This window comes from Eubalaena glacialis, chromosome 8, assembly GCF_028564815.1.
Source record: "Eubalaena glacialis isolate mEubGla1 chromosome 8, mEubGla1.1.hap2.+ XY, whole genome shotgun sequence".
NCBI lineage: Eukaryota > Metazoa > Chordata > Mammalia > Artiodactyla > Balaenidae > Eubalaena > Eubalaena glacialis.
In genome coordinates, this window is record NC_083723.1 from 125,638,374 (window position 1) to 126,791,806 (window position 1,153,433).

A 1,153,433-nucleotide genomic window follows, 5' to 3' on the forward strand; every position below is an offset into this window, starting at 1 on the left:
GATTCCACATATAAGTGATATCATATGATATTTGTCTTTCTCTGTCTGAAAACAGCACATGTTCATAAAGACCGCTAGTGGACTGTTTCTGCCATGGTGGTACTGGTAGAAAGGTCACTGAGATGATTACAACGAACGATGTGAACTCTACAATTGTAGTAATAGTGTTTACAGCTGTACCAAAATGTGACTTAGTAAGTGTAGGGCCAGCTAAATCCACCACTTTTTTCTGTATAACTCTTGTCAAGCTAAATTTGTTCCTTCCCAGAAACTATACAATCTGTTATTTTATCTAACAACATAGATGTTCCTGCTCAGATCCTTTCAAAGCAAGAAAGGTGTTTCTGTTTCTGATAGTGTATTTTATAAAGTTTACAGCATGAAAGAACCTTAAGAATGCCCTTGTTCCAACCCTGTGAATTTATAGATGAGGCAACTGAGATTCAGGGAAAGACATGAGACTTGTCTAAGGTCATACAGGTGAGGAAGTGAAGCATATACCACATTTACTGCTCCAGACCCCACTGTGCCTTTATGCCACCCCTGCATACCACTGCTGGTGACACGATGCCCTTCACCAAGGCCAAGGTCCCCAGAAGCAAATGTATGGGTCTTCCTTCCCCCCTTTTATTCTCCCTCCTTCCTCCCTTCCTTCTGTGTGTGTGTGTGTGTGTGTGGCTATTGAGATCAGTGGTTCCTCTTTTGCGCTGCTTTTGACTTAAGACACAATTTTTTTGGGAGCTCGACATGCGTTGCTCAGCAATCCAACACTTCCCTTCCCTTTTTATTAGTACAGATTACTAATCCATTCTTACAGCAATCATCAGTACACATAATGCCATCATCAAATGATCTAAAGGTGTGAAACCAGCCAAGGACAAATAAGTTATCCTTGCAAGTGCCTGGGCATTGTTTGCATCTCCCTTCACTAATCTTGGCACTGGCGGTTCACTTCAATTTCACTTTTGTTTTTTTTTCCTTTCCCTTCTATCGTCGACGTACTTGAAGGCTGCTTTTGTCTCATAAAGACTCAACCAGTAGAAAATTGAGAAGATTAATCCATCAGTTTATTTGGTCAGTCCTAAACACTGGTTGAATTCAAAGTCCCACACCCATCCAATCCAAGTTGAGAGAACTGAACTTTTCTGAAGCTAAAACATATACAAAATGGCCAGAGTCTGCAGCTTCAACTTGACCTGTTTCTAGATCTTGGTTTCCTGCTAAAGCATCCGTCTCACCCAATCCCGAGACCCCCTGGATCAGCAAACTCTTTGTGCTCTAAGATATTCAACCTTAAGAGTATTTCCTGGGGTCTACATTTTGGGGGTACAGTCTATACCCTTCCTTTGTGGAGAAATCACTCACTACCTCATTGTTAGGCTTCAGTGGACACTCGACTCTTCTACATCACCTTAATGAGAGAGTGAAAAGGCTCCATTAGAAAAGAATCACGGTGTGGTCAAGTAATGGGTTTACTTTAAGACTTGAAAATAAATAAGTAAAGTGAATAAGGTACACTCTAGAATTCATCACCTTTCAGATATAGCAATGATACAAAAATACAATAATCACTTGGGCTTTCAATGTTAAATTATGTGAATCATTTCATTCATTACAGATCATGAACCAGTAACGCAGGCCTGAAGTGATGTCTCCCATACACTACTAATTTAATTTCCTTTCTACCCCTCATCAAAGTACAGAAAATATTTTATTTTCCTTGCAGGAATTACTTGTGGTGCTGCTAGTAAACCCAGGGGATTGAGACATCCAGCTGCTGGTGTACAAATTCCATCTGTATATACTGATATTCTAGCATTACGCTTTTATCCAGAGAGGCATTTGTCAACGTCAACGCACCTAGAAAGGCTACAGGGAAGACGTACAAGCATCAAGAAGCTCAAAATTATAGCACAGGCACAGACTAAGTGTTTTTTAATCTTGTCTCATCCACAGATATCCACAAAGATTATTCCCATAGACCATTTTGGCACCATTTGCCCTTTTTTTACATCTTCAGTACCATGTATTTATTAGCTACATTGATGAAAATAGGAGAGTAACTCTCCTTGATGTTGGAGAACTTGGCAAACATAGCTGTTAAATCTCTACCTTCTCCGATGAAAAACCTGAAGGAACTGAGTTTCAAATGTATTGTCTACAGCAAGTTGGAGACCCTGAGTTAGGGTTTTTAATCTGCCATTTGTGGAGTTATCCGGTGGTGGCTTCCATTATTCATGGTCGGGTGAGATGTGGAAAGAGCGCCAGCTCAGATGGGGCACGTGCAGATCATCCCTGGGCATCATTTTTTCCCCTCCTCAGGAAGCAGGGCTAGAAACAGAACAGACTTCCCTACATTGCAGGTATTCTACTCATTCAAGCAAGGAGATATTTTTCCACCAGGAAATGGAATTTCTGCTTGTCACTTGCTATACTTCAGTGTCTGTGGAAGACCAATTATGTGTAGTGAGATGGCATGATGACAGGCGTGTGCCAACTTTGTACTCACGTTTGCACCACTCATCCATGATGTATGTTCCAGTGAGGAGGTGATATTCCTTTGGACTTCGTAGAAAGAAAGCCTTTCCAGACACCGGAGGGGAGAGACGTAGTTGGCTGTGACCAACTTTGACCCTGGCAGGTACCTTGGAGCAAAAATTTCAGTCTGTTTACATTCTGCAAACTCATTTTCCCTGCTAGTATTCTCAAGTGTTCACTGAGACAGAATCACTGTTTGAAACCAATAGCCAAAGTCTCCCAGGACCACACAGCAGGCTTATCCAAAGGCTCTGGCCTGGAACCACATGTATTTTTCCAAGGTTCACAGGTAGCCCTTCAAGCAAATATTTATGGAGGTTTTTTTTTTTTTTAAGAATCACTGCTGCTATAATTAACAATAACACGTAGTCCTTAAAAATGACTTCATAGATGAATAGGTATGTGAAAAACTAATTTAAGCCTTTGACACCACTAGTATATATAAGAAAGCAATTAATTTCATAATGTAGAAATATTACATTGACTTCTTATCAATGGTATTAATTCCATTTTGGATAGATAAACGACACTGGGGAGATTTAATATCTGTTATAAATGGCACTGTGCCATATTAGTTTCTCTAGAATACATTTTTATTAGCCTCTTAGAGATAAATTGCCATGCCACTAAAACAAAATAAAAATCTCAAATGAAAGCCCTTTCCCTCTTCACACGGTTCAGCCTCCTCTGGATGGAAGACTTGTTCATACATGAAGGCTACTAGGAGGCAAAGTGGCTGCCCAGCCCTGGTGCCCTGAGTGCATTTCCTTAATGAATTATGTCAAAACCTGTCTTGATAACACATATACTCAGATGTTTTGCTTGATATATCAAACTATTTATCTTTCTCTATTTCCCTTGGGAATCTAAGATGTTAGAAGCCACCCCCGGAATACATATTGATAAATTCAGGGAAAGAGTATATAAACTTGCTTCAATGGATCTTTGATATGATAGGCAACCCAGACTTGTCTACCATGATTTTTTTTTTCAGATTTTATTTTATTTTATTTTGATTACCAAAGCAAAGACATTGATAAAGCAAATACAATCTGCAATAATAAATACATCTGCAATAGATGCTAAATATCATTAAATTATTATATAATTTAGACAGTAAATATGGTCTATTTTTGCTTCTTTCCAATAGAATACATTTGATCACTTTATTTCTTTTATACAGCAGGTTCTTATTAGTCATCAGTTTTATACACATCAGTGTATACATGTCAATCCCAATCGCCCAATTCATCCCACCACCACCCCCGCCCCCCACCGCTTTCCCCCCTTGGTGTCCATATGTTTGTTCTCTACATCTGTGTCTCAATTTCTGCCCTGCACACCAGTTCATCTGTACCATTTTTCTAGGTTCCATATATATGTGTTAATATACGGTATTTGTTTTTCTCTTTCTGACTTACTTCACTCTGTATGACAGTCTCTAGATCCATGCACGTCTCAAGAAATGACCCAGTTTCGTTCCTTTTTATGGCTGAGTAATATTCCGTTGTATATATGTACCACATCTTCTTTATCCATTCATCTGTCGATGGGCATTTAGGTTGCTTCCATGACCTGGCTATTGTAAATAGTGCTGCAATGAACACTGGGGTGCATGTGTCTTTTTGAATTGTGGTTTTCTCAAGGTATATGTCCAGTAGTGGGATTGCTGGATCATATGGTAATTCTATTTTTAGTTTTTTAAGGAACCTCCATACTGTTCTCCATAGTGGCTGTATCAATTTACATTCCCACCAACAGTGCAAGAGGGTTCCCTTTTCTGCACGCCCTCTCCAGCATTTGTAGTTTGTAGATTTTCTGATGAAGCTCATTCTAACTGGTGTGAGGTGATACCTCATTGTAGTTTTGATTTGCATTTCTCTAATAATTAGTGATGTTGAGCAGCTTTTTATGTGCTTCTTGGCCATCTGTATGTCTTCTTTGGAGAAATGTCTGTTTAGGTCTTCTGCCCATTTTTGGATTGGGGTGTTTGTTTTTTTAATATCGAGCTGCATGAGCTGTTTATATATTTTGGAGATTAATCCTTTGTCTGTTGATTCATTTGCAAATATTTTCTCCCATTCTGAGGGTTGTCTTTTCATCTTGCTTATGGTTTCCTTTGCTGTGCAAAAGATTTTAAGTTTCATTAGGTCCCATTTGTTTATTTTTATTTTTATTTCCATTACTCTAGGAGGTGGATCAAAAAAGATCTTGCTGTGATTTATGTCAAAGAGTGTTCTTCCTATGTTTTCCTCTAAGAGTTTTATAGTGTCCGGTCTTACATTTAGGTCTCGAATCCATTTTGAGTTTATTTTTGTGTATGGTGTTAAGGAGTGTTCTAATTTCATTCTTTTACCTGTAGCTGTCCAGTTTTCCCAGCACCACTTATTGAAGACACTGTCTTTTCTCCATTGTATATCCTTGCCTCCTCTGTCATAGATTAGTTGACTATAGGTGTGTGGGTTTACCTCTGGGCTTTCTATCTTGTTCCATTGATCTATGTTTATGTTTTTGTGCCAGTACCATATTATCGTGATTACTGTAGCTTTGTAGTATAGTCTGAAGTCAGGGAGTCTGATTCTTCCAGCTCCGTTTTTTTCCCTCAAGACTGCTTTGGCTATTCGGGGTCTTTTGTGTCTCCATACAAATTTTAAGATTTTTTGTTCTAGTTCCGTAAAAAATGCCATTGGTAGTTTGATAGGGATTGCATTGAATCTGTAGATTGCTTTGGGTAGTATAGTCATTTTCACAATATTGATTCTTCCAATCCAAGAACATGGTATATCTCTCCATCTGTTGATATCATCTTTAATTTCTTTCATCAGTGTCTTATAGTTTTCTGCATACAGGTCTTTTGTCTCCCTAGGTAGGTTTATTCCTAGGTATTTTATTCTTTTTGTTGCAAAGGTAAATGGGAGTGTTTCCTTAATTTCTCTTTCAGATTTTTCATCATTAGTGTATAGGAATGCAAGAGATTTCTGTGCATTAATTTTGTATCCTGCAACTTTACCAAATTCATTGATTAGTCTAGTAGTTTTCTGGTGGCATCTTTGGGATTCTCTATGTATAGTATCATGTCATCTGCAAACAGTGACCGTTTTACTTCTTCTTTTCCAAATTGTATTCCTTTTATTTCTTTTTCTTCTCTGATTGCCGAGGCTAGGACTTCCAAAACTATGTTGAATAATAGTGGTGACAGTGGACATCCTTGTCTTGTTCCTGATCTTAGAGGAAGTGCTTTCAGTTTTTCACCATTGAGAAAGATGTTTGCTGTGGGTTTGTCGTATATGGCCTTTATTATGTTGAGGTAGGTTCCCTCTATGCCCACTTTCTGGAGAGTTTTTATCATAAATGGGTGTTGAATTTTGTCAAAAGCTTTTTCTGCATCTATTGAGATGATCATATGGTTTTTATTCTACCATGATTTTTAAAAAATATTTACTTATTTGGCTGCATCGGGTCTTAGTTGCGGCACACGACGTATTTCATTGCAACGTGTGGGCTCTTCGTTGAGGCTCGTGGGCTCCAGAGCGTGCAGGCTCAGTAATTGTGGTGCACAGGCTTAGTTGCCCCACGGCATGTGGGATCTTAGCTCCCTGACCAGGGATCGTCCCCTGTATTGGAAGGTGGATTCTTAACCACTGGACCACCAGGCAAGTCCCTGTCTACCATGATTTTACTATTGTTGTTTTAGCCTCATTCATTCCTTTGACAAATATTCATTGCTCATGTCCAATGTTCCAGGCACCGTGATAGACACTGGTTTGAACAGTGTGGGAAATGGAAGCAGTTTCTCGTCTCAAGGAGCTTGTACTCTGGGGCAGGAGCCCAACGTGTCTGCAGGAGGAAAGCACACACAATGTGGAAGGTTTTTCAAATTCTTCTTTAAAATCATACACTAATTTCATAACGAGCATGGCTTACCTGTGGGTTATGGTCCATAGTTTCTGAAAGACGCTATTGTGAAATATAGCATCCTCATATCACTGGGGTGTCTCAGCAGTCACCAATCAGAGCATCTCCCAACAGACTCCAACACAGTATCTTCCAGAAGACCGCCTCTGTGCAGACTCTGCAGAAAAGTGGGGCTTAAGTGAACTTCCCTCTAATTTGAGCACCTTCTCTGTATGCCACAGAGTTCCTCGCGTGAACCTTAATCGACCCATATCTTCTTCTTAAGGAATTTCTGATGGGGGAGATAAGACATGGTTAGCCATATTAATGCTTCGTAATGTGTGTTGGGTGAATAAATGAATGAATAGCACAAGATAGAGAGTGGTGTGTTTTATAAGGCAGGTACTCACAGACGTTATGAGGGTTCAGCAAGACGATTAGTAACTTCTAAAAAATCATGGAAGACCTCTTGGATGGAGTGCCTTTTGAGCTGGGCTTTGAAGTAAGGCTGTGATTGTGCCATCTGGAAATTCAATTTCACATCTTCCTGAGATGTGCTTTAGTGCATGACTCATCAAAGTGACGGAAGTAAGTGGACAGAAATCTAGTGGAGATGTTCCTGTATAATGTAGCACTTGGACTGTAATACCAACACCACAGGACTTCTAAAATTATTAAATAAGATGATGTATGTAAAATATATGATTATAAAGCTCCCCTTCAATTGAATCTATTATTATTATTATTAATCAACAAAACCCTTCATGGGTTGAAAGTTTACAAAAGAAATTCAGAGTTCATTTGCAGCTGTCAGTGGACCTATTGATGTCCTAGCTTCCAAAATCCATTGCAAGTTTGTATTAAAACATGCATGTTTTAAAATCTGACTGAAAATAAATAAATTGTAGTGCGGTGTTTTCCAAATTAATGAATAACTTTTCAAAGATCGTAAAATTCATATTCTCCACGAAGACTTGTGCAGCTGTGACCATTGCAAGGCTGCTCTCCAAGGTCCTGAATTTATTTCATATCGGTTTGGAAAGGGTGTCAGCTATCATAGCAGAGCTTCTTCTCTCTGGATTTCTTTTTATCTTTTTTAAGGAGGGGGAGAGGAGGAGGGGAGAAGAAGAAAGTGATAGGTGGAATAAGCCAATCTAGGCCAAATAATGCTTGTTTATAATCCAGTCCATCACCCCCTCTCAGTAGCTCCCTTGCTGCTGTGACACATCAGCCATGCCAGTTTGGTGTCGCATACACTGCGGGCCCAGTGGATAAGAAAGACCAAAGGTGATCCAGGACCCCTTCTGAACCATGAAATTCTGGGTACACAAACCATCTTTCTGACATAGCTGTCCTCCGTGATGAATGGGAATGTAGCACATTAATATGCCCACTCTCCCACCCCCCGGAATATCTGAATCTTCAACAAATGAAAAGACAGAGTTATGGTTCATTTTTGACTCGATTTTAGTTTTCTGAAAGCATTTAAAAGATTTAAGGCATGAAAACGTATAACAGCAGACTTCCTTTTCATAGGAAACAAAAGTCTTCTAAGAGGCTGCCTCATTTCCTGTGCTCAGTTGAATGCAGAGATGGTGTGATCAGAATGAAGGGCCGCCCTTAGTCATCCAGGGCCGAGCACAGCTTGCCTTTCTGAGCTCCCATAGCGCCCTCAAGCGGCAACGTCAAGCTCTGAGCTGCTCTCCGTGTGCTCAAAACCAGCACATACACAAGACTCTTGGTTTTGTTTTGCTTTGTCTTTTCTGTTGTTTGTTGTGTTGCTTTTGTTTTTGCAGTTGATTGAATGCATCAAAGGGTCATCGAAATAAAAAGCTGTAGGGGAACAGGATCTGCCGAGTTGTTTTGGAATGATAGGGCTGCTATCACAAGGGTACTGTTGGTGTGGAAGGACTGGGAAGAGAAGCTATGAGAAGAAATAAGAGTGAAAGAGAGACCCAGGAGACCGAGAGAAATGTATCTGTCTATTTTCCTCGTGTTCTTTCCTTCCCCCGGATTGAGGCAAAGAACAAATAACACGCAAGATCCAAACAATCAAAAAACAGGCTGCAAGATAAAGGCAACATACTTCATAAGACTGTTTTTCATGCTTTCTTCCCTCAACTCTGAGTTCTGTAAAAAAAAAAAATAAAGAAAGAAAAAATCATCTGAAATATTAATGGTCCTTGCCTTTGATAAACAGGAGGCTGATAAACATGGAGCAAAATTTATATTCAACCAACTTTTAGGGATCACCACCTCTGCAGGCTGGATTAAAGATGCAAAGGCATTGCCCCTCCCACGTGCAATTCCAAAAGGAAATTCCAGACCTTCATTCTGTAAAGTATTAAAAACGTGTATGTGTGCTGAAATAAGTTTCTTCCCAGATAGTCTGAGTGCAAAGTTCTATATGTCTGTTGGAGCTGGAATACCTTTACTTGTATTTTTGATTCCTACTCTGATTCCTAGTGCTCTGGACACGTGCCCAGCCTGCAGGTGGCACAACCTGCCCTGGTGGAGTGGGTTCCAAACTGGCTCTTCTGACGCCAAGTCAAGGTTTGCTTCTTAGGAGCGTCTTTGAGGTAATGACATTGCATATTAGACAATATTTTAAGTATAGAGTGCTGATCATCCTAAGAGTTCTATTATTATTATTTAATTTGGTAAAGCAATGACTCTCTCCTCCCTTCTCCCCTCCCTGTTTTGGACCCACACTAGTCTTCTCTGTGGCTTTAGGAACCCTGGATAGAGAATATCTCACGGAACATGTTTCTTCACTTCACATACATGAGGCTTTCGAGAGTTGAAGTACATTTTCCTCCAAATACTCTAGCTGGAAGAATGTGTCAAAATCAACAAGATGTCTAAATGCAGGATCACAGACAATAACAAGAAAAAATCAGATGAAAAGGCTGAATGATGTGTTTTGTAGAGTATGAACTATGGGCAGCCCCCATTCTCCCAAAGGTTAGGTATATATAAGAAGTTTTGGGTTTCCCCTATAATAATAATGCATTGGAATCTCTCAGGAGCTGTGTGTTGTAGGTAAAGCTGATGGGAATAGCCTCTCTTATCATCTTCATGCTGTAGATGAGAAAACTGACACTTAGTGAATTCTCCTCATGCAAAGAGCCGTTGAGGAAGAGCCAGGGGTCTGATTGTATCTGCTGGGGACACTTTGGGCTACGTAACTATTCCTGACTGAAAGGGGCTAAAACAGGGGTTTCTAATTGGGAGGCTGTTCTGAGTTTTGTTTAGTGGCTCCATGCCGTTGGGGCTCTGGGTTTGTATCAGTGCAAAAGCATTTGACCTTCTTCTCATAGTCACAAAGAGGCTGCAGTAGCTCCATACCTTCCGATCCTCACACCAGATGTGTTCAGAGACAGAAAACTGGAGGGGCAGTGCTGGGGGACAGGGAAGAGGTCCCTCTTCATACCTCTGTCTTCTATCTGAGAGGAAAAAAATCTTTCCAATGCTGCCCATAAAACTTTATCCATTTCTTTAGCCAAGTAGACACCATGTGAGGACAGAAATTCTATACTGACGGGCAGAAAGTGAGAAGGAATAGGGGTGTAACTTTTGGGGAACCAAAAGTCAATCACACTGGCAGTTCTCACCACTGAGAGTGAAGGATGTGTGTGTAAGAAGATGCTTACAGAAAATTTTCCTGTAATTTCCTCTGGAAAACAAACAAAAAAGCTTTGGCTTTCTCCAAAGCACTAATTTAATGAATAAAATCCAGCTTTTCCCCAGTATAAAGTGTAATACAAGTCTAGGGTTTTTTTAAAGTAAATGAACAATAGGATACGTCTTTGTGGAACTCTTTAATCTGACCAGTATCATACACGGAAATGATAAGATATGGTTCCAGGAGCTGAAAAACCAGAATTGCGTTAATCTTAGGGATGATGATTTTTTTTTCCTCAAAGATAATTGACATCAAAGGGAGATGGAAGAGTCTGTGGATCACTTGCTTTAAACCTCTCCCTGGAGCTGTGCCAATTGGTTCAGGAAATCACCGTCATTCCACTTAAATCAGAAGTGGAGAGCAAGGTCTGGTGGCTTAAACACTGAGTCGGTCTGCTCTCTGAGGCGCCATCATATCAAGGGGCTGTTTTTCATCATGTGGATAAATCCAAGCAGACTGCCTGCTTTGTCAGGGCATCAGTAGCTATCTGCTAAGTTCAGGTCCTGAAGTTTACATTATATCATTGGAAAACAGTAAAACGCAGATGTGATCAGTGGGTATAAGGTTCGACTAGTACCTATTCCAAGGTTTTCTGTGAGAGTGCCCATCATGGTACAAGTATCCCACCTGAGGGTCTGATATAAGTTGGTAACTTATTTGAAGCACTACGCCCTATCTTAGCATGCTCATGAGTTTTCTATTCTATTGCACAGTATGTTTGGATTTAATAATTGTAAATTATTTTTCTTTGAGTACATTAAGTACTCAAGAAAGATATTTCTCTTATGAATTTGAATAGCTCAATTTGGAAACTCAAAATTCATTTAGATCACAACCAACCATTTACGTCTCATTCAGAGCTGACCGGAGGTTGTGTGTGATATTAGAGGTCTCAGAGAGAGAGGAATAAAGGGATGCTGAAACAGAGATGTACACATAGCCTTATACTGCTGCTTCTTTTACCATACGATGGCTAAGAAGTTCTTCGGAGTCCCTTGAAAGCATCAATGTATCCATCCTTTCTCATGAAGATTGAGAAGGTTCTGTGTCAACAACAAACAACGTTTATTCTTGGCTTATGAAGAAAGTAATGCTGGGGATTATGGCTGCAACTCGAAGGGTGAGGTGATGGGACCCGTCAGGGACTCAAGCTCAATCGGAGGAACGAATGAGACCCACCGCATCCTATTGGAGCAGAGAGTCAGTGTTGGTTTTGCTGTGAGTGAGGAAAAATCTGTTCAAATTGCAGGCTTATATGACTCATGGATTTATTTAGCCAACGGGCAATTTTTGTTTACCTGTCAAGAAATATATAAATAGAAGCAATTGTTAGGAGAATTACTTTTTTTGAGTTCCAAATTAAAATGATTTGAAATGCAATTAGTAGTATAGAAAAGGCTATTTCTCCCCTTTACGAGAAGGAAATTGTTCAGAGATGGGTACAGCAGCGGACTTGATAGAGTTACAATGCAGAGTGAATTGAATTACCCACGTGAAGCAAATGAGTGGCTTCATTTCAGTTTTATTGCCCTAATATAATCTGTTTTCGTTAATGAGAGTCCTCTGCATCTCACATCTGACATATCCATATACGCAAGAACCAGGTTTTGCATTGATATCTCTTGCATTTGCTCAAGGCAATGTGAAGATAACAGAGCATCAGGCTTGAAGTTTATTTTCTTCCTCTGGGTTAGGTCCCATGCTTCATAGGATCTATTGTGTGTATACATTGGTAGTTAGCCATAAATATTAACTGTGTGCATGTGGGTCAGAGAATGTGTTAAAATTCAAAAAAACTATTGAACCACATGAAGTCGCATCAGTCTATTTTAATTTGTATGTTCCGTGGGAATTTGGAAGAAATCTTAAGTGATGGTGAAAAATAAAGTAAAATGGGTTTTATATTGAACATTTTAATGTGTCTTTAAGGAGTAGATTCAGGAAAATTAAGTTCGTAAAAGTTGGTTTTCAACTTCAACATGTTTATTAACTTCATTGATTTTTAGTTCACGTCAAGATTTTTTTTATTGCATTAAAAAAGCAATGAGGCTAAACCAGAGGCACTGAGGATTTTTAATGAAATCAATTTTTGAAAGTGAGGTGCTTTCTTTCTTGAAATTCTGCAGAGTTTGTCTGCCAAATTGCATATATTCAGGCAACATGGGAGAGGCTGTCTGCTAAGGTACAAAATCAAAGTCTCTCTGAGATAAGCCCCAACAGGAATGGTATCTTAGTTTTGACCCTATCGTTGGTGTCTGCTTAGTCAATTCCCTTTTCGCCACTACCTTCTTCCTGAGGTGAGCCTTAAACATCTCAATTCACGGGTGAAACAGCATTCTGAAAGTGTCCTGAAAAGATCACCTGGTCTCTATTCTATTTTGACTTTGAATAAACTGCTAAGATAACCCCCTTTTAAGTGAGGAAGACTGGCCTTTGTACATTCTGGAAAAATTCTTACCCCTTGGAGAATCTCTGTTCAATACTTTAAATGGGTGAGCCATTTCCTGAGAATCAGCAAACATTTTGAGAATCTTTCAGTTCACCTTGGTTGCCTTTTAGAAAAATGCTCTAGTGATTATTCTAGTGCAGTGTTTGTTTCTCAAACTTGAGTGTTCATCAGAATTACTTGGTGGGCTTATTAAAATACAGATGGCTGGGCCCTTCCCTGAGTTTCTGATTCAGCAGGTTTGTGATGGAGCCCGGAATTTTCATTCTAACAAATTTCTAGAGGATCCTTAGGCTCCTGGTCCAGAGACAATTCTTTGAGAGCCACTGTGCTTTTGGATTGAAAATGCTGCTTTGTGCTCCTACAATGGATAACTAGGGCATTATTATGAACACGTTTGTGATCTAGGTTTCTAACAGTCTTTTTCTAATAAAACTACCTGGGCTGTAAATGTACCAAAATGAGCAATAAATTGAGAAAACGACATCTTTTCATAAAAGGAAGGGCTTATCAATACGGCCAGGTAATTTAGAGCATCAGCCCTGATCCACTGAGAGGAGGGCTGACTATAATCTGTATGAAAGCAAGAACTATATTCATTTGAGTTATTCATCTCATCCCTAGCACATAAAACAGAACAATGACTGGTACTTGGTGGGCATTCAAATATTTACTGAATAAATAAGTAAAATGCTTACAACAAACATTGACATTAGCTACAGCATTTTTTATGCATAGATTTGATTTTAGTTTTAGCGAGTTAGAACATGACATATACCATGATGCAAACATGCTGTATGACAAATCATCCCAAATGCCATGGCTTACATAAGATCAAGATTCACATTTCTGTTGGTCAACTGTGATACATCTGGTCTGCCCTGGGCTCAGCTGGGTGGCTTTGCTTTGTGTTCCCTGAGCTTAACTCCAAACCATGGGTTGGGTTCAAGTGTCTCCAAGCGTGTTTGTTCTGGAGGCCAAGCTGAAGTGGCTGCAACTACCCAGGCCATGTTCTTGTAGGGTGGGTCACCTGAGTGAGGGCAAGAGGTCGGCCAGGTCATGCAAGTACCTTGAAGGCCTTTGCCTGCATCAGGTCCATTCACATTCCATTGGCCAAAGCAAGCCATACAGTCCTGTTAGAAGTGGAGCTAAAAAAGCATCCGGGGTGAGCGGATATTTTCTGAACATTCTAGCCCATCCCAGTTCTGAATATGGGAATAGTGGCTTACCTTAGAGATGAATCATCAGGGAGCAGAAACTCATGGCTTGGAGATGTAGTCATGCATCCAGCTATGCCCTTGTGCCTTTGGAAGAGGATGCTGTCGCTGGAACTGCCCCATTACACACTTGAAAGGGTGGTGTGTCTTCTGGTGTTTGCGCCATAGCCGAGGCTTGTTTGTTTTTCTTTTCACTCAGTTCTCGGTTGTTTCCTAATTATTTTTTATTGATGCTATTCCAGACAATGTCTGAACTCAAAGGAATGGTCTTAATTCTGGCCGGGTTTGACACGGGGTAAGATGGAGATGGACAGGGTTTTTTAAGATGCTTTTGCAAATTTGACCGAACAGATGTCCAGGAAGCAGGTGGCCCTTCCCCCTCCCTGACCTGCCTCAGGGATGGCTTCTGGCTCTGACTCTCTAAGGCATCTCATTGTCGCTATTTGCTGTGTAGAGGAGGTCCTCTTCTCTCCTGCCTCTTTGTGTGTGGAAGGCAGATGCAAGGATGCACTGGAACATGCGGTGCCTAGACCCGGGCGCCAGTTCCCAGGGCTTAGCTCACCTTCTTATGCTGTTTCTGGCCAGTGGACTAAATCAGCCTCACACCCAGCCTTCCCAAAATTTTAGTCCTGCCGTACATTCTAGGAATACATCATATCCCCTTCTGTTCCTTATAACTGGAGTAGTTTCTAGTGGAGCCAGATTTTTCACTTTCTGTAACGACTTCCACTGGCCTGTAGTTGAGTAGAATTTACATGGCAGGATGAATGAATCATCACTAGCTCTGTTTTCTACTATCTGAATAAGACCCTGCATTTGAATGACCCTGCTTCTATCTCTTCTTTTCTATTGCATTGATCCTTTCCAGTGAAAACCTAAGAATCCCTTTGGATTCTTAGGACATGATGGAAGAAAAAAAAAGCAAAACCTAAAACAAGTGAGGGTCTAAGCCCTGTACTTCCAGGCCTGTTTTACAATCAGTGTTATGGCCAAACCAGAATTGGTCCTTTGAAATGCCCACCATCGGTCACAAGAGAGAGCAGATAAAGGCTTTCTTTTCTTCCAGAACACAGCCGTCACCTCTGTTGGTTAAAGAAAGGGAAGCACTGAATTGCAGAGGCTCGTTAATGTCACTTTTTTTAAAGGGAAGCAGATTCAGCTTAATTCACTGGACCCAGGGAAGTGCCTGGTGTGAAAGGCAAGAAGCTCTGGGGGCATTTCAGAGCAGGAGTCGCTTCCCTTTTAATCTAATAACGTGTGATATACGAATGAAGACATTTCAGCCGATGACATGGATGCTCTCCAGTGATCACCAGGGACAGACAGAAACAACAGACTCTCTTCTGTATCTCATGCTCTAAAAATCTTAGGAGCCTTGGAAAGCATGGTGCAAGCTATAATTGAATAACCAGAAAATGGGAACAGACAGAGGTTGGTGCCTCCTCTAGAAAGTGATTATTTAGATAATTTCTGAGGCATCATTGGTAGTGGAAGGTGAGGTCTTCTAAATATTCAGAGAGCAGCAAGGAATTTTTAGAGAAAAACAATAGACATTCTCCTGATATTGATCCAGAGCAAGACGCCATGGAGGAACAGAAAGAGGAAGGGAAGAAAGGAGGGTGAGAAATGGGAGGAAAGAGGAAGGGGGTCACGGTCCAGCGTCCACGGGCGGAGGTGACAAATGAGAGGGGATCCCTAAAGGAAGGGAGGGTGGGTTCCCACAGCCCCAGTGGGCTAAGAAGAAAATGCTTGCTCAGTTGAATCCGTGGTTGTTTTACATACTTGGCGATCAGATCAGCTTTACCACGTGTGTTGATGACCACGTCCGTGTGAGCAGCCACTGCTGGGGCAGGTAGCTGTACGTGTGTTTCAAACTGTGTGTAAAAACCAGGCAAATGCGTTAACGTCAGTACTAAAATGCAGGGAAGTGTGCTGCTGGAAATTCACATTTAACTGTATTAATTTTAGCATAAGCCTTTTGTTTGGGTTAAAATAAATATTTTTCTTTAAAGCACATTAATCTGTAAGTATCAATTTGAAAAGCTCCAAGTTAATTCGTACTTTAACTTTGTGTTAAAGCCAGGAGTGGCAATTCCTTTTTCTTGTGCTGGACGTTTCCTGTTTGTAAAGAAGTCTTACACGTGGACCCGTATTGGTAGTCATCTTGCAAAGAAAGAATTATTTTAAAGAGAGCAAGAGAGAGTTTTTGCTCTGTATTTATGTAGTTAGTACTGTATTTTCTCAAGCTACCTAAATACTTGCTTTAGTTCTCCCCATTTGTATGAATGCAATGTGATAATATTTTAAAAAACACTGATGCCCAGTGTTTTAGGGAAGCCTTTCTGTCAGAGTATGCTAAATTGGCCATTTCATTTCTCCAAATATCAGTGTTTGGAAAAGAATAAATATCTTAAACAGGGTTCTGCCCTCCTCCTTCTCCTCCAAGAGAAAGGGGAAGTAAACTATAGGACATAATTCTCTCCTAGAAATAAGAAAACCTCTTGGGTAATAAAAATCATGCTTAGGCTGCTGGGCTCAATATACTTTGGGTATTTTTACAATGCTTAGCTTGCATATAGACCAAAAAGTTCCCTTTATTGTCATTAAAAAAATGACTATCTGCTATATTTTGCAGCATCTGCCTAATGCCAGTGACTTATCATATTTGTTTTGTAAACTGGTTTCAGGGAAACTAAACACACACACTCCCACCTTTATTTAATAAACAGGGAAGAAATAATCATATGAAACTAGATGGAAAAATGGGTCGGTGAACAGGGTTTTAAGCCATATGGAGGAATTAAAATCTTAATATGAAATGACCCACAAAATATTTTCAAAAATAGTTTCCCATACTTAACCAATGAGCAGGAATGGAAATCTGCTTCAATAGAGCGCAGTCGAGATGTTCAGGTATTAAAGGTTGAGTGAAGGGTTAGGGTTAGGATTGACAGGTTTCCTTCTGCAGTGCTACGCCTCGATTTACATGCCCCTTGGGAAGTTTTGTTACTCTTCAGGGCCTTTTTCCTCATTTAGAGAATGGGGTTCTGAAAAGATTATTGAAGGCAATAAGTGAATTAATTATGCACCATACAATGAGTGCCACTGCTTGCGATTCTCTGCAATTGCGTGACTTCATTCATCCTAAAATATTAGCTAGTTTCCTCTTTGCATTTGGGACTTCAGAGTCCTGACAGTCTATCCAAAGAGACACCGCAATGTGTGTATCAGAGTTTAAGGCAAATTTGGATGTGTGAGCGCATACACGCTTGCAAACATGGGCGCACAGACTCACACTCAAAAGTCTAGAGCATTCTTTAAAATGAGTTGTGTTCGGTGTGCAGGTGGAGCAAAGCAGCCCGATTCTTTTTAAGTCAGTTGATGGGCCCTGGATCTAGACGGCACCCGAGAAGCTTTGCATGTGCGGATGGTTGTTTTATTAGTGTCGTGTCTCCTTCCCTTCACACTGGCCTCTGAGGGGCTCTGTGCACCCTGACAGCCCCCTGCCCTCCATTTGTCCTGTTTAATTTTCAGATATGCTTCCGTTAACACAGATCTGTACCGCAGCTCTTCCCCCAATTGTTTATGAGTTTTATAGCTTTTTTTCACTTTACAAATAATTTTAAATAAAAACTGCCTCTCATCTTGTCTGAATCCTTTAGTTAGGGTTTTTAACTTTGACCAGATTGTAATTTGAAGACCTACAGGCTCGCTTGAGAATATAATTTCAAAAGTGAGGGATATGTGTGCCTTTCTTATCTCCCTTCTTCAATCTATTCTCCTTGATACACACACATCTATAAAGTATTGTGTATGAGATCTAAACTATTTCCATATAAATACTCTATTTTGTATAAACTATATTGGTACAAGAAATAGTTTTATCATGCTTCTTCTTAGAATTTGTGTAAATATATACATGCACATTTCATATATATGTGTGTATGTTTAGTACATAAGTAAGACCCTAACAGCATCTATATTTAGTGAAATGTCAGATCTAGATGCCAGAGCGGGCAGGGGGGGCTTTCCTTTTAAGTCGGTTTGGAAAGGCAGCTTCAAGGATCTAAAGCACAGCTGGGCAGGGGAGGGGGGATGAGAGCAAGGTTTCCTATTTATCTAAATGTGATGACTTTTAAAGTTTAGCTTCATGGTCCTTGTAATTGTTGCCTCTGTCTTCAAAGTCAAGCGGCTCAGCGATGCTCTGGCACCCCCAGATCTGTGGCTGGCACATCTGCCTGTGTAACAGGCCTTTTGGTGGTGCGGGGAGCCTCCCAGCTATCGAGATACTGATTTTACGTGTTTTTATAGTTTCTGTAAAGGAAACGTTTTCGAACTACGGTTAAGATGCACTTTTCTTCTTAGCGGAAGGAGACCACAGTGGATTAAACAGAGGGTGGCGTGGTATAAATTGTAATTAAAACAAGACTACCTGCTAGGTTGAGAGCTTGGGAAGAGTGTGGAAAAGATTGGAAGGGGTCCTCTCCCAGGTGACTTATTCACCTGCATTCAGTTTCTCCCCCCAGCTTAAGGACACAGCGGTAAGAGGCAATATTTGTAGGACCAGGAACAGCAGGGTCTCTTTCTCTGGGATTTCTGGGCTTGGACAGTGGTGCCAGGAGATGGCCTTGGACTCAGATCCAACAAAGGCTGGCAGCCTGCAGTAGGGCCCTCTGAGCGTCCGAGGCCTCGCCTGTTTTTCTGCAATGGTCACGGAAACCATGGCGGAGCGGGAGCACCCCTGGAAGGTAAAGGCGAAGATGCCCACGTCGACCTCGAGTGGAAGGAGCAGCGAAGCGCCGGGGCAGGTGCGAGCTCTCCACTCGGCCCCTCCCTCCGGAGTCTGGGCTCCTAGTGCGCTCAGGATGGGACAGGTGCATCCCAGCCGGAAGCGCTGCAAACAAGAGGGAAAGGGCAGCGCAAGGAGAATGGGGGGTGGGGGGACGAGGAGACTAGAAGGAAGAAGGCCCAGATTCCTCAAGAAAGACGGAGGCGCGGGTTCCGGCAGGACAGAGAGTCCCCGGAGGCCAGGAGGGAGGAATGCACCCCGGGAAAGGGAGAGGAGAAAGCAGACAGGCCGCCTGCGGGCTGGAGTCGGAGCCCGGCGTCGAGGCTCCGTTGGTGTCTTTCCACACAGGGGCGCTGGAGCACGTTTGACTGCAGCAAGAGGAGTGAATGCGCACCCTGGCCCGTGCGCCCCATTTGGTGTCGTATCTCCGCCCCCAGTTCCTCTCAGGGGAGGGGCTGGGGGCGGCGCGGAGCGAGCTTTGGAGAAGTGGCTGGCCTCACAAATGCTTTAGCCTCCGCTGGCGGTTATGCATTTATTGAAAATGAAAATGGAGTTCGCGATATAGACAAATGCGTGGGGTGTCCGGGGAGAAGCGTTTGAGTTGCTCTGAAGGCATCCACCAGGCCGGCCCCCGCTTGCCTTCCGTGACCTTTTCCTTGCCTTCTTTTTGAGACCGGGTGAAGGAAAAGGAATCTGTTTTTGGAGAAGAGCTTGGTTGGGGGGGAAGGGGGCTCGTCAGAGACAGTGACCCCCGAGCCCCCTCCCTGGAAGCCCCGCAGTTTGCTCTCCATCACCCCCGTGCGCACCCCCAGGTCCGCCGGGGGTCTCGGCCGTGGCTGTTTCACGTGAGGCAAGAAAAGCTGGGAAGGAAACACGAGGGGGAGCGTCTCGGAGGGCGACCGGGCTGCAGCTGCGCGCGGTGCGAGCGCGTGGACGCGGAGCGCAGCCCCGCGCCGAGCCGAGGACAGGCGTCTCGGGGGCAGCCCCCTCCCTCCGTGCCCCCGACGCCCCCTCCCCATCGAGGGCCTCTTCTCGCACGCCCTCTCCCCGCGTATCGCGGGGTGCGCCCTCCCGGTGGCCCGGAGCCCCCGAGCCCCCAGCGCGCCTCCGCGCCCAGCCCGCACCCAAGACCTGCGTGGCCCCGCCGCCTCCTCGCTGCCAGCCCTGGCCACCCGGGCGCAGTTCCCGGGGGTGGGGGGTGGGGTGAAGGGGCCACGTGGGGAGAGGAGGGGAGGAGGAGCCGCGCGGGGGCCCGGGGGCGGGGCGCGGAGAGGCGCTCTGGATGCTCGCCGGTCTCTAGGCGGGGTGCCGAATTCCGGGGCCTAGGCATCTTCCCTCCCTTTATGGTTTTTTGTTGTTGTTTTTCTTTCTGTCGATGGCTTTGATCAGGCCGTTCGCGGCCACGGCAAGGAGTTGAAAAGCAGAAAAGAAGAGCGAAAGAGAACACACCCCCAGACCCCGGCTTCGCCGAGCCGCCGGGGGAGGGGGCGGAGGAGGCTGAGCCAGTCGCCCAGCGGCGACTTGAGAGTGGCGCGCGGGAGGAGCGGCCGCGCGGCCGCAGTCCTTCCTTTTCCTCCTCCTCCTCTTCTTCTTCTCCCCCTTCTCCCCCGGCGGGGGTGGGGAGCGGGAACCCGAAAGGGGGAAAGCCATTATCAAAACGCCCCAAAGACAGCCGGCGAGAGCGCGCGGAGACCGATGGCTTCGCTGTACCAGAGGTTCACGGGCAAGATCAACACCTCGCGGTCCTTCCCGGCGCCCCCGGAGGCGAGCCGCCTCCTGGGCGGCCAGGGGCCCGAGGAGGACGGCGCGGGGCCCAAGCCCCTCGGAGCCCAGGCGCCCGCTGCGGCGCCCCCGGAGCGCGGCGGCGGCGGCGGCGGCGGCGCGGGCGGCCGGCCCCGGTTCCAGTACCAGGCGCAGAGCGACTGTGACGACGAGGACGTAAGAGCATCTGGGTGGGTGGGTGGGTGGGTGGGCGCGCGGGGCTCCGGGCGGCCCGGGGGAGACGCGCCCGCGCCGCGTCTGCGATGGTCTTGGGGCGCCCTCCTTCCCCACCCCTCCCCCACCCCTCCCGGGAGCGCCCGCAAATACACTCCTTGCGCGGATCTCGGTCACCGCCGTCCTGGAGCGGGTCCTTGTCTGCAGCGGCGGCGGCGGCCAGGAGTTGGTGGCGCTGAGAGAGCAGCGTTGGTGGCGCTGCGCTGCTGGGGCGTGGAATGGTCTGGGGGTTCACGGATGTGGGGATGCCTCGTGTTAACTGCTCGGTGCTGTGGATCCCAAGGAGGGAATTCGATCTGTCTGTGCTTACAAGTTGGTTTCTCTTTTCTTTCCTTTCTTTCTTTTTTCTTCTGCTTTAAGACTCGAGGAGACTGTCCCAGGCTCTTTTTCTCCCCCTCTCACCTGTCACTGGCATCCTCACCTCGGGGCGCTGTCCCTTCACTCACTTCTCCAACACCTCGCCCTCCCCGCCCCCAGTGCTGGTGGTGGTGGTTTTCTTTTCCAAAAAACGAAATAAAAGCACTAGCATCCGAGGCCCAAGCCCTTGTCCCAGGGCCCAGCCCAATTTTTGCTGGTGGGAGTCAGGCCCTGCCTGTGCCCACACCTAGCCTTGGACTAGCAACAGCCTTAGGCTTTGTGAGCTGAAAACTTCTCCGGGAGCACGTTTTTTACTCTTCTCGGAGCTGGCAGCTTGGGTTTCAAAGGTTGGATTTGCATATCACCTTAGTAACTGATGACTCAGGCAGGACACCAGCCGGCTGCAGAGGTGGATGAGTTCAACCACCTCTATTGATCCTGTCCATCTGTTCAGAGGGCCAGGGAAGGCCACGGAGTGGCAAGTGATGTTTCTGAGACCCTCTCTTCCCAGAAAAAAAGAGAAAAATCCCAGACAAGCTCTCAGGCAGGCAGGCAGAGCTGGCTTGGCTGGTACAGCCCCTGGCTGGCTGTGTTGGGTCCTAGAGCTCACTGTGTGTAGCTTTGAGAGTTTCCCACCTGGGGGCACCTGGGCACAGGTCCTCACACAAGCCTCTCAGACGGCCTACCCCGACATACCCCGGGCAGTTCATGTCCCTGCCCTGAGCAGGAGGCTGTGGTCATTCAGCATGTCCTGCCTGGGATCACTGGTTGTTTTTGTTTTGTTTTATCAGTGGAGGATGTGGAGAGTGTAATAGACATGGCAAGAGTTTGTGGGAGATGTGGTTCATGTGTGTGTGTGTGTGTGCGCGTGTGCACACACACCCTGTATCGGATCTTGCATGAGATTTTCTTATTTTGGGTTATTTCTAGACTCCCCTGGTTAAAAGAGAGCTAGCAGAGAGATGTCCCTCACTTCAGTGGGTCAGGTCCTGAGGGAAATGCATGAATTCTCAGGTTCAAGGAGCTAGAATCTTTGAGGAGCAGTTTCATTGGGGCAGTTGAAAAATTCTGGAGGATTAAACTCCTGAGAATGTTGGGGAAGACCACTGAGTTGCAATGCAGAAAGAAATGATGCACTTTTTGCCTCAAATCTGACTTAAAACTGTTGGATTGTGTTATGCTTGAAGTTAAAACCATGAGCGATTTCTTCCTAATAGGCTCTAGGTGTCGCTAGGGGAAAGGAAAGGGGAGAGTTTCTGCATTTTGTTTTAGATCATCTCCACCCATCTTTTTTTTTTTTTTCTCCTCATCTTAGCTTTGAGCACATATTCTGCCTTTTCCATTTGACATATGTCTAGAACTGTTTCTCAGATAAGCAAAAGGGTTGAACCGAGGAGCAAATTATGAATTTAACATTTGCAAATGATTTCTGCTGAAATGGCTCTGAACAGTATTTGTAATTTAAATTCATTAACTCCTGACATCAATTTTTTGTTTCCTGGAAAACACAAAAAAGGGTGTGTGTGTGTAGGTGTAGGTGTAGGTATAAATATAGTGTATGTGTATGTCGTATCCTTATGAGATATATATATCATGTTTAAAATGTACAATTAAACAATGACACACGGCTAAACGTAGCATCAATTTCTTGAAAACTTTTATGTGCCTTTCTCAGAAAAAATATTCGGAATTGAAAAAACTATGTCTAAAAATGTGCTAAATGATAGGAGTGCACATTAAACATTACTTTTCCTCCAGGCACAGTGGCTGCTGTTTGCTGAAGGTAAGAGCACTAGCTAAAGAAAGTAGATATAAGAACTGCTTTTCTGATACCAGCCCCTGTCAAGATTAAACAATCTTGAGTAATCATCCTGCTACTCAAATTTAAACCTGAAGATATACAACTGATTAGGCACACATTACGTATCATTCTGTGTATCTTGGGGCGGCCACGTAAACATGTACTTTAGCAGTTTGGGCGTCTGATGGGCCCAGGTGGGAGCTGTCCGAGGTTCTGAAGAGTCCTTTGCATCAGCGCACAGGAAATCTTCAGCACTTCTGTTTGGGAGTCCCAACACTAAGGCTGGTGGGTCATTGCCCTTCTGTGGCTTGTCTGTTCCATGGAACAGAAACAGCTTTCCCACCTTGGTCACTGAGATGATGGTAAACACCATACCTTAAAAATCCAATGAACTTTGTGCCTCGTCCTTCCATCCAGAAACGGGGAAATAAAAGGTAGTTCTTGACCTCTTTATGTGTGTACACACACATGCCTGAATATGACTGAGAACGGGCAATTCTTCACAAAATAAAATTGAAGGTAGTTATCAGGTCTAGAAGAGATATGTCAAATGCTGAAGTTGCGGGGCGGGTGACTGGGAATGCATTACCTATCTGCACCAACTACACATGTAAGGGACCTCTCTGCTGTGTAGCACTACATAAAAGCCTGCTTGGGGTGGGTCAGTTTTAAAATGTGAAGTTTAACTTTGAAAAAGAAGGAAAGCCAGAGCGCTTTTTCTATTAGAGTTTCCTCATCAATCTTAGATTTATTTAAGTATAAAGTCAATGACTTGGGAAACCCCTCTGAGGAATCAATAGCTATTTTGGTTTAAAATTCATTTTGTAGGTTTAAAAATAAGTTGACTCTTAAAGGGAATGTTGCTGGAAGTGACTTTTAATGGAATTTAGTAACTTCCGATAGGAATTAACTTCAATTATTTTTAAAATACTGAACTTTGTCATGCCCCTGCTTGAGCATTTCCTTTTGATTTCTTAAAGGACTTTAGGAGGACATGGATAACTTTCAGGGCAGTAGTCTTGTTGGGGCCACATCACCATGTTCCCGTGTTCTTCATTTTTGGTGACACATGATTTCCTAATAATACAAATGTGATGACAACAGGATTTTAAAACAGCAATTTGGCCAAAACAGGGATTGAGCGAAAATCACTGCTTATGCTGTGTATCAGCTTATGATGTCACTGCTTCTGATGTATTTCATCTTCCTGTATGTCTGCAACAACTAGCCCTTCTTCTTCCTCTCCACCTTGATTTTTCACCGGTATGATGCCAATATCCTGTTAATTTCTCCTTGGAGTCTATCAACTTTAAGTTTTTTAAGCAGCTTGGCTCCACAGAAATGTTTATATCCCCTCTTACTTTCTTCTGCTCCAATTTCAAATGCTTTTAAAAATATTTAGGTTCATATTATCTTCCTAACATATTGAGAAAAAGGCTAAAACTTTCAACCACCTGCTTGATCCCATTGTTTTCATGACTAATTTGACAATGCTCAGTGTAACTCACCTACAGAACAGCTATGGGATGTCATAGGGTTGTTTGGAGGTTTCATCTTCTCAATCGAGTGGTCTAAAACTGAATCCACTAACTTGTTCCGAGGGTCCTCTTTTCCTTATTTAGCTTGACGGCAGACTCACGTTCGTACTGTCTTCACTGCAGAAACTGCACACAAAATGTCATCAGTGTCCTCTTAATTACTTGATATAATGGCCTGGCTCCTCTTCAGTCTTTGTTTTTATCGCTTTTGCTCCTGTTGACCATCACCCTGCACTTCAAACTTTTGCATCATATGTCTTTCATGATGCCACATGAATTCATGTCCTGTCTCTCTCTGACCTTGGCCTTTGAATTCTTTGGTAAATCATTTTTTCCTCCTCCCTTTCATGCAGGAGGTTGGGAGAACCTACACTCCAAGGTTTTGGTCTCCACTATTCTATTCTTTCCCTTCCATGCTTTCTTTTTAAGATAAATCAGTTATGGGATAAATTAGAATGAAGATAAAGGGAGCTGAGTATATTTCGCAGCTTCTGTATTAGCAGATGGCTAAAGTAGCTTTATTCCTCTGGTATACATGTCCTAGCATTTCTTGTGGAGATCATTTGCTTTCCTGTTTTACAGAATTGGAGAACTGGAGAATTGGAAGGACCTTGGCAATCACCATCTTGATTTCTCTTCCCAGCTCTTGTTCCACATGTCAAGCAGCTGGGCGCTAGACCGTTTCTGTGGTGTTGACAAGATATCCGTGTAGAATGTATCCCTAACCTTGTCATTCCCCTCTCTTTACAACTCCTTATTCTAAATTACGTTCTGCCTAATCTCCTTATTTCTACTTCTAGTACTGCCATCCCTTCCACCCCTGAGCGTGGCATACAATATACAGAAGCTTGTACAGTTACATTTTCCCACTATCTTGATTTCTTTCTTATAACATTAAGTATTTCACTAGATAAGCTTTGAGGTATCCTTATGGGTTTAATGCCCTATAACACCATATCATAATGCTCTGCTGGACACAACAGTTGTCCTCATGAAAAGTTTATTTTCTGCACTCCAGAACAATGTTAAACACATGAGAAGTGTTTACTGTCTAAGACAGTCTCTCTGTGAATGTTTTGGTAAAGTATATATAACAAAATTGTACAAAATTTTGCTTACTGTCTCAGCACAGAGCATGTAGTCATCATTGGGAAGTTCTCTGTGTTACAAGGAAGTAAGAATGGTGACATAAACAAGGATTAAGTGCTAGTTGACTGATGAGTGAAACCAAGTATAGCATCAAAAATACCTTGCCTCTGCACTGCACCTTGTATTTTTTAAAGCACCACTACGTGTACCTCATTTCACCTCCATAGTTACCTTGGCTTGGGGAGAACCATAACAAAGAGTAATCTGTTGGTTTGAAAAATTAATCAGGGTAAGCCTAATTTTTTTCATTTGGATGAGTCAATTGTCCACTGTGAATTATAGCAAATAAATTTCAATCTGTTAACAAGCCTTTGCTCTGTAGAGTCAGCCAAAAACGTACAGGTTTGCTTAAAGCCGAATTTGTGAAAAATGAGCATTCTGCCTTCTCAGTGGATTTGAGTTCTGTGTAGCAGTAAGATATGTTGAAGTGGGCACAGCAACCTATTTTATATGGCATGCTTTTCTTTATTCCTGCCAGTGAGCACTTTTAAATAATTTACTTGTATATGTTAACTGTAGATTTAAGGATGTCTGGAGTATTAGAATAGCATAATATCGATTTATATTTTTGACAATGGAATCAACTCATTTTCCCACATGAGATTAATATCCTAGTATCACTCTGTAGACAGGAATTTCTCTAGATGTTGGCTTTGGACATTTTTCCTTCATAAAATAGAGCTTTTTATTTCATACCCCAAGCTTTTTCTCCTTTAATAGAGTCAGAATGATTAATGAGTTTAATTTTTGCAAGCAACTGGCAGGAATTGCTGAGTAAGATGTACAATCTTATTGTATATAACCCTGTTCCTTTTAATTACTCTGATGTTAACAATGCATTTGTCAAGTGCATATGGAATGCTTCTCTGCAACATACAATATTGATCCCTTTCATAGAGCATTGCCTATAAAAATAATATGTACAGTAACCCTTTTAAAATTAAATTCTGCCTAATAAATTTAGCTTTAAGGGCATTGAGTGCCCATGTGCCATGTTTTGATTTTCTTTCATTTTAAGCACATTGGTTTGATTTTATGTACATTAAAAAAAAAAACGCACTCAGCCTTTCTGGTTAATGACTTTCGGAACATTTATCTTTAGAAGGATCTAGCATCGTGAAATTATCTGAAATAGAACATTTAAAAATTTGATAACATCTCATTTTACAAATGAGAAGACTACAAGTGATTATGTGAATAATATTCCACAAATCGCCTGTGTTCTCTGGACCTCAGAGAAACTCAGCCTTCCCTTCTCTCCTGTGTTCTTCTCAGTATCCTCTGTGGTACCGTAATTGAGTGGAGGAATTAACTTAATTATATCACTGAATTTCAAAAGTATGAACATTATGAAATCTAACGGTCTAACTTATTTTGGTTCTAAATGGATGTGCTAATTGCCAAAGGAAAAAACAGTTTTGCCACAGTAGTATACGATTTTTGCCCTGAATGGGTTTCCCCAATAGTTTTACTCTTTTTCCTCCCTGTATTTCTTTCTGTGTTTTCTAACAACATCCAGATCCATCTGAAGCACAGGAGATGTTCACTTTTGTCCCATGATGGAGGAATGTATATAGGTAATTTTTCAGAAGACTAGAAACCAGTAAAGCCCACAAGGTCCAGATGGTGGAATTCCAGGTGGTGAACACCCTGCCTCACAGATTAGGGAACATCTCAGTTGACAGCAGCAGGCGTTGGGGGCTGGATGCTGTAGATGAGCACCTGGCAGGGATTGGGCTCTTATAAGGATGCAGGAAAGAGGGAGACTCCGTCCTGGAACAGTTGTTCCCTCAAAAAAGACAAACAAATTTACTTTCACTCATCCCTTCAGTGTGTAGATAAACACCTTGAAGGCATTTAGAATGCATTAAAAGCATCCTAGCACCATGCGCAATGGAAATGGAAAAAAAAAAAAAAAAACATACACACACACACACGGTTTTTAATTCAAAAGGAACTTAAGGATTTTCCAGGGCATCACAGTCATTGTCAAAATCAATTTTTAACTTTCTCTAGTGTACAGATTTCATTTGATGTCACCTTTTACCTTAGATGATCTGGGGTCAGTTTTAATATGCCTCTGTTAAAAAAAAAATGGAACAGGTGATATTATTATCTTCCCCAATTTGGAATTGAGAAGACCAATTAATCCTTTCTATCTCCTGTTGTTTACTATTTGGGAAGGTCTATTTTAAAGACAGAACTACTGGAATTAATGCAGCCACTTTCATACAGCAATGGGCTCTTCGTTATATTATCTGTGATATATTTATAGGGTTGTATATGTCCATTATATTTTATATATGGTGCACCTAATATATTTTAAGGTGACATCAGCCAGAAGGGGAGCAGGAATGGAGTAAGGGAGCATTGAAGAACTCGGAATAAAAGAAGTTGTACAAGGGAAGCGGGGGGAGGGTAAAGCAGAAACTAGAGGTAGAGGAATGCAGGAGACAATCACGGGCTTCCAGTCTCCCTAATCATTTTCCCCAAAACGTTCAATTTTCTAAACTGTACTCAAACCCTTCCTATGCTTCATGCAACATGCCATCCAGTAGTTTACAAATTAAAAACAAAAATGAGAAACCTCTTTAAAAGTCCTGAGAGGTGAAGTTATCTCATCTGCTTTTAGAATTGTGAGATATTTGCAACCACACAAGGTAGCCGAACCCCATGTGAACGGCTCTAAGCCCTAGAGATGCATTGCTTGTTCAGGGCCCCTTGTTGCTTCTGTGCACCCTTCCTCAGCATCTCCACGGCTTCTGAGGAAAGACTGCTGCCTCCGGGTATCTGAAGTCGATGGAGACATGTGGTCCCGTGCCCCTTCTTATTCTTCAGGCTGCCTCAAATGTTAGACTTTCGTCCCCGCTCACGTTGCCTCATGGTCTCGGGAATATTCACGAAGAGAATGGATGCCATTTTCTGGAACGCTTGGCTACGTTATAGGACACCTAGCTAGTTTCCCAGGTGAACTTTTAGGTCTTCTCCATCACGTTCATTTCATCTTTAACGATTTGCAAATGTGTGTTCCCCGTGCCGGGTTTGAGGGAAGTGTGCTGCAGGTGAATCGCTGAATCCACAGTGAACCCATCTGTTCACAGCCTCACCCCAGAGCGCACTGCTGGCGAGAACAGCCCTTCGGAAGGAACAGAGGCTCAGCTGAAACTTACATGAGGACAGTGGTTCTTTAGGTGGAAGGATGCGGAGGAGTCACCCGTGGGTGCAAGTGGAGGGATGGAGCAGGGAAGTCAAGTTGGGCTCAGAGTTTTCGAACTGGACTTCAAGCTAAGTGTTCCTGGTGGGGGGAGGGTCGTTGGTGCTGCTCTGCACGTGTTTATGGGTCTCACAGGCACCTGTGGGATTGTCCTCCTCTCCCCCCTTAGAGTTGCGTGTGGCCATGTGGTTGACTTTGGCTGCTGGAATGGAGTGGAAGTGAGGCTAGCTCTCCTAAGTGGACGCTTTACGAGCCGGCACCTGAGTTGCTGTGCTTTCTCTTTCCTTTTGCCATAGAAACGAGCAATATTCCAGGTAGTGGCCGTTCAGTGGGAAAGATATAAACTTCTGTTTGTAAACCACTGAGATTATGTTAGGACAGTGTCACCTAGCCTGAGCTGAGGGGCACAGGGCAATCCGTGTTCATGTGGACAAGCCACCATTCATCGTTTCTGGACCTTGACTGCATTGTCATCTCTGGGCAAAATCAGCACTTTCTAAACTTCTACAGAAAGTTTCGTTCTACCTTCCTGCATCTCACTTAAAACTTGTTAGTTCTCAAAAAGACTGAAATGGAAATTCCCCTGAGAGGGCAACAGATGTTGGAGTGCCTGAGTCTTATCAGTTCCCTCATTTCCTGTCTTTGGGAGCATGTTCCTTGGGTGATGGGAAAGGATAAGAAGGGACCCATTTCCTAAAGACAGTGTGTGCATTCGTGGTGGGTGTAGGGGTGGGGAGGGAGGGACTGGGCAGTAGGAGTGGACAGACAGGTTCTGAGATAATAATGATGAAAGCAGACATTGCAGCCTTCAAGATGTTGCTAAGGGTCAGCCTTAGAAATGAGCTTTTTGGGCTTTTGACTGGAGACCTTTCAAGTTGGAAAAGTCGGGGATCAGAGGTTCACACAGGGAAGCCTTGACATCCTGAGGCTCTGTCTTTGGTGTATGCTCTGCTCCTCATTTTACATGGATTCTGGAATCCATTTTACACGGAGCCTCTATTTACAATGTAGAACTGAAGAGGGCATGTTTTCATCTAAATAATAGGAAATGTCATCAGAAACACCCAGCTCTAGCACGATTCTCTTTCTCCCCCAATTCCTGTCCTGCCCGTGATCAGTTCATCTCCATTTTCTACGTAGAAAGGTGTCATTAGTTTCTCTTTCTTTTTTTCCAGATTTTTAGTTCCTCTGAATGGACAGAAAATTCAGCCCCTAAATGACTGGTTATCTATTAAAGGGAGAGGGGGATGCTGTCAAAGATGGGGCACTGTTTCTATAGCAACAGGAGCTGACTGTGATAAGCGGGGATGTCTGGTTTCCTTGTCTGGCGCTCTCCTTACTGGACATGCGATCATTGATACGCTTCCTCATGGCTGTCCTGCAGCTCTGGGGAGATCCTATCACCCGGAGGCTTTTGTTTCCACGGGTACAGGGAGCGCACCTGAGCAGAATCCTGATGTCCCTGCTCCTGCCTTCCATGATCTTTAATACTCCTGCTTCTCCTCCAGTGGGTCTTTCATTTCATCACGACCATAGGAAGAGCACAGTCTTGTTCTTTAGCCTTTGGCTGCTCCTGGGGTTCATTGCAGTGTCTCTGAAGCAGGGGGGTGCTTGAGGGGTCAGTTTTGGCCCCTGGTATCTGTCACTCCCTCTTACGGACACCTGAGAATCATGTTCCTACCTTGACAGACACCCAGGAAGAGGTTTCCCACCATCGTCCAGGCTGTGCCTCCTCTTGCCCCCATCCGATTCATCCTGCCGCGAGGCCACTCCACGCCCTTGTCTTCTGACCTCGCTCCAGACAGTTGCCCTTCTGGGTGTCCCTGCCCCGGCTCAGAGCTGCTCCGGCTGCTTCTAGGCTGGGAACTGTGCACAGGATCCTCACTTCCTTCGGCAAATGCCAAGGTCCCTGTCACGACCGGAAGGCACCGCATTGGCTGTTCCCTCTGCCAGAACGTCCTTCCTTCCTGCCCTTCACGTCTCTGCTTCAGCATCACTTTTTCAGTGGTCCACGCTGCCCACCCTACTTAAAGTTGCAGTTCCCCCGCCCATCACTCCCGATGTTCCCCACCCTGCTCTGCTTTGCTTTTCTTTTACCATGGCATTTATCACCTGCTGATATATTATATAATTTTCTTATTATGCCTGTTTTATTTTTGTCTCCCCCCATTGTAGAATATCAGCTGACTGATGTCAGGATCTCTGGCTGATTTGTTTGCTGCTGTATCCAGTTGCCTGGTACAGTGTCTGGTACAGCCAAAGTGCTCAATAAGTCTGTTGAAGGAATGGGTGAAGGATTGGCATCTCACCTGAAAAAACTCTCTGCTCGCATCTATTTGAATAATCACACTTCTCCAGCCTTTTTTTTTTTAATTGAAAGAGTTCTGAAATTAGAACTCTGGACCTCCTGCGTGGCCGCTTACAAGTGGCTGCAAATGAATTCTCTTCTTTTCAGGATTTCATTTATTGTTTGATTCTGAGCAACAGTTGAGAAGACAAAATAGTTATTAAGGAAACAGTAGGAGTTACTTTTGTAGGACCTGCTTAAGATGGGTAATATTTAGCATTTGTAATATTTTGTCTGAGTTTAAAAATAAGTGCGAGTTAAAAATAAGTCAGAGACAAATAGTGCATGATATCACTTATATGTGGAATCTAAAAAATACAACAAACTAGTGAACAAAACAAAAAAAGCAGACACAGATATAGAGAACAAACTAGTGGTTACCAGTGAGGGGAAGGGGATTTTAAAAAGGGGGTTTTATGAGATTATATGAAATCATGTACATGAAAGTTTTGAAAATTGTAAAGCACTATAGAATTTAAAGAATCATTCAGTAAAAAAGTATGAGTTAAATCTTCTATATATAACTGTTTCTGCTGACCTTTTTCTCTCTTCTTTTTGTGGTTATCAAAGGAAGTAGTCCCATTAGGGAAAATGCAAATCTTTGAGAAGAAGAGATTCTTATAAATACAGCAATGCGATAAGTTGTTTTTGATTAGAAGTTTGCATTACCTAATTCTCAATTTAAGTGAAAGAAAAAGATCACAGCTTCTTTTTCTGTGATACTATGATCGTCTTTTTATCTGGCAGGTAGAAAGTCAAATCAGAATGTTTTTGAACTGTATATCATTAGAGGAAAACTAAAGTTCCCAGACCAAAATGCACAGATTCTGACAGAAAAAAAATATTCCTGGATTCGATAATCTAGTTGAAACTGCCACAGGCGCTTTAGCTACCTACAGCATACATTTTTATGATAACACAGTCAGAGGTACCTGGCACTTAGGATGGAGCTGGAACAGGCAGCTGAGATCTTTAGGTTTGACCCTGATTTACCTTCTTTTTCTGCCCGTCTACAATCTGGTCTGGCAACACTGCCCTCCAGAGGCTGTCTCAAGGCTGCAGTAAGACTGATTCAAGACTCCTTAAATAAATTATGCGAAATAAAGATTTGCAGTTTTGTTTTTTCTGTGGCCAGACAGGGTTGGAATGCGAATATATGTTGTGAGGGTTCTTATACCCACATCATACTGGGCTGCACTTTTAACAACGCTGGAGAAATCCCATCAGACCCTCCTTTTGGAATACCGTCTGTGTCACGGGCAGCACTTTGAACGGGTAATCAGGGACCAGCAGGGGGACTCCATCCTTCATCTAAAGACGTGCTAATAGCATGTGTAGTTCCTGACTTGTCAAATGGTGCCAGAGTGCAGGAAATTAGATAAAGATAATGCAGCAGATAATAAGGAGATGCATAACCTTGGACAGTCAGCTCTCTGACCACTGGATTTAAGTAGTGCCTCTGTACAGTTAAGGCCAAAAAACTCACAAAAGCATGTTTTCTGCTATCATTTCATGAAGAATAGGAAAGTGAGTTAATGTCACACCGTTTCAAAGCTCAGCACCCTGGTTCAAGTCCAGGGAGCCAGAGGGGTGTACACCGCATATGAAAAGCCATCTCACCCACACACCTCCTGGCTCTCTGTACCTGAGAGGACCCAGGGAGCCCTGGACCCATGCAGACCCGCCCGCAGAGCAGCCCGGGCAGGGGCTCCACCCCGCGGATCCGCCACCCTCCCTCTGTCTCTGAGCATCAGGTGTATGATTGCAGGGACTAGGGATGATCCCGGACCGACCACATCAGCCAGTCACTGTCAGAGCACCGCCAGATGCCAGTGGTCCAGGACACACAGATGGCCCGAGAAGGAGGAGGAATGAGGCCACTGGGTATGTGGGCAGGGGTCTAGAGAGGGAAACCTCAGAGAAGACAGCAGAGCCCAGCCCGGCCCGCAGACAGGAGGTTCTGGCAACTTGGGGTGAATAAGATTCAGCCAGGGACGTCAAAGGTCTACGTGGCAGAGCATCATTTTGGTGCCTTGTCAGCCAGAGGATGTCCCCCTTAACTGGCTCATGGAAGCCAGACCCCAGGCTTTAGTTTGGATTTGTTGTGGTTTTCAAACTCTGCTTCCCTGAGTAATGGGTTCCTGATTGGAGCCACCAAGGGGTGGGATGGAGCCACCAGAACTTGATCCCCTCCTTAGAGCAATTGTGCTTTTAAAATATTTTACTTGTACGTACAATTTCACGTGAAAAAGGGGATGTGGGTGTTACTGAGCTCTGGAGTAACAGCCCAGTTATCCAAGAAACTCACAGATGTTGGCAGGATTTCCTCATGACCTGTTCTTGCTGTGGTTTATGAAAGCGCTGCACATAGAATCAATCATGTGTCCACCCAACACCATTATCGCAGGGCACAGGGCTGGACTGTCGCTTGATGGTCCATGGTGTAGGCAGGGCACTGCAGTGGGTGATGTGCTGGGTCTGGACCACCTGAGCTTGAACGTTGACCCTACTGACCATTTACTTGTAGTTTAGCCTTAAAAAGTTACTTAACTCTTCTTGGACTTCAATTTCCTCATTTATAAAGTTCAGGGGAAAATATTATACTGTGGTATTGTTCTCATTGGTTTATTTTGACGTTCTAGTTCATACATGTAAAACACTTAGGACAGGGCCCAGCACGCTGTAAATAAATGCAGTTTTATCATGAAGTCCTTATTACAAGATCTAATTGTTCTGAGAAGGAAGGGTGGAGGACTCTGGTACGCCCTTCGGCGGAGCTTCTTGGGGCTGGAACTGTGGAAAGGAAGGGAATGTGATAAACCCCCAGTGATCACATAGGCTCTGATTACTTAATTGTAATCCCTTGTATTTGTGACTAAACCGTAATCCCAATATGTGGGTTATTTGAGTGGTTTGGTTATGAGAGAGCTGGACCAATGGGCTCCATGGTTTTAGGAGGAGCCAGTGATGCCAGAGTTAATCAGAGCTAATCAGGATCCCCCTTGGGGTGGGTTTGTGCCCCTCACACCCCTGCCCCGACTTCCGTGCAGGAAACGTGGAGGCTGGAGCCATAGGTCCTGGGTCAGGCTCCCCTCCTGAGAGGAGAACAAACGAGGAAGTACATTCTGACCCTGGATTAATTCCTGGGATGGTGTCATCTCGACAAAGATGTTCATGGCGACCGTCTGGAGCCTGATGCCTCAAAACTAAACTAGAAAACGGTGGTTGAAAAACATGACTTCTCTTGAAGACCATCCTGTGATTGAGAATTTGAAATATTACGCTCAATAAATAGATTTTCCCCAGCAGTGGTCAGAATAGGTCCAACTGAAAGACACAGAAAATATTACTGAGGGACTAGCTTCTAGGGAAGGGGAAGCATAAACACAGGGGATTCAACTTGAGGGTTTATTATAAGAGGACAGGCTAGCAAACATGGCCGTCTAAAACAGAATGAAAAAAAGTATGGAATCAGAGGAGCTGTTTAGGAAACTAGTGGAAAATTGGCCAGATATGGATTTGACTACAGTAATTAAAATAAAAAAGTGTTGTAACTGTAAACAAAAGTATTGAACCCACTTCTCTTTATGATTCTTATAAAATTTCACTTTAGCGTAATCCCTGCCTCTTAATTACCTCTCTCTCTGTTAGCAAATATGTCGGCACATTTTCTTTTCATTTAAAATCTTCCAGAAGTCTCTTCACTCGGGCTTCAGAAGCAGGTGGATGGGGACCTGGGTGTATCATCGAATTGTCAGAACAGAAGGCGTATGTGCCTTTGAAGTGGTTTCTGCTGCTTTATATGGTTGGAGAAGTGTCCTCATCACCCCCAGCAGGGAGACTGTCATGACCCTCAGCAGTTGGAGGGGTATTTAGAGATTCGGGGGTTCGGTGGTGATGTTTCTTGGTCAAGAACAAACCAAGGAAGCCATTATATTTCTTTCACTCACGTTGAGCTTATCTAGTCAATTTCAGGTTTCTCGTGTCTCTCTCTGTCTCTGTCTCTCTAACTCTCTGTCTCTCTGTCTCTCTCTCTCTCTCTCTCTCTCTCTCTCACACACACACACACACACACACACACACACACACACCAAGCACAGAGACAGAGGAATGTCCAGCACAGTGATTAACCCAGGCAATAGATGTGCTACCCTTTAAACCAGGGCTTGTCTAGACTTTCATCTTCTCGGAGGTGAGGAAGGCTGTACTCGTGCACCCAGACTCTGGTTGGTCCCCGCTGTGGTCCAGAGCACACAAGACCTGCCTGATTTCCCAGAACTCAACCCATGGTGTGAAGAGAGAGACTCAATGTCAAGGTGCCGAATCTCTCTTGGACGTAGGCAGCCGCCCCCATGAGCTTGCTGATCTCAGAAAGCTCACCAGGAGATGTGCCAGAGAATGCAACACCGCTGGAGACTGGAAGGGGTGGGGGAGAGAGAATATGAATGGAAGGCTTTCCCAAAATGAATCACAGCCAGCATTGTATTCAAGGAGACCTTGGAGAGTTTTCTACAAACTCAAAACCCTTCAAGATCAAAATCCTCCAAAATTGACTCAGTGGCTCAGTGAAAACCTTGGAAAGGTATCATGTACCTGAAATACCTGATGGTCAACCGTGTTGCCTAAAACATCTTGAGGTTGGCTTGTGGGCATCAGTGGTTCCATGACCACCCACCTTACTGGGGTTGATATGCGGCAGGTGTAACGTAGAAAGTCAGGAGGACCTAGTAACATCTCTGGGCACCTGACTTGCTGTCTGCGTCAGTGTTTCTCAAAGCTCAGTGCCTCCCAAGTGCTCATGGTTACAAAGAAGGGCCTTCCCAAGGGGGCACACATCAAAATACTATGAGAGCAGAAACACATCTAGGGAAATACGGAAGGAAAATCTCTAATTAGCCCAGCTCAAGTGAGAGGCAAGATGCAAATTTTAGTGAAGCCAGGCCAGAATGGAAGGGAAAATCTGTGTCCATTTTTAGAAAAGCTCCCAATAGCTCTGAAAGCCTTGCTTTGGGGAAGAGCACTTTTTAATGACATGATTCTAGTCCAGTGTCGAAAAGTCAGAGCACATCTGATTGTTTGGAATAATCAGCAGCTCCTGGCATTTTTCCTGGTCTTTATGGCTCCAGGACTGACCTGGTCTCATACTCATTGAGTTCAAATAAAATCTGTTGACTAGTAACATATAAAATTTTGCTTAAAAATACATTTATGAAGAATCTAATTTAATCTAATTCTTTTCACATCATTGAGTGTGTATATATTTAACTGTCAGCTTTGCAGTTCCTTTGCAATAAGCTTGGGTCCTTGTTGACAGAGCTCAGGGGACACTGTGCAGGGACACCTTCCAAGCTGTCCTTTTTAAATGTCTCCTTGTGCAGAAAAGAGTTCTTGGTCAAAAAATTTGGGAAACATTGAATTCTTTTTTCAATTGAAATATAGTTGATTTTTTGATGATGGCCATTCTGACTGGTGAGGGTGTGGAGAAAAGGAAACCCTCTTGCGCTGTTGGTGGGAATGTAAATTGATACAGCCACTATGGAGAACAGTATGGAGGTTCCTTAAAAAACTAAAAATAGAACTACCATATGACCCAGCGATCCCACTACTGGGCATACACCCTGAGAAAACCATAATTCAGAAAGAGTCATGTACCAAAATATTCATTGCAGCTCTATTTACAATAGCCAGGACATGGAAGCAACCTAAATGTCCACCATCGGATGAATGGATAAAGGAGATGCGGCACATATATACAGTGGAATATTACTCAGCCTTAAAAGGAAACGAAATTGAGTTATTTGTAGTGAGGTGGATGGACCTAGAGTCTGTCATACAGAGTGAAGTAAGTCAGAAAGAGAAAAACAAATACCATACGCTAACACATATATATGGAATCTAAAAAAAAAAAAGGCTATGAAGAACCTAGGGGCAGGGCAGGAAAAAGGACGCAGACGTAGAGAATGGACTTGAGGACACGGGAAGGGGAAAGGGTAAGCTGGGACGAAGTGAGAGAGTGGCATGGACTTATATATACTACCAAATGTAAAATAGATAGCTAATGGGAAGCAGCTGCATAGCACAGGGAGATGAGCTCGGTGCTTTGTGACCACCTAGAGGGGTGGGATAGGGAGGGTGGGAGGGAGATGCAATTTATCCCTCCCCCCTTTCCCCTTTGGTTAACCATACATTTGTTTTCTATGTCTGTGAGTCTGTTTCTGTTTTGTAAATAAGTTCATTTGTATCATTTTTTTTAGATTCCACATATAAGTGATATCGTATAATATTTGTCTTTCTCTGTCTGACTTCCTTCACTTAGTATGATAATCTCTAGGTCCATCCATGTTGCCGCAAATGGCATTATTTCATTCTTTTTCATGGCTGAGTAATATTCCACTGCATATATATATCACATCTTCTTTATCCATTCATCTGTTGATGGACATTTAGGTTGCTTCCACGTCTTGGCTATTGTAACTAGTGCTGCTATGAACGTTGGGGTGCATGTATCTTTTCAAATAAGAATTTTCTCTGGGTATATGCCCAGGAGTGGGGTTGCAGGATCATATGGTAGCTCTATTTTTAGATTTTTAACCAACCTCCGTACTGTTCTCCATAGTGGCTGTACCAATTTACATTCCTACCAGCAATATAGGAGGGTTCCCTTTTCTCCACACCCTCTCCAGCATGTATTGTTTGTAGACTTTTTAATGATGGCCATTCTGATGGGTGTGACGTGGTACCTCATTGTAGTTTTGATTTGCATTTCTCTAATAATTAGTGATGTTGAGCATCTTTTCATGTGTCTGTAGGCCATCAGTAAAACATTGAATTACTAAAGGTCATCTTATTTGCTTTAAATAAGAGCTTCACAGTGAATATGAGCATGTTAAGTAGATGTATTTATGGCAGGATTTCTCCCTCTTTATGTCAGTTTTTGGAATGGCAGTATTTTGGGGGCAGGAGGAGGAAATCTCCTGCAGACTCTTCTGGTTACTTTGCATCACATCCAGGTTAAGAAATCAGTTTATCTCGGATCCTGTTCATTTCCCAGGGCTGCTGTAACAAAACACCTCAAATCCCGTGGCTTAGACCAACAGAGACGTATTGAATTCTGGAGGCCAAAAGCTCGAAATCATGGTGTTGGCAGGGCCACCCTCCTCCAAAACCTATGGGGGAGGATCCTTCCTGGTCTCTTGCAGCTTCTGGTGGCCCACTTTTATCTCTGCCTCATTCTCATGACTTTCTTCTCTCTGTGTGTCCCTTCCCTTCTTCTTCTAAGGACATCAGTTATATTGGATGTAGAGCCACTATACCCCAGCACGACTCTATCTTAACTAATTACATCTCCAACAACCCTATTTTTAAATAGGGTCACAGTCTGAGATACTGGGGGTTAGGACAGCATATCTTCTTTGGGGAACCCAACTCCAACTCTTAACACTGACTTACTGATGATTTTCTCAAAGCAAGTAGCTTTTTGCTTATTTTAAACTATTGGGAGGGTTACTGGCTGGCTTATTGGAATTTTAAGGAACAGTGTATTTGTCACTAAATTTGACTCATCTTCTCTGTGTAGTGGATCCATTATTCAATCATTATTGCCAATTTATTGGTGCTTACTGTTCTTGGTGACTTTTCCTTTGGGGAAAGCAATTGGGGGAGGAAGAGAGGAAACTGATTCTGATGTAAATAGTTAGGAAAGCCAAAATGATGAGATACTGAATATCGTGCATTGTGCTTTGGGGGATATGTGGTCAAACAGGGACATATCACGGCTGGATAAATTAAACAGGAAAGGGATAATCACCGGTTAGCTGGTGCCACTAGACTCCAGAGAATGGCATCAGGATGGTCCAAACCCAGAGGAGTGGAAACCATTCTCTTCTCCAGATGACTCACTCACTCCACAGAGACTTCTGATTGGTCCTGTTCTAGAATGCTGCATGCCCGTTGGTCTGGGAACCAAGGCACAGCTAATTTTGTAACAGTGAAACCCCGGGACATACACACCTGTTTCTGTCATCCTGTTCCGAGAACCAGCAAGCCAGCCTCTGGCAGGATCACTGTTGGCGGAAGACGCTTGGCTGTATTTATATTCCTTATTTCTTTCTTCCTACCCCAAATAGATTGCAAACATGAGTAGTGGAAATTAGAAAATAAACGTAGAGAGTTGCCAGACTGTGAATAGAAAACTGCTGTGTATTCTGTGCTGTGAGAACAGGAAGGTGTCTAGATCCTGGTGCTTTGAAGATATCCAACCACCTTATCACTGCCTAGAACCAGGATTGGCGTCCTTGGGGGCCAAGTTGTTGGCCTCATTATTTCTTCTCCTGCCCCTCAAGAGTGGGGCATGGGCTCCCGGGAGCCGGAGGAGACAGGTGTGTACTGACCAGTCACGTGAGCAGTGGCGGTTCCTAGGAAGCCATTCCTAACCTATCTGTTCCAAACCTACGTGCAGACGAGTGGCTGGTGATGACAGATGCCACCCCTAGTTTTAGCCCTGATGCCGTGTTGGGTTAGGGTTGGAGTTGAAACGCCGGGAACTCTGGTGAGAACCATGGTGAGGAGGGGTTCTTAGGGCTGCAGGGAGATGCTTTTACCTGCTCCCACCGGCACCACCCAGGCCTCTCTCCATGGGCCTGACCATATGTCACTGCTGTCCCATTGTGGCTAATCGCAGTGTCCCTGCAAAGTTTCTAGTGCTGCAAGTATGTGGGTAGAGGTTTCTTTGTTGAGCGACAATTTGCCCTCTTCCCTGGCTCATTGGGTTACAGCTCAGACTCTGCTCTTTTGGTAGAATCTTTAGGGAAGGGAACCTCATTTTATGGCCCCTCTTCCTACCCCTAATCCCCAATCTGGGTTTAATGCCACTGCGACAGGCTCCCGGAATGCCTTCTGCACACAGCTGGGGGAGCGCTTATCACACCACAGAGGAAATGGCCAGTTTTTCTTTCTTTTCCACTGGAATTTGAGCGTCTGTAGGTCAGGGGCCGAGCCTAATGCTCCAGGGGCCTCCGAGGTCCAGCCCTGCGCTGGTGATGTGGTCATGACTAAGAATTTGTGTTGTCTGTCCTGCTTGTCAGGCCGTATATTCATTAGTTTGCCAACAAGCAGTCCAGGATGGGAAACGATGAATTCCCGAGGCTGAACATGAAGAAGAGGCAGGAAGCTCTCCAGCAGCCTGGTCCATGGGCGCCCCGCAGCTGACATTTCTCCATTATTCATTATTTCCTTCCCAGATGCCTCCTCACATGCTGTGCCCAATTGAAAAGAAATGAGGTTATTTTTAAGATGTGTCCTTTCCGAAAGCAGTGGCCACCTCTCCCTTGGCGTTTCCAGTTCCTTCCAGGGCAGCGGGTAAAATCCCTGCCTGGGATGAATGATAAAAGGGGAGGGATTAGCTGGGAAAGAAAGACATGCAAATGTCACAAGCTATTAAAAGCAGCATGGCCTCTGCTGCCCTTTCTGTGCCATCTGTCAAGTGACTCAGTGTCACCTCAAGGGATGTATCACTGCCACAAGTCTGCTTTCCAAGATGACCCATTTCTGCCCTGGTTGGGACTCGAGTTTCATCTGTGTGCCCTGGCTCGCAGCTTGGTGTCTTTCCCATGCAGCCACTCCTTCACCTGACGCCTCCTTCTCTGAGCCCTGCATCTCAACTGCCTGACCCTTGACCTTTCCACCAATATCCCGCATCTCACGGAGGCTCCATGCCTTGGTACACAGGCTTATCCACTGCCCCTCTGCCCCTTTCCATTTCTGGACAAAGTCTAGACATCCTTCAAGACAGCACAAGTGTCACATTGTCTGCTGGGTGTGGAGGTGGGGATGGGACAATCAGAAATTCCCTCCCCTCTGCCCCTAGGATACCACTCCATAAAACAAGCACAAAACAAGAAGTATCCTCACTGCGATGGATGATTCCTTCACACACTGAATATTGCCACTAGGTCAGAGCTCTTTAAAGGCAAGGGCATGTCTTTTCATTTGGGAATACCTAGTGCTTGAAACAGAGCACGTATCAAATACGTGTTTGAGTGTAGGCAGAACATGTGAATTGGTGAAAGAGACACCTTTCTTTGGATTATTTCTAAAATGTCAGCACCTCTCTGTTTTCTGAAACAGGAAATCATCAATAAAACTAGGAGAGATCTAGATAAAACTGACTTCCAGATCATCGGTCTGGTCCAGGGACTGGTAAACTTTTGCTCTTTCCTGATGACTACGTGTACAATCTCTTTTCAGGTTTCTGATGGAGCCAGCTTTGGTCCCATGTCCCAGGAACTGGGAATCGGTCTTGTTGTCAAGCTTGTGTCATGAGTTTACCCTGTAGACAGGGGGACTGGCCAGCAGTAGCGCTCCATCGGGACACACAGTTCTCAGGACTTATCAGCACCTTGAATGGCATGTCATTATAATGTCTTTCTCTCAAAATCACCCATCCTCTCAGGTCCTGTTCTAATGCTGTCGGCTCCAAAATGATGATCTCATTGGCCTGTCTTGCCTCCTGAATGTGTGATGGTTCCTGTGCCCGAGTTCCCACAGCCCTGCTAAGACTGTCACTCTCTCTTTTCTTACCATTTTGCCTTGAACCACAGATCTTTGTGTGAGCGGCAGCTGAGGGCAGCCACCACTGCTATTTAACAACAAACCCAAATTAGGCAGAAATGAATTCGAATAAAGAAGGGGAGAAAGGCTGTGAGGGCATCGGGAGATGGGGGGGATGCCTCACATCCCTGGTCACGGTACAGAATGAAAAAAACATACGAGTTCCCAGAGCCCCGTTCCCGTGATATTCCTTGAGTGAGAAAAAAACAGGAAGGGCCTGAAGGACACAGAACCAGCAGTAAAATGCAGCCCCTCCTGAATGTTCCATGCTTCTCACTACCTTGGGAAGCACAGGGCAGACCCCACTGTGTACCAGGAATTAAATACTTACACGATTGGCCCCCTTGCCCTCTGCAGACTAATATTTGTAAGTGTGTTAGCACCCGAGGCGTGATGAGAAAGGGTGCACATTAGGACCAGGTCAGGGCGGTAAACAAAATAAGCCTGCCTGTCCTCACTCAACCCCCGTACCTCCTCAGAGGCCCCTGCCTTGCTGCCCCGCGGACATCAGATGGGACAGAGGCTTGAGTCGGGCCAGGCTCTGCTCAGGGGGTGGTAAGAGCCCGGGGGTAAGGATCTCTTCCCCTGAAGCCTGCGTGAGGGCTGCAGAACGAGGGTTGTCTTTTATCCTCTTGTGCAGCCCTCCTGTGTCCCAGGGGCTGTAAGCATATCCAGAATATCACATTTTCGATGTTGGAAACCCTCATCCTTTTCTAAGCCTCATCTTAATATTTCTGTAATTACTGAAGCAAATGTCAGCCCTAACTAGGTTCCGATTTCCTTGTAATCACACCACAATGGAATTACATGGACTGGTCCTTCAGAGCAGAGCCCTCTGCTGGTCTGCTCTAGGGCCAGGTCGGCACGTTTGTTCTTGCAGCTGTGAAGCCCGCTGACCAGGAGATGCTGGATTAAAACCTACCTGCATTCAGGTGGAAAGAGGTGGGAGAGCTCAAGAGAAGGGGGTCCTTGAGCAGGTCCACCCTCCAGGTAGAGTTTGGCTCCATACGGGCAAGAATAGTAGCAAATGAGCATCCTCGCCTATCCAAGAATAGGAAAAAGAGCATCACAGGCCGGGTGGTGAGGAAATTTCCCTGACCAGATAATACACAGCAGAGATTGTGGAGGAGAGATCATTTATTCGTATAACAGACTTTTACTGAACACCAGCTGCAGCCCAGTGCACGGCTGGTGCCATGGAATACAGAAGTGCTTGAGCATCTCATTCTGGTGGGAGGGACAGACACACAAGGAAGTGGCTTGGGCACATCCTAAGAAGAGTCCCGAGCCACACCATCTCAGAGAACTTTGTGTGATGCTGGAAATACTTGACATCTGTGCTGTCCAGTCCTGTAGCCAATAGCCAGCTGTGGCTGCGGAGCACTTGGAATGTGGCTTGTGCCACTGAGTTTTAAATTTTATTTAATCTTAACCTATTTAAATAGCCACAGGTGGATAGTGGCTACCATCTTGGATAGCACAGGCCTGTGGGATCAGGGTGAGAAATTTGTATTCAAGTAATAGGAAGATGTGTTGATTTATTCATTTGTTTGAAAACCCCTATATTAATCTCTTTTCCAGTACAAGGAGTTCAGTATGTGGCACTCCATCAATAAAACAGTCATTGCCCTCAAGTTGAACACATGACCTTATTATTATCTGATAGAATATGCAAAGGCCCTATGGGAGCAAGAGGAGAGACACTTAATTCCCTCACCAGGGTGTCAGGGAGAGTTTCCTGGGAGACATGAGTGCTTGTGATGATTCTTGACAGATTAATAGGAGGTAACCATGGGAAGAAGGAGAAAGATATTCCCGGCTGAGGTAACAGCCCCTTCAAAGGCCCAGTGACATGAAGTGAGCTCAGAGCATTCCAGTACTTAGGTGAGCCTGAAGAATAGTGTCTGTGGGACCAAGTGATGGGAAGTGAGCAGAGAGATGGGTAGGGGTCATGGGGCTCCTGCATGGAGTTCAGACCTTAGATGGCCCTTTTCAAGGTGATGGGAAGCCATGGGAAGATGTGAAGTACACACGTGGCAAAGTCCTCTTGAGGTTTTTTTAACCAGTCATCCTGAGTTCATGCTGGAGAATGGACCGGGGATGTTTGGTTGAGGGAGAGAGGAAGTCTGGGGACAGTCGGCCAGGAGGTCTTGCCAAGACGGCTATGGTCGCCTCCTACAAAAGCGCTAAGTTGAGCAGCAAGTGGAAGGCATTACGCACACTACAAGTGCAGGTTAGCTCTGCTTGTGACGTCGCGTGGATTTCTGTTTTTCCGTTTCCATTTCGGTATTTTCCAAATAGCAGAAGCAACCTTGGAAAGAAGGGGGGCAAGTGAAAGAGATTCTTAAGAGGCTGAGTGGTGATAGACTAGGTTTGAAAGGTGAGGTTGGTCAGTGTTATGGACTGAATGTGTGATTCCCCCCCAAATTCATATGTTGAAGCCCTGCCTGCCAATGTGATGGTATTTGGAGATGGGCCATGGGGAGGTAGTTAGGGTTAGATGAGGCCATGAGGGTGGGGCCCTTATGATGAGATTAGCGTCCTTGTAGGAAGAGACATCAGATAGCTTGTGTTCCTGCCCTCTCTGCCACGTGAGGACACGGCACGAAGGAGGCCGTCTGCCAGCTGGGAAGAGGGTTCTTGCCAGAACCCGACCATGAGCACCCTGATCTTGGACTTCCAGCCTTCAGAACTGTGAGAAAATGAAAGTCTGTTGTTTAAGCTGCCCAGTCTGCGGTATTTTGTTATAGCAGCCACAGTGGACTAACACAGCCAGGAAAAGGGAGACGGTAGGAGGGCTTCAGGGTGTGACATCTGTGCTGAAAGAGGGACTGTGGGGGCAGAACCAGTGGAAGAGACAAGAGTAATCGGTTTGGGGTATAAAGAGTCTGATGCGGTGAAAGACCTGAGAGGGAGAAGTTTGCATTTTGAAGTCATTACTCTGCTGGGGATGTTTCAAGCTGTGGGGCTTGAGGACGTTGCCCAGGAGAAACGGGTGGAAAAGGCGGCAGGTGACCAAGTCAAGATGTTGGAAGGTGTTCAAAGGCATCCGATAGAGCAGGAGCAGCTGAAGAGGAAAAGAAGGAGAGACCAGCGTCAGGGAACCCCAGGGAAAAAGAGCCTCTTGGATAAGAAGGCAGCTTCACACCGGGCAAGTCCCTTGAAAGCAGGAAATGCCCGGTGGATTCGGCATGTGGGCGTCATTGGTGGCCACAGCCAGACTGGTTTTAGGAGCACGGGGGCTGGGGAGGCAGCCATGGCTCGAACAAGGAACAGGGCTCGGTTAGTAGTTAGTACCTCACTAACCGGAAAATGAGGGGGATTGATAAAAACCTGAGGAGCGGGGTGAGCCAAAGCTGGAGCAATTGGAGCAGACTGGATTTTCTTGCAATGAACTGGGAGGGACGTCCTCATGCGCAGACAGCAGCTTCTGGTGAGAGCCTGCAGACGCCAGGAAGATGCCATTAAATAAAGAAAGGGATTGAGGACACATTCAACTGTGTGGTACAGAGGACCTCCTTGGTCCAAGGGGCACGAGACCAGACTGTTGACAGTTGGAAATTTAGTAAATTAGGTCACCAGAGACTTAATTCACCACTGTACAGTCTCTTGATTGGAAATGAACCAACGAGAATTGTCAAATAACAAGGAATTTTGGTCTTCCCCGCACTTACACAGGTGCGTACTATGTGTATGTGCGTGCAACCACCCCTCTTTTAAGAGAGAGAACAAAAATCAGCCATGGCAAATATGCACACCCTAAGCATCTCAGAGCCCGTCCTATAAGTAAGGCACTGGGCTATGGTCCATGTGCCAGAGTCAAGAATTAGATTGAAAAATAGTGAAGAGATGGTTACTTAAAATCAAATTCTGGATTATTTCCATATTCTGCATTGAAAACACACAGAATTTATTTTTGACATATCTTGAAATAGAAATAAAACTATAAAAATAGAGAACTCAAAGAAGATGACTAACTTACTTGGGTTTTCCTCTGTTATGACACTTATAAAGGGTTAATATTGGGCTGGCCAAAAAGTTCGTTCGGGTTTTTCCATAAGCTGGTACTGAAAAACCCGAACAAATTTTTTGGCCAACCCAATAGCTAAACCCCAGAGTCTGAGGGGAAGAGTACAATTTTTGGAAATATTCAGATGATATTTATGAAAGTATTTGGCCATTATTTATATTTTAAATACTCACTTGGAACTCAGAGTATTATTTTGTTTTTAAAGCATTTAAACCTGGTTGACAGCTGGATGGTCACGGACTATTGGTTATTTTCTTTTCTTTTAATAATATTTAATAATATACAAATGGTCCTATGTTTAATAGTCAGATGAATTAAGTCAGCATTTACTTTATTCCTCCTTAAAGAGGCCTTTAAAAAAATAGAAATATAGCGTTGCCAAATGCCCAATAAGTTGGAGGACTTAAAAAATATCTGGTTTTCTCAAATGCAGTGTGCATCTGTAGATTCCGATAATACTTCAACTAAGCTGATATCAGGAATTTAAGTGAAGCAGCAAAAATGAAGAAAAAATGCCCCCAGCATTCCCTGCCTGGGGAACAGGTGATCACCTGCCCATCATGCATCGGACTTCTAACTCTGCACAGGTGAGAGAGGAAGAGGGCTGGTCAGACAGGTCCAATCCCGGGTTCAAATCCCAGCTCTACCACAAATGTATTATACGGAAGAAAATCTTTAAGCCTCAGTTCATTTCTGTCCTTTATAAAATGAGACCAGTTAATACATGCATTCCTCAGAGGGAAGTTGTGATATATCTATTAATTTATGAGATTTCTCTTTTTAAAAATATTATTATTATTTGTTGAAGTTTAGTTGATTTACAATGTGTTAATTTCTGCTGTACAGCAAAGTGATTCAGTTATACATATATATACATTCTTTTTTTATATTCTTTTCCATAATGGTTTATCACAAGATACTGAATATAGTTCCCTGTGCTGTACAGTAGAACCTTGTTGTTTATCCATTCTATATACAATAGTTTACATCTGCTAACCCCAAACTCCTAATCCATCCCTCCACCACCTCCCTCCCACTTGGCAACCACAGGTCTGTTCTCTGTGTCTGTGAGTCTGTTTCTGTTTGGTAGATAAGTTCATTTGTATCATATTTTAGATTCCACATGTAAGTGATATCCTATGGTATTTGTCTTTTTCTTTCTGACTTACTTCACTTAGTATGATAATCTCTAGTTGCATCCATGTTGCTGCAAATGGCATTATTTTGTTCCTTTTTTATGGCTGAGTAATATTCTGTTGTATGTATGTACCACATCTTCTTTAACCATCTATCTGTCAATGAACATTTAGGTTGTTTCCATGTCCTGGCTATTGTGAATAGTGCTGCTATGAACATAGGGGTGCATGTATCTTTTTAAATTATAGTTTTGTCTGGATATATGCCCAGGAGTGGGATTGCTGGATCACATGACAACTCTAGTTTCAGTTTTCTGAGGAGCCTCCATACTGTTTTCCATAGCGGCTACACCAATTTACATTCCCAGCCACAGTGGAGGAGGGTTCCCTTTTCTCCACACCCTCCCCAGCATTTGTTATTTGTAGACTTTTTAATGATGGCCATTCTGATGGGCATGAGGTGATACCTCGTGGTAGTTTTGATTTGCGTGTCTCTAATGATTAGCGATGTTGAGCATCTTTTCACGTGCCTGTTGGCCATCTGTACGTCCTCTTTGGGGAAATGTCTGTAGTATAGTTCCTCTGCCCATTTTTCGATTGGGTTGTTTGTTTTTTTGTGTTTGAGTTGTTTGTGTGTTTTGGAAATTAAGCCCTTTGTCGGTCGCATCATTTGCCTTCAGTAGGTTGTCTTTTCTTTTTGTTTATGGTTTCCTTTGCTGTGCAAAAGTTTGTAAGTTTGATTAGGTCCCATTTGGTTATTTTTGCTTTGATTTCTACTGCCTTGGGAGACGGACCAGAAAACTTCTGGGTGTTTTACATGATCAGTTCTATGACACGCTAGTAGGTGGATGTCTTAGATCTGATACATGTGCCTTCAGGTTTTCCTTCAACTTTTACATTTGCATTTAGTTTCCTGAATGACATATTTAATTATTGAGGTCATACAAAATTGTTAAAGAAAATAACCAGGTCAGTTTTCTTCATTAAAATCCATTTTAAACAAGAATGGCCCTCCGTTTAACAGAAAATTAAAATTGGTAGCATGGAGCATTCTTCAAGTAGTTTGGTTAGTTGAGGGTATGGCAAACTGTATTTGTAATGTTCACTCAAAGCCTTTCTAATGAAGTGAATTATCCATGGACCAATCTCTGAAAATTAGTGAATGATCTGTAGTTTAGTACATTCTCTTACTCTGTCCTCATAATAACCCCATGTGGTAGGGTTTATTACTCTCATTTTTCAAACATGGAAACTGAATCTTAGATTAAGTGACCTGCTCAAGGCCTCCCAGTTAGCAAGAGGCAGAAGCACGGTGAGAACCCAGAACTTTCTGATTTTAAAACCCATGTTTCTCCCACTTCCCTGGTTCCTACATCAGAACATCACATCTTCATCCTTCAGCTCCAGTTGCTGAGTTGTCATCAAAGTAAGATGGGGGCAATAAACTTATGGAAATTTACAAACATATGTAAAAGCAGAGGGAATTATATAATAAACTCATCACATCCAGTATCCAGCTTTGTAGCAAGCATCTCTCAGTCAATCTTGCTTCATCCATTTCACCACTACTAATATTGTAAGGCAAATCCGAGATACCATGTAGTTTCCACTGAAAATATTTCATTACATTGGTGGCTCTGGTCCTGTTTGTGTCCCATTTTATGCTAAGCCTTGACACAGACTGTGTTCTAGAATGTCTTCATGTGAGAGTGCAAAACGGTTCTTGTTAATGATAAACAGATTCTGGGGGAAAGGGGTGGGCGGGAGCGGCGGGGTTCTTCTTTCTTCAACTTCTCTTGGCATTGCAGGGAAAAATCCAGCCAGTGAAATTAGCCTAAAAACCTCAATCCCTTGAAAACAGAAAAATCAGCGGTTTTAAGGAAACACATATAATCCCCTTGGTAGCTTACCATACGCCCAGTATGCATGCTGGGGAAAAATGGGGTTATGCACTTTTTAAGTGTGGACGGCAGAGGGCAGAGTTTACTGATTAGATTCTGTTTTCGTGGCTGAGGCTTGAGGAGGCAAAAACAGCCGTGTATCAAAAATTGTTCCCTAGGCCAAGAGAGAGAAATTGTTATGTCAGGGAAAACTAGCAAGCTGGAAGGGCTTGAATCAGGTTGCATTTCTGTTCATTTCCTTTAAATTCTGTACATTATTTGGGGATTTTCATGAGAGGGGCTCTTCTTTGGAGAATCAAATGTTTCTTACTGTTGTTTGTTTAGTTTGTGATAAACAAAAGCCCCTGTCCAGAGGCCTGCCCCCGCCCCCAGCTGTGCTCACAGCATCAGGAGGGAGGGTGGGGGCGTGCTTCAGCTGAGCTGAGCGAGGTGTTTTGAGAAATCTCCCAGCTTCACTGCGTACCCGACAGAATAGTCACGCGTAACAGGCAGGATTTGACTCTGTTAAGTCGTGAGAACACTCCCTGGCTGTGCATTTGTGACGTGCAGGTCTGCCCTGCTTCCAGGTGACATCGCAGAGTTGTGTCATTATTTCCAATATGTTTTTTTTTTTTTAACATCTTTATTGGAGTATAATTGCTTTACAATGGTGTGTTAGTTTCTGCTTTATAACAAAGTGAATCAGTTATACATACACATATATCCCCATATCTCCTGCCTCTTGCGTCTCCCTCCCTCCCACCCTCCCTATCCCACCCCTCTAGGTGGTCACAAAGCACAGAGCTGATCTCCCTGTGCTATGCGGTTGCTTCCCACTAGCTATCTGTTTTACGTTTGGTAGTGTATGTCCATGCCACTCTCTCACTTTGTCACATCTTACCCAACAGCCAGTGTTGGAAAGGGGCAGGTAGTTGCCTGCCCCAGTGTTATTGGTTATCAGTAGCCTCTTGCTGGCAAGTATACTGGTTTTTCTCACCGTCCACCGAGGGTTGTTAGGCTGCACTGAGTCCGAGGTAAGGAAGAATAGCCGTCACCTGCACTCACTTACCTGGGGACCTGCCCCAGCGCCAGGCTCATGGGCTCAAGGGCGTGGATTTGCTCCCCTGGTAGCTGATCCGTACGGATGGACAAACACATCTGTCAGAAGCCAGACTAGCCCTGACTCTGGTCTGCGCCGTGCTCAGTGCTGTTCTCAGGGGACCCCAGGCTTGGAGGGGAGAACCCTGGGCCCCCTCACTCACACAGGCCCTGCCGGTGACAGGCCTGATGACCAGGAGGACACAGGGAGTGTCTGTCTCCCTTCCTGACGATCCTCCGGTCTCCAGTTTGTGACCATCCCTGGGTCGTATCTGCTGACCTGGAGACTGCAGTGTGGCAGCCCGTCAGCTTCATACTCTCTGCCAAGACCCTCAGTTCCATACAAGGAAGAGCTCAGATGTGGAAGTGTTAAGTGTGGCCAGCATGTTCTTCCCAGCCTGGGCACTCGACGCTGCCAGGCTCCCATCCCTGTTCCGGTACCTGCCATGGTCTCCTGCCCCTCTGCCCTGAGTGTCCTTCCTTTGGTGAGCTCCTACTGGCCCACATCCTTCTCCCCTAGATCTGTACCCCCTAGAAAGTATTCTCAGGCTCTCTGCCTCCTCTGTCCCACAATCTCTGAGTTGTTTCATGAGAACATTTATTGTCTGTGTGGACAATTATTTTCTTAAATATCAGCCATGCCCACCAGCCCTTGAGAATCTCAAGGATAAAGACTATTTCGTACTTATTTTTGCACAAATTTGGTCCCCAGTACACCTTGTGATGAATAAATGAGTGGAATTCAGTCAAAGCCCTATCATGGGAAGGCCAGTATTAGGAATAAGACCTTTAGCTCTTGGCTTCACATTTCCCGACATCCGTTAGATCTACGCTCCTGGTGTTAGACAAGGATCCTAAGGAGAAACTGGTGTTCGTGGATGGGAAAATGTGTTATTATTTAATTTATTAAAAATATGTTATTTTTAAAATATGCCATCCAGTTCTATACCAATTTGATCAAGTTGAATTTTCTCAATAAAAATTTCAATTGATTTTTTTTTTTTCTCATAGAACTTCAGCTGATTCTAAATCAAGGTAGCAAGTCCTTGGGGAAAAAAAAAGATTATATGAGTAAACAAAAAATTGTGTAAATGTGCTTATACTTTGATTAAAATGCATATAAATAGACCAGGGGATATATATATCTATATATATCTATATCTATATCTATATATAGATATAGATATATAGATGATATATATATCATCTAAAAGTTTGATAAAATGTGATAATATGGAGAAAAATGAATTCACACACATTGTTGGTCATAGAAGAAGTTGGTACAGCTACTCTTGAAAGTAATTTAGAATTCTCTCTAATTAGGATTCTGTATAATAAGAGTTGAAGTTGTTTATATGCTATACCCAGCAATTCTTCCTCCAGATATAGTCCCTAGAATAAACTGATATGCACAAGCAAGAATTAATGCATAGAAATATTTATTAGTAATAACAGAAGACAAAACAATTTAATGTTTGTAAATAGGGAAAGTGTAAGTCATAGTAGCATATTCACAAAATGGAATACTATACCGTAATCAAATGAATGAACTAGATATTTTGATTCACCATAGATAAATCTCAAAAACAACGCTTTGCCTTATGATAAAGATTACAGATATAGTATGATATCACCTAGGTCAAACGTAACTCATACAGAACAGTTATTGTTTATTGTTGCCGACATACGAAGGTAAAGTGTAAAAACACAGGATAAAAAGATGCACACCAGCTCCAGGCTACAGGTTATTGGGGAGGGAAAAGGGAGGAGCATTGTGGCTGGTACTGAGCTTCAACTGTTTCACAGAGTTTTATTTTTAAAATATTATTTTAACTACAACCAAGTGATAGCATGCTAAACCACATGTATGTTGTATTGTTCCACATATGAAATATAATTTTCTATTTTATAATTTTAAAAGAGTGAAGGTGAGTTTTTAAAGAAATACAGTAATCTTCATGTCAAGTACTGTTGGTTTCAAGGAGAAGAGGGAAATGTCCCTTGTCCAGGGTGGTGTGTGTGCAGAGGGCCGTGTGCAATGTGAAGGGGATGCCCTTGACCAGCAGGGACCCTCCTGAAGTGAAGCAGCCTTGGCACTTGAGACACTGACCAGAGCTTCTCAGTTCTGGCAGCCTGCCATTGCATCATTTTCCCCTTCAGGTTACTGGGGACAAGCTTGCTGTATGTATCAGGGCCTCATACAGTGGCTTCTCCAAGGGCCTGATGCTCAAAAGAAACCAGCCAAGGAGGGAGGGGAGGGTCGAGAGCTAGGAACCGGGGCTATTTCCCCCTCGTCCTATAATTAGAGAGTAGCCCTGAGCAAATAGGTCTATTTTCTTGAAAAGAAATGCAAATCTGGAGATGTATGTGTCGGAATGGAGAGCTCTATCTGAGTCCATGCTCCCCTTGCTATGGGAAATGATTTTAATGCCCCTTTCCTAACTTAAATTAGTGCATAGATAATAAAACTACACCATTTTCCCCCAAAATTCAATATAGGTGATATAAAATAAAATAATTTATAGTAAAGTAATATGTGCTTCAACATGTAAGTGTTCAGGCCCTAGATGCCAGTGGTGTCCTGCTACAGCACTAACGGCTATGGTGAGGAAGTCACAGCTTAATCCTGCATATAAAGAATAAATCTGGGTTGAAAAGAAAGAAGATCAGAAATCATAAGAAGTCGGGAAAAGGAAAGAGCAGATAATACAGATGAACCCTAGAATAAGAAAAGTGTCAGGATAAGTAATGATACACTTGTTTTATTTGTATGTGAAAAAAAAAGAGGGATGTAGTCTGTTGAAGTAAGGGCTGCTTCGCGAGACAGTTACATGTTATCAGGGTGGAGAAAGTGGGGTCTGAGAATCTCAACGATGATCAGGTCTTATTCTTAAGCGTGGTGTCAAACCAATGTCTTCTGTGTTTATGGCATAGATGGGTGGAGAGGCCGTCTCCCTGGGATCTCACCACCTGTCAGGGTGTACATTCTGTCTGTGGCACTTAATAAGGCCTTGGAGACGGCATCCTTTGCCACCCAGTGGGGAACACATCATGGATTGGAAAAAGAAACAAATAAACAGAGCAGTTGTGTGATCAACCCAAAGGACCCTATCAGAGAAAGACTGAAAAACAAGAGACAACTCGCCCTCTCCAAGAAATAACTTCAATATGTAATTTTTACAATGTAGATTTATCCCTGTGCTATAATTTTCAAACATATAGGAGGAAACACTATGAAATATTTTTAAACAACCTTCCTAACAAAATTATTGAGACTTCTACATTTCGTGTGCTTCAGTTGAGAGTGATGTTTGGTTCTAAGGATGTTCACGTGTAACCAAGGTGATTTAAAATCCCTTTAGGTGGTTTCATTGTGTGGTAACTGGGCATCTGAGCTGTAGCTTCTCCCTTTGTAGTTGGATCTGCCACAATATACTAACCAGACAGGATGTACAGGGCCAGGAAACCAGCTTCTGTCTTCATAACTAGCTTGTTTAGTCCTTGGGCCCTTTATTTTCTTATAAAATCTTTCAGTATCATTATGCACTGAAGTACCACTGATTTATCCTTCTGTGAGTTGACCCCATGAGCCACATGGCCTCTCATGGTGCTGAGATGGAGACACCACCCCCCCCCCCGGCCTCTACTCGAAATGCCAGCTGAGTCTTGCCCTCCTTGTGATGACTGAAAATGCTCCTCGTTTCAAAAATGCCTTTTCATTTGCTGAGTATTTCGTTTTTCTCCAAGAGTTGTTTTTATTTCATCAACTGGGCAGTAACCACATGAGAGCAAAGGTCATGTGATGTATCTCCTTTAAATGCACCTGCCTAGCAGATAACCGGGGCTCAGGGAACATTTGCTGAGAATGCAGACCTTCCCCCTGAGACCCCCGAATAGACCATGGATCTCACTCTCCTGTTACTCCTTTACAGACACTGACAGCATCCACTTCCTCCCTTAGTTATTGCTGCTATTTCTGAAATTTACATCTGAATAGTTCCTGGCCTTACTGTCTATCTCATCTCTCTGTATTGTGAAGGAATATTTTGATATACTTTTTCCATCCAGATATTAATTATGCTGAGGATAGGAATGGCATCACCTGCTTCTCTTGAATCCTTTAGAGGTTCTAGCACTGTGCTGAGAATATGATAAATGCTCTGAAAAAGAGTATGTAGGTAGAATGATTAAAGAAAAAATTCTTTCTTCCTTAATTTATGTTGCAATTCTCTCCATCTGAAGGGTACCTGCAGAAACACACACACACACACACACACACACACACACACACACACACACACACTCCACACTCTTTAGGCTTCATTAAACCTACATACATCTTCTACCTTGAAGACAGAGAAAGACTCCAAAATGTAAGAAAGATTTAAAATTCTCTTAGATTCTGACCAATATTGGGGAAAAGTCAAGCGGCTGAATTATTCCCCAAAGCTCATTTAGGGACAAAGTTGTAGGTTGGTTAGGCTTGTTAAAGCTGCCGCAAAGGGCTTAGTTAAGGAATTGTAAAAATTAGAAACTGGTATAGGATATAAATTAAGACTATCTGGAGGCTAGAAAGATTTGGGGATTTTCTTTTTTTTTGGTTGTTGTTAAAATATCTAGCCAACTCCTGAAAAATAATGAGTGGTTGCCATAGTAACTGTGCTTTCACATGACACACGGAAGAACATGAAAAGGATTGGAATCAAAGGAAGCCACCTGGTTTTCAACTTTAATTTTGGAGAGAGAAATTCGCCCAAAATGATTTATAAAACAAACTCAATTTTTCCTTTAAAATGATTATAGGGGGGGAAAAAAGCGTTTTCTTGCTTTTTTAAAATTCAAAACACTAACTGGAAATCCAAAGGAAACGAAGACAGTTTCATTCCATGTCAAAGTGCCAGCCCTCTGTCCACACCTACCACGAAATTGTGCGCCCCACAAAATTGCCCCGGAAGCTGTTTTGAGGGTAGCTGTCCTTAAAGGCCAACTAACAGCTATTCATTAAGTACCTTTATCTAGTCAGCAGTTGCTTTTAAAGAAGATGCATCACGTGGCCTTGGTCTCAAGAGGTTACTGTACAGTTGACTACATATCAACAGCTCTTGGGAACCCTTGGAGAAAATTCAAATAGTCAGCAAATGGAGAGTACGAGCGATTAAAGGGAGAACGAATATGGCTTAGAAAAGAAGGCTCAAAGTGAGAAGGCTGGTGGAGGCTGAATTCTCCATTGACGGGATTCTAGAGAAGGTAGGCATGGGTGATTGCAGGACGGGGACAGGGTAGTGCCCAGTGAGAGGCAGAAGCATGGCCCACGAAGGGTGGAGAAGGAGACCCGCGTGGCAGGGTGGAGAGTGGGGCTGGGAAAATGTGGGCAGAGACTGGAGGCTAAGGTGGGAGTGTGTCGGTGACTTCAGGGTCCAAGGCTGGCACGGGGGTCAGTGACAGCAGCAGCTTCTCTGACGGTGAGGTCAGGAGCACCTGTCCCCGTGATGTGGCTCCTGTTGCCCTGACGATCCAGTGCTGCCCTCACCCCTGCGCCCTCCACTACCCCCCCAACCCCAGACCACAGTCACATCCAGCATCGCTCAAGGTAGCTTGGTTCCTGGGAGCTGACAATTGTGCCGCCAACATAAGACGTGGAGAAAGTGCCAGGCGCGGGGAATAGTCTGCGATGTGGCTCATCCATCAGGGTCCCGGGGGAGACAGACGGGGCACCCACAGCAGGGCGATTCAAGGAGAGTTTCTCAAAGGCACAAAGTGGTCGTAGGGTGCAGGGGAGCCACAAGGGATGGTGCAGGACGCTGGGTCTCTTGCCACCCCAGGTAGACGGGACAAGTGAGAGGGCTGTCATCAGAAGCCAGAGGGAGAAGGGCTGCAGGCAGTGAGGGCAGCCCTGCAGGGAGGGGGCTGGGACGTGGACACCTGCCTTCACGGTTGGGTTCCTGATGCCCGACCCTTGGCTCACATCACGTCACGTGACGTCCCGTGGAAGCCGGGGAGCGAGGTGGGCTGTGGATGTGGTCCAAGGGCACCACCTGCTGGGGCTGGGACCAGGAGGAGCTGTGACTCTCATCTGGTGAGGACCCCGTGCTGGGGACACACGGAGCTTGGCAGCCGGTTAAACTGTGCCTCTCTTTCCCTATGCAGGGCAACAGTGCACATGAACCTGGAAAGGTTTGAGCCTCTGCAGCACCCCTCAGCCTGGTGCCGGGGAAACCCGCGGAACTTAGTGTCCTGATTGGGACACTTATGAGGGCAGATGTGCTATGAATCATTATACCAGCCAGACATAAGCTAGACTAGCAAAGTGGGAACATATGGTCACCCTTCTCTCTGCCTCCCTTCCCCACCCGCCCCAATCACAGTTTCCCCACCACGTGTGCCATCAGAAGCTGGAGGGTGGAGCAGTCGATGTGGCATGGGATAGACTGGCCATCGAACATTCTAGAAAAGGCACGCTCTGGTGTGCTGAGTGGTGGGATTCGGTGAGGCAAGAGTGAAAATCAGGCTATGCCAGGAGCAAATACTAACTTCTTACTACCTGGAGAGAAGCAAACAGGTCTGCTAAATGTGCTATTGAGCGACATCCCAAAACCTTCAGAAAGCGCCTTTCAGTGCCTGCTAGTTTGAGAGGGAATGCATCTTTCTGTGGCTCTAGTTTGTTGTAGAAAGTGACAGCTCTGGAGGTGAGCAAATATGGTTGCATGTCCTGTATCCTGCAGGTACACGTACCGCAAAACGGATGTTTACTTTCAAGATTGTCCCTGAAGGCTTCCTGGGGTCACCTTTCCTGGACGGGGCTCCCCATCACCTCATATTAGAAATCAGCTCGAGGTGTGGCCTTTCCACGAAACACATTAGAGGCGGTCCCGGATGTACAGTGGGTTCAGGTGACGTCTGCCCCTCGGAGCCTGTCCACACGGCACAGACCTTCCTCTGCCGGTGCAGACGGAGTGGCACAGGAGATAAGTGACTGCCTCACGGGGAGGGTGCTGTCAGAGTGGGAACCCAACCCCCCAAAGAGCCTCTGACCCTGGACTCGCGCTGAAAGAGTGAAGGAATGAACACACCTTAGTCAGTGTACATTTAGCACCTGCTTGGATTGTAGAACTCTGCGAACAGTCCTTTTTGTCTCTTCTACGTTCATCTTCGCTGCAGTTTTGTGGTAGGGCTAGTTTTGATATTCTCAGTACTTCCAAATGGATAGAGGAGAAAACTGAATCCCGGGACGTTTGGGAAATTGATCCGGTGTTGCGTACCGAGTTCATGGGACGGAGAGAAGAACGTGGCTTTTGGAATCATCCCGTGGGCGTTCAAATCCCAGTGATTCCAGAGAGGAGGGGCAGGAAGCTGGGGAACGGGAAGAATAGCATGTGCTCTGCTCCTGTAAGTGGCGAGAGGGGCAGGATGTGCCCAACCCACGCAGGCCACTCAAGGTTGGCACACCCTCCCCAGGTCAGCTCACGATCAAACGCTGATCTAATCCACTTTGCTCAGGCCTGGTCCTGCTGCCATCAGAGCTCCTCCTTCGTGAGGACTAGCCTCCACAAACCTGGGGAGGAAGAGCCCTGAAATGAAAAGCTCCTGTCTGTTGAGGATTTTGCCACGTGTGTACTTGTGACTGGCTAGTTTGCCACGTGTGTATTTGTGACCGGCTAGTTTGAACAGCGAAGGGTTGGTTAGTTTCGTGCCTCTCCCCAATGTACTCGGCTGCTGCACTGATCTGAGCCTTACTACCTACTCTGAGTGATGGGGCCCAGGAGGCCCTCCTTAGAGGAGAGGTAGCCCAATCGCTCAGGTAGGTAGGCTCTGAAAAAGCACCCTCCTGCACATCTCTCTTCAGGTGCCAGGAAATGGAGAGAGAGGCCTATAAACACGGACCTTCTGGAGCAGATAACATTCCCAGCCTCTTTCCCCAACTCTCAGTCTTTGGTTTCTATCACCCAGGTCTCCATCAGCCCCCCTTCCTCTCTCTTCCTCTTTTTCTAATACTCAAAGCCACAGCTCAAAATTCTGAGCACTGTTTGTCTTCAAGTTTTCTAAGATCCAGGCGTAGATGGATATCTATATAACATCTCAAGGATTTGGCTTGGGAAGTTTTCAGTGAAGGAAGAATAAGGCAATACACCTAATCTTCTCTCTCCAGTCACGCAAGCATCTTCACATTGGCGACAGTCCAGGTGTCAGGCAACCCCTCCAGCCTTTCCTTTCCCGGGCCAGTTAGCTTCCTCCATTCACACTGGCCTGGATATTTCTATGAGGTTCTTCAATCAAAGGTTTGCAGGGATGGGGAGGGGATGGGAGATATGCAGCCTCACACCTTGGGCGGTTTACCTGGACCCCAGGAGCCAGAACTGAGAACGGGCTGTGTTCCGAGGAAGAGAAGTACTGTAATCAATATGGTGGTGTAGAGTTCATGGTGTGCTTTTCTGTGCTTTGTAAAAGATACATCACCTGATTCTCTCCCATTTGAAGTTGGCGGAACTGCATCTTATCATGTAGCTAGAAAATATGGTGGAGTTGAATCTTTAACCTTGTAACCAAGTGCAGGGCTCTTTGAAGCACCAGAGGAAGTGCCAAGGGGGGCGGGGGCTTGGGTTGGACCCTTTGATGAGGGTGGAGAGGGAGGCTGGTTTCCATTTCACAAGAGGAAAATGGGAAAGATAACACGGAACAGACAAAACACATTTGTTTTGTCTAAACCTATTTGTTTGGCTTACGAGGGTCATCAACAAGATTTATGTGAAAGTGATGTCTTCCAAGGAGACCGTGGGTTTCTCCCAAACTCCGTTTTCATCATGTGACTCCCTTCTCAAAAGCATTTCTGTAATCCTGGAGTGAAGGGGAAAGCTCGGTCCAGCTCTTCAGAGCCTGGCCCCCAGCTTCCTCCCACCCTGCCTTTCCAGCTTCCTCATCCAAAGACCCAGCTCCATGAATGCCCTCCGCCCCCAGCCCCCAGCCATGGGGCCCCCCGGAGTGCTTTCCAGACTCTATGCGAGGGTAGACCTCACCTGGCATTACCAACTGGTTCCTGATCAGCTGACTCGGAAAGAAACCCAAACTGCTGTCTTTTATCACCATAATTTTATAAAAGAAAGGGTGTTTTAACATAAAAAAGCATGCAGGAAGAACATATTTTCCAAATAAATACCGTGGTTTTAAATGGAAAAAAATCCTGTCTTTACAAAACACACATTCTCTCTCTCTCTCTCCTTTTAAAATTTTACCACCTGTTGAGACAACATCCTAAGGACAAGCGATCCACGGACAGGCATTTAGGAGTCACTGACTCAGTTCACACTGGGTTGATAATATTTCTCTGTCTGGAATGTTCTTTCATATTTCATTTTATCCAAATTCTAACATTCCTTCCCATCCCCAAGCATGCCCCTTCCCCACTCTGAAGCCTTCCCAGATATTTCACAGGGTCCACCTCTTCTGTTCTTCTTGTCAACTTGACCCAAATGATCTTCGTGGCATCTCTTATATAGTGATTAATCTTCACTGTGTCTTGCCAACGAAATCATGAGCATTTTACATCTCCTTTTAATTTCTATCATTTTTATCAAATGCTACCTCCTAAGTAAGCTTTGAGAGTTTGTTGAATGAATAGGCTACGTTCTGTGATGTACTTCCTGTTCTCCAGAACTGTGTTGTTTAATTAGATTGAATTATATTGTTTCATTACATAAGTTAAAGCAGAGAGGAATTGAGAAACTGGCCTCAATGTATGGCATAGTTAAAAATCAGAAAGTTTTAAAAAAAAAAAAGCCATGGCTTTCTATTCTTTTTTTTTTTTTTGAATTTTATTTTATTTTTTATACAGCAGGTTCGTATTCGTCATCCATTTTATACACATCAGTGTAAACATGTCAATCCCGATCTCCCAATTCATCCCACCACCACCACCCCCCGCCACTTTCCCCCCTTTGTGTCCATAAGTTTGTTCTCTACATCTGTGTCTCTATTTCGGCATGGCTTTCTATTCTAACTTTCATATTCTGCTTAGCATTTGTTGCTAAGCAAAGCAAAATACAGATATTTGATTAAAGCTTTAAGAGAACATTGCATTGTGCGAGTTATTTGGAAATAGATACATAGAGTCTCTGTGATTTCTTGTCCCAAAGAACCTGGAATCCAGGTGATATGAGACAGATTGAGATGCAGTGAATATAAATATGAGAATCTCATAGTGAATCAGAATCTCAGAAAGACCAAGGGTAAGCACGTTTGGACAACGTGGGGAGACATTCTGGGCACGGGAGGACTTTGAAGCATGAGTGATGGGGGAGGAAAACATGGCTTGGTGGACAGGGTGTGTGGAAGGGTTACAGGTGTATTTTTCCTTGGCTTTAATTCTGTACTGGCTCTCATGTGATTAGCTTTACAAAGAAGGGAAGAGAAGGGTGACTCCTGTGAGCTCTGGTGAATCACCACGATCACCACGATCTCCTGTCTGCAAACTGGAGGCCTCGTGACAGCCGGGGGTGTAATTCAGCCTGAGTCCAAACGCCTGAGAACCAGGGGAGCTGACGGTGTGAGTCCCAGTCTGAGGGCAGGAAAAGATGAGATGAGATGTCCCATCTCAACAGTTAGGCGGAAGAAGAGGGCGAGCTCCTCCTTCCTCTGACTTTTGTCCTGTTCAGCCCTCAACAGATGGGATGGTGGCCACCTGCAGCGGGGAGGGCCATCTAGTCTACCAAGGCCACTGATGCAAATGTGCGCCTTGTCTGAAAACACTCTCACAGGTACACCCAGAAACAGTGTTTACCTGGGCACTGGTAGCCAGTCAAGTTCACACATAGAATTAACCATTGCTGTACTGAAGAGTTTAAACAGGAAAGATCTGAAACGTGCTTTCACAAGAGGACTCTGGCTACTGTCTTCAGTGTGGAGGGTGCCTATTGTATAGGTGAGAGCAAGGGTAAAAATTGGGAGTAAACATGGAGAGACGTGAGCAGAGGGGGGAGCCATGTGGGGGGCCCTGAAGGGAGAATCCTGACTGCAGGTGGCACACAGGTGAATGGTCTTCAAAGTGAATAGTCATTTGTCTTTAGTGTTTCTCTGCTGTCCGTCCCTAAGGCAGACTCGGAGAGCATGAGAACTCTTCAGTTTGAAAGGCTCCCTGGACTTCTGCTGTCTTTTCTTGCTTTTCTCACAAGGTCTTGGTTCTCTGAACATAAATTGTTGGCAATCAGTTAATTTTGGAGCTCAGTGGTTAAGTATAAACGGGTGGTAACCAAAGAAGCTCAATGGTGTCTATGACTCAAAGATATCACATTTGGGTATTACTAAACATGCATACACACACACACACACACACACACACACACGCACAATGTGGCTGGATTGACATCCTTACCTGAGGACAGGGACCTCCTTCTACTAACATTGAGTCTCCATGATTCGCTCATCGCAGTGGTGGAGAATTCAGTGGGCATTCGCTGAATGCACAGACTTGCTGGGAAGCCCGGTCCCTGTCCCCATTAGTCTTTTCACGTGTGCTCTGCCCAGAGCCAGGGTTCTGTGCCCTTTGCTGGGATCTGCCTTCTTGGCCAGTCTGGTGACCGCTCATCCGGGGTGGTAGGAGACCTCCCGTGGCACAGAGCTTGCGCCGGCACCACTGGCTGAACCTGAAACAGCCATCTGGGTGGCTCAGCAGAGCCCCGGACTCTCTCTTAGGCCTTTGCCCTTGGAAGATCTGTGCTCGCCGCCTGCCTAATACCCTCACTGCCCGTCCAGAATACTTGCTCCCTGGCCCTGGGCTGCTGGCTGCGTTACATCCTGACCCACTGCACAGTGACGCTGCCGCGATGGATGCTGTCTTCTCTGACATGTTATGCGCCGTTTGTTCTGAGGTAGTTCCCGTAACTGCTGCTTGGCAAACTCCTTCCTTCAAGGGTTATTGGCTTAAAAACAGCGTGACGTGTGGTCGTCTCATTCCCTGCTCACTGAGGTAAGTCAGCCCCGAGGATGCTGTCTGGGGAAGTCCAGTAAGATTGGGAGAGATGAGACTTTATGAAAAGTTCTACAGGTTTTAGTTGATTCTCAGTGCAAGACAAGCCATCTGGTGACACAGCCAAGTCTGAACGGGTACAATGTGGCAACTGCCCATCTCATCTGGAGCACGGTGTTCAGTTCTAGGAGACCCCTTTTTAAGAGAAACTTGTACTTGCCTGGGGAACCCCACAGCTGTGATGTGTAATAGGATAGCAACTAACCACTCGTGGACATTTACATTTTCAGTCATTAAAATTAAATAAAACTGAACGCTCAGATCCTCTAGCATTGGCCATATTTCAAACGCTCAAGAGCCGTACGGGCCTGGTGGCTGGAGAAATAGGCAGCATAGCTACAGAGCATTTCCTTCTTCTCGGAAAGATGTACTGAGCAGTGCTCCTCTAGAGAATATCCAGCCAGGATGGTGGGGAGTCTGAAATCGCATGGGGCGTGCAGCGCTTGAAAAACTAAAGCTGTTTACCCTGAGCGATTGTCCCCAACGATCCAGGGTCTTTGCGATGGAAACGGATTGGATTTCTCAACGGTGGCTCAAGAGACCTTAATTCAGACTAACAGAAGGAATGTAAAAAGAGTAGGTTTTAGCGCAACGTAAGTACAACATTTTAGTCAGAACTGTTGAGAAAGCAGAATGAGTGATGTCCCCAGGAACTGTGATTGTTCTTTCATTCAAGATGTTCAAATAGACTGGTGTGCAGTTACTGGAGATACTGGGGTTGGGGGGGAGGGGTGGTATTCCTGCCCCGACAGAGGTAGTGCCGTGTCTTGCAAAAGAACAGGAATTTTAGAATCAGGTAAGTTTGGCCCAAATCCCAGTACTGTCACTTTCCAGCCAAATGCTGGGCTCACTAGACCCCTCAGGATTCACCTAAATAAAATGGAGACAGTAATGATAATTGTCTTAAAATGCCACTTGGGGTATTCAGTGAGACAACAAATATAGAGCAAATATAGGGCATCAAGGGCAAATACAGAGCATCATGCACAGTAGGTGCTCAGTCCACCTGTCTTCTGTCCTCCCCCCTAATCAGCTGGTCCTGGCTGCACTGGACAGACACAGCCTCACAGGCAGTTCATTCCTAGGGCAAGTCCCGTGCACTCCCCAAAACTCCACCCCGCTCAAGAAATCGCATGGAAATGCGAGGAAATGAGGGTGATGGTGATGCTATTATAGGGATAACCCTTAATCCTTTCTGATGTATTTTAAAAATAAACTATTTACAGAATCATTACTTTAATGATTTATCATTATTAGAAGGAGATTAGTTACCGGGCACTGCACAGTTATCAAATGCTGTGACACAGAAGCTGAGAACCACCGTGCGAGGTGGGTCCCAGGCCTGTCCAACTTGGGGGCATCACAGTGCTTCCAATAAGGTTTATGTGTGTAAGGTTCCATGTGCTTATTCGCTGGGGGACTTAACTGAGACCAGAGTGTTTAGTTGTAAATTTCGTAAGAAAGGCCGAAGAGGCACAGTGCAATCCCCCAAATCAGGATATTTACAGTCGATGCAGTATTATCTAATCCACCATCAGTATGCTAATTTCAGTTGTTCCATGGTGGTGCTGCTACCGGTATCCATGGTTCCCTCTGTTCCAGGATCCAATCCAGGATCACGGGTGTATTTAGTTGTTGTTTCTTTAATCTCCTTTCAACTGGAACGTTTCCTCCATCTGTCTTTCTTATCTTTCACGACCTTTACAGTTTTGAGTTTTTTTGTACCATGCCCATCAATGTGATTTGTCTGATGGTTCCTCATAATTAGAATTTTGGCCAGACAGACCCGTCAGTGGGGCCAGACAGACGCCACAGGTCCTCTGTGGGGGAATTTGTGCTGCACGGTCTCCCTTTCCGGGCGCACCTCCTGCCCATCTCTTCTCACCTTATAATCACTCAATTTCTGCTGAAACCAAACACTTAGCAGGCTGGCTGGCCACTCTGTAGACAGTGATGGCTTGTTCTGTCTTGATGCTAGGGTGGATCCTCTTTCTTAGCTTCCCGAAAGCTCAGCTTCCACCACTGCTCCTGACAGACTCTTCTGGAAACACACGTGGGGCTCCCCTCTTGATTGCAGGGGAACCACTCTTCTCTTTCTGTCTCTTCCGAACATAGGTAGTATTTTCAGGCCCGACACTCAGGATCAGTAAAGAGGGCGACTATCCTTTTGTTGAGATTTGAGGACACCACACAGATGCTAATGCGGGAAAGCGTGTCCTGTTTCAAATGCGTCAGATCCCAAGTTAGGGTCCCCTATTCTCTCTCTCTTTGGGCCTCTTGGATTCACAGGATAGTGTGAATGAGTTTAGCAGATGTTTGTTTCCCTCTTCTGATCCTGCTTTGGGTAACTCCCAGGCAAAGGGGTGTCATGGCAAAGGACAGCGGAAGTGTGTGGAAAAGGGGAGGGGGGTTCGCCCTTGCGATTTTGCCACAGACTGATCTTTCTCTTAATACCCAGGTGATACCACTTTCAGTGTATTTCACGACAGCCATAGCGTAGTTGCTATCGTCATCATCATTTCTGTGATTACTGACAGCTTTGCTACTGCTGACCTGAAATAAACAGACTGCCAGTTATTTTCCCAGCAAAAATGGGTTTATGCGGGATTAGCAGAGAACTGCAATTCAGGGTCTGTAACCATGGCAAGTCACACGCACATCCCAGCAGGGCACAGGAAGAGGAAGTGGGGAAGACGCAGCAAACAGAGCCCATGGCTTTTCATGGGCGGAGTCCTGGCCGGGAAAGAACAGGGGGCTTTCTTCTTCCTGATTGGCCTCTGCTGTTGTCGCAGCGCGTGAGAGCTCCCCCTGCTGGTCTCCCCGCTCTATTTAATTGACGTTTCTGTTTCCTGATGTTTTTTACACCGTTTCCAGGATTGTTCTAGGAGCTCTGCCTGGATTACTCTCGTTCATGACAATTAATGACAATCCTGTGAATTAGATATAACTGTCCCCGTTTAACAGATGGCGAAACTGAGGTACAGACTAAAGTTTAATCTCCTTTATTTTAGAGGTGAGGAAGTTTGTAGCTCAGATTATTTATGTCATTGGCCTAAATTCACACAGCTGGGTAGCATGAGACCCTCCTAACTCCTAGCTCAATTTTTCCCATCTCATTGTGTCTCATATTAAAGTGCTCTTCATGCTTTGGCCAAGGTCATTTCCTTTAATCCCTCTTGGCGTGAAAGAATGAGTTTATCCCAAGCAGTTTCTAAGTTTGGAAAATGAGATTCTGGGGATGAGAATGTTGAAAAGACAGAAAAATTTTATATATATATAAAATATATATATAATTTATATATATAAATCTGTATATAATATAAATGTTTGTATTTATATATCTCTATATAATCCCTTTAGAGGAGTCCTCCTTGAGGAATGGGCCATTTGCATCATAATAGATGCAGGATCATTCTCTGGCCTGTTAGTGTGCGTTTTCCTGGGGTGCTTTAGAATACAAATCCATAAACCTTGATTTAAGCTGGGGAGGGCCGAGGGGGACATTGCCATCAAAATGCAGCTCAGCCAGACGGTTGCCATGCGGCAGGTGACTTCTTCTGGAGGAGATGTCAGCCCCGGCAGAGTTTTCTGCTCATGTGCGATTTCCCCTGACTTGCTGTCGTATTGCACAGTCAGTGGGGCTCAGTTCGGTTCTCAGAAAAACTGTGTTTCTGCTCATGTTATCCGGAAATAAGGATTTGGGCTCTGTGTTGTGAATTATTTTTATAATGATCTCCAGGGTGTGGAGGAGGGGGTGTGGCTGAGAGGACTTGGTAGACCTGGAGGGGGTGTGAAATCCTGGTGCCGTACCGTCCCCTGGGGGAAGCAGACAAGCTGCTTGTGGGTGGGTCTTTGTCAAGGTCATCTTCTGGGGTCAGCAGTATCCCCGTGCGGCTGACCTCTGACACCCACACCAGCCACGCCACCAGGCAGGGAGGTGCCATGTGACCCAGCCTGTGGCCTTCCTGCAGGGGACCTCCTGGTTGAGGGTGAGTTGGTGGCAGGACCCATGAGGGTGATGTCCTCACAACCTCACCCACGGGGACCTCTGTTCAATAGGGCATCCTTCCTCCCTCAGAGAGGACTCCCTCACCTCTCTTGACCTGTCGAAGTCCGCCAGGACTTCAAGGGCAGCTCCATTCTGAGTCCGTTCTGATGGAAACACAATTCCAGTGAGAGTGAGCCTGCCCAGGACTGGCCTGTATCTGGCATCTGTCCCCGTGGAGGGGAGAGAACTGGCCTTTCATGTGTCAGGCGTGGCATTAAGTGATTTAGACATTCATTCATCTCTACGAGTCTAAAGATAACTCCCATGATGCAAATCTGTGGGTGAGGAAACCAAGGCCCCCACTGCTTAAATCACACACCCAAGACCAGAGTCAGGAATGGGGCTTTGGGATCTAAGGTCCACACTTTCTCATGGGTGTGGGATATGCCTTCATTACCTGAGCATGTGGCAGAAATTCAGGATGTAACATCTGGTAAGAAGGCTTTTCCATAACAGCTTGCCAGGAGTGATGGCACAAGATTGAAACGTATCCTGAGTGAGGGGGGCTCACCAAGCTTTTTCTTTTGAATCTCTCCACTTGGAGAGATTCTTCACTTGGAGAATCAGAGCAAAGAACAACCTCTTTGTTCTTAAATAATATATATATTTTTTCAAATTCATAGTCAATTCTCATTAAATAATAGAAAAACAGTAGAAGGGGAACCCTCAGCACCTGGGTGGTCACCTGTCCTCCAAGAAACCCCCAACTTGATAGGAGCCGAAGCAAGAGACAATACCTTGAGGGGAAATAAGAGTTCCTCACAACGTCTTTTCCTGGAAGGCAGCCCTCGCCTGTCCCCAAAACCCCTCTGATGAGGCACGGCTCTGATGCTCTGTTTTTCTCTGGTGTGTCTGGCTCCGTCCGAAAGGTCTGCTGTAGTGGCAGGTTGTATTCAGCAGCAGAGGAGAGAGATGGTTAGGGAACTGCACGTGGAAACAGATTTACCAGGGAGGCTGGGAGAGTCAGTGAGTGATTCACCCCAGCAGTGCATCCCCTGGACCAATCCCCTGATTCCCAGGTTAGGGTTAGGGTGAGTGCAGGCAGGTGGAACCCCCGGCTGTCTTGGGATGCTGCTTGTAGTTGCCCTTCCTGGTTACGGCAGAGGTTGTCCTGAAGTCAGAGGTGATAGTTAAAGCTTCTCCAGAGACCTTTAATGACACGTATATTAATTAGAATGAGAAGGCAGGGGCGTGGTGGAAAGTGAAGGGGATTTGGGTCAAAGCCTTACTGTGCCATTTTGTGTGCACGGAAATTTATGCACCATGAGATCTATTCGGTTGTATGTATTTGAGTGAAAAGTTATAAATCATTTCATACCCCCTTTGACAGAAAAGAAAAATTCCCAGAGACTTGAATGACTTGATCAAGTTCTCTGATTATTGACCCAGTACTTCTAGTTCTAGAAAATGATAAGAATTGAACACCAACATTGGGTGTTTATATAAGAATATCTGTGTATCAGTTAAGCAAGTTGGCAAAATGAAATCGTTAATGTGGGTGAATTACTACGGGGCAATCATTTGCGCTTGTTGGATTTCAAAGTAAAATACGGTAACTCTTGGTATTTGTGCTCTGTCCATATAATAAAATATTATGTCATCCTTAAAATCATATTTTGGAAGCATTGTTCATTACAGAAGAAAATCTCTATATTACAACAGTAAGTGGAAACAGTGGGGAAATAAAATCTGAAGCTAGAGTCCAAATATTGTAAAAATACTGGGAAAAAATAACATAGTGACTCTCTGATACTGGCTGTCTCTGAGGGTGAGATTATGATTAAATAGTAATTCTGTTTTATTCTATGTTCTTACAGATACTTTACGATAAGCATCAGTTACATTTATAACACCCCCCCCAAGAACCCCAACATGCTTAATTGAAAAGACAAACCAGCAGGTATTAGTAGTTATGGTTATATGGCAAGACTGGCTTGGGAAATAGGTCACCTCTGAGAGGATGTGATGGTTTGTGAGGCTTTCACAGTACACCGCCCTCCTTGGGTGGAAGTGATGGGGTGGGTCCAGAGTTGATGATTCTACCACAGCTACAGGCCTCCACATCCGTGGCTCGCTCCAGGGAACGCCAGGCCTTTCCCCTCTGGCCTCTTAGGAGTCTTGTCCATTTTCCATGTGATGTGACCCTTCCCTTCATGGCCCTCTGTTGGCTCCAGGTCCACTTCCCCGAAGCCTAGGTACACCTGGAGCCAGCCAGTCATTCCCCACTTCCAGACAGCTGCCCAGCCGCCTAGCAGACCTCTCACGAGCTCCCGTCCTTCAGACACCTGCAGAGGTGGGCTCACTTTGGTCTCCCAGGAGAGAAGGGGTGGTGTCTGACAGCAGCAACAGAACGGCAGTGATAACTGCAGTCATTTATCCAGAAAGCCCTGTGCAGGAGGCACATCTCCACTCTCCTGCTCTGCTGTACGCACTTTGAGGGCAGGACCACATGCAAGTCAACTCCATAGCTCCAGGGTGCCTTAGCAGGATGCTTCCGACCCAGGACGTGCTCGCTAAACTTTGAAATATAAAACTGTATTTAATGCACCAATCAAGTTCCTCTGTAAACTAGATGATTGTGCTTAGCAGAATCATTATGTTTTTAAAATATAGCACTATCTCTATTTGAAGATTGAGTTAGATAGTCACGGATCTGTAACAAATCACCCCAGTACTTAGTTACTTACAAAAACAAGCATTTATTCTTTCACAGTGTCTGGAGACCAGGAATTTGAAAGTTTAGCTGGGAGGAGTGAACAGCCCAGATGCTGGATGGGCAGCATGGTCTGAAGGCCCGACTGGGGTGGGTGGGGGGATCCCCGTTTTAAGCCCATCCACATGGCTGTCATCAGGGGGCCTCCGCTGGGGATCACGTGGGCCCTTCCTCATGACGTGGCATCTGGCTTCTTCCAGAATAAGAGATCGGAGAGAGGGGAGGGGGAGGAGGGGAGAGACTGACCAAGACAGAAGTGCAGTGCTTTTTGATGACCTAGTCCCCAAAGTTGTTCTCGGTCACTTGTCTTTATTCATTGGAAGCAAGTCACAAGCTCCAGGCCACGCACAAGTTGCCACCCCTCGAAAGGAGAGGTCTCAGAGAATTGGTGGTCATACTTTTAAAATCACCACCAAGTTTCAGGAGGTTCAATTAAGCAGGACTGAAGTTTAGGTAAGTCGTTCGAGGTGCTGGTGTCTGTTGGGGTTCTGAGCACTAACACAGACATGGCCTTGTTAATGTACTGTGTTGTGGAGACAAACCTCTAGGGGGCGCCGCCTACCTCTCGCTTAGGGCATTCGGCTCCAGGAAGAACGGCTCAGTTTACCACAGCATGGGTCTCCTCCGTCTTTGTGATGCTGAGGGTAGAAGGACAGCAGATGTCTGTAGTTCACCTGCATCTCGCCATCCAGCTCCAGAAGGAGAAGGAGAAGGAGAAGGTCGGCCCTGTTATGGGAACCACCGCTAGGCTGCTTCATTGGGCAACGATGTATATAGTTCCTTAGCTTTTCCTCACAGGGAATTGGTAATGACACTTGCACCAGTAAACTTGTCCACTTCGCAACATGTGTATAAACAAAACAAGCCTCTAAACTCATTCTTGCCCCATAAAATTTCTATACTCGGAAAGTAAATCATGCAAGGCTGGACGTAGAGACAGAAACTGTAAACAGCCTTTAGGTTTGCTTTGCAAACACTTAACATCAGCCCTTGTTCTAATATACTGATATAGATCAAAGAGTTATGATGATTAGGGAGAATGGCAAAACAGAAGCACATATTTTGCACAGAGTAAAATGTATATCCAGTGAAATAAAGTAGAAGTTTGCTGCCTGTAAGGGAGGGGCTTATTTGACTCAGAGGAGAAAAGAAAACAATCTACTCCATTATCTGCCTGTCTACAAATTATAGCAATATCAACTTATGTTAGCAATAAAATAAGCCGTTTATTCATCAGTAAATACTGAGTCCTAAGTATGTGCCAGACACTACATTAATCGCTTGGGTACAGCGGTGAACAACCAAAATCCTTGCCTTCATTGGGCTTATAGTCTAATATGTAGAAACCAAAAAAAACCAAAACAAAACAAAAAAGTAATTCAGTAAAAATTATTGTATATTATCTGGTGATGAACTCTAAGGAAAAAAATAAGGAAAGAATATAGGGGGTTTGAGAGGAATGGCTCAAAATTATAAAAAGTGTGGCCAAGGAAGTCGCACTGAGAAGTTGACATTTGCCCAAAGAGCTGAATAAAAGCAAGAGAGCGAACCATGGGCTCCCTGAGGGGAGACAATTCCAAGAATAGAGCAGAGCAGGTGCAAAGGTCCTGAGGCCAGCGGGGTCTGTTCTATTACGAGGCCATCATGGCTGGATGAAGGTCAGGGGCACAAGGAGGATCCTGGTCAGGTCATGTCTTTTTGGCCATTATTTAAGGAATTTGGCTTTAACCACAGTGAATCGGCAGCTGCTGCAGAGTGGGAGGGAAGAGGGATCTAATCTGACAAGTATTTACTAAGATCCCTCTGGTACCCTGGGAGAAGGGTGATGGTTAGGAATCTAGGTAAGATTTGGTGGTGACTTTCCCAGGGTTTTGGCAGTGGCCATACTGAGGATAAATTTTGTAACTAAACTTGCCAAGATTTGCTGACAGACTCCATGGAGGGGGGGGGAGGGGTCCAAGGGAAGATAGAAGTCATGTTTTTGGCTGTGGCCCTAGAAGTATGGAATTGCCATTTCTGAGATGAGGACACTGTGGGAGGACCAGGTTTAGGGGTAGGTTTGGGATCGTACAGTTTTGAGATACTGTTGAGTATTCATGTCAGTGGATGAGTCTAGATTTCAGGGGAACGTTTCAACTAAATCAGACTAGACTTTTAGCAGTTGCTCTTTGGTGACAGAATCACCTTTGCGTTCCCTAGAGTGGTCTAGTGGTCATTCTCTATCTGGTCCCAGTGTCGCTTCACAGCCTCATCACTCACCACACCCAGCAAGTGACTCGAGACCCACTCGGTGGGATTCCAAGGCAGAGTAGGCAAGACAAGCCTTTGTTTCTCTGCTGATGATTATCTGCTTTCTCTGACATGGACTTTCCCTCCTGTCTCTGCTCACTGGTTGAGAAAAAGCCTGCTGGGTCTTCAATACACACCTTCTCCAACCTCCGTGAAGCCCACCATGGCTCCTATTACCTTTCCGCCTTGTGCCTGACCCTCCATCAGGACCCATGACTGGTCTACCCTTGTGTGGTTCTGCAGTACTGTAGTCATCCTTGTGAGAGCATGTCTGGTTGTGTTGTGGTTGGTTGCGTGTTTACCTCTTCTGCCTTGCACACCTTCAGCCATCTCTTGTCGCTGGGTCTTTGTACCCACTGACTGCTTAGCTGAATCTCTGCCCACCCTTCCCCCATCACAGGGCACATCCTGCCCATCCTTCAGGTCTTAGCTTGGGTGTCCTTTTCTGGAAAACTTCCTCTGGCACTTCGAATTCAGATTAATTGTTCATCCTGTGAGCCCAGTAACATCCTGTGCTTATTTCTACCACAGCACATAACTCTGTATTAAGAATTGTCTGCGTAGTTTTCTATGTGGTCCAGAAAAATCAAACGAGAACAAACTGCCTTTTCCTACCCAGCCAGAGCTCAGTAAGTATTAGTAACTTCATTCTTTTTCTTCTTCTCTCTTCCCTCCCACCCCATCCGCTGTTCCTTCCTTCTTTCCTTTTTTTTTTCTTTCAGCACACACAGGTATAACTCCAAACAGTGGAAGGAGAAGAATTAAACAAAACGAGATGCTTAGAAGGGAGGATGTAAGAGCAAAAGGAGGCGGGCAAAGCAGATAAAACAGTGATCAGCGACGGTTACTGTATAACAAAGGCCAGAAATGTGCGGTCAGAAAATGTCATTAGAGTTCATGATTGGGACATTGCTTGGGAGCTGTGTGTAAAGAATCTGAACACTTTTGTTCTCACCCTGCTGCTTACCCATTCATTCATTCACTCATTCACTCATTCACTCCGTAAACATCTGCATGAGGACCTGATTGACCATATGGGGAAAAGCATTTATAATGCCGGGGATTTAAACATGTTGCCCCTCATCCTTGGGTTTGCAGAGCTCCCACCACCCCGGCTCCTTCCTCTCTGAGTTTCAGTACGTTGCTTGCCCAGTGCATTGACCGTCCTGTTTGTCCCTCCGTTGGCCCCTACACGACCATGTGGCCTTAGGGATTCCATATTGCCTTGCCTTCCTAGAATCACAGTTTCCTCATGCTGGGTCTGCCCCTCTGCATGGAGATCCATCACTCCAGCTGATGGATGGCCGTTCGAAAAGGCACCCGGCTGGAAGAGCAAGGAAGGGGTTGTGCTTTCTTGATATTTGTCGGCTAGACCTTGAGAAATGTTGCTTCCTGGACAATTTAGTCATATTTTACGAAGATCATTTGTCAGTGGCTAGGAAAATTGGACATGCATGATGTGTGGCCGGGGAGGACTAATGAGCTCTTCCTTCTACATTCTGTCAAAGTCAGGTGCGGTGCCCGGGGTGGAACCTGGTTTAGTGACACCAGTGAATGTCTTCTGATGACTGTGAAGGCACAATGTTCATATTTCAAAGCTACTGTGACCTCTGAAACAGGCTGCTACCATGAATTTATTTGGTGGCTTTGATAGGGGACCCATTTGGGACTTTCCTCAGAGATCTTTCCGCTTTTACAGATGCCTCCGGGTCTCTGCTGGACATATATCTGCTTCTGTATGTGTAGCTCTTAACCTATGAATAATTCATTCCAAGCATAATCAAGAATGAGGATAAACACCCAAAAGAAGATCAAATTCTGGTCCACCCTTCTTCTCTGACAAATAATCTAAGGAGTCAGAAGTGCTTGTATAAAAGAAGGCAAGTCGGGGGGTGAGGCCCGGGCGATGGGTCACTGCCCCCTCCTTGTTTGATCATTCACATGGAGAGGGTTGGCCAGAAAATCCAAAGCGAGAGGGGATCTAATCAAAGGAGGCTCTGCCTCTGGGCGTCCCGGTCCTGGCCAGTCCGTTGGTGGCTGAGCCTCAGCTCTGGTTCAGCGCGACAGAGGCGTGGCTACAAGCGACACTCAGCCCTTGCTCAGGACAACCCAGCAAAGACCAGGGCCCAGGTTGAGGTCCTCTGCACTCATAGTTTCCAGAGGCTGAATCTCCAGGATGAGCCCTCTTTGCTCACCACAGGCCATTTGTTCTTTGGCACGTGGCCGACTCCCTTTCTGATGTTACCTTCGCCCCTCCCTCACAGGCACCTTGAGATCCAGCTATAACCTATCGATCCCATACACCCCCGAACATACGAAGCTCCCGCGGGTCTGTGCCTCTGCACGTTCCATTTCTACTGCCCCATGAAGAAGAGAGATGGGAACATCTCACTCTGTGTTTGCCCGTCCTTGGGACGCACTCGGAGATAATTTCGTTCAGAAAACATCGTGAGCAACCCAGGCTCCATCAGTCCGTTCCTTCTTTGCTCCCAGAGCATATCACCCTTTAAGCTGTTTCTATTGTGCAAGTCATGTTTTTCTGCCGGTCTGTCTTCCCTGGTAGGGGCTCACTCCCTTCAGAATAGGAACAGAGAGACTGGTCTGCTCTGTCTGTATCTCCAGCTGCTTTTTAGGGTGTGCATTTATTGAACATGCTGGGGGACAGTGGCTTTTCAGGGGTGAACAGGACAGATGTGATTTATATTCTGGCTAAAGATCAAACAAACACCATTAAACATATTAAAAATTGTGGTCATTGTCACAAAGGGAAAAACAAAACCCCAGCATCATGCATGCTTTTGCTCTATAGCCACCTCATAGCATGGGCTGTGAGGATCAAGCCCTGAGCGGTGTCGGGGGCCACCAACACGGAGCTCTTCATACTCTGCAGAGTCCTTTTCTTTGACCTTTTTATACGATGTATGGTTTTGGAGGGATCCTGCTGTGTTCCCTGTAGCGGACTGGGTGCTGGCGATTCCCTAGTCATTCATTCACTTTGTGTTCTAATCGCTGTAGGAGGTGGTAGATGAATGAGAAAAAAATAATGATCAAGTGATGGTGACTTTCAGGAGGTGCATGAAGAGTGACTGTTGGGTGGGAGAGCCCTTTGATTGCGGGGGGCGGTTGGGAGGTCCCTTCTCTGAGAAGATGCCCCATGAGCTGAGACCGAAGGATAAGACGGAACCAGCCTGTCACCCAGGGAGAGGTGAATGCTTTACCTACAGGGGACCTGGACCTCTGGACCACTGATGGGACGGACATGGGGCTGGTGTGGATGGGGGGGAACGGGTGCAGGGGAGGGTGTGGATGCAGGGGCCGCGTCAGGGGCCTGGAGAGGAGAGTCTGTGAGCACAGACTCAACATGGGAGCAGGGGAGCCCTGGAGTTGGATCTACTGTAAGAATGGATGTGGAGATTGGGGGGCACGCACCTTGGCAGCATGTGTGACGAAGCAGGGGCTGGTGCTTTCTTGGTGGCATTCAGGCCAGGGGGCAGGAAGCCAGACGTAGTGCCAGGCTCTGGTATGGAGATGCTCCGGCTCTGGGGGTCTGTGATCCCAATGCTGACTGGGGACCTTCCACGCCTGGTGACATCCCAGATCCAGGCTCAGAAAACCCACTTGAAGGCCCTTCACAAAATCAGGCAGAGTTTCCATGCCCTCCAACACCCACTGGCGCTCATAGTGATAATTTGATTTCATTTGAACTTCAGCGGATTTCATTGCCTTTGAAATCTCATTCAGTTGAACTTAATAACAAATAAATAATTCATGAAGGCTGGGAAATGAAAGGAAAAGGAAAATAAAGAAATGTATTCTCCCAAACTTATAAGGGGCACCTTGTACCTCAGCCCTACTTCTGCGATCGGCAAGCCAGCTTGCTTCTGGGCAGATTCACGAGACCCCGGGGGTGGGAGGGTGCCTTCACTCTTTCAGGACACTCAGGACAGACACCACAGGACTTCCGTGGGCCTGGGATTGAGCCAGAGATGGGCACGTGCTCCCTCCTCCCCGACCTGCAGGCCAGCCTGCCCACTGCCCATCCGACTCTCGGTCACCAATTCTCCAAATGGCCCAACAGTTCTCTCTGAGCCCTTGTTTCCCTGCATGTACAATGTAGGAACCTTTACTAAAACAATTGATTTAGACAAATGTCAGGTATGGCTATAGAAAGAGTAGATCAGGGTGTTTACATGGCGCTACAGCATCACCCTAGGGGTCACCTGCTGGTTGCAGGGGCAGAAGGGTGAGCTTATACTGGAGAGAGCTGACCGTCACCACCTTGACCCAGTTATCAAGCTTCACATCCCCAACAGCAGGACAGACACATTCTGTGATGCGGCATGAAGGGGCCAGCATCACATGTGCCAAGAAGGGACAGAGTTTAAGCTGAATGTAATCAAGCTTTTAGGTCTCACTTTCAGTTCTTAGGAGATATGGATACAGGGTATCTATATGGACACCAGGAGGAGACAACCAGAAGAATCCACAGGTAGACAACTGGCCTATTCTTTTCAACAGCCCCATGATGTGCTGGGAGCTGGGAGCCGCTAGGGTGGGCACATTCTCTATTAAAACACACATAGCCACCAAGGGCAACATGTGAGCCTTGGTTAAATCCTTATTCATACCAACCAGCTCCACAAAGCATTCTTGAATAATTTAGGGAAGTTCTTGGGTGAGAGTTAGATGACATTCAGAAATTATACTCATTTTTTGAAAGTGTGAAATGTTTTAAATTAGTTATATGGCAAAATATACAGGGCTTAGGGTCTCCATTCTTAAGAGTTGCCCCGCACAGATTTTTTTTTAAGATGCGTGCTAGGGAAGATGTCTTAATGTTGTATTCACTTGAAATAATTTTTTAAAGTGGGTAAAGAGTAATGTGCAAAATGAGGAACAATTGTCAGAATCTGGATGATGGGAATAGGAAAATTAATTATGCCCGACTGTGCTGTCTACTTTTCTAAATGTTTTTTAACCAACATAATTTTTTTTAAAGTTGCCTGCAGAGCTTTATTGGTGGTATGCACATTTTATCTCTGGTAGGATGTTATTCTTCTTAGAGGGTAAAGATGGTAGGAATTAATTGATTTGATTAACAATCCATTAACCACCCATTGTCAGCCATCAGGACACTGAACCCCTGGAGGATTAAGGCCCTGATGGCCATGTTTGGATGGCAGAACAAGGAGAGGGGACCCTTCAGAGCTCAGGATCCTCATGGGGATGGGGGGTTGGTCTGCAAGACCGGTAGCCTCAGATACCTGGAGGGTCCACGCCAAGGGAGGGTGAGAGGGTGAACTGAAATTGTGATGGGGAGGAGAAGTGGGCTTCAAAAAAGGTAAAACACAGCACTTAATGCTTTGACAAAAATTGACCAGAAGGTTTCACATGGATCTAAAGAGAAGTGTAGGTGATCAAAGAAGTCAAAGTAGGAGGGATGGAAGCTCTGTTTTGCTGGCTTTCTAAAGCTGTGCGTTTATCGAGTGTGGTTTTCAGGCTACACGTGGGTGGGGAGGGGGGACCAGATTAGCATCCTGTTGCTCTCCCCTTGAGGTTTCAGATGCAGAAATATTCAATTCAGTGAGTTTCTTCCATTCAATCCAACTCAAGTGTCTGTGCTGTTGGGTACCAACTTAGCTCATCTTGTGCAGCTGTGGGAAACACGGAGACGTGGTGCCTACCTCGTATTTTACTGAGGGGTTGAGTTACCTGAAACAGAAAACTCCATGGGTGAATCTCTCTGCTGATTGCGCAGTCAGGAAGGAAGCTCTGCTGTCCCTTGAATCTGGTGTTTGCTACCACGTGGATGTGCAGTAATAGCCAGAGACTGGCGGGTAGACGAGGACAGAAAGGGGAGAGGAAACCACGACGGGACGTCAGGCCCTTCTCATAAACGTGCACAACCTGAGAGGAGAGAGGGCGCGTGTCCGTAATATACTGTATGGAACCAACAGAAGAGAGATGGTGCTTGTCCATAATATACGGGGTGGGCCAAAGAGTGGTGGGGCTTTGGCGGTGTTGAGTGGGGTTTCCACAGGGATAGCCGGCCTTGACTTGTACGTAAGTGATTCTTGGAAGGTTCCGCTGTTAGTCTCATCCCACCAGGAGGAAAGGGTAGGGAGATCTCCATAGTCTGGAGGTGGTGGAACAGACAGACATGGCCCCAGGATCTGGAAATTGCTATTCTATTCAAAGTTAGAAAACCTTTCAGGGTCTGGGGCATCTGAGCCTGGATAGAGGAGAAGCAACCGGAGAAAGTGGGAGATCACTGTGGGCTGGAGGGCTTGGGGAGAGCAGTTTTAGGATAAAGGAGAGCAAGAGAAGAGTGAGGAGGGGTGGAGGGGAGTGGCCATTTGAGGGAGCTGCTGTTTGGGGCCAGAAGGAGATCCATCCCGTTCAGAATGGGGGTTCCAAGTATGAAAACAGAATTTGGATGGGTCCAGAAGAAGGGGTTGGACAATGTATGAGGCTCGGTTGGAGGGGCAGACACTTGCGTTGGTTGTGATGTGCAATGATCATCATCTCCATCACCGGTGGAGCTGAGCATATTTTTTGAGCAGGGCTCTCCCATCAGACTCGCAGGGCTCCAGGGAACAGAGAGCAGGCCAGCGGAATTGAGTTGAATTGGTAGGAGAACTCATCGGCCCAACTGCTTCACCCTGCTGTGACTCGGTGTCCTTACCTGTAACACAAGCTGAGAATTGTGTCTGACTTGTAACCACGTTGTGAGCCTCAAACAAGAAAACCTACGCCAGGCTCTTCTAACCGTGCCTGGCACACAATACACACTCAAGAAACATTAGCCAAGGTTATTGTCACAGGTGTTTATACTGCTGAGGCACCTGTCAGAGTGAATCGTGATTTATGCCAGTGGCTAATGGAAATACTTATTTCAGTTATTTTCTTGTCTGGGTAGTGCCAGAGGGGACAGTAAAAATAACAACAAGCAGGTATGCTTTTTCTTTGTTTGCAAGCATGATTTAGTTGATGAAATTGGATGTCTCTTCTGATCTGTTTTTCTTTGTCCTCACACTGGACCGTAAAATCTCACCTAAATATAACTAAAGAAAACCTCCGTGGAGTGTCAAGATGGGAGCATATGACTAACCCCACACGGATACTGGGTTGATGGCAGGCAGGTTGTATAATTAAGGGGAAGTTTCCCACATCATTAAAATATGTTTAGGCATAAGACAGGATCCTTTTCTTTAACAGAAAAATGGGGAAACACATATATTTCTAAATTTTTTAAAAAGTTTTGCTGAAATTTCATTGAGGCCCAAATAGGCAGGGATTGGGTGAAAGAACCCATGTTTTCCAATTTACCCTCCTCTACTCCGAAAAATTCTCCTTGCATGTTGGCCATAATGCACCACAGAGGCTGGGAAGGATGCTCAAAGATGGAGTAATTAGAAATGTCCAACATCCTTGAACTGAAATGCACTTGGGACGTACACAATGTGGACGGTAAGTATCTCTCAAGTGTCACGATGAAACCGTCACCAACATTTACATCATAATTCCCATCAGGCACCAGGGAACTTGCTGTCAAAGAGAGACCAACCAGCTGATGAATTTAAATCAAATATGACATTGTCAACAAAGGAAGAATGAAGAAATCTGTGATGCTTTTTAGCAAGGAATGCATTGACAATAGATAAAAGGAATCCTTCAGTAAGTGTTGGGGAAAGTTCCTATAAACTTTCTGATCTTCACAAAATACTTTGCGAGAATATTGTGCAAGAGTTGCACTCCTGGAAGAGGAATTCGGATCATTTCTCTCTCTGGCCAGTAACGAGGTGCTCCTGCCGGGGTCTCGTTTAGCACAGCCCTGGACGCAGTACAAGGTCTCAGCAAATGCCGGACCATTTCCAGATTCATGGCAAACTCTCAGTTATCCACAGCAGGACCATCCCTTTCAGATGATCCTGACCCTGTTGTGCACCAGCTGAGTTCCCTTGAGCGAGTTAAACTTTCTGAGTCTCAGTTTGGTTATCTGCAAAATGGGGATAACAGTGCCTACGCCACAGGGGTATTATAAAGATCAAATGAGATCGAGAGCTCGACACATAATAACAAAACTTCTGTTCAGTTGTTGAGGTAGAGGAAGGAGGAGACCGTGGAGGACCACAGCACAGAGATTATTTCCCAGTGAGCTTCAAAAACTCCCCATGAGTTTTATCTTCCTAAGAAGGAGGGCCTTAACTGCACGGTCTCACACCCTCTCCCTGGGCACCCAGAGAGCCAAGACATTAATTTCATTGCCAAACTCCCAACCTACCTGCCAAAATCCCAGGTGCCCCGCAGCAGAAATAGAGTCGAGTCAGGGACAGTACTTTCAGTATTAATGATACAAATAATCTTGCATCTCAGTGAACCCTCTCCTAGAGTTTCAGTTTTCTAGATGTTTCCACCTGTGCCCAGGAGGCGTCCGCAGTCTTTTCTGCTGCCAGAAGGTCTGCCCGGAGGTACGTGAACATCCTGTGACACTGGGTGTTTAGGTTTGTGCTGAATGCTAACCTGAAGCCACGGGTCTGTTTCTGAGACGAGTTTGCCTGGAAATATGAGGGCTGAGGCAGGTGTGCTTGGTGGAGAGGGTAAGAATTATTCCTCAGTACTGGTCCTGCACTGCTGGCTGCCTCCACAGGCTCACTGACGTGCTGGAGTGATGAGGGATGAGGTGGACACCAGGATTCGGTCCTCCAGGCAAAGGTAACCTTACGTGAGAGTTCAAATTCTAAGCAGAAGGAAAGGATCTCACTCCAGTTACGAACAACTTAGTTATAAAGTCAAATATAAAGCTGAATGTGTGTTTGTGTGGCAAATGGTCAAATTCTTACCTTTTACAAAACATTCCGTGGTCATAATTCCTTCACACACCCACTCTTATATGGGCATGTGCTGGGTATGCTAGCTAAGACTTACACACTTAAGTTACTCAAGTAGATTATAAACTTTTAAAATTTGGGACTGGGGCTTCCTGGGTGGCACAGTGGTTGAGAATCCACCTGCCAATGCAGGGGACACGGGTTCGAGCCTTGGTCCGGGAAGATCCCACATGCTGCGGAGCAACTAAGCCCGTGCGCCACAACTACTGAGCCTGCACTCTAGAGCCCGCGAGCCACAACTGCTGGAGCCCATGTGCCACAACTACTGAAGCCTGCGCGCCTAGAGCCCGTGCTCCACAATGAAGAGTAGCCCCCGCTCGCCACAACTAGAGAAAGCCCGCGTGCGGCAACGAAGACCCAACATGGCCATAAATGAATGAATGAATGAATAAATAAATAAATAATTGGGACTGTCTTTTGCTTCATTTAAATTTTCTCCTCCAGAAGAGGGAACCCTCCTACACTGTTGGTAAAAAATCAACTATAGTTAAATTTAAAAAAAAATTCTCATCCAAATAAGAATTTAATAAATAATGGTTGAATAAACAGATGCATGGATGGGTAGATGGATAGACGGATGGATGGATGGATGGATGGATGGATGGGTATTTACTCTCTTGAATAAAACCTGTATATTCAACTTTGTTTTGCAAAAGAATGCATAAAATACTTGATTCAAACTACTTATTTCTGATTGGCCTTTAGAAATCAGGGTCCCTCTTGAATATTCCCTTGTTGAAGGGACATGAAGCATCCATGTTCTGGCCTCTGCTGCTCCGCAAGGGCCTCTCGGTAAATTTGACCTGAAGCAATTCATTTATGATTCGATTTGCTAATTCTCCCGAAAGTCAACTGAGAAGCAACCGGTTCTACTTGTACTTTTCTCCATAAAACAAAACCTGAGGCATTTGTGCTTCAGCAGATGTCTGAGAATTATCTTCTCCGTGTTTGTTTGAGATTCAGACATTCCTTCATCTCAACCTCTCTTGAACTGTTGGACGAGCCCACCTTTATGAAGCAGTGGTTTCTTCTCGCATCATTTCTGATCCATCTCTCTTGACTTTTTGTTTACTTATTAATCCAGCCAAGCTTTTGTTTATCCAGATATCAAAATTGTTCAAGACCTCTCTCTTTTCTGAGAAGGTGAACTTGGAAAACAATTGTATGAAAATAAGGTAGTAGGAATTGAAAAAAGAAAAAAAGCAAATCCCAAGCTCTGACTGAGCCCAGGGCAAATGAAATCCTCATTCTTCATCAGCTCAGTTTAAGTTGGTGAAGTGGCTTCCTCAGAATGAGGACCTCAAGGTTCCCTAAGATCCTGAGGCATCAAAAAGACCTCTCTTCACAGGTTTTTGCTTTCTGTAGCAGCAAGGTGAATCCATGGGAATTAATGCATGCTTAACCTAAAATATACATTAAAGGGATTGCTTGCTCAGACTATCAGAAACTTAATTTATTCCACTCATTTCCCAAGCACTTCATTTACTAGATCTATTAAGACAGTCTGTTATTGCATAAAAGATAAATTTATAAAGATTACAGTTTCACATGAGAGTCACACAGTGGTCACTCAAAATAATTTATTGGAAGGATCTATGTACAAGACACCCTGCTTTTTGTCCTCGAGGCATATATATTACCTTCAAGGAATTATCTTTTTGCCTATCTTTAATCCATCCTTTTTAAGGACTAAGTACTATAGCCCTTGTCTTTTTCTTCTCATATATTTTGTTGACACACTTAGCACATTGGTGTCTTTATCTGTCCTTTAGGGGAAGGGAATCTAGGTTTTGGACTAAAGTAGGACAAAAACCACTCTTACCTCAATTCTAGTTGAGACTCGGATTCCTTTTGTCCTTCCCTTTAGCTTCTCTTGCAAACCTTTATTTTCTTCATTGTTCAGTGTGACTTGGAACCTGCCAATTCACTACTATGCGACATAATGACTTGCAAAACGAATGTCAAACGCCTTGCGCTTTGGAGGGATTCATACTAGAGACTGCTGCTTAATGAGCTTAAATTAACTGAGCATATGCTAAATCTGATCTGCCCAGTGGGGCGGATGGGAGAAGACTGGATAGGATGTAGAAGGTACAGGTGAGCAGACAAGTAGCAGAGCCCCGTACAGTGTTTCCGAGTGAGGAATATGGCATGGCCCCATAGCTCCCCTGACAGACGGGTTTTTCCATCCTGATAGAGCCCAGTGCCGAGTTCTGGGACTGAGACACGGAGGTGACATCCATATCTCTGCCAGTCTGCTTTAGGGGCTAAGCCTGCTGGGATCGTGCATACGGAGAAAAATAGTCATCTCGATGAGACTGAGCTTGGCACAGATAATGGGACCAAAGAGGAGATGCTTGTGTCTAAATGTCAAGAATGTCGTATGGAAGCTGAGAGGCAGGAAGAAAAAAACAAAACCTGTAAGGCGAGTGTGTCTAGTGTCACCTGTGTTACTGACATACAGCTCTTCTTAGAGATCTGGCAGTTTCAGAATAAGCAACAAGGAAATACAAGTAGTTTATCAGGCAACTATAAATCTCTTCCTTCTTCACATCTGAAATGGCATCTCCATGAAATGTCTTCAACTCTACATCTGAGACAGCAGGAAGATGACAATGCATTGATTTCTGGCAGAGGATGGAAAGTCTCCAGAGATGCTGTGAAATCTGGGTGTCTTGTTTCCCGAGGATCACTGGTATTTTTATAATAATGAATACTTTCCTGAAGGTTACTGGTCCACAGGTAATAGGGAGGGGCAATAGGCCTGTGGCGGTCATGAACCTTTTGTGGAGGGCATCGTGTGACTTTTGACAATTTAATAGACACGTGGACACATACTGTTGTATACGGTGGGAACACCATGAATGCCTGCCCTGGGTGAAGGGAGAGACCTATGCCAGTGGTCATCAGGATGAGTAGTGGCCAGCCAGCCAAGACTTGGTCCCCTCCAGTGATATTCATGCAAACCAAACGTGTGGATCAATGATGGGAGTTAGGGGAAGCAGGGCAGAAGGGGCTTTCGTCAGCTAGCAAAGAAGGCAGAACTCTTCCAAGGTTTGTTCAATGCATGTTTCCCAGACAAATCCCACATCAGGCAGGAAAGCCTTCATGGTGCCCTCAAAGTAGAGTTGGGTCTGCTCCAGTTCCTCGTCTGATCTTATAACACATCCATCAAAATATACACACACAGGTTCTGATCTAGCTCCTCTAAAATAAAAACCAACTGTGAACACTTACAGTTTTATATTATCTCATGTGACACAGCAAAGCTGTGAGATAGATAATATCATTCGTAGCCTTTTAACAGGTGAGGAGATGGAAATGCAGAAATATTAAGTATTTACCTGTGATGGGTTGTTGTAGCATCAACCTGTGATGTTGGGAATTTCCCAGATCTCCTTCCGTGTGTATGTGGTTCTGAGTTAGAGTTGGCCAAAAGTGAAGTTGTGAGAGATTTGGGAGGTAAAGCGAAGTAGCAGTTAGAGATGCTGAGACACAGACGTGGAGCTACGAGAAGGCTCCAGTTTGTCTGCTCTTCGCTGCCCAACACCCAGCTCTCTTTCCCAATTGCCAGACCCCAGCGTCCCCACCAGATGCTTTCAAGCTCCCTTCTACAGACCTTTACTTCCCCGTCTGCCCCCACAAATGTGGAAGGTCTAATTCCTATAATAGATATTACTCTATAATACTCAGAGTTTCACTCCCAAACTTGAACTCTCACTGATACAACTCTTGATTTGGTCCATTCTCTCACTGCATCCTACTGTGTTAAGATGTCTCCTTTCTTCAACATCCTTTCTACATTGTACATGTTCATTTTTAAAGAGATTTTCCTAAAACTTAGTGCCTTGAACTAAAAAGTGAAGAGTTGGTTGTAATGCTGGAAATTCGTCATCTATAGAAATCCCTGTGCTTTATAAGAATTACAGAAGCCTATCCTTATCAAATAAGTTTCTAAAAGACTAATATATGGTTGATTAGAATCAGTATGCATAAGAAACTCTAGCTTGATGGGAAGTTGTAGGAAGTCATCCTGGAATTAAAATTCATAATGGTCAGTCTAGCTAAAGGTTTGTCAACTTCATTGGTTTTCAAAGAATCCACTTTTGACTTCGTTAACTTATTATTTTTCTATTCTCTATTTTATATATTTTGCTCTGTTCTTCTTTCCTTCCTTCTGCTTGCTTTGGGTTAGTTTGCTCTTTTTTCATGAGCTTCTTAAGGTGGAATATTAGGTTACTGTTTGAGATGTTTTTTCTTAATATAGTTCACAGCTATGATTTTCCCTCTAAGCACTGCTTTCACTGCATCCCATAAGTTTTGGTATGTTGTGTTTTCATTTTCATTCAGCTCAAAGTATTTTTAATTTCCCTTGTGGTTTCTTCTTTTAATCTACTGGTTGTTTATGTGTGTGCTGTTTAATTTCCACATATTTGTGTGGGTTTCATGACTTTCCATCTGTTATTGATTTCTAGATTCATTCCACTGTGATCAGGAAAGATACTTTGTATGCTTCTAATCTTTTAAAATGTATTTTAAGACTTGTTTTGTGGACTAACATATGGTCTGTCCTGGATAATGTTCCATGTGTGCTTGAGGGGAATGTGTGTTCTGCTGCTGTTGGGTGGAGGGCTCTGTAGAAATTTTGTAATAATTCGTAACGGACCACAGTTTCTAACACAGGCCAGAATATGCCAAGTGCGGTGTCAGCTCAACATAACACACACACAAAATTCAATTCTTCTTTTTCTATTTGTAAAGCCATGTTGTAGATGCCAAATTCAAATATAAACATATATTATTTTGGCTGTCTGCTATTTAAAGTGACCTGTCATCCCAGAGACCATTCAACTGACTGTATTTCTCACAATTCTAGTAATTACTGAAAATAACCACATGTGACTATTCTGTTCAACTGAAATATCATTTTATCTTATTTTCCATTTAATACAATTTAGAAATTTGCACATAAAGCTAAGGAAGAACACAGCTGCAGGAGACACTGGACTTCTCTCAGGGTGTCTGTGTAGGTTGGCTCAAAGGTAATTACCTTCTGGGAGCCCAAAGTAAAACATAATGATTAGAAATGATTATTCCCATCACTGACCCTTTACCACACCATCCCTGAGTTGCAGAGAGCAGCTCACACTTGTGTGTTTCTTTACTGACCAGAGGTGGTAGGGTGTGGAGGATGAGACTATGACATGGAAACATAAAGCATTCGATGAACTTAAGATCCAGAACCTACTAAAGTGTAAATTGCAACGGAAACCATGTAAAACCAAGGAAAATAAATCAAGAGATGGCCAACACACATAAGATGTGATCTTGAAATAACATCTTTTAACATATATGCCTCCCCGTGTATTATATAAAATAAATAAAGATTATTGGAAAGAGATGTGGGATTAAATTGTCTATCACTTTCTAGCTCAGTGACATTGGGCATGCTTCTTAGACTCTGCGAGCCTTCATGCCTTCATGTGTGCATTGGCAGTGATAATGACACCTGCTTCAGCGATTTGCTGTAATCATTAGCAACAATATCTTAAAGTACCGTTCTAGTACCTGGTATATAATGTACCTTTAGCACCTTTAGAGTTGTATTTTTACCACTGTTAAAAGCTATTCTTTTAGGTTGTGAGACTTGCTTATGAACTTTGGGCCCTGACCATCAGGTTCTCCTCCCTCTGACCATCAGACCCTCCCCACTCTGACCATCAGGCCCTCCCCCCTCTGACCATTCAGACCCTCCCCCCTCTGACCATCAGACCCTCGCCCCTCTGACCATCAGGCCCTCCCCCCTCTGACCATCAGACCCTCGCCCCTCTGACCATCAGGCCCTCCCCCCTCTGACCATCAGACCCTCCCCCTCTGACCATAAGACCCTCCCCCTTCTGACCATCAGACCCTCCCCCCTCTGACCATCAGACCCTCCCCCTCTGACCATAAGACCCTCCCCCTTCTGACCATCAGACCCTCCCCCCTCTGACCATCAGACCCTCCCCCTCTGACCATTCAGACCCTCCCCCCTCTGACCATCAGACCCTCACCCCTCTGACCATCAGGCCCTCCGCCCTCTGACCATCAGGCCCTCCCCCCTCTGACCATCAGACCCTCGCCCCTCTGACCATCAGGCCCTCCCCCCTCTGACCATCAGACCCTCCCCCTCTGACCATAAGACCCTCCCCCTTCTGACCATCAGACCCTCCCCCCTCTGACCATCAGGCCCTCCCCTCTCTGACCATCAGACCCTCCCCCCTCTGACCATCAGACCCTCGCCCCTCTGACCATCAGGCCCTCCCCCCTCTGACCATCAGACCCTCGCCCCTCTGACCATCAGGCCCTCCCCCCTCTGACCATCAGACCCTCCCCCTCTGACCATAAGACCCTCCCCCTTCTGACCATCAGACCCTCCCCCCTCTGACCATCAGGCCCTCCCCTCTCTGACCATCAGACCCTCCCCCCTCTGACCATCAGACCCTCGCCCCTCTGACCATCAGGCCCTCCCCCCTCTGACCATCAGACCCTCGCCCCTCTGACCATCAGGCCCTCCCCCCTCTGACCATCAGACCCTCGCCCTCTGACCATAAGACCCTCCCCCTTCTGACCATCAGACCCTCCCCCCTCTGACCATCAGACCCTCCCCCTCTGACCATAAGACCCTCCCCCTTCTGACCATCAGACCCTCGCCCCTCTGACCATCAGGCCCTCCCCCCTCTGACCATCAGACCCTCGCCCCTCTGACCATCAGGCCCTCCCCCCTCTGACCATCAGACCCTCCCCCTCTGACCATAAGACCCTCCCCCTTCTGACCATCAGACCCTCCCCCCTCTGACCATCAGACCCTCCCCCTCTGACCATAAGACCCTCCCCCTTCTGACCATCAGACCCTCCCCCCTCTGACCATCAGACCCTCCCCCTCTGACCATTCAGACCCTCCCCCCTCTGACCATCAGACCCTCACCCCTCTGACCATCAGGCCCTCCCCCCTCTGACCATCAGACCCTCCCCCTCTGACCATAAGACCCTCCCCCTTCTGACCATCAGACCCTCCCCCCTCTGACCATCAGGCCCTCCTCCCTCTGACCATCAGACCCTCCTCCCCCTGACCATCAGACCCTCCTTGCTTTCTCCCCCTCCACCGCTCCCCCCGCCCCCAGCAGCCATCGAGTGGGTCTGAAGCAAGCAACCAGCAGCACTCAGGGACAGACCCTTTGGGTGTTTTTCCAAACAATCAGCACCGCGTCCAAGTGCCAGGAGTTGAGCTGACAGACACACTGGGGTTGTTTATAACAAGGAAAAGGAGTCTCAGGGGGAAACCAATTGTTAACAAAGAACATGAACTCGAATGGACTGACCTGCTGTCCGCCCTCCCCTAACAAAGCCTTCTGTGCCTGAGCCACATCAAGCAGTTACATCAGCGAATATCTATCCGCTCGTGGAGCTTCTGCCCGACCCCACCCCGCACCCCTCCCGGCCAGCGCGGCTTCTTCCTTCAGAGTGCACTCCGGGGCTCTCTTTGAGGCGTCCTGTGAATTGGTCTGATTTCGTCTAAATTCAGTGGAAGCTCAGTCTTAAAACTCTTGCTTACACATTTGATCAACATTTACACAGAGGCATTCGCTCTTAAGATGGTTAGGGATACAGCTCATTCTTTCCCAGCGAGAATAACTGACATTTTACAAAAGCAGGCTGCGCGATCGATTTCTTTCTTCCTTTCTCAGAGCTGCCTTGTCCCAGACCCAAGGCTCTTCTTTCCTTATGGCCCACAGACAGGGCAGTGCGGGACGCATCAGGGTTAAACTGAAGAGTGGCCTATGACCAAGTGTGCCTTCCCCCAGCAGACGTTGCTGGGTGCCCTCTGTGTGCTGGTCACCCGAGCTTGGCACCAGGGACCCAGGAGTCGGACCTGGGGCCTGGCCTCAGGGGCGCACCCTCTCACTCATTTGCTTGTTTGCTTGTTATTTACTTGTCTCTCCCACTGTCTTCAGTGTTTTATATCATGAGGAGGAAATATAGTTGTGGAGCGATGAGCTGGGAGAAATGCTCTTTCATGGGGTCCGTGGGGAAGACCCCTCTTAGGCTGATGCTTCTGCTGAGGTTGAGGGGATGAGAAGGGACTGCTGACCCTGTGAAGAGCTGGGGGCCAGAGGGGGGGAGAAGACAGAGATGGGAGGGGGGCTGAGTCGTCAAGAGAGAGGCATCTCCAAGGAGCCTGAGATGGGCAGGTGCAAGGCTGGTTATGGGACACGTGAGAAGGCCAGGGTGGCTGCAGCAGGAGGAGTGACAGGGCACAGCGACACATCAGCATTGAAAGGGGTAACCAGATCCAAACCCGGGCGAGGAGTTAGCATTTTACTCTGAATGGCAAGGGTGCTGGCAGGGCAGGTAGGAAGGAGTAGATGTTTCCAAGACATACTCAAAGCAAGCAAAAATAAATACAGAATTTGCCGATGGATTTGGTTTGCAGGCAGGGTGGTGGGGAAGAAATTACGACGGTGTCTGTGTGTTTTGCTCTTTGAGCGACCAGTTGAATATTGACACCGTTTTCTCTAACTGAGAAGAGTAAGCCAAGGACAGGCTCCTTGGGGTGAGGGCTCAGTGCCTGCGGAGCTGGGACACCTGTGAGATGTCCAGGCAGCGACGTCAGCTCTCTGGCTGGGGCACTGAGGGGGCAAAGATCAGGCAGGAGGAAAATGTGGGAGTAGTTAGCAATAGATAATGTGCAGAGGCAAGTAGTGACTGCTCACAGCTAGGAAGGAAAGGCAGATAAAAAGAGAGGATCCTTAAGAATTCCAACGGAGGAGACCGAGGAGGTATGTCAGGTGAGGTTGGAGGACAGAGAAAAAATGTTACGTTCCAAAAGCTAACGTGAGGACAGAAATATGTCCACTGGTTACGCAGCACGGAAGTCTTTGGAGACCCTGAGAGGAACAACTTACGGACACTTCACCAGGAAGAGTGGAAGTCAGAGCCAGATGAGAGTTTGCTAAAGGGTGACAGGACGTAAGGAGGAGAGACACTGTAATGCAGAGGTGATTCTGAGCCAGGAATGAGGCAGAGGCTTTCCCAGGACCAAGTGAGGACATGAACTCGAATTCCCAGAAGTCCTTTCCGAATTTGACTTGCCTCTCTTTATATACTGCCCGAATTTCTGAAAATTCTACTGCCAAGCCACAGTGTACGTGTGGAATTATAACTTGGCTTTACTTCTATTAAATAAGCTATAGTCACGTTATAGAGAAGCATAGCTGTAAAACATAATGAAAATGATGTGCAGGAATCCTAGGGTGACCGTGAAAGGGCCATGCACATTGGAGGGAAGGCATGAAACACACTGGCAGGTCTAGAGAAAACGATAAACGTGAAATGGACAATCTACCCACGTAGCATGGCCTTTTACGGCAAAGTGCTAACTCTGACCCACCATCAGTAGGGCACGTGCTTTGGTTATTTTGCCAGTGGACAAAAATGGGTTTGCAGTGTTACTTTCTTTTGCTCGTACACGTCAGGTGTGGCTGCTCCCTGGGTTCAGGAGTGATGTGTGGGGCTAGAGACCATAATGAGGATAATGAGCTCGCAGTACAGAGATTAAAACAGAGATGGTCTTTGTTCTGTTGGCAAAAGCCTAGAATTAACAGGCCACCAAAAAATCATCCTCTAGACTCCTGAGCAGAACCATAAATTGTCTTCCTGCATATTTCATTTCCACTTAGATGTAAATGTGCACCGGTTTGCGGGACTTGATTGCTAGGGTCCTATGAGTTATGCCGTCGCTTCAGGAATTCAGGGACTCTTTCTGTCTGGGGTCATTGAACTTGGAAGGGGGGGCATTAAGTCTATCACCTAGAAATTTGCAACTTCTTTGAAATTCTTTTGGTTTCCGGAGAGGTAACAAATCTAGAAACTGTCAATTTACCAAAAAAATATGTAAAACAGAATTTACATTTTGACTGACTAAATATCCAACAGTGAAATCAAGTTAAGCTGAATTGGTATGAGGGGAAATTGACCTATAAGTAAGGTGACCATTATCATTTATCATCCAAATGGGGAACCTCAGAAAGGGGAAAGGGGAGTTCTTAGCATTCGTGTCAAGACAACAGACATCACCTCGGTCAGCCTTGGGGGAAGCCAGGATAAATTGTCACCTTATAGAGGGTTCTCATTGGCTAGGAACATTTTGGGTATACCCTTCCCTGACAGGAAAGAGAAGAGACCAGGAGATACCCTCTTGGTAGATCAGCTAAACATGTTCTCTGGATTTTGTTCCCAAGATTATCACAAGTGTAGTTTTAGGAGCTTGCATTGTAATTTTATGCACAAATTTTAAAAGGTTCTGCTGTTTTTTCCCTCTTGTTGCTACACACTCCAGTCTCTGTGTGAATTTATGCCTGGAAATGTGGTTACAATGTATTTGGTGCAGAACTAGGATATGTCAAAGCTGGCTGAAAAATTGAGGATATATAAAAAAGAGAATTTGTATGCCCTAGTTTATGAGGCCAACTCCACTTTGCCTTCTAAACACACTAATTTTGCTATCCTTGAAGACTTTATCATTTGAATTTTAAAAACCCCCATTTTTCCTCTCGAGTCATACCGATTTTCTTTACGTCTAAACCCCAAGCTGCCTTAGGTGATATTTCCCAAAGTCTTCTACTCTCTCTACCCTTCCTCTAGCTCCTTGGGGGATTCTGAGACTGGGATCCTGGGGTTAGATTTAAACTAATTAACTTTAGTCAGTTGTGTCCCCTCTTCTTATTTTCCTTCGGAATTTCACTGCTTTTTTTTTAATGCTTTCTGTATTGCTGAAAAGTTAAACATAATGTTAATTTTTACCATCAGGTCAACTATAATTGATACGGTTTGGGCATTTGGTAGGCACTGAGTTATGTTGTTTTAAAGCAATTAAATTAATATCTCAAAGCCAAAACCAAAAATAGAAGCTAATTCCAATGATCGCTGTGGACATTTTAAGAAAACAATGATTGCTGTGGACGTTTTAGGAAAACACTTGCCAAGAGAAAGGGGACATCAAATATAACAATTTTTTTCTTATGCCAGAAATACATTATGTTTATTTCAGGTACAGATAAAAAAAAAGAACTACCATCTTTGGTGAGGAAATGGAATCATAAACAAGGGCTTGACTCACGTTGGAGGAGGTCCCCAGCACGTCACTCGCTGAGCTGCCTGCTGTGTGTGGGGAGGGGACGCAGGTGACCCCATGCAGTCAAGCTCTGTTTCCAGGGCCTGCAGTTTGCTGCCTCTTTCTGCCCCTCCTATTGTGCTGGGGGGAGAGGGGTGGTAGACAAAAGTGAGGATGGTGCAGCATCACAAGAAACAGCTGTTTCTGAGGGTGGGAAGACGTTGTTCCTTCCCTTGGTGTGGTCGTCTACCATGGGCCAGCTTGGGATCTCTTTGTCCAAGAACATAGATAGGTATTCACTTTCTGAGGCTGTTCTTGGTTGGACCCTGACCCTACAAGGTGCTCCAGCTCTGACTTCTGTGCTTTCCAAGCAGTGGGCTGAGCTACACCTGTCCTTCGGAAGGACACCAATTCAGGTCTACTTTATAGGAAGAAGCTCAAGTCTTTGTTCCCATGAACACAAAGATAAGGGCTCAAAAGTGTGCGTGAAGGCATGAGAGAGGGGAGAGAAGAGAGAGGGGGGGTCGAGATGGTGGAGCAGGAGCCAGAGAACTGATCCAGAGAGGGGCCCCCAGCAGTGTGTAAACAGGGCCATTTGGCCACCTTTACAGTGTGATTGGCCCTCACCACCCCTGGTCAGCTGACCTTGATATTCCATGCATGACTGCATGCATCCCTGACATTTATTTACGTGCATGAACTTTTCCTCCTGGAAGAGGCTCTGGAGCTGTGTCGTCAGTGATCTGTCGCTCGTGTGTCGTGTAGACTATGGCTGTTGGACTTTTACAATTAAAAGTGAGTTGGAGTAAGTCAGAAAGAGAAAAACAAATACAGTATGCTAACACATATATATGGAATCTAAGGAAAAAAAAAAAAGTCATGAAGAACCTAGTGGCAAGACGGGAATAAAGACACAGACCTACTAGAGAATGGACTTGAGGATATGGGGAGGGGGAAGGGTAAGCTGTGACAAAGTGAGAGAGTGGCATGGACATATATACACTCCCAAACGTAAAATAGATAGCTAGTGGGAAGCAGCCGCATAGCACAGGGAGATCAGCTCGGTGCTTTGTGACCACCTAGAGGGGTGGGATAGGGAGGGTGGGAGGGAGGGAGACGCAAGAGGGAAGAGATATGGGAACATATGTATATGTATAACTGATTCACTTTGTTATAAAGCAGAAACTAACACACCATTGTAAAGCAATTATACTCCAATAAAGATGTTATAAAAAAATAAAAAAGCGAGTTGGTATGCCTGCTAGCGGCCATGCCTCCAGGCGTTTTGCCAAAGGCAACCTTAGCAGGGACCTAAGTCAGATTTTTACTGCTCCGTCTTCTCAAGCCTGGGAAGTATAGCTGCAGAATCGTTCATGCACTGTTAAGTGATTTGCCAGATGATCATCTTCTAGAGTATCTGGCTTTAGCTAAGTAACCCAAGATGCAGCCAGAAATTCCTCTCTGGGCCAGAAAGAGAGTAGTGAGCAGTGGCAGTTAAGTTCTGCTTCTTCTCTACCTGTTGAGGACATCTTATCTTCATCATGGATCTTTAAAAATTCATCCCGTCACCCCTATCCCCCCCAAACTTGGAGATTTCTTTCTCCCAACTTGCTGTCTTTAGATACTCAAGCTTGGCGAGTGGTGGTCATCTAAACCTGGGCATGAAAGAGAGAGAGGTGGTGGAAGCTGGAAGGGATCTTAGCCGACATTTCCTGCATTCTCTTCATTGGACTTCGAGTAACTAAGATGCTAGATAGGAAGGTGGCTTCTATAAGAAGACATCTCTGGCCAGAGCCCGGTGTGCACCTCGGCTTGAGAGCTACTCTACTACTTAGCGGTTCTAGATGGTGGCTCCCTTATAACCCGGGATGGTTCATGTCCAAATTCCGGACTAGAGTTCTGGTGATTTGTTTGCTTTGATGCTGGACCTGGGATCTAGAATTCTTCTAGAAGACAAAGCTGCTAAACCAAAAGTGACAGGTGGCCAAACCTCAACCCTCCTCCTCTCCCTCCTTCTGCTACCTTAACTTGAAATCACAATCATGTTCAAAGAGGACATCGTTTTAACTTCCATTGTAAATATAGGCAGACCATGTTTTATTGCGCTTTGCTTTATTGCACTTCAAAGATATTGTGGTGTTTTACTTTTTTGTTTTACAAATTGAATGTTTGTGGCCACTGTGCATCAAGCAAGTCTGTCAGCGCCATTTTTCCAACTGCATTTGCTCACTTCATGTCTCTGTCACGTTTTGGTAATTCTTCCAGTATTTCAAACTTTTTCATTATTATTGTATTTGTAATGGGGATCTGTAATCAGTGACCTTTGATGTTACTATTAGGACTCACTGAAGGCTCAGATGATGGCTAGCATTTTTTAGCAATAAAGTATTTTTTAATTAAGATATGTGCATTGTTTTTTAGACACAATGCTGTCGCACACTTAATAGACTATAGTATAGTAAACATAACTTTCATATGCCCTAGGAAACCAAAAATTTTATGTGACTCACTTTACTGCAATATTCCCTTTATTGTGGTGATCTGGAACCAAACCCACAATATCTCTGAGGTGTGCCTGTATAAATGTAAGTGTAAATATAAAGTATAAATATAAATATGAATTCACAATGCAAATGAGATACAGCAAGAATCGGCTATCTGAGATGTGGCAAAGACCCATGGAAGATGCCTGGGACGGATGTTTTCAGGTCTTTCTGGAACACTTTGCCAGTAGAGGAATGATTCTTTTTGTCAAGTGTAGCAAGCATCAATATGAACATAAAAGAGGCAGCATGTTTGAATAAACAGAGCAGTGAGGTAGGAGTCAGCAGGTAGCAGATTCAGAATCAGAAGCCAGTGTCTTAACTGAGGGAACTGGGACAAACAGCTCAATTCCTGGGTCTTATCTTTAAGTGTGGGCATCGGGGTGGATGAGATCTCTATTTACTATCAGTTCAGCAGGATGGTCACACGTGTTATGAGGGGAAAAGGTGATCAAATAAGTGTTCTAGATTCTCTGCAATGACATTTCCTTATTTATGGTAAGACTTAGAACCTATTTTAAGCTGATGTGAAAGCTTCCAGAAGTGAGGGTAGCAGGCAGCAGAGCCCAGACTTAACCACCATGACACCTTTTTTTCAAGGAGTATCCGTTGTGGCTGATGATTTCCAGACCCATGTTGGGAGAATGGAATAGATGATCTGAAAGGCTTTTTCCCTAATGATACTCTGCAGCTGTGGTTGCATATAGAGAAGTCGAAAATGAGGGTTTCGTGTCAAGGGTCCTCACTGCCAGATCCAACAGAGCTCTGTGCGATTAGCAAGGCCCATGTGGAAATAGGTCATCTTCAGCTGCTTTCTGTCTTTTGTTCTGTAATTATAAGGTGCATCAGGAAAATTATCAAAATCCTATTTGGAGAATATTGGATTAGCAGAATGTTTGATTAAATCAATAACTGGAATGGTAAGGGACTTTTCTTGCACTAATTACATCTAGAAGAACTAATGTCTGTGGGGAGCAAATGTGAAGCTTTGTTCATTATGTAAATGAAGATAACTTAAGGAAAAGAAACATGTTTTGAAAAGGTGCCCTTTGGATTCTGGCTGAGATATGGCTAATGGAGAAATACTCAAGAAGGAATAAACCGTCTCATGAACCTTTATATAAAGTCTAATTATAATAGAAATGAGTTCAATTCATAAATTGTGTACTCCTCTGAAAAGTTAAATATTAGCCTGAAAATACAAAAATAAGTTGGATCTTGCATTTTTACATACACACACACCTTTTTTTTTTCTTCCACTAAGTAAAACATGATATCCTTGAAGGATAACATGGCAAGCCGAAGCGTTTTGCAAATTAGGGTCAGGCCTTGTTCCCTTCTTCCTAAATTTAAGCTTGGCGGGAGAAATATTTTCAGTTTCTACACGTTGAATCCTAGATCTTGGCGTTCTAGCTGGTCACAATACGTATTGAAAAGGAAATCACTTGGTCACAATTGTACGCTCACCAATGAGTCTATGAGCAGCTATGGATTTTATCTGACAGAGTATCTGCGGAGCTGGAATGGGTGTAACCAATTCAAGACTTCATAAATATTGAGTGACTCAGATATATCATGTATATGTAATGTATAGTGACAGTTTTAATACCTCATGTGTATTTAACGCTTAGTGACAATTTTAGTGTTTATTCAGCATTTCCATCCCTTTCTATGTTCAGCACGTCTATGTATTTTATTTATGCCTAATGTCTCATAAGTTACTTATCTATACTTAGCACATCTTACAAGTTTCACTTCTCCCATTTGATTTCTCATTTTCTGTAGCAGAATTGAATATTCTCAAATAAAACACCAAACTCACTTTACTAGTTTAAAACCTAAAAACAAAAAAAAGGAAAGCAAATCACTAAACTCAAGTCTCCACCAACCCTCATTATCAGAGAAACCTGTCGGGCGGCCGATTGATTTGCTGGTCGTACTGCTGGCTCGTCCTTGATCTGAGTATTCCTCTTTCGCGTCGGGTGTTTGATGTCTTAAAAGCAAATGGGACTACAGTTATTGCCTGAGAGCCAGTCCTCAGCTGGGCTTAGCCCACCGAGAAGATACAGAGGGTCACCGTCCTCTCCACCTCTCAGACTACCAACTGTAGATGTGCTTCTCGCCCCACCCTCCCTTTCCGTTCCCTCCGGAGCCCTCGCCACCGTCCCCACCTCGACAGGACCCCTTTCATCCCCTTCTTTCTCCCCCTTTCCTGTGGCCATGGCCCTGCCTCAGGCCCTCCCTCCATTCCACTAATCTTGTAAGAGGCATCTTCCTACTCCTTCTGCAAATGCATTTCATACTTGGCAGCAAAAAAGGATTTTTCACGTCTTCAGTGATAAAGTCTGCACTCCTGGGTCCAGGACAAAGAGACTGCCATCATGTGGCCTTGTACCCCATGGTGCCACCTGGGCACGCCACACGTCAACCACGTGACGTGGCTTATCACTCCCTGGATGTACCATGCATTCGCACATCTTTGACCTTTGTTCCACGTTTATTCTCTTTTCCCAGGATGATTTTCCCACACGTCTCTGCTAGCAGAAGCATTGCTCATCATTCAAGTCCCAGCTCATGTTGGCTCCCCTGGAATGCTTTTCTACTCTGTGAAACGATGATCCCCTCCTCTGTGCCCTGTACCCTACTGTGTACAGTACTGGGCACTGGACTCAGGCATCTTCTGTCTTTCCCTGGTTTGTGAACCCTGGACAGAGAGAGAGAGAGAGAGAAAGAGAGAGACAGAGAGAGACAGAGAATATAATCATTAATCATAGTCGTAATTATCCTCATAATTACGAAGAAAAGGCCAGGAATATATTAGGTGCCTTAAAAATGGTATCTTATTTCACCTTTAAAATATCACACCTCACAGATAAAGAAGTGGATTCTCAGACGTGAAATACAGTCCCCGAGTCCACACAGCTAGTCAGCCAAAGCTCTGAGGTTTAATCACTTCCTGCTCCTTCTCCAGGGCCATCCTGCCCAATCATGTGTGTCTTTCCAGAGATTGGCCAATGTACTTCGTGGCTACAGAAGTGTTTTCGAGTAGAACTGAAGAGCTTTCTGTCAGGAGAAGTGTCCTGTGTCAGGATATAAAGGCACTCCAAGGAGGGAGCAGATAGGATGCTCGTCCTCAGGGGGCTCCCAAGCCAGAGAGAGGTTCTTTACAAGCAGACACACGATGACACCGGTCACGCATGAAACGTAATGTGGCTGGGAAAACACAGAATAGTTATCCTCTTTCAACTTCCTAACTTCATAGTTTTGTTACAACTTGGGCTCCTTCAAAGAATAGATGAAGTGAGAAAAATGTGGGTCTTCAAGAGGGAAAATGACAAGGGCAGGGCTGTTCTAAATCTGGGGTGTCATGTTCTCCGCCGTATCTGGGACAGAAGTTATTTTCAGTAGTGGCTTTTGAATCTATGGGGTGCACTTGACCTCTTGCTTCTGTGAGCTCAATGACTCATCCTCCTGGCACTGCCTTGGCCTTATCCCCAGGAGGCAGAGAACCAACACAGTGGTGCCCGTGGGACCATGCCAGCCTTCCCACAGGCTCCATGCCCCTCCCATGGCCTCTGCCGATCAGGTCCACACCCTGCTCGGCAGCCTGCCGATGGGACGAGACACACCCCACGCTGAAGAGCTTCCAGGCAGCTTCCAGTGGTGGAAACTCATGCCTGAAGGTCCAAAAAGCCTTATTCAGTGTCACACAGAGCAGTGTGGCAACTCAGTACCATCTCTGTATTTAGAAACAGTTCCTCACTCAGTAGACAGTTTGGTTCTGAATCCGTGAGATGTGTAGTTTCTAGGTATCACCCAGGGGAACCTCAAGGATGCAACAAAACAAGGCTAATTCTTCCTTGGCTTCATATCCACTGGACTCTCCTCCCCACTTGGGACTAAGACTAGTCTTTCTAGCAGAGAAATCCAGAGAGGAATCGGAATTTTGGGATAGAAGTCTCTGGAACTGTGATCTCTTGCCCATTCCCTTGTCCTCTTGATAGTCATGTTATTAGATTTGTCCACTGATACTTTCAGAGAGAGGTGGTAGAGAGGGGAGACCCTGAGCATGTGGTCTGGGGAGAAGGAAAGAGATACTGTGAGAAAATGGCCAGATTCCCAGATCTGCTTGTTCCCACGGGCTCCCTTCCTCGTGGCCCTGATTCCATTGGATCCCAGGTCACATCTGGGCTCCTCCACGCCCACACTTCACGGGGTGAGTTACATGTAGAACCCAAGTGGTGTGTGAATCCAGGGCTGTTTCTCTTCCTCAAGGAATCTCCTGTGATCTGGTCCCTGCAGTATCGCCAGCTTCCCCTCCCTGGGAGCGAGTGACATTTCATTCCTGTGTGTGCACACTTCCTGTGAGTGTGTACTCCTTTGTTTGTGCTTTCTGTGTGCACACTTACCTGCACACTCACTCCAGACACGCAGGATCCCTTTCTACCCCAGACCTTTGGGACCCGTTGCTCTCTCAGACTCTTACCTCTCTTTTTCTCCCAGTACCAGTTCATCATCCAGATCTCTCCTGAAACACTGTTGGTCTCCCTGTGGTGTGCTTTTGTTGAGACCTGTGTTTTTTTTCTTGGTGGCATTTATTGAGAAGGATCATTATTTAATGACAGTTGATGTCTTCCCCGGCTAAATGGCAAGTAGCAGAACTAAGTCGACATTGTTCTTCACAGAATCTCCAGGGTCAGCCATCCCTGACCTTCACCAAGTGTTTCTTAACTGAATGGATATATTACAGCTGAGATTTGTCTCCTTAGGAGTCATAATTAAATTTAAATTATAGGCTTGGGGTATTTTTAGTATGCCTCTTATACCAGGGAAATTTGTGTTACCACATAGGACCCATTGATTTTTCTGTAATCTGACATACTTCTGAGCATGTTACAGAATCTTTATTCCAGATTTTTGGAAAGGTGGAGAGTAGGTTTCATTTAGTTTCATTTAGATGGGTAGCCGTACTTTGTACCCTTTTGTCAGTACATTTTCAGACACACATCACTTGTGAATCTCCTAACTCCTGAAATGCTCTCACAAACTCTTCAACACCTTGCTTCTCCCTCATTACTCAGACACTTCAGATCTGGAGGGTGGCTTTTGGAAATCTTGACTCATAATTCCTCCAAGACAGTTTTCTTAAGGAAGGTAAAGTACCGTAAAATGTTATTACCAAAACTTTGGAACCTGTTGAAAAGATGATGTCAATTTAGGCAGAGCTCTGAAAAAACATTCGTCTACTAATAGATGCCTGATAGTAGAAGATTTGCAAAAATGACAGCAAACATAATATTATTCCCACTGGTGAACATGGCCCACAAAAAGCCAGCCCCTAAAAATTATAGTACAGTCTCATTGCAGAACTGTGCTCAGTGAAAATACAGTTTACCTATAGACAGAGGTGGTAGAACTGCTCTGTCTTATCTCAGTGTAAATCCACTCAGGACACTGCGGGAACCTGAGAAGAGAACCCTTGGGAGACATGCTTAGGAGCCCAATTGTTTATTAAGGTAGAGAAATGACCAGACAACTTCTTTGTTTCCACCCCCACTTCTTAAGCCTTCTTTTATGCCAACTCTCTGAACTCAGCTGCACCTGCCTCTGGCCTGTCCAGTTGGAGGCTGTCTCATCCCATCCCCCTGAATAGTCCTTCGAGGAGTGAAGTCCGTGCTGGAAATGAACCCTCCTCCCATCGTAACCCATCTCTCTCGCAGCCTATGCAGGCCTTCTTCTTTCCAGTGCATTCAGACCCTCCGGGTACCCTGCTCTAGAGCGATCATACAAAAGCAGAATCGTAGAAGCATATGATCCCTTGGAACATGGAGGGATCTTAGTGATGTGTGAGTCTGTCAGTGGCTCCTCCCCACACCCCATTCCAGTGATGAAATAGGGTATTTCTACACCGAATTGAAATCTCTGAAGGATGGGGTTACGGGGAGAAATACATACATCACAGAGCAGGAAAGAGCCAGTTGGCTGGTGTCAGATTCTTTGCCAAGGGCCTGTGGTGCATTGGACGCAGGAGAACAGTGCTGGGGGAGGGGCAGCCACAGGGGCAGTGCGTGGGTGGAATATAATTATCGTATTGGAAAGGGCCCAAGCCCCTTGGATTAACACATACCTTTCCTGTTGAAAAGGGTGCTCAGGGGATGATCGTGGCCCCCGGCTGGTTGCCATGACCTTCATTTCCCCTCTCGCGGGGCACTGAGCCAACACACACCACACGCAACGTCTTCAGTGATTTCAATTGAAAGTGATTGTGGTCTGCAGGGCGTGATCAATGCCGCTTCTTCCTCCAAAAGTATAGGGCCTTTTTTGCCTCCTTCCCTCAATTTATAATGCACTGTTGTCCTGGTGTTGCCCCCAAAGCCTTAGCTGACGTAATTCCTGGGATCTGGGGTTAGTCTATCCAAGCCCAGGGTCTCTGGAAGGAAAGAAATAGACCAATTTTCATAAATCACTAGGCTGGCTTCTGCTCCCTGTCTGTTTCCTTGGAATCCACACCTCTCCTTTGCAAACGAGGTGTTTTTATGAACAGAAAATTCGTGGACTTTACTGCTTGGCTTACTCTCTCAGAAGTTCATTGAAAGCTTGCCTACACACCAATCACGGCTCTTTATGAGACACAGTCAAGATGTTTCGTGTGTAGGGTGCCAGTAAACACACTTCTCCAGAAGGAACCAGTACTATTTATGTGAAGAAGATACTTCATTCAAGTGAATGAAAATAGCAAATTGGAAATGCTAGATTATGGCGTTGAAGATGCTTTTTGGAATGAAGATATTATTGGAAAACCTCAAGATGCTCAAAAGCTTGAGGAAAGCCTGGATCAGGCAGGTAACTCCCTGGAATAGACATGGATAGAGAAGCTTATTCTGTGTCAGCACGGCTCACCTGGAAGGTATAGATCCACAAGTGAGATGCCAGGCGGAACCCTTGAACTTGTTGACCGTGGACTTTGATTGTCACGTGAGTTCTTTCATCATGAGGATTTATACTGATCCTCTATGGGCACCAGCATACTGGATCAACCATGAAACCAATATTGTCACAGCCTAGACCTGTGACTGCACAGGTGAAATACAGAGAAAAATGCCACCATGTGTTTGGTTGGGAGGAGGGCAAATCTGCTGCCCAACAATGAGTCTGAGTGATTATTTTTCTAAATCGATTGTTTTTTAAATATTAATTGAACACGGTAACCATTGATGTGAAGCCAATTCAACACAAAGGGCATCTAGGCCTGTCAAGAGACTGATGTGAATGGACAACATCACTTAGCAAATAAATACCATAGCAGCTCAGGCCAGACAAGGGAACACGTCAGTTACCTGAGAAACACCTGGACCCGAAACACTTCCTGTCACAGCAGGGGCAGCCTGAAGTACTATGACCCCCATCTATCTGCGTATAACAGAAAGGGCCCCTCCTTTCTCTTAAGAACAGAGGAAACGGGCCTGGCCAGACTCAGATGAGATTCTCAGGCAGTGGGACAGGGTGGGAAGGGGCACTACGCCCCCTAAGTCCCATGTACCCTCAGGGGTCCAGTGAGGCGCTCCACCACTGTGCATTGGCCTGCTCTCTCCCACTTGATACCCATCATTCTGTCTATAGTTTACGCTGGACCACAACGACACGGAAGTCTCCTTTGCATCCCCTTCCTGCTTCCAGCGGTACACGAGGCTCCGGACAGGAGTCCCACAGCCAGCTGGCTGGAAAGAGAGAGAAACGATGGCATTGCCCTTCAGCACAAAAGAGACCAATCAAGATGCTCCATTGCTCTCGTATCTACATGACCTTCGAGTCATAGTGCTGTCTCTACGTGCAGACCAAGTTTACCCTGGTTTCCCGTTCCTGCTTCTGGTTCCAATTTTCCTGAGTTCTGGGAGTGAGCGGTGACAAAGAGCCCTGCTAAGTGAAAGTGTCAAAGAGTAGCCCATGGGAAGATGCCCATCAGATTCTTCCAGCATGTGACTTAGATCTGATGGGAGTGGTCCAGCGACGGGCTGCCCCATCTTGCACCGTATGCTTCTTACCCTGCCCCCTACGCCACTCTTCTTTGATCTTCAGTGTGCACCCGAGGCGCCGACTCCAAATTCAAAGCCCACATTTATGCTTTGTTTACCCCAATCAGTGATCTCTTTATTTATATGCATTTTTAAGAAAAGGGCCAGATCTGATTAAACCACCATCATTCTGTTAGCACACATCAACCCACATATTATAAAGAGAGGCCAAATATCCCAGAGTAATTAATCTTATTCACACCACGTTTGCTCTGTAGATTTCATAAGATAATCACGTAAACGTGGGTAACTCTTCACTATCTTATAGTTCATGCCACTCGCCCTGTACAAACCCAAGGAGCTGATTTTAGGAATCCTTTGAAATACCAGGAGGATTCAGCTTGTTAGTGTCTCTTTCAAAATGCCAGCATATACACAATAACCTGAATTATTTACCTAGCACTATCTAAATCCATGGAGTTTTAGAAACATAATTTAAAAAGGAAGGTTCACTTCTAAAAATAGCACAGTGATTGACCACAACGATTGGAGAATTGCCTCAAAACCTTTTTGGAAGTAGGCAGAGTATAAATAAATCAGCTAATATGTAAATAAGAAGGATATAAAGAAGCTTTGTGACCTTCCGGTCCTCAGATTTCTCAGACCACTGAAGCTTTGTGACCTTACGGTCCTCAGATTTCTATATATCAAATTAGACATGGAACCCACTAAGATATCTCTAAAGTCCCATGGATGTAGAATTCTATGGGTTTTCTGTGACTCCCAGGTTAAGTTGAAGGCCATTTGGCTTTTGACTTTGATGATAGTCTCTGGTAAAAGAGTCCACTTTCCTGCCAAGTTCGTGTCCCAACATTAAAGGGCTCTGGGGTCATCCAGAGACAAACCCTCAAATTTTGGAGAGTGCGGACATGTGGGCCATTGTTGGCTACAGCACCTGCGTACTGCGACAATGATAATCAGTTTAGGCAAGTCATAATTAATAGTTTATTTTCTTTCTCTACTGAAGAAGGTAAAAGCATCAAATGTGCTTCATGATGCTTCTTTCTCTTGAGCCTCTGCAGTGAGTTCCCTCGTTGTACACCTGGAGACGTTGAGGGTTCTGCCTTGCTTACCTGAGTTTCTGGAAACATAAGAATTTTATGACTTTGCACTGTGCTTTGGCACACAGAAGCTGCTCAATGGATATTATTTGAATGAATGAATGAGTGAATGAATGAATGAATGAATGAGTGAATGAATGAATAAGAAAATAAATGAACGAATAAATTTGGTGCATGTTCCTAAATCCCTTTGGGTCCTGGATGTGTTTTGCAACATTCCATTGCTTCTGCTTCTATTAGAGGGACCCTTTATAAACCTGATTGCCAGAATCACCTCCACAGCCCCTGCTGATTGAGAAGCAATTACATTGGCACCAAATTAGAGTTTCTGTCCAAACTCATGTGAAGTAGGTGTCTTGTCCTTTATGTCATGAAAAGAAACCCTCAAGGAAATATTTCTCAGTGGTCCCGGAATAAACAATAGATGGAATGACCCACATTCGTGGCAATCCTGAGAAAAGAGTAACTAGAGATGAACAAAGGATTGGAGAAATTAGTAACCATGGATTTAACTTATCAATGGACTCATGTTGAAAATGGATTTGGATATCAGGTACTGCCTTGCAGGTAATGCCAACTGCTTAATTGCAGCAGAGCAAATAAAAAAGACCTAAACCTAATACCCAGAAAGAGACATCAGCTGGAGTACACACAATTAATTAAGCATCACCTATTCAGAGTACTCTTCTTATTTGTGGCTTAGAATTGAAAGATACCATATTCCCGAGAAAGGTACAAAGATTACCACAAGATAAATTGATAATGACCTCATCCTTCATTCATCCTACACGTTCTCAGTTAAACGGTTTAAATAGTGATAGAGGTTGTTATTTATAAGCATATTAGTAGAATATTTGAGTTTAAGTGAGATTAACACAATGTGCTGAATAATGGATAAGAAACTACTGTTTGGTTGGCATTAGATAACTTACTTGGTTTTAGATTTGGGGTTATAAACTGAATGCATAAATCAGTGGGCAGATGACAGTGAACACAGATATAAAGACAGTCCCATGTTTATTGTTTATAATGTTCCCCAAAATATGTACAAACGTGGGATGTGAAAATGATAAATAATAACATTCTATGTTATGAGATTAGGGGTAGTTCTGAAAGCTAGAAGGTATTAAATAATCCCTCATTACATCTCATCTTTAAGATAAAATATTAATATATTTGTAGTATTTACACATTATTTACTTTTGTTCTTTATACAGTTGACTGAATTTGGTTGGACTTTCATTGTAAAAAATTCTATTCATATAATTCAGCAAACTATGGAAATTAAGTTAATATGATCTGTGCCTCGTATCATTGGAATCACTACTATCATTTTTGCATTTTTCTACTCATTTTTACCAAGAAAAAAAAAAAAGAGCAAAATGTGAAAATAAAAATCACACAAACACTTATGTGGGGGAGAAAAAAACCTAGATGATGCCCAAACTGACCTGCTGTCAGGCAAACAGCATCACAGCAAATGTTCATGTGCCAGCAATGAACACAGTTCCAAATTCGACACCTCAACAGCCTTCCATAAGCCAGCACATAAGGCTCAAAGAGCAGATTGTTCCAAGGTCAAATGACCCTCCAAAATGTATTCTTTTCTAGTGTCCTATGCTAAATGGCAGTATTAAGACACCCACGGGTGTAAGAAAGCTGTGGAAAGTAGTCTGGGATCTTGTGGTCATCTGCGGTGCAATGTCTGTAGGCTGTGATGACTACAGGGCAGTCTCACGACTGTTTCCTGTGTGTAGAGCTCTTGTTGTACTCGGGAAAGAAGCCAGAAGAAGCAGAGTTTGCTAACCCAGAAGTAAACAGGCAACCAATACAGAATGTGTTGTAGGGTGCCAGGTAGATCTTCCCCCACTGATCACACTTCTTCAAAGTTCTAAATCGAGACTCCTTGGTATTAAGTCTTTGAAGTGATGTAACACGTTGACCCAATCAGAAATTGCAATGCTGTTAGTAGATTTCAAAGTCTTTGAGTGATGTAACTGGGGAATATAAGTTTAGCTCTCAAATAAGCTTCAAAGCAGTTCAACGTTTTATTTTTGAATAAGCAGTAGATGTTTAAGGAAGAAAAATGAAAACACAAATTAAAAAATTTTTGTTCTAGTTCTGTGAAAATGCCACTGGTAATTTGATAGGGATTGCATTGAATCTGTAGATTGCCTTGGGTGGTATGGTCATTTTAACAATATTGATTCTTCCAATCCATGAACACGGTATATCTTTCCATCTGTTTGTGTCATCTTCAGTTTCTTTCATCAGCTTCTTATAGTTTTCTGAGTACAGGTCTTTTGCCTCCTTAGGTAGGTTTATTCCTAAGTATTTTATTCTTTTTGATGCAATGGTAGATGGGATTGTTTTCTTAATTTCTCTTTCTGATCTTTTGTTTTTAGTGTTATAGAAATGCAGCAGATTTCTGTGTACTAACTTTGGATCCTGCAACTTTACCGAATTCAATGATGAGCTCTAGCAGTTTTCTGGTAGTGTCTTCCATGTATAGCATTATGTCATCTGCAAACAGTGACAGTTTCATTACTTCTTTTCCAATTTGGATTCCTTTTATTTCTTTTTCTTCTCTGACTGCCGTGGCTGGGACTTCCAAAACTATGTTGAATAAAAGTGGCAAGAGTGGGCATCCTTGTCTTGTTCCTGATCTTAGAAGAAATGCTTTCAGCTTTTCACCATTGAGTATGATGTTAGCTGTGGGTTTGTCATATCAAGTAAATTAAAAACAAGCAGAAAAAGGAATACAAAAGTGACCCATAATCTAATCACTCAAAGATATCACTGTAAAGAGTTTGGCAAATATTCCTTCTGTAATTTTCCAGGCATCTATGGTTCTGTTTAGATCTCCATCTATCTATACCACATCTATTTATGCATATAAATATGTTTACTTTACAAAAGTGGTGTCACTTTTTTCTGTCAGCTGTCTTTTTGCATAGAAACTAATTAGGAACATGTTTTCATGTCACTAATCACACATTTGTCATTTTTAATGGCTGCTTGACATTCTTTTCTTGGGCTAAACCTTGGTAGATTTCAGCACCAGGCAGTCTCCAGCTATTAACTGCAGTGCAACTAGCCTTCTAGTACACACCTCTGCACATTTGTTAACTAGTTTCCTTAGGAAAAGATTTTCAGAAATAGAATTGCTAGGTCAGAGTTATGTTTTTAATACATTTGATATGTGCTAGAAATTTTTCTTTTGGAAAAGTTCAGTTGATTTACTCACCAGCTGTATATAAAAGAGCCTTTCTAATCAGACACTCCTCAACACAAGGTGTTATCATTCTTTTTAATTGTTGCCAGTCGGATAACTGGTGACTTAATTTGCATTTTGTTGATTAATAAGTAAGATTGAATTTTTTTCATGTTTATTGACTATTGTTTTTTGTTTCTTTTGCCTCTTCATGTCATTATTCCTGCAATTTGATGTGATTTTTTCTTATTGCTCTGCTAGTCACTTATTTGTTTGTGTGTTTGTTTATTTACTGTGGTGCATCTCTTTTTTTCATAGATGTTGCAATCACATCCCACCCCCATCTTTAGTTTATTATATGTCTTTTAATTTTATTTGTATTTTACGACATACAGAAATCTTTCATTTTTATGTAGCCAAATTCACCAATCTTTTCCATTACGATTACTGACCTTAAATATTTGGAATCTCTGTGAATTCATTTTTTCACCAGGATATTTAAGCTGAAAAACAGTGCTGGATTTGACATTGCGCCTCCTAAAGCCATGATGATTTCATTTGCAGCGAGGGTCAATGAAATATGGGTAGAGAGTCTTTTAATATTCAAAATTGAAATATTTTAGAAGGAAGGCAAAGTTGAGTCCCAGGCAATGATGCAGTTACCAACTGTGGTAAGTGGAATTCTAAGACAACCCCCCGGCAACTATAATTTCCGCTTCCTGTTTTACCCACACCCACTCCCAGTTATTCAGTGAAGCACAAATCTACGTGCTGCTGTAAAGGGATTTTGCTGATGTAATTAAGGTCCCCAGTCAGTTGACCTTCAAATAGGGAGATAATCTGGGTAGGGTGATGTAATCACATGAGCCCTTTAAAGGCAGTTTTCTCTGACTGCTTGCAGAAGAGGAGTTAGAGAGATGCTCCGGATGGCCTGGGAGAAAGCACACTTCCTTGTCATGAGCTGCCTGTGGGGGCCACAAGCAAGGCCACATGGCAGGAAATGTGGGTGCCTCTGAGAGCTGAGAGCTATCCTGGGTGACCTCAGTCCTACAACTACAGGATATGAATCCTGCCAACCACCAGTGAGCCTGGAAGAGGCTCCACGCCCCCAGAGAAGTTCACACCTTACTTGTCCACTCCCCCAACCTGCAGCACGTGGTGGGGGATGTCTTTTGTACAGCAGGTGCTCAGTGTGGAAATCCATGGCCATAATTGAATACCCATATCTAAGAATTTCACATCACCTCTGTATCCGGCCCCCATTGTTCCTATAAATATGCTGGGTAGACCAACCAGATTGGCTTGTATTGGAGAAAGACTGGTTGAAATGGCGACTACCTACAAAGCCATGAAATGTATGAAGAGACTCTGGGAGTATTGTCTATATGTCTCTTTCCCTCCTTCTCACTCTTTTCTTTCTCTTTCTGAGAATGAAGATGCACATAAGCATAGGAATAAAGCAAAAGTTTGAAGGGAAATCTATCAAACGGTTAACTGCAGGTTGGGTGTGGGAGCTTTGACTTTTTACTTATTTTCTGTGTTTGATTTTTTTTCACAACAAACATGAAATTCTCTTACAATTTTTTTTAAAAAAGCAAAGACAGGTACAGTGTTATCTGTACCTCAGGTTCCTCTTTCCTAAATGAACCCAAGTCTCATAGTTATTAAGCTTCCCCCGCATCGTACCCCCTCCCATATGTATCACATTTGAGACTAGCTCCCCAAGTTTCCTAAGAGCCAGAAAAGTTCCTAGAGGTGTCCTGACAGCCCAAGTCCTGCAGCATTTGACAGGGCTGCGCAGAAGTCTCCTTCACATGAACATAGATGAACTCTGGTGAACAGTGGGAGGTCCCCTGCCTGACTTCCCCCTGAGTCTCTGCCCTTTGGGCGCTGCTAAAACAAAGTACCATGGACTGAGTGGCTTCAAGAACAAGGGTTTATTTCTCACAATTCTGGAGGCTGGGAATTCTGAAAGATCTGGTGTCTGGTGAGGACCCTCTTCCTCGTTTACCGACAGCCACCTTCTTCTCCCCGTGTCCTCACATGACAGAGCCAGGGGACACTGGTCTCTTCCTCTTCTTATAAGGACACTAATCCCGTCCTGGGGGCCCCACCCTCATGATCTCATCTAAACCTAATTATTTCCCAAAGGCCTGTCTCCAAATAGTATCCCTTTGGGGGTTAGGGCTTCAACATGTGTATTTTGGAGGGACACAAACATTCAGTCCCTAACACCCTGCCTGTCGGGGCCGTCCCATCTCTGGCCACCAGCAGTGACCTACGAACTAAGACTGGACTGAGGGACTGCCTTCCAACTCGTTGATGTCTGCTGACTATCCTTAGGGAAGAGGCGGTGGGGGGAGAGGTATGCGAGGGAATAGTTACCTGGCTGTGAGCACAGGATTTGGGGCCCGGTTCTGCTCCTCACAGGACACATGATGTGTCCTAAGTCAGTCTTGCCTCATCTTGAAAATGCAGTCATAATATTAGCAACCATAGACGTGATGAGAATTCAATGAGTTGAAACAGAGCTCACGCGTGCCGGGTGCTGCCGCAGGTGCCGTTCGGGCTTCACTATATCAATCACTGATGATGGTAAATGCTTGCTCATTACTATAAGAGCTTTAATTTTTTGAAGCAATGATACTTAATTTATTTTGAAATTTCAAATGCTGTTAAAGGAGACATGCTATTTTTAGGGCATGCATTTAAAATGCTTCCAAAATACCTCACCCTTCTCCTCCTCATTTAGAGCGTGTGCTAGTGGTTCTCAGGACTTTCTGAAGCTCTGCCCACAGAGTCCCCTACGGACGGGGGCAGGGTTCACGGAATGTGCTGTGGGCTCCAGGGGAGCGTGGAGCAATGCCGTGGGTGGGACAGAATCGGGAAGTCAGTCACGGTTCTGACTGTGATGCCCTGGGCTTGCAGTTAACCCAGCCTCTGTGCACGTTCACGTGGATATCATATTGCTGTGAGGAAACAGAAACCAGCCACAAGATGGGGGGATTTAGCTAGAAAGCAAAAGGCATTGCAAAGTGAATTTGGAAAGCAAGCGACAGAAGAAATGGTGCATCTTCTCTAGAAGTCCAGCTGGCAGAAATGCCACAGTGCTGTCCAATGGCAGGTCAATGGCCTGGTGGCCCTCCCTGTGTCCCACTGGCCTCAAGTCCTTCCCAGGGCCATTGCCTGCAGCCTGTAAACCACCCACGGCAGCAGCCCTGTATCAGCAGAACATTTGCTGTGCCTTTTATAATAAGGCGACATGAATTCTGCTGTCAGTTCTGTCTAGAACCCTGCAGGTCCCAGCATAGCCTGCAGCCCTCCTGGCCCAGTGCAGAGCGCCCAGCCCGGCTCTCGGGGGCTGCTGGAGGACCCACAGCAGAAGCCCACCCGGCAGCGTGATGCTCAGCCCGTCCTTTCGCGCCTACCCTGCCTTCTGGCTGCTGGATGGGGAATTGCATTGAGATTCTTGCCTCCAAAGCTCTGTCTGGTGAAGCATCTGGAGTTGGTCCTCCAGCACCAGGAGAACGTGTTCGGAGTGACTGATGAGACCTCGGAAGTGTAACATCGGGCAGGGCTAACCGGTTTACAAGCATGATGGCAGATCTTCAACTACTCTTCTTGGAGGCCCCACGGAGAGCATTTCAGCCCCATGCAGAACCGGTACAGATGAACCTATTTGCAGGGCAGGAATAGAGACGCAGACGTAGAGAACGGACGTGTGGACACGGGGTGAGGAGGGGTGGTGGGATGAACTGGGAGATTGGGATTGACATAAATACACTACCATGTGTAAAATAGATGGCTAGTGGGAACCTGCTGTATAGCACAGGGAGATCAGCTCGGTGCTCTGTGGTGACCTAGATGGGTGACATGGGTGGGCAGCTGGGAGGGAGGTCCAAGAGGGAGGGGATATATGTATACATATAGCTGATTCACTTCGTGCTGCAGCAGAAACTAACCCAACATTGTAAAGCAACTATACCTCAATAAAAAACAATTTAAAAAAAGGCTTATTTAAGTCTGGATGATGCTTCAGGCATTTGGAAGGAAATACATGGGGGCAGAAACAGAAAAGATTGTAGAGAAATGGAAAACTATTTATTTTTTAACTGCTGAGCTAGTAATCCCAAGTGTATGAGGGAGTTCTAGGATCAAGGGAAGAGAGAACAGAGTGAAGGCTCCCCTTAAGCCAGTGATGAGAGGAAATGGGGAAAATGGGGAGGGGTCGGCAGTTCAGGCCCCCGAACTTCTAGGCAGACGGATACCCCTGCTCTCCTGACAGGAATAGGTGGGGGGGAAATTTGATTTGTATTGTTATTATTACCAAAGAAAAACCAATAAACATGTTAAAAAAAAATGGATGGGTCTTTTTCTTGTATCTCTTGAACCTACAGCAAAATCTCCAGAGAAGTTCTGCTCATGGAAATCTGATTCCTTATTAGGACACAAACCCATCTTCATGCTTTTGTTGTGCTGTCCTAAGAACAAATGCGCTACCTAGACATTAGGACATCTCATCTTCAATTTGGAGCCTTTCTTTTGAAAATATGTAGTTTGTCAACAGAGATTAAATAGAATTTTTGAGAGCTACCTTTCTCCTCTGACAAGACCCACTTTTGTACTGGGCTCTTAGGTACCACTCACCTCGGCTGACGGAGAGAAACATGGAAGTCGCTGAGGACGCCTGATAACAGCCCTGGGACTCGTCCACCAATCTGCCAATCTCTGGGGCCAACACACCAAGGGAAGGTGGAGACAGGGCTTTTTCTGGGAGGGCGTGTGAAAAAGAAAGCAACTGGGGAAGGGTTTGCCCTGAGAGCAGAGTCAGCACCAGGAAAGGAGGAAGCCCAGCACATTTGCAGAAGGTCATGATGATTAAATCTCAAAAGCATGGCAGTGCTCCCAAATTACAGCATCCTATAGTCTGGGCGCTGGAAAGAGAGAGGCATTTAGTCTAACAGGACACCTGAAGACTTGGAGCCTCGTCGATGTTGTTACTGATGTTTATCCCGGTGTTACACGCATGTGCAGTGCATCCTTTTGAACCCTGCAGGCACACAGCGTGGTCAGAACACCCAGCCTTTTCCAGGGCTATGATCTTTTCCCTCTAATCATCACGGCATCCTGCTCTCCTCCCGGCTGGCTCCTGTACCCCACAAAGTCCAACGTCCTCGAAGAAGGAGATCCTCTGTGATGCCAGGAACCAGCTAAGAATTTCATCTCGGGCAGCTTCCATGAGCCCCCTCTGCGCCTGGGTCCTCGCCATCCCAGCATCTGAGGCTCACTCTGTCATCCTCCTGGAAGGCTGGCCCAGAAGGGTTCCCCAAGCTCCTCACTTTCATATCTAAGTATATATTCATGCAAATAACAGAATTTGATGGCACGTTCAGGACCCCAGTGACTCAAGTTGGGAGGCTCTGCCTACGTGCTTTCCCTACACGTCACCTTCCTCTGGCCTCATTGGAGGCTTTTCCTCCTTGCCCTGCCCTTGACGGCCAAGAAGAGGAAGAAGGCAAGGCTGCCTCTCTTCTGCCAGAAGAATGCTCCCTGGGTGACAGCTTCTCCACCAGGATCTTATCTCTGGCCTAGACTATCACCCAAACCCATGTCTCCAACAGCTGACTCACGTATTGAGCTTGACTCTGCAACTTGGATGAGGGTGTCCCATCCTCTCCCCAGACCTGTCTGGGTTTTCAGGTGATGCTGCTAACGTCCGTGCCGTCGGCCAGCGTGAGCAGGAGAATCCCTGACTCCTCCCGACTCTCCCCACTGCACTGGGACGCACGTGGCTGCTGTTCACGGTTCAGATGATCCCTGAATAGTTCTGCCTACTTCTCACCTCCCATCTCACTTCCCCAGTTCAGTTCTCGGGAAGAAGAAACTCGCCCCCTGAGTCCGTCCTCCCTGTTCAGACACATTTCCCTGGACTTCAGAGCAGGGTTTCTGTCTCCAGAGCACATCCTTCTGGTCCGTGACCCACTGTAAATATTTCCTCCGGTCATCTCACTTTTTAGTGGTGTTTCCCCCTCACATTTTTGCTAACTGTCCTTCAGACCCCGTGTTTGATTATTCCATGCTCTCCATAGGTACTTTATTTTTTCTTATTGTTTTTTTTCAAAAATCTCAGTGCTTTTTGGTGTCTGTCTTAGGTTGAGAATCTCTGGGACAGTGAAAACCCTGGATGGTGATTCGTGTGCAGGGATTTTATTAGGGAGCTCTTGGGACCAACCCCTATGGGAGTAGGAAGGGCAGAGGGAAGAGCTGAAGTGCCGTGCGGGGTCTGTGGCGGTCTCGGCTGATCCACGGGGAGCTTGGAGCGGGAGTGACTCTTCAGAATTCTCTGCCCTTGAGGCAAGAAGCCCAGGTCTTTATAACCTTCGCTCGCTCTGGCATCCGCTGAGTGTGGACTTAGGATGAGATACAGTCGGTCGGCTCCTGGGAGCTGGGACGGGCTGTCTCCAGCGCCCTGCTGGTTCCACCTAAGAGCCACCAGCTCCCAGCTTTGGGGGCACCGGGGACCTCAGTCCTGAAGGGGGAGGGGCAGCAGATCTCAACAGCACCCAAAGTATTCCCTGTTTTTTTCTCATAAATATAAATCAGTGCTGGTACTTTCAAGAGCTAGGCTCAAAAGGAGTACTGCATGCATCAGGTCCAAGCTCTTTATCCATGCCCTCAGTGTCTTCTGTTAATTTGGTCCCCCAGCTTTCATGTTAGTTCCTGCCCACATGTCCACCCAAAGCCACCATTTGATCGTAAACAGAGAAGCTTCCTGTTATAGACATAATTACAAGTATGCCTTCCCTCCCCCTGTGGTTCCACTGAAAGTTTCATGGCTGGATGAGCTAAGATAATTTTCGGAGCCTGCATAAAGAGTAAAAAACACGAGGAAGTGGCCTGCCTGCCAGTGAAGGCAGCTGCACCTGTTCTGGTCCAGATCTTGGTCTTCCAACTAGTCTCTTCCTTTGGGGTCAAACGAACTTCTGCTCTGTGGAATTGTAGAAAGAAAGTAAATGATCTCAACTCCATCTTGCTTGAACAAGAGGAACGTTACTACTTGTAGATGAAAGCCCCTTGTCACATCAGGCATCTCACATCCATCGATAAATATGTGTGACCTTTCGAGGTGGCCTCAGCTCAGCAGGGGTCAGGGGAATTAGCCTCTGTGAGCCATTCAGTCTCATCAGTTTTTCAACTCTCCTGTTTCCTGTTGTATTGTAAAAGCCGCCATTGACAACACATACACAAATTTGTGTGTGTGGTGGTGTACCAATAAAACTTTATTTATAAAAGCAAACAACAGGCCCACAGGCTGCAGTTTGCTGACACCTGTTCCAGAGTGTAGCCTGCAGAGGAGCTCAGAAGTAAGGGCTCAGGGACTTCCCTGGTAGCGCAGTGGTTAAGACTCCATACTCCCCATGCAGGGGGCCCAGGTTCGATCCCTGGTCAGGGAACTAGATCTCACATGCATGCCGCAACTAAGAGTTCGCATGCCGCAACAAAGGAACCTGCCTGCTACAACTAAGACCCAGCGCAACCAAATAAATTAATAAACTTTTTTTTTAAAAAAAAGTAAGGGCTCAGATGAGGGTGGCATATCCTCTTGAACTTGATGACACCAATTGTTTCTTTGGCTGAGTCATTTAGAGTTTCAGCCATAATTTCATTGGCAGTTGACTATTCATTGGTCAGCCCTAGCACATCATATAATTCCCCCCCCCCCCAGTCCCTATTAGCAAGGAAGTGATGGAGGAATCAGCTCTTGGTAGATGTCAGGCATGAGGACAAGTTTGAACTCAGCTACTGCACTTACCATCTTGGTTGGCATTATCCATGGAGAAGGGTCATAACTATAATCAAAAAGAAGGGTCTTAGGGTGGCTTTTCATTCATTCTGTCCATACTTTGCTGGGCCATTTCACTGAAGTCTTTTTGAACTGATTTATAGTCAGAGCAATTTCTCTGACTATAAAGTCTTGATAGAATGTATCCAAGTAAGCATTTTGATTGCTGGGTGCTAACCAGTTGTGTGTGTTTATGGGCTATTTGGGCTCACGAGATCTCTGGATGGTTACAGTGACGATTAACCTGCCGGAGATCTTGATGAAACCCACCCAGGCTTTCCCATCTTCGCATGTCTGATGCTCCTCAAAACAGACTGGTGCTTTCAGTAAAACATGACTGAGGCGACCTAAGAAACAGACTAAGACAGTCCCCCAAATTTACTCACTTTAATCCCTAAAGCCTGTGCATGGTGTGACCAGGATATCATTTAAATTCAGAGAACAAAACTACAGATGGAACCCAAGAATTCTTCTAGTCCAAACCCTTATTTATAGCCGATTGACTGAGGTTCATGGAGATGTGATTTGCCGACTTTCTAGTGTCTTCTAAGAAATAGCGATAGAATGTGTTAGATTTCTTTTAAAAGAAACCTTAAGGTGCACATGTGCACACCCTCCCCCCGTCTCAAAGTCTGGAGCCATTTCAGCTCACAAGCTCAGGATCTCCTCTGACGGTCATAAAGCTCACAAATAATGATGACACACCTGGCTCAGTCCCTTTGCAGGGCCACGGCAGGTGGGCCGGTGACATTATGGAGACAGTTAAGCTGCCCCGATGCTTCCTCTGAACTGCTAACAGCTGAGCCCCCCGGTGCTCCGCAGCAGGGCTGGGTTGACCAGGCCAGTGCAGCCGTGCTCATGCCACATTCACGATTGTTCCATCTTCCTGCATAATTAACTCTCCGTAGTCAGGGTTTGGTCCAAGTTCCTAGGTCCTTAATGCCACCCTGACTAGAAGGCTCCTCTTGAGAAGCACCAGGAGCAGGAATGTCTTGGGAGTCCTCCCATTTCCTCTTCACAGCTTCTCTCCTAAGCCCCCTGGGGTTTCCCACGCCTGTCCCATGACTTTAGACCCTTGTCCTGAAGCGTATATGACAGCCGCTGGCAGGGTCAGGATTGGGAGGTTGCTTTACCCTGCCTTTTCTCTCCTGTGTGAATGGGGTCCTTTAGCACCAGTTAGGCATTAAGGGTTAAATGAGCATCCCTCTCTGTAGACCCAGCAGGCCACAGGCTGAGTCAGTTAGCGAGGGTCCAGGATGCAGAGATAATGCCTAGAACTCTAAACTGTTACCTTCAGCGTTGCCTTCCATCCTGGGAGCTCTGCATGCAAAGATGTAAACCATATGCCCTAATGGTTAGAGTGTTCCTGGGAAGTTGCTGGAATGGTCCAATAGCCGTGTGCTAGGGGAGCAGTCTCTTCTGAAAACATCATACTCACTGCCAGGACTACACGCTTCAGTTTGTATGATAGGAGCCCATACATTTCAAATCGTGTATAATCCCCCATGTCGCTGCTGCAACATTCCTGGGTAGTTGATAACCTGCATGTCCATTGAACTTCAGATTGTTAACTCTGTCCCCAAGGAACAGAAGGCCGTGGCCTTTAAATGTTCACTCACATGTTGGCAAAGTCATGTGTTCATTGAGTATTTTCCAATGTTTGTCTTAGCAAACCAGGGACATTGTCACCTTTCAACCCCAAGTGGCCCCATGCTCTGCTGTACCTTCCTCCAAAGTTTTACATCTTCAGTGTCTGGGCCTGTTCAGCCCTCAGTCCCCCAAACTCATCCTGGACTCCATTTCCTCTTTCCATTTTGGGTCTTCTTTAACCTTCTACCCACTTGCCCTGGGCATGGGTCAACCGGATGCCCCAAGGAACTCAGGGACTTTTACCTGCAGGGTCGCCCTGAGGCCCCATGGCCAGGCAGGGCCCAAATCACTTCTGTAAATAATACTTGGCCAGGCCCAGAACACCATAGTGGTGACTTTGACCAGGGAAACATTGATGAATCATCTGCCAAAGACAATAATCTCTTTTAGACTGTTCTCAGTGGTCTTGAGAAATCATTAATACTAGGCATTTAGACTAGCGAGAGAAACATTGATCTTTATTGGATAAAGCTAGCCCTCTTTGGTGGCACATGGTAAGAAGAGAAATTGAGGCAGTGAGCTACATAACCCTTACTGAAAGTAAATTTCACAAGTGTATATACATATGCATTTCACAGGAAACTCACATACAGTTTCTCTCTTGTTTAATAAAATCTCCTTCCTGACCAATACCTTTTAGTAAGTTGACAGAACCATGCATAGTTTGGTTTCTTGATCAAATTTAGACCTTGAACTTAATAGGGCTTACATATACAGATGACCCTTGAATATCAAAGGGGTCCATCTGTATCAAATTTAGCCAAAAGAGACCAAAGTGATCTACTAAACTTGTTCTTAAGGGGAACACACTTTTTAAAAGAATGGTAGGTAGGGGAGCTATGTATTGATGCTGATCTTTATATAGGTCTGTGTTGTTTTAGTGCTGGCAAAGAACAAGTTATCTTTGTAATATCTGCAGAGAAATTTAATTTAAGAGGTATACCTTCATTGGGATAATTAAGTCTTGATATGTGTGGTTCTTTCTATTTCTCGGGTAGAAGACCTCTTTTAGGTATTCACATTTTGGTTATTCTGAACATTTTTACTTAATACACACAGAGTTGCAAAACTTCAGGGCGTATGTATTTTTGCATATGTATGAAATACCCTCATCTGAATTTTCTGAGCCTAAAGTCAAGAAGGATTCAGATAATGCTAACTCAGTGATTTAAGCTGCCATGCATTCTCTCTACCCAACTCGTGTGAGAAAACTTGGATGAATTTAGAGCCAGTAACCCTACACAGAGTTCCATTTCCCCACCCAGTTTCTGTTTCTACAAAGCCTATGAGAGACTGAATACAAACAAGAAGAGATTCTCTCTGTGAATGGGAATTGATTCTCTAATTGTTTTTCTGCTTTGTGTCTGTTTTGCTTTTAAAACCATTTTTCGTTTTTATCTTTCTCAAAGTAATTTACACACAGATTTTGTACAACTATGTAGTACATCAAGGCTCATACTGACTAAAAGAATAGTTCTCTGTCCCCTCCTCCTCACCCCAAGTCTTGATCCCCAAAGGCTAACATTTTCAATTCTTTTTGCTATTTTTTCCGACACCTACTTTAATATTTCTCAAAAATGTACTAAAATATTTGTATTTATTTATTTAGACATTATCTATTACTTTCCTATTATAATAGATGAAGATTAACTCTTCTGTATTACTTTCACCCAACTTCACCTTCTACCATACTCCCACTTAGTCATTTCACCCTTTTGATTAAACCATTATGTGATGATTGCATTGTTGCTGAACAAGAGGTTTAATATTACTGCGTGTCCTTTTTATATAGCTTTTCCTCCCAGGATTAACAGTATTTAAATAGCTCAGTTTTCCTCCTGGAGATGAGCTCTCTGGAGGCTCCCATCTCTAATTCCGAGTGAATTAGCGCTCTGTAAGCTGGGTGCATAGCTTCTAGCTGGGCCATCATCCTCACCATCAACCTGGGTGTTTCTTTGCCTTTTTCCTGTGTCAGAAACAAAATCCAGAAGGTTTCTGTGGCAGTCTTTGATCCTTTCTGCTTTTTCAGATCAAATGAATGAGATGACTTAAATCAAAAGGCAATATTTATGAGATACTAAGATCTACCCTTTCCTCCAACAAAAATAAAATCTCTACTCTTTACCTTATTCAGTCTACTTGGCAAACATGAACTTGGTCACAAAGAAGTCAGAGAGAGATTGTGCACATCACTACCACTTAAACAACTCTACCTGGTGTAAAGAATGGGTAAAGTGCTACAAATACTGAGAACTCTGTACAGACTGCTTATACCTATCCCCACAAACATGCCATTAGTTGGTTGTATCAGATGGTAAACCATATGTGGAGAGGTTAAGTGGTTCCCCAATCCAGAGGTCTATGTAGTAAAAACAGGTCTTGAACCCAGTCTTCTCACTTGTGTTCAGTGTGCTTTACTCCATTCTGAGTCAAGAGTCAAATGATCACCTATAAAGGATGCCACAGTCCTCAAGGACATACATTAACTTCTTTTAGGCCGTTATATGTTATTTAGTGCCTTATTTTGTTATGCTAAAACAGGCAACCTATTTCTACAAGCTTTTCCCCATCTTAGGCTTTGTAAACTCTGAGTTGAAAAGTCATTGATTTTTCTCTGACAAACTATCTTTAAAGGAGTAAGGGGTTCCTCTCTGGTTTATGCTGTGTACACTGTCATAGAAATATCAGGTCAGGGGATGCCGTGGGTTATCAGGAATAGAAACAGCCAAGATGGGACCAGTCTCATAGACACTCCATCCGTCACTTGGCTGGCTGTCCCTGATAGATTGTGATGGAGAATGTGGGAACATTTATGGAGGTCATCCCCCAGATCCAGTGTACACCAAACTTTGGTGTAGATCGAGACATAGGCATTTCTAAGCTGAGTGAGTTAGACTCATTTCCAGAAGGTAGAGAGAGATGATTTGGAAAATATCTTAAAGGCAGAGAGTTAATTAATCCTAAACCCACCTCTCTTTATCATCTTGGCAATGAAATTACTATCCTAATACAATTCAATAGAGGACTTGCTAACATTCTACTTAACCCCAGTAGGCTGGAGTGGAGGAACGCCAAAAACATGTAAGTCATCTGACCTCAAGAAGTTCCTGTTCTTTTGAAAATAATCATAAATAATTAAGTGCCTACAATTCCCAAAATTAAAATACTCATTGTTTTAAAACCAATGGCGGCCATTCTGCCAGGGAGCAGTCAAAAGCCACCTAGAAATGCCACAGCCCAACGCTGCACCATATCTTTCAATGGACCCACTGTTCCTTTCTATTTCTTTTGCTCGGCCTTTTGAGCTCAGAGCAGCCTTGGGTGATCCTTTAACACTAGGTTTCCTTTCTGTCCAGGACTTGGTGTTCTTTGCTCTTTACCTAGTATGTGACCTTGGTTTTTCTAGAAGATGCTTTGCTTATGAACTAGACTCTGCAACCCAGGGCATTCCACTTCCCCTTCCCAGGCTGTCCTGGGTGGCTTGTAATCTGTAAGTACCTGGAGGAGGAGACCACCCAGGCTGTCCTGGGTGGCTTGTAATCTGTAAGTACCTGGAGGAGGAGACCCTGAGATTTACAGGGTCTCTGCTCCCACCCTTTCCCAAGTTCTATCAGTTAGGGTCCAAGGATAAATCACAGAGGGTAAGTTCTTGGGAGATGGAGCCTGAGAAAAGAAAGGGATGTGCTCATGTCCCAGCACAGAGGGAGGTCCCATCGCTGGTGTACTTAACAGCAGGGCTTCCCCTGGGAGCAACCGTGGTTCTGATGGTGGTGTTTGCTCAGAGCCAGTCTTGGGCTCAGGAAGCCTTGAGTCAGCCAGCAGGGCTCCATGGCCCCATTTCCTTTACCTCTCTTTCTAAGAACAGATAAGATGATATAACTGCCCACAAGGTGGTTTCCTATGAACACCAAAAAGCATGTTCTTATTTACCAAAAAACAGGGCACATTTGATAGCTCTTCTTAAAAAACACTGCCTAGCAAATGCAGAGCCTTCTTTCCTGAGTGGGCATGAGATGCCATTTGGAATCCCCTGTTAGCGGATCTGTGGTGACAGTGACGTGTGATTGTGAGCCCTGGAGGATGCAGATGACACCTAGCCCTACTGCTAACTGAAATCCCCACATTCTTTATTTTTCCTCTGGAAGGATTTTTTTTTTTTTAATTATAGTAGACACACCCTAAAAATTCAGAGGAGATTAAAAAAAGCAGTAGATAAAGCCACATCCTTGTCGGGTTTATCCTGTTGTTTTAGTGTTGGTTGTTAATGTTTAGGTTAAGATCTTTGCTGCTGATAAGAATACAATATGCTTGTAGAGCAGGTGTATCTGATCCAAGTGTGCACGTGCGCACACACACACACACACACACGCAGACACACACACACGGCCCAGCTCTGTGGGTTTGGAAAGAGCTCTCTGCGCCCCCTGCCCCCCTGGGTGACAATGAGGAGGTGGAGGCCCAGAGGCTCACAGTCACACGTTTTGCTATGGGGAGAGGTAGAAATAGAGGCCAAACCTTTAGGCTTCAGGCTTCTTTTAGAGGGGGGCATTTTACTTGATCTTCTAGGCTAAAGGCCAGAGCCAGAGTTGATACAAAGCTTCCCAGAGAACTCATGTGATGGGAAAGTTGTCTGTTCTCTTGGTCACCACTGAAAAGCCAAAGAGTAGAGAATTAGAGACTATAGGTTGCTTCATGAGAAGAAAGAGAGAACTGAACTGATGCATTCAAATCTCAGTTGAGTGAATCTACTCAAGGGACAAAATAACCAGAAAATTAAAAGTATATGATTTTATCTCTGAACATTTATCCTGAGTATTAGCAAACATACTCTGGTTTAAAATATATTCTAAAGAAGGATTCATTTAATTATAAATACATTTTGTTGTTGTTGTTGTTCTCTATCTCTTCCAAAAATATACTGGGGTTAATCAAAAAGCTCAGAGCGAATGTGATCAAGTGCAAAGAAGGTACGAGACCTATGTTGGGGTTAAGCCTCCCTGGTGTAAAGTGACGGTTTGGTCAAGATCTGTGATTCACCAAATAGTGTCCTCACCGTCTGCTTTGTAGACTGAGTGTCCTGTAGATGGGTTAACAAACTCATCCGAAGATGAAGTCCCACTCTTTGGTCCTTATGGAATGAATGACCCACAATTCCATAGAGATTTACTTTTATTTACATGTAAGGGTTACTAAGTGAGTTATTAAAGGCAATTGAACTCTTGAATATACAGGCTAAAATCAGCTCACTGCTGCATTTTGCCGAGGACTCATCTCTGGTCCGCTGAGTCTGCCTCTCATCGAGTGCCTGGTGAGGCCGCGGAGCTTCGGCTCCCCACCTGCCAACAAAGTCAAGCTCAGCAGCTGGTCTTCCTGTAATTCCCGTGTTTCGACTTGGTCGTGGCTTTTTGTTGCAGTTATTTTTGCTTTTGTCTTTGTTTCGTTTCCATTTGAAATCACCCTTTCTTTCTTTGACTGAACCAAATAATCCACAACAACGTATTAGAAATCCAGGTCTGTTCCCAAAATACTTTTCATCTCTAGTTTTCCCGAAACTAATTCATAAGATTTGTATGCATTGTAGTTCGAATGTAAATCTTAAATGTCCCGATTAGTAAGGCAGATGTAATAATGAGATCTACAAATGTGCTAGACAGTGATGCTTTCTGATTTCAGTGAATTCTTTTTCCAGTGGGATTGGTTGGTAGGTGGGTTTGGATGTTATTTGTCCTATGAGAGCTGTGGGCAGAAAGGGTTATTGGCCACTGGAAAGGATCTGTGGATTTCAAATGGCTCCATGGAGCTGCAGGACGTGCAGGTGGGATACAGCTGGGCCACAGAAGTGCAGTGAGGAAGACAGTACTCTGGCCCCCGTCCTGCTTCTGCCACCTTTGGTTTCTCCCTCCTGCACCAGGGTTCACCTTCCTGCCAGCTGTCCTCAGAGACAGGTGTCTTCCCTGGACTCCAGCCTGGGGCTTGGAACTGACCCTTCTATCTGGACTTCCAAGTGGGAATAGCCCCAAGATTCCTCATCGCTTTCCCCATCCACTTGCCTGGCTTGGCTACCACCACAAAGCATCATCTCTGACTGTCTAAGCCCAACCTCTTACTGGCACCTGTGGTGTGGCCTCTGTCACTATTCAGACTGACAGGTCCTGGACCATCCATGGATTTCCCTTCCCAGTATAGGTTGTAGGTACCTAGATTTTTCTGACTGTCTTCTAATATAAGGCCCTTAAGGGTTTCTCTCTCTCTCTCTCTCTCTCTCTCTCTCTCTCTCTCTCTCTCTCTCTCTCTTCCTGCAGGAATTAATACAATCAACATTCCATCTCACATCCATGATTTTTCTAAAACTGCCAGAAAACCAACAAATGACTGTGCAGTTATCTCCACAGTCCTGTTTAAAACATCACCATTGTGTTTGACTTAATATGGTACTTTGCATTGACCATGACATTTGTTTTACAGCTTCACTGAGCCATAATTTACAGAACATAAAATCCACCCTTTTAAAGAGTACAATTCAATGGTTTTTAGTATATTCACAAAATTGTGCAACAATCATGTTAATCTAATTTTAGAGCATTTTCATCACCCCAAAAAGACACCCTATATCCATTAGCAGTCACTTCTCATCCATCCCTAGCCCAGCTTCTGGCAACCTCTAATTATTATTATTATTTATTGGTCTCTATTTGCCTATTCTGGTCATGTCATGTAAATGGAATTATATAACATGTGCTCTGGTGTATACAGCTTCTTTCACTTAGGATAATGTTTTGTAAAGATTCATCCATGTTGTACCACACATCAGAACCTCATTCCTATTTATGGATGAAATATATCCTATTGTACGGACATAACACCACATTTTATTTATCCATTGATCATTTGGTGGGTGTTTGGGTGGTTTCTGTACTTTGTCTATTATGAATAAGGCTACCATGAACAATCGTGTACAAGTCTTTTTGAGGATATGACCATTAAATTTTATAATGGGCAGTCTGGAGGTCCAGAGGTCAAGAAGTCTTGGTATGAGAGGTCAGCATTGAGCTTGCACTTGAAGGACTGTTCTCTCTCTTAAAGATTCTGTGAAACATTTTATTTCCTCTTTACCTTCTTTCTTCTTGTCCAACTCATTCATTCACCTACTCAGTCAGTAAACAATGAGCACTATTTTCCAGGCACTTTCTTGGGTTCCAGTAATACTTTAATTAGCCATTTCGATATTTTTAAATGAAATTGGGTATTTTATTACTCAGAGAGAGAACTTTTTTAATTCTAAAAGTAAATTGTGTTTGAAAATATTGGAGCCACCTCCTCCAGGCATCAAGCACTCAATTAAAATAAGCAATTTCAAGATATTTGGTTTTTCTCTAACTGATGCCTTTCCTCTAGTTTTTTTTCTTCCTTCTTTTTTGTTCAGTTTATTTTTTTGTGTGTCTTACAATTTCCTCTGTCCTTGGCATCCCCAGAGCAATATATCCTGCAATATTTAAAAGAAGCTTTGTCTCCTAACTGGGATTTCGTCCCTTCTTCCCATTTTTAATTACAGTTTAAAGTCTACAGCCTTATTCAACTCCTCCAGTTGGAGATTTTGGCATTATAAGTTTTGGATTTGTCAGTCAATAGATCACTGCTAAACAGCAGCTCTGTGCAAAGCCCCCTGCTAGGTGCTGAGGGAAATTCAAAGCAGGATCTGAATCACTGAATCACAACTCAGATCTTCCCTAGGAGTTGCAGTGTGCTGGGGAGGGAGGGCTGTGTGTGAGGTCCCCTTGGAGGGGTTGTCCTGGATCACATCAGATGAGGATTAGTAGGGTTGGGAACCAAGAGAGTGGAGTGGGAGCTCAGGAGCTGAGAGGGAACATTCAGGCATCCTAGGGGGAAAAGAGAAACAATTAAACATGGGCAAGTGGCAGGGAGTTCTGGTATACCAAGGAATGGACTGTAGCACCAATCCTCATCAGAAGAACTTTTGAGAATGCAGATCTAGGACACCTTTCCTGATCTACTGAGTCCAAAACCTCAGTGGTGGATCGTAGGGATGTGGGTTTTTAAGGAGCTCCACAGGTTGCCAGAGTTGGTTGGGAGCCTCTTTTCTTGAGAGTGGGAATTGTTTAGGATCATGAGTCTGAAGGTTAAGCATCTACCACTTTACACAAGCCTTGGCATGCTCGCCCCAGCTAGAGGTCAAAGGTGAGGCTTTACATGAAAAAGAGCAAGTGTTTTGGCAGTAAGTACCTGCCCTCGCATTGCATACAATCTTGTTGGTCAGGGAAGAGCATATACCAGTTAGAGATATGAGGCTATACAAGGAAAGTGTCAAAGGACAGGATACACATTGAGTTCTGTAGGTGATTATAGGTAGGAAAGGGGGGTCTGAAGACCCAGCTGTTAAGAAGTCTTAGTGTGAAAGGTTGGCTATGAGCTTGCACTTAAAGGATTCTTCTCTCTAATACAGATCTGGTGCATCATCCTATTTCTTCTCTACATCTTCCTCTTTCATGTCCAATTCATTCATTCATTTATTCAACAAGTCAATGTACATGGACCACTGCCTGTTTGCCAGGCACTGTATTGGGTCCCAGAGATACCTGATCTCTTCAATGCGCCCACAGTCTGACGGGGGCATGAATCAATGTCTTGTAGTTTTTCTTGTTTACTTTGCTGTCATAGACATCACAGCAAAGAGCTATGTGTCCCTGAAGGAAGGATCATCTACCAGCTTCCCCAGAGAAGGTTTACACTTCAGTGTGGATTTGAACAATGGGCAAGAGTTTTCCAGATCACCGAGAGCCTTGCCTTTCTGATTTCTCTCTTTATTCCTTTTTCTGCTGCCAACTCTTCTTTAATACCGCCTTCCTGGCCCCTTGGCCTGTCTAGTTCTTTCTATTTGTTAACTCTTATCCATCCTATGTGTCTCTCCTCTTTTCTTCAATGTTTGTTGCTGTAACTTTGAGTAAGACTGACAATGGATGACTTTAAAAGAAAAAATGTAAACATGAAGTAATATATGTGTCATTATGTTTGGAGAAAAAGAAAGCTGGAAGGTACTCCACAGGCAACCATATAACTCTGGCCACTGTAAAGATAGTAAAATGGTTTCCAGTCTCCAAAAAAGGAGACATGTCCTGACTTTTTCTCACCATCACTTCTTCCCCTGCCAAGAGCCAGTGAAATCTGAGATTATCTCTCAGATTCCAGGTACCAGGAGCATGGCCAGGTTATTGTGCCATAGACTCTGACACATTGGCCTGGAAGAACACTGGGGTCCTGGAAAAAGTATAGTTCATGGGAGATTCTATGATTTTTCTCAAGATTCACTCCCACCGGCTCAGCTGGGCAGCCCCTGCATGCAGATGCAAATATGTGGGAACTGATTTCTACTTTCAAGTCCCCAATTTGCATAAGATAAAATAAATCCTTCTTTCTTTACTAATTGAAAGTAAGTTACTCACCTGTTTGTCTTGGAAGGCAGCCTTGCCTCTTCCTCCGCTAGCCAGCAAGGATCTATTAAGTATCTAGTCAAAATCCAACCCTGTTCTGGACGTTTGGGACATAGAAGCAAAGAGGGAGGTATTTTTCATGAAAGAGCTTAAAATTAAATTGCAAGCATATGTGTGTTCATGAGCATATTTGTGCGGGGTAATCTCTTCCCATGTACCCCTGTGTCTGTCCAAACTATGGATGTGGTCTTCAGGAAAACCACCAACTGGGAGACCACCCTTTGCCCCCAGTTTATCTTGGTGTCAGCCCTGCCTTCCCATCAGGTGATTAACAGCTAGAAACCATACGATCGTCTGAAGGGAACAGGAGTGGTGTATAAGGCACTGAGGGGAGAGTGGGCAGGTAAATGAAAAACGTAAGTACCAGAAAAGAAGTCACCGCAGATTTCAGGGCTAAGCCGCATAGAAAAACAAATGCTTAGCAAGTGGCATTTTCTAGGGAGCTTCCCAAATTAGTGCCAAACTCCTGCATGAATGCAGGTGAGTTCTGAGCAAAGCCACGTTCAGAATGTTTTCAGCTGATGTTTCCACTTCTTAACAGGAGCCTACTTGCTGAGGTCATGCATTCTGCCCAAGGCAAATGATCACTTGGAAAGGCTTTCATATTTTCAGCCAGATCTTGAGATTTGATGAGCTCAACTCCTTTGCATAAGCATTTTACAGCTTCCAAAACTAACTGTTGTCCAGAAGGGTCGCACGAGCTCCTGGAACCTGGTGCTTCCCAGGAGAGCTTTCTTACTGGGTTGAAATCTGCTATTTCCCAATAAACATGGATCCTTTCTGGGGCCGGGACCCTTGGGGCATTTGGTAGCTGTTTTCAAGGGGCATTTGAGCTCCAGGCCCTGCAACATCAGCTCTGTATTGATTTAGCAAGAATTCAGATTTTTCAGTTAATTTGATGACTTTGTCATTTTGCTGAACAGCACTCCTGTTTGCCAACTGTTCAGCGCAAGTGACATCCCTTAATCTCTGCAAAATGCCTGTAAGACAGTTATTATTATCCCTGGTTTTCAGGGGAGTAAACTGAGCTTCAAGTGAGATTAAATGTGTGGCTTTGAAGTCAGAGAGCCTGTAACCAGAAGAGATAGATGCTTGCCTGCGTCTGCCAGCCTTGACTTTCCAAAGCCTGTCGGACTCCCAGGGCTGAAGGCACAGAGTCTACTCCCAGGGCTGAAGGCACAGCAGCATAGGCTGCTGTTTTTACCCAGGACAGACGGGCCTGTCCCACACCTGTCAGGCACTTTTCCTCCTGACGCTGCTGCTTTCTGGGCCCCTGTCCAATCTCATTTGGAGCCTTTATCAGTGAGCAAATCTGTTTCTTTCTGTCAGATTCAGTTGAGGCAGAGGCAGCCACTGGAGACAGATGGATGCTGGAGATAACACCAGGGAAATCAGCTTCCAAGGAAGGAACAGAACCACTGCAATTAAAACTTTCGCTCTCTCTAGAGCTTGTGGAGTCAACAGAAAATCAGCTCCGGGTCCCGAGACTCTGAGACTGTGGCAGCCCAGACAGAGGCGAGACAGGAACAGCCCAGAAGACTTTATTATTCCTGCTCTAGGTAGAGACACAGGATCAATAAAATAAATGACCTGTTTTATCCAGGGCAACCATTCTGACCCAGGGACGCAGAGACAGACACGTAAACACATTGATCACCCCAGTAGAACCTGCTGATCTGCCCTCCATGGAAAATGTGGGTGGTGAAGAAAATACACCGTATGTAGTTCTGGGCCACACTTTGCCTCCTTGACTCTGAGGCAGGGCTGTACGCACTGTGATCCGTCCTTGACAACACAGGCAGAGGCAGTGATTGGAACCAAGGCCAATGTGTTACCAGCAAACGGCAGGTCCCCAGGCCAAGGCTGAGGCTCCAACTTCCAACAGAGATGCTTGACGTGGGCCTTTATGCAGGTCTTTAGAGTCAAGAGTCTCTTTTTTTTTTTTTTTTAATTTTCAGTATTTTATTGAATGAGTAAGTGAATGTTACAATATAATAATCTTTTTTTTGTATTCATAAAAATTCTTATAAATTTATTTATTTATTTATTTATTTTTACTTTTTTTTTTTCACACACACACACTGTATTTTATTTTTACAAGAGATAAATAGACTGACACCAAGCATTGTACATGGATGACCACAACAAAAGCAACAATGATTGCAATTACCAAACATGAAACACACTCATACTATGTCATAATATTGACATTCAGTCCAGTAATCTGTCCAGTAATTAAGAGTCTCTTAATTATTGAGTCTAACTTGATGTGTGTTCTGTTGACATCAGGGCTGGTCAGATGTTAGGGGTTTATAGTGACTTGTAGAGGAATGTGAAATGTATTTCTCTAAAAATAAAGATACTAGTGATAGGGAACTCACCAGGAACCAGGAGCTATACCAAGCACTCTCCAAGCATTAGATTAAAATCTCACCACTTCCCAATGACATGGGTGTTATTGTCCCCATTTTTAGATGAGAAAGTTAAAGTTTAGATACGTGAGCAGAGGTGTATTTCTGTAGCAAATGGTGAACCTCAAGTTGAGAAAAAGCAAAAGCTCTGGATTGAGCAAGAGCAGGGCTGGATGGGGATGGCTGGACAGAGGCCCGGGTGCAGCTGAGACCCCCTCACTCACCCCCACACCCCCGCTTCGTTGGCTGGCTTCTCCTCTTAGGGAACGAGAGGAGGTGACCACCTGCTATCCTGGAGTCTTCACCTCAGGTCTCTGTGTAAAGGGGAAAGGAGGATACTCTTCTCCAGCCCCAATTTGGAGAATCTCAGGCAAGCATCCTATTGGCCTGGCATAGATTCTACGCCCACCTCCTTGAAACAGTCCTGTAGTAGGTAAATGAGGTACTCAGATGAGTCCTGAGTAACTGGAGCACCCTATGGCAGGGGTGTGATGGGGTGCAATCCATCGTCAGAAGAGGGAAGACATAGGACACGTGAGCACAGAGAGAGCTGGTGTGAGTCATGCAGTCACTCTGGTCTCCACTTCTATGTCAGACACAACTGGCTGGTTGCTAAGCCTGATTCAGGGCACCTGAGTTCAAGTCCCAGTGTCAATACCTATTAGCTCTGTAACTGTAGAAAGATTATATTTTTCTCTCTGTGTGTCTCAATTTCCTTTACTTTAAAATGATGATGACAGCATCTAGCTCACAGGATTACTGGGTGAGTTAAATGAATTAGTACATTAGTCATGCCTAGTACCAAGTAGGTCTTCATTAATGTCGGCTAATATAGTCATCATCATCACATCATCATCATCACATCTTCACATCATCATCATCATGTCATTATCATCATCATCACATCATCATCATCATCATCACATCTTCACATCATCGTCACATCATCATCATCATCATCACATCTTCACATCATCGTCATCATGTCATTATCATCATCATCACATCATCATCATCATCACATTATCATATCATCATCATCATCACATCATCGTCATCATCACGTTATCATATCATCATCATCACATCCTCCTCCTCCTCCTCCTCATCACCACTGTTATTATGAGGAGCTAAATATCTTGTCCAAGGTCCCTCTAACAGCTAATAAGTAAAAGTTAGAGCCAGGATTTTTATCAAGGTCGAAATGGGGCACATTGTATCATGATCTCCTCCTCCTCAGAATGCCCTAGGCCCATAATTCCTGCAACCCTCCATTTCATAGATTGCACTGATATCCTCAATGGAGCCACACTCAACAGCCATCATCATGACGCTCTGATCACAACCATCTTTGTCCCAGTTGATCCAGCTCTATCCAGACCATGGGCATGGCTGTAGGCCATCCTGAAAGTATCTACCTTTTGTGAGCCATTGCCTGAAGGGAACTTTACAGGTTCCTTCTGCTGAAATTCCTAAGTTTTGTCTATTACCCTTTACTCCTTAGTTGTTAATCCTAATTTCCTTCTCTGCCCCCACCTTGGACATGATGTTTTGGACTGTCCCTTGCTGCTGGAAACCAACCCTTCTATAGGTCCATTTTGTTCTGTGTATGGAGGTTGTGTCCATTAGCTTGACCAGGCTTTTATTCATCAGAGGGATCAGACATGACCATTGTTCTCAGGACCTATATAGAGATTCCGTATTTATTAGAATTTATTATCCTAGGTATCTGCCTAGGTCTTTGACAAGACCTGGATGCCCACGGCTGACCTTTGCCTAAAACCTCACCCTTTCCACAATGACTGATACAAAGAAAGTGACCATGGTCAAGGGAAGGGAAGTAGGAAGAGCCTAAGTGTACAAATGAGCAAGTCACGGTATAGGACCTACTAAAATGTGTCCTTCTAGACTAGACTCTGTGGATTGGTTCATCCTCTATCACTAGGTTAGCAACTTTTTTTTTTTTCTAAAGGCTGTATTTACATTGCCCAAAGTCACTTTCTACCTTGGAGAATTAATTTACCAATATGACTGAACTGTAATATTCCATCAATGGTTAATTTATGTCAAGAAGGGATGGTAACACTTTTGTGATCACAGTACAGCTCTCTTGGTACCTCCACTGCCTCCTTCTCTTTCTGTTCCTAGCTGGTGTGTGCACAGAAAACCAAGTCAATTTATTTATTGGCTTAAAGCAAGAGCCATGTTCCCTGAGTTTGTAGGTGAATTTCTAATTGAGCTTTTGTTCTTATGACTTGGATTCTTTGACCTTGGGCTAGTTGTCTGGATTCTTGGGACTCCTCATTCTCCTCTGTCAAATAAAGGATTGGACTTGATGGTCTTTTATGGCTCCAGTATCCAATATGGAATAAGACAGCTGTGTTGCCAAATGTACATCCCAGCAAAGCCGCGAGTAGTTTGCATGATGTCGTACCCTTGGGAGCTCTGAGAGCAGAAACTGTGGTGTATCCTTGTGCACTGCTGTACCTCCATCCTAGTGCCTGGCATGTGGCAGTTATTTAATAAATGCACACTGGATGACCATATGGCCATGGCCTTTCACTTCCTGAGCTGAGATGATAGAGTAAGGTGTTTATAGTCATAGCCTAGAAAAAGCCCTGAGAGAATTGGCTTTTGTTCTCTGCATATCTTAGTGCTGCTTCCTTTATAAGACCCTGCTTGATGGGTAAGGGGCTAATTGAGTTTGAGGTTCAACTACTCATATATGTATCAGTTTCAAGAACTCATGTATAAATCTGGCCTCTGCTTGAAGCCCGTTACCATCTTCCAACTCCAACCCTAGGCCCAAGAGGCACATAAGATGCAAGCACAACAAAGGTTGGCCTTAGCTGAGAACTGTGTGACAGTCCACATCCCAGTGGAGAGGGCGCTGGAACATTCTCTAGCCTCACTGTTTACCTTTATAACCCCCCAGAAGAGTCCAAGAGTTGGGACTTCCCTGGTGGCACAGTGGTTAAGAATCCGCCTGCCAATGCAGGGCACATGGGTTCGAGCCCTGGTCTGGGAAGATCCCACATGCCGCAGAGCAACTAAGCCCGTGTGCCACAACTACTGAGCCTGCGCTCTAGAGCCCGTGAGCCACAACTACTGAGACCGTGTGCCACAACTACTGAAGCCCACCCACCTAGAGCCCATGCTCCGCAACAAGAGAAGCCACTGCAATGAGAACCCCACGCACAGCAATGAAGAGTAGCCCCTGCTCGCCACAACTAAAGAAAGCCCGTGCCCAGCAACAAAAACCCAGTGCAGCCAAAAATAAATTAATTAAAAAAAAAAAAGAGTCCAAGAGTCCCCACCAAAACCTGTGACATCCAGAACAACCCCCATCATTGCCTATTCTTCCCCTCCTGCCCTGACTATATATATATATAAATAAATAAAATTGAATATATTATATATTGAATTATATATAATTGAAACAAACATTGTCCCTGATTACTTAAAATGCAGAGCCTCTAGGATGGTAATTTTTCTCTTACACTGATGAATTATTTTCTATTTTTTCTCACTAATATAATGAGTGAAACAGGGCTAGCACTATTATTCTCATTTGATAAATGCACACAGTGGGATTCAGAAAGGTTATATTACCCAAAGAGAGCCCAAGGTCAAGTCTCCTTTGGTTTCTGTCTCCCGTGAAAAAGGATATGCCTCCCTCTAAATGAGCTGCCTTCCAATATTTTATACAGACACCATGCTCCTTCCTTCTTTCCCTCCCTCCTTCCTTCCTTCCCTCCCTCCTTTCCTTCATTCATTTATTCTGCAGATATTTAATGAGCACCAAACATGTACCAGGGACTGTGGAGTTTTTGGGGAGTAATGCAAGGAAAGAGTAAATAAACAAATACATAAATAAGAAAGTATCAAGGAGTGGTAAGAGCCCTGTTTAAAAAAAAAATTTTTTTTTAGTGGTGATATTGCAAATGACCTCATGAGAGAGAAATTAAGAAAGCAAGTGTTATTTGAGCAGCTTACTATGTCAAGAACTAGATAAAGAACATTCCAGGAAGAGAATATTGTACTGTTTTTATCTTTGCATGCTGTTATCAGCTTTATAGATCTGCACACCAGAATATTTAACCATAACTCTCACTCCTTGCCTTGAATAAAGTGCGTTTCTAAGTCTTGGACCACAGCTTAGGAAATTAGTAGAGGCAGCTGTGATTGACGCTGCCAAAGTTTTGAGACCATTGTGGTTGAAGGCTTTAACAGAAAACATTATTTACAAGTGTGTCCTCGTCAAGAATCTATTTTGTTTCTTAAAAATCCATAATGGGAAAGGAACTGTAGCAAAGAACAGGCTAGTTTTGCATTTAAAACTTGTTTGGAGTAAATAGATTTCCTGGTGGGTTATGTGAGAATGAATCTCAAATCCTAAGTACTTTAATTTCTTTCAGAGGAATTTTGGCAAATAGAGTTTGTTTTTTGGCCCAATTGAAGTCCAGGTTAATTTGTCCCAATAACAGTGACATTACAGTATTTGTATAACAAAAATTGTTTCTGACTGTGCCAGCATGGATGAAATGAAAGACATCAGAATTAGTTTTAAGGAATGGAGATTTAGAAGAATGAGTGAAAAATTCTAAATGAAATAGGCAGACAGGAATTTTGTTCTTTGTTTTCATTCTTCGGTTTTTATGTCTGCATCACTGAAGGAGACAGAAACAGAATTCACATTTTAGCGAATGCAGGCTTACCCTCCCTTTGGGCTCACTGAGGAATACCCACCCAGGTCTACTAAGGCTGCTTCAGGGTGGCAGGGCTCTCCTACCCACCCACATTAGCTGTAAAAAGTTGTTCTGTGTATCTTGTGTAAATCTAACATTTAAAACTCCAGGTATGCATCCTCTTACATGATGACCTTCTACTTTTTGTTTTCCTAGAGACATGGATTTGTAGCCTAAAATGCTGTTTCCTACACATACCTCTTTATCATCCTTCTGGTCATAGGTTATTTTTAAAATACATATTTTTTTCCCTTTTTATTTAATTTTTTTTTTTTGGCATGAGAGAAGAGTAAAATGGTTATGACCAAGGGACTTGGATCACACTATTTTGTTTTGAATGCCAGATCTTTTTGGACAAGTCTCTTACTTCCCTGAAGTTTTAGTTTTCCCACTGGAAAAAGGAAATAGTAAGAGTGCCAATCTTACATGGTTGGGGAGAATTAGATGAGTTGATCCATTTATAGTGAACGGCACATTTTAAAAACTGTGGTAAAAAACACACAACATAAAATTAACCATCTTAACCATGGTACGTGTGCCTACCATTCGGTAGTGTTGAGTATATTCACGTTGTTTTGAAACAGATCTCCAGTGCATGGCACATGTTCATAATGTAGAGACCTATGTTAGAAATTAACCTTTGGTATTTAGACATGTTGAGAAACAGTCTCTTATCACTAATTAGGATATTAAGACCAAGACATGTTAGCATCTAAGAGTTAGCCTGCCCACGTTCACAGACCTCCCTGGAAATGTTGTGTTTTGCTTAGAATTTTCTTTTATCACCATTTCTTCATTACCGTAAACCTGGCTCTTTGTAGATAAGTCAGTATCCCCAAATTTAAATAACTTTTTTATACATATAAATTTCAGTGGAGATTTTGATCTCTATAATGATTACAAGTTGTTAATTTCCAGCTTCTCAAGATCTGTCTTCCCCTTCCCATCCTTTCCCCCATCCCCTCCCCCCTCACTCCTCCCTTCCCCTCTCATCCCCTCCCCTCCTCTCTCCTCCCCTCCCCTCCCCTCCCCTCTCCTACCCTCTTTGTTATCTCCTTGTAACTCCTTCCCCCGATTTCTCTTGTGTATTTTTTTCTTCTCTCTCCTCCCTTCTCCTCTCATTTCTTCTAGAATCCCTTCTTCAACCCACTGCTTCATGTTCAATTCAATGAGGTTGTAATTGATGGTGATTTGGCCAGTTGGACATACTTAGAGCTTGATTTTCAAGCAAAACCAGTATTGAGCCATGACAAAGCCAAGGGGGATGCACAGCAGTGTTCCCCAGTGGTAGCTGGGGAACAAAGGAAGTTGACATTCATGGCTAAGGAGTGCTTTTGTCCACATAACTACATCTCCGAGCTGCCTTTCAGCAAAATCAGCTATGGAAATAAAGTATTCAAGAAAGTTTCAGAGGATTCTTGCTGGCTCCCAACCTCTGAAACTATAACCAAACACTATGTTTGAGTCATTTATTTGCCTGTGGAAAGACTTCTGGATGAATTGATGTTCAATAGGGCAAAACCTCATTAATTTAATTTCTATTTATTTTAAATATCACATCATATGGAGTTATTTCCCAGTTAAAATTTCTTATGCTCGAATTATTCTTAATATTTAATACTGCCTTCCACACAAAAAGTGATGTTCCTGGCCCACTGAGGTAGGCAGAATTTTGGCTCCCATGAGCTCTGTCCCCTGGTGTCACACCCATGGCTATATTACAGTACATGGCAAAGGGAGTTTGCAGATGGAATTAAGTTTACTAACCAGTGGACCTTAAGACAGGGAGGTTATCTTGAATTATCTGGGTGGGCACAATGTAAGCACATGAGCCCTTAACAGCAAAAGGGGATCCCGCCCAGGGAATGAGCTTGGAAGAACGTTCTTCCTCAGAGCCTCCAAAGGAAACCTGGTCCTGCCAATATTTTGATTTCCGCCTTGTCAGACCCTAAACAGGGAATCCAGCCACACAGTGCTGGACTTCTGCCCTACAGAACTACAGGATGATAAATGAGTCTCACTTTAAACCACTAAGTTTGCGGCAACTCGTTACAGCAGCAACAGAAGACTAATACACGCACCTTTCACTGGCAGGTCATTGGCTTATGGTTGTGGCTGTTTTCTCTTGTAAAGGAGAGACTTGTGTTGATCTCACTGCAACTTTTTGTCTCAGCCTCTTTCTGACCAACCATGTCCATGGACAGGATCCCTAGCTGAGGTAAATATGTATTCTGTTTCCGTGGCATAGGATGAAATTAATTGACATTACAGAAGTACGTGACACTGTTCTTTCTTAGAAATATGCCCTCACCAAGTGAATTGAGTGAAAGCGTATGTTCCGATTCAGTGCTGGTACCAAAGGACTATTTGGAAACCAACTGCATTCCCTGGGAAATAAGTTAAAAGTACAGAATTCTGTGGATCAATTCACATTTGTTGACTCAGAATCTCCCCAGATATGGGTAGGGAATGTGCTGTTTTGAGGAGTACTCAGGCAGTTCTTCTGCCACCAGCATTTGAAAACCAGTGCTGTACTCAGTGATCGAAACAGCTGGTTGAGACCCAGTGGATCATGAAATCAGTATAAGAGACCATCTTTAAAAAAAATAGAAGTGAATGGAAAAAAAAATATCAGAATGCCTTGCAAAGCAATAAGGATAAGTATGTTTGGTGAAAGTTTTGTTTCTGTGTCTGTGTGTGCGCATGCCTGCATTTTCACATGTGTGCATACAGGTCACCATGTAAAAGGATCACAAAGATCACAGATATTTGAGAAACACAGCTCTAATCTGATCCTGTGAATTCCAAACCTTTGTCTGGTAGTCTCCAATGAACTGAGGCTCCTCTACAAATACTTACTGTCTGCTTACTTGGCCTGCCTGGTACAACAGTGGTCCCCAGCCTTTTTGGCACCAGGGACCAGTTTCGTGGAAGGCAATTTTTCCACGGACCAGGGCGGGGGTGGAGGGGATGATTCAAGCGCATTACATTTATTGTGCCCTTTATTTCTATTATTATTGCATTGTAATATATAATGAAACAATTATACAACTCACCATAATGCAGAATCAGTGGGAACCCTGAGCTTGGTTTTCTGCAACTGGATGGTCCCATCTGGGGGGGATGGGAGACAGTGACACCGGAAGTGTGTTGCTTATGTCCGGTCTACTCCGTAAGATGCAGCTTAATTGTCACTTGCCACTCACTGATAGGGTTTTGATATGAGTCTGCAAGCAGTTGATTTATTATGGTCTCTGTGCAGTCAAGCCTCTCTGCTAATGATAATCTGTATTTGCCGCTGCTCCCCAGCACTAACATCACCGCCTCAGCTCCACCTCAGATCATCAGGCATTAGATTCTCATGAGGAGCATGCAACCTAGACTCCTTGCGTGTGCAGTTCACAGTAGCGTTCGTGCTCCTATGAGAATCTAATGCCGCCGCTGATCCAACAGGAGGTGGAGCTCAGGCGGTAATGCAGGTGATGGGGAGCGGCTGTAAATACAGATGAAGCTTCGCTCGCTCAACCGCCGCTCACCTCCTGCTCTGTCACCCACTTCCTAACAGGCCACCGACTGGTACCAGCCTGGGGGTTGGGGACCCGTGTGTTACAGGGCTATTTTGTAAAGAACAATGCAGACAGGGCATGGAAGGAACTTTACCAGCCATGGTAGAGGCTCTCAGTGACACATTTCCTTCTATTTGGGGACCTGTTAAACATGTCGATGGGAAACATTTACTGTGTTCAGTGAAGAATAAAGTTCCTTCGAGCATTTCCCAGAGATATATACATATTAAATATAGGAAGCTGGCTGTAGATGTGTAGAAGTGGATGTCTTCCTTATAGGATAAGCTGTTGATTGATGCAGAGCAATCATGCCAAGTAAGGAAAGAAGTCTCTTCAAAATTAGCTTCAACAGTGAGAGATGGTGAGAAAGGAAGTTTAAACAACGATGAAAGTTAAAGTGATATGCTACCTTAAATATTTAGGTTTCAGAGAAAGACAGTGATAAAAGCAAATGCCTATATAGTTTTTTAAAATGGAAATATTGATAAAGTAATAGAAAGGATGAAACAACATGAGGGAAAGGCAGAGGGGGATTCGAGCTGAAAAGTGTTTGCAGATACGCCTGGGGCCCCTTACCAAGAACCCTGTGCTTGAGTGAGCGTGGTTTGGAGTCACTGGAATACAATTTGCTAATGATTTTCCCCAGAAAAGGGGACATTTGTTTGTTTATACTTTTTTAAAAGAATCATCTCTGGTATGAATAATTGAGATTGATTTTGAAATGAAGAGCCCTCCCCTTACCCAACTTTGCCTGCATTGCCAGCCATGATGGTAATGACAGTGGTACTCGAGTACCAGGTGGAGTACTTATACCCACAGACACACAGAAAATATTATCTTTGACATTTAGCAATAGAGAAAAGTGAGGCTTGGAGAGGTAAGGTGAGCACACCGTAATCGTAATTGTCAGAGCTGAGGCAGGAAAACTGAAGCCTTGACTTCTGGTCCAGGGCTCTTTCCAGGAAACCCCGCTGCCTGCATCCAAGCATCCCACTCCTCTGACCAGCCATGGCCCTTCACAGACCACTGAGGGTCCAATCCTTAGAGTAAATTTTAAGTCTTAGTGAGACTTCATCCCTACAGAAGGTGGAATTTGCACATTTCTGTTCAATGAGCTTTGAAGAACAAAAGGTCATTGCCAATTTGGAGTTAAAACCTTTGTAGAGACAACATCCTGCAATTACTACAGAGAGGTTAGCCTTCACCATTTGATCAGGAAGTAGAGAAGTCGTGTTGAGCAGACTCTGAAATACCCGGGACCTCAAGGATCCCCATGCCCCTTTTAAAATGCTTTCATGCTGACCATCATTATTATTTTTTTCTTTGGTTCATCTCTTTAGTCTCTGACCACAAAGCCAAAAACCACAGGAAGGGAGAAAAGTACAATAAATGGGCTTTCTCTACCCAACCCAAGCAGGCATATCGTAGTTTTAATAAGTCATAGGTACTTGCAAAAGGGAATGCTCTGGAAAATACTAACTCTAGGTGAAGGCTCTGTTTCAGTGCCCCGTAAGGGGGACACGAGTAGTGAAAAAGCGCTCTGCTGAATGCAGAACTTCACACCCAGGTCTCTGTAGACGTGAAGGAAGTCACCAGCTATGGCTTTATCTTAAATGTACAGTGAACATTTATACAGAATTCTGCAATTTGGAAAGATCTCTGTCACATTCTGTGACAGCCCTTTTCAGTTTATGTCCAGGATCCCAGTCTGGGAAGGGGAGGTTGGGGAGCCTTGGAAGCAGTAAGAGAAGACATCACCAAGAAGAAAAGAGAAGTTGGCATGACCTCCTGGAGCACAGTCTGTGTGCTGCTTCAAGATGGAACCCAAGGGAAGAGGCAAGACCCCAAGGGGAAGGCTCGATGGTGCCCTTTTGGAAGCTGGGTCCTAGGCTGTTGGCCCCCAGCCTCTCCAAGGTGTTCTGTGCCCCAAGGCAGCCCAAAAGCAGCAGGGTTCACACACTTACAGGAATGATGCAAAACGAAATAACATCCTATAACCAATGGCAAATGGTCAGAAGGCCCCTCCCTGGGCTTTGGCACTGCATAAACCCACAGACCAGGACCAATCCTGGGGGAATGCCCCAGTGGTGACCGAGACTGAGCTGCCTGTCATTCCATCGGACAGAACATCAGATACGATAAAGAAAATAAGGAAATGTGATATTCTTGCACACCTGCATTTGTGGATTCCATACAGAACAAGGAGAAGACAAAAGGAGGGTCCAAGAGGGTAATGCAACGTGTTTATGTAACCTTTGAGTAAAGAGTATTTAAGTGGCCACTGGAATCAGATTCAAAAATGTGTGTCTTGAAATGGTTATTTACATTAGAAGCAGTAGTCCTGGGTGTTGGTAATCTGGAGGTAAATTCTTGACTACCCAAAATTCAGCCCTTCTAAATACAAGTGATTACTTCATGACTGTCCTGAAAATCAGATAATAAGTTATCTGTAATTATCCATAACTCAGGGGAAACTGTAAAGCTTGGAGGTTAAACATGACGTCCAACTCCTCCACCATCAAACCAGCATCAGTCATGGCTGTCACTTCCTTTCCCCCCAAATCAAAGCCCTAGTTTTGTTGTAAGACTTATTGGGTCTTATTCATGCCAGGAATCACTGACTTGCTCTGGGAAGCTGGCCTGATTTTATGTCACTTTCATCTTTTGAAAGTATAAAACTACATTCATAGTTGTTAATTTTCTATGTTGTCTCTCAACTGGTGGTATTGCACACTACTTTGTGAACACTTTGAGGATATTCACTTTAGACCCTTTTAATAAGGCAAAAATTTAAGTGAAGACAGACTCATTTATTTAAAAATCAATACATCATTCATGTTATGTTTGAGAAAATTTAAGCTAAAAATGACATTGCAATTCTTGGTTTGCTTACAATGTCATTAAGATCTGGAATCTCACAAGAGGGTTCTGATTTAAAACGCTGAAAAAAAATCTTTTTCTATAGAAATGTAAGGAAGTGCAAGGTACACTTTAAAATATGGCTTATTAACAAAATATTTGAGGGACTTCCCTGGTGGTCCCATGGGTAAGACTGTGCACTCCCAATGCAGGGGACCCGAGTTCGATCCCTGGTCAGGGAACTAGATCCCACATACATGCCGCAACTTAGACCCGGCACAGCCAAAATAAAAAAAAATTTTTTTGAGTTAACGTCATTTTTTTAAAAGTCTTCAACAACTTCCCTTTTGCCCCAAATACTGAGGTTCATGAATATCCTTTTCTTAGCAGTGACATGAATAATAAAACTACAAATGACTCAAAAAAAATATAATAAGCATGACAGAATCTCATTTTTTAAAGCTTTGCATAATGAAGAATGAAACCTACATTTTCTTACCCAGAGTTTTCAGTGATTAAAAGTTTTCCTGATGCTAAGGTTCTCCATGGTCTGTTTCCAGGGTTACAAATCCATCATGCCTACCTTTCCAAATCATATAAATTCAAGTTCACATTATTTTTATCGGCCAGAAATGAAATATTAATCAGCTTTTCTTGGTCCTTAGCCCACAGGTCTTACTTAAAAGAGTCTTTGAAGGGGAAGCACGAGAAGCCCCATCAGGTCACATCCCTTGGCTTGGAATCATTTTGTCAGCAATACCGGTTCCTGTAGCTATCTGTGTTGCTTAACTTACGACTTCTCGTAAGTGGAATGCTGAAGAGCCCTGAGAGTATTAACTTGCTCCGTTTCCATATTGACATGATCTATAGACTACATACAGATCCTGTGCATTTCGATTCCCAAATATAGGCACACAACCCTTGAAAATAGCTTGTGAGAGGTTCTGCATTCCAGTAAACCTTTAAGCTCATAAGATTATGACCATTTCTTTATCTTGGTTGTCCTTCCAAATAAAATAACGTACTACTGTCTTTCAGATAGGAAGGGGATGCTGCTGTCCAGACCATGCTGGTGACTTGGCATAATTTGAGAGGCACTAGAAGTCTCCCCATTCCACCCCACCCCTGCGGTAACTCTTTGCACTTACCCGCTCTGGTGCCAGAAATTTCCCAGTGTTGGATTTGAGTGAGGCATCACCGTCTAGAATATGAATGACCTAAACAGCGATGGCCCACCAGTGGCAGTTGAAAGTTAAGATTCTGAGCCCTCTGTCCTCTCCTTTCAGTGGTGGAGGAGAAGCCAAACTCACCAAACCTAGACTTTTCCTTTACACCAACAGCAGACAATGTATAGCTTCTTTTATGAATATACTTAGTATTAAGGTGCTATAATTTAGCTTATAAGCCCTCATTTGGATCCCTTACATCTGTATATGGACTTAAATCGTGCCTTTTGCCATTTAATTTTTAATTTTGATTTTTATTGAAGTATAGTTGATTTACAATGTTGTGTTAGTTTCAGGTATACAGCAAAGTGATTCAGTTATATATATGTATGTTTATACATATATATATATATATATATTCTTTTTCAGATTCTTTTCCATCATAGGTTATTACAAGATATTGAGTATAGTTCCCTGTGCTATACAGTAGGTCCTTGTTGGTTATCTATGATATATATAATAGTGTGTACCTGTTAATACCAAATTCCTAATTTATCCCTCCCCTCCTTCCCCTTTGGTAACCATAAGTTTATTTTCTATGTCTGTGAGTCTATTTCTGTTTTGTAAATAGGTTCATTTGTATCATTTTTCTAAAATTTATTTATTATTTATTTATTATTTATTTTTGGCTGTGTTGGGTCTTCGTTTCTGTGCGAGGGCTTTCTCTAGTTGCGGCGAGCGGGGGCCACTCTTCATCGCGATGCGCGGGCCTCTCACTATCGCGGCCTCTCTTGTTGCGGAGCACAGGCTCCAGACGCGCAGGCTCAGTAGTTGTGGCTCACGGACCTAGTTGCTCTGCGGCATGTGGGATCTTCCCAGACCAGGGCTCGAACCCGTGTCCCCTGCACTGGCAGGCAGATTCTCAACCACTGCACCACCAGGGAAGCCCTGTATCATTTTTTTAGATTCCACATATAGGTGATATCATATGATATTTGTCTGACTTACTTCACTTAGTATGATCATCTGTAGGTCCATCCATGTTGCTTCAAATGGCATTATTTCATTCTTTTCTTGAGGTGTGGAGCATTCATGAATGTGTATCTTCTAATGATCTCTGGGCTCAGCCTCGTGACTATCAGTCTAGCTGTCGAGGTGTGATCCTGCCTGTGTTCAGGAAGATGAACAAGCTGCTCTTCTCACTTCCAAAACTGTAAAGTACCATCACACACCGAAACCCTGAAAATTTTGTTTTCCGGTAATTGCTGATTGCTTCAGGAGAAGACAAACTGAGGAAATAACTTTACAAGTTGTAACAGCCAGGCTAGGCTAGGTTATGCTTCAGCAACAAACACGTCCAAGAACTCTGAGGCTCAAAGAAGCAAAGCCACATGTCCATCGCTGGTCTACACTTCCTCACCCCCGTCGCCATGCCGAGTGAGAGCGTTTTGCACTGGCAATGCCAGGAGCTGATGCTGAAATGGCACGTTGCTTCTTTCCAGAGCTTACTGACCAGAGCTGTCACATGGTTCCTGCCAATCACAAGGGACCAGGACTGATCCTATAATGTGTGCCCAGAGGTGGTGAGCCTAAAATATTTGGCAACCAGCACTACACCCGTGCAATGGATAATCCTATGAGGTTCGCTGGAAAGACAAGCCTTCAGCCAACTTCCAGAAATGAGGCACCCCTGGTATTCTGTGATTACAAAGAGGTTTTACCCTGTGTCTCTCAGTGCCCTCTGATCCAGTGTATTGCCCTGACGACCGGCAGAGTTCTGGTACAAGCACAGAGCTGGCTGTTTCGTGGCTCACGCTTTTAACCCCAGAACCTACCCTCAGTACTCAGCACGGAGTTGGTGCTCACAGAACACGTCTTGAATGAATACATTACAGGACCGTAGTAGAGGTGAGCATGACGAACTCTGACCATCTGCCTAAGGCTTCTCTCTAATGGGGGCACTGAGATGTTTGGGGAGGGGGGCATCTGTAGATATATCCCTCAGTATCCAGAACACTGCTTAGTACTGCTCTGAGATACCTGCTGTCTCTGCATATGATTAAGTGGATAAGGACCAAATCTCTATTTCTCTGAACAGATGCAGCCAACCTAGCACTCAGCATTTACACTTTATCAGGAATTATGGCTAGAAAGCCCTGTCCCCCCATAGACACACACCTGCCCCCTGGTCAGAACCCACAACAAGAAGGAAGGACCAGCCGGGCACCATGGGGACCCTCAGCCTTAGGCAGGCTCATCATTTGGAGCTGAGCCAAATTCATGTCTGTCTTTTCCAGAGCAGAATCTGATCTTTGATTTAGCCCAGGTGAAGTAGGAAGAGGAAAACAGGGCCATGGGGAGAGCACCTCCAGTTTTTCACCAGGGAGGCTGCTCTGGGGACATTTGCTGACACCCAAGTCTTCCCTCTGCCCCCATCGGCTTATCGCGGGGCCTCTCCGCTCCCCTCTGAGCCTTAGAGGCTGAGAATGTCGTGTGCGTCTATTGGTTGCTTTGTGCTGAGCAGAGGACTCTGTGGCTGTTGGAAAGCAGCTTTAAAAGCCAGGGAGCGTCTCTGGTTGCAAGAATCCCTGGTCATCAGCCCTCCTCCTCTGCTTCACATCAGCCGTGGGAGTCCCACCGACTTCCTGGTAGCTGCAAAGGGTACACTTCTGACCTGCGGCCGGCAGAGATGAACACTTCCAGGCTGCCCAAAGTGAGCAGATTAAAACAGTTTTGGAGGGTGAGTAAAAAGACACGCATCAACTTACCGGGGGGAAAAAAATTTAATTTCTGAAAAGAAAAGGAAAAAGCTAAGCTGCTTTTGGAGATGTGCTGTGAGATGCGTTATCTTCCAAAACTCACGTGGGGAGATTCAACCGTGCATATTTGATGTCTTGCCCAAGGTTTTGAATGTAATTTTAACTAATCTGCAGCAGATGCAATCAGCAGCTAGTTCCGCGTTGGGTATTTACTCCCAGCAAAAGTTCTCTAGCAAAGGCAGTTCAGCATCTGAGCCGCTGTGTGATGGCTGAGTGTATTTACTGCCACCCGTGTATCAAGCGGCATATTCTGATCTTAGCCTCTGGGAATAGTGTGGAATGTGATGGTTAATAGATAAAACCCTGAAAATAAGGTCTGTATGTGTTTCCTTTCCAACTGTAGAGTCTATCAGAAGCCTTGAGTGACTAGAAAGAGAAAAGCTAAGAAATTTTCGAGCTTTGTATTGCAGGATTAAAGCGTTAGAAAGTAAAAGGCAATTGTAATCACAAACCATTCAAACGTGTGATGCGCACTGTAGACTATTTTTACCATACTCCTTTGTAGTGAGATCAGCGTCAATCCAGCCTAATAGCAGATGGCTCCTGGAATTCCAACTTTTGCCTCTCCTCACAGAATGATGAAACACCTATGGAAATCATTGCTTTTTTTTTTTCGGTTGTCAGAATCTGGATTCCGAGCAACAAGTAAAGAATTCTTTCCTGAGTAGTATGGTAGTGCAGCATGGGATTCAGGGAGATGGGAAATGTTCACTTCTCACGTCAGTCAGTCAAAACCCTTGCGTGTTTAGGACCTAGGAAGGAACAAATGACCCTGAAGGTGATTTTCAATGATCTCTTAATATAAAAGGCAGAGCTGGAATAAAATTGTGGGTAAGTTTCCATCTTACCCCAACGTTATTTGATTCCATGATTTTTGGGTGTGTGCTCGTATTAGTGCCCTAATAGAAATCACTTTATTAGATGAATAAATAACAGGTAGTTCGTGCATCGAATGCACCTCTGACTGTAGGTGAACTGCTCTGCGTTCTGTGTGATGCTCTAAGTCATTTGAGAGGGGCCTGGGGTTATAGATGTGCTTAGTCAATTACTTAGTGAGTCATAATATCTCTTTTTCTGAACTTGGAATGATCAGATAATGTGAGTTTGCCAGTAATTGTGAAACTACTTCTTAAGCAAGGATCTACATTCAACGGGGTAGAGCTAAAACAATTCCTTCCCAAATGGAAGCATAGGTACTATATATATATATATAATATACACATATATGCGTGTGTGTGTGTGTGTATTTCATCTGAGTAAAGAAGAACATATTGAAAATATTTAAATGAAACTACAGAAGCAGCATATGCTGCTCGCACAGCCCTGGGCGGAAGGTCCGACAACCAACCATTTTCTGGGATTAGTCTCTTGATCTTGGACAAAAGTGCTTAGGGCCCTTCATTTCCCATCTGTAGAGAGAGTGCTTCCTCCCAGCTCTGAGATTTAATCTGAGCACATGGAAAACAGATCACTCTGTGCTCCCGGTTCACCAAATATCTGTCTAGACTGTGTCTGAGAAAGGCTGATGGTTGAGTGTCATTTTCTCTTTCACAGACTAAGCTTCATTTTTAGCCATTAGCACCTCCAGTGATCTAAAAACATGACATATGATGCCCCAGAGCTTCAGATGAACCCCTCAGTAAGCTATGTCTGGAACAGAGACCCCAGGGCCCCTTGGCATCCTCTGTGATGCGCACAGACTCTCAAACTAACAGCAGCTACATTGGCCCTCTTCACTGGAAGGAGGCCTCAGATCGATATAAAAAGACACCCAGGATTTCACTAGCCAACAGCACAGTCCAGATAAGGAAGCATATTCTAAATAATCTGAGGACCTCCTTCATTATTTAGGGCTGGGAATTTAAACGGGTGATGTAATTACTCTGTAGTCTCAATTCTGAATTATTTATCCCCCTTTTCATGGTGATTTTATGCTGATAACTCCAGACTACTGTTAATACAATTTTTAAAAATCAGAGATAGATTTGAAAACAGTTTCAAAGAAAGGATTGAGAAGACCCGGAATGGTGAGTGGCCTTGCAGCATCACAGGCAAACAGCAAAGCCAATTGTCTGGCTTCTTCCACTCTGCCAGCCTGTCTCACTTCCTGAGTCAGCTCACTCTCAAGTCGTGGGCTGGATGGAGTACCCTCCCCCTGCAACCAGTGCCATCACCTGCTCCAGTGGAAACTCCTCCACACGATCCGGGCAACTTTGAAGGAAGCATGTCTGTGGTCTGCAGTCAGTGTCAATGGCAGTCTTCCCGTGATTTATGTAGCTTCTGTATATTTGTATTTTGTTATTGGTAGCAAGTGGAAATAAGAAGGGGGTTGTTTAAACAAACCCAGGACTGGTCCACCTGCAGTAGTCGGAAACAGAAAGGTTTTGGAATCACTGCTTTAAATGGCTCTGCTATGTAGACCGCATGCATGCAATAGCCAAACGACAATTTGGTTTCACCCAGAAAATCTGTAAATCCAGTTATTGGATGCCGAGTGAAGACGTTCGATTCAACCGATGTTTGATGACAGACATCTGTGTACCAGGAAAGCTAGTCCAAGTTGACCAGAGGAAGCAAAACAGGTTGTTTGTTTTTTTCCTCTGTGGAGTTTCTATTGTTGATGACAGTGACAGGACACAACCCAAACTTGAACATTTAAGCATAGCCACACTCAAGAGAGGAAGTGCGATTTCATAGAGCAGGAAGTAGGATGCAAGACATCCTGGTGCAAGCCCATCTTTCCCATGGTTTTGCCCAAAAGGTTGCTTTACCTCCCTATGTGTTGGTTTTCTCACCTATAAAACTGGGAGAAGAGTGTAGATCAAATCAGTGTAGATCAAATCAGATTCTCCATATGGGTAGTATAATATAATCTCCCCAAAAGCTTTTTTTTTTAAACTGTCTATGCCCAGTCTCTACCCAACTCCAATTAACTCAGAGTCATAGTAGGTGGGGCCCATGATGTCAATATATCTTTTCAAGTTCCCCAGGTCATTCTAATGGGCAGCCAGAATCAAGAACAATTTTATCATCTGAAGGTCCCTTCCAAGCTCTCACGTTCTATATACTAAGATTCTAATGGTGGGGGTTCCCTGGTGGTGCAGTGGTTAAGAATCCGACTGCCAATGCAGGGGACACGGGTTCGAGTCCTGGTCCAGGAAGATCCCACATGCCGCGGAGCAACTAAGCCCGTGTGCCACAACTACTGAGCCTGCGCTCTAGAACCCGCGAGCCACAACTACTGAGCCCGCGCGCCTAGAGCCCGTGTTCCGCAACAAGAGAAGCCACTGCAATGAGAAGCCCGCGCACCGCAATGAAGAGTAGCCCCCACTCGCCGCAACTAGAGAAAGCCCGCGTGCAGCAACGAAGAGCCAACACAGCCAAAAATAAATGAATTAAATAAATAAAAAAAAAATATATATATATTAAAAAAAAATTCTAATGGTTATTTCTCAAGGTGAAAGCACGACACAGTTTATATTGTGGTTGTGGTGGTTCTTCTTAATATTCTGGTCATTTCAAGAGACAATGAGTTGACAGTGGTGGAGTGAAATTTACAAAGGACTTCAACCCCACACCCCCACCCCACCCCAAGTGGCTTTTCAGGCTAAAGACTTTGAATATCCTTGGTGTGGACAAAGCATCTAACGGCCATCTGAATTTTTAATTCCCTAATGGGATATTTTTGGTCCTAAGAGCAGTGAACTCTAATTGCAAGAGAATAAAACCAGTGACAATAATACTTTACCCCAAAGATAAGTTTGTCTTTGTTGTCACAGAAGTATAAGCAGGTGTTAGGTATACAAAGATTAAGAAGACACAGTCCTTGCTTTAATTAATTTACAATCCATTGGAGGTGAGTGAAAAAGAAATAGTGGATGTGTGGTTTGGGGGTATCTAAATCTGATGTTGGTCGGCTGTGCAATTTTCCAGTCTCAGAAACTTTGCTGATGCATTCAGAACTAGAAGGAAGACTCCTCCACCCCTATCATTTGCCCATTTAAAGGTAGTTGAGTTTGGGGGTAAACATTTTATTATTCTGTCCACATTTCTCTGGGATACACAGATGTCTAATAAGCACACACACTTCCAGATCTATACCCACAGATACTCTGAAAGCACAAAGCGTTTATTCTGATGTTCAGCAAACATTTATGCATTTAAATGTGCAAACCTACATTTATGCATTTCAGTAAAAGAAGAAAATACAGGGGCTTCCCTGGCGGTCCAGTGGTTAGTACTCCACGCTTTCACTGCCGAGGGCCCCAGGTTCGATCCCTGGTCGGGGAACTAAGACCCCACAAGCCACGCGGCCAAAAAAAAAGAAGAAGAAAATACAGTGGGGTATTTCCTAAGTCATGACACAAGCATGAACACCAATTAAAAACACTTGTCAATGTTTGATTCTTTCCCTGGAAGGTTTGAGGCAGCTCCCATGTCATGATATTGAGTCTCTGTTTAAGGTTGGCCTCAGTATCTAACTGTCAGTCAAATTTACTTCAGGTCTCAGAGAGAAAATAGTCTGAATACTTGGGATCTAATTGTAGCTTTGCCTCTAGGGGTTGGGTTTAGTAGGGAAGCCGTTTCCTCTCTGTGCATTTTTGTGTCTTATCTGTGATAGGATGGGGTTAGACTAGATTTCCATAGGTCTTTTCCTAACGTCCTGTGATTCTACCTGAAGCATTTTCTTCAGGTTGTTAGGAAGTCAGAAAGACTATTTTAAAGCTGGTAATCCAAAGAGGGAGTCAAACGGGATAGCGATTCCTTCTCCTCCAGGGACTAACCAATCCACCAACCTACCAGTGTAGTTTAGTAGAAAAGTCATCAGCATTGCAGACAAATCAGAATTTGAATTTGGATTCTTCCACAACCTATCTGTATGATGTGAGGTAGGTGTCAAGCTGTCTGAACCCAAATTTCCTCCTATGTAAGATGAAGCTGGTAATTAACTAGTGTCATACTCTTAGTGTTTGGGGGTGAAGATTAAATTGGATGATATCTATACAACACCTGTGAAAGTACTGGCACATAGTAGGTGCTCAGTTAGTGATGTCCAGGATATGGCTCACTGTGGAGGGAGGCTGAGTGCACTTATCCCAGCAGGATGTTTGCTCCATGATGTGGGAGAGGTCCTAGGGTAGTGGTGACTTTGCAGAAGGAAAATATTAATACTACATCCTAACCTCCCAAGATAGTGGAGTAAATGATACCATGACATAGGTTTCCATCAGCCAGTTCTCCTTTCTCCCTTCTCCCGTGCATCTCTGTGTTGAGACCAATGAAGCTGTCCTTGTATTTGAATTTCTCTTTGCATTCTGCCTTTTAGTTTAGTGTGTATCTTTCCACACAAACCAGATCAACTGCTTTCAGCTCTTGGAGGAAAAACAAAATAGAAGACATTTGAACCATTCTATTTCTCAAAGTCTCTAGGATTCATATAACCAGTGAAATGGCTGGTTTCACAGCCAGGCATCTGGATGTCAGTTAGACCCAGTCACGGCTCTTTATTTGGCCTTGAATCCTGTCCCTTTAGAGAAAGTTCTTCTTTTCTTTTTAACCAACACTCAAAAATTATTAATTTGACTCTTTATTCATGAACATTAAAAGCTGGAAGTTAGTAAATATTTTATGATCCTGAGGCTAAAATGCATATCTGATTGATATTGAAGGACGAAGAATGGAGAGCAGGAAAAAGGCCTCCTCTTTCCAGAACTTGCAAAATCAATGCAAAGTGGGCTTTCACTAACCTACCGAGTGTGTAACTAACATCGGCAGGAGCAGGAGGTCTCTGATGGAACGGTGCTGCCTGGAAACACTGGCGTTGCCCTTGGGAGGTCTCCAGGTAGTTAGAGCATCACACCTCTGCCTTCTCTTGCAGGTGAAGGTGGCTGGAATTCCCAAGGGAGGCAGATAGAGCTGATAGCGACACCATCAATTAATCTGGTAATGTCAAGACTTCAAAGAAATATATAATGGCTCTTCCTTCTCAAAAGGTGATGGGTTCCTGGGCTGGAATGTATTTTTGAAAATCAGAAATTAGTCTTGAAATAATCAACAGACAATTCTTTCTGTCTCTGTATTCGTTGCCAGTATAAAAAGAGCTTAAGTATACATTTAGTTCTTACTGTGTCATTTCTTCTGCAAATATGTTCAGGAACTCAGCTGCAGTGTTGGTTTTCTTTAAAGATTTTTCTCCCTACCCCTAGTGAACCAGAGCAGATTCTTTGGGTTTGCTATCGATTAAACAGGTGGATGGACGTTTCTGATGGGCTAAAAGAACGGAAGTAGGATATATAGGGCCAATTTTTTCCAAAGGTCTAAAAATCACATAAATTCACTTTGTGTGCTGGCAAGAGCTGTTACTTCTTGAAGAAAAAAGAGCATCAAATAGGTTTTTCATGGGATGGTCTTTCAAAGAATTATTCCTAACCAATGAAATCCTTAAGAAGCCTACACTGGGAACTTCCCTGGTGGCACAGCGGATAAGACTCCACACTCCCAATGCAGGGGGCCCAGGTTCGATCCCTGGTCAGGGAACTAGATCCCACATGCCGCAACTAAGAGTTCGCATGCCGCAACTAAGAGTTCACATGCCACAACTAAGGAGCCCACCTGCCGCAACTGAGACCCGGTGCAACCAAATAAATAAATAAATATTAAAAAAAAAACAAAAACGAAGAAGAAGCCTACACTGCCTTGTGCTCCTGTAGGAACCTAGAAAATTTCTATTTTCAGGCATTTTAAGAGGAAATATGCGGAATATTTACAAGGGGAAAAATTCATGTATGAGGTGTGACTGGTCAGATAATGTGTTTGATAGCTAATAACCAAAAAGCAACTGATATGGTTGCAGAGAAACCCAGTGAACAAACTTAGGGACTGGGAAGTCTGTTGATATTTTATTATTAGGCAGTACTTTGCTGGATGCAGATTCTATGCTTTGATTGTTGATGCTATTTTCTGCACATGTCTGAGCCAAGTCACTGATTGGAAAGACGATCGTGTGAGATACAAACATACCTGTAAGATTTTAGAGGGTTACGATGTAAACATGGTTACCAGCCTCTTAATGAAGAAAAGACTGATAATTATCCTTGACAATGAGTAGGTAGAGGAACCCACTTTTGTAGGCAGATGGACTTAGGGTAAATTGAGTGGTTCTTTAATCACCTTACCTCAGTTGCCTTATCAGTAAAATAGTGATCAGATTATGTATTCCATAAGATTTTGTGAGAAATGAATGAGATTACAAATGTAATGAGCAAGTATGGGGCCTGTCCCTCATTAACAAGTACTGGTTTCTCTTTTCTCCTTCTGTGGGCACAAACCCATGTTTAATCTTTAACTACAGCTTGTAGATCGAGGGTGTATGTGCTAAGTGAGTATCCTTGAATGGAAGGATGGATGGATGGATGGATGGATAGATGGAGCTAACTTACATCCAATTTATGTCTACATTAAAATTTATGATTGAGTATGAATCACTTAGGAATTCATCAAGTCTATTTTTAATCAGTTTGCATGAACTCCAGCCTCACTGCTGGTGTTAACATTACCATATGATCCGAAAACATCAGAAAAGATTCCTTTCCTCTGCTGTTTTGGTTCTTGCCCGGTTCTCTTTAGAATTATTAACATTATTAGGTAGTTTGTCTATTAGCCTTTACCTATAGACATTATCCATGCATTGTTTGGTATTTACCTTTGAATTTAAGATAGCATTTTGGACTAGGAAGGAGAGTATTTCTACTCTACATGTATTAGTTAGGAAAGGAAGGCAGAAAAAAAACCCAGCCATTTAACCTAAGCCTTTTAGGGGGCAAATGTTGGTGAATTTCTGTCTCTTGATGCTTGAGTATCTTCTGTCTTAAGCTGCAGGAATGCTGAGAGGGAGGTAAAGACAGATTGAAAGAAGCAGACTTTTAGATCATGAGACCTTGTCTTTGCAAAGATTTTAAAAACAAAGTCTTCAGCTGAGTAGGCAGTAATCCTTGAATTTCTTTTTAACATTGAATTTCCTTTTTTTTTTCTTTCCGTTGAACTGGTTGATAGCATCATCTATTCCTTTACTAAAACTCTTAATTCTTACTTGGTGACCTCACCTACAAACAACAAACTTCTCCTACCTCTAAAATGCCCAAATTTGATTCCTGCAAAAGTTAGCTAATACCTAGTTACCAATTAATGAATCGAATAGACATTTCAACTCCTTGACTGTTTCTAGGTACCTGGCATCGTGTAGCCTCTGCAGGACGAATTCAGGAATCTAGCCTAAGAATGCAGAGCACAGTGTGTGAAGTACCAGAGACAGACAGGGATAAAGTGCTCTTGAAATACCCAAACAGGGCCATTCATGTCATCTGGAAGGCAGGGAGCTTGGAGGAAGGCCCCAAAGAGGAGATATTTCAATCAGATGTTTAAAAATAAGTAAAGAAAAAATTCCCATATGGACCAAACGGAGTCCAAGCAGAGAAAACTGCGCGATCCAAGGCATCAAAACATGAACCTTTATAGAAACATACGCAAAGAAGACTATTCCCTTCCAGCTAGTGAGTTAGGTGTCCAGGGTGGGAATTGGGGCCCAGGGGTGACTGAATAGACTTAGGACCAGGTAGGGACACATCCATGTCAGGGAGGGTGAGGAAGTCGAGAGTCATTGAGCTGAGGCCAGGAATTATTTCAAATAGGAAACCTAGAAGTTAAGGCATTTTCTGTTCAGAGCGTTCAGTAAATAACACTTGGAGATAATTCCTCCTATATTTACATATATTTAGGGGAGCAAATTAGAGGTTCTTAGGCATTTTTATCTTTTGTGGAACAGCTAACCAACTCTGGGTTGGGTTGCAGGAGCTGTCGTTCGTGGCTATTTACATGTACATTTCAATACCAGATAGAAAACGTTGGGATGACTTTGCTGTAAATCAAAAGTACCTTATACTTTGAGACTCCCTTCAGGTCTGTTATTGAGCATTACCTGTGTGTACAGACACGTGCTAGAAATCTTGGGGGCGATGGAAGAAACGGGAAAAATTGCCATTCATGTGTGCGATAAATAGACTCCTAATTTACATACCATTTTTTATATATTTGCCATTTGATATTATGCTCTCTTGTATTTTTCACGGAGAAGGAAGCGTTGGATATTTGTTAGAGCTGTATTTGGGTAAAATTTAAATAGAGGCACTAAGTTCAGACTGAAACCTGAATGGTGGGTAGCGTTTTAATAAACGGAGAAATTTGGTTGAGGGGATATGAGGAACCGGGTTGAATGGAGGGACAGGAAAGGAAAGCCTAAGTCTGGGGATGGTACAGCTGAAACAGAGGATGCGAGTTACATGTCAGCAAGATAGCCAACCCCTTTGAACTGTTGGGCTGAGACATGAGTATGGGAGATCTTAAAACCCTTTATTCTTCTTACTGATGCTCTCGCCTACTTGATGTCTCCCTTTACAATGGGAGGCCATCCGCACGGGGACAAAGCCTCCATGACTGGGGTTGTCCCCTGAAAAATAAGCACACAATGGGAGAGTTGTGAGTTGTTTTATTTGGGGCAAAATGAGGACTATAGCCCGGGAGACAGCGTTTCAGATAGCTCTGAGAAACTGCTCCAAAGAGGCAGGGGGCAGGTCAGTATAGATGTGATTTTGGTGAAGGGGGAGTACATGCAATCAAGCATTAGCTGGTTACTGCTAGTCACGAGGAGCAGATGTCACCATGAAGGATTTTAGTGCTTTTCTAGATACAAGGAAATGCAAGAATTGGGCTCATAAAATCTTCTGAAAATATCTAACTATCTGAAGACCTTTTCTGCCAGTTTTTCCCAGAGCACAGAGGGCCTCCTTCCTGCTCTCCACCCTGAGCTCCTTTCAGGGGGTGTTGAAGGTGAGTGGCTGCAGCAGCTAGTGACAGTCCTTATAAAGGCAGATGGCAGGTGCCAATTTGTAGTGGGCAGGGTTAACTAGGACCTGTGAAAGAAGGGGGAAAGAGTTACTTCACTGTAGTAACAGTCTCAAGTCCAAGCAGAAATATTAAAAAAAGAGGAAAGCAAGATTATTTGTTTCTCCCTGCGAGCAGGGTTATGCAAATCCCAGCATCCTAGCTCACCCTGCTCTGTCTGGATGCACCACAGAGGCAGGGACCGGCCTCAAGGGCAAAAGACAAGCATAAGCCTTCTAGCCTCTGAAGTCTGGTTGCCGTCAATTTGTAACACAGCAATTTCCCTGGAAAAAGACTGTGCCCAGGTTGAGTTAGCTCTGGGGAAGTCTAGGAAGAAGGGATACTCATCAGGGAAGCTGCTTAACTGCAGAGAAAAGCTGTCTGTAGCCACAATATATCTTTCACCTTGATGAGATCCATTTTTTCTTAAACATTTTTCATATGAAACGTAGAAAGCCATCCCATTTCCGGGTGCTGTCACTGCTAGTGTTGTCTGAAAAATCAATGTATAATTTTCTTATGATAAAGGCAGCTTATGTGTGTTTGCAGGTACAAGGTAAAGAGACAGGGAAATCAAGATGTCAGTAGAATACAATCAGAGGGTGAAATAAAAGGGAATTATCATAAAATTCAAGATGGAAAGGCATGGAGCATATGCATATAATTCTGATGATCTTTTTGAACAGCTTTATTGACCTAAAGGACATACAATCAACCGCACACATTTAAAGTGTGTAATTTGATAAGCGTTGGCATGTGTACACATCCAGAAACCAACCCCGCAATCCAGATGTGTAATGAACAGACCGTCACCCCTAAGCATATCCCTGTGTTCCTCCTTCTTGTTCATTTAATGAATGAGTAAATGAAGTTAGCACATTTTTGTGTTATTCAGACTCATCTGAATTTCTTGGCGTGCCTTTATTTCTCTGTTGAATGTTGGTTTTTAGGAAGATAATTACCTTTCAGCTGTGGAGTACTTCACCCTGCCTGCTTTCAAGGAACACCTGGGCTTTGTGGCCAAGCGCCAAGTCTGCCCCAAGGCGTTGGACTTAGATTAGTCTGAAAACATTGCTTTCACCATGCGTCCGTCCGTCAGAAAGCTGCAGGAGGCCGGGCTCTGTCAGGACACACGCCCACCTCCCGGCAAGCTTTGGAAGTCCTCTCGTAGTGGGTCCCCTCTCCCATCCCTACTTAATCTACTCGGGGACTACGGCTCTTCATTGAAGTTCAGCTTGCTCCCCAAATAGTCCTGGAGATTCCCACCTCCGTGATTTTAGCCTGGAAATTCCCTGGGGTTCAAGTAAAATCTCCCTTTTCCTCTCTCACCTCCAAGTTTCTATATTTGGGGGCCCCGTTTGAGTCTTGTCCTCCATGAGGTCTCCCCTTCTGAACTTCCAGCCTATGCTGCAGTTCAGTGTCTAACCAGAACCTGTTTTGTGTTGTTATCAAGCTTGGCGGTACAAGTAGATTTATGTATGTTTCCGTAACCCCGGCAGAGTCTAACATGGTGCATGGCAGCACCTCTTCCTTGATTTTATGATGGTGGTGAACGTGGGTCTGAGGAAAGAGTTTATTGAGGGTCGTCAAGCACAACACGGATAAAGCCATGACTATAGAGAGTGAGGATTCATTGGAAGAAATAACAGAATCCACAGGGAATAACCAGACCATAGCTTCCTTTTGGACAAGAAGCTTTCAGACACCTTTGTGTGGTGCCTCTCCCCACCCAAGCCCCCAGCCCAGCCCAGCTCAGCCTTGAAAACCGTAGATGGTGCAGTGGAAACAACTAGACAGAAGCCTTCTTCCTCACTGACGTTCAGGAGGAAGCCTTCCTCATCAGAGGACAGTCCTGGTCTGTACTCTTCCGAGCAGGAGGTAGCCTAGATGGAAAAAAATGAAGGATTCCCTGAAGTCTGCCTCTTCTTCTCCACTCTTGGTTCTGTGATATCATGTCAAAAGGACAGGGGAGGTGGTACCCACTGACCCAATTCAGCAGCTTTATCTATGGACAATGAGGTCCTATAATGAAGCCCTTCTGACATATCGCTGTGTCCATGCCACGGTGCCCACTTGTTCTGGATAAGAATCAGTAACGTTCAATTAATATAGATTATGTCACCAAGCAGCTAATTTAGCTTGTCATTTCTTCGCAACTCATATCCTGACCTAACTGAGCCTAGTGACATCCACCTAGAAGGCCACACCACCAGGACGGAAAAGGGCAGAGAAACTAATCTCTCCTCCTCCCAGACCTAGAATTTCATTCCGACAGGAGCAGCACACCCAGCCTGTGGCCTCCCTCCCCAGGAGGAGAAAAGAGATGAATCACTCTCTGATGACATCACTGGCTTCCTGGGCAGGGAGCGAAGCCATCTGGGGATTTACAGCTGGAATCAGCACTCACCACTGCGGGCTTGTAGTGTGGACCAGACAGCTGTAGATGTTCGAAATTAATGAACATCGGGAGCACAGAGCCCTCATGTAATGTGGGCTATGCTTTGTGTCTGCGTATTGCACTGCTGTTCTTCCTGAGCTCTTTCCTTTTCCTCACATATAGACAGGGTTGTTTGTGACCTAATGTCATCTTTCACCTGTTCTCTCTGACTCCTGTGGGGGGGTGGGAGAGTGGACAAATTGGTGCTTAGTGTAATTTTCACTTCTTATATTTTAAAATTACTCCACCAGCCTAAGCATTATACGACTTTGATTATATAACAAAGATAAGTCTACACCAAAAAGGTTACAGATCTTAAGGACGTCACCTTTAGTTATGCAGATGTCAGATGCACACATGTGTTAGGGTTCTCCCAAGGAACAGAACCAATAGGACATATATAGGACATATGTATGTATTTATTATAAGGAATTTGCTCACATGTTTATGGAGACTGACAAGTCCCAAGATTGGCAGGTGAGTCGGCAGGTGAGTTGGCAGGCTGGGGACCCAGGAGAGCTGATGGGGTAGCTCCAGTCTGAGTCCCAAGGCCTGAGAACCAGGAACACTGATGGTGTCACGTCTCGTCCAAAGGTCAGAAAAGACCGATGTCCCAACCAAAAGCAATCAGGCGGGAGGCGTTCCCTCTGACCTGTGGGACAGTCAGCATTTTTGTTCTCTTCGGGCCTTCAACTGATTGGATGAGGCCCACCCAGATCAGGAAGGGCAATCTGCTTTGCTCAGCGTACGGATTCCAATGTTAATCTCATCCAGAAATGCCCTCACAGACACACCCAGAATAACGTTTGACCAAATGTCTGGGCACCCCCTGGTCCAGTCAAGTTGACATAAAATTAGCCATCACAGTGGATCTGGACGTCAGAAGATTCCAAAGGCCTCTGTCCTTTCCTTTGTTGTGTGACGTGACCTTCAGCCTCTGAGCTCCGGAATGAGTCTTGGCATTAGATGATGGAGTGAGTTGGTGAGACGTGGTGTTTATTCTACACTCCCACCCTTCTGACTCCCCAGCTGCCTTCCCTGGCTCTCCCTGACAGAGCCCCTGGTGAGCTCAACCACACTTTCTGTTGGTCATCATCCTGGTCCTCCCAGATCCTGTCACAACCTACTCACCTGGGCTGTTGGTTTGCAGGGAAGTTTTATAGGCTTTGCCCCCGTGTAGGGAGGCCTGGCTGGAGACACCAGCTGGGGTTCATCTGAAGTTGCTTGTTGCCTCCTGAGTCATGACCTCATCCCCCTCCCCCCTTCCATTCCCTGCCCCCCAAATTTTGACTCTTTGGTTGTTTCAGGTGTTCAGCTGCATTTAGAGAAGGCTTCTTGGTTATTTGTAAACTTTTCAGCCTACTATCCTTTGTTAATTAGACAGGACTCTTTTTTTTTTTTTTGATGAACCATTGATTTTGGACAAAGCTGATTGGTAGCTGAGTTAGAATTACACATCTCACTCATTTATTTATTCCTTTATGGGTTATCTGTGAAGAATTTGCATACGAGCCTAGCACTGTGTTAGTGATAGAAAAATGAATCATGGGCCATCTCTGCCCTCGGCAGCTGCATTTGAGAAACAAACAGCTGTATTCGTCCTGATTGTGAGGAGCCCCTTCTGTAACACCTGGCACACCTCAGACTGCTAGGCGGTCTCCTCTAGTGGGGCTGCACAGTGGAATCCCCCAGGGGTGCTTTTCCAAGTAGGAATTCCCTTATAGGTCACATGCCAGGGTTCTGATTTAATCACTTTAGGGCATGGCCCGGGCTGTGGGGTTATTAAAGGTCCACAACTGGTTCTGATGTGCGGCCAGGGATGAGAACCGCTGGGGCAGAGCTTGGAAGACACCTGGGTCTTTAAAAATCACTTGAGACACTGCGGAAAAGTTTGGGAGGCTTTGATCATGCAGATTCTAAAAGTCAGGGCCAAAAACTACTGAGGACATTCTGGAGCATTTTCATCTCAGAAAATTTTAAAACAGGTAGAACCTAGTGGTTTCTGTCTCCTGTAAAAACTCTTACGAGAAGCTCACTGTCTCCTGAATTAGGTTGCAAGTATCATTTATCTTTTTCCTCCCGAGTTTTCTTCGGAAGAATGGCGAGCGATTAAAAGAAAAACAAAACAATGCCATTATTATTTTAGTACCTGGAAAACACCAGGTTGCAAAATGTTTATCACTTGGAACATTAGTCCCCCTTTGGCACAGGCCGTGAAGCTCTGTGTTAATTGAACAAATGCAGTCCAAGGTAGAAAACTTCGTAAGCTCCTTTGGACAGTCCTGATACAAGACATTGGCAGGATCTGTTTAGAATTGGCTTAAAGTTTTGTGACCTTCCCTTCCCCCAACAGAGGGTATCCCTTTGAGATTAGTGAAGGGTGCCCTGGATATGGCCCTGCAGTTCTAGCTGGATCTTCTGATGTGTTCAGGTTTCATAATCAGCAGTAAAAAGAAAAACTTGAGTCATAGTTGCAGGTGGTGGGGAGAGGATTTCCATTTTAAAAATGGATTTTTCCAGGCACTCAAAGTCTGTTGAATGCCGGTCTAGGCTCATGTCTACCAAGAACATTCATTGCCATTAGGGCGTCATCTACGTTTAGATTCTGAAAACCCTTCCAATGCTTTTCTGGGACACTCCTCTAAATAGGAAGGCACTGGGACAGCAGGTCACAGTACGGAGCTTTGAGGCTGGCTCCATGCAACAATTATAAATCGTTTCTGTCCTCTCTGACTCTGTGTGAGACGTGGCTATCGATGGGTCTATTGCTCTTGGTGACTCCAGGAATAGTAATTAGTAAATCCATGTGCCACAGTTCTATTGAAAGGGAAAAATTTAAACTCTGTAAGTGAGAGGACACACAACTGAAAAGAGCTTTTCAAATGAGAAAAATCTAAACTCACGTCCTAGGCCATCACATAACTTTGAGGTCTTAATCTAATTACTTACACTTCCTGGGTCTATTTTTTTCTTTAAATACTTGTAATAATACTTACATCACAGAGTTGCTGTCAAAATTATAAGTCAATCCGTATCAAACACTTGGTAAGTATCAGGTTTTCAAAAAATTGGTGCCTTATTCCCTCACTGTAGTTACTATTATCTGAAATGGAAGTTAGGACTAGTTCTCTTGGATTGAGTTTGGAAGATTTAAATAAGTTAATGGTTTGATAGAGTTTGGGCATTCTAAAGCACTATATAAAAATGTGCATGCATTCCTCAAATGTTCCTGGGGTGACTGATGTGTTCCGGACCCCTGAGGTGTCCTGGGAATGACAGGTGTTCCCATCCTTAGAGACTTTGCATTCAGCCGAGGACAGCGTAGTCACGAATGGATTGATTGAAATAGAGAGCACCAAAGTATTGATATGAGAGCTGCTGAGAGAGTAGGTCTTAAATGGTCTCAACACACACACACACCCTAGTAACTATGTGAGGTGTCACTGTGTTAACTAACCATATTGTGGTAATCATCTCTCCATATGTATGTATATCAAATCGTCACATACACCTTAAACTTACACAATGTTGTATGTCAATTATATCTCAATAAAGTTAGAAAAAACCTTTTAATTAAAGTGATGATGTGGGGATGTAGAAGAAAACAACTGCACGTGACCCTTACTGGAACAGTGATGATTACTGAGAACGCGTTTGCCTATTTCCATGTGTGTGTGTTTTAATCTTGTTATGGTCAGTAATAGCTCCCCTCCCCCATTTCCTGCCACCCTACACTTGAGCCTCACCCCAAACCTCCTCGCTCTCATTTCCCCATTCCTGACACCTTTCCTGCTCCTCCCTCCGGGAAGCCCTCACCCTCCGAGTTGGACACCGGTGGTTGCATCGTCATGTAGACTCTCATGTTGCCCCCTTGCCACCTCCCTCTGTTCCCTGGAATTTTCCTCCATCATAGACTGCTCCCTCCCACAGAAGGTTTTGGTTTTTGGGTTTTGGGTTTTGTTTTTAACATTTCCCCCTTCTGTGCAGTGAGCTTTCTGAAAGCAGGTAACAGGTCTCATTTTATCTCTGGATCCCTGAACTTAGCTTAGAACCTATAGCAGGCTTTTGAACTGTTCACAAACATCAACTAATACAGACACACAGACACACAAACCCCAATTTCTTTCTTCCTTGCTCTGGACACAGGGCAGGGTTTTGACTTTAACAGTAGAGCATAAAGATTGGAAATAAGGACATTAAAGTTCAAAAAACCTGGCTTTAGGTTCTGATTTTATCACTTACTAGCTGACAAACTTGACTAAATTACTTATGCTATGTTTCCTTCCTCTTGAAAATAGGAATAATAATAGTAATAATATATTCACAATAGTTATCGAGAGCATCAACTATGGGAATGAGATAAAGTTAGCTCATGCCTAGAACAGAAAATTTGCAGTTAACATTCAGAGTATATGTTTTGGCTGCTGTTTTGATATTGACGTTGTACAAATACAAGTAGACAGTGGAATGTGGCAATAATTTTTGGGATAAAGTAGGCCCCAAGCCCCATCCCTGAAGGAACGCTGTCGTCTACACACCACGGGCAGGACCACTGCCCAAAGTTGAGGCTGTTTTCAAGTGGCATGGTGTGGCCTGGCCATCAGATGTCCTTCTTTGGCTTCCTGACCCCTGGTCAGAAGTTCGCCGGTGCACGTGGCCTGGGCTCTGCGTGGCCGTCACAGAAACATCCCCCCACCTCCACCCCGGGGGCTTGCAAAAACCACAGTAGGGACGAGGCATAACAAGGACAGAGGCAGCTGGGTGAGTCGTAAACAAGGACAAATCCAAGTACATCTGTGCACTGTGGGTACCGGAGCACAGAGGGGACCAGGGGGAGAGAGCTCAGAAGACATGGGACAGTTGAAGATAGGCCCCCTGTCTCACGATCTGTGACGCGTGTGTCATGGAGGCAGCACCTGCCCACAGCCAGGCGGACCAGCCTCTGCTCAAGCTGCCGCCCCACACCTGTGACCCTGCGGCCTCTCCACGCGCAGTGCGGTCTTCCGGCCTTGCAAGAAAATAGAGGTCACCGTAGCCACCTGAGTGTGCTCTTATGAAAGTGACACGATATGGGAAGGGCCAATTAAACAGAAGTGCTGAGTAAATGGTTGCTCTGAGTGTAAGTTAGCTCGTGTCGGAGGGGCTGTTAGTATGTCCAAGCGGCGTGGTCCTTTGTGGAGGCTGTGTCCCCGCACATGAGCCCTGGAACGATGTTCATTTCACTTAATGACTCTCGCTCTTCTCTAACGGTCGAGCTGTGGTCCCTCCTGTGTGCATTTACCTGTCTGATCGCCCCGCAGGGCCCTGCCACCTGGGCCTCCAGGAACAGCGTGGAGAGCCTTGGGCGTCATGGCCGTTCTGTTGCCCAGTCCTTGGAAACTGCTTTAAATGGGCCAAACGTGCATCACCCAGGAAATAAACTGCTTCAGCAGGGCAGGCGGCTCCTTGATGGGACATGCGCGGGAGGGAGTCCTGGGGGCTTTTGTCCTGTTTCTCACTCGAGATCCTGGCTTCTCTGTCCGGCCTCGGACAGCGTGGGGAGCCTTGGGCCCTGCCCAGAGTGACGCCAAGAGGACTGATTCTTCAATGACTTCCGGGTGCTTTTAATGAAGGAGAGTTAATTATCATCATTAGCCTTCCCCTTCCCCCATAGGAACAGATGACAGACCCTGATGAGTCTTCTTTGAAAGGATGCTGCTCACACGTGCAAGCTCTGATCTCCCTGGACAAGCAGAAATCAGATGGCTAAGGACACCTGTGTGGCAGGTCATTATCAAGGTTAAGTGGGGAGAAGGGCATTTGTTTTCTCTGGCCTGACTGATTGTCTTGGAGAGCTTGGTCTGGAAGGAGCAATAACCCGGACTTTACATCTGTGGTTTTACTTCTGTTACTAATTGGCTTAGTGGCCTTGTGCACACATATGTGTGTGTGTGTGTGTGTGTAGGTGTGCGTAGGTGTGTGTGTGCATGTTTGATATGTATATATTCATTCCCTGGAATTCTTTATATGTATATATACACACACATATATAAGGAATGAATGTATATAATGAATACACACACACACACACACACACACACACACATATATAAACAATTGTTTAATCACAAACTGAATTCGGGTAACTCTCTCCTGTGCTGAACTCCATTTTCTCTGTCACAGGCATTAGATTATGGCTCAGGTCGTGTGCCTGCTCTAATATTTATATTTTAATAAGCACACTTTTGCAATGCCACCTTGAGACAACACACTGTCCTTCGTTAACCATCACTGATTTTTCTTCTCCAAGTGTTTACCTTCCTTTATGAAGAACAACCTCAATACTCAATGGTTTCATCCTTTTATTGAATTAAGCTTTTTATTTTGCGGTAATCGTAGATTCACATGCACGTATAGGAAATAACACAGAAAGATCTCGAGTACTGTGCAGCTAGGTTCCCCCTGTGGTGCCATCCTGCAGGACCAGAGGACAACATCACAACCAGGATATGGGTGCCGGTGCAGACAGAATACAGGGCATTCTGTCCCCACAAGGGCCACTCATGGTGCCCTTTTATAGCCACTCTCTCCCCCTCCCGCCTCCACCCTCCTTAACCCTGGCATCCACTAATCTGTTCTCCAGCTTGGTAATTTTTTCATTTCCAGAATGTTATATAAATGGAATCACACAGTATGTAACCTTTGGGAGTGGCTTTTTCCACTCAGCATATTTCTCTGGAGATTATTTATATACACTCATGTGGTTTCATCTTGAAAGAATCCCAAGTCTGAAATCCTAGAGTCAAGATCCAAGGACACCGGCGCTGTAGGACATCCCTCCCTGAGTGATGGAGGCTCAGAGAAGTCGTCTGTCATGGAGAGATTATTTACAGCTGAGTACAAACCTCTTTACTTTTGCCATAACTGGAATTGTAAGAAGAGGTGTAAAGATGCCCTGTTACTGCTTCCCCGCAGGGGTTCTTGGCCACCCCACCTTCCTGGTCACCAGCGAGGCCGTGACCTCTGTTACCCAGCTCGTAGACCTCGTACTGGCGTCCTCCAGGCCATCCTGGGTCTCCTCTCCTCTTGCTTGATGACTGCAATCAAAAGAAATGCATCTCCTCTAATGCTTTGTCGAGTTTGATCTGTAAACATTTTGTTTGGAGGGAAAGTCCTTAAGCAGCAAAAGGCCATGACATTTCACAAGACGAAATAAAACATCTTCCTTGCCTTTTCTCTGGCTAAAGTCTTAGCCCTCCCCCAGCGGGCCATTCCACCTCGTCTTGCTCTTTTCTTTCCTCTGCAAGAACATTCCACCCTACAAGGTTCGCACACCTCCGTTCCTTGACCGTTTCAGACCAGGACCAGCCAGGACCTCTCACCACCCCCATCTCTCTCCGCTCCACTCTCTGGGCACCTCTGTGCTCTGATAGAAATCCACAGACTTCCTTTGGAGCCCCCAGCCTGGTAGCCACCCCTGCCCCTTGTCTGGTAGTACAAAACAGCACAGAGGTGAGCTCTGCAAGATAAAGTGAGAGAGGGAGAAGCCTTAAGTACATATCCTTGAATGTATTCCTGTCCCAGATACTTTGCTAATTTCGGGGTCTTAACAGCTTAAAAAGTTACTGTTATAAAATTAAATCATTAGTTAATTAATTTTTAATTAGAGTACAGTTGATTTACAATGTTGTGCTAGTTTCAGGTGTACAGCAAAGTGATCTGGTTATATACATGTATAATATGTATAACTTCTCCCTTATAGGTTATTACATATTGAGTAGAGTTCCCTGTGCTATACAGTAGGTCCTTGTTGGTTATCTGTTTTATATATAGTAGTGCGTATATGTTAGGGTTAGATGAACTTATATACAAAACAGAAACAGACCCACAGACATAGAAAATAAACTTGTTACCAAGGAGGAAGGGAGGAGGGGTAAATTAGGAGTTTGGGGTTAACGTATAACAAAGTTACCTTTTAATATGTATTTGAAACATTCCAAATGTGTTTAAACTAATATGACTAAGTCAGTTGACGTCTTTCTTAGCTGTGCTCCTTACACACTGCACAGCCCCACCAATCCATCCAAACAATGAGAGGGAGATTTTATTGAACTAACCCTTGTTTCAATTCATTCTTTTCTCATCCGTGTATCCGAAACCGTTGAAATGTCCTAGGAAAATGTATGTGATAAGGGTTTTATTTTAGAGTGACGGAAATATTTTAGAAATAGAGGTGGTGGTTGTACAAGATGGGGACTGTACTAGATACCACTGAACCGTTTACTTTAAAGTGGTTAATTTAACATTATGTGAATTTCACTTGGGTAAATTACTCTTTTTAATGTATATGATGGCACTTCAGAGGTGAAGTCCCCAGTCTTCTCTCAATAGACAGATACTCCTATTATCTACAGGGGTATAGATAGAACATTCTTGAACATATTCAAGCAAAAACTTAGGGGAGCCATAGAGTGAAAAAGGAAAAAGGGGCCCAAAGTCGCTCTTCTTCTCAGTGTCAGCTCTTTAAAATGGCACGTAATTAAAGACTCAAAAATGGGAGCTTTCTATATTCAGATTGGAAGAATTTTATGGGGGAAATATCAAGATGAAAATCTGAAATATGTTGTTGGCAAAGCAGCATTAACACACCCACGTGGCACATATGTAACAGTTGCCAATGACTGTCTGATACTTTAAAATCCAGGGTTTAATACAGGCAACTCCAGTTAATCATTCTAACTGTGAAAATCGAATCATATGCGTTTCCTGACATTTTGAATTTGCAAGTGTAATGTCATTTGTTTCTATGTAGTAAAAGAGTTGCAGTGTTTGGAAGGAGGTACATTTTACTTTTAGATTTTCTATAGTATATTTATCAATTTGCATGATTTTGAAAAAACAATATGTAACATTAACACCAAATATATACAAATGTTGTAATTATGTCGATGCTGCTAAATCGGTTTCCATGCTCCCTTCTTCACAGCCTGTTCACAGTTAAATCCAGACACATCAGGATAAAAAGCATCTCCAAAAAGCAGAACCCCAAAAATCTGGATCACAGTGATTTGTACTTTGCAGTTAATCAGATATGACTGTGGAGTAAGGTGATTTCCAACTACTGTTGACGAAAAATTAATCAATCAATCTAAGAAAGAAAGTTTTATTCGAGCCAGATTTGAGGGTTATAACCCGGGAAGAGCATCTCAGAAAGCTCTGAGGACTGTTCCACCTGTTATAAGTCAAGGCACAGTTATAGAAGTTTTTTGAGAGAGAGGGCTGTACATCAAATGACGTGTTATTGACCATTTACATGATCCACATCTAAGCACCATCCTGGTGGGTCATGTGACCCCTTAGAAGATCAAGGAGGAAAGTTATCTTTTAAGGAGTTGTCTTGTTGATGCTGGGAGAATGTTGCCTTGTTGATGCTGGGAGAATGTTGCCCTTTTTCTCTGAGCAGGTATTTCTGCTGATGGGGGAGGTTTGGTCCATGCATGATGCAGATACTCAGTGCACAGTGGGGAGAGAGGAGGCCAAACAGCAAAGAAGATTTTTTGTTTAAATTTTTCTTATCTTGCCATAAAATGAATTTTATTTCATAGAACAAAACAAGTTTACTTTGAAACAAACCTAGAGCCATGTGCAGAGTTAAGACTCAGAATAGGCCTTTGAGTTCAGACTCTCAGTTTATAAATGAAGAAACAGAACCCAGAGAATCGTCTTCTGAGTAGGAATTTTGAAGACAAAATACTTTTTTAAGTAGCATCTATTTTGAAGAGGCTTTGTATTCTGATTTTTACACGTAATTGAATTCCTCTAATTACAAATCATTTTGATTTTTTATTCCGGTGGTCTGACACAGAAAACAGGCATTGGTGAATAATTCCTCATTATTTAAAAATGGGAAGAAACATAAATCATCCACCTCCATAAGTGGTTACTCTCGGTATATCTAATCAAGCCTCCATTTCTGGTGGTTCCTTGGAGAGAAAAGAGGCCCCGAGTACTTGTGGCCTCAGAACATCAAAAACTTGTACTACCGGCACTCCTCATGGCATTTACAGGGGTCCAGAAATGGAGCCAAAAATCTTATTATGAGGTAAGAGTTGGCTAGAGAAAGTGAAGCATTTCCTTGGACAAAAATAGAGCTGAGCTCTGCCCCTCATAGTCACTGAGATCTCACTGCATACTTATTTCTCCTCCGTATTTGAAGAGCCCCAGGTAACCAAAGATGTCCCGCACCCTGCAATACCCAGAGAGCTCCGGCTGACTCATCCCGTCTGGAGCGCGAGATGGGCTATCTATCACTACTGTAATCAGATTCCTCTCTGCCCAACATAATAAATATTAAGCAAGTGCTATGTACTTACATAATTTACAGAATTGATCGGCTGACTTAAAAGCTTGATTCCCTCACAGAAGAAAATGGAGTGCTTTGTGCAAAGGTTAAATGCACAGTTTAATTGGCACTCGTGCATTGGAAACCTATTATAAAATGATTACAGTTTGAGGGGACAGTCCAGATAGCACAGTCAGGGAAATAAGTTTTCATTTTTGGCCATTAAAAAATCAGGTCCTTGAACTGAAGTGAAAAAAAAATGGGGCAGCCTCCGTCTGGATAAGCGCCTCACCAGAATGTAATCTTCCTCTTCCTGTCTACCTCCTAAATCAGAATTTAGAACCTGTCAAATATGCAGATTTTAAAGATTCTTTCCTTGCCTAAATAATTTATTCAAATCTAGAGAATTGTTCAATTTCAGAGTAATACACACACACACGATCTTGGTTGTGTTGGGTATCTACCATTTAAGTTGAAGGAAATGGAAATCTAGCAAAGCCTCATGGAACTGATTTGGACTGAGTAAGAGCATTTTATAACGGTGATTTCCCAAAAATATTAAGAGAATTCCTAGCAGGAAATTAAGGCTGTCACATCCCCTCAGGTGGAAAGTAAATGTAGTGCCCTGCCTGTGTTCCAGTGAGATATGGATAGTGAGCTTCAGACAATGGGAAGTGGTCTTGGATAAATCTGGTTCCCAGAGAGAACTGTTAGATTCCAGAGGCGTGCTCCATTTCCTGCAGACGTTGTCGCAGTAGTGAACTCCAGCCAGAGTCTGCCTTCTAGAACTTTCGCTCTCTTTATCATTCCTTTAGGTGCCTACATTTACAAAAGGCTGTCCAGGGTTCTGTCAAGGCCCTTCTGATCTGCAGAATTTAACCTCAGTGGGTGTGTCTTTCTGTGGCTTTCCTTTCTGTCTCTGATCACCATCTGCCAGTTTACAAAATGAGTGAATAGTGCTATCTGTGGTGGGAAATTAAAATCCCCTAGGAATTCCCAGATATTGTGAGCACATTGAAGTTCAAACCAGAAAACCCTTCTTCAGATCTGATTGAAAAGGATCCAGTGATACAAACTGTACTTAGTTTTCTATCCTCATAGATAGAAAGTATAGAGAAGCCCAGTGAAAGCCACCATGAATTATGACCATCGCTTCTCACAGTGAGTTCAGAAAGGGCTTTTCGCCTCTTGCCTGCCCTGAAAGCCAGCTCAGTGCTCCACCACAGGCATCAGGCGTCATTGTGAGGCTAATGGTGCCATTGGTTCCGGAATGGAAACATTAAGATTGTGCTTCTCATTTCTTTCTTGCCAAAGGGTGGGGCTAGACAGTCCGATGGCATTGACCTTTGGCCACTGATTGAAAACATTAAAAGATGTGCATTTAGACCTCAGCGCACACATCTCTAATGCAACAGGACTTTTCAGGGAGGCTGCAGAATTCTGCCTTGGGGATACCCACAGCTTCAGACTTTACCCTCTTTGGTTGGGTTGAGAAAACCTCACAGCAAGCAACATGATTCCAAATTTTGAACCAAATGATGGTGAAGAGGAGTTGAAGAGATCAATAGCGGCCTTTCATTAACTCTCTTTTCCTGTAACCTTCCATTTTCCCAGTTGGTGTAAGAAAGGTCATCGTGACAGGGAGATAGACTTGAGAAGCCTCAGTACTAACAAATGCCTCATTGGCCCAGCGTGGTTGCTCAAAAGCCTGCCCTCCCTCAAGCCTCCCATGTCCAAATGGAAAGATGTCCTGTCATCTGGGACGGGGCCTACAGGTAACTGCAGTGGACATCGTGTTCTGAGGTGCTGCAGGGGTCTTCCCTGAGCAAATCCACCTCTGCCAGAGGCCTGCCATGGTGCCTGAATGCCTGTAACCTGTCACTGTGCTGGTGAAGAGCTTGAGCCCTGGATGAGGCTGCAGAGCTGAGTTCTCTTTTTTTAAATTCTTTTCCATTATGGTTTATTACAGGATATTGAATATAGCTCCCTGTGCTATATAGTAGGACCTTGTTGTTTATCCATTCTATATATAATAGTTTGCCTCTGCTAATCCCAAACTCTCAATCCATCCCTCACCTTGCCCTCCTCCCCTTGGCAACCACAAGTCTGTTCTCCATGTCCGTGAGTCTGTTTCTGTTTCATAGATAGGTTCATTTTTGTCATTTTAGATTCCACATATAAGTGATATCATATGGTATTTGTCTTTCTCTGTCTGACTTACTTCACTCCATATGATAATCTCTAGGTCCATCCATGTTGCTGCAGATGGCAATATTTCATTCTTTTTTATGGCTGAGTAGCATTCCATTGTATATGTGTACCACATCTTCTCTATCCATTCATCTGTTGATGAACATTTGGGTTGTTTCCATGTCTTGGCTATTGCAAATACTGCTGCTATGAACATAGGGGTGCATGTATCTTTTTGAATTATAGTTTTCTCTGGATATATGCCCAGAAGTGGGATTGCTGAATCATATGGTGGCTCTATTTTTAGTTTTTTTAAGGAACCTCCATACTGTTCTCTGTAGTGGCTGCACCAATTTACATTCCCACCAACAGTGTAGGAGGGTTCCCTTTTCTCCGCACCCTCTCCAGCATTTATTGTTTGTAGATTTTTCATGATGGCCATTCTGACCAGTGTGAGGTGGTACCTCACTGTAGTTTGATTTGCATTTCTCTAATAATTAATGATATTGAGCATCTTTTCATGTGCCTGTTGGCCATCTGTATGTCTTCTTTGGAGAAATGTCTATTTAGGTCTTCTACCCATTTTTTGATTAGGTTGTTTTTTTGTTATTGAGTTGTATGAGCTGTTTGTATATTTTGGAAATTACTGGATTTACTTCTTAATAACCCAATGACTTAGAGGAAAATGTAAAACAGTGATAGTGGGAGTACCTATCTGATAATGGCGTTGGGAGGATGGTGTGAATTAATGCCTGTAAAGATCTTAAATAATGCTTGACATGTTATAAGCATGCAGTAAAGCTAGTTATTTTTATGTGACCTTGGTGCCCTGTCTAGCAACTGGAAGACACAGCAAAAAGCAGCTCACAGGAACTAGTTACTTTAAGTTTCCTGGACTGTGGCCCTGGGGAAAGAGCTTTGCGGAGGGCAGGGGGAAAGAGAGGCCTGAAGATGGGGCTGTGTCCAGGGAGAGGACGGGCTGAGTGGAACCACAAAATTCCTGTAGGTGTTTCAGGTAATGATGGCTGCAAACTATTGTTTCTCTGCCCTGGAGCCCAGGCATGTGTTTCCAAGCCCATGGCTGTCCTTTATGCCCATCCTTTTCATTTTCTGTCACCGCAGCTCTAGTGTTCAGTGAGGGATTTTTGCAGGAAGAGATGGAGCCACGTGCAATGCGGATACGAAAGACCCCAATAACTTGACTTCCCCAGTGCCCTTGGAAACGTGCGGGCAAGATGCCCTTCATGCAGGGCTCAAGGGACATCTGAGACCCTGCCATCTGGCCGCTGGTTTACGTACACTCAACGCGACGTGCCTGAGGCCATCCCCATTTCCCACTTGTGAGACCCTCATGTCTCTCCCTCAGGACAGTGCCAGGCTAGAGAGCAGAGAGGAATAGGACACCGCCACCAGCCTCCCAACACAGGGACAGTTGCCAAGACTCAGAGGAGGCGGCCGACTTGCTGAGACCGACCGCCCTGCCTGCCTGGGAGGGACATTCTGTTCATCTCCATCAGTCGTGTGTCCCGTGGGGCACAGTCAGAAGTCAGGAATCGGAACCTCCCCCTGGCTGCTCTCCACACCCTCCTGTCTTGTCCGATGAATCTGTCTGGTCATCACGTGGCTGCCGTGGCCCCTCCAGACCCTCTGAGGAAACTGATGCCATCGGTCCTCGATGACACCTGACAATGTGAGCACAAGCCCAGGTGGAGGCCCTTTGGAAAACCCGCGAGACAGAAGACCTCAACTTGCCAGGGAATGGGCTGCATTTCCAGGCAGAAGCAGCTCTATTCCCGGAGCGTGGCCTTTGAGGGTCGCTGACTTCCTCCTTTCCCTGCAACTCAATTGTGCCTCTAAGGGGCAGTTGGTAGCCAACTGAAGCGCCCGAGGACAGGTGGCTTCAAACAGTCCGAGCTTTGCAGGCCCCGTCACTAATGAGGAACCGAGTCACCGCTTATTTGAAATGGTGACACAGCCCTGGAAGCTGTCAGCACGCTTAACACATTTCAAATATGTGTTTAGGTTCTAAAGGACAGGGATTTTGAGACCAAAGGCTTTCTGAAAATTCCAGCCACCCAATTTATCCACCAAAGCCTTAAGCCAGCATCTATTTTACATCAGACCATTTGAAATGGAGATTTGAGAAATGTGCTCTTGCTGTAGGGCCTCCAGAAAAAGACTTCCTATGCTTGAGAATTCTCACAACCCCCGAGGACTTTTCTGTAGATTATTAAACCAGCCTCGGCCGCGCCTGGCACGTGACAGGTACTCAGTAGATAGGTGAATGGAAAAAACAGGGATCATGGAATGGACAAATAACCACTTTGATGGGTAGAGGAAAGAGTGCAGCCTTTTGAGTCAGACACACCCAGGTTCAGATGCCATGTCCACCTGTGACTTTGTTAGCAAATTACTTAAACTCAGAGCCTCTGTTTCCTTATCTGTGAGGTCGGGATGGAATATGTACCTCGTAGTGTCGTTGTGGGGCTCAAATGAGCTCTTTCCTGGTGTACAGAGCAGTTTAGTAAGTGTTAGCCCCATCAGTGGCCTTTACATTTGGAGGGGGATGGTGAGGAGACTTGGGTAATTTTAAGGACACCTATAGAAATGAGACAGTTTGGTGTGTGAATGCTCCTAGAGGTTGAACAGAGTATGGCTGAGTAATATTCCATTGTATATATGCGTCACGTCCTCTTTATCCATTCCTCTGTCAGTGGACACTTAGGTTGCTTCCATGTCTTGGCCATTGTGAATAGGGCTGCTATGAACATTGGGGTGCATGTATCTTTTTGAATTAGCAACATGGATGGACCTAGAGTTTATCATACTAAGTGAAGTAAGCCAGACAGAGAAATACAAACATCATATGATATCACTTATATGTGGAATCTGAAAAAAAAAAAAAGATACAAATGAACTTATTTACAAAACAGAAATAGACCCACAGACATAGAAAACAAATTTATGGTTACCAAAGGGAAAGGGAGGGGGGGAGGGATAAAGTAGGAGAATGGGATTAACGGATACAAACTGTTGTATATAAAATAGATAAACAACAAGGACCTACTGTATAGCACAGGGGACTATATTCAATATTTTGTAATAACCTATAAGGGAAAAGAATCTGAAAAAGAATACATATGTGTATATATAATTGAATCACTGTGCTGTACAGCTGAAAGTAACGACATTGTAAATCAACTATACTTCGATTAAAAAAAAAAACAAGCAAACAAAAAACAAGAAGAGTCGGAACCAGATCTCCTTTCTCCGGAGCCAGTTGAGGTCTGCTCTTCACTGTCAAGGTCTTGTCTCTCCCAGTCGGTTGGTCACGGCAGGAGGGAAGTAGCCCCTCCTTCTTTTGCCAGTAGCCTTGCTTCTCACAAGTGTGGTCTGTGGACCGGCGTCTCGGCATCACCTGAGAGCCTTTCAGAAACACAGCATCCCAGCTCCAACCCCAGGCAGGCTCACTTGGAATCTACGTTTAACGAGGTCCCAGATGATTCACTTGCACTTTGAAAGGAAACACTGGCCCATACACCGCAGCCACCTCTGGTTTACTGGGTTCCTTGATTAAGTCTCTAGCTGAGTGATGTGAAGAAGGAGGGCCCTCGTGGAGATTTTTCTGACTATGAGACTGAATTGTTCAACCTGCCAATAAAACAACCTGCTGCTCTTATAAGGGACAACAAAGGAACTGGTCCTGGGCCCTGTAGACAGATGCATTTCCCGGGCCCTCTCTTTTCTCCTCCTCCTGCCAGAAATGCTAACAGTGCCAAGGGCCTGTAGGGACTCGCCCACTCGGCAGCCAGTTTGTCTCTGAGCATCTGGATGGCAGAACACAACGTTGCTTGTAGCCAGGGACCTCACGGGGGCCACCAGGGATGCAGCTAACTACAGGAGTAGGGGGGCATAAACATAGGAAACCTCTGGAACCTCAGGGAAAGGGGGAGCCTCTTGGGCTTCACCCTCCACAGAGGCCACTGGACCCTCTCTGCCTGCAGCTTTTGGCAACCACCCATCTTGCTGTCTAGTAACACAAAATCTTTTTCTGGAGAAGTAATGGGCAACGACTCTTTTTTTAGAACACGGAGTCAAGTTTGTTGCCACGTAAAGATCCTAAGATAGTGTTTTGGAAGGTCCGAGGTATTCAGAAGGGCCGGCCTCCGGGGACAAAGGCCACACTTGGTCCAGGAACCGGGGAAGGGGCTGCAGAAGCCCCTGGTTTGGGGGAGGGGTGGGGGAATCTGTGGCAGAGGCCCAGAGAGTCTTACAAATCCATCTCCATCCAGAGGAAGGGGTTATGATGACCCTTTTTTAAAAAGGGGGGTTCTTTTCAAATTACAGGACAGCTGGGAGTCATTCTCGTCTCCTGTCACCCAGTAAAGCAACACAAGGTCCCCACGCGGGCGCCGACTCCCTGGAGAAAGTGTGTCCCTGCTCTCACAAACTGCCCTCCGCGCACGAGGTCGTGTCCCTGGGTAACGTGACTGCGACCACGTTTTAGCAGAGTTCAAGTTTTTGTCACACTTGTTTTTGCTGAATTACAGACTTCACACGCGTTAGGGCTTCACACTTCAGCTAAATTCAATCTGACTTTGTGATTTAACCATGGAGGCGAAAACCCTCTCAGAAAGAGAAACAGGAAAAAGGCTCAAGGAAGCATTTGAGAATATATGAGACCTATACTAATCTGGATCCATGTTCCATATTTAAGAAGTTACCCTTCCCACAAAATGGGAATAAAAATACTTGCCTTGTGAAGACTGAAACACCAGCCTCACCTCAAGGAAATTGAATTAAAAAAAATAAAAAACAACTCTCAAATTATAATTTGGTGAATACTCCAGGTAGATTCCTTTTAGCAAAAGCATAAACATAAACAGATAAAGGAAGGCGTGATGGTCCCCGGGACTAACTAACGGCTTGAGGTTTGCACCTGTTCACATCAGCCCTTCCTTGATTACCAGGTTATTTCATCCAACAAACACTGGGCTCTAAAGCCGTGTCAGCACGTTTAAGTGAGATTGGTCCTGGGAGCTTCCAAACGTTGCTTTCTGCGGAATTGCAAATTATTTGACCCCCATCCACACAAAAAGGGTAGAATGGGGTGGAACAGAAACTCAAAGTATTAAGAGCTTTTGCCAACTGAAAGTAACGTCTCTGAAATGTTATCGTATACATGGGCCAACAAGATTCCATTTTGACCACTAGAATTATCCTCAATTTTTTTAGGAAATTATATTTAGAAAGTTACATTTTCTAAAAGAAAATAAAAGCCTTTAGGCTGTAAACAGATATATTGCTCTTTAAAAATGAGTGTGTCTATAGCCAATTTGTACTTATCGAGGCTAGTGTGAGCTAGGAGAGGTCTATTAAGGAAACACGGAGGTCATGGATGCCCAGACTTTCAAGGGGCCTGAGTTCCCACCTCATCCCTCCCTTACACGGACAGTGGGGCCAGTGACGTCCTTTATCATTTCCATTTTCTTCTGCCAGCTCAGGAGAGCGAAGCTAGGAAGCACCAATGTGACCACAGAGGAGAAAGAAAGGATGGGAGGGGGGCACAGGTCATCCACAAGCTGCCTACCAGGTGATCAATCTCAGAGTCCGGGCTGATGAACGGAAGACACATGGGTTCAGAGGGAGTCAGGAGAGGCCGGAGGGGAAGGAATCCCTGTGATTCATTAAAGCTTATTTCTCTGAGCACCCGGAATGTAATTAGTATAGAAAAAAGAAGCAGAATAAAGCAAGGAATGGTGAAGCACTTCACATGTAAAGTCCGTCCAACATCGGTTTTCCCATTTTATCAACAGAAAACAAATTACCCCGGGCCGCATGCTGAGATGGATTTGGCATGTATACTGCCTTTGGCTGGAGGGTCAGTTGGGATCCTGGGCAAGCCAGCCACTTGCTTTTATCACAGGCAGCAGAAGAGATGCAGAAAGCATCATTATTGCGAGGCTCCTAGTTTCCTAATTCACACACCGGGTGTCCTCCCCACCCACCCCGCCCAAGTCAAAGAGCCTGATAGCAACTACAGTGTCAACTACACTGCCCACACTTACAGTTTACCTTCAAAGAGATGTGACAGGGCAACTTTATCTTCCAAGGTAACTGAAATATCATATTAATATTAAATCGAATTGTTCAGCTAAGTCATCAGTTTCCTTCAGGGTTGAGGCCATTGCATAGGTATTCATGGAAATGTGGATTATTCATGGGCTGTTTTTGGGTTGCAGGAAACCTTAATACAGCTTTTGTTTCCTAATGTATTTGGTAGGTTCTTTGTGTAAGATTGCATCATATGGGTATTGCTGGCAGTAAATTTTAAATTATATAGTCTGCAGTTTTGCACTAAGAGATGGTAGGAGATGATTCATCATTTTCCTTGTCTTCCTGTTTACATGCGGACATATAATTCATGCTCAGAAACCATCTTTCAACTCATCTGGAAGCACTCCACTGCACCACCACAGAATCTGTCTCTGCCAATCCAGCATTATAAATCACTTTTCTATTAAACAGCAGGGCTAAAAAGGCAAACATATGTACTTTAAATATATGTAGCCATCTCTAATTCCCAGTAGATGAGCCAAAACTAAAGGATTGTCCCCAGAAAAGGTGTTAGAATTGAATGAATGAATTCTTTGACTTTAGGGTATCAGAAATTTGCATCTCTATACACATACAGAAGAGATGTACATTTATAGATTTCCCAGATGGGTCTATGTTTGGGGACTGTGTCTCTTGTAGAATTCTTGGTACACTAAATCTTTATTGTTCTGAAATTTTACGTCCTAAGATTTTTCACTCAGTAAGTGTTAGAAGACAGTTGAATGGCAGGAAAATAAAAGATCTGCTTAAATTCTGAGCTTCGTTGTGCTGTGAAGCCAGTGTCTTCCATCTCCTTGACCTTCATCCCCAGGCCAGTGAAGCCAGTAGTTCAGAATGATGCCCCCAGACATGGCAGTGCTCTTAATCTCCCAACAAAGATTAAAATTCAGTTCACCAAACCTGCTTACTGCTAAGGAAAGGGATTTAGATATTTCAGAAAAAATTTCACCAGCAACTCCTTCTCTGCCCAGCAAACAAACCTAATCCTGGCACTGCAGTCCTTGAAACTTTGGTACCCGCTGATTTCACTGAGACTGTGGAGAACATGTAAACTTGCCCACATATGCACATGCACTTGAACACCTCCTTTATCTGGCGTTCTCAAGATGGGAGAACTTCCCAGGTAACTGATGCTTACTCATTGAAGAGTTTTTTTGTTTAACCTTTCCACTGTTTTATCGGAATCTTTCGAAACTGTTATTTATTATGATTTGCTTGCCTACTTTCTTAAGTAAAGGGCACTCATCACAGTTCTGTTTCCTTCTTTGCTTCTGCTGGGAATTGTTATGACGACATGGGTCTCGCTGTAGACCGTCAGGTACCTGCGTCGAAGCTCACCTGGCCTTGTATCTGGGTCTTCTAGGGGGTACATTCCAAGCACCAGTTTGCCAGGCTTGTTTTATATAGTAAGAGCTGGTAAGTCCTGAAGAAATGCCCAAGCCCCTTCCTACAGTGTCCAGCGTGAAGGCTTCCGTGAATGAGTCTTGTCTTAGCTCCTTGAGATCCCAGGGGCTCTTTGTTAGGGTGTGGTGGTGGGCGCTTGGTCCTTACGCGTGGTTGCTCTTGAATTCATGATCTCCAGGTCAATAGGGTCTTAGCTTATATGCAGACAGTGCATGCACGTCTCAGTTGAAACTGGTCTGTGAAGAGCGTTGGCCATTTGCCCAGCGTGGACACAGGGGTCCCTGCTATTGTTGCAGGAAGGCAGACCCCTTCCAGGGCGTGAGAGTGGGCTCTTGTCTAACACTCAGAAATGAATTGTCCGAAGAGACACGCGTGCTGACAAAACAAGAGACTTTATTGGGAAGGGGCACCTGGGTGGAGATCAGAAGGGTAAGGGAGCCCAGGGGGGACTGCTTTGCCATGTGGCTCGCAGTCTCGGGTTTTATGGCGATGGGGTTAGTTTCCGGGGTGTCTCTGGCCAATCACTCTGACTCAGGGTCCTTCCTGGTGGCGCGCGCATCGCTCAGCCAAGATGGATTCCAGCGAGGAGGATTCTGGGAGGTTGGTAGGGCCTATGGACTGGCGTCTCCTCTCTCCTTTGGACATTTCCTGAATTCTGGTTAGTGGTAGCTTGTTAGTTCCGCATTCCTCACCAGGACCTCCTGTTTAAGGTAACTCATGCAAGTGGTTACTATGGTGCCTGGCCATGGAGGGCCGTTTTGGGTAGTGGTTCCCCTAACACCATCACTCGGGCTTCCTTCCTCCCCCATCCATCCTCTTTCTTCTTTTATTACTTTTGTTAAACAGCCTATTCCCTGACCTTTTCAAGCCTCTGACTCAGTGTCTTAGCTTTTTTTCAACAGTAAATCATAGAAAGGTGGCTTAACTATTGAAAATTTTATTTAAATGGTTATGATAATGATGTCATTACCCTCTTAGATTTCCAGATCTTCTGTTCATTCCAGGGAAGCCGGCCATGCAAAGGCATCTGAGAATTGCTATTAACCTCTGCTGAATTAAACATAGAGGTGGATGAACAATGTTGGAAGCTGGCCAAGCCCTTTTCAGAGATAATGGTCATATTATAGTGTCCCCAGTTTAAATATAACTCTTTGGCATTATTTTTTTTTAAAGGCATATGAATTCATGGTAAACTGAGAATGTCATTTAATTTTCCTTAAATTAGTTAGGAAAAAAGGAAGCATCTTTACTATGCTTAATTCGGTGGCCACAGGGACAGAAAATCTTTGCGGGGAGAGACTCTGCCACATGTCACGTGACCCCCTCATTCTCTTCTCCATGAATCTCGCACCCCCACCCCAGCACCTACATGGCTCAGTCTCTTCTCAGACGGGCGTTTGCTGTCTATGCATTTTCATCTCTAAGCCCCCACTCCTGGTCTATCACTGTAGACCCTCCACTTCTTCCCACAAACCAAATTGTACACATTTCCAGAGCATAACTCAAATTCCACCTTCTCCGTGCTTTCTCCAGCTCCCCAGGCCAACATCCATCCCATTGCTCTGTGGTTCTGCTCTTCAGAGCTGAGTTGGGGATAAAAGGACTGAAAGACCTGAAATGAAATAGAACAGTGTACCCTGCCATAGAGGGAAATCTTTCAGTGAATTTTTCCAGATCAGGAAGACCATTTCCTGCTTTTTTTTTATCTGCCTTGTCATCACCTGCCTCACTTACCTCTGGGTCTTTGTTGATCAGCTCCAGGCTGGGGTTAAAGGCACAGGTGCTCAACTGGGAAACTTTGACGGCTTGGTTGGCGAGAGCTACGATGCCCTAACCTTGCAGGTCTTGAAAAGGGTTTTGTTTGTTGCTGTTGTCCGTCAGCTAGGACTTTACACCACTTCCATAAATAGTGTACTATGTAATTATTCATCAAATGATAATCTTTGAGAAAGCTGGAAGCAGTCCAGTGAGGTTGTGGAACCCAAGGTGAAAATTGGGGAGCTAGAGTTGAGGGCTAATGAGAAGAGTCGTGGTTTCCGTTTCTGTAGGCTTTGGATGTGTTTGCCTACTCAGAGTCTGCCCCTCCTCCCATGACAGACCCCCAGCCTCAAGCTAAGCATTAAAGAGATGCTTCTCTTGGTCAACGAGAGGAGATGACCAAGGACAAGCAGAGTGTATGCAGACCTTCTCCACTAGCAGAAGCGCAGTTCACCAGGGCATCATGCACTGATTGTAGACGATAAACAGATGTACATGCTACCCATCCATTCATCCATTTGTACATTTCACAAATATTTCTTGAGCATCCACCTGTGCTAGGCACCAGGTGTTCAGTGGTGAGCAGAACTAGAATTAATGATGTAGAGTCAGAGAGATAGGTAAGAATCAAACGTAACTGCATAAACAAATGCAAAATCGTAACTGAGACCAGTGTCCCAAGAGTGGTGAGATGCTGGTAAGGCCCTGTGATCACAAATTTAACCTGACTTCCCTGAGGATCCAAGCTAAGGCTGAGACCTGAAGGGTGAGTAAGATAAGCGAAGAGGGTGGGAGGAATATTCAAGGCAGAAAGAAGCAGCAAAGCCCCGTGCGGGTGGGATCAGGCTGAGTGTTGCCAGGGAAGAGAGAAGAGGGACCGGATGGGCCGGGTGATGTGTGCAGCCCGGTCAGGTTCCATGGGCCACGTTACAGAGCTTGACATCATCCTACGACCAGTGGGAACCCGTGACAAGGGCTTGGGGGATTAGAATAGGGTGGGGATGATACCACATCTGCAAACAGGAAAAAAACCCTTTCTCTCGGGAGTGGAGAACAGTTGGGAGGGGAGTCAGCATGGAGGTGATAAAAGAGCTCAGCAGTCACTTCAGTACCCTGACCAGGGACACAGACAGCTTGGCTCTTGATGGTGATGGTTTAGGTGGAGAGAAACAGGCAGTGCTGAGAGATACTGTGATGGAACATTCACGTGACAAGGTGTTGGGAGTTAGAAAAAGGGAGGCATCTAGGATGACTGCTAAGTTTTGTGCCCCAAGGTAACAGTACAACCAAAGTCTGATGAAATGGTACACTTTAAATGTTTCTGAATTGGTCCCTGGGCTACTCCCATCGACTGCAAAGCTTCATCTTCCATAAAGCATGACATTAAGACCTAACTTTTTAGATTTGCCTTGTATGTTGAACCACATAATGAATAATCTGAAAATGAACATTTCCAGATTCCTTGTTTCACTCTGACAACTTCAATAGTTTTCTTTTTCAAAATGGAAATCACAGCTGTCCCCAATGTACAGGGTTAGATTTCAGAATTTACCAAAATTAATCAACTACACAAAAGATTCCTACTAATAGCCAGAGGAAATTAACATCAGCCACACAATTTGATGGCATAAGAGGCCTTTTGCAATGTCCGATCAGTTCCTTAATTGTTAGCATTTTACAAAGATTTTGATTTCAGAATAAGTGTATCATGAACAAGAAATGACACCAACCTTTCATCCTCTTTGTGGTTTTTCAAAAAATGCATTCGTATGTGCAGCTTTCCAAAAATAGTCTGCAAAAAATTAAGAAAATAAGAGTTTCCTTCCAGAGAATATATATAGCATATATATATACAGATAATGTTCATATTATATATATGCATGTATAATAGGTACATGACTCTGAGCAAATCCCATTACCTCTCTTGACCTCACCTTCTTTCATGATGGAGTACTTAGATTGTATGTTATCTAAGTTTTCTTTAGCTTTCCAGATTTTTTAATTCCACTATTTTAATGTCACTGCTCTACCCAGCAATAAAATAAAAGAATGTTGATTGATATTTTTCCCTTTACTATAAGAAAAATTGGGGAGGGAAAGGAAAATCTTATTGGTTCGAGAGTTACTATGAGTTACTGTGTGACAGGCTGTGTGTGTGTGTGTGTGTGTGTGTGTGTGTAAAATCTCATTAGTAATCACAGCACCTGTAACATCTGTGTATGGAAGGTTTCATTTTACCCAATCTATGAATAAATAAACTGATATTTAAGGAACAAAGATATTTATTAACCCCTCTGCTGTTACTTGAGGCAGGATTTAAACACAGGATTGTCTGGCTTCAAAGGCACATTTCTTTCCCCAGGCCATTGGAATCCCTCATTTCCCAGCAGACCTCACCCACCCTCTCTCAGTGGCGCCAGTAATACTTTAACTTTGATTAGCAAGTAATGTTTTAAAGCAACCTCACAATTTTTGTCCCATTAGCCCTTACATTTGGAAGGCAGTTGTTATTACCCATGTCTCATGAATTAGCAAATGAAATGATTAGGCAACAGCTGTTGAGTGACAGACACAACTGGAACCATGTCTTCTACGTAGTGCATTTCCCAGTTGCACAGGGAGGCCCCTGAGACTCTCAGGAAATGGCCCCAGAGGGGGAAGGAAGAGAAATTGGGGAGGAAGAACAGTGGGCGCCGTGGGCTGTATGGCATCAGGGGCTGGAGAAAGGCCAGAGAGAAGACAGAGAACCTTGCACCAAATCGCATTATATGTTGCAAGATACTCTTCAAGAAATTCTAAGAGCCACAGGTGTCTTGCAGGTGAAATTAGAAGTCATTTGAAATATTGAAACTGGGGAAATTCTGTCTTGTGTCGAGCACGAGTTGATCAATGTAAAATGATGATTCAAGGATTGAGCATCAGGGTTGCAGACGATCACAGAAGAGCAGAGAAAAGGAAGGCACATCTCAGTTCATAGGCGGAGAAAGATATCAGCAAGGGAGGGGACCCTGTGCTCGTTCTTGCCAATAACTTACGGCAGAGACACAGAGATCTGGCTGGTAGGTCCTTCCAGTGTCTTCACAGGTGTTAAAAATTTAAGCATCTCTCACTGTATTTCACCCTATGAGGCATAGGAGCTTGGCCGAGTTCCAGACTATATGGCAGGAAATACAGGTTCCTACTTCCAATTTGTCGCGGGATTGACCCCACGTAGGCATCCTCGGTAGTCTCTGCTCACAAAAGTCTATAATTAATGTTGTTTTATCATGTATCAAGTCATGTGTGCCAATCTGTAGAGAGGAATAACAGTTGGACTCCTTTGTTTATTCATGGTGGTGTGTGATCTCTAGGGGCAAAGGATGATAAGACTTCGGTTTAGCTGTCAGCTGTCCACAGTCTGCCCCTGACTTTTAGAAGGTCACTTAATCTCCCTGGATCTCCCTTTTGCACCCGAAGGATGAGGTAACAATGCCCTTCAACTGATTTCAGGGCACCAATAAGATAACAGATGAGAAAGCAAACACTTGGGCACTGTTGGTGAGAATGTAAAATGGTGCCACTGCTATGGAAAGCAACATGGAGCTTCCTTTAAAAATGAAGACTAGAACTACCATATGATGAAGCCATCCTGTTTCTCTGAGCATTTATCCCAAAGAATTGAAAACAGCATCTCAAAGAGATACTTACACGCTCATGCTCATAGCAGCATTTTTCACAGTGACCAAGAGATGGAAGCAATCTGAGTGTCCCTTGATGGATGAACTGATAAAGAAAACGTGGTCCATACATACAATGGAATATTATTCAGCCTTAAAAGTGAGAGGAATTCTGATGCATGCTACAAAAATGGATGAACCTGGAGGACATTATATAAGCTAAGTGAAATAAGCCAATCACAGGACACTTTATATGCTTGTCCATTCATAGGAGGAATCTAAAATAGTCAAACTGGTTGAATCCGAAAATAGAATGGTGGTTGCCAGGGGCTGGGGGCAGAGAACATGAGGAGTTGCTGTTCAAGGGGTATAACGTTTCACTTACGCAGGGTCAGTACGTTTTAGAAATCCGTCCTACGCCACTGTGCTTATAGCTAACAATACTGTTCTGAACACTTGAAATTTTGCTAAGGTTATCTGACTTTCCCACAATAAAAAACAGTTGAAAGTGCCCTCCCAGATGTACCTAAGGGGCATCCTCCATTCCATCATGCTCCCCTGCGTTGCTCAGTATCCTCTGGGACTTCTCTTGACTCGCATCCTAGGAGAGGTTTACAGGCTGTGAGGCTGAATGTGGGTGGGGTTTTCGTTCATCATGCTCCCCTGCATTGGGGTCAGTGCCAGGCACTGTCATTATTGTCGTCAGCATTTATTTGAGTGGCCCATCGGGCACACCTAGGACGTGCGGAGTATTTTTCGACATCTGTCTTTAAGCCCATGTTTCCTGCTCTCTCTCCCTCACTGTAGCTACGATTTATTTAACCTGCTTAGAAATTTCAGGAGGAAAATAAGTGGATGCGAAATCAATAAGAATGAACAATCTCCCACTCAGAAATATCATTAGGGATTCTTTTTCTCTATCCCACTAGTAACAGCAAATTTAAAAGATGATGTCATTATAAACTCAAGAACCCAAGCTTAATAGAATTAATAATCAAATGGGATCTTCAGATCAATAATTCTCAAATTGTTTTGTGTGGTCCAGTAATTCCCAGTGAATCCTTCAGACTGAATCTGACAGTCTTATTTTAAAAACAAGTTGGAGTGACTTTTATTCCTATGAAAGATGCCAGATTGATAGTTGAAAAGATTGATAGTTTAAACCCAACACTGAAGAGGCAGTGTACAATCAGACAATTTTTTTTTTAACATCTTTATTGGAGTATAATTGCTTTACAGTGTTGTGTTAGTTTCTGCTGCATAACAAAGGGAATCAGCTATATGCATACGTATATCCGCATATCCCCTCCCTCTCGCGTCTCCCTCCCACCCGCCTTATCCCACCCCTCTAGGTCGTCACAAAGCACCGAGCTGATCTCCCTGTGCTATGCGGCTGCTTCCCACTAGCTATCTATTTTACATTTGGTAGTGTATATATGTCCATGCCACTCTCTCACTTCATCCCAGCTTACCCTTCCCCCTCCCTGTGTCCTCAAGTCCATGCTCTACGTTTGTGTTTTTATTCCTGTCCTGCCCTTAGGTTCATCAGAACCTCTTTTTTTTTTTTTTAGATTCCATATATATGTGTTAGCATACGGTATTTTGTTTTTCTCTTTCTGCAGATAGTCAATTCTTTTTCTGCATTTCACAGGGGTCCTTGACTCATCAAACCACTTTGAAGTGCTTATTTATTTAATTTCCACTACGAAGACATGTGAAAAGATGCTGCGTCCTTCATTTAAGTTAGGGATAAAAGTAGAAGACACACAACTTTTGTTTCAAATAAGTCATTATTTTGTTTTGATAGTTAAATGGCAGAGATGCCTCCTTAGTTTAAATAGTGTCAGAAGATAGACAGTTCAGCAGGCTGAAGAAAAGAGAGAGAAATGGAGATTGGAAGAGGATCTATTTCCCTTAATTTTAAGTAAGACACTCAAGATGTTGTCCTAGGTTCACAAGGGACAGGAGCGAGTAGGGCTCGACCCTGGTGGTATCACAGGCTTGTGGACATCTCGAAACAAGATTGTGCTTGTGAAGACACGCCATCAAATTCTTCACTCAGGTCACTGTTACTGTAACATTGTATTATCGTGGGCAGTTTCCCAACGGTGTGTTCATGGTGCTCTGAAGAGCATGAAAGGCAGGACAGAGTTTATTAATCAGTTCCATTAACAAAAAGTACGATACATTTAGGGGTTTGCATGTAAAGGCAAATTCCTTTTTCCTTACACTACCAAGTTACATCTACTAGCCCTCCTGGGACAGAGGTTTTCATTTGGGGTTTTCTCCATAGCGGGTCTACATTGTTCAGTGGGAGACGGGAAGGAGAGAGTGCTTCCCGATCTTTCTGGATTATTCGGATTTGCTTGGTCATCTCCGGCCACCTCAGCAACATGCTGGGCTGTCTTGCCAACCTACCAGCATCCCAAGTGGAACAAAACTTTTCTTTTGCTGTTGTTAATAAGTGACCTGATGGAAAGTTCATGTTTTGTCTTACATTTATAGACAATAAGATTTTACGACAATTTTCCTGAATGTTTCAAATGTTGGTTACTTTGCCTTGGTTTCTATAACTTTTAAACTTATGCTGCTAGAAGTCCAGGCCACGCAGTGAACCAAAACAGTCTCCATGAGCCACTCATGACCTTAAAAGAGGTGACTTCTGCCTCTATCAGAAAGCAGGAACCAACTTTAGGAAGGAGGTGGGCTGTCTGAGATCAGCTCGGGGAGGGACAAGGAAATGGATGGACTCAGTGAGTCTGCGCATCCTTGCAGCAGAGTGTGGGGCAGGGCAAGGACAGACGCTGACGTGTGATAAATGACTTTCCAAGATGAAGGCGCCGGTGGCCCTTCTGAATCTGGTGGCCTCCTTGACTCCTGCCCCTATATGACGAGCCTCTGCTCCCCTCCTCCAGGGTGACTGCCTGGTCCCTCCCCATCTCACTCCTACCCCGTGTCCCTTCTGTGTCTCTCTGCTTCTCTCTTCTTTACCTTTACAAAACCACCTGGTCCCCTTTCTTCTAGATCATTTTCCAATCACTGATGCGAGATAATGTATCCGTGACTCATCACATCCTAAAAGGTACCAGAAATCACCCTCACTGAGAGCTGCCCATATGTCTACCCCCGAAAGGTTGTCAATAGCTTATTTATGAGTTTTGAATATTGGAGCATATTCATGGCCTTTGAGGTCAGCAGACATCCTTGAAGATAACCATCCTCCCATACCTCCCACCAGGAAGGAACATGGCAGTGCCCAGCATCATAATTTCCATTTTTCTTACAGAGGTAGATGAAGCTACAGGTTTGCTACGTGATAAGAATTACCTAAACAATGTGGTCTTTCATGATGCAGCATCGCAGGGGCAAACACTTACTTCAGGATAAGTGGAAAAAAATTAGGAGCTGGAAGGGACCTGACAGGTAGGACAGGATGATGGGGTGGGCACGGGGAGGGTCAGGTACTGAAATAAACTCTCTAAGAAGCGTGCTCTTCAGTGGGTCAGCTGATATCCAGTCAGGTGCAGGCAGAGAACCAGCCATCAAGGGTAACTGGTAGCAAATGACAGAGCCCAGAAACAGAATCTAAGGCTGACACACCTGGGCGTTCAGGTAGGTCGTGTCCTGGTGTGGAGTGATTATCCACTGATAGCAAAATCCAGACATGGAGCAGGGGTTTAAGGTCAGGTTCCCAATCCCTGGGAAGAAGACGGGCATCATCAGAACTAGAACGTTATGTCCAGGATGGACCAGTGTTAAGGGGGACTCAATAATTATTCCTGCTCTGATTCTTTGACATTTAGTAAAAATCCTTGTGTCCAGTCACGTAACAGTCTTCACAGGGTGTCCCTGCCCAGCTCAGATCAAGGTATTTATATCTGTTTCTCCAGCTATATCTGTATTTGTATCTCGATGCTACCAAGCGTAGGACAGGCAGGCTTCTGCCAGAAGTCAGCAGAGAACAGCTGAGATGAATTACATACAACGCAGGAGGAATGCGGATGGAAATAGATGGCATAAGCGTTTGAGAAGCAAGAACCCACGAAGTACTAAAATCTGCAAGGATGCTCTCAGACTCATCCCATTATTTATGTTACAGATCACTAAGTTTCCTGCGGGTGTCAAAAATAAGTAATTGCCGGTTTATGTGTTCCGAAGAAAGAAACACGGTTTTAAGGGTTTCACGTAGAAGCCCAAGAATAAAACTGTGGAATACAGGGAGGCAATCTGTGTAGAGAGTAGGTCCTATCTGTTGTGAACTGGAGTCATCTCTGAGAGTTTGAATTCAAGAATTATTTTCTTGAGAAAAGCTGGGCTAGAGAGGGAAACCCTTTTGCTGGCGGACGGGATGTAGTTGTGAATTATAGGCAGTTGGGGAGAGGAGGGTTCTGCAAGCATTAATTTGTTTGTTGATTCAATGATAATTTATTCATCACTGCAGTGATACAAAATATTTAGATAACACAGCACCTGTGGCTAAGGAGCTTCTATGTTAATGAAATGTTTAGCATGATTGTCAGGGTTGAATAGAGTCCACCAAAAATTCATAGGTTGAAGTCCTAACCTCCAGCACCTCAGAGTGTGGTCTTATTTGGAACGAGGGTCATTGCAGATGTAATTAGTTAAGATGAAGTCACACTGGAGTAGATTGGGCCCCTAATCCCATGTGACTTATATACCTTGTCGACTGAAAAAAATGCACAACCTAAAAAGTTGAGAGTTATGTTTTATTTGGCAGACTTTCTGAGGACTTCAAATCCGGGACACAGCATCTCAGATAACGCTGAGAAAACTGTTCTGAAGGGGCAAGGGAGAAGTCAGGACATAGAGGAGTTTTGGCAAAAAAAGACCAGGTAGTCGGAACATCAAAAGATTACTGTTAATAAAAGAAAACCAGACATCTCAAGTTAAGGAATTTATTGCTTTTCTGTGTATGGGAAGATGCAAGAGTCTGGGCTCGCTGAAGTCATTCCTTTGATATGCACCTCAGCTATCTGGGGCCAGTATCCTGTGTTTTCTCATCCTGAGTGTCCTCAGGGTGTACTGTTTGGGGGGGCTGCAGCAGCTGAGGGCTTGATGGGCTTGGCAGTGGGCAGCCTGTTTGTCTCCATCCTGAGTTCCCTCAGGGCTCACCGTCCTGGTAGCTATAATGTGATGGTTTGATAACTGCAACATCCTTTGCTTACTGAGATGGCAGGCAATATTTTAGTTCCCAACCATATAAAAAGGGGAAGAAATTTGAGCACCCACACATGTAGGGAGAGCATCGTTGTGTGAAGATGAAGGCAGAAATCAGGGTGATGTGTTGACAAGCCAAGGATACTCCCAAGATGGCCAGAAACCCACCAGAAGCTGGGAGGGAGGCCTGGGACCAATTCTCCCTCCCAGCCTCAGAAGGAACCAACCTGGCTGATACCTTGATTTGGGACTTCTGGTCTCCAGAACTAAGAAAATAATTTTCTGTTGTTCAAAGCACCCCGTTTGTGGTACTTTGTTACAGCAGCTCTAAAAAAACTAATACAGTACCTGAGAAAAACTAAAAAAGCAATGCAAAGCAGAACATGTGTAGAGAACCAATACTATGATATTCCTAAATCTATGACATGAGAAAAGGTGGTGGCTTGGGATTACTCTGAAAAGCCTCCCAGAAAAATTGAACTGAATTTATAAGGGAGTGTGGGGTTGGTCTGGGAGGATAAAGGCAAGAAAAGGGGATAAATTCTTTTAGCATTTTTACTAGTTAGTCTCCATCAAAGCTTAGTTCAGGTGGCAGGGGTGCCAGGTGCCCTGCTAGGTGATGCAACAGTGAACCAAGATTGGACAATGCAGAGATGTAGCCTTTCAACAGGAAGGAGCTTCCAGAGGCAACAGGAGGAACAAAGGTGAGGGTTTGGAAACGAACCACCCCCCACCAAAGGCTGTACCGGGACGGAGGTCGCCTGGGCGCTCCAGCCACTCGTTAGGTGGGGCTTTCCTGGCAATCGCATCCCACAGTATTTGCTGTCTGGGATGTGGAGGAGAGTCAGACCTCGGGGATGGTGAAACTCCACCATCATGTGAAAAAAAATCCAGCTCTGAGCCAGGTGCTTCACAGAAAATGCCCCTGACAGCTGTTGACCTGTAACATCTTTCTGTATTTTTAACTTTCTGAGCACTTACCCCCAGAACAGCCAGGATCAGTGTTTCCTTCTGGGTCCAGCAGCCAGACTGTCTCTCAGGATATTTCACCCTGAGCCTCTCTTCTGGGTCCTGAGCCCACCTCTGGGCGTGCTCTTGAGAGGCTTAAATGTTATCACTTAAATGGACAAACCATCCAATTCTACCCCCGCCCTCACACATGAAAAGAGACGGTTCTCTGGAGACGTAGCCTTCCCAGGCGGCAATTAAAGGCAGCATCACCTTTCCTCCTTCATTTCCTAGAGGATGAAATTATAAACAATTTATTGAAAGGATCATTCCAGAAGCCCACTAGAGACAAACAAAATGACACATTTAAGCCTAGAGAAACCAGACATTTGGAAACACACAACACTTTGGAGAATAGCTAATCCATCTCTTTGTTTTACAGACAAGGAGTCTGAGGTCCCCACGGGCCAGCTGACCTGCCCTGGGGCAGGGGGTCCCCCCAGGACCCCTGATATACTTCAACTTCTTATGAATCCAACTAGCTATACAGCTAAAGCAAACAATTTCCCTTATAATTTCATGCAGCAAAAATTGAGATCTGTACCAACAATCTCAAAGTAGTTTCAATTCCTAGAATAATTTTTTAGTCTTCAATGAAAGATTCACTTTCTTCTTTAAAAAGATCAGAAGAGTCTGGGGGGAGATACAGCCTTTTTTCTTAGAAGCCTTTACTCTGAATGGGGAGGTGGTTCGTGGCTAGTCTGCATGTTCGGCTGAGCTATCTTCACGTGGATTCAGGAGAGCCTCAGCATCTCCCCAGGAGGAAAGAGACGTGTGGCCGTGTGCGTCTCCCTGACGTCTGCACTGGTGGACGTTATTGGTGTTATTAGAGACTGGCATCTCTAATGCTTTGCTGTCTCTTCTGTTGTCACGTTCTTGTACTTATACAAAGGCCCTATGGCAGAGAAGATGGAAAGACCTCAGGCCAGCAAGCTGGAGGCCAGCACAGGACCACATTCTTCCCTGGAGACCTCCTCACCCCCCCATCCCCGTATGGGGTCTCCTCTGCATCCCTCAGCACTCCTGACACCTGGCTGGTCTCCTCCACTTTCCTCTCCTTCCAACCTGTGCCTATAGACCCCCAGATTCATTCCCAGTGAGGTTCAATGACTGGTGATGACTTAAAATATCACAACTGGGAGGGAGAGGTGACAGGACTGTGCTCCTGGGCACAAAGCTTACAGCTGATGCTGGTGGCGGAATTTCAGATGGCAGCCAGGGGTCAGGAGGGGTCTGGTTTGGAGGCAGCATTTCCTCCTGCAGCTGTTGTCACCTGCCCTTCACACAGTCGGATTTCAGAGTCCACGCCTGGGAGCCCTCCAGGGCATCTTGACTGCTTCCTCCGTACCCTAGTTTACCCGGAGTACCACAAACGTGTTCATCAGAAAGTAGGGTGAAGGGAGAAATTAACCAAACCGCCTCAAGGTAACACCGTTGACAGCTTTTAGTGGCCAGTTCAACTCTTGATAGAAAAAGCCCTTGAAATTAAATCCCAAGTGTGGGGAGTGGAGATGTGCCCTCCACCTTTGTGTCTGTCTCCTCAGTGTCAGATTTGTATTATGCTGCGGGCCATCCATCCGGACTCCCCTGGGCTTGGGAAACGGCCGTGTTAGTGACGGCAGATCTGCAGCCAGGTGCCCGGTCACCTGACCTCACCTGGAACCCAATTTACTGCTGTGCCTGGGCTCAGCCTCTTCTGCTCCAGGGAATCAGTTCTCCTGAAACCCCCATCTTCATTCTTCTTTGCTGTGTTCTCTCTTCTCCTTGCGGCTGAGTGGCTCTGGACAAGCCTCTCTCTGTACAACAGGGGTCAGTGTGGTCCTGGCCCAGCAGACGCCTCAGGGCTCTGAGCTCCCGGGAGGGAATCTCGAGAGAAATAAAGCACTGGGTCTGGGCCGAGGACCTCAGTAGGCACCGGGATAGTGCTTTGTAGCAAATGTCATGTCCAGGTTCAGGACGGCCCTAGGAGCTCATGGGCTCAGTGAAGGGCAGGGGCCCTGGTCAGAGACGCAGCTGTTAAAGCAGAGAGAAGGGACTTGTCTGAGGGGTCCTCTAGAGGGTGGTAAACACTGAGTGGCCACCGCCCTTTAGAAGCTCCTGTCTGAGAATCCCAGGGACCCTCCTGATGGCCTTTCCCCGCTAAGTGGGAAAGAAGACTTCATGAGGTCACTATCGCTGCCTAAGGCAGGCTTTTCTTCACCAAAGAGATGTGTGAGTTGCTATTTTTAATAGCACCATCTGTCAGGGAGGGGAAAGCTCTGAGTTGCAGAATTGATCTTGTCACTTCGGGGAACAGTTTGATATTTAGGATTATAAATAATGTTTTCATTTGCTCTGTTATCGCCTTCAGGTTGTGTTTGATGGCCGAGCCCAGGAACATCATTTCTTATCCAATAGGAAGATGTGTACTTTTCCTGAGGTCTGAATCCTGAGTTCTGAAATACTATTGACATGTATCAGAGGGTACGATTTACTCTGAAAGCTTAACGATTCAAAGGCGGTGTAAAAATTTTCTGTTTTTGCATTAAACAGAGGAAAATATGAGTTGACCATAGCAAGGCTGGTTGATATTTATTAAGCCCTACCTTTGAGTCAGGTTAGGGTATCTGATTTAAGCCTTACGACAGTCTCAAAAGGAAGTACCATGCTTATAACTTAGAAGAACAAACCAACGTGAAGCAAGGTGCCCGCTGCCCCGTGGCTACTGAGGGGCAGAGCTGGGGTTTGAACCCCGGCACACTGGCTGCAGAGCCCCTACTGTGCGACCCCGTGCTCTATGTATAGTTACACCTATATGTGTAGGTGTAACTCTTGTATTATTATGCTCTCAGTATCTTCAGTATTTCATTTCACACGTTTGCGTTTTTTCTCTCTCTCCCTTGATTTTTACAAAACTCCTTTGACGTGCACAGGGCAAATATCATTATCCCCATCTTTCAAGTTAAAAACCTGAGGCCCAGAGATATTAAAGGATTTCTCCAATGCCATGTTGTAGTTAACAGCAGATTACCTCACTCCAATTCATGTATCTCTTTGATTTGAGCAACACAAAATTATTACCTTTACTGTCATTATTGATAGCTACTCTGGTTACATTTAAAAGAGAAGATAAGCTGTGCGTTTCTCTGGATGATTGGGCTGGTGAAAGGCATAAGTGCAGGAAGTCTAGCCAGGTCTTTGCTGACGAGCTTTGGACGAATGTTTCAATTGAGGTTTTTCTTTTTTTTGGGGTGGGGGGGAGAGGTGTGGGGAGGGATCATTGGAACCCATTACTCTACCTATTGGTGAGAAGGATCCTCAAACTCATCCTCTCACAGGATTGAGCTTGAGCTCTGATCCCAAAGACCAATTCTCTTCCCCTAGAGAATACAGTTGGTATCTGATTTCCCAAGTGGAACTGAGGCTCTGTATTTTCAAGGGAAACGACAAAACCACCCCCCCATACCTACTTTTATAGTGTCAAGCTCTCAATTTCCTCTTTATATATGCATTTTGCTACGGTGAAAAATATTCCAGAACTCCATTTAGTGTTCATTCATCTCATAGGTTTTAAAAGAAAAAGCATCAACTGTGATATTTTCATCTCTATATTTAGCAGAGTTTATGTCCAGTGATGTAATTCTAGTAATATTTTAAGATATCCCCTATGTAGATTCTCACTGTTACCGCTGAATGCCACTTTTTAGAAGACATTTATTCCATGCATCGAGCAGTGAGGATGAGATGACCTACACTTTCTTTAACTGGGCAGGCCTGTTAACGGTGCGGGCTGATTTCATCTGAATACAATCCACAGGCATTTGTCTTTTGATGAGCTTTCTTTCTATATTGAGAACAGGAATAGAAAATGACCAACTTCCATCTTACGCCTACCCCAAGGCAAGATGGCATAGAATGAAATACTCCCTAGAATATTAGAAACTTCTGTCTCCTGTAAAATCATAAAACATCATACCATAAGTTAGAGGTGTTCAGATCCTGTGTTCCCCAATGTTTACTGGTTGATATACTTTCGTATGAATATTTCCTCTTTGTTCCAAGATTCAGGCTATAGCTGCACGGGTAAAGCATCTGACCTGATATTCATGTTCAATTTTCCACCTGATTTCTTTAGGGACTAACTCTATTTCATCAAGTGCTGCTAATTTGTATAATGATTATTCCAATATTTTCTTATTAGCAAATCAACAGTGACAGTTGTTTAATTGGTGTCAGTGGATTTTATGCATGATGACAGTGAGTTTCAACCATCCAATTAATTTGAAATGGGCAATGTTTCCATCTAGAAATGATGTCATATATTTGGTATTTCCACATTGTCCTGGGCTTGGACCAATACACCTTTGGGTAAAAGGCTGTGACTTTAGTGAACTCAACCTCAGAACAACAGACCAGCTCATTCTCAGGTCATTTCTTTATTTATTGGTAGGATACTCAGGTGTTTCACTCTTAAAGATATGGGTTAAAATTTCCTTTTTTATGAGTTAAGCACAAACTGTTTTGCACCATTGGTGTGGTACAAAGAAAACGTGTTACAAAGTAGCAGGTAATTCAATGAACTTGTATATATACAGGTTGTCCATTGGAGAAAACAAACATATTCAAAATGATGTTTCCTTTAAATGTAATTAATAGGCGTGCCTTCCTGCCTTTCCCTATTTTATCCAAAGCATTGATATTTTAAAATATCCCACACTCCCATCTACTCCAAAAACCCTTCCTCAATCATCCTTTTATCCATTACTTCATTCCTCCTCAAGATTCTATTATAATGCTTTTGACTCAATATCACACTATTGGCACTTGATTATCCTATATTCTACTTAATTTTCCCCAAAAGGAAGCATTATGTTTAACCTACCTCTAATGTTAGGTTTTAAGTTTAAAAAAAAAAATCCAGGGCTTCCCTGGTGGTGCAGTGGTTAAGAATCCGCCTGCCAATGCAGGGGACACGGGTTCGAGCCCTGGTCCGGGAAGATCCCACATGCCGCGGAGCAACTAAGCCCATATGCCACAACTACTGAGCCTGCGCTCTAGAGCCCGCGAGCCACAACTACTGAGCCCGCATGCCACATCTACTGAAGCCTGCGTGCCTAGAGCCCTTGCTCCACAACAAGAGAAGCCATCGCCCGCGCACCACAACAAAGAGTAGCCCCTGCTCACCACAACTAGAGAAAAGCCCGTGCACAGCAACGAAGACCCAACGCAGCCAAAAGTTAAAAAAAAAAAAATCCATTGACTGAAAAGTCTATCTGAAAACCTAAGATAGGAGCCATCTGTCCCATTTATCTGTAACATAACAGTGGACCCTCCCCTGGCTCCTCCCACACACATTCCACGCTATTTATCTTCCAGAATTTACAGAGAACTGAGTTTCTGATAGATATTCATTAAATTCTTTATGCTTGATTCCTTAGTTTTTTTTTACCTTGGAAAGGGGAAGGCAATCACTTGAACAAAGAAAACAGCTATTCAGAGGCCCAGAAGTCAGTCTTGACTTTTCAGTATTTGTGTTTCATCCCTTAGAATCTGCTACCATTTCCGTCTTTGAGTTCTCTGAATCAACAAAGGGGTCTGTCATTTCTGCATCTCCCCAGACTGAAACCTTTCAAACAGTATCTAGCCCTTTCACCTGCTCTTTCTGACTAGCATGACATCGACAGGTAAGCACCCTGCAGCAGGCATCTTGATCTCACTCAGGCTTTGTGAAGTTCTACGTACATCCGCAGTGCTCCATAAATAACTAAGAGTGTGAAGCAGAGACAAAGTTGACTACTGACTTTGTAGTTTTTAAGCTCTGATGACACTAGCTTTGAGAAGCATGTGTGCCTTTGCATGTTCACTTGGGCTATTGCATAAAAGCAACCAGTGAACTTTACTTCTAGCGATGATAGAGTAACTGGCAGCAAACAGTCCCTCCTGGCATCAGCTATCAAAATGGTAAAATGTGTAAGGCGATTGTTCTAAGGAATTGAACACAAGCAGTGCAGAGCCACAACCCTTGAGAGAAAGGAAGCACAGGGGGTGAGACTCATGGCTGCCCTAGTGCCCTACCTGGAGCACTTTCCAGCAGAGGGGCAGGAAGGTGAACCTCCAGTAGAACTATGGCCTCACTGACCTGAGAAGAAGGAGATTGGAATTCTTGCCTGAGAAGCAGCTGGGATTTGTGGAGCAGGGTACAAGAGAAGAGGAAGCTAGGCAGAGGGGTTGCCAGAAGTCTTGGTGAGGACTGACCACAGTCTCTTGGTTGAAAGCTGGGATGGCTATGCACAGGACCTGGCAGTGATTACCTGCTGCAGGGAATGTGAGTGAAGGTATAAGAGATCATGCACTGCTGGGGACATTGGACCTCCAGCCCAGCCAGAATTAGGAGCCCTCACTGAGCATCCCAGGCTTCAGCTGAAACCTCAGAAAGTCTATGCCTTAAAAGTAAAAGTCACACCTTACCATAAGGGTCTTATCATGAACTAGGTTCATGTCTAACAAAGAAAATATTAAACCTGATATGAACAAAATAATCCATTGGTAATTTTCCTGCTGCCAGAAAAAAACGCAACACACTTATACTTTAAGAAGACACTATTTAGAATTCCTGAGATAGTTCAATCTTTTTAATTGAAGTATAGTTGATTTACAATGTTGTGCCAGTCTCTGCTATACAGCAAAGTGACTCAGTTATACACAGATAGACATTCTTAGAATTCCTGAGATATTTCATCTGTAGTGTCCAGTGTAAAAAATTTTAAACAGTTACTAGGGTTGTAAAGAAATACAAATAGGTGACCCATGATCAAGGAAAATAGCAGTCAATAAAAACAAATTCTGAGATGACCTTGATGTTGGATTTTTTCAAACAAGGACTTTAAAAAAAGGTATTATAAATATATTCGAAAAATTAGAGGAAAACATTGTCCTAATGAGTGAACAAAAGGACAGTTGCAACAGAGAGATTAAAAGTATAAAAACATTTGTAGAACTGAAAATATAATATGTGTGATAAAAATTCAGTGGGCGGACTGAATAGCACATTGAGAAGAACAGAAGAAAAGCTAGTCAATTTGAACTCAGTTCAACAGCAATATCTGACTTGAAGAACAGATACAGACATGGGAAAATATAATGAAATGTGTCTCAGTGACCATCAGGACAACATCCAAGTGGTCGAAAATACATGTAATTTGAGTCTCAAAAAGACATAAAAGAGAAAAAAAGTTTTTAAAATAATGACTTAAACTTGCCAATATTTGGTGAAAAAAATGAAAATAATGACTTAAGAGGTTCAAGAAATCCCAAGTGGGATAAAAACTAGGAGAATCACTCCTATATCTATGATGACCAAATTACTGAACATCTAATATAGAAATCTTCAAAGCATCTAGAGGGAAAAGCACATTATATATAGGGAAATAATGATCCAATTAACAGTTGATTTCTTTCCAGAAGAGGATAAAATAACATTTTAGAATGTTGAAAGGAAAAAAACAAATAAACAAACAAAAAATTTTCTTAACCTTGAATTCTATATGAAGCAAAAATATCCTCTACAACGAGCATAAAATAGAGAGGTTTTCAGATAAGTGAAAACTGAGAGAATTAAGAGCCAACATACCTACACTACATGGTATGTTACAGGAAGTTTTCAGGTTCAAGGAAAATGAGACCAGAAAATTGTATTTGCAGGATGAAATGAAGAACACCAGAAATAGTAAATATGTGAGTAAATCTAAAATACTTTATGTGTTTTATCTCTTGATTTCCTTGAAAGACTGACTATGAAATGTATGACCATTATAGCATAAAGGGTATGGAATTAAATGGAGGTAGATTGTTAAAATTTTCTTTTATGTGAATTGGTGTAATACTGACTTTATGTAGACTGGGAAAATAAGGATGCACATTGTAATCCCTAAAGGAGCAAACAAAAAAATAATACAAAGTGGTATACCTAAAAAGCCAATAAGGGCATTAAAAATGGAATACTAAAAACATTTGATCAACTCTAAAGAAAGTAGAAAAGAAGGAATAGAGAAACAAATAGTAAATCCCAAATGAACCTCAAGTAAGTAGAAATATGGAAAAATACAGAAAAAAATAATAAAGTAGAAAACTGACAAGTAATATGACAACTTACATAAATGAGGAGAATCAATAATGTTAAAATGTCAGTTAACCCAGATTGATTTATGAGTTTAATACAAGCTCAATGAAAATTTGAAACAGATAGTAGAAATTGACAAGCATATGAATTCTAAGAACCTAGACTAGCTAAAAAAAATTTGAAAAAGAAGTACATATTTTAAGAATTCCTATTACCTGTTTTCAAGATTAGTATAAAGTTACAGCAATAGAGTGTGGTATTAGCATAAGGAAAGACAAATAATCAATGGAACTTATCTGTGGAGGCTCCTGAATTAGACACACACATATGCAACCAATTAATTTTTGATAAGGTGGAAAGGCCTGGATAAAATTATGGGGAAAGATGAACTTTAACCTGTACCTCTCATCATAAACAATAATCAGTTTTAGGTGGATCATATGCCTAGCCATAAAAGCTAACATGATGATGCATATAGAATCATGGGAAATACCCTAACTTTGGAGTTAGTAAAGACTTCATAGGTAGGAGCCCTGGCCTGGGAAGATCCCGCATGCCGCGGAGCGGCTGGGCCTGTGAGCCGCAATTGCTGGGCCTGCGCGTCCGGAGCCTGTGCTCCGCAGCAAGAGAGGCCGCGATAGTGAGAGGACCGCGCACCGCGATGAAGAGTGGCCCCCACTTGCCGCAACTAGAGGAAGCCCTCGCACAGAAACGAAGACCCAACACAGCCAAAAATAAATAAATAAATAAATAAAAATTAAAAAAAAAAAATGGACGAGAGATTTGAATAGGCACTTTATAAAAGAAGATATACAAATGGTTAAGAAGCACATGGAATGGTGCTCCATGTCATCAGTCATTAAGAAGTGGCAGTTGAAACCATGTTGAGATACCATTTCTCAACCCACTGGAATTGCTATAATCAAAAAGATTGACAATGACAAATGTTAGCAGGAATGTGAAATGACACAAACTCCCATACATTGTTGGTGGAAGTATACAGTAGGTATGACTACTTTGGAGAACAGTCTGAAAGTTTCTTCTAAAGCTAAGTACATAGCTCCCAACTGAAATCTATTGCACTCCTAGGTATATACCCAACAGCAGTGAAAACCCAAGTCCTTGAAAAGACTTGTACAGGAGTGTTTATAACAGTCTTATTCATAGTACCCCAAAACTGGAAAGAGCCCAAATATCCTTCAAGAAGATAATGGAAAAATAAATTGTGCTATATTCATCCAATGAACTACTATTGGTAAGCAATGTTCAATGCATACTGCACTGAGGGTGAATCTCAGACATGAAGCTCATGTCTGGCATGGATGAAGCCAGACGAAAAGGTACATGCTCATAAGTTGGTATATAAGAAGTTCAAGAACAGTGAAAGAAATCAAAACAGTGGTTGCTTATAGGAAAGTCAGGGTGGAATTGACTTGGAAGGGGAAACAAAGGAAATTTGGGGGATGCTGAAAATGTCCTAAATCTTGATTTGCTTATATACATTTGACTGTATATACCCAAATAAGTATATACATTTGTCAAAACTCAATGAAATGTATACTTAAGATCTGTGCATTTTGTTGTATCTAAATTTCATCTCAGTGGAAAAAGGGGGGCATTTTTTTTTTTTTTTTTTTTAGTTCCCCAACCAGGGATCGAACCCATGCCCCCTGCAGTGGAAGCACAGAATCCTAACCAGTGGATGGCCAAGGAATTCCCAAGGAGGCATGTCTTGATATGTGCCTCCGTTATTTAAGCACATTAATGATAAAACTGGGTTACTCAGATCCTAGAGCATAGCCATGTGTAGGGTCACCCTAAGATTCATAGGGTGCCCGAGGGTGTTGAAAGTCCCATGGTGAAGCTCAAAATGATCATTAGCTGTTGTTACCATCTCAGATTCTTACATACAACGTTGGTGTTCACCCAGAACAGCATGTGAGTACAGATCGATAGCTAATGAGAAATGAGGCTTTCTCTCTTCAGACACTTTAAAAGAGCCCATTTTCTGGTTTTGTGCTTCGAAGACAAGCATACAATTCATTTTAGGAAACCAAATCCAGCTTTTTATAGGACAGAAGCTTTCATCTGATAGAGAATGAAAAATATCAATTAACCTATTAATTAACCCAGAGCAACTATTAGCCAGGGAGATCATCAAATTGCTTTTGAAAAGATTACCTGACAACAGACAAACTGCACAAATAATTACTTCTGCCAACATCCGGTGTTCCTACTTTCCCTCTGAGATATTTGAGAAAATTTGTATATCAGACAATCCTGATTCTTTCCTGAATGTTTCCTTCAGCTTGTAGAAGATTATATGTCTGTGTTTCAAAGATTTTGTTTTGTATTTGTCTTAGCAGTGGAGGAGGGGAGCTTCTGCCTGATCCAAGCATTGGTCTGCTGCCTCAGAGCCTTTCCTGGGTTGCAGCTGCATGAATGCCAAGGCACTGTCCACAGATACTTTATGAGTACACGCATACACACAATTTTCTAGATGGTTTCGGAAGCTTTGTAGACTCCCTAGAATTTTATCTGGTATCCTCTAGGGGCTTACTGTATTCTGGAGTAGGAGCGCTGTTTCTCATTTCTCATGCAGTTGCCTCTAAAGAATCCCAGACCGGGCTACTGTGGTGGCATCTGGATCGTGGGTCTGCACTGAGGAGGGTGTATGCATGTGCTCGCTTGCTCAGCTCTGGGCAGGTAATGGGGTTGCCCGGAGAGTTTATCTCACAAGCCCTTGAAAATATCTCTCTTGGCCTCATTCTCTGCCTGTGAATTCAAGTAGGCGACAAGTGGATTTCTTCCCTTTCTGATCCTGTGTGGGAGCTACAGAAAAACGGTGTTTCTACCTAGTTAGAAAGAAACGCCTTTCCCAAAGATGAATTCAAACAGCTTTATTTAATGGAAAAAATGTCTTGTCTGCCTCTAAATGCAGCCTTCCCTGGTGGCTTCTACCTGGCAAAAAGAAAAATTAGTCTCTTGCCTGAAACAAGTCTTTGTCAAGACGCAGGACGGGAGAAAAGATAAAGGAAGGAAAAGGCAGGGAGAGGGCGGCTGAGGGTGGTTATTGCCAGGAAGCCCAGCAGTCAGCACGTCGGTTCTGGAAGTCTAAAGCTGGGACATTGAGGATCTCGACCCAGGAGTGTTCAGAGGCCACGTGGGGGATGCTGAGACTCAAAAAGACGAGGCTCACGAACTGGGTGGATTCAGGGATGTACGTTACCTGTCTGAGCCTCAGTTTCTCCATTTGTAGATTAATTACACGAGGTGTTTTTCAGAGTCAATGTGAAAATATTCGTGAGAGTCTGACTTACTGCAGGAAGGCTGCTAATTGTTAGTTTCTCTTCCCTTAACACAAAGTTGAGCTGCAGAAAGCCTTCTGGCAGCAAAGGAGAAAGACCCAGAAAAAGGTATAGGTTGCTGCCCCAATTAACAGATGGATGTTTCACAAGAGCTATGTATTTCATAGGGAAATCTACAGATGGTTTGGAAGGTGATGCACTGGGATGGAAGAAAGGGCAGGAAAGGAAAGAGCAAGTCATGAGGGGGTTATGGATCCGATCACCTATCGGCTGAGAGCTCTGCAGGTTTCCTAGGAACACGAGGTGGAGATAGTGTCATCTAAATAAGAATAAGAGTGCTTCTGAAGTAAAATATGTATAGTCAAGGCTTGCAGTGTACAGCCTGGCACTGGCCCATCTACAGTGGGATTTCAGCGGGACTTATTCTTGGATAAAAATGCAAATGTCAGCTAATAGGTTGTGGGTTTTTAAAATAAATTTATTTATTTATTTTTGGCTGCGTTGGGTCTTCGTTGCTGCATGCGGGCTTTCTCTAGTTGCGGAGAGCAACGGCTACTCTTCGTTGTGGTGCACGGGCCTCTCACTGCGATGGCTTCTCTTGTTGCAGAGCATGGGCTCTAGGCACACGGGCTTCAGTAGTTGCGGCACGCGGGCTCAGTAGTTGTGGCTCGCGGACTCTAGAGCGCAGGCTCAGTAGTTGTGGCGCACGGGCTTAGTTGCTCCGCGGCATGTGGGATCTTCCCGGACCAGGGCTCAAACCCATGTCCCCTGCATTGGCAGGCGGATTCTTAACCACTGCACCACCAGGGAACCCCCAGCTAATAGGTTTTATTGCATCTGTATCTATATTTATAACAGGGTGAGCAGATTTATCTACTCCAGATAAATTGAAAATCAGGGCCCTTGTATTTCACAGTCGTGCGTGTGTGCGTGTGTGTGTGTGTGTGGTGGAAATACAGTAAGGATGTTTGAGATCAGATTAAGCTTTGATAAAATTCCTTCCATTCAATGGTGAGGCAGGGCTGGGCACAGAGGCGAGGGAGACCTCTGCCCAGGCAGGGAGGGCATTTGAGCCCTCTTGTTGTTTAGAATTGCTGGTCTCTGGTCTACACAAATCCTTCTGACCCTTAATCGGATCTGTTATGCTTTCTCTATAGACAAACTTTTAGCCACTCCCCAGCCCCGTGGGTCAGGAGACAGAGGACAGAGCAGGTGTCTGGGTGCTGGGCACAGGCCTGCACCTCGAGTCAGGCAGGGCTGGGAGCGCCAAGGGAGCCTCATCGCCCACTTTCTTGTGTCCTCTGGGGAGAACGCGCCCCTTTCATCTTTTTGTTTCTTTTCACCTTCCACCTGCCCTCCCTGACTAGAGCATGCTTGTTCAGTCCCATCATAGTTTCCAGAACAGAAACTAGATGTTTCCAGAATTTTTACAGCACAGTGCTTGCAAATTCTTTGGTTTCATGATGCTTTCACACTTAAGAGACAACGTGGTAAACCCTTAAAATAATACAGAAAAAACGATTGTCATGTGAGTTAGAACACCTGGTTTCTATACCTGATGAAAGCTTGTGGTATTATTTTATTCCTCTTAACTTCTCCATGTTTGTTTCACCACCTGCAAAATCGCAAATACCAATCTGCAAAATCAGAATGGTATTATCTGCTCTCTTTACCAGTTTCCCTAAGGAGCCCATGAGATAAGTATATGAAAACATATTGTGAAAAGCACGGTGTTATTTTCATAAGGCTCAAGCAAAACTAATTGTGTCTGAGATCTACAAATTGATAAAGGAAAGATGTATTCTGTGGTGAACTCTAACGTAGTATAATTAAAGTCTGACTAAGAGAAGAGAAATCACTTCCTGATGAATTATGAGACCTGATTTATGGAATAAATGATTGGACTTTTTTTTTTTTAAAGTCCTATAGTGGTAATAATTTATCTTGATTAGCAGAAAGGTTTCACAAACTATAATATGCAGAACATTGATCCTCTCCATAAGGGCGCTGAGCTGCCCGCTCGGCACAAGCTAGGCATCCTTTGCTCCTCTGCTTGAAGTGTTGCATCACAGTCTCGGGACGAACAGGTGCTGGATTTTATGGTCAGTCTGCAGAACTGGTGCAGAGAAATGAAGTGTGATATTTGAAGACACATTTCCTCCCAAGATCTTGAAAACCTCTTGAACCAGACTCACCTATGTATCTATATCCTCCAGATGACAAAGCAAGTCAGTACAGATTTGGGGTTTGGTCCCCAACGGCTTTGCCTTGTCTTGCTCCTGCATTTACTTTTCTATCAGCTCAGTCCATAACCAAATAACAGAAAAGAAGTGTGAGGCTGTCACATCATGGTAGGACCCCTGTTAGAGTCATCACTGTCGAAAGAAGAGAAAATTAGAATCTGGGTTCTCTTGCCCTTGGGTTGCCCTTGATTGACACCTGCTCACCCCCAATCAATCCCTTAGTGTAGCAACGTTTTGTGAGGTTCTGGTAGGATCTTTGGAAGGGTACCAGGCTGGAATTGCCACCATGTTTCCTTCTCAGCCTCACTTTATGCAAGGCAAGTGTATTTAGAAAATGCCAGGCATTTCTTTAACAGAAGACACCTGAGGATATTCTCACCCTTTCTCATGAATCTCCTCTATTGGCGCTTGGCCAGGTCCTCCTCTCCGGCCACCACCCTCCCCTAGCAGCATTGTTTCATCCGCCTGGGGTTACCTGCCTGTTCTGGCTTGAACTCACTCTGTCCTCAGAAGGCACATCTCCCACTCGGGACACTCAAATTCAACAACGAGCACAAATGGGGAAGAAGTCAAATCAGGTATGAGGTGATAATTTCCACCCCTTGAGTAAGGAAGCCGGGCATTGGCCAACGGTTCGTGTAGTTTAATGGAATAAATGGCAAAGCCAACAACCTTGTCTGGCTGCTCTTGGTTAGAAGAGACCCTTGACATCAACCCAATCCAATTGTTTTCTTGAATCTTAGCTTTTTCTCTCCTTTGTTCTCGAGAACAAATGTTAAAGGGCAAACCACTTGACAGCATGTCTGGTTGTCATTTCCTAATGCACCCTTTTTAAAGGCTGAGAAGCCAAAGCATCGCTGGAAATTACACATATTATTGGGCAGAAGTGGAACTTAGAACAAGAACGGGTTGGAAAGAGGTTAAGAGCAGGGATAAAGTGTGGTCAAGAACTGCCCCACTTTTGGCATCTATCCAGATGATTCCTCCAGCTTCGAAGTAAATTCAGATCGTGTTATAGGGAAATGCAATGAAATAATAAATTAGACGTTAAATTGCTTTAATAGATATCTTGTTTTATTTTCCTAACAATGCAGTTTCTGTTTTTATCATCCCCATTTGAGAAATGAGAAAACAGAGACTAAGCAAGATTCATGCCACCCACCAAAAATCCCTGCAAAAGCTGATTCATCATGGAACTTGGATAGTAACTGAGGTCCAGCAGAAAGAGCGCAGGTCAGGGAGCTGCACTTGGTTATAGGAATAGGTGCGTTTTACCTATTACTTCAAGTTTTTTTGTATCGTGCTTTATAAGGAATAGCAAAAGCTACAAATATATGGTATTTGTACAATGCAAATGAATAGAAACACATTCAAGTCGTTTTTTTTCAATTTTTCTTTTTCTTGATTTATTTTATTGAAGTATAGTTGATTTACAATGTTCTGTTAGTTTCCGTTTTACAGCAAAGTGATTCAGTTATACATACATACATATATATATTCTTTTTCATATTCTTTTCCATTATGTTTTTATTTTAAAATATTATTTATTTATTTGGCTGCGCCAGATCTTAGTTGTGGCACGCGGGATCTTTTAGTTGCGGCGTGTGGGATCTAGTTCCCTGACCAGGGATCGAACCCAGGCACCCTGCATTGGGAGCACGGAGTCTTAACCACTGGACCACCAGGGAAGTGCCTCCATTATGGTTTACTACAGGATATTGAATATAGTTCCCTGTGCTATACAGTAGGTCCTTGTTGTCTATCCATCCTATACATAATAGTTTGCATCTGCTAATCCCAAACTCCCAGTCCCTCCCTCCCTGCCCCCCCACCTGCCGCCTTGGCAACCACAAGATTGTTCTCTATGTCTGTGAGTCTGTTTCTGTTTCATAGATAAGTTCATTTGTATCATATATTCAAGAAAGAGTGTTTGATGATGCCCATCCCTTTAAAGTACGTAGAATGGGGCACGTAGTTAAGAAACGTGCAGATGTTTTGCTGTAACAAATAATGTGCATTCCTAAAAATCAGCACATTATACGCAATCACACAATAAAAGCTACAGGATTTATGGGGAAAATGGGGTTGTGGACAAAACACGCAAATACTCTGCCAGTGACACAGAAAGACAGGAACCTACTAAAAATGGTAGAACGGTTTTATACATGTTAAATGGTTAAAAAGGACATGCAAACTATAGTCTATATGGTATTTGACCTTGAGAAAGACCAGGAGCTTGTCTGGGGAAGTGGGCACTGGGAGGGTGGTAGCTTGTGAGTTACCGTGGAGATGGACAGAGCATTATCTGAAATCAGATGGAAGACCGTGACACAGGTCATCGGTGGGTGTGGTTCACGACAGGTGGCGGACTGGGGTAGCAGCGCCGTTTGGGGCTGTGTGTGTGTGTTTCGTGTGTTCCTTCAGCCTCGATGCAGCTGCACACAGTTTTCTACATTCATCTAGCAATTCTCACCAACAAAGTCACACATGAGCAAACATGAAATTAGTGTTATGCTCAGATCGTTCCCTAATACATCAATTGCATTGGAACAAAGTCACGTTTTCGAAACAAGCATTTTAACAGAACTGATCGCATGTAGGTCCTCCCTCTGAGGAGTTTACGAACCTGTTCAGAATAAAATGTGGATAAAGAAGAAAGGCTGAATTACGAAGTGCCAAGCTGAATGCACAGGTGTCTCGGCCAGGGAAGGATCAGTCAGGGGAGTTTTCGGAAGAGAGATCTGCTCGGGGACAAATGGGAAATGAGAGATTTGGGCAAAGCTAGAGTGGCCATGGTGACCTTGAGCATCACGATAAAGGATGTAGGTTTAAGAGTGTGGGAACGCGTGGAGTCTTCTGCACGGACTGAGGGAGGAATATTTGCAGAATTCATGCCATCATTCTGTCTTCTTTAGCTCATCTTGGTCATTTCAACAGTCTTTGTTGAGTTCCTGCTAAGTGCCAGGCAGTGTTCACAGCTGAGGACACGGCTGTAAACATGGAAGGCAAAATATCTGCCCTAAGGAGCTTACGTCCTGGAAGAGGAGACAAACAACAACAAAGCAAGGAAACAAACAGCGCAATGTCAAATAGAATTAAGGGCTTGCGAGTCAGTGAAGCAGAATAAGGGGAGTGGTAATGATGGTTTGTTTGCGAAGGTGGCTATTTGAGAGCAGGCGACCAGAAACCTCTTCTCTAAGGTATGGACATTTGAATAGTACGTGGCCCATGTGGAGTGGGGATCAGGTCCAGAAACGTTGGTCCAGGCAGAGGAAACATCGAAAGTAAAGATCCTTAGACATTGGAGGCAGACAGTCGAGTGGGGCTGGGGATGGGGAGAGGGAAACAGTGTGAGAGGATGTTGGACTAGGAGGGGCCACACCCCGGAGGGGACTGGAGTTCATGGTAGGGAGTTAGGGTTTTATTCTAAGTTTCATGAGAAGCCACTGGATCCTTTTAAGCAGGAGTTTGTCATGATCTGATTCACATTTTTTAAAAGATCATTGTGTTTGTACATGGAGAATAGCTTTCAGGGGGTAAAACTGGAATCGCAACAACCAGGTAGGGGCAAGGTGTTGGTGACTTGGACCAGGGTAGTAGATATTAAGTGAGGTTAAAGGAGGGAGAGGAGGAAGGAACGAAAAGAGAGAGTTGGATTCAGGGGATGTTTTGAAATGAAAGCCTTCAGAATGTACTCATAGATTGGATGTGAAATATGAAAGAAAGTGTAAGTCAAGGATCACTTAAGCTCCCTCTTCCCCCCAGCCACTAAGTAGATGTAGTCTGGTTTCCTTTGATGTGGGTGACTGTTAGAGAAATAGTGTCACAGGCTCAGTTTTGTCCCCTCAAAATGGAAGCCGAACCCCAGTACTTCAGGATGTGACTGTATTTGGAGATAGAGCCTTTAAAGAGGTGATTAGGTAAAATAAGGCCATTAAAGTAAGCCATAATCCAATGTCAATGATGTTCTTATAAGAAGAAGAAATTTTAAAAAGAAGAAGAAGAAGAAGAAGTTTAGACACCCAATGAAACCCCAGGAATGCACACTTTGAGAGAAAAGACCATGTGACAACGCAGCAAGAAGGTAGCCACCTGCAAGCCAGGGAGAGGGGCCTCAGGAGAAACCAAAGCTGCCAGCACCTTGGTTTTGGACTTCCAGCCTTCAGAGCTGTGAGAAAACAAATTAACAAATTTCTTTTGCTTCAGCCGCCCAGTCTGTGGTATGTTGTCATGGCAACCTGAGCAAACTAATACGGATAGTTTGGGAACAGGAAGAGGGAAATCCAGGGCCCTCTTTTAAATATATTAAAAAGGTAACCAGTGAAACTCAAGGGAAAAAAAAAAAAACAAACTATAGGTTAAGCTGACATGAGACCTAACCAGAGCAAGTCATTTTATTGGGAATCAAAAGTCATATTTGTAGGCAGCGATGCAGTTTTTCTGATTTAGTACTAAATATCTTCAGTTATTTTCTTGGAGCCCTACTTAACTCCTCAGTATATCCTTGTGGTTTAACTGTATTTTTCACCCATTGACACAGGCTAAGATCAATGTAGCAAAAGAGAAATTGTGGTTTATGAAAGTTTCTGTCTTGTTAGGTATCAACCGTGGGAAAAATTCCCCCTCGAATAGTCTGGTCCAAGAATCTGCTCAACCAGTCGGGAGGTATATAGCCAGGAACTATGGCCTTGTTGACTCCACAGCACCTCATTTCTATAAGCTCTCTTTTCAGTTTGGGAAGGAGTCAGGCAAACACAGGAACCTGTTTAAAGAAAATAGTCCTCTGCTCAATATTATGTAACAACCAAAATAGGAAAAGAATTTGAAAAAAATAGATACATGTATATGTATAACTGAATCACTTTGCTGTACACCTGAAACTAACACAACATTGTAAATCAACTATAATCCACTATAAAATTAAAAGTTTAAAAAAATTAAATTAAATTAAAAATAAAGACTATTAAAGAGCTACCATTAAAACATGGGGGAAAAAAAGAAAGAAAATAGTCCTGATGTTGACAACCAATAGACAGTCTAGGATAAGAAACCAGTCCCTCTGCCTTTCTTGCAGTTATTGTCTGTTACAGGAGAAAGGTCATTGGAATAATAAGAATTATTGGAAGAACAAAAGGTAGAGGATTCCATAGACACTGTGATGTGACACAGAGTGGGTCCCCTCAAGGGAATGAAGAAGGTCAGCACATGAGTCAATCAGCACGTTTTCCTCTTACCAGGATAAAGTCTTCACCTGCAAAGGTCAGATTAGGAAGCTGGTCAAAACAGATTCAATTCTTTTTATACATGACCAATTTTGAATTCCATACCTGTTTGGGGGAAACAATCTGAGTACTTGTCACCTCAATGATAGAAGCTAGATCAGCCTCCCACAAGCTTGCAGCTTTGGAAGATGGGATGGAAGGAAATAGACACCAAGATGTGCGGTCACATGACATTTGGACTAATAGGTTTCCACTGTATGTGGGTGTGTCATTAATTCTACACGTCTATTTCTGCACCTCCTCCTACAATGCCTCCCCTGTGCTAGCCTCAGACCAAGTACTTATGGCTTTCCAAGCAGTCCTGTGATGTTCCGTTTTTGGAGGTCTGTGGGGACTTTGTGCTATAAAAATAAAGAAAATAACTTGCATGACCAACTAGAGCTCCCAAGAAGCCCTGCTCTTTGTCACAATTAAGGCTCATTCAGGTTATGTCATGCTGAAAAATGGCCTCTTCAAGGAGTGTGAGATGTGCACTTTATTTACAGGCACATCTCGGAGATATTGCAGGTTCCGTTCCAGACCCCAATAAAGAGAGTATCACAAAAAGACTAGTCACACGAATTTTTTGGTTTCTCAGTGCATATAAAAGTTATGTTTACACTATACCGTAGTCTGATAAGTGTGCAATAGCATTATGTCTAAAAAAACAATATCCATACCTTAATTTAAAAGACTTCAGTGCTAAAAAATGCTAGCCATCATCTGAGCCTTCAGTGTATTGTAGTAGTAACATCAAAGATCAGTGATCACAGATCACCATAACAAATATAATAATAATGAACTAGTTTGAAATAATGCAAGTATTACCAAAATGTGACACAAAGACATAAAGTGAGGAGATGCTGTTGGAAAAATGACGCCAATAGACTTGCTCGATGCAGGGTTGCCACAGCCCTTTAATTTGTAAAAAAAATGCAATATCTGTGAAGTGCAAGAAAGCAAAGCACAATAGAGTGAGGTCTGCCGGTACATATTTTTGCACTGAGTACTGATATGCCTAAGTTTCATTATGTATAATGCATTTACTAATGAAGAAGCCAAAACATGCCGTGTATAAAATCTATAACATAGTTTTCAAACTCTGAAATCTTATTTTGTGGTAGGACAGAGAAGCACCCTTTAAGTCAGAACACAGAGTTCTTTTGTGTCACATGGTGGTTAAGACTCAGCTTCAGAGTCACAAAGATCTGAGTTTAATCCTTGTTCAACCTCTAATTAGCTGTTACCTTGGACAAGTTATCTATCTCCCTAACCCTATTTCCATTTGAAAAATGGGAAATAACAAAATTTGTCTAGTAAGGTTGTTGTGAAGATGCAAATTGTATTATCAAAAGCTTAGCATGCTGCCTGGCATAGAGTAAAGAGGGCACAATTTGGTTTCTGTGATGCTGGTGATGATGATGAAGATGATGATGGTGATGATGAACCTGGTGATGATGATGATGATAAAGAAGATGATGTGATGATGATGAAGATTATGAGTGGTGATAATGATGAAAATAATAATATGATGATGATGTGATGTTAATTGTGATGATATGATGGTCATGACACGATTATGATGATGACGCTGGTGGTGGTGATGATGACGATGTGATGATGATGATCTTTAACTGAACAAATTTCTCTGAAATGAAATATAGTGCTGCCTTTTCATATCACTAGGCACATAGAAGGCCCTCTTAGGACATGTCCCTGCTGTGGCTTGTGCCACTCAAGTCCTTGGTATGCTTTCTAATAAGAAAGAGAAGTTACTTAAATTCATTTTACAGAAATGCACCATCTCATATTCCCTCACATAATATAAGGCCAAGAAATAGAGGTGTAGACAATTGTGTTGTAACTTTTAGTAAATTTGTTGGATCAACATATTCATTATTACTGTACCATAGATGGTATTAGCAAGTACCAACAAAACCTTAAGTGATAATGTAGCCCACTTACAGAAAATCAGCTTAAAATTACTGCTTTGCCCAGGGGAATTTCTTGGATCAGAAAAGGGAGATAAGAAAAAGAAAAATATTTGATTCTATTATAGTGTATTTCTTAGGGGGTTTTTTGTATTTCTTTTTAAAAATATGTACAAGTGAATAGTCTTTCAAACCTCAAACTTTTTCACTCTGGCTTCTCATCGTTACTTTGATTGCTTGGCCTTATTTTGATCCTATGTTTAGCAAGAGATAAGAAAAGATAAAGGGCAAAAACAAAGACCATTCCCTGAAAGTGCAACATACACAGTGGCATGGTCTAGAGGTAACTTGGGTGGCCACATGTGAGGTATGTCTCTGTAACTGCCAAACCATGAAGAGAAGTTACAGACTTGTGCCCCCGCCCACCCCATGCCTGTGGGGAGCTGGCTGGGATGAAATTTCAGGAGAAATGATACTCTTTTTCCTCCTTGGGCATCTGTGGGTGATTCACTAAAGCAGACCTGACTTGGAGCTCCTCAGTGGTGCTATTCAATGCAGGCTGGTTGCAGGAATGAAGGTATAAAAGAACAAATGAGACAATCATGGGCATGCCTTCAGTATGGAGATGTCCTTGAAATCAGTCTGTCCTTTGGAGGAGCTTGGAAGAGTCAAGGTCTTGTTCACCAAGGCTCAGGCTCTGAAAGAAGGAACATGGAAGATTATTTGTCCTTTCTGGACACTGGGTCAAAGATGTCTTTGACTGCAAGACCATTGGTTAACCAACAGTACTTGCTAGGTTTTATGTTTAAAACAACTCACCCTGAGAGTCTGCAGAAGTCATTCAGCATGTCGGAGCCTAATTTCACATTTGTTGAATAAGTAGATTCAACCAGAAGTTCTCAAAGTGTTTCTGAGGACCCTGGGGGCACCCCCAACCTTTAATAGGAGGTCTGAAAGGTCAAAACTATTTTCATAATAATACCAAGATTTTATTTACCTTTTACCCTTTCATTCTTTCATGCATATGAATAATTCATTAATTTAGTTTTAGAGTCCACATTGCAAATAACCTTGTCAAGTTTTGATGTAGTATCAAAGAAGAGTGTCTGCAATTATTTTAAAAGGCAATTAAAATAGTGCCCCCCTTTTCCAACTACATAAATGCACGAAGCAGATTTCCTTCATATACTTAAACCAAAATAATACATTGTAACAAATTGAAGGCAAAAGCAGATGTCAGAATCCAGTTTTCTTTTATAAAGGCAGATACTATTGAGATTTGCAAAACTTTAAAACAATGCCATTCTACTAATTTATTTTTTGTCTTGGAAGATATACCTATTTTTCATAAAATATTTTAATTATTTTGATACATAATAGGTTTTATTTTAAATAAATCAACAAATATATATTAAATTTCTTATTTAACTTTTATATGTGTAACCAGAATATAAACACATAAACAAAACACGTAACCAAAAGCTCTTTGATGTTCTCAGTAACTTCTCAAAGTGTAAAGAGGTCCTGATTAGAAAATTTTTGAAAACCACTGGATTAGATGATTAACTCTATAGTCCTTTTCCAGCCTGAAAGTTTTTTTGGTTCTTAAAAATGCCCAGACCCTGCTGTGCTCTATGAGGAATAGAAGTGATTGTCTTTGCCCTCAGTGTTGCCTCGACATTGTTAGGGAGATGAGCATCTACACGAAGGTGGTAAAGTAGACAGCCCAGCATCAAGGCCTAAATTGTGCGGTTCAGACTCAGGGAACTGTCAGAAGAGGGTTTGGGGAAAGTGGCTTTTCCCTTTATCTCAGTGATTTTCTCTGTGATGACACACTATGCTCTGAACAGTGTATGTTCCACAAAATGCATCTATATTTTATTAAGAAACTTTCTATTGGCGCCAATTATTATCTCAATAATCTTATTTAAACTCACAATGCTGGACCTGGTGACATGAATTAGCTACATTAGAACTTTTGAAATCACCTTGTTTGTTGATTATTTTGACACAAGACTGGGTCATAGCACTAGACAAGGCAGATTAGCAGGTGAAAAGTTGAGCCTTCGAGACAGTCAGACCTGGGGTGACAGCTGACCCAACCTCTTCTATCTACAGGATTCTCAGCAAATCTTCTATTCCATGAGTCTTTTTAAAAAGTCTGTAATTTGGGGATGTTAACTAACATTTTTAAATCCCCTACAATATTCCTTTTGCTCTAAAAGATACTTTGTGTGAGTTAATGTGTTAATTCTCAAAAACACCCCACTAAGGTAACACTGTGATCCTCATTCTACAAATGGGGAAAGTGAAGATTAGAGAATTAGGGCTAAAACCACACAGTTGGTAAGCGGAGAGGCTAGTGTTTCAATCCAAGCTGTCTGATCCTAAAGCTTGTGATTTTTTTCCCTATGCTGAACTCATTCCAATGGTCACCTTCTAGAGTTCTTGGGATAATTGAATAAAGCAATGCTTGCAAAGAGCCCAGTACAATGCCAGGGTCATAGTGGGTGTTACCAAACCAAACTTGGGTCCACTCGCCCACACGCAGTAAAGCCAGTCTACTGACACCAGGCTGTGGTGAAGGAAAGTACAGCATTTATTGCAGGCGCCAAGCAAGGAGAATGGGCAGCTCATGCTCAAAAGACCCGAACTCCCCGATGGCTTTCAGGGAAGGGGTTTTAAATGCAGTGTGAGGGAGGGGGCTGCAGGGTGCATCATCAGCTTGTGCACAATCCTCAGATTGGTTGGCATCAAGGTGAAGTTTCAAGCATCATCAACCTTCTGGTTTCAACCAGCCTAGGGTCTATATTCTTGCAGTCACAGTTTTCATCTGGTTCTGCTTCCTGTAAAAACAACTTAGGAACGTGTGTCAGGCCTTTATCTACATCTTTCAGGGAACTGGGAGTTCAGTGACTCTGCTATGTGGCTGGTTTATAGTCTAAATTGTTACCAGTTTCCCAGCCCAACAGCTATTCTTTGTTTCTATTGTACGTCTTCACATTCCTAATCATTAACTCTTGAACCAGACTTTTAAGACTCAAGGGAGGCCTGGGAGACTAAAGCAAAAGCATTTTACTTCAAAGGACTGGGACCCAGGGGCTTGTACACATTTTCAAAGGTGCTCAGTCAGTCTTAGTTCCCATGCCCTGCCCTTCTCCTGGTCACACTACTTTGTAGAATCAGGTGGTACCATCAGAGTAGGTTTAGCCACATAGAACCCAAGAGAACAAGTTTGCATGGATGCAGTGGATTCTAGCTTTTAGAATGCTCGATGCACATTTGCTGATTAATTTACAGTTAGGGACTTGCTATTAACTTTCCTGTGGTGAGGTCAGGGACAACTTCCTCAATTTCTCTGGGCTTTGATTTTCTTTTCTTTAAAAGTATGAGTTTGGACAAATTTACCCTAAGATCTATACAGATCTATACAACCTAGCCAAGTCTGTGTTGTACTATTGCTCAACTTTTTAACAAACTTAGAAGTTCCCAGAAGTAATGGTGTTTTAGTATTTGAATGCACTCCCCAAATCCCAGAGGTAATATTGGAAATCTGCATTGCAATTAGGGAAATGTGATGTGTAAGAAAAGCAGTAAGATACATCTGTTCTTTCACAATTCCTAGGCATATGAGAAAAAAAAAATTGATGCTATAAAAATGACTTCCTCCAGTGTCAAACCCTAAATAATGAGAAATAATACAAAGGAAATATGTTTCCTGTTAGTAAATAGAAAGAATGACTGTCCTAACAGCCGTTATTTGGGTATGTTTTCAACCGCAGGCTAACCACAAAGGCTTTTCATTTCATGCTTCTTTTTATGATTATCTAAGTCTCATTTTCCCTTCAAATTAAAGAGGGAAGATTAAATTCATGTTGAAAGAGGAACATGTTTTGCTCTTACCATATTCACCATGTTATGTAACTATTAAGTGTATTTAATCCTGTTGTTATTCAGTTAAAGACGAAGTGTCATCACCCAGCCTGTGCTGTTGTTGTCAATCTGATCAGGCCAGGTTCCTATACAGGAATAATGTTTTCCATCAACTTAGAAAATCTGATCATTACTGTTTATGAACTGATAATACAGGAGAACCCATTTTGAATGGATAGAAGGAAAAAATCACTTTCCTAAAGAAAAGTGAAATACAATACATGTAGGCTATCAAGTAAGAACTCAGAATCATGGAATCTAGAAGCTGGGGAGGCCTGAGAACCATCCATCCAGGCCTTCCAAGTACCTGGAGGGGAATGGCTGGTCCAATCACCCAGCTCCCAGAGCTGCTCAGGTCAGACGGAAACGTCCAGTAAGTTCCGGGTCAAAGGCACATGAGGTTTTTTCCCTGGGAGAGGAAGAAGCTGAGACCAGCCTTGCTATGGCAAAGTTTGCACTAAGACATCAAAAGGGGAAGTCAAGTGAAGGCATGCTGATGCAGGGGAGGGGATGGTTTTGCCTCCGTGTAAACAAGGGTGCTGGTGTCCCCACTCTTTGTGTACCTGTTGAGGAATTCCACCCTGGCTCCGGAGCTCATCCTAATCCCAACACACAAAACTCGGAAGAATGGGGCCCTTCAACGCTTCAGCACGTGGGTTTCCTTCTTCATCCTGAACACTGCCCCAACCCCTGTGGACCGTCTCTCCTTTTACTGAAAACCTCCATTTCCAAAAGATAGGGGGGTTATGAAGTGGACAAGATTCACTGCGGCAATAATGAGCTGTGATTAAGGACTGGGTTCATGGTCATCCTCTCCTCTTAAGCACTTTCCTGGGAAGTTTCCATGGTCCCCGGATGTCTGTTTCTGTTTTCCCAACTCAGAAGGTACAGCTCCTCTGATCAGAGGGAAGACACACAGCTCAAAGATTGAAGCTCCAGTCTATGTACATGGCTTATTGTCCGTTTATTTTGTGTCTACTGAGTTTAAGGATTCAGCGACACCCCGCTTATCTATCAATCCAGCGAGACGGGCCAGGGCTGCCTCTTCCTGGGGTAGCAGACTGGGAGGGGGCAAAGATGAAGTGGTGCCACTGGTTGCAACAAGCAGGAAACGTGTTGAAATTGGAATGGGCAGGGGGTGGAATGGGATTCCCTTTAGTCAGGATACAGAACAAGCTAGGAGAGCGAGAGGACGCAAAGAGGCCAGCAGTGACCAGGAGGCCTCAAGACAAGGCCTTGAGGGACACCTTGATAAATGATAAATAATTTAAATAATAAATTTAATGATAAGTAAACGATAAATGATAAATAATAAATGATAAGGGAGACCCTTATCATTTCGACAACCCGACTCCCTCCACTTACCGTGGGTGCTGGAGACCAATCAGACAGGCTTTCCTATTTACAGGGAATGCACCTGCTCAGTGGGGCTAGCAAGTGCCATGACCACCACTGAGACAGAGAAACTCCTTCCTTGGCATTTATAAGAGGGTCCCAGAAAAAGCCACAGGGCCAGCACTAGACACGAGACATCAGGCTGCCATTCCCTTAAAATGACACAAAAATGTCTCAAACGTTGGATCTGAAAGTACAGTCAGCATCCCCTGAAAGAAAGGAATCTAACAAAGGCGGACGGTATGATTCAGTGCGGCCTGGAGATACTTCTGTGTTCGGGATCACTGCATAGACTTGCCTTCCGGAAAGATTGACTTATTAATGTGATGCTTTGGATAAAGTCTGTAATCAAAACCCTTAGGTGAAATCGAAGGACCACCGTAGTGAGTTTCCTGGTTTGAAGTAAAATGTTCTTGAAAACTCCCTCTACATCCAGCATCTTGATAGACTCTATATATCTCTCTCCCTGGACAGATGAGTAGCTTCTGGAGAAGAAACAGCCTGATTTATTCACCTGCAAATCCCCAGCTGCTAGCACAGGGCCTTGAACTGATCTAAAGGTCTACATAAGTGTTCCATATCTTCTGCTGAAATAGGCCTGCATGCTCCATCCATTCTTGACAGGGCTCTCCTAATATTTACTTTTAATTAAATGGAATGTTCATCAAAGTGAAAAACATGCTTCACTTAGTACATTACCTCAGACCACAGAGAACGCACCTCTGTTACTTCTTATGGCCCTTTTGGGACAGCTGGGGATTTAGTTTCATATCCTTTATTAGTCTAATCAAAAGGGACATTAATCCAAAGGGAAGCATTTTGAACACTGCCTGGGTAAAAACTCCACGGAGGTGGTCTGACCAGTAGTGTGCTGGCTACTTCAGTTTCACCTGAAGATTCATTGCTAAGCACGCAGCCAACTTTCCCTTTTCTTATTTGGAATTGGATTTTAGAAATTTGGGGATCTCCAGAATTTCATTGATGTTCATTTCAAAATCCCCATTGTCGGTGAGCAGTGTGGGGGATGGGGGCATGAGGAGTGTTAATGAGGGGAAACATACATAGGTGTTTGAAGTGCTCAGGAAAGAGCCGGAGAAAGAGCCATAGACGGGTGAGAGGTGACCTTGACAGTGACCTCCCCTGGACCTACGTGGGTAACAGAACAAGGAGCTGGCAGGTGTTCCTCCAGTGTCCTGATGCTGCAGCCAAGCTACTCCCATCACAAGCCTCTGCTGCCCCGACACCCAGCCCTGAAGCCCACCCGCCCTCAGGTCTGCAGAGGTTTCTGTTCATGGAGCCCCCAGAACTTCTGCTTTGTAAGACCTAGCTCTCCAAAGCAGAAGCACAGAGAATCACTTGCCATCAAGCAAATGAACCCTTTTCATTTTGTCCCCACCAAGGCTCTTTTACCATTTTCCTCACAAAGGACTTCTTTTTTTGGGGGGGGGGGATTGATTTTCTTTGTTTTCATTTATTTATTTTTTATATTGGAGTATATTTGATTTACAATGTATTAGTTTCAGGTGTACAGCAAAGTGATTTAGTTATACATATACATGTATCTATTCTTTTTCAGGTTCTTTTCCCATACAGGTCATTACAGAGTATTGAGTAGAGTTCCCTGTGCTATACAGTAGGTCCTTGTTGGTGATCTCTTTTAAATAGAGTAGTGTGTATATGTCAATCCCAAGCTCATAATTTATCCCTCCTCCCCACCACCTTTCACCTCTGGTAACCACAAGTTTGTTTTCTAAGTCTGTGAGTCTGTTTCTATTTTGGAAATAAGTTCATTTGTGTCATATTTTAGATTCCACATATAAGTGATATCATATGATATTTGTCTTTCTCTGTCTGACTTACTTCACTCAGTATGATAATCTCTAGGTCCATTCGTGTTGCTGCAGATGGCATTATTTCGTTCTTTTCATGGCTGAGTAATATTCCATTGTTTATATATATACACCACATCTTCTTTACCCATCCGTCAATGGACACTTAGGTTGCTTCCGTGTGTTGGCTATTGTGAATTAATTTAACCTCATTTGTCTATAGAATATACAGGAGTTCCACTGATCTGTGGCCACAACAACTATTTGGTGCTGTTTATCTCTCCCACTTCCTTTGTCCCAAGGACTTTTGATCTGTATCGTTCTTTGTCCAGTCACCTTGAAATTCCCAGTCCTGGAGGGTCCTCCCTGTTCAGCTCAGCCTCTCTGCCATGAGCTGGGATGCCCAACAGTACAGTGAAGGAAGCAGAACAGAGAACGGGGCACGGTGGGGGGCCCCCAGATGTGCAGGGAAGAGCTTTAGGTGGAAGATCAGGGCTAGAGGAGCCAGCCCCCGCCCCCAAAGACAACAGAAGTTCATGACGAGACGCGGCTTGTGTCACAGCCAGCTGTGCCAGCGAGCCATCCAGGCTGTGCAGCAAGGCAAGGGCTTCTCTCCCTGCTGTGATGACTGTTAGCTTAACATCTGTCAAGTGGCCGTTACCCAAACCGGGGGGCAGTGCTCTTTTTATACTGAAGCGAAATACAGTCTTATCGGTGGATAATGATCTGTGGAACAATGCACCTCATTATGGAAGATTACAGAAAGGAAAGAGAACAAGTCATTGTGTTCACCTTTTGTGGATTATCTGATTACATCCACTTTTATTAATAAGCAGCATGTTTTAAACAACAATTTGAAAGTGAAGTATAAACTTTGGGCTTTTTGATGTAGAAGAGATTGGGGGAGTGGGATGGCTTGTTCTTTAGCATGATTTCTCTCGAGATGTAGCCTGGATAGTACAGTCAATTCATCACAAGTAGATAAACGTACTTATAGCAGCACTAACAATTAGGAGAAAAACTGCACTCTCCATGGAACAATCCTAGGTGCTTCTCTATAAATGTCTGTCCCTGCCTCCACTGCTCCTTTCAGGAAGCGAGGAAGCCAGATAACAAGAAGGTCTCGTTAAGGGTGAGCGGTGCCGCGTGGTGATAGAGGCCGCGGTGGCTGAGGCGCTAGCTCCCTCGCTGATGCCCAGAAGCCCTGAGAATTCAGGGTCCTCGGCAGGAAATGTACAGGCTGCTTTGTCATCTCCCAGCACCTTTTCAACTGCAGAATCCTGTGGTCGTGGCCCCGTCCCTTTCCTTCATCCAAAGCTCCTCACTGTGAAATGGAAACCTTCTTGCCAGGTTCCTAAGTTCCGATCGGCATGTCCACGGGATTCCATGGTTCCTCAAACAGAACCCTCTTCTCCAGTCTGGGCAACACCAGTAAAATTATCACACGCAAGCAAGGCAGCCAGTTTCCCACTGCAGGGATGCAGGAGCCATTTCCACCTGGAGCTGGTCTTGCGCGCAGGCCAGCTGCCCTATGAGAGGAGATCCATCCACTCGGCCCTTGACCATCTGCACGCCTACCGACAGCTCCAACCTGCGGTCGAGGGCCAGCTTTGACCTCTTGGCACCCGGAAGCATTAGGCCCTAAATTTTAGTATTTACTGAATTGGGATTCTTCCATACACATAAGAAAAAGATCTAATTCTTCAATGAATTAAATGCGGACATGCAAACTAAGATTTTTTTTTCCTGTCCTCAGACACTAGTTACCAAAACCTGTGAGACTGTCTTGATTTTTCACTTAACTTCATTGTAAAAGCATCTCAGTGCCTACATGTACGTTAGATTCCAAACCTGGCTCTGGGAAATCATGGCTATAATTTTAACCCTAGTGAGTTCTGAAGTCACTGCTTTTCTTGTATTTTATTACAAAATGTTAGGAATAAATTTTTTTAAATTAAAACTGACCATTTTTTTTGGTGATACACAGTGCTTTATCTCCATCACCGTTACCGTGCTTTAGCATCATCCCAGGCCACTGAGCCACATTTCTGGCAAACGTGATCATCCGAGGGTTGTGGTCAAAGATGGAGATAGGGCTTCCCTGGTGGTGCAGTGGTTGAGAATCTGCCTGCCAATGCAGGGGACACGGGTTCGAGCCCTGGTCTGGGAGGATCCCACGTGCCGCGGAGCAGCTAGGCCCGTGAGCCACAATTACTGAGCCTGCGCGTCTGGAGCCTGTGCTCCGCAACAAGAGAGGCCGCGATAGTGAGAGGCCCGCGCACCGCGATGAAGAGTGGCCCCCACTTGCCGCAACTAGAGAAAGCCCTCGCACGGAAACGAAGACCCAACACAAGCCATAAATAAATAAAAACAAATAAATAAAAATTAAAAAAAAAAAAAAGATGGAGATAGACTCTGACCACTCTCCCCCAGGCCTTCGGTTCCCCTGATTGTCTCTGGGCACACCTGCCCCAGGTGCGTGCTCACCTGCCCCAGGTGCGTGCTCACGACCAAGGCTAGCAGCTGTGTCTCCAGACGTGGAGATCTCAGAGGTCACGTTCGTCTGTGGTCCTCACACGGGTAAATCGCCTGATTTGTTTTCTAGGAGACCTATTGATTTGGACCTTTCTGCCCTGAGCCATTTGTTTTGGGGCTTGTTACACTGTAAATAAATTAATTGCTCCTTCATAGTAAATGTTAAAATTGTTAAGAATGATCAAGCCAGTGAGGCTGCTCCCCTCGTCTTGTGAAGGCCTCGGTCTGTGATCACGGCCCTTCTTCCTCCCCATCTCACTGCCCCGGTCCGCCCTCTCCACAGCTAATAGCTCTGAATTCAGAGCACAGTTTGAAAACTCTTAGGAATACAGACTCTGCTGCTGTAGCTCTGATATTTGAGATTTGTCAGCCTTTGCTGGTGTCTAGGAAGTCAATGTTTAACCTGGAATGGGGGTCAGCATGGAGGTATAAGATGAGCACTTCCTATTGATAACCTATTGTTGGTCATGTTTTTTTCCCAAACTTATGGATGTCATCTTAGAGATACAGACCAAAACCCCATGGGCAGTTATTATTCCCACTTTAGAAACGAGGCAACTGACTCAGAATTGCTAACTGATTTTTCCTAGGGTCACCCAGGTCATTCCAATTTGGGTCTACCTGATGTTCATGACCCTTAAGCCTTTCAGAAATGAAATGTTTCAGTAGATGAAACAGTGTTTCTGTTTAAAGGCCACCTTATTGAGTATCGTTTATTCATTCACATTGAAGTCACGGCCAACACACTGTAATCCATGCCTGAATGAAGCTCATGTAACACATGCATTTTTCTACTTAGGTGCATCGCAGCATTCTTGCACTTAGCAGCACTAGGTAGCCCTTCAGTGCGATGTTTAGGGGCCATTTTAAACCATGAAATCATCACCAAATAGCACAAAGATGTGGGAAATGTGGCACTAAGTAGACCATGGGCAGGACCCTCGTTTCCAGTATGAGCTGAAACAAGATGGCAGAGGGATGTCTTGTGGACCTCAGCTGGGAACGTGCACATCAGGCAACAAATTTGTTTCCACTCTATGCATGTCCATGAATGACCACAAAAGTGCCACGAGTGTTGATTTGGGGGGTTACAAATAAATGTCAGCAAACAGGTGAGTTGGCCAATAAGGAGTCTGAATGACAAGGATCAGCTCTTTGCATCAGAGCGTTGTCCATCTTGCAAATCCTCATAATTCTTCTGAACTGCAAAAAAAATCAGACTAGGTAATACCCGTTCCTGGACAAACCGAAGGTGTGATTAGCTTAGGGAGATCTATTTGTTCCTTTGTTTTAAATGGTAAAATTTTAAAGGTGGCAAAGAGCAAAGCATTCATCTCTATCCTTGTCTAGCTGTTCTGAATTGTCATAGTCTGTTGATGTGTTTGCTTTTCCCGTACAACGTGGAACAGCCTTGTTGGCAGGTGACGTGCTGGGGGACACAGCTGCCCAGACCAACTAGAGTCTTCTCTCATGTTTGCTGGGTAACCGTGAGGAAGGGGGTTGACCATCCCCCTGTGCAGGTGATGGGTATGGCTCGGACGACTCAGGGAAAGCGCCAGACTCTCCCTGTAGCCGAGTTAAGTGAGGACTTTTTTTCACTAAGTGAGGGAGATGCAGACAGTCTGTTCTCCAGACGTGGAGGGGCAGAGGGGTCCCGACCCCGCGCATACCAAGCACAAGCACAGGAATATCTTGGCCACTTATCAACTTGCTAAGTTAAAAAAATTAACTCAGAATACTTGGAGAAACAGTTTTTAAACTCCAAAAAATTCTAAATAGCCTTCGTTTGCTGTTGGATCAGGCGACCTCCATGAAGAATTCACTTACTGCCTTATTTTCATAAGCAGCTTGGGGAAAACTCAGACAGGAACAGTGGGACCCAAGCTACTCGTAGAACCTGCATTTTACTGCTATAAATATACGGTCATATACAGTCCTATCCATCAGGAATATAGCACTTACATCTGTTTCCTCACATGAAAAGTAGGGACAAGGAAAAACCTTCGACTGTGAGGTGATGTGAGTTTGGAGCAGTCGTGATAAAACTTATCCATCCGAATACGTGCTTTCGCCTTCAGAGGGGCCCCTGTGAAGTAAGAGCCTCATCCTATGAAGGGTACTCTTGTTCCAAATATGTTTGGAAGTGTTTGAGCATCTTCACCACATTTTTTGAAAATGTTGGATGATATTAAATCACAGTCGTTTAAGGAAAGACATGTGTGTGCCTGTGTGTGTATGTGCGTGCAGTGTGTATATGTGGTGTGTATGAGTGTGTGCTTGTGGTGCACGCATGCTATGTGTGTTGTGTGTGTGTGTGTGTGTGTGATCTGTGTCTGGGTGCGGGGGCATAGATCTAATCATTTGGAGGCACGTGTGGAGAATACCATGGTTGATCAATCTAGATGTTTTCTGTAGGGTTAAAAAATGATTATGAAATTTTGTGACTGATTTTCAGCTGTGGTCCCAAAACTGACCCTCGTCAGGATATTCCTAGGTTGCCATCAGTGGCAGGATCATGGGGGTGAGAACCTGGCTTTCTGAGGTGGTAGCTTCGAAGGGCATCACTTACTGAGACAGACGTGTGAATACAGCAGTATTTAGAGTAATGCGCCATGCGTGTGTGTGGATTTAAAAACCAGTGTCGTGTTAACTGGAGCCGCCTTACTGTGGTACTGATGATAATTGTGTTTAGATTGCAGAGTCTCATTAGTTTGATTTCTGAATCCAGGTAAACTCCTAGAAAAAGCTATTGAGCGCTGGGAAGGAGCTGAATGAAACGTGACATTTAATCGCGTTGGGGGAGGTACACGTTGCCTATTTGAGGGTCTTGCTTATTGATGAGCATGTGGGCAACTCCTTTGATTAGGTTTGACTCTTAGACTGTCCTCAGATGGATTTAGCTTTCCATAAAGAACCCTCACGCACTAACTGCACAGGGGATGAGCCTTTGGAGAAAAAAAAAAAACAGTTCTAAAACCCTAGAAAAGATCCTGTTTTTTCCTATTGAGATAATAAGCATATTAGGCCATTGTTATGCTTGTGTCCTATTCAAAGCTGAGAACATTTTATAACTCTCAGCAGATGTGGAGAACAGTCAGCAGGATATTGAAAGAAAAGTTACATTTAGTGTAGAGAAAAGTGAAATAATTGTCCATCCTCCACCACTGCATGCAAATGGTCCAACAGTGGGAGGAACCGCTGTGAGATGGTGGAAGTGCAGCTGGCCTGTCATTGCTGGAAGCAACACGGTGGTCCCTCTTACTGTTATTTTAGTATTAGTGGATTTTTTTAAAGGTTCCATCACAGAGCTCTTGAGGGTTAGACTAAATGCAAATGTACATCGTAAATTTATTCCCTTGACTTTCACAAACTTGAGCTAAGGACTCAAGGAGCGCATCTTTCTGGGGAAGCATCTCTTAAGACCGGCCCCACTTCCGAGGCTGAAATACAGGCCTGCCTGTGGCGTGAATGCGGGAAGCTCTGGCTTTGGGGACAGCAGGCCCTGGGTGGGAGCTGCCCTCCATGTACTCTGCCCATGACCTTAGACGTGTCACGTTGGTTCCTTTATTCAGGAGCCAGCGTCATCAGGGCAGGGCTGCTGCAGGGACGCAGCACGATGTGCCCAACACTGGACGTGGTCTCCTGTTGCTGTTCCGTACACGATGGCCATGGTTACGCCTATTCGTTAATTAGTTACTAAGTCAATTCACGTTGGAACTTAATTAATAATGGTAATGAGTGAGTTCATTACCACTCCAATAACAACATATTTGCAGGTTAAAAAACCTTCCTAGGAAGATCACAGTATCGACACTTTTCTATTTCCTCACACCTCCTTGTTCCAATAATGCAACGTAAGAGCCGACCTGAGCTGGTAACACGCTCTGCATCCAGCCCTGTTTGAACCATTTTATACGTATTAACGTGTCATTCATCCTGTGAGGTTAGGACAGTCACCACTTCATTTTTACATGTCAGGAAACTGAGGCAGTTAAGAAACTTGACTAAAGGCACACAGCTAGTAAGCGGGAGACATGTAACTATTATGTAACAAGAATACAGTTTTAAATGCCAGGATTTATACAGTTTTAGGTGCCAGCATCTAAAGATGCTGCATCTGGTACCAGAGTTGGCATGTGGCAGGCTCTCCCTCTGCTGGGGCTGCTCTCCCCTGGGAATTGTGTTCAGAATCATATGAGTCACACTTGGATCTCTATGTTCATTATCATAACTGAGTGATAGATCCAAATAGTATTATATGATTTAACACAAGCATTGTTCAATTGTAAATCTACGTAGCTTGACTAATTTTTTTAAAAAATCAAAGGTGTCACCAAGTCCAAAGATTTACCACCATTGTGTACCCAGGAGATCTTAGGATATCATGCTAAGTGGTATTTCAAATGCATCTTGCGTCTGGATATAATATCTCTGGAATAAGCGTGCAATGCTTTGCAATTGGCTGCACAGATGGATTTTAGCACCAGAACATGTTTATATCAGTGGCCCCTTTTTTAGAGTCATATTGCATATTGAGGAATTTGAACTCTCTCTGATGCAGTGGCCTGCATCCTGCTACCTGAGAAAAATGCGAACCATCTTCTTCCTGCTTGAAAAGAGCTTCCCATAATCCTCGGTGTCGAGCGCAGCAAAGACGGACTGGTGTGGGGTTTGGAGTCACGAACTGATTTGAGATGTGGGTCTCTGTGACTTTATCTCAGTGACTTAACCTCATGTCTCAGTTTCTTCACTGTCAAAGGAAGAGTCAGCTCCCCTTAAGCGAGTCTTCTTGAGAATTCCATGTAATAGGAGTTTTGGCGGGGGCTGGGACAGAGCCGGGCATATTCTCAGCAAGTAGGTGGCCTCCTTGTCCCTCCATCTCCCGCTCTGCCTGTGGCCCCATCAGGAAGGTGCAGATCCCTCGCTTGCCTTTGATGCTGGTACTTTGCCAGGTAATCTTTGCTCAGTTGTCCGATCCAATAACTGCTCTTTCACTGAAGCTGTTCTGAGGGTTTTCCTCCCAGACACAGTACACCCAGCGGTCCACACAAACGCCTTCTTCCAACAGCACATGGGAAACAAGGCAGAGGCAGCCACCCCTCGGGTCTTGGTTTGCATCCCTCGTGGATAATTTTTACACTGTCTTCTCCTCCTGGGCCTTTCTTTCCCTTTGTTCCCCACATCCCTCAGGAGGAAGCTGCAGGCTGAAACAAGTGTGCCCCTGACCTTGGGCATAGCCCTGGCTTTAGACTCAAAACTGGGACCGGAGTGAGCGGCCCGTGACAGAAGGCTGTGCCAGGGCCTTCTCTTAGGGGCGGTTTCCTCGGAGTTGTTATCAAGGTGTATGTTTATTGGAAAGAATTCACACATAATGGCTTGTTTATAGTAGCTAGGCATCGAAATGAAGACCGTCCACGAGAAAACAAAACAAAACAAACCAAAAACTCTATTGTGTGTTTGGGCAGAGAAATATCCAGTGGTTTCTAAGGAGATTGGAAGCAATCATAATTGGTCCATATATAACAGGAGGTCAAATGAGAGGTGGTGACTCTGGAGCCCTCCCTGTCCCCCGCCCCCGAATGCCAGAACTTCCCGGGGCATCCTGCTCAGGCCAGAGTTGGAACACATCTGATGTCTCACTCTGGTCTCAGGGGCAATACCTGTGCGTACCTGAAGGGTCAGGGTACCCACATCCTGTCTCCAGTCCCTCCCTCGTCAGGGGGCAGGCGGTGATGTTCACCGTAGCCCTCTCTGAATTGGGACTGGGTTCATTTCCACCTACCCCACTGGCCCCACTAATATGATCTGCTCAGCTTCTGAAGCCTAGAATCTCTCTTGCATTGCCCTAGACCACTCATCTGAGACAAGACTAGCGTAGATGCTCCAAGCATGAGATCTGCAAGGGGTGCCTGCTTTGAATCCTGGACTTGACACAGTTGTGTGATCTGGAGCAGTCGGTTTCAACTTTCTCTGCCTAGGTTTACCATCTGTAAGAGGAAGATAGAAATGATCTACCTCACAGGGTTCTTTTAAGGATAACTGAGTTAATACACAGGAATTGTAAGAATGCTGGGAACTTGGTATTTGTTACTAAGGGTTAGCCATCGGCACTGCCATCGTCAACAAGACCACCATCATCACCAACAGGAACTTAATGAGTACCTATGAAGGCAAAGCAACATGCGTGGGGTATATACAACAGTAGGCTAGGCATGGCTCCTTTACTCAAGGAACTCACTCTCCATTCCAGGCAAACAGTAATAATAATAACAGAAAACACAAATAGTCTTTGTTATGAAGCTCATGTAGCACATGGTACTGTGGGAATTCCAAGAACAAAGAGGATGCCTGGGAAGTAGGCCTGTATAGACAGACCTTGAGCATCCTTGATGATCCTGGTATCTTTCCAGGTAGAAGCTCAGATGGTCAAGTAGGAAGGACTCAGAGTGAGCTCCATGCAACCCCAGGTATATGAGAGCGTGATGAGCAGACATCAGATGCCCACCGTCTACCTGGGGTAAACTCGATACTGTACTATCCTGGGGATGTTTGTCGTGGGCTCGTGATTCTGACACCATGAGGACAAGGGAACAGGTGCTTCTGGACCCAAATCATTTCAGTCCTCTTTGCAGATGCATGAAAACAGCTGTTTTCGAATTCAAAAATAGCATATTGTGCTACATAGAGCTTTTTGCATTTCAAAGGTTTTCCAAACATTGCCTCATTTGATCCTCATGACAATCACATTAGATACACAAAGTATTATTTGCCCTGTTTGACAAATGCAGACTGAGTCACAAGAAGACACCTGATCATGGTCACTGGAGAATGGGGGAGTGAGTCCTGGAACCCTTCCTGGTCAGCCTGTGGTCTATGGGGCTGAGAGGTGCCTGTTGTAGGCGGGTCTTAGCTGATTTATAGACCAATGGGGTAATTGTTACTGGGTTCTGCCAAGACTATGAGATGATTTGCAAGACATAAGAAGTGGATAGGGCTTCCCTGGTGGCGCAGTGGTTAAGAATCCGCCTGCCAATGCAGGGCACACAGGTTCGAGCCCTGGTCCGGGAAGATCCCACATGCCGCGGAGCAACTGAGCCCATCCGCCACAACTACTGAGCCTGTGCTCTAGAGCCCGCGAGCCAAAACTACTGAAGCCCGCGTGCCTAGAGCCCGTGCTCCACAACAAGAGAAGTCACCTCAATGAGAAGCCCGCGCACCACAACGAAGAGTAGCCCCCGCTCGCCGCAACTAGAGAAAGCCCGCACGCAGCAACGAAGACCCAATGCAGCCGAAAATAAATAAATACATTTTTTTTTTTAAAAAGTGGATAAGTCGTGCAAATTTCAACCAATTAATTGTACTTCTGAAATAAAAAACAGCTAAAGTACCCCAAAGTATTAAATACAGGGACTTGAGTATGCAGTACACAGACAATGAGTGTGCAATTTTCATTGCAGCGTTACTCACAATAGCCAAAAGGTGGAAACAGCTCAAGTGTCCATCAGTAGTTGAATGGATAAATAAAATGCAGTCTATACATACAAAGGAATGTCACTGAGACATAAAAAAGAGTGAAGTTCTGATATATCCTACAATGTGGATAAGTTTGAAAAATTATACTAAGTGAAATAGGCCAGGCAGAAAGGACAGATGTTCTATGATTCTGCTTATCTGAAATATGTAGAATAGGCAAATTCATTGAGAGAGAAAGTAGTTAGAGGTTGCCATGGGCTTTGGGGCGAGGAAAAGGGACTTATTGCTTAGTGGTTAGGGATTTTCACTTTGCAGTGATGAAAAACTTTTGAATATAGATAGTAGTGATGGTTGTACAACATTGTGAATGTACTTACTGCCACTGAATTATAGACTTAAAACTGGTTAAACTGGCAAATTTTATATTTTATATGTAAATATCTGTATCTATACACACACACACTCAGGCAGACCTCATTTTACTATGCTTCCGTTTATTGTGCTTCACAGTGATTGCATTTTTTTTTTTACCAATTGAAGGCTTGTAGCAACCCTGCATCAAGCAAGTCTATTGGCACCATTTTTCCAAAAGCATTTGCTCACTTAGTGTTTCTGTGTCACATTTTGGTAAATCGCAAAATATTTGAAACCCTCCACCAGCAAAAAGATTTCAACTCACTGAAGGCTCAGATGGCGTTTAGACAAATCAATAAAATCAGAAATGAAAAAGAAGTTACAACCAACATCGCAGATACACAAAAGATCATAAGAGACTACTATGAACAACCATATGCCCATAAAATAGACAACCTAGAAGAAATGGACACATTCTTAGAAAGGTACAATCTCCCAAGACTGAAACAGAAAGAAAAAGATAATATGAACAGACCAATAACCAGTACTGAAATTGAAACAGTGATTTTAAAACTCCCAACAAACAGAAGTCCAGGACCAGATGGCTTCACAGGTGAATTCTATCAAACATTTAGAGATAGTTAACACTTGTCCTTCTCAAACTATTTCAAGAAATTGCAGAGGGAGGAACACTTCTAAACTCATTCTATGAGGCCAGCATCACCCTGATACCAAAACCGGACAAAGATATCACAGTAAAAGAAAATTACAGGTCAGTATCACTGATGAACACAGATGCAAAAATCCTCAAAAAAAATTAGCAAACTGAATTCAACAATACATTAAAAGAATAATACACCGTGAACAAGTGGGATTTTTCCCAGGGATGCAAGGATTTTTCAGTATCCACCAATCAATCAGTGTGATACAGCACATCAACAAATTGGAGACTAGAAACCATATGATCATCTCAATAGATGCAGAAAAAGCTTTTGACAAAATTCAACACCCATTTATGATAAAAAACTCTCCAGAAAGCGGGCATAGAGGGAACATACCTCAACATAATAAAGGCCACATATGACAAACCTACAGCTAACATCATACTCAAGGGTGAAAAGCTGAAAGCTTTTCCTCTAAGATCAGGAACAAGACAAGGATGTCCACTCCTGCCACTTTTATTCAACATAGTATTGGAAGACCCAGCCACAGCAATCAGACAAGGAAAAGAAATAAAAGTAATCCAAATGGTAAAGGAAGAAGTAAAACTGTCACTGTTGGCAGATGACATGATACTATACATAGAAAATCCTAAAGACACCACCAGAAAATTGGCAATAAAGTATTTTAAAATTAAGGTATGTATCTTGTTTATTTAGACATAATGCTATTGCACACTTAATAGACTACAGTAGACTGTAAACATAACTTTCATATGCACTGGGAAACCAAAAATTTCATGTAACTTGCTTTATTGCAATATTCACTTTGTTGTGGTGGTCTGGAACTAATAAACCCGTAGTATCTCCGAGGTATGCCCATGTGCCGTGTGTGTGGGGCGGGGAGTGAGTGTGTGTGTTTAAAAACACAGCTATAGTAACTTTTTGTGAGGAAATGTTTTTAAAAAGTGAAGAGATGGCAACACAATGAATATTATAATTTTTGAGAAGCATGGTAGGTTCTTATATTTTTCATGAGAAAAAGCATTGATATCACAATACAGAGGTGATCTTAGTTTCATTTTAAGACTGATTATTCTTTCTGTGCATTTATGAAACATATGCAGAGCATCGATGTGTGTAGAATATAGAAAAAGGCAAAGTCTCTAAAGAGATAACAATTTAACTTTTTGCAAGAAAACTCTGGCGTGTTTTTCACTGTGACAAATCAACTGGCGATAAGAAAGATGTGGGGTCTTTTGTAAACTCGTTTATCCTTACATTCTCAAGAACCATTTGTCATCTGTTTTTCCCTGTCATACTGAAATACACCTCAAAGAAAATATAGCTAATTCCTCCATATTGTTTTTTAAATATATCTGCTCTTGATCAGCGTGCTAAATATTTCATAGTTTGTATGCCGTAGGTTGGAAAAGAATAGATTCAATTTTCCAAAACCGTGGAACTGAAAAGAGCCCTTTTACAGAAAGGGCAGGAGGAGTCACTGAGATGGGAGACAGTTTTGTCTAGTGATGGGGAAAAGAGGAAGTGATCCCCAGATCCAGGTCTCCAGTCAGCCTCCAGCTTCATCAACAGCCTGGGGCAATTTCATCCTCTCTGCACTTCGAAGCAGCCATGAGTAAAATGGTTGTGATGCTTAACCCCCGGCCTGCATGTTCAGGACAGAGACTGAGCCTTGGGGTCCTTGGGACCATACAGGTCATGGGTGCCTCGGACCATTATGGAACGTAGACCAGACAATGCACTAGAGTTCCCTTAGGTAGGCAGCAGGGTCATCTGATGGCCTTGCAAGGAGATGGCCTTCATCTGTCAAGTGACTTCAAAAAGCACATTCTCCTCCAGGCGAGGGAATTATTGACAGGACCTGAATTTTAAGGCAAGGCTCCCAAATGTCCAGAGTCAGTGGCCAAGTGGCCTTCGAGCTCAGCCCTCACATGGCGCTGTCCCTCTCCCCAGTCTGTCTGTGCCTTCCTGGTGGAGCTTCACTGTGGCCTTGGGGACCATCCAGCTACAGTGTCGAGGAAGCAGCTCTCCTCTTCTGACGCTCCCTGGCCTCCCCAAGGCCACAGTCTCATTGTTCATTCCTGATGGCTGGGTTGGTTGTCTTAGGTTTGGACAAATCCTACTTAGTGCAAAAAGCCTCCCAAGTTAATAGTTTATGTCACTGGTTTAGGTAAATGCCATGTTGTAATGCATCTGGACAAATCTCATGGCGACCTGTTCTCTGCCATTGTCATCTATTTTCCAAGAATTCCGTCCCCAAGAGAAGAAAAAAGAATAAACAGGGGGCTGAGGAGTGAGGAGGAGCCGGGAGTAGCAGAGGGACCAGGCGCATCGTCTGCTTCCCACTGGGTCCCCCTGCGTGGCTGGCTCAGACCGTGGCCCAGCCACACTGCTGGAACCAGACTCCCCGAAGGGCCAGCAGAAGGGGCTCTTGTCACTTGCCACCTTCCTTAATTAAACAGCAGCATCTGGCAGAGCGGGAAAAGCGAGGTCAGCTGTGAGCAGGGGCGGTGGGTCGAGCCCTGCCTTTTGTAAGGAAGGCTGTCCAGAGACGTTCCTGCTCTTTTTGTCCCCGAATGACTGAGGCTATTAAAGGTGGCAGGCAGGATCCATCCTGAAGACGTCTGGATAGTTATAGAGGATTTGGCCACCACCATAGCAGAGATTTTCTTCTACAGAAAATGAGTCTGGTAAAAATGGGGCAAAGCCCCTGCCACCCAGAGGAGCATGACGGGTCTCCCCTGGATGCCCTGGCCACTGTGCATCCGAGAAGATCTGGTCCTCCTCCTGGCCACACACTGCCCCCCCGCCCCCGCCAGTCTTGAGCTCGTGATCTCTGGAGCCAGGAGAATTTTCCTCTGACTTCGGGACTTTGCTTCTCCGAGACTTATCAAGGGGTGTGATTTTCATCCGTTGCCCTTACTCGAGGCAACCCAGCAAGTGAGCTGTGCTGTGTGAACCTCCTGCCCAGAGGTGAGGAAGGGGTGTGAACAGCGGTGGTGGACAAGCAGAGGACAAGACCTGGGAAGGCAGGACCGATGAACTGGTCTTGGGGTCGGGGTGCCGCCATGCCCACCTGGCAGCGTGAAGCAGTGACTCTGCATCACCCCTCCCCCAGATGCACCAGCCACCTGTTTCCATTGTAGGGACCGAAGCCACGCCCAGAAGACTCAGAGTGGAGGCACTGGGGTGGCCCGCGCTCTGCTGCGGACTCGCTGAGGGACCTTAGACCAGGACTGCCACCTCCCTGTGCACCTGCCGCCTTCAACAACCGTTCTTCTTGAGAGGGGAGACGATTTATGCCTTGCCCACTTTTTAAGGCCGGTTTGAATGATGATGACGTCGTAGATAAAGGCATATCATAAGTTCTCTCCACGGGAGCCATGATTTGTCTAAAGCAATTTCATCTAGATGATGAATCCCTCCACGTTTTGCTCCCTGCAAGTGGCAGGAAAAAAAAGCCTCTGTAACAATGAATGTTTCAACGGTTATTTATCGAGCACCTACTGTTTGAAGCGCCTGTGTTAGTGAATAAAGCAGCTTTCAAATTTTTGCCCTTTTGGAGTTGGCATTCTAATGCATACTTAAATCTGGTTCCACATAGAGTGAAATGACGGGAAAAGTTATACGCAGAACATGAAAATCATGGGCCATTCAGGAAAGACTGATTTTTTAAATGAGTGTAGTGTTCCCAGGCTCTGCCACTCTGAGACCGACAGACTCTTGTCTCTCTCTCTTTGTACTTGTAAAATTCAATGAATAAAATGTGTCAGGAGTGCAGACCTATTTGAAGAAGGAGGCTTGTAGAATGGCAGAAAAAGGCATTTCAGGGCAGAAGCTGATGAAAGAAGGAGAAAAATACACCACGAGAGAAAGCAGAGCCTGGTGACAGAGAAGGGATGGAGAGATGGCTTACAATAGAATATCTGGGTGAAAAATAAAACGCTGTCATCAACCGAGGCAGAAGACTATTTCATAGACTTAATAAATCATCCAGACGCTGGCTCCCAACTCCTGGATGTAGGATGAAGCTCTCTGTGTGGGATGCATTGCAAATGCAGGCTAATGGTCACCAGGCCAATGACAAAGAGTCCTTCCCCTCTGAGTTCCATCTTTGGACCAGTGGCTTGCAGGGCACTGACGGTACCTAATTCACAGTGACAGTCAGAGGCACTGCGCCCCCTTGTGCTGGCTCAGTCCTCTCATTGCCTCAAGGGCCACCGACATTTAGGGAGCACCTACTGTATGCTAAGTACTAGGTGTGGTGGCACAAGAATGGCAGCAGGGCTGGCAGGCCGCTGCCTCTGCGGGACCCACGCTGGGGTGAACAAAACTGGAAGGTGGCAGTGACCTGCCCAGACTCACACAGCCTGTGCAGGTGGCAGACCCTGCCTGGACATCAGGGAGCATCATGTTCTTACATGACTTCAGAGAGCATCATTGACATTGAGTTTGTAGGTATTTACTTTTGCCCAGCAACCCCAGTCCAGAGTCCATAGAACACAGTGTGAATTGGGACCCTGCATTTGTGCAGTGTGCAGGGTACTTGGTCCATTTGGGCTGCTATAACAAAAATGCCATGGACTGGGTAGCAAATAAACAACGGAAATGTTTTTCTCACAGTTCTGGAAGCTGGAAGTCCAAGATCAAGGCTGTGGCATAGTCCGTGTCTGGTGGGGGCCAGCTTCCCAGTTCATAGATGGCAGTTTCTCAGTGTGTTCTCAGGTGGTGGAAGGGGCCCCCAGGGTCTCTTATAAAAGGGCACTAATCCCACTCCACCCTCATGACCTAATCACCTCCCAAAAGGGCCACCTCCAAATGCTAGCACATTGGACTTAGGTTTTAACACATGAATTTTGGGGGACACAAATGTCCATCCCCTAGCAGGCACTGAATCTAAGTGTCCTGACTCCTGAGCTGCTCTTGTTCCTTGAGCCATACTGACCAGATTAATCAAAATAAGGAACCAAGGAATCCTCGGGTTGAAATACAATGGTTGGAGAAAATAGAACCCTTGGTAGAATGACCAGATGGGGAGGACATTGAAAAATAAATGAGGTGTGATCATTACAATTTATCCCCATCATTACAGAATTGCTTATTAGTAAGTTCCACGTGGTACAAACAGAAGGTGAAAATAAGTGACAAATGTTTCTAACGTTGGCAGTACCTTGCTTTGGGCCTTCCAGAGAATTATTTGTGTTGCTGCAGCTAAATGTGTCCAGAGAAAATGGATCAACTCTTAACTGGCCAACGTGTTCTTTCAAGTCGACCCTGATATGCAATTTTAACTTTTCTTTTTTATCCATCCCCACCGTTTTACTTCAGGCACTCCTTTTTTCTTGCTTGGACAGCTCCAAAAACTTCCTAAACTGCTATCTCTGTCCTAGTTCATTTTCCACATGCTGAAAAGAGACATTTCTAAATGGCAAATGTGCTCATGACATTTTATTGCCTACATTTTTTTTCCAGTTGTCTGCAGGGTGGAGCTTGTCCCTTTAATGAAGAGGGTCATCATAATCCGAGCCTTGCCCAGTCCGTGCTGCCTCACCCACACTGTACCCCAGCACGGTAGCTTCCCTACAGCCCCTCAAAGGACATTCTTGTGCATTGCCACCCTTTATTTGTACATGGGCCCCACTGCTCTGTCGCTTCTCCACTAGTCTACCTGGCCCCCTATCACTCCAGTGGGACATCCTACAAAAACCTTTGAGGACCACAGGTCCATTGCTCTACCTCTGTACACACTTGCCTTCACATTCATCTCGTGATACTGTTTGTTTGTCTGCCTTCCCACTAGACTGGGTGTCCTTCAAAGCCGAGGTTGTGCTTTTTCTGTATCTGTGTTTCCCCACTGTCCCAATAAGCCCTGGTATATAGTAGATGCTCAATGAACGTCTGGGAATTAAATGAGAGAGACAAAAAAAGTGACAAATCAGGGTTATCCAATAATAATCTCTTGTTTTGAATAGAATCAAAACTCTCAGCAAGTTGAAAACTAATGTTGGGCTTTGGGAACCTGAACTAGTTTGCAGTCACTCCTTCCCTAAAAAACCTGTGTGAATTCCATCTGACCCCCAGGACAAGAGGGTCAGTGGGGTAGGACTAGCCTTGGGCATCCTTACGCATCAGTCTGTACGGGGACCTTTCACTTGCTCATCACTACCACCAAATGATAAATTGGAAACCAACTTGGGCTTGAAAAGAAGGCTTCTGAGTTTGTATGAATTCAAGTTCCTGAAAAGGAGAATCAGATTGGCCTGACTCTTCACATGGGTTATATGGCTGTACATTGGCTGTCCTTGGGTCAGGCCACAGACCCTGGTCCTATCACCCATGACATGGTATTCTTGTCTCGTCCTACATGACGTGGTATTCTTGTCTCGTCCTAAGAGGGATACTCAGAGGGGGATTTCCATCCAGAATGAACCTAATGATGGACATATGGGTATTTTCTATTAGAACATAAACCCTCAAGAGAAGGAAAACATATTCCTTTCTTAATACTCCAGTATCAGTGAGTAATATTTGACTCCATTCCTTTTTAGAGGTATAGCAAAAATCTGTACCCATCAGAAGACCATACTTCATCTGAAGGATGAGGAGGGTTTCTGAAAGCTGCTGAAAAGAGCCAGGGAAGAAGGTAGCCCTGAATCAAGAAATGATTTTCCCGAGTTTCTTCAAGTTAGTGCTTCTGGTGGGGTAGGTCTGTTAACTTGATCCACTGACATGATCTCAATACTTGGTTAATGTAGAGATATGGGGTGTCTTAACGTCTCTGTCAACTGTATCTGTTATCAATAAGTTTATGAATGATAGCAACCACAAAGGATAAAAACATAATTGTGATTTTGAAGTCTCAATGAGGAAAATCCTTTAAAATTGGAGCCTTTCTGGTCCCTGTGAATTTTACCACATCCACTGTACTCTTTCCTGCCTGTCATCCTACTCGGGATGGGCTTTGAGAAATCATCAGTCATGTAGGTTTCAATCTTGCATCCTGTCTGAGATGTGGCTCAAACTCAGCTAATTTCCTGGTGTAATATGTTCATCACAAGGGCGATCTTTCTATTCAGTATTCATCTGAGCATCTTTGTAAGAGACATCATTCATTCATTCAGGCGTGCTTTTTCTCCATCGCATGCAGACCCTTTTGGGATAGTGGCATGTTTTGTAAATGGACATGTTGAAAAGGGGAAATTACTTGTGTTGGAGCCTGAGGCTACTTAAGGATGTGGCTCTGGTGTCAGTTTCTGAAGGCTTCCTGGAGAAGCTACAGGGTCAGAGCACTCCCAGAAAGGGAGAGAAAGACTTGGAATAAAAGGGAATCGTGGGCCCATGGACAGGCACAGTTTCTCTTATAGATCTTAGAACAGTGGCTTTCTCATATTTCACAGGTGACCCCATTTCACAAAAGTTTCACAAAATAATACCCTTACTAAGAGCCATATCCGCTTATATTTTCTATTTTATTCTACTTCCTCTCTTTCATTGCTGGTTGACACAATAAGTGACAATAAATTTCACAATAGAAATCTTGTTTTTCATTTTCTTAGGAGGGCAGTTGTCTTCATGAAGTTGTTTCTGTGTTGCCCAACAAGTAGTTATCTTTTCTGTTTCTTGGGGGCTGGTGGAGAGTCTGACTCCCAGTCAGTACTCAATGGCAGATATTCTTATTCTTATTCTTATTTGATAGGCTGGGCTCTAATTCTTAAGGACTGCTGCTTAGTTCTAATTTTCAGCAAAAGAGACTCTTAAAAAAGACGTAATGAGGCACGTGGAAACTTTTAAGCTTGTCTGATGAATCGAGGAAATATATCTTCCTTGTGTGTTTCATTGTTGATTTCTAAAATGTAAGATTTTTTTCTCTTTAGTGGTCATTGTTCTTCCCTTTTCATTCTTTCTCCTTGAAAAGTGGTCATCTGTAGTGAGGGACTCGGTGGATCCTGTGTTTTAAGCCGGGGAGCCCTTCGTTTCAATGACATGTGGCTCTCGTCGGGGGGTGTGTGGAGGACAAGTGCCCTGGCTGGATGCTGAAACGGGGGTGGGGCAGGATGGAGCCCCAAGTTCTCGGGAAGCCTCTTCTCCCAACCTCGTCACCTTGGCAGCCATCCCACCTGACATTTCCTCCTGTGGATGCGGTTCCATCCTCCCAGGGCGGTCTACATCCACGTTTCCATCTCTCAGTCATCTGTGAACTGTGTCCATACTACCCCGTGAGGCTCCAGCAGGAACTCTGTGCTGTGATTCTGTCTGAACGTCTTTGCTGATAACGAGTTGCCTAAAATGAATGATCTGGTTCTGACCTCTCCTGGTGCTGATGTGAAGAAACACTCTTGTCCTCTGAATTTCAGTGGAGATGACACTCAGGTTTTCCCAAAGTTCTCTCCCTAACACACCCATTTTTCTGTTGTTTCCTGTGCGCTATGCACTGAGGATACAAAGAAGAAGACATGTCCTTAAGGTGACTTCAGTCCAGCAATGAGAAGAGCCGCTGATTTAGCCCCTCCTCTGTGTCCACTGGTTTACAGAGTTGACCTAATTTAGTTCTGACCATACTCTATAAGCCACCCACTGTTGTGTGCATTTAACGGCTGAAACCTGGACTCAGTGGCTTGCACACAGACAGCAAGTGAACAGACCTGGGATTTGCAAATAAGAAATTATTCTGACGTTAAAGCTCATTCCTTTAACTGATATGCAGCCCTTCATTTTACCTTGGCCTTGCCCTGGAGAAACCCACAGTGGGGCTAGGAAGCCAGGAAGGGAAGTGGATGGTGGTGCTGTGATGTAACAAGACTTCACACAAGTGTGGGACATAAAAAGTGTAATGGGAGAACAAGAGGCAAGGGATGAAGTCTAGGGGGAGGTAGGAGGTGGCATTTGAACTGGGCATTGAAGGATGTATAGGAGCTCATCAGATAGGAGGGGTTGGGGTGGAACTAGTGCTCCTTCTTTGGTGGAAGACATGTTTTCTTTGACCCTCCTTTTTCATGCCCACGCTTTGATATTACCTTCCAAGAGAAAATACCAAGTGTCTTAGATTGCCATTTTTTATATGCATCTCCAATTTGAAGTGGCCCGTTTGGGTGTCATGTACCCCGTCATTTACACTCAACTCCAAAGCCAAGTCGAATGTGTTTTGCAAAGTTGGACAATAGTGATTTCACTGACGGATGCTTCTCTGGGAATTGTCTGCAGGAATCTGCTTATTTCTTTCTTTGATGTTGAAAACGAAGCAGGAGAACTTGGAGGCTTGGAGGGACATGTTATATAAGACATATTCTCCTATATGGGTATGAAAACTCTTCCTGACCTGGATCCTATTGCTACACAGCCACACCTGGGCCAGAAGGCAAGGGGGGTGAGCAGAGGTCCTGGGAAACCAGGGAGGATGTGAAACGCATGCCAGGAGGATGACCCAGAGGCTCCTCTGAGGACATGTGTCCTGAGACACCATTGATGACAACCTGACAGCAGGAATATCTGAGTCCCCCGCCACATCTGGTGTTACCCAAATAACAGGAGAACTTGTTCACAGCTGGCCTTGTGAACAGCCCCAGAAAGATCGACTGGGGCCGTCAACAAGGCATCTGTCGAGCTGCTGTTGCCCAGGTCATCCTGGCGGTATGAGGCACTCAAGGAGGAGCAGGCGGTGCCCAGCCATGACCTGCCAGCTCAGGTGGCCGACCTGCCTGGGTGCCAGGGTGCCCTTGCTCTCTGGTCGGGTTTCAAGGTGAGAGATGGGTCAGGGGGAGATGTGAAAGGCAAAGCAACTGGAATGGAATTAAGCTACTTCGCGATGAAACATACACATTTTTAAATGAGGTTTTCAAAATGCCACAGAGTTTGTATTGCATCTGGTCCCCGTGACCGTTGAGTTGAGGCTGCCATCTAATAGCTGAGTGTGAACATAAATGTGGGATGGTTTCAAAGTTTTTTGCATAATGGCAATTTTCAGAAATTTGATTATCAACCTTGGAATATCTACCTGGACTCACAGAATAGAATTTTCCAGCTGGAAAGTATTTAGGGAATATGTAATTTAGAGAGTGTGGTCCATCTACACAGAGAGCAGAGAGTTGGACTTAGATGTAGATTCACACCAGGCCCGTCAATCAAACAACTACCTGTGTGACCTTGGGCAAATGATCCTCTCTCGAAGCCCCCATTTTCTTATCTGTAAATTAAGAATTAGACAGTTATTTCCTAGGATTATTGGGAGAGTTAAGTATGATGGTATAAGTGATCATGCAGGGCTACCGAGGGCTCTCGACACATTTTATTTTGACTTTTCTCCAGCCTATTTACAGGTGAGGAAACTGAGGTTTATGGAGGTGAAGTTGACATCACGTTATCATCAGTGGTCCAAGCAAAGCCCACCCCTGTCTTCCTCCTTCCTTCTTTTCCTTGGTCCTGTGCTCCCTCCCCACCTCTCTTCCTTCCTCCTACCCTCTTTTTTCCTTATTCAGCTTGTAATTTATTCCCCTTTCCCTCCCACCATCAGCAAACATTATACCACGTCTGGTGGGTAGCTTTTAGTTTGTATGTATTTTTGCAAAACACGTATTTTGTACGAATGTATTTTTATTTGTTAAAAGGTTTGAGTTTATGTGTATATGCTTATGTGTTTTGTGTACACATATTTATGTAAATATATATTTACATATATATGTATATGTATACGTGTGTAAATATGTATTTATGTTGCTTATTTTTTGCCCTAAGCTCTGTGTTTATAATCCTTCCATGCTGCTCTGTGTACACATTACCTTGCTGCTCATCACTGCTTAGCTCTGCATAGTGTGCACTGCACGGTGTGTCTCCAGAGCATTCTACGTAGCCCTCCACGAGGGTGGGCACCCAGGTTGCCTCCAAACCCCCTCCCTACCACCACCATCACATCTTTCTCCTTGTACTTCCTAAGGCAGGACCAAAAGGCATTTCTTTGTTCCAAGTTTCCCTCTCCTATTAGGCTGAGAGTCCATGAGAGCAGATTTCCTGACTTTTATACAAAGCACCTAGCATATAGTAGTATCTCAGTAAACATGGGGCCGTTGGCTTCTCGGGCAGCTGGACACATTGGCTCAGGCCAAACCTCCTGTGGCCTCATCCCCAGGAAGAGTGATTAGTATTACTTTACCTGATAAAGGTTTATGATCAACCAGAGAAGCATCTTTTAGGAAAAGATGAAAATCATTCAAATGGGGCTTGTCATTGAATTCCTTTGAATACCCGATATTATGCATTTATCCAAACAAATAATTTTGAGCACTTACTCTAAGTAATGGAGGTATGAATTATGCAAACCATTTGAATGCTTTCAGGACTCCCAAATCCACGGGTGATTCCCGCTTCCAGGACACCGACCCCCCATTCGATGGAACTGGGGTGGCATTTGGAGAGGATGCTGTGAGGATGCACACAGGGGAGGGTGTGTGGAGGCTCCTGGGTCAAGCCCCAGTCTCCCTCCAGAAAAGGAGACACCCTGAAAACAGTGGGAGGTGAACTGTTTCATAATTAGTGGAAACACTTGTCTTCCTGCGAGGTATGTCTTCTAGGCTGATGGTAAAAACCGTTAGGACTTTTTTCCTATGGTCTTTCCTTTCGGGGGTGGGAGGAATGGTCTACCTTGATACAAGATTCTTTTTTCTATTGATTTTGTGATTCTGAGTGAGTCAACATAACTGTAATTGACATGCAACAGAGTCACTCCAGACCTGGGGTCTGCAAACTTTTTCTGCAAAGGACCAGATAGTAAATATGTTATACTTTACAGGCCACCTGGCCTTGGTCACAAGTTCAACTCTGCCACTGTAGTGCAAAAGCTCTCATTAGATAATGTGTAAGTGAATGGGCTCAGCTGTGTTCCAATAAAACTTTATTTTAAAAAACAAGAAGTGGATCGGATTTGGCCCAGGGGCCATAGTTGGATCCTGATTTGGAAACTCACTCATTTGCTACATCTAGACAACAACATAAATATAGCAGGTCTGTTAAGACAGATCAGCTCCTGTTTCTTCCTAATTTAATTGGCTATAATTTTAGGGGGGTACTCTTAGCAAAACCGTTAGGAGTAACGCAAAGGGAAGACAGAAGAGGAATTTGTACTGTATTCATTTGAGCTGAGCTTGGTTGTACATGACAGAAAGCCTAAGTAATGGTGGTTTATGTAAGAGAGAAGTTTCTTTCTCTCTCCTGTATATACAATTTGGAGGTAAACAGCCCAAGAATCTGATGGCTATTCTATTTTCTCCCGTGAATGGTCTTGGTTTCATGATTCAAGATTGCAGCAAGCATCCCAGGTAGACAGATGGGAAAAAAGGGGAGGAGAAGAATAGTAAATTAAGAATATTCACCCTGACAGATGCTCTACCAGTCACTTCTACTCATAGCCTGTCATAGTTGAGTTTATGTGTCAGTGTGGCTAGGCCATGGTACCCAGCTTTTGGTCAAACTAGATGTTGCTGAGGAGGATTGGGGTTTTTTAATGTGATTAACATTTAAATCAGTAGACTCCTGAGTAAAACAGATTGCCCTCCATAATATGCGTGGGCTTCGTCCCATCAGTTGAAGGCGTTAAGAGAAAAAAGACCAACCTCCTTGGAGGAAGAGGGAATTCTGCCTCCAGACGGCCTTTTCCCTGGGTTTCCAGCCTTCTGGCCTACATGGCCCTACCCTGCAGCTTTCATATTTGCAAGCCCCTGCAATCAAATGAGCCAATTCCTTAAATTCCTTAAAATACTCAATCTCTCTTTCTCGCTACACACACACACACACGCACACACGCACGCACACACACACGCACGCACACGCACGCACACGCACGCACACACGCGCACGCACGCACACGCACACATACGCACACGCACGCACACACATGCGCGCACACGCACGCACACATGCAACGCACGCACGCACACGCACACACACGCGCACACGCACGCAACACGCAACGCACGCACACGCGCACGCACGCACACGCACACGCACGCACGCACACACATGCGCGCACACGCACGCACACACGCAACGCGCGCACGCGCACACACGCGCGCGCACGCGCACGCACACGCGCACACACACGCACGCACACATCCTATTCGTCCTGTTTCTCTAGAGAAACCCAGTCTTCAGGAAACTTATCCACTTTTCCTCCCCCTTGGTAATTTTCAGTATGTATCTATATAAGCTCTTTTTCTAAACTTGCTTCTTCAGATCCTGGCTGAACTCTCCAGAGAATCTTACCTTTCTGCCCATATTCGCTTTTATTTTCAGGGAACTGTAAGTAAGTTAGAAGTGGCTTCTGTTGCAGATGGTTAATGCTAAAAAAAATTCAAAATCTTCAGGGATCCTACTCTAAGGACATTTTCATCCCTACCTCACAGCAGCGAGGCAGCCAGCGTGCCTGTCTCTTGGCAGTTTTGCTGTCTGCACATAGTAGGTGCTTGATGAAGACCTGCTGATGGAGCGAGTCATGAAGCAAAGCTATGTAGCGGATTGGCTACTCTGGGCAAGGTGAGCGGAAATCAGAGGAGTGAGAAATGGCCTGGAGCTGCAGCGGGACCCAGGCTTGCACATCCACAAACAAACCTAACTAGCCGAGCCTGTGCCAGCCGCCCATCTTGGACACACCTGGATGGGAGAGAAGGATGAAGGCGGAATCGCGCCCACGTGAACAAGCCTCCATCCAGGTGCACCTGCTCAGGACTGCTGTGCTTTGGGTCCACGCAGGGAGGCTGACTGCAGCCTCTGAGAGGTTTCTAGTAGCACCGGGCAATGGCGCCAGTGGGAATGGGAGGTGGCTACATGGCAGGGTGAGCATCTGGTGGCAGCCTCCTTGGCAGGCAGGCTGCCACGCTCTGCCAGGCTCAGCTGCCTGTGTCCAGCAAGTGCAGTGAAGAGCTGGCGGCGCTGAGAAGCAGGCGTCCGGGTAGCCCCTGCTCGGTGCTCCAGGAAGATGCCCCGCTTGCGCTGGCCCGTCTCTGCCCCCTTGGTCCAGGCAGCACTCACCTGGGAAGGGCTAGGTCCGTACTGCTCTCCAGGTCCTCCCTAGAGCCACACGAGGGACTCGCCCAGAGTGAGGCCTTAGTGAGACCACTTTAGCTGCCTGCCGCTCTGAAGATGCTGGGATGTTTGGGAGCCTTCCTCTTGTTTTGAGTAACTCTGCCATTTACTACTGACTGTGTGACTTTGGAAGAGCTGCTTAATTGTTTCAAGCCTCAGTTTCCTCATCAGTGAAATGGGGTAACAATAGGTCTTAGGAGATGAATTGTGTCCCCCCCACCTTTATAACTTGAAGTCCTAACCCCCAGGACCTCAGAACGTGACTGTATTTGGAGACAGGATCTTTTAAAATGTGATTAAGGTAAAATGAGACCACTGGGTGGCCCCTAATCCCATAGGACTGGTGTCCTTGTGAAGAGAAGAGAAGATCAGGACAGACACACACACAGAGGGACCACCATCTCCAGACCAAAGAGAGAGGCCAACACTTTGACCTTGGACTTCTAGTGGTACTTTGTTGTGGCGGCCCTAGCGACCTAATGCCATGGGTATCTAAGAGATTTTTAAGGATCAATTAAGATAATAGGTATCAAATGCTCAGTGTCCTTCCTGGCACAGACTAGCTCAGTATTTTCAATACTCTACTCTGCAGGCATTTCAAGGCAGTGTGGTATGGTGGCCCCTGGCCTGCATGCCCAGGTTTAGGTTGGGCACTTACTTGTTGGGTAACCGTGGGTTTCATAAATTCTCTAAATGTCAATTTTCTTTTGTAAAATGGGGGAATCGCAGGGCCTGCCTCACAGAGATGCTGGGCTTGGGTGCATAGCACAGGGCAGTACCAGGCAGCCACTCTTACCGTCATTATTATGAAGTAGCTAAGCGTTGACTTTCTCCCTTTCCTAAGGATGGATGCTATCAACTGAATGTTCACTGAGGCTCGGAGAGAAGGGTGCAGGACACACTTAAGCTTAAAGGATAAACTTGGGCAGGGTGTTTTTCTTCTAGAGGGATACTGATTAAATTTAAAACATGGAAAAAAGGCGGCCCTTTCTCTCAAGGATCTACCCTCTTAACAGATTGTTTTTTAGATTTATTTTTGTTGTTGTTGCTGTTTTAGTGGGAGTATAGTTGATTTACAATGTGTTAGTTTCAAGTGTACAGCAGTGATTCAATTATACATACATATATATATATTTTTCAGATTCTTTTCCCTTATAGGTTATTACAAAAGATTGAGTATAGATCCCTGTGCTATACAGTAGGTCCTTGTCGGTTATCTATTTTTTATATAGTAGTGTGTATCTGTTAATCCCAATAGATTTATTTTTTATTGAGGTAACATGGGTTTATAACACGATATGTTTCATGTGTATAACATATTTCGACTTCTGTGTCCCCTGCAGTGTGCTCTCCACCAGAAATTTAGCTTCCATCCATTTTGCCCCTCCCCCTTCCACTCTGGTAACCACTACTCTGTTCTCGGCATCTATGTATTTGTTTTTGTTTGGTTTGTTGATTTATTTTTGATTGTTTGCTATCCTCCACACTTGACTGAAATGATACGGTATTTGTTCTTCTGTGACTTATTTCAGGTAACAGATTTTTAAGTGTACAATGCAGCATTGTTCACTAGAGTTGTGATGTTTACAGCAGCTCTAGAACTTTGTCATCTGGCAGAATGGAAAGTTTATCCACGTTGAATAGCCACTCCCCGCTTCCCTCGCCCCCCAGCCCCTGGCAGAACCATTCTATGTTAATTGTTCTCTCTGCTTCTATGAGTCTGACGATTTTAGATTCCTCTGTATAAGTGGAATCATGCAGTATTTGTCCTTCTGTTACTGGCACATGTCACTCAGCAGAAGGTCCTTCAAGTTCATCTGTGTTGTCTGGCTTATTAGGAAGTTCTGCCCTTTCTCTTTTAAAAGCAGTCGAAGTCAAGTAGGCAGAAGAGTTGGCCACTGGACACCTGGTGCCAGAAAAGCCCATGGAAAGGTTCCGAGTGGCACCACCTGGCCTGTCCATCCACCAGCCATTCGCGAGCTGTACCACCCAGTGGCTCTTGAAGAGAGAGCAGCTGAAGGAGGGGTGGGGGGGGCGTGGGAGGGGCTGGGAGGGCAAGTGCCCAAGTGATCCGATGATCTGATGCCAGCAGGAGACTTCGTTGAAGTATCAGGTATAATCTTACAAATGTGCGTGAACTTTGCATTACATCCATATTCATTTTAGATGTAAAATAACATTTAAGGTCGTTATTGAGAAATAAAATAGAAGTGCCCGAAGGGTTTCATGTCAGTCCCCACCAGACACAGCTGAGCACCCTGGGGTACCACCGAGTGCGTTAGACCCAGGGTTCTGGAAACCGTGAAGAGGAGGCAGGTCCTGGCTCCTTTTGCTTCTCCCTGCCCCCCGTTGGTGTCCCTGTCCTTGGATATCAGTCCTGGGTGGCGTTCATGGCCCCCAAGAGTTAGCGGTGGATGCTTTTGGAGATGTTAACAGATGGTGGTTTAAGATTTGACCCACCCCAGGGGTTTTGATTTAAGGGGAGACTCTGGAGGACAGACCAGTTCTGAGATGCTCAGCAGTGAACCATTTTGCCGCAAGGGCTGCTGGTCTCACCCATCACCGAGGTCCCCCCCGGGGCTGCTGTGGTCCAGGTGTGCGAGGGGAGGGTGGCTGCTCACCTCACTGCCCAGGTCTCCTTTCTGAGTCTTTGCTGCTGGGGCCTCGATGTCAGGTTTGCTTGGGGACCTCACACCGCAGTGACCCCAGCTTTCCCTCCTTAGAAACCCGTAATTGGGCAATGACTCCCCTGAGGGTTTGTGTGGCCTGGCACACTCCCTCCAGCCCACACTGGTGATAACCTATGTTCCAGACACCCTGGGAGCAGGCCACAAACACAGGGGTCCACGCCACTGCTGTTCCCATCCCGGAAGCTCCCCATCCTGCAGGGACGTCTAAATGAAAGGCAAACACGACACAAAGCAAAGCCTGGCTGTGGGGCAAGGCTCTTACACGGGGTTTTCCTTTTCGTGCGCTCGGCCAAACCAGGCAAGCTCCAGCCGCCCATCCTGACCTTTCGGTATCTGTGCCCAGGCCGTCGTGGAAGGGGCAGGCAACTCTGCGCTATCTGGACTCAACTGTCAACTCTAGGGACGGACACAGTGCCTTGGATCTTGCCGGGGTGTGTCTGTTCTTGTCAAATGACTGGGGTCAGGGGGTCAGGGAAGGAGCAGGACAAAGGGAAGTCTTCTATGAAACACCTTTCAACTGGATACAGACCTACCTCGCCTTCTCTCTACAGGGAACTGCACAGGCTTCGCAGGGGCAAAGGCAAGACAGACCAGCGGCTCGGGAAGGACATCCTTACTGAGAGCGCTGGTCAGGGCCGGGTGGGGTGAGGGCGACGCTCCCCCGGGCCGGTGAGTGTCTGTGGCCAGAAGCCCTTTGGCGGAGGCAGAGGCTCGAGGCAGGGAGGAGACAGACAAGTACTAACAGGGGACACGGCACACACAGGGCAGCGGCAGAGCCCTGGGAGCTGGCTGGAGTTTCTGGAAGGCCCAGGTATCCCCACCTGCAAGCTATTGGCTCATCAAGCTGGGAGTCCCACGGCGCTTTCTCCTCCACCAGCGGCTCCGTCCGCCCAGGGGCAGTACCAAGCTCAAGGACATCAGGCCGGAAGAGCAGGACGGCCGTCTCTGCCCCCGCTTTCTCCATGAGCTAGGACTCGGCAGGGAGCCCTTGCGTTCCTGGAAGGTCACCCCATGGGCTTCTTTCTTTCTTTGCTTCTTTTAAGCAACAGACACCCTTGAGGTCCTGGTTGATGTTCACAGAGAAACAGAGGATTCTTTGAGTTAAAAGATGGAACATAATAAGTTTTCTGAATTTTAAGGAAAATAAAGGCCAAGATTTCCATAGCTAGCGATCCATGAAAAAAAAAAAAAAACAAACCCACCGGGCAAACAGAAAAGAAGCCATTCTCTGGTGCCCACAGGCCACCTTCCTCCCCAAACGCCCTGCGCTTGGCAGACGGAAAAACAAGGCACCTCGCGTGTGGCCCCTTCGTGGCTCCGCCCCGGTGGGACCTGCCGGCAGCGCTGCCGCGGGGACGCAGGTCCGGCCACCTGGGCAGGTTGGCGACAAGCTCCCGGGCCTGCGGCCGCGCCGCGCCGGGGTCCCCTCCCCCCGCCGGCGCCCCCTGCCCAGCCCCCTCCCCTCCCCGCGGCCACGGCCCGAGCATGCGCCGTGCGCCACGGGAGGCGGGTGGGAGCGGCGCGCATCACTCGGGTCCCCTTCCTGCACCGCGCCGCCACTTGCCGGTTGCTAAGCAGTTGTCGTTGTTTCTGTGGCGATTGCAGAGGCTGTTGCTAACTGGAGAAGCCCCGCTAAGCCGCAGCATCTCCGCTTTCGGAGCTGCTCTCTGCTCTTTGCATTTAAAAAGAAAACTAGGCTGCTCTGCCCACTGGTCCTCCCCCACCCTGCCCCAGTAGCCGTGTGATTTGGGAAGCATGGACTAAATCCCATTCCTCCCGCCCAGTGGACTCCGGTGGCCCCAAACTCCCGGGCAGATCGCACCTGCCCCTGTGCCGGTGTGCCCCCTGAACAGGAAATCATGACTACGGCCAAGGAGCCAAATGCTTCAGGGAAATCCATGCAACAGCAGGAGCAGGTAACGCTGCTTTCCGGAGTGTGCCCGCGTCTCGGTGTGCGTGTGCGTGTGAGGGAGTCGGGGGGGGGATTGTGTCTCTTGAATGATTTTGTATTTGCACCACTGTAGCCACCTGAGCCGCCGGAGCTGGCCCCTGAGATAAAGTGCCGAGCGTGTGTGCTGGGGTCTGCCTTTGTCCTCTCCCCCACTTCTATTTTTGAGCGATCCCTGGTCCATCAATAATGCATGTGCGCGGGGAACATCTGGAGAGGTAAACTTGATGTGTAGGGACCTGAGGACAAAGGCCACTCTCAGAGCTGCCAAATTTAGCATGTCAGTTGTGAAGGTTTCCAGCTATAATACTTTGTAATCTGGGGGTGGGGAGGGGGTGATGGAGGAAGTGGCTAGTGCCAACCCACCCCCCCCCCAAATAAATCAGCTTATTCTGACTCTCCAACAGGACTTTGCTTTGGTTCTAACACAACGCAAAAGAAGACATACGAGCTCTGTTTAAAGGACTTTTTCTGGATACCTGTGTCTCTTTTTCCTGCTTTTTTCCCAGTATCTCTGAAGGTACTAACAAATCTCTGCTGTTCATCCTGGCATTTAGAGAGTGCAGACTCTCCCAGCTAGAAAAGCCAGAGGATGCACGGTTAGGATCAAGAGGGGCCTCAGCTGAGAAGTAGCAGGTCTTAAAGGGCTGACGAAGGTGTTCAGAACTGCATTGGTGTCCCCAGATAGCAGCGGACCACCACGGCTCACCCTGCCCTGAAGAGGCCCAGCATCTGCAGAGGCTCAGGAAGTAAAGGGGAACCAGCACTCTGTTATATTGTAATTCCCTTCTCAAAAGATCTTGAGGGTTCTTATCTTTTAATCACTGCTTAGTTCTCCTCTGGCAGATCATTAAAATAGATCCTGGGAGACACCAGTAGATTATCAAAGCAACTCGCTCAGGCTTGGTAAATCAATAGCATAAGCTGATTTTCCCTATTTATTTTAGGGGTGTTGTTAGCTTTCACTTGCTAGGATTGGGGCAAAGAAAGGGGATCCCTCTAAAGTTCAGGAAGACAAAGAGCCTCTTTGGGGACACTGTGACCAGCCCGTCATCAACTATTCAGAGACCTTATGAAGACAACTTTGGATCTGTATTTAGTGCAAGCTGCATACTTGTGGTCATTTCCTCAAATCCCATTTTTCCATTAAAAATGAGACCATCTTATTAGCTGTATCATCATCATCCTCCTCCTCATCATCATCTAAAGAACTTAAGTACAGTTTGATTTCTTCCGGGAAGGAGATTTTGTAAATATGGAAGTCTAGGAATTCTTGTATGCAGTGGGCGAGCTTGTGTTAGGGTTAATGCTCAGTGTAGCATGAACACAGAGGTTCACAAGAGGCAAGCCAGGCCCTCCTCTTCCAGGATATTTGTTCAATAAAGAAATAGGTCCACCCTGAATTAACATCCTGTGACTGGGCTTCCTTTTATCACAGATCTCCTCCTCACTAGCTATAAAATAAACATGCCCTGGGCTTACAGGCTCCAGCAAGGACTTAGGTAGCATCTCGGACCATGGGACAATAATTATGGAGAGAAGACTTTGCTGTTCATAGGTCTAAACCCAAGGGTGGGCACTCAGAAGCCCAGGCTATGTTATGTAAAAGCAGGTCCATGGCTTCTGTTCAGTTTTGCTCTCATGTTGCCTGAGACCCTCACATGCCAGAATACTGGAACTAGTTAATTAGGGTGTGGGTTTTGGAGGAGGTATAAGCTCTTGTTTGATTTTATACTTTTTGATCATGGGAAATCCCTTATACTTGAACGTGCTGGAATCATGGAAGACTTCAGCTGGCATAACCTGAAAACCACAGGTGGCTGTGGATTCGGGGAGCAGGTAGGACGTCCAGAAGAGGCAGTCCCATCCCAGGCACTTGGGAGGGCCCTTTCCTCTCTTCTCAGAGTGACATCATCTTGACCCTGAGGAATGCACAGAACAGCCCACAGTCCAATAAAGAGAAGGTCAACAGCAGGGCTAGAGGAGGAGAAGCAAAATGGGATGGAGGGCAGAGATCTCACATCGAACATAAATATACCTTTAGGGGACATTGGCTAAACTTTTACCTGCTCTAAACACAAAGAGGGAAATGAAATATTTAGTTCATGAAGACTTTCTTCTTGCATTGTCAGTTTTCAAAAGATATTTAAACTATTTACGTGATTAGACTGCAAAGCTCTTAATGAGTCTTTTAATTCTTCGTGTCAGTTTTTTCCTTGTTATTAATGAAGGGGATGGCCCCTTACCCAGGCTGGGAGGAATATGCTGCAATTTTTGGTAGGAGAAAGAGATAGATGCTGGTTTGTGGTTTGGTTTGGTTGTTAGGTTGGGGATCATTTGGTTGTACTAACCAACTTCGTGGCTGCCTTCAAATCACCAAGCCTCATTTCTTGGTTGAAACCCTTAGCATTACCGAGGAATTGGATTTAATGTAGCATGATACGTATTTCCAACAGTCTTAAATTTTTTTGGGGTGTTGCAGTAGACGACCACTTAGTTCTTAGCAGGCTAACAGAGGCACAGTACAGTTTCTTATCTGCCTTGGTAGTTGGGAGCCAAGGCACGTGGGTGGCAGCTGGAAATAACTTTTGTATGCCGAGGATTACTGCAGATTAATGAAAAAAATCTAAGAAATGACATAAAACCAATTGATTTTACTTATTAATTAGAGATTGCTGAGTTTTTCCAACTTGTTTTCTAAAAATGTACTAAGAATAGATGAATATGTGGAAAGAGTTTTTTTTTTAAGGGTACTGTATGAACATGTTGGAATAAAGTGGAGAATAGACTTCTAGAAGACTCTCTTTCCTTCTCTTTGGAGATGCTAAAAATTATTTTTAAATGAAGTATGAAAACCCAGAGATGTTTGGAAACAATGTATTTTTTTAGCTGAAGGAATTAAATCCGTCCTTTGGCTCTGAAGCCAATCAGATGTTACAGAGGCTTGTCGGTGAAAACAGAATCCGCCCTGGCCGGCACCCCGCTGCACCATGTGCCCAGAGGTCAGCCTCGGAGGTGAAGTAGAAAAAGCTGAGGCTAATTCGGTTTAAATTTAGTGTATTCTTGCAAACAAACTAGATCCTTCCTTAGAGAACAAAATTAAGGGATTTTTTCCCCTTCAAAATAAGTAAAAGCACAAATGTATTTTAAACTATACTGTCCTCATTTCAAATGACTTAAAATTGAAAAGTGGTCGTCAGTGATGCTGTTAAGAGGCAGAGGAGAAAGAAGGCTTCATTCTCCATGTTTCCAGTCAGCCATGACACATTGTTTCTCAGATATTGAGCAGGGATGAGTGGCAGATTCTGTATCTGTATGTATGTGGATATGTATATACACACACACATACACACACACACACACACACACAGAGGCAGGCCTCATGCATCACAAAATCACAGAGTTGGAAAAGTGCCTCCCGTGATCTGTTCCACCCTCTCTCGCTCAGGAGTCTCACAAATAAATGAGAATATGCTTTTTCTTTAAAGGTCTTCAAGAAAGTCTCTTTTCATATAGAAATATTCTGTGTTCTGTGGGCTAACTTGTATCCTTTGCTGTATGTTAAGTTCAGTCACCTCTGTAACTTCCCTCAATCTGAAAACCAGTGGGTCTGATAGTCCTACTAGATGTAACGATTATTTTTTGTTGCTTCTCAGTTTTCTCTGATCCGCACAAGTCCTAATATATAGCCCCAATGTGTCTCTTCTCCTATTAAATGATGGGCCTCAGGACCTAGTGTTGATTGATATGTTAAATTATTTATCTGATAGTTATTAATCTGATAATTAACTTCATAATGATAATGCCATTACAGAAGAGTTTTCTGACGTGAAGAGAATTTTACAAACAGCTCTAAAGTGAACATTAAAATGCATGGAGCCGAGACTTCTGATGGAGGGTAGGCCTTCCCAAGGGTACATGGGTGATGACTTCTGTCATTCCCTGCCCAGTGCTCTTTGCATGAGATCCTGTTGCTTCTTTCAGTAGTAAAATTAGATACGGAAACAGAGGATCTGGCTTTGACAGTCATGAGAGTTAAATTTTTTATGTAACTGTGGTAAGGGAATCTTACCAAAAGAAGGAAAAGGGGAAGGGGAAGAGGAGAAGGAAAGGGGGAAGGGGAGGGTGAGGAAGAGGAGGAAGAAGAAGAACCAGAGAAACAAGATTCAGTATTAGGAAGTGCAAACATGACTTATAAATTAGTTTCTCAGTAGGAGAGGTGGTCCTTTTATGACTCAGAAAGTGCCAGTGGCTGCAGTCATTGTACTAGTGTAAATCAAATTCTGTTCTGCCCATGGACTGACTTATCTAAGACTCTCTGGATCAAAAGGGAACTTGAGGGGCTTCCCTGGTGGCACAGTGGTTGAGAATCTGCCTGCCAATGCAGGGGACACGGGTTCGAGCCCTGGTCTGGGAGGATCCCACATGCCGCGGAGCAACTGGGCCCGTGAGCCACAACTACTGAGCCTGCGCGTCTGGAGCCTGTGCTCCGCAACAAGAGAGGCCTCGGCAGTGAGAGGCCCGCGCACCGCGATGAGGAGTGGCCCCCGCTCGCCGCAACTAGAGAAAGCCCTCGCACAGAAACGAAGACCCAACACAGCCAAAAAAAAATAATAATAAAAAATAAATAAATAAAATTTAAAAAAAAAGAAAGGGAACTTGAAGGAACTGGGCAAAGAATAGGGATACCAGGTTCTTACGATTGTCTCAAAATACCTCTAGGACTTGTGAACTTCCAGAGCAGGGAGAAAGAGAGAAGCACTTTGGCTGCAAAATGGGTTGATGTGTGAACGATTTGGGGGGAGAATTCAGAAGCCCTGGGTATCCTAGCAAGAGCAGGTTCAGAACAAAAGCTTAGGGCCTGGGTTTGCCAGGGTGGCTCCTGGAGCTGAGGGACCAGGACGAAAGCAGTGTGACGTCTCTGAGGAGAGGAAGGGCAGGCTGGTGTGGTGCTTTTCTCAGAGGAGGGATGTTTAGTCTCATCACCAGAGAGAAGAATGTAGCAGTGAGGCAGACACTAGCCTGAAGCCATAATCTGTGTGCTCTGGTGTCTACAGGTAGTTCCCAGTATTCTAGGATGCAAGTCACATGCTACATTAAAAGCAGCTCAAAAAGATATTGCTGCAATTTATGTCAAAGAGTGTTCTTGCCTATGTTTCTCTCTAGGAGTTTTATAGTAGCTGATCTTACATTTAGGTCTTTAATCCACTTTGAGTGTATTTTTGTAAATGGTGTTAGAGAATGTTCTAATTTCATTCTTTTACATGTAGCTGTCCAGTTTTTCCAGCACCACTTATTGAAGAGACTGTCTTTTCTCCAATGTATAATCTGGCCTCCTTTGTCATAGATTAATCGACCACAGGTGCGTAGGTTTATTTCTGGGCTTTCTATCCTGTTCCATTGATCTATATTTCTGTTTTCGTGCCAGTACCATACTGTTTGGATTACTGTAGGTTTGTAGTGTAGTCTGAAGTCAGGGAGCCTGATTCCACCAGCTCCGTTTTTCTTTCTCAAGATTGCTTTGGCTATTCGGGGTCTTTTGTGTTTGCATACAAATATAAGTTTTTTTTGTTCTAGTTCTGTGAAAAATGCCATTGGTAATTTGATAGGGATTGCACTGAATCTGTAGATTGCCATGGGTTGTATAGTTATCTTAACAATATTGATTCTTCCAGTCGAGAACGTGGTGCATCTCTCCATCTGTTTGTGTCATCTTCGATTTCTTTCAACAGCGTCTTATAGTTTTGGGGGTACAGGTCTTTTGCCTCCTTAGGTAGGTTTATTCCTAAGGTATTTTATTCTCTTTGATGTGATGGTAAATGGGAGCGTTCCCTTAATTTCTTTTTCTGATCTTTCATTGTCAGCGTACAGAAATGCAACAGATCTCTGTGCGTTAATTTTGTAGCCTGCAACCTTACCAGATTCATGGATGAGCTCTAGGAGTGTTCTGGTCACTTAAGGGACTAAACAAAAGCCCCAGCAACCCCAGACGGGCCGTATCCACAGCTCAGATTCAAAACAAATGGAAAGCAGCTGACTTTTCTTTCTGAAAAAATGCTTCCTCTGTGCATGGAGCACATTTCATTGTGTTGTACTGACATTCCACTGAACTTGGTCCTGCCCTTCATCTTCCGTCCTGGAGTTGCCACGGAAAGCTTCGCCAGGACCTTCCGGTGCTCCACAGAGAAAACCTGGGGGACTTAGAGGGTCGGAGAATGCTTTCCATTGACCTTCAGCAAAACAGCTTCAGCTCCAGCATGCCTGTGAAAAATGCCAAGACGCTAACCTCTTACAGGAAAGAACAGTCACCACGTTTCCGGCTCGTTGGGAATTGTGGCTTCATTATCTTTTAGGCAAATGAGCCATGCCTGTGTTCGGCCCTAACTGATTCGGTTTTGGTTTGGCAGTAGACATCATTCACCCTCTCTCATTGAGAAAGAGAAGACAGAATGAGTCTGATGATCGAGTCCTGAAAATTGAGGACAAGAATATAATTGGGGGAAGAAGCAAATCTCTAGAAGCTTTTGAAGATCAAGGGTGGTTTGAAGTCCTTGCTTTAAAAATATCAGACCAGTGGAAGGTGTATATTCTTCTTTCAGATATCGTTTGGAAACCCGGAATGTACTAAAATGTTTTTATTTCAAATTTGGGTTTGGAAACCTTGTGGCCTTAAAAGCATGGGAGGAGATAACCATAGGACTGGGTGGAATTTCAGCCTAACTCCCATTTATTGTAATTCTTCATGGGACTGACATGCCCAGGTCCTTCCTGACCTGGTACCCTGTGTTTCTCAAAGTGGGGAAATAAATGAAAGAGAGGAGGGGGTGAGGGGGTGGAAAAAAATTTTAAAAATAGCCCAGGGAAAGTGATTAAGTCCACGAAGTTTCTTCTCTGTCCTCCTCCCCCATCTGCCATTTACTTTTCAGAACTCTTTACTGTCGTGCCCCCGATAGGCCTTTAATCGCCTCTGGTACCTATAGACTACCAATACAGTCAACTCTTTTTATCAAACCTGCACATGTGCTGTATTCCACCTGGCCTCGCTAAATGACTGAGACAAATGCAATCACCGAAAAACATATAAAGTTGGTAATTTTAACAATAGCAGTGTGTATATTTAAAATAGATAACCAACAGAGACCTACTATATAGCACAGGGAACTCAGCTCATTATTCCGTAATAACCTAAATGGGAAAAGAATTTGAAAAAGAATAGATACATGTATATGTATAACTGAATCACTTTGCTATACACCCGAAACTAACACGACATTGTTAATCAACTATACTCCAAATAAAATAAAAATAAATTTAACAATAGCTGTTGGTGGTGAAACTGAATTGAATTATTAGTGGTTGAAATTTCTGGCACAAAGTTATGGCAGAGTTGATGCAAGAAAAAATATGGTGTTTAGTCACAATCATTCATGGAAAATTAAGGACAGGTCACGGTGAGGACCGTCTTGGCACCCCTTAGACCACTGATGGGTTGTGTGCATCTTATCAGTGCTGTGAATTCTGCATTTATATTGGAGTAGGTCCTGCATCATCAGGCAAGGACCAGATAGCAGATACTGTTGCTGTGTTCAGCTTCCAATTCCAGGAGGATTTTATGGTAATAGAATTGAAATTTTCAGCAATCGCTTCTTGGGAAAAATGGCCATAAGCACAGACATTGAGTCAGTGCCATTGGCCCGCATCCATAGTGGTGCCTGTCTGTTTTTAGCAGTGGTGGCTAGAATCTGGAATGCAGCCCTCCACCAGCAACTTTACAAAACACATCAGTGATAGAATAAAGTCTTGATAATAGAATTTTCTATGACAGTGTATATATTATTCCCTTACTAGTATCTGATCAACTTTTAGAGAGATTTATCTTCTCCTGCTAGATCTCAGGAAAAACTGCTTTCCCCCTTGGAAACTGCACGAGACGCTGAGCATCTTCTCAAGCTGTTAAGTCGTTAATTTGGAACACAGGCTTTTCAAAAATGTGTGTGTGCGCCCATGTGGAGGTGGAGATGAGGGACCCAAAGGCGCCAGCATGGTCTGGGGTGGGGGAGCTGTTTCAAAACATTTTCAGAGGTCAAAGTCTGTCTTCTGACACGCTCATGTGATTCCTCTTGAAGGTAATGGGCATCCATGTCCTTGGAAGGATAGAGTCCACCCTTTAAGTACGTTTACCCAGTGCAAGATGGTCATCAACCCAAAGAATCGGAAGTGTATCCCCATTTTTTTTCTCTTAGAAATATACAACAGAGATGTCCTTGAATGGTGGTGATGTATGTGTTAAAATTAATGAAAGAATTTTACTTCTCTATTTTGAAGAGGAGATTTGTATTTTTCTTGTTAGAGTATTTGAGGTTGTGACAGTGTTCATGCAGGGAATTCTAAAATTATGACACTATGTCTCTTAAATTGGATCCCTGGATGGGAGAGGCAAGTAAACATCTTTTTAAATTTTAATAGCTGCCTAATACCCCATCCACTTATTAGACAACTATTGGATCAGAGGAAGATTTTTATTTTTTTATTTTCTTAAATTGAAGTGTAGTTGATTTACAATGTTGTGTTAATTTCTGCTGTACGGCAAAGTGATTCAGTTATACATATGTATACATTCTTTTTTAATATTCTTTTCCTTTGTGGTTTATCATAGGATACTGAATATAGTTCCCTGTGCTATACAGTAGGACCTTGTTGTTCATCCATTCTATATATAATAGCTTACATCTGATAACCCCAATCTCCCACTCCGTCCCTCTCCCACCCCCCTCCCTCTTGGCAGCCACAAGTCTGTCCTCTACGTCTGTGAGCCTGCTTCTTAGATAAGTTCATTTGCATCATATTTGAGATTCCACATATAAGTGATATCATAGGGTATTTGTCTTTCTCTTTCTGACTTCACTTAGTATGATAGCCTCTACAGTCGGAGGGAGGTGGTGTGGGGAAACAGGACACGCTTACATGAGGTGGTTTCAAAGCCACAGTGGTCTGGAAAGGACGGGAAGCAGTGAAGGATTAGTCAGGTTCTGGAAGAAAGGGAAGAAACCTGAACTTAACACGATAGAACCCTGCTTAAAAAACAGGATTTGGGGGGAATATACGAAACTGGAAGGGTGACTTGGACATAAAATTATACTTGGTTGGTGGGGGGGTCATGTCATCTAGGCGTGTCTCGATAGACTGGAAAGGGCGCTGCAAGATTCTGGTTTTCAGAGAGCTAAAGGGGTGTGTGATGTCCCAATAAAATTCAAGTTCACTTAGAAGCAACAAGGTGTTTTAAGGCCTTATGGTACATACACACACACACACATATGTGTATGTGTATAGATAGATAGATAGGTAGATGTCATATTTCTTAAAGTAGACTGAGACATTTTTAGGACTCAGGACAATTAGAATTTCTGGCTCTGATTTTGGAAAGCAGAATAAACCCTCCATTCCTCCAGTACCAAGTCCTGTGGTGCACAGTCAGAAAAGGAGATTAACCAGTGAGAGAACTTCAGCAGGTAAAAACTGTTGTGCCATCAAAAATCATAAAGCCTTAATGCCTCAAAACTCCCTTAATGCATTTCGTTAATTTTACCTGCTAGTTACAAGGACGGGATGGGGGGATGGGGGGATGTGGAGTGGCCATTTCACCGTGACCTTGCCAACAGCCCTCTTTTCCAGGAGTTGGGAGAACACGTGTGCCTTGGCATGGAAATCTCTGACTTCTGATCCCAGCTCTTCCCCCTCCTAGCTGAGGGACCTTGGGCAAATCTGGTCTGATTCCTCATCTGGAGATAATGCCCATCACACCCTTGCTGTGAGGAAAACATTTGTTAAGCACAGAATACTGTTCTTAGCACTGAGATTTCAATGTGCTGTTGAATGAGTACTTACTTTGTGTGTTGGCATAACAATGATATTTGAATGGATCTTCTGATTTTCAGCATTTGGTGAGGGCTTGTGTGTCCATTCCAAGAGGGGTTGTTCTGTGAAATCATAGAATTTTGACTTTTAAGGCATTTTGTAGACCATCTTGCCCAGTGATTTTTGGACTTTTGTTTTAGTAACAGCAACCTATTCCCCAAAGAAAATAAGCCAAATCCAACATGTAAAAGAGGTGAAAGCACTGCCCTAGTGACCCTGGGACATGTCATCAGAGCTCCGGAGCAACCTGGAGTACAGCTTACAAACCAGATACCTAATTCAGCAGTAGGATTTTACACAGGGGGAATTAAGGCTCAGAGAGGTTAAGTAAATTACCGAAATCACACAGCCAACAAGTTGCAGATTCAGGACACAAATCCTTATTTTTTGCTCCAAATCAAGCAATTCCAGGTGAGACATGGTAAAAAATATATATATAATAAAAATTAACACAAAAACTGATATTGGCTGGAAACTGCAAAGGAAATAAAAGAATTTAGTATTATAGATACATGAAAAAATCCTTGTCTGCAGATCAGTTGAGAAAAGGTATGTACTTAGCGCAGCAGGGGGTTTACGGCAATTCTTTGTCTTCATGTCCTGTGAGAGACAGAGTTGTTTCTTCTTTTTATTGCACCGTCCCTGGAGGCATTAGGTTTTTCATGGCAACTTTTCATTTTTAATTAGTTATTTAATGAGTTGCTTTTGAAACTAGGGAAAAAATGAGGATATAACAAATGTTTTCCTCCCCAATTTTTAAAAATAAGCAACAATTAATAAATTCTGCTTGCTTTGAAAGTAGGCAGTAGGTAATTTTCAATCTCACCTTACACTTGAATAGCTTTGAAGGTAGTAGTTATACAACAGGTGTGGGGAGATGAAAGTCAAAGAAAGAGGATTCCCAGCGAAGCACCTGGACACACCAGGGACTCGGCACAGCCGGAGTTCTGATGTTGAAACATCTGGAAATTTTATCAGTTCACAAGCTTGAACTGAACCAACAGTGCGTTGATCACGACCCTTGGATTACAGATCCCCTTTGAGGGTCTGATGAAAGCCACAGATCTGCTCACCAGAAAAAGTCCCATAATCTCTTGCTTACCTGAGGCTTGCAGAAGCCCTCATGTCTGTCTGTAGACTCCAAGTTGAGTATCTCGTTCCCTTAATGTGGTTTGTGCCCTGAATTTGTCAGCTGTGTGATTTTGGTGATTTACGTAACCTCTCTGAGCTGTATTTCCTCCTAGCATCTTCTTAAGATACATGGATAGAAATGTGCTCACTGCCAAAACCTTGTGCAAATATTGACTAGGTGGCTGTCACATCTGGGTGCTGTGCTGGGCACAGTGGAGACCCTCACTGCACGTAGGAGGGAGTGGGGCTAGGCCGAGGAGTCAGGAAGGAGTGGCTATGACACCCTGAAAGTGGTCGATGAAGGACCTGTGAGCCATGTGGGTGATGAAAGTTTAAAGAAAGGCAATGGTATAGCTGAAGACCTAAAGTATGTCTTTAATTCATATTTGAGGAACTGTTAAATAGAAGAGCTGTTAGAAGAAGTGATATGATTTGATCTTTTTATTTTCTGTGTTACTCTAAAAGGCAAAACTATGGGATCTATGGATTTAGGGATCTATGGATCCCTGGACGGCAGCTTTAGCTGAGGGTCAGCCCGTGCTCTGCAGGTCACGGGTGACTTGCTGGCCGTCTTCTCATCACCAGGACAAACACGATGCCCATCGGCCTCCAATAGGGGCAAGTTTGATGAAGGGCCCTTCTACTTGAAGGTCTCATGACTAATGTGAAACCTATTATACCTTCCCTGACACACAGCTATGAGCCTCTGACAGACACAAAACATGCCCTGTTCCTTACGTATCTCCAACACCATGCACCATGCCCGTCCTATGAATGTGTGTGCAAAAGAAATCAGTGAAGGAGTGAAGGGTATCGCCCTCTCTAAAGCCCCTGCAGTGAATGGCCCACAGAGTTCAGAGGTCTGTGGTTTGCTTCATTCAACAAGTAGATTAAAATTTTGGAGCCCTAGGGCAAAATAAAATCCAGCCCCCTGAATGACCAGCTCACCTTGCTGTTCCTGACGTTTGAAGTGTCACTGCCAGATTTCCTTTCCCCAAATCCCACCTCCACCAGACCTGCCTGAAACCGTTTCTCCACCACAGAAGCATCAACTCTTTGACACGGTTACAGGCCAGGCGTTGACATTCAGTCTTGCATGACTCATATCTGTAACGTAAGTAAATGTTCTCTCATTTACCAACTGGGTAGATAAACAAGAAAACCAACGGGTGAGAAAAGGCGACTGGTGGAAAAATGGACAGTGTGCATCCCCAAAGCCCTTTGCTGTTGTTGAAGCAGAAGCACCAAGTCTTTTTCCTCCATGGAAGCGATTTGCTGAAATGAAAAGATGATAAGATCCAAACTGAACCACCTTCCCCCAGATGCAAAGAGAGCTGACTTGGACATTTGAGCTGGTCCTCTGAAACCAGCTGGGAAAAGTGCTTTCAGGGAAAAAGAAAGAAAGGAAGTGGATCAAGATGAACAAGAAGACAAGGTCTGGAACGTTCGCCCTATTTGCCCTCTGCGAGGTGTGATTGCCAATTTTGTTTAACTTTTTCATGAGGCCGTAGAGGTGCAAGAGTGATTTCCGGTATGGGTAACAGGATGCAATGCTTTCTTAAGAAGAAAGAAATGAAACAGTGAGGCCGTGGTTTATAGAGCCTAGGTGGTGAGGCAGGGGTGCTTTAGGAGAAGGAGTACCAGCTTTGGGTTTGAGTTTAAATTCCAGTTCTGTCACCAGCTCGGTGGCACTGGACTCTTTGGGTGACCTCAGTTTCTATGTTGAGCAAATGCTAGACAGATAATAGCTGCAAATACTGTCAGTGTGGTGGTTACGGTATCACACCAGGTAAAGGAGTAGAAACATGATGGCGTAATGTGATCTGGGTCAAGGTTTTTATTGTCTCCATGGCCCGGAACAGTCTAGCTGTAGGAAGAAGTAACCAAATGGACACAAAGGTTTACTTCACAGAAATGTGTTTGCTGCATTGAATGAAGTAGTTTACTTTTCCTTAACTGCTGTTGTGTTTGAAATTGCATAGATAGTAAATTGCCCTTGAAGCAGTTAATCTGCAGTTTTTGGCTCTATTAAATTCACTTAGGCGTGTGGGTGTGGCTTGAATAGTTATGTTAGGGTACTTGAAACTTAGTTGTGGTTTTTTCCTTGTCAGAAATGTATTTGCAACTTAGTTGTTTATCCAATTTGGTTCTGTAGTGATCCTGCTATGAACACGGAGATGTTAGCAGCTAATGTACGCAACTTTGCCTGCAAAGTCGACTCTGTATTTTAAAGTTATTAAAATCTTACAGTGTAGCCAGGTTTTAAGAGTACTGGACTTGGTTTCTGAAGAATTATGGGTCCTTGTAATGAATGGGTATATGATTAGAATTTTTTATTAGTTTACTTCTATGCTGTAATATCCCTGTTGAAAATTTTAGATTTATGTAATTGTGTTGTCATTGCTTGAATGAGGAAATCATACTTAAAGTAACAGACAGTAATTGAATTCAAGAAAAATACTAAAGAAAATAAAGATAGCTGTGCACCAAAAGGCTGGCTTGTGCCTTTTGTGAAGCTTGAAGAAAATGTTCTCATCAAATGAATACCAAGGAAAGGAAATACTAAATTTATGTGCATTTTTCACTCATCTTAATTTTGTGAAAAAAACTTATAATACCTTTTAATTCTGTAGAAGCTTCTGAGCTGACTCAATGTCTTGAATTTTAGGAGTACACAGAGAAAAATTCTATGAATGTGCCTTTGTTGGAGAATCCTCAGTTCTAGCCTCAAATCACATGTTTGTTGGATTTGAAAATATTCACAGAGACTGTGTATTACATAGTTTTATTTAGAAAAGTGTGAGAGATTTTAAATGATGTAGGACTCAATATTTATCCTCCCTTTCCATGTTTGGGAATGTCAGTTATTTTCTAATATTATCCTGTAAAGAGGTGTAATGAATTTAAAGATAATGAGAGAGATTTGGGGGGATTCTTAAGCCCCAAATCAATTACATGCGTATCAACCACACTCTCTCCTGTACTCCTTACATCTCTGCCAGCACCCCCGCCCACCCCGATCTCCTGACCACTGGACCAGAAAACGAGGGATTGCCTCACTGAAGGCCCTTGAACATTATTTGTACACTGATAAAACTTATTGGAAAGATAAATCCCTTGACTGATTTTTGTTGAGCAGGTTGAAGTGGCCCCAGTTGAGGCCCATTGCAGCAAAACTAGAACTCACTGGCAGATAAGTTATACCTGCAAGGTGAGGATGGAGAGATGTGTTTCTGTCCCTTTGTTCATCAGGAGGTATTATTTTATTTCTTCTCTGGCTGATTAAGTAACAATCCAGTACCACTTGTTCCCAGCCATATGCAGGGGCATATATGTTAGAGAAAAAAGAAATGGCTTGAGTGCAGTTGGTCATTTCAGAGGTATGCTCTTTCTTACCTCTCTGTTGGCAGTTACAGTCACTGATGTGGGAGATGGGAACATATGCATGCACGTCTGTTCTGCCATCCATCTGCCCTCTCCTGCCCCTCTGGCTTGGATGGACATCAGTTTGGAGCCCTCAGCTGACGTTTACTTGATTCCCAAGTCTTGAAGCTAGGGAAGGAGGCTGTCATGTCCGAGGAAATAATATAGTAGAGACTCCCAAGGATTGCCCAAATGCAGTCTCTCTAGAGCACTTGTCATCGTGAATTTCCTCAACAGTCTCACTGATCTTTTGAAACAAAAATTGTACCTGATGATTATCTATTTCCTGTAAAATTCTAAAGACTGTTTTCATGTAAGGATTAAAATAAAGGGATCACTTTTTTGCCCTCAAATTGTTTTTGCTCTAGATCAGGTGAAATTTTTATTTCCAAAGACAAAGATAAAACGCATATATGTGGAACCTAGAAAAATGGTACAGATGAACCGGTTTGCAGGGCAGAAGTTGAGACACAGATGTGGAGAATGGACATATGGACACCAAGGGAGGAAAACCGCGGTGGGGTGGGGATGGTGGTGTGCTGAATTGGGCGATTGAGATTGACATGTATACACTGATGTGTATAAAATTGATGACTGATTAAAGAAAAAAAAATCAAAAAAAGAAAACCAAAAAAAAAACTCCTGATTTCTCTCTGTATAATTTTAATATCTAGAATAGAGTAATAATACTGTTGTATATTTGTATAACATTTGAACACCAGTGCTGATAAAAATGTAGCACAAGCCACATATACAATTAAAAAATTTTTGGTAGTCACATTAAAAACTTAAAAAGGAATAGATGGAATTAACTTCATAATGTTTTATTTAACCCCAAGTTTTATTATTCCAACATGAAACCAATATAAAATAATATTAGCCAAATCTTTTCATTCTTTTTTGTCCACTTACTAAGTCTTTGAAGTTAGGTGTGTAGTTTGCGCCCACAGCACATCTCAAGTCAGACTAGCCACTTTTAAGTGCCAAATTTCCTGGTGTGTCTAGTGTTTAGCTTTTGCATAGCAGCTCTATTCTGTATTTGGTTTCATAGAAATTACCCCATATCCTCTAATATCTTCAATTCTACAGTAAAATGCAGGATTCATCCCCAGGTAATAGAAACTGTATCTAAGGTCCCTATTATGAAGAGGAAAATTAGACTGTTGTGTTTCTGTTTGAACTTACATTGGCAAATGTAGTAATTTTCTGAAGTTTCAGAAAAGGTAGTCTTCTTCCTGTATAAATATTTACTGAGAACTAACTGAGAAAAAGGTAGGATTCATTCAATAGGTGTATTTACTGGGCATCTACTAGGTGTCAAGCACACTGCTGGACACAACGGATCCAGAGGAAATATAAGCATATTAAATATAGCAAGTTTTGATTATGTGCTAGACATTGTTCTCTGTATTGATAGAATGTACACTTGTAGCCTGGATTAGCTTTCACCAAAGAAAATGTGTTACGATTTTACAAAACTTGCTTTCCTTATGTCCCTTTCTACCCTCCTTAAGATGAATCCTGGCTCTAGGATAAGGCAGCAGCCTCAGCTAGCTGAGAAGGGGGTTGGGAGAGGGCTTTGAAGCAGTAAAGGTTTTTTTTTGTTTTTTTGTTTTTTCCCCAGTTACTTCATTATCGCTGCTCACTGGGGATTGTTGAAGATTATAAGTGGGAGATGTCCATGTATCAGGAGGTTCAATCATTGTTCTTCCCTCCCCTGCAGATAGTGGCCTGTGGACTTTTGTTTGTTTTAAGCAAAAGGGGTATTAATTGTAAAGATACCAGGATTGAAGATACGGAATTGCAGAGGACTGAAAAATCAAACCTCTTCTCCCTCACACAGAGAGGCTGGCTGCCAGCAGTTTCCACCACCACACCTCCTAGCTCCGTCCCTAAGAGAGCACTCCCATCCCCTCCATCCCCAGCCTGGAAAAGTTCATGGTAGGTCTCTGCCTGGTCTGGCCAAAGTCACATGTCCATCTGCAGATCTGTCACCTTGTCTTGGGACAGAGGTACTAGGATTCCACATACTGAATCGGGTTACGTAACTGTTAGGAAGTAGACTTCAAATGCTCCTGTATATTATGACACCATGCATTGCGTGTGTTTATGGAGGGAAAAGCATTGGAGTTGTGGAGAGCACAGCAGATGGTTTTCCCCTCAGCTCTTCTTCGGGCAGAAGCAACACGGTCTGACCAAATCTGCATTTCTTACACACACCCGCATCGTGCTCTGACACTTTAACAATAAACTGTCACAGCAAAAAGGTCAACAACAGAAGGCAGACAATTTTCATTTGTTCTAAAAGGTTGTACCTGCGATATTCTGTGTCATGAAGAGCATCATGCTTAGTAATTCATTTTTCAGCTGCGTTAGGCAACATGGAAGGTTGCAAACACCAGGAACCCTAACCTCCACCTTCAGGTTTCTGTGGCAGGGGAATTAGAATAGATTCAGGAAACCATAGCAGTATAGGATAGAACAGAAACTAGACTCTAACAAACTTCCTAATTCCACGTGTACTCAGGAAGATAGCAGCATTTATTGGATATCTACTATGAAGAAAAAATTATCAAATGCTGAGAGGGGTTTTCATAGGCAGTAAACATTACAGCCTTTGTCTTCAAGAAGTTTGAAACATAAAACACGCTCACATTAGCTAAATAAGCTTACTTCAAATGCCTGTACTGTGTCACATAACTGTGAAGTTATCAACCTGGTTTCAATAGCCACGCAAAAATAAAATCAGGTGATGTGTATAAAAGTTCATACCGTATAAACCGAGATGGTATTACTGTGATCATACCTTCTGGTTTATAGTTCATTGTGGAAGCCAGCCTGCTTGCAGAGAAGAATGAGCCCATTGACCCTGTTCTGGGAAAAATAAATGGAATAATGAAGAAAATTCAAAGCCAAATAAAATGCCATTCCATACACATCTTGAAAAAGTTTATAAAGTAATTTAACCATGGAGGGTTATTGTAAGCGCGGCAATAAACTCGAAGGATATTGCTTCCTTTCCTAGACTCACTTTTCCAAGATGGTTCTAATGTTAAAGACTCTCTTGGAATTTATGTACAGTTCTTTAAATCGGCACAGTTAACCTAAAGCAAAAACTCTATAGTTTGTTTAAAAAGGAAAGAAAGGAAGGAAGCTATTCTGCACAAAAGGCTGTAGGAAATGAGGGCTCCATGGAAAGAGCGTTTGTTTGGATGATTGCACGTGTATGGGTCCCAGCTGCCATTTGGCCCACGTTTGGGGCAAGCTCTGATCTTGGTGATGGAGGGTTTTGTCAAGCTCTACACAAAAGGTACATGTCCATTTTCATCATCAACTAACTTCTCTCTGGCACTTGCTGCTTTTGGTACCCCAACCGTGAAGTTTTATTGACCCATTTGCCATCTCTCATGTAAGTGGATGGAATCATCTTTCTTGATGGGAAAACTCCAAGAGTAATAGTACACTTGTCTCCGAGCATTTGAGCCTGCCGTTTTTACAGATTTCAGTGTTAGCTCCTTTCTTCTTTTTCTGTGAACCGTAGGCCATTGGGAGGAGGGCATGAGGCATGCTGTCTTTAGTTTTGGTAGAATTTCCATAACAGTTCTAAAGTTTCCTTTTTAAGCTGATAACTGAGTGAGTAATATTTGGATCTGAGCTACTTAAGGTTTGAAACAGATAAAACCAACTTGAGATCATTAGATCAAAAGTTTGATGGGTTTGCTATCAGTGAAGGCTGCTGAGAGGTACAAGTGAGATAATTACAGGTGAAAAGTTTACAGAAACTCTAGTAAAACAAGCGCACATCATTTATATATACGTCGTCATATTTTCCTTTTACAGTAAAGAGGAGAGTGAGGACAGGAGAAAAAACGAAGTACAGTGTGTGATTTCTTCAATCAGGACAGAGTCTTGAACGGAGGGTTAAGTGGGTGGGGTTCCATGAAAGACATGGGACATATTCTTTCTTATTTGTAGATATCCTAGGGATTAAGTTAGGCTTCTGTAACAACTCCTGCTTAATTTCCCAGTCACAGTTACCTTCCACTTGTGCAGCAAGTTACTTGGGAAGCTATCTATTCTATCCTAAACGTCCCAGTCCCTCTTTACTTGGTTTAACTATGTTTCAAATACTTTATAAAAACTTGTTTGCTATTGTGTGTGTGTGTGTATATATAATATACATATACCACCTCTTCTTTATCCATTCATCTGTTGACAGACACTTAGGTTGCTTCCATATCTTTGCAACTGTAAATACCGCTGCTGTGAACGTTGGGGTGCATGTGTCTTTTCAAATTAGTGTTTTCGTTTTCTTCAGATATATACCTAAGAGTGGAATTGCTGGATCATACAGTGGTTCTATTTTTAGTTTTTTGAGGAACCTCCATACAGTTTTCCAAAGTGGCTGCGTTCATTTACATTCCCACCAGCAGTGCACAAGGGCTCCCTTTTCTCCACATCCTCACCGACATTTGTTGTTTGTAGTCTTTTTGATGATAGTGACAGGTGTGAGGTGGTATCTCATTGTGGTTTTGATTTGCATTTCTCTGATGATTACCAGCGTTGAGCATCTTTTCATGTGCCTGTTGACCACCTGTATGTCTTCTTTGGAAAAATGTCTATTTAGGTTTTCTGTCCATTTTTTAATAGGGTCGTTTGTTTTTTTGATATTGACTTGTATGAGCTGTTTGTATATTTTGAATATTAACCCCTGTATCAGTCATATCATTTGCAAACATTTTCTCGCGTTCAGTAGGATGTCTTTCCATTTTGTTTATGGTTTACTTTGCTGTGCAAAGGCTTTTAAATTTAATTAGGTTCCACTTGTTTATTTTTGCTTTTGTTTCCTTTGCCTTAGGAGACAGATCCAAAAAATATTGCTACAATTTACATCAAAGAGTGTTCTGCCTATGTTTTTTTCCAGGAGTTTTATGGTTTCTGGTCTTACATTTAGGTCTTTAATCCATTTTGAGTTAATTTTTGTATATGGTGTGATAAAATACTCTATTTTCATGGAATACTACTCAGCCATAAAAAAGAATGAAATTTAGCCATTTACAAGAATGTGTACAGACCTGGAAGGTATTATGCTTAGTGAAATAAATCAGACAGACAAATACCATATGTTATCACTTATATGTAGAATCTAAAAGAATAAAACAATTGAATGAATATAACACAATAGAAACAGACTCACAGAAATAGAGAATAAACTAGTAGTTATCAGTGGGGAGAGAGGGAAGGGGGGAGGGGCAAGATAGGGGTAGGGAATTAAGAGGTGCAAACTACTACATATAAAATAAATAAGCTACAAAGATATATTGAACAGAATAGGGAATATAGTCAATATTTTATAATAACTTTAAATGGAGTATAATCTAAAAATTTTGAATGACTGTGTGGTACACTTAAAACTAATATAATATTGTAAATCAACTATACTTCAATTTTTAAAAATTATCTTTGCTTATGAATTGTTCTCTCTTTTTCGCCCATTCAGTGCAGGCACAGCTTAATACTGGCTGTATTTCCGTTTGCCTTTTTCCTTTACTTTTCGTTGGTCCCTATCAGAACTAAGCTTCGACTTTGTCTTTTCCCCTGACCACAGATATCCCAGTGTGTGACCTTCCCTTCCAGGTTCTAGCAAGTAGAACCCATTTGTCTCCCTTCTCCCCATCTGAGTCATCCCAACATCGTGGTCATTGCCCCAGGCCCCCATCCTCCATATCAGCTTTGTGAGTATTTTCTGGTCCAGTGGGCACTTTGTTCACCCAGGCGTTTTATGCGTTGTGCGTTTTATGAATGTTCTGAGTTTTAACAGATCTAGAAACCAAACCGTGCTGCTAAGTGACATCGCAGGGAACCTGGCGGGCTGCTCAGCCTCTCACGGGCAGCTGTTTGGTTGGTCCTCCCAAGGTCTTGGGATGGGCTGTACCGTCTCCATTTGCCACACGAGGAAACAGGAGCTCAGTGAGAACGTGCCCAAGACCACGTGGCTGGTGCATGTGCAGGCAGCGCTCAGACTGGGTTCCTCATCCCGTGTCCCGTCACTTAGGAGGGGCTAAGGGCCTATCTAGCAAATAGCGCTTTCCAGGGAACCTCTTTCCAACAACAAGAAAAAATATCCATGCGTGGCCTGCGTAATCTTGAGCCCCCATGGCCCACCCTTGCTTCTAGGACTGACTTTTCAGTTTTGTTTCAGATGCAAACTGGGTCCTCATTATTCTCCGTTACAGTTGATCTCTGCACATTGCCCTAAGAATCACTTTTAAAATCGATCTGACTATAGCTGGAGTCTCTCTTCCATGATGGGAATTCCATTCCCAAAGAAATAGAGCAATATTTCTTAATTAGGTATTTATTCTAATGATTCAGAAAGAGAGTCATTTGGTCCCTTTGCTTTATTTTCATTATAAACTAAAGATTTGGATAGTGCTTTCATGACTTATTCAGAACTTCAGCGAGATTGTCGGAATTCAATAAATTTTATTAATAATCAGAGGAAGGACACTTATATTTTCTGTCATACACACATCTCTAGATGTTTAGGCCAGAGGCACATTTTTAATGGATTCAAATAACAAATATAAATTGTGCCTTTCTGTTACCTGAATATCTTACCTGTTTGGAGGTTTTATTGTCAGGAACTGCCAAATTACTTGCATGCATCAGTTTAGTTGAACCTTAAGCCTGACACTTTTATTGAAAAAAATGGATTTCAAGTTGTTTTTCATACATAAAGGCTGATAAATCTATGCTTCATTGGTGAAGTCTCTCTCAGATGTGGATGGCCTTATCTCCATGTTTCAAGGAGAAAATAAAACCTTGTATCTCATATCCTTGTTGGCAAAAAATGATCAATTAACTCTCCAAAGATCTATCATGAAACGGCTGTAGGGAATGAAAGAAACTGAATTGCGTCCAGTTCAGCTCATCAAACTATCATCTCTGGATCAGCCATGTTCTGTGGCATTCGAGCTGTGGGTTCTATTCATGGTGATGTAACCCTTGTGTGGCTCTGGTCCCTTTTCGGAAACATGATGTGGTCATATCTTTTGGTGGGTCCTAATTCACGGGAGACTACTCTTTCATAGTCTTAAGTCATCCCTGGAGGATAAAAGTCAGAGCTCAAAACCTATATGTTGATGAAACAAAGATGCAGATATAATTATGATTAAAACTGAACCTATGACCCTAGAAACATAATTTTTGAAAGGTCTGAAAACTCTACCTGATACCGGGGGATACCAGTGGCATCTCTTGCTGTCCTAGTAGAATTTGCCCAGATCTAGAGAGTCTCATGCTTGCTCAGTGTTACATGTTTATCAAGAATGCATAATTCTGGCATTATATTCTTTTGTTAATTTTAGCCTGTAAGTATAGAAATACTCTACAGCATTTGCAGGCTGCTATAATCATCATCATATAATTTGTGTAGTTGCTGCATAGAAAGAATACCACTTTGTTTTCCCGTCATGATTTTCTCTAGAGAGCTAGCTGTTCAGCACTGATTCATATCTTTTCCTGAGGTAGATGACAAATAAAATAATCTGATTTCCCATGAGGAAGGAATGAAGAAAGGGAGGTGATTGGGCTCCTTGGTCTGCAAACAGTACCCAGTGAGTCCTCAGAGGGTTGGTATAGCTAAGGATACAGGAAGGCACTTGTGCCAGAGTTCCTGTTCTCAGGAAGCCCACTACTGGGCATATACCCTGAGAAAACCACAATTCAAAAAGACACTTGCACCCCAGTGTTCATTGCAGCACTATTTACAATAGCCAGGTCATGGAAGCAACCTAAATGCCCATCGACAGACAAATGGATAAAGAAGATGTGGTACAAATATACAATGGAATATTACTCAGCCATAAAAAGGAACGAAATTGGGTCATTTGTAGAGACGTGGATGGATCTAGAGACTGTCGTATAGAGTGAAGTAAGTCAGAAAGAGAAAAACAAATATCATATATTAACGCATATATGTGGAATCTAGAAAAATGGTACAGATGAACCGGTTTGCAAGGCAGAAATAGAGACACAGATGTAAAGAACAAACGTATGGACACCATGGGGGAAGGGGGGGGTGGTGGTGGTGGGATGAATTGGGAGATCGGGATTGACACGTATACACTGATGTGTATAAAATGGATGACTAATAAGAACCTGCAGTATAAAAAATAAATTAATTAAATTAAAAAAAAAGAAGTTCATGTATTTTTAAAGAGATAAGAAATACATGGATCTGGGTCTTTGGTTCAATCTTAATATTTTGCTTGAGGTTTGGTTACTGCGTATCATTGTTGGAGTCTGTGTGAAGATGGATGCTTCTGGAAAAAAAAAATTAAGCTTCTACGCAATGTGGGGAATTAAAAGCAGAAACATGGGATGATGAGTATCAGGAGAAAATAGAAGAATCAGTAGTTATTAGCATTATGAGAATAAAAAGCAGTTTATGGGTTTTTAAAAAGTGCTTTATAGGTAGGGTGACCATATATTCCAATTTGCTTAGAACAATCCTGGTTTATGCCGATGTCCTGGCTTGAGTTTTAATATCATTCCCTTTTATTCTCAGTGGTGTCCTTGTTTGGGCAATAAGTTACATGGTCAACATATGTATTGATGAGGAATTAGTATTTGAAAATAGCAACAGATTGGAGATGAAGATTTTGGTGAAATTGATTTTGAGGTCCCCTTTTACTACACCACCATCTGATATTTATGTCAATTTCTATTTTTATTTGAGGAGTAGTATTGACCATGTTTCTTAGAGGAAAAGTGAAGGTTTAAAAAAAAAAAAACAACTTTGCTCAGGGTGTTGTGAAATTTTCTTTCTAAGTTGGGACTGGAATTCAGAACTCAAACACTTCATTGCCTGTACTAATTTACACTCCAATATCGTGGGGGAAATGGAAAAAGGCAAAGAAATAATACGGTATGAAATGTAAGCATTTCTTTCCTCTGTTACGAGTGTGTCCCTTCACTGTCACCATTTACACTGGTTATGTGATTTGGTTTTCCAGGACAGCAAAGAAAAAAACACAGATATTATAAGCCTTGTGATCATTTGCCCAGGCTACGACATTTCTGTTCTGCCTTCACTTGGAATGTGTATTTCTATGAGTAATGCCCACCACTAATGCTTTTGAAACAGGAGTGCTGTTTGAGTTTGTTTCCTGGGACCCCTCTGAAGGAGGTGGTTGTTATTCATATTTGCTGGAACAATCTTCATGAGGTCCACGAGCTCAGGGAGGTGGCAGTCTCAGAACGATAGAGTGCCAATCATCAGAGACTGAAAGAAAAGGGAAAGGTCATTTCCTCCAGTCTCCATGTCCCTTTGCCTCACTCAGAGTATTATATATGCTCAAGGTCAGAAAGCGGTCTGCGGGTCAGGCGTTGCTTTGGGTGGATGTGAGCTCTTGGAGAAAGAGTCCATGAGAGCTGATGAGGCCAGATGAGGGGATGAGAGGCAGGAACCAAACAGTAAAAGGCACATGGAGACCTGGGACCTGGAACCATCATGATGTTACATCCCAAAGTGGAAGTAAACTCACCTGGCAGTGCAAGGCATGGCAGAGATGCTTAATTAGCGGACCATTCACTGAAGTGCTCTTCTGAAGATGGATTTAATTGGTGATGTAGAATGAAGGGAGAACAGGGACAGGAAACAATCAATTTGATATGGCTGTGGCCCTGAAACTTCTCTGCTGACCCGCCTTTGGGGTCTAAAATAGCCAGGCAAGCCTTGGGAGTCCTATTGATTTCTGTTTAGTATCAAGAAATCATAAAGAAAGTAGAAAGGAGCCTTGGTGATCATTACGTTCATTGTGAAATGAGAAACAGTCAAGCCCATAGAAGGAAAGGGTTTACGTAACTCTTTAGTGATTAGTGGCAGGAACGACGTTTACAATGCACCCTCCCCCTCCCTGACATCAGCCCCATTTTTCTAGAGAGGAGCAGGGGGCCCCGCGGTCATCCTGTGACAGAGACACAGTATCTGCAAGGCCAGACCCAAAACCTTGGGAAGGAGTTTCACAGACATTGATAAAGGTTATTTATCATTAGGTTATTTTTCCTATTTCTCATCAAGCAGTTTTTCTAACTTCCTGTGGTAGCACAGCCAGTGTTGTTTAGAAACCCTGAAAATAAATATTTCCAAATGTGGAAAGCCCTGTGAGTATGAACTTGCATCTTCCGAAGACTAACTACAATTTTTTTTTTTTTCTTGTAACAATTTTGAGTGAGAAGTTGAAACCACTGGTTTTGAACTTGGATATCTCTTAGGCAAGTATAGATAGGAGGATGGTTTGTTTCTGAATTTACTTAGATGTTCCCCATTAAAGCTTTGGTGTACACGTTTATTTTCTTCCTGATTCCAACACATCTTTCCTGTGCACCAGACAGTATTTTCTAGAACAGCATGGTTCATTGGAACTGAGATAGAATTGTTCTGTACCTGCCTTGTCCAGCATGGTAGCCACTGGTGTGTGTTACTGTTGAGTTCTTAAAATGTGGTTAGTGTGACTGAGAAATGGAAGTTTTAATTTTAGTTAGTTCTAATTATATGAAATTGAAATAGCCACATGTGGCTAGTGGCTATCATATTGTACAGCACAGTTCTAGGTGCCGGTATTGGGTGGGGGGAAAAAAAGATGCATCATCACCCTGACTACAAGGCACTTGCAGCCTCTAGGGGTGGGGGAGGGGAGAGATGGGTAAACAGTCATCACCAGAGAGGGGATCAGTGTTCTGTTACAAGTTCGAATGAGGTCCTGTGGGAGCACAGAAAAAAGGGCAGGACTCTTCCTTAGGGTGCAGAGCATCAGGGAAATTTCAGCAAAGAACTGATACTTGACTCTTGATGGATAGGGCGAGTCTACGGCAGACATCAGAGATGAATGGAAAGAGGAAGGAATTTTCAGCAATGGGGACAACGTGTACAAACTCACAGTGGTTCGAAGGAGCAGAGGGACCCAGAGTAATTCTGGACTCTTCTCTCACATTACCATTAAATTGTACTCATTTTCCCATTGTTGGAAATTCCTTCTCTCTCTGTCTGTCTCCCTCTCTCCCTCTCTCTCTCTCTCTCTATATATATATATATGTGTGTGTGTATGTGTGTGTGTGTGTCCCTCCTTCTTTGGGGAGGTGAACTAGCAGATGGTTCTGGAAAGAACTCACCCTAGAGTATTCTGCACGTTTCAGCCCCTGTTTTACCATGACACGCAGTGTCGCAGTGTGACCTCAGACAAATCAATCTGCTGTTTGGACTTCAGACTCCTCTTGTGGAAATGAGGGGTTACAACTCAAAGCCAGAGGCAGGGATGGAGCAGTTGGGTGACTCCTTCCCACCTCTAGCAAGTATTAGCTTCACTCTGATTGGCCCTGAGTAGCCCCTGCCTGCACAAGATCCTGTGATGGCCTTCCCTCAAGACTATGAACACGTCCTTGGTGTCATCTTTGATGCTGCGTGGTATTTAACCAAGGATTCCCAGAGATGCCTCAAAGTTGAACAGATTGCCCCAATTGTGGATGCTGGTTGATCTCTTCCAGCTAACATAACATTTTCATGCTTGGAATGCATGTTTCGTAGCTGCATTATTTCCTCCCCTTCAGGTATTCGATCCCAAAGATAAATGCTCTCTCTGGAGCCTGTGTAAAGACTGCTTGAATGGTATTTGGAACTGGCAGGCAGAGGTGTGATTTGGGGGATCACTCATCTATCCTTACCTCAACTGACAGTACTCAGTACACAGGGGCTGTCTGTGTGGCTTCTTCTGAGAAGAACAAAAGATTTACTTTTTTCCATGACCTACCTGCTGGCAAGGTACAAAAGGCCTCTCCCAAGCCCTGAGGGATCTCACTTGAGCTGTACTAATAGGCAGACGGATAACTGGTCGACCAAAAGAGCATCGATGAGAAGAAAGAACTCACTTTTGTAAATGAACCTCTCAGGCTTTTGATCTGAGGCCCTTGAATTCTCTCTTCATCAGAGATGGTTGCACTAATCTGCAGGGAAGCGGATTTTATGACAAATGGAGCAGGTGGGCGTTGCTGGCAGGTGAGGAGGACCCAGCTTTGAAAGATACCCGTGGGGGAGAATACCCATCGATTTGCCGTTCCTGTGCGCCCTCCCCATCGGCAGCACACCCGGAGAGTTTTGTACCTGTCATCTCGAAAGGTGGACAGAGTATCACATGCGATATGATCCTTAACTCAGCAGGTGTAGTTAAATATGGAGCTCTGATGTGAAATTAACAGCCTGCTGAAAATAGAGCCACGTTCTCAGGGTCCATAAAAACACGCTCTTTGAGTTTCCCCCAATAGGGTTACTATACATGTGCCTAGTAAAGTCCAGGATTCTTTAGGATGGCTTGCATATCTAAATACCTACACTGGCATATATGTTTATCTGGGAATGGGCTGAACATACTATATCTTTCCTATTTTCACCTATTTGTATGATGGGGTCTGTGGCCAAGGATCACGGAAAGTAACCCATGAAGGGGTCAAAAATGTATTCTCCATTATGTCTTTTCAAAATTTTTTCAGTTATTTTTTAATTTTTTTAACTTTTATTTTATGTTGGAATATAGTTGATTTACAATGCTGTTAGTTTCAGGTGTACAGCAAAGTGATTCAGTCATACATATACCTATATCTATCCTTTATTAGATTCTTTTCTCATATAGGTTATTACAGAGTATTGAGTAGAGTTTCCTGTGCTGTACAGTAGGCCCTTGTTGATTATCTATTTTATATATAGTCGTATGTATATGTTAATCCCAACCTCCTTATTTATCTCTCCCCCTCACCTTTCACCTCTGATAACCATAAGTTTGTTTTCTATGTCTGTGAGTCTGTTTCTGTTTTGGAAATAAGTTCATTTGTATCATTTTTCCAGATTCCACATATAAGTGACATCATATGATATTTGTATTTCTCTATGTGGCTTACTTCACTTAGTATGATAATCTCTAGGTCCATCCATGTTGCTGCAAATGGCATTTCATTCTTTTTATGGCTGAGTAATATCCCATTGTATATATGTACCACATCTTTATCCATTCATCTGTCGATGGACACTTAGGTTGCTTCCATGCCTTGGCTATTGAGAATAGTGCTGCTGTGAGCATTGGGGTGCATGTATCCTTTTGAATTATAGTTTTCTCCAGGTATATACCCAGGAGTGGGATGGCTGGATCATATGGTAGCTCTGTTTTTCCATTATGTCTTCATCTGGTGATCTTCAAACTTTCATGCGCATACAAATCACCTGGAGATTTTGTCAAAATGCAGATTCTGATTCAGTGGGTTTGCCACAAGTCCTGAGAGTCTGTGTTTCTAACAAACTCCCCTGTGATGAGGTTGCTGCCGGACCATGGATAAGTCTTTGGGTCTTCATATGTGTGTCTGCTGTGAAGAAATTGTCTGAGTTTAGATAGGAGGCTCTTAGCATTTGAAGCTCTAGGACCAGTGGGCTCTGAGAAGTAAATAAGTGGAGTTGTTTATCCACGGACCCAGGTTTAGAGAGTGTGCAGACATTTTGGGATTCTGGGGTTCTTCCAAAGAGAAGCAAAATGAAGTCTTCCGTTGTCAAGTTCTGTGAATAATTTGTTCATCGCAAATACATTTTTGAGAGTGTGTGTTTGGTCCATTCCCACCCAAGCTGCCCTCCCAGTGTCTCTGACAGAACGCTGGCAGCACCGTAATTGGAAACAGTAGAAAACTCTGGCCTTGGAAGTTAGATGCTTGTCTGGGCCTTGGGCACTGGAGAATTGCAGGAGCGACTGGAGGCTGGCTGTGTGTCCCAGGAACAGCCTTGCTCCTGCAGGGGGGAATACCTGACGTCAGAAAGCCTATGAGGGATGCCGTTGTGGCCAAACCCTGTCTCGTTAGAGAAGAGAGCTCTGTGCCCGCATAGGATGATCGCATATGTTCCTTTTTGTCTGTTTTAATACTTCTGCTTCAAGCATATTTGTTTTTCCTTATTTTCTAGTGTCTTTGAGAAAAATCTGTCTTATACTGTATAACCCCATTTGGAGAGACATGATACGTTTGATTCTGTGAGGAAATATGCATATTTCTCAGGTTAATTTTTTTAAATTGAGACTTCGATGTTTGATTTCTAGGCAGTCTTTAGTGTGAAAGACAAACGCATTTATTTTCTACCACTTCCTGGAAAATGTTCCTGATTTTAAAACCTCTAGACTGGCCTTGCCAGTACAGCAATGTAGTGACAGTTACTCTTGTGTAATTCTAGTGCTTGAATCACGAGCAGCTAGTCATATAGATTACTGCTGTATACAGTTTCAAAGCTGAGCTCCCATGCTGCAGTTAGATGCTTTAAGCATTGATTTCTCTCTGACAACTCTTAAGATATTGGATGCCCAAAAAATGTAGGAAGATTGATTAATCTCTGTAGCTCACATGTTGCTTGCAGTAGCGAATATTGGTGAAACATATTGTTTTTCTTTATTATAAATGCACCAGGGATATGAAGAGTGCTTCAAATCATTGTTAAAATTAGAAAAACAAAACTTCCTCATTAAGGTCAAGAATGTAGGATCCAAAACAACATTCAGTTTGATATTTGGCCGTTTATTCAACATCTGATTTTATATAATTTTAATTAGTAAGGTCAGTCATTAGGGTTAGATTATATTCTGTAATGATGTCTATCAAACCTTTTAAAAATGTTTACTCTTGGGGGCAAACTGTTAGAGAATGCAAGAGGAAGTAACTGAATTCAAATTCCTTAATATCATCCTTTGTAGTTAGAAATACGGTTTTTAGTAGACTGTTTCCATAATATAGTCCCAAATCATTCTTATAACTTAATGAAATAAGTATGAACTAACTTTAGTGAGGAGGGGGAATTTCAGCTTGTCATTCTATTATGTGCTTATTTACATTATTCTGGTCACGGGCATAATATCAATACTTCATCTTCAGAGAGGATTTTACACATGCACTGACTGAATTGGTATAGAGTTTGTATTTTGTTACTTATTTTAAAAAGCGGGATGGAGAGAAAGAAAAACTTTATCACAAATTCTCTTCTGTGTGCTAGCTTTTCCCACACCTTGGTATCCTGATTCTTCTTCCAGGGCTGTTTCCCTCATACCACGCCCTCTAGAACGGATAGTTTGGGAGGGAAGTAGTGTGACGCAAAGTTGAAAGGAGGTGTGATGTCAGAGCCCATAATAGGAACTGTCACCAGTTCCTGTCTTTGTGGTGCAGGAACAAACACACCTGATGCCAGACTGCAACATTTGGAAGTTCCCAAGACCACTCTCCCTTCTGCCGTCAGCTGCAAGTTCCGGGGTCCCCTTAGGTTCCATAGTTCATTAGAAGGACTCACAGAACGGAGAAAGCCTTATACTCATGGTTGTGGTTTATTACAGCGAGAAGATGTAGATTAAAATCAGCCAAAGAAAGAGACGCACGTGCCGAGTCCAGGAAAGTTCTAGGTGTGGGGCTGCCAGCTGACCTCTCCCCGTGGGGTTGTGGACAATGCCAACTGCTCCAAGCAACAATACACACAGAGTATTGCCAACCAGGGAACCTCACCTGAGCCTTGGTGTCAGAGTTTTTGTTGGGACGTGGTCGTGTAGACATGGTTGACCATCCACATGCTGACCTTGGTCTCCAGCCCCTCCAGAGGTCAGGCTGATACCGCATGACCCAAAGGCCCATCCTGAATGGTGTTAACATATACTATCTAGCAGCCCAAGATCACCAGGTAAACAAAGACATTCTTATCAGGCAGGACATTCCAAGGGCTTGGAGATCACATCCCAGGAGCTGAGAGCAAATGCCAGACTTCTCTTTGGGCAGGTGGTCAGTGAGGTGGGGGCATTGTTGGTGAGTGCGAGAAACAGGCCCTGGCAGAGGTGAGAGTGGGCGCCCTTCTCGAAGATGTGAGGAGGATGAGGGGACCCCTGATATGTTTGAGGGGACCCCTGACTGTAGAGACACCCTTAGAGGGCAGATCTGCATTAAGGCTGAATGGAAAATGGGCATTAAGGCTGAATGGAAAATGGAGAAATCTTTTCAAACCATGTACAAATAATTCAGAGCATTATCAAAATAACTGTATTCAAATCCAGTTACTGTGTTATTTATTAATGACAACAGAGATTGTATCTTTGCTATTTCACTTGGTCTTTTCACCCGTAATTTGGAAGTCACAAAAATATTGAAGGATTGTTTGGTTTTTGATAAAGGCTTTGATTTGTGCTTTATTTTCAGAGGCTGTAGTTTCATTTCTGTAGTTGTTAAGTAGCTAACAAATGATTTCCAACCTATCTTCTTAAGCCTGGAGTAAAATATTACTAAACTGGGGAGTCCTTTCTGAATCTTTATCACAACTGTTCTTCTCTAATAGTAACGGTAGGCCTTGCCGGGGGGCTGTGTATCTTCAAAAGAAGTCCAATAAAATCGATCCAGAACCTAGCTCTGCACAGATAGACTTCTTATTGACCACGTTAACATTAAGATTCCATTGACCAGCAATTCCATTTCTAGTTATGCAAGCTGTGGAAGTAATCACACGTGTGCCAAATTTTTATGCATAAGCAAGGGTATTCATCGCAGCATCATTTATATGTATAAAGATAAAGAACGTTTAGAAAGGGCAACATTCTACTTATGTTTGAGGGAAGTGAATATCCATGGTGGATGTTACATAAAGTTTAAGAATTAGACATGGTTAAAATAGAGGGTAGCATTTCCTGTGCAGCCATGAAAAATTATGTCCAAAAAAAAAAGTACTTAGGGATATATGGAAATGCTTCTTCTATATTAAGAAAATATTACAAACAAGATATAGACAGTATTCTGCAAAGTGTGTGTGTGTGTGTGTGTGTGTGTATGTATAATGAGCTGAAAATCATGTTAAAAATTAAACTAATTGTTCCTACATCAGCTGGGGGTTAGGTTTGCGGGGTGAAGTGGAGAAGGGAGTTCAGTGGTATGATTCTTATGTTCCCAATTCTTCTCTTGTTGCCTCCCACTTACCGGGAGGGGGCCTGAGCTGGTTAAAGGCAAGCTCCGAAGAATGGAAATGCCTTGTGGGCCCGGAGCCGAGGAGGTTTGGGAGCTAGATTTCTCTCGACAATAAGGTGAAGTGAGTGGAGTTTCTTCGAACATCCAATAGGACGAGCCCAAAGATGAGAGGAGCCTTGAAGACGTGTGACTAAGTTACTGAGTTTATGAGAAACAACAGTGATGAGAAGCAGGACAGATAATCCAGGGGAAATTCCTGGTGAGCCGAGAACCAAAACCTTTTAAGCAAGGGGCTGACTGATGTGAAATTTTAAGTTTGTGTCTTCAGCATAAACCTCTCTAAGGCCTGAGCCTTCAGTGAAGCGTGTTATTTCCCCATTAGCCTTGTTGAGTAATTTTGTGGGGAGTCAAAGAAAAGGCAACATTCTACCTTATGTTAGGGAAGTGACCATCCATGGTCCATGGGCTTGTGGTGACATGGAGCTTTGAGCCAGAAGGGATCACGAAAAACTGAGGAGATGGCAGTGTCATTGGCCCAGGTGGCGAACTCCAGCTTGACTTTAAATCTGAAGAGGGAGGGTGGCCTCACCTAATACTTAGGGAACTAAATTAGCATAACACATGCACACAGCGCCTAGAAAAAAAGACTGGAGAGATATATCCATTTTTATCGGGGTTTGTCTCCAGGTATTAAATGGTGTTTATCTAATTTTTTCCTTTGTGCTTTTCCGTCCTTTCCAAATGCTCTACAGTGACTCCTGTTATTTTTGAAATGAGGGGATGGGACAACTAAGGGATCTTTCTCCAGGTGGCAGAGGCTTTGACTAGATGCTTCTTTTTTATGCAGACTGCTACTGTTTCTGGGTTCATAAACTTGGACAGAACGTTTGCAGACAGGATCTTACAAATTTGCAAAGCCTCAGTTTACACTTGGCAACATACACAGTGCCCTACAGCATCCTCAGACCCAGGTTGGCCTTGTCACAATTCAGTGGAAACTTGGAGCAACGAGCACAGACAGGAGGGCAGAGGTTGTGTTAGATGTTCCTCCGATGTCCTTCCCGGATTCTCCCTGGAGCCTGGGATGGAGGAACAAGCTACACCTTATAACTGCTACCAAACGAAGGTGGAATTGATCCTTGGAGTTTCAAGGAGGAAGAGAATAACTCCAATGTCACTTTGCAAACCGCAGCCCAAGCAGACAGTTTCCTCAGTTTAAAGACTGAAGATCTAAGGAAGTAGGTTGACATCTTGAAATAAAAAAGAATGAGCTGCTGGTCGGTGTCTAGGGAGAAGAAACCATCCGTCAGAAAGGATCACAAACATTTGCTGAATGTGTGTCTGAACAAGATGCCCAGGAACCAGCCAGAAGACGTTATTCCTACATCCTCACGGGGCTCCGGGTGGGCAGAAGCTTTAAACTGCTCTGGTTCTCAAGGTGCCCGGGCTTCCTGCATCCACACACACATCCCTGTCTGTTCTCCTCACTTGTCTGCTCCACGTTTTTCCTGCTGGACCATGAGTGACATGGGGGATGGGAGCCTGCCCGTCTACATTTCATAGAACCTCTCACAGTAGCGGTTCACAGAAGGAAGCCCATCAGCGTGCGTTGAAGGAGGAATAAGTAACTCAGTAAAGAACGTTTTATTTTCGTGTAAACCTGAGAAACTTGTGCCTGTGATGGGGTGGAGGAGAGAGGAGGAGGAGCATGGAGACAGAAGCCACAGGTCGTTCTCTGCCCCTTTGACCTTGGGGGAGGCGAGATTTAGGAGCTGATGTTGAGGTCTGGTGGAGAGTGAAGTTACCTCTTCTTTTTTTTAACAATGATTTTCAGCTTTTTTAAATGACTTTTTTGATGGAAGTATAGTTGGTTTACAACGTTGTGTTGATTTCTGCTGTACAGCAAAGCGATTCAGTTATACATAGATAGACGTCCTTTTTTAAAATATTCTTTTCCATATGGTTTATCATAGGATACTGAATATAGTTCTCTGTGCTATACAGTAGGACCTCGTTGTTTATGAAGTTACCCCTTCTGCAGCTTTTGCGGGGGGGGCGTGGATACTAATTCAGGCCCCTAGATTTCAGACCGAAGCCTCATGTCTGTCACCTGAAATATACAGCTCTCATCAGAGTGTATAATGGAACGTTTGTAGACGTTAGATTCTGACCAGGATTTGAATCCCAGCTCAGATGCTCACTGGCTAAGGGAAAAAGCCAAGATGTCTGGAGCGTAGTAGCTACTCAATAAATGCCTGTGGGAATAGCTCTCGCAATGCAGCAACATCCTGCAGAATCACAAGTATAGTTATACATGGTCCTTGCATTCAGCTCCAAGCTTATTTCTGCCCCAAAGTGTTTCTTTAAACTTGTATTTGTTACTTCAGGTTTCTGGTCAGGAAATCCCGTTCTTGAGGTTGAATGATTATTTCATTTTTTTTTCAAGACTGAATCAGAGAAAATGGGTAAGCATCTGTGATGTGTAAGGGGAGAGTGAGAACTGCCCGAAGGGAAGTAGCTCAAGATGAGTGGTGACTCCACGCACTGGCTGTGTCACATGGTCACGTTTCCTCGCATGGGTAAGAAGCAATAGGTATGAATTATCACTCTTCCGTTATGGCTTTTCCCTTGGACGCTGGTGCAAGACAGGTGCTTCTCCTCACTGTTGGCTCAGCGTATCAAATGGGAGTATTTCTTAGAAAAAAAATCTCCCAGTGCCACACGCCTGAATTGTGAGTAGCTATCATTTCACCTAAGAGCTCTCAATACTTTGCCACTTATGGGTTGTATAAATGACCATCAGGGTGATTTGTAGGACACAGCACATGTTGTTAACCTACAAACAATGTGCAGATACAGGCTGTAAACCGTGACACTCGGAATCCAAGCCACACCCATGGTGGGAAGTGTTGTACATCTTTAACAGACAACGACTGTAGTAGATTAAGAATACAAAATCAATCCAGGAGGCTGCTAAATTGGAATTAGATACCATAATCCAAGTACAGCGTACAGATAATTGCAGCAGTCCCAGTGCTTTTGCCACACTGCCTTTGAAACGTTGTACGCTATTCTGGATGCAGCCTTCCTGAAGGCGGGTTCCTGTTTTATATTCTAATTTGCAATTCTACAGTTATTTGTGGAAAAGTACCAATCAATATGTTAATAAAATGTATGCAGTTTACAACGTTGACGGGCTTTTAGTGAGGTGCTCTGCGGGATGTAATAAAACAGAATGTGGGTTTTTCTTTTCTCAACTGGCTTAGATGGAGAACCCATACCTGTGTGTCCAAATAAAATAGAGCTAACGTTATAAAATTCTGCAGTAGTATAGGAACTCAACGTGACCTGTATCCCAGCCCTGTACCTGATAGGAGTAGGAATTGCATCTGGAGGATGTGCAGTGTCTGGTCTAAGATGACAAAATGGCGCAGCTGGGACTGGATGCCTTTTCAGTTCTGCCTGAAGGGCTCTCGTCTTTGTTGCTTTGGTGACAAGGGTGGGGAGAGTGGGGAAGTGACAAGTTCCAGGGCCCCCCAGGAGGCAGGAGGTGGCCGAGGGCGCTGCTCCTGGCAGAGAGGACGCTGACCGTCCAGGCTGCGCACACTCGGTGTTGGAGTCATCCTGCCCACCGAACGCAGGCTTGTGTGGGCGACAGGGACCTCCAAGGGCTGTTGAACAGAGCACCCACCCCACGCTTTGGAGTACAATTCAAGATAGAGTGTGTAGTTAATTGCAATATGTACGTGACTCAAACTAACCGCAGGGTCCTCAGTTGGAGAGGCTTGTGGTCTCAATCCCTGCCTTGCGCTTGGATGCCTGTGGCGTAGCCCAGATCGTGGAACTGTGCCGTCTTCCTGATGAGGATGAGATTGCCAGCTCCTCTTCCCACTCTCTAGATCAGTATCTCTCACTGACATACCAAAATCATCAGCGTGGTGGAAAAAAACAAAACCTCGTGGGCCAGATGAGTCAGCGGAGTGTGGCATCTGAGAGGCCTTGTAGGATTCTGATAGATGGGAAGGATGTGGGGAGGACCGTGGCTGAAGATGCAGAAAGCCGCAGGAGGCAGGTAGCGTGGATGCATGAGGGCATCACGGAGGGCCAGACACGCTCTGCCCACTTGAACCGATGGGCGCTTTGTAGCTTCCTCTGCCGGGGAAGCCACTAGCCGGAAGGGGCATCGGAAGGCTGGGAGTTCCCAGTGGGTGCCTGACGGTGTTAACTGCGGATTGGGGGCCGGAGGAGCTGGGGTAGAAAAGAAGAAGCGCTTAAATGTCAGAGTGCCTCAGATCTCTTTTCAAATATCCCAGGTGTGAGAAGTTAAATCACTCCTGATATATAGTTCATCAGTTCTCCTCATTTCAAAGTTGACCCTACGTGAACTCTTGCAGGGGCAGAGGAGGAAAAATGGGCTGCAAGTGACGTCAAACTGGGTGGCTGAGTCCCTCGTTCTACCGTCTCCTGTAAATAGGATCCTAGTTCATACAGATGATATTCCCATATCTGAACGTCACTTCCTCTATCCTCTCCCAAAGAATTCCTGTTCTCTTTGCAAACGTAAAGTTAAAATAAACCCAGAAGTTTTCATGTCAAACCATGGAGTAGTTTTCACTATTGTAAAAAGAGAAAAAAAAGGGTCAGTTCTTGAATGATAATGGCATATGCCCAGGATCTGAGCTTTCAGAAAACATCTTCTGAAATCTAGACTCATTGGCAGGGTGCTGTCCACACAGCAGACACACCCCTGCCAGGCTCAGTGGCTAATTATGAAATAGGTTGGTGTCCGAAGGAGCCCAGCATTCCTGAGCCTTGATAGGGCTCAGGGGTGCCCCATCTGTACCTCCCACCCAGGCAGATACCCAGGACCTGCCAGATTTCTTCCCAGGCGGGTCTCATCAAGCCCTGTGCTCAGGAAGCGATCCAGTAAAACCACCCCCCAGAGGTAAAAGATGGAGAAACTCACTTGCATGTCAGAGGCGACAAAGGTGATATGCCCAGGGAGGAAGAAGACAGGGTGGACCTTGAAGCACCAGCTGTAGGGTGGCTCTTTTGGAGCCCTGGAAGGATTTGCTGTTTGGGGACTCTGGTCTGGTGCCCCTGAGATGGTGCCACACTGAATACCGACCTCTCTGCGCTGGACCCCGGGTGTCAGGCTGGCCGCGGTGGGCGAGTCTGGGCAGCTCCTTCTTGACATTTCTAACTAAGCACGTATTTGTCCTGCCTTCTGGCAGATATTTTTCCATGTGGCATTTTGCTTATTTTTACCCTGGATTCAGATCGTTTCCTTCAGAAGATGAGATTGTTTGCCGAGATGTCACAGAGAAAGGTGGATGACAAAGTTAGAAGTCGCTTACATTTTTTTCAAAGGGCTCTAGAAGCGTAGTTTTATTCTGATGGAACCGTCATCCCAAACCTGACTCTCCACCTGGCCTGAGAAGCCTGCTTCTGAGTGTCTTGATGCCCCGGAGCCCCTCTGATATTTACCCAAAAGGCCTTTTTCTCTTTCCTTTTTTTAAAAAAAATATTTTATTTATTTATTTATTTGGCTGCACCGGGTCTTAGTTGTGGCATGCGGGATCTTTTAGTTGCAGCATGTAGACTCCTTAGTTGCAGCATGTGGAATCTAGTTCCCTGACCAGGGGTCGAACCCGGGCCCCCTGCATTGGGAGTGCAGAGTCTTAGCCAATGGACCACCACGGAAGTCCCCGAAAGGCCTTTTTTGAACATGTGAAGGATGCTGTGTTCTGAGAGGCTTCTTATGAAGGCAAATATCTGTGGGATAACAGAGTTTTGTAAAGCATCAAGAAAAAAGAAATGAACTCAGAGAAGCCATGATTCTGAGAAATTTAGCATCTGAACATACACAGTGAACTGAAAATGGCCGACCCTTACAGTATCTGAAAGGTTCAAGCCAAAAGCAAAAAAAGAAAAGGTGTAAGAAGAACCGATTAACTATGAGAGTCAGGGTGTTTAACTCAGGGTCAGTGCTGATGTCTGTTTAAGGACACCTTTTTGAGTGAGTGCGCTTGGATTCATCGCGTTACTTCTTCCTTTAGCATCAGAAAGTGGGGCTGTGGTACTCCTGCATCAGCATCCCATCTTTCCAAATGTCTGCGCCCTTTAAGGAACAGACCCCCATTGAATCTCCTGAAACCACTGTGCACGACACAATGTCCTCTTTCACACTCACTAAGGCTGCTCCTCGCCCTCTCTCCCGCTTGCCTTGTTTTCTTTCTTCTTCTGAACCTGATCTGAAAGCAAACACCAACGCCGGGGTCCTCTTTTGCTGCAGTGGCAAAGCCCTGCCCTCCTCCGCTTCAGCATCCATCCATCTCTCTTTTTTCCTGAGCCTGGCCGAACTGTTGCAGCAAAGGGCCGGTGCCAGCATGCCTCCTCGAGGTTATTAAACCTCCAAAGTTGTTATTTAAACCCCAGATTTCTAAACTTGCCCCAGACTGGATGTGAACAGGCCAGGTGATTTGTTTCCTTTTAAATAAAGTGCTAGCTTGTTGGGCTGCGGGGTCGGTCCTTGGTGGTCACTGCCAATGTAATACACGTGCCTAGGCTGTGTACGAAAATGTGATTTCATCCAACATTCTGCTGCCTTCTCTTCTTTGAGAGGTGTTAGCAGCACGTGTTATGCACTGAAAATGCTACTCATTCGGAATTTACAGGGAAAGGAAGGAGGGCAGAGCAACACAGACGACGGGGTCACAGGGCGGTAGAGCGGGGTTTCAGGCTGGTTTATTTTTAATACAGTAGTTTGGTTAGTGGGCATGTGGAGTGGGGAAGAGCTGATGGCCGGCTGCCTGTCCAGTGGGGAGGGGGCTTTGCAGCTCTCTTGGTGGAACTGAGGTTTCCTAAGTGGCTTTTCATAAAGAGCCCACAGAATAGACAAACCTCACTTCCTACAAGTTCCCAAGAAGCTTCTTGCAGTCGTTGGGCATGTTCTACATAACAGTCCATTTGAATTCAGCCATAATTTGTCGAGTAATTAATATGAATAGATCGTCTAAAATACAGTTCCCGTCCAATGAATGGTTGCTTTGACACACCATTCTTTGTGTGTATTCTTCACTGTGGTAGATTAGGAAATGTGCATCTGGTAAAGTACAATAGAAGTAGCCAGTCTTTTGTACAAAGAAGGAATGTTTTAAATTCCTTGGAATGCACCTGTTACATCTGCCCTACTGTTAGGCGGACAGCAATTTGTTGACCATTATAAGCACAACATCGAATTAATTTAGAGCCATCTTATTTGATCAGGATTGATACACGAAGATCAGATGCTAGGTTTGGCACTTATAAGAGGATGCACTATAGATTTTATTTATTTTTAAAATTTATTTTTATCTTTTATTGAAGTATAACTGATTTACCAGGTGTTAGTTTTAGGCGTGCAGCACAGCAATTCAGTTATATATATACATTCTTTTTATATATTTTTTTATATATATATTTTCAGATTCTTTTCCATTATAGGTTATTATAGGATATTGAATATAGTTCCCTGTGCTATACAGTAGGTCCTTGTTGTTTATCTATTTTATACATAGTAGCTTGTGTCTGTTAATCCCAATCTCCTAATTTATTCCTCCCCCCTTTTCCCTTTGGTAACCATAAGTTTGTTTTCTATGTGTGTGAGTCTGTTTCCGTTTCGTAAGTAAGTTCATTTGCACAATATTTTAGATTCCACGTATAAGTGATGTCATCTGATATTTGTCTTTTTCTGACTTACTTCACTTAGTATGATCATCTGTAGGTCCATCCATGTTGCTGTAAATGTGAATATTTCATTAATCTGTTTTAGACACAGAGTTTCAAGAAAGTCTTAATGCCTTGACAGGACAACAATTGATAGTCTGTAATCACTAATGCTATTTATATTCTGTGAACGACTGTAATGAGTGAGCAGTTTAACAATGAAATAGATCAAGAATCCCCAAAACACTTCTCCGTCAGCTCAGCCCACACATGCCTGTTTGGTCTCTTCCGTTCTCTCCTTTTCCCAGCTTTTGACGTGCTGTCACGGAGCCAGCTTGCAGACATGTCCTCAGTTCTCTTGACCTTCATCCAGGTTTCCTGGTTCACGGGCTGTGGTGAATAATTTATCCCTCTGACTTTAATGCAGTATATTTTCTTGTGTTTTTAAAAATTGGAGACCCAGACTGCAGGTCACATGATCTCTTTGTTTAAACCTGTGTTTTAAAAAATATTTCCTTTCCTTTTCTAGGTATTGAATGGAGAAGTATTGGTCGTAGCAGCAAGAACTGACATGTCTTTATCACACAGTAGGTGCCAGGTAGCTCACAAAGTATTTTACCTGTATTATCTCAATTAATACAAGATTCGTCCATGTCATTATTACTATACCCACTTCACCACTGAGAAACATGCTGCTTAAGTAGTTTGCGTTCTTGTTCGAGGTGGCAGACGTGGGTCTGAAATCTGACTGCAAAGCCCGTCTCCACTGTGGGGACGTGGTTCTGCTCTCGGGGGCTGAGGGTGTGTGTATAATTTTTCAAAGAACACTTTTCTTGAGGCCGCCTTTCCTTCTGATATTTGGACTTCTTTCAATTTCTTGTTGCATAAACATGTAGATAGCATTCTCTAATGAACGGATTTACGGCTGTTAGTGTAGACACCAGATTTTTAAGCGATTTTGTTACGAGTTATATATCACACTTAAATATCATTCGATCTAAGAGTAACAAGCGACTCCACCTCCCTTTTGGCGTTTAGAAAACACACAAAAACATGTTTATAAAATATGTCAAATAGAGTTTTAAAATGATGGGATTAAACAATGAAGGTGTTATAGGTAGCGGCGAGTCTATACAGCTTTCCTTTTGAGGCAGGATGCCCACGTGAGTTCAGGGGATGTTCCCCGGCTCTGTCCTCTCACCTTGCAGGTGGCTGTGGTCCAGAAAGAGGGAGTAATTAGATAGGCCTTGGGGAAATGGATCATTTTGAGTTTCCACTCCTTCCGTTTTTAGAAATGAAACCCACAATTGTAGGTGCCTTTCTAACATTCTGTCTTTCAAAGATCTGATGAAAAAAGCCAGAGGCATGCAGAATAGAAAGAAACCACTCACCCCAGGGTCAGGATTCACTTCTTGCCTTCTTACCTCCTGCCGAATAAAAAAGGACAGACGTGAGATCTTTATTCTTTCCTGGAAGCAGCATTATCCCTTTGAAGTAGCAAAACGTCCTGTTTCATATTCCATTTCTTGTCCCTTATGTTTGGTCTTGAGGTGTGTATGTTTAACTTTTTCCCCTTGATGACATGTAATTGCATGCATTTCCATATTCCGGGCATCGTAGGTCTTGCCAAAGTGACTGGCTATTCCTCAGTTGCCTTCTCCTATGTTATACATATAGGAGAACAATTTTTGAATTAAAAAGGCAGTAACTTTAGAACTGGTTATAGAAAACATTTCAGTGCAGGGCACGGCACTTACTAGAGTCCACGGGAGCAGGGAGTGTTGCATGGACAGCGGGGGCTGCTGACCTGCATTAGGGGTATGAACTGGAGGCAGTGCTTGGGTCCTTTGGGGTTGGAATCATCTCAGAACCTGAATCCTCGGTAGTTCTTTTCTTGTTATCCTCTAGAAACATATCGTTAATTGTTGCCTAATCGTTAAAACTGATGAAGAAAAGACATCACAGCTGGGACGGGTGGAGGTGGGATGCTTCAGGTGGAGAATGGCGAGGCTGTCGATCAAGCACCAGGGCCCGAGGACTGGTCTGCAGAGTCTGATGGGCAGGTTGGGTTGGCAACCCCAGATGATCTGAAGCGTGTGGACGGTATAAAGAGAAGGTGTGGACTGGGTAGTAGCTGAGTCCATGACCACACGAGCCCTGTGATGCCGAAGCGGGGGACGTGCACCAGGGTTAGAGCCGGGGCCCGGGATGTGACTGGATGGAGGGCAGAGCTGAGGCTCCGCACATGCGGGGGACCAGGAGGGAGGGCGTGGAGCCCATGGGCTCTGTCTAGCCTGACTGTTCTCCAGGCTCTGCCCTTTGCGGAGTAACCAGGATGCAAGAGCAGCATCAGAGTGGCTTCCTGAAGCTTCCCCTTGTCTGTACTGAGGTGGGGACGAAGTGGGCCCTGACCCTTGGTGTATGCCCCTCGCAGGAGGGGCTTTGGGAGTAGCTCAAAGATTCATCACACTAAGTACTGTTATCCTGGAGGCAAACCAGTCTACCTGGGAGTGGACAGAACAGTCAATGTTGCTTATCCAGAAATTGATGTGAACACCTGACGGCCTCTGTACCTTTCAATCGGAAACCACGTGGTGACCATTTTGATTTAAGGGAGACATAAATGAATTAGACCACTTCTTTCCTTCCACATGGGAGACCCAGCTGACAGCAGAATTAACATCCACTTCTTAAACGTTGAGGGCAGTAGACTCTAGTGATGTTACTGGTGCGGCAATGGCAGACTAATCCCTGTTGGAGTCTTAGGGTAAGCTGGGCACTGAAATGATCGACGTGCTTCTAATAGGATAGGCAGTAATGGGGCGGAGGGCATCGAATGGACATATCGGAGGGGTTTTACTTGGAGTGTTCAAAACTCACCTTGCTGCTAATGGAGACCCAGCTGGATTGTGGGGCATCCCTGAAAGTGACTTAAGGTATATTTGCATCAAGCAAAGGGAATGTCAGTTGTTAAAATGATACAGGTTTGAATGCCCTGAAAAGAGGAAGAGAGCTACTGCTTCAGTATTGCCTGACTGCAAGGCCGTGTGTCATCGCTTCGTTAGATCACTACAACACCATGCACTTGGTAGGGTCAGTCGGAGGAGGAACATTCCCCAAGGGCACGTAGCTGGTAAGTAGTGGAGCCAAGTTCCAAACAAAGGCTATGTGTCTCCAAGCACAGGCATCTTCCGTCCTCGGCCCTGAAATTGGCAGCTGATGGTGTCTTGATCTTGAGACAATGCAGGTCTCAACCAGCCCTGTAACTCAGCCTCAGGTCTGAAGTCACACCACTGTACATGTGAGGCTCTTCTCTCCTGCCCCCGCAGGGAAAGGTTTGATAAATAAGTCACACGGCTTCACTTTTCTAATGTCTTTCTAAAAGCAACATGGCATGGGAGGAGATAAGACTGATGGAAGGTGGGTGGGAGGGCCACTTCTCTGTCCTTGGACCCATCTTCTCTTCTTCCTTAAGACCAGTCATTCATATTAAGGCGACTTCCCTGGCAAACCCCATGCCCACAATTGTCTTTCTCAAGCTCATCCCTACGTCAGTGTTCTAACCCCCGCCTTTGATCTGCTTTCTCTCAATAACACACGGAGTTTGTAAATGCCTCAGGTTAACCTCCTATGAGTGAAAGGTTTTGAAATGAGTCCTGCTGCCAGCTAGACCAGCATGGAACATGGATAAAGGACTCGGAGTCACATAAGAACGATCTGAGGTCAAACCCACCTTCGTGACTCAGTAGCTACTCACCTCTAGCTGATTATCAGTGCCTCTGTGTCACTTTGTCCTCATTTGTAAAAGGTGAATAATAACCCCAAAGGGCTATTGTAGGGACTAAAGTAGAGACTGTGGTTCAAGTGCTTAATACTTGGCACCTACAGAAACATAAATGAGAAATCTGTGAAGTAGCCACTGGGCAAATGGTACGTTCTGGATTATGTCACTTGAGTTATGCTGATAGGGCTGGATTTCCCCAGACGTGTCCTGGGAGTGGTCACCATTTCCCCACCTGCTTGGGCTTTGCTGTTCTTTCTTCCCTACAGAGGTGTTTCTTGTCACCAGCTGTCCTTTCCGACCCGTGTGGACCCCGCAGTGTGCGTCCACGGAAGCCCATCAGTCGGTCCCTCAGTTGTGGTTCCTCAGTCAGGGGTCATGTGTCCTGCCTCTGCTCCCTTTTCCTACGGTTTCTAACTGCTGAGGGAGAAAGGATGCTCTGGTCATCAGGACAAGTCCTACTGCCCCTCTTTCTATACGTCATTTTTTTGTATGCAAAGTACCTTCTCAATGTCACCATTTCTGTGAGTTAAAATAGACATACTTCTTTCGAAAAAAATTTTTGTTGTAGTATAGTTGATTTACTTCGTTGTGTTAGTTTCTGGTGTACAGCGAAGTGAGTCAGTGTTATTTATATCTTTTTCAGATTCTTTTCTGTTCTAGGTTATTACAAGATATTGAATATAGTTCCCTGTGCTATACAGTAGGTCCTTCTTGGTTATCTGTTTTTTTATATATAGTAGTGTGTATCTGTTAATCCCAAACTCTTAATTTATCCCTCCCCACTTTCCCCTTTGGTAACCATAAGATTGTTTTCTATGTCTGTGAGCCTGTCTCTGCTTTGTAAATAAGTTCATGTAAGTATCATTTTTTTAGATTCCACAAATAAGTGATATCATATGATATTTGTCTTTCTCTGACTTACTTCACTTACTATGATAATCTCTAGGTCCATCCATGTTGCTGCAAATGGCATTATTTCATTCCTTCTTATGGCTGAGTAATGTTCCGTTGTAGCTATGTACCACGTCTTCCTTATCCATTCATCTGTCGACGGACATTTAGGTTGCTTCCACGTCTTGGCTATTGTGAATAGTGCTGCTATGAACACAGGGGTGCGTGTGTCTTTTTGAATTATAGTTTTGTCTAGGTTTATGCCCAGCAGTGGGACTGCTGGATCACACAGTAGCTCTAGTTTTAGTTTTTTGACGAACCTCCATACTGTTCTCCATAGTGGCTGCACCAACTTACATTCCCACCAACAGTGTAGGAGGGTTCCCTTTTCTCCACACCCTCTCCAGCATTTATTATTTGTAGACTTTTTAATGATGGCCATTCTGACCTGTGTGAGGTGGTACCTCATTGTACTTTTGATTTGCATTTCTCTAATAATTTGTGATTTTGAGCATCTTTTCATATGGCTGTTGGCCATCTGTATGTCTTCTTTGGAGAAGACATACAGATGTCTTCTTCTCCAAAGAAGACATTGGCAGAAAAAAATAGACATTATTTAGATTTTCTGCCCATTTTTTGGTTGAGTTTGTTTTTCTGATATTGAGTTGTATGAGCTGTTTGTCTCTTTTGGAAATTAAGCCCTTAAAGTAGACATACTTTTTGCTTGTGATAGAAATATTCTGATCAAGGAGCGAGCAGAGCCGCTTTCCATTGTCTGCCACCAAGGACGTCTTCTCAGAGAGATAAAAGCCTTCCTCCCCACTGTCCAATACACTGGAAAGTGCACCGCACTTGAGAATCGGGATTCCAATCACATCCTATTTGCCAGCTCCTCTGAATTTCCTAAAGGTGAAATTATTTGCAAGGGAAGCATACCTCACTCCTTCCCAGACATCGGCTCAGATTCCCAGGGTAAAGGAAATTGCGTCTTCACACACTGAGTGAAGACCAAAAAAAGGACTTTTCAAGTACGTCAAACCTACTGTGTGGGTGTCCTTCTCACGCACTTCTAATGGGAAACCCCCTGTGTCCTGAGGGGCCCTGAGTGATGTTACAACTCAGCCGCTTTGTCATGAATCACCCTGTTCGGAGCATTGAGTTTGCACTCAGGTTTGCGGCAATGTCGCTAGAAAGGCTTTAAATGTACTACTGTGCCTTGTGGTCATTTTTCTTTTAATGCAAAACAACACGTGTCTTGGGCATACATTAAAGCAACGGCATATTCAATATCAACTCTGGGTTTCCAGTAACTGAAAATCTAGTAATCTCTGAACTTTCACCTCCAGTAAAATGTTTTCCACTCACTTCTCCTTCCCTGTAGCTCTTCTTGAGATTGATACAGAGATAATGCAAGAAGCACCTTCAGTTAAGCAAAGCCCGTTTAAACCACCATATGCATCATTTATACATATAGGAACCCTTGTAACGTTACTCTGTGTCAGATTGTTGCCTTCGACCAAACCCAATGGATTTGAATTACACCTCCTGTTCAAGTCATGGAGAACAGAAGACATATTTAACGTTATCCTTCCAGACTTGACTTGGGTTGAGGACATAGTCACAGAGAGAATAAACTTGTGATCTGGGGTTTAAAAAATCTTAATCGTTGTGTATGAAATCAAAAAGATCCAACAGATAATCCCTAGTCTTGGATAAAACTGTTTAAAGAGTGATGTTTTAGGCAGAAATTAGTTTTCAGAACATTAAAAGAGTCCAGTGATAATATTTGCAAATCCTTTCATTGGCATGAAAAATTAGCAACTAAATCTGGCCATTAAAGCATAATCTTTATTTGACCAAAGCATGGTCTAAAAGTGGAATAAACTGTAATTTATCTTCTCTGACAGCTAATTACCTGGAAGTCTGATTAAAGGGAAAATGAAATTTACTTAATTAGTGTTTTGGTGTTTCCTCTGTATACATGTAAATATGCCCATCTCCTCTTCTACAGGAACATTGCTAGAAATAAATTACCATTTTTATTTTGTCCCATTCAAATGTTGCCAAACAGAGAACCACAGGAGAAGAAGGGGCATTTTACTAACAATGGCTTGTAGATTATGAGCCTGATAGAGAAGTGCCTGTTAGCAGCAGAATAGGGTGTTTATGACTAAGTTGTTTTCTTTTTTTCCCCACGGGCTCGACCTCAGTTGTCAGCCAGAGGAGAGCCAACTTCTGGGTGAACCACCCCAGCCAATAAATCCTGGCCAGGTCGTGGAGATGTATAGGTATAGCAAAGCCCCTGCAGCGAATGGGCTCTGATAGCCTCTGCGGTTCCTTTGAGAGCTTCAGCATCACTTGCTCTTTGTTAGGCGTGGTATTTGGGGGTGTCGCCTTTTTAGGGTTTGAAGAACGGTGCAGTAATTATAGCCCAAGGCAGAGGAGGTATCTCTTAATTCTCACCCACACGTTCTGTTGCCTCCGAGTTCTCCTGGCAGAGGTTCTTTAAACAGGAGGCATATGTAACACACCCGAAGCGGTGTAATGAAATCATCTTCCTTTGTGAGCTGCTGAAAGTGAAAGAAGTTCGTATTAATTTTTTTTTTTTTTTTTATTGGCTGTGTTGGGTCCTTGTTGCTGCACGCGGGCTTTCTCTGGTTGCCGCGAGCAGGGGCTACTCTTCGTTGCGGTGCGAGGGCTTCTCATTGCTGTGGCTTCTCTTGTTGCTGAGCACAGGCTCTAAGTGCTCAGGTTTCAGTAGTGGTGGCTCGAGGGCTCTAGAGCGCGGGCTCAGTAGTTGTGGCGCACGGGCCTAGTTGCCCCGCAGCATGTGGGATCTTCCCAGACCAGGGCTCGAACCCATGTGCCCTGCATTGGCAGGCGGATTCTTAACCACTGCGCCACCAGGGAAGCCCCGTATTAATTTTTTAAAGTGATCGGAAAGTCATGGGATGCTGTTCTCGAACTAGAGGTTTTCCTTATTTAAATGGCAGACCTCCCAATAGTTCAGTTCTATGCGTATAAATAATTGGACTAAAGTATTACTTTTAAAAAGCACTGCAGGTTTTAATCAAAATCCTCAAGAAATGAAAGTCTTAATTAAACCTGAAACGCTCCTTCCTAGGCCTGAGGTTTCTAATATTTTTCATCCTCACCGAACATCCTCTATGATGAAAGCAGAATATAGGTGGTGAAATAGCCAATTACTTAAAGGATAGTATCATTGAAACAAACCCAAAGCAAGTGAAAAATCATTTTAGACTCACGGCATGTAGAAGATGAAAGAGGCTTGCACAGAGCCCGCCTTTCACGAAGACTCTGGTGCCAGGACCTCTTCATTTTGTTAACCTCGCTCTTCTCCGATGCAGCATTGTCTGGCATAATTGGATGTTCTCCAAAATAACTACTTCTGACAATATTTCTAAAAATTGTGGAGTGGAGATTTGAAGAGGAGAGAGATTCTTAATGATTTGTTAAAGATTGCAATAGCAGTTTCTAGAAGCATTCCCCTTTGCCTGTGGCCCAGTCAGCTCCCTTTTCTCTTCTCTAGGAGTTAAGCGGTCATCCTCTGGAATCCTCTCTCTTGTTTATTTTGCCACTGGGCTGGATGGCCCTAGGGGTGCCCAGAGTAAAGGGATTATGATAAAGTTAGCAAATACAACTAGTACTTAGGATGCCATCGACAACACGGGTGACCTGTCCTCTGCTGTATCTTTTCAGGATTTTAGGAAAATGTCATCGTCTAGTGAATGATAGTTAGGTTATGGTGTTACCGACCAGGCTTCTTGGCCTCCTTAATCAGTAGAAATTGATAAGAGGCCGGACAGGAAATTCAGGCAAAGCTTTATTGGGGCCCCTGCTGCAGCAGGGGGGGAGTGAGATCAAGTAACCGGTTCCCTTGCTCACTCGCTGAGGCGGGGGGGCGAGCTGCTTCCTTACATCGGGCGAGGGTAGGGCCGGGTCCCGGGGTCGGGCCAGAGGCGTGGCTTAGGTGGGCTGCCCACGCCCTTGGTGGTGCCGTGTGCAGAGCGCATGCGCAGTGCCCCGCTTGTGCTCCCGGCTCTTCAGAAATGACAGTTGGGCTTTTTGGTCTTTATCTTGTTGTCCATAGTTTGGCTCAACTGCGCATGCACACAGTTATTTTTAGTCCCTTGTACTTTCTTTTTATCTTGTTGCTGGAGGAGACGTGTGTCCAGGTGCAGGCGCTGCAGCCAAGGATCCCAGGTCCCAGCCTGTCTCCATGGCGTGAAGAGTGTTAGTTGTTTCGATCAGGTACCCAGTACAAGAGGACATACCTCATTAATACTGTCCTCTAAGCCGGCAGAGGATTCGAGAACAGAGAGGCTAAGAGCAATCAGTGGAAGCATCTGGAAAACATGCCGTGAAACCCAGGCCACAAGCAAGGGGATGACTTGTGGGTTTTATGTTTGCTCCTTTTTTGATGTCAAGGAAAGAGTTGGTGAAGTTTTCAGTTAAATCCACAAACCCTTGATTCAAGGACACACTTGCCTTATAAGGGCTTCGTAGGCTGAGCCAGGAATTGTCAGTGCCGTAGTAAAAATGGAATTGTGTTTGTAGATTGTCCCCAGGAGACTGTTGTGAAAGATACAGATTTTAGGAAATAATCAACTTCTCATAAGATGTTCAGCAAGTGCGACTTGCAGCTGTGTGGGTTACAGCCAGAGTGCCCGGCGGAATGATGCCTTACAAGGCTTTAACGCTTCGGAGGCCTCTGCTAAGGGTCCTCCCTCACAACACAAGTGCTGAAAAAACATGCGCATGAGGAAAGGTCAGAATTAGAATTTCGGCCATTTACCCTGAAGTAGAGTAAAAAAAAATGTTTAAAGACTTACTTACGGATTTTTTACGGGGACAGACCTTGGAGTCAGGAAACTGGCAAGAGCTGCATTCATTTCCACTTGACAGGCAGGTACTGAATACTTGCCAGAAATAAAATACGGTGCTAAGGATGCCAGGGTGTGCAAGACATCATCTCTGCCCTCGGCAGGCCTGGCGGGCAAGTAGAAGGTAAAATGTGAGACAGACGGATGAACCTTGTGACGAAACTAGCAACCAGGGCTCCAGAGGAGACCCTGGTGATTCCCCCCAGTGAATACAGAGCAGGCTTCCGCAGTCATTCAGAGTGGGGGTCAGTGCTCTTCAGTTCAGGGGGCCAGGCCTGAGCAGGCGTGAACTGGTGCGCATCTGGCTGCAGGGGGTGGTGTCACCTGAAGGAAAAGATGCACAGCGTGAGAATTGTGAGTTAACTTTTATTTGGGGCAAAATGAGGACTATAGCCCGGGAGACAGCGTTTCAGAGAGCTCTGAGAAACTGCTCCGAAGAGGCAGGGGGGAGGGTCAGTATAGATGTGATTTTGGTGAAGGGGGTGCATGCAGTCAAACACGCATTTTGGCAGAAGGTGGCTGCTCGTCACGAGGAACAGATGTCTCCGTTAATGATTTTAGTGCTTTTCTAGATACGAGGAGATGCAAGAATTGGGCTCATAAAATCTTCTTCTGAGAATATCTAACCATCTGAAGACCTGTTCTGCCGGTTTTTCCCAGAGCCCAGAGGGCCTCCTTCCTGCTCTCCACCCTGAGCTCCTTTCGGGGGGTGTTGAAGGGCAGGGGTCACAGCGGCTTGTGGCTTAGTCCTTGTGGAGGGAGATGGCAGGTGCCAGTTTGCAGTCGGCAGTGGGATCAGGTAGCTGAGGCCCTGCAGGAGGGGGACCCCCTTCCCACATCTGCATCTCCACGGCCCTCTCTGCTCTCACTCCCAGGACCCTCACTGGGGAAGTCTGCTCCGGGGCTGGCCCTGCATTTAGGAGGGGGATTAAGGTTATTAACAAGTGTCATCACGGAGAGGTGGGGTTCATTGCCACCCTCTCTCCTCTGGGGAGACCTGGCCTCCAGGAGAAACCCGTGTAGATCAGCACCTGGGTATGAATGTTCATCAGCAGATCCCTGCTAATAGCAGAAGATCAGAGGATTGGAACAATAATGATGATGGTCAGCAGGCCCACCCCCTCCCGGGCCAGCCCCCCCCTGCACCTGGAGGAACCTGCCTGCCCCAGGACAGGAGCAGTGTCTGGGCCGGTGAGCCCTGGGCCTGTGCTCAGCTGGCCTGTGGGATGACCACGTGAATGGGGCCGCAGGAAGGATGGGAGAGTTAAGAGGCTCACTTGCCCCGCACAGAGGTTAAGTGACAGTGTTGGGATTTGAAGCCAGTGAGACTGCAGACTCGGAGTTTGCTTTCCCACAGGGTGCCCCGTCTCTGCTAACGCTGAGCACCGTTGTCGCAGGCATAGAGGATGCTGGGTGGCCCCTCGCCTCACCTGGGGCGCGGCAGGGGGCCCCGGTCCCACGTGGTGTGGGCCACGCCTGCTGGACGCAGGGAGTGTCAGTGACACATCAGCACATGGGGCGCCTGCTGACCCCGCCTGCTCCGCGGTCACCCCTGGCGGATGCGCTGCCCACTGGCCCCGCGGAGCTGCCCTCAGAGTCTGACCCGTCGGACCTCAAGCGGAGGAGAAATAAGCATTTACAGAGCAGCTGCTGAGAGCTACCTTCGTTTGTCCTTAAAAATCTGGATGTTTATGGGCTGAGGAAGGGATTTAACTACCAGCGGTGCTTTTGTTTGTTTGTTTGTGTTTCAAGAACCAGGGGACTGAACAGCCTCCTTCTGCCTCCACTGATTTCCTCCTTAGAAGTAGAAACTACAAAGATCTGTCAGCAACACGACGCCCCGACAGAGGTGCTCGACGTGTGCCCTTCGCCCTGGGCAAAGCCGCATCAGCATCACCTGGGAACCTCAGACCTGCAGACTCTCAGCCCCCTTCCCCCCGCTCCAACCTACTGAATCAGGATCTGCATTTTAACACGATCCCAAGTGGTCTGGATACACCTTGAGAAGCACTGTTTAAAGAAAACAGGAGCGGATTTGCCTAATAGTATATTTGGTGAAACTTTTAGTAAAGTTTCTTTTTTCTTTCTGGTTGACCTACATTGCTCTTCTTGTAACAAGAGTTTGGACTAGATTTTTAATGAAATTTTTGAATTGCTGTAGAAGGAAAGATACACCTGCATTCAAGTAGGTGTGCCAGTGAATCAAGAGCCAGAATAACGCCCCTCTGGGAAACGTAAGGGCATGTGGAGGGGTGAACACGCTGAGTTTATCTCCTGCATCAGGAAGATGCAGCCCAGAATTCTAAAATGATCCGGGAATTCTCCGTGACAATTGAGTGATGGGGGAGTTTTAAACTTGTCCCTCTGCGTTTCTTTTGGCAAAGTGGACGGGCCTTGTAATGAGCCCTGATTACAGGGTCTTTAATGTAAAGACGAAAACACACCAGACATCTAACCTATTAGAATTGAGCTCTCGTCAAATAAGCGATGGTTCTCTGCTGCATATACAATAAATCTGCAAACGGAGGCCATCTCTGACCTAACACTGATTTAGGGGCAGGAAGCCTGCAGTTAAAATTAAGCTGGAGGACAGCCAGCTTTATATGAAAATGACAGGCAAATCTCTGGGGTTCACAGAACAAACATGATATACTTCTGTTGCAAGGCTTTCCCAAAGAGAACACTTTTTAAGAAAATAAATTCCATTGTCAAGTTTTCTTTCACATTCTATTCTGCCCGCTAGCGTCCAAGAGGATGGGAATTAACTCACTCATCATGTATTTATTAAGCCTCAGCCCTGTGTCCAGCACTGCGGGGACACAGGAGATTAGAAGTGAGTCATGGTCGTGTGTCCTGTGCACCAGCCCTGGCTCGGCGGAATCACTAAAGCAGGAGCAAATCAACTGCCAAGTTCATGTCTGTGGAAGTTTCCTCCCTCACTTATCCTGGCTGCCAACACCCCAACCATCTTCCATATCCAGTCACTCAGAACGTCCGCTTTTCTATCAAAACCTCTTCCCAGGTTGTTCTTTCTATCGACTGAAAAAAATGCACAACGTGAGACTTGTGAGTTGAGTTTTATTTGGGGGCAAAATGAGGACTATAGCCCGGGAGACAGCCTCTTAGATAGCTATGAGAAATTGCTCCGAAGAGGCATGGGGGAGGTCAGTATAGATGTGATTTTAGTGAAGGGGGGGCGGGGTACATGCAGTCAAACACACATTTTGGCAGAAGGTGGCTGCTAGTCACGAGGAGCAGATGTCTCCGTTAATGATTTTAGTGCTTTTCTAGATACGAGGAGATGCAAGAATTGGGCTCATAAAATCTTGTCCTGGAAATATCTAACTATCTGAAGGCCTGTTCTGCCAGTTTTTCCCAGAGCACAGAGGGCCTCCTTCCTGCTCTCCACCCTGAGCTCCTTTCAGGAGGCGTTGAAGGTCAACAGCTGCAACAGTTCATGATTTAATCCTTGTAGAGGTAGATGGCAAGTGCCAATTTGTAGTTGGCATTTCCTTTCCATTTCCACAGTTCTCATCAGTATAATAATAATAATGATAATAATAATAGCTGACATGTCTTGACTGTGTCACGTGACAGGCACTGTAGGTGTTTTATGTGCACTTTGCCATTTAATACCGCAGCCCTCTGTCCTCACCGCCATCCAGACACTCCTCACCCTGGGCCACTGCAATGGCTTGTGAACTTTCTCTCCTAATCCCAAGGTGCCCCTTGCCAGCACCCCCTGCCCATCTCCTCCCTGAAATATCCCTAAATCAGGGTCCTCCCACAGCCAAATACCATTCTGACACCTTTCACGATCCTTTTGTTTTTCTTGCTTTTGAACTTGATGTGAATGGAATCGTGTAACACGTATTCTTTTGCGCCACATTTAATTTGCTCCAAATCATGTCCAAGAGGGTCCTCTGGGCCACAGCTGAAGTCCCCGCTTGCATTTCTGTAAAGTATTTCGTTGTATGAACACGGCACCACTTTACTCCTTCTTCTGTTCACGGACATGCATGTTGTTCCCTGACTTGGCTCTTCTGCACAGTGGTCATCGCATGTTATTTCAGTGCATGAATGCATGCTTTCATACCGAGGATTGCAAACTATGGATATGATTCTGCCAGAGTTTTCCGAAGTAGACCTTCTAATTTATACTCCCATCAGCAGTGCAGAGACCACCATCTCTCCTCGCCAACCCTCGGAATGGCTCAGGCTATGCTAGGTTGTAGTCATGGTTGTTTCTGACATATCTGTGGGTGTGTGATGGGATCTCATTTTCGTTTTAATTTCCATTTCTCTGATGGCTAATGAGCTCGAGCACCTTTTCATGTGCTTGCAGTCCATTTTGGATAGCTTTCCTTAAGTGCCTATTCAAGTTTTTTGGTCTATTTTTTATTGCATTGGGTAACCTGACTCCCCCCTCCCACTTGTTGATTTGTAAAAGCTATTTATATATTCTGGATATGAGACCATCACATAGATTATGACAGATATCCTCTCTCTGTTCGCAGCTTGCCTTCTCACACAGTGATTTTCACAATAGTGTCTTCTGAAAAACAGTATTTTAAATTTTTAGTGAAGCCTGATTTGTTAATCTTTGCTTTTTGTTTGATGTTTTCCTTTTGTTATCATCTAATGAAATTTTTGCCCTGTTCAAGGACATGAAATGTTTTCCTTTGTTATCGTCTAGAAGCTTTATTATTTTACCTTCAACATTTAAGCCTATGATTGCTCCGCAATGTATTTTTGAATATGGTGTGAGGTAGGGGTCATAATTCATTACTTCCATGTGGATATTGAATTACTTCATCACCATTTTGTAAAAACACCATCCTTTCTCCATAGTAAAGCTATTACATCTTTACTAAAAATTAGGTGACATGTGGATCTATTTCTGGACAATCTGTCTGTTCTCTTGGTTTATTTGTTTATCCTTAGACTGAAATCACATTGTTTAAGTTACTGTACCTTTAAATAAGTCTGGTTAACTGATGGTTGTGCTTCAGATGTCGAGATTGTCTTTACTAGATTGTCTTTACTATTCTTTGCCCTTTACATTTTCATAAAAATTTTAGAATCAGCTTGTCAAATTACACACATGGGCATGTGCACATGGGCACATACACACACAACAGTCGGGATTTTGGGTTGAGATTGCTTTCAATCTATAGAAGACGAAATTGATGAGAATTTACATATTTACAATATGAAAATTTCCAAACCATGAATGTGATATACCCCTCTGTTTATCTAGACCTTTAATTTCTCTCAATAACAACTTCAAGTTTTCTGTGTCGAGGTCTTGCACACTTTTATGAGATTGATTCCTAAGTATTTGGGGCTTGTTGATCTAATATAAATCCTTTTATTCTTCTCTATTTTTTCTATTTCATTTCTATTATATTCACTTTCTATTTGTTTATATTAGTAAAATGGGAATACAAATAAGACTAATTTTATATTGACTTTGCATTTCTTAGTCCTCATTTAAAACAGTGATTTGTTTTCTACAGTTTTGTAATCTTAATTTTCATTCTTACCATTTATGGTAAGAAGACATTTTGGATTTTTTATTTCTTATCCTCACAGTGCTTAGCTGAATATTGACCAAATAAATGTTTCACTACTTGTTGACTTGTTGACTGATGATTTGTGAAGGAACTTTAGTCTTTTCTGGTTACTCTAAAAGTGATAACTTATTTTTTTTTCTTTTTATTTATTTTTATTGAAGCATAGTTGATGTACAATATTGTACAAGTTACAGGTGTACAATAGTGATTCATAATTTTTAAAGGTTATACTCCATTTATAGTTATTATCAAGTATTTTATTTATTTATTTTTAATAGATCTTTATTGGAGTACACGTGCTTCACAATACTGTGTTAGTTTCTGTTGGACAACAAAGTGAATCAGCCACATGCATACTTATGTCCCCATATCCCCTCCCTCTGGAGCCTCCCTCCCACCCTCCCTATCCCACCCCTCTAGGTCATCGCAAAGCACCGAGCTGATCTCCCTGTGCTTTGCCGCTGCTTCCCACTAGCTATCTGTTTTACATTCAGTAGTGTGTATATGTCGATGCTACTCTCACTTCGCCCCAGCTTCACTCTCCCACCCCATGTCCTCAAGTCCATTCTCTATGTCTACATCTTTATTCCTGTCCTGCCCCTAGGTTCATCAGAACCATTTTTGTTGTTGTTGTTAGAGTCTATATATATGTGTTAGCATACGGTATTTGTTTTTCTCTTTCTGACTTACTTCACTCTGTATGACAGACTCTAGGTCCATCCACCTCACTACAAATAACTCAATTTCATTTCTTTTTATGGCTGAGTAATATTCCATTGTATATATGTGCCACATCTTCTTTATCCATTCATCTGTTGATGGACACTTAGGTTGCTTCCATGTCCTGGCTACTGTAAATAGAGCTGCAATGAACATTGTGGTACGTGACTCTTTTTGAATTATGGTTTTCTCAGGGTATATGCCCGGTAGTGGGATTGCTGGGTCGTATGGTAGTTCTATTTTTAGTTTTTTTAAGGAACCTCCATACTGTTCTCCATAGTGGCTGTATCCATTTACATTCCCACCAACAGTGCAAGAGTGTTCCCTTTTCTCCATACCATCTCCAGCATTTATTGTTTGTAGATTTTTTGATGATGGCCATTCTGACTGGTGTGAGGTGATACCTCATTGTAGTTTTGATTTGCATTTCTCTAATAATTAGTGATGTTGAGCATCTTTTCATGTGCCTCTTGGCCATCTGTATGCCTTCCTTGGTGAAATGTCTATTTAGGTCTCCTGTCCATTTCTTAACTGGATTGTTTGTTTGTTTGATATTGAGCTCCTCAATATCAAAAACACGATAACTTATTAAACGAGTTCTTTAATGGTCACACCATTTTAGCTAAATCTAAGAAGTTAAATGTAACTAGATTCCATGGGCATCTCAATCATCTTGTAAATTACAATTTTTAAAACAAATAACCTCCTCTTACATCAGATATGCGCATATTCCTACAGTGTTTCTGTACTGCATGTCATCTTGCTAAAGGTCATTTTGTTACCAAAAGTGGGGTCTGGCTGCTTGCTGCTCAAAAGCCAGTACTCGAGAGGCAAGGTTGGTGGAAAACAAAGTTTGCTTTATTTCGGAGGCTGGCAATGGCAGGAGCGTGGACTCATGTCCAAAGGCCAACTCCCCCCAGTCGATCAGGGAGCAAGAGCTTTGATAGGGGAGTTTCAGGGGTGTACAGAGGGAGGGAGGGGGCTACATGCAGAAACAGCCGAGGCAGCTCTGACAGTCACCTTGCAGTTGGTCATGTCGTGGTCTAATCAGCATCATCTTGATTGTCTTAAATTCAGTTAATCTTCAGTTCCAGGGTCAGTTTGTTCCCATTTCCTTGAGGCCAGTTATTGGGATTGTGGCAGCTTATGTGATGGCTACAGGCTGGTCATCATGTAGTTAACTTCTTCTGCCTGGTGGGGCTTTCAGTATCTACAAAACAGCTCCCAGGGCATGGCTCAGAATATTATCTACAGCCCTTGAGGAGGAACTGAAGGTCCTTGACTTTGTTTAATGACTCAACTATTGTTATTTTGTCCTGTTCGACTGCTTTTCCTTTGCTTCTGCATTTTCTCACTTCTCTAATTAAACTTATTCTTTGGCTAAAGTTTTTCCACAGACAAAAGGCAGGCGGAGGACCTGGGAGGGGGGAAGAACCATACAGTCGTACTCCGTTTCAATTTTCGTTGAATTAATGTAAAATTGAGAGTGCATAAAATAAAGAACAAAAAGAATAAAATAAGAGAAAAACATAAAGAGTAAAAAATTGGAAGGTGATTAGCAAATTTTGTTGAAATTTGATGCTACTACATTAGCAGCTAAATTTCATGAAGCTCCAGGTTTCACCATCTAGACAATATTACCTTGTATTTTAAAAATTAAAAAAATAAAAGTGTATTGGACAAAACCTATCATTTAATGGAAAAATCATTGTTAAAATGAAAGAATCCTAATATTGCATTGTACCATCCTCATGTGATATATTTTAAATGAACAGTGAAGAATGAATATCTGACCTTAATATGTAAAGCATGAGGTTAAAGTAAAAAGAAATTCATCTAAAATTAAAATTAAAAAACCACATTAATTCTCTTTGATCTTATACCAAACAAGCACAGTGCCTCTTTCATTAATGCATTATCTTTAGAAAATAGTCCAAGTTTGTCGGAATTGAAGTAAGTTTCATTTAATCAGCTATCATAGTTCATCTGTTAAATCACAGCACTTTGCTCTCCATTTGTAAAATAATCTTCAAACTAATGAACTAAGGTCAATTGCATGCAGTTTTTATTCTAGCCAAATTGCTGCTAATTGCATCAAAGGCTTAGGTAAGGTCAATAAATGTTGCCTTTTTATATCCTCTCTTGAAAATGGCAGAAAATAAACTCCTTTTCTCTGTAATGAATTCAGGCTTGGTCAACTCGTAGCAGGAGAACTGTTACCGGATCAGGATTTTCATTACCTGATTTGAAAGTGTTCCATTTTCAAAGAATGGTTGGGGGCATTGGAATTACCAAAGCAGCTTCAGAACGGACGCTTTCTTCACACGTTCTCCTTGTTACTGCTATGTCAGTGGTGTCCCTCAGATAGACACCTCGATACAGATGATGGACTTTGACTTCTTCTAGTGATAATCAGTCAGGACCATGTCACCCCTTTTCCCTTAACTTCCTTTGCCACAAACAGTAAATGTTTGCAAGTCAATTCCACTCTCTTTGCAGTGTGAGGTGTAAAAGCTGGCTGGTTTGGTGAGCCAGGCAGCCTGGGCCATGTGATAAAGGGAAGGGGCCCTGGATGCCTCCGGGGATCAGGATCTCGCAGGCGTCTCGTGAATTCTGAAGACCCGACATAGTTCTTAGGACTTGACTGAATCTTCAGTAAGTTTTATCCCTGAATGTGCATATTTTTCTCACCGTCTCAATTTGTAAACCAACGCCGTGTGTGTGTGTGTGTGTGTGCGTGCACGTGTGTGTGAAGCAATGGGCATACATGTTACACGAGGCACACAGCAAGGAAAGCCAGGAAACAACGAAGACAAGTGAAAGAGGCAGATAGAGCGGGCGCGAGGGCAGGGGCAGAGGGGTGGCACCAGAGTGGGACCAGATGTGCCGGGCGGGTACCTGGGACTCGGTGAAGAATGACACTGACTTTTTCTACTCTTTGCCTCCACATAAGGCCACAATTACTATTACAGTATGTTTGACTTACTGAAGTATTGATGCTACAGTTCAAGAATCTATGTTTTTGAGCAGAAAGACCTTTGGTAGCCAGTGAACTCAGGAAGTGTGCTCCCCACCCCGGTAGACTTGGCCAGAGGGACCGTGGACTACACAGCAGGGGGGCAGGGAGGGTGGCAGACGGGAACATTGGTGCTTCCCTGGAGGAGCCCTGCAGCAGTGCTGGGTTTTGGAGGGTTCACCTCAGCGCATGGCATAGACAGTGTCAACCTTAACTGGCATTCGTCCAGTTACCATGTCCTGTTTGCTGAGGCCGTTGGCACGGCACTCAGTGCTGGAGACGCAGAGGAAGGCCAGTGTTGGTGCCCTGAGGGCTCACAGCCTAGTGAGGGTGGCAGATGGGGGAAGCCACGTGGGGCAAGGGCTCACTACTGTGTCCTCCCTTCCTCCTCCCCCTCCTCCCCTGGCTCAATCTTCAGAGCCCTCCCTGCCTTCTGACTTCCATTTGATTGTGTTGTGCACTGTGTGGCCCCCTCACTAACCCACAAGCTCCTAAGAACAGGGAGTTTTGTCCTTTTCTGTCGCCTGTTTCCTCTGAGGTATTTCAAGCACTGAGAACAGTGCCTGGAAAGTAAGACTCCAAAGTGTTTGTTGAGGGAATGAATGAATTCATGAATCGATAAACACATGAAGTATATAGGTATAAACTGAACTTTCCTCAAACATGGGCATTCTTGAGAGGTAGTCTGGGAGAAATTCAAAGAAAGTTTCCTAAAAATGGTTTCCTAAAAGTTTCCTAAAATAATCGTGATAGACTCAGATGAATAAAACATAGTACAAATAGTGCCTTTTCCTGCGTGGAATTCATTACCAAGGACATATTTACATTCTTCACGTTTGCATCCCACATTCTTACAACCATGGACTAGTTCTTGAAATCAATAAAAAAATGTTTTCTTATATAGACTCTACTACTTTGGTTATTGATCATAATGATGGCAGGTACCATTTAGTGAGCACTTACTTTTAGGAACTGTCTTACAGAAGGGTAACCTAGAGATATTAACTAGTAACTAGTAGGTGGTAGAGCCCAGGCCTGACCCTAGGGAATCTGACTTCAGGGCCTGCATCCCCACCTTGACGAATGAGTCCACCCAGATGTAACCCAAAAAAATAGGCACTAAAGCACCATGGCAGCTAAACGTTCTGATTAATCAAGGAAGCCTTCCTAGAGAACATAAATGTTGGCCTTGAACCTAGAATGTCTGGAAAGCTGCAGGGAGGTGCAGAGGGTAGGAGGGTTTTCTGTGGGCAGGTGGAAATGACATAGTGGCTGGATACAGGAGGCCTCCGCGCAGAGGAAATTTTTTTTTTTTCTGAACGTCGCCTGGCTTTGACATGGAAGATTTAGACGTGGGACACTTCCTGGCTCATTTTCCTATGCCAGTAATGGTCCTCTTTTTTCCTATTTCTTTACGAATTGAAGCTGGCATGAGTCTGATTTCAAGGTGCCATTTAGCAGTTGGAACAGTGTAGTATGTTAACTTACTTATTCTTGAAATCTTATCTGGGTGCCCTGGATAGGGAGCTTTCCAGGGGCTGCTAAACATGGGATTCTCGGGGAATGGAGGCCATCTCCAGGCCCCTAATTCCACACCCTGTTCATCTCTCAAGTCTCCAGACTTTGATCCAAGATCCTAAGTGACTTCCCTTTGTTTCTTCTTTTCACATTGCCAATTTCAGGCCCAGGGTTTCTCTATTTCTGCGACCAGCTGCCCAAAACCAGTATAAGATGATCTTTCAAAGACAGAGACTCTTAAGACCAGAAAAATAACCTAAAATGGACCTGCATAGAACATCGCATGCAAAGCGTTGATTCCTCTGAAAACGCCTGGATTCAGTGCTTTGCAGCAAAAGTCTTTACGTGACATGTCACTTGGTTCAGCTCTATAAAAAGAAGCTGAAAGCACAGTAGAGAATGATTGCCTTGTTTAAAGTTCGCTAGGCATACAGTGAGCTGTTTGCTAAGTGACCAGCCTGCGTGATTTATGACTGTATTCCAGAAAAATTAAATTATATGACATAAATAACTAGAGAGTTGGCATGGAGCTTCAAAATAACAGGAAGCAGTATAATTATTGTCCTCTCCCACCGGGAATCCATCACGGATGACCTGGGCTGGGTCTGCCTTCTGCTGTGTGTGGAACCCTTATTGAGCATGATGAGAACTCGTGTGTATGGGATGCTGGACACATGGGCTGGCGGCTGATTGAGAGCCTCTGACTGTGCCTCTTGTTCAGTGTTATCTGATGGGATGCAAGTTGCCACTGAGGATCTAATATTTAGTTTTAATAATGATAACCAGCTGAGTCACAGTGCGCTGCCATGCCGTGGGCTTCAAGACACCACATGACGTGTATTTGTTCCTCACTGTTTCTGGAATGGCTCACCCTGAAGGTCAGGGTGAGCTGAAAGGACTTTTTAGGTTTCTTCTTGCCTGTGTTTGTAAGGACATTATGAAACCGTGTTGCCTTGTTTGTGTTACAACGTGCATATGGGATGGAAATCAAAATCAGCAAGGTAAAATCTACCAGGGATACAGAAAGCAATTTGGAGAACACCTGAGCAGAGAGACTTGCTAGCAAAACAAAACAGAACAAAACAAAACACCTTGAGTCCAAGTTGACCTCATGCTTCATATGGGCCCCATCTTGAGACATTCTGCTTAATTAACTCAAAGTAATAATATTATATTAATTATTTGCTCAATTAGCTATTATTAAATTATTGCTGATTAATTGACCATTATGTGGCAGGTCCTAGACGTGTGCTTACATGTATTGACTCATTGAATTCACACACATGTCCTGTGAAGTAGATGCTCTTGTTAATCCTGCATCACAGATGAGAAAACTCAGTGAGAGGCATTAGGTAACTTGCCCTGTCCTGCAGTGTTGGGTTTTGAACCCAGTTCGTCTCCAGGGTTCCCCACCTTGCTGTCCTCCACAGTCACTACCCCACCTCTGGAGTGTAGGGTCAGCCTCAGTAGCATGTTATTCGGTGGGGAGCCCTGAAAACCTAGAAGCCATTGGGTCCACAGAGGATCCTACAACTATGGTCAAAGAGGATGGACAGCAGAGTCACGGAGGTGCTGTGATGACCTTTGCAAAGCATGTAAACTGACTCAACACTGTCCTTTCTTGCCTCAGTGGGAAGAACTGACATATTGGCTGGTCCCAAGCAAACCGATCTCAATTTGAGAGACGTGGGCTGCCAGACTTCCAAATAGCATCTGAGGCTCAGCTCAGGAAGAGGCCAGGCAGCACCTCGCAGGAGCCCTGGGGCAGGGGTGCTTCCTGCACCAGGAAAACCCTGAGATTATTTGGTATTAGATGAAAAGAAGGTGCTGCTGCCTCCCGACTGATAGAGTTTTGACTCCTTCTTACAGAAGGGGTGGACAGGACACCCTGAGCCAACGCCACTCTCCCCAGGCACCAGGTTCAAAGCCACCACAGTGGAGGCCTGGCTGCTCAGAGGGCAGCCCACCCAGCAGCGGCAGTAGCGGTAATTGGAGCCCCTTCCAAAGGCAGACGGACCCCTGGTTAGCGCCGCATGTCTCCGGGGCCTCAGATGGTTCGCGTGCACACGTTTGAGACCACAGCCTTGGACCGGGATGCCCACACATGGCTGCACATCAGGGTCCCCAGGGAGCTTTCAGAAGACTGAGGTCTGGGTCCTCCTCCTCCCACACTGCTCTGGGGTGGGCCCTCAGCATCGAGGGTTTTCAGAGCTCTCCAGGTGGTTCAGTCATGCGGCCAAGTTTGAGAAGCCTGGCCGAAGGCCATGGAAGCCGGCCACAGCACCCAACCCTCCTGAGGGGGGACCGTGAGCTCATACCCTGGGCTCCGTTTAGCCTCTTGCACGTTGTTTAGGTTAAGAAGAAAGGCAATTGTTAGGAAGCATACCCAGTGTTCAAGAAGAGTCACAGGTTTCTACCTTATGGGTTTTTAAAAAAAAATTTTTATTAGGGTACAGTTGATTTACAATGTTGTGTTAGTTTCAGGTGTACAGCAAAAGTGAATCAGTTATACATATACATATATCCACTCTTTTTTTTTTTTAGAATCTTTTCCCATATAGGCCATGACAATGTATCGAGTAGAGTTCCCTGTCCTCTAAGTGGCAGGCTTGTGAGTCTCCAGGGAGGGGAAGGGGAGCAGCCCTTGTCTGTGGCCCCCCTGGATTGACCATCCCTGTTTCAGCATGCACCCGTGAACCTGTGCTCTGTATATTGACAACTGCTAGCTTATTTGTTTGTTTTTAAAATAACCGTCTATTTTTAAGATTACATTTTAGCCGAATTTACTCATATAAACACTTTAACTTTTGACCATTTTCTTTAGCTAACATGCAACTCTTATTTTTATTTAACCTGGTTTTACCATTGACTTCCTATAAATTATCATGTTTATTTCAGTCTGCTCATTACATATTTTAAATTGTAGCTATGTTGTGCCTTCTTTTAATCATTTTATCTGCTTGATTTTAATATTTTAAAATGTTATTAATTAATGGCTATTTACTTGTTTTTAAAAACCCTGCTTTAACAGCTGGCAAGCAGGGAGTTTGGGTGAAAAGGGAGGCTGCTGTATCAGCTAACCCCGTTGCTTGGGAAATGAGTGGTCTGGGGGCTCCTCAGGCACCTGTTCTTGCTTCAATGTCACCTTCTTACCTTAAAGACTAAGTATAAACGTAACCAGTAAGTACAAACTAATCAGTCTAGTCAGAAGTATAAACTTTCAGCAAAGTTTATTGTGTTAAACCTTAAAAAAAAATAGTGATCCAGAGCATAATTTGAAATTCACCATACTCACATTTATGATGTCCCCATCTCCATATTTGGTCTTTCTCTCTGTCAGTTTCTTAGGGACAGGGCCACATAGGCAGAGACACACTTAGGGCACAGGACACACTTATGCCCAAGTGGAGAAACAGTAATTCAGCTTAAGTCTAGACACTGACCTGCCAGCCCAGCATCATCACATTCTTTCTTGAGTTACCCAGTTTATCTATGAGCACAAGAGAAACAAGATCTGAAATTCATGCTCTGTACTCCGTAAAGCTGCTTGACACCCACCAGGCAATGTGTGGGCGGGAGAGTCCATTCTGGAAGCCCCCTCCATGGACCTCCTTTCCTCCTTCCCCCGAGTGTGGTCACAGTGGAAGGTCAGCGGTCATTCCCCGCTTCTGAAAGGATGGATGAGGTGACAGGACAGGCCTTCGTCTATTACGTTTTCACCCCAGTATGGGCTCCTCACTCAGGAGCCCCATGCTCGTGCAATGCACTCCCAAGGACAGAAACAGGGATGTCTGTCAATGACTTACACTGGGTTTGCAGTCCCAAACCGCTGCTTTGCCTGGGCTAAGTGACTGGCCAGTCCACTCGGCACAGTGTCAGCCTGGGAGAAAGCAGCCTGACTCACCATCCTTTCAAGAAATGGGTTAATCCAGGAACTAGTGACACCATAGACTCCTGTTCAGCCACAAGGAATTAGAGGGCATGCCACTGCCAGAGCATTATTGGATTTTGCCAAGTTAGACAGTCAGGCTCCCCCGCACAAGGAAAAAAACAAAAATAAACTTTGTAGAACCAGAGCTGATGTTAAAGAACGGGATCGTGGGACTTCCGTGGTGGTCCAGTGGTTAGGATTCCGTGCTTCCGCTGTAGGGGGGCGGGGGTTTGACCCCTGGTCGGGGAACTAAGATCCTGCATACCGCATGGCATGGCAAAAAAAAATAAAGAAGGGAATCATGACTCATAGATTTAGCAGAGAATGTAAAATTCACAGGGTAAAGTGTGATCCACATGCGTTTGATGGAAGCTAAGAAACAAAAGAACCCCGAGGGAGCCCTCTACTGTGTCGTATGTTCTGGGGAGATAAATCCCCTTTGTGTGTAACTGGGTCTGACAGAATGGGAGCATATATAACTGTGAGGTTCAACTCAAACAGGAGCAGAGCATGGCCCACTTACACTCAGAGTCTCCGACTCATGTAGAATTCACAGCACAGATCCCCTAATTGCTGGGCCCGGGCCCACTGTTCATCTCACTGCCCCTCTTGAAGTCAGAGCCTTTTCTCTGTTTTCCGGGGGAGCCTGCACTGCTGGGCCCCCGACAGGTGTCGCAGACCCTGTTCCAGCACCTGGGGCTGCGACAAGACAGGCGCTGAACCGGAGCCTGGCTCTGAGCAATGCCGTTGAGACAGGAGGAGAATGGTGGTGCAGCTGCGGGTGTGACTGTGTCCCCACCGAGGGGACCACCAAGGAGGAAGAGAGTGGAGAAGTGCAAGGTGGGCAAGAGCTGTTGGCCATCTAATGACCCAGCTGTGCAAATGAACAGGACTGGGGAACGCCGGAAAGGATTCTCTGTACCTCTAGCCATATACCTCTCCCTTCTCTTTCCTGTTGGGAAAACTCCTTCTACAAGTGGAGGTTGACTCTGCGCCTCCACTTTTTTGTTAGAATCTCTTCCATCAGGTGGCGGGGATTACATCGTGGACAGAGCGATGGTTGTTAACTTTGCATACACAGTAAAATCATGGAAAGAGCCTCGAAAAATGCAGGTGCTGGTTTCCATCGTCAGAGATTGGCATTCGGTTGATCTGGGGCAGGATTCGTGCGCTGGTCATTCATAAACTCCCCCAGGTGATTTTTACTATACAACCAAGATGGGAGCCACTGCCTTAGTGGAATGACCTCACCAGAATTTTTTTTATTAAAGTACAGTTGATTTACAATGTTGTGTTAGTTTCAGGTGTACAGCATAGTGATTTAGTTATACATGCGTATGTATCTATTTTTTTCAGATTCTTTTCCCTTATAGGTTATTACAAAATATTGAGTATAGTTCCCTGTGCTATACAGTAGGTCCTTTTTGTTTATTTTATATATAGTAGTGTGTATATGTTAATCCCAAACTCCTAATATATCCCTTGCCCCCCTCTGGTAACCATAAGTTTGTTTTCTATGTCTGTGGGTCTATTTCTGTTTTGTGTTCAAGTTCATTTGTACCATTATTTTTTTTAGATTCCACATATAAGCGATATCATATGTATTTGTCTGATGAGGGTGAAGGACCTCATCAGAATTTTTTTTTCTTTTTTTTTTTCACAACTCACACACACACACTGTATTTTATTTTTACAAGAGATAAATAAACTGACACCAAGCATTGTAAATGGATGACCACAACAAAAGCAACAATGATTGCAATTACCAAACACGAAACACACTCATACTATGTCATAATATTGACATTCAGTCCAGTAATCCTCCACTGTAACAGCTCCTTTACTTTGCAGTGAAAATTGATTTGTATATTTTTTGCCTCTGAGTCCTTGTGGGATTTTTTTTTTTTTATTCAAACAGAAAGTCACAAAAATTATAATCATCCTCATCAGTTCACTCAGTCCCATGTAATTAATTTTTATTTTCATCTTGATCTTTTGTTAGCACTTTTATGAATTCATCAGTTTTCCATTAGAGTTCTGAAATGCTTATTCATTCAGTTCAGCAGTATAGTCAGTTACCAGAAACCTGTACCTGTCACAGTCTTTTCCATGAATTCCTTGAAGATGAAGCCCTTTTATAGGAACATTTTTGCGAAAGCATCAGAGTACACACAGAACTGTCTGTAAATGACAAAAGACTTAAAAATGACCATGGTTAAAGATTTGATGATAGTTCATAATAATGCAATTGACAAGGAAATTTAGTTATTTCTGAGATATACATTTTAAAGTAATAACTAGAATTATGACTTATAACATTATACCAGAACATAAAAGGTTTTTAGAAATTTCATGTAATGTCTGAAACATTTATATTAACATATTTCCATACAAATAACCCAAAGAAAGTTTAGTATTCATTGTTTTTTTGTTTGTTTGTTTGTTTTTTTATACTGCAGGTTCTTATTAGTCATCAATTTTATACACATCAGTGTATACATGTCAATCCCAATCGCCCAATTCAGCACACCACCATCCCCACCCCACTGTGGTTTTCCCCCCTTGGTGTCCATATGTTTGTTCTCTACATCTGTGTCTCAACTTCTGCCCTGCAAACCAGTTCATCTGTACCGTTTTTCTAGGTTCCACATACATGCATTAATATATTTGTTTTTCTCTTTCTGACTTACTTCACTCTGTATGACAGTCTCTGGATCCATCCACATCTCAACAAATGACTCAATTTCGTTCCTTTTTATGGCTGAGTAATATTCCATTGTATATATGTACCACATCTTCTTTATCCATTCGTCTGTCGATGGGCATTTAGGTTGCTTCCATGACCTAGCTCTTGTAAATAGTGCTGCAATGAACATTGGGGTGCATGTGTCTTTTTGAATGGTGGTTTTCTCTGGGTATATGCCCAGTAGTGGGATTGCTGGATCATATGGTAATTCTATTTTTAGTTTTTTAAGGAACCTCCATACTGTTCTCCATAGTGGCTGTATCAATTTACATTCCCACCAACAGTGCAAGAGGGTTCCCTTTTCTCCATACCCTCTCCAGGATTTGTTGTTTGTAGATTTTCTGATGATGCCCATTCTAACTGGTGTGAGGTGATACCTCATTGTAGTTTTGATTTGCATTTCTCTAATAATTAGTGATGTTGAGCAGCTTTTCATGTGCCTCTTGGCCATCTGTATGTCTTCTTTGGAGAAATGTCTATTTAGGTCTTCTGCCCATTTTTGGATTGGGTTGTTTGTTTCTTTAATATTGAGCTGCATGAGCTGTTTATATATTTTGGAGATTAATCCTTTGTCCGTTGATTCGTTTGCATATATTTTCTCCCATTGTGAGGTTTGTCTTTTCGTCTTGTTTACGGTTTCCTTTGTGTGCAAAAGCTTTGAAGTTTCATTAGGTCCCATTTGTTTATTTTTGTTTTTATTTCCATTACTCTAGAAGGTGGGTCAAAAAAGATCTTGCTGTGATTTATGTCAAAGAGTGTTCTTCCTATGTTTTCCTCTAAGAGTTTTATAGTGTCCGGTCTTACATTTAGGTCTCGAATCCATTTTGAGTTTATTTTTGTGTATGGTGTTAGGGAGTGTTCTAATTTCATTCTTTTACGTGTAGCTGTCCAGTTTTCCCAGCACCACTTTTTGAAGAGACTGTCTTTTCTCCATTGTATATCTTTGCCTCCTTTGTCATAGATTAGTTGACCATAGGTGCGTGGGTTTATCTCTGGGCTTTCTATCTTGTTCCATTGATCTATGTTTCTGTTTTTGTGCCAGTACCATATTGTCTTGATTACTGTAGCTTTGTAGTATAGTCTGAAGTCAGGGAGTATGATTCCTCCAGCTCCGTTTTTTTCCCTCCGTTTTTTATTCGGGGTCTTTTGTGTCTCCATACAAATTTTGAGATGATTTGTTCTAGTTCCATAAAAAATGCCATTGGTAATTTGATAGGGATTGCATTGAATCTGTAGATTGCTTTGGGTAGTATAGTCATTTTCACAATATTGATTCTTCCAATCCAAGAACATGGTATATCTCTCCATCTGTTGGTATCATCTTTAATTTCTTTCGTCAGTGTCTTATAGTTTTCTGCATACAGGTCTTTTGTCTCCCTAGGTAGGTTTATTCCTAGGTATTTTATTCTTTTTGTTGCAGTGGTAAATGGGAGTGTTTCCATAATTTCCCTTTCAGATTTTTCATCGTTAGTGTATAGAAATGCAAGAGATTTCTGTGCATTAATTTTGTATCCTGCAACTTTACCAAATTCATTGATTAGCTCTAGTAGTTTTCTGGTGGCATTTTTAGGATTCTCTATGTATAGTAATATGTCATCTGCAAACAGTGACAGTTTTACTTCTTCTTTTTCAATTTCTATTCCTTTTATTTCTTTTTCTTCTCTGATTGCCGTGGCTAGGACTTCCAAAACGATGTTGAATAATAGTGGTGAGAGTGGACATCCTTGTCTCGTTCCTGATCTTAGAGGAAATGCTTTCAGTTTTTCACCATTGAGAATGATGTTTGCTGCGGGTTTGTCATATATGGCCTTTATTATGTTGAGGTAGGTTCCCTCTATGCCCACTTTCTGGAGAGTTTTTATCATAAATGGGTGTTGAATTTTGTCAAAAGCTTTTTCTGCATCTATTGAGATGATCATATGGTTTTTATTCTTCAATTTGTTAATATGGTGTATCACATTGATTGATTTGTGTATATTGAAGAATCCTTGCATCCCTGGGATAAATCCCACTTGATCGTGGTGTATGATCCTTTTAATGTGCTGCTGGATTCTGTTTGCTAGTATTTTGTTGAGGATTTTTGCATCTATATTCATCAGTGATATTGGTCTGTAATTTTCTTTTTCTGTAATATCTTTATCTGGTTTTGGTATCAGGGTGATGGTGGCCTCATAGAATGAGTTTGGGAGTGTTCCTTCCTCTGCAATTTTTTGGAAGAATTTGAGAAGGATGGGTGTTAGCTCTTCTCTAACTGTTTGATAGAATTCACCTGTGAAGCCATCTGGTCCTGGACTTTTGTTTGTTGGAAGATTTTAAATCACAGTTTCAATTTCATTACTTGTGATTGGTCTGTTCATATTTTCTGCTTCTTCCTGGTTCAGTCTTAGAAGGTTATACCTTTCTAAGAATTTGTCCATTTCTTCCAGGTTGTCCATTTTATTGGCATACAGTTGCTTGTAGTAGTCTCTTAGGATGCTTTGTATTTCTGCAGTGTCTGTTGTAACTTCTCCTTTTTCATTTCTAATTTTATTGATTTGAGTCCTCTCCCTGTTTTTCTTGATGAGTCTGGCTAATGGTTTATCAATTTTGTTTATCTTCTCAAAGAACCAGCTTTTAGTTTTATTGATCTTTGCTATTGTTTTCTTTGTTTCTATTTCATTTATTTCTGGTCTGATCTTTATGATTTCTTTCCTTCTGCTAACGTTGGGTTTCGTTTGTTCTTCTTTCTCTAGTTCCTTTAGGTGTAAGGTTAGATTGTTTACTTGAGATTTTTATTTTTTCTTGAGGTAGGCTTGTATAGCTATAAACTTCCCTCTTAGAACTGCTTTTGCTGAATCCCATAGGTTTTGGATCGTCGTGTTTTCATTGTCATTTGTCTCTAGGTATTTTTTGATTTCCTCTTTGATTTCTTCAGTGATCTCTTGGTTATTTAGTAACGTATTGTTTAGCCTCCATGTGTTTGTGTTTTTTACGTTTTTTTCCCTGTAATTCATTTCTAATCTCATAGCACTGTGGTCAGAAAAGATGCTTGATATGATTTCAATTTTCGTAAATTTACTGAGGCTTGATTTGTGACCCAAGATGTGATCTATCCTGGAGAATGTTCCATGTGCACTTGAGAAGAAAGTGTAATCTGCTGTTTTTGGATGGAATGTCCTATAAATATCAATTAAATATATCTGGTCTATTGTGTCATTTAAAGCTTCTGTTTCCTTATTTATTTTCATTTTGGATGATCTGTCCATTGGTGTAAGTGAGGTGTTAAAGTCCCTTGCTATTATTGTGTTACTGTCGATTTCCTCTTTTATAGCTGTTAGCAGTTGCCTTATATATTGAGGTGCTCCTGTGTTGGGTGCATATATATTTATAATTGTTATATCTTCTTCTTGGATTGATCCCTTGATCATTATGTAGTGTCCTTCCTTGTCTCTTGTAACATTCTTTATTTTAAAGTCTATTTTATCTGATATGAGTATAGCTACTCCAGCTTTGTTTTGATTTCCATTTGCATGGAATATCTTTTTCCATCCCCTCACTTTCAGTCTGTATGTGTCTCTAAGTCTGAAGTGGGTCTCTTGTAGACAGCATATATATGGATCTTGTTTTTGTATCCATTCATCAAGCCTGTGTCTTTTGGTTGGAGCATTTAATCCATTCACGTTTAAGGTAATTATCGATATGTATGTTCCTATGACCATTTTCTTAATTGTTTTGGGTTTGTTTTTGTAGATCCTTTTCTTCTCTTGTGTTTCCCACTTAGAGAAGTTCCTTTAGCATTTGTTGTAGAGCTGATTTGGTGGTGCTGAATTCTCTTAGCCTTTGCTTGTCTGTAAAGCTTTTGATTTCTCCATCGAATCTGAATGAGATCCTAGCTGGGTAGAGTAATCTTGGTTGTAGGTTTTTCCCTTTCATCACGTTAAGTATATCATGCCACTCCCTTCTGGCTTGTAGAGTTTCTGCTGAGAAATCAGCTGTTAACCTTATGGGAATTCCCTTGTATGTTATTTGTCATTTTTCCCTTGCTGCTTTCAATAATTTTTCTTTGTCTTTAATTTTTGCCGGTTTGATTACTATGTGTCTCGGCGTGTTTCTCCTTGGGTTTATCCTGTATGGGACTCTCTGCACTTCCTGGACTTGGGTGGCTATTTCCTTTCCCATGTTAGGGAAGTTTTCGATTATAATCTCTTCAAATATTTTCTCGGGTCCTTTCTCTGTCTCTTCTCCTTCTGGGACCCCTATAATGCGAATGCTGTTGCGTTTAATGTTGTCCCACAGGTCTCTTAGGCTGTCTTCATTTCTTTTCATTCTTTTTTCTTTATTCTGTTCCGCAGCAGTGAATTCCACCATTCTTTCTTCCAGGTCACTTATCTGTTCTTCTGCCTCAGTTATTCTGCTATTGATTCCTTCTAGTGTAGTTTTCATTTCAGTTATTGTATTGTTCATCTCTGTTTGTTTGTTCTTTAATTCTTCTAGGTCTTTGTTAAACATTTCTTGCATCTTCTCGATCTTTGCCTCCATTCTTTTTCCGAGGTCCTGGATCATCTTCACTATCATTATTCTGAATTCTTTTTCTGGAAGGTTGCCTATCTCCACTTCATTTAGTTGTTTTTCTTTGGTTTTATCTTGTTCCTTCATCTGGTACATAGCCCGCTGCCTTTTCATCTTGTCTATATTTCTGTGAATGTGGTTTTTGTTCCACAGGCTGCAGGATTGTAGTTCTTCTTGCTTCTGCTGTCTGACCTCTGGTGAACGAAGCTATCTGAGAGGCTTGTGCAAGTTTCCTGATGGGAGGGACTGGTGGTGGGTAGAGCTGACTGTTGCTCTGGTGGGCAGAGCTCAGTAAAACTTTAATCCACTTGACTGTTGCTGGGTGGGGCTGGGTGGGGCTGGGTTCCCTCCCTGTTGGTTCTTTGGCCTGAGGCAACCCAACACTGGAGCCTACCTGGGCTTCTTGGTGGGGCTAATGACAGACTCTGGGAGGGCTCACGCCAAGGATCACCTCCCAGAACTTCTGCTGTCAGCGCCCACATCCGCACGGTGAGCCACAGCCCCCACCCACCCGCCTCTGTAGGAGACCCTCCAACACCAGCAGGTAGGTCTGGTTCAATCTCCCCTGGGGTCACTGCTCCTTCCCCTGGGTCCCGATGTGCACACTACTTTGTGTGTGCCCTCCAAGAGTGGAGTCTCTGTTTCCCCCCGTCCTGTCAAAGTCCTGCAATCAATTCCCACTAGGCTTCAAATTCTGACTCTCTCGGAATTCCTCCTCCTATTGCCGGACCCCCACATTGGGAAGCCTGACGTGGGGCTCAGAACCTTCACTACAGTGGGTGGACTTCTGTGGTATAAGTGTTCTCCAGTCTGTGAGTCACCCACCCAGCAGTTATGGGATTTGATTTTACTGTGATTGCGCCCCTCCTACCATCTCATTGTGGCTTCTCCTTTGTCTTTGGATGTGGGGTATCTTTTTTGGTGAGTTCCAGTGTCTTCCTGTCGATGATTGTCCAGCAGCTGGTTGTGATTTTGGTCTCGCAAGAGGGAGTGAGAGCACGTCCTTCTACTCCGCCATCTTGGTTCCTCCCCAGAATTTTTTTTTTTTTTAACATCTTTATTGGAGTATAATTGCTTTACAATGGTGTGTTAGTTTCTGCTTTATAACAAAGTGAATCAGCTATACATATACATATATCTTCATCAGAATTTTTTAAATCAGCAGGTTTCATGAGTATGAGATTGTGGAATTTGATGGGGCGGAACCCACTAAAAATAATTAAAAGAGTGAAAAAAAACAACATTGAAAGAACTGAAGGCAGGTATTACTTCCTAATCATCAAGATCCGCAGTTTTGCCAAGTCTTAATATAATTTACCCCCTGTGAAACCTTAAAAATGTCTCAGGACTGTCTTGAGTAACAGAGTTGTCTGATGAGATTGTCAGATTGACTAGAAGGAGTGTGGGCATGAGTGGAAAACTTGCTGATTTTATTATTTTGCCTTTGAGACATGCTTCTGTGTAATAGGAGGACGGGTGTTATCAGTACTGTCCTGTTACAGGAGAGGACTCTTCCTTTCCTGGGGAGGACACATCACCTGAGAGGAAAAGGTTTCCCTAGGTCCATGGAAGTAAGTGAGAGATAAGAACATACAGAATCGCATCATGGAGCCCAGCAGTGATTTCCCAGGGTTACTGCCAAGGTGACTGACAGTGACAGAGGTGGACAGGGACCTGGGCTCCTTCCTGAAAGGGGACCCAGCATGTCGCACGATCCCAGCGTCAGCCAAGGCTCCACTGTCACTCAGTCTTTATTGCCGTAACATTGAGCCACAGCATGATGGAAGGAAAAAACGTATTGTGTCCATCGTTAGTGTAACGTGGGAGTGCGTAATTTACCAAGTTGGAAAATTCCTTCCTTTCGTATTTCAAGTCTGCTAGTTAGGCTTTCTCAACTGACTCTGACAAATTATTTCTGCATTCATATTCCTGGCATTTCTAATTTCATTGCTTCTAACAATTTGAAAAGCCATGAACTTGTAAAAATCAGTACCAACGGCTGTTGCATGCTTATGTGCTTCTTAAATATTAATTTCTCATTGAATCTAAAAGCTACAAGTCTATTTTTATGATGTAGTTTTGTTTTCTTGATTTTTTCCCCCAATTATTGGTAGCATTCCATTTAAAAGAAAGTCAGAGAGGAGCACGTTCAGCATTTTCTTTTAATGAAATTGAGTAGAAGGGGGAAAATAATAGAAAACATCAGAGGACATAACAGGAGTAAGGGTAAATATTGCCCCCTGAAACCTTTACTTCCATTGTGTGTGTATGTAATTAGGCTGCCATGTAAAGTTTATTTTATATTGTGGCACATGAAAAAATTTTGGAAAACTGTTGGATCATTGTATTAGTTCCGGTAACCTCCTTGCCCAAACCAGACACCAGGTCAGTAAACTCTCTCGTATGTTCTGACTGACACGGGAGTCGGGGGAAGGAGGAGCAGCCTGATTCCATCTCACTCCGTGATGAGTAGCTGGACCGGTGGTTTTCAAAGTGCAGTCCCCGGACCAGCAGCATCAGCATCACTTGGAAACTCGGAAGAGCCAGTTCTCAGGGGTCCTCTCCCGAATCTACTGCGTCAGAAGCTCTGGGTGTGGGGCTCAGCAAAGTATGTTTTCACAAGCCGTCCAGGTGATGCTCTTCTGATAAGTGGCTGCAGTGGGAACACCTGGCCAGCCAAGGTGTGCAGATGGTCCATTAACCCCTTACAGAAGACCCATAGGTATACAACATCAATAAGCTCCATAGGCACTTAAGTCTACAAATTAATCTATTGGCGGAGTGTTTTTTTTTTTTCTTTTCATTTTTGTAGCTAAATTTTGTCATTGGTGTTGTGCCAGTGGTTACTTGAATCAGCCCTCAGCAACATTTGGAAGTCCTGAGCTGATGTTGCCCTGGTCATCCTGTTTGCCCGTCTGCCTCTCTGCTCTCAGCCCAGCCCTGGGCCTCCAGAGCTCCTCTGCTTCTCATAGACCCTACACTCTGCCTGGCTTTTCTGGCCTCACTTCACAGTCCGTGTCTCCCAGCCTCCCTAACTCCTCTGCAAAATGCCCACGTACGCAGCCAGGTGCCCAACTGCTATCATCCAATCCATCCACCCAGGTAGGGTATTCATAGTGAAGCAGGTACGTGCAGTCAGTCTGAATGTGTCATGCCTGAAGGTAGATGCCAGCAATCTTAGACACACGGGCAGGCTCTTGGGAGGGATTTTGTTTTCTTTGTCACGTGGGGGGACAATGGGGAGCTGGAGGGGAGTGCAGGATGCTCTCACGCTTGTCAGATCAACCCAGGTGGATAATTGCTTTCTCTGCTGGGTCTCAGGCTGGGTCAGCTTTTGTGACACGGTAGAGCCGGCAGTCAAGTCTTGAGTGGTGACATATGACATTACAGTCCTTTGCTGAATTCAAACCCTTTGTCCATCTGCATCTGTACGATATCCTGTTCCCGTATCCCCCATCTCTTTTGAAAAATGTTAGTGCAGCAACTTTAGCCAAAGCATTTTAACTTTTGCATGTGACTCACTTAGAACTCATCTGTTTCTTTGCAGAAATATTAGACATCAATTCTTTCAAGTACTCTTACCTCAGAACCAGATGAAATACTGGCAGAATTTTTCTGACAGTGTTTCATCTATTCTTAATGTCGGTAAACACATCCCACTAGAAGTTGTTCTTCAAGAAATTGAGTGCAGAAATCTGATTACTTCAGCACGAGTAGTTTCTTCTCCCGCCAAGGACCGAAGCATCTTTCAAACTTGAATAATGAAGCAGCTTGAATGAGCTCACCTGAGCGGGCCGAAGCTCTCCCTGTACACTTTCAGATTTTCTGCTTGTCGGAGCCAAAGGTCTGCTTCTGATTCAGGGGAGGTTTCAACTGTCTGACAAAAGAAATCCTCTTTCAACTTCAAATGAAATGCTGAAATGAAAAAAGATCGCCTCATCCTGTTTGGGGAACGGTGGTTCTCCTGAGTAGGCTCAGGCTTCTGAAGAGAAGGTGGGAACAGATGAGGATTTGATGGTCCTGACCTGTGATGGCCGAGGTGCGGGCAAGCTGTTCTGGCATCCGGGATTGGCAGGCCTGTGAGTTAGAAGAGGCCTGGTGGACACATTCCCTCCGGGGGTCCCTGAGAAGGAGGCCTGAGTGGGATTTAGGGACAGGTTGCCCTTCTCTAAAGGAGGGCAGGGAGGAGACAGCCAGGTGTGGACCTGGGCAGACACCTACACCACGTGACTGCAGGGGTGACAGAAAAACAAAGGAGCCAAAACAAATCTGCAAATCAAGACCTCTCCCACGGACCAGCTGAGGCCCTACTGGTTGCAGGTTCATCCTTTGCTGTGAATCGCAGTGGTTCACGGAGAAGGCATGTGACCTGCCAGAAGCCGGAGGTGCCAGGCCCTCCTGGCTGAGTTGCGGTGGGGACGCGCTTATCGAGCTCTTCCGGAAAACAGGCTTTAATTGGACATTGTATGGGGTAGGGTGTAGAGGGGAGGAAGATGAGCACACCCCAGAGTGATGGATGCTTCAGCCCAGATGAGAACCCACGTGCCTGGGAGGGAGAGCTGTCGGGGAGGGTTTGGGGTGAGTCAGAGAGAAAGCCTCTTACTGGAGACTGGCCCGGGGTCAGCCCGTGTGGAGACCTCTGTTTGCTTTCATGTTGTTGGATCACGTTCTTCAGGCAGAAATCATTTCAAGTAACCTGGACTTTGAAGGCTGGCACTCCCCCACCGTAGACGTGTGTGCAAGCATAACGCAGGCCGATTAGAGCCGTCTTCCTGGGTGATTTGAAAAGGGACCACAAGACGTCTTATTGGGAGTGAGGTCATCATAGAGAACAGCTTCCTTTTTAAAAAAATATTTATTTATTTATTTATTTATTTATTTTTGGCTGCGTTGGGTCTTCGTTGCTGCGCACGGACTTTCTCTAGTTGCGGCGAGCGGGGGCTACTCTTCGTTGCGGTGCGCGGGCTTCTCCTTGCGGTGGCTTCTCTTGTTGCGGAGCACGGGCTCTAGGCGCGTGGGCTTTGGTAGTTGTGGCACGTGGGCTCAGCAGCTGTGGCTCGTGGGCTCTAGAGCTCAGGCTCAGTAGTTGTGGCGCACGGGCTTAGTTGTGCCGCGGCATGTGGGATCTTCCCGGACCAGGGCTTGAACCCGTGTCCCCTGCATTGGCAGGCGGATTCTTAACCACTGCGCCACCAGGGAAGTCTGAGAACAGCTTCCTGAAAGGGAAGGTGAGCGCCAGGTCACTTGTCCAGCGCTGGCTGCTCCCCACCACGGACCACACACGTATCAGCCGTCCCCCACGTTGTGGCACTGAAATTACTGGCCTGACCTGAGCATGGCAATGGTCATGCATTCGATTTCCAGCCCATTTCCCTGACTGGTGGCAGAGACAGTGCTGACCCTGCTGATTTACCTGTTGGGCCATGGAGCCATGATGCTGTGGAGGTCCAAAGGTGCTTTTTAAAAAATTGCTTCCTGGGAAGAAAAAAGAGTTGTTATTCATACGTTAGTTGAAGTGGTCCAAATTTAATTTACAAAGAAAAGCCAAAGGAGATGGCTAAACCTAGAAAGGGGGTAATTACAGTAGGAAGGAGAGGGCTGTGAACAGCTGGTGGTCCACGGTGCGGATCCTGTTAGGTGAAGGCGTTGCTAGGTGACTGTGGGATGTGGAGGTCAGGCACACGTGAGGCGGAGGCATTTATAGATGGATTTCTTACAGGGCGTTCCACACATGGTGACAGACCTCTTCCCCTGCCTCGCAGGCTGAGCTGCTCCAGACAGGACCAGACTCACCAAATCAGCAGGGCCGCTTAGGCTGATGCTGGCCATGGTCACATCTCACCACCTCCTGCTCACCCTCAGCAAAGTCCTTTCCTCCTTTACCTGCACCATCCCTTCATTCTCTCCTTTTCTTTCTCCTCATTCTTTCACCTTGTTGTCTTCCAAAGATGAGCAGAAAAATGACTTTTCATGCAATTAATAAAATTAACGATAGTATTCGTTGTGCACCTGAAGGGAGGAAACTTAGAAAAGAGAGAGCCAGAACCAAAAGATTCAGTATCTGTACACTGCCTCTCCCTCAGTAGGACCAGCCTTCAAGAAAACGTAAAAATAACTTATTCGATTTGATTGTTTTTATTTGATGGATAATTACTAGGACAGGTCCCTGTGTCTCCAAAAGGAAGAGGAGGTCACGATGTTTAGGCTGCTCCGAGGCGTCTGTCACGCGATGATGGGCGCCTGATCGAACACGTGCATTTCACAGATGCCGTCTCCTCCCTCATCAACTGCTCCTCACTGTCAAGGGACACAACTTGTGCTTCACTGGGAGCCGTGTGGAATCAGCAGGTGGATTGTAAATTTTTCAAACCATACTTCTGTATGTGCTCATTTTTTTAAAAAAAAGTTCATTGTGGTAAAACATACATAACATAAAATGTGCCACTATAACCATGTTTAAATGTACAGTTCTGTGGCAAGAAGTACAGTCATGTTGTTGTGCAACCATCCCTGCCATCCAAAGCCAGAGCTCTTTCGCCCTGCAAAAGTGAAACTCTGCCCCGTTAAACACTAACTGCCCGTCCCCTCCCCCCAGCCCCTGGCCCCCACCATCTACTTTCCGTCTCTGTGAATTTGATTCTTCCTGGTCCCTCATATACGTGGGATCATACAATGTTCCTCCTTTTGTGACTGGTTATTTCATAATGTCTTCAGGGTTCATCCATGCGGTAGCAGGTGTCAGAATCTCCTTCCTTTTTAAAGCTGTAAGGGCTTATTTTTAACTGGTTGACTTGTAAACAGAAATTCTGGAAACCAGCCTATTTTCATGCAGGAGATTCTTTGAGCTTCCAGAAGTATGACTGAATCTGTCCTAATGGGGGCAGGTGAAGAAACCACAGGTTTTGGAGTCAGACAGACGAGTTGGATCCCTGGCCCCGTGACCACTAGCTGTGTGACCTTGGAGAAGTTGTTTGATCTCTTTTAGTTTCACGTTTATAAAATCAGGATAATATTAGTAAATACCTCATAAGTGTCACGTGGCCCACGTGAGCAGAGGTTCATAAAACACTTTGCTTGGCTTGCAAAGTATTGGCTGTCCTTGTGGTGTGAGGGTCATCATTGCCACTGTTTGGGAGTCATTTTAAGAAAACAGGGTATGTTCCTTATTATAGTTTTATGACAACTGCTACGCAAATGCGTCGATACATGCAGACCAGGCAAGGACTTCGCATCCCCTGTTCTAAACAGGGAACAGGGTTAACTGGTCCTTTGTCTTTTCACTTCCCATTGTGAGAGAGGGGCCAGCATTATAGTTTGAATTAACTCTCTCCACAAGCATGTATTAAGTAATTATCACACGCCAGATACTCTGAAGGCCCTGTACACACAGCAATGACCAATAGGGACCTGGCCCTGAAGGCAATGAACTTGCAAACAGTATACCTGTGTTTAGGTGGGGGTGTTACTTTAAAGAAAAATAAAGCACAATAGGAGTATTAGGAATAAGAGAATGAACAGTCAGACAGATGTGCAAGAAATGCTGCTTTGAGGAGGTGACATTTGAGCAGGGACTGGCATGAAATTAGGGGGTAAATTATGAAGAGCCCTGGGGGACGGGCTCTGAGCAGAGGGGAGAGCAAACTCGAGAGCCCCTGGGTGGCTGTAGGTTTGGCTCTTCCCCAGGGTAGGAAGGAGATGACATGGCTGGGCCATAAAGAACTGGGCAGAGTGTAGCAAATGGAGTTAGGCAGACACAGGAAAGCTTTATGTGCCATGGATTTCTATCCATTGACCTTCATTTACCCCATTTTATTATGAGCCTTGTTATAGATTGCATGTTTGTGTCACCCCCAAAATTCACGTGTTGAAGCCCTAATCCCCATGTGGTGATTTGGAGATGGACCTTTGGGTGGTAATTAGGGTTAGGTGAGGTCACGAGGGTGGGGCCCCAGGATGGGATTAGTGTCCTTAGATGAGAGCTCTCTCTCTGGGCACCATCTGCAAGCCAGGAGGAAAGTTCTCACCAGGAACCAAATCTGCCAGCATCTTGACCTTAGAATTCCAGCCTCCAGAGTTATGAGAAGTAAACGTCTGATGTTTAAGCCCCCCAGCCTCTGGTGTTTTGTTGTGGCCGCCTGAGCTGACTAGGACAAGACTTTTGTTCTCTGAATGATTCAGATCACGTCCCGAGGCCCACACTTTCTCTATGATTCCCACCAACTTTTTAAACAAATACCTGCCTTTTGATAAGTGGACACTGTGTTAAAGTGAGGAAGAGTCAAATACCTTCCCACTTCTGGACAGATACACTCACCTGCCTGCCCACTTGAGGAGAAGCCAGGTCGGTCCCAGGTGTGACTGGCCCCCTCCCCCAGCCCCCAGACCAGAGCTGCTCGGCTCCCCAGCCTCCTGAAGTGTGTGCATTTGCACTCGACCATAGACTCATGCTGGGCAGCTTTCTTGCTCATCTGGTACTTTCGGGCCTCTGCCAGCATTGGGCAATTTGGTGGACACGTGGAGATTTCCATGTGCGGGAAGGGCTGCTGGGCCGTGGACTTGAGCAGATGGTGGTCATTACCGGTGCCAACGTGTGACCAAGCTTAACTGCGCTGGAAGGGCTGAGGCCGTTGATGCTTGTTCTGTCCTTAGGCCCTACTTAAAAAATACTTTTAGCGGAAAATGATTCAATATACGAGGCAGCACTAGCCTATAAAATATCACACTGTCAGTAAATGCTGACAGTTTCACCACTCCTGTGTTTTAACAACTATTTCTAATACTCAGAAATACATCATCTCTGATTAATCATCATGTGGTTAAAAGTGAGACGGGTTATCCTTCTCAGTGGATAAACACTAAACATTATGAGACTTAAAATTTTGCAGCTCTGCTAAAATTGCATGTAGCAATGCCCATGAATATGTGAAGCATGTAAAAAATACTTGTGCGTCCTGTAGAAGAAACTTCAGTCAGCTCTGTTTGCATACAGTGAGCCCTCGGGGTTAACTGACTTACAACAGGTAGCTTCAGGTTTGCATGCAGTGGTCCACCTGCTTCCAACATCATGGCTCTCACTGGAGCCGTTCTGCCTGACCACCGGCCCATAAAGCTAATCTCTCTGGTTAAGAGCTTGCAGCTTGGGCCTCATTAATTCAGAGAACTCAAGCCCATACAATAGGCTCTAATCCCCTATATTAGTATGTTGTAATTTGGCCCCTAACTGGAGGATTTTCTCCTCTTACTGTGTGGCACGGTTGGAATAGTATATAGTTTTCCCGCATTTTGTTTTTTGAGAAAGTCAGTAATTCTATATTGTATTCCTCACCTGGTGGGGGATGCGGGGAGGACTCCTCAGTTGTATTGGGAGTCTTACTGTGTCTTATAGCAAACCTTTTTTGTGACAAAGAAGTCAAATAAATAAGAATAATCATAACCATCATAATAACAACTAATAGCTATTGAATACGTATTATGTGCTAAGGAGAGTTATAAGCAGTTTTATTGTGTTAACTCACAATTCTCATAACAACCATAGGGGACAGGTATTCTTACCCACATTTTGCATTTGAAGAACTGAGGCCCTGAGTGATTGTGTTTCATTTGAACAGTTAGTGGCAGAGCTGGGACAAAAGCCAGTCCAGACACTCAATCATTATTCAATCTAGCTTCTAGAACATGCATTTGAATGAATTCCTTGTAGACCTGACCACTTGAGCCACTGGGGCACCTGCATTGGATTTCCAGGTGAGCCGAGCAGCTATGAAAGTCTGGGTGCAGAGCTCAACCCCGTCGCTCGTTGTTGTAAAAGGGGAACTTCATCTTAATTCTAGGTTGGGATCTTAGGGTGTATCTTCTGGACATAATAGAAGTACCTCTTAATAATTTTAAATAAACTTCTTATTAGTGTATAGAAATAGGGTATGGTAAGGTCTTTTTGAGGGTAGAAGCTGTGTCTACTTTACTCTTTCCTTCCCAGGACCCAGCAAAATGATGAGGGCACTCAAATGTTTTTGAGTGAATGTTAGCCATTTTTCAAAGCTGCAGGATTTTATACACACTTTCTACCTATTGCCAGACATTTTTCTCTAAGTACTGATATTTTATTCAGCATGTGGAAGCAGCAAAGTAGAATAAGCTGATGTATCTTTTCAGAGGGAGAAGTAAAGAAATTGGAAGTAGTTATGTAAAAATAGATGTACTATCAAACTACCATCAAAAAGTAAGAGATGGATTTAAGGCCCTAGAGAAAAACATGTTGATGTGACAGCCTGGCTCCAAGCAGTGCCCTAGTCAAAGGTCACACAGACTCCCAGAACAAAGAGCTCCCTGGGTTGCAACAGTGAATTTTTAGATCTAAAATTTTGCTTTAAGAGTTTACCTTAAAAAATGTGAGCAGTATGAAGAGGATGAAAACTCTCTTTTTCAGAAGAATGTTCTCTAATAAATATAGAAAGCATTATGGATTTAGAAAATTATGATTTTGTGGTTCCCAATACCATAACTGATCCAGGCAAAAATCATCAGTGAATGCAAAAATCATTCAGTGACAGGTTGGGGAATAAGATAGCCACAAACTCTTGAAGTATCATTCCATAGATTCTTACTCATTAAAAATGGGAAAATGAAATTACCTTTCTAATGGAGAGATCTAATGAATATCACTTAACCAAATGGTCAAACTCAGTATTGCCAATGTTGGAACAAAATATGTGCTTCTTGGTATGATGCAGTCAGCAACCCACAGCATTCCTCATGTAATATTATTGCCAAGAATGTTCAAGTGATGGATAAAGAAGATGTGGCACATATATACAATGGAATATTAGCCATAAAAAGAAACGAAACTGAGTTATTTGTAATGAGGTGGGTGGACCTAGAGACTGTCATACAGAGTGAAGTAAGTCAGAAAGAGAAAAACAAATACCGTATGCTAACACATATATATGGAATCTAAAAAATAAAAAAAAAAATGGTTCTGAAGAACTTAGAGGCAGGACAGGAATAAAGACGCAGACATAAAGAATGGACTTGAGGACACGGGGAGGGGGAAGGGTAAGCTGAGACGAAGTGAGAGAGTGGCATGGACATATATACACTACCAAATGTAAAATAGCTAGCTAGTGGGAAGCAGCGACATAGCACAGGGAGATCAGCTCGGTGCTTTGTGACCACCTAGGGGGGTGGGATAGGGAGGGTGGGAGGGAGATGCAAGAGGGAGGAGATATGGGGATTATATGTATACGTATAGCTGATTCACTTTGTTATACAGCAGAAACTAATGCACCATTGTAAAGCAATTATACTCCAATAAAGATGTTTAAAAAAAAAGAATGTTCAAGTGAATCTAATCATGAGAAAATAATCGGATGAATCCAGATTGTGGGACTTTCTGAAAGATGACAAGCCTGGATCCATAAAAACAAAACAAAACAAAACAAAAAACAATGTCATCATGAAAAACAAAATAAACTAAAAAGTGCTGAGGTGGGGAGAGGATATATTAAGTTAAAAGAGATAAAATAGAAAAAACAACAAGGGCAAAACATTAACTGTGATTGGTTGCTTGATAAAAAGAAATAGATATAAAAGACATTTTGAAAAAATTTGGGAATCTGAATAGGGCTCTATATTATTGCTAAATATTTTAAGTGTTATAACGTAGGGATGATGGTATCGGCTGTGATAGGGTAGGAGAATGCCCTTGTTAAGAAATTCATGCTGAACTGTTTGGGGGTGGTGTTTGTAAGTGACTTTCAAATTAGCAGGGAAAGTCTGTGTGTATGTATGTACCTACACATTTATGTTGCAGATAGATGTATGTGTATTTATAGAGAGCGTACACAAGCATAAATGCAATAAAATGGTAACAACTGTGATGTCTCCGTGAAGTCTATACAGGTGTTCATTGCACTGTTTATTCTCCTTTTCCCTAGCTTCATGATTCTTCAAAAGAAAAAGGGTTGGGGCAGGTGGCAGGAGGTGATGTCTGTGCAGAGTAGATGAGGCCGCCGGTGGGAAAATGTCAGGCTGGGTCCTGGTAGGATCACCTGCCTCCTCTAAAACACCCTCTTCTTGGGTGATGGATATGTTTCATCGCTTTGGGGGCGCAGAGGGAGCATCCGTTTGCGATTTTTCTTTTCTCTGAGCTGTGAATCTCCAGTGGTCAGAGGAGGGGTTTGGCAGGGGTGGTGGGCTATTTGTGAAGCTTCTTCTCGAGTTGTGTCCTGTGTGGGGCACAGGCCCCGGGTCAGTCCCTGCCTGGTGCCAGCATCTCTGACTTCTGGGCACACCTGGCCCTGTGTTTTCTAGGGAAGCATGTTTTATCTTAGCTTCTTTCCAAGGGGAGCAGATGGGGTAGGTACTGTGGTCAACACCTTTCAGAGGTGGAGGTGGACAGAGAGGGTGAAGGCGCCCAGAAGTCACACACTGTGCAGGGTCCACAGCAGAGTAGTGTCCACCCACTCATCTGTGTCCAGCCTCGCCCAAACCTGTCTGCCCGGGAGGAGTGTGGGAGAGGAACACTGATGCTGTGGGTGTGTCACAGGCGACGTTGGAAAGGTGGGCTTGGGCACAAACGTGAACGTTTCTAGCGGGCTTTGCATCTTACTTTCACAGCACAGTGCTTCCATACTCTGGGTCTCAAATGACACTGAGCAAACCCGAGAACCGTTGCCACTCAGAGGCATCCAGCATCCTGTCCCCTGCCTGCCTCTCCTCCTGTGCCTTCACTTCCTTTGCAGGCATAAGTGTTTTAAAGGAAGGGAGGGAGCTAACAGGTAGTGTTGTCAGTATCTCAAAATTTTGACAGTGAACCCACATGAAAAAAAAATCTTTGTATAACAACCATGCATGTATGTGGGTTTGTGTGTGTATATACGTATGTGTATATATATCTGCGTGCAGGGGGACCTATAGATGTGTATGTGTCGCTGTGTGTTTATGTATTTTTAAATATATGATATAAAAGTTTTATCAAACAAGCCTTACACTTATTCTTTTTTCTTTTGCCCTACCCAAGTACGTGGGGAGTTTCTTGCCTTTTGGGAGGTCTGACGTCTTCTGCCAGCGTTCAGTGGGTGTTCTGTAGGAGCAGTTCCACGTGTAGATGTATTTCTACTGCATCTGTGGGAAGGAAGGTGATCTCCGCGTCTTACTCTTCCGCCATCTTGCCCCTATCCTACACTTATTCTTTGATGTTTATTAATATGCTTCCTTTTTTAAAGAGATGTTGCTGGTTGAGGCCTCCTAAGTTGATTTCACAATTTACAGATTGAAAAGTGGATTAAGTAACATGGATAACATGAAAAAATCTAATAAATAGTGGAACAGGGGTGTGAAACCATTCTGTATAGTGTGTGTGTTTCATTAGATAAGTGCATTTATATGTATTTGCATGTGTTTGTGTGTGTGTGTGTGTATGCTCGTGTGTGTGTGTATGTGCCGGCCTGTGTATATATTTACATTTGTATTTGCAGTGAATGCAGTATAGCCGTTAGCCTGGTGCCCTTGGTACATGTTTCTCTCCTTCTTTGGGGTGAGGCCCTATCAAAGCTGTGGGTGAATTTGTCCTTGGTGCCTGAGCTTCTGCTTTATTTCTCCCTAAGTGTAATGTAATGACACAGAGAGGCCCCGTGCTTCACCCGAGACGGGGTGGCTACGTGATGCGCCAGGAAGGGAATCTGGAGGACAGCCTGCATCCCAGTGCAATTACAAGCAAACTGGGTTTTTATGTCCAGGAGAGGGGCTCTCTGCTTTGGGGAGCCCATTTGTCATGCACTAATCTTGCGGAAACAGCAGCAGCGTGTGCATATTTACGGTGTGCCGGGACTGCAGGCGTGCTCACCAGTGGCTCTCTCCGTAGAGCGTGGGCTGCGGCCAGGGATGCTCTGAGTCTGGGTCTGGGTCTGGCGGTGCAGAGCGTCCTTGGGCAAAGGATGGCCAACTTGTGTTTCAAGTTTCTTACTTTTGAAATGACGATCACTGACTGATGGTGTCCTTGTCAAGGTGTCATCAGAACTTTAATTAGCTATTGAGGCAGCCTAGCAGATATGCCTGCTTTGGTAGGAATTTTCATTTTCCCAAGTTCAAGGGTTTGTTCTGTATAATTTTCCAATCAGTAGAATAACAATGGCAATAGTAGTAGTGGTAATAATAATAACAACAAACTCTTACTATGAGCTCAACTCAGTGCAAAGTGCTTTTGTGCATTTTTTTCCTTTATTCATTAGTAGAGAGTAAACTCAATAGTTACATGCTTTCATCATTTCCCTTCTTTTCCACATGTGGTTGGTGGCATATATTTCAATATTCATCTTGAAAAACTCAAACCTGCCAAACCATATCAGAGGGAGAATTATTAGCCGATCAGATTCAGTATATCACGATGAACTTGGTGATAAAATGGAACATAATTCACAGACTACACCTGGTGTAGTCACACATGTGACTATTTCTGGCAAGGCCCAGAGTGAATAATCAGAAAACTATTAATACATTCTCAGGCTGAAGTTGAAAGGTAAATGAGCATATACTTGGAATTCCTATCTTATGCCTTTCTGAACTGAACACTTACAGACTCACAAAATACCCTAATTTCCTATCCCTCACTTTGTAGCCCCGCACTCTCCATTTGCCTTTTGGATCCTCCCATTAATAGAAACACTCACACTTTGTGCCTATTTTTAAACATTATTTGATACTGAAGTGTTTCCTGTGGATTGCCTTCTAGGGCATGTTGATTATTCCTACATGCAAAATATTTTAATATATGGAAGTTATAAGCACTGTTGATAATTATATGAAAAAATACAGTGGAGCTTTTTGTCTCCAGCTGATTTATGACTCAACAGTTTAAAAAATGTTAGTGAATTATTTAAAATAATCACTGTCTCTTAGAGCTGTGAAAGGATTCTTAAACCTCCTTGGCGAGGGCCTAGGACCACCCGACACCCCCGGGTGATAGGCTTACAGTCACTCTCAATCCATGAGCATTGAGCAGCTGTTTTACAAAGACGTTCAGCTGGGAACTTTGTACATGGATCTCGTTGAACCCTCACATGTATTGTGTGGTTGTCTTCATTTGACAGTTGAGGTCAGAGAGCTGAACAAGGGCATTGGTATGTGTTGCTAGGACTCAAATGCAGGGCTTTGTAAAGGCAAAGACTGTGCCCTCTAAGGATGGAGAGAGTGGCATCCCCTGGCCTTCGGGAAGGTTATAATTGATGTCAGGAAACGAGGCATAAAGGCATCAACAGTAGAGGACAATTTAAGGCATCCTTACGACTGCAGATGTGTGCCTCTGGGAGAAGGAGGTCCCTGGGGTCCAGAAGCATTCAGGGAAGACTTGCAGAGGAGCCTGAACTTGGGCAGACACCTGAATGCTGGAGAGGATTTGAGAGGGGGGAACGTACGGACAAGGGGAGGGCAGTGCCTGGAGGAGGCTGGAAGACCAGCTCGCAGGGCCGCTGAAAACAAGACGAAAGACCTTCTCACACTACGGTTGACCCTTGAACAAAGTGGGTTTGAACTGTGCGGGTCCACTTATAAGTGGATATTTTTCAACAGTAAATACTTCAGGACTGCATGGTCCATGATTGGTTAAATTTGAGGAACTGCAGATACAGAGAGTCGACTCTAAATTATACACGGATTAAGCCCCCCAAGTTGTTCAAGGGTCAACTGTACATCACGTCGGCTCACTCTCTTGCTAAATTATCATCCATTTTTTCGGGAAAACCACTGAGAATCAGATGAGCGTATTAACTGCGTTTTATTTCCAAGAAATAAAATTGTTACTTTTTAAACCAGACATTTTCCATCAAACATTTAGCTCCATGCCTACTCCACGCAAGGTGAGTGGTCTGGCATCACTCTGCTCCCCCCGTCCACCTCATCCATCGGTCCATGTTTATCAGCTTCTACAGGGAAAGGAGGCAAAGCTGATGGGAGTGGGATTCCAGATCAGATTCTTCCCCCAATTGCTGAGAAAGTCATTTAATCTTTGCGAGACAAAATTCCCTCCTGTGTCAGTTGACATGCTAAATATGTCATTGGGCTGTTGTGAGGTTCAGATGAGATCCTGGTGGGCACAGGCTATGACACGCCCAGAATTACGACTCTGCCCAGCTGAGATTCATCAGTAGAGGTTCGCTCCCTGTGGATGGCACCTGTGTACAGAGGAATTCTTCGGAACAGTGACAGAGTCTGACACAGAAACTGGTGTCAGGGAGCATTCATGGAGAAAGCTAAAAGGATGATGTTTGATTACCCAATAAACGGGGCCCTGGGGGTGGGGGGTAGGCAGGCAGGAGGGTGGTCTCTCCCAGCCTTTGAACAGCAACAGCTTTGATGAGCTCACCAGATACTTTTAGATAGAAAGCAGGAAGTACCGCAGAATCACATTTTTTATTTCCCCTGATTGTGGGCTGGTCTTCATGATATCATTCTTCCAGAAAGCCAATCCTTTCTAGCAGAATTACAGGGTATATTTGTGAAAAGTGTTACTAGTGCCTTTTTCAGTCTCTGTGGCCTTCTGAGGTATTTTTAAAGAGATGGACTGGATTGACGCACCGAATCTTGGTGGATTCTCTTGGTGTCTCTGCCCTGTTTTCCCTGATGTGGCAAACAGGATCACATCACCTTTCTAAGCTCTACAGTAGATATTCCGAGAGTCTGTATTTATATATGTAACATTTCTTTCATTGCAACAATCCAGGATGCCTTGGTGTTTCCGATGCCCCACGTTGCCTGGGAGCATCTTCATCCCGGGATAAGTTCACGGTTGTCTCCGTCTGTCTCCTCCATGGAATACTTGCCCATCGGCTCCACCAGATCCAGATCTCACTGGACGTTATGGCAGTACTGGCATTGCTTCAGCCTTCAGACTTTGCATAGATGAGTGTGGAAGTTACATAAACCCCCCTTGACAACCAAGGTCAAGGAGTAGGCAACTTTTATAAAACAAAGGGGACTCCAGATTTTCACCAGACCATTCTGTTTAGTGCATAAGAGGTAGGTTAACTCAGGAGAAGAGATGCAAAAACCTGACCTAATTAGAGAAAGCAGAGGAGAATCAAAGTGGCAGTGGTTCCAAATATATGACGCTTATTGGCGCCTCCATGGAGCTGGGACAGGACTGAAGGAAGCCGACCCTAACAGAAAAGCAGCAGCACCTTCCCTGTGTAATTACAGCGCCGAGGAACGAGCAGATGACCAAAGACAGGAAGACTTAAGAATGGGGTTCTGGGTGGAGTGAGCAAGTACTCAGAATGTAGAAGCCGGAGTGGTGAGAAATGGCCATGTTACAGGGGCCAGGATGTGGACATGGGAGAGGACATGGTCAGAGGATGAAAGAGTGAGAAGAAAAGAAACAACTAACCTATAGAAACTTCGAGCACATCATCTTAGCTCTAGAGTTAGGTCTTTCTTGGTCTTTGAACCCCAGGCAACTTCTGAAAGTGACGTACATCATTCACCAAAAGGCAGAAGGCGGCAGTCATTCATTTCAGCAAACATCTGTGGGTCGCTTGGTGTGTGCTGGTGTTACCTTAACGCCTGTCTGTGTGCCCGAGGCACAGGGAGGCCAAAGGATACCAAAACGTCGGAATTTGGAGCAGAGAAAGGTTTACTGCCGGGCCCTAAAAGGAGACGGGTGGCTCATGCCTTAAAGACCCTGAACGCTCCCCAAAGCTTTCAGCAAAGCCCTTTTACAGGAAAGGTGAGGGAGGGGCGTGGTTAGTCGCTGCAGACTTCTTGGCGTCAGATCCTTTGTTCTTGAGGTCAGGTCACCGGCAGGTCACAGTGTTCCTGTAAATCTCCACCAAAACAAATGTTCTCTCTGTTCTGACGAGAAAGGGCAAGGTCCCAAGGCTCAACTTTCACCCTCCGAGGTCCACGTCCCGGCTAAGAGGAGGGGGTCCCTGCGCGGGCCAGTCCCCCTGCCCGGAGCGTTCATCCAGCACCCAGGCTGCGTCCTCCCGCCAGTGCCCAGGCTCTGCTGAAGAGGCAGCTCTCAGCTGGCGGCGCCCTCAGAGCCAGGTCCCCAGGCCCTGCCCAGCCATCATCACTGAGGGAGCCAGGCCCACGATCCATCCCGCCCTCAGGCTTCTCAGGCCGCCCAAACGGTAGGGGCGGGTCCGGTGGACCGGGCGACGCAGACCCATGCAGACTGCCGCCACCGCCATCAGGTCGCAGAGCTGGGGATGCAGAGAGGTTCGCCGCCGCCTCGAGCCCTGGGCCCAATACGGGCCTCCGCCAGGGCTCTCGGGCCCTGCAGGACACAGGCTGTCCCTGGGCCCCCAGCCCACCCACCGGCCCGAGGCCGGAGGGCCTGGAGGGCCCCGGGGAGAAGGCGCGATACGCCTCTCACTACACTCTCCGCCCAAGGACCGCTGCGACGCTGATCCTCGGCGGAGCGCGACCTCTAACTGCCCAGATCCAGGTTTTGCGCCAGCGGTCTCGAGCTATAAGGGTCTGTCTCGCGCTGTCTGCAACTAAGGGTCTGTCTCGCGTTAAGTGTCTCGAGCTGAGGGTCTGTCTCGCGTTAACGGTCTCGAGCTGAGGGTCTGTCTCGCGTTAACGGTCTCGAGCTGCGGGTCTCGCGTTAATTGTCGGGAGCTGAGGGTCTCGCGTTAATTGTCGGGAGCTGAGGGTGCAGCGCTAATGGCCGCGCGCCCGCCCCGCCTCTGTTACACTGGGTTCCAGGCCACCTGCAGGAACACAGCTCTGCCTTCAAGGAGCCGCGAGACCAGGAGGGAAGGGAGTGGAGGCCACCGATATCTGACCCCTCACAACTGCTACAAGGTGAGGACGGACGCTGCGAGCATCCAGGGAAGGCTTTCTAACCGAATCTCGAGAGGGTTTGGGACGGCTTCCTAGAGGTGTGAGCATCTAAGCCAAGGCTCAAAAGAGGGTTAGCAGGTGAGCGCGGCCAGGCCCGTGGTGACCTTCTCTGCAGCTCCAGGTGCCCATGGGAACAGCGTCTCGGGAGGGTTTGTGGTCCCCCCGGAACGCAGGGCTTCCGCTTGTTTGTAGCACGTAGGTTCCTACCGCTTACCTTGTAGTAAGAGCTGAGGCAGCCCCCTCGTTGTCATGGCAGGAGGGCAGAATGTGCGCCTTCAGGCCCTTTCCTGCCTCTCCCATCCCAGCTCTCACAGCCCCCAGCGCTCGGGAGACCGCCCTTGGCGCTGGGATGTTCTGGGCTCTGCTCTTGACGCCCTTTTACGTGGGTCAGCAGCCCAACACTAACCGCCTGTACCCTAGTGCACCACGCTTTTCCTATCTTTCTTTGTCGCTATTTTTTCATTACCCTTATCACCGTCTGACACCGGTAGGTAAGCTCCATCAGGGCAGGAATTGCCTCCTTTTGTATCCACTGTAATGTACTCAGCACCTAGAAGAGGGCATGGCAGGCAGCAGGCACTCAAAAAAAATTTACTGAATGAATGAATTGTAATGCTCAATTATTCCCTACACCTTGTCCTACTATATTTATATTCTCAGGATAGTTCTTTTCGGCCTTTGAAGACAATGGTAATCTTGGGATTCAATAGTTTCTGAATTAAGATAATCATCCAAATTCCTGGGAGCCCTTAAAAATGTCCAGGTCTCCCCCAAGACACTGGGAGTTATTACTTCTGGAGGTGGGACCCGGGGGTTTTATTTTATTTTATTTATTTTATTTTATTTTTTTAAAATTATTTATTTATTTATTTATTTATGGCTGTGTTGGGTCTTCGTTTCTGTGTGAGGGCTTTCTCTAGTTGTGGCAAGCGGGGGCCACTCTTCATCGCGGTGCGCAGGCCTCTCATTATCCCGGCCTCTCTTGTTGCGGAGCACAGGCTCCGGACGCGCAGGCTCAGTAGTTGTGGCTCACGGGCCTAGTTGCTCCACGGCATGTGGGATCTTCCCAGACCAGGGCTCGAACCCGCGTCCCCTGCACGGGCAGGCAGATTCTTAACCACTGCGCCACCAGGGAAGCCCCCCGGGGGTTTTATTTTTGATTCAGATGACAATCCAGGCTTGGGAACCACGGTTTGAGTCTATCTTCCCTATTTGACAAGGGAGAGAGTTGGCTCAGAAACAGAAAACACCTTCCCTCACAGCAGCCAGCGCCGTTCTCTGCAACCTGGTCCACATCTAACACGAGCCTGGAGAGAGTCGTCCCCCCGACAGGTGAGTGGGGATGGAGTTTTAAGTAGGCTCTTGAGGGAAATGTAGGTTTATGACTAGTAATGATAATGGGAAGTTGATTCCACGTGAAGAAAACATACATCTGGTGCCATTTAAGTAGAGTTAAGATCATAGGACCTGGATAATTTAATATAGTTTTCCATTTGTCAAAGGCTTTTGTCCTACTTTTTGGTGATGTGTTTCCTGCTCAGACATGCTCCCTACTGCCAGCGACGTCCCGAGAGCCCATGTCAGTCCTGAGCACTTGCCTCCTCTCCAGGCGGTGGGCCCGCCAGCCTGTGAGCTGCTTTGAAAACTGTCCTTCATGTTGACGGATTATCGTGCCCATAGTGAGCACGCAGCCTCTACGGAGTTCACAGCACCCTCACCTGAAGTAGCTAATTTATGTAGGAACGTCGATAAATTATTTAGGAGGGCATTCTTGCTGATTTCAGCAATTCCAGAGCAACTGGGGGAAAACAGAGGGAGGACTTTTAAAGTCACAGGCGATGCTGACTACTCACCCAGGGACCTCATACAGGGATAAGATAAGGAGGTTAAATAGATGTGTTACTGCTTCCACGGTGATCATACCTTGAAATTTAGAGGTTTCATTTTAGGGTGAAAACAATTGGTTAGAAATTAATAAATTTGAGATGACTTCATCTACCCAGGATGGGCTTATGATTTCTAGAATGTTTTACTTAAATTCTCTTTCACTGCAGAGATCAGTGTTCTAATAATTTCATAAAGTAGCTTTCAGTTCATTGTCTCTTTACACTTGGCAATAAGCCTTTTGTGTCCTGAAATTAGTGTCAAACAATAATGTATTTTATACTATTTGTATGGTGATTTATTTCAGCACCTAAATATTTAGAAAACTAAGAGAATTGGGGGATTTTTATTTTCAAAGTTTTGAGCTAGATAATATTTTGAAGATATGGGACATAATATATTGATTTTCCTTGCATTCTGGCATTCCCAAAATATAATTGGCAAGTTCATTCTTAGACAAAATCCATTTAATTAAAATTCTCATGGTAACTTTCATATGTAGCAAATGAATTTTCTCTGAAAGGATTAAACATCTAAGCTTTGAAGCTGGATGGGTGATTATTACAAAAGCCAGATTAATACAATTTGACCGAATTTCTGGACAGTGACAGTGACATTATAAGTAGCCTTGTAAGAATAGCTTTTATTGAAAATATATATGTTTACAATGTATGACTCTAAAGTAGTCTTTTTTTTTTTTTTTTACTGTATCCCCAAAGGTATGTTCAAATGCATACCTTCAGTGAGAACTTTTATCTTTAATCAGATGATGTTGGAGGCTTTCATTCCTTTATTCATCTATTTATTAATTCAGCAAACAATTTATTGAGTATCTACTATTTACCAGTTACTCTACAGTTATTTAGATCCAAGTTGGGAAGATAATAAATGAGTGAATATGTAATATCAAGTAGAGATATAAAGAAAAATAGGGTAGGGGGTTAAAGCGTGACATCCATGGGAGATCAGCGTGGGTCTCTTACCTAAATTAGGGGAGGGTGGCCCTGAGATCACTTGGGTCCAGAGCGTGCTCACCAGTGTAAGGCTTTGTGTTTTATTTTGAGTGAAGCTGGGAGGCATTGGATCAGAGAAGCCACAAGATCTGCCTGTGCTCAATAAATTGTAAAACTCCAGGCAACATAAGAGGGAATCATGTCCAAGGCGGGACGGAGCCTCAGAAGTGCCGTGAGCTTTGCTCACCCTGCAGGTGTGGGGCTGGGAGAAGCGGGAACCAGGGAACGGCTTCCTCTGTCCTTGGCCTCCATCCTGTCTCGGCTGCCGACCACCCCCTCTGCTTCCCCCTTAGAGCCTCCTATTTTTGACCTGCTAACTGCCGTACACATGGCCCCCCCGTGACTCCTCCTGCCCTGGCCAGCCTGCCTCTCAGCTCCTCACGTACAGGGCCCGGAGGCAAACACACAGTCTGTCATTGATTTTCGTGCAACCAGAGATCGGTTCTGCGCTTTCTAAGTACATGACCTTCAACAGGTTGCTTTATGCCTCAGACTTAAGTGTCGTCATCTGTAAAATGGGGGCAAGAGGCCTACCCACCTCAATGGACAGATAAGTGAGAAGATGCTGTAAAGCTGTTGGTGTGTGCTGACTGTGGGATGCTCTGTGAACGTTGCTACTGCCGTCACGCTCCTGTGTTTGCACCCGATTTCATTCGTATGGGTGCTGTTGTTTTGCGTGCAATATCATGTGTATTGGTTCTGTTCTGCCATAAAATTCTCAAGAGCAGGAGCTGGGGCTTAGAATTCCTGTATTTCACACAGACCACTGGGAGGGCGGTGGAGCCCTCCGTCTTCCGCTGGCCGGTCAGCTGCTGTGTACCAGCCGTCTCTACCCCGGCCCCCTGTGCCTTCTCCGTCTGGTCCCTCCAGCCTGCACGGCCTCAGCATCACCTCCAGACTCATGTCTGCTGAATGATGACCCCTGTTCCAGACTCTTCCAGCCCCCTATTGGGCATGTCTCATTATCTGCAGACACTTCTCTGGATGCATGTCTTCCCAGACTCAAATTTAGTACATCTCAAATGTTCCTCCTCTTGCTGCCAATTTCTCCTGAATTCATCTTTCAGGGAGCACGACCTCTATTAATCTGTGTCAGTCAGGCAAGAAACCTCTGTAATTCTTCCCCTTCCCTCAGACTTTCCTTGTATCCCACCTGGACAAACTCACCACCCCCCTGACCTATCCCCCTAGGTACTCACTGCCCCCCCCCCCGCCTTGCACGCCTCAGCCTGGGAATATTTATAAACAAAGACGTCAGTTCTTAAAAATGGTGAGGGTGAAGGGTGGGTGCTGCAGAGGGCACGTTGGTGACTTGATTTAGGGGTTCTCTGAGTGAAGCACACATAGAGGCCACCTTGGCGTGACCAGGGTCTCAGTGGCCGGAGGAGCCAGCAGCGTCCCCCCTTCATGACAGTGGTCCTCTCGGTATTGTTACTGAACGCAAGTTCCTGTGCCCCATGCACAGTGAGGCCAGACAAACCGAAACGATGGAGTTTCGGGCCATGCATGGAGATGGGTGACTCATGCCCAGAAACCCCAAGCTCCCTGAAGGGTTTCAGCGAAGCACTTTTAAAGGCAAGGTGAGGGAGGGCCCTGGTTAGTTGTTGCAAACTTCTTGGTGTCAGAATCCTTTGTTCTTGTCCACATAGGTCAGGTCACATGTTTCTGTTAACCTCCAATAAAACAAATGTTATTCTCTGTTCTGCAACTTTTTATCTCTATATGAATGGACTCTTAAAGGTCAGAGCCCTGAGAATAGGCTAACATGTATATTTCAGGCTATAGGCAACATTATTTTACAAAAGGTGCAGAGCCAGCATGACTAAGCACAGGAAAAGGAACAGATCTAATAGGAGTCAGATTAGTTCTTCCCTGTTACAGTAACATTATACTCACAGGAGAAGGAAGCCTGGTTGGTTGTTAAAGCACTTCAGATGCCCTATGGAAAAAGGAACTCTTTCAATGGGTATTCAGCTAAGAAGTAGATGCCTGTAATTTAACTGAGCAAAACCCTCCATTGATTAACTTTTCTTTCCTTTGTTAACTCCACTTCTAAGAAGCAAGTGACAATAAAGCAACCCATGTGAGCTATTTTGTGCGGATGGAGAGTGGATTCGCTGCCCTTCCTCACATTCTCTCTGGCTAGACTCCCATTCAGTGAGGGGTAGTCCTGGGCTCCAGGGAGGCAGTGAGGTCTTAGATGGATTTTGTTTGTTTGACTTCACTAAGGTAAAAAGCTGGACCAATATATCATAGGGAAACTTTCAATGGAGAATTGAAATTAAACAGTGTTTCTTGTTAGTCCTCAGTTAATTAGAAAATTAAATTAACCACAAGCCTCATTCCCAGAGCTTTCTGGTTAATTGATGTGTTGCTGTATTCGGGTTAGAGAAGACCCCAGGAGGCACAGGGTTATAATTGTGTAGAATTAGAGGGTGGAGGGACGAAGGAGCCGCAGACAGTTTGCAAAGTTCCAAGGCGGCAGTTCGATGGCCAAGGCATTGCTTTGTGAGAATTCAGGGCCGGAGTCTGAGTCCTCGGGCATGCCAGCTGTGGGTCAAGAGCTATTTAAAGGAGAACTCAGGAGGTGGAAGTGTTGCCTTCCGCTCTTCATCAGAAGAACATAAATCTAAAGCATAAACCCTAAATTAGAGTCATTTTGATGATTTTAATTTGCATTGAAAATGTAAATGTTTTTCTTCTCTCAAATATCTGCATTCTTCTATAGTCTCCTGTAGAAGACTATGTGCACTGGACTGATTTAGGAATACACAACGTGGAGGACTAGTCTAGACTCTTGAGGGGCCAAAAGTCTAAATGGCTGAGGGATTTAGGTGGGACATTTTCAGTCTTAAGATAAAGTTTTAACTGTCCCAATGGGAGAACCTTCACCAGGAAACAAATTACAATCTGAATGATCCACACTGGGGCTTAAAGCTTATCATGGAAACAATTAGAGTTTGTATGATAGCCCTTGCCTTGGAAGGTTCTAGTGCAAACTGACTCTGGTTTGTGGACCAAGTACTATTTTTTTTTTTTTAATAACACAATTTTTTTTAAAATTTATTTATTAGTTATTTATTATTTATTTTTGGCTGTGTTGGGTCTTCGTTTCTGTGCGAGGGCTTTCTGTAGTTGCGGCAAGCGAGGGCCACTCTTCATCGCAATGCGCGGGCCTCTCACTATTGCGGCCTCTCTTGTTGCGGAGCACAGGCTCCAGACGCGCAGGCTCAGTAGTTGTGGCTCATGGGCCTAGTTGCTCCGCGGCATGTGGGATCTTCCCAGACCAGGGCTCGAACCCGTGTCCCCTGCATTGGCAGGCAGATTCTCAACCACTGCGCCACCAGGGAAGCCCCCAAGTACTATTTATGACAATAAAAACACTTACAGGTTACTCAGGGGGAGTGTTTAGTCAATAAAGAGTTGCTTATAATTGTCATCTAGTCTTTTCCATTTTTGTCCACGGGACTTGGGGCTGGGGCTGGGGAGCAGGCTGTGGGAAAGCTCTGGAACTGGCCGGCACACAGGAAACTCCTGCATTTTTGTTTCTCCTTTTGGACCCAATAACTCTAGGTTTTATATTGATTGCTCTTTGAAAAGTTCTCATAACCTTTAGGTGAGAATATACTCTGCTGAATTTTAAAAAATTGACCTGATTTGATTCTCCAGGCACTGAAATAATAGCAGAAATGAAAGTAGTAATGGCTATGTTTGTGTGTTCTTACTATATGCATGGCGCCCTGCTAAACAATCCATATGCATTATCTTCTTAATACTCAGAACACCTTCTGTGCAGGAGTTACCAGTATCCCCAGGTGAAGAACTGAGGCTCAGAGCTGTTCCGTAACATGCTCAAGGTGACAAGGCAGCAAGGGCAGAATTGGGATTCAAACTCTGTCATCTAACTCCCAGCCTGTACTGGTGACCGCAGTGCTAGGACCGTGGAAGAGACACTTGTCCCCAGACACTCCAGGGAGGTTCTTCTGCTTTGGGGCAGGGAAGGAAGAGACGTAGGGAAGGAAAGAAAATGTTCCTCTTTTCCCTGTAACTTCTGGGAGAAAAACTGATCAGCTCACACCTTCCTGGGCACAAAGGGATGCTGTCTGATGCTTATATTGGAGCAGGGATAAAAATGCAGCCCTTGACGGATTGTAGTGATGAATAACTGACATCATGTATACCAAAGAGCCTGGAGCATAAATAACCTTGATTTCCTAGATGTTCATGACACAGTTTCCACTTGTCAGGAGAGGCAGGACATTATAATAAATGACTAAATGTGCAGGAAATAGGGGTGAGATGGGACCTACTTTTAGAATCATCTAATTATTTTAGAACAAAATGAAGCCACTTCTGATGACTTTTCCCTTGACTGTCTAGCAGTGGGCATCAGCTGAACAGTGGTACAGTGGTCTCCAGAATGATGAGAAATGTGCATGCTGGCAAGTATAGCCTGCATCTTATGGAAATGGTGATGGAGAGGACAGTCTGCTGAGAAAGGAATAAAAGAACCACGTTTCAGTTTTATTCCTCATTCATAAACTTCATTAGAAAAGGAAAGAGAATCTAGAATCTGCAAACTGATGGAAAATTATGTTTTCTTCCCCTGAAAAGTAATGTCTTTGTCATGAAGCTGCACCTGCATTATTGAATAAAATATTACCCAAGTTGGGTGCCATGTTATTTCAGTGGGAGAAATTATCAGTGAATGACCCATAATAGATCATATGCCATGGCTTCTGGCTGCTAATATCAAGATTAATTCTCTTCTGATGGGGAGGCTGCACACATTCCGATGGAAATGTTGATGTTGCCGGGTTTGGGATGAGTTCTAATATATTTGTTTACTTTTCAACACTCCTGAGATGCAGATGAAAAAGTTTGGCCAGCAGGCGTACAATATGTTCATTCGCTTTGTGCCGTCTGTGCGGGGAGGAGAGCAGCAAAGGCATCTTTTCTAAGAAATATCCCTCTTTCTCCTGCTAGGTCCCCAGATCTTTCTGGGTCTCAGTGCCTTTGGCCAGTCTTTGAAATAGAACAGATTGGGGGGTGGGCAGTATTCATTTCAACTTAATCTTTCCCTGAATGTACATTTCTAGATTTATATACAACAATTGCGATGCTATAAAACATATGGTAATTCTGGGCATGGCAACACTGTTAGTAACCACCAGTGCCCTCTCCGTGGGCGTGTGTAATGTGTGAGGGTGAGAATTGAGGGTGGTAACGGCCGTGTATTGAGATGCTACGTTGCACACCTGTGATCGCCAGGAGGGCACCAGACACTTCATATGTGTAACTTCTCAATCTTCCCAATACCTCCATGAGGTTTTTAACCCCAGTTTAACAACTTAGGAAACTGAGGTGCACATCCTTTAAATAGCTTGCCTAAGATCTTTCAGCTAATTAGTATCAGAACCTGGATCCAGTCCCAGGTGAATTTGACTCCAGAATTGGCATGCTAGACCGTCACACTGCCAGCCTGCTCTTAGAGATGCATTTGTACGTTGATGCTGGCATGGCGTCTCCTTCTTTGATTTGTACTTCAAAGTGCCTTCGTGACCTGTCTGATCACCCTTGTACTTAGGCACCAAAATGAAGCTATGAAGAAAATATTAATCTCTCTTCATATTTCTTGGTCCTTTCCACTTTATGATGATAATTTTTTCTCCATCTCAAGTGAATGGGCAGCCTGCATTTCTCTCATTCTCTCCGCATTCTGGTTACGCTGCTTTCATTTTGCAAAGTGAAACGCCCACAATAGGCAGAAAATTAGGTGCATCAGTGCATCTGAATGTCACTCATCTACCGGGGTATCAAATTCTGGTGTCACAGAGGCATAATTTTCTTGGGGGTAAATTAGGTCTTGTGTACCTTGTTCATTTACCACTTCTGTCTCCTAAGTTCCCTTCCCAAACACAGAAAGACTTGGGTACACTGAAGGTCATTTTTACATGGCACACTTGATTGCGTAGGAAAACAAATTTTAAAAGCGCTCTCTTTAGAAGGAAAGATATTGTTTCTCCAGAGTAAAACTTTTCAACCCAATCCTGGAGAGGTCTTGTCTCTCAACAACCCTGCATTGATGTGAGCTGTGCAGTGGGGCTTTGTTAATGAATAGTAGCTGCTTCAATAATTAACAGTGAACAGAATATTTAAATTGCAACCAATTCAAATAAATGGCAGTCCTTTCAGACACGTGCTAGGTGGGTGAGACCAAGGCACCAGTGATCATGAATCTTTGGATTCCGGAAATTGAAGAGAAGCCATACTGTTTCTGCAGTCGGCACCTTTCTTTTTTGTAGGAGGAGGAGGAGGACTCCTCTCTCCTAAGGAAAGTTGACTTCCCAGGCACTAATGCCCGTTGTGGCATTCTTTGTGTCATTGATGTTGTTTCAGCATAGTGCTCCTGTTCAGATGCAGCCGTGTGGTGAAATGGTTCCTGAATCAGACATCTCAGTTATTTCTCTCACACTTTCCTCATTTGGTTACACTTCTGCTGATTAAGTCCTGTAATTTTTCAAGGCTCCACTGTCATTTCTCTGAAATGGGGATAATCAGGTCTTCCCTATTAACTTCCCAGAATTGTTGGAAAGATGAAATGAAACTGTTCGGGTATCAGAACTCGGAACTGCCCAAACTCAGTGCCAGGTGTCAGTTTGTTTATACTTTGGCTGCGGACAAAATACTAAGGGATTGTTCTGAGCGTTTCTCTTGAGGGCTTACTCTGGGCAAACGAGTGTGCTCGTCTCGTCGCAGAAAATGAAACAGCGAGTCTGTCTTTGCACACAAACAGCCCAGTAGCGGGTGATAGGCGCTGAGGGGCGGGTCGATGCTCTGGGAGGCTCGGGATGGAGGGGTGGAGGCCATCAGATGCCGACGGCCTTCCGTTCTGCCAGGCTCTGGGGTGAGCACTTCAAGTGGCATAAAGAAGGGCGGAGCTTCTGTCCAGGTGGGGGCTTGGGGTGCCTTGTGGACGAGGTTGGGCTCTAACTGGGCCTGGGATGCTAGACGTAAGTTAGTAAGTCACTACGTGCATGTGTTCCAGTAGGAATATACTGTCAGTATAATATAATCCTGGGCTGGCCTAAAAGTTCGTTCCGGTTTTCCCATCTCACGGAAAAACCCGAACGAACTTTTGGGCCAATGTAATATATTATATAATATAGTATAATAATATAATATATAATATAATACAAATGAAAGGGCCTTCAAGAAAGAGAGAATGCCAAGGCCAAACACGCGAAGAAGCGTGGGCATGTTTGGATAAGGCTGAGGGGTGCAGCTTGGGGAGAGTGTAGGGTGTATACAGGAGTAGTGTAGAGTTTTGCTAGAAAAGGACATCCGGGGGGCTTGCAGGGGGCTGAGAATGTTGCTGAAACTTATCTGGAAGTGATGGGGAGTAAAGGAGGCCAGCGAGTGGCATGATTGTGTGGAGAGTACTTCCGATCGTGCTGTACTTGCCCTGGAAAAATCAAAGCCCAGTGCCCTCGTTCGGGAAAATGCCATCTGGTTCTCCCTGGTTCTCCCTGGTTCTCCCTGGTTCTCCCCGGCCAAGGCAAAATGAGGGAGGTTTGGTGAAGAGAAGTATCAGAGGCACAGGTGGACGTCCCTTCCTGGAGGTGGAGTGGAGGTGTCTTGAAGGAGGGCATGACCCTGAGCAGTGTTCTAAGTGTAGGCAAGGCAGCCACTTGGAATGGATGGTGAAGAGTAAATTCCAGCTTTGGGAGTGTGTGTGGAATGAATTTGGAGTGTGCTGGACCAAAGATTCTTGTAATTGCTGAAATTATGGGCCTGAATGAGATCACGTAGGAAAAGAACTTTGAAAGAGAAGAGGGCAGAAAACAGACGGTCAGAGCCAGCAAAGGAAGGGGAGGTGGGCCGGCCATCCCACTCCCAGGGCAGGTGAGAGTTTCAGCCACAAGGTGGCCAAGGAGAGTCAGAAGGGAAAAGCTGCTCAGATTTCACAGGTAGGAGCTTTGGGCTTCTGTTTGATCGAGATGCACTTGCAATGAGGTGTGATGCTCCAGATTTGAGGTTCAATTTTGATACCTCCATTTCATCGAGCTTGTTTTATTTCCTTCTGTACCCTCCTGAGCATTTCTTTCTTCATGGAAAAGAGCTCCCTGAACTCTTGGCTCCTACAGATTGATAGAACTCTGCTGGAAAGAGATGCCCTCCCGAGTTGGTGAGCAACTAGGTGTCCAGTGCCGCGTGCTTGAGGATATGGGGTGGGGGGAGAGCTGGGGGTCAGCATGTCCCCGCTGGAGCTGCAGCACGTCTTGGGGGCCCCAGCAGGCCTGGTGCAAGGGAAGCTAGGCCAGTGCTGGATAAGTGGTAGAAGAAAGAGGGTTTTTATTTTGTGTTTATTGATTTATCTGAGTGGGCAAATAAATATTCATTTGGTCTCCTGTGGACTCTGTTTTACAAAATCAAAGTAGAAAAGAGAGACTTCTCTAAAGGAACTCACTTCGTGCAGGTTTGTCTGTAAGTCTTCCAAGATCACATCACTAGGAGAATTTCTCCCCTTCACCAAATTCCACAGAAGGATGGGGATGCCTTAATTACAAGTATCTGCAGAAAGCAGGTTTCATCGACTCGTAAGCTGTTGGAGCTGGAAAGGATTTTAGACGTCGTCTGGCACACTTGTTCAATTTAAAGATCAGGAAGCAAGCTCAGAGAGGGGAGTGACTGCCAGCCAGCCCTGCGTTTCCCGTCAACTTGAGACATATGTGCTCAGGTGAGGGCACAAAGCCCCCCGGGTTAGGGAAGGTGACAAAGGATAAAGCTCTCAGGTGCCCAAAACATAAGCTCCTAGCACAGTCTGAGAGTCTTAATTTATCAGTATTTTTTATTGAAGTACAGTTGATTTACAGTGTTGTGTTAATTTCTCCTGTACAGCAAAGTGAATCAGCTATATATATACGTACATTCTTTTTTTTTTTAAATATCTTTATTGAAGTATAATTGCTTTACAATGGTGTGTTACTTTCTGCTTTATAACAAAATGAATCAGTTATACATATACATATGTTCCCATATCTCTTCCCTCTTGCATCTCCCTCCCTCCCACCCTCCCTATCCCACCCCTCTAGGTGGTCACAAAGCACCGAGCTGATCTCCCTGTGCTATGCGGCTGCTTCCCACTAGCTATCTATTTTACATTTGGTAGTGTATATATGTCCATGACACTCTCTCACCCTGTCACATCTCACCCCTCCCCCTCCCCATATCCTCAAGCCCATTCTCTAGTAGGTCTGTGTCTTTATTCCCGACTTGCCACTAGGTTCTTCATGACCTTTTTTTTTTTTTTTTTCCCTTAGATTCCATATATATGTGTTAGCATACTGTATTTCTTTTTCTCTTTCTGACTTACTTCACTCTGTATTACAGACTCTAACTCCATCCACCTCATTACAAATACCTCCATTTCATTTCTTTTTATGGCTGAGTAATGTTCCACTGTATATATGTGCCACATCTTCTTTATCCATTCATCCGATGATGGACACCTAGGTTGCTTCCATGTCCTGGCTATTGTAAACAGAGCTGCAATGAATATTTTGGTACATGACTCTTTCTGAATTATGGTTTTCTCAGGGTATATGCCCAGTAGTGGGATTGCTGGGTCGTATGGTAGTTCTATTTTTAGTTTTTTAAGGAACCTCCGTACTGTTCTCCATAGTGGCTGTATCAATTTACATTCCCACCAACAGTGCAAGAGTGTTCCCTTTTCTCCACACCCTCTCCAGCATTTATTGTTTCTAGATTTTTTGATGATGGCCATTCTGACCGGTGTGAGATGATACCTCATTGTAGTTTTGATTTGCATTTCTCTAATGATTAATGATGTTGAGCATTCTTTCATGTGTCTGTTGGCAATCTGTATATCTTCTTTGGAGAAATGTCTATTTAGGTCTTCTGCCCATTTTTGGATTGGGTTGTTTGTTTTTTTGTTATTGAGCTGCATGAGCTGCTTGTAAATCTTGGAGATTAATCCTTTGTCAGTTGCTTCATTTGCAAATATTTTCTCCCATTCTGTGGGTTGTCTCTTGGTCTTGTTTATGGTTTCCTTTGCTGTGCAAAAGCTTTTGAGTTTCATTAGGTCCCATTTGTTTATTTGTGCTTTTATTTGCATTTCTCTAGGAGCTGAGTCAAAAAGGATCTTGCTGTGATTTATGTCATAGAGTGTTCTGCCTATGTTTTCCTCTAAGAGTTTGATAGTGTCTGGCCTTACACTTAGGTCTTTAATCCATTTTGAGTTTATTTTTGTGTATGGTGTCGGGAGTGTTCTAATTTCATACTTTTACATGTACCTGTCCAATTTTCCCAGCACCACTTATTGAAGAGGCTGTCTTTTCTCCACTGTATATGCTTGCCTCCTTTATCAAAGATAAGGTGACCATATGTGCGTGGGCTTATCTCTGGGCTTTCTATCCTGTTCCATTGATCTATATTTCTGTTTTGGTGCCAGTACCAAACTGTCTTGATTACTGTAGCTTTGTAATATAGTCTGAAGTCAGGGAGCCTGATTCCTCCAGCTCCATTTTTCGTTCTCAAGATTGCTTTGGCTATTCGGGGTCTTTTGTGTTTCCATACAAATTGTGAAATTTTTTGTTCTAGTTCTGTGAAAAATGCCAGTGGTAGTTTGATAGGGATTGCATTGACTCTGTAGATTGCTTTGGGTAGCAGAGTCATTTTCACAATGTTGATTCTTCCAATCCAAGAACATGGTATATCTCTCCATCTATTTGTATCATCTTTAATTTCTTTCATCAGTGTCCTATAATTTTCTGCATACAGGTCTTTTGTCTCCTTAGGTAGGTTTATTCCTAGATATTTTATTCTTTTTGTTGCAATGGTAAACGGGAGTGTTTTCTTAATTTCACTTTCAGATTTTCATCATTAGTATATAGAAATGCAAGAGATTTCTGTGCATTAATTTTGTATCCTGCTACTTTACCAAATTCATTGATTAGCTCTAGTAGTTTTCTGGTAGCATCTTTAGGATTCTCTATGTATAGTATCATGTCATCTGCAAACAGTGACAGCTGTACTTCTTCTTTTCCGATTTGGATTCCTTTTATTTCTTTTTCTTCTCTGATTGCTGTGGCTAACACTTCCAAAACTATGTTGAATAATAGTGGTGAGAGTGGGCAACCTTGTCTTGTTCCTGATCTTAGTGGAAATGGTTTCAGTTTTTCACCATTGAGGACAATGTTGGCTGTGGGTTTGTCATATATGGCCTTTATTATGTTGAGGAAGGTTCCCTCTATGCCTACTTTCTGCAGGGCTTTTATTATAAATGGGTGTTGAATTTTGTTGAAAGCTTTCTCTGCATCTATTGAGATGATCATATGGTTTTTCTCCTTCAATTTGTTAATATGATGTATCACGTTGATTGATTTGCGTATATTGAAGAATCCTTGCATTCCTGGGATAAACCCCACTTGATCATGGTGTATAATCCTTTTAATGTGCTGTTGGATTCTGTTTGCTAGTATTTTGTTGAGGATTTTTGCATCTATGTTCATCAGTGATATTGGCCTGTAGTTTTCTTTCTTTGTGACATCTTTGTCTGGTTTTGGTATCAGGGTGATGGTGGCCTCGTAGAATGAGTTGGGGAGTGTTCCTCCCTCTGCAATATTTTGGAAGAGTTTGAGAAGGATAGGTGTTAGCTCTTCTCTAAATGTTTGATAGAATTCGCCTGTGAAGCCATCTGGTCCTGGGCTTTTGTGTGTTGGAAGATTTTTAATCACAGTTTCAATTTCAGTGCTTGTGATTGGTCTGTTCATATTTTCTATTTCTTCCTGGTTCAGTCTCGGCAGGTTGTGCATTTCTAAAATCTGTCCATTTCTTCCAGGTTGTCCATTTTATTAGCATAGAGTTGCTTGTAGTAATCTCTCATGATCGTTTGTATTTCTGCGGTGTCAGTGGTTACTTCTTCTTTTTCATTTCTAATTCTATTGATTTGAGTCTTCTCCCTTTTTCTCTTGATGAGTCTGGCTAATGGTTTATCAATTTTGTTTATCTTTGCAAAGAACCAGCTTTTAGTTTCATTGATTTTTGCTATTGTTTCCTTCATTTCTTTTTCATTTATTTCTGACCTGATCTTTATGATTTCTTTCCTTCTGCTAGCTTTGGGGTTTTTTTGTTCTTCTTTCTCTAATTGCTTCAGGTGCAAGGTTAGGTTGTTTATTCGAGATGTTTCCTGTTTCTTGAGGTAGGCTTGTATTGCTATAAACTTCCCTCTTAGCACTGCTTTTGCTGCGTCCCATAGGTTTTGGATCGTCGTGTCTCCATTGTCATTTGTTTCTAGGTATTTTTTGATTTCCCCTTTGATTTCTTCAGTGATCACTTCGTTATTAAGTAGTGTATTGTGTAGCCTCCATGTGTTTGTATTTTTTACAGATCTTTTCCTGTAATTGATATCTAGTCTCATAGCGTTGTGGTCGGAAAAGATACTTGATACGATTTCAATTTTCCTAAATTTACCAAGGCTTGATTTGTGACCCAAGATATGATCTATCCTGGAGAATGTTCCATGAGCACTTGAGAAGAATGTGTATTCTGTTGTTTTTGGGTGGAATGTCCTATAAATATCAATTAAGTCCATCTTGTTTAATGTATCATTTAAAGCTTGTGTTTCCTTATTTATTTTCATTTTGGATGATCTGTCCATTGGTGAAAGTGGGGTGTTAAAGTCCCCTACTATGATTGTGTTACTGTCGATTTCCCCTTTTATGGCTGTTAGTATTTGCCTTATGTATTGAGGTGCTCCTATGTTGGGTGCATAAATATTTACAATTGTTATACCTTCCTCTTGGATCGATCCCTTGATCAGTATATAGTGTCCTTCTTTGTCTCTTCTAATAGTCTTTATTTTAAAGTCTATTTTGTCTGATATGAGAATTGCTACTCCAGCTTTCTTTCGATTTCCATTTGCATGGAATATCTTTTTCCATCCCCTCACTTTCAGTCTGTATGTGTCTCTAGGTCTGAAGTGGGTCTCTTGTAGACAGCATATATATGGGTCTTGTTTTTGTATCCATTCAGCCAGTCTGTGTCTTTTGGTGGGAGCATTTAATCCATTTACATTTAAGGTAATTATCGATATGTATGTCCCTATTCCCATTTTCTTAAATGTTTTGGGTTTGTTATTGTATGTGTTTTCCTTCTCTTGTGTTTCTTGCCTAGAGAAGTTCCTTTAGCATTTGTTGTAAAGCTGGTTTGGTGGTGCTGAACTCTCTCAGCTTTTGCTTGTCTGTAAAGGTTTTAATTTCTCCATCAAATCTGAATGAGATCCTTGCTGGGTAGAGTAACCTTGGTTGTAGGTTTTTCTCCTTCATCACTTTAAGTATATCCTGCCACTCCCTTCTGGCTTGCAGAGTTTCTGCTGAAAGATCAGCTGTTAACCTTATGGGGATTCCCTTGTGTGTTATTTGTTGTTTTTCCCTTGCTGCTTTTAATATGTTTTCTTTATATTTAATTTTTGATAGTTTGATTAATATGTGTCTTGGTGTGTTTCTCCTTGGATTTATCCTGTATGGGACTCTCTGTGCTTCCAGGACTTGATTAACTATTTCCTGTCCCATATTAGGGAAGTTTTCAACTATAATCTCTTCAAATATTTTCTCAGTCCCTTTCTTTTTCTCTTCTTCTTCTGGGACCCCTATAATTCAAATGTTGGTGCGTTTAATGTTGTCCCAGAGGTCTCTGAGACTGTCCTCAGTTCTTTTCATTCTTTTTTCTTTATTCTGCTCTGCAGTAGTTATTTCCACCATTTTATCTTCCAGGTCACTTATCCGTTCTTCTGCCTCAGTTATTCTGCTATTGATCCCGTCTAGAGTATTTTTAATTTCATTTATTGTGCTTTTCATCGTTGCTTGGTTCCTCTTTAGTTCTTCTACGTCCTTGTTAAATGTTTCTTGCATTTTGTCTATTCTATTTCCAAGATTTTGGATCATTCTTACTATCATTATTCTGAATTCTTTTTCAGGTAGACTACCTATTTCCTCTTCATTTGTTAGGTCTGGTGTGTTTTGACCCTGCTCCTTCATCTGCTGTGTGTTTTTCTGTCTTCTCATTTTGCTTATCTTACTGTGTTTGGGGTCTCCTTTTACAGGCTGCAGGTTCGTAGTTCCCGTTGTTTTTGGTATCTGTCCCCAGTGGCTAAGGTTGGTTCAGTGGGTTGTGTAGGTTTCCTGGTGGAGGGAACTAGTGCCTGTGTTCTGGTGGATGAGGGTGGATCTTGTCTTTCTGGTGGGCTCGTCCACGTCTGGTGGTGTGTTTTGGGGTGTCTGTGGCCTTATTATGATTTTAGGCAGCCTCTCTGTTAATGGATGGGGCTGTGTTCCTGTCTTGCTAGTTGTTTGGAATAGGGTGTCCAGCACTGTAGCTTGCTGGTTGTTGAGTGAAGCTGGGTCTTGATGTTGAGATGGAGATCTCTGAGATATTTTCGCCGTTTGGTATTACATGGAGCTGGGAGGTCTCTTGTGGACCAGTGTCCTGAAGTTGGCTCTCCCACCTCAGAGGCACAGCCCTGATGCCTGGCTGCAGCACCAAGAACCTTTCATCCACACGGCTCAGAATAAAAGGGAGAAAAAATAGAAAGAAAGAAAGAAAGAAAGAGGATAAAATAAAATAAAAAATAAAATAAAGCTATTTTAATAAAAAATAAGGAAAAAAATTAAGAATAAATTTATTAAGAAAAAATTTTTTTTAATTTTTAAAATAGATTTATTAATTTTTTATAATGAAAAAGAAAAAAGTTATTAAGAAAAAAATTTATTAAGAAAAATTTTTTTTTAATTTTTTAAAATAAATATGAAAAAACTTACTAAAAATTTTTTTAATATTTTAAAAATAGAAAATAAGGAAAAAATTATTAAGAAAACATTTATTAGAGAAAAAAGAAAAAAATTTTTTAAGTAAAAAAAAATAGAAAATAAAAATTAAAATTAAAAAAAAAAAAAAAAAAAAAAAAGGACGGGCTTAACCCTAGGACTAACGGTGAGAGCAAAGCTATACAGACAAAATCTCACCCAGAAGCATACACATATACACTCACAAAAAAAGGAAAAGGGGAAAAGTTAATATATCCTGCTCCCAAAGTCCACCTCCTAAATTTGGGATGATTCGTTGTCTATTCAGGTATTCAACAGATGCAGGCACATCAAGTTGTTTGTGGAGCTTTAATCCGCTGCTTCTGAGGCTGCTGGGAGAGATTTCCCTTTCTCTTCTTTGTTCGTACAGCTCCCGGGGTTCAGCTTTGCACTTGGATCCGCCTCTGCATGTAGGTCGCCTGAGGGCGTCTGTTCCCGCCCAGACAGAACGGGGTTAAAGGAGCAGCTGATTCGGGGGCTCCGGCTCAGTCAGGCCGGGGGGAGGGAGCGGTACAGAGGAGGCGGGGCGAGCCTGCGGCGGCAGAAGCCGGCGTGACGTTGCAGCAGCCTGAGGCGCGCCGTGCGCTCTCCCGGGGAAGTTGTCCCCGGAACGGGAGCCTGGCCGTGGCGGGCTGCACAGGCTCCCGGGAGGGGCGGTGTGGAGAATGACCTGTGCTCGCCCACAGGCTGTTTGGTGGCGGCAGCAGCAGCCTTAGCGTCTCATGCCCGTCTCTGGGGTCCGCGCTGATAGCCGCGGCTCGCGCCCGTCTCTGGAGTTCGTTTAAGTGGCGCTCTGAATCCCCTCTCCTTGCACGCCGCGAAACAAAGAGGCAAGAAAAAGTCTCTTGCCTCTTCGGCAGCCGCAGACTTTTTCTCGGGCTACCTCCCGGCTAGTTGTGGTGCGCTAGCCCTCTTCAGGCTGTGTTCACGCAGCCAACCCCAGTCCTCTCCCTGCGATCCGACCGAAGCCCGAGCCTCAGCTCCCAGCCCCCGCCCGCCCCGGCGGGTGAGCAGACAAGCCTCTCGGGCTGGTGAGTGCTGCTCGGCGCCGATCCTCTGTGCGGGGATCTCTCCGCTTTGCCCTCCGCACCCCTGTGGCTGCGCTCTCCTCCGTGGCTCTGAAGCTTCCCCCTTCTGCCACCCGCAGTCTCTGCCCGCGAAGGGGCTTCCTAGTGTGTGGAAACCTTTCCTCCTTCACAGCTCCCTCCCACTGGTGCAGGTCCCGTCCCTATTCTTTTGTCTCTGTTATTTCTTTTTTCTTTTGCCCTACCCAAGTACGTGGGGAGTTTCTTGCCTTTTCAGAGGTCTGACGTCTTCTGCCAGCGTTCAGTGGGTGTTCTGTAGGAGCAGTTCCACGTGTAGATGTATTTCTACTGTATCTGTGGGAAGGAAGGTGATCTCCGCGTTTTACTCTTCCGCCATCTTGCCCCCTCCTCCATTCTTTTTTTTTATATTCTGAGAGTCTTAATGTATGTTTAATGATAATCACCTGCCAACACCCCAAGGATACTATATAAGCAGGCTGGTAATCACTATTCCTGGTTAGTATTCACAGACAAGGAGGCGGATTTAACTGGAATGCTGAAGAAATGCACAACTAATTCCTAACAACAACCACTCACAAAACAAAAAAACACCAAACCAAAAAAACCAAAACAAAACTCTAATATTATGAGACTAGAAATTAGTATTGAGCAATTCATGTCCATGTATAGTGAGACTTTGTCACAACTGAAGTTTGTAAATTTGGTTGATTAAAGTAGCCAGTTGATGACTTCCTTGAGCAAGTATTTATAACAGCCTCTGCATTTAGTAACACAGTGCGCCAATGCATATTGAGTATAAATGGCTGTAAATGGGATAATATTTACATATTATCATAATATTAATTGCTAAATTTTGTGAGGAAGTGAGTAGTAAGAATTCTGTGAACTTTCTCACATACCATGTCACTAGGAATATTGTCTTAAAAGCCCTCCAAGCATTTAAGAGATGTGTCTCTTTTTGAGTTCCTAGGACACAGTGTGCGGTGAGAGAAGAAGGGTTAGGAAGAAAGGATCACGACCTCTAAGGGAAATACGCACGCGCCACAGATGTACACATCAAGCTGCTATTTCCCACACACTCCATGGCTCCTCTCAAGCAAAGGAAGGGAAAGAAAATGAAATAAATAATTAAATAAATAAAATAAAACAAAACAAAATAAAATAAAATAATAGTCAGTTGAGTCTGGAGATCTTCACAAGGCACTTAATCCCTAATTGTCCCTGACTGATGATTTGAAATCTAAAATACCATCCTAAACTGGAAGTCTCTGGTCAGATTCTGAAAACATTTTCCCCCATGTATCAATATTTGTTATCCATTGCTGCCTAACAGATTATCCCAGAGCTTAGCAAGCAACTTGAAAGGAGAGATGTGTCATGTCTCCCAGGTTCTGAGGGTCATGAGTCCAGGCTCACTCACAAGGTTGGCTTCCCCCAGAGCGAGTGATCCAACAGTGTCCAAGTAAAACAGAAGCCACAGTGTCTTTTATCATTTAATCTTGAAATTAGTATACCATCTTTTGTTGGTATTCCGTTGCTCACACAAGCCAGGTGCAATATGGGGAGACCATGACAGGTGCGAACTCCAGTAGGTGAGGGAACTGGGGACATCTAGAGGCTGCTCGTCACACTCCTTGTCCGACTACATTGCTCCTTTCTTTGGAGCCATCCAGTGAATCCTTTAATCCAATCTAAGTTTTCCATTGTATATGGCGTGGGTCTGGTTTAGAATAAAAAACCAACTATCAGCCACAGGGGCAAGCAAGGAATCACACGTACCTACGCAAAATACACCTTCAGAGAGAGAGAGACAGTTGCAGATCATTGTTTTGAAATAACTTTCTACGTATTTTATAAATATTTAGTTATTAATTGTATGACATTTTATGGTAGGAAAGAACCATGAATTTCTCTTGCTGCTAATTCAGTCCTTTCCTAACCTTACCGTTATTGTCCTAGTTAAAAAGTATTTATTAAGCATTGACTATTATGTAAAATGTATTGCAAAGTTAATTCAAATGTGGTACCGGTCACCCTCTTTGAAAACAATACACCAAATTATACTGGGCATGATTCTAAGGAGAGGAAAAAATCGAGGATGCCTTAAAGAAGAAAAGGAGACATTTTAAAATAATTACAATTTTGGAAACTAATATCCAGGATTTCATTGTTTAACTTCATTCAGTGCAACCCAACACTATTGACTAATGCGTCTTTTTGCTCTTGAGACGCTCCAGAAGCAGGATCCTTACCCTCTCCACGAGGTCCTTTCTGCTGAACCCACACTTCCCTTCTAAAATCTGGGATTAAAGAGTCAGACTCAAAGATAGTTTACCAATACCATTGTCGGAAAGGGAACAGGCTGGATGAGAGGAAAGAGCCATCAGGAATAGTAGGAGAGATTTAGATGTGATGTAAGTGGAAAGAGTAGAAATTATAAAGACACGCAAGTCTTGTTCAAATAACAACTCTGGTTCTTTGGCTCAGGGGGTTGAGGCATTGCCCATGGTTGCAGGATTCTGGAGTTGTATTATGTCTAAAACAGTGGTACTAATAACTAACTATCAGGGTTTATAGGGTTGAGTCATATACACACCTGAAAACGCCTTGTACTATCCGTGCATTAAGAGCACCATAAAAATGACCACCTTCCCTTTTCTTTGTTGTCGTAACAATGTTCATCCATAATGTAGTTCATTGGACTTGGAGCTCATGGGTGATCCCTCTCATTGGATGCAGATAGAAACTGGAACCAAAGTCACTCCCAATCATAGCTCCATTCCTCCCCTGCAGAAGGCGGCAACTGAAGGCAGGAATTCAAAGAGATAACAACAAGGGTGATAGTAACAGCACATATCACGTGAATGACAGTAATGGTCAGAAGCCATGCAAGCCATGTGGGGACTTCCTGTGCTCAAATCAAGGGAAGGAATCGTAAGGCAAAGACCATCCACGTTGAACAAAGGCAAAAACATAGACTTTGCAAAGTTCCACACAGGAAATCAGAAAAGAAAAAAAGGCTCTGGGAAATGGTAACAACAAGTAGGAAAAAGGATCATGTCTTTGAGCTACAGGAGTACTCAGAAGAAGAAGAATCAATAAACAGAAAATTACAAAGGCCAAATATATAAAGAGCCTTGGACACGAACAGATGAATGGACAAAAGAGAAAACATGAACTGCTGGTTAGTGAGAGTGTCAGCTCCCCAGTAAGCAAGGAAATTCAAATGAAGATTGAAAGGAAATATTTTGCTTATAAAATTAGTAAATGTTTTAAAAACAGATCATTTCCAAATCTAGTAGTGACACAGTAAAATGGGCACCCTCTCTTAACCCTTGGTGAGGCTGCAAATTGGATGGACGTGTTCCAGAGAGGAAACTGCCTTAAAAAGGCTCAGGTGCTTTGACCCAGAAACTTCACTTCTAGAAATTTATCCCAAGTAAATAATATCATGTAGGGAGCTGATGTGCAAAAATATGCACCAGTATGTTCATGGTAGCATTTTTTAGATAACTCAAAAGGAAGTCCATTAAAAATTGTATTTAAAAATAAGTTTAATAGTAATGGCAGACATTTATTTTGCACTTACGTGCCAGGCACTCTGCTTGTGTATGTTTATATATGCATGTATGTATACGTACATGCACATGTCTGTTTATATATGTACACGTATGCATGTATTTGTAAGTGGACGCTTGAACAACTCGCATTTGAACTGTGCGGGTCCACTCACATGGATTTTTCCACTACATATGTCTAGCAGCACTACGTGATCCGAGCTTGGTTGAGCTCATGGACACGGAGAACTGACTCATAGTTATATTCTCGGATTGTCGACTGCCTGAGGGGAAGGTTGGCGACCCCACCCCCTGCATTCTTCAAGGGTCAGCTGTATTCATCTGTGTGTGTTTATACATGTTCTCATTTAATTTTCAGAACCAACCCGATAAAGTAGGAGCCATTGTTTTGCAGTTTATAGTTGTGGAGACTGAATCTGAGAATTCAGTAGCTCACCCAAGGTCACGCACCCATTGAATTACATAGCTCTTACCCCAGCTCCATTGAAAAAGCAGACAACGTTAAGTAGAAGCCCCGTAGCTTGCTTTTGGATAAGTGTTGCCCCAGCTCAGTAAAGATGTTCAGTTTTAAATAACACTTTGTGAAGCGTATGTGACAGGTTCTTGCTTGCTTTTGCTTCTAGCTACAGATGAAAATAAAAATATTTTCTTTGTTAATATAAAAGTATTATGAATTCCTTTAGGAGGTACCTTTCCCCCTTGTTTGCCATCTCTTAAAAAAACAGCAATGTTTTCTAAGCTGAGAAAGGAATATATTAAATGCACATTACAATGTGGGAGTCAGGTGATGTGAGGCAGAAGTGGTCCCCACTCGGGTTTTGCAGGCTTGGTTTAATTGTGCAATGTCTGAGCGGAGCTGGGCAGACTGAGGGCGTGAGCAGCAGGGCGCATGAGGGTGGACAGAGCAGGGAGCCTGAATGGGCTCTGGGCAGCAGGACGTGGGGGACACACAGTGACCCTGGGATCCACACGCTGGCTTTGCATGACTCAGTTCACCTTTCCTACTTGTCAAACTGAACATGAAAACGTTTCCCTTTACCTACTGGAGAACTTCTGGAAGGTAATGTGAAGATTTGTGCTTGGTGAATGAGCTCATACTCCTGCACACAAAGGAACTCAGTAGATTAAGGAAGCCTTTGGTGAAGACTGCTACACACAAGGAAGAAATATTTGAAGTATGATGCATAATGTGAAGTTAACTTAGCTACTGGGTTTTCTAAGAAATAGGTGCAAATAAATCTTATATTAATACTGAGTAGAGGGAAACCAGAGGCCTGTGGTAAAGTCTGCACAGTACATGGAAGCCCATGGAGAAGATTCTGGCTGAATGTCACATGTTGTTAGACTAGGTATTCTCACACTTCTGAAAAAGGAAACTAGAAGCTCACCAGTCAACCATTATATTTACATTTTGAAAAGATAAGTCTACAGTGTCATTTCCATAAGGTCTTAAAGGCAGATAAACATTTTCTTTTTAATTTATTTATTATTTATTTATTATTTATGTTTGGCTGTGTTGGGTCTTCGTTTCTGTGCGAGGGCTTCCTCTAGCTTCGGCGAGCGGGGACCACTCTTCATCTCGGTGCGCGGGCCTCTCACTATCGCGGCCTCTCTTGTTGCGGAGCACAGGCTCCAGACGCGCAGGCTCAGTAGTCGTGGCTCACGGGCCTAGTCGCTCCGCGGCATGTGGGATCTTCCCAGACCAGGGCTCGAACCCGTGTCCCCTGCATTGGCAGGCAGACTCTCAACCACTGTGCCACCAGGGAAGCCCAACATTTTCTTTTATTAAACGCATTTCACAGGTTTGTTGTGATTTTTAGGCCAGTCTTTTCTTCAATTATTTCACAGTTTCACAACTCTGAGAGCTGGCTCTATCAATGAACCTGTGGGGACGAGGAAGGGTGGACAGTGGACACACACACACATAGACACAGACACACATAGACACAGACACACACACAGACACACACACACAGACACACACACATAGACATACACACATAGACACAGATACACATAGATACAGACACACACATAGACATGCGCACACACATAGGCTCCACAGACACACACACTCACACACACACTTTGGCTTGACATTGAACACTAGCTGTTCAACCAGACAGCCCCCTGAGGGTCACAGATCAGCCTTAGACCTCTAGGCCAGTGGTTCCCAAAGTGTGGGCTTCAGACCGGCACCATCAGCATCACTTGGTGTCTCGTTAGAAAAGTGAATTCTCAGGTCCTGTCCCAGACCTACTGGGTCAGTTAGGGGATTGTCATCCCCGAGTGCCTTTTCACAACATGGTTCTGTTTGAGCTCAGGGCAGTCAGAGAAAGAGCAAGATGGATGTCGGGATCGAGAGTATAGAACGCCTGATGCGGCTTCTTCAGGCCATGAGAACATGTCTGTTCCTGGGAAAAAGAAGGAATAGTGCAAACGCAATGCATCTGTGCATTCCTCGTCAGTGTCACGTGACCGTCTACTAAAGGCTCAGGCTAACGTCACCTTTCCTGTCTGTGCACAAATCAGCCATTCTTATCCTAGCCCTTCATCTTTGAGATGAACTCAAATCTTGAGTCTTTATCTGGTGTCATACGTCCCATTAATTTTCTCTACTCACTCCACGCAGCTGACAAACTCCATGTAGCAGACCCCATCTCAGGCCTCTGCTGCCAACCTTCTCCTCCAACTAGAATTCCTACCCACATTTAAATTTCCAATTTAAGTTAAGATCCTTTGAGATTTCTCCAGGGGTTCCCTTTTCCAAATGGCATATAACTCTTCTTTTCTACTGCATTTATTTGGTCCATCACTTGTCATTTTTTAAAAAATCATTTTATGTGTGTTACATCTTGACTGCCTCAATCTGATTGATAAAAGTTTCATAGAGGAAGACTCACATCTAACATGTCTTTGTATCATTTCAGTGTCCAGCCAAGTGCCTGCAAGTAATCATTTATGGTGTTTATTTTGATGCCCTTGAAGTAAATATAGCTTTTCCTCGCCATGATTTTTCCAGGATGTAATTAAGTATATTCACTCTTGGTCCCTCTCTGCTCTCTGCATTTCCTTGGCACTGCTTCTATAACAAGAGGCCACAGTTGGGTGGCTCATGGGAGGTGCTTTTGCTTTGGTGCCTTCATGGTTGGTTTTCCTTTTGAACCTCAACTTAAAAATTGGGAAACTTCATGCACAAAGTAAAACTTATGTCTTTCTTTGAGATAAAAGAAGATGTAGAGCCTACATCTTCATTCCCACAGGAGTTGATTACTGGTTATGCCCCTCTGAGGAGGGTGTGAATTCCAGGGTTTCAGAGTCCCCAGTACTTCCTGTACTGTGTGCAATATGGGAACTGAGTACCTGTTAGTCATCACAGGTGCACCAGTGACTTTCTTAGGTTGGAGACGGTTCTCTGTAAGGAGTGCCTGGCTTGTACTGTTGGCTCTGCACCTTACCAGCTGTATCTCAGCAACCTGGCACAAGATATTTAACCTCTGTCTCTGCTTCCCTTCTGTGAATCGGGGATAGTAGTGGTACCTAACTCATAGGTTGTGAGGATTCAATGCGTTAATATATTTAAAATACTTCCAACAAGCCTGGCACATACTGAGCACTCAAGAAGTGTTTGTTTGACATTACTGTCGTCGTTCTTAGGGCCAGTATTGACAGCAGTAATAGTAATGATATTTACCAGTGTTTCTCTTCTAAGTAGAAAAACAAAAGATGGGTCAAGAAAGTCATGTTCTTTGTCCCGTCTTTCAATAAAAATGAGACAAAGCACATTTCTCTTTAAAAGTAAAGGATTCTCCTGTACATTTAATGTGAGGTACAGTATTCGGTGTGAAGGGGGCTAAAAGCCAATTTCACCAATTACCTGCTTTGGTCTTTGTTAGATTAAAGCTGGAAAAGCAGGTTGGTTTCTTATTTCCTTGAGCCAAATCCTAGTATTCGGTTTGTGTGGTTTGGTTTTTTTGTTGTTGTTTCTTTTTTTGAAGGACTGGAGAGCACTCACTGGTCTTGAACCACTCTCGACAAGGTGGTTGAACCATGATTCAGTCGAAGGAACTGCTGAGCTAGAGCCAGCCCTGGGTTTGTTTGTTTGATCTTTCTTAATGTAATCTTTTTTTTTATCTGGGGATAAGTTTAGGTTTTCAGAAAGTTGGCAGAGATGGTACAGAGAGTTCTTGTATACCCCTCCCCCAGTGTCCACATTGGTAACAGCTTACTTTTCCATGCACATTAGTCAAAACCGAGAAACTGAGATTGGTGAGTTACATTAATTAAACCCCAGACTTTACTTGGATTTCACCAGCTTTTCCCCTGATGCCCTCTTTTTTGTTCCAGGATCCAGTCCTGAACCACATTGCATTTGGCTGTGATGTCTCCCCAGTGTTCTCTGATCTGTGACTGTTTCTCACTTTTCCCTTGTTTTTCCTGACCATGAGTCATTTATTTATATCAGTACCGTTATAGGCTAAATCATGCCTCCCCAGATTTATATGCTGGGGTCCTAACCCCCTGGACCTCAGAATGTGACTGTGTTTGGAGACAGGGTCTTACAAGGGGTAATTCAGTTAACATAAGGTCAGGTGGGGCGGGGGAGCTTCATCTAATCTAACTGGTGTCCTTATAAGAAGAAGTAGGGACACAGATATGCATAGATCGATAACCATGTGAAGACAAAGGGAGAAGACAGCCATCTCTAACCCAGGGAGAGAGGCCTCAGAAGGAATCAGCCCTGCTGGCACCTTGACCTTTGACTTCCAGACTCCAGAACCTTGAGGAAGTGAATTTCTGTTGTTCACGTCACTCAGTCTGTGGTGTTTGTTACGGCGACCCTAGGGAACTAATATGAGTATGGACTCATGTAAGCTTATTTTACACTTTTTGTTAAAATCCAATTCTCTGTTGTTTATATCATTGCTCAGATTGTCCCAGCTTTGGCCACTGGGATCTCTTTCAGGTTGGTCCCTGTGTTTCTTTGACGTGTCCCATACTTTTGATATTTGAGCACTTCTGTTCTGGTACCACGAGATAAGCCAGGCTCATCATGTATTTTCCTTACCCTGGCCCTAGAAGCAGCCATTTCCCCCAAAGAATGCAGTTTCCTTTTATTTTAAAATGGCATCTAGAAACCAAGATCTGTGGTACCAGGTTTTGATTCTTGACCTGTGGCAGCAGCTGGTTCTGGTTCTGGTTCTGGAGCAATACCATCTAAAGCCCGGACTCATGCCTGACAAACCATTTCTCTGTGTGGGACACATGTCTCTCTCCAAGGTACTGATCATGAAACGCTCTTCGTGTGCTGGGGAAGAGAGAAAAACATGTAAAAATATAACATTTCAGCACAGTTACAGTCATTCTCTGTTCACATTTGTGAAGCTAATAAAGGAAAGAAGCTATATCACTTGGGTGAAATAAATTCAGAATCTTAGAGTTTAATGAGTAGTACCTGTTTCTTTGCAAATCCATCCCTTGAAGAGGACAAGAGAGCCTCTTTAAAGAGAAAATATGATGAGGCACTGTCCAAGATGTTATGTGAACAAAGATCACATGATTTCAGATTTGCCTAACACCATGTCTTAGTGATGACAGTTCAAGAGGAAATGTGCTTAAGCTGTGGCTTGAAGGGTTGAGTTGAGATGGGTGCATTTCCTGACAGGTAAGATTAGTGGATTCCAGAGAAAGCAATAATGAGGTTTACAGAATTTTCTTCTAACTCTACTAATAAACAGGTGCAGGCTGGCTTAAATGTCTACTTGGATTAAAATGTTTCAGATTCAGTATTTCATTGGATATAAATGCTTTTTCCCCCCCATCACTGAAGCATACAAGATCTTAAAATTCTTCTTGTTCTGTGCACATATGTTTGATGGTACATATCTTTGGTTAACCAGTATTGTGATATACTGTGTCTTCCTAGTAAGTTTATCTCTGGAGAGAGAGGCAAGAGGCAGTGCTGGTTGGAATTAAATAACCAGACATTATATTTCACTTAAGGATCTTTAATCAGTGGATGTTAAGAGCAAAATGGATTCTGCATTATTACTGCAGTTGATTTTTAAATTTTTACTGGTAATAAGCATTAAAGTCCCTTAGTGTGAGATAGTTTGTTTCTTTCCTTTTAAAAGATTAAGTTTGGTGTTTTTCCTTAGAGCCTGATTCACTTGCTAGACTAAAAAGCATTTAAAAACATGGTTTAACATATGGGAAAACACACTGTCACAATTCTGTCTTTTTATAAAGAAATAAGTGCACATTTGGTTCCCTGAGAAAATATGAACTTTTATGGTTAACTCTTAGGAATGAAGAAATATGTGTCCACAAGAATTGCCTGAAGTAGTTTTGACCTGAGAATATCTTCTGCCCCAATCCTGTGAAAAATTCCCATTATATCAGACACTTTTAGGACTGGATAGATCCTTGAATGGTCCTCTACCTTTAGTGAAACCACTCCTAGGTAACCTTTATAAAGAGAACACTCGTTGATGTTCAGCAGAAATGTCACAGAGATGGACCTGTGATAACATCCTTAAAGTCCCTGTCTTTGAAGACAGTCACACTGGGGGTTAGGGCTTCAACATGAAATTGCGGGGGGACACAATTCAGTCCATAATCATGGATTTTCAGTTTCCTCAGTAAAAGCTTTATCCCCCAATTTCCAGCAGCTCCAGAGAAAGAGAAGCAACATTTTTTTACATAAGAAATGTTTTGGAGGTCTGCATTTCTGTACTCCACTGACTCAGTGCTGCCTAATCAGGATGACTTTATTTCCCCGCTTGTTGGCTGTACTTGATCCTCTCCTGGTTTCTGCCCTGCCAAGGATGCTTGTCTGAGCAGATGAAGCATCCCACATGCTCACAGGGGTAGCCTGCTCGGCCCTAAAACCTTCGGTAACTTGGTCCAGTGTCTCACAGATCCTCGTTATAAACACCTTCCTAATCTGAGTCCTCTGGTTGCCATTTTAGAATGTTCCAAGTGGAGTCTGAGAAACAGCAGCATCACCTGAAAGTTTATTAGAAATGCAGACTCTCCGGCCCCACCCAGACCTCCCGAATATTAACATTCCTCATTAATATTAATGCAATGAATCCTCATGAGTATTAAGATTCCTCATGAATATTAAAGTTTGAGAAACACTGCTCTAGATTGGTCCTTGATATGAATAAAAAACGCCTACGCACAGCCGCATAGCACAGGGAGACCAGCTCGGTGCTTTGTGACCACCTAGAGGGGTGGGATAGGGAGGGTGGGAGGGAGGGAGATGCAAGAGGGAAGAGATATGGGAACATATGTATATGTATAACTGATTCACTTTGGTATAAAGCAGAAACTAACACACCATTGTAAAGCAATTATACTCCAATAAAGATGTTAAAAAAAAAAAAAAGAGTAGGGAAATCATGATGGTATAAAGAGACATAAAAGACATAAAAAAAAAAGAAAAGGCTATCCAAAGCCGAAGCATTGTTTCACTATAATGAGTCAACACATTGAATAAAAATTTCTAAGAACCAAACAAACAAAATAAACAGCTACCCACCCCAACTTCCAGCCACTTGAGCTATAGTTAAATTCCCCTTCACTCTCTTGTACTTTGCTTAAGTAAACCTAGTCACCCCAGCTTTTCCTCAGGGAACTCATTTCCCTAAACAGTGTATCTGATGTTTCTGTACCTACTTGCTTTTTATTCAGTTATTCAGAGATCACAGATATGTTTCTATGCAACCTGTTGCATATTGCAGGAATCTTTTTGATAGTAAGGTAATCTCTGGTGAATCACAAGGTTGAAATACAAAGATAGCAAGGTAGCTAATAGTCATTGGTTTGGGAAATTTTTGTTCACCGTTACCACCTTTTATTCATATACCATTTTGATTTTCTACAGAAAAAAATAGGGGATAGTATTTGAATCCATTCACCAGAAGCCACAATTTAAGTATTTTTAGTTCTGGATATTTACTTTGTATTAAATACACAAAGGGTTTTATAAATATGTGTTTCAGATAGTAATCCCTTCTCTGTTCAGTTTTTTTCATTGTTTATCATTGGGTTTTAGATGTATGAATAAGGTGATGTGAGTCAAATGCTTTCCTTGCAACTGCTTGAAAAATTCAATAACCAATTATTTAGAATAACTGAAAATTAAGTGAAAATCAAAATGAGTATAAAGTTTTCTTTTTTCCCCCACCAATAATGCATGCTCATCTTTATTCCCCCAAATAAAAATTGCCTGCTTTCTCATGAAAAGTAATGATCTAACAATCACAAAATGCTTTGCAGAACATGTTCTTTCAGCATTAGTGCCGTATAGAATTTTTTTGAAAGACACCAATGAGAATAAATGAAGCATACAATTTGTAAATTGCCTGGATTTTTGAAGCCATTGTGCCCATCATTTCCATTGAGAGGAAAACAGTTCTGGTACCTGACGTCTTCAGACTGCATAGTGTTACAGCATCTCGTGACTTTTGCCGAAGAGCCACTTTAAAACTCTGCCTTTTGATTTGCCACCATTAATATTGGCTTCTATTTTTTAAGTCTATAATTTCGGCTGATATGAACTTTGCTCAGGACTGTTACTGCTCAGACTACCAAAATTCAGATACACCTGAAAGAAATAGAAGGAAGAGCTTTTCCGTCAGAAAGAAATGCTTTTCAACCTTTGAGTTTCCTCTCCCATGCTGGTTATGTGGTATAATTTAATTAAAAATAAAAAGGAAACTTTTCTTTGTAAGATATGTAGTTTGGATCAGTCTTCTCAAAGCCTCCCTTTACTTAATCATCTTTATAAACCCTTTAATGGTTCTCAGTTTCCTGTAAAATAAAATAGAAATTTCCCATCTTGAAATTCAAAGCATCTTCAGCTGAACTCCATCTCCCCTAACACTTCTTTTCATCGTCTGTCTCTGCTCCTCTTTACAAATACCCTGCTGCAAATAACCTACAAGGTATATACCAGGCCTGACTCAGTCATTCCTCAGAGCCTGGATTAGTTAGTTATCTATTGCTGCAAAACAAATCACCCCTAAACTTGATGGCTTAACACAACATTAGTCCTTTATTATTGCTTGTATTTTCTGTGGGTCAGGAAATTTGGTGTGAATGGAAAGTGTTTGCAATGTTGCTAAGTTTTCTGGGAAACTTGTTTGATATTGCAAATTCTCTCGATTGTGAGATCTGAGGCACAAATGTAGATGGGAGACTAACGTGACATTAGCTTGGCTACTTGGTCTGACCTGACTCTTCTGAGGTTGCAGGCAGATGTTCGCCAGGGCTGGGCTGGGCTGGGCTGGGGCTGGAGGACCCACTCCTGGCTCACTCGCATGGCTGGCAAGTTAGTCCTGGCTGTTGTCTGGAAGCCTCAGTTCCTCTCTCCACAGGGCTGCTTGGGACTCTCACGGCAAGGTGGCCTCTTCCATATGAAACGATCTAAAAGGCCAAGGTGGACGCTGTGATGGCTTTTATAATCCAGCCTCAGAAGCTAAATGCTGTCATTTCCACCATTCTCTATAGGCCACACGGAGCCAGTGCAGATTTAATTTGGAAGGGGGAACCCACAATGGAGCGAATAACAAGAGTGTGGATTGCAAGGGCTGTCTTGGAGGCTGGCTGCCTCAGAACCTTTTCTCACACCAGCAGTGCTGATCCCATCCCACCTCTCCACTCTTCCTCCCATGCACAGGAAAACCCCTTTGCCCCTGTGGACCTTCCTGACCCACCCTAGATGGAATGAAACCCCTTAGCACGTATTATTACCTTTACCAATCAGGCAGTGTATGTTGTCTTTGCACGTAGAAGTTATACCCAGGTAAATCATTCAAGGACAAGGTTCTAACTCTTAGAACACACTTCATGTGGTAGATTTCTTAATGTTCATTACTCAGAATTAAGAAGGTAAATGTGCTGCGTAGAATATATTCAAAACCTCCAACGACCTTTGTCTTTGGCTGAAGTTAATTTGCATGCTTCCAGCATGCTCAAATTTGGTGTGAATGGAAAGTGTATGCAACATTGCTGAGTTTTCTGGAAAACTGGTCTGATATTGCAAATTCTCTAGGTTGTGAGATCTGAGGCACAAATGCAGATCTTAATGTGGCATTAAGATCCTGACCGCAAGGTGCTAATCTTGATTCCCTTCTGAATAAGTAAAGGAGATTAAATTAAATTCAGAATGATTTTAGTATTAAGTTTCAACCTAGTAGTTGAACCCTTTTAGAACTGTAAATCTAATAATGGTGGTATTGGGCAACCTTCTGTCATCTAGAACATTCCTTTCCTTGGCTGGGCCAGAGAAGCACGTTCTCAGGATTGGAGATGATGAGCCATTTTCCCCATTAGAGATACTCATCTTTCAGATTGGGTTTGACAGCTCCTCCGCAGTATTCAAACACCACGGTGATTTTGGACGAAGCAAGGCCGGAAGTGTATTGGATGGGCTTGAAATGGAACATATACCCCTCCCCGACCCTCTCTGCCCTCGTTTTGGAGTTTCGTAACTCTTTTGGGAGAAACATTCCCATGGTTATACTCCTACTAAATTCTAGCCTGTCCGTATAGTTAGTCTTACTAATTTGAACAAATAAGGGTCAACTGGGTGATAGAAATGCAGTTTTCTTGCTTTCAAATGCAAGCAGTAACCTCCATGGACATCAGGAAACATTTCCAAATAGAGGTTCTGGGAAGTGTATGGTCCCCCCCTTTCTTTCTATATGCAAACAATTAATATGCCAAATCTCTTAAGCAATTCATTTCTCAAGTGGGTTAAGCAGGTTCCTTAAAATCATGTTTATATAGTATCAGCTTGCTTGCCAAGGCCCTTTTAGCTGTAGATTAAAAGTCTGCAATCTACCTGATGACCCAGGTCAAGTTATGATGCATTCAGATCATGGGTAACTGACCTACATGATCATTTTCAGTATGTGTCTTCAGAATGCATGGCCTCTCGCCAAGGATGTGAGTGAAGCAAGGCCCAGGTGCCTAGCCTGTTTGATTTTAGGATGATCTCAGAGAGCCTCTCCCCACCAGTCACCTTCCAAATGGGCTCAGTGACACCTGAAATTCCTTAATTAGAATATTTTTCTGTCTTTGTGGTTATAATGCTTTTCCAAATTTGTCTGCATAGAATTCACCCAGGGATCTTGTTAGAATGTAGATCTTGTTTCCGTAGATCCGGGGTGAAGGCTCTATGTCCTGCTAGTCCGTACCATACATGGAGGTATTAGAATGCATAAACCTCTAGAAAAATAGCACCCGACCCTTGGCTAATTGAAAATCACATGTGCAGTACAGACCACTCACACAGGCTCCAGCCATGGAAGTGCCCCAAGCACCTGAAGTATCATGTGCTCTGACCTGAATCGATGATTTTTCCCTCTGGTTTGTCCCTACCCCTCCTCCTCCCCCCATCCAAAAAAAACCAACAAAACCCAAAACAATCCCAACAGCTACAACAAAGAAGGAAAAGGTGGGTATCACCTTCCTTGCTGTCTGGTCTGGGCCATAGCCCCACCACCCACCTCTGCACCCTCCGAGTTAGCAGTTACATTCATCTCCTCTCCTTCCCATCCCTCACCACTGGGTCCTGTGATGACGGCTGCACGGTGCCCCCCTACACTTCCTCCTTCCTTCTTCACCTCCCCCCTCATCACCTCTTGCCTAAACCTTTTCAACCAGCGCGAAAGCCACCTCTGCTCTTCTCCTTCACTCTTCACCCTCTGCCTGGGGGCTGTTACTAATGCAGTGATGGAATAGTATCGATTCTCCTCTTTAGACACTTTCAGTGGTTCCCATGACCAAAAGCCTTGCTCATGTGGTCCGTTTGGTTACCAGTTATGGCCACATCACAGTCACACTGGGACATGTACCCTGTCGTGAACAGGGCATGCCTTTGCCAGTAACAGTCTCCCCTCCACTATGCCATGACAGAGCCTGCAGAAATCTGCTCACCTTCCAAGGCTCTGCCTAAATCCCCACCTTCTGCACGAAGGCTTCCCCAGCTCCACCACCAGTGGAGATCCAGGTCAGGATAGGCAGCCCCAGCTCGCCCGCCAGAGCATCTAGCATTTGGAGGGTCTTTTACTTCTGTTAGTATTGTTCGTTTAGTTCTTCTTACTGGATTGTAAATTTGGGATGACGGAGACTGTGTTTTATTAACCTTTTTGTCTCCTTAATCAGCTAGTGCAGGAACCTGTTTACAAGACGTGCTTAATAATTTATCAATTCAGTGAATGGGTTTCTTGGATTCTTTTCTTGAAAGTAGATTTTATGAAAGGAGAGTGGAAAAGATTAAAGGACACTACATAATGAAATAATAAATGGTGCAGAGAGGGAAGGCTGGGAGAGATGGTGTCAAATGTCCCTGAAACACAGATTTATCCTGGAGCTGTAGGTGACATTTAAGAAATAACCGTGACATCGTAGGGAAACCATACCTCTCCCTGCTCTTTACTTCTCATGCTTTTTACCACCTGGTTATATCTCTTCTACCCCTCTTGGGGAATTTTATATTAAAGATTATTTTCCTGTAATTTTTCATTCCCTTTATAACTGTGAGAGACAGCTCCCACAGGAACACGAGACTGAGAATCAGTAAGGCACACAGCTCTGCTATCAATTTATTAACGAACAAGCACTAGAAAAGTGAGGTCTAATGTTTGAGGCCAGGTAGTACAAACACCTCTGACCACGAGTCCACTGTGGCGGAGCCTGTGAATTTCAGCTCCTTGAGGTCAGAATGTCGGCTGTATTTTAGGCATATTGTTGCAAGTTAATGAAAATTATATCACTAGTTGCAGGCAACAACTAACATTTATTAATCTTTAATGTAGTTGTAGCAGTGACTGCTGGAATGGAATATGAGTTTCAAAGAATTAAAAAATCATCTTCAGAAAAGCTTATGGCTTCATCCACAGACTGTTGTCGTGAGAGTATGAAAGAAAAACAATTGAAATGCAGTGCCATGTCACTGTTGCCTTAAAGGGATGTTGGGCTTGTCTATATCAATAAATTGGAAGGTTAACCTTTGTAAAATGCCTGCTCACTGTTTGTGTGAGAATGACTATGCGTTGGTATTAAATGAAGATCTGAGGTTTATATTTCAGACACTGTGGATGTCCTTTATTTACAGATAGTTATCCTTCCAGGAGTTACATTCATGGTTGATTCACTTTTTTAAAAAAAAAAATAGCTCCCAGCTTAGTTCTGATGGGTTTGCATTTTTCACACCTGTCTTGGTGGCTTGATAGCCAGGTGGCCTTGGGTAAAACCAAGTCCTGGCAGAGAATGTTCTTGCTGTTCTCAGAGTTGCATGTAGGGTCTCAGATGGAGGGGTTGCTGGTGGGCACCCCTCCCACACCCCTGGTCCTGCTCTGGGCTTGTCTTCCTTTTCTTGTCTTCTCTTGGAAGTGGTTAGAACCAGAAGCCAAAGGGCAACTACAGTCTGTAAAATGGGCGAGTGTTCTAGTATAGAGAGAAGAGCCTTAGAATTCTGAAGCAATTTGTGTAAAAGTTCATGGGCTCTGGAACTAGGATTTGAAGAATGATTCTTCCTGTTACTAGTATGTGATGTCAGACACCTTACTTATACCAGCTGTCACCCTCAGTTTCCACATCTGTAAGTGGACATAACAAGGTCTAATTTTCAGCGTGGTTGGAAGAATTACAGACCCTGCCTAGGGGCTAGTTCACTGCAGGAATAGAACCTTACAGCTTATGTGGCTGATATTGCTCTGGCCTTTGTATGTCACCTGGCTTCACACGTCATTTCTCATCTTTGAATGTCAGTTTCTACCCTTGTAAAAAAGAGGGAATTGGACTGGATTATCTACCTGTCAGGCTGTCTAAAGACTTTGTACTGTATGGACTGTAAAGTAACACATTCAAATGGTGCCCAAAGCTTTGGGCCAATCCAGTGGGTTCAGTCAAACAAATCATTAGCAGGGAAATGAAACGAGCCATTTAATTACAGTACTGGTGTGCATCGTGTTTATTACAATGGCCCCAGTGCCCAGCATGTAGTAGACACTCAGGAAACATTTGTTTAATGATTGAAATAACATCATATGAGTCACAGCCCCAGGAAATAGATGGCACATTCAAAAGGAGTGTTTGCAGAGATAAATGATGTGACAATTTAGAAAGGAACGGGAAGGGCTAGGAGAAAGCAGTGAAAGATGGAAACATGCTGGGACTGGAACAGCGGGAGGACACCATCACCCCATGGCCCAGGGAGCAGTTGCTGGACCCAGCAAGTTGGTCGGCCATAGAGGAAGGCCACTGGGCAGGAACTGTGCCCATAGATAACCTGATCTCTCTCCCTGACTTTCTGATCTCCTGGTAGAGCTTCCCACGGGCCAAACCCAACTAAAACCCAGAGCACAAGGAAACGAGGTTGAGGCTGGCCCTCGAGGTCCGCCTTCTGGGGCAAAGAGCAGGTAGAGAAGGGTGTAAAGTGAATTGTAAGGGGCAAAGGGAGAATACGTAGCACACCTGAGTAGCTGCCCATGTCAGTGTGTGTGTGTGTGTGTGTTGCAGGGAGGGAGGGAATGTGGGTGGACTAAAATATTTTATTTGTTTTGGGACCCTTTTAGTACAGGCACAGAAATAACTACCTATTTTGTTCTAAGAGGTTTGTCTTTTCCACCAATGAAATTAATGGGGTTAAATAATAAAGGCAGTGACTAACTTCAAAAAACAAAGATTCATTAGTCAATGCCAGGTTTAATCAGGACGTTTTAGTTTTTTTGGTTTTAGGTCTTTTTTTTTTTTTGGCTGTGCTGCACGTCTTGCAGGATCTTAGTTCCCGGACCAGGGATCAAAACTGGCCCACGGCAGTGAGAGTGCTGAGTCCTAACCACTGGACCTCCAGGGAAGTCGCTAATCAGTAGATTTTGGTGGATGGGTGGATTGGATGCGGATGACGTCCAGGATAGGTGGGGGTGGGTGGTGGAGGCATGGGCTTCGGCTAAGTTGGGATTGGCAACCAGAGGAGCATAGCAACCGTAAGACCGGAGTCTTGGCCAGACAGTAACATTCAGCCAGTGAGGACCGGTCCAGAGCAGCGTCCCTGATGGGCTTGCAGTGAGGACCCAACTACGTCACAGGTGTGTCCAAACTGTCAAGGTGCTTTGGTTTTAATGACCAGGAGAGATTTAGCTTCTCTTTAATCCCAGTATCTCATAGGGAGGCACTACCTGCTGCTACTGGTTTTCAGCCTATTCAGCGATCACCTCCGACGACTGCGTAGTTGTCATTAGTACGGTTACATCTGTTTCCTCTTTACTTACCTGTGTCAGAGATAAACAACTAGACACTAGATAAAGTGGTCAGGGCAGGTTCTCATCGGTAATAATTCCTGCCGCAGGAAAAGGGGTCAGTGTGGACTGGACTCAGCTTCGATTTGTGCTGAGGTGCCTGGAGGTTTTGGAAGGAGACGGAGGGAGTCGTGTGTGGGAGCTGCGTGTCGTCAGGGAGGTGACAGATGGTGAGGGTCAGTCAGTGCAGGGGCCAGCGGGCCAGCAGGCCAGCTGCGTCTGCAGGCTGGCAGTTGTGGGATTTTGGCTCCTACCCCCAGAGTGGCCACATCGAGTTTTCTCAGGCAGGCACTTTATGGGGGGCCGGGGTCAGCCTAGTGATGCGGCCTTGAGCTGTCGGAAACTCTCTTAGTGTTTGTTCAAGCCCTTAAGAGACAGAGGTTGAGGCCTAGGGGAGGAGAGGGCCCTGGCTAGTGATTGGTTGAGGAGAGGTCTTTGTCACCTGTTGTCATTCTTTATTGGTAGAGCACATAGCTTTCTCTGGATACCTAAATAAGAGAATATAGGAAAAATGAATACGACAAAACTCTGTTGTCAAAGAACAGTTTTATTGGCAAAAGGCATCTTAGTGATGATTAATGAAATGGAAAATTGTGAGATGCCTCCCTTAATCACTCTTATAAATTAACTGCATTTTGCAGCACAGCTGAAGCTTTTGATTATATTGTTTAGAGCCAAGAATGGAAAGAACTATTGAGTGTGATTATTTCCTCTTCAAAAATCCAGGAAGCACATTAGTCAGGTTATTCAAAGGTGCTGATGAAAGTTTCCAAATTTCACGCAAATACCTTCAGTGATAGAAAAAAAAAAAAAAAGTCATATCCAGGAAATAACAGAGTCAAAGAAATGTAGAGAATGATCTCTTACCCTGCTGCCATAGACTATTTATGGAGTTTGTTTTATGGTCTTTTGTTTTCAGTGTTCTTTTTATGGAGAGAAAACGATTGCCACTTTTCCCACCGATGTGGACACGTATATAAATATTTTTAGACCTCTCCCAACCAGACTGTAAAAATAATGATATTTTCTACCACGATCTCTCGTCTTTGCACACTGCTGGAAAGATGCGATGCAGGTGTACCACTGGCCTGGAAACCTCTCCATTCTTGAGGCATGGTGTTTATCTCAACACTCTCAGGTCCCGCCCCCAGGGCAGAGTTGTGGACCATTAGAACAGGTAATCATCCAAAGGAAACATGATAGATGGTGCATTCATTTCCTATTGCTACTGTAAGCAGTTACCACAAATTTAGTGACTTAAAATAATACAAATTTATGATCTTACATTCTGAAGCTCAGAAGTCTGACACGGGTTTCTGTTGGCTCAAATCGAGGTGTGGGCAGGGTGGTTCTCCCTTGGGTGACTCCAGGACAGAATCTGTCTTCTTGCCTTCTTCAGCGTCTAGAGGCTAGGCTGCCGCATTCCTGGGCTTGTGGGCCCTTCCGTCCTCACAACCAACAACAGTCGAGGCAGAGTCTTTCTAACAACAACCCATCACTCTGACGCTGACTCTTCTCCTTCCCTCTTCCACAGTTAAGGACCCTTGTGATTACATTGGGCCCACGGGTATAATCCAGGATAATGTTCCATTTTAAAGTCAGTGGATTGGGAACATTAATTCCATCTGCTGCCCTAATTCCCCTTTGTGATGTAGTGTAACGTATTTATAGGTTCTGGGAATTAGGAGGTAGACAACTTTGGGAAGCTAGAATTCTGCCTACTGAAGGTGAAAATGTTTATCACAATGAAGTAAGTTTCATCCAGTGCAGTTCCACATTGGCCTGTGTAGGTGCCCGTTGCACCCTGTGTTCTGCTCTGAAATCATGATACGTGATAGTAAAATGCTTATCAGGGAACATGGAACTGGATTAGGAGTTAGGAGAGATGCCAGATCTATCAGTTGCCACTTGACAACTGTGTGACCTCAGGTAAACCTCCTGACCCTTAAACAAAAAATTTTCCCTTCAGTCTTCTCATTTGTAAAATGAAGGTTCTGTGTTAGGCTATCGCCATAACCTCTGCCAGAGCCCTCCAAGTCTGAGAAATCCTTCTGGTCTGAGGTGAAGGGCATGAAGAATAAGTTGCTTTGATGTGGTTATTGTGTTCTTTTCGATTTATTATTATCTTAGATGCTCATAAAGTTTATGCACATTTAAAGTTAGTTAATTATTTTCTCATTGTGTAATTAATGTAGATGAATCCAGCGCCAAGTGTCAGATAGATAATTTATTCTTTCCTTAAGAAGATGAACAGACTAACCCAGTAGCAACTTTCTTGGTCCCTCTGGAAACCAGTCATTGAGTTGTCCTAGGGTCAATGCATGGTCTTCCCAAAGGATCAGGTATGGGTTTTAACAGATTACAGTAAGACACCTCGGGTGCCTTCCAGAAATAGATTAAAAACAGTTTTTATTTTTTGTATTTTAAACCCCTCACAGACAACACTGAACAGAAATTAGAAACTCCTAAGTGGATTTGAAGTGATAAAAATAGCTGTAAAAGTTGAAGAATAACCATTTCAAGTGTTGTGTCTTCTGCGTGTAGGCAGTTGGTGCAGCCATGAACATCCCCCGTGAAGTTCAGTCATACACCTCTGAACACTGCTCTGGTCTGGACCCAAGGGCATGTCTCTCGTATGTTGGGGAAACGTTAGCTTTGTCCCGATGTGGGCTTGCTGTCCCATTGACACATGCAGGAGTGTGGCCTCAGCGGGGCTGGAACCTCTTCCAACTCTTTATTTAAGGTTTGCTTGAAGACAATTGTGTGTATTTATAGGCAACGATTGACAGTAAGTTTGAATGTTACCGAGCCAAAACACAAGATGCCATGTTGCTACAAACAAACTTAGGTGTTATTTTAGAATTAGATTCAATTTCCTTTGCCAGCAGAGAACACTGGGGGTTGGATTTTCTGAGTCATCGTTCCAAGATGATCACAGGAGTTGTCCTGTCACTTCCCCTCTTCATCCCACATCGAATTCACCAGGACAAGAGCATTCAAGCCAGAGGTTTGGCCAAACACTTTGGAACAATAAAGTGTATTTAAGAATGAACATTTTGTGGTTTTTATTGTAGTATTGAGTAGGGGATGGAAAATCAGCAAGTTATAGTACTACTGGGGTCTACATTCAAAAGAGAACGTTTACAGCACAAACCTTTGGTTACTTATTTGGTTGAGGGCCTACTCAACACAAAGTTTTTTGTGGGAATTTGGTGAGTCATGGTGATGACATAACATGACCTCAGAGGCGTTCACAGCTCTGCGGTAGAGACAGATATGTAGAAAACCCTGCACTAGGCTTATTCCATATTGGCCGTGGTGCTTGATGGGGGCATATCTCAGCCCTTTGGAAGGTCATGGTTAGGACGTATGGTTGGAAGGTTTCTGCAGTGTAGGGTCGCTGACAGCCTCACCGCAGACAAAGGAAGCGTGTCACAGGATTGAGGACTTGCTGCTCTGGCTTCCAGGTCACAAAGAGGAAGTTGGAATGACCTATAAAACCACTGAGAGATGATGACTTTGGAAAAACATCAGCCAAGTGGGTTATTCAATATACTTTTTAAAAAAATAGAGCCATAAATACTCCAGAAAAGTTTGTATGAATAGATCATTGAACACAAAATTCCAAGAGAATCATTTGTTTGCTACACTAGGAGTTGAATATGTTTGAGAGTAATATATAAGATTTTCTGACGAAAAAAATTACCACTTCCTCTGGTAAATGCTTTTTCTACATGGTTCAACAAGAGATGGCTTATTTTAATCAGAAATTATTTTGGTAAAGATCTCTGTGCACATAAAAATAGCAACCAAGATCATTACTATTTTAATGTTGTAGGTAATTTATTTTATAATCCCATTTTCACTTGTTTTTTCTCTACCTCCCTTCCCCAAATGGAATGAGTGTATAGAGATAGACACATGCATTACTGTCTTCAGTATTAATGTCCTAAAATTAGGGATAAGTGCATTCTGCATTGTTTTGTATTCATGAAGTAGTTTTGAAAAAGCTTGAGATTAAGTGAAATTCACATGCTTTTGATAATAGTTTTTGGGAGATAAATTTAAGCTTTATCTCTTAGCTTGGTGTATAGTTGAGACAGTCATAGGTATCCTCTTTATTCTATGGGTTTTTTTCCCTTTCTTAGAAATAAATATTATTCAGGAGTTGAATAATATTGTGCTCAAAAGTCCAGTGATTGAAAAACAACCCTCAGCCTTCAGAAGAGACTAAACTTGGCTGAAGCAGGCTGCATGTGCTAACCCAATGCTGCACGTTAATCTTAGCAGAAGTGTTATAAACATCTAAATATTTTAGCTTGGGATTTAGACATTGCTTTTCATCAATAACAGAGTAGACGTAAAGTCTGTTTTTCTTCTTTCGCTCACATTGACATCAGTGTTAATTTATCTTTTGTTTCTTCTGGGTGATTCTGTATATGCATGTCTTGTGTCTTCAGTTGTGACCTGTTCCAGGAAGGAAAGCACGTGTCTGTTGCTTCTGGAGCCATGCAGGACCTGACCCAGCAGCCTTCAGGCACCAGGCTTTCATTCAGTGTTGAATAAACGGGATAACCAGGGGCGGCTTAGTTTTTTCATTCAAGGATTAGTTTCAGATGTACAAAATGGTGATTCAGTATCTTTCTACTTTACGTGGTATACAAAGTTACTACAATATTGTTGACTCTACTCCTTGAGCTGTACATTGCATCCCTGTGACTTATTTTATAACATCCCTCTTACCCCCCTTCACCTATTTGCCCATCCCCCCACCCCCTTCGCCTCTAGCAACTCTAGTTTGTTTCCTGTATCTGAGTCTGTTTCTGTTTTGTTACATTTGTTTCTTTGTTTTGAAGTTAATTCCTAAAGCATTGATTTCATTGCCTTGCCCAAGATCAAACGAATATTTATTTAGAAAGCAACCCTTAGGTGTGAATGGTATGGAAGCTCTAAGTCAGTGGCTGTACCTTTTAATCAAAATTATCAGCATTTTGTGGTTCATGTTAATACTACAGGCAAGTAACTTCATTTAAAGAAACCTAGATAAACGTACGGCTCTGTGTTTCAAAGTCTGAATAAGATACGAATGATTTGGCAGATGGAAGAGGCAGTTAAGAATTTGGCATAACTTCTATTGAGAGATATTTTCTGTAAAATGGGAAGTATGATTTCTTCATAGAATTTCATAAAATATTAAATATTATTGTAAAGAAACTTTGAAAAGTCAGAAATCAGCTGCAACTATTGGAGAGAGAAAAATCAGCCTCTGTTTTTATTTTTTCTGAATGTCCCCTTTTTAGCATCGCCCTCCTAAAACAAATGAGACATTTTACTTAATACACAGGGAGTGAATATTCAGAGGAGCATTGCATTTTAAAGCTAGAAATCATTCTCAAGGGTATCTAGCCTATTTCCCCAGATGATGTAGTCAGAAAGTGTCTGCTTTAGAACCTGAGGACCTGGCCTCCGGTCCCATTCTGCTACTTCACATCTGTGTGACCTTGGGCAAGTCACTTAACCTCTCTGAGCTTCAGGTTCTTAATCTGTAAAATAAGGATCATTTGTTTTACGCTTGTTTTGATCAAATGAAATGAGTTCTGTGAAATCCATTTGAGCTGGTCAGCAGAATTCAAACGTGAACAAATTGAGGCCTTCTCTGGGAATCTAGCTAGATTGCTCTGGAGGGGGCAGCTAGGGCTAGCACCCGGCCCCTGGGAGTGCAGGGGCAGTGACGTCAGTATGGCAAGGCTCCTGCTCTTTGGAGAAGGTATATGTGTCTTTCAGATGAGGGAAAGCAGCGCCTGGGTCAGGACCTGCTGTAAACAGTTCAGCTGGGTGGTGTGTTGTGACAGCCGACCTGGCATTTATCACTGTCCCCGCCAGCTCAGAAGGAACACCGGCGCAGTGCTGTCTGTCTGGTTTCTGGAACACAGGCCGTCCTTTCTGACAGTTCCAAAGTGGAGGCACTTTTGGCCGCTGCCCATCACCAAAGACTCAGACACAAGTGTCCATCCACCTTCCTAGCTGTTCGGATGCTGGAAGTTTCTTTTCCTGGGGCCGCTGTCAGGCTCAGGGCTCCAAGCTGCTTCCCTCTCCTTCAGGCCAGGCTCTGCCAACAGCCCTGGACTCTCAAACTGGCTGCTGCCTCTGACTCGGGAGCATTGTGTGTCTTGGGAGCAGACACCTCTCTGGCCCAGGGCTGGCTTGGCGCTGCAGGTCACCTGGGAGGCGCCAGGGCTGTAGAAATGTCCTCTGAACAGTCACTTTCACTTCCAGGACAATACCACAGAGGGGTGTTAGTATTATTTTCACATGGTAACAGGCGCTGCTCACTGGGCCTGCTCCACGCTAGGCCTTCTCCCGGACACGTCACTGTCACCCTCACTTCAGTGTCACAAGGTGTATGTTGTCCCCAACTTACCGCTGATTACACTGAGCATCAGTTCAATGCATGGTCCGTGTCAGGGACAGGATGTTTGGGGATGTTGAAATCTAACCCCAAGTGAAGGCATTTGGAGGTGGGGCCTTCAGGGGGAATTAGTGCCCTTGTAAGAAGAGGCCAGAGTGCTGGTCAGCTCCCTTCCCGCCATGCAAGGACACAGCGAGAAGATGACTGTCTCTGAACAGGAAGGGAGCCTTGACCTAGAACCCGACCGTATGGCACCCTGTTCTGGGTGTTGACTGAAAAAAAATGCACAACATGAGCGTCGTGAGTTAAGTTTTATTTGGGGCAAAATGAGGACTATAGCCCGGGAGACAGCCTCTTAGATAGCTCTGAGAAACTGCTCCAAAGAGGCAGGGGGGAGGGTCAGTATAGATGTGATTTTGGTGAAGGGGGTGCATGCAGTCAAACACGCATTTTGGCAGAAGGTGGCTGCTCGTCACGAGGAGCAGATGTCTCCGTTAATGATTTTAGTGCTTTTCTAGATACGAGGAGATGCAAGAATTGGGCTCATAAAATCTTGTCCTGAAAATATCCAACTATCTGAAGGCCTGTTCTGCCAGTTTTTCCCAGAGCCCAGAGGGCTTCCTTCTTGCTCTCCACCCTGAGCTCCTTTCAGGGGGTGTTGAAGGTCAGCGGCTGCAGTGGTTTGTGACTTAGTCCTTGTAGAGGCAGATGGCAAGTGCCAGTTTTTAGTTGGTATGGGACTTCCAGCCTAAAACTGTGAGGAATAAATTTCTGTTGTTTAAGCTGCCCAATCTGTGCTTTTTTGTTACAGCGGCCCAAACTGACTGAAGACAGTCACTTAGCTAGCAAAGGTGGAGGCAAGTCCAGCTGTGTCTGGATTTCTAAGGCCCGGGGTCATTTGAATGCTTCTTTCCCCAAGTGGAGTTAAGTCTTTTCCATTCAGGAAACAAGCATTATGTGTCGAACATCACCACTACTAAGCCCTGATCCTACGGTGATGGCTCATAATGAGGTCCTGTCCCCAAGGTGCTTATTCCAGGAGCGCTCAGTAGGAAGGACGAGACACGTGCCACGGCGACCACATGGGAGGTGAAGAGACATGTCCCGTGAGGGCAGGACCCTCCACTTCTCCCAGAGCCTGCCCAGTGCTCCAGGACAGACTCAGGCACCCTCAGCCCTGTGCCCTGCAGGTGCAGCCTGGGCCCATCGCTCCCATGGCCCGATCTCAGTCAGGGCTGGAAACTGGATCTCATCCGGTCCCGACCCTTGGCTTCGCCACCCCCCACTTCCCTGGACAGAAGAGGGAGGTGAGAATAGGAAGGTCATCTCCATAAAGTAGTTTCTGTTGTCCAAATCATTCAAAGAATTGAGTAGTGGAAATAATAGTCTAAGTCATTTATCTTCAATTCGGTTAACCTGCAATTATGTTAAATAAGGCTAGTTTTAAGTATTTAGGTTCTAGTGAACCCCATGTACCAAGCTGGCTGGGTTTTGTGATATTTTGTGTGTTATTTTTATGATTCTCTTGAAAATTGCTTATAGGTAACTGCTGTTGTACAAGAATATTTACAATATTCGTACGTTCTGGTGCTGAATGTCAGTGTTGCCATCACTTCGTAACCATAGTCACAGTTTATTAGTCAAATATTTACGGCCCTGAGTAACTTGAAATTCGTTGTTTGATAGATTTCTCAACATTTGGGGGAAAATGGGGGTAACATGGTAAAATGAGATAGTCCTTTAATAGGAGTATACTCCTTTCTCAACACTGACCTGGGGGCTTCAGGTAGGAAATATGTACATATATCCTCTCTGCAATCAGGAAAGAACGTGCTGTTGTTTGTACCCCACGATCATGTTTAGGACAGCCTTTGAGCAGCTGTAATGAATTTTATAATCCATTTGAGTTTTTGTTGTTATTTATTTATTCATCTATTTATTTACTCACTTGTTTACTTACCAGTAGGTGCTAGCTAAAAGCTTACGTATGCTGAGCTTCATTTTTAAATTGAGTTTTACTGAAATAGGTAAGACACAGGAGTGGGCATAAAACATCGTGAGTTCTCTGGTGACCATGTGACTGGTCACCCGCACTGCTTCTGGTGAGGTGAGGGGAAATCGCAGGCAGCGAGTGGTCTCTGATGAGAGGTGCGCTAAGACTGCAGTCAGTGAAGCCAGCCCAGCGGCGGGGTGGGCACTGGTGCTGGAAGATGCCAGCCAGAATCTTGTTCCCACGTGGGCATGTTTCCAAACTATTTTATTCCACGCCAGTGAGTGGAATTTTGCATTTGAAAAATTGTCCTCACAAACCCTTACTTTCATGTAATTGTTAAGTGTTGTAGAGAATGTGGATTTGTGATTTGGGTAGCAGTCACAGGTGGACAGAGCCACTGATATGTTTAATAGGTAGAAACCTTTTGTGCCTCTTATTCTAATATTCTGAGCAAGAAAATTGGCTTTCCTCAAGACTTCTTCAATTAACATTGTCAAAAAAGAAAGTTAAGGTTTCCCATCAGCTAGAGAGAAATGCCAGTAAGGAGAATAGAAAGGCTCTTACGAGTTTCAAGCAAAGCAGTGTCTTCAACGTTTGAGGGTGTCCCTAAGCACTTGCAGCAGTGAACCCTCAGTGGTGCAGACTTGAGAAACTGTATGGATGTTAGATGTGAACTATTTATCCCCTTGTGTGGACAAGGCAACTGCAGTTGAAGCAAGACCTCCTCCTGGCTGTGTACTTTATACATTCTGATCAATCTGGAAAGCAAATAATTCATTTAGGATCTTAGAAAACACTGTATGTGGCACTGTGGCAGGAGGTTCCCTAGAGGAACTTCGCATTTAATGGGAAGAAGACCAGTTAGTCTAGGCTGAGGCTGAGAGCTAGTTGAGTGTAACAAATAATAAATGCTTCCTCCTCTCATGGTGGGTACGGTTCAACTTTAGGGCATTCAGGGTCACGGCAGAAAACCTAATCCAGCTCACATGGTTCAGGACTGTTTGCAGAGGTATGAGCAGGGTTAAGGGAGCAATCAGAGACGTGAGCCCCAGGGAATAGCAGCCCCCTGAAACTGATACCTGCCCTAAACTAAGCCTGAAGGGGCAAAGGGCGGACCCCCAGGGGACGTAATCCTGAGAGGAAGCCGCCCTGACCAGGCAACCTGGGCGGAGCAGGGAATCCCTGGCCCTCTCCTCCTTCCCAGATGTCTCCTACCCGGACCTCCTGTGGGCCAACCTGTTTTATTCATTTATTTTTTGAAGTATAGTTGATTTAAAATGTTGTGTTAGTTTCAGGTGTACAGCAAAGGGATTCAGTTTTATATATATAAAGTATACATATTCTTTTTCAGATTCTTTTCCCTCATAGGTTACTACAAAATATTGAGTAGAGTTCCCCATGCTATACAGTAGGCCCTTGTTGATTATCTATTTTATATATAGTAGTGTGTATATGTCAGTCCCAACCTCCTAATTTATCCCACTCCCCCCCTCCACTTACCCTTTGATAACCATAAGGTTTTCTTCTGTGTCTGTGAGTATACTTCTGTTTTGCAAATAAGTTCATCTTTATCAGTTTTTTTTAGATTCCGCATATAAGTGATATCATGCAGTATTTGTCTTTGTCTGACTTACTTCACTTAGTATGATAATCTCTAGGTCCATCCATGTTGATGCAAACGGCTTTATTTCATTCTTTTTTATCTCTTGGCCAATCTGGAGCCATCAGCAAAGATGTGCAGGGGGGCAGCTTGTAGTGTCAGAGGCCAGCCTTCCAGAACACGGAGCAGGGGGCAGAGTGAAGTTGGGAAGGGGCAAAGGGAGAAGCCCCAGCACAGGTGCCCTTGAACTCTCCCTTTGGAAGATGAGAAGGGTAAAGCATATTGGAGAAGATGAGCTGGGCTTTGTATCCGGTGGGATTGGCAACCCCGAGCTGAACGTTAAGCTCTGAACTGTGTCTCAAGACGGCAGCCTGAACATTCCATTCTTAAACCAATTTTGAGGGAATTTGCTAAACTGATTTACCTGGGCACAGGTATGTGGTGAGAAGTTCCTGTGGATACTGGTTCTCATACCTTCGTCATTATAAACATCACCTGTGCAGACTGTAAAACATGACTGGTCTCTGCTCCAACCCCCAGAGACTTCAGTTCAGGAGGGTTCAGAGGCCGCAGGAATCTGCATATTAACATCACATCCAGGGGTTCTCAGAAATTCTCTAGCAGCATTTTGAGAAATACACATTATTTCAAGTAATCTTTCTTGCTGTGTTAATTTGTTTCTTTCCTGGGGACTAGATAATTATTATTTCTTTTGTCCAAAAATCTTTGGATGGCTATATTTGGAGATGGTAATTAAGTTCTGGTCTGGGCCATTTTTCTTCAGATAAGTAGACTAATTACCTTGACATTTCCTTGTAGATCCAATTTTCCACCAAGATAGTCACTGTTTGCTTCCCTTTAAGCTCCCCACAAGGTCTCTTCATCTGTTACATAATATCCAAAGTAAAACAAATATTTCTGTTTTTCCTTTCATGTTCTACACATCATGGTTAAACGCATGCCTTGGGTCTCCTGAATACATCAAAAATTGTGGTCATTTTTAAAAAAAAACAGTTTTACCTGTCACAACAGTAATGATACCCTTAAGTTTAAGTGCAATATTTAAAGACATTGGATCATAAGGTAATGACTTAAACTGGATTGATCAAATTAAAATAAAAAATTAACAATATGAATTTGGTTTAAAATATATACTTACCTGGCTTGTTCTTGATGTGTGTAACTTCCAGGTATCTAAAATTTTGCCACTTCAAGTGCAGACTTTGTTTTAATATTTTCAGGTAGAAATTATTTAAGAATGTCCCATGTAAATAGCTGCTGTTAAAAAAAAAAAAAAAAAACCCAACACCGTAAACTGCATTTTCCCTTCTGTTACTAATGCAGAGGCATGATTTTGCACACAGATGCAGTAGGACCTGCAGGTCTTTGGATGTGCCTGCTGTTTGCCCCACCCAGGGATCCAGACTGGCCTCTTCCAGCTGGTTCTTCTGTCTTTAGTGTCACCAGGTGCTTCTCACTCGCCCTGTGTCTGATATTCTCTTCCGTTTTTCCCCCTCAGTGCATTTTAAATTCTTTTCTTCGTATTTCTTCTTTCCACCTTTTGTTCTGAGCTGCTCCCTGCGCTATGCTGGGTGTTATTGAGATCATTAGCGTTTTCTAATCAGGGCGCTTTATCTTTTGGTCTGCAGAGCCGGCGGAGTGAGTTCCTCTCTGGGTATTTGCTTCTCTTCAGCCTGTTTGAACAGTGCTTCTTGGACTCTGAAACTTCTTTGTTGTTGTTGCTTTTGTGCTCATGGCTGTGCCAGAGGGCAGAGAATTTCATTGAAATCCTGGATTCAACACAAATGAACTTATTTACAAAACAGAAAGACACAGACATAGAGAACAAATTCATGATTACCAAAGGGGGAAGCAGGAAGGGATAAATTAGGAGGTTTGGGTTAACATGTACACACTACTGTATATAAAATAAACAAGGACCTGCTGTAGAGCACAGGGAACTCTACTCAATACACTGTAATGACCTACATGGGAAAAGAATCTGAAAAAGAATGGATATATATGTATGTATGATGGAGTCACTTTGCTGTACACCTGAAACTAACACAGCATTGTAAATCAATTATACTTCCGTTTAAAAAAAGAAAATCAGTCGATCAATTAATCCTGGATTCAGGGGGCATCAGCTGCGTGCACAAGGTGGTGGAGGGGCCTTGAGGGAGCAGCAAAGGCAGAAAGAGGAGGAGTCACACCGCCCCGAGTGGTCCTGTGACTCCCTCCCGAGGGCTGCGCAGGGCGGCCCGTGTCCCACTGACTTCACCGGTGAGGATTCCTCGCCGCAGCCCCATTGCCGTCTCAGTGACCTGGGGACCACTCAGAGTCGTGCTCTCTGCTTTGGTCCACTCTTAGGTTCCTTGGGCAATTATTGGCCAACTATTATCTTTGTTGTGCCCTCTATGAAAGATAAGAGCCACCAATGACGAAGATTAAGTAAATGAGCCAGTAGAACAGAAATGGGTGTGTGCATCCAACAGGCTGACGTGATAGATATTGATGGACATGTGTCAGTTGCTAAATGTTATTTGAAACTTGTTCTTGCAGTCTTAAAGTCATTTGTCGTCCTCTGGATGTGGAAATACAATGATTGGAAAGCTGTTTTACCATCCTGAGATACACGCACCGTTGATTTTGTAATTTGTTGCTACTTTCTACTTACGGTAAATGGTCCATGATACATAAAAGAAATGTATGTCAGTGCTGTTCATGGTGAATAAATATTAGAAAGAAAATACATTTAGACAATAGACTGGAGCCCTGTAATGGGAGATCCTGCGGTTCAGTTTGTGTGGTTTATTTTCTCTCAATAATTTTAATAGTTGCTATGTAAATATTTTCCTTTTGGGGGTATTTGATTCCACCTTGGCCTGATATTTGACATATTTTAGTCACGATGGGAGAAGTAACCAATCCTGATCCTTCTCAGTGTACTTTTTCTGATTTCAATAAATAAATTGAATAATTAATGCCTGCCTTCTTCTAGAAGTTATTACAAGTGGCTTACAGAATCCTTCACTGACTTCCAGTTGCATTTTGGATTCAACACAAAATACGTGGCATCGTCTACAAAACCGGCCAGGTTTTATCTGTGCCTTCCCTCCAGCTTCATCCTGGACACCGCACGCCAGAGGTACACTGAGCTACACTGAGTACCAGGCTCATACCCTCTGCACTGGGCTCCCTCCTCATGGAAAACCTTCCCAGCTACTCACCTGACTAGTTCCTGCACATCCTGCAATGCTCAAATTAAATTTCACCTCCTCAGAGAGCCTTGCCTGCTGCCTTGGTCCCATCCTGCCCACCCCCCCATCATTAGACTTTCTCTCAGCACCTTGTCTTTCTGTCCATCATACGTGTCTCATGGTGTCATTTCCTTGGCCTGATGTCGTTTCCTCCTGGGTGTGAGTGCTAGGAAGTATCTCCTTATGTCACCGCTCTTGGCCAGTGTTCTGTCCCAAAGCTGCTATACACTGTGCATGGTTAACCTTTGCACTGTGAAATACTACAATATAAAAACTATATAGCATGCAAGCATATAGCAGAACAGATGAGTGTGGCCTGACACAGCCCTATAACTTCCATCCAGGTCAGGAGAGAGTCCTGCCAGCACCCCTAAAACTCCTGCATCTTGCCTCCCCCTCTCCAGCTGGGACTCCTCTTTCCCCCCTAAGTTATACAACATCCTGAATTTCATAGAAATTCCTTTCTTGTTTGTCTTTATAGACTCAAGGGTGCACCCTATATTTGCGGTGCAGTGTTGCTCAGTGTTGAACTTTACATAAATGGAATTAAGCAGCGTATATTCTTTAGTGTCTAACCCAGTTCGCTTACAGTTATACTTGTGATCTTCCTCTGGCTGTGCATGTAGTAGAAGGTTGGTATTTCCATTGAGGTATAACATTTCATTACATGGAATACACCCTGTGGTTGGCAAAATAATGACCTTCCCCCGACCCCGAAGATGTCCACCTCCCAAACTCACAAACCTGTGGACATGTTAGTTTACACGGCAAAGGGGATTAGGTTGCAGATGGAATCAAGATGGTTTATCAGTTGTATCCCTGTGGCTCATAATTTCTCTGACGCTGTATGTCTTTCTATTAGACTGAATTATATGAAAGTGCTGGTATAGACCATTCGTTTTTTTTTTTTAATTGGAGTATAGTTGATTTACAATGTTGTGTTAGTTTCAGGTGTACAGCGAAGTGAATCTGTTATACATATACATATATCCACTCTTTTTTAGATTCTGTTCCCATATTACAGAGTACTGAGTAGAGTTCCCTGTGCTATACAGTAGGTCCTTATTAGTTATCTATTTTATATGTAGTAGTGTGTGTATGTCAATCCCAATCTCCCAATTTATCCCTCCCCCCTCTTCCCCCCTGGAAATCATAAGTTTGTTTTCTACATCTGTAACTTATAGACCATTCTTGATTATAAAAATAGCTGTTACATATGGATCTACTGAACAGAGCCACTCTAGGCCAGCTATAATTTAAAAATTCTAGAGCTTTTCCTTTGAGGAACTGGGACCTAAAATAGTGACTACCTCAGGAACAGTCCACCCTCTCAAGATGCTCATGAACACTTGGTTGTGCCAGCTGTCTTGGCTGGCATTTGCTTTAACTTGAATTAGCCCCCTCCTGTCACAGAGGGGGCTACACTCCAACACTGATGGGTAATGACAAGTGTGGATCCTTGGGGATATGTGAAAGTAATTGCTAAATTTCACTCAGCGTTTCCCTGGGAAAAGTAACTATACGTACTTATGGAAAAGCTGGTCTTTTCAAAGAAAACTATATGTCCAATTAGCAAATTCTTTATTTTGATATTATAAACCAAGCATGTAGTTAAAATTTCACCTCATTTTCAAGTGTGGATTTGGCTGTAAGATGCTGTGCACAGAGGAGCGTGTGACTTCGGTAAGGAGCACAGAATGCCTTCTGGAAATGGAGCACCGACTGGATATTGGGCTGCTGGGCTGGATGTCCTTACGTGACGTGTCAGCTTCTTTGTTCTCAAGTGTCAGAAATCAGCTCAAACTAGTTTAAGTAAAATGGGAAATAAAATATTTCATAAAGAAATAGGAGTGTGCTATTAAATCTAAGGGAAAAATTTATTCAGGCCTCAGGAGAAAAATTAGGTCAAGAAGTTCAAAACCAATAGGGACTTTTTTCTCTCTTTGTTTCTTGTCTCTTTGTGTGTTGGTGTAATTCATTCTTCATATTCTGTAAGCCTGCTCTCTTTCCTTCTGAAGCCATACACCATATGGGAGTAGACACCTCCCGCCACCCCCCTCCGCTTCCATCTCGTGTTGCGTGACAAAGGCAAGAATAAATTGGAATAGTGTTACCGAGTCCAAGCTCGTACTGCTTGCCACACGACAGGCCAATAAATCTGGAAACCAGTTGTTGGGGAAAGGAATAGCATCTTTATTTGGAAATCTGGCAGACCGAAAAGATGGTGGACTCCTTCCCCAAAGAACCATCTTGCCTGAGTTAGAATTCAGGCTTCTTTTTATGCTGCAAGGGGAAGGGGGTAAAATCAAACACTTACTGGTTCCCATCAGCCTCCGGAGGGGATGTGATAATTTCTTCCTCCCTGCAGTCGTTCACAGGTGGGCCCAGTCAGGATGTTTCCTGTGAGCTAGACAAAGGTATTTTAGCTTAACACTTATTGCCTGGGAAGCAGGGTTCCCAGAGATGGGCCATTATGTATAATTGAAGCTTATAGGCCACATCTCTTTAGTGATTAACTTGTAAGAGAGTACAGGGGCTCTTCCCTATTACAGTATTTTAACCCCACCCCTAAAATCCTGGAGCAGACTTCTGACCCAGTTTGGGCCAGTTACTTGAGGCTGAGGCAGTGAGGGGGGCACTCACAGTGTGGAAACATAGCTCTGGCATCCATGGGTGGGGGAGGAGGGCAGTTAGGATCATTTGTCAAGAGGCATCTAGTACTTTGACAGACAGTTGCATCAGGGTGGCGAGCCCTTTTGAAAAAATAAGCTAAATTATTTTAGACTCTGTCATTAAACTGCTGGTGGCTCTTGCCTTTGAGTCTTGTTTGTTAGTTACTTAATATTTATTGAGTGCCTGCAGGGATTTGTGACATCGGGAAATGACGTGTTGAGCTTGCTAAAAAGCTGCCCCGCTATAGGAAACTTGTCTCAGAATTGCCTGTGGGTTTCAGTGAGTCAAGGCAAAGACAGACGGTATCTAAAGATGCTTTGAAGACATCGTTATCGTACACAGCAATGTGAGATTCAAATGCTCGATTTTAAATGCTGCCACTTACTTTCATAGCCATATTTTTACTGAAAGGGATTTCTCTTGGGCATGATATATTGTGAAATTTCTTCTGACGGTGATCGGGTCGTAGTGCCCTTGCTTTTGTGATTTATGGAACAGCATGATACCTTTAAAACATTCTATCAAAATAGGTCCAAGTTAGCCTGAGCTGTGAAGGTAAAAATGACTTAACATTTTGAATTAATTTCATAAAGAAGCTATCAGACACAGTCAGTTAAACTGAAGAGCCGAAAATAATTTCATTTCTGGTGATAAGTTTGCAAGTAAAAAATAATGAAGAAGAAGTTTTAAGAGATAGATAATTACACTCAATATTTTGCCTGTTTGGTCGTCTTCTTCTTCCTTTTCTAGAGGAACTGGTAGAACAGGAGATTACTCCTCCAACAGTTTTGTTGAGTTGCAGGTAGAGGGTGACAGCTGCCCTAGTAGTAGTGGTGGATTTGATTTCAAAGTGCTGTGCCCTCAGGCGGTAATGTTACGTTAAATTCATGTTATGTAAAATAGTCAACCTTGGAAGTTTCCAAATTCATAGGAGAGTGGATCCCAGATCAGCCTGTAAGGCTGACAGAGAACAGGTGGTGAGAGCCCAGGACAACCTAAGGAGTGGGGCATCCGTATAACCCGGAGGAAGATGATGGAGAGAGAGTGCCCAGGGGAAGAGGGGTCACCTGAGCATGGGTCTGATAGCTCGGGCATGTCAGCTCCTCTCTGTCACTAAGGCGGTGATGATTCGTAATTAACTGCCAGACCTCGAAAGAAGGGCCTGTCAACCAAATTTAATTTCTTTTTTTTTTTAAGATATTTTTTTGATGTGGACCATTTTTAAAGTCTTTATTGAATTTGTTACAATATTGCTTCTGTTTTATGTTTTTTGGGTTTTTGGCCGTGAGGCATGTGGGATCTTAGCTCCCCATCCAGGGATCAAACCCATACCCCTTGCATTGGAAGGCAAAGTCCTAACCACTGGACCGCCAGGGAAGTCCCCAAATTTAATTTCTAAGTAGTGAAATCAACAGAAGCTTTTTGAAGGGTAAGGCTCCACCCTCCACCATGAGCACTGTCTCCCTCTCACACAGCATTGATTGCTTCCATCTTTCAGGATTGGCTGCTCAGCCCACCCCAGCCCTATAGTCAGTTACAGAGTCACCGACATGGAATCAGCGTTAATTAGTATCTTGTGGCCACAGCCGTCATCCATTCCTCACACTCACAACCAGCAAAAGCCCTCAAAGTACCTAGAAAACACAAAACAGCAGTCACGGGAGCGGAGAATTTCAGGGAGTGGAGAACTCTCCCTGCGAAGGATACCCGGTCTCTGTTGAGCTGCTGATTCACATATATTCTCTGGGAATATTTTAAACTATCAGTGACCTAAACTTGGATCTAGTGATATCCCAGAGAAGGTCTCTTTCCATTTTGAGAGCCAGAAACAGTCTTCTAGTATTAATATTCTTCTGAAAGCTGCTTGATAGAAGAGGAGATTGATTGGCTCAAAGATGGATTATTGTGAGAAAAACAGTTGAATTCACTTCCTCCTTCCGTGGTGGGTGGGCCATCTGATTGACCCCGCTGCCTTCAGCAACGGGAAATAAAATGCAAAATCGCCAGCTGTTCCCATCACAGCTGGCAAGGCCTGGACCTCGGCTGTCACTGCGGGCCCTGCTCTCCTTCCGCCACGCCCAGCACTCCTGCACTTGCAGCTTCCCGTGCTCTCACCTCCTAGGACGGGGGACTTCTTTAGGAGAGGCCTCAGTATCATGCAGAAATCATCCTCCAGTCTCACTTCTGCTGGCTGTGGCTCCTTTGTCCCTTTAGCCACGTGAGGCTATACCCACAGTGCATTAAACAAAGTGCCTATGATGCTTGGAAACATGCAAGTCGGCTATTGCTGCTTGAGGAATGCAGTGCTTTGTGGTGGAGTCTCACAGCTGCCACCTGCGTCACCCTACTTTGGGGACCCAACAAAAGTTAAAATGCTGATTTCTCCTCATTAGAGCTTGGGGTGCAAAGAGAGTAGATGAAAGGAATGTGATCTCTGTATCCTTTACTTTCTTTATCAAGTACAGGAAATTTAATATGCTTTTGACTTTTCCCCATATTGTATGTCAGATGTTGCTGGGACATTGGTAGTGAGCGCAATAAATAGTAAAGCAATGTTTATTCAGGTTTCTATAATTTTCATAAATTATAGTGGGCTTTCAGACACATTTGCATTTATCCTGTGACAACCACGCTCTAGATTCCTCTTGTTTCCCACCCCTTCCTTTCTTTTCTCCACCTTTGCAGTCTCAGTTTCTACTTTTTAAATAATCACCCCTGAGTTTTCATTTGGATCTCTGCTCCTCATCGGAAGGCATGAAGTGTGATAAAGGTAGCAGGGAAATTCTGTGAGACAGATGGAGCTCAGGATGAGATAAGATGCATCGATTTTAGGGAGGCAGCATGCAGTGGAGTTATTCTTGAATCAGTTCACGGGACATGGTGGAGTCTGTAAGCATTGTTTTAATCTGTATTTCTTCCATTTCAGTTGTAAAGTTGGCACAAAAATATCAAGCTCTAATCACGAATTTGCTAAGATAATAGCATTCTGGAAAGATGAATTTTATATTTAAAACAACCAAACGACCTAGGAAAGCGTTTAGTTTGGTTTTACTTCCTTGTTTGTTTTCTTTTTGCCTGAGTTAAAAATAAGTATGGACAACAGTTATGTCACTAGGGACAAGGGGATTGCCAGCCTTAGATGTCAGTTTGCATTACGTCTTTTAGGACCGATTGCTATTTATGGCATAGTTAATGCAATTGGGGTTGTATTAACGCTTTACTTTCTGCATCAACCAGCAATTGCGTCTCTGACAGATGTGCCGGCAAACAGCAACGTTCCTTCTCATAAAGGCATCTGTGGATTCATTCATCCATTCAGCCCACAGTCCCTGGGCGCTGTGGTGTCCTAGGTTTTGTACCAGGCATTGGGAACATGAACATCCAGCCCACTTCCTTAAGTAGCTTCCAGTCTGCCGATGACACAGGCATTCAATACATCATTTCATAGCGCAGTAACGTTACAGAAAAGCATTTACAAAGAGTTGCAACTGCTTCCAATTGAAAAGAATAATAAACTCTGCCTGTGAAACCAGGCACAGCTTCCTAAAATGTCAGAGAGAGATGATATTTTAGCTGACAACTAAAGAATGCGAAGGGGTTTGCCGGAGAGGAATGTCAGGAGACAGAAGTCAATGGTATGTGTGAAGCTGGGGGTGGGGGGTTGGAACACAGGAGGAAGTGGTTCTGGGAGCAGAGAATGGGGAGGGCTTAGGCTTGGCTCAGAGGTAGAGGGAAGGAGGGGAGACTTTCTTTGCAGTGATGTGCAAAGGGCTTTTTACTTGAGCACAGAAGACAGTAGCCTCAGAGAGGGCTCTAAATGCAAAAGGGGTACATAAATGTGTCCTGACCCCTAGGTGTGTATTCTCTGCTCCCAAAAGCATGGTTGACTGACGTTTTCTATTACATGCCCAGGATCAACCACTTCTCACCACCTGCACCACTACCACCTGGGACACACCTCCATCACCCTGGCCTCCTAGTGGGTCCCTCCTGGGCCCACCCTTGCTTCCTTATTCTTTGCTCTCCATGAAGCAGCTCCCCTGGGGATCTTTCTGTGGGAGTCTGGTTCATGCACTGCTGTCTCATATGCCTTGCACTCAGAGGAAAAGCCAACCCGCAGTGTGGCACCCAGACTCCCACCCTCCTTGCTCAGTGTGGTCGTCTCACGCACATCACTATGGCCACCCTGGCCCCTGTTTCTTTGCTGTCCTCCACACCAAAGCACACACTATCTTACAGACTGTATTCCTGCCTCTCCTTCTACCTGGATTGTTTGCCCTCAGATGTCAGCCTGTGTCTTACTCTGTCTGGGGCTGCTATAACACAACACCATAGACCAGGCAGCTTAAACACAGAGATTTATCTTTCACAGTTCTGGAGACTGGAAGTCCAAGATCAGGATGCCGGCTGTGGTATCTGGTGAGGGCTCTCTCCTTGGGTTGAAGATGGCCACCTTCTCTCTGTGTCCTCACACGGCCTTTCCTCCATGTATACAGGTGGAGAGAGAAGGGAGGCAAGCTTTCTGGTGTCTCTTCTTATAAGGGCACTAACCCCGTCACGAGGACCCCACCCTCATGACCTCACCTAACCGCAATTACCTCCCAAAGGCTCCATCTTCATATACCATCACATTGAGGTTTAAGGCATCAGCATATGAATTTAAGGGGGAACACAGTTCAGTCCACAGCAGTCTGATGTGCTTCTTCCCAGCTGCACTTCTTTCAGTTTCTGTTCAAATGTCTCTTTATTAGGAAATCTATCTGACCTCTTTATATACAAAGAGGTGACAAGACCCCCTCGGTCCTGTTTTTTTCTTCTTCTCTTAGTGTATTTATCTGTTTATTGTTTGTCCCCCATCCCTGCACTAGAATACAAGAAAGGAATATGGAACAAATGAAAGCTTTTGGACTTGTCGGGTTGATAACAGTGCCATAACAGGTTCTCAGAACAGGGCTTGCCAGAGTAAGCCTGGATAAAATATCAGTGGATGGATGGATGGGAGATTTGTTCACCTTCTTAGGCCAGTGTTTAATTGTAAACATGCTTTTCCATTTTATTGCATCTGTAAGATATGCATGATTACCAAACAGAACAGAGAATATATTACAGCCTCAATCTCATCATTCTAGGCAAAAATATGTAATTCTGTTGAGAGATGCACTACTGAAGCTCAACATTTCAGGGGATAATTTATTAACTTCTCTTGCCCTTCATGGGAAGCAGGAAGCAAGTTAAGATGAGGAAGTCTGAATTTGGGATGCCAAATTAGATGTTCAAGTTAGATTTTCACTGTTAACCTGCATTCTAACTCAAAAACCAGATCTATGTTCTGGTTTCACCTGTGTACAAATTAAATATGCATATCGACCAGGATTGGAGAGGAAGATGGAAAAATGAAAACTTTTGTTTTCTTGGAACCATTAGCAAGATGGTTCGTGTTTGTTTTCTTTTTTTCTCCTCTTTGTTTATTATTATTGTAGTAATATTGTTTGTGTAGTTAAAAAAAAAAAAATTACCTGCACTCTGAAAAGGAAATTTGGCTAAAGACCGTCTGCTTTTCTGTGGGTAAAATTACCCTGCTTTTTAAAAGTAAGAATGTTGCCTGAAAGAAGTGTGGTTCATCTGTACTTAAAAAATGGCATCGGTGATCCAGAATCACTTCACTTAAGTGGGCTCTGCTATCAGTGCCTGTTTGGTTATCCTATTGTGCATTCATCCATCCAGTAACATACACTGCATTGGTTTTCTGTGCAAAATCTTTTCTTAGCCCAGTGAGCATGCAGGGAACAGAGTCTTTGTCCTCTTTCTGAGCTGTCCTGACTTTCATTCATTTTCCCCCTTACTGGAGCCACCTCATGGTTCTTCATCTTTCTTTTCCCTGCCCTCTGTGTCCATAGAATGTACACTGTGTTAGACATTTTTAAGATCTCTTACATCCACCTTCCTCCGTGGGCTCGCCCTCCTGGATCCCTGGGAGCTGTTCACCCTGCTCACTTCCTGGTGAAGCAGCCCATTCTGTCATGAAGCAATACTAGTGGTTAGAAATTCTGAAGGTTTTTTTTTTTTTTTAATTTATTTATTTATTTATTTTTGGCTGTGTTGGGTCTTCGTTGCTGTGCGAGGGCTTTCTCTAGTTGCGGCAAGCGGGGGGCCACTCTTCATCGCTGTGTGCGGGCCTCTCACTACCGTGGCCTCTCTTGTTGCGGAGCACAGGCTCCAGACGTGCAGGCTCAGTAATTGTGGCTCACGGGCCCAGTTGCTCCGCGGCATATGGGATCATTCCCAGACCAGGGCTCGAACCCGTGTCCCCTGCATTGGCAGGCGGATTCTCAACCACTGCGCCACCAGGGAAGCCCCTGAAGGTTTTGTGATACATAATTCTGTCTCTGTGAAATTTTGGTTCTAACTCTGGCATCTGGACTATGCCAAAGAAGTCCTCTGTCTGGCATGTGATAATTCAAATAGACAGAGACTCTAAGTATTTGGTTTTTGAGTCTGAACCCTTCCTTCAGCCTTACTTCATATGACATATTTTGCAATGTTTCTGTCTTCGGGTCCTTTTTGTAGAAACACTCTGTCCATCGTTATCTCTGACAATATCCAGCCTAGACCTGGACAGCATATTGTGGGCGTACTTGGGCCAGGGAGGGACCTACTGGGAACATGACTGTAACATCATTCAAGTACACTTTTGCAAGTAAATTAGTTACGCTACTGGCTGCTCAAGAAGTTGATGCAAAGCAGAAGTCTTAGGTTTTTTTTTTTCATATAAACTTCTATCAGTGCATCTAATAGATGTGTTTAAAACAAATTTTAGAATCCTAGATTATTCTTATTAGAAACAATATTTGAAAGATATCCATTGTTTGAGCTGATGAAGACAATACCACTAATTTCATCATTCTTCATCTTGATAAGATTCAGTCTTGAGTATGAAATTGTTATGGTTTTGATTGTTACCCTGGGATTTAATCTGAACAGTGTTTGAGAAATGTCCACTTCGGGTCTGTGGGAGATCATGTACACTATGATGGTCTTAGGAATAGTACTACTGCAAGATTTATGCTATTCACAGCTTTGGTGAGAATGGCTTATTTCCTCTGTAAATGAAATGAAAAGCTACTGAATCAGTGAGATCTGATCACTTCTTGTCACTGGCCAGCGACTTCCTCGCATAGAAAACCCCATCCAATAGGAAATGAGGTTGACTCAGTATAACCTTTCATCATAATTTCATACTCATGTTTAGTCTTATTTTTAAGTGCTGAAAAGCCACTTTTTAATAGGCAAATTCAGTTCTCAATGGCAAATAAGCATACTGGTAGAAATTTCTAAAAACTGTAGAACACTTTCCTGCTAAGGTTTTAATGGTCCTCAGAATTTTTCTTAACTGGATAACCTAGATGGCCAATATTAATTGTTTGGAGTCAAATTTTTCTTGATTCTATAACCTAGATAGCCAATATTACATATTTAGATGTCAAATATTATTTACTATCCCATGGTTGAGTATTATCTATATTTTGATTTACAGAAATCTGATACATTCTAATGAACTTTCAGCCTTGGATAAGGGAGTATTTATATATCATGTTGCCTACTTTTTGAGGCCATCTCCATCCTATTGCATTTTGACTCTCAGTTAAGGCGAGTCGCAATAGGGGGTGCTATAAGAGAGAATATTTTGTGATCTATGTATAGGCAGAAGGGGCAGTAGTTCATTTGCAGTGTGACCATATGACTTAATTTGCCCTGGAGAGTCCCAGTTGCTCTTGTGTAATTAATAATAATAATTATTGGTATGTAACTATTATATTTATTATTGATTATTAATATTACCCCCTTTGTCTCTCAAATGATCCTAGTTTAGACTGTAAATTATATAATCATCCTAATTTGAAAGGAACTGAAAGTTTGGTCTCAGCAGCCAATACACCTGATTAATTTCCTAGATCTTTTCAACCTTTAGCATTCTTCAGCAGTGTCTCCAGATCCCCCTCATACCCCCAACACCTGCTATAACGCAGTCCCTGGAGGGGACTAAAACCTAGAAAAGGGGTACGTGTGTTACCCAGTGAAGCAAGACCTGGGAAGTCTTAAAGCTTTGTTTGAGGAGCTATAGAAGGAAGAAAAGGCTGAGGATGGTGAGAAGTAGGCAAATGTTGATTAAAATTGGCACATAGTATGTGCTAAATAAATGTTTGAATTTGGTAGCCTGAAATAGAACTTAACAATGTGGATGTCAATGAAGAGAAAGATGAGAGAGGTCTTAGGGCTGGAAAAATTCATCATACTTGGGTTTGATTTGATGGGGGTTAATAGGTTGACTGTAATAAGAAACTCCACCATCACCCTATACTGTGGAATCTAGTTTATTGGGTGGAGAAGCATTAAGTTACACAAAAGCTGTAAACATAATATAATATCCAATTCTTCTTGAGATAAGGCTTTGCCCTGGGATAGAGAAGGGAACCTGGGGCCTTTGGACACTGAGGCAAAGGGCAGAGAAAGGAGTTGATCATAGCTTCAAGGATGAGAATACGCCTGAGCTCTTGATTTGAATGAAGTGTATCCACTGGCTTATTTTAGTTCCTTATTTTACTCACAGAGTTTCTCTTTCCTGCTGTTGCTTTAGGAGCTGGTGGGGAGTAACCCTCCACAGAGAAACTGGAAAGGCATAGCGATCGCACTGCTTGTCATCCTGGTCATCTGCTCCCTGATTGTCACCTCAGTGGTGCTGCTGACGCCAGGTACTCACATTTATTCTTGGAAAAGCAAGCTGCTGTAAGGGGGAAAGGGCATAAGTTTACTCTGAGATTTTTTCTAAGTAACTACCCATTATATAATTTATTTTTCCCAGGTTCTAATTCTCATTGTGCCATACGTTAAAATGATGTAATACACTTTCAATAAAAAAGATCTATTTTACATGCTCTGAATTTGTTTAGATAATTGTTGACTGGGTGGAAATTCTTGGCATATATTAAAATTCACAAGTATTTATTTATGCTTGATGAGCTTAAAGATGGTGTCATTTTAAGTATAATAATTTTATATCTCATGGCATTCCTGGGTGTTTTATCGAGGATGAATTAAGAAAATTATGAAAACAATATATAATGAATGTGAACTAAGGATAAACTACTTATTAGATACTACTGATGAAATAAAGGAAGTATAAAACAGAATCAGAAATCTCTCAGGGAAGAAAAATACCCAAAAATTGTCAGCAAAAGTCTACAGAAAAAAACATATATAGACACGGATTATTGAAAGTTTCAAACATAAGTTGTATAGAAGCTGAGAGGAAAGAGAGAGAGAGAGAGAGACCTTTTATGATAAAGTTCATGGAGAAAGTAATATGTGAAGTGGGCTTTAATGGAGTGGTAAGAATTTAGTAGCAAGAGAGTGGTGAGATTAGGGCAAGAAGAAAGCCTTTGCCCATAAGATAAACATGTAGGGGGCATGATAGGAAAACATTATACCATATATAAACAGTGTGTAACTATCCATTCCCCTTGTTGTATTAGGTGTCAATTTGTGTGGACAAAAAAAAAAATGTTCCAATCCTCAATAAATAGACTACACGGATATTAGACTTTAAGAGGGAAAAAAATGCAATGTAAAAAATGTTTTGATACGTATAAAAAGTGCAGGCAAATTTTGAGTTACGTTTAAACTATAATCACAAAACTTAAATGGAAAAAGAGTAGTTTGTACCCTGAAACCAAAACTCAAGAAAGGTATCACAAGAAAACTACAGACCAGTATCTCTTATGAATATAGATGCAAAAACCTCAGCAAAATACTAGCCAATAGAACCAAATTACCCACAACATATAAAAAGGATTATACACCATGATCAAATGGGATTTATCCCAGGAAAAAAATTTGGTTTAACATATGAAAAATCAATGTAATACACCCATATTAATAGGATAAAGGGAGAAAAAAACATGGTCATCTCAATAGATGCAGAATAAGCATTTGACAAAGTTCAGAATCCTTTCATGATAAAACGTTCAACGAGCAAAGAAAAAAACTTTCCCAACCTTATAAAGAGCATCTATAAATAGCCCACAGCTAATATTATACTTAACAGTGAAGTACTGAAAGTATTCCTGCTAAGATCAGGAATAAGACAAGGATATTCACTCTCACTATTTCTTTTTTTAATTTTTTTTGCATTGTTTAATTGAAGTATAGTTGATGTACAGTACCATATAAGTTACAGGTGTACAATATAGTGATTCACAATTTTTAAAGGTTATACCCCATTTATAGTTATTATAAAATGTTGGCTATATTTCCCATATTATATAATATATTCTTTTTTTTTTGAAATTTTGAATTTTATTTATTTTTTTATACAGCAGGTTCTTATTAGTCATAAATTTTATACACATCAGTGTATACATGTCAATCCCAATCGCCCAATTCATCCCACCCCCCCTCCACCCCCCCCGCCACTTCCCCCCTTGGTGTCCATACGTTTGTTCTCTACATCTGTGTCTCAATTTCTGCCCTGCAAACTGGTTCATCTGTACCATTTTTCTAGGTTCCACATATATACATTAATATACGATATTTGTTTTTCTCTTTCTGACTTACTTCACTCTGTATGACAGTCTCTAGATCCATCCACGTCTCAACAAATGACCCAATTTCGTTCCTTTTTATGGCTGAGTAATATTCCATTGTGTATATGTGCCACATCTTCTTTATCCATTCGTCTGTCGATGGGCATTTAGGTTGCTTCTACGTCCTGGCTATTGTAAATAGTGCTGCAATGAACATTGGGGTGCATGTGTCTTTTTGAATTATGGTTTTCTCTGGATATATGCCCAGTAGTGGGATTGCTGGATCATATGGTAATTCTATTTTTAGTTTTTTAAGGAACCTCCATATTGTTCTCCATAGTGGCTGTATCAATTTACATTCCCACCAACAGTGCAAGAGGGTTCCCTTTTCTCCACACCCTCTCCAGCATTTGTTGTTTGTAGATTCTCTGATGATGACACTCTCACTATTTCTGTTTAACATTGTATTGGAGATTTCTGACAATTAGGCAAGGGAGAAAAAAGACACCCAGGTAAAAAAGAAGTAAAACTATCTCTATTCATAGATGGCATGATCTCATGTATAGAAAATCTTAAAGAATCCACAAACACAAAAAATAAAACATATTGTAACTAATGAATGAGTTCAGCAACATTGGAAGATACAAGACCATTATACAAAAAATATTTATACTTCTATATACTAGTAATGAACAATTCAAAAATGAAATTTAGAAATGATTCCACTTACATTAGTTTCAAAGGGAATAAGTCAAGTCTGCAACCTTTTTGGCACCAGGGACCGGTTTTGTGGAAGACAATTTTTCCATGGACGGGGGTGGGGAGGGATGGTTTCAAGATGATTCAAGCACATTACATTTATTGTGCACTTTATTTCTATTATTATTACATTGTAATATATAAGGAAATAATTATACAACTCACCATAATGCAGAGTCATTGGGAGCCCTGAGCTTGTTTTCACTTGCCACTCAGTGATAGGGTTTTGTTTTTTTTTTTAAAGTTTTCTTTTTTTTTTTTTAATTAATTAATTAATTAATTATTTTTTGGCTGTGTTGGGTCTTCGTTTCTGTGCGAGGGCTTTCTCTAGTTGCGGCAAGCGGGGGCCACTCTTCATCGCGGTGCGCGGGCCTCTCACTATCGTGGCCTCTCTTGTTGCGGAGCACAGGCTCCAGATGCGCAGGCTCCGTAGTTGTGGCTCACGGGCCTAGTTTTCCATGGCATGTGGGATCTTCCCAGACCAGGGCTCGAACCCTTGTCCCCTGCATTAGCAGGCAGATTCTCAATCACTGTGCCACCAGGGAAGCCCTGATAGGGTTTTGATATGAGTCTGCAAGTGATTGATTTATTATCTCTGTGCAGTCAAAACTCTCTGCTAATGATAATCTGTATTTGCAGCCACTCCCCAGCGCTAGCATCACTGCCTTGGCTCCACCTCAGATCATCATAAGGAGCGAGCAAGCTAGATCCCTCACATGCGCAGTTCACAGTAGGGTTCGCGCTCCTATGAGAACCTAATGCTGCCACTGATCCGACAGGAGGTGGAGCTCAGGCAGTAATGCAAGCTATGGAGAGTGGCTGTAAATACAGATGGAGCTTCACTCGCTTGCCCGCGGCTCACCTCCTGCTGTGCAGCCCAGTTCCTAACAGGCTACGGACCGGTAGCGGTCCGTGGCCCAGGAATTGGGGACCCCTGGAATAAGTTACTTAGAAATCAACAAAAGAAGTATAAGACTTGTACACTGAAAATCACCAAAGATAACTGAAAGAAATTAAAGAAGACCTAAGTAAGTGGAAAGCTATCCCCGTGTTCCTGGATTAGAAGATGTAATAGTGTTAACATGGCACTACTTCGCAAATTTATCTGCAGATTCAACCCAATCCCTATCAAAATCCCAATTAGTTTTATTGCAGAAATTGACAAGCCAATTCTAAACTTCATATGAAAATGCAAAGTACTCAGACCAGCCAAAACAATCTTGGGAAAAAAAAACAGTTGAAGGACTTACATCTCTGATATTAAACTTCCTCTAAAGCTACAGTAATCAAAGTGTTGTGGTACTATCCTAAGTATAGATATATAGGTCAATGGAATAGAATGTAGAGTTCAAAAATAGACCCATACAGTTATTTTCCATTCATTTTTGACAAGGGTGCTAAGACCATTTGATGGGGAAAAAGTAGTCTTTTCAACAAATGGTACTGGTACAACTGTGTATCTACATGCAAAGAATGAAACTGGACTCCTACCTCACAGCTTGTACAGAAATTAACTCAGTGTGGCTCAACAACCGAAAAATAAGAGCTAAAACTATAGCACTCCTAGAAGAAAACATAGGAGTAAATCTTTGTGACCTTGGATTCGGCAACTGTTTTTTAGATATGACACCAAAAGCACAAGCAACTCAAGAAAAAATAGATAAATTAGACTTCATCAAGCATAAAACATTCTGTGTGTCAAAGGACACTATGAAGAAACTGAGAAGACAACCCACAGAATGGGAGAAGCATATTTGCAAATCATATCTTCAATAAACATCTAACGTCCAGGTTATTTAAAGAATTCTTACAACTCAAAACAGGAGACGAACAATTTAATTTAAAAATGGGTAAAGGATTTGAACATTTCTCCAAAGAAATACCAATGGCCAGGAAGCACAAGAAAAATACTCTACATCATTAGTCATCAGGGAAATGCAAATCAAAATCACAGTTAGATGCCTATATATACATATTATTTTTTGTGCATTTATTTTTTATACAATTTTTAAAGGTTACACTCCATTTACAGTTATTACAAAATATTGGCTCTGTTCCCCGTGTTATACTAAAAATCCTTGTAACCTGTCTTACACTCAATTGTTTGCACATCCCACTCCCCCACCCCTATATTGCCCCTCCCCTCTCTCTCCCCACTGGTAACCACTGGTTTGTTCACTGTATCTGTGAGTCTGCAACTTTTTTGTTATATTCACTAGTTTGTTGTACTTTTTGGATTCCACACATAAGTGCTATCATACAGTATTTGTCTTTTTCTGTCTGACATTTCACTTAGCATAATACCCTCCAAGTCAAATTCAAAAAAATATATATATTTTTAAGCAAAATAACAAGTATTTGTGAGGATGTGGAAAAATTGGAACCTTCATTCAGTACTAGTAGGAATGTAAAAGTGTGTAGCCTCTGTTGAAAACATTCTGGTAGTTCCTCAAAAAATGAAACACAGAGTTACCATACGACCCAGTCATTCCACTCCTAGGTATATACCCAAGGAAATTGAAAATACATATTCATACAGAAATTTGTACACAGATACCCATAGAAACATTCATAACAGCCAAAAAGTAGAAACAACCCAAATGTCCCTCACCTGGTGAATAGATAAACAATCGTGGTATATCCATACAATGGAATATTATTCAACTATAAAAAATGAAATACGGATGCATACTACAGCATAGATAAAACTTGAAAACATTATGCTATGTGCACGAAGTTAGACAAAAAGGCTACATATTGTATGATTCCACAGTAGACAAATCCATAGAGATAAAAAGTAGATTAGTGGTTGCCAGGGACTGGAAGTGGGGAGAGTAAGAAATGTCTGCTAATAGGCATGAGATTTCTTCTTTTATAAAGGCATTATAGTTTTAGGGCAGTTTTAAATTCACAGCAAAATTGAGAGGAAGGTACAGAGATTTCCTACATATGCGCTGCCCCACACATGCATGGTTCCCCTCGTTATCTACATCCCCACCTGAGTGGTACATCTGATACAACTGATGAACCTACCTCAACACATCATAATGAGACCCCTTTTGGGGGTGATGTAGATATTCTGGAATTCGATACTGGTGATGAATGCACAATTCTTTAACACATTGTAAACTACTGAGTTGTATACATTAAAAAGGTAAACTTTATGATATGTGAATTTTATCTCAGTTAAGATGTTAGCATAAACAATGGTGGGAAAGTTGTTTAAAAAAGTGATTCAGGGAGGACCTTCAAGATGGCGGAGGAGTAAGACGTGAAGATCACCTTCCTCCCCACAAATACATCAAAAATACATCTACATGTGGAACAAGTCCTACAGAACACCTGCTGAATGCTGGCAGCAGACCTCAGACTTCCCAAAAGGCAAGAAACTCCCCACGTACCTGGGTAGGGCAAAAGAAAAAAAGAAAAACAGAGACAGAAGAATAGGGACAGAACTTGCCCCTCTGGGAGGGAGCTGTGAAGGAGGAAAAGTTTCCACGCACTAGGAAGCCCCTTCACTGGCGAAGACCAGGGGTGTGCGGGGGGGACGTTTCAGAGCCACAGAGGAGAGCGCAGCAACAGGGGTGCAGAGGGCAAAGCGGAGAGATTCCCGCACAGAGGATCGGTGCCGACCAGCACTCACCAGTCCGAGAGGCTTGTCTGCTCACCCACCGGGACGGGTGGGGGCTGGGAGCTGAGGCTTGGGCTTTGGAGTTCAGATCCCAGGGAGAGGACTGGGGTTGGCTGCGTGAACACACCCTGAAGGGGGCTAGTGTGCCACAGCTAGCTGGGAGGGGCTCCAGGAAAACATCTGGACCTGCCTAAGAGGCAACAGACCATTGTTTTGGGATGCGCGAGGAGAGGAGATTCAGAACACTGCTTAAACGAGCTCCAGAGATGGGCACGAGCCGCAGCTATCAGCGCGGACCCCAGAGACGGGCATGAAACGCTAAGGCTGCTGCTGCCGCCACCAAGAAGCCTGTGTGCGAGCACAGGTCACTGTCCACACCGCCCCTCCCGGGAGCCTGTGCAGCCCGCCACTGCCGGGGTCCCGTGATCCGGGGACAACTTCCCCGGGAGAACACGGCGTGCCTCGGGCTGTTGCAACGTCACGCTGGCCTCTGCCACCACAGGCTCACCCTGCATTCCGTACCCCTCTCTCCCCCTGGCCTGAGTGAGCGAGAGCCCCCGAATCAGCCATTGCTTTAACCCCCTCCTGTCTGGGCGAAGAACAGATGCCAGAGGGTGACCTACATGCAGAGGCAGGGCCAAACCCAAAGCTGAACCCCAGGAGCTGCGTGAACAAAGAAGAGAAAGGGAAATTTCTCCGTGCAGCCTCAGGAGCAGCGGATTGAATCTGCACAGTCAAGTTGATGTACCTGCATCTGTGGAATACCTGAAGAGACAACGAACCATCTCAAAATTAAGGCGGTGGACTTTGGGAGCAACTGTAGACTTGGGGTTTGCTGTATGCGACTGACTAGTTTCTGATTTATATGTCTATCTTAGTTTAGTTTTTAGCGCTTATTATCATTGGTGGATTTGTTTATTGGTTTAGTTGCTCTCTTTTTTTAAATTACTTTTTAAATTTTTCTATTTTAATAGTATTTTAAAAAATTTTTTATTTTAATAACTTTATTTTATTTTATTTTTTTCTTTCTTTTTTTCCTCTGTTTTCTTCTGAGTCATGAGGCTGACAGGGTCTTGGTGCTCTGGCCAGGTGTCAGGCCTGAGCCTCTGAGGTGGGAAAGGCGAGATCAGGACATTGGACCACCAGAGACCTCCTGGCCCCCCGTAATATCAATCGGCAAGATCTCTCCCAGAGATCTCTGTCTCAATGCTAAGACCCAACTCCACTCAACGACCAGCAAACTCCAGTGCTGGACACCCCATGCCAAACAACTAGCAAGACAGGAACACAACCCCACCCATTAGCAGAGAGGCACCAGTCCCCTCCACCAGGAAGCTTACACAAGCCACTGAACCAACCTTACCCACTGGGGGCAGACACCAAAAAAATCGGGAACTACCAACCTACAGCCTGCGAAAAGGAGACCCCAGACACACTAAGTTAAGCAAAATGAGAAGACAGAGAAATACACAGCAGATGAAGGAGCAAGGTAAAAACCAACCAGACCAAACAAATGAAGAGGAAATAAGCAGTCTACCTGAAAAAGAATTCGGAGTAATGATAGTAAAGATGATCCAAAATCTTGGAAATAGAATAGAGAAAATACAAGAAATGTTTAACAAGGACTTAGAAGAACTAAAGAGCAAACAAACAGTGATGAGCAACACAATAAATTGAAATTAAAAATTCTCTAGAATGAATCAATAGTGGAATATCTGAGGCAGAAGAAAGGATAAGTGACCTGGAAGATAAAATAGTGGAAATAACTACCACAGAGCAGAATAAAGAAAAAAGAATGAAAAGAATTAAGGACAGTCTCAGAGACCTCTGGGACAACATTAAACGCACCAACATTCGAATTATAGGGGTCCCAGAAGAAGAAGAGAAAAAGAAAGGGACTGAGAAAATATTTGAAGAGATTATAGTTGAAAACTTCCCTAATATGGGAAAGGAAATAGTTAATCAAGTCCTGGAAGCACAGAGAGTCCCTTACAGGATAAATCCAAGGAGAAACACGCCAAGACACATATTAATCAAACTATCAAAAATTAAATATAAAGAAAACATATTAAAAGCAGCAAGGGAAAAGCAACAAATAACACACAAGGGAATCCCCATAAGGTTAACAGCTGATCTTTCAGCAGAAACTCTGCAAGCCAGAAGGGAGTGGCAGGACATATTTAAAGTGATGAAAGGGAAAAACCTACAACCAAGATTACTCTACCCAGCAAGGATCTCATTCAGATTTGATGGAGAAATTAAAACCTTTACAGGGAAACAAAAGCTAAGAGAATTCAGCACCACCAAACCAGCTTTACAACAAATGCTAAAGGAACTTCTCTAGGCAGGAAACACAAGAGAAGGAAAAGACCTACAATAACAAACCCAAAACAATTAAGAAAATGGTAATAGGAACATACATATCGATAATTAACTTAAATGTAAATGGATTAAATGCTCCAACCAAAAGACATAGACTGGCTGAATGGACACAGAAACAAGACCTGTACATATGCTGCCTAAAAGAGACCCACTTCAGACCTAGGGACACATACAGACTGAAAGTGAGGGGATGGAAAAAGATATTCCATGCAAATGGAAATCAAAAGAAAGATGGAGTAGCAATTCTCATATCCGACAAAATAGTCTTTAAAATAAAGACTATTACAAGAGACAAGGACACTACATAATGATCAAGGTATCAATTCGTGAAGAAGATATAACAATTGTAAATATTTATGCGCCCAAAATAGGAGCACCTCAATACATAAGGCAAATGCTAACAGCCATAAAAGGGGAAATTGGCAGTAACACAATCATAGTAGGGGACTTTAACACCCCACTTTCACCAATGGACAGATCATCCAAAATGAATATAAATAAGGAAACACAAGCTTTAAATGAGACATTAAACAAGATGGACTTAATTGATATTTATAGGACATTCCATCCAAAAACAACAGAATACACTTTCTTCTCAGGTGCTCATGGAACATTCTCCAGGTAGATCATATCTTGGGCCACAAATCAAGCCTCGGTAAATTTAAGAAAACTGAAACCGTACCAAGTATCTTTTCCGACCACAACGCTATGAGACTAGATATCAATTACAGGAAAAAAACTGTAGAAAATACAAACACATGGAGGCTAAACAAAACGCTACTAAATAACCAAGAGATCACTGAAGAAATCAAAGAGGAAATCAAAAAATACCTAGAAACAAGTGACAATGAAAACACAACAGCCCAAAGCCTATGGGATGCAGCAAAAGCAATTCTAAGAGGGAAGTTTATAGCAACACAATCCTACCCTCAAGAAACAAGAAACACCTCAAATAAACAACCTAACCTTATACCTAAAGCAGTTAGAGAAAGAAGAACAAAAAAACCCTAAAGTTAGTAGAAGGAAAGAAATCATAAAGATCAATCAGAAATGAAAAAGAAATGAAGGAACGATAGCAAAGATCAAAATAACTAAAAGCTGGTTCTTTGAGGAGATAAACAAAATGATAAACCATCTGCCAGTCTCATCAAGAAAAAAATGGAAAAGACTCAAATCAATAGAATTAGAAATGAAAAAGGAGAAGTAACAACAGACACTGCAGAAATACAAAGGATTATGAGAGATTACTACAAGCAACTATATGCGAATAAAACGGACAACCTGGAAGAAATGGACAAGTTCTCAGAAAAGCACAACCTTCCAAGACTGAACCAGGAAGAAATAGAAAATATAAACAGACCAATCACAAGCACTGAAATTGAAACAGTGATTAAAAATCTTCCAACAAGCAAAAGTCCAGGACCAGATGGCTTCACAGGCGAATTCTATCAAACATTTAGAGAAGAGCTAACACCTATCCTTCCCAAACTCTTCCAAAATATAGCAGAGGGAGGAACACTCCCAAACTCATTCTACGAGGCCACCATCACCCTTATACCAAAACCAGACAAAGATGTTACAAAAAAAGAAAACTACTGGCCAATATCACTGATGAACATAGATGCAAAAATCCTCAACAAAATACTAGCAAACAGAATCCAGCAGCACATTAAAAGTATCATACACCATGATCAAGTGGGGTATATCCCAGGAATGCAGGGATTCCTCAATATATGCAAATCCATCAAAGTGATACACCATATTAACAGATTGAACGATAAAAACCATATGATCATCTCAATAGACGCAGAAAAAGCTTTTGACAAAATTCAACACCCACTTATGATAAAAACTCTCCAGAAAGTAGACATAGAGGGAACTTACCTCAACATAATAAAGGCCATATATGACAAACCCGCAGCCAACATCCTTCTCAATGGTGAAAAACTGAAACCATTTCCACTAAGCTCAAGAACAAGATAAGGTTGCCCACTCTCACCACTATTATTCAACATTTTGGAAGTTTTAGCCACAGCTATCAGAGAAGAAAAAGAAATAAAAGGAATACAAATCGGCAAAGAAGAAGTAAAACTGTCACTCTTTGCAGATGACATGATACTATACATAGAGAATCCTAAAGATGCTACCAGAAAACTACTAGAACTAATCAATGAATTTGGTAAAGTAGCAGGATACAAAATTAATGCACAGAAATCTCTTGCATTCCTATACACTAATGATGAAAAATCTGAAAGAGAAATTAAGGAAACACTCCCATTTACCATTGCAACAAAAAGAATAAAATACCTAGGAATAAACCTACCTGAGGAGACAAAAGACCTGTATGCAGAAAACTATAAGACACTGATGAAAGAAATTGAAGATGATACATACAGATGGAGAGATATACCATGTTCTTGGATTGGAAGAATCAACATTGTGAAAATGACTATACTACCTAAAGCAATCTACAGATTCAGTTCAATCCCTATCAAAGTACCAATGGCATTTTTCAAAGAACTAGAACAAAAAAGTTCACAATTTGTGTGGAAATACAAAAGACCTCGAAGAGCCAAAGCAATCTTGAGAAAGAAAAATGGACCTAGAGGAATCAGGCTCCCTAACTTCAGACTATACTACAAAGCTACAGTAATCAAGACAGTATGGTACTGGCACAAAACCAGAAATATAGATCAATGGAACAGGATAGAAAGCCCAGAGATAAACCCACGCACATATGGTCACCTTATTTTTGATAAAGGAGGCAAGAATATACAGCGGAGAAAAGACATCCTCTTCAATAAGTGGTGCTGGGAAAACTGGACAGCTACATGTAAAAGAATGAAATAGAACACTCCCTAACACCATACACAAAAATAAACTCAAAATGGATTAAAGACCTAAATGTAAGGCCAGACACTATAAAACTTAGAGGAAAACATAAGCAGAACACTCTATGACATAAATCACAGCAAGATCCTTTTTGGCCCAGCTCCTAGAGAAATGGAAATAAAAACAAAAATAAACAAATGGGACCTAATGAAACTTAAAAGCTTTTGCACAGCAAAGGAAACCATAAGACGAAAAGACAACCCTCAGAATGGGAGAAAATATTTGCAAATGAAGCAACTGACAAAGGATTAATCTCCAAAATATACAAGCAGCTTATGCAGCTCAATATCAAAAAAACAAAGAACCCAATCCAAAAATGAGCAGAAGACCTAAATAGACATTTCTCCAAAGAAAATATACAGATTGCCAACAAACACATGAAAGGATGCTCAACATCACTAATCATTAGAGAAATGCAAATCAAAACTACAATGAGGTGTCACCTCACACTGGTCAGAATGGCCATCATCAAAAAATCTAGAAACAATAAATGCTGGAGAGGGTGTGGAGAAAAGGGAACCCTCTTGCACTGTTGGTGGGAATGTAAATGGATACAACCACTATGGAGAACAGTATGGAGGTTCCTTAAAAAACTAAAAGTAGAACTACCATATGACCCAGCAATCCCACTACTGGGCATATACCCTGAGAAAACCATAATTCAAAAAGAGTCATGTACCACAATGTTCATTGCGACACTATTTACAATAGCCGGGACATGGAAGCAACCTAAATGCCGATCGACAGACGAATGGATAAAGAAGATGTGGCACATATATACAATGGAATATTACTCAGCCATAAAGAGAAACGAAATTGAGTTATTTGTGGTGAGGTGGATGGACCTAGAGTCTGTCATACAGAGTGAAGTAAGTCAGAAAGAGAAAAACAAATACCGTATGCTAACACATACATATGGAATCGAAAAAAAAAAAAGGTTCTGAAGAACTTAGGGGCAGGACAGGAATAAAGACACAGACATAGAGAATGTACTTGAGGACACGGGGAGGGGGAAGGGTAAGCTGAGACGAAGGGAGAGAGTGTCATGGACATATATACACTACCAAATGTAAAATAGATAGCTAGTGGGAAGCAGCCGCATAGCACAGGGAGATTAGCTCGGTGCTTTGTGTCCACCTAGAGGGGTGGGATAGGGAGGGTGGGAAGGAGATGCAAGAGGGAGGGAATATGGGGATATATGTATTTATATAGTTGATTCTCTTTGTTATACAGCAGAAACTAACACAACCATGTAAAGCAATTATGCTCCAATAAAGATGTTTAAAAAAAAGTGATTCAGTCTGGCCATTTATATACTAAAGTGACAACAACACTTGCCTAATGGTGAAGAGATTTCAGTGGCAGTTATGAAAAGAGAGTTGCTCTCTCCGTGAGTTTTAGGAAGAGCCGAGAGTTCCTGGAACACTTGGACTCATGATTAAGCACAGAACATCTTACTGAACAGGAAAACAATCCATTCAACTGTCAAAATCTAAATGAGTAGATTCGAGAGGAATTGGGGCAGGGGATTGGTAAAGACAAATACTATTCTCTTTTATAATTTTGCTGATGTTTTATATTAATTAACCATTAATTCGTGCAAGCTGGGGACTTTGGCAACTATATATTTTTAATTAATAGAAAGGAAATCAGGTCTCCCTCAGAATTTGTGGAGCATGCGTTCCTACCTTTGCTTTTCTTTGAACATAAGTGTGCTTTATGTGAGAACATGATTATCGAAGATTTGATACTGTGATTGTCCAGCACTCACTTTGAAAGTTAGGAAGCAATGATGGTTTAGGTAGTTGGCAGTCATTCCCACCCCCACCAAGGTACGTGAGCATTCATGTCACCCAGAATCCGAGGGCTCCCGCAGCCATCACCTCAAAGGGAGATAGAAGAGCTGCTGGGGGCTGCTCTCACACCAGCGGTTCAGAGCAACAAGGCTAGGTGGGAAACATCTGGACTCAGTAACTTAAGGCTAAGAGCCAGTTCTGTGACCTTCCCTTCCACGTGGCCAACTCAATGCCAGGCAGAGAGCTGTCCCTGGGTCTTCCCAGCTGTACAGGGAAACTCCTATTCTCTCAAATGCAGCTGCTAATCCTGCAAGTGTTTTACATTCAGTCCTTGTGCAGCCGGAACCATCACAGCAGCATCCGTTCTGCAATAAATAGAGAACACAGTCATCGTAAACCGGTATCTTTTTGAATGCTGATGGCCAGTTGTCAGGGGCAACAATGAGGTGAGGCCCTAGTGAATCCCTGTGTTCCAGAAAAGGCTTTGAGCAGAATTTCTTTTATTCTTCCGTTAAAATAAGAATATGGCTGAGCCTGCCGGACCCTTTGGCTTTGTTGGACTTTCATAGCTAGTGCTTCTTTCTCAGTTCTGCTGCTCAGGGGCTGTGTGTCCTAGGCTTAGGACAGTCAGACAGGCCGGGTCAGTGGTGAGTGCCTCCCATCACCGGCTCATCCCTCTCCCGGGATGCAGCAGTGGCTTTTGTTTCAAAATTCTTCCATGCACAAGAGGATGGCAGGCCATTCCGAGCCTTCTTGAATTCACTGCCGTGCAGAGCATCCTCACATCGACCAGTAGTGCCTATCCACTGACCAAATGTGAATGATCCCTGCAGGGGGCTGAGGGCACTGAGCTCAGTGCTGGGTGAAGTGTGGGTAAAGAAGATGCACGTGTTCTCCACGAGAGCTTAGATCCACTGAAAAAGACAGAACGTACACAGGGAGAATTTCACAGTGGTGTAATCATGAAGCAAAAATAAAACAGAAGTCACAGGCGGGGCTGGTTAAAGACCTGTTGAGTTGTGAATAACTGAATCTTTGACATAACATACGGCATGGCCATCGACTCAACCATGGTCCCCAAAGTGTCCAGCACATCTCTCTCTAGTACTGATCTCTCCATGAGTCCACGGCAGGAGTGGCTTCCACTGTACGAGGGAGGAAGTTAAGTTTTGAAGAGTAGAGAGCCCTAGTAGTAATAACACCCTGGACATATGTGCACAGTTTGGGTGCATCCCTACCAGCCTTGCTTCCCTTTCATAGACTGACTTGAAATTCATAGCATGTACTTTTTTTTTTTTTAACATCTTTATTGGAGTATAATTGCTTTACAATGGTGTGTTAGTTTCTGCTTTATAACAAAGTGAATCAGTTATACATATACATATGTTCCCATATCTCTTCCCTCTTGCATCTCCCTCCCTCCCACCCTCCCTATCCCACCCCTCTAGTTGGTCACAAAGCACCGAGCTGATCTCCCTGTGCTATGCGACTGCTTCCCACTAGCTATCTATTTTACGTTTGGTAGTGTATATATGTCCATGCCACTCTCTCACTTTGTCACAGCTTACCCTTCCCCCTCCCCATATCCTCAAGTTCATTCTCTAGTAGGTCTGTGTCTTTATTCCCGTCTTGCCACTAGGTTCTTCATGACCTTTTTTTTTTCCCTTAGATTCCATATATATGTGTTAGCGTACTGTATTTGTTTTTGTCTTTCTGACTTACTTCACTCTGTATGACAGACTCTTAACTCCATCCACCTCACTACAAATAACTTAATTTCATTTCTCTTTATGGCTGAGTAATATTCCATTGTATATATGTGCCACATCTTCTTTATCCATTCATCCGATGATGGACACTTAGGTTGCTTCCATGTCCTGGCTATTGTACATAGAGCTGTAATGAACATTTTGGTACATGACTCTTATTGAATTATGGTTTTCTCAGGGTATATGCCCAGTAGTGGGATTGCTGGGTCGTACGGTAGTTCTATTTTTAGTTTTTTAAGGAACCTCCATACTGTTCTCCATAGTGGCTGTATCAATTTACATTCCCACCAACAGTGCAAGAGTGTTCCCTTTTCTCCACACCCTCTCCAGCATTTATTGTTTCTATGTTTTTTGATGATGGCCATTCTGACCGGTGTGAGATGATATCTCATTGTAGTTTTGATTTGCATTTCTCTAATGATTAATGATGTTGAGCATTCTTTCATGTGTTTGTTGGCAATCTGTATATCTTCTTTGGAGAAATGTCTGTTTAGGTCTTCTGCCCGTTTTTGGGTTGGGTTGTTTGTTTTTTTGTTATTGAGCTGCATGAGCTGCTTGTAAATCTTGGAGATTAATCCTTTGTCAGTTGCTTCATTTGCAAATATTTTCTCCCATTCTGTGGGTTGTCTCTTGGTCTTGTTTATGGTTTCCTTTGCTGTGCAAAAGCTTTTGAGTTTCATTAGGTCCCATTTGTTTATTTTTGTTTTTATTTCCATTTCTCTAGGAGCTGGGTCAAAAAGGATCTTGCTGTGATTTATGTCATAGAGTGTTCTGCCTATGTTTTCCTGCATAGCATGTACTTTTTAAAAAATTAACTTTTCAAGTGCTACCTCTCTCCACTCTTGTATTCTGCTTTGTTAAAACTCAGATTAAAGCCTCTGCTTTCTACTTAACCCCCCAATTCATTACGAACTCCTTGGATTCAGTCTTTTGGTGAAAACGTTTCTGAGTATGTGTGGGTCCCCTTTCCAACTTGGGAAGAATCGTGATGGAATGCCACTTTGGTGCCCCAGGATCTTGAAGGGCCTCGTGGTAATATTTCTGAGCAACAAATACCTTTGTTCTATAGTGCAGGCTAATTATCACCAGTTATGCACAATTTATGTTTTAAAAATCAAATTAAAAGTGTTTAAGGGAATCTTCGTTCCAGAGGGATTAGCCAGATGAGAATGTGTCCTTTTCAATTTTGTCATTCATTTCTCCCTTGCTAGTCTGTGCCCTTTCCTAAATTTCTCTTTGGAATAATAGACTCAAAGTTACCTTTTTTATTTTCAGATATTAAATATGTGTCTGCAATAGGTCATACTCAGCGTATGCCTTTTTTTGGGCAGCTACAGCTCTTGCATTCTGATGAAAAGGACTCTGATAATCTTTAATGCCACAGTTATGGTTGTGGGAGCTGAAAAATCCACCAGGATCATATTTGCATTAAAACATCCCTGACATTTGACTTTTCTGGATTTTCCCTGTAGAGAAGATGGACAGTTGTTTGTGATGGAAAACACTAGAACACTTTCAGGTGGTATAAAAACGAAAAGCCTTGGATATTTGAAAGTCATGTTGAAGGTAGACTTTGGGTTAAGGCCAAGCAGAGGTTACCAGAATATAAGACTCAGTCTTTTGGGTGGGAGCATAACAGAGAGGTTATTGTTATGGAATTGAAATTTCATAACGGTTTGATTTATATCTAATGTCTATAACTGCAGTGCTAGCTCCCAGCTCATCTTTTTTTTTTTAATTTTCACTTGGGCTCAATAGGCTTTACTGAGAGGGAGAGAAATCTAGCAAATAGGCAGTTACAGTTCGTAAATCGGATTCTCTTACAAGAGGGTGTAAGTGCATCCAAGTCAGAAACTCAGTCAAGTGTTCTGAATTTACACCAGTCAAAATAGCATGAAATGGGTTTATGTGGGGAAAAGCTACATATTAAAATTATTAATACATCTGAGAGAATCCCTCCACTTGAGTTGTTACTGCTAGTTCACAAAGAAAGTTCTGTAATACAATTTCCATGGATTTTTAAAATAGACTTTATTTTTTAGAGCAGTCTTAGGTTCCAGCAAAATTGAGAGGAAGGTACAGAGTTTTCCCATTCACCCCCTCCCCCCAGAAATGCACGGCATTCCTACCATCAACATCCCTCACCAGACGGTACCTTTGTGACAGTTTATGAACCTACATTGATACGTCATTATCACTCAAAGTCCATAGTTTACATTAGGGTTCATCCTGGGTGTTGTACAGTCTATGTACTGGAACAAATGTATAATGGCACGTATCTGCCTTTACATTTATGATGGCATGTATCATACAGAGTAGTCTCGCTGCCCTAAAAATCCTCCATGCTCTGTCTATTCATTCTCCCTTCCACTATAATGCCTGGAAACCACTGATTTTTTTACTGTCTCCATAGTTTGGTCCTTTCCAGAATGTCATATAGTTGGAATCGTACAGTATGTAGCCTTTTCAATTGGCTTCTTTCACTTAACAATATACATGTAAGGTTCCTCCATGGAGGAACTATCATTGTTTAATAGTTTATTTTGTTTTAGCACTAAATAATATTCCATTGTCTGGGTGTACCACAATTTATTGCTCCGTTCACCTACTAAAGGACATCTTGGTTGCTTCCAAGTTTTGGCAGTTATGAATAAAGCTGCTGTAAACATTCGTGTGAAGGCTTTTGTGAGACGTGCATTTTCAATTCCTTTGGTAAATACCAAGGAGAATGATTGCTGGGTCATACGATGAGTATGTTTAGTTTTGTAAGAAACCACCAAACTGTCTTCCAAAGTGGCTGCACTGTTTTGCGTTCCCACCAGCAGTGATGAGAATTCCTGTTGCTCCACATCCTCGCCTGCATTTGGTGTTGTCAGTGGTTCAGATTTTCTAATTGGTCATTCTAATAGTTGTGAAGTGGTAACTCAGTGTTTTAAGTTTATCTTTTTAAGATTATGGAACAAACAATTTAAAAACATTATATATATATAAAAACTATTGTATATATATAATATTATATATATATACATATATATATATAATGTTTTAGAAAACAAACAAAACAAGCTTATGGTTACCAGGGGGTAAGGGGAGGGGAGGCATAAATTGGGAGATTGGGATTGACATATACAGACTACTATATATAAAATAGATAACTAATAAGGACCTGCTATATAGCACAGGGAACTCTACTCAATACTCTGTAATAGCCTGTACAGGAAAAGAGTCTAAAAAAGAGTGGATATATGTATATGTATAACTGATTCACTTTGCTGTACACCAGAAACTAACACAACATTGTAAATCAACTCTACTCGAATAAAAGTTTTTTAAAAAAGAGAAAAAAATTCTGGAACAAACAATTTAAAAACATTATATATATAAAATATATATATATTTTTATATATACAAATGTGTATAATTTATATATATATAAAATACTATATTGTTTGATGAATTTTCAAACTGAACAGACTACATAGCCTGCACCCAGATTAAAAAACCAGAATGTAGCCAGCATCCCAAAGCTGCCCCATATGCTTTCTCATCATTAATCTCCCTAAGGGTAACCTAATTTCTAACATCATAAAATAATTTTGCATACTTTTATACTTTTTGCACTTACGTTATTAATGTAATCATGTAATATCTATTATTTTACAGCTGGTTCTTTTGTTCAATATAATGTTTGTGAGATTCATTGTTATACTTTAAGTTGTATTTATGCCCAGTGTTTTAGTCGGTGATGGATTGTCTTTTCGTGAGGTCTCATATAATCCTCATGAAAATTTCACAGTGGCTTAACAGTAATTTAATAACTTTTGCGTATATCATAACAAGTCATGAATACCTTACTGCTTCTTGTTGTTTCTTGTAGAAATAGGTGGCTTGCCCATTTTTCCTAGGCATTTCCTCTCGGTTCTCCTTCCTGCATTAAACTCATCCCCCAAATCCAGTCTTGGCATAGTCCATTATTATCAGTGACTATGACCAGGTGTCCTGTCCTGGGACACACAGGTTACTTGGTGGGTCTCTAGTATTGTTCGTTTGCACTTGGGCATCTGTGGTTGCGTTTGTAGGTTCTTTTCACACCCGCCTGCCAGCTGATGAACTGGGTGAGTCGTGTCTCTCTAGTCTTGAAATAGGTATTTGTTTTGCTACTCTTCTTACTGTTGTTTCTGATTAAAGTTAATGTGTCAGTGCTAATTGAGACTAAGTGCTGTAAATGGGTGGTGCGGGTAATATTTGTTATGACAATCCAGAATATGGGAGAGATGGGTGATGACAGGAAGCATTTGTGGAGGGTATTTTGGAGGATGAGGAATTTGAAAGACAGATCCGGTGTTAATGGAAGGAAAAGAAGGAAGGTCACCATGAGCCGGAATGAGCCTGGTGTGCTTGCTGAACAGGAGATGCCTGGCCTGCAAGCACTGAGGGACGTGACAAGTGTCAGGAGTTAAGGCTGATTGGGAGAGTCTGGAATGCCAGGCACTGAATTCGAGATTGTACTCTTATGGCTCCTACTGTCTATAACAACTTGTATGTCATAACTGCTTTTAGCATGTGTTAAACCCATGAGTGATCTTGTCATTGGAAGGGGGAAAAGGGCATATATGTGCTCATAAATAAGTGAATACGTTTCAGGAAGTTCGTGGACCTGGTCAGCCTATCTGTTAACCATCTTAGGGATCAGCTTGAGTATTTTTCCAAGCCCAGATGTTATGATGTATCCATTAGAGTACTTTTGTCCATAAGGAACAAAATACCTAAAATACTTCAAACTGTAGGTGTTTATCATGTTTCCCAAAACAAGAAGTCTAGACCCACTCAGTCCCAGGATGATTCAGTGGCTCAAAGACCATCTTTCTCTGCTGCCATCATCTTCTTGTCAGCAAAGTAGCTGCAACGGCGCCACGCATCTCATCTTGCACCCTCACAGGAAGGAAGGGAAAATCAGAACTTGCCTCTTGTATTTCTTTATTTCCCCGAAACTAGCCAGGAGGCAGCTTATTCATATAACTATATTGCATGACTACCCTTAGCTGAAAGGGTTGAGAGAACAAGTATTTCACAGGAGTCTGCCTCTGCTGAGTTGGCAGAGGGCCATGGCTCCTGGGGAGGCAGTGTAGTATCTGCCACAGTCAGTAAGACCCCTTGACTTACGAAATACTGGAGGAACGAGGTCTACATTCCCTGAACTTGAACAGTGAGTTTGCACCATTCTTTAAATTGAAACAAATTTGAAAAGAGGGAGTTCTGACAGATTCTCATAAAAGAAAGAATTAATTTACACTGCTACTAACCTTATAGTTAGTTGCAAACTTCCAAAATCCTGAGAAGTGTGTCCCTAGGAGAATCTTAACAATCTCTCTTCTGACTTTTCATCATTAGTTCTAGAAGAATTGTTAGATGCATCTTGCTTATTTATTGAAACCTTACACTAAAGAGCCATTTAGCAAAAGGATAGCGATAGATGCTTACTATTCATGCTTGCATGAAGACTCTAAGTTAAGGCAAATGTGCCTACATATTTATCCATAAAGGGGCACTTTTCAAAGTGTTGCTACATTATGCATCCTATTTTAAAGGCATAGTTGCATATAAACTGTGAAAAGGAGTACGTCGTATCCTGGCACTCTGGTTTTCTCTGGAGTCTACTGCTTGGTTTAGATGAGAGCCTGTTGGTAAATTTCAAGCGAATTTTGGGAGCCTTAGAGACCATGTGTTACAAGGGGCTGGCTAATCTAGTAGATGCTATTTTAGGGAAGACTCTGGCCAGTCAGGACCCAAAGGCAGCAATTCAGGTCTAAGCTGAGTTTCCGGGTCTAGGTCAGAACACAGAAATGGATGATATAATAAAGTCAGAGAAATAGAGAGAAGTTGTCCACAATGAACTAGGCAGCTCAGGGGACTGAAGAAGTTGAAGTTAAATCACCTGCCTGAGTGAGACAGAACTCTCGCCTTAAACCCTGGTTCAACAACCATTTATCACTTAAGTAGAAACAACGTGTATATGCACTTTCTCAGATTGCTATTGCATATTCCCCAAATCCCAGATTATTGCTAACTTAACTCCGTCCTTTTATGTGAGGTATTTAAAATCACCAGAAATTAGGTTAAATGATAATCTACAGAACGTCAGATTTAACCAGTCTTTTTTCTCCATCACTTTTCCCTTGTTCAGATTCTTTTTTTATGTCTTTTTTAAAAGTTCAGTAAGTGTGTGATTATTGCATTTTCAGAGGATGCCTTCTAAAGTGGTGGGTTAGTTGGAAACGGGACAAAAGGTGTTGAGGGATGTGGTAGGCAAAAAAAGGCTCCCCAAACGATGTGCATGTCCTAATCCCTGGGACCTGTCATCCCAGGGGTGGGTCCTCACAGATGTGGTTCCATTAAGCATCTTGAGATGTGAGGTTTTCTTGGATTATCCAGTGGGTCCTAAATGAAATTACATGCATCTCTGTAAGAAGGAGGCAGAGGGAGATGTGACAGAGAGGGAGGGGAGAGGCCACATGACCAGGAGGCAGAGATCGGAGTGATACAGCCACAAGGCAAGGAGCGCCCAGAGCCCCAGAAGCTGAAAGAGGCAAAGAAGGTATTCTCCCTTAAAGCTTCCAAGGAGCCCGCTGACACCTTGATTTTGACCCATTGAAACTGAGTTTAGACTTCTGGCCTCCAGAACCATGAGTGAATAAACTTGTGTTTTAAGCGATCAAATTTGTGGCAATGTGTTAGAGCAGCCCCAGGAAACTGTACAAAGGGAAATAAATGCCTTCAGCAATTTCACAGTGGCCGCATCTTGAAGACAGGCATGAACGTGGACTCGTGGAGCGATCAGAACTAGAGAGAGATGTGCTGGACACTTTGGGGACCATGGACATGGTGGTGGCCGTGTCCCGTGCCTCACCTTTCTGCTTCCTCTGCCCACTCGCAGTGAGAACCCACGCCCGCTCCTCCCTCCTCCCTGGGGAGTCCTCTCAGTTTCAAACTGTGATTCTTTAGCATCTCTACCACCAGAAAAGGGACTGAAATTCATTCACATTAAGGTGTATACTTGTGTTTTTAAAAATTTGAGAGGAAAAGACAGTATCTATCTCCTACATTGACTTATTTCTTTTTATTATTTTACTTCCAGGCATTAAGCAGATACAGACTCCACTTACAATTCATATAAACTTAACAGCAAGAGCCAAGTTAAATACAGATCAATCAACAAAGCTAATAAAATTCAAATTAAAAAATGGACATTTTGTATGACAAGTGATAATGGTTCTCGAAACTAAATCATCCGTTAAATGTGTGTAGGGTATTTGCTATTGTGACACCAGTATTTTGAGATGGACATGCCTGCTCTTGCAGGTACCAGGTAAAGAGTTGCCCCGCCCACTTCTCTGTTGGGATCTGCACACCTTGTTCATGTAGCACACTGTGCTTCGGGAAGACTAAGTTAGCTGACCTTGGCATTGGTGCATCGTGAAGACACATGGTCACTCAGACAGTAAATTTGGGTGTCAGTGTATGCTTATGATCAGAATACAACTTTATTAATATTTATTGCCCAAATAATATATATAAACAGAAGAATAAACAGTGAAAAAGATATTAACAATCTAAATAAAATTGTAGTAATACTTTTCTCATATTATCCGTTCTACAACCAGTCCCTAGATATCATTACTTCTGACCATTTCTGAGTTTGGTTCTTCTGGTATTTATTCCTGTCATCCTTAACGTTATGCTCATGTATCAGTATTCACAGACTACTTCCCATCAAGGTAGAACATTTAGTTCACTTACATTTCCTCCCACTTCCTTTTCTTCGCTCTGGGTTGTAGGACCTATCAAGTTATTTTTCGTTCCTCTGGAGATCTCTTTCAGAAGTTCACGTGAGACTTTCTTTAAACATACATTTCTTGTTCTGCTGATCTTAAATGGAGCCTCCTGGCTTCTCATTAGACAAGAGGGAGAAGCTGGTGCCTACACGTCTTCTCCTCTATCCCAACATGGTGGCTCCAGCTCTTTCTCTCAGCTCTGGGTGACATTTACAACTTTCCACTTAATAAAATCTCCCCCGAAGCAATCAGTTGATTTTAAAATGGAAAATTCTAACACAACGTTGTAAATCAACTATCCTTCAACTAAAAAAAAACCACACAGATCTTTAAAACAAATGCAAAAGCATTTTGCTTTTGTATTGAAAAAAAAAATGAAATTTACCTAAGTATCAATAATAGATTACAGCTTTACCATTTACTACAAAGTCTATGGATAATCACCTAAAGAACCTATAAAAGATAAAAACAAGAGAAGTTATTCCAAATAAATAAATAAATAAATAGGAAAATTTATTTAAAACATTCACAATTTTTTGCTTAGACATATATTTCTCTTGTAAAACCTGACAATGCAGATAAAGCCATAGGGAGAGAGAAATTGTAGTTCTATATCACTAAACAGTTTGTCTGGAGGCCTTCAGGTCAAATAGACTCGTTTCTTAAAATCCATCAATAGCTGCAACTAGTTTATTCTTATTTGGACCTTGCCTTTCTTAAACAAACCCGTTTTCTTAGCAATTCTAATGGATTGTTTCTACTTGAAATGAAGTAAAATTGTCTTTATTGCAGACAAAATGAACACCCATATAGATAATACTAATAAAATGTATAAGTAGGTTTAGAAAGGTTACCGAATACAGGTCTATATTCAAATATTAATTGTGTTTCTGTGTGCTAACAACAAATGTTTGCAAATTGAAATTTTGAAAATACTAGTTGTATTATTCTGCTTGGGCTGGCATAACAAAGCCACAGACTGCATTCAAACAACAGAAATTTATTTTCTCACAGTTCTCGAATCTTTAAGCCCAAGGTTAAGGGCCAGCAGGGTTGGTTCCTAGTGAGACCTCTCTTCCTGGCTGGCAGATGGCATCTTGTCACTGTGTCTCACATTGCTTTTTCTCTGCTTGAATGCACAGAGAGAGAGAAAGAAAGAGAGAGCTCCATCTCTATTCCTCTCTTTTTACAAGGATATCAGTCCTGTTGGATTAGGGCCCCACCTTTATGATCTCATTTAACTGCATCCTTTAAGGTTCTGTCTCCAAGTACAGTCACATTGGGATTTAAGGCTTCAACATATGAACTAGGGAGAGAGGAGACAATTCAGTCCATAACACCAGTACATAAGGACATCTTTGCTTGGCATTACCTTGTCTACACAGTCTGACCTCAAAGATTTACATCCATCCCACATACAAAGTACATTCACTCCATCCTAAGGCCCCCAGAAGCCTCAAACTATTACAGCATCGGTTCAAAGCCCAAAATCTCATCAGCAGTCCCAAATATCATCATGTAAATCATCTAGATGAGTTATGGGTAAGACTGGGTGTGCTCCATCCTGGGGCAAAATTCATCACTATCGTGAATCTGTGAAACAAAAGAAATAAGTGTCTTCTTCTGAATACAGTGGTGAGACAGGCATAGGATAACAGTTATAGGCATTTCTGTTCAACAAAGGGGAAAATTGAAGGAAAAAAGGGGTCACCAGTTCCAAACCATTTCTAAATCCAATTGGGCAAACTCCTTTAGTTTTAAAGGCCTGGGAATAATGCTCTGTGGCTTTCAGCTCTGCCCTCTGGAGATCATTCTTCTTCTTCATGAAAGGTAGCATGAGTTTGTAGCTGAGTAATTTTATCAGCCTATTTCCCATCTGAGGATTTTGGAAGTCTGACACCCTTCTTTTATTTCATAGTCTCTCTGTCCTTTCCAGTCCAAGCTGGCAATGCTCCTGCAGATATAGAATTCTTAAGAACCTGTGGGTCTCCTATGTATGTCACAGGGATTCATTCCATTAGACAAGACTCCTCCACAGGATTTTCCTAGATACTCCCTTCTCTATGTCTGGCTTCTGCTGAGATGGCTGAGGAGATCTATGAGTTACACACTTAAGTTTCAAAGAGCTTTTCGTGTGGCTGCATACCCTGAGCTTTTGATCTTTCAGACATATTGGCAAAAGTTTGTTGTGCCACATCTACTGCTTTTCCTCTCTAATAGTGAATTTCTCAACTTTTGCATCTTTTACCATCTGGATAAGGGGAGCAAAGAAGATAGAGAAATAGCCAATAAGCATATGAAAAGATGCTCAGTGCCATTAGCTTTGGAGTATTAGTCATCCGTAAAAAGGAGTGAAGTGCTGATACATATTATTACATACTATTACGTGGATGAAACTTGAAAATATTATGATAAGTGAAATATGCTAATCACAAAAGATCAAGATATTGTATGATTCTATATGAGTTACCCATACTAGCCAAATGTATAGATACAGAAAATAAATTTTTCATTGCTTAGGCCTGGGAAGAAAGGGGTGGGAATGGAGAGTGACTGCTAATGATTATGGAGTCTTCGGGAAGGGTAATACTGAAAATGTTCTAAACTTAGATCACAGTGGTAGTTGCACAACTCTTTTGAACATACTGAAACCATTGAGTTGCACACTTCCGATGGGTGAATTTTATAGTGTGTGAATTTTATCTTAATAAAAATGTCCAAAAGAAGGAGAAGATTAGGTAAACATATCAACCTTTGTGCATTTTATTATGTGAAGTCCAATGGTTATAGCTCACTAAAGGAAACAAGCGGATAAATATATTTTAAGGTTTTAATTTATTTCCTAGATCTAAAAGAATAAGGTAAGGGCATAAAGAAGAGATGAATATCTTTGATGTTTTTGATTGAGAAGCTTTAAAAAAAGCACGACATCTAGAACTTCTTAATTTATAGGGTGTGTTGAATAATGCTGATAACTTGGTTTCCAGCATTTGAGTAAAATGTACAATATGACTAATTTCGGTATTATGCTATGAGCTTCCTTAGATGCTTCAGAAGATATGTGAACTTGTAAGAAAAAGCCTTTAAGATAAATCAATATCTGTGGGACTCTTTGTAGATATAAATTTGGGTTATAACCATAAATAATATATTTCAGTAATGAAAAAGACTTTATTACAAAAAATAAGCAAAAAGTGAAAGCAAAGATGTAGATTTTAAAAATGCTCATTTAACAGAAATTAGCTGAATGTGTGTATGTGCCAGGCTCCTTACAGGGATGAAGAAGACACAATTTTTGTCTTAAAAAGAAAAGGGGAACAATCAAGCTAGTATGGAAAACAGACGTGAAAGGAAGTAATCAGTTCAGTGCTGACTCTTGGGAGCAGAAGGGAAAGCGTGATCAACTGTGTTCGGATGAGTCAAAAAGAAGTACATCCCAAAAGCAGCCTTGACTGTGGATTTTCCTGTAGCTCCTCCACATCACTCCTGACAGTGTGGTGTAATGTAATTCTTTTTTTTTAATTTTATTGATGTCTAGTTGAGTTACAGTGTTGTGTTAATTTCTGCTGTACAGCAAAGTGACTCAGTTTACATATATATACAGTCTTTTTCATATTCTTTTCCATTATGGTTTATCATAGGATATTGAATATATTGATAGTTCCCTGTGCTATACAGTAGCACCTCGTTGTGTATCCATTCTATATATAATAGTTTGCATCTGCTAATCCCAAACTCCCAATCCATCCCTCCCTCACTCCCCTCCCCCTTGGCAACCACAAGTCTGTTCTCTATGTTTGTGAGTCTGTTTCTGTTTTGTAAATAAGTTCATTTGTATCATTTTTTTTAGATTGCACATATAAGTGATATCATATGGTATTTTTCTTTCTCTGTCTGACTGACTTCACTCAATATGATAATCTCTAGGTCCGTCCATATTGCTGCAAATGGTATTATTTCATTTCTTTTTATGGCTGAGTAGTACTCCATTGTATATATGTACATCTTCTTTATCCATTCATCTGTCAGTGGACATTTAGGTTGTTTCCGTGTCTCGGCTATTTTAAGGAGTGCAGCGATGAACATAGACGTGCATCTGTCTTTACAAATTAGAGTTTTATCTGGGTATATGTCCAGGAGTGGGATTGCTGGATCATATGGCAACCCTATTTTTAATGCAATTCTTAACCCAGCCATAGATACTTAGTTTCTTACATTCGGGCGTGGACTTCTCCAGAGAGATTTCTCCAGAGAATTGTGTTTTGCTGTGATTTGGAGTAAATCTCACTCTTTGTAAAGGGATAGAGTGCTCCCTTGCCTCAGTGGCTGCCGCTTCCTGCTGCCTCTAGGATTTCTGTCTATGTATGAGATGTTTCCTTCTCAGTCCTGACCTAAGGATTCACGTGGTACATGATCTGGACAGGTTAACTCAGGATTAGGTGAAAAATTCCCAAATTCATATCATGATTTGTAGGCATGTTACCTGGTTTAAATGTCGTTGTTCCTAAGCTGTTGGTAGTGAAGCGTAACTAAATTTATTCTTTCATTATGATAAGAATCTACCTGCCAAGGAAATATGAGTAGTATCTATAGCAGACATTATTATTGACTGAACTTCTTTTATTTAAAAAAGAAAGAAAGAAAAAAGAAATCTAATTGGAAGTATTGGGCCCAGCCTCTAACCGTATCTGACATAGTGCACTCATTCAGCTCACATGCGGGCAGAGTGAAGGGAAATGTTTCCAGTGTTTTCACTGAGCTTTTTCCTTTTACTGCGCAGCTCTCTGTGTTAGGATAGTCGTCAGTGGAACAGACTGCAGTGATTTGCTTTTCAGCAAATGCTTTATCATTGGAACCTGTGAATTAACAGTGCAAACACTGAAAAATGAAAAATTGATTTCCACGTGTTCTTCTGTAGGTGTTTGTATGGAAACATACAAATATTTATCAACTTCTATAGAAATAACATGCAAGTTTCCCAGTGACTTATTCTAAATGTAAGAGGAGTTTTACTCTGAGTCTCAGGTTGGGGTCTGAGTCTCTGCGGAGCTACTTCTGACTCACCCACACTGTCCTTGTCCCCTTCGAGTTTTGAAAGCACTTAGTGCTTGACATCAGCCAAACTACTCATAGCAGGGTGACCACTTGCTATGTGCCAGTCATTATATTGAGAGTATGAGTTCCTTGTTAATCTGATTTGGTGGCTAACTTTTTTATAATTAAGGAAATGTATGCCTTAAAATGTTTTTTTCCAACCTTTTCTTTATTTACAGAAAACTTTTTTACCTGGAGAGCACAGTGTTTTATCAGGATCATCATTAACATTACCTGCATTTTGTGATTTTATTAGCATCCCAGTTCTGGAATAGGTTGTGAACAAGCCAGATTCTGTGAATAATGTCAATATTTAAGTTCTGCAAATGTGGTTAATGTTAGCTTTACTGCCTTCCCATGAATCTTTGGAGAAGCCACTCAGCCTCTCAGGAGCTCAGGTTTACCTTCCATAAAATGGCTTTCCTTCGTCCTCCTTCTTGTAGGATCGAGAGTAGTAACTGTCAGAATCCTCCAAAGACTGCAAAACATTTTAGAGTTGTCAGTTATTCCAATTTCTAACAAAAGCAGAGTTTACAAGAGACTTCTGACTAATCTGGGTAGGTTTTCTCTGTTATCACATTGGGTTTGTCAGTAGCTAACTCCCTACTAGCAGTGATTGAAAACACCTGGGAAGATTATGCGTCAGATTAACCTGCTTTAGGGTCAAGGGATTTGTTTCTAATATTAAAAATCCCTGGAGAAGAGGTTCCAAAATGTTGTCCAATAATTGTACTGTTTACCAACATAACTATTTAACAAGCATCAGGAATGGAAAGGAGCCTTGCATTATATACTGACCTACACAAAGAACAACTACATCACTACAGACTATAACAGACCTTTGCATGCCGGTGAGCTAACCAAGATGCCAAGTTAATTACAAGTGCCATGTGGTTATCTAACTATAGGACTGAAGGAAACTTCATTTTTCAATCATCCCCAAATCTTCTTCAGGATAAAGTCCAAACTCTAAGGGCCACTGGCCACTTCTTATATCTCCATGTGCATGTTGATTTTCATTTAAAGATGACAGGTTGAGCATAGAAGTTTTTCCTTTTCATTTCAAGCGTTTAGAAATGAGAGAAGATATATAGTAAAAACATAGCTGCAGTCAAAAACCAGAAAGGGAGTTCTTCCTATACCTAGAATAGAAAAGTATCCTTAGGAGAAGGACCAGGTAAAAACCTACAGCAGCAAGCAAGGCCAAATCCCTGCCGCCCTAAAGGAACAGAGGCTGAAGTCAGGCTCAACAGGAGGGGATAGGATACTGGTGTCTATGGAGGCCAGAGGCTGGACAAGTGCCCCCTGCCTTAAAATGGCATTTATGTTCAGAGGTTCTTGAATCTTTGAAAGGGCTCCAGCCCAAATGGCCACACAGGCCTGGTGAGAGCCATTACCCGGATGGACCCTCTGACTGCCCAGGACATTCTTGTGACCGCACCACCAGGAGTCTCTCATGACCCAGGACACTTGCAGGAGAGAACCTTACAACCAAGATCAAAGGACCCACAGAAACCATCCCCTAAAAGCAGCACACCAGCTTAACACATATAAGAACTTAACTCCAAAGAAATATAAATCAACTAGGGAAAACAGAAAATGACACTTTAGAGTTGTTTTTTTTTTAATGATCGATGTGATAAAAGAGCTTGCAGCTGTAAGAGTCGATGAGCTTGAGAAAGAGCTAATTAGGAATATTAGAAATTAAAATATATTTAAAAATTTAAAACTCAGTAGTGAAATGAAAGAGTTAGACACACTAGAGAAAAAATAAAGTGGAAAATGGAGCTGAAGAAATCATGCAAGTAGATAAAGTGGAAGACGGAGCTGAAGAAATCATGCTGATTCATAAAGTGGAAGATGGAGCTGAAGAAATCATGCAAATGCTCCCAAAGACATAAAAATGCCAAAGACGTGAAAGAAAAAGCTAGGAGTGTGGAGGCTGGACCTAAAAGCTCCTGTGCAGGTCCAGTGGGGTCTGGAAAGATGAAGCAGTAATGTTGACTGAGACAGTTGCCGGTAATATTCCTGATCCAGAGAAAGTAGTTCTTAGACTGAAAATAGTACTGACTGGGAAGCAGGATGTTTAAAGAAGATCCACAAGCAGACATTTTCTAATGGAATTTCAGAATATCAGATATAATGAGAGAATCTACCTTCATCTCGAGACATTTTCAACTCACACTTTCTACTGCGCCAATGTCGACATGCTCACAATTTCCTGAAAATACTGCATTCACCAATGCCTTGATGCCCTTGCAATCCTCCTAGCTTGAATGTTCTTCTTTGATCTCTTTTATCTTGGCTAGGGGGTTCTTTTCTCAAAGAATTCTTTCTGGAATTCCCCCTACTTTTTATTCTGCAGTCTCCTTAAATATTAGCATGCCAGGTCCTGATGCCCTCAGCCCTGTCACTGCTGCAGTGTGGTCATTTTTCAGCCTTGGTTCCATTGCTCTGTGAGATTCTTAAGGTCAGCTATAAAGTCTTTCATTTGTGATTCTTCAGGGATCAGCCTGACTCCTGAACATGGCAGTCACTCGTGCTTGTCACCCCCTCAAAGGGTTTTTGCAATGCATCAGGCTGTAAGTCAGTAACTCAGATAGCAGTTGACCATGTGAGCAAGCCGTCAAGGTCCAGAGAGGCCAGCGGTGATGGTTTTGAGGAGGCAGAGCTGATTACTGACACAATCAAGTGTCTTGGCTTGGGCGGAGCACTTTGTATAGTGTATATCATAATGCCGCCGTCACAAGCTGTCCCTATTTAAGTCGTGTAAGATTTTCAAGTATGTTTTAAAAACAGAGGAAGTAATAGTTTTTTAAAAATAAAACACATTTTTGGACTTCCCTGGTGGTGCAGTGGTTAAGAAGCCACGCTTCCAATGCAGGGGGCACGGGTTCGATCCCTGGTCGGGGACGTTCCACATGCCGCGCAGCGCAGCCAAAAAACAAAACAAAAATTTTTTTTTTGGATGAACTCCCAGTCATTTGTGAAAAGAAAATTTTTCATAAAGTGAATAAATTGGCTTTTCATAGTTTACCCAAAGTTTGTTGAAATGGCAGTCTTTCATTCTTTTCTTATTAGACATGTGGATAACCAAAATGTGGAGCTAGAATCATCCCTGAATAATGGTGTTTACTTAGATAAAATTTAGTTTTAATATGATTATTTTCTGACCATATACTTGAGTGTCTCTGAAATTTTTATTCTTTGTTCTTTTTAAATTTTATTTATTGTATTTTAATTGAAATATATTTGACATATAACATTGTGTAAGTTTAAGGTGTACAACATGTTGATTTGATACATTTATATATTACAATATGATTGCCTTTGTAGGGTTAGCTAGCACCCTCTATAAGGTCACATAATTATCTTTTTTTTCGGTAGGAATAATTAAGATCTAGTCTCTTAACAAGTTTGATGTTTATAATATAGTATTGTTGTCTATAATCACTGTACTGTGCACTTACTTATCGACTAGTTGCAAGTGTACTTCTTTTTTTTTTCTTTTTATTGTGATATTCACTTTATTGTTTAAATCTTATCTATCCTGATTTTTTTTTTAACATCTTTATTGGAGTATAATTGCTTTACAATGGTGTGTTAGTTTCTGCTTTATAACAAAGTGAATCAGTTATACATATACATATGTTCCCATATCTCTTCCCTCTTGCGTCTCCCTCCCTCCCACCCTCCCTATCCCACCCCTCTAGGTGGTCACAAAGCACCCAGCTGATCTCCCTGTGCTATGCGGCTGCTTCCCACTAGCTATCTATTTTACATTTGGTAGTGTATATATGTCCATGCCACTCTCTCACCCTGTCACATGTTACCGCTCCCCCTCCCCATATCCTCAAGTCCATTCTCTAGCTTTTATTAGACTGTTGTCTAGTAATCTTTAAAATTTTCATTTATTGTCTGTCTTCCATACTGAAATGCATTGTGTTTGAAGCAGTGTGTCTTTTTTCGGGGCTGCTTCAATTGCAGATAGGAAGGTCCTAGAGGGAAGAACTTGGTTTGGTTTTAACATGTTTTGATCAGCCCCTGGGAGAGCGCCACATATAATCAGGTCTAACAAGAAGGCCACCTTGAACCTTATCATTCTGTAAATTTCAAAAGACTTTTACACACATTAATCCTATTTGATATGCAAGAAATCAGTCAGTGTGCAACGTTTCTGAGAATTTCAGTAATCTATCGCATCCAGGGAGGCCAAAAGAAAGAAACCATAGGAGATGTAACAAAATCTACACGCTAGAATCCTAGAAGAAGCTTTGGAGATTTCATTCAGGGATTCTATATTCTTATTTCATTATGTACTATAACAAAAATTCTTTTTGTTTTCCCAACCTGCCACAGATTTTGAAACAAAGTTGAAAGAGGCAAAGGGTACTGTTGAGGGCAAGCATTGTGACAGCCCAAGAAGTGAAGGTGGCTCAACAGCCAGAAATTGAGGAGAGAAACAGACATAACCAAACATCAAAATGTAAAAACATACTGATCTGAAACCACCTCACGTAGGATGCACACAGACCTCCACACCTTAATTAGCACTGAGGATACCCCACACAGCAGCCCAACACAAAACGGAAGAAACGAGGACCTGAATCTTCAGGAAAAGTACCACAACAGCTGGCATCTTTTATTTAAGAGGGCGGGATCATAAATAAACATTCTAGGTAAATGATGTACATCAGAAATGGTTAAGATAAAGAGTTTCTTCTTATTATAAAGGAAGTGAAGGTGGTTTGGTGTCCTGTTCTGTGGGTTTACTCTGCTTAGTCTCACAGGTCAGATGCCCAGACAGCCCTTTGTCTTTTCAGAGTAGATGAATGGATTTTTGTGCCATTGGAGAGAACGTCTTCTGAGGCAGATCTAAAACCCCAGACACTTCAACCTCAGGAAACAGGATAAAAGCTGCCAGGTTCCTAAAGTCTCCCCGCTGGGGCCCTTAGCTAAACATTGCCTCTAGGGATGGATGTTCAAATCTTATCCCAGGTGCTTACTCCCAAGCATGGTGATCCAGGTAAGGGAGGGCAAAATCTGGTAGTTTGCACACAGAATTTGGGGCGTGATTCTATCTGAAGAACTAATCCCCAACCTAAAGGCAGCCAGGGACAAGTGAGGCACATGGAGAATAAATACCTAAGGAATGTGTTAGTTGTCTTTGAATTTTCAGCATCCAACATGTTATCTGCAGTTGGCGTTATAAATGCTTAATGAATGACTGGTTACATAAAAAGTTGAGATCCTTTCCTTCTTGACTATTCCCGCCTTATTGCTCATCAGTCAGTTTTGAAACAACTATTTACCTTCGTATCTAAGAAGTACGATCATTCATGTTTTGCAAGCAGAGTGGGCGTAATGATGCCATTTTACTGAACCGTGATTCCCCTTACCATAGTTTTTGATAGCTTAGCTAAAAACAGAAAGCATGCTTTTGTTCAGCACTTACTTATAGAAATTATGTTTTACCGTATATACTGTTTCTGAAGGGCAATCAGAATGTTTTATAGTCCTCTTTTTTTTTTTTTACCAAAAAATAAAATTTTTGACCATTTGCCTCGTTCTTTTCTAGCGGAAGATAACAGTCTGTCTCAAAAGAAGAAGGTGACTGTGGAAGATCTCTTCAGTGAAGATTTCAAAATTCATGATCCCGAGGCTAAGTGGATAAGTGGTGAGTCCTGAGTCCTGAGTGCATGTGAGAAAGCACTTTCCCACTCTCTGCCACGTTTTGAGAGTTTGGGTTTCGTAGTTTGCCTTTCACCTTCTCTCTCTGGCTGTAGAAGTGGACCCTCAGAGCTCTTGCTGTGATCACCATCTTATTATCGGTCTAAGAAAATGTGTATCTGGTAAAATCAGGCTGCTTCTTCATGAGAAATGGGTCCTCCGTGTCGCCTCCCTGAATCATAATTTCTCAGACGGAGATGTGAGATGTTGCTAAGCAACAGGACAGGGAGAGACACAGCTGAGCCTTCCTCCTTTCTCCATGTTCTTTATTCCCTTTTGTACTCCTCTTGCTTTCACTCCAACTAGATACAAGGGCCAAAAGGAACTAAAAGGTTTCTTCTAGAATGCTGTCTAATGAAAGAAACAGCGGAGCCTCGTGCATAGATGCAGATAAATTAATTTTCCTCTTGAACTTTAATCTGGATGAAATCTTCTTTGGGCTGATTTTTTTAAACAATAAAGCAAAATAGAACTGGTGGCAAAAGGCAGTATGTTTATAATGCATGTTTTGGTTCAAAGCAGTCTATTTCCTGTAGTTGGGTCTGAAATAATTTTTAGAGTGCAGTCCTGGGAGGAAAGATGTAAATGACTGCTCCCCATCTTCTGCAGGCTTTGCTGCATCCCTCTCGTGTAGTCTGGTCCTAGAACCTCTGCTGCTATCTCCATGGATATTGTTTGCGTTTAGTCTTAGCCTCAGTGGGATGCACTTGAAAATTAATCCTCAGGTCAAAGAACCTTTGTAGTGGAATGCTAGAGGTCTAGTTCACATCCTGGCTTCTATAGTAAATGAGGCCCAGAGAGGTTAAGTGAATTTTCTGAGGTCACAGAGCTAGTTAGTGACACAGCTGTGGCTGGAAGCCTGTCTCCTCACTTCCCCTTTTGTGCTCTTTCCACTACTGTTTTGTTGAGTGACACCATGTGATTATGTTTTCTTGCTGTCAGACTCCTCTGAAATGCTTCTTATGCTTCACAAACTGTTTTTTTTTTTTAATAAATTTATTTATTTTATTTATTTTTGGCTGCGTTGGGTCTTTGTTGCTGTGCACGGACTTCTCTAGTTACGGCGAGCGGGGGCTACTCTTCGTTGCAGTGTGTAGACTTCTCATTGCGGTGGCTTCTCTCGTTGCGGAGCACAGGCTCTAGGCACGCGGGCTTCAGTAGTTGTGGCACACGAGCTCAGTAGTTGTGGCTCGTGGGCTCTAGAGCGCAGGCTCAGTAGTTGTGGTGCACGGGCTTAGTTGCTCCGCGGCATGTGGGATCTTCCTGGACCAGGGCTTGAACCCGTGTGCCCTGCATTGGCAGGCGGATTCTTAACCACTGCGCCACCAGGGAAGCCCCCACAAACTCTTGAAAATCAACCAGCATTGACTTTTTGCCTTTAGTCTCCCACTAGGGCAATAGCTTCTCCTTTGTCCTCCACTATGGCTTAGGTATTAATTTCTGATCCTTAGATTCACTTATTTAAAAATTAAAGAAGTAGCTGAATCTCAGAGGGAATGTATTTTATAAGACGGAATTGGGGAGAAATGAGAGCAGTGTATTGTGAATGCCAGTGGGGGGCACATGGAAGTCCAAAACATAGACAGAGCCAAGGTCTTTGTTATTTGACTGAGGAAGTAGTTTTACCTTTGGTTTTGAGGGGAACTTAGCATCTGCTTCCTGTTTGTATTTACCCATTGTGGAGGAAGGAGGTAAGCATGGATAGTGTGCTCTGGGCCTGATCTTGGGAATAAAAGATGATTACTCTCTTCTTAAGGAGCACAAAGTCATTCTGGAGACAAAACAGGGAGTGACCAAAGGCAGTCATGAAACAAAGTGCAGGAAGGATGTGATTTCCTCATTCTTCCTGAGAAGGAGTTTCAAAGATGGTGCATAAACTTGGTCTCAAAGGTATAGGGTTCAGAGCAGGTCAGAGGGGGCCCTGCAAAGACTCCATGAGGTGCTAAAATAATATAGGAAAATCTTTATATTAGGGTGCCCATGGTCTCAGACTTGGCCTAAACCAGCTAGCTTTCCCTGTGCAAAAAATTTAAAAAGTGTAAGCAGAGATCTGGAGGCCCAGGGGCACCTAAGTTTCTGCAGGAACCCGTGTTGGTTACTGTTGAAAGGTGTTTGTATCTCATGAGCTAATTTATGCTGCAGATGCATAGAGCTGGTTCTGAGATGTGCTGGCTTTCTGGCCAGGGGAAGCCAGCCAAGATTTTGTTATATCCACAAAGTTGGGTGTTAATACCAGCAGTTGAGAAGTGGCCTTGTGCCCAGCAGAAAATGCCCAGCCTCTCTGTTTTAGCAGGTTAAGCCTACTCATAAGACCACCTGTGGTTCAAATAAACATGACTTTGGTGTCCAGGAGCTTTCTTAAGTGGATTCTTCCTTTGTAAATGTAAGCACAGTGTTAAGTTTTATTGCAAATTAACCAGGTGGTCAGGTCTCCCCAGAGACCAGGCACTGTCAAGAATGTGAGAGACCATAACTGTTTTCCCCCTACCCTTTTAGCTGCCGCCCTCCAACTGTTCTTTCACTTATTCCTCTTCCTGATCAGTCCCTTTCTTCCTGCTCCCTGAAGATGTAATAGCTTAAAGTGGATGAAATAACTGTCATGATTAACTGTGCCTTCATAATGGATTTTTACAAATACCACAAAGAATTCATTCATTTTTTACATTACAAGTCTAAATGTGAAGATCCACAGAAAGACTACTATACATTCATAGGATTATCAAATGTTGTGGAGCTGAGATGAGCTTTAGAAATTATCAGAACATTAATTCATTCAATTAGTGATTATTGAGTGTCTACAATGTAGCAGGCAAATTGTCCATGGACCCCCAAAATGCAAGCATTTTTTTTTGCCTCTGGAACAGTTTCCCTGTGGCAGACTTGGAGTCACCACCCACCACCACCACCACCATCTACCACCATCATCACTACGGCAACCTCATTCTTCTCCTCTTCTTCCTCCTTTCTCCTCTGTCTGTGCCTCCTCCCCTTCTTCTTCCTTACTGTCACTATCACCACCACCACCATCATCATCACAATCACCATCATCACATCATCATCACCATCACCACCACCGTCATCACCATCATCACCACCATCATCACCATCACCATCACCATCATCATCATCACCACATCATTATCACCACCACCACCACCATCATCATCATCACTGTCACCAACACCATCATCATCATTATCATCACCACCATCATCACCATCATCACCACCGTCACTATCACCATCATCATCATCACATCATTATCACCACCACCACCACCACCCTCATCATCATTGTCACCACCATCATCATTATCATCACAGTCACCATCATCACATCATCATCACCATCACCACCATCATCATCACCATCATCATCACCATAATCACCATCATCACCACCATCATCACCATCATCACCACCATCATCACCATCACCATCATCATCACATCATTATCACCACCACCACCACCACCATCATCATCATTGTCACCAGCACCATCATTATCATCATAGTCACCATCATCACATCATCATCACCATCACCACCATCATCATCACCACCATCAACACCATCATCACCATCACCATCATCATCATCACCACATCATTATCACCACCACCACCACCATCATCATCATCACTGTCACCACCACCATCATCATCATCATCATCACCACCATCATCACCATCATCACCACCGTCACTATCACCATCATCATCATCACATCATTATCACCACCACTACCACCACCCTCATCATCATTGTCACCACCACCATCGTTATCATCACAGTCACCATCATCACATCATCATCACCATCACCACCATCATCATCACCATCATCATCACCATAATCACCATCATCATCACCATCATCACCATCATCACCACCGTCACTATCACCATCATCATCATCACATCATTATCACCACCACCACCACCCTCATCATCATTGTCACCACCACCATCATTATCATCACAGTCACCATCATCACATCATCATCACCATCACCACCATCATCATCACCATCATCATCACCATCACCATCACCATCACCATCAACTACTGAGGGTTTCCCATATCTTAAGCTCTCTACTAAGTGCTTTGCACACATTAAATCATTTAATTCTCACAACTACCATTATTCACATTTTATGGATGAGGAAACTGAGCCAAGGGTGTTTAAATGACTTGATCAACATCACACAGTTAATAAGTAGCAAAATTCAGACTTGAACCTAGGTCTCTCTGGTTTCTGTAAACTGCTACATCATATAGAATTGAAGCCCCCTGTCTCCAGCCGATTTCTCTCACAACCTCACTGGTTATATTGTGTGTTTTAAGCAAGGCTGTAGGTTTTGAGTATTTCAGAATTGTTGCCATTCCTTAAATTTTCTATTGCAGTATCCCTTATTCTCATGGTGCCTATATTGAACTAACAAAATACCCAAATGATCAAGAAAAATGGGGTAATTCCCCACAGAGAAAGAGACTTGGCTTTTTTAGTGCACATTAACTACTAAAGTTAACAAATGTATCTTGGGTTTAATATTGGAGTTAATAGTCTAGAACTAATATGCTTTATTTATCAGGAGAAAATGGGTTGGGTTGGAGTTAAATTTCTCCTCACCCATTTTTATACTAGAGACAATTTTTTGATCTACCTTTTCTGAAAATGATTGGTGTAACAGTCTTCAAATTCTCTAACGTCCAAAAGCTCTTGTAGACTTCCCTCACATATTTGTTGCAACCCCTGGGTCAAGTCAGAGGAGGTGTGTAGAGCAGCAGAACTGACAACATCTGAACTCCCTCGGAGCTCACCCTGAACTCCCTCCCACAAAGGAAGAGGCATACACTTCCTGACATTGCCCAGGGTCTAGTCTCGCCGCATATTTGCTTAGTTGAGTAAATTCTTCTGTCTTTTGTAAGTGACCACATTGGACTTCTCAACCTTTTGGATCCTTTAATGTGCTGTGCTGGGATTCTGTGATATGAGGTAGCCACTGTGATGAGGTCTTTTGGTTACTTCAGACACTTAAGTCCATTTATGTCCATGGACCAGTCTTCTGGGCTGTCTTGTCCCCTCTTTGCAACTCCTAGATGATGGATCATTTCAGACCTTCTCCTCTCTCCTTAATTTTCTCCAACCTTCTTCCCATCCTACTTCTCATCTAAAACTACCAGAAGAAAGCTTAAGAATACTCTCACCATCACATCTCCTTGCCCACCACCATCTGCACCTGCCATGCACTCTGCCCCTCCCCCAGCCTGCAACCACAGATGACCTGTCTGCGCTCCATCTACAAAACTCAGAGGTGAACTTGCTTCACTTACTTGAGGAATAATTGTAGCAGATGTCTCCTTTCTTCTCTAAATGTTCATTTTTTAATCTCTGTGTCAGATTATTCCCATCATCAGGCAGATATGCTCTTATTTGTCTCACCGAAACACACACACAAAGCTTAGCGTGACTCCACCTTCCCCACCGGGCACTGCCCAATTTCTTGTTCTCCTTTGCAGCTTGAAACAGTTGTCTCTCTGTGACATCTCAGATTACTCTTCTCCAGTTCTTGCTAAGCCCACTCTAGTTAGGCTTTCACCCCCAGCACTCCCTGACTCTCCTCTTGTCAAGGTCACCAATAACCTCCAGGTTGCTTAATTCCATGGTCACGTCTCAGACTTCATCTTAATCTAATGATCAGCAGCATTTGACACAATTGATTACTCCCTCTACCTGCACCAACTTTCTCACTTGACCTATAGGTCATCACATTCTCTTGGTTTTATTTCTGCGTCATGGGCAGCTCCTTCTCAGACTCCTGTGCTGGTTCTCGCTCTTCCCTCCGACTTTTGATGTTGGTGGGCCCGGGACTCAGTCTTCATCCTCCCCTTTTGGTATCTACACTCATTCCCTCTGTGCTTTCATCTAGTCTCATGGCTCAAAATACTCACCTACCAATGACTCCTAGCTTATTCTCCAGACCAGACCTCTCTCCTGAAGTTCTCAGATGTCTCATAGACATCACAGCCCTAACTTTAGTATCGCCAAATCTGAGTTCTTGATCTACCTCCCCACCCAAAACAAACAAACAAAAAAAACAAACCCACCTGCTCTAGGCACAGCCTCTTCCAATTCAGCTGATGAGAAATTTGTTCCTCTGGCAGAACAGGCTGAAAGACTTGGAGTCATCATTTACTTTGCTCTTTTTCTTGTACTTCATATCTAATCCACCAAGAACTTCTGCCAGCTCTGCCTTCAGAATACTCAGAGCCCATCTTAGATTCAGTCAGACACTGCTGACTGCCATTGGCATATTTGTCAGCTGGCTCATCTAAAGGATACAGGACTGGAGACAGGCGTGGCAGCAGACAGGACCAGGAGCCATGCTCCTCAGTGGACCCTCAGGTAATGGCTCTGGTGCAAGCAGAAGGGGTCACTCACATGGGTGGAGTGTTTATGTTTCCACCTTTAGATGTCTGAAGTCCTCAGGCCTCTGTACTCTCGTTCGGTCCCATGACTCTAGTTACTGTCTATATGCCACTGAGGTTCAGTTCTGCAGCTCCAGCTCAAACGCTCTTCTGAGTGTGTTGTGTGTGTGTGTCTCACTGACTGATTTACATGTCCACCAGGATGCCTTGTGGACACTTCAAGTTCACGTGTCCAGGACTCATCTCCCCGCCCCCAGTCTCCTGTCACAGAACTTTCACTGGCTTTCCACTGCTCTCAGGACGGGTGTGCAGCCCCGGCCCTGGGCACCCTCTGTTTCTCAGACTCTCTGAGATCAGTCCCCTTACTTTTCCTGCCTTGTCCCTCATGTGTCCCCAGTTTTCTCTTGCTCTGGACTGACTTGAACTTCTTTGATGGCTTCTGAAGTCCGTCTTCTTTTTCCCTCAGGCTGGTTCTCACAGGATGTTCTTTCTGCCCAGAACACCCCTCTTCTCTATTCCACTCTCATCCCTCCTCAGCACCACCCCTACAGTTTATCGTTTTCCTTTGATCTCTCTCTAATTCTCACTCCCGCCGCCGGCTTTTCTCTGCTGCCTAGCTCTTCTAGATTCAGGCTCTGATGTATCCTGGACTTTACCTTTTGTTACACGCATTAAATATAATTATTTACTCAACACCTGTCTTTCCTTCCATGTAAACACCACAAAAATAGGATTTGCCTCTGTTTATTTACCATGGTGTTCGCAGCACCTAGCAAAGTACCCGGTCTGTGGCCATCTGCGGGCACTTCTTGAACATTTTCTCATTTGCTACTTAACCTAGTTTTGGAGGCTTCCCTGGCAGTCCAGTGGTTAGGACTCTGCACTTTCACTGCCAAAGGTCCGGGTTCAATCCCTGGCTGGGGAACTAAGATCCCACAAGCCACATGGCGCGCCCCTCTCCTGCCCGCAGAAAAAAAACCAACCTACTTTTGAAGATAAGGAAACTTATGGACATGCTATTTTACACAGAATGGTTGGAAATGCTTTCTGATGAAGTTGATTTAAGCAGAGACCTGAATGTGAGAACTGTGCAGATAAGCTCTCTGGGGGAGGGCGTTCCAGGCCGCCTGGAGTAGCAGCCACAGAGGCCCTGGGGCAGGAGCCCGCGTGGACTCTCCGTGAACAGTGTCCAGCCAGAGAGAGCGCCATCGATGAGCCCAGAGGGGAAGGTGGGACCAGCTCAGGCAGGTTCTTGGGAGAGGAGGGTAGCCAGTGAGGAAGGGATAGCATTTAGAGAAACAGTAGTTGAGTTGGAACTGAAGGTTTTAGAGTAGTGGAATGGCACAGTGAGAGCTTAGGCTTAACTGTCGTATCAAATATTTTTATTATATCTGAATTACGTATTTACTATAGTAAGTTAGAAAAGAGATGAAGGCTATTTTAAAGGATGAAAATAAATCCCCTGTAATTCCGTCAACTAGAAATTACCACCATTCCATTTTCATATTTATCCTTTTAGATAACATAATATGTGGGACAATGCTAACTATATTTATCACACGGGGAAAAGTTTATAACACATATCATAAACATATTTCCTTGATCATTGTAATATCTTCATAGGCTCTCAGTACGTAAATGTGCCTTAATTTGGTCAGTCTTCAGAGACTGAAAGTTTTGGCTGTGAGTGGAAACAAAGTGACAGATGTGAAAAGGCACCATGAACAACGGTAAATGAATAGGACGTGCTGGCTGCTTAGAAGGGGGGGAATGGGAAGACGTGCGGCAAGGATGCCGCAGAGATGGTAGCCTGGTGAACCAGGACCACCGCTCCAGTGATGTGAGTTAGCTTCTGTGATTAGATACAGAGTTCAGAGCAGAGGGTGATGAAAGGTCACCCAGTGGAACGTTCTTTAAGTATTGAGAACTGGGTGTGACACTCGGCGAGGGTTGGGAGCCACTTGGAGACGTGGAAAGCGTGCATCGCTGAGGAGCTGCTTACATTTGGGGGGGCGGGGAGTGGGCTGAGGAGGTGGCCTCAGAGAAGACCTGGGAGAGGATGATGCAGGAGAGCTAGTGCTCGGCTGACTTTGTGATGGCAGGCGGAGGACACGGCAATGAGAAGTGGCCCCTCGGCAGCTGCAAACCCCTACCTGCGCCAGGAGCACGTTTTCTGCAAGTCTCTTGTACAATCTAACCCATGTTTGTGGTTTGTTTCCCCTAATCAGACTAGTTTATACGGCAACTACCCTCTTACTAACCCTGTTTCAGACTATAATGGGGGGAAGGCGAATTCCAGAAAGAGGGCGTGATATTTGTATATAAACGGCTTTTTGCTTTCCCTTCATCGCACTTGCCAACAACAGAAAAATGGTCTCCTCTGTATTTATGGCATCTGTCACTCTGCACAGGTGGTCTGATGCCGCAGCACCTGGGGAGACTCCTGGGCAACACACGTTCTCAAGAAGTGTATTTGCTTTTGCAGATTCTCTCTTGGGAAGTCAGCCTGGACTGAAATTTGGCAACGGGCTGATGAGCCCCATGCCCTGTGCTCTGGGCAAGGCGAGGCCACCTGCCCCCTTCCGGGACCCGCTTTCCCCTGCCCAGTATCTTCAGGAGGCAGGCAGGCCCGGGGCTGGATTAGCTTGTCTGCAAGCTCCAGGCAAAGCCTGGCCTCCCAGCCTGCTCTCTCCTCAGCTTCAGTGGAGCATGGAGAAAGCCCACGGTGGCCTCTGGCTCCAGAATCTCTCGACTCTGTCTGCTGATTCTCACTTCCATTAATCCAGGCGCCTGTGGGCAAAGAGCCCTCTCTGTCTCTCGGGCGCTATGTGAGAGAGACTGTAAAATTGGAGAAAATTGCTTCCTTTGAATGTAGGAAAATAGCAGCTGGCTGATTGATCCTGGAAAAGTATATGTTTTAGGAGGTAAAATTGGAGATAGTGCACAGGGCTCAAAGCAGCTTGATTTCCATATTTGCTTTCTCTTCTTGTGGGTTGTTATTCTGAAAAACCAGATAGATTTTTTTTCCCCTAAAGCTCAGGGGGTTAGATGGAGGTGGAATTCGAGTTTAAAATGGTTTGGGTATTTCTGCTGTTTTTGAAGGCCACATTTTTTTCAATGAAAACCATTAAGTCTTAGAATTGCAGAGAGTCAAAAAGTTCCTTGGGGGTTATTCGGCACCACGTGTACCAATCGGCCAGCAGTCACTGAAAAGGAATGCCCAGAAAGGACAGGTTTCAAAGAGTGAAAATATTCTTCCGTGGCTCGGTGTGTGGAAGGAGATAATAATAGTAATCATTTGAAGTCATTACATAAAATGCACATCGAAGAGCATCACCGGGTCTTATTAAAGCCCCTGAGAAACAGATGAAATGTAATTAGAGTACATGTTTGGGTCAAGCACCAATTTATTGAATACTTTCTCTCGCTTTTGTTGTAGTTTTCGAGGTTTCCCCCTTTCCTCGGGAGGAGAGAAACCCAGTCGTCAGGCGTGAGGCCAGTTACGTCTTAGTGCAGTAAAGCCCACCCCCACCACGGCTCCCATATCCGCAGACCAAGACGGTTCCCCAGCTGCCTCTCTGCGTCCTTCTGCCTTCTTCCTCGTGCATCTCCCATATTTCCAGTATCTGAGCTAAAACGATTATCTGCTAACTGTCCTGCGAGGTTTTCTATTGGAGTTACTGGCAGGAAACAATCAAAAGAGGGTAGGATTTAGTGCCCGGGGCAGTAGAAGTAATAATAGCAGTGTAACAAATGAGAACAGTAGCTATGTTCAGTAACTTAATGCCTTTGTCTGTTCTCTGTGTGTGTGTGTGTGTGTGTGTGTGTGTGTGTGTGTGTGTGTGAGAGAGTGCTTTTATTCAACAATTCTGTGCTTCAGAAACTCTCATTCGCTCTTTATGGCTTGATCCAAAATAAATTCTCTCTGGCTTTTCCCAAGGAGAAGTAGTTGCTCACTCCGCCAGGTTGTGGTAGAACTCTGTACAACTTCCATCAGAGCATCACCTGGAGCATCGTCTTAGGGTCCCCAGCCTTGGGGACGCAGCCCACTCTGCAAGGCTGGACCTGCTTCACCAGCAGCTAAAGGAGCGTCTGGGGCAGAGGCGGGGCCAGGCTGGTTCTTCCCTTTCCGAGGGGCGTGGACACTATGTGAACATCACACTCTTTGTTTTTGGTCTTCTGTCTGAGGGGGGCCCTTCAGTCCCTTAAATGACTGCAGGACCCAGGCCCTGCTGCTTGTAGCAATTCCTGGTTTGAGGAGTTGCATCTCTGCAGGCTGAGCTGGGCCGACACTCTCCCAGCAGAGAGAGGCATGTTCTGAATCTTTTCATCACTTTACAGCTGGCAAGTGCCGCTTCTGTGGGAATTTAGATACAACCTCTGTCTTTGTTGAATTGAATGCAGACCCTTGGCAGGAGCGAAGAGTGAAATCCCATTTCAACTTTGTTTGCATTTCAAAGGGACAGGCTTTTTTTTTTTTGGATCTAGGAAAACACATACACACACACTCACACATGCACCCATATATTTTTTTTCTTGAGGAAAGAGATCTCAAGTGAGATTGACATGTTGTGTTTCATCCTCAGTGAGGTGGAGAGACAGTTTTCAGAATGTTCTATGGCTGTTCCAGGGCTTCAAGGCTGGTCAGGGCTTTTCCTGAGCATCCCGCCCACATCACTCAGGGTGTGCCCTGAGGTACCACATGCCACTGCAGGAGATCCGCCTTCAAGACTGGATCAGAGTGCAGGGCAGGTTGTTTTCCCAACAGTGGAATGTCAAGGGTACTTTCACCCCGTCAGCGCACAGCCCAGGACTCACAAGTTTTGTTTTATTTTACTTTCATCCACATTGAGGGAGCCTGTGAAGTTACATAAGTCCTAATTTTTCTGCAGCTGTTGAGCCCAGGGGTGAGATTCCTCTGTGTCTAGAATGCTCTTTTAAAAGCAAATCGGGAAGTTCTATTAATTAGAGGCTCTGCATCCTTGAATGCAGTGACCCTCACACAAGCACTGACATTTTCATTTATTGTTTCAATTAAATTATCCCACCAAGCCCTTAACCACGTCAGCCTACTAGAGGCTAATTAATTATCATTGACACCTTTTCAAACATTGATCACCTTCTTAATTAATAAAAAATGAATCACTTGATCTCTTCCATAAATGAGTATAATCCTTGATGACCCATCAATCCTGTGCCCATGGCATATCTAATTTTGTGTTCAGGTGTTTGTTTACATCTCTGCCTTGCTCTTGACAGCAAGCTTCTTAAGGCCGTAAGCATGTTGTTGTGACTGTTCTATTTCCCTCATAGGGCAGAGTGTCTGGCATGTGATAAAGTTTCTGTAAATATTACTTGACTGAATGAATGACTCAGGGGTCGGGCAGGTCGAATATTCATGGACAAGGACTCTGGGTAAATGAATTTCTGGTTGACTGAAGGGCAACCAGGTTCTTTATTTGTGGTGACTCTTGGCATTGTAAGAAATCACACATACGTGTGTAATGATAAAGAGGTATCCAATTCTGTTTTCCTGCTCTAATGGGGAGACTAATGGATGGTAGAGACAGCTCCTGATACTAGAGGTGTTCACCCCTCATAATTTTTGTCCTTGCCATTTATTGATTATATGCAAAATGTGCCAGAAGCTGTGCTGAGTCCTTTACATGCACTGTTGGAACCCAGGTCCTACAGAAAGTGGTGGCCTTTTCTTTTCTTTTATTATTTTTTTATTTTTTTAAATTTTTATTGGAGTAGAGTTGATTTACGATGTTGTGTGAGTTTCAGGTGTACGGCAAAGTGAATCAGTTATACGTATACATGCATACACTCTTCTTTAGATTCTTTTCCCATCTAGGTCATTACAGAGGATTGAGTAGGGTTCCCTGTGCTGTACAGCAGGTCCTTATTGCTTATCTATTTTACATATAGTAGTGTGTCTGTGTTAATCCCAGTCTCCCAGTTCGTCCCTCCCCTCCCTTACCCCCTGGTGACCATAAACTTGTTTTCTACATCTGTGCCTCTACTTGTGTTTTGTAGATAAGCTCATTTGTCTGGTGGCCTTTTCAGTACTTTGTTATGTTTTGTGGCTTCTTCTCAGACTGACCCCCGCCTCACTGTCCGTCCTGTGCTCTGCTGTGGCTCCCGTGCTAATGAGCCTCTCTCGTCTCCACTTTGTCCCCTGCATGGACACTCACTCCTCTCTTCTCCCGAACTGAAGGACACAGAGCTGCTTAATGGCGGACTTTTAGGCAGGGTTGGGGGTCAGGGAGGAGAGCACTCACACACCCCAGGAGATGGGGCAGCTTAGAGGTGGCCGTTGCCCCCCCTCTTCTGAAGGCCCCTTGGAATCCCTGCCTCGGAGAATTGTCAGTGCCTCCTTTTTTCCGCTTGCTTAGAGGGCTTCCCCAAACCCAGTGGCCTTGCTTTGCTGCTGCCGCTTCCGTCACAGAACCTCTGAACTCATCCTCACTGCCCTGCACAGATGCCCACAGCGACAGCGTTCCGGCAGGGGCTGGGCACATGAATCAGAGTTGCCTGCAAAATTAGCATGAATCTCCTGTTCCCAGTTTAAATGTTTCGGGGGCCTCCTGGGCAAACCAAATGGCCGGTGTCCTGTGCTGTCTTTGCAAGCTGGGGATCTTCCAGAAGGAGGCGTTCTGAGTGCCGGGGTAGATCCTTCTAATATCTGGTGGCTTACAAGTGGTTGATATGGAATTCACCTTTTTTCTTGTCTCTTCTTATATCTTATTGGAGCAGAAATAGGGGGAGTTTATAGGAATAGACATGTTGGCAGCTGGATTTTTTTTTTTTACGTATAGCTGATTTACAATATTGTGTTAGTTTCTGTTATACAGCAAAGTGACTCAGTTATACACATATATACATTCTTTTTTTATATTCTTTTCCATTATAGTTTATCCCAGGATACTGAGTATAGTTCCCTGTGCTATACAGTAGGACCTTGTTGTTTATCCATCCTATATGTAATAGTTTGCATCCGCTAATCCTAAACTCCCAATCCATCCCGCCCCAGTGCCCCCGCCGTTGGCAACCACAAGTCTGTTCTCTATGTCCGTGAGTCCATTTCTGTTTCGTAGATAAGTTCATTTGTGTCATATTTTAGATTCCACATATAAGTGATATCATATGGTATTTGTCTTTCTCTGTCTGACTTCACTTCGTATGATAATCTTTAGGTCCATCCACGTTGCTGCAAATGGCATTTTTCATTCTTTTTTATGGCTAATGTTCTATTGTGTATATATACCACATCTTTATCTATTCATCTGTCGATGGACATGTAGGTTGTTTCTATGTCTTGGCTATTGTGAATAGTGCTGCTGTGAACATAGGGGCGCATGTATCTTTTTGAATTAGAGTTTTGTCCAGATATGGCATCTGGATTTTTTTTTTTTAATGCTCAGCAGGTTTGGGGCTTTTATAAAGGTCCAGATTTCCAACCTAAGGGCCAACCTCACATCTTCTGCTTCAGACCCAACACCCTGAAGTCCCAGCGGGGACTGTCTCTTGGGTCACAGTCTTCTCTTCTGTGTTCAGACTCTTTAATTCTCTGAATATCCTGGGCTCCTCCACAATCTCCATCCCCAGAGAAAACAGCAAACAACTTGTTTATGCAGCGTCATTATGCAGATGACTTAGCTGTGCTCAGCAACCCCCCCTCTGAGTTCCTGCCTCGGTTGCCAGTCAGCCTTTCTCAATAACAGCCAAAAAGCCAAATTAAGGAGTTTTTCCAAAGTAAAGACAGAGTTCTGGGACTTCTACGCTTTGCAAAGCAAGGAACTGAAAAGTGACTTCATTTTGTTAATTTCTCCCAGGTTAGACCCTTAGATGGGCTTTCATCCCCACCAAAAGTAAGGGGGAAATAGAGCAAACCTCAGAAATGACAATGTAGCAGAATGCTTCCTAGTAACACTAGTGTTACAGATAAAGATCTGTAACCTCTAGGATCAGAGAGGTTCAGTCACTTGCCCTGGGTCACACAGCTCGCGAGTAGCAGAGCTGGTCTTTTTAAGGGTTCTGTTTGACTTACACTGAAAATACCTTCTGAGGGTTCTGAGAACTTGCCCAGAGTTCAGTGGAAAGTCTGTTTACTACATACAAGAGCACTGATAGAGTCATTGTGAGGTTGAATCCTTACGTACAGTGGGAGTCTGGGCGTGTCTGTGAAGCACAAGACGGTGTCCCCTGGGCAGTTTCTTTTCCCCTTGGGCGCTCTCAGGATCACCCAGCTCACTAGGTGGCCCGTGGCCTCGCCCAGTGCATGCAGCACCCCCCTTGCTGCTGGTCTCATGTGAGCCTGGCATCCTGCGGGGGTCACAGCAGAAGCGCCAGGTATGGGGGGACCGGGTTATCAGCAGCCCCCCCCTCACCAGGCTCCGCTGGGCAGCCAGGTGGAGTGTGAGCTCTGCTTCCTCCACCAGGTCATGTGCTTCCTTTTGCGGTTTGACTTGTTTTCTCTGTTAGCTTCTCAGCCTCCACTCAAACACCTCCAGGCACCAGATACTTTCCTTAAGACAGTTCTGATCTGCAAAGACAAATGCCTAAGAAACAAACAGATAAACCTCACAAGAATAATGTTGCTGGATAATTATTTTTAGGACTGACTTTTGTGTTTTTGTTTCCAATCTGACATTTTGTTAGTAGATTTGCAGTAAATCCAGGCTAGTTACTTGGGGGTTGATAAGTTCCACATCAGGAATTCTAAAGGACAGATGTATACAGATCCTGCCCATTTGCTGTCTTGTTCTCACCTCTGGTAACAGGGATTGTAGAGCAATAGCCAGAGATCAGGAATGCATCTTAGAAGTCATTGTAGCTATTTGATACCTTGTTCACATTGCCTCGGAAATGAGACCCGTGCAATCTGCCTGTGAATATACACCAACAGTGGGCACGGAGTGTGCTGTGGGCAGCTAGTGACAAGGCAGCTTTCTGGCTGGAATCAGAGGGGTAGATGGCAACATAGTGTAATACCACCCTTTCCGGGGGTGTTGTCTTTTCCGACTTTGTTCTCAGTGACTCCTCACATGAAAATAGGTTTTTACTGAACATAAAATGCCTAGGTTGGTGTTCATCCTTAAACCAAATTGTTGGGTTTTTTTTTTTTTTTTTCATAGTCTGCTTATTTTTAATGTATAAAGACGGTGACTTCAAGATGCATTGATATAAGCAACATGAAAAGAGGAGAGAGCCTTACTGTTTCAATCCCCAGCATCTAGAAAAGTCCCTAGGATATGGCAAGTGCTTAATAAATGTTCACTGAATGAATAATGATGTAGTTGATTTCATTAAGTCTTCTATGTCAGTGCCTTGATCAAGTGGGTGCTGTGAAGGAGCTTTGAGGCACACTTTGTTTGAAGACAACTTCTTCCCTAGCATTGTTACAAATGCCAAAAGCACTGTACCAGCTCTCAGAGGCTTGTTTCCTCACCTCATACTCTGATTCCAATGACACTTTATTCATTTTCAGTTTTTTTTCTAACTCAGGATCAATTTTAATCTTCACAGCATCATAACGGATTTGGGAAAACTCACGAAGACCAAAAGAACCTCCAACAATCAGCAACTCCTTTCCTTTGCCTCCCAGTGCAGGGCCCTTCCAGATAGGTCTCCGCCAGGCCTGTTGGGTTTTTAAAACTTAATTTGGCATTAAGAGCCCCAAGTAAGTCAGGTTAAATAAGCAAATGGATTGCAAATAAGAGTCTGCTCATTTACCAGATGGACATGAGAAACAATGACCACATCAGCACCTCTCTGAGTTCTTCTTTAAGCGAAGAAAACCCTTTCTTCCTGATGCCCGAATCCCATGGACAGGACTAGAATAAGTCATTAAGTGCCTAAGAGGAGATGCAGTGTATTAAAGGCTAAAAAGCACTTTCCATTTCACTTGACTCTCAGGTAAACCCGTGCTCTCCTTTACCCTTCCCATCATCTTCCTTTGCCTTTAGAGCCTCAGATTCGCCCAGGATCTTTGCCTCTCCCTCTTTTGAATCAGCACTCAACAGCAGGGTTTAGAAGAAGAAAAAGGACTCCTCCACCTTACCTCACCCCCCCTCCATCTGACGCGTGTCCTTGATGAACAGGGAAAATGAATAGGACCAGGGAGCAAGGTCATGCTCTAATTTTTATTTGGGAGCTTGAGTTTTAAATTAACACTGCTGACTGTGAGTGTTGGATGTTTATTCTAGGTACTGTGGAATGCTCCAGACATAAGCAGGGGGATTGTGATTTGGGGCTCCCAAGCAAAAAATGGCAATCTCCCTTTCTCTGCTTGTTTATGGCCTTAGCAAATCTTCTACTAATTTGTCTTTTCATGACTTTCCTTCTGGATAGTAACTTAATCTCTTGAAGTGATTTATTTCCAACCGCACTAGCTCAAGGATTCATTCCACCATGGCACCAAACAAGACTAAGTCTCCAGGGATCAAACTACATAAAACAATGTAAACAGGTAAAGCAGCGTCCTTGAATATTACTCAGCCATAAAAAGGAATGAAACTGTGCCATTTGCAGAGATGTGGATGGACCTAGAGACTGTCATACAGAGTGAAGTAAGTCAGAAAGAGATGAACAAATATCATTTATTAACGCATATATGTGGAATCTAGAAAAATGGTACAGATGAACCTATGTGCAAAGCACAAATAGAAACATAGACGTCAAGAACAAATGTATGGATACCAAGGGGGAAAGGGGAGGTGGGATGGATTGGAAGATTGGAATTGACATATATACACTACTGATACTATGTATAAAATAGATAACTAATGAGAAGCTACTGTATAGCACAGGGAACTCTACTTAATGCTCTGTGGTGACCTAAATGGGAAGGAATTCCAAAAAAGAGGGGATGTATGTATACATATAACTGATTCACTTCGCTGTACAGCAGAAACTGACACAACATTGTAAAGCAACTATACTCCAATTAAAAAAAACAACAAAGCAGCATCCTTGGAACATCACCCATTCACTTTATAAATATTATTAAGTGTCTGCTAGATGCCTGGAGCTCTGGTTAGTTAGATGACTCAGAGTCATAAAGAGATAGATAGAAGGCGTTGTTTGTACCTTGTATGTGGAACATAAGGCATGTTGTAAATGTTAACTTATAAAGCATCAGTTACTTTTATTTGCTTGATTATTCCAGGGCTGTATCCCTGCACCTCGTGCAGTGCCCAGGAAGTGTTAGTTAAATGAATGCATAGAGTGAAATAAATGAATTCACACCGTTTTGTTCCAGAAAAGATTGGGAGCAGGTCCATGCAAACATCAGGTAGCAATATAAGAGCCCAACAACCACAAAAGGGAAATACTGGGAAAGTTGAGATAAGTATATGTTGATTTTATAGGAACTTCAAAGGAATAAAAATTCTCTGTGGAGTGAGACAGCCAAAGGGGCGCCTCCTTCTTGCCTCCACCTCCGCCCTCATTCTTGTCCTTGTCCTCCATCTGGCTGGACACCGCACCAGATGTTACGTGTACATTAGCTCATTTGATATTCACAGCAGTTCCTTGTGGCTGCTGGTGTCTCCATTTTACATACGAGGAAACTGAGGCTTAGAGACACGTTAATGAATCGTCTTGAGTCCCATGGCCAGTGTCACAGCAGAGCAGATGACTTCAGGTTTGTCTCTCTCCAAAACCTGTTATGTGAACCCTACACCTGCTACAGGGAGCTGGTCCTGTAAGCAGGATGAAGATCTTGTTCTCCTTTTCCCCTTTCCTTTTGCATCTGAGGCTTTGTCAGAAGGTCAGCTGTAAAACCCTCTTAGGGGTGAGACTCATTTGAGACTGTCCCATAAGATGTGGCCCAGAGTCAGGAAATGGCCTTTCACCAGCCAGTTAAAATCCATGCAGCTCCTGTATCTGGCTTTTAGCCAAGGCCCAGTGACCCCAGTTTGCAGGCTAACCTGAGATTCCTCTGGAAGATAGTGCTTCTTATATGGCTAGGGTTCACAGGAGCAATCACTGCAGTTCAGTATGGGACCTTTCAGAGGAGTCATCCGACCTGAGGACAATGACCCCCAGGGCTGTTGCAGGGGCCGCATTTGAGGTAGAATCAGATCTTTTTGAGGCTCAGCTTCAATCCTTTCTCAGGCCTTCATGGTGCTTTTGGGACAAGTGAGATTTTAGTGAATGAAATATAGTTGGGTGAGAGTCATTTTACAAGAGGACAAAATGATAACATGAATCCAAATCTCAGTCAGAACTTGTGTCATCTGTAAGCACAGACGCGGGACTTTCCACGCTTCGGGGAACTGGGCACCCGGGATAGACACACCATCCAAGGTCTCCGGGGAAATTCTATTCAACTTGACATGAAACAGTTGAGGCTTGCTGGCCCATCGTTTTGTTTAAAGATGTAGAAGACGGGACTGAAATATTTGGATTGACTTTGCTCTGAAATTGACTTTCTTTATCTTTTGAATGCCTAGAGAGATTAAAATAGTTATAATATGATGACAGTCATCTTACATAAATGAAAATGCCATTTGATGATGTGAAATCTTGCTAGTTTTAAGAAATAAAAATGCCTGGAGTAGTTCATTTACACTAAATTGGCTTTCTTGAACTGTGTAATTATTTTTAATTTTTAATTTTTAAAAGAATTCCGGACGAGAAGTGCTATTTCTGGCATTTCACATGTGTCATACTGTGATTGCTAAGCCTCTGTATAGAGATGCAAGCACGGAGTTGTTTTCTGTGCCAGGGGGTACATCTTGGATCAGTAAAAACCACACAGCATTCGTCGATCCCTCCCGATATGGAGCTGCTGGGCGTCTCCAAGACACCGTAGAATGTGGGATGAGACAAGAGCCAGGAGCACCATCTGGCAGACTTCCTAACTCCCTTCCATGGAAAGTGTGAAGCCAGGGAGGCCGGACGATTTCTCCAGTTTATACATCAGGCCTCGTGGTTCCCAGTCCAGGGTTTTCCCATCGCTCCTCTAAAACAGTTTCACTCCATTCATTCATTCATTCGGTCAGAAACGGAAAAAATGGTATGAAGAAAAATAAAGACCTAGTCCTGCCCGCAGGAAGATTAGGGGGAAATTGAGAGAAATAGTTAAATGATGTAAGGAACCACGAGTGCTTCCCCAAGACACAGACAGAGTGTAGTGAGGGTACATAGAAAGGACATCGAGAGAATATACAAGCTTCTTGCCGTAGGGGCTCAGAGAGTCTCTTGGGGTGACACTTGGACCAAAGGGACATTTCAACATTACCAGGACTTTGTCAAGGAAAAATGCTTGATGGTATAAGGTGAGAGGAGGGAATTTTGTTAATATTGCAGGAAAAAAAGGACAGGAAAAGAGACGTGGCTTGTGGAGAGCTGACCTGGGAACACTGGGGCGACTGGTGGAGTCGAGGGGTAAGTGGGTGGGGGTCAGACCGCGAGGGCCTCCCTGCAGGCTGCTCCTCTGAGCAGGGGGACCCGTGGTGGCCTCTGGATGGCGACACCTGCCCTGTTTTACTGCCTGGATCACAAGGGCGGAGAGTAGACGTAGCTAGGAAAAGGACGCGTATATATGCTTTTATGAATCACTTTCTTCATTCAGAGTCCTTCGCAGGGCACGGTGGGGACAGGAGGGATGGCTTAAGCAAAGTCTGCCTCCTTTAATAAGCTCCGAAGCCAACAGGGATGGTGAGTCATACACACAAATGGCCGTGTATGTACCTGGATGCAGAGAGGGGAAGAGGAGGAAAAAATCCCTGCGCATCGGGCCAACAGTACATCTAGCAAGGGCTCATCGGAGCTGATTTCTGCAGGCCCTTCTTAGTGAGCATTAAATGAGTTCCTGCTGGAGTGCAGTGCGTCTCCTGCACCGTGATTCAGCCATAGGGAGTACCCGGGCCAGGGCACGTATTTGGAACAGACACTTTACTGGGCGAAGTCTTACATTTTCTTAAGGAAGAATCTCTTAAGATTTGAGGATTTCACAAATAGTATATACCTTAATTTTTAACGATGTGCCCACGATATGTTTTTAAGAGTTTTTTTCTCTCTAAAATAAACACCGGCAAACAATTTATTTCAGTAAAAATACACACGTAAGTGGACCTCTTAAATGCATTAAACATAATCCTTTTCCTCAGCGTCTGGGCCTGCAAATTTCCTGTCTAGAAGGAATGAATGAATTTCTGAAAAGCAGCATGAAGATGTTACGAACATTAAAGCTATGAGAATTCACTTAATGTAATTAACTTGACCCAAAAGGGGAATCTGGGAGCCCAGGGATTTAAGGTTTTTACTAGATGAGAATATCCCATTACCAGGTATCATCTATTTATCCCATAATTTCCAGCATTTCTACTGGGAAATGTCCCCTGAGCACTGAGAAGGAAACGCACATGTGGAGAGACCAGAAGGAGAGTTGGGCTCCCTTCTGTCCACGGCAGGAGTGGAGCTTTGACTCTGTTGTACGCTTTGTAGGGACCCCTCTAACAGGAAGGGGAAAGGGTCCCTTAGATCCAATCCATCATCAGTACCCAGGCAGTGCTGCTGAGCCGGACCAGCCTCCCTCGTGGTCCTACAGGAGCTCAGAGTGCCAGCCGGGAAGAAGCTAGAAGTCTGCCTCTGTGTCACATCAAAAACTAGAAACGTCCAGCCACCACCCAATATTCTTTGAATGTCCAGGGTAGATCACCCCTGCATGATGGTAGCTAAGGAATTTTGGATTTGTTTTTAATTGTTAAAGCCTGTGTTACTTTGAAAGAAAATGTGTCCCCTGTCTTCAAGGAAGTCACATTCTAGTTCATTCGGGCATTTGTTCACTCAACCAACACTGTGCGGAGGACGTACTATGTGTCAGGCACTGTTCTGGACACCAAGGATGAAGGTGAAGCCAGCTCCCTCTCTCAGGGAGCTTACTTTATAGTTCGGAGGATGGTATTTCTCAGAGCTCAAAGCCTGGGAGCGCGGAGAAGAACCTTCATGATCTTGTAGCCCGGCCTCTCCTTTTACAGATTAAACAACTAAGAACACTAGGATAGCCTGTCCAGGCAGCACGTCTTCTAATTTGAACTGTATCTGCTGAGAGAATTTTTAACTTGGAGTTGAGACTGAGGGACGAAGGGCAGGTGGGGAGATCTGTCCTCAAGAACAGGAATGGGAATAGAACTGTCTACATAAGATCATCATCCACAGAAAGACGTTCGCAATATGGCATTAAATTGAAAAAAAAATGAAAATAGCATAAAATATACCCATTTTTCTTAAAAAGAATCTATATTTCCTACATATACTTAAGAGGGGAAAATCTGAAAGAGAGTGCAACAACAGAGTGTCAGCAACTTATATCTCCTGGAATCAGGCTTATGGGTGCTTTTCTCCTTTCTGTTACTTATCTCCTTATCCCACCCCTGACCACTAGACGGCACCCCCCAATCTTACTTTACACCAAAACCCAGCCAGCTCACCCCACGAGGTGACATGGGTCTTCCTGCTCAGCTGGGCGATGGGGAGAGGGTGGATTGTGTCTCTCTCATGGTAACAAGAAAGAGAAGACGCAGTCTGGAAGGAGCTCTGTGTTCAGGGAAAGGTGTGAAACAGAAGCATGGAAGAGAATAGTCTCAGAGAATAGTGTCAGCCTCTCTCTATGTAGTTACAGAAGACGTCAGAACTGACATGTGACTTAAGTGAGATAGAGATCAGAAGAGAGCCCTCTGAAAACTTCGAAGTTCAGAAGGAGTTGAGAACTCAAAAAAAATGGAAGGAGAGTGAATTACTCAGACTGATTTTGGCTTAACCAACTAAAAAATTAATTCTCCTCACATGCAGGACACCAGAGATAGATGGTTTGTGGCTGGTGTCACTGCCCAAAGAATGTCATTGAGAGTGCCAGCTTCTTTCAGAGCAGGGTTTCCCAGCCTTGGTAGTGTTGACATTTGGACCGTGTAATTCTTTGTGTGGAGCTGTCCCATGTACTGTAGGTTATTTAGCAGCATCCCTGGCTTCCATCCACTAAGATGCCAGTAGCACCCCATCAAAAATGCCTCCAGACATTGCCTAATGTCCCCTGGGGTGTAAAGTCACCCCCGCTCACCCCCTTTGAGAACCACTATTGTAGATCCCTGATCTGCCATCCGCAACATGCGGCTTTTATCTTCAGATGCTTTAAAAAAGAAAAGCAGGCGGTTAAGTTTGTTGGAGAGTAACCACTTTACAGAAGACACAGTAGCCTTCTGCCCTGGACTTGGCTGTGTGACTGTGCTGTCTTCTTGCATGGAAATGCAGGACGGGTGTATTCTTTTTTTTAAATTTTATTGACGTACAGTTGATTTACAGTGTTGTGTTAATTTCTGCTGTACAGCAAAGTAACTCAGTTATGCACATATATATTCTTTTTCATATTCTTTTCCATTATGGTTTATCACAGGATAGTGAATCTAGTTCCCTGTGCTGTACAATAGGACCTTGTTGTTTATCCATCCAACATACAATAGTTTTCATCTACTAACCCCAAACTCCCACTCCATCCCTCCCCCACCCCCCCATAGGAGGGGAGTATTTTTAACTGGACATATTGAATCCCGAGACAAAACTGAGATTCCTGTAGTAAAGAGGAGGAGGCAGGGTGGACCCTGGGGGGGCATCTGGCAGCGTGGACCACAGGAGGTCAGAGGGGAAGGGTAAACAAGTACATGAACCCACAAGGGCCCTTGCGGTGCTGTACGCTCTCTGGAGCTCCACATCCCCAACCTCTAGGACCACAGGGTGTCTGTGAGCCCCGCAGCAGCCCATTCCCGAAGAAACCAGGCTCTTGTTTATATTTAGCACCCGGTTTAACCTGACCACCGGGAGGAGAGTTGTGGGTCCATTCGTGTGCACGTCACAGTTGTCACAAACTCCACGTCATGGATGTGGAGCCAGCAGCTGGGCGCTGGCATGGAGCAACATAACGGGCCATCGCTTAAGTCTCTTCATTGATTTTCATCTTATTAGCTAGAAGATTAGTTTTAGAATGTGTCCTTCATCCTTTAGAACACCAGACCCTTTCACTTATTTTTACTTTTTTAAACAAAAAGTGTCAATCCCGTATACAATTAGAGAGTGGTCAACCCCATGTCCCCCCATCTTAAATTCAACGATTAACAAGCCCATCCTTGTTTCAACTTTACCCTACAAACACCCCCCACGCACAACTATTTTGAAAGAAATCCCATACGCTGTATCTTTTTACCTCCACGTATTTTAGTATGTGTGTCCGGGGACCCCAAGACCACCCTGGGGTTTGGTGATCCTCTAGGAGGGCTCCCGGGACTCAGCACAGAGTTAGTCACAGCTGTGACGTCTTACAGCAAAAGGATGCAAAGCAGAATCATCGGGGGAAAGGCACGTGGGGCCAAGTCCAGGGGACACCGGGCACCAGCTTCCAAGAGTCCTCGCCCAGTGGAGTCACGCAGGACACGTTTAATTCCCCCAAAACAGACTGTGGCAACATGGGTGAAATATCATGTCCCAGGAGCGTCGTTAGAGACTCAGTGCTCACGGGCTCTGTCTGGGCTAGTCACACGAGGCATGGGGGGGCAGGTGCCCAGCACGTCCCCAAATCCTAGACTCCAGAGGGACAGCGGGGGCTCAGCAGAAGCCACACTGTACAGCGGTTAGGCACGGACAGCCCTCTCATCAGTTTGGATGAAGATGCTCTGGATGTAGACAGTGGTGACGGCCGCACAACTGTGTGAATATGCCCCCGAAACAATGAATTTTGTATACTTGAAAATGGTTACATTGGTGACTTTCATTACATGAATTTTATCTTTGAAAAGATCCGACCTGGCACCATTTCTGTAAAGAGGATTGAGGGAGATAAAATTTATGAGTTGATTTGGGGACCCAGTTGTATTATGTTGAATGTCAGGTCAGGCGACTGAATTCTATTTTGTAGCTCCTAGGAAGACCATCCTAGGAAGATTTTGCTGAGGGGAGGCTGAGGGCCCTGAAATAGGATGTAGATGGTGTGGAAGGGCAAGGGTCAGGAGCTTTCTAGGAGCACAAGCCGGGCTTGAGAGCCTCCCCAGGGGACCCGCCGGGTAGCTGATGACGGCCTCGTCTCCCCAGCATCACAGACGAGGGCGACCCCGCTGTAGCCGCACGCCCGCACTGCACTCAGGGTTTCCCTGAGACGTAACAAGCTTCGCGGAAACACCGCTTTATGCTCCCCTCCCCCACCCCATGAAACAAGGTTTACGAAAAGGAGCGCTTCCACCCCCGATGGAGGAGAGCTGGATTGGGGCGGGGGGTGGGGGGGCAGTGCCTGGAGATGGAGCCATTCTCTTCCCAGCCTGTGCTCCCTGGGGATTTTTCTTCCAAAGATGGAAAACCACGCACCCATAGCATCCTTAATCTTTTGACTCTCCAAGCTTGAAATGTATGGAATAGTAAAAACAAACAGATAAAAAACCAAGCAAAAACTAGTGCCAATGCCAGTCTGTCCGCAGGCCACATGGCTGCAGGGGTGTCCTTTGGGGACGCTTCACACAACTCTCATTCTGAAAGTCATGTTACTTAAAAAAAAAAAAACAACCAGAAAACAAAACCTAGCAATAAACTCAGATGTATTTAAATAGGCCAAGCTCTCTTGTAAAAAGTTACGTGATGACTTCCAGCATGAAGGTGTGGCCTCTCTGGGAGGGTGCCGGACCCTGAGTGCGCCCTGGTGTGGGCGCGGGCCTGACCCCAGTGCACGGCCAAGGGGCTCCGAGGACATTTGGACTAAAGAAGATCTGGGAACGTTTCGCATTTGGACTGGAGCTTGAGTGAGAGGCGGGAGAAAGTAGGCCCTCGGGACCTGGAGTGTCACTCTGTGAACACTTGGGGGCGCTCCAGGCCACCTGAGCGTGGGAACCATGGGATCAGGACCACGGCTGAGGACTGTGACTTTGCAGCGGGAGAGGGAAAAGGACAACGTGCCAACTAAGGCACAGGCTTGTGTAACATTTTCCTTAGCGTCTTCTCAAGTGTGAGAGTCACAAGGCTTCAGTGCTCATAACAGGAAACCTGAACTTGTCTTTCAAGATTTCTGCCTGGTGGGCTGCTGTTACCATGGTTATTCCGCCCCTGCGTGCTTCCAGATCCCCTGAGAATTCCATTTGTTCTTGCTTTCTCTGCTTCTCCTCTAACACAGAAAATTGAGAATCCATCAGTGAGCTGAAAGTACCTTTCTCAATACAGTACCGCCTGTCACTGTAGCATTCCCTCGGCCAAGCAGGCGAAGCAACAAGCTTATCCCTTTGTGTGTTTGCCGTATATGTGTTTATTTATTCAGCAGATATTCACTGAGCCCCTTCAGGTCCTGTGGTGATGAAGAAACAGCATCACAGTGAAATAGAGCGAGTACCTGCTTTGAAGTCAGGAAACTCCTGGGTCCATACTCACCACCCCAGCTTTTTCCATCAGTTTCTTCATCTGTTAAATGTACCTGTAATAATGCTTTTCTCAGGTGATTGTTTGAGGCAAGGTGAGAGCACCTGTGTGATAGCACTTTGTGAACACACAGCCTTGGCTGTTACAAATGATGATAAAAGAACTCGGCTCTTGCTTTCAAATCGGATATGACCGTTCGACTTCAGCTAAATTGGTCAAATCCAACAACACAAACTTCTCAATAGAGGAGCATTTCAAGAACCCAGTGAGACTCATAGACACAACATTTAAGATCAGAGTTACATATTTTGTGAAAACATTCCAAATATGTGATGAAAACTTCCCGCAAATGTCTGATTTTGGGATAAGAAAACTGAGGCTTGCAGATTTTTGAGACACACTGAGTTTACAGGTGCACTGGGATTAAAACCCAGTGTTCATGATAGCGATGGATAAATAGCATGAACAATAATGTATTAATTTCTCTGAATTATCCCTGCTTACCAGTATTGATGAATTCAGAAATATGTCTTCATTCTCCCTGTTCTGTTTAATCAGTTCTGAAAGCCAGTGCTTAGAGCATTTTATGAAACAGTGCCCTCCAGTGGCTGAGGACACACGTGAAAATCACTGTAACGGCGCTATTTTTAGTCTAGCTAGAGGATTGATTGTAAGGCTGGCATTTAAAGAGATTTATGATTGCCCTGCAGATGTATGTATTGCATATGTGTAGCAAATAAGCATGAAGACAGATGCTATCTGGCACGTTAACTGGTTGTATGATTTCTTGATCACTGACCTATTAATTCTTATTAATATATAACGTTACCTTGAGGATAAATTTAGCTGCCTGTCATTTATAATATTAGCGATGTGACAGGTGATCATTTGAGCGAGAGTGCTGCTTTATGCCAAAGCCAAGAGCCCCAATAATTATTTTCTTAAATGTAGTTAGGTATGATTTGGAAGAGATATGAGTCCAGGAATAGATAAGTCAAAGGGTCGACTTATGGGACCTGATTTTTGTGAAATATTACTCTTGTTTCATCCTTCTTTCTCTGTCCAACAGATCATTACAGCCCAGTATCTCAATACCATATTTCTGAGAATGAAAATTAAATACTGCCTCTAAAAATAGCCTTTCTTCACTAAAAATATCCAAGTTTATCTTTTAAAAATGTAGGCAACTTTTGGTTAAAAAGACAAAACAGTAAATGGAAAATATACAATATCAATTTCTCCTTTTGCTATGGAACTTGATTAAAATCAGATGAGTTTCTGAAACTTGTAGTTTGTGGCTTTCAATTCTCAATCATGCATTCCCTGGGGCATAGGACATGCATATCTGGGACCTGCAAAATTACCGTATTGAAAGAGACTTGGTGGTTTGGGAAATTAAGGGCCATAAATACTTGGTGAATTGAACTGAGAAAAACTGTTCCACTTTGTCTTTGCTGAATTAGAACCGGAGGATTTTTTCTGGCCTACTAGGAACGGATTCTTTTCACTACGTTCTGGATTGTAGCATCTGAAAAGTCTAAATGTCGAAGTCAGGTATTTTGAGGAATATTTGTCAAGTCTCTTGTAGAATGTTCTTAAATGGCAATGTTTCTGGTTTTTTCATCATTAGACTGGGGTTACAGGGTTTTGAGAGGAAGACCATGGGAGTAAAGTGCCATTCTCACCACGTTATATCAAGGGTATATGCTGTCGACACGACTGATGACCAGGTACACTTGATCACCTGATTGAGGTGGTGTTTGTTGGGCATCTGCAAAGTTTCTCTTTTCTCCCTCTTTTCATACTGTACTTTTTGGAAGGAGATCACTATGCACAGGAGTGGAAGGTCATGTCCTAATTTACTGACAGCAGAATATCTGTATCAATTATTTAGAATCCTTCTGCATGACAGATTTGTGTATTCTCTGCCACTCCATTTATTTATTTATTGGATCATTTATTTATCCGAATATCAACTCATAGATACTCATTTTATACTTTGTGTTGTAATTCAGTACTGCTTTTTTTTTTTTTCTCAAGTGGTCCAGCTTTGTCCATTGGGTGCCCTTTCAAGTTGACTCGTTTGCCATTTCATTACTGTGGGTTTTTTCTTTTCCTTCCTTCCTTTCTTCCTTTTTTTCTTTTTTTCTTACTTTCTCATACTACAAGATGCTCCAGACTTATATTTTCCCTTCCCAGCCCTAGAATTAACCATTTCTCCAAGGAGCTCTGGTTCCTTCTGTTGAGTAATCACGTTAGAAACAAGATCTGTGATCATTGGTACCAGGAAGGACATCATTGCTTCTAAGCCCTCACCGCTGACAGAGTGAGGAAATATATGTGTGCATACAAACCTGTGTATATCCACATGTCTCTATATCTCTCCCCCTCTCATCTCTGCCTGTGTCTATATTAAGCTAAACATGAGTTCATATTGAGGTCTCTACATGGAATGTTCTACTTGTCACTTGTTGCTTATCGGTAATTTCCCTCATTCACAGTAAAAAACTTGACTTCCACCATCTGCCATCCATTAACTGATTTGTTCAACCCCAGCATATATGTACAGAAGTTTCAGAACCGTTAAGCTGTACCCCAATGAGAAACAAATTTCCCCATCTGAGTATAGTGTTCATGTACAGTTTCTTTTGCATTAGCCTTCCCTCTAATTTTCATTCTTTAATTTTTAAAAACTCATATTTTTAAATTTCTCCCTAATGTGTTTGCCCTTTTAAAAGTTTGTTGTTGTTGCTTTCTTTACAAGACACTTCTGTATTGTGGTAAGATATACATAAGTTTAGCATTTTAGCTCTTTTTGATGTATAGTTTGATGGTATTAAGTGTATTCAAAATGTTGTGCAACCATCACTTTTTATCATCCCAAACAGAAACTCTGTTCCCATTAAAATACTAACCCCCTGTTGCCGCTGGTCATCTCTTTTCCACTCTCTGTTCTTTGACTCTTAGGTGCCTTATATAAGTGGAATTGAACAATATTTGTCCTTGTGTGCCTGGCTTATTTAACTTAGCATAATATTTTCAAGGTTCATCCATCTTGTAGCACATATCAGAATTTCATTCCTTTTATGGCTGAGTATTATTTCATTGTGTGTATATCACATTTTGTTTATCCACTCTCAGTTGATGGATATTTTGGTGGTTTTCACATGTTGGCTATTGTGAATAATCCTGCTATGAGCACTGGTGTACAAGCATATGTTTGAGTAATATTTTTTTAAATATATGAATCAGCAGATTTTAGTATATTCGTATCTCCTACAATAAGCAATTCCTTTCCAGTCTGGCTTCCTTTTATTTCTTTCCTTGTCTCATTGCCCTGGTTAGTGCCTCCAGTACCGTGTTGAACAGAAGGAGTGAGAGTGGACATCCCTGTCTTCCTCCTGATCTTAAGGGGAAAGTTACCAGTCCTTCACCATTATTTATGATGCTAGTTGTACGTTTTTCATAGATGCCCTTTATGATGTTGAGGAAGCTCCCTTTCGTTCCTAGTGTGTTCAGTCTTTTTATCAGGTAAGGGTGATGGATTTTGTCAAATACTATTTCTGTACCTATTGAAATGATCATGCAGCTTCTGTTTTTATTTCTATTAATATGGAGCATTACATTGATTGGTTTCCTGTGTTGAATGAGCCTTGTATTTTGGGGATAAATTCCACTTCATCATGGGGTATAATTCTCTTTAGGTTGCTAGATTTGGTTTGCTAATATTTGTTGAGGGTTTTGCATCAATATTTATGAGATATTGGTCTGTAGTTTTTTTTTGTTTTTTTTTTGTTTTTTAATTTATTTATTTATTTTATTTATTTTTGGCTGCATTGGGTCTTCCTTTCTGCGTGCGTGCTTTCTCTAGTTGCGGAGAGCAGGGGCTACTCTTCATTGCGGTGCGTGGGCTTCTCATTGTGTTGGCTTCTCTTGTTGTGGAGCACGGGCTCTAGGCACGCAGGCGTCCGTAGTTGTAGCTTGCGGGCTCTAGAGCGCAGGCTCAGTAGTTGTGGCGCACGGGCTTCATTGCTCTGCGGCATGTGGGAACTTCCCGGAGCAGGGCTTGAACCCTTGTCCCCTGCATTGGCAGGCGGATTCTTAACCACTGCGCCACCAGGGAAGCCCTGGTCTGTAGTTTTCTTGTGATGTCATTGTCTTTTTGTTTCAAGTAATTACTGGCCTCATAGAATGAGCTGAAAAGGGTTTTCTTCTCTTCTATTTTTGCCGTTATTTCTTCAAATATTATTTCTGCTCTTTTCTCTTTCACATCTCCTTTTAGACTCCCATTATACATATTTTGATACATTTGATGATGTCCCACAAGTCTCTGAAACTCTGTTGGTTTTTCTTCATTCTTTTTTCTTTCTGTTCCTCTGACTGGATAATCTCAATTATCATCAAGTTCACTGCTTCTTTTTTCTGTCAGATCAAATATTATTTTACATTGTTCTAGTGAGTTTTTCTATTTCAGGTATTATACTTTTCAATTCCAGAATTTCTATTTGGTTCATTTTAGATAATTTCTGTCTCTTTATTGACATTCTCTATTGATGAGAAATAGTTCTCATTCTTTTCTATAGTTCTTTAGACATGACTTCCTTCAGTTCTTTGAACATATTTATAATAGCTAATTCAAAGTTTTTTTTTAAATATGTCTAATGTCTGGTCTTCCTCTGGAATAGTTTTTATTGACTGCTGTTTTTCCCTGTGTATGGGCCATACTTTCCTGTTTCTTTGTGTGTCTTGTGATTTTTTGTTATACAGTGGACATTTTAAATAATATAGTGTGGCAGCTCTGGAAATCAAATTACCCTTTTTCCCAGGTCTTATTGATATTTGTTGTTGTTTTTGATGTTCATATGTTTAATGGCCTTCCTGAATTAATTCAGTAAAGTCTGCATTCTTTTCATGTGTAGCTACTAAAGTCTCTGCTGGGTTAGCTTAGTGTTCAGATAATGATTGGATAGAGATTCCTTAAATACTTTGAACCAATAAATCTCCCAGTTTTTACCAACAAGCTCTGTGTGTGTGTTAGGACACAACTTCAATACTCAGGCAATTTACAACCCTGCCATAGTCTTTATTTCTTGCCTTCTCAAGAGTCTCAGGGTCAGCCCGAGGTGAGAGCTTAGGGCATTCTTAGATATTTCCTAGGTATGCATCTAGTCCTGCACATAAAAATAGCCTTCTAGATTCCCAGCCATATGTTTGAGTTTTTCAAAGCCCTCATGGACATCTCATTCCCTAGCTTTTCCTTTTAGGTTTTTTGGTCAACTTCTCATTTACTCCAGCTGGTATCATCACCTCAGGCAGCTGCTATGTTAAACAGTTGTCACTGATTATTTTTGACAAATGCCCCAAGGGAAAGTCCTTTGCTGTGAGCAAGCTCTGAGTCAGATCAAGTAAAGACAACCCCTGTGAGTGCAGGTTTCTAAGAAATAGCCAGACAGATGAAATAATGACAGTCTTCTAGAAGTGGGGCTTTTGGAGAGCTATAAAGCTGTTGTTCCCCCTCCAGTAGCTTCTGAGCTGATGATTTTAATGGCAACTCTGATCACGAGGGTGTTGGTGTTCAAGACTACCATGTAGATGGGGAGAGGAAGATGGAAATAGAGCAAGTTAAAAGACTACAAAGCTCAGTATTCTGACCAAAATTCAACCAGTTTTCTTGAATAAATGCATCTAGAATTGTTGGAAGCCACTGGTTAATTGCCAAAGTTTTGGGAAATTGATTTTGACAATTTTTGCAATCTCATTGCATTTATAAAGGAGCAGATTTTCAGAGGTCCTTACTCTGCCATTCTGGAAGTGGCTTCTCCTTCCAAAGGATTTTTGCTTGTAATGCTTTTCTTCTCTGTATTCACAATGACCTGATTCTCACCTTTGATGCTGGGTGATACTCAAAAGGATGCTTGTTCCCCATCAATGCTTTCAAGAATTTTCAGGAAAGACTTTAAAATAGTCACAATTTTCTATGCTACTAGGAGCAGTGTGTTTCTGTGGGGGTGAGGGTTGAGCAGATTGAAACCCATATTTCTGATATTTTTAGTGTTTAAGAATATATTTTTTCATAACAGTACAATTATCTGAAAAAGAATCACATTGGCACATTTACTCTGCAGTGCTGAAATGGCTAATGCTTTGAGAGGGACTATCCTTTGAATAATAAAATGCATGTGGTCTTGTTTTCTCATTTAATGTGGCACTCAGTATTTAGCTAAATTCTTCCAAATAACATATTTAAAAGCAATTTTTCTTTCATTCTTCTCTGTATAGAATGCTAAAAGCATATAACAGATGATAACCCATAGTACCTGAAAGAGAAAAATGTTTCTCTTTCTCTCTTGAAATTAAGATCCATATTTAGGATAAAAGAACTTAGTGACCCTTGACCCAGACACTGCTTGGTGTAGTCATGGCATTAACATGGAGAAGTATTATCAAAAATTCCTTTCTGTACTTTCAGTTAGGAACAGAATTACTGTGTACTCATACATTTTCCCTTTTCATTTTTTTTAAATTTATTTTTAAATTTTATTTATTTATTTTTGGCTGCATTGGGTCTTCGTTGCTGCGCGCGGGCTTTCTCTAGTTGTGGTGAGCGGGGGCTACTCTTCGTTGTGGTACGCAGTATTCTCATTGCGGTGGCTTCTCTTGTTGCAGAGCACGGGCTCTAGGAGCGCGGGCTTCAGTAGTTGTGGCACGTGGGCTCAGTAGTTGTGGCTCATGGGCTCTAGGTGTGCAAGCTCAGTAGTTGTGGCACACGGGCTTAGTTGCTCCGCGGCATGTGGGATCTTCCCGGACCAGGGCTCAAACCCGTGTCCCCTGCATTGGCAGGTGGTTTCTTAACCACTGCGCCACCAGAGAAGCTCCATTTTCCCTTTTTAATAGTAATTGGTTAACAGGGATGGAGACAATTTCCCTAGAAAGATGCTCTGACAGCCTGGAAATTTTACACCATAAAATGGTGTAAAATTCTAGGCCTGGACCACCTCGAGTTTGCCAAAGTCTCCGGCAGATAGAGAAATTGGCTTCCAAGTGAACAAAATATATTATCTAATTTCCTAAGGCGCTTTTTTTTTGGAGGACTGTTCAGTGTATTAAGTACCAACTGTATGCCCTTCATAATAAAAAGCTCTTTGGGTTGAGTTATTAAAGGCCCTTGGTACTTATGGAATGACAGGGAAGTTTTAAAAAAATGAACCCTTGTACATCTGGAGAATATTTAGAAAGTATAATCAGATGAAGAGGTTCAGAAGAAAAATACATTTAAACTCAAAGTGAAGATGGCACATACAGAGAAGTGTTAGTCTTCAAAGGCTTCGTAGAGGAGGTGATTCTTCAGTGAGATCTTAAAGGAATTTATGGGCCTGTATTTAGCATCTTTGGGCATTCGGGACTAAGACTCTGCTGAGGACATTACTCCCCCATGTGTGGGGACAGCACGCAGAGGCAGGACTGGAAGAGGTTTCGTTTCATCTCCTCAACAGTAAAGGCAATGAAGGCGTCTCTCTGCCACCCCTGGCCTGTGCTCAGCCAGGCTGTGTCCGGACCATCCGTTCAGTGTAGTTCATTGCTCTTACTGAGGAAGCCAGCGGTGATTGGTAGCTAGTTCCTTATAGCATTAATCTAAAACTTATCCGTAGAATTGTTGATCCTTGGGTCTGATTATTTCTTTTGAGGCGACTCAGAATCAATCTAACTTTTGACAGTTCTTCAGATCCTGGAGAACAGAGCTGTTGTCTCCCCTCTACACACACACCTACTCAGCTTAAGTGAAAGAGCCTCAGATCACAAGTCTGCTAGTTTTGTAGGCAAAGGACAGTCAAGCCGTCCGAGCTGCTGCTTCTCTGTGGTACGTGTCATCTGTCTCTGCTCCCCCCCTGCCCGGGACTCGGGTCTGTGAAAAGCACCTCTGATTCCTGCTACCCAGCTTGGGATGTTTTTCCATGACCACCCTCTGTGTGACTCACTTGTGTCTCAGGAGTCCAGCTCCCTCTGTTGTCTTGTACCTGAATTCCCCATCTCTGCCTGGGCACTTTGACAATTTGCAGAGTTTTATTTCTTCCTCACAGTGCAGCTAATGTGGGTTGGGCTGGCCTGCGGGTTACTCCGTGCGATCTTTCAGGGACTGAGGTTCCTTCCTCTAGTGGCTGCCGTATCTGTGAGAGATCCGATTCCTCCACTGGATGCTCTGTAACTCGGTGACAGACTCAGGAAGAGAATGGAGAGTTTCTTACAGGAGGTTTTCAGGGGCTGGGCCTGCAAGAGGTGTACATCTCTTCTACCTGCGTTTCTAATTGGTTGGGAGTCAGTCACATGACCCCCATCTAACTGCCAAAGAGGCTGAGAAATTTAGTCTAGTTGGGTGACTGGGAAGAACAAGGCCAAACCTAGAAGTCGTGTACATCACCTCTGCCTCAGCTTGTGCTAGAATTCAGGCACCTAGCCCCACCTGATTTCAAAGGACTCTGGGAAATGTAGGCTGGTTGAAGGCTCAGGAGGAAAAGGCAGTAATTACACTTTCCAAGCCTATCAGCCTCAGAGGTAGGTGATTGCATTAATCTTCTGTGTTACAGAGTAAAGTTGCAAAATATCACATCTGTGAAAATGCTTAAAATACGGTAAAGCAGCATGAAAATGAGTGGCAATATCTCTTTAACAAATGGTTCTAGGACGAGACAGCCATATACACAAGAATGACGTTGGACCCTTACCTCACACTATATACAAAAATTATATCAAAATGGATCAAAGACCTGAATGTAAAACTATTAAACTATTAAACTCAGGAGAAAACAAAGGAGTAAGTCTTCATGACATTGGTTTTGGCAAACGATTCTTAAATATGGCACCAGAGTATGAGCAACAAAAGAAAAAAAAATAGATAAATTGGATTTCGTCAAAATTGAAAGTTTTTGTGCTCCGAAGTACACCATCAGGAAAGTGAAAGGCAACCCAAAGAATGAGAGAAAATATTTCCAAATCACACATTTGGTAATGAACTTGTCTCCAGAGTATATAAGAACTGTTGTAATGGCCTAGTGAAGTAGGTAATATTATTATCACCCATTCAGAGAGGTTAATTAACTTATTCAATATCATACATATAGTCAGGTTCAAAGCCAGTTTGAACACACCTCTTTCTGGACCTGGAGGCCGAGTACAAAGGCCATACCATGTGTTTGAGGATTCAGAGCAGGTAAAGGAACCTCAGGTTTGCATTGCTGATGTTTTGTTCAGTTGTCAAAAAGCTTTTCCTAACCCACATCAACCAGCTTGTCAAGGAAACTACAGAATCATTGTAAGTAACCTATAAGAATGTGTGGGCAAATGAGAGAGGAGCCAAAAGCCTGAGGAGAAAAACAGAAATTATTGTATTAATTATCAATAAAAGGTAAAATTTAGCAAAATTCTAGAGCAGATTAGTAAACATATGGTGTATCCAATAAAGTATATTGTATCCTGGGACTTCCCTGGTGGCACAGTGATTAAGAATCCACCTGCCAATGCAGCGGACACGCGTTCAAGCCCTGGTGCGGGAAGATCCCACATGCCGCGGAGCAACAAAGCCCATGCACCACAACTACTGACTGCGCACCTAGAGCCCGCGAACCACAGCTACAGAGCCCGCGAACCACAGCTACTGAGCCCACGTGCCACAACTACTGAGCCCACGTGCCACAACTACTGAACCCGTGCACCTAGAGCCCATGCTCCACAAGAGAAGCCACCACAGTGAGAAGCCCACGCACCGCAATGAAGAGTAACCCCCGCTCGCCTCAACTAGAGAAAGCCCGCGTGCAGCAACGAAAACCCAACGCAGCCATAAATAAATAAATAAATAAATAAATAAATAGTATATTGTATCCTGATGTAACTGAATTGTAGGCCATACGATATTCCATTTTCCTAACTTTTTATAGAAAATCTATTAGGATCCTACAGTAGTGTTGTTTTAACAGCTTTTATATTTTCAAATGAAGTTGATTTATTCAAACATTAGTTGGTAATATAATTTTCCTCATGCTGTAAATGATCCTAACAGAATTTGTTAAAACATTTAAATTATTAATGCAACACAGTCCTCTAGATAAATGCCAGACTAACGCTTGCCATAACCATCACATAATCAGTTCCACGATTCCTCGTAGAACTGGAATCTACTTACACAAAATTCGTCCAGTGATTAATGATAAAAGTCATTGAAGTCATTGACAGAAAGCGGTTTTGTGTTTTTCTTTGTCTCAAATTATGGTACCCAATTCATAAATATTACACATTTTTTTCTTTACATTGTGTATACTTTTAAACATAATTGTGTTTTCACTTTGATTGCCGATTTAGAGGAAAAAGCTTTAAATCTGTGAGACAGATTCTTTTTTTGTTTTTTTTTTAACATCTTTATTGAAGTATAATTGCTTTACAATGGTGTGTTAGCTTCTGCTTTATAACAAAGTGAATCAGTTATACATATACATATGTTCCCATATCTCTTCCCTCTTGCATCTCCCTCCCTCCCACCCTCCCTATCCCACCCCTCTAGGTGGTCACAAAGCACCGAGCTGATCTCCCTGTGCTATGCGACTGCTTCCCACTAGCTATCTATTTTACATTTGGTAGTGTATATATGTCCATGACACTATCTCACCCTGTCACATCTCACCCCTCCCCCTCCCCATATCCTCAAGTCCATTCTCTAGTAGGTCTGTGTCTTTATTCCCATCTTGCCACTAGGTTCTTCATGACCTTTTTTTTTTTTTCCTTAGATTCCATATATATGTGTTAGCATACTGTATTTCTTTTTCTCTTTCTGACTTACTTCACTCTGTATGACAGACTCTAACTCCATCCACCTCATTACAAACACCTCCATTTCATTTCTTTTTATGGCTGAGTAATATTCCATTGTATATATGTGCCACATCTTCTTTATCCATTCATCTGATGATGGACACCTAGGTTGCTTCCATGTCCTGGCTATTGTAAACAGAGCTGCAATGAATATTTTGGTACATGACTCTTTCTGAATTATGGTTTTCTCAGGGTATATGCCCAGTAGTGGGATTGCTGGGTCGTATGGTATTTCTATTTTTAGTTTTTTAAGGAACCTCCATACTGTTCTCCATAGTGGCTGTATCCATTTACATTCCCACCAACAGTGCAAGAGTGTTCCCTTTTCTCCACACCCTCTCCAGCATTTATTGTTTCTAGATTTTTTGATGATGGCCATTCTGACCGGTGTGAGATGATACCTCATTGTAGTTTTGATTTGCATTTCTCTAATGATTAATGATGTTGAGCATTCTTTCATGTGTCTGTTGGCAATCTGTATCTCTTCTTTGGAGAAATGTCTATTTAGGTCTTCTGCCCATTTTTGGATTGGGTTGTTTGTTTTTTTGTTATTGAGCTGCATGAGCTGCTTGTAAATCTTGGAGATTAATCCTTTGTCCGTTGCTTCATTTGCAAATATTTTCTCCCATTCTGAGGGTTGTCTTTTGGTCTTGTTTATGGTTTCCTTTGCTGTGCAAAAGCTTTTAAGTTTCATTAGGTCCCATTTGTTTATTTGTGTTTTTATTTCCATTTCTCTAGGAGCTGGGTCAAAAAGGATCTTGCTGTGATTTATGTCATAGAGTGTTCTGCCTATGTTTTCCTCTAAGAGTTTGATAGTGTCTGGCCTTACACTTAGGTCTTTAATCCATTTTGAGTTTATTTTTGTGTATGGTATCAGGGAGTGTTCTAATTTCATACTTTTACATGTACCTGTGCAATTTTCCCAGCACCACTTATTGAAGAGGCTGTCTTTTCTCCACTGTATATGCTTGCCTCCTTTATCAAAGATAAGGTGACCATATGTGCGTGGGCTTATCTCTGGGCTTTCTATCCTGTTCCATTGATCTATATTTCTGTTTTGGTGCCAGTACCAAACTGTCTTGATTACTGTAGCTTTGTAATATAGTCTGAAGTCAGGGAGCCTGATTCCTCCAGCTCCATTTTTCATTCTCAAGATTGCTTTGGCTATTCGGGGTCTTTTGTGTTTCCATACAAATTGTGAAATTTTTTGTTCTAGTTCTGTGAAAAATGCCAGTGGTAGTTTGATAGGGATTGCATTGACTCTGTAGATTGCTTTGGGTAGCAGAGTCATTTTCACAATGTTGATTCTTCCAATCCAAGAACATGGTATATCTCTCCATCTATTTGTATCATCTTTAATTTCTTTCATCAGTGTCCTATAATTTTCTGCATATAGGTCTTTTGTCTCCTTAGGTAGGTTTATTCCTAGATATTTTATTCTTTTTGTTGCAATGGTAAACGGGAGTGTTTTCTTAGTTTCACTTTCAGATTTTTCATCATTAGTATACAGGAATGCAAGAGATTTCTGTGCATTAATGTTGTATCCTGCTACTTTACCAAATTCATTGATTAGCTCTAGTAGTTTTCTGGTAGCATCTTTAGGATTCTCTATGTATACTATCATGTCATCTGCAAACAGTGACAGCTTTACTTCTTCTTTTCCGATTTGGATTCCTTTTATTTCTTTTTCTTCTCTGATTGCTGTGGCTAACACTTCCAAAACTATGTTGAATAATAGTGGTGAGAGTGGGCAACCTTGTCTTGTTCCTGATCTTAGTGGAAATGGTTTCAGTTTTTCACCATTGAGGACAATGTTGGCTGTGGGTTTGTCATATACGGCCTCTATTATGTTGAGGAAAGTTCCCTCTGTGCCTACTTTCTGCAGGACTTTTATCATAAATGGGTGTTGAATTTTGTTGAAAGCTTTCTCTGCATCTATTGAGATGATCATATGGTTTTTCTCCTTCAATTTGTTAATATGATGTATCACGTTGATTGATTTGCATATATTGAAGAATCCTTGCATTCCTGGAATAAACCCCACTTGATCATGGTGTATAATCCTTTTAATGTGCTGTTGGATTCTGTTTGCTAGTATTTTGTTGAGGATTTTTGCATCTATGTTCATCAGTGATATTGGCCTGTAGTTTTCTTTCTTTGTGACATCTTTGTCTGGTTTTGGTATCAGGGTGATGGTGACCTCGTAGAATGAGTTGGGGAGTGTTCCTCCCTCTGCAATATTTTGGAAGAGTTTGAGAAGGATAGGTGTTAGCTCTTCTCTAAATGTTTGACAGAATTTGCCTGTGAAGCCATCTGGTCCTGGGCTTTTGTTTGTTGGAAGATTTTTAATCACAGTTTCAATTTCAGTGCTTGTGAATGGTCTGTTCATATTTTCTATTTCTTCCTGGTTCAGTCTCGGCAGGTTGTGCATTTCTAAGAATCTGTCCATTTCTTCCAGGTTGTCCATTTTATTGGCATAGAGTTGCTTGTAGTAATCTCTCATGATCCTTTGTATTTCTGCAGTGTCAGTGGTTACTTCTCCTTTTTCATTTCTAATTCTATTGATTTGAGTCTTCTCCCTTTTTCTCTTGATGAGCCTGGCTAATGGTTTATCAATTTTGTTTATCTTCTCAAAGAACCAGCTTTTAGTTTCATTGATTTTTGCTATTGTTTCCTTCATTTCTTTTTCATTTATTTCTGATCTGATCTTTATGATTTCTTTCCTTCTGCTAGCTTTGGGGTTTTTTTGTTCTTCTTTCTCTAATTGCTTTAGGTGCAAGGTTAGGTTGTTTATTCGAGATGTTTCCTGTTTCTTGATGTAGGCTTGTATTGCTATAAACTTCCCTCTTAGAACTGCTTTTGCTGCATCCCATAGGTTTTGGATCGTCGTGTCTCCATTGTCATTTGTTTCTAGGTATTTTTTGATTTCCCCTTTGATTTCTTCAGTGATCACTTCGTTATTAAGTAGTGTATTGTGTAGCCTCCATGTGTTTGTATTTTTTACAGATCTTTTCCTGTAATTGATATCTAGTCTCATAGCGTTGTGGTTGGGAAAGATACTTGATACGATTTCAATTTTTTAAAATTTACCAAGGCTTGATTTGTGACCCAAGATATGATCTATCCTGGAGAATGTTCCATGAGCACTTGAGAAAAATGTGTATTCTGTTGTTTTGGGGTGGAATGTCCTATAAATATCAATTAAGTCCATCTTGTTTAATGTATCATTTAAAGCTTGTGTTTCCTTATTTATTTTCATTTTGGATGATCTGTCCATTGGTGAAAGTGGGGTGTTAAAGTCCCCTACTATGATTGTGTTACTGTCGATTTCCCCTTTTATGGCTGTTAGTATTTGCCTTATGTATTGAGGTGCTCCTATGTTGGGTGCATAAATATTTACAATTGTTATACCTTCCTCTTGGATCGATCCCTTGATCAGTATATAGTGTCCTTCTTTGTCTCTTCTAATAGTCTTTATTTTAAAGTCTATTTTGTCTGATATGAGAATTGCTACTCCAGCTTTCTTTCGATTTCCATTTGCATGGAATATCTTTTTCCGTCCCCTCACTTTCAGTCTGTATGTGTCTCTAGGTCTGAAGTGGGTCTCTTGTAGACAGCATATATATGGGTCTTGTTTTTGTATCCATTCAGCCAGTCTGTGTCTTTTGGTGGGAGCATTTAATCCATTTACATTTAAGGTAATTATCGATATGTATGTTCCTATTCCCATTTTCTTAAATGTTTTGGGTTTGTTATTGTAGGTGTTTTCCTTCTCTTGTGTTTCTTGCCTAGAGAAGTTCCTTTAGCATTTGTTGTAAAGCTGGTTTGGTGGTGCTGAACTCTCTCAGCTTTTGCTTGTCTGTAAAGGTTTTAATTTCTCCATCAAATCTGAATGAGATCCTTGCTGGGTAGAGTAATCTTGGTTGTAGGTTTTTCTCCTTCATCACTTTAAGTATATCCTGCCACTCCCTTCTGGCTTGCAGAGTTTCTGCTGAAAGATCAGCTGTTAACCTTATGGGGATGCCCTTGTGTGTTATTTGTTGTTTTTCCCTTGCTGCTTTTAATATGTTTTCTTTATATTTAATTTTTGATAGTTTGATTAATATGTGTCTTGGTGTGTTTCTCCTTGGATTTATCCTGTATGGGACTCTCTGTGCTTCCAGGACTTGATTAACTATTTCCTGTCCCATATTAGGGAAGTTTTCAACTATAATCTCTTCAAATATTTTCTCAGTCCCTTTCTTTTTCTCTTCTTCTTCTGGGACCCCTATAATTCGAATGTTGGTGCGTTTAATGTTGTCCCAGAGGTCTCTGAGACTGTCCTCAGTTCTTTTCATTCTTTTTTCTTTATTCTGCTCTGCAGTAGTTATTTCCACCATTTTATCTTCCAGGTCACTTATCCGTTCTTCTGCCTCAGTTATTCTGCTATTGAGCCCATCTAGAGTATTTTTAATTTCATTTATTGTGCTTTTCATTGTTGCTTGGTTCCTTTTTAGTTCTTCTACGTCCTTGTTAAATGTTTCTTGCATTTTGTCTATTCTATTTCCAAGATTTTGGATCATCCTTACTATCATTATTCTGAATTCTTTTTCAGGTAGACTACCTATTTCCTCTTCATTTGTTAGGTCTGGTGTGTTTTGACCCTGCTCCTTCATCTGCTGTGTGTTTTTCTGTCTTCTCATTTTGCTTATCTTACTGTGTTTGGGGTCTCCTTGTCACAGGCTGCAGGTTCGTAGTTCCCGTTGTTTTTGGTATCTGTCCCCAGTGGCTAAGGTTGGTTCAGTGGGTTGTGTAGGTTTCCTGGTGGAGGGAACTAGTGCCTGTGTTCTGGTGGATGAGGCTGGATGTTGTCTTTCTGGTGGGCTCGTCCACGTCTGGTGGTGTGTTTTGGGGTGTCTGTGGCCTTATTATGATTTTAGGCAGCCTCTCTGTTAATGGATGGGGCTGTGTTCCTGTCTTGCTAGTTGTTTGGCATAGGGTGTCCAGCACTGTAGCTTGCTGGTCGTTGAGTGAAGCTGGGTCTTGATGTTGAGATGGAGATCTCTGAGAGATTTTCGCCGTTTGGTATTACGTGGAGTTGGGAGGTCTCTTGTGGACCAGTGTCCTGAAGTTGGCTCTCCCACCTCAGAGGCACAGCCCTGATGCCTGGCTGGAGCACCAAGAGCCTTTTGGGAGGTCTGACGTCTTCTGCCAGCGTTCAGTGGGTGTTCTGTAGGAGCAGTTCCACGTGTAGATGTATTTCTCATGTATCTGTGGGGAGGAAGGTGATCTCCGCGTCTTACTCTTCCGCCATCTTGCCTCTCCGTCTCAGACAGATTCTTTATAATAGCATTGTGAAATCTATATTAGCTTACAGATAATCCTATCACAGAAATGACTTTTTTTCCTCTCTATTCTTGGTAACCAGAGTATCCCCATGTATTTCTAGGTGTAATGTTACATAAAGTACTTTAAAGGTGTTATATTATTTTTCATGATAGAATCATTGATGATTCTAATAGTAATTTTTCCTTCAAACTTGCCAAGCGTGATGCCATATCACTTAAAGCTTTGAATGTTAAAGCTCCTTGCTTTCAGGTGAAGAAAAGAGAATTATAAGCTAAAAAATAGCATTTTAACCCTCTTCTCATTTCCATTGCCATGAGTTATTCCCACTTGTGGAAGAAGAACTCCTTTGTGGAGAAGATGATGGAGATGAGGATGGTTCTTTCTACAGAAGATGATCACCCTCGGACCTTGAGTGTCCAGTCAGCCTGTCTTACAGATAAAATCTCCACTCCTATATTACAAAACAAATCATGTGTAACGGGAAGGGAGTGAGGTCATCTTCTTTGGCAATGACAGATTCTTACTGAGAATGAATGACTCATGCTGAATGCTCTGTGGTTTGCCGACTGTTGATTGAACACAGACTCATCTCTTGATTGATAAACTTTGTGAGAACAAACAGATGTCGACTGAGATGTCGGTCATTAGATTTTACCGGAGGAGACATACGCTAGTGGCTGTGTGAGACTATAGAATAGGTGATGAATTCATGACCTGTAGGAATAGGAAAAACCATCATCTGCTCTGCAGTTTTGGGGTGACTATACCTAAACAGCTAATACAAAAATATAATGTGTTTTATGAAAAGTATCCTAAAAATGTCCTTCCAGCTGTAAATGTGTTGACCCCCCCGCAACTGATCATGAAGAAATGGTCATTCATCATTTTTTCTTTCTCTTCAGACAGACCTAAATCCATCCAATGACAGAGTTCCTTTAAGTGTCCTCTCAAACCACGTCTGCTGTAAATAGAATGATTGCCTATGTCTTCTCTTCCATGCTACTGAACTTGTAATTCACACTTCTGCTCTTTGTTAATAATTGATGCCCAGAGTTAACTCAGCGCCCCACCATGGAGTCTCCCCCTGGTGGTGGCCCCCAGTCCAGCGCCACGCTGTGAGGTGGAGTGAGTCGGGCTGGAGCATTTGCTTGGCTTGAGCTGGGTGCACAGCCGGGTGGGTGCAGGAAACCCAGCAGCCCCTAAAGCAGCCCTCTCTGCGCCCTTCACCCCTGGGCAAGTCAGCACATGCATGCTCTTCACGAGCAGAGTCCAGGCTTCCCACTGCCCTCCTCTTACTCCCAGTGGTCCTCCAACCAGCCAAGGGGGCTTGTCTCCCCCGCAGAGGATCCCAGGATTGGGGTGCCCAATCTGTGGCTTGAACTGCTCACTCCCCAGGCCAGATCTCCACCCATATAAGTTCTCTTTTCCTCTGACTCCCCTCCCGGGGTCACAGGTCCCAGCCTGAAATCTTCTCTTCCCTTCCTACCTGATTACGTGTGGATCTCTCTTATAGCCTTGGTTGTAAAGAGTTCTCCTGCCAGTTTCCAGGTGGTTTTCCGTGAGAATTGTTCCACCTGTAGATGTATTTTTGATGCGTTCGTGCTGGGAGGTGAGCTCCACATTCTCTTACTCCGCCATCTTGGTCGGTCCTGGACAGTTTCCTTTCTATCTGTGCCTCGGGGCATCCAAGAACAAGTGACTGATCCAGCAGTGATTCAGAGTAGCAGGCTGGAGAGAGGTGGTGTATGGGTCAAATAAATACTTGCCTGACCCATTGATCTTTCTGAAGTTAGCGTAAGTAATTTCATACTGAATTTTTTTTCAGAACCCATGATTTCCAAAGCCATAAACTTGGGACTGAATGAAAGTAAGAGGAGATTAAATATACAGCTATATACTTTTTCAACCCCTCTTTCTTTTGTGTATACTCTACATCAAACCCATTTTTCTGTCCCAGGGATTCTTTTTTTCAATCGTTGTAAAATACATAAAATATAAAATTTACCATTTTAACCATTTTTAAGCGTACAGTTGAGAGGCATTCAGTACATACACAGTGTTGTGCAACCATCACCACCATCCGTCTATGGGACTTTTTCATCTCCCCAGATTGAAACTCTGTCCCCGTTAATCCCTAACTCCCCCTTCCTCCTTCCCCTCAGCCCCTGCCGCCCACTGTCGTACTTTCTGTCTCTATGAATTTGACCCCTCTAGGTACCACATATAAGTGGAACCATACTATATTTTTCCTTTTGTATCTGACTTATTTTACTTAGCATGATGTCCTCAAGTTTCATCCATGTGGTCGCATATGTCAAATTTCCTTCCTTTGTAAGGCTGAGTAATATTTCATTGTGTGTGTGTGTATGTGTCTCCAGTTTTGTTTATCCACTCATCTGTCCATAGACACTTGGGTTGCTTCTGCCTTTTGGCTACTGTGAGTGTACTGGCCGTGCTGCTGTGAACATGAGTGTACAGATGTGTTTGAGTCCCTCCTTTCACTTCTTTTGTATGCCCAGAAGTGAAATTGCCAGAAAGAGTGGTAATTCTATGTTTAGTGTTTTAAGGTATTGCCATGTGTGTCTCAGGAATTCTTAATGTTTCCAGAAATCACTCAAAATAGTGGATGACCTAAGGAGACAGTGCTATTTTTAATGCCGTTTTGACAACACCACCCAGGAAATTAAACCTAAAGAAAAAATATCCTTTATGTGCAAAACAACAAATCACACACAATTATCTTTCTTCGATTAAAACAGAATTGTTTCTGTTTGTTACTCTGTTACTACATTATGCAAAAGTGGCTGGAGAGATTATCTGATTTAGAAAGGCTTTTTAGACCGGCTTGACATAAAATTTACTTTTGGGAAATCTTGTGTGGCACTTTAAGAGGTTAGCTACTATCCCCTGGAATACTGTATGATTGAAGATTTGTGTTCTGTTTCCTCACTGGATAATTCTGTCTTGTCCTTCTTAGTCAAATTCCACAGCCGTCAGACCACACCAGGACACCGAGAGACAAGGTGAAGCAGTAACGGGAGGACCAGGTCCTATTCCTTTGCCATGCATAGGCATTTATTCTTTCTGAGTCTGAGTTTATTAGTTAAATAAATAAGCTGAACGTGTGAAGATGGCACCAACGTTTCTTCCGGCTCTAAAATTCAGCAATGCACATTTCCCCACACCGTCATTGGTGTTCAGGGAATTTTACCAAAGTTGGTCCATGATACACATTAAACCTACCAGCTTTTCCATTTTCCTTTCTCTCTTTTCTATAGAAATAATGACTCTTTCTCAGGGCTGGTGATATTCCATTGAAATCTCTTGTGACACCAGTTTTACTTAATTCTACTTCATAAGACTTTTCCAAAGGTACTTATTCAACACCTACCCAAAGCTCTGGTGGTGGTGGTTGGTTCAGACAGAAACATGAAAGCATCCAAGATGCTTGGAATCGAAAAGACTTGAGATAAGACTGTGTATATGAGCCTGAGAAGGCACTGAGAAAATTGTACCGAAAGGGGAACAGTGAATTAGAGTAAAGAGCCAGGGAAGGCTTTGATGGTCTCCTAGGAGAGATGTACCACATAAACCGATTCAAGAAAATATGACTTACAGTCATTAAGGGTATATGTCATGAATACTGTGGCTGATTCCTATAAGAGGGAGAAGCAACCAGGCAAATCTATTTGGGGAAGAACAATTATTTATTCACTTGACAAGATCCTATACTCTGATGTAGCACATGGAGTGATGATTAAAACCAGGACTGTTATAAGAAGTATAACATGCATGAAATTCAAAAATAAAAAGATTGAAATATTTATTTGCCAATGGTTTAAGTAGATGCAAAATAAAATAGAAACCTAAGCAGAAATCAAATTGTCAAACTTACAAAATCTACTCTCCCGTTCCAGCAATAATCGGTGGCATTTCTAAAAGGACACAGGGCTCAGATGTCTCTGTGGTGTAGTTCATTTTAGCACTTAGGTGGGTTTTTTGTTATGACAGTATGTCTTTGGTTGTTTCAGAGCACCAAGTTGTCACCTAATTTTCCAGTTTCACTCATGTGCTTTCAGTCTTTTCTTTATCACAATTTTTTTTGTTTTCCATTATGGGTTGGCTATAAGAAAACACATCAAAGCATAATGTAAAGTGGCCTCTCCCTTCAGAGGAGAATGACACCATTGTGGAAGGAAAAACATGAACCAAGGGTGGTGGGTGGTGGAGAAAGTGTTGAGTGTGGACCAAGGTCATCGCCTGTTTTTAGCAATGCCTAACGCAAGGAAGCTCACCCATGGTCAACAATTATTTGATGTTCTAAGTTGGAATTACAAGTTCAACCATGCTGCTGGGGGGAGGGGTTAGGGGAACAGCGAGCAAACAATAAGAGATTAGCACTTGCGCAGGGTCTAGCACATTGAGTACCTTAGAAATATTTGGTGAATGAATCGAATTGAATAAGTAAACCCAGGACAGGGTTTGGAAGGCTAGTCCATTGTTCGTGAAATAAGATAACTTTGGCACTAGGGTAGGCGTGTGTGTGTTTGTGTGCATCTCCCATGAAAGTTGATCTAGTTGACATTATTTCATTCTGTAGAATAAATAAGGTATAAAAATATTGTTCAGGGGAGGAAATTTTACTTTATAGGTCCATGGTGTTGAGAGTAGGGGAAGAAAGCTTTGCCTTTTTTAGTCGCACCTAGCCGATTGCTGTACCATACCTGTTTATTTATTTAATTTATTTATTTTTGGCTTCTTGGGGTCTTCCTTGCTGCGCATGGGCTTTCTGTAGTTGTGGTGAGCGGGGGCTACTCTTCATTACAGTGCTCGGGCTTCTCACTTCAGTGGCTTCTCTTGTTGCGGAGCATGGGCTCTAGGTACGCAGACTTCAGTAGTTGTGGCACACGGGCTCAGTAGTTGTGGTGCATGGGCTTAGTTGCTCCGCGGCATGTGGGATCTCCCCAGACCAGGGCTTGAACCCGTGTCCCCTGCATTGGCAGGTGGATTCTTAACCACTATGCCACCAGGGAAGCCCCCATACCTGTTTAATATACGATAGTATACACATGTAAATCACAGCAGCTGCATTGCTAAAAGCAGATGCAAACAAACACAGGAAAAAGGGAAAGCAATAGAACTTGGGCACTTAAAAAAATCCATTCTCTAATAAAGTAAACAGATATTCTACTGCAAGCTATAGTCTTCAATATCATTTACCCCGTACTTCCCCTCTTCAGAAAGGCAGCTCTAGTAAATGAGATGCAGTGTTGACTTTTCTGTGCTCTACCCATAGCTATAAATTGAGCTGAACGTTCCCATCAGCTAAGAGGACAGAACTCATTACTGACCAAAGATTGCTACACTGCCTTTGACTGAGATGTGTACCCTTAAAATGAATACTACTCACCACTCATAAAAACAATGTCTTTCACCGCAGAAGACTTGAAACAGCATTCACTGATTTTGTGGATGGCTATGATACTACAGCCTAAAGATTAGCTGAGCCTTATTCTAAGTTTGTTAAATTGCAGAGCAGTCAATTTTTTTGAGCAAGTTGATTTGTTGCTTCTTAAACTAGAGTCTTTATCGATGGCATCCATGGAATATAATTGTCAGATTTACAATCTTGACAATTCAAGTTTAGTTATCCTCTTATTTCAAATACATCAGAGTGAAACTTATATCCATTATATTAAGTCAAGATTGTTAATTTTAAAAACTTTGGGTAAATATGAAAATTTGTTTCTGCCAACGTTAGCCTTGTTAATTCATGAACACCTGAACTCTGTTGAAGTTGGGATAAACCAGTGTTCATATACCCAGGTTATGTCACTTGCCCTGATGTGATTATTAAAGCACTACTCCCCTTGCACTTTCAAGTGTCCTGGTATAGATGATAAAATACATAGTTATAGTGGGAATATGTGAAATAGAAGGGCTATAGCAATCCTTGACCTTCAGGTTACAATTATATCAGGTCCCACATGTAAAGCATTCCTATGAAGTCCTGTGGACTTTCATGGGACTACCCAGATGTCGGTTGTTTGCTGCTAATCGTGTTAGTAGAACTTAGTAGTACTTAACAGTTGAACGTGGACATTATTCTAATGTCATATAAGGTTGGTGTTATTCATATCCCCATTGTTTTCAGATGGGAATGTTGAGGCACAGAAAAGTCAGATATTCTGTCTAAGGTTGCACAGTTAATTGCTAGTAAAGGTGGGAATTTTCTGGTGCTTCAGGTTAACAGTTTACCATCAGAGATGGGTTCTCACTTCACTGCAGTAAATGCAGGGACTTCCTTGCCTGTGATTACAGTGTTATGTTAATGACTAGTGTGTGACAGGTGCTCCCCCTTGCAACCTCAGAGTCATAACCCAGTCATCCCCAGCTTTCAGATGGATTGGTTCTGCTGGCTCTCTAATTGGCTTGATTTTCTCCAGCCATCCCAGCAAAGTCTCTGCAGTTCAGAGCCAGAAGAGACAGATTCTCTGGTCAGAGCAGAGTTGAAGACGGAGGGGGATTTATAGTAATGATGTCATTTGGTAATCTTCCAAAGCCCCTCACCTGGAGGAGGAGCCTGGGCAGGGGGGCTGTGCCTCCTTGACACGACAGGCCCTAGAGCGTCCAATTAGGCTTCACCGGCTACCGAAGCAGACAGACCCAGGCAGCCACGCAGCCTGGGGAGAGGTCTGCCATTGACAGCTCATATTTGTCACACATGCCAGATCCGCTCTGAAGGAAACAGCCCGCCAGTATCCACCATATAATCAGGCACTTTGAGGCTTGACAGTTGCAAATGAGCAGGTCTGAAGGAGTGAATGATGCCTTCAAAGGTACCTGCCTACTTTCCCTGGGAGAGTGAAAGAACCTCTAATCATTTGTTTCCCTGCTTTTCCACCCCAATGCATAGACAAAATGGCTTCATGTCATGCTTTTCTTCATTCTGTGTAGGACGCCAGCCTGCTGCTCCTTACATTTTGAATTACTTTGTTTGCTTTTAAGTCAGAAGGAGGAGAGCTGTGAAGAGGCAATCTTTTTTTTTTTTTTTTTTTTTTTTAAGATTCTACCCCCAGTTCTCCTGGAATGTGATTCATAACATTTCTTTTCTTTACAAATAAAATAATAGGTGAATGTTTAGTAGGAAGACATAACCATTTCTCCTTTTCAAATGAGTGTTGCAGGTGGAGATAGCATCTTATATTTATACAAATTACTCTTTCTTTTTTTCTTAATTTCAAAATGCCTTCATACGGTTGATCTCAATTAATCAGCAATTACTCTTTCTGAAAACTAAGGCATTTTCGTATTGAAAATGAAAGACGAGGATATAAAGTAACCTGAGTCAGGAGAACACTACCGTGGGACTAGAACCAGTCTCCTGACTGCAAACCCAGAAATTAGATCTGATCTCTATTAGGAATGGATTCATCTCTGAGCCACAGAAAAATGAAAACAATACTGGTTTAAACAAGAGAGACATTTATTTGTCTGTTAAATTTACTTCTCTCTCACATCAAGGTCAAGAAGTAGGATCTATGCTCTGTCTGTTTTGCTCTTATATTCCATTTCCAAGATCACTGAAAGGTCCAAGATGGCTGCTCTAGCTCCAGCCATCATAAAAGCATTCCTGCTAGCAGGAATGAGAAAAGGAGAGGAGAGTAGCATGCTGTATCTCTTTAAGGACACTGCTTCACAAGATTCACAGTATAATTCTGGCATATCTAGTCTGTGGCAAAGCCTGAAATAGAAGCCAGGTTTCCAGACTCCTATTCCAAGCTTTTCCCAACGATCTGTCTGCTACTCCTGGCATTTTTCATCAGAGTTTTTTTTTTTTTTTTTTTTTTTTTGAAGGAAGACACTCAAATTTCTGTCTTTTAGCCCATTCATTAGTCTTTGTCTGTAGTAGGTGATTTTTCTCCTGAAAACCTAGATAAAGTAAGGTGGTCATTTCAATTTGACCTCTAGGTACTTTTATTTGCTAATTTGCTCCATAATGGTCATTTATAGTTAACAGTATTGACATAAAACCTGAGTTTACTTTCTGCAGTAGTCTTCTGCCTTAACATAATGCCTGCTGACAATTAGATTATTCAAAAAATATATCTTCTATACTTGTACTGGAAAATAGGTATTTTCATCAAATCCCCGTTGACGAAAGTATGTAGACAGTTTAACATTGATTCAGCTCTTAGCATTGTGATTAAAATGATAGCCCACAGAACCATGAATAATGTTGCCTTTTTGAGAAGTAATTACTGATTTACTAATAAGCTATGGCCTTGGAATGACATAAGCAACATCTTTCACTGACCAGTGAATTTCATAATCCACTAATAGTTCAGGACTTTTGAAGAATATCTGATTTTGATACAATTTGGTATTCTAAAAAATAGTTATATTTAATCTGTAAGTTGGTTCATTTCTAAACAAGTTTGTACCCAAAATTACATTTCAAGTGGTTCAGTGATTTTCTTTTCATAGCCCATCTGTGAAATTTTGTCCATATCTTGCAAATAATGAACTTTTATTGAAGAAGAATATTTTAAAGGTAAAAATCATGAGGCTTATGATTTTGTTAATATAAAATAAACATCTGCCAAAGATTTTATTTAGCTCACAAATTAAGGAGAGAACCAGTAAGATCTGAAGAGAAGGGTAGAAAAACAAATATATACCTAGGCGATCAACAATGCTGAAATGAATTTGCTGGGAAATTGGCTTTAGGGGTCAGTTGCATCTCCACCAGACAAAATTCATCTGCATCTCTCTGGCAAGAATCCTTTGCATTACTATCAGTTTTCTACAACTTTCAGAGTATAAAAAAGCTCCAAGACAATGACGTTGAGCATCTACCAGCTACCCAGTGGTCTTTTTTGCCCATTTCAAAGTCTTTTTAAAACTTCTTGACACCTTCAATAATATTTGTTATTGATTTGTTCTAAGTCAGATTTATTAAATAGTAGAACAGTTATGCGATAATCATTTTCAAGTCCCTTCAAGGAATCTTAGATTTTTACAACTAATCATAAATATTCTTAAAAATATGTTATGAGCAAAGGACTTCTTTCCTGATCTTTCTTTTTTCTTCACCCACCTAAACCTTTTTATTTAAAAGCCTCCTAACCTATATATTTTCTTTCGTGATAGAATCAAGTGAAAAAAATAAATTGCAAAAAACAAATCCTAGTTCTACAAATATTGGTTTCATTTTTCTTTAGCCACATAAGCATATGTTTGACAATGTTAAATACAGAAACAAGTGCTCTGTTGCTTTTTGGTGGGGTTTCCATACAATAAGCTGTTTAAAAGTATAAACATGACTCTGTAGAGTCACATAAAAATTGTTCCCCATAAGAAGAATGAAAATTTTAAAGATTTTAAAAACTATTTGGGCAGTCCATTAATCAAAGACAAAATTGGGCAATCTCAGATCCTGTGATGAAAACTCAGTGAAATTTGAAGCCACTCATGTCATCTTTGAAATGTAGATACTTTCCAAGTAATTTCCAAGCTGAGACCATTATTTGTTGGAAGGTACTTGTTGATGTAATTACCCAAGTTGTAAAAGTGGGTATTGTGGTGTCATTTTATCATAATTTGAAGCCCACAGAAATTAATCAACCACTGCCCTCCATCTATCTGCTTACCCATCCCAGCCCCAGGCAACCCAGCTCTTTGTTTCCAAGAATTTCGATTTTCCAAAGCAGATGCCTCTTACTACCGTCAGATGTAAACAACACAGTACCCTAGTTGCATTCTTGAAAGGGGGAAAGGAAGCATCATTTGCAGTCCTTCCAGTTTATTCTTATTCTCAAGATCCTGCAGGAAAATGTCAGGCTGTCCTGCCACAGATGTAGAGCTGCAAGTTTGAATCAAGATGGCTGCATGAGGCCCTTGAGCCAGAGGGAGCAAATTAACCAGCCAGCGGTTCTCGCGTCTATGTCTCACTTCACGGTTGGGTGAAGCTGGGAGTCCCCCAGGTCTCAGGATCGAGTCTCAGAATCTCAGCATTGTCCTCTCTTGGTTAAGTGCTTGCTGTGGATTCAGTGAGTGCTGTCAGCATTTAGAGAGTGTAATTAGAAAAGCTTGCTCTTTTGAAAGACATTTCTGAGCCAACATTGCCTCCCTCTGACATGTTTGTGATGTAAACCAGAAAAAAGAAAACCCAGAGTACAAACAAAATTAAAAAAAAAAAATTTTGGAGCCCTTTGGCTACTTCAGACCTAAACACACATGTTAAACTGCAGCCCTGCTCCAGTTTCTGGACAAATGGGTTAGGGTTAGGTTTAGGGCTCCAAAACTCACCCAAGCACCCTCATCTTCAAAACCAGTGTCATGAGGACTGTGCACATCTGGCCTCCCACTTTTGCACCTCTGTTTCCTGCACTTGTTTTACCCACACACGAGGGCTGCTACTCAGAGCCTCTGCTCACTCCCGACTTTCTGCCTAAAAGCATCTCAGTTCATGGTCTGTAGAAAAGAGCTCCTATGTCCACCCAACTCTGTTGTATGTTCCTAGAAATCAGGGGCTATGTTGTTTTATTTTCTGCTTCCTTTTTTCTTTGATTTTTTTTATTGCAGTATAGTGGATGTACAATATTATGTAAGTTAAAGGTGTACAATATTATGTAAGTTAAAGTTATACAAAATAGTGATTCACAATTTTTACAGGTTATACTCCATTTATAGTTATTGTAAAATACTGGCTATGTTCCCTGTGCTGTGCAATATATCCTTGTAGCTTATTTATTTCATACATAGTAGTTTGTGCCTCTTAATCCCCTACTCCTATCTTGCCCCTCTCCCCTCCCCCCTCCCCACTTGTTCTCTGTATCTGTGAGTCTGTTTCTTTTTTATTACATTCAATAGTTTATTTTTTAGATTCCACATATAAGTGATATCATTTGATATTTATCTTTGCCTGGCGTACTTCACTTGGTATGATAATATCTAGGTCCAAGTATGTTGCTGCAAATGACAATGTTTCATTCTTTCTTATGGCTGAGTAATATTCCATTGTACATATATACCACATCTTCTTTATCTGTTCGTCTGTTGACGGACACTTAGGTTGCTTCCTTGTCTTGGCAATTGTAAGTAATGCTGCTGTGAACATTGAGGTGCATGTATCTTTTCTAATTAGTGTTTTCATTTGGGGGGTGGGTATATACCCAGGAGTGGAATTGCTGGGTCATATGGTCTGCTTCCTTTTTTATGAAAAAATTTTAACTTACAGAAAAGTAGACAAGAGAGTACGGTGAACACCCACATAACTATCAATTAATCTCAACACTTTTATCATGTTTGTGTCCTTTATCAAGTTTTTGGCTGATAATATTTAAACTTAAATTATAACATCATTTTCTTTCATCCCTGAATACTAACACATGTACCTCCAAAAGTATATCCTCCCATTTATCTATATTATCAGATCTAACAACAAAATGAGGATAATTTCCTAATATCATAGGAGTCCCAGGCCATATTCAGTTTTCCTCATTCCTTCTCAAAATATCTTCTGTGGTTTTTTTCTACCATTTGGATCAAATTAAGGGTCATAATTATACTTGATTATGTCTCTTACGTTTCTGTTAATGGAAAGCAGCTCCTCTTTTTTCTACAGTGTGTTATTTCCCCATATTAGGCCCGTGTGTAATGGAATTTCCCACATCCTGGATTTGTCTGGTTCCTTCCTCATGGAATGATTTCTCAGGTGCCCACTGCTGGTTGTCCCACTGTTAGGGACTCTAAGTGGTGGCCACCAGATTCCTCCATGAGGAACGAGTGTTTCCCCATTGACACTGGCATGTTTTCTCTGGGGTAATATTTTGGCACCAGGAAAACATCCCATCAACTTTTCTCCAAGTGAGGGTAGCATCCATCGATGAGCCTCACCTGAAATGAGTATTTCAACAGAGGCTGCAAAATGGTGATTTTCTAAATTCATCATTCCTTCTACAAATGGTGCTTTTCTAAATTCATCATTCCTTCTAAAAGTGGTGATTTTCTAAATTCATCGTTCCTTCTTCATTTATGAGTGGGCAGTTTTCTGAAAGGAGGGGCTCTTCCTCAGAAACAGGCTGTTTGGTGTCCCCATACTACTGAAAAAGCAGGATGAATCCTTAATTATGAATTTTTAATTACCAATTTTCAGAGAAGGGAGTTGCTGTAATAGTTACCTTCAGCTGTGGAAAATGAGTACCATTATGTGGGTACCATTATGGACTCATGAGTTGTTTTATATATTTGATGTGTTTTAATCAGTTACAGCATTGTTCTTTTCATGTTCTGATTTTCCCAGCTTTGACCTCTGAGGGCCCTCCCAGGTGGTTCTCCTGTGCATGTGTGTGTTGTCTGGTGCCACAAGAGTGCTGTGTAATAAACAGGCACACACCTTCAGGGACACCCACACACTTGTGTATTTTTCACACTTCTGCTTGTCAGCTGGTGGTTGGTCAGACAACTCCACTTATCCGTTGGGTGATTTGCTCGTGTGGCTGGACACCCAGCAAGCTGTTGGCTGATCTGGAATAGCCTCTCCTCGGGTGACCGTGACAACCCGGCTGTGATTCACACTTGTTTCTCCTCCTGGGGCCAGAAGACGAGGCCAGAGATGTTTGTGTTTGTCTCGTGGCAATGGCAGAGCCAGGAGGGGGCAAGTCAGCTGTGCAAGTGCATGTCAAGTGTCTGCTTGCTCATAGTCCGTCGACCAGTTCAAGTCCTGTGTCTGAGCCCAGAGCCAAGAGGAAGGGCCAGTCAGAGTTAGATGTGAAGGCTGAGACAGGATGGGGCAAGAACGGGGGCCAAGACCCATCACTCATTGAACACTTCTTTGCCTTCTGGCCAATAAGGTGTCCCAGGTTCATACTGCACTTTCTGTGCCTCAGATCTAGAAATACCTGTTTCCTCACAGATTCCTTGTTCTTTTTAGTGAGAATGGTACTTAGGAACCAAAATCTGAGTGTTCAGGAAATCATGTATCTAATATTTCTATGGACAAAACTAGCAAATACGTACTTTAAAAAATAAGCAAATGTGTTCCTATTGATATTTCTGACAGAAATTTAACACTACAGGGCCCATATATATATATATATATCTTTATTGGAGTATAATTGCTTCACAGTGCTGTGTTAGTTTCTGTTGTACAACAAAGTGAATCACCTATACGTATACATATATCCCCATATCTCCTCCCTCTTGAGCCTCCCTCCCACTCTCCCTATCCCACCCCTCTAGGTGGTCACAAAGCACCGAGCTGATCTCCCTGTGCTATGTGGCTGCTTCCCACTAGCCATCCATTTTACATTTGGTAGTGTATATATGTCCATGCCACTCTCTCACTTCATCCCATCTTCCCCTTCCCCGCTGTGTCCTCAAGTCCGTTCTCTACGTCTGCGTCTTTATTCCTGCCCTGCCACTAGGTTCATCAGTACCTTTTATTTAGATTCCATATATAACACTACAGGATTTTAACTTTTACTGAAATTTATGATTTTAAATGTGGATTTATTTTCTCTTATACAGAAAATCCTACTTTCTCATAACATTAGTAGAATTATTTATTTGCTTGGAATCATGTCTTATCATACAGTGCTGTGATTAACGTGGAACTTTTCGATAGCCAGCATCAATAGTTGCCATCTGACTGACCATTTTAATTTTAAGTGTCCTTAAGTCAGGGAACATGGCTAATTCATGGTGCATCTACCAGAGTATCCCTCACATTGTAAATGTTCTTGTGAATAAATGAAATGTCCACTGGTTAGACTCTTTTCTCTGAGTTTTGCTTCTTCCACCCACCATTTCTCTCCTTGGAAACTCCTACCTTTTCTAAGCACATTCTCATGAAAATAAGTTACTTACCCACTCTTAGTAAAATGTACATCATTTATTTTACATTTTCTCACCATCTCTATTTGTACTGATGTTTCCCTGGTGTGTTGGAGGATTGTGTGTAGTTCTTAGAATTTCAAATAAAAGGCTGTAGTTATCATGGTGGGTACTTTTAAAAAAAAAAAAAAAATCACGAGTTTAAACACAACCTAAAGAAACAGAAAAAAAACCTTTGGCATTTTCTTTCCACTTGACTCCTTTTTTTCTTTTTTTTTGTAAATGTATTTATTTTATTTTTGGCTGTGTTGGATCTTCGTTGCTGTGCGTGGGCTTTCTCTAGCTGTGGCGAGCGGGGGCTACTCTTCGTTGTGGTGCGCGGTCTTCTCATTGCGGTGGCTTCTCTTGTTGTGGAGCACGGGCTCTAGGCACGCAGGCTTCAGTAGTTGTGGCACGTGAGCTCGGTAGTTGTGGCTCGCGGGCTCTAGAGAGCAGGCTCAGTAGTTGTGGTGCACGGGCTTAGTCACTCTGCGGCATGTGGGACCTTCCCGGACCAGGGCTCGAACCCCTGTCCCCTGCACTGGCAGGCAGATTCTTAACCACTGCACCACCAGGGAAGTCCCACACCTGGCTCCTATTTTTAATCCGTTGATTCTGATGATGATTACTGGGACTCTGGATACCATATAACTTCATATTCTTTTTTAAGGTGTTGTGACATTTGGGATAATCTGGAAATACTTTATTTAAAAATCTTTTTCTCCCACAGCTGTTGCCTTCATTGCCCATAAGAGTGGAGACACATAAATGGCAAGAGGTATCGGAAGGTCTGCTGACCACCTTTTAAGGACATCCTTTGATTTTCTCTTTGATAGCCATGGCTTGAGAAGAGTGATTTTTTTTTTCCAGATCGATGATAGACTATGGTGTAAACTAAGGCATTCTTTGGGAGTAAAATGCTGTCACTTATTATAACTTCAAAATATTGCTGTTTAGAAGAACTTCCTGCAGTGATGGAAATGTTCTATCTCTGCTGCGTCCAGTACACTACCCACGAGCCACGTGTGGCTTAAAATGTGCCTCGTACAAGGAAGGAACTGCATTTTAAATTTTATGTAATTTTAATTAATTTTTAATATTAGTAAGAACATGTGGCTAGTGGCTGCATATTAGCACCACAGTTCTAGATTATAAATACGGTCCACCTAAAATTTTCATTTGGCTTGCATGTCCTGAAATAAGTGTTAATTCTAACATCAGCTTTCTAATTATAGTTGTTTCTTCCTATAACTCTCCATACAAGGCTTAATATTTGCAAACCAAAGGAAAAATCACTCTTAGCTGTAGGCAGTGTATCTACATCTGGATTGAAGACTGTCATTGGTTGCTGCAAATTTTCGCCCCTGGCTCCTGACCTTGGAGGGAGAAATTTCAGAATTTTTATTTTATGACCTAGTGGTTACTGGAGAAATATGATGAACACACAACCACTACCTGCCTGCAACCCAAATACATGCAAATTACTGCAAAAGCCTAACGAAGGATAAAATGTAAGAATGAGCCAACATAGCTTTATTCTCATTATAGCTGCATGATCTTTTTTAACTACTTGAACTTTAAAATCAATTTTAACTTTTTATTATAGAAAATTTTAAACAAAAGTAGAAAGAATAGTAAGTAAACTCCTATTTGTCCATAACCCAACTTCAACCATTATTTCCTGTTGGCCAATCTTATTGTGTCTATATGCTGACCTTTTTCTCCTCCACCCATGCTGTTTAGAAGCAGACCCCAGATACCATATCATTTTATCCTCTTTGTTTCACTATGTACATCTCTAAAAGATAAGGACTTGTTATCTTGTTAAACAGAAAAGCATAACCACCATATCACACTAAAAGAAAAAATAACCCCCAAATGAAAAACAATAGTTTCTTAATAGCGTTAATTATCCTATTAATCCTATTCATAGCATTAATTATCTTATTTGTGTTTAAATTTCTAATTGTCATATAAATGTCATTATTTATTTGAAGAAGCCAGGCCATTTTCCCTGTAGTTTCTCAGAGTCTCCTACTTGTATCTTTATGGCATTGGTTAGAATGGTCCTCTGTCCTCTATTTCCTGCAAGTTCTAGTTGGTCTAATAGCCTGACTGGGTTTGAGGGTTTTGGCTTTGGTTGTGCTAGCACTTCATCAGTAGTGCTATATTCTTCCTTAAGGAGGCAGTTCATGCCGATTGCTCTCCTTCTGTGGTGTATCAACCCTGGCTGATTGGCACCTTAACTCATTAGGAGCTGCAAAATGGTGATATGCTAATTCCATCAACCTTCTCCATTTGATAACTGGAATACTTCAAGATGAAACTTCCCCTTATCTGTAATTTGGTTACCCAATGATACAGTTTGTATAGGAAAGAGGGGAAATTTTCTTGATGCTTTCCTTTTTCTTTACCAGTTTTTAAATAATATGTTGATTTATAAGCATCCTCTAATAATGATCAATTGAATTACTTGTTTCTTTTTGAAGTATCATTCTAAATTCATGAACTTATACGTAGTTAAAGAGCTTCAGTCCGTTCCAGTTATTCTTACTAAAGCTCTAAATGGCTGGTCCTTGGCTGGTGGGAGGCCTTTTCAGGTTGGCTTCTGAATCATTTTGACATGGTCATAGAATTTGATGGCTTTGCTGGTCTCTAGGATAGTTCCTGTCCCAGACCTGGAATCAGCTGTTTACAGAAGGAGTCCTGCTTTCCTTTGGTGGGAAATGGTATTTCTAGACTGCAGTGTGGCTGTTAGGGATTTATATTTTATGACCATCATGTGGATATTGACTGTTGTAGGAAATACATGCTTATATATTTTTTAGGAAATACATGCTATGTGTTATTAGAACGTACATAAATAGAAATAAATTATATCTGAGAAAAAAATAAATGGAAAGGACAGTGTTTCTATCAGCATTGTTTAAAATTAAAAGAAGATAATCATGAGAAAAATCAAATCTACTCCATTTATTATGTGCACTATTTGCTTCAGTAATTAAAATCTATTTCTATGCATCGATTCTTTGTGATATTTGTATAATCAAGGATTAATATGCTCCTCAAAACCAACCAGCATATACAAATTTTACTTGGCAATGAGAACTAAATTATCTCAGTTTTTAAGAAATCTGTTGTACCATAAAATGCCATACATTTAAAAAATTTTCACCATGGGTAAGGCTTTTGAAAGTTGCTAATAATACATTGTTGTTAAGCAAAAGTAAGCAAAACATAAAGATAGCTAATATATATATGATACTCAGAGGAAATGACTGGAATTTTATCTTATTTTTGGAAGAGTACATAAAATAATTTGTTGCATTGCTGTATATTTTTGTATCACAATTTGGGGAAACAAAATAAAATGAAACTTCCCCTTATCTATAATTTGGTTAACCAATGATACAGTTTGTATAGGAAAGAAGGGAAATTTTCTTGATGCTTTACCAGTTTTTAAATAATTGTGCTAGCTACCAGTGCAACTTAGTCTATTTCTTTAACTTTTTAGCTTTGAAGAATTGCTAAAGTACACAGAACAATTAGATTAATGATTATTTTAAATGCAAAGCACTGGATAGTTGGCACATGAAGAATAACTAGCCAGTGGGTGGTCCTGTGGGAGATTTTTTTTGGGAGATCTTTTCCTAAGGACCTCCCTGTTGAGCATGGCTTTTCAATTTTACCTTCCTATCCTCACAGCATTCAGATGCACTCCTTTTATAACATTGTTTTGCCCTGCAGTGACAGGAGTAAAGTAGCTGTAACAGAATCTCACAGAGACACAAAAGGTGTAATTTGAGAAAACCACCATATCCATCTCTCCTTCCTTTTACTTTGGCCCAGAGCACTCCCTCTTCTACAAGGAGTTCTGCCTGTTGTTCCACAAGTAGGTTGGGTATTTGGTGGCTCAGACTTGTGATAGGATGCATTTGTTAAATGCTTCACATATTTTTTTAGCACCAACTTTCATATCATTTATTATGCTAAGAGTTAGGAAACCAAACAGGTATGGCCTCTTCCCGTGGGAATCATGACTGTAGTGGGAGAGAGCTGTAGTAGCAAATAAGCAACGTGCTGTGATGAGCATAAACAAGGTGAATGACGTCGGGGGTCAGCAGAGAGAGATGGATTCTGCCTGGCAGAGGCATGAAAAACTGCCCGGAGGAGAGACCTTTACGCCGAGCCCAGGAAGATTGCCTGGTGGGGGCGGGAGAAGGGCACTGCAGCCAAGGCAGCGGCACAGGCATCAGAGAGGCTTGGAAGGCAGGACTTCTTAGCATGCTTAGTTAGTGAAAGATGGTGGGAAATTAAGATGGGAAGAGAAGACAGGCCAGAAGACGAAGGGCTTCGAATGTCAGACTAAGGAGTTCGGCCAAAGCAGTCTCTGCCAAGGAGCCAGAAAAAAAAGTTTTGAAAAAGAAGTGTGGCCTTGTCCCAATAGAGAATGGGACAGAGGGTCCCAATGGGAGGCCCTGGAGTAGTCCAGGGTGAAGGTGACAGCCATCCAACCCGGGGCAGGGCCACCGGAAGTGAAGAGTGGGAGAGCCTTCAAGAGGAAGGATGAGCAGAGCAGGAGAGGGATAGAATACTGGGGATGAGACGGGAAAAGGAAACACAGGTAGGGGAGAGGCAATACGGCTGGCGGGCGGGGGGGGGGGGGGGGGGAGAGTGGGAGGTACAAACTATTGGGTGTAAGGTTACAGGGGTTTATCCTGTAACACAGGGAACAGAGCCAGTATTTTGTAATAACTGTAAATGGAAAATAACCTTTAAAAATTGTATAAAAGTTAAAAATTTTTTTAAATAATAAAATTTTAAAATTCCAATAAAAAATTTATTAATGGAAAGTAAACAGTTCTTTCAGGAAATAAAAAAGGAGACAAAAGTGAGCCAAATCCTCTGCTGAGATAATGTTGGCAGCTGACAGAACACTGAGAGCCTACCTGGAGCGCGGCATGATTTTAAACACATTATAAGTATGACGTGTATTATCTCATTGACTCTCCACATGAACAATAGAAGGTGTATACTATTATTTTACCTATTCTACAAAACAGAAGTCATCTTTAAAAAGCGTTATTAGGGAGAGAACATGTAGTTAAAAAATAAGATTTGCAAATCTCCAGGAAGATAGGAAAATTCTACACTTGCACTAATCTAATAAAATAGTCACAAAATATATGAAACACAATTTGGGGGATCTACAGGAGAGAATTATTCAAAACATCATTATACTAGAAATTTTCAATACTTAAGGAAAGGTCAGGCACACAAAAAATTAGCTAAGTGAGAGTCAATTTGATGAGACAAGTAATATGGTTAATTTAACGACCACATATAGAACTCTGCATTTACAATTAGAGAATATACCTTCTCTCAAGAAACTTTTACAAAAATGGACCATGCGTCAGGCCATAAACTACTCTCAACAAACTTAAATAATTAATAATCTAGATTTTTTCTGACCACGTGTAGGCAAATCACAAGTCAATAACAAAATGATAGTACATAAGTGTTTCGCATACATTTGCAAATTGGAAATTCTAAAGAACTCACAGGTTGAAGAAGAAATCATGACAGAAACTAAAAATGCATAGAACTAAGCAGTAGTGAAAATACTACCCATTAAAAACTTATGGACTCAAAGAAGTAATTAAGAACGTTTATAGCACCATTGTGATTATATTAGAAAAGAAGAAATGCTGAAATTAATAAGCTAAGTGTCAAACTTAAAAGTTAAGAAAAGGGGGATAATGAGATAAGATAGAACAGGAATTGATAAAACTGAAAGGAAAGGTACAGTATTATCTCCGTCTGACCCGTGGACCACACATGCATGCAGAGAATCCCAGCAGTTCAGCTCAAGATGAAATATCTGAACGGAGAGTGAAGCTGCTGCCCGGAAAGACAAAGTTGGCCATCCAGGCCTAGCAAAAAAAATTACCTGCTATAGCAAAGGAAACAACACTCATTGGAGAATGCTAACAAAACCCAGAATGTCCAGAAATTAATCCATGATGTCTAGGATATAATGCAAAATTACCTTACTACAAAGAACCAGAAAAGAATGGAATACACTCAAGATAAAAGAAAAGTAATTGAGTCTGACCCTGAAATGAAAGTGATTTTGGAACTGAGAGAGAAGGATTTTAAAAGAACTATTGTAATTATCCTCAGCGAGTTAACGTGAGCATGTTTTCAGTAAATGAAAATCTCAGCAGAGAAATGGGAAATCTCAGCAAAAAAATAGAAACAATAAAAAGAACCAAATGGAAATTCCTAAACAGACGAATACGGATTCTGAAATTCTAAAATTCACTGTGTGGATTTGATAGTCAAATAATCATGACAAAGGAAAGACAAAGTGACTTTGATGATAGATCAAAAGAAATGATTCAAGGTGAACAGAGAGAAAAAAATTCTTTAATGAACAGAGCATCAGAGACTGTTAGATAATATCAAGGTGCCCAATATATGGGAAATTGGAATACCAGAAGGAGAGGAGACAGATAAAGGAGTAGAAAAATTATCTGGCAAATTAATGGCTAAAGATTTGATGAAGACATAAATTTTCAGATACAAGACGCTCATTAAACATCAAACAAACACGAAGAAGGCCCCATCTAAAGTGCATTGGAGTCAAACTGCTGAAAACCAAAGACAACAAATAAATCTTGATAACAGCAAAAGTGCACGGAAATGACGTGCAGGGAAATAATTCAACTAATAGCTGACTTCTCATTAGAAACCATGGTGACCAGAAGACAGTGGGACAGAATTTCAAAATGCTAAAAGGAAAAACAAAACCAAACCATTAACCTAGAAATCTATATTAAGAGAAATATCCTTCAAGAATGAAGGTTAAAGGAAAAGACTTTCAGATAAAACAAAGTTAAAAGAATTGGTTGCCAGCAGATTCATATAATCAGAAATCCTAAAGAAAGTTCTTTATGAAGTAGGAAAATGATATCTGATGGAAACTCATATTTTTGATAAAGAACAAAAAGCATCAGTAATGGTAAATAGTGGGTAAATGCAAAGAACAAATTTTTCTTTTTTACTTTTTCTTCTTAATTTCTTTATAAACCGTAATATTGTTATAAACAATAATTATAACATTGTGGAATGTATAATGTCTGTCGATGTAATACACATAACAATTATCACAGCATGGGACTGGATGTGGACCTGAAAACTGGACAAATTTCTATATTTCATGAGAAGTGATACATTATTAACTCTTTGTAGATGCTGAATAGTTGAGTACATATTATAATCCCTAGGACAACCACTAAAAAAAGGCAAAGAAATACAGCTAAAAATAGGGAAATTAAAACTGTAAAAAATATTCAAAAAATAAAATGAAAGTCAGGAAACAAGAAAGAGGGAAACAAGAAGTAGAGGAGAAAAGTAGAAAACAAACCCCCGCAAAAAAAATTATAGACCAAACTCAACCATATCAATAATTTCATTAAATGTGAATATGGTACATTTACCAAGATAGACCATATTTTGGGCCACAAAAATGTCTTAATGAGTTTTAAAAGACTAAAATCATGTACAGAATATTCTTTGATCCAGTGAATTTAAATTAAAAATCTATAAAAATAAGAGGACCAGAATAACTTTACATATTTGAAAATTAAACATGTTTCTAAATACTCAGGCCAAGCAGACTTTTCAGGAAAAATTAGAAATAATTTGAACTGAATAATACTGAATTCAGCATATCAAAATTTGTGAGATGTAGTTAATACCATGCATAGAGGAAAAATTTTAGCTTTAATAGTCTTATTAAAAGGATGGAAAATCAAACCAAAGATCTAAACTTCCATCTTAACAGACTAGAAAAAGGAAGAGAATATTAAAGGCAAAGCAAGTAAAAGAAAGGAATAAGAAAGAAAAGAATGTAATTCTGTAGAGTAGAATTTAAAAAGCATAGAAATGATAATACCATTGGAATTAATCCAGTCTGCACAGTGTTTTTCATTCATCAGCTGATTATCGTGTGAAATTTCTTTACCTTCAGACTGGCTCAGTGTCATCCCCTTCACTCAGAAAGATAGTATTATTTTCTTTTTTAAAAATTTTTATTGGAGTACAGTTGATTTACAATGTTGTGTTAGTTTCAGGTGTACAGCAAAGTGAATCAGTTATACATACACATATATCCACTCTTTTTTAGGTTTTTTTCCCATATAGGTCATTACAGAGTATTGAGCAGAGTTCCCTGTGCCATACAGTAGGTCCATATTAGTTATCTATTTTATATGTAATAGTGTGTATTTGTCAATCCCAATCTCCCAGTTTATCATTTCTTCTTCCAATTGTGTGCCCTGTCTCTCCACCTGCAATCCTTTCAGAAAGTTTACCCTTTCATTTGTAGTATGTGTACACACCACACACACACACAGCTACACACCTACATGCCTACATATATACCCCTACATGCATACTATTCAGGGGGATTGCTCCATTAATTTTCTAAGGGGATATTTGAAATCTCGGGTGAGTTACAAAGGGCCAGTGTCACTGAGGATACAATGTATAGAGCCAAAGATGTTCATGACAGTGAAACTGCCAATTCCTCCAGGAATAGCAAAGGAAGCTGTGGACCAAATGAAAATAATTTTGCAGGATATGGTATGCATGTGTATGTATACAGATTTCACCCCAAAGTTTCCAATATAGGAAATCAGTCCCCTTAGTACCAACTATCTCCGCCCCTTATGGTAGCGGGTTTCTTAATCTGCTCTGTTGTGTCCACTCTATGTGTCCCACCCAAGAAAAGTCTAGAATGTTCTAAAGATTTTATGTGTGTATATGCTTGTGCTTTATATGTCAGTGTGCAGACTATGAGAAATGATTCAGAGAGAAGCTTCACATGCAGTTATATGGAGAGGAGCATATTTAAAGGACCCATTTCACCATATTCAAAGGACCCTTTGATGAAATGCAGGATATACTTTTGTTGGAACTAGTCAATTCATTTACCTGTGTCCATCAAAAGCTAGTGAGTTCCTTGATGTTTCATGTTTCTGTTTTATTTCCTCTCTTGTAGATAAAGAATTCATCTACAGAGAGCAGAAAGGAAGTGTGATACTGCAGAATGTTGAAACAAATACTTCTACGGTGTTAATAGAAGGCAAAAAAATTGTAAGTACTCTCTTTAATGACAAGGATAATTTCAGTTTTCCCGCCTTCAGGTCAATAAAGCAGAAAATAACTTTAGGTTTCAACTTTTCGTATAGCCAAGCAGAAGCAATAAACTTGTAATACTACAGGCTGAGCAGCTACAGATAGTGTGAAATTGAAACCACACTAATTTAATAAGATGAAATCACTGTTTCTCTGAGTATACGGGAAATTTCTCTGCAGGTGTTGGAAACAAGTGTTGCATATCATATATAATTCAAAGAGAAGTCCTAAGGCTTTTACACATTTACAGAACAATTGCAGTAATTCAGAGAATACTTCAGGACTGCTTGCTCGATCTCATTTTTTTAAAAAATGCATCTTCATGTGCACAGGGAATATTAATTTAGGCACTGACTATACTCACTCTAATGACATTAAGTGATGTTTATGCTTTAGAACAAGTACTGAGTCAATATGAATGCCACTGCTTCATCATCTGGGAAAACCTGTTTCCCCAAAGATAATGGCATTAAGATTTGGAGTTCATGTACAGTTAATGATATTTATTAAAGAATTGACTGAAGTTATGTACCAGAAATCAATTTAAAGGGAATTAACTCTTTTTTTCATATATGTTCATGCTCATTTTTAGAAGGAATAAATCTTCAGCTTTAGGGAGTTGATCATTTTCTTGTCCAATACATGGAGGAAATCAAAGGAAGAAACTAAGGCCAAGTCTGTCTTAAAAGCAAGAATTAAAACAGGCCATGAATTCTCGATCAGAACCATCATAACAGGCCTCTGATGAGAATCAGAAACACAGGAATCCTAGAATCCTGTGATCTGGGGATTAGAGACCATAGAAAAAAATAGCTGCCTGGTTTTACAGATAAGGATCCTGAGCCCAGTTAGTGAGTGAGCTTTCTGGAGTCCTTGGGTGAGGGTTCAGGCAGGTCCCCGGAGCCTCGTCCCAGGGACAAGAAAGGATGAAAGGATGATTCCATCTTTGCGCTGCCCTATCCCCCGTCCCACACAAGTGCTGCCCTACCTTCTCAAGAACATGACACTGCTGTTTAAATACTCTTCCTTTCTTTTTGGTGTAGCGATACCTTTTTCTTTAAGAATAAACATTTTATTGAGGTTTAGTATGGGCTGGATCTGCCCTTTACAGAGACTGTTTGCTGGCGTAAGAGAGGCCTAGCAAGGTTGTATGATGGTGTAATTCCCAAAACAACAGGTATTGAATTCAGTAGTAGTCTGCAAAGTAGGACCCAACCTGGAAAGAATGAATGTGCCTGCATTTTTGCATTAAAAAATCATCTTTGGTAGAATGACTCCCGTAAGAAAAGCTGATTCAACTCACTTAAAAATACTGAAGTTGCAGAAATGGTTTTCTCATATTAATCGAAAGGAGAAAATGATCAGACCATTGCTGAGGGTAAGTACATGTTAATGCCAGGATGTTATCGATATTTCCTGTGAGGATGTCAGTTTGCTGAAAGCAGGGTACTGTCGGTACAGCTGCACTTAGTAAGGAAATACAAGACTAGGAACAGCCTTCTCTTTCTCCAATCAATAACTTGTGACAGATCGTGTATTTTAACTGAAGTTGTTTTAGCCAAGTAATAAGGTGACTTCAGAAACCTCCTTAGGTAAAGAAAAAAGGAAGAGCTCATCTTGAAAATTGGAAGGTTTATTCTATATGATGAAATTGCTTCTTAAAATGTCATTTATTCACTCACCTCAGAAACATTTGTTGAGCACCCAATGTGTACAGCCTGATTGATACTGTTCGTGATCATGGCAGTTTATTCTTGGCTCAAAGCTACATGTAAAGGCTCCTGTAAACAGACCTCAGACGAAGGAAAGAGAGGAAAAGTCATTGGGGGCCCGCATCATCATTTAGAACACAGAAGCTCTGGATTTAAGTTCTCTTGAGCCAGTTAAACTTGTGCTTCAGTTACTCCCTCTGCAAGTTAAAGCTGATGGAATGGTCCAGCTCTCTGTATTTTCATGAGCAAGTACTAAGAAGGGGAAGCATGATGTTCTGAAACGATCAGAGTCGGCGGGCCCTCTGCTCCTGGGAGGATGAGTGGGCTGGAGAGAGCAGGCACACAGGGCAATGGCTCTTGCCCGGTTCTGCCCGCCTGCCTTTCCGATGCTGGTTCCCTAGGTGGTCTCTCCTTATTTGAAACCTGGAAGCTTTGAGATTGTTTAAATGATAAAAGTAAGCTGAGGAAGAGAGCTGTGCTACCTGTGAGGCCACCTGTAATCTTTGGGTTGATCTTAAAACAACCTGAAACTGGTGGAGACATGAACATGAAGCAGTGAATGCCCAGGTCAGCAGAAGTTTAAAATATTAACCTACAATCTGACCTCTGACCTCGTTCTCTTTCCCCAGCCACTGAGAAGGACCCTCACACACAAGGTCACACCAGGGTACTCCAGCCTGCTGGCCTTGAGCATCCTCCTGGCTCCTTGGCTTCCGTGACTGGCTCTTTCCCAGGATGGATCAATGGAAGGGGAGGCAAATGAATGCAAACACTAGGCAATCCAGCAGAAGGGCTTTTTACATCATTGATAATTATGCAAATGAGAGCTTGTGCTGTGCTGGGCTCACCTGGAGGGGTCTCACCTGCCCCCCAAACAGCTTCCTTTGACCAAAAGGAATTCAGTCATCCCTTCTCACACCTCCAAATGGTAGAAATCAGATCATGAAATATTTCAGAATACCAGAAACACTTTAAATTGTGAGTTCACATAGACATTTAACCTTCTATGGCAATTCCATTCTGGTTCACACTGTTATTTGCCGCCTTTTGTTTTTTATATTAATTTTTTGATGGTGAGATATTCTCAGATCCTTATTATTTGGTAGCGTCTCATATTTGATGTGACATAATAATTGATTTTAGGAAGCATTTATCAAAATATCTTGGTCCCTTTTCCAACTTCTGTGTTTTTGTTTTTTATTTTTTATTTATTGGGGTATAGTTGCTTCACAGTGCTGTGCTAGTTTCTGCTGTAGAGCAAAGTGAACCAGCCATACGTATACACATATCCCCTCCCTTCTGGATTTCCCTCACGTCTAGGTCACCACAGAGCATGGAGTAGAGTTCCCTGTGCTCTACAGCAGGCTCTCACTAGTTATCTATTTATACATAGTATCAATAGTGTGTATGTGTCAATCCCAATCTCCCAATTCATCCCCTCCCCCTCTCCCCCTTTGGTGTCCGTATGTCTGTTCTCTACTTGTGTGTCTCTGTTTCTGCTTTGCAGATAGGTTCATCTGTACCATTTTTGTAGATTCCACACATATGCGTTAGCATATGACATTTGTTTATCTCTTTGTGACGTACTTCACTCTGTATGACAGTCTCGAGGTCCATCCACGTCTCCACAGATTTTTGAGGTGCTCCGTTAGATTTCTACAGGGAAGGAAATCACAAGCACATCGTCTCTGAGTGAGCTCGGACATCTGCTGCTCAGTGGTCAGGCTCATTGGAGGCAGGTTCTAGCTGATTTAATTTTGTCTCTTCCACGGTGCTTGGCACTGTGACCTGCGCATAGTGGGTGCTTCGTAACTGTGTATTCTATGAACGGATATAAAAGACACAAAACCGAGGTGAGCGGCTTCCCCGAGCGTCAGTGTGGTGAGAGGTTTGGGGTGGTTCCTGACCCCCCTCCTCCCCGCGGGCACTGCTCTCTGCTCCACAGTGACAGGTCCTCAGGCAGCTGTGCAAGCTCCGTGTACCCCGTCCTGCCCCTCAGGAGCGTTGTCTGGATGACGTGAGAGGACAGACGTAGAATGTGGGTGCAAGTCAGTGTGGCTCAGCATGGTCAGGTGGATGGGAGGACCCGGGCAGCTCAGGGCTCAGGCACACGGGGTGACCCGGTCAGCAGCAGGGAGGGGGAACGGGCCTCCCTTGACTTCGAGCTCCTTCCCTGCCGGAGGTGTGTCTGGGCTGCCTCCCAGGGTGAGGCAGGGGCATTCTCTCCGATTTCTAAGAATAAAACCTAAACTAACTTTCACATGGATTACATACAGGCAGACCTCATTTTATTGAGCTTTGCAGATGCTGCGTTATTTTGCATATTGAAGGTTTGTGGCAACCCTACATCAAATAAGTCTTTTGGCGCCATTTTTCCAACAGCATTTGCTCAGCGTGTGTCTCTGTGTCACACTTTGGCAATTCTCACAATATTTCAAGCTTTTTCATGACTGTTATATTTGTTATGGGAACTGTCATCAGTGATTTTTAATGTTAACTATTGTAATTATTTGGGGGCACCATGGAGCACATCCATACAAGACAGAGAACTTAATTGAAAATGTTGTGTGTATTCTGACTGCTCCACCAACTGGCCGTGCCCCTGTCTCTCTCCCTCTCCTCAGGCCTCTCTGTCCCCTGAGACACAACAATATTGAAATTAGGGCAAGTAATAACCCTACAATGGCCTCCAAGTGTCCAAGTGAAAGGAAGAGTCGCATGTCTCTCACTTCAAATCAAAATCTGGAAATGCTGAAGCTGAGTGAGGAAGGCGTGTGGAAAGCTGACAGGCTGAAGGCTAGGCCTCTTGCTCCAAACAGTTAGCCAAGTTGTGAATGGAAAGGAAATGTTCTTGAAGGAAATTAAAAGTGCTCCTCCAGTGAACACGCGAATGATAAGAAAGCGAAACAACCTTATTGCTGGTATGGAGAAACTTTTAGTGTTCTGGATAGAAGATCAAACCAGCCGCAACATGGCCTGAAGTCAAAGCCTAATCCAGAGCAAAGCCCTAACTCTCTTCAAGTCTGTAAAGGCTGAGAGAGATGGTGAAGCTGCAGAAAAACACCTTGAAGCTAGCAGACGATGTTTCCTGAGGTTTGAGGAAAGAAGCCATCTCCATGATATGAAAGTGCAAGACGAAGCAGCAGGTGCTGATGTAGAAGCTGTAGGTCATCCAGCAGGTCTAGCTAAGATAATGAATGAAGGTGGCTGCACTAAACAACAGATTTTCAATGCAGATGAAACAGCCTTATTTTGGAAGAAGATGCCATCTAGGACTTTCATACTAGAGAGGAGAAGTCAATGCCTGGCTTCAAAGCTTCAAAGGACAGGCTGACTCTCTTGTTAGGGGCTAATGCAACTGGTGACTTTAAGCTGAAGCCAATGCTCATTTACCATTCCAAAAATCCTAGGGCCCTTAAGAATTGTGCTAAGTCTTCTCTGCCTGTGCTCTATAAATGGAACAACAAAGCCTGGATGACAGCACATCTGTTTACAACATGGTTTATGAATATTTTAAACCCACTGTTGACACCTACTGCTCAGAAAAGAAGATTCCCTTCAAAATACTACTGCTCATTGGCAGTGCACCTGGTCACCCAAGAGCTCTGATGGAGACGTACAATGAGATTAATGTTGTTTTCATGCCTGTGAACACATCCATTCTGCAGCTCATGGATCAAAGAGTAATTCTGACTTTCAAGTCTCATTATTTAAGAAAATACATTTCATAAGGCTGTGGCTGCCATAGATAGTGATTCCTCTGATGGATCTGGGCAAAGTCACTTGAAGACCTTCTGGAAAGGACTCACCATTCTAGTTGCCATTAAGACTATTCATGATTTGTGGGAAGAGGTCAACATATCAACATTAACAGGAGTTTGGAAGAAGTTGATTCCAGCCCTCATGGGTGACTTTGAGGGGTTTAGGACTTCAGTGGGGGAAGTAACTGCAGATGTGGTGGAAACAGCAAGAGAACTAGAATCAGAAGTAGAGCCTGAAGATGTTAACTAAAATGCTGCAATCTAATGATAAAACTTGAGCAGGTAAGGAGTTGCTTCTTATTGATGAGCAAAGAAAGTGGTTTCTTGAGATGGAATCTATTCCTGGTGAAGATGCTGTGAAGATTATTGAAATGACAACAAAGGATTTAGAATATTACATGAACTTAGTTGATAAAGCAGCTGCACGATTTGAGAGGATTGACTCCAATTTTGAAAGAAGTTCTACTGTGGGAAAAATGCTTTCAAACAGCGTTGCACGCTTGAGAAATTGTTCGTGAAAGGAAGAGTCAATGTGGCAAACTTCACTGCTGTCTTATTTTAAGAAATTGCCACACCACCCCACTGATTTCTTCCTCTTCTCTCCCTCCCTCTCTCTCCCTCCCTGCCTCCCTCCCCCTCTCCCTCTCCCCTCCCTCTCCCCCTCCCTCTCCCTCTCCCCCCCTGCCCCCAGAAGTGCATTTACAGTGGACTTAATGACATTGATTTCTCAGGGGCTGTAATTCATACAGAAACTTACTGTTATCTCTCCAATCCTTCTAAAACATAATACACCAAAAATTCTCTGGAGGATGAAGTGTTAGCCTTTGCTTGAGATTCAAGTTTTTAAAGCTGAAATAGTCTTTGCAGATTATGTAATTCAAACCCTTCTCTTCTTTGATGAGGAAACCAGGACGGTCCACAGACAACAGTGGCTTGACCTCCACTTCACGAGCTGTTGACCCAGCAGGCCCATTCAATATAGCCCACTGTGTTACCTGTGATGTTCATCCTTTTTACACCCTCTTTACCGATAATACCAGCGGTAACAAGGAGTGGTACAATGGATACAGTCATTCACTGTATTATTTAAATTGTTCCAGGTGTTTGGGAAAGCAACTTGGCAATATATTCAAGATTAATAAAAATATTTATGTCTTTTGACTCATTCCAGGGAATTTTTCATAAGTAAATTATCTAGAAAGTTTTTAAAAACAGTGAAAAATACCTGAAACTAAAGAAATACGTGAATAAACATAAATAAAATATGATGTAGCCATTAAAATAATAGTTATGAAGGCTATAAAGTAATATGGAAAATATTTATAATGTTATACTAAATAGACACAGAAGAATACAATATTAATACACTTCAGTTAACAGCTGTCAACATCGTCTATGTTCATTGAAAAGGCTGGGAAGTGAACATTGAACTCTGACAGTAGCTTGTCTTGTTAGGTGGTGAAATTTTGTGTATTATTTTCCAGTGTGATGATTTCCATAATTACTGTTTCAATGCTGTTTACTCAATAATTTTAATCAGATTTTTAAAAATTCAGCCTTACATTTCAAAGACATTAGACTTCCTCCATTGATGAATATGTAAGAGCTGTAGATGGTTCCTGGAAACACTTGGAAGAGAAAACAAGTAAATAAAAAAAAAAGCATCCTGTCATTATGCTTATGTCAGGTTTTCTCACTTTTTATGTCTTTACTTGTTTAATTACTAATCTACTTATTTTAATTACTTATTTAAATTACTAGATTAACATTTAAATAAAAAGCCTTTTTGTTTCTCTAATTTCTCTCTCTGATTTTATACAATCATTAGCCTGTAGAATTTGAATTTTTATCTCACTCTCTAAAAATTAATGAATTCTGACTCCTCACAGGGAGGGACATAATTACTAGTATGATTAGAGCCATTCCAGAATCCAGGAGAGAAACAACAGAGGACCTCCGGAAGATGTGCTTCTAATCTCAACCATATTCTTCCCCAAACTGATGCTGCCAGACCCACAGCTAGAACAGCCTCTGTGGTGGCGCCAGCCGTGCCCAGCGAGCATTTCCACCCCAGGCTGACTGCACTTGGCACCCAGGTTAGAGCGAGGAAAGAGGAATAGCCTTGTTTTCGTCCATAATTCGGAGGGTAAACACTGGCACCAATGGTGCCCATTGAAATGTTTTATTTGGCCCACAGAGTAGTTTTTTACAAACTCAACATCCAGCTTTCTGGCTTCTCTTGAAAAACTGGAAGATCTGGCAGCAGCGAGACCTAATTCTCGCACAGATCCAAATCTGGCTGGTGGGGCAGGGAGCACCTGGCCTGTCCCCATAGTTGACCACAAGCACTGGCCTCTGACCAGACTGGCCTCAGGGTTTCAAACCCCCTTAGTCCAGGAACAAAAGGGTGGCCTAAAAAGTCAACGTCTTTTGCAAGAATGTTGTAGAAAGCCTTGGTACACACTGTCTCTCTATATTCTGTATTTGTTTCTGTGTCTACATGGTTCTGCCCATCCTCTGTGTCCCTCTGTGTTTTTCTGTTTTCCTCTGGTGTCTCAGATGATCGCTTTCATTTTATTCCTGATTTTTTTCTTTTACTCTTTTCCCCTCTCTTTCTCCCCTTTCTTTGTCTACTTCTCATATGACAGGATAGAACAAAAAACAAAAGTATCTTTGACTTATTTTAGTTCTCATTTTTATTTCATAGGCTATTGCTTTTAATTTTGTAAATTGTAAGTAGGACAAATCATTTTCAAATGATTATTTTCTTTTTTTCTATTTTAAAAAAAATTTTATTAAAATATAGTTGATTTACAATGTTGTGTCAGTTTCTGCTGTACAGCAAAGTGATTCAGTTACACATATATATATTCTTTTTCATATTCTTTTCCATCATGGCTTATCACAGGATGTTGAATATAGTTCCCTGTGCTACACAGTAGGACCCTGTTGTTTATCCATCCTGTATATACTAGTTTGTATCTGCTAATCCCAAACTCCCAATCCTTCCCTCCCCCATGTTTTTAATTTTTAAAGTACATGAGTAGCATATCTTATACTTGTGTCTTTAAAAGACCTGAAAAGAAATAAAGTAGCAGCTTGATCTTCCTGGCCCCAAACATGCTGTTCTCTTTAGGTGAGGGGTGGCCTGATGCCGCTGTGCTGTCACACCTGCATCTCATCATTTGACATTAAGGAAGAGTCTTCTCTGAGCAAGGCCCTGGGCTGCACGAGATGGGTGGGTGGATATAGGATTTGTAAAACACAACGTTTACTCCTGGGAAGCTTTCTGCCCAGATCTAAAGGAAGTCAGAAGATCTAAATGAATGAAATATATTCTGAGTTGAGGTCCCGTATGGGATGGGAACAAGGCGAGGAAGGAGAGAAGGGTATTGGTGTCGACAACAGATGAGGGTGTGAAGAGGGAGCGTCCCAGCTGCCCCTGGAAGGCGACTGCAGTCTGGAGACAGGTGGGAAATGGCGCCCTGGCAGCGTGAACAGGCGGCGTAACAGAGGTTCGTGGGCAGACTGTGTAGCGAGTTGTCTTGACCTGGTGTAGCTTGACTGGGAGGGGCTCGGAAGGCTGGGGCTTAAAGGCCCAGGAAAAAGAGCAAGTCATCAAGTACTGTTCTTAGCGGGCTCGTCTTTACTCTGTAGGAAATTGGAGTGGATAGGTTTTTCGAGGACAAGTGTGCGTTTTAGGAAAGTAACTCCAGACCAGTATGAAAGGGGATTTGGAGAAGAGAACGATTCTAGGCAAGGAGCCCCCAGAGGCTGCTTCAGGTCCAGGTGAAGAGGAAGGAGGCCCTGAGTGAAGGCAGGAAAGCGGGGAGTGGAGTGGGTGTAAGTCTGAGTGTGGAGGTAGAATTGAGGACAAATGGCGACATTTTGTGTGCAGGCGAGAGAGACTGCAGCAGTGGTCTGTGTTGTCTGGGGGGTTTGACCCTTGTTAATGGGAAGAGTGGCAATCTCAGAGACACGAAGTCAGGAGAAGTAAGGCGTGGTGGAGTGGAAAACCAGGGATACTTTGAGGAAGAGGATGCTGCAAGGTTTATGCAGGATAAATCAGCTAATGATATTTGAGTGCTTACGATGCAACCAGAGTTATCCTGAACACTGTACATATATCATCTTATTTAATTGAAATCCTTAGGAGTCCTGTGTGCAGCAGTACTTTGTTACTCTTGCTTTGTAGATGAGGAAGCTGAAGTTTATGGAGGTTAAAGTAACTTCTTCTCGTAGCTGGGAGCTGGGAGTCCTGAGAACTGAACTCAGCTTTGTCTAATTCCAAACAAAATTATTTCTAAATTGCGTAAAGTATCCAGCTGCAGCCTTTGTGCCCACAGGGCTCCAGAGGGAACTGAGGCCAGCATCCCACGACTGAGAAGGGTGCCCAGCTTCAGAGGTGTGTTCATACCTGTGGTCCACCGTCGCATACCACAAGATTGCTTCTGGAGGCTGCTGCATGTTGCCTAAAATGAAGATTACAGATGCAAAATAGTGCGTCAGCTTAGCCTAATGCAAAAATGCTGATGCACCTGAGTGCACAGAATGATCCATTTTCAAGGTTAGAGAGAATTCAGCTTGTGAAACCGTCTGGAGGCTTTTCTCAGTGGTTGAGCTTTCATCCTGCTTTCTCCTGTTCTATAGCGACTGCATGTTCAGGTTTTCTCTGGCTCTCACAAGCAGTGCTGGGAGTGGCACCTGGGGCTGTCTGATTCCAAATGGAATGATTTTTAGGCGAATTAGGGGCCCAGGTGCAGGCTGTGCTACCTCGTCCACGAATTCCCCTCTTCCTTATTGACTAGGGAGGGTGAGATTACAGTTGTCCATTTATTTTGTTTAATACATGTTCCCCTAGAGGTGCACAAAGTGTCCTCTTAGAAATCATTTAATTTTGTCAGTGTTTGGCTTTTGTTTTATCATTACTAATCTTGTGTATTTAGTTTTTTTTTTTCCTTTATGAGGAGATTGTTTTCACAAAACAGCCTATGGATATATTGATGCTTTGTACTCCTCATTTACCTTCTATAACTTGATAATTTGGAGCATTCTATCATTTTATCTCTCTCTCTCCCACCAATGGCCACCTTTCTTTCTCTGCATTCCTAATCACATACATATTTATGTAGTACAAGAAAACAAGACACAACCGTTTAGTTATGCATCTCACCAGAAACAGGACTGTAGTTTTATATATGTGTATATATATATACATATATGGAATCCTCATATATGTAGACCAATATTTTTTAAAGTCAGAATAATGTTATTAAAAAATTGTGTTATAGATAACTAAATAGCCCTAAATAATGCAAAATGTAAACTATACACCAGTCTCACTAGTGAGCATAAATGCAAAAATTGTAAATAAAATATTGGCAAGTAGAATTCAGTCATGTATCAAAATCATAATGTGCTCTGAACAAGTAAAAGGTCTGATCATGAGGATGATGCCATGAAATCAACCAACAAAATTAATTACGACTGCAAAATAACCGAAAAACACTTACGATTGTATCACAAGATGCTGAAAGGCCATCTGGCAAAATTTATGAACCACTCCTAATAAAAATTCCAGGTAAGATAAGAATAAACACTGCTTAAATATGGTGAAGACTATTTATCATGAACCAACTAGCAGTGAAAACATTTCTGAATGGCAAACAATAAAACCATTTCAATTACAGTCAGGAAGGAATAGTCAGCATCATCATTAATCTTTAATATGTTCTTAGAGATCGTGGGAAATGCAGTATACAAGCAAACTACATGATTGGAATAGGAACTGGGAAAAAATTATATCCCTTTTTCTGATAACATAATTCTATCTTAGAAAACCTAACAGATTAGTTTTTAAAAACTACTGCAGTTAATAAGAAGATTTATTAATATGGCTAAGTACAAAAATACATAAATAAATCAGTGCCTTCTCTCTTCATTAACATAAGTGTCTAGAAGTAGAAATGGAGAAAATAGTCCATTCACAATAAGAACAAAAACTATAAAAAGACCTAGAATAAATCTAAGAACAGCATAAAAGAATAAGCAAACTATAAAATCTTGTTGACGATTTGGAAAAAAAAATTAAAGATACAATGTAATCTTAGGTGAGAATATAGTATTTAAAATGTTAATTCTCTTAAGATTGATATAAAACTTTAACATAATCCTAATTAGAACTTTGAAAAAAATTAGTGTTGAACATTTGATAAAATATTTTAATTGACATATATGAGAATAAACACCTGAATGTAGCCACAGAAAGTTTCAAAATATATGGTAACATGTACTCCTTTACCTGATATTAAAACACATAATAAACACATTGTACTCAACTCAGTCACAGTAATAACTAATACTACTAATAATAGCTGATAGCACCAGGCATTGTAATTACGTCACTGAATTTCACATCAACCATGATATTATCTCCATTTTACAGAGGCACAGAGAAGCTAAGAAAACATTCACATAGTAAATGTTCCTAGCAGAGTGTGACTCACAGGCTCTTTGACCCCAAAGTATAAGCTTAAAACCATAAAATTTTGCATAGGAATAGCCTAGAGAGCAGTAAAAGACCAAATAATTCAGAAGTGGGTTTCAATATAAAGGGTATTTGATGTATAAAAATCATTGGGGGAGATGATCACATAATTAGAAAACAATATGAGCATAACTTAACTCTTTATCTACAAGGAAATAATGTCTCATTTCACAGGCATACAAAATTAATTTCCAATTGTATTAAAGATATAAATGTTGAAAAGAATCTATCATTTGGTTTAGTACAAAAGAGAGAAAATTTTTTAAATGGGAAATCCAGAAGCTATAAAAAAGATAGCCATATTTAACTTACCATAAAAGAGCTTTAAGTTTCAAAATTTAAAAAGGCAGAATTGGTGGAAAAATAATGGACAATATTTGCAATCCAGGTAACAAATAAAAGGCTAATATCTACAGTCTACAAGGAGCTCTTTCAAATTGATCAGAAAAAGACAAATAATCTAAAATAGACAAAACACTGCAGGAACATCCCTCAGACAAACCTGAAACCAAAGCCTACTTTGCTTGGGAAAATGTATCTTTGATTCATAGTCTTGGTGCAAATGTTTAGGAAATGTGCTAAGTGAGTTTTGCGTCCATTATTTGCACCTGGTGAAAAGGTGGACATACAGCCTATAATTTTCACACCCAGGGGGCATGGGGACTGAGATTGTCAAAAATGAGTGAAACTCTACCCAAGAATGGCAGTGATGAACTTCTCAAACAGCCTAATGAAATTCTACCTGTCTCAAGTAGTATCACTGGCAGCTGACCCTCCATCAAGCGATGTGACCTATGATGGTTTTCAAGTGTAGAAAGTTGCACTCTTTGCTGGTTTCTCTTGGTGTTATCTTTGTACCAGTAACATTATTGCTACTCTTATAACAACTGAGGATATAGTCATTCATTTATTCAGCAAATATTTACAGAGATTCTATTAAGTGCCAGTCACCGTTAGGCACTGGGAATACAATATGACAAAACAAACTAAAATTCTCTTCTCGACATTTGGTCCTGGCTGTGAGAGTATAAGATGATCATTCTTATACTCTCCTAACACAACTGTAGAACAGGGTAAAATATAGGGTAAAAATACAATTTACATACATTGGAAAACAGGCAGCTCACACGTGTGATCACTGAGAAAAGGAAAACAAATTAAATGAACCAAACAACCAGCTGATCTTCTGCATGAATGTTCTTGCTGGACTTCAGCACAAGGAGGAAGATGGAAGTCCTTCAGTCTTGCTGAGTTAAGGAGAAGATCAGAGTTCATGTGGAAAAAAGATGGCTGCAGTTTATGAAACAGACAACGCAAGAGGAGAAAGCTAACTAGAGGATACTTGAGAAATCTGCATAGTGTTCCCTTTGAGACTTTGGTTAATTGGTTTTTTTTTTTTTTAACATCTTTATTGGAGTATAATTGCTTTACAATGGTGTGTTAGTTTCTGCTTTATAACAAAGTGAATCAGTTATACATATACATATGTTCCCATATCTCTTCCCTCTTTCATCTCCCTCCCTCCCACCCTCCCTATCCCACCCCTCTACGTGGTCACAAAGCACCGAGCTGATCTCCCTGTGCTATGCGGCTGCTTCCCACTAGCTATCTGTTTTACATTTGGTGGTGTATATATGTCCATGCCACTCTCTCACCCTGTCACATCTTACCCCTCCCCCTCCCCATATCCTCAAGTCCATTCTCTAGTAGGTCTGTGTCTTTATTCCCGTCTTGCCACTAGGTTCTTCATGACCTTTTTTTCCCCCTTGGATTCCATGTGTATGTGTTAGCATACTGTATTTGTTTTTCTCTTTCTGACTTACTTCACTCTGTATGACAGACTCTAACTCCATCCACCTCACTACAAATACCTCCATTTCATTTCTTTTTATGGCTGAGTAATATTCCATTGTATATATGTGCCACATCTTCTTTATCCATTCATCCGATGATGGACACTTAGGTTGCTTCCATGTCCTGGCTATTGTACATAGAGCTGCAATGAACATTTTGGTACATGACTCTTTTTGAATTATGGTTTTCTCAGGGTATATGCCCAGTAGTGGGATTGCTGGGTCGTATGGTAGTTCTATTTGTAGTTTTTTAAGGAACCTCCATACTGTTCTCCATAGTGGCTATATCAATTTACATTCCCACCAACAGTGCAAGAGTGTTCCCTTTTCTCCACACCCTCTCCAGCATTTATTGTTTCTAGATTTTTTGATGATGGCCATTGTGACCGGTGTGAGATGATATCTCATTGTAGTCTTGATTTGCATTTCTCTAATGATTAATGATGTTGAGCATTCTTCCATGTGTTTGTTGGCAATCTGTATATCTTCTTTGGAGAAATATCTATTTAGGTCTTCTGCCCATTTTTGGATTGGGTTATTTGTTTTTTTGATATTGAGCTGCATGAGCTGCTTGTAAATCTTGGAGATTAATCCTTTGTCAGTTGCTTCATTTGCAAATATTTTCTCCCATTCTGAGGGTTGTCTTTTGGTCTTGTTTATGGTTTCCTTTGCTGTGCAAAAGCTTTTAAGTTTCATTAGGTCCCATTTGTTTGTGTTTTTATTTCCATTTCTCTAGAGCTGGGTCAAAAAGGATCTTGCTGTGATTTATGTCATAGAGTGTTCTGCCTATGTTTTCCTCTAAGAGTTTGATAGTCTCTGGCCTTACACTCAGGTCTTTAATCCATTTTGAGTTTATTTTTGTGTATGGTGTCAGGGAGTGTTCTAATTTCATACTTTTACATGTACCTGTCCAATTTTCCCAGCACCACTTATTGAAGAGGCTGTCTTTTCTCCACTGTATATGCTTGCCTCCTTTATCAAAGATAAGGTGACCATATGTGCGTGGGTTTATCTCTGGGCTTTCTATCCTGTTCCATTGATCTATATTTCTGTTTTTGTGCCAGTACCGTACCGTCTTGATTACTGTAGCTTTGTAATATAGTCTGAAGTCAGGGAGCCTGATTCCTCCAGCTCCATTTTTCGTTCTCAAGATTGCTTTGGCTATTCGGGGTCTTTTGTGTTTCCATACAAATTGTGAAATTTTTTGTTCTAGTTCTGTGAAAAATGCCAGTGGTAGTTTGATAGGGATTGCACTGAATCTGTAGATTGCTTTGGGTAGTAGAGTCATTTTCACAATGTTGATTCTTCCAATCCAAGAACATGGTATATCTCTCCATCTATTTGTATCATCTTTAATTTCTTTCATCAGTGTCTTATAATTTTCTGCATACAGGTCTTTTGTCTCCTTAGGTAGGTTTATTCCTAGATATTTTATTCTTTTTGTTGCAATGGTAAACGGGAGTGTTTTCTTAATTTCACTTTCAGATTTTTCATCATTAGTGTATAGGAATGCAAGAGATTTCTGTGCATTAATTTTGTATCCTGCTACTTTACCAAATTCATTGATTAGCTCTAGTAGTTTTCTGGTAGCATCTTTAGGATTCTCTATGTATAGTATCATGTCATCTGCAAACAGTGACAGCTTTACTTCTTCTTTTCCGATTTGGATTCCTTTTATTTCTTTTTCTTCTCTGATTGCTGTGACTAACACTTCCACAACTATGTTGAATAATAGTGGTGAGAGTTGGCAACCTTGTCTTGTTCCTGATCTTAGTGGAAATGGTTTCAGTTTTTCACCATTGAGGACAATGTTGGCTGTCGGTTTGTCATATATGGCCTTTATTATGTTGAGGAAAGTTCCCTCTATGCCTGCTTTCTGCAGGGCTTTTATCATAAATGGGTGTTGAATTTTGTCGAAAGCTTTCTCTGCATCTATTGAGATGATCATATGGTTTTTCTCCTTCAATTTGTTAATATGATGTATCACGTTGATTGATTTGCGTATATTGAAGAATCCTTGCATTCCTGGAATAAACCCCACTTGATCATGGTGTATGATCCTTTTAATGAGCTGTTAGATTCTGTTTGCTAGTATTTTGTTGAGGATTTTTGCATCTATGTTCATCAGTGATATTGGCCTGTAGTTTTCTTTCTTTGTGACATCTTTGTCTGGTTTTGGTATCAGGGTGATGGTGGCCTCGTAGAATGAGTTGGGGAGTGTTCCTCCCTCTGCAATATTTTGGAAGAGTTTGAGAAGGATAGGTGTTAGCTCTTCTCTAAATGTTTGATAGAATTCGCCTGTGAAGCCATCTGGTCCTGGGCTTTTGTTTGTTGGAAGATTTTTAATCACAGTTTCAATTTCAGTGCTTGTGATTGGTCTGTTCATATTTTCTATTTCTTCCTGGTTCAGCCTTGGCAGGTTGTGCATTTCTAAGACTCTGTCCATTTCTTCTAGGTTGTCCATTTTATTGGCATAGAGTTGCTTGTAGTAATCTCTCATGATCCTTTGTATTTCTGCAGTGTCAGTAGTTACTTCTCCTTTTTCATTTCTAATTCTATTGATTTGAGTCTTCTCCCTTTTTCTCTTGATGAGTCTGGCTAATGGTTTATCAATTTTGTTTATCTTCTTAAAGAACCAGCTTTTAGTTTTATTGATCTTTGCTATTGTCTCCTTCATTTCTTTTTCATTTATTTCTGATCTGATCTTTATGATTTCTTTCCTTCTGCTAGCTTTGGGGTTTTTTTGTTCTTCTTTCTCTAATTGCTTTAGGTGCAAGGTTAGGTTGTTTATTTGAGATGCTTCCTGTTTCTTGATGTAGGCTTGTATTGCTATAAACTTCCCTCTTAGAACTGCTTTTGCTGCATCCCATAGGTTTTGGGTCGTCGTGTCTCCATTGTCATTTGTTTCTAGGTATTTTTTGATTTCCCCTTTGATTTCTTCAGTGATCACTTCGTTATTAAGTAGTGTATTGTGTAGCCTCCATGTGTTTGTTTTTTTAACAGATCTTTTCCTGTAATTGATAATCTAGTCTCATAGCGTTGTGGTCAGAAAAGATACTTGATACGATTTCAATTTTCTTAAATTTACCAAGGCTTGATTTGTGACCCAAGATATGATCTATCCTGGAGAATGTTCCATGAGTACTTGAGAAAAATGTGTATTCTGTTGTTTTTGGGTGGAATGTCCTGTAAATATCAATTAAGTCCATCTTGTTTAATGTATCATTTAAAGCTTGTGTTTCCTTACTTATTTTCATTTTGGATGATCTGTCCATTGGTGAAAGTGGGGTGTTAAAGTGCCCTACTGTGATTGTGTTGCTCTCGATTTCCCCTTTTATGGCTGTTAGTATTTGCGTTATGTATTGAGGTGCTCCTATGTTGGGTGCATAAATATTTACAATTGTTATACCTTCCTCTTGGATCGATCCCTTGATCATTGTATAGTGTCCTTCTTTGTCTCTTGTAATAGTCTTTATTTTAAAGTCTATTTTGTCTGATATGAGAATTGCTACTCCAGCTTTTTTTGATTTCCATTTGCATGGAATATCTTTTTCCGTCCCCTCACTTTCAGTCTGTATGTGTCTCTAGGTCTGAAGTGGGTCTCTTGTAGACAGCATATATATGGGTCTTATTTTTGTATCCATTCAGCCAGTCTGTGTCTTTTGGTGGGAGCATTTAATCCATTTACATTTAAGGTAATTATCGATATGTATGTTCCTATGCCCATTTTCTTAAATGTTTTCGGTTTGTTATTGTAGGTGTTTTCCTTCTCTTGTGTTTCTTGCCTAAAGAAGTTCCTTTAGCATTTGTTGTAAAGCTGGTTTGGTGGTGCTGAACTCTCTCAGCTTTTGCTTGTCTGTAAAGGTTTTAATTTCTCCATCAAATCTGAATGAGATCCTTGCTGGGTAGAGTAATCTTGGTTGTAGGTTTTTCTCCTTCATCACTTTAAGTATATCCTGCCACTCCCGTCTGGCTTGCAGAGTTTCTGCTGAAAGATCAGCTGTTAACCTTATGGGGATTCCCTTGTGTGTTATTTGTTGTTTTTCCCTTGCGGCTTTTAGTATGTTTTCTTTATATTTAATTTTTGATAGTTTGATTAATATGTGTCTTGGCGTGTTTCTCCTTGGATTTATCCTGTATGGGACTCTCTGTGCTTCCAGGACTTGATTAACTATTTCCTGTCCCATGTTAGGGAAGTTTTCAACTATAATCTCTTCAAATATTTTCTCAGTCCCTTTCTTTTTCTCTTCTTCTTCTGGGACCCCTATAATTCGAATGTTGGTGTGTTTAATGTTGTCCCAGAGGTCTCTGAGACTGTCCTCAGTTCTTTTCATTCTTTTTTCTTTATTCTGCTCTGCAGTAGTTATTTCCACCATTTTATCTTCCAGGTCACCTATCCGTTCTTCTGCCTCAGTTATTCTGCTATTCATCCCATCTAGAGTATTTTTAATTTCATTTATTGTGTTTTTCATCGTTGCTTGGTTCCTCTTTAGTTCTTCTACGTCCTTGTTAAATGTTTCTTGCATTTTGTCTATTCTATTTCCAAGATTTTGGATCATCTTTACTATCATTATTCTGAATTCTTTTTCAGGTAGACTACCTATTTCCTCTTCATTTGTTAGGTCTGGTGTGTTTTGACCCTGCTCCTTCATCTGCTGTGTGTTTTTCTGTCTTCTCATTTTGCTTATCTTACTGTGTTTGGGGTCTCCTTTTCACAGGCTGCAGGTTCGTAGTTCCCGTTGTTTTTGGTATCTGTCCCCAGTGGCTAAGGTTGGTTCAGTGGGTTGTGTAGGCTTCCTGGTGGAGGGGACTAGTGCCTGTGTTCTGGTGGATGAGGCTGGATCTTGTCTTTCTGGTGGGCACGTCCACGTCTGATGGTGTGTTTTGGGGTGTCTGTGGCCTTATTATGATTTTAGGCAGCCTCTCTGCTAATGGATGGGGCTGTGTTCCTGTCTTGCTAGTTGTTTGGCATAGGGTGTCCAGCACTGTAGCTTGCTGGTCGTTGAGTGAAGCTGGGTCTTGATGTTGAGATGGAGATCTCTGAGAGATTTTCATCGTTTGGTATTATGTGGAGCTGGGAGGTCTCTTGTGGACCATTATCCTGAAGTTGGCTCTCCCACCTCAGAGGCACAGCCCTGATGCCTGGCTGGAGCACCAAGAGCCTTTCATCCACATGGCTCGGAATAAAAGGGAGAGAAAATAGAAAGAAAGAAGGAAAGAGGATAAAATAAACAAAATAAAATAAAATAAAATAAAGCTATTATAATAAAAAATAAGAAAAATTATTAAGAAAAAATTTATTAAGAAAAAAATTTTTTAAAATATGAAAAAACTTACTAAGAAAAAAAATTTTTTTAATTTTTAAAAATAGAAAATAAGAAAAAAATTATTAAGAAAAAAAAATTTTTTAAGTAAAAAAAAAAAAAAAAAACGGACGGACCGAACCCTATGACAAATGGTGAAAGCAAAGCTATACAGACAAAATCTCACACAGAAGCATACATATACACACTCACAAAAAAGGAAAAGGGGAAAAATTAATATATCCTGCTCCCAAAGTCCACCTCCTGAATTTGGGATGATTCGTTGTCTATTCAGGTATTCCACAGATGCAGGTACATCAGTTGATTGTGGAGATTTAATCCGCTGCTCCTGAGGCTGCTGGGAGAGATTTCCCTTTCTCTTCTTTGTTCACACAGCTCCCGGGGTTCAGCTTTGGATTTGGACCCGCCTCTGCGTGTAGGTCGCCTGAGGGCGTCTGTTCTTCGCTCAGACAGGACGGGGTTAAAGGAGCAGCTGCTTCGGGGGCTCTGGCTCACTCAGGCCGGGGGGAGGGAGGGGTACGGAGGAGGCGGGGCGAGCCTGCGGCGTCAGAGGCGTCGTGACATTGCACCAGCCTGAGGTGCGCCATGTGTTCTCCTGGGGAAGTTGTCCCTGGATCACGGGAGCCTGGCAGTGGCGGGCTGCACAGGCTCCCGGGAGGGGTGGTGTGGAGAGTGACCTGTGCTCGCACACAGGCTTCCTGGTGGCGGCAGCAGCAGCCTTAGCGTCTCATGCCCGTCTCTGGGGTCAGCGCTGATAGCTGCAGGTCGCAGCCGTCTCTGGAGCTCGTTTAGGTGGCGCTCTGAATCCCCTCTCCTCGCGCACCAGGAAACAAAGAGGCAAGAAAAAGTCTCTTGCCTCTTCGGCAGCTCCAGACTTTTTCCCGGACTCCCTCCCGGCTAGGTGTGGCGCACTAGCCGCCTTCAGGCTGTGTTCACACTGCCAACCCCAGTCCTCTCCCTGCCATCCGACCGAAGCCCGAGCCTCAGCTCCCAACCCCGCCCGCCCCGGCGGGGGAGCAGACAAGCCTCTCGGGCTGGTGAGTGCTGGTCGGCACCGATCCTCCGTGCGGGAATCTCTCCGCTTTGCCCTCCGCACCCCTGTGGCTGCGCTCTCCTCCTTGGCTCCGAAGCTTCCCCCCTCTGCCCCCCCACAGTCTCCGCCCGCGAAGGGGCTTCCTAGTGTGTGGAAACCTTTCCTCCTTCACGGCTCCCTCCCACTGGTGCAGGTCCTGTCCCTATTCTTTTGTCTCTGTTATTTCTTTTTTTTTTTGCCCTACCCAAGTACGTGGGGAGTTTCTTGCCTTTTGGGAGGTCTGACGTCTTCTGCCAGCGTTCAGTGGGTGTTCTGTAGGAGCAGTTCCACGTGTAGATGTATTTCTAATGTATCTGTGGGAAGGAAGGTGATCTCCGCGTCTTACTCTTCCACCATCTTGCCCCCCTTCTTTGGTTAATTGTTGATCTTTATTTATAAAACGTGAAACACCACAAGGCAGGAGAAAATAAAGTTTCAAGTAAAGAGCAATTATAGGACACTTTAAGAGGAAAAATTCCCAGAGCTCATACATCACCAGGGATCATTTAAGTGTCTCCTGGCCATGAGATATTAAGCAGAGACTCCAGAAGAGCAACCCCTTAGGAATGAGGCTCACCTAGCCCCAAAAATCATGGTTATTGTAGAACAGCCTTTAAAACATCTTCAAAACAAAACTGAAAGAACTAAATAAATTAGTCCACAAGTAATTAACTGCCTGTCATAAAAAGTCCAACATTCTTTGAAGGAGCACAAAAAAATCCAAGATTCAACAAGAGAAAATTCAAAATATCTGGTGTTATTTCTTAAATTACTATATATACGCAGAGGCAGAAAAATGTGACCCATAATAAGGAGAAAAATCAGTCAATAGAAACAGACCCACAAATAACAGAGATAATGGGATTAGCAGAAAAACACATTAAAACTACAAAGATAAATATGTTCCAAATGCTCAAGAATATAAAGAAAACCATGAGTATAGTGAAGAGAAATTAAAGATTGTAAAATACCCAAATAAAATTTCCAGAGATGAAAAATAAAATATAAAAATTTAAAACTCCAGATTAATAGCCGATTAGACACCACGGAAGGAAAAAGTAAATTAAACTTTAACTAATAGCAATGCAAACTATCCAAAATGAAGAACAGAGAGGAAAAAAGACCTAAAAAAAACCTGAACAGAGTCACAATGACTTGTTGAACAATATAAAGTCGAGTAAGATACTTGTTATTAATGCCCCAGAAAGAGAAGAGAGAAAAGACAAAACACACTTTTGAAGAAATAGTGACTGAATTTTTACCACATGTGGTATAAAAACTCAATAAACCCTGACCATAATAAACATAAAGAAAACCACACCAAAGCAAGTTACACTATGATAATCAAGTTTTGAAAACCAGTGAAAAATAGAACACCTTTACGGCAGCCAAAGCAAAGAGACATTTGTACAGAAGAACAAACATAAGTGTGACAACAGAGTCTTCACCAGACGCTATGCAAGCCAGAAGAAAGTGGAGTGACACCTTTAAGGTACAGGGAGAAAAATAAAACTGTTAACCTAGAATTCTATATGCAGCAAAAGGACCTTTCAAAAATAAAGATAAAATAAAGTATTCAGAGATAAAATCTAAGATAATTCATTGGCCATGTACCTGCACACTGAGAAATTTAAAGGACATTCTTTGGAGTAAGAAAGCTTTTACCACATGAAAAGTTGGGTCTACATAACAGAGTGACAAGTGCCAGGAATGATAAATATGGTCAATGTGTGGCTAGCCTTTTGATGGAAATTTAGGTAAAATGAATTAACTAGTCCTGAAAAAAAATACATCTATCTTTTTATAAAAGGGTTCTTTAAATGTGAAATATATCCAGCTTCTCTTAATGTTATGTAACCTTATGTAAGATTTCTGAACCTTTTCTCCTACTCTAAAAATTGACGTAAGAAACACCAACATACACACCTAAAATCTTTGGAACATGTTGTAACTTTCTCAAGCATGTCACACAGGGGCAGAAAGCTGATCCAATATAGAATGGAAAATAACTGCAGTATAAAGGACAGATTTTCCGCATATCCCCATGTTTATTATGGACACAAGCTCCCCTTACTACTCCTAGAGGATTTTAAGATGAGTTTTAAAAAGCAAGACCCAATTATAAGCTATCTATGATATCTACCTTAAATATAAAGACATAGGTTAAAATTAAACGGTTGTAAAAAGATACACCATGCAAACACTAACCAAAGTAAAGCTTGAATGGCTATACTAATATCAGACAAAGTAGACTGCAGAGCAAGGGATATTACCAGAAATAAAAAGAAAGATTTCATAATGATAAAGGAGTCAGTTCATTAAGAAGACATGAGAATCCTGAAGGTGTATTCAACTAGCAACAGAGCTACAGTTCTTCAAGCAACAATTGCTTGAACCAAAAGCAGAAATGGACAAATCCAGAATTGTAGGTGGTGATTCAAACAGTCCTCTCCTAGTAATTGATAGGACGTGTAGAAAAAAAGCTTAGTAAGGATACAGAAAGTCTTGAAAACACAATTAACCAACTGACCTGACATTTGTAGATCACACCACTCAACAGCAGAGTACATATTCTTTCTGAGTGTACATGGGATATTTACCACGATAGACCATAGTCTGGGCCATTAAAATAGCCTCAATATATTTCAAAGCTTGGAAATTATACAAAGTATGTTCTCTAACAAATACAAAATTAAACTAGAAACCGATAGCAAAAAAAAAAATCTGGAAAATATCCTGATGATTAGAAATTAAACACCATACTTCTGAATAAAAAATTGACCAAAGAAGAAATCAAATGGAAATTAGAGAATAGTTTGAAATAAATGAAAATAAAAATATATAATATCAAAATATACGATATACAGCTAGGCAGTATACTTAAAGGGAAATTTATAGCTTTAAGTGCTTATATCTAAGCTTTCACCGTAAGAAACTAGGGAAAAAAGAAGAAAAAGTAAACCTAAGTACACAAAAGAAAGGTAATAAAGAGAAGAAATCAACCATATAGAAAACAGAAAAAATAGAAAAACTAAAGAATACTCAAAGCTGTTTTTTGGAAAAGATTAATAAAATTGATGAAGAACGAAGACAGAGGACAAAACAACCAATATCAGGAACAGAGGCGAGACCATCACTACAGATATTACAAGGATAATAGAAAATATTTTGAACAGCTTTCTATCAGTAAATTTGACAATGCAAATGAAACAAATAAATGCTTGAAAGACACAAATTATCACAGTTCACTGAAGATGCAGCTGGCAATCTGAATAGTCCTATGTTGACATAAAAAATCTAATTAATAGTTTAAAACCTCCACATATAGAAAATTCAAAGCCCAAATGTTTTCACTGGTGAATTCTAGCAAACATTTAAGGAAAACATAATACTGATTCTACGCAAACTCATAAAACAAATAGAAGAAGAGGAGGAATAATTTCCCAAATTATTTCTTGGAGCAGCACTACTCTGAAATCAAAACCAAGCAAAGGTATTGCCCGAAAAGAAAACCACAATTTTCCTCATGAACACAGGTTCAAAAATCCTCAACAGAATATTAGCAAATCACATCTAGCAATATATAAAAGGGTGACACAACGTGGCCAAATAGAGTTCATCCCAGGAATGCAAGTTTCGTTTAATGTTTAAAAATCAAACAATGTAATTTACCATATTGACAGATTTTAAAAAGCTAAACAACCTAATCATCTCTCAATAATGTAGAAAAAGCAACTGAGAAAATGCAACATTCATTATAACATTCAACATTTATTATAAAAACTCTGAGGAAACTGGAAATAGATAAGAACATCTTCAACCTGATTAAAGGCATCTACAAAAAAAATGCACCAGTAATAAATATCACACTGAATAGTGAAGAGTGAATGCCTTCTTCATAAGATCGGGAAAAGGTGAGGTGTCCACTCTCATGGCTTCTACACGGCATCATACTGGCAGTTCCCTAGAGTGTAATTGGCTATAAAAAGAAGCAAAAAGCATCCAGTTAGGAAAGGAAGGAGAAAAGTCTCCACAGGGGAGAAAAATGATTATGTAGAAACTTCTAAGGAATCTACCAAAAAATACCCACAATTAATGTAATTTAGCAAGGTTGCAGAGCATAAGGTCAGGGTACCAAAGTCTGTTATATTTCTGTAAGCGATAAACAACTGGATATTGAAATTAAGATATACATGTGTATTTTATTTATATGTATATGTATAAAATATCAATAATACTAAATACTTAGGGATAACTTTAACAAAATATGGACAAGATCTGCATGCTGTAAACTACAAAACATGACCAAGAGAAATTAAACATTCTTTTTGGAGAAAGCCCTCCTTTCAAGGAGCTTACATTCTCTTGAAGGAGACAGGAAATAAATAAATAAATGTAAAATATATTTTATTTTAGATAATTATTATTCTAGGGAAATAAGGAAAGAGAGTTATAAAAAATTAGAGCCCAGCCTGTTAAAGTTTTTAGATATAATGGCTATTCAAGGACATGGAAGTCCTCACGCAAAAGGTGACTTTTGAGAAAAAAGGAGAAAGAAGTGAAAGTCTAGAGTTTCAGGCAGAGAGAAGAGCAAACACAGCGTCCTTGAGAGAGCAGTGCCTGGCTTGCTCCGAGAAGGTGTGGACACTGGTGAGGTGGGAGAGAGAGCTGATGGGAACCCTGGCCAGGCAGGCCTACTGCTCAGTCAGAACTTTGACTTTTACTGTGAGTGTGACGGGAGGCTGTGTGGGTGGGCTTCAAGCAAGGCGCAGTATCATGATTTACATATTTAAAAGCTGGCCCTGGCCCCTGTGGCTAGCACAGACTGCAGTGAGGCAAAGACAGAACCTGGGGATGCAGCTGGAAGGTCACTGCAATAGCTCAAGAAAAAAAGGTCCATGCCTTCGACTGGGGTGGTGGCAGCAGGGAAGGAAGGGTTCTGAGTGTCCTTTAGTGGTAAACCAGCACGGTTCTCTGATCAACTGGACCTCAGGTGTGTAAGACAGAGAGAAAGAGAAAAGGTGGCTAAGAGTTTGGCCTGAGCAGCTGAGTGAATGGGGTTGCAACATCTGAGATGAGCAAGAAGCTGCCAGGAGCTGCAGGGGGAGGGGATGGGATGTGAGGGGCTTGGTTTTATGCACGTTGACATGAGGTGCCCATTTGATATCCAAGTGGAGAGATGTCAGGGAGGCAGTTAGATAGACGAGTCTGAAGGTCGAGGTCAAGTCCAGACCAGGTTGGGAGATCTGGACAGAGACTTCACTGTTGGAATCTTCAGCAGGTACATGGATTTTTAGCCATAGAAGAGTAAAGAGGTCCAAATAGTGAGTGTTGGACACTCCAGGATTCAGAGGTCAGAGGAACCAAGGGGACCTGCAAAGGGGCATGAAAACAAGCGGCAAGGGAAGTAAGAGAGAAACCAGGTGTACCCTGGTCGCCAAGTGAAGACGGGGTTTGGGAGGAGACAGTGGTCAGTGGCGCCAAGTACGGTGAGAGCTGAGGAATTAGCACGACATTTAGCGACTGAGCCTCTGGTAACCTTGAGAAGAGGGGTCTTGGTCAAGGTGGGGTGAAAACATGATAGGAGCGAGCTTAAGAGAGAATGGGAGAAAACTCAGCATAGGAAATACTTTCAAGGAGATATGGATAGACAGTTCTCTGAAGATAAAATCCACATTGCCTAAAACATCTCCAGTGGGGATCGAATGTAAGCAGAGAAATACACTAAGCTATCAGTGAGGCACCACTTCACACCCATCAGAGGGTCAAAATGGAAGAAAATAGTGACTTCTTGCTGCCAAGGAAGGGAAGAAAGGGGGCATTCCTACATCCGTAGAGAGAGTGTTCATTTCAAGAACAATTGTGAAAAGAGATTTGGCAATATCTATTTAAATTTTTAAAAAACTTATACATCATCAATTCTCCCCTTAGAAATCTACCCTGTAAAATAATTAAGATAATCATACACACACCAGTAAAGATATATGGATGAGGACCCTTATTACAACATTGTGTGTAATGACAGCAGACTGCAAACACGTCACAGTTGACCCTCATCATTCACGGCTTCCAGATTTGCAGATCCGCCTTGTGCTGCAGTCGATTTGTGACCCCAGGTTCACACTCAGGGTGCTTCTGTGGTCGTTCCCGGGCACGTGCGTAGTGGCAGGATACTGGAGGTGCCCATTGTCTTCTGGTGTCAGATCTCATACTATAAACAAGTGTTCTTTTTGTGGTCTATGTCGTGCCAAGTTTTTCACATTTTTGTGCTTTTTATTGGTGATCATGCTGTTTAAAATGGCTCCCAAGAATAACGCTGAAGGCCTGGCTTGTGTTCCTAAGCTCAAGAAGGCTGTGATGCTGTTTTTCTTACAGAGAAAAGACGTGTTAATGAGTTTCATTCAGGCACAGGCTACAGTGTTGTTAGCCATGAGTTCTGTGTTGATGAAAGCAACATATACTCAGTAAGACGCCTTCAGACAGAAACACACCTAAGACAAGGTTACGTATTGACTGGGTGACAAAAACACTGTGACCAGAGGCTCACAGGAACCTAACTCTGCATTCCCCTAGGAACAGGATGTGTGGAGACTTTCTAGAATGTAACTACCGTGAATAACAAGAACCTTCTGTCACTACCCTTTAGTAAGGACTGAGTGAATGAAGATATAGCCACACCATAGAATAGTATGCAAGCTTTAAAGAGCACTAATTCAGGCTAAACCTTAAGTTATTGTTACGTGAGAAAGCTAAGGTGAGCGTTGTGTAAGGTGACGTCATTTTTGGCTGTGGTTATACATCTAATGCTTGCGTGTGGTCCTATGATCGTTTGTAGAGTGATACACGCCAAGTTGACAATATAAGGCTCTTTCTAGTGGGTATGAGGGTCTGTACAGCAGTGGGAGTGCATCAGAGAAGACGGGCAAGTTGAAGGGGGAAACACAGCATTTTCGATGATTTCATTTATGTAAAATTCCCTGTGTGCTCTGAAGAAATTTGAAAGAAAAAATGATAGCCCTCTATCCACTGACTTGTGGGTCAGAATCCATGAAGGTGAAGAGGCACGTTGCCAAATCATGTGTGGAATGTGATTCTGTTTTAGGAACAAATCTGCTTAATATAAGCTTCTGAGTATAAGAATGAGCAAAGGAAAGTGTGTTTAAAGATACAGAGAGATTGGGAGTCTTGTGTGGAAAGGTTATTTGTTTTTATGTTTATTTCTACTGATTTGTTTCAGCAGATACAATATGTTTTGTTGAAATTTGAAAAAACTACAAATAAAATGTAAAATGGCATTAATTAACTGAACACTATTTGGTTAACAAAAAAAGGATATAGCCATTTTTAATAGACTTTAGCAAGTTGACTCCGTACTAATTTTATTAGCAAATTTTGAAAATGGCGCCACAGGTACAGTTTCACTACAAGATTTTGAGTTATGTTATACGTAATACTTTAAAATTCTTTGTTCTTTGTTTTTTCTTTTAGGAATCGTTAAGAGCTGTCAGATACGAAATATCTCCAGATAGAGAGTATGCTCTTTTTTCATATAACGTGGAACCAGTGAGTACTACTCTTTTCTACTTGTAAAAAAAAAATGTTTCTTTATGCTAATACCTTATTAAGTATTTTTCCTTGAATCTCTATTCTTAGTGATCTTTGAATCCTGTAGTAGTTGGTGGGTCCTGGGTTAGTCTCTTTTTATGCCACACTGCCACCTAGGAGAGAGGAAAGGTATGAAAATCTTTTTGGCAGAGAAAAAAAAAATCACTACTTTTAGGGCCTATTTCATAGGATTTTCTTGGTGAGATGGTGAGAAGTTGTCTTTTTAGAGAGATTTATTTTACCCATTCGTGCAATTATTTTTCTTGCCATTTTTCTCAGTCACGCCATACATTCTATCCTAAGAACAAAAAGTGAATGCCAGGTTCTCCCTAAATTAAAATCAGCTGTTATTGATATCCTAGCCATCACAGTGTTCTAGAGAAGACTTGAACTATCACTTTCATTATATAAACCCCTGTTTTAAGCACTTCTATGTGAGTCTCCCATAAAATTTCACCAGAATTTTGTATAAAATCTCACCCTGGTCTTTCGTGGCAGCCTAAAACTCAGACTTTTTTTTTTAACATACTAATATTTTAGAATTCATTTTGGCTCTTTAAATGAGCAAGAAGGTGAAATGTATTTGTGTAAGTGAAACAGATGTTCAGCTTGTAAGAGATAGCAGCTTTAGAAATGTGCATCAGTGGAACTTTATTCTCTGGCAAATAAAATGTAGAATTCCACTGCCTTTCTAGTTCTCTTGAGACTATTCTAATTAGAGTTTGGTGAAGCTTCTGTGAGATGTAATGGTACCTGCGTCATCATTCAGGGCTGAGTAGCTCCTTGGTGAGTTTGAGGGAATCTTCTTCCCCTGGCATGAGACAGCCCAGCTTGTCAAGTTACATGCCAACGAGGAAGCTGGGGTTTGCATAGAGATGCAACTCTAATTCTAGAAATTTTAGAACTTCTTCTAAAAGTTACTTGATGACAACTGGATTATTTCTTGGAGATTTCAGTCTCAATTAAAATTTCAGTTGGAGAGTTATTCCTCCAAAAGTAGATCTTTTTTTAATTCTCTATCTTAAATTTTCCATTTACTAGTTTTTTTAATGTCTGTTATGTAAAAGTTTTCTTTTTATCCATCTGAATCCTTTGGAACAACTGGTCAGCTTTATCTGTTTGATCAGGCAAGTCAGTGAACTTAATGTACTGAAAACCAACTTTTAGCCTTGGGACTCTGCACATCCTACACCCAGCCCTACATACCTCTAAGCGTGATGTCCATGGCTCAGAGTATTCCAGCTCCTTTCACCACCCATGGAAGCTAGCAAAAATGTAACCTCCACCCCTGAATAAAGAGAAAAATCCCAGTAGATATTTGAAGGACTTTCATAGGAATGGGGTGATGAATTTGTTCTGGGTTGCTCCAGGGAGACAAAACCCACACCTGAGTGAGAAAAGCATAAAAAGACAGATTTCGGGTCATCTTACCAGAGAATCTTTTAATGATGAGAGGACCCCAACAGTGGGATGAGTTACCTTGTTTGGTAATGAGCTTCCTGCTCCTCAAGACTTCAAAACAAAGTTTTATATTTGTTCTTCGGAACCTTTTAGAAGAGATTCTCCTGTCTGCTCATTTGGAATACGTTGATCTAACCTAGGACCCTATGCTCTGTCCATCGTAGAATTCTCTACCATCCTCCTCCTTTCTCCCAATGCTCCTCTGGAAACTGTGCCCTGGGATCCCATTGCCACCGATAACCATTTAGGGAAAGAACATTTTGCTAAATCTGAGTTTTCACCATGCAGAACGCTGGCTGTAAACAAGAACCTTGACTAACCCTTTCTCCCTGTGCACCGTCGCTTGGCCTTTGCAGTAGAACTGTATTCAGTTTGTTTTCTCAACTGAGGGAAAATGTAAAAAATTTGGAGTGGATTCAGCTATATTTTAAACTATAAAAATGATTAAAGTATTGAAAATGTGTGCTATGTAAAAAAATCTATAGAAATGGATACTTTTAACGTGAATCAAAGAAGTAACCCTTAATAGTTTTCAAGTACCGAACAGTTACTGTACATATGACTATGCAAGCAAGTAGTCTGTATTGTGTATTTCTTCCTTTCAATTATTCAGACTAATTGCCATGTTGCATCAGTTCCCAGCAGTTTGACATAAACTAGTTTTATTTTACCATTTTTACGTTGTCAGCTGTTCAGAGAGCAGGGAGGTCTTTTTATCTCCTGTCCCCACGTGGCCCTCAGGACCTGGCCCAGGACCACGTGTGTATATTTGGTGCTGAACCGATATGTTTGTGGCATTATCCTCTTTCTGAACTTTTTAGCTCTGGATTAGGATTCAAAGTGACTTTATGTACTCTTAAGTCCTTGAAATTTTATCAAATACACAAAAAGATAAAATTATGTCATGAAAGGAAGAGACCTTATTTGTGAAACATCTTAGTAACAGCCCATGTTTATTCTGGAAATGGGGGATCATGGTAATTAGCATACCTTTTTTTTTCCTACTAAACTCTTCTAATTTTATTAAAACTATAACTTAGTTAACATCCTTGAGCATCTACAAATTAGCTAATTTTAACTATGTCAACCCTATGCTTTTTTAATGGTCTCAAAAGTACCCTTTTTAAAAATGTAAAAAGTTATCAATTAGATTGGAGAAAGAGTAAACCCAAGCACAGTTTTCCAATTTTCCAGGCATTAGATACCTATAGATTCATTAATGTCTCTGGAATTGGAAAATAATAAACAATATCATGTTTTATTTATGTGGTACCAGTCCTGTAGTTTGCAAAATGTGTTTATTTACATTATCTCATTTCTGCTGGAAAGACCATTCCTGCCCCAAAGAGCCAGTGTTTCCTAACTGAGTGTTACTTTGTTTTTTTATGTATAGAACTTCATAGCATTTCTCAATGTATAGCTTCTGAAGGGTTCTCTTGAAACCAAGCTGGACATTGGGGGGGATAGTAATTTTTTTACTTTTAGTTTGAAAACTATATGAACTATACTTACTAAACTATACTAATAGGGGTAAATTTCCTTAAAACAAAGTTATCTAATTAGAGCAGCCATGTTCTTTCATATCGAGGTATATTTGGCAAATGTTAAAAGTTTCTAAAACTCTTTAGGGAGGAGGAAAAAAAATTTAAACTGTGGTATCTTAGAGCATGTACAAATATTCATACATTTTGTGACTTTCAAAGAGGAAAGAGAAATCATATCTGGAAAATGTTCTTCCTTAGAGATTATTTTCTGAAAGAGCCAGTGAATATTTGTGACAATTTTTGTTGCAGTGTTTAAAAGAGATAATCAGGGTGATTGTTCTTAAAACCTGTGGAACATTGTTCTGATCCCAATAAAATCTTGCCCAACATCTGATCTAAATAAAATCCCAGTCACACAGTCATGGAGTTAGCAAAGTGAGTTTGTGTATATCAGCTTATCTCTTTTAGCTACCTGTTGCTACATAACAAACTACCCCAAAACATAGTGGCTTGAGGCAAACAACATTAACAATTTCACGGTTCCCGTGGGTCAGAAATCTGGGCTCAGGTTAGCTGGATCCTTGGATGCCAGGTCTTTCATGGGCTGGAGTCCAGGTGTCATCTGAGCTGCAGGCTCACCTCAAGGCTCGACTGGGGAAGGACTCGCTTCCGAGTTTACCTGTATGATTCTTGACAGGGCTCCGTTTTTCATGGCCATTGGGTTTCTCATTGGCCCAGAGACTGTCCCCAGGTCCTTGCACCACGGGGCTCACCATGGGACAGAGCAGCAGGCAAAAGGAGCCCAGACAGTGTCAGTAGGATGGAGGTCACAGTGTTTGTGACCTCATGTTCCCTCACTGTCACCAGAGTCCATTTGTGAGAAATGAGTCCCTATGTCCAGCCCGCTGGGGGAGGGGATTCATAAGAGAGTGAACACCAGGCAGGGGGGATGGTTGAGAGCCTTTCTAGGAGCTTCCTATGACACCATCAGAGCCTAAGAAAGTAGAGCTGCTCATATTTATGTTGCACTAGGTGAGCCTACAGTCTGCTGAAAGGACATGATATATCTGCTTAAAGAGTATAATGAGTTCCTTCCTTCCTTACATGGCTCCCAAAGTTCCAAGAAGTTAGAGAAGCCAGGAGGTGTGATTATAGCCTCTAGAGAGAGCTCTGTTTGGGGCAGGAAAACCAAGTTCTCATCAGTCCTCTGCAAGTGACTTGCTGATGACCTAGGGTGGCCCAGACTTCTGTGGTTCTTCCGTCAGAGAAATGGAGATGCTGTCATGTTCATTAGTGACTTAGGGATATTACGAAACCGACATGGAGGATCACTTAGCTGTCTGGGTTACTGTGTAAATTAAATTCATGATATAAGAAGATGCCCAACCCAGACCTTGAATACAGTGGGGTTCTATCCATGTAATTTCTTGTTATTATTTTAGTTTTTTATTATTATATTTTCAAGCTCGGTGGAATGCTACATAAATCCAGGGAAGTGCAGTATTCCTATGATTCTCTTGGGGACCCAAATGAAAACATACTCTTTTTTTTAATGCTAACTACTTCTGGAGTCTCAAATTTAGCAATAAAATTAGAATACAGTGAGAAATCATTAGGCCATTAAATGTGGATATATTTCTCTTGCATTACTGGTACATATTTTAAAGAGTTTTTTAAAGTTTTGTGCTGAAAAAGGAGAGTGTACAAAGAAATATTATTATGTTCTTTCTGTCTTCTAAGGATTGCATATTAGTAGTTAGTGATGACACCGCTTACTAGTTGGGGAAGTTAATCAAATCATTTGTTATTCTAAATACAGGCTCCTGAAGATGGCATTCGCATCCATACCCAGGTGTCGCTATTGTCAAGATTTTTAAAAATTTATTTTATTGAAGTATAGTTAATTTACAGTGTTGTGTTAGTTTAGTTTCAGGTGTACAGCAAAGTGATTCAGTTACGTGTGTGTGTGTGTATTCCTTTCCACTGTGGTTTATCACAGGATACTGAATGTAGTTCCTGGTGCCCTACAGTAGGACCTTGTTGCTTATCCATCCTACATAATAATAGTTTGCATCCGCTAATCCCAAACTCCCAGTCCCTCCCTCGCCCACCCCCCTTTTGTTAAGTTTTGTGTCTCTCAGCCCTCCCTAGTAACCCCTGCCTGTGGTCCATGGCACAGAGGCTCTGGAAATCCATGTGTAGGGCTTAATCAGCCTTGGGCATTTTTCCTTCTTACAGAGGCAGAAAGTGGCATTTTCCTTGGGTCTCTAGCACTTAAAACTTTGAACCAAGTCACAGACCTACTCTCTCTTTGCTTTTCTCAGAGATGGATGGTAGGTGCTGGTGACACAGACGAGTTTGTGGTCCCTTGGCTTCCAGCATCTTTCCTCCTCAGTGGAGGGGGGAGGGGTGCACAGCCCCTAGGTGCTCAATTCCCACCCCACCCCCCGACAGGCGTCCTGCTCAGACCTGAGAAAAGCTGATTTGATGCTGGAGCTTCTCACTGCAGGAATTTGAAGCCGTTTTCACATTTGAGAAATTGTTACCCTTTTCCTGCCCTTGTGGTGAGTTGATGTAGCCCATTTTGCCATCTAAGGGACCGTAAACTTTATAATTCACATGGAGCTTGAAAAATAGCCAAACACGGACAAATCTGATCGAGCCTGTTTGTTTTAAGGTGAACCTCAGCTGAATTCCAGAAACTCCAATGCAGCTGTCAGGGGGAGTTACCCATTTACCTATATCTATGAGAGTTAATTTTTTAAAAATTATTATTTATTTATTTATTTATGGCTGTGCTGGGTCTTCGTTTCTGTGAGAGGGCTTTCTCTAGTTGCGGCAAGTGGGGGCCACTCTTCATCGCGGTGCGCGGGCCTCTCACTATCGCGGCCTCTCTTGTTGGGAGCACAGGCTCCAGATGCGCAGGCTCAGTAATTGTGGCTCACGGGCCCAGTTGCTCCGCGGCATGTGGGATCTTCCTAGACCAGGACTCGAACCCGTGTCCCCTGCATTGGCAGGCAGATTCTCAACCACTGTGCCACCAAGGAAGCCCTATGAGAGTTAATTTTTAAAAATAACTTGAGGCTTTATAACCACAAGGGGTTGGCTATAAATTACTGAACCCATACTTATGGACTGACATAACTCTATTACAAATCAATTCATGTAATTCTGAGTATATGAGTTCCTATATTGCAACGAATGTAGTTATTGTTGTGTGCTTCTGATGTTTACCACCATCCAGCCCTTCCTCATTAGAAGAACTGATGAAATCTTTGCCCCGTCGTGACTAAGGAAAATGAGTTTCTTAATTCTTCTGCTGTTGATCTTTTCTGCGTTGTCTGCCGAGCCTTTCCTGGGCCCGCCTCTGGGAACCAGCTGATCCCAGTGTCCTTGCTGGATGAATCCCTTGCACATTTCCATGTGTCAAGGCTGAGGTCAGCATTGCAAGAAGGTCTCCGTCTCCCTCTGCAACTGCCCACAGGTCTAACTCTGAGGAGCAGGGTCTGGGTCACCGGCATTTCTGCAGCCTCTGGGATGGTAGGAGGTGGGACACATTGCCTCCGGGGTGGATGCTGTCCCGGAACCGCCTGGAAGAGCACCTCAGACCCCCACCAACATTTCTCAGAAGCCCCTTTGTTCTGTGATTAAATGCAGGGTCTCAATTCCAGCCATCTTCCCTCCAGCAGCAGAATTTATAAGAGAAATTGCTCGCCTTGATTTGTTGGCACCTTGGTATTTTGCTCTTTAACTACTGAAGGCCCAGTTGTCTGTGATTCTTCCTCTGCTCGACCACTGAGAACTGCCGTGTGCCTCTTGCACCGTGTGCTCACGTAGCTTGGGGAGCCCTGCACGTGGTTGCACCAGGTTGTGGAAGTTCAGCAGCTGGTCCGAGTTCTTGGGAGACTCTGAGGTGACGCCACGGCTCTGCTCACTGTCTCAGAAGACAGTAAATTCGTCCTTTGCCGGAAGTTTGGTCGTGGTTGATGATTTTTGTTTGTTTTTGAAATTAAAGCCTCTTAGCATGTTTTTGGTTTGTTTTTGTCGTTGTGTTAACACGAAGCTGGTTCAAAACGCACGCACACAGAATTTCGGTTTTTTGTTTTGTTGTTTATTTTTATGCGTCTTTCTATTCAAGTTTTAGAGCTAAATTTAAAAGCACAAAATTGGACATAGGAAAAATGCAACCCAAACGATGGTTCTTTTCTCAACAGAATGCAAACGTTGTTAAGGTAGTTGTGTGTGTGTGTGTGTGTGTGTTGTGTTGCTCTGGCTGGAGGGGAGAAAGAGTGTTGAACTGACCTGAAGCACTCCATGGGTCCAGAAGTGTAGTGATTAATATTGGGGGAGAGTGTCTGTAGGTGCTGGAAATACTTGTTTCTACCCTGGAGTGTTGTATAAAGAAGCTGTCCTGGCATAGCTACAGGCAGCAGGGAGTCCTAATGCGGCCGTGCGTGCAGGACTGGGCGTGCAGTTTGAGTGGTTTTAACAACTGATAGCCTGTGCCCTCTGACCTGCAGCGTGCCCTCTGACCTGGCACGCCCAGCAATTAAGAGTAGCCCCTTAATTGACCTCTGTGCTTCTCCTCGGGCCCCTCTCCAGCCAGTCTCCCCAGCATGGCCAGATAACCTTACGACATCCGTAAATAGGATCACGTGGGTCTCTGTCCCCCGGCTCTCACCTGGACTGGTGGCCTGCTCCAATTCACGGAGGCCCCAGGCCCCACCCCACACACGCCCCCGCCTGCTCTTCGCAGCCATGTCGCCTCCTCCGTGGTTCCACCATGCCACGCCCCTCCTGACCTCAGGACCTTTGAACTTACTGTGCCCCCTCCCACCCTCTCTGGAGCCTTCTGACCACAGGAAAGGGACACTTCCGGGTGGAGGAAGAGGCTTGTTTGTCTGTAGGCAAAGTGGAGGCAGGATCATTGAGTTTCTTTTGATGCATCCTTTTATTTTTCCCAATAATGTGTGAGTGCGATGACAGAGGAGTGAGGGGTCTGAAGAGCCAAAAAGGACGAGCTGGCGTCTCAGCCCGCTGGAAGAAAGCCTCGCCTTGAACAGCTGGGGGATTAGCAGGCTCGTGGGGTTTGTACCGATGAGGATGCCTTGAAGGCAGACCGCCAGGGACGTGCTTTTCCCCAGGAGCACTTTCCTGCCCAATCCCCAGTCCCCTGGTGTCATCTGGGGCTGGAATTCGTCAGGTGAGTGAAATTGGGAGTTAAGGGTGTTTTCAAAGGAGTGATTATCATGATGGACCATGGAAACTCACCTGCTCATGTTGGGAAGTAAAGCCAGGAGGGGCCATGGGTAGAAAGTGGGGGGGGAGGTCTTTGGTCAGGTCAGAAACCTGGAGGGGAGGAAGGGTGAGCAAAGACAGCGGAAGGATCAAGTGTGCTTGTCAGAAAGCGCGTGTGAGATGCTGCAGGTCGTGCCTCACGGTGACAAGGTCAGTGGAAGGAAGAAAGAAAGACAGGTGAGGGGTCAGGGTGCTAACGGTATAGGACAGACAGACGTACTGGAAGGTGGGGGGTGTGACCTGGGAGAGGAGGGAGGATTTAGGGGTGGGCGGGGGAAGGACATTTCTCCTACATCTTCCAGCCCTTGGTACGTGGGAAGGTGGGGGTGAGATGAAAGAGATGCTCCGTTGAAGAGAGGGCGTTGTGACCTGCCGAGAGCCTGGCGTCAGCGAAGGCAGGGGGGAGGAAGGGACAGCATTCAGGAAGAGACCACTCGTCAAAGGGCGGGTGTCTCAGAGGACATGGTGGAGGGCTCGAGAAGCAGAGGATGGTCCTGGCAGCGGATGCTGAGCGTCTGCGAAGAGAGGGTGCTGAGGAGACGGCTGCCGCAGCTTCTGGGCGGCAGCGGTGATGTTGTGCTGGTCGTTCCCAAAGGCCACCAGCTGGAGGGGTCTCTGAGCAATCTCCGTTAACCAGTGACGTTGGGTAATTAGTGATTGAAGAAATGGAAATGAGAAGAGTGGGTTTTCAGAGGGACACGGGGGGGGGGGGGGGGGGGTGGGTAGGAAAGAGAGAACACGTAATTGCTTTTATTATAAATGGCCATCATTGTAATGTAGTGAGGGGAAAAAGAATGACTCAAATTCTTGGGAAAGATCTGTTCTTCATTCCAGTTTAGCAGTCCATTATTGTGGGTGAGCTCGTTAACAACAATTATAGGCAGAGACTCAGAGCTGATTAATATGGACCCGAGCTGCTGGGCCTTCCAAACAACAATTAGGGCTCAGAGACTCTTATGGGGATCATTACCTCTCCCTGGTGGTTAGAGCATTTTTATGTTACTTAAAACTTGAAGGAATTAATCATTGTTGTAAGTTAGGACCAATTCCATTTGTGATTTTCAGCTCCAACTGCCATCAAAGAAAATGATTTAACAGAATGTTATGAAGATGCCGTTCAGAGATTACCAATAGCACACACATCGCCATTTCAGTTCAGGGGTAAAATGAGACAACCCATTTCTAGAAGCAGGTTAGGATATGCTTTTGCTTTTTTTTCTAGGCAGCTAAACTTATTATTTTTATAATAACAGGTAGACTTTCTTGAATGTCATTTTCAAGAGTTTATTGGGTTCCCACTTCTTTCTTCGTGTTTCCCACAGTAAGTAAGCTGTGTAATTAGAAAAACCCCGTGATACACTCCGTGCATGATACAACAAGTACCTTGGGAATTTGGAATTTTATTCAACAATAGGTTTTAATTTTCTGTAGTCTTTTTCCATCTTACTGGGTTTCTTTACTCCTGAGTGTTATTGTAGCAAAAAGCCTGAAAGCAAGAGAGGAAGTCTTCAGTGTTGCTCTGTCGTGTGATAACGCACACGAATATCCAGACTTGGCGGGTTTTACTGAGGCACTTGCTATGGTGGGACTTGTGGCCAAGCCAGTAACCACAGGTTTTGAATCTGTAGAAATTAATGAGCAGAAGCGGTGCGTTGCTTGAAGCATTCCTAAATTGCGTGCTACCCTGGGCCTTTCAGTGGCTCGCCTCCACTGGATGGTGGTGCCAGCTTAACAGACAAAGTGTTGGTGTTTGCAGGATTTGTGTGTTTATGTGTGTGCGCTTGTGTGTACATGCGTGTGAAGGGGTAGTAAATAACTTCCACTAAAGGTGAGAGAGGAGAGGGGGAGTGTACAGTGTTATTCTTCCAACAGCACCGCCATCTGTTGTATAATTAAGAAGTTATAAACTGGAGAGTTAGTCATCCTTTTAAGAGGAAGGAGAGTGAGCTAGTCATCACCACTCCATAATCCAGCTCTCTACCTGACCTACGCACCACAGCTTTGAGAGGTTCTGAAATTTTTTTGGCTTCCAAAAAGCTACCAAAGATAATTAATCATCGAAAGAAGGAAATCCCTTTCTTTCCTTAACATTGGAATGAGGAAAGATGAAGGGAATGAAGTTCATGAGTAGAATTTGGTTGCTACTTAGCTCTGATTACATGATTCCTTGGATGAGAAAATAAGAAAGAATTAGTGAAATCATCCAATAGTTTAATCTATGTAATGTCACAGCAATCATTTTTACTTAATTGCCCCTGTCCTGAATTAACCAATAGTTTTGACAACCTCCGGGTATTCTTAAAAAGCCAGGTAGGAGGATGCTGTTGGCCAACTTGCCTTCCAAGTTGATGTGACTTAAGTACCAGTCACATCCGCTGCTGAGGGTCACCAGGGAGCCCAAGGGGATGAAGCATGTGGGTCCGGCATGACAGGAGCAGACAGGAAGGGAGCAAACAGGTCCTGGGGCCAGTCCATCCACATGTATTTAAATGCACATTCCCTCTGAACCCCTGAGCAAAAAGAGGATCTTGAGTGAAAACCTAGGAAGGGTTAGGAAAGCAAGAGCATGAGAGCTGCTTCAAATCATAAGTATCCCTCTAAGCACAGCAGCGGGAGAAGAGAGAGGCAGACACAGTAAGGAGAGCGAGTTATCAACATGACCCTAGGGACACCCTGGGGAAAAGGAGGATAAACTCCCTGTATATCCTGGAACAAAATGCTTAGACGAGAGAACACTTTCCCAGGGAGGAGCCCCATTGCCAGATACTAAGTTTCTCAAGTTAGTAGTACTTCCTTATGGGCCCATCTCCAGTAGAGTCACATTGGATTAGGGCTTCAACATACGGATTTTGAGGGAGCACAGCTTCCATAGCTTTCCAACCCCAGTCCCCCCAAATTCATGTTCTTCTCATGTGCATTCATCCCATCCAAACAGCCCCGAAAGTCTTAACTCATCCCAACCTCAGCTGTACGTCTCGGTCCAAAGTCTCACGTAAACATCATTTAAATCACGTGTGGGTGAGACCCCAAGTATGATTCACCCTGAGGCAGAATTCCTCTCCAGCTGTGAACTTGTGAAACCAGACAAGTTATGTGTTTTCAAAATACAACGGTAGGACAGACATAGGCTAGACATTCCCATTCCAAATGAGAGAAATCAGAAAGAAGAAAGGGGTCACCAGGTCCACGAACGCCCAGAACCTAGCAAGGCAAGGTCCTTTATATCTTAAGTTCCGAGAATAATCCTTTTCAGGTCCATGCTCCTCCTCCTGGGCCTGGTGGGGTGGCAGCGTCACCCTCACGGCTCTCAGCAGGGGGGCACTGCCTCTGAGACCCTAGGTGGGGCATCCTGGCCCCCCAAACTGGAGAGGTGACCCCAGCCCTGAAGATCTCTGAATTGCCTTCAGGATTTGTCATCCCTTTTCTCGGAGGTTGGAGCACGTCTGCAGCCAGATAGCTCTGCGGTCCCGTCCTGTAGAATCTGAGAGGTCTGGCATTCCCTCTCATTCTGCCCCGTTTTTTCTGTGCCCTTAGTCCTAGAGGGCAGTGTTTCTGCTGGTTTAACCCCATCTCTGTTCCTGCCCGCTGCTGAGTGGCTGATGACATTCGTGGTTTACACCCACGCCAACCTCTTTATCAGTGGTTCTTCAGGACCCCTGGAGCATTCGCTTCAGAACAAGCCTTCTCACTTCTCATGATGTGGACAGGTTGAGAGCTTTCCAGATCTTTCAGTTCTGGTTCCTTTTTTCTCAACCATTCCTTCTTCAGTTCGTCTTGCTCCTTCCCCATTTTGCTAAGAGCACCAGGAGGATCCAGGCTGCCCTGTCAACATTCTGCTGAGAAACCTCCTCAGCTGAATTTCCAATTGCATGGCTCACAAGCTCTATCTTCCACAGAAGACTGGAATACAGTGCAGCCAAAATTATTTGCCACTTTATAACAGGAGTTGCTTTTCTTCCTGTTTCCAATAGCATCTGAGACCTCATCAGAACGGCCTTTCAGTCCACACTTCTACCAACAGTGCCTTCTCTGCAATCCAGGCTTTTCGTAGCAGGCACCTCGGAACTCCTCTAGCCTCTGCATCACCGAGTTCCAAAGCTGTCTCCACATTGTGAGGGATTGGCTACGGCAGCACCCATTTCATGGCACCCAAATCGGGCTGCTGGGACAAAATACCACAGACTGGGCGCATCACACAACAGAAGTTCATTTTCTCACGGTTTGGGAGGCTGGAAGGTCAAGGTGCCGGCAGATTCGATTTCTGGTGAGGGCCCTCTTCCTGGCTGGTAGGCGGCGTCCGTCTTGCCGTGCCCTCACGGGCCTTTCTTGGGCATGTGTGTGTGTGCAAACTCTCTGGTGCCTTTTCTTATGAGAGCACCAATTCTATCAAATCAGGGGCCACCCTTGTGACCTCATTTAACCTTAATTACATCCTTATAGGCCCATCTCTAAATACAGTCACATTGGGGTTAGGACTTCGGTATATGAATATGTCGGGGATACAAACATTCAGTCCAAAACACAACCCTCCTCCAGCCTCCCCTGGCTGGTACTCTTGACAGAACCAGAGGTTACTCACCAGTCCTTCCTGCGTTGACTTCCCTGGTCCCGAGTCCCCAGAGGCTCCGTTGGTGCTTCTCCTGTGCCTGCCTGGTTAGGGTTCATCCAGTGCACAGGCTTAACTGGTTTTCCTCTGAGTCTTGGCCTAGGTTGTTCTTCCTTCTCATGCGACATACTCGCCCTGGGCAACTTCATCTAAAACTGCAATTACTGTGCAGGCTGTTGCCACCCCCCAAAATGTGGTCCACTAACTGGCAGCAAAAGTATCACCAGGAAGCTTGTTAGAAATCCTGAGTCTCAGGCCCCTGCCAAACCTTCATGAACCAGGGACTTCCCTGGTGGTCCAGTAGTTAAGACTCCGCTCTTACAATGCAGAGGGCGTGGGTTCAATCCCTGGTCGGGGCACTAAGATCCCACATGCTGCAGGGTACGGCCAAAAGGTAAAAAAGAATAATAATAATAAAATAAATAAAACAAAAAAAATAAAAAACCTTAACGGATCAGAACCTGCACTTTAAGTAGATCTGGACGAGACTCGTATGTGATTGAAGTTTGAGATGTGATTTTCTATACAACAGTGACTCCAAGTCACGTTCTGGTCCAGGTCTCTCACCGGTCTCCAGGTCGTATATTCTGCTGTCTCCTGGGGGCCCTTAGAGACCTCAGACCCCTCATGTGTAAAGTGAACTCATCAACTACACCCCAAACTGGCCTCACATTCTGTGTCCCACATGTTAGTGCGTTGGGATAAGCACCACCAGCCCCTAGTTCCAGGGCCCTGGGCATAGGCCTTGAGCCTGCCTCCTCCCCCTCCACCACCCAGCATCATCACTGCGCCCTTGCCTTTGAATATGCCCACTTGCATCTTCCCCCATTGCTGCTGCCCCAGGAAGCCCACCTTCATTTGTTGCCTAAGAACTACGTTCGCCTCCCAAAGGGCCTCTTTGCCTTAGGCCTCCCTCCCCAGCACCCACAGATTTAACCTGTTCTCCAACCTGCCTTCAGGGTGACCTCCAACGTGCCAATCAGATTATCCCAGTCCCCAGTTTCCATCCCTTGGTTTCCCCTCACATCTTCCTGCCCGCATCCTCGGTATCGCTTTCAGGAAGGGGTCCTTTTGGCTTTGACACGTCTCCATCTGTGACGTCCAGACCTGTTTCAGCCCCTGCGTGACCAGACCTCCCTCTGGCCTTTGCCTTCACCCCTGCAGTTCTCTCTGCCAGAAACACTGCCACCTCCACCTCCGTCACCCCAGAGCTCCTGCAAGTCCCCCCCGTAGGAAGAGTGTGAAGAGGGCGCTAGTGCCCCCTGTGCGGACCACAGGGTCTACAGCACTTTACAGTTTTCCCATCGCGGGCTGATCGGTCTCCACCCCCACTGGACTTGAAGATCCTATAAGATGGCCTTGCACGCTGGCCGACCCATGACGGATCCCCCACTGGTCTTCAGTTCACAAACGGAAGACCCCAGCCCCACCTCCACGTGGCGGCTCGTGACCACTCAAGCCTCCTGGGCTGTGAGCACAGGTGAGGATGGACCGCATTGCCCAGGAAGCCCATCGTGGCAGCGAACAATGTCAGCTCCCACGATTCCAATTCCCTGACTCAAATGCGCTTTTGTTAAGCTGAGCATGTACGAGAGGTGTTTTGCTGAAATATCTTTTAAAGCCTCTCGTACTGAGGAGGCTTTTAATGTCATAAGTATTTAAGAACGCTTTGTGGCTGATCTCTGTAATTATTCAGCTCAGAATGCACACAGAACTGCTGCCTTTGGCGGACTCTGGTTACGATGCTTCTCGACCCATCTGAAGTATCTCCCTGGATTTCAGTTTCTATATAACATGATGAAAAATTGAATTTTTCCTTTCTCATTTTTTAATGTTTATAGCTTTTGGGGGGGGTGTACAGTTCTATGAGTTTCAAAACCTGTGTAGACTTGTGTAACCATCACCGCAAATCAGGATCCTGAACGGCTCCATCCCCCTGGAAAACTTCCTCATGCTGCCCCTGTGCCTTCAGGCCCTCCTCCACCCCGGCCCCTGGCAACTAGTGACCTGTTTTCTGTCCCTATGGTTTGACCTTTTCTAGAATGGCATATAAATGGCAACAAACAGCATGTAACCTTTCCAGAGTACCTTTAAAGAGGAGAGTACCTTTTGATGTCCAAATATGGAGAAAATCTAAGGCTTCTTTGGAATATTATTACCTGCGCTGTTTTTGCTGGAAGAACTTATTGGCTGTTTTGGTGACGCACGTGACACCGAGTTGAGCTGTAGAAGATGTGGTGACCGTGTCCTTAACTTCGACGTTGAAAATCCAACAGGGCTTTAGCGGCTGTACCCTCTGCACGGGGTGGGGTCTCTGCCTGCGGAGTGTCCGCTGAGAGGGCGAAGAGGAACCCACGGGGGGCCAAGACCAGGCTGAGCGGAGAGAGTCACGACCACGTCTGAGCGGTGACTCCAGGGCGTTCTGCGGGGAGCTGAGGGGGGCACGGGGGCTGGAGCAGCGGTCCGACTTCAGTGGTCAAGTGAAGACACGAGAGGCGGAGAGGCATTCCAGATGGGAGAGCCCCACGAGCACGTGCTCAGGGTGGGATGTGCCTGGTGATCGTGGGCAGTGAGGTTTATCCGCACCGTCCACCTGGAGCAGCCAGCGCCTGAGGGCGAGTCTGTGGAGCTGATGTTGGCGAGAAGGCGGGTTGCGGCCAGACCCACGTGTTTGGGTGGATCCTTTGTGCTGCCGTCTTGGAGAGAGAGCCACGTGGCCGTTGAGTGGGAGGACAGGGAAGTGACGGGGACTCGGCTACCGTGTGGCCTAACAGACCAAGGGAGATGTTGGCGGGAGGACCCCTGAGAAAGCTCGGCTCTCTTGAAGGAGAGACAGACTCCCTCCCGACCGTCCCCGCCTTCAGGGAAGCTGAGATGTCAGGCCTGAGGACAAGCCAGGACCAAAGCCCATGGGAAGATGGCAGAGCAGATGCAGAGCCCAGGCCCTGGATGGCCCCGTCCATCTGATGCCACCGACCACTGTCTTCCGGACTCCTTAAGCCAGAGAAGTTAACTCCTGGTTGTCTGAGCCACTGCCCACAGGGATTTTCTTACTTGCAGGTAAATGAACCCCCACTGGCCACACGTGCTATTTCCTGCTTCTGGATCTCCTTCTCAACCTTGTCCAGCTGGGACCTCTTCCGTTCAGAAATTTAACTTCTTTATGGACGTTTCCGCAGATGCCCCGGCGTCACATGGAACTCGGTAAACTGTTAAACACACCTGTCTCCCCATCCCTGAGCTGCGAGCCCCCCCCGGACGTGAAAGGCGGCCTGGTTCCCTTTGCACCTGGCAGATAATGAATGATCAGCAAGTATTAGTTGAATAAATGGACGGATGAATGAACCAGTGCCACAGGCTCAAGAAAGGGAAAGATGGGGAATGAACGGTCCTATGAGTCCTTGCTAAATCATGGCCTGTATTCCACCACAAAAGGCAGAGCAATGGTTGAGGGTTTGACTCTGACAACCAGGGGTGATAATTCTTGTTGTGTTTATCATCGGGGCATCACAACTGACCCTGCAGCGTAAGGGAGCCCACGTCCCATCCTGATGTCAGTTCTGCCGCGTCCAGATGGCCTCTCCCTGTAAGTCACAGGCCATCGGCTTACACCGTCCTGTCTGGCTAGGGTATCATGTGGCCGCGTCATACCTGAATCGAACTGAATTGCATGACTGGCCCCACGGACTTGGGCCCCTGTTCCTCTCCCTCCATTTCCACTGCTGTTGCCCGCCTGGATTCTCATTACCGCCTGCCGAGGCCAGTGCTACATCTCCGTCCCGACCCCCACCCCCCATGCACCTCCACGGGTACCTGGCTCTCATCACTGCCCTCCTCCATGCAGAAGAGTGTACCTGTGCCTACAGCCCAGCCAGGAGGTGATGCACGGCCATGGGGAGGGGGCTGGTTTTTATGTCTGCGTCCCCAGCGTCCCATCCCCTCAGCCAAAACAGCGTCATGGAGTCATGGAGCTGATGTGGACCTTTCCAAGGCGGTCCCACCAGCTCCCCACCTCACAGAAGAGGAACGTGCCATCTGCAGGCCTGGAGCTGCCTGGTCCCACGTGCCGGGCGGGGGTCAGCGTGGTGAAGTCGGGCGGGGACCCATCTTCCTGCCGCAGGCCATCTTTTCCGTCCGTCACTGTCTCTCCCACTTCACTGCTTTGTGTGCCCCGTCTCAGCAGCCGACAGAGGTGGCCGCTTGCACATACACAGGCGCATCTGCTTCAGTACCCCGTGCTGGGAACTGGCCAGAGGCCTGAAGCAGAATCCAAGGAAGCAGGATCGCAGGTGCACAGCTGCCGGCCCGGGCAGCTCTCGTTGGCGTGATGTGTGTGCACTAGGGACAAGGCTTCGGTCGGTAATTTTCTCCCCAGTCCCATCTGCTCCCCAGATGATAATGCAGAGCAGCTGCAGGCAGATCTCAGGCCAGGGAAGCCCAGAGCCAGAGCCCTATCAGCTCTGCTTCTGCTTCAATCATTAAACACCGTTGGAGGAGAGACGTGCCCTCATCGAGCTCGGAAGTGCTGCTTCTCTTCACCCGACCCTGGTCACTGGTGTCCCCAGAAGGGTCCCACCAAGGAGGAAGGCATCTTTCACTGGTTAAAATGGTTCTTCTCTAAAGACAAATGCCATATGATATCACTTACATGTGGAATCTAAAATACGACACAAACATGTCTACGAAACAGAAACAGGCTCACAGACCTAGAGAACAGACTTATGGTTGCCAAGGGGGAGGGGGGTGGGGGAGGGATGGACCGGGAGTTCGGGATGCGCAGATGCAATCTACTGTATATAGGATGGATAAACAAAGGGGTCCTACTGTAGAGCACGGGGAAATATATTCACTATCCTGGGATAAACCATAATGGAAAAGCATATGGAAAAGACTATACATATGTATAACTGAATCACTTTGCTGTACAGCAGAAATTAATACAACATAGTAAATCAACTATACTGCCATAAAATTTTTAAAAAATAAAATTAAAAAATGGCTCTTCCCTAAAAGCTGCTGGCAGTGGAGTTCCTGTGAATATTTTCATCCCTAATCACAGGACAGAGACTGGTTCAGCTAGATTCCTTCATGATTCCTCCGAGGGGCAGGTGATGTCACTTTAATGTGTCTGCCTTCAGAATGTAATATACACCTGAGGTCTCAACTGCCCTCAAATTAACTTTTTACCTCACTATTACAGTGAGAATAATTCTCACCCTAGGTTTCTCATTACTGAGACTCTTCTTGCCTTTTTATTAGCTTGTGACTTATTCTAGGACCTCATCCCAACAGGTTATGCTTAAATGTCTACCTTAGACTCAGGAATTTTTAATAACCTTGAGCTAAATAAAAGAGCTAGCAAGCATTTCTGTTGAAACGAAATAGCCATGGGCCTCACGAAATTAGTAATGTATGTATTCCTAAAAAGTGGTTTTATAAATTAAATCAAATTGTAATTCTTTAAAATAATCATACGGACTTTATCTTTGTGTCTACAGCTGGTAATCACCCCTCATTTATTGTCCTGTGGACCCTGACACACGCTCAGTTACCTGGAAGCTTAGTGGACAAACGTTTTCTCCATTAAGGAGCAAGAGGCTTGTTAAACTGTGATGGATTAGTCTATTCTCACAAAGCCATTTATCAAGGGAAAACAGAAGCTGGATCTGGCGAAAACCTCTGCCCATATGCTTCAGTTTACTCAAATCTTTCCTTTTAGCTGTCACCTGATTGCACTTGTTCCTGGGTGTATTGGTTATTTTTGTTTAATTTTTATTTTATGTTCATTGACTGCTGGGGGTTGGCTGGGGTGGAGGTATCAGCTTTTGTTCCTGTTTGGAATATCACTGAAGAATTTTGATTAGTCCCAGAATCTCCTCTACTTGGATTAGGATTATCTACTGATGCCTATTAAGCAGGTGCCTTCCATCTCTCCCTTCCTTTACCTTTTTCTCAACATGAATGTGAACTGATTGAACAGAATCTGTGGTTCATAGAATCATAGGATTTTGAGACTGAAGGGCTGTTGTCAGGTCACTTTCCAGCAGAATAACTTCTCTGGAAGGGAACTTCCTTCTCTCTCATGACTTAGTTCTTTCCTTGTAGACCCCCTCTCCCCAGACTGGACAGTTGTGATTTTTGCCAAGTTCTTCTATAGACTGGTTTAAGTCTACTTTGTACAATTTCCCGTCTGCTGAAACTTGCCCCACCTTTGACACAGCAATGGCCAGTGGGACTTTCTCCATTGATGGAAATGCTCCATATCTGCGCTGTCCAAGACGGTAGCCACTGCCCACACATGGCCGTGGAGCACGTGAAACGTGGCTGGTGTGACTGAGGGCTCTATTCATGATTTTATTTGACTATAATTAACTTCATTTAGCCACAGATAGTCAGGTGCTCCCATTAGATAGTCCAGTTTCAGAGCAACACTGAATACAATTTCTTCTCCATTGTCACTTGATGACCTTCAAGCATGTGAAGGCAGCTGTCTTACATCCTTTGTCTTTGCTGAACAAGTGTCCAGACTCCTAACAGCTTAGTCATCCTTGATTCATCTTGTTAAATATCCAAATTAATGATCACAGTAATTGAGTAAATTAGTGAACAAATAGGTGGGGTTTCTTTCTGCATGTAAATCTCATCCTAATTAGTCGTTGTGTCTTCTTATATAACTGAGGTTTCTGGTTTCATGGCCATGGGTTCTGGGGCGGTGGGGGCGGGGGGGGGAGACAGGACGGGGGAGGGTCATGTTTCCTTCACCTCCCTCTCACCCACATCTGGGCAAAACACAGCCTTTTTAGCTCTCAGGTATCATGGGCTTATGAAAATAAGGCGTGCAAAGCAATGCAGACGGTCCTGCGGTGATAGTTGGGATTGTCGATCGTTTGGCAAAATGGTCCCTATTGGGCAGTGGAGTCCCTCTAACCATTCCTCTCCCGAGAAAGCACAAGGGTAGAGATGTAACAAATCCAACACGAAACAAATGGTCCTGCAATAAGCAGCTTCCCGAAAGTGTGAGCCTGGGAATTCCAGGTTCGATTTTATTTTTGTGGATAAAAAATTACATCCTTGTCATTTTCCAAAGCTTTTTCTGTCTGTGTTTTCACATCCCATGCAAGCTTGAACATCATTTTCTAGTGTCTTTTTAGAACCTACCAGTATCACAGCATTCACATTTATGGTGAACAAAGAGCGTATTCCATGATATGCTTTCATTTGAAATGGAAAAGCCAAGTTTGGCAAATACGCCTGTATTTACTAATGAGGCAGACGCTATTTTTTTCACTCAAACCAAAAAATCCATTCTGTTAATAAGCATTTATTGACTACCTGTCATGTTCAGGCCATCATGACGGTCCCCACAAGGAGGAAGATAACCATATCAGTGTTACTCATTAGACAACAGTGATGGGCGTGGTGACCCAAGAAATGGGCACATGGAATGTGCTGGGCCCTGGGATACGGCAGGGAGGGAAATGAGCTTAGATGAGGAAGCAGAATTAAAATGTGCTTAATTGTGCCTTCCACCGAGCATCTTGGCGTTTATTGGCATTGACGTGATAGCCCAGAGGTGCAAAGATCCCAATACCAGAAAGACCAGTGGGGAAGGAGAGTAGAGGCAACGAGCAGAGCCTGGAAGGGCGGCCACATTCTCCCTCTGATGCTAATTCACCATCACTTATGCCCAGGATGAGTTCTTAACGTGCCAGAAAGGAGGTATTGCTGGAGATGAAGGTTAAGACTTAGAGTGGGATCATGGGTATAGCCATAATGATGGCAGCTGATGACACTATGACAGTTGTGGCAGTGGTGATGATGGTGAGGATGATGACAAAAACAGCATTAACAAGAACGATGGTGACAACTCCGCTAATTACAGTGTTGCCAATGTCAGAGGCAATGATGGCGGTGATAATGCTAACGATCAGAGGACGACTTGGTGTCATCGTTTCTCGGGGGCTCTTCTTTGGGAAGAGAGTGGAGGTAATGAAAAGCCTGGAAGGAGACAGGGAACAGAGGGCACGCAGCAGAAGGAGTATGCAGGTCACACTGTCTTCCTGCTGCATGCTGGGAGCAAAACCGCCGGGATTACGGGCTTTGCTGTTTCAACAGCATTTCTAAATATAAACAGCCTCAGGCCCCGATCCAGTGGAGGAGATCACGGCTGCAGACCAAATCCATCACCAGCTGCAGACCCCGGCTGGGCTTCTTTAGGGGGAAAAAAGGCTGTCCTGCGGTGAACAGATTCCAAAAGGTGTGAGCCTGAGGATGGAATCCTAGGTGCAAGGAAGGTGAGAGCAGCCCTTGGTGTTCTGAGTCACAGAGCGGGTCTGGAGGAGTCCAGTGAAAACATGGTGCCCCGACTGCACACTGATGCTGTTTGCTGGTGTGGGAAGGTCCTGACAAGATTGCAGATGGTGGCAGCTGTGTGCCGAGAAAGACTGGGACTCGGGCAGGGATGGACCGATGTTGGCTCCCCGTTCTCCTGAGGGGCCTGGCTCTGTGGCCCCGAAGTCCCACCTGCAGACTGGCCCACAGACCTGAGAACAGGATCCGCTACTGTTTGACCGTCTTTGGATCAGGGGAGCCCCAGTCAGCAGCTTCCACAGGGCAGACGGCACAGTCTGTGCTCCCCACCAGAAGGCAGAGATGCAGATGGGGTAGAGACCCGAGAAACATGTTCATTCCATTCTGCTTGAAAACACTGTTGCTTTGACTTGGAGAGGAGGAGGAGAATGGAAGAAGCAGCAGTAAAAAAAAAAAAAAAAAAAAGAATGATTTACAACGTTACCAAAGATAACACAGTGCAAAATAATCCGTTAGTGCATTTGATTTACTCCTGATCCTGGTCAGCACCCATTCATTTATTCAAGTGCCATTTATTAAGCCCAGAATATGTACCAGGCACTGGGAATACAGCAGTGAACAAAACAGGTCAAGTTCCTGTTCCCATGAGTCTTACATCCTATGGGAAGAGATGCTCCATTGATAGCTATGTTTATAAGATGTCAGGTGGGGACCAGTGCTCTAAAGGAAAATGAAGTAAGGTAAAAGGGGCAGAAGTGGGGCTTTGGAGGGGGGACAGACAGGGTGGGCCTTCTGAGGAAGTCATGTGGAGCAGAGACAGAGGACGTGGGGGTGGACCGGGTGATCTGAGGCCCCTGAGGCAGAAGGAAGCCAGTGCCCAGACCCCAGTGCGGCATCAGTGCTGCTCCTTGGAGGGACAGGCAAGGAGTATGTGGCCTCAGGGCATCATATTCCAGATGGAGCACACTGAATGGTATGTGAGCTCTCCATCTTTAAAAACACAGCCACTATTTCATTTTTTATGTCTGAGTAATATTCCATTGTATGTATACCACATCTTCTTTATCTATTCATCTGTTGATGGACATTTAGGATGTTTCTGTGTCTTGACTATTGTGAATAGTGCTGCTATGAACATAGGTGTGCATGTATCAGGTTCCTTAAAAAACTAAAAATAGAGCTACCATATGATCCTGCAATCCCACTCCTGGGCATATATCCGGAGAAAAACATGGTCCAAAAGGATACATGCACCCCAATGTTCACTGCAGCACTGTTTACAACAGCCAAGACATGGAAACAACCTAAATGTCCATCGACAGATGAATGGATAAAGAAGGTGTGGTACATATATACAATGGAATATTACTCAGCCATTAAAAAGAATGAAATAATGCCATTTGCAGCAACAGGGATGGACCTAGAGATTGTCATATTGAGTGAAGTAAGTCAGACAGAGAAAGAGAAGTATCGTGTGATATTGCTTCTATGTGGAATCTAAAAAGAAATGATACAAATGAACTTATTTACGAAGCAGAAACAGACTCACAGACTTAGAGAACAAACTTATGGTTACCAGAGGGGAAGAGTGGGGAGAAGGGATAGTTAGGGAGTTCTGGGATTGACATGTACACACTGCTATATTTTAAAAGGATAACCAACAAGGACCTACTGTATAGCACAGGGAGCTCTGCTCAATACTCTGTGATAACCCAAATGGGAAAAGAATTTGAAGAAGAATAGATACATGTATATGTATAACTGAATCACTTTGCTGTACACCTGAAACTAACACAACACTGTTAATCAACTAGACTCCAATATAAAATAAAAAGTTAAAAAGAAAAGAAACACAGGTACAGTGACGCACAAGACTGCCTCGCCAGCCAATCTTTACCCCACAAACTACCCTAAACCCAGCTTCACGAAATGAGCAAAAGAGGAGGGGAAACCATTCGCTCTCCGGGGGCTGGGAGATGCCGGGTCATTGGCCCCTTTGACAAGCTGACCGGCGGGGCGGGTGCTGAAATAAGAGAAGAAAGGCATCTCTCTCATCCTTATGGATGTCTGCAGGCGCCAGCGGAAAGCAGGTTGGGGAGAAGTGAGACTGGAAAAGAGCCGCGGGGGAGGGCGCCGCAGAGGCAGTTAGCTTTCCCGGTCCTCTTCGTTAATGGCGTGATGCGCTGTCAGCAGGGCGACGGCTGCGGGGCGCCCGACAGGTGTACAGACACTGCAGGTGGGTCCCCGTCCGTCTGCCTGTGGCTGTGTCTGCGCCAGGTGTGAGTGTGGTGCAGGCGCTGTCAGCGTCACATGAGCAGCTCCCGTCCTGCTCGGTTCTGGTCTCCTTGGTAGATTAGCCCAGATCTTGACTGAATAATGAGGCGGTTGCCTTGTTACTAATGCTTGGTGTGTGAAAGCTGCCTTCCTGAGAGCACAGGGTGTACTTTCTTTTCCATGAATCCTTGAGAAAACAAATACATGAGATCTTAAAATACTTTAAAAATTAGATAGTGCTCATTCATCGTGCTGTTAGCATTATGAACTGATCTCGTTTAGAGGTTGGGTGGGTGATCTTCAGCTCTAGCAAGCTATTTGTTCAGAGTCTGAGGGCATGATCATTAAAAAATGTCACACATCCCTTCTTGGACCCTGGTGGCCACTGATGTGTGTCTAAATGGAAAACAAAAAATAATGGACCCCCTTGCGCAGAAGAATGGACTTTTGCCTCTGGGCCCCAGTCTTTACGCCAGCTCTGGAGTGGAGGGATGCTCCTGGCTGCATCTGAGGAATCAGTCAACCAGAACCCGAGCTCCGTCAGTGTGTGCAGCTTCGTTCTAGGTACTGGGGGGCTGGGAGCCTCCAACAGGGGAAAAGCAAACCCCCCTGCCCTTTAATCATGGACCCAAGTCTCCCATACAGTGATTGAGCTGTATTGTTGATTGGGTTAGGCTGCATTGTTCACAGCTATATCCTATGCTAGAATTGTGTTGAGAACAGTTTAGTAGCTAATAACATCCTAATTGTATGATATGTGTGCGGCCTCCATGCAAGCAGGAGAACCAAGGGGCTCGCAGCAAGAACATGTGCCCCTTGGTCAGGCACCTGGGAGAAAACGCAGGAGTGATGACAGACCCCCCCCCAGCTTTCCAAGGCAGCAGATTCTGATTCTTATTTTAACCAAAGGATGACTCCAGGGGTCACATTACTCCCTTGGGTTCCCTGGTCTAGGTGGTCCTTTTGGATGCAAAATCAAGCATCAGGAAGGACAGCTCAGGGGATTACGGATGGAAATTTTCATGTTGTAAAATCACTCCACCACAGCTCAGCCATTCTGTAATATGCCCGCCTGCTAATGCTGTTTCCAGGACTGCATGACTGATTACTCTGTGCATATGACTGTCTGTCTGTATCCCTTGCTAGACTCAGGCTTGAAGGTAGGCAATATATCTTCTTCATTATTGCATCCTCGGTATCTTGCCCCACTGTGTAAGCTAAGTGAGTACTGAATGAAGGAATGAAGGAATAGAAGTTAGTTACTTTCCCCTTAGGTAGCAATGATTGTTCTTCTCACCCCAGGTCTTCTCTGGTCGATGCTGTTTGTGACACTGAATCCCTAGAGTGTCTGCTGCCTCTGATTCATTGACATGTAAATATTCCCCCTCTTGCATTTTGTTTGACTTCCTTAATATGCGTATCTGATCCCAAACTTGAAGTATCAGAAAGGAATAGAAAGTATCGTCTTTGCTACCCCCTCTGCCCTCCCCCATAGCACCTACCACAGTACTGAACATACAGGAAACTGTCAATGGTAGGTGTCAGACGGGGATTCTACGTCTGACCTCCACCAGATCAAGACCCTGCCTGGACATCAGATCTCTCCCCAGGCTCTGGAAGGCAACATGAATAGAGACCCAAACCCCCGTGGATTACCCAGACTGGGCTCCAGACCGAGTCATGGGCAGGGTGCGCTGGTAAGGGAGTAGCATTTGTACTTTGGTGAGCTTTGTGTGTTTTAACCCCCAGCTGTGTAACTGATTCCTTGCGGTATGGATGTTCAAGTTTTACTAGATGTTGATGAATTTTAAAACAGCCGTGTGATTTAGGATGTTACAACAACATCCTGAAGGTGAGTGCAGGGTGCTGGCTGACTTCATTCTGCTCCCAGCTCTCTCGCCCTGCCCGCTGCCTCACTCTCCCCAGCTTGCTTTCTCTCACTGTTGCTGTCCTGCCCCTGCTGTCTCTTTTTTCCTTCTCCTACACTCCACCCTGCCCTTCTCTTTGGCTTCCTGCCTGGCATTCCTGAACCCAGCTGTGCTATAGGAACAGAGTCCTGGACCCAAAACCGGTTGTCCCCTCCATGCTGCTACTGTCTAGTTTGACTTTGAGAAATTACTGCAACCCTCCCCCCCTGATTCACCTGTGAAGAGAGTGAATTAGATCATTTATTAACGGCCATTCATTCTAGGATTATCAACTATATATGATTTTTACAAAAGTGAATCATAATAGCTGTGGGGCTGGCTAAAGATATATTTTTTCCACTGTTATAGTGAGCTAAAAAAAATCTCTACCAGGGAGCACTTTCCATAATAGTGCAGAAGAGCTGGGTAACTATACCACTCATTTGCTAAGTAAAAAAGCTCTTGTATTCTCTCAGTTCCTTCCGTAGAGGAGAAGGTAAGGCAGAAGAGGGGAGAATGGGCTTTATTTGCAAAGGAGGCTGCGCTGCACTTCTCTTTACCTTATTATGCTTAATATGTTCTGACATCCGAGTGGAGTTTGCACTTTGGAGCATTTTTCTTTGTACATAAAAACCCTTATCTCCCATTTAGAACGAGGCAGGACTTACTTTTCCCAGGATCAGGTATTCATTTTAGTCATGAAAAGGAGAAGGGCATTTGACCCAAATTACAAAAACCATTGAAGTAAACTGTTCCATTTTTTATTCATGCTGTCAGTGAAAAATGCCTTGCGGGTCTCCTACTTACTGAGTGCTAAGCTGGGTGCTCTGAGGAGAGGAGAAGGAGAAGGGCTTAATCCTGCATGCAAAGAATTTGCATTCCAGCCGGTGGCATGAAGCCCCATCAGCGCCTGGCTGCATTGCAACTGGCGATTTTAACAATATGCAAGCACCACTCTTGAGAAAACCTCAAAGGATGTTCTTTTTTTTTTTTTTTTTAATTTATTTTTGGCTGTGTTGGGTCTTTGTTGCTGTGCGTGGGCTTTCTCTAGTTGCAGCGAGCAGGGGCTACTTTTCATTGCAGTGCATGGGCTTCTCATTGCGGTGGCTTCTCTTGTTGCGGAGCACGGGCTCTAGGCTCGCGGGCTTCAGTAGTTGTGGCTCACGGGCTCTAGAGCGCAGGCTCAGTAGTTGTGGCGCACGGGCTTAGTTGCTCCGCGGCATGTGGGATCTTCCCGGACCAGGGCTTGAACCCGTGTCTCCTGCATTGGCAGGCAGGTTCTTAACCACTGCGCCACCAGGGAAGCCCCTTGAAGGATGTTCATGGTGTCTTTATAGCCACTGTCTATGAAGGGGTTGAGGAAAGCAGGAGAGAGCCTGGCATGGTGTAGATTAATATGGGAGAAACTTCTAGAAGGAAAATGCATATTGATGTGGCCCTTAAAGGAAGAGTTGAGGAGACAAAGGCCCAAGTGGAGAACATTGGAGAAACGTCATCCACACTTAGGAATTTGCAGTTTTGTAGAAAGAGCCTAAGAGTGCCGACCAGTGAACCTTCACAATTAGACAAGTGAGGCCAATCTGAACAACTTTAGGAAACTAATAGCATCCGACTTAAGATAAAATCTATTTCTTCAGATTTTTGAAAGCACAAGACATTATTTCTATTGGTCCATCTGTTTTATTTTAGGTTAACTAAAAGTATGAGGTAGAAAAAAGCTATGAATAAAGTATTTGTGATGTTCTTAGCTAAGAGTTGGCTAATGTCTCTAGAAGGTGATGACCCAATGAACTGCTCACTACTGTTAAATTCTAAAAGTAGTGAAGAGGCAGCCGAGAGCTTCTTACTACTTCAAAGCAGCGGGAAGAGTATGTGTAAAGGCCATGAAGCAGGACAGCCGGGCCTGTTGAAGGCATTGAAAGCGCGTGTGACCTGAGAGGTGAGAGGGAGGAGGAGATGCGTCGGCGTGTGGCTGCACCTGCCGCACGGCTCACCAGTGGTGAGCTGGGACCTGGATGGTGCATTCGTTTACTAGGGCTGCTGTAGCCAAGTGCCACAGACTGGGTGGTCCAAACAACGGAAACTGACTGTCTCACAGCTCTGGAGGCTGGACGTCCAAGGAGGTCAAGGGGTCAGCAGGGTTGATTCCTGCAGAGGACTGTGAAGGAGAATCTGATCCAGGCCTCTTCCTAGTTCTGGTGGTTGGCTGGGCATCTTTGGCTTCTAGAAGCATCACCCTCACCTCTGCCTTCCTCTACATGACATTCTCCCTATGTCCCAGATCTCTGTCCTTTTCATAAGGACACCACTCATATTGTTTTAGGTGCCTCCTTAATGACCTCATTTTAACTTGATTACTTCTGTAAAGTCCTTGTCTCCAAATAAAGTCACATTCTGAGGTACTGGGGTTAGGACTTCAACACACATTTTTTTGGGGGGACACAATTCAACCCATAACCCATAGTGAAGAAAAAACAATGGAATTGGTCATTGTCTTCTGTTCAGAATTCTGCTAAAACCGTGAGATGTTTGTTTACCCAAATCAGGACCAAATTACAGGCTAACATTATCTGTTTACTAGGCAATTTCACAAGTACACTTAAATTTTAAGTCCTGGATTTTATACCAAGAAACATAGCTTAGTCAGCACTTCATAAGGTGAAAACCTCTTTATGAGATAAAAAAAAGAAATGTGCTGATTGAAACAGGCTAACGTTGAACTTCTAGATGTAAACTATGCAGAGCAAACATTTTTTTCAGCTGATGGTATTCATTCACACCCTTTTCAGCCACGGCACAGATCCTGGACACGGTGACACAGACACCCAAATCATCACCCAGTTAGTTTCTGACTGGCCACCCGAGTTAGACAGCGCATTTTTGGTGTCACTGATTCCAACAGTGAAACACTGGTGCATGAAATTAACAGCATTATAAATAGATTATAGCAGCTCTGACAGACAAAAGGCTGCCGTTATCCCCTGGAAACAATCAAACACAATTCCAGTAAAGCCTTGCCAAATCCCTCTTTGTCACTGAGGGAAGGAACCTGACAACAGATCAGATGCACTGCTTCCTTTTTTATGTTCTGGAACTCGACTCCGTGCTGTAACTAAGAATAGGCTGGCACGGTCCATGTGCATCTTTCAGTGACAAGGATGCTCGGAGAATTCCATAGTCTTTATTTCCACAGCGCTGCGTGTCCCTGTTCATCTTAATTGTATCAAGTGCCGTTTGACATATCAACCTTCAGGCACCTCACCATGAATCCACCGCCTTGGTGCTAATGCTTAGTATCACCGTGGACCCTGGAATAGAGGACTCCGTGGTGTAGATGCCCTGGCAACCGTTCTCCTTTAGAGGAGAACCCCCGGCAGTGGCTTGGGCTCCTGAGAGGCAGAGCCGGGCATAGCTGCACCTTACTCTGCGGGTTATGACAAAAGCACCGGGAATGTGCCCAGTGTTCATTTTGCTGCTGATGTCTTTGCTGTTGGATGCGAACTTGCAAATAGGTGCAGCTGAAGTCAGTGAGAGAGCACAGTGATGCCTTGTAGAGAACTCAGCTGTCTGCACGCTCTGTGCTGTAAAAACAGGGGCAGTGAAGGCCCCACGGTGTGCACAGATGGCAGGTCTCTCTAAGGACTGTCATTCTGTTTGGAAGTTATGAAGTACTCTCATATCCATATCGTTTACCTCTTTTATTTCACGAAATACATGAAGTTGAGAAGGTTGAAGATATTATCCTTGCTTTATGTATGAAGAGAACGTGGGTACATCCAGACAATGGAATGATATTGAACCTTAAAAAGAAATGAGCTATATTAAGCCATGAGAAGACACGGAGGAACCTTAAATGAATTTAAGCGAAAGAAGCTAGTCTGAAAAGTCTACATGCTGTATGATTCCAATTGTCTGACACTCTGAAAAAGGCAAAACGATGGAGACAGTAAAAAGATCAGTGGTTGCCAGGGGCAGAGGGGAGGGAGGGATGAACAGGCAGAGCACAGGATTTTTAGGGCAGTGAAACTACTCTTTATGATCCTGTAATGGTGGATACAAGTCATTATAAATCTGTCCAAATCCACAGAATGTATGAGTGAATCCTAACGTAAACTATGGTCTCTGGGTGATTATAACGTGTCAGTGTAGGTTCATCAATCGTAACAGATGCACCAGTGATGGGGAGGGGTGCTGATAAACGGTAGCTATGCGTGTGTGGAGGCAGGTGGTATATGGGGAATATCTGTGCCTTCCACTCAGTTTTGCTGTGAACCTGTAACTGCTGTAAAAACTAAAGTAAGTCTATTTCAGAAAGAAAAGGGGAAGGAGACAGGGAGGGAGGGAGGGGTGGGGAGGGAGGCGCTCCGTGGTTAAGTGAACACTCTTGCAGCGGTGGGGCGAGAGTCGTTGCCTTCATTTCCAGCCATTCTCTCCCCTCGGGCGGGGACCTCTACTAGATCCCAGCACTTCCTTCATCAGGGCACATCCATCCAGAGTAATAGGATTGACCCTGGTCTCAGAAATGCTCCCTCCCACCCCTCACTGTGACATCATTTCCATCCTGCTTTTCTCTACAGGGTGAACGATTTTCTTTGCAAAACTGTGTCATGGATGAGCTCTCGACTCAACTAAAGCTGTCCTGCCACTCACGACCTACCCCAATCTGCCAGCTCTTTTGGGGGAAATGTTAACTTTTGTGAATCATATTCCCTTTTGGTTAATTTTCTTATCCTGTCCCAAAGACAGTTTCATAAAATAATAATAATTAGTGCTTTGAAGTGCTTAATGTGTGCCAGGCACCATGTTAAAACTTTATGGACGTGATCTAATTTAATCTTCACAAGAAACCTACATGGTAGCCCATACAAGGTATCCCCTTTGCGAGGTGAGGGAAGCAAGGTGAGAGAAAGTCAGTGCGACATTCAGGTGCTTAGCTGGTCGTTTGGGAAACCAAGTCACAGACCCAGGTCTATTCATTTTCAAAGCTTGTACTTTTTTGAAGGTAATCAAACATTTGGTTTGTTGTTGTGTAATCATGAAATATTTCAAAGGTACAGAAAAGCACAGACAGCATTACTGATAGATACCCACATCCAGAACGCTCAGATTCAACAAAGATGGTCTGTCTTGGTGGCTGTACCTGGGCTGTTTGAAAAGATGTGATCTGATGCTGTTCGTGGCCTGTTTAAAGTATGCCAATTAGGTTCAGTTAGTTGGTGTCATGGTTCAAGGCTTCTGTTTAATTTCTGATGTGTTCAGTCTACCTTTTCAGCCAATTACTGAGTGAGGAGGATTGAAATCTCTAACTGTATTTAGATTTGTCTAGTTCTCTTTTCAAGTCTGTCAGGTTTGGCTTAATAAGTATTGATGCGCTCTTATTAGGATACATAATAAGATTTAGGATTTTTATGTCTTCTTGATGAGCCGACCCTTTCATCATTATGAAACATCCCTGATAGTATTCCCTTATCTTTGTTAATATTCCTTGTTCTGCAGTCTGTTTTGCTTGATATTAATATATTAATATAGCCAATGCAGCTTTCTTTCAATTAGTATTTGCATCATGTGACTTTTGCCATCCTTTACATTTAACTCTTCTGTATCTTTACATTTAAAGTGTGTTTCTTGTAGATAACATATAGTTAGGTCTTGTTTTTTTGCTTTTGTTTTTTGTTTGTTTGTTTTCAATTTGACAATCTCTGCCTTTTAAGCAGAATGTTTAGACAAGCCTTCATTGCCTGTTTTTGTAAATAAAGTTTTATTGGGAAACAGTCATGGGCATTTGTTTATGTATTGTCTAAGATTTTTGCACTACAAAGGTATTTGCAACAGACACTGCATGGCCTGCAAAACCTAAAGCATTTATTACTTGTCCCTTTAGAGAAAATACGTTTAGACTCTAGTTTAGACCATTACATTTAATGTAATTATCAACATGATTTGGTTTAAAGCTACCATCTTATTATTTGATTTTTGTTTTAATATATCCCATCTGATTTTTGGTTCAGTCTTTCCTGCCCTCTTTTAGTTTTTTTTATTATTCCACTTTATATCCACTATTGGATTATAAACTAAAGCCCTTCCCTTTGCTTTTTCATGGTTGATCTAGGGTTTACAATTAACATCTTTCACTTTTTACAGCTTATTTTCAAATGATATTTCACACTTTACATAAACTATGAAAACCTTAAAACAGTATTCTTCCATTTCCATTATACCATCCTTTGTGATATTTTGTCATACATTTTATTTCTACAACCCACAATGCATGTTTTTTAGTTTAGGAGATCAACTATTCTCAAAAATGATTAAAATAAGAAAAATAGCTTTATGTTTTACCACCTATTTTTATTAATTCTTGATCTCTTTTTATAGATACAGATGTCCTCTGGCATCATTTCTTTCTGACTAAAGGACTTCATTTAACATTGTAATGCTGGTGTTCACTCAGCTTTTGTTTATCTGAAGAAGTCTTTATTTCACTTTCATTTTTTAAAGACATTTTTGCTGAATAAAGAATTTCAAATTGATTTTTTTTTCTTTCAGTACTTAAATACAGCATTTCATCATCTTCTGGCTTGCATAGTTTCTGAAGAGAACTTTGTTGCCTTTCTTGTTTTGTTACATCATATGTATGTTTCTTTGTTCTCTGGATGCATTCAAGATTTTGCCTTTACCTTTGATGTTCAGCATTTTGCATATGATGTGCATAGAAGTAATTGTCTTTGTATTTAACCTGTTTGGGGTTCTGTGACTTCCTGGATCTGTAGTTAGCTGTCTTTCATTCAGCCCTCACCTCTTCCCATGTTTCTTCTGTCCCCTTGTCTGTCTGCCCTCTTTCTGGAATTGCACTTACACGTGTGTTAAACCATACTTATTCTTTCAGAGCTCTGGGTGCCCTGTTCTGCTTTTATTTTATTTTTTATTTTTTCATCTTTTCTCATAAAAGTAATGTTAAGGAATAAAAGTCAGACACAAAAGAGTAATACCATAATGATTCCATTTATACAAAGTTAAAAAAAAAAAAACATACTCAGACTACTCTATAGAGATAAATGTCAGGAGAGGAGTGGTTACCTTAGGGTAAGAGTGTAAACAACTGAGAGGTGCACAGGGGACTTGGTCATGTCTGATAAAGTTCTAGTCCTTGATTTGCATGGTTCACTGCAAAAATTCACTGAATTGTATACATGATTTGTACACTTTTTCTGGCTGTGTTATTCTTCAATTTAAAATTTTATTTGTAAATTAAAAATCCTAATGTATCCTTCTAAAATTTATACGTTTTGTTTACATCTATAATCTTTTTGCAATGTATTTTTATTTATACTGTGGAGAAAGGATCTAACTTTGTATTTCTCCTACATGAATAGTCCATTTTTGATCATAATTCATTAAACTGTTCCATCATGTCCTGGTAGTCTTTATTTTATTGTTTTTTTATTGGAGTATGATTGCTTTACAATGTTCTGTTAGTTTCTGCTGTACAATGAAGAGAATCAGCTATATGTGTACATATATCCCCTCCCTCTTGGATCTCCTTGCAATAATGGTCATTTACCAATCCTGTGTTTGATAGTTTGTTTTGTCTTTCACCTCTGTTCTTTTTATCTATCCTTATACAGTACCAGCCTTTTCACATACCATAGCTTTATGATCAATCTTTGTACCTGTTGTGGCCAGTTCCTTCTTCAAATTCTTCTTTTCAGAAACTGCCTTGGCTATTATTTGCCCATTACTCTTACATGCAAATCAGGAATCCATTTGGAACTCCTTCCTATGAATCAGGGATCAGCTTGCAAGTTCCATTAAAATCCCTATTGGCATTTTTATTGAAATTACATTGAATTGAGATATTAATTTGGAGAGAATTGACAACTTATAATGTTGAATTATCCCATCCTGGACTATGATATATAGCATACATAGGTAGGTCTTCTTTTAAGTCTTCCAATTTTATAATATTCACCCATAAATGACTTAAATTTATTTTAGAATAATTAATTCTATATAATTTTTAAATAATGGGAATTAGTTCTTTCTTTTTAATCACACTTTACAGTGATTGTCGTTACCAATGAATTGAAATGCTAATGACTCTTTAATGTGAACCTTATACATAGTAATGTTACCAGTTTTATTGGTTTATTGGATTCTCATGGATAGTTCTATATAGACTTCTGTAAACAGTGACAACATTGTTCCTTCTTTACCTTACGTGCATTCTTGTTCACTGTTTGTTTGCTTTTTGCCTTACTGCATTGGCCACGACTTTCTAGTCCATTGCTAATCTAGCGACCATGAGAGCCTGCACTCTAGTCCTCTTCTTAATTTGAGGTGACTATTTCTATCTTCGATGCTGTGAATATTTCTGAAGGATAGCTGCCCTTTAGAAGATTAGTAAAGCTCCCTTCCATCCCTAGTTTTAATTGCTTTATTTTTGAATTATAAACAGGTGTTGGATTTTTTTAAGAATTTATGATTTTATACTTAAAGAGGTGATCATATTTTTTCTTCTTGTTTACTCCATTGCTAAATAAAATTCCCAATGTTAAACGAACCAGTATTGCATTCCTGAGATACCTTATTTGGATATGAAGTATTTTTAAAATATTCATTGCTAGTTATGTTTTGAGAGGCTTTCTCCCTTTTATTTTTATTTTTCAGCAGAGGGTATTTATTGCATCTGGGTTTGATGCTGTTATGGTTCATTAATTCCTTTTCAACTAGTATTTCAGTTCCTTTAATGGTTGCAGTTCTATTCAGGTATATTTTTCCTGAGTCAATTCTAATATTTGTTTAGAAAATCATCAATTACATTTAAGTTTTCAAAATTATTATAATAAAGTTGTTCATATCTTTTCATCTGACATTTTTCTAATGTAGTTATGCCTTGTGTTTCAGTACTAATATTGTTCATTCCTTTTCTTTTTTGATCCTAATTGATTTTGACATAATTTTGCATATTCGTATTATTTTCCAAGGTTTCTATTTTCTCTTTTCATCTGTTTTCCCTCCCATTAATTTCCGCTCTTACTGTACTCTTTCCTTCTTTGCACTGTCTTTGCATTTACTTTAAAATTTTTTGAGATGAAATCTTAGCACTAAACTTCAGTCTTCTCTCTTTTTATGAGAGAATAGGTATGAATTTTCCTCTATTATTTTAGGGGCATCCACAAATCTTGGTATGGATTGTTGTATTGCCATTCCGTTCTAAATAGTTCATATTTTATGTTATAATTTTTTACTCATAAATTATTTAGCTTCCAAACATATGCCTGTTTTTACCCTTAGCTTTTTGTAATCGGTTCCTAATTTACTGCAACACAGAGTGTATTCTGCTTGAGATGCATTTTAAGAGTACACATTAGACTTTGTAGGTCTGCTACATGACCAAGTTTCATAACAATGATGAATTTCTGGCTATTGAAACAGGGCTCTAAAACTGTTTACCAGCTCAGTTACTATACTACTGATAAATGTTGACGATTCCTAAAATCATATTTTGTTTTTTCTACGCACCATGCTTTTTCTTTGTTTTCCTCGTTTCCCTGTATTGCATTTTTTAGGATTGACAGCGTTCTTTGTTGCTGCTTCTCTCCTGTCACCCCTGCACCCACTTCACGTTATTGCTGTCTCGTATTCAACGCACCTCGTTTAACCCTCCTCCAGGCGCCAGAATGATCATCAGTGATTATTTCCACAGCCTCTTTGGCTTGACCTACATATTTAGTCCCTTCTTTGCTCACTGTGGGCAGCAGCATTGACCTCTTCCTAGTTCAGGCTCCTCCCATGTCACCTCGGTGAATGTCTGTGGCTGATAAACTACCGCGGTTGTTTGTCTGGCCGTCACATAGATAGTAGTTCAGCTAAAAGTTTAGATTGCTTTTTTCTTCCATCTTTAAAAACAATAATCCATTTTCTCCACCCTCTATGTTACTGGTAGTAGTTCTGGGTACAATCCAACATGTGCTCTTCTGCAGGAAATCTGTCTTTTTGCCCTGATTGCTTGGATGCACATCTTGCATTTTCACCATGATTTATGTGTGTGGGGATTTATTTTTATTTATCCTGCTCCTGACTGGTTGTACTTATTTGCTTTGAGGAACCATGTTTTTAAGTCTGAACAAATTCTTAACCATATTCATAGAAAATATCTTTCTTGTATTTTCTTACCGCTTAGAATGTCTTCTATGTGTATGGGACCTTCTTATTTTAGCTTACGTATCTTTTAATATTTATTTCTAGCTCGTTATCTCTCTGTGCTATATTGTGCCCACTTTGCTTTAATCTGTATTCCAGTTCATTAATTTCATTTCAGTTATGTTTAATCTATTGCATAATGAGTCCATTAAGTTTTTTTATTTCAGTGGATATATGTTTTATAGTATCTAGAAATACTGGTGGCTCTTTCAAAACTTTTTAGGTAGAGAGTGCAAATTCTTTCATTTACTCTGCTCCCCTTAAGGGTGGTTTATTTTTTATGATTTATAATTTTTTATTGGGAGCTCTTCTTCAGTGAGAGTGATATGACGATGTGGCCTTCATTGTCAAGGTAACCGTATAAAGCTTTGCTGGTGCTACAGGAGTTTTAATTTTCTTGGACTGTTTTTCTGTTAATTTCTCCCGAGAGATTCCCTGACAACCAGATGGTACAAATATAGACCCCATCCATGCTCAGGACAATGACTTATGGTTTCAAATTATCAAGGGAAACCCTTAATCCCCCACCACATCCCAACCAGAGCCCTGGCTTGACAGAAAACTGTATTTCCCTTTTCAGGCCTGGTGGATAGAATTTTCTAGTCCTATTTTCAAGGAAGGTTAATCCATGTGTGGGCACTGGCTTTATTAAGGGGTCCACAGTTTCAGCTCAAGGCCACATCAAGGCCCAAGGCATCCTGTCCCCATGGGGGCATTAAAACCTCAGACCCCAACCGTAAGCCTATATTCAGGCCTGACACCACCCACCCCCGTCAGCTGCCCAGGCCTAAGCTGGAATTCTGTATTCTCACCACAAATTTTGTCTTCATTTCTGGCATCTAGAAATTTCCCTTATTTCAAGCTTTATGTATTTTCAGAAAGCTTTATGATGTGTATCTATGTTTATGTATTCAATGGGAGTGTGTTCTCTGTCTGCTTAATCTACCACATGGCAGGAACCCAGTGACATCTTGATTCTTTGAACTGTCCATGTAACCACCCCACCCCTGCGTGACTTGCCCCGCCAGCTGGTCTCTCTTACACGTTTTGCACGTGGAGTGTTTCCTCAAGGGAGGCATCACATCTAGGATGCAGGCTGACAGGTCCGTTCACTGAGGGATTTACTTTGTAGCCACGCTGGGTTTGATCTGAAGTCAGGGCTCTCGTTTTTTTGTACAGGTGTGTTTGTTTTCTCTCCTGTCCTTCTGATAGAATATATTCTCCTGTGTTCTCCAGTGCCTTTGGTACATCTTCTAGTGTTTCTACATCACTCACTACACAAATTCACAGGCATGCACACGTGTACCCACGCATGTTCACACACACTTCAGCGCACGGCACAGCGATCTGTTCACAGTCAGCACAGAACAAACCTCCTCATCTTACTGACAACGTGTGCCCATGCCTCTGTGCCAGTCATACTGTCTTCCCAAGTCGTTCCTACTTGATCTCGATGGTCCATCTCATAAGATCTTCATGGAACGTATTGGAAGTTACTATTCCCGCTCTAGGATCAAGCTTTACTTTCTTTTTTTTTTTAATTGTTGCCAGTATGATTTTTTTTCCTTTTTTTCTTTTTTTTAAATGAACAGTGATTTCTATTTATTTATTTACTTACTTATTTTGTCTGTGCTGGGTCTTAGTTGTGGCATGTGGGATCTTTTAGTTGCGGCATGTGGACTCTTAGTTGCGGCATGCAGGATCTGTTCCCCGACCGGGGATCGAACCCGGGACCCCTGCATTGGGAGCACAGAGTCTTACCCACTGGACCACCAGGGAAGTCCCTCAATCTTTACTTTCAGTAGATCCATTGGTTCCTTTTCACCCTGGCATTCTTCTAAGAAATTATTACTGCTTTCTATATTCTCTTTGGAAAACAAAAGCATCTGTCTTGACCTTTGTCTTCCCCATCAGATACAGCCATACAGAACTCAAGACCATCTGTTCATGCATGTATTCCTTTCCTTGATAGACATCTACTGAGCACTGGCTGTGCTGTGGGTGGTGTGTGAGATGCTGGATATTGACTAGTAAACTAGTAGACAGTCTCTGCCCCCAGGAAGAGAAAACAAGCCCTGTCCGTCCCAGCTTCCACTGGCACATGGTCCAACTAAGGAGATGAGATTTCCGTTAGCTGAGTGTGAAATGAGGGCTGCCGATATGAACTGCTTGCTTTAGAGGCGGCAGAAAGCAGTGTAGGTTGGTGTGATTCCAAAGGGCTTCACCTAACAAACTTGAAACTGAGTCTTGGCAAAGAGGAGAATTTCTCCAACCCCAAAATTTAGATGGGAAGGCAGTTCAGGTGAGGGGAAAGAAATGAGGTGATCATATGCCTGGTGTTATGTGGGGTGCAGAGAAAGGATGGCCTCGCAGAGGAGGACATGGGGAAGGGACTGAAAGTCAAACCTCCTCCCACGTGGAGCTGATAGGAGCAGGGTTCTCGGCCTCCTTAATCAACAGAAACTGACCAGAGGCCAGACAGGAAATTCAGGCTCGGCTTTATCGGGGCCCCTGCTGCAGCAGGGGGAGAGAGAACAAACCAGCCGGTTCCCTAGCTTGCCGCTCCCTGAGGGGGGGCGAGCTCGTTCCTTATACAGGGTGAGGGTAGGGGTGTGTCTGGGGGTCGGGCCAGAGGGGTGGCTTAGGTGTTTTGCCCACCCCTCTGGTGGTGTTGAGTGCAGGGGGCATTCACAGTACCTTGCTTTTGCTCCCTACCCCCTGCTTTTGCTATGAGCTCTTCAAAAGTGGCAGTTGGGTTTTTTGGTCTCTTTGTGTCTTTTGTCCAGAATTTGCCCCAGCTGCGCATGCATGCATGTATTTTTAGTCCCGTATAGTTTCTTTGCATTTTGTTGCTCGGGGAGAGGTGTATCCAGGTGCAAGCATTGCAGCATCGCAGCACAGGGTTCCAGATCCCAGCCTGTCTCAGAGGGACCAACTTCTGACATGAATTTGTCATTTCTTGCAGCAAACATCTCCTATTTAACTGAAAATCCCTTCTTTGAGTTCTGCAGTGGCATATTGCTTCTATAGGCAACATTTGATCTTTGATATTAAGATCTTGCATTAGCGTTACATCAAGTTTTATGTTGAAACCCAAGTAATCTGTTCCAATTTCTATTTTTTTATGTCATTTGCACATGTGTGATGTTGTGTGGTGTGTGTGCTTCCATTTGCCATTCTCTGGAAATTTTTTCCTAGAGTTCACTCTTGTTCACCATCTGACATGACCTTTCTTAGTTTAAATCCCAGCAGCTTATAGGGCATTGAGCTTTTTCTCATTGGATTGTAGTTTCCAACTCCTAATCTCTCACCTTTGTAAGAAAATGATGCCTAATCATTTTTTCTTCAGTTCTTTCAAACTCTGAATCTACATAGTATTTTAAACCCAAGCTGGCTGCCAGTTAACTCATATATGGTGCTGCAGCCTGTTTGGTCCCTTGCCTGAGATGAATTTGTATTTGTTATTACATTATAGATGGTTTCAGGCAGTCAGCTGTGCAGAGGGCTAATGATAGCTGTGGGGGCCAAAACTGTCTGTTACTTCCTGACTTCTGGCTCATACGTCCTGTAAGTGTTGTTACGATGAGTGGTTCTACCTGCACCGTGGTTGGGTAAGTAGAATCTTCTTGATAGAAGACATGTTAGCTCAGATGAATGATGTTGCTTCTCACACACGCCCACATCACGTCTCTTAGGAGCTTGGGAGCTGGATACGGGCAGAAGGATTGCAGTTGTTGTGAATTTATTCGACAGACGAAGCAGGGGGCTCTCATGATCGGATGCTTATTTAAGGTCACAGGGCTAACCGTGGTAAAACTGGCTAGAACCCTATATTCCTGATTCACTGCTTTATGTTGTTCCTATCAAATTAAGCTCCTAATTGATCATAAAAACCTGTTATTCCTAAAATTGTGAATACTGAGCAGCCCCTCCCCCAACCTTTCTACCTTAATTTAGACTGTCAGACGCAGGCTGAGGCTGCAGGATGTCCATTAGCGCAGGGAAAGGAGCAAGGGGCCAGTCACCCCCGAATCCAAGCCCCAGGTACAGTGGACTTGGCCGGAAACCATTTCTGTTCTTTTCACATTCTTCTTTCTGATGTGAACTCTTCCAAGCCACTCTCCAGCTGCAGACACCCTCTCTGCCTCCCTCTCCATCCCACCCCGCCCATCCCCCACTCTGCATCCCACCCCACCCATCCCCCACTCTGCATCCCACCCCACCCATCCCCCACTCTGCATCCCATCCTGCCCCGTCCATCCCCCACTTCTCCATCCCACCCGCCCATCCCCCTCTCTGCATCCCACCTCACCCATCCCCCACTTCTCCATCCCACCCTGCCTATCCCTCACTCTGCATCCTCACTGCTCTCCTCCTCTTCTCTTTTTTCTCTCTTCCTACCACCTCTCCTGTCTGCTGGTCTCCCTTCCTGATCCAGTGCATCCATGTGTACTCTTGGTCTTCGCTCCCTTCACTCATTCTTCTCCCTTCTTTCCTCAAATAAACAGAACGACATAGGGTTGGCTTGTGCCATTCAGCTTCTTTAACTGGTTTTCTTCTGTTTGTTTATAATGGTCGTGTTTTTTGAGTGGTTTAATTATGGGAAGAGTTGGAGCCTAAGTCTTAACCAACTAATAACGGTATCAGCCTATGATGTTTGAAGGGAAATGCGAAGAAGGTGATATGGAGTCTGTGTGCACTTTCTCCTCCATTCAGTGTTGATGGGGCTTTTTTTCAGGCAGAACTCAGGTGGGAGTGAAACACACTTGCACTCCAGACAGATTACTGTGCCTTGTTTTGAATGTTTTACTGGGTTTTATAGCTCTGTTTTCTTTTCTCTGACAAAGTTGTCCTACCTTCCCTTGAAAAACATGTTATTCTGAACTATTTGGGGGTCCCTTTATTGTGTGTACTTAAATTAATGTCAGCACCAAAGCAATCAGTAGAAACTTCCAGTTAAATTCTCCTGGGAGCGAACATAAAATGTTAATGTTTCATTTAATTGAAGCATCCTGAGGTATCAGTATTAACCGTCTCGAGCACTTTTATTAGCTAACAAAGCAGAGGGAACACGGAGGGAGAGGGCCGTATGGACTGTAAGTCATTTCTGTGAGACGTTTACTGGGGACTTGCCCTTGACCAAAAATCGCAGAATGGGTGAAGGGTGTCCAACGCTGTTGTCTCCCAGTCCCCATCTCCATGTGCAAACTTTTGCAAGTCAAACGCCTTGGGACCCAGGATTCTCATCTGTATCGTGAAGGTAATAATTCACTCCCTCGTGGGCTGTTGTGAGGTCACCTGGGCAAACACAGGTAGTGCCCGAGGGTGCAGGGTTCATGCAGTAGGGCCTGTCTCGAGTGCTGCCATCAGCTGGAGGCCCCACGCGGACAGGAGATCGCTGGGCAGAGTTTAATGTGGTTTTTTTGTTTGTTTTTTTTTTAATTTATTTATTTATTTTTGGCTGCGTTGGGTCTTCGTTGCTGTGCATGGGCTTTCTCTAGTTGCGGCTAGCGGGGGCTACTCTTCGTTGTGGTGCATGGGCTTCTCATTGCGGTGGCTTCTCTTGTTGCAGAGCACAGGCTCTAGGCGCGTGGGCTTCAGTAGTTGTGGCTCACAGGCTCTAGAGCGCAGGCTCAGTAGTTGTGGCGCATGGGCTTAGTTGCTCCGCGGCATGTGGGATCTTCCCAGACCAGGGCTCGAACCTGTGTCCCCTGCATTGGCAGGTGGATTCTTAACCACTGCGCCACCAGGGAATTCCCCGCTGGGCAGAGTTTAAAGTATGCATTTCCTCGGGGCCTTTCGGTTTCCAATACAGGAGAGTTTTCAGTGGGGCACAGTAGCTAGACATCAGGAGGACTAGTTGCTCACCCATTAGTAGATTTCTGGAACCAGAGACCAGAGCCAGATAGCTTCCTCACCTGTAAAATGAGAAAAGTTGGCAAGATAAAAAAAACAAAATAAAACAAAACAAAAAAATTTCGGAGCCCAACAAATCATACCTCATTTAACTACTCCTGCAAGTAATAAAATCCCTTTTTTTCTTAGATTTATGATTTATCAAGGATTTTATTCATATTTCTTTCTAAAATGACTATTACTGATTACACAGTGATTTTAAAATATTATAATCCATTTTCTCTACAGTTTTTTGTCGTTGTGGTAAGCATATATAACATAATATTTATCATTTTAACCATTCACATGTGTACAATTCAGTGGCATTAAGCACACTCACATTGTTGTGTACCCATCACCACTACCTTTCCCATTAAATAATAACTCCCCACTCCCCCTCCTCCAGAGCCTGGTAACTTCTGTTCTGCTTTCAGTCTCCATGAACCTGCCTATTCTAACTACCTCATATAAAGGAATCATATACTGTCTGTCCTCCTGTGTCTGGCGTATTCACTTAAGCATAGTGTTTCCCCTCCAGTTCTAAGAGAATCTTCTTCCCAAGGAGATTTTTAAGGAGAGAAGTAGGCTGCCAGCTTCCTGGGATGCTTTAGGTACAGCCCCACCCAGAGGCCCTGGATTTGGCTTTCTCGGGCCCAGTCACCCCAGTGGCAAGCCCACTGGTCCCTGAGCTCTGGGGAGCCTCACACATTTCCCGGGTCGACCAGCTGTCCCATCACCATGAGTAGCTCTGTCTGGAGGCCTCGGGTTTTTACCAAGACTTTCTGAACAAACCTTCCAGATACTCAGCTGGACTTGGTCTCCCATCAACCTGTGGCTCTAAATGTTTATGAGCATCAAAAACTTCCCAGGTTGTTAGTGAAGAAGCTGATCCTCAGCTCCACCCCGTAGAGATTCTCAGTGGGCCGGTCTAGGGCGAGACTTAGGAATCTGTCTTCCTAACAAGTGGCTCTAATGCTCTGAGTGCCTTTACAAAATTGAATATTGTCTGCTATAAACAGCTCACGACTGTCTGAAATTGTGAGCTTAGGAAAGTCCCAAAGTCTCCCTTTATTTTTGAATTGAAAGAGGGTGGGGTCCAACATCTTTAGAAGGAGTCTGAAAATGCCAACACACAGGGTTGAGGGTTTGGGAGGGAAGGAGACAGCATGATGGGGATGGAGAATATCTGCTTGTTTGTGATGTTGGGCGTGAGTGATTCTCAAGGAGGGCACCAGAGCCACTCCCTCCAAACGTAAGACGGTTCTTTGATCTAGAACTCGGTTCAACTAAGTAAACAGAGTAAATTCAAACAGGAGGAGAAAATAAGCTCAAATAGATAAAAGTCAATCTCCACCTACCTGAGGAGCAGTAATTGTTCACCTTGAGGTAACCATAGCAACAGAAAACACTCTGGAATGGACACTAGATTAAAGATCCCATCTCGTTAGAAGGAAGCAAACACATAAATTCGCTAATCTTATCTTCTGAAGAATATTATTTCATCAAGTTAAAAATCTATAACTTTTAGCCAAGAAGAAAACCCAGCTGCAAGTTGGAGGTCATGGAATGGTCTTCAGAAGTGTCTCCGAGTATCTGCTGATGTCACAGCATCACTGCCCAACATCACATACACGTTATGTGGCCACTGCATGTTGATGTATCTCTGATAGAACGTGTTTGGTCTGGTCTTGAAGGAGACTCACTGACTTAGCCCATGACGCGAAGTGCCCACTGACCCCGCCTGGGGATTTGTAGGAGGACCCAGCACTTTGTATTTGGAGCAGAGAACAAACCCAGCTGTGAGGACAGAGGGGTGGGAGGCAAGGTCTTTATTCCCACATGGACCTCACTCCACCCCACGCGGGAAACAGGCATTTTCTTGGGGATACACACAATGTATTGTTCGTAGTTATTGCCTGTGTGGCCAAGGACCCTGGAATGGTGGGGTCTGGTATTCCCATCCTACTACCATCTCCATCCGATGAATAGCAAGGAGCCTTCAGGCTCATACGATCGGACTGTGGAGCTGTGTTGTATCAGGTGGTCAGTAAGGATGGGTCCTCTGAGGTAAAACCTGCTGACCAACACTGAAACCAGGCTTCGGGCTCTATTTTATCCCCGACCGTCTGTGCGGCCGTAGCAGCGGCCTTCACCACCCCACACCTCCTGCCAGTGTTATCAGCAGAGAAGTAAAGGAATAAACATGAAGGGTTTTGGCCTCTGGAGTATTTATTAGTGTATAAAATAGGGAAGGCTCACCCCACAGGCTTGCTCTCAGGAAATAGTGAGTTGTCCTTGGTCAGGAGGCTGAAGAGGAGCCCTGGAGTCCAGGCTAGTGGAAGACAGTTTGGGGAAAGAGAGAAAGTTTAGGTGCGTGAAAAGGAGGAGGACAAAGGCTCTTCAGGTAATCGGCACAGGTCATGCTTTTTTTTTCCATGAGAAAGAAAACTTGGCCCCAGGTGGCTTAAGTCAGGAAGGGGAGGGAAGGACACACTGACCGGGGGAAAGGTGGCCATGGGAGCTGCAGACCCAGGACTCAGGTGACGTGAGCAGGACTCAGCTTCTCCCTTTTTGTTTCTGGGCTTGGTGCTGGCTGCACTCTTTGGCTCTTTCCCCCATGTGGCTGTAGGAAAGCTGCTAGAAGTTTCCAGGCTGGATCGTTCTGGAACTATATCCCGTGGGAAATAGCACAGTCACTTTTCTTGCAGATCAAAGGCCAGCACTGTTCATTTGGCCCCAGTGGGCTTTCGCAGGGTGGGGTGCCCTTTCCCCTCCCTGAGGGCACTCAGCAGAGATTCTTAGGGATGAGAAAAGGCTTCATTGAGGGGCTGAATGCAGATATTCGGACCGAGGTCTCTGGGAGACCAGCCTCCTTGCAGGAGCCTGAATTCTCTGTCCTTCCTGTGGACTCATAGTGTTTCTTTCTCATGCACAGTTCTCCCCTTTATATTGTTACACCACTGATTCCTTTAGAAAATTGTAATACAGAAAGGAGCTTTAGCCATCAGGCTAGTCTGGGTCTCATAACATTTTTACAGAACCTCTACAGTTTGCCGACATGGAAACCAAAACCCAGAGTTTATGATGTGCTCAGAGCCATGCTATCACTTAAAGGCAAGGCTGAAGCTTGGCCTCAGACGCCCCGATGGGGGCGATTTCCATGCTGACCTGGTGTCCTGAGAACCCAGCACAGCCCTGTCCCTAAAAATGCTTCAGATATACTATCTCGTTTTAACTTCAGTCACGTGATTAAGTACGGTTGTCATCCCCATTTCATAGATGAGGAAACCGAGGCTAGAGAATGTGTGTTTGCACAGCTATGAGTGACACAGCCGAGAGGCTGTCCCTGGTCAGTGCTGTCCATCATCGCCCCAGTGTTTCTCATTGCCTTGGCATTTGACTCCGTGTTCATGATCCAAAATATATCATCCACCACCTGTTTACTAGTACCTGCAGATCAGCCTCAGCCTAAGGCTGTCACCTATCCCTGCTTTGCCCTACGCAATAATTTCAATGAAATCCAGGTTTGAGGTGCTACCTTTACCCTTTGATTATGTATGAAAGCGGAGACCTGGGGTGATGGAAAGAATGTTTGCTCAATACCTCACCTGCCACCAGTGATGTGTGAATACGCAAGTGGAAACCCTGAGCTACACTGGCTGAGAGGGAAGATTCGGATTTGAGGTTGGTGAGGGGAGTCAGCAGTTTATAGCACTGTGGGCGGAGGAAACTCTTGAAAGAGCCCTGAGAACCTTCAGTGATGAACTTGACAGCAGGGAGCCCATGTGGACCAGGGCTCAGTCCTCTGTTGGTGTGTGTTTGCGTGTAGATGTGTGGATGTACAGTAACATCCAGAGGTGTACTTGGAGGAACGGGTCACGTGGACCTGCTTGCACATTAGAGTCACCTGACAGTAATGTAGTAAATCAGGTTCTCTGGTGCTGGGGTTGAGCATCAGTACTTTTTAAAAGGTCCCCAGTAACACTACGTGGTGCCAGGTTTGCAAACCAAATGCCTTGGAGAGAGGTTCTCAAACATTGATGTCCTCGCCCGGGAACACTTGTTAAAGTATTTGGATGGTTTTGTCAAAAGGCAGATTCAAAGCCCCAAAGACTCGGATGCAGCAAATATGGGGTGGAACCAGGAATCTGCATTTTTAGCAAACACACTAGATGATTCTGACAAAAGTAAGTGGTCTGTGGACCACACTTTGAAAAGCTCTGCTACAGCACTGAGCTCTGAGAACAGCCTTGAGTTGCCATCTGGCGAGTCCTGAAGGGCCGTGCAAGCTAGTTAGCTTCAGTATTTTTAGTTCAGGGAACAGCAATACAGAACTCAGTAACCCAGTCCAAATAGGGAAGGATTCTTCCTTAAATGCTCATTAGAGGACCTTGAGCATATGGCAAATGTATAGTCAGTATCGACTGATCACTTTTTGATGTCAGTCTCATCATAACCGTGCAGCATCTGAATGCCGTACATTAAAATGCCACCTCCTTTGCTTCTAACCCTGGTTTAAAACTCGTATCAAAGGCAGAACATCCCGTGATTCCTCAAATATCTTTGGAATTGTCAAACCAGAAGATATATTTAGAGCCCTCTTGTACAGAACACAAAATTTCACTACACACAGAATTGCCAATTAGGAGGGGATGTTCAGAACGATGGTAATGACGCAAGCAGGCTGCGGTTTTTCCCTCTGAATTACAAGGATAGTTTCAAGGATGCGCTAACTCTGAATGAGTTTTTCTTCTTTTGATGCTGCCCACGGAATCTTCTCTCCAAGCAATTATTCTTGTCCCATCAGCGATCAGAGAGAACACGCTTCTCCATTTCTGTGTACTGAGCTCCCTGACCTCATGGCACAGTTTTGTCCTCACCTGCAGACAGTACTTTCCTGTATCATTTCAGTGGATCCCTCCCCATCCACAATGACAAACAACTCACATTAAATCAACTAAATGCCATTTTAAGATCACCTATGATTTTCTTTAGGATGCCCTACATTTTGAAATCTTTTAAGACTGAGATTTCTAGGGACATTCATAGATGAATGAAAATTGAAACACCACCCCAGCTACTCCCTCGTCCCCTGCCCCCCCTCCCCATTTTCAAGAGTTCTTTTTGTCTCAAGGATAGTCAACTCTGGACCTGAAATTTTTTTTTTTTTTTAATTGATTCCATCTACTTTTCCTCCTAACCTGGGATGTTATATCCTAGTAACTATGGCATGATTTGGGAGACTGCTGAGAATGTGTCTATAATATGTGTCTATAATGTTCATAGTATGTATTAAGCACCTCCGAGGTTGATATAACCCTACGTATGTATAACCAATTGATTACAGGGCTTTTTCTACATTTGTTTCAGTATGCGCTTTCTAAACCTTTAAGTTACCTCTTCTGACTTGAAGGAAGATGGTCCTTCCAGCCTCTTGTCCCCAGGTTTTCTCCTCCTGCCCTGTGTTCACTGTTCAGCTACCAGCCACGACCCCTCTCAGCCCCAGTGCCCTCTCCACTCACCTCAAGCTGGGCACGTAACACCTGCCAGCAAACAGTGCCGTCCAGCTCTGGCGTGGGGCGTCTGCCTCGAGGCTTGGGAAAGAGGCAGGTGCCGTGTGGTGTGAGGAGCTGACCTGGGCGAAGATGGTGCCTCAACAGCCTCGGGCTTTGTGAGTCCTCTTGGAGATGTGCTCAGCACAGTACCCCACCCCCGTGCTTAGTTTGTCTGTTTTTAGACTCATTTACCAGGTCTTTGTTGAATTTCTTTCTACAAGTGCCTGCCCCTAGTTAAACTGAGAAAAAAATTTCTTATTCTGGCTGTGGTAGGATCGCTCACATAGCAGCGATAACGAGGGAAACCATATATCTTGGTTTGTCTGGAACGGGTGGTTCCAGACAAACAATTTGTGCCTGTTTTCCCAACATAATTATTGATCACTCCACTTTCTCTGTGCCTGTTTGGGTGGCACATTATATAGTAACAATGGCATTATATTTGGTAATTCCAGATCAAGAAGACATCGGAGAGGCTGGTTATGATGATAATCACAGATGCCAGATTTCGTTATTCTGGAAACATAGGCAGGACCCTGGTGGTACTTGATTACCCCTCATTGTGCGTGTATGGTGTCCAGTCAAACCAGACCTACTGGAGCCTCTGAAATCACTCCCAGGGCTGTGGTACAAGGCCCAGCCCTTTGCTTACCCGGGCTGATTCTTCCAGAAGGAGGCAGCCAAGGGGACAGAAAGCAAGCTGGAATCAGAGCAGGAAAGCTAGCCTCTGCCAGCATTCCCTTCTCTTCCTACCATTAGTGTCCATGTCACCCAGGAGCTGCCTGTCTCAGGGGCATTGAGGATCTCTTTTACTGCTGAAAAATGAAAGGAAAGGCCTCTGAGAATAAGCAAAGAAGAGCCTGAGAATGGGGGGTTCTCAAGAAACTGAAGAAAGGGAAACATGAGCTGTCTCAGAGGTGGAGGAGAAGGGGGGCACAGACATGACCTCCCACAAAACCTAGTACAACGTGCACGGAAAACATAGTAACGTAGACGAGAACAAAACCTTCAAAAATGTTCATGAAAATGAGAGAGCGAGCTACAGGGAAGTCGTACTGCAGGGAGTATGAAGTGTTACACAAAGCGTGGCAGCGCAGACGGTGTGTCTGCTGGGGCAGCTGGGCGACAGGTCGCTCTCAGCGATTTCTACCTGTTGGATTCCAGAATCTTCTCAGTTCACTTGTATCCTAATTTATTGTCTATCGTACCCACAGAGGATTTGTTTTAAGGGACTCTGTGGATTAAGAACCATCAGTGTGTAGCTGAATCAGCCTTGGATGCAGAACGCTGGGTTTCTGATATGGAAGGGCAGCTGTCAGTTGTCGAAAACCCTCAGTCGGGCATGACTGGGAGAACCCACTCCTGGGGACCCGTCGATTTGTCCCCTGATGCTCCGTTCCAGGCAGCGCTAAGACTCTCTCCTGGACCACTGTGCCCTGGTCCTGTCTTCGAGGAGCTGTGGCTCTGTGGCCATTTGCAGAAAAGCCCCAGCCCTTGCTTCTCATCTGGCACCAGCTGACTGACGCTAACGCCCGTGGGATGGGGGGGAGGGGTCTCGCCAGCACGCTGCCCAGGTCGCTTCGATGTCACATCAGAGAGTCTCTGAGAAGGGAACTCGAGAGGGAGGCAGGGGTAACTTGCTGAAGTTCAAGTGAAAGTGAAGGAAGTGTTATATCAGGATGTGTTGGGCAGATGGCAACATCTTAGAAAGTTCCTGAGGGACGGGGGCCTGTACCGGGTCCAGGGGGATCCGGAGGAAAGAAAATGAAAGAAAGGTACCCAAACGACCAGTCTGGTGAGAGGTCAGACCCGGGTCCAAACCCCACTCCTACGTGTGGGCACAGGAGGGTTCCTGCTGCACGTGAACGGGAGGTCAGGAGGCGGTGAGAGGAGAAAGTAGTCGCCTTAGACGTGGATAAACAGGGCAGAGTATCCACGCGGAGACAGTGAGCAGGTGATGAAAAACGGGGGACTGGAATTGTGATGTGAGCGTCGGTGGGGGGAGACTGACTTGCCAAAAATCAATCTACCTGCTATTTAGCATCCTATGATACACACACAAATACAGAGATGTAAAGAAAAAAAAAAGCAGAAGAGGGGGAAGGAAGGGGAGGAGGAGGAGGAACTGACTGGACTTCTCACCCTGGCCTTCGGTGGCGGCCGGTGTAGACGCAGCCGGGGCCCTGGGAACACAGGTGTTTCCAGTGCACCTTCTTATCAAGGAGGGACCTGCCGCTGTTGGTCTTTGTATTGTGCTAATTAAGTGCCAGTGGGTCCTCCATCCATCAGCGCCCATTTACCAGAGGAGAGAACCAGGTGTTCACGCACTGTCTTCCTTTTCTGTCCTTGGAAGTGAGTCCAGTGCACTTGGCCTTCAGTGTCACCAGGGACAGGGGTCCGGAGAGGCTCCAGAGAAGCCGGTGAACTGCTGTGCAAAAGAGGTGGTGCAGAAGCGCAGCCCTGTGTAGCTGAAAGTGAGCGACTTTCCCCCGTGTCACCCCTCCATGTCCTCCTCTCTCTCCGTGTCCCACTCTGGCCCCCGGGACCACTGGGATTCTGTGCCGTTCCCCGAGGCCTTGACCTCCATTGGCTGATAGCTGGTCTTGTGCAGCGGGGGAGCTGATTATGGCTCTGGCGTTAATCTTCTCACGGTTACTTTCTTCTTAATATTGTTCTCTTGAAAATGGGTCTGTCAGTAGCCTTTACGGCTGGTAAAGAGGAGGTGATTGAGGGTGGGAGAAGCTTTCTTGACAGGGTGTTATAGTGAGAACAAGGTCAAGCCACACATGAAAAGACATTGACCTCCCGCGCGTCTGTTCCTGTGACAGTATGTGACCTTGGACCAATCAGTTTGCATCTCTGAGCCTCTGTTTCTTAATTTAAAAGAGAATTGAGGAGGAGCTATTGATACTCCAGCCATAGGACCAGGTGTTGTGAGGGTCAAGTCAAAGGATACAGAAAAAAGTGGTTTGTAAATTCTAAAGGTCTCTATGATGTAAGGAATTTTTATTTATTTTTATCTTGCCTCTCCACAAGGCTGATCCTACAGGCAGTATGTGCAGGTGAGAAGAGACAGAAAAGAGAGCAAGGAAAAAGAAAATGTTGTGTTCTCAAGCAAAATCAGGAATGAGTCAGCAGAAAGGCCTGGCAAAACAATAGAACAGAGAGGGCAGCAAGGGAGGCAAGTTGGCTGTCAGGAAGAGTATGGAAATCGGGCATCGTTTCTTAGTGGCCGGCCACGCAGAGGACAGGGAGTGACAGAGCCCGGGAGGAAGTTGGGGCGTGCTGGTGTGTGTCCCTGAAAATCAGTTAGGAAGGAGAGCCTCATGGATCACTTCCTTTGAATTTCTTCCTAGCAACCCTATGACTGATTTCATTTGTCTTCAGAAGATGAGCTTAAGACACATGGACGCGCTCCTTGAATTGAAATGTCCAAGTGAAGACACAGGAAATGATTAAAAAGAAATTACTCAGCTATTTCTGGATGTCAGAGATGCTCTTGAAATGGATATTTGGAAACATGATCCGAATCACAGCTGAAAGTTTTACTGTTCATCTCTGAAATTTAAGATATTTATTTAGATGCATCCTCATTTTTAACCATGTTGTTTTTATCCTCAGATGTTCTCATAGTGATTTCTGGAGAGCATTATGTGTGAAGGACACAGAGGATGAAAGAAACATTCTCTACTAAGAAGTTAGATGAATGGGGATTGGTCGCAAAAGAATGAATTAGGGCGTATTAGGGGTGGGTGTGGTACGCAGAGCAGAACTAGACATTTGAAGAGACTGCAGGTTCAAGAGGAAACCACCATCTCTGCTCTCTTAAATTTAGAAAGTTTGGTGGAAGACCAGTGCTTCCAGGAGGAGAGGAGTTGAGATACAAATACTGAATCCTAAGGGCTTTTAATTACTTTTGTAGTTTGAAACTGGCAACCCTATGTCTGCTCTGTTTTACACCTGCTAGATTTTTACACTGAACTGTGAGTTCCAGATCATGAGGAGGGAACGGCATATGCGACCAAGGGGAAAACAAAGGACATTGTGTTTATATGGAGTCATTTCCTAACATTTATGTTACATCATAGGAGCTAAACATCTTTTTTTTTCTTTTACTAAATGTTTCAATTTGTTTCTAGTTATTTGGGGCCCTCTAGAGAAATTTTCTTTTTAAATTATTACAGCAAGAACTTTGACTTCACAAAATGATATCAAATAAGTTGGCAAAGGGTGAGGAAATATGTACCAAATGCAGTCATTAGAACCCAGGGGTGATCGTGACCCTGTGCTGACAGACGGAGCAGCTTCTCTGGAAGGACCGGTGCCTTCAGGAAACTTCCCATCACCATCAGCATCAACATCAGGACTTGAAATTCACAGAGACCAGGCAGGAGGTCAGATATTTGGGCAAGATGCTGGGTCATTGGGGGTAGAGCCCAATAGAAGACGTGAATGGAACAGGAGATTAAAAATCAAGCGGAGGGCTTCCCTGGTGGCGCAGTGGTTAAGAATCCGCCTGCCAATGCAGGGGACACGAGTTCGAGCCCTGGTCCCGGAGGATCCCACATGCCGCGGAGCAGCTGGGCCCGTGAGCCACAATTACTGAGCCTGCGCGTCTGGAGCCTGTGCTCCACAACAAGAGAGGCCGCGATGGTGAGAGGCCCGCGCACTGCGATGAAGAGTGGCCCCCACTTGCCACAACTGGAGAAAGCCCTCGCATAGAAACGAAGACCGAACACAGCCATAAATAAATTAAAAAAATTAAAAAAAAAAAAAAATCAAGCGGAGACTTGAATCTGCCAGGAGATGAGATTTCTCCAGAATGTTGGAAAGGAAGCAGCGTGGGTTCTGACGTGGGACTCTGTCACAGCCAGGAGCTTGTCAGATATGACATGCTAAGGCTTGAGCTCCCAGATCCAGGCTTCAGCACCTACACTGAGACGCAGTTAAACGTAAGCACCAGCCAGAGCAGAGAGGGGGAGGGCAGGGGGCGAGGTCCCCACTGGGACTTGAGGGGTTCTCTGAATGGGGAGGAAGTTTAGGGTCACCAGGTTCAACATCACCACTCGCTGCATTCACCTGGACGCCCCAGCAAATTCAGCTTCCGTACTTTCAGTAATGGGACCGGGAAGCCTTGTTAGTGTTGGATAGCTTTCATCACCAGAAGTTAGCATCATTGGGCTGAAATCGATTTCCCTATCATGCGCCCTTGTCAACATTATCCTTCCTCTTGTAGTAAATGAGAACAGGCCTGCTCACACTTACTCACAAAGCCCCTTAAAACTGTAAGGACAGCCCTCCAGCTCCCCTTCATCTTCTCTCTTCCGGGCGGACCACCTGCTCCGGGTGTCCCTCAGGTGGCTTTCTTTCCAGACTCCAGCCAACCTGGGCATCTTCTCTAGAGTATTTTGACCCATTGGTCTCACTCCTCAAAAAAGGCAGCACTCTGAGCTGGGCCCATTTCTCCAAATGTTAAGGGAAAGGGTTTCTGGACAAGATACTCATCGTTTCTTCCCAGAAAGACCCTACGAGCTGGTTAGCTCCTGTCTCATCACATATTGCAGATGTGCTCAGTTGTTTCAATTATTCAAAGAGGGACCTGGATGGAGTAGTCAGGGGAGCCTTTGGCAGATGCTGAAGGCCCACCGGGTCATTAGCCATTCCACAGACAGGTCTTTGGGAGCTTCTCGGAAGCACGGCAGCTGCTCCTTGATCGTGGATCGTGACCCTGGATGGAAGCAGCAGTGCAGGTTGCTCAGAAGAATGTGTCAAGACCAAGACTTAGGAAGGCACCAGGTGAATGTGGCGATTCATGACGTGTTTTTGAAAAAACAGAGGGTACGTTTCCTCACCTCACTTCTCCCCACATTAACTGAGAGGGGGCACCAGGGCTTCAGGCTTAATTGTTTGATCTTCACCACCTTCCTGAAAGGTTGTCAGGGACACAAGGCAATTCTGGAAGGTGTTGGTGTGTCTGTTGCCTTGATGGTGAGGATGCCACCACAGGTGTCACATGTGTCCAAACTCATCAACTTGTACACATCACATATGGGCAGTATTTGATGTATCAACTATTCCTCCATAAAGCTGTTTTCAAAAAGGTTTTGAGGGAACATTTACAAAATGTTACAAAGGAACACGAACAGTGCATGACTCTCATGAAGCATCTGTCATGGTCCACGAAACCTTGGCTTGGGTTTGAGAGGCAGATGGCTCGCTTTCTCCTGGGGGACTGGCTGTGTGTTAATTCTCAGTAGAGCTGGGTATTGCCAGCTAGAACCTAATGGAATTTCCTTCTCTTTGGGAAATAGAACTTTTAAAACTGTGAGGAGATAGACCCTCTGGTAAACACTTTATTTTCTCCAATTTTAAAGCCAAGAAATCTCACATTTTCCAACTTCTTTTAGAGTTTTTATTTTTTCCCTTCAGGTTTCTATTTTTTTTTCTCTCATCAACGTGCATCTCATGCAGATAATTTTTCTTCTTTTTTTTTACCATTCGGTTTCCAAATCTCACTTTCTTTCCCTGTCCAGTCTGTCTTTTTCCTGTGTTAATCTTTGCCAGTACTTTTAGCCTCTGTTCACATCACGTTACCATATCTTATTTCTTTAACCACGTATTCCATCCGTGGTGTCCTTGATCCTAGCTTGGGAGAATCTTACTCTGAGCTCATCTGCACCCTCTGATATGTTTAATTTCCTCTGTAAGTAGAATATAGGATCAACTAGGAAAGGGATAGGCATGTGCCCCGGAGCATCTGCTTCGGGATGGTCACACCTGTAACCGAAAGTGGGGTCCGGCTGCTTGCTGCTCAAAAGCCATTAAAGAGGCCAGGTTGGTGGAGAGGGAAGTTTGCTATAGTTTGGAGGCCGGCAACCGGGGTGGGGGTGGGGGAGAGGGCGGACTTCTGTCCAAAGGCCGGCTCCCCCCCCCAACTGACAGGCAGGGGGCAAGAGCTTTTATAGGCCGAGGGAGGGGGCTACATGAAGCAGCAGCGCAGTCAGCTCTGACCATCATATTGAGATTGGTCCTGCGGTGCTCTGACCAACGTCACCTTGATTGTTTTAAGTACAGTTAGTCTTCAGTTCCAGGGTCGGTTTGTTCCCATTTCCTTGAGGCTAGTTCTCGGAACTGTGGCAGCTTATGTCATGGCTACGTCTGGTCATCATGTAGTTAACTTCTCCCACCTGGTGGGTTTCAGTATCTGTAAGACAGCTCACAGGACAGGGCTCAGAATATTACCTAGAGCCCTTGAGGAGGAACTAAAGGTCCTTGACTTTGCTTACTGACTATTCTGATTTGATCTCTTTTGACTTTTTTCTGTTGTTTCTGCATTTTCTCATTTCTCTGATTAAACTTATTCTTTGGCTAAAGTTTTTCCACAGACGAAAGGCAGGAGGTGGACATGGGGGGGGCAAGGACCATAGGGTCCTGCTCCGTTTCACACCCATTCTAGAGCACTCCTCACAACGGCTGTCCAGCCTCTGCTTGAATTCTGTCAGTGCTGGGGGGCTTACCACCTCAGGGGACCATCCATCTCGTTATTGGAACACTAAAGAATAGAGAGATTGTGCTGACCAGGCACCCAGGGCAAAATCTCAGTTGTTTTCCTACCTCTCCCAGCCCTTGAAATAGGTTAGCTCCAACTCTGCATTCTCAGTGGAATTCCTGTTTTCTTACAGCCCAAAAGAGTAGAGAAAAGAAGAGTTTCATGGATTCTGCATAATGCTAGTCACTAGATCATATAATTCTCCTTAAAATTTAAACAAGAACATTCTTGATTCCTTTCTCGTGGTTTAAATTTCCTGAACAAATACTCACAGCTCTAACACTCAGGCTCAGAGGTTAAGTAATTTTCCTGAGTTCACCCCTCGGGTGATCAGCAGGCTGAGGACTGATCCTGTGTCTTCCTCTAAACCCGTGTAATAATAGTAGTGCCTCCACAGGAGTAGGTGTGTCCTACTCCAGAACTGTCCCGAACCACCACACCCGCCACACTGCTCCCGACTTGTCGCTGTGAAGAAGGGACGTCCCGAGGCCGTGGGAAGGAGGGAGGGGGAGGAGCAGTGGCGGGAGGCTGGCAGGTCAACTGGAAGGTCACTGGGGCCACTCAGGCATCCCAAGCTAGGGCAGTGTTACTGAGGGTGGAAAACGTGCTATGAATTTAAAGTTCATTCCAAAGGTACAAGTCCAGTGAAATTCGGAAACCAACTGTACATGGACAGTAAGGAAAGGAAGGAAAGGAAGGAATCGAAATGGTTGGAGCTAATTCCAGTGTGTTTCTACCGAGAGACCAGGTAAGTGGAAGCACATCAAAGAGAATTCTCTAGGAGGAAAAGAGTTTATTTGGTTTTCAAAATATTGAATGTGGGGTAAAAGTTTTGGGTAAAAGCATCTATGCTGAAAGGCCCAACACAAGCTGAAAATATGAGACTAGAACTCAGAAGATGGATCAAGCATAAAAATATGAATTCAGTAAGAAGCCTCACAAGAAAGCAGAAATGAATGTGCTCTTCCAGACCAAGGGTGTAGACCAACAAGGGAAACCCCCAAGAGTGGCAGGTTGGTGCCTGCATCCATTCAAGGGGTCTGTACAGCAGAAAGGAAAGGCAAAGAGGCTGGAAGGAGGAAGGCAGGAGGAGATTGAAAGCAGTGACCTGCCATGGAATGAAGAAGGGAGAAGGATTCCTATCACCTTTATCACGTACCGCAGAGAGAGCAAGCGGGCTGGAAATTAGGAAGATATCATTATGTACGGCAGTGGGACATCCGCTTGGAGGTGGCACTTTGAGGACATCGGGAGGATAATGCAGTGGGTTCAAAGTGATAGAAAGTGAAGCAGTGTAGACTTTCCTTATGAAGTGCCATGATAGTTAAAAAGAAGAAGGAGTCGGAGGGGTGGCGGGGGGAACGACCAAGGACTTTTTTAATGTGGGAGATTTGAATTCTACAGATTCGGGAGAAGGAACAAGGAGAGGGAGTGATGAAAAATATAAGGCACGTAATTCGTGGTAGAGGAGTTGATAAAGTTCAACAGGTATCAGGAGGGAATGGGGTCAAGATCTCAGAGGTTAGTCCTGGAGAGGAAGGATGGGGGGAGGTCTGAAGGAAGATGCTTGCCCTAGGGATGAGGAGTGGGTGATGGATTTGAGAAGGACTTAAGAAGTTAATTTGGGGGCTTCCCTGGTGGCGCAGTGGTTGAGAGTCTGCCTGCTAATGCAGGGGACACGGGTTCGAGCCCTGGTCTGGGAAGATCCCACATGCCGCGGAGCAACTGGGCCCGTGAGCCACAGCTACTGAGCCTGCGTGTCTGGAGCCTGTGCTCCGCAACAGGAGAGGCCACGATAGTGAGAGGCCCGCGCACGGCGATGAAGAGTGGCCCCCGCTTGCCGCAACTAGAGGAAGCCCTCGCACAGAAACGAAGACCCAACACAGCCAAATAAACAATAAATAAATAAATAATAATTAAAAAAAAAAAAAAAAAAAAAAGAAGTTAATTTGGCACAATTTGGAGATAGATTGAATTGAGCCAGAGGAGGAAGGAGGCAAAGGATGGAGTCAGGAAAAACTAGGTTTTAAGCTCAGATTACTGAGGGGATGAGGGAGCCACCAACTGGGATAGGAAGTATCAAAGGAGAACTAGGTTTTGAGGGTAGATAAGAGATAACTTGGAGAATATTGAGTTTGGGGTGCCTGTGACACATAAGATGGAGATGTCAAGGGGGGAATCTGGTACACTGGTCTACAGTTGAGGAGATAGATCTGTGAAATTACCAATATTCAGATAATCATAGTTTAAAACTACAAGAGTGGAAGATTTCATAGAGGAAGAAGATGTAAAGTGAGTCTGGGTTAGTGTGCGTGATGGGGCTGAGGTAGGAAAGACCGGAGAGAAATCAAAAGTGTGGCTCAGGGGGTGATGAGAGGGGAGGATCAGAAAGAAAGCTGTGGGCAGAGTGATGTTTCAGAAACATTAGAAGCAGACCAAATATGACCTTAGCCCAAGACAAGCCCTTCACTGGTTGTTTTTTCCCAATTATTGAATGCCAGTATCAACTATGTTGCATGATATATTTTAAAAAATAATATGCTGAAATTGTCTTCCCATCTTGTGAATGGTGTTTTGGGTAACAGGTTTTCATGCATTCATTTTCCAAGAGCAGTTTGTTGCTGTGGGAAGAAACCAAAGTAACTTACATTCATGAACTTCTAAAAGTCCACTCACAGAAAAATAACAATGCAGTCTTACCAACTTCCAACTCTTTGTACTTTTTTCCATGATCAGAAGTATTTAGAGTCTGTTTTAAAGAAAGAAGCATAAATATAAGAGATAGAGACCACAAAAAAAAAAAAAAGACTTTTATCTCTCCAAGGAACAAATTCTTTCAATGAGATATAGCTTATCGTTAATGCGTTTTGAGGTAAGGCATCGTGCAAATGAAACTTGAAATTTGTCCTCTTTCAAAGTTGTTTTCTTTGTGCCTGGGGTTCTTTTGGCTCCAGGTTGAGGGAATATTTTGTGGAAGAGAATGGTATTTGATTGTTTCATCTTGGAGCAATGAGAAAATCCTTGCATCTTCCTCCCACTTCCCCATTTTTTTGAGTAGCACTTGAGTCATAATTGCACTTTCATGTTAAAGGCTTTCCATTTGCATTAACAATTTACTCTGGAATGCTTCTGTCCCATACATAGTTGGCAGATCCAGTCGCTACGTCTTGACTCTCTTTCATTTTGTTTGAATTTTTCTAATTAGTGATTTAGTTTTCCAGATATTCTATTACATTTCCCATCCATATATGCTTTTTTTTTCTTTTTGCCTGAGAGTACAGACATAGAATTGTAAAGGGATAGTTCTCTCTCATCTTCTTCTTACCATTGCCCTTATAAGGTTATTTTAATTCTGTCTTCCTTTTTCTCATTGGTTCCACTCAGAAGATAGTCACAAAGCTGAATTTCAGGGTCATTTGCAGGTATATTTAATGAGGTATGCAAAGATGTAAGTCTAGGGGTTTGGGAATGTCATAACCAGAGAATGAATTGAAATCACTGTTTCCAGATGGATTAAATAAGACCAAGAAAGACAGCACATGTCCTTAGTTTGCATGTTTATTATGTGTGTTGATATTCTGGATTTTTCAGTTGACAACAATCAACTTGGATTTGTAACTTGAGAATTAAGAGCTGTACCCTTTGTTCAGGCAATTTCCAATATGTGCTTAGAGAGAAGCAGACCTCAGGCCAAATCTTGCTTGCGTTTGACTCAATTTTCCTATCCTAAAAATGGAATACTAATACCTTCCTCATACAGATTGAATGAATTCATGTATGCTAAGGAGTTGGCATGCTACCTAGTACATAGTATGTGCTTCAAAATGCTAGCCACTCTCAACACCAGCATCACCACCACCGTCACCTTCAGTGCTTTGGACTGTTCTCTGCGGTAATTTCAAAGGCTTCCTCCAAGTGTTTTTGCCTATAATGCGCCCCCACCAGCTCCTCACTTCTTCTGTACTGACACTCTTTTGATAAGGAATTTGTCTATTTGTTTTAGAAGTTGCTGAAAGTTTTTAGGGAGGGAACCCAGTAACTCGGTGTACTCACATCTGATTTATTAGCTATCTTTTTTCTTTGGATTTAAACTAGATATGTTATTTACCTATTGCTGTGTAAGAAACTATCCAAAACTTAGTGGCTTAAGATAACCAGCATTTATTATCTCGTGGCTACTGTGGGTCAGGAATTCAGGACCATCTTATCTGAGCATCTCTGGCTCACGTTCTCTCGTGAGGTTATCAGCCAGGGCTGCATCATCTGATGCCTTGACTGCAGTTGAGGAATCCACTTCCAAGCTCCCTGAGTTCCTTGCTGGATGTTGGTGATCGAATGGGGAAGAACCTCGGCCCCCCACCACCCAGACCTCCCCACAGGGCTGCTTGAGTGTCCTCACACCATGGTGGCCAGCCTCCCCCAGAGCAAGTGATCTGAAAGGGAGCTAGGAGGTGGCCACGATACCTTTTATAACCCGCTCTCAGAAGCCTAAGACCGTCATTTCTGTCACATTCTATCTGTTTGAGTCACTAAGTCCCCCAGCACTCAAGGGTGCGGAATCAGGGTCCACCCTCCCTGCTCTGCTCCTCTTCCTTGTGCCCCCACTCCTCCCCTCCCCTTTGCCTTTCCTCCGCCCTCCTCTACCCTTTCTGGACCTCACTTTCCTATCTCAACAAGCAGAGGTAATCTTTCGCCTTCCTGGGGTTACTGTGAAAATAAAGTGAGACACATAGTATGAAAAGACACATAGTTGGAAGGAGAGGTCGGAAACACTACACAGCACAGCAGCACCCGACGCCATCGCCGTGGAGAAGTGGGACGGATCCACCCAGCTTCTGCTCTGGCATCTGCTCACAGAGGCGACGTTTAGTCAAAGCTCAAGGACCTCTGAGGGGCTCTCTGAGCATCAGTCTGCTCAGGACACAGGGGCTGGTCCACAGGCCCTTCCTTCTTCTCCTGGGGGAGCATCGCCGTGCAGCACTGCAGAAACAGCAGTCAGGGTCCTCTGGTCCTGCTCAGATCGCCATGGCAGCTCTGTGAAGTTCTTCTTCACGAGTTTGTTCCTTAGAGGTTATTTCTTCATAATTAGACCAGTATTTAAGGTAATTCCCCAGTCAGATGCCTATCTCCTGCCATCCAGCAGGTCACCCCAGGCCCCATGTGTCTGGTTCAGGAGTCTTGACATCACTGGAAACAAAAGGTCGTTGGGACTTAAGTGCTGTTGTTTATTTTTTATATCTGGGCCCTTTTTCTCCAAATAACTGATCCACTCTGATTTCCTAGAAATTAATCTGGGGGCCCAGACTAGATGGGGGGGTCAGAGGTATTAGCAGATCCTACCCATTTTTCTTTTGAAGATTCACTTCCATCATCAGTTCCAAACGCATCCATATGACACGTGCTCTACAGTAGATCTGTCCTCCTCGGCTGCGTGTCCCTCACCTGTCATCTGCAGAAAGCTGCTTTCAAAATGCTAGTGCCTGAACATCTGCCCACACAGGGTGCCAGCTCTCCAGAGTTCCACAGGTAGAGGAAAGAAAGTGAAGTGTACGGTTCTCACTTCAACCCTGCGGGGTAACCCATCACATTCCACACCCTGGGGAGGGCCTCTGTCCAGAAAGCTGGAGAGGATGGAGACCACGTTCTCCCTTCTTTGGGGGTATCCCTCGCATTGTAGTCACTGCATTTATGGGTTGGGGAGTATTCTCCTGGTTCAGGAGTTTGAGGGACATCTGAGGTTTGGGGTTTACAGGAGTTTGGAAATGCTGTTTTGTTGTTGTTACCTTAGTTTTGAAAGCCATGCTCCCCTTGCAATGAGTTCTTAGTTTATTGACCACTCCGTGAAGCTACAACCTGCACATCAAATTGTCCAAGGGGGCAGGAGTTTGCCCAGTTAAGCCTATCTTGGCTTCAGTACTCACCGAGGATACACGGTAGAGTCGCCCATAGTTTACAGCAGTGCGTGGGTCTTACAGTTTCAGGGTCCAGCTGGCTGTCGGGCAGCCGCCAGTGAGCAGTGTCCTCGTTAGTTCTGTGCTACATTTAGTTGAGCTGGAAGTCTCTGCCCCTGATTTAATCACAAGCCAGGTAGTCATGGAGATGACATCTAGCCTCTGGCTGCCCAGTAAACTACATGCAAATGGTGAAAATAAAACAAACAAGGTATGCAAATTAACTTCCTGAGTAAATAAAAGACTTTGCCGCCAGGTCTCCTGACTAACTACTTTTGGTCCAGGGATGTTTATTAGGATTCACAGTGATTTGAAAAATATCATAATCACAACCATTGTCTCAATGCTTGTTTTATTGTTTCTTGTTTTTTTTTGGTCTGTTTCAGATATATCAACACTCCTATACTGGATATTATGTGCTGAGCAAAATTCCTCATGGGTAAGATTGTTCTTTCATTTTCTTTTAACGCGAAATCTGCAAAACAAAGCACAAAGCAGAGCGCTGACCAGTTGCTTAATTCTTAGGGCAGGAAATGAGGCACCTTATTTCTTGACAGCAAAGTGTCCCGATGCTGTGGGACCTCCGTGATGCCTTCAGGGCCGAGGGGGTCACTTGAGTCCAGTTTCTTGCCCATTTGTGAAGCCCCTCTTCCTAGAACAGCTCCACCACCTCCTGCTCTGGTTCCCAGGTTTGCAGAGAAAGATTCCCCCTTCCCCCGCCCCACTTTGTAATCAGCTGTGGCCCCTCTAGGGCATGGTGATTCGACCTAGGATTCCCAGGAGGGTTTCTGGTTTATATACAAAATAGAGAGGGCAGCATCCCTAAGCTCATCTTGTTTCTCAAAAATGCAAGATTTGGGACCCAAAAGTGTGAGCGGGGAGGAAAGACATGAGTGCAAGCGTGATTTTGTTGAGTTTTCAGTTCTGGGTAGACACAGCCACACACAACGTGGGGTGCATTATCAGGAGCTCATCTTTGGAGTCCGGAGGTGTTAAGACATGGTTGAAGTTGGGTGAAGCCATTTGTTGAGTGGGCATGGGGAAAACCAGTTGCAGAGCAAGGAGAGTGTGGCAGGGATGGCTTTTGTTGCTTCCATTTTTATTCTTTCTTTCTCTCCCCTCGTCTTCCTCCTTCTTCCTTCCTCCTCCCCTCCCCCACCCACCTACAGTCCCTCCACCCTCACCCCTGCCCGTGTTCTGGTTCCCACCTTTTCCTTCTCCTTCATACCCTCCACGGTTTCTCTCACTTTGTTTCCGAAAAGGTGAAGGTGCTCAGGAAGTGTTCAAAGGAATTGGATTGTGCTGCTGGCAATGTTGTGTAAATTCCCGTGACTATTTACGGGGAGGCATCCTAATTTTCCTAAGCAAATTTAAACAAACAGCAGGAGTTGCTAAAAAAGTATTGTTCCATAGGAGAGCATTAATCACAGATGTTTCACAACTGCTGCTGTCTGTTTTCTACTAAGTTTAGGTAGAATATGAGCATATCCTTGGAAAACAAACATGGGGAAAATAATTTCATTTGATAAATGAAAGATACATGTAGATATGCGGCCAAATGTGATTTATCGTTTCTGTTAGACTATTAGAAAAATCAAGCCCCGAGAAACTGAAGATGACCCCCGTAGTGAAAATAAGGTATCCATAGGTGTTTTTTTTAAAAAGCGTAGTTCAAATAGAAACTCAAATGTTTTTCACTAAGGAGGAATTACTCTATTATTTTTCAAGCAGATATGCATCTTCAAAGGTCACGGCAGGCAGGAGTATAATTATGCCTTGAGATTTATCTGTCCCTTCTGGGAACAATAGAATTTATTGTAGATGATGGATATTTCATTTCATCTTATATAAATTTGTAAAACTCAAAACTTGAAAAGCATTTTGTGCTTGACACATGGTGTAAAGATTTTACTGCATCAGTTAGAATTTAAGAGAAATAGGTTCTGAGAACCTGGCACAAGAGTTTGCCAAACCAGCCACAAACCGAAGGACAAGGTGGTGTGTGTTGAAGGCTTGGTTTCAGCACTCACGATGAGGATGATGATCCCCCAATAGAGGATGCCAATGAAGAGTGAGCTGCTTTTGGTATTTTTAAAATAATCATAGTAATAATAATTGCCATCACGTATTGAATGAGTCTCAAGTGCACCTACCCTAGCACATCAGTCCTGCAAAAAAGCATTCTTCTCCTCCTTTCACAGTGAGAACTGTCTGTCGTCTCATAGCTGGTGCCCAGGAGAGCTGGAATCCAGCATAGCCTGGCTCGCTCTCAATCCTGTGCCATCAAAACAACCGCCTTGGGTAAAATTACAGCTGTAAATATCAGATTTTTAGTGGTGCTAATTTATTGCTTTTCTAAGTGTTACCGAACCAAACTTGGGTCCGCTCGCCCACACACAGTAAAGCCAATCTACTGACACCAGGTTGTGGTGAAGGAAAGTGCAGCGTTTACTGCAGGCACCAAGCAAGGAGTCCAGGTAGCTAGTGCTTAAAAGGCCCAAACTCCCCAAAGGCTTCAGGAGAAGGTTTTTAACGACAGGATGAGAGAGGCGGGTGGTGGGGTGTGTAATCAGCTCGTGGACCTTCTTCTGATTGGTTGGTGGTGAGGTAATCGGGAGTCAACATCATCAATCCTCTGGTTCCAACTGGTCTGGGGTCTGTGTGCTTGAGGGCAGCATGCAGTTAACTTCTTCCACCTGGTGGGGGCTTCAGTATCTGCAAAACAGCTCAAAGGACATGGCTCAGAATAGTATCTATGGCCCTTGAGGAGGAACTGAAGGTCCTTGACTTTGTTTAATGGCTAAACTATTATTATTTTGTCTTGTTTGACTGTTTTCCTTTCTTTCTGCATTTTCTCACTTCTCTGATTAAATTTACTCGTTGGAACTTGCAGAAAGCCTAGGTATGCTACAGGTTTTCTACAGACTAGAGGCAGGCAGAAGGCATGGGGTGAGGGGTCTGTTCCGGGAAGGCCCCATATGGTCCTGCTTAGTTACATAAGGACTCTTATAAGATTGAAAGGTGTAGCAGATTACTTGTTACATTTATGGGAAACAATCTCTGGTGGATGAGGATGTCTGTGGTTCATCTCATCACCACATAAACTGACAGCTTCTCCAAAAATGGCATTGCTTGACCATTTATGCAAAATAAATGAATTAATTAATTTCAAATATTGTCAAAATCTTATTTGTATTAATGAGACAGTGGATTTCCAAACTGGATGGGACTTTAGCCTTCGAGCTTTTGCAGCTTCAGCCTCCAAAAGGGGCTTGTTGAGCTCAGTCAGTTGTGCCAGAGCTCCACCAGTTGGCAGGGGGAGAACACAGCCCCGTAGCTGGGTTTGGGGTATCAAGGAAAGAACAAATGTCTTTTTAAAATAAAACTATCTCTATTAAAATATTTAAATTTACATTACTCATAGGACCAAAAATCTGAGAGCTTCTCTTGATACTTCTGGAGTCACAGATCTGTATCTTTTTCTCAAATTCTCACCTCTCCTTTCATCCCTCTCTCCCCTCAATTCCTCTCTTCCAGCCAGAGGCCATTCAGTATGCAGGATGGGATTATTTGTCCTTTATAGCTTTTTTTTTTTTCCCTTGGCTTCAGACTTTCCAACCAATCACAGAGAAGGATCAAATTAATTTTTCAGTGCCCTCTAAACTCTGGTTTCCTTCCTTTTGCCAATGACGGAAGAATCTGGGAAGGGGGTATCCTCTTTTCTGTCTCTTCCACGAGCCATAAAGAGGCCTTCCTGTCCTGTGTTTAAATTCCTCCTCCTCCAGTTGTGACCTCTGCAGCTGGAGCCCACTAGAACCCCGTGTGCATGTAACGGCTTGGGTTATAATGAGAATGCCGAGCCAAGTGAATTTTCATTTATTCAGAGATCTAGAACCTAAGGGTAGGTGCGTTTGACTTTCACATACTAAATTTTCAAAAATTGTATTCTTAAAGGACATGTCTTTTATGCAAATTTGTTTATTAAGCCAGAATTAAAGCTATTATTTTTAACATAAAGTGTTTCACTAAGTCTTTATATCAGAATGTCAACAAAATAAAGCAATCTTTCATAATAGAGATTATAACCAGCTAAATGTTCTCTGTTAAGGGTCCATTGTGTGTTTTCATAGCAGTTTTTGGTAGACTTGGCTGTTTCTTGACATTTTCCTGACATGATTCTTTTTTGGATTAGTTTTCCCATTGGCTTGAGTGCTTTTTTTAGAAAAATTATATTTCTATATAATTATAATTTCTTATATCTTTTAGGATCATTCTGAAAATCATATGGGCTAGAGAAAATCAATCCTTCTATAACAGAAATCAATTTTAAGAAAAATTTGGTATACCCCGTAGTTATGTAGCATTGGCATTCTGGAGTTTGGCAAACAGAGCAATAATAGAACAGAAACTGAGAAGTATTCAGAGGCATTTTTGTTTACTGTCAGGCCATCTTCTGTGGATATTGTTGCCCTAACCTTGCTTATTTACCTGTACCAAACAAATTGTACAGAATTGTATTCCTTTGGAATTCTGGTTGACTTATGAAGTCACATTCTGCATCTGTGACAATAATAAACTGAGACATAGATTCCTTCTGCACAGGGTTACTCTCTAACTTTATAAGCTGGGATGCAGAAGAGCATTCCATTTATTTAGAAAATAGAAATCTAGGTTGCCAACATAGCACAATGCCCAGTACCTTGCCTGATATCATGACACAGGAGCTAAGAACTGAAGCCCTGTGGTCCCATAGACCTTAATGTGAATCCCAGTCTGCAGCTGACTCTTGGCTGTGTGACCTTGATAGTTGCTGTACTTCTACATATCTTAGTTTCCATATTTTTAAAAAGATGTTAATAATAGTGCTCACCTCATAGGCACATTATAAGAATTAAGTGGAATGATACATGCAAAGTGCACAGCAGAGAATTTTGCTTCTAGTGAATGCCTGGGAATGTTATTCTTCATATTGTAATATATCCCCAATATATATTTATAGTCTTGTAATTAAATTTTTTTAGACTTTACTTTCTAGCCAGCTCAAATCCTTTCTATTACAAGGAGAGGAATGATATAACCCCTACAATAATAAAATTCCCTTTAATAATTTTTCAAAGCTAAGACTTGTTCTGTGACACTCAGGTGATTTTAATGCCCATGTGATTTTTTAAAATTAATTAATTAATTAATTAATTTATTGGCTGCGTTGGGTCTTTGTTGCTGCGCGCAGGCTTTCTGTAGTTGCAGCAAGCAGGGCCTACTCTTTGTTGCGGTGCACGGGCTTCTTATTGCGGTGGCTTCTCTTGTTGTGGAGCACAGGCTCTAGGCGCGCAGGCATCAGTAGTTGCAGCACGTGGGCTCAGTAGTTGTGGCTCGTGGGCTCTAGAGCGCAGGCTCAGTAGTTGTGGCGCACAGGCTTAGTTGCTCTGCGGCATGTGGGATCTTCCTGGACCAGGGCTCGAACCCGTGTCCCCTGCATTGGCAGGCAGATTCTTTTTTTTTTTAATTAATTGATTAATTAATTTATTTATTTTTGGCTGTGTTGGGTCTTCGTTTCTGTGCGAGGGCTTTCTCTAGTTGCGGCGAGCGGGGGCCACTCTTCATCGTGATGCGCGGGCCTTTCACTGCCACGGCCTCTCTTGTTGCGGAGCACAGGCTCCAGACACACAGGCTCAGTAGTTGTGGCTCACGGGCCTAGTTGCTCCGCGGCACGTGGGATCTTCCCAGACCAGGGCTCGAACCCGTGTCCCATGCATTGGCAGGCAGACTCTCAACCACTGTGCCACCAGGGAAGACCGGCAGGCGGATTCTTAACCACTGTGCCACCAGGGAAGTCCTGCCCATGTGATTTTAATTTCTCTCTTAAAAGAGATGTCTATAGCTTCAACTATCTACAGTTCTCAGTGCTCAATAAGTTCTTTTTATCTCATCTCAATCTGACTTACTGCAATTGATTTTTAAGACTTTCTTGTTTTGCCTCCAGTGGAAGCAGAAAAGACAATATAAGTCAACAAACATTTATTGAGATGCTGTATTGAGCAACAAAAGCACAGTTGCTATCCTTAAGCTCAAAATCTTGTTGAAGAGGAAAGACACAGACTTATATAACAATATAAAGTTAAGTGCCTCAAATGGGTATTTTAAACACTGAACACAAAAGAAGAGATGTCATAAAGGATCTCAGAAAGGAAGTCTGGCTTGAGCGGAGCCTTATAATTGAGTAAGTTTTGTTTTGTTTGGTTTGGTTTGGTCTAACAGATGGAGACAGAGAGGAGATAGTCCAGGTCGGGTAAATCATTAAACAGGCTTGACCTTTTCCATGAGCCAGCATCTTCCTGGAGTTAGTGGGGTGCCAGGCCAGGCCCGAGCAGGGCTGTTCTCATGGGGCTCTGCATGGGGAGAGATAAGGTTGGGTGGGATTAGAGTGAGCCTGACGTGTGGAAGACCTAAACCCCACCCCGGTGTGATGGGTCTTTCCAATAAGAACACACTGAACACCGAGCAGAAGAGAGGCGTGGTGAAGGTGGCGGGCGTAGATTAGTTTTATGTGTGTGTGTAGAGAAGGAAAGGGGTGGTCAGGAGCGTGGAGCCAATTAGGAGACCCGGTGGGGAGCAGTGAAGGCTCAGTGTAGAGACCACATGATTGGGATTATGGGCGTCTGGTGTTCACTTGGAAAATGAAGACAGATGCCAAGGGTTTATACTCCATGTCCCTCTAATTAAATCTGTGGCAGCCTGTGCCTGTGTGAGTTGAGCCTGATGCATGAGAATATTGAAAGTAGTGAGTTCATGAGGGCAGCGGGGAGAATCCCAGCAGTGTCAGTGGCTCCACGTCTCCTTCCCCAGGACCCTGCACTGGACCGTCCACTCAGACACACTTTGCTCTGCAGAGCTGCCGGAAGTTGCATGAATAGGATTGCTTGTATACCTTGAGGAAGTGCCAACATGAAGCCAAAATGTAGGAGAAAGAGAGTTCTTAGAATGGCATTTTACGTGTCTACCATGGCATCTGGCAGGGAGAAAGAGAGTTCTTAGAATGGCATTTTACGTGTCTACCATGGCATCTGGCAGGGAGAGTCCTGCTGTTATCGGCATTCACAATAATTTCAGAACTCTGGACAGCTCCGAGCTCTCCTGTAGGACTTGGTCTTAGCTGCTTCCCCCTCTCCTGCTCCCTTCCCCTCCAGGCCTCCCTCCTTCTCTCCCTTCCTCCCCTGAAATCCAAGCTGTTAGCAAGCACTATCAAAATAACATGAACTTTAAAGTCAAATCTATCTGGGAATAAATTCCCAGTCAGCCTTTCTACCTGTGTAATCATGGAAAAGTTTCTTTGCTTCTCTCGGCACTATTACTCCGTACATATGATGGAAATAAAATGCCTGACTGATAGGGTTCATGTAAAGGTTATGAAATACTGTAGGATAACAAGATGGTGCATTTAAGTGCCTATTTTGGAGTGCAGAAAAGCACTACGGGCTTTCTTCATGGTGGAACCAAGACCTTCCATTATACAACCAAATCTAATGAATCTCCCTCCCCGCAATTTCCCTACCTTTAGACAGAAAATAAATTTCATCCTCAGTGCCAGCTCTGATCAGTTCTAATGGTTTCCTGGAGCTCTGAGTTTAAAGGTGGTCTAGAGCTACGCCTGGGCTCTGTGGGGAAGGATGCCGTGATCGATGCGTCGGGGCTGGCGGTGGAGGGGAGTGGAGATGCACGTGATGCCTTCCAGGTGCCAGACCTGCTTCCCTCAAGGACCGCATCGGTGACGTGTGCCATCACTGCCCCCCTCGGAAGGTGCTTCCGCCTTTGCTCTCTCCCCCCTTCACCCCATCCTCCACACGCACGCCAGAAACCTCCTGCTCTCGGTGTCCAACTCCTTACGATCCTTCAAGCCCCGACATCAAAACCCCTCCTCTAAAAATCCCCCTGCAGCTTCCTGCACCCCTGGAGTAAGATTGCCTCTCATTTCACACTATAATGTATCCTTGCGTTAGATTGCTAGTTACCTTGTTGTGGGTATATAATGTTTCTGAACAGAATGTTTAGAAATGTTTTCAATATGCATTTACTGCCCGACCCATTTCTCTCCTGAATTCTAAGGTGTCAGGTGTCAGAAAGAGGGGTTTTGCTGGGAGGGGCTTAGCCTGTGTCTGTGGCCCTGGTGGTCGTTGCCCAGGATGAGAATAGGGGTGCCCAAGAATAACCACAGGAGAGGCTGCACCCGCAGATCTGAGCTACCGGCAGAAAAGCCACTAGCCACATGCAAAGGGATTCTTTTCCACTGAATCATTTGCTGTCCTCAAAAACTTGCCTACCACATCTGAAGATTTTCAAGCAAACAAACCCGTTTGGAAATGAGGTGAAGATATGCATGATGCATCATTTTGTCAGGCGCCTTGTGGAACCTAAACTTGTGTGTTCGTATCCTTGAATTATTCCCAACACAAGAGGGAGTCCATAGATGTTGGCTGACAGTTGAGGAAGTTAGTTAATTAATTAAATGATATTGTCTAGTATAAGAAGATGCAAGCCTGGGACCCACCCCAAATCAGTTAGACCAGAGTCTCAGAGGGTGGGACCTCAGTAGAGTTTTTTTAAGTTACTCAGGTGTTTCTAGTTTGGATATCTGGGGTCAGCTGGTCCTACCCCACTTCTTCACTTGCTCTCATCACTAAGTGACCCCCAGGATTTTATCCAGAGCTGAGAAATAACCCTTCTATTTCTGGAAAATAATGACAAACATTTCCCCAGAAACACTAATTTCCTTGTCCTCTCAACAGAGAAATAGTGGCAGGTCGCAGGTTAACAGCGTTCTTGGAGACTTATTTAATGATATGCATTAAAGGCTCAATAGCATTGACGTCTGCACCACGGAGATGAGATACAGCCTGCGCTTCTGTCTTCTCAGTTCATCCCCAGAAAGGGACCGTGATGCCAGGCTCCTTCTGTGTCTGGGCTGGAGTTTGACGTGAGCGCCACCTAGCGGGCTCAGCCTGGAAGCCGCCTATTCCGATTCGTGCATTTCGGAGCTCGGCTGCTCACCAGCTTCTCTTGAAGAATCACAGGGCCAGTTCTAAGTCACACAAAATTAGAGGCAACTATGTTGAACCCTTTCAACTGGGCCTGAGTGTCAGTCACCTGAGAAGGCTCTGTCTGCATCCGTGAGGTCAGCTCTGTTCTTGTTCACAGACCTTTTCCTAAAGAGAAAAGGCTGGTGCGTGTGGCGGACTGCCCTGGAGGCCGAGCCTGCCAGATGCTTGCAGCAGCGTGTGCTGTGCATCCACTCCTGCTGCAAAATGATGGCACACACCCCCGCCACGGGCCAGGACTATACTAGCCACGGACAGAGAGTGGAAAGGCCACGTGTGTCGCTTGCCGTCTCGTCTATTTTGTTCTGTCTTCACATCACCTTCTCTCTGCTCCAGGCGGTCCCTACGGGGGCTGGACACAAAGCTCCCTGCCTTGTTTACTTCAGTGACATTCGCATAGATTAAACCTCAAGGACAGCCTTGTCCAGAAAAGCAGCACTCAAGGACAGCGGGATGGGTGGTCATCCAGACTCTAGAGAGACAAGGATACACTGGTCACATCTATATAACTACAGCCTCATTGCAGCATAACTTACTTAAGAGTAAAACTCACACTTTTTAAATGAGAAGTTTTCATTATGTTTTGACTAATGGGTGCAATCATAGAAGCACCTCCACAAACAAGATAGGGAACATTTCCATCTCCCCAAAATATTCCGCCATGCCCATCCTCCACCCACGGTGGTTGCCCCTGGCGTCCATCCCTGTAGTTTTGCCTTTTCCAGAATGTCTTATATATGGAGTCATATTTACGTAGTCCTGTGTGAGTGGCTGCCTCGTTAGCATGACTGCTTTTGAGGTTCACCCACGTCGCTGCCGGTGCAGGTAGGTCATTCTTTTTATTGCTGAGAAGTGGTCCAGTGAGTGGATAGACTAATTTGTTTATGTGTTCGCCATGTAACATTTGAGTGGTTTCCAGCTTGGGGCTGTTATGAATAAAACTGCTGTGAATGTTTGCATACAGAATTTCTTATAGGCACGTTTTCATTTTTCTTGGGTAAATAGCTAGAGGTAGAATGGCTGAGTCGTACAGTAAATGTATAATTTGGTAAGAAACTGCCAAACTGTTATCCAAGGTGGCTGTTTAGACCCCCTTTTGTAAACTCCCTACCCCATCAGGCTGGCATTTTTGATCCCCATCCTCCACCTGGTCCCTGCGCGAGGCCGGCTGGTTTGCGTGCTGGGGCTCCTGCCCAGGGCAGAGCCTGTGCCTCTCCTGCCCCGACGTGGGCTCTCAGGGGGGCCTTCCAGCCAGGTCCCCACAATCGTTCCCTTTGCAGCGCTCTGTAAATGACAGGTCCTTGGGGAAGTAGGTGGCGAGCAGGGCGGAAACTTCCTGAAGAGGCTGTTCATGGGCGGCCCTGGTGCAAACCTCAGGAGCGGTTAAGAGGGCTCCGGCCCCACGCATCACTCACTTCCTGGACGGACTGATTTAGGAGGAGGGATTTCTTTCTGAGAATCACCTCTCATTGGCGGAAGGACCAGGTCCAAAAGCGTGCATGTTCCAGCAGCTTGGCCCTGAACTGGGTCTGCCAGCTGCTTCAAGGCTGAAGGGGAGCAGAGGCCCCGCACCCAGCATCCAGCATCTGTGCAGCAGACACCTGCCTCTGACCTTCGGGTTCCCGTCTAGGCTAGCAAAGGGCATGGTAGGCTTTGTCAGACTTCCCTGTCTGTTCTGTTGTTGTGTCTTGACTACAGCAGGGAAGGAGGCAGGCCACGGTGTTGGTCCTCCAAAGGACAGCCCATCCAGGCTGTGTATTGGACTAATAAGTATTTCTGAAGCTGCTCACAATGGACGAAAGAACATAAGCTGTTGTGGCATTTCCTCATTGAGAAAGCCTGATTCCCAGGCCTGAATTGCACAGCATTCGGTGGAGATGACACAGCTGTTTGTTCACGTGAAGCTTTCGGCTCCCAGGACTCAGCTCGGCCAGCACCGCCTGCCGCCAGTGGGACGCTCAGGGGCAGGTCGATGCACTGCCGGGGCCGAGGCACCTGGATTAAGAAGTCACACAACAGTAAGGCTTCTGCCTGTCTGGACTGGAAATTAATAACCCTCCCCTATAGCTGTGTGTTCTCTCCATCCAACAAGACCTATGGAGGTTCCCACACTGCAGGGGGAGGGCTGGGGCCCAAGAACCCTGTAGAGCAGGGTCCCCAACCCCCGGGCCACGGACCGGCACTCGTCCGCGGCCTGTTAGGAACCGGGTCACACAGCAGGAGGGGAGCGGCGGGCGGGCGAGTGAGCGAAGCTCCATGTGTGTGCACAGCCGCTTCCCATGCTCGCGTTACCACCTGAGCTCCACCCCCTGTCAGCATTGTGTTGAGTTGTATAATTATTTCATGATATATTACAATGTAATAATAACAGAAAGTGCACAGTAAATGTAATGTGCTTGAATCATCCCAGAACCATCCACCACCCCCCCTCCGCCCCCCAGTCAGTGGGAAAATTGTCTTCCATGAAACTGGTCCCTGGTGCCAAAAAGGTTGTGGACCGCCGCTGTAGAGAGTTAGCCTGGTCCATGAACTCAGACATGTGGACACCAGTTCCCAAGTACGAACAGAAGGTCAAGGCTTTTCCATCTCTCTGCACATCTTTGATTCACCGCATCATGGCCCTGATGTACATTTCTATCGACATTCCAAGTGCTTGGACGGGCTTTTGGGGCAGTGCTAACAAACACGGCTTCCTCCCAGGCCCCCTGCACAAACGGCCCAACGTGGAAAGTAAGGAGAGAAAAAAATTCAAATCAGGGCTGATGTGAGCCTCACACTTAAGTATCACTGGTGTCAGAACTAGAATTCCTGAACCAGGACTGAAGCTAAGGGCAGACGTCCTGCTGAGGCCCGTGAACGTGGCCCCAGGGAGGGTGCTGCCATCCTTTGCCGGCCCCTGGTCTGTCTCCCTTCCTTGCAGGCCACAGGCAGCCCTCGGGATCTTTCCTTTGCTTCTCTCCCTGCAGTTCCCTACTGCTGACCTTGTGACGTCTGAACACCATCCAGCTGCCGGGCTCCGTCCACTCAGCTTGAAACCATTTCACCCAAACTGCCCTGCCCAGACCCACCCGTCACTCCAGGCAGGAGCCACCCTCGTTCCACTTTCCATCTTTGTCATCTCGGTGCCTCAAATGAAGTTCTTTCCTTATTCCTCTATGCGTGTCCTTAAAAACCGTACCGTGTAAGCTCCAGCGTAGGCCCAAATTCCTTTCTGCTCCCTAATCTCTTGATTTCATTTATCAATGAATGAATGAACCTTCGAATGCATATGTAGGCATTTCGTGAGCACTTATCATGCGTCTGATTCGGAGACCTTAACGTATGGTAGCTTATTTTGTACTCGTAACAATGATGGGGTGTAGGTCTTAGCCCCACTTCAGAGATGAGAAAGCTGAGACTCGAAGTTGGAGTAACCTGCTCAAGGTCACACAGCTGGTTGTTGGCCAGGACTTCAGCGGGGCTCTTGCGGCTCCAAGCATAGCATCCTCTCTGTGACATCACTTTGCTCTGCATTCCAGTCTGACGAGAGCCGCTGGGCAACTGAGCACCACACCCTTTGTTTAATGGAGGTAACTCTTCCTCCTTGTGTGGAGGGCCCTTTGAAGCACACAGTAGGGACGGTATTCACTAGCTCTGAGGTCCGGGGATGACCCAGTAACCAGCATTGTTTGACCAGCGGAAGCGACTTTGATGGGTGCCTCTACTCCGTGTGTGTCTGCATGGCCTCGAACTGCAATTTACGTTCTGTTGGACCTCAGAGAGTAACAGTTAACATCCGTGCTGTTTTGATTTGACAAACAAAAGATACCTGAAGCAAATAAGTGACCCCTATCAAAAGAAAATTATACATCATCACATATTAAGTATAAACATGCTAAGAGGCCGGACGGGAGGGTACCCCGAGGGCCCTGTGTGTCCCTGGTGATCCCGGACCACCCGCCGGAGACCACGGCTCCAGGCTAGCCCCCTCCAGTCTGCTGTGCCCTGTCCCATATGTCGGCTACCAAGACAGCGTTACCTCCTAGAGGAGAGGCTCTGGGGTTTGGAAGCAGTGAAGGGGGACTGCTGGGGGACTTTTCCCAAAGGAAAGTCATCCCTGAGAGTCTCTGTCCCGTGAGGAAGTGGTGAGTGTGCACCTTGGTGGAGGTGACCTTTCGAACCTGGGCTGAAGGTCGCGGAGCTGGGTTCTCCTTTGTAACCTCAGGCACTGCCCTTGGTCTCCTTGTTCCTGGAGCTAAAGGCAACTGCTCCAGATGCTCTAAAGGGCTGTCAGAGTCTTATGTGACTTTGGAAATACCTAAGAATATTTTTTTGGTTTTGCATTAAAATTCCTACTTCCATGTGTTGAGCATACCTGAGCTTTCAAATGACCATCCCCTGTTCCCCCCCACCCACTTTCCCAGGAACCCTGAGAAAAAGAGGGAAAACTTGTCTTTTGAGAGTCAAGGAAATCCGATGGCACTGATTGCCCTAGTCCCTGTGGGCACAGCCCAGGTTTATCTGAAATTAGGTGGCTGGACCACGTGGCGATGCTGAGAGCTCAATCCAGGGAGGGAACTTGGGCATGCTTATTTTGTAGGGAATAGAAATCTGAAATAGAAGGGTTGGGTTGAACCCTTTTGAAGAAAGAGCAGGTGAACAGAAAGGTCAATACTCAGACAAGAGAAACCCAGAGCGGCCGAAACAGGCAGTGCCCCACCCTTGCAGAGGAAAGCTGTCCTTGCCCATGGAGAGGCCGGTGTCCCTGTCTGAATGCCAGGTCTCATCCCTTCACTCTGTCCAGCTCACCGGGCAGCTTCTGATGACAGTTGAGCTTAATTGATTCATTCACGTGAGCCTGGTCAACTGGCCCATTGTATTTCTCATCAAAAATTAATAGACTACCTTTCTCGGTTATATATAGATGCTTATGAGTTTGACTAAAATTTGGCTGTAAAAAGTCATCTAATCAAAGTCAATTAAAAATATAAAGAAATATATCCTTCAAAAGATTTGGTTCTTACCGTGCAGTGGTAACCACTAAGCACGGGTTTCACTGTTGTCGATGATGGTAGTGTTGTGGTTGGTCTTTATGTTTGACTTTCACCTTCAGATCCCTGTGTTTCATAGATGCTAAACAACGCAACTCCAGTCATGGGAAATGTTTATTTTCAGAGGTGGGATGCCCTCTGCCACTTTCAACTTCTTGTTGACAACAAGATGCCCATCCTATCAACAACAGGGCATTAAGCCAGGCCACTTGTCCTTTTGGTATCTAGTGCTATTTTTGGCATGATTTTTAGACCTATGGAGAGAAAGGTCTTCTGTGAAAGTGATCATATCATTTTGAGTTCCTAGGTGTCCTTATTATCTTGACATGGACCAAAAAAACTGACTTTAGTTATGTCAAATTGTCTATTGCTGATTTGTTACCAAATTAATGCCAAACACTAAGTAGCATTAGAATGGAAGAAATACTTTTTGCCACAAAGCAGAGAATTCAGTCTCGGATAAAGAATGTTTTCCCAGTCTATGGAGAAAAATCATCTGTGTGTGTGTATGTGTGTGTGTGTATGTGTGTGTGTAGGAGGAGGAGAGAGGGAGAATGCTTCTAAAAAGAAAAATTCCTAATTTAAGTCCACTGCTTTCTTTTTCCCCCAATTAAAGTCAATCTGAAAATCATTTTATTTATTTTTTATTTTTTTAGCATCTTTATTGGAGTATAATTGCTTTACAATGGTGTGTTAGTTTCTGCTGTATAACAAAGTGAATCAGCTATACGTATACATATATCCCCATATCTCCTCCCTCTTGCATCTCCCTCCCACCCTCCCTATCTCACCCCTCTAAGTGGTCACAAAGCACCGAGCTGATCTCCCTGTGCTATGCGGCTGCTTCCCCCTAGCTATCTATTTTACATTTGGTGGTGTATACATGTCCATGCCACTCTCTCACTTCGTCCCAGCTTACCCTTTCCCCTCCCTGTGTCTACAGAGTGAAGTAAGTCAGAAAGAAAAAAACAAATACTGTATGCTAACACATATATGTGAAAATCATTTTAAATCATACATTTGTCATGAGAAGCCAGACCTGAAAAAAGATTCCTTTGAAAATAGAGGCCATTGCTACCAATGTAGTCGTCTCTAAAAGCAGCGTGATACGTAAAATATTTTCATAAAGAAATGGCAAAAAAATTTCTTTTCCATCCAACTTCAAGGATTCTTCACTAGATGGAATCAGCCAGAGATGCAGGAATATATCTGCAGAGGGCTTTATCAGCAGGACCTGCTCTGGAAACCTGTGAGTTCTGCCAGCTTCCTACAGGTCCACAAAAGTGGCCCATGGACTACACAAGGGAGATAGTTAGGAAGCTTGATGTAAAGACTCATCCAGATCATTCTCAAGCTGTTTCTCTTTTTTCTACCAACAGGTTGAACTCTTTAAAGAGCCATGTTTTCAAAAAGTTATTGCTCGACCCCAGAAATTTTATACAATCGTAACCAAAAACAAAAAAATTGGCTAGCACTGATACAGCAGTTTCTAGGTCAGTTATTGTTCTTAGTGCTTTCCACATACCCTCATCGAATGCTTACAATATACCTATGATGTAAAGGCTCTTACTGGCCCTTTTACATATTAAAAACCCAGGCGTAGAGGGTACAATGGCACAGCGAGTCAGTGGCAGAGCTAGCATCAGCCCCCAGGCAGCCCGGTTGCAGGGATGACTCTGCTAAGGGTGGGCGCGCTGCCTGTTTCTGCCGCTCTGGGCTTCTCTTGTCTGCGTATTGACCTTTCTGTTCACCCCCATCCTTCTTCAAAAGAATGAATGAGGAGCTCCAGGTCAAGAGGGCAGAGCAACTCTCTCTACTTTCAGGTGCTCTCAAGCCCCACCGATACAACAGAAAATAAAATTTAACGCATAACCCACAAGGAGCAAAGAGAAGAAATATAAACAACAAAATTGTGAAAGCTGGAAAGCAAAGGGAGAGTGGGAAATGATGCAGCCCGAACATAAGACAGCTGAGTCCCACACCAAGAACTGACCTGGTTTCTCCTAACGCCTCCCCACCAGCCCCCGGAGTGGTCCTCAGCACACAAGGCACAGGCAGTGCTCAGTTTAGACTGCATGGTGCTTCTCCTGGTTGGCTGTGGTCTCCACTCGGGTGGTTTAACCCTTTAGAATATCGCCTCTGATGAGAAGGCTTCGGCATGGGCCCCTCCAGCTGCTTTTGGAAAGTCGATGGCTGGGCTGTGGAAGAAAAACAAGGACCATCTGAAAATTAAGAAGCCATCAGAACCCCAGTTTTCCCTTGCCTACTCCCCTGAAGACCGGAGGTTTATCTCTTGGCCAGGATAGAGCGGAGGCCCTCCGCTAGAGGAACACTGGGACAGTTTAAGGTCTGAAACAGGGACGAAGAGATGCTCGCACTGGATGGAGAGACTTCCTTCTCTTTCCTTGTCCCAGACACGAGGCAGCTACGCCTCCCCCACCGGGGTGGGGACTGAGGGATCCCTTCCAGAAGAAACCGACCAAGCCAGGTCCAGGGGATGCCGACCAGAGGAACCAAATGCCCAGGCAAACTTTCCCGTGCTCCTCAGAACTGCCCACCAGCTCCCAGCCCCAGGTTCCTAAATGTGGGCCCACGAGAAAGAGCGTGATTTGACTGAAGAAACCTTCTCACCTGAAGGATAGAAATCAAACCAACAAACAGAAGCAGGTATTTTGGAGAAAATAGGGATCATAAGAGGAGAAGCAAGTGTTAGAACAAAACCTCTTCTTAATATCCTCAGGTAATATGTTAGTCTCATGAGACAAAACAGAACAATACATACTTTTTTTAATTTCAGAGAACAAAAAGCTCTTAGAAATGAAAAATGTGATAGAAATGAAACTCAATAGAAAAGTTTAAAGACAAAGGTGAGGACATTTTCCAGAAAATACAACAGAGACAGAGACAGACAGACAAAGAGATATGAAAAGTGGAAAAGAAGGATGAGATACAGAAAATAGAGAAAAGACATGAAGATTTAGGGGCCCAGCTGAGAAATTTAGAAGCACATTTAGGAGTTAGCTAAATGTAATTTTTAATGATACAAATGAACTTATTTACAAAAGAGAAATAGATTCACAGACATAGAAAACAAACTTACGGTTACCAAAGGGGAAAGGTAAAAAACAGGGGAGGGATAAATTAGGAGTTTGGGATTAACGTATAGTAGTGTGTACTACTATTTATAAAATAGATAAACAACAAGGACCTACTGTATAGCACAGGGAACTATACTCAATATCTTGTAATAACCTATAATGGAAAAGACTCAAAAAGAATATATATATATGTGTACATATATCTGAATCACTTTGCTGGACACCTGAAACTAACACAACATTGTAAATCAACTATATTTCAATAAAAAATTTAAAATAAATAAATATAATTTTAAGCCCCTGTATCCACTGCATGTGGGAATCTCCTCTGCTTTCTTCCAATTCACTCCCCGTCCACACAGCATCACGTCTCACCACATCTTTCCATGGCTTAAACTCATCCTGGAGCCCTGTTGGCTGCTAACCATGGAGCACAGCTCCGGAGCCAGGGCCACTTGAGTAGGAAAACTCCGGGCCGCACTGCCCAGTCCTAACTGTGTCAGGTGCCGCCCAGGCAGACCTGACTGTGGGCAGGCTGCTGGATTCCTGTCTCAGAGGACCGGCTCTTCTCTCCACAAGCTCAGCAAAAGGAGTCACCCTCAGCACACCTCTGGGCTCGGCCTTCGCAGTTTACAGATGGGCAGCCCGAGGGGACCGGTGAGGGACGGCCCCGAAGCCCCAGGGGCTGGACGAGTGTCTGAGAGTTGGAACTTCCTCCCAGGGCCTCCTCATGCAAAACACACCTTGGGATAACAAGATTGTTTCCGGCCTGGTTCTCAAAAGAGGCCCCAGATTAGAGAAAATGTCTCCGTTAAGCCTTCGAACTTGAAAGGGATGACAGACCAGATGGAGGGGCGAGTCTGTGATCAGCGGAGGAGGAGGCGGAGTCCTAGAACCAGCAGTGGAATCTTACAGAACAGAAAGAAGTTTCTCTGCAGGCTTCAGACACGTGGGCTGGTACTTCAGTCGAGCGTGGGGATGCCGAGGAGAGACGCAAAGTAACTGGAACTCGTTGTCTTCACCTGGGCCCTGCTTTGCTAATTAGCTGTAGAATCTGGATCGTTCCTGCTCCAAAGATAATTTTTCCTCTATGTGTTCGGTACCATTCTGCTTTCTAATTTGTTGCTTTTCGTTCCCTACCTGACCTGTTGGAGATTTAATGTTGTCTGGCTTCTCTGGGTTGTGCTTTATTATTATTATCAATATACACAGTTCAATTGGTTTAAAATAATTCCGCGACAGGCCTCATCGGCGTCTTCAGATAACAGACCCAGCTCTCGGTCAGGAGCAAGGTTCATCGGGGCCATGAGAACAGAGCCCAGGAGCCCTGCCCCTACATGCATGTAGAACATGTGTGTGGTCAGGTCCTCAGGACTACACAGAGGTGCCGTGGCCACCCAGCCTTCCCAGGTGTTCACTCCGAGAGCCATGGCCAGCCCACGCCATCAGTGTGTGACTCACTGCCGTCAGTGAGATGCAGGCGCTGTATTTAGCTGGGCCATTTCTCACGCTTTGGCTTATTTTGAAAACATCTGGAGAGCTAATAAAAATACATATTTCTAGGACCTCTCCAGAAAGAGGTATATTAGGTATGATTTGGTCAGATTTGGTTGGGGGGGCGGGACAGAAAACCCAAAATAACAAAGGCTTTTACAGAGTAGAACTTGTTGTCTTGCACGTGGAAGTGCAGAGATGGGTGCCCGGCTGGTGCCCAGGGACCCCGGCCACCATGTTGCCGCCCCAGCCTGGTGGCTTCCACGTCGCGTCACTTGGTGGCTGCTCCTGGCCTAGCGATCACGTAGGACTCTCAGCAGGAAAGGACCAAGAGGAGAAGAGCATGCCTTCATGCCCATGGCCAGGGCCAGCTGTTGAGGGCCCAGGAGGGATGTTTTTGAGGACAAAAAAAGGGGAAAGGGTGACAGCCCACTGTGCACAGTACACAGGGGTGGAAACCAGGAATCCGCCTTTTTCAGCAGCTTCCTCCGTAGCCACGATGCAGGGTCTGTGGACCAGCTGCAGAAGCGCTGACCAGCTCACCCGCCACACCCGCACTCCCAGCCGCACGCCAGCCTCTAGCCTGCTGAGCACAATGCCAGCGGCGCCGTACGTGAAAAACGACCTTATCCTCAGCACCACCCAGGAAGTCAGTTTCATCATCCTCATTACAAGTGATTCCAATGACTTCTCCCAAATAGTTGACAACTCAGATACCAACGTCTAACACATAGGTAGATAAGGCAGGAAAGAGTAAAAGGAGGCGTTCAGAGAGAGAGGGGCACGGGGAGGAGAGGGGAAGAGAGCGGATACAGGGGAAGAAGAGCAGGGGCGAGAAAGAGGTGTCATTCCAGGACGGTTGGTGGACGCCTCCAGCGACCGGCTCCTGACGGCCCATGTCCGGCGCAGGGCACTGTGGCTCGTCTGTGTGGGGAGAAATACTTGGCCTTTGGGGAGTTCTCACCTTTCCTAACTGTCTTTGCCCGTTTAGAAGGGTCGGCTGGGCCAGTGGGGAGGGAGGCGTTCCTTTCGTAGATACAAGTTCAAGGTCTGTACCGTTCAAATGACACCATGAAGATCACTTTGTCCCAACCATCTTAACTGCCCCCCATGCACTACGTTGTTCTTATTTTCCGTGTACTCATGTTGGAAGTTCCAGTTACTATGACTGAATATCAAACTACCGCAAAACTTGGGGGTTTAAATCTGACATTTACTGGGCTCACAAGTGTGCCGTTGGCACGGGGCCAGGGCGACCAGCGCGACCAGCGCATCTCTGCTTTGCACTGCGGTGTCAGCTGGGGCGGCTCCTCAGGAGGCTCGCTCCCTCCCGTGCCTGGTGGCGATGGCTGTCAGCTGAGACCTCGGCTGGGTCTGTCACCTAAAACACCTCTATGTGGTCTTTCCGTGTGGCCTGGGCCCCCTTGCAACGTGGTGGCCGGTTCCACAGGCGAATTTCCCAAGAAAGAGAACCTGGGACGTGCAGTACTGCCCTGTGACTCAGCCCCAGGAGTCTCATTTCTGCTGCATTCGACTCTGATGCAGTCAAAAGCACTGCTCAGTTTCAAGGATATAAACTCCATCTTTGGATGGAAAGTGCCAAGGTTTTGAAAAAGCATTTGGGACCAGAAATACTGTTGTGGCCATGTTGGGAAAACCCCATTTGCCACACAAGCTGAAAAGATTTGCTGAGTTTTCTTTCTATGGTTTATATGGTTGTATTTAAAATATATATATATATATATATATATATATATATATATATATATATATAAAATATGCATTTTTTAACTGCACCTGCACACTTTGTCCTAAAATTCAGATCTGGACTTTCTTGAAGACCGTGGACAGAGTGTATTATGTAACAGAGCCCTGCTCTCATTGTATGAAAGCTAGTCTTCCTTATCTCAGCTTTCTGTAAGCTTAGATGTAAGAAATATTAAAAGTTCCTTAATAAGTCAGACTCGTAGCCTCCCATCCAGATATGTATGGTCTATACTTAAATAGTATGACTTTTTACTGCCTAAACCATTCATGGCAAATCTCCCAACTGTCTACCATTTCTACTGAATATCTGATCTCTTCTTGGAAGAGATGCTTGAATGGCAAAATATAAATTGTTTATGAAGGCCTTTAAGAAATAGTAGAAACAAATGTCTTAAGTATAGGCATAGGAAAATGTGACTTTCTCCCCATATCTGTGATAATACTTGCTAGTGACATCAAGAGTGTTTGGGACCCTGTGGATTCATGAGAGTTCATAGTGAAACGGTGACTCCCAGAGTCCCCAAGTTTTAACACTCCAGTCTGCTCATTCTGTTTTTTTATTCTGTTGAAATGTTGCCAGTTTTTCAGTCTAGCTAATGCTTCAGCAATTGCTAGATGCCAGAAACTTGAAGGGACCTTATCATTAATGAACCCCATCTTATTCTGAAACTTCATAGAACCGTTCGTGCTCTTTAGAGAAATTCCGCACACGATGTGCGTTTCATCCTCAAACACTGTGAGCTGATACAGGGGTATTGACCACCCTGCTTCCTCCTGGATAGCGTGGGGATAAGTGACTCTCAGGGGTCACTGACTCAGTGGTGAGCAGTTCCCTCCAGACCCTCGTCACCATCACACGCTGCCTTGCTGCACTGTGTGCAGCCGATTTTCATCCATCAACTACACGGGTTGGTCTTCGGTACCAACTTTGCTTCTAAACCACGGAAGAAAGCTTTCAAATAGCTGAGGAGTTTTAAGGTTTTGATTACTTGTCTTTTACACCATTTATGTTCGCTGAAACCACATCTTGGATAAGAGTTCCGAGCAATTTGTTCTCTGGGCCAATGACGGGAGATTCTCCCAAAGTTGGAGCTGATGCCCATGAGTTGGCGGAGAGGGTGAAGAGGCAGCAGGAAAGGACGGAGAGGAAAGGCAGACCCTCTGAGTGGGAAGAAAGGCAGAGAGCACTGTTGTGAATTGGCTACGCTCACATCGATCCACTTCCTTAAAGAGCTTCTCCTGTTCCTCTCAAAATTCCTGTTTTCCCCAGTCTACGAGGCTGGGATCTCATTTCGCTCCTGACACAGACTGAGAAGGAATCACTGACTTCCTTGAAGCCTGTGTTTCGAGGCAGCCTTTCTTTAGTTCTTTTGTTCTGTCCTGGGACTTTACTAAAAAGCAGGAACAAAAAAGCCCTTAAAATGATCAAACACTTTTTTTTTTTAATCTTATTGAAGTATAGTTGATTTACAATGTTGTGTTAATTTCTGCTGTATAGCAAAGTGACTCAGTTATACACATACTCTTTTCCGTTATGGTTTATTACATGATATTGAATATAGTTCCCTGTGCTATCCAGTAGGACCTTGCTGTTTATGCATCCTATATACAATAGATTGCATCTGCGAATCCCAAACTCCCAATCCCTCCCTCCCCCACCCTCTCCCCCTTGGCAACCACAAGCCTGTTCTCTTTGTCTGTGAGTCTGTTTCTGTTTCATAGATATGTTCATTTGTGTCTTATATTAGATTCCACATGTAAGTGATATCATATGGTATTTGTCTTTCCCTTTCTTACTTACTTCACTTAGTATGATCATCTCTAGGTCCATCCATGTTGCTGCAAATGGCATTATTTCCTTCTTTTTATGGTTGAGTAATATTCCATTGTAGACATACACCACATCTTCTTTATCCATTCATCTTGTCAATGGACAATTTAAGTTGTTTCCATGTCTTGGCTATTGTAAATAGTGCTGCATGTATCTTTTCAAATTAGAGTTTTTGTCTTTTCTGGATATATGCACAGGAGTGGGATTGCTGGATCATAATGCAACTCTATTTTTAGTTTTTTGAGAAACCTCCATACTGTTTTCCATAGTCGTTGCACCAATTTACATTCCCGCCAACAATATAGGAGGGCTCCCTTTTCTCCACACTCTCTGAAACATTTATTATTCGTAGACTTTTTAATGGTGGCCATTCTGACTGGTGTGAGGTGGTACCTCACTGTAGTTTTGATTTGCATTTCTCTGATTATTAGCAATGTTGAGCATCTTTTCATGTGCCTATTGGCCATCTGTATGTCTTCTTTGGAGAAATGTCTATTTAGGTCTTCTGCCCATTTTTCAATTGGGTTTTTTGTCGTTGTTGTTATTGAGTAGTATGCGCTGTTCATATGTTTTGGAAATTAAGCCCTTGTCGGTCGCATCATTTGCAAATATTTTCTACCAGTCCGTAGTTTTTTTCATTTTGTTAATAGTTTCCTCTGCTGTGCAAAAGCTTTAAGTTTGATTAGGTCCCATTTGTTTATTTTTGCTTTCCTTTCTATTGTTTTGGGAGACTGACCTAAGAAAACATTGATAAGATTTATGTCAGAGAATGTTTTGCCTATGCTCTCTTCTAGGAGTTTTATGCTGTCGTGTATTCTGTTTAAGTCTTTAAGCCATTTTGCGTTTATTTTTGTGCATGGTGTGAGGGTGTGTTCTAACTTCACTGATTTACATGCAGCTCTCCGGCTTTCCCAGCACCACCTGCTGAAGGGACTGTCTCTTCTCCATCGTATATTCCTGCCTCCTTTGTCGTAGATTAATTGATTGTAGGTGTGTGGGTTTATTTCTGGGCTCTATTCTGTTCCATTGATCCATATGTCTGTTTTTATGCCAATATCACACTGTCAAAAGCTTGTTTTTTATGCTGTATGGTGTAAGGTGGAACCTCTAAGAAGATAAACAAATAGGTGGAAGAAAGCCGAGTGTGACACTGATCATTACAGAGGAGTTAACTCAGATGCCCAGGCTGGCACAGCTCACTGTGAACCCAAAGGGTATCCACACTGGCACCCCACCTGCAGAAGATTACCTGAACCCAAAGGTGCCTGAGAGAGCCGAGAGCTTTGGACCACATAGGCCATCTTACTTTGGCAAAACCTTGAACAAATGAATTATGCCCACCTCTCCCATCTCCACCTCTTCCACCATCAGCAGCAGTAACATCGTAGCAGTCACACCTCTGCCCTGACTTCCAGGACCCAGGTGCTGGATCTGCTCACTTAAACCTCACAGCAACCCCATGGGAAACGACCCCGTCTCACAGAGAAGAAAATAGAAGCTCAGAAAGGTGAAAGGCCACACAGCTTGTAAGTGGAGACACTGGAATTCCAGCCCATGTGTGAGTGCAAAGGCCACGTCCTCTCCTCCTCAGAACAGCACAGAGTTAGGGCATTGCTTCCAAAGAGCCCCTTTGTCATTTCACCTGAGAGCGTGTGACACGTGTCATCCCATTTACTGCATGTCTGCTCTGAGGGAGCAGCGCCTGGAGGAAAGGGACCAAGAAGAGGCATGTGGTGATGCAGGAAAAAAGCAGATGGAAAGTTCTGGGTTTTGCAGGCCGTGTAGAGAGAGCCGCCTTATGTGGCACCGTGGGTGGGGGGATGGGACCTTCTCTGAGCAGCAGAGGGTGATGCTGAAAACTCAGCCTTTGTGCACTGGCGCCAAATCGAACCTTGGAGACAGAGTTGTGGGTGAAGTAGAAAAGCATAGCTTTATTGCTTTGCCAGGCAGAGGGCGACACAGTAGGCTTGTGCCTCTCAAAACCGCGTGCCCCAGCCTGGGAGGATTTGGTGAGTTTTATAGCACTGGGTTAAAGGCAGGGTTGCTGATAAGGATCAGGGTGTGTGCAGGGCCTGCACTCCTTTAATCTGGCCTCAGGGGGTCTCCTGATGAGCTTCTCTGGTTCTCAAGTTTATCAAACTGTGACCTTCTCTGGAATGAAGAATGCTTTGTCAAGTAGTTAACATCTTCCATTTGTTGGGGGTTTTAGTTCTGTAGAAGAGCCCAAAGACAGTGTTCTGTGTATCCCTTGAGGGGGAACCAGGACCCTGCCCCCAGGCTGCACTGTTGTTTCGTGGCTGCTGCTGCCTTGTATTCTGCACCCCCTCCCTTCCCTGATTAGCAACTGTTTGAATCTGCCCTTTGGAACTCAGGGAAGGTCATGGAGGCTGGAATCTGTTCCCCACAAACAAGAAACAGGAGACACAGAAAGGCTTTCGTGCCCAGGAGCCCCATAGGATCCTGCTTGGTTTCAAGGAGAGGGCTTTCTGGAGGGATTGGAGGCCAAGCTGAGAGGCACCCAGAACCTAGCTGGTTAATTTTGACCAGGGCTGGCTCCTTTAGTTTGGTTAACCAAACACGCACTGGTCCCTGGGTGTGGTGGGGCAAAGGACAGGGGGTGGGCTCCTTAGTCCTGCAGACTTCTCTCCACTTCCATCCAGTGCATCAGCCTGGGGGCTCAGGCTTGCTGCTGCTGTTGTCATCTTTGAGATCATCCACCCTTTCCAGGGAGGAGGCATGGGAATTCCAATTCAGGGAACGCATCTGGAGGAAACATTAGAGCATGAAGCCTTGGCACTAGGTCGTTAGCCGAACAGAAATAACCTTGAACCTAGGTTCTGCACATGAGGCTTGATACCCTGGAGCAGCCACAGTGAGGACTCCTCCTTCCTTTCCCCCTCCCACTCCGCCTTCCCCTGTCTTTCCTCCTCCCCCTCCTCCCCCTCATTCTCTTCCTCCTGCCCTCCCCCCTCCTCTTCTCCCCCTCCTCCTTTTTTCCCTCCTCCCCCCTCCTCCCACTTCTCTCCCTCCTTTTCCTCCTCTTTTCTGTTCTTCCTGTTTTCCTCCTCTTCTTCTTCTTCCCTTTCTCTTACCCCTCCCCCTCCCTCTCTTCCTCCCCCCTTCCTCCTCCTGCCCTCCCCCTCCTCCCCTCCCCTTCCCACTTCCTGTCCCAGCTTTATTGAGCTGTAACTCACATACTCTACAACTCATCCATGTAAACTGTACGATTCAGTGGTATTTTGTGTATTCCCAGAGTTGTGCAGCCATCACCTCCATCAGTTGTAGAATGCTTCCTCACCCCCAGAATACACTTCAAGACTTGGCTAAGGCTCCGGACCCCTCTCTACCCCTCCCCACCTCCTCCTTGAACAGGTCTAGACACTGGGTATAGAGTGACAAATAAGACACAAGTCCCCTTTTATTTAAAAAAAAATCTTTCTGCGTGACTTTCTTTAGTACTTGTATTTGTGACCATGTATGTTAAAAGTATCCCTGTAGATGGGGTGGGGGATACATCATGAATATTTCAGAACAAGCCTCCCCCGAGTCACTCTTTCCGTGAGTAGAGCATCTCTGCCTCAAAACTTCTATATCCAGATCTTTCACGAGGAAAGGAACTTCTGATACACCATAGACATAGAAACATCTTAAAATGAATAGTAGGATATGTACTCAAATGTTGGCCAATCAGGAAGGGTTTTTGCCTGTAAGGATTCCTGCCCTCAAGAATTTAACTGTGTAATTTAAGATATACATAAAAAAATGATAATGCAAATCTTTAAGTGCTGTATCAGCTTACAGTATTACTGACCATCAACAATGGTGATGAGACTAGATCCCATTTGTTCATCCATCCATCCATTTATTCATTATTCAGTCAATACATATGGATATCTACAATGTGTCAGACACTATTCCAGGACTAGGAGTGTATCTTATATTTTTATATTACCCACCATGCAAAGCACATAGGCAGACTCAGAAAACACTTATCATTTAATATTGAAAATGCTATTTTTGGGGACTTCCCTGGTGGTCCAGTGGTTAAGACTCCACGCTCCACTGCAGGGGGCACGGGTTTGATCCCTGGTTGGGGAACTAAGATCCCGCATGCTGCACAGTGCGGCCAAAAAAAAAAAGAAAATTCTATTTCTTGATGTCTTTCACCACGAAAGTTTAGGAGCCAAAAAAGTAATTTTTTGCTTTCTTTTCCAAATGCTGTTTTTGTTGGGAAGCTTTTCGATCCCCTGAACTAACCTCGGAAGATAAATGAGTAAACTTCACTACATTAATTTACTTAACAAAATTCAACATGATTTATGCCCTATTTCGTTTATTGCTCAAATAAGTAAAATCAGAACAGATTGCATGATTATTTTGAGATGTAATAAGTCCGGATAATTTTATTCTTCCTTAATCAGTTTTTTTTTTACCGATCCATCTTCACCCTGGAGATGATTCATCACAGAGCTTACCATAGATTCTTTAAAATAAATAAGTAAATAAAAAGAAAGACAGAAAAATGGGGGGGGGGGGAGGGCACCAACCAACCCCCAAATAAATACATAGCTTCATGCATTTTCTTTCTTATTCTCTCTCTCTCTCTCTCTCTCTCTCTCACGCACACACACACACACACCCTTCAGAATAATCCAGTCCATGATGGAAAATCATTTGATGACAATGAACCAGGTCTTGGGCTCCAGGCAGAGAGCACTGCGAGTGGTCCTCCACGTGTGAAGTTGGCATCCAGGCCCCTTTTGTTTGTTCCTCTGATGGAGAAGCTTCCTCCACAGGGAGCTGTATGAAAGCACAGCCAGAGGTCAGCAGATAAAGCTTCCCCGGGTTTACTTTGGTCTCCTCTCTGAGGGTCTTTCTACTTTGTTCCTCAGTCAGTTGGAGATTTTTTTTCCCTTTGACCAAAACAAGAGATTAACCTTCAAACAAAAGTTGATCAGCTCTGTGTCCTTGAGCAAATCACTTACCACTCAGTGCTTCAGTTTCCCTGAGAAATGAAAGGTTGTTAGTTTCCTGGGGCTACAGTAACAAATTACCACAAACCGAGTGGCTTAAAACAACAGAAATTTATTTTCTCCCAGTTCTGGAAGCCAGAGGCCCGAGATCAGGGTGCCAGCGAGGTCATGCTCCCTCTGACACCTGCAGGGGCCCTTTGTCACCTCCTCCAGCTGCTGGAGGATGCACTCAGTCCTCGGTGCTCCTGGCTTTGGGCGCATCGCTCTCATCTCTGCTTCCATCATCACATGGCCTCTCCCTCTGTGTCTTTTCTTCTTCTTATGACGACTCCAGCTGCTGGATTTGGGTTAGCCTTCCCTCCTTTTCAAGAATGACCTTATTTTAATGTGATGACAGCTGCCAAGACCCTATTTGCAAATAAGGTCTTATTCACAGGTACTGCGTGTCAGGACTCAGTATATCTTTCGTGGGGACAGAATTTGACCGACAACGTATAGCTTTGGCTACTTGACCTCTAAGATGCCTGCAGCAGGTTCCTAGCTTGCGTGGCTGGGGAGACTGTGGTGTCAGCACCGGAGGAGGGGGCAGAAGGGGCTTAGTTTCACTCGTGTCAATGCTGAGGACTAGTGGGATGTCCATGTGGAGACACCCTGTACGCCGTCTGAGGTTTGGGGGGAGACCCGGGCTGGGCTGCGGTGTTGGTGCTCCTCAGAGTAGGAACTGAGGTTGACCGTGAAGGAATCACCAGGGTGGGGAGTGTGGAATGGGGGGAGAAGGTGCGGCTGGTGGAACCCAGGACGCTCACTCTTAAGGAGCAGGCAGAGGAAGAAGAGGCCACAGAAGGAGAATTTGGCAACTCGATGGTGATGGGAGATCTCAAGAGCAGCTTCAGCCTCACAGTGAGATGGAAGCCACGTTCCACTAGGTTGAGGTTGGGGTGGGAGGTCAGAAAATGGCCCCTGAATGGGACCTACTACTCACTGAGGTCCGGGAGAGAAGACAGGTCCGGGTGGATCGTAAGTGGATGGAGATGCCGCATCGGGTTGTGTTTTGTTTGTTCCTGCATTACGCGTCTTTTGTACATAGATGGGAAGGTGCCCCCGTGGAAAGGAGTAAGAAGGAGGAGAGGATGAAGGTAGAAAGTGCAGATGGAGCAAGTCCTAGGGAGGCTGGGGCTGCATAAACGTGACTCCACAGAAAAGGGAGCTCCTATGCTGGGTGGGAGTGTACGCTGGTGCAGCCACCGTGGAGGACAGTATGGAGGGTCCTCAGAAAGCTGAAAATAGAGCTACCATAGGATCCAGCAGTCCCACTCCTGGGCATATATCCAGACAAAAATTATAATTTAAAAAGACACATGCACCCCTATGTTCATAGCAGTGCTATTCACAATAGCCAAGACATGGAAGCAACCTAAATGTCCATCAACAGATGAATGGATAAAGAAGATGTGGTACATATATACAGTGGAATATTACTCAGCCATAAAAAAGAATGAAATAATGCCATTTGCAGCAACATGGATGGACCTAGAGGCTATCATACTAAGTGAAGTCAGAAAGAGAAAGACAAATACCATATGATATCACTTATATGTGGAATCTAAAATATGACACAAATGAACATATCTGTGAAACAGAAACAGACTCACAGACATAGAGAACAGACTTGTGGTTGCCAAAGGGGGTGGGGTGGGGGAGGGAGGATTGGGAGTTTGGGATGAGCAGATGCGAACTATTATATGTAGGATGGATAAACAACAAGGCCCTACTGTATAGCACAGGGAACCATATTCAGTATCCTGTGATAAACCATAATGGAAAAGAATACGAAAAAGAAAATGTATATATATGTATAACTGAATCACTTTGCTATATGGCAGAAATTAACACGACATTGTATATCAACTATACTTTAATAAAATAAAATTTTTTAAAAAGTTACCTACAAAAACACACAGGGGAACCTTAAATGCATATTGCTAAGTGAAAGAAGCCAATCTGAAGAGGCTACACTCTGTATGATTCCAACTCGATGACATTCTAGAAAAGGCAAAACTATGGAGACAGTAAACAAAAAAGTCAGTGATTTCCAGGGGCTGGGGAGCGGGAGGAAGGATGCATAGGTGGAGCACAGGGGATTTGTACAGCAGTGAAACTCTTCTGACTCTGAGATTGTGGATACATGTCGTTGTACATCTGTCAAAACCCATAGAGCACACAAGGCTGAGAGTGAACCCTAATGTAAACTACAGAATTTAGTTAATAGTGTATTGATATTGGTGCATCACTTGTCACAAATGTACCACACTAGTGCAAGAAGTTCATAATTCGGGAAACTGATGCCAGGAGAGAGGGGACATATGGGAACTCTGTAGTTTCTGCTCTGTTTTCCTGTAAACCTACAACTGCCCTGGAAAATAAATGTTAATTTTCAAAAATAACTAATAACTAATAAAAATAAATAATACAGTTTTACCAAGAAGGTAAGTGGGAAGGAAAGGATTTGATGGTTCTAGGCTGGAATGGAAAAGGAGGCACAGAGGAGGAGCTGGCTTAGACAGGAGAGGGGAGGCCTCATCCTCGGACACTGGAGTGAGGATGGACGGGTACCTACATGTGTGGGCAGAGGGGACGCCCCTGCCTCTGGTAGCAGGGAGCTGGGGTGCCAGCTGAGCCTTCCTGGAAGCAAAGGCTGAACCTACATTAAGAGTGAGGCCTATGAAAGACCAAAGGGCAGCAGCAGGATTGGGAGGAAAAAGCTGCAGGCCGCAAGGCAAACATGGCAGCTGCAAGGCTGGGAAAAGGAGAAGAAGCCGGATTGGGCCTCAGACTCCTGCATGTCTGACCACCTGGGACAACCCAATGGGGAGCTCAGAGCAAAGACTGCCCATCGAGGACCCTGCACTGGGTGAAAGTGTCAGGCTCCAGTGCCTCGGCCATGATCAGTCATGGGCCGGGGGCTGCCCAAGGTGAGCATGGCCTGGCTTGAAAGCTGAAGCCGACTCCTGATGTGAGCAGCTGGGAGCCGAGCCGCAGGTTCTTCCTGGAAGGTCATCAGAACCGGGGGCCCCTTCCTGTCTGCCCCACAGGTGGGCCTCCGCTCAGAGGCAGTAGATAAAAGGGGATGTGAAGAGAGCAGCAAAAGATTGGAGTTGTTGTTGAGAAGAACATGCCCACCCAAGACTTGGTTGTAAGGACAATGACGGGAAGGGTTGGAGACTCCAGCTGGCTCCGTGCTTTTCTCTGCTGCTTCCAATCAATGGTCTATGAAGGAGGTGGATTGAACATAAAACCAAGTTGGGTGTTTGCTAGGCTTGTGAGAGGGGAGCCATTCAGTGGGAGATTTGAGCAGAGGATGAATGACCATCAAGTGGATCATTGGAGGGGGAGTTGGAAGAGATGAGGCTGAAAGGCACTTTTAACATGAAAGCAAAATAATCTGACACAGTCGCAGGCAGATGCAAAAATACAGGCTTATTTCATAGAAACAAATGAGGAGGACCTGGTTGAGAGCTGACTTCTATACCCAAGTTCCCATCTAATGCAGAAACGTAGGACATGCGTTGGCTTGCTGGGTTCTGTGGAGTAAATTTGTCCCTATAGATGGTAGATGATTGTGCCTCTGGTTAGAATTACACCTAGATAGTGGTGCATGGTTGACTTGAATATTTACCAGTTTACCCATGAGTAAACAAACGGGCATTTTTCAAATATCTACTAGGTACGTGCTGTGCTACCTGGTTTCAGCATCTATAATGTAATACAGTATACTGTTGAGTCATGTGATCTGTGGTCATGTGTGATCAGCCCAGGCGCATGCTCTGTGCCTCGGGAAGCTGGCACTTGGCCGCTAGACTTCTGATCCCCAGCCCGTGGTTCTTCTGTTACTGTGCTGCCTCCACACTGGGGACACTCGTGTGATGTGTCGGTGATGAGCGGACGGAAATGTGCGTCGTCTCTAGAGAGGGTGTAAAGGTCTCCTGTGTGCAGGGGAGCAGAGGTCATAAAGCTGGAAGGTGTGCATGGCCGGGCGCTCACCCAACCTTCTGAGACACTTGATCCACTGGAGGTACCGTTTCCAGGTAGCATTTATGGAAATTGACACTCGTTAGATTGAAGAGAAGTTAGTCTGCTGTTCCTGAATATCCTAGACACCTGCTAGAAACCATAATCTAACAAACTGAATTTCAATACTAAGTAAGCCTGTTTCTTTCTGATCTCTTACCCTGTCCTCTGTGCTTGGAAAATTCTAAATCAACCCAGGCCAGGTGAATTCATTAGACCTTCAAACCTGCAAAAGGTCTTTTACTCAGGGCCACCCCCATAACCCCTCCATCCTTACTTATTTGCCTATTCAAATGTGTGTGTTGAGTGCTGATGCTGTCTAGATATGGAAGTAATTTTTTTTTTCAATTCAATATCGAGATTACAGTACGTTGGGAGGGGAAATCTCTAACTGTTCTTTATTTCCTATAATAATGTTTATGACCAATGAGACATAAGCTATTAAAATTCTTTGGAATTTTTTAGCTTTCTATTTTGAAGAATTTTGGGTGAAGAAAAGTTGCAAAAATAGTACAAAGAATTCTCTTCTTTTCCTCAACCCACTTCTCCTACTGTCAGTGTATTTTATAACCACAGTATAATTATCAAGAACAGAAAATTAACATTGGTACAATATTATTCACTCAATTACAGACCTTATTTGCATTTGACCAGTTTTTCTACCAGTGTCCTTTTTCTGTCTCAGGATCCCACATTCCTGTAGATGTTATTTCCCCTCAGTCCCCTCCAGGCTATGACGTTTCCTCAGTCTCCCCTTGTCTTTCGTGGAAAGAAAGATCACTTTTGAAGATCACTGGTCAGCTGTTTTGCTGAGCGCCTCCATTTGGGTCTGTCTGAAGTTTTCTCATGATTGGAGTAAGGCGATGCATTTTTGGCAAAAATACTATTACCGACCCACCCAAGTTGGTCCCCAACAGGGGTCTCCTGCCCGGTGTCGCTGGAGCCAGTAGAAGGGGACGGCGCTCAGTTCAGAGGCAGAGGGAAGTTTTGTTCTCTGAGCAAAGAACGGCTTGGGCTCTAGAGCCCGCGCTCTCCCCCACGCCGGGGCGGGGCTGCTTTATAGGGTCTGGTCGGCGGAGGGGGCGGGGTTCTCGGGGGCGGGGTTCTCGGGGGCGGGGCAGCCGCGCCGCTCACGCTCCGGATCGCAAAGTGCCGGGCGCAGCGGTTCTGCACACGGCCCGCTGCCGCCATCTTGAATCGCGGTGTCGTGAGCAGCGTCTGTGCACACGGCCCTGAGCCGAGGTGTCGGGCGCAGCCGTTTTGCGTCAGAAACTCTGGTCTGAGCGGGTGAGGCCTCTGCACGCGACCCCCTGTGAGCAAGTGAAGACCAAGCACAAAGGAAGAAAAGGTTAGATTTACTACCCAGATTCTGTTTTCATTCTCCGGGAATCGTTGACGGGGTTTGCCGGTGGCGATACCATATGTAGGATGTTGTCTCTCAGTGCATCTTGCTAAAGGTTCGTGATGTTGATGTGTTTCACTTCTGGGGGTGTTGACCCGTATCTCTGGGTTGAGTTGCTGTCTGCCAGGCTTCTCTCTGCAAAGTTGCCATCTTCTTCCCCTTTGTGGTTGATAAGTATCCTGCGACTGTGCAAATCTTGTTTCTCTTCAGACTTTGACCCCCTGATTTTAGCATCTCTTGGTGGATCTTGTCTGCAAGGTTCATCCCCGTGGTGTTGGTCCAAGGATGCCCCTTCCTTCTCCCCTTCTACATTGATTGATTGGAATTCTCTTGTGAGGAAGAGCTGGCTCTCCTCCCCCACTTAGTTATATATTGGATTATTTATTTATATTAGTAAGGATTCATGGATATTTATTTTATTCTATGGGTTAATCCAGTATTATCATTATTTTTTTTTGCTCAAATTATTCCAACTTTGGCCGTGAGAGATCCCTGTAAGTTAGGTTCTGCCTTCTGTTAACAAGCTCTACCTTTTTTGAGTATTTCCTTACTTTCTGGCCCATAAGATGTTCCAGACTCATCCTGCATTTTTCTTGTTCTAACCTGGATAAATTTCTTCTCCTAGAAGCACTATTTTTTTTTTTTTTAATTGGAAAATGGTGCTGAGAGAGCAACATATGAGCCCACTGGGTGGGCTCGTTGTTACTGGTGGTTATTGGATCTAGGCCTCTCTATGAACAGAGCAAGGACATGTATACTAACCTGTGGACTCACATATCTGGATTTTGGCTCTATCTGTATGTATGTGTGTGGATGTATAGGTGAGAAATGATATCAGTGTAGTTTCAATTTGTATTTCTCTAATTTTGTGTGTGTTTGAGTACTTTTTAATACATTTGAGGACCATTTTTCTATATTTGTGAATTATCTGTTCATGTCTTTTTCTCATTTTTTTTGTTGTGGTCTTTTATAACCTCCATATTTTAGAGTTATTTATGTAATAGGGATATTAACCATTTTTCCATGGTATTTGTTATTAATAGTTTCTTGCAATTTTCTATTGTTTGTGGGTTTTTTGTCATGCAAAAAAATTTTAATTTTTATGTAAATTTACCCCTCTTTTGTTTTATCACTTCTGGATTTTGAGTCATCCTTAGAAAGCCTTCCCCTCCACAAGGTTAGAGAGGAAATCACCTATGTTTACGAAAATACTTTGAAATATTAAAAAACATACAAATGGTAGGATTTGTTAAAATCATTTGGAAGCTGGCATGTTAGACGCCCTTCCTCTTCTAACTGCCTGGGTCCCAGCCTTCCCAGCCAACTCCTCTTGTCATGGTCACCCCTTACTCCGTACCTTATCACCCGCCTTCAGGCTTCCCTGGTTTCTCCAGACCGATCTCCACGCCATCTGAAACTACCCTGGGGCTTTGCAGACTGTCTTGTCTTCCCTGACACTTTTTACTCTGAAATGTATTCTGCTTTGCCCTGATAGTATTATTAAACATTTACTTTAGAATTTTCTACTGACTCAAGCTCTGGATCAGCACGTCCTTACCCATTTCACCTCCCTTCCCTTCTTGCTTCATCTTGGTTCAAGCAACTCCTAAAATTCACCATCTTTAGAATTCACCAAAGACCACTCAACCCTAGTCTCTCTGTAGATGAATGAGCACATTCATAGCTGTGTCTTCCCCACCAGAAACATTATAGCCGCGTGATAGGTAGGGTGCCCCCCCGACAGAGTCTGGCCTATTCGGCAGAACACAGGGAGCAGCACCCAGAAGAAACATGAACGTCAGTCTTTCCTACATGTGTGCACAGTGGCAGCCACGAAATATGCTGAGATAGTTAATGTTTATAAAAGTGTCAGTTTTTTTCTTTTTCGTTATGACTTTTATTCATTATGACCTTTATTTAAGTACATAGACAGAATTTTTTTTAGCATGGTGTTTTGCATATCAGTAAATTAAGAATGAAAAATGTAAGTGATGTTTGAAAGAAAAAAATCCTTCTCCCATGCTTTCTCTCACTCCTTCTCACCTCAGTGTCTCTCTGTCTCTCTGTCCCTCCCTCCCTCCTTCCCTCCCTCCCTTCTTATCAACACAAACCAAAGGGTGGACTCTGTCCCGAGACCTCCGGTTTTAAAAGGTCAGAATGACCTGGCATCATGCTTGGGAAAAAACCTATCTGCCAGGAAAGCCAGAGATGGAAATATAAGTTGTGGGGATTTATTACTGCATAGCTATGCATTTCCATTTTTAATTTTGACTATTATGGATATTTTAAAAGCTGATCTACAGACCTCTCTGCATGTTCTCTCTTGATGAATATTTACTATTGAAGTTAAGCAGTGATGAACCTATTGCAGGTTCATGTAAATTTTATATACATATATAAATATATATAAATATATAATTATATATATATATATATAATTTTATATATATATAGCTCTCTGAAGAAATCTAATGGAGGCTGAATGAGACATTTTATTTAATAACACAAGCTCCTGAAATTGATTCAATGGAAGAAAAAGGAGTAAGTTTCAGCTGGAGGATAATATTACAGCATCTTAAATGCTTGTTTCCCATCATTTTTCTTTGCTTGTTTTTTTTCTTTCAGGGATCCTCAAAGTCTAGATCCACCAGAAGTCAGCAACGCAAAACTTCAGTATGCAGGATGGGGCCCCAAGGGTCAACAGCTGGTAAGCACGTCGCTTTCAGTGACCAAGTTTCTGTGTTGAAGTTTCTGTTTTATAGACTGAATATATCTTACTATACTCAGAATCTGTGTTTGTGTGAATTTAAGTTTTGAAAAAGTCCCCCAGAACATCTGCATATGTAAATGGCCATTTCTTTTGCTCGAGAACCGTCTTGAAATTGGGAGAGCATACGCCTTGGTTCTGGTACCCTTTATCCTTAAAGCAGTCCCTGACGGGAGCGGTGTGTGTGTGGACTATAGACGTACTGTGAATCTGAGATGCACCTCGTCAGAGGACCGCAGATGGGAGCGATGAGAATCATGGAGTCATGGAAGGTTCTTCTGCTTTGCTCTTGGAGCTCTGGCTCTTTCCTTTGGCAGGTTTTATGAGAAAAGTAGATGTGCTGGCCATTGTAGAGCCGGGCTCCCTGCAAGTAGCATCTGCAGGGTCCGCCACAGCTAGTGTGGCCCTCTCTGCGTTACACCGAATATCTTCATGGATTCCCACTCAAACTGGCAAAACTAAGATGTTTCAAGAAGCTGAATGGCCAGGATGGTGTAGTGAAAAGGGGTCTGAACAACCGGTTAGAAGACAAAGGTTCTAACCCTGGGTGTTCACAAACTAGCTGCCAGGCTGCTGTCAGCTGGCCCAGCTACTGAGTGAAAAATCTGGATGAGGTGACCTTGCAGGTTTGTCCCAACTCCAGCGTTACGTTTGTCTAAAACCGGATGATAGTTGTTAGTTCCGTTCAGGAGGTTGCAGAAAGTGTCTGCAGTTTGAAGATCAGGTGACATGGTGGCTGATCATGTCACCATTTTCTTCTACATCTTTAAGCTGATTAACAAAGCTGCATTTTAAAAGCTTTCTTTTCCCAGAAAAAGCGCAGACAATGATCATTTTTTAAAACCTTGGGGCAAGATTCTATTGGATAGGCTGCCTACTGTCTTAGGAATTAAAACAGTCCTACTTTCCCCAATAGTACAATTATTTTTTCTTGGTTTCGTATTAATTCCATTGCCTCAAACTGATTTGAAGAAACAGGAGGGTATCGGCCACAAGGCTACTTTAGCTGTTACCCGAGTGTTCCTGGTGCTGCACACTTAGTGAGCAGAGGTTTCAAAAGGCACATTTAAGGATCTAAACCAGTGACAGCAGGTCAGGAGGGTGCTGCATGCTGACTCGGCAGGATGACAGCAGTCCATCAACGCAGTCAGAACCAGGAGAGAAAAGTCATCATTGCTCAAAGGCGCTAACTCTTACCCAAGGAAAAACTGCAGTTCCACAGGACACTGTAGAAGACCTAAGTGTTTAAAACTCATGTGACTGATCTCTGATAGTTAAGTCCCTCTGAAAATCAACGCTGGAAAACGTTTCTGGGAAGCAAATCTTTCCCACATCCATCAAGTCATTCCGTAAACATGGCACTGCACCTCCGTAGAGGGCTCTCCCCTTTCTCCTTGGTCCTTTGGGGGCCCACGGCACCACTCGGGGGAGGGCACAGGGAATGGGCACCTTACTGAGTGGTCATTGTCCCACCTTTTTATAGTCATCCGGAAAAGAACATCAAGACTTGCGCATTGTCGGGATGTCTTTCTACCTGCCCAGTGATTCTCACTAAACCTGCAGACTCACGTGGGCCCGTGGGAGAGGCCGGATGCTATAACAAGGTCATACCCCCTAGGCCTGCCTTCTGGAAAGGGCTTGCAATTTAAGGAAAAATCAACCCACAGCTGCAAAAGGAGGTGGTGTGTATTGCGTGCATGCACACGCACACACGCTTTAGGATTTGTCTAGAATGCGGGGCAGCTGGGGCCCTGGGCTGATCATTCTCTGGGCAACTTACTCATTGGCCAGTCCCTCCCCTGCCTGAAGCCACTGCTGCCTCCTGGACAATTGACTTTACACTCATGCCAGGCTGCCCAGTGGACGCGGCTGGGTTAAGTGATTACAGAAGTTATTATATTCATCTCTTAAAGAATAACCAGCAGCATAACTAGGCATCAAGTTCTCTGAGAAAGCTCCCCTGCCCACACGGCCGGGTGGCACCTCCGGGCGCCCACGTGCCACCGTGCAATCTCCTACCACACACAGTTTCCTGCCCACACATCTCTCGGCGGTGAGGTGGCCTCTGGTCTAAGCCTCGAGCACTTTTCATCTGTGTGTTCTGAGTGCCTAGCTCAACCCCTGGCGCTGAGGAAATATTTGTTGAGGTCAAAAGTGAGTGCGTGAATGGACGGGTTAATGATCAGCTGATACGTTCTTGTGGTCCTCAACCACTTAAACGTAAAGTAATTGGATGGAGGCAAATAGCCGGAATCTGCGTGTAGGTTTAGGATATTACTAACGGGGAGGGAAGTTCAGCTTCCTTTCTGCTTCAAGGAAGTAAAGGTTCAGTTAAGTAGTAATTGCTGATATTTGAGCTTAGTACCAGAAGTACTCTTGTGCTCATGGAATTTTTGAGTTTTTAAACTTTTCTAACTTTGCAGTTTTTATTATACTGTTCTTGTACTGAGTCTAGTAGGCAGTATAGCTCATCACTGAGAAGATAACCTATAGCTTGGAGCAGGGGTCAGCAAACTTTTCCCGTAAGGGGCCAGGTAGTAAATGTTTTAGGGGACCAAGTGCCCTCTTGACCATCCTCACCTGGGGAGGCCTGACCCCTGGGACCAGCACCCAGTTGACAGGGACTCCCAGTGGGCACTCTTGCCAAAGAAAATTCAAAACCCACAAGCAGGCCTTGTAAACACTAACGAATCTCATTGCCATTTTATTTTAAAAAGTAAATATTGCTCCCCAAAGGAAATGGACTCTAATTTTAATGAGTAATTCTCCTTTGGGAGCAGAGAACACAGCTGCGGTTAAAGTTCACCAGAGAACTTTCCCAGCATCGCCACCTCCTCATGAGGAGGGGTCTCAGCGATGCATTTGGGTCGGGAACCCCATAAACCACAGGAAGATGACACCGGGCACCAGGAGTGGTTTACAGGCATTTTCTCCAGTGCTTCGACGTGGCCTCCAATTAGTGGCTCTTACCTTTTAGGGTAGATTTTGTTAGACCTTCGATCACATCGTAGGTCATGAACACTGCCTGACTGGTCCCTGCACTGTTAGAGGGGAGGGAAAACCTTGACCTTGGGGAGGCCTCCAGTCTGCCGGAAAGTCGCTTCTGAAATGGTGCTGGTCTGTGTTCTTGGTTGTTCAAGACGGATAACCAGGTTGTTTCCAGAATTCAACATCATCTACTGAAAGCCTAGAGATAGGAAAATGGATTTGGATAGATTAAATGGGATTAAGTGAGAAAATACATGTAAAACTTTGAACAGGTTCCTGCCCCTTGCTTCCCCTTCTCCCGTTCTTTATGCGGTCAGTGTACGTAATGATGTACACTAAAACATAAACTATATCAAAATTTCTCTCCATATTGTATCATTCTCCAGGTATCCTCTGCAGATGAGGCTCTGCCTAAATTGAGAACGTCTCTGAGTTCTTTGATCTTTTCGTGAAGCCCTGCCCCCCCGTGCGTGTTTGTCTATTTATGTGAGGTTTTGTCTCTGCTGACCTAGAATATGATCAAATTATCCTTTCATTTCCTTGCATGTCATCTCTGCTAGAGACATTTAGTAAAAACACACAGACACTGAGGGCAGCTGCAGTGGCCTTCTTTGTGCTTACGGCTGACGGCGTTTGAGTTCAGGCCTCTTCAGGGCACCTTGCGGGCTAACACACGAGCACAGGGAACTTGGGGAATTTGTCGCGTGGCAATGTTTTCTTTTAGAACCAAGTGACGTGGGGACTTCTGCAAGCGTGACTGCACAGCATTAGACAACATTAAGAATTTGAGGCTGGAGTCTGTGCAGGTCCACTTGGTGGATCAGAGACAAAGAGACTGGGTCTCTGTTTGCTTGGCCTGCTCCCAGGATGGGGACAAATGAACAGTAAGCCAGTCGGGAAGTCTTCAGAATTGCAAAGTGAAGAGCAAGCAGAGGGGCTGGTGAGGGAACCTGGTGGCGGACGGGGCTGCGCCGCCCTTGGGGAGCGGATGGGGATGGGGGTGTGGCAGCCCAGTGGAAGAAAACTGAGGAGTGCTCATGCCTCTGCACCCCCACTCAGAAGAGGAAGCCGACTTACCCATCATCGCCCAGGGCGGGAGGCTGGGGTACGGATGACAGTGAGCTACTGCTCTGTGTCTCCCTGGAGACCAGAGAACAAAGTGAAGCATGTTTACCAAAGTTGGGATTCACCTTGACTTCACGATGACATGGCTTGTTAGACCCTAGGATACTTTTCCAGGCAAAGTCATGGATAGAATAATTTATCCAGGAGAGTCAAGGCGTCTTTGTTTAACAAAGGTGCTTTTTTTCACGAACAGTTCAGATATCAGCTCTCCCGACAAGGTCTCAGGGCAGGGGAACTGGACTCCTAAGCATTTGCCCATAGCCCCAGAGCTCTCGGGGGGTGACAGATGTGGCCTGTCAGCCAGCTAAACGTGAAGGACCTGGCAGGCCAGTCCTTTTGTGTATGCACAGTTTGGATGCTCATCTGTTTACTGAGCACTCCCCGTGTCCTGGACCCTCTGCCAGCTCCTGGAGCTGCAGAAGAGAGGCATGGTTCTTTCCTCACCGACTTCCGCTTCTGGTGGAAGGTGCCTCTGTCACCACGGTCAACAGCTCTTGGCAACCGCGATTGCTTCGTGTTGCGTGGTCACCCTCAGAAATGTTCCCCGCCCCGTCTCTGTCCACTCCGCCCAGACTTAGTGTCCTGTCCACAGCGGGAGCTGCAGGAGGTCGGTAGCTGCCCAAGCCTCTTGGACCCTCCAATCTGGATAAAATGATTCTGCTGGAACAAAGCCCTCCCAGGTCTCTCCCTGCTCAGCCAAGACACTGAAGTCCGGGCCTCCCCCCGGGAGTGAACTAGGTCACCTGCTGTCCTGTTGATTCTCTCCAGCCCCACACGTCCATCGGGCTTTCCTCCCCGAGTTCCAGCAACCTTTCCTCATGGAAACCTTTACACCTGTGTTCTCCGAGTTACCTGGTGGGGACACCTTTGCAGAGTCTTGGGCCAGGCTGTACCTTAGTGATGATTACACTTCTTAGGCCTGGGATGTAACAGCTGTGACTCTAAAGGACTGAGTCTGCTCTAAGGAAACTAAGCTTTAAAAGTCAACTTCTTAGGAGTCCTTTTGTCTCAGTGCTGTTTTCCCGCCTACTTAACAACACCATTTTATCAAAGGAGGTTATTTTTCTTTCTAACATGTCACCAGCAGGAAAAAAAAAAAGAAGAAGAAAGCGAGGGTCTTACTTCACCTGTTCACTGGCCCTGGCTCATGCTTCTTCCCCCCAGATGGCATCACGATACGCTTCTATGGGTCAGTGGAGGGTTCAGGAAAATCCAGGCAGAAGGTTTTTGCACTCCCACTGGGTCACTTCATAGCATTCGAGTTCCCACTTTAAAGAAAACAAATTTTTATTTTTATTTTTTTTCCTCTAAATACAGCCTTTATTATGATCCTTAAATTTTTGATGAAGTATTTGCATTTTCACTCCCTTCCAGACCATTTGTAATTTCAGATTTGATTTCTTTTTTGATCCAAGGTATTTTATTAATTATAATTTTCAATCTGTTTAAAAAACTACTTATTCCTAGCTTTATTTTAATCATAGAGCATGCCCTATACAGTTTCTTTAGCCAAGTATGTAATTAATTCTTATAAACATTATACGGATATATATACACGATGTATTTTTCTATTTAAAAACTATAAAATTGTATTATTCAGTTCTTTTTTGTATGTCCCCATTTTTGATCTAACACAGCTGTCTAATTCTGAAATAGGCAGACTAAAGGTTACCAATATATTTGTGTTTTAATTAAATTTTAATTGCTTTTCTATGTATTTTTGCTTTATATTCAGTTGCTATGCATTTTGATGCATGAAGGCTTATGACAGGTATATGTTTATTCTGTCTAGTATTTTTTTTTTTTTTTAATTTTTTTTTAATTTATTTATGGCTGTGTTGGGTCTTCGTTTCTGTGCAAGGGCTTTCTCCAGTTGTGGCAAGCGGGGGCCACTCTTCATCGCGGTGCGCGGGCCTCTCACTATCGCGGCCTCTCTTGTTGCGGAGCACAGGCTTCAGACGCGCAGGCTCAGTAATTGTGGCTCACAGGCCCAGTTGCTCCGCGGCACGTGGGATCTTCCCAGACCAGGGCTCGAACCCGTGTGCCCTGCATTGGCAGGCAGATTCTCAACCACTGCGCCACCAGGGAAGCCCTGTCTAGTATTTTTAACCTAGATTCATTATCTGATTTTATTTTTTTAATTTGAAAATGAATCTTTAAAAATAACTCATTACCATTGTAAAAATTCATGCTACCGAAATGTCAGTAATTCAGCATAAGATACTAGATGAAGAGATTGTTCTTGAAAACACTTTGTCAAATGGAATAAATGGCAGAGAGAATAGACGCGAAGATTGGAGTGCATTTGCCTCCTGCCCCTCTCAGGTGTAGGTGCCTGCAGAGAGCTTGGCAGCCGTGGGGAAGACCTCAGCTCTCGGGGTGACAACCAAGTGCAGGTAGAAGGGCCCAGTGGGTGGCGCTCACCCTGCAACACTGAGCTCAAAGGATGGGCAGGTGTAGCCAGGACACCTTCCACTACACCGGGAGTCCAGGAACCAACCAGATTTGAACCTAGAAGCCCTGATCTAGCCTCACCACCACCTCATCCATCTCAGAATCTGAAGATCCCCATCTTAAGCCTTAAAAGGAGAAGGAAGTTTTATTTAGTTTGTTTTGGTTTTCAAGGACCATTAATAACAAAAACATTGGAGTTGAAGGGTCATTTTCAGATCTTGCTGCTGGCACGTGCTAAAGGCATGGTCTGGATTAAGTTACTTAACTTCTCAAAACCTCAGTTTCCTCATCTGTAAAATGGAGATGATAATGCATATCTTGTAGGAGTCACCATATGGATTAAGTTAATCTGTTTAAAGTACATGGCGTGGAACCTGGTATGAAGAAAGTGCTCGCTGAGGAATGGCATTTATTGTTGTTCTTGCTTTTAGGGTTATTACATGGCTTAACCAAAATGTAGAGAATGAGAACAAAATATGAATTTCATCAGATGAGAGTCTGGTATGTGTAGGAAGTTGAGTGGGGCTGCGTTTGATAGAGCGGGGCGATGCCGGCTATAACAGAGGGTCTGGGTGGGGGGCCATGGGCTGTCTCTTCCCCGACTCTTCTCCGACTCCTGGCGGGGAGGGAAACCGTTCGCCAGATACACCATCAACTCCTATGCCTCTAAGCCTTTGGCTCCACATAGGTTTTCAAACATGTGTCTCTTTAGAAAAGACCATTATCAGGTGACAATTCCCCTGCGCTGATGCCACCGCAGGATTATCCCTGGAGGAACAGAGAGAATACATTCCTTATAAGAAGCCTGGGCAGTATATATATAGAAGTCCATGCCACTCTCTTTCTTCGTCCCAGCTTACCCTTCCCCCTCCCCGTGTCCTCAAGTCCATTCTCTACGTCTGCGTCTTTATTTCTGTCCTGCCCCTAGGTTCTTCAGAACCATTTTTTTTTTAAAGCCTTATTCTTTTAAATTTTATTTACTTATTTATTTATGGCTATGTTGGGTCTTCGTTTCTGTGCGAGGGCTTTCTCCAGTTGTGGCAAGTGGGGGCCACTCTTCATCGCAGTGTGCGGGCCTCTCACTATCGTGGCCTCTCTTGCCGCGGAGCACAGGCTCCAGACGTGCAGGCTCAGTAATTGTGGCTCACGGGCCCAGCTGCTCTGCGGCATGTGGGATCTTCCCGGACCAGGGCTCGAACCCGTGTCCCCTGCATTGGCAGGCGGACTCCCAACCACTGCGCCACCAGGGAAGCCCCCATTTTTTTTTTTAATTCCATATATATGTGTTAGCATACGGTATGTGTTGTTCTCTTTCTGACTTAACTTCACTCTAAATAGATAGCTAGTGGGAAGCTGCTGCATAGCATAGGGAGATCAGCTCAGTGCTTTGTGACCACCCAGAGGGGTGGGATAGGGAGGGTAGGAGGGAGATGCAAGAGGGAGGAGATATGGGGATGTATGTATACGTATATGTATCGCTGATTCACTTTGTTATACAGCAGAAACTAACACACCATTGTAAAGCAATTATACTCCAATAAAGATGTTAAAAAATAAATAAATAAAATATATCCTACAAAATAAAATAAAATTAAATTAAAAAATAAGAAGCCTGGGCAGTCAATGCCCAGAACATGTTCATCCTCTAACTGGAAGCTAGTTTCCTTGGACCATCATCTCCCCACCCTTCCCCCCACCCCACCCTCTGCCCCCTGGTGACCACCATTCTACTCTCGGTTGCCATGAGTTTGGATTTTTTAGATTCCACATATAAATGAGATCATACAGTATTTGTCTTTCTGTCTGACTTATGAAATGCTAATTAAGTGAATGGAAGGAGGTAATCGTTTTGCAGTAGAGAAGTGTATCAATCAATGTGCTGTACACCTTAAACTTACACAGTGATACATGTCAGTTATGTCTCAATAAAGCGGGGGGAGGGGGCAGGCGGGAATCTAAACAAGCCTGTGGGACTTCCTGTCTCCTTCTCCCTCCTGTAAACCAGAGTCCCCAGCCCCAGGACCTCCAGCTGGTCGCTGTTCTCCAGTCCCTACCGGCAGCCACGGGGAACTGAGCAGAAATGGATGAGCTGCCTCCCCCAGGTCACAGCCCCCAAGGGCATTACTGCTCACCCAGTTCTGAAAACAAGGGAGCAGGGAGCGTTTCATCCACGTTGACAAGTCCGACCAGGGGAGAAAGATTGATCTTTCCAGCAAGAGATTATTTAATGAAATGTCATAGACATGGGGAGAACCAGACTGAAGTGACACCCCATTAATAACTTATAAAAGCCTCTAATCAGTTTGGGTTAATTTGGTATTCATTGTAAAAACATTCATCATGGGCACTGAAGTCCATGACAGCAGCCAAGAAATTAATTCACGGGGATGGAAATCGCCTTATGTGTCCTCAAATAACGGATGGAGCCGGTTTGGTGAGTGATTTACTAGCTCTGCCAAGGGTACCCTTCACATTTAAGGCAATGTGTTATCACTTCACGGCTCTGTGGGACTCAGTCACTTTAATATTCACTTGCACTCAAGTAAATAAGCTGAGTTTTCAGCAAATAACCTGAATGGATGGGGCAGAGCTACCCGATGATCACAGTCAGAGAACCAGGACGATTAGGAAGTGGTTGCCAGGGCTTTTCCCTTTGACCAGCAGCTTCTCTGAAGATACAGGGATTTCAAAACACAAAGGCAACTTCATCATTGGAGCGTTATAGAGGAAGTGAGGAAAGCAGTGTAATTAGTAAATTATGATTCAGTGCAGATTCTTTTTAACTTCTGTCATGCTGTGTGAATATGGGGGGCATAAGAGAAAATTCATTCTCAAAACAGTATGAAAATATATAGTAAGAGTCATGAAGACATTCCTGCACTTTAGCACAGAAACCCCTGTTAAAGAGAAGCCAAAAGCTATATAAACAAAGACATTCATAATGCTATTATCTATAATAATGATTTTAAAGGCTGGAAATATCCTACGTGTTTATAGGAGAGCAATTTGGTGAAGTATGGTACATTGACAGGATGAGCCATTATACAACCATCAAAAAGTAGCAGGTAGACTGTATAGGAACAGGGGAAGTATACCATCTACTAAATAAGATTAGGGCTAAATATAAGCTGTTTGGTATATATTTGCATATGGGGAAGGATAACTATTTGGGCCTGGCCAGACTATGGGCATTTTACCCATTTCTAAAAGTTTCTTGGATGAGCAACATTACATATTCATTAAAAATTGAAAAGAAAATGTATTGTCAAGGGCAACGTTTAGGAATTCCACTCAGTAGACGTGTGTTCCAGCCAAGGGGGGCGGGGGTCAAGCGTGGTGGTTTTTGCAAACTGGTCCTTGGGACAAGGGTGCTTCAGTCGCACTGGGTTCAAAGCACTGTGCATGTGCCCTTTCTCCCGGGCTCTGCTGCAAACCCTCAGGAGGGATTTTCCAGAATTTACTTGTAAGCCAGAGCAGTGGAGAAAAAGGTGGACTCGGGGTTGAAAACCGGTCCTGACCTAGTTGTGCACGTAGGTCTGTGAAGATAAACCATGTTCTCTTCCTCATCAGAGCTTCCCTAATGCGATCGTGATGGGAGCAGTGTATTATTTTTTTATAAAGAATCTAATTTCGAAGGGTGCCCACATCAGCCTTGAGAATATTAGGTTAGAGAATTTCAGGATAATCTATCAAATAGAATTTAAAAGCAGGTCCAGAGTTCTACATTAAGAAAGAGTGCATTTAATGATAGATTCCTTAGATAGTGTAACAAGGCAGTTATAAATTAAAATAACCTTTTTAGACGTTAGGACGTGGGTTGGAGGCCACAGTTCCATTTGCAGCCATGGACAAACCCATCATTTCCCATTATGTGCAGAACAGGTTCTGGACATTCAGATATTCCTTTTCAGTAGCCTCGGGGGTGATCTACACTATCTGTGCTGCTAAGAATCTCTTTAGTGTCTGTAATGGACTTTTACAGGATATTTTGCGGCGGACTTCTCCCATTTGGGTGGAGGGAACACCTCTTTCTCATAATTCCTAAAATGTCTCACAATTGGAAAATATCAAAGTAATGGCTCCATCTCTTCGTCTCCATAAAATAACCATGACTTGTTCTTTCTCTAAACTGCTGTAATATTGTCAGCCCTACTTATTGTGGCAGTTAATCAGTTTCCTCGTTTTATTATTCAACTATTTCACTTGTGAATAACTTTATTTCCCAGACCAAATGTAAGCTCTTCAAGGACAAAGAATGTTTTTCATTACGTTTCGATCTTCCCCAGCGCAGGGCTCCCCTGAGCAGAGCCCGGCTTCTGAGCGAATACCTGGCAAATGCGCGGCATCCCAGAGGGAAAATCAGCGTAAACGTCAGATTTATGGACACAGGTCCAAAATTCATGGAAATAGAAACACTTGATGTTGCAAATTAAAAACTTTAAGATTTAGCAACTTGTCTGATGCTTCAGACCGTGAACAGTTCAGCAGTTCAGACTGTGACCAACACATGGAAAGAATTCTGGACTTTTGAGTAGGACTTTTTTTTTTCTTCATAAAATGTTTGCTATGCTTTGAAAGATCTCAAAACAAAGATGTGAATTTTCACTATTAAAACTTGTCAAGAAGGATGGGCTGGACTGAGTGTCCTGACCAAAGAGAGGGAACTCTGGTTTTCCCCAGGAATTTCAGAGTACAGAAGCACCCCTTCTTGTCCCACCAAGGTGCAGGTGATGTCATTCTGTTTGCTATCAGAGGGGACAGTCAGACCTCATTGCTGTGTGTCCTCACTCATCCTCTGGTTACTGCGTCTGGGTTGGTGAACAGCACAGAGACACGCAGGGCACCAGACAGAAAATGTTTAGCTCACGTGAAACAAGATGCTTCTAAGAACTTTATCAACATCTTGGTCAGTTATGTGTGAATGATTCTTCCTGCCTTTTCTTCAAAACAGACCTCCCAGCACTCCTTTGTAACACCGTGTCAACCCTTACTGATGATTAGAAATCAGTTATAAATTCTGGAAAGTCAAAATACTTCATTTTTTTAAAGAACCCTTCTCGATACCAGTGTCTTCTTTCTGCCCTTTGACACGGTTATTCCCACAATCCATGAGGCTTTATTTTAGTCGCCTGACTCCTGGGGAAGGCGGGCGTCTCCTTATGACAGAACAAAGATGCGAGTGAGCATAATTAATCCATGAGTCAGTTTAAAAAAACAGACCTAGTTTTATGTATTTTACAGTGTGTTTATTTTATGTATATCGTGGCTGAAATTTAGTTCAGTTCAGCCATTTCCACTTATAAAGGATAATTAGCAAATTTGTGAATTGATTTTTCTGTTTGTTCTTCAATTTGAAAACCTAATCATTTGTCTGACTGGTTTTAGTTTTTACCATAATGGCTTTGATGGCCATTAACAGCTGGAATTATGTTTTAATGTCCTCAGCTGGGCCTGATTTAATGAGTGTAAATCACACATGTTGGTAAGCCAAGTCTAGGCTAATACTTTTATCTGACATCTCCCCAGCCCCGGTCTCCCCGGAGTCCTTGCCCACGTGAGCAATGCCTGCCCCGAACTTACCCAGACTCAGAATCTGGACTTACCATTGTTTCTGCCAAACCTCCTGTGACTACACTTGCAGTAATTGCTACTCAGTAAAGGAACCACCATCTCTTCCGCTGCCCAAGTCAGAAACCTGGCATCCGTGACTCCTCTGCCGTCCTCATCCCCAACTTGACCCATCAACAAGTCCTGTGAATTCTACTTTCTTGGTACTATTAGGCCCCATCCTGTCCTCTCCATTCCCATCATCACCTCCCACTGGACCCCTGTGATAGCTGCTGGCTTGGCCTCCTGCCCCAAGTCTACCCTGCTCCAGAACGTTCTGTAACTGAGTGATCATGTCGACCTTCTATGTAAAATCCTTCCCCTGCTGCATTGCCTTTAAGGGAAAGCCCAGACCCCTTAACGCTCCTGAGGTGCTGCCCCTGACGCTGGTCTCCACATCCCAGGCTGAGGACCAGTCATAATGAACACTCTCCAACTCCCCAAACGTCCCAGACCCTCTCCCCTCTGCACATGTGTCCCCGCTGTCCCTGCACTCTAGAACACATTGCTAATCCCACCCTTCACCCCGACCCCAACCTCCTTTGCCTGGTGAAAGCCACCTTCTGGCCTCAGGAAGTATTCGCAGATCCTCACCCACAGCTGCGATTGGGCTGGAGACCCTCTGCTCATTCCCCTCCCCCTGCACCATGGTCCTCCAGACGCTCATCATTCTGTGTGTCGGCTCCTTAAGAGCAGGCACCTTCTCATCTTCACTAATGTATCCCCAGCCCTGAAGTACAGACTCGACTGTTCGTAAGCACTGAATGAGTATGCAAAGGCTGAATGAGGGACTTGTTCCATTAAGGCATATTATTGTTTTTATTGCAATATAGTTGATATACAACATTGTGTTTTACAACATTGTGTTAGTTTCCCGTGTACAGCAAAGTGATTCCGTTATACATATATATACATTTTCATTTTCGTATTTTTTTCCGTTATGGTTTATCACAGGATACTGAATATAGTTCCCTGTGCTGTACAGTAGGTCCTTGTTGTTCATCCATTCTAAATATAATAGTTTGCATCTGCTAATCCCAAACTCCCAATTTATCCCTCCCTCATCCCCTTCCCCTTTGGTAACCATAAGTTTGTTTTCTATGTCTGAGTCTGTTTTGTAAATAAGTTCATTTGTGTCATATTTTAGATTCCACAGATAAGTGATATCATATGGTATTTGTCTTTCTCTGTCTGACTTAGTTCACTTAGTATGATAATCTCTGGGTCCGTCCATGTTGCTGCAAATGGCATTATTTCATTCTTTTTTATGGCTGAGTAATATTCCATTATATTGGGTTGGCCAAAACATTCGTTCGGGTTTTTCCGTAACATCTTATGGACAAACCCGAACGAAATTTTTGACCAACCCAGTGTATATGTGCCACACCTTCTTTGTCCGTTCCTCTTTATCCATTCCTCCAATATCTGGACATTTAGGTTGCTTCCATGTCCTGGCTATTGTAAATAGTGCTGTTATGAACATAGGGGTGCATGTATCTTTTTGAGTTAGAGTTTTCATCTTTTCCAGATACATGGCCAGGGGTAGAATTGCTGGATAATATGGCATCTCTGTTTTTAGTTTTTGAAGGAACCTCCATACTCTTCTCCAGAGCGGCTACAACAATTTGCATTCCCACCAGTAGTATAAGAGAGTTCCCTTTTCTCCACACCCTCCCCAGCATTTATTGTTTGTGGACTTTTTAATGATGGCCATTCTGACCGGTGTGAGGTGGTACCTCATTGTAGTTTTGATTCGCATTTCTCGAATAAGCGATGTTGAACATCTTTTCATGTGCCTTTTGGCCATCTGTATGTCTTCTTTGGAGAAATGTCTATTTAGGTCTTCTGCCCATTTCTTGATGGGGTTGTTTCATTTTTTTGTTATTGAGTTGTATGAGCTGTTGTGTATTTTGGAAATTAAATCCTTGTCGGTTACATCGTTTGCAAATATTTTCTCCCAGTCCGTAGGTTGTCTGTTCATTTTGCTTCTGGTTTCCTTTGCTGTGCAAAAGTTTATAAGTTTGATTAGGTCCCATTTGTTTATTTTGGCCACTTAAGGCATATTGTTTACCCAAAGTGAAAATCAGTTACCTTTCCTGATATAAGCACAAACCTGAGGCGCATTTGTCATATTTTTCCTGTATTTTCACCTGTTGTAACTGGCCTTCCGTCTTAGGCCATAACTTGTAACATACCTCCCTTAAACCTTAACCGTTGCAGCCTCCAAATGAGTTATAATTACCCATGACATGACGTTCAAGCTCAGGCTCAGGGAAATTCCAGCAAATTTCCAGATTAAAAAAAATTCTAATTGCATGTGCATGTATTTATTCCATTAAACTAATTTTCTCCATGGCCATACAAGCTCATATTTTCTAAATTCGCTGAGAAATGTGAATGTTTAACGGAATTTGAGTCATTAAGATGTGCTCTGAAGTCACTGCTCTCTATTTCCTATGATTCTAATCAGCCCAGGACAAGGTTCGTGGTGGACTTGCTTAGTGAATTCTGTCTTTTAAATTTCCTGTTATTGCATTACAAGATTAACTGACTCCAAAATCTTCCTATCAAAAGGCACAGAATAATAAAAGCATAAATTCATCAGTCAGTGGAGAAGTAAACTATCAATTCTAGGCTGATGAAACGTAACAGAACCTCACTGTAGCACATCTCATTGTTCTGTGGCCTCAGCCGTCTCCCCACATCCCTGTTGAATCGTATCTGAACAGTAAATCAGTGTCATAACAAAGCAGCCTGTCAAGCAGCTGGTAGGCCTGCCTTTCACCTCCTGTGTCATAAGGAAATGTGCCAGTGTTTTTGTAATTTCCCAGTGAGGTGGCAGAGTCTGTAAATCCTTTCTTCCAACAACCCTACAATTTTATTGGCCAAGCGTTCAATGGCCTGGTACACATTTAATGAAAACAAAGGGTTATGGTGGTAGGTGATTGTTTGAACTAGTGGTTCTTAGCTACTCTTTGACTTTTATAAAGACCAGTGCCTGGGCTCCATGCCCAAGGAAATCTGGTGTGTTTGCACCAGGCGGGGCTCGGGCACTGCTAAATATCAAAGCTCCCAGGAGCTTCTCATGTGCAGCCAGATTTGAGCATCACGGGTTCAGATGCCGGCAGGCAGGGTGGGGACTGCGTGGTCTCTTTAATTACTCTGAAGCCTCGTGGACACCGTGCCAACTTCACGAAAAAACAAAGAATCTGTGAGATTATGTTTTTAATCACCAGGCCTATAGCAAAGGAGTGTGTTGCATATGAAGTCTCCAGTCATTAGAACATTGCCAATGAAACCTTCACTTCCGGATGTCGGCGGTCCCTCGTCGGGTCAGTGGGCACATCCAGGCAGATGCTGACTGCACGGCAGGTTGCCTTGGTCCTGGCCAATCAATTCAATTCAAAGTTAAGATCAGGATGTTACAAAATTATTGTGTTTTCGTTTTCTTCTAGCTCTGGGTGAGGAGTCATTGCCCACATTGATAGACATTTTATGCAATGTTAATAATTTTTTTGTGATTTTCTCCAATCAAACCTATAAACAATAAAGTCTACTAAAAAGACAGCCATAACTAACAAAAGTGCTAGATTTCAGACAGCAAGTTGTCACTACGTGGCTGCTTGGGTTGTGACATAATAGCTAATAATAAAGCAACCCTCTATTTAGGGCTTCCAAGGCACCAATTACCAAGACAGGCATTTCACATATATTGTCTTTTTTGTTCACCGTATCTCCATTTAACAGTGAGAAAATTGAAGTTCAGAAAATGTAAGTTGTTTCTCCAAGATCACATATTAATGATGGTATCAGAACAGAAACCCAAGTCCTGCTTTTTTCTCTGCACCAAACTGTACATCTGGGTTCAGTGTCTTCAGCTGAAAAACCAGAATGACTTATCTTGAGACCAAATGAGTTCATGTCTGTGAAAAGTCTTTGAAAATCCCTTAAATGCCCTGAAAATGCAAAGTGTTGTTACTAGGAATGATGATATTTGTATTCAAGGCCACCCATATGAAACATTTTTGCAATATCAAGAAACTGGCTGTCTTCTGAAACAGCCGCTGGTGTAATTAATCTAACACACTTATCTTTCTCCCTACTCGCCTCCTAAAAGGAAATGAAACATTGACCTAACTGTGATATTTCCGTCTGAAATCTCTGCAGCTTCCATAAATGAGCTGTCAGGGCCCCAGAGCGGGCACTAAACCCCAACTGGAATAAAATGTTCCTTCTGTAAGAGACAGAGCATTAGTCCAGTGGGACGTACTCACACTTGAGTGATGTGCAAAGCCTTTTTAGAGGGTTAAACAAATAAAACTCCGAGTGTCCCCTTCCCCGGGGGGGACCTAAACATTTTTTTTTTTTAGTTTTCTACCTTTAACTATTTTATGTTTCAGATGCATTTTTATATCTTAATGAAATACTTTGTAAAGACAAAGAATATATATGAAGTGTGAAAATAATAAAATGAAGACCCACACACCCTCCACTCAGCATGGAACGTGGAACATGGTCTCACTCCCCTCCCCCACCTGACAACCAGACTCTGAATTTTCTTTACTCTTTCCTGCTATTTTTTTTTTATAAATTTATTTTATTTACTTATTTTTGGCTGCATTGGGTCTTCATTGCTGCACGCGGGCTTTCTCTAGTTGTGGCGAGCAGGGGCTACTCTTCGTTGCAGTGCGTGGCCTTCTCATTGCGGTGGCTTCTCTTGTTGCGGAGCGCGGGCTCTAGGGTGCATGGGCTTCAGTAGTTGCAGCACGTGAGCTCAGTAGCTGTGGCTCACAGACTTTAGAGCACACGCTCAGTAGTTGTGGCGCACGAGCTTAGTTGCTCCGCGGCATGTGGGATCTTCCGGGACCAGGGCTCGAACCCATGTCCCCTGCATTGGCAGGCAGATTCTTAACCACTGCGCCACCAGGGAAGCCCTCCTGCTAGTTTTTAAAAAGTTTTACCACATGCTGATGAATCCCTGAACAATATATCAGTTATGGTTTTAACTTTAAATAACTATTGCCATACCTTGTATGTACTCCTGTTCCTTGATTTCTGCACTCAACACCGTTTGTGATATTTGTAGATATTTGTGATACATGTAGCTGTAATTGAACATTTTTCAATGTGACTTGGTCGTCCATTGTACAGATATGTCCCAGTGAGTTTATCCAGTCCCCTGCCCATGGATATGCAGTTCATTTCTAGTTAGTTTAAAATTTTTTGTAGTTTTGTTAAGTACATGTTGCTCATTTCCTGGTACACATGTGCCAAAGTTTCTGTGGGTTTTAATTTGCATATAATTGATTACTAATGAGGTCGAACATTTTTTACAGGTGTGGTTATTGTTTATATTACATCTTCTGTAAAATGCTTGTTCATGCCTTACCTATTTTTCTTTTGGGTTGCGTGTCTCTTTCTTATCGATATGTACATTTTCTTTATGTAGTGTTTTTTTACAAAATTAATATGCAGAAATCTGTTGTGTTTCTTTTTTTATTGAAGTAGAGTTGATTTACAATGTTGTGTTAGTTTCAGGTATACAGCAAAGTGATTCAGTTATATATATATATGTATAATATATACATATATATGTATTCTTTTTCAGATTCTTTTCCATTATGATTTATCACAGAATATTGAATATAGTTCCCTGTGCTATACAGTGGGTCCTTGTCCTTATATATTCCAAATTCTAATTATTTTTCCATTTTATTATTGCCAATATTTCTTGCATTTTACAGCTTGTCTTTTCACTCTCATTTTGATATTTTTTTGATAGGAAAAGAGGTTAATTTCAATGAGATAAAATTTATTCACTTATGGTTTGCATTTTTTATGTCTTTTTGAAGAGATTTTTTCCTACCCTGAGAACATATCCTCCTACATGTCTTCTAACATTTTTGTAATTTCATCTTTCAAAATAGGTCTTTAATCCACCTAAAATTGACTTGGGGGTTGGGTGTGAAGCAGACTTACAATTATTTTTCCATAGGAATGATCACTGTCCAAGAACCATTTATTGAAAAAAATCTTCCTTTCCTCACCGATCTTCAGGGCTGCCTCTACCATTTATCCACTTTCCTGTATGTGTAGGTTTGGTTTCAGACTCTCTACTATATCCCACTGGTCTTTTGTCTATTGATGTGACAGAACCACACATTCTTAATTATCATAGCTTTATAATAGGTATGACATCATACCTGTTGGTAGTAGGTATTGTTAAATCTATTGTACTAGATGTACATGTTGCTCTTGGGGCATGTCTTGGCTATCTTGGGTTGTGTGTGTGTGTGTGTGTGCGTGTGTGTGTGTGTTCTTTTAAATTTTGGGCGATTAGTCGGAGCTGCAGTAAATCTACACACCAGTTATGGGAGGGCTTATAAACTTCAGCTATTGAACCTTCCAATACATGGTATAGTTGACAATTTATTTACTTTTTCAAAACATGTCTTTCACTAAAGTCAATCTTCTCTAATAAATTTCATGCAACTATTTGGCTTAAATGTATTCCTAGGTATTAGAATATTTTTGGAACTATTGCATATATTTCATTTTTTTAAATATAATTTTTCTAATTTATATATGCAGGTGAATAGAATTGCAGTTGACTTTTTATATTGATTTCATATCCCTCAACCTTGCTAAACTCATTTAGTTCCAAAAATTTATTTGTGATTTCTTTGGATTAAGGATTTAGGCAATCCTATCCTCTCCAAATGCTGACAAATTTATTTCTTCCTTTTTCACCCTGCTCTGTCTGCTTCCCTTATCTGTCTTGCTGTGCTGTCCAAGGCCACTAATACCAAGTGGTATAAAATGGTAATTGTGGGACTCTGATCCTTGTCTTGTTTCTGATCATAAAGGAAGTGCTTTCAAGTTTTCACCATTTAGTGTGAAGTTCCTACAGACTTATTTGGTAGATGCCCTTGACCAGTTTAAGGAAAGTCATTTCCATTTCTAGTTTGCTCTGAGGTTTTGTTTATTTCTTTGTTTTATTTTTGTTGTTGCTATTGTGGTTTGTGTTCTATTATTCGTTATCTTGAATGGATTTTGAATTTTGAAATGTGTTTTCTGCATCTACTGAGGTGATCCATGTGGCTTTTCTCCTTTAATCTGTCAGTGTAGTACTGTATTGATCAACAGAAAACCAGCCTTACATTAGTAGGATAAATCCAATTAGATAAATCCAACTTTCTTATATATATACATATTTTGCTCGGTTATTTAAACCAACATTTTCTTTCCGATTTTTGCATCTACGTTCATGAGTAGAATTGATCTACTAGTATGGTAAATACATTATTGAGTTAGACTTAAATCACTTTATTAAAATGGTACTTAGGTACAAACGCAAAGCTCAGTATAAACTTACATAACTTATATATATATATATATACTTTACCAATTAACTTCAACAAATCTGTAAAATCAACAAATTTAAAAGGAGCGATACCAATTTATGGTGCTGGTGATTATAGCACTAACTGTTCCTGCCTTTTCTTTTTCACACCTGTGCCACCCTGTGCCATGTTATGAGTCGGTTTCCCATGACTTTTCTTTATCTGACCTGCTGAGAAACCTTCTTTGGAACAACAGAGCATGATATTATTGTTGCTTTGCTTGGCAGAGCTGTATTACTTACACATCAAATTCACTTTTATTCTTTTCTCACAACAACTCAAGTAGTGTCACTTGACGCTAATGTGCTTATAAACGTAAAGTCAGGAGTTAAAAGTAGATGATGGGGGCTTCCCTGGCGGCGCAGTGGTTAAGAATCTGCCTGCCGATGCAGGGGACACGGGTTCGAGCCCTGGTCCGGGAAGATCCCACATGCCGCGGAGCAACTAAGCCCGTGCACCACAGCTACTGAGCCTGCGCTCTACAGCCTGTGAGCCACAGCTACTGAGCCCGTGTGCCACAACTACTGAAGCCCGCTCACCTAGAGCCTGTGCTCTGCAACAAGAGAAGCCACCGCAATGAGAAGCCCGCGCACCGCAACAAAGAGTAGCCCCTGCTCGCTGCAACTAGAGAAAGCCTGTGTGCAGCAACAAAAACCCAACTCAGCCAAAAATAAATAAATTTATTTTTTTTTTAAATGTGAGCTATGTCCATGGACCCACAGTGCTCTCTGTTTTCTGTATACGTGCAGCTGTCTCAGCCTAAGAGGAGAAATGGTCCAGCCGGCTGGGACTAGTTCCCTCCAAATGGGCCCCTCCCGATCCCGTGGCACCGGAAGGGGCTGATTTCCTCCCCAGTCAGCCTCTGCATGTACCTTACAGACAGGCCAGTGGTTATTTCCCCTTTACAGCTGCCTTTATTCTCATTTTAACCTGACCTGCAATAAGTGAAAATGTTGAGGACAGGAAAAAAAACCCTGGTTTCATTTGCTCTGATCTCTTTTCCCTCATGATAATGTCCATAAGCCCCATTCATTCAATGGTATTTGAGCGCCTTCTGTTTGCCAGGCAACCCACAGCCTTAAGGACCACCAGCTGCTGTGTGTTCCCTGATGGCTCCACCATCCTATTTATACCAAATAGATAAAGCAAGGCTGGTAAAGCCAGGAACATCTTTCACTGTTTTGCTTCATAATACACCATCTTAGTTGGGCAGAAACGACCTGTGAGAAGCAAGTTTAAAGTGTTTTGATGCAACTCAAACACCTTCCTAAGATTGTTTTTCTCCACACTAGCTATGTGGAATTCCTTAATGTTATGGAACAAAGTGGTGAGCATTTGGTGGATGGTCTGGGGCAGGATTGTAGGTGCTGCATGGAGAGAGAGCTTAGGAAGATTGAAGTATCAATAGGTAGTAAGGAAATTATTCCATTTTCAATTCTCCTTCAAACTTTGGCTCATAGACCAGGAGAAAGTCTTTGACAGCCCCTAATACCTCCTAATCTCCCTTTGTAACAAAGAGAGCTACACCTCAGGTCCAGGTCTTTAAGTAGACCTGGACAGAATTAGAAATAATGTTTTGTTTTGTTGGTGTTTATGCTTACCACTTCTTCACTGCTAAGCATACTGGTGTTCCCTTTACGCTAGGGAGACAAAATGTCCCTTGTAAATGAAACCTGTTTACATCTAAAGGGAAATGATTGGGGAAAATGTCGTAAATAATAGTACTAGTGGTGCTCAAATCAAAATCCAAAAACATCATGGAGGTGGTTGGCGGTTAAGCATACTCTGGGAGCCACTCCTCTGGCGAAAAGAGCAGAGTTTAGAAGCAGCCCAAGCTGGACTGAAACCCAGCCCGCCAATCTCAGGAGTGTATGATTTTAATGACCCCTCAGAGCCTCGGTTTCCTCATCTGTAAATAGGGTAGAAAGGCCGCCAGGGATGCCATGAAGGTTACTTAAGCAACTAATGTGCAGCCTTCCTTGATGGAGTAAATGTTAGTTTCCTTTCTTGGCCACTGATGTGGAAGGAGAAATCTAATAGCATCTTGAATCTGAGCCAAAGATATAATTTTTGCTCAAATGATGAGAAAATTATAAAATGGAAAAACATAGACTTTGGAGCCAGGCGACCCTATTAGCTTTTTTGACCTTAAGTCAGTTTCCTCATCCATGAAACGAGGATAATTAAGATGCCTATTTTGCATGATTATTGGGAGAACCTGGGGTAATATATAATCAAATCATGTAGTAGTAACCACACAAAGTGCATAGAAGGCAATAAATAATAGCTCTTGTTATGGTCCAGATTAGGGGATTACCACGACTTCCCTTCCTCGTTGGAACCACCTTTGTCTTTCAGGTTGTATCCTCATGTGCATAAAACATTTTCCAGCATTTGGAGGGAAATCATTTAATAAATGTCTGGGGTCAAGAAGCACCAAGATGTATAGGAGTCATTCTCCCAGGCTTTGGGAATTGGGGTTTCTTCAATGATCACTTACGTGATTTAGGTGTCTGTGCAGATTCTAAACAGAGATGCAGTCATCTCATTAATTAGAGGTTCAAGGCCTTGAAAGCACATCTACTCACCACCCTTTTCTCCTTGTGCCACTTTTATTTGAAAACTGTTATCTCTATTTTTCTACTGACAGTTACATTCTGCTTTTCAAGGGGTCTTTTTTAGGATTAAAGGGTGGTAATTTGGCTCCTCTAAAAGGAATTTTTATAAGGTGATAGCCTCTAAACTTAATGTGGGTTGGAGTACAGATCTTCCTTGACTTAACGATGGCATTATGTCCCGATTAACCCATTGTAAATTGAAAATATCCTAAGCTGAAAAATGCATTTAATACTCTAACCTACCACACATCACAGCTTAGCCAGCCCACCTTAAACATGCTCAGAGCACTTCTAGTGGCCTACAGGTGGGCAAAATCCTCTAACACAAAGCCTGTTTTATAATAAAGTGTTGAGTATCTCGTGTAGTTTATTGGACACTGTACTGAAGGTGAAAAGCAGGATGGCCGTCTGGGTCTGGAATGGTTGTCAGTGTATGGTGGTTCCCCCACCCCCACCCCACCCCCTGCCCGCGATCGCAGGGCTGACTGCAGCTGCCCTGCATCACGAGAGAGAGAGGATCAGACCACACAGCACTGCCTGGGAAAAGAGCAAATTCCAAAATTCCAAGTACAGCGTCTGCTGAATGCATATCGCTTTCACACCATCATAAAACTGAAAAATCATAAGTAGAACCATCGTGAGTCAGGGGCTGCCTGTACAGCTGTTCCCTTGGGGTTACTATCATGCGCTAGTTCCCAATAAGGGAAAGCAACGTGATGCTTCCCTGAAGGAGGACCCTCCTGACGGTGGTTCTGCTAAATCTCCCTCAAGTCCCGTTTCCATAACTCCTAGTGATAGTTTGCAGCTTGTGTCTCCTGAAATTCTAAGGAGTTTGAAATTTTGCTTTATTAGTTAACATTTTCATTTTGCTAGCGTTTCGGAGTGCACTGATTTTCCGGAAGTGCTGATGACCAAGCTCACCGCAGAAGACGGGTTGCCTGATAAAATATTCCACCTGATGCTCCCCGCTGAGCTCAACGCTGTCCTCATTCAACGGAGCCAGCCTCCACGTGGGTGGGAGGCCCTGGCGGGCGCAGCCCCATCGGAACCCGGCAGAGCCCTGGGGCTCCTTAGGCTGTGCTCCCAGAGCAGCTAGGCCACATCTGTCTCTAAGTGTGTCCTTTGGTGCGAAACCCAACATGTGACATCAGATAACTAAAGCCTCTCCAGACTCCCCCTCTGCCCCCAGCTCCAGGCCGAGCTCCTGTCATGTGACCTGTCCCAGTCCTGTGGCTCCTTGTGAGTCTAGAAGGCCCTGGAAGGTTCTGGCTGAGCCTGAGCAAAAACAGATGGACTCCCCTAAAGCACCATCCCTGGTGTCATCATAATAGATGTACATAGACACGCATGAAGGCTCGTATGTGGATGTGTGTAGCTGTATAAGAAGATACGGGAGTTGGGGATTTATATACATGACTTTTCTCATTGATCATCCCAGAAATTTTCAGCCCGTGATATAAATAATGGAGATCAGCTGAGCCCTCCCCACCAATTACGAGTCACCTGAACCCGGGGTGATAGGCCATCCCGGTGTTTGTGGGGCGTTCAGTGCTAACACCGGGGCAGTCCGGACAAGCAGGGAGCCTGCTCACCTGCTAGCCACCCCCAAGGGACATTGATACCCCTCCCCTCGACCCACAGTCATCTCTTCCTCCCTCTCCCCAAGCACATGCCTACACACGATCCTGTCCAACTACATCATCTCGTTGATTAGGTCAGTTAATTCACCTTTCCCCGCCTGCTCCCAATATGCCTGAAAAACTGAGATTTGCCACCTTGGACAGCATTTCAAAAGGCAGCTTCTGTTTTGTCATTAAAATGTGCCCTGGGTCTGTGGCCGGCGAGTGACAGTTGGAGAGAGGTGGGAGGGGGGCCCAGACCCCACCCGCTGTCCCCCACTCTCTGTGTGGGGCTGCGGTCTGAGATGCTGGTGCCCACTGAGGGATTACGCGAGGGCCGCGTGTGGCCCATGGGCCAGTGCAGCGCCTGCCACTCAGCCTCCAGGAGCTGAGAGGGCTGGTGGGGCCCCAGGCCAGGAGCGAAGAACTCAGACGGCTCAGACTCATAGCATAAGCCTTGTGCTTGCCCAGAGCTGTGCCAGTGTTTGTAGGAGATAAAGGAAAAAGCGAGGACATTACTGTGGCGTAAAGGAGATTAATATTTGGACAAGACATATACACATGACATAATCTAGGAAAGTTATTACAGAATTTTAGAAGCTAAAGAGTCTTAAGTCCCCTGTTTTTTAAGACGGAATTGTGCTTAGTGGTTGCTACAATTGGCATTCATGAATTAGAGGAAGCGAGATGAAGGTAGTCATAGAAGGCTTCCCGAAAGAGGTGGAGTAGACTTGGACTTTGCAGAGCAGGACAGGAAGGCATTGCTATGGACTGAATGTTTGTGTCCCCCAAATTCACATATGGAAACCCTTATCCCCAGTGTGGTGGTATTAGGAGGGGGGCTTTGGGGGTGATTAGGTCATGAGGGTGGAGCCCCCATGAATGGGATTCGTGCCCTTATAAGAAGAACCACGAGAGAGGTGATTTCTCTCTCTGCCACGTGAGGACACAGCAAGAGGACACCCTGTGTGAACCAGGAGAAGGGTCCTCACCAGAACCCGACCCTGCTGGCACCCTGATCTTGGACTTCCAGCCACCAGAGCTGTGAGCTATAAATGTTTGCTGTTTAAGCGGCCCAGTCTGTGGTGTTCTGTTGTAGCAGCCCGAGCTGCTGAGACAGGCTTTAGAGAAGAGGGCGCGGTCGAGGCCTCGACGCAGGGTGTCAGCGGCGGGGCTCTGAGTGGATGGGGCATCTCTGGCCATGAGGTTTCTGGCCTGGCTCTAAGCGATTGACCCTGAGATGCGTGACCTTGGTGACTGAGTTCCTACACACGTTTCTTTAACACCAATTACAGAGGATACTGTGCGAGTGTCAGAGGGAGCAGCCTGGTCCAGAGGCCGCAGAGCCAGATCCTGGAGCCGGCAGCCTGGGCCAAACCTCAGCTCATGCCTGTCACATTGGGCAAATCACTTAAACTCCCTGCTTGTCATCTTCCTCTAGCTGGGGATCAAAGCGGCACCGCCCATGGGCTTATAGGAGGATGTAACTAAAAATCCCTGTGATGCCACATTCATGGTTTTTTTTTTTCCTGGTCGCGCCGCGCGGCATGCGGGATCTTAGTTCCCCACCCAGGGATCGAAGCTGTGCCCCCTGCATTGAGAGCTCAGAGTGTTAACCACTGGACCGCCAGGGACGTCCCAGTGTTTGTTTAACGAAAGAGCTGTGGCCGGTGGTGTGGGGCAAGCAGCCTGGGGACTCTCACCAGGCAGGTGACAGGAGAATGACCGGGACCAGCACACGTGGGGTCAATCCCAGGGCCGCCCTGAGGGTCAGAGTCACGTTTTCGTGTCAGCCCAGAGGGAGGTCTGCAGGGGGAAGGGCCGAGCCAGGCCTGAGGGCTCCAGCAGGACGGCAGAGCCTTGCCCAGAGGGAGGGGGAGCGGGGGACATCGTGCTGGCTTCCAGAAGGTTCCTGACTCCTGTGCTCATCACTGGGTCTCATATGATGTTGGAATTAGCGGCTCCACTGAGGGCTTCGGATCCCAGTATTTAGGAACTAGAGGGGATGTGAATGTGGAATGTCGACTGCGAACGGGGACCTTCCCAAGTGCTCTGCACAGACACGCAAGGTCACCTAATGGGTGAGAAAGTCTGGGGCATCTGGCGGGTGGTGGAGCCGGCCCTGAGTCCAGGCTGCCCCCCTCGGGAGATGTACGTACCCCTCGCCTCCTGCCACAAACACCCGTGTGCCCACTGGCAGCTCAGCGCTCTCCCCGGCCCCTGCTCAGCCTTCCCCCAGCCAGAGGCCTCCAGAGACGTGTGTGGCATCTGACAGTCAGAGTCTGCATAGGGGCTGGCTCCGGTGCTCCCACCGCGATGGAAGGGCAGAAATGCCTGGCACAGGCTCAGGGTTGCCCTGTCTGGTCCCTCCAGCCTCAGTCCCGGGCGTCGGAGGATGGGACCCGTCAGCCGCAGCGGTGGGAAGATGCTGAGGTCTCTTTGGCATCGGTGACTTAGGTGCCCAGTTAGGGCTGGTCCTGGAGCAGCAAAGCCTCGATGCCCCAGGGCTGGGCTTGAGGTGCTCATTGTGTCTTCTCTGTGTCTCTGGAATGTTTATTGCTTTTAATATGAATTAGCCATTGACATAGGGACTCACTTCAGACAGAGGCAGCGATGAAGGAAACAGTGAGTGACAGGGGTGGTGTCGAAAGTGAAAGCACAGCCTCTCTGAGGTCCTAGGACCGCAGGCTGGGATTCTGTGCCCTGCTGGCTCCCCCGCCTCTGTGTACACCCAGCTGGTATGGTGGATGCTTGTTTCCAGCCCCTTTCCCATCATATATGACACCCCTTGGCGGTTAGGATGCTGGCGTGTTCATTATTTTATCCCCAGTTCCCAGTACTGGTGCCAGGCTCATTTTAGGTAGTTGATTAATTTTTATTATTTATTTTCCCATTGTAAAAGTAATACAAACTATAGAAAGTAAAAAATATAAAAAGTAGGGGAAAAAACTTCTTGTAAAAGGACCAATAGATCCAGTATCCATAGACAATTACTATTAATATTTTAGTGTGTTCTCTTAATCTTGTTTCTAAGAATAGAAACACTTACCGTTATAATAACAACTATAGTTGTAATAATTATTGTTAATTATTTTATAGTTATATTAATTAGTTTTATATATCCCAACTTTGTGCCCAGTGTGATTCAGTTAGCATTTTATACAATTAAATACTTGTTCGAAACATAATTTTTAACGGTTACATAATAGTTCATTGAATGGATTTACAAAAATTAAATCATTTTCCTGTTGGACATCTAGACTATTTATAAAATTCAGTACTACAGTTGATGCAGTGGAATATCTTTGCGCCTAAAATGATGAGGAATTACTGAGTCAAAAAAAATGAACACTTTTTTTTGCCAGTTGATATTCTTAATTGAAGTATTGAGCACTTTTTTAAGGCACTTGATATACATTTACAAATTGTTTCCTGTGTGCTTAATCGGTCATATATTTACTGCATAAAGCATCAGGCTGTATCATTAAAAAAATATTGCTGCTTCTACGAATTTTCAAAACTCTTTGCTAATGTAATTCAGTTGCATTGCTATTTAAATCAGCATGTATTGGGCTTCCCTGGTGGTGCAGTGGTTGAGAGTCTGCCTGCCAATGCAGGGGACACGGGTTCGAGCCCTGGTCTGGGAAGATCCCACATGCCACGGAGCAACTGGGCCCGTGAGCCATAACTACTGAGCCTGTGCGTCTGGAGCCTGTGCTCCGCAACAAGAGAGGCCGCGATAGTGAGAGGCCCGCACACCGTGATGAAGAGTGGCCCCCGCTTGCCACAACTGGAGAAAGCCCTCGCACAGAAGCGAAGACCCAGCACAGCCAAAAATAAAATAAATAAATAAATTAATTAAAAAAAAAAAAAAAATCAGCATGTATTTAATTATATCCCGTAGTTGATTAAATTAATATGTATTTAGTAGTTGATTATTTTCTATAAATTAATACCCATGGCATCTTTCTTGTGAATTTTCTGGGTTTGTTCTGGGTCCATTCATCTTTTATTGTCTCAGTGTGTAAATAATAGAAAAGATCACTGACGAGAGTGTGACAGGTAGCAGAAATCATCTTTAAGGACTTCACGGTGTGGCCCGGAGCCGGTCCCAGCAGAACCACGGCAAATGTCTCCTGAGCATAAATGCCAAGGACGGTGGGCTTCTGAGCTGGACTGTCTTTGATCCCCACTCCCAGCCTCTGGGGAGATGCTGAGGAGCAGTAACGAGCTGGGAGGTGAAGAGCCAAAAGAAAGAGGAGTTTCCAAGACCGCACATAACCTACAGACCAGATAATGAGCCCCTAGCGGCTGAAGAGAGGTCGGCTGTTTATCACATCACCTTGGAGAATAAAGTCCAAAGACCAGTCACCCGGGGAGCATCGGAGGGAATGTGTCTGAGAGGGCTGAGCTGGCATGTCTGGGACGGTGTTAGTGGCTTCAGTGTACCCTCAGAGCAGACACTGCACGCTTCAAATACCTGGTACCATCCAGGTGATCCAACCAGGAAGGTCCGAATGATGTTTCAGTGGCAGCATTGCTGGCCTTATGTTTGGACTGTATACAAAAAGGCCTGGAAACTTACCAAGAAAAAAATGGATTTTTTCATCCCCTTAGGAAGATACTGGAAAATTCATTCACTTCTTTGGAGTCAGAAGACTATGTTTGGCAACCGATGAGGCTTGAATTTAACTGCGGTATAAAAAGATTGAGAGATCGCCTCGGACTGATTTCTGCCAGTCAGTACATTTGTCATTTCTCTCAATGCTTTTAGAGAGTTTTCAGACCCACTCCCATGAAGGCCCAGCGGTCCAGCCATTCTCACCAGCAGAGTTGCTCAGAATTGTTCATGATTTTCAACTGGAAGAAGCAGCAAATTGCAGTGTGCATCAGAGTCACCGGAGGGCCCGCTACAACTCAGTTGGTCTGGGGAGGGTCCTGAGAATTAGCGATTCTCGCGGGTTCCCAAACGCTGCTGGCGCTGCTGGCGCTGCTGGCGCTGGAATCACGGGCGTGTGGGTTAAGCGGTTCGTTTCTAATTCTGTTACTAAGTAGCTCTGTGACCTTGGGTGAAAGCTTCGCTTCTCGGAGCCTGCCCCTCAGTTCTACAGAATAGCAGGGTGTCCGGACGGTGAGAGGCCACACATCACGGACTCCGGAGTCGCGCTGCCTCGGCCCAAATCCTGGCTCTTCCAACGGACAAGGTGCATCACCTTGGGCGAGTGTCCGTGCTGGTGTCCAGGGCAGAAAGTGGCTCTCACAGACAGCCCAGAGCCACAGGACATGGGCGAGGGACGGCTTCAAACTAGGCAAACGGAGAGTGGAGATTGCCGCGAAGTGCTCAGCCAGAACATCCAGGCGTAGAACCGAAGCAAGTATTCTCCTGAGTCGGGTAACCCAGTACATCCAGCCGTCCTTTTGTTGGTACAATCAGCGTGTTGCCACAGGGCGGCAGTCGCTGCGCTAGTGGTTACAGCACGTCTGAGGATTGCTTTCGGCTCAGCCCAGGAGGCAGTGCCCCGTGGAGAGAGGTGGGGCTCTCCGGGGGTTGCCACGCGGCCTGAAAGCCCCTGCGAGAGGCCCTTTGTGTGGCTTTGAAGTGGCCTTCCCCGCCAGACCCTCTAAAGAAAGGCACCTCGTTCAGTGGTTAACGCTGACCCCAGACGGTGGCATGTTCCGTGGCGTTTCCTGGTGGCGGTGAAGTTGCCCGTCCCCACGGAGCAGGGAACTGGGCTGCCTGAGGGACGGACGGCCCCGTCCAGGCGCTGCCGTGGACAGCGCAGGCTCTCAGGCGGGGGCTGTGCTGCCAGCTAAAGACCCCAGAGGGAAGGACAGCTAGGCGGCCGTGGCCCGCAGAGGCAGACCCCACGGTGGTTCAAGTTCATTTGGGGTTGACGAGCTGTTTGCACAGTAAGAGTAACTGCTGCGCATCCCGCCCCCAGCCTGAGACTCTCCAGGGGCCGTGTCACGTGATTGTCCTGTCCCCCGTGCCCTGCCTCCAGGGAGTCCCGGGGGCGCCGCCGTCCACCCACTCACCTGTGTCAGATCAGGAGACTCCTTCACACCTGCCTTCCCTTGGCCTGTGTCCAGGCAGCACCTCGCCCTGGGAACCCACCCCTATCGCTGCAGTCCCACCATTGGGCCAACACCGCCCAAGCCTCCACTGTCCCTCTGGACCATCCCCCGGGACGCCTTGCCCTCTGCCCCGCCCCCTACACGGCAGCAGGGTGTCATGGAAAATACAGCACCATCTTCTCACTCGCTCTCTTAAAACAGCCAACGACCATGATGCCGCCAAAGCTCCCCAGGTGCTCCGCGGCTCTTAGAAGGAAGCGCAGTCAGTAACGCGGCCTGTGGGGCCTGCACGGCTCCCCGGCCCCTTCTCCAGCCTCACCCCCGACACTGCCTGCCTTGACCTGGCCCCCCGGCCCTTCATTCCACACGGGCCGTCCCATTTGCCCAGACGGACGGAGGCCTCTCTCCCCTGCGATGCCCTGTGCCCCTCCTCCCCCCGACGGCTGCTGCCCACCCTCCACGTCATCCCAGCTCAGGAGCCATTCTCAGGGAAGACCCCGAGCCCAGGCCAGATGGGGGCTCTGTCACCTGGCCTTACAGCACTTTGCCCTCCCAGCACTTCTTATCCTGACCAGGCCGTCCGTGTGCAGCCCCGCAGCTCAGAGGCCCTCGGGGAGGAGAGAGAGCTTGGAAGGTGCTCACACCCGTGCTCAGACCAGGCACCCGCTCGCTGCTTCCCTGACGCGACCCCGCCCCGAGGTCCTGGGTGCGTTAGGAGCCTCACATCTCTGGAGTCGAGATGAAATTGCTCAGCTCCCATATCACAGGGGACACTGAATGCGGCCATCAACTCCTCAGGAGCATAATTTCATTTAGGGACTTTTTCCTCGGCTTTGAAAAAATAACATCTCTGAACTCTCCAAGTTAAAATGTGGGCTCATCAAGTGAGAGGGATCCCGAGAGCTTTTTCTCGGTGGGCGACTCTGAAAAGGAAGCTTTTCCTTGACCATTTAAGGGCTACACTGAGGGGAGGGTCTTTATGGTGATGTTCCCGATGTTTCTTCTTGATTTTGGTTGACATTTGAAAGGATGAAAAACGTGAGTACTTTCTGGCAAGAGGAATGGTTTTAGATTATGTACAGGACTTTCTCTTTCTTGGCTCTGAACTCTGCTCTTTGGCATTAAATCCTGCATTAGTTTGCTGCGTCAAAATGTGATGTGATGTCTTCCACTGATTTTTGGAGGAAAGGGTGGAGGGGGCAGTACTGACACGAGCAGCTGCAAGAGCCCTGCTGTTAGAACGGTGTCCTCGTAGCAGGGACCCAACGGGCTGACGCTGCTTATCATGCCAATAGTGCGTTTCCTTTAAATGTGCTTTATAACCCTCAGGGTTTTCTCCAGCAAAATTGTCTCCTTTTATCCTCCCAATAGCACCACAAGGCTGGCACGGCAGGTGTGATTATCTGTATTTATGGGTGGCAAAATCCAGCGGCAGGACAGCAAGTGAATTTTGCCACGTCCCACCTCTGCCTGGGCAGGAACCAACATGAGAGCCAAGTGTGCTGAATTTCAGGCGATGGGTTAACTGGGGAAATGACACGCTCACACAGAGTAGACTCGGAGTCTTGGCCGCCTGCACAGGTCGGATGAGAGCTTGCTGGGCAACTGCTCAGCGCCCTGCCTGGCTGATCGGAGGCGCTCACACGCCTGTTTGTGGGGTTGGTGTGATGCTCCCAAACTGGGTAAGGACCACTGAGAATCTGGAAAACCCTCCTTGATCAACAGCTTTGCCATCCCCCGTCATTGCATTTTCCAGGCACGGTTACTAACTAGAATAATGGAAGGTCTCTTCCTTGCCCAGTTGAGCAGTAGAATGGTCAAAACAGGGAATGGGAGAGCAAAACAGAGTAAGGAAAGAATTTATTTAATCTACAAATTGGTCAGTTCCTGAAACTGAGCTTTGAGTAATCGGAGAGTGATTCTCAGCACCTTCACGTGTTGACGTGGGAAGAGACGTGTCTGCACACGTACACGTATGTTATTCCCCTTTAGTTCAGAGGCTACAGCTTCCACCGTCATCAGGTTCTGTAGATACGGTTTGAAAAGGCCAATTATACTTTGTTTCCAGCAGCCTTTCTCACATAATGTACACAAGTAAAGTCTCTTTCGATGTGGCTTGCTGACTGCTTCTTGTGAGCGTGCAGCCAGTCTCTGCCCCCATCGGGAGAGCACACAGCATTCTTAGCAACTTTGGGTATTGTTTGTCAGTCTGATAGTTTGGTAAACAAAATATTCCCGTTGTAATAAGATTTCTTTCTGTTCTTCATGAATATAAACGCTTCTGTATGATCAGTACTCTGTGTGGTTCTCTGATCTGCCTGTTCCCTGTCCTCCACCCATTTTTTTTTATTGCACAGTGAACATGATTCATGATTTCTATTCATAGGGGTTTATCCTAGGGAGATGTCAGAGGTGCGGTGAAGTACAGAGATGCACACAAGAGCATTTTTATTGTAATAAAAACCAGAAGAGATGTCAAACAATAGGGACATAATTAAATAAACTATGGTATATCTCCTAAAAGGCATGTCTCAGAGAATGCTCACTAACATGGAAAAACATTTCTGATGTAGATTCTAAAACAGTGTGCAAACCTGTGTATGTTATATGACTTTAGTTTTATTAAAACTAGGTTTTATACCCCACCGACCAACACACACATTCCCTCTCTCTCCGTCCCTCCCTCTCTCCCTCCCTTCCTCTCTCTCTCTCTCTCTCTCTCTCTCTCTCTCTCTCTCTCTCTCTCTCATCTAGGAGGGAATAAAATACAAGAAAGTGTATTTTAATAGTCATATTTTGTGTATGTGTGTGGTTTGTAGGATTGTGACATTTTAACTTTCTCCCGTATATTCTATAATAATGGTGAATATGCAGAGTCAGGGTTTGGTGGCTTTTATTGCCCTGTTTTCCACCTTCATAGTCAGCCGAACTGATGTGTGATCTCCAACCAGCCAGTTTGCTTTTCAAAAAAAAGCCCAGCGCTGTTTTACTGCTCCCTCCTTTTAGTGTTGGTAAATATCCCTTCTTGTAACTGTTCCACAGTAACTTTACTCTGGTAACGACTCAGAAGTCCCACCATCACCCGGTTTCTCCTGACATGAACCCAGGGAAGAGGGGCCATTCTAGGAGCCTGATGGCTGCTGGAAAACACCCACGGCGGGGGGCGGAGGGGTCTCATGTCCGCCAAGCAGATGTGCTGACTTGCAAGTCCACAGAGGCCATGCTTGGCACCAGCTGGACTCAGAAGGGTGTAGACAGGAGCCGTTGGCCAGCAGGTGGTCTCGGGTGCGCCTCCCCCACAGAGTTCCACGCAGCCATTCACCCGACAGCTGTGTAGCAGTGTCTTCTCCCCGTCCCCCCGCCGGTGACAGCTCAGTACACGGGACCCCTGTGGGTGGGTGTGGAATCCCTGCCAGGTGCCCAGAGGGAAGTGCCCGGTGACCGGAATCGTGCACTCGGGGAGGTCACGGCGACGGCTTCCTCCCAGAGTTTACAGTTCTCCTCGACCAGCTCCAACGTACCAGAAATAGCGTCCCCTGCCATTAGAGCCCATATCCACCCTTACCAGGTGTCCAGGGCAATAGAAACAGAAAGTTACCTGAAGGTCAATTTCTATGCAGGGGGAACCGGCCATTAAGTTCTGAATGCAGGAGGCTTTCCCAATCTGTTAGCCACAGTTGGTAATTCTGACTTGCTGTTATGTGGCCCGTTGATGAAACCATTCAGGGGACCAGAGGTGACATAGTACACCCAGAAATTAAAGCCATGTGGACACACGAACCTGATGGGCACCAACCTCCCGAGGACATACCGACCTCTCCGTCAGCAGTTTGCTTCTTCACCAGAGTCTGCCGAAGGATGTGTTGAGCGGGTGGCAAGGTTTAGAGACAGAACTTCCATGTTCTGGTGACATGGCTTATCTGTGTGCAGTGTTCCACTGATGTCAGTTAACTGTGCAGCGTTTCCAGTGGGATTAGAATGGCCGACGACAGAGATGATCCCATTTGCTGGACGAATACATCGCTTCCTTATGATCACTGCTGAACCAGCGGGCGCTACCGTGACCACCCGAACTGTTCTGTTTCACGCTATAAATTAAACTTAATGTCATATATAACGGGATCGTTCATCCTCGTTTATTGTGGAAGTGTTAGTAAAGTCGTGCCTGGTCAGGAAATGGGGTAACCCAAAAGAGGAAGTAGAAAACCAGGGGAAACGCAATTAGTAAATAGTGCCCACTACCAGGGTGTGTTCTCGAGATCAGGACAGTCGCTATACCGTGTCAGTTAAAGAAACCTAGGCTGACGTGATAACTGGGGGTTTTAGCTGAAATATAGAGAATCTGTTTTCCCCCTTGATAGTAGCATGTTGGGTTCACTATGAATGTTGAATTTTGCCTTCATGATAAATAGTTCTCCTTTCGAATACAAGTGTAGTAATAGCATCACTAATTAATTTGCTAAACGTCTTTTCCTGATCTCAGACACTCATGAGACCTTTGGATTCAACAATGTTAAGTATGGAGGAAACCTTAGGGACCATCCAGTCAACCTCGTATTTTGTAGTGAAGGACATGAGATTCAGTGAGGTTAAGTAACCTGCTCAGAGCTGGACACTAGTGGTCTCAACTAGAATTTAGGTTTCTACTTCAAGTCTATCATTCTCTGTAATTCCACCGGAGCTGTGCTGCTCTCTTTTAGTCAAGCACTGGGCTGTTCAATATGTTTTCCTTTGGGCCTTGATTGTCCAGAACTAAAAGCTAAGTTGTGCCCAATTATGGTAATTAATCCCATTCCTGGTTCCTGAGATAATGAGCTCCCCCTTTAGCTCCGTGTGTCTTTGAGCTGAGCTTTATCGTAAGCACCCTGTGAAAATGTGGGTATTCTTCCTGGTCTAGCTCAGGTGTCACCTCCCGCATGAAGCCTCTCCTGATCTCTCCAGGCAGAACAAACCTTTGTAATGATGATAGTAACCACAACAAGAATGGGTGTTGCTGAGCCCTCACTTCGTGCCGGGCGCTGTGCTCAGTGCTTTGAAGTTGTCAGTTCACTCAGCCTCACAGCCACCCTAAGACTGAGTTCTGCATCGATCTCTATTGACAGACAAAGAAACTGAGGCAACTAGGAGTCCAGCACTGGCTCAGGTCCTGCAGCAGGTCCGCTGTGCTCCCAGAGCACATGGTGCAGACGCGCTCGCGGGGCCTGGAGCGGCTGAGCTGTGTAGAGCCCAGGCTCCCATTTGTAGCTGTGAACATCTGCACAGCAAAACGCACTGTTCCTTAGAGCCTGTTTCCTTTTGTTTTCCTTCCATTAAAAATAAAGCCAAGATGAAAAGGGATTTAATATCTATCATAGCAAATTTTACTTCTTCAGAATATTAATTGTCTACGGTCCGATTTGATTCAAAAATTTATTGTAGGCTTAGAACGCATAAAAGAAGTTAAAATTTCATAATACGTCTTACCCTTAGGCAAACTCGTAAGAACAGCTCCTGAAATTAAATGAGGATGTGTACTTGTGTCTAGAAGTTTTCCAGCTCATTTCTGGGTGAAGTGAATCTTTGAAGAGGCGGGAGGCCCGAGCAGGAAGCTAATGCTTGATAGAGCTTTCAGCTCCAGCCTTCCGTGACAGCGATCCATGGGAACTGCCCTTCTGCATCTTCAGCTTAAAATGTCAGTATTTACGCTGTTTCCTACACTTGCAAAATACCCTTTCTCACTGGTCTCTTAAATGACACTGACAATATCTTTTTTAGAATTTCTTTTTAAAAAAATCTGATTGAGTCCTGTTCTTGGTCCACATAGCTCAGTTTCCACAGACATTGGATATTTGCATCATGTTCTTAGGTCCTTGTGGGGGTAGCAGGCAAAGAATTTAGATACAGAAAACACAGGGCAGAATTGAGCAGTGCCTGGAGGACAGGCTAATTTATACTTTAAGAGCTTCGGGAGACATTAGATTTGTCCTGGGCCACTGCTTCATAGATTTGGTTGCACACTGGAATCGCCCAGGGTGTTTCTTCAAAATACGGATGCCAGGGGACGTCCCGGGTGGTGCAGTGGTTAAGACTCCGAGCTCCCAATGCAGGGGGCCTGGGTTCGATCCCTGGTCAGGGAAATAGATCCCCCATGCATGCTGCAACTAAGGAGCCCACAAGCCACAACTAAGGAGCCTGCCTGCCGCAACTGAGACCCAGCGCAACCAAATAAATAAATATTTTTAAAAATAAAAAATAAAAAAAATAAAATACTCATGCCAGGGTCCCACCCCTAGATCCTAACCATTGGGCTGGGCTCTTGGACCTGGCTGTAGGATATGTCAGAGCTCCTCAGATCATTCTAATACACATCAGAATTAGAGAGCCACTGACCTAGCCCACCCTCCCCCTGGCCCCAGAGAATTTGGAGCTGACCTAAGGTCAGAACTGTAGCATCTTCCAGGGCACCCCAGGCTGCACATGGGCCATCCAGCTGCTCCAGGGAACGGCTGGGGAACCACTCTGTCTCCTCCTGCAACTTCACTCCCCACGCCCAGGGCATCCCCCCGCTGTCCCTGGCTGGTCCACCTCTGTCTGTCTCCACCATCCCCCCACAGCTGACGGGCTGCCTCCTGCCCTGCCTTCTCATCGGCACGGGCCTGGACTCGCCCACAGAAGACTTGCCTCTAGCCACGTTGCTCCCCTTGTCGAGCTTCTGCCAAGGGCTTCCTGCTGCCTCTGGGGTCCTGTAGCCCACGGACGGACCCTTGGGGGCTGGCACCTGCCTCTCCCCCACCCCCTGGGCTTCCATTCCTGCTTCTCCTCCTCCTCACGCCCGGCAGGACCGGTCACAGGGAGCTCTCGTCCAGCTCCTCCAGCTCCCCAGGCCTGTGCCTGCCTCTGGTTCTCTCTCACACTGTGTCCTCCGTGTAACCTAATTTCTCAGCCCCCCTTTCTTCATCCTGCTCGCCATTCAGATCTCAGCCCTAAAGCCCAGTTTCTCAGCATCCTGACACCTGCCACAGCATGGGTGAACCTTGAGGACGTTATGCTCAGTGAAATAAGCCAGACACAGAAGGACAAACGCTGTGTGATTCCCGTTACACGAGGTCCCTGGAGTCGTCAGATTCCTGGACACAGAAAGCAGAAGGGTGGGGGCCGGGGGTGGGGGAGGGGGATGAGGAGTCAGTGTTTAATGGGGACAGAGTTTGAATTTTGCAGGATGAAAAGAGTCCAGGAGATGATGGTGGTGATGGTTGCACAGCAGTGTGAATGCACTTGACACCACTGAACTGTACACTTAAACGTGGTCAAGGTGGCAAATTTTGTGTCATGTATGTTTTACCACAAAAAAGAAACTTTTTTCCAGTCACTTTCTCAGGGACTCCTTGCCTGTCCTTTGGCCTAAGTTAGTAGTACTGTTACGTGTTCCCAGAGCTCCTCAGAACATTTTCCTGTTAAAGTTTGTCTTCTTTACCGGATTGTGAGTAAAGGCACATGATACGTCCCACCTCATTCTCCCATGATTGGCACAGAGTTGGTGCCCACTAAGTAACTTTTCATAAATGTCGAGTGAGTAAGTCTCAGATTTCAAGCTTCCCAGCCCACCAGTCACAATTCCTAGGAAAAATACAATTGCTAAGATAGTCAAAGCCATTTGATGTTAACATACCCACGAGTATCAGACAGATTGTCTGGTCATGGTAAATGATAACATTGGGTGAACTCTGTGGAGTTTGAGTCTCCAGTTGACCTTAAATGTAGATGATTTTGGGGGTGGGTGAGCCCCAAAGGGTCCCGAGACTACATCTGTTCTGTCAAATAAATGCAAGGAAAATGCAGACCACATTGCTGGTTTGGGATTTTTAAAGAATACCCTATTTGTAAGCACTTCCTTGATTAATGCTATGTTTTTTCTCTTTCCAAATTAGATATTTATCTTTGAAAACAATATCTACTACTGTGCACACGTCGGGAAGCAGGCCATCCGTGTGGTCTCAACTGGGAAGGAAGGCGTGATTTACAACGGCCTTAGCGACTGGCTGTACGAAGGTATGCGGGACGTGGGAGGCTTGGTTCCCGTGGTCGCTGCTGCTGTTGCGTCACTGGGGTTGGCTGTGGTGGTGTTTCCTCCGACTCTGTCAGTTAAACTCCGTTTCTTGAGGTTCTGCTAAATTGCAAAGAGACTGTGGAGCCTCGGGAAGCAGGAGGCGACCATCGGGGGCCGGCGGTGTCAAGCACTCACCTGGTGGCCAGGTGGGCAGGGCATCCTACAACCCTGTGCTGTGCTGGGGGGGTGACTCCGGGAACAGTCAGGATCCCAAACGTGCAGGTTTCCTGCTCCCTTTCTGAGAGGTTGAGTGCCTGGATTCTGCCTGGGGAAGGGAGAGCTGGAAAAGACATCAGAGGGTAAAGCTTCCAAAAGAAACGCGTCAGGGTGGCCTGCTGGCCTGTGTGCATCCGCCTCATTGGACGTTTTCTGCTACTGGTTTTCCTCTGGCACCGGAGGGCTCCAGCGGTATGCATTATTAAATGACTAAAATTCTGAGTGAGAAGCTCTCTTCTCAAGCATTTATAACCTGTCTCCACGTTAATGACAACTTCGTCGTAACAATAACAGTCCTGTATTGATTGCCGTTAGTTGCCAGGCGCTATGCTAAGCACTTTAGTGCTTTTTATTACCTCATTTACCCGCCACGTTAGTCCAGGCTGCTGTAAGGAACACCACAGACTGGGCGGCTTAAGCAACTTTTATTTCTCATAGTTCTGGAGGCTGGGAAGTCCAAGATCAGGGCTCCAGCAGAGCTGGTGTCTGGTGAGGGCTCTCTTCCTGGCTTGCAGACGGCCACCTTCTCCCTGTGTCCTCACACACTGGAGGGAGAGAAAGTCATGGGGAGGAAGCTCTGGTCTCTTCATCCTCCTAGAAGGGCACTAACCCCACCATGGGGGCTCCACCCTCGTGACGTCATCACCTCCCAAAGGCTCCACCTCCAAACACCATCACATTGGGGATTTTGGCTTCCACATGAATTTTGTGGGGCCACAGACATCCAGTCCATAACGCCCTCATGAGAGCATTCTGAGATGAGTGCTGTTATGGACATTTCACAGAGGAGGCGCAGTGAGGGTAAGTCATCTGCCCGAGGTTACACGAGGTTAGGGGAGATGTATCATGGAGTATCACTGTTCAAGTGCAGGACTGTCCCCTTTCTGGAAATGCAGATGTCAATAGGATGCCGACGCAGCCCAGCACTGGGCTGATAAACAGCTTGTGCTCTTGTCAGCCTACTGGTCTGAGACCACATGATCACAGGAAGAATTCACTGTGCTGGGCTGGGGCAAGGGGGGGGTCAGGGGACCCCCAATGGGGTCTGGGCATGATCAAGCCCAGAAAAATACCATGTTTCCTCAGTGCTGTGCATTCCTCAAGCTGGGTTCTGCGTTGCAGGGGCTTATGTATCCTAAAGGATAGAGTGGATAGACCTATATGCTTAGTCCTACTTCCCACCGTGATTTCACTGAAGTCACTGAAGTGCAAGGTTGACTTGATTTCCGTTTTTTTAAATTGAGGTGTAAGTCGTAGACAATAAAATGCACAATTATAAAGACACAGTTTCATGGGTTTGACAAAGTATACACTGGGCAGCCCCATCAGGATATAGAACATTCCAGGAACTCCCTGGCAGTCCAGTGGTTAGGACTCTGCAGTCGCACTGCCAGGACCCCGGTTCAATCCTTGATTGGGGAATTGAGACCCCACAAGCCATGTGGCGTGGCCAAAAAAAAAAAAAAAAAGATATAGAACATTCCATCATCTCAGAAAGCACCCCCCGAGCCCGTTTCCAGTCAAGTCTCCCCTCAACCCAAGCTTCCCTTCCAGAGGCTACTGCCATCCTGATTTTCGTGCAGCTGGCTTCCTAACAGAATGCTGGAACGTGGGCACCCATCTAGGCCGTCCCTCTCAGAGTGGTCTCCCTGGAAGTCCCATGCTTGTTCCAGCATGGCCGCTGCTGCTCGGAGCACCCAAGATTCTGGTACTGAGCTGCCTTCTGGGCCCCAGGAGAATCGACCTTGAGGTTTTATTGGGCTCACCCGAGGGTGTCACTGGAACAAAGTGGACACTGTCCAGCGTCCACCGTGCTTCCGCTGTCCTGTGCACCAGCAGCCTATGAGCAGCAGGCCCCAAGTTCCAGGGCGATCAGGGCAACAGCAACCCAGTGACCCCAAGAGCGCGAGGCCCCTGGAGTCCTGGCTGGAAGGACCTAGACCTGCCCTACGAATAATCTCCTTCAAAAATCCACCGCCAGGAGATGGAGAATGTCTTTTTTAGTATCTTCCTAATAAAATAAAAAGCTCATTGCCTTGCAATTCAAAGTAAGCTTTTGCTTCAGCAAATCCGTTGAAAAGAAATGTTTCCTCAAGGCATTTACACAGAATTGTGTTGGTGTGATAACAGGGCCCCAAATATTCTAAGTCAATCACAGCTGATGTAGCAGCTTCATCTCCTTAGTGTTGTTCCCTGGAAGGTCATATATGCTGATGCTTCGATTTCTGAAGTTGGGGGCGTGAGAGCTCTGGGGAATCTCGGTTCCTTTTTTAATAATTGGAAGGTAATCTCTGAAGATTGCCTTTTTCTAATCTGTGACTTAACTGCTCCACTTCCACATGCTCCTTATAAAAAAAAAAAAAAAAAAGAAAAAGATTAGGGGGAAAAATACCCTGACAGCATTTGAAGGGGCCCTGACTCGCTTGGAGATGTTAGTTCTGAGAAGAAACGAAGCTATATAAGTTCTAAACCACCGTGCAGCCCGTAGGCTTGTTGGCAGTCAAATGCCATATTGATTTGTTTTGTTCCCAAAAAGGAACTTTGAACATACTGAACATTTCAGAATATCGAGGACTGAGGGAGAGAAGAAGGAGACCTGGGGACTGCCAGGAGTCTCCATCCCTGGACCAAAGGTTTACACGCACTCGGTAGGAAACTTCCCCAATTAACTGACGCAAGCCCCACGCACGGAAACGCACCCGCGGCACTGCCTGTAGCCTCAGACCGCGCGTCTCACTGACGTTCCAGACGCCCTGCCTCGTGGTGACCACACACTGATCTTGATAAGCAAAGTGCATGTCTTTATTTTACTCTTCTGGGCAAATGTCATGGAGTTACATAGAACTTTGATTTTAATATGGGATTGAAGATGAAAGTGTCCTACAAACTGTTTTAAAGTTTACGAAAGTTGGTTATCCAGAAACTAAAGATGTTACTAGTCTTTTGAGAAGTCAGAAAGGAAGGTTCTGTTAAGAATTTGCACTTTCATGTAAATGTTAGCAATTTTGCAAAGCTCCTAATATGTAGGCTTATGGGCAAAGAGCTGGATTGTCCAAATTTTTATGAAAGGTTCATGGTTACCAGTGTTGCAGAGATGGTTGTATTTTCCAGTTGCTGCTATTTGTTTATATTATTGCGTTGGCCAAAAAGTGCCTTCGGTTTTTAAGTAAAAGTAAAGACAGATTTCTCATTTCCACCAAGAACTTTATTGAACAACGTATTCATCCTTTTGTTCCACTACCTTCTGCCATTTTTCAGGCAACTTCATAATTCCATCCTCCCAGAACTTTTTCTCTTTTTGAGCAAAGAACTGTTCCAGGTGTCTTCCAGGGAATTGAAATTTTTTCCATTAAGAGAATTTTGTAAAGACCGAAATAAATGGAAATCCAAAGGTGCAATGTTTGGTGAATACGGTGGATAAATCAGAACTTCTCAGCCCAGCTGTAACAGTTTTTGCCTGGTCATCAAAGAAACATACGGTCTTGCGTTATCCTGATGGAAGATGATGCACTTTCTGTTGACTAATTCCGGACGCTTTTCGTCGAGTGCTGCTTTCAGTTGGCCTAATTGGGAGCTGTACTTGTTGGAATTAATCTTTTCTTTTTCCAGAATGAGCTCATAATAGAGGACTCCCTTTCAATGCCACCATATACACAATATCACCTTCTTTGGATGAAGACCGGCCTTTGGTGTGGTTGATGGTGGTTCATTTCGCTTGCCCCACGATCTCTTCCGTTCCACATTACTGTACAGTATGCCCTTTTCATCACCCGCCACAATTTGTTTTAAAAACGGAACATTTTCATTCCATTTAAGTAGAGAATTGCATGCAGAAATACAGTCAAGAAAGTTTTTTTTTGCTTAACTTATGTGAAAGCCAAACATCAAAGCGATGAACATAACCAAGCTAGTGCAAATGATTTTCAGCGCTTGATTTGGATATTTTGAGTATGTCGGCTATCTCCCCTGTGGTATAATGTTGATTTTTCTCAATGTCTCAGTTTGATCACTATCAACTTCAGCTGGGCTACCTGACCCTGGAGCATCGTCCAGTGAGAACTCTCCAGCATGAAACTTCACAAACCACTTTGGACACATTCCATCAGTCATAGCACCTTCTCCGTATGCTGCACAAATCTTTTTTGGTGTTTCAGTTGCGTTTTTACCTTTCTTGAAATAATAAAGCATAGTATACGGAAAATGTTGCTTTTTTTTCTTCCATCTTCAATATTAAAATGGCTACACAAAAATTCACCAATTTTGATAAGTCTTTTTTAAATACACGCTGATATGAAGCTGTCACATACAATCTACCAAAATTGTTTCGAATGAAGTTAAAGATAACTAAGCGCTACCAGAGTCATCTTATGGAAAAAACCAAACGAACCTTTTGGCCAACTCAGTATTTTCATTTTCATCATTGCCATCATACACATGAGGTATAGTGTGGTACAGCACAGAATTTTGGGCCAATAATTTTTCAGTAATGAAACTTTAAGTCATTACATGTTTCCACTAAACTAGGAGACCTCCACACCTCTATTGCCAAAGCAGTCATATGCGTAATCCTAACTAAATACCAGTATTCAGTGCTATGTCATTATCGTGAAATGGCTCATACCCCAGTGGAAAGCTGGAGTGTGTCAGGCTCGTTTGAGAACCACTCTCTTCCCACGTGTGTACCAGTCCTTGTCAGCTCAACTCCTCTGAGACCCGACGGAGGTAGGGTGGGGGCAGTGAACTTGAGGAGGTGTTCACAAAGCACAGCCTGGCGCCATCAGGCTGGGATGTCAGGGAGAGCCAAGAAATGCCTGGAGGGCATTTATTCAATATCTGGTTTGGTGTGGATGAAACCCCGGGATGAATTTTACCCTGAACTAGTCCAGAGCTTGGTGGTATTTGGAAACGTGGTTGGATGCAGGGAGGCTGCTCGGCCGGGCAGCCTGCCACGTGGGAGTCAGCGGGAGTGATGCTGAGTAAGGCCCTCTGCTGGCTGCTCGGTGTCAGCTCCTCTGCTTGGCTTCAGGACCTAGGCAGTCAGGCCGTGCCTGGCTGACAGTGACCAGAGAGGGAAGCACGAGAGGACCGGACGCTTCTGTTGCGCCCTTGCCTGGGCCCCTCGGCTCTCCCTTCTCCCGAGCACCCCTCCTCCCCTTTGCCATGGTCCCGGTGCTCCTGAGGGCCAACTGCCCCATGGGGCACGGTCTCCATGGCACTCTGTCCTCTGCCCGCCAGCCCGGGAGCCCCCAGGCCCTCCCCCCGGCCCCGTGCTGACTGCCGGGGTTCACTTGGGGCTGGTGTGGAGGAGCTGGGGTGCAGCTGGGCCCCCTTCCCAGGCCTGATGCGGGTGGAGGCACTTGCAGTGCATCCTGATTCCAAGCTTAGAATGCTCTAGAAAGCCTGTTCACGCTGGTGCGATGAAAGTCGCGGGAGCTTTGCTAAGCTAGAGTCATTCAGAGCTGCCCATTTGACACCCAAGCCCGGTCACGTGGTCCTTACCCTTCACCTTCAGACTCTTGTCCAGAGGCTGCAAAGCCTGGGTGAGGCTGAGGCCTGTTTGCTTTTCCTAACACTGTCTCTTCAAGCATCTTTCAGAGTCAGCACTAATGACCTTACAGTTTTCCCTCCACGGAGGTGCTCTGAGAGACCTCAACGAGAGGCAAGGGGGCCCCCCGGTAGATGAACTAAAGTTCCTTCCTGACTTTTGTTTTGGGTGTGACTCCACGCCTTATAATTTGGATTATTCAAGGAGGCAGGGAGTTGACTGGGGGAATGGCTGTCATGGGAAGAAATGTTATTACGACTGAAGCCCTTACGGAGATTTGTGGGGTGATTTTGAATATGTGTGCTTTCCACGGGAACTATTCCCCCGTAAAGAAAAGAGTTCTTCCCCGATCATCCAGAGCACCCCAGTCTTTCTAAATTCCCTGCAGTGACGTTGCTAAGTAATATTTCCCGCGGAACGTGCCTGTTGGGTTTAACTTAAACTTGTGGTTTATTCAGTGCGTGGTGAGCTGTGTGTGCTGACTTGTACGCTTAGTCTCACTGTGTCCGCTGCCCACTTTGTACATGTCGTCGGTGGACCGAGCCAGTGGGATCCGCCGTGGCCACAGGCCTCCAGTGAACAGCCCTCGCCTGGGACTGCTATGTGTAGGTAGAGGACATACTGCACACCAGATTTTTGTCAGTAAGAAAGTGTTTCTAATGCCTCTTGCGCTATTTATAAAACTCCCTGAAATACATTTCGATCATGATATTTTGCAAAGCTTATGGAGCCACACACTGGAGTGTACATTCTTGATTGAGTTCTTCAAATGCTAATGTCCTGAAGTACCTGGTTAGGGCACTTCAGCTGCTAGCAAACTGCATCCTGGTGGTAGATGAAGGGAATTGACACGCCCATCGTGCATCATTCCCGCTGGACTGATGGCTTTAAAGAAAGTTACGTGGCCAGGAGTTCAGTGGACTTAGAATCATGGTCAGTTCTGTATGCTGTTATTCAAAGCACAGATCTGTAGTTCTTTGGACTTAGTGTTGGTCACTTCTCTGATTTACGTGATGGGAAATCTTGGTCAGACCAGGAAATCTCTATCAGGAAATGGCCAGAAGCTTGTGATTGGCTTTACAAAGCCCTCTTGTGTAAGGGTGGCAGAGCTGTGGTAAAGGGCAGGGTCTTTGCAGCAGCCATGCCTGCCTTTGAATCATAGCTTCACCACGTAGAAGCTAGGTGAACATGGGTGAGTATTGAACTCTTTGTGTCTGTCTTCTTATCTGCAAAACAAGAGTAAAGGTCATCTATGTTCCCTAAGGTCATCATGGAAGTTAAATGAGCTGATACGTGTACAGTTCTTAGAACAGCGCCTGGGACTAGGAAACTGCAGCTATTGCTGCTAAAACTACTGTTGCTTTATCCTGTAATTCCAAAAATCAGTCACATGGCAGGTACGCACCTCATTTTCTCATCTGGCATCGCCAGCGATCCAGAGCACTAATGTGTAGTCCATTCTCCTCCAATACCGGTTTCAAAGACTATTAAAATCTATTCGCTCATGAGTTATTGTCTATAATATGTTATGTAAGAAGTACATGGCTTCCTACTCAACCTGGAGAGGATGTCTGTGCAGATATGAACATCTCCCTGGAACCGTCTGTCTGCATTCAGAGTCACCGAGCTGGAGTCACATCCCTCACTTGTCACCGACACCAGACAGCTGGTTAACCTATGAGCACCAAAGATCTTGTACCTCAGTAAAAAGTATGCTTCAGGATGGCTAGTAGAAATTAAATACTTAAAAATCATATTCCAGTTCATCTATGGCTTCTAAAGAAGGATATGAATGTGAAAGTGATGATGAAAATGCCTGAATGTAATCAGCCTCTGGAAAAGCCCCCGGACCCGGGAGGTGCTGCCGTGGAGCGGTGCCTCCAGATGGCAGGGCCTTTTGCACAGTAACTCAGCGCTTTCAGTATTTAATGTAAGTGAAAGGAGCGAGTTTCCTGCACAGCCCTTGCCTCCAGCTCTGTGAAGTAGTAATGACCATGACTTGCGTAGCAGGTGGATTTTACCTTGTAGAGAGAGACAGAAAAGGCTAAAGCTGTTCAGTGGGGACCCACTCAGCTCCGACATAGAGGTGGACGAGATGCTTCAGTCTGTGTTCATTCCTTCTGTGCTTTCTCTGACCCCAAGAGAGACGTCCTCGGGTTTCTAGATTTCTGTGCATATCAGCATGAGAACAGTGGTCTAAGGCAGAGAATGAGATCGTCAGGTGCGTGGGGAGAAGGTGATGGCCAGTCTACATCTAACTGGCCACCAAGGGTCTCCTCGCCCCCTGGACCGGACCAACCACATCTGGGCCCTCCACTTCCTCCTACGCCCCTCAAGTTCCATCACACCCTCCCCCGCCAGCACATCTCCCAAACGTGACGGTCCCTACACATGACAATGCTTACCTGTCCTTACGGTGCTGCCTCGGCTCCAAAATTCAGATGCAGGATTCTAGAAACCCTCCCAGGGGAATCAGCTGGCCTCCCTTTTTTCACTATCATCAGAACTTCCACTTCCACAAACTTCCTTCAGCGAAAATAACGACCTGATTATTGAAAAGCAGAAACTGTTAATCTCATTTTAATTACGAGCTTCATGTTTTATCCCCAAAGGTAAAGGAATCAGGAGAGGCTTTAGGAATGGCGGCAGTCCCCTTACCAGGGGCCAAGAGGAGTGAGATTGCAGCTGACAGCTCCAGACCACCTCCTAAAGTGCCAGCCATGGCTCACCTACTGCAGGAGTGTTTAACTTTGACTGTTTCTTCCATGGCACGCCTGACACGATTAAACAGGAATGAATCTATCGACTTCTCTGCAGGAAGAAGGCGCTGCTCTTATCCTGCTGCAGCTGTGGAAACTTGGGCTCAGCAACGTTAAGTGACTTCTCAGTGGTCACAAAGCCAGTGAGTGGTTCCAACTTGGCCTCCTAACCACATGCCCACTGTGTGTATAAAAAGCTGCATTAACTTCTTGCAGGTTAAAAATAGGCTTGATTGATGTCCAAGTGATGAGTGGACCACCCGTCCCCTTGGCACGGTCTGTTCGCTCCACAGCCTTCAACATTCCCAGCTCCGTGCAAGGCGCTTCTCAGAGTGCGGATGTGAGAGCCCGGGGGCTTGCGTGTGAGTCCCTGAGCTGCCACTCAGCCGCCCGGTGACCTTGAGTAAGTCACGTATCTTATCTGGCCCTCCGATCCCTCGCCTGAAAAGTAAGAGCTCAGATACCTTCCGCAAAGAATTAGTGTGAGGCTGGATGAGAGCATATCCGTGAGAGCACAGGTAGAACCACGTGAACTTGCCAGTACGTGTGATCACGTATTAGCACGTGGCTGTGAAGTGTTCCACAAGGATAAACCTCCTGCCTGCCTGCCCTGCCGCCAGGGCTACTGTCGGACGTGGCCAAGTCGCAGATGTCCATGTGCCTGGCGTGGAACGAGTGTCTACCATGAAGGGGCAGAGGTGTTTTTAATGGGAAGGTGGACCCGGACACCTCAAAGCACAGCATCTCCAGCGGGTTAAGGGCCATGGTTGTGGCCTTGGATTTCTCCCAGCAGAAGCTTGCAGAGACTTATGGCTCGTAATCTTCCTCGTCATGGCTCCTTGTTTTCCCTACATATTCCCAGCACCCTTCTGATCGCCATGGTGACCAGTTGGTTTGGACTTTAATTACTATTATATCTTATTGCCTCCCGGGAGCATTCAGGCTGAGAGTTGCCATTTAAACTATGTAATCAACGGACTGTCCAGTTGTGGGGGTGAGGTGTTAGGCTGGTCGATCTCCTGGTGTTACCCCGAAGGTTCTCCACTGAAAAGGTGATGTGGCCCAAGTTGGGGCCCGACCGCTGTGCCAGCTGAGGACGGAACGATATTCTGACCCGGGACACTCGGGGCAGCAGTGAGGGCCCTGACTATGAAAACAGCTTTGGGAGATCAAATACTCGAACTCCGATCTGGAATTTGCTCTCAAGTTCAGTGCTAAGGGCAGGGCCTGTGACCTATGCTTTGCAACCCAGCGTCCTCCCTGGACTAAAATAAGCCCGGTCAGAGAAGGGGGAAGAGGATAGCCTAGGTCAGGCTGGGAATAACAAAAGCAAACCAACAAAGCAAGCCAGACACCAACTCCCTGATTCAAAACAAGGGGAATCACTCATGCCCCTCACCCCACCCCGCATCAGGGTGGAGGTGGGGCTGGGGTCTGCTCCCCGTGGTCACTCAGGGGCCCAGGCTGCTGGGGCCGCCCTCCACTCGGGCAGGCAGGGCCAGCCCAGCCCAGCGCGCTAGTGGAGAAGGGGGTTCAGTTCTGGAGGGACGCACGCTGGCAGTTACACGCTCGGCCTGGAAGTGACACTGGCGGTCGGTCCTGCTCATAACTCGTTATCCAGGACTCGGCGCCAGGGCCCAGGAAGTGGTGCCAGCAGCAGGAGACCCAGGCACAGCAGAGGCAACACTGAAGATTCCACATCTGGATGGCGAACAGCAGACCCCAAATCTGGGACCAGAGCAGAAGAGGAGTTACTGCAGGGGTATGGGGGCTCCCTCAGAGTCGGTGAGGAGATGGAGGGTCAGGTTCAGGCGGCGGCCAGGGAGTGCCGTGGGACCAGTGTGGTTGCAAGGCTGATGCCACTGCGCTGGACGCTGGGAGGTGTGGGGACCTTGGGGGGGGGGATGCTGGGTGAGGGCCACCTGCCGGCTCAGAGCACACGCGACGTTAGTGCGTTGCTGCAGATAGACATGCCACGTCCCTGCATTGGACTGTTCAAGAAACAGCTGGGGGCTGGGGCTTTCTGTCCTTGCAAACTCACCTTATTTCCCACTCAATGGCTAATAGCTGGGGGGAGTCCTCAGGCTCACTAGCTTGTGGGTTTCCCTCTTCCATGGAAGGTTGGTCAGTGTCACCTGTGCCTTGTGGCCAGCTGCCTTCTTCTTGGCGTCTCCTTGGATTCCGTAAATTAATGGCTGTGGTTCCCAGTGGACAGCCCCCAACTGCAGGGGAGAGGCCCCAGGAGGGGCAGGCCCCCTTGAGCTGGTCGTTGCGTGACACTGTTTGGTTAACTGCAAACCCCGGGGCCTCAGAGTCAGAAGCTGAGTCTGCACTTGATACTCCAGCGTGGGCCTTGTTAGTATCTCAGAAAAATAACTGATTGCTTTAATTCAATGTGAAATTAAAAAATCAGAAATAAGAGAAGTCTGAGAGGAAAACATTCTCTAAACGTGTGGGAAGAATTCCCACTGGTCTTGAGAAATGTTTCTCACAATTGATTACCTAATCCTGAGAGATTTTGATAAATAATATATGATATTCAGTGGTTATATTTTTAAAGCTTTTTAATTATGCATTGATTGTGAGATTAAGATAAACACATCTTCATCTTTTTGCTGTAGAGTCTTAATGAAATTTGGGTATCGGTGGCTGAGATCTTGATGCTCTTGGGAATTCCAATTCCTTTTCGTCTTTTCTGTCTCCTTAAATCACGTAAGGATGGGACACCATTTGCCCTAGTATTGAGAGTTTTGTTAATACGTTCCACCAAAATGCAAACAGCAAACGCTTGACGGCAGACACATCAGGCTCCAGGCTTGTATGTGCTCGAAACAACTTCATCTGAGGCTCAGAGGCCAGATTCCTGCCTCTGCTCTTTCGCCACTGTACCTGCTTCCTAACCTCTTTGGGCCTTAGTTCCTTTTCCCTGCTCTGCAAACATAGTGCAGTGAACTCCATAACGCTTCTTCCCGCCCCGCTATGTTTTCATACTTAAATGTCAGTGCCGGGGACGTGCAGCACGACAGCATGAAGTCAGTCTTGGCGCCAGGTGACTTTGTAGTGAGCTACTGACCTGTCCGCGGCTTTCCTTGGTGGGTGTGAGGAGCAAACAGCAGGGTGGGGGGCCAGCACGGGGCTCCTCTGTCTCCTGCCCCATTCCGCACCCCCAAAGGACAGTACGTTCCTCAGGGGATCCTGACCCGCCTTCTCCCTGCCCCCGGGGGAAACTGTCTGCGCTCAGGGAAGCAGCCTGCCTCTCTTCCTTTTACCCCCTTTTTCCTTTCTTTCTATAAGATTTGCATTTTCAGTGTAACTTTTCTCTTTGCTCAGCGCTGCCCTTGGGAAGGTGCGGGGTGGCAGGGGTGAGATGACAGCTCAGCTTCTCCATGTCAGAGCCACCTGGACGTGGAGTCATGGAGAAGATGCACTCTTGTCTCTGATTCTATGAACTGGGGCCAGTGCCTGGAAGGCGATTGCAGGGTGTAGGTCTCAGGTCAGCCTCACCTTCGTACTCAGCCTCCCAGCAGCAGGAGAGCTGTCCTGGGAAGGTCACTGTCGTGGTGTCGGGTTATCCCAGAGTGACTCCTGCACTGGCCTCGAGGGCAGAGACACAGGCCCTGTGTCTCCACTGCACAAGCTTGTGGCTCTGAGCCCCAGAGCAGGTCCCGGAGCCCAGGGCCCATCATCCCCAGGGCGGGCAGAGCATCTGCTCCCTCTGGCTCCAGCTGATGACTCAGCCCCTCCCCGGGACACAGCAGCTCCCTCCCAAGGCCATGGCTCATCCGTTCAATGGAAAATAGGCACCCGAGCCGGGAAACTGTCAGGTGCCGGCTGTACCCAAAGAGGAGGTGACCTTGCAGCTCTTAATGGAAAACACCCGTCCAGCACCTTGTTCTTTTTGCAGGAATACGTACATCTGACCCTTGCTTTATTAATAGAAAAACCAAACAGCTGTGGGGACAGGCGCACGGAAGGTGTTGGGGTTTTAAATAGATGTTCCCGGGAAGGTGCCCGGTTTTCCAGGAGGTTATGGGGTCACTTCAAGAAGGAAGCAGGCCCTGCCCAGCCCTCAGGACAGTGAAGGTTCTAGATCCACTCTGCACCCTTATATTTTCGGTTCTTTTAAACGTCTGGCTCAGACACTTAATCACTCTCTGACTTCTTCGTGTCCCCATCACATGACTTCCGTTAAAGGTTAATTCTCCCCCCGCTTCCCGCCAGCTGGGTTCCCCCCACAAATCCCTGTGCCCGTGTCCCTACACAGATGTGAGGAATTTGCATGTAACAGAATCCATTCCGTGAGGAAGCTACGGTGAGACCTAGCCCTGGCCCACGCCCTGTACTGATACTGGAACCACATGCACCAAGATGGTGTTTAATCACATCCGAGTCATATGGTACACATCTTCAGCACCATTTAGACACTTTGGCAGAATGACCTGTTCTGATTTAAGGTTGTAAAAATATGAAAATCAGAAAACCAAGCAACCACTAATCAATTAACTCAAGAGCTAATTCCTTAAACATTTTTTCCAAATTTCCTTCTCTCATGATATTATCAGTACCTGGTTCCCAGTCTCTTTTCCAGTTTCTGTCTTTCACTGCACACTTGCAGATTTGAGATCCTGTAAGATGTGAGCCAACATAAGCTTGTCCTAAGGGGGAGATTTATGAAATAGCTGAGGAAACACTGATGGTTAGAAAATCCGTGGCCGCCCCCCTACACCACTGGGGAAAGTCTGACGAGTGACGCTTCCCCCGCCTCCCATGAGCCAGGTGCAGGCGGCAGGCGTGGGCGGGCAGTGCCCTCCTGTCCTGGCACCGTGGCTGCTTCCACTCAGCACTTCCAGCCTCCGGCCTCTCCACCTGCCTTTCCATTGAGGAGGCTCTGGGTCCTAAAGGGAGTTGGGGTCAGAGCCCCCGGAACTTAGGGACAGAGGCACAGACTTCAGCGCCTGGCAAGTCCTCCCCAGATCCTCAGCATGCCAGAAGTCCCCCTATGTTCCTGGGCCAAAGGAAGGTTTCCTTGGACTCTTCAGGGAGCATAACACACTGCACCTTGGTGGCCATGCGGGTTGAAAGCCGGAAATAGAAACAGTCCTGAGTGGTCACGGCTGAGATTTGCAGAAGACCAGGTGAGGCAGGGGTCTCGCTACCTGCCGTGATGTCCAGCTGCTTTCCACTCAGGCTGGACCATGTGGGTCTCTTTCTATGTGCTAGAGTTTTATATAATTACTTTTGTTTCATTGTAAATTTAACTGAATCTGGAAAAATCATCATTAAGGGAACATAAAGCTGAAGGGGGAATTGAAAACTGTGTCAAGGAGACCTTTCAGGCTGCCAGGGAGTTGGCCTTCTCGGGGTAATGGGGCTTTACTGACTCTGACTCAGATGATACAGGATCAGGAAAAAGGAAGTGATTTTTCCCGCACTGAGATCTCCCAAAGCAGATGACACTAAAACAGATGATGCTTAGCAGGAGATGAAGGAGTGTGTGTGTGTGTGTTTGTGTGTGTGTGAGAGAAACAGAGACAGAGACAAAAAGAGCCAGAGAGAGACAGAGAGAGATTTTACCAAAAAAAGAGAGATTTAACAAAAGTTTGCGGACTTTCTTTGCCCTCAGTGTGGCTGGCTCCTTTTGGCATCGCTGGAGTCCTAAAACACTGCCCTTCACGCGGGACAATGACGAGAGTGGCCGAGTTGCTTTTACACGGCAGACGGATTCGCAGGTGGTCATCAAAGGCCTTGGGTGCCCACCCTACAAGAGCAGCTTCTTGACAATTTCCCACTTAAAACTCGCCAGCCACTGGAGATGCACTTGTTGACTTCTTCCCCCAGAATAAAAAAAGGAGGACGGGAGAATTGAGGCAATCCATCGGTGTTTGGAGAAGCTGCAAATTAGCAGCCAGCAAGGTTATAATGAACATCGGAGTGATCATGCCGTGGAATAAAAATCAAACCCAGACTCATGTCTCCTCCCTGAGGACACGGGGAGGGATGCTGCCCCCTGGTGGCCAGCCCAGGAATATAGGGGTGCGTCTGCCCTGTACTCTAGTGCTGATTTGCGGGAATTGGCAGACTGCTCTGATGATGATGAGATGCTTGCAGTGAGTAACGTGCAAATCACAGGGTGCTGATGAGCGAGGTAGGCTGCGAGCACGGCGAGGTAAAAGCTCCTTTTGCCTCCTGGCTTGACGTTCGCTGATTTCTTTTTTAACTCCCCATTTAATTCTGCTCTCGGCACCTCGGATAAAATATTTAGTGACAGAAAAAAGCTGTAGGTGCACGCGGGAATAAATAAGATTTTCTGTATTTAGAATGAGGCCATTTATTTCCGAGTACAGATATATCAGGCAGGTTATTTATGTCTTTTGCAGTTTTCCAGGACCCAGATTTCTCCGGCGCTTTGATTTTCCGCAGTCTATACAGCAGCGGGGGTGTAGGCGGCAGGCAGTTATTAACAGTGAGAACCCACAGGGCCGGGTATTTTAGGAATCCGAAACCCTGTCTCACTGTCTGCATCTGTTCTGATCTGCATCTTGCCTCATTAAAAGATGACTCTGTAACACTGATGTGACCCAGACGGATGGAGCCTCCAAATGCTGAGCCATAGCCCGAGCTGCCGGACTGCTCGGGGCAGGCAGGGGAAACAGGCTGTAGGCTTGGCCCCCGGTTGGCCATGCCCCGGCAGTGTTTGGACGAGCGGTGGACCAGGAATCTGGACACTGAGCCAGCCCCGCCCTCTGCCATCCTGCGAGTCTGGGAAACAACCCTGGGGAGGTGTCCACTCCACACTCCCCAAGGCCAGAGTCCAGTCAAGGCTCTGGCACTCCCTTTGAGCAAGCTGCCCGTGTCCCTGGGCCTCAGCTTTCTCCTCTGTGAAATGGAATCACAGAAGCAGCCCCACGGTTGCTAGGATGTCAGTAGGGTGGTCTCAGTACCTGGCACACGGTGAGCTTTGGGTCACTAGTAGGATGGGTGACGTACCTGCCCTTCCCGTCGCACTAGGTTACGGTGAAGCTCAGGGCACGTGGGGCCTGTTAGCCCCAGAGCCCAGGGTGTTGTCTGGTTGTGAATGTGGTCCTTCCTGCAGCATTTATCAAGGAGAGAAGAAGCAGCCAGACTGGGAGAAGCTGAGCTCAGGCACACGTGAGTGAGGCTGGGAGACTCCAGAGAACATTCTGCGGGTCAGAGTCAGAGGAGGACCAGGGCAGAGTGCTGAGCTGGGTCCTGTCCTCACAGGAAGGCACCTCCCCTCCGAGTTCCAGAGGCACAGCTTCAAAAAAATCACCTGTAGGCGATCCACTCTGTAGGGTTTGGAGGCCCCCAGGAAGCCCGAGGCCCCGTCCCTTGACCAGGAGATAAAGCCTCCCCGTGGGAGAAAGGGGGAGCCCTGTGTTTGCGGTGAGGACGCAGCCCCGGTGGATTCTGCCTTCTCTTCGTGTCCTTTGGCGCCTGATCCAGTTGGGTGCTTGTTAACAAAGCCCCTCCCTTGTGAGATCCCCCCAACCCCAGAAGTACTAGCACACTCTTCTCAGGCTTCTGGAAATTTCTCCCTGCAGTTATTTTATTCACAGAGAGATTCTGGCAGCCCCTTTCCTTTGGACTGCACTTGGCCAAAAAGCATTAGAGAAAACAGAGCAGAGTTCACTTGATTTTGGACTTTCGTATGCTGTTTGGATCTTGGCAAAGGGAGAATTAACTCATGGTGACTGTTGCTTTTCATTCTAAAAAGAAGTTGAAATTTTCTGCCAACTATTGTACAAATTTGAGAAGATTCATTAAAGAACTGCTGATCCTGCAAAACACAACTAAAATATACCATCTTTATCTTAGGAGTGAGTTCCCTCAGAGGCTGGGGACTCCCACTGGAGCCCTTCTCTAACTCAGGGGTCAGCTCCTCGTACCTGGAGTTTTGTCTCCTACCCTGCATCACTCCCAGGGCCGCGGGACCTCGCAGTTTCTGCTCCACTTAGAGCTGGTAGTGTCGAAGGTTAGCTAGGAATGAGCGCGCCGGAAGAAGGCAGTGGGAAGGGTACCCTGGCGCCTTCCCAAGCTCGCCCAGAGCAGAGACCCGTCGGCCCCGGGGAGGGAGAAGCTGACCTCACCCCCTGGAGGAGCTGCTCTTTAACTGGCCCTGAACCACTTGATCTCCCTTTGCCTTCCAGCGCTGTCTGCTTTGCAGTGTAGATATTTGCGTTTCACTCCGTAAATGGACCTAAAATCCTAGGCTCTCAGAAGGTTGCCAACCTGCAGTTGCTGAGGTGAAGTCGACCATCCGGTGAGAGTGGTGTTGTGGGCAGAGACGGGTCTTGGGGTCCGGCAGCCCCGGACTGACTCCACCACTTACCCGCTGTCCAAACTGCAGCGAATTAATTCCCAGGCAGGAGCCTCAGCCGCCTCCTGTGGGAGGTGGGGGGGGGGAGGTGTCGCCTTGTGGGTCCGCGGTACGCGTGCAGCGCCAGCACCACCGTCATTTGTCAGAGGCTCTCACCGCGTTACCGCTGTCGCCACTCGTGCTGCTGCTCTCGGGAAGTGCCGCGTTGGTAACAGAACCATTTCCATGTCACCTTTCTGACCCTGGGTGTCCAAGACCCTCCCGGAAGCACGCCTTCACCCCACCCGTTAGCACTGGCCACCACGGTAGGGGACAGCGGCGCTCAGGACCTAGGAGTGGGGGACAGTGCGCAGTTGTCACTCTGGTGACATGTGCGTAGCATGTCGGCAAACGTTGCAGCTGCAGGCGGTGTTGATGCTGGTGCCTTGGCTCCAGGCGGGGCTGCCCGCCGTCACCCCCATTCATTGATCTAGTGTCATAAATAGAGTGAACAGGCAGAGGGCACAGGCCATCAGCCCACAGTCATGGCCATTTGGTTTGCTGGTCTAAGGGGTCTTCTGTGAAGGGGAGACACCTGGAACCCAAAGCCTCCTCCCTTCCACTTTCCGGAGATGTTGGCAGGTGTGGAAAAGCCACAGAACGGGGCGGTGGGGTCCCGTGAACCAAAGGAAGCACAGGCAGGATGGGGCTTCCCTCAGGGGCAGGTGCAGCCCAGAGCCCCTCTCCCCGTCTCCACTGAGTCCCCTCCTGTCCCTGCCCATGCGATGCTCCTTGTGCCCGGGGGCCTGGAGAGGACCGTCCCCAGCATTCTCAACAGTGAATGCTCCACCTGCAGCCGTCACTGAGGGCGCTCGTGGGCCTCGGGCACAGACAGAAAGCCAGCGTGCCTGGGGGCGGGGAGGGGCCCTGGGCTCCGGGACTTCAACGGTTGGAAGCATTTTCTGCACCTGTATCGCTGGCAGAGCTAAGCGGGGGCCAGGCCACGCTCTTCCCGTCTCCTGGGTGAGGAATGAGAAGCAGCAGGGCTTGAAGGGCTTGGTCAGGGCCCCGCTGGTTGGTGCCCTGGTTGGATGGACCTGTTTCCATGACTCCCAGGCAGCAGTGTCCCACCACAGCCCAGCCCCAGTGATGCCCAGGTTGGGCGAGGGGGGAGGTGGGGTGCTGAGCGGCATCCCTAAGAGCAGGTTGGCTGAATTCGGGTTACTTCCAGAGAGTCTTTCAAACCGCGGGGCCTGCCTGGTCGTGCAGTCAGTGTCTTGGGGTAGGATGGTGTGGAAGAGGACAGAGACTTTAACGCAAAGCGTAACACGACACCGGGTAGAAAAGATCAGAAAGCGTAAGAAACGGTGAGAACGGGCAGTGCCACTGGCCGTTGGTCCCGGCGTGTGTGTGCATATGTGACGGTGGGTCATGGTCAGAAACAGTTGATATACAGAGATGACCCCACCTGGGTGTAGGACGGCCAGGGGCAGCTTGTCTGCAAGTGAGCAGCTTTTGGGGAGGCGGGACGGGGTTCCTGTTCCCTCCAAGGAGAGGAGGTGGGAGCCACAATGTGTTGAAATGTAGGCACAGCGTCAGTGCTCTTTCAGCCGGGGCCACCTCTCAGGCTGAGCCCACCTCCAGCGCCGCCTGGTCCTGGGCGCCCCGCTTCCCTGAGACAACCCGGTGCAACCAGGCCCTGGTCCTGAGCAGCGGGGCGGCCGTGAGAACAGGAGGCCGCTGCAGAGGGGGGGACCATGCGTGCAGCAAGGCAGGAGTGGCTGGGGGGGCTTGTATCACCCTCCGGTCTTTTCTCATCCTTTGCCTCTCCTCTCGTGCCATGTTTCTACCCGGCTGGGCAGGTCTCGAAGTAGGGAGATAGAACGAATTTTATAGGACAGTCGCTTTATGTATAACCTTTGGATATTTGGATATATAGTATATGGGCCCCGTTTGTCCCCTTCCCCCGGGGAGATGAGGCGGGAGCAGCAAAGGAGGCTGAGGAGCCTTCGATGATGGGGAGGAAGCGGCGAGCAGTCAGGAGAGGTGGTGGCCGCTGCTGGAAAGGTAGCAGGTGTCACGTCATGTGTGCTGATGGGCGCCATCCTGCAGAAGAGGAGGAATCCGTGATGGAGGAGAGAGCGTGGACAACTGCTGGCCGTAAGCTTGAGCAGGGTCCAGAGCACCAGTGCAGGGGTTGGTCTTAGCTAGGAGCAGACAGGTGTCTGTGACCATTGGAGCCAAGGGCATATGGCGAGGTGGTGGGCGCTGGCGGCAGTCCCTGTGATTACTAAGCCAAGAAGGAGGGGCGGAGGAGGTCTGAAGCAGGCGCATGTAGGACATCTTTATCCAGGAGGGAAGGAGGAGGGGTGGATTCGGAAAAGGGCGTAGGAAGAGCTCTAGTCCTGCTTGCAGCCAGAGGTCGTGAACTCGAAGTGAAACCACGTGGCCTGGTTATGTGTTTTCCCTGAGCCAAATTCAGCCAGACTGGTGCAGGCATAAGTCAGAGACCAGCATTTAACCAGGGCTGGGGTTTTGCCAGAAAGTGAGCAGTGGACCAAGGCGGGTAGCTCGGCCCAGCTCCCGTCCTGGCTCCCGGGGAACCCCGTGAGTGTGGCCGTCGCGGGTATTTCTGTGGCACCACCACTGGTAGTTCTCACGCTCGCACTTGCGGAGCATTTCCTGTTTGCAGGACAGTTGTGCGGGACAATGCCCTGTCGCTGCTGCTCTGATCTCAGGCTGTCCTGGGGCCTGGACGCGCAGGCTGGGCTAGAGAGCCGGGGAAGTCTGTAGGGTCCACGTCAAAGGCAGGGGAAGCCCTGTGGACGGACATGGCCCCCAGGGCATGGGCCCCCTTCGCTCTGATCACCTCTCTTTAGTCCAGTTCAAGCCATCTATTGAGCACTCACTGTGTGCCGCGCACCGTGTGGGCGGTTTGCCCTCCGGCCCGGGGTGTCTTTCTCAGTGGATTTGAGCAGCTCTGGACACAGGAGGTGGGAGGCCTCCCCAGGGGCGACCTGATCCCGCTCCGCCAAGGCCTCCCCTCCCCCTCCTCCAGCCCCACCCAGACTCTAAATCTTGCCTTTCCTTCCTCTGAACAGTGTAGAACTAAAATGTAGTCCTAAATTGTTGGGTTGCCAAAGTTACAAAACAGGACTTAGCGGGGGTTTATGGGACTCGCGTCATTGTTCAGTAATTCGGCGTAATATCATACGCGGGCGCACAAAGGTGCACGCGGGGTGCACGGGGGCCAGCCTGGGGGGGCCTGGGTGTGCAGGTAGTACCAGCTCACACCTGTTGACCCCACAGGACTGTCCCCGTGTGAAATCCACGGAGCCCTCCCACTCAGGCCGTCCATGGCAACCACCTTGGCTGCTCCAAAGGAAGGGGTGGGGGGGAGGGGGGTGGTGTGGGGAGGAGCGGGCTTCCCCCAGACCATCGCCGCCACCTCTCTTCCGTCCTCTCCCCTCCACGGGCACAGCTGGTTTCGGAGGAAGAGCTCTCCGCTCGGGTACGTGGTCTGGGCTTGGGGCAGAGTGCAGCTCACCTTCCCACCTGGAACTGGGGCCTCACGTCTTCAGCCCGAGGCACACTGAGCGACTGCAGGTTGAGGCCAGGTGCGGGCCTGGGAAATTCAGGGGGCGGGAGCAGGTGGGGACGGGGTAGGCTGTGGGCAGCGGCTTGGCCCTGAGCTCGGGGATTTGCCTGCTTTGCAGTCTCCCGTCCACGCTAAAGGCAGCGTGGCACCACCGTGTGACCGTACCTGGGGTGACCGGGATCCCCCTCCCCTCGTTCACACCGAATTTCTGAGCTGTGTCTCCCTAGTTAGGACCTATCTGTACAAGTCGAAAGGCAGCCTCTCGTCCTTTGAACAATAGAACCAAGACTATTTCATAATTTGATGCAGTTAGGTATGGAAACTGTTCCGAGTGCTGTTTATAATTCACAGTTAATTAACTTTCTTTTTTAGAAAGAAATACAAAAACTTGAGACCTAATTTCCTGATACACATTGTTTTTGATATCCATTATTTTTAAAATACGTTTTCACTGATATTAAGAAATAATTATGCAGGCTATCTCAGGCTGATTAAGGTGACTATTGCTCTGTTAGGATTTTCTTTGAAAATATGTAACGTAATGAGCTTTTTCTGCAGTGCATCCTAAAATGAAATATTCTCGTCTTCTAATTTTAAAGCTGAAGTCAGTGTATAAAAGAAATGTTACATATAATTTTAAGGCTATAATTTTGCTTTGTGGTGAAAAATTCTAACTTTCAGAAGAGGACAAAATAGAGTCAGCAGTTTTAAGAAACGGATTCTTCATAAATACAAACGGCGGTAAATCTCAGTTGGTAGTTAAGTCACTATCCAATTAAAATTCCAATTTCAGAATGTCAGTCATTTTTAACTTTCTTGTGAATATTATTAACAGGATGATCAGCTTTGGCAAAATACCAGGAAGAAAAATATGACTGTCTAAGGAAATTAAAAATCACTGTAGGGTCGATAATACGTTTTACCTCAACCAGTCACTATTATAGATTATTAAGTTACCATCCAGGAGTACTGTGGTGGAACGTTCTCTATTAAATGGAACACATTTCAGGAGCTGAACTTAAAACCATTTCTGGTCAGCGCCAGGGCACAAATGGCGGACTCTCTCCAGGGCTGCCTGACCACCTGGCAGTTGGCCTTGCAGAGAATAGCACTGGGGGGGTGATTGGAGATCTGCTGGCCAAGTTCATTTTCATTTCGTGTTCAGTGGCTCGCACGGGATCCAGAATCACAGGTGGGCACCGGGGCTGTGGTGGGAGAGTGGTAGGAAAAGCAGAATGGAGATGGGAAGATAGCAAAGAGAAATGTTTCTTCCAGTATTTTCCACAAATATACTCCTTTCACATACTAGCTGTGTCGTTTGAGCCAATTATTTAAACTTTTATCCCTTTGAGTTCCTTAAGGGAAAAATAAAGGTAATAATGGTACCTACTTGGAGTGGTTGTTTGGAGGGGTAAATGAAAACTTACTGAAACACACACGCATGCACGTGGACACACACGCGTGAACGTTTTGCCTGTAAGTTTTGATGGGAAGAAGGAAAGAATGATTGGCCCAGACCTGGGGTTAGAGGAGGGGTCACAGTGAAGTGCTGTCTGTGTCAGGGCTGCCAGACGAGGTAACCTCTGCTTTCTTCTTCACTTTGCCTGGATCAGCCCTGTCTTCCTAGCGTTACTATCCTCGCCAAGGTCTTACTAATTATAAAAAAGAAAAGTGGGCAGGACTTCAGTGGGGGTTGGTTTGGGGTTGTTTTCTTGCAGGCAATATAACTTCTGCAGGCGCTTTACAAAATGAACAATGAAAAAGCAGCAACGCTTCTTGCCCTGAGCAGCTAGTGTATCCCCTGCGGCTTGCTGTTCCCGGCGAGGCAGAGATAACCCGCCAGGGCCCTCCAGGGAGCGTGAGCCGTTTGCTTTTTCTCTCCTCCAATTACCAGGACCAGCGGCAAGGGTGATCGACACTGAGGTTTCCCTGATGGCGAGCCGGTTCTGTCACCAGGTGCCCAGGCACACCAGACACAAGGCCGTACCACAGTGGCCACATCAGTTTGGTCCAGGCTCATCTTGCGTTTGAGCTTCTGCTCCCTCAGTTGGGACCCTGACGACCAATCTCCAAAGACCCAGGCTGATGTGCATTCCATGATGATAACAGATGTTGTGCAGGACTTGCTAGTGTATTCATGTATAATAACTAATATAACTCTTACAACAACCCAGTGAGGTAGATACTGTTATCATCCCCATTTTACAGATGAGAAAACTGAGGCACCAAAAGGCTGAGTCACTTGCCTAAGGTCACACAGCCTGTGAGTGGCCCTGCCAGAATGTGAAGCTCAAGAGTCTAGCTCCAGGGTCCATCCTCCTGAGCACCGCATGCCGACGTGTGTAGGGCAGGATGCTGTGCACATGGTTCCCTCCAGGTCCCTCTCCAGGACGCCTTCAGGGATGGGCAGTCACCCTCCCGTCCGACCGCCACCCAGTGGTCAGCAGTGTGTGATACCTGACTTAGCACACGTGCTACTCATTGAACATTAGAGCAGAACAGAGGAAAACGAGGTCTGCCACCACGGTCGACACCGTCCTCCCCATCCACCTCTGGTCCCTCCAAGGGTCACACGCAGCCTCTCCCCGGCCCTCACCCACCCCTCCTCCCACCCAGCGCCTGGGAAAGTGCCTGCCCTGCAGGGATCCGCATGGCGTCTGCAGGAGCCCAGCCCAGTTCACGCAGGCTCCCTCTTCTCTCCTGCACCCGACCTCCCCACCCGAAGACAGCGCACAACTGACGCTGGGCCGACAAGCCTTCATTGCTTGGGGTCTTGCATGATTTTTTAAATGCAGGCAAAGTCATTCTGCAGTAAGAGCCCCTTCTTCCTGTGGCCGCCTGCCCTGAGGATGAGGGAGGTCAGATGCTTATGTGCAGGTGTCGTTTTTCCTGGTCCCTGGTAAGGTTTTCCCTTTTGTGTGAGATCCTTAAGGCAGAAGCCAATTCCTTGAGTCTCTTCTATACCCCAGAGCATGCATCACAGCGCTCGAGTAGCTGGTGCTCAGCGTGGTCACCGGGGGAAGGTCCTGGGCACACAGGCAGGAATGTTGACCTTGAACAGGGGCCCGCGACCCCACTCACTGACACCAGCACGCCAGCGGCTTTGGAGCCCTGGAGGCCACCTCCAGGTCCTCTGGGGGCAGGTCGGCGGGCAGATCAGGAGATGCTCAGAGAGGCCGGGGCCGAGGAGCAGGGGCCCGAGCTCGTGTCCTCACCGAGCACCAAGTCTGCTCTGCGCCTCCCGCCACATCCCGAGTGCGCCCGCCGCGGCCAGGCCTGCCTTCGGGCTGGTCTAGACTCACAGATTTCCAGTAGACAGAGCCTGCCGCAGCCTTGGCCACCCTCTGCTCGTGGCTGCTGGTTACTTTGCCAGAAGCTCAGGAAACAGGATGGTGTTCTGTCTGGTGGCGGACATTCTAGAACCTGCTCAAAGGAAGTTCCGTCCACATCTAAGTCAGGGTGGGGAAATGGGCCGTGGGGCCTGGTCGGGGCGTCTGCGAATCTGCGCCCGCGCCTGCTTATCCTTGGGACCAAATAAACTGTACGCCACCGTACAATTAACTGTCCGTCCAATATGTGCAGGTGGTCTTGTGATGAACGAAATACAAATTATTCTAAAAGACACGTTGACTATTTCAAACTGGATTAAAATGTGGAATCTGCAGTGTTTTCCTGTAAGGAGGTGTGCTCATATTCAGAAAGGTTGAGAAAAAGTAATGTAAGCCAAACCCCTGATTTCACAGTCAAGGAAGAGAGGCCCAAAGCCACGGGATCAGAGCTGGGGTCCGGGTCTCCCCAAGATGGCAAGTGGCCTCCGGAGTAGCAGGTGGAATCCATTCTCCTAGGTGATGCTATTTTTGTGTGGGTTTTTCTCCAAAAGGCACTTTTCTCTCTACTAGGACATTGCTCACTGTTGTGGGGCCCAAATCTCATGTTTCTTGGGGGACCCTCCTCAGAAGAAAACTCTGATAACGAGCACGAGATTGGGCCTGAGAAGGGGCCCTGTGTCTTCAGCTTCTCCAGCCACTGGCCTGTGTCCCTGCCGGGTTCGTCTTCCTGCAAGTTCTCCAGACTCGGCTTCTTCTCCCCGGAAAGCACACCCTCCAGCTCAGGGCCCCTCATGTTTGCGTGTGTTTGATTATCGCTTGATTATCTTCCTGATTAGGACCTTAATACCTCCTTCACACCAGCATGGGAATTTAGAGTAAGGGAGGGGATGCGGGGCGGGAATCTACTTACACATGAGGCACGCGGCTCAGGAGCGTGGGGCCCTCTGTCCAGGAGCAGCTGCCCTCTGGCCCGGCACGGGGGGCGGCAGAAGGCCCTAGGAGGCAAGGGTCTGACCCCAGGGCCAGGCCACGGGACCAGCACAGAGACCAGAGACTGGCTGGCTCTTCCCCTCCCCGTCCCCGAGCCTCAGGAAATCCAGCTCTTAGCAGCATCTCCTGCCTTCCTCACATTTGTCTGAATCCTGGCCGAGGCCCATGCTGGGACCCCCTACTTCAAAAATAAACGAGTTCAGACTGAGAGCTTTGTTCTAAAGTGCTTCCTCAGGGGAGGGGTACAAGTCAGCAGACGTGGTTCTCGTTCTCCGAGGCACTGAAAGACCGTCGTAAGAGCCGGTTTCTGTGTGTGTCCAGCACTGAGCGTGTCCTCTGTCTGCTTTGTTAGACGTTTGCTTATCCACTGAGTGATGAGCGGGCGGATGGCTGGGTGAATGAACATATCTGACACGTGGTCCCCTGCCCGGGCGTGGAGCGGGTGAATAGAGGGCAGCGGCATAAGTGCTGGAAGGTCCCTCAAGTGCCCGCGGTGAAAGTGAAGAGGAAAGAGCAGGGAAAACTGCTCCAAAGAAAGATGACCACGCAGGAACAGGAGCCCAACCCACCAGCCCAGGTTTCTTCCTCCCCTGGCCATCTTTCTTTTCAAAGCTTTTCTTAGCTGAAGTTGTTCTCAGTGGTCCAAATACAAAGGCTTAAACAGTGGCCCCTGTAAGGTGGGCAGAGCTTGGCAGGCACAGCTCTCCTCTCTCCTCTGCGCCAGCTGGGAGGCTGGGCTGGAGCCACCTGAAGATGCGCTCCCTCAGGCGTCCCAGGGCTGATGCTGGCTGCCAGCTGGGCCCCGAGCTGTGCTGGCGGGGACGTCTGACACGTGACTGGGCTTTCCCACAGTGTGGTGGGCGGTCTCGACAGGGAGCAGCCCAAGCCAGGGAGAGCCCGGGGCGGGAGCACACGGCCTCTCATGACCCAGCTTTAAAAACCACATACGTCACTTCTGCTGCATCCTGTTGGTTCAGCGGCTGCAGAGGACTGCTCCGGGTCCAGAGGAAGGGACCAAGGCCTCACCTCTTATTAATAGGAGAGCATCAAGTCCCAGAAATGTCGCCAGGGCCAATTTTGGAAAATACTGTCTGCCACACTAAGCAAGGTGTCGAGCTCAGTAGAGGAATTTGTACTAAGGTATAAATGACTCCCCAGGGAAACAGAGCATTAATAACCCAAAAATGATGTCAAGAGGGTTTTATGGGTTCAGCCTTGGAAGATGCTTCTGACGTTTGTCTACTCCAAGTGGCTGTGTACCCTAAGATCTCCCCCAGATGAGTCCACCTAGTAGTTAAATTCATGGACCAGGTGTGGCACAGGAGCCTACAGGGCCTCGGGGAAAACAGTAAAAGGTAATCGGTCAAGCTTACGAGACCTGGGAGTTTAGAAGCCATAGACACAGAAGGCCTCCTGTGAACCTCTTGCCTTAAGCGATGGTCTAGCCACTTCTGCAGCAATTATAAATTCAGGAACATCTTATTTTCTGCTTTTGGAGGCAGTCTATGAATTTACATTGTATCTCTAAGAAAACACAGTCTGCTTCCTGACTACTGCATTCTCGACAGAAAATCCAGGCAGCAGGGGATTCATGGTGCGGCTGGCCCGCCCCAGTAGTGAGCTGGAGCATGAGATACCGGGAAATAACTGAAGTGGAGAAATGGCAGGCGGCTGAATCAAAAGCAGGAGGATGAGCGTTCTTGGTCTTGCCGTGCTGGCAGCGGGGCTGTCTGTGACCTCTGGCCATTCAGAAACGCAGAGAGAACGTAGATGTGTCTCTGCACCCCTCCCCCATCCCGAGCTGCACAGCTCATAGAAATGTGTGTGCGGGGTCAGATTTAGCCTCCTGCTCCGGATAAAAATGGGTCTTGGCCTTCCCGCCTGCCCCAGGAAGGTGAGGCTGCAGGAGCCGGTCCTGCAGGAGCACGTGCGTTGGAAGAGCCCTGAGAGAACACGGCAGCAGGTTCCCCAAAGGGCTCTGAAGCCTCTCATTTCCCTTCTGTCTCATGTTTGCGGCCCCTCGTCTGCCCTGGGGTTCTTTTCAGCCAGACCCAGTCCCGAGCGGCCTGTCAGCCTGGGGAAGCCTGGGCCGCAGCAGTCGGGGAGACGCAAGCCTGCCTCTGTCCCCGGCCTCCTGGTACCCACTGTCTCTCCCCGCTGCCTCTCCGCACGCCCTTCCAGGTCTGCACGACCCTCCATCACCCCTGTGGACCCTCGTTTTCCGGCATCTGGTGCAGAGGCCGCCCCCTGGGGGATTGCAGGTCCGGCCTCAGCTTGCGAATGGAAGTAGAAGTCTCTCTTTCTTGTTAAAGCGCTGTCGGAAGACAGATGAACTAGTGTCCTTTCCTGGGCGCGGGTCCTTTGCAGACCCCCCAGATGGCTGGCACTCTGTCTTCTACTTGCGAGTGATACTGACCTACAGCTCTAGCTCTGTGGGTTTGTCTGACGTTGAGGACCTCAGGAACTTTGTGACCTACTCTGGACCCCTTAGGTCCATACTATGGCATTTGCCACCTGCTTGGTCTACAAAGTTTCACCTCGTGTCTGCTCTCCAGCCAGCAGGACAGGGAAAAGGCAGTAGCCGTCACCCCCTTTCCTTTAAAGGAGGACCTGGAGTTACTCAGACCTTCTGTCCTAGCCCATAGGCAAGAGTTCCCCCCTTCACACCTGACTTCACACCTCCCCCCCTACACACGGGAGGCGGGGAAGGGTCTTTATTCTGGAAGACCATGTGCCCAGCTGTGATTCATTGCTTCCTTTTCTAAAAAAAAGGATGGGTTATTGGGGAACAGGTCGCATGCCACCTCCCCAAGAGCTTTCTCTAATTTCCCCCCAAAAGAAAGAGACCTTCTGTGTCCCCAGCCCCTACAGTCCTGAGGTTTCTGCTCACTTGGGTGAGGGGTGGGAGTGGTGGTCATATTTTGTTTACTGCATTTCAGACTACAGAATTTCATCTCTCCCGTGCTCTGGCATAGGGTTTAGGATGTATAGAGCCCTCAGTCTTCAACTCCATCAAGTTAATTTCTCTCAACCTCCAGCTTTTCAGCTGTAAAAAGGGGCTTAATCCAGGGTTCTTGTGAGTATCCAAGATTAGCAAAGGCAAGTGAAGTATGTGGCGAGGGTGAAGGCTGTAGAATAAAACATGACATCCCTCAGACGCACATGTACTTGTTGATCACCAGGCTCAGGAAGGGGCGGTGGAGGTTTCTCTGCCAATCGTGAGCAGACACAGTGGAGGCGTGGTGGGGCCTCGGGGGAGCACAGGGCGGGAGAGGGATCCGGGCAGGAGAGCCGGCCGTCTGAGGAGCGAGGAAGCCTCGGGCTGTGGCTCTGACCCCGAGCCTGGCACTGAGACTCCTGCTGCTGTTGTGTCCCTGTGGTGACTCCTGGTGACTCTCCTGGTTGAAGACTGTGCGGGGAGCGCTCGGCAGTAACGCGCCAGGTCTGGTCCGGGAGGGTGGGTGGAACCTCGGCGTGTAATTGCAGGGGATTAGACCTGAAGAGGAGAGATTTATCTAGCAGCGTGAGGGCTGTCAGGAGTAGATGAGTTGTCCCATGCACAGTGCTTGCAGCAGGGTCTGGCGCATGTTAAACCAGAAAATGTACTTGAACCTGACTGGGGTTCAGGAAGGGTCCCAGTCACAGCAGGTCCCCAGCATGTTGGGTGGAAGCTGAGACAAGCCAACTCAATCCGCCCGTTGGAGGCTGGGACGGTCCATGCCAGGGCCTGCAGGAGGCAGCCCAGCACAAGCGTCAGACGTGTGTGTGTGAGTGCATGAATGCATGTGTGCGTGTGCGCCGGGGGCGGAGGAGGCCAGGTCCAGCCCAGCTTGTTGTTAGGGCTCAGGCCAGTGGGCACCCCCCATTCTTGTCAGGTCTGGCTTAGAAATTCACCCTGCTGAGTTTCAGGGCAGAATTCAGCTGACTGTCTCCTACCAGCATTCTCCCAGCAAGGAGCTGGTTCTATGGCAACCAATACAGTCATGACCTTGTGCGGGCTCCTGGGGCTACCATAACAAAAGACCACAAACTGGATGGCTTTAAACGGCAGAGATGTATTGTTCCAGTTCTAGAAGCTGAAAGTCTGAAATCAGGGTGTGTCTTCCAGCTTCTGGTGGTTGCCTGCTTGCTGTTCCTTGGCTTGTAGACCCATCACCCCACTCTCCGCCTTTGCCACCACCTGGCAATGTCTCCTGTCTGTCTCTGTGTCTCTTTACTTTTCCTCATGAGGTCACCAGTCATATCGGGTTAGGGGCCCCCGCCCGCCTCCAGTACGACCTCATCTTAATGTACATCTTAATTACATCTGCAGTGACCCCATTTCCAAATAAGGTCACATTGATGGGTACCAGAGATTAGGATATCATATCTTTTAGGGGGACACTGTTCAACCTACAACAGACTTAAGCAGAACCTACTCTTCTTCTGTTCAAGTAGGTATACACCCCCCCCCCCAATAATTTGGAAGCGTGTTTCCTATATGCTAGTAAGACCTTCAACTGAAAAAAACACACAACCTAAAAGATGCAAGTTGTGTCTTACTCAGGGACCTTACTGAGGACTATAGCCTGGGAGACAGCCTCTCAGATAGCTCTGAGGGACTGTTCCAAAGAGGAAAGGGAGGAACCAGGATATACAGGAGTTTTTGCTGAAAAAAATCATGTAATCAAATATGAAAAAAGTACTGCTAATCACAAAAACCAGACATCTCAAGTTCATGATTGTAGGGCTTTTCTATGTATGGGAAGATGCCGGAGTCTGGTCTCACTGAAATTATTCCTAGATATGCATCATCACGATCTAGGGCCAGTATCCTGTTTTTCTCCATCCTGAATTCCCCTCAGGGCGCACTGTGGGCTGCAGTGGCTGGTGGCTTTAAGGCAGCAGCATCCTTTGTTTACTGAAATGGCAGGTGACATTTTTCTGTCAGCAGACCATAGGCATGCATTTCCAGAATGCAGTGCCTGTTTGATCAGATGTGACATATTATCCGGCAAGTACACAAAAGTCACCTGCAGAGCTTTTGCTTAAAAGGGGCTTGTGCCCTTCCCCCACCCCAATATATACTGACTGTGAGGCCTGGAGTGGGCCCGAGCGTCTGTGACAGGAAGCACCCACCATTCCCGCGTTTCCCTGAGAACCTCCCTAAGTGATTTCTGGGCAACCATGGTGGACCGACCTCGGGGGCCCCCTCTTATTCTGCATCTGGAAAACTCGAGAATTCCTCCTCTTGGCTGGACTGGCCTTCATCACCTTGAACCCAAAGGGGATTTTGTCCTTCCGGATATGGATATGCCCTTAACGTGTGTGGCATGAATGACAACATTCACGCAGTGGAGTTGGCTTCTTTGAGATACGATGACAAGAAATGAGGGAAATGGGCCCAGATCCTACTGCGAGCTTAAGCTGCATGGATAAAAATTTCTGCCTCTTCAAGTGAATGTCCCCAAATGTATCTTTCTTACTTGATTCTGAGAAGGTCCCTGGACGGGACAGGGAAGGCGGAAGGAAAGCTGTATCCTCCCGTTCTCACGAGTTATTTGTACTTGCTCAGAAAGGCAAGTTTCTCCTGTTGTTCCAAGCCAAGCGTTCATGCAGTTAATTTAGTTGAAGAAATAGGGTTTTTTTCCCTGCAAAACTCTATCCATAAACTACATTTGATTCATGGCATTTAAGCCAACTGCCTCATTAAGCTAGAAGCCTGAAGAAAACATTTGGAGAATAGGGACATTCTCAATTAACACAAAAATGTCACGATTTCATTTGCCTGGTCCTTTTCCGCATAGTTTCTTATCCTTACTTTATCTCTTTAATGAGCAGCTAACTCACAGGAAAATAAAAACACCAAGGAACAATGTGTTAAAGGGCATTTGGGGAAAATAAACTGAAGCCACCCTTTGTGTATGGCCCGGTCTTTGGCACGGAGGAATTTCTTTTTTATTTGTGAGCATTTTGCTGTGGGATGGAATTGAAAGGAACATGTGCCAACACACACACCAGATATTTGTCATCCCTGAACTGTGTGGTTTCCAGATTCCCTTCCGACCAGCACATTTATTGTCTGAAGCCTGTGGTCCTTTTCTGCATCTGTGTTCTCTGAGCAATGCGTTGAGCTCAGTGGAAATACTCTGGCATCTGCTGACAGAAGGGACAGAAATAGTACTTGTCAGCCCAGCATCAGGCCTCCCTTTTCCCCTGATTTTGTCCCTCTCACCCCTGCATGTGTGACCCCCTGCCCTGCACTGACCAGGCCAAAGCAGGAGCGTTTCCTTTTGGTCTGAGGGCAAGTTCTAGAAATGAGGTGGACACATGACAGGTGTATGAGAAGCCAGCAGTGCCCTCCTGCACCCCTGGGCCCGTCTGGGGGTGAAGGTGGCAGGACCCCTCAGGGCTGCTGATTTGCTGTCCCTCCCATTTCAGGAGGTCGCTCGGGGTCAAAGAGAAGCCTCAGAAGAGTTGTATCAGCAGGGACTGTGTTGTCTGCTTGCTCTTGTGCGATGCTGCCTCTTCTAGAAGCCTTTGTTGCACCCACTTTGCCAGCTTTCCTGTGGGGATTTTCTGGCCGTGAATGAATGTGCCGTGAGAGCCGTGGCCAGGCTCGCGGGGCTGGTTTCAGGCGGATGCCACCTCCTTGGCCCTCTGCCCCTTGTGTCCCGCTCACTGCCAGTGATTCCCCTCGTGCCCTGATGTCCCCGCGCTCCCAGCCCTGCAGCACGACGCCATGGTGCAGAACCGCCCAGAAGGTGCATTGCGAATGGTGCCTGTTTTTTCCAGCTGGCCATCTGCTGGAGTCTCTTCCCCACTGTCCCACACGCGCCGGCCAGACGAGTCAGGTGGTGCTGGATAAAGTCATTTCTCCATCCCCTCCTTCCACACCCGCACCTGAAAGTCACTTTGCCGGCCGCCGAAGACATTGGAAGATTACAAGCACTGGAGAGTTGGCTGACTTCCTTTCCCCCCGCCACCCCCCAGCAGACCTTTGGGTTTTTATCGGCTCTGCAGAAGCTTCTGAGTCGTTTCTCGGATGCCGCAAGGTCACAAAATGCTGTCAGGGAGGACGTGTTAGAGGCAGCCGCTGTGCCCCTTGTTTGACAGCTGGGGGCTTGTTCAGGGCCTCCGCGGTCGATGGCAGGACAGGGACAGAACCCAGGACTCGGGACCCCTTCACCGTCCTTCACTGATCAGCTGTGCTGCCGGCCTGGGATGCGTCCGGGTGATGGGAAGTCAGATATGCCAGGGACTTCGTGGTGGATGAGACTCTACTGTCTGGTGCTGGTCCCGGGTCACCCTGGGTCAGGGTCCCTGCAGGCTGCCAGCAGGCCTGGAGGAAAGCCCTCGGAGGGCCAGGGAGACGTATCTAGAGGGAGGCCAGCACTTCATGAAGGGAATAACTCCTAGCATTGCTAGTGCAGGCCCCACGCAACATGGGGGCTTGTCGCACCGAGAAACCAGGCCAGTGGAGCCAGTGATGGAGGGGCAAACTGCCTGGTCGGCCAGTCTCCCGGGAGAAGGAGTTGCAGTGCCCCACTTTCAGTCCTGAACTTGGCTGTGGAATGCTTTTGTAGCCACTGCAGCAGGGCCCTGACCGACGCGGCCCTGACCCCTGGCCCCCCTGCCCCCCGCCGTCTCCATCCTGCAGCCGGCAGATCCCCGCGCCCCCCTGGCTGGGCCATCAGGCTGGCCCAGCTCCTGGCCTTGCTGCCTTGCTTCTCTCATCTCTGTGACCCTTCCCTCCGGTGGCCGTCACCCCTCGGCTCTACTCCGATTCACATCCTTCCCTGAGTGGTTGGAGCACTCACTCTGTTTTCTCAGGCGCCTCAGTTACCTTTCTGTCCCCACAGGCTCACAGAACCGGTTTATGGTCTACACCTAATAACGACCAGTGAATGGGACTCACAGTATGTGATTATAGAGCTGTATTGGTCTTTATTTTAAAAACAAACCTAGGGGGATTTGGTTTATAAAAATACAGAGCGTGTACAAGGAGGAATCCGCCAACCTTAGAGCTGTTTCGCACCGAGATGCTCCTCTGACCCTAGCACTCTAACGAGTTGTACCTGGGAAGTGTCTTCTCTTGGCTTGTTCAAAAGACACAGCAGAATTGTTCTTTCTAGAATAGATAACAGATCCTACAGCACTCATCCCTAGTCAAAACTCTAATTAGCCAAGACTCTTTGGGGCGGGCAGGAGTGATGGGTGCTCCTGGTGGAAGCCTGAGAGGATTGCTCTTTCCTCTTCGGTCCCGCAGAAGAGAAGGCCATTCTGTTTCTGCCACGTGGAGTGAAATCTCCTCCGTGCTTCAGAGTGCGGAGCCTGCTGGCCTTCGAATGCCTTCCGCTCCTGCACGGCTGTGCGTGCGGGGGTCTCTGCGCCGGCGCGATCCCTAGGCGTCTCCTGCAAGTCGATTTTCTGGGATTCAACCTGCAACACAGTTTACTTCCTCACTTGGTTCTGCCTGGGTGTGCCCTGCTTCAGAGTGAATATATCTCCTCTAATTCTCTTTTTCTGATCATCTTAAAATAATAACCCACAACAGAACAATAATAAGTCAATTCAGAAAGGACTTGCTGGGCTCATCATACTCAAATTTGTGCCCCAAAAAATGGTTTTTAGACAGTTAGCCTCTGTTCGGTTGGGCCTTGATTGATTGGGTTTGCTGTGCTAGGGTTTGGTGGTCAGACCAGGCGCCTCTGAAATGAAGGCGTATCCCGGGCACAGGGAAGCCGCCTCAGAGGCTGTAGAAGTTAAGTGTCCCCGAGGGGGCTCGAGATTTCCTGTCCAGCTCCCGTGGTGCCCGGGCAGCACTGGCCGACACTCCATCCATGCCCTCCATGCCATCCGCAGTCCTCTGCTTTGTTTGTTTCCCTTAGAGGAGATTTTGAAGACCCACATCGCCCACTGGTGGTCTCCAGATGGTACGCGGCTCGCCTACGCCACCATCAACGACTCCCGGGTGCCAGTCATGGAGCTGCCCACCTACACCGGCTCCGTCTACCCCACCGTGAAGTCCTACCACTACCCCAAGGTAGGCGGGAAGCAGCAGCAGGGCAGCTCTGCATTATTCATCAGCTCCCCCGCCCAGCCGACTCCCAGCGTGGAGCTGTGATAATCAGACGTGTTATGAGCAGTGCAGTAAACAGAGGCAAGATTAATCATTTCCCATTACATTGCAGTAAATTCCCATCTTTGCTCAGTTGAATTTTTCGGCAGCTTTACTTTCTTTTAAATAATGGAACTACCGTTAATCATTTGTCTAAACTTCATTGCAACCAAAATACATTACCTCCCTTGTGAGTCCGTGGTGACAAAAACTCACACTGCCCACTCTGGGGGCACCCTGTCCTCTAGTTCCTTTTTTAAATTCTGGGACGTCAGAAAGACCCCTGTCTGCGCCTGGTCCCCTGGGCCTGGGCTGTTCTGTCCTTGGTCATGTTCTGACCCATACTGTTTCTAATTGCTTCCCACAAAAAGCCAGCAGAACAGCAAGGGTGCAGGAGTGGGGCAGGGGACGGATAGCCAAAGCCCGCTTTGTTAGCAAGTCACAGCGTCCTGGCGTGAAGGGAGGGCCTGATGCCGAAACCTCTACCACCCACTCAGTTGGAGAGAGGCTGGTGCCCAAGAGAGTGGACGCAGCTCTGCCTGCACCCACCTGGTGACAGGGTCCCCACGTCCACCCGGGACTGCCTTGGAAGGACCCCTCCAGCCTCTGCCAGTGAGCCCTGGGCCTCAGCTTCCAAGCCATCAGAGGGCTCTGGGAGCTGATGCCACGTGCCGTGTATACCAGAAATACGGGACGTTCCAGCCTGCAGTTTGCAGCAAGAGGGGCGACAGTGTCCAAGCGAGGCCAGTGATGTCCCCAGAGTCCCAAGCCAGAGAAAGGAAACACCAGGTGTATCGGTCAGCTCAGGCTCCGTAACAAGCACCACAGACTGTGCGGCTTAAACAACAGAATTTATTTCTCACGGTTCAGGAGGCTGGAAGCCAGAGATCACCTAGAAATGGAATGGTTTCCCTGGTGAATCCTTTTATGAGAGCCGCCCCCCCCCAATCCAGGAGTGATGTAATGACCTGAAATCCAGAAAGATACAGGCCCCCTGATTTTACAGTGAACTCTGGGACAGGTGCTCTGAAATTGGAATTATAAAGCCCAGATGGCTCAGGATTTGGGGTTTCACGTTTTAATAGAAAGTCAGCATATTCTGGCCAGCAGAATTCAGACGCCCACTTCCAAATCAGAGGCATGAGCTGGTGACCCATCTGACGCCTGCCCTGTGTGGGCCTGAGTCCCTCCCTCACCCCAGCATCTCCATCTGGGGGGGCAGAGGAGCCTGGGCCGTCAGACCCAGCAGCCTTGTCTTTCCTGCCCTGCCAGGCCGGTGCGTGTTCAGGGAGGGGGAGCAGGGATGAGCAGCTTCCTCTTAAAGGACTCCGTCCTCCCCACGCTGAGCCTCTTGTGAATCTCCTGGCAGCCTTAGTGCCCAGGCCAGTCCAGGCGGGAGGCGGCTCACTCACATCTCTTTCCCCTTTTACTTCCCAGGCTGGATGTGAAAACCCCAGTATCTCCCTGCACGTCATTGGCCTAAATGGACCCACGCACGACCTGGAGATGATGCCGCCTGACGATCCACGGATGAGGTTTGCACCCTTTCCTCAGTTATGTTAAGACGATAATAACGAAACCAGTGTCCATTTACATGGTCTCTTTAGGCTCAGATTTATTTTCCTGCTAATCTAAACATCCAAGAAAACGGTACATTTTCTAAAGTTTTCCTTACTGCTTTATGATTTGGTTTTTCTGGGAAAGGAACACCGGTCAAACCAATGCTACTCTTTCTTGCCTTATGTCAGGCCCAGATTCTCCTCCCCGGAGGCTGGGCTTCGGGGGCGGTGGGGGGCAGGTAAGACTGGTCAACCACGCATGTCCGGAGGGAGCACATGGCCGGGCACGTGGCAGGCTTCGGAGGGCACCCCTCGGATGAACAGATGCAGTCTTTCCAAGAAAATCCATGTAATCGGACCTCTTGTGAATGGCGCCCCATTTTCAGAGCATTATTTTAGAGCGTTACTGGCTTTTGCCAGCTCCAGGAACTGAGTGGTGAATTCTGTTCCAATGAACCAAATCTCCCAGTTGGTATAACAACTGTGTAGTTGGTGGAACATGTTGACAGAGGCAACTGTCCTGTTATTAAAGGCTGTAGGTGGATTTTATTTCCTAATCAAAAGAACTGAGTAAAATCTATCTTTGTGAAAGGGTCTGAATATCAATTTCATTCTGTCCCAAAGTTCAGGCAGGCTGGGGACTGGTTATACTTCCGGAGTCCACTTATATCAGCGTTAAACCTCGCTCTGTTGAGAATATTGATGGGAGACTCAGAAGGAGAAGGGAATGGCACCAGGATCCACCCGTTTATAGATCTGCAAGTCTATACGTGGGCCCAGTTAAGTTGAGAATGATCCATTCTGAGGGTCAGCAAATATCCAGCCCACGTTTTGCCGTGACTCCAGCCTGAGTCTTCACTATTCAGTTAGGAAACTCTACATTATTAGTAGCTTCTGGCAGCTTCCGGAAGGGCAGGAGCTGTGGCCTCAGCCACTCTTACTCCTCCACAGGCCCAGCTCAGGGCGAGGCACACGGGCACTTGGATCCACTGGTCCGTGATGGCGTGGACTCCTCCTGTGGTGGCTTCCACCACTGTCCTTGGCAGGACCCACCTGCCTGGGGCCTCTGCAGGATCCCGCTGAGGTTCTTTCAGCTCTTCTGTCTCCAGTGATGTGTAAAATGCTGTGAGGTCCTCAGGTGGACAGGCCAAGCCCAGGGCTGCCCGCTACCTCTCGCTCCCCGCCCTGGAGCGGCCTTCCTTCTCATGCAGCTGGTCCCAAGGCCTGGCTCTCCATGGCCCCTCCTAGGGGAGTGGGTCCTTAGTGTGCGCTGGTCGGGGAGTCGAATCAATTTGGCTGATGATATTCTTGCTGTGATAGAAGAAACATTGCGATTATTGCTTTGTCTTCTCTGCCGAAGACCCAGGTATTTCATTGTTTTCTTCCAGCTCCATCCGTGCCAAGCCTCCTGGGGCCTGGTCCAGCAAACTCTCTGAATTGATATGGAAAGTCACCTGGAAAATTTAAGCCATCTGTTTGAGTTAATTGAAAATCTCGTTTAGTCCATTTGGTGATGCTGTTTCCGCAGACTTGATTAGCTTCAAGGACAATGAAAAATTCGCCTCCGTCAGGGCTGTTGAGACGCGGGCCTCAGGTTTTTTGCTTCTCCAGTTTCCTAAGCTAAACGCGGTGATGCTTTTCCTATGCAGTGTAAATCGCAGAACGTTAATGTCACACTTTCTCATCTCCTTCTCCGTCACAGCCTTGGGATTTTTCAAAGTGAGCGCAGATCTATCAGAAATCATGCAGTCAGTGTGAGCGGCCGTTTATCGAGCGTTTATTATTTGTGTCCGTTAGACTGAGAATTTAGCATGAATGAAACACGGAGGTTACGATGTAGGGGAAGGATAGGCCTTGAATGAATGGTTAGAAGCAAGTGAAGGATTGCAGGCTTGAGAGGGGGCGTGTCGAGTGGGGGGCCTGGAAGAGGAGGCCCCCCAAGTCTGAGGCTTTCTCGCCCCTGCCCTGCCGATATTCGGGGCCAGGGGAATCCCTTGATATGGGGGCTGCCCTCTGCACCGTGGGGACCTCAGCCACGTCCTTGCCTTCCGCCAGTGGATGCCGCGTGACGGTCAGAGATGCCGCAGACTGAGAACCGCTGGTTCCCAGTGAAGGGTCACAGGCCGGCTGTCAGGGTCCAGGTCCCAGTTCTGTGCTCTTGGACAAGTTACTCTTCGCCTGTGTCATTCTGTTTCCTCAGCTGCAAAATGGGGATGAATATTAGTAGTAAAAAGGTTTGCTCTTGTGGGTGGCCGTGAATATTAGATAAGTCACACGGCACAGCACTGTCATCCCGTCTCACGGCTGTAAATCCTGCCTGTAGGCCAACAACACTCCCCTTTGGAACTCAGCCCTGCCGTGCCCTCGGAACTTCAGGTCTATTTCTAACTGCCGGCCCAACATCTCCCCTTAAACTGGCCAGTTGTGGTTCTCGGGCAAAGTAAATGAGTGTGTGTTGAAGATTTTATTTAACTCATTAATTGATAAGGGAACCAGTGCAGTGTTAGAACCAGTCCAAAAGGCATTTGACAAGCTAGGTGTATGTGGACAGTTTGACAAAGAAATGTAAGGATAAGTTTGGGGGTTACAGATCCCCCGGGGCCCTAAACTGTAACCTTGGGGGTGGGGTATCTGACCCACCAGACAAAAATCCATGGAGACATCCACCCCAACAGGGGTGTCCAGGCCATCGCAAGCCAAGCCCGGCGTTGCACGGGAAGATACGCGTGATCTCGTTTGCTCTTTGCAGGTTTCAGAGAAATTCTCTAACTATCTCTAAATGGCAACCCAAACTGAACTCAGTGAAAACGGAATTCCCGTTCCCCCTGGAGCCCTGCTCCCGGCAGCCTTCCCGTCTCTGTTCAGGGCAGCGACCTTCTGGCACTCAGGCCTCTGACTTCACTCTGTGTCTTCCACAGGGTATTTCTCCTGTGTAACCAGCATCCGATGGCGTCTCCCCTGTCCCGTCTCCGCTCCTGCCCCCGCAGGGCCCTCTCCTAAACCGTGTCAGATCACTGCTCTCTCCGCTCAGAACTCCCTGCGCTTTCCCGTTTCTCTGGGGTAAAAGCCAAACTTCCTACAGTGGCCTAAAAGCCCCAAATGCCCTGCTAACCTCTACTCCACCTCCCCCCACCCTCCTCAAGTCTGCAGGGCTCACCCCTTTTCCGGGGCGTGGCCGGGGCCTGGCTCTGCCACTAAGCTCCTCCACACAGCTGGCCCGCAGGTGCTCTAGGTCCTGGCCAGCACCCTTCCTGCCCCACTCTAGTTTTCTTCACAGAAGGAATCCCAGCAGGATGTTCCCCACACTTTATTCCTGTGTCCCTTCCCCGCCCATCACCTAGAACATAAACTCCATGAGGCAGGGATTTTGTCTGTTTTGTGCAAAGCCCGATCTCCAGTTCCGGAGCAGGGCCTGGCGCGTAGTACAAGCTTGGTAAACCTTTGCTGAATGGGCAAATTAAGTTTAAAATTAGCCAGTAAAATCCTATTTCATTGGAGTCACATTATTATGATGGTTTCCGTGCCCTTGTACATTGGATGTCTTAAGCTGAGTGCAGTTTAGGGGATCCTTTCTATTACAGGAAGGTGATCTGACCTGTGACAAATCTGTACTGTACACTATGTAAATGGCTAACAAGTCAGTTGCAAACCAACTGAATGTACAAATCTTAGTGCTGGTGCTGAAATCTCTTCAGAATAGTCATTATGATCTCAAAGTTTGTTTCAAAATTTGCAAGCATCAAGTGTCAGTAAAACTGAAGGTGAAACACTAATGAATGTTGAGTTCTCATGCTTTAGGTGTACTTCCTTTTTAGAGTTTTTGGTTCTCTGCTATTTTTACTGTACTGTTTCATTTAAATTTCCTACACGTGAACTTTGTGTGATTGAAATAAAACTGCAGTATATACATGTTAAAAACAAACAAACAAAAAAACAAAACAAAACAAAAATCCTATTTCAATAGGATTCTTGAAGATATGGATTTCTTTGGTTATCCTAGTACTTTTCTAAGAACCAAAACTTTAAAAATATTTAGCCATTGCTGACATCCTGCTGTCTCAAATGCAGGACGCCGTAGGGGAGACCACACTTTACCCATCCTGGGTTTTCAGCTGGGAGTCTCACAACAAGACAGATTAACAGGAGGGAAAAAAAAACCAGTTCATTCACGCATGCGGTGCACATCACCTGGAAAAAATCTCAACAAAAAACAGCTCAAAGCATCGATTTACAGCTACAGCTTTTACAGCATCTTCAACCAGGAACAATAAATTCATAGAGAATTAACAGGACAAGGAAAGCAGGTTTAGGGTTCCAAGGGTGGCAGCCGTGGGAAGGTAAATAAACCAGAGGACCTAGTGGAGGAAGGTGTGCTTGCAGGTTCCCCGGTGCATCTCTGGGCCAATAAGAGTCTGTCTCCAGGAAAAGGAGACTATTTCCTGCCTTCAGGCAGAAAAGGGGGAGTTTTTTCTGGGTTTGCTGCTTCCTAATTGCCTTCAGCTCAAAATAATTTTCATGTCAAAAAGGCATATTTGGGGGTGACATATTCTGGTTTCCTTCAACACTAAAGGAACTAATCTAGAAAAGGTAACAATAAGATACTTACTTTGTGGAGGGATGGAAAAAGGAAGGAGACCTAAATGATGTCCTCAAAGATCTAGGCAGGGACAAACAAAGAAATATGTAACAGTAAAAAGGTAAGTGCCACAAAATAGGCATCTGTTCTTTTCAGAATTTTGCTGAAGGAGTGAGAAATCCAGGGAGGAGGGTCAGGGGGAGGAGGAGGGCTTGGAGGCACAGGCAGGATTTGGCCTCACTGGGACATGGCTAGAGGGATATTCCAGGACCCAGGAGGGTGCGGGGTGGTTCCTGGATCAGGTGTGAGGCCCAGTTGTGGTTGTGGATTGAATTATAAAATTGTGTGTGACCCAGAGCTATTTACATTCTCCTTTTCTCCTTCCAAACTGGGCGTCTCCGTTTGCTGGCTTGCTTCCACCCTTGTCCTTCCCCCTGCCCTGCCCTCGGGAGCAAGGGCGTGGCTGTCGTGTCCCATGGGCTGGTGGCTGTGTCCCCTGGGGCCCTCACACAGCCCAGATGTGGGTCCCACCTTCTCCCATTCCACAGAGGCGGGGGCCGAGGACCCAGAGGTTAAGGGATGGATCTGAATCCACACAGAGCCTGAGGGGGGCCCTGAACTCAAGCCAGGCGGGGTCACCCCTCCCTCCCCGCACAGCCTCCACGGAAAGAAGCGGAGCGTTCCGGAAGGCCAGGGCTCACTTTCGGCAGGCTGGTCAGAGCCATCGAGAGGAAGAAGTCAGACGCTTCCTCTGTCAGCCGTCTCACCTTTATGCCATTCACTTCCCGTCCTCTGTTGTTTGCTTGTCAACCACCCTGAGCTCCCCTCCAAGAGTTCTCAGGGGAAGATGAAGACCGGCTCCCGAATCCTTGCCCTGGGAAACTCCTACTGGCATCGGCACGTGCCAGGTGCTGGGTTAGGCCCGTGATGGCCCCTCCACCTGTGGCTCGAGTCCAGGTACCGCGGCGCCTCGTGATCAGTGGCCGTGTGCAGCGTGGCGGGAACGTGGGTGGCGAGTGCCAGGGAGGGCGTCACACGCAGCCCCACCACTCACGATGCCAGAGCAGAGCTGAGGCCACCTGGGAGAAGGGTTCCACCAAAAAGAACTAAGGACATTGACCCCAGTGGCACTAGGCCGAACGAACGGGGGTGATGCCTCCCAAGCCTCTCCAGGAAGTGCAAGCGCAGCTTCTCCTGTGGGTGGAAGAATCTAAGTGGAAAGCATTATGCCCCGCGGGTCCTGCAGTTTTTACCATTTCACGGAGAAGCCCAGCTGCACCGATAAAAACAAGAGCAGTTGTTTTTTGCTGTTTTCTTCGGGCCTCTGCGGAGCTGCCGAGCTGGGTGTTGAATTAAGATGCAGCAGATCCCCCGCGGGATCATGCTGAAGACGTGTTGCGCTACGCTGATGTGTGTTTCTATTCTCCTCCTACAAACACCCCGTCAGATGCAGTCCAGCCGCCGGCCCGGGGCGCCCGTCCTGACTGCCTGGCAGCATCAGGTCGTCAGGGGGTTGTTCACAGAGCCTGAGAAGGGAAGCAGGCGCTGTGTCCCTGATGCTCCCAGGCTAGCGACGGCCTCTCCCCGCCCACCACCCCTCACTTCTATTTTATTTCACTTCCGTGTATTCACTTTACTCTCCAGCACCAAGATCTAGATGTGCCCCGTTCAGGGCACACCTTCCTTGGTCAGTGCAAGAGCTCTCCTGTATTTGTGCTTTTCAACTTTATTCTCTACCCTCATGCTCCCCCACCTCTTAGGCACCGATTTAAAATGTGTTTAAGCAGCCTTTTCCCCGTCAGTGTTCGTAAAATGTACTGTTGCGTGTGTGTGTGTGCACTTAACTTTACACACATGGCACTGTGATAGAGACACAAAAACATAGATGTGTGTGCACGTCTGTGTGGATCTGTTGCCGCTTTTTTCACCCGGGACTCTGTAAAGACCCAGCGCATCAATATGTGTGTGTGCAGCTCGCTGCTCCTAACTGTGCACGTTCCCAGGAAGCTTGCCCTCTCGGGGCGCCGCTGCCTCCAGGCTCCTCCTACAAGTGCACTGCCCGTGACGCACCGCCTTCTGACCTCGAGAGGAAAGGCAGCTTCTTCCTGCCCAGTCTGTAGGAGGTATGGACTCCCTGAGAGACCGGTATATTGGATCCAGTGCAAGCCTTTATTCAGGATTAGGGGCAAGACAGAGGTCATCAGAGCAATGGAAACATCACAGAAAAACAGGGTCTTCATTCCTAATGACCTGAGCCCCACCCCCGTCAACAATTAACCACCACCTCCATTCTCACAACCACTACCATCACTACCACCACCACCACCACCATCATCATCATCACCACCATCACCTCCTCCACCACCATCACCACCATCACCATCACCTCCTCCACCATCACCGTCACCACCATCATCACCACCACCATCATCACCATCACCACCACAGCATCACCACCACCACCATCATCATCACCATCATTATCACCACCACCATTGCCACCATCACCACCACCTCCATCACCACCACAACCTCCGTCACCACCACCTGACTACCCCATCGTTGCTTTTTTAATTAGGGATAGAACCAAGGCTTGAACCCAAGATTCCAGACACCTAACCCGCCACTCATATCATTGTTCAAGAGTTTTCACATCTACTGTGTTTCACTTTGTGCTTAAACTTCCAGGTGGCACAAAGATAGAAGACAATTTCTATAAGTCTCTCCTTCCTAGTTTCCTCCATCAGGGGTCTGGCCTGGGTTTGGGGTTTTTTAAAAGCTCGTCTGGTGATTCAGAAGTGTGGCCAAGGCAGCACAGCCCTTCTCGGGAGCAGTAGTTTTCATCTGGGATGGAAGTTCTGTCTCATTTTCAAATTTTTGTTTTTTGGTTTTATTTTTTATTTTGATTGCTTTACAATGGTGTGTCAGTTTCTGCTTTATAACAAAGTGAATCAGTTATACATATACACATGTCCCCATATCTCTTCCCTCTTGCATCTCGGTCCCTCCCACCCTCCCTATCCCACCCCTCTAGGTGGTCACAAAGCACCGAGCTGATCTCCCTGTGCTATGCGGCTGCTTCCCACTAACTATCTATTTTACATTTGGTAGTGTATATATGTCCATGCCACTCTCTCACTTTGTCCCAGCTTACCCTTCCCCGTCCCCGCATCCTCAAGTCCATTCTCTAGTAGGTGTGCATCTTTATTCCCGTCTTGCCCCCTAGGTTCTTCTGATGATTTTCTTTCTTTCTTTTTTTTTTTAGATTCCATATATATGTGTTAGCATACGGTATTTGTTTTTCTCTTTCTGACTTACTTCACTCTGTATGACAGTCTCTAGGTCCATCCACCTCACTACAAATAACTCAGTTTCGTTCCTTTTTATGGCTGAGTAATATTCCATTGTATATATGTGCCACATCTTCTTTATCCATTCATCTGTTGATGGACACTTAGGTTGCTTCCATGTTCTGGCTATTGTAAATAGAGCTGCAATGAACATTTTGGTACATGACTCTTTTTGAATTATGGTTTTCTCAGGGTATATGCCCAGTAGTGGGATTGCTGGGTCGTATGGTAGTTCTGTTTTTAGTTTTTTCAGGAACCTCCATACTGTTCTCCATAGTGGCTGTATCAATTTACATTCCCACCAACAGTGCAAGAGGGTTCCCTTTTCTCCACACCCTCTCCAGCATTTATTGTTTGTAGATTTTTTGATGATGGCCATTGTGACCAGTGTGAGATGATATCTCATTGTAGTTTTGATTTCCATTTCTCTAATGATTAATGATGTTGAGCATTCTTTCATGTGTTTGTTGGCAATCTGTATATCTTCTTTGGAGAAATGTCTATTTAGGTCTTCTGCCCATTTTTGGATTGGGTTTCTTGTTTTTTTGATATTGAGCTGCGTGAGTTGCTTGTATGTTTTGGAGATTAATCCTTTGTCAGTTGCTTCATTTGCAAATATTTTCTCCCATTCTGAGGGTTGTCTTTTAGTCTTGTTTATGGTTTCCTTTGCTGTGCAAAAGCTCTTAAGTTTCATTAGGTCCCATTTGTTTATTTTTGTTTTTATTTCCATTTCTCTAGGAGGTGGGTCAAAAAGGATCTTGCTGTGATTTATGTCATAGAGTGTTCTGCCTATGTTTTCCTCTAAGAGTTTGATGGTGTCTGGCCTTACGTTTAGGTCTTTAATCCATTTTGAGTTTATTTTTGTGTATGGTGTTAGGGAGTGTTCTAATTTCATTCTTTTACATGTAGCTGTCCAGTTTTCCCAGCACCACTTATTGAAGAGGCTGTCTTTTCTCTACTGTATATTCTTGCCTCCTTTATCAAAGATAAGGTGACCATATGTGTGTGGGTTTATCTCTGAGCTTTCTATCCTGTTCCATTGATCTATATTTCTGTTTTTGTGCCAGTACCATACTGTCTTGATTACTGTAGCTTTGTAGTATCGTCTGAAGTCAGGGAGCCTGATTCCTCCAGCTCCGTTTTTCTTTCTCAAGATTGCTTTGGCTATTCGGGGTCTTTTGTGTTTCCATACAAATTGTGAAATTTTTTGTTCTAGTTCTGTGAAAAATGCCAGTGGTAGTTTGATAGGGATTGCATTGAATCTGTAGATTGCTTTGGGTAGTAGAGTCATTTTCACAATGTTGATTCTTCCAATCCAAGAACATGGTATATCTCTCGATCTATTTGTATAATCTTCAGTTTCTTTCATCAGTGTCTTATAATTTTCTGCATACAGGTCTTTTGTTTCCTTAGGTAGGTTTATTCCTAGATATTTTATTCTTTCTGTTGCAGTGGTAAATGGGAGTGTTTTCTTAATTTCACTTTCAGATTTTTCATCATTAGTGTATAGGAAAGCAAGAGATTTCTGTGCATTAATTTTGTATCCTGCTACTTTACCAAATTCATTGATTAGCTCTAGTAGTTTTCTGGTAGCATCTATAGGATTCTCTGTGTATAGTATCATGTCATCTGCAGACAGTGACAGCTTTACTTCTTCTTTTCCGATTTGGATTCCTTTTATTTCTTTTTCTTCTCTGATTGCTGTGGCTAAAACTTCCAAAACTATGTTGAATGATAGTGGTGAGAGTTGGCAACCTTGTCTTGTTCCTGATCTTAGTGGAAATGGTTTCAGTTTTTCACCATTGAGGATGATGTTGGCTGTGGGTTTGTCATATATGGCCTTTATTATGTTGAGGAAAGTTCCCTCTATGCCTACTTTCTGGAGGGTTTTTTATCATAAATTGGTGTTGAATTTTGTTGAAAGCTTTCTCTGCATCTATTGAGATAATCATATGGTTTTTCTCCTTCGATTTGTTAATATGGTGTATCACGTTGATTGATTTGCGTGTATTGAAGAATCCTTGCATTCCTGGGATAAACCCCACTTGATCATACTGTATGATCCTTTTAATGTGCTGTTGGATTCTGTTTGCTAGTATTTTGTTGAGGATTTTTGCATCTATGTTCATCAGTGATATTGGCCTGTAGTTTTCTTTCTTTGTGACATCTTTGTCTGATTTTGGTATCAGAGTGATGGTGGCCTCGTAGAATGAGTTTGGGAGTGTTCCTCCCTCTGCTATATTTTGGAAGAGTTTGAGAAGGATAGATGTTAGCTCTTCTCTAAACGTTTGATAGAATTCGCCTGTGAAGCCATCTGGTCCTGGGCTTTTGTGTGTTGGAAGATTTTTAATCACAGTTTCAATTTCAGTGCTTGTGATTGGTCTGTTCATATTTTCTATTTCTTCCTGGTTCAGTCTCAGAAGGTTGTGCATTTCTAAGAATTTGTCCATTTCTTCCAGGTTGTCCATTTTATTGGCATATAGTTGCTTGTAGTAATCTCTCATGATCCTTTGTATTTCTGCAGTGTCAGTTGTTACTTCTCCTTTTTCATTTCTAGTTCTATTGATTTGAGTCTTATCCCTTTTTTTCTTGATAAGTCTGGCTAATGGTTTATCAATTTTGTTTATCTTAAGAACCAGTTTTTAGTTTTATTGATCTTTGCTATCGTTTCCTTCATTTCTTTTTCATTTATTTCTGATCTGATCTTTATGATTTCTTTCCTTCTGCTAACTTTGGGGTTTTTTTGTTCTTCTTTCTCTAATTGCTTTAGGTGTAAGGTTAGGTTGTTTATTTGAGATATTTCTTGTTTCTTAAGGTAGGCTTGTATAGCTATAAACTTCCCTCTTAGAACTGCTTTTGCTGCATTCTGTAGGTTTTGGGTAGTTGTGTTTTCATTGTCATTTGTTTCTAGGTATTTTTTGATTTCCTCTTTGATTTCTTCAGTGATCTCTTGGTTATTAAGTAGTGTGTTGTTTAGCCTCCATGTGTTTGTATTTCTTACAGATTTTTTCCTGTAATTGATATCTAGTCTCATAGCGTTGTGGTCGTAAAAGATACTTGATACGATATCAGTTTTCTTAAATTTACCAAGGCTTGATTTGTGACCCAAGGTATGATCTATCCTGGAGAATGTTCCATGAACACTTGTGAAGAATGTGTATTCTGTTGTTTTTGCATGGAATGTCCTATAAATCTCGATTAAGTCCATCTTGTTTAATGTATCATTTAAAGCTTGTGTTTCCTTATTTATTTTCATTTTGGATGATCTGTCCATTGGTGAAAGTGGGGTGTTAAAGTCCCCTACTATGATTGTGTTACTGTCAATTTCCCCTTTTATGGCTGTTAGTATTTGCCTTATGTATTGACGTGCTCCTGTCTTCTTCTTGGATTGATCCCTTGATCATTATGTAGTGTCCTTCTTTGTCTCTTGTAATAGTCTTTGTTTTAAAGTCTATTTTGCCTGATATAAGAATTGCTACTCCAGCTTTCTTTTGATTTCCATTTGCATGGAATATCTTTTTCCATCCCCTCACTTTCAGTCTGTATCTGTCCCTAGGTCTGAAGTGGGTCTCTTGTAGACAGCATATATACGGGTCTTGTTTTTGTATCCATTCAGCCAGTCTGTGTCTTTTGGTTGGAGCATTTAATCAGTTTACATTTAAGGTAATTATCAATATGTATGTTCCTATTACCATTTTCTTAATTGTTTTGGGTTTATTATTGTAGGTCTTTTCCTTCTCTTGTGTTTCCTGCCTAGAGAAATTCCTTTAGTATTTGTTGTAAAGCTGGTTTGGTGGTGCTGAATTCTCTTAGCTTTTGCTTCTCCATCAAATCTGAATGAGATCCTTGCTGGGTAGAGTAATCTTGGTTGTAGGTTTTTCTCTTTCATCACTTTAAATATGTCCTGCCACTCCCTTCTGGCTTCCAGAGTTTCTGCTGAAAGATCAGCTGTTAACCTTATGGGGATTCCCTTATGTGTTATTTGTTGTTTTTCCCTTACTGCTTTTTTTTTTTTTTTTTTTTTGAAGATGAGATTTACAAAGGATATGGGACTGGTGCTTTAAAGCAGATGGTTCTGGGTTTACTTTTTTTTTTTTAAGTATTTATTATTTTATTTATTTTATGGCTGTGTTGGGTCTTCGTTTCTGTGCGAGGGCTTTCTCTACTTGTGGCAAGTGGGGGCCACTCTTCATCGCGGTGCGCAGGCCTCTCACCATCGCGGCCTCTCTTGTTGCGGAGCACAGGCTCCAGACGCGCAGGCTCAGTAATTGTGGCTCACGGGCCCAGCTGCTCCGCGGCACGTTGGATCTTCCCAGACCAGGGCTCGAACCCGTGTCCCCTGCATTGGCAGGCAGATTCTCAACCACTGCGCCACCAGGGAAGCCCATCCCTTGCTGCTTTTAATATTTGTTCTTTGTATTTAATTTTTGATAGTTTGATTAATATGTGTCTTGGTGTGTTTCTCCTTGGATTTCTCCTGTATGGGACTCTCTGTGCTTCCTGGACTTGATTAACTACTTCCTTTCCCATATTAGGGAATTTTTCAGCTATAATCTCTTAAAATATTTTCTCAGTCCCTTTCTTTTTCTCTTCTTCTTCTGGGACCCCTATAATTTCAATGTTGGTGCATTTAATGTTGTCCCAGAGGTCTCTGAGACTGTCCTCAATTCTTTTCATTCTTTTTTCTTTATTCTGCTCTGCAGTAGTTATTTCCACTATTTTATCTTGCAGGTCACTTATCCGTTCTTCTGCCTCAGTTATTCTGCTATTGATTCCTTCTAGAGAATTTTTAATGTCATTTATTGTGTTGTTCATCATTGTTTGTTTGCTCTTTAGTTCTTCTAGTCCTTGTTAAACGTTTCTTGTATTTTCTCCATTCTATTTCCAAGATTTTGTATCATCTTTACTATCATTATTCTGAATTCTTTTTCAGGTAGACTGCCTATTTCCTCCTCATTTGTTAGGTCTGGTGCGTTTTTGCCTTGCTCCTTCATCTGCTGTGTGTTTCTCTGTCTTCTCATCTTGCTTAACTTACTGTGTTTGGGGTCTCCTTTTCGCAGGCTGCGGGTTCATTGTTCCCGTTGTTTTTGGTGTCTGCTCCCAGTGGGTAAGGTTGGTTCAGTGGCTTGTGGAGGCTTCCTGGTGGAGGGGACTAGTACCTGTTTTCTGGTGCATGAGGCTGGATCTTGTCTTTCTGGTGGGCAGGTCCACATCTGGTGGTGTTTTTTGGGGTGTCTGTGGCCTTATTATGATTTTAGGCAGCCTCTGTGCTAATGGATGGGGTTGTGTTCCTGTCTTGCTAGTTGTTTGGCATAGGGTGCCCAGCACTGTAGCTTGCTGGTCGTTGAGTGGAGCTGGGTCTTGGCGTTGAGATGGAGATCTCTGGGAGATTTTCACCGTTTGACATTATGTGGAGCTGGGAGGTCTCTGGTGGACCAGTGTCCTGAACTTGGCTCTCCCACCTCAGAGGCACAGCCCTGACTCCTGGCTGGAGCACCAAGAGCCTTTCATCCACACGGCTCAGAATAAAAGGGAGAAAAAAAAGAGAGAAAGAAAGAAGATGATAAAATAAAATAAAGTTATTAAAATAAAAAATAATTATTAAGAGAAAAAAATTTTTTAAGTAATAAAAAAAACAAAACAGACAGACAGAACCCTAGGACAAATGGTGAAAGCAAAGCTATACAGACAAAATCTCACACAGAAGCATACCCATACACACTCACAAAAAGAGGAAAAGGGGAAAAAATAATATATCTTTCTCCCAAAGTCCACCTCCTCAATTTGGGATGATTCGTTGTCTATTCAGGTATTCCACAGATGCAGGGGACATCAAGTTGATTGTGGAGATTTAATCCGCTGCTCCTGAGGCTGCTGGGAGAGATTTCCCTTTCTCTTCTTTGTTCGCACAGCTCCCGGGGTTCAGCTTTGGACTTGGACCCGCCTCTGCATGTAGGTCGCCTGAGGGCGTCTGTTCCCGCCCAGACAGAACGGGGTTAAAGGAGCAGCTGATTCGGGGGCTCTGGCTCAGTCAGGCCGGGGGGAGGGAGCGGTACGGAGGAGCCGGGGCGAGCCTGCGGCGGCAGAAGCCGGCGTGACGTTGCAGCAGCCTGAGGCGCGCCGTGCGCTCTCCCGGGGAAGTTGTCCCCGGATCGTGGGAGCCTGGCCGTGGCAGGCTGCACTGGCTCCCGGGAAGGGCGGTGTGGAGAGTGACCTGTGCTCGCACACAGGCTTCTTGGTGGCGGCAGCAGCAGCCTTAGCGTCTCATGCCCGTCTCTGGGGTCCGCGCTGATAGCTGCGGCTCGCGCCCGTCTCTGGAGCTCGTTTAAGCAGCGCTCTGAATCCCCTCTCCTTGCGCGCCGCGAAACAAAGAGGCAAGAAGAAGTCTCTTGCCTCTTCGGCAGCTGCAGACTTTTCCCCGGACTCCCTCCCGGCTAGCTGTGGTGCGCTAGCCCCTTCAGGCTGTGTTCACGCCGCCAACCCCAGTCCTCTCCCTGCGATCCGACCGAAGCCGGAGCCTCAGCTCCCAGCCCCCGCCCGCCCTGGCGGGTGAGCAGACAAGCCTCTCGGGCTGGTGAGTGCTGGTCAGCACCGATCCTCCGTGCGGGGATCTCTCCGCTTTGCCCTCCGCACCCCTGTGGCTGCGCTCTCCTCCGTGGCTCCGAAGCTTCCCCCCTCCGCCCCCTGCAGTCCCCGCCCGCGAAGGGCCTTCTTAGTGTGTGGAAACTCATTTTCAAATTAAAGATACTGTCCCGCACCTCCATCCCTGAATCTGCCATCCTACTAACATATTTCTAATCTAGGCTTTTGTCTTTATATTAAAGTCTGTGGGAAGATATTTGTTTTATCTGAATTTGACTTCCAAATTTATTTGAAAGTGTTTGAGGGATGAATTACAAATGCATCAATGATCTCTAATACCCACAGAGCTAGACCTCACTCTGTTTCTGCCTCATGTGTTAAAGTAATGACCTGGGTACCGAAATATTCAAATGAGTTCATCTTAGGAAGCAGTTGAAGGGGATTGGCTCAACCAGACAGCTTTTGTGTTGACGGTATCAGATCAGGGTGTGCTTTTTATTATCCATGAGGGCAAGAAGCTCTTTGTGGTGACGGCAGAAACATGGAAGCTCCGGTCTGGAGAAATGCCGGATCTTCATTCTACTGATGCATTGAAAAGGGAATTCTCAATGTTACTGTTGATCACAGGTTTCCATGTTCTCAGCAGTCAAAATGTCCAGTGCTTTAGAAGCCTGGAAATCTGGTCTTGGATGTCCAGATGAATAAATTTCTGGTGAAGAACACATGTTCTGCATTGTTGTGGTCCGTGTTTGACCAGCAGCCAGATTGTTCTGAAGACAGTGTAACTAGATATGCAAGGAATGATTAGTGTTTGGCAGACTTACACAGAGCAGGAGACATCAGAACAACAAACCGTGCCTCTGCCTTCCCATCCCCGTAAGTAAGACCCCTCCATTAGCCAGCAAGCTCTATCAGCCAGCAGAACTGTGTTGACATTTGAGGACGTCAGCAACATACCGGACAGGATTTTCAGGCCGTGTCACAAGGCTGGGTGAGCCAGATGACAGTAAACTCGGAGGGCGTAGTGACAGGTACAGGTTTCTCCCATGGACCGCAGTTGGCAAATCCACACAGAGTGGATGGCAGCTGCAGGAGAGTGGGATTTGGCAAATTCACCTGCCGCCTTGTTTTGAAATGTGTCAGCCTGCACTGAGGCATGAACGACTGGGGTTCACACCTGCCCCCCGAGCAGGCTGGTCCCTCACACCCATCCTCCAAAGAGCTGCCTGTTGCTGGGACTCTGGGGCTGGAAGGGCTCTGAAAGTTCCCCTTATTTCCCTTCCATTTTCTCCACAATTTACAGAGGAGGCAAGGGGACCCCCAGAAGGCAGGTGACTTGCTCAGAATCACGCTGATTCTTCACGGGCCAGGCCTGGAATCCAGGTTTCCAAATCTGGTGTCCTTTGGGGTACCATTTGTTTCTGCTCTGCCCGTTCAAGCTCTCCGAGCTCCCAGGATCTCTGTAAGCAGACCCTTTCCCACCACCGGCTGTGTCCACTTGTATCTCATTCTCAGGACCAGTGCTCTGAGCGCCTGCTCTGAGCTAGACATTCCGATGAGGAATGGGATACAGTCCCGCCCCTAAAGACTGATGAGTGGATGGAAGACAGCTTCCTTCACCCTTGGCAGGTGGGGTCTCCTGGGAACTGAGTTCTTCCCATCCCTACTGCTGAGCTTTGGGATAAATCTGTTCTCCCCTCTCCCCAGGGTCTGATTACAAGTCAGAGAATAGCTGCGTCACTGGGTCTTTTGAGCTGAATTACAAGTGGTCTCTAGTGGACCCGTCCCTCCTCCTGGTTCTTCTGTCTTAGCCTGAAATCTTCAGAGCGCCGCCCGACATGCTTCTTTCCTTCCCAGTGGGTCATGCGTCTGTGACAGCTACTCGTAGGGATCCCTGCACACACACAGGCGGCCGCGCCCCGGTTGTCATTTGAGGGACAGAAGCCCACGTGCTGTCTAAAGCACTGACTGTCAGGGCTGACGGCCCGTCACCTGGGAGCATCAACATACTAAAGTGTGACTGTGTCCAAAAACATCTGGACTTTGCTAGGCAGAAGGACTAAGAAGAAGGACCACTGTGATAGGGAGAACGCACCGATCTCGGAAATCCGTGAGCATCTCAGAATCAGACAGGAGCAGGTTTTCTTCTGTAGGGTAAAGAAGGAGGGTCACAGGGGTGGGCTGAACCTCGGGAGGGGAAGCCGGACAAGGGGGGGAGATGACCGGTGGGGTGGCGCGGGGAAGCGTCCCCCGGTGGTCAGCTGGTCCCCAGGAGACGCTGTAGGGGGGCCGTCCATGTTCGGGGGGTGCGCTTGCTCAGGCTTGGCGTGAGCAGAGCTCAGGGACCTGGGGGGAGTAGAGGCGCCTGGCAGGTCTGGCCCAGGGCGGGCAGCGGGCAAAGGAGCCCTCGGTCGGCTGTGTGACGGGGATGGGCACGGCGGGGGTGGGTCTGAGATGGGGCAGTGGGCTTGGGGGAGGTGATCGTCCCGTAGCCAGCACAGGGCGAGGGAGGGGGTGGTGGGATCTGAGGGGAGGGACGTGGACAAGGTACCCGTTGCAGAGAGAAGCCGAGTGGCTCTCCACGTGGGGCTTGGCGGCAGGCCTCGCAGAGCTCAGTGTAGCCCCGCCACAGGCACCCTCGCTGAGAAAGTGGTGTCGTGGAGAGAGTGCCTGGCGGGGCCGGCCAGCCCTGCGGAGGACTGGCTGCCCGCCTGACCTGCCTGCGCCAGGAGGCCACTCCTCAGGTTCCTCATCTGCAAAAGGAGGGACCCGGTCCCCTGGCATCTCAGGACCACTCGGCTCGGAGTCCATCCGGGCTCAGGGTGTCCCCCGGGCACGTGGGCACCTCAGCTGTTGCTTCCACCTCAAGTGCAGCACTCCGGGCAAGGACAGCTGTGGTCAGGGGGCTGCTGTGGCCTCCCTCCTGTACTCTCAGTGTCCCAGCAGGAACCGAAGGGATTAATTCCCACAGCATCTAACCAAGGCTCTGTGCAGAAAGGGGGTGGGGGAGGAAGCCCAGCAGGCCCTGCAGTGCCTGGGTCTCTGCTCCCGTCCCAGGTCGGGAGGGGCAAGGGAAGGAGGAGCACCCGGGTCGCTGGGACACAGAGCCCCGCGGAGCCGGCCAGCAGCAGGGGCTGGACTGTGCGGAGGAAGCAGTAGGGTCAGTACCCGCCCTCCCTTCTCCCGTGCTTCGAGCCCCTGCTGCTGCGTCCACGGGGCAGCCAGAGCCCCCTGAAGCCACCTGCACAGGCGAGCCCGCCCCTCCCCAGCACAGAACAGGGTGGGAGGGATGCAGGGGGCCCGCAGAGGCACAGGGGCGGCATCCAGCGTCTCCCCAAGTGGCACCGGGAGTCTCAGTGCCCAGCAGGTGCTTAATTTATATTCTACTGAGTGGACAGGTCAGGTACGTGGGTGGGTGGATGGATGGACGGATGGAGGGACAGACCGATGAACAAAGAGGTGGATGGGTGCTGAGTGTGTGGAAATGACAGGCTGGAGAATGGGTGCCATGAGATTTACCTACACTTCTCCAGTTCAGAGGATTCCCTTCATGTTCGAAGCATGTAAACTGCGGAGTAAGGCCTCCACAGTCCCTTGGACGACACCCCCTCCCATTCCTCATCCCGACATCTGGCTCTGCATGGTAGCCTCACCTCAGACAGAAGGGAAAGGTCACGTGGCCTCTTCCTACGTTGAAAGTGAAATTATGGAAATATACATCAAATAGTGACTTGTTTTACAGTCACACCATTCTTGTATTTTGCAAAGTGCAATCTGCCTGCAGATATTTTTGTACAATTATGTGGCCGCTCCGAGCGCATCTCAGGTGTGGAGCCGTACACTTGTTCCCAGCAGCATTTGGTATTTTGTGTCATTTCAGTTTGTTCAACGATGCCTTCTAATAAAGAACATCTTTTTTTTTTTTAATTTCCCTCTCAAAGTATTTTTCTGCTCCAGCTTAATCCATGGAATAAACGTCACTGGAAAATGCCAGCGTTCATCGCGGGCTCTTTAGTTCACTAGATAAGCAGGCCTTTTGCTCCCTTGCCCTTTATTGCCACACAACTGTCAGAACCTTTACCAGAATTTGGGAAACCAAGAAGTGACGGCACATTAAGCCCTGCGAGAGAAGCAGTGCTCTATTAATATTTTATGGCAAACAAATGGACTAATAAAAAATTCATATACTGCTCGGGAGGACTCACTGTATTTTGATTTGAAGGCATGTTTGGCTGGAGATTCGTAAGAAGGTTGTAATATTTCCTCAGCCAAGATGTGCTTTTCAGCAGCCGCTGTTCCCATGTGCTCCCAGGCTCGGCATGACCCTGCTGCCATCTGTCAGGGCGGTCCTCACCCTGTACTGAAATTTGTGGGTTCTGTGTCTGTCTCCCCACAAACTATGAGCTCCCCTATGACCAGGCTTTGGGCCTCTGCCTTCCAGCACCTGGAACTGTGTCCACGCTGAGCCCTGACTAAATAAATGCTCTTTGAATGAATAAAGTTATTTATGGGCAGATAAAGAGCTTTAGAATAAAGAGAAAATTGGTAGCATTTCTTCCAGGCATCTTGGCTTCCTGTTAATTGTTTGGTTTCATGTTCTTTTTAAAATGCACCTTTTACAATTCTCAAAATATAATTATCTATTTTCTGTGATTATCAAAATGCTTCTGTATCTCACTTCATCTCAACATTGGATCAATCCTTGTGTCTCTCAAAGCGCAGCTCCATCTCACCTTCTGAGATTATTCTACTTCAAATCCTATTTTCTCCTCTCCTTTAACTGCAGCCAAACTTCCCTTTATTCTAAAGCACCTTACCTGCCTACGAATTCGTTTATTCACTCAAATAACATCTAGTGAGGGCAGAGATGGAGATAGGGTTAGAGATCTGTGATTACGTGGCAGGTGGAGTGTCCTCATGTGGTCTGCCCACCAGGCATCACTTGGGTCACTTAGTTTGGAGGTTCTCAACCTGGGGCACCATTGGGATCACCTGGGGGCCTCATTAGACCACAGGTGGCTCAGCCCCACCCAGAGCTTCAGATTCAGTGGGTCTGGAGGGAGGCCTGAGAATTTGTGTTTCCAATACTTCCCAGGGGGTGCTGGTCTGGGCACACCACCTGTGGACCACCAACTCCAGTAATTAAACGGAGGGTGCAGAGACTGTTTCCCCTCCAGTGCTGTGAGCTTTGGCGGATTTTGCAACAGATACCCAGTGTCACCGTTTCTGCTCTGATCATTTCTCCCTGGACAGGCCCCGCCTCCCTGAGTGTGGGTGACAACATGGGGTGCCTGCTGCCTGGGTGTGCCCAGGCCACACAAGACCCGTGGAGATGGCTCTCCCATCTCCGTCCATGCATCTTGCAGGTGGCAGTGTGTGTGTGTGTGTGTGTATGCATTTTATTTCCTCTATGGGTTACCTTTATAAACTTAAATAATACTCTTACAAGTTTCTCTCATACAGACAAGAATTTGTAGCTCCCCAATTTGTAGGAAGGATCTAGAAGTCCTGCCCTTTCCTACAGGTCCCTTCCCTGTCTCTCCCACCTAGAAACTTCAGTCTTTTTTATAATTTTTAAATCATTGAGGTTGATGGCATTTGCATCCTGCCCTGAAACCATAACTAAATATTCCTTATTTATCTATAGGTTGATTCTAAAAGACCAAAATCAATAAATAGCATTGATTTTATCTTAAGTAATTATCTCTTTTGGTAGAGCTAAGTAGCATCCTCTGATTGTGTCTCTTTTTTGTTGAGCTTTTTGTTCTTCCTGGAGTTTTTAGTTGTTTTTATTTTTTACATGAACTATTTGATTTTATCATACTCTCACTTTCTTTTCCCCACACTCTATCAGGTTTTCTCTTGCATTGCCTTTTTCTCCAAATCTGTCTCTCCAAGTCCACTCCACTGCCCTGACTCTAGTCTGGACTAGTTATTCTTTATAACATCTGCACTAGTGCCACCCTGAGACTCCCCGTTACTGCTGTCCCACGTTGGAGCCACTGTTTCTTAGATTTCATGTCATCTTCTTTCTTGATTTACTTCCACTTTTGTCTGGAGTACATCCTCCAGATGCTTTCCCAATGAAGAACCATGGGAAGTAAACTTTCTGAGTTCTTAAATATTTAAAAATGTCTCTTTTTCTTACATCTGTTGAAAATTTTACTTACTTGTAGAATTGTAGTTTGAAAATCATTGTCCCTCAATTTGGGGGTATAATTCCATCTCACATTCAGTGTTGCTGATGACAAACCTGATGTTTATCTGATACTCGTTCCTCTGTGAATCACGTACTTTTTTTTTCCTGTAAGCTTTTAGGATGAAGTAACATATCTAAATGTGGGTAGGGTTTCTCTGTTTTTTTCATTCGTCATCTGTCTCATCCAGAGACTCTCAGATGACACTCCTGTCCAAGCACATTTCCCAATCCCATACTGTGTTGCACCTCGACCTCCAGGTCCCCCAGATTTCTCTGGGGTTAACTCTGCAGGTATCTTGGGCTGCTGCTTTTCAACCAGGCTCGTCGCTCGTACTCTTATGTCTGCGTCCTGTCTTCTAGAAATGTGGTGAAACCTTTCCTGTTATCTTTATTAGTGTGGGTATATACCTATTTTACTCCGTCATTATCATTGCAGTTATGTTTCTGGACAGAGAAGACATAAATAAATATGATAAACCCACCAACTGAAATTGGAAACTTGCAGTTACCCTTAATAATCTTCTTATTTAAAAGTTCATCTCTGCACTATAGGAAATAATAATCGCTTGCCATTCCACTACCCATTGGTAACTAGTGTGGGTATTTTGATAAATTTTCGTATGACACTTTTTTCTAGAAACACACACTTGTTCTTTATTTGTTTTTTTTCTTTTTTAATAAGTCATCTTCCCAGCACCATTTATTAAGTCTTCCTTTCCCCAATGATTTGGGTTGACACTTTTATTAAATATTAAATTCTTTTATTTATTTATTTTTTAATTTAAAAAATTTTTTAAACATCTTTATTAGAGTATAATTCCTTTACAATGGTGTGTCAGTTTCTGCTTTATAACAAAGTGAATCAGTTATACACATACATACGTCCCCATATGTCTTCCCTCTTGCATCTCCCTCCCTCCCACCCTCCCTATCCCACCCCTCTAGGTGGTCACAAAGCACCAAGCTGATCTCTCTGTGCTATGCGGCTGCTTCCCACTAGCTATCTATTTTACGTTTGGTAGTGTATATATGTCCATGCCATTCTCTCACTTTGTCCCAGCTTACCCTTCCCCCTCCCCGTATCCTCAAGTCCATTCTCTAGTAGGTCTGCATCTTTATTCCCATCTTGCCCCTAGGTTCTTCTGATGATTTTCTTTTTTTTTTTTTTTTTTGGTTCCATATATATGTGTTAGCATACAGTATTTGGTTTTCTCTTTCTGACTTACTTCACTCTGTATGATAGTCTCTAGGTCCATCCACCTCACTACAAATAACTCAATTTCGTTCCTTTTTATGGCTGAGTAATATTCCATTGTATATATGTGCCACATCTTCTTTATCCATTCATCTGTCGATGGACACTTAGGTTGCTTCCATGTCCTGGCTATTGTAAATAGAGCTGCAATGAACATTTTGGTACATGACTCTTTTTGAATTATGGTTTTCTCAGGGTATATGCCCAGTAGTGGGATTGCTGGGTCGTACGGTAGTTTTATTTTTAGTTTTTTCAGGAACCTCCATACTGTTCTCCATAGTGGCTGTATCAATTTACATTCCCACCAACAGTGCAAGAGGGTTCCCTTTTCTCCACACCCTCTCCAGCATTTATTGTTTGTAGATTTTTTGATGATGGCCATTGTGACCGGTGTGAGATGATATCTCATTGTAGTTTTGATTTCCATTTCTCTAATGATTAATGATGTTGAGCATTCTTTCATGTGTTTGTTGGCAATCTGTATATCTTCTTTGGAGAAATGTCTATTTAGGTCTTCTGCCCATTTTTGGATTGGGTTTTTTCTTTTTTTGATATTGAGCTGTGTGAGTTGCTTGTATGTTTTGGAGATTAATCCTTTGTCAGTTGCTTCATTTGCAAATATTTTCTCCCATTCTGAGGGTTGTCTTTTCGTCTTGTTTATGGTTTGCTTTGCTGTGCAAAAGCTTTTAAGTTTCATTAGGTCCCATTTGTTTATTTTTGTTTTTATTTCCATTTCTCTAGGAGGTGGGTCAAAAAGGATCTTGCTGTGATTTATGTCATAGAGTGTTCTGCCTATGTTTTCCTCTAAGAGTTTGATGGTGTCTGGCCTTACGTTTAGGTCTTTAATCCATTTTGAGTTTATTTTTGTGTATGGTGTTAGGGAGTGTTCTAATTTCATTCTTTTACATGTAGCTGTCCAGTTTTCCCAGCACCACTTATTGAAGAGGCTGTCTTTTCTCTACTGTATATTCTTGCCTCCTTTATCAAAGATAAGGTGACCATATGTGTGTGGGTTTATCTCTGAGCTTTCTATCCTGTTCCATTGATCTATATTTCTGTTTTTGTGCCAGTACCATACTGTTTTGATTACTGTAGCTTTGTAGTATTGTCTGAAGTCAGGGAGCCTGATTCCTCCAGCTCCGTTTTTTTTTCTCAAGATTGCTTTGGCTATTCGGGGTCTTTTGTGTTTCCATACAAATTGTGAAATTTTTTGTTCTAGTTCTGTGAAAAATGCCAGTGGTAGTTTGATAAGGATTGCATTGAATCTGTAGATTGCTTTTGGATAGTAGAGTCATTTTCACAACGTTGATTCTTCCAATCCAAGAACATGGTATATCTCTCCATCTATTTGTATCATCTTTAATTTCTTTCATCAGTGTCTTAAAATTTTCTGCATACAGGTCTTTTGTTTCCTTAGGTAGGTTTATTCCTAGATATTTTATTCTTTCTGTTGCAGTGATAAATGGGAGTGTTTTCTTAATTTCACTTTCAGATTTTTCATCATTAGTGTATTGGAATGCAAGAGATTTCTGTGCATTAATTTTGTATTCTGCGACTTTACCAAATTCATTGATTAGCTCTAGTAGTTTTCTGGTAGCATCTTTAGGATTCTCTATGTATAGTATCATGTCATCTGCAAACAGTGACAGCTTTACTTCTTCTTTTCCGATTTGGATTCCTTTTATTTCTTTTTCTTCTCTGATTGCTGTGGCTAAAACTTCCAAAACTATGTTGAGTGATAGTGGTGAGAGTCGGCAACCTTGTCTTGTTCCTGATCTTAGTGGAAATGGTTTCAGTTTTTCACCATTGAGGATGATGTTGGCTGTGGGTTTGTCATATATGGCCTTTATTATGTTGAGGTAAGTTCCCTCTGTGCCTACTTTCTGGAGGGTTTTTATCATAAATGGGTGTTGAATTTTGTTGAAAGCTTTCTCTGCATCTATTGAGATAATCATATGGTTTTTCTCCTTCAATTTGTTAATATGGTGTATCACGTTGATTGATTTGCGTATATTGAAGAATCCTTGCATTCCTGGGATAAACCCCACTTGATCATTCTGTATGATCCTTTTAATGTGCTGTTGGATTCTGTTTGCTAGTATTTTGTTGAGGATTTTTGCATCTATGTTCATCAGTGATATTGGCCTGTAGTTTTCTTTCTTTGTGACATCTTTGTCGGGTTTTGGTGTCAGAGTGATGGTGGCCTCGTAGAATGAGTTTGGGAGTGTTCCTCCTTCTGCTATATTTTGGAAGAGTTTGAGAAGGATAGGTGTTAGCTCTTCTCTAAATGTTTGATAGAATTCGCCTGTGAAGCCATCTGGTCCTGGGCTTTTGTTTGTTAGAAGATTTTTAATCACAGTTTCAATTTCAGTGCTTGTGATTGGTCTGTTCATATTTTCTATTTCTTCCTGGTTCAGTCTCAGAAGGTTGTGCATTTCTAAGAATTTGTCCATTTCTTCCAGGTTGTCCATTTTATTGGCATATAGTTGCTTGTAGTAATCTCTCATGATCCTTTGTATTTCTGCAGTGTCAGTTGTTACTTCTCCTTTTTCATTTCTAATTCTATTGATTTGAGTCTTATCCCTTTTTTTCTTGATAAGTCTGGCTAATGGTTTATCAATTTTGTTTATCTTCTCAAAGAACCAGCTTTTAGTTTTATTGATCTTTGCTATCGTTTCCTTCATTTCTTTTTCGTTTTTTTCTGATCTGATTTTTATGATTTCTTTCCTTCTGCTAACTTAAATTCTTATATAAACTCTCCTGTTTTCATGTAAACCATTGTGATTTAAGGCTGTCCATCACTTGTAGATCTACTGATTGTTACGCCAGTAAAAAGTCTATACTGTATCATTAGCAGCTTTTGGTATAAATCCCCTCTCATTAATCTTTCTTTTAAAACCATCTTGGCCATTTTTGAACATTTCTCCTTATATGTGAACTTTAGAATTATTTTATTAGATGCTCCCCTCTCAGAAAAGAAGCTCATTGGTCTTTCTGTTAGAATTAAATTCATTCCTTTAAAAAATATTAAGTGTTTACCACATGTGAAGCACTCGGCAAGGTGCTGAAGAAATAGAAAGGAATGAAGTGGGTTCAGTCTCTACCCGCATGAAGCTTTAATCTAATCAATTCAGGTCTCCCCAAACTGATGATTAGTTTGAAAGTTTCTCATGTTTAGTTTCCTGTTCCAGGTATGTAGCATGTTTGTGTTCCCATATCTTAAATGTTCTCTTTGTTTTGTCATTTGTGATGGGTGCTACCTTTGTTTTTGTTTGTTTGTTTTAAGAAAGAATCATTTTTTTAAAAATTTACTTAAATTTTATTTTTTTGGCTGTGTTGGGTCTTTGTTGCTGCGTATGGGCTTTCTCTAGTTGTGGCGAGTGGGGGCTACTCTTCGTTGTGGTGCGCGGGCTTCTCATTGCGGTGGCTTCTCTTGTTGCGGAGCACGGGCTGTAGGCGCATGGGCTTCAGTAGTTGTGGCATGCAGGCTCAGTAGTTGTGGCTCGCGGGCTCTAGAGCGCAGGCTCAGTAGCTGTGGCACACGGGCTTAGTTGTGCCGCGGCATGTGGGATCTTCCTGGACCAGGGCTCGAACCCGTGTCCCCTCCATTGGCAGGCAGATCCTTAACCACTATGCCACCAGGGAAGTCTGCTACCTTTGTTTTTAATCTTCCTTAAAAGATTTACCAAATGTTTATAATTCTATGAAATATTCACCTAATATTTATTTTATTTTACATTATTTTTATCACTTAATAATTACTTTTCATATTTGCATTCAAATTCATAATCAAATTGATAGTAGTTTAGGACTGGCTATGGATGAATTGGTTTTAGAGATCATCTTCTTACATGTTAAGCTTTTAATTTTGAGCCTTTAATTTTGAATTGCTTTTAATTTTTTGAATTTTTGAATTGGTATATTCAAGTAGAAGATATACTTTAAACAAGAAGATATTGGTTGTTAAAAACACATTGAGGTATTAAATACCATTAGACCCAGAACAGCAGAGAAGTCTGAGATCAGCATAAATTTGTATCGTCTCTCAAAACTTATTTCCTTATTACTGCATTGTTGTGGCATTTCTTTTTTCATGGATCTCTAAGAGTCTATCAGAATGTTTTCAGGTGTTTTGTTAGTTTCCCTGGAGTATGAAAACCCTTTAATCTGCATGTTCACATCTTAGCTACGTAGGCGTCTCTCATGGTGTCTTTGGTGATTGCCTCTCTTCCCATCACTCTGGTTCTTCTGTGAGGACCATCCGCCATCCCCCATCTTCCTCTGGGACCCCTTCCTCTGCCTTCTGGGGGAGCTTCCCAAATTTTCCTCGATTTCTCTGGATCAAATTTCTGTAATTTTCAATTTCAGTTTCGTTAGTCCCCTCATCTCACCTCTTTGATCTCATCCTATATTTTTACAGTCACGTCTAGTATGATTTCCCCTTCTCGTCTGTATTGTTTGTCTGACCTTCCTAGTTCCCCACCTCAGAAAGGAGAGGTCCACCCACACCTGATATTTGGCAACAGACAAGACGTGAAGGTTACATTCGGCTCCTCTCCCTGAGCCTCCGGGCACTGGTTGAATCCTTCTCGGGTGAATTCGGGAAGACGCAGTCTGACCCATATCTATCTGGGTGCCTCTGCTGGGCTGAGTTGAGATTTTTCTCTGCCTTCTTGGAATCTTTTTTTGACATTCTAAGTCAATTAGTGTCCATGACAAACTATGATATTCTGTAACACCGAGGTAGTGAAGGTCTGGCTCCCCAGTGTTTCTGAGGATCAGACAAAGGGGAAGAGAACAACAGTTTCCTCCTGCTCCCCATTGGCTCCTTCATACGGTGAAGCAAACTCGGGCAACCAGAGTTCATCCACCTCCATCTGTGCTTTCAATGTTCATTTTTAGTGACATTATGCCTTTTCACCTTTCTGTGTATTTATAGGCACATTTAGCGCAAAGTTGGTAAAGGCTGACTCCGATCTGCTAACCAGACGTGAGTGTGCTTGGCGTCTGCATGTGTCTGTGGAGTCTACACTCGACACGAACGTGTGGCGTGTAAGGCCGCCAGACATCTAGACCCTCCCCCAGACAGTCAGCGGTAACACGATGCGGGCCTGGCCCGGGCCCTCCGCACGGGCCTTAGAGTCAGAGTCTAACAGCTTTGCAATTAGGGAAGATGGAAAATGTGTTAGGAACCAGGAGACCTTTTCTTATTCCAGTCAAGGATTTCTGCTTAGGGAAAGCTTCGTTAAGGGAGTACCTGTTTTATTTTCCTTTCCATTAACATACGGTGTGGCTCCGAAGCCTTACATTGCAAAAGAATGTCATTCCATCCAAAGCATCGCTTCTTTGTGAGGGTCTACACCTCGTCACCAAAGAGCTGCGAGCGCACCTTTAAAATCAGCTTATTCTTGGCAATGCTTTATCTTTGCAAGCAGACTTGATTACTTAAAATAACCAAAAATTGTTTGGCACCAAGTCTAGTCATTGATGCCACTCACGGAATTAGGAAATATTGATTAGAGACGTGATGTTGCTGTACAGGTAATGAGACCTGTATGGCTGTGACGTTCTGAAGGCAAGTCAGGTGAGAGGTTCCCAAGGTGTTTGATGAAGGGTAATGCGATTGGAAGCAAAGGTCCTGAAGCACCACTTATTCTCGGAGAGGTTATTATGTCATCTTTACAGAGTCCTTAATGATTTTCATTGTTTCAAGAGTTTTAAAAAAATATTTCTCATTATATTTCATCACCATAAAAGTCTCTAAAGGTTCCATCCAAATTTTGTGAAATTCCTGCTACACGGATGAAGGAACTGAGGATTCAAGTTCTATACAGTATTAGTTGTAGAAGCAAAGCTGTCCCAGCCTCCGCAGGAAGCTGCATCCTGCCCCTTCGTCCAGGTGACAGTCCACACCCTGGCCAAGCTTCCACTGAGCTAGGCAAAGTGGGTCCACATTTAACTGTCCTAATTTGCAGTACAATTATTTTTTTCCTCTGTAAATCATGTCCCATATTACAAATTAGGAAAGTAAAAAAAGAGAGAGAGCGAGGCTCTAGCACTCACTTTAACTGGGCGTGTGGTTGCATTTCTAGGAAGTAGGAAACCTCTAGAAAGTAGCGAACCTCTGCAGGGTGACGGTCCTGACTCTCTCCAGCCCCATGAAGCGGGCTTGCCGCTGCATCTCCCTGTTTTCTGGCGGCAACTTGAAACATGAACAGTAAAGTGGTTAGTTGGCCACACGACTGCGTTGATGCCGCCAGCCCAGCCCCACCCCCAGGCCAGCCTCACAGCTCAGTGATGCTCTTGTGTGATTTGCTCCAAAGGTATCACTCAGGAGTTTCTTACCAGAAAGAGAAGGTTTGTATTCATCTCTTTATTTCCAGTTACAATGGTTCTCATATCGAGTTAGGACATGGAAACACTGAGAATAGTGTGTAATCACTGACTGTCTCTTTCTGGACCAAACTTTAGTCCAGCTCCTCTGAATCCTCTCCGCAAACAGGCCTTGACATTCACATTTCCAGGTGTGTTTGCATCACCCACTTGCAGCCAGGATCCTCCAACCCTCAATGTCTGATCACCTTTCTCAGCCCCACCTCCCCCAGGGGTTGTCTGGCCACCTGGCCTGCCTTCAGCAAGAGAAAGTTTGGCCAGAAGCCCCTTTATCCCTGATGTTTCCTCTTAGTAACCGTCCGTCCACTGGCCCCTACCTGCTCCTTGGCAGGAAGTTTACACTTTTCCTTGTTATATTTGGAGTTGAGGCCCATCTCCCTCCCACCGCAAAGCCCCGTTGTTTGTGGTCCTCACACCGATCGCAGCAGCACTGAATGTCGTCAGCCTCACCTTTTAAACATGTCAGAATAATTTCTTCTTTCATATTTGGCCTAAATGAAGATTATGCAAAAGAACACTGTAAAAATGAGAAGGAGGCAAAGAACGAAGAAATATTTCCAGCAAATGGAAACAAGATTAGGGTCTCCCCTAATTATCAATAGTATGAAGGCCACAGAAAAAAACAGTCATCCCGGGAGATCTGACTTTGCCTTCCTTGATTTCATCCAGATGGGATATATTTAAGTGCAGCCTGTCTCCGTGACCTCATATCACACCTGGACAGGAACGTCTGCGTCAAACGGATCCAAAAACGGGAGTTAACTCGGGCCCATCCACCAGGCCCTTCAGTGCCAGGCTCTCTTCAGTGTCTGTCTCTCTTCAGTGTCTGTCTGACAGGGCGTAGAGCCCATCTATGACTTAATTAAAAATGAAAAGTGTTACATGTGCAGCATGGGCTGGGCACAGACGGGACATGTCTCACATCTGCAGACATGCAGGCGGATGGACTGAAGCGGCAAGCAAAGCAGGAGCCACGAGAAGCCGCTAAAAGGATGTTACTTTCAGAGCAGGAGCCGTGAGAGGACAGGGTGGGATCCTGTAAACATGCAGGCCCTGGGTCCCCGGAGCAGACGGTAAGAACAGAAACAGCTGGATTTCAGAAACTCGCAGAAATCGAGAAGGTGGAAAAGCGTGAAAGCCGGACTGCGCTGCGCGGCTCTCCACCACGCGCTCAGCGGATTCGCGGAGTCCGGGTCTCGCGCTCCAGGGCCTGCCCGCCCGCCCCCCCGCCTCACGGCTCAGAGGCCTCCACCACCTGTCTGCCAGGTGCTCTTGACTTTGGTTCAATTAACAACAACTGTGATTAACAGGTAGATTCGAGAAACGGGGGCCACGGCGATTTAATCTCCTGGTTAGCTGAGGCCTATTTGAAAGCGCCTGGTTATTTAGGCTCTTCTGTTGACAATAATTACTGAACGTACTGGTTCTCCTTCCAGCTGGCCCGGCATCATCCAGTGAACGTGCTGCACCTTAGTGATAAAGGATCTTGTCAGACATGAAGTCACCATTCTGAACACGAGGTCTCGTTACAGACAGAGCCTGGGCAGGCGGTGAGGCACGTGTTCTCGGGCCTCTAGAAAGCAGTCTCGGAATTCACCTGAGGATATTATTTTTGTGCAGTTATTTTCCGGTCATTTCCTTCTAACTCTTAAGTGTACATTTTTTCCTAAAAATTCCGTTCTTGGAGGGCTCTGGGTAATTGAATGAAGGACTGGGAGCCCCAGTACCCTCCCCCCAACCCCCCCCCCCCGCTGCCGCCGGGTACACTGTGGGGTGTTCAGGTTTGGGTGAAAGCAAGTGTGTGACGTGTGGGGTGTCACATCAAGTCCACCGGGCGCCCAGAGCCGCGAACCAGTTTCCCTAATTAGCTCGAGAATGCCCCTGAGTATTTAGGGAAAGGAACACTGAGGCTTCCCCAGCTCGGCCCACGGGGAGGGGAAGGGGGAGTGGTAGGTTTAACCCTCCCTGAGGGGCCCCTTTCTCGGAGCCCTTCCTGGCTCTTGCTCTGTCGGCCTCTCAAGAGCCATCCATCCTCACTGCTTCCAGCCACATGGAGCTGGGATCTGGCTGGACCGTGACGAGAAAGCCAGGTCAGTGGGCAGCGATGCCCAGCATGACTTACAAAACCCGAGGGGCAGAGCACAGGCCAGCCCCAGGGGACAGGTCGGACGGCTGGGTGTTGGCCCGGTGCAGGGGCACACAGCTCTTGGGGGGCAGCTGGGAGAGAAGCACACCCCCGCCAGCTTATTCCAGCACCGGTTCCTGCTGGGCCTCCCCTGGGGGCTCATCGGCAGCACACTCTCCTGAGACCCCTGTCTCAGAACCCCACACGCCCCACGTTGGCCCAGTGTCCAGGTTGGGCCAGTGTCTCTGGTCCCCGAGGGCCCTGCATCACCGCTCACCGTGCATCTCGTGCTTTCAGGGAGTACTACATCACCATGGTCAAGTGGGCCACCAGCACCAAGGTCGCCGTGAACTGGCTGAGCCGAGCGCAGAACGTGTCCATCCTCACCCTCTGCGATGCCACCACCGGGGTCTGCACCAAGGTATGGGGGAGGGGCTGACTGGACGGCGGGGAGCATCCCCGGGCACCAAGGTCATCTCTGAGCCACACACACACTCAGCTCCTGGCTGGTCCAGGTGCAGCCTGCATGTGGGTCTCTGTTTTGGTGTCACCTTGTGGATGAATTGAGAACTGCTACAGACTCGGGGCTGATCCTCTCAGCCACCAGCTCGCAGAGCTGTCACTTCCCTTTATCCTTGCCCACAGCTACTTCACACAGGGGCTGCTTCTCATTTTCCAGTTGACGTTTAGAGAGGGGAGGGGTCCGGCCTGAGGCGCCAGGACCCAGCACTGCAACCTGGCCTGGCCATTTCAGCATCTCTGTCCCTCACTGACCAGAGCCAGCTGGTACCCTGGACGCTTGGCACCGTGTCTGAAAGTCACCGGTGAGGCCAGTGTGTTCCCTGGGCCTCAGGCTGACTTAGTGGGTGGTTACAGGGGGCGAAGGGAGGGGAGACAAGGAGGAACAAAAATCTAAAGAGAGGCTTGGCAACCCTGCGAAGGAAGGGAGTGACCCACGGCTGTCTCAGCCCCTCAGGCAGCCTGCCCCTGGCCCAAGGGCTGCGTCCTCCACGATCCCTGAGCCCCAAGGGGCAGGGCTCCTTGTGTTGGGTAAAGAAACATCCATTAAAATCAGTTAATAAACCCAGGCAGTTCTCTCAGAAACTCTTTTTTGGCCCTAAATTTTTATTTCCCAACTGAGGAGGAGAAAGTCTTGCAGAGCAGCTGTGTTGTGACTTCGGGGCCCCAGACAGCAGCTCTGACCCCGCGTCCCAATGACGATCTAGAGGGGAGTCGCAGTGAGCTGTCGCTGAGACCAGTGTCCTCAGTGGGCCAGTGATTTACTTGATTTTCAATACAATTTAGAGCAGATTCCAGGTTATTCTGATGGGCTTCTTGAGGGGAAGGAAGGAAAGAGTGGACTCACAGCTGGGAAGCTGGGAATGGCTCGTAACGCAGGTCTTCTGGCATCTGGACCCCCGGTCTTGCGAGGGTCAGCAGTGAAACTCCAGCCTGCCCATGATTAGAATCCACAGATAAAGAACAGAGCTGCCCAGGGACAGGTCCACGGCCCATGCGGCTGAATAGCTATTCCTGGTGGTTTGGTTGGAGTGTTTGGTCTCCCATTATATGTCTTTCCACACAGTTCTCTGAGATTTACTTTTCATATGCTTTTTAAGTCCTTCTAATGTTTTGGTCTGCCAGGATTGTTGTGAACTGGAAATTTGACACATGTACACACAGACACCCACGCACATGCACCCATACACGCACACATGCACGCATGCACACAAATTCCTAAAATAATGCAGCACCTGAGATTTGCCTTTAAATGGGCACATGCCGCTAGATGGTCATTGGCGACCATCTAGTGGACACGTGTGTGGTCATTGGTGACCGTCTGACGGGCATGTGTCTGGTCAGGGGTGACCACCAAATGGTAGAAATGCACCACCTTCCAAAGGATTCACACCCCCCGTGGATTTGTCCTCGTTGCTGGGAGAGTGACATTTTTCCTGTTCGAGGACACTCGTGCTCAGCTCTGAGCCACATCATGAGACAAGGCAGAGCAGGGCCGGCCCCCTTCCTGAGCTTGTGCAGCTGCCATGGAGGGGAATCCAATTGTTTCTACACTGCTGGTCGCAGACACAATATGTGTGAAAACTCCTTTCTCTAATGCTCTTATTTCGTTTCAGAAACACGAGGATGAAAGTGAAGCCTGGCTCCACAGACAGGTAACTATTTCGCGTGCAAATCCCACACTGTCCGCCTACACCAGCCACCAGGTCCTTTCCCAGTGTTTACAACACGGCTTCTCACGTTAAATCCTACAGGAAGCCCCAGGTAGACACGCACGCGCGCACACACACACGTGCGCACGAGGCTCTGGGGGCAGCAGAGCCACTCAGCCCACCTGGCTTCCCTGAGGCCCAGCACTGCTGGAGAGCTGTGGCCTCCACGCATGAGGGCTGCAAAATCCCTGCTCTTGAGAACGTGCAGTGTTCAGTGAGATCTCAGTTCTCAGTTAGGTGATGTCCCTTTGGTGCATTGAAAGGATGAGTCCACACAAGTTGCCTAGATTTAACCTACTTCAGTCAAAGAAAATGGAGCGGGGCTGATGTTCCTGTTTTTCTCGGCGTGGGTCGTGGATGCCTCCTTTGAGGTGGGTTCCGTGCGGTTCACCTTGAGTCTTCCTGGGACCTGACTTCAGAGCCTCGCCTGAATTTCCCGTCTCCGCCTCGGATAAGAGATGCACGTGAAACAGGCTTGAGGAACTGGAGGGAATCAAAGGAGACCTGCAGTGATCACCCTGACAGAAAAATTAAACCCACACAAGAAATGAAACTCTCGCCTCTGGTATTTTCTTTCTTCAATTATTTTTTTCTCATTCCACACCCTGAGGTTAGAAAGCACAGGTGGAAAGTTTTGGAAGCTCACTTCCTTCTTATCCTACTGAATGGGATGAAAATCGTCTGAAAATTCTGTGGGAAAAATCTAATCGGGTTTGAGTCTCAGAATGATGGTGGAGAGGGCACAGGTATGCTTCTTTATTGATGGGACAGATTCCGTTTATGGGAAATTAACTGAAGCTGGATAATGCGACTGTTACCAGTGGCTCTCCAAGAACATTCTAGAAACTCTGTGTGCACCTCTGTTATCTGTGGAATCAGCAGTCTGGCCCAGCCTCCCATCAGTTATCTCAGGGGTGGTGCCCTCATCAATGGGCATGATTGCTTTTAAATATGTCCTTTTCCTGCTCTGTGCCAGCCTGATACAAAAGAGGAATGCCCACTGTGGCCACTTTGGTTTTCCTATGTCCAAGTTTGGATGCCAAGTCCATGCTAAGAAGTATCCAGAATGAGATTGTGCTTGGGCGTCTTAAAGTATTCGTTGGGGAGTTCACTGATAAGTTCTTGAATGCCACCTGGACCAATGATACAAGCACAGGTATCAGAAGTAGTATTATGACGTTCCTCTTATAGTCACACAAAATGCCAAAGACATTGAGATGAAAGAGTCAGAAAAAAAATCCATCATATACATAGTCATCTGTTCAACTAATACGTATGGATCGTACCAGGCACCATGCTAGGCTTTGTGGATTTCAAAAACAAGAATCCACCACTTCCACAGAGCGCATGTCAGCCACCTTGTGGTGGAACAGTGTTCCACGGTGTGGACATACCACATTCATTCATCCGTTGGTAACATTCGGGTTGTTTCTGCCTTTTGGTGTTGTGAGTAGTCCTGCCAAGAACACAACGCTGAGTGAAAGGGGGCCACCTGCCGTGTGACTCCACTTACGAGACATGCCCAAGTCAACAAAAGTCATGCAAGCAGCAGGCTGTTTGGTGGCTGCAGGGGCTGGGAATCCGGGGTGGGGAGTAACAGCTTAATGGAGTCTGGGCTCGACTGGGGGTGATGGAAGCGGTTTGGAACTAGACGGAGCTGGTGGTCGCACGACATTGTGAATGTGCTCGACGCCATGAAGGGCTCACTTGTATTGACACGTTCTAGTTTGTGTTATGCTCGACTTTTCAAGAAATGAATCCGCTAGGGCAGCAGCTCTCAAAGATGTCTTGGCGTAGAAAGGGAGAGAGCTGCAGGGATCCCCAAGTGCGGAATGTGGGCGGAGCCCTAGACTGTGTCCCCAGGGCGTGTGGAAGGGCTCCGCCGTCACAGGGCTGGGAGTGGGCATGCATGGGGCCCTGAGGCCCGGCTGCAGGACTGGGCCTCAAGCCACGTGCGGTCTGTGTCTGAGTTGGAGGAGGGAGGATGGACTTACCAAAGCAGCCAGCGGTTTGTTTCTCACGGGGCAGAGGGCTGTGGGAAAGCCAGGGTCGCCTCCTGCCCCTGCCTTCCTGTCCGGCACTCACGGGCCCCATGTCCCCACTGGTCACCTGTGCTTTTTGGGCCTCGAGCTGTCATCCTCGTAAGCTCTGCAGACAGGACACAGAGGCACCGCCGTGGGCGAGACTGTTGTGTGTTTTCGGAGCGCACCTCCCGTCACCCACCTAAGAACACCAGCCAAGCACCGGATAGGCAGCCTGGATTTGGGAAACCAGGTTGTTCCAACGAAATCAAGTCAGCACTTAAAAACCAGCAGAAAGTAAAAGTATAATTCTTACACTTTTAATATGTAAACTTTAAAGCACTTATTAGGCAAAAGCCTTTGAAAAATACATAGTCCAGCCAGCGGCCTGGGGTGCCAGCCACCCCCAAGGCGGGCACAGGACCCCACGGAGCCCCACCTCGCCGAGCAACGCTCAGCCCATGTCTCCAACTGTTCCTTCAGTGCCGTGGTCAGTAGGAAACCCAGTTTCAAACAGTTTCTCATGACGTTCCTTTTGAAGAGATTTTTCACAAAGGAATCTGTGGACCCTCTTTTTCAAAAATAAGCTGTCTTGTTGCTGCATCCTTCACGATCCTGCAAGGTCCTGGGGGGCGAGTTAGGAACTTATTTAAGGCCAACCTGCCGTCTGCCGCTGGGGAAGCTGCTGGCAGCCACTTCATGCACGTCATCACAAAGGGGCCACAGAGCTCACCCCCGCTGCCCAGGGCCGCATCAGAGGAGGAGAGGACTGGGGTCTGGACGGTTCTGCTGACCCTGGGGAGACCCAGGGCGCGAAGATCATGGGGTCTTCTGAGTGCTCGTTGCCAGGGGAACGGGGGTGGGCGAGGGCAGTCCTGGGGCCGTGGTCTGAGCCTCTGTTCCCGCTCCCCCGTCTTTTCCTCCCATCTCCTTCCTAGGCCTCAGCGTGGACCCCTCAAAGATCCCCCACGAGCTCACGAGAAGAGGGTGAAGACCCACTAAGTTCCCTCTCCTCTGGGAATACCCCGGAGAAATAGGCAGTCCCTCCCCCGCACACACACACAACATCACTGCAGCCGTGACCTTCAAAGTCGGTCCTGGGGCAGGTCCACTAGGGGCCCTGCAGGCCTGAGGCCTTTTGGGGTAGAACCCAGGACCCATCTTTGTGTTTGAAGAGTCACTCCCGCAGGTCAATTTCTGACAATCTTTTTTCTTTAACCAGAATTTTGGTTTTGTGATTTCAAAATTTAGGCAGGGAGATTTGACCAGATGAATGTATCTGAACCATAGAAAGAATGGGCAGAAAGTCTACAAATAGCTCACAGAAAGTCTTTCACCAGTAAAAAGGACTCATTCTTCATAGATCTGCTCGATTGGAGGCGGAGAAACCGGGCAGGGCCTGGTACGATAAATGCCCTGTTACCGAGAGGGCTAGAAACGCTTCTTCTCAAATCCAGGAAAGTCAGAACCAGGATTAAAATCCAGGTCTCCTAGTCAAAAGTCAGTGCACTTTTTCACTAAAAATACATTTACTACATGAGAAACCAAGTCTCAGAGAGGTTCAAAGGCTGGTCCTTCACCTGCCGGCTGTGGAATGTTCCCAGGATCAATGTAAAGATGACATTGCAATGCTTGAGTCCTTCTCAGTGTAAAAGCAATGTTTCAGGCCTGAATTAGTTATTATTTACATTGACTCATAGTATTTTTCTCTGCCAAAAGTACAAACATTTCCCCAGAAAACTGAAGCAGTATTGTGGTATCCATCCTGCAGTTGGCAAATAAAAGTACATTTAAAAAGCCAGATTTACTGCTGGTTTTTCCATTTCCTCTATTTTTAAATACCATACTTCCAACACTAAATGGAAAAATAAATATTTGCAGATTAAAGGTTTCATTTTACTGCAAATATTCATGAAGATTAAATGTCACTTTAATCACATGTTGGTTTATTTCTCTGGGTATATCATATTTGCATGTATTCATTCACTGCAGGGAAATGAGTTTTCCTCGTGCCAGCTGGGGTTTATTTACCATTTGTTCTCATTCACATTAGCGTGGAGCTCCTTGAATCAGAAAACGTGTATCGTAGCCAACTAATTGGTGTTCACGGATGGAAACTTTCAAGCTGGAGCTTCCTAGAGGCTGAGACGCCAATCCCTTTTGCCTATTAAGGCGACAGCCAACCCACAGGGGGCAGCTGGGGGCTGAGCGGTGGCTTCTCAGCTTTGGGGGTGAGGACCAGGCCAAGATGCAGCAACATGTTACAGGCGCTGGCTTTGAATGCAGCCTGGAATTCTTCCCCCCAGGGAAAACTGGGAATGCTGATTTTTGTTTCCAGGGAAAAGTGACAGTAGATCCAAGCAAACTCGTGCCATCTAGTAAATGCCCGTGTGGAACTTCCTTCTCATTAGAAGCCGTGTAATAAGCGCAGTGAGTCCCCAGGAATAGCGTGTGCTCTCACCTGCGTCGTAGAACGTGCAGAATCTGTCCTTGTTTGCTGGGGGTTTTTTTCTTTCTTTCTTTTCTCTTGTCTCCTTGGTGGGCTATTCAGTATGAGGTGGATTTTATTAAATAAAAGAACAAAAGACAGGATGGAAAGCCTAGAATTCATTTTTAGGCAAAATCAGCTTTGTGATTGTTCAGAATTATGATAGATAGTAAGCACCCCTGGTGATATAAATGAACTTATTTACAAAACAGAAATAGATTCACAGGCATAGAAAACAAACTTACGGTTACCAGAGGAGATAGCGGGGTTGGGGGGGACATAAATTAGGGGTTTGGGATTAATATACACACACTACTATGTATAAAATAGATAAAACAACAAGGACCTGCTGTATAGCACAGGGAACTGTCTTGTAATAACCTATAATGGAAGAGAATCTGAGAAATATATATATATATAACTGAATCACTTTACTGTACGCCTGAAGCTAACACAACATTGTAAATCAACTATGTTTCAGTTTTTAAAAAATGTTTTTTTTTTTAACCATTTAAAAAAATGGTTTTTAAAAAAATGCCCCTGGAGAATTTTGCAGGGGCCACGGGTAAGCGGGGAGCCCAGCCCTGCACTTTTTTAGTGCTGAGTTCCTGTGTGGCTTGGTGAGCTGGGTGTCCTGTGAACCAGGGGACGCCTGTGTGTCCGCCTCTGCTTAGGCAGTTGCCTCTGAATTCCTAGGAATTCCTCATTCTTTTCCTAGGAAACTGGAGGTTTGACTTGTGATTCCCAAGGAGAGAAAAGTCCCCACACAGCCTTTAGCCTTTCAACTGCATCCCTCATTGGCAATTACACGAAAAGTGTATCTCAAAATGTAGTTTATCCTGGTTCAACCCCTTCAAAACAGTCTGTAGACTCAATCGATGGCTTTCGTCCGCAGAACGAAGAGCCAGTGTTCTCCAAGGACGGCCGGAAGTTCTTCTTTGTCCGAGCGATCCCGCAGGGGGGGCAGGGCAAGTTCTACCACATCACGGTGTCCTCCTCCCAGGTGAGCTCCCCAGTTTCCTGCTCTGCTGGGGGGGCGCCCTGGGGGCCTTCACCCCCCTCAGCAGGGGAGCTAAGTGCTCCCTGGGGGAAGCCGGGCCCTGAAACTGGAAGGCGGGTCCCCACGTGGAGACGGACGGGGCCTTCATGAGCCAGCCGTCCTGGCTGGGCAGTGGTGGCGTTCGTGCCTCCTGTAATTGCTAAAAAATACGAATGACACTTCTGACGGTATCAGAGGACACTGGGTGCATTGCTGGGTCTGAGCCCAGGACACGTGTGTGTAGACCGCTTTGTTTGTCGATCCGCCCGCATTGGCCTTTCCTCCCTCTGCTGGGTCCTGGGGGCCGGGCCCAGTGTCCTCGTGGCCCCAGGGCATCCCACCTCCACGGTCAGCCAGATGCGCTGTCCTTCCCTGTGCTGCAGCTACGGGATACAAGCGCAGCATCACTGAGCAGGGAATGTGGGGGCTGAACACAGGTGCGTCTGGAAGGAGCAGACAGCCTGGCGAATGCCACCTCCTGCAGAGCGGGCACCCGGGGGCCTGCCCCCTCCCCACGGGGTGGGGCCCCGAGCTGCACTCAGGGAACCCTGCCCTTAGGAGGAGGGTGAGGGGCTGCGGGCCTCCCATCAGCACTGCCCTCGGCCTCGGTGGGCGGGGCTTCCATGTGGAAGCGGAGTCTGAGGGGACCAGGGCATGTGAGTCAAACTTTATTTTTGAAAAAGTTATCAAAAATATTCCGTGGATATAAAGTAAAAGATTTATATTCATGACATGACCCAAAAGGCAATCTCTAAAGCAAAATTCCAAGAATGTCCCACATGGAGCAGCTTTGATAGAACAGGAACGGAAACGCGGCTGTGGCTCCAGGACAGGGACCACGTTGACTCAAAGACTTAGATACGGATGTTTTAGTTTTCAAGCCACTTAACTGCATGAGTTACAGAACGTCTACAGACGGGCTGACATTCAGCTCTTTACCCCTAAGGCCTGGGTGCTGTGGCCCCAGATTCCTGGTTTCTTATTTGGGATCACTTCAGTCAAGACTTAAAATGCTGGTATGTTCCCTTCAGCCCATCTCGGATTCACCCCCGTGACCAGCATGGGCTGAGGAACTGTTTGTCATCCAGCAGGGGCGGGTCCCCCGTGCCGCAACCCCGGGGGGCCCCTCCCCAGGAGCCCCTCGGCCCCCACTGCCCTCCGGAACCCCTGGCAGCCCGCTTCTCCAGCCTGGTCCTGCCCGCACAGGCTCTCCCTTCTCCCGAGGCCATTTCTGGGGTCCCCGTGCCCCACAGTGTGAGCCTCGGGCCCTGTGCCTGATTTAACAGCATTCGCGTTGCACCCGTGCCCGGGGCACCCGCCCTTGGAACGGCCGGCCTGTGGCTCATGCCTCAGCGTCTCACAACCCGTTCCTGTTGGGATGGTCACGTCTTTCTCCTTCTGTTGTGATGTGTTGTCACAACTGTTCTGCTCTGGGAGGCACTTAGGGAGAGACAGCGTGTGCAAACACGCAACACGCGATAAGCGGTTTCAAGCCGTCCTTGTGAAGAACGGCGGAGAATGACGAAGATCCAGGGGGTTTTTTCCTCCCTCCCTCCCTCCCTTCCTTCGTTCTTTCCTACCTTCCCTCCCTCCCATCCTTTCTTTATTCTTTCTCTATTTCCTTGCCATGTCTCATCCACTTCCCCATATTTCTCTTTCCTCCTTCCTCGTCCCCCTGTGATAATGACCCGCTAATCAGATTTACACGTGGTGAAGGAACGACATCGGCAGCATATGCAGCACTGACGCTTAAGACGCGGAGCTCATGGTGGGAGTTGTTGGCGGTCTGGGTGCTGGTTGATCTGGTTGATCGCAGGGCAGTCACGGGCGCTGCCCCTCCAGGCGGGCACTCAGAGAAGGGGCGGGGCTGCGGCCTGAGGGTGGTCAGCCTGTGCCCGAGGGCCCCGGGCCAAGAAGCGAGGCTGGGTCCAGCCCTCCCCCACTGTGTCCCGTCTGTGTTCCAGCCTAACAGCAGCAATGACAACATCCAGTCCATCACCTCTGGGGACTGGGACGCGACCAAGATCCTGTCCTACGACGAGAAGCGGAGTAAGATGTGAGTGCGCGTGCGGCCCCCAGCCCGGGGCGCCTCTGTGTTCTCCTCCTCTCACACTGTGCTCACACTCTCTCTCTTGGGCAGCGCCCCGAGGCCCTAGTTTCTTCATGAGAGCACGCCCTTAGATTCCCGCCCGACCACCCCACGTCCCGCGTCTCGAGGTCCCCGTGAGGACGTCGGGCCTGCAGCCAGGCCTGTGGCTGAGACGGTGGCCGTGCGGGGTGGCTGAGCCTTTGCTGGTTCCGGGCGGGACCTAAGGGCGCTGTGAGCCCAAGTGCGTCGTGAGCCTGGCCTCGTTCAGGACAGCCGCTCCTGTCCTGATGCAGGTTCACTGCTTTCCCCGCTTCTCGGAGAAGTAGGGCCAGGACTGAAAGAGGTCAAGTGCCTTACTCCAGGCTGTCCGGTCAGTGACAGGAGGAGCTAGGGTTCAGCTCAGGCAGGTGGGGAGTCCCCGCGGGAGCCAGGGTCCCCACGCAGGGGTCCCGGGTGGGCATCGGCCACCGAGTCACGGGATCAGCCTTTGCGTCCAGTGTGGAGCTGGCCCTGGGCGGGAACGTTCTCTCTGTGGGCCCTGAGCCGCGCGTCCTCGGGGAGGCCTGCAGAGGCCGAGCCTGGCGCGCAGAAACACACCTGCCCCACAGCCAACTAACTGCCGTGCGCCTGCTGGTCTTTGCAGCTACTTCCTCAGCACGGAGGACCTGCCGAGGAGACGCCAGTTGTACAGGTGCGTCCCCCGACCCCCGCGCATGGCGGTCTCCCGCCAGAGGCTTCGCGTTCAAGAGTCACACCTGTCAGCAGTACATGGGGGGCGGCAGAGAGAGGCCCCAGCACACGTGATACAGTCTGGGGAGAAATAACCGAAGATGCTGAGGCCCCCAGATTGGAGGCATTATCGTATTTTTCTGCTTTTGCCAGACTGAGTCTCTCCCTCGGTAGACGTCTGACAGTCTTTCCTTTCACCTTAGTCGAAGCTGAACTTGGAAGGATCACTCTGGGCCGGGATTTCGCAGGAGGGAACTGGGGTTTGGGAATGTATGGGTGGACTGGGGTGGGGTCGGCCCTACTACCCCGGGCTCCTCCACGTGGGCGCTGGCTGAGCTCCGAAGTCTCGAAGGGGGCGGAGCAGGGCTGGCCTCTGCATCCTGCAGAGGACAGGGTGTCTTCCAGGGTCCGTCCGCCTTCAGCATAAACCTCGTGACCTGCCCCCCGCCCCAGTTCCCGTTCTCACCGGGGAGAACTTGTGCTTCTGAAGTGGGGTTCTCCCGAGGAGCTTTCTGCCAGTAAAGCGGAGGAGGACGTGAGGCACTGTCACCTCCACCCCTTTGCTCTCCAGACGGGAAGGAGGGGGCAGGGCAGCTGGTTCCTGCCCCACACACGAGGGCCACCTAAGAGGCCGCTACTGCGTGTGGCCCTCGTGGTCTGGACGGAGCCGGTGCCGCGCTCGCCTCCCCCACCGCCGGGAGTCGGAGAGGCCCCATGGGGTGCACGGCCGCCCTCCCATCCGCCGGCCCCTCTGCTGAGAGTAAGGGCTGCACTAGGGAGAGAGGCACTGCCTTTCGGAGGAGAGGAGACTCCGGCAAGTCCACGCCGTCACAGGTCTGCTCCTCTGCAACGGCTCCTCTGTGCTTGTCTGCCAGGATAATCCCACCGGTCCCGTCACCAAATTAGCCAAGGCGATGGAGGCCGGCCGCCTGCGCTTCCTCTGACCTGTCCTGTCTCCCGTGAAGCGTCTTCATTCTCGTAGACCGCTTTCACGTTAGCAGCCTTCCCACGCCACACACTCAGACCCGGGCTTCTTCCAGGTTTATTGGAAGATGCCTCGGTATCTTATAGCTTCTGGAAACACATGTTAGGCCTTCCTGACGTGAAACTGTGCTTGACCAGAGCGGTCCTGGGTGACACCTGCAGGAGTGAGAATCGCCCCCGGCACCTCCTCACCGGCTGTGGCAGCGGCTGGAGCCCCCCGCCGCTGCTGTTTCCGGAGCCCCTGCCCTGTCCTGTCCCGGCGGCAGGTGCTCTGAGGGGAGTGAAAGATCCAGAACACGTAGCTCCTGTTCCTAAAGTGCTAATCGCCTGCTCAGAGGGATGAGGCACTAGAAATAGTACCCCACACCCGACTCTCCCATCAGGACACGCCTGGGCCTGCATGACTGCCAGGAAGCAGCCAAGCTGAGCGCTCCTGGCGGGGGGGCAGCCCTTAGGGACGGCCCCATGAGAGGGTGACAGCAGAGCCAGCACTCGCGGCGTCCCAGCAGGGAGACAGGTGGGAGGATGGCGCCCCCAGATCACCGCGCAGGAGAGAAGCCAGCGTGCTGGACGCGGGGGCCGGGAGCTGAGGGTCTCGCCCCTGGTGACCCCCCTGCCCGCTCCCTGTCCCTGCAGCGCCAACACGGTGGGCAACTTCAACAGGCAGTGCCTGTCCTGCGACCTGGTGGACAACTGCACCTACTTCAGCGCCTCTTTCAGCCCCAGCGCCGACTTCTTCCTGCTCAAGTGCGAAGGTGAGTTGTGCCACCGAGTGACACCTCTTTCTAAGGCGCCGCTGGGACCCGGCAGGAGCTCCGCGATCCCAGGACAGGTAGGGCCGCCTAGCTGAGGACGTCAGCTCGCAGGAGCAGCCTTCCTGGGTCACCTCTGCCAGGTGTGTTACTGATATTTTACATCTTATAAAGGGTTGCAGCTTATCAGAGTGCTTTCTACATGCTGTGCCGGTTAATCCCAAAGTTCACCTACATTTTCCTTAAAAAAATGTGTATCTTACACATTGATGGACATAGGCCATCTGTAAAGGTAATAAAACAATTTCAAAAATTCTTAAGGGTATGTAAGGATTGGGATGATGTAAAAGAAGATTCAGACAGGAAAAAAATTCTTTTCCTACGACCGAATTCATGGATAATTTATTCCAAACTCTAGAAAGTTCTTGATCACACCAGTCAGCATATACAAAATAGTAGACCAAGTCCCATCGTGGACACAAAGAAATATCTTTGCATCGTGTCCTCATGTCTTGAAAAGATAAGATAGGAACCCACAGAAAGGTAAGAAATAATAAATATGGTTGTAGCAAAATACATCTCAGAGAAGAGCTTGATCTACTGAGATAATCTCAAGGGGTGAAAGTACACTACTGGCAGAGACAGACCGACACCAGGTACGATTGAATGACACCAGGCACGATTGAATCCTACGGTCCCGGGTGAAGAATGAAGAATCTTTATCAGACTGCCTTTGATAGCCACTCAGTAGCTCGGGACCTCAGCCTCTTTTTATCAGCGTTGTCATCCAAAATTTCAGCCCCTCCTCACCAAGCTCAGTCCCAGCCATTCTCCTAGGATAATGTGATGGGAGAAAATTGTGTGATGGGGGGTCGGGGGCGGTTCTGAAATGCAGCACTAACCCCCAGTCCCCTTGAAGCTCATCTTACCAGACTCTTTTGCCAGCAAGACCTGTTGCCCCAGGGCAGGACCTTCATGATATTACACGTTGGGGAAGTGCAGAGGTGTATAGAGCTCAGAGACCGGGAAATGTGGTGAGCAGACCCACTGGGGGAAAGAGACAGCAGCCTGACAGGAGCTGCAGGGTCAGAAATCTGAAGTCTTACCTGTTGAAGGAGCAAGTGGCTCTACAATGCAGAAGGTCGTGATAAGATACAGAAGGGGAAATTGAAGTCGATCTAAAGAAGAACTTTAGAATGTCCTAGAAAGAATGGTTGGGTGGGAAAGGTGACACAACCTCCCTCAAGGAAGGTCTCTAAACAAGGGCAGACATCACTTTCCAGAAATAGGTTTAAATAGGTTTAAATATGAGGCAGAGAGTAAGCTGGGGGCCTCAAGGTCCGTGTTGTGACTGGCCGAGGCGGTCATGATTTGGATCTCGTCCTTGTGTTCTCACTAACGTTCACTAGTATTTGCTCCATTGCCATCTTTCACAGAACCCAGCCTCTTGTCTATCAACAAATTCTTTCTCTGCTTCCCTTAGCTCCTGCTAAGCTCTGCAGGGTCTTGAGTTTAGTGAGAATGGCCTCGTTCTGAGGACGGCAGCCTTCTGTTGTCCAGTTTCCACAGACTCCAGCCCAGGGTTGAAACTGAAAGGTTCTTCCAGGACATCTGTGGCCCTGGGTTCAGGCAAGGAAGCTCCCATGTCCGTGTGGTGGATGTAAAAATGGCGCCCATGTTGGGAGGCCACTGGGACAGTGTGCGTGGAGATGACTGAACAGTCGTTCACGTGCAGATTTCCCATCCTGCAAGCGGTCCATCCTGAGGGGGAGATAACATTTCTTTTTATGTTTGTGTCCCAGCCAGTCTGAGGACATTTTCTCTTTATAAAGCTGCTTGTATTGTGTGGTCTGCGGATATTTTGTGTGACGAGATAGGTCCTCAGTTGTCACTGTGAAGGAGAACAGAAGCAGAGAACACGTACGACCATCCCAGGTCACAGACATGACTCAGCCCCTGAGACCACCGTGATCTCAGCTTCAGAAGGATGGGGCGCCCCTCCCCACAAATGCCTGGATCCACTAGTAACGGAACAGATTCATGGAATTTGAAGGATAGGAGACCTCAGAGATCATCTGATCTGATCTCCATCCCCTGCTCCATTTTATTAAGAAACTTAACTCTTAATTGATCATGGAGTTGCCACCTCAGGATTTTCTGAATCATTTAAAACCTATTTAAAGATTTAGCCTATTGCCTCTTCAGATAAACATAAACTAGCCCTCTTTCCTACAAAACTGCTCTTTAAAATTTTTTCTATTAATAACCTATTTTCTGGCTAATGTAACTTGTGTGCCCAAATCAACCTCTCCCCTAAAACCTAATCAAAACCTCATTTTTAAAAAGGGATTTTCTAAAAAGACGTAAATTTACAAAGACCACAGAATGGATGAGGTGACTGAAGCAGCCAACTTTACAGTTTAGGGCTGCGGCTTGGACACAGTTACAGCGCCAAGTGCCTTAGCGCCCCCTGAAACCACATCCTGATCCTGCGGTGAGGAGAGCTGAGCGGACACCCAGTTGACACCATAGGCACTGGGGGTAACAGCCGTTGGGGATGCAAAGATGGGTTTAATGACATTTCAAAGGAGAAATGATTACACACCCGGTTGGATTGCTTGGGGTGTTTTGTTGGTGAAGAAGCCTTGAGGAAAGCTTCACACGTGAGGTAGCATTTCAGATAAAGGTGTGGGTAGGGTCAGAATGTGAAACGCAGCCCGGAGGGGCAAAAGTGCAAGTGAGAAGAAAAGAGAGAGCAGGAGGAGTCGTGTGGAGGGGGCTTTGCAGCCTGCGGATCGCGATCAGCCTCGTGGCTGCATGCGTGTAAGAGGCCGAGGGGTCTCTGCAGCCTGCGGATCGCGATCAGCCTCGTGGCTGCATGCGTGTAAGAGGCCGAGGGGTCTCTGCAGCCTGCGGATCGCGATCAGCCTCGTGGCTGCATGCGTGTAAGAGGCCGAGGGGTCTCTGCAGCCTGCGGATCGCGATCAGCCTCGTGGCTGCATGCGTGTAAGAGGCCGAGGGGTCTCTGCAGCCTGCGGATCGCGATCAGCCTCGTGGCTGCATGCGTGTAAGAGGCCGAGGGGTCTCTGCAGCCTGCGGACCGCGATCAGCCTCGTGGCTGCATGCGTGTAAGAGGCCGAGGGGTCTTTGCAGCCTGCGGATCGCGATCAGCCTCGTGGCTGCATGCGTGTAAGAGGCCGATTTACGATCCAAAAATAATCTTATTTTCCCACATTTCTCCGTAGATATAAATGTAGATCCCAATGTGTAGCTCACAGCAACGTTTATTAAACTCCACGTCCCCTCCTGTTTATTTCTTTCACGTCCCAAAGCTGCTCTGAGAGACTGTTGAAAGGCTTTGACCAACATATAACTTCTCCTCCTCTTCCTGCAGGACTTTATTGTGGGTATTAACTTTGCCTCTCACATGCAACCAGAATAACAGCAACAGCAAGAATCTCTCCTTTTTAGGCTGAGGGAAAATGTAGGGGCAACTGGACGATTCTCTGTGGTCAGTTAGGGAGAGGAAAATCTGTGAATGCTCCCGCACTCAAAATTGTTTGGCCCGTCATGAAGGGAACTACAGATATTCGGCTTGGGCAGAGATTATGGTCAAAGGATTTAATAACTAGGGCAAGGTGGACCCCAACCAGCTGAAACAGAGGCCCAGTCAGAGCAGCCGCAGGCCCACACCACATTAGTACATAAGGGCTAGGTATCATAGCAGCTGTGAAGTTGTGACAGCCCCGTATAAACTTAGTCCTCCTTCCTCCTTCCCGTGGACCTTCTATTATGATCGTTTCTGGTAGGTTTATCTGATGTGGATCTGTCCCCTTAGCGTACACTGTAGTGCTCAGTGTTGTAACGCCGTCATAGTGGATTATAGCTCGTCAACTGCTTGCAGTCGGCACTTCTGTTTAATTAGACCTCTGGTGTATTGTTTTTCTCTTAATGTCCAGTTACTCTGCTGTAGTATGTCTTGTCCTTCCTCATCACTGTAGCGTTTCCTTTAGTCTTGTCATCATGTACTTTCTTCTCTAATTTTTCATTAACATTTCTTCTGCGGTTTCTCAAAGCTTGCCGCTTTTATATTTTTTTTATAATTTTCAAGTTCGTAATTTTTATTAAGTATGCGACCACTTAAAAATACATACATTATTTTTATACCTTTGCACACTGTTAAACATAGATTAAAATAGAATATAGGTAAGTAAAGAGTCGGAAATGTTTGTAATGCTCGTATCCATTCATTATGTAGCCAGATCCCATCTATCTGTGTCAATATTTGTATCTAAACGGCATGGGTTTTAGGTGATCACCAGATACTTGCATGAGAGACACGTGTAAACCATATTCAGTAGAACCTCGTGGAAACTCACGTACCTATTTAATATAGAGGTTTAGGTTCCTTTCCAGATCTCTGGGGTCTGGCAGTGAAGCCAGGTGCATCCAAAAGATTGTATTATGACATAATATTTTATAATGAAATCATATCTATTCTGGGGTATACCAGTAAGCCATTGTTTACATGCTTAGTTGGTCTCAATGACCCTGGGAAATGGGTAACAGAAATACCTAATATTTGTCCAGCTTCTTATGATTTGAAAAGTACATTCTTACGATATAATACTTGATGTTCATATTCCCTTTTTTTTTTTGAACCTTTGAAATGCATTTTTTTTTTTGGAGTATTGTTGATTTACAATGTTGTGTTAGTTTCAGGTGTACAGCAAAGTGAATCCATTCTTTTTCAGATTCTTTACAAAACAGAAACAGACTCACAGATCTCGAAATCAAACTTACGGTTACCAAAGGGGGAACGTAGGGGAAGTGATAAATTAGGAGATTGGGATTGACATATACACAGTACTTTACCTAAAATAGATAACTAACAGGGAACTATACTCAATATTCTGTGATAACATATTCCCATTTCTGACACCTTGCAATTTTTACTCTTATCACAAACAGACCTACTTAGAGTTCCCTAAACTCAGTGTTCCCCAGTTCCATGCTTTTGTCTCTGACTGCCTGATGAACTCCCGTACATCCTCCAAGGTTCCTCTCAGGCAAGGGTTCATTTTTGTCCCCTCCCAGGAGGGTTGAGCTGGCAGTGGTGAGCTCGCCCGGGCAGCGTGGCCGTGACTGTGGGTTCACCCTGAGACCGGCGCCTGGGACGGACGCTTGACTCCTCAGCCGCTGGGGTCGCCTGCGTCAGAAGCCTGGGACCCGCACCCTGCAGTCCTGGAAAAGCCCAATCTTATCGCTAAAGAGAAATGCACTCACCTTCTGTGTGTTTCCTGGGGCTGCCGCGACCGCGTGGCCTAAAGCAACAGAAACTGATTCTCTCACAGCCCTGGAGGCGGAGTCTGAAAGCGGGTTGTGGGCTGCGGGGCTGGTCCCTCCTGGAAGCAGGGGGGAGGGTCTGCTCTGAGCCCCTCCCCCCATCCTAGCCGCAGGCCCTCCCTGTGCCTGCGTCCAGACCCTCTCCTCGCAAGGACACCAGTCACGGGGCCCCCGAGCCCCGAGCGGCCTCCTCTTACCTTGGTCACATTTACAAATAATTGGTTACAGTTTCTTCCAAATAGGGTCTTGTCCACAGGCGCTGGGGGTTAGGACTTCACCACATCTTTGGGGGGACACAACTCAACTCACAGCGACTCCCCCGCCCGAGACCCATATCACCTTCTCGGATAAGAAAGAGAGGACAGAAAACTCTATTGCTGTTCTTCTCGGGGACGCAGAACCAAGGGCAGCCACGGTAGGCTGTGTGCCAGAGACCATTCTTAACGGTTTTACCACATTCCAGAAGGCAGGAGAGGGTCCCCTGGGAAAGTAGTGGGATGCAGACGGTGTCTTTGGAAGGTAACTCTGACGTGTTAGAGGAAGAAGACGGCTCCAGTGTCCGTTTCCTCCAGGAATTCTTCCAGGTCATCGGGCGAAATAAATCCTCACGTTTCATGGAGCTGTGAAAAGTGGTTGGGTTTTCTCCTCCCAAAATAAACTCGACCCTGAACAACTGAGTCAGAGCACCCAGTTCATGAACTCTGAGTTTTCACGATCACAGCCTCTGTGTAGAGAAGTGGACTTTCCTCTTCAGACTGAAGCCCAGGAACACGATTCATTTCCCTATAAGTTCGTCAGGAGGACTCCACCATCCCTGTTTCTGGGAAACATCTAAACACCACCAGGAAAACATCTAACACCAGGAAACATCTAAACACCACCAGGAAAACATCTAAGACCAGGAAACATCTAAACACCACCAGGAAAACATCTAACACCAGGAAACATCTAAACACCACCAGGAAAACTGGCCCCGTGTGTGAATCAGGTGTGTGCAGCTTCATCTGAAACATTTTTTATATTTTTAAAAATAAATAAATGATCACCTTTTTCTTGGAACAAATGAGAGAACTGGAACATTTCCTTCCCACTCTGAGTGAGGAGAGGAACAGCCTGCAGTAGTGACTCGTGCTGCAGACTGAGCCCCCCCCGCCCCCCGTGAAACCCTGACGTAGGAGCTGCTCTTAAGGTCATCGCGGCAGCAGCCTAGTTTATCAAGACAGGCTTCTCCATCTTGAAGTCGAATTGAAACAAAGTAGGACCCAAGCTGATAATAAAGTGAATGACTGTGTCCCAATTACTGCCCTTACTATTAAGTTCTCCCGGGGGCCTCTACCATTGCCAGCTTTGCCGCCATCAAGAAACATGGAAAACATGGTGACGGGGCAATGAAGTCAGAGTCCAAAGGCCTGGGCTGGACTCAAGGCCCTGCCACTTACTGGCTCTGTGACTCGGACGTGACAGTTAAGCTTGCTAAATCCTCCGTTTCCTCATCCGGAAAATCAGGGGAATAACTGTACTGTCTCATCAAGTCAGGAGGATTAATCAAGAGAATGCATGGAAAGAGCTTAGCCTGGTATATGATACATAGCAAATGCTTAACAAATGTTAACTAATGTTGTGATCACAGCTGTCATCACCACCATGATCACCTTAGCAATCAATTAAGAATGTCTTTGATATTTACTGGCTACTAACTCAGGATCCAAGGGTTGGGGCTGAGGCTACAGAGGGTTAGCTTCCGTGAAATTAAGTCACATCCCTTACTTAGTGCCTCCAAATGAACAGACGCCCTCATCCCTCACAAGCTGGAACTGGGAGCCCTGGGTCTGCGCTTACACTAGCAGGGTAGAAAGTTCCAGAAGGGAGCATGGCTGCCGCAGTCTCGGAGCATTAACCAACCATCAGGTAGGCGTGGCAGTGAAGCGGCTGGTGACTTCAGGGGTGCCTCTGCCTAAGGGGCCTCCACAGCTGGGTTTTGGCAGTGTTAGGAAGTAACCACATTTTCCCCTTTTCTTTGATATTTCCTCTTTCCGTGCCATGTCCCCTCTGTGCCTTTACTCCTTCAGACACCCAGTGCTGCCGGCTGCCCCGGCCGCATCCTGCCCTTGGGAACCATAATGAAGTGGGAAAAGCACACGGCTGTGCGTCTGTGCCACGTGAGTGCACCTGGAGTCTCGTTCGTAACGGAGCAGCGGAGAAGGCCGGGTGGAAAATCAGAGTCAGTCTCGCAGCCCAGCTCCCCTTGACCGGAAGCTGCTGGCCGTGGCACAGTGGATGAGAAGGATGCAGAGGCCAGGTCCAGGTTCGGTGAGAAAGAATGTCGTCAACAATTGATGCGTCACATGTGTTTCGTGCAGCAGTGAGGGGGGAGGGATGCCCACGTGCCACGCACCTGTCACGTGTGGTGCCATCCCCTGAGAGACGTTAGTACGCCCCTCGTGAGGAAACTGTCTGACATGGGACATATTTGGAGGTTGAGGTCCATCCTGAGCTCACCTTGTCCTGCAGAATGAAGTAAAGCACATTTTCTTTTTTTTTTTTTAATTTATTTATATATTTATGGCTGTGTTGGGTCCTCGTTTCTGTGCGAGGGCTTTCTCCAGCCGAAAGCACATTTTCTTACAGGGAGCTACCGTCTTAAAGCATTGTGGTCGGGGAGGTGAAAGAGACAACACATCATTTCAGAGAACAGAAATGTGCATTTGTGAAGGAACATTCGTGGAGACCCCGTGGCTGGAAGGAACAGAAACGGCTACAGTCCTGACGCCACCACAAAAGGTCTCCCGAGGGAAGGCTGCTGTCCAGAACTCCCGACTGAAGGACAGCTCTGTCTGTCGTGCATCTTTTGGATGGGGGAAAAGAAAGACCCAGATTTGCCGCAGACCGGCTGCAGAAAGCTGGGAGTTCCTGGCGGTGAGGGGTAAGGAACTGAAAAGCACCAGTATGGGATCAGAAGGGCCAAGACAACTGATGGTTGCAAGGCAAGTTTATTCAAAGAACATGATCACATATATAGGTTAGTTAAGGAACAGAAAGAAGGCAATAAATCAGTAAACCTTGTTTTCCACATGATCCTGTTGCCACCTGACTATGCGTCAGCATGCCCAGTGGGCCATTCTTTGGAGTTACAGACCGTCCCTTCAGGGCAGCACGTCCTTCTTCTGGGGAACAGCCAGGGGCTCTTTAGCCGGAGCAGACTCCTGGGATTAGCCAGGGGCTCTTTGGCCAGAGCAGACTCCTGGGATTAACCAGGGGCTCTTTAGCCGGAGCAGACTCCTGGGATTAGCCAGGGGCTCTTTGGCCAGAGCAGACTCCTGGGATTAACCAGGGGCTCTTTAGCCGGAGCAGACTCCTGGGATTAGCCAGGGGCTCTTTGGCCGGAGCAGACTCCTGGGATTAACCAGGGGCTCTTTAGCCGGAGCAGACTCCTGGGATTAACCAGGGGCTCTTTGGCCGGAGCAGACTCCTGGGATTAGCCAGGGGCTCTTTGGCCAGAGCAGACTCCTGGAACGAAACTGGCCTCCAGCCATTTTCCTTTTTTACGCTCAAACCACAGAGTCAGGAGTGCATACCAAGAAAGAGACAAGCAGTTCTCCGGAAAGCAGAAAGCTGATTAAGCTTACAGCTTGGGGGCTGCCACACAGATTCCTCCAGAGAGACCTGGGGTAACACTGGTTCACACTCAGTCCTACAGTGTACAGCTAAGCAGGTGTCCCCTGTGTCCTGACCCAGCGTAGGAATTATATATGCTGCTTCTATTCAGGTTATTTCAAATCACTCACATCCAACTATAAATGAGGAGCCTCAAAGCTAAATAATAATAACATAATGCTAACGATATATAACATTTATCATTATAAAGAATATAATACATTAATAAATAATGTTAATAAATACTCTGCATCATTGAGGAAAGTCTGTTAATTAGCTTCAGACATGTAGGCTGATAGCAAGTCTCAACAACAGGATGTGAAAGGGGAAAACAAATAGTTTGGTTCTGTAAACTACCTAATCCTCTAGACATCTCTTAATCCAAGTTTCCAAGGCATTAACCTGGGCTGCCCTTTTTAATTGTGGGTTTGTCCAGGTGAATGTTTGGAACTGGGTTTGAAACGCCTTGGAGCATTGCTTGTGTGTCTGAGAGTGAGACCATCTGTTCAATCTCGCAAACATTCGGAGCTACTCCCTTTGAGGTTGCAGTTTCCAAGAACAAGGAGAGGGATTCTCGAGGCAGGTGATCTCACGAGCATCATTACACAGATGCTTTGGAAGATGCTATACTCGTCAGTAGACGCTGCCAGCCCCCAAGCATACCCTCCGTAGGAGCCCTATTGCTCCCTGATAACAGCCAAAGGAACAGAACTTCTCACTTTCCCAGGTGGCACTTCCCTGTCACCCAGCAAGTGTCTGAACTGGGCTGGTGCCTGGTACCAGCAAACTTTTCTGCAAAATGGAGGTCACGTCCTGGTAGTGTGCTGCTTGAAATGTCCATGAAAAATAGATAATGTTATTTGATGCAACAGCAGTGCCCCTAGACCCATCCACTGCTTTCCTCCTGCACCCTAGCTCTAGGTGGTAACAGCCTTTACTCGCCAGTCTGCCTTCAGGGTCTCCCTCTGACCAGTCCACTTCCCTCCCGAGTACCAGGTCCTACTTCCTAAAGATTATTTCTCTGCCGAATGTCTTCCTGGGCACATACATTTCTCTCTTTTCTAAGTAAAATGGTAGAAGAAACGTAACAGTAAAAAATAAGTGACTCCCCTGGGCCACCGAAAAGGAGACCATCAATGGAACAGGACGTGGAAGGATTTTTGAAAAGTAAATATAAATGGACCACATTGAAAATGAAAGCCAACAACTAGGATATGTGGCATGATTGGTGAAAGACACGGTTACCAAAACATTAAAAATAAAGTTTGTTTTCCCAGAATTCAGATCAGATCGGAGGCGACAGAGGATGGGAGCTGAAGGTCATCATGGACTAAGATAGCCTCATTTAAGGGGCTGAGAGGGGACGCCCACCCCCTGCTCCAACAGCTGTGGGCTGACATATTTGCCCTGGACAGTTAAAGAGACACTTGGCCGTGGGGGTCTCCCGGAGTGGACACTGGCCGGAGCAGGAAGTGGGGCTGTGCCTTGAGTGGTCTCAAAGACAAGGAGCCCAAGGAGCGCTAAGGACGGCGGCTCACTGCTGCCTCTGCCCACCCCCGGGACCTGGCATCACTGGGCCCCCGCCCACCATCAGGACCCGGCATCACTGGGCCCCCACCCACCATCAGGACCCGGCATCACTGGGCCCCTGCTCACCCCTGGGACCCAGCATCAGCATCATAGCGTCTGTGACCACCGCGAGGGGGTGCACTTCTGAACAGGACCCTCCCCGCCACGTGGCAGCAGCCAACCAGAGATCACTGCGACACAAAAGAAACGTGCAAGGGAGGCCTCAGACTGAACATGAGAAACAGAAACCCCAGGAGAAACATTCATACGATCACTTCTGTTTACTGCTGTAAGTCTCACTGGAAATGTCCTCAAAGAGTTCCTAGGAGGTGCCACGTTGATAATCCAAGAACAGGCCACTGGCAAAAAAGGAGACAGACTGCTGGAGATTTAACAAAATGTTTACCAAGGTATTTTTTTTAAGTTTCGAAAGAAGAACTGAGTCGATGGCGTAAGCATGTGCCCCAGTTTCCCCAACAAGAGCCTGAGATGATACCTCCTGAAGACCAGTGGAGGCCAGGTCACTGTGGTTAGTGCCCCTCCCTTCACTCTCAGAAGTGTGCCTGTTTGGGCAAAATTATTAGCAGAACACCATCAAATAGTAACCTGGAAAATCCAGCAGAAGGATTTCCCAGAAGGCCTTTTCTTTCACACATCTGCTAAAGGGTTAATCTCCAAAATAAGTACCTGTGTTGATCTTATGGGCTGTGCATCAAGTCCATAAGACTTGTGTTGGCTGCCAGAAAGCTTAGAGTGAAATTTATAGCCCATGTGGGTAGGTCTTTATAGCACACATTTGTTATTCTAGCTGTTTTCCTGGATTTCTCTCTGTCTTTTTTTTTTTTTTTTTCTGTCTTTATTTTTACATTGTTCTGCTTTTCTTATCCACTCTTTTTATGCTTATTTTTATCTATGCATTTATATCTTTACTATCTGCCTTAAATTCTTTTTGTCTCAGGACCCAGGGCAGATAGACAGAAAATAGGTGAAAGGGGAATGATTGACCAGTTGACTGGCAGGTGGAAAAATCAAACGGCTCCTTCAAATAGCATTCAAGGCTGTCCTCAGCCTGGTCCCACCATGCTTACCCCACCTGTAGAGCACTATTCCTGGGTTAGAGCATTTCAAACACTTAGCAGCACAACCAGTTTCCAAGTGAAATGTTAAAGGAACTAATACAAAACATAAAAATGATGTCTTATTAGTATTAAAAGTTCAGAAGTATAGCATGGGCTTTTCAGTTGAATCAAAGAAGGCAATAAGACTATTTTGATGAATACAAAATGTGCATAATATAAGTTAGGGAACGCAGGTAAAAGTTACAGCCTTTTATTAATCACCTTCAACGTCCATGAAATTAACCAAACCTTCAGAACCACTGCTGCCCTTCTTTTAGGGCCACTGCTGGAATAAATGGCTTAGGTTTTTCTGTTATTTCAATACGTATAAAGCTCTCTACCTAAACCTTCGAGGCCTGTTAAATATCTTACACAACCTCCAAGGTCCAACCCGTGAACTTCCTCTAATCACACCCTCTCCCTCCTCGGGGCTCTGAGAGCATTTTTTGCCTCTCTTATCTTTTGTATCTTCTACCACTCACTTCTAGGCGCCAAGCTCACCAAGGCAGGGCCTGTTTGATTGGCATCTGCACAGCAGCCTCATAACAGACTGAATATTGATACATGAACCTTCACCGAGCGCCAGCAGTGTGCTGGGGCTCTGACACGCACCCGGTGTGTTCTGGAGGCCTGGAGACCCAGCCCAAGGCCCGAGGGAGCAGAGCTGTGAAAGCGCTCCTCCCCCACTTCCTGCACAGCTGCCCGCTGACACGCCCAGTGCCCCTCCCCCGCCCCCAGGGGCTGGTCGGTTTTCCCCGCAGCGCATCTCACACCTGCTGCTGATGTTCATGTGTTTTCAGTGCCCGTCTCACCCAGGGATGTCAGCTCTGTGTGGCAGGAACTTTGTATTACCCACCACTTTGATCCCAGTTTCTAGAACATTGCCTGCACACAGCGGGTCCTCAACAAATAAGTATTCATAGTCTTTGAAGGGATGAATAAAATCGACATCAAAATGCTACACTTTGGGACCAATGTAGACTGAGCTTAAAGTCACAGTTATACCTTAGAACTTCCTAGAAAAGAAGCTAATTCACATGCCCTTGTAGGGTGCCATAAATGCTCCCTCACGTGATCTAGAAAACCAAAATATTCTTCAAAACATTACCTCCTGCCATCACACGCGCAGGCTTCTGTGTGCTTACAAGGAGCAGAACGCCGTGAGCACTGAGTTAATTGTTTTGACAGAAACGTTGTGAACAAAGAAAGATGGTCAAAAGCAATGAAAATAATGTAATATGCCATTGAAAATCGTATGCTTAGGAGATGGGCCTGAATGAATTTTCTAACTGAATATAGACCTTCTGGCAGACTTTACGTGTTTCTTCTCTTTTGCTTCAGAGGGAAGCCCTGGGGCCTGTGGATAAAGTTCAGGGAACAATGTTTCAACTTCATATAAAGGAAAAGCCAGAAGAGTTGGGAGCATCATGATGTGGCTGTAACTGCAGGTGTGACGTGGGTACACACGGTGACCGCTGAAGCTTCCGTCCCGGGAGTTCTCCAGGGGGAAACTAGCTAACCAGTAAGAGATGTCTCAGGAGGGTCCCTGTGGCTTTTGGGGACTAGATGTTCTAGAATCCTGGCCCTAGTAGGAATCTCTGGTGGTTCTTTTCCGATGCCAACCCAATAGAGCAACTTGAGGGACCATCCCAGGATCCAGGCAGATTTGACACCTTCTCCAGACATCTGGGGTCTCTGGCCACATACAGTGGTGCTTATTTGAATAATGAAAAACTGAACACATTGAGAGATCCTAACGTATGTTCTAAGTCATCACCAAATCTGTTGGATCAGTGAAGTCAAAATGTAGTATTTGGCTAGATGTACTGGGTTGTCTTTTTTGGAAACATGATGGTGGCCAGGTAAGGGGGTGTGGCGTCTCTTTCACAGACCCTCCGGTAGCCAGTGAACCCTGGCGCTTCGTGCCCTGGCCGTCTGCAGTAAGTTGTACTTTGCTGCCTTTGTCTCACTTCACAATGCCTTAGGTAGGATTTGACTGCTCTTTCATTGTGTCAGAGCCTGATCTCATAATCTGGATCACTTTTCAAAAAAGACGCTTGGAAAATACCAATTTTGTTTTTCCACTTAGTGGTTATTGGTGAAAATTTAGGTTTTTAGATGCACGTAAGGGAGCATTTCTTCTGGACTAAAGGAATCCTCTTCTTAAACAAACACTGCTGGCAATTTTGATCAACAGTAAAGTATCTATCCATGTCCTCTACCCATGTTTCAATAGTAGGTGACTTCTTTTTTTTAAAACCAAGGAACATTATCTTATTGACTAGCACAAATGAATTACAGGAATTAGATTGGAAATGTCTAGCTAGCTCTTAACAAAAGTTTCCATTTTAGACAAGGAGACATAAAAAGAACTGATCCCAAACTTAATTATTGATGCTAATGGAGAAGAAAAGGAATAAGGGAAAACCAGATGCTTCTGTAGCCAGGCATCTCTTCTTCTCCCAAACCTCACTGTTAAAGAGAACGTGGGCAAACGCAAGGCTTAGTGGGGAAGGAAGGGATGTGAATGAGTGAACCCCACTTTGTGTATTATAATGGGGAGCAGCGGGGGGACACAGGCGAGAACAGACACTGCTCGGCCCCAGTCAGTTGTCCCCTTTCAGAAACTGTTATCTTCCGGTATTTCAACCCAAGTTCAGAATCCATACTTTTTTTTTAAAATTTTATTTATTTATTTATTTATTTTGGCTGTGTTGGGTCTTCGTTTCTGTGCGAGGGCTTTCTCTAGTTGCAGCGAGCGGGGGCCACTCTTCATCGCGGTGCGCGGGCCTCTCACTATCGCGGCCTCTCTTGTTGCGGAGCACAGGCTCCAGACGCGCAGGCTCAGTAGTTGTGGCTCACGGACCTAGTTGCTCCACGGCATGTGGGATCTTCCCAGACCAGGGCTCGAACCCGTGTCCCCTGCATTGGCAGGCAGATTTTCAACCACTGCGCCACCAGGGAAGCCCCAGAATCCATATTTTTGTATAAACATCTGATTTCTAAATGTTGGAAACCAACTAAAATTTGAAACATTTTCCTTTTGGCTAAATAAAACATTTGCAGGCCACATCTGGCCCACAGGTGACCAGTTTGTGATGTCCTGGTAGCGATGCACTGGATTGTCAAAGGTAATTTCTTGTTTCTTGGTCCCGCTTATAAGCTGCCCACTTGGTTATCATGAACTAACCAAAGCTTAAGTAGGCAGAGGGAGCTGTGAGAGAGGTGGAAATGTTTCAGTCTCAAGGATCCATCCCTGGACACTCATGAATCTACAATACTTTTTATACTCATCTCTAAGAGTATTTTGACTCTGCTTGTAGTTAATTCCCAGCACAGTGGAGTAAAACAGTGGTCATATTAATAAAGTCTTCCCATTATACCACCATACATGAATTATCTTCTACGACGTCAGGATATTTATCACTTATTCTGCTAGCTGTAAATTAATCTTTCTTTGATGCTCCAGGAAGATGGTTGGTATTGCCAGTGCTTCCTGACAGTGACTTCAACATGGGTTCTTGTGAGGAAGAAAGAATGTTACCACAAAAGGATGGTGGTGATGGTAACTTCACTTGCACTGATTCACTGTTGAGGAAACAGGGCACAGAGCTCAGTGACACAGCCAAACCACCAGCTAGTTATAGCAGAGTTGGCACCAGACCCCAAACCATCTGACCAAGCCCGTGTCTCTGCCAGTGCCATCCTTCTCCCGGTTAATACAGTGGCTGGTCATTCAGAGTTCTCTGTGCTCGGTACATTGGACACGGAGAAAGAACAAAAGAAGCAAACCTGAAGACTCACTAAGGAAAAGGTGGAAAAGAAAGATTAAAGTCACACTTGACTCTCATGAGCTCTGCTGTTATGAACCCCAGTTGTCCAGCTTCAAAACAGGTGAGACAATGAAAGAAGACAGTGGTCTGAGCCACTCGTGCTCCCACCAGGAGATTCACATGCTAATAATGAACCAGCCAACACGGCACTGCAGTGAGGAGTGTTCATATGTAAGCACACAGAACTCATAATGTCACATTCAACGTATGTCAGCTCATAATGGGTAGAAGAATGGGAGCTACACAGAATCATGTGAATTGTAGGTGATCCCGATCCTATGCCCTCTGCACTCCATGCATTGCAGGAGTTTAATAAGTATTTGATGCCTACAAAGAGAAAGATTTTTATGGATGGAAAAGGTCTCTAGTAATTGTGTTTTTTTAATTTACTTTTTTATTGGAGTATAGTTGATTTACAATGTTGTGTTAATTTCTGCTGTGCAGCAAAGTGACTCAGCTATACATATATATATTTATATATATGTACATTCTTTTTTTTAATATATTCTTTTCCATTATGGCTTATCTCTAGTAATTGTTGAGAAGAGGATTAAGTAAGTGTTGGTTTAGCTTCAGAAAAAGTCTGTCTCCTATACCAGTCTTCTTCCCTTCTAGAAATTAAAGTAGACGTATTTTCTTGGTCAATACTATACATGTAAAACATATGCCCTGAAATTATTAGCATGGTTGACAAATTTTCTTTGAAATTCTGACTCCCTGCACCAGTTTCCTTATTATCTTCCCAATTGTCTCATCACGGAAGTGGCCCTGGGTAGTTACTATGGGCTAAGAGAAATTCACAAGGGGAGGTGTTCATTCTCCCCCAATTCCCAGATGCTTCTTGGGGCTCCCCCAGTGTGAAAAATAAGAGAAGAACAATGTGATTGGGGTTATAAATCAAACGTGGGGCAGTAGCTGTCTTCTTCAATGTTATCCAACAACAACGAAAAAGCCAAAATTTGAAAAATGAATTAGAAAAAGGAGAAAAACTCCTTACAAAGTGCTATCTTCAGGAAACATGGGGCCAAATAAGTCAGCAGCTTTTTTCCCTTAATGGAGATAAAGTAGAATCGTGTACTTGAAATAGTCACATTCAAAGAAAAATGGGCAGAGACCTCTGGCTAAATGTTATATCTGCTTTTGCTCCCATTAATTTTTTTCCCTAGAAGAAGGTATTAGATGGTGTTAGACAGTTGTTGAGTGATAATACAGCACCCTAAACACATTTTTTAAAGCCATCTATTTTATACTTTGTAGCTGTCAGTCCATAGGTAGTGAGACAAAATGGACATGAATATAAGAATCCATGCACACAGAATAACATCTATCATCAGACATAATCTTTTAGTATATATGTTAAGCTATGTTGACAAGGGTTTTAAGTTTTTATTACTTGTTTCCACTTAGAATGGTAATATATGCTATTTTTAATCAATATTATGTAGAGAGAGAATGTAAAAGCCACGCTGAAATCTACCCTCTTCCAGATACACATGTATATACTTTAAGATATCCACTGGATGTTGAAGTTTTAAACCAGCTCTTCCTCATCTTTTCTCATCCTATTCTGTTTCTCCTCCTTCCTTCCCTCTCCTTCCCTCTCCCCTCCCCTCCCCTTCCCTCTTCTTCCCCCTCCCCTTCCCCTCCTTTCCTTCCCCCCTCCCCTCCCCTCCCTTACCCTCCCCTCCTTCTCCTCCCTCCCATCCTCTTCCCTTCCTTCCCTCTCGTCTCCTTCTTTTCCCCCCCCTCCTCCCTTCCTTCCCTTGGTTACCCGTTCAGTCCTGAAGCCTTTGGCTGGGGCAGGACAAAGCAGGCTTCTGCACAGAGGAGTCATGGGTGACTACACCTCAGCCAGATGACAAGGGAGCCCTGGGTGGGGTGTCAGGACCTGGGCAGAGTGAGGAGGCATCCATGCAGGGACCCCCAGCTCGTGGGAAGTCGGAGCCTGAGAATTGTAAGGAGGGCGTGGACCCGAAAGGGCAGCCTGCTGTGGGGAGTGGGAGCCCCCGCAGGGGGAGGAGGTGGTGGCAGAGTGATGGAAAATGGTTTACATTTGATCAAATCAGTAAGAATATCGAGTTTCTGTGTGTCGGAGAGGGAAGTCACCAGCGTGGAAAGCAAAGAATAGAGTGAGTCCCTGTGTGGTGCTGGCCTGGGACAGGGTGGGAGGTGTGGTCCCCGGTCTCCCGAATGCAGCGCTGTGCTTCAGAACTGCGACCTTTGCTATAAAAGACGTTACTGGGACAATTGGCCAAACTCAAAAGGGGTCTGAGGATTAGGCCATAGTCGTGCATCAGTGTTGATTTCCTGAGTTTGATGGTGCTGTTGTGGGTTTGTAGGAGAGGCCTTGTTTGTAGGAAATGCACAACCCCCAGGGCATCAGGGCAGCAACTCATCTGCAGATGCTTCAGGGGAAACAAGTTCTTCGTATTATACTTGCAACTCTACTGTAAGTTTGAAACTGCTGTAAAATCTTTTTTTACATTATACAAAAATTGTTTTAAATAAACTTCGTGCTGGCAAAGTCAAGGAACTGAGGTATAATAGTCACCCAGCGTCTAGATAGCAAATGCTGCCCGCCTTCCTCAAGCACACGGCTATTAGCAAATGACAAAGTCTTATTCTGTAAAAATGTTTAACGTTTTCTAAAGACAAGAGAAGACATTGCCTATGTGACCCCCTCTACCCAAGACCCCTTGTCTTCTCTGATGCATTCTGGGGGGATATGTTGAACGCTGACCACATAAAATATGTCCATGTTGCAATAATCAATATATGTGCTTTGTGAATGTAATTATACTAGAATATCACAGTTATAGTTTAGGGAGAAAATCTAAAATGTCTCCCCTGGACTCTTTGATCCAGACGGGTGTCTGTATGCCTCCATCCAACCCATCTTCCAGAGAAATGGTTACATATACCTCAGTTTTAAAAGGTCATAAATTTTAAATCGTGGCGTATTGACACTTCACTTTCTAAGACAACTCTCAGCAGCCTGTGCGCCTCAGAATTGTTTTGTAGTTGTCCAGCCCTACTTTCAGCTATTACGCGGCCCTGAGCATCAAATCAGCATCCTCATCTTCTGAGTCATGTTCTCGTTGGGGTCATCAGTCTTCTCACCAATAACGCAGACACTCACATCTGTAAATATCTAATTATTATTCACCTTTATATGTAAGTTACTTAAACACTCAGTATATTTGCCACAAGCTGTATGGTAGGAAAAGCGATGGGAGATACTGGCAGGGAAGGCACTGGGTTCTGGGCACGCTGGGAGCTGGTCCAAGAGCAGCACGGGCTCGGCAGCAATGACTGCACCCCCATCGCTCTCACGGTCTTGGGCCAGGCGGACATTTCACCGAGAGCACCCGCACTGGGGATGGGATCTCTGAGTTTCCTGTGGTTGGTTAGTGACTCTACGCACTGCACTCCAGTGGGCGTGTCGACTGAAAAATAAAAAGCACAACGTGAGAGCTGTGAGTTAAGTTTTATTGGGGCCAAAATGAGGACTATAGCCCGTGAAACAGCCTCTCAGATAGCTCTGAGAAGCTGCTGCAAAGAAGTGGGCGGAGGTCCGTATAGATGTGATTTTGGTGAAGGGGGGACAGGCACTCAAGCGCACACTTTGGCAGAAGGCGGCTGCGAGTCACGAGGAGCAGACGTCACCGTGAAGGATTTTAGTGCTTTTCTAGATACGAGGAGATGCAGGAATTTGGCTCATAAAATCTTGTCCTGAAAATATCCAACTATCTGAAGGCCTGTTCTGCCAGTTTTTCCCAGAGCACAGAGGGCCTCCTTCCTGCTCTCCACCCTGAGCTCCTTTCAGGGGGTGTTGACGGTCAGCAGCCGCAGCGGCTCATGATTTAATCCTCATAGAGGCAGACGTCAAGTGCCAGCGTGTAGCTGGCAGGCATGAGGCTTCCTCTGTCCTGCCCGGAGCCCTCCCCGGCCCTTTCAGGTATGGTCTCCGCTCCTTAGGTGGCATCTAGGACTCACCCTTCCAGAAGCAGCCCTCACTACTCTCTACTCCGACCCCAGAGCGCGTCCCATTTGCGGTCTGAGTTTTCAAACTGCTTGGAACCTTCCCACATCCGTGTCCCTGTTCTTGGTCCTGTCTGCACCTCACGCGTCCTTCCAGATCTTCTAAGCTGTCACAGCTCTACCTTTCCTGTAGGTGCTCTGATTCACACCAGCCAGCCCTCTAAATATTTCCTGAGCAGTTATTAAATGTTCTTGACAATTCTTTAAAAAAACCTCTTCCTGCTATGCCTTGAAACCCTTTTTCTTTCTCCCTTTTCTGTCTTGGAAGTAGGCATTGGCTGCTTCTCAAATCTGACGGCCCACTCATCCCCTCCCCTGGTCCTGCTTCCTCTCCTGCCAGCTCGCGCATGACGCCCTCACTAAGGTCCCCTCCCAGAGACTAATTGCGTCTAATTCCAAGAAGAGGGAAGAGCAGACAGGGCCAGTGAGTGCGGTCTGTCCACTGCGGAGGACGGACGGGTTCACGTTGAACCAATGAGGAGAGTAGTGGAAAGTTCATTTGGAAAGATAGACTGAGGGGAACAGGTATGTGTAAACATTGCCACGGAAGGTGATTGTGAATAACGTCACCACGATTTTGTGAGCACGTGCCTAGAAGAGTTTGTCTGGTGCGGAAGCTTCACCAACAGGGTGGCTTCTTGAAGAGAAAGAGGTTTGCCATGAGAAGAAGCAGAGCATTCTGAACAAAGGGAAGAGTCCAACTAAGAATCAGAAGCATGAAACAGACTCATAGGTTCGTGGAAATGTAATATAAGGTGGGGAAATAGCATGGAAGGTGGGGTTGCTGAGGCAGACAGGGAGGGCCCGCATTACCCAAAGCCTCCCGTGCCCTGCGCAGGGATCTAGATTTCAGCCTGTAGATGAACATTTGCACTGACATTCACTCTCGTGTAGCTCACTTAACAAACATAATCTGTAATGATTTAGCAAACAGTATTTCAAGATAGATATCATGCAGGTTTCCAGTGTGTAGCTGCGTTTATCTAGTGAGAAAGCCTCATGTGAACGGGGGCAGGTCTCCTGAGATGGCCAGGCCACCGTGAGAAACCCTGACCCATCTGCAGTCACGTGACTGCGGGCAGTGTTTGTATGTCTCCTACTGTGCAAATGAAAATAGAAAAATAAATTGGGTGTTGAGACTGGAATAAATCTGCTGCTGTAACTCTACTCTCCCATTCATTTAGTCTGGTTTTTATAGACTGACTTTATATCAGGAAGTTATGAAGTACAATACATTTTAAATGGAGAAAGTGAGTTTATACTAACACAGTACACGTGGGAGTTCAGCGCTACGTTTTATTTTAAACAGGGTTCCGCTGCTAAGAAATGAGGAAGCCTCGGTTAGGGTGACAGGGAGCCAGCTATGAGGTGGCCTCAGCAGGTGCGTGACTTACAGGGAAAGAGCAGCCAGGTGTGCAAGTGGAGATGTGCTCTTTTCCTCTGGGCTCTTCTTGTGGTCACAGCCGTACAGCCAGGACCGCGTGCATGAGTGACAGCTCCAGCCCCGACGCTTCCACAGCCCTGGCCTCCAGCCTTGCTGAGCCTCAGCTTCCTTGTCTATGAAATGGGTTGTTTTCTAGGTAGTGTTTACATTTAAGCAGCATCTCCCTGAGCCAGTGAAATGCAGCTTCACCCCCATTAGGTCTGGGCAGGTGAGCACACGCGCGCCGACATCCAGAGCCCGCGTGGAACACTTTTGTGCGTGTTCAGCCCATTCATTAAGCCAACGCCCAAACCTCACCGTCCCAGCAGAAACTTTGAGATGCTCCAAAACGTAAAAAATAATCTTGTTTTACCTCGGGTATGTCGTTTCTCAGACAAAAATAAGAGAGACAGAGACAGAGAGAGAAATCCCTGATCTAGATTGGTTCTCATTTCCCATCAACTCGAAAATTCTCTGTGCCAGTTTGAGAAGCCAGTTATGTGATTTTATACTCACGCTTCATCTCGCTTTGTTTTCATGGGTGCCTGTGTGAGGCCGCTGCTCACGTGTATTTGCACAACGCATACGTGAATTTTTTTTTTAACATCTTTATTGGAGTATAATTGCTTTACAATGGTGTGTTAGTTTCTGCTTTATAACAAAGTGAATCAGTTATACATATACATATGTTCCCATATCTCTTCCCTCTTGCGTCTCCCTCCCTCCCACCCTCCCTATCCCACCCCTCTAGGTGGTCACAAAGCACCGAGCTGATCTCCCTGTGCTATGCGACTGCTTCCCACTAGCTATCTATTGTACATTTGGTAGTGTATCTATGTCCATGCCACTCGCATGTTGTGAAGGCAGGTGCACACCGTGCAGCACCGTGAGAGCCATGGGCATCTTCACCCCCAGCCCAGGGAGCCCAGGAGGCCCAGTGCCCAGTTCCTGTCTCGGGCGAGAGGCTCTGCATTTGTGAGCAGCTTCGCTGTACTGTGGGTGGGTGCACTGGGCGTTTGCTCCACGTGTTGTATGAGGATGACGGGATGGCCTTTCCCTCCGTGGTTCCTGCCCCTGACTCACTGGTGCCTCTCGCCTTCCACGTGCTCCCGCGTCTTCCCGAGTGAGCGGGCGTCGTCACCCCCCCACCACTCAGAAGCTGCCGTCCCCACCCTCACTCTCACCTTATAGAAAGGACCACAGGACTCTCCACCCAGAAAGAAAAGGACACGACAGGACAAAATGAGAGTAATCCGTGATACCCACTAAAGAGAATGCTCCTGATGGTTCCGGATCAAAGGCTGTCACATCACAGTCAGGAAGCAGGTCCTGAGACTCCAAGTGGCCTCTGTGGATACTTTGAAGCTTTCTTCAGTCACTGGTTGACATAAATGCCTTGATGGTATAGAATAAAACCTCTGAAATCCAGGCGCCCCTGATTTAGAGTTACTGAGAATGTAGGCAGAGCTGAGCAGAAATTGTAAAAGAAAAAACATCTTTCTTGAAAGAACAAAACAACAAGAAAAGACTGCTGAAGGGATGTTGATTCTGTTTAAGAAAACTGCTTCTGAACATCGTCTCTGTGTTTCTGTGCTTAACTCTGATTTTTATTTTCATTTCAGCCTGTAGCAATTGCTTAGAAAGTTGCAAAGCGTTCTTTTTTTTTTAAAAAAATCTCTTGAAATGAGACTTCTCACAAGTTCAGTTTAGACTTTTTCCACTTAGTATGAGTGGGTGCATTTCATTAGTTTTATCAGTTTTCCTTTTCAGGGCAAGAAGGATCGTAGAGAGCTGGGAGCCTCTTGTCACCCCAGCTCGTTAAACTGCATGTTCGGACCCACATCAAGTCCCCTCTCGGGCTCCTGCCTTCGGGGAGCTGACCTCTGCCTTCTCAGGACCAGAGCATCAGGGAACTTTACTGTGTAAAGTTAGCTGCTAGCAGGAGATTTGGACATTTCTTTACAAAAAAATACGAACACATTATGTTTGTTCTTTATCACAAATTAAATGCATGGGAAATAATTTATTAGGAGGCTTTGCAAAGTAGAATGCAATCCATCTCACTGGAAAAGCGAAGCCCTGCCTGGTTTACCTCTCAGGAGAGTCATTGCACCCTCACCTCCCCCGAACTCCCCTAAGACGGGTTCCGACCTCCACCTCACTTGTCCATGTGGCTCAGTTAGGAGGAGCTACAAGCGAGACGAAGAACACAGGAGTGTTCCTGCCCACGAGGCTCATGCCTACAGGAGGGCACTTGACAGAAATGTCACGTCCTGGGGTCAGAGCTGTGTGCTGGGGCGGGGGAGCCAGAGGAGTTCTCCAGCTCTGAGCCCCGGACCTGGCCTGAGCCAACGGTTCACGTTGGGATGAGGCACCGTCCTCGACCTTGGGGAAGTTACAGGCTCCTGGAGGCTCCAGCTGACAAAAATGCATGGATTTAGAGCCTGGATGCTGCTCTGTACATCAGCAGTTCCCCCTCTCCCTTCCCACCAGCAAAGCCACCACCCGTTTGACAGATGAGAATATTCGGGCACCGCGTGCACCTTGCCCCAGTCCCACGGCTCGTTAGGGCAGAGCCAGAACCAGAACTGCTCTGTCATCAGTGTCTGCATGGTCCAGGTGCCTGTGACACCACAGCTGCCCCCTCTGGTGCGCTGGGAAAAGCTAACTTCTTTGCCGATTGCTCTCCACCAAAATCTCCTCCCCAGACCTAAGTGTACTGAGCCCTGGAGAAGCCCCAGACACAAGAGGGCACTGCAGCCCTGCAAATCTGTGCCTCTTCCTAGAACTGTGGTGGGGTCGGAGTTACTGGTAATTTCCTGTGCCTGGTGTCTCCTCCGATGTGTGTAAGTCATACCATCTTGTCTGAATATGTCAGACCACCCAGTGGGGCCACAGAGGACTGATCCGTCCAATGCAAAGAGTCCTTTGATGCCCACTAAGTGCCAGACGCGGGGCTGAATGCTGGGTATGCAAACGTGAGAAAGACAGAGAAAGGCTGCCCTCAAGTAGCCCAAAATCTGCAGAATTAACAGCTGGCCAGGGGGGGCAGAGGAGCATGGGGGGAGAGAGAGTGAGCTGACATTGCCAAGTACCTGTGCTAGAGATAGGCTACCCCACCCTCGTGATGGTCAGGAACCTGTCAGAGCACGAAGCTACAGGTCCCTGTGCTCTGGAACTTACATCGAGGAGACAAACACATCCAACCAACGGGGAACAATAAAGGGCAGGATGTGGCAAGTTGGGAAACACTGTAAGTGCTGTAGGTGCCCAGAAAGGGAGTGTTTGGTAACCGGTAAAAATGGGAAGCAGAAAAAAGGCAGATAGTCCTTCATCAAGAAGAAGGAAGCAAGAGGAGGTGCCTCGGCTGCCTCATCTATAAAATTGGGATAATAATAGTACCTGCCTTGTAAGGTTACTGCTATAGATCAAATATTTATGTCCCCCCCCCCAAATTCATATATTGAAATCTAACCCCCAAGTTGATGGTATTAGGAGGTGAAGTCTTTGGGAGGTGCTTAGGTCAGGGGGATGGAGCCCTCATGATTGGAATCAGTGCCCTTATAAAAGGGAGCCCTGAGAGCTCCTTCACCCCTTCCACCCTGTGAGGACACAGAGAGAAGGCACTTGGACCTCCAGCCTCCAGAACTGTGAGAAAGAAATTTCTGTTCTTTATAAGCCACCAGTCTATGGTACTGTATTACGACAGCCCAAAGAGACTTAGACAGTAACGATCACGTTTAAATTGTTTATTATTTATAAAGCACTTAGGGCGCTATTGTCGTCATCGATAATGTCGATGACAATGGTGATGAAGGTAGTGTTGGTGGTAGTGAAGATGTGATGATGATGGTGATGATCATGATGGTGGTATTGGCTTTGCTGTTGATGATCATGATGCTGATGACACTGATGTTGATGGTGGTGGTGATGATAGTGTTGGTGATGATGACGATGGTGCTGTATTTGTTGCTGATGCTGTTGGTGTTGATGATGATGTTGATGACATCGATGTTGGTGGTGGTGGTGGTGATGATAGTGTTGTTGTTGATGATGACGATGGTGCTGTATTTGTTGCTGATGCTGTTGATGGTGATGGTGTGGTGGTGATGTTGTTGCTGTTGTCCCTTTAGCTCTGACCTTGTACCTCAGAAGTGGGGTCTTCCGTCATTCTCACCTGTTCCTTGCAGTGAGGGGAAATTTCACCTCTTGCTTCTGACGACTGGCAGCATAAATTTCCATAGTGGTCAGTTAATAATGGCTGTTAAGTTTCCAATCTGAGCAAAAATTAGACTAAAATGACCAAAGTTTATTACTGAACATATCTGTGGAAAAATAATTTTTATTTACTTTCTGGGTACAAGAAACAGTGGTGGCCTTCAAAACTAGCCGAAGTAGATGTTGAAGATCTCGGCTGGGGTCTGGACCTTCAGAAACCAGGCTTGCATGTCTGTAAGTGGGAGAGCTCAGGCAAGACTTGAGTCTATGCTCTTAATTAACTCCTGTCTGCACTGCTACTGTGGGATCATGATGTGCAGGGCTAAAAAGTAAAGTTTAATCTGTTCATTGCAGAAATGATCATCATTTGTGGGCCTGGAACCTGGATAGTGCCCGCTTTTTTCTCTGGTGTGATCTACAGCCTGAGATTCTCAGGGGACGTGCCCCGGATCCCGGTGCAGGCACAGCCGCCAGGGAGAGTTGTTCTGATAGTGACCTGCTTCTGTGCTATATTTGGTTGGCCCGGGGGTGTCTTGAAATTTGGCCTGGGTCAGACATATAGGAGAGTGTCCTTGGGGAAGGGAGGATGCCAAGGACTTACACAAACAGGGTCAGCATGTACCATGGGTGGCTCTCCTGACAAACTAGGATCCACTTCTAGGTCCCTGTTGTGGGTTCAATTGTTCCCCCCCCACAAATATGTTAAAGTCCCAACCCCCTGTCCTTCAGAATGTGACTTTATTTGGAAATAGGATCGTTGCGTATGTAATTAATTAAGATGAGGTCATTCTGTAACAGGGCAGGCTCTTAATCTAATATGACTGGTGTCCTTATGAGAAGAGGAAAAGAGACGCAGACACATGAGGCAGAAGATGCCTTGTGACAACAGAGGCAGAGCTCAGAATGATGAGTCTGCAGACCAGGGAGCCCCAAGGGTTGACAGCCACCACAGGAGCTGGAAAAGACAAGGAAGGATCCTCCCCTACAGGCCCTGCCGACACCTTGATCTTGGACTTCCAGCCCCCAGATCTCTTAGACAATACACGTCTGTTGTTTCTAAGCCGCTGAATTGGTGGGACTTTGTTAAGGTAGCCTTAGGAAACTGACACAGTCCCCACTACATATCCCCCCAAACCCTTCCTCAACTACCTAAAATCCCAGCTGACTGATGGCCGACCGTAAAGGAAAACGTTCCTCCTGGGGGCATCTCTGCTCTTAACCCTACTCACAGGGACACTCCGCTTCTGACACTTCGGTCCCCAGATGTGTGGGGTTTTCCCACACCAAGCAATTCTGGGACATCAGCTGGATGTCCTACAAAGTCAGTTCACTTCTGACATCAGATCTGCAGTTAGCATCAGACCCCACATGCTAAGGGCATACCTAAGGTGCCAGTTGCAAGTTCAGGCTGTCACCTGTGCTTCTGACCGAATGGCTATAAATTGGAGGTTCCCAAGACCCCCCTCCTTGGGTTTAATTAATTTGCTAGAGCAGTTCTTTGCTAGAGAACTCAGACACACAGTTTACTTACTAGATCACCAGTTTATTGTAGAGGAACAGCCAGATGGAAGTGATGCACAGGACAAGGCACGTGGGAATGCGCACGGGGCTGCCCTGCTCTCTCCGGGCATGTTACCCTCCCCCCACCACCAGCACCTCCGCCTGTTCACCAACCTGGGAGCTCTCCGAACCCCGTTCTTTCGGGGCTTTGTGGCGGCTTCAGTACGCAGGCGTGGTTGGTTCGATCATTGGCCATTGGTGATTGGACTCAGCCTCCAGCCCCTTTCTCCAGAGAGGTTGCGAGTGGGGCTGAAACTTCAGAGCCTGTAATCGTGTTGGTTGTCCTGCAAACAGTCTCCATCCTTTGGGGTTTCCCAGAAGTCGCCTCAGTAATATAAATCCAGGTGTGGTTGAAAGGGGCTTGTTATGAATATCAAAAGACCCATCTCCCTGTTTTTTGGCTCTGAAACTATTTCAGGAACCCAGAACAAAAAGCGGATATTACAGAAGATGCCTTATTGCCCTAATACAGGAAATTACAAGGGTTTTCGGAGCTATGTGCCAGGAACTGTGGACAGAGATAAATATATATTTATTTTGATAAATCACAACATCACTGAACAGGAACTTGCTTTAAATTATTGCCTAGAGCAGCTGTTGTCAAAGCGTGGGGCGCGGAGTCATTACACATGCAAATTCTCAGACCCGTCACACACGCAGGAATCAGAAACTCTGAGGTGGGGCCCCCCAACTCTGCTGGTCCAGGTCCCCCGGGTGATGCTGGTGCAGCTGGAACTGGGAGAGAGAGTGTGAAATACCAGATCCTTGCTTCCAAGGTATACGTCCCACATTTTGAATTTGTCTGAAGTCAGAATGGATCTTACAATCTCTGTAAAATCTTAGGAAACCAGCGGTTCGTCTTGCAATTGATGGTGTCTTAGAATCAATGAAAAATGGTAAATACAACATTCATCCAATATGCCTGCTGACACTGTCGTGTTGAGAGAGCTACCCCTGGAGGTGGCAGTGATTTGAAAGCTGTTTGCGTCCTGGCCGTGGGGGTGGGTGAGTGCCCTTGAGGGGCGCCTTGAGACCCCCAGAATCTTCCAAGCCTTCCCTTTACTCCGGGTGTACCAAAGCCAGCCGGGCCTGCCCTCCGGGCCCCACTTGTAGTTAATCACTGTGAGCTTCGTTTCTGCACCTCTGGGGCCTCTCAGAAGCGTGTCTGGCCTTGAAGCTTGACTCCGAAGATGCACCGCCTCTTAGGGAGGAGCCCTGGCTGAGGGAGATCATGCGCTGGGCTGACTTGTTTCCGTCTCCCTCTTCTGGAAGTGCTCCTCTCCGAGCGCACAGACTCCGTCTCACCCAGTCCCAGCCCACCTGGTGTCTGGGCCTTCAGATACAAACAGTGCTCAGTTAGGAGGCTGGTGTGTAAGAGAGAAATCTCTTCTGTCACTTTAACGGCACGGCTGCTACAGCAAGAGGAAATTAATTAAAAGTGTCACTCGTGTGGCTGTTCAAAGTACATTTATTTCTACTTCTTCGCAGGGCGTTCACATAGGTGTTATAAAATATTTCATTGTGGTGTTAGGTGTCACTCATTTTGTTTATAGTATTCCAGCTTGCTCAGTGACATGATAAGAAATGAGGAACTTGGGAGAAGAGATTTTATTTTAACAACAGAAAAATTTTAAAAGATGAGTTTTAATGAGGGGCCCTGCCCTGGTGTGGGCACATCTGTGGACAGAGTGCACACACACACACTGACATGCACACACATGCACACGCATTCACATGCACACACTCATGTACACACACGGTCGATACATGCATGTAAACACAAACACATACAGAGGTACACACACCCACACACAAAACTTGCTGTACTTGTGAGAGTATTATTGTTCATTTCTTGCCCTTTTCTTCCCACTGCTGAAGTCTTCTGGAACAGTGCTTTCTCAAGTTCTAACATCTGTGTTGGTTTTTTTTTTTTCGCTTCTGTTTCCACCATTTCCATCCCAACGCAAAGAAAGTAAAACTTTTATATTTAAATGCGCCCTACGATCCTCCAGGAGTTGTTACACTTTCTAAATTTGTTCATTTATTTTTTAAAACGTTTACTCAGGGTCCTCCATGTGCAGGAGACTCTGGGGGCCCAGTGGGCCGTGCTACACCATCCTTGCCCTCGGGGCCCTGGGGTTTAGTTGGCTGAGATGATACACATTCATGAGGACGATAATACAAGACCGAAGCAGTCAGTTTAATGAAAGCAGTAAAACAATTATTAAGTAATTCAGAAAACTAAGGACTGACTTCTAGCTAGAGGGTGTCAGGAATGTCTTTAGATTCATAGGATGTTAGGGCAGAAGGGAGTGGAAAGATCATCTAATCCAAATGTTCTCCAGTGCGTTTTGAGTCATGGAGCCTCTTCTTCAAAAGAAAACTTACTGGGACGCCCCGTGTGGAAACGGGTGCCTTGAGAGGCTCCCAGGAAAATCTCCAGTCTGGTCCTGTCACCTCGTACTGCAGATTACAGAAATGTGGGGCAAAGTTTAGGTCATAAGAAAAGTGTGCTCGAAGGAAATAAAAATCAGTTGTACCGAGAGCCTACGCGTAACAGGGAAGTGTGTTTGGCTTATTGAAGCCGCTCTCTGGGGGATTTCTCTGCAAGGTGCTCACCACCTTGTCCTGCCTCAGATGCTTAACAACCCAGTTGCGGGGATAAGGCAGAGAGAGTAAGTCGAAAGGTGTGGGACAGCAGCCCAGTGCCTTCGGGAGTGGGGTGGAAACGGCAAAGTCAGGACAGCCCGGGGAAGGACCCTCCCGCTGGCCCTGAAGGACAAGCAGGTCTGGATAGTCAGAGGCTCCGGGCTGCATTTGGAGAACAGAGGTGCCTCCTCGTGCCTGACGCACCTGGTGGGCTGTGCAGACCTTCAACATCTCACAAAATGTGGGACCATTCTGAAGACTGTGGCCCACACCGCTCAGCCGGGAGCTCGGGGGACGAGGGAACACGTGTGTTGGGGCTGTGATGGTGCAGGTGGCACATTGACCAAGAACAGGTTTTTCATCCTGTAGCGGATTCCTGCACAAGAACCCTCCCAGTGTCTGGGAGTCCAGGCTGTCACTCCCTAACCCCTCACCAGTCGTCTTGCAGTGTGACCACCAGCTGAACGGATGTTAATAGCTCCTTGACTATATCGTTCTGTGCGAGGCATATTCTCGGCATTTTGTGTGTGTCGTCATTTAGTCCTCAGAGCAGCTCTTGAAGAGGGAGAAACCCAGGACCAGCTAATTACAGTAACCTGCTCAACTCCACTCAGCTAGCCAGCGATGCAGCTAAGATGAACACTGAGGGTTACTGTGCTTTGTAATTAAGAAATACATGTACACCAGCGGCCAAATGGATGGTCTGTGCCTGGTGTCGATCCTGGCGACACCACAGGCAATTCTGTGCCTTGGCTTACTCATCTGTGAAACGGGGATATAGTGCCTACTTCATAGGGTTACTTTAAAGACTAAAGGAGTTACTATGTGTAAAACACTTAAAACAATGCCTGACACATGGTGATCATGTAATTATGAACTATTGTTGTTGTGGCTATTTTTACTTTTATTATTATTACCACACTGGTGCCACAAAGGAGGGAATAGTCAGAGAAAAGATGTTTGAACTGAGCCTTGAAGGCTATGCTGAGGTTTAGAGGAGACCGGGAGGGCGGGGCATGGCGGAGGGGGACGAGCAGGCACAAGTGTGTGAAGCAGCACAGCTTCTCTTCAGAAAACGAGTTTGGAAGGTGTGTGTTGGGTGATAGGAGATCAGGTCTGAGAAGGTCTTATATTTCGTGCCGGTGGGTCTCAGCTTTATCCTGTGGGCAATGGCAGCAAGCGACTCAAGGGTGTTAATCAGAAGAGTGCCAAGGTCAGAACTGGGTGGGGATCCCTGGGCAGCGGTGAGGAGGGCAGCGCTGAGAACGTTACCATGGCAATGGGAGGGGGCAGGAGACGCTTTAGCAGGCACAATTGAGGGGACCTACTGAGGTATTGGATGTGGTGGTTTGAGAGAGTGGAGTGTGGAATTACTTCCCTTTAAGAGATGTGATTTGTTTGTTCTACAACCTTGAGTCCAAAAAGAAAAGCAGGACTCTCTGTGTATCTCAGGTAGTGCCCACCTCTCAGGAGCCTTAGGGGGTCAGCTCCTAGTCACCCCATTACCCCACAGGCAGGTGGCATCCCCGCCTCAGAGAGTCTGCACTGAGAACTGAGGCTCTGCCCTCAGGACACACACCCAGTGCTTGGCCAGTCGCTCCTGCTTTTATTCAGTGGGCTGACCGTGAGGGGCAAGGGGACGACCGCAGGCAGCCTGGGCAGTGACACAGAGTGGTGGTCAGCAGGGGGCAGAAGCAGGCAGACCAACGGGCCTCCTTAGTTTCCAACTGGCCTGTGTCGAGATTTGATCAAGTTCAAAAGCAAAGAAGACCTAAAATGTAGCCCATCCTCATTGTGATTATAAAAAGGAGCCTCATTTCTTTGCACGCCATAATTTGTACATCCAAATAAGTACCATTCTTCTCAGGAAGCTGAACCATTTATTCCAATGAGAGGACATTGCTTGGAAGAATTTAGGGTCCTCCTTATAATATGATCTTCATGTTCCAGGCTCCCGAGGAATCTACTTCTTTTCTTTATAATAGGCTGGAATGTTGACAGTTGCTGTAATCACCAAACTTAAAATACCTTCATTAGAAAATTTAGCTCTAAGTGATCTTTTGCACTTTTTAAAAACCAGAGCTAACTTCTGAAACAGGTAATTGGCAACTTTGAGGTTATTCAAGAGAACAGGCCACAGCCTCTGAACTGACTGCACCAACCTCACAGTTTCCCAGGGTATGCATTCTGTCCATGAATGCTTTGTCCTTCGTTTAATCAGCAAATATCCATTGGCTACTTACTATGAATAAGACACTGTACATTTTCCTATGTGGGATACAGAGTTGTATAAAATAGGTTCCTAAGCTCCACGTATAGTTGAAGAGATAAGACATAGTGTATCATTAGAACTCAAATCAGAACTTAATTACACGGGTTGAAATTCATCACAGAACTACTGGATCACAATGTCGGCAGATGATAAGTGTTATCACAGTTCTGAGAGACAGGACAATACAGGAGCTGTGGGAAGTGTACTCAGAAGAGCCTTGATCTCACCCTGGCCCAGATCCCAGCTCAGCCACGCAGAGGGATGAATGCAACAGCCAGTGTATGTTGCATTAGTTCTCTTGTAGTTTGCCTACTCTCACAAAATTAATAAAACTAAGCTCCTTCCTTCATACTCTGTGTTCTGTGAATTACGCTAAACATCTAAACACTTCACCCAGGGTGATACATACGGGGCACAAAAGTGTTGCTATAGCTTGAAGGCAGATAGTTCCTAAAACCTAACACTTCTATGGATCAACTACCCAAAGATACTAGCTGACTTTGGGGAACATACAGAGGCCCCCTTTTTATGATTGGGATGGTTTCTCTTATTAAAATGCCTGTCGTGTGCCCAAAGTGTGACATGTAATTTCTAGAGGAAGAGGTTACATGTGACTGGAAAGGTTAATGTGACATTTTTCACCACCATTGTGAGCCTGTAAAACCACCCCCTGATTTCTGTGAACCCCACTGAGTGATGCTACGTACCCTGCTGCGTGGGAAGTACGATTGCTTTCAAGTGGACATGTGAAATTGGATTGGACTCAGTGCTGCGGGGCGAGGCCGGGGAACCCCCAAATCCCAGGTTTGATGTCAGCCACACGAGGTTTCAAAGTCAAACGGCCACAAAATCCGTCTGCTGTGTTGACTAGGAAATCATGTCTTTGGAACAGATATTTTAATTACCTGCAGTAGTTCCAGTAGCTCGGCTAGCACCCTGCTTATTGGTGTGATAATATCACCTCAACGTGCAAACCCTGTGCGTCGGGCATACATAATTCATGAACTGGCAGATGAAAAGATCCGGATGCCATGCCCGGCGGGGCCGTGGCCTGTCATCTGCCCTGGCCAGAGCGCTCCTCACGCTTGCCCTGCTGGCCGCTGGGCTTCGAAACCGTTCATCAGCACTCAAGAGATGCTCTGGTGGTGACGGCCAGAGCGCCCGCGTCTCCGTTGTTTATACGCCATGAGTGTAGCTTCTGGTGGGGATTATCTGTCACATAAATGTCCTCTGAGGATACAGATGAGGGCGGTGAGGACGAGCACTGTCTCGGTGAACTTTCTTTTAGTCTCATGACTTTTTTCTTTTCCGGTTTGTGTCCTTCTTCATTCCTTCATTCTCATCTGGAAGTGTCGTATCTCTCCATCCACTCAAGCGGGTGTAAGTTAATGTTCTGAAATGAATGGGACTGGAAACCAGAGACACAAAAATAAATATTTTCTGTTTGCAAGTCTGTTGTGTCATTCAAAGCTTTTCTTTTTGTTATTTGAATTTCTCCCCCATCTGGCAGCAGGGTCTTTATTGACCAAAAGTACCTTATGTGTTGGTTGTAAATGTGCGTGCTTCAGTACGGTTATTTTCCCTCTCGGGAACAATATAAACTCAGAAGTCAGATTTTTAACTTGAGCCAGAATAGTCTCTGTCGCTAACCGGAGTTTTTAAAAGGCCAAATGTTGCTTTTATTGTAGTTATGTCTTTGTAAGCAAAGGCTGAGCAAATAGAACTGTTTTCATGCAGTTCTGCATTTCAGTTTGAACAAGGGTATACACCAGCTGAGACACACTTACCTACCAAGGACTTAAGAGATACTAGGAGGGGGCAAAGAGAATCATAATAAATATTTTTCTGTCTACATGTATGTGTCCATATGTGCGTGCTCACGCGAATCTAGGAGCGTGTGCATAAGAGTGTGTCCGTAGGCGAACACATAGAGAATCAGGTGTTTAATACATGACCTAATTGACAGAGGCATCTACAGTGCCATAGAGTTATATGCTCTTATTTGAAAGCATATCCTGTATCCTAAGACTAGCCGAAAACATGCAGACACTGGAAGGGCTGCTGAGAAGGAAGGGAAAAGCCATCCTGCTTCTCCATCCTCACTTTCATCCCGCGCCGCCTCGCCTTCCACTTTGGGCTGAGAACAGCGCCTCCTGCTGAGCACAGGGGTAGAGCGTCTCTCCTGCCTGAGGTCCATGTTGCGTCTCAGGGGGAGGCTCCGGTCACAGCATCCTAATCTCTGTGAGTAGGCTACCCCGTCTCTGGGAGCTGGTGAAGTGAGGCCGCGATGCCCCAGCATCCAGCATCGCGTCTGGCGCATAATAGGAGCCCAGAGTGGTGGTGTCGTCGTTTTTGCTGCAACCTCTGTTCCTCTTACTAAGAATAGACCTTAGCCACCCTATACTCCACATTTGGGACCCAGAGAAGAAAAGTCGCTTGGCCGGAACCACAAAGCAGCTGGTGGCAGGGCTGGAACCGGAGCAGGGCTCCAGACCACATCCTTAGTCCCGGAGTCAGCGTGCAGATCTCACAACGGTCCACCTTCGTCTGGTGACAGTCATCAAAGCCTGCTTTTGTGCGTGGCTGTCTTCCTATACTAGACTTTGAGCTCCCTAATGGCAGACACTTTGTCTGCTTCTGCCTGGGTCCCCTGGACCTGGCACTGTGCCCTGCACATGGTAGAATCTCAATGCATATTTGTTGAATTGAATTACATGCAAAGTAAGAAGAAACTATGAATAGGAGTTGTCAGAAGAATAGCCGTTAAGCAGAGTGCTGTCAGGTTCTGACCATCTAGCAAACAAAAAGCATGATTTCCCGGATTTGGGCCATGATAGTCTGTGCCCAGATGATGGGGAGGGAGTGACTTACAGGCAGCAGTGACAAAAGGACAAAAGCTTCCTACTGTTCAGAACGACGCGTTTAATCAGTTAGTTGTTGGCTAGATGCACATGAGATCGTTTGGAGGAAGAGGAAGAAAAGTAAAGAAAACCAACTTAAAACTTCGGTGGTGAAGCCCTTCCAAAGTCTCATTAGTTAAAAGTATCCTTAATTGTTTAAAATGAGTTTGGAGGGCTCCCCTTTAAATGTTGCAAGCTCCCTGAAATCGTGTGTGTGCTGTTCCTGTGTTTAGCATGTTTCTTCTCTTCTTACAGAAATCCTGGGTGACACTAACCCAGGTCTGGTCAAAGTATCACAAAGCCCAAATATTTTACTTTGAATTGGGAATCTCCTGCTTTTTCTTCATTTCTTATAAGAAAGGTTGTTTAGATTTTGGTGTTTTCCTAAATTATCTGCCAATTTTCAGGAGCCCAAACATCACAGAAATCTCACAATGATGGGTGATCTTAAAATTCACACAGAGCAGTGGGTCGAGGCCACCTGGGCCAGAGGAGCTCGTGTGATGGCAGTTTGAGGGGGAGAACCCCGCTTCTGGACCATGATGGCTGTGGACCCAGGGGACCCAGCTCCCAGAGGAGGGTCTGGATAACTGGATGGGATTAGGTTATAATCAATCGATTTAAATTATACATGGGGGCTGCTTTTTAACTTTTGTTTTGTGTCCTCTTTAAGTATAGTTTTTATTTGTATTGTCTCTGTTTGGCTATTCTAAAGAATATTCTGTATTAAAATAACAGGGAATATGGCACAGTTGTGATGTGGCTCTCAAAAAAAACCACACACAATTCAGATCCTATAAGTGGAGACAGCTACCCTTGGTGGTTAGAGAAACGCGGGGTGGGTGCTAAGTATCAGCAGGGAAACAATGACCTGAACTGTAAAACACAGGACATGGGAATGGTCTTCGGGGCTCCTTCTTTAGTTGAATTTAGCTTTGCTGCCTTGGCACATGATGGCCAAGTATATGCTTGGGAAGTCATCCTTCATGAGCTGTTAATCCATTCAGCAAACATTTTGTTCAGGGCACTGATTCCCAGATTCACAGCAGGCTCTGGGATGACTCAGATCCCCAGCCCAAGGATTCCTGTGTGTGTGTGTGCGTGCGTGCGTGCGTGTGTGCTTGCGTGCAGGAGCGATTATGTTTTTTGAAAGTGCAATTCAGCATGACAGTTGCTACCATTGGTACTTACGACACTTTTTGAGGCACAAATTAGAAAGAACACAGGAGAAAAGTCTGCAGCAGCACGGTAAAGATCTCATTCCTAAATAAGATAAGAACAAGTAACAGTGCAATTTAAGTGGACGGTGCATGGGAAAGGGAAGCTTGCAATCACACGCACACGAAATGCAGATGTCAAACACGGAAAGTTGTCCAACTCCACTCAAAAGTTGAAAAAGGTAAATTAAAGCAATACCAAGATACAATACTTGCCCATTAGAGCGGTAAAAAATACAACACATTTTTTCAAGTTATACCATAGACCCCCATCCACCCTTAGCTGGAGGGGGAGGAGACAGTGTTCACTGGAGTACAGGGTCTCTGCCTGGGGCGCTAATGCCCTTGTCCCCTGTCTGCCCCCTGGAACCACCCTCCCCTCGTGCGTGACCTGCGCTTCCCCTCCCCCACCCCGAGAGGTTTTCCGGCTCCGTTGGCAAAGGCACCAGAGCGGACATGAACTATGGCCCAGGGTGTTTCAGGAGCTACTGTGTTTCTGCAGCTCCCCTCTCATTTCCTTTGGCCACGAGCGCAGTACGTTCCAGATGAAGGCTACCCTTTCAGCCCAGATCCTGGAGGAGGACCAGCACTGCCGCAGCTGACCGTTTACCAGGATGTAACATTAGCAAGGAATAAACTTCCGTTGTTTTAAAGCACTGAGACTTGGGGGTTTTGTGTTTGAAACCACAAGCTTATTTAGTGAAAACCAGCTATAAAACCTTTTTAACACAGCAATTGCAATGCCAGTAACTAGCTTAACCAACACAGTCTTCCCTGTGTGTGAAGATGTATGTTAGAGGGATTTCTGCAACAGTGTTTATGGCAACGAAAAAACAAAAGGAAGCAGCCTAAATATCCATCAGTAGGGAGTGGACCAAAGAAATACGGTATATCCATGTAATGGAATATTATATACATCTGCTAAAAACGAAGGTTTACAGCTTGTGAAAATTATTTACATCATTGTATATTACAGTGTTTACCATTCTACAACTTGTTGTTTTCATGCAACGTATTTTTCGTACTCGCCCATGTTCATAGGTGTTTTTCTACTCATTTCATGTGCTCTGCGATCTTCTACTGGGTGAACAGACTGCATTTAAGTCATCCCCTCCCCTGCCCGTGGCTAGCTCCGCCCTTGTGGCTCAGACCTAGCTGCTGTTGAGAACGATCTACTGCATGCTTGCCTCCTTGTGTCCGTGTGCAGGGCTCGCTCTGAGACGTGGTCCAGGGGTGGGACTGTCTGGTGGTGTCAGGGATCTTCAGGTTTCACAGCCGTTGCTCAATTGTTCTCCACAGTGGCTGTGTTCACTCATCCTCTGGGCATTTGGCTTCATTCTCTTGCTATTGTCAGACTGGATATTAAGACAATATAAAAGATGTTACACTGAGGTACGCTGTATTATACTGTGTGTGGCATATATGTTATTGTGAACACATACCATGTGGCAAAAGTATCTTTTAAATATGCAGAGAAATAATAAATACTAACTCCAAGATAACAGCTACCTCTGGAAAGGGAGCAGACTGAGATTAGGGCAGGGCACACAGGTGACCTCAAAAATCTGTGTATTATGTTTTATTTTTAAAAAGTAAGGCAATATGGTATAACCTTAAGATCTGATAAAGCTGCATATTTACATGAAAGATTTTTTATATTTTTTATTTGTATGTTTAAAATAATTGCTTATGTGTAAATTTGACCACTTATATGCGGAGAAATAGGACATTTTATAAACATTTAGGTTACTTCTGGAAAGTGGGGTGAGAAGGGTCTTTTACTTGTCACTTTATTCCTTTTTGTAGTTTTTGAATTTTTTTAGAAACATATATCAAGTTTATGGATTTAAAAATAAGAAGGGACTAATCCAGGCTCAGCAACTTTCTTATTGTATGACTGAGACAAAAAACATAAAGCTCTTGAAACCTGTGTTTTCTCATCTGTAAAATACGGTTAGAAGCACCTGCTTTGTAGAGCTGATGTGAGGATTAGAAATTATTCATATACACACCTAGCAGAGTGCCTTTTACATAGTAGGCACTAAATAAATAATAGTTTACATTATTAATAAGAATGGAGGATGTGCTCTGTTTGCAAATTTACTCACCCTGAAATGTGCAGAGAAAAGAGATGCAGGTTCTTTATTTCTCAGTAACTGATCTGTTCTTCCACATGAGTGCCCCATGGGGAAATGGATCTTCGAGCCAGAAAACTTAGTTTGACTCTATAATTTAAACCCACAGCCAATGCTTAGATCCCCTTCAGTGAGTGCTGTCCCTTTAGGTTAAATGCAGAGTCTCACATCACTGCTGGCCCCTCCCCGTCCCTGGGTCAAGGGTGCCATATTTAGCAAATAAAAAGACAGGACACCCAGTAACACTAAATTTCAGGTAAACAACAAATGGATTTTTAGTAGTAAGTCCCAATACTGCATGGGACATATTTATACTGAAAAAATATATATTGTCTATCTGAAATTCAAATATAACTGGCTAAGCTGCATTCTGTTTGGGCAATCCTATCTATGGGTGAATGGGGGAGGGTCACGTGGTCGGGGAGACGAGGCCTCGGACCTCCCGGACTTCGGATGTGCACTGGATAGTGTCTGGGCCCAGTCCCAGGTAGTGGACAGGCTTCAGGTCCACGGCTGCTGTGACCACAGTCTGTCTCTCAGCTCAGCCGGGCCGGGGGGTGCTCCCGGGCTGGACCAGCCCATCTTGCCTTTCCGTGGTACCTCGGACTGCACTGCTTTTCTGCCACATTCTCTCGGGACGCTGGACTAGGATGTCCACTCTGCAGCCTCTGCGGGGGGGGGGGGGGCTCTGAGCCTCACTGTGGTAAGATCCATGGCAGGTCCCCTGGCTCTCAACTCAGCCACTTGTCATGTGGCCCCTTGGAAGTGGGCAGGAAGTTCTGATGATGATCCCCGGGAAGCTGCCCAAATAGTACGTATCCCCAGCTTAGATGCAGCCACCCCTGGGAGTTCATAGCGTCCCAGAGGCCCCAGCCTGAGGCAGAGGGAAAGCAGCCCCGGGGCCACAGCTCCCAGCACCCATCCATCGTGCTCTGCACACCTGCCCTCCGCCAGCCTTCACTTCCTGTGTCTCTTCTTTCTCCCAAGTGCACCGGGGCCGAAGGGGCAGCCTCCCCTGCTCCGTCCTGTGTGTTCTGTGGTCATTCATTCAGCATTCGCTCCACGAATATGTAATCGAGCCCCAACTGTGTTCCAAACGCTATTCTAGATGCTGGAAATAATGGCAGTAAAGACAGACTTCCAGAATTTGTTCATATAAATTCTAGAGCTTGCATTCTAGGGCAGTTGAAAGGGCCAATGAACAAATACTGAAAATGCATACTAGAGGGTCCTGCCGTTAGGTACGGGTGGTGCCCTGTGAAGAACAGGCAGCAGGGGGAGGTGGAAGCTGGGCCGACGGTCGTGGAGGGGCCTCGTCCAGTCAGTGGCGGGAGGAGGTGTGTGGGCAGAGACTTAATGAAGACAAAGACAAGCTGCGCCAGTGTCTGGGGACAGAGACTTCGGGCAGAGAGAACAGTAGGCCCAGTGGGAACAAGCTTGGTGTCCTTCACGTCCCGCAGGAAGGCCCGCCCTGGCCGAACAGAAGGGGTGCAGAGAAGGGGCAGAGATGAGGTTAGAAAAACCCACGCCTGCCTCTTAACACAGCATCAAAATAGGTGAAAAATAATTTACAAAGCCTTTTTCTCTTTCTGGACCCTCCTTTTGCTAAAGAGAATAATGAAGTCGACCTACAGACTCGACCCACAGCTGGCCAGGCCCCCTTCTCACCCCAGGGCTGCAGCTTCAGGACAGCCTTGGAGCTGGAAGCTGCGAGCTACGTCGTCAGGGAAAACTGAAATGCAGATGAACATTTGCAGAATTATGCCGTTACACTAGTAAGTTTTTACCAAGCATTACAGGAGACCAGTGGAGGTGATGGCTTCCTCCGGGAGGGGCCAGCAAGGCAGCTTTGAAAGGTGACTTAGGACTGAGTCTGCAGTGATTGACCAGAACTCCGTGAAGACAATGTAGAATTCTGTCTGGACAGTCAGAATGAGGTTATAAGAGTATAGATGTTTTATGTCGTTATAATAATCTAAAACACACACACTTTTCATTGGGTTCATTGTAATTGACGCGGACACAAAGTTAGGAAGACGGGCCTTTAACACCCAGGGCCCGGCCTCTGCCGTCCGTGGCTGGTGACTCTTCTGCGGAGCCAGGCGCCCCAGAGCCCCCGGTGAGCTCGTTGTAACAAAGGCTTGGTTCTCTTCTGTTCTCCACGAAACTCACGTCTCCCTTTTTGTTTCTCTGCCCAATGCAGGTCCTGGGGTCCCCACGGTGACCGTGCACAACACGACAGATAAGAAAAGTAAGTGCTTTTTGGGCTTTCCTTAACTCTTCCTGCGACTTGGGAGGAAAGAAGTAGAAAAGCTTTATGAGATAATCTGGGCAGAGTTTCTGTTTGGAGGCCGAGATGGCAACTGCTAGATGTGCTAGCAGTTCAGAATGAACCCCGCGGTCGCCAGTACTGATTCGATGTGATGGAAGTGAAGGTCCGGGCCTCGCAGCCAGAAGGCCCCGCAGCTCCACCAGTGCCGAGGCCTGGGGGCCACCGCAGGGCGTGCCGGCCTTGCCTGCGACACTCGGGGCAAAGCCCCAGCTGCACGGATGTGCGCGTCCAGCACCGGGACCTGGAGCCCGGCCAGCCCAAGTCCTCCCTCTCCTGAGAATCTCCCCACAGGGCCGAGGCTCCATGGGCGCTTTGAGCCCACCTGTCTCCGTGGCTCTGGGGGCATCTTCATGGCACACGGGGGACCTCACGTCCTTGCCACTGCAGGGACGGAACTTTCCAGAGAGTCTCGAGGACCCCACACATGTTGAGGGTGACATGTGCACATGTATATGTATACGAAAAATTGGAATGATGTGTGCAGTCCCAGGCAGACCCTCGGGAAAGCTGAGAAGTGGAGAGAACTTGACCTTTCTCGGCCTTAATCTGCCCGAATCCACGGGGAATCCTGAGACTTTACAGTCCCACCTCTCCTTCCCACGGTGCCACCGCCCCGGTACCGCCTTCCCTGCAGGACCCTGCTCAGCATTTTACCTTCATACACGGAGTCAAACCTCCTGGCAGTTTCTGTAATTCCCTCGGGAAGCCACTCTGGCTCCTGTCTCGATGGCAGCGTTTCAGGCCCCAAGGAGAGCTGGTTAGGGGGCAAGTTCTGAAAAGGAGATCTCCAGCGGCATATTAATCACTGGTTAAAAAGTGGTTAAAGTGTTCAAACGTCGATAAAATAGATTTATTTAGAGACAGTGTTTAGAAAAAAAATCCAAAATGATAATATTCTGCAAAACTATCAAATAATTATCAGAAATTCAGACTTAAAGATAAGTAATCATATAATCACAAGTAAATAATTAAATCATTTAAATGCAAAGAAAAAAAAGCCAAAAAATGGATGTCAGAATGGATACAAAGCCCACTGAAAACACTTGCACGGCATCAGAGGGAGCCAGGCTGAGAGTGAGCTGCTTCTCCTCCCCAGAGGAGGGGTGAGTTTTCTGGGTGAAGAGATGTGCCTGGCCCCAGCCACTTCTCCAGTGTGGTCTACAGTGGGGGACCATTCTAGGAGGCTGTGAGATTCGGGGGTCTGGCCATAGTCCAGTGATTGCACTACAGTGACTGCATGACAGTGACTGCACCACAGTGATATGAGAGGTCACTACTGGGGAAGCTAAGGGTAGGGAGCACAGAACTCAATGCACTAGTTTTGAAGCTTCCTGCGAATCCATAATTTAAAAAGTAGATGTAACTCTGCTTAAGAAAGCCATTCAGTTAAATACTTTTACTTCTTTGGAGGGTCCTATTATTATTCTATCCAAGTCAAGGGGTTAATACCTACCTTTTCAGAATGGATTTTGCTTTAGTCACATTCAGGCCTGGATGTGATGACACCATTAGGGATCCTGAGGGTCAGGAGCGTGAAAAGGTCCCAACGCCCCCTCCTCCCTCCCTTCCACCCCCTTGCTATTCCCATGGTGCTGGGTAAAGTCACCATCGCTTTTCTAAGGCTCGGGTATGAGTGAAAATGAAGCAGATTTGTATCTTAGATATATGGAATAACATCGACACAACATTTTATTTGTTCTATTTATAAAATAACGTATGCGGGGTGCAGTGCCTCTAAAAGAGAGTTCTGAGGTATTTTACTAATTCTACTTGGGAAGCCAAACGACCAGTTATTTTCATGTTTGGTTGGTTAGCTGCGTTAACCCATCAACCCAATCAATATGGACAGACTGGAGGTTGTAGGTTGTCGCCCATGTTCTATTGTGGAGCTCCAGACATAAGCAGGTATCTTTAAGCATTTTAAGCATTTTGCTGTTGCAGTTCAACTGTCACTCTTGTGGCTGATTCCCAGAGGCAAAGAGAGAGGACCCAGGGAATAAGAAATAAAAAGCATTTTGCACATGGGGTGAGGTTGGCTCTGCGGTCGGTGTCCCATTCTTCTCCGAAATTTAACCGAGAACCTGGAGGTGACACCATTGTGCTTCATCTCAGCCACGTGCTGGTTAATGGGACACTGTGGACAGCATTTATGTCCTGTGCTGATGTGTGGAATTCTTTTTTGTCACCTTTGTTGTACAAGCCTGTGCATATGGTTACATTTGAGCTCTGGTTTTCCTGCAGCCTAATGCAAACTCAGGAGATACTTCACTCTGACTTTGCCTGTTTCTGCATTTATAGTTCTCGGTATAGCTCAAAATTGTTCAGACTTTTGACTTCAGCCACAAAATTAAGTTGGAAAAGGCATGATCTCAATGTGGCTGCTGGTGTGGTACCCACCACCCAAGAGAATAGGGGTGTTTTTGTTCAGTGTCTGATGTATGTTCTGAGATGGCAGTTTGAGGGGCTCCAGAAAGACCCCCCTGGAGCACCCACTTTTCCCCACCCAGCAGGTGCCTGAAATACTCCTGTTGTGTATTCATTCCTGCGGGTGTGGACGTCACATCTGCACAAAGGCTTCTTTTAAGATATAAAAATCTCTTACATCAGTAGGGATTACGTTTGGCTACGTGTAACAGAAAACTCAAGATAGCAGTTGCTGAAACTGGGTGGAAGACGTGTTGCTTTGTGATGCACAGTGGCATCGTGTCTGCATCCCGGACTGGAAGACAGGAGGGCGGGTGAAGCACAGGGTGATTCCTGTAACTGAGCCCCTCAGGCTGTCTCCCCGCAGGGGCTGCTGACACTCTGCTTCCATCTAACGGTCACAGCTTGGCCGCGTGTCCCACCAGGCTGCAAAGGATGCTGGGAAATGTCTTTTATCTGGCCTCCCCGCACCTCAAATAAAATCAGGATTTTGCTACTGAGTGATCACAGCTGCTGTAACAACCACCATCAAAATCTCAGCAGCTTTGTGTATGAGTTTCCTAGGGCCACCATCACACAGTAGCACACACTGGGGGCTTGAACAACAGAAATTGATTGTGTCGCCTTTCTGGAGGCTTCAAGTCCAAGATCAAGGTGTCGGCAGGGTTGGTACCTTCTGAGGCTGTGAGGGAGACGCTGTCCCAGGCCTCTCTCCCAGCTTCTGCTGGTTGCTGTCGACCTTTGACATCCCTTGGCTTATGGAAACCTCACCCCAGGCTCTTCATCTTCTCCCTGTGTGCATGTCTGTGTCCAAATCTGCCCTTTGTATAAAAGGACACCAGTCATACTGGATCAGGGCCCGCCCTAATGACTTCAATTTTAGCTTGATTTCTCTGCAAAGACCCTGTTTCCAAATGAGGTCACCCTCACCAGTCCTGAGGGTGAGGACTCCAGCATCTTTTGTGGGGATGCAATTCCACCCAGCACTCAGCAGAACGAGGGTTTCTATTTCACGCACACAAAATACAGGTTGCTCTCCTGGTAGGAACCCAGGGCTGCAGGCTCCTTCTAGAGTGTGGCCCCAGCATCTTCAAGGCTCTGCTTCTGGCCCTGGGGACACGAAGAGAAAAAATGGGAAGGTTTTGTGATTTTTGTGTTGAGGCCTAGCGGTGGTGTGCGTCCTTTCCAGCCAGAACTCCCGCACGTGGGCCCACCTAGAAAAAGAGAAGCTGTGTGCCTGGGAAGGGGGAGAAACTTTGATGAGTTAGCAGTCAGTATCACAGGAAGGAAAAAGGAGAGTGAATCTAGGAGGCCTGTCCCTGAAAGGAGTGACCTAGTGGGTAAGTATGGGCCATTCTTGTGTAGATTACTTTGGTCTGACCATGAAGACCCTTTCCAGACAGGTGTGCTCAATGCCGGGGAGGCTCATAGAAGGGGGGGTGACCCCAACAAGGAAGGTTCTCTGACTGTGGCTGCGAGCACCAGGGCCCAGCATGGAACCAGTAAGGACAGGGGGACCAGACGGCGGGGAGAAGGGCTGGTAGTAGAGGTGTTAAGACCTGACCCTACACTGGAAGAGCTTAGCATCGCTTAGGACATAAAAGACATAAAGATGAAAGACAGAAAATGTAATAATAAACACAAACATCTAGGAGAAACCATAAAGACTTACATATTCATTAGTGCCTGGTTTGAGCAGTGGTTTGAGTTCTGGGTCTTTATCAAACCCAGAGACAAGGTCCCAGAAGACCTGAAAGAAGAGACCAGCTTTGATCTAAGGCTTCAGAGAAAATTGGTCAGGGTCTTTCAAATTTGGTAGGGATTTGAGACTTAGGTTATTTTTGTGATTTTTTAAATTGTCCTCATTTTCCCCACACTGCTGTGGGAAGCAAAACTGGTTTCCGGAGGCGTCTCAGTGGAAAGTTGGCAGGTGATGCCGGAGAATAGGTTTCCTGTTGCCCTTCATGGCACCAGCCCCAAACGCAGAAACGCAGGGACAAAGGGTTGGCAGCTCGCGGGAGATCACACCGCTGCCTTCCTCCCCAGCAGGGTCTCCCCCGCCCCCTCCCCAGTTTCACCCAAACCTGGCCCTCCATCCGCGTTTGGCTCTGACCTGTCCTCTTCTGGGGCTGTGTCCCCAGACTTGTGTGCCACTGCTCCTTCAGCCCATATCGGTCTTCAGCTGCAGACCACCGCCTGCTGCCCTGACCCTACCAGGTAGGCTCCTGACTTCCCCCCAAGCACACCTGGCAGGTGCATTCAGACACCTTTGATGCCCTAGCAAGTGTCTGGTAATAGAGTGTTTCCCAGACTTGAATAATAAGCAGACCCTATATAAAGGGGAGAAAGTAAGACTTCTGATACTATGTCTGCGGACCCCAATTTAAGAACTCGGCTTAAACTAACGTCTTATTTCCTAAGAAATGCATTTCAATCCTTAACAAGCACGGCAAAAGAGAGGTTTTATATTTTTAATCAGCAAAAGAATTGAACTTTTGCTTATCATTCAAATGACCCAAAACAATTAATTCTCAGGTAACAAGTGGTCTTTTGTTGGAATGGTGGGCAGGACACGTGAGAAGGGATGGTTTATTTGTTGGCGATACCGGGAGCTGTGAGATGCTGCACACCCCATGGCTCGTGGCAGAAAAGAAAGGAAACCTGTTCTGTGCTGGGAGTCAGAGACTTCAGAGTGAAGACAGTGTTGACGGCGAGTCCAGCCTCTTCCTTTTAAAGACTGGAGCTCGGAGACCCTGAGAGATGCAGTGTTTGCTCTACGTCACACAGCCCTTGGGATGCGTCCTGTACTTACTCCCTGTTTATTGTGTTCTGCAAAGATTGTGCACGTTGGTCCTGCCTGGTTGTCGGAGCTCAGCTGAGCATCCCTCCTGGCTGCCCCAGTCTGGGAATAACCCGTAATCACCACCCCTGTGTGTGTAGTAGATGCCAGACCCAAGGCCTGGATCTCACCTGCCACCCCACGTCCAAGGGCTACATCACCATGGTTACAGTCGGATGGTGCGTGACAGAGCGCGTTTACCCACGTCCTCTTCCTCCCTCCCGCTCCTGACCCCGTGAGGAAGACCTCACAGGCAGCATAGGCTCTGCTCCCCAGAAGAGAAAACCCAGGTTCAAGCTGCAAAAATACTGACAGCTAAGACTATTTCTTCTGGAATTCTCACTGTTCAAGAGCAAATACTCTCAATAAGAGGAGAAAGTGAGAAGAAATTTTTAAAAAGAAAGAGGAAGGAAGGGAGGGAGGAAAGGAAAACAGCAAAGCGTCGCAAAGTTAATCCACAAGTGAGCTCAGGTTTTTTAAAAGATTTTTCAAATGTTTAATTTCTTCAGTTCCCTCTGTCTGCCCATGAACGGCATGCCCATCAGGTGCCAGTCACAGGGGTGGGGACAGGGAGACTGTGTGACTTGCAGATGATGACTTGGGCAGGACCCCATGCCTCGGCCCCCGCCCCGCGCCTTTCCTTGTGCTCTGTGCCGGAAGCTGACACCACAGGAGAGGCCTGGGGCCGCCTGGAAAATAAGAATTGAAGGTTGCAGGTCCCGATAGCGTGTCAAACCCAGAGTCTAGCCTCTGGGCCTTGGCGGCGGGGAGTCAGCCGGGGATTTTTCTGTGTGTTTAACTTCTGATGTGTCTGATGTCGGCTCTGGAGCCTCACTGCCCATCTCATCTCCAGCTGTGCCAGCACAGAACAAAGTGCCCTCAGGTTTTGGTTTGTCTGTCGAACTGGGTGGGCCCCTCTCGGGTGAGGGGCAGAGCCGGTGCCCCCAGACCCTGGGCCCGTCCGAGCCTTGGGGCTCCTCTGCTGGGCTCGGAGCCACGTGCATCACGTGCAGGACCACGCGGCTCACTGAGCAGCCTTCGGGCCTCAGGTGCGTTTCACATGGGCCGTGCTCTTCGGGGCTGAAAGGCCGTGGAAACGCTCCAGGAGCATCACAGAGGCAAGCGGTGGGCACTCCGTCCCCCGGCTGCCCCTGCCTGCAGGAGCTGTCCTGGGAGGTTCGGGCTCCCAGAAGCCACGCCGTGTGCCTGTGCTGCCCGAGGCTGCGGCACGAACATCTGGAAACAGGACCTGGAGAAAGGCTGGAGGCCTCAGGAGTGGCGGTGACAGCGACATTGACCTCAGGCAGGTTACAGAGCTGGTTTGGGGCCAGCGCTGCTGCACACACTCTGCCTGCTTTCACTCGTTCCACCCCACCGCAGCCCACGAGGCAGGAGCTCTTACTACCCCCGTTATTCAAGAAGACAACCCAGGGAGAGGAGCACGCCTGAAGCGTTGCCAGCTGGAAAGCGCTGGGGTCATGGCGAGCCCAGCGGCTGGGGCACAGCCCGTCCCTCCCCTCGGAGCGCCGAGCAGCGGGGCTGCTCAGGCCTAGCGGCTCCGTCCTGTGTCCGCCCTGAGCCGGGCCAAGGATCCTTTGCTCTGGGATGAACCCCGCTCGGCCCCGGTGTGCAGCCTCGGGGAGGATTCTGGGGTCGGCAGGACCGAGCCCTTGAACTGCACCCCGAATGCTTAATCCCCGTCAGCACCACATCCACCACTTTTAACATAACCAAGTAACCACTTAATACCAAGGACCAGCCTGCCTGAGGCTTCCCGGACAGTACTGGGCGCGAGCCGCACGGCAAGTTACCTGAGATCGCACGGCCACGGCCAGGCCAGACCTTGGTTCATGTGACCCTAAGCACAAGGTCCCAGACCCGGGCCCCAGGAGCCCAAGGCCTTTGCTTTGCTGTCACCTGAGTGACGTGCTCACAACTGCAGCGTCCCTGATCACTGCTCCAGAGGCAGCCCCGGTTGAACCTGGCGCAGCGCTGAGTCCCTGATGGTGTTTGGGCCCGGCAAGCAGAGTACAGAGCTGCCTCACAAGTCGGGAGGGCGGGTCCCACCGGCGTGCGGATCAGAGGCAGGACGTGGGGCACCTGCCCACAGCCCAGTGGCCCGCAGGCGATCGGGCTCTTGGGGAGGTGGCCTTTGGGTAAACTGTGGAAAGCCTGGACGTCCAGCTGTGTATGGCCCACGTGGTGTGACAGTGACAGGCAAACAGAAGCCGTGGGAACACAGCTCGGCAGGCGGCAGACGGGCCCTCGAAGGTCCGGTCAGGGTCGGAAGGCGGTGATCATTCCCTGGGTTCCAGCCCTGCTCTGAAATTCAAAATTACTGTTTCAGAAGTCTTTGTCTTTCCTCCTCCTCTGCTCCTGACCCCAGAGCCACCCGGGGAATATTGGACTTGTTTCCCTTTAGAAAATCTTATCTGCAGACAGAGCCTGCGGGTGTCACAGATGTGACTGAATTATTTAGAAGCTGTTTCCTTAAGAACGTAATTATGGTCGGGGCCGGAGTACGCTCCTCAGGTGCTGGCGCAGGAAAACCGGCACAGTCGCCGCGTTAGCAGTTGCTGGCTTCAGTGTGAGTGTGAGGGGGGTGTGAGCTCGGGGTGCGGACACAGTTCAGGTGCAGAGGCCTGCGAGCACCACGCACCTCGCTGCCCGGCGCAGCCCGCGGGACAGAGCGCCGCAGGCAGTTTCGGCGCGGTCTGTGTCCCGGCGGTGCCCGCAGCGTCGTGACAGCTGCTCACGGACCCCAAGTTACCGGGCCGCCCGGCATGCCTCCTTCACCAGAACTCCTAGACAGGGCCTCTCCCTCCCACTCCCTTCGGTCGGGTTTTTACACAGAAGCAAAACCAACTCGCACGGCCGACTGGAATCACAGGCGTTCTTCTTTGAGATTGTCCCAGACACGGGCTGTTTGGTGTCTGTCCCCTTTCTCACTGCCTGGGAGACGCCCCTGCCGTCTTCCTCCGAGGGCCCACCCAGGGGACGTCACCTGTGCTGTCAGGCACGTGGCAAGCAGGTAGGATGGGGGGATGCCAGGAGGTGCCAGCCAGCGTGTGCCCATCTCGGTCAAGGCCTCCGCTGTGTCTGGAGAGTCCTCCGGGTCCGCAGCTCCCCCCCGCCACACACACACACACACACACACACACACACACACACTGGCAGCCCTTCTGGAGGGACAGGTGACGATTGGGTTTACAGACGGCTCGCTCTAGGCCAAAACACGGCAGGTTTGGGGGCGAGCTGGTGTTCGGCTAACAGAGTGCGGAGTGAGCGAAGCACATGGCACCTTCTGCCCCGCAGGGCACCTGCCTCGGCGTCCCCGGGATGCTGGAGGGCCGGCGGGCCACAGCTCGGTGCCCCTTCCTGAGTTGGGATGTAGCTGATGGGGTGGGAGCCACGCATGGCTCCCTCACCAAGCCCGCCCGCCTGCCGGCACGGTGCCCACACCACAAAGGCACTCACATCGCCCTGCTTCCAGGTTGCTTAGAATCTGGCCGGAGAGAAAGAGAGACACGGCAAAAAGAACAATCACCACCCAAACTGTGTGGCTTAACAGCTGGCCGTTGGGAGCTGGAGAACACAGTCTCCAGGCGAGATGGGGGTCTGGAGGGTATCCGTGCCGGCCTCAGGCTGGGGACCAGCCTGAGCCGGGCAGCCCCGGGTGGGCAGGCCGCATCTGTGATGCTGCAGTCACCGAGCAGGGAGGACGGGGCCCTGATGCTGCCGGGCCAGGTGCACGAGAGGAAGCTGTCCGAAACACGCCGGGAAGGGCCCAGAAAATCCAGGCGGGCGGCCAGACTCGAGTGATCTGCGTGCAGTCCCCAGGCTCCCGCCCCCCTCAGAAACGCGAGAGAGGGGCGGCGGCTCTGCTCTCCTCTAGCTCGGCTGCTTATTGGCTTCCATTTGATTCTGGACATTCGTGTCCTCAAATCCGGCCAAGTGGCAGTTCCTCCAAGGACCAGAGCCAGCAGAGTCTCAGAACGGCCCCGGTCACCGCCGCTCGGCGTCTGCCGCTGGGGCACAGCCGGGGGGCAGCCCTCGTGAGCTGCCCTGGCTCCTGCAGGCTCCGCGTGCCCAGATCTGATAATAGCTGATTCCACCAAATATGAGAGGGGCTCACATCTGACTGAGGAGTGGCCGTTTGCATGCTTCAGACTGCAGGTCCCCACGGCCCCGATGTCAAAAGAAGAACGCTTCGGGAACAGGCCGGTCTTTTCTTATTTCCTCTGCCGTGCTTCTCCCCTCTCTGAATGCAATTATGGGAACAAATAAAATGGCTTAACTCAGCTCCCCTGTGGGACAGCCAGCTCTCTGCTGATAAAACCAGTTGTGTGGGCAATCATTAAATGAGAAATTTAATATTTAACTAAATTTAATAGCCTGTTGCTTTGGTGCCTTTCTGTGAAGGGTGGCATTTCAGTGCAGAGGGACTAGCTATTCACATGCCATCTGCGGAGGCCGTGTGCGGTTAGAACAGCCGTGTGAGGTTAGAACGCCGTGGGCTCCCGCACGAAGCCGCGGCTCCCGGATCCAGGGCCCGGGAACGCACTGCTTCGGTGGCAAGTCTGTGTTCTCGTTAACTCCACGCAGGCCTAGCTTGTAGACTGCAAAGGAGCACGTCGAGCCTGAGCACGAAGCTTCTCCTTCAGGCTCATCTGGTGTCAGAAATAGGAAATCCCGATGCAGACACGCGGAGAGAAGGGTCAGAAATAGCAAATCCCGATGCAGACACGCGGAGAGAAGGGTCAGAAATAGCAAATCCCGATGCAGACACGCGGAGAGAAGGTCATGACAGACCTTGAGAGGCTGCACCAGGTCTCCTCCGTTGTGAAGTTTGATCCTCCAGGTCGGCCCCCACGGGGGCCTTGTCCATCCCCCAGAAGCAGAAGCTCGGTGCTGCTTCTCTGACAGCACAGCACTCAGCCTTGCTCTTGACCCTGAAGACATTCTTCCTGGGCTCCTGGTGACTCCCTCATCCTCACGAGTGTCCGTTTCTCTGGTCTGAGCCACAATCGCACACCCCGAGTCCCTCACCTGTCTCCACCGGGGCTTATCTCGTAGGCAGGCAGAGAGGTCCAGGTCGCGGTCCAGAGGGCTGAGGCTTCCAGAAGACCCTGTAAGCTCTGTGCTCCGGTTTCTACGCTAAGCTTGGATTTGGGTTGCCTCAATGAATTCCCTCAATTCCCAGAATTAACTAAATAGTAACTTGGGTATACCATTAGTCCTTCAAGCACTGTCAACTTTTCAATCAATTGAATAAAAATGTGCTTTGGTTTTGGTTTTTTTTTGCTTTGTGCAGAAAGTAGTGGTTAATAGTCAGGCCTCAATCGCTTCAGCTCTTACCGCTAAGAGGTCTGAGCGCCAGGAACCTCTGAGAGCCTTCGGGCTTTCTGAAACACCGAGGAGGACCTCTCAGTCCTTTCCATGTGGGAAAAGGAAGAAAGACTTGGGTCAAAACCCAAACTCGGCTACTGTGAAGATGCAACATTTCCGGGGTATGAATCAGATTTCCACAAACAGCTCTATGTACTCATGTTCCTGGAAACTAGTGTGTTTTGTCCCTGGGATGGGACTGAACACTGATGCCTTGGGTGGGATAGGGTCAGCCAGGCAGATGACCAAATCTCTTAGAGTTGGTGTTAAGTGCACCTGGAGAGGGGTACCTGAGGTGAGGGGTCAGGGCTTCTCTTTGAGGAGGTGATGTTTGACTTGATGGAGGGGGAAGAGCCAGCAACATAGGACAGCAAGTGCAAAGGCCCTGAGGCAGCAAAGAACTTGAAGAATGCTATTCTTTTTCATTATCTTGTGGAGCTCCCTTCTAATCTTCCTGCCCTATAAGTGTGGATAGAACATGGAGAATAGATAGTTAATATCTCTTAAACCAACTCCTCTCAACAGATTGTGTATGCCTGGAATGCTGTGTTAAAGGGCCGAGGGCATTTGGACTCAGGGAAACTAGTGCTCTCTCTGTTCTGTTAGGAGTGTGGGCAGGCAGTGGGGCATGCACACCATGCCAGGGTCGGGCATCCCCTCCTTAACTTGCATGTGTGACCACAAGGTCAAGGGTCCCTTCTGGCTTTCCACAAAGGACAGCATTTCTTGTGTGCTATGTGGCGGGGGTCCCACTTCAGATTTCTTTTTAACTCTACCTGTTTGAGCGTTAGTTTCACCATTTCTCCCTTCACCTTTTCACCAAAGCTGAATATCCAAATACGTGCTCAGCAAACTTGTAAAACATCTTCTGTTTTGTTTATTTGCTTGTCACCAGCCCTGGGAACTCTCAGTTGCCTCTGCCCCCGTAGAAGTTTGCTGGTCCTGCTCAGAGGCCATCCTCATGGCTCCACAGATAAGACACTCATTGCTGGAGGTCCTGGTCATGAGCGATGACTCACCTGCCCAGCCTGTGTGGAGCGGATGCCCGTGCAGGGCCCGCTGTCCTCAAAGGCAGTTATCACGGAGGATGCTTGTGAGATTAGCTTATTCTTTAAAATGTTCACAAATGTTTCAAAGTGACTTGTCGAGCCAAAGGTCGAGCCCCTTAAAGATAAAACTTCCTTTCAAATGAACCACAAGTTGTCCCCAGGAAGGATTGAGGTGAGAAGGGAGAAAAGAAGTGGGGTGGGTTCTGTTATGTGTCAGATGGAGGAAGTTTGACACGTAACAGAAAGGCCACTTCCGCAGGGATCAGTGAAGAGGGCTGATGGGGGTAGAGGGTCACACCCAGGACCTTTTGAGCTGTTACAACCTAAGGGTCACGGAGCTGGTATGTCTACGGTGCGGGTCAGGGTGGAGCCGCCTCTCAGACTCCAGGGGAGATGGGCCAGTCCCCCTGCACTGCGGCTCATGTGGCTTCACTGCCAGCTCAAGTGACCGTCCAGATCAAGGTCCCCAAAGCCAGACCCCCTGTGACTAAGGCAAGAAACCCGAGTCCAACCGCTTTTCCTGGAAAACGTAATAACGGTCACATTCCAGCTTCTACTCTCCTTTCTATAGTGTTATCGAGGTCACTACATTTGTAAAACCGCTTGTCCTGACAGGCACGATGTCGGTCACCCAAAACCAGCAGTCTTGAGACCAAGCACACTTAAGCAACATGTGTGTGAGGGAGAGGGAGAAACGCCGTGGAGAGTGAGAATCACCGGGGGGCAGGGGCGCTGGACACAGTGGAGGAACCTGCCGTCTGCCTGGAGCCCCTGCCCTGAGCTAGACTCTCCCCTCGCGCTGGGACCTGAGCACACGGTCTAATGTGTGCAGCTCTGGTTCCAGCCGTGGAACCAGTGGCCCTCTCCTCTGACGTAGGAGCTAGTGACAAGAGGCGCGTGAAGACTCACGGCGTCAAGAAGCGGTTACTGAATCTGAGTGTGTCATTTTTTTCTCTCTTTCAGAAATTTTTGACCTAGAAACAAACGAACACGTACAGAAAGCCGTAAACGACCGGCAGATGCCTAAAGTCGAATACAGGAAAATCGAGATTGACGATTACAGTAAGTGCTACGTTTTCTCCTTTGAACGGGAAAACCAGCATGTGCTCTGAAACAGCCTGACCATGATTGCCGGGTGGGGGTTGCGGGGGAGCACGGGCTGGAACTGCATCCTCACCAGCGAGGGGGACCGGGGCCGGGGGAAGTTCACGCTGAGCTGACCGCGCCCACAGCCAGGATGCGCACTCTGTGACACACGAAAAGACAGGAGCACGTGATTTCTGTCCTCCAGAGGCTGACAGTTTAGACAAGACCCCAGACGGAAGCTCCCTCCTTGTTGTGGCAGAACAGGTCATGATACCATCCAGGAAAGGTCTCCCCCTGGAAACTCCCTTTCTGTGCCATTGATGTTGTTACTGCTTCACCATCTTACCTCTAAATGTTGCTCGTGGGCTGAGGGGCGTCCTGGAAGCTGGAGAAACACAGCATGAGGGATTGGTGGTCGGTGCAGCCCGAGACCGTCCAGCGCTCTGCCTTGGCCTGGGTCCTTCCTCTTGAACTGTCCGTTCAGTCATTCAATAAGCTTTTACGAGCACTTGCTCTGCAGCAGGCACCCCTAGGCCCCGAGGACCCCAGAGCAGTGGCTGGAATGGGACTTGCATCTCCTGGAGGGAAGCAGGGTTCTCCTGGCCTCCTCACCTCTGCAGACAGTCCCCCGTCAGCCCAGCCCGGAGCTTCACCGCCACCGGGCGTCTGCCCTTGGGAACCTCAAATGCACAATGCTCCAAACTCATCTCACCGTCCTTCCCCCAGCACTGTGTCCCCCTCCACGCTCGCCTCCTTTTGAGGGTGACACCCTCCGGTTGTGTTGACTGGTTTCAGATAACTTAGATTTCAAACCTTGAAGTCGTCTTTGAGTCATCCATTCAGGTACCACTGCCCATCGTCTCTGAGGTTGGTGAATAGACTTCATCTCCTGAGCTAACTTAGAAGGTCGCCAGGGATCAATGGAAAAGAGTGCGGAGATTGACTAGTGATGCCTGAACTGCAAGCCTAGGGTGGGGGGCGGGTGGTAGCCCGAGCCTGTGTCTGCCGCCCCAGCCCATGTCTGGAAGCTCCTTGTCTGCCCTTTCCCTTCAGTGGGACAGCGGCTTGTCACTAGGGCTGGTGGGCCCTGGAGTATCACTCAGCACCCCTTGTTAGATTGGACCCAGCCACCTGACAGACCGTGAGCCCCTAAGGGCAGGAACCAAGGCTCAGCTTGTGGAACAAAATCAAACCCACCCAGACAGAGCATTCCGTAAAGCTGCGTCCTTCAGAGCAGAAAGGAATGGCCCAGGAGCTCAGGGGAGAGCGTGAGAATGGACTGGGGTCCCGTGAAGGTTCCCAGCAAGGTGGGACTTGAAGGGGTTCCTGGAGTCGCTTTTGGTTGGCGGAGAAGAGGGGAGAAGGAGGGAGAAGCGTCAGCGTGGTCGGTCGTGGGTGGTTCGGGAGGCTGGTGGAATTCCAGCCGCGAGGTTGTCCCAGGTGGCAGCCGACACGGGGGCCCTCACCCTCCAGCACCTTAATCCTTCTCCTATCGTTGGGCCACGCAGAATCACACTATATCGGAACCTTTCTAAACATCGCTAGAGATACAGGTGGGGAGAGAGATTCACCTGCGACAGTCAGAAAAGTCGGAAAATAGGATGTGTTTCAACCCCTCTCCCCTGGGCCCACGGGTGCAGAGGCTTTCTCTTACAATGGCCTGTGTGCACTCTGATGAGGGGCTGATGGACTAAACAAGAAGGAAGGGCCTGAGGCGGGAGAAGAGATAGACTTAGGAGAAGCATGAGTGGACCCTGCAGTCATGCCCGGCGGGGACATCGCTGCCCGCAGGCCAGGGCCATCCCCACCGCCTCTCCGGGTCTGGGTTTCTCTCAACGTCCCTGAGACGCACGCAGGTCCCACAGGATGCACTCGGCTCTGGAACCGAGGGCAGTTCTGCGTGGCCAGGGGGCACAGCCCCAGGTGGCTGGGTTCAAGCCCGTCCAGTCCTGAGCCGGAGAGGAGCTGTCAGTCAGAAAGAGGGAGACAGAGGAACTGGGCCGCCCACAGATGCCCATCTTCAGGGCTTGGGGAAGCCACAGACAGAAATGAGGGGCAGGAAGGATGCAAGTCCAGGCCGAAAGTGGGCTCAGGAGACCTGCAGGAGTCGCGGCCCTAACACGATAAGGAAGAGTGGGGAGACCCGGGGAACCCAGCACAGGAGCCCGTGAGCTGTTTCACTGGGACAGAAACGGGCAACCCCGAGTCAGACAAGCCTGAAGCTGCTACCCACAGGCAGGAAGCAGAACCTCTGCTGCCCTGGGGCGTGTGCACTGGAGACGCGGCTCCTGACCTGTTCATCTCAAGTCCCCGCCTCTTCCCTGCCGGGCTGCTTTCTGTAAAGAGAGCGACTCTGACCATACGGGGTGTCTTGTACAGACAGCCCCATCGCTGAGACTTCGTACTGCCAGGAAATGGGTCAAAGGAATGTCTGGGCTGCCCACGGGGATGGCATCAGTGACTGATCCAAACTGCCATGCAGAACCTGGAGTCCAGTCACTCAGGACAGATCCAAGTTCATGAGAGCCCTCAAATTAACTGGATATTTATCTTCGTGCTTTCCTTTTATTAATAAGGAAGAACCAGAGGCAAGAAAACAAGATGACTTCAGATTGATAGTGGATGGAGGGATGCAGGGAAGGATGGATGGAGGGATGGATGGAGGGATGCAGGGATGCAGGGAAGGATGGATGGATGGATGGAGGGGTGCAGGGATGCGGGGAAGGATGGATGGAGGGATGCAGGGAAGGATGGTTGGATGGATGGAGGGAGGGATGCAGGGAAGGATGGTTGGATGGATGGAGGGATGCAGGGGAGGATGGAGGGATGGAGGGATGCAGGGAAGGATGGATGGAGGGATGCAGGGAAGGATGGTTGGATGGATGGAGGGAGGGATGCAGGGAAGGATGGTTGGATGGATGGAGGGATGCAGGGAGGGATGGAGGGATGCAGGGAAGGACGGATGGAAGGATAGGAGGGTGGATGAGTGAGCAAGCAACCTCCACAGGTCTGGCCCCACCCCCTCTACCCTCGTCTCTATCTGCAGACCTCAGGCAGGCCCTGTAACGTGCAGGGCCCGAGCAAAATGAAAACGTGGGGCTTATTATGACAGCAGAGCTTCCAGTACAGCCAGGGCTCGTGCACAGGCCTGCGTGACGGCACGGGTCACGCCCTGTAAGGCCAGTCAACCTCCACGGTCAGACCTCAGCTTCCTGCCCACCCCTGTCCCCCATCAGCAAGTTTTCTCCCATCTGTCACTTCCTACCACAGCCTTGGAGGCCAGATCATATTCCTTCGCAGGATCCTTTCTCAGCTCTAGCCCAGGGCCCTCCTCCATCCACTCTGCACACAATGTTTCCCAAACCCCAGAGCAGTAAGGGGTGCCTGCCATCCCCTCCTCCAAAAATGCAGAGAAGGGTCTTTAGAAACAAATAGCCAACTCCCGGCCCCCCTTGCACATGAGGTTTCTTTCCAGGGTGAGGTTTTACTTGCGGGTAAACGGGGACGTAGAAGCGAGGAGAGCAGGAACAGCTGTGTGCAGGGCTGGCGTTTGCTCATCGCCCCTTGGGGTCCCAGGACATCTGAACGATGTCGCCCTACGGACCTGTTTTTATTTTGTTATGCTTTGTTTTTCATTTAATGCTACTGGAGGCTAAGGCTTTCCTTAGAGAAGCATTCCAACTCCAGGAACACTCTCTGAATGTAATCAGCTGCTTGTGGCCAAAGCCTGCCCATGGGCTTATCAGTGGCAGAAAGCAGCCCAGACCATGTTTTATGGATATTTCAGTGATAAAGTCCAGGGTCCCTGGGCCATTGATCTAATTTGCAAGCCATTAACATTCAGCCAGAATCAGTAATGAGACCCTGGTCAGAGCAGGCTGCTAAGCCTACCCCCAGCCTGGGGTGTATCTACAGTAATTGTACTGAAAAAGCCACTAATTCCAATTTAATTGCTCATCTGGGCTGTAGTTAACATCAATAAACAATTTCTAACTTGGGCAGGAAGGTTTGTTTGTGGAAGAACAGAGAAAGCAGTGAGGGAAACGGCCCCCTCCCTCCCAGACTGGATCCTGGTTGCCAAGGACCAGATCCAAAGGACCTTGGCTGCAGGACCCACGGCTGCACCAGCTCCCTCCCGCTGGCTCCGCGGGCAGCCAGACCTGCCCAGTTCCAGCCTGCAAACGGGGAGGCCCACACAGCCCCTAGCTTTGCACGGAGGCTCCCCACAGCTCTAGCCTCTCCCTCAGGGCCGCTGCCCCCTGCCTCACCCCACCCCGCCCTCAGTCTCCGCCTGTCCACACTTAACTACTTGTTGGGGCAGTGCTGCCCAGCAGAGAGGTGCACGCTGCCCTTGGGGTTCTTTCCCCTCCCCGCCCCCCCCGCCTGGAATTTTGCTGTCAGCAAGCGCTCACAGTGGTCCAGGCTTTTCTGCTTTTCAACACTTTCCTGTTTGCAAGATTGCAGTCAAGCTTCAGATGGAGAAACTAAGCCTCAAAGAGGTTGGGTGCTTTCCCCAAGTCCAAAGTGAGCCGGAGTCCCCCTGTCTGTGGAGGACCGGCCTTAACCCTCCAGGGTGCCCGTCTCCCAGGCCCCCGGGAGCACACCCCAGGGCGGGCACACCCAGCCAGCGCCCATCCCGCCCCTCCCTTCCTGGCCCCTAACGTGCTGCCCTGTGTTCTGTTTCTGCCTAGACTTGCCCATTCAGGTCCTCAAGCCAGCGACCTTCACCGACACCGCTCACTACCCCTTGCTCCTGGTGGTGTAAGTATCCCAGGATGAAAACTCAAGAAGGTGGTAAGCGGGAGCCTGATATCCGTTGCAATCTAAACACTGGAAACAATTTAGCACGTTCTTCCTGTAACAACCACTGACCCCCAGACATCAAAGGAAAGTGGGGCCCCAGTCGATTTCGGGGGATTTGCGACAGTGAGTGCAGGACTTGAGTCACATTCCGGGGGTCGTGCTTCGGTGGCCGGTCAGCGGCCCCAGGGACAGCAGGAAAGCTGATGGGGAGCCCAACCTCACCATGCAGGGCAGATGGATGCACCTGAGGTCACCCCGAGCCCCGGGGCCCCCAGAAACAGAGGCGGGCCTGGCAGGGTCTTGCTGGGGCCAGCGGCTCCTCCAGTGTCACCAGGCGGCCTCGAACACCAGGCATTCGCCCACAGGATGATTTCAGATCTGCCTTGTGCTAATTAGCAAGCCTCTGGTTCAGATGTCGAGAATGACTTAAGAGCTTTCTAAGCACCTCTGACGGTGCTGGGTCCTGATTAGGGCTCCCGCTCGCGCGGGTGCGTGAGTGGCCATGGGACAGAGGAGACACTGAGCCTCGGGGCCTCTGGGGACGCAGCCCCATATTCATGTGAAAGGGTCCAGGGGAGAGCAGAGGCCTGCACTGGGGCTCTTGAGGGACCACAGTGAAATCACCCACCCAGAGCCTGACTAACCCTGTGCTTCTTGCCTGGCGCCCGGCCTGGGGCCCAGCCCTCAGGGACGAAGGCTGCATTGTGAGGACGCCTGGCCGCGACCCACTGTGCTGCTGCAGCTTGTCACTAACCCGCTGTCCTCACTGTCTGGACTCTGCCAGCGACCACGCACGCACACACACACACACACACACTCTCACACACATACACACACTCTCACAGTCACACATATATACACACATACACACTGTCACACTCACACACACACACATACACACACTCTCACACTCACACATATATACACACATACACTGTCACACTCACACACACACACATACACACACACACACTCTCACATATACACACACACTCATATACACACACACACACTCTCACACTCACACATATATACACACATACACACTGTCACACTCACACACACATACACACACACACTCACACATATACACACACACTCATATACACATACACACATATACACTCTCACACTCACACATATACACACATACACTCTCACAGTCACACATACACACACATATACACATACACACATACTCTCACACACACATATACACACTCTCACACTCACATACACTCACACACACTCTCACACTCACATATACACATATACTCACACTCACATATACACACACATACACACACTCATATACACAGACATACACACACTCACACATATACACACACATACACACACACATATACACTCTCACACTCACACATATACACACACACGACACACCAGTATACACAGCACATACAACACACGAGTATACACAGCACATGCACACACACCACACACCAGTACACACATACACACACCCCTTGCCCGCGCTCCTGTTCCGGCAGAAGGCCGGGATGACAGTGGTGCAGTAGCTGTGGCCTCCCTGGAGGGGCGGCCAGCCTCAGAAGGGGTGGTGCGTCTGTGGCCGTTTCTGAGGGCCCTGGGCCTGGCGCTGGCCGTCCCTCCTGCTTACCCTGTCCCCTCCAGAAGGAAAGTCACTTAGACGCTTCCCCACCCCCGTTACTGCTAGTGAACGCTCCACAGCCGTGTCCCCATTTGCAAGGCCCGTCGGCAGCTCTGGCCGATTCCCGGGTGAGAACACGCGCCGTGGGTGACTTGAGCTCACACGGTCATGTCCCCAGGCAGGAAACAGGGAAGCCACGAGAACAAGGGAACCCACACCCCACCCAGCTAAGTGCTTGGGCGATACTCTGCGGGGGGCGGTGCACAGGCTGCCCCGCGGAGACGCGGACAGAAAGGCTGTCCAGGTCAGCCACAGGCTCTGCTCCGGGGCGAACCCGAAAGGAGGGGATTCCTTCAAACCAGGTGCCGCCAGAAGGAGCAACACGTGATGGGGACCAAGGCGGCAGCCTGGGAAACTGAACCCAGGAAGCGCAGGCCGAGTCAGGCCGTGTGGGGAGGCAAACCAAGGGGGGACGTGGAAGGACTTTTCCAAGTTCCTCTCCCGGAGAACATGCCCCTCGGTGGCCTTGTACTCGGGGTGGCCCTGGGAGCTCAGTTTCCCCATCGCCCTCCGGGTGTGCAGAGGTGTGGAGCCGGGCGTGGGGCCGGGGTCGCGGGCGCCCTCCGGGGAGGGCACAGCCAGCCCATAGGGGAGCATCATGGGACCTGATGTCGGCTGGACCAGCCGCTGCTGCAAGACACGTGCCAAGGCCTGGCCTGTCTTTCCAGGGATGGCGCCCCGGGGAGCCAGAGCGTGGCCGAGAAGTTTGAGGTGAGCTGGGAGACGGTGATGGTGAGCAGCCACGGGGCCGTGGTGGTCAAGTGCGACGGCCGCGGCAGCGGCTTCCAAGGGACCAAGCTGCTGCACGAGGTGAAGCGGAGGCTGGGCTCCCTGGAGGAGAAGGACCAGCTGGAGGCTGTGAGGTGAGGACCCCCGGAGGCACCGCTGGAACGGGGGGAGGTGGGGAGCGGGGCGGCCACAGCTCCTACCTGGGCTGCACCGTGGTCCTCTCCAGACGCGTGTTTCTTGTCAACACACATTTCACCTGCGATTTGCTCGTACTTACAAGTGTCTTCGGGCAATTCCGCAGTGAATTCCTGCCAGTAATCTTCTCCCAAAGACTTGTATCCTCGTTATCACATAGCTCGGTGGCCTGTCCGTTTTGCTGATTGAAACCAGGTGCAGAGACCATGACGTGGGCGTGCTGTGGTTGTAGACCTTGGCCGCTGATCACGGGGGGAGAGCCGGGCTGGGGGCACGAGAGAGCGAGGACTGAGTGGGGTTGGAGCCACGCAGCGGGTCACCGCATTCCTGCGGAAGGACCCCCTGCACTTCCAGGCGGCACGTCAGAACCCCCGCTCAGCCCCGCTGACGGGCACGTTTTGTCCCTTGGTTTCTTCACATCCCTGTCACCGAGGCAGCAGGACTGATAGAGTGTCACCGACAACAGAAAGGGGCTTAGTGCAGGGGACCGATGCTCAAAGTTATTGATTGAATTTTATTGTTGCCCCGGAATAAGAGACATCAAGAACCTGTGCCCGACTAACTGGCCTGCAGGCGCATCTGTAGAAACAGAGTTTTCAGTTTTACGGCACAGCGGACAGTAGGGCCAAACGTGACTTCACCCGGGAGATGCAGCCAGACCCACAGACTCCGGTGCTCGGAGGGACAAGAAGGGCATGTCACACGATTGTCATCCTCATTGTGAATCGGGGTGCGTGATGTTGGACGCTGGGCATCTGGAAAGGGCGGCATACGGCGCCCAGATGAATAAGTGTTGACTGAAGGGCTGTAAGAAAGCTGGACATTGCATCCCATCTGTCATCATGACTGTGTGCTCTGCAGGTTTAAAAGATTTCACTTTACTGACTTTTCAGAACATTTTCTCTCTTTTTAAAAAGATTGATGGCACGTGGTGTGTACTCAGTAAATAATTTCTAAGTGAATGAAACCATGAGTGCATGAACGAATGGCCCACTCTCCTCAAGGGAGTCGTGAGCTGGTGAAGAGAGGCGACGCGATCAGACCAGCATGTGCTACAGGCAGAGAACAGGGGTGGGAGAGATGGCTGAGGACCCAAGAGTCTGGGAAGGTGCGCCCGTCAGGATGCTTTTGCCTGGAAGTTAACAACAGCACAGACACACGCGCACACACACACCCAATGTTAAACGTGCTTTAAAAACACGACACTGTATTGGCGCTGGAAGTCCAGGGGGACGTCAGGCCTCAGCTTGGTTGCTCAGGGACCCGACGGTGCCCCTGAAGGCCCGGCTCTCTCCTCTCTTCGCCCAGCCAAGCACATGGCCTTGTGCTGAGCCTCTTCTTCTCACGCTCCCAGGACAGCTGCCAGAGCACCGCCAGCAGGTTGAACCACTTCCAGAAACCTCCAGGAAGGAAGGGAGGAGCCTCCCCAGGGGCACCCAACAAACCTCTCCTTCTGTCTCCCTGCCAACTCCAGAACCCAGAAGCATCACCCAGCGGCAGTGGGGGCAACCCCCCCGAGACCCGGTGGGCTGGGGACCGGTCCCCCACCCCGGGCGGAGGAAGGAAGGGTGGTGACAGCACAGCCGGGGAAGGAGAGGCAGCAGCGGCACATGGGCCACAGGGAGCCCTCTGGAGAAGCACGTGGGCCCAGGTCAGGCTCGGGAGGGGCGTGGGACAAGGATGACCGCAGAGCCCCCTCCCTCGGAGCCCCCCTCTTTTCGTCCTTCCCCAACTGCCGCCCTGCTCTGACTCCTCCCAGGAAGCCCGGAGTCCTCGCGGGCCCCCCGAGGCCCTGGGGTAGGACGTGGCGTCCTTCAGACATCCTGCCAGCCTGGCTGGTGTGGCCGCCCCACTCTGAGCAGGGGACGAGAGGGCACAGGCTGTTTCACACTCACGGTGTTTCTAAAAATAAGGGATTGATCGGCCATCTGTTCAAAAACAGGGCAGAACCTGTTCCAGAACAACGGTAAATAATGTCAGCTCTTAAGCCACTGAGGCTTCCAGGAACAGGAACACAAACCATCGCAAGCCTTACAGCCGTCAGCAGCCATGCAGACCTTCTCCGGAAGCTAATGCCCAAGTGTCTCAAGCCATGGAAAACTCTATGAAGCTTTATCTAGGATCTGGGTCTGTATTTTCATTAGAAAGAACTGGCCCAGTCTGTTCAGTTTAAGAGACCTTGAGACCAGCCCCCAACCCTAGCTCCCCAAAGCTCCCCACCCCCGGGCAGTTGTCCCAACTTCCTCCATCACCTGGAGGAAGTCCTGGAGCCCAGGGGGTCTCCCCCGACCACAGCTGCCAAGCATGTCCCTCCCAGGCCGAGGGCCATGCGAACGGGTGGTCTGGGAGCGGAGGAGCACAGCCCTGCCTGGAGGGGCTTCTAGGAGGAGGTGGCTTTCTGCCAAGACCTCACCTCAAAGGGTAGTGGGGATTTGCCCACGGGAGTGCGAGTGTGCAGTCCACACAGACAAAATGCTGTGAGCAACGGTCCTGGTAACACAAAGGCACATGAGGTCCAGGGTCCCCTGTAAGCCCAGTGTGGGCCGCGCTGGGGCCAGGGGACGCCTGGAGACGTGGGGTGGGCTGAGACCTTCCCACACCATCTTCCGGAGCCGCCGCCTGCCCTCCTAGCAGCAGAGGTCCCTCAGGGGAGTTTAGCAAGGAGGTGACAAGGCCACCTTTATTTTTCAGAACCGTGATGCTGGTAGCGGTGTAGCGGGTTTTACGGGTCAGAGTCCTGGCAGGAAACGTTCAAATGGGGTGATTTAAGGAGAGAGAAATAACGTGCATGTCTTCAAAGGCATGGGCAGGGTTAGGAAGATCCAGGGGATCGATGGGGGGTACGCTGGGGCTGAGGCCGGGCAGGGGCAGCACCGTGCCATGGAGGAAGCATTTCTGCAACAGGGTCAGCGAGATCTGTAAGTGAATAGATACGGAGATGGACGTGGAGCTGGGCGGTGAGTTCTGTGTCCCTCACGACGCTCTGCTGCCCCCCACAGAGGGCAGGACAAATGTGCTGACCACATTCCTCCCGCTGGCCCCACCTTGTTGCCCCATCAAGTCTCTGGCTGTGAGGCTCCCTGACTCTGAAGGTGCTGAGAGCAGCTGTGTGGTCCGTGACACCTGCGTCAGCGTGGGTCCCCAGGAAGTGGTGCCAACACACACTTAGACGTGCAGAAGGTGTGTTTGTGCAGGATGCGGGGCCCAGAGCGCAGCAGGGGCAGAGCCGTCAGACTGCAGGGGCTCTGACACAGGAAAGGACGGGACACAGAGAGCGGGCTTCCCGTGGCAGCTGGGCTTTGAGCGTCTCTGCCAAGCTGAGGCGGGCCTCGGAGGACCCCGTGCCGGTCACTGGCGGGGACAGCTTGAGACGGTGTGGACCCGTGGAAGGTTGGAAGGTGCGAGCACTGCTGCAGGGTGTCAGCCCACCTCCCCCAGACGCGCTTCTGGAGGCTGGAGCCTCCCCCGTCCTCACTCGGGGCCTCTGCGAACCCTGGCGTGGGGCAGAGCTCAGCGGCTGCTCCATCGAGAGGGACGCCGGGGTCTCGCTGCGCCGCAGAGCATCCCAGTGCTAGAACCCCCCACGCCCGCATCGGGCTCCTCCGCCTCAGGGCTCCTCTGCTCACCAGGAGACAACCGTCACGCCGGAACTGCCCGGCTGATGAGTGGAAATACAGCAACACGATAATAACAATATTTGACATTGGAAAAAACTATTTTCCTTGGGAGACTCCTGAGTACTTTACAAATGAGGATCATTACCAAGGCCTGTGGTTTTTAGATCAGGAAGTGAATCGCCAGGTAATTAAATGAAGGGGTTGCCGGAGACCAGAGGCTGCCTGCGAATGTGGAAGTAGGGCTGAGAATAAAAATCCGATATATTTTATGATTTGGCATGGCGCCTGAGACCCCGGCCCCGTGCCCTTTGAGGTTCACGTGGCTCACTCCACGCTCCATGGTCTCCGCAGACTGCTACACGATCCCAGCAATTGTGGTCTGGACCTCAGGCCATGGGGCAGAATCCTCATGGGGCCAGGTTGACCATTTCACCAGACATTCCCAGACGCACGTCTGTGTATCAGGGATTTGGGTCATGAGAAGAGAATTCAGAAACTTGGAGAAACGTATTCAATGGTTCCATGTGTGTAGGCATGCCTGCCGTGCTTTGAAGGTCAACCTAGGCTGTGTGTGAGTGTGTGTGTGTGTGTGTGTGTGTGCGCCTGCACACCCCTCCAACTCCTAAGCCTGGCAGACGTGACTTGAAGTCTGCCAGGCTATCCTGTGATACCTGCACAATGTTTTTAAAAAGCAAAAGTATTAAAGTGTTGTGTTAGTTTCCTAGGGCTGGAATGCCAAAATCAAGGTGTGGGCAGTGCTGCACTCTCTCTAACACCTGCAGGGGAGGACCCTTCCTCGCCTCTTCCAGCTCCCGGTGGTTGCTGGCAATCCTTGGCTTGTAGACACGTCCCTCCAATCCTGCATCTTCGAGTGGCCGTGTCCTCCCTGGGTCTCTGTGTCTCTTCTCCTCTTAAAAGGACACGAGTGACTCTAGTGTGACCTCATCTTAACTTACTAATTACATCTGCAGTGGACCCTGTTGACAAATATGGTCCCATACCGAGGTTCGGGGGATTAGAAATTCAACATATTTTGCAGAATTCAACCCATAACAAAGGCTTAAATGATCCACACAAATTCCCTTGCCCTTCACCCAACCCCCCCACCAGCCCTGCTTCCCGGAGACAACCACCCTCAGCCGCATCATCCCCTTCATCAAGCATCCATCTCCGCTCTTCTGAGCGCAGGTGTCATCACGTCGCGATTTCTCATCACAGGACTTCCTGTTGTCGCAGGTGAGGATTTAGCTGCTCTGTACCAGCATCTTCCCAGAACTGTTAACACCAACTGCCTGGTTAGATCAACAGTCTGAGGCGCAGGCTCACTGCGTAAGTGGTGCTGACCTCAGACCCCGGGGGTCTCTTCGTGCCCTGCTTTCCTTTACATCACTTAATGTTTCCTGAAGTGTTGCTTTGTCTTTCATCTGGGTAACTTTCTATGTATTGGTACCTGCTCACAATACTCCCAGTTGTTCCTGCGTGCCGCTCGGGCTCCTGTTAGTATTCTTCCCAGAGGCTCACACGTACTGGTACTCTGTCAGCGCCAACGTTCTTTTCTTGCGCTGGAGTCCCCTTCCTTCTGGTCCACGTGGACCATGTGTCTATAGGGTCACTTTTGAGGCCCTTTTCACAACTTTCCTGTGTTGGGTCCTTTGCACACACCCTGGGTCATGGGCCAAAGAGCAACAGATATATGTCTCCCTTTTTATTTACTTTTTCCTTCATATATCTAGAAAGCATCTCAAAATGTCTTTATTCTATTCCCACATTTGAAATTATTGTTTATCTAGATATAAAATCTACAAAGAAAATAATTTCTATCTAGAAGGCCCTGGAATCGTCCACCACGTGTTGCTGGTGAGAAAAACGCTGTCATTCTATTTGCTGATCCTTGTAGATGGCCTGCTGCTTTCTCCTTTTCAGAAGAAGGACGTCTTTAATCTTGGTATCCTGAAATTTCAGCCATTGGTGTGGGACTTTTCAATCTGGGGAATAATTGTTCTTCAGTCTTGGAAAGTTTTTACTATAATGTGTTGATAATTTCTCTTTTCTCTGTTGTTTCTTTCTGGAACTTTTATTGTACTGTTTTGGTGCTTCCGGTTTATTTTCATCATACCTTTTCTCTCCTATATTCCAGCCTTTCTGTTGAATGTTTATTTTCAGGCATGACACTTCAAATTCCCTAGCCTTCTCTCTTCATCCAAGAGCATATTATTCTTGTCTGATTGGTTCAATATTTTTTGTCTTTCTAGATATATTAGGACGATTTTCTTCTGTTCACTGAATTATCTCTGTTCCCTCTGGATTCCTGAATTTTTCTGGGTTTTTTTGTTGTTGTTGTTGTTGTTTGGGTTTTGGTTTGGACTCTCTCATCTGGAAGATTCTTTACATTTCTGATGAAACCTGGCTGCCTCTTCATTCATAAGAGAGGTACTAACCGGGGTGCCAGTTCTGTGTGCAGATTGTGAGCTGTTGGCAGGTGGGCTTTACCGAGGGTGGTGGAGGGCATCCAGCTCTTCATTGGAGAGACCCACACCCCTTGATATGGTGTGTATCCTCTCCAGGGGCGGTCAGCTTCTCCAGCCTGGGCATCCCATTCCCGAGTACCTGCATCTGGGAGAGGCCGAGGGAGGCCCATGTAGGATGCAGACTCGCAGTTGGCTTGCTTGTTGCAATCCTGCACCTCACCCTGCACTGAGCCTGGTGTCCCAGCGTCTGGAGCCTGTTCTCTTTCTCCCCAGAAAGTTTCAGTGACATGTCTGAAGGTCCCACAGCCCCTTAGTAGCTGAGCAGGAATTGGACACAAGATACCCTGACTCTGAGAGTGGAAGCTTCTGACAATAAGGCCTGTGAATTAGCCTTTGTCCCTAAGACTTGGCACTGAGGCTTACAGATGACACACGCTCAAGGGATGGATGGGGAAGAGGGGTGGGGGGAGGAGGACGAGGAGGAGGGGAAGGTAGTAGGGCCAGTTTTCTTGTTCTCACTAGTATTCTGAAATGGAATCAAACAGATCAATCCACAGAATGAACATGCATGAATCATCAATTTTCCACAAATACTCTGGGGAAACTCGTTATATTAAACAGTAATACACAGTTGGCCCTCATTATCCTTGGGGACCGGTTCCAGAACCCACGTGGGTACCACAGTCCTCGGATGCCCAAGCCCCTTCTGTAAAACGGTGGAGCATATGCACATAACCATCACACATCCTCCTGGGTACTTAAGATACACACATCTCTCAATCCCTTATAATGCCCCCTACGTGTAAATGCTATGTAGACAGTTGTAAGTACAATGGAAATGCTGCGTAAATAGTTAACCAAGGTGTGGCAAATTCAAGTTTTGCTGTTTGGAATTTTCTGTATTTTTTTTTCAATATTTTCAGTACGCAGTTGGTTGGATCTATGGGTGTGGAACCTGTGGATACGGAGGGCCGACTGTAATAAAAGTACAAAAGTCACCTGAATTTGTATCATTGTGAGAAGTCAGGACAATTGCTGCTCCACGCTGGGCCCTCCCTCTCGCCCCTCCCACCCACAGGAACGGGGTCCGTTTGCTTCCAACATCATAATAGAAGCGCTGCTCCAACCATGAAGGGCAGGCCGGGTCCCAGGACATGGGCGTCCTTGGAGAGTTGGCTGGAGAAGGATAGGGCACTCTCAGGGCCCAGGACCCGGAGGTTTATTACAGTCCCCCAGGCTGAGAAGGGCGATCAGAGGGGATGGGGTGGCTCCAGACAGCAGACGCAAGAAAATAATCACCGGGCAATACCCAGACTGGGGTGACAGGAAGCTGGGGGAAGGAGGCTTCGCGGTGGTGACAGATGGAGAGAGGCAGCAGGAAGACTCAGAAAGAAGCCAGTTACTGGCCAGCAGGTGGCAGGACTCCTGCTGCCGAGTGAGGGTCCAGAACCCGGAAAGATTCCAGCCACTTTGGGGGGAAAACAAGGGGCCACGGGGAGAGCAGTGAGATGCGGGCAGGGACAAGGCAGGACCGGGCAGCGCCAGCCTGGGCGCCGAGCTGGTGGCATCCAAGGCAGGGCTCTGGCAGGAGGCTCAAGGCAGGAGCGATTCTGCCACCAAACAGGTCCAAGACAGGGACCCCTCCCAGGAGTTGGGGACAGAGGACTCTGCAGGTGAAGGGGGACCCAGTGCCCTGACTCGAAGCCGACTAGCACCCGGAGAGCCTTTTCTCCCTGCTGATCCCGGAGGACCCTCCCAGAGCCTGGTGGCTGGGAGTCACGTGGTCCAAGTGAGGGAGACGGGGACCCAGGCGGGCCTGCGAGTCTCCAGAACAGCCTCTGCTGCTTCGCGTTCCCGGTTCTCAACCAGCAAGCTTTACTCGCTTGGCCGCCCCACAGTGACGGCAGGGGCGCTTTGAGCTTTGCGTGTGGGCATACGGCGCACTAAAAAAGTAAAAGCAATGACCAATGATATTAGAATTCCAATATTTCCTTTGATTAAAGTAGGGGTTTTCATCCTTGAAATGGTTGGAAAACATGGCTCTAGACCCCAAGGTTGCACGACTCAGCCGTGACGTGCACTAACTCCCCCGTCTCCTTGACCTTGCAGGGTGATGCTGAAGGAGCAGTACATTGACAAGACGCGCGTGGCCGTGTTTGGGAAGGTGAGGTTGCTGGCCCCTGTTTGCACACCCCCTGCTCAGGCCCTGACCCGCACCACCCCCAGGCCTGACCCTGATTCACTGGGAACATCTCTGCTCTGGCCGCCTGCGAGCCTTTTTTTTTTTTTTAGCATCTTTATTGGAGTATAATTGCTTTACAATGATGTGTTAGTTTCTGCTGTATAACAAAGTGAATCAGCTATACATATACATATATCCCCATATCCCCTCCCTCTTGCATCTCCCTCCCACCCTCCCTATCCCACCCCTCTAGGTGGTCACAAAGCACCGAGCTGATCTCCCTGTGCTATGCGGTGGCTTCCCACTAGCTATTTTACATTTGGTAGTGTATACGTGTCCATGCCACTCTCTCACTTCGTCCCAGCTTACCCTTACCCCTCCCCGTGTCCTCAGGTCCATTCTGTACGGCTGCGTCTTTATTCCTGTCCTGCCCCTAGGTTCTTCAGAACCATTTTTTTTTTTAAGATTCCATATATATGTGTTAGCATACGGTATTTGTTTTTCTCTTTCTGACTTACTTCACTCTGTATGACAGACTCTAGGTCCATCCACCTCACTACAAATAACTCAAGATGTTCAGTGATTCCAGCACAGGGAGCCCTCATCTGAGCAGCTCATGTATCAATGTTTTTTTCACACTGTCTGGAAGGAAAGAGAAAAAGAAGCCAGATCCTTGTGGGAGCGCTCTGTGAGGCTGCTAATTACTTTTCAGACGAGCCTGCCGTGGTTCTCGGGGTGGTACCCCAGGAAAGAAGGGGAGGCAGGAGTCTATTCCTGTATGTCTTTCTGTGCAGCAGCCACGTTGATTTAGCAGGTTCACTTACGTGGTAGGGAGGGGTGGGGAGGTTCGTGCCCTGAGCTGTCAAACCAGAGACGCTTCCAGGGGTGGCCCACGTCCGAGGGCCGTAGCCGGGTGTGGTGGGGCTGTGGCTGGGAGTTGGGTCCCTGGAGGACCACCTCCTATCGCCCTGGCCCCCTCCCCCATTGCTAGGTGGCCTGGACCTGCGGGCTCTTGGTCTCAAGGCAGGAGAACAGAGAGATTGACAGAAACCCGTCTTCCCTCTGAGAGAACAGGCCCTGCAGAGGGGCCTTGCAGTGACCCCATGGCAGGTGGAGGTTTGAACAGGTAACCGGAGAGATACCTGTTATGTCATCACCTCTGAGCCCAGGGTTTCGAGGGAGCCATGTGCATCTGAGACGAGGCGTTGCCCTGTGGAGGTCCCAGCACGCGTGCTGTGTATCCCACACCCGCACGGGAGGTGCAGCAGCAAAGGGAGGGCCCAGGGGACGGATCAGAGCCTGGACGCCGAGTCCGAGGGCTCATTCTGTGCTGGCGGAGGCCACTCCCAGCCTGCGAGGCTCAGAGCCAGTTGGATCACTTACAGCGTAACTTGGGGCGTCAGCTCTTACCTCGCGTCCCCATGGGAACGTTACTGCCCCACAGACTGACCACGGCTCAGGGCAGGGCCCAGGTCGGCCTCTGTCCAGTCTCGGCTCTTCCCCAAACATGCCCTCTGCTCCTGGGAGCTTGGCCTCCCTCCTCTGGCTGCTTGCCACGTGGGCACCTGAACATGGCCCCAGCGCCTGGACCTTTCAAAGGTCCCTGTGGACGCAGACGCAGGAGTCAGGGAGCGGTGAAGAGGCTTTCTGGACAAGTGGGAGGTTCAGCTGCCGGGGCGTTGTGTGCTGTGTGGACGGGGGCCCACACGCCCTTCAGAACGCGGCCCGCAGCCCGTCCCTGAGACAGGCCGAGGATGTGTGTGGTACTCTTTGCTGGTCGCCGCCCTTATCCACTCTGCCTGATGGGTCCCCGCCTCTTTGAATGGCGCCTCAGATACAGGGTCGTGGACTCTGTGATTGCATCCCCTCCGAGGCAATAAGCCATCGATTCCTTTAGCTGACGGGCATTCGGCAGTTTCAGGTTCACAGCACGCTTGAGAGAATTCCCCCTGCTCCCGCCAGCATGCACAGGCTCCCCCACTATCAAACCCCACCATTTGGTACCTTTGTTAACGGTTGACAAACCTGCACTGACACATCATCATCACCCAGAACCCAGAGTTTACATCAGGGATCCCTCTTGAGGTTGTACCTTCTGTGGGTTTGGACAGATGTGTGATGGCGTGTCTCCATCATTATGGGGTCGCACAGAGCAGTCTCTCTGCCCTGAAGATCCTCTGAGCTCCACTCTTCACCCCTCTGTCCCCTCCCCCAGCAGCTACTCCTCTTTTTACCTTCTCCAGGGCTGTGCCTTTTCCGGAGTGTCACAGAGACAGAATCACACAGTGTGGAGCCTTCCCAGATGGCTTCTCTCACTTAGCATTTAAGGTTCCTCCAGATCTTCCCATAGCGTCATAGCTCATCTCTTTTCAGCACCAGATAATCCACCGCCTGGATGCCCCACAGTTCATCCACTCGCCTACTGAAGGGCATCTTGGTTGCTTCCTAGTTTCGACAATTACGAACAAAGCTGCTATGGTCATCCATGTGCAGGTTTTTGTGTGGATATAAGTTTTCAGCTTCTTAGAGTAAATACCAAGGAGTGCAGTCACGGGATCATATGGTGAGGGGATGTTTAGTTTTGTAGGAAACCACCAAACTGTCTCCATAGAGTTTGTACCATGTTGCATTCCCACCAGCAATGGATGAGAGTTCCTGTTGCTCTGCATCCTCACCAGCATTTGATGTTGTCAGTCAACACATTTTAAAAAACAAACTGCAGAATGACTGGTAAGGCTTGGAGATTCCATCGACCATGAATATTATTTGCCAGAAACCAAAAAGACTCTTATTGTCATTAAGATATTCCTGTTCTACTGAAGGAGCACTATTATAATATAACAAACTTAAATATATTGATCAAAAACAGTTAATCCTACAGTGAGTTTGGCATGGCATGGACATGACAGACAGTCTCCATCAGGTATGTGGGTTCTACACACGCCACCCTCTCACCTCAGCACACACGCACTCACACACGCCCACACCTTTGACAGTCCCCGTGCCACACCCTGCTTCTCTGGGCCTTCGCTCCTCTCCCCGCCCACCTTTGCTCTGCAAGACATCACATCTGTGCCCCCTTCCCTTTGGGTCTTGCAGGAAACAGGCGCATCTGGACCAGCCAGCACCCACGGCAGATATGGTGTAATGCTTTACTCTCTCTGGAAGGCTCACGTTGAAATTGGGGTCTTTCATGTCAGCCCCAAATAAGGGCAGTACAGGAAAGGAAGGCCTGACCCACGTACACGACACGTGCGGACATCTGTCCTGGGTAGACCCCTGAGCTGAGCATCATGGCGACCAGTGCTGGAGCCCTTGGAGATTGGCTCCTCGTGGGCCCGCCCTCAGAACCACAGAAAACGGGCTGGCTCTGCCTGTAGGCAAGGGAGAGGCAGCAGGGAACGCTGCGTCAGAACGCTTGACAGTCGTCCCACGCTACACGCCGCACTCTGGTCCCCAGTCACCCTCCACAGTCCCCGCCGCGTTTCATCCTCGTGTCACTCGAACACGAGGCCCAGGAGGGGGATACTTGCCTCACGTTATATTGAGCTGGAAAGGCGTTTGCTTTCATCTTTTTACCTCCCTTATAATTTTTCAATGTTAAATTTTTTTAAAAAAACAAACTACGTGACAGTGGTTGCTTGAGCCACTGACCTCTTTGTCTGAAGCTGTTTTCATGGGTGAGTTATTGACTTTGCTCCTGCCCCTCTCTCTGCCTTCCGCTCGTTCCCAGGATTACGGTGGGTACCTGAGCGCTTACATCCTGCCAGCGAAGGGCGAGAATCAAGGCCCGGTTTTCACGTGTGGCTCTGCGCTCTCCCCGATAACAGACTTCAAGCTCTACGGTAGGGGCCCCGACCGGACGGGCGCTGGTCCCACCCAGCCCCCGCCCCCAGGCCTCCCCCCTCGGCACCCAGTCCGATAACCCGCCGGGTGGCGAGGCCCGCGGTGGAACCTCACAGACAGGGCCTGGGGGAGGGGGGAGAGGGGTGCACGCCACTTGCTCGGAACGTGGTCAACCCACCGCCGCCCCTCGGTCGCGTTCCCGACGCACGAGACCGGGAGCCAGAACGCGCCCAGCGCCTCTGCTGTGCTTGCGGTGATGGGGGCGGCGCGAGCACAAGGGGAGGGGACTCCGGGCCACCCCCGCCCCTCCTCTCCTCTCTGACCCCGAGTGCGGCGGGGGCCCTGCGCTGGCTCTCTGTCCGGCGCGGGGTGTCTGGGGGCGGGTGAGGGGCTGGGGGAGCTGCTGCCCAGGGGCCTGGGTGGCTCTGGCCCGCCCTCCGCCCGCCTCCTCCCCGGCACCGGCCAGCTCCTTTCTGCGGCCGGACTCCCGGTGTGGCGGGCAGACCCCGCCTGCAGCTGCACGGACGTGGCTCTGTGGGCACTGCTGGGGGTCCTCCCTCCGGTCAGCCAGCCTCTTTTCTCTGAACGTGAAGGGCTTTGTGACGTCACCCTGTTTTTAAATGTCGGCGAGGCCCTCTCTGGGGGCTCTGGGAGCCCCATTCGGGTCAGGGCGGCAGGGAGTCTCGGCCCCAACTGCCGGCACCGAGCCAGGCTGACGGGGAATCCGGGGGCTCCTGGTCGCTGGTGTGCGGAGCCCTGCTGGGGACCTGAGGTCCCTTCGGGCCAGAGGAACCAGCATCGCTCCGTGGCCGCACCCTCCCGCGCCCCAGCTCGGCACCCGTGGACCCCGCGGAGCCGTCCAGGGGCACCGGCGCGTCTGCAGCTCACCGGCTCTGGCAGCCGCAAGGCTCACCGCAGATGTGCTGATTTTTGCAAGGGCTCAATGCACATTCCAACTCAAAATCATACAGGAACTCCCCTAATTCCAAATTTTAATAATTTAAAATTATTGTCCCATGGGAATCCGTGTAACATATTCTCTATTTTTCAAATTCAGTGAGACTTTCCCGGGGTTTTTAATCAAGCTATTTCAAATCTGCCTGAGTTGAGTGCACACAAATGCGCCCAGCCCCACGCCTTGATGTGTCACTGTGCCTGGGACAGCGGAGAGCCCACGTGGTCTCCTGGACTTAACTAAGGGTTCCCTGCACCTGTAGAAGGAGCTCGGTGCCCTGGGCTCCCAGGCTTCCTGACGGGGCGGCCTGGGTCCTCACGAGACCCTGGACCTGAGCCAGGGGGCAGGCAGAGCGGAGGCAGCTGACACTATCTGAAAATAAGGGAACCCTGATGGAAATTTGCTCTTCGTATCTGTTCCCCCTTCTGGGCGTTGAAATGAAGTAGTGGCGGGGTGTGAATCCTGTTCATTTCGGGATCAGATCAATTCGGTTTACGTCGTGCTGCAATCCCACCACCAACAGTGGCAGGTCTAAATGTCTCTGTGGCGCCGGCTGAGCAACCCCGTAAAGACCCACGAGGTTGAGGTGCTTCTTCAGAAGCAGACGTTCCCCGGGCAGATGGAAGGGAGTCCGGCCCCGGCCCCCAGCCCCGTCCCCAGGGCGGCCCCCGGAGCCCAACGGGGCCCCGAGGCCAAGGGCTAACGCTCTCCTCTGCTTCTGCGCAGCGTCTGCATTTTCCGAGAGGTACTTGGGCCTCCACGGACTTGACAACAGAGCGTATGAGGTGTGTTTGGGGCAGAGCCACCACTTGGCAAAAACGAGGAACCCGGCGACGATGATGCGGGCCAGCCTCTTCTCCGAACCGCTCCCTCCCTCCCCCCCCCCCAGGCCCCGCCCCCTCTTAACTCCCGCGGCCTGTGTTCTCTCCCTCCCGCGTCATTCACCGGGGTGACGGTCTGGTTGCCCATCCTGGAACCGGAGGGACAAGGCGGCAGGTGGGGAAGGCTTAGGGTGGAGGAGTCCGTCCCAGGGTCGGTAGGCTCGGGTGTGGATGGCCGCTGGCGCCCTGCCCCGAGGCGGCTGCTGCCCCGGGAGGAGAAGCCCTTGATGGGGGAGCAGGAAGCTCCTCTGACACCACCTCCTGGTCCTCACCGTCAGTCGGCCGAGTGTGGACATCACGCACGCATCTCCTCACTGGCCCTGAGGAGGCCAGAGGTCTGCTGCCGGCCGGGCTGCGGCTTCAGAGCTGAAGCCCAGGCACGGACGACGGGACGGTCTGGCCAGGGCGTCACCTCCCAGTGGCGTCAGTTGAATGAAGGCCCCAGGCCACCTGCAGGGGGAGGAGACCCTTTCTCCCTGCTTCCTAGACCTTCTCCTTTCCCCTTCCTCCTTAAAAGGGGTTGAGGCTGGGAAAGCCCAGGCCCCTGAGAGCTTCCACAGGGCTTCCAGGAACTGTGCCTGCCACACTGCACGGCCCTCACCCTCCCAGTCAGGGTTCCTGGGCTCATCCCCTACTCCCCGCGGTGGGCGCTGACCCCCCTCTCGCCCACGTGCAGATGTCCAAGGTGGCGCACCGGGTGTCCACGCTGGAAGGGCAGCAGCTCCTGATCATCCACGCGACCGCCGACGGTGAGCCCCCAACGCTGACCACGGCGCCTCGGCGAAAGCGTCGCCCTCCGTGGTGTTACGGGTTCTGACACTTTCCTCTTTTTTTCTTTAAACAGAAAAAATCCATTTCCAGCACACCGCAGAACTCATCACGCAGCTCATTAAGGGGAAGGCGAATTACAGCTTACAGGTACAGTGCTGCACGCCTGCCCTGCCTTACACATGCCTTTTCACGGAGGAGGAGCTGAGTGGTACCCGGCCACCCATGACTGCAAACACTCCTCTGTCTCGGCCATCGGAGATGCTCGGGGACACATCAGATCAGACAGATGGGCAGTGCTTTCTTTTTCTGCCGATTGATGGCGGCTCGGTTCTGCACTCAGGCTGTGTTTAAGCCCCTTTAGGCTCCACCACTGCCCCCAGCTCCCTCCCCGGCTGATGAGCAAAGGCGGGGCAGCAGCCACACCCCCATGCTCGCTGAAGAGGGGGCTGCCGTCCCACACCGATGAGCGCAGCCTTGGCTTCACTAGCCTTCCCCCGGAGAGCACACATCTGCTAAATACTGGCTGGATGCTCCAGAACCTTCGGTGGTGCAGCAGTAGTTAGCACTGTCCTTCCCAAGAGCCCGACTCACAGCCTTGACCTCACTGGCATCAAGTGCTGACCCACTGGCTCTAGTGTAGGTGCTTTCCAGCGATGCACGATGCTGCTTCTGGAAACTTCTTCCATCTCCTTCCCGCCCTCTGGTTCACTTGGTGAGACAGGTGTGACCCCAGTGGTCTTCTCAGGTCCAGGATAAACGGGAGACTTCCTCAACCAGGGCCCCGTCCCTCGGAGCAAGGCAGCGCTGCCTGCCTCTGTCTCCCAGCCCTGGCTTTGCTGCGTGGCTGTCTGGTACAGGGCCAGTGTGTGCTGGCCGGTTGGGGAGCGCTTCCCGCAGGGAGGGAGGCCGGCTTGCGTGCTGATGAATGCGGAGGGAGGGGCTTAGTTCACGTGACACTGGAGTTCCTTCTGAGAACGCTCAGGTCACAGTACGACGCTGAGTACGTCGTATGCACGCGATGCAGCTGCGGCAGGTCCGATGGCAGAGCTCTGCCTGCTGGTGTGGACCACTCCCCAGATACAGGCCAAGCGAAGTCAGCAAAGTGCTGGGCGATACCCACCCCAGGTCCCACTGGACACCGTGCAGGCGCGGCGAGTGTCTCAGATACTCGATGAGCTTGTAAAGGTGACAACTCCAGGTGAGGGCTCCAGGCGACCAGGACCCGGGTAGGAGGAGACGTACTTCCGCTCTGTAACCCTCTGTACTATTTGATGTTTGAGGTACATATAATAGCTCAGTGACCACCTTCATAAATACGAAAATAGAGGTGAGTGTCATCACCTGAAGACATAAGAGGAAGACAGGGTTCAAAGTGTAGGAAGCAGCCTGGTGTCATGGAGAGAACACGGGCTTTGGGGCCAGTTAGACTTGGCTTTGAATCCCTGCTGGGACCGGCCCTTCGTGTGGAAGTGGTGCAGTGCCCCTGGATACTCGGAGTCATTACATTTGGGGACGGAATGATTAGCTGCCGTCTTTTCAGCCCTGCCTATGTCCCAGGCCTCATTCTAAGCATTTCAGAGGTATTCCATCATTTAACTCTCACATAGCTCAATGAGCTAGATTTTATGATGAGGTCATCTGCTTTCGACGCCGGGGTCCAGGAAAGCCCCCTGTGCAGGGCACACGGTGAGTCAGACGCAGGTGCCCGTGGGAGCGAGGGTTTCCCCACACTCACCAAGGTTACAGAGGCAGCACAGAATTCTTCCCATTTCTTTGGGAGTCCTGATGCCTGGAGGCCTGGGCCACTCGCTGCCTCTGTGGTCCCCGAGCCTGGATCTCTGTTGCAAATTCAAACACGCGGAGCGAGCGAGGCACTCAGAGTCTGTTAAACGATGTGTTTTCTGATTCCGTCCCTGATTTGCCGAGGGCACCCTCCACCTGGCAAAGCCGCGAGGAGAAGCAGCCCTGAAATGCCCTCCAGGCTGAGAGTCCGGCTGCGCGGAGCCCGGGCTGTGGGGCTCGGAGTCTCACCGGCGCGCCAGCCCACGCGGAGGGCGGCCACGGGGGTAACTCCTCACGCGTCTCTTGCAGATATACCCGGACGAGAGCCACTACTTCAGCAGCGCCCCCCTGCAACAGCACCTGTACCGAGCCCTCATCAGCTTCTTCGTGGAGTGCTTCCGGATCCAGGACAAACTCCCGACAGACGCAGCAAAAGAGGACGAGGAGGAGGACTGACCGCGCCAGCCCGAAGCACAGCCTGGCGCTTCCTGGGACGGTGGCACCGAGCGGGGAGCCCCGCCTCGCTCTCCCTCGGGGGCCTGGGCTGGGGGCGGGAAGCGCCGCCTTCCCAGCATGCGTGTTTCTGGTCCTGAAGGCAGTTTTGCCCCAGAAACAAGCTCCTTCCCGGGTGGAGATGCATCGTCGCTCACAAGGGCTTCCACGGAGCCTGCAACCATCGCCACCCCAGCGTGACGGGTACCTCCCCGCGACCCCTCCCCGAGGAACAAAGCAAAGGATGGATGGCAGTGCAGAAGCTGGCCCTGGAATTCGAGCTCGCGAGCGGTAGCGTTTAGACCCGGCCTCCGCTCGGGCACCGCTTCCACTCCAGAGCATCACACCCCGTCTGACGTCACCGCGCCATGGACCAACTAGAGCACAATTATTTTCCCAGTACTTGTTCATAGATTGGCTTCCTCCTTTCTGTAATTAGGAGATTCTGCATTTTAAGGGGCTGTACGAAGTGTTACTGTAGCTACGCTAATGGTTAACCTTATGGAATTAATTCGTATTTTTCTATGGTTTTTACCTGACACTGTCTCTGGTCATGGGGTTGCTTTGCTGTGCCTTTCTTTTTTTTTTTTTTTTTGCTTTGTTTTGCTTTGTTTCGTTCAGTCAGTATGTAGGCTTTGCACTTGTTTGGATAAAGAAACAGATCGGAAGTAACTAACTGCTCTCTCCTCAACGTCATCTTTAGACTTTGTGGAGACATTTCAGAACACTGAGAGGGAACAAAACATTCAGTAACTGTTCACTAAAAAAAGTCATAAAGAAAACCTGTCTCCCACCAAGCCGCATTAGGATCTGGCTTAGATTCGCATTGTCCATCTCCCTGTGCCCTTAGGCCCATCCTTTTCCTCCCTGATAAGCCGTCAAGTTTTTTCAGGTGATGTTTGGTTAAAAAACATGAACAAAGTGTTGACTCCACCTCCAGGTCTGTCACGTGTGCTGGGGTGACAGGAACCCTGGAGGCAAGTGAGGCCCGCGTCGGTGCGACCCCCGCCCTGGGGTGGCTCTGTCCCTCCCTGCCGCACGCAAGCAGTGTCGTCGATGTCCCTAGCCTTGTAAGACATCCTCTGACCAGGTGCACAGCCAGCAGCCCGTGTATATTTCACTTTGTTGTATATAAAGACGGGAATGCGGTCAGGCGTCGCACCGCGTCCCCTGCCCTCCGCCCGGTTTTCGTCTTGTTTTGCCTGCATGCCCACAGCCTGGCTGAGCTGCTCTCTCTACAAGTGCTTGTTGGAAATACGTTGACGACCGTCATCTCCTCTGGAGCTTGTTGACAACCTGAGTGTCCGTTCGGATTTCTCCAGCTCCCGGTCCCCCTGGGAAGGGGTGCTCCCTGACATTCTTATCAGCAGAGAAGATACGTCCATGTCCCTTTTGGTGTTTGGGGGTTTGGGTTTCATCTACACGAGCTTTGAATGTCACTTGTACTTAGTTCGATTGGAAGATCTCCGTCACAGGATTTTTTTTCAGGGGATGCGTCACCGTTTGGGAAAAGGATGAATGTGCCGACAAGCAGGACCACTCTGAGCGCTACATGGCCATGCTTTTGCTATTTCAATGGGCTCGACCGACTGCAAAGCCAACTCAGTCTGAAAAGGGAAGCCAGCTCTGGCCACAAGATCTGGCAGGAGGGAGTGAGGATGTGGCATGGTAGTGTTTGTTCATCCGTGGAATAAAACATTATTTTACCACTTGGATAGCTCTTTTCTTGCTTGTCCTCCACCATCTCACCTTAGAAAGTGTACAGATGTTCAAGAAGTCTTTCAAGTACTCATTGATGCGTCCTCAAGGGCCTGTGTGCCGCACATAAAACCTGCATCTGTGGTAGCAGCGACTTGATGGTAGGAAGAACAGGACCAGTCAAACACATCAAAGTCCCAAATCAACCAGAAAAGAGAATTTGAGTTTCGTCTTAAAAGTTTCAGGGTGAAGCCATAGAGGTATTCCCTAACACTGAGAGTAAAATTGGCTGTCAGTTGAGGCCACTGCATTGCCTGCTAGAAAACTTCAGAAAAACCTGCCTCTGTTGGAAATTCACTCACTTTTGTTGTTGTTAATTCAGTAAGTCTGATGTAGCCCAGCCTGAAAGCAGAGAGATTGGTTAAATAAACCCTTCCAAACCATCAAGCAGCTGCTGCCTCAGAGAAACTGGCTGTCAGTCCAGTCACCCCAGCTGAATGCTGTCACCCTTCTTGACCAAGAATCAAGAAGCAGACGAGATAGAACGAAAAAGCCAGATGCAGCGGAGCTCACCCCAAGCCCAGTGTGTCAGCCTCCCACCCGCGGTCACGCGAGCAGCCCCGGCCTCTCCCCACTCGCCCAGGACGGAGGCCACCCCCTCCCCACTGCCTTCTGCCAGGACCGGCCCTGAAAGCAGACACTGGCCTTGATCACTGGGACCGCCCCAGTGCCACGCGGTGGGAAGCTGGCCTGGGAGAGCCCGGAGCCTACACCTTCCCTGTGTGTGTGAGATGAAGTGTGTGACACATGTGACTGTGGTTGCTTGTTTCCATTTCTAATTAGTTTTAAAATGTTTTAATAAGACCATGACGCTGTGGAACTCCAGAGCCCAGTACAGGGAGCACAGCCCTAACCCGGGGGCATCCTTCTTCCTCGGCATCGCCTGGGACACAGCTGCCTCGTTCACAGGGGCGCTGTGGTTGGGGGAGGGCGGTGTGTGTACCCCTGGCCTGAACGCACGCTGCCCCTCCCTCTCTTGCCTGACCTGTCAGTCCCAGAAAAATGATTTCGTGAAGGATCAGTTGCCTTCCCGAAGCCCCTGTTAAAAACCTCAGTGTCATAGGAGAGGCTGGAAGGATATTTCAGAGATGCCCTTGGGCCTCCTCTGTCAGCACGTGGCTGTGAGCTCTCAGGACAATCAAGAGGAAGGAACAGGAAGCCTGTTAGCGCGTGGTACACACACTTAGGATGTCCAGACCGTGTATACACGTAGAACTCTGCCCCGCGACCTGCAGCAACCAGCCCCGGGCGGCCAGGACTCGGTCAGCATCTGACAGTTTCCTAATGTCTGCCCCCACTTCCAACTTGGGACCAACTGGGGAAAACCTAATACATCCCCTAGGCAGTAAGAGCCCTGCCCCAGCCCCCAGGGCACCCCTGAGGCCCCTCTCCCACCGAGAAGCTGTCCCGCTCCCCTATCTGCCTTCAGTCTCCGTGGAGCACACGTGAGGGTCGTCCACCCCCACACTCCAGCCAGCTCTGGGGAAGCAGACTCTGATTGCTCTGATTTGGGTGTGCATCAGTCAGCTAGGGCTGCACATCAAAGCACCACAGACTGGGCAGCTTAAACAACAGGAATTTATTTCTCACGGTCTGGAGGCTGGAAGTTGAAGCTCAAGGTGCCAGCGAATTAGGTTCCCAGTGAGAACCCTCTTCCTGCTTCATAGATGGCCACCCTCTGGCTGTGTCCTCACCCAGCAGAAAGAGGGAGAGAGCTCTGGTCTGTCCTTGTCTTATAAGGACACTAATCCCATCATGGGGGCCTCATCCTCACAGCCTCATCTAACCCTAATCACCTCCCAAAAGCCCATCTCCAAGAACCATCCTATTAGGAGTTAGAGCTTCAACATATGAATGGGGGTGGGAGGGAGACACACGTTCAGTCCGTGACACGTGGTTCTCATCTTCACGCAGGCATTCTAGAGAGAATATAGAGCTGCCGAGGAGCAGGTGGGGACCCTGGGGGCAAGTGGGAGGGAGAGGACCCAGCCTTGGGGACACTGCCTTGTGGGTGGGGCTTCTCAGGGGGTCTGGACAGGCAGGTCTCTGGGCGCTGGTCCTGAGAGGCCTGGGCTCCCTTCTGCAAACCACAGGCTCCAAAAAGCCATTCACCATCTGAATCTCATCACTCACACTACACAGACAGGGGATCAGAAGCCCTGAGAAGGCAAGGGAGTTGCCCAAAATCACACAGCAAGGCAGCTACAGCCCTACGTTGCTTTCCCCTTGCATTGTTTTCTTTCATGATAAGCGAAGCCCAGGCCTCCCTCCTGGGTCTAGCACGTTCCTCTGGGCACCAGCACTGGGCCCCAAGCACAGCCCCTGGCCAACACAGAACCAGGCTTGCTGGAAAGGGTGTCAAGGTCTAGATTCTGAGCAAACGACAAATCCATGGATGCTTCCAATTCCTGTTCAGTTCAGGCCTCTTTTCTAGGAAACCTCTCATTGGATCAGCCTGCCAGGCATCCTCGGAAGCAGTATAAGCTGTGTCTTTAATGTTTCCCAGATGGGCTCTGAAGCCACTACAAGTATGGTGGTAACATTTGGAAACAGAACAGCCTGAACTGGTCACACCCTCTAGATCAAAGACCCTCAACTCTGATGCACATCAGAATCCACCAGGCACTTTGTAAAGTAGACCCCTGAGCCCCAGGACGATGACGTACACGTGTACACACGCAAACACACACATGTCTGAGAAGCACCGCACTGAATGATATGGCCCCGCAGAACCTGAGCAGGAGTCCCCAAGGCTGCCACGTGGCAGCTCCCACGACATCCTCCAGAGGCCCCTGTCTGTCTTCTCCTTCCTCCTCTCTGGTCCCTGAAGGTCAAACAGACTCCCGGGTCACAAGGTGGGCGCTCCATGCTGGGGGCGGCAGAGAAGGAGGGACACGCCTGGGCCCCCAGAGCATGTGAAATCCCTTCTCGGGCCACTTAGAAGTGGTGAGATTCCTGGCCGGGGACCCTTAATTGTGGCTAATGTGGTAAGTCAGTGGGACGGGGCTTCTAGGGCCGGAGGATGTCAGCAGAGGGAGGCGTTACGGGCGGTTAACAAAACCACACTCTCCATCGTGGCCCTGTGTCTTCAGTGGCACCGGGGATCTTCCTGAAATAGAGCCCGACTCCTGCCCACCCGACGACAAGCCCCTGGGGGCAGGGAAAGCGTTGATTTCTTCTGCGTCCTGTCCTCCCTCCCCACACAGGGCCAGCGCTGGGCTGTGAGAAGGGGCTGGCAGGACACGGTGTGTGGAGCTGCCCCCAGAGGTGGGACCACCGCTTGCTCTCAAGCCTTGGGAATCCCACCCCACAGGTGGACCCTCTGCTGTTCTGGGGGAGGGGAGCTCTCTGAGGGGCTGGAGCTTCTCTGGAGCTTCACTGAGCTCACTAGCTGGCAGCAGGCTGTCCGGGGAGCCCCGTGCAAGTCAAAGGCCATGAACGGTGGATGGGGCCTCCCCGCTCCAGGGCCACAGCCTCTCAGCAACGCTCGGGCTCATGCAAAACTCTTCAGGCTTCATCAATCTCACAGCACACAGCTGTGGGCACTTCAGCACAAACCCGGCCAATGTGTCTTCAGTTATTCAGTCACTAGGCTCAGGGACCTAATCAACTGCTTGCAAGTTCCGTTTGTATAAAGAGTCAGTTACCGAAGAGTTTCAGTGCTGAGCTCCTCTGTCTGGAAGGGTGAGATTCTCTCTCTCCTCTCTCTCCCCTTTCACCCTCTCCCCAGAGCAGTCCTGCTGAATCCACAGCTCAGAGGGGCCCAGCCCGGCGGGAATAGGAGAGCGGGGGGCGGGCACAGGAGGGGCCCGGCGGAGGGGGTGCAGGGGTGGCAGCAGGCCTGGTGGGCTGCCTTTCTGGATCGGGGTGAGCGTGGCTCCACCGTGCTCTGGCGGCGGACCAGGTGCTCTGCTGCTCTTTCTGAACTTCCGTTGTATTATTTGTAAAAAAGAACGGCAGGGGTGCTCGTTGCCTGGGGCTGCTGCTAACATAGTGCTGCAAACCGGGCAGCTTAAACAGCAGAAACGTGTGCTCTCCCGATTCTAGAGGCCAAAGTCCGGATCGGGGCGTCGGCGGGGCCGGGCTCCTGAAGGCTGCAGGGAGGGATCTGAAAGCCTCCCTCCGGCGTCTGGTGGGCCCTTGGTTGGGGCAGCAGAACTCCGACCGTCACACGGCATCGCCCCTGTGTGCCTGCCTGTGTCCACGTTTCCCCTTTCCATGAGGACACCCCTCCCACTGGATTAGGACCCACCCTAACGAGCTCATCTTCACTTGCTCATCTGTGGTGATGAAGACAAGACCTCCAAATTAGGTCCCATTCGGAGGCACTGGCGGTAAATTAGGATGGGGCGGGGGGGTGGGAGGCAGTGACGCAGCTCAGTCCCTAAAGCAGGGTTTCCTACCGGGGAATAATCTGGGCGTGGGGGGAGGAAGAAGGCAGCGGGGCTGGAGGGCGGCCACAAGGACAGAGGAGCCCTCCCGGGGGTGCAGAAGGCTGTGGCTCCGGGAGCAGGCCCTGCGCCTCCCACCCCGTCCTCGGCGGGAGAGGCAGCTCCAGCGGCCAGGCTGCTTCTGGAGGGAACGGGAGCTGGGCCCGCCGTGTCCTCTGCGCTCCTGGGAAGGGGGCGGCCGCAGCACCGCCGGGCCCTGCAGGGCTCCCCCCTTAGGCGTCTCTGAGAGCCCGGATTCTCCCAACATCCACCTCGGGGAGAGCCGGGAGGCGCCAGGAACCGTCCGCAGGCCTGCTGTCGGCTCCCTGGTCGGGGAAAGGCCACAGGGCCGGCTGCACACGCCCGGAGGAGCCCGGTGCAGAGTGGGGCTGAGTGGCCAGCTCCCTCTCGAAACCCAGGCAAGTGCTCCTGTGCCTCTCAGGGGTTCACCCATGCCACTGAAGGCCTTTTAATGTTAGAAAATCGCAAAATGCAGCTTAATGGCAAGGGGGAGGTGCAGCCCTCCTCCCAGTTTGGCCTAGAAAAAACCTTCCCTGAAAACCGTCGGGGACTTCCGGCTTTTTGAGCGTGAGTCGCCCATTCTCCTTCCTTGGCCCCTGCAATAAACCTTTCTCTGCTCCAAATTCTGTTCGGCCTCACTGTGCGTCAGGCACACGAACTTGGGTTCGACCACAGTTTGTCCTGGGGAAGCCATCTTTACTACCGACAACTCGGTTTTACCAAAATATCCTGCCAGTCACGGAGGGTAAATTTCCTAAGAACACCCTTGGGAGAGTGGCGGGCTTTCTGCTGGTGGGGATCCGTGGCTCACTGGCACACACTCTCCCACCTCCCAGGACCGAGTGGACAGACACAGTTCCGATGGTCAGCGAGTGAGGTACAAACCCAGCCAGCAAGAATGGTTTGACACCTGCTGCGCCTGGCAGGCTGGGAGCTTCTCAGAGGAGCTGGGCTGGCCCTGGACCAGCCATCCGGTCCCCTGGCCTCCCAGAGAGGACGACTCCGACAAGGAGAGGCCGTGAGGACAGAGAGGCCGGGCACCGCGTGCAGGCCACAGGCTTCAGAGTCAGATGGGCCACCCTCCACCTGCCTGCTGTGTGTCCTGGGGCAAGTGTCCTAACTAACCTCTCAGGGCCCAAGTTCCTCCTTCGTGAGGCAGAGACTAACTCAGAGGGAATGATGATGTGAGCGTCGGTGGAATCTCCTGGGCTGCAGTAGTCAGTAAGCTGAAGCTGATATTATGCAGAACGACTAGAATTCTTTTTTTTTTAACCAAAGAGCTGGAAGGATGCCTGGCCATTTGCATTTCAAGTTTCCTAAACCACAACCTGAAAAATCTCTGGGAAACAGGTTTCCAGGCGCTGGAGGTGGGCGGGCTCTAGTCCGCGGGAAAGTGATGGGTGGGCCGAGGCTCCCCGGGAGCGCGGGCCGCGTGAGCCGGACGCTGGGTCACCGGGTGGCCGCGGGGGCCGGGGGCCGGGGGTGAGCCCCGTGTGCGCCTGCGCCGTCCGCTCCCACCGCGCCGGGGGCGACGCAGCCCCCGCACCTGGAGGTGCAGGTCGGCCCCGGTGGCCGTGAGGCGCGGAGCCCGGAGCAAGCGGGCGGGACTCCGCCAGGCCCCGTCCGAGACCCCGGGAGCCGAGGGCCGGGGTCACAGCGAGGCTGCGCCGGGGCCCTTCCCGAGGCCGGGGGCGAGCGGCGCGCGGGCGGGCTCGGCGCCTGCGGGGCTGCGCGCTCGGCCGGCCGGCAGGGGGCGCAGGGGGGCGCGCGGAGCCTGCGTTCCGGGGGACGGCCGCCCGCGGGGGCCACGCGCCGGGAGCTGCAGGGGCGGGCGCGGGGGCGGCGGCTGGGTGAGGACGCAGGCCTGAGTCAGAGCTGCGGCCCGCGAAGGGAGCCCGGCCTGAGGGCAGCGGCGGGCACTTGGGGGCCACCCCGCCCCGGGCAGCGACCGCCGGCTCTCGGCTCAGTCCGGCTCATTCCTCCCGGCCGCCGCCTCGTGCTCCGGAGCTGGGGACCGGGGGGCGGGCAGGAGAGGCCTCGCTCGCCCAGGACCTGCTCGGGGACCCCGCCCGCCTTGGTGATCGATCGTCGAGTCCCTATCACGGGCCTCCTTGGGGTGAGGAAACAGCTGGGGACTAAGGAAAACTCGAGATCCCAGCAGGGCAGATTCGCCCTCCACCCCAGGGCCGTGTCCCTGCCTGCAGCCTGTGCCTGGATTCCATTTCCAGGCCGACTGGTGAGCGCCCAAGGTCCCGGAGAACGCCTGGGGTACCAGCGGCGGGTCGTGGCCTTGGGTGGAGGGGGATGCCCAGACCCCCCCATGACCGTACAGCTGCCACAGGCCACCTGCAGCCCAGACATCTGACTGCGAATCCGTGGGTCACGAGTCAAATCCTTTTCACCTGCCCTCACTACTCAAGGTCAGTTAAGACTTGCGTGTCCACCAGGCAGCACGTAGCCTAAGCAATAAGCTGTTTGCCCGGGTTGTTTCCCGGCAACTTGGAATCAGCTGCGTCCAGTTGGAGCTGAGCTGGTTGGGGCCGGATGGGACCACCGATTCCCGAGCCGGGCCTGCGCGAGGGCCCGCCGAGCGCCCTCTAGACCGTGCAGGGGCCTGTAGCCCAGCTACGCCTGCGCAGGAGTCCCGCACCTTTCTCCAATCGTCACCTTTCCCCGCGCTCCCCACGCCTCAGGTGGCCCTGCTTCTTTATTCGTTATCGCGTAAATAACCCGAGCCCTTTCCCTTCCCTTCCGGGACGCAGAGCTGAGATTTGCCCTCCTATCTCCTGGCTTGGCCGCCTCGCCAACAGACCCGGGCGTCTCGGCGTTTGGCTTGCTGTGCATCAGCCAAGAGGAACCTGGTTGGGTACCAACTGCACAGGGACACTGCAGCTCGGGGCCGCTGACTCTGCGCCACCTGAACTAGTTCGTGGTTTTGGAAACATCAGGTAATGTTGGCTTCAGGCAGAATTTCCTCATTTGGGGCTTCTCCGTGAATAACACGCCTTGCCCAGGTCTTGGGGCGTTCAGGGGGGCCCTGCAGCCCTCCCCTCACAGGGGCTGTGCCCTCCGCCAGGGCTTCCTGCTCCGAGATGTTCACTGACACTTGGAGTGCATGGTCCCTGCGGTTTCTGTGGCTCTTCTTTCGGGACAAGCAGTGTTCTTACAGGCGCTTCTTCTCAGGGAGTGCGACCAGGGCTGTTAACTGAGCAGTTGACCGGCATCTGTAAACTCGTCGATCTGTGCTGAAATCTGGTGATGTAACCATCTTCAAGATTAGCGGGTAGGCCCCCTCGTCCATGCTCCATTTTAAGGTATTACTCGAAAGAGGCTGCTTTTGTTTCCTGCGCTTCACTGATCCCAGAGCAACTGTGTTGCTGGTTTTCCTGGGCTGTTGAAATGAGCTTTACCAGCTGTGAAAAAGAGCTGTGAATTGTGCCATCTTGTCACCGGTTCTTAAACTCTGATACTATTGTATCCACACTCAGAAAATAACTTTGTTTCTTATTATATACAGGCAGTGGCTTTCAAACGTTCAAGCGTTTTTCTGGGGAAAATAGTGTGTGTGTGTGTCTGTGTGTCTAGGTGCCAACATAATTAGCATGCTGTCTATCATTCCTTCTCTAGATAACTTTCCATAGAAAAGGACATTATTGTAAGGAAGAGAAGTGTCACTGTCCACAATCCAAGACTGGCATCATCTTCATTCTGTTGTCTAATGATACCAGGTGATGGTGATGATGACAATCATACCTAATTTCTGTATTAGGAAAAAATCCGAAAATAGCAAATTGAAATAAAAACCAAGTATCTTACATGCATATGCAAAGCAAAGTTTACCAATGATAAATCCCGACTAAAAATAATCAGGACAGCTGGGGGTGTTGTATTGGTTTTGTTTTGTTTTGTTTTTAAGCAATTTCGGGGGAGGTGCCCCGTGCTCTGTTCACCATTACCTCTCCAGGGCAGGCGCTGCAATAAAGTCATCAGAAAGAGAAGACTACTGCTGGGAAAGTGTACAAATGGTGCTCAAACAACACGTTAGCAGTTGTCAATCTGTGTCAGTGCAAGCCACGCCCCTGTCTCTGACACACCTGTCTGGCGTGTCACGCTGGCGGCGAGTTAGTCTAAGGTGCAGGTGATGCTGGAGTTTAGGTCTCGAATTCTGGAAGGTCGCACTCAAGACGTGACTGGGATGGGGGCCTGTTTTGTTGTTCTTGTTAAGATGGATCTGTGGGTCTCAGTAATGACCTTATAAAATCCCGTCTTTTCCCCAGATTGCGCACAGCAAGGCAGCTGCCTCGTTCTCAGAACTCTCCGGGCTTCTCCGCACGGGCTCTGGGCTCTGGGTCGGGCCTGCGGTGCCCTTGAGCCTGACCGCCCGGGGTCAGGGAGGCAGCAGAGGTCAGACGCGTCTCCTTCTCTGTTCCGCTCATGGTCCCAGGCCCAGAGGGAAGCAGGAGGCCGCTGTACGCTGGCGGGGACAGTCCTCTGCTCGGTGTCAGGGGGACGAGGACCCGGGAGACGTGCAGTACGTCCGGTGTGATGCTCCTGTCACGCCGATGGGACGTGACACTGGGAATGGAGCCGTGAGGCCCCCAACAGCCAGGGTGGCGCAGCCCGTCTGCAGAGACCCATCTGCTTCCCTGAAGCCTCTGCACATCCCCAGGAGAGCGGACCTTCCCTCTGTCCAGGACGCGAATGGAGGCACGTTTCCCCTGCCCAGTGATGGAAAGGAGTCCAGGAGCTGCGCAGGCTGCTTTCGGGTGGGCACCGGCCCCGCGGAAGGTCCCAGTGGGAAGCTGTGGGCACACGGGGACCCGAGCAGGGCTGCCCGCGCTGCCCTCTGGAGGGGCCGGGCGCTTTGGCTGCCGTGGCTCCTCGGGACCACCAGGTCATCAGACGTTGCCCACGGAGCGTGCGTCATCCTGTGCTCACCTCCCAACTCGCTGCCTCGTCGGGCAGCTGTGCAACAGAATTCTCACAGAGCACCTCACTGCGGGAGAAAGCATCCCCACCCTCCTTCCTGGGCGTCAGGACCGCCCCCCAGGGCACTAGCCCCTCCTCCCCTTCCTTCCGGGGCCCAGGGACCAGCTTGGAGCCCCTGCCACTCACTCCAAACGTCAGAGAACAAACACGCCGCAAGACAGCCAACAGTTACACGACGGAGCTTTGCGACCCACGTGCCTCCGTCCCGACGTGCGTGTCTATGGGACGGGTTCTCACGCCTGCACCCTAGGCAGCCGGGCCCTCCTGGTGCTGGGTGCCTGCAGTGCTGTTTCAGGCGGGGCTGCCGTCCCTAACCGGGTGACTTGGGCTGAGTCACAGAGGAGAACTGCCTCTCTCCACAGGGCCTCCTCTCCTCCCACCCCAGCTCCCCCTTTCCAGCAGTGACGGTCTCAGTGTGTCACCTTGGCCTCTAAGATCTAGATACATAACCTCAGAAGCCCGAGAGCTTTGAAACCTAAAACCAAAGCCCTACGCAGCTCAGTGGACAGACAGCCCAGCCTCCAAAGTCTGAAAGTTTGTTTTGACCATTGAAAGTTGGTTTTGACCATTGATGTTTTGACCATTGATGGGTTCTCGTTGCTTTTGTGGAGCCCCAGCTATTCAGAGGGCCTCCTCCTGTTTCTCCAGAACTGCTTCTCCAGCCATTGTTCTTTGGTTTAGCACAGTAAATGCTGGCTCTTTTCTGGGTCAAAACCCTTTTCGGATGTGATGGAAGCTACAGAAAAATGTGGACATGCACGCACGTGCACTCTCTGATACATTTGGTTATAATTTAATTCTACGTGTGGATTTGCGGTTTTGAAAACTTGGTTTAAGAGCGTTCAGTAACAGTCTCGAGGACAGAAGAAGGTGCCCACGGTAGAATCTTTCCGATCTCTTCACCGCTCGCTGGCTTAACTAGCGTTGTCTCCTTTTTCTCTTTTTTAAAAATTGTGAAATACACATATAACTTCCCATTTTAGCTACTTTTAAGTGTACAATTAAGCGGCATTAGGTACATTCACAATGTTTTGTGGCCATCGTCACCACCCATCTCCAGAACTTTCCATCGTCCCAAACTGAAACTCTGTCCCCATTAAACACTAGCTTCCCCTTCATCCCCCACCCCCAGCCCCTGGCCCCCACCATCTACTTCCTGCCTCTGTGAATTTGACCTCTCCAGGCACCTCATGTGAGTAGAATCTTAAAGCATTTGCCCTTTTGTGACGGGCTTATTTCACTTAGTGTTACATCCTCAAGGTTCAGCCACATTGAATTTCCTGAATTTTTTCCTTCCTTTCAGAACTTCCTTCATTTTTAAGGCTGAATCGTATTCTGGTGTATGTATGGACCATGTTTTGTTTATACATCAGTGGGGATGCACTCGGTTTGCTTCCAGTTTTTGGTTTTTGTGAATAACGCTGCTACGAACATGTATACAGGTCTCATGGGGACCTTGCTTTCAGTTCTTTGGGGTGCATACCCAGTAGAATTGCTGGATCATGTGGTAATCCTTTTTAAAAAATGTGAGGAGCTACCCTAATGCTTTCCGCCATGGCTGTACCGTTTTATGTTTCTGCCAACGGTGCATAGGGTGCCAATTTCTCCACATCCGCACCAACACTTACTGTGATTTTTTTTTTAAATTAATTTATTTTTGGCTGTGTTGGGTCTTCGTTTCTGTGCGAGGGCTTTCTCTAGTTGTGGCGAGGGGAGGCCACTCTTAATCGCGGTGCGCGGGCCTTTCACTGCCGCGGCCTCTCTTGTTGCGGAGCACAGGCTCCAGACGCGCAGGCTCAGTTGTTGTGGCTCACGGGCCCAGTTGCTCTGTGGCATGTGGGATCCTCCCAGACCAGGGCTCGAACCCGTGTCCCCTGCATTGGCAGGCAGACTCTCAACCACTGCGCCACCAGGGAAGCCCCTACTGTGATTTTTGTTTTGTTTTTGGATGGTGGCCATCCTGATGGGTGTGAGGGGGTGTCTCGTAGTTTTGCTTTTCCCTGGTGATCAGTGATGGTGAGCATCTTTTCTTGTGCTTAGTGGCCGTTTATACATCTTCTGTGGAGAAATGTCTGTTCAAGTCCTTTGCTCATTTTATTTTATTTACTTATTTATTTTTTAACATCTTTATTGGAGTATAATTGCTTTACAATGGTGTGTTAGTTTCTGCTTTATAACAAAGTGAATCAGCTACACATATACATATATCCCCATAGCTCCTCCCTCTTGCGTCTCCCTCCCTCCCACCCCCCCATCCCACCCCTCTAGGTGGTCACAAAGCACCGAGCTGATCTCCCTGTGCTATGCGGCTGCTTCCCACTAGCTATCTGTTTTACGTTTGGTAGTGTATATATGTCCATGCCACTCTCTCACTTCGTCCCAGTTTACCCTTCCCCCTCCCCGTGTCCTCAAGTCCATTCTCTACGTCTGCGTCTTTATTCCTGTCCCGCCCCTAGGTTCTTCAGATCCTTTTTTTTTTTTTTAAGATTCCATATATATGTGTTAGTATATGGTATTTGTTTTTCTCTTTCTGACTTACTTCACTCTGTATGACAGTCTCTAGGTCCATCCACCTCACTACAAATAACTCAATTTCGTTTCCTTTTATGGCTGAGTAATACTCCATTGTATATATGTGCCACATCTTCTTTATCCATTCATCTGTCAGTGGACACTTAGGTCCTTTGCTCATTTTAAAATCAGGTTGTCTTTTTGTTGAGTTGTAGTAGTTCTTTTTATATTCTGGATATTAGCCCCTTATCAGGTGCAGGCTTGCAATGTTTCCCCCATCCTATGGGCTGCCTTTTTACTCTGTTGTGCCTTTTGAAACACTAAGGTTTTAAGTTTTGACGTGGTCCAACTGATACGTTTTTTTGTTGTTGTTGCTGCTTGTGCTTTGTCACAGCAGTGGAGAAATAGATTGAAGAGTAACTTAGTGCCATCTCCGCGGCATTTGTTATACTGTGTCACAGCGCTAAAGTTATGAAGAGGAAGAAGCTACAGAGACAGCCTGGGAGCATCAGGAAAAGCTTTACAGGCCTTAGTGAGGAGGGAAGCTTGCCAGGTGGGAATGGGAGTTCCCTCGTACAAGGAGCAGCGAGGAAACCCGTGTGACCGCTGGGAATGAGGGGGTGGGGTGAGGATGTCACAAGAGATTAAGAAAGATGTGAAACATCACAATTTGGGTCCTTCCCTCTTTCTAGCAGGCATGTGACAACCAGAATTCTATTGCAGATAAATTGCTCTTGCAAAAGTCTGGAGGACACTGGGAAAGGGAAGAGACCGGAGGCCCGGAGGCAACTAGAAGCCTGTTCAGATTTCCGGGAGGGACAGGAGTCCGCCGGCGGTGACGGTGACGGGGATGTAGCAGCGTGAACGTCTGCGCAGCCGAGTGAACGAAGCAGGTGAGGCACAGACAGGAGGCACAGACAGGAGGGGACAGTTGAAGGGGACATGCTTGTGGCCGAGTGTGACCAGAACACGGCAGATGAGTGAGTGAGGAGCGGCAGGAGAGAGCAGGTCGCCTGGGACAGGTTGAGATCCATGCAAGGTGTGCAGGAGACAGCGAGACTCCCCACAAATGTAGACCTTTGCTTGAGCGCTTTTTAATTCAACAAAATTAGGTAATTTCAGGAACTGAGTAGCACGTGGTTTAGAGGTGAGGGTAGTTGTCTCATCAGCCTCGTTCTTTTCTGCGCTACAATATTTAAGTAGTGTTGTGTGGCTGTTACTAAAGTATTTTTCTTAATTACTAAGTATTTGCAGGATTAAGACATGTAAACTTTTCCTGATGAGACTGTAAAACCCCTGGAGAGCGAGGATGCTCGTTACTTCTTCCACGTTTCTCCTCAGTGCCTAGTCCGCCACAGGTGATCTGTCACATACAAGGGGAAACGTACTTTTTAAAAAAAAAATTATCTTATGGAAATATAGTTGATTTACAACGTTGTGTTAATTTCTGCTGTACAGCAGAGTGATTCAGTTATACACATAAATGCATTCTTTTCCATCATGGTTTATCACAGGATATGGAATACAGTTCCCTGTGCTCTACCGTAGGACCTTGTTTATCCATTCTATATATAATAGCTTACATCTGCGAATCCCAACTCCCAGTGCATCCCTCCCCCACCTCCCTGCCCCTTGGCAACCACAAGTCTGTTCCCTATGTCTGTGAGTCTGTTTCTGTTTCACAGATAAGCTCATTTGTGCCGTATTTTAGATTCCACATGTAAGTGATATCATGTGGTATTTGTCTTTCTCTGCCTGACTTCACTTAGTATGATAATCTCAAGGTCCATCTATGTTGCTGCAAATGGCATTATTTCATTCCTTTTTATGGCTGAGTAGTATTCCACTGTGTATATATAGCACATCTCTATCCATTCATCTGTTGATGGACATTTAGGTGGCTTCCATGCCCTGGCTATTGTAAATAGTGCTGCTATGAACACTGGAGAGCATGTATCTTTTCGAATTAGAGTTTTCTCCACATATATGCCCAGGAATGGGATTGCTGGAACGTATGGTGGCTCTATTTTCAGTTTTTTGAGGCGCCTCCATACTGTTCTCCACAGTGGCTGAACCAATTTACATTCCCACCAACAGTGTAGGAGGGTTCCCTTTACTCCACACCCTCTGCAGCATTTGTTATTTACAGACTTTTTGATGATGGCCATTCTGACCTGTGTGAGGTGGTAAATCGTAGTCTTGGTTTGCATTTTTCTGATAACTAGCGATGCTGAGCATCTTTTCATGTGCCTGTTGGCCATCTGTATGTCTACTTTAGAGAAATATCTATTTAGATCTTCTTCCCATTTTTTTTTTATATTGAGTTTTATGAGCTGTTGTGTATTTTGGACATTAATCCCTTGTCAGTTGCATCATTTGCAAATATTTTCTCCCAGTCCGTAGGTTGTCTTTTTGTTTACAGTTTCCTTTGCTGTGCAAAAGCTTATGTTTGATTAGGTCCCATTTGTTTGTTTTTGCTTTTATTTCTACTGCCTTGGGAGGCTGACCTAAGAAAACATTGGTACCTTTTATGTCAGAGAATGTTTTCCCTGTGTTCTCTTCTAGGAGTTTTATGGTGTCATGTCTTATGTTTAAGTCTTTAAGCCATTTTGAGTTTATTTTTGCGTATGGTGTGAGGGTGTGTTCTAACTTCATTGATTTACATGTGGCTGTCCAACTTTCCCAACTGTCTTTTTCTCATTGTAAATTCTTGCCTCCTTGGTCGAAGATTAATTGACTGTAGGTGTGTGGGTTTATTTCTGGGATCTCTGTTGTGTTCCATTGGTCCATATATCTGTTTGTGTGCCAGTACCATGTGCTGTTTTGATTACTGTAGCTTTGTAGTGTTGTCTGAAGTCTGGGAGGGTTACATCTCCTGCTTTGTTCTTTTTCCTCAGGATTGCTTTGGGAATATTTTGGGTCTTTTATGGTTCCATGTAAATTTTAGAATTATTTGTTCTAGTTCTGTGAAAAATGTCATGGGTAATTTGATAGGGATTGCATTAAATCTATAGATTGCTTTGGGTAGTACAGCCATTTTAACAATGTTAATTCTTCCAGTCCAAGAGCATGGGATATCCTTCCATTTCTTTGAATCCTCTTCAGTTTCCTTCATTAATGTTTTATAGTTCTCAGCCCATAAGTCTTTCACCTCATTGGTCAGATTTATTCCTAAGTATTTTTTGATGTGACTTTCAACAGGATCGTTTTTTACATTCCCTTTCTGATATTTCATTGTTAATGTAAAAAATGCAACCAACTTCTGTGTGTTAATCTTGTATCCTGCTACCTTGCTGAATTCATTTATTAGTTCTAGTAGTTTTTGTATGGAGTCTTTAGAGTTTTCTATATATATCATGTTATATGAATATAATGACAATTTTACCTCTTACCTACCAATTTGGATACCTTTTTATTTCTTGTCTGATTGCTGTGGTTAGGACTTCCAATACTCTTTTGAATAGCAGTGGTGAGAGTGGGCATCCTTGTCTTGTTCCAGATCTTAACAAGAATGCTTTTAGGTTTTCACCGTTGAGTATTATGTTGGCTGTTGGTTTGTCATAAATAGCTTTTGTTACGTTGAAATGTTCCCTCTATACCCACTTTTGTAAGCATTTTTTTTTAAATCATGAATGGATGTTGAATTTTATCAAATGCTTTTTCTGCATCCATTGAGATGATCATGTGGTTTTTGGTCTTTTGTTGATGTGGTGTATTACATTGATTTTTGCATATGTTGAACCATCCTTGTGACCCTGGGATGAATCCAGCTTGGTCATGGGTATGATCTTTTTTTATGTGTTGTTGGATTCTGTTTGCTAATGTTTTGTTGAGAATTTTTCAATCATATTCAAACATATTGGCCTGTAATTTTCTTTTTTGGTAGTGTCCTTGTCTGGTTTTGGTATTGGGGTGATGGTGGCTTCATAGAATGTCTTTGGGAGTGTTCCCTCCTCTTCAGTCTTTTGGAAGAGTTTGAGAATGATTGGTTTAAGTTTTTCTTTGTGTGCTTGGTAGAATTTGCCTGTGAAGCCATCTGGTCTTGGACTTTTGTAGAGAGTTGTTATTATTATTATTATTATTACAGATTCTATTTCACTTCCAGTGATAGGTCTGTTCAAATTATCTTCTTGATTCAGTTTTGGTGGGCTTTATGTTTCTAGAAACTTGTCCATTTCTTCTAGGTTGTCCAGTTGGTTGGCATATTTGTTCATAGTATTCTCTTATGGTTTCGTATGGTTTTCTGTGGTATCGGTTGTAATTTCTCCTCTTTTATTTATTGTATTTGGGTCCTCTCTCTTTTCTTGGTGAGCCTGGCCAGAGGTTTGTCAATTTTGTTTACCCTTTCAAAGAACCAGCTCTTGGTTTTATTGATTTTTTTTCTATTGCTTTTTAATCTCTACTTCCTCTCTGATCTCTATTGTTTCCTTCCTTCTGCTGACTTTAGGTTTTTTGGGTTTTTTTTTTGACTTTAGGTTTTGTCTGTTCTTTTTCTAATTCTTCTAGGTGGTGGGTTAGGCTTTTTATTTGAGATTTTTCTTGTTTCTTTTTAAAATTTTTTTAATTTTTAAAAATAAATTTATTTAGTTATTTTTGGCTGCGTTGGGTCTTCATTGGCTGCACGCGGGCTTTCTCTAGTTGCGGTGAGCAGGGGGCTACCCTTCATTGCGGTGCATGGGCTTCTCATTGCTGTGGCTTCTCTTGTTGTGGAGCACGGGCTCTAGGCCCGCGGGCTTCAGTAGTTGTGGCTCATGGGCTCTAGAACACAGGCTCAGTAGTTGTGGTGCACGGGCTTAGTTGCTCCGCGGCATGTGGGATCTTCCCAGACCAGGGCTCGAACCCTTGTCCCCTGCATTGGCAGGCGGATTCTTAACCACTGTGCCACCAGGGAAGTCTAAGATTCTTCTTGTTTCTTGAAGAGGGTCTGTATTGCTATGAACTTCCAAGAACTGCTTTTGCTGCATCCCATAGATTTTGTATGGTTGTGTTTTCATTGTCATTTGTCTCAAGGTATTTTTAAATTTACTTCTTGATTTCATCATTGACCCATTGGTTTTTTAGTAACATGTTGCTTAGTCTCCATGTAATCATTTATTTTTCTTGTTTTTCTGTGGTTGATTTCTAGTTTCATGCAACTGTGGTCAGAAAAGATGCTGAAATAAACTCTATACTCTTAAATTTGTTGAGGCTTGTTTTGTGCCCTAGTATGTGGTCAATCCTAGAGAATGTTCCATGTGCACTTGAAAAGAATGTGTGTTCTGTTTTTTGTTGTTGTTGTTCTTTGTTTTTTCTTAATCTAATGTCCTGAAAATATCATTAGTCTAACTGTTCTATTGTATCATTTACAATCTCTGTTGCCTTATTTTCTGTCTAGAAGATCTGTCCATTGATGTGAGTGGGGTGTTAAATTCTCCTGCTATTATTGTATTCCTGTCAGTTTCGCCCTTTGTTAGTATTTGTTTTATGTATTTGGGTGCTTCCATATTAGGTGCATATATGTTGATGAGTGTAATATCCTCTTCTTGTATTGATCCTTTTTATCATTATATAGTGTCCTTCTTTATCTTTCTTTATAGCCTTTGTTTTAAAGTCTATTTTGTCTGATATGAGAGTATGGCTTCCCTTGCTTTCTTGTCATTTCATGCAATGACAAGACATCTTTTTCCAGCCCCTCGCTTTCAATCTGTGTCCTTTGCCCTATAGTGGGTCTCTTGTAGGCAGCATGTTGGAGGCTCATGTTTTTTTTATCCAGTCTGCCACTGTCTCTTTTGATTGGAGCATTTAGTCCATTGACATTTAAGGTAATTATCAATATGTATTTATTGCCATTTTAAACCTTGTTTTCGAATTGATTTTGTATTTCTTCTTTGTTCTTTTCTTTTTGAGTTTGATCTTCTTTTGTATTATGCTTGTGTTCTCTTCTTTGGTTTTTGTGAATCTATTATATGTTTTTGATTTGTGGCTACCCTGTTTTTCAAGTATGTTAACCCCTTCCAATATCTATTTGCTTTAGACTGGTAGTCATATAGACTCAAACACATTCTGAAAAATATATATATACATTTTCTTACTCTCCTTCCCCACATTTTATGATTTTGATGTCCTCTTCTACATCTGCATGCCTATCCTTTTGCTGTTCATTGTGGTTGTCATTGCTTTCACAGAAATCTTATTTTTTAATTTTTTAAAAATCTGTCTACTGGCTTATTTAAGTGATTTACTTTCCAATTGTGATTTTCTTTCCTATAGATGCTTGCTTCTTTTCTATTTAGAGAAGACCTTTCAATATTTCCTTTAGGACAGGTTTAGTATTGCTGTATTCTTTTAGTTTTTGCTTGTCTGAGAAATTCTTTCTCCTATTCTAAATGATGATCTTGCTGGGTAGAGTATCCTAGGTTGCAGATTTTTCCCTTTCAGGACTTTGAATATATCTTCCCTCTCCCTTCTGGCCTGTAATGTTTCTGTAGAGAAATCAGCTGATAGCCTTATGGGGTTCCCTTGTCATTAACTCTTTGTTTTTCTCTTGCTGCCTTTAGAGACCTTTCTTTAACTTTTGCCATTTTAATTATGTCTTGGTGTAGGTCTGTTTGGGTTCATCTTGTTTGGGACCTTTGTGCTTCCTATATGTGGATATCTGTTTCCTTCTTTCGGTTTGGGAAGTTTTCAGCCGTAATTTCTTCAAATACATTTTCGGTCCCCGTTTCTCTTTCTTCTCCTTCTGGGGTCCCTATTATGTGTAGATTGGCACGCTTTATATTATCCCATAGGTCTCTTATATTGCTTTCATTTTTTTTTTTTTCATTTGGCTTTCTGTCTGCTGTTCTGATTAGATGATTTCCATTATTCTGTCTTCCAGATCACTTATTCGTTCTTCATTATTCAATCTGCCTTTTATTGCCTTAAGCTTAGCTTTCATCTTGGCAAATGAGTTTTCTAATTTTTTTTTGGTTCCTCTTTATAGTTTCTAGTTCCTTGATAACAGTAATCTGCATCTCTATCAATAGCCCTTCTTAATTCCTTTAGTATTTTCATTATCTCCTTTTTGAATTTGGTGTCTATTAGACTGAAGAGGTCTGTTTCATTTTTCTTTCAGGGGAATTCTCTTGACCTTTTAACTGGGAGCGATTCCTCTGCTTCTTCATTTTATTTATGCTTCTCTATGAGTTTAGGAGCAACAATTATCTACTGTGGTCTTGGAGGGCTATTTTTATGTGGGAGTTTCCCTGTGTAGCTTGCATAGGTTTAATATTTTTGGTGCGAGGGATGTTTTGAGTACGGATGCCTGCCGCCTCTTTCCTCAGTGTGTCCTGGCTGTCATCCCCTTGAAAGGGGGGTGTGACTGGTGTTGTGGTGACCAGAGCCTGCCCAGATGTTGAGCGGGGCCTCCTCTTTGCTCTGTGGTTGTCACTGCCCTGTTGGGGGCAGGGTCTGCTCCCAGCTGTTGGAGCAGAAGCCCCTGGATCCGTTTTTAAGCTGCAGTGTGGGGTGGGCAGGATTGGAGTGCTGCCACTGGGAGAGGAGCCACTGAGTGTTCCCCCGCTGGAGCAGTCCCTGTGTGCGGAGCACGCTGCCTGGTGTCACCTGTCACCCATTGCGTGGGCTCCCAAAATGCACTGTTGTTGGCACTCCTCTCGGCCTCGCCTCCATGGTGGGGATGTAGGCAGTTGGCCCTGGTGTCCCTCAGGCACTGTGTTCACAAAACCACCAGTGCAGGTCCACTGAAGTCGGGTACCAGGACTGCAGTAGTTACGCACCTAGACCTGCCGTGGGAGCTACGGAAGCAGCCCAGACCCCGGCCCCGCCCCACGTGTGCACCCACACAGAGCCCACAGCTGCTAAGGCCAGGCCTGTCCCAGCCACGGAAGCGCCCATTGTCCACTCAGCACTGAGTTTGCAGAGCTGGCGGCAGTGGCACAGATCTGTGGATTGTACAGCCACAGGGAGAGGGCTCTGATTTCAGCCCCGCCTCGGTGTGTGGACAGCCCACTGGCTCTTGCGCGTGCTCCCAGAGCCGGTGAAGGCAGCGCCGTGTCGGCTGAGCACGGAGGAAGAGGCTGCTCTGGGGGGCCCGCCCCTCCCTTTGCACGCGTGTTAACAGCGGGGTTCCAACGGCAATGTGAGCTGGCTGTGAGCACGCAGTGAGGCTGCTCTGGGGGGCCCCACCCTTCCCTTCATGTGCCCCTTACCAATGGCACTTCGCTTCTATGGCAGGTTGGGCTTCTTCCGCGCAGCCCATACTGCACTCCAGCCCCTTCAGGCTGTGTCCACGCAGCCGACCCCAGTCCTCTCCCTGCCCCGGTCTGTCCTCTGAAGCCTGAGTTTCAGCCGCCCCCAAACCCCACACGTACCAGCAGGTGTGTGTTTCAGGCTGGGGTCTGCAGGGAAAGTAGCACGGACCCTCTGTGCTGGTCTCTCTCTTCTGCCTGCCGCACACCGGCTGCCTCACTCTCCTCTGAGCCTCTGAAGCCCCCTTTCTGTCCTGGCTGATCTCCCCGTGAGCGAGGGTCTTCCCAGGGTGCGGGAACCTTTCCTCTTTCGCAGCTCCCTCCCAGGGGCGCAGGTCCTGTCCTGCTTCCTTTTTTCCCTTCATCCTACGGGGTTACGTGGAGATCTTCCTTGCGCTTCTGGGTGTCTGAGATTCTCTGCCAGGGCTCGGCAGGTGCTCTGTGAGAGCTGCTCCACGTGTAGATGTACTTCCGATGTATTTTTTTTTAATAAATTTATTATTTTTGGCTGCATTGGGTCTTCATTGCTGTGGGTGGGCTTCCTCTAGTTGCAGCGAGCGGGGGCTACTCTTCGTTGCGGTGTACGGGCTTCTTATTGCGGTGGCTTCTCGTTGCAGAGCATAGGCTCTAGGTGCGCGGGCTCAGTAGTTGTGGCTCACGGGCTCAGTAGTTGTGGCTCGCGGGCTCTAGAGCGCAGGCTCAGTAGTTGTGGTGCATGGGCTTAGTTGCTCCACAGCATGTGGGATCTTCCCGGACCAGGGCTCGAACCCGTGTCCCCTGCATTGGCAGGTGGATTCTTAACCACTGTGCCACCAGGGAAGTCCCTCTTCCGATGTATTTGTGGGAGGGGGAGAGCTCCATGTCTTTCTATTCCGCCATCTTGATTCTTGATTCAAAGTCCTGTGCTTTTGTCTGCACAGAGACACGATCCTGGGCTTATTTGGATGCAGCACGTATGTCGTCTTCAGTGGCGCTCACATCTCTTCCACCCTTATTTGCAGAGTGAGACGGGATACAGACGGCTCACACTCCTCACAGGTGACCAGCTGTGCCCGGTCACCGGGCACTGGAAACGCGCCTGGCGCGAGTGAGGAGCTGAGCTGTCAATCTCAGTTTCGTGAATTTTAACTTAAAATTAACACTGGTGGGGGAGGGATAAATTGGGAGATTGGGATTGACGGACACACACTACTATATATAAAATAGATAATAACCTACTGTACGGCACAGAGAACTCTATTCAGTACTCTGTAATGACCTATATGGGAAAAGAATCTAAAGAAGAGTGGATATGTGTATATGTATAACTGATTCACTTTGCTGTATACCTGAAACTAACACGACATTGTAAATCAACTCTACTCCAATAAAAATTAATTTTAAAAAGGCACTCAGTTACTGGAAAACACCTTACCCTTAGAATAACTTGGGTATATAAATCTTTTTAAACTGTAAGTGGTATGAAATATAAAAAGAGAAAAAAGAGTAAAACTCAATTAAAAATATTACTTGTAAATGAAACAATATTTTAGATATGTTAAATAAAATTTTAGAAACTAAATCTAAAAGTTTTACTGTGGCTACCAGAAACTTTAAAATTACGTATGTGGTTTGCATTTCTATTAAAAAACCTTGAGCCAGACGAAAACAACAGGACTAAGTGAAAGACTTCTATTCCTAGGAGAAATAATTTTCTAATGTAATCAACTTCTCTAAGAAGTTGATTTACTTTATTCTTAAATGTTCACATGTAACTTCCTCTGAGCCACCAAATCAATGCTTAGCAGCTGTGCAAGCCAGTTGGCTGCAGACAGCTCCTGGAGTTTTTAAGGATTATTCTTGGCAGCTTTTGGAAAAAACACTCATTGAAAGGTTAATCAAATCAGTCATACTTGCATGTTGGTTAAACAAACCCCGTCTCCACTGAAGACTGAACAGATGCATATACTCTACCCAGAAGGCCTTTATTCCATCATTATCTTCACTTTTCTTCAAGGGTGTAAGAAGGAGGGCCGTATTCTGAATACTTTGCGATCAAGATTTTGTTCCAACTTATGAAACTCTTCTGTACTTCTGGGATTTTACAGATTCTAAATTATTTCATATCAACACTCATTCCACCTGTTGTACGTGAGGAGAAAAGGTCAGTTCTACAGGTAAGTATCCCTAAGTTTGCTTAGGTACAAAAGTATGAGCTAAAATGTACACACAGTTTGAGATAGTTTGTTAAAAATACAAGTGCCAGCATGTGGTACATCTGAAGAAAACTGCTGTTCGGGTGTATTTTAAAGAGCTCAACAGATAAATGTTTCCAGTAGACAATCAGCGTATCAATCACTCATGTTGAGAGAGAGTGAAGGTGTACCCACACGGCAGCAGCTGGGTCGCTGGGAAGTTGCCACAGGTCAAGGCTTTAGAGACGGCACAGGTAAGGTTGAAGGTGTTGAGCCTCACTTTAAAATTATGAAGTCGTGGGCGATTTCCTTCCCATTGGTAGGAGTAACTCCATGTGGTTCCACCATCAGAGTTGGGAGAACACCTAAAGTAATGATGTCTTCAATGTGTGTAACCAACGTCAGAGCCTTACGGGAATGCTGAGAATTCCTGGGATGGGGAGTTCACTAACTTTTTTAATACACGTGCTCCACTTAAACTGTGTTCAAGAATTAAACTGTAGAGACTGTGCAACTGGCGAGTAGACTTTGGAGTAGATCACAACTACTAGGGAGACATCTCAGACATTGCTGTGGAGGCAAATCCAGTGTTTCAGGAACACACCTGATGAGCAGTGACGTGAGGGCGGTGCCGACCCTCTGTGACAGTATCGTTCTTGAATATACTAATAAATGTAGTGTATTATATATTCATATGTTAGTAGTTACTGATAAGATAGTCTCCAGTATGCTTCTGTACCTACAACCCAACAGGACGTGTATTAGAACCATACCTGGAATAGAAGCGGGATATATATATGGGTTTTTGTGGTATTAATGATTCTGGCTGGTTGGTACCTGTTTGTAGTAATTGCGAAATATTCTGAATATGCCTCTGCCCAGGAATTTACTTATTACCTTGACAGAAAATGGCTACCTTCCAGAAATTATTTCTTTAGGAGAAAATTTACTAGAAAATATTTTGCCTTGAAATTACTTAAAATGGGATCCAGTTTAAACAAAAAAGGTGTAATAACAAAGGACCACTCAATTCTAAGTTCAAAAGTACATTTATTTAAAATGTGGGCAAGATATCAATATAAAAGAAAAGAGTGTAAGAAATAAAAATAAAAGTACAAAACATTTCAAATCTTTAACATTCATAATTTAGAGATAGCAAGGTCTTTATTTACACCGTTTTATTTGCAGCTAAAGTTCCATTAACAGTATTGTGAAAACATTTAAAAACCCGGCAAATGAATCATAAAACCTAATGTGGGCTCTTAAAGTCATATAATACAAAACATAATTTATGTTTCATCAGAATAAAATTGCACATCTTAATAAGATGCAGTATATTTAATATATTTGTCTTCCTGCTTTAAAATGCTTGTCCCCGAAGAAAGCAGCTGGAAAACAAGGGTGTCTCTGAAGGGAGCGGGGGCCGCTCCATCCGGCAGCTGACACAGCCAGACCCGTGCGCCGGGCTCCAGGCACCAGCGCAGGTGCGTCAGTTAAATTTATATGTAAGCTTGTTGAGGAAAATAACTTCCAAACAAACACAATGCAAACTAGTGGCAGCATCCAATACAGGCCGCACGCTGAGGTGGTGTGCTTCGGGCGCCCAAGCCCTCGCCAACCCCTGCGACTCTGAGCCATCCACCCGGGGCTCCAACCGTCCTGGGGCAGAGTGACTCAGGCTCCTTTCAGGCTACAGACGCAAGAAGAGGGGCCCTGAGATGACACCCACCAATCACCCAAAGGTAGGAAAAACCTGGAGAGAGGTAAGAGCACATATCGTATAAAAACAAAATCTCCAAAAATGTAAGGGGTCTTTTATCACTTTTATCACCAACCCTGGCAAAAATTCCCTAATTCGTGGAGACACGGAGCACACACGGCTCCGGTGTTAACGACGAGAGGCTTGCTGCGCCACACGTCTGTCTTTCAAAGGATATGATTCGTAGTCCAGTGTCTGTGTGAGCACGCCAGTCAGAACAAACTCTGCATTGTGAACGTCTGAAAGGAATGAAAACAAAAACCGTTAAACAAATGCACTGCTGTGTGTGTACCGACACACTCTCAATACAGAGCAAGAGGAATAAACCGTACCTATTCCTCTGGCAAAATATTCTCGACACAAGTGAAGGTCATTTTCACAGGATATTAAAATTATTTCTGACAAACTCTAATGAAAAGAAAATCATTGGTTACTAAACAACGGCTCGTATACGTGACGACGATGAATTCAACAGCGTATTTTACTTCTGTCCACCTTATTTTGCTTATGTTCCATGAGTTTCCGGAAAGACGGCTGTTTAGACAGTACTTTCCCTCCTGCACATTCCACAATCGCTTTCATAGTTGAAAGACTCGGGCAGATTCCAGGAGTGATGTAAAAATATTTCGCCTAAAAATAAAATGAAAATATGGGTATTATGTTTTTTAAATTGAATTTTTAGTGTACGCAATTTCTCATTCTACCCTGAGATTTTTGACAAAATGTCTAATTTCATGGGGATACACGTACTAGCCCCTGCTAGTCCCAACCTGAAGTGGGCCTGGGGGACTCCAGGCGTGTAAATTTGGAAATAACTTCAGCACTTTCATATGTTAGGTACGACCTATACTTGTTGACAGCAACTAGAACTTATATTCCTAAAAGACATGAAGTACTCTGCGGTAAAAGCAAGAATAGGGACATTTTCTCAACTTCTGTAAAATTCTAAACTGTAAAGCTCAGACAGAACAGGAAGTGATTTTGCTGGTTAAAATTTTCTAACACCCTTGCTCCTAAGTGTACCCAAAATACTATTTTGTTTTAAACTCCTCAAATATTTAGAAAAATCAGACTATCTTAGGTAAAATACTCTTAACTCAGTATTGCAAATCATTTCTGATTCCTAAATTGGCTCCTTAAGAAGGGTAAAAAAAAAAGATTATCTTTATTAATTTACTGAGCCACTGTTTGATACAAAGACAATTTTCCAGAGTGTTCTATCTTATCTAACAAATAAATATTCTAGCCTAGAATTATTAGGCACAGATTCAATTAATATGTTCCCAAGAATGGTCCCCATTCTCTAGCTGAGTATACATTTAATGAGAATAGTATTAAGTAAGTAATGTAAGTTGTTTGTTAAAAGCAAAAAAATCAATTTAAATGTCTCCTACCTATTCATACACATGACTCTTTGAACCGGGTATTTGTAATGCATACCTCTAATCTATTTATTTAACTTTGTATGGATTCTTTTAGCTGTGGTAAACAGCAGGACTCTGCAGATGCCGAAGACCTCCAGAAACACCGCGCGCGAGGAGGACCGCCCGTGCAGAGGGGACGGGGGCCCGGCTCCCCGGAGGCCCTCGCTGTCGCCCACAGCTGTAGCACCTGTTGCGTCCGGGGGCCTCATCTCACTTCCCTTCCAAGCGTACCTTGAAGAGCGGAGACACGCGTGCCCTCCTCAAGGACTCCTCCAGACTGAAGGAGAAAAGCACCTCGGCCTCGGCGTCTCGGAGAAGGTAGTTCTGCTCATCTGGAAAAGAGAACAGCCCACCGTGCGAACGGTGCACGGCGCCCGGGACGCACAGTGCCACCCGCACCAGGCCGCCCCCAGGCAGGTGCGTGTGATTCACGGCTCACAGTTACCTGTGACACCTGGGAGCAAAAGCCTCACCTGTTGTATTTGTCAGTTACTTTTCTCCTGAAAACAGGCCGAAGACACTGTCCCTCCTCGGTCAGTGTTTCTTAGCATACTGAGAGCTCTGGCCCCTCCACACCCCTCAGCTGTGATGTCACACGGTCCCAGGGCACTCACAGCTCTGCAGGCCCACAGACCCAGGGCAAGAGCTCCAGTCCTGGCTCCAGAGCCATTAGACTCAATTAGCTGAGATTTACTAAAAACAAACACGTTCCTTTTAAATCTATGAATATGTACGGCAATTTATAAAGAATGGTTTTACCAAATTTTGACGATTTAAGAATTTTAATTAAGAAATATCTAATTTGTCAAAAGGTAAAGATCACAAAATATTTTAATCTTATGAAATGCATCTCGTTCAGAAAATCATTTCTTCTTCATTTCATCATAATAACCAAACTGTGTAACACAGCCCAAAGCAGGGAGAGTCTAGGGTCGGGGTCAGTCAGATGACACACGTTGTAGGCCATATACTTTTGTTACATGCCCTTCTTTTTTTGAAACAATGCCTTAAAAATGTAAAAACCATTCTGAGCTCAAGGACCACTGGGCAAGAGCAATCATGTCACTAAAGAAACGCTGAAATTTAACAACTGCTAGAAATACAAAATGGATCAGCCATCAGCAGATAAATAAGGCACTGTACTGGTTTAGGTGGAAGACGATAAGAATTTCTAAAAAAAATATGAATTAAAAAATGAACAAAAATGTACTGTCATGCATGCAGTGATATATTTGTTTTGTATTAAATATTTATTTATTTAGGGTGTGCCAGGTCTTAGTTGCAGCATGCAGGATCTTTTTTTTTTTTTTTTTTTTTTAGGGCTCTAGTTCCCAGACCAGGGATTGCACCTGGGCCCCCTGCATTGGGAGCACGGAGTCTTAACCACTGGACCACCAGGGAAGTCCCTGAAGTGATATATTTGAAATGTAAGTAAGTGTCCACGGCAAAATCAAGGTTGATATGCCTTCTGGAGAACTATGAGGGAGTACCAAGAAGTAGTTAATATTTATGATAAGAGGAGACGATGACATTGAAATATAACAAAGTAGCTAAAACAATCCTGTCCCAGAGGAGATGCTGACATTTTGGTTTTCTAAAAGGAGCATCAGAGTTACATTAACTTGCTAAGGGTCTGTAGAAAGAGTCAACCTGAAAATTAAACTTTTCACAGCAGCACAAAGGACATGCATCTTCCAGAAAGAGATTATAAAATTGGTGTCTCAAACTATATAAATTAAATGCAAAATTCCAAAATTATCCCCTACCCCTTCTTGAACAATCCAGGTTTAAAGCTGTCCGGCCCCGAGGGCGTCAGAGCCCAGTCGGGGCTGCAGTGCAGGGGGCAGCGGTGGCCGACGTGGGGCTGACTATGTACAGTGCAGCTTATCAAGTAAGTAAGTTAACGTGTTCATTAGGACACTGGAAGCCGGGCTTCTCACTGTTGTTGGAGAACGGATCACAGACAAAGGGAGGGAGGAAACGAGGACGAAGCCCGTGGTGGCAGATAGACTGGCATCGGCCAGACAGACACAGGAAGTGGGAAGAGGCTGCAGCAGGAGCAACACCCAAGGGCCACGAGCACCGTCCGTCCGCGCCCAGTTTACACTGCAAGCACTCGGGGATCCTTGGGAAAACGCTGGTGCGGAACCAGGGCAGAAGAGCGTAAGGGGAGCCCAGAACATTCTCGTTTTGCCAAAAGCTATCATCACGTGGTCAACCCGACAGGAGAGGTGGACACGGAAGCCAGCCTGAGCGGCAATCCCTGGTCACAGTGGGGACCATGTGAGGGTCGGTGACGACAAGACAATAACAACGAGATAAAAAGGAGAGCGCGTGGGGAAATAAGGGAATAAATCAGAAGTCTGACAGACAGGGAACAGCAGTATCTGCAAAGTTTCAAAGTGCTTCCCATAAATGACTCGTCAAGAAGCCTGGCCGGCTTGCACCTGCGCCGAGGGACCACCGTGAAACCACCCGCAGGACGACAAGCCCGCACTGTGCAGCCCCTGGCAGGATGCGAGTGGGGGGAGGGGGGGAGACGGCAGCCATGTGACGGTCCCGCCACAGACGCCACCTGCCCCCCCTCGGGAGGAGACAGCACACACACCAGACGGAGGGCGTTCTGTACAGTGACCGACCTACCTAACTGACCAGACATCTTCAAGTGACAAGAACAGACCAAGGGGCCCTTCCCAGACTCGAGGAGACTGAACGCAACGTGTGATTCAGAACTAGGCCCTTGTGCTCTTAAGGGGCGACACTGAGACAACAGGCGGATCTGAATGGGGGTGAGGATGAGGCAGCAGCGACGGATCGATGCTGATTTCCTGACTGTGGCCGTGCCGCGCCATCTACGAGAACGTCCTTTCTGTAGGAAACACGCATTGAGGTGCCGGGGATAACGGAGCATTATTTGGGCAACGGACTCTCTAATGGGTCAGGAAAAAGAAGCTATGTCTGTACTATATAGGCAACTGGGTGATTGATCATTTCAAAAAACTTTTTTTAATTCAAAAGCCAAATTGGTTTTAAAAAAATCCATAAAACGTTAAAAGATGGAAAGAAGTAAGAAATGAATCAGAATGCAAAATTTCAGATACTAACTGCCAGAACTAATAACCTAAGGTTAGTATTCTTCTTGAGAAATTTCAGGAACAACCTCAAAATGTAAACTTTTGGCAAAACAAAATGTCTCAAGTCTGTATTAAAAGTAAATGACTAGTGGATAATCAGCTAAATGATTTTAAAGTTTATATGACAACACAAAAGACACAGCACAGCCAACTCACTCAAGAGCAAAGCTGGGAGACTGAGGACCCGACTTCCAGACGCACTGTAAAGCCCTGGGTGAAAGGACAGATGGTTGGACACCAGGAGAGCTCAGTGCAGACCCCCACTCTGCCTACAAGCACAGGCAGCGAGCACAAGGGGACAGACAAATGGATGTCCACACACACAACACACACACCCACACACACACCACACACACACACTCACACACTGAATCTAGACACAGACCTTACACCTTCACAAAAAGTAACTGAAAACAGACCACACAGATCTAAATGTAAAACACAAAACTAAAACTCCTAAAAGATAACAGGAGAAAACCAAGATGGCTTTGGGTACAGCGATGACTAGATACAAAACCAAAGGCATGATCCATGGAAGAAATAACTGACAACCTGGACTTCATTAAAATCGAACACTTCCACTCTGTCAAAGACAATGTCAAGAGAATGAGAAGACAGGCCACAGACTGGGAGAAAATATTTGCAAAAGATGCATCTGATAAAGGACTGTTTGTTACCCAAAATATACAAAGAACTCTCAAAACTCAACAATAAGAGAACCCAGTTAGTTAGAAAATGGACAAAAGATCTGAACAGATGCGTGACCACAGAAGATATACAGATAGCAAATAAACACATGAGAACACGCTTAACATGGTATGTCATCAGGGAAATGCAAATTAAAACAAAAATGAGGTACCACCACACAACTATTAAAATGGTCAGAAACTGACAACACCAAATGCTGGCAAGGATGTGGAGCAACAGGAACTCTGCTGATGGGAAAGCAAACTGGTACCAACACTTTGGGAGACAGTTTGATGGTTTCTTACAAAACTAAACCTACTCTCATATGATTCAGCAATCGTACTGCTTGGTATTTAGCCAAACGAGTTGAAAACTTACATCCACACAAAAGCTGCACACAGAACACAGCTTTATTTGTAATTGCCAAAACTTGGAAGCAACCAAGATGCCCTTCAGTAGGTGAGTGGATAAATAAACTGAGGTCCATCCAGACAGTGGGCTAGTCTTTGGTGCTAAAAAGACATGAGCTAAGAAGACACAGAGGAAACATAAATGCATGTGACTAAGAAGCCAACGTGAAAAGGCCGCATCCTGTGTAATTCCAACTATATGACAATCTGGAAAAGTTAAGAAATCCTGAAATTTGAGGGATCAAATATGAAATGTGTTTGACTATTCAATATTGAATATTAAATGTTTATAATAAGACCAGAACCACCTTATAAACCCTCAGAAATCAACACAGCAAACATTAATAAGGCCATAAAGAAATGAAAGTCAGCTAAAACTGCCCATCAAATATGAATTGTTATAACTTTCATAAACAGATAAAAAATGTTTGTTTTCACAGACTGGTAAGCTTGATAAATTAAGCAACTCAAATTTCAATTAAAGAACAGACTCTCTCATTCTGAACTTTATAACTCTCATACAAAATTGAGAGCTAATCTACTTTTATGGTATTGTTTCTACATTTTTCTTCTTCTGCCCGTATTGTTAGGTTTTATATTTCATAGTATCTTTTAAGAAAAAAATTTCTAAAATCTCAACTGAAAATTTCTAAACACTACATAATATAGTTGATCCTTGTTATTTGTGGATTTTGTATTTGTGACTGTGCCCACTCGGTACAATTTATTTGTAACCTCAAAACCAGCGTCTGTGGTGCTTTCCAATTCTCTGTGGCCGTGGCAGAGCTGCCCACGTGGCGCTTCCCGCCGGGGCCGACACGGCGGTGCTCGCCATGGGTCAGCTCATTCTGAGAACAAGGGTCCTTCTGTGGTCCATTTAGTGCTACTTTCTTCACGTTTTTGTGCTTTTGTCAGTGATTTTTGCTGTTTAATCGGCCTGCAAGCACAGTGCTGTCCAGTGCCCTGAGGGCAACGGGCTGTGATGTGCCCTCACAGAGGAAACACACGTGAGACAAAGCTGCAAATCTATTCCGCGGAGAAAAGTCACTTGGAATCATATTCGCTCTGTGCTGATTAGCAAGGTTCTAAAAACACCTGGGTGCACTAAGAAAAAACCTATCTCTAAGTGTCACTGCCAGTAACAGGATTTCACTTTCGGTGCCCTGGACGGCGGGAGACGGGCAAGGGAGGGACGCGCTGACCCTCCCACCTGCCCCGACGTTCCCAGGACGTTGCCGGGCTCCCCGCCGTGCGCTGTACTGCATGTGGAATCTCATTCGACAGCCAGCGTTCCAAACAAAATACGCTCACATCAGGAAACAACACGGCAGGGATGCAGAGCTTATTCTTCCCCCGATACCTTCCAAATTACCAAAACCTCTATATTTCATGGTAAGATGCAAAGATAGCAATCAAATGACTGGAACGCGGAATAAGTTTATGAATTTACATGGATAAATAACAGAGTTAAAAAATGAACTAGACGTTTGCTGGGATGAAAATGGAGACAATGCCAAATTAAAAGGTTTTTTCTTGAAGTAAGTTCACTGAGGTACGGACGCTGCTACTCACCTATGAACTTCTGACACTTGAAACACTCCTCCAGCCACTCCGGAGTCACGACGTGCTTCACCACGGAGATGGCCGTCAGGAACTTCACGGTGCGCGTCACCTTGCTGGAGATGAGGTGGGTGCACTTCTGTGCAGACTCGGCGACCTCCCCACCAAGAATGTAGAGCTTCTGGGGGTCACACACACAGACCAGAGGTGAGAGCTGGGCCTACGGAGCCACACACGGCCTGGGACGCGTCTAAGACTATGAACAGAGTTGTCGGCCACGGAAAATGGTGCAGCTGGTGAAACCAAACCCACGCCATTGTAGGCGGAAAGTGAAAACTAGGCTTGACAATGTACATTTCCCTGATCAATGCTGTGCAGATCAAGATTAAATAAGACATCCCTATAAATAAGTAAAATTCTGAAAACAATGCAGCTCGTTTCATAAGGAGCAAATCTGCCCAGGCTTTCTAAGCTGAAATGAGTGTTAGTGTTATTGAGGCACGTTAAAATACTGTCTCTAATTTTAAGAAATGATGACCTAAGAATTGACTGAGAAGACATAAACATATAAAAGATGATCTCTTTAACTATACTCAAATTTAAAAGTAAAGAAAATAAATTATACGAAACTTATAGCATTTATAATTGTTTCTTTTCCTTAAAAAAAAAAAAAAAGTAAACCGTATGAATCCATGTAATACAGGTCAACTTATATTCTTAACCATCACCCTCCCCTGTCCCCAAAATAACAAAACAAAATCCCATAATCCCTCCTGGTGTTACTTCCAAGAAGTTTATTTATCTAAATACACAAATACACCACTGCCCCTTGGGCCTACCCTCCTACCCAAGAAAACAAGTCTTGAAAGACTGTGGATTCAATCAGAAAACCTGAAGAGGCACAACTACGCCTTTAAGCTAATGTCTTTATGAAAATGATGTCCGAGCGGCCTTGCTAATGATGTTCACATGATTATAGAAATGGTTCTCGGTCTACTCACCTAAATCGTTTTTCTCCTAATAAGAAAGCGAGTATCTAAGTATGAAGCAGTAGCAGGAATGAGGCGGGAAGTCAATGATGAGGTAATGATGACCCGCAGTTTACAGATACACACTGTAAACACTTATAACACGATATTCCTGATTAAATGTTAGTTTAATTAGACTGCTGGCCTAAAGTAAATGTAAACAGAAAGGAACATTCCTAAAAATCCTTATGCAAAATAGAATAAAATTTCACCTTAATATACTGTTGAACTTGAACAGGCTCAAATCCAGTGAAAAGCACAAAAGGGGTCAATTCTGGTGTTAACTTCTTAGTGGGAGGTGGTATATCTTCAATTCTATAAAATACACATAGAAAAGAACGCCTATTATTTACTTAAAAATGTTCTTTAGCAAACAGGGGATTTTAATAGCTTTAACAAGCTTTAAGTGTGTGGGGTTTTCTTTCCTTAAAGGGAAAATGCAATGACTTAACCTGCTCTTTTTCTCTTTCCCACCATTTACACAAAGCCACCCCCAAAAGGACTCTGTGTGGCATCTCCAAGGGCAGCAGCCAGTCAACGCTCCACTTCCTCCTCAGTCCCGACCCCGCCCTCTCACTGGCCTTGCTGGTCCTGAAGAGCGGGAGACCCCCCCCCCCAGGGCTCTAGTCCTGTGTCTTCCATCTGCCCCGTCTCAACCCAGAAGGCACAGAACAAAGCTGTTTGACTCAAGCACACATTTTAAATTAAACCTGTCTTTTTCATTTCCTTAAATTTTCTCAAATCCTATTTTTAGCTTATATTTGAGACAGTCTATTCAATTAAAAAAAATTTACTTGTGGCATTTTAATGACATACATAATCACATAATTAGGCTTTTACTAAGAAATCCAACAATTCCCAGACTGTGTGGATGTGGGGAACGGCGGGAGGGAGGGCTGAGGAGCGGGGAGAGAGGAAGACCCTCGCTTAGCGTGGCTGGAGGGCCTCTGGTTCTAACGAAACCGCCGGCTTCTCTCTACCAGGTGAGACCAGCGCAGGTCTGCACACCGCCACCCCCCACCGACCCGCGGCCGAGGGGGCGCCGTCCCTCCCACCCCGCCGGGTCAGGGGTCGGGACGCAGGCTCCCGGGGCCACACCGAGGACGCCCGGAGCGGGTCCCAGTCCCCCACCCCCGTTCCACCACAGCAGCTCATGTTTTTACACACCGGGGGTTCTGGCGCGCTTCTGGTTAAAGGAGAAGATTCAACTGTTTTTTTAATAAGAAAGGAAAAAACACTGGCTATTCCCTGTTTCTCTCCAGCAACGAAATGAGACGTGCCGCAATAAAGCTGTGATGTAATCAGCAAATCCTTCCAAATCCTATTCACTGTGAACATTTCAGGAACTTTCCCAACTGCCACCATTTTCTAAAACAAACCTGTAAAAGCTCATCAACCATTAAAAAAAAAAAAAAAAGCGATTGTTCATACCTGGCTCTTTTGGAAGAGGGCTGGATATTAGCTGCTTCATTCTGCTTCAGTTTGGGAGGTAGTCGTACACCCTGTGATTAAAATATGATTTACTTTAATCAGTCTCCCCAGTAATACAGTAGCTTCCGAGAGCTTTCCACCTACCCCACCGCGTACGAGACACACGCACCCACCACGCCTCGCCAGCCGAGAGACAGGCACACGCGAGCCTTCCAGGGTAAGCCCTGGGCTGGCGCCCTCTTTATTCACCAGACCCAGCAGTTCTTTAAAACGTCTTCACCCCTCTCTCTGTTCACGTTACGGATTTAATCCTCAACCTTGAACTTTTCAGAACACTTTTCACTTAAATATTTTGTCTTGTGTCTCAGTTTGGAATTTGGAAAACATACTCATTGCAACTACATCCCCAAAAAGAGACTCTTCCTGAACTGAGATGTCACCCATGAGGGTTCAGGACGATCAGGTCACAGTGCTCTGGAGGGCGGGGCAAGGTGCTGAAGGCCGCTCCGGTCTCCAGGCGCGGGGCGCCCACGTTCCTGGAACCAGCTGGAGCCCCTGGCCTGTGGACACGCCGAGCCGAAGGGCGGGGGGAAGCCGGTGCCCCGGAGGAACCCCCCAGTCAGCCTTCACCCCTGCCTCACCTCTATGCAGACCTTCGTCCACAAATACACTTTCTCTCTGTTTTACTACTTGAAGCAATGACCTCTCAATCTGAGATGAGAGTGCAGACGGCCCCCCTCACTTGTTGGGTAACAAACAACGGCTGGCCTTCAGGTCCAGAACGGTCCCTCCTGAAGGTGCCCTATCAGAGCTCAGCCAGCGGGCTGGAACCCCACCTGGGACATGTGGGGACGGTCCCATCATGGTGAGGTCCGGGCTCCTGCAGAGTGAACTGTGGGTCCAGGGCTACTGCACTAGCGCCCCAGCTCTTGCCTCCCTGACCCTATGGAAACACGTCGTCTCACTTACTCAGCTCTCCGATTCTTTAAGCAATCGTATAGCTCTTTGAAGCGATAATGTTCCTAACGTGTATAAATATGAACAACTGACAATATCATCAATTAAGAAAAAAAAAGACGCAGGGTATACTAAACAGCTACGACAGGCGAGAAGGTACAGCCCTCATCTGTTATGGTGACAAACTACTAAAAGAATTTTTAATTTACAAATACAAATGTATCCCTCCTGCATGTGTATAATACACAGTAACAGCCAAAGTAAGGTTATTAGCTTGACATACCATCAGCAACTCTGCTGACACTTTCAATGGAACTCTCCAAGCATCTGAAGAGAGAAACGGGTTACTTTTCAGATATACTGTGTAAATAGATAAGCCGTGTTACAAAAGCCTTTTCATGACACATACACACACTACTATATACGAAACAGATAACTAACAAGGACCTACTGCAGAGCACAGGGAACTCTACTCAATACTCTGTAATGACCTACATGGGAAAAGAATCTTAAAAAAAAAGAATAGCTACACATATATGTAGAACTGATTCACTTTGCTGTACACCTGAAACTTACACAACACTGTAAATCAACTATCCTCCAATTGGAAAAAAAAAAGGAAGTGTACCATCAACAACAACAACAAAAACACAAAAAGTCCTTTCAGGAGCAGGTAATTCTGGACACACGGCGGCTTGGCGGACAACCTTTAATAAGGGGAAAATGTGAGGACTGTTACTCAGCGGCTGCAGTGAGGGGCGCGGCTCCCGGGAGAGCCCGCGGGGGCCTAGCTTTGCGTGTGAGGCAGCCCTGAGCGAAGCAGGAGCACGCAGCACGGCAGAGGCTGCCCGGCCCGCGTGTGCTGTCCCCCCGGCCAGTTCTGGGAGCCACACAGTCCGGCTTCTAAGAAACCGACCGCGACGAGGGGGCTGACACCACGGACCACAGCGCGCCGGGCGGCGACCGTGCTGAGCACCGAGGGCGCGTGTCCACTGAGGACCAGGTGACGTCACACCAGCAGGTGCGTCACAGGGAAGCAAGCAGACCACAGCTCGAAATGAAGACGAGCTTTCTAGTGACTGAAGCCGTTCAAACCGGAACTTAACAGGCTCCTTTGAGGGACAGCACGTTAAAGCCGTGTTCGAACTGAACGCCCGTCTTCTGGAGTAGCGTTCAGTTCAGTGACTGCAGTAGCGTCGAGTGCTGCAGTGTGTACAGTCGGGTTAGTGATCCTCCCACGAGTTTTGCGCAGCTCAAGGGGAGGCGGGCCACGGCGCACGGGGCGCCTTGGACAGACCAGAGCCGGCTCGAGACAACATCAGCAGGCTTCTGCGCGTCCCTTCTACCTCTGAGAGTCCATTTAAAACAAACCAAAATACACACCAACAAAAACTCCTGGGCAGAGCGCAGAGGAAGACAGGGTGGCGAGGAAACGGGAAATGAAATCAGAATGACGAGAGGGCCGAAGCCAAGACCGGTGCTTAGTACGCAAGCCGGCGGCAACGTGGAACCGGCCCCGCTTACCCAGAAGGTTTGAAACCAAGTGCGGAGCCGGGGCGAAGGGGTCCTGCAGGCTGAAGGTGGTGTAGCGGCCGTACTGAATCTGCCGCAGGGCCTCCAAGTTCCCCAGAAGGATGTCTCCCAGCCACTGGGCGTTCACGCACGGGATCCTCCACTCTTTGGCTTTCTCATACTTTAAACCAGTTGGTCTTTTTTTTTTTTGGAAGAGAAAACACATTTATTAAAGGTTAGAGTTCTCTGTGTTCAAATTTATATTTATATTCAACAAAGCCAGTCCACATTTTCCCACACTAGAAATGGCAGGGATGTTTCTGTAGAGCCGACCCTGGCTGGTAAGGAAGCATACACATGGATCACGAGATCATCACTAGGCCTACCTTTACCTTACTGCTGTTACCTAGGCTAAATTGCATCTCATTAATTCATCTAATTTCATTCTTCTGCTAGCATTCTCATAAGTATCGTTGCTATCCTGTTAACAGACTTTGGTTTTCACACCCTGATTTCCGTCACAAAACTATGACATATTAAGAAATGCAGAATTGCTGAAACAGCCGCTACAGCGTGCATAAACTGAAGATCAAGGATGGCTTCAGAACCATGCTTACTCTTTACAGATGAGAACCGTGTTGCTGCGGCAGAGATAGCCCGTGTACTTGGCACCTGCCAAGTAAGCCATCAACTTCAGGTCGTCCCTGTCGCGGTCGACAAATCCAGTCACAGAAATAATCTAAGGAAAAAGAGCAAGTAAGGCCAAAATACGATGACAATTTAACCCAGTTAATACAACTCTTTCTTCTACATTTTAGTTGTTTTATAGACACGTGTGTTTCCGTTCCTTCTCTGGCATCACGAGAGGTACCCAGTGACATCATCTCTAAGAATGTCAAAACCAGAACTTTGTTAACGGTGAAAATGTCACACACACAGCCAGCAAGGGGACGGAAAACAAACATACCAAATATGGGAAAACCATTTTTGCGTTACTATGACACCGTTCAGACAATCTTAATGAAGTTATACTATTAAGCATATAAATGTTAGTCAGCTCTTCTCACTGAGCCCAATTTTGAGCTCAGCTGAGTGGGAGAACCCACAAGTGATAACGTCTGTCCAACAGCAGCCACTTCTGGTGTCAGACGCTTGCTTTATTTCAGGAATTTATGAAACGGTGTCAAAAGACTTTGGAGAATCAATGAAACAGCGACTCTGTGCAGGAAGCCACGACTGTTACAGGAGAACAGAAGGAAATAAGACGCCTATCGTGCTCGGCACCGGCCAGTGGGCCGTTTGCAGCCCACGGAGGACACGGGAGCAGACGGGCCCGCCCGGCAGAGGAGGAGGGGTGAGCCTTACGTGCTGGGAGCACGGCCTGCCCCCGGGCGGGAAGGCCACGGGGAAGTGCAGGGCCCGATGGGGCGGCACGAGCCGCTTCTTCTTCAGCACCGCGTTCAGCCAGTGTGCCGTGACACACCTCTTCCTCTCCTTCACCGCCTGCAAACGCAAGAGCACGGGCTGGTCTCGGGGGTTTTCACTGCAGGCTAAACACAGACTGTAAGGCTGGACAGTTAACAGGGCCACCTTTAATGGGAGTCCTATAAATAAAGGAATTTCACGCGCTTAGCACTCAATTTACTGAAGTCATGAACTACAAGGGTGTCGCAGGTTAATTTTAACACACCCCGAAAACATTACTGGCCACCCAAGAACAAGAGCCGACCACAGGGAGAAGAGCTACACGTCTGACAACCCTGGAAATAACTGCAGTCATAGAAGGAGATGACATTTCTGATCATCAAATTTAAAACCGCCCCATGAGAACACAGAGGGCCCTGCACACAAGTCATGAAAGAAGGTAACTGCTCACCTAAAATTAAGCACAAGGCATGCACCTCCCCACAGGCACCACTACCTACTCGGTAACAGGGGTTCCTCAGAGGCCGTGTGTCACACACACTGACACCCGTCTGTCTACAAATAACGTTTTTAAGAAAAGAGAAGAAATGAAGCTTCAGGGGATGAGAGCAGGCGATACTGAGGAGGAAGCTTCTGCTCTGCAGGGGAACAGAAGCTCGGGGGACGGACCGGGTCGGGCCTGCGTACGAATCCCCCAGCAGTTAAGAAATCCTGCTTCCGCCCGCTCTTCGCTCAGTGCGGCCCTGGACTGGGGCGGAAGGCCGTGTACACTCCCCTAGCACCACCTGGGATTTCCCCGTCTCTGTTCCTCACAGACAGAAAGGTCTGGTGGCCACAGAGCTATCTATCTATCCCACCAAAGACCGCTGAGAATTAGTAAGATGCAATTTTCTGTTTTCAGAGGTAGAAAAGAGTCCTTTCCAAACACGATCATCGCTAGAGTCACTCAGGACGCTAACACGGTCCAGAGGAAGGGACAGACTGGGTCCCATCGCAGCTGAGCCCTCACTCACCTGTGCGAACAGCCCACTCACTTGACTCTCACAGAGCAGGTGCGTGCAGCGGCTCGAGAACGTGGGGTCCACGGCACCTCCATGCGCCTGGATTATCTAGACACGCACAAGACCCAGAGTTACAGTCAACTGCCAGTGCCCAGGGGAAGGGAGAATTGTAATTTCAAGTAAGAAGGCTATTAAAAGAATCCATTATACATTTTCATAGTCTAGTTCCCCAAAAGTATAAAAGATACGTTATCGGTTATACCTACGGACTTTTCCACCCTGCACTGTACAATAAAAATGAACTTTAACACCATGTCATCTGAATTTCCAGAGGAAAAGTGGAATGTTCTTTCTAAAACAGGGTTTCTCAACTGGGCACTACAGACGTTTTACACCAGCTGACTCTGAGCTGCGGGGGGCATCCTGAGCATCTCAGGGGGCCGGCAGCACCCCTGACCTCTCCCCCCGAGACGCCAATAACACTCCCCCAGCTGCGACAGTGAAAAATGTTTCAGACATTGCCAATCGTCCCCCGGGGCTAGAATCACTGCTTTTAAGAAACTTTATTCTAAAAGGGGGAAGAAAAAAAAAAAAAAGTCAAAATGAAGTCTGTGAACACCAGAAAATTATTTTTAAAAACAGATTCAGTTTTTTGGGGTGAGGGGACTGTCCTGTACCTCGACTGCAGTGGTTACATAGTTGTGTGGCACTAAGGGGAACTGGTCAAAATTTAAAACGCTGTATACCAAAAGAGCGAGAATTTTATATGTTAAAAAAGACCTGCCCCACGAAACAATTCCATTTCATTTACTTTTTAAAATTTTTTATGAAAAAAAAAGTTTTTTAAACTGGAGTCTAGTTGATTTACAATGTGGTGTTAGTTTCAGGTGCACAGCACAGCGATTCAGTTACACATACACATATACAAATCCTTTTCTTACAATATTCTTTTCCGTTACGGTTTATCACAGGACGTTGAACGCAGCTCCCTGTGCGCCACAGCAGGACCCTGCCGTCTGTCCATTCTCCACGCTCTCGCTTACACCTGCTGACCTCACGCTCCCTCCCACTCCATCCGCCCCCGCAACCCGCTGCCTCTGGGCGACCCCAAGTCTGTTCTGCGTTCATGAGTCTCCTTCTGTTTTGTGGATAGGTTCGTTTGTGTAGCATTTTAGATTCCACATCTAAGTGATATCATATGATGTGTCTTTCTCTGGCTTACTTCACTCGGTATGATCATTTCTAGGTCCATCCATGTTGCTGCAAATGGCATTATTTCATTCCTTCTTACGGCTCAGTAATGTTCCGTTGTAGATATGTACCACGTCTTCCTTATCCATTCATCTGTCGACGGACATTTAGGTTGCTTCCACGTCTTGGCTATTTTGAGTAGTGCTGCTATGAACACAGGGGTGCGTGTGTCTTTTTGAATTCTAGTTTTGTCTAGGTTTATGCCCAGCAGAGGGACTGCTGGATCACACAGTAGCTCTAGTTTTAGTTTTTTGAGGAACCTCCATACTGTTCTCCATAGTGGCTGCACCAACTTACATTCCCACCAACAGTGTAGGAGGGTTCCCTTTACTCCACACCCTCTCCAGCATTTGTTATTTGTATTTGTTATTTTTAGCAATGGCCATTCTGACCTGTGTGAGGTGGTACCTCATGGTAGTTTTGATTTGTATTTCTCTAATAATTCGTGATATTGAGCATCTTTTCGTGTGCCTATTGGCCATCTCTATGTCTACTTTAGAGAAATGTCTATTTTAGGTCCACTACCCATTTTTCGATTGGGTTTTTTGTGGTTGAGTTGTATGAGGCTGTTTGTGTATTTTGGAAATTAAGCCCTTGGCGGTTGCATCATTTGCAAAGATTTTCTCCCAGTCAGTAGGCTGCCTTTTCATTTTGTTTATGGTTTCCTTTGCTGTGCAAAAGCTTGTAAGTTTGATCAGGTCCCACTTGTTTATTTTTGCTTTTATTTCTACTGCCTTGGGAGACTGACCTAAGAAAACATTGGTATGATTTAAATCAGAGAATGTTTTCCCTGTGTTCTCTTCTAGGAGTTTTATGGTGTCATGTCTTATGTTTAAGTCTTTAAGCCATTTTGCGTTTATTTTTGTGCATGGTGTGAGGGAGTGTTCTGACTTCACTGATTTACACACGGCCGTCCGGCTTTCCCAGCACCACTTGCTGAAGGGACTGTCTCTTCTCCATCGTATATTCTTGCCTCCTCTGTTGATGATTAGCTGACTGTAGGCGTGTGGGTTTATTTCCGGGCTCTCTATTGTGCCATTGATCCACTGATCCATATGTCTGTTTCTGTGCCAGTACCACACGCTGTTTTGATTACTGTAGCTTTGTAGTATTGTCCGAAGTCTGGGAGGGTCATGCCTCCTGCTTTGTTCTTTTTCTTCAGGATTGCTTTGGCAATTCTGGGTCTTTTATGGTTCCATATAAAATTTAGGATTATTTTTTCTAGTTGTGGAAAATGTCATGGGTAATTTGATAGGGGTGGCATTAAACCTGTAGATTGCTTTGGGTAGTATGGCCATTTTAACAATATTAATTCTTCCCATCCAAGAGCATGGGATAGCTTTCCATTTCTTTCAGTCATCTTCAATTTCCTTTATTAATGTTTTATAGTTCTCAGCCTGGAAGTCTTTCACCTCCTTGGCCAGGTTTATTCCTAAGTATTTTATTTTAGGGAGTACGATTTTAAAAGGAATTGTTTTTTCTACATTCCCTTTTTGATATTTCATTATTAGTATAAAGAAATGCAACTGATTTCTGTATGTTGTATCCTCTTCCTACCTTGCTGAATTCATTTTTGTGTGGAGTCTTTAGGGTTTTCTGTATGTATCATGTTATATGAATATAATGACAATTTTACCTCTTCCTGATCAATTCGGATACCTTTTTATTTCTTGTCTGATTGCTGTGGTTAGGACTTCCAAAACTATGTTAAATAGAAGAGGTGAGAGGGCATCTTTGTCTTGTTCCAGATTTTAGCAGGAGGGCTTTCAGCTTTTCACTGTTGAGTATTGTATTGGCTGTGGGTTTGTCATAAATAGCTTTTATTATGTTTTGGTCCCTCTATACCCACTTTGGTAAGAGTTTTTATCATGAATGGATGTTGAACTTCGTCAAATGCTTTTTCTGCATCTATTGAGATGATCACGTGGTTTTCGTCTTTTCTTTTGTTCATGTGGTGTATCACACTGATTGATTTGTGTATGCTGAACCATCCTCGTGAACTTGGGCTGAATCCCACTTGGTCGTGGTGTTATCATCTTTTTTATGTTTTGTTGGATTAGGTTTGCTAATACTTTGTTGAGCATTTCTGCATCCATCTATGTTCATCAAAGATACTGGCCTGTAATTTTCTTTTTTGGTAGTGTCTTTGTCTGGCTTTGGTATCAGGGTGATGGTGGCTTCACAGAAGGTCTTTGGGAATGTTCCCTCCTCTTCAGTCTTTTAGAAGAGTCTGAGAAGGATTGGTGTAAGTTCTTCTTTGTATGTTCGGAAGCGCCCTTTCTGTCCCGGCTGATCTCCCTGACAGGGAGGGGCCTCCCAGGGTGCAGGAACCTTTCCTCTTTCACAGCTCCCTCCCAGGGGTGCAGGTCCCATCCTGATTCCTTTCTCTCCTTTTTTTCTTTTTTCTTTTGTCCTACCTGGTTACGTGGAGATTTTCTTGCCCCTTCAGAAGTCCGCGGTCTTCTGCCAGCATTCAGTAGATATTCTGTGAGAATCGTTTCCACATGTAGATGTATTTCTGACGTATTTGTGGAAGGAGGCAAGCTCCACGTTGCACTCCTCTGCCATCTTGATCCACTTCTCTCCATTTACTACTTTTAAAATTTGATTTTTATGTTGATTACAGTGATGCATAAACATAGTTTAATAAGGCCCAGGACAAAACCAGCAGTTTGCTATCCCATTCACTTTCCACTCCCCTAAGGCTGCCATATGCTGCTCTTTAACTCTTTCTTCTGGTAATTATTAATATATTCTAATACATTCTATGCTGTTTCTTTGTCTTTTAGCTTTAGGTGTTATCTACCAACCTCCTACTGTGGAGGCCACCTTCCCCCCAGAAACTAAAACATACACACACACACGCACACACGCACGCGCGCACACACACACACATGCACACACACACACACACGCACACACACGTGCGCCTTCCTAATTTGGCTCTATCACAGTCCCTATTTCAATCAGCCTTTGGGATTTGATACAGTACGCCTCGCCACCTGGTCTATCACGGCACACCAGGACGAAGTTCCTTTCTGGTACCAACTTTTGCTTTCCCTGGTGTTAACAAATGCCTCATTCCCCTCCTTCTCACCTGTCTTTTTCTTAGCTTTCCATGTACCTTTCACTATTTCTTTCCCAGACTCTTCAAAGAAATGCAACGTGCTGGCTCAAAAGCATGTCTCCTGACCCTCCTCCCTCCAGAGGCCAGGGCCGGACTCGGCCTGGAGCGTGGGCCAGGCCAACAGAGCACGGCGGGCGATGGCACGCGGCCTCAGCAAAGCCACGGGGGAGCCGGCGCCACGCTGAGCGGACGCGCTCCCTGGAGAGGCCCGGGGCGGGGGCGTGGGCCCCCCAAGAGCCATGGGGGCGGCATTCTAAGCGGTTCCTGCAGCCCAGCAGAGCCCTCAGATGCAGCCTCCTGGGGGCCAGGGCTCTAGCCACCCGCTAAGCCGCGTCAGGACTTCCAGCCCACACAGGAACCACGGGGTAGGAAGCGTCTGTTGTTTCAAGTCACTGGGTCTCGGGGGAATCGTCACACAGCAACAGAAGACGAACGCAGTGTCACCTCCGCTTAACACGGTCCAGCCCCTCCGATGACCTGTCTTCTCCACCCCGTGCCGTCCCTCCCGGACGCCGCCCCCCGCTCCAGGGTTGGCTGGTCCCTCTCCACCCGCTCTCACGCCTGTCTGGACCGCCCTGCACCCTCACCCTCGGAATCCCTTCCCAGCTCTGGGTCACGCCCCACCCTTGGCCACACCCTCCTCTTGGCTGGCACGGCACGTTTGTAAGAACAGCACATGGCAGGCACAGTTTTTGACTGGGGGAGTCTGAAAATATCTTCATCCCACAGTCCCATCTGACTGACGGACTGGATATGGCATCCCTGGCTGGGAATCACGGGCTGCCTTTGAGAGCCAGACACCCGCCCAGGTCCCGCAGGTAACCTCCTCAGCCCTGAGCCCGGGCGGCCCTCACACGCTGCGCTTCCACGGCGGCCCCAACGGCGCCCTCTTCTCTCCTTTCAATCTGCAGAAACGCCCTTCAGTTGTAAGCGACCTTCTTTCAACTTTCTTGCCTTCATTTCCTCTGTTCCCAAACTTCTAGGATTTAATTTTGGACCTCTCGGACTAACCCTTTAACTGACAAACAAAAACAAAACCCCCCAAAACCAAAAGCAAACCTCTTCTTATCTCTGAATTTTGTTCCACTTTTTTTTTCGGGATAGTTTCTAAGTAGTTTCTAAACCCCCTACACTTCCATAATTAAAAAAAAAAAAAAATGTCCGCCGCTGTAACTCAGACAGGCGTCTCCTCCCCTGCCCCTGGCGACTGCCCTCCTTCGCGTGCTCAGCGCTTCCCAACCAAGCCCCAGCCCAGCCACCTCCCCGGCCTCCCGTGCCCAACATCTCACGGCCACATGCACACCTGCCCACACTCCACACACTCTCAAGACGATGGGGAGCAAACTCCGGTTCCTACAACGTGCCAGGTAAGTCGGGTCTTGGAAGGGACAGCCTGGCCTTGGTCTCCGGCCGTCCATGCCTCCTGGACCCCGACCCTAACCCCGGCCCCCGGAGCGTGCTCTCCCTCTGCCGCGCCCCCGCGGCCGTGCCGACGTCACTCTCTCCACCGGGACCCCTCCCTCCCCTCAACTCTTACTCGGCCTCGGCCTCGAAGACGGGGTCCTCTGCTTAACAAGCACCCGCCCCGGCTGGCGCCTTTCTCCAGGCTCTCCCGCACCCAACGTGCTGTTCACCGCCACCTGAGCGTGCGGCTGTTCCTCCACCCGTCTCACGGTTTCCTCGCTCCTGTTCAGTCACCAGCGTTCCCTAGTTCTGACAGCGTGCCTGGCACGCGGCGGGGGCTTAAACACCAACAATGCTTATAGGGAAGCCCACTGAAGATGCATCTGAAGCACACAAACTCATGTTTTTAAAGAAAATTGGACTCAATTTTGATTTGTGGCACTGCAAGAGAAAGTGTTTACTTTTCCTTTTCTTTAAAGGCCACTGTGCAAACTAATAAATCAATCAACGGACTCAGTTCCACACCTGGGCTAGAAGACTCTGCGGTCCCTTCCAACCACTCGTCTTTGGAGAACAGAGATGACACAGGTACATGTAAGTCCAGGGTCCCGACCCGAGGGCACCAAAACCCGATCTTCTTCCCACACCCCCGGTTACATACAAGTCATCCGTGCCACTCAGAATTTCAGGACTGAAAATAATCTTAAGAAAGTCCAACCTTTTCCCCTTACAGTTAGGAAATCTGAAGCCCAGACAGCGGATCTGCCCAAGGTCCCGGGGGTTGTTAATAAAAATGCCCATAACACCTTCAGATATTATATGTATGTGTATACGTATATGTATACGTATCTGCATCTCAGTAACCTTACCCTTTTCCAGGTGGCCAGCAGCTGTTTGTCAGACATCTGCTCTGGATAATCCGCAACTGCGAACACACATCCCAGTAAGAAGCCTTCTTCTGGAACTAGAATAGAATCATAAAAATTAAAGTCCCAACCCCATGAATGTGTGCACAAAACATAAGCAAGCTCATTTTGCAGAGTTCAATATGAACGTGTGAAGCGAGTCACGCCTGACCATCACGTATCCACCAGTACGGTGAGGACCTCTGGCACGCTGCTGCAAACACAGTTGCTCGCCTGTCTACGTCAGGTGACTGAGAACATGAAACCAACGGCTCCCGCCTGGGCACTGAGCATCCCGAGCTGGTCCCTGCGGCGGCCTGATGTTCTATGGACGCCAGTGTTCACTTCAGGATATGGCGTCCCAAAGTACCAAAGAAATCTAACTGTTCCGTCCTCGTAACTACATCCTCTGTTAGGGAACGAGACCCGCATTCCCCGTTTTCTAGGAGTCATTTTGGCATGAATCCTCACCCTACCTGCAAACACTCTCCAAGCAAGTACGAGACTTTTGGGAGAAAAGAGAGGAAGAAACCACATTACTAACGCTCTACTGCTGGGTCGTGTCCGAAGAGCTGGTGCTGCGGCTGGCACGGCGGGGCCTGGGCTGCCTGCGTCTGCATCTGCTGCTGGTGCAGGCGCTGCAGCTGCTGCAAGTGTGCGAGCTGGTGCTGCAGCGCCTGCTGCTGCGGGGGGAACTGAGGCTGGTGGGCCTGCAGCGGCGGCCGGAACGGGTGCGGCGGCGGCGGCGGGTAAGGCTGCTGCTGGAGCTGCAGGGCCTGCTGGGGCGGCAGGTGCAGGACGGGCGGCGGGGCCGGCGGCGGTGGTGGCGGCGACAGATGCGGCTCCGGGGTCACTTTCGCCTGGCTGAGCAGCGCTGCGTTCGCATGGCCCTGCTGGCCGTGGTTCACCTGCGGCTCTAAGGTCTTTGTCGGAGCTGCGAGGGACTGTAAGATCTGGAAACAGAGATCAGGCGAGGTGGTCAGCAGCAGCTGCTGACGTGTGCTCCCCGCCCTCGTCAGGAGGGCAACGGCACGCCCTACACGCCGTCAGCCAGGCGTTCGCTAACCGGACGGTGCAAACACAGCCGCCGCTGTCTCCTGCGCACTAAGCACCACCAGTCTCAGTGAAGCAAATAAATTCGCATTGTGAGACGTTTTCACCAAAATGTGAAACGAACCTAAGTGAAATGGAATAAGCTGCTGAGTGAAAGCTGACCGACACAGGCTCAAGTGGCTGACGTGCTCTAGAGCAGAGGGAGGGGTGTCCGGCCACACTGACCTCGCCGGCCCCGGGGCGCGGCCTTGTCCCTCCGGGGCCCCCTCCTGCCCGGCCACGAAGGCACCGGCAGCTGGAGAGCCGGACCCAAGCCTCCTTCCCACAGCTGCCGCTTCCCAACGGAGCAAGGGGTCCGGCAGAGGGGGACGCAAAGAGCCCAGCCGAGTGAAGGCACGGGACACAAGCGGCCCTGGAGAGCAGCCGCCGGCCCCTCCCGTCTGCGGTCGCCCTGCTCCGCCACACGGACGAGGGGCGGAAGAGACACCAGCACTAGGCTTGCTCGCATGGTCGACCTTCCCCCAGCCGAGAGCCCCTCAGCACAGCTGGTGCACTCGCCTTCCTCAGAGGTGACGGGAGCTCCGCACGTGGGACAGAACACCTCAAGCTAGAGAACCGCCGCCAGCCAGCCGAGGTTGAGTTCACCCTCCCTCCCAGGGAGGGAGTCGGCCGAGAGCTGAACAAGCTGCAGGGCGGGAGGGGGCAGGACGGGGAAGCAGGAGACACCAGCTCGCTGAGCGTCAGATCGCATGTCATTTTACTACCCTGCGCAGCGCTGGATGTAACAAAAGAAACGTGTCATACGATGAATCTTCCCAACATGCTCAAGTAACAAAAATTGGAAGCGAACTTCCTATGGTCAAGGAAACCAGTAACAAACAGATTTTACCAAAAGTCAATCGATACAATTTATCCCTATTAAAACATCCTTGTCATTTAAATAAAACTCCAGAAATGCAACTTTCACATAAACCAAAAACCTATACAAAAATCTCAAATATGTTTTTGACATGTGTCTTGCACTTAAAACAGACTCCAAAACATAAAGGTTATATAATTTGCAAGAGTAACAGACTTTGGATTTAGTGGTGAAACAAATTAAAATTGAAATAAGTTAAACTCAAGGGTTTGAGTACATCTGTCTTTGAAATCACCCTATAGGTAAGACATCTCTATAAGGAGACTCTTTGGGTACTTCAAAAACTCCTCAAGTTGAGCTCTGAGCAGGGAAAAAAGTTTTCAATACGTTTGTAATTAACAGGATAACTAATTCTTCTCTATGCAAGTATTAAAAAATACCCAGTAAAGTGGAGGGAGAAATGAACCCCACCACATACCCTGCCCAAGTATACAGAACAGCATTTGGGATGAACATTTCCATAAAAAAGCAGGCAGGAGTGGGGAGGGGACCCTGCTTGGATATCTGTAGATGGGCCACGAGCCCACACAAAGGACACTGGTCTGGCACAGGGGTAATGGGGTCAGGGGTGGGAGGGAGTTATCAAGTTATCATCACTTTACAGCCTGTGGCACCATTAAAATTTAAACTTTTGTACATATATTACTTTTTCACCGCAGAAGTAAACAGCCTGCCTGTCTGCCATCATTAACAGGGCTGACCTGACTGCTGCCCGGGGCGTGCTGCTGCCCCCCAGCTCAGGGGAGCTCGTGATGGCGTCAGGTGGGCCGGCAGGAACGCCCGGGGCCAGGACTCAGCTGGAGGCCCCTTCCGTGGCGACCATGATCTGAAGGGGCTGGGGGAGGCCAGGACGCGACAGGGGGGCAACTCAGAGCAGACAGAGATGCTGACAAGAGCCCAGCCGGGCTGAAAGGTGGACAACGGCCTGGAAAGCCGTGCATGCACCTGGCCAGCCCGGCTGGGGAGCGGGCACCCCGGCAGGCCAGAGGGTGTGAGGTGCCCCTTAGCACACCTTGCACACTCATGAGATGGCTTGTTCAGCCCTCTGATCTGCCTCTGGCTGAGAACCTACGTTAGTCCTGAAGAATCGAAGAAAAAAGATTCTTCCCTGCTTGAGCACGTAATTCGCCACGCTGCAAACGACAGTTTTTAGTTTTAGTTTTTAGTGAACGTCGAGTCTGAATTCTTCCCTCCTGGCTGTCACAGTCATTATTTAAAGTGCTTAATACCGAGAGCCACAACGTTTTACATAAAACAGCATGACACACACCACACGGCTCCTAACCTCCAGAAATTTGCAATTTAAACAGGAGTTTGATGGTTGCTATGTTTCCTCAACCCCCGATCTAATTTTAAACCAAATTTTTTATTTCTAACATTTCCAAGATTCATTTTCTTCACATCTAGCAGCAAAATGTCCTAGTGTTCCGACACTGCTGAAGAACCCTCAGAAGATCTCTTCGTAAGGGTTCTCGTTAGTGATCAAAACCATTCCCTCGCTAGAACTGGTCCCGCGTCTGCACGCGGCTGAGTAGATCAGGTCCGTCTCCTGCGGAGGTCTGGCCTGCGGGACGACGCAAAGGCAGAGATACGCCCAGCCCCCCGGTGTAGTCAGCATTTCCATTTCCAATGAGATGAGTTTACCTCTACATCCAAATGGAGGGAACTTGGGATTTAAGTCAACATCCACTGTATCTGAAAAATGCGGAATCCAGTAGAGATGCCCAGTCACTGATCCGCGGTGCTTTCTGCCCGCCAGTGAACAGAGAGCACCGCACATCCGTCCTGTTCCCACTCCTAGTTCCTCAGCTGAGGAGGGGGAAAGAGGCTTTGCACACCGGCTCCAGCATCCTCCCAGCGCCCACGTGGGTCTCCGCCTGCCAGCAGGGCAAGCCCCCTGGACGGCCCAGGTCGCCTCTCCAGACCGGCTGGCCCTCCAGCCTCCCCCGCCCCCAATTTCTGATCTCCTCTCCGCTCTCTGCCTCTGGCCTGGCATCCACATCCCGCCCTCCCCGCGTGCTCTGGCTTCCGACCACCTCCTCGCTCCCCGCGAGGCCTCTGCGGAGCTGGGTGCTGACACGCGGGCCCAGGCGCCCACAGGTGTGCCCACTCTTTCCTGGGCTCCACCTTCTGCCCGAGCCTTGGTGACGCCATCGGGCGAGGCCTGGCCCTGCCATTCTCTGACCACCTCATCTCAGGGACCTCCTCCTCCTTCCCTCAGCCACTCGCTGCCAATCACCCTTCAGACTCAAACTCACCTCCAGGCCCCGCGGGTTAACACAAAGCGTGACGGGACGGAGCTCGGGAAGGCTGAGCGTGGGAAGTGAGCACACGGGCGGGGCCCCCTTCCACGGGGCACAGCTGCTGCTCAGCCCTGGGGGACGGGCACCGTCCACACTGCAGACGCCAGCTCCGTTCTGCGACACCCTCCACTTCTCAAGGCAGCCCAGAAACCCCATCGTCACGGACAATCTCACGATTTGGGCAAACAAATCAAATTTAAATTATCTGGGCCAAACTAAACGTGTTGAGCGGAACGCGGCCCGTCAGTGACTGGTGCGTGACCTCGCTCTCCGCCTTCATCAGCAAAGCCACCGCACCCCCAAAACTGCTTTCCCTTCCGGGCTGCCAGGTACCCGTCACCGCGGGGCTGCTCTCCACGACCCCCTCCCTGCCTGGGCCAGACCCCACTGGGCTCACACTCGCTGACGGCCCAAGCCGGGGTCGCCAACTTACACTGGCTCCTAGCCGGCTGCGGTAACACGTCTTCCCAGAATCTCGCGTCGACTGTCGGAACCTTGCCCCCGAAGTCCCTGAGCCCCGTCTCTCCCCACGCACTCTGCCCGCCTTTCTCTGGATGCCACCCCTCCGGCGTCGCGAGGACCAGGCGCTATCAGCTGGTCACTGCTGAACCCGAGGAAGGGAGGGGAGGAAGAGCACTTTTCATGCATCTTCAACCAATAAAGACTCTTTAAAACCACCCCTACCATCAGACTCGACTGTGGTGCTGCGACTCGTAATAAGAAGCAGCTACTTGCCCACCCCGACGAGATCCCCCAGTGGCTCCTTACATGGAAGACAAGACCCTACGTGTCAATCTCCACCCACTCACCGAAGTTCAAGTCTCACTGACTTTCCTCCCTTAGAACAGGGGTCCCCAACGCCCCGTTAGGAACCGGGCCGCGCAGCAGAAGGCTTCATCTGCCGCTGCCCATCGCCTGCACCATCCCCCCCTACCCCCGTCCGCGGAAAAACTGTCTTCCACGAAACCGGTCCCTGGTGCCAGGAGGGTTGGGGACCGCTGCCTTGGAACACAGCAAGGTCACGCCTACTCCGGGGTCTCCACAGCTGCTGCCCCTTCACCCGCAACTCTGCCCTCCGTTCTGCCCAGGGCCGCCTGGAGTTGAGTCTCCACTTAATTTAAGGAGCCTCCTCCCCCAGTGGCCCTTATAATACACGACCCCTTATTACTGCCTTCCAAACACCTATGCTGACTGTTGGTCTGCTCCCCCTAAAAGGAGGGCAGGGGCTCGTCTGTCTCATTCACCATCTTGCCTCCAGGGCCCACAAATATGCAGACGGGGGCCAAAACACCACCCCGACCACCTTCTCTCCGTCTTCAAGTGGAAAACGTTTAGGAAAATTTCAAGGTCCATCCTGTACCAACAAGCTCCAATCACAAAACTGTAAATTAAAACTAAGGCTTCGTCAACGAATGAATTAATTTATGTTATGCTATTTGTCTACTGTGAAGTTCGGTATAAGCAAACAAGCAACAGCTGGCGGACTGCAGGCTTCTCTTCGCTGCCACTGCTAATGAAACTGAGCAAGAGTGGAAGCCGCTGTCCGGGGACAGCGCCCGCCACTGGCATCCTGGTGCCAACTCAGCAGAGTCAGGTCTCCAACTACGTGCCCGCCGTCACCCTCTCGTACACGGCATTTATGACACTGAAATACGTATATGTGTACGTATACACAGATAAAGACTGTAGGACACGCTCTCAGGCAAATAAATACTGCTTGTAAGTTACTTGTCCTGAAGAAGCAGAAGACAATAAAATAAATATTTTAAAAGGCTGTAAAATCCAGTATTTAAATCTTTGTTTTTTAAAGAGTGACTTACGTGTGCTACGTTGGCCGGCCGGTTGATCTGCTGAATGTCAGCATTATTAGTGATGTTTCGCAACGTCCGCACAGCTGGACTCCAAGCGGCTATCATCTCTGACCTTTCGGAACTCTGGAGGTTTTGTCCTGAAGCCATTAAATTACCGCGGACCTCGGGGGGCAGGATGTTCCCTGGGACCGGCGGCACGTTGGCACACAAGTTAATTAACCCGGGCTCCTGGCCAGGAGGCAGCCTGCGCTTCGCCGCCGCTAACTGCGGGACCTCCGCGGGGGTCCAGTTTAAATTTCTCTCTTGTTTTTCAGGGGACGAATCTGAAGAATCGTCAAACATCAATTCCCCTTTAGATTTTTCAGTGTTCGATTTGGGTGAAAACTGCTGGTCCCCCGAGGGGGAGCCTTCCTGAGAACTGGCGGGGCTCGACTTCTCGTCTGTGCTGCCCTCATTTTGGGAATCTTGTTCCTCGTTTTCCACCCCCTCCTCGTCCTCGTCCTCCTCCTCTTCCTCTTCATAAACGATGAGACGAGGGTGGTAAAGTGCTTCGTCCTTCTTCGTCTTCTCAGATATGCAATCCAGGACCCAGTCGGGCGTCACGATTTTAATACTTGCTCTCTTTAAAGCACATTCATATTTCTCCTGCGGGTGAAGCACAAAGACACACAAACAAAACTGCAAGTTTTATCAGACTTCCTAGAAGTACGCACTCGAAGCAAGAACTTTAGGAGAGGGATACAGCTCCTGTTGTTGCCACTTTACCCAGGAGAAGCTCACACCCCTTTTAGACAGAGAACACGAGACACAACGAACCGTCTATCAACGGTCATAGGACGGCCTCAGGTCTGCCGAATCAGCTTTTACAAAGGCAACTTTAGATAGTGCTACGCACAGCTAGGAATCCTACGAGAGACTCTCAGGAACACAAGGCGGCCTGCCGTCCAATCTGGTGTCCGATCTGGTTGTCACTGACTGCCGCTCTGTGCAAAGTGTCACTGAGGACGGGGCACCTTCAGGGCCACGGGCAGTCCTGGGAATGCGGGGACGCTCCTCAGTCAGGTGGGCGAGTGTTTATCGAGCTCATTCTACCTAAGACACAAAGGTCGCAACAATTCTCTGACCTAGTGAGGCTTCTGACTTAGTTCTGGACGGAAGTTAAACATGCAACGGGAATACAGTAGAAACCCAGCGCGAAGTCCCGTGGGCACAGGGCAGGGAGGCCTCGCTGCCCGGTGGGGTCTGGCAGGGTCTGGTGGGGGCAGTGAGCTGGGGGCACTGGGCAGGGGCGCTGACAGGCAGGCAGAGGGCGCTCCTGCGGGGTAGAGGGCGGAAAGGAAGGAACACCTGAGGGAAAGGGAGATGAGCAGGGAATCTTAAACGAGAGTTACATGATAAAACAGCTTTAAAATAAACAAGTTTGGAAACATGGCTCGGTTAACTGACAGAGTCTGACCCACCTGCTCTAAAGCCTCGGATAACAGCAATTCTCGGGAAAACACATAATTGGGGCCCTACACTAAATCCAATTCCTGCTGTTGGCAGGGGGCCGGGCTGGAGGATCCGAGGGTCTCTCCCCAGCTCCACCTTCAGCCTTCAGCGGGGGTGACGTATTTACACCCAGAAACCAGCTCCCTCCTCCAAAGACTAATCAACCTACTTTGTTTTTCTATTGATTGTTATGAAATTCCTTCATTCTTCTCAATTTAAAACATTTAAAAAATTTAAGAATACAAAGGATAGTTTCATCATGCCATTTATATATTTCCTCCATAAATTTATCAAAAAGCGCAAAAAAATGAATTTGCTTTAAACATGCCATTTATTTTTTGTGTGTAGTCAGCTAGTCTCTTTGACAAATCCACTCTATTCATATGCTGCCTCAAATCATAATTTGACTCTTCAGAAGTATTCACTCATAGTTTTAAAAGTGATAAAGACTTCATTCCCCTTAAACTAGCTACCTAAAATCAAATGATTTATTTTTAGCCATAAATGAATACTGATATAAAAAGAAACCCTACACTATTTAACCAAAGCATACTACTTATCTCTTAAATTGTTAAGTAAAATATAATTTTTTACTCAAGTAGATTTTAAGATTCACCTCAAATTTTCAGTCTCCCCTTGGACTGTGCAGCTTACTAAGTTACAACCAAACTCATGGGCTAACAGGTTATTTTCTTGTAGGGAAATGAGCATGATGAACACCATACATTTATGGGCTACCTCTGCTTCAAAGACGCCCTAGAAAGGGACCCTCTTGGCAGGTGGGTGTGTCAGCCTTCCACACCCCCGTCGCCCAGGCCCGGCCACATGCCTCCCACCCCTCCTGTGAGTCAGTGCACTCGGGTGAAACATACACAGCGTTGATTCAGACTGAAGGCAACAAAAAAAGGAGGTAGTGACTGACATGTGGAAACATGAGCTACTCAAAAGACTTTCCTACTATAAATAGACTTAATTCTCAAACTTATAAATAATGGTTCATGGAAGGAAAAAAGCTTGATTTCCACACAACGGTCGCTCTCAAACTTCATGTGCCTCAGGGTCCCTGGGCTCCCCCTTCCCTGGCAGGTTCTGATTTACTAGGTCTGGGGCGGGCTGGACAGCCTGCGGTTCTAACAAGTCCCGGGAGGCTGATGCTGGTGACCTGGGACCCCACCTGGCACCCCAAAGCCCTATGGCCCTCCAGTGCTTAGAGAGAAGAGCCCTGTGCTTAAGGAGTTACACACAGTTTTAAATATTCCAGATTATTAAGAAGGACAGTACACTGAGAGCTTCACCAAACACATGTTTATAATTATCCTCAGTACAAGCGTTTTAAAAAACTGTGAAGAGGACTAATATGTATTTTCACAAAAATGAACTGAAGTTTCAGTGGACGGGAAAGGAAACTCTTAGAGATTCAAAAAACTGTCCTATTTTCAACATGAAATAAACCCAAATTTCTTTGTATTTAAAAGTCACATCTGGCTCAAAACAAAATTTATAATCATCTCACATCCTTTGTGGAATGAAGCTGTGTATAAATAATATAAACTAATGTTATCAGCTTTTGTAAAACGGAATCCAGTTAATTTAAACAAAGTTCAAAGAAGACATCTGATTACTGGGAATACTTAAATCACATTCAAAAAAGGAGAACGTACATGGGACGCTTACCCCCTTTGGTTCTGGAACAACCAGGTGCGTGCACTTCTTGTCGAGAGTCAGCTGGCAGCCCCCGCCATGGAAGGTGAGCATAGCCCACAGGGCGCTTCTGTCCTCAGGGGACACCTGGCAGGAACCAGAAAGCAAGCTTTCATCAGGCAGCTCCACCTCTGCTTACCTACTTGCTCACTTTATGATTAAAATACACTGTGACATCATAACAATTTTGCTTTATCTACTTTCTCCCTTACTGAATGAAATTAACCTAAGGGTATTAGTGGGAAAAACAGATGAGCTTCTAGCTATTTGCTTGTTATAATAAAAACTTTTACTCCTATCGTAAGTTTTGTAATCGTCACTTTTTTTGCCTTGTCACCAAGTAAACTGAAAAATACTTATATCCACACTCCAGAGATTGAATGGAGGATTATTTCGTTCTATAACAAAACTGATAGGAAAAAGAACTAGTACACCACTCCATCTCCCACCTGTGTCATTTTTTAAAATGTTTAAATACAATAGTATCAAAATCATATTTAAGGAACTCCTTAATAATTAATGGATAACAAATAAATACTAAGTATGAAATGGATAAAATAAAAGGTAAAAATACAGTGGTGCGTAAGCTCAGGGGAAAACGTAAGTATCAAACACACAGAAAATAAGGCAAGCATAAAAGGAACAATTCTTATGCTTGCTGAGCGATGAAGTGGAGACTCCAGATGGAACGGCTCACGTGGTACAACAGGTTTCACTACAACAACCGACCAGCTACCATTTATTGCCTGCCTCCTCTGTGCCAGGAACTGTGCCAAGGGCTCCGCGTCCACCCCTAATCCCCGTGACCCGGTGGTGGGCTGCACACTCACAGAAGTGACAGCTAGTAACTGGAAACCCAGACCCGGCTCCAAGCTGTATTTTCCCACTGCTCTAGACTGCTTCTCTAAGGGCGGTTACGACCAAACGTAATTACTAAAAAATAAATTTTAGCGTCTCAGAGACACAAGAAACATTTAAGAAAAATAAAGGTGTTAATCCTAAAATAATCCTCTAAGTCAATTTTTTTCTAGATAACTTATTATAAATTGTGAATTATGGTTAAGACTTCTGAACTTTGTCTCAAGTTAATTTTTTTAAAGTGTTGACAAATAGCATGTTTTTTCCTTGTTAACTGCCATTATTCAGCCGGACAAAAATCTAACATTCTATAGCTACTCTCATCCATTTTACAAATATTCCTAGAAATTATTTTGCATTCCATACTACTCTGTGAATACTAACAAGAACACATTAATTTTATAAAATCACTTTAAAAATCATTATTTTATCTCTCTTTAATTTAGTAAGTCAGTGTCACATTTCAGGATACTGGATCAGAAGATGTTATTTTTCTTACAGACTTTCACAAAAACATTTATATCCTGCAGCCTTTGGAGGTGAGATTTAATTATGTGATAATACAGATCACTCTAATGAATCATTACATAATCTTTATTTAAAATGAAAGAAAACCCATAATCTAGATATGCCTTTATCACAAAGACTGGCCACCCATCAGTTAGGTATTATTTTTATTTCACTGACTGCAGTAACTCTAGTCCTGTACCCTGCTGGCCTGGATCCTGGCCCGGGTCTCAACAGGGCACAGAAGTTGCTGTGGAAAGAACATCACATCGGGAAGAAGGGAGGCCTGGAACGGACACAGGGCCTCCAAACTCCAGCTAAGAGCAACTCGGAAAACCTCTGAGAATCAGGTTCTTCATCGGCGTACGTTTGGGTTAAATGACTGAACGTGTGTACCAGCTCATTCAATGAATCTGTATCAGCATAATTAAGAATGCTCTTTCCACACCAAAATGTTAATGATAGTTACCTAGTGGTGACAGGATTATGGCGACATTTTAATTTTTATACTTATCTGTATTTTCCAAATTTTCAAGAGCATTAATTTTATAAGTGGGGAAAAGTGCTTTTCTTTTTTTAAAAAAGTAATCTTCCTAAACTACAAATCTACGGTCTCAGCTAAGAAAGCCTGGATGTCTCCTCAACACCTTATGGCTAAGGTCTGGAAGTTTCCAGGCGGTGTGTCGGGCCTTCCTGATCTGTGTGTGCCTCACCCCTGGTCCTGCTCCCAGCTGCTGCCACACCTGCGCTCTGACCTGCGGCCCCTCGCCCGAGCTGCTCTCCCTAGCTCTGTGCCCCGCCCCTAGCCTCAGCTCAGCGCCCGCGGCCCCTGCACTCCCACAGCAAGCTGCCCCTCTGAATGCACACCACCGTCCCGAGCAGAGGCTACACCTCCACCCGCGTCCTCTGGAGGAAGGGCTTCCCTCTGTGCCCCGGGGGCGCCCTCCTTCTCCAGGTCTCCCCGCCAGACGCTCCTGGCCTGCGGCTCCACGAGCTCCTCGTCCCGTCTTGCTTACGAGCTACCACCCTACCGACTGGAGCCCAGAGTCTCAGGTGAGAATCACGTCCTCCACTTTGGTACCTTCGACAGGACCCAGCACAGTGCCAGGCACATGGGTAGGCAGTCAAGAAATATTTGTTGATTGAGATGCAGAATGGAAAGGGCTTTGATCTCTTTAGTCTTCGAGATTTAAACGAGGACCCTGGCCAGGCTCTCCATCGGACTCGCGACCTGCCCCCGCGACCTACCCAGCCCACCACAACAGAGGTCTCAGCCTGCATCAGTACCGGCTCAGAGGAAGGCAGGTGATGTCTGTGCTTCCCAACTTCTGCTGGCACAAGCTCCCTTCCCTACCTCTCCCTGGAGAGCTCTGGAAGACTCCAACAAAGAGCTCCAGCTTGTGTCAACACCCTGACGGGAAAAGACAGAAGGTCACTGAGAACCGCCGAGCAAACAGTCCTCGCACAGCGCCGGAGCCCTGCCTGCCTGCCTGCGCACGTGTGCGTGTGCAGCTGCTCCAGAGGCCTACTGGGTGCAGGCTAACCGTCGTGATCGCCCCTCCTGGTACTGCTCCCACACCCTGCACCCGCTCCATCTCCGCGTATGTTACATTCCCCTCTGGACCGTGCCCTCACCCGAGGGGGGAACCTGTATCCTCATTTATCCGCACCCCTGGGCGTTGCTCCTGTCACAAAGCATCCTCACGTATCTGGTGAACCGAAGTCCTTTAGCTGCACACTGAACATACGTTTGTTAGTATGTCTCACAACTGAATTCACATTTTTTAGCAACCACAAAATACTAGTGTCCCCAGTGCACTTTTCTGAACCAGGGCTTCTTCGTATGAACTAGTATCAAGTAAAGCCTTCCCCAGTCTTAGCTGAACGATCTTTATTCAAATAAAGCAGAGTTTTCTTCTCACCGTCACGAGTGGCGAACTGTGAAAATAAGTGCAGTAACTGACCCATAAAGATCATACCGACTCTGATTGTTATTCCGAACGAATGTGCTTAAAAGGCTACAAAATTCTGCCAGAGCGCTTGCTGCGTCCGCCTTGGTCCACTCCAGGCCCAGCCGCTCCCCACCCGGAGAAACACCTGCAGCCGGGCTGCTTCCCAGACGTCCGCGCGCGCCCCCCGCTTCCTTCACGGGGTCCCCGTTCTCCTCCTCCACTGACCTCACCTGTAGCTCCTCAGCCCAGAACCCGAGGTCTACCTAGACCCCTAAGCCTGTGTGCCAGCCCACAGCCCCGCGCTGCCGTCTTCCCACTCCCGGGTCACCAAGCAGCGCGGAGGGGCACCAACTGTGGCTCCGCACTGCTCCCCGGGGCCCTGCTCCGTCCCCGCAATAAAACCAACCACTACGTCTGACTTCATTCTCGGTCCCTAAGCATAACACCCCTCCTCTGGTACCACCTCTGTCTACTTCCAAGTCCCCTTTCTCCCCAGATCTCCCTAACCCCACATGTTACGCGAGGCTCTCTTCCTATCTGCTCCCCTCTCTGGCCCCTCTGCAACGAAGCAGTAGCTCTCAGCCCCTCACGCCCGACACTCGGACAGTGAGGGGCTTCAGTCCGACTTCATCATCTTCCCTCAAAAGTCAGGGTCCTCTCTGTTTCCCACGTCTGGCGATGTTCCTAATTTGGAAAAGGAAGTCATCTGACTAGTGGCCTCCTGTGGAGCACGCACCACAGGCTCTGCACGCAGAGGCCCACTGTGAGCACCGGCTCCTCTCTGCACAGCATCCCCAAGTCCCCAAGACCTTCCGCTTCCCATCCGTTCCTTAGATCCATGCCGTCTTCTTCTACACGGTGCTAACCTGAGTCCAAGTCCTCATCTCAAGTCTAAAGACTGTGACTGTCCCTCCTGCCCACATTCCCATCCTTACCCTGCCCTCTCTGTCCTGCTTAGAGCTCCCAGACCAGTTCCACCTACAAGATTGCAGGTGATTTTAATTTGTTTGCCTTTTTCCTGTGTTTTCCAAATGTTCTAATGTAAACGCCTGCGTTTGCAATCCAAGATTAAATATATAAGAAGAGTGAAACAGCCGGCTACTTTATCGAGTTTCCTGTGTTCTCTGCCCGCCTGCCTGCGCGCTTGTTCTTCTCCCCTCCGCCCAGCCACACGGCCTGTTCTGAGGCCGGTCCCCTCGCACGAGCCTCTGTGCCCCCATCCGGCTCTGCTCCAGTTCTGCCCGTCATTTCAGGCCCCTCATATCTTGCCACCTCCACCAAGGCTTTCCTGATCCCACGGTCTACACCAGCGCCACCTTCTCTAAACTCACACCCCAACGCCCGTGCCCCCGATTTAGCACATCCTGCATGTGTGCCACGCGCACTAAACCCATAGAGGTTAAGCGTACTGCGTGATAACCTATTACACATGCCGGAACCTTTGTTAAACATAATCTCGGTTCTATTTCTCTCCAAGACTAAAAGGTTCTCCAGTGCTAAACTCACAGTTAATATTTAATCATGTCTAACCCCTAATTTTACCCTGTTTTAAATTCACATGCTCTTGATGTTCTTTTTTATTTCCCAAGTCAGGTCCGCTAAGTACCTCGTCACTATGACCTTGATCCCAGAAAATACCCACAGGACTGCCTGCCCCGGCTTCTTCCTCTCTCTCTGGATAGCGGGCTCTGAATCATGAACCCAGAAATCCAATCAATACAAATATAATTAAATGCAAAATTTACATTTTAGCCACAGTACATTGTGTTTATGCATAAGGAATAATAAAATATTTTCATTTAAAAAACTTTTCTGATATTTATTATACATTTGGAACATACAGAGAAGTATAAGCAATAAAAATTACATGTAACCACAGTACCCATCATGAAAAGATTTTCATTTTAGCCAACTTTAAAGATCATGTAAATATACATTTATAGCAAAGATGTGAAAAATACTGAAAAATACAAATACCAACAAAATTCTGGTTCTTAAGGGGAAAAAAAGCCAAGGATCTCTATTAAATCAATGTAGCAAAAACAAAAAGAGGATTTTATAATTTTAAAGAACTTTCAGAATTTACAAGAGACACAAAAACACAATAACAAAATTAATTTTACTTATTGCTTGGACAGAGAAGGGATCATGGTGATACCGTTTGTATGAAAAGCTGAGTCTGGCCGATAATGTAACAATATTAAACTAATATTACCTGGTTCCATAATCCTCTACTACAAAGGTGTAAGAAAAAGGCAAGATTATAATCAAATTCCTTTTCGTCTCACCTAATATCCTTGATACACCCCTTTCTCAAAGGCTTCCACAGAGATGGAAGACTAAACGCCTTCTCAAAACTATCACCTTAAGAACTACAGACAGGGATGAGGCCTATGAGGTCAGAGAAAATGGGAGCCCTCTAAACTGTGCTTTTTCCTGCCCAATGGCTACTAATTGTTCCATGTAATCTAAAAAGTGAGTTTAAACAACACCAACTTGATTTTTCATAATAACTGTCTACAGTTTGAGGGTTTTTTACCTAGGGGGTTGAGAGGACAGAATACCATAAAAGAATATTAAACATTCACTTCTCACACTACCCAGAATTCATTGCCGTTAACATTTTGGTCCCTCTTACAGATATTTCTTATATATTATATTTGGTTGATGTAATACTGTACATAACTATGTTATATCCTGCTTCATCCCCAGTTAAAACATTCCCCATGTCTTTACATATATTCATAAAACAAAATTCACAACTGGCTACATAGCTATATTACTACGTAAGTGTACAGAACAGGTTTCTTAAACATTTCCAAATCGTGGATCATCTGATTGTTTCCAAATTTACTCTCTTATAAATAAAGCTGCGCTGAACACCTTTATGCATCAATCTGCCCTCATTTCTATCAATTTGGGATAAACTTCTAAACACAAGAGAACTGCAGGGGAAGCAGAAATACTATTTTATGGCTCTGACCCGGCTCAACTTTTCTAGAAAACCGCTGCACTGAACTGCACTCCTGCCGGTGGAGGGGAAGCTTGTCTGAAGCTCCGCCAGCACCGAATATACTGTTACAAATTTGATAAGCAGAAAATCTTATCTCACCGCTATTAAAAAGTTCACAACTTTGTTTATAAAGTGTATCAAATGTTTTGTTATACTTATTTGTAATTCCTCTTTATAAAAAGTTGTAAATTCATTTTTCTGCCTTATTTACTGAGGTCTTATTTTTTTCTTTTATTGATCTGCATGAGCCCCTTATTTATTAATAAAATTCTCTGCCTTTATTTCTGAATGAATTTTCCTTGTCATCTTTTAATTTCATTTTTACTATGTCTTCATATTCCAGTTTTAAATCTTTGTAATCCTTTAGAAAGACCACTTTCACCCATTAAAGCTCTAAATCTTAAGACTAAGTATGAATATTTAAATCATTTTAAGTGTGTCATAAGATCATACTAAATATGCAGTTTAGTAAATAACACTGGTTTACAAATACATCATAAATCCAATCATATAAAAACTCAGAACTGTTATGTGTAAATAACACAAGACTAATTGTACGATGCTTACCTGAGAGAGGCAGGCAGTGATTCCAAAGAAAATCTGACATGACTCTGGAGAAAAGCCATTTACTCTGTTTTACAGTTATTAAGATTCCAATGAGATGAAATTAGTGCAAGCTCTGTTTCACTAAGAGACATTTCCTATTGGCCCGTTTGGACACTGCCCACCCTCTGCTTCCCATTCAATCCATTTAGGAAAGAGACAGACTTAAGCTGACCAAAGAAGAGTACAGGGCAGACAGGAAAAAAGAGAAGTTGACAGCACAGAAAGAACTGAGAGGTTTTCCGCAAAGTGCATTTTCAAATCCAATCTCTCCACTTACATCATAAATAAAATGGGCATAACATACTCATGGAAAAAACATCTAACTATATACACATATATAAACACACATGCCTATACATGTACACAACCACACATGGCATAGTGATCATTTTAAAAGCAAATTGAAGGTCTTAAGTTTACTTTAACATGATTACTCTGTCACACAACAGAATCTTTCATAAAAGAACGTGACTTCTAGTTTTATTACCATCACCAACTCTGTGGATTTGGGCAAGACAACCCTGAACTTCAGTTTTCCCTTTGTTAAAACAACAGTTAGAATATATAACTCCCGAGATTCTTCCCAGTTCTAAAGCTCTGACTTTCAAATTCATTCCACACGTTTTCTGAGAGCTTACAGAGTGCAGACACTGGGCACAGGGCTCTCCATACGCAGGCATGACCTCTAGGTGCCTGTACTTTACGGTCTATTCAAAGCAAACATGACTTTTTGAAGAATCTAGAGTGTCCAGAATTCAAATGGGTTAAAGTATTACTTCTCTTTCCCTACAGGAGAGAAGTACACCTCCTGAGATAGGTGAATTAAGAAAAAAGATCAGACTGAAAACTCTATTGCAGTTTGGAAGTCTCCTACGCAGGTCTGAGAAAACCTCATAGAGACTCGGGCCTGCCGGGCTGCCCTGAGCTCTTCAGACCCCAACATCACACCTTCAGCCCCATCATCCAAGCTCTGTTTCCATCCTCCTACCTTAGTTCAGGGATTGCCTACTTCCAAAGACTTGGGGAAACATGAACAAAGGCTGAGAGTGTGTTGCCTAACCAAGTCTCAGGAGTTCTCTTTCTGTTCCTTTAACCTTCTTCGGGACAGGCAGTAAGAGCTCAAACAAAATGACAACTTCTCAGGAAATCCTTGTGTAGAGAGTACACGAGCCAGGCCAGGAAAAACTAGCCTCTTATCCTCAAAAACACCCCTTCCACTCCCAGTCATTTTCACCTGTGCTTGTAAAGAAAACAAACAAACAAAACTCAAACTCCTAAAAAACCAAAGCCAAAAACAAACCAGGAACCAATTTCCTTTAACTCTTTAGACTGTGGAGGAGAAATCTTAGAATTTTTGAGCTGGAGTTGCCAGAAGTTCTGCACATCCTCTAAGAACTGCTTATAAGGAGGTATTTTCTCTGTTTATTTGAGGTCTCCTATAAACACTTAATACAGGAAGATTCCCTCCATCTGCATCAATTCAGTAATAAATGCCTGGCAGAGCCGCACAACACGGTAAATAACATCTCCTCTGCCGGGTCTAACGCTAGAACATCATGACCGCATAGTATCAGGTACCTTAACAGAAGTGATCTCCAAAATCAGATTATGCTTGGAATGCCCCTGCAGGGAAGCTTCACAGTTCCAGGGTGAAAACAGCGACTATGAGGCCTAGAACACAGAACAGCAGGCTGCAGAGGGCTCACTCCTGCTTCCAGCACAGTGTGTGTCGTGTGTGTGTGTGTGTGTGTGTGTCAGTGTGTATGTAGGGGGGGTAGTGCCAGGGCCACACTCAGGAAATGCTGAATGAACCAACAGGTAGTGCGGGGCAGCTCCTTGGGGGCAGGAACGAGGCCCTGAAGACCCCTCTGTTTTCAGAACCGGGCCCATAGCAGGTGACCAACATGAGTTCTGAATTAATAAACCAACGGAGTTAAAAAGAATAACGGTGCCTGATATACAACTAAAAATGTCCTGATGTTCTCTTCTCCAATTCATTCTTCAAACAATTCATGATTTGGTTCACACAGCCTTAGAATTTTAGAAATAGTCCATCTAACTAGACACCACAAAAACCATCTGTTTCAAAGATAACAGAACTGAAGTCCAGACCCCCCGAGATCCTAAAGCCAAGTCGCAGAAGAACTAGAACTTGGGCCTTGGGTCCCAGCCTAGAGCTGCTTCCACACAGCTGGTCCCCCACCCCGCCCCGGCCCCCCAGGGGTGATGACAAGGATCAGGTACATACAACTGGACACAGGATGGAAAGAGCAGGGATAGAGTGAACACAACACCACCTCCCCTGACTAATGAGTCAGTTCAGTAAGTGATGACCACTTCAGTACTAAACCCATCCTTTCCCTCCCCCCTTCCCCAAAAAGGATACGGCAGAAGAGCTCCACACTGAACGGACAGAATCACCCAGGAAGGCTGAAAAGGAAAACATTAACGCAAATCAAAACACAGTTCCAGCTCATATTCAAAATGTCATCATGTTACTAGTGCTGCTCCTAGAAATTAAAGGCTCTGTTACAACCGATTACACAGCATCCAGATTACAATCACGAGTCTTCAAGTAGCAGAAACATCAGAGTGGAACGTTAGCTATTAGTGCCCAAGGTGAAAAGCCCAATTATAGAAGGGAACACTACCAGATCTTAAAAAATTATTATGTATAGAAATTTATTTATTTTTGGCTGCGTTGGGTCTTTGTTGCTGTGCGCGGACTTTCTCTAGTTGCGGCGAGCGGGGGCTACTCTTCGTTGTGGTGCACGGGCTTCTCATTGTGGTGGGTGGCTTCTCTTGTTGCAGAGCACGGACTCTAGGCGCGTGGGCTTCAGTAGTTGCAGCACGTGGGCTTCAGTAGTTGTGGCTCGTGGGCCCTAGAGCGCAGGCTCAGTAGTTGTGGCGCACGGGCTTAGTTGCTCCGCGGCATGTGGGATCTTCCCGGACCACGGCTCGAACCCGTGTCCCCTGCATTGGCAGGAGGATTCTTAACCACTGCACCACCAGGGAAGTCCTTGGAAATTTAAATTGTAGGTTTACACACTTTCTACTGCTTAAGCCTCTAGGCCGGCTAGAAACTCTGTCCTCACAACTGGGGGGACGGGGAACTGACAGCCCTCCCTACCCCATCTGAGGTACAGATGGCCCTCCTACGTTTCCTTCTGGGGTCCTGAATCCAGTCAAGTATGGATTCGTGAGTTTTTTCCAGTGAAGCCAAGTAGATACAATGTTTGTAAATCACAGAAAGAATTTCTGTCTGGTAATTTTTTTATGAATTGCAAAACTCAGATTAATTATAAAACCTTAGACTAATTACTACCTTTCTGGGTAATTTACAGTTTTGAAAAATTATCTTATTATTTCTACATTTAACTTTGAAAATTACATTAATCATTATCCTGAGAGCTCTGCCTCACAGAATTACTATGTAAAAATACAGTAATAACCCATTTAGCCAGCTGACTTCCAGAAGCTTCAGCCACCTGAAACATACATACACATCCATTTCTCATGCATCATATACACCTTGAAAGAACTTTAGAAATCAAAGTACCCCCTTCCTCATTTTTCAGGTAACATCAACAATTTCTCAGCATAAGTTTATAAGTAAGTGTAACGTCTGTGAAAGAGCGTAGAAATATTACACATTTTATAAAATAAAGACTGGCTCTACTTGGGATAATCACTCCGTGATGATTTGATAATTCTGCCAAGTGTGTAACTAACTTCGCGGATGAAGCCACCAAGCTGGAAGGGAGTGTGCAACGTCTCCACGCGCAGTGTCTCCAGGGGCTGTTCGCTTCTCGCGGTCCTGGGGAGGCTCCAGCCGGACGGGAGGGAACTGGCCACCACTCCTCCTGCATTCAGGACACCCTCGCGTGGGCCGAGCCTCATTCCCAGCAGTGACACCAGAGCCCTCCGCCTTCCCCGGCGGCGTGCCTGAGACCGGTTCTCCCGGCCACCCCTTTGTCTCACGTCAGCGGGAGTCTCAGAGCCTAGGTCAACGCACTGCAGTACGACTCGGATGGTGGGGGCACGGCTCCTCCCGCGTCCAGTGGCAGGGAAGCGCCCACAACCCGACCGGAGGAGCTCACACTCCGGACAGGCAGCCCTTATGACTCTGCACGCAGCATTCACCCTGGAAAGCTGTCCCTGGGGGCTGGGGAGCAGCGAGCACGCGCGTCCCGGTTATAGACTGCGGGGCTGGCAGCAGTAAAGCAGAACTGGCTCCCTGCGGCCCTCACCCAGGTAAGTCTAGATAAGAGAACGCAGCTAAGAAGGAGGACACACTAATGATAATAAGGCAGAAACGGAGAGCTAGAAAAGCACAGTAATAAGCAGCTATTATTCCAAAGGCAGATAATAATATATTAAAATAAATTCACTGCTGAAAGTCAGCATAATTAAGAGGCCCCAAGGCCACTGAGGAAAATATTTCCATTAAAAAAGATTATTTTAAAAATCTTGGTGCCTAAAGAAGCAAGTTTTAAACATCTATAAAATTCAAATATGAGAAAGATAAACTGTCCCTGGGCAAAAGAATGCCTAAATTTTTCAAGTATTTGTCAAATTTAACATTAAGGTAAAGGCCAAGGGATATGCACTTAGAGAACCAGGCCTCCGCCTTCAGCTGGACACAGACCGCACTACCAACAGCAGCCCCCAGTAAGAGACTTACTAGGTTCAGACAAGAACCCGAGGGTCTACCAGCACTATCTTGGAATGAGCGCAAACTGCTGGATGGGTTCTGGAAAATTCTACCATCCTGTAATGCAACACTGCAGGCGCTGGACAGTATAGGTGCTGCCACAAATTAAAAGCAGGCTGGAATGCTGAAAGAGATCGAAGAGTAGGATGCCTGGAGTCGTTTTAAATTCTACAGCCAAAGGGAGTAGGATGGGGAGACATTCAGCCAGACTGGGAGAATGGTGACCACGGCGGGAGCTGGGTGATGGCTGCTTCTATGCAGCCGTATTATAGACTGACTTTCCTGGGAATACAACTTCAGTGTAAAATGAAGGAGACAGCGCTGTTTAGCCCAGAATTTCAGCAAGGATGGGTCACCGTTTTGCACCATCACCTGGCAGCTGGCACCTGCATCTGCAGGACAGAGGGTCAGGTCCGCGGTGATTCTACACCCCCTCCTCCAGGGTATTTACACACTGAACTGCAGACTTTCTGTTAGCTGTTTTCCTCTTTTCCTCTTTTTTACATTTCAGTTGGAGGAATTTATATATAAATACAAATATATATTCAAGTTATATGATGTTACTGTACATAAGAATTTCATTTCAGGATCATAAAGGGGGTATTACAAAATATTTGCTACAAAAAGGGGCCTGAGGGGTCGCTGGACTTAAGAAGCACTGCAGTAAGTGGTCTGGGGAAGCTGACTAGGCGCCCCAAACGCATTAACAAGGCTGCCCTTTCAGGGTGCGCTAGGAAATCCACACAACACATGTGAAGTCACTTTGATAATAGGCTCCAGGCTACTGTCTGAGGGGAAAAAAGTTTGTAGACAGGGGAAGGGATGAGATACAGTCCCTCAAGGCAAGAAAGAGCGGAAGCGAAGCACAGGCCGAAACAGGGCCCCAGGGAGCCGGAGCTGGGGTCCACAGCCTAGTGTCCGTGGCAGGTCCACCCCTCCTACAAGGCGGCAGCAGGTGAAGCCGGCAGGAAACCTGCTGTCAGGCTTCACAAAGGCTCGGGTGGAGTGAGCCCGCTGGCCAGGCGGAGACAAGCATCCAGCCAGAAACACGACCACCGTCCTCACCGCCGCAAGTTAACGGTCGTTCCGACTTACACAGCACCCTCGTGAGACCCTTCTTGTGAGCCAGATCCGCTTTCAGGCTTATGTTCCAAACTCAGGCTTCTAAGCCTGCAGGGCAGCGTTTCAGACCCTGGACGCCGGTGACATTCAGGACTCGCAGCGGCCAGCCGGCGTCCCCGCTGCCCAGCCGGACTCAGCGGCACTCTCTCCTAATTCCTACCTCTCTCGTTATTAAGCCACAATAACTGTCATGTTGGTTTTTTTAAGATAACACATGTAAGAGCGTGAAAAAGAGAAAAAAAAGGGTAGTGGAACAGAGCCATTTTAAAACAAATATACACTATAAACGATGAGAAAAAACGGAAGGGTCGAAATTATAAACTTAAATTAAAAAAACCCACATTTAACAGCAGTCAGTTCAACCAGCAGCCATAACAGAGCAGCACAGTATTTGATCAACAAAACTGAACAATTCACCCACCAGCTTAGACTCTACTTTCTAGGATAAACTACCCACAGGTCAAGCTGGATAGTGGAACAGAGAGCCACCAGAGGGACCGTGGGACAAGTGGTCACTGTGACCCTTGTCAGAGAGCAGAGACATAGCCCAGATAGGGCAGGGCTCCCCTAGACTTGTCTGCCTGGAAATCAGGACCCCTGGCCAGTGGGGATGGAAGGGAGCCCTGTTCCAGGAGTTCCTCTTGGAATCAATACACTTTCTTAGCAGAATTCACCCACGTCATCTGCTTCAAGACAGCACGTCCACTGCCTTCAATACGTTTGCTTGGCTTAGACAACTTCCAGACAGTGACAAAATGCGGCCACCCGTAGCAGGTGCGTAAGCTGTAACGTGCAGAAACCTTGCTATAGCCTGATTTCACGTAAAGGGCCTTATGCTGGATGGTTCCTGAGATGTCAAGAGCATTTCCCACCCAGAGCCGTACCTTAGCAAATAGTGTCAGAAGGGCTGCACTGAAACTTCAATGTACTGCTTTCAAGATACTTGACGAAGCGTACAGAATTCATTAAATTTACTACCAACCTTGACTACAGGCAAATCAAAGACTTCCCGAGCTTCTCCCACCTCCGGATTGTCCCCGTCTTCTGAAATGATGTGTGAGGCGAGTGCATTGTACGACACTTCCTTAGCTTTCCCAGCTTTTAGAAGCTGAATAACCTTTAAAAAAACCACACAAATTAAAATGGAAAATGCTGCATTTCATTCTCAATTTATACAAATTATTACAGTGAAAATTCTAATAAATGCACACCATGTTCTCCACATAGGATTAATAACCTTGCACTAAGTCACATGCAATGAAACATCTGGGGACAACAAAAAGCAGCAAATCTTGATTCACTGACAGGTAAGCACGGAGGCTCCTGTGACCCAGGTACTGGACAGGGTCCGTCTTGAACACAGGACTGACAGACAAGGTGAGCACAGCACCGTAAGTGCTGAGACTGGGCTAGCACGCGACACGCCATGTCTCAAACATAAAGGCTTGGGGACAGGTAGTTTCTGATAAATGGAAACGTTTCTGGAAAAGGAGCTACAGGAGCCGAATCCTTATGAACTTAAAGGCGTCAGCAAGGCGAAAACACGTGCACCATGTGGACAGAGCAGCGCTCAACACGCTGGACAGCTGAACGTGGATTAGACCGTCGACTGTGTTTCATAGATGCTGTGCAGAAACCTTTGCATTTCATCCTGAAATAAAATACAGAGTGTCTCCTGGAGAGACACTGAGGGCTGGTCAGCAGGGAAGAGGCATGATCAGACCTCACAGAAAGATTACCGTCAGCGTAAGAAGAATGCACTTACACTGCAGGACTGGGGCCATGACACCTGTTAAGAAACAACTGCAATAATTCAGGTGGAAGAGGCAGGTAACTGAACTGGAGGAAGGTCATCAGGGACAAGAAGATGATGTGAGAGAAGCAGCAACATCTGGTGACCGAAAGGGGCACGTGTAAGAGAAACTGGGGAATGACAGCACTGCTCCCGACGACCACGTCTAAGAGCGGATGGTGGGGGAAGGCAAAAGTCTTAGTTTAGGGCATGGCCTTCTTTGGTGCCACTTTAAGAACTAGGAAGACACCCAGCGCATCGAGGATGAGACCTGGGTCCCACCTGAGTGGAGCCATCAGCCCACTACAGAGATGGGGCAAAGCTCTGGGAGTGAATGAGACGCCGGAGTGGGAAGGGAAGGGAGGCCACGGCCAGCAGTGGAGGCTGCGGGGAGGGGGGAGGCCAGGAGCATGCTTCCCGCTCAGAGCGGCCGAGGGCACCCCACACGTGGAGGTGAACGAGGTGTTCATCCAACGCACGTGAACTCTCTGAACCCACATTTATAAGATTCAGAGAATCGCATATCCTGGCTCTAAACTTTTTAGAAAACATACTGTTTCAGATCAAAGTGGTTTGCAAGGACATTTTTGAGCCCTTAGACTTGATTCACGGTTAAGTAAACACGGTTCCAGTGCAGCGTGTTCCAGGTTTTAAGTAACATATGGTTCAGGTCACTCTTAAGAGCCAAAGTCCTAAAATGAAATAGGGGGTGGGATGAGAGAGGGGAAGAACGGTGGACACTGAAGAAAGGGAAACCCTGGAAGGGAGAAGCTGCACCTTACAGGCGCTTCAGCCCTCTGAGCTCAGCACCTGTTTACCTTTAAATTCAAAGCCTCTTTACCTTAGAGTTACAGTGGAGAAAGGACCCACCTAGGTGGTGATCCAAGGGAGTTTAGTTACTAAGATACCAACAGGCAAGCCTCTGGAAGGCCAAGGCCCATCAGCCTTCCACAGATCCTTTTAGGCCACCCAAGTTTTACTTGTTAAGTATCGGTCTCCACTCAGGAGGCCCAGACCTCAGGTCTCCAAGCTTAGCACTCAAGGCCAATGAGACACCCAGGTGATGAAATTGTAAAGATAAACTTTAGGAAAAAGAACAGTGTGAAGAATCACCTTAACACTCAACTGCGGTTCATTCCCACAATGGAAGAACAACATTCTAACGTTCAAACACATGTTCTACTTAGAAAAAGCTTAGGAAAAGCCACGATACCCTTTGGCATGAGCCCAAACGACAAAAAAATTCAAATGTTTAGTGTGACGGCGTTACCAGGGTATTTTTCCATATTATTGTATAATTCACCCAATTAGGGAAATCAAGGAACACGTATCCGCTGGTGGTAAACTGAGGGTTCACGGCCGCACACGAGATGACCGAGCCGCAGACCTGCGACCTGGGGTGGCTGCCACACCAGAGCGGCTAACCGTCCCCGCAGCAGCCCGGGACCCACGTCCTTACCAGCTCCACCGGCCGAAGCTCCCGCCACGCTCGGACCCACCGTCTGGGCGTCGGGGGAGCCCAGACCGCCGAGGCTGCCGCGGGAAGGGCGGCCCTGTCCGAACTCCGCCCAGAAAGGAGCGGAGTGGGAAGCGGGCGAGGCGGCCACGAGACAGCACCCCGGTCTCCCCCCGCGCGGGGACGGGGACAATCGGCGCAGGGCTCCAGGGCAGACCCACCTCCCCATGCCCTCCTCCCCCAGTCCGGACACAGCCCCTTCCTGCCGCGGATCCCGCAGGCCCCCAGGTCCCCTCCCCCTGTTACAGGGGTCAGCACCCCTCCCAGGTTTCCTCCCTCCCCGACCGCGGGGCCCGCAGACCAGCTCCCTCTCCCCTCCCTCCCCTCCGGCCCCGCTGCCGGCCTGCTCGGCGCCAGGCGGCCCAGCCTCCGCGTAGCCACGCCGGCGGGCACCGGGTGGCCGGGCCCAGACGATGTGCGCCCTGGCGCGCGCCCACGGCCGGAGCGAGGACGGGCCGGGGACGCGGGGGGCGGGGCGGGGCGGGGGCGGCGCGGTACCTGCGGGTCGATGTCGCCCACCGCGTAGTACTTGACCTCCTTGAACATCTCCTCGGGAACTTTGGGCGCCTGGTCCGACATGGTCGCGGCGGCCCGAAGGCTCCGCGGCGGCTCCTGCCCCGCCCGGCCCGCCCGCGGGGCCCGCTCCCGAACGGCGCGGCCCGCGCGGCCCCGGCCCGGTCCTGCGAGTCGGGCCCGCTCCCCCGCCCTCGGCGCCCCCGCCCGCGCCGGGCCGCCCAAACGCGGGAGCCGCGCGAGCCCTGCGGGCCGCACCATCCCGCCCGCCGCCGAGGGGGAGCCGAGGGACGGGCGGTCGGCCGGCGCCGCCCAGCGCCTCTGCTGCAGCCCGCGGCCCCGCGGACATTCGCACCGAGCAGCCCGCTCCAGAGACGGGGGCCCGTGGCCGCCGCCGCCCCCTTAGGAGGAAGCCCGGGGGTCGCAGGGAAACGCACCCCCCTCGGTGGGGCCGGAGTGGGCCGGTCCCGGGAAAGAAGGGAACGCGGAGGCCCCTCCCGTCAGCACGCGCGGCCGCAGGGGCGGCGCATGCGCGCGGCGAGGGGCGGGCCCGCGGGGTCGCTGGCAGGCGGCGGCGGGAGCGGGTCACTGGCCTTGGGCGCAGGGGAGCGGAGTGTCGCCGGCTGCTGCCAGACGGGACCCGAGGTGACGCCTCAGGCCCTGGAGCTCGGGTCCCGGGTCCCAGCTGAAGGGCGGGGGCGCTGGGCCGAGTCGGGGAGGGAGCGCTGCGGGCCGGCCGAGGCGCGCCAGCCCCCCGGGCGCGGCCAGTGGGCTTCTCCCCATCGCCCGAACCCGCTCCTGCCGCGACCCGGGCCGTCGGAACCAGCCCCGCTCTCCTCCCTCCCGGCACCGCTGACGCTAGCCGGCCGCCACGTGTACCCGCGCTCTGACGTCATCCGGCGGCGCCGCGGCGCGAGGAGCACGGGGGTCTTCGCGCACCTGCGCGGGGGAGGGGGGAGGCGCGGCCGGCCCGACCCCCGCCTTCGCCGGGGACCAGGCTTTGGCCTAGGCCTGAGAATGGAAAGGGACGTGAATCAGGCCCGCTGCTGCTACCTGCTAAGCGGAAAGACATTTTAAAGTAAACGTTAGTGAAATTGGTCGAGAGAGAAACCTTGCAAAATTATTGGGGCAGCCTCCTATAACATTAACTCATTTTTGAGGCCCTTGTATTACTTTTAGTCTGCGATAACAGAGAGGTTCTGAAAGTGACAGTTGACATGGTTGGTTCATTGACCAGGACTTAATACAATGGACACTGGGTCTTTTAATCGGCGAATACGGTTTTGATTGCCCGCATGTATGTCATAAGTGATTTTGTATGGGCAGAAAGTAAGCACACATTAAGCCTTTTAAATATCCTTACGTTTTATCATTCTGATGTTTTCTGCTTTTTGTCTTTTTCGTTTGTCTTTTGAACAGTCTGAAACAGCCCTATTCTAAAGCTAACAATTTTTTTTTTTTTACAAATAATAAAAACATTCAGTACTTGCCTGAATGAATAAGAATGTACTGTCTTTCCTTTGAATACCCAAGCATATATTTGGTATTGACCATTGTAACATTTTACCTTCCATGTTAAGAAAATGTAGGAGGGATAAATTAGTTCTAAATACCAAATCAAAATTAGCATGCCCTTTTATTTACCTGTGAGAGAACTTATTTATTGATAGCTTTTTTCTTCCTTGGTTAAACAGGAACTAAGCATGTACTTTTATATTAAAAGACTTAAAACATACCTCAACCGGGTATTTTATTTTGTAAGTTAAAAACATGTAACATTCAGCAGGGCAAGTGTACCCTACTGTGACTTCTGATAGTCAAGAAGGCAGATTATGGGACTAAGAAATCTGTTATTTAAAATCTCATCAACCTGTCTAGAGATTGTAAAACATAAAACTATGCAAGGTCAGTGTTGTACACATATGTGGGCCTTATCGCACCAGCATCAGGAAGGCCCTAGGTCAATGGCCTACAAAGAAAACATTCGGTAGAGTGTATCAAACACTGCTACTTTGCCAGTAATGTACAAGAAACATCTTTAGATGAAATCTAACTTCATGTGGATAATGGATGTTCTGAGGAAGTATCAGTTCATTTAACAAAAGCTTTGTATTTCTTTAACTGACATGTGTATGACCCCAAACACGACACTGAGCATTACTATATTTACAATTCTCCCAACTAAGTTCAAAGCATGATCATTTTGTTGATAACCTTCAGAGAATAAACAGCCTGTTTAATACTAATTTGATAAATAGGGTAATACATTTCTCATTTTTTATTTTGCAAAATTAGATAACGAAGCTAGAAAAAAAATTAAATGTGAAATTAGAAAATGGAAAAGTAAAGTTGGGAATACTTAACTCAAATTGTACTTACTGGTGGGAACTTGAGGCAGTTATTTAGATAAGTATTTCCAAATGGCTTTTTAAAAATGCATCTCTGTATTGTATACAACAATCTCAGTCTTGCTCTCATATTATGTTCTATTCAGTTCAGCTAATCACATACCCCTTGAAGTTAGATAGTATCAATGTTTAGTAAACCTTTAGTTTGGGTTTATAGACTACAACATTTAACCTTTCCACGAAAGGGAGTACTTAAGTTAGAGACATCAGCAAGCCAGAGGTTTATCGAAGGAGAACCTGGGAGCCAAAAATGCATGTTTCTTTATGGGACAGATCAGTCGGCTGACCACCAAAAGTCATCTATTCACTGTAGAAAAACTAGAAAACATGAGTAATGGAAAAAAAGTAAATTACCTCAAATCCTATCCCAGAAGCAGCACTACTGAAATCCTTCCAGACATTGTCCCATACAAATACATTTTTCCTTAAAAAAATTGTTGCCACCTAAAAAACAGACAAGAATGAATGTCCTTCCATGTAAGTAGATAATAGATCCAAATCATTTAATGGATACGTAATACTCCATTTTTAAATGTACCTTAATTTACCTAATCAATTCTGTATTGTTGCACTTTTGTTGTTTCCAGTTTAACAATGACAGTGCTACAATGAAGCAGTCATCTTAAAATAAGCACGCACGTGTGATGTATTATACTGGTCCGTGCTCTAAGGGCAGACACGGTCCCACCCCTCTCCCCGTTCGCTGAGCACACAGTCTATTAGTCAAGAGGGCTTAGATCAGTGGTCCCAACTATGGGCAGTTTTGCCCCCCAGGGGGCATTTGGCAATGTCTGGAAACATTTCTGGTTGTCATGGCTAGAGGGGAAGGGGAACAACTGGCGTCTAGTGGAGGAGGCCAGGAAGCTGCCCAACACCCTGCAATGCCCAGGACAGCCCTTACAGCAACTACCCTGTGCAAAATGTCCATAGTACTGCTGTGCAGAACCTAGTTTAAGACGACATAACAAACTACAGCATTCCATGGCATTAAGACGTTGAAAGTTTCTTGCACATAGCTTAGTGGCTTGCTCAGACAGTGTCCCTCCAAACGGGCACTCAGGGCTTTTGTCATCGCGTGGCTTTGCTATCTGAGAGCCATTTCCTTCCTCCTCTACAGAGGGAAGGAAGCAAGTAGAGTATCATTCAGGAGGCTCTATGGCCAGGCCTACAGACAGCCACCTAAGTCCAAGTCCAATTCCACCCACTTCCATTGGCCAGATCCTGGTCTTGTGACCCCAACCTAAACTGCAGGGGAGGCTGGGAAATGTAGTCTTCCTAAGTATCCAGGAAAAGGAAATGGGATTGATGGCATTTTGCCAATTTCTGCCGTCTTTAGTTTCAAAACAATTCTACAAATTAAGATTATAGAATACAACAAAACATAAAACAAAAAATTATTAAAGATAACTTCAAACAACCACGCTTGCACATAGCTACTCAATAGACATTTGTTGAGTTGGGGGTCGTTGGCTCTGTATGGAAAGGGTGAGCAGTGCTCTCTTAGAAAGCATCAGGTATTTGTTGAAGCCCTGCAATGGACGTGCTGGGTATCTCCGCTCATCTTTCTCCACCCCAGGTCTACACTCCATCCTCTGCCTTGCTTGGTCCAGGATGCTGACCTCACTGGATCATATTAATAGGCTCCCTTGTACTCTGGTTGCCAGTTGAATCTGCTGAATGAGGAACCCCAGCAGAGACCCGAGAGGGGAGGAGAGTGGGATTAGAGTGTTTATTTCCCAGGCTCCTGGTCAGGTTGCCTAGAGATGGCAAAGTCATCTGTTCTATACAACTCTCTCCTTCCAGGCTCTGGTCAGCTTCCCTTCCTCTCATCCCTTTGGACCTAGGTTCCCTCACCATCCACACATCCTGCCTACACCTTTGTAGCAATCCCTTTATAAATCAGCTTTCTCAGATGATCCTAATTTGAATGTGCTGCTTCACTTGTGACCCTAATTATATAATGCACATGAAAACCTGGTAGGACATTGAGAAATTTTTTTCTTTCAAGTAAAATGGTATGTTTGCCCTCATAAAACTAACAAATACTTGGATACACAAGCCTAACACTAGTGGAATTATTAATAATAATAAATGCAGCAGAGATTTAGACAAGAGGTCCCTGTGTGCCAGGATAGCTGAGGCAAACTTCTTAGATGGGGCAGATGAGAAGGGAGCAATTCTTGGAGGGGAGGAGGCCACAGATAAGAGGTGTGAGGTTAGAATGCTGGTGTTGCTGAATAAAAACTTGCACATTTTAGATATTAAGTAATTGGCTATTTGATACAAGGGGAAAATGGGGAATAATGCAAAATAAATACCAAGTATATGAAGATCCTGGAGTCCCACCAGAGCAGGTTGTTGAATTTGAGGTGTAGAGTAATCCCGTAGCTCTGGTAAGAGGAGAAAAGAAAGCAGCTTACTGGCTATTGAAGGTTAACTGCTTTGTGGCAGGCTGGCTATCGAATTAACCATTGCTTCATTTATGGCCTTTGAAGTGTGTAAAAATAAAATTGTCATTATGAATTGTATGAATTGTATTGGCCATTTGATGTCAAGCACCCAGCAGCATTGACATGCCAAGGAATTAGAACACATTTGTTTATAGTAGTTAAATGAATGAATGAAGCATTCAAATTTGGCGGAAGAAATTGTTCCCCATCAGTGGTTTATACCACATGCCCACATTGGCTGCGTGTAATTTCTGGCAGTGTTCACAGGCACCAGCTACTGCAGTAAGAGCCTTGAAACTTGGGAGGTTCCCTACAAACTGGGGCTACTCACTTTCCTGTAGATCAAGTGTCTATCAGAGATTCCTTCTGTGTCAATGATCTTTGGTGCTGGCTTTGAGGAATCCATATTAACTCACCTCCCCAGAGTGGATCCCAAAAAAGGGCCTGGACCACAATGCTCCATGTCCTTGTCAATTGTGTGGAGAGTGAGAACAATGTCAAAAGGATGGAGAGTCCAAAAACTTCTAGCAGGATACCTGCTTAGATATTTTTAAGCTTGGAAACACCATTGCCAGTGGCACTAAGCACCACAACTTGAATCTAATTCTGTTGTTATTCTGAGACTCTTCCTGGAGGTTAGAAATTATATCCAAAGATCATGTTGATGGGCATGACAGTTTCAGGTTGTGGAGAGAGTTGGGCTCCTTTGAAAATGTATCCTTAGTTTTATCTCAGATTGTTCATCAACTAATTCATGAAGATCCTAGGCTAGGACCTGGTTCTCTACTATAACACACTGACAAAGATTTTAACAATCTTCTCGGATTCTAGCTTCTTAATCCGTTCCTCCTATTCAGATGTATTTCCATCTCCAAGACACTGTGAGTCAATCTCACTTTTTACTAGAATATACTGAGGATGAGAAAACTGAGGCCTAGAGAGTTTAAGTGACTTGTTCATGATGAGAGTTACTAGCAGATTTGGGGCTAAATCCATCTTTTTTTACTTACTCTAATTCATTCTTTTAAAAAATTGAAAGAAACAAGATTTAATTTCACATATAACAGAAGTAGAAAAAAGGTAAACTCTCTAAAAATAGTATTTGTGGTATGGAAAGTTTAACTTGATATAGGTTGAAAATAGTCCACTGATTTATATTTTTGTAGCTAATATATATTCATTCCTCTTTTGGAACTGGTTGAGGACGAAGAGATGATTGTTAGATCTAAGTTCAGGGTTTCCCTATTTAATGTCTTATGTCAGTTTTAATTTTCTGATTTAATTAGTTTCCTAATTAGAAGGGGTTAAATTAATTAACCTCATTATTTACTATATATTTAATGATTTCTCCTCTACAGGGAGTTACTTAATTTTCAATAATTGGAAAGCTGTGACAAGAGGGAATATTGCCACGTTCTAGACTTATCGCTTTACGATCAGTGGCAGGAATAGGACAGACTGAAGGGAACTTTAGGTGAGATATCGGATACATGCAAAGGCTATTCCCCACCTGTTCTGAAACATGGTACAGGTGAAAACATGAGTTAGGATTCAATCATTTCTATCAAATGAGAACTCAGTGTATGTATCCTTTATTTAAGGTTAAAATATCCTAGAACATTAGGATTTTATAAGAAATAGCCCTACCACATGATTTTAGTTATTATAGACAGTAAAAGCAATCATGAATCATTGAATAATGCTAAGTAATTCTAATGAAAAGGAGACTCTCTGACATTATCACGTGGTATAATGGCATATTAAAATATTGTTTTTCCTCAGGTTTGTCAATGCGCTAAACGGATAACATTTGGGGAAGTCATAGTAAAATCATAAGCGTAATATCTGTATGATTTATGGAAATCAAATAGGCCTGTTCTTTCATGTTTATAGACGTAGAAATATAAACAACTTGTGGATAACTATGTTCTAATGTAGCGATACACCAAAAAGATTAAACAATTACTTTTTAGAGAAAATGAGGCTGTATCACAAAATGGCCGAGTTGTTCTTTTTCCCACTCGTCAAGTGCCTTCTAGCGTGGGTGTGAGCAGTCAGTCCTCTGCAGGCCGGGGGCTGCTGGGCTCAGCCGCTCCTGTACCCCTGCCTCTTCACTACCACTTGTCCATAACACCACTGCTCCCCGGGAGAAGCCCAGGTCAAGCGCAGGTCCACCGAGAGTTACATGAGGAAGGCTTGGGCGGCGGTACAATTATAAGCACAGACCGAACATATTTAGTAAAATGAAGTGGTCTGGTTATCAGAAATTCACTTCAGTTGAACAAACACTGATCGAGCACTTAGGTGCACCGCAAATAGGCCTGGCTTAAGAAGCAAGGCTTAGCAAGATGCGCCCATGGGATGACTGAGTTCCAGCCTAGAAGCAGCATGTTACATGCCAACATGAGTAGTATAAGGTAATGGAATTGAAAGCAGGGAGATACCACGGGGACTGGGATGAATACGGAGGGCCTCTCTGAGGAGGTGAGCTGTGAGAGGGCTCTGAAGGAGGGGGAGGGGGAGGGGAGGGGAGGGGGAGGGGAGGGGAGGGGGAGGGGAGGGGAGGGGGAGGGGGAGGGGAGGGGGAGGGGGAGGGGAGGGGGAGGGGAGGGGGAGGGGGAGGGGAGGGGGAGGGGGAGGGGAGGGGTGGAGGGGAGGAGGGGGGAGGGGTGGAGGGGAGGAGGGGGAGGGGGAGGGGGAGGAGGGGAGGGGTGGAGGGGAGGAGGGGGAGGGGGAGGGGGAGGAGGGGGGAGGGGGAGGGGAGGAGGGGAGGAGGGGGAGGGGGAGGGGGGAGGGGGAGGGGGAGGGGGAGGGGGGAGGGGGAGGGGGAGGGGAGGGGGAGGGAGAGGGGGAGGGGAGGGGAGGAGGGGAGGGGGAGGGGGAGGAGGGGGAGGGGGAGGGGAGGAGGGGGAGGGGGAGGGGGGAGGGGAGGGGAGGGGTGGAAGGGAGGAGGGGGAGGGGTGGAGGGGAGGAGGGGGAGGGGGAGGGGAGGGGGGAAGGGAGAGGGGGAGGGGAGGGGAGGAGGGGAGGGGGAGGGGGAGGAGGGGGAGGGGGGAGGAGGGGGAGGGGGAGGGGGAGGGGGAGGGGAGGGGAGGGGTGGAAGGGAGGAGGGGGAGGGGTGGAGGGAGGAGGGGGAGGGGGAGGGGGGAGGAGGGGGAGGGGTGGAGGGGGAGGGGGAGGGGGAGGGGGAGGGGGAGGGGGAGGGGAGGGGTGGAGGGGAGGAGGGGGGAGGGGGAGGGGGGAGGAGGGGGAGGGGGAGGGGGAGGAGGGGAGGGGTGGAGGGGGAGGGGGAGGGGGAGGGGGAGGGGGAGGGGAGGAGGGGAGGGAGAGGGGGAGGGGAGGGGAGGAGGGGAGGAGGGGAGGGGGAGGGGGAGGGAGGGGGGAGGGGGAGGGGGAGGAGGGGGAGGGGGAGGGGGAGGAGGGGGAGGGGGGAGGGGGGAGGGGGGAGGGGGAGGGGGGAGGGGGAGGGGGAGGGGGAGGGGAGGAGGGGGAGGGAGAGGGGGAGGGGAGGGGAGGAGGGGAGGGGGAGGGGGAGGAGGGGGAGGGGGAGGAGGGGGAGGGGGAGGAGGGGGAGGGGGGAGGGGGAGGAGGGGGAGGGGGAGGGGGAGGGGAGGGGAGGAGGGGGAGGGGGAGGAGGGGAGGAGGGGGAGGGGAGGAGGGGAGGAGGGGGAGGGGGAGGGGGAGGGGGAGGGGGAGGGGGGGAGGGGAGGAGGGGAGGGGGAGGGGGAGGAGGGGAGGGGACCAACCCGCATCTGGAGGAGCAGCCTGAGCAGAGGCCTGGCCTGGAACGAACGTGAGGCGGCAGACGAGGCACAGACCCCCGAGCAGAGGAAGACGACCGGGCGGAGCTGAGGAGACCCTACAGAGAAGGAGGCTGAAGACCTTCAGGGAAAAACCATGTGCGAAGAGACAGTAACTGCCCACGTTTCTCACGGAGCAGGATCCATCTATTAGAAATCCCTATCCGAAAATGTAGAGGCTGAAACTGAGGCAGTAGCAGCTGGTCTTTCATTTGATGCCATTTGGAAAATGCCCGCTCCTGCTCAGTTTATGGCAGGCAAAGTAGTACTGCTAGTTCCGCAGTACTGAGAACAGTACTCTGCAGACAGCCCTCACTGCTCTTGTCCCAGAACTTCCGGCAGCTTCCCACTGCTCGCGGAGCGAAGCGCGGTCCTTCCAGCCTGCCGTCCGTGACCTCCACCATCCCCCATTACCTGCGGCACACACCCGCCTACCCACTCCAGACCCCGAGCTCCGAGGCTTGTCTCCTGCTCCTCCCCTTCACTCATGCCTCTTCCCACCAACCTGGGCTACTCGACGCTCCTCAGACACATCCGAACTTCTCACACCCTTGGCTTTGTCGACTCCGGACCTCTCCACCTGAAACAACCCTCCACGTACGCGCCTGTGCAGACCGTGCCTCCTTCTCCTATGTCCACGCTCAAACGTCCCACTCCATGAAACACCTCTGGTGCCTTGAGAGAGAATTTCTTTGGTCCCTTCTATTTGTGATTTTGAAGAAGTTACATAACTGGGGGCTCTCTGGCTGGATCAAGGCTGACTAAGCCAACCAAGGGCAAGCGAGCTCATCTCAGCTCAGTGTAATGGCTGCTTGACGCACCTGTAAGCCATTTTCAGGGCAGGGGACCTCCAGTGCGGGAGCTTGCCTTCCTCCCAATCCTTACATTTAAAATACCAGACGACTTGATTTAAAAATTCTTGGCCATCTCACACGGCATCCCCATCGCACACCCACACAATCCCTCCTCTACCAACTGAAATGGGTCTTACTGCTCTTGGCAAGTGTATCCCCAGGTGTTCAGTGTGGTGCCTGAGGCCAAGTGGATGATGGGTAAATAACTTAAAGAGTAGATGGGTGCATTTTGAATGTATTAACATCACTGCTAGGGATTCTTCACCTTGGTTTTAAGGCACCATCAGACAGTCACAGTTGGGCAAAATTGAAACTTGCCTCTTCTAATGGAAGTTGCTATGCTATTGACTATTGCATTTTATTTTACAGACGGGGAGACAAGTCCAGAGAGATTAGGTCCGGGGTCAGCGAACTTTTTGTGCAACGGGCCAGACAGAAAACATTTCAGGCATTATGGCCCGTGAAGTCTCTGTTTTGACTTCTCAACCCTGCCACTGCAGCGCGAGAGCAGCTATAGAGGACACGTGTGCCAGCAAGTGGGGCTGGTTCCAGTGGAACTCTATTCACAAAGGCAGGCGGCCGGCCACACTGAGCCTGTGGGCCTTGGCTTGGCGCCTCTGGGCTGGGGCATCCAAGGTCACAAACTCAGTCCCAAAGACCAACACCCAACAGCTGTGAACTAACTCACAGGTCTCCCGACCCCCAGCAGGCACTTCTTCTACTTGGCTGTGCTCTGTGGTCTCGGGAGGTCTGTCTGAGTGCTTGACCATCAGGAGAACAGGGGAATTAGGGCTAATTAATTAGTCCAGACTTTGAAGTCCAGAGAGAAAAGGGCCTCATATTAAGTGCAAACTATCATCCTAAGTAATATATTTGTGGCACTTTCATTAAATTTTCTCTCAAATCTTGAAAAGTATGTATCTCCTGGCTGCCAACATTTTCATCTTAGTATAATTATGAAGCCTCCCCAAATAATCCTTTTTCAGTTTGTGATACTCAGTGGGGCACAATGCCAGCTGCTGAGACTTGATGGAGCTGTTTAATTTGAGACTTATTAGCACAGCACAGGTGAAAATGAATAAAGTCAGTGAAATTTATTAGAATATATCCAATGCAGACGCCTACTGTGTAGTGAATTTCATGGAAAAAAGGAAGAGTACTAAATCTAAAAGAAGTTAAAATAATTCAGTGTCTATCAAGATAAATATAGGGATTTTAGGAACACTCTCCCAAGATATTAATAAAAATCATTTTTACTACAAAAAGGGCAGACATTTCAACATGAGATAACCATTTTTAGGAACATTTGTTCCCAAAAAGAAACTGGTTGCAAAATTAGGTATGTGGTTCCTTAAATTAGTTAAAATACTTTTTTTGGTCTTCTAACATGACCAAGAATTTTGAGCTTTAAGCTTAGAACAAATTTAGGGGCTATGAATTAAAAGTGTCACTCTTTGTTTATTAACATTCTATTTCCAGCCAATTCTGAAGATAATTTTTTGAGATATTAAAAACCCAGCTACACCAAAGTTCTAATACGGTACTCTATTTCCTGACTAGGGTTCAAAGTAATCCTTTCCTCGGTTGTAAACCAGTCAATTTCCTCACTTAAAACACTGTTCCTTATAAAGAAAAAGACAAGGATGAGAGTATTAGTGGTCAGGGATGAGGCAGCCATAGGAAGAATCAAACAGAAAATCAAAGGAAAGAAAGCACCAGTGTGCTTTCATTGGGCATCATTGACTTTCTGCTGTTTCAATCATAATATGAGAAAAGCTCCTGGGGTGAATGTTAAGGATATTGGTGCTCCTCTGCTTCTGCGTTACTCACACAGAAGAAAGAATCTGCTCTGTACCTGTGCAGAGAAAGGAAGGTGAGACTATGGAAAGTAAAGAACCACCTCACTGAACACGAAAGCAATCTATTTTTACAGCTCTTCGCACAGGCAGGCATTTCAAGCATTAAATGATTTAATAGAGTTCTGGATAATTCTAATATGTCTCTAAGGGGGAGAATTTACTCAATCTATTTGCCTATGTCTGGCAGCTATGAGAACTTTCACAAAAGCATTAAAAAAAAAAAGCAGAGAAGTATGCAGATAGTATTAAGTTCCATGTTCCTTTCCTATAGAAAATTTCAATGTATTGGAGGATATGTGTATAGTATGATCATAAATGGAAACTTTCATTTTATTTTAGGCTTTATGATTTATGTATTTCACTTCCTTTATCTACAACATGTTCATTAGAATGAGAGAAAGAAGCTTCAGTGATCCTTTCTTTACCAGTGGTATTTACATAGAGTCATCAGAAAGAGCACACTTGAAACCCAACCCATCCATGTTTGCCAGTAGTTTGCTATTCTAGGCAGTCCTTTCTTGGAACCCATCCTAGGAGCAGTTGCTTTATTGTGCATCAGATATTTTCAGATATAAAATTATTAATTCCAGCCTTCCTCATGCTAAATAAAGATCCAAAATTGCAAAAAAAAAAAAGAAGAGACTTTGTCAGGGACTTGAGCTGATCCATGTTAGGATTTTTCTTTTCTCCCTCTCTCCACACTTTTGTCCTTGGCTCTCTCCCTCCGACCCTCTCTTCTGTCTTGCTTGATTCAATATCATCCTTCCTCTTCATGTCTTTATTGCTAAGATGGGAAACTTGGGGAAGTTGGGAGTTGGTAAAGTAAAACATGATCAAGGAAGGTTTAAATCAGGGGAATTTGACCGTTATCACCTTGTACACTGCAATACTAACTTGGCTCATAATAATTAAGCGTTTGTTCACATTTGTTGCTTATCTGTACTGCCACTTATCAAGTTCCTTGATGGGTCTCTATTAACTTTCATCAAGTTCCCAGACCTGTTTTTCTCGCATTCCGTCCAATAATCATCTTGGGCCATCTACTGCTGCCTACAGCTGACCTGTTTACCCCTTGCCCTACAACTCCACTTTTCCGTCCGGAATGCAGGGGACTCTCAGTGCTCCCAGGCCTTGTGATTAAAGCCAATGGAAAGCTACACAGCCCATGGCCAGCCAAGGTGCTTGCTAAGGGCAAAGGAACTGCGGACTGGGCAGCAGGAGAAAGCACCTGTCAATTCCAGCTATGACCACGTGACTGGCTGTAGAAACAAAGATGGTCGTAGCTCTGTGTATCTCTTCCTTATTTTGATATGATCATATTTGTGTATATATTAGCTGAGTTTTTTCCCTCCTCCCTTCCAGCCTCATATTATCTAACATAACATGTATAGTTAAATTCATATCTCAGTGTCTAGTTTACAGGATATCAAAGGTGAAGAATCAATTAGGAGAGGAATCATCATCATCTAACGTTGAACAAGGGTCTTTATACCCAGTTTGGGGGGGAAGAATCAGCGCGTTTTTCTTCAGTGAAGGGTAACTGCTCGACATGAACACGGCGGAAGCGGGTTTGCTACTGTCCCTACTGGAAGTCTAGTGCGGTTAAAGCTGGAGTCTGTCTTCGCCACGTGGGCAAAGGCTGGGCTGTGGTGGAATCCGTGTTAACGTCATTTTAGCTAAGTGGGAACCACGCCTCCCACAGTTGTCTTCCCTGCGTGGTTTGGGGTGAGCCGAGGCCACAGGCGGCTTTGCTCGAGGTTTGGAAGGCAGAGTGCAGCCGCCGCCGCCGTTTTCTTTTCTTGCCCCAGAGCGTGAACGCGCGGTCGCTGCAGCTTGTCTGCTGCCCCCTGGGCGGGCACGGGCGGCAGCTGGGGCCTCCTTCAACTCCTCCGCCTCCTGGGCCTGGGGTGTATCTACGTCCTGCAGCGTCTCGCTGAGGCCACCCCTGCAGTGAGGGGCCGAGACCAGCCCAGCTGTGCGCGTTCTGGTCTGTCCTTGCCTCCCCCGTGTCACTTCCCGACCGCCAGCCCCGCGGGCTTCAGCTGCCGGCCCAGACAAGCAACGACTGCCTCGCCGCGACAGTTTCATCAGCTCCACTGTGGTGTAAGGTTCAGTCGCCAAAATAAACTCCTGATACATCTCCTGGCTGCCGCTTCTCTGATTACAGCAGATTCGGCGTCCGTGCCACACACCTTCACCTGCATACGCAGCTTCCTGTCGTCTTCTCTGTTACAACAGAGAAACCGTCCTGAGTCCCGGGAGCCTGGAGTCTTTCCCGTCTGCCAACGTCCTCAGGAACTTATCGGGTATTCCTCCTCTGCCCGTATGTGCAGCCTCTTTACTGGGTCCTCCGAAAAGCTTTTAAATAAGCTCATGCTTTTAAACGTTCCCACTTCACAAGGGCCTGGATTCTGAGCGACCACAAGAGCAGCTCATGATAGAAGCAGCCTGAGAGTCAGAAAAGGCTGTCAGCCGGGGAGCTGCAGTAGGGTCTGGCCTTAAAGGGACGCCTGGAGACGCGAGTGTAAGGGCGGCCCGGAATCAAGCCAGCTCTCAGCCGCCGTAACAGTAACTGAGGACCGTCCTGCCAGCATCCCAGCAGACCCACCCACCGGGATAAATGACAGACAACCACTGCTTCCACATCCCCACCTTTCTCCCAAGATCCAGTCCTTGGAGAGAGCATCTAACTCAGCAGACCTGGGTCAGTGCTATCCTGGTTGGACCACGGGCATCAGAGGGGGGCTTTGAGTCTTTCAGCATCTTTAGTTTAGGCAGGTGTCTCAATTTCTTGTTTCCCTAACAACTATCTACAGTGGAGGATGGCAATTATGCCCAAATAACTGAGGTTTCCTCTTAGGAAGGAAAAATGGATTACTGTGGCAACAGCAAACAAATTAGTGTATCTTTTATACCTTTCTCTGCTTGCTTATACAGATATGCAAAACATAATCATGAAGATTTCTGTTCCCTTTTATTTAAAAAATGTAACTGTACAGCTAGTTCCCACTTAATATGTCATGGAGTGACTCAATATGGGTGTACCTAACTTAAAAAAAATTTATATATTCCTTATTGTGGTTCTACCACGATCACTAGACCACAACCCGAAGGCGCGCTTATAGCGATATCGCTAGTTTTTTGCTATCGCAATGCTGCAATAAACAGCTTTGTACTACAGTTGAGAACTGGGGCTTTTACTTCTGTAGGATCAAATTCTAGTCCTCAGAGAAAGATTGCTGAATCACAGAACATAAGTATTGTTGGTCTTAATAGATCCTGCTAGATTATTTCCTCCCCAAATTAATTCATATTTCCACCAGAAACGTTTATTACTCTTGGCAATGTATAAGATAGCTCATTTCCCTACACCCTCACCAGCTTTGGATGTTATACTATTTTTCACCCATCAAATTAGGAAAATGAAAAAGATTTTTAAAAGTAAGTAAATATAGCATTTCCCTATCTGCAAGTGAGGTTCAGCATCTTTCATGTATTAATTTGCTTTTAGCATACCAGTTAACGCTAATTTTCAACTCAAGTCCTATATCAGGAATGCCTTGAAAATTCAATACTGTTATCTTTCTTGGCATGTGTGTATGTGCCCTGTGAATGAAAAAGTGAAATTATATGGATATATACATGCCTATACCCGTTTGTGTGAAAGACAATGTAGCAAAATGTTTCGATAAATGCTCCATGTTATGATTGAACATTTTTCAAAATAAATTGTGGGAGAAAGGTCTCTCCAGTTGCAAGTGTGGTTATCTCTCGTGCCTCTGGGTTTTCCGAGACTTAGACACAGGCTGCCTGACTTCTTTGTCCATCACCGTTATGTGTCCCCTCATTTTCATCTTCCAGCCTTCCTGGCCCCTGATCCGTGCAGTGTCTCAGCCTTTGGTTTTCACCTGCCTTCCAATGCCACCCATGGGCTAAGTTCATGCAGATGTCCAAAGCTTAGCATGTCTTCTCTGGGAGCCAAGCCTCTCCTTATGACTTGCTTGGGGGACCTGGGCAAAGTGGTGTCAGGTACAGGTTACACTCATTGAGCATAAGCTCCAGGGTGGCCAAGAGTCCAGATTTGCCTGGAACTGCCCTGGTTTTACAACTAAAAGTCCTGCATCCTGGGAGACCCCTCCGGCCAGAGCAAACTGAGATGCTTGGTCACTCTAAAAACTGCCTACTCAATCTCTGTTAAAGAGAAAATTATTCTAACACTTGTTAAAACGGCAGGGAAGACTTTATTCAAGACTATTGCAATCTAGGAGAGAGATGGGGCTCAGCTCCAAATACAGCAAAGACAGCTGGGGGTTTGCCAAGGAGCAGAGTGAAGGGTCAGGGGATGGAAAATTACTAAGACGAGACATGAAGGGGGGAGGGGGCTGCTAAACTGACCTAACAGGGTTCTTGCTAAAGACAGGCCAAGACTCAGACATCAAAAGTGGGGGCGAGAAACCTGATCAGGTGACAGGGTGGTCAGATACCAAGGGTGAAGGGATGACTTAGCATGATTCTTGTTCAGATTGGGCTGGGCAGGCCAAACACAGGACTAATCTAAAGCTTGGTAGAGGAGAGAGCCTCTGCCACCTCCACGATACTGAGAAGGAGCAGTCAATCAAAGTCCCTAACTGAATAGGTGGCCCGAGGATTGCTACTGCTGTCCTAAAATGAGATTGTCACTTCAGGGTGGGCAGACAGCTCCCACCATCCAAGGCCAGCCTTGCATTAAAGCCACGAGATCTCAGAGTCTGGATAAACTGTTAGGAAGTGGTTTTCACCAATATGTTAATTAATCAAAATGGGCTTCAGATAGATTTTTGAAAGGACATTTACACATCTAGGGAAAGGGCCACTTAAAGAGAGAAGTTTTATGACCTGAAGAAAAATATTTAAAACAAGAATTTTTACTTATAACATCATTATGGGCCTCAAAAAATGCTTTTTACAGGAAGATCTACTTTTCTCTTATTTTACCATGAAAAGCTCAGTAGCTATTCTTCAAAGCTGTCCTTGTGGTCACTAATTTGAGATCAGCGTGACTGGATACAAACTGGTCCAGGCAGATAGCGTTACAGTCGAACAAACAAGTGTCGTTGGCAGTGATGAGTGGTGGGAACCACAGCAGGCTCGGGTCTAATTTATTGACTAGTTAAAAACTCCTTCAGCACATAACGCTTAATTAGGTGCAGAGAGGGCTAGGAAGCCAAGACCACAATGACAAAGGCAGCGGCAGCCGATGTAGTTCCACTATGACATTGGTTCTTGGTTCCTAAACGAAGGATGCGTGATTATCTACTGAGCACAGACGACGGTCAGAAGCACATGCGTGAAGCTGATGAGTCCGCGGCTCCAGCTCCAGCTCCTGGGGAAGAGGCGCCATCTGGCTTCTCTGCAGGATGGACACCTTGCCTGCGAAAATCCAATGGCAATGCTTCTTTGATGAGTGGATTGCGGGTGCTGTCCCCTGAAAGAGGGGTCACCTTGCCAGGACCCCTTTTTGGATCTTAGGGGTCAAGCTGTTAAGAGTTCTAGAGTTGATCAGTGCTGGGTATAGTAAAAGAAAGATATATAATATTAAATTTTTAAAAAGCAGGAGAAACTGCATGATACAGTAGCAATCACTGCAAGCTGGCTCACTTAACTGTCACTTCCAACCTTCTGTGTCCTCTCCTTCCTCTACTGTACAGACTAGAAAGCTAACTACTAAATTTCCTAGCTTCTTCTGGCCACGTAATAACGTTCTTGCCAATGAACTATAAAGAGAAGACTCCTCAGGAGGCATTCGGGGGATGTGCACCCCTGATTTTGAGGGGGGAGGCACAGGCGAGCTGAGGAGAGCGCTGCCCTCGTTATCACCCTTTCCTCTCTTCCTGGGAGTGGACGAGTTGCTCGGATGTGCAGAGCCTATGTGCAGCTGGGAGTGTTAAGCCAGCCTGCAGAGGGCGGGGCGCGAGGACAGAAAGAGCTGCGTCCCAAGGATGTCACCCAGTCACTGCTCCGACCCAGACCACCACCACGGGATAACCCAACTTGGAGTCACTGCTCGTCAGGCGCTCTGTTACTCGTGGCCAACCGCATTCTTGGTTCTCTACAGTGGTTTTACAGTGGCTGCCAAATAACACATAAAGCAGCAGGTGGTTCTGGTAGGCACATGGCATCATGACTTTAAAATTTCATTATAACTACTGAAGTAGGTAAAACTTAACATTGCTAAGGGGAGTGCGATACGTGACACTCAATACTTTTAAGTAAGTGGTTTCATAATAGTCACGACCGCTCAGCCTGCTGCAGGGAGCAGTGCTGGAGGCGGGTAATACCCTGGAAGAGACCATTCTAAACTGGAAGATGTAAGCTGCTGTTCCTATGAAGTTTTTATTAAAGCGCAATGTAAGCATCATATGGATATACGGCAATGTGCACAAGCCGGACACGTGGAGGTCAAAGCGTTTCACGAGGTGGTTACACCTGTGTAACCAGCAAGAAATAGAACACTGCCAGCATCTCGTTCTCCACCCCCAGAGCACAGCTACCTGTCCTGACTTCTGATACCTTATAGCCATTTTCCTGTTATTAAATTCATATAATGGAATCACATGTTTTGCGTCTGTCTTTTGCTCAGAATTGTGTCTTTGAGAGCCATCCGTATTACTGCACGTCATTACAGGCTCTTCATCCACACTGCTGTGTAGTGATCCATGGTGAATGCACCACAGTTTATCCACGTAACTATCCCTGGGCATTTAGGCAGCTTTGTTTTTCATTATTACAAACATGCTGCTGTGAGCATTTCCATACGTGCCATCTGGTGGATAGACGTATGTGTTTACGTTGGATACACATATAATCTGGCAGTGGAATTGCTGGGTTGTAGAATGTGCGTGTGTTATGTTTAACAGATGCTGCCAAACAGTTTCCCGAAGTGGCTGTACCGTTTCCTTCCTGCCAAAGGTTGTGCTGTCTTCCTCATTTTGGCCATTCTGGTGGGTGAGAAGTGGTGCTGCATTACAGTTTTAATTTTCATTTCCTTTATTAATAAGGTTGAGGACTTTGTTTAGTGTCTACTGGCCATTTGGCTATTTTCATATATAAAGCGTCTGTTGTATTTTTACTCATGTTTTTAAAATTCCGCACCCCCTCCCCACCCCGTAGCTTCATGACACTGGGATGAAGCTTTGTCTTTCCTTGTCACTAACCTGGCCGTGACCCTAGGAGTCCTGTTCTGTCCACTGCCGCTGCAGTCCCAGGCTCTGCCATCTTCTGTGGAATCCTTACTATGACCTGCAAGTTCTCTTGGAATGCTCCTGTCAACTTTGGCACTCTGGATACTTAGCCTTAATTACTGAGAAGGAAAATACGTCAACAGATGTTTCAGAACTGTTATCCCCGATACAAGGTTTTGGTTAAAGTTGTTAAAAGTTAGTTTTAGATATCTCTTTACTGATTTCTGATCAAATGTAATTTTGTTGGAAACTATACTTTTTATGCAAAGTATTTTCCCCCTTTTACAATGAAGTGCAGTATAAAACTAGTAAGGAAAACATGAAGTGTTTGGAATTTAAAGCTTCGAGACATCATGTTCTAATAGTTATGCCATCTCTTTCATTTATAGAGATTTCTTTTTCTGGGTGAAGTACATTAAATTCTTTAAAAGAACTATGGAAACCCGAAATGTTTTCCCTGTGAAAAGTGATTTTTGAATACTAATGTGAGAGAGGAATATATTAGTTTTGTCAGCTTTGGAGAATCTGAGCCCAAATACTTGAAAATTTGATTTCTTAAATATTTTACGCATATTTACACACACTACGCATATATATGAATACATTCAAAACATATACAGCACTTACTTAACTATGCCTATAGATCCCCTCCTGGTATGACTGAGCTTAACCTTGGAGAGATCTAATAAGTCTCATGTGTGGAATATAAGATCTTGACCCATTTTCATGGTTTCACTTCATCTTCTAGTCAGATGAGCATTAGCCACCGGGCCATGGGCCTCAAAGAATGTACTCATAGCTTGTTTCCTCCTGGAAGAGCTGAAAGGAAAGCGGACCTTTTGAGGCTGAAAACAAGGAGGCATTCTGATTGTGGTGGAGTTCTCGTTCTGAATCAGAGGCTGGGAGTCTTAGTGGGACAGTGAGAAGATGGCCTAAGATTAAAAGAGACAAAATTAAGACCAGGACATTCGATACAGACGCAACGTCTTTCTTTGGTCCAAGAGTCGGGAACTCACGCATTGCTCGTTTACTGAGGAAGGGGGCAGGTGCTCATATTCAGATGAGCATGGGAAACAGGCACAGACGTGAGACTTTTTTTTTTTTAATTTATTTCTTTTTGGCTGCGTTGGGTCTTCGTTGCTACGCACAGGCTTTCTCTAGTTGCGGCGAGCAGGGGCCACTCCTCGTTGCGGTGCACGGGCCTCTCACTGCGGTGGCTTCTCCCGTTGCGGAGCACGGGCTCTAGGCGTGTGGGCCTCAGTAGTTGTGGCTCGCGGGCTCTAGAGCGCAGGCTCAGTAGTTGTGGCACACAGGCCCAGCTGCTCCGTGGCACGTGGGATCCTCCCGGACCAGGGCTCGAACCTGTGTCCCCTGCATTGGCAGGCGGACTCTCAACCACTGCGCCACCAGGGAAGCCCAGACGTGAGACTTTTGTCAGATGAGGGCATGAGTTACATGTCAAGAAACACTCCACTAGACGGAAGTTTAGTAACCCTCTCTCCCGCGTGTGGGCCAAGTCTTGGTGGGGCAAAAATTTCAAACATTGCCTGTGACAGCCATGACACCAACTATACTTAGTTGCTTTCTCGTTTTATTAGATTTCCCAACCAATTCAAAAGAGGAAGCACTGGTTGGACCCGCATTTGGCGTGTGCAGCAAATGCTTGTTTTTGCTGAGGAAACTGTTCCCATGGTTATGGTTAGGTCTCCGGTTTTGCAGAACAATCCTTCCCAAATTGGTGATGGCTGCCCGAGGTTGTTAGCACACAATCAGCATCAGGACTGTGGTCCCTGCCAGTGAGCATGGTTGGGGAACGCTTGGTGTTAATGAGGTCAAGTTAATGGGACTGGAGGACTTTGTCAGGGAGAGACCCAAGAGATTATCAAAGAAAATGGTGTTCAATTATTTTTAAAACAAGATCTTATACAGAACTCCAAATTGGCTCCTGGAAAATACACTCTTATGGGAAAAGAATTTCAGGGTCTAGGTAATTTGTATTGGCAGGAACCGGGACAGGATTTGTGGAAATGTATTCCAGGTGCCAGACTAAGAAAGATAAAATACATGATTGGATTGTGGTGACTTTGTTCATGCAGGTGTCCTCTCACAGGACTCAGGGTTCACCGGAGCCATGGGGAATGGCTCCTAGTTCCCTTGATTGGCTTCCATGAGGTGCAGATATTGGACATTCCCTGACATACTCTGGAACTGAGCTGTTCAACTTAAATAGTATGTGAACCACAAATGTGAGCCACTATGTAATTTAAAATTTTTCTATAGCTACATTTTTAAAAAAAAGTACAGAGTAACAGGTGAAATTCAATTAAACTCAATATATTCAAAACATTATCACTTCAACTTCTAGTCAGCATAAAAAATAATTAATGGGATATTATGCATTCTTTTTTCACACTAAGTCTGAAATTTGGTGTGTATTTTACACTTATAGCCCATCTTAATTAGGGCTAGCCACATTTCAAGTGTTCAATAGTCAGAAATAAATAAATAAAGAGAAAGAATAAAGCACTTATCCTACCTTGCTATGTTAACTGTACTTCAAGGTAAATAAACAGTTGATAAAAAAAATCTTTTTATACAAAAAGATTCCAGCTACTAATTGAAGAAGGAATGATAGATATCACCATTTTGCAACCTAAAGTGAAATAATAGATCAAGGTGATGATTATTAATGGCTAAAAAAAACTGATAAGTGAAAAGCTGAGGGGGACCATTATAATGGATTGATCAGGCTGACTACACCTGAACCCTGATTAATTGTATCACAATTTACTATGTGTCTCTTATAACACAATCCAGAAAGTATTCTTACCAAAAAAGCCACAAATACGTGCAGGTTAAATAATATGCTACTAAACATCCAATGGATCACTGAAGAAATCAAAGAAGAAATTTAAAAAATACCTGGAGATAAATGAAGATAAAAACATGACGATCCAAAATCTATGGGACGCAGAAAAAGCAGTTCCAAGAGGGAAGTTTAGAGCAATACAAGCCTACCTCAGGAACCAAGAAAAATCTCACACAAGCAACCTAACCTTACACCTAAAGGAATTAGAAAAAAAAGAAAAAACAAAACCTAAAGTTAGTAAAAGGAAAGAAATAATAAAGATCAGAGCAGAAATAAATGAAATAGAGACTAAAAAAACAATAGAAAAGATCAATGAAACTAAGAGCTGGTTCTTTGAAAGGATAAAAAAATTGATAAACCTGGAGTCAGACTCATCAAGAAAAAGAGAGGGCCCAAATAAATAAAATCAGAAATGATAAAGGAAAAGTTACAACCAACACCATAGAATTACAAAAGATCATAAGATATTACGATGAACAACTACATGCAATAAAACGGACAACATAGAAGAAAAGGATGAATTCCTAGAAGTGTACAATCTCCCAAGAGTAAATCAGGAAGAAATAGAAAATATGAACAGACCAATTCCCACTAATGAAATTGAATCAGTAATTTTAAAAAGCTCCCAACAAACAAATAGTCCTGGATCAGACAGCTTCACAGGTGAATTCTACCAGACATTTAAAGAAGAGTTAACACTTATCCTTCTCAAACTATTCCAAAAATTTGCAGAGGAAGAAACAAATCTGAACACATTCTGCAAGGGCAGCATCACCCTGATACCAAAACCAGACAAAGACACTACAGAAAAGAATTACAGGCCAATATCACTGATAAACATAGATACAAAAGTCCTCCACAAAATATTAACAAACAAAATTCAACAATACATTAAAAGGATCATACACCGTGATCAAGTGGGATTTACCCCAGGGATGCAAGGATGGTTCAATATCCACGAATCAATCGGTGTGATACACTGCATTAACAAATTTAAGAATAAAGATCCTGTGCTCAGACTTCTCTGGTGGTCCAGAGAATACTCCGCGCTTCCAATGCAGGGGGCATGGGTTTGACCCCTGGTCAGGGAAGTTCGGCATGCCGCATGGCACGCACCCCGTGCCCCCGAGAGAAAGATCCTGTGTCATCTCAACAGATGCAGAGAGAGCTTTTGACAAAATTCAACATCCATTTGCGAAAAACTCTCAACAAAGTGGGTATAGACAGAATATACCTCAACATAATAAAGCCCACATATAACAAGCCCACAGCTAACATCATCTCAACAGTGAAAAGATGAAAACATTTCCTCTAAAATCAGGAACAAGACAAGAATGCCCACTCTTGCCACTTTTATTCAACATAGTACTGGCAGTCCTAGCCACAGCAATCAGACAAGAAAAAGAAATAAAAGCAATTCAAATTGGAAAGGAAGAAGTAAAACTGTCACTGTTTGTAGATGACATGATACATAGAAAATCCTCAATATGCCACCAAAAAACTACTAGAGCTCATCAATGAATTCAGTAAAGTTTCAGGATACAAAATCAATATGCAGAAATCTGTTGCATTCCTATACACAACAATGAACTATCAGAAAGAGAAATTAAGAAAACATCCCACTTGCAACTGCATCTAAAAGAATAAAATACCTCAGAATAAATCTAACTAAGGACATAAAAGACTTGTACTCAGTAAAGTGTAAGACACTGATGAAAGAAATTGAAGATGACACAGAGGAAAAGATATACGTACCTCATGGATTGGAAGAATTAATATTGTTAAAATGATCATACTACCCAAGACAATCTACAGATTCAGTGCAATCCCTAACAAAAGATCAATGGCATTTTTCACAAAATTAGAACAAATAATTCTAAAGTTTGTATGGAAACAAAAAGACCCTGAATAGCCAAAACAATCTTAAGAAAGAAGAAGAAAGCTGGAGGTATCATGCTCCCTGATTTCAAAGCTACAGTAATCAAAACAGTATGGTACTGGCACAAAAAGAGACACATAGATCAATGGAACAGAATAGAGAGCCCAGAAATGAACCCACACTTACCTGGGCAATTAATCTATGACAAAGGAAGCAAGAATATACAATGGGGAAAAGACAGCCTCTTCAATAAATGGTGCTGGGAAAACTGGACAGCTACATGCAAAAGAATCAAACTGGACTACTCTCTCACACCATGCACAAAATAAATTCAAAATGGATTACAGACTTAAATGTAATACCTGAAACCATAAAACTTCTAGAAGAAACCATAAGCAGTATGCTCTTTGACATTGGTCTTAGTAAATTTTTTTGGTTATGTCTCATCAGGTAAGGGAAACAACAGCAAAAATAAACAAATGGTTCTACATCAAACTAAAAAGCTTTTGCACAGTGAAGGAAACTATCAACAAAACAAAAAGGCTGGCTACTGAGTCAGACAAGATACTTGTAAATGATATATCTGATTGAAGTTAATATGCAAAATATACAAAGAATATATTTGTATATATAATACTCATACAACTCAACATCAAAAAATAAACCACCCAATTAAAAAATGGGCAGAGGACCTGAATAAACATTTTTCAAAGAAGACATACAGATTGCAAACAGGCACGTGAGAAGATGCTCAACATCACTTATCACTGGAGAAAGGCAAATCAAAACCACAATGAGATAATGCCTCACAGATGTCAGAATAGGTATTATCAAAAAGACAACAAAAAACACGTGTTAGTGAGGACGTGGAGAAAAGGGAACCCTCCTGCACTGTTGGTGGGAATGTAAATTGATGCAGCCCCTATGGAGAACAGTATGAGGGCTCCTAAAAAAAAGTAACAACAGAACCACCATATGATCCATCAATTCCACTCCTGGATATTTATCTGAATAAAATGAAAATACTAATTCAAAAAGATACATGCACTCCTATGTTCATTGAAGCATTATTTACAATAGCCGAGATATGGAAGCAACCTAAGCGCCCACTGATAGACAAATGGATAAAGAAGATGTGATATATACAAGATACATACATTGGAATTTTACTCAGCAATAAAAAAGAATGAAATCTTGACATTTGTGACAACATGGATGGACCTAGAGAATATTATGCTAAGTGAAATAAGTCAGACACGGGGAGGTGGGTAGGGATATGAGAGAAAAAGGTGAGGGAGTTTAGGAGGTACAAACTTTCAGTTACAAAATAAATGAGTCACAGGTATGAAGTGTACAGTGTGGGGAATATAGTCAATAATAATTTGATGTATTTAGATGGTGACAGATGGTAACCCGACTTATCGTGGTGATCACTTTGAAATGTAGAGAAATATTGAATCACTGTGTTGTACACCAGGAACTAACATAGTATTGTATATCAATAATACTTCAATAACAAACTCAGAAAAAGAGATCAGATTTGTGGTTATCAAAGGTGGGGTGGGGGAGGGGAACTGGATGAAGGCTGTCAAAAGGTACAGACTTCCAGTTACAAGACAGGTAAGTACTAGGGATGTGATGTGCAATGTGACAGATGCATTTAACTATTTAACATACACTGTGGGTTAACGTATGAAAGTCATTAAGAGAGTAAACCCTAAGAGTTCTCATCACAGGAGAAATTGTTCTCTCTTATTTTGAATGTATATGAGATGACCGATGCTCACTAAACTCATACTAAGCGACTGGTGTTCATCTTTTTAGGTGTGATAATGCATGTGATTATGTTTTTTAAAACAGTCCTTATCTTGGAGATACATACATATTTATGGATGCAATAATATGCTGGGGTTTGCTTCAAGATAACTCAGTGAGTGTACGGGTACGGGGAGAAAGCACATGGGGGTAGAGCTAGGCACGAGTGGCCGTGAATTGATGTGCTGAAGTGGAATGATGGTATGTGGGAGTTTGTTATACTAAACTCTTTAGTTTTAAGTATGTTTAACCTTTTCCACAACAGAAGAGACTTCCCTGGTGGTCCAGTGGTTAAGACCTCGCCTTCCAATGCAGGGGTTGGGGTTCAATCCCTGGTCAGGGAGCTAAGATCCCACCTGCCTCATGGCCAAACATAAAACAGAAGCAATACTGTAACAAATTCAATAAAGACTTTTAAAATGGTCCACATCCAAAAAATCTTAAAAAAAAATTTCCATAACAGAAAAGTTTTCCGGAATCAGAAATGCATTGTTAAAGGAAGCATAGACATCCTTGAGAAGTTCTGTGAGATAGAGGACGAAAGGAAAATGGCATATGGAAATGAGCTCCCTGCTTTGAATTGAAAAAACTGGGATCCCCAAAGGGAAACACTTGCCAGTGACATGGTTGACAACATTTATCTAACAGACCATGAGGACAGACAGCCCATCAAAGTGTTTTGACCAACAGGATCCCAGGGGGTAGCTGATAGATCATGGGGTCCCTGGAAATAAATACAAGGGCAACCCAATAAGGTGTTACTTTCATCAGAAAACAGTCCAGGTCTGGTAGGCAGAGATTTGACTCCAATTGCCGTGGTGAAGCTTCAGAGCCCCTGATACAGTGTCCAGACCCAAGCCTGATCACAGGCAGACCAGAGCCTCTTGACCAAGGAGCAGGCTGGGCCCCTTTGAGGAATCCCTGCAATGTGGCCACACATGCACACTATAAATTTTCCTTCAGGCCTCTTCAGAGGGACCTGTGGCCCTTTAACAGGGTGCAAGGAAAAACCTCGGACTCTACAGGAAGTGCCAGCTCTGGCTGCTGCAAAGCGCTTGGGTCCAGCTGCGATCTCAGCTGCAGATGGGTGGACGAAGCCTGCGCACACTGACCGCTGACAGCATGGCCGTGTGAGCTGCTCCCCACTCTCCTGCCCTGGGGCTTTCGTACAACCGGGGGTACTTACCTGGTCTGCACACAGAAGCCTGCCCAGAAGTAGGGGTGGTGGTGAAGTTGACACCCCGGGGCAAACTTCAACCAATGGGGTCTGAGAGTCAGGGGATGAGTATCTGACACCTGTCATTCGGTGAGCCCACCCTTAAGGGCACTCCTCGTCTCCAGGCGGGTGGAGCCCTGGATGTCTGCAGGGAGCCAGCTCGAGGACAACGTGCTGGCTCCTCCTCTCTCCCTGCCCCCTCTCCCTGCTCCCTCCCTCCTGCTTTCTGAGATCAACTCCCCCAAAATTACCTGTACCCAAGGCCCCACCTCAGTTTTGTTGTGGGAGCAACTCAGATAAGAAACTGTATCCTCACTGACGTGGATCTCTGGGGCCTCCACACGCCATCACGGTCCCCCAGCCAGAGTGGGGATTACAGAGACCAGGCGATAAAACCTGAGCCCCAGTCCCTCACAGCAGGGGTCCAGCGAGTATGCAGACACAGTTTCCGAATGCTCAGTCAGAATGGGGAAGCCAGCAAGTCGCAGAATATCCAGGTCAACTCCCTGATCCACAAAGTACAAACCAGGATGGGAAGGAAGGGCGGAGTGAAGGCGTGTGGAACTGTCCCCACCCCACGCCCGCCTCCTGCCCACGGCCGGCCAGGGCGGGGGTGGTCATTACAGAGACTGGCTTGAGAAAGGCGACATCTGTGAGCTCTGGGCTTCAGGGATTCTCAAGGACCCACGTCCTTTTCTGTGCAAAGGAGGCTGTGCTGAAGAACGTGTGTCTCTGCATGGATTTTCCCCAACAGTGCACTCAGCCATTTGCGTTTCGGGGCCATCCTCCAAAATGCCAGATGGGGGGAGGGGGGAACTTCCCCGGCGGCCCAGTGGTTAAGACTCCGCCTTCTGATGCGGGGGTGCGGGTTCGATCCCTGGTCTCCCTGGTCGGGGAGCTAAGATCCCACATGCCTCGGGGGCCAAAAAACCAAAAACATAAAACAGAAGCAATATTGTAACAAATTCAATAAAGACTTTAAAAAATGGTCCAAAAAGCCAGAGAGCTCTAGTAACTGCAAACAGACGTGACCTCACCAAATGCCACGGTTGTTGTTGCTTTCCCCACTGCCAAACAGGGAAAATGCCTGTTTTTATAGCAGCTTCCTGAAATATGCCTGGTCAACCAACGAAGCAATTAATCGCCTGTTACAGGCAGGAGGAAAAGGATGCAGCTTATTCTACCTCTCCCCACGTGGTACTGTTTTCTCACTTTTATTCAGATACTTGAGGAACACACAGGGGGCTGGGGAAGGTAAACTAAGAATATCTGTGTTTTCTGCACCTGCTCCAGGAGTAAAACATACTTGCTCGTTTACAGGAAATGTTACTCATCCCACTCTTAGAGGCCTCCCAAGATGGTAATTTAACTTTCCAAATGTAATGACAATTTGAGCATTCATGCTCAGCCCCTTATATCATAGGAAACTTCAAGGCTGAAACAAGTAAGAATTGTTCTATTCTTCTAGCATAAGCTAGTTCAAACGTCCCATCACAATCATTAGCTTTAGTTCATTAGCTTTAAGGTAGTGAGCAACTTCAGCCAGCAGAAAAAAAAAAGTCTCAAGATTTTTCTTCTCCAGAAAAGCGCCTCTCCTGTGCTTACGTTCATCTAAGCATTTGCACTTGCCAAGGACTGTGATAGATGTTAACAGTGTTAGCGACCCGCCTTTTAACAAAATAATATTCTTCCATGAAGGAACTCTGTGTGAAGTGCTGCTCTGAGATCGTGTTCCCTGGAAACAGATTTTGAGACAGAGGATCTCGTGTAGGTTTACTGGGAATACTCTTAGGAGGTACACCCACGAGGAAGTGAGGAAAGCAGCGCTGGGGGAGGAAAGAGCTGACCACTGTGTGTTTGTAATTGAGGCCTCAGGCAAGCCTGCGGGAGCTGCCTGCTGGAGTTGGCCCAAATTGAGGCAAGGGGCCTGGGACTCTGTCTCCCCGCATCGGACGGAAAATGGCTGAGGGCCACCCACTGGGATGGGATGCAAGCTTGGGCAGGGCAGTTTCCTGCAGCAGAGAGCAAGCCCCAGGGAGGGATGTGGCTATGAGCCATCAGGAGCTGACACCCCGCCATCCATCGGGGGAAGGCAGCCCTGGCGCAGAGGGAGGGAGCTGGAGAAACGCCGCGGTGTCCGCCGCAGCCCACTCCTTACGCTCCAGGGTTCTTCTCAGTAAGCTCTTCCCAGCCAAGGTTCAGCCCCTGCCCCCACTGCAGCTGGTCTCCAGGCTCCACGGATGCTCCTCTTCATACGTCTCCTCCACTACTGTTCTTCGTCCCCTGAATCTCTGCTTGCACCTCTGTTGATCTGGATGTCAGACGTACCCCGCCAGGTAAGCCCACATCCCTGAGGGATTGATCCACTGGTCACCAAGCTCTTTCCAAGCCATGCCAGCTGCATCTATCTCTTTACACTTAAAACCAGACACACGGCCCGACCCTGTGACTCTCTTATTAGTGCTCACCATCAAATCTGCGTGCAGTCTTTACCCATTACAGATACATATAGTACCACAGGGTGTGCCGAGTCTCCAGGCCCAAGCAGAAGGACCTCTGGTGGAGCCCTTTCCTGCTCTTGGCCCCAAGAAAAGCTTTCCTTTTAGTGGTGAGAAGTGCATCCATTTTCCTTCACATTAGAAGAATGTCCTGGCACGTCCCAGCCCACTGAATCCCAGCATCTTTACTTCACCCTGCAGATGCCTGAATCTTCAAATGGCTTATTCCCACCCTTTGCAGGATACGTATTCACCACGGGCTTTAACACTCTGCATCAAAACAGCAGACCAACGTGAGGTTCTGATGAATGCCTAGAACTGCAGTCCTCGAACATTTTGGTCCCAGGCCCCCCATACATTCTTCAAAATTGTGGATTACCCCAAAGAGCTTTTGTTTACGTGGGTAATATCTATTTATATTTGGTGGAATATAAATTTAAATGGAGATTTTAAAATATTTTTGTGTATTAATTCATTAAAATAAAAGAATAAACCCATCAAATGTTTACATAAATGATGTCTTTAGGAAAAGAATTATATTTTCCAAAACAAAAAATTATGAGTGGCACTGTTTAACATTTTTGCAGATCTTTTCAAGACAGCTGGAATCACATATCTGTTTCTGCATTCCATCTGTTGTGGTATGTTATTTTGGTTTAAGTTTGTAAGGAAAATTCAGGCTCATACAAATATATAGCTGAAAAATAGAGGATATTAATAGTCTTTTCAGACAATTATAGATATTTTTCTGTGATGGTACATCAAAACTCATTAAGTGGTAGTTTATTAAAGGTTTATTGCAATGTGGAATCTGAAACCATATTATGCATCTTCTGTACTCTTAGATTAAAATCCATTGATCTATTTTGCTCTATGAAATGGATATTTTATCCTCTCGTGATTTTGTAAGCACCATGAACCGGTCATTTGGATAATAAAGGCTCACCGAGTTATCCAGATCTTCCAGATACTAACACCTTTCATTATATAATATCAAAAAGTCACTTTTGTTAATATCACCTCCAAACTCATCAAAAAACTCTTAAAGTACCGGGAAGCGGTCAAGTTCACCATGATGGATATGAGTTTTCCAAAAGTCTCATTTTCACTTGAAAGCTCAAATTTTATTATGGGCAGTAAGTACTGTCTGTCATTTTCCTTGAAGTGAAGGCTCACTTTATTCATTTTTTAAGAAAATATCTGCCAAGTACCCAAGACTGAATAATGACAGTTTCTATCTGTTGGTAGTTCTGTCAAGTAAAAAAGGTGTTTCATAAAGAAAAAAAAAAAGCTGCAAGTGCTGCTCAAACCTAGACAATCACACAAGTGCTTTTCCTCAAGAAAACCATCTTCTTTCAGAGCATATTGGAAATGCTGTGTGCACACCCTCCAGTTTGTTACCAGAGTATTAAAAAGATGTGTGTTCAAAGGTCAAGATTTAATATAATTAATAAATTTACTGCTTCCTTAGGACATCCTTAAGTGAAACTGGCAGTTTTTTCTTTTCTTCCTGTGAGAGCATGGCAGTGAGGAATGCCAGGGATTACTGCTGCAATTTCATACCACTGCTCTGATCTGTGCTCAGGTGTCCACAGGTTTCCTCCTCATCACGTCTGCACCCTCGATGAAAATGTCAACACCGTGAAAAGAGCAAACAATATCTATCTATTATTGTGAAAACAGTTTGGACCTTGCAGACCCACTGAAAGGGCCTTCAGGGGCTCCCTGGGGCTTATGAACCACACTTTGAAAACCACTGATCTAGATGATCCAGGGTCCTTCAGATCATTTTATGACAGAGGGAGGTCAAGTTAACCTAGCCCCAGAGCAGGAACATAAATGGTCGCTGTTGGCTGTTCCAAGTGAGCTGGAGCTGCTCTGATTCTCCTGTCTGATGGGAATGGAAAGAGCTCAGTAGCCAGATCGGTGGCTGCGTACCAGGTACTGAAGGCTATGCTCATCGACTCTAGCAAATATGCAATTCTACCAGCCCTGCACAGCCTGCGCAACTGTGCTAATACTCGACTGAGTTTGTGGTAGATCACTGTCATCTGCCAGGACCCAGCTGGTGTTGTAGGGACCAACTAGTGAATTGCACGTGGATAAGACAGGGAGGCGATAACCTCTGCCATTTCCCCTCCCTGTGTTGCTGCTGTTTTTGTTGTTTGCTGTCTTGGCTGCCGGGTTGGGGAAGATGTTTTGGAGACTTCCTCTTGGCCTTCCTTAAAAAAACATCTTTTACCCCACTGGTCAAGGAACCAATGTGGAGGTCTCCCAACTACCATTAAGTGCATTCCAATTATATGCTTGGGATGGAGAAATAACCCCAGGTCGGGGGGAGGTTAACTGACCCAATGCATCCACTCTGAGCTGGACCCTGACCAGCCTCCATTTATAAGCTGGCCTGCAATTGCCACTGCTCCAACAGGGAGACCATAGTGGCACTCTGGATTCCTGAGTATTAGTGTCAACTCAGATTTTGTGCCTATCAGTCCTCTAAGGATGGATGTTTCCTCTCCTCCATGCACAGTAAACTGAACACAGCCATAGGTTCTCTGGGGGAAGGACTGAGGGTATTTCTAGTGACTACACCTAGTACTGTGTTGCAGGATCATTCATCACAGGCACCTGGCCTCTCCTTCGGTCAAGGGGTTCTGGGCCTGAGAAGTGGTTTAGGTTTGACAATGGGGCAGGGGGTTGTGGCTTCTTTATTAGGCTAAATACTTCAGGCCTCCTAACCATCCACATGTGATTTGTTTTGAGTGCTTACGTTAAACGATGCTCTTGCCAATGGCCCATCTATCCAGCCTCTCAGGTCACTGTGCTCTTTTTACCACCTCCATAGCTCTCTGTGAATTGGCTTCTGGCTGCCACTCTGCTCTTGTCACTTGTTGCCATAATTATGGGAGGAACATCATATAACCCAAGAGGTGCAATTTCCATAACCATGTCCTAACCTTATTTTATAGGATTTCAATAAAGTTAGCATCTATTCATTCCTAACATTTCACCTTCCTTATAATAACTATGCTTTAAAAATGTAAAGCATCACTGTTCTGAGGTTCCCACAAAAAAGGTTAACTTAATTTCTATATTACAATGCTTCTGCTCAGATATCCTGCCCATGTTTAAGCCAAAATCAGTAGTTTACTCAAGAGATAATTAAAAAAACTTTTTTTTTGCTCTTTCAGCAAATATTTATGGAGTCTAATGTATTTAAGGCTCTTTGCTGAGTGTGAGAGGAAAATAGCAAGGCAAGTTTTCTGACCGAGAAATTGTTCAGCCTAATGAATTGCCTATGGCTGGCTGGGATCCTGTGACCAGTTCACGCGGTCAAAAAACCGTTCTGCAGACTCAGGAAGACACGGACTTAGGGGCCAACACTGTGTGCTCAAGCTGAGAGAGCGCAGCAGGGGATTTACTACCCTGGAGCTGTGCTGAAAGACGACCCCTGGCCATACTGCGCTCACTCTAACCAAGTCCCCGCGTACTGCCCCAGCTGCTGGAGCCACAGAGTCCCGAACTAGGACATGCGCGCAGGTGTGGGCAAGGCACTCAATGGGGGTTTCAGCTGAAAATAACTTCTATTTGCATATTTTCATCCTTTGAAAAAGGAAAAAAAACGCCACTTTATCACATTTAATCTAGACTGTGACTAGCACACTATTCTGTGTTAATCACAAAGTGTGTATAGAGCTTAAGACATCCTCAATGAAAGTAGGATTTCCGCCGATTGACAGTACGCTCCCCTTCTTGACCTTTCAGTATACTGTGACATATGGTTGTTTTCTACTCTGAAATGAGTTAACTGGACAAGAAAACAAACTTTTTATATATAAATAGGGGTAAGCAATTTTTTAAAACAGTGTGGGGACCACCATGTCTTAAGTTGTAGCTTGAATGCACACTAGTCATTCCATCCATAATACGATTTTGTTTCCTTCTTGACAAAACAGCAAGCCTGGATTTTTCTGGCCATTCTTGGGCATACAGAGAAGATCAATATTAGAAAAGGCTTTTCCAGCTATTCTTATCTTCTATCACCTTTGGGAAAATTGGGAAAATAACCTTGAGTTCTGTAAATTGTTTGGCTCATTCCCTTATCAGTAACTGGTCTTTTAGGGCTGCAAATGGACTGAACTGTACCCCCTTACACATCAAAATTCATATGTTGAAGCCTTAACCCCCAATGTGGCTGTTATCTGGAGACAGAATACTTAGAAGATTAAATGAGGTCATAAGTGCAGGGCCCTTATCCAGTAGGACTGTGGCCTTATCAGAGGAAGACCTCTCTGTCTCTCTCTCTCTCTGTCTCTCTCTCTCTCTCTGTCTCTCTCTCTCTCTCTCATCAGAATCTCACCAGGCTGGTCTCAAATGTCCATACTCTAGAACTATGAGCAAATAAATTCCTGTTGTTTAAGTCCCAAAGTCTACGATATTTTGTTACAGCAGCCCAAACCAACTAAGACAAGGGTTTAGCTTTCAACTATTTTGAGATCCTGATTATTAGATTAGTTTAGTAAAACATACTGATTAAGAGCACAGGCTTGTAGTCACACTCAGGTTCAAATACTATGTGATTTGGAGGCAAGTTACTTTATCTCCAAGGTTCAGTTTTCTCAATTATAAAATAGGGATAACAATTCCTCACAACATTTTTGTGGTATGATCATACAGGGACACTTACTTAATACCTGGTATATAATATAGATTTTATATAACAAGAATGACTTTTTAATGAATTATTGATTTCATAAAATTGTGGTAGGAAAAATCTTACCCATCAGATCCTTGCAAGTGGGGTGGAATAAGGTTCTGTTCTGTGTTTCCAATTTTTTCTTACTTTCAAACTTTTAGTTAAGAATCAGCTCCTACTTGAATGAAACAGACGCATACTTTCCCACTAAGAAAACGAGAAAACGTAAAATAAGCAGTTTTCTATATGCTTATTTGGCTTAATCACAAACTGTAAGTAACTTCAATAGACAATTGAGCTTGCGATCTAATCATTGCTAGAATGGCCACAAACTACGTTTTATAAAGACATGTTTTAGTAGGTGTCCTATAATTTGTTAATATGTCTGTAAAACCACCACACAGCATGTCACCTTGTTTAGTTATCTGGTTGCATCTTTTGCAAGTATCTTTTGCTGGATGGTGTATTCATCTGCCAGAGCAGCCATATCAAAATACCATGCAGTGGCTTAAGCCACAGAAATTTACTTTCAGTTTCACAGTTCAGGAGGCTGGAAGTCCAAAAGCAAGGTGTCAGCAAGGGCGGTTTCCCCTGAGGCCTCCCCCTTGGCTCTAGATGGCCATCTTTTTGCTGTGCCCTCACGTTGTCTCTCCTCTGTGCACGCACATCCTTGGTGTCTCTTTGTGTCCAATTTCCTCTTCCTCTAAGCACACCAGTCAGGTTCAATTAGGGCCACTCAGCCTCATTTTAACTTAATCATCTCTTTAAAGGCCTTACTCCAAATACAGTCACGTTCTGAGGTACTGGAGATTAGCACTTCAACACGTGAGTTTTAAGAGAGAAGGGATACAGTTCAGCCTATAGGTGGTAAACAAGAAAATGTTTTCCTCAAAACTGGCATTTCAGAGGTGCTTTATGGCAGATGGGAGTTTTACACCTGTTTGCATTTTTTCAAGCTGAAAGTGTGACCATGCTTTAGGATTAAAAAGCTGAAATGCTCTGATTTTTCCTTTGTGTCTGTATAAGAAGATAAACCAGAATTTCTCAACAGAATTTGGTTCTTCTGGAAATACGCCATTGGATCTCTTCTTTGTTAGAACATTCCATTCAGTTCTTCAGTTTATGATGCTCTGATCTGCACACAGTATCCTCAGTTATCCCCGGCTCGGTCCCTCATTGGACAGCTACTCATTCACTATCAGTACAGACAGCTGTGCCAGGCAGTGCTGGGGCGGGGGGGGGGGGCATGGGATATAATTTCAAGCCCATGATGCCTTCCAAGATCTGTACTGAGAGACATCACCATCAAGGCCTGACTACCAGAAATGCAGCTCATCCACTCCCCATGGTCATGGGCCCTGGAAACGGAACGCAAAATTGTTCAGACCTTTTTTTTTTTTCCCGAAAGAAGGGGATCAATCGTTCACATCTCATTCTAATTAGTTCTGTGACTCCAGAAAGGGGATGTGCTCTAAATGAGCACGTCTGCCCCCTGACTAGAGCCACACAGAGTAGCGGTGCACGAAGCAGCCACTGTCAGCGTTTGTGAGAGGTATTTGGTGAAGCAGCTCTGCGAACCATCTTTATTTAGTGAATAACATTCTCACCAGCACTTCCTAACAGTGTCCTCTCCTCTGGGGTCCAGCGGAGGAGCTTCTCTCTTCTCAGCGCGGTCTCCTGATGCTTGTTTCACTGTTAGAAATGGAATCTTGTAACAAAATATTTTTCTCATGTTCAAAGAGCTGAAAAGCTTCCAACCAAATTTGTGGCCAACCACTTGTAAATGTACAGGATTCCATGACACCCACTGATGCACTTTTAAAAAAAGAAAGCTTAATGCCATCTTACTTTTGTTTCTGTCATCTCACTTTCCTGATTTTAATTTACTTTTTCTTGCTATATCATGTGTCTATTTGAAAATCACAACTTCTGGGTAGGAACTTTTGATATTTTCTCAATTACTGTGGATATGTGTATGGTTATGTGAGTGTGTGTGGGGAAAGAGTTAAATGTGCCCCCTCTTTTTGCGAGTGAGATGGAGCTTTCATAACAACTTGTATCCAACTTTTCCCTTCGCAAGAAGCAAACGTGACAGAACTCACTGGAGACTGTGCACCTTCTCTATGACTCGGAGGAAATGGTTTAAACGTTCTAGCTCCAATACCTCTGCCACCTCTAGGACAGAAGCAACTGCTATATCTTGCTTTTTCTCCTAGAAAGAAAACAACCTTTTAAGGGAAGAGCCAGGTGTTGTGTAAGAACGCAATCATGCACTAAACTCATCCAGAGCAAAAAAACCAGCGAGATCACCTTAGAGCCTTAACTCGGAACACACGTAGTAAAGGTTAAGACCTGTGGAAAGCTAAGAACCCGCTCAAGGTATCCAGACCACCCCCAGAAGGACGTAGGCAGGCGGTGGCTAGAGGAACATTTCAAGGAAAGTCCTTTGGGAAACTTGTTCCACGAGGGGAACGCATTTCGGGGAGAAGCGACAGCACCATGGACAGCACCAAGCCTAGCGCGCTGGGGCGGGGACAGCCGGCAGCACCGGGGACAGCGCCAGCGCGGGCGCCGCCAGCTCCCGGCGTGAGGCGGCCTTATCAGCTGACGCCTTACGTAGGCTGGATCCCCAGCTCGATAAGACAGGTCTGGGTGGGCGCGCCAGCATTCGCTCTCCGGGGCCGGAGCCGCAGCCCCAGACGGGGCGGGGAAGGGGCGGGCGAAGAGCAGAAGGCCGGACCTAGAAAGCAGGTCCCTGCTTGGCTCCCCCAGCACGGGGTTGAGGTTGCAGCCCGCTGCCGCCGCGGGCGAGAGGGGCGGGCAGGGAGGCCGCGCGGCGAGAACCGCTGCTCTGACGCACCAGCCCGTCTCTCGGCGCCCACACGCTCCGGGGGCGCCCAGCTCCTCCTCCACTTGGGAGATGCCCGACTCTGGGCGACCAGACTGCTGTCTCCGCCGAGGCGAAGAGCCCCGGTCACGTGACAGCTTAGACGGGCCCCGGCTGCGAGACCCAGCCCCTCGCCTCTGCTCTCCCAGCCCCTGAGGGCTCCAGACCTGCCGCGGCTCCCAGCCCAGCGCCCTCCTCTCCTCTCCGCCACACCGTCTCCCACGGGGGCTCACTGGCAGGAGGTCGGCGCAAGTTCCACAGACACTCTCCAGAAACCCTGCCACTGGTCAGAGGTGACAAACGTCCGGAGTGGCTTCCGACACAGTGGTCACCACACATCCTCCTGAGCGCGCCTTCTCCACGCACCGGTGAGCCCGCCTCCTGACCCAGACATGGATCTGCCCGTGAACCTCACCTACTTTATCCTCTCCACCCCCGCCCCTCTGGAGACCAACCGCAGCTTCGACGCAGAAGACCCGCGCCCCAGCCTGCCCCTCCTCTCCGTCTTCGGCGTGCTTGTTCTCACCCTGCTGGGCTTCCTGGTGGCAGCGACGTTCGCCTGGAACCTGCTGGTGCTGGCGACCATTCTCCGCGTGCGCACGTTCCATCGTGTTCCGCACAACCTGGTGGCATCCATGGCCATCTCGGACGTGCTGGTGGCTGCTCTGGTCATGCCGCTGAGCCTGGTGCACGAGCTGTCCGGGCGCCGCTGGCAGCTGGGCCGGCGGCTGTGCCAGCTTTGGATCGCATGCGACGTGCTCTGCTGCACGGCCAGCATCTGGAATGTGACGGCCATCGCGCTGGACCGCTACTGGTCCATCACCCGTCACCTGGAATACACGCTGCGCGTCCGCAAGCGCGTCTCCAACGTAATGATCACGCTCACCTGGGCGCTCTCCGCAGTCATCTCCCTGGCCCCGCTGCTCTTCGGCTGGGGGGAGACCTACTCTGAGGGCAGCGAGGAGTGCCAGGTGAGCCGCGAGCCCTCCTACACCGTGTTCTCCACCGTGGGCGCCTTCTACCTGCCGCTCTGCGTGGTGCTCTTCGTGTACTGGAAGATCTACAAGGCGGCCAAGGTCCGCGTGGGCCCCCGGAAGGCCAACAGCGTCTCCCCCGTATCCGAAGCTGTGGAGGTGGGTGTTAACGTGATCCTTAAAAATACTTGGCTTGCATCTGCCCAGGCCTCATCCCCAGCACATCTCCCCACACATCCGTAGAAAGTGGGACTTCTTAGTATTTTGGCGGGGGCTGGAGGGGAAGGGAAGGAGGTAGACTGGGAGAGAGAAAGAAAGCGTCACAGACTCTGCTCTGACTTGCTCAGATTCACGGAGCAGGTCATCTCTCATGGGTTCTTTCCCTATATACAAAACGAGGGATCTGGACTACATAATTCTACAGGGTCCCACTAGGCTTGAAAATTCTATGGATCTATAACATCCTTTAGGACGCCTGAGGAAGTTGGTGTCTTCTGGGGCTGCACTAGAGAAAAGTGCAGCTTCCTGCATTGACAGTGGGGGGTGTTTGAGGAGGTGGGAAGGGAGTCGGGACGGGAGTCGGGACGGTCATCTGACTTGGCAGGAAGACTGCCATACATCAGGCAAAGCAGGGTAGTGTTTCAACCCAGTCTGTTTTTTTCTTTGCCAATTAATTTTGTGAAGTGTGGTACCTCCTGGGTTACTGTCGTGCTCAGCACCCGCCTCTCCTCACGCAAGATTAAAGATGCTGTTTACACCTGTCTCAGAGCCTGCCCTCGTTATGTGCTCCCACTGCCTGTCGTGCTACTTTCTGGGCCTGTCCCCACCCCTGATCAGACTGTGCGTGCAGCTGAGGACCACTTGCTTGCCTCCCGGGACATGAGTAAAGCTGCAGGAGGAAATTAAAACGCTAAGGCAGACAATTGCCCAGCTCTTTACAAGTGGCATTTAAGGTACGGCAACTGCTACAGCACCCGTGAGGGCTCTTCTCTCATCTTCTCTCCATCCACGCTTTCCTCCTTTTTGTTCACTCTTGGTAATCTGACCCTACGATTCAAGATTCAGGGACCATAAGAGTTCACGTGAATCCACCGGCTGTGCAGGCTGCCCACCCGCTACCGCACTCATTGCCAAGGGTGATCCCTTGGACCTGATTCACACATTTAAGTTAGATCAGAATACTTCGCAGCACCCATTGCTGTGACTGGTTCTGGGACAACAAAGCAAATTCAATCAAGCACCCTGAGCACATACTGCAGGCTTGCTGCAAGGGGTCAAGGAATGACAAAGACATCATCTTTGCCTATGAAGAGTCTGGTCTAGTGAGAGAGACATGCATTGTGAACGCTGCAATATGATTGTATTTTTCGAGAGTCAGTAGCTAATTCCAAGTATAACCAGTCAGTCAAGCTTAGAGGAACCAGAGGTGTAGGTAGGGGAGAAAGGGGAGGGCATCATTCTAGAAACAAGAAGGAAAAAGGGGGTCAGAGGGCACCTGTCCTTTTATCTAGAACAAAAGTCTCACCCAAATTACCCTCCCCTACCCCAGGGAATATCTGGAATGTCTGGAGATGTTTTTGATTACCCAGACTTGGGGACAGGGTACTAATGGCATCTAGCGTGTAGAGAGCAGGGATGCTGCTAAACGTGGTACAACACACAGGACAGCCTGAACGACAAAGAACTATTCAGACCAAAATGTTAATAGTGCCAAATGTGGGAAACCCCGACCTATTAGATTTCTAAACTGGACAAAGAGTGCTGATGGGTAAGAGTGCCACCAAACTGCCTGGAGTGTCCATGTGTGTGTGCATCCACCCCAATTCCAGGTCAGGAACAAGGGGGCTGGCTGCCCACCAAGGCCCTCCTTACACAGATCCTCTTCTGCCAGGGCACTTATCCAGGTAAACACAATTTATAATTAATACCGAACAACTTTAAAAGGGAAAAGCAATTATACTTCTGTCTCAGAGGGCTTAGTGTGGAAGGAAGAGGGGTTTTCACTGCTCAGCTTTGGAAAGAGCAGAAGCAAAGCATTGTTTCATGTTCTTTCTCTGCCAGATAACTTGCAAAAATGGGTCCCTTGGCTTTGCAAAGCCTCTAAGTGATGCAGGGCTCTGCATAAAATGTGGTGCTGCCTCTGTCTTCATGTTACTGTGAAGGGTTAATTAAAAACCAGGCTTCCTGATTTCTCAGTGGTAGCAGGTGCCAACGTTTCTAAGTACAGTTTTACCACCAACTAGCTATGTTACCTAGGGAAACACAACGCTTCTTCCCTGTTCTGTATCTTCAGAGTTCTATTCAAATACATACTGAAAGCCTAACCCTTGTCAGACACCAAGATGAAAACAGGAAACACAAGAGAGATAGGCCTTGCACCCTTGACAAAGTCTGATGAAACCACTACTGAAGAGCTGACATGAAGACAGAGCTGGATTTATGCCTTGCTAGTGTAAGGGACTGGGGGGCTTTCGAGGTCTGAGTGGGTTGACATCATCTGTGTGAGCACCTTTGTTTGTTGGGCGTTACTCCAGTGGGAGTTTATTGGAGTGAGTCCGTCCCGGGACGCCTGACTTTCAGAAGTGAGGGACTGGCACGGCTTGCAAGACCAAGTCCCCTGAGAGGAACTGCCCTTGACCGACAGAGTACGTTCAAGACTGGATCCAGGCTGCAGAACACTCAGACTCGCCCTAGGTTTACTTCTCCTCCCCCTGATCTTGGTCTTCATTCAGCCAAAGCTTCAACAGAGACCATCAAGGACTGTCCAAATCTTCACCACGGTTGTTGGTTCTCCTTGAAGATGAAGTTTCGTCTGTGGAGATCTGATGTTCAGACTGCACATCAATCAACATATCCGTCTGTCAGAACAGCGCTGTGCAGAAGCGTTTAAAGGTCTGGACGACAGATACTGAATCACAGTTAACCAATCAGTAGAAAACGTTGGCTGGTTTCAGTTAGCAATGGGGATTTACTACATATGGTAACATAAGATTCAAAGGCTTAATATAAGTTCTGAAGATGTGCTGACACTAGTTTAATTGATGCCTGTAATTTCTCTGAGGCAAGGAGGCAAAGCCTTGATTACTGAATTAAGGGGTGGGCTTCAATAGGCAATAGTTCTTAGATAGGTGTCATGTGGTTGAATTAATCCACCTGGAGTATGGCCCAGCATTTTCACATTGCTACAAAAAGGCACATTCATGATAACCTAGGAAGAATCAATCTGGACTCTCATGCATTCTGGTCTAATTAGTCTTTCTGTCTGTGGTGTCTTTTGTCCATAAGGACTCTAGGATCATTGGTATTTCTTCAGTAATGTCTTGAATTATATACAGTGTACACATTTTCATGTACAGACCAGCTATAATCTGATAATGTGTAAGGACAGCAGTACATTTTATCTGGAAGCAGGTTCTACTTATTAAATTTGCAGTTGTGTTACAGAAACTAAAGTATTCTGATAATGATCCTGAAATATCAGTTACAAGTTGGCATACAGGATTGTTAAAGATTTTCATTGCTTGAATTTTTGTATTAACTAAGGTTTACTTTCCCTTAAGCCCTTTAAATAGCCACACCATAAATTTGTCTCTCATGATCTTATTTCAGTATCTGTACAATCATTTTTTTAAAGAATATTTTTCTGTTTTCAATTTTTTAAAACTTATTACAAGTTGATTTGCATGCTTCCTTTTCAGATGACTTTAAAATTTTAGGCTGAAGGATCTATTGTTTTATAATTGTGGGGATAATAGTAGTTATGGTGGCACCCATATAAACACGAAAGCTGTACTGTTGTACATCTGTAATTATAGGCAATTCCCCTTAGAAGTTTAGAAGGACAGGAAGTTGTTGGGTGATAATATCTCCCTTGGAGTGACTTCACTGGACAGATTTTAGATAGTTGTCATTTTGATTTTTAGCCAATAGGGGACATTGATTCTTTCAAGGATTCTTCTGCTGACAATATTCACAGGTGTTCTTGTCTAGGCTCCCAAATCTTTGAAAACAGAGGTGCTTTTGAATGTTTTATCTAGAGAGCCATATCTTGTATTATTTACTTTCTAAGGATATCTGGAAATGTCTAGCCCCATATTGGATATTTTCTAAATTGGCAATTTCACATTTAAATTTATTTTTTCTTATTAAATTCCCTAATTCAGGTTTGAGCCCATTTATAGAAAGACAGGACAAGATTATACTTCAGCTGTTGGGTTTACATCAGAATACTGCTTGAAAGTTTTCTGAAGTCTATTTTCTATACTTAGTTTACAATTTTGAATCCTTATTTAATCTTCTCTTAAAAGAAAGGCTTCTGAAATTGCTTTAAGTATTTTATATTTTTATATTTTAAATTTCCACAGCTGGGTTATATAGCTCTTTTTTCTATCCTTCTAGTTTTAAATATTTTTCCTCATCTGAGGGAGATTTTAATTAACTAGTTGCTGCTGATCTGTAGTCCAGGACAATAAGAATTTTGTTCAGTACTCTTAAAAAAGTCTAAATTCTACAGCAATATTTTGCCCTTCTCCCTGAAGTTTAGAAAAATTCTTAATTATAGCCTGTATCTTAGCTCTAGACCAAGGTTTTAATTGAAATTCTATAGATTTGACTTCTTGTCTGGCAATTTTACAATGTGATTTTGTTTTTCCTGAGAAAATCCCTGAAGAAAGGATAGTTCATTTAGGAGGTCAGGTAAAGCTGAGTAGAAATACGGGAGATGTAGATGTGCAAGGTGGGGAGGTTTTGGAAAGTTACAAAATCTTTGAGACTAACTTAGAGTTAGAATTTTGTTTTAAGGTCTTAGCAGAACAACTAAAGAAGCTGACTCTCAACTGTTTAGTGTTTGTCTTCTAATTTTTCTAGAGTTGATCTTAAATATGTTAATTTATTGACTTCGACTTTCACAAATTCCTCATTAAGTAAAAAAATTTTCTTTCACATTTATCAAGAGAAGTGCAAGAATTAGCATTATAGTGCAATTTAAAATAGGAAATAGAAGTTCACAAAGGAGAAGGTTGCGACTTTGACTTAGACAAAACATGACACACAAGAAAAAGGCCACTACAGTTGGCCAACAGTTTGTGCTTGTGAATGGTGTCTCAGATCCTTGACCAGAGGCCAAGAAGGGGCCATATGACCACCAATCCAATGAGCTGGAATACCAACTAGACAAGGTGACATTTTTTTTTCATAAATTGACAAGATAGCGAGTGCCCTCACTTAAGTATTGTGAAGAACCCAAAGCAAAGTTTGATCAATTGCTTTTTCACAAATTGGTCATAAATCTAACAGTCCCCACATCATTAGCCTTCAGATCTGCCTTGGAATGGATTAGAGCTTATCAAGCCAATGCCTTATAGAACAATCCTTTTTATATTCAACAGAAAAAAAAAGGTATTCAAGCACAAAAAACAAACCAACCTATGAAAACAAGGCTTTGCATATTTAGACAAACAACAGCGAAAACAAAGAAAACAACAATATAGTAAGTAGGTTATGGCATAAAAATTTTCACTAAATGGTATACCTCCAAGACAAGAGATCTAATAGTCTTACACAAAAATGTAAGTCAATTACCAAATGGTGCACCTCTCAAACAAAGGTCTAGTTACTTGATACAAAGACCTAAGCTGAATGATCTTATTCAAAGACACATTTGTTTACAAATCCTTGTATAACAAAAGACACAGAGTGAGAAGAGCCCAGTGGAGCTGGCTGGAACTCAGCTCATTGAGACTGATGCACATCTGCAGATCCAAAGGCAACTGGAGTCTGGGGCACAGTGAATGCACCTGCAGTCCAAGAATCCTGTGGAGGATCCACAAAATGACCTCAGTGGACTCTCTCGACTGTCCAAGGATGATACAACCACCACATAGTATCTGAAATACAAATACTCCTTACTATAGTAAGAGAAAGCTACACTTGTCAGGCACCGTCTGACAGAGCAGAATGCCCATCATCTATGGGGATCGGGGACAGTGTTGAGTTCAGGGACTGGAGGACATTCAGGGGAGCAGTGAGCTGACATCCCCAGAGTGAGGTTACTATGTGAGACTGCTGTTGGTTGACTGCAGCTCAGAGATGCTCTTATTGGGGTGAGTCCCGCCCTAACTGGCTGACTTTCAGAAGTGAGGGCTGACACCGACTGGATGGTTTGCAGGTGTATATTCACACAGCTGCATGTCCTTGATCCACTGAAGGGGTTTAAACAAGTAGCAAGGCTCTTTGTCACCACAGCTACAGAATAGCTGGTCTTCTGCTCAGTTTGTGGGAATGTTCTTATTCTGCCCCTCGTGGAGCCCTCCTTAAATGGGTAAGATCATTTCTAGCTTGAACATCCTGACCCATCAGTACATCTTACATTGTGACAATGACCTGGTCTCACCTGCAAATCACCTGAAGCCGCACTTCCAAGGTAAGAGTCTTCACCCCTTAATTTCAATACCCACATCTGATGATAATCTATTGATCATCTGCGATATTAATAGGGAGGTGAAGCAAAATAGTTCGAGGAAATAAAAGAACATGCTAGATTTATGATTAACCAGTAAATAGTTATTTAACACATAACCATTTTGGAAGAATGAGAAGTCTAACTCACAGGTACATGTCCCCCCCAAAATTCACTTATTTGGAGATGTGAGGCTAATTGTTCACTTAGAAAATTTTTTCATGTGAATCTTAAATTGTGAGGTTTGTGCTTTAAATGATATAGCACTTCAAAGATAGATGGGAAAGGTGCAATTTGGCTTGAATGTTCACCTTTTTTTGCCCCATTACCTCTCTTTCTGTGAATCTACTAACGACCATGATGAGTAATTGACAGAGTAATCACTAGAGTCTATTCTCCAGACTTGATTAAGTGCTTGACTGCAATCGTCGATGAGCAAAGAGCTAAGGAGTCTGGAAGTCAGAAAGCCATAGGGTGAGCAACCAAATCAACCACCTACCGACATCGGGAGCCTGAAGTTCCCCAACCGCAAAGCCCCTCCTCCCAGCGGAGCCTCCGCTGTCCCAGAAGAGCCACTTCAGACAAACGACACTCTCACCAAGTGAGCTGGTATTGAATGCCACACAAGAGAGGGACCCATAAAATGCTCAACATTTCTCATCAAGGTCATAGAGAGTGTGCTTTTCCGAGAAACACGGAGTTCTCTAACCTATGAAAATTCCTTACTCAAAGCAAACCACAAAAACAATGTATTTAGGAAAAAAAGTTTAACTTGAATTCAAAATAGAATTCTAAGAAGTGGGAGAAGACCCCATGAAACATTAAAAGAACTGTTAAAAAGGAATTTAGATTCTTTGCTGGAAAGGGGCCCAGCGAATGTGCTCCCAAACTGCTGTGCTAAGAGCTCAGTGAAAAGGACCGTGGATAGAATGCCTGTGGGCCCTACTGACAGAAAGAAATCATCCTGAAGACAAGCTTAGGAATAAAGTAACGGGGAAGTCTTTAAGAGTACACTTATGCAACATCAGAACTATCACACAGTGGAAAATTCTTGTAGATACAATGAACGCATGCTAGGTTTGGGAACAGCTCATAAGAACCTGGGTACATTATACTGGAAGAATCCAGCATTTCATAGCACAACTGCCAAATACCCGCACAAGCAGGCCCACACTTAACGGCACTTAACATTCCCTTACGAGGACTATGATTTGAAGTGATGGGTTTCCATAAAACTGTCTTATAATACTTGGGCTATAGAAATATTCATATCCTACACTACACCTGGATAACAAACAACCCTGTGATCCTGTGTCTCTCGGACGAATGATGAGGTACTGTGCTACATTCTGATATGGCAGCCCCTTTGGATACAGGTCAGGACTGTGTCTGAATGTACCAGCAGAGTCTCAAGAGAGGCAGGCATTCTCAGTGTCAATCATTAGGAGAGAAGACGGCTCCTCAGAACGGAAACCTTGCAACTTTTTCCATTATGCAATAGCAAACTCCTACAAATAGAACATGTAGCACTGGGGGTGTATCTCACCCTTCGTAGAAGACTGGTCTTACCCTGGTAGTCCAATCGTGGGGCTCATTGTGTCTTGCAACTGGAATTTGAGTATCTAAAGGACTAAGCATGGGCTTCTGGAGTCAACCTGAAAAGGCACTGATCACAGGGAAGGCAGACAGGGAGCGGGGATGGGAGGGGTGGAGAGAGTCCCTAGAGTTTGTCATAGCTCAAAAGCCAGAATATCTAGTTATGTGTTGCTGTATTTATTTCTACTGTTACCCCAGGGCCTTTGAGTCTGGTTTAAATGTTCCGCTTTTACACCAGGTGTGCTGTAGAGAATTAACGGGTGGTCTCAATGGCGTCACAACCCTGAGTGGCCAGTCTTACCAGTGAAAAGGTCTGAAAGGAAGGAGAATTTCTTAGGGATTTAAGAGTCAGGACCAGAATTATTCTTCCATTGCCATCTTTGGGAAATGGCTGCCTTGATGCCATTTTGCGATTGAGTTTTATTAAGGAAATTGGTAGTTTTCCCTATTTTCTTTATGCCGAAAAATGAAACTAAAACTGTGTTTGCATTTCTATAAATTAACTCCCTGAAATGCATTGCCAGATATACACTAATAAATAAGAAAGGTAACTATGGTTCCATCCAGGGGTGAGACTGGGAGAGAGAAATTTTCATTTATTTTATATATGCTTTTAAGGGTTGCAGAAAAAGGAACTATTTGTTTCAATATTCACGATCTTCTGTTTAATTGTATAATACTTGGGGTTTCACTGTTTTTCAAACAGATGACAGGAAGGCTATCACATAAATTTAATAATTCATACACGAGCTAACATTCCCTTAACTATAGTGTTCCTATTTTCAGCTCAGTTATTCTATGTGATAGGTAAGTTAGTTCCTCTTGACTCCAATTTATAGATGTAGCCATGAACTGGTTACATGGGTTAGATTAAAGAGACAGACCTTCTGACCTAGTCCGTTGCCTAAAAGGTTGTGTGCTGCTGGGGTGCGAGCTGGGTAATTCTCCTTTTCAAGCATACGGGGGTCACAGAAGGCTGGAGTTGGGAAGAAGAGGATTTAATGTCAGGGTAGTCTCACCACTAGTGAATGACTGATCGACCCAGAAACTGTCCCACATTGTGACTGGAGCAACTAATTTGCTCACTTAGCAAATCAGCCCACTGCAATTTCCTTATATTTAGGGGGCCTCATCATCAGACCCCTTATTCCAGTTCCCCAAAGATCTAAAAAATAGGGCTGGAATGGAGGAAAGAGCTTCCTTTCCCAGGAATTCCACCCCCTTAGAGAAGGCATGTGAAGCTGGAGAACGTAGTTCAGTGGGAACCTGCCTTCCAGAGGACGTGAGAGAACCTACGTGGAGGGACTCTGGGTTTAGAGTCTCTGTTTTGCATAAAAGTTGGGGGAGGGGGCGGAACACAGAATAAACAAGGAGATAAACATCCTGGTGAGTGAACTGTCCCAAACAGTAGAATATGTTCTGGAAGCACAGCAGTAGGAACCTTATACCAGAAGAAAAGTTCTAGAAAATTCTAACTTTTTAGAGGGGATTCACAGAAACCCAGAAAGTTATAGATTTTGGAATATTGGGTCCTAAGTGTACAGGGTTTGATAAGGATTTAGCGGGCTTCTGACTACTCGTGTTCCGTGGTCATAAACCGTATATACTGCATGACCTGCTCATTTCTGTTGTTCCCTGTTAAACAGACGGCAACAGGGACTCCATCGTCGTTGCATTATTGCAGACGTTCCTATTTTCCCTCCATTTCTAAGATGTAAGCAAACACCCAGCTCTGTCAGCACGTTTTCATAGCTGAGGGTGGTCCCCACATGCTGCCCGGTCCCTGCACCGGACAACTGAGGACTTTCTCTTCAAGTGGCTGTGCGGGACTCACGCCCACCCGTGTCTGGGTTCAGCCCACCCAGACCCAGCAGGCATGAAGAGGTGGCTCTTCCTGAAGCTTCTGCTTACCTTTTCCAGGTGAAGGCCTCCGCTCGGCAACCCGAGACGGTGTTCACCGTCCGCCACGCCAGCGTCACCTTCCAGACAGGAGGGGACACATGGCGAGCACAGAAGGAGCAGAGAGCCGCCCTAATGGTGGGTATCCTCATTGGGGTGTTTGTGCTCTGCTGGATCCCCTTCTTCACCACGGAGCTCGTCAGCCCCCTGTGCTCCTGTGACATCCCCGCCACCTGGAAGAGCGTCTTCCTGTGGCTCGGCTACTCCAACTCTTTCTTCAACCCCCTGATCTACACGGCCTTCAACAAGAACTACAACAGCGCCTTCAAGAACTTCTTCTCCAGGCACCAGTGACTGCGAGGCCGGCACAGGCAGGAAGTCTCCCTGAGCTCCGTCTCTTTCCCCATCCTCACCCGGCACCAGCTGGAAGAGACAAGCCTTCAGGTTCCCCAGGGTGGTCCTCGGAGCTGAGCACCTCACTTCTGCACTGCGGGCAGGAACGCGAGTCTCCGCAGGCAGTACCGGGGACCCCGTTTATCCAGTTTACCTGCTATGCCCCACTCCGCACCTAACAGCCACGGACCTGGCCACGAAGTGCCCTTTCTCTTCAAAACCCACTCCAGCCCTGTTCCTGTCCTCGTCCCAGGGAAGTCAAACCAGGCAGACGAGAGGCAGGAGATAAACCAATATGGGCAGGTTGAGAACAGACAGGAAACAGTGAATAAGAAGTCACAATGGGCACATCTGGGGAACAGGAAACCATAATTGCAAGTTTCCTGGAAGAGTCCCCATTTCGAATATTCCATCCTACAGTCCTAGGAAGTATACCCTAATACTTACTGTGTGTGTCCCAATATTTGGCCACAAAAGATTGTCTCCAGACATATTAAAGTACACAGCCACATCTGCAAGACCAGGCAGTACGGCTTTATGGTTTTATTTATGGCAACCACACACGCACACACCAAACCTACCGAGGAGGCAAATGTTCCAATTGGCGAGTTTATTCTAAAATGCAACCCATCAACTTGGAACAGGAACTACAAGTCAAATCAAATACCTCCTTCTACTTCGAAGCAACTGTTCACAACACAGAAATATCTACTAGTTCCGCAGAATCTGTCAAACTTGCTTATTTACTATGGGTTCCATTTGTATGGAATTTATTCAAATGTTGCTGAACAAAGACTTTTATCCTCAGATCATGAAATTAGAGTAACACAACTGTCACGAAGTTGTTGACTTCTTAAATATAGTTTCGTAACCAAGGACTATGAAGGCATATTCACCAAACATATGCACTTTAAGGAGATCGTTGATTAATTTGCTAGCTATTATTCATTGGTACGTAAATACCTGCTGTGAGGCCAACACTGGTAACTAATGAGAAAGCAGAAAAATGGTAAAAGGTGGTCTCAGTCCTCTGCAAATTAACACTTTTATATAACCATGAGGCAAGACAAATGATGATGCAGTGTTTATATGATCTTACAAAACCCTAGCCGTTATACAAAACTTTAAAAAGACCCTGGACAATAAAACTGCTTGTGGTCTGCAATGTCCCTGATTCTTTGAATGCATGGATTTAAAAATTATGTATTATAACTCTTTGAATTATTACAACACGTATATATTATTATATGTATTATTTTGTACATACTAAGCTATATCAATTAAGATTTTAAAAATAGGAAATTTATGTCCATCTGTGGTCTTGCTTTGAAGTTTAGCCTTGCATTTACTGCAAAGATGGCTTTCATTCAAAGAACGTGATCAGATAAGGAAACGTTACACCACTTGTGAAGTCTGATAGTCACTGACAGTGCTAAATGCAGATATCTTATCTACACATTGGAGCAAATTCCTTGAAGAATTTACTTGGAAAAATCCTTAGATTTTTCCTTCTTTCTGTATATATCACTTGAAGCACTAAACTCACAAATATTTTAAAATACAAACTGTTCACTTATTCAAGTTTCCTTCCCCACTTCCAAAACTTCATTAAGTCCCCCATGGCAGAGAAGAATAAACTCAGACATGGGGACCTGGAGATACGACATCAGAATCAAGGGCAAAAATTTTTAAAGTCTATTCTATCTGAAAGTCTACATGAAATTTTTCATCTTACTCTATAATTTCAGTGTCTGACCTACCCTTACTGTTTTAAAAAAAGCTTTATTTCCTTCAAACTTTTTACTAAAGTGAAGCTTTAGGAGGATGTGCCACATTGTCTGGTGGCTTCTAATACTCCTTGACTTCTCCAGGATTCTGTACACTTCGCTGGAGACATATGTTATTAATATCAATTTCAATCTCCCGCTGAGATTATTAGTATTTCCATAAGATGAGTAAGGCCCTTTACTATTGCTGTTCAATATATATTTAGCACCTCCCAGGTGTTACTTAAAACATACGTTGTATAAAACACACTCTGAATGTGCGACCCAGAGCAAGAAACACTGTCTATGAGAAGGAAGAAGTGGCAATTACTGAGTTATTTTGCTTCTATTTCAACACTGAAAATTGTTTATGTCTGGGTAGGAAATATTACAAGGTGCAAATGGTGATTGAGCTGGCGTGTCCAGGGTGCAACTGCAGTATCTGTGAAACACTTGCACTTACTTTTGACTGCTAGTGTCTTATCAGGTAAACAGGGTGAATCATAAACGGTAGGTAACATAAAAACCTCAGCCCCTACTCCTTGTGCCATGATGTCATAACCACTTTTATTGGATGAAGTACTCAGAGAAGTGGGCGGATTTCTAGCAAGTCCTCAAACAGGTATCTAAGACGAGCTTCTCCTGCGCCCTTTATTTCAGCTCCTGTAGATCACGCCAGTAAAGTGACCCGGCCCCCTTGTGCTGATATGGAAAGATACTTGAGGTTAACTTCTGTACCACAAATGCCTAAACCACATGACTTTCGGTGAAGTGTGCTGTGTTGCCCTTCCCATCTTCTATGAAATCACAGGCTGGGGATTCTCCCTGATGCCTCATAATAAGCTTCTCTAAATTGTTGTTCACTCTGCAAACACGCTGCTGGTGGAGTGGTTCTTCAGCCCAGCAGCAACGGGGCGATGCCAGCAGCAGCGGTGGGTTCCACGCTGCTGTTTTTCCTAGCCTCGTGGGATTCCCTCGAAGATGCCAGCGCCGGCCAGCCACAGCTCCCCTCAGAGGTCTTAATCCCAGCTCTGCAGAGGCCCCCCAAGCTCCGGGGGGCAGCACCTTTCCCACGGGCCTCTCTGTAGTGCGCCCCCATCGTGCGGCCCTCCTCGCAGGCTTCAGCTGTGGCTCGCCTGGGCTCTCCTCTCAGCTCATCCTGTTTCCCCACAGCCCTGGGGTGAGCTGATCGCCTAGTCACTGCCTCTGTGACACCGACACGAGCCTTTGGCCCCTTCAGCTCTCTGCCACCTGGTGCACAATTCTTCAAATTGAGCTCCCTCCGTCCCAGCCAGCCTCTGAGTGACTCAGGGGACAGGGCCAGGCGCGGCTCGCAGGCTGGGCCTGCACAGTCTCGGGAGCCCTTCGGCCCCGTGGGCCACGGCCCTGACGAGAACTGTGACCCCCCCGGGCAGCCCGTGTCCGGCCGCTGCAGGGTCTGCCCCCCAGCACGGGAGCTCTGTTCTGCCACGCCCTTTGGATTTCGAGCAGCTCACACTCCCTGCGTGCATTCTGGGCAGAGACGTTGCCTCTAGCTGTAGTCTGGATGCTTCTGTTTATAGGAACGAAGAGTGCCGAGTCCCCGACATCCACGGGAGGCCTTGAGAGTGGTGGCAGCTAACACATGGTCGCTTCAATCTTCCCGTCTCCACCTTCTCTCCAGTTGGCTCTGCTGGAAACGGAGCTTGGGGGCTGTCCGGGCCGTTATGCGCCCCCAGAATTCATATGTTGAAGCGCTAACACCCAGTTCCTCAGAATCTAACTACTTTAAAGAGGTGATGAAGGTAAATAAGGTCATATGGGTGGGCCCTGATCCTATAAGACTGGTGTCCTCATAAGAGGAGATCAGGACACAGACACGCACAGAGGGACACCCTGTGAGGACACGGGGAGGACGGAGTCCATGCACCAAGGAGAGAGGCCTCAGGAGGAACCGGCCCTGCCCACACCTTGACCTTGACTTCTAGCCTCCAGAAGTGCGAGAGAATGAAGTTCTTTTGTTTAAACTGCCAGGTCTGTGGTGCTTTGCTGAGGCAGCCCGGGCACACTCCTGCAGGGGGTGTATCCTCACTTGCAAGGAGGGCAGGTCAGAGTCCCACAGGTCGGAGTTTCACCGTGAGCTTGAGGAGGAGGGGGTCTGGCTCACCAAGGCCTCCTGTCTGGCCTCAGGCAGGCTGCCTGTCTCCCACCAAGGGTGCCTCTGTCTTGACCAGGCACCTTAAGATGGGAGGGAGGTCCTGGCCCCAAACTGGAGAAGGTGGGCTGGAGCACGAGGGGGCAGAGGTGAGGAGGAGGGGTCATCTCTCACTTGGCTTTCCCCTTCTTTTCTGCTCCTCAAGGTGGGTAGCGTTTTTCCCAGGACACTTAGTTATCCCTATGGCTGGACTACGGGGGCCGCAGGACAGACAAGACAAACAGACGATGTTTATAACCACCCTGCCGGTCTAGGGTCAGCAAGAAACCACGCCATTAATTAATACGATCCCTCATCAAGGCAGCCTTTTGACAGGACCAGTTTAAATATAGTCTTTTAGAATCTTTTTGACAATGTGCCGTTTATCTTATGAGCTGAAATTTCTTTCTGTATTTTAGGACCAATCTAATGTTCTAATCAGGTCAAAGAAAGGAAGGACCTAGGGAAATAACTCCTGCCATGCACAGGATGTTTCACAAGTGCAGCTGGAGAAAAGTGCCGTCGGTTAGCCCAAAGCCACATTGGAGGAACACAAATAACAGCCCAACTCTTCTGGCCATTAAGCTGTGGTATTAAATAAGGCCAGCAGGTGAATACGAGAGAGAAGTGGGCCAACGGGTTCTTAAGGTCACTGAAAATACGGTGAATGTGAAGATGGCTCGTGCGTGTGTGCGCGCACGCGAACACGCGTGTGATTTACAGAGAACGCACAAGGCTGCGAAGTTGAACAGCCAGGAAGAGGGCCCTAGGCTGTGTGAGCTTCAACACGACCCAGAAGCAGAACGCGCCGAAGCCCTCCACGCAGCAGAGCGGCTTCAACACCTGCAGCCCTGAGCCGTCGGCTCCAGCCGCTAAGCCTAACACTCTCTCTTCCTGGGTGCTAGTGTCTCCTCTGCTGGGCTGCTCCTCTCCTCCCGCACCGGTGCCAGGCTCTCTGCCCACACAGCCTTCAGGGTTTGTCAGGATTCCCGGTAGGTATCAAGGTATTGTTCTTATTGTTTTTCATGGTCATGGTTTTCCCATTATTGTTAAATACTATTTTCCAGCTGGACCTTACTATCAACTTGTCTGGCTCCAGATAAAATGCTCTTGGCATTTTTAATGAGGATTGCATTAAAAAATGCCTGCATGCTTAAATTAACTTAAGAAGACTGTCATCTTTATGACATGCCCTCAGCTGAGGTGGGGAGCCTTGTGAATCTTGAGTAATGATTACTAATGGGTAAGTCTCAATGAGGCAGAGCTAGTCTTCAAACCAGAGCCCTCAGTAACCATGACCTCTAAAGAATCTGAGCAGCTTTCCTTTCACAAAGAGGGGGCCGGTTTATTCTCTCTCCACAGGTGGAAGGAACGAAACTGTAATTTTCATGCCTGAAGCCCAGCTGCCCCTCAAATTTGTGTTGAGAGGTCACACATTTCCCTTCATATTTAAGTCAAAGTTTGAGTGTTGCTATTTGTAGCAAGAAGCATGTTTACCTGTCACTTTCCTGCTCCTGACTCACAGCAGATTCTGGAAGAGAGATTCATTTTCCTTTAGCAGCCACCTTCCTTTCCCATGAATTCTTCGGAAGTTCATGGTAGGCCATTAGGAAACTTGAATTGACCCAGAGATTAAGCCCATGAAAAGGTCGCTGCATTGGCAGTAGAAGGCCAGAATTACATGGGCCCTCTCCCAGCGGGCCTTGCTCCATCACAGAGCACTTATAAGGATTTTCACCTGTTACTAATGGCCATTCTGACCCCTCAGTCAGCACCGAGTTCCACAGCAAGCAGTAGAATGTGGGACTTAACACGTGGCTTACTGCACAGACAACCCAGACTGAACTTATTTAGAAATCAGCAGGGCAGTTCCTTTTGAGAAGTTGGCTGTAGCATTTCCCAGTAACTGTGGGTGGTGGCAATACCCACATCACCCAAAATATGCCACCTTGCCAGTGGCTGTGCAAATCACACTCCCCACTGATCAGGGCCACCCTGCACGGACCACTCCTGGGATGCTGGGCCTCAGGTTTTCCGTCAGGGGAGGAGAAGCAAGGAATGTTGAGACTTCACTCTTGGGGGATTATTCAAGAGAATCTGGAGTCTCGCTTTAGAAGATAAATGGAGCCTTGATGCTCAGGGAGAACCTTCCCAAAAGGCTCAGACTGGGAATGGGAGCCAGAGCTCTACCTGTTTACACACTTAGAAAAAGAAAAGCCATTTAAAAGAAAACCCCCTATAATTTTACCCTGTCTATGATTTGAAGGGAGCAAGAAGTGAAGAATATACTGAAGGAGAAGTTTTCTCTGACCCACAGGGCCCAACCCCAGCTTTCTCTTAAAGCCCAGGCCGAGCAAGATGTGGAAGGATAATCCGGTGAGGTGGGCTCCCATCCCAGGGCAGCTGGCTTTTATTTTAGGGATGATTTTGGTGTGACTCCTTTAGGCAGAGATCAATAGCTCAAGTGACTGGCTTTCAAACTGGTTTAGCAATAGGACCCTTCCATCAAGTGCATACATTCTCTGCAAGACTCTTAATAGAAGAAACTAGACACTGTGGCTCAGACGGTTTTCCTCTCTCCCATCACTGGATAACAAGGAGCCATAAAGCATGCTGGCTTAGTTATTACCTCACTAATACTGCATTTTATCTCTGCTCCGTGGGGCCACAATCCCAATGGGGACTTTTCTGAGGGGATGACGTCCTAAAAATTGTGAATTTTCTCTCTCTAGATACAAAAGAAAGTAGGTTTCTAATATAAACACCTTGGGAAGAGAAGAACTAGCCTGAACTAGTATTTTCTCCCTGGTGAAAACTGACTACTTTAAAAAATAATAAACATATTTCATTCACCACTTCCTATCCTAGCTATGCTTCTGTGCTTTAATTGAAGTGTTAAGTTAGCAAAAAAAAAAAAAAAAATTATTTCCCTCCTTGGTCCTTGGAACATTTTGAGACAGCTTATAAGAAAACCAGACGATAAGATAACTGTTGTAATAAAACCCGTAAGCTCGGAGGAGTCAAGATGGCGCTGTGGGAGGACACGGAGTTACTGTCTCCCCACAACTAGGGCGCCTGCCGGCGCTGGTGGGGGACTCTTGACGCCTGAGGAGACGGGAGGAACCCCAAGGTGAACCGGTAGGACATGGCGGGGACTGAGGGTGGGGAGAAGTGAGGGCCAGACAGGATCGGCGCCCCTGAGGCCAGGGAGATCAGGAGAGGCAGGCGGGAGGGGCCCTCCAGGATCGGAGGAGCGGGAGAGGAGGGGAGGGCGCTTGCCCCGCCCACTCGAGCCCAGGAAGCCTGCTGGGCTCGCAGGTGAGGTCCCCGCACTCTGAGGCCAGGGGTGGGGGGCAGGCCTGGGCCCTTCTCCTTGAGCCTGAGCCCTGCCCCCCACAGCCCCCAGGGCCTTTTCCAGCCCTGTGGGTCCTGAGCATAGGCCCCGCCCACCACCCAAACCTCGCCCTTGCTTAGATCCCGCCCTCCATAGCCAAGGCCTTTTCCCCCCTTTTTAATTAATTTATTTATTTTTCTTTTCCCTTCTCCTCTCTTTTACTATTGTGATACTGTACCTTGCAGATGTTGATTCATCTACATTTTTATTTTTGTATTCTTTCTAACATACCTGCTAGTTTCCTGGTCTAATTTTATTTTTTACTTTGTTATTGTTCTTTTTTTTCTTTGCCACCCCACATGGCTTGGGGGATCTTGGTTCACAAGCCGGGGGTTGGGCCAAAGCTCCTGCGGTGGGAGCTCCGAGTCCAAACCACTGGACTAACAGAGAACCTCAGACCCCAGGGAATACTCATCAGAGTGAGGTCACACAGAGTTCCTCATCTCAGCGCCAAACATCCAGTAAGACCAGAACACAATCCCACTCATGAAAAACAAAAAAGAGATGGCAAAAAAATATGTCACAGATGAAGGAGCAAGGTAAAAACCTACAAGACCAAATAAATGAAGAGGAAATAGGCAATCTACCTGAAAAACAATTCAGAGTAATGATAGTAAAGATGATCCAGAATCTTGGAAATAGAATGGAGGCACGGATTGAGAAAATACAGGAAATGTTTAACAAAAATCTAGAAGAACTAAAGAACAAACAGAGAAGAACAACACAATAACTGAAATGAAAAATACCTAGAAGGAATCAATAACAGAATAACTGAGGCAGAAAAATGAATAAGTGAGCTGGAAGACAAAATGGTAGAAATAACTGCCGAGGAGCAGAATAAAGAAAAAAGAATGAAAAGAACTGAAGACAATCTCAGAGACCTCTGGGACAACACTAAACACACCAACATTGGAATTATAGGGGTCCCAGAAGAAGAGAAAAAGAAAGGGTCTGAGAAAATATTTGAAGAGATTATAGTCAAAAACTTCCCTAACATGGAAAAAGAAATAGTCACCCAAGTCCAGGAAGCACAAAGAGTCCCATACAGGATAAACCCTAGGAAAAACACACCAAGACACATATTAATCAAACTAACAAAAATTAAATTCAACGAAAAAATATTAAAAGCAGCAAGGGAAGAACAAAAAATAACTTACAAAGGAATCCCCATAAAGTTATCAGCTTATTTTTTCAGTGGAAACGCTGCAGGCCAGAAGGGAGTGGCAAGATATACTTAAAGCGATGAAAGAGAAAAACCTACGACTAAGATTACTCTACCCAGCAAGGACCTCATTCAGATTCGATGGAGAAGTCAAAAGCTTTTCATACAAGCAAAAGCTAAGAGAATTCAGCACCACCAAACCAGCTTTACAACAAATGCTAAAGGAACTTCTCTAGGTGGGAAACACAAGAGAAGAAAAAGACCCACAAAAACAAACCCAAAACAATTAATAAAATGGTAATAGGAACATACATATTGATAATAACCTTGATGTAAATGGATTAAATGCCCCAACCAAAAGACAGACTGGCTGAATGGATACAAAAACAAGAGCCATATATATGCTGTCTACAAGAGACCCACTTCAGACTTAGGGACACATACAGACTGAAAGTGAAGGGATGGAGAAAAATATTCCATACAAATGGAAATCAAAGGAAAGCTGGAATAGCAATATTCGTATCAGACAAAATAGACTTTAAAATAAAGACTGTTACAAGAGATAAGGAAGGACACTACATAATGATCAAGGGATCAATCCAAGAAGAAGATATAACAATTATAAATGTTTATGCACCCAACATACAAGCACCTCAATACATAAGGCAAATGCTAACAACCACGAAAGGGGAAATCGACAGTAACACAATAACAGTAGGGGACTTTAAGACCCCACTTACACCAATGGACAGATCATCCAAACAGAAAATAAATAAGGAAACACAAGCTTTAAATGACACAATAGGCCAGATAGATTTAATTGATATTTATAGAACATTCCACCCAAAAGTGGCGGAGTACACATTCTTCTCAAGTGCACACCAAACATTCTTCAGGATAGATCACATCTCGGGTCACAAATCAAGCCTCAGAAAATGTAAGAAAATTGAAATGGTATCAAGCATCTTTTCTGACCACAACGCTTGAGACTGGAAATCAGTTACAGGAAAAAAACTGTAAAAAACACAAATACATGGAGGCTAAACAGAGCCCTACTAAATAACCAAGAGATCACTGAAGAAATCAAAGAAGAAATAAAAAAAAATACACAGAAACAAATGACAATGAAAACATGACGACCCCAAACCTATGGGACACAGCAAAAGCAGTTCTAAGAGGGAAGTTCATAGCAATTCAATCTCACCTCAAGAAACAAGAAAAATCTCAAATACACAATCTAACTCTACACTTAAAACAACTAGAGAAGGAAGAACAAAGAAAACCCAAAGTCAGTAGAAGGAAAGAAATCATAAAGATCAGAGCAGAAATAAATGAAATAGAAATGAAGAAAACAATAGCAAAGATCAATAAAACTAAAATCTGGTTCTCTGAGAAGATAAACAAAATTGATAAACCCTTAGCCAGACTTATCAAGAAAAAAAGGGAGAGGATGCAAATCAATAAAATTAGAAATGAAAAAGGAGAAATCACAACTGACACCACAGAAATACAAAGGATTATAAGAGACTACTACAAACAACTATATGCCAATAAAATGGACAACCATGAAGAAATGGACAAACTCTTGGAAAGGTACAACTTTCCAAGACTGAACCAGGAAGAATTAGAAAATATAAACAGACCTATCACAAGTAATGAAATTGAAACCATAATTACAAATCTTCCAACAAACAGAAGTCCAGGACCAGATGGCTTCACAGGCGAATTCTGTCAAACATTTAGAGAAGAGCTAACACCGATCCTTCTCAAACTCTTCCAAAAAATTGCAGAGGGAGAAACACTCCCAAATTCATTCTACGAAGCCACCATCACCCTGATACCAAAACCAGAAAAAGATATCACAAAGAAAGAAAATTATAGACCAATATCACTGATCAACATAGACGCAAAAATCCTCAACAAAATACTAGCAAACAGAATCCAACAACACATTAAAAGGATCATACACCATGATCAAGTGGGATTTATCGCAGGGATGCAAGGATTCTTCAATATATGCAAATCAATCAGTGTGATACACCACATTAACAAATTAAGGAACAAAAACCATATGATCATCTCAATAGATGCAGAAAAAGCTTTTGACAAAATTCAACACCCATTTATGATAAAAACTCTCCAGAAAAATGGGCACAGAGGGAACCTACCTCAACATAATAAAGGCCATATATGACAAACCCACAGCAAGCATCATACTCAATGGTGAAAAACTGAAAGCATTTCCACTAAGATCAGAAACAAGACAAGGATGTCCACTCTCGCCACTCTTATTCAACATAGTTCTGGAAGTCCTAGCCACCGCAATCAGAGAAGAAAAAGAAATAAACGGAATACAAATTGGAAAAGAAGAAGTAACATTGTCACTATTTGCCGATGACATGATACTATACACAGAAAATCCTAAAGATGCCGCCAGAAAACTACTAGAACTAATCAATGAATTTGGTAAGGTTGCAGAATACAAAATTAATGCACAGAAATCTCTGGCATTCCTATACACCAACAATGAAAAATCAGAAAGAGAAATTAAGGAAACACTCCCATTTACCATTGCAACAAAAAGAATAAAATACCTAGGAATAAACCTGCCTAACGAGGCGAAAGAGTTGTACTCAGAAAACTATAAAACACTGATGAAAGAAATCAAAGATGACATAAACAGATGGAGAGATATACCACCTTCTTTGACTGGAAGAATCAATACTGTGAAAATGACTATACTACCCAAAGCAATCTACAGACTCATTGCAATCCCTATCAAACTACCAATGGCATTCTTCACAGAATTAGAACAAAAAATTTTACAATTCGTATGGAAACACAAAAGACCCCGAATAGCCAAAGCAATCTTGAGAAAGAAAAACGGAGTTGGAGGAATCAGGGTCCCTGACTTCAAACTGTACCACAAAGCTACAGTAATCAAGACAGTATGGTACTGGCACAAAAACAGAAATATAGACCAATGGTATAGGATAGAATGCCCAGAGATAAACCCACGTACATGTGGGCACCTAATTTACGACAAAGGAGGCAAGCACATACAATGGAGAAAAGACAGCCTCTTCAGTAAGTGGTGCTGGGAAAACTGGACAGCTACATGTAAAAAAATGAAATGAGAACACACCCTAACACCATACACAAAAATAAGCTCCAAATGGATTAAAGACCTAAATGTAAGACCAGACACTATAAAACTCTTAGAGGAAAACAAAGGAAAAACATCCTTTGACATAAACCACAGCAAGATCTTTCCTGACCCACCTCCGAGAGTAACGGAAATAAAAACAAAAATAAACAAATGGGGGGCTTCCCTGGTGGCGCAGTGGTTGAGAATCTGCCTGCCAATTCAGGGGACACGGGTTCGAGCCCTGGTCTGGGAAGATCCCACATGCCGCGGAGCAACTGGGCCCATAAGCCACAACTACTGAGCCTGTGCTCCGCAACAAGAGAGGCCGCAATAGTGAGAGGCCCGTGCACCGCAATGAAGAGTGGCCCCCGCTTGCCACAACTAGAGAAAGCCCTCGCACAGAAACGAAGACCCAACACAGCTATTAAATAAATAAATAAAGAAAGAAAGAAAGAAAGAAAGAAACTGGGATAATGGCCTTTCCTCCTTCTTCTATTAAAAAAAACAAAAAACAAATGGGACTTAATTAAACTTAAAACCCTTTGCACAGCAAAGGAAACCATAAACAAGACAAAAAGACAACCCTAAGAATGGGAGAAAATATTTGCAAATGAAACAACAGACAAAGGATTAATCTCCAAAATATACAAACAGCTCACGCAGCTCAATATCAAAGAAGCAAACAACCCAGTTAAAAAATGGGCAGAAGACCTAAATAGACATTTCACCAAGGAAGACATACAGATGACCAAGAGGCACATGAAAAGATGCTCAACATGACTAATTATTAGAGAAATGCAAATCAAAACTACAATGAGGTTTCCCCTCACGCAGGTCAGAATGGCCATTATCAAAAAATCTAGAAACAATAAATGCTGGAAAGGGTGTAGTGAAAAGGGAACCCTCCTGCACTGTTGGTGGGAATGTAAATTGATACAACCACTATGGAAAACAGTATGGAGGTTCCTTACAAAACTAAAAACAGAACTACCATGTGACCCAGCAATCCCACTACTGGGCATATACCCTGAGAAAACCATAATTCAAAAAGAGTCATGGGGCTTCCCTGGTGGCGAAGTGGTTGAGAATCTGCCTGCCAATGCAGGGGACATGGGTTCGAGCCCTGGTCTGGGAAGATCCCACATGCCATGGAGCAACTAGGCCCATGAGCCACAACTACTGAGCCTGCACGTCTGGAGCCTGTGCTCCGCAACAAGAGAGGCCGCGATAGTGACAGGCCCGCGCACCGCGATGAAGAGTGGCCCCCGCTTGCCACAACTAGAGAAAGCCCTCGCACAAAAACGAAGACCCAACACAGCCAAAAGTAAAAATAAATAAATAAATAAATTAAAAAAAAAAAAAAAAGAGTCATGTACCACAATGTTCATTGCAGCACTATTTACAACAGCCAGGACATGGAAGCAACCTAAGTGTCCATCGACAGATGAATGGATAAAGAAGATGTGCCACATATATACAATGGAGTATTACTCAGCCATAAAAAGAAATGAAATTTGAGTTAGTTGTAGTGAGGTGGATGGACCTAGACACTGTCATACAGCGTGAAGTAAGCCAGAAAGAGAAAAACAAATACCGTATGCTAACACATATATATGGAATCCAATAAAAAAAAGGTTCTGAAGAACCTAGGGGCAGGACAGGAATAGAGATGCAGACGTAGAGAATGGACTTGAGGACACGGGGAGGGGGAAGGGTAAGTTGGGACGAAGTGAGAGAGTGGCATGGACATATATACACTACCAAATGTGAAATAGATAGCTAGTGGGAAGCAGCTACATAGCACAGGGAGATCAGCTCGGTGCTTTGTGACCACCTAGAGGGGTGGGATAGGGAGGGTGGGAGGGAGGCTCAAGAGGGAGGAGATATGGGGATGTACGCATATAGCTGATTCACTTTGTTGTACAACAGAAACTAACACAGCACTGTGAAGCAATTATACTCCAATAAAGATGTATTAAAAAATACTTTTGTTTTTAAGTACATATTTATATAAGTAGGGTTGTATATCCTAGAAAGTTACAGAGCAAGACATAAAGGGTACTTATCTTTATGTGTTAGGGTTATAGGTGACTTTTTATCTTAACTTTTAAAATACCTTCTAACACTCTTGCAGTGATTACAATCAGAAACAAAGGTGTCTGTAATTTTAAGAGCTATATAAGCTGGAGACAGAGCTCACTTCTATGAGGCAGAAAGCTTCCTTATGTATTTGAAATAGACTGACTTAGCAACGATATTTGGCCCCATAATAAGAAAAGAAGCCAAATGTTCCTCTTAGAAGTTTGGCTGGAAAAGCAATGCTTTTTTCCTGACGATTGCCCCCCGTGATTTATTGAAGTAATAAAGGCTTGTTGTAGAAAATTCCAACTAAGTGTGTTTTATTTTCTTTCACAGGGTGATCCAAGCAAGGCATGTGGCTCCCCATCTGTCTGCTTCGGGTACTGGGACTTCCAGGGAAAGGGGGAGGAGGGAGCTTTTTCTGTTCCTTATCCTCGCCTGTGCAGCCTTGTTGATGGGTAGACAGTACTATGTGTGATGAATTATTCATGGAAGAAGCTGTGCAACCATAAATATTCAAGGGGATACATCTGGTTTCCCTAATGCTCTATGTAGGGCAGAAAAAGTACTTTTTTATGGAGTAAAACAACTTGTCAACCCCAAATCTCTTCTTGCCTGGGCCCAAGATCTGCAGGAGAAAAGAATCTTCTGACACTTCACATGAAAGTCCAGCAGAGACACATCGGTGTGTGAGTACATGTGCAGGATTTCACCCGGATAAGATGATGCTAACAAACAATTTCAGCCATGCTCCCCTTAGCACATTCACGGCTGTTCTCAGGGTTTGGGGTGGGAAGGGGAAATCTCCCCACAACATTCTTATATAGTGAAATATGGCCTTTAAGACAACAGGTGAAGCCTTAGAAGAAGATAAAGGAGAAGAAAGTGTCCCCAGAGGGGTCTGCAGTTAGAGGAGAGCATCTGGCTGTTGCGTGGGGCACTGGGGTCCCAGTAGGACACTGATAAGACTACCTCCTCCCACACTTTTCCACCCCGGGAAGAGAATGCAAATTGTCCTGATGTCAGTGTGCCCACCTGCAGAATGAGAAGGGCATTCCAAGGAACAGTTTGAAGGAAAGCAAGCTTAGGGTAGATGAGACATTCTCCTTGCTGCATCTGCTTCAGGAAAGTCCTCTGATGGATGCTCTCCAAGTAACACTTAGTAATACTGTTCCTCAGCATATGACCTTCCATCATAACCCTTACAGATGGAAGAAACCAGCCCTTTTTCAAGGTGTTTCATAAAACCCTAATTCCAAGGAATGTTAATAGCTGCTATGTGAACAGAAGTGTTCCGCATCTATAGCCAAATAAGTTTAGGAAATATTGAGTAAAATGACACTTCCAAGTTTCTGGAAAAAAAAAAAAAAACCTATGGAGGCCTACACTGTGAACCTCTAAGATTCTGTAAGGGAATTCTCCCCTAGGGAACATTTGGAATGTCTGGAGACAGTTTTTACATTAAAAATGGGGGCTTGTGGGGGGAAGGGGTGCTCTATTGACACCTAGTGGGCAGAGTCCAGGGACGCTGGTGGCATCCTACAATGTGCAGGACCACCCCCAACAAGGAATTATTGGGCCCCAAAGGTAAACGGTGCTGAGGTTGAGAAACACCGGCCTAAACGTACTGAGAGGTAACTCCACCCTTCCCTCGCAGAGCTTCTCGGTAGACCAGTTCGTCCTGTGACACACAGGCGAGGAAACACACCTGGGCTCTACAGCGATGAGAACACACTAGGCTGGATGTGAGGCCCTGGATATGAGGTCTGCACCCCCCAGACCACCGAGAAGTCACATGCAGCCATGGACCATGGCAGTCCGCAGAAGCTCCTCTCTGGGACCCTTCTCCACGCCTCTGAGCACTGGCAAGTCTCTCTCGTAACACTCATGTCAGCAGACTGTGAGTTTTTTTAAGAGAGGCAGCCTCTGCTCCCTCCATCTTGCTAACATCCAGCACATAGTTCATCTTCAACTATTTGAATGAGGACATGAGCACTGAAGGATTTGGAAAAGGCATAGCAATGAATTCCAGTTAAACCTAACAGGTGTCTAAGTAGATGTTACTGGTTGTGGAATGCATGAGAGCTTATACATCAGTGCCCCCCGCCCCCAAAGCCTCAATATCTCAACCTGGAGGTAAGTGACGGCAATTGAGGAGGTAGGAATTTCTGTGTGCTGAAGAGATTAGAAAAAGAGAGTGAAATGAGATTTACGCCAGGCTCCCAGGGTGAGGGAGGGGAAGGCATTCCGGGGTGAAAGGTGTGAGGAGGACAGGTCCGCAGTACAGACGAGCGGAAGGCCAGCACATCAGCCCGTGGTAGGAATGACGCATTTTACAGAGGACCTTAGTAGATAAAAATGGGGGGAAAAGGCAGAGAACTACTCAGCCCTAGCTGATAGCAAACTATTTTTAGCTAAGACTTTTTAAAACACTGGAATATTCATGACATAAGAATGCAAAAAAGTGTTGACAGGACTTCCTTTTATGAGACTGGACTGTCCTATGGAGCAGCTCTGAACTGATGAATATAAAGAGTAGATCGTGGTGTTTTAATCCTTCGCTTCTATCCCAGATTATTTTGAAGCTGATTAATTACATATGAAATTATGGTAAGAGTATACAAAGGCAACACTTTTCGCTTACCATTGAGTGGTATTGCAGTTTTAGACGCAATTCAATTGAGTTTGAAACATTCATTTTAAACCTTTTAATCTGCCTTCAGTTGATGCATTTGAAGTCAGAGACAAAACTCTGAACTTTAATTAATGTACAGTCAATGATCTTTGTCTACTCGTTGGGCAAAGTTTTCACTTATTTTTAATGTCCAAGGGGAAAACATGCAAATGAATATTATTAAAAGTTACCCCAAAATGAAAGTTCTGTTATAGGACAAAAATGCTTAAAGGCAGCTACTGAACTGCCCCACTGATGAAGAAAATGTATTAATTAATGACAACCAAATGACAAAGTATTAATTTTGATCAGCTCACTAAGTCATATGGTAAAACCCCAGTTATGCTTAATACTTTTCCTCCCTCCCTCCCTCCCACCCCCTTCCTTTCTTTGCCTAGGATAGCAAATCTCACTGTGTTCTGGAGACAACCTTGGGCAGTCACCAATGAAAGGTTAGTAATACAGAAGAAGATAATGAAGGCCCTGCATACGAGATCCCTGATGGAGAGACCTGATGCCCAAGGGGAGCCAGAGCACAAGGTCCAATAACTGCTCCCCTGTGGCAGCGAGGCCAGCCATGAGAGCCCACCTCATTCTAAGACCGAAGATTAGAGAAGGACTGTAAACTGTTATTCGATCCACCATATACACTTTCTGGCAAGGGACCCTCCAAAGCCTGCTGCTTGTCACAAGGGCTATGAGCCAACAATGGCTTTTACATTTGTAAATGTTCACATTTTACAGGCTTCTGTAGGTACCTACCCAGTACTCTCAGTTTTGCCTCTTGGTCCATGAAGCCTTTAACATTTACTATCTGGCCCTTTAGAAAAAGTTTGCCAGCCTTACTCTAGAGGGCTGTCTTATTATACAAAAGCGTCACAAGATGGTTAAAGGCTGATGGCGCAGTTAAACCATAACCTTGGGGTTATCTCACCTACCAGAGGAAAACCAAAAATAGGAACAGAGACTCCTTAAACTAGACACAGACACCGTGGTCACATGGGCTGCAGGCAATCAGAATGTGCACAAGGGTCAGAGTGGTGTTCCCACTAGAGTGTAAACAAGGTTATCATGTGCTAGTTCACTGTTATAACTCCAGTGCTTGGAACAGTGCCCAGCACTTAGTAGTAGCTCAATAAACATGTGTTAATGAATAAATGGTAGCCAGACACCTATTCCCCTCAGCAACAGCCTGCAGGAACTTTATGGCATGAGTAAGCATGTGTAGAATTAAAATGTACAAGAACATATAGCACTTAAGGTCAGCCCATAAAGTCAGATGTGCTCAAAATATCACTTTAATTACAGTTCAAATCATCTTTCCTCTGGATGGGTGGCTCCCTTCAACTGCCAGACTACAGTGTGATTCTAGAATCTTACCCAGCACCATAAGAAGGGGAATGAACCTGCCAATCTGGTCTCAGCCAGGGTCCACATGGTGATCAGTGAGACACCGTATCCTGGGTGCGCCGCAGCCCTTCCCCCTCCTCTGACATGCTTGGACACGGACAGCCGCTTTCCTTTCCACCTAGATCTGCAGGTTGCAGCCACAGCTACAAGGTCACATGGCCTGGAGGACTTAAAAAAAAAATACTGATGCCTGACCCTGTTCCTCTGAGTTCACCTGGTCTTGGGTGTGAATTTATTTTTATTGAGGTGAAATTCGCATAACAGAACCACTCAGCAACGCCCAGTGCAAGCATCCCCCTCATCTAGTTCCAAAACATTTTCATCTCCCCAGAATAAAACCTTGTACCCATTAAGTGGTTAATCCCCATTTCCCCGCCCTCTGGCAACCAATCGACTTCCTGCTTCTAAGGATTTACCGATTCTGCACATTTCTTATGAATGGAATTATACCATATGTGACTTTTTTGCCTAGCTTCTTTCACTTTTAGCATAATGTTTTTGAGGTTCATCCCTGTTGTATTATGTATCAGTACTTCATTCCTTTATATGGATGAATAATATTCTAGTGTATGTGTATATCATAATTTGTTTACCCATTTGTCTGTTGATGGGCATTTGGGTTGTTTCCATCTTTCAGCCATTGTGAATAGTGTTGCTCTGAACATCGAGTTACAAGTATTTGTCTGAGTCCCCATTTTCAGTTCTTTGAGGTATATGCACAGGAGTGGAATTGCTGAGTCATATGGTAATCCTATGTTTAACTTTTTGAGGAACAGCTAAATTGTTTCCACAAGGATGAACTATTTTACATTCTCACCAGCAATGTGTAAGGGTTCCTATTTCTCCACATCCTTACCAGGACTTATTTTCTGTTTTATTGTTTCTTCTTCTTGTTGTTGTTTTATTCTAGCCAACCTAGTACGTGAGAAGTGGTATCTCGTATCTCACTGTGGTTTTGATTTCCATTTCTCTAGTGCCTTGGGATGTGGAGCATCCTTTCATGTGCTTATTGGCCATTTGTACATCTTCTTTGGAGAAATGTCTAAGTCCTTTGCCAATTTTTAAATTGGGTTGTCTTTTTGTTGTGAGTTGCAACAGTTCTTTATATATTCTGCATATTTGACCCTTTTCAGATATATGATTTGCATATATTTTCTCCCAATCTGTAGGTTGTCTTTTCACTTTCTTTTTTATAAATTTATTTATTTATTTATGGCTGCATTGGGTCTTTGTTGCTGTGTGCAGGCTTTCTCTAGTGGCAGTGAGTGGGGGCTACTCTTCGTTGTGGTGCGCAGGCCTCTCATTGCGGTGGCTTCTCTTGTTGCGGAGCACAGGCTCTAGGCGCGTGGGCTTCAGTATTTGTGGCACGCGGGCTCAGTAGTTGTGGCTTGCGGGCTCTAGAGCGCAGGCTCAGTAGTTGTGGTGCATGGGCTTAGTTGCTCCGTGGCATGTGGGATCTTCCCAGACCAGGGCTCGAACCTGTGTCCCCTGCATTGGCAGGCAGATTCTTAACCACTGCACCACCAGGGAAGTCCTTCACTTTCTTGATAATGCCCTTTTCTACACAAAAGTTTTTAATTTTAATGAAGTCCAATTTATCTATTTTTGCTTTCATCATTTGTGCTTTTGGTGTCGTATCTAAGAATCCATTAACAAATCCAAGGTCATAAAGATTTACCCTGTGTTTTATTCTGACTTTCATAGTTTTAGCTCTTATATTAGTATTTAGGTTTTTGATCCTTTTTTAGTTAAGTTTTGTATATTTGTGAGGTATGGCTGAGATTATATTTGCATGTGGACATCCCATTGTCCCCGCAGCTTGGACACCGATTTTTATAAAGCTCCTCCCAGGAGATTCTTATATGCACCAGACAAAAGCATCACTCAGCAATTCCACTCCTGACTAGCTACACTACCCAGCGATGCCTGCTGCCTGTCCCCACTCATGGGGTTTAGCCAGGAATCTGACGGGTACATTCCTCTCACTTCTACCCCTACAACTTGTAGTCTTTCCCCGACCTCTGCCCCCATCATGGAAGAATTTTTCTAGTCTGGGGATGCAGAAGTTCTGGGCTAAACTTCTGGCAACCTGTTCACATTCAATGCCTATGGAATTCAGGCCTCTGGAAACAAGCCTGGACGACTTAGGGGCTCTGTCTGCTTTCAGTCTAAACACATTTTCCCCTTGAGGCAACGAGCATGGGTTTGGCTCAGGCTCCTGCTGGTTCTGAGGCTGTCATTCGCTGAACAACTTCATTAGACCCGTAGGCCATGGCTTCTGACCTGGACCACCATCTGGCATCACTTGGTATGTTCTCTGGTCACAGTATGTGAGTTTCACCATTCAGATGGGTTTCCTCCAATTACCTACAAATGAGTTCCCCTCGCTACACAGGCTCCAAGTCCCCAGTCTGAATTTGCAAAGAATTGATTTATAAGAAGATTATATGATATTAACATTATGTTTTATAGTTTCAAAATACATTACAGTTCCCTTCCACACTCTCATTTCAGAATTGTGAGGTAGGTCCGGCAGGCGCTGGTTCCATTTTGCAGAAAGGAAATGTGGTTCTGACAATGCACTAGACCTGGGCTGTGCTCTTCCTGCGCTGTGACTGGAAGCACACAGAGGAAGCCTGGGAAAGAGCTTTGGATGCAAAGGATCCATTAATCCACGCATTAACCAGGTTTGGAGTGAGAGCAGCTTGATGTGAGGACCAGGCTGGAAGAGCAGGAGCACGTCTCTACGCAAAGGAAGCTCTGCCCGGCAGAAGTAGTGCGGGCTAGGGACCAGGTGGGCAGCACCTGCTACCGCGGGTTATCTCTGACTGTGACCTCTGTTAACGGGGCCATTACCTTATTCCCATGTGCAGACAGAGACTCAATCTAAAAAGCTCTACTTGTTTTGCAGCTCTGAGATTCCATCACTGACCGCCTTGTCCTCTAATGATCCATGACCTCAGGCTCAACTGCACGCGAGCACTGCCCAATGCAGTCTGCCTTGGTGTTTACACTACTGTAGTAACTGGAGAGTTCTAGACTCACGTTCCAAGTTCTTAATCCAGTGCCACATTTAGTGAGGGACTGCAGACTGCATTTATAATTATTCAGTCTTCGGTCTGCCTTCTCTTTGGGCTCACTTACCCTGTGAAACCAGTCTATTTTTGCTTTCCCCTAAAGAATAAAGGGCTTCTCTCACCACTGGAAGGGAAATTGACAATATCAATTATTCCTGTGGCCATTCAGGACTCAATGACATTTCTGGGAACTGCTGCTCAACCCTGAGGGAGCAATTAAAATTCTAGAGGAGCATCTACTTGGTGCTGGAGAAACTGAAACAGACTCGCCCCCATTCTCTCAGGAGAAGGTGCCATCCTCCATCGGGGTGAGGGCAAGGGAGGAAGAAGCCTATGCCTCGGAGTCTGCTCAAGTGGCTCAGATAGGCTCAATTCAACAGACTTTACTGAGTGAGAATCCTCTAACTTCAGAAGTGTGGTCTCTTTGTAAAAATGCTACCAACTTTAGGGCACAGCCGTTTTTGCTGAACCTTTGTGGGGACTGCCTTTAAGTCCCCTTGTCCCTCTGCCCAACCCTGCTTCCCTCACTCCCCTACAAGGACTGATTCTGAGGGCACATCCCAGTGAATGCCCTGCACGCTCACCTCCATCCCAGAGTCTGTGCCCAGAGAACTCCAACTGTGGCACTTGCATGCAGGCCATAAAGAAACTCTTTCATTTGTCTGTGAGAAAGCATGTAAGAATGTTCCCTGCATACGAGGATGTTACTTCACTTGCGAACAGTGAAAAACTGGAAAAAATCTGACTGCCAGTAGGGGAATGGATAAATAAATTGTGGGAGAGTCATTGACGAGAACATGTCATAGTGATTCAAGTGCATGAACTTGTTCTACGTTGGACGATGTGACACAACCTTAAGCATGATGCTGAGGGAGACAAGTTGCAGGAAGTCACTCTCATTGTACTGTTCATATGAATTATCAATACACAAAACTATACCCTACATTAACAGAACATACATATTTATTTTAAAATATCTGAAGCAACTATGGTATAATATTAACATTTATTGAATCTGGGTAACTAAAATCTGTGTGGAATATGGATGCTTGTTTTACTATTATTGTTGTTTATTAATTTTTCTCGCTTAAAGTCCAGGCCCTTTATGTACAGTTGGCCCTTGAACAACATGGGTTTGAACCGCACGGGGTCCACTTATACGTGGATCTTTTTCAATAGTAAATACTACAGCACTACATGATCTGAGGTTGGTTGAACTGGTGAATGCGGAATTGTGGATACTAAGGACCTGCTGATATTTAAGGTTGACTGTAGTTATATGCGGAGTTTTGACAGCAGGGAGGTTGGTGCTCCTAACCCGTGTGCTATTCTAGGGTCAACTGTGGTCCCAAAGCATGAGGCTGCTCTGCCATCCGTCTCTCTCTCTTGCCACTGAGAGGCTCACGTCTTGGACTGGCTACCACTGGGGTGTGCCCTGGGAATCAATCACTGTGCTCCTGCATCTCTCCAGGGCTGCAGGATTCTTTGGTGAGCCCTGGACCCTGTGCCTGGGGTGCAACTCCCCGTGCCCCACCCAGCCGGCCTTGGGAGCTGTCCTGTTACCTGAGGGCCCATGCCTCCAGTCGGATCTACTGCTGAGCAAGCAGCAGGCCACCCTCCAGAGTGCAGGGGGAGGGCGGGAAGCAGTGACCGTGTGTAGGTGTGCACGGGGGTTGGCTGGCACGGGGGTGGCACACAGGAGCTCTGGTTCCATGTAGAGAGGTACTGCCCGGCCGAGGCTGCCCGGTCGGAGAAGGACCGTGGGTGAGGCCATGGACCGGGGCCAGCCCTGCCGAAGGTCCTCACAGCCCGGCTGACCGGACCACCCAGGAAGAGCTGAAGGGCACCTTCCTCCTGCAGCATGCCTCTAGCGCCCTCTGCTGAGAGAGTTAGCACTGGGCTCACGCTAACAGGGAAACACCTGACGGAAGCCCACTTTTATCACAGAGCAAGTACTGAAGGTGCATTTGCAGCTGAGGCAGTACAATGACAACCGGAAAGGTAGCTCAAGGTACACCATAAGACCAGCCTTGGCATTAGGGCCATTTTTATTTGCTAAATCCGCGAATTTCCCTCATCCGTTGCCATTTTCTATCAAGTCTTGGGCCTCTCTTTGTATGGACTTGGGCTCCGTCACAGCCTTGCCAGGAAAATGAGGGAGAGAAGCATGGCTCCCGGCCCAGCATCTGTGCAGTCTGCACACACGTGCCAAGCTTCCAGGAGCCCAGGCCTGGGCGGGTAGCAGCACCTGCTGGGGCTTTGTCGGGGCGCGGTGCGACGGCTGATGCAAACTCCCCAAGCCGAATTCAGGAGCCACCTGTTTCTCCCGGTCACTGTGCCTTCATTTTCTGCCCTTTCCTTTGTTCAGGAGCATCTGCTCCCTGCAGATACCATCTAACTGGTTTCTATGGAGCCCACTGCTGCATCTGGCATTGCAGCAATGTCTAAGCACTACAGATACAGATAGAAACACATTTCTTAATTGAACCTTCAGTCTGGAGTGAGCTGTGTAGGCCTCAAAAAGGAGGGGTAATGTCTCTTAAATAGAAATAATTCTCATGACAATCTACTTGTCCGGAAATAAAGGTGACATAGGACACGAGTGGTGATTTACACACGTTGAAGTGGACAGGGACACTTCTCGTTCTTAGTAAAATCAAGCTGACTTTGTAAGTGAATACGTATCTAAGGGCTCACACTCTTAGCAGTCATAAATATCCTTCACACACCCCACTACGAAAAATGGTCAATTTATACTGATGCGCACCTTTTCGTCCCCTTTTCCTAATATGCTGTGGTGTGATTTTCACACCAGCATAGAAGGAATTCCGTGTGTGTGCGTGTGTGTGTTTGCAGTGTGGGGGGACTCTATACTATACGTTATTCATTCTATTGATAGATGTTTATACAATAAATAATCTACGACTCCTAGAAGTAGAATTCTTTGGTCAAGGAGTATGACTTAGAATTTTAATAAGTATTACTAGCTTGACCTCCATAGTTGCATCAATTTTCAGACTGCAGGTGGGGCCCCCTTTCCCTACTGTAGCCCAGGGAGCAGTTATCAAACTTTCAAATCTGTGCTAATTTTAGAGGTTAAAAAATGGAATCGCAAAATAGTTCTATTTGCATTTTTTGTCATAAGTTGAGCATATTTTCCTATTTTATGTGCCTTCTTTATTTCCTCATCCTTTTCTCACTTTTCTGTTGAGTCATGGGTCTTTACATCAATTTGTAGACACTCTTCATATACCATGAAAATTAACCCTTTGTCTGGGACGTTATTAGCAAGTGTTTTTTCCCACTTTATTTATCTTTTGACTATATATAAACAAATTTCTGCATGGCAAAAGCACCATAAGCAGTCAGATTTATTAATCTTTAATTTATGGCTTCTGGGTTTTATGTTCTTAGGCCTTTCAGCTTCAAGCCAGAAAAGAACTCTCCCACTGATTCTTCTAGTACTCAAGGGTTTTATTTTTGCCTCTAGGTTTGTAATCCATTTGGAATTTATCTTGGAGTCAATTGTTTTACAGCTGTTGACCCATTTTCCCCACTGTGGTTGCTTCAAATTCTTTGACCCTCCTCCCTTCAAAGGGTGGAGGCTAATTCCTCTCACCTTGAGTGCAGGTCAGATTTAGTGACTCACTTCTATCAGTAATTAAAAGAATGTGGCAGAAGTGATGGCGTGTGGCTTCTGAAACCAGGTCATGAAGGAGAACGCAGCTTCTGCCTAGCTCTCTCTTGGGTCACTGTTCTGGGGACGCCAGTTGCTATGTAGTGAGGACAGTCAAGCAGTCCTGTGGAGAAGTCACATGGGGAGGAACTGAGACCTCGGGCCAACAGCCAGCAATCAACACGCAGACGTGTGAGCGAGCACCATGGAAGCAGATCCTCCAGCCCCAGCCTTCAGCTGAAGCCCCAGCCAAGAGCTGGACTGAGCCTCAGAGGAGACGCTGAGCTAGAGCCACTCAGCTAAGTCACTGGCGAATTCCTGGCCCACAGAAACTGTGAGATGATACATGTGTATCGTGGCGTTAGGACGCAAACTCTGGGGGTGAGCTGCTGTGCAGCAAGAGGGAACTAACGTATAACGCGCCATTTATTCAACAATCTATTTTTCCCACTAATTTGAGATGCCACTTTCTCTATACTAAGTTCCTGTAAGAATGTGGATACATTTCTGGATTTTCCCTTATGTTCTATTGATATATTCCACTGGTCTCATTTAATCATAAAATCTTTAAGTTTTTAATGTCTGGTATAGGACAATTCTTGCCTACCATCCTTCATTAATCTAGTCTCAAAAATTATACTATGGTTATTGGAATTACTTTAACTTTATAAATTATGGAGAAATGACATCTTACGATGTTGCTGTAACCCAGGTTTCCCAGGAAACATTCTGAGATGAAGATTTGCATGCAGAAAAAATTTCAGGGTGCGCGCTCTTGGGACCCACATCTTTGAGAGGGGGAGGGACTCTCTCAGATGAAGGACAGAAGTGGACAAAGGGAGCTGAACTCAGGCAGAGGCCTCAGCCAACCCATGGGGAGCCCGGAAGCTGCGAAGGCCCTTTACAGACGTGCTCAACTGAGGCAAGTGGGGCCCAGCGCCTGTGCCTTGTACCAGCCGCTCGCTGACAAGGAGTTGTCCTCAGGGACAGGGCTACTCTTGGGGGAGGCAGCTCCTTTAGGCCAAGGGCAATTTCTGCGGACAGAAGCGTCAGGCAACACTCCCAGAAGCTCAGGAAGTAAGTACCTTAGTCCTGCCAGGGAGATTTGGGTCGTATGCACACAGATGTTGGGTCTTCCTACCCAAGACACAGTACAACTTTCCATTTGTTGAAGTGTCTTTTGTATCCAAGAGTATTTTTAAAACATCCCTTGTATACACTTTGTCAGTTCCTTAAGTTTATTTCTCATTTTTTAAAGTTTTGTGTTGTCAAATAGGATAATTTCTTCCAATTAGTTATTTATCGTGTTTGAAACGTGAAAGCTATTGATTGTTGCATTATAACTTGGTGCCCTGATGTCCTACTGAATTCTCTTATTGTTTGGTTTTGGGCTTGGGTTCTTGTCTTGGATTTTCCAGTTATATAACCTACAAATAATAACCAATTTTATAGTAGTTTTGGGGTTGCGATAGACATATTTTGTCATGTTAACGAAATATCCTTGAAGACTTCTTAAAACATGAATTCAGAACTGTGCTTTACTGCTTTTTTAGCCTTACCCTAAATCTTCTCAAAGATACCCATAATAGATTTTTTTAAATTCAGGACTTCTTCTGATTAACTGCACCAGTGATCATCTCGAAATAACACAATACAGGAGATGAAGGGGGCCTGAAAACTAGGTTCTCATCCTGGTTCTGCCACTGACAGGCTGGTAGTGGCCAGTCACACATGCCTGCTGTGGCACAGGGTCTTCCTGGGTGAAGTGAAGGAGAGAGACATGGCCTCGGCAATCTCTGTGGTGGAGGCAGGTGATGCTTGGTCAAGAGATAAGCCCCAACTGTGTGAAAAGGGTGTAGATGCAGGGCAGCCAAATGAATGGGGAATGTCCACTGACCCAGCGAATCATAATTTGCCATTTCTTTCACCCTCAATTGATGAGAAAGACCAGATTATATTTTCAAGGTATGAAGTACAATACTTCCAACAGGAAGCAAAAGATCATCAATAACACTTTGGAAGTCCCCAGGCTGCAGTTTTTACTGTCTTGCTGTGACCACGTGGTATTTAAACAGCCCCTGTTGACGAACATGAATGTTGGTTTTTATCCTCAGAATTTAGCCAATGCTTCCCTTAGAAAGGGCGTGAACAGAAGACCTTTAATTTGTTATCAAGCAACTCCTACCTAGAAAATCAGTATAATCTATGCAGAAGAGCCCTAGGGGAGAAGAGCCCTGGGTTAGCAGAGTATTAATTCATTGACTGGTACTGACAGGGAAACTCCCTGTGACATTTGGGTTCTTCCACCTTTTGGCTACTGGGAATAGCACCTCCATGAACATGAATGTACAAATATCTCTTCGATATCCTGGTTTTAATTCTTTTGAATATCCAGAAGTGGAATTGCTAGATCATGTGGCAGTTTCATTTTTTTTTTTTTAGGAAACTCATTTTTTAAATGTTCTATTTCATAGTTCATAAAAAAGTTTTTATGTATAGAACTCAAAGTAAAGAGAAAGGCAGCTATTTAATCACAAATGGACGAGATAGTAGTCATTCAGACTACTGTGGAAGCATATTTAATGCATACCCTTCAATGTTAGGGGTAAATAATTCAAACTATGCAGTCCAAATTTTAGGTTTGGGTTTTATATCAGATCTGCATATATATGACACTTGTGGTCAAATTTTAAGATTGGTAAAGTCAATTTCAAACAGCTTATATTTTGAGTACAGGTTTAACTATTACAAATATATGATGTTTAACTAGCACAGTAGTGGTCTTCAAAGATTTTCTCTTTGCCCCATGCTCATATGTTTGTAATCTGAGTCTGTTTGCTAATTTCCCTTTTTGTAGTTACTCTTCAAATTATAGTGCTATACACTGAGTTCTCAATGCATCTCACCCATGTCCTTTATCTCAGGTTTCTCATACTTTGCCATTCTTTTCTTTCTGGAAACAACCAGCATGATTCCAGCAGTAACTGCTATCGCCACAACCACAATGACAGCGATAATTCCAGCTTGCAGACCCTGCACTGACAATTCAGGTGGTTTTTCATCAACATAGTAAATTGAAGTTCAACCAGGATCCAGATCCAGTAGTTCCCCATTTACTTTCAGGCCCATCCTTTTGGACTGGACCAAGGATTCATCTTTAACTTCTTTTTCAAAATAATAAGCCACATCATCTATGTCCACATCATTCTGAATTTTCTGAGAATTCTGTACCAGATCAACAGTGATAACATCATTCTCATACAGAATATCTGTGATATATTTTGGATCCAGTTGATAACGACTTATGATTACCTCCTTGAGTGCAGTGTACAAACTTTGATCCTCGTAAGGTTTTTCTCGTGTGTTTTAGTTCACCAACGATCCAGTAGGTCCTCACTGGCTTGGAGCAGGATACTTCACTGTCCTTATCAGTTCTTCTCACCCCAGCACGTGGACGTGCCATTGCAGTGCTTGGCTTTAGAGAGCCCCTCGTCGCGCTCGGGATCATAGAGCCCGTCATTATTCTGGATAGCGCCCTCTGGTTTCCCCCCTCTCCCAGGCTCTGAGAGAGTCATTTCTGCCTTCATCACCAAACATCTGGTAGCCAGTTTTGTGCAAATGACAGAATGTTGTGCAGCAATGGATGTACACTGGCACCGACCCTGTGGTCAGTTTGTAGTTTTCACACACGCACACCTTTCCTGGGCCGCGGCCACCGCGGCAAGCAGCAGCCCGAATGCAAAGACCCGGGGCGGGAGGGAGCCTTGCTGCGCGCGCGCGGACAAGGGCGAGAGGGGCGCGAGGCGGGCTGGGGGCTCTCGTGAGGACGCGCGTACAGAGTAGGGCCCTGGGAGGCCATGGCTGGCCCCACGGCGCAAGGCCTGGGCCACGCAGGTCCGCATCAGGAGGATGGCGGTGAGGTGCCCTGGGGCCGGGCGGTTGGTGCGGGTGTGAGCTGGCCGGCAGATTGCGCTCTTCCGGCGCGCAGCTGCTCTGCCCGACCTCATTTTTAATTTCTTGAGGAATCTCCATACTGTTTTCCAGAGCAGTGGCACCATTTTCCATTCCCACCAACAGTGTCTAAGGGTTTCAATTTCTTCACATCCTTGCCAACACTTGTTGTCTTTTGCTTTTTTGATAATAGGCATCCAGACAGGTGTGAGGTGCTATCTCAGTGTGGTTTTGATTTGCATTTCTCTGATGCCTAGTGACCTTCAGCACTTTTTCATGTACCAGTTGGCCCTTTTCATGTCTTCTTTACAGAAATGTCTACTCAAGTCCTTTCCCCTTCTTAAAATCAGGTTATTAGCTTTTTGCCGTTGAGTTGCAGGAGTTCCTTACGCATTTTGGAAATTAACCCCTAACAGATATATGATCTGCAAACATGTTCTCCCATTCAGTGGTCTGTATCTTCACTCTGTGATTGTTTCCTTTGCCCTTGGTGGAGGATGGTCTTCAGCATTTCCCCGGTTCTCTTTAAAGCATTTGCACCGGCCGCCCCTTCCCGGCCCTTGTCCTGCGCTGCTCACAGGTGTGGGGAGAAGTGAGAGAGCTGCCTCCCTCCTCATACAAGCTCATGAGTGCCTGATCACTGCCCTCTGCCACTACTTAAATGCTGCAGATGATTTCACTTCTGGGAACGCACACGCCCAGGTGGCAGGCAGCACCTTTTTTTAGAACTGACATTCTCACATGTCTTCTCAAGTGAACTGCCATTACTGCTAAATGTTTAAAGAGGTATCTGTTAAGTCAGCACCGGACTCATGCACATAGATGAGCTTTAGCATGGCATGTCTGTACTGGGGAACCATGAGGAAATCCCAGCAGGGACTGACTGTCCTATTGGTGGCATTGTCTCATCTGTGTTGTGCATCTTCTGAGTGGCGTGACTATAATTTATTGTCCAAGCCAGAACGCTTTTAAGACAAAGAAGAGTAAGAATTATGCTAGGACAGCGCTGAAAACGAGGTCTGTGAAGCCTCGGACTTCAGAGTGAACTCCAGTATGTCCTACAGAATAGTATAAGAAATTAATCTCTACTGGGAGAGTGAAAACCAAAGACTATCAGCAACGGTTCCCACCTTCCCTGTGCTCCCCAAGGAAGGTGTGCTGGGTGGGCCTCTGCTGGGTCCCAGGTTGGGTGCCAGTGGCAGTGGAGGGGCACGGCTCTGCTGGTGACCTTTGTGTAGGGCAACCATGAGAATGCAGCCCTGTCAGGGAGAAGCACATCAAGATGCCAGGCAGCGGGCGCAGGGGGTGCCTGGCTTAGAGGCTTGAGGGACCCCCAAAGCCTGGGCTCTGGGTCCATGGAGGTTCCAATGCCCAGGCCTGGAGCAGGGCCCAGTGTCTGGTCTAGTGGAGTTCCCTTCTGCTGGGGGAGTCAGAAAAGCCCCCAATGGGGGGGTTCCCACATGACCGGAACAAGCGCTTGGGGCCACTGTCAGAGGATTCTCTTCGTTTCAGAACAAGCCGACAGTTAGAAATGCAAGAGAGAAGGTGAAGGGGGCAAAGAGAAAGAAAGATGGAAGGGGTGGGGAGGCATTCCAGAGCTGGTCAGGACTCAGCCCGGTGTCCCGTTGCCCCTTTAAGCAAAGAACAGTGGGACCACGGGAGTTCCCTGGCGGTCCAGTGGTTAGGACTCCGCGCTTTCACTGCTGTGGCCCGGGTTCAATCACTGGTCAGGGAACTAAGATCCCGCAAGCCACACGGCACAGCCAGAAAAATAAAAAAATAAAACAGTGGGACCGGGCACATCAGGCAGGAGGACACTTGTGGGAGGGACCTGGAGTGGCTGCAGACCTGAGAGCAACTCTGGAGAACCAGGGGAGGAGCGGGAAAGCCCCGGGGCTCTGGGGGTGGACCGCAGCTTGTCCCGGGGCCCTGACGCCACCAAGCACACGTCAGCGCCAACTGTGTTTTGGTCACTCTGTTCTCACTGGGCTCGAGCTGCAAACCGCAGGATAAGCATCCCGCTGGCCTACTTGGGCCACATGCCCACCCCTGGCCGCTGGCTAAAAGGACTTTGACAGTAGCTCTGCCTGTTCGCACCCAAGGAGAGAACGAGACATTACCCCAAAGGAACACCTGGTGCTCGTTCCAATGCAAGAGAGAATACGTGCTACGCGGCAAGCAAAAGAACAAGAAAAAAAAAGTCCCATCCCTGCTTACCTGCATTTCTTTCTTTAGGGGCTCCGCATCAGATGGGCGGTAGGAATGTGGCAGAGGGAGGGATCCGGCCGACCTCGAGCAAGTGTGGGGGAAGCTGCAGAGGACAGAGACCCGGCTGAGCCCTAGAGAAGGCTGAGTAGGTGGAGGAACCGGCTGATCGTGGGGAGAGGTGGAGGGAGGGCCTCGGAATCCCTCCCGGGCTCCCGGACGAGCAGCGCTGGCAGCTGTCGCTCCCGATCCGGATTCCTCTCCCACCCTGGCCCTCTCCTTCCCACTCTCCGTCCTCCTCCTTCCCCGCACTGAACTCTCCTCCTGCGCCTTTTCCTTCTCACACCACACGACGTGCAGGGGGTGGGCACGCTCTTAGCGGAGACCCCGCGTCAGCGTCCAGCCCGGGTCCCCGCAGGGCTCGGACCTGCCCACGGCCTGCGACACCCGGGTCTGGCCGCCGACCGCACACGAGCACGTGAGCGTCCCCACCACACGCCCCGCTCCCGCGCCTCCTCTCCCGACCCCTCTCCCGACCCCGGCGCGCCCCCGGTGCCCAGCGCTGACTCACCACACAGCCTCCCGCCCGTCTCTCTGGACTCGCGGCTCCGTCCACGCGTGGCGGGCCTGCCCCTCGCCGGGCCGTCCCCACGCCGCGTGCGGCCCTCTGACGTGACCGGGCCCGTCCCCCACACGCGCAGCGAGACCCGCGCTGAGGCCGAGGTTTGCCGGAGAAAGGGAGCCCGGAGAACAGACCTCGAACCTTCCCCGGGGAAGGCAAGGGGCCGGGGTGTCTACGGGAGGGAAGCAGGGCGGCGGGAGGCTGGGGAGGCGCCGAAGGGTGACTGGAAACAAGAGGAAGCTGAGAGAGTCGTCGCCCTCCGCGCGTGCCCAGGTGCTACGGCCGCCTCGCAGGCCGCGGTCAGAAATGGCGGCGCCACGCCGTCCCAGGGGAACTTCCGGCACTGACGTCAGGGGGCGGGGCCTCGCAGGCCCAGTGGGAGTGTCGGGGGCGGGGTCTCAAAGAGGCTTAAGCGGTTGGCGCTGCAGCGGGACTCAGCCGAGTCCAGGGTCCTGGAAGACGACTGGGACAAACATCTTGCTGTTTAGGCTGCTTAAGGCTTGGAGGACATGCATGTTTTTGTAAAAACAATTAAAGCGAGCTTGATGGGTGGGAGCAGGTTACAGCTCAGTAACTTTTAAGCAAGTTACAGTTTCCTGGGGTAAGTGGACTGCCCTTGGTTTCCAGCGTGAAGCTCCAGATGTACAGAGCTCCTGGTAGCTCCTCCCAAAGCGCCGTCTCCGTTCTCTTCACAGCCCTCCTGCTTGTTCCTGCAACACCCATTCCTGTGTTTGTAAGTCTTAGTTCTCCTTGAGAGCTCAGCCCAGGCGTAATCCCCTCCAGGTGGGTTTCTGGCTTGCCCACGCTCACACGCATGCACACCCTTTCACGCTCACACATGTGCACATGCTGTCACACACGTGCACAGGCTCACACACGCACAGTTACCTTGTACAGAGCTATGCCCTAATGTTGTCACGGCTCTTTATTCGCCTGGGTCCCCACCTGGAGGCATAGCAGTGTTTCATTCATCTTCATGCTCAGTGCCTAGCACAGCGCCTGACATAAAAGGCTCAACCAGTGTTAATTAAAAGAACCCCAACTGCACAATGGCTGGGTAAGAGGCCACCTCAGAAGCATGCCCTCTCTCGGGGTCTGATGTCCCAGGAAATGACCGTATAAACTGAAAGATAACTGGAAATAGGAAAAAGGCTTTGCCCATGTAGTGTCCATTCTTGTATGGAGGTCTGTCTCAGCTAAGGCAATAAGGCCCTAGGTGCCCCTGCAAGCAGCCGGGGGATGGGCGCCGGGAGCTGAGGGAAGGCTTCAGTGCGGGGACTGAGAACCTCCTGCCCCCTCCTCGGCCTTACCGAAAGCTCTTATGTTATTGCCATTCAGCTCTTGTATTTGTTCAGTTCTGTTATGATTCAGTTATCGCAGGAGGAAAGGGCACACACGGCCGGGCAGAGGACAGGAGCACGCAGTGTCCACCGAGGAGCACACGTCACCTTATACTCTCTAATAATGAGAGGCAGCGGCAATGCCGTGCTGGCCGCAGGGACAGCTGGGTGTGGAAGACTGACAACCTACAACTGTTGTCAAAAGATGGAGAAAAAAAGAAAGAAAAGAAAAAGACAGCCAAGAGTGGCTGCTGAGTGGCTGAGACACTGCAGGAACACCTGACGCCCTGGACTTTGCAGGATTTCCCACACTCTGTCCGCTGGGACTATCCTGGGCTACAGAGCAATGGTGCTCCCCAGACTCCTGCATTTAAATTCACCAAAGAGCTTAGAAATAAGGCTGAAACTATTATTTTAAAGGGTTTACATTTTAGTAACCAGCCTTAAGTACTATTTTCCATGAAATATCTTGGGTCTCACACAAAAATAGATATTAAGGGATGAAACTGCCATACTGATCCACCCTGCCAGCAAGTGATAGAATGGGGACCCTGGATCCCCTGATGCATTAGCCACTGGATGGACTCCTCCAAGAAAGCACCAGACCCCAATAATTTCATGGATAAATTATGTCAAACCTTTGAAGAACAGACAACTCTTGCCTTTCAAATTGTTCCAGATAATAGAGATGGGTAATATCTTAATTCATTTTTCGAAGCCTAATATTACTGCCAAACATGACTGAGATTTTTTTAAAAGAAACACTGTTGATTAATCTCACCTGGTAATGAGGATACAGAAGTACTGAATAGAATATTAGGAAATGGAATCTGGTACTACATTAAAAGAATAACAACCATGATAAAGTGGGATTTATTCTAAGAGAAGGATTGTTTAATATTAAGAAATATCTTACGATAATTTCTCAAATTAATAGGTTAGACTTACTGCATACATTTCATTTCACTTAGGTGTAGACACAGTATACAATAAAATTCGTATTTTGCTTTTTAATGCATGATTATATACCAAATACATTTCTGCCATCATCGTAATTATCACTTTGAATTGTTGTTTCCTTGGTCTAGAGTTCCAGGAGAAGGCTTACTATGTCAAATTATTTGGATATGTTATATAATAAACTGTCCCCTTCCAGTTATATTAGTATATATACTAATTCATAAGAGTGCCAATTTCACCATAATCTCACCAACTTTTGGTAGTATAATGTTTTATACAATCTAACAAGTATAAAACTATTTTATAATTAAAATATTGTTTCCTGTATTTTACACAATATGACTTACTGACAATCTGAATTACTAGACGTTTTGATCATTTTTCTTGTGTGAATTCACAATTTGTCTAAGATAACCCAGAGTCCCCTTCCTTTTACCCTACCTCACTTTACTCCCTCCAACCAGGACACCCGGACAAGGTTCCTCCTTGATTTCTGGTGGAAAGCCTGGCTTGGAACCAATGAACTGCAGTCTCACTGCACCAGCTCTTTGCCTCATCTGTGACAGAGACTGTTCTCATCTTCAGCTCATTTTGGAAACCTCTTGCCTTTCTGGGGCTCTTTTATGGGGTTCACGTATGTAACCTATTCCTCACTCCCACCCCTCGGGGTTCCCAGAATCACAGAATCTTAGAGCTATGCTGTCCAGACCCCTCCCAGAGCAGCCACCCGGCCACTGTAGCCATGACCTGACCTCCTGGGCTACTGACACCAGTGTGGACCTGACTGTGTGACATGTCACAAGGCATCTGTCGCCACAACCCTGAGGCAGGGACCTCACATCTCAGCAGAGGCAGGTGGACGCCCTGTTCCCAGAGATGCACCACAGGGAAGCTGCAGACCAAGTGAACCAGCGCCATGTCTACACACAGGTGACCCACAGGTCCCAGCCTGTGGGTCACACCACTCAGAGACTTTGCTTTCCAAATACAGAATAAAGACACTTTGTGGTCTTTGGGTTTTGTTGTTGTTGGGTTTTTTTAGATTTTTCTTTTTTGATGTGGACCATTTTTAAAGTCTTTATTGAATTTGTTACAGTGTCGCTTCTGTTTTATGTTTTGGTTTTTTGGCCCGGAGGCATGTGGGATCTTAGCTCCCCACCAGGGATCGAACCCGCACCCCCTGCATTGGAAGGTGAAGTCTTAACCCCTGGACCGCCAGGGAAGTCCCGGTCCTTGGGTTCTGAGTGACCTTCCCTGCTTTGGGCCCTGGGACCTCATCCTCAGAAGCCCGCCAGACTCTGCTGGGTCTGGTTCAGAAGAGCTTGGCAGTACGTTCTGTTAGTCAGTGCTAAACCTTTGGGCTCTAGCCGTCTTTACTGGTCTTTTATACTGGTCTGGGTGTATTCCCACAATCCATGTCCCATTAATTAAATCAAATAAGGGTAATAATAAAGTGTGTAGCTCAATGCGATGACATGAGCGCAGGCTTGCAGACGTCCTCTCTGAAGCTTGTGAGCAGGTGTTGTTTGTCCCCCCGCACAGCCTCTCCTGGGGTGCTCTGAGGACTCCTCTCCACCTGCCCCCAAGTCCACCTCCGCCCCGCCCCCGCTCCACACATCACACAGACACTGGGGAGTCTGAGCCGCACGGCAGGCAAGTGGATGGTAACCTGGGCTCCCTTTCCCTTTGCATCGCTAACGGCTGCAGCCAGTGGGCGGCACTGACGGGGCCTGGGGAGAGGAGAGAGCGGGCCCCTGGCCTCTGTCCTGCTGGGCTTCAGACACCACTCCTTCCCCTTCACCATCAGGCCTGGAGGTGGAACTGCTTCCTGCTGGTGCCCGTCCCGGGGGATTTCACCCTTTCTGGGTTCCCTCAACCAGGCCCTCGTTTTTGTAAAGAGTGCATTCGTTAAGTTCTCTTCTGTGCTGTTGCTCTGGCAACCTGAGAGACACGGGGGTCATTTCTTCTCCACACAAGACGGTCCTGGGAGAACAAGATCACGCTGCCCTCCGCCCATGTGACCCAGGCTGGCAGTCGGTGTCCCCACCCCCCAGCATGCGACTGGCTCCGAGGTGGCAAGTGACCCCAGCGGGGCCAACAGAGGCTTGCCTGAAGTTTGAGTGTGCTCCTTGGAGGGAGAGGGACCCTCTCCTTTTCGGATTCCAAGGTATAAGGGTTTAGGCTTGGCTCTGCCAGTGGTCGGCTTCCCCGCCCTGCGGAGCGAGTCTGCCCGAGAATGAAGCTATGACTAGGCGGGAACAGAGCCCAGAGATGCGAGTGTCCGTGACAGCGTGTAAGCCTGTGGGCCCACACACGCCTAACGCCAGCCCCACCGGCACGGCCCCCTGGAGTCCGGCTCGCAGCTCTCCTGGACCCGCCCCAGCCAGAGGCCTCGCCGGCCACTGGGATTTCTCCTCTCCTGCTTCATTTCTCCTCTCCTGCTTCAGAATTTCTCCTCTCCTGCTTCACTGGGATTTCTCCTCTCCTGATTCATCAGCCCTGGTCCTAAGCATTCGTGGCCCCTGCCCTCTCAGGCTGTATATTTCAGGGAGGGAAATAGGTATTAAACGGTCAACATTTTCTTCCTAAAGCACAAAATGGCCAGCAGCGCTCTTGTTCCTCCCGGGGTGGCCCCCGCTGGGGTTTTCGCCGCGATCCGACAAGAAGAATTTTCACCGGAATGTTACACAGCTCCCAGCCCGGGCGCTGTCTTGCCTTTCTCCCCTCCCCTCACGCTGATCCAGACTGACCCGGACGCGTCCATCCTTGCCCGCCTTCCCCAAATCAGAAGTGACTGCGCCGCCGCTGTGACGTTCATTGTCTCAGGCAGTGACAGATGATGTCGCAGTTTTGGAGAAAATTAAGTCATCAACTCCCAGGCACCCCTGACATCATCAAAAAGTGTCCAGGCTGGAGAGCCACAGGCCCTCAACGGATTGTTGGAAATAATGGGCAAAAGGCAGGCAATTATGTGTTGACATCGGGCTCTGCCGCCGTGAAGGGGTGGGGAGTTGTAATTCCTGCCCGTGGGTCATATCAAGATTTGGAACCAGAGCCCAATTTGAAATAACATAAACTAAAAGAATTGATTAGACCCAGTGTCATTTGGGGTGCATCTCTCTGAACTGCCCACACATCCCTGCAGGTTATAATCTAATGCACAATAATTACACCCGCTTGCAGGCGGCCGCGCAGGGTGGACGACAAATGGGTGACGGACGCTTCCAGCCCTGTCTGGACTCACCCTCCCACGCGTGAGACCTCTCATCTCCCGAGCTTTCAACACCAGTACATCATGCAAGCCGCAGCCGCCGGCACAGGTAGAGGCCCTCCATAATTAAGGCAGGTGATTATACCCAGAGGTGCCCACTGAACTCCCCTAGAGGCATGTCACAGAGGAGACAGCAGAGGTCTGGCTCCTGGGCACCAACCCCAGAGTCCCAGGCAGCCCCGGGTGTAACAGACAATGCCGAGAGGGCACAGCAAAGTGAGCTGCCGGGCCCTGGGGCCCATCAGGACTCGGGTTGGCTCCAACCCAGCAGCAGTGAGGCCAAAGGGCAGGAGGAGCCAGCCTGGCTTCCCAGAGGTGCTACTGACCTTAACACACACGCCCTTTGTGCGGGGACTCCATGCAGAGTCCCCTGATTTTCAGGAAATTCAGGAGAATTTCCACGTGGGTAGGGCAGCCACCTCCCCAGCCTGAAACTTAAGCCCCACTCACCCCCCCCCCACATGCCTTGCCTCATCATGACTGTCCTCCCTTTGCTCTGCGTTGGGGGCCTGGCCTGGGCAAGGGCCTCCTGAAGGTCCCAAGACACACGGGTAACACGAGAACCTATGTGGGCCATCCCCACGGGCCTCCCAAGTTCATGCGCCTCCAGGTCACCACCCCTCCACACACAGGCACCCCGAAACACAGCTAGACTCCCCCAGGTCCCCACAGAGACTCTCCTATTCATTCACTTATTTAAGAAACACTTACAGAACCCAGTGTTGTACCGCTTACTTTCCCTGGCCCTTGGGATGTAGGGTCGAGCTACCATCCGGTCCAGGGTAAACACACGATAAATAAGACGACAGATACAAATGTCGGTTAGTTATAGTGACTTCGAGACACACCCCATGGTGAAGTGGTGCAGAGTAACAGAATCGGGTGCTACTTTGGGGTGTAGGTAATCAGTCTGTATTGATACTAATGAGTGGAACACATTCGTTTGTATGAATGTTTTGTTTCTTCTATTATATGTCAATTTATGAAGCATAAGTATCTACTTGTTTCCATCTGTTTAAGCAGGAAATACACACAATAAATTGTGAGTCACTCCCAGAAAAGGTCATAAGTAGCCAGGGAGAGGAGGACAGATCAGCACCGGCTGTCACATAAAAGGACCAGGTAAGAGAAGGTGCTCCAAATGGACAATAGCCAAAAAGAGTGGGCCGACCTCACTTCACACGAGGCAGAACTTTAGCGATCCCTGCCAGCCGTAATAAGATAGATGAGTTTTCCCCTAAATGCTCATACAGCAGAATGCAGAGCAATGGTCAGGTAACACCAGTCGAGGAAAGTTTAAAAATACCGTCTTAACTCAGACAGAGAAAGGCAAATATCATATGATATCGCTTATGTGGAATCTTAAAAAAATGGTACAAATGAACTTATTTACAAAACAGAAACAGAGTCACAGATGTAGAAAACAAACTTATGGTTACCAAGGGGAAAAGAGGGGGGAGGGGGCTTCCCTGGTGGCGCAGTGGTTGAGAATCTGCCTGCCAATGCAGGGGACACGGGTTCGAGCCCTGGTCTGGGAAGATCCCATATGCCGCGGAGCAGCTGGGCCCGTGAGCCACAACTACTGAGCCTGCGCGTCTGGAGCCTGTGCTCCGCAACGGGAGAGGCCGCGACAGTGAGAGGCCCGCGCACCGCGATGAAGAGTGGCCCCCGCTTGCCGCAACTAGAGAAAGCTTGCACGCAGCAACGAAGACCCAATGCAGCCATAAATAAATAAATAAATATCATTGATATTTAAAATCTAATGGCAACTTACATTGATATTTAGTGTATACATACACATCTTTTCAAACTGTTGAATAAACATAACATTTATCCTCAAAGTATAACAATGTGGTGCTTTATGTTACAGAAAGAAAGAATTTGAGATCCAGATCCATATTCTGTAGAATATATTACAAATTTGCAAAACAGAACTTTGAGTGGCTGTCTCTGCAGAGAGGCCAAGTAAAGTAGGGGCTGAGCTTCGCCACAGGGGCGTAGAGGGGTCGCTGAGAGGAGACAGGAGGGAGGGTGGAGCGGGACCGGTATGGACAATGTCCCAACACGTAAAGGGGGAAGAGGGTCACTGGGAGGGGTGACTGGCAAGTCTTGGAAACTACTTGGGAATAGGGAACCCAATCCATGCTATTCTAGCAATTGACTTTCTAACTGGCATCCTGGGACATTTTCACACAAAATGATTCTCTCGAGCAAGAGTCTTTACTGAGAAAGGGCATCCTTCAGGATGCAGCGTAACCATGGAAACCAAGGAGCGGTCCATTTGAGGACCCCCTTCCAGGGGTGGAATCAAGTTTAGGCTGCCACCTTCCCAAGCTTCATTTTCCCTAAACTCATCCTGTCTGCCCGCCACCTGCGGCTTTAAGTAAAAAAATCAAGCGATCCGCAAAGATCTCTTGCCCCCCCAAAGATCCAGATATGCACAGAATGCTGAAGTCTCTCAGTGCCAAGGCATCTGAAAGGGTCAACACATACCAGACAATCAGGAGGTGACGTGCCGGCCGTCCTGGTGGCAGCTGTCAGTGACAGAGGTAATGTCTCTTTTCAGGTCAGTACCTTCCCCACCTCCACCCCCCGCCTGGCAGGAACGGGGGAGCTTTCTCGGATTCATGCAGCGAGAACCAGCGCCCTGCCGCACACAGGTCAACTCCGCTCTTCTAGGGAGACCTCCTGCGGCCAGCATCACTTCCCAAGTGCTGGGATGCTCCTACCTCCTTCCTCTCTTTACTCAAGACCCCAGAGGTCTGGGCGGACCCCCACTCAGCTTAATCTGGCTCGTTCCTCTCGGTCAAGCTTGTCCTCACGTTCTCAGTTCCGATGACCTCCTAGTTTAACACTGCACTTAGCGGGAGCTCAGCCCTGCCCTGAATGTGGTGGGAAATACGAGGAGAGAACAAGCTGGCGCCTTCAGGGACCCTATAGAGAAGCTGAAGCAGACAACAGAAAGTTCCTGGAGGCGGAGGTGTGCAACGTGTGCTTGCCTCGATCTTCACAGTTTAAGTCAAGGAAGGGTCAGTCCCAGGGTGTCCCTGGGGGAGAGTCTTGTTGAAAGAGTCAGCTTTGAGCCAGAGTGTGAAGGAAACATAGAATGTGGAAAGGTAGAAATGACTTGTAGACAGCAGTTCAAAATGACATCAGCTTATGCTTGTATGAACTCCTCAAGCTCTTTTCACAGTAGAACATAGTGGGAAAAGCATGCATTTCTGAGGCCGATGGACCTGATTTAGCATCTGGATTTGTCTACTTACACAAGTTTCTTAAACATCCATAAACTGTTTTTGGCCTCAGTAACATGGGAGTGATAACAGCATCTACCCTGTGCACATTTAAGAACCGCCAAAGCCCCACCCCTGAGAGCAAGCACCACACGCGTTCTGACCCACATCTTCCTGTCCTTGCTGCCCCCATCCCCACTCTCAGGCCAGGTCCCAGGTCCTCACGACCGGCACCGGCTCTCTCAGGCCCCGGCACCCAGCTCCACGGCTCTGACCCCCGCCTTCATCCTTCCCACCTCCTTACCTGGGCACGCCCACTCCAGCAGCCCCTCAGCCCACGGAGACCGACCGCGCTTCCATCCACCTACTCGTTCACTCTCCACCAGCCACCTCGTGTCTCACAGACCTCCTTCCACCATTACTATTCTTATTATTAATCTGACCCCAAGGAAATTGCTGGTATTCGACCATTTGACCTACAAAATGGCAATTTCATAAGGTTCAGACAAATCATACAAAGACGGCAATTTTCCAGGTAAGAATACCCCAGACCTTTGGATTCCCAGCTCCAGAGTCCTGGAAGACGGATTCAGAGGTATGAAACATGCCCACGGGCTGATGGCGTCCCTGTGGCTGCCGGCGCTGGGCAGCTAGAAGGGTCCAGGCTGGACTGATTTCCCATTAAGAGCGTGGCTGGCAAGTGTGCTGCCCCTTTGCAGGCAAGGCGCTCTCTTTCTAGATGGGTACTTGGGGTTCTCTGTGTCCTGGTGATGGAGATCGCATCAGTGTATAGTGGAAAGGGCGCTGGACAAAATTCGTGAGCCTGGGTCCTTAGTTCCGTCACAGCCCTGGTTCGCCACCCCATCCTAGATGTCCCCGAACTGACAGGGATGTCACTTCCTCTTGGCACACCACATGCCCATGGAGGCCCCCTGCAGGCCCTTTCTCCAAGCTTCTGTGCCCCGTCCCTCCATCACCCCAGGTGTCTCCCTCCACTTTGCCTCTGCGGTTTATCACAACCGGCATCTTAGCACCCCTTCCTGAGAAGAAAATGAACCTGCACGGGAGTTGACGTCACCATATGGCCAAAGCTGCAGGAGCCAACAGATGGAAAAATGAAAAATAGAACCTGACTCCAGGGATTCCAGAGACAGCGGGAGCCTCCTGGGGCCCCAGGGCCTTCATCTCATTCATCAGCAGGTCAGAGGCAGCCTGGTTCCAATCGTGGACGTCCCGTCACCATCTGGGTGACCTTGAGCAAGCTATTTATCCCCTCTAAGACTGGTTCTTCACCTGTAAAATATTAGCAACAGCAGTTTTTCTTCGGAAGGCGGTTGAGAGGATAAATGAGAAAAAACACATGTGGTGCGTGTAGCACAGCGGCCACGTACACTGCAGGGGCTCCACTTGTGACAAAACCTGTGCGTGAAGCAGACCCACGGAAAATCCCATGTAAGGCCTCTCACCCTGCATCCACGGGTGCAAATGCCCCTGCACTGCTCGCCAAGCTCCCTCCTGCGTCCTTGCTGTCCATCCACCCCTAACCCTGACCTCTGCATCCTCCCGTGCTTGTGGCCCGCTCCACACTGCCCAGACCTGGACGACGCACAGTCTGACCATTTGCTCTGCCTGATGCTTGGGGGGCAGGTGGCGGGGAGCAAAATTTACGGCTCCTCTTTAGGACTGAAGTATCGCTGAAAAGGAAGAATCCTATCAATGGGAAAGGTACTGCCACCCATTCCTAAAATGTCCATTTAGGTTTTCATGCATGTAGAAGGGCACATCAGACCCTGAAGGCTTTAGCATTCCATCCTACAAAATTCTTGGGAAGGATGATTTAGGATGTCTGCATAAATTGGTGTTTCTTAACCTTTTCTGGGTCCCAGACCTCTTTGAGAATCTAATGAAAGCTATGGATCCTCTACCTACAAAAACACCCCTCCCCACCCCCAAGGACTCCTGGAGAGCCGGCTGTCCCTCTGTATGGAGAGGAAGGCTCTAGGGGCAGACAGATATGAGCTGGCATCTCAGCACAGCGTTTCAAACTGGTTCTGCAGGACATACTTATTCTTGCTGCATCTTGGTTTCCTTATTTGTAAAATAGGGATAAAACCTGTGTTCAGAGCTGTAGTAAAGATGAGATAAGGTCATGTCTGTGAATTCCCTGGCGGTCCAGTGGTTAGGACTCGGCCCTTTCACTGCAGAGGGCACGGGATCAATCCCTGGTTGGAGAACTAAGATCCTGCAAGCCGTGTGGTGAGGCCAAAAAAAAAAAAAAAAAAAAGTCATGTCTGCAAGACACCCAGCACATGGTAAGTGCAATCATTTCCTGGAACAGCATTTTCCAAAGCATACTGTTCTGCAATAAATTACCAGGTATTAGATAGAAAAAGTTAGATAAAGAAAGAAAGGTGTTAAATAAAGAGACATTTGGGAAAGCTTGCTAAAATTAAATATATCAACCAGCTTCTCTATTTCTCAGAGGCTTTGGTTTGAAGTCATTGGTGTGATTCTCCAAGTGGAAGACGGAGGAGGTAGCAGTTTATCCGACCTTAGAATCTTGCTTCATGGCCCTCGTCTGGACAGAGTTTGGGGAATGTGACCCTGAGTGATAAGTGTCCCCACGAGACCGCCTGCTCCTGAGAGCAGGAGCTGTCATATTCACTGTTTGTGGAGAGTTAGCCAACTGACCAGTGAGAGGGAACAGTCTACGTAAGACACCTCACTTTTGACATCAGTTGTAAATTTCGAGGTTCCCAAAATCACCTGCAGGTTTAATAATTCACTAGAAGGACTCACAGAACTCATAAACGTTGTTATGCCCACAGTTACAGTGTGTTACAGGGAAAGGCTACAGATTAACACCAGCCAAGGAAAAGGCACAAGGAAAAGTCCAGGAGAGGCCCAAACTCAGAGCTTCCACTCTCCTCTCCCCATGAAGTCAGGACAGCGTGACCCTCACAGCGTTAACGTGCAACAGAGCTCACAGAATACAGTCGGCCAGGGAAGCTCAGCCAAACCCAGTGTTCAGAGCTCTTACCGAACAGCGGTGGGGCTCCATCACAGAGGCACGATTAATTAACTGCCTACATGGCTAATTTCAGTCTCCAATCTCTGTGGAGATCTACCGCTACTACGTGACCAAAGCCCCCACCCTAAATGTCACCGTCAGACTGTCCAGCATGACCAAGGTCCCAGGCAAACAGGCACTCCTATCAGGCAGGACATTCCAAGAGCTCTGAGATTACATCCCAGGAGCCGAGGGCAATGACCCGACCTCTTTTCTGGCAAGTGTCAATTCCTTACCACACACTGTTGTATCCCAGTGACTAGCACCCAATAGACCTTCAATGACACTTTTTGAATGGATGAATAAATGAAATACACTTGTGGAATCATGGGAGGTCATGTTAGTTCCAGCCTGTCGGACTTTTCTGATGGGCCTGTTGTCCCCAGCACCCACTTCCGATGATAATTACCAAGTCATATCTCTCTTGCATAACCTTACACGAATCAATAGCTGAGCGAATATAGCAAAATGTCAGATTCAATATCTTTTCATGATTAAAAAAAAAAAACCCTCTTATAATTAGAAAAAAGGAGAATTTCCTTAATCTGATAAAGAATAGCTACAAAATATTTAAGAAAGAGTATACTTTATTAAGAGCTTTCCCTCAGAAATCAGAGATTAGGTAAAGATGCTCACCCCTCACCATCACCACTCCTATTAACACTGTACTAGAGGTTCTAGCCAGTGCAATAAGGCAAGAAAAGTTAATAAAAAGCATACAAATGGAACACAAGAAATAGAATATTACTATTCACAAAGAACATAATTTTATATGCAGAAAATCCAAAAGAATTTATAATCTATTAGAATCAATAAGTGAATTTTGCAAGGTCACTAAATATAAGGCTAACATATAAAAATCAATTGTATTTTTATATACTAGTAAAAAGTAGAGAATAAATGTAAAACACACACACACCAGCATCAAAAACTTCAAATACCTATGAATAAATCTAACTATCTGCAATGAAAACTATCAGACATTACTGAAATTAAATAAGACCCAATGACTAGAGATATAGGCCATGTTCATAGATTGGAAGACTCAATATTATGAATATCTCCCAAAATTGATTCATATTTCCATGCAATATCAATAAAACCCTAGCAGTGTTTTTTTTTGAAAGTTGACAAACTGATTCTAAAATATATTTCAAAATGTAAAAGACCAAAAATGGCCGAGGCAATCTTGAAGAAGAAGAAAGCTGGAGGACCTCCATGACCAGCTACTAGGACCTGTTAAAGAATGACAGTAAGTGAGACACTGTGGTGGTGACACAAGGATAGCAACTAGACCCACAGACCAGAATACAGAACGGTTTCAGTGGTCCATCACTGTGTCACAAATTTTCCCAGTGGTCATTTGGGTCAAGAATTCAGACAGAGCACGATGGGCAGCTCACTTTGCCCCACAATGACTAGGCCTCAGCTGGAGTGGCCCAAACACCAGGGAACTGGGTGGAACAGCTGACTAGAGTCATCTCTCTGGGCCTCAGTTCTTGCTGTTGGCTATTTGCATCCCTTCTCCCCATGGGGACTCCGTGTGGCTCGCATGAGCTCCCTCACAGCATGGTGGTCTCAGCAGTCAGACTCTACACGGCAGCTGGCCTCCCCTAGCATGAAAGTAGATGCTGCTAACTGTCTTACGGCTGAGCCCACAACCAACACAGCTATGCCCAACCTATTCTGTTGTCAAGATGGATCACAAGGCCTACTCGAATTCAAGGAGAGGGAAACTGGGACATGACCTCCACCTCTTGATGGGTGAAGTGTCGTGACATACATCTGCCATCGGCACATATATATTTGGTCACCTCTTTGAGACAAAGGTGACACCACAACACAGTGGTGAAAGGATGATCTTTTCGATAAAGGATGCTGGTCAAATAGATATCCAAATACAAAGCAAAATGCATCTTGACACCTACATTATACAAGCCACACTCCAAAACATCTATTCTAGGTGGATTGTAGATCTAAATATGAAAAATAAAATAAGGTTTTTAGAAGAAAACCTAGGAGGATAATACTTCCATGCTGTTGGAATAGGCAGTTGTTTCTTAAACAGGACCCACAAAGTACTAATCATAAAGAAAAAAGATGATAAATTGAACTATATTAAAATTAGGAACGTCTAGTTATAAAAAGACACTATTAAGAGAGAAAAAAGGAAAGCCACAGAATGAGGGAGATATTTGTAATACATGAAGTACTGATATTGAAAACATATTTTTTAACAACCTATAAATCAAATAGGAAATGACAGACAAACCAATAAATAATAGAAATATAGGAACTTCACCAAAGAGTGTGAATGGCCAATACATATGAAAAACCGCTCAATTTTGCTGGTCATCAAAGAAAAGCAAATTAAAACCACAACGAGATATCATTTCCCACCCAGCCAAATGACAAAATGAAAAAGACAGAATGAGCATTAGCACCCACGTGAAGACTTTAGAACACGCATGCACTGCCAGTGGGCGTGAACTGGTACAATTACGTTGGAAAATTGTTTGGTGGAACCTACACACATAGCCTCTCTCCCAGCAGTTTCACTCCCAGGTATATACCCAACAGGAAAGTTCACATGTATGCACCAAAACACACAAAAAAGAATTTCACAGCAGAACTATCCCCCAGAGTCCCAACAGAAACAAATGAACACCTGTAAGAAGAATGGATAAGTGAATTGTGATACATCCGTGCCATGGTCTATCACACAGCAGTGCAAACGGGTGAAATACTGACATGCAACACGACGGGGTGAATTCCACAAACGTAGTGGGCAGCAGGAGCCAAGGTACTACGGACACATTCTGAGTCTACTTAGATCACGTTCAAGAATCGGGCAATGCTCACCTGTGCTGCTGGAGGTCAGAACTGCGCCACCCCTGGCGGGGGCAGGTAACTGCTGAAAGGAGCCAAGGCAGCTCCTGAGAAGTAGGCAATTTTTGTCTCTTTATCCCAGAAGTGGTTACGTAATGTGTTCACTTTGTGAAAGTCATTGAGCTGTAAACCTATGACTTGTGTATTTTTCTGTATATGTGTTACATTTCAATTAAATTCAATAAGACAAAAGGGGAAAAGTTTACTTACTCAGATATTTGCTTACTCAAATTTCTCCATTTTTCACAATTAACTACCAATTAGGAGAGAGAAAAGGGGGCGAGGTTATTGTGTGAGTCCCAAAGAAAAAGGGGAGAGAGAAGAAAATTAGAAATGAGGGTTTTTACTGACAGCCATAAAACTAAGACACAAAAGGAAAAGGAAGTAATGCTACATCCCCAATCGTTATTGTGATGAAATTAAGTTTTTGCAATTAGAGTTGAGAATGTCTCATTCTCATTATGTTTAGTATATAGGCCATGAATCACCCTTCCAGGACACAGGATAAATTGGAATTACTTTAGGTCTTATAAGGGCTCCAACTTCAAACAAAATGTCAAGTTTAATGATTTCTGCAACCACTAAGCTAGAAATCAATTTTTTAAACTCATTTATGGTGCCACAGCTAGGTCATCAGTAGACATTCTGTATTTTCACGAGAAATTGCAGCTACCAGGTATGAGAGGTCTGATTTTCTGAAATCAGAAAAAACGGTACCATTCTTTTCCCAGAGAAAAATGATAACTACATCTACTAGAAGGAAAAAAAAAAAAAAACCTCTCCCTAGGAATAAATTGAGAAATTAAAATATAAGTAACTTCATGAATTAAAATGGATTCTCCTGGAGAAAAATTAAAACTGGATCCCTACCAGACCCTATGCGTGAAGGTGGACTTAGGTGAATGAAAAACTTAAATGTGAGAGAGAAAACTATAACATTTATGGTAGAAAATTCAGGAGAATGTCTCTGTGACCTTGAAAGTAGGGAAGGACTTCTTAAACAAAACTTCTAAATGAAGAACCGTGAGACACAATAAAAGAAAAATTAAAAAAAAATTAAAAACAAAAAAACCCAGAAAAACAAACCCCGTGAGGCACATGCACACAAAATACGCACTTGATTACATCAGAAGTAGGGGTTTCTCTTCAGCAGACGCCACGGGCACAGTCGGGATAGACAGCAGGGGTGGATGAAGACAGTGTCCAAAACTGACAAACAGTTCAAAAGCATTCTTGCACCAACAGGAAAGAGGTGACAACAGAAAAATGGGTAAAGGGTCTTAGGCTAATTTACAGAAAGGAAATCCAAAGAGGCATTAAGGAAATAAAGAAACACTCACGTCATGACTAATCAGAGAAACACAAATTAAAACATCGTGATATCATTTTATACTCATTTGATCGGCACAAGCTAGAGATTTGGAAATGCCGAGTGTCGGCAGGCCCGAGGTGATGTAGGGCCCCCTGCAGCACTGGTGGATGTGTAGCTGGGGGTCACCTGGCATTACTGGGTCAGATTGGGTCTACATACCCTGGGACCCGGCGGTGACACTCCTGAGTGTACCCTCTGGAAAGCCGGGTGGCTGGTCCCATTCCTGCCCCCCGCTGCAGTGGGATTACGTATCCACACCCTGTCACCTCACTGCCTCCTGCCATGACGGGGGCAGTACACACCCCACTCCATCCACGCTGGCTGGGCAGGTGGCTCGCCCCGGCCTGTGGCATTTGAGGGACAGGACAAAAGCAGAGGCCTCAAATGTGCCTGATTATTTTGTCTTCGCCTCTTGAGCTCCAACCGTTCATCATCAGAGCACGTGCCCTGGGTGGACCCTGGTCCAAGGAGAGGGAAGAGAGTCACGGAGCAGACCTGAGACCAACCCACGCTGGAGCCGGGCCTCCCAGTCCCGCCACACCCAGCAGACCCCTCGTCACCCGCCAACCACAGGCCTGTAAGAAGGAAAACGAAGTTCTTGTCGTTGTAGCACTATGCTTAAGGACATTGCGGCAACAGCTGCTCCACGGGGACCGCAGGCAACGGGTTCACTGCAGCATCGCTTGTGCTGAGCGGGTGCAGCGGGTTGAATGGCGTCCTCAAAAGATGTGTCCACCCGGAATCTGCAAATGTGACCCTGATGGGAAAAAGGGTCTCGGCAGATGTAATTAAGTTAAGGCTCTCGAGATGCGATCATCCTGGATTGGGAGGAGGGGGTAAACCTAATGACAAGTGTCCTTACAGGAGGAGAGACCCACAGGGAAGACGGCCGTGTGGCAATGGAGGCAGAGACTAGAGCGATGCATCTCTAGGCCAGCGAACGCCAAGGCCTGCCGGGGACCCCCAGAAACTAAGAGAGGGGCCTGGGACAGACTCCCTCCCAGAGCCTCTGGAGGGAGCCAGCCCTGCCAGCACCTTGCCTTTGAACTTCTAGATCCAGAACTGCAGGAGAAGTGTTTGCGTTTTAAGCCACCCAGTTTGTGGTACTTTGCTACAGCAGCTCCAGGACACCCTGGATGAGGTGGTCAGTGCAAGGGGACTTCAAGGATCACTAGCCTGGGAAGGAAAAGCAGACTTCCGCTCTGGTGCCATCACCCCTCAGGGTGGGATGCAGGAGGCTCTCCTCTCAATGGGCTGGAGAAGGGGTATGTCGCCCCGGCCGGGGCCAGCTGCACAACAGATGTGATGCGGTGGTGACATCTGAGATGGACAAAGGATGGAAGAGCGTCAGCAAGTGAAGACGGTCACCATCCCCGACCTAGCCCTGGGGTGAGGGTGCCGGCCCCTCAGACCAGGCAATGCACGTGCAGAAAGGCAGAGCCGCGAGGTGCAAGAACGGAGGCCTTGGCCCTGGGGGACCGGTGCCCAGCTCTCACCTGGGAGAACTAGTAAGAACCTTCTAAAGCACCAGCGTGTTCCCGCTGTCAAACAAGCTGGGCCCTAAGTCGCACCAGGGCCTTCAGAGCTGAAGAATGATGGTTTGGGTGAAATAAAATCTGCCTGTAGCAGATCGATTAAAACTGAGTCATAGGGAATTTTCCCCATCTGTACAAATCAGTGAATCTATACTCTGCTAACCCGGGGCTCTTCTCTGTAGATTACACTGACTTTCTGGGTAGGAATTGCTTGATAACAGATTAAAAGTCTTCTGTTTGTGTCCTTTCTAAGGGAAACATTGGCTAAATTCTGAGAATAAAAAACAACATTCATGTTCATCAACAGGGCCTGTTTAAATACCACGTGGTCACAGCAGGGCAGTAAACACAGCCTGGGTGGATCTAAGGAGACGCTCCACTTCTTGGACAAGTCAAGAGGTTTTCCAGGGGGTCTGAGTCTCTTCAGGCTGCTATAACAAAACACCATAGACTTGGTGGTTTATAAACAACAGAAATTTCTTTCTCACAGTTCTGGAGGTTGGGAAGTCCAAGGTCACGGTGCTGGCAGATTCCGTGTCTGGTGAGAGCTCACTTCCTAGATGGCTGTTTTTTCCCTCCAGCCTCACAGGACAGAGAGGGGCCGGGAATGCTCTGGGGTCTCTTTTATAAGGACGCTCACCCACTGAGGGGGGCTCCACCCTCATGATTCATCACGTCCCAAAGGACCCGCCACGTAGCACCATCACAAGGGGCATGATGTTTCAACATATAAATTCTGGGGCGGCCGCAGGGCTGGCAGCTCGGCTCTCATGATTATGGCCTCATGTGCCGCCGTGAGAACCCACCTTCCTCGTAGGTTGGGCCCTCCCTGTGTAAGGCCCGGTCACCGCTACTTTAATTAGCGTGTTCTGTATTTGCTCTGTCAAGGAAAAGGCTGTGTCTTTACAGAGCTGAAACAGAGGTGGAAACACACTTACTACGTTCATTAAAGTCATTATAGGTCGTGGGCTGGCTGAGGCTGCTCTAGCCAAGATCGCTCCTAAAATCTTGACAGCTACAGGTGAGCTGGGTCGAATATTGCCATTTTATAGCTGCAAGTACTTTTTTTTTCCAATCCAGACGTGGATTCTTTAATTTATCTTTGTGTCTAGACCTCTCCTTTGGGAAAATTACATTAGTGGCCATTTTTTTCCCTCCAGAAATAAAGGTTCTATGAAGGAATTGCCAGATAGGCCTGCATAATTAGTCAAGTTTGTGCTGCGGGCCTATCTGCATCTCTGCAGACTGTTTCCTTTAGGAAAATGCTTCTTTCCTTCAGGAAAATGCTTTTTTTTTTTTTAAACTGGGCTTATGGCACACTGTCCCTGGAATTTATCACTAGCTCTTGGGAGATGTGTGTTTATTCGGTCAGTGACCCCCTAGGAGCCAGGCAGGAGGGAGTAGCTGGCAGGAAGGTGTAGCAGTAAATCTGCGCTTCCCTCCTAGGGAGAGGAACCCCGGAGAAGATCAGTCTGGGAGTCGGGGGTCATGAAGCAAATCAGGGGTCATGAAGCGAATCAGGGGTCATGAAGGTGGGGCCCTAATGCGTGACTAGCCTCCCTGGTGAAGGCGAGGCCTGACTGTCTAATGTCTGGCAAAGGGGCCCATCTGAAAATGGGATGAGGTCCCACCTGTGCCCTGACGCGCTCAAAGCCCCGCTTCCCACGACGATAGACTAACGCCCCCCAAGAGGGCGTCAGGCGGGACTGAGGGAGGCAGATGTCCCCTGGAGGAGCCTGGGCTCGTGGCATCTCGCGACAGCCCCCCTCCCTTCCAGCAGCTGCACGTTCTCCCGAGTGGTCCAGGAAGGAAACTGGCTGCCGTGGTTTCCTGCCACACAGAGACGTCCCCTTGGACACCAGACGGTGACTCATCCTGGCGGTGTTCTAGATGCAGAAGCCCTTGTCACTATTTTAGGCTTCCCCGGAGGAGGAGGAGAACCAAACCGGCCAGAAATAACACACTCATTCATGTTTCAATCACACATCTAAGAAATATGAATTGAGGAACTGCTATCAATTCAAAATTCTCAAATAGACTTTGAGAGCATGAGTCAAAAAAAAAAAAAAGAAAAGAGTTTAACACTGTCAAGAAGAGAACGAGCAGGAAGGCAAAAGAGCTGGTCCAAGTGTTAAGGAACAGATTCACAATCAACCAAGAACGGGATGCCTGGAGAGACGGCTCGGGAGGGTGTGACCGGGAAACCGCCTGCAGGGTCTAAGGATGCTCTGGGGTTGCCTTCTCCACAGGGCTACGAAATTACAACTAACCCGTGTGTGCAGGTTAACCTAACCCCACAGGGCTGTAAACGCTCAGCATTTCTAGGGCTTGTAGTTTTTAATCAAATATACAGAATGACAGTTACGGTCTCCAGGGGTGTGGGATGAGAGCTCATGGATGAACAGCAAGGTCCCGTATTGTTCAAGCAGGCTTATTAGAAAACACTCTGCGTGGTACCAAAAATCAAGCAATTAAACAACATAAGCAATTGTTTTCCTGCAAGTCTGGGATGGTTTTCCTCCCCCGTCCTTTGCACTGGGCACTGAGGAGGGGGCCTGGGCTTGGAAGGTAAAGAAGGCCCTGTCTCTGCTTTGGGGGGAACCCAGCGCATGTGGGAGACGCAGTAAGGAGCCGCACGGGAGGGGAGATAGGGAGGAGGGAGCTCAGAGGCTGGAAAGGCTCATCAGGGGGTGACAGGCGGCTGAGGCCTGAAGTCCAGGCCGTCAGGATAGGGAGGCTCATACAAACAGAAGGGGAGCACGTGCAAAGGCACACATAGGAAGCACAGAGGCAACATGGAGGCGTGCCAGAGCAGGGCTCAACTTGACCTGAGCTTAGGGTTCAGGGTGGGGAGAGACGGCCCAGTGGCTGACAGCTCAAGCTCTGGGTCAGGCAGCTGGGGTCCGACCTAGACCTGCCCCCTGCTGTGTGACTCTGAGTGAGAAGCTCACGCTCTCGAACGAGGCGGGTGTCTGCTCGCCAGCCACAGCCTGCTGCGAGGCGGCCCCCAGCCTGAGCACAGACGCCCGGGGCCCCTAGGCCTCCAGTTCTCATAATTCCCAGGTTCTGGGTCCAGCTGCCCTCAACGAGGTTCCGATGATGCTTTGGGTCTGCCTTTAGGATGGGCCGGTTCTTATAGGGACTTTGAGTATTCCGCTGTTTCTCACTTTAAGGTCATACATTCACTGGCGTTTGGTTTTATACATCAGTCTCCCATGCTTGGCTAATGTGAGTTGTGTCCGAGAGACAGAGCCCCTCCCCAGCGTGGACATAACCCTGTTTCTGGACATGCAAGTCTCCAGGTCTGACCTGGCTGGGATGGTTTCCCAGGGAGTCAAGGGCTTCCCAGGAGGCCCCCCATCAGCTCTGCGCTCTCCTGGCTTTGCAGCCTGCAGCCCAAGACAGGAGGCTACAGGGCTCTCCTCACCTGTTTCTAAGTGCGCAGCTACCAGCGGGAGAGGCCCCACTGAAGGTAGAGACTCCTGGGCAGTGCAGCTGCAGGAATGGCTTTGACCTCTAGGGAGCCAGTTTGCAAGCTTGAATGTGCCTCAGTGTCCCCGGCGGGGCTTGTTAAAACCTGATCACTGGGCCCCCTCGGGGTCCTGACTCAGCAGTTCTGGGGGAGGAGTCTGAAAATTTGCATTTTGAACGAGTTCTGCTCGGACTGTTCTAGGATTTATTTTATTCAAGGCAAGTAATTATAACTGGCATGTAAGCAACTTACTGTCACTTTTCTGTATTATCTCACACTGTGGTCATGAACGAGGTTTGTAAAAGGCAGGACTAGTAAAAGTCAATGATAAATTTGACATTTTGCTCCCTAACCTGAAGGAGAAGAAACCCAGGCTTGAAAGGAGAGAGAGGGACTGATCTGGAGAAACAGATGTGGAGCGAGGCTACTGAGAGCGTGTGTGTCAGAGGTGAGGGAGGGGGGTGATGAAATAAAAATTCCTATTTTAAGACAAGAAAATTTTAATGCAAAATTTTCCTCTGCCTGCTTGGGCCTCCTCCTTCCCCTCTACTGTGCACTGTGCATCTGCCTTATGCATTAACCAGAAATACCTGCTCAGCCATAAAGATCCATTTTTCTTCTTCTGGCACCAGCCGTGTAACTCCTAAGAAGGCAGCATTCCTTTCTCAATCCTGTAACAGGTCACGACGACCCACCACTCGCCTTGAACAAGCAGACATCTTTGGTGAACTTTACGTGCAATATCAATACATCACTTCCCTGAAAGAGAACAGACTGGTCAGGTGACGTGGGGAGATACTGGGCCACACCTAATGGAAGTTCTTAGCTTAAATACTTATGACCTTATTAGTTACTAGCTATATTACTTGTATTCTATTTTACATTTCTTGCATTACCAAATGTGTGACTGAGCCTCAGATAAAATTAATGATGTTTAGGCAACTTGAAACGATTGATCAAATATATAATACTATAAGGTCAATGACTGTAACAGTGTAACTCTAGATATGGGAAGAAACAACACGAGGGAATCATTTCCTGGACCATAACAGATTAGCCAGACTGGTGGTCCAGAAGCCTCTGGTTACTGTTAACAGGGCCTAGTAACAGCACATTGAGGGACCCATCAATGAAATCCTCGCCTGACCTGGGAACGAGCATTCCTAGTGCCGTGGGACAAATTGGTCATAAAATGCCTCCCAAACCTTAGCTGAAATTAAGACCAAAAGGGAAGGGGTTGTAAAATAAAGAATGTTGCCCACCATCCAGTTCTGCAAGAATCAAGCCATTAGCCACTGCAGTCGCTGACCTACAATATACCCTGAAAGGAATTCAGGGCAAAGATCGCAAAGGATGAGGCACCCTGTGCTCTGGAAAACTGACAAAACTCTCAGATGGTTAGATATTTTCAGGAGAAAATGTTATGAACCCAGTTTCTTTCATCTTCCCATATTTAGAAAAGCACTGAACCATTAACTAAAATATCTGTTCCCCACGAATGGCAGTGACCTTCTACCAAGATGAGTGCTTGATTGTATGTACCCTTCCCCAGAATCACACATGTACTGACCTGCCCCGCACCGCCTCTTCAGAGCCATCCTCAGAGCTAAGAAACTGTCTCCTGGGTTATAATCCTCAGGTTGGCTCAAATAAAAATTTTCCATTTTTTCTTAGACTGACCATTGATCCTTTTCATTTTTATTTATTTTTTGTCGACAGGGGCTAGAGGCAAAGAGGCTGAGAACACTTACGGGAGAATGGGAGCTCGGGGGCCAGACAGCTCGGCCGGTGCCTGGCTCTGCGTGATCTTGAGCAAGTCTTAACCTCAGTTGCTATAAAATGGGGCAACTGCCTCTGTTATGGACTGAACTGTGTTCTCCAAAATTCTTCTGTTGAAGTCCTAACCCCCAGTGTGACTGTATTTGGAGATGAAGCCTTTAGGGTGGTAATTCAGGTTAAATGGGGTCGTAGGGGTGGTGGACCCTTGTAAGAAGAAACACTAGGGCACCCTCCCTGAATGCACGCAGAGAAGAGGCCGTGTGGGCAGACAGCGAGAAGACACCCTCTGCGAGCCAGCTGGAGAGGTCTCACCTGGACCTACCCTGACGGCACCTTGATCTTGGACTTCCAGCTCCAGAGCTGTGAATCCCCTGCTCCGTGGTACTTTGTCCTGGTCGCCTGAGCTGACCGAGACGGCCACCAGCTCTGCAGTCCTGCCGTTCAGCTTGGAGCTCAGCACGTCACAGTCACCACAGCAGGTGGTTAAGGACACAGATCTGCCAGCTCACGCGGTCACCACGGTGATCTGGGAACTGGAACGAACACACACACATCACTGCTTTTCCCTCTCTCCTTCTCCACGCATCCCTTCCCTCCCCCAAAAGTGTGCACAGAAATTCAAGCAGCGCATTCAGAGCCTGGTTTCGGGAAGGTTTTGAATCCTGGGCAGGACCCTGCACTCCCAGGCGTGGCCGCTGGGTGGCACCCCGCACGCGACAAGGTGGCTCTCAGGAGCCGGCCTGGACCGAGGCCAGTGAGGCCTAACCCAATTCTTCCTTTTGATCAAGTCAGCTTGAAAGATGGAGGCGGCATGAATTATTTTTGCTTTAAATGCACTTTATTGTTCTTGTAGGACTACATTTCCCTTTAACGGGTGAAAATTTAGCATCTGAATTGAGATGTGCTTTATCTGTAAAACACACACCAATTTTGAAGACTTAACACCAAAAAAAAGTGAACTAGTATTAATACATTTTTATACTGACTACACATTGAAAGGATATTTGGTTACACTGGATTACAGAAGACACTGGCAATTTCCCTCGTTTCTTGTGACCCCTTTCACGTAGCTACAAGCACATTTAAATTACACGTGCAGCCCACAGTGCATTTCTGTGGGAGCTCAGACCTGGGGCTGCCCGGGACCCCGGGGTCGCCTCCCGCCTTCCTGCTGACATGGGCCACAGCTGGGAGCACATGAAGTCAGGACCGCGAAGGGCCTTCTCTTGGTGCTGGGGGAGAAAACCGAGGTCAAGAGGAGCCATGTGCCAGGCTTGGGGCACGGGGTCAGGGTCAGACTTCCCAGTTTTACAAGGCTCCGCTTAACCAAGAATTCATCTGGGGCCTCTGGTTATGGGCTGGGTCTTTCATCAATTCAACCAGCATTGACAAGCAGCAAGTGCACTGGCCTGTGTGGGAGCCGCGCCAGGGATGAAGAACCCTGCGCTAGTGCGAGGGAAGGGAGAGAAGGGAGTGGGCTGTGGGCAGCAGCAAACGCCTGATCTCCAGGTGGGGACTTAAAACTTGGGGTGACACATGACACTGGGTGCAGGCTCGCAGCCTCAGAAGGCACCTGGTCCTGCTGCTGTGGGACAGAGCCCTGTCTGGGAGATCAGATGAGATACAGATATTGATACAGAGATAGATACAGATATAGATACAGAGATAGATACAGATATTGATACAGAGATAGATACAGAGATAGATACAGGTATTGATACAGAGATAGATACCGATATTGATACAGAGATAGATATATTGATACAGAGATAGTTACAGAGATAGATACAGATATTGATACAGATATAGATACAGAGATAGATACCGATATTGATACAGAGATAGATACAGATATTGATACAGAGATAGATACCAATATAGATACAGAGATACAGATATTGATACAGATATAGATACAGAGATAGATCGATCTATCTATATCTATATCTAGCTAGCTGGCTATATAGAGAGAGGGTGAGAGAGAGACAGAGACAGAGAGATTTAGCTTAAGGAGTTGGCCCACATGATTGTTGGGCTGCAAGTCTGAAATCTGCAGGGCAGCCTGGTAGGCTGAAGTCCAGGGAAGAGCTGATGCTGCAGCTTGAGCCTGAGGCAGAACTCCCCTTTCTTCAGGGAGCCTCACCCTTTTTCCTTTTAAGACCTTCAACTGATTGGGTGAGGCCCACCCACACTATGGAGAGCAATCTGCTTTACTCAGAATGTATTGATTGAAATGTTAATCTCATCTAAAATAGACCTTCACAGCAACATCTGGACTGGCGTTTAACCAATTATCTGGGTACTGTGGCCCAGACAATTTGACACATAAAATTCACCATCAAACCACCCCAACATCCAGGAAATGAAGAGCTAACGCTGGTTGCCTCAGGCTGTAGGTGAGTTCTTTCTGGTTGGCTGGTGCTTTCCCCCCAGGCATCCTTGAGTGTTTGGAATGTCAGCCCTGGGTTAGGGCCCCCTGGGGGATGTCCTCTGGTCCCCACCCTGCTCTGCCTTTCTGAATTCTGCTCCTTAGAGACCAGCTCCATTTCTCCTCCTGAAGGAAGGCCTCCTGAGACCCCGAGCCCCCACTGTCACTTCCTTCTCTGAATTCTGAGCTCCAGGTGCCCGCACCACTGGCTCAAAACAGTTCACCTGGTTCCTGAAACATGTTTTGTACGGTTTAAGTTCAGGGTGCTGCGTCCACGGGCCCAGCTGGATCACACACTCCCTAAAGTCAGGGGCTGCGTCCCCCATAACCAGTTCTGTCACAACTGCGTCCAGCAACAGCATCCATCAGATGTCCTCCAACTCCTGGCGCTGCTTGAGAAAGACTTGCTTTTTCTTCCCTCTTTAGCAGTTTCTTCTCGCCCACGAGACGTTTATGCTTCTCCAATCTGGGGACGAGCTTAGGTTCACCTCTCGGCTGCTCTCCGTGGAGCTGTAAATGTTACCTCTCTCTCCTGGTAGTCTTTATCCTTCTGGATGAAAAGCTTTTCCCGTTTTCCTCCCTCCTCATCTACACGTCCCTGTCGGCTGGTTATCCCTTTCCCATGATAATGTGGGCATAATATTCCCAGAAATTAAGCTCAAGCTCACCTCAGGGATCAGTTTTCTCTCTGGATTCAGTTAACAACCTAAGCCAGTCCACCTGGCCAAGTATAATCTTAAAAAGTTAAAAATAAGACTCTCATACAAATATGGGATGAACACCTGCCAAAGATTTGTTGAACTCAGCCTGGGAGCCAGCAAAATGGTAAAGTTGGTTCAACGAGCAGCAGAGAACAGGGTTTTATGTCATGTGGTGGGGCTGAAGTTTCTTCTAAGTCAGAGGCAAAGGTGACCACTGTCCTGCAGGGAAATAGAACTGCAGCCTTTGGGTCATTTTCTCCACCAAATAGAAATCATTTGCATCTCTACTGGTTAAAAAAATCCATAAATTAACATGTAATGTCACAGAGTGTAAGCGCAAGTCAAATTCAGGTGCAGCCCCGGATGACTGAGGATCTCAGCTCAGCAACAAGGCAAATGGGGCAGCACATCTTTTCGATTTCACACTGGAGCCTTGTCTGTGGCTGTATGTTATGGCAGCCACAGGACACTAATATGCTCACTCAGTGTCTGGGATCTCAGCTGCGTGAGCTGGAACCATGGGGGGCTGGCTGGACACTCCCTCTCTCCCTGGGGCTAGCTTGCGCTCCCTCCCAGCATGGTGGTCTCAGGGTGGCCAGACTTCATCCAGGTGCTGGTCTCCAAGAGGGGATCCCGTGTCACTGAAGGAAGAAGTTACACAGCATCCCTCCCACCCCAGAGCAGGTTACAGGGCCAGCCCGGACACAGGGGGTGGGAAATAGATCTCACTCTCCATGGAAGGGGGTAAAGAGTCTCCCAGAGGGTTCCGTGTGGCTGCTCTGTGACTGCAGGTGGGCCCACCAGCAATCACGCCATGCCCTCCTACGGCCTTCCAGCCAGCAGACCGACCTCAACTCTGAAGCCACGGGCCAAGTTTTAAGAGCCCAGGACCCTTGAAGGACACAGACGCACTGAACAAGCTCTAAGTCTAGAGGGAAGATTAGCAAATACGTACAATTATGTTCTTTCAGGTTTTTTCTTTTAATATACAAATTTTATTAATTTCCGGAGAAGGAAATAAAAAAAGATGCTGCAGTGATACTGTGTCCACAGAAAATCTTCGACAACTGAACAAGGAGACAGACTAACAGACATCAGGGCGGCGAGCTCTGAGCTGTGCGGTGAAGGAGGCAAGAGGCCATGCTCCCCATCCTCCTTCCCCCATCCTCGCTCCCTCCCATCCGCCCCGGGTCCCCCACCCCAGAGCGCCCGGGGCGGGCGGGCTTTGCGGCTCCACAGAGTAACGAGCACGGAGCTCCCCCCTCTTGTTAATCACCGTGTCCTCGGCTCACAAGGAGCTTGGTCGTACTGAACCCAGTTTGGGCCTGATTGAACCTCGTCTGCCTCGGATGCCCCAGGAAACCTAAGTCCTTGCAGAGCAAGGCTGTCCGTGATCAGAAAGTCTGGGCTCCCTTTTTAGAATTAACTCCCGGGCCACAGAGTTGAGCGTCCTCGTCCACACAGCAGCTTTACGATTTCATAAGTGACCAGCTGACCCGATTTGTCCCCAGCACCTGTGAGGAAGGTGGTGTGGACCCCTCCAAGGTTCTTAAAGGTGCGCAAGCCGACCTTCAGAGAGGCCAGCTGCTCTGCCCGGTTTTCTCAGCTGGAAACGGTCTGGAGGGCCGTCTCCATCTTCCCTGGAGAAGCAAATATGACCCAGAGGGTGGAGTTCCAGAGCCAAGCTGTCTGTCTTTGCTCCCGCGTCCATCCCGCACTGTCCCGGGTGAGGGTGAAGCAAGCCGGGCTGCCCCCGTTTCCCTGCCATGGGGCCAGCGGCTCAGCAGGCCAGGCAGCACCACGGAGGCTGCAGCTTGAATGCAGCAAGGTGTCTGGTGAGTCACGAAGCCCGGTGGACAGCGTGGAAGCAGGGACATCACGGTACTACTCAGAAGGCCAGGGGGAGGAGTACTAGGCCGCATGAGATCACCGTGACAGTGGCCGACCCACAGCACCTGCCCCGAGCCAGCACTGGGCAGGCCGGTGGTCCCCAAGCAAGGCAGTTTTGTGTCCCTGGGGACACTCTGGATTGTCCTGACTGGAGGAGGGAGGGCGCTGCTGGTGCCTGGTGGGTGGAGGCCAGGGAGCTACTGGGTCCTCCCGTGATCATCCAGCCCCAGTCCTCAGTGCCAAGGCCAAGAAAGCCGGGCGCAGGTGCTTACCTGCTATTAACATAGTTAATTGCATACACCCCTGGGAGCAGACACTACAAGCAGACCTTAATTAACCTCCGGCTACACACTTAGTGAGCGTCTCACTTATGGGAGTGAACCGGCAAGACGGGTTGGCAGGTCAGCGCAGAAGGTACCAGATTTAATCAGACGCTTGTGTTGGTTGAATCACTGCAACCCAAGTAGGAATAATCAGCTCAGGTTAAGTGATGGCTGTCAACCCAGATTGAAGGCCCTGCTGCTCGGAACTCCATCCTGGGCCCTGAAGTGGCCAGAATTTTATCAATAACCTGGACAAAGATGCAGTGGCAAAGTTAATGAAATTGTCAAATTGAACAAAGCTTGGAGAGATACCTAAAATAGAGAAAGGCTCCTAAGGTGGAAATTTGCAGGGACAAATGCGAAGCTCTATGTTTGGGAGCAGAACACCCCAGGTTTGCCTCAACAAAGCTCCCGGGGTAGCTTTCCTGACTCCTCACCCATAAAACGGCCAACGTAGTGGGAAGTCAAGTGGGGACTGCGGACGCAGCTGTGTGCACATACCAACATGTGACTCTGGCACGTGCTTTACACTGCATGTCACCTGCACTTTCTTGTCTGATCTAAGCCTAAAACCAGTGGACAAGGGGTGGCCAGAGGTACAATTAAACCCATTTCTACACATGGGGTTCAGAGAGGCCGCGTGACTTCTAGTAATAGCAGAGCTGGGTTTGGAAACCAGGTGTTTTTTCCAAATCTGCCTTCTTCTCGCTTTGGCCGGAGCCCCAGGAGGGGTTGGACGCCACAGGCTGCGGGTAGAGGCAGCTGTCCCCAGTGCCCCAGGCCCGTGCCTTCGTGGAATATGTGCCCAAATACAAAGGGAAACTCCTCTAGGCGTCCAGACAAAAGATAAGGGAAAGAAAATCAGACTTTGTCACTTCCGTAGGCCTCCCCACATTCCATACACTGGCCGCTGCACGAGGAAATCCCACAGGGGATGAAGACCACGAGATGGGGGCTCCGGGGCCTTTGTGGAGGCTGGCTGCACGATCGGGAAGCAAATCCAGCTCCACGGTTCTAGTCAAGAGATGCACCCAAAATTCACCCAGGTATTGAAACGGAAAAAAATCAAAGTATAGGCAAAGGCATACCCACCCACAAAAAGGCTGAGGTCTCAGTCTTAATGTGAAACAAGGTAGTTTTGCAGCCAAAACACATGCAATGAGGTAAAGCAAAGGCACTTTGAGCCCTTTAGCATTATGATTTACAATAAAGATGTAGCGGTTGTGAATATTAATACACCAAATATTATTGTAAGACTTTCAAAAAGCAGCAATTACAGAAGATACAAGGAAAATAGGCAGAAACACAGGGCTTATAGGAGACTTTGTTTGTCCCCTTTGGTTGTGACCCACTTTTCCCGCCTCCTTTGAGTTATCTGAATTTTTTTTAGTATTCCATTTTAAATGATCTATTGTCTTTCTGGCTATATCTTTTTGCTATTAGCAGTTGCTCTAGGGGTTACAGTATGCTTACCTAACATCTCACATCTGCTTACAGGTAATATTTTACCATCTCAAGTTAACTGCCCAAGCCTCACAACCATATTGCTCCCTTTATCCTCCCCTGCTATGTTTCAGTTGTCAGATGTGTCACATCTCCAGAGTTAATAAACCCAGAAGATGCTATAATCTTGCTTTCAACAGTCACATACATTTGAAAGAATTTAAGAGGAGGAAAAGAGTCCATCATAGTCTCCCAGCTTTTACCATTATTCACAAAAATTGGCAAATTTATAAGCCACAATTTCAGTTAATTTCAAAGAGGAGAAACAATGCAGAAAATGTTTCTAATTATAGTGAAATACAACTAGAGGTTGACAAAAATCACAAAACCAAAAAAGGCCTTCACCTAGAAATTTTATAATTCCCTATTAATCAACTTTTGAATCAGAAGGAAATACAAAGTGAAATTATAGAATTCCTGGGAAACAACAGTGAAAATACTAGATGAAATTTATGTACTATAACTAAAGCATGTTCATAGACTTAAGTATTTACATCGATAAAAAAGAAATTATATATATGCATCATCTCACTCAAAAAGTTGGAAAAAGAGGGATAAAATAAACTGAAGCAGGGACTTCCCTGGTGGTCCAATGGTTAAGACTCCGCACGTCCACTGCAGGGGGCACAGGTTCGATCCCTGGTTGGGGAACTAAGATCCCGCATGCCGTGCAGTATGGCAAAAACAAAACAAAACAAAACAAAAAACAAACAAAACTGAAGCAAAGCAGAAGAAGGATCAATAAGGATAACAGAAAAAAATGAGTTATAAAATAGTGTAGTAGCTGAATTTACGAGTAAATTAAAAAGCTGGTTAATTCCTAATCAAAGAAAAAGAGAGAAGATTTAAAAACACAAACCAAGAAATGACAAAGGGGATGTAACCCCCAGGCGGTGTGCTAAGTGCTTCCCACACACTACTGCACAGACTCTCACAATAACCCTATAATAGTAGCCGTCGGCATCATTATTGTTACGTTTACCGCCATTTACAAGTGAGACACTGTGGCCCTGAGAGGTCTTGGACTCACGTTGGTCTCCAGCTCCAGCTCTGGGTGGAGCTGAAACCCCAGCCCCCGGCTGGCGCCGTGATGCTGTGATGCTAGTCTCCTGTCCTAATGGTGCTGATGGGTTGGGTATAGGAGCCGGTGCAGACCATTTTGATCTGGCATCGGCCCTGCCTCTTAGTGAAATCAGTGCGGCATTTCCCACTGTCTGCGACCTGGACCACTTTAATCTGAGAGTGTTTACAGCATCAGGAGGCAGACACTGACTCATCTTTCATGGTTCCAAATACACAGCCTGCTTCTTTCTCATGCAGGAAAGCGGTTTGCAAGAAGGAGGCCAGAAAGGAGGACACGATATCTAATATTCTTAGTCCATTTTCACTTAGTTGATTGAGCTAGAGCAGAGGAAACTGTGGTCTAGAAAAAATTAAATACATGAATGCCCTTTGATCTTTGTGGCCGGCCACCCGATGAGACTGGTAGGGTGCCAGCCGGACTGACAGCCCTTCACGCCCCTTCAGCTCCCTTCACTGTTGACCACAGAGTCTAACTCAGGGCTCCCCTCGTGCTCAGGCGACAAAACAGCCTGCCCATGGCTCCAGCACGACGTCCCTCCCTGGGGCAGACCTCAGGAAGGACGGAACCGGCACAGAGAGGCTGTCATATGTCAACCCACCCATTTTATAGATGAGGAAGTGGAGGCCCTTTGCTCATACAAGGACCCACAGACTGCTGTTGGTTGGGTGGTGGTTCTCTTGTCCGTACTTTTCCCCAAAACCACTATTTCCAGCTTGTCTTTCCAGGCTGAACCTGATAACGGTTCCCTCGTGTGGTGTCAGACAAAGTTGCCCAGCACATGCCAGTTAGGCAGGCTTATCTCCTCTTGTGAGTCTGGGGACCTGGCTGAGTTCCAATAGCAGGGAAATGGGCTCTGGACAAGGAGCTGAAGTCACTTCTCTTCCCAAAGCCTGCCACCATCCCCAGGTCCTTCCCCAGCTCAGGCCTGGGGAGCCCTTGAGCTTTCTCCTTCCCTTCCAGCAAAAGCTATCATGCGGAAAGGCTTTGGCCTCAGCGCCTCACCTGGTGGGCCTCTTGCCTCCCTGAGCTGGGAAAGGTCCCACCTCCAGGCAGGGCAGTGTAGGGCCGGGGGAGTTACAGGGGGGCTTCCTGATGCTTATCCCTGGCTCCTGCACCGGGAGGAGACTTCCACAAGCCAGTGGCTCTCGACCAGGGGACATTCCACAATCCTGGGGACAGTTTCTGTTGTGACAACTGGAGGGCAGTCTGCTACTGACACGCAGCAGGGAGAGGACACGGAAGCTGTTACCATCCAGCCGTGCACACGTGGCCCACGGCGGAACCACCTGCTGCAAACTTTCAACAGTGCTGAGGACGGGACGTGTCCACGCCTCCCAGCCCCACACACTCGTGTTCTCAGGCTCAGGTGGCACCCAGACTGAGGAACGAACTTTCAAAGAAATAGCCGTAAGTGACAGTGTTCTCATCCACAAAGTGCGAGATGACAACACCAACCCAACAGGACTGCTGTGAGGGCTGAGGATGCTGAAACCTGCTCTGAGACGAGCACCTCCAGGGCCCCAGGCTCTCCCTGCAGCCTGGGGAGACCTAGGTCTCTGGAGAGAGAGCAGGCATCTCCGTGGGCTTCGCCCCCGAGGGCTGCATTCAGGTCCTTCTCCGCCTCTCAGGGGTGATTACCCAGAGCTCGGTCGATAGCTGATCCGCTCCGTCTGTACCGCCCTGGGTGGTTTCCTTTCTTCCTGGCGGGTGCTGGCTTGGAGTTAGGTGGTCTCCACGGTCACCCATGAGTCCAGACTCATATTCAGGTATGAGCCTCAGGTTCCCCTGGGGCACAGCTCTACATCATCCCAAAGGACATGAACATGAAACAGGAGGAAACAGCTCTAGACATCTGGGCATAACTTCCCCTGCCTGGCTCTTCTCTGCCGCCGGGGGTTCCATCTCCCTGTCAGGCCAATAAAATACAGGCTGCAGACATGAGATGTGGTCCAGGGGTCTGCATTTTTAACCAGCGCCATGCATTATTCTAAAACAGAGGCTCCAGAACCACCTTTCAGAAGCTCCAGACTGAAAGTTGTGAGGAGGTGACTACCTCCCAGCCAGGTGGAGGGTCCTCACCAGAAACTGAATCAGCCAGAACCTTGATCTTGGACCTCCAGTCTCCAGAACTGTGAGAAGATACATTTCTGTTGTTCAAACCGCCCAGTCTGGGGTATTTTGTTATGCGGCCTGAGCTAAGACAGCTTCTATCCCGCCTGGAATAAATCCAGACGTTGTTCCGTGGTCACCTCTTCAGATGCACGGCCCCCTCAGCTCCCACCACGCTGCCTTCTTCGTGGTCCTCACGCAGACTGGCTCATTCCTGCCCGCAGGCTCCTCCCACAACTGAGCCACCAGCACGGCCGGCAGACAGCCCCTCTCCAACACTGAATTTAGAATCTTTCTCCTGTCGTCTTGGGTTCGCCTCTGCCAGCTTTATCACCGCCTAAAGTCACGCCGTAGGTTCACTTACGAACCTACGTAAGAGCTTCCCTCTTGGGACGGGGCCCCCGCCCCGTCCCAAGAGGGAAGCTCTGGGTGGACACGGTGCCCCTTCCCGGGCCCCGGTGCCAGGGACATAGTTGGAGCTCAAAAATACAGGCCAGTAGGTTCCTCAAGAGCCAAGATGTTGCAAGTGATGCAGAATTTATACCAATACGTAGAAGAACTGTCACTCAACACCTGTGACATCCCTACTGTAGAAGGAAGCTCCCACACAGTGGTTGGGCCCCTGGGGCTTCAAGGCCTCCTCTGGGCCCGTGAGGTCAAAGCCATTTTCATGAGGCGAAGACGTTCTTTGTCCTTTCCATCCTCTTGTTCTTTCCATTTACTCGAGTGTCCGGTGGGGCTTTCCAGAGGCCACATGACATGTGATGTCCCAGCAGATGGAAGACAGAACAGACAGGAGAAGGCAGACATTAAGGCAATTTGCGACGATATAAAACAATGCCACTCATCTCGCTGACTTTGTTTTGGAATATAATTCTTTTTCATACCAATGTGTTCTTTATGTTAACGTGTGACGGGTCTGTTTTTATTTTTCAATGAATGAATGTATTTTAGTTCCTCAGTTTTAGCTTCTATTATGATAAATGTCAACAGATGTAATCCATGACAACAATATCTCTTGGGGGTCCTCAATGACTTTGAAGAGCGTGCCAGGCTCCTGAGACCAAAAGTTTGAGAGGTGCTGCCATGGAATATTCTGCAGCAATGACAAGACTGAATAGATTGCTCTATTTTATTCATCTGAAAGCTCTCCACCTCATCCTGTTACATAAAGTCTATAGCCTGAGCCCAATTATATAATAGTAATTTGTTTAGCTGTGATGATATAGGTAGGTATCTTCACAGCAAAATGTCTGGTGGGAAAACTGGCCGTCGTTCATGGTGGCCACTTCCGGGAGGAGAGCAGACAGGAGGTGTGGAAGAGGACTTTTATTTTTTCCTACGTCTGTTTGTACTTTATGAATTTTTGTACAGTGGGACTTTTATTCATTTATTACACAAGCTTTTTAAATTAAAGGATGGAGGGGAGGTAGAAGCCTGGAGAGGCTGGGCTGGTCAGCAGGGGGAGCCTCGCAGGGAGGTGGAGAGGCCCCGCAGACCAGGGTGCGGGGCCACCCCTTCCATACGGAACAATGTCAACATCACAGCAGGGTGGGGAATTAATGCGTACAACTGCCCAACTTGAACTCTTGGCTTCTTTTCCCCAATAATCTTTTCTTAATCCTTTACACCTGTTGCGGCTACTGTTTCTAAGCAAACAGTCAACACCACTCTTATCCCAGCAGAGGCTATTCCCTGGGGTTGAGAAGCCCGGAGGCGGGGATGCCCCTCGCTGACACGCCACGCAGGTGCTGGTGACAAGACCAGGCTGGCAGGTGTGTACTAGGTACATTTCTGGCTGGAATCTTATCTCCTCTCAGGTGAATCTCAGCAAAAACGTGACAGTTTCCTGGTTTGCTCTGTGTGGGCCACGCAGCTTCAGCTCCGGACCCCGTGGTTGGTGCCAACGCTCCCTTTTGACTGAGAACTCCGGCCAGCACTCGGGTTTGGTGCCTCCCGGAATGGAGTATCTTGGGGTCTTCGTGCGTTGCTGGAACGGCCGGCACTCCTGATGAAGACGTGGGGAATTTGTGGATGTGTTTAAGCACACGTATCCCAACTGCAGTTTCAGGCTATATTGTCCCTAGAGGTAAATATTGATTTGGTATTTAAGCTCCATCAATATTTACCTCTTAGGTCAATAAAGCTTGATGTTTATCTCAATTGATGCTGATATCTGCTTAGAGTTTATTCTAGTCCCGACCTTTCATCCAGCAGCTGGGGGGAGAGAAGGGGCTGGTTGGACGGAAGGATCAAGGCTGCTGGCTTGGACTGAGTCTTCCCGGCTTCACGTCTCTGGGCCCCATTCCCTGGTGGCTGAGAGGTCCCTTCACCTGCCTGTGATGGTTCCTCGCTGCAGAGAGAAGGATCCGGTAGGCCGTTGCCCAAGGTTTGTGAGTGGCAAAGACTGGAAAATAAAACATGGTTTTACATTTGGATGGACTAAAAAATTGTCTGCACTGATTTCACTGGGGCTGCTTGGAAGCAAATTTCTGGGGAAAGTTACAAAAACAAGCGGATGGCCTTAAAACTGGGACCAGGGACATGAGAATTCTGGTTCCCACAGGCGGGCCCACTGGAGAGCGGGGGAGGGTCCCTGCCCTGCCTCTCAGCCGGAAGGAGCCCTCAGCCAGGGCGGTCCCGTCCATCCTGCTCAGAGGCACCGAGGACAGCATGGTGGGGTAGGAGGCTGGAGGGTGGGTTGGTTCCGGACCCTCCACTCACCCTGAAATCTGGGCAGCTTCCATGGGGGTGACGGTTAACTTTACATGGCAACTTGGCTGGGCCACATGCGCCCAGACATTTGGACATTATTCTGGGTGTGTCAGTGAAGGTGTTCCTGGACGAGATTAACATTTGAATCTGTAGACTGAGTACAGCAGATTGCCCTCCTTGTGTGCGTGGGCCTCATCCAATCCACTGGAGGCCTGGATAGAACGAAAGGGCGCCGGAGAACCACCCTCTCTGCCTGTGTTCGAGCTGGGAGGTGGGATTTCTTCCACACTCGGACTGCATCTCACACCATCGGCTGTTCTGGGTCTCCCACTAACAGAACGGCCAACTGGAGGGCTTGTCAGCTTCCACAATCACGTGAGCCAATTCCTTACAATGCAGAGATATATGTATTTCTCTCTCCTACTGGGTCTGTTTCTCTGGAGAGCCTGGCTGCCCGCTGCACTCACTTGTCTGAAGCTCTCAGCTTCCATGGCCTTCTGACCCTGGCTCTGCAAAAGATGTCAGAGTGACATCTCCTGGCCACTGAAAGGACCGGTCAGCGTGAGCCTGGGGCTCTGGGATGCCGGACTGCGTCCAGGGGGCTGGCGTCCACAGCGAGCGTGGCCCAGGGTGTCTCGGCCTCTGCGATGGACACGAGCACCCAGGCTTCGAAGCTGCGCAAAAGGCCAGCACAGCCCAGGGCCCCGTTTGCACCATCGGCGGGGCCTAAGCAACCTGTCACTGCTGCTGTGGGCACTCAAGGGACCTGGTTAAGGTGGGCGGGTTGCAAGGTGGGAGCCCAGGTTTGGAGACAGGTCACCTGGACCGAATCCCTTTTCGCTCTGGACAGCTGAGAGCCGGGGTATGGGGCCAGCTCCGCGGGGACGGTGCGCTCGGGCATGGGGGCTCAGAGGCACCGGGGGAGCAGGCGTGCTGTGTCCCTGGGGCCTGCTGCCCCCTGGGTGAGCCAGCAGCCTGCGCCTTTGCCCCACGGGCCTCCGCGCGGCTGCCAGAGGTGTTTCCCAGAGTTGGGTGTGGAGGCGCCTCAGCTAACATGGCGCCCTGCCTTCCCCACCTGGGCACACCTGGAGGCCTCTCACGTCGCAACTCCCAGGGCCCCAGTGGCTCCCTCTGTGGCTCCCCTGGTGGACCCTCCCCTGCCTGAACCTCCCAGAACCAGTCCCACGCCCGAGATCAGACGACTCAGAAGCCCAAGGGGTGAGCCTGATGGAAACGGGGCTGTTCTGGTTGAAGGACAGGGAGCCCACCTGTCAGCCCGCTGCCTTTGCCCCCCATGCCCCGGGCTCTGCCGAGCACCTTGGAAACTCGGCCCGAGACCCTCCAGGGGACGCACGGTCCTTCCCTGCCCAGCTGCATGTCTGTGCGCCTCAAGATCTTCTGCTCCTTCTCCAGCCAGAACAATACAGCACGACGGACGGAATGAAGAAGCAGACAGGAAAATCCAGCGTCTTCTACTAAGCCAGACAGTAAAGAGATTTGCAAAAATGTAACTATTGCTGTTTGTCGTAAAATATTTATGCTAAAATATAAAGTCCTTATCATTGTTATTTTTTAATGATTGAGAAATGTTTTCAAATATTCTCGGTTTTATTTTCTAATATGGTAAGTTTCTAATTGGTAATTTCTCATATGGTAAATATCACTGGACACTGCTCACGTAAACAGGATCTCTGGGGCCCCTCGGTCACTTCTGCGAGTGTGAAGAGGTTCCAAGACTGAGCGCTTGAGTACCATGCTCGAGATCATTGCTCTGTGCCCCCTCCAGCAAACCAGTGTCCTGTGTTCCTTGTCACCTGTCACCTGGGCCTCTCAGGTGAGGGTGAGAACAGGCGCTCTTCTAAGCCCTTTGCAAATATTAGCACACTTGATCCTCATGATGCCAAGAGGTGAGCATTATTATATCCCCTTTTCGAGAGGAAGCACAGAGAGGTTAAGACACTTGCTGGTGGGCACACAGCCAGGAAGGGAGAGAGTGAGGGTCCAATTCAGGCAGGCTGGCTACAGAGTCCAGGCTCACGCTATAGGCTGTGCCACCTCACACGACAAAAATGCCAAACTATTTGTTGCTGACACTCACTGGCCCACATCCTCCCTGAGCTACATCTGCATTTTAAGAAGTTTCTGAAGGACCTCCCTGGTGGCGCAGTGGTTAGGAATCTGCCTGCCAATGCAGGGGCACGAGTTCGAGCCCTGGTCCAGGAAGATCCCACATACCGCGGAGCAACTAAGCCCGTGCGCCACAACTACTGAGCCTGCGCTCTAGAGCCCACGAGCCACAACTACTGAGCCCGTGTGCCTAGAGCCCGTGCTCCGCAACAAGAGAAGCCACCGCAATGAGAAGTGCTCGCCGCAACTAGAGAAAGCCCGCGTGCAGCAACGAAGACCCAACACAGCCAAAAATAAATTAAAGGAAAAAAAGAAGAAGAATAGTTTTTGATGTCCTGGCCCAGTGGTTTCCATTCACAGATGCTACTACCTCCCATGGCTTAAAAATGCTTGGGTGTGTGTGTGTGTGTGTGTGTGTGTGTGTGTGTTAGTTTCCTAGGACTGCTGTAACACACCATGACTGGGTAGCTTACTCACAGAAAGGTATTTTCTCACATCTCTAGAGGTTAGAAGTCCAAGACCAAGGTGTCAGCAGCATTGATTTCTTCCAAGGCCTCTCTCCTTGCTGTGTAAACGCCGTCTTCTCCCTGTGTCCTCACGTGGCCATCTCTCTGTGCGTGTCTGTGTCCTGATCTCCTCTTCTTATAAGGACACTGGTCAGATTGGATCAGGGCCCACCCATGACCTCATTTACCTTCATCACCTCTTTAAAGGCCCATCTCCAAATACAGTCACATTCTGAAGCACTTGATACTTGAAATACTGTGAAATTCTCACCTTATTTAAAAGCACGGTTCAGTCAAGATGATTTTTCTCGTGGGCTAAGCACTTCCTCGCCTCCTCGGGAAATAGACAAGCCGCAGGTCTCCTGGCACATGAGTCCATTTCTTTGTCCAGCATCTTCTCCCTCTCGAGTGTCCTTTGTACAAATGACCGGCTTACTTTCTGGGTTAGCTGATCAGTGGAACAGGCAGAAGCAGCTGCTCAGGTTAAGAGGCTGGGATGAATACCCCCGCCAAATGGGAAGAAGCGCTAGCCAATACTCAAAAGCAGAAGCCTTTAATTCAGAAGTTTTGCTTTAAGAGAAAACACTGAGAGAGGGGAGGCGGGAGGGGGAGAGGGAGGGAGGGAGACAGAGACAGAGACAGGAGAGGCCGGGGAGGAGACAGCGAGCCTTCTCACTTTGCTTGGGAACAGAGCACGTAGGAAAACAATTTGGAATCTTTTCCAGGAAGTGCCTCCCCATTTTCGTTCTGCTTCCCCATAAGTAAATACTCCAAAACCTGGGGTCAGGATGTTTGCACAGCGCTAGTGGTTACGGTTGGCTTACTTAATCAGAGCCGTGATTTCAGTCCGCCACTAGGAGTCCCCGAGACCTCAGCCCTGCTGCCCCCAACCCCACATCAGGGGGACTCGCTCACCCCCGACCCTGGAGGCTATTTTTATCCGCCTGACGTGGGCGTGATTAGTAAAGGCAATTAAGCAGTCAGATCAAAGCTCAGGGCTGCAGCCTTTTAGGTGTTCTTTAACAACCCTGGAAGGGTTTGCAGAAATGAGCCCGGGAGGAATCAAGTATGGCCATGAATAAACATCACCTGAGAAACGTCAGGAGGGCCTCATTCCACCTCTGGAAGAATGTTCCGGAAAGCGGGAGCAGACACGCCTCTGGGGAGGGGAGGGCTGGCTGGGAGGGAAGGGGGACGACCCTCCAACCCCCCGCCCTCGAGCTTCCCGCGTGCCTTTCCCAGGCCCCCCGGGCACATGCTACCTGTGGAGGAATGAACCCTTGAAAGCTTGGAACACACCTGGTCTTCTGTCTGAATCCAGTGAGAGATGCTACTTTCTGCTTTTCTGCAGCAATAAACCGAAGGCACCAGCAGAGGGGCCCTGGAGGCCCACCCTGTATTTTGTTGTGGATATATATATATATATATATATATATATATATAAAGTCATACTTTTCTTATAAAGAGTTTCTGAACCAGGACTAGTCAATGTGGACAGAACCTCCATGAGGGGCGGGGACGGGGAGGCACACACAGTGCCTGGGCATCTCACATGCTCCCCGCGGATGGAAACTCCGCGGAGGAGCGGGGGGCCCGCGCCCCCAGGCCCCGGCCCCTCACCGCATGGGCGGGAATGGGCGCTGTGTTGCACGCGCAACGGCTGGTGAGCGAGCGGGGCCAGGGCCCGTCTCCACGCCTTTTTTTTTTTTTTTTTTTGAATTTTTGAATTTTATTTTATTTATTTTTTTATACACCTGGTTCTTATTAGTTATTCATTTTATACATATTAGTGTATACATGTCAATTCCAATCTCCCCGTTCATCCCACCACCACCACCCCTCCCCGGCCGCTTTCCCCCCTTGGTGTCCATACGTTTGTTCTCTACATCTGTGTCTCTATTTCTGCCCTGCAAACTGGTTCATCTGTACCATTTTTCTAGGTTCCACATATAAAGACAAAGAAAAATTATTGAAAGCAGCAAGGGAAAAATGACAAATAACATACAAGGGAACCCCCATAAGGTTAACAGCTGATTTCTCAGCAGAAACTCTACAAGCCAGAAGGGAGTGGCAGGACATATTTAAAGTGATGAAAGGGAAGAACCTACAACCAAGATTACTCTACCCAGCAAGGATCTCATTCAGATTCGATGGAAAAATCAAAAGCTTTACAGACAAGCAAAAGCTAAGAGAATTCAGCACCACCAAACCAGCTCTACAACAAATGCTAAAGGAACTTCTCTAAGTGGAAAACACAAGAGAAGAAAAGGACCTACAAAAACAAACCCCAAACAATTAAGAAAATGGTCATAGGAACATACATATCGATAGTTACCTTAAATGTGAATGGATTAAATGCTCCATCCACGCCTTTTAATACTCGAGCTGCTAAGGCCCCGTGAGCCGCTAGGCCAACGGAAGAAGAGGAAGGTGCAGGGGCTCAGAAGCAGGGTCCTTCCTTCCTCACTGAATGCTCTGCAGGGAGGGGCTCTGACCCTCCTCAAGGGTGATGGAAGGTCACATTTGCCCTCTGCTAAGTGGGTGCTGGGAGCGGTGCCGTCCGGGCCGCTGGTTGGCCCAGGGTGGACAGCTGGGTGGGCTGGGCATCACCTGGGGACCATCCGAGGGGGGGCCAGGTTCAGCTCTGGGGACCTCATCCTGGGAAGCCACCAGGGGGCAGGGGGCAGATGACCAGAGGGAGCAGGTGTGCAGAGCACAAAAGTAGTCAGAGACACAGAGGAGGGCAGAGACAGAGTCAGAGACAGAGAGAGACAAGGAGAGGAGGTGGGTAGATATTGGGGGAAGGGGGGGATTGCTCTGACTTCCGAGTCTTCCCAGGCCCCGGTGCAAGGCAGTACCTCCTGCCCAGGTCCCTAGAGATGCTTTCCTCATGACAGAGCTGCTCTACCTAAGCTCTTGGGGAGAGTGTCAGTTCCTTTTAACCAAAGGTACCAGTTCAGGTTGAAAGGTACAACTGCGGAAATTGGCCGTGTAGGGTGAAGGGGGCCAGTTCCGAGCGCAGGCAGGTGGAGTCAGGATGGGGTCACGGTCACGGCGGGCACCACCAGGCACCCTGTGTGGCAGACGTGGGGGACAAGACCCTGGGAAGGCTGGGCACTCGGGAGAGAGCGAGGGTGGCGACCCTCGCACACCTCGGCCCCAGGAGCCTCTGGGACGGCCCACCGCCAGGCCACGCCGGCCACTGAGGCAGTGGGGACACGGCGGTGGGGTTGTCAAAGGTACGAACTTCCAGCTCTAAGATACATAGGTCCGGAGAGGTGTGTACAGCTCAGTGACTACAGTTCACACACTGAGCTGCTTATCTGAAAGCTACTAAGTAAGAGTGGAGGTCTTAAAGGACTCATCACAAGAAAAATAAAATGTGTATCTATGTGAAGCCATGGATGTTAACTAAACTTCTCACGGTGACCCTTTCACAATGTATACAAACATCAAATCATCTTGTCGTACACCTGAAATGAATACAGTGTTATATGTCAATTATATCTCAATTTGAATTTTTAAAATTTAAATAATAATAATAAAAGAACAGTGAGCATCACACACTCAAGTGTGTGATCAAACACTGATCTCCCTGGGGAGGTGAAGCTGGGCCGAACCTCAAGGCACCAGGTGGCCCTGAGGCTCTGATCCCAGCCTGACGGAAAAGCAGAGAAAAGCCTAAAATATTGGCCATCTGGTTCACCGCTGCCCCTTGCAGCTCTCAGATCTGGATGCCACCTCCCAAGGAGTGATGTTCTCCGTGGGCCTCTCATTCACCAATCCCGCCCCACGGCAAACGGCGGGGTGATCGGCCATGGGGCGTTGTCCGGCCAACGAGCTGTCTGACGGTGTAGCCACAGGGGCGTCCTTTGCGGGGTCAACGTCATTGATCGTCCTAAAAATGGCTCAATTCTGGTTACCTGGGCAATTCTACGTGACATGACCCTAAACAACATCAGTCTAGAACACTTTCTCATAGACAAAAGGGCAGGTATTCCGTGTTAGATAACTCAGAGTACTCCACCACCGACCATCATGTCCATGTGCGGTGACCAAAGCCTTGGTCGAGAAGAATACGTCATTCACCTGAAGACCCAAGAAAAGGTGTGTTTAGGTCACTGACGACACATTCATACAATGGCACACTCTGCAGTCCTTACAAATTATGTTCAGGACGGGTTTTGATTGACACGGGAAACGCCCATGAATCTTAAGGTGAAAAAGATTAGAAAAAATTGTCTCTACAAACAAAAGAAAGAAACACATAGACTCCACAAAAATACTTAGGTAGAAGGAGGGACTTCTTGAATGTGGTCAGTCCCTTCATGACTCCAAGAACGGCTAATTTGGCCCCAAACCCTCATGCTACAACCACCCAGAGGGTCCATTCTTTGCAACACACCACGGAACACCACACACCCTTGTTTCTTAAACTGGCTCCAGATTAACCTCAATCCAGGGTTCAGGAATTTGTGAGGTGTCCCCCTCACCCCGATCCACGCTACGCCAGCAGAAGTGGAGACCACAGCACATCCGGATGCGCTTTTTGAAGGACACAGCCCAGCCCGGCCTCCGCAGCTTCCTCCGTTCCTGTTCAACAACGCTGTGCGCCTTGCTCACCTGCCGGGTTCCGTCCACGCGCTGACGGCTCTAATTCCATCGTGCAACGTGGTAGAATACTGCCGCTTCCCAGCCCCCGCGAGCAGAAACCCTGACTCTGCAGGGCTGGGGCAGGGAGCAGGGCTCTGCCTGTTGACCAAGCACCCCTGCGGATTCCGACTCTAGGGCCCAGTGCACACACCACGGGGCACTGCTGAAGACTTAACGGGGTGTCCCAGACCGTGGTCTGGATGCCACTCGGTCCGCGTGCATTTTTGCCCCTAGAGTCAGTCTTCTGGAGGAACAACAGCCTGGCCCTGGGCCTCCATCATGGAGACTGGGGTCATCGGCTTAGACGAGGGCCTGAGCAAAGATGAACTGTCCTCATCCCGTGCAAAGCACAGTATTCTCTGAGATTCAACAAGAGGCGAGTCACCGGGGACACCTCCAGAGCAAGGAATTAAATGCTTGACCAGGGCGTCACAGTGAAGGACAGACACCGGCGTTCCCGGCTGGCCACTGCGGTTGCTTTGGCAAAGCTACGTGCTCTTTCTGTCTTAACCAGCAGAAACCCAAACGGCATCACATGAGTTTGCTCCCTGTGGTTGGCAGAAAAATGGTCCCCAAAGTCGTCCACCTCCTGATTCCCGGAACCTGTGAATATCTGAGGTTACGTGGGGAAAGGAAATTAATGATGCAGATGGAATTCGGGTTGCCAGTCAGACAGTCTTAAGCAGGGAGACTCGCCAGGGCCCTTAAGAGGGGCAGAGGGAGACAGAAGGAAAGTCAGAGGAAGATGCGGCCATAGGAGCGGGGCAGGAGATGCTGCAGCTGCTTTGAAGATGGACGGGACCACGAGCCAAGGAACGTGGGCGGCAGCCCCTGGAAGTTGGAAAAGGCCGGGAGACAGATGCCCCACTGAAGTTTCTACAAGGAGCCAGCTCTCCAAAGCCTTGCTTTTAGCCCAGCGAGGGCTGCACAGGACTTCTGAACCACAGAACTATAAGGTAATTCATTTGTGCTGTTTGAAGCCGTTGAATTTATGATAATTTGCTAAGGCAGCAAAGGAAAACTCATAGAGCCCCCTTGCTCCTGCCAGCACTGTGTGACTGAGGCGCACAGCAGTGTCGGCGGGGACAGGAGGCCGTACTCGGTGGGTCTGTCCTGCTTTCACGCCTAACACTTGGTTGTTCCGTGTTCATTCCTATCCTTGGCCATCTATTTGTTTCTTGCTGGTTTTATATCAACTCAGTACAATATCACCATTAATATTCCTGATGGCAGAAATTAGTAATGCCCTTGCATGTTTCCCCGAAGCAGACAAACAGAGTTCTGGATGGTGGAGCTGAGGCAGAGGCGGTACCTTGAAACATTTATGACAGAGCCTTTATGCCGTTCGGTCCTGACAGCGCCTTTGAAGCAACTGCCCTCCCATCTGACAGGTGACTAAACAGCTCCGAGGGATCAAGGTACTGAGGGCCGACAAGAGGCAGCTTCCAGATGCAATTCTCATGCTTTGTCATACCTTATCCAAGGCCCTTTGGCCTCTAATCAACTAACATTTCAGGTGAGACATTTAAAAATTGCTTTTAAAGGGCTTGAAAACACATTGTTGAATAACTTAGATATTTGTGGGCAAATCTTATACCATTGAAAGTGGTAAAGTCAACTTCAGACCAATTGGTATCTGAATTATCACAAATTCTGAAATTGGTCCAGTGTAATAAAAATAATTCCAGATGTGTATCCCAGAAGACTTGTCTGGCATATTCTGGCAAGGACGACTTTGCAGCAATCAAACACAAGTTATTTCCTACTAGAATGTTTTAGCCTGTTAAGCAAACACTTCCCTAACATTTTACCAAATGGAAAAAAAAAAAAAAAAAGCTGCTAAAATCTCTCGGGAATGTCACTGCTATTGACATTCAGTGACTTAATCGCCAATGATATTTATGCTCTCACCAATGACCCAGAAAATACAAGATGTCAGCAAAGCTCACGTGGCAGGCAAGGAGGGCAGGTTTCTGACCTGCGGGCAGAGCCCCAAACCAAGTTTACAAAACAACAGCCCTGCTTGGGCCCCAGAGATGCGGGACACGTGTTGGGATGGGCTTTCTCCAGGAATGTGGGAGGTGCCGGGTCACGTATAATTAGAGGGAACATCCAACCCAGGAATGAGGCCAGGAAGGGCAGGTGTTGGTGGACTGGCTTCTCGGCCTCGCAACCTCTCGGCCTGTCGTTTACCGGGAGTCACAGGCCTCTACCTGGGCCAGGTGCTCAACCTCTTCCTCATCAGAGAATTGCATGTTCAACCAAACGCAGCACCACCAAACACCTGCCAGCACGCCTCAGTTACTTCCTTGTCACAAAGCAGATCATTAAAGAAAATTTAGATATGAGAAAGCACAGCCACACTCAAAAACACCGAAATAATAATCATGGAAAATGAGCCCTCACCTGGATAGCGTCTTAGCAAAGTACATACTTGGGCGGCTGGTGCCTCATTTGACTTTTGCTATGACCCCCTGAGGTCGCTGTGGCGTGGACACCTCCAGCTCCACCTGAGGGCACCTGATGGCAACGAACCGGGGCTCAAGCCTAAACCTTTCCAGCAATGTAGCTGTAAGGAGAAAACACTAGAATAAAAGGCAGGAAATGTCAGTTCTGTCTCTGGACTTCACTTGTCATCGTAAGATACGTGTCTGGGCTACGGCCATATCTGTCTACTGCCGATGTGGCAGTAGAACATTGGTTCTCAAACTTTATTGCCTGTTTGTTTAAAATACAACATTCCAGACCGTGCACCCAGAGGTTCTGATGGCTGGATCTGAGCTGGAACCCGGAAATCTTCATTTCCTCTAAGACTCCCAGGCACTTCTGGTGGTCACTGCTCACACCAGCACACTTTGGAGAGCAAAAGTGATGTGATTAATAATTAAGCTGGGACCGCAGCTTAAGCAGGGGCTGACGTGAGCAAGCTGGGTGCAAGGTCACGCAGAGGTGGACCACACTCGTGGAAGTATGCTTTGGAGTGTCATTGGAGGAATGGTGTTGGCTGATCCGTCAGGATTCTGACTCATGCCCATCATAAACATCAGAAGAGGGTTTATGGTCAGCTGTGGATTGAAACACAAAGACCAGACAACAGAGTACTGCCTTTCTTTCCCATGCACGGGAATTATTTTCCAGTACATGAGTTGGCTCAGATAGGCTCATTCTTTTAAGGGTCAAGGTCTATCACCATCCTTTTTTATTATCACCTTTTCTGTTTCCAAAAAGCACTTGAAGCAACAGCAAATTTCAGTCATCTTTTATCATTCTAAGATTCCATTCTTCCAGTCTCTCTTTTTGGCCACAGTCTCTAATATCCACTCTGCCCGTCTGCCTCCATGAGGGGAGATGCGATTCTTGCTCTCTCTGTGGCCACCCAGAAGAAAGAGTCCATGTCCCAGTCTCTCAACTGTGAATTGTGGCTACGCCCAAGTTCAGGACAATAAGATGAAGGTAGACTTGCCCTGCAAACCTTCCAGGAAAAGTAAGGTAACATCTTCCTTTCCCTTTCTTCCTTCTGCTGGAGCATGAACCTTATAGCTGGTGCTTTGGCAGCTCTCTTGGACCATAAAGTAAACTTGGGAATGGAACTCAAGTGGGCTTAGAAGGAATGGAGTTCCCTGAACCAAGAGGCATTCTTCTAGCCGTGGACATTATGTTTCCAGGCTTCTTGACTATGAGGAGATAATCTTCTATCTTTTTCATGCTGCTGTTAGTTGGAGTTCTTCTTTACTTGCATGCACAGCTAATTCTAACAGATTTAGAATTTTGCCTTTTTCTTCCTGTCTCAATCAATGCTGGGGAGAAGGACAGAAAATCAGGGGTAGTGCTGGGGGAACAAGGAAATGCAGAGGTAGTTAGGGGAAGAGATCTACCAGTGGCATTTCCTTAGAATTTCCTTGTATATTTCCTTTTGATTCGATTCAACATTAGACATCTTTTACGTAAGTGTGATAACTTGAGACGAAAGCACTTGACCGTCATAAAGCTTTTTCCAACATGTCTCGTTGGTTTCTGTCAACGGCTTGGCGAGGTGGGCGCGGCTGTTACTCTTAACCCACGGATGGGTGAGGAAGCCGGAGCCCAGAACGTGGCCTGCTCTCATCACACAGCTGCTGCACATTCTACATCACGCCGTCCACGCCGGGGAGCACGAGAGACCTCACCATTGGAAAGAGACAGACCACCTCCAGCATCTGTTTCTAGCCCGTCCAGCGATGCGTGGCTGCGGCTGCGTCTGTGACACGCGTGGCTTCTGCGGGCCACCCAGGCTCGTCGTCCCCACGAACAGCCCCGTCCCTGAAATCACCGATCTGACTTCCACCTCACCAGAGCCCCCTCCCAGTGGCCCACCCCACCTCTCAGCTTAGCGCCCTCCACCCTAACATCTCACTCAATAGTGCTCCTCAAAAGATTGAAGATAGAACAGCCCTGCGATCCAGCACCCCATGTCTGGGTACGCTCCCAAAGGGACCGAAAGCAGGGTCTCAAGCAGATATCTGTGCGCCACGTTCATTATTCGCAACAGCCAAGAGGCGGAAACAGCCCGAGCGTCCACGGATGAGTGAATGGATAAGTGAAATGTGGTGCATCCCTACAGAGGAGTCTTTATTCAGCCTTTATAAAAAGGAAGGACATTCTGAAACCTGCTACGACGTGGATGAACCTTGAGTACATTATGCTCAGTGAAATAAGCCAGTCACAAAAGGACAAACGCTGTGTGATTCCCGTTACGCGAGGCCCCTAGAGTCGTCAGATTCCTAGAGACAGAAAATAGATGGTGGGGGCCCGGGGCTGGGGGAGGGGGATGCGGAGTTAGAGTTTGATGGGGACAGAGTCTCGGCTGAGGAAAGTGACAGAGTCTGGAGGCGGCGGTGAGGGTTACACAACGATGTACATGTGCTGAAAGCCACGGAACTGTGCACCTGAAAGTGGCTAAGTTGGTAAATATCGTATTGTGTGTATTTTATCACCATTGAAAACAAAACCCTAAGCTCCTCTCTTCCCCCAGACTTGCTTCTTGCCTACATTTCTGACCCACTGGCTGGCACCACCGTGCTTCTGGTTGCTCAGGCCGGGGGTCCGTTCTCCCAGACTCAGCCCTCACTCACCCACACCCAGCAGGTCCCCCGGTCCCCACGTGCGGCGCCCTCTACCTCGGTGCAGCCTCCATTTCCCTCACCTGGACCACACAGGGCCTCTCAGCTGGTCCCCGGGGCCCGGCCTGCTGCCTTGAGTCTGTCTGCCACGCGGTCGTCTGTGAAAACTTTCTGACGTTTACCGTATTCTCTCCCGCTTACACTCCTCCTGCAGCTCTGCCCGCTCGCCACTGTTCCTCCCGGAGCGAACCGCACGGCGCCACCTCCGTGCCCAGCGCCTGCTCTGCGTCTGCCTAGATGTCCTTTCTCTCCCGCACCAGCTCAGGTCCCCAAAGCACCGCGGATCCACAAAGCATCCTCCCCAAGGCGAGTAAGCTGGCCCCGGCCCAGGCCCACAGCTTTCTCTGTCACGTTCCTACCACCTGGAAGGGACGCAGTGGCCTCTGGCACCTGTTGGTTGAAGAAGTGAGGAAGGGAAGGAGGAATTCTGGCAGCCGCTCTCCAGCCTTGCTATTCTCTTGCTTGGTAAGTTCCAGATCAATTCGGCAAATCTCAGGGCTGTAGGGGGAGGTGCAGGTGCTTCCTCAGAAGCATGGATCTTTCTCAGGTGACTTAAGAGAAATTCATTAGCTTCAGAGACCCAATGTGCTCTTAAAACTTAAAAGCAATCTTGATAATGAATGTTAAGAAAGCACATTAATTTATAAAGCCAAAGGCGGCAGCCTGGACAGCAAGAATCTAACTTAAAGGATCTCTGGGCAGTGCTCTTTTGAAAACCTTAAAAGTGGAGGATGTTACTGATGTGTTCACGTGCATTTAACAAGCACTTATTGAGCCCTTCGTAAACGCCAGGGACTGAGGACACAGGGGGCAGGCTTCTGACTTGTGGAGCTGATGGTGCCTCGGTGAAGGGCAGTGGCCTTCATTCTGCAGAGTCTGCTGCGTGCATCCTCGTCCTGTGCATCCTCGTCCTGAGCATCCTTGTAGGAATCTGGGCATACACAGCGGAGGAGACAATGCCCTTGCTCTCCTAGAGTCTGCATTCACGGAGGAAGGGGGACAATTACAACGAGGGTAGTTAAATCACACAGGACAATTGCAGGTGGTGATCAGTGACGTGAAAGGAAAATAAAGCCAGGTGAGTGAGTGGGAGTGGGGGAAGAGAAGCCTTTCGGAGGAAGGGACGTCTGAGGCAGAACAGAGGGTCCGGAAGAGCTGCGGCGGGGCAACCCTGAGGACGCTGCCTCAGCGCCACGCGAGGGGAGAGGGGCAGCGGCTGACAGGGGGCCGTGTTGGAGGAGGAGCCAGCCGTGCTGACTGGCTGGGATGTCTGGGGAAGGGAAGTGGAGGAATGGAGGATGCTTTCCGGGTCACAACTGGGTAAAGAGGGACGCCATTTATTTGGACGTGAAAACTGAGGGAAGGCAGAGATTTGGGGGAAATCAAGATTCCGTCTTGCACGTGTAAAGTGTCAGAGGCCTGCTGGACTCCGGATGCCCAGCCGCTAGTTGGATGGTCAGGGCAGGAGTTCCGGCAGAAAGAGGGGCCGGAGAAGGCGGGGAAGGTGGCCTGACAGCCTCGGAAGAGGGCGTGTTGTTGTCAGCTGTGGGCCGGTGCCAAGGGGCAGAACAGAGGAGCCTGGTGGCCGGAAACATACAGAAGTGCTGTTTGGATTGGGTCAAAAATCACACACGAGGTTTTTAACAAGCGGAGGAAACACAAGGCTTTCCCGGCAAAGGCAGACTGAGTACAAGCAGAGCCAGGAGGGCTGGAAAGCAGCCTCTGCGGTACAGAAACTTCTGGAAGTTCAGCAGGACTGCAATGGGGGCAGGAGCAGGGGAGGCTGGAGAGACCAGGCCAGGCAGCGAGGGGTGACGCTGTGCACAAGCTTGGCCTTGACTCTGTGGGCAGTGGTGGCCGCCGAGGCTCCGTTTTTGTTTCTTAACTGACCCAGGAAAATGGTGGATCTGTCACTTTCTTTTTTTTTTTATAAATTTATTTATTTATGGCTGCGTCGGGTCTTCGTTGCTGCGTGCGGGCTTTCTCTAGTTGCAGCGAGCGGGGGCTACTCTTTGTTGCGGTGCACGGGCTTCTCATTGCAGTGGCTTCTCTTGTTGCGGAGCATGGGCTCTAGGCGCATGGGCTTCAGTAGTTGTGGCATGTGGGCTCAGTAGTTGTGGCACACGGGCTTACCTGCTCCGCGGCATGTGGGATCTTCCCGGACCAGGGCTCGAACCCGTGTCCCCTGCATTGGCAGGCGAATTCTTAACCACTGTGCCACCAGGGAAGTCCTGGATCTGTCATTTTCTTATTCAAAGTCTCTGATTCTGCGTTTGACTCTTGAAGAACTCAGCAATGACGGCACACAGACACGCACACCCCAGAAGCTCCACACACGTGTAAATTCTGAGAGACGCTGAGAGGGCCGCGTGCGTGAACACGCGCTCTTCCCATGGGGCACCTGTCTAGCGCCAGACTCTGGGCTGAGGCCCCAGGTTCAAGTCCCAGCTCCTCCCCACACCGAGCTCCCGGCTCTCCTCGGTAGACAGGGTGACGCTGGCCCACACCCCAGACCCAGGGTTGATCGTGAGACCAGACGCACCCCAAGCAGCGGCCCCCATGGAGCCTTGGAGCGGCCAGACCTGCCCTCACCCAGCTCCGCGCTCGGCCTCCCTCCCGTCTCCCAACTGGTTCACTTCTTCCTCAGAGTCTGATCCTCCAGGTGGGCTTTCGTTTGGGCAGAACCAGAACAATGGACTGAAAGGTAAAAGCCCCTCCAGTGGGGGTGGCTTGCTTCTCGAGGCCCGGGTTTCCATGGACCCGCCTGCCCGCCTCCCTGGCATCAGCTGCAGTCGGTGCGTGGCTCAGCCTGGAAGGATGTGCTGCGTCCGCGATGCTTTGTAAGGATCAGGGGCCTTGCCGCCGGGCTCGTCCATTAACTGTCCTTGTTCATGGCGTGTCAGGGTGTGCCCATTCAACTCACGCCAAGAACTGTAACGAGAAGCAGGTGGAAAAGTTCAGAGACCTCAGGGGCGAAAACCAGAAGAATGTGCTCCTCCAAGGCAGGCTCTGAAAAGTCCGACTTCACCTGCCCAGGTTTCCCCCCTCCCAGGGAGCCGATTAACCGCGGGCAGGGGTACGGGAAACAGAAGAAGCCCGCAGCCTCTCCCCTCCTGCAACTCAAGCCAGAGAGCGATGGACCTCTGCTCACGGCTTTGCACCATCTGGGGCCAGCCGGGGACCCCAGGACCCCACACATGGGTTCTTCTTCACCCCCGCACCCATGCTGAGCGCCACCCGGAATCAAGGCAGGAGCCGAGGGGCAGATCAAGGGAATAAAGCGCAGGTCTCAAGGTACCGATGCCTCGGAGGGGACGGCTCTTCAGCTCCGACAGCTGCTGCAGCCGCAATGCACTCCAAAGGGTTTTTACAGCTCCCCACTTAGGCCAGCGTTCACTCGAGCCTGTCTGTTTGTGTGACCGAGCGCACGACGTCCGGGAGATGGGGAAGGAGGGCAGAGGGTTAGTGCCCGGGGCTGCTGCAGCACGGTACCCCCCTGGGGAGGCGGCCCCTGAGTGACAGGAGCCTGTGGGCCCGGCTGCAGCGCTGCCCGGGGCCCCTTGGGCACCGAGCCGAAGGCTGGCCTTGCCTGGCAGACCCGCTTGGCGCGCTTCCCCCAACGCAGCCAGCTGCCTCTGCATCCTCAGCCCCTCTCAGCCGGAGGGACAGGCCCAGGCAGGCGGCAGGCAGTGAGGAGGGAGGCCTGGCTTCTGGCCCTGTGTATCCTCATCACCGGCCATTCCTCCCTCCGGCCCACGATCCAGGCTTCTGGGGCCGCCATGAAGCAGGACAGCTCCTTGGAGGGCACGAAATCCAGTCTGGGATCTACAGGGTAATAAACGTGGTGAGAGCCCAGGGCTCGAAGAAGTGGTCAGCAGGGAGGCTGGAGGTGGCCCCCAGGGAGCTCTGGCTCCAATGGTGCTCCAAGCGCTGCCTCTTTCTCTGACAGGCTCGCACGCTCGGGGGGCACCAGGACCCAGGCACTCTGAGAGCACATCTTCCAACGCCTGCCACGCTAGACCCAGGGCTGGACCTGCCAGCTCTGCATCAGTCCTGGGGCGGCCACCACGAATACCAGACACAGGTGGCTTAAACCACAGACGCTTCTCTCTCACATCCTGGAGTCTGGAAGTCCCAGACCCAGGTGCCGGTGGGCTGGTTCCCCTGGGGCCCCTCTTCTTGGTGCGTGGACACCGTCCTCCCCTCGTGTCCCCACCTGGTCATTTCTCTATGTGTCTGTGTCCCGATCGCCTCTTGGTATAAGGACACTAGTCCGATTGAATCAGGGCCTGACTGAATCAGGGCCCGCCCACACGGCCTCATTCACCTTCATCACCTCTTTAAAGACCCATCTCCAACACAGTCCCATTCTGAGGCTCTAGGGGTTAGGACTCCAACCTGTGAATTTGGGGTGGGGTGGGGTGGGGGACACAATTCAGCCCAGAACACGCGTGATATCATTTTAATCTGCCCAGGAACCCTGAGAAGCCTTGGAGTTTGATTCTCCCGTGCCCAAATTCCCATGGCCACAGGTGGCCAGCCCGGGATTCCCAAAGACACCTCTTCCCTCCGAGTCCAGGGCACCCAAAGGCCACGTCCTGGCAGAAAGCCCAAACCCGCTCAGTGAAATGCTCTCGGGCTCCCTGTGCTCGGCGCCTTGCAAGGTGCTCAGGAGAATACAACGGAAGCTGGGGACTCCCCTTTCCCCTGGAAACAGCACAGTGTCAGGGGGCCGACCTGACAGGCGAAGCACCGCGCTTGCCTGTCTCCTGAAGCACAAGCCTCTTCCGGGAAACAACTCAACTGCTTGGCTCAGAAGCCCTCAAAGACCCCCAGTCCACCGCTGGCCACAGCTGGTGGGCCAAGGCTGGGAGTCCAGTTCCAGCTGGCCCGTCGTAGTACCTCATCCCCGGGAACAAGTCACGGGTCCAGGGTCGGCCGGACGCAGCTGGACAGTCACAGTGCCCTCCCCCCCGACCCTTTGTGCCAGAACTCAGAGAGCCAGTCCTGACCCCTCCGTCATGGCAGAGCAGGGAGGCGTGAGCGGCAGGGGCAGCTAGAGGTTATGCTTCCTCCCTTGTAGAAAAGCAGCTGAGAGAACCGGCCGAGATGGGGAGACACACAGATGGAGGCAAAGACACAGATGGGGGAGAGCTCTCGCAGTGCTGGGACTTCAGTCCTGCTGCCCCTGAGGGCAGCTGTACCCCTACCTTTCCTAGAATTACATCACTGTTCCAAGAAATTTCCCTTTCTACCAACTTTATTTGAGTTGAATGTCTTTAATGTACACCCAGAGGAGCGCTCGCTAACATGGGTTTTCTCCCAGGTACAACCACAGGTAAAATTACTGTGGTATGACTTTTCATAATGCTGTGACAACTCATTGTGTCCTTCAGGGTCTCCTGTGTTCCTTGAAGCCCTCCTGGGGAGGTGAGCTGCAAGGGCCACCCCGGCACAGCCCTCTGCCCCCAGACCTGCCACCAACTCAGCAAAGGTGCAGAGGAGTAGAGATCTACAACATCTCCGAGAACCCTGACAACCATGATTTCTCCAGCAGGAGAGGAGTTGTCCTGGCAGGTGTAGGACCTGGGAACACAGCCCATACCCAGCGGTGTCTGTTCCAGGCTGTCTGCTATGGGCTGGGTTATGGGCAGTCATGGTTGCAGACTCTGGGCTCCCAGGACCAGGTTCTTCTCACCCAAGTATGGTCTTTGCTTCTGTTATGGGTTGAATTCTGTCCCCATCCCCCAACATTCATATGGTGAAGTCCAAACTCCCAGAACCTCAGAATGTGGCCTTTTGGAAACACCGTCATTAAGATGTCTTTATGGGACTTCCCTGGTGGTCCAGTGGTTAAGAATCCATCTTGCAATGCAGGGGACGTCAGTTCGATCCCTGGTCAGGGAACTAAGATCCCACATGCGGCCAGGGCAACTAAGCCCAGGTGCCACAACTAATGAGCCTGTGTGCCACAACTAGAGAGAAGCCTACGCACTGCAAGGAAGAGCCCACTCACCACAACGAGAGATCCCGCGTGCCACAACTAAGACCCGATGCAGCCAAGAAGTAAATAAATAAATATTTTTTTTAAAAAAAGATGTAATTAGTCAAGCTGAGGTCATACTGGAGGAGGGTGGCTCCTAATCCAATATGACTATCGCTTGTAGAGAGACTGTCCTGTGAAGAGAGAGGTGCACACAGAGGCCCCGAGATGGCCCGAAGCCACCAGGAGTCAGGAGAGAGACCTGGAGGAGATTCTCCCACCCGACCTGAGAAGGAGCCAGCTCTGCTGACACCTCCAACTCAGACACCTGCCACCAGAGCCCGGAGACAATAGTACGTGGTGTTTAAGCCACGCTGTCTGTGGTACTTTGTTAAGGCAGCCCTAGCAACTCATGCAGCTCCCAGGTCGAGCTTCCCAGGTCTGGGGTCAGGGGTTTCATTTGTGATTTGATCGAAGAGGCTGGAAAAATCTCTCCACCACCACCAGCCACTGGGCTCCAGTTTTGAAGCACGAGTGGGTGGGGCAAGAAAGGATCATGAGAATGTATACAGGCGGGATGTCACAAGGTGAAGACCAAGGTGCTCTGGACACCTTGGGGGAACAGGCAGCAAGAGAAGTGATGATGAAAAGTATGGGAAGAAGGGAGAGTAAGGGATCCCAGAGAGCGGAGGCGTGGCCAGCACTGCAGCCGGTTGCAGGCCCCTGCCTCCCGGGGCCTCGAGGCGGGGAGCCATGGTGAATGCTCTCCTGGGAGCGGCTCGCAGAAGCTCGGATGCCAATCTTGTACTCAAACCGGCAGCCAAGCCGGGCGGGTGACCCCTCGGCTCCAAGGAGGCCCTCCCCCTGCCACACCCGCTCCGGTTCCGGGTTCTGTGCTCATGCGGAATCAGAACCCCAGGGCAGGGCGGGGAGAAGGCAGAGCTGACGTCTCTTTGCCCAGGGTCAGCCAAGTCTCATGACAAAAGGTGGTGTGACTTGGTAAGCCTTCCAGAGTGGCACAACCTCACCCTCTGTGCTGGGTGACAGCCAAGTTTCCAAAAACCTTGTTTCCACGCTTGGCTCGGCGGAGTAGGGGAACATTACACGACTGAAAGGAGATTGGGATAAGCCGATCGCTCCCGGCACCCGGGTCACTGCTGGAAATCAGGGCTCACAAAAGGGAACAAGGGAAAACGGGCACTGGGCACATCCAAATTCTCTGCAGGTCTCCAGCGTCGTGAGGACAAACGCCCACAGCTCAGAAGGCTTCACACGCCCAGCTGTTTCAAGAGTCCTGAGGCCAAGGAGCGTTTGCAGGGAACGAACGAGTCACTGCATTAGCTCTGCCAACAGCGTTCGGAAGGCAAGCTGGCTGGGGCTCAGGGATCCTAGGAGGTCCGCTGGGCTGGTGCTCGTATTCAGTGGGCTCCACCAGGAGACACCGAGAGACGAGCCAGTTCCTTCCAACGACACGCTGTTAAGACAGGGGAGGAAAAGAGGGTTTTGCAACTCTCTCTTAAAAATGTGCACTTTCACATAAATGCACTCTTTCAACACCAAGCCCGAAGGGGAAGTGGGCCCCCTGCTTCTGACCCCAACCTTTACCCTGATTGCAGTTCATCAATTTGCTGCGGCCGCAGAGAAGTTGCCTACAGTATTAGCAACGCGCGGGCGCTGACAAAGCTGTCACGGCAAACCCTGAAGCAGGAACGGAATTAATTGTTCTTCATTAATAATATCCTAATTTGCATGATTAATATGTCATCTTCGATAAACACAGGCAGCTACGAATAAAATCACTGAACAAAAATGCCACCTGCTGAGCAAAAAGAACAAGACAAATAAATGACTCGACACGGCTAAATGAGCAGGAGGCGCTGCATCTCCTCCAAACAATGTTCGAAACGCGCAGAATATCGCTGTTATTGGGACAACGGGATGAGGAACACGCAGACAGGCGTTCCAGACGGTTCCGTGGGAGGACGGGCCTCTGGCGGGCCACCAGGGGACGATCTCAGACGTTCCGGGCAAGGCCACGCCTGCCTGTTCCGGCCTCCAGCCTCAGCTTGCCCTGCGCCACAGCAGCCCTAGCCCACGGCTCAGAACATTCCAGACCAAGCGGCACCACCTCGGCCAGATCCAAGTCTTCCTCGGGCCGTCGGCCTCAGCAATTTCCGGCCGGAACTGGGGGCGGGGCTGTTGGTAAGGGCACGAGTGGCCGCAGGGAACAGAGGGAAAAGAGAGCCAAAGCGGACCTGAAAGGGCCTCACGTGGCTGGCCAGGCCCTTCGTGGACACTGGCCCAAAGCTGGATGCAGCGCCAGGAGCCCGGGTCCTGCGTGCAGACGGTGGGCCAGAGCCGGGGAGCGGGGCAGCCACGGTGGAGGGAGGCCCGTCCAACGGAACTTCCGCAAATGATGGGAATGTTCTACATCTACAATGTCCAGGATGGCAGCCGCCGGCCACATGTGGATCAAGCACCTGAAGCGTGGCCCGGGCGATTCAGGAGCTGCATTGTCCGTTTCGTTGTATTTAATTAACTTGTGACTGTGGCCACTACACCCGACAGGGCTGGGAAAGACACTCCTGCGCTAGGAACGGACGCAGCGTGGGTGCCTCAGCCCTTCCTGGCTGTGTGACCTGGAGCGACCATTTCGCCTCTGGGTTTCACTGTCGGAGGCACGAGGGGTCGGAGCAGCTGATCCCTGGGGTCTGCATTCTGCGTCCTGGCTTAATGTGCACACTGCCGGCTCGGCTCCTATTTACCATCACCCCCGAACCGTCGCTGGCTCCCCGCTGCCTACCAGCAACTGCCTCCCGACCCGACTCCAGGGCCTCACAAACCACCCTTGATTTTCCAGCCGCATCCCCTGCAGCCGCCACGTGACACTGGTCCTCATCTCACACCACGTCCCCGAGGCTCCTCGTCTCCCCGCCCAGTCCTGGCTGGAGACCCACTCGAGTGGCAACCGCACTCAGCCTCTGCGGGGTGGCTTGCAGCGCCGGTCTGGCTTATTTACCCCTCGTTTCTGTTTACCTGCAATAATGTTGCACCCTCATGGCAAGAGCAAAGCAGCACGCTCCCAGGCAGCTGGGCAGGGGAGGCCGAGGTCTGGGAAGGCAGGCAGAGGCGGGCAGCCCTCCAGCTCTTAGCTCCCCCTCCTGACCTGAGGACGGCAGCTATCGCCCGGGGGCCAGTGGGAGCCCAGACCAAGCCGGCCCCGAGCTCCTTGCCCTGGCTGCGCCCGGCAGATCCTCAGCCCTGTGGGCTCCCCTTTCACCCCAAGGCTGCTGATGAAAAACTGTCGCCAACTATGGGGTTTAATCCAGAAGAAGTAATATCTCAAATGGTTTTATCTCCGTCTCATTTATTAAACAGAATCTGAGCTTATGGTAGAATAAGATGGTAAGAATGTTTTCCACACTATCTCATTTCTATTTGGAATTCTCTCTGCCTAACTGCTTTTCATTAGTTTTCTCATCTTCTTCATCTAGGAGGAGGAGGGGGAGGAAGCGGGGGAGGAGAATGGAGCAAGATGCTCTGGAGTCCCTTGCATTCCCTCGAAGACGAAGGCAACAAAGCTGGCTGCAGTGGGACAAACGTGATCCCGACCCCTCCCCCAGCCCCCAGGCTCCAAACCCTGGTGGACTTTTCTGCAGCCTGTGTGAACAACGCGGCCACAGGGAGGGCTCAGAAACAGTTGGACAGGAGTCTGGTACTCCATAGCATTAGCACAAAACCCAGTAGTGGTCACACGTCACTTTGAGTTCCTTTCCTTTATTTCCGCAGTACCATCTAAACAGGAAGCTTCCATTAATTAATTGAGATATACCTAGAGGGACTACATGTATCGTCATTCGTGTTGCTTCTTCACCTTAAGGGTGTCTTCTCCTTTCCCTCTGAGTTCAGTGACCCCTGCACTTGTGATCTGGGGTGAAAAACCAGGTAGAAACTGTGTTGAGTGGCACCCTTTACAGGCACCACATACAAACCAGAGAGACGGTGGTGTCCAGCCGGCCCAACCTCTGCCTGAAGTTGCACTCAAAGACCCGAAGTCCAGAAAGCAAGCACAGGACACACAGTAACAGGAATCCTAATCTGCTCTTTACGCCTGTCAGAGCTCGGAGTTGTTTCCGACCCAGGGCAGCATCTCTGCAGCACCCGCGCCTTGCCCTTCCTGTTCGACCACGCCCACCGCTGCTCCCTGGAGCTGGTCACGGTGCGAGCCCACATCTCCCAGCCCTGGTCCCTTCTCTTCATGCCCTCTGCCGCTTCCACTTTCCCAGCACCAGCCACATGTATGAGTTTCAATTTTCTCATAGACACCTTGTAAAAAGCATCAAAGGTGGGTGAAATCCATTTTAGTATTATGTGTTATTTAACCCGATATATCCAAAATAGTATCATCTCAACATATAATAAAAAATGATGTTTGGATTATTTACAGGGTATTTTACATTTTTTCTTCATACTAAGCTTTTGAAATCCAGGGTGGGGACTTCCCTGGTGGCGCAGTGGTTAAGAATCCGCCTGCCAAGGCAGGGGACATGGGTTCGATCCCTGGTCCGGGAAGATCCCACATGCCGCGGAGCAACTAAGCCAGTGAGCCACAACTACTGAGCCCACGCGCCACAACTACTGAAGCCCACATGCCTAGAGCCTGTGCTCCGCAACAAGAGAAGCCACCGCAATGAGAGGCCCGATCACTGCAAGGAAGAGTAGCCCCCGCTCGCTGCAACTACAGAAAGCCTGCGCACAGCAACAAAGACCCAACACAGCCAAAAATAAATAAATTAATTAATTAATTAAAATAAAAAGAAAAGAAAGAAATCCAGGGTGTATTTTACTCTCTCTGACCGTCACAGTTTGGACTGGCCAAATTTCAAGTGCCCCAAAGACTCATGGTTCTCGTGGCTGCCATATTGGACACACATCTCTAGCCTATTTGACTGGCTGTTATGGACTGAATGTGTCTCCCCAAATTCATGTGTTGAAGCCCTGACCCTAATGTGATGGTATTTGGAGATGGGACCTTTGGGAGGTGATTAGCATTAGGTGAGGTCATGAGGGTGGGGCCCCATGATGGGACTAGTACCCTTATAAGAAGAGACACCAAAAACCCTCGTGATTTCTCTCTCTGCCTCTGGCTCTCTCCCTCTCTACCATGTGAGGACACCATGAGAAGGTGGCCATCTGCAAGCCAGGAAGAAAGTTCTCGCCAGAACCCAACCTTGTTGGTACTCTGATCTCAGGCTTCCAGCCTCCAGAACCATCAGAAACAGATGTCCGTTCCATAAGCCACCCAGTCTGCGGTCTGTTAGGGCACCGAGCTGGCTGAGATACAGGTGCCACAGGACAAAACCTCCCAAATGGTCAGCAAAGTAGGGCTCTCCCTCGAGGGCTGGGGCAGCGAACAGCAGGAGCAAAGGGAGCTGGGCGGAGGCCCCTGAAGAGCCATGATCTGCGCGTCACGATCTGTGCTCAGCCGGGCTCCTCAAGAAGCCACCGCGCAAAGAATACATCTCCAGCTTCTCAGTTCATGAGGCTCACTGTTCAGCAGGGCAGACAGGAGAATAACTGTCCCTTACATCTTGTTTTACTATTTAACCCACTACCTGTTCGGGTAAAAAGCAACAAGAGATCCACGAAGAAGTACATGAGTAACTGAGGGATGGAAATGGGAACTGAGGAATCCAGATGGAACTGGGGTTACTTGGGATCAGGCGGAAGAAACCCACTGCTTCTACTATGTGCTACTGACAACCCAGACGATTAGATGGTTTTGCTGTTGAAAGGTCATCTACCAACACAAACCGCCTCCAAAGGGAAGGTCATCCTGGTGTCTGATGCTGCATCTAATGGGACTTCACCTTTACGTGTTGTTTCAAGTTGTCCCAGGGCCACGTATTAATTTGTTCCACGTGTTTTCACATGCTACCTTTCCCTATTGATAAAGCATAAAAGAAATAAAGGAAAAAAATAAAGATGCAAGGCCTTGGAACCTCATAAAAAATCAATTGCTCAGTTCTGACCTAAGTGACAGAAAAGTCCCAAACTTCCTCAAGGTCAGGATTTTGAGTGACAAAGGAAACCTGAAGAATTAAAAAAAAAAAAAAGTCTGCCTCAAATTATCATCATGAGCCGTCACACCAGTGGCTCCTACGGACCGGGTTAAGCCACATCAAGGGACTCCCATGCTTCAGAGTCATAAAAATATAAGAAAATGATTAACCAAAATAATTAGAAATGCCTGGCAAGGTCAAGGTACCGGGAAAAGTCCTTAGGTAAAAAGATAGGAGCCTGGGATTCATCTGAGCACAATCTGAAATATCTATCGTACAGTTGGCATGGGAGTTGGAGATCGTACCCTGACAGTGTCAAGGAAGTAGAGTGTGCAGCCAGCCTCACCCTTAAAACCCTGGCCAGACTTAAACCGTCTCTGAGTCCTTGGAGGAAGCAGGCATAAGCCGCTTTGAGCAGAGTAGACAAGAGTAAGTTTAGAGGGGAAAAAGTATTAGAAATTGTGTGAAAGGTCTCCTGGAGAATTAACCAACGGTGCAGCGAGGGCTAGCACCACTGGTCTGAGAGCCGGCCGGGAGCAGCTGCTGAGAGGCTAAACCACAGGAAAAGAACCTGGCCGCAGGGCCAGGGCAAGCCTGTGGGAGGAATCCCGGCTCTCCAGCGGCTGCACGGTCACCGAACAGTCCAGCTGTGCCGTTCAAGAGACGCTCCACCGCCTTCCCCCACAGGTCCCAGCAGCGATCCAGCCAGACGACACAGACGGCTCGGCGGGGTCCAGCTCCGTGACCCGACACTTGGCTCAAAACCCTGGGACCGGCCCACCTACATGCAGGCCGGCACAGCAAGCAGGTCCTGCGTGCCCTTCATCCTCTCCTTCTGAAGCCTCCCTTTTAAAGTGTCCTCTCTCTGCCGGAGGACTCACGGCCATCGGGGGCTTCCGGGGCTTTCTCTAGGCCTTTTCTCCCGTCCCCACCCATCCCCTGCCCAACTGATCACACTGGCTTGTCCCTAAAGACCTCCTCGGGAGCCATCCTTCATGGTAGGCAACTGTTCTGCTTTTTAATGGGGATCTTTCAGAGACACTGTGCTTTATTCCAGAGGACGGTCCCTAATGCTGTGAATTTCAGACATGTAACAGGTCCAGTGAAAGAAACTCTCTTAGAATAAGTAGATTCCTTGGGTTCTTTCAAGCCACAGTATAAGACTGGCCCTGCCTAGAGTATAGTTGAGTAAAGAATTTGGATAATTCATGAGAAATGTTCACAGCAATTTCATGGAATATTTCATCTTAAACTTCTGTTTATATCATAATTATTTTTTCTGATTACGAAATTAATGCAATAGCATTTGCTCAAAAAGTTTTTTGTGAAGTGTTCTTTTTTTTTTTTTTTTGGCTGCGTTGGGTCTTCGTTGCTGCACACGGGCTTTCTCTAGTTGTGGCGAGCGGGGGCTACTCTTTGTTGCAGTGCGCGGGCTTCTCATTGCAGTGGCTTCTCTTGTGCAGCACGGGCTCTAGGCGCGCGGGCTTCAGTAGTTGTGGCATGCGGGCTCAGTAGTTGAGGCTCGGGGGCTCTAGAGCGCAGGCTCAGTAGTTGTGGTGCACGGGCTTCGTTGCTCCGCAGCATGTGGGATCTTCCCGGACCAGGGCTCGAACCCGTGTCCCCTGCCTTGGCAGGCGGGTTCTTATCCACTGTGCCACCAGGGAAGTCCCGTGAAGTGTTCTTTAAATTCACATCCAAGAAATACAGCCTAAGTTTACATTAATATTCTTCTAGATCCTTCTCGGCATGTGTGTGCATACACATATATGTACAAACACATTTCTAGATAGAGAGAGGTATATACAGTTATGTATATGTATAATTACAAGGAGGAAAATATCCCAAGGCCCAGTTTTTCAGGTCACTATTTGATCTTCATTTCCTGTGTCAACGCAAGTGCAGTTTCACTCCTGTGCTGGAGACAGAGGGACGGGCGGGGACAGATGGAGTCAGATGTCCTGCTGTTGCCCGAGGGGTCACGGGGCTATGGCAGGGGCGCGCTCCCCCTGCCCCCCAGCAGAGAGGCCCCTCACGTGGTGATGCATACGGACCTGGGTCTCAGGAGAACGACAATAATCTTTTCTCAGTGACATGTGGCATCTGTTCCCAGGCCACTAAACTTATTAAAGGGCCAGGAGCTGAGAGCTCTGCGCCATGGAGCCCATCTGAACTGCGAGGCTGGGCAGTGGGACCTGCAGCTCCCCCATCCATCCGTGACTCTGTTTGGGTTCCTTGTGCCAAAAGCAATTCCCCAAGTTCTACTGGAGACTCACTGACACAGGACTTTTCCTGGCACTAGAGACCCTTCTCCAGTGTAAAGAAAGTGTCACTGAAGCATGTTTAGGGTGAATGGAACCACCCAGGCGTCCAAGTCCCTAGCTTATCCCCAGGGGCCCCCAGATTCTCCCCCATGTCCTTCCCGGCTCAAACCCCTGCCATTCGGGTGTGCGTTGGGGGCAAGCTTTGCGCAGGAGAAGTAATGAATTGTCCCTGCTGCACAAAAGGAGGCCCAGCCCAAGCCGGGAGTCACTATGGAACGTGGCTCCTGCCTTAAGGGTGGCAATGGGGGGAGGAGGGATGGCCCACTGCATGATGCTGAGGGCTGGCATCTGCTCTGTTCTGATTTAGGACGTGGCCAGCATGGCCACCAGCTGGGCTGAGAGTGGTCCCCCCAAACTCCTAGGACATCAGACATGCCCATCCGGAACTCTGGTGCATCCGAGGCCCAGCTTGGCCCCCGCAGAGCACCGTGGCACGGCAGGTGCAGATCAGGGTCTGGGAGGAAGCTGGGCTGGCCGGGCCCAGGCCGCCTGACCTGGACCACACCCCCGGGAGCTGTCGTGTGAGACGGAAGGACCTCGTGCCTTCTTCATCCGCAGCTTCACTTCCCAACTACCACACGCACTTAGGACAGACATCATCTGTCCCTCCCGCCATTTTCTGCTCCATCCTAAATCTCAAAGGCATGAGTCTGCAGAAGATAAATCATAAGGACGTGGCCTGTCGACCAGAACCCAAATCGAAATTATCATAATTTTTTTCCAAGGATGACTGATTGTCACCCAGCCGTCAGGAGGTTTGACTGTAAAACGTTAGGAGTCTGCGTGACAAAGACTAACTTCCGCAGGCCTTCTTTCGCTGGGCAGGATGGGAGGAAGCAGCGCTATCCCCTCTCTATCTTCCTGGTCAGAAGCCTATGGGCCTCACCAGACAGGGACCCCACAGTTCTTCCATTCTGGGTCCACGAGGAAAGCTCTGTCCCCCCTCAGGCTGCGCCCCTCCTGAAAATCTCTGCCGGGTGGAACTCGAGCTCTGGGCACCGTGTCCTGGTGAAACTTCAGGTTTCCAGCGGGCTTGCGAGCATCTCGCTCAGATCGAGGGCTTGCCTTGGACCCACCAGGAGCAAAGCTCCTCGCTCAGCACAGCAGAGGTCAGAGTGCAAAGGCGAGGGCCTCACACACCAGCTGAAAAGGCCCGAAAGCAGTGAAGGTCCCTGAATCGTGAGCTGCCATCAGGCAGGGATCCCAGGCACCGAGCACTGCTGCGCTCAGAGAGCATCACTGCCTGACAGCCCTCTTGTGAAGTGCGTTGAGGACAGAACACGCAGGACCGTGCACGACGGCCTGAACGGGACGTGTGATGTGAGCTCTTCCTGAGAGGCCAGTGGGAGCCGATCATATTCTGCTCAGTTATGCAACATTCTAAACATTCCATGGCCAAGTGGAAGCCCTCCACTTCCGGGACTCAACGGGCAGGAAACGGGCTGCAGAGCTGCCTGGCTGTGAACATGTGTCATCCTCCAAGAAAAGGGAGGACGACTCCCCGGGCCGCTCAGAGGCCAGCGGGACGGGGCTGCCACCGGGGCCCCCAGGGCCGCCGTTCTCAGGCCCCGAGACCTGAGGGAACAGGCCCTGTGGGGTTTCGGGCTTGCTTGGGACCCGTGACCACTTTAGTCCTCCCAGCTTCTCCCTTTAGGGATGGAACTGTCTCTCCTCTGCCTGTCCCATCAGTGCATTTTGGAAGCGGAGAACTTGTTTTCCCCGTGGAGAAAGGAGGCGGCCACATGGAGACACAGAAGCACAAAAGAAGGACCTGTGATGACGGAGTTGGAGACGGGAGTGATGCGGCCACAAGCCAAGGGATGCCAAGGACTTTGGGCAATGCTCGAAGCTGAGAGGGGCCGTCCCTGCGAGGCCCTGATTTTAGACTTCTGGTACCCTGAACTGTGTGAGAAAGTCTCTGCTGTCTTACACCACACAGGTTGTGGCGATTTGTTACAACAGCCCTTGGAAACTAATACAAGCTTGCCTACAATATTTTAGTTCCATGCATCCACGTTCAGGGCATACTTCTCAGCATTACATGGAATTACTCTTTCCTCCACAAACATGTGGGAACACTTAAGTGTGCATCGTGCGCCCTAAGTGCACACTCGTGTCACTTCCATAAAATACAGATAACCTCGTTCTCGAATTGACCCTGCACCTAAGCACCAGCATTTTCAGCTTCTCCCGGACCGTCAGAGCACTTTCCTCCTATTGTGGACGTTCGTCCTTCTTTTTTTGACACCAGGTGTTTGGGAAATCCCTGACTTGGGAGACCATCTCCGAGTGCAGCTGCGGAAGACGTGGGCGCCCCCACCGTGTCCTGCGGCTCAATTCTGTTAGATCCCGGGCCTCCGCCCGCACCCCGGCCAGCCCACACACCCAAATTAGGACCAGACGTGGCCCTAGGGAGCAGGTCCCTCAGAACGGAAGGGCGAAGGCGTCTTGGAAACCTCTCCAGACCTTGAAGAGATGCCAAAGATGGTTTAAAAACAAAAGGTGTTTCTCTCTGAAAATACGAAGGTTGAAAGAAGATGCAAAGCTTATGAAATTACAAAATATAGGCAGAGTGTAGACGTAAGCGGCTCCTTTCCACGGACAGAGTACGTCCTCCAGGAGCAGAGCCCTGGAGCGTAACAAGGGCAAGGAGGGTCGCCTGCACTCACAGGTGTTGCACGGAGCCGTGCCTGCCGGTCACTCCCGGTCCTCCCACGTTCACACCATGGAAGCAGCCAAGCTCTCCTAAAGTCTCGCTCAGAACCATGATCAGCAAAACTCGCAGAATGTAACGGAATGAGCTCCAAATCTGAGGCCAGAAAATCTCAATTCCAGCCCTGCTGTGTGACCTTGGGCAAATCACTCAACCTTTCTGAACTTGTGTCCTCAGCTATATCTGCCTGTTTCCGAAGGTCAGTGTGAGGTTTACTGAGGAAGCTTGCTGAAAGGGCTGAGCCCCGTGCTTGGTGCACTTGAGTTATTCACAAAATGCACTGGCCCTGCCTGACCTAACTCAAGACACTTGGCTGCAAAGGGCTGAGGACTGTCCAGCAGGGAAGTGGCAGGTCACAGAGAGGCTGGGACGATGGAGAAGCAGCCTCCAACACAGTGGTGGTGCTAGGTGCAGGGGGAGGGGGGCTGCCTGCTGCCCTGGATGGAACCAGTTCGCATCAGGGTCATAAGAAAGTCAGGGTGCCGTGGAGATGCTCGAAATCACCCATTTCTAGTCACTCTATGCTCAGGTGAAATTCCTAACCCAGAGAATCTCGGTCCAGGAACAGGTACACTCACACACATGTTGTGCACGCACACATACATATACATGTGTCCCACATGCGTGTATACACATGTGCACTCATGCCCTCGTACACGTGTGTGTGCAATGCACACTTGTGTGTACACATAAATATACATCTATGTGCACATACATACACATCTGTGAACATCTATACATACACACACATTCACACATAGGTGCACATGTGTACACTTGCAGGCACATGCTGTATATACACGTGCAACCTACATATGTGCGTGTGGGCACACATACACATGCATGCACAGATGTGTGCACCTACACAAACACATACGTGCAGACACCCAACACGTGTACACTGCAGTACATACATGCAAACACACACACCTACGTGGACACACATGCACACACATACATACTTACATGTGTGCACACGCACACAGCCCTGAGGACGCGCTGAGGATGCAGGAGGTTGCCATTTGTTGAGAGAAGTGGTTAATTTACGGAGTAGCATAGGGCATATAAACGAGGCAGGGAAAGGGAATCAAGGACCCCTAGCCCCACCCACCGTGTGACCAGAAGGGCTGTGGTCAGCCAGGAAAATGTAGTTCAAGATCCGTATCAAAGAACTGATAATGACCGGGGTAGGGTGTTCTCCTACCGCCAGATTCACCCAGCCGTGATCCCATCACCCCCAAGTCCTCACGCAGGAGCATCCCGGCCACCTCGACGCCCGCGCCCTCTCTTCTCTTCGGGCCTCCGGGAACCTCCGGGCACAGGTGGCTGCCCCTTCCCCCCTGCTCTACACACGCAGTCACAGACTGTGGCTACTACAGGGCAACAAGGACGTGAGCTCCCTGCGTTTCCCCCATGGCACCGGCACGGCGCAAACCATGCTTAACCAAGCAGCCGAGAAGAGCAAGAAGTCGTGCACGGGTTTCTGCCCCAAGTCCTTCCGTATTAGAGTAAAATCTTCTCATGGTGCCACTTGAAGTTCTGCTTTAAAAAATGGTCCTTTTGAAACAAAATATTGCATTAAAAATGGTCCTTTTGATAGAGGCTGAATGCAAATGCTCTCTCCCCTAGATTATATGGAATAAGGACGATACATTACAACTTCCTCTTTGTAACATCCAGCCTGTGCTGTTAGTTTAAGATCATAAATTGTTTCTGTTTTTCATTTTGCAGATCTTTGTAGTGTCTAATAGGGTAACCACAAACACTTTCTTGTGTTTATTCACTGATTCATAGTTTACTTATTACCCACTTCTGCCAAGCAGGCTTGATAGATTTGCCAGTTCTTAGGCCCCTGATGGATGGCCTAACATGCGGAACTTCTCTGGGAATTGATGGCCTCTCAAGTTAAGAGTCTTAAGAGGGAAAACTATGGACCCATTTCTGGCCCATGGGGTGTCTGCTGGTGGGGCTTCCATGAAATCTTCACTTTCCTGATACAAAGGGCCAAACACAGTTGACGTAAGCCTTTGTCTCCTTGCTTTCCCCAATTATCACTGGCTGGAACATGTGCATGTCCAGAGTTCTGCAGCCCTATTGAAACCATGAGGTGCTAGACAAGTACCAGGTAGAAAGCCCACACTGTAAGGATGGCAGAGGGCTGGATGTACTCCATTGCTCCTCCTGATTCACTGTTCACTCACCTCCACTCGGCTCAGTGCCCTAAGATGCTATCCTGCATGGATGGCATCAGTGCTTCCTTAACCTCTGGCTTCCAGTTGGTTCATTCAAGAGGAAGTTGGGAGGCACCAATGGGAGAGTGGAGGGAGGGACGAAAACCAGGTTAATTTCTTGCTCTTCCCTGACAGTGTTCCCCTTCTGAAAGCCACAGCTCCTTTCCGACGGCCCTCCAAGAGCTGCAGCCACAGCTCCTTTCCGACGGCCCTCCAAGAGCTGCAGCCACAGCTCCTTTCCGACGGCCCTCCAAGAGCTGCAGCCACAGCTCCTTTCCGACGGCCCTCCAAGAGCTGCAGCCACAGCTGCAAATCTCTCTACATTCTGCTTACTGCCCCTGCCTTGCCCCATCAGGCTGGAGGTGGGAACAGCTCCGGGGATGCTTCTCCATCCCGTGATGGTTTCCCAGAACCCTTCCCACCCTTTGTATAATAGATCACTAGATCACGCCTTTGTTTAATTCTCCTCACCCACCCATTTGAGAGTGCCATCCTTTTATTGTCTTTTTTTGCTGGGACCCTGAGAACAGCTCAGAAAGAAAGAGCTGGGCCCCCTCAGCATTGTTGAGCAGTTGGGCCGATCCTGGACCATCTGCCTGTGGACCTCATGCCGTGGGATGAATAAGCAAACCGTAGTGATTTCTATCACTAGAGTGTGGTTTGCTCACACCTGCCACTGAACTCACTCCCAGCTAATCCACCAACAGATTAATAAGATGGGGTTTCTGTCCTCAAGGGGACAGCCTATCAGGGAGTGAAGATATGTAGATATATTTACAAGAAATAAAGCTAATTTGATAATAGTTCTATTAGAGAGCTGGACAACAGGTGCTACGGAGGATGCCAATGAGAGGCATGTCACAGAAGAGATGACAAATCTGAGTGTCTCAACAGAGGGGCACTGCAGGTCGGCCACACATGTGTGAGTGCAGGTGGAGGTGAAGCTGAGGGGCAGGTGCTTCCCCATCAACCTTCAGTAAGATGTCCTGTCCCTGACAGCCTCAGTCAGTGGTATTTGGGAGAATTAGGGGAGGGTGGGCATGTGTGCTAGGACAGCAGCGGGGTGGCTCCGGCTGCAGTGAGAGGCATTTCTAGGGTGACAAGCCCCAGCCCAAAGAGGTCCTAGAATAGGTTTGTCTTCCTTGGGAATGGAAAGAAATATGCGGGGAGGGGGCCCTGATAAAAGGCTGCCCCTCCTGCATTCATAAGAGGTCTGCATTTGCTCGGTTATTTGCCAAGTGAGGAAAATGATGGCACAGGCTGGAGAAGCTGTGGATATTTGGGTTCCTTAGATAACAGGCGTGGTGTAGTATTTCACTGAAAAAAAAGGTTCCCTAAACATACTTTAAAAATAAAACCAAAACCCTTGGCTAAGGTACTTCTCCAAGGAAATGAACAGATTCAGCCCTGGGAAGAACCTTAAGTTGGCTGGAAGAAGAAGGGAAAAAAGCACTGTGAAGTTTGAGAAAGCTTTAAAAAATTTTCCTCCCAAATGGGCTTCATTCAAGTTTAACAGTGAGTGTTTTCCCTCTGCTTTTCTCTCCTCTCTTCTAAGTGAAAACAAGCTTTTAAGTTTGTGCGTGTCGCTGCAGAATTGAGACTGCAGAAGCTCATCCTGTGCCAACAAACATGCTCTGGAACAGCCAGAGCTTTTGGGAAGCAATCAATATTTTGTTTTTCCCAGTTAAGGTTAGGAAAAGAGTACACATCTTTCAAATGCCAGTTAACATCTATGTGGTAACTCAGCCACTGACATCAGACCTCACCCAGCGGCCCCCGCACGCTTCCAGCCTGAGAATCAGCCAACACTTCCACGCTCACAGCACCCTCCTCAAGCCAAAGACCTCTCCACCGGAAGGCATGTAGTTTGGAGGTGCCTTTCTGGTAACACATCCCTGGGTCTTCGACCACAGGGAAGGGGAAGGAGGGAAACCCTCTCCCCCTTCCTATGGTCCAGCGGGTCCCACCTAACGTTGGTCCAGAGCAAAGCAACTCCAAGCTCCAGGGCGCAGTGGCCACCGTCCAATGGGGATTTCTGAGCACCTCTTTGTGGCAGGTACGGGGGGGAACCAGAGGCTAAGGCACAAACCCCACTTTCACAAGGTTTATGGTTTAACAGGGAAGCACCCACATACCACTAGTGCTGATTAATTAAGAATCAGGGACGTGTGGTAGGACAGCAAGGAGGGGGGAACCCTCTCTTCCCGAGAGGGTCCCGGTGGGACAGCCGAGCTGAGCCTTGAAACATTCTCCCGGTTCTTCTCAGTTCTAGAAGCAACTTCAATAATTACAAATTACATCTTAATTTTTGCCTCGTAAGATGTTATAGCACATAGCAAACTGGGCGTACCTCTGTCCTAATATTTAACACCTGGTGACAACTATTTGTTTCTTAGTGTGATTCCACCAAGGGAGCTCATTAAGGGCAGGGACTGAACACCTAACACAGAATCTGGCCAGAAGGGGGTCCCCAATAATCTGTTCATTGGTTATTTGATTACATTCAATATATAAACATGCTAGTGACTCATGGGCAATCTTGACTTCCTAAATTCACGAGGAAATACATGACAGATAGGGATTTTTTTACTCTCTCCCAACTTGGTTTGCCAAGATGTGAGGGGAAAAAAATCCAGGAAAAGATAAGGCTGAGGGAAAACAGCATAATGTCTATTTTTGGATGAATATTTTTACTCAATAGTTTATACTTACCAAAATAGTGCTCAAGTTCACACAACAGAAGACAATTAAAACGAAAACACAAAGGACTACGATGAGGTTTTTCCCAAAGCCTTGCTACTCAAAGTGTGGTCCGCGGACCAGCAGCAGCAGCGCTGCCTGGGAGCTTGCTAGGATGCAGAATCTGGGCCCACCGAGACCTGCCTGGTGAGAGCCTGCAGGTGGACAAGGTCCCCGGGGGATGTGAAGAGACACTGAAGTCTGAACGGCACCGTTTTAAAATGCAGCTGTGGGAAGTGCAGACACCCGCATCCCCCAGACCAGCATCCCCCGACCCCGCATTCACCTCCCAGCACCCGCTGGAGTGGCCAGGAAGAGGACCTCCGTGGCCACCTCCTGGAAGGCGTCCTTTCTCGAATTTGTTGTGTCGACGCTCTCCCAGCTCGGTAAAGGGACACCACAGGGTTGATCGATAACCCTGAACCAAACAAATGCTCTGACGCAGCCGCTGAAGGTCATGACCAGAGAGAGGGCAGGAAGGGGACCGCCTGCCAGACACGCACAAGAAGACGCCCATCCTCCAGCTTCGCTCAGACCGTCAGGTGCCCATGAAGCAGTCACATCTGATATAGTAAATCTGCTTTGTTGCGTTAGAGGAGCTTTTATCTCTGCAGCTACGTTTTTACCATGAGGGACGGCAGAGTGCAGGTGCGGGCTGCAGTAGGCCAGTAGGGGGTTTGGGGGGCACCAAGCTGGCGCCAGCCGTCACCCCGGGCACAGGACCGTTTAGAGATGAGCTCTCACGGGAACTCCGAGGCTTCCAGATGGTACCCACTGGTGAGTGCAGGAGCCGGATGTGCACCTGTATCTGTTTAATAGGGTTGAAACAATTCCATCCAAAGAGTGGGGGAGTGGATAAGGCAGTGAGGGGTCAGGGCACCACAGATATCAAATTCAACACGTGGGACGTAAAGTGTGTTTATTGCTGAAGCACAAGATCATAAGAATATTTCTAACCTCAAGTGAAAGTTTTTCAATAGTTTAATTATACACACACACACGTGTGTATAACTTCATTCTGGGAGTTTATGTAAAAATGCTTAAAACATCCAAAGCCAAAAATGCGAGGCGTGAGAGATCAGACTCTTAGAGCTGGACATGGTCTTCAACATCGTCTGATGCTTTCCGGATTGTCCCCTCAAGTTGGAGGAGATTGAAGGTCAAAGAAGTTTATAACTTATTCCAGGTCACATGATGAGTGGCCGAGTCAGAGCCAGAACTCAGAACTTCTAATGCAGAGGCTGACCTGCCTTTCCACCACACGGCCTTTAAAATTAAACACACGCACGGGCTTAGTTACAGACCTATAGAAAGTTCTAGTAAATAAGAAGAACACACTAAAGATGACTCTTGGACATATTCAAGGGAGGAACTGAGCAGAGAGAAGTCTTGTTCTTCCTAGGTTCTTCTCTGGTAAAAGGGGAGATGAGGGATATTCTAAATTAAACATATTATTCTAGTTCCTCTGCAAGAATCTCGTGTCCGAGAACCATTAAAAAAATATTTAGAGCTTTTCGAGAAATGCTACGGAAATAGGAATGTTTTAAATAAACTAGCAATAAAAGCCATAAAACAATATTTACTATCCAAAATAGCCTCCAAGAGCCTAGGGCAGGAGATAACAGAAGACGCTTGCCAAGTGCCTCATAAGATAACACCCTGAATGAATGGGCTAAAGCCTGTGGTTCTCAAAGTGTGGTCCCAGGAGAGCATATCAGCATCTTCTGGGACTTTTCAGAAATGCAAATGCCCGGGCCCCATCCTCCTGATCGGACAGGCTGAGGGTGAGTGTGACCCAGAGACCTGCATTTTCACAAGCACCCCTCCCTCACCCCAGTGGTGCTCCAATGCAGGCTCAAGTTTGAGAATCTCTGGCCTGAAAGCAACGAGGTTTCTGGCTTTCTGTTTAAGGCAGGCCTACGACAAACACTGTCCCTGTCAAACATCTGTTTATGTTCCCCATGGTTGGATGGTGTCCTTTTCATTGGCATTTATAATCAGCCATTTTCGCCTCCACTAAAACCACAGGCCTCTCTCTGGTTAAGATCGTTGTTATGCGGGTCCGTGATTGAATCGTTAGTAACAAAATCGAGTGGAAATTATTTTCTACCAACATGATTTACTAGCATCAGTATTATGTATTGAAAAACAATTAAACATACAACAAAAACAGTTACGAAATGTTGCCTCGCTCCGTATCAAGAGCTGAAAATTAAGGCTCTAATAAAAAAACACTTGAAAAATTCTCAGTGTTCCCAAGTAGACAGGGAGTGGGTTAACGTGCCAGTAACTGGACACCCGCTCCCAGGTTACAGCAATGTAGTCCTGGGTCCACATCACCTGGGGGCTTGCTAGGAATGCAGAGTCTCAGGCCTCACCCCGACCCAGGCATCAGGATCCGCATTTTAACAGGATCCCCTGGGAATTCGCATTCACCTTAGAGTTTGAGAAGCAATGCGTTAGACGAGACTTGATTAAGTATTTGGTGAACAGGCTGATTTCCTACTCTTTCGCCTTTTTATGCAATGAAAAACCAACTGCTGTCAAAAGAGGTATATTATTATCCACAGCAACAATATTGAACCATTCTTAAATGCTTTCTGTAAGTACGGCACTGTAGTAGGCATTTAAAAAAAAAAAAAAAAAAAAAAAGGGAGGGGGCTTCCCTGGTGGCGCAGTGGTTAAGAATCTGCCTGCAAATGCAGGGGACACGGGTTCGAGCCCTGGTCTGGGAAGATCCCACATGCCACGGAGCAACTAAGCCCGTGAGCCACAACTACTGAGCCTGCGCGTCTGGAGCTTGTGCTCTGCAACAAGAGAGGCCGTGACAGTAAGAGGCCCGCGCACCGCGATGAAGAGTGGCCCCTGCTCGCCACAGCTGCAGAAAGCCCTCGCACAGAAACGAAGACCCAACACAGCCAAAAAAATAAAAAGTCGGTGACTTAACAGTGACTTAATTAAAGTTATTATAAAAAAAAAAAAAAGGAGGAACTCATTTTACCCTTCCTAAATAGATTGATTTAAATTAAAATAACAACTAGCCACTTTTTCACACCATGGGAAGGAGATTTAGAAAAATCTCTTGAAAGACAGAATCCTACACCAAATTTCTTGAAGTTAAGGGAAATTTGAAATTTAGAAAGCAGCAGGGAGAGAGGTTTGGAGGGTGCAGGCGAGAGAGGGGTCACTGGGGGCCTCTGCACACAGGACGGGGGTGGGGTGGACAAAAGCTGGGTAGGGAAGTAAGGAAACTGAGGCAGTCCTTGGGCGTCAGGAGCCCTCCATGAGAGCAAATCCAGGATGAGATCACTTGCCCGGGAAACCAGAAGCGGCTGCCAAGGTTAATTCTGCAGACACCACGGGGCTTGGGGGTGGGTGGGCACGGCCCAGCAGTGGAGCTGTGAGAATAGGGGAGACCCTCCGTGCAGCAAGCTTCTCCCGGCATTGCTCTGCTACGCAGAGATAAGAGCTGGGGAAGCTGACGGCTTTGCAAAAGATGAAAATCCATGTTTTATGTAGAAGGGACTCAAAGCAGCCCTGCTGAGCAGCCCGCCTTCTCTGCTGGGAGGGTTGTTCCCTGCTCAGGGTAAATGTAGCTATGATATTCTCTTTAGTGAGAAAAACGCCCTCACAATCTGCTGCATTATTGATGGCTTTCCTAGGGGCTGGCCTATTATTCTGATGCCTCTAATAGTTTCATCTTTTCATTTGCTTGCAGGTTGCTGGGTTTTGTTTTCTGACATAAGTCGTAGAACATGAGCCGTACCCTTAGCACCTTGCTGGTAAATCAAAGGTGTGTGTAGCCCTGGTTTAAGAATAACATGTATTGACTGCAAGAAGATAAAATCCTTCTCCGCCTCATAAACAATGCTCCATTTCAAACGCTTTTCTTCCTGCACACCTTTCAGAACCAGTTTGGATCAACCACAGGACTTGCAGAGACAAGTTTCACAAACACCGTATGAGGGGAGCAGAGCCTCCTTTGCTCTTGACTGTGCTCCGACCGTGCAGCCATCACAGGTCTGTAAGAGACCCTCCAGCCCTGCCTACGCTTTCAGGGCGCCCGTCACAAAGAACTGTAGCCCAGTAAAGACGAGAGGGGCCGAAACACCGCGGTGTGAGGCGCCAGCACGACACAGAAAAGGGCTTCACGCAGCTCCCGGATCCGGGCACCTTCTCTTCTTTATAACGTGTGTAGCTGCTCAAATAAACAACCACAACATTACGGGGTTTATATCAGTGTAGATGTAATACATGCAACAACCATAGCACAAGTAGGTAGGGGGTAAACAGGTTTTTTTTTTTTTAACAGTTGCCAATTTTTACATTTATGTGAAATGATACAACATTAACTCTAAATGACACCATATTAAGTCTAATGATACAACCTTAACTCTAACAGGGACGGGTAGAGGACGTACGCTGTAGTCCCTCGAGCAACCACTATGAAAAGGCAAAAAAGATACGGCTCCAAAAGACAACAGATAAATTAAAATGGAATTCTAAAAATCAACCAACTTAAAAAGGACACTCAGAATACAAACAGCAAAATGATAGACCTCATGTCATAGCAATAATTACAATAAATGGAGTGGATTAGACTCTCCAAAGAAAAGAGAGATATTCAGAGTGGATTTTAAGAAGGGAGACCCAATGATATGCTGTCTACAAGGGATGCGCTTTAAATGTCAATACACAGATAAGCCGAAAGCAAAAGGGTGGGAAAAGGCACACACCATCAGTTGCTGTATTAACATCAGATCAAAGACACTTGCAGACACAGTATCACCAGAAATGAAGAGGGACATTTCATAATAACAAAAGGGTCAATTTATCACGAAGTCCTAATGGTCACAAACGCGTATGAGCTTAATAACAGAGCTTCGACATACGTGCAGCAGGACTCAAGAGACCCCGCGTGCGTGCGTGCGGGTCGGCAGAGAGAGACAGGTCTCCCGGTCGGCAGCCCCTGGGTACATTCTGCACGAACTGCCCACAGATCAAGAGAAAAACTCTTTTCCCTCCTGTGATTAGAGCTCCCAACCAGATCAGAGGAACTCGGAATCAGAGGAACTTCTCCGCTCCCCAGCCTTTGCTACTCTTACAGGAAGTAAAACCTTGCAGGTGGGTTCCTGGTGGTAAGTTCGGTTGTAAAAGGTTTATTGTTTTCAGCTCCTGATGGGTCTCGTAGGTAAGCTGACACTGACCCCAGGCATGGCAGGGGGTCGCTCTGGAGGTGGTCCAGTCTCGCTTAGAGGTGGAGTTCATCCGCACACCCAAAATCCTCGTGGTTCATCCCCCTTTGGGCGCGACCCTCTGATCAGAGAATAGCGATGACCCTGAGTTTGGGGAAGGTGGAGGCTCATCTCTTTCCTCAGCTCTTAATTTTATACCCAGCACCTCCTGTATCTGAGGAGGAAATTAGTCCAATACTCAATTATAATTACTAAATTACAATTCCCAAAATTTTACTTACTGCAAAAAGGAAGAATTCCATTAGCAGATTAAATTGCTTTTCAGCAAAATTAAATATGCAACAAAAGCAAACTAAATCTAGCCCCAGTGAAGTGTGCCTATCCTGTTCATTAATAGCCACGAGCTTTATACGCTCTTATTTTAGAACAGCAACTGAATATTTAAAAGTATAAGCAGTTGAAGGGGTTCCTATTAAACCACAGTTTAAGCGATTGAAGCTCAGCTCTGATTTTAAAGAAAATAGGGAACAAGGAAATCACTGTGAATGAAAAGTAGAACAAGAGCCATTTGTCCCACGAGTGACTGACCCAAGATGGAGTTGTGAGATTATCACTAATTATACCTTGCTTACATCTGAGGAACCAGAGCAGCACTGCACCAGAGATGAGAACTGGTGAGGAATATTAATTCCACAGTCAGAAATCAGACGGACCGGTAACATGGCATCAAGAATTGCATGCATTTGGCTGCATGTGCAATTGAATTATTTTATCAGAACGTGCTGGAATTTATCCTAAGGAAAAAAGGATAAAGATGCGCATAAGTATTTAGCTATGAAGATGTTTGCTGAAGCTTTGTTTATGATACTAAAAAATATGAGGCTCTCTATAAATGTCCAGTGATAAGACAGGCTAAGAAATGACACACACACACACGCCCCTATGCAGCAGAAAACTTGTTGTTGAAAAGGTATGTTTCTTATCCTGAATGATGTTTACCCTGGATTGTTGGGGGAGGGGTAAACTGGGAAACAAGACACAGAATATTATGTACCGTATAGTCCTGAGAGTAAAATCTTGTCCAGAAACTTACATATGTAATTATATACACAAAAGGATCTGGCCGTGTGTATACCAAAACGCTACGCATGACCATCCCTGGGTTTGGGGATTATAGGTGACTTCTATGTTCCTGTTTTTACTTCTGAGCTTCCTACGTGAACATGAGTTATTTACATAATTAACCGCACACACAAACAATTTTATGGTGACCTGCCAGGGCATTTCCTACTTCTAACATCCTTAAATTCTTTATTAAATTATTTATTCCAGTGAAATTTCCATAGTGTTTTTAAGACCACTAATAAACATACTCTCTGAATTAGGTACCCTCAAGCCCAATCATTTAGAGCGTGGCTAACACTCCCTGCTCTGGACAGACCCACTGCCTGGCCTCAGTTAGAAAAGGTGCTTTCCAGACGCCAGCCAGAGTTCACGCCGGGCGCGCTGGCCTTTGCGTTACGATTTGGCCTTTCTGAGGTCTCACCTGCCGGGAATGGAATGGGTACCACAGGGGTTGAACTGGGTCCCCCAGAGGACACGCCTACGTCCTAACCCCCAGCACCTGTGAAGACGACCTTATTTGGAACTAGGGTTGTTGCGGATGGAATTAGTGAAGATGAAGCCACACTGGAACAGGGGGGCCCTTGATCCAACATGACTGGTGTGTTTCGGAGAAGAGGAGAGACACACCGCGTGAAGACACAGACACACGGGGCGGACGGCCGTGGGGTGGCAGAGGCAGACTTCAGGTGACGCAGCTGGGAGGGGAAGATGCCGGCAGCCACCAGAAGCTGGAAGATGCAGGAAGGATTCTCCACTAGAACCTTTGGAGGTAGAATGGCCCTGCTCACACCTTGATGCCTACTAACCCTACTCTCCATAACCCTACTATACCTACTCTCCAAGCACAGTAAAAAGACACATGCAAATTTCATTGTGCCTGGGGCTTTCCTAATATTATTGGACGGCTCTCCTTCTGTGATCCTAACCCCTTAACTCTCGGCACTCAGTAACTGGCCCTCTAGGGACCCCGGGAGAAGTGGCTGCATCACCCACTTCTCCTGGGAAGCCTGCACACCCACAGCAGCATCCGTTAGGCCTTGGGGACGGTTTTCAGAAGCTTCAGTGTCGTCATTGGTAACCTGAAGTGATAGCGCTGGCTTGCGGTCCTCGCAGAGACTTCTGGAAGCCTCTTGCTGGGAGCAGAAGAGGTAGTGGTGGTCCCACGGAGCCCCAACAGGACTCAGGTCTCCTGGATCGTTTAAAGAAAGAAGCTTTGCTGAAAATACTTAGAGGGGTGGCCAGGGTGAAAGGAACAAACAAGGGATGGTGAGGCGTCCACAGACAGGCAGTAGACCAGGGGCCATTCCCACGCCCAGAGCCGATGGAGCTGGAGGGACCACCGGAGGGCACGGCTGTGGGCAAGGAGGGAGAGGAACGGGGCACCCCAGGTCCCCCCACCCTCCCATCTCTGGCCAGTGCCTCCCACTGGCCAGACCCCACCCCCAGGCAGCCAGCAAGGGGGTCAGGGAGATGTGGTCTCGGGGGCAGCCTGCGGGGCAGACCTATCAGCAGGGTGAGAGCAGATGGGCGGCGCAGGTGATAAGGAGCTCCGGGGAATATCCTGAGAGGATCCACCAAGGGATGACCCCAAGGAGTCGTGGAATCCCCCGGTGACCCGAGAGCGCTCTCGTAACACAGCTGGCCTTTTAGCAAATGCTAGCACTCAGTGTGCAAAGATCACTGAAGTCCAGAGGTCAAGCGCTGGGAGAGCACGGAAGAGAGGCTGACGAGGACCAAGAAAAGAAGCTTAAAGAGAAGACGACGCATAACAGAGGCCTTGCAGCCCCACGACGATGCTGAGCGCGTGGCAGCCGAGGGTCTGGACGAGGGCCTCTCCTTCGTCTCTCTCTCCTCACTGTAACCAGGGGCCGCGGAAGGCAGACCTGGTGTCATCAGATGCAAAACGAAAAACCAGGCCACCGTCAGGTCTGCCTTCCTCTTCTTCAGGTCTGTCTTTTTTCGTCACATTTTTAAAAATTGTGGTAAAATATACGTAACATAAAATTTACCGTTTTAACCACTTTTAAGTGCACCGTTCAGTGGTGTTAAGTACACTTATACTGTTCTGCAACCATCACCACCATCCATCTCCAGAACCTTCCTAAATTGTAACTCTGTCCGCATTAAACACTACCCCCCCATTCTCCCCTCCCCCCAGCCCCTGGTAACCACCATCTACTTTCTTTTTTTTTCTGTTAAATACTGACTTTAAAATTTTTATTTATTTATTTATTTGGCTGTGTCGCGTTTTAGTTGCGGCACGCGGGATCATTTTTGCGGCATGCGGGCTCCTCTCTAGTTGTGGCACGTGGGCTCAGTAGTTGCAGTGCGTGGGCTTAGTTGCCCTGAGGGATGTGGGATCTTAGTTCCCCAACCAGGGATCAAACCCGCATCCCCTGCATTGGAAGGCGGATTCTTAACCACTGGACCGCCAGGGAAGTTCCACCATCTACTTTCTGACTATGAATTTGACTCCTCTAGGGACCTCATATAAGTGAATCTCCAAGTATTACTCTTTCTGTGACTCATTTGTTTCACTTGGCATATTGTCCTCAAGGTCTATCCCTGTTGCAGCAGGTGACAGAACGTCCTTCCTTTTTAAGGCTGAATCATATTCCATTGTGTGGACGGACCTCATTTTGTTTATCCATCATCCACTGACAGACACTTAGGGTGCTTCCACCTTTTGGCTACAGTGAATAATGCCGCCACGAACACAGTATACAGATACCTGTTCGAATCCCTGCTTTCACTTCTTTCAGGTATAAATCCAGAAGTGGACTTGCTGAATTGTACGGTAATTTTATGTTTCACTTTTTGACAAGTCGCTCCTCTATTTTCCATCCGGATGGCACCATTTTACGTCACCACCACCAATACACAGGGTTCCAACTGCCCCACGTCCTCGCCAACACCTGTCTTTTGTTTCTGTTTTTAGTAATAGCCAACCTCGTGGGTGTGAGGTGGCATCTCATGACGGGGTTGATTTGCGTTTCCCTGATGATTAGCGATGTTGAACACATTTTCATGTGCTCATTGGCCGTCACTATGTCTCCTTTGCTTCCTCCATCTTTTACACACGTTCCTGTTGAAATCTGCTGGGGTCCAGACCCCTACGTGTCCAAGCACCTTCCCAGCATCCCCCACCCTCCCTCCCACCCTAGCCCGATCCCACAGCCCGACCTGCTCCTCCCCCAGGACCCACGGTCACCAGCCAGCTGGACGGCAGCACCACCCGCCAGACCCGCTGGGAACCTCCCCCTTCCCTCTGCATCCCCGAGGAATTCCAGAAACCCTCCCTGTTATGCAGCTGGGCCAGACTCGTACCCCAGGCAGCCTCTGTCCTCTCTGTGTTGCTACCGTCACCCACTTTATCCCTTGGGGCCCTGTCCCCGATTCCCCCCAGCTCACCCCAAACCTGGCTAAAAAGCAGGTTGTCATTTTTCCACTTTTCCTCTTTCTTGTTAATCTTGAACAAGGGCACATATGAACACCCTTTTTCTGTTTTAAAGATTTTGTTGCCAATAACCACAGGGAAAGCGACAAAGGATTAAAAACAGCAACAAACCAGGGATGCACAGACATTCTCAGAGCCGCTGTCCCCAGGCTGTACCCCTCGCTCACTTCTGAGGCAGGAAGGGGAGCCAGGCCTTTCCACCTTCGGTCCTGAGGATGGGGGTCTCTGCCCCACCCTGTCTCCGGCCGCGGCCGAGTAGAAGACACAATGCCCTCTTCTCCCTCACGGACCCTGGACCGAAGGGCCACTCGGCAGGGGTCATGGGCTCTGTGCTCCCTGAGACCTTCTGGGGGGGAAAGGGGGCTCATCCCAACGGGCCACAGACCCCACCAGCTCCACCTGGTCCCAGGCACGGAGGGGAGAGAAGGCACAGCGAACCCCACACTCTACCCCAGAGCTCCCGGCTCCCGGCTCCCCTCCAGCCCCCAGGTGAGCCAACATCGCGCCGCGGCCCGTCCCCCCAGGCAGTTACTGCTGCACCTGGTCTTGGCCCATCCAGGTGTGATCGTCTCCCAGAGCAAAGAGTGAGAGCACGACCGCTCCCGAGCTCCCGAGACGCCCCACGCCTGGAGCACCCCAGGGCTCTGCAAAGTGTTTCTAAACAGAAATCCAGTTCTGCTAACTTTCACCAAACAGGTTGACAGCAGCAACTCTGCTCAGCCAGACCGGCAGCTGCAGGCCACGCCTGACGTGACATGCCCAGGCACACGTGGGTCACACCACCAGTGTGTATTTCAGCCCACGGCTACCACACTGCAGCCCCCGATGTGGCTTATAGGTCATCTTAACTCAAAAACCACTTCATAATCCGTGTGTGTATATAATAGCAATAAAATCCTTACCATCCCCTGTAAGGAGATGGGAAGCGGCCATGAACATATTTTCTGCCAGGCGGAGCTTTGTTATACATCTCACGGCAAAGCACTCAGGAAAAACAACTTGAGCTTAAACATGAACACGGTATACGCATCAGGGTAAAACCAAAGCTGCTGTAACTGGGCGATGAAAGATGACAGACTTAGGCAGATGTTTAGCTCTCTCTCCTGAAATCATGTGGACATGAGCAGACTGTGCTTCACGGGTCATTCGACAGGGCCTGTGTCTCCTCTGTCCTGCCAGTGTCATCTTGTCTGCAGGGGAGAAGCTGGCTCACCTTCCCGTCCACATTCTCTGTTGCAGGAATAAGGGGAGACTAAGAAGGGACTCAGGAAAGCACTTTCTCTTTAAAGAGATGTCCCAGGGACTTCCCTGGTGGCGCAGTGGTTAAGAATCTGCCTGCCAAGGCAGGGGACACGGCTTCGATCCCTGGTCCGGGAAGATCCCACATGCCGAGGAGCAACTAAGCCCGTGCGCCACAACTACTGAGCCTGTGCTCCACAACTAATGGAGCCCGCGTGCTCTAGAGCCTGTGAGCCACAACTACTGAGCCCGCATGCTGCAACTACTGAAGCCCACGTACCTAGAGCCCATGCTCCGCAACAAGAGAAGCCACCAAAATGAGAAGCTCATGCACCGGAACAAAGAGTAGCCCCAGCTCGCCTCAACTAGAGAAACCCTGCGCGCAGCAACGAAGACCCAATGCAGCCAAAAATAAATACATACATACATACATACATATGTACATAAATACATTAATTAATTAATTAATTTTTAAAAAGAGATGACCCAGAAGTGGCCCAGGCACATCTGCTCACATCCCATTGGCCCATGGCCACACCTGACCTCAAGGGAGCCTGGGAAGTGTCATCACGTGTCCAGCTAAAATTCAGGGCGTTCTGTTAGTAAATTCCTGTTTTATACGTCTTATAAAAGTACACAAGGTATTAGTATAGCGATACACGTATAATTTTTAAATACACTGACACACTTAGTTAGGGTGAGAGCTAACCCTCGTTTAACCAACAGAAACATGTGATCAGAAAAGGTCTGCAGAGAGGAGATACTGCTTTGGGAAAGATCCCCGGTGTTCTCCTTACTTGCTGCAAGTAGTAATAAATCTTTCCTTCTCCAGAAAAAATTAAGGTCTGCAGACATCAGCCCAGGGGATAAAGCCCAAGTTACTGAGCATGTCCCTCGGGGTTTGGCCCTAGGAACTCCCCTCCCTCCTCCAGACACTGACCCGACCCCCCAGCCGTGCTCACACCCGGCCCCACTGCCGCTGTCTTCACGTGACAGGCTCGAGCATCTCAGCCCTGAGGGGCACGTCTGTGTTTCCATGGCATCCTGTGTGAACCTCTGCGAGGAAACCTGCATCGGACGGCGGTGCCACGTCTCCGGCTGCAGGACACGGTGCTCCTCCCATTTGTCCCCGTCCTAATCCCTGGAGCCTGGGACCATGGTACCCTGCGCGACCACGGGACTCTGCACATGCGGTTAACTCAAGGCTCTTGAGATGGGGGGATTGTCCTGGATTACCCGGGAGGGTCCTCAGAAGTGACAGGGGGAAGCCGCAGAGTCAGAGAAGGAGACAGGAGGACAGAAGCAGAGGTCAGGCTGATATAGGAGGGGCCACGAACCCAGGGTGGGGGGGTCTCCAGCAGCTGGGAGAGGCAGGGAGCCTCCAGAAGGAGCGCAGCCTGTGATGCCTCGATTTTAACTCACTGAAGCCCATTTCGGACTTCCGTCCTCTAGAACACTTAAGACAATAAATGTGCTTTATTCTGAGCCACAAGTTTATGACAATTTGCTACTACAGCCCTGCGAAGCTCACACGATGCCCTTCTCTACCAGCTTGTGAGCTTGTACAGGACACATGTAGATGCCTGAGCTTCTGTATACACTGTATACAGCAGATGCTCAATGAGGGTTTGGGGGAGTAGGAAGGAGGAGGGAGGGCAGCAGCTTGCGACTCAGATGGACCTGGATTTGAATCCCCGCTCTGTCACTCACGTGCAACAGCTCTGAGCAAATTTCTTAATTCGGGACTCAACTTCTTCACAGCTAGGTAACAGACGACCCCTATCCTTCAGGTGTTTGTGAAGGTTGAATAACAGAGGCCAGGGACTTCCCTGGTGGTCCAGAGGTTAAGACCCCGCGCTCCCAATGCAGGGGGCCCGGGTTTGATCCCCGGTCAGGGAACTAGATCCCGCATGCACACCGCAACTAAGCGTCCACATGCTGCAATGGAGACCCGGCGCAGACAAACAAATAAATATTAAAAAATAATAATGATAACAGAGGCCACGTTGGGCGTCTGCATTTTGGACCATAACCAGGGAAGACAGGGCTGCGAGGCACGATGAGACGCTGCCCGCCCACCTCTGCTCTTCCCTGATTCCCCGTCCTCCTCCCGGCTACGCCCCCGCCCTCTAGAAATCCCCGTCTGGACAGCGAACTCGCCCGCTATCTCGGCCTCTTCCCCGCCCTCGGCCACGCCTCCGGGCCTTGGCAGGAGCTGGCTGTCCCGTGCCACCTGCTGTGCAGCTGTCCCACAGACCTGTCCTTCCCTCTGCGTTAGTTTCCTGGGGCCTCTGTAACGAAGCACCACAAACTGGGGGCCTTAAAACAACAGGCATTTATTGTCTCTCAGTTCTAGAGACCAGCAGTCTGAAATCAAGGTGCCGTCAGCACCATGCTCCCTCTGAAGGCTCTAGGGGAGGGCCCTTCCCGCCCCTTTCAGCTTCGGGGGCTCCCGGCCACCCTCGGCTTCCTCGGCTTGCAGCTGCATCTCTCCACTCTCTGCCTCCATCATGACGTGGCCTTTCTCTGTGTCCTTTCTCTCTGTGGCTCTGTCCCTCTTCTTATTAGGACACCAGTCATGTTGGAGTAAGGGCCAGCCCTGCTCCGGCATGACCTCATCTTGACTAATCACAGCTGCAATGACCCAATTTCCAAATAAGGTTGTAGTCTGAGATCCCAGAAAGGACACGAATCTGGGGGGACACTATTCAACCCAGTGCAGCCTCTTAGCCACAGCCACCTACCATCGTCCGAGTCCACTGTCGTCACTCCCTGGGGACTGGGGGCCAGGCACACGGCGTCCTCCACAGCCCATCCTGCCTAAGCAACTCTGTCCTCCCCCACAAGTACGACTCAGCCATGCCTCGGCCTCTCCTTGCCTGACCCCATGGCCCGCGTGGCTCTTCCTCACCACTTCGGCCGCCCAACTCCAGGGCCACTCCGTGGCTTGTCACCATCATCCACAGCTGCTGTCCCTCTGAAACCCCCCATGTGACCGGAGTTTCTCCTCCAGATCGTGTATCCAGTAACGCATGTGTAGGTGCTTGGGTTATGCCAGTGGACAGAACACAGATGCCCGCACGGGGGAGGGAACACCGAGTTCTCATGGCACTCTGCACGATTCTCCCTCCCGGGGGGCCGCTGCCCCCTCCCCGGGCCTCCGCTCCACTTCCATGAACCACTCGATATGCTAACCTTCCCTGCCCCGGTGTCCTTCCTTTGTTGCACCTGGAAAAACCCAGTTTCTGACGCCCCCAGATGGTGCACAAAGGAATCATCGCGCCACCCTGCAGACCCTGTGGAGTCCCGGCACGAAGCCTGAGAGGCCCTCGCTCTGCCAGCTCACCCCTCGCTCCGAAGCCTCCAGCAAACCCGAAAGCCCTGAGGGCAGCGCCCTAGAGCCCACCCTCCAGGACCACCGCCTGCGGGCCCAGGCCTTCCTCAGGGGCGCCCTCCTGGGGACAGCCAACCCCTACTCACCCCACACCCGGCCCTCCTCAGCAGGACTCTTCAGGAGTTACCCACACTTTCTCCCCCTTTTCTCTCTCTTTCTACTGGAATCTTCCATCAGCATTTAAATGTGTGTCTCTCCCATCTTTAAAACAAAAGAAAACCCCTCCAGCCCACGTTCTCCTCCAGCCCTGTTCTCCCCTCCTTGTCCAACTTGGCTCCTTATGAAGCAGCAGCCTGACTCCGCGCTGTCCCCCGCAAGGTCCCCACGTCTCATCACTGCCTCCTTCGGACAGGAGCTGGCCTTTGCCTCTGCTGACTCTCCTTCGTGGAACACACCTCTCCGGATTTCTTTTTTATTTTCCCTTTAACATGGAAGAAGCGTTTACAGATTTGCATGTCATCCTTGCTCAGGGCCCATGCTGATCTGTGTGTCGTTCCATTTAGTGTCTGTGCTGCGAACGGGAGCACCTCCCTGGGTTTCCTAACCACATACCTTTTCCTGTTTCTGGACCTTCCATCCCAGTGCCCTTTGCAGCCTTCTCCTCCTCTCCGCCCCGAGGGCCGCCGACGCTTATTCATTCTTCACCCCACGCACCCTGCCTTGGTGCATCCTCCAAAGACTCTGGCCGCCATTTGCAGCGGTCTCTGTAAATCAAAGGGTTGGGCTCTCACGAATCTTCTATTCCCTTTCTGAGTGACTGACACAGGAACGGACCATCTGACCCAACTGGACCTACAGAAGCAGCCCTGGGCTCTTCCTACCGCTTCAGACTCCGATGATGCACTCGCTGTTGGCTGTGGACTCTGGATGCCCAGCAGCTACAGGGAGGGGCCGAGAACCAGAATCAGGACAGCAGAGGACGTAGTGACCAAGGGACAAACTTGACCAACCAGAGAAGCGAGACAGAAAACTAAAGATACTCTTTTTTTTCTTTTCCCCAAAGGACTGTTCTTGTAAAACATGTTCGTTCTCCGCAGCCTGTATGGGAGACATGGTGCACGACCAGGCAAGTGGATGTGTTTTCTCGGACAGCTGCAGCCATGTCGGTAAGGCTCTGCCTTGTATTTCCTCCTTCACTGGTTCACACACTTCATTCCCTCACTCGTGTTGAGATGACACTTATCAGTAAAGTCTTAGCAAACAAGCTAAGACACTCCCCAACATACAGGAAGAATACCAACCTGCTATCAAGACGACGACACACACACTTCACACCCACTGGGATAACTAGAATCAAAAAGTCAGATGACAACCAGCATTGGTGAGGAGGTGGAGAAATCAGAACCTTCATATGCTGCTGGTGGGAATGTGAAATGGTACAGCTGCTTTGGAAGAGAGTCCAGCAGTTCCATAAACAATTAAAGATAGTTACTAGATGGTCAGCAAGTCCACTCTCAGCAGTTCCCCCCAAGAGAAGTGAACACATATGTCCACACAGAAACTCACACACAAATGTTTGTAAGAAGCATTATTCGTCACAGACAAACAGGAGAAACAACACAATTGCCCATCCACTGGTGAGTAAACAAAATGTGGTATTTCCACATAATGGGATATTATTCAGCCATAAAAAGGAATGAAGTACTGGTACGTGGTACAATGAGGATGAACCTTGAAAACATCATGCTAAGTGATAGAATCTAAACACAAAAGACCACATATTATATAATTCCGTTCATATGCAACTCCAGAACAGGAAAACCTATAGAGACAGAAAAGAGATTAGTAGTTGCCTAGGGCTGGGGAGTGGAAGCTGGAGGCTGGGGTGGGAGGCAGCGCATGAGGGGAATGATAGCTCGGCACACAGAGCTTCTTTCAGGGTGATAAAATCTTCTAATACTGGCTGCCCTGATGGTTGCGCAACTCTGTGCATATACTAAGAGCTATTGAATCGTACACTTTAGATGGGTGAATTACAAGATCAGTGAATTTTGTCTCAACAAAGCTGTTAAAAAGTGATGACACGGTCTATGCATGATCTCCGAAGGCCTGGTTCCACTATACGCAAAGTATGATCCTACTTGTGTTTTTTTGTTTGTTTTTTTTAAAAAACACACACATACATGCATAGGAAAAATATCTGGAAATACACCAAAAAGTTACAGTGAGTGTCTCTAGATGGTGGGAATTATGGATTTTTTAAAAAATGTATTTTCACGTTTTCTGAATGTTTTACAATAAGCACGTGATGTTTTCCTATTAAAAAATAATATACTGGGCTTCCCTGGTGGCGCAGTGATTAAGAATCCACCTGGCGATGCAGGGGACATGGGTTCGAGTCCTGGTCCGGGAAGATCCCACACGCCGCAGAACAACTAAGCCTGGGCACCACAACTACTGGGGCTGCGCTCTAGAGCCCACGAGCCACAACTACCGAGCCTGCGAGCCATGACTACTAAAGCCCGCGTGCCTAGAGCCTGTGCTCCGCAACAAGAGAAGCCACCGCATTGAGAAGCCCGCGCACCGCAACAAAGAGTAGCCCCCTATCGCCGCAACTAGAGAAAGCCCGCGCACAGGAACAAAGACCCAAAGTAGCCAAAAATAAATAAATTAATTAATTTAAAAAAAATAATAATATACTTAATCATCTACCCTATTTTCAAAAATAGGTTATTTAAATAGGTTATTTTTTCAATGGTTATTAATGTTATAATTAAAAGGACAGTAGGAATACAAACTAAGAGCCATAGATTGCCCACTACACGATGTCTTAACGTTCTTAGAACAGCCCCCCACACACACACCGCCCATGATCCCACGATTCGTCTGGGTCCAGAAGAGCTACCGAGCATCGTGCCCTTAGTGAGTGGTCTGGGGAGAAGGCACGGGACTGGGTTTAGTTCATAAGGGACAGTAAACTCCCCTTGCGTAATAGCACATCTATAATGATTAATATAAAGTGGTACAATTAAGAACTAAATGGGACCCTCATGAACACATTTCCCCAGATACTTAACTCAGAGTCACTGACTGGGGCTGGAGAGAACAGAGCCCATTATGTTGAACAGAGAAACTGCATCAATAACAGCCTCGCTGGAGATAATGGCATTTCAAACTCTCAAAATATTTGAATATGGTTTCTGATATCGAAGCTGTGGTCTCCAGACAGTAAATCCAAATCCTTCCATTGTCATTCCCCTAGACTGACCTCTGCCATGGGGCCAGACTCCACAGGCATTTAGGCAAACCACACACCCTGGGGATGCAGTGACCAACGCTACCTGAGATGGAGGCCATGCTGACAGCCCTCGGCAGGAACCAGACAGAATGCAGCTCACAGGCATCCCTCCCGCCTTCCAACGGGTCCCCGGGGCCTCTGTGTGGCTCCAGGAGCCCCCTGGTTCACAGAGTCCCAGTACAGACGCCAGAGGGGATGGAGAGTCAGAGGCTGGGCTGCATTAACATCTGCTCCGGTAGAGAGAAAAAGGTAACTGAGTGAACAGACCCTAACACACCAATTAGCTAATGGAATTAACAGCCCTTTTCTGCACAGCAGACAGACAACACAGGAACCCATAAAGTGTTTTTTATAAGATATGTACTTGGACATAAGGAACATTGAAACTGAAATATTCAGATATTGGGATAGTCTGCATGGCCACGCAGAATGGCAAGAGAAAAAAGATGAAGAAAACTATCTTAGATCCCGGAAGACAGATACACTGATTCCTGTGCTGCCGGGAATCCCTGTCTACAGCAGTTCAGCAGGTAAGCAAAGAGCTGTCACCTTGGTTTATTGGGCCGCATATATCTGAATACACCAGGTTTTGAAAGCAGATGTGCTACATCTTCCTGTATCTGCTGGTGTTTCCCAACTGAATCCATGACACGCCTACATTTCAGGGTCAAGGCTGTGATGTATATGCATCTCCATGAGGTTAAGAGCTTGATTTACATCAGTGCTTCCTAACCTGTGTGTATGGGACCTGAACTTGAGGGTGGGGTAGGGGAGACCCAGCACAAGCTTCTGATGGTTGAAGAAGGGATGACTCTCAATTATACAGTATCCCATCGTACTGATGTGCCATCATTTATTGGACCAGTTTCCTGTTGGTTGATAGCTGGGCAGCTTTTTGGAACTTTGTGGGTTCCAACATTACTGTGAAGGTATACACACACACAGAAACATATCTTCATGTACTTATGCAGGAAGTGGAGAGAAAGGCCACTTGGAGCCTTTCAAGGCTCCAAGCCTTTCTTGGATTCCTTGGAGTCAAAACTGCTTTGAACCTTTGGGAACAAAGTACATAGTTGTGACCAGGGCAGAGAGAGGAAAGCCTGGTCCTGCCTGCCCACAGGCAGAGCTGAAGACGGAACCCTCCTCTCCACCAACTCCTGCTTTGTCTGGGTCAGGCTCAAGAAATGAAAACAAGTCACATTACTAGCAAATGCTGTCTCGATTGAACATAACCATTCGAGAGCAATTTTGGTCATAATCCACAGTGACAACAGTCTTTTATGTTTTCACAGAAGTAGAAGATTAGGTTAAGTTCATGCCACGTTGGCATCATGGACGGGGGGGGGGGGGGGGGGCGGGGTAGGACATCCACACAACCAGGCTGTGTCTAGCCCGTCAGGTAAAGGAGACAAAGAAGAGAAACCAGTTCCGACCCTGGGGCAACAGGAACACGCTAACAAGGCAACTGTCTTTTGTAGCGCTTCTCAGGTTTCCTAAGGAAACACCATTATGGTCTGGGAGAGTAAACACATACACTGCCAGCATTACTTTTCCTTTAAGTCTCCTGATTACCATTAGAAATTCGTGTGAATCCTACCCCACCCCCCAAATCAAATTTGAGAAATGTTGATACCTCTGGAAGATGTTCAGGTTTTTTTTAACCTTCTGGCATAAAGCCAGAAACCCTGATGTGGAAGATGCCACACAATATGGTATTTCACACTGCCTAAGCCTGTAGGGTCTCTTGGCCGTGAGAGAATTTGCTATTTAGAGCACAAAGTTCCTCTCAATCTCTGCTCACCCGCAGACAGCACAAAAGACCATAGACTTTCTCTACTGTTTTTCAAGGACATCTTAATAATACGATCTTGCTCAACAAGATATGGGTTTTCAGTTGGCGAGGGGCCTGCCCTCCTCTTTAGATAGTGAGACCCATGTGGCAAACAGGGTATAAACACATTACATCAGCAAGATAAAACAACACCTTATTTTTTCATGAGTGGTTTTGACGGTTTGTTTTCCCATGAAAGGAAAGATAATTAGAAACTAGAAGAAATTATTTTATGAAAATTTCATCATTTTCATTTTCATAAAGGATCTTATGTCGTAAGTTTCCTGAACCCCTCTGGTGGCTGGGAAACATAAAAGTACCCTTCACAACACGCACATCCTTGCACACACGATAAACAACTCGTATCTCCAAGCCCTCACTACGCATGCCAGCACCTTCCGGTCACTGCACACCCGAACCCGCTTTAAATTAGCAGCTGCGGTGACTGTCAGGAACCTCAGGGAGCAGGTCAGGGAACAGAGATCAGAGCATCATCAGGTGACACGCAGGTGCGGAGAGTGACCAGCTGGCGAGGCCTCACTGGGGAAGCTTTGGAATAGGCCACGCCTGCGTCAGGGTCTGGGGACTAAGGTGTTCAACCACCCGACGCCAGGCCCGCGGCTGCCAATTGCTGGAAACGGCCCTCCCGCCGCCGTCCGGTCCGAACCTACGCGGAGAGCCGCCCGCCCGAGGTCCGGGGCGCTCTCGGCCAGCCCCGTCCGTCAGCCTGTGCCCCACCCCCCGGCCCCGTCCGTCGGTCAGTCCCCCAGCCTGTCGACGCAGCCCCGTCCATCGGTCCGTCCGTCGGTCCCCCAGCCCGTCGTCCCCTCCCAGCTCCGTCCTTCGGTCTGTCCGTCCCCTCCCCCCCCCCAGCCCCGTCCGTCAGTCCGTCCCTGTCCGGCCCCCCCACGTCCGGCTCCCCCCGTCTGGCCCCCAGCGCTGTCAGTCCGCCGTCCGTCCGCGCTCCCGAGTCAGTGCGCCGGACGAAGGGCTGCGGTGGCGTGTGATGACGTCATATGGGTCGCCCGCCCCCGATTGGTCGCGGCCGCCTCACCAGACCACGAGCGGACGGGCGCGCGGGCGGGGCGGGGCGCGCGGAGGCCACGCCCCCTGGCGCGCGGGCCGGGCGGCGGGCCGGGGCGGGGTCACGTGACCCGGGGCCCCGCCGCCCGCTTTATAAGCTGCGCGGCGCGCTGAACGCCGCAGGCTCAACTCTAGGCGGTCTGGGCCGTGACGCTCCTCGGCGATCTCCTCCCTCGGCGAGCCCGCGGGCGGGCGCCCCTCAGCCAGGTACGCGAGGCGCAGCGAGGGGACCCGGGTCGGGGGCGGCGGGGGTGGCGTCCCGGGGTCGGGCCGGGCGGGGATGTCGGGGTCCCGGCGCCTCCACTCCTGGCAGCCGCCCCTCGAGACCGCCCTCCACTGGGATCCTCGGCACCGACCCTCGGGGCTGGGCGCACGCCCCGACCCCAAGCCGAGCCCCGCACCGGGGGGCTGCACCCCCGACCCCAGGTGGGCTCTGCCAGTAGTGCTCTCAGTCCGGAGGACCCCAGCACCTTGTCCTGGGGCGGCCTGCCTCCAGGCTAGCCTGGCTGGGTCTGCCTCCTGCAGACGGACGGGGTCTGAAAAACTTCTGGACTGGACGGGCCAGAACTTCGGGGCTTTGCAGAGGGGCACTGCGGCGGGCGCTCAACGCTCAGGTGTACCTAACCTGGCTGCCGCTGCAAACAGCCTGTGCAGCTCCCAGGCGGGGTGTGTGGGCAGGGTCCTGGCAGCCCTCCCCCGCGGTACCCGCCCGTGGGCTCCCCTGAGCGGCTGACTCCGAGGCCGTGGGGGTTTCCCTGGACGTGCCGGCGATGAAGGCGAGCAGAGCCCTCCCTCTGACTGGGCCTCCCTGGACCTGCCATGTCCTTTGGAAGTGAACTTGATCGGGGTTCCACCTCCACACTCCCTCTTCCTTCTAGGAAAGCCTGTCAGACTGGTGGCTGATGCCCAGACTGGACGACCACCCCTGGAGCGGTCCCTGCGCTAAGGGCGCGAAGCACAGAAGCCACCTGAGGGCCAGTGCCAGAGGGCTGGAGGCCAAAGTGGGAGAAATGATCAACTCCCCAGTGTCAGGCCCCTCTCCCCTGGTGGCCCACAGTACCCGGGGCACCGACCCGGCTCACGGGCCCGCGAGCGGTGGCGTGGGAGGCCATGGCGGCAGCGGCCACATCAACAGCTGGCATCACCACTGGGTGCAAAGGAGCCTGGTGCTGTTCTCAGTGGGCGTGGTCCTGGCCCTGGTGCTGAACCTGCTGCAGGTCCAGAGGAACGTCACCCTGTTCCCTGAGGAGGTCATCGCCACCATCTTCTCCTCCGCCTGGTGGGTTCCCCCGTGCTGCGGGACAGCAGCTGGTGAGTAGAAACTGAAGATGTTTGGTGAAGAACCATTTTCAGCCTCTGAGAACCGTTCATTTGAAAATCGAACCATCCGCAGAGGGGAAGTGTGCCATCTCCAGTGATTGTATTTAGAGAAGGAGGGGGGCAGAGGATGGTGATCCGCAATGCCAGTCTCTGGAGGCTGGAAGAAGCCCAGCGACTGGGGACCAGGTGGGGAGATGATTGGCTGTTTCACGCTTGTGCCAGGCTGACCGAGGTCCTTCCCTCTTACTGATCCGGCCCTGAGGACAGTGGTGGGGGAGCCCGCAGCTGTCATCCCAAGCGAGCTGTGCGATTGGCCGCTGGCAGAACTGGTGAGCGAGGGAACTGCAGTGCGATTGGCTGCCCCAGCGAACATGCTACAGCGCTGGGTAACTGAAAACAAACCGTCACGTGGCCCGAGTGGGCAGAGCTGCTGCCCCAGCGGCCTCCTGCACTTCCTTTTTCGGGATGCCCTGTGAACGTGCCAAAGCCAGGCCTTCCCCCTAAAACGTTGGGCTCCATAGATGAAGGAAAACAAATCCCTTGTTCAGAGTTTACATTGTAGTACACCTGGCCAGCCACAAAACATGACCCAGGGTTAGCAGTCCAAATTGTGGACGGGCAGACTGTCTTTTTTGAGTAGAATTTCTTGGTCATTTGGCTGGTTTTGTAAACTTGCTGAACTGGTCTCAGCCCAGAAGGTCACAGTACTTCTCTAATCACACAGCATCCACTGATTCGCAAACATTTGTCAGATGCTTTCTGTAGCCTCCGCTCTCCCAGCTGTTGGAAGTACAGAGGGAGCAGACTGCCCCTGTCAAGCATCCTGGTCTGGTGGGCAGAACAAGCGTGTACCTAAGTGACCACGGTGCTACAAGAGGGATGTCCTCCTGTTTGCTCCGTAGCTGATGTTTATAGACTGCTTACCTTGCATTTCTCTATGTTTTGCTGCCTTTCGTCCTTACAACAGGACTCTGCTGTAGCTCCATTTTACAGACACGGAAACTGAATTACAGAAAGGTTAAGCAACCGTGTCCAAGGGGACACAGCTGAGTGACAGGCCCACTGTTCTTAACTCTGCCTACTGCCCCCTTGGAGTCTGGGTGTGTCCCCTGCGCTGTGGAAACACGCTGCCTTCTCAGCACGAGGCTGGAGTGGAGAGCTGTGTTCCAGCCGGGACGTGTCACGGGAGGGATGCTGTGGTTACCAAGCAGTGGGGGAGTGTTCTCATTTTTGTTCTTGGAAAGATAGGCTCCTACTTTGTTTTTCTAAACCCTTTCAGTATATGGCTATACACACTGGTGCTGTGGCCTCAAGGCCCCCGTGGAAGCTCCCCTCCCCACTGTACGATGGAACAACACTGATGCAAACTGGAGGCTCCCTGTGTAGGCGCAGAAGTGGTTTGCTTATGGATAATTAACCCCTGGCTCCATTCCTTCTGTGCTTCAAACCAAAGAACTGCGATTTTATTTTAAATATTTCGAAACAATGATTTTTGTTTGTTTGTATTCAAAGAGAACAAAAATGTAAAATTAGTTTTAATTCAAATATTACATTGTAGCTGATAAATCTTCTAGGAAAAGGAACGGTTTGAAAAATATGGTAATAATTGCCACGTAGAGATCACATCATTTTCAGCCGGTGTTCTCTAACGCTGCTGCCTTGTCTTTCTTCAACAGCTGTTGTCGGCTTGCTTTACCCCTGCATTGACAGTCACCTTGGAGAGCCACACAAGTTTAAGAGGGAGTGGGCCAGTGTGATGCGCTGTGTGGCAGTTTTTGTTGGTATCAATCACGCCAGTGCTGTATCCTTCAGTGGGTGTGCTGTCCAGAGCAGCTTCTTACGTTACACGTTGAAAGTTTTGTTACTTTTAATGAGTATATATCGCATCATGAGGCAGTTGAACCATCTTCTTCCAAGTATATTATTTCAGAGCACGTTGCTCAGTTTACTCTCAGCAATTTTCAAAATGGTTCTTGGAGTCCTTTCAGTTCGTTTCAGGAAACAGTTAACACCAGGAACAGAGTGGATGCCTTTATTCTGTCCTTTCTCAGGCGGTATCTGCCGGATCCTCAGAGTTCCTTTTGTGAATTCCCTTTACATTTCTACCTTACATCCTTCCACCGAGAAGACCTGGTTCCTGTGGCCCAGTGAGAAGTGGCGAGAGCATCACTCTTCCTGGCTGATCCTTCCAGAAGGTGGAGGAGAAGCCTGTCTGCTTCTCTGTCCCTCCCTGGCACGACCACGGAAGGCCCAGGGCCAGTCAGAAGCGGTGGCCTCTGGAATAGGGTTCTTAGTGGAGGTTAACTTCAGGATCAGGTTCTGGCATCCATGGGTGGAATGCATGACGCAAAACATGCTGCATGTCTGTACACAGCGCGTTTTTCAGGAAGACGGGCCGTGGTTTACCACGTCTCAAAAGATTTATGGTTTCTTTAGCACAACTAGATTATATTTTTAAATCCTGGAGAAAGTTATTTTTAGAGTTACTGCTTCTTAAATCTGCTCTACCCTGATTTTAATGATAAGAATGTCAGAAAAGGGTATTATAAGAGGTCAGGGCTCTGACAAACTTGTTTCGTCCGCAGTTGATAAGCAGTGTTGTGACGGAAGCCAGTCGTGTCTCCACCAGCTGCAACCACGTCGTGTTAGATGCCATTCTGGTGAGGTGTCTTCTTGCAGACGTGGAGCAACGACTGTGCTTGCTCAGTTCAACCTACTAATAAAAACAAGAAGTAAAAGGGGAACTATAGATGACTTACTAGCAAAATACGTTGTTTTGTGGTTGAAATACCAGCAGAATTTTACATGTGGCTTTCAGGAAGTTTACTTGTAAAGTCAAGTTTTTGACCCAGGGATCCCAGAGAAGTTCCAGGTCATCTTGGTCACGGTAACCTTGTATCCAACAGATGCTCTCTGCAGCTCACCTGGCAGCTTCTATGGATGAAGAATTATGTGGTGCACACATAATTGTAGGCCCTGGGGCTTTTTTGGTTTTGACCGTATTAAAAATCGTTATGCTTTTCCTTAACTTTGCATCGCCAGAAATTGGATTTTGCCAATAACGTTCAGCTCTCCTTGACGTTAGCAGCCCTGTCTTTGGGCCTTTGGTGGACATTTGACCGTTCAAGAAGTGGCCTTGGGCTTGGGATCACCATCGCCTTCCTTGCCACTGTGATCACTCAGCTGCTGGTGTACAATGGTGTCTATCAGTAAGCACGTGCTCTCAAATATCACGCCTGTCCGGAAGCTGTTACTTAACTTTTTAAAAAAATACCTTCTAAGCTGAGATGTCATGTTTTTTTCTGTAATTACGTAGCATAAACTTAGACATGAAATTCTCAAAAATGCTGCTTACTGTTGATTTCACGTGTTAAAAATGCACCGTGCGTAATTTAATGTAAAGGAAAACCGAGCAGTGGCGGTGAGCGTGGATGTCACATACTAACGCTGTTGGTGCGCCGTGTGCCTGCCCCGCCTGCGCCGGGGGAGCCGGCTGCCCAGGGGCTCATGTCTCCTTCTCTCCAGGTACACGTCCCCGGATTTTCTGTACATCCGCTCCTGGCTCCCGTGCATCTTCTTCTCGGGAGGTGTGACCGTGGGAAACATAGGACGACAGCTGGCCATGGTACGTACAATTGTCACCTGCGTGCCCGACTGTGGTTTCCAGCTTGATAGGCTTAGTGTTCGTAATACATTATGATTGGTGTTGATAAATATCTAGTTGAGACTCGCAACAATTATTCAGAAAAGCGTATTAAAAAAAATAGGTACAATACCCAGGTAACTCTTTGCTAAATTATAAAGATTCAGGGAATTGTAAGCTCACAATGAGTACTAAAAGGAAGGAACTAGAGTTCCACTCACGTTACAGATGAACTGCAGCTCCTGTGATAACTGGCAGAGAAAAGTTACTGAATGGCTAAATGAATGATTTATAATGAGTTTCCTCCCCGCCTTCACGCAGGTACAGATGATGCTATGCTAGGGAAAGGACCCCAGGCCAGGCCCATGAGAGTGCAGACCAGGCTGGGAGGGGGCTCAGCGTCCCTGGGTAGGTGGACTCCAGCCTGGACCCTGTCTAATAACTAGAGAGAGAGAAACAGGACCCCCGCACAGAGCCATTTCCCAAGAGCCAGAAAGACAAACGAAGTCAGGATAACTTAGCAGTTCTTTTCGGGAGTTAACGATCGACACTTGAGCACTTTGATGAAATGTGGACATTTAACTGTCATTTTGAATAGCCTTTGACTCGAAGGCTTAAATAAAATGAACTAAAAACAAGAGAAACTAGAATCTTGTAAGGGCCATTTCTCTCAGAGACACTCTGGGGGCTTTCTCAAAAACGTGACTTGGTTCCTCATATGGTGTTTTTAAAAACAGGACGTTTATTTGTGCCAGCTGCTACTGGCGTGGGAAAGCCGGATCTGAAGGCTGCTTGGCTGGTCCATAAAAATGGAAGTGATTTCAGAAAGGTGGAACTTGTAATGTGTTCCACCGGTTCCTGTGCCCAAACCATCCTTGCCTTCCACCCTTTTGTGACTCTGTGTGGATCTGCTTGCCAAAACGGAAAGACTCAATTGAAAAAACTTTCTTTCTCGACCCCTCATCAGCATCAGAGGACCTGGCTCTTCTCACACTCACAGTGGCCACAGTCTCGTGGTGCCCCTGTGCTGCTCCCTGGAGCCCTTTATGGTTCAGAGTAGAACGAGGCAGCTCTATGATCCCTTACTGCTTTGAGATTTTTATTTCAGTGCCATTTAGTTGAGGATTCCTAATAAGGCTTTTGAGATAAGTTGTCTTCAACCCCCATGACTCTGCGTGGAGTTAAAACTGACAGCATTCAGCCAGTTGGTTATAACTTCAGGAGGCTGGGCTGATGCTGCCATGCATTTAAGATGAAGGTTTTTAACCAGCTTTAATAAGTAAGGGTCTTTTTTTTTTTTTTTTTTTTTTTTTAGTAAGGGTCTTTTTGATAGAGGTAGACACTACACATCATGCACAAGTTCCTAACACCTAGAAATGGTTGAAGGTAACTTATTTTACAAGAGTGGCACAATCACACCTTTGGTCACGATGCCGAATGAAGGTGGTTTTATCAGCGATCATTCCATCCTTGTCGTAGGCATTTTCGTTTTTGAAAAGATGAAAGTTTTAAACCTAACTTAAGATAGCTGGCATAATTGTAATTCTCCCTACTTAAGCTTTCTCTTCTTTTTCACTCTTTAAAGTTGGGGAAAAAACTTGTATTTGGATGTTACTGTTGTGTCTTGATACTGGAGGAGGGTGATGAACATCCCAGGTCATTGAAGGGAAACAACCCTCCCGGGTCTCTGAGCCCAGCGCTCCTGCCATATTTACATCCGTGAAAATTTAAACCCTTACGCCTGGATCCCAGCTGAAGGGGAAAATGGCAGGCCCTTTCCAGCTGGAGGAGCGGTCACAGCTGGTGTTACCGATTCCCCCTCTGGCTGCTGCATCCAGCGTGGGTCCTCCGAACAGATGTGGTAGCGAGCGCCCGCTGCCAGCTGCTCCAAGGGAGAAAAAAGCTAAGTCCCTTTTCTCCAGGTTTCCAAACCCAGCGGAGGGCACAGTCAGTGTGAATAAAGGCAAAACGATCACGGATCATGTCACAGCTGTGTTTCTGCCAGAAGTCAGGCGAGCGAATGAGGGAGACTTACTCCTATTATAGTTACTTGAGGCCTGAGATTGAGCAACCAGGTTTAAGTAGTTTTAAAGGATCGGTCAGTCAGATTGGCAAAGGTGTGCAGCACTTGCTCCCATGGTAGGGAACAGGACCGGGGGTGTGTAAAGGAACGAAAGTGGCGATTTCTGAGAAGGAGAACTGCAGGTAGTTTGGGGGTTTTTTCTCTTTTGCATTTTTAAAACTTACAATGAAAACATTACAGTTGACCGTTGAAGAGCATGTGGGTTGGGGCACCAGCCCTCCGAGAAGTTGAAAATCCGAGTGTAACGTAGAGTCAGCCCTCTGCATCCGTGGATTTAACCAACCACAGACCATGTAGCACTGTAGTATTTACTATTGAAAAAAATCCGCATATAAGTGGAACCGTGCTGTTCAAACCTGTGTTGTTCAAGGGCCAGCTGTACTTGTATAACCAGAAGCACTAAGGTGTGTACAGGAGTTTGTGACCGAGGTCTCCGCAGCGGATGGATGTGTGTCAGGAGGTGGGCAGACCTGCTGCTGTGCCCTGTTGAGATCGTTTACATGGAGGTCACTGCAGGACTCTGGTCCCTCTGCCTCTGTGCTGTCTGTTTACTGGGAGCAAAGCCTTGGCCTTGGGTTGCGGATGACGAAGCAGCGAATCAGTCCCCCCAGAGCTCCCAGACTCTCATCCCTACCCCAGCAGCCGCTCCCTGAGTCTGTCCAGACTGGTCTCTGCCTTTTTGTTTCTCTCTTCTTTCATCCTTCAAAGTATCTGTAAACGAATCTACCCTGAAAGCAGTAGAGAATCTTAATAAAACGTCCACCTTTGTCCAACAGGAATTGCATAGCCTTCACATCCAATTCCGCTGACTCTTGAACCTTTCAACCTACCCCTCCTCTTAACAAATCCTCTGTCCACTTTGGCTTGAACTGAGGATGCTGCCTTTCTTGCCACTCCCATGGGTTGGCAGACGGCCTTTCTAAAATATGCTGTTGCAGCAGTAAAAGATAAGTGCATGAAGCCAAAATTGTATTTTTCATGAGAATAGAATTGGAAGTGTAAGAAATTAAATTTGCTTCAGATTATATCAGAGCTGAAGAATGATTCAGCTACATTTATAATAAGGTTTGTTTTAGAAAACTGTGACTCCCCATGACATTGAGTGTCCCTGCCCAACTGTAGTCTTTCCCAGGACCTTTTGTTGGGTGGGCTTTCCCCGCCAAGCAGCAACAGGTGGATGTGAGGGGCTGGAGCGAGGGCACTGCAGGAAAAGCGTCTGCAGGTGTGGCTGCTCCCCTCCTCCACCTGCCTGACAACTGCTGTTTCAGATCCCAGTCTTCTGGAGAAGGTCCCGTGGGCCCGGGCTGCGGGACCCTAGCACGTAAGCCAGGGGCACTGAGGCTCGTGCTTCCTAGCACACTGGGCTGTGTGCCCCCGCTGTTGTGTATTTGTGTCCCAGAATTGTTAACCTTATGTTTATTCTCTTTGGGGAGTCTTGAAAGTTTAGGCTGGGACAGAGTGGCACCTTGCTAGAATCTTTCTCACCCAAGAACGTCTTTAAAAAGAGCAAGTTAAACATTTTCTTTTTAAAGAAGGAGTTAAAACACTTAAGCCAAGTCTTTCTTTCTTCAAAGAAAGGGAAAAAATTAACAGGTTATTTGTAAAAGTGAGCTTATTCTTTGTTAAGAATTTGAAAACTCATTTCCATCCTTAAAACCCAGGAAATGGCTCCGTGCCTTAGAAATGGGATTGGTCAGCACCGCCCATTTCTTTTCCTCTGGCTGTGCCACTAGACGGAAGATGGATCTGACGTGGTATTTTAGGGGCAGCGTTTAAGAGTGAATTCTTGGTTTAAAACTTCACCAAGTAAGGCTTTTGTGGTGGGACGTGATTCGAGTGAAGAAGACGCAGGTCTGAAGGTGGAGACCTGAGGTGGGCGCTGGTCAGCACGGTGACCAGAGCTGCCCGAGTCCAGTGCGATGTGGCTCTGTTCCCTCTGAGGGCGACCGTCCCGGCGCCTCTGCACCCCTCCCCCTCGCGCCTTCTCAGTTCCCACCGCCCTTAAAACAAATGTGGTTACCGTCAAGGGCAGCCACGCCCCAAACCTACAGGTGGGCTTTGCTTGAGTGTTAAATGGTCCCAGTGGCTTTTTCTTTGTGGTATTCGTTGTCAGCCTGCACGTTTAGAAGTGAGTCCGTAGCATCATTTTATAGAATTTGTTTCTGTTGCTGTTTGTAGCTTAAAGTCTTTTCTCAAAAAAAGTAAGGCTTCTAGCTGCCGCGGCGAAGAGCGTGGCCCTGCTTCCTGGGGCCCAGGCCCCGGACACCTGGTTACAGGTGCGCTTCCCTGGCACGTGGAATTCAGTTTGCCTTCCCTGTTTGCCATCCAGCGGCTGCTGGTAGTAATAACAACGTTAATTAGCACTTCTGTTGCGCTCAAGGTGTTGTGCTCAGTAGTTTCACTGTCAGCTGACTGAGTCCTGTAACGGCAGTCTGGAGGTAGGGACTGCTGTCAGCCCGCTTGAGAGATGGGGAAATCCAGACGCAGGAGGCTGACCACCTGCCCGAGCGGGTGCAGCGCAGGGCTGGAGCTGGCGCCTCGGGCGCGTGCGGAGCTGCCCCTGCACGCCGCTCCCCTCGGCCGGCCGGCCGGCCGGCTGCTAAGCCAGAGGTCAGACCGTGCGCTGGGCCCTGGCTCCGTGGCAGGAGGCGTGGAGGTCTCTCCTCATGCAGCCCCGTGACCTCAGGAAGGTCATCTGGCCTTGGATCTGCTCCTCCAGTGGAACATCTGTCCTCTGCTGAGGACCGGCCGGGCCGGGCCTGGACGGCGGTGACAAGGGCAGGGTTCACCTCCCTGAGTTTCTGTGCAGTCAGTGAGGAAGCGTGTGTGGAAATGGCTCCTGAGCTGTTACACCCTCCACCCGCCTGAGAGGGCCGCGCCCTGTCCTCTGGGTGAAGCGGTGGCTCCTAGCCCTCCTAGCCCTCCTAGCCCCGGGCAGGGAGAGGACGGCTGTGGGGTTGTTGGAGCTTGTCTGCTGCTCCGCATTTCTCGTCTCCATCATCTTATCCGACTCAAAGGAATTTTCTATCTTTCACTTTTTAGGATCGGCTTAATTGCTGATTAAAATATGTATACATTGAGTGCTGATTTTCTCTCGCTCCTTTTTCTCTTTTTACATGTAGGGTGTTCCTGAAAAGCCACATAGCGATTGAATCTTCAAACCCGCTGATCCTGAAGAATGGCAAGATTTGGGAGAAAATCTGTGATCCTGGATTGTGACAAAGATTATCTTTTTTCCTCAGTAATCTTTTTAGATTGGGCTGACTGTACAAGCGACGCCGGGAAAACAGTTCACCTGTTTTAGAGTAGCAGACTGGGAAGATGCCCGCTTGTGTTGAGATGTCACCTTGCCTGGCGGCATTCATGCCCGGGTCTGCTCAGGAGGCGCCAAGTGCAGGCCGGCCGGCTGCAGGGTCCCGAGGATTCGGTTTCATGTGTCATTAAAAGCAAGTTGCCATATTTCCAAGCCTTGAACTAAAGCCTAACTACCAGCTCTGGTTTTGTATCAGCGCCCAGGGGAGAGCTCGATGGTGCTTACAAAGATGAAGTGTGATAAAATAGGAATATTACTTATCCAAAAGATTTCTAAAATAGGGTTGTGTAAAAAAAGAGAAAGGCAGGGGCGGCGAGCTTAGGGTGGCAGTGCCGGGCGCCCCGTCCCGCAGCTGCGCGTGTGTCCCAGCGTACGGCTGTGCTTTTCATTCCTCCGGGGAGTCGCATGCAGACAATCTTACTGAGAGCAGAAGGGAATGAGAGGTCCTCGTGCTGCACCGTGATGTGCTGGAACGTCCACCTCAGTATTTATGCAGTTTCTCCAGAACCCGTAATCATCTAGGAGGGGCACCTGCCTGCCGTGTGGCAGTCTTAGTGAGCCGAAATCGTGTGTTGTTTCTTTGATACTCCAGAACAGAGATGACTGGTTTTTTTTCCACAGCCCTATGGGATTTGCAATCTGTGATTGCCTTGTAAAAAGAAGAGTGCGTATGTCACTGTATTAAACATTTGGTGTTTCTAAATACTCAAAGACGTGGTGAGCACAATGTATTCATTTAATGGCATAGACCATGTTTGTTAGACCCAGTTTGCAAGTACTGGGTCTTCAACTTCAAGTGCAATGTATATGAAAACCAACCTGAGCCTTGTATCCTCTTAAATATTTATTTTTTTAACGTATGAGGTGTTACAGAGGGTTCTCCATTTCAGTGCTGCATGGGGGCCAAATTCAGCAACAGCCCCTCTTGGTTGTGCACTTACTTCGTTGCTGTGCTCTCCACTGAGCCGGTCCTTTGAAATACTCCAGTTTTGTGCGTTTAGTAAACTTGTAATTTTTACTCACAAATTTACCTTTTTGTATTTTGCAATTTAAATGTTTTGGTTGTTTTACACTCTGTGAACATGGCTTGATGAGAAGACTCCTTCCCCTTGAGCAGCTGGCGGTCAGAGCCACTGCCGGCAGCCGTGGGCTGTGCCCTCGGCTCGCCTCACGTGATGGTCCTCGTTGCAGTTGGGTTTTGTTTTGAGGAAGATATCCTGGAGTAAATTTTAGGTTACTGTAGCTAATTTGTTTTAGAGGAATTTTGTTTAAAAGAAAATAGGATCATTCTGAACTTTGCAATGACCCCCTTACACATTTTTCTGAAATCAAACAGCTATGTGAAAAGAGTTTTCAATGAGGCTATCAGCATTTTATGAAAAACCAGAAGTTATTAGATGAGAGCAGGCATTGAATCTTTCAAATATACTTGATCATGCACAGTGAGTATTTTTTTCTCTTAAACTGGAAATAAATCTATATCTGTTAGAAACAATGTAGCCAAAAGATGTGAATCTGAAGAATTTTGTTGCCAATACTTTACAGCAAGTATATGAACCAAAGTCATTTGAGTTTGTAAAAATGTAAAATAGTATGAACAAAATTTGCACTATACCAGGTTTGAACATCTAGTGAGATTCACATTCACACTAAGTTTTCAGCATTGTGTTCTTTTGCATTCATTTTTTACTTTTATTAAAGGTTCAAAACCAACCATCGTATTTATGGGTTTTTCTTTGAAAAGGGGGGGATTCTCTCTGTAGGATATTCAGATTTGGAATGGAAGACTATTTTACAGCTTTTCAAAATGTACTAAGTTTCAACACAACCTCTTGGGAAAACTTTTTTTCCTCATGGTGGAAAGTGACGTGTAGTTAGCCCAGTTTAACTTCCTCCTGCCCCTCCCACTGACCCTGGGAAGTTGGGCGTCTTCTTGGGCCTTGCTCTGTCCTCTCCCAGGAATGCTATCCTCTCTCTCGGGGAGAGAGGGCCCTTTCTCCCTGTACTAGAAGGGGGGGGGGGGGTGTCTGGGCACCCAGAAAACAGAGCCCAGGGAAAGGGTAGAGCATCCGGCCCGAGTAACAGCCAGCATGTCCAGGGGCCCCGAGTGGCAGCCCACACAGCAAAGGAGCAGCGTCCTGCCCGAGGTCCACTTCCCTTGGTCCCTGCCGGATGTAGAGCCGCCCCAGGTGACGAAGGCGTCAGGGCCCCACCGCACACGCTGCCCTCCGCACAGGTCCGCTGAATGCCTGCTCTGCCAGCGCCGGTGCTGGGTTGGACAAGAGAACTGGCCTCAGAGGCTCTCATCCCAGGGCCCCAGTGCCAGGCCGGGGGAGGCAGGTGTGAAGGGCACCACCGAGACAGCGAAGAGTGGGTGCTGTTTGATTCTTTAATTAAAGAAGTAACAACTGTGCGCAGTTTGGCACCCAGAGCAGCCCGAGAAGCCATCCTGCACGACCCGACCCGCACCGTCCCACAGGTGAACTAGGGCCCGGCGCTGCGGGAAATGCCCTGGAATTGCCCTCTCCCCCGAGCGATGTGCACAGGGAAGCCTGAAAAGAGAACAGGCTTCTGGGAAGGGAGGCAGGGCTGGAGCCGAGCTGCGGTCCCTGGTTCTGCTGACTTCCCCGAAAGCAGCCCTGAGCCCGCGGGACAAGAGGACGCCTGTCCCACCCTCCCCCGCGAACCACCCCCCCCCCCCGCCCGCCCCGGCAACTATGCGACGCAGCTTTGCAAAAGTTATTTTCAGTCGTGAAATAGCATTGCAATGGCAGTAGAGAAAGCCCTTACCTTGTTATACTCAACCTGATACATTTATAACACAGTCCAGACCCGTAAGTTTCTCCTGCATGGAACACAGCTGTTCATGTACGGAAAACTGAGAGCTGCTACATTTCCCTCACCACAGAGACTGGAAGACTTTGCCTGAGATTGATCCAGTTTATGAGGCTCTAACAGGGTAATGCCTGCTCTGAACTAGTCTAAGCCTGTGTTTCAGAGTAAGTTTGGGGACTGAAACGTTTCCTGGAATTGCTCTGGTTTGTGAGCAGGTGACTGAATTATCCCATTTCACTAAAGGTACACACAAGATTTCCGTGTCCCGTCTCTTCAGCTGCTAAACCGAGGCTGAGTGAACAGGAGCTCAGGATGGGGACGAGGGTACTGTGTTTACTTAGCCAGTTTTCAAAGTCTGCTGCGATCTTACCTGAGGAGTGTTTCTGGCAGTTCGTCTAAAGACCTGGATTAGACATAATCAAGTCATCTGGTGCCCGGGAACCACACACCCTTGAATTACAGACATTCCCTTTATCTTGGTGGTAAAAAGAGAGGAGCGAAGGGGGCCTATTTAAATCTAAACTTGCTTTTTCTACTTCATGTTTTAAATAGACCTTTTGCTAAGAATGTTCACTTTCTGAGAGTTTCAGATGATCTCTTTGTAATAATGTAACTAGCAGATAAAGCCTTAGAGTTGGGATATACTCCGAAAAGTATTAACATATAAAATGTTAACAAAGATACTTAAGTTCAGCTCTAACACGTTTATCTTACACACTAGGAAGCTGGCCAACTACCCACTCATCTACCATCACACTTGCTCTTGGAGAGGAGGCATGCTGATCAACAGTAAATTAGCCACAGGGGGATTTCATATTGACATCTGAATGCAGCCAAAATATGCAAAGAAAGAACCTCCCTGGTGGTCCAGTGGTTAAGACTATGCGTTTCCACTGCAGGGGGCACGGCTTCGATCCCTGGTCAGGGAACTAGGATCCCACATGCCGTGTGGTGCGACCGAAAAAACGCGCAAAAAAACAAAAAATAAACAAAAAAGAAAACCACCAAAAAACCCAAAATATTCGAAGAAAGACGCATGAAATCTGCATCCAAGTCCTAGGACCCAAACTTGGTCCTTTGTGGATTTTCCATATAGATCTTCAAAGATTCACACCTGAAGAATCTCTTACTGAACAATTATAACACGAGTGCCTGGTACAAGGCCGACTGGTCTGGAAAGAGCGGATGTGCTGAGACAGGGCGGGAGTTCCTGCCTAGGTCTGTGATTTAAGACGAGACAGTAGCATGTGAGCAGCAGTATCGCATCACTATTTTCATTCATTAGCCACTGTTTTTCTAGTGCTTTGGCTCCTTATAAGTGCTCTACAGTTTTTGTTGTCCCGTGTGATATACATTCCCCAGTTCAGGAACACAAGACAGCCAAGGACAATGAGTTAAAAGTCCACTAAAGTAATTTTCTCATTAGAACCTAGCTCTTCGTGTTTGTTCTGTGTCTTCTCTCGGGCAGGTTTTTTCTCTGGCTGTGTCGGGTCTCAGTTGCAGCACGCAGGATCTTCCGTGGTGGCGCGCGGGCTCCAGAGCACATGGGCTCTCTAGTTTGCGGCACACAGGCTCTATAATTGAAGCACGCGTGCTCAGTAGTTGTGGCGCGCGGCTCAGCTGGTCCACGGCATGTGGGATCTTAGTTCCCCGACCGGGGATCGAACCCGTGTGCCCTGCATTGGAAGGCGGATTCTTTACCACTGGACCGCCAGGGAAGTCCTCTCTCAGGTAGGTTTTCTATTTGAAATTGTAGAGTTTATTCTTATTCATCCATCAGACCTCAGCTAAAGTGTCATTTTCTCACTTTCCTCGTCACATCAAGCCTCCCCCAAGTTCCTAAGGCAGCAGGGCCCTGTCGCCTGGCCGCTCTGGCCGTGTCTGTGCTCTGGCCCCCCGTCCAGCGGTGTGCGCGTGAGCGGAGACGTGCCTCTCGGTCAGCCGTCCTGTTCTGCCCTCAGCCTCAGGGTCTGCCTCCTCATTCTTACTCAGGAAGAATGCTGCATAAATCATCCACTCATCCACTTATCAGCCATTCAACAAACATTTTCTGATAGGAGGGCAGGCACTCTGCCCACTGCCATTTTGCTGCCCAGCCCTCTGGCCCCTCCAATCTGCTGTGAAACTACAGTTGTTAGGACTATTCACAAAATGAGAGATCTGAGTAGGGATGGGAGGAGGGCTCCTCCAAGCAGAGTTTAGTGCAGGCGTTGTTTCCAACAAGAGCGTTGGTTTGCTTTCCTCACCGCTCCCCTAACGAAGGTCTTACTGCCCTCGGTTATTGTGTCACCGGTGCCCCAGCTCGGGGAGGTGACCCGGGCACAGGGTCAGACTGCGTTGGGTCCTCCATGCCCTCAGCCTTGCTGCCAAACCTGGATAGCACCCACTGCTGCCAACTCAGAGGCTGTCACTAGGGCCTGGGGCCGCCCCCCAGCTGCTTGCTTGTCTTTCTCATGTGCACACTGACGCCCTCAGAATTTGTCTTTTCACTGCAGAATGCTGTGTACTTTGACATGTGACTGACATCCGGCCGCCCTTCAGATTGTGTCTCATTTGCCACCTGACGGCTCTCAGACCCATCCTAACTCTCCTGGTGACCCATGCCAGTGTGAACAGCTGGCATCACCCTTTCCCCTAATTTTGCGTCAATCACATTAGTTGCCAAGACCCAACTAGGGCAAGGGGAGCGCGAGCAGATAAGCTCTGAGAAAGAGTCCAGGGTGAGGAGGAGGCTTGACAGGAGCCCCTCAAGTCAAGTCAGCGCCTAATGAATTGCTTCCTGCAGCCCCAGAGGTGTGCGGGCCTGACGGGGCTGATCAATAGCCCTCCACGTGACCGACTTGTCGGGCCAGTTCTGGGGAAGCCCGCTGAAAAAAGGTCAACATGCCAACAAATCACTGGAAAGATCATTTCAAAGTTTCCCAGGTCCGAGGAGGGAGAGTCTGCACTTTACTCCACCTCACAGGATCAGAAACGGCCTTCGGGTCCTCTTGGAAATCTGCGCACACGGGAAAGCCCTGTCGGGGGCTTCTCATAAAGGAAACCGTTGTGTTTCCTGAGATCCATAGACAGCTCTTTGCATTTGTTTAAACGGTTGTTGAAAAACATAGAAAAAATGTTACCAAAAAACGTAACTCGATGTAAAAAATGTTACTCGATGTGTGCCAGAAATTATGCTGTGTGCACTGGGAGCCACATAGATTCCTGCTCTGGTGCTGGAGCACCTGTTCACCAAGGAGATCTAGTTTACGCTTCCGAAGACATACAGCTCTTTGGGGACCCTGTTTCTGTTTCATCTTAGTAACCCCAATCCTTCTCCGTAACAGGTATTTGAAAGGAATTTAGGAAGGAGGAAGATGGGTAGGTAGGTAGGTTGTCAAACACTGAGCTGCCGGGCATTATGAAACCAATTTTTAACTTAAAATAGCCTATAGTTTTAAATCTAGCACCTGGACTTAGTACTTGGTTGTCAGTTAAAAGCACCACATAATTACTACCTGAGAACCTTGGCTCTCCAAGAAGGAAGAAGAAAAGTTGGGAAAGCTTCCTTTTTCCAAATAGTGTTGCCTCCTGTTTTTAATCCAAAGGCTCCTTCCTCATGGACTTGTTTCTCCAGGGATCTCATTGTCCTTCAGCCTGTGTTATGGGCTGCACTGTGTCCCCCCAAAGAAGATAAGTGGAAGGTCTACCCCCAACACCTCAGAATGTGACCTTATTTGGAAAGAGTCTTTGAAGATTTAACCAAGTTAAGATGAGGTCACAAGGGTGGGCCCTGATCCAATAGGATTAGTGTCCTCATCAAAAGGGGAACCGTGGGGGAATTCCCTGGCGGTCCAGTGGTTAGGACACGGCGCTTTTACTGCCAGGGCCTGGGTTCAATCCTTGGTCAGGGAACTAAGATCCCGCAGACACACACACAACGCCCCCCCCCCCCAAAAGGAAGAACCATGGACGCAGACAAAGTGAAGGCAGTGGGGAGGACTCCAGTGAGGACACAGGGTTGGCCCCAAGGAATGCCTGAGGCTGCCCCAAGGATGAGAGCCCTGGGGCCTTCAGAGGGAGTGTGGTCCTGCACACCTTGACTTGAGACCTGGCCTCCAGAACCGTAGACAATAAATCTCTCTCGTTTTGTTTCCTACGATTTTTACTTCTCCAGGAGCATAAAAGGATGTTCTATGTATTCACCCATTTCGTCTGAACTTCTAGAGTTTCTTTTCCTGTACAGTATATTGAAATCTAATCCAAATTATCCATGCCATCCTAAGGTGGGATACCCATGCTGTATTACAGATAGTTGAAAATGACAGTAAATATTCACTATAGAATTCACTATGCTAGATTTCTGTTGTTTGGAAAATGCTCTTGTATGGACCCACTTTCTTTCTCAGGGAGCGGGGGAGATGGGTGGGGGAATGCTGCCGGGCAAATCAAGTGGGAAACTAAGAGGCTCTGCTTAGTCAACAGGAAAAGTGTGGTGGTCTTTGTAAACAAAATTGGGTTAGATTAAAACCAGCAGTAACCAGGTAGAACTTCAACACCCAGTGTCAGGTTCTCCTGCTGTGAAGCGCAGTTAATCTCCTCTCTGCAACTGGCCCTTAGGGCAACTGACTGGCAAACAAATAAAATAGGGAAAGCAGAGGCGCTCTCCCCTGGGGGCACCTCACCCCAGGCTCCACCCAGGTTGGGCAGCCAAATTCCCTGTCCTACTGCCCTACAGTTCTCCCTTCCCGGGGCCCAAAGACACCCCAGCCGTGGAAATACATGGCTGGAATGCTCTTCTATTATTGGGAATATGATCACATTATAGAGGAATGTCTCAGGGATCGTCCACACCCTCCGCTTTCTCACCTCCACTTCACAACTGAGGAGCTGACCGCCCAAGAGGAGACTGGATGAGCCGAGTCTGTGGCCACTGCAGCCCTGTGTCCAAGCCCAAGGTCATGGTAGCCCCATGTCCACCTCTCTGGTAACTCCCGGCTCCTGCATCCAGTCCAAGCAGCCCCAGGTGCCCAAGCTGTTCCCCCTGCTGGGGAGCCCCAGCCCTGACCCCTGGGCCGGGCACTGCTCCTAGTGACCCCTGGCAGGCAGTGCAGCCAAGGGTGCAGGTGCTGCACTGTCTCTCCTTCCCCTGCACTGGGGCACCCTGTTGCCATAAAACAGGAGGTGGGTATGCTTCTGTGCTCCCCTTGTGAGCACTGTGTGTCCCAGTTCACATCACTGGGCCTCCCCCGGCAGCCCACACCTTGTCCCAGACATGACCCCAGGGGCCGAAGCACTGACCTTACTGATGGCAGAAGCCTGTGCTTCTGGGGAGGCCCACGCACTTTCTGCCGCCCTCCTGGGCTCTGATAGGAGTCCCCCTAGTAAGTGTGAGCTGACATCTCACCATGGTTTTGATGTGCATTTCTCTGATTTTAGTGATGTTGAGCATATTTCCATATCCTTACTGGCTATTTGTATACCATCTTTAGAGAAATGTCTGTTCAAGGCCTTTGCCCGTTTTTTAATCCAGTTAATTTTGTTGTTGTTGAATTCTAGGAGTTCTTTATATACTCTGGGTATTATCCCCTTATCTGATATATTATTTGCAAGTATTTTTCCCGTTCTTAGCTTGCCCTTTCACTCTTTTCATTGTGTTCTTTCATGTACAAAAGTTTCTAAGTTTGAGATAGTCCTATCTGTCTGTTTTTTCTTTTGTTGCTGGTGTGTTTACCGTTGTGTCCGAGAAATCATTGCAAAGTCCAAAGTCACGAAGATTTTCCCCTATGTTTTCTTCTAGGAGTTTTATAGTTTTGCGTCTTATGTTCAGGGCTCTAATCCATTCTGAGTTAATTTTTGTATATGGTGTTAAGATAATGGCCCAGCTTCATTCTTTTGCATGTGGATATCCAGTTTTCCCAGCACCATTTGTTGAAGAGACAGTCCTTTCCCCACTGAGTGGTCTTAGCACCTTTGTTGGAGATCATTGACCATATACACAAGGGTTTATTTCTGGGCTCTCTATTCTCTTCCATTGGTCTATCTGTCTATCTTTATGCCATTACCGCACTGTTTTGATTACTATAGCTTTGTAATATGTTTTGAGATCATAAAGTGTGAGTCCTCCAACTTTGTTCTTGTTTTTAAAAATTGTTTTGGCTATTTGGGGGTCCCTTGAGATTCCATTTGAATTTTAGGATTTTTTTTTTTCAATTTCTGCGAAAAAATGCCGTTGGGATTTTGATAGAGATTGGGTTGAATCTGTAGATGACTTTGGATAGTATTGAGATCTTAACAATGTTAAGTCTTCCAATCTACGAACACAGGATGTTGAAAACTATGCTTTTTACCCAACAATGTATCGTGAATATCTTTTCACGTCAACCACACAAATTCATTCATTCATTCATTCATCATTTATTCAATGAGTGTTTGGCTTTTTTTTAAGTGCCATGTTCTAGGCATTTTGAGATATATTGGTGAACAAAACAAAGATTCCTGCCTTCTTGAAGCCTCTTTTCTAGCCAGAGGACATGGACACTAAACACTAAAGAAATAAATGATATAGTATTTTAGGAGATGACAAGTGCTATGGGGGAAAAAAGTAGAGCAGAGTCAGGAGAATTAAGAGGGAGGGTGGGCAGGTGGGTTGCAATTTTAAGTAGGTTGGTTGAAGTGAAAACCTCACTAAGAAGGTGGCTCAGTCCCTGTTCCCTGGAAAACACAGCCTGAAGTGAGGTGTGGTGCTGATGCTTCTTCCTGGGCAGGAGCAATCCCAGGGCAACAAGGGTGAGGATGGGAAGTGAGGTGGGGAGGGCACAAAGCCAGGGGAGCTCAAGAAGCTGACTCGGGGCTGACCCCGCTTTGTTTCAGGCCGGGGAGCTGCACGTGGGGCTCCAGCCACATGGGACACCTCCAGGCAGGTTGTATGGAAAAGCCATGCTTGGGGACGGTCCACTGGAGAGGGAGGGAGGAATCTAGCTGCCTGCTCTCTGCTACCTCCTTGAGTTGCAGTTGGCTCCATGGAGTTCTGTCCCCCGTCTCCGTACTGTGTCACTTGGACGCTTTGGCAGCTTCTGCAGGAAGCAGACCCCTTGCCTCGGACTTGGTGCTTCATCTGGGACCCGAGAGGGTGGGAGGGACCAGAGACTCCCGGCGTGGCTGGCCAGCCTCAGACAGAGTGTCCTGGCCACATGGGTCGGTCTCCAAGTGGCAGAAACCAGGCAGGTGGGCTCAGGTCGAGATCGGGGGAGGTGTGTCTGACTCAGACCATTCACTGCATCACTCTCAGGGCGATCGCTTCCTTTTTAGTAGCCACACACTCTTTGACAGAGTAAATTTTAGACCACTTAAGTGTCCCCTTCTAGGCAGCAGCTGGGTCATCTCCGGTGGTTCACCATCACTACCAACAGTCAGGCAGCCACACGTGTCTGTGCTCCCTCACCACCTTGCCAGACTGCTTCAACTGCCAGTGCTCTAGAAGCAACACTTCTGGGTTTATAGCATATGCACATCTGATTTTTGAACAGATACCGTGAATGTTCCCTTCAATGTGCTGTCCCTGTTTACACTCCCACGACTGGGAATCTCCCACCTGTGCTGACATGCGGAACCACTTTACCTTCAGAGTTTGCCAATCTACAGGTGAAAATGGTTCCTCCTTTTACCTTGCAGTTCACTGATCACTAGTAGACTGAGAATCTTTGAGTATGTTTATTAACCATTTGTATTTCTCCTGCGAATTTTCTGATCAGCTTCTGGCCCATTTTTCTACAAGGTTGTTTGTTCTTTAGTTGTTACTATTTCTCACTTCTAGGGCCTATTTGCGTATTAGGAGTGTTCACTCCGTCTTTCTGCACAGTGGACCGTATGTCCTGGCTTCCTGGGCCAGTCCCAGCTCCTGCCTGTTTTCTTAGCATAATTACTAATAGCTCCGCCTTTACACCCCAAAGCGCCTGAGCTGGAGTGATAAAAAATATCTAACGTAACACCCTGGTTCCGTATGGCTCTCTCTAGGTTCCCGAGTCTTATTTACAAAGACCAAGTATAAAAACACATTAATAGACTGTCTATAAGTTGAGGAAGCTGTCTGTCACTGGAGGTAAACATTTCAATTCTCCTTTGGGGGAGCTCTTAGTTTTAAGAAAAATCACCAGATAGACCCTTCAGCCATCTATGTACAATACATTGTTATATTACTTAGCATGGATAATCAGTAAATGTTTGCTGAATCGATGAACAAATGGATGGAGGAACCAAGCAATAGGATGTTTCTGTTGATTAAGTCTTTAGTTGAAGGTGAAATGGCGGGAACGGACCAAAGAAAAATCAGATCTGAATCAAGGCCTTGAACTAAGCAGAACGAAGCACCCCCTAACCTCCCCTCCTCCTAAGTGTTCTGAAGAACAGAACCTTCCGCCGTGTACTGTACCAGCCACACGCTCTGTTATGCAATCAACAATCTCAGAGAGCACGGAGAAGAAGCCACAGAGTACATGAAAAGTTCGGGGGATGGGCAGCCAGGGCCTCCTCACCACTTAGCGCCCAGGGACACAGCGGTATTTGTTCTGGAGCCTGACGGACGGGCACGCTGAAGGTACTGATGATGAAGCCCTTGTTGCAAGCCATGGGTCACTCCAAGTGACCATGGAGTGGCCAGCACGGAGGCCACAGCACTGAAGCTGATAATGACCAGCATGCCCACAGTAGCTCTACTGGGGCCTCGATGTGCACTGGCTACTGTCTATATCATCTCGCTTAATCCTCATAATAACCTGATGAAGTAGTGACTACTCCCATTTTAAGATTAGGAAACAAGGCACAGAGAGGTCACATAACTTGTCCAAGGAAACACAGCAAACGGCAGAGCTGGGGTTAGTCGTAACCACAGGTCAGAATAAGAGTAGCTTGTGCACCTCAACAGCTTTTCAACACAGATGAAAACCTGGGGGCCAAGAACAAGTAGAGCAAAGAAGACAAGCGAGTGCCTGGTCTAAAAGCTTTAAAGGACTGACTCAAAGTCCAGTTTCATGGAAATGCCTCTATAGACTGCATCTTCTAAGTCATATTAACTTTAAAAACAACCTTTCAGAACCTAAGCCAACCCAAGTAAAGGCATCCCTAGGCCCTGGAGCTCAGGGACCAGTAATCAAGATCGAATGCCTGGCCAACTTAACACTTATATTAACAGGGAAAAGGTGTATAACATTCAAGAACAAACCCTCATCAGCTGCCTGTGCCGGATTTGGGACGAGAGCTCAAGTTGTGCCTTCTGGCCTCCCAGGCCGGGAATTTCCAGCTACTTGGCTACAGTCAAGGAAACGAAGTCGACCCCATAATCCTTGATTCACTCAGAATTATATCCAGGGGTGGGTTTTGTTGCTTTTTTTTTTTTTTTTTTTAAGGTACATTATAGCAAGGTGAATTCTGTTCTTGTCTTGAAAACCTTGAAGGCCAAGTTCCTGATAACTGGTATTGATGGAGCTGCACCTGTGACCGGGTTACGGGATTGGGGCTGTGACCACATGACCCTAATGACACAATATGCCATTCTCTCCCCTGGGTGCTGGCACCTGCCTTCGAGCTCTGCTCAGGCCCACAGACCATTAGACCAAATCTAAGCAAAGGCCTCCAAGCTACCAGGGAACAAATTCAAGATCAGGCCCTATGGAGGAGGGTTTTCCAAGGAAGGTGCCCACAGTCACTTGGATCTTAGCAACTCCTTAGACAAAACTGTCAAACACAGGAGCCTGCATAAGCCACCTTGGGGCATTCCTGAGGGGTGTCTGTGCCCTGCTCCCGCCTACACCCACCCACTTCTGTCCCACTTGTGGGGTGGGTGCAGAAACTTCACGGCAGACGTGAGCAGACACCCTGAACAGGGCCCCGTGATACCAAATTGTGAGAGAATAAACTTCTATTGTTTTAAGCCACCAAGCTTTTGGCAAGTGGTTACAGCACCCACAAGACACTGATCTATTCCATGGTGACAGTGACCGCCCAGCCCGCTCCAGAACATCAGAATGCTTGTTACTGAGCCGAAAACAAAGCCACTGGGGAAAAATCGTAGAGAGAGAGAGAGAGAGAGAGAGAGAGAGAGAGAGAGTCAGCACATTTTATTTAACCAAAATACCTCATTTTGAGTCCAATCTCTGATTTTCACTACATTATGACCCATCATCCAATTCCCGAGATAAGTTTCTTCGTTTGTAAAATTGGGAGAAAAAAAATATTCACATTGGGCTTCCCTGGTGGCGCAGTGGTTGAGAATCCGCCTGCCAATGCAGGGGACACGGGTTCGAGCCCTGGTCTGGGAAGATCCCACATGCCGCGGAGCAACTAGGCCCGTGAGCCACAACTACTGAGCCTGCGCGTCTGGAGCCTGTGCTCCGCAACAAGAGAGGCCGTGACAGTGAGAGGTCCGCGCACCGCGATGAAGAGCGGCCCCCGCTCGCCGCAACTAGAGAAAACCCTCGCACAGAAACGAAGACCCAACACAGCCATAAATAAATAAGTAAATAAATAAATTAATTAAATAAAAAAAAAAATTCACACTACTGTTACGAGACCAGTTAAGGTAACAAATTTTAGATTATTAAATAAACTGCAAATACTAACACACAGAGACAGTAAGCCATTAGTTGACATTAAATTTCAAAGATGATAATAGAGTTACTCACTTTTTGCACTTCTAATGTATAATCATGAATATCAGTAGCAGTAGTATAGAAACAAAAACACATCTTTATCTTTTATCTCTAAAGTAGCACCAAAAGGAAAAGAAAAAAGATTCAATAGCTCTGCATAAAAATAACAGAAATGTGGGCATTCCCTGGTGGCCTAGTGGTTAGGATTCTGGGCTTGCACTGCCGTGGCCTGGCTTCAATCCCTGGTCGGGGAACTGAGATCCCATAAGCTGCTCGGCGCAGCAAAACAACAACAGAAATGTATTGAGGAAGTAATTTCCGCACAGAAAATAAACTTTTTTAGAGGCCAAAGGTTCATAACCATAAGGCACACGAGCTTCTGATGCTAAAGCTCTGCGCACCCTCACCCTGCCGCACTCCGCGGCACTCACCAAGTGAGCTGCAAATAACTGCCCCATTAATCTTAAATTCTTCTGGCTACAAATTAACTTTGTTATACCGATGATCTTCATGAAAAGTCAGACCCTCATTAGTCCCGGTGGACAACTGAAAAAACTAATTCCACCGTAAAGACGATGGTTACCCAGAGAGAGCACAGAGCAGGGATGCAGCCCACTGTAACGCGTCAGTTCTCAGCTTGAGAGCTGGGACCCAGGGGTTCACTCTTTGTGTTTTATTACTTATACGTTACATATATTTTAATGTATTAAAATATCTGAAATAAGTAGAAAAAGAAAACAAAGCTTCGTGTCAGGCACGTTTCTCGCAAGGCTAAGATACTCCAGCAGTAGCCCTGTCACACACTTCCTGTCCGGCGCTCTCCGGCCGGTGGGTTCACTTCCAGGATCACGGAACTAGGCCCCGTGAGATGGCTGGGGCATCACTGCTCTCCCAACGCACACAGCGGAGCAGGTGATGGACTCAGTGCCCCTGAGCTGCATTTTCCCCGACAGCATTTTCCCCCTTTTAATCTGCACCTTGTGTTCTCATTCGGCAAGAGGAGCCCCTCCAACAAGAGATCCCAACAAAAATGTGCATCACAGGACAAAGACGGCACTTCTCGCCCAGGCGCCAGGCAGAGGCGGTGGACAGCACAGCTCGTGCGGTCACTCAGGGGCCAGTGCACAGGGCCTCTGCCGTCTTGACCACGTGGCTTCTGAGGCTGCCTGAGTCGCTGCCATTCCAGCCAGTGGGAAGGGGCCACAGGGCACGAGGTTTCCTCTTAGGCAAGGCAACAGAAGTTGGACCTATCTCTGTTGTGGGCTGAATTGTGGCTCCTCGAAAATTCATGTGTTGAAGTTTTAACCCCCAGAATCTCAGCATGGGACTGTATTTGAAGATGGGGCCTTAAACAAAGTGATTAAGGTAAAGTGAGATCATATGGTCATATCTCCTAAGAAAAGATCAGGACACAGACATGCTCAGAGGGACGACCATGCGAGGACACAGTGAGAAGGTGCCTGTCTGCAAAAGCAGGAGAGAAGCCTCAGGAGGAACCAGCCCTGCCAACACCTGGATTTTGGATTTCCAGCCTCTAGAACTGTGAGAAAATAAATTTCTGTTATTTCAGCCACCAGTCTGCGGTCCTTTGTTATGGCCACCCAAGCAGAGCTCTACTTACATTCCCAGGGAGAACTCAGCCATGTGCCACAATTAGCTACAAGTGAGGCTGGGAAATGCTGCAGCCATGACTCAGCTGCATTCCTGCTGTTGTGGAAGAAGAGAAGACGGATTTTAGTGGAGCGCTACCCACGCCTGCCTCACCTAGAGACAGGTCCGGAACGCTGGTCTGTTCAACTGAGGTGGCTGCAACCACACCGCCACAGCCTGGCTGAGGAACCTCTTTAACAGGGACGGCGGCAGGAGAAGCATGTGCCTGGCGTGGCGGTAAGGAATGTGAGATCCTGTAGGACGTTTCTTAAGAAATTGGTGCCTTATGTAAAGAAACAACTAGTTAGGCAGTCAGAGAACACTCAACGGATCTGAATGCAGATGCGACGGGAACCCGAGGAGACGGAGGCTGAGGTCAGAAGGCAGGATGGGCTGGACCCCAATGACCCCGACAACTGGGGCAAAGGTGAATAGGAACACAAGCTGGTGAAGGCATGGTGGTGGGAATGGGTGATGTGCCGCAGCCGGACCCCCTTCTGTGTTCTGGGGTCTGGCACTGACTCCCTGGCCTGGGTCTCCAGTCCTCCTGACGCCCCACCCTGCCAGTACAGTCATTTTCTGCCTAAGCTAAGCAGAAAGGTTTCACTCCTGGCTACAGAAGAGACCTGCTGACCTGGCCTGGGGCGGGGATGGATCTTCGAGATGAGCTGAGTCCAAGGCACTGCACTGGGCTTCAGGCGGCAGAAAGTGCACAGAGCTCTGCAAGAACAGACTTCACACTCAGCATGACTCAAAACTCCAACGATACGTACCAAACATTTTTCTAAGTTTCAGCCTGGCAGGCGGGGAGAAGGCAGTCCACAGCCAGCAGTGCTGGCTTTAGAGTAGAAATGGGGGCTCAGGAGCAGGCGGGTTGAGGGGTGGTGATGCGGGGGGCGATGAGACGGAGAGCGAGGTCTGTGCGGGGCTGCCACCCTGGGACAGTGAGACCTCGGGGACCAGACGACGGAGGCACTGGGAAGACCCTCGGCAGGTGGAGGGGATGGGGAAGGCCGTCCGAGGAGACAGAGAAACAGCAGTGAAGCAAGGAGAGATCCAGAGAGCACGACGTGCAAGCTCAGAGGTGATCACCTCGGACTGCAATCACTGAACACCGCATCAAACACCCGCCACGACACCGTACACGGACATCTGCTTCCACGGAAAGACGCTCACGACAGCGCCAGGCGCTCGGGCAAGGGTCGGGGGGTCGCACTGAGGACGCAAAGCAGGACAGCAGCCGAGGAGGTCACTCGGGCAGGCACTGGCGCTGGAGTGGGACCCAGCCTTCCTCACAGGGGGCCTCCTGAGCAGCAGCCCGTGGCGGGCCAGATGCCGCAGCAGGGGTGGGGGGCCCTGAGAGCGGGGGCCACGGCAGGCTCCAGGGGTCAAGAGAGAACGGGAACCCCCTCCCACGTGGACCGCTGCTGACCCCGCGTGCCCATGGGGTGTCACCTTGACGTGAGGCTGTGACACGCCCCCTCCCAGAGCCTTGCCCTCAGTGCCTACAGCCACGCGGCCCTCCCAGTCTACCCAGTCTGCACTGGTTTCTGGGTGTCGGTGAGCAGCATGACTCTTCACCGTGCGGTTGGTCGATAAGTAATGACAGCAGCAAACGATTTCGTATTTTGTTGAGAGACAAAGGGTCTCCCGTGGAGAAAGGATCCAGGCGCCCTCTGGTCCTCGGGATCACAGACAGGGATAAAGGCTGACACTCCGGTGGCCACTCCCGCTGTGAGTGATGCACTGTCCTTTGTCTCTGACCAGATGTGGCTTCTGCCTGCGTCCCTGAAGCCGGGGCAGGTGACTCGCTACCGTGCAAGAAGAAAACAATCTCAGACCCTTCACAGTTCTGGGCACACGTGTAGAAGTAAAAAACGCAGAACATGATACAAGCAAGAGTTACAATGTAACTAAAGGAGCCAGTGTCTCAGGGTTCCTACAAATGGACGCTGTCCTGTGCGACCTCCCCCTCCCTGTCCATCACCCACCACAGAGCTGGGCGGGCCGTGGGTGCCCCATGCGGCCTGGGGTGGACGGGGCTCCTGCCGCCCGTCTCCAAAGCGGGAGCTGTCGACGCAGCAGCTGTGTCGGTGGGAGTCCCGCCCTCCCAAGCCCCTCGGCCGCTGCACGTCCAGCACAGGCAGCAAGGCCGGCTCGGTGTTACTCTGACCGGGGCGGTGACGGGCAGCCAGGCCGCGGGGAGCAGGCGCATGTCACACACAGCCTGGGGCTTCGTCTTCTTTCCCAGATCGAGGTCACTTTGCTAGAACGTGGCACGACTGGGTCTAAACTGAGCTGGACATCTGACCAGCGAGGGCCTGAGGACATCCTGTGCCCGAGGGGCGTGCTTGGGAGGGGACCGCAGAGGGTCCTGCTGCTGGGGGCTCCTGGCCGCCACGCCATGACTTGTTTGGACAAGACAGTCACTCGTGTGGCCTCGGGGCCACCTGGCTACCGTCTGTTTGTGGCAAAGGTGACAATAAGGGTGCAAGGCAGTGTTTAGACTCACGTGTGGCTCCCAGGGGCCACAGGTGGGGTCAGGGCAGCCGTGCCCCCTGCCCGTCCTGCTCAGCCACCTGGTGGGGGTGGGCGTCCCCCAGAGGGTGGGACCCTAGAGCCGGACGTCTCCCCAGTCAGCCCTTCACTGAGGTTTCACCCCCAGGGCATCCCTCTTCCCTCACTGCTTCTTCCTTCCCTCTTCTCGCTCCTCCTCTTCTTTTCCTCCCTCTGCTGTGGGATGAATTACCCCCTAAACGATATGTTGGAGTCCTGACCTCAGGAACCGCACAAAGTGAGCTAGTGTGGAAGCAGGGTCCTGCAGATGCGGTTAGTTAAGACGAGGTCGTCCTGGAGCAGGTGGGTCCTTCTGCGTGATGACTGGGGACCTCACGGGAAGAGAAGACCCACAGAGGGAGATGGCCACGCGGCAGCGGCCGTGCCACTGGAGGGATGCCGCCGCCGGCACGAACACCAGGGACCGTGAGCCACACCAGAAGCTGGGGGAGAAGATGCCACAGGTCCTCCCTGTGAGCGCCAACCCCTCTGGCGGCTTGATTTTTGGCTCCTGGCCTCCAGAACTATGAGAGAATGCATTTCTGCTGTTTTGAGCCACCTGGTGGGCGGTGGTAATTCATGATGACGGCCCTGGGAAACTGAAGCTCCTTCCAATTCTTTCTTCTTTCTGCTCCTTTTTAACATCTTCTCTCTTCTCCCGTTCTCACCTGCTTCTCTCTTCTCCCTTCTTCTTCCTCTCCTCTCTCTCCCTCTTCTCTCCACCTCTCTGTCTCCCTTGCTCTCGATCTCCAGGAAGTATAATGTTTGTTGCTAAATCACAGCATCCAGGGCAATGTCCAGTTTGGGCCGCCCAGCTCGCTTTCCATTTCTGGGGACTCAGTGGCCCCCAAGCAGGGTCACGTGGTCCCTGCCATGCAGCCCCGCTGGCTGTGGCTTTGTTGGCTCAGTGATGGGGTGTCATGTGTTCAGCACGGCCTGTGACCTCCCAGTGGCTGTCAAGGAAACGCTTACTTTACTAAAAGAAAACAGAACTCACTGAGGTGATGCTTTGGAAATCCTAGCGCTCTGTCAGATGTGCACAGCTGTCTCATCCATCTAAGCTTTTAAAATTTAAATTTCAGAGGCAGAGCTGGAAGCAAGTTCTTCCTCCTCTCCCGAGTAGACCTTGCTTTGTGCAGATATCCGCATGGAAAAGCGCACACGAACTTCAGCATCACCCCCGGCCCCCCAAGCTGTATGGAGCGAGGGGCCGAGTTTGTTGAGAGGAGGGAAGGCTGCTCTCTCCCACAGCAGGAGAGATGCGCATCGTCCCAATGTGCTTCAGGTCCTCGAGAACAGGGGGCTTCTTCCAAAGGGGGGGACCTTGAGTGAGAGCCCCTTCTGCCCCGCTGACTCAGGGAGGCCCTCCTCAGCCCCCACTTCCAGTGGGAGCCTCTGGTCCGGCCCTAACTCACACGGAGCATGACCGGCAACGGGGCCAGCCGGCCTGTGCCATCGGTGGCCAGGCATTCAGGGCCAGGCTGCCCAAGCTGGAGAGAGCCCCCATCCTGCCTTTCAGGACCTACAGCTGAGACCCTACATGCTGTGCTGGAGCTGACGCACAGACCCCTCTGTCCCGGTCGCTGCACTAGCCAGCTTTAGATCGAAGGCCCAATAACTTCAACCAGTTTAGGGACAACGTGGGGGGCCAGAGAAGGACCACCCCAAAGATGTGGTGTCTGCCGGGCATCCTCGTCCCGAGAGACGAGGGCTGGGGTTGAGCAGAGGACGGGGCCTGGTGGGAGGGGCAGTGCAGCAAGCGTGGGACAAGGGGAGGGCCAGGCATGCTGACCACGAGGTTCTGACCCCTGGTTTCCAGGTCATGGGGACAGAGGCTCAGCCAGACCTCGTCCCAAACCCACACCTTGGGCTCCAACTTGAAACCCTGTCCACTTCCAGGGGCCCTGGAGAGCTCCGAGACAAAGAGGCCAGTACAAGGCCACAGGCCTTCTCTCCCCAGCTCCGAGACAGAGGCCAGTACAAGGCCGCAGGCCTTCTCTCCCCAGCTCTGAGACAAACAGGCCGGTACAAGGCCGCAGGCCTTCTCTCCCCAGCTCCGAGACAGACGCCAGTACAACGCCGCAGGCCTTCTCTCCCCAGCTCCGAGACAGAGGTCAGTACAAGGCCGCAGGCCTTCTCTCCCCAGCTCCTAGGCAAAGAGGCCAGTACAAGGCCGCAGGCCTTCTCTCCCCAGCTCCGAGACAAAGAGGCCGGTACGAGGCCGCAGGCCTTCTCTCCCCAGCTCTGAGACAAAGAGGCCGGTACAAGGCCGCAGGCCTTCTCTCCCCAGCTCCGAGACAGACGCCAGTACAACGCCGCAGGCCTTCTCTCCCCAGCTCCGAGACAGAGGTCAGTACAAGGCCGCAGGCCTTCTCTCCCCAGCTCCTAGGCAAAGAGGCCAGTACAAGGCCGCAGGCCTTCTCTCCCCAGCTCCGAGACAAAGAGGCCGGTACGAGGCCGCAGGCCTTCTCTCCCCAGCTCTGAGACAAAGAGGCCGGTACAAGGCCGCAGGCCTTCTCTCCCCAGCTCCGAGACAGACGCCAGTACAACGCCGCAGGCCTTCTCTCCCCAGCTCCGAGACAGAGGTCAGTACAAGGCCGCAGGCCTTCTCTCCCCAGCTCCTAGGCAAAGAGGCCAGTACAAGGCCGCAGGCCTTCTCTCCCCAGCTCCGAGACAAAGAGGCCGGTACGAGGCCGCAGGCCTTCTCTCCCCAGCTCTGAGACAAAGAGGCCGGTACAAGGCCGCAGGCCTTCTCTCCCCAGCTCCGAGACAGACGCCAGTACAACGCCGCAGGCCTTCTCTCCCCAGCTCCGAGACAGAGGTCAGTACAAGGCCGCAGGCCTTCTCTCCCCAGCTCCTAGGCAAAGAGGCCAGTACAAGGCCGCAGGCCTTCTCTCCCCAGCTCCGAGACAAAGAGGCCGGTACGAGGCCGCAGGCCTTCTCTCCCCAGCTCTGAGACAAAGAGGCCGGTACAAGGCCGCAGGCCTTCTCTCCCCAGCTCCGAGACAAAGAGGTCAGTACAAGGCCGCAGGCCTTCTCTCCCCAGCCAGACGGCCACAGAGACAGGCCCAGGCCTGTGGCTGATTTGTCTGACCAGCTTGGCTTGAGGTCCTGCATGAGGACCCAGGAGTACGGACCCAGCAAAGTTCAGAGACGGAGGCACCTTGGGAGGTCTGTGTCCAACAGCTCAACTGTGCAGGATCCCCTGAGTTTCCTGACAGGGACCCACTGCCCTTCTCACCGCCCCTCTGTCTTCAGACACTGGCGAATAACACCCTCTCACCAGCACTTCCTTTACTGTTTTTTTTTTTTAACTGTAGTAGAATATAGATAACATCAAAATTTACCAGTTTAACCACCTTTAAGCGCACGGTTTAGCGACATCCGGTACATCCATGCTGTTGAGCGACCATCACCACCATCGTCTCCAGAACCTTTTCATCTTCCCAAACTGAAACTCTGTCCCCATTAAACACCAACTCCCCATCCCCAGTCCCCCGGACCCTAGCACCCACCCTTCTCCTCTCTGTGTCTGTAAATCTGATTAGGAACCTCATGTAAGTGGAATCACACAGATTTGTCCTTTTGTGTCTGGCTTATTTCACTGAGCATAACGTCCTCAAGGTTCATCCACGTCGTAGGATGTGTCAGGATCTGCTTCCTTTTCCGGGCTGCATAATATTCCAATGTAGGGCTGGATCACACTTATCTCACCAGTATCTAGGCTCTCGCTGTCTATTTGCAGCCTATGAATATGTTCAAGTCTCTCCCATTCATCCACACACACAAATCCACAAAATAAAACAAAATCCCAAGACAACGCCCCTCTGACTTGTGAATCATTCACTAGGGCTGTTGTAACAAAGCACCACAGCCTGGGCAGCTTAAGCTACAGAAACGGATAGTCTCATGGTTCTGGAGTTCAGATGTCCAAGATCAAGGTGTGGGCAGGGTGGATTCCTCCCAAGGGATCTCTCCGCGGCTCCCAGACGGCCATCTTCGTCTTCACATGCGGTCTCCCTGTGTGTGTGTCCACGTCTAAGCTTCCCCTTTACACAAGGACAACAGAAACAATGGACGAGACCCATGCCAATGACCTCACTTTATCTCCGCGACCTCTGTACACACCCTACCTCCAAATCAGATGACATTCTGAGCTACTGGGGGTCAGGACTCCAACAAATGAATTTGGAGGGACCGGATCAACCCTAACATCTCGGAACTCCCCTCCCACCCAAGTCAATCAGCTCTCTTCCGTCTCTGGAAGTTCAGTTTTGTTTTTAATGTTTATTTGTAATGCATTTTAAAAATACAAAGATGTCTCCAAATAGGCAAATTCTAACACAAATGCAAACAAACCATTTACATGGATGTTGGTTTCCCACCGTCTTGCCCACACTGTCTCTGTTTTGCTTCATGCAGGTTCCTTTGCATGAGGCCTGCTGCCCTGAAGGCTCGTTATGGACAGATGTCTGTGTCCCCAAATTCATACGTTGAAGCCCTGCCCCCAGCGCGGCTGTAGCTGGAGACGGGGCCTCTCGGGAAGTAATTAGGGTTAAATGAGGTCATGAGAGGGGGTCCTGACCCGGGAGGATCACTGGGAGAGGCTGTCCCCAAAACCCACCCCAGCCGGCACCGGACCTCGGACCTGGGAGAGACTCAGGCCCGTCTGCGGTGTATGTTATGGCCCCAAGGGGCTAATGCAGCTCTGGCTACCAAGGGCAAGAAAGAATCACACTGGAGGCCCCACCCAGACAGCTCACGTGTCCTCACTCCCACTCCCGATTTGCCGGTACGGTAAAGAGTTTATGAAATCACATGTCTTCTCTCTTGGAATACTTTCTACCTTCTGCACTCAGTGTACACGCTTCTCCCCATTGTTACTCCCTTGTCCTTGAACAATGGTAACTGTCCAGGCCCCATACTGGTCACCAACTCAGCACAGTCGTGGGCAGTTTTGGGGTCCTCCCCCTGCGTAACTCCCCTGCCGAGAGAGACACCCCGTCTCTCTCCCCTCACCCCTGCCTGGCACAGAGCAGGTGCCCTGTAGGCACGCATTGAGTGATGGTGGGTGGAGTCCAGGTGGTGCAAGAAAGGGGCAAATCCAGTGCCCAGAGCCAAGGGGAGAGGGAGCCGTGCCCCCTGCCCAGGGGAGGCGTCTGGAGTGTGACCCTTGCGCTCACCCAGCCCTGGGGACCCACCGTCAGGGCGACCCCTCTAGATTGGGGCTCCCCAGCCTAGCACTGGATGTGTGGACCAGAAAACTGTTAGCCCGGGCTGTGCTGGGTCCTTTGGGGCGTTGCAGCATCTCTGTCTGGCCTCTCCCCACCGCCTCTCTCCGGATGAAAGATGTCCCCAGACGCGCTCAATGTCCCCTGGGGGTAAAGTCTCAGGGACTGAAGCACAGACAGTTCACCTGTCTGCCTGTGGCATGGCCGACCCCACAGCCAGTGCCCTGACCCTAACCCTAGGCCTCACCTACCTGCGCCCCATCGCACAGCTGGGGAAGCGAAGGGGAGCCTGCTTGACCAAGGGTTCCTCAGACGCAGCACTCCAGAAAGACCCGCCCTTCTCCTGTCTCCCAGCGAGCACAGAGCACACGTAGATCTTTGATGACTCAGGACCCACCTCCCCGGAAACCACTTCCCGCTGCTGTGAGCCCATCAGAGAGCGGCCTGCCTCTGCTTCTAAAATGTGCCCACTGCCGCCACACATTGTCCCTGGTTTGTTTTTGGTCAGTGTGTTCTGTGCAATTGAGGCTTTCCTGGAATACCCAGTGGCTGCGTTTGAGGAGAAGGGGGTTCCTGTCCAAGAACCCCCTCCATCACTTCACGCCCCTGCACCCCACCTAGAACCAGGCCAAGCCCCCGTGGACACGCGACCCCCCATAGTTCCTGCTGCAGCGGGAAGCCGGCGGGAAGGCCTCGGTGGAAGGATGGGGCTCATCCTGGGATGAGCTTCGAGATTCCCCCTGAGTGGTGCCCGCGCCCCCTGGTGGCCACTGCAGTCCTCCCACCCCCCCCGCCCAGCCTACTCCCTCATCAGAGATCAACTGGGGGCTCATAGGTATTTTTTAAAAGGCAAATCTCAACGGGAATTTCATGCTGAAAAAATGTCGTATGTATTCTATTCTACTTCTTAAGCAGCATGTGACCTGGACGGAGCTTTTGGCAATTTATTCACTGAGGTTATGGGGGACTGGGACTTGGGGCTTGCTTTCCAGATTGACGAAAATGAAAGTTTGAGAAAGGGAGGACCCGTAAGTGGCCAAAACCACCAGAAGGTTGAGTTAATAATCCAGTAGAAAGAGCCACCGGATCCACCCAGACCCCATCCCCAGCCACCTTACAGCCTGCTGTTTTTTAACCAGCCGCCTACTGCGTTGTAAACTGACTCCCTTCGGTGGGTTTCCAGGGACTGCAGGAGCCTCGTGGGGAGCGCCCGGGCACCCCTGGTGTCCCAGGAGGAAAGTGCATTCTCACCTAAGCCCCCAGTTGAGGGCTCGACCCGGAGGAATCAATGCGGTGGGCATTGTCAGGATTCAGATACGAAGGGAAGGTGTGCCAGGGCTCCAGCCAGGTGTGCACACCTGCCTTCAGGTGTCTCTGGCTGCCAATTCTGTTTGACCTGGTGGGGAACTGGGGCCTCCATAAATTCCCAGCTGCTCCTGCCTGCTGTCGAAACCCGGGAAGGGAAAGAAGATGTTTATGCACCATCATCTGAGGCCAGCAAAGTAAGAACCTCCGCCCTTGGGGCCCAGGTAAAAATGGTAACAGATGCTGCAGCCTCTGCCAGAATGAATTTTAAATGAGTCGCTTTGGAAGCAGGCACATTAATGAAGGAAACTGTACTTCTTTTTTATTCATGGGGGCAAACAGCTGGAAATCATATTAGTAAGGGGAAAACAGAGAAAAGGCTGAGAATTCTTCCCGCGCACCAACAACTGGGAGGGGTCCCTCAGCGCCGGAGGGGGAGGATAACGCCCGCTCGGTCCCTCCAGGCTCCAGGTTGGCTTTCCCCTCGCGTCGCTGCCGTGTCACTGCACAGCTTTGCCCTTTGCAGCCAAGGACAGACCCGTGAGCTAGAGGAGGGACAGAGCCTGGCCAAGCCTGACGTGAAAGGGTGGCTCTTAGCCATGTGGGTGCCATAGAAGCTGCTGAGAACAGAAACAGAGTTCTCTGAGAAAAGGCATAGGGTCCCCAAATGCTGCCTGCAGGCCCCCGGGCCACAGAGGCCAGCCCGAGTAATCCGCAAGCCATGTCACCTCAGGCCGCCCTGCTGTCCCCCTGTGTGCTCGCCGCAGGCGTAACTGGGTACCAAGGAGACTGTCGCTGCAGATATACAGATCCCGAAGGGTCCAGGGTAGGGCTCTGGCCGGAGGCACGGCCCTCGGGGCAGCTCCAAGAGGACCAGGGCCAGGATGCAAAAGGTGGGCTGACGCTCTTGGGGGTGCGCCTTCAGGGCATCTCCCCACCCCAAACCCCTCCCGTCCAGTCCCACCAGGGTCCCCAAGCTGGGCCTCCCCAGGGAGCACACTGCCAGCCGAGCCAGGGTCTCAGCACAGGCGAGGGGTCCGCGGGGACCCTGGGTCTTGACTGTCCCGACTGGGGACGTGCGGCTGGCATCTGTTGGCCACCCTCCCACACGCTCTGGACAGCTCTCACCGCAGAGAATGACCCAGGCCCCGCGGCGCTCGTGCGTGGCCCGGGAACCAACCCTCTGAGTCTGAGTCCTCGGGGCTCCCCGCCAGCTGCACCCACGGCGCCACGTTCTGATACATCCACCTTTTTAAAAATGTCAAATGATCCAAAGATTTTATCTCTGTTTCATTTTATCAAAACAATAATAGTTTTCAAAGTAACACAGCTCGGCCGACTTTCGATGCAAACGAGCAGCCCGCCTGCTCCCCTTCCCGGTACCTCTGCCCCGGGGACCAGCGACAGGCTCTCTGTAGCCTCTCTCCCCTCGCTTTCTCCACTGCTTCCTTCCAACACATCACATCACAACTTCTCGTTCAACTGATATTGGGTGCTTATAATATAACTGTGGGAATACCGCTCACAGCTCAGCCCCTCCGTGTATTATGACGCCGTTTGTTTCCTTGTGCACTTCTGGCCCCCAGACAATGAACTTCTGTTTCCCTCGCTCAGCTGTGGAGCCTGGTTCCCGCAGCCCCCGGTCCCCGCCGCCCTCCGCGAGCTGGGCGCGCAGCCCTGGCCCAAGAACTCCTCACCCAGGGCTCTTCCCAAGGACCTGGGCCCGCCGGTGTCCACGCAGCCTCGGGCCCGGGGAGCCTGTCCGGGGCATGTTTCCTCCCGCCCGGCAGAAGGTCAGCCGCCCATGGGGCAGGGAAGAGCTCTCTCCAGCCCTTTCTGACATGGGACCCTGGTCTGAGGGGCGCTCGGGGAAGCTCGGTGCTGGGGTGTGACCGAGAGGCAGGCACGTCCCCTCGGGGGCGGCTGGCGGACAGCAGCAGCTCCGCTGAGTATAACTGCCCACACCTTGGGGGCTGTGGCAGAGACCACTCCTTGCTCCCAGAGGCCTTTCTTCCTCTTAGAACCTTCTAGAACAGGGGCTGCACCTGGGGCACACTCGGAAGGCCTCACTCCCCAGCTCCCCAGCAGCCGGGCGGACGCTGTGAGTGCCCCTGAGCCAGCGGGTGACCCGAGCTTCTGGGCAAGTATTTACAGGAGGCGGCTTCCGTGCTCTGTCCTCTGCAGGGACACAGACGCCACGGCCAGACCCGGTGAGCATGGTGTCAGCGCCCTGAACCTGGGGGGCGCCTTCTAAAGGGGCCCCGCACTGCAAAGCCCGGGGAGGATGCAGGTGGGGGTCGTTTCTCTTTAACCTGAACCACTGTGAGGAGAGCTTCCAACACGGCAGAAAACGAAGCCATTCATTGTTTTTTCATTAAGAGAGTCTAAATTACAGATCGGAGCAGGTGCAATATTATCATTTAATTTGTCTCTATTCCATTTTTCAGGCTGCAAGGGCTCTCCTGGGCCCTGGGAGGTACCAGTCATTTCAGTGCTTTTAACAATTTCAAAGCAATAAAATAGCAGAGACTCCCACCACCAAAACATCAATGCAGAGAACCCGCTGGACAAGACATCACAGAATATTACTTAGAGTGCTTTATTTAGACGCAAATGCAGGTTCTGTCTCAAAAGGACGCTACAAAATTGATTTTCTCCAGAGCACATGCAGTCTTGCCCAGAGATGGTAGAAGTCCAGGTGCAAATCTGAGTGCTCACCTTTGGAAATGACCCCTGGGGGCGTCCCTGCTGTGCTTCTGCGTGGGGTCCAGGCAGTGGGCTCGCAGCCGGGCTGGGCACAGTGGACCCCAGGGACCACTGGCTGCACCCCTCACCCTAACCAAACTGCCTGGTGAATGTGATCCCGCCAGCCGCTCACAGGGCAGACGGGGGTGGGGGACTGTGGAGCCGCAGGAAACGGGACCCCCAACCTGGGAGCTGGTGTAGACCTCCCAAGTGAAGGGATGTGCCACAGGCGCCCTGCACTCGAGGGACGGAAGCGCGGGCGTACTGCTCGGAGGAGATGGGCAGGAGGACCCACGTGGCATGCCCCACCTCGGGTTACAGGGCGCATATTGTATGTGGAAGGCGACCCCCCCCCCCCGTTTATTAGATTTTAATCAAGAATGATCCTGTTAAATATTTCAGATTGCCTGGTGAGGATGATATTTTTAAAGGACTGTGCGATGAAGAGAAGAACACGGGAAGCATAAATTTTTAAAATTCATTCCTTCCATCTAATAATCCACGGGGCCTTCGCGGCTGCTCAGCTACACGCAGAACCAATCACAACCATGTTGCATGTGGCCAATTACTCCCGTCCCTCTGGCCCAGGACCACCCGTCCACCCCCCCACCCCCAGCTCTGTTGACATTCACGAAAGAACACGGAGACTTTTTTTTTTAAAAGGCCTGACTCTTCGCATCCCCGCCAAACGCACGGGTTCTCTTGCAGAACAAAACAGATTCTCTCTGCTGGCACAGGAAGGCCCGGTCAGAGCACACGCACGCACACGTGTGCGCACATCAACACGCGCACACGCACCCTCCCCTCACCGGCTTCGTCTTGCACCCATGCAGCTCCTGCGACGCTGTCACCGGCAAACCCCGTCAACGATTCCCAGAGAATGAAAACAGAATCTGGGTAATAAGTCTAACCTTTTCTTCCTTTGTGCTTGGTCTTCACTTGCTCACAGGGGGTCGCGTGCAGAGGCCTCACCCGCTCAGACCAGAGTTTCTGACGCAAAACGGCTGCGCCCGACACCTCGGCTCAGGGCCGTGTGCACAGACGCTGCTCACGACACCGCGATTCAAGATGGCGGCAGCGGGCCGTGTGCAGAACCGCTGCGCCCGGCACTTTGCGATCCGGAGCGTGAGCGGCGCGGCTGCCCCGCCCCCGAGAACCCCGCCCCCGAGAACCCCGCCCCCTCCGCCGACCAGACCCTATAAAGCAGCCCCGCCCCGGCGTGGGGGAGAGCGCGGGCTCTAGAGCCCAAGCCGTTCTTTGCTCAGAGAACAAAACTTCCCTCTGCCTCTGAACTGAGCGCCGTCCCCTTCTACTGGCTCCAGCGACACCGGGCAGGAGACCCTTGGTTGGGGACTGACTCGGGAGGGTCGGTAACAAGAGTAGGACAGAAGGGCAAGATTCACAAAGGGTCATTTGCTCCTGTCCGGGTGCCCTAGCCGGGACCCACGGCAGCCCCCAGCTTCCTCTCCTGCTGGGAAGGCAGGGCCTCTGACACCCCCTTATCTACCACCCACGTCCACAGAGGTACAGAAGCAAAGATAGGCCATGGGAATGCGGGGACACCTGGGATAGGCAGCCCACCTGCCCCCACCTTTCCTGACCGGCTCTTCCTGCACCGTCGCTCGCCCCCTGCAAACACCGCTGCTCCAGACCCCATTTTGCCCCCAGCTGGCCAACCCTGAGTCCCCACCGAGGTGTGATGGACACCTAGGACGTCAGCGATGCTGATTCACGGGAGCGTTCCCAAGGCAGCTCTCCAGAGGGTTTAGGTAAAGATGTATTTGTCTCCCAAGTGTGGTGACTGGGGGCTGGTGGCTGTGCTCCCCAAGGTGCCCCGTGCCCAGGTGTCTCCCGCGTGCCACCCTGCTGTGTCCTAGGGTCACCAGTGCAAGTGGCGCACCGCCAGCCACAGGAGGGTGGAAAGGATCCCTCCCACCTACTGCCCACCTGCCACGTGGCCTCCTGGCCTTGCCCAGTTGAGAGGGGATTGGGAATGGGCCCGTGTCAGGAGCCAAGCCCATGGCAAACATGAGGGCATGTCTACCATGAGAGGGAGAGAGGCTGCGTGCGTCCAGAGGGACGGTTCCTGTCTCTGCTGCACTGAACGAGATCTTACGCGGGCCTTCTGGTTGATCACCCCACCACGGGACACACTGAAGAAAAACGAAGGTCCATCTGCCCTTGAACTTGGGATTCAGAAAGGGGAAGCCTTCCTGTTCCCAAACACCAGATGGTGGGGTCAGGGAGCTGCCTTGTAGACCTCAAGGACAGCCAGGGAGAGGGATGGGAGCTTGTAGGCGGGCACACGGGAGCCCCACCCCCTCGCCCCTCCTCCGAGAGCTGAGGCACGTGGTCCTGAGACCCAGGCTGTGCTGCTGGGCTGGGCCAGACAAACTCTGGTGGCCGAGAACCAGGGGGCAGGGAAGAGAAGAACGGAGGGGAAATAGGGGGTGGTCCTCTGCTGAAAGGGAAACATCCCAGGGCCTGTGGGTGGTGTGCACAAAGCCTCCTGCCCACGCTGAATTTAAGCAATATCAGCGGGCTAGTCATTGACACATTAGTATAAACAAGCTTTCCATTCTGGTCATGAAAGATATAATTTCAGGGAGATGAAAGATGGGCAGAATCACAACACCGGGCCGCCGAGCAGGTCAAGGAGGGGGGACACTGAAAGGAAAGAAGCGGATGAGGACAGAAGCCCACCGCAGTGGAGACAAACTGTCTCTACTCTGTCATTTCCCTCAGGATCGGCCCAGATAACAGCTTTGCAAACCCTTCAGTGGGCAAAGCTGCTTGGTTACTAGGTCACAACAACAGAAACGATATGCACCGCTGATTTGCTCCCGGACCATTTCCCCTGCATGTTGTGAAGCAGGGTTCTCCCAGAGGGCTCCAGATGCAGAGGTGTCAATAGGTGCTACCTGGGCAAGGATTCTGGGGAAGATGCCTGGTTAAATAAAACCAGAGCCTTTTTTTTTTTTTTTTGGCCGTACCATGCAGCATGCGGGATCCTAGTTCCCCAATCAAGGATCAAACCCGTGCCCCCTGCAGTGGAAGCACAGAGCCTTAACCACCGGACAGCCAGGGAAGTCCCTCGCAGCCTTTAATATGCATACAGAAGGAGGCCCTGGATGGTGGGAAACCCTGATCACTTCTTCCATGGAAACTTCCCCCGCCTTTCTGCAGGGCAAACAACATTAATCCCTGGAGAAACCAGTATTCCGAGGAACACCGCCTGGGAAACACTGGCGCCAATTCATACTTAGCAGAAAGTTCCTGGGGCCCCGAGGAGGTGGTAACTAGGCACAGGGAGGCCTAAGTGGATGTTGGCTCCAAGCGACAGTTTCAATCATTTTGATGAAGATGCTGCAGGCCCCGAGGTGCATGGCACACTTTGCAAAACACAGAGCAGACAGCAAGTCGTGAAGCAGCGGAAGAAAGGAAGGAGGCTGAGGGGTGAGGCCGGGGCCCGTCCTGCACCCGTCCTGCACCTCTACACGGACCCGACCCCTCCTCCAGTCCTCGGCCTCCCCTCCCCCTGCAGCCCAGCAGTCAGGCCGTGGGGGACCAGGCCCTCTTCCCCTGCCCCCAGCTGTGCTGTCACTGCCCGGACAGCACCTCTTTTCATCCACATATTTCCAGACAGATGTGCAGCCAGACCCTGCCTGCCCCCCAGAAGGGAGCCTGGCATGTCGCAAAGCTGTGTCCCCCTTTCAAGGTCACGCGGCCCCCTCCCTGCTCTAAGCAAGTGCCCACAGACACGGGGGGAGGAGGGCGAACAGCGGGCAGCAGCAGATGGGCAGCAATGTCATGTCCTCGGGCACCAGGGTGACACGCAAGGACCCCCGTGGTCTCTGAACCGTGGGTATGGAGCGCTCCCATGAAGCTGTGACACTGGCCTGCAAAGCAAGCAGAGCTTTGCAAATAAAACAAAAGCCCCCAGCACATCTCACACTCCCGGCCTCTTTCCCAGGAGCCCTTACCCTGCCCTCGGATCCCCCTCAGAGCCAGCACTTCTGAGCCCTGCACTCTCTCCTTCCCTCCACCGGGAAACAGTTCTGTAAGTCCAGGGCACTCCCTGTGACGCTGGGTGTCCTGACTGCAGTCCGGGTCAAATGTGGTTCCGAGCGAGGTAATGACAGACGTTCAACAACTGTGTGTACTGATTGTCTCCCTCTCTCTCTCTCTCTCTCTCTATATATATATATATATGATTTTGTCTATGTTATGATATTTGACATCTTGAAAACCTTTCTGGCTGGGGAGAGACTGCCCCTCCTAGGGAGAGAGCCAAGGGCCCAGTGGGGTCCTGCAGAGCTGCAGAGGACGACCGTCCAGAGCCACCCCTCCCCTCTCTGCCCAAGCGCCCCACAGGGCAGCAGCCCTCTGCCTTCATTACCCTGGCCCAGGTGCCGGGCAGCTTGGGGCCACCCCTAGAGCTTGGAGCCCCCAGAGTGTGCAGACTAGCCACCCCTAAGCTGCTCACCCCGCCCACCTCTCTGTCGGGCACCTAGGCTCCCCCCCTCACGGCCGCCCCTCCATCTCCCAACCACGCTGTGGTCTCCCGTGGCTCCGTGTGGTGGGCCGGGACCCCTCTCGCCCGGCAGCATAAGAAACGCCCTCCTTCCGGGCCTCATTCTGGTCTCCTCCTGTGGGTTCTGCCACACCGTGCCCCCATGGACACTGCTGGGACACAGAGGCAGGACAGGGAGGAGACTTAGGTGGGGGGTGGAGGGCAGGTGGAAGGGAAAGGCAGAGGGAGCTCCCAGCACCCTCAAATCATACCCTCTCGCCCCAGGGGCCTTGTGCTTACACTTCATGGGGGCAGATGGGGCATCGCCGAGACCACAACGACATCACGGCCAGTGGGAGGGACCCCTGAGCCCCTGGCCTTGCTGCCGCCCGCTAGCCTCGCCCCTGGTCCTCTCCTGCAGGGCATTTCAGCATCGCACGGGGTTTGCTGTAGCAAAGCCCCGCAGACTCGGTGCCTTAAACAGCAGAAATGTGTTCTCCACGGCTGGAGGCTGAAAGTCCAAGATCAAGGTGTGGGAGGGCCACCCGCCCTCTGAAACCTGTCAAGCCCCTCCCGGCTTCATGGTGGTGCCACCACCCTCAGCTTCCTCGGCTTATAGATGAGACACCCCAATCTCTGCCTCCGCCATCCCATGGCTGCGTCCTCTGGGGGTCTCCCTGTGTCCTCTTTTCTTCTTATAAGAACACCAGCCCGTGTATTTAGGGCCCACCTAACTAGTGGCATCTGCAAATACCCTACTTCCAAATGAGGTCACATTCTGAGGTTCTGGGGAGGACATGACTGCGGAAGGGGAGAGAGCATTCACCCCAGTACAAGCATGCTCTGTTCAAGACCCCTACCCTGCCAGGAGTCCTCTCCACCACCTCCATGGGAGGGACGGTTAGAAACCACCAAGTGGGGCGTGAGCAAAGCTGTGTCCTCTTGAACCAGGGGGGTGCCCAAAACACAGGAGCCTGGATTGCACGGCTGGCTCTCTTCTCTGGCCTCTGGAAAAAGAAAAGTTGCAGCAAGTGATAATCATCTCTCCATTTCCCTCCAGACCCAGAGTTCTCACTGCATCACCCCAGGGAGGCAGGAGGAGGCCATGTTACAGAAGTTACTGGCCTGCCCAAGGTCACGGTTGACTGCGACAGGGCAGGGGTAAAACTGGCACCTGGTCCTGGGCCAGCGCGGCCTTGCTGTGTGGGACCCCTTCCCTCCCGGCCCCCCCAGAGCCCGTCCCAGGCGCCTAGTGGTCGTCTCTCCTGCGATCGTCCACCTCCGATGTATTTCTAGTCTCTGCGAGTGGCCGGCAACTCAGTTCCTGCCGGTGAGTGTTTGCAAATGAAGACACAAACAGGGAAGGAATGAACTGGCGATTGAAGGGCAGCTGGGGGTCCTCCCCTGGCAGCTCCCAAGCTCCAGATGTCAGGGCCCCGCCGAATCACAGCTGTCCACGGACACCGTGGTGAAGCTGCCTGGTGCCCACTCACAGGACTACCCGACCAGACAGAATTATCCGGAACGGCCTGCGCCATCCACCCCCGACCCACAGCATCACTGCAGGAGAAAGAGCCCCCGCTTCAGGAACAAGGGAAAGCAGCAAATGCCCATTTCTCCCCACCCTCTCTCTTCTTGTCTTTGCCCGTTAGTCCTCATTGTCTGTTTTCTTCGAGCAGCTCAGAATGGATTCAGCACTTAAATCAGCGAGGGGTGGGTGTTAATCATCAAAGCTTCCGGCAGGCGCAGATGCCCACGAGTCCTGCGGAGACGGACCCCCATAGCCCTTCAGAAGCTCCAGATGCCAAAGTGAGAGGAGGCGCGAGAGTCCCCAGGTAAGGCCGAGTCCACCTGAGTTGTCACCAGTGGTTAAAACAAAGCAATTCACGTGCGGACAGCACAGGTGGTGACAGAAGTCAGATGTGCTTCCTCCAGGGATGTGGGAGCTTCATGCCTCATTGGCCGATTGTCAGACGTGACTGAGAGGGGGCCTGCCCTCAGGAGGCACAGTTTCCTGGGAATCACTGGGAGTGTGTGGGCTGTGTGCGGGAGCCCCTCCAGGAGCCATGGAGACCCCAAGGGGCACCTCCAGGACCTCAGGAAACACCCTGCATTTACACACCACGTTTGGATTTAAACACCCTCATGGGATGCTGAAGGTGGAGTCATCAAGTTCCTGCTGCAGAGCCGTCCCCCTGGCCTTCTATCATGGGGACGTCCCTGGAGGAGAGGGATGGAGGGGAGGTGGGGACATCCCTGGAGGGGAGGGACGGAGGGGAGGTGGGGACGTCCCTGGAGGGGAGGGACGGAGGGGAGGTGGGGACGTCCCTGGAGGAGAGGGACAGAGGGGACATGGGGACGTCCCTGGAGGAGAGGGACGGAGGGGAGGTGGGGACATCCCTGGAGGGGAGGGACGGAGGGAGGTGGGGACGTCCTTGGAGGGGAGGGACGGAGGGGAGGTGGGGACGTCCCTGGAGGGGAGGGACGGAGGGAGGTGGGGATGTCCCTGGAGGGGAGGGACGGAGGGAGGTGGGGACGTCCCTGGAGGGGAGGGACGGAGGGGCAGGGCACCTTGGCGCTCAGGCTGGGGGGATCTGACAACACTGCCCCGTCTGACTGGGCCTCGGTGGCACATCACTACCTGGAAGCTGTTTCGCCTGTGGCTCAATGACCAGGCTTCAGTGTCTGCCCCAGCTTCTCACATTAGGCACCCTCTTAGGTGATTTGATTTCCTCTGAATGAAAATCCATTTGCCATCTGCAAGGTGAGAAGGCGCCCCCTCCCCAGCCTGGAGCCCTGCACGGCCTTCCCCTTCACAGCAAGGGCTCGGCCCTTTTTAATTTAAACTGTGATTTCCCAACTCTAGATGCAGTCACTGTCGAAGGGGTTTGTTCCAGGAAAGGTCATGGGAGGCGGGTATGACCCCAGAAGCAGGAAGACCGGGGGAGACACCCAAGGGTTTTCATCTCTTTTAGATGAAGTGAGTCAACACAGGTTCCAAAGGCAGGAAGCAGGCGAGTCAGAGCTGTTCCCTGGGGGCCGTGAGATCCTGGGGACTAGAGGCCCCCAGCCCTGGCTGCACCCAGGATGCTGTGCTGCTCACCAGCACCTCCTCCAGGGGGTCCACAAAGAAGGCTGTGAAGGGGAAGTCCAAACCTGCCTGATTCCCCTCCTGTCAAGAGGGTCCAGATTCAAACCCAGCTGCATCCGTTCATGGGGCTTCGGATAAAGGAGGGCTCGTCCATCTACGTGGGCTGGGGTGAAGGAGAACTCGCTTGAAGCGGGTACCCTCCCTACACCTCATCAAGGTTATTTCCATCCCGGGCAGTCTCTGAAGCTTTGGAACCTGGAACCCTAATATAAGCGCAGTTGTTTTACAGGCAACTGGGGTGCAGCTTTCCAGCCATCAGGTAAGAGGGGTACCCTCAGGGCTCGGTTGCTGGGAGAAGGGGTGGACCTTTGTTCCACAGAGACAACACAGACGCACGGCTGAGCCGGCACTCTCAGCGGAGATTCAGCTCGCGCACCCTGACCTCCCGGGCTCCGCAGGAGAGGACAGACGCACAGTGAAGCAAGGCTCACGGGGCAGGTGAAACATGGCGCAGATTCTATCATATCCAGAGGAGCCAGGCAGCAGTGGACGCCCGCGGCCCGAGCCTCTAGCTGAGAAGGAGCTTGGAGAAGGCCAGTAGCGCAGCGTTTTCCCGAGCCGGGTACCTTGTTTGTCCTCGGTGCTGTCCACCCCCTGCTCGCCCCTCTCCTGCCCTACCTGTGCCTGGCCCCGGCCTCTGGACCTGCGGTGCATAGGCTCTGCTGGGCCCAGGTCCTGATGGAGCACGAAGAGTGGCCGAGAGGAAAGTGCTAGCAACGGGTTTCTAGCCCCAAGCATGTCACTTCCATTCACGCAACCCCCTGATTACTGTTCCTGCCCTACTTGAAGGTGGGAGACAAGGCTCAGAGAGGGTGGGAGATTTACACGAAGCCACACAGCTAGTGAGGAGAAGGGTGGGGCTCTAAACCAGATCTGCTTGGCCCCAGAAGCCATGCTGGTTGCCACGGTCCCGGAAGCCTCCTAAGTCCTCGCTGGTGTCGTTTGGGTTGAAAAGCCTTGAAATCAACTACAGCAAAACCCTTTGTTTTCTTGGGGAGCTAAGTTTTCTAGACGTCTCATAAGAAAGCATTTCAACTTTTAATATTATTTTACCCACTATGGAGGAAATCATCTAATCTGTTATTAAACACACCTCCTGATTTTTCTCTGCTGTGTATTAAATATGCTTGACTTTTTCTTGATCGTTTAAGGGACATTTACTGGGGCGGGGGGTCGCTGGTGGGAACAGGTGTTCAGGCCAAAGAATCCCAAAGAGGCTGGCGCTGCTGCCTGGAGAGTGGACGGAAACAGATGGACAGAGGCCAGGTCATCAGCGGGGATTAAGACTCATTAGATCAAAGCTAAGGATGAGGGGGAGCAGGAGCCGGGGTCAGCATGTGGAACCTCTCTCGGCAGGGGTGATTGGAGCATGTGAGGCCAGCTGTGCCCTTTTATCTGGGAAGATTCAAGGCGTCCTTCATCAGGTCCACCCTCCTGGAGGGACCAGGAGGCTCTGAGGATGAAAGGCAGGCACCCAGGGGCCAGGTGGGCGGCTGGACCTTCCTCTGTCCCTTCTCTTGTCTCTGCTCATCTGTCCACAGTGGACGGTGGGGCTCCTCCTGGGGACAGGCGTCTCTTTGTGAGAGGTGACGCTGTGCAGGGCAGGACAGTGTGGTGACAAACCAAGGCTCCACCACTTACCAGGAGGTGTGATCTTGGGCAAGTCACCAAACCTCGTGGTGCCTCGGTTTCCTCATCTGTAAAATGGGAAGAATGAGACTAGAACCTATCTTCCAGGCTCGTTGGGGGGCTGCATCCATAAAGTGCAAGGAGGGTGAGGCACATAGGGAATGCTATCCAAGTATGAGTTATTATTAGCTGACAGGGCTCCCCTCTTCCAGGCCCTTGGTTGGCCTCCTAATAGTTGATCCTTTAATCTTTCCAGGATCCCATTTCTCCATCTATAAAATGGAGATGGGGGTACAGGCTGCTTCTGCCCAAAGCAAGGCCCTGGGAGAGCACGGCCTCCACTTCTGCTCTGCTGCCCATTTCTCCACCGCATCTGCCCTGCCAGCTTTTTACATCCATGGATGACGCACCTGACTGCTTGGAGTGGTGAGAGGAGGGGACATTCTTGTTTCCAGGCCAGAGACGGGCTCTGCCGGTCAGTGGATGTGGTCCTGGGGTGGCGGGGGGTGGGGGGGCAGGACTTATGCAGAGCGGGTGGGGGAGGGGTGGAGGTAAATCTGCACTGGGAACCAGAGAGACTGCTCTAGGTAGCACTGCGCTCAGACCCCGCGGGGATGTAAAGGGTCTGTCTTCCAAGGAAGGTTGCAGAGCGTGATTGTTTTGTGCACATACATCATATACATCTCCCAGAGGGACCATCCCCTCACTTGCCCTTCGCTCACTCATATGTACAGGAAACGCTGCAGCCGGAGAGGTGCCGCCCAGCCTAGCCCACAAGGACTGAGCTCTCCTCGTGTGCCAGGCACTGGACCAGACATGAAGGGAGAGAAGCCGCCAATGTGAGACACGGGCTGGTCTGTTTGGTGTAGTGTGCAAGGTTCCAGACAGGCTGGTGGGAGCTCCGTTTGTGTCAAGCTGTGAGTAGAAGGCTATGCTCCGGGACCCCTCCTCTGGGTAGAGAACACAGCGGCTGGAGCAAGCTTGGGGGCTGCCCCTCCAACGCCCTGCATACCTCCAGTGCACTGAGTGCGGTGTTGGACCCACGGCAGGTGCTTAATAAAGCCTGTTGATCACGGATACCGGAAACCTGGGGGTCCAGCATGGTTTCCCCCTCAGGACCCCAGGGCACCCTCCCTCTCGCCGTCCCAGCTCCAAGACTCCCAGACTGACGGTGGAGCTCTGTTCTCTGATCACTTCAACGGTTTAAAGTCATCAAGGTGCAAAGTGCTGCCTGCCCGGGCCCGACTGCTCCGAGGGGGAGGGCCATGGCCACACCCACACCCTGCCTGACCCACCGTGAGCAAACCTCATGGGCTAAGAGAGTTCTACTCCTCGGAATCTGGGCTTCACTCCACGAGGAAGTCAGCAGGGTCGATGGATCATCATCATTTTACAGGCCGGGTGCCTGAGGCCCAAGGCCCAGAGCAGGCTCCACGTGGGGGTCACAGAGGGCGTCAGCAGAGCAGCGGTTCTAAGGGCAAGTCGTGCTCAAATTCAGCTACTTACTAGCTGCGCCGGCCTGGTTCCTCAGCGGTGCAATGGAGATAGTAAAGTACCTATCTCAGTGAGCGCCTGGAGGGATTTCATAAAATACCTCACCTGGCGAGGAGGAAAGCCACCTGGGTGAGCACGGATGAACCCTGGGGATTGCTGTAAACGCGGCCGCGGCTCCCCCGTTCCCCAGCCGCTGCCCGCCTCCGCCTGGCGACTGGGAGGCAGTGTCCTCCTGCGGTCACGGGAATGATTCTCAGACCCCCTCAAGCCCCGCGGAAGGCCCTGTTTGGGGCGGGCTAGGTATTTCTGCCAGGATTCTGCAAGGGCTCCGGCAGCCTCAAGGGAACAGTTCGGCGCCCCAGGAGAACACAGTCGGGATCTGAGGAGGTGCCCCTAACCCAGCAGCCCAGCAGCCCCGAAACCTGCAGCGGGGCGCGGGGATCCCATTCAACCTGGACCATCCCAACCGGCCGGCGAGCTTCCCGGTCTTTGTCAACGGAACAAAGGCTTCTCCCGCTCCCTGCACCCGGGAACGCGGAGCTGCAGGAAGTAAAGGAGACGTAACTGAGCGGCGGTTGTCGGCGGTGAGTTGAACAAACTCTCCTTTGCGTCTTCTGGCTCCGTGTTCATGGATGATAGAGCGAGACCAGAGGACAGGAAGACAACTCCCCTCCTCCACTTACGCCTTTTTCCGGGGCTTGCGGAAGAAGCCGCGCTCCCCTCCCCTGGGGCACCGAGGCCGGGGAGGGGGCGGTTACAGCCCAGGACCCGGGGCGCAACCCCGGCGCCCCGCCCACCCTTTCCGGGGAGCCATCAGAGGCGCCAAGGCCTCGCCCAGCACTAGGCCAAGGGCTCCATGGTTCTGCAGGGGTTCTGGAAAAGTCTGCGTGCGCCCCTGCGTCCCGGCCTGCCCAAGCTGGAGGCACCCTCTCTGTGGGGCCCGCCCAACCTTTGAGCAGGTTCAGGAGGGCAAGGAAGGTCAGATTCGGTGGGACAGCGGCGCCAGCGCCACGCAGGATCCACTGGGCACCAAGTGCCCGGTCCGCCTCTCACCGTCCCCATCACGCCACCCCCGGCCTTCCTGACTCTGGTGTTACCCGCGGGAGGCCCGGGCTCAGGTGGAATCAGACTAGTTCAGGATTTATTCGAGAACATTCTAGGGAGGAGGCATGTCCTCCTCTGGATTTGGCCCGAGAGTTTAGGGCAGGAGCGGCGGCGGGGATGGGAGGGTGCCAAAGAACGTGCGTCTGTAAAGAACTAGGGTGCGCGTCTTGGTGGCGGCCAGTGGAACCTAGCGCACTTTCTTCCGATCCTGGGACAGCACGGGCACTGGAGCCCGGCCGCACTGCGCGCGTCGCCAGCTCGGTGCCAACGCCTGGTCCTGCCCGCGGCTCCGGCCGACCCGCCCTCCTCGCCGGGGCGCGCACCACCCCTCGCCCCAGTTCCGGGAAGTGCCCCACGGGACAGGAGCCCACGCGGTCGGGTAGAAGACCCCCGGCGCGTGCCAACCTGCGGGGAAAGAAGCTCGAGGCTCCCCACCCCACGGGTGGCCGGCGGGGCTGGGCTGGAGGCTGGCGCGGGGGAGGCGTCCCAGCGCGCCCCCTGCTGATCGCACGCGGTGGGGCAACGTCACCTGCCCTGGGGAGGCCTGGCGCCGGCTGCAGAGAGAAGCAAAGCGTGTGTCCGTTACCAAAGACCCTTTGGTTTAGAAACAAAATCTCCCGAACTAAGAAACAAACAAAAAACCAACCAGGTGGGAGCGAGGCGTGGTCAGTGTTTGCCTCTAAGTGACGTTTGGCCAAGAAGGAAAGAGAACTCCTGCCCAGTCCGCCTTCCCCAGCAAAGCGGGAATCCTCTTTTGCTCACCCACCCCGACCCAGCGCATCCCCCATAAATCAAGCCTCCCACGGAGTCTACTGCCCACACAAAACTTTAGGACTCTGGGCGTCTGTAACGCATAAAACTTCAATGATTGAGAAAGCAGAAACTGGGTTTGAAAGGCCGCTCAGCTCCACACACCCACCCCGCAGGCCAGACGAATGGCCTGCTCCCTAAAAAGGCCCGCCTGCCCCTGCAAACCGACTGGAAACAGTAATTTGGCTAAAGGCACGTCCACTGACAAATGCAGCACGGATTTCACCAGCATCTCACTCCTTACACTCGAGGCACCAAACGAGAATCGCCACCCCCCCCCTCAGTTTTGCAAATCATTTTTGCTGCATTTGCCAGCTTTCCTTCTGAAGAGCCCTCTGCCCTAGACCACTCCTCGGCGCCCACACCTCTTCCCCCGCACAGCCCCTTCCTAGGGAATCATCTAGATAGTCAGAATGCTTGCGCTCAGGGGCCTCCTTCCCCGCCCTAAGTCCCCTGAAAGAACTCTACAGCGCACACTGCCTCTATCTAGTCCCCTGGAGGACGGTGCCGATCGGCGACCGCCGCACTCCCGGCGCGAGCCCCGGCTGGCAAGTAACGAGGCCTGAGTTCAACTGCTACAGGCTTCCTCGCGGCCGTTTCAACCCTCCGAACACAGATTCATTTATTTATGTTTTTTAATGTAGTAAATGGGCAGCTAAATGAATTGCAATTTGTAATTTTTATGGTTAATTTGAAATCTCGCTCTTGTTGGCTAATCCTGTTAGTTGGTGGCAAAACAAGGAGAAACTCGTGTAGCAGCAGCAGTAATTCTAATAGGCATTTTACGTTAAATTACGGCCACCGGCCAGAACAAAAAGCGCGGCCGGACTTCCAGGCGGAGCGGTCTTGGCGGGTTCGCGCGGCCTGAGGGAGACCAGAGCGAAGCGTTCGGAGCGCGGGGGCCCGCGCGCTCCGGCCACACCCGCCCGCCCCGATTTCGAAATTAAGAAGCCCAGTTCGGCACCTCGATTATGTTTGTGAATGTCCTAAGCGCCCCAGATCCGCGCCGCGCGGTCTCGGAGCCTTCCCAACCTCGCCCTAAGCGCGGGGCATTTGGGGCGCTGAGGCCCGAGGGCGGGACGCACGCCAAGGTCCTTCTGCCTTCCCTCGTCTCCTCTCTCTTGTCCTTTCTCTCCTCCCTTTCTGCATCTCGGTCCACTATTCGCTCCGGTCCCCGCAGGAACCGAACTGGGAGCGCGGCGATTAGGGGGCGACGTCCCCTCATCCCCCCCTCCCGGGCATCCCAGCCCCGGGCTCGCCAAGGGCAAGCGCCCGCCCAGTTCGTTCCGGAGACTGAAGCGAGGGGCGCGGGAGCCGGGAGGGTCCCTGCGTCCCGGGGGCGACCCTGCGGGCCCCAGCTCTTTCGGCGATCCGGCCGGGCCGGGTGGGGTCCCTGCGAGCAGCGCGCGCGTGGTTGGGGGCGCTGGATCGCGCGGCTCGGCGTGTTCGCGCGTTGTCGCTCGCGCCCTGTTTCTTGTCCCTGGCGCCTGCTCGGTACCATCCCAGTGAGGCTGATTTAAACGCGGCGGCGAGAAGGTGTTGAGCAGGGAACGCGGCTCGCAAGGCGGGAGGGGCGAGTAAGGGGGCCCGGAGAGGTTCTGGAGGGCGGCGGCCGGTCACCGCCGCGCGGCGCTGCTCGAGGACTGCTATTTTGAAATCGGGCCGCTGTCCCCTCCGGGGCGCAGGATGCAAGGGTCAAGTGTCACTTCCTCTGGCAGTCAATCTCCAATATTCCTTGTAATGTTTCTAAATGGACGAATTCATTACGCGCGGACATGTGAATGGGAGAGGCCGCCAGCGCGCTCGGTCAATAGCGTCCACTGATGGTTCATTTTGCACAGCGGAGCGCGGCCCTGTGGAACCGAAGGAAGAACCTAATCAATATTGTTTACTTCCTCGCCGCCGCGGGCGTAAAGGTCACTTAGAGAAGGCGGGAAAGTGCAGGCACCCCGACAGGCCCTAATTGTCTCTGTTCTTTCCCCTGGACCAGTTTCCCCTTCGACCTCCTCCACCCTCGGTCCGCTTTCCCAACGCAGTCCGCGGCTGCTGCTGCGCTGCGCCGGTAGGAACGGGTCTGGACGACAGCCCCCGCACTTCGTCCCCGTGCACACGCGTCCCCGTGCGCGCAAAACGCGCCCACGCCCGGACCCACGTGCCGGCAGCAAACGCAGCTCGATTCAGCCAAATCTCACAGCCGCGTTTCAAACAGTGTGGGGAGGGTGGGGAGGTTGCATTTTAAAGTACATGGGCTCTCCTAGCTGAGGGGAAGGCAGCCGGGGTGGAAACCTAATAGGGGAGCTCGCAGTCTACCCTCCCCGCTGTCTTTAAGAGGAAGCATTAAGCAAAAGTAAACGGGAAATACCCCCTTGTCCCTTCCTGTCCCACCCCTTTCAGCCTCCAACCCCACCAGGACAGGAGCGGGACAGGAGTGGGAGCACACAATACTTGATGAGTCTCCAGTACAGCAGCCTACAGATCCCGGGGAGGGGGTTCAAAATGATCCAGGAAAGGCAGTGCCCCGGGGGAAGTCTGCCTTAGCTGTGTGGCAGGGAGGGCTTCCCCAAGGCGGTCCTAGATCTCAGAGAGAGGGAAGCGTCTCCTGGTAAATTAAAAATGGTGTTGGCTACAGAGTACATGGCTGAACGAATTACCTGGTGACCTGCTAAATCCCTGAATTTGGTGGAAAGAAATGACTTGCCCCCTAGAAGCCCCTCCATCCCTGCCCACCTCAAAAACCAGAAAGCTGTGCCTCCTTTTCCTTTCCTTCCCTGGGTTCCCACAGGAAGGAGGTGGAGGCGGAGGGGGTTTCATGGACTCAAGCTGCCAGGGGACCACGAACGGTCGTACTCGACCCACTAAAACCTACCTAGCTCTGGTTATACATGGCCACCTTCTGCACGTGTGTGTCTCATGCAGGAGACCTGTGGATGCCGTAAAGGGCAGACTTCAGATGAACCCTGCTTGGCTGAAAAGAGACATAAGCGGTTCGGGTCACTCTAGGAGGTGCAGCGGGCATTACTCATGGGAGTTAACACCAGGTCTAGGGGAAGAGAGGGTCCTTAGTGTGCGTTCCACAAGAAACGGAAGTGAGCTTCCCCTAGCAGAGGTAGGTAGGGGGCATCTTTGTTTCCTTTAGACATTGGAGGATAAAGCAGAGAGCAAGTAAATGGCACCCCAGTTAGGACAGTTACTACGCGGTTGTTGTGGAGGTTATGTGTACCTCAACTCCCCAAGCGTTAGAGGCGCCTATTCCCCCAAAGGGCCCTTTTTAAAAAGTCACATGTGAGCATGTGGGAATACTGATTCTTTATGAGGGATCCCGTCTTGGTTTATGGTCAGACGGTACCTTTTCCATCAGACGCAAGTGTTAGTTTGAGCAGGGTATTTTAAACTGTGTGTGTGCAATTTGATTTGCCTGGAAATACACCTCCCCAGAGAAGACAGTCTTCTCTGGTTCCGTTCCCAACGATGTGCGGGTCATGTGTGAGGTTATTTCCAAACCTGTTCGTATTCTCTGTCATTTAGTTGCACTCACTAAAGAAAAGAGCAATGTGCTTAATTTAAGAAAGTGACATGTATAAATAGGTAAATGAAAAAATGCAACAAAGCTAAAATATTTGGCCAATTAAACCTTGAAATTCTTTATAAAATTCCAAATTTAAGTTATTTTTTCAGTCTTCAATTATAATATTAAAAAGGACAACCATTAAGGGGACTTTGGTGCCAATATTTTCTGTAAAGCAAGCCCTTTCACAATTTCCCACAAAATACATTCTTTTACTTAAACTGGTCTATAATTAAGCTACTCAAATAATAATATGAATGCTGTGTCCTCATCGTCCTGCCTCGTGTACCAAAGCACCCTAAGGTCAAGCACTTGCTTTTTATTTGTACATATTAAAATTTCTTCTAAGAATGGAGTTTCCAAACACAATGTGTCAGGACAGGAAGCAAATGTTGTTTTAGGCCAAGGTTCTAATAACAACCCCATTGATGCAAGCACATTAGAGCAGAAAGAATCATTTCTGTTAGTTAACATTTTTGAGCCAGAAAATTAAAAACAAATATTTAACTTCCCAATTTGGAATTCGGGCTGGCATTTGACTGTGAAACTTTTACAATGCATACTCGATGGGTTAAACAGTCTTTACAAGCCAAATAAAACTGCCTTCACGTGGTTCAAGAAGACGAAGTTTGAAAAAACTGAAGAATAAATAAAATGCATGGAGATGCCCAGGGACAGAGCTGATGTGTGTGGACTTGGCCAGTAGACAGCTTTTGGACTCTGCTCAATTCAGGAGTTTAAGACACCCAATAAAGCTATATTTACAGAAGACAAATATGAAATACATACATACACTTACAAACATTTTTGCTTTGTTCTCTCCAAACCTACTTTACAGCAGTCCGGTGGAAATGAATTTGCCCTTCTCCATCCCTCATCACTAGAGTGGTGGGTTTCCAAGGCTTCCCATTTCTCCTTTCTGAATGGGAGTTCCCTACCTGATAAAGGGGTTTGTGATTGTGCATGGATTTGATCACATTTCCCCTAAACAGGCCAGCAGTGGGAAGCAGGGCTCACTGGACTGCCCGAGCCTCTTGTGTGCGCAATGCCCATCCTCCAAGCTTGCAGAGGAAGGAGGTTCCTAATGGGGGGTGGGGGGCCCCCCAAAGTGTCAACCCTGCAGACCTAACATGGTGTCTCTCTACTCCCCACCTCCCCAACTGGGCTTTCCTAAAGTCTGGCCTAGATGACTGACCTCCTCGGATCTGGGGCTGAATTCTTGTCAGCTTTCTCCAAATATTTCCTCTACGCTCTGCAAGTACTTCCTGTCTCCAAACCCCCTCTCCCAACAAAAACAAAACCCCTAGGAGTTCAGGCTCAGGCCTGATCCACGGCTTGGCCCCTGGAGGGGCTTCGCCACCGAGAACCCCCAGCACCTCAGCAATCAACAAGCCCCCAGCGCCCAGAAGCAGCCGGCGTTTCCCCACCATGGTGCAGCCGGCAGCCCAGGCCCCAGATCATTGGAGCTTGGGCCCACGGGTGCAGACCACCACTGTGCAAGCTGGAGGCTGCCTGCCCCAAGGCCAACAAAGGCACACATATGGTGGCCAAGGGCCTGCCCGCCTCTGAGCTGGTGGTTGTTATTACTGGCAGTATCTGTGGGTTGGTGATGGGAGGCAGGGAGTGCAGACTAAATGGCCTCAAGGAAAAGGCCGGGGTCTGGGCTTCTCCACCGAGCCCTGGATCTACTACAGGGACCACCACTCACGGAGAGTTGCTGCCAGTTTCGTTTCTGTCCAGGGAGTTTCGGCTATCCCCTTTCACCTGGGAGGATGCTTCACCTTTACTTTTAATTTCTAGGTAGGCGAACAATGCTATTAGTAGGAATAAGGACAGTGTCCCTCTAATAAATACATCTGCTAGTTACGAACAAGCCCAGGGAAACCAGCAGAGGGATACACGACCCAGGCACAAAGAAAGGTGTGCGAATGAGTGTACCTTTTGATGTTTTCTACACGTTTGGTCAACTCACAGCTGCTTTAGAACTCTGCTTCCCCACGGCCAGCTCGTCCATCCTTCTTGTCTACGGGGACATTTGTTCAACGTGCCCCAGTCCGGGAACCCCTCCATGTCACATTAAGCTCAAGGTTCCCGCAAAATGAGGCAGAGGAGAAGGATGGGTGCAGGAGGGGAGCAGCCGGGTGCGCTGAACCACACTTTCTCCTGCCACAGAGCATCTGGGCTCAGGTACTGGTGCTGACATCTGGGAAAATGGGAACCTCAGTTACAGATACGGGCTCAAGCAAAGGAAAACTCCTGAAAGATTTTAAAGCCTAAAGATAATGAGAGGAGGAGGGGGGGCAAAAAGGGTCAGACTCTCCACGCCTTTAGAACTGTCAGGCATCAAATGGAAATAAATAACTTTAAAAGTGTATGTACTGGGTAACCAGAACAGAGTTTAGACCCAAAAGGTCGTGAGTCTTATCCCACCAAAGAGAAAACTACAGGCCCTGGAGCTCTCCGGCCTCCGCAACAAGCTAGGTTATTGATTAGTTGTAAAAGAGGCATTCGTGCATGAATCCGCAGACCAAGCCATTAAAACAAGGAACCGGTGAGATTTGGCCTTGCAAAAGTCCATTCCTCTTATATACACACGTATCTGCATTAAATCCGGAAAAGAGGAAGAAATTTTTAAAAACAAACAAAACCTGGACTCTCCTTTCGCTAGAGTAATCAAAATGGAATTACAGACTTCTTGAGTTTACTAAACGCACCACCCAGAGAACACTATAGAAACGCACCATCAGGAATTCTCCAGCTTCTCTGCGGGAAGCTCACAGGTAGCAAGGCAAGCAGAGCCAAGCCTCAGATGGAGAAAACTTCTCTGTCCAATTCCACAGAGCTGACAGGAGTGCTGGAAGAGACAACCACCACAACTTTCCCAGAGTTCTGACCCTGCCCGGTCTTCTTGGGGACTCCACCTCTATCTACGGAGATTCACATTCCAAATCCATGCCCTATCACCTACAACAGGCAGAGTCTGAAATGGAAGCAGAAACCCCATGGCTGTCCTCTCTCCGAGACCTCCTCCAAAGGGGGAAGCTCTGATCAAGCAGAACTGTCTTTTCCTTTGGCCTTAAGCTTTTGCAAACACGTGTTTCCCTCTCAGTCAGAACCTCAAAAACCTTTTGGGTTGATTCTTTCCACTCTGGCTTTCTGTCTGCAGTTCATCCTGGAAAGGACCTTCAGAAATGCCACAGACAGTCAGATGCAATGGCTCCCCGACAGTCCGTGAACCAGCCTTGGCTACCCAGGGGACTGCAGCCCTCTGCCCCCAAAGTTTATTGCTAAACGATTTATAAACTGAAACTCTTATAAATGCTCCCTTGCCTTGCCCCAAAGAAATTGTATTAATTTATGACACACAGAGGAGCCTGATTAACAAATGAAGACTAAATTTGCATGTGGCAAAATGCAATACAGATATATATATATTTTCAATAGTATAAACAAGTTCTTGCCATCAAGCTCTTTGCTCCCAAGGCTTAGTGATCTCCAGTCCCTGTTCATAAGTGTTTAAACACCGACTTTGGGTATTTAAAAAATGACTCGGCTAGCAGGCATCTCCCTGGTTGCCTGTGGGGAAGGAGCCGGTTGGCAGATACTCCGCAGCAGTGCGTGGGAGTGTCCTTCCATCAAAGCGACGCCAGGGGGCAAGAGGCGTTAACAAAGAACGGGCGTCTGCGCCCTGCCTTTATCTGCCCGTGCGTGTCACGCTTTTACAGGGCGAGATGTCACTTTGCAAGGTTATACGTTTCCAATTCCGCACAGAGCCTTACCACTCTTGGGCACAAACAAACAGCCTCTTTAAATAAAACCAGGGAAGGGAAACATATACCTTTGTAGAATTAAAAATTGCACAAGAATGCCAACATGTATTGAACCTTGCTGTTAATCCGACTTACCTTGCTGATACTTTTGCCTAATCCTATTTTCTCCTCGCGTTAGCATGATTCTGCAAGGCCTGTTTTGTTCTTCCAGAGGACGGCTTACCTGGCCAAAGGGCTGAGGGGTGCAGAGGCCCTCGCCTGCCGGCCTGGCCCAGCCTGCTGGAGGTCCGAGAGCAGAGCCTGCTCGGCGAGACAGAAAGCAAACGAAATCACTCAAGGGAAACTTGGCTGGAGACAAAACACATTCAATTTCCTGACTGCTTCGCTTTCTCTCCCGAATTATTTGCTTTTGCAGAGAGGCACATTAAACAAATTAAACACTAAAAATGGAAGCTTCTTTGCTCCCTGGCTCAGAAAATAATGTGGTTTTTTTTAAAGGATATGGTAATAACAGTAATAAAAATGAAAGAAAGCAATAACACTCTAGCTCTTTAAAATAAACTCATTTTGTCACCTAAAGTCCTTTTGGCAAAGTCTCATCTTGCAGGGCAGTGCAGACAATGGGAGCTTGTGTTGCTGGCTGCGGGGCTTTGCTAATAGTCCTAGAAGCTTCCACAGTGCTTATTTGGGCATCTTTTCACACCTTCACCTTGCAAACGGCAGCCCCTGGTGATCCTGACTCTATCTGCCTGGCTCCCCATCCAGATGTGTCCTGAGAAAGGGACTGAACGGGTGTGAAGAGGGCTGCCGAGGAGTCCCGCGGTCAAGGAGTCAAATTTTGTTATCTCCTAGGGTTTTGTTTCTCCTGCCCACCCTTCCCTCCCCTCCCCACCCTTCCCTCCCCTCCCCACCCCACCTCCAGTATCATTTCTCTTTGAAATGTCATGAACTTGGCGCTTTCAGACCAAACCGCTGGGCTCAGGCCCCAGACAATGGGACTGTCAGAGGGCCAGCGCTGAGCTTTTTCTGCGTGTTCACCGAGCGTTAAGCCTTTATCCCACAAAACGGCTGTCTGACCGGGTCAGACAAAAGCCAACTTCCATCTTCCGCCTCCTCCGAGGGGATCCGGGCGAAGCCGGGCGTACAGTACTGCGCTGCCACGGGCAAGGCTGGCGGGGGAGGGGGAGTGCGCGGGTCCCAGCCCCCCGGCCCCATCCCCGCCCTGCGCCCCGCGGACAAAGGTCAGCCTCGGCCAGTCCCACCACTCCTCGTCTCCGAGGGCACCGACTTTTCCCGACCCCCCCCCCCGCGGCTCCGGGGTGGCCTCCGGGCTGCCCTCTTGGGCTCCAGGGTCTTCAACCCCGGCCCACACCTCCGTCCCCACGCGAGATTGGAAATGTTTCACTCCCCGGAGCGACCCGGGAGACCTGCAGACCCTCCCCCCGCGGCCCCCAGGGCTAGTCCCCGCGGTCCCGGGCCGGGCCTCCGGGAGCCTGTGCGATGCGCAGGGCGCGTGTGCAAGTGTGTGCCTGTGTGTTGGCGTGTGTGCAAGGGCCGGGCGGGGCGAGCCCGGCGGAAGGCTGACTCCTGACACCGGCTCTCAGAGGAAAAACGCCGTTCTGGTTCCAGAAAGACCCATGTGAACTCCGGCGCGCCCTGGCACCTGCGGTGAGTGTCTGGGGCACTTCTCCCCAGCAGCCCGTGCCCGTGGCCGCCGCTGCTGGCGGGTCTTCTGCGGGGCCGGGGCCGGCGCTGGGATGGGGGCCGACACCCTCCCCCAGGGGCCGCCCGCCGGACCAGAGGGGCCCGAGCTCTCGGCTGATGAGAGGTGCTCTGGTCCCGCTTCGTGGTCAAATGGTGAAGGCGGCCGAGGGGAGTGTACGGGACCGGACCGGGACCGCGGTCGGGGGAAAGGGCGCGCCCCGGGAGTCCGCGGCCCACCACGCCGGCGCCCCGGCCACGCGCCTCCGGGCTCGAGCGCTGCTGAGCCGGCGGGAACCGCAGGCGGAGGGCGGAACCGCGGGCGGAGGGCCCCGCGGGCGACGGGCCGGAGGCTCAGGGTCGGCTTCGGGGGACTGTGTCGTCCTCAGCAAGGAGCCAGGGACTGGCCTTCTTCCTCCCTCCTCCCCTTGGAATTGAGTCTCCGTGATGGGCAGGGGGCGGGATGGAGGGAGGAAGCGGCGGCGAGCTAAGAAGACCCGGCCCCCCCTGCCGCAGGAAGTTGGCCGATTCAGGTTCGCGTCCAAAAGCGGGGTCTGTAGCGCCGAGTCTGGGAAGGAGCGGTGGGCGGCCTGGAGGCCGCGGTCGGAGGGGCGGCCCTGGGACGTGTCCGGCGCTCTTGGGAGGGATGCGTGTTTTCATTCCATGGAGAGGCCCAGGCTAGAGAGGGAGGATGGGTGGGAGGATGCGCCAGGGAACCTGATGGGGGGGGGAGGCGGGGGTGGGCTGTGAAGTAGCTGGAGAAAGAAAGGGGAAGAAGAGGGGGAGGGAGGGACACCGCTCACGGTGCGCCTGGCTGTCACTACCTTGTGACCTTGAGTGTGACCTTGAGCAAGTCCTCTCAGCTCTTTAGGCCTCAGTGGTCTCATCTGTAAAACAGCCTGAGCGGGTGGCCACTTCCCAAGTTGCTTCTGGCGGAACATTGTATTTTCCGTGCAAAGTCAACCCACTCTTTCTTGGTGCAAACATGGTGTTTAAATCCCCGTTGCCCAGTGGCGTCCGGAATGTTCCCAGGGACCTTAGATCCTCACGTGGGGACGGACAACCTAGCAAATGACCTGGGCTAGGGGGCTTATGTAAGAAATGACCAAATGAAGCTAAATTAAAACAAAAAAATTTCTCCAAGTGAAACAAATCAGGGAGAGCCGGTGGCGGGCTGGAGAGGAGGCTGGAAGGGCTCCCGGCACCGTCCCATCCGTGGAGTGCTCCCGGCAGGGTCGGGCTGGGCAGATGAGTTGTAAGGCTGCATGATAATAAACATATACTTTGTCCTGAGCTGCTCCTGCCCCACCTCCAGAGGCCAAGGTCCTCCCTCCGTCCGGCTGGGAAGTTGGTTTCATTCTGGGAGGGAGCGCCCGGGCGCTGTTCTCAAATCTCTCAGGCTTCGGTGTTCCCAGGCCAGGGGTGGGGAGAGGATGTCGTGTGGGTGCTGGCCAACCTAGGGGCAGCAAGCAGCCACCAAATTATTCTGAGCCTCTTCTGTGTCCCAGACACCAGTCGGGGCTGGAGAGGCCAAGATGCCAAGGCACGTCTTCTGAGGGCTCCCAACCCCCCAGCTTCCCAGGAAAGAACCCCCAGGTGTGGGCTCTGGCCTCAGCCCCCTTCTACCCTGCTGCCCTCTCTGGGCTGTGCCCTGCGTGTTGAATGGGGTATAGGCTAGCTCACCTCTAAGGGTCCCTCGACCTCGGTCCATCTTCCTGTGCAGCCTCCTCACAAGCTCTGGGGTGGCTGGAGGTGGACCAGACAGTCTTCCCCAGCCTCCTGAGCCCTCCTCCTGGCACGGCTTGACATGCAGTTGTGATTTTACCTATCTCTGTCAGTTTCCTGGGGCTGCCGTAATAAAACACCACAAATTGGCGGCCTTAAGACCACAGAAATCTTTTCTCTCCCAGTTCTGGAGGCTGGAAGTCTGAGGTCAGGGCGTGGGCAGCCCCTTCCTTGCCTTTTCCAGCTCCTGGTGGTGGCTGTCAGCCGCCAGCATTCCTTGGCTTGCGGATGCAGCATCCCAAGACCTACCTCCATCGTCACACAGCTGTCTTCTCCCTGTGAGTCTCCATGAATCATTTTCCCTCGGTGTGCGTCTGTGCCTCTGCTCCTCTCGGGCGTGACGATGGCCTTGGGTGGCCCTGAGAGATGACCATGGGTCTCAGAAGGCCATGAGGTTGCCGGGGGACAGCAGGAGTAGAAGAGCAACGCAGGGTCAGGGGTCCTGGCGTGCCCCTCCCTGCTCCTGAGGAGCAAGGGCTCGGCAGCCAGATGGGGCTCTTCCTTGGCTTCCTTTCCTCCCTGGCAGATCCCGGATGCTCTCAGGGCCTTGGCCCCTGCGGACCTCGCCCTAGCCTCTTGTGCAGGTGGAGCCAGGACGAAGCATGACAGCTCAGTCTTGCCGTTCCCAATAAGGGTTCGTGACAAAGCAGCTCGCCCTGAGGAGACTCAGGGCTCTGTGGCCCTCTCACAAGCGAGCGGTTCCAGGGAACGTGAAAAATGTGCCCTTCGCAGCAGTTCCACTGGGTTCCTGGCTGTGAGTGGGTCAGCAGAAGGCCAGGACCTCCGGCCAGTGGAGAAGCAGCCACTGGGCTTGCAAACTCGACTCCATGCCTCTCTTGCCACATCTGTGACATTTGACAAGCCACCTGGCCCTCACGGATCTGCTTCCTCTATGAAATGGGAAAAACCATCCTCTATCCCTAGTACCCAGCAGGCTGCACCTCAAACAAGACACAGGAGATAAACAACAAAGTCCTACTGTATAGCACAGAGAACTATATTCAGTATCCTATGATAAACCATAATGGAAAAGAATATACAAGAAAAGAATGTGTGTATATATATGTGTTTGTGTGTGTGTGTGTGTGTGTATATATATAAAACCGAATCACTCTGCTGTACAGCAGAAATTAACACAACATTGTAATTCAACTATACTTCAATAAAAATTATTAGAAGTGAAAAAACAAACAAACAAGACACATGATATAGGGTTCTGTGCACCAAGCTTAGTGCCTCTGGATTCCAATAGCACCTGGCTGCATGTGGGGAGTGAGTTAAAGCTCTTTGGGTGATTCTAACCAGCATCAAGGTGCAGACCCTCTGGCTTACCTTTGGGGTCTCTGCCACCTACACCTGCCCCTGCTAGCTAGTTCCTGGCAGGGAGACCTGGGTGACCAGCTTCCCTCAAAGCCCTGGGAATGGGAGCACCCCTGATAGGGCCAGGCTCTTGGGGACCAGGAGGGAGAGAGCCGCCTGTGAGTCGCTCCTCTCACTTCTTCTGGAATCCCTGTTAGTTTTTTTTTTAACTGTCAAAAAGTCCTGAGCACAAAGGTTTCTTTCAGCTCAAAGACTCTCAGAATCTGCATTATAAACCGAAGCTAGCCTACTCCCCAGGAATGCCTCCTCCTGGCTCTGTTCCCAACCTCTTCCTCATCCAGGCTGGAAAGCATCCCTCCACTGGCTTCCCAAGGCACCCAGGGCCGAGGTCTGTCCCGGCATGCACCCCATGGTGCCATGACATTGTGTTTCTTGGTCTGTCCTGTTGCTGTACCTTGTTCCTGTATCCGCAGGTTGACAGGGCCTTTCATAGGCATGCATGCAGTAGATGCCTAATTAATGCAAGTGCATGCATCTCTGCCACCTCTCCCTGGAGTGGGATAGAGGGGGCACTCTACTGATTTAAGCCCCTTTGCCTGGAAGTTGTGTCCCAAGAAGACATGACTTACGGTAACATCAATTCAAACATCTTTTTTTCCACTCTAAGCTCCGTACACAGGGAAAAGAAAAGTCTTGTTGCAATATGGAAGGAGGAGATGTGGATTAAAACGTGGACAAGTGACACCGCAAAACAGAAAATTCAGGATTCCAGCCTCTCTGTGCTGGAGTTCATATCCTGCCTGGGCAGGGTGGTGTTGTGGATGAGAAGCAGGTAGACCAGACCTGTGACATCTCTGCAGGCAGCACTTCTGCACCCCTGGTAAATGACCCACGAGGTCAGTGGCTGGAGTTAACCTGTGACTCAGCCCCAGACCCCAGGCTGATGCCTCAGGCCGTGGAAGTGTTCTGATCTCAGATGGCACACCTTCACCTCCCAGTCTGCTGCATCTTCCAGCCTGGGGAGGAAGCAGGTGCTCATCCCTTCCCTGCTAGCCACCCTTTCCCTGACCTTGAGCACTGGTTTAATTGTAGGAGCAAGGAGGCTTGTACGTACACAGCGTAATGCTGAGTGACTGCTTATCCGAAGCAATGAGATGATGCCATCGTAACACTCGAACACTCAGGTAGCAGGTAACGCGGCCAGACACTGTTCTACACGCGCTCCGTGTATCAGCTCCCTTGATCCTCGTGACAAGTGTGTGAGGGTGACATTTTCATTATTCCCCACTTTCTAGAGCAGGAAGCAGGTGTGGCGGTGGGTCAGGCAGCATCAGGTCGACATCTACTGGACTGTTGGCTCTGCTATTAGGGATGAGGGGCTACCATGAGCCACTGCCAAAGCCTTGATGCTTGAGTGGACCACTCAGCTTGACTCTCTATGGCCACCCCTGCCCCATCCTCCGCTCCCTGAGACTGGGCACTGGAGGTTTGGGGGACTCTCTGCACGGAGTGCGTGGGTCAAGGCGAATCCGCACCGCCAGCGCAGGGCGTCCTGCAGAACTCGGGCGCTGTGCCGGAAGGAGCCGGGGCTGGGCGACTCTGCCCACGTCCAGGTAGGGACGGCTTGGGGCGCTTCACCTCCGCATGCAGTCTCTCAGGCAGGCTGTTCTGTCATCCGAAGAACGAGGCTACAAAAGCCAGCTCCGTGGGTCGCTGAGACGATTCAGTGGGAAAATGGAAGGAACTTTGAAGAGCGTAAAGCAGTGTCCAAAGGCAGCCGTGTGCCATCATTAAAGGGAGCCATCTTGGAGGCATCCTCACGAAAGAGTGAACGAGCTGGGGCAGAAGGTTCTGGTCGCTTAGACGAGAACACTCAGCCTTTCATCCCAGTGTGGACTTGGAGTCAGACCACTTGGGTTTCAGTCTGTCAAAGCCTTTTAAGTTTTCTGGTTTGTCAAAGGGTGTTTTAAATTAGCATACTCTAAGGTCCCTTTTAGGTCAAAATATTTGACATTTCTAATTTGAAGATGGGGCTGTGGATATACCTTCATCAGAGTGTGAGTTCCGTGGGGTTGTGATAAAGGTGGTCACTTAAACTCTGATTCATCTGCTCTCTTTCCTTCAGTCCTCCTGTGGCTAAAAAGCAATGCATTCTTGGTTTGCAGGGCAGAAGTTGAGACACAGATGTAGAGAACAAACGTATGGACACCAAGGGGGGAAAACCGCGATGGGGTGGGGATGGTGGTGTGCTGAATTGGGCGATTGGGATTGAAAAAAAAAAGCAATGCATTCTTATTGAGGACACAGTTGTGGTCATGGAGAGGCCTTTGGTCTGTGGTTCCTGGGGCCATGTGGCCATTGGATGAAGGAGTGCTGGGTGGAGCCTATCTGAACTGTAAGCCAGAACAAGATAAAAAAAAGGACCACTAGCCCTGGTGAGGGAGAAATTCACATCAAAGGGAAGCATAAGGTCCAGCACCAGGGGGTGTCTCCTTTGTTGCCCTGGGAATAAAAAGTCAGACACTCCTCCAACCCCACAGTTTCTAAAAGAAGAAACTGAGGTTCTTAGTGGTCCAGTGGTACCTGGAACTATTCCTATCAGCATCTTTTTCACTCCTGCTGATTTCACCAACCCTTTGTGTTTGTGTTAATGCGTCCAGCCCACAAATTTGATAGTCTGGTAGCGAAACAAAGCCAACCTGCAGGAAACAATGAGCGATGGATAAGGTCTGGTGCAGAGCTTTGAACTGTGCTGGGGGGACGGGGTGGGGGGGGGGGAGGCGGGTTCCAGGAGGTGGAGAAAGCTGCGGAGAGGCAGGGCCCTTCCGGAGGCTTGCAGGATGGCCAGGCCAGATCGCTGGTCCAGGTCCCCAGCCACTAAGGCACGGAGCCAGAATTTAAATCCGGTTCCTCGATGCCAAAGCCTGCCAACCCTCCACGTTTATGCCGCGTCAACCTTCAGTCCAGGTTCGGCCCCCAGCGCAGGAGGCCCGTGGTGACACCCTTCTCCTGAGTAGAAGGGGCCAGCCCCCCACATAAGAGGGTCTCCAGAAGCCAGCCAGCCAGCGCAAGGTGTCCCCCCCAGCAGGGTGACCTTAAGCTTATGTGCCGAGGGAGAAGGAAGGGGGTTGCCTTCCAGGAATGTGAACTTGACACTTCTGCCTGGTCTGAGATCATGAAGGATTCCTGCCGGAAGGGATGTGAGAGCCAAGCCCCGGGTCATTACAGGGGCTACCTAGGGCGATCCAGGCTGAGACAGGCAGTTCTGGCAAAGAAGCGGCCTCGGGGAGGCTGAGGGGAGCCTGTGGGTGCACCTGGAGGAGGTCCATCCTGGCTGAGGCCGGTGTGGACAGCTGACCCGTGAGGAACGTGTGGAGAGGGCCTGTGAAAGCGCGGGCTTCACCCCAAAGCTGATGAGTTGCCTGTGAACGACTTCAAGTTAATGATCACATGGCAGAAGTACCAGCCTCGTTCCTAAGGGGGAAACATGGGAGAAGGGTGTTGAGATGTGGGTTCAGTGCAGGGAACCCAGGTGAAAGTGTAGACTTCTGGGCTGGTCATGGCAGGTCACCGCCCTGTGGCCTGAGGGGCTGGAGGTGGGGGCAGTCGCTTGAACCTAGAGGGAGAGGGCGGTGGAACAGGCAGGGCCCACAGTGACCCTACAGGCAAGGAGCAGGGAAGTGTCCACCTCGCTCTCCTCCCGCCTCTGATTTCCAGTTGGTCCTCCTACTGCCCAAACCCACCTGGAGCCAAAGGCAAGGGAGCCCATTGGTTGCGTCCAGATGGTTCCCCCCGGGGCTGAGGCAGGTGGAGCAGGGCGGGGAGTTCAGGGACAGAGTGAGTGGCGACGCTCAGCACCCCGCCTGACCCCAGCGCCCGCGATGCGGAAGCTTTCCACGCCTTGGTCCCCCTTATGTAAACAGAGGAAACTCCTGGGGTCCCCTCCTTACGGGCTGTGCGAGTGACCGTTCTACCAAAACAACCCTTCCATGACTTAGTCAAAGATGACAACCCAGGAGCCCGGCCCTGGAGAGGGGCCCTGTCCACTGCGTTCCCAGCCCCTTGCCACTGGCATGGTCGTCACCCTCACTACCTCTGTCACCGCGGTGCCGGCTGACGGGCAGGCTGGCGGGGTCCTTTCCACACGGTCCCGCCACCAGTGTTGGGGAAACTCCGGGATGTGCTTGACTTCTTCCTTCCTCAGCGCTGGGGCATGAAGTAGAGGGGCCGTGAAGGGAGAAGGAAGGGAGCGCGCGTGTCCTGGGACTGTCACACTGAAGTCGTCACCCCTCACCACGTCAGCATGCTCTCTGAGCCAAGCAAGGGAGACCCAGACTCTCATTGCTCCCTGTGAAGTTCCTTCCGCTGTGTTTCTACTGTGACATCAGAAGGGAAATCTCTGCAGAAACACCTTGGCTAACGCTTAGGAATCTGGTCGTGGAGCACACGATGCTTGCTCTGTGTTAACTGGCTGGGTGATATGGCCAGAGATACACACGAGGTTGGACGGACAGATGCCAATCAGCCTCACCTGGGTCAGGAGTCCGCGCTGTGGCTGAGCACCGAGGCAGTGGGCGCAGGGCCCCCTCCACGGAAGTGACTTTCAAATCAAAACGGATTCGACGTTATTTCTTGAGAGCAGCGAGAGTCTCTTCACAAATTGCGTATGTCTGAGTGGGAAAATCATTAACGGTAAAAACTCACGGTACGGTATCTCTCGGAAAACATGGCAGAATGAAAAGCATAAAGCATATATTTTCCAAGTTTATTAAAAAACGACTGTGACACCCCCTCTGTGCGAGGACAGTGTCGGCTGGCCTGAGAGTTCACAGCCCCCATTTGGAGCTCATCTGCGAGGGCCCACGGCTGCCGGAGTTTTTAAAATGTTGGAGAGTGACTTTCAACATGCGTGGCCTGAGACGCAGGATTAATAATGCATCCTCCTTCTCCGCCACAGGTTCTAAAGCTGCAGACAGTATTGCAGGGAAAACTAGCCAGTGAGGCCCAGGAAAGCAGCTTGACTGGGGTCAGGCGCTTACGGACTGAGGGGTGGTGGTGAGGAATTTGCAAGTCATCCAGAAACCCAAATGTCAATCTGCACCTCCATCCTCGTATTAGGCCTGGTGGCAAATGGCTGTAAGGACCAAAACATTTGTGAGCATGTTGGAGTCTGGAAAGCCACGGGGCCCCATCCCCAAACGCTTCCCTGGACAGTGGCTGAATTGGTGCCACTGGGAACCCATCCCTGGGGAAGGGATGCTTTCTCCGTGAAGTCCTTGGTGTGGGTCTGGGTGATTAAGATGAGGACACCGTGACAGAGGGCAGGGGTCCTCCAGAGAGAGGAAGGGGGCAGGATGCCAGGATTCTCAAGGGTGAAAAGGAGGTCAGAGCAGAATGCTGGTGCATTGCAGGCTGTGGAAACAGGAAATCAGGGCACTGTGGAATTCTGCAAGGTTTTTGGAATTTTCATCCTATATGTTGGAAAGAAGTGTAAAAATACAAAAATATTCAAAAAATAAACAAATGTTAAAAAAAAAAAGAACCATCCACCACTACTTAGAAGAAAGGGTATAAGATAAATGCATTTGTTTTCTGTAGAAAGAATGAAAAATACAGTTCTGGGTTTTTCTGTTTGTTTTTTGTTTTTGCTTCAGGAATTGGGCTGGACTTTGAAAGCTGGAAAAAAATTAAAATCCGATTTTAAATGAGTGGTGCTTTCCGTAGACTCGCCATTCTGTGCCCATAGCCCTAGCAGCGCAAGAGCACATTTTCCTTCGATATCGAGTTAATTGCTTTACTCAGAAAATCAGGAGTCGCCCTCAGAGCGATCAGGGCCTTCCCCTCCACGTCCACCAGTGACAGCAGAGGGCAGCCAGTCTGCAGTGTATCTGGGACAATGGGGGAAACACGATTTTGTACAGACTGGGTTTGAAATACGTTTTCCAGGCTTTTGGAAAGGCCTCGTTTCGTCTTCGGATGCTCTCGGGGTGGCCTGAGATTGCGGCTCCGAAGGCATCCCCGGTGGTTCTTTCAGCCACGGAAGTCCTGGCAGTTCAGGAGGGCGGCCGCCTGGCTCTCCCTGCCCTGGTGATGGAGCCCGGCTGGCGGCCAAGATGCTAACTCTGGCCACTGAGACTCACGGCATGCAGACCGGCCGGGCTCTGCGTCAGCCGCTCTGCCGTCGGCCCGCAGGCTGGACGCCCACCCGGCGTGGCCCCCACGCTGTGGCTCTTTCTCAGTTGTCTTCCGGGCACAGCGGCCGGGCTGGGATGGCAGGTCTGGGGAGGCTCGGGTGGGTTCCAGGGGCAGGCGTTGCCCCGGCGAATGCTCTTTTGTACCGAGAGTGTTTTGCTCTAGTAAATCAGGGGTGTGAGGGTTTGCTGCTCGCCCCGCCCCCGAAAGCCAGCTCCGAAGAGCGCTCCTCCGCGGCCGTGGAAAGTGAGGTCGGTGCCGCAGCCCGGCCGTGGACACGGCCGCTCCCCCGGGCTCTCCTTTCTCCACGCACACTGCGCAGCCGCCCCTCTGAACCCTTTGTTCCTCTGACTGCTGTTCCGAATTCACACTATTTGATTTTAGCTTGACGAGCAAAATGATCCCTGCTTAAGAACGGTTCACAATGGCCTGCCCCGGAGCCGGCGGTAATCAAGCAGCCAGGGGGTGTTTTGTGACTGCTGGACCAGGCCGAGGCCCGGGGGCAGCCGCTCAGGGTCCCTGCTGCCCCAGGGCCAGCACGATAGGTGAAAGCTCTCCTGGAAGGGAGTCCCGCTCGGCTGTGCTTTTAATATCCATCTTTACACGGTTATGCTTTTAATATACGTCTTAACACGGAGACGAGCGCTGGGGTTGGGGACCGACGGCTTCCTGGGCTTCCTCCACAGCTGCAGGTCGTCCAGCTGCCAAAAGGCCAGCAGGCGTTATCATCACGTAGCCCCCTCCCCAAACGAGGTCTTCAGTGAGGCACTTAGCAACATTACCAAATGCAGAACCAGGGGAGGAATAGACCCCTTACCTAGCCCTTCCGACACCTCGCTCCATCCCAACCCCTAGTCCCACCGTTTAAGAAAAAGTCAGTCTTTACAGTGGGGACAGGGATGTTGGCTGTGATGGAGGGTTCTTGTATACTCATTCTTCAGCTTTCTTTGAGCCAGGGAATCTGCTCCATAAAAGGAACCAGCAGTTCCTAAGAGAGCCAAGGGCAAGGTGAACCAGCCTAGGAGAGATGAATATGCATGGGGTCTGGAGTCAGCCAAACTGAGTCTGAATCCTGCCACTTACTAGCTGTGACATAAGCAACTTGTTTAATCTTTCTGAGCTTCCATTTCCTTATCTGTGCAGTAAGGTTAAACATAACGGGTCTCCGTAACGATTAGACAAGACGTTGGATCTCACTCAAGTTCACAAAATGGCAGACACACTCAGCAAGTGTTAACTTTACCTGTTGCCCCATCTGATCATTCTTGTATCAAGTTTCCGCTTCGGGCTCTCACTCAGGGTGCTGCATGTTGACGGGGCACCTGCTAAGTGCTGGCGGCCATGCGCAGAGAAAGTCCTCCCTGGAGGAGCTCACAGATCACACGAATGTAAAGACAAACAGGTGACAAGGCTGTGTGACAAGCGCCGGCAGAGTATGTGGTGCCCGAGGGGGGCGGGTGGGAAGGTTGTGTGAGCAGCTGCTGCCCTTCCAGCCGGATCTGTAGGGATGAGCTGGAGCTTAGAGAAGCGGGTACGGAAGGAGGGGCACTTGGTCAGGGGGAATAGCAGTTACAGGTTCGCGGAGCTGCTGGGAGGTCAGGGGATGGGCAGGGCTTGGTGGGAGATGGGTGGCTGTGGGCTGGCATCTTCTCTGGGAGCAAGAGGACACCAGACAGGTTTCCAATTAGGGAAATGATATTGTCCGCGTTTTGTTTGGGGACGATAATTCTGCCAAGAATGTCTGCGTGGATGCAGGTGGAAGCCAGCCTGGTGGCCTGTGGCTGCTGAAGTAATCCAGAGGAGAGTGGGAAGGGGTGGCATGAGGAGCGCGGGATGCTGCAGGCCAGGTCCAGAGGCAGACCTGGGGAGGAGGAAGGAGAGCGACGACAGCGCCGGGCAGAGCTGCGGGGCTCAGGGGGCTGGGTGGGGCCTTGGGCCAAGATGGTCCTTCCTATTAGGTTCAGTTGTTTTCACAGGACATTGCCTGGTCTCATCACAGCAGCCCTGTGGGATCGGCTGCTCGACTGACTCGACCTATTTTACAGATGTGGCTACTGAGGGTTGGACAAATTTAGCAGTTTGGCCAAGATCGTGTTGTGAAGGACTTCCCTGGTGGTGCAGTGGTTAAGAATCCGCCTGCCAATGCAGGGAACACGGGTTCGAGCCCTGGTCCGGGAAGATCTCACATGCCGCGGAGCAACTAAACCCGTGCGCCACAATTACTGAGCCTGTGCTCTAGAGCCCGTGAGCCACAACTACTGAAGCCCGGGCACCTAGAGCCCGTGCTCCGCAACAAGAGAAGCCACCGCAATGAGAAGCCCGCACACCGCAACGAAGAGCAGGCCCCGCTCACCGCAACTAGAGAAAGCCCGCGCACAGCAACAAAGACCGAACACAGCCAAAAATAAATAAATTAAAAAAAAAAAAAAAAAAAAAAGATCGTGTTGTGAAAATGAAGTGCTGAAACCAGAATGCAGCTTCCGGCTCCAAGTGCATGCTGTGCTGAGTCCTCGAGGTTTGCTTCCCAGGACCCCAAGGATTTGAAAACAGTGATGCAGGGAATGTGTCCCCACCCACTGCCTTTGGGACCAGCTTCTTCTGTCTCCTGGAGACAAGGGCACAGGGCCAGGTGAGGCCTCCGTCAGGACTGGCCGGTGGGCCCGCACCACCGTGTGCACTCAGAGCTCCTCTGCCAGCCCCCCGGGCCCCGGGGTCCTGCACCCGCGTGGCCCACAAGCAGCCGCGTCCTTGACTGTAGTGAAAACGATGTGAGCTCAGCGTGGTGAGGCGGGTTATCTCGGGCTGCCCAGAGGTCTCGTGGAAGCTGGGAGAAGTCGTTTCTGCTTAAGTAACGCAGTCTCTTGTGAGATCAACTATTTCAACAATGGAGAGCGCCTGGGAGATGTTTTTAACGGGGGTCAGTGGTGAGAGGATGGGGAACAACCGTTTCTTTATTCCTCTCCATCCCCTGTGGCTCCCCGAGTCCCGCCCAAGCGGCGCCTTCCGGCCCCTTCTCAGCTCTTCTCACTTTACTGCTGTAACCGCATGTCAACACCTACCGTACCTGCCTGGAGCTGTCACCTGAGCAGGACCCCGGCTTTTTCTAGCCCATGGACACACCTCCGGAGGCGCGGGCCTTTCTTCGTCTACTGTGGCTGTTGTCTTTCCCTGTCCCGACAGCCCTGTGTTCCTGGTGCCTCTGACTCCATAGTAGCTCCTTAAACACAAGCACGGGTCTCACCTGAGGAGGAGTAGGCGGGGCCAAGGCAGGCAGATAGGAATCACCTGGGTGGTTCTTTACGCCAACACCCAGCCCTCGGGGCACTCGCCCAGGAGGGAGGGGCTTGAGGGCAAATGCGGTGGTGCCCCTCTGCTCGGGAGGGTTAGGACCCCAGAGAGACCCGGGGGGGGGGGGGGTGGTAGCCCAGAGGGGGCGCTTCTCCTGTGCATGTCTTTGTAGCTCCTCGTTCAGTCTTCAGTCTTCTTTCTTTTAATTTAATTAATTAATATAGTTATATTGGAGGATAGTTGATTTACAGCGTTGTGTCAGTTTCAGGTGTACAGCAAAGTGACTCAGTTATACATATACATGTATCCATTCTTTTTCAGATGCTTTTCCCATATAGGTGGTCGTCAGTCTTGAGGTTTGAATTGGCCTCGGTGGGAGCATTTCCACTACAGAAACCAGCAAACAGCACGAATCCCAGGTGACCCCCCGCCCTGCGTCCCACCCCCCAACAAGTGGCAGAGGTTTCCCAGCCCAGCCCTGCTGAGGACTCTCTGCTTCCAGGGCAGGTACATCCTCAAGGAGTTATTGGGCCGCCTTGGAAACGAGAGTTTGCTTTTTTTTTTTTTTTAACCCTGGACACCTGACGAGAACTCGGTCCAAATTTAAGCAGGAAATCTTGGTCTCCACGGCTGATACTGACCATTTCTCTAGTCCTGCCCTGCCTATTAATTCAACGCAGAATCTCATAAAACCTTCATAAAACGACAGTCTGTACTAAAAGGTAGTGTTTATTTAGCACTTAACACGGACCAGGCCCTGTGGCAGAGGACTTCATGTCCACTAATTGTTTTATCCTCTCCAGAACCCTATGAGGCCGATAACAGATTTCACATTTTAGATTTAAGGAAACTGAGTATTAGGAGTTGAATTGTGTCTCCAAAGGATACGCTGCAGTCCTAACCACCAGTACCTAAGAATGTGACCTTGTTTAGAAATAGGTTCACTGCAGATAAGATTATTAAGACGAGGTCATCATGGAGGGGGTGGACTCAGTCCAATATGATTGGTGTCCTTTTAATATTTATTTATTTATTTATTTATTTATTTATTTATTTATTTTGGCTGTGTTGGGTCTTAGCTGTGGCACGTGGGATCTTTCGTTGCAGTGCACAGACTCTTCACTGCGGTGCACGGGCTTCTCTCTAGTTGTGGCACGTGGGCTCTCTAGTTGTAGCACGTGGGCTTAGTTGCCCCACTGCATGTGGGATCTTAGTTCCCCGACCAGGGATCGAACCGGCGTCCCCTGCATTGCAAGACGGATTCTTTACCACTGGACTGCCAGGGAAGTCCCTGGTGTCCTTTTAAAAAGAGGGAAATTTGGACACAGACGCACAGGGAGAAGGCCACGTGATGATGAAGGGAGAGATTGGATTGGCGCGTCTACAAGCCAGGGAAGCCAAGGATGGCTGGCCACACCAGAAGCCAGGAGAGGGGCCTGGCACAGAGTCTCCTTCTAAGCCTCAGAAGGAACCAACCCTGCTGACACCTTGAGCTTGAGCTTCTGGCCTCCAGAGCTGAAAGAATAAATGTCTGTTGTTCTCAGCAACCCAGTTTGTGGTGCTTTGTTACAACAGCCCTGGGGACTGAGTACACTGAGCCTTAGGGAAGTTAGGAGACTGGAAAGCCATCCAAAGGTGCTGGGAAATGTCCATCGGCAGAGGAATGGATAAAGAAGTTGTGGTACATATATGCAGTGGAATATTACTCAGCCATAAAAAGGAATGAAATAATGCCATTTGCAGCAACATGGATGGACCTAGACATGATCATACTAACTGAAGTTAAGTCAAAGACAAATATCATATGATACTGCTTATATGAAGAATCTTAAAAAAATGGTACAAGTGAACTTATTTACAAAATAGAAACAGACTCACAGACTTAGAAAACAAACTTATGGTTACCAAAGCGGGGAAGGTGGGGAAGAGGGATAGATTGGGAGTTTGGGATTGACATATGCACACTACTATATATAAAATAGATAACCAACAAGGACCTACTGTATAGCCCAGGGAGCTCTGCTCAATACTCTGTAATAACCTAAATGGGAAAATAATTTGAAAAAGAATAGGTACATGTATATGTATAACTGAATCACTTTGCTGTACACCCGAAACTAACACAACACTGTTCATCAACTAGACTCCAATATAAAATAAAAATTAAATATAAATAAATAAACAAAAACAAGACAAAGCAAGACCAAAAAAAAAACAAAACAAAGGTGCTGGGAGGTGAGGAGAGAACAGCAGGGGATGAGCCCTCATACTCACACAAAAGCCTGAGGAGACAGAATTGCAGAGTTTGAGAAACTCCAGCGGGGGCCTTCCAGAGTGAACGACCCAGCCGCCGAGCATCCCATGTGGCTGCTGGGCCCGGCCAGGACAGCATCTCAGGGCTCCAGATCTACCCTGTAGGGCTCGGCTCACTGTGGCCCTGCCTCTGGGCTGCTCCGTCCTGAGTCCCAGCCACTCTCCTGGGCTGCAGCGTCATCACATGGTAACCGTGCTTCCCAGGACCCCAAGGATTTTAAACCCAGACGTTTCTACCACTGCTGCCGAATGCCACCTGTTCCTCCCTTGCCCCCCTACCCCGCAGACCCCAGCATCCTTGAGCCCTTTAGTTCCTTGCAGGTGGGTCTGAAGGCTCTAGGGTTTTCCAGGAAGAGATAAACACACGCTTTCTCCACGTTGCACACGTCTTTCTCCCCGCAGCTCTCTATTCAGTTCTCTGTACACCAGGAAGAAGCCTCAATTTTTTTATACCTTTGTATATTTATTCTATTTTTTAATTTATTTTTTATTTTATACTGGAGTATAGTTGATTTACAATGTTGTGTTAGTTTCCGGTGTTCAGCCAGCAAAGTGATTTAGTTATACATACACATATATCTATCCTTTTTTCAGGTTCTTTTCCCATGTAGGTTATTACAGAGTATTGAGTAGAGTTCCCTGTGCTATACAGTAGATCCTTGTTGATTATCTATTTTATATATAGTAGTGTGTATATGTTAATCCCAACCTCCTAGTTTATCCCTCCCCCCTTCCCCTTTGGTAACCATAAGTTTGTTTTCTGCGTCTGTGAGTCTATTTCTGTTTTGTGAGTACATTCACTTGTGTCATTTTTTTTATTCCACATATAAGTGATATCATACAATATTTCTCTTTGTCTGACTTACTTCACTTCGTATAGTCATGTCTAGGTCCATCCATGTTGCTGCAAATGGCCTTATTTCATTCTTTTTTATGGCCGAGTAATATTCCATTGTAGATATGTACCACATTTTCTGGCAAGCCCCTTCCTCTCCCTCGGAGGTTCCCTAGCCTCCCCCCAGGCCACATTCACTGCTGGCTCTAACACTGCTGGGACAGCCTGGTGGGGGGGGGCTGAGCTGCAGGACCTCATCTTTGAATTCTGAGCCTCACACAGTACCTGGATCTCCTGGAAGCTTCGTGAAGATTAGCCTAGTGGATGGGAGCCACGCGGCCTGGGCTCCAGTTGATCCTGCCACATGCCTGCTGCGTCCTTCGAGAGTTGTGTCACCCACACGTGCCCCAGCTGCCTCATGTGTAGGGGTCATGATAGCACTGACCTCAAACGGCTGCTGTGAGGGGGGAAGAGTTCATACCTGCAAAGTGCCTGGAAGGTAGGAAGCATCAGGTCACCGCGCATTCAGGGAGCAGGTGAGTGCATTAGCAGCTGGACTTCCCTAGGAAGTGTGCTGGTCCAGGGCTGGGCAGCTGGTGCGGGCCCACCTCCCTCCCCCCCTGCAGCCCACATGGGGCAGGGGGTCCACGGGACCCGCAGCTGCACCCCCCAGGTCTCGAAGGGTCCAGGCCCCTTGTCTGCCCAGTTGTTCTGCGTGCTGTGTCCTGGGGTGTCACCCGCACCCGCGTGGCACTTGTTCTGGCTCCGGGTAGGGGGAGGGGGAGAGGAAAGCCCGGAACAAGGAGCTGCCTTTGTGAGGACATGCCCTGGAGGTGACGGCATCTGCTTGTCCAACGGGCCAGGGCCCCCTCCCCGGCCACCTGGCTTCGGTCTCTCTCTGGTCAGTTGTCCAGCTGACACTCCTTGGCGAGGTTCTGTTGCTAAAAGTAAGAAGGGGAGACTGGATGCTGGGAGACAATTAGCAGACTCGGCCCCAGAGTGTAAAGCACGAGGTCATCATCTTGAAAGCAAGGTTTGGTTTGCAGGTGAAGCAGGGCTGAAGGGAGTGAGGACTGGGTGTCCCCCCACCTCGAGGACGTCCCATTAACCGATGCATTTCCTGGTTTTGTTTGTTTGTTTGGTTTTCGTTTCTGGTTTTTTTGGCCGCGCTGTGCGGCATGCGGGATCTTTGTTCCCTGATCAGAGATCGAACCTGCAACCCCCTGCAGTGGAAGCGCGGAGTCCTAACCACTGGACCGCCAGGGAAGTCCCAATGCATTTCCTGTTTAGATTCATTTCATAAGCGACGTCCATTCACCGGTCGACTCATCCATCACAAATGCCACTGCACCCGATGTCCCCACAAGTTCATGTCACAAACGCCAGGGAGGCTGAGCTCGTCCCATTTTCCAGGTGAGTCTCGCAGCGGAGTGATTTGTTTGTTCACGGTCACACAGTCTGCACCTCGCGGACTCAAGATTCGAACCCAGGCCCACCTCCCGCCTCCCTCAAGTCTGCTTTGTGCGTAAGAATCAGTATAAACACAATTCACTGATTTATGGAAAAGGAGCATGATTTGACTGGACTTGAGCTGAGACTTTTAGGAGGAGTGGGTGATGCTTACTTCAGACGCCCCTGGAACTTCAAGTCGCGCCGTTAGTTCCTAATCCTAGGAGCCGGGATCTAACAGGACTTCCACACCAGCCCCTTTCAAAAATGCAAGTCACGTGGGAGAGTCAGTGAAATGCTGAAGGCTTCCGCTGAGCAAGCTGCAAGAAATCAAAGTTCCCCGACTTTGCCAGCCTGGTAACGCTGCCAGGTGCCAGCCTGTGGCATTTCTGTCAGAAACCCAGCTGGCATGAAAGTGGCTTTTTAATCCAGCCTGGAGTAACCTCCCGCATTCAGAAATTCTTTGCCTGACTACAGAAGTCTAAACGAGGCCTCGCTCTCCCCGTAGCTACAGGAGGAGGAACGGGACATCTCCGAAAAAGTCGGCCCTATTCTGGGAGCCAGATTAGCGCACCCCAAGACGGGGTGCAGAGGCGGGGCCAGCCCAGCTCAGCTCTGCAGCCTCGCCCCAGGACCCCAGCCCCTCCTGGCTGAAAATGATAGCTTTGGGTGGGGAAGATTATTCAACTTGGGTTTTAACACAGTATTGAAACCAAAGAGGAAAATTCTTTGAAGAGATGGGATGCAATTGAATTTAAGAGAAATAATCAAATCTGTGGCCAGGTTTTTCTGCTTCTGTTACCCTCCCCCCGGCTCCCGTATCTAGCCTACAGCCCTGGCAAAGTAATTCCCCCACAGTTTCATGATGTAACCTCCTGCCTAGAAGCCCTCGGCTCGTCCCCATTGCAGGCAGAATCAGGCCCAGACAACCTTGCTTGATTCTTCCTTCTTTTCTTCCTCAAAAACAAAACATTTGATAATGATGGTATGGTTATCCCAGCCTGGGTCCTGTACCACTTCCACCCCTGGGCCGGGCACTGGGCTCAAGCACCGGCAGCCTCCGCTGGGCTCATCCATCAGGCAGGGACGGCAGCCTGCAGCCCCGGCCCGGCCAGTGTCCTTGAAGGACAGTTGACCGCTGGTCACGTTCTCTAACCCAGATCTGCTACCAAGGTCCCAACATGGCAAGAGGCTAAATCATGAGTTTCTCTGCTTGGGCCCCCATGGCCTAAAGAATACAGTTCTGATCTGGCACCCAGAGCTCTCTAAGACCCGCCTTGGACAAACACCCCACCCTCCCTGGCTCTCCTGGCCCTCAGCTCCCTGGATACCAGAAGATACTCAAACCTTGCACCTTCACACAAGCAGTTCTCTTGGATCACAGCATCCCTGCTCCTACCTGCACAAACTTGCTCCCTTCAAGGTCCAGAACAAGTGCCCCTTCTTTCGAGAAGACTTCCTGCTCCCCAGCCACAAAATCCAATACACCGCTGCCTTCTCTCTGGGTACAGCCAAAGACAGCATTGTTTTTACCTTTCCCGGGGCTTCCTGTTTGTGCTCTGGGCATACGTAATTGCCTAATAGATTGTAGGTCCCTAAAAGAGAAAGACCATGCGTTGGTCATCTCTGTGTCCCTCCTGCCCGGTGCCACGGACGTAACCTAATCAGCTTTACAGGCCGGACAAAGAACGTAAGAAGGGTGTGTAGAGGTTGAGTTGTGCCCGCCGCCCCCCCAGTTCCTATGTTGAACCCTGGCTCCCAGGACCTTCGGATGTGACTGTGTTTGGAGATGGGCCTTTAAGGGGGTGGTTAAGATAAACTGAGGTCATTAGGGTGGGCCCTGATCCAATGTGACCGGTGTCCTTATAAGAAGAGGAGGTCAGGACACAGACACACACAGAGGGACGGCTGAGTGAGGACACGGCGAGAAGACGGCGTCTACACAGCAAGGAGAGAGGCCTCAGGAGGAAGCAGCCCTGAGATCCTCACCTGGATCTCGACTTCCGTCCCCGTGAGTCTGTCCTCCTCATTCACAAGACCAACAGACTGTGGGCAGCTGTCCTTGCCCTCCTTTGTACTATCAAGGACGCAGGGGAAACCCCTGAATGAAGGGCATGGCCCTCTCCAGCCACTTGGGTCCCTAAGGAGCCCCTGACCATCACTTACGCCCAACAGGCATCGCGGTCCTGAGGTTGAGTCACTGGCACCCAGAAAGGGGTGGGTGGGGGCCTGGAGGAAGGGGACACTCAGGGAGGGAGCAGCTGAGAGGCGAGGGGGGCCCTGTCTCCACCTTCGGAGGCCCCCCGAGCCTCCCTGCCAGGGGAGCGCCCCGATGTGACAGACAGCACCCGTCCTGGTTCTTCACGCGCTTACACCCTGGCATTTACGCCACTGCCCCAGCCCTGCAGGAGAGCTGCCACCACCAACTAAGGGAACAGGAGAGCCAGAAGCCCGTTCTGTTTTGAAGATGGCAGCATACAGGCGGATCAAAAGTTGAGCCCGGAGGCTGCTGTCAGCTCCTCAAGCACATAACTTCATACGGTTCCCGAGATCCCCGGCGCAGGACCCACGGCAGGGGTGGCAGGGAGGGAGGGGCAGAGGGAGGGATCAGTGGGGGGACCTGATATCTCAGCGAGGTCTCCAGGCCCTGCAGGATGGCTGGTGTGACAGACGGGGCGGGGCGTCACCCCTGCACCGTCCCTCCCCAGGGGCGCCCAGCAGCAACACCGAGACACCGCACCAGCATCACCTGCCAGGGCCTCACGCTCCTCTGGGGCTTCCCCAGAACATTCCCGAGAAGGCAGCTGTTATTTTCTTCACTGGGCAGTTGAGAAAACAGGTCCAGAACTCACCCAGGGAAGGGCCAGGACCAGAAGGGTGGCTCTTTCCCCACCCACCCTGGGAGCTAGGGACACAGTGGGGCTGGGAGCTGGGCTGGGTGCCGCCCATCAGGGCAAACCCAGGATTGAAGTCAGGGAGAGCTAGGTCGGAGGGGTGTGTGTGTGTGTGTGTGTGTGTGTGTGTGTGTGGTTCCCTTAGCACCCGGAGAGCCTGCGTCCTGCTAGGGGTCATTTGTGCATTTTTGTGGGTGTTCACACGGGCTGTCAGGGCACATACCCACTGATGTGTCCCTCTCTGTCCCCTTTCCATTCCCAAGCTTTGTTCAGTGCCCTCACATCCTCAGCAGGCACTGAGCTCCAGGCTGGGATTCCTGCCCCCTCTCATTGCATGACTAGAAAACAAACATCAGAGGGGAATGCATCAAGTTGAGTATGTTACGATATTGGCATTTATTTTATCTTATTTAACAAATATGTACGTAGTATTTACCATGTGCCAGGCACTGTGCTAAATGTTTTACAAATATTAACTCATTTTATTTAATCCTCAGAGTAAACCTAAGAGGCAGGTGCTATCCCCATTTGAAAGACAAGGAAAGTGAGGCACAGAGAGGTGAAGACACTCACTCAAGGTCACACAGCTAATAAGTGGCAGAGGTGGATTAAAATCCAAGCGGTCTGGGTCCAGAATCTATCATTTTAAGTGTTCTTTGCTACAGAAAGAATTCTTCATTTTTAAAACGTTTCTAACTGTAAATACCTATATAGGAAAGTGTAACCACAATGTCTATGTATTGCTGTTGAGCAGAGATCCCACCCAGCTTGCGGTGGATGGCTTGGGGTCGGCACCATGAGGGTGGAGGTGGGTTGGTCTGGAGCTGGGCTGGTTGGCTTTTGGCTCCCCCCTCTCCTCTCAGCCCACTCACCTTCTCCCACCCTAGACCCAGCTCTACTCAGGATCCCAAAGCTGTTAAACCCTTAGTGGAGATGCTCTTGGTCAGCTAAACCTCCTGGGAGTAAAGGAAAGCCCGTCCCGAAGGAATGAGCCTCTCGTGGTGAAACTCCAGGCACTGTGGCGCCAGGATAGGGAATTATCTGGGGTGGGGGAGGGACTTCCCCATTTCCCTACCCTCGAGCCCCTGGCAGGCTGCTTCCGGCTGCATTTGGGACAGCTCAGCCCCGAGTGGTCTGGGTGCATCGGGTCATCATGACCTCGAGGGCCGAGGGGCGTGTGCCGTGCTGGGGGCGACCACGTCTTGCCCGCGGTGTCTGAACAGGCGCACGTGCAAAGTCTCTGCAGCTGTGCACCCGGGTTTGCGTGGGTTACTGCATCCCGTCCTTCCTCCCCGCCAGCCTCACCCCGGACTCTGCCGGACATGGGTGTGCTCACACCTGACCCAGGGCCCCAGGAGCCAGTGGGAAATCAGAGGCCTAAGAGTGCAGGTGCTTGATTTGAAAAGATCAAGAAAGAAACCCAGGCTGACTCTGCCACTCACAGCCTTTGGGTCACAGCTCCCAAGAGAAGGTCCTGGCCGCTCAGTGGTTCTAGATGGTTTGGGGGTGCATGGGAACGTGTGTGAGAGTGCGTCTGTGTGTGTAAGTGTGTGCGCACGTGCGTGTGGGTGAGTCCTTGTCTTGCGACCAGCCCCCTCTAATGAGGGTTTCCTGTCTCCCAGTCGAATCCCATTAGCCTGGTGCTCTTGGGAGCTGGTCTTTCAGAGAAACTAGCCGCTGAGATTTGCTCTGCTCTGCTGGTCTCCAGGACCCCAAATCTCTCTAAATCTTGGCCTGGATGAGGCACGTTTGATTTGGCTGCACGTTCAGATCCCCCTCACCTGCATCCGATCAGCCTTGACTGCACAAGGGCGCCCTTGGAGGTGGACAGAGCTCTGACATCCAAACTCTGCTCCACCCGCCCTGCAGAACTCCCCGGGGCCACACTGGGGCCTCCCTACAGCCCTGTGAACTCCGGGTGGCGGTTCCAGTTCCAGGGGCCCAGAGAGAATTGCCGGAAGTCCCAGAGCACTGACCCTCCCTTGCCCATCACCTGCCCAAGGAGTCACCAGAAGTGCACGCGCAGAGGAAATTGCTCCGATAGCATCTCCCCTTGAACTCACGCCTGGAACCAGGGGCTGGAGAGACTCGAATGGGTAACCCGCCCGCCTGTGCCCGGAGGAGGGCTAGTAAATACTCAAGTTTGCGTTGCCTGGGGAGAGATGAAATTTCTCACCTGGTCCACTTCCTCTCTTTGTAATTATCACGAACAGTAGCGCAACCCCTCCTTCTCCAGAACTTGGTGGCCTGGGGGAAGGCGCAAAGGAAACAGTTCCGGGCTTTATGTGCTGTTCCATATTATATTAGCTCCTGTTCCCGCTGTAACAAATTACCACAAACGTAGTGGCTTGAAACAACACACATTTTTCATCTTACAGTTCTGCGGGTCAAGCTCAACACGGGTCTCGCTGGGCTGGTCCGGTGTGGGCCGGGCCGGTTCCTGCTGGGGGCTCCCGGGAGAAGCCGTGTCCTGCCTTTTCCAGCTTTAGGGTCCCACGCTCCATGGCTTGTGACCTTTCCTCCGTCTTCAAAGCCAGCAGCATGGCATCCCTGCGACCTCCCTCCTAGGTCACATCTCTCTCCATCTGCAGCCAGGCAAGGCTCTGCACGTCCAGGGACTGGGGGCCTAGATGGGACTGGACCAAGTCGCTTGTCCCTCTGGACCCTCCTCACCTGCCAGGTGGGGTGACAATGCCTGCCTGTGTCGCAGGAGGGGTGAGAAGCAGACACGCTGGGCTGGACAAGGTTTGAAAAGCTGTGAGTGTTGTGAACGGCACGGGTGTGAGCACTTCCTGGGACGGGGCGGGGCATTGAGCAGAGGCCACTGGGAGCACTGATGCCTCTCGGGTCCTCACAGCCTGGAAGCCCCAATCCTTCCCCTCCTTGGACACTTAGAATCACCCATCATGTGGCCTCGGGAGACCAGGGCACGTGGCAGGGTGGGTGTCTCCTCGGGAAGCTGCCTGCAGAGCTGTGTCCCCACGTCACTGGGTCACACCTGGAAGATACCCCCCTCCCCGGGCTGCAGAGAGGCACGGTTCAGAAGAGGAGGCTCCACCCCGGGCTGGAACGTGCCCAGCTGGCTCAACACTGGCCCCATGCTGGAGAAGCTCAGGGGACAGTGCTCAGGGAGTAGATGCCTGCCGGGGGATGGAAGGCCCTGACGGGGTGCACACCCCACGCCGCTGATCCGGAGGCGCAGGAAGCCCCCAGGGGAGGGCGTTAAGAGTCCAGTCGGAGAAGGTGAGACAGGGCTTTGGGCAGAGGACAGTCCCCAGGAGCCGTCACGGAGGGTGAGGGCGTGGGTGCTCCGGAGCTGACCCCCCTCCCAAAGCAGCCTCACCTCCAGGCCAGGCTGTGAGAAAGAAGCCCCAGGTGTGGCCTGGACACCTTGAACCTCTGTATCTTCTTCAGGATGCTGGGGATGCCCCCAGGGTTACAGTCAGCTGAGATCAGGGATCGTGACTTTGATTTAGGATGTTTGTTCATTCAGCAGATACTAGGTGAGTGCCTGCCTTATGCCAGCACTGAGCCAGACGCTGGGGTGCAGTCTCCCCTCGCAGGCTGGACGTGTGAGCAACAGGCATTACGCACTCTGTAAAGAACTCAGTGTTGAGAACGCCTTTGTTGTTCATTCCTCATTCTCTCGTTCACACGACAAGCGTCCCTGGGGTCCTCCTGTGTCCCAGGCCCAGTGAACACGCCAGTGAACAAGACACACAAGTCCACCCTGGAGCTCGGCTCCCGTGATGATGACGGATAACAATGACCAGCGTTCTCTTGGCGATTCCTTTTCACAGCAACCACAGGTTAATCTATGCCTGACTTGGAAATAAAAAACCTGGGAACAACTTAACTGCCTAATTAGTTCTGGAGGATAACCAACCAATCACAGGTGAGGCTGAGTCCAAAACTAGATATGAACGCTTAGAAATAAATAAAAATATAGCATCTTCCCCCTCACCTGAAATGTTTGCGCTTCTGAAGACATGGAAACATTTTGAACGATACAGTGTTGATTTCAGTGTTTATCATGTGTTGGTTCTACATTACGTCACGTCTGGGTCTTTAATTGTCCTAAAATGATTATTTTTGTAATGAAAAGTCAGAGTGTCCTATGACAGTGTGAGAACAAAGAGGGAAGGAAGGGTAGGCGTCACAAAAGGACGGTGCATGTGGGCCAGCCCCCCTCTGCCTGGGGACCGCCTCTGGACAGGCCAGGCACGTGTGGCCGGATTCATTCCAGCGGGAGAGGAAACGAGACTTCCACGCGGCGTCAAGGCCAAGAGGTTTGAGGCTAGAACTGCATTCCTCTCAAGTCCGAGACCTTGAGATTCTCCAAGGATCTGCCAGGAAGTGTCCTTCTTTACTGAAAGACAAAAGATGGTAATTTTATGACCACCTTATAAATAACAGTGTAACCATCTTAGCATGACGGACATAGATTCACTCTGTCTGAAAGAAGCATCAACAGAAGAAGTGGAACATTTGACCTTTTTCTCCAAATTTCTACTTTCCATACCCAGCTAAATTGGTTTTTTTTAAAGGCAGTTTTATGCAGAATTTCTGGAAATTTACAATCTCAGTTGAACCTGGTGGTCCTGATACATGGTCCAGAATCTTTTTCTCTATGGCTCTCTCTCTCAAATTTTTTTTTTTGATTCTCAGACAATACTATTGTTATTTGCTTTTTCAACAGCAAAGGTAATGCATGGTCAGTATGAGGAAATGCACAAAACGCAAAGACAAGCTGACACTCTCCCTTAAGCCCCACCCTCCCAGGAACTGGCGTTAGGAGCCTGGTTTGTAGCCTGCCATACGCTCGCCACATGTAGGGGGGATTTTTGCTGTTATTTATTTTTATAAAAATGGTGATCGTGTATCAGTTTGCTAGGGCTGCCATAACAAAGTCCTGGGTGGCTTAAACAACAGATGTGTGTTTTCTCCCAGTCCTGGAGGCTGGAAGTCCCAGATCAAGGTGTCAGCAGGGCTGGTTCCTCCTGAGGCCTCTCTCCTTGGCGTGTAAACGCCGTCTTCTCCCCGTGTCCTCACGTGGTTGTCCCTCTGTGTGTGTCTGTGTCCTGATCTCTTGGTATAAAGACACCCTTCGTAGTGGATTTGGGTACATCCTGAAGACCTCATTGTAACTTAAGTATGTCTTTAAAGGCCCTTCTTCCAAATACAGTCACATTCTGAGGTGCTGGGTTGTGGGGACCAATGTCTGGACTTGGGGGACAATTCAGCCCACAGCAGCTCGCCATCTGCCAAACCTCAGGCCACATCTCCCTCCAGTTCAACCGCATCCGCCCGTCTGCCCTTGGATGGGCCGTATGTCTGCAGCCCCGTCCACCTCCTTGTGTGCGTGTCCTCAGGTGGGACACCTGCTTCCATAGGATAAGCGACCTGCAGTGAGATTCTGCCTCCACGGGTACATGTGTTTTTACTCATGTTGTTAAAATTGCCAGATCACTTGCCCCAAACCTTGAGTCACGTGCCTTAGACTGTATGAGACAACCCGGTCCCCACATTGTCACCAGACATGCATGAGGTTCTTTTTTTCTTTTTAAACTCTCATTAAGGAAAATCTCAAACATACAGCAAAGTCCAGAGAATACAACAGTGAACCAAAATATGCTCATTCCCCCAGCTTAAACGACCATCCACTCCTTCCTAGCTGTGTTCCGTCCACCTCCCCTGCCATATTGTGGAATATATTTAGCACAAATTCCAGACATCAAGGCATCTTACCCAAATACGTCCGTATGCATTTCTAATAGATAAAGGTTTCTCAGCAACATAACTACTATCCTGTTCTGGCGTCCAACAAACTGACGTTAATGCCTTCCTATCAGCGAGTGCAGACTGGCTCTCCTTAGCTGATGACCATCAGTCCGCTGGGCGAAAAACGGCGTCTCACCACGTTTCTCAAAGTCAGAAAGTCCTCTCGGGAGGCTGACGGGCACCCAGCTGAGCGCTGCCCGGGGATCAAGAATTAAAGCTGCTCCCGCTGCTTCTGGAAGCTCAACCCCCAACCCACCCTCTCCCTGCTTTTCACTGTTCGGCTGAGAAATCAGCCCCTCAGTCTGCCCAGGGCCCCTGGGTACTGACCCCACCGCGCCCCCCGCTGCTCCCGCGAGCCTGCCCGCCTAACCCCTACCCCGGGCGTTTCCCGTCTGTCTTTGCACTCACTGCCCCGCGCCTCACCCCGCCATCTCCGCCAGTATTTGCCCTTAGCAATCTGACCTCTTCTTTATGGCCTGAGTCCTGGCACCTGGCTTCAATGCCGAGATGGAGTTTGCAGTGCAGGATACTTATTAGGGTCCAGCCTAGGGAATGGGGTGGGAGGGAGGGGCATTGCTGAGACACAGCCTGACCAAGCCCGGGGGGCCCTGGGGCTGTGTGGCCTGTGAGAGGTGCCACGGGTGGGCTTTTGTTCCACAAGCAGCCACCTTGGGAAAGGCGTGCAGCGAGGCCGGCCCTGGAGGAGGTGACAGCTGGAAGAAGGGGTCTCGACAGGGCCTGTGTTTCCTGGCCCACCCGGGAGGCCTGACCAGGCCCTGGCATCTTTGAAAGCCCCAGGACTAGCACGTCCTCCCTGGGGTGGTCGGCACTGCTGCCGGCCTCACGGCCTTTGGGGACCGGGTTTCTGTGAATTCTCTGTGCTTAGCTCCTTCCTCCTCTGGGCAGTGGGTCTGGGGGCTGACAGTGTCCCATCTGACCTTGGGCACCACGCAGAGTCACCTGGACCCCGAGGGGCTGTTTGAGGCCTGCATGCTGGCTCCTCCCGCCCCGCCCTGGAAGGTGTGCAGTAAACTCCTGGTCCTCACTAGGATTTGCAAGCTGCTCTGAATTTTAGGGTGAACATGGCCTACGTTAAAAACTAATAACTAGGGACTTCCCTGGTGGCGCAGTGGTTAGGAATCAGCCTGCCAATGCAGGGGACACGGGTTTGAGCCCTGGTCCGGGAGGATCCCACATGCTGCGGAGCAACTAAGCCCGTGAGCCACAACTACTGAGCCCACGTGCCACGACTACTGAAGCCCGCGCGCCTAGACCCCGTGCTCCGCAAAAAGAGAAGCCACCACAATGAGAACCCCATGCACCGCAACGAAGAGTAGCCCCCGCTCGCCGCAACTAGAGAAAAGCTCGTGTGCAGCAACAAAGACCCAACACAACCAAAAATAAATAAGTAAAAAAATAAAGGATACTAACCCGTGTTAGCTCTAAAAAAGAAAAACAACAAAAAAAACTAATAACTAGGGCTTCCCTGGTGGTGCAGTGGTTAGGAACCTGCCTGCCAATCCAGGGGACGTGGGTTCGAGCCCTGGTCTGGGAAGATCCCACATGCCGTGGAGCAACTAAGCCTATGCACCACAACTACTGAGCCTGCGCTCTAGAGCCCACGAGCCACAACTACTGAGCCCACACGCCACAACTACTGAGCCTGCGCTCTAGAGCCCATGCTCCGCAAGAAGAGAAGCCACCGCAATGAGAAGCCCGCACACTGCAACCAAGGGTAGCCCCCGCTCGCCGCTACTAGAGAAAGCCCGCGTGCATCAACGAAGACACAATGCAGTCAAAAATAAATAAATAAAATAAATAAAATTATATATTTAAAAAAACCTAATAACTAACGGCTTGAGGCTTTGTTTCTCTGCCAGTGAGCCCTGAGGTACTGGGCCAGTCCTCTGATTTGCCGTGGTTTGGATTTTTCCCCCTCTCTGTACTGGAAGAGTCAGTTCAGTCGCCCTAGAGGGTCACTGAAGAGAGAGCTTATCTTCCAAATCACTGAGTCACCGATGGGGTCATCTCGGAAGGGGGTGTGAGGAGGGCCGTCTCCAAGGCCCCGGGCCACCTGATGTGGCTGCCCCTCCACCAGCATCCAAGGCCCAGGCAGGCTCCGGCCCCTGGAAATGAAGTCCCTGCTCGGACGCTGCCCACAGACACATCCGCGTCCCAGTGGGAGGTGGGCCTCGGCTCCGAGAGCGGGCCGAGGGGGCGGTGAGTTGTTCCGTGTGCCCCGGGGAGATGTGTCAGGGAGGCCGAGAGCCGAGATGGACTCACTGCCTTGGCCGCCTTGGCTGGGTCTCCAGGAGCTCCGCAAACTGGGACAGGGGATGTTTTGAAAGGTACGTTACTGCATTTTTTAAAAGGTACCTTTTTTCTGTAAGGCCTCCAGTTTAATAAACATCCAAGGCTTGCCCTTAAACTCACCAGGCTCAGAGCTGAGGACTTTGTGACGGGTTTGCCACTCATTTGGGAAGTGGCCGCAATTCCGGCTGTTAGAGCTGACGGACCATCAACGCTGGGCTCCGGGGCTCCCGGGGCAGAGGTGGGCGCTGAGAAGCCAGGAGAAGAGACGGGAAGGGTTTGGGAGAATTAGCTGTGGGAAAATGGGCCGAGGAAGGGTTTAGAAATGAAATCTTCGGGATGGAGGGCGCCTCTAGTTACAGCAGAGATGCGCGAGGCTGGTGGCTTCGCAGAAGAGGGGGCAGGCCCGGCCCGGCGCCTCAGGGGCTGGTAGCTGCACGGAGAGTCCTCTGCACCCTCCATACCCCGACCACAGGGACCGCCAGCTGCCACCCGTCCTCACTAACAACAGGGGCATCTGTGGTCGCACAGAGCGTCCCTGCAAGTACATCTCTGACCCACTCTCAGAGGGCATCTCACAGCGAGGAAACCAAGGGGCTCGGGTTGAGCTCAGGTCTCTGACAGCGGTCCTCCCTCCGTGGTCCTCTGCCAGCTCCTCAGCCTGGGGCCACCCCGCTGTGCCTCTGCTGAAGGTACTCGTCCCGCTTCCGCCCACGACCCTGCCAAGCCATCCCCTTAAAATCACGACATTCTTCACACCTCTTTCCCGCCCCACCCCCCAGTCCCCGATCCCATCTGCTATGGTCTGAGATGATGTGTACCCCCCTCAGTATTCTCGTTTGGAAACCTAACCCCCAGGGCGATGGCATTAGGCGGTGAGGCCTTGGCATTGGTGGGGGGGGGGTGACTAGGTCATGAGGGTTGAGCCCACGTGAATGGAATCTGTGTTTCCATAGAAGGGACCCCAGAGGATCCCTCACCCCTCCCACCATGTGAGGACACAGCAAGAAGATGGCCAAAGAAGCCCAGAAGAGGGTCCTCACCAGAACCCCACCATGTGGCACCCCGATCTCAGACCTCCAGCCTCCAGGACTGTGAGAAATAAACTTCTCTTGTGTATAAGCCACCCGGTCTGTGGTGTTTTGTTATAGCAACTCTCAGCCCTACCTTCCGCAATCCATCCTCCCTGCCACATGCCTGTAGAATCTCAGGTGACTTCTGGCCGGACACAGGGTTGTGTCAGATGTGGAAAGTGGAGGACGAACACTAAAGCAGTTGTATTCCTCTCTGGTGCAGGGGAATTTGTTCCATGTTCAGGCTTCAAGCGTGTCAGAGACAGGAATGGGGATCCACAGCTCTGGAGCCAGAAGGACCTAATTTGACTTCTACTCCCTGGTTGTGTAACCGTAGTCAAGTAATTTACAATTTCCTTGTCTATAAATCCGGAGCACTAGTAGAGTGGTCCTGAGGTTTAAACATTTTATGTAAGATGACACTGCTGTCTAGCACAGCTAAATGCTCAATGTCATTGGAACAGCCATTATGACTGTTACATCATTGTGGGCACAGAGGACTTGAGCTGCTAGCGAAAATTAGATCAAGATTGTCCCTACTGGCTGTTCTTGCCTGCATTGTCTCACCACACTTGATTTTGCCTATTTATAAGCAGAATCTGTTACGAGGATTCCATTGTCTGGTTTGAGGAGGCTCCACACAGAGACCCTGGGTAGAGAATGGGGAGAGCTCATAGGCTCATAGATGTGAAGATTCACAGAGTAGCTTCTAATAATTTAAGGGCTGGAAGTAACCTGAGCCATCAGCATCTCAGTTTTACCGATGGATGTTGAACCCCATTCCCTTTGAGCCGGACACCATTTACTTCACCAGCCTGAGCCTCAGTTTCCTCATCTGTGAAATGGGGTAGGTTGGATTCCCCAGAAGCAGATTCCAAGGCGAGGAGTTGTGTGCAGGTGATGTGGTCAGGAAGTGACCCCACCGACGACTGGCCAGAGGGAGGGGGAAACAGAGCAGGGAGGAAGGAGGCCAGGCAGGGTGAGCTCCAGGAACCTCAGCCGGACCCCAGGGGGCAGATGCCCTGGAGCGTCCCAAGCAGAGCAAAGGAGACCAGACTGTCCTGGGAGGGTCCCTGCCGGTGGGGGAGGAAAGTCAACTCCCACGTGTCCCAGCCCTTGATGCCCGCAGGCCAGTGGCTCCAGAGAAGTGTCCCGGTGCTGGGTGTTAGAAAGGAAAGAGCGTGGGGGGCACGGGGGCCCACAAAACAGCCAGAAGGCACCTGACGGAATGGGGGGCACTGACATCGCCCACCACGTGGGGACGTGCGTGCTCACCAGCCAGGACCGTGGGAAGGCCAGGCCCTGGCACAGAGCCGGCACCGGGCTGTCTCTGTGAGCTTCCTTCCCTGCCAGGACCCCCCTTTGTTTTGATCGATTGCACCTGGTGAGCAGAACTGGGGTGGCGGGCCCCGGCTCACCGGCATCTGCATGGCCTGACTGCACACCGGCTGCCTGTTCGCTGCTGGCACCTATAGCACGAGACACAGTCAGCCCTCAGGCAGGCTTCCAGTCACTGCATGGTGGGAGGCTGCCACCCCCTCCCTCGGGAACCATGGCCACCCATCAGCCTGGACTCAGGGGCTAGGAGGCTCAGGTGGGGGCAGACCCAGCCGTGCCTGCATCCCGCCCACTGGAGAAGCCCCGCATCCCGCCTGACCCTCAGCTTGGGTGAGGTCTAGTTCAGGGATGGACCGGCTGCCACTGTACCCGCCTCGGGAGGTGGGTTCCTAAACCTCAGGTGGGCGTGTGGCCAGGACACAGCGGGGAGGGGATGGCTGTCTGCCCCCTGGACAGCCCTGCCTGGCCCCCTGGGTGTGCAGTGTGTGGGGACCAGGCCTCTGGACTCAGAGCCCCAGCTCCTGGGTTCTATCCCAGCTTCACCAAAATTTTCTGTGATCGTGAGGTAGAATATGAAAGAAAGCCCTACAGAAACAGACACTTCACAATTCTGTGCCCCGTGCGCCCATTTCTCAATTGGACGGGTCAGATGCATCGCCTCTGAGACCCTCACGGTCCTGCCATCAGTGGCGCTGGCCCGGTCTGGCCCCTTCAGTGATCTGGGGGTGGATTGGGATCCCTGGCCAGGGTGGGGTGATCCCCTCGATGATGTTAAATTGACCAAGAATTACAAAACTACAAGGCTGCTGCCTGGACAGCCCTGCCATTCCTTACCAGCCCCGGCAGTGGTCTTGCCCAAGTCCTCAGGCCACAGAGGGGGGATGCGGCACCCCCGGGGAAGGGCCGCCAGGCGTGAGACCACACTCTCCTGGGGCAGGAAAGGGCCCGGAACACGGGGCCCAGAAATCCTGGGGATGGAAGAGCCAACAAGTCCCTGCTGTGTGCTCTCACACCTGGATCACCGTGCACGTGATGACATCACAGCGGGCCAGCCCAGGGCCTGGGATAAAGTCAGCATCACCAGCCGTGTGGACCTGGGCAAATGGCTTGACCATCAGCACCAGTTTTCCCTTTCAGCACAGGCTGTGCCTGGACTCGGGCTGCAGACTGGACCCCGGGGCTCCGTGGGATGCCCGTCAGGCAGGGATGGCTCAGAACCCGCTGCCATGACAGTGAGGGCCCCGTGGGACAGTGAAGCAACCTGAGGCCCCTCGGTTATCCCTGACCCTGAGCATCTCAGGACTCTCTTACCACAAGCCACGCCTGCTGGACTCAGCGGTGCTTTTCCCACAAGGTAGAGAGAACGTCTGACTAAAACTTGAGGCTTGCTGTGCCCAGGGAGAAGGTCTGATGATAAGTCCCTTCTGAGGGCAAGAGAATCTGGCCTCCCCGGGCCCCGGAAGTGGGGAAAGTCAGGGGGCTTGAGGGCAGGGGCCCAAGCTAGAGGTTGGCACCTGCAGAAACAAGCAGATAGAACCTGGCACAGTAGTGCCTGGAGGCTTCCGGGCTACAGGGGGCCTGTGGGCATTTGTGTCTAACGTGGCAGATGCAGTGGTGCAGGGGGCCGGGGGGTGACCAGGCCCCTCAGCCCGAGGCTGGCTCCTGGCTTGGGTGAGCAGCAAATAAGAAGTTCCCATGGGCAGAGTGAGGGGCCGCCCTCTGCTGAATGTTCCCAACACTCAGGGGCAACAGCCAGAGGGATGCAGCCCCAGGCCCACAAACACCAAGGATGCTGGAAGCCACCAGAACCTAGAAGCAAGGCCTGGACCAGATTCTCCCTGACAGCCTCCAGAAGGAACCACACCCTGATGTCAGTCCTCTGGCCTCCAGACTGTGAGAGGAGGCCTTTCTGTTGTTTCAAGCCACCCAGGGTGTGGTCCTTTGTTGCACCAGCCCCAGGAGACTGACACAGGGACCCACATCTGTCACCACCAGGAGGACTCCCGCAGGCCTCACAGGTTACGAGGAGATGGGGGAACAGCCCTATTAGAGACAAACTCTGAATTAGCTAGCTGTTTCCCTAAAAAGTCTACTTGGAGACGGGTAGACTTATGATAAAGGAAGCAGAGTGAAACATCAACAGTAAATCTAGGCGGTGGGTATCCACGTGTTGAGCATAAAATTCAACCTTGAAATTGTTAATAACAGAATGTTGAGGAAGGTCTATTCGTGGCAGACATTGTAGGCTGGGTGACCCAACACGTGTTTCCAACCCCTTTCTCCCTTGCTCGCTTTTATTATAAAAGCCTAGAAACCCCAAATGTTCACCTTCCCAGCTTCCCTTGCAACTAAGGGTGCCCACGTGACATGGTTTGGTCCTTGAGACGTGAGCAGAAACCCTCGGGCGTCCGGGAGAGCTTGGGGTTTCCCGTAGGGAGGGGTGGATGTGACAGGAGGCTTCATCCGGCCCCTCCGTTCCCTGCCTCGGCCTCAGACCCTGCATCCGCTTGAGATCACGGGTGGAAAGTGACGGAAAGGCCAAGGGAACCACGGGACACGGCCCTGACATCGCCAAGGGCTAAATCAGGCCTCTTGGCAGCAAAGGGCTGATTTCAGCCCCCAGAAGTTAGGGTTCCTGGTGCTTGCAGATGAAATCTTTCCTCTCTGATCAAACTGTTCAATCTGGAAAGACTAGAAATGTCATTATTGATCATTTAAGGTCCGGCTGTGCTCTCCTGGGGTGTTGGGGGGTTGTCCTGTGAGAAAGATTAGGTCCCTCTGGGAAATGACGGGGTACTTCCAAGGGTGTAGTGGGTCTGAGACCCCAGCACAATCGCTCCTTTTATTCTGAGCTGTTACTTCAATAGAGGATGAACAAGTTTTTACACGAAGTTTTCCAAGGGAGAAGCATCTTTGCTGAAAATACCTTCTTCCCTCACTTACCCACTCCCCACGTCCGTGCTAGGTCAGACATGCCCCCAAATGTGCCCCCAAAGCCCGTGTGAATCACATGGCACATATCACGGTCTCCCTGCCCATCGTCCACGCTGGCCCGAGAACACCCCCATATCACACTGTCTTTCAGCTGGGAAAACCTGGGGCTCAGACGGTGCTGGACCAGCTGAGCAGTTGCTGTGTGTGGACGGATGACTGGATGAGAAAAGAACAGACTCCAAGCTTGCAGGCCCCTTACAAACAGCAAACGGACGATGACGAGGCTCACCTGATGCTGGAGATGCTCACGCTTCGGTGCTGCTACGGCTGTGACCCACCCACGTCCCCAAAAGCCATGTTGAAGCCCTAGCCCCCAGGACCTGTGAATGGGACCCACTGGGAAACAGAGTCCTTGCAGTGGAATTAGTAAAGATGAGGTCACACTGCAGCAGGGTGAGCCTAATCCAACCTACATGGTGTCCAGAGGGAAAACGCCATGAAGACACAGACACACAGGGAGAAGGCTATGTGACCACAGAGGCAGAAATTGGAGGGATGTGTCCACAAGCCAAGGAACGCTGAGAACTCTCTGCACCCACAGGAAGCCGGAAGAGGCGAGGAAGGGTCCTCCCACGCAGGTGTCAGAGGAAGCACCTTGATGTCAGACCCCTGGCCTCCAGCACTGAGAGACAACACATTTCTCTTGTTCTAAGCTACCAGCTCTGTGGTCCTTCGTTATGGCAGCTACAGGACGCTAACAGCGATTAAGAACAGCCGGGGAGTACATTTACAATATGGAACCCCAAGGCCCAGCCTAGAAATTCGGCTTTAATAGATTCAGGGTGGGGCCTGGGACCCTGCATTTTCATGATTCTGCAGCAGGGAGTGTTCTGCTGCTTGGAATAGAAGCATCCCGGCCGTATGCTCATGAAGACAATCCTCTGTCTTCGACTGAAGGCTCCTAGCGGGGAGGCGGTGCCCCCTGGGGGAGCTGTGGCCTCACCCTCGTTTCACTCTACCCAGTCCCCCAGCCCTGACAGCAGCCCTCGGCCCCAGTGCCTCTGACCGCCCTGAGCCCCCCCTGAATGCCAGGCCTTCCACACCTCCTTCTGTCTACGCCCCTACAATGCTCACTTGAGCCAGATCACAGCCAACCAGTAGGCACCTCCGTGCCTAAGACAGAAAATTAATTAAATTTAAGGCTTCAGGTGATGTAAAACAAATTAGGTCTCTGCTTCATCAATTTAAGCCCCCAAACCTTGGCACTAAGTGTACTTAGGATGGGAGTAAAATAAGATATACCTTAAAAAACGAAAACCAAGCGTGCCTAAAGATTACATGAATGGATTCAACTTTAGGAACTAGGTCAAAAATGAGGTTTTGCCCTGTGCATGAGAGAACTCAGCGGCAGTTGAATTATTCATGCAACGTGAGCCCTGCTGTTTTAAACTAGACAATTGAACACTGGTTTAAAAGGTCATTAACACCCAGGAAAAATGCAAATGGTTTCTCCATCTTTTTAATTGTCATGGCATTAGAAGAACCACCACATGGAAATGAGATGGAAGCAGGTCCCCTCCCTGGTGGGGAAGACGGTCCCCTCCTCCAGACTCTTCTTGCAGGTAGACTGGCTCCCCGGGGCACCCCCTCTCCACAGAGACCCGCTTGATGGGTGAGGAAGCAAATTGAGGTGCTATTTAAAACCGTGTTCTCCTACGTGAATAATCAAGAGCCTTTTTCTCGGAGAGGGTGGAATTGGGGGCAATGCTCAATTAGCCTAGAAAATATCCCGTCGGCCCAGCCACCCGTGGAAGGGAGCTGTTCCAGGTGGAATCACAGTGTGAGAAGGGACCCTCCCCAGACCTTTATCTTGGAAGCACGCAGAGGGGTGGGGATTCGCCCAGGGCTGCTCAGCCGCTTGAGGGCGGTGGGAGCTGGTGCCCTTCTCGTGCCCCGCCCAGGCCAGTCACCTCGCCTCCTGTCCCCAGGGACAGGATTCCAAGAGCACAGACGCAGAACATGTAAGATCAGTAAGTGCAGCTTGAAAACAATGACTTCTACGTTGCACTCCAAACTTCAGGAGGCTCTGAACACAAACCACAGGCAGTTTTTGTTTCCTAAATCCCTTCAGGTCAGTGGGAGGGGCATCGTGGGTGCCCCCGGCTGGCCAACATTGCAGGGGGCGGCCAGGGGCTTGGGCTCCTCCATCAAGTACCCGCAGGCGCTGCAGCGGCCGGCAACGTGGGCCTAGACCTTCCTCTCCTGGAACCCTCGGTCTAGCTGGGGAGACAAACACACAGAGGGCGTGGGACCAAGGACACAGGGTGCCCGATGACGCCTGGGGGGGAGCGAACGTGGAGGGCAGGGGGAGGCCTGGGTCTGCTGCTTCCTGGGGGCTTGTCCACACCTCATTTTGTCTAGAAGAGAGACGACCAGATCTTAGTGTGCGTGAAACAACCCAACAGGCTGGTTGAAAAGCAGCTTCCAGAGTCACAGCCCGGACTGGAAAGTGATGCTTCTGACCCAGTAGGTCTCGATGAGACCAAGACACTGCTCAGTGGACAATCCCCCGCCCAAGTGATCTTGCATCGTGGGAACCCCCCGTCCAGAGAGAATCCAGTCTGACAGCCAGAGACACATGGTGAGCTCCCGGCTCCGGGGTACAAAGCTGTCCCTGCACGCGTGGTAAGATGTGCGGTTCTCAGAGCATCCGCGCTGCCTCCCCGCAGACTTGCCGTGCTAGACAGAATGGCCCCCAGAGATGTCCACGCCCCAGTCCCCGGGAAGCTGAGAACGTGTTACTGCCACGGACTGAGCATTTGTCCCCCCGCCCCCAGATTCACGTGTTGGAATCTAACCCCCAAGGTGATGCGGTCATGAGGTGGAGCCCTCATGACGGGGTCAGTGCCCTAATAAGAGACCCCGGAGAGCTCCCCGCTCCTTCCCCATGTGTGGACACAGGGAGAAACTGCCGTCTATAAGCCAGGAAGCGGGTTCCCACCAGACCCCAAATCTCCTGGCCCCTTGATCTCAGAGTTCCAGCCTCCACAAATAAGTGAGTGTTGTTTAAGCTGCCCTGTGTGTGGTGTTTTATTACGGCAGCTGGAATGGACCAGGGCGCTTACCTCACACGGCCACAGGGACTTTGCACATGTGACCGAGACCCCGAGGTGGAGCGACTACCCTGGATGATCTGGGTGGGTCCCATGTGCTCACACGGGTCTTTGTAAGAGGGAAGTGAGAGGGTCAAAGCTAGAAACAGGAGAGTGAGCCGGACGCAGAGGCTGGAGGGATGGGTTTTAAGGATGGTGGGGGGCCACGAGCCAAGGAAGGTTGTGCCTCTAGAGGCTGGAAAAGCCCAGGACGTGGATTCTCCCCCAGAGCCTCCATGAGGACCCAGCCCAGCCAACGTCGTGATTTTAGCCCAGACTTCTCACCTCCAGAGCTGCAGGAGAATAATTTTGTGTTGTTTCAAGCCCCTAGGTTTGCAGTAATTTTTTTTTTTTACACAGCAGTTGTTATAGCAGCAAGAGGAAATGCATACACCTCCCAGGGAGTGAGTCCAAAATGGAAAGGCTCTACCGGCAAACATGCCAGGCCCACGGGCTCCTGACCTCACCCTGCTTTGTTCTGTCTCTGAGAAGCTGCCCAGCTCCCAGGAGGGCAGGCCCAGCTCAGCAGCCCTGCACGGCTTCCTTCCACATGAGAGGGAGGAACTCTGTAAGTCCTGGGGCACCGCTACTTGGACTTCTGTTCCTGGCCGGTGGGCCCTGGCCCTAACTGACACGATGGCACAGGACACAGCACCAAAGCTTCCATCTGAATCTCACAGGCGGAAACAAAGGAGAGCTGGTGAAAACACACGCAGTGCTGCTGTGCAGAGAAGCTGGAGAGAGGAAGGCTGGGGGCCCTGAGCTCACCCCTGCCCCCGCTCCAGGGCGGTCAGTTCACAGGGCCCCGCTGTCGCCTTAGGGCTGAATGACAGGCATCAGGCGGCCAAGGACAGGTGAGTTTGGGGAGAGAGCTGCAGGACCCTTCCAAGGCCCTCACATTCACAAGCCCTCGGCTGCCCCCCTTCCTAAGACCCTTCTGTTTATGAGTCAGTCCTTTGGGTGGAGCTGTTAACATCTCCTTGTGGAATCGTGAACAGGGCGGGAGGTGGGCAGGCAGATGCGTCAAGCTGTCTGATCTTAGCTTGGAGTCACTTCTTAGATCAGGATGAGCAGGGACAGCCGAGGTGGCCGCAGGACCGGGAGCACGGAGGGCGGCAGCCGGGGCACTGGGTGTGCAGAGGGCACTGGAGAGGCGAAGGCTGTGGACCCTCAGTATCAACCCCGACACCTCGTTTTGTCTCGGGCTGGCAGGACCGGCACCCCAGTAGGTAGAATGTGTCGTCCTGTCTGGGACCCTGCAGGCCTCAGCGGGTGCTTTTTTGTTTTCCTCATCACACTCCCACGAAGTAACCCGGGAGGAATCGCCGGTTTGTTCATGTTCACGTTCATCCTCGTCCCACCCCAGGGCCACACCTAAGCAGCCCCCGTGTCACGCCCGAGAGGGGCCCATTTGAGGGAAGAGACCCCACCCCACCCTTCCAAAGCCCCGCCCCGCCCCAGGGGATTCAGAACCTGGTGGGCTTCCGGCATCAGGGACATTAGTTAAAATGAAGGTTTCCAGGTCTCTCGCCCAGGAAGTCGGGCCCCGCAGGCCTGGGCTGGGGCCCAGGAGCCTGCATTTCAATTCCCTTCCTGTAGACCTGACCACACCCTGGGTCACTTGAATGATCGGTTTTCTGGGTCACTTGGCGAGGCTCCAGGACCCAGTCTGGAAACACTAGCCCCGGGGCCGCGGTGGGGATGTTTTGTAGAGGTGATTACCACCTACGATCAGGTGGCTTTAAGTGAAGGAGATGACCTTCCCTAATGCAGGTGGGCCTCTTCCAGGCAGCTGAAGGCCTTGAGAGCAAACGCGGAGGTTTCCCAGAGAAGGAGGAAACCTCAAGACTGCGGCCTCCGCTCCCACCGGGTCGTCCAGCCTGCCGGCTGCCCTAAGGCTTCTGGACCTAGCAACCCCACAATCTCGTGAGCCAGTTCTCCAAAACCAGTCTCCTAGTGGATTCTCCTGCTGGTTCCCTGGAGAGCCCCGACTGGTACAGAAGCCCAGTGCGCTGTCGGGAGTTTCAACAGATCACTCCATGGGAAGATTCTAGAACAGTGCCAAGGACAGAGCAATCGCCCCACGGATGCGACCTGTCGCTGCTGCCGTGTGCTGGGGACAAGCCGTCGTGGTCTCCGTCCTTGGGGACCTCTCCCTGAGATGGTCCCTGGTTCCAGCAACCACACAGGTGTCTATGGGCCCAGCGCAGACACCAGCGGGGGGGTGTCTCTGAAAGGTGAGTGGACATGAGTGTGGGCGGATGCAGCATGGGGGGGGAGTGGGAGGTCCCGGTGGGCTGGAGCACAGGGCCAGGAGACCCCGGCGAGAGGGGGAGGACCAGGTCTGACCACCAGGGCAGCCCCCAGCCCTCCTCCCGTCTCCCAGCCCCTGCCTTCCGCAGTCACCTCATCTCCCCATCCACC

General features: G+C 46.5%; 4 protein-coding genes, 2 long non-coding RNA genes, 1 other non-coding gene and 2 pseudogenes across 21 annotated transcripts; 4 read left to right on the plus strand and 5 right to left on the minus strand.

Annotated features, from left to right (window-relative positions):
- Positions 1–20,264: 20,264 nt before the first annotated feature.
- Positions 20,265–812,560, plus strand: DPP6 (dipeptidyl peptidase like 6). Its single transcript, XM_061198976.1, has 26 exons — positions 20,265–20,507; positions 395,993–396,107; positions 429,671–429,769; positions 494,781–494,875; positions 522,675–522,749; positions 583,671–583,723; positions 618,665–618,746; positions 656,603–656,723; positions 690,406–690,560; positions 692,073–692,170; positions 722,972–723,095; positions 724,810–724,848; positions 730,310–730,417; positions 732,418–732,509; positions 733,186–733,233; positions 734,892–735,010; positions 775,146–775,193; positions 787,938–788,036; positions 792,752–792,821; positions 795,222–795,416; positions 803,672–803,726; positions 807,478–807,589; positions 809,272–809,330; positions 810,103–810,175; positions 810,271–810,344; positions 812,289–812,560. The coding sequence occupies exons 1-26, from the start codon at positions 20,265–20,267 to the stop codon at positions 812,433–812,435; spliced, it is 2,598 nt and encodes an 865-aa protein (XP_061054959.1). The 3' UTR covers positions 812,436–812,560.
- Positions 781,010–784,979, minus strand: LOC133096997 (uncharacterized). The gene is made up of 2 exons (XR_009701922.1): positions 784,015–784,979; positions 781,010–782,859 (listed from the first exon to the last, which is right to left on the minus strand). It is a non-coding gene; the product is annotated as an uncharacterized LOC133096997 (long non-coding RNA).
- A 7,972-nt stretch (positions 812,561–820,532) lies between the features above and the next one.
- LOC133097000 (uncharacterized) lies at positions 820,533–847,890 on the plus strand. 10 transcript variants are annotated; one of them, XR_009701927.1, is made up of 11 exons: positions 820,533–820,916; positions 821,443–821,628; positions 821,864–821,994; positions 822,958–823,446; positions 826,904–827,073; positions 836,402–836,561; positions 837,961–838,063; positions 838,152–838,321; positions 839,818–840,179; positions 841,083–841,189; positions 847,565–847,890. It is a non-coding gene; the product is annotated as an uncharacterized LOC133097000 (long non-coding RNA). The 10 variants fall into 10 exon arrangements; XR_009701925.1 differs by having other exon boundaries at positions 821,864–821,963; XR_009701928.1 differs by lacking the exon at positions 822,958–823,446 and having other exon boundaries at positions 821,864–821,963.
- Positions 837,649–885,606, minus strand: PAXIP1 (PAX interacting protein 1). 4 transcript variants are annotated; one of them, XM_061198979.1, is made up of 22 exons: positions 885,451–885,592; positions 882,627–882,761; positions 878,195–878,238; positions 875,770–875,833; positions 871,592–871,648; positions 868,846–868,959; positions 865,690–866,325; positions 860,139–860,547; positions 859,559–859,653; positions 852,920–853,015; positions 851,847–851,984; positions 851,099–851,220; positions 850,494–850,678; positions 849,253–849,296; positions 848,013–848,083; positions 846,794–846,923; positions 845,566–845,734; positions 839,994–840,094; positions 838,834–838,968; positions 838,671–838,746; positions 838,513–838,577; positions 837,649–838,080 (listed from the first exon to the last, which is right to left on the minus strand). In XM_061198979.1, the coding sequence occupies exons 1-22, from the start codon at positions 885,529–885,531 to the stop codon at positions 838,069–838,071; spliced, it is 2,979 nt and encodes a 992-aa protein (XP_061054962.1). In that variant the 5' UTR covers positions 885,532–885,592; the 3' UTR covers positions 837,649–838,068. The 4 variants fall into 4 exon arrangements, with proteins under 4 accessions (XP_061054962.1, XP_061054960.1, XP_061054963.1 ...); XM_061198977.1 differs by lacking the exon at positions 871,592–871,648 and having other exon boundaries at positions 846,794–846,896; positions 885,451–885,606; XM_061198980.1 differs by lacking the exons at positions 875,770–875,833; positions 878,195–878,238; positions 882,627–882,761; positions 885,451–885,592 and having other exon boundaries at positions 871,525–871,603.
- Positions 885,607–892,437: 6,831 nt separating this feature from the next.
- On the minus strand, positions 892,438–922,310 carry LOC133096698 (basic proline-rich protein-like; annotated as a pseudogene).
- Positions 922,309–933,196, plus strand: HTR5A (5-hydroxytryptamine receptor 5A). Its single transcript, XM_061198213.1, has 2 exons — positions 922,309–923,049; positions 932,864–933,196. The coding sequence occupies exons 1-2, from the start codon at positions 922,309–922,311 to the stop codon at positions 933,194–933,196; spliced, it is 1,074 nt and encodes a 357-aa protein (XP_061054196.1).
- Positions 933,197–960,671: 27,475 nt separating this feature from the next.
- LOC133096699 (epithelial cell adhesion molecule-like) lies at positions 960,672–961,801 on the minus strand (annotated as a pseudogene).
- An 87,773-nt stretch (positions 961,802–1,049,574) lies between these two features.
- Positions 1,049,575–1,049,677, minus strand: LOC133097060 (U6 spliceosomal RNA). Its single transcript, XR_009701937.1, has one exon. It is a non-coding gene; the product is annotated as a U6 spliceosomal RNA (small nuclear RNA).
- Positions 1,049,678–1,055,412: 5,735 nt separating this feature from the next.
- Positions 1,055,413–1,067,356, plus strand: INSIG1 (insulin induced gene 1). 3 transcript variants are annotated; one of them, XM_061198985.1, is made up of 6 exons: positions 1,055,413–1,055,509; positions 1,056,181–1,056,613; positions 1,058,299–1,058,423; positions 1,059,665–1,059,831; positions 1,060,148–1,060,247; positions 1,065,603–1,067,356. In XM_061198985.1, the coding sequence occupies exons 2-6, from the start codon at positions 1,056,205–1,056,207 to the stop codon at positions 1,065,684–1,065,686; spliced, it is 885 nt and encodes a 294-aa protein (XP_061054968.1). In that variant the 5' UTR covers positions 1,055,413–1,055,509; positions 1,056,181–1,056,204; the 3' UTR covers positions 1,065,687–1,067,356. The 3 variants fall into 3 exon arrangements, with proteins under 3 accessions (XP_061054968.1, XP_061054965.1, XP_061054967.1); XM_061198982.1 differs by having other exon boundaries at positions 1,065,471–1,065,642; XM_061198984.1 differs by lacking the exons at positions 1,058,299–1,058,423; positions 1,059,665–1,059,831 and having other exon boundaries at positions 1,065,471–1,065,642.
- Positions 1,067,357–1,153,433: the final 86,077 nt, after the last annotated feature.

Coding starts and splice junctions, on each gene's coding strand:
- DPP6 (XM_061198976.1), top strand. CDS start 20,265: ATGGCTTCGCTGTACCAGAGGTTCACGGGCAAGATCAACACCTCGCGG. Junction 724,849..730,309: donor AAGCCTGGCTCCACAGACAG/GTAACTATTTCG, acceptor TTTCGTCCGCAG/AACGAAGAGCCAGTGTTCTC. Junction 792,822..795,221: donor TACCCCTTGCTCCTGGTGGT/GTAAGTATCCCA, acceptor CTGTCTTTCCAG/GGATGGCGCCCCGGGGAGCC.
- PAXIP1 (XM_061198979.1), bottom strand. CDS start 885,531: ATGTCGGACCAGGCGCCCAAAGTTCCCGAGGAGATGTTCAAGGAGGTC. Junction 882,762..885,450: donor TGGGCGACATCGACCCGCAG/GTACCGCGCCGC, acceptor GTTTTTTTAAAG/GTTATTCAGCTTCTAAAAGC. Junction 850,679..851,098: donor ACGGTTCTCATCTGTAAAGA/GTAAGCATGGTT, acceptor AAAAAAAAAAAG/ACCAACTGGTTTAAAGTATG.
- HTR5A (XM_061198213.1), top strand. CDS start 922,309: ATGGATCTGCCCGTGAACCTCACCTACTTTATCCTCTCCACCCCCGCC. Junction 923,050..932,863: donor CCGTATCCGAAGCTGTGGAG/GTGGGTGTTAAC, acceptor TACCTTTTCCAG/GTGAAGGCCTCCGCTCGGCA.
- INSIG1 (XM_061198985.1), top strand. CDS start 1,056,205: ATGCCCAGACTGGACGACCACCCCTGGAGCGGTCCCTGCGCTAAGGGC. Junction 1,058,424..1,059,664: donor GTATCAATCACGCCAGTGCT/GTATCCTTCAGT, acceptor TTGCATCGCCAG/AAATTGGATTTTGCCAATAA. Junction 1,060,248..1,065,602: donor TAGGACGACAGCTGGCCATG/GTACGTACAATT, acceptor TAATCTTTTTAG/ATTGGGCTGACTGTACAAGC.